At 44.9% G+C, this 1153433-nt stretch overlaps 2 protein-coding genes and 1 long non-coding RNA gene across 3 annotated transcripts; 2 read left to right on the top strand and 1 right to left on the bottom strand.

Annotated features, from left to right (window-relative positions):
• Nucleotides 1-52364: 52364 nt before the first annotated feature.
• Nucleotides 52365-56282, top strand: LOC142290980 (uncharacterized). The gene is made up of 3 exons (XR_012750422.1): nt 52365-52436; nt 54849-54950; nt 56161-56282. It is a non-coding gene; the product is annotated as an uncharacterized LOC142290980 (long non-coding RNA).
• Nucleotides 56283-250529: 194247 nt separating this feature from the next.
• On the top strand, nt 250530-380590 carry TMA16 (translation machinery associated 16 homolog). The gene is made up of 7 exons (XM_075347373.1): nt 250530-250634; nt 312330-312439; nt 313293-313330; nt 314739-314823; nt 317675-317823; nt 362465-362507; nt 376098-380590. The coding sequence occupies exons 1-7, from the start codon at nt 250632-250634 to the stop codon at nt 376330-376332; spliced, it is 663 nt and encodes a 220-aa protein (XP_075203488.1). The 5' UTR covers nt 250530-250631; the 3' UTR covers nt 376333-380590.
• A 180701-nt stretch (nt 380591-561291) lies between these two features.
• Nucleotides 561292-1097775, bottom strand: MARCHF1 (membrane associated ring-CH-type finger 1). Its single transcript, XM_075347363.1, has 7 exons — nt 1097438-1097775; nt 1097022-1097230; nt 884714-884764; nt 824878-824957; nt 804174-804354; nt 735166-735313; nt 561292-568711 (listed from the first exon to the last, which is right to left on the bottom strand). Exons 2-7 carry the CDS (start codon nt 1097118-1097120, stop codon nt 568410-568412), a joined length of 861 nt encoding a protein of 286 aa, XP_075203478.1. The 5' UTR covers nt 1097121-1097230; nt 1097438-1097775; the 3' UTR covers nt 561292-568409.
• Nucleotides 1097776-1153433: the final 55658 nt, after the last annotated feature.

The raw sequence follows: 1153433 nt of genomic DNA, 5'->3' as shown, positions 1-1153433 counted from the left end.
GCTGTGTTTGTGGTTCCCAATGTGTGTGTGGTGTGTTGTGCGGTGCGCGTGTGGCAGTGTGTGTGTGTGTGTTTTGGGGGGAGGTGTGCACCCCCATCGTGCTCCATCCCCCATGCTGCGCACCCCCCATCGTGCTCCATCCCCAATGCTGCGCACCCCCCCATCGTGCTCCATCCCCCATGCTGCCCACCCCCCATCGTGCTCCATCCCCCATGCTGCACCCCCCCATCGTGCTCCATCCTCCATGCTGCGCACCCCCCATCGTGCTCCATCCCCCATGCTGCGCATCCCCCATCGTGCTCCATCCCCCATGCTGCGCACCCCCCATCGTGCTCCATCCCCCATGCTACGCACCCCTCATCGTGCTCCATCCCCCATGCTGCGCATCCCCCATCGTGCTCCATCCCCCATGCTGCGCACCCCCCATCGTGCTCCATCCCCCATGCTGCACACTCCCCATCATGCTCCATCCCCCATGCTGCACACTCCCCATCGTGTTCCATCCCCCATGCTGCACACTACCCATCGTGTTCCATCCCCCATGCTGCGCACCCCCCATCGTGCTCCATCCCCCATGCTGCGTACCTCCCATCGTGCTCCATCCCCCATGCTGCACACTCCCCATCGTGCTCCATCCCCCATGCTGCGCACTCCCCATCGTGCCCCATCCCCCATGCTGCGCACTCCCAGTGCTCCATCCCCATGCTGTGCAGCCCCCATCGTGCTCCACAGTCACACATCAGACATTATACACGCACACATCTGATCGCATACACTCACACCCCACTTCTGCCTGTGCCCTCCGGTGGGCGGTCCCAGCAGCTGTGCTGCACGCAGTGCTCCTCTGCCTTCTGCCGACACGCACACATCTGATCGCATACACGCACACATCCGATCGCATACACGCACACATCCGATCGCATACACGCACACACCCGATCGCATACACGCACACACCCGATCGCATACACGCACACACACATTGACGATATTGCACATACGCGCTCACACTCACAACATCCGGAGATACCACATGCTTCCGGCAATGTGATCCTCCGGCAGGTCCTGGAAGGTCACTGCACGCACAGTATCGCCGCCGAGAAGCAAGCGATATCACTGGATGTTGTGAGTGTGTGGATGCGATCTGATGTGTGTGTGAGGTGTGTGTGAGAGTGAATGTGATCTGATGTGTGTGTGTGTCTGTTCTTATGTGTGTGTGTGTGTGTGTTCCGCCGCTGCAGGACCTTGATGCGCTCACCTGCTCCCGGTCGGCTTCTGGTGAGTATGATCGGGGGTCTGCTTCTTCTGTCTTCTCTCTTCTGCACATGTGTACCGGGAGCCGGTGTACGCTGGTAACCATGCTACACAATATTACCCGATGTGTACCATGGTTACCAGCGTACCCCGCCCGCCGCACGCACGGGAGCCCACACCAGCGTACGCCGGCAACCCCAGCAATGCGAGGGTATGTGTCGGCTGGGTTGCCGGCGTACGCTGGTGTGGGCTCCCGGGGGTACAGCACTCACCTGGGAGTCGGGGCTCTGTGTCGGTTCGGGGAATGCGTGCGGGGGGCGAGGCCAGAGCGAGCGTGCATTGCGTGAGGGGGCGGGGCGTGGCCGAGTTGCCAATGTGTGCAGGGGGCCGGGGCGTGAGGCCAATCCGTGTGGAGGGCGGAGCCTGGGAGAGCGGCCAATCCGTAAGGGGGGGGGCGAGCCGAGGTGAGGCGAGCAGCCAATGAGGCGCTTGTCGCGGTAACGACAGAATTTTGGAGCAAGACAGACAGACAGAATAAGGCAATTATATATATAGATAAGATATAGAGGGATCAGACAGTCAGAATTTAAACACCCTATCCTTTTCTTCTCAGGGACAAAATGTTTTCTGCTTCTCTCCCAATTGCAATAACATGAATATTCGGATACATTTTTGCTTGCATGGACCTAGTGGTGGCACTAAACGACCAATGATCAGCATTGTATTTTGTGATAAATAGTTGTTTAAAAGCATGTTCACACAGTAAGACCACTCTAACAATGCACACTGAATGATATGTAATAGATCCTTAATAATGAGGGGCGAATAGTGAAGTATTTGTGTTGGATTATTCATCTTGAATATTTCATACTATTCATGTATTTTTCACAAATAACAAATCTAATGCAAGTCACTGGGAAACTCAAATAATTTTCTGGCACACCATGCCACCATGTCGGGTGGTGCTGTAAAAATACTGAAATAGATGGAAAAGTACTGAAATTCAATGGGAGCACTATAGGGAATATGACAGGTCGCTTCTGGGAACAATGTGCCAAATTATTACGCCACTTTAATATGCGGTTCCCTACCTTGCCACTGCATGAGGACAATTGGGATGAGCTGGGTAAAGCGCCACAATTGGCACATTTATTGCATGCTCCAACTGTGAGGCAGCTGCTATTTTTAGGTTGGGGAGGCTCAATAACCATGATCCTTCCTGTTATGGTCGCCGAGGGGTGGTGAGCGTCCAGGAGGGGATCCACTGGAGGCGCAACTGTGACGCCCTGGACTAGCCAGGTAGTCACATACATACCAACACACACACCCCCACCCTAGGCAGTTACATCAGCCAAACCAAAAACCCTTGTTGCCTCCCTCCAGGGCCTGATGTCCATACCAGGTGGGGCGGAGCCAGGCGGTTGGCCCCACCCACCGAGGAGTTCACAGGTCTGGAGGCGGGAAAAGTGGGAGTTCAGTCTTGGAGGTGAAAGTGAGAGGAGTGAGCACTTGAAGTGTCTGGGTTGGAGCCCAGGCACTGACAGCAAGGTTGGCAGACGGTGGTGGCCGTCTGCAGGAGTTGGTGGAACTCCGCAGAGCCGTAAGGACCGGGGTCGGGCATCGGCCCGCCGGTACCGGACCGGGGAACGTAGTGAAGCTAAGCACACAGGCAGGGACATCGGACCCCGACCAGGCTTGGAGCCGCCATCAATAGTCAAATCCAAATGTGACAGGAACCCCAGGGGTTTCTCAACTACTAAAGTCCCGATTGAAGGCAACCGTCCACCCAGAGAGGATATACAGCCACCGCCACAGGCTAGAGATCCAAGGGCCAGCGCCTGCGGGCAAAACGGGCTCCTACGGCACCTATACGCCGGGGAGCGGACTACCGGTGGGCAACCACAGGAGTCAAAAACATTCTCAAAGGTGCAGGGAAAGACAGCCACCATCAGCCGTCCGGGGAGAGCACAACAACAACACTGCAGCCGGCTGTGGGACCCATCCTTCCGGCCGTTTTGGTTTACCTACGACTCTGTCAGTGATTGTCTGAGTGAGTACACGAGTGCCGTCCGGCACCGCGCCACGCTGTCCCTGCAGCCCTGCACCTCACCAACCCTACCTCCCCGTTACACCATCGAGCCCCGGGATCACCAACCCCTGCCCACGGAGGGGACAACATCTCAGCTGCACCCTACCATCTCTCCCGGGATCCCCGTTACCAGCAGCGGTGGTGCCATTATCACCACGACCCGTGGGTGGCATCACGAACAATCTCCCTAACCATACCATCCCCATTTCACTCACGGGTGAGGAGCGCTGCTCGAGTCCCCGGGTCTGGTCCACCACTCAAGCCACCGAGCAGCAGCAGCAGAAGCCCCGGACCTGAGCATGGCAAGTGCGTCCCCTCCGCCCGCGACACAACCAGTAGCAAACTCCTATATAGGGACTGTCTGGCTCAGCCCCAGGGGGTCTAAATGCACGACTGACAGGAACCAGTAGAGGTCGGCTCTTACGGACTGGTTAAGTCTCTTAAAGTCCATGCTGGTGTGCTTGAATGTAACAGCATGAAGATGGTAACTTGGACTTGGCAGCATGGAGATGGTGGTTCAGATGTGGTGGCATGGAGATTGTGGCTCAGATGTGACTGCACAGAGGTAGAATGACTTAGATGTGGCAGCACGGAGATGGTGGTTTAGACGTGGCATCATGAAGGTGGAGACTGAGCTAGCAACACTCTAACTAAAAACAATGTTGCTCAGGTGCCTCCCCTAAGGGGAGGCAGTCTTAAATACCTTTAGGATGATGGCAGACCTCAGGAACAAGTTCCGGGTAATGAGATACTGGCCCTTTAAGAAAGGGGATGTGGCCGCTTGCACACTCTATGGGTACTCAGAGAAGGTCATCTCCATGGCCTGGAAGCAAGAGAAGGCCACAGCAGACCCTGGTGCAGGAGAGAGCGCGTGGAGCCGATGGACAGGTGAGGAAAGCAGCGAGCCCACTGAGGCCTGGGAGAGGAGCCGTGTCTGAGTTCCACGCATGGAACAAGACCAGGTGCTACTCTTCCCAGCCTGAGAATACCAGTCCCCAGTTGTCTTTGAATGAGCTGATTATCACTAATAGGTGGGGGACCGCAAGTCTTTTTTTTTTCACTGCGCCTGCTAATCACAGTAATGACTGTAGCAATTATTATAATCTCCTGTTTAGTGGCTGAAAATCAGGTCCCATACATGTGGGGAGAGGACTCAAAAGTTACGAAGCGAATACCAAAATACTTGACGAGTAATGAATATCCCAAATACCTTAATATTTGTGCAAGTAACGTCTAGTGCCGAAATAGATTGCTCATCACTCTCATTGTAATTGGCAGTGTAAAAGCCGATATACACGCTGCGACATCGCTCAAGCGAACTCGTTGGGGTCACGGAATTTGTGACGCACATCCGGTCGCTTTAGCGATGCCGTTGCGTGTGACACCTTTGAGCGATTTTGCATTGTTGCAAAAACGTGCAAAATCGCTCAACGGTAACATGGGGGTCCATTCTCTAATATCGTTGCTGCAGCAGTAACAAAGTTGTTCCTCGTTCCTGCGGCAGCACAAATCGGTACGTGTGACACCGCAGGAACGAGGAACCTCTCCTTACCTGCCTCCCGCCCGCAATGCAAAAGGAAGAAGGTGGGCGGGATTTTACGTCCCGCTCATCTCCGCCCCTCCGCTTCTATTGGGCGGCGGATCAGTGACGCAGCTGTGACGCTGAATGAACCGCCCCCTTAGAATGGAGGCGGTTCGCCGGTCACAGCGACGTCGCAGGGCAGGTAAGTAGTGTCAGTGGTCCGCGCGATGTTGTGCGCCATGGGCAGCGATTTGCCCATGTTGCACAACCGATGGGGGCGGGTACCCACGCTAGCGATATCGGTAATGATATCGCAGCGTGAAAACCGGCCTTTAGGCTACATGCGCACACTGCATTTTTTTGTCGCGTTTTTTGGTGCAGTTTTGTTGTCAGAACTTTCTGACATTTGACTTCCTAGCAAAGTCTATGAGAAGTCAGATTTGAGATGCGCACATTGCAGTTTATTTGTCAGCGTTTCTTTTTGTCAAAAGTTTGTGACAAAAAATATGCAGCATGTTCACTCTTCTAGCGTTTTTGTCAACATTTGTAGCAAAAATGCAGCAAAAACGCATGCTGCCAATTTGGTTTGTTTTTCATGAGTTTTGGTGCGTTTTTCATGCATTTTTAGTGCATTTTTGGTGCATCTTTGTCACAAAAAATGCATCAAAATGCATCAAAAATGCACCAAAAATGCGCCTACATTACAAGCGTTCTTTTTACATTTCCAGGCTCTCTCTGACAAGGTGCAATTTTAGTTGCAGTTTGTGTGCAGAAAAATCTGCAGCGTGCCCATGTAACTTAAGGCTATGTGCCCACGGGGAAAGTGTCCTGCGGTTATAACTGCAGGACATTCCGCAGGAGCTCCCAGAAAACCGCACCACGACTTTGTCTGGTTCAGTGCTGCGGTTTTATTGTGGAATGTCCTGCGGATATGGTGCGGGCATTGTGCATTGAGGATACAGTATCATGGCTTTGGCACTGCATCCTCAATGCATAACAAGTGCTGAGTGATCGGGGAGTTCATACTTACCTCCATCACGCAGCACTTCACTTTCGGGCATCTGTCAGCGTTTGCACTGTGCAGGAGAAGGTGAGCGGGCCTGAACTAGCTCCGGCTGTCACATGACTGGAGCTCGTGCAGGCCCCGCCCACCTCCTCCTTCCTGCTCCTGGCTCCACCGCACTCCTGTGCACCGGAAGAAAGTGACGGGTGTCTGCTATCAAGGCAGGTAAGTATGGGACCAAGGCAGATTTCCGCAGGTAAATCCGCAGAAGCATCCGCATTGACATGCAGTTATGTGCGGCTGCGGGACATCCGCAACATATTCCACAGCCGCACATTCTGCAGCATGGACATAGACACTCCCCATGTCCCATAGGGTAACATGGGGAGTGTCTGTAATTGCTGAAACCTGTGGGTTTATCTGGAAAATCCAGATAAATCCGCAGGTTTTCCGCAGCAAAATCCGCAGAAGCAAGCTCCCATGGGCACATAGCCTAAGGCTATGTTCGCACATTGCGTAGTGTCCATGCTGAAAAATCTGCAGCGATTTGGCAGCACATGTGTGCTTCAAATCGCTGCAGAAACACTGCGTAATAGATGCAGTGTGTCTGCAGAATAGATGCCGTTTTCATGCGCTCTGGATGCTGCGTCTCCCATAGACAGAGTGGGAGCAGCATCCAAAGCGCACAAAATAAGTGACATGTTACTTTTTTGAGTGTAGCGATTTGGATCAAAATTTTCAGCATGCAAATCGCTGCGCTCTCAAACGCAACGTGCAGATGGATTATGCACAATCTTCATAGATTGTGCGTCCCCGACAGGACTCATGCATTTACGTTGTAGGGCAATATGCAGCGTGAACGCATGAAATTACGCAACATGAGCACATAGCCTGAGTCCTTTAAACTCAAGACAATGTGCGGCTGAGAACAATAATCTTTTGTGCAGGACAAAAGATAATTCCACCCGATGATCAAGCATTTTGTTGGTTCATCTGGTGATTGTTTAGACTTCTTACTAACATTACTCTTGCAGTGTAAATGGACCTTAAGCCAAATCTTAATGTGTAAGGGGGAGTCTACACAGCTGTCGGCTGAATTAGAGTTGACCAGGAGATATCTAAAAACATCTTGAAAATATACTGTAACATTTATTTTCTAAAGTGGATTTACTTCCACTTTGTAGTGACAAATTGAAATTAGATTTATGATCTATTGATTGATTGATCTAGTCATAGATGTATTATAATGAGGGCAATCAGGGCTACTGGGGCACTCATGGCCAGCTTGCCCTCCTTATAATGTTTTGTGTGGCAACACATACTCGCGTCCTTTTGATTCTCCTGGTGTAGATCTGAGGGCAGGGAGCTATCCTGGAACTATACTGCTAGCAATTCAGAATTACTGCCCAGCTCCAGGGGATGACACCATCAGCTGGCACCAACATGTATGCTCAAGAACAAGTGGAGCCCTAAAGGAATGACAGCAAGATGAGTATGTGTTTTTTTAATATATACATATATATATGCGGTGCCCCACGGGGGAGGCGCCAGAAGTTGCAGAGGGGCCAGCTAAGATATGTAGTTCCACTGGCAGCAGATGGTACTGTCACGGTAGCTGAAGTGGGTCGCTGGACCCCTAAATACTTCCCTCGTGTCCAACAACAATTGTTAATAGCGGGAGGTGGTACTTATGGAGATGGTATAGGACCCCGGGGGCGCTCCTATGGAGGTGGTGTCTGAGTGCAGGTGTTGGAGCGCTCCAGACACAAGGGTTAACTGCATTAACACATTACTGAAGGAATCAGGGTACAGTCTCTCTCTTTTAAAGGCAAAGAGGCAGCAGTTAACTGTATAGGGTACATTTAGTATTTTGCCTATGAAAGAAGGCATCTTCTCCTTATGCAACAAGCAAGATTAGGCCTCTCAGGATGGCTGGAGTACAGTTCTCACTTGCTATAGGAGATAATATAATGCACAGTTCAGGTAATGCTTTGCTGATGGAGGGACCTTCACGGTTTGGCTCCCCGTGGTGACATAATAGTGGTATCAAGCTACTCATGGTTTTGCCACTACCATTCCCTATTGCAGGGGGTAGAGCAGACAGAGTTTGTGGCATAGAGGTCGTGTTACATTGGTTTTGGCTGGAAACAAACAAGAAACCAGTATGCAGGAGAGCTCAGGTTCAGCGTTATCTCTCCTGGCTGTTGGAAGCTTCACTCCTTTACAGAGGTGGTTATATGGAGAAAAAGATGTCCCATCAGCATGGACTGTGACAGAGATTTTGGGAGCTTCTTCTCTGTCGCCTGACTAGACCTTAGTGATGTGCCGGTCGTGAACGATCCGACACAAAGATCCGGCTCCCTGCTGTGAACGACAGGAGACGGATCACTAGTGTGAGCCACTAAAATATCTAAACTGCTCTTTTCAACGTCAAAACTCCGCCCACCTGTGGCTAAACTCTGCCTACTCAGTAATCTAATTGGCCCCTTGTAAGTGGGTGGGGTTTAGCCCCGGGTGGGCGGGGCTTTGACGGCGTTACCATAATCTTAAATATGTGTTCACCTGGGGTGAACACATATTTAATAAGGAGCCGAGAACGAGCTGAAAGAGCCATCTCTTTTTGGTGAGTGGAGCTATGGGAACCGGATCACCAAAAAGAGCCAGACTGCCCATCACTACTAGACCAGTTTTATCCAGTTTACTGGATGCATCAGCTCTGAGATGTGAGACTCCTCCCAGCCATTTCCATGGCAGCTTGTTGTGAGGAGGATGAACACCTGACTTTCACATGCATATGTGGCGCCCTGGGCTAGCCAGGTCGTCACAAATAACACACAAACACCCCCACCCCCATTAGACAGGGACACCAGCCAAACACAAAACCCTTGTTGCCTCCCTCCAGTGTCTGATGTCCACACCAGGTGGGGCGGAGCCAAGCGGTTGGCCCCACCCACCGAGGAGTTCACAGGCCTGGAGGCGGGAAAAGTGACAGATAGAGTTTGGAGTTTGAAGTGAGAGGAGTGAGCACTTGGGTGTCTGGGTTTGTGGACAAGGCACTGACAGCAAGGTTGGCAGACAGTGGTGGCCATCTGCAGGAGTGGTGAAGCAACGCGGAACCATAGGACCAGGGTTGGCCCGCCGGTACCGACCGGGGAGCGAAGTGAAGTCAGCACACACAGGCAGGGCCATCGGACCCCGACCAGGCTTGGAGCCGCCGACAATAGTCAAATCCGAATGTGACCGGAACCCCAGGGGTTTCTTAACAGCTAAAGTCCCGATTGAAGGCAACCGCCCACACCGTGAGGGTATACAGCTACCGCCTAAGGCTAGAGACCCAAGGGCCAGCGCCTGCGGGCAAACGGGCTCCTCTGGTACCCATACACCGTGGAGTGGACTACCATTGGGGATCCATAGTAGTCAACTGAGAACATCAAGGTGCAGGTAAAGACAGCCACCATCACCTGTCTGGGGAGAGACACAGCAGCCGGCTGCAGGACCCGTCCATCCAGCTGTTTGGTTTACCGAGGACTTTGTACGTTTTCTTACTGAGTGAGTACACCCGTGCCATTCGGCACCGCACTGCGCTGTCCCTGCAACCCTGCACCTCATCAACCCTGCCTCCCCGTCTCATCACCGGGCCCCGGGACCACCGACCCCTACCCACGGAGGGGGAAAACAACATCCCAGCTGCTCCCTACCATCGCTCCTGGAATCCCCGTCACCAGCAGCGATGGTGCCCATCTTCACCACGACCCGTGGGTGGCATCACGGACTAAATTCCCCAAACCAACCACCCCTTTCACTCACAGGCGAGGAGCGCCGCTCGAGTCCCCGGATCCGGCCCACCGCTCGAGCCACCGAGAAGCAGCAGCCGCAGCGGCGCCGGACCCGAGCGTTAGCGAGAGCGCAGCAGCGGCGGCGTCCTCCCCGCTCACGACAACTTGGCGTCACGAACAGGATTGAACCCCCCTACTTACCTGTAGAAGTGCGCCTTGTGATCTCCGCCGGCAGTGTCCGGCAGAAAATTTTGAAGCGCCGCCATCTTGGTGCGAAAATCTCCCACTCGAGCGTCTTCTCCGAGCAGGGAAGGCGCGAAAGCGAAGACCCGCCCCCAACAAACGGAAGTGCTGAAGAGAACCAAGGGGGGATGGAAAAAAGATGTCTGAGCCCGACGGAGCTGTTGGAGGAGTGGCAGTTGCGGCTCCCGCCGCACCCGTAGTTGGGAACGGGATTGCCCCTGCTTCGGTCACAGGAGCGGGGGGGGCCGCGGGTCCAGCGGTCGCCCAGGTGATGCCATTCACCCTGCCCTATGTGCCCGGTGCTTCCAGTCTACCGCAGTACGATGGGAAGCCTGATGCTCTGCAGGTGTTCCAGAAAAAAATTATCCTGGTCCTCAATTTATATCCCTTTATATTTATAGAAGCGGAGCTGAGGATGCAGTTTTATCAGTGCTGACAATGGCCTGCGGACAATGTAAGAGACTATGCCCTGCGCCTGCAAACGGCCCTCCGTACGCTGAAGTGGGTGGACACTATCAATGATGTGGACAGTAATAAAATGCTAGTAGAGCAATTCCTGCAGGGGCTGGGGTCCGTGGAAGACCGCAAGCAGCTGCGGACCTTGGAACACCCCAATCTGGACTTTTCAGTACTGAAAGAGAGGGCCATCAAGGCCCTGCAGGCCCCAGAGCCAGATGCTCCTGAGGCGGCCCCGTGGCCGGCTGAGACCGCTCCTGTCACGGTGGCGCCCCCACCCCCGGCTCTACCGGCTCCTGCAGCACCCATCGGGATGATGGAGGAACTAGCAGCCCAGGTCCGCCGCATGGATGGAGACCTAGCCAAGATCCTCGCCGCCCTCCAGCTTCCGACGAGAGTCAAGCCCTCAGGAGGGATCCAGCTCACCGACAGCCCAGAAGACGTCCCCTGGATGCAGCGGAGAAGGACCAATGACTCACGGTATGGGCCTCCTATCTGTTACAGGTGCAGCAAGCCTGGCCACTACTCTAGGCGGTGCCTAATAAACGAGCAACCCCTGGGGTCAAAGGCCAATCCTCAGGAGTAGACACCAACAGCCCCCCTGATTGGCGAGACCGGTATGTCGGAGCTCGCCCCATCATCCCCCTGGCAGTGGACGGCGTCCCGCTCATGGCCCTCTTGGACACAGGATCACATCACAGGTAACCACTATACCATATACACTGTACCAGCAGTATTGGGGCACTGATGAACTTGCCCCCTCCGATGATAGCCTGACCCTGATTGCAACCAATGGACTCCCGCTAACCCAGGTGGGCTACAAGCAAGTGACCCTGACTGTGGTACGTGCGGAGTTAAAGAATCAAGGGATGATTGTGGTAATGAATGAACCCAGTGATCACACCCCGAAAGTAATGATCTGGTGTAGGGCAGAAGTAGGCCCCCAGGGGCGCGACTACCCGGCGATGGTGGAACCAACGCCTTCCGAACACTGGCCCACGGTGATGGCGGCCAGAGGGGTGGTTGACGTTAAAAAGGGGAGAGTGCCTGTAAGAGTGCTGAATTGTGGAGAGGAGGAAGTCAGGCTCCCCCGCTATGCTACCCTCGCCAAGTTGCTTCCCTTAGACCCTCACACCATTCACGAACCTGTCCCTCCTACATCGGCATCCCCTGTCACTAACCTTACACCCGCTGCACAGTTAGAGGGGTGGTGCCAGATACTACATGTAGGTACTGAAACCACACCCACGCATCACAAAGAGGGGGTATACAGGGTAGTACAAGATTATGAGCAGGTTTTCAGCAAGCACCCATTAGATTTCGGGAGGATTAAGGGGATTCAACACCATATCCCTACAGGCCTACACCCACCCATCAAAGAGAGGTATAGGCCCATACTGCCAGCACACTATCAATGCGCTAAAGACATGTTGAGGAACATGAAGGAGGCGGGGGTCATTCGGGATAGTTGTAGTCCCTGGGCAGCCCCACTGGTGCTGGTAAAGAAGAAGGGCGGCACCATGAGAATGTGTGTGGATTACCGGAAGATCAACCAGATCACACATAAAGATGCCTATCCTCTCCCCGGTATCGAAGAGTCGCTAGCTGCACTGAGAACTGCTAACTTCTTCTCTACCCTCGACCACACTAGCGGGTACTGGCAGGTGGCGGTCGTGCCAGAGGACCGTGAGAAGACAGCATTCGCCACTCCCATGGGACTCTGTGAGTTTAACAGCATGCCGTTCGGGCTGTGCAATGCCCCTGGAACTTTCCAACAGCTGATGGAGTGCTGCTTGGGACATCTCAACTTCAAAATGGTCCTACTGTACCTGGACGATGTGATCGTGTACTCCCAGACGTACGAGGCCCATCTGGAACATCTGGCTGAAGTGTTCGCGTCCCTAGCCAAATATAGGATGAAATTCAAGCCCTCAAAGTGCCACCTACTGAAACACAGGGTGCAGTACCTCGGACACATGGTGGGCGCGGAAGGCGTCGCCCCAGATCCTAACAAGATCACTGCCATTCAGGACTGGCCGAGGCCGACCACGGTGAGGGAGGTGAGACAGTTCCTGGGCCTGGTGGGCTACTATCGTCGCTTCATTAAGGGGTACACGAAGATGGTCGCACCCATGCAAGACCTCCTCGTGGGATAGACCAAGGGTGGCAGGCCTTCTGGCACCCCATTGGCATGGGAAGAGAAGCACGAAGAGTCCTTTCACCAGCTGAAGACGGCCTTGACCGGGGACGAAATCCTGGCATACCCCGACTATAATCTCCCATTCATCCTCTACACCGATGCCAGTAATGTAGGCTTGGGAGCCGTCTTGTCCCAGGTCCAGAACGGAAGGGAAAAAGGGATCGCCTATGCCAGCAGAAAACTCCGGCCCGTGGAGAGGAACCCTGAGAATTACAGCTCTTTCAAGCTTGAGTTCCTAGCCCTGGTGTGGGCCATCACTGAACGATTCTGCCATTACCTCGCAGCCGCTAAGTTCACCGCCTATACGGACAATAATCCGTTAACCCATCTGGACACGGCCAAGCTGGGCACGTTGGAGCAGCGGTGGGTGGCCAGGCTGTCTAATTATGACTTCACAATCAAGTACCGGGCCGTCCGCAAGAACACCAACGCGGACGCGCTATCCCGGATGCCCCACCTATCGGATGAGGGGCCGGAAGGCGATGATCTCGAAGAAATCGAGCTGCCTGCATTTCACCGGCCACCAGTCAAGCAGTTGCATGTCAAGCAGCAACAGGCAAACCTGGACCCGCTGCCCAGCCAGTAATGGCAAGAAGCCCAAGACCAAGCGCCTGCCATCCAAGTGGTCAAGGCCATGATTGAACAAGGTTCCACTAGACCACGGTATTTTCATACACAACCACAAACACAATGACCTCAAATGTAAAAACTGAAAAGCTCATTCACTTATCCAGTAAATACCGTGTTTTTTGAACTATAAGACACACCAATGCAGTAAAAGAAGTGGTAGACAGTAGTACATTCTTTGTTTCAGTCTCTGAATAAAACTATATAGTGTATATAGCTCTGCAGCTTCACCAGATCTTAAGGGATTGTGCACACAATGGAAATATTTTTGATAAAATACAGTAGCATATTAACTAACAGTCCAAAACAAAGTTTCTACCGTGCACTTTTGTGTCTTTTTTCATCCTCATCTCTCCCTCAGTACTGAATGTGGTATCCTGAGCTTTTCTGCTAAAACTACATTACCAGCTAACTTTACTTTAAAAAATTTAAATGGTACTCCTTCCTTTCCAAACCCTGCCGTGTGCCCAAACAATTGATTTCCACCACATATGAGGTATCAGCGAAGAAATTGCACAATAATTTTATGGCACATGTTTTCCTGAGGAGGAAATCTCCAACCTAGCTTGGGCACCGACACCTCGGAAGGGAGAATTAGCCTTCCCAAAAAGAGGAAAAACTTCCTCAGCACACCGCAACATCTAGCACCACCATCTGATACGGTCCATAGGTAGCATTTCACCAACATGGTGGAAGAGTATGTGCCTACACGTCTCCATGTACTAAGTGATCTACCCCTATTAACTTCTGGGTCTCCAAATTGGACCCTTGTCCTGATCTTGCCCGTTACACTTTGGAGGTGCTGGCCTGCCTTGTGGAAAGTATACTATTGGAACATGTGTTTAGCACTGCAGGCGGCGTGATCACAGACAGGTGCATTTGCCTGTCAAAAGTCAACGTTCTGAAGCTCATATTCATTAAAATGAACCAGCATGGATCCTGCAGGACTTGTCTATAACTTTGACTGACTAAAGAAGTATACCAGCCTCATCCAGCCATTGTTATACTCCACTGCAGTTTGTTTGTTTGATTTGCCACTCTCAATATTTTGGGGCCTCCCCAAGTTAAAAAATAAATAAATAAATTTGGCTACCTCCTTCTCTGCCTCATTCACCTACACATCCACGTCCACCATCACCTTGTTCTCAACCCCCTCCTTCACTGGATCACCATCCCCTGGTTCGTTTTTTTATTCCATTATAATTTAAAGGGGTTCTGTGTGCTTTGTGTGGGAACGCTTTAACCAGGCTCTGTGGTTGCACTCTTAAAATGTTGGCTCTGTGGAGAACTCTGAAAAAAAGTAATGTTGGTTGACTGCTCCTCTTCTGCCTCTTCCACCTTAACCACCACTTCCAGCTCATCCTCAACCTCCTCCTCCACTTGGACCTGGTTCAAGTTTTATTTAATTCCATGTTTATTTAAAGTGGTTCTGTGTGTTCTGTGAGGAACTCTCAACACAGGCTCTGTGGCAGCACTTTTAAAATGCTGGTTCTGTGGGCAACTCTAAAATTATAAACAAAACAAAAAAAAAAAGTCTTACCTCCTTCTCCTCTTCCACCTCTACCACCTCATCCACCTTCTCCTCCAACATTGTATTTTTTGTTTTTGTTTTTATTTACTTTTTTTTCCTAAACCTCCTCCTCCACTTGAACCTCCACCTCCTAGTTCAAGAGTTATTTTCTTCATTTTATTTCTATTTAAAGGGGTTCTGTGTAGAGATGAGCGAACCGGTCCCGGTTCGGCTCGAGGCGGTTCGCCGAACGGGGGGTCTGGCTCGAGTTCGGCTCGTCGAACGTTCGACGAACCGAACTCGAGCCCATAGGAAACAATGGCAGGCAATCACAAACACAGTAAAACACCTAGAAAACACCCTCAAAGGTGTCCAAAAGGTGACAAACAACTCACAACACAACACAAACACATGGGAAAGTGACAAGGACATGTACTCATGCGAAAACAAAACAGCTGGACAAGGAAAAAGAGGAGGACACACAGATATAGGCATGGCACGCCCTTCTAAAGTCATGTAAAACACCGCAAGGTGACTCCAAGCGGAGTCTCCCTTTTTTCCAAAAATTGGGCCCCACACACCCACCCCTTCAGTGGCAGCAGTTGTGCCCCAGTTGTACACTTCACAGCTAGATTTGCATCAAGCACATTCAAAAATACGCCATTCTTATCCGTCCCCAGGATGACACCGGGGTAGGTAGCAAAGTCTTTCCTGATCCCAGCTCTGTTCATCTTGGCTTCTTTTAAAAACACAGCAAGCAAGGGTTACTCCAAGCGGAGTCTCCCTTTTTTCCAAAAATTGGGCCACACAGACACCCACCCCATCAGTGGCAGCACTTGGGCCCTAGTTGCAAACAGGATGTTTTGATTTGCATCAAGCACATTCAAAAATACGCTATTCTTAGCCGTCCCCAGGATGACACTGGGGTAGGTAGCAAAGTCTTTGCTGACCCATGACTTGTTCATCTTGGCTTCTTTTAAAAACAATGTAAGCAAGGGTTACTCCAAGCGGAGTCTCCCCTTTTTTCCAAAAATTGGGCCCCACACACACCCACCCATTCAGTGGCAGCAGTTGTGCCCCAGTTGTACACTTCACAGCTAGATTTGCATCAAGCACATTCAAAAATACGCCATTCTTATCCGTCCCCAGGATGACACCGGGGTAGGTAGCAAAGTCTTTCCTGATCCCAGCTCTGTTCATCTTGGCTTCTTTTAAAAACACAGCAAGCAAGGGTTACTCCAAGCGGAGTCTCCCTTTTTTCCAAAAATTGGGCCACACAGACACCCACCCCATCAGTGGCAGCACTTGGGCCCTAGTTGCAAACAGGATGTTTTGATTTGCATCAAGCACATTCAAAAATACGCTATTCTTAGCCGTCCCCAGGATGACACTGGGGTAGGTAGCAAAGTCTTTGCTGACCCATGACTTGTTCATCTTGGCTTCTTTTAAAAACAATGTAAGCAAGGGTTACTCCAAGCGGAGTCTCCCCTTTTTTCCAAAAATTGGGCCCCACACACACCCACCCATTCAGTGGCAGCAGTTGTGCCCCAGTTGTACACTTCACAGCTAGATTTGCATCAAGCACATTCAAAAATACGCCATTCTTATCCGTCCCCAGGATGACACCGGGGTAGGTAGCAAAGTCTTTCCTGATCCCAGCTCTGTTCATCTTGGCTTCTTTTAAAAACACAGCAAGCAAGGGTTACTCCAAGCGGAGTCTCCCTTTTTTCCAAAAATTGGGCCACACAGACACCCACCCCATCAGTGGCAGCACTTGGGCCCTAGTTGCAAACAGGATGTTTTGATTTGCATCAAGCACATTCAAAAATACGCTATTCTTAGCCGTCCCCAGGATGACACTGGGGTAGGTAGCAAAGTCTTTGCTGACCCATGACTTGTTCATCTTGGCTTCTTTTAAAAACAATGTAAGCAAGGGTTACTCCAAGCGGAGTCTCCCCTTTTTTCCAAAAATTGGGCCCCACACACACCCACCCATTCAGTGGCAGCAGTTGTGCCCCAGTTGTACACTTCACAGCTAGATTTGCATCAAGCACATTCAAAAATACGCCATTCTTATCCGTCCCCAGGATGACACCGGGGTAGGTAGCAAAGTCTTTCCTGATCCCAGCTCTGTTCATCTTGGCTTCTTTTAAAAACACAGCAAGCAAGGGTTACTCCAAGCGGAGTCTCCCTTTTTTCCAAAAATTGGGCCACACAGACACCCACCCCATCAGTGGCAGCACTTGGGCCCTAGTTGCAAACAGGATGTTTTGATTTGCATCAAGCACATTCAAAAATACGCTATTCTTAGCCGTCCCCAGGATGACACTGGGGTAGGTAGCAAAGTCTTTGCTGACCCATGACTTGTTCATCTTGGCTTCTTTTAAAAACAATGTAAGCAAGGGTTACTCCAAGCGGAGTCTCCCCTTTTTTCCAAAAATTGGGCCCCACACACACCCACCCATTCAGTGGCAGCAGTTGTGCCCCAGTTGTACACTTCACAGCTAGATTTGCATCAAGCACATTCAAAAATACGCCATTCTTATCCGTCCCCAGGATGACACCGGGGTAGGTAGCAAAGTCTTTCCTGATCCCAGCTCTGTTCATCTTGGCTTCTTTTAAAAACACAGCAAGCAAGGGTTACTCCAAGCGGAGTCTCCCTTTTTTCCAAAAATTGGGCCACACAGACACCCACCCCATCAGTGGCAGCACTTGGGCCCTAGTTGCAAACAGGATGTTTTGATTTGCATCAAGCACATTCAAAAATACGCTATTCTTAGCCGTCCCCAGGATGACACTGGGGTAGGTAGCAAAGTCTTTGCTGACCCATGACTTGTTCATCTTGGCTTCTTTTAAAAACAATGTAAGCAAGGGTTACTCCAAGCGGAGTCTCCCCTTTTTTCCAAAAATTGGGCCCCACACACACCCACCCATTCAGTGGCAGCAGTTGTGCCCCAGTTGTACACTTCACAGCTAGATTTGCATCAAGCACATTCAAAAATACGCCATTCTTATCCGTCCCCAGGATGACACCGGGGTAGGTAGCAAAGTCTTTCCTGATCCCAGCTCTGTTCATCTTGGCTTCTTTTAAAAACACAGCAAGCAAGGGTTACTCCAAGCGGAGTCTCCCTTTTTTCCAAAAATTGGGCCACACAGACACCCACCCCATCAGTGGCAGCACTTGGGCCCTAGTTGCAAACAGGATGTTTTGATTTGCATCAAGCACATTCAAAAATACGCTATTCTTAGCCGTCCCCAGGATGACACTGGGGTAGGTAGCAAAGTCTTTGCTGACCCATGACTTGTTCATCTTGGCTTCTTTTAAAAACAATGTAAGCAAGGGTTACTCCAAGCGGAGTCTCCCCTTTTTTCCAAAAATTGGGCCCCACACACACCCACCCATTCAGTGGCAGCAGTTGTGCCCCAGTTGTACACTTCACAGCTAGATTTGCATCAAGCACATTCAAAAATACGCCATTCTTATCCGTCCCCAGGATGACACCGGGGTAGGTAGCAAAGTCTTTCCTGATCCCAGCTCTGTTCATCTTGGCTTCTTTTAAAAACACAGCAAGCAAGGGTTACTCCAAGCGGAGTCTCCCTTTTTTCCAAAAATTGGGCCACACAGACACCCACCCCATCAGTGGCAGCACTTGGGCCCTAGTTGCAAACAGGATGTTTTGATTTGCATCAAGCACATTCAAAAATACGCTATTCTTAGCCGTCCCCAGGATGACACTGGGGTAGGTAGCAAAGTCTTTGCTGACCCATGACTTGTTCATCTTGGCTTCTTTTAAAAACAATGTAAGCAAGGGTTACTCCAAGCGGAGTCTCCCCTTTTTTCCAAAAATTGGGCCCCACACACACCCACCCATTCAGTGGCAGCAGTTGTGCCCCAGTTGTACACTTCACAGCTAGATTTGCATCAAGCACATTCAAAAATACGCCATTCTTATCCGTCCCCAGGATGACACCGGGGTAGGTAGCAAAGTCTTTCCTGATCCCAGCTCTGTTCATCTTGGCTTCTTTTAAAAACACAGCAAGCAAGGGTTACTCCAAGCGGAGTCTCCCTTTTTTCCAAAAATTGGGCCACACAGACACCCACCCCATCAGTGGCAGCACTTGGGCCCTAGTTGCAAACAGGATGTTTTGATTTGCATCAAGCACATTCAAAAATACGCTATTCTTAGCCGTCCCCAGGATGACACTGGGGTAGGTAGCAAAGTTTTTGCTGACCCATGACTTGTTCATCTTGGCTTCTTTTAAAAACAATGTAAGCAAGGGTTACTCCAAGCGGAGTCTCCCCTTTTTTCCAAAAATTGGGCCCCACACACACCCACCCATTCAGTGGCAGCAGTTGTGCCCCAGTTGTACACTTCACAGCTAGATTTGCATCAAGCACATTCAAAAATACGCCATTCTTATCCGTCCCCAGGATGACACCGGGGTAGGTAGCAAAGTCTTTCCTGATCCCAGCTCTGTTCATCTTGGCTTCTTTTAAAAACACAGCAAGCAAGGGTTACTCCAAGCGGAGTCTCCCTTTTTTCCAAAAATTGGGCCACACAGACACCCACCCCATCAGTGGCAGCACTTGGGCCCTAGTTGCAAACAGGATGTTTTGATTTGCATCAAGCACATTCAAAAATACGCTATTCTTAGCCGTCCCCAGGATGACACTGGGGTAGGTAGCAAAGTCTTTGCTGACCCATGACTTGTTCATCTTGGCTTCTTTTAAAAACAATGTAAGCAAGGGTTACTCCAAGCGGAGTCTCCCCTTTTTTCCAAAAATTGGGCCCCACACACACCCACCCATTCAGTGGCAGCAGTTGTGCCCCAGTTGTACACTTCACAGCTAGATTTGCATCAAGCACATTCAAAAATACGCCATTCTTATCCGTCCCCAGGATGACACCGGGGTAGGTAGCAAAGTCTTTCCTGATCCCAGCTCTGTTCATCTTGGCTTCTTTTAAAAACACAGCAAGCAAGGGTTACTCCAAGCGGAGTCTCCCTTTTTTCCAAAAATTGGGCCACACAGACACCCACCCCATCAGTGGCAGCACTTGGGCCCTAGTTGCAAACAGGATGTTTTGATTTGCATCAAGCACATTCAAAAATACGCTATTCTTAGCCGTCCCCAGGATGACACTGGGGTAGGTAGCAAAGTCTTTGCTGACCCATGACTTGTTCATCTTGGCTTCTTTTAAAAACAATGTAAGCAAGGGTTACTCCAAGCGGAGTCTCCCCTTTTTTCCAAAAATTGGGCCCCACACACACCCACCCATTCAGTGGCAGCAGTTGTGCCCCAGTTGTACACTTCACAGCTAGATTTGCATCAAGCACATTCAAAAATACGCCATTCTTATCCGTCCCCAGGATGACACCGGGGTAGGTAGCAAAGTCTTTCCTGATCCCAGCTCTGTTCATCTTGGCTTCTTTTAAAAACACAGCAAGCAAGGGTTACTCCAAGCGGAGTCTCCCTTTTTTCCAAAAATTGGGCCACACAGACACCCACCCCATCAGTGGCAGCACTTGGGCCCTAGTTGCAAACAGGATGTTTTGATTTGCATCAAGCACATTCAAAAATACGCTATTCTTAGCCGTCCCCAGGATGACACTGGGGTAGGTAGCAAAGTCTTTGCTGACCCATGACTTGTTCATCTTGGCTTCTTTTAAAAACAATGTAAGCAAGGGTTACTCCAAGCGGAGTCTCCCCTTTTTTCCAAAAATTGGGCCCCACACACACCCACCCATTCAGTGGCAGCAGTTGTGCCCCAGTTGTACACTTCACAGCTAGATTTGCATCAAGCACATTCAAAAATACGCCATTCTTATCCGTCCCCAGGATGACACCGGGGTAGGTAGCAAAGTCTTTCCTGATCCCAGCTCTGTTCATCTTGGCTTCTTTTAAAAACACAGCAAGCAAGGGTTACTCCAAGCGGAGTCTCCCTTTTTTCCAAAAATTGGGCCACACAGACACCCACCCCATCAGTGGCAGCACTTGGGCCCTAGTTGCAAACAGGATGTTTTGATTTGCATCAAGCACATTCAAAAATACGCTATTCTTAGCCGTCCCCAGGATGACACTGGGGTAGGTAGCAAAGTCTTTGCTGACCCATGACTTGTTCATCTTGGCTTCTTTTAAAAACAATGTAAGCAAGGGTTACTCCAAGCGGAGTCTCCCCTTTTTTCCAAAAATTGGGCCCCACACACACCCACCCATTCAGTGGCAGCAGTTGTGCCCCAGTTGTACACTTCACAGCTAGATTTGCATCAAGCACATTCAAAAATACGCCATTCTTATCCGTCCCCAGGATGACACCGGGGTAGGTAGCAAAGTCTTTCCTGATCCCAGCTCTGTTCATCTTGGCTTCTTTTAAAAACACAGCAAGCAAGGGTTACTCCAAGCGGAGTCTCCCTTTTTTCCAAAAATTGGGCCACACAGACACCCACCACATCAGTGGCAGCACTTGGGCCCTAGTTGCAAACAGGATGTTTTGATTTGCATCAAGCACATTCAAAAATACGCTATTCTTAGCCGTCCCCAGGATGACACCGGGGTAGGTAGCAAAGTCTTTCCTGATCCCAGCTCTGTTCATCTTGGCTTCTTTTAAAAACACAGCAAGCAAGGGTTACTCCAAGCGGAGTCTCCCTTTTTTCCAAAAATTGGGCCACACAGACACCCACCCCATCAGTGGCAGCACTTGGGCCCTAGTTGCAAACAGGATGTTTTGATTTGCATCAAGCACATTCAAAAATACGCTATTCTTAGCCGTCCCCAGGATGACACCGGGGTAGGTAGCAAAGTCTTTCCTGATCCCAGCTCTGTTCATCTTGGCTTCTTTTAAAAACACAGCAAGCAAGGGTTACTCCAAGCGGAGTCTCCCTTTTTTCCAAAAATTGGGCCACACAGACACCCACCCCATCAGTGGCAGCACTTGGGCCCTAGTTGCAAACAGGATGTTTTGATTTGCATCAAGCACATTCAAAAATACGCTATTCTTAGCCGTCCCCAGGATGACACCGGGGTAGGTAGCAAAGTCTTTCCTGATCCCAGCTCTGTTCATCTTGGCTTCTTTTAAAAACACAGCAAGCAAGGGTTACTCCAAGCGGAGTCTCCCTTTTTTCCAAAAATTGGGCCACACAGACACCCACCACATCAGTGGCAGCACTTGGGCCCTAGTTGCAAACAGGATGTTTTGATTTGCATCAAGCACATTCAAAAATACGCTATTCTTAGCCGTCCCCAGGATGACACCGGGGTAGGTAGCAAAGTCTTTCCTGATCCCAGCTCTGTTCATCTTGGCTTCTTTTAAAAACACAGCAAGCAAGGGTTACTCCAAGCGGAGTCTCCCTTTTTTCCAAAAATTGGGCCACACAGACACCCACCCCATCAGTGGCAGCACTTGGGCCCTAGTTGCAAACAGGATGTTTTGATTTGCATCAAGCACATTCCAAATCCACAAGCATTTACTCTCCCCAGGATGACACAGGGGTAGTAAATTCCTTCTGGATCCATGACTTGTTCATTTTGATGAACGTCAGTCTGTCCACATTGTCACTGGACAGACGCGTGCGCTTATCTGTCAGCACACACCCAGCAGCACTGAATACACGTTCAGAGACAACGCTGGCAGCTGGACACGACAAAATCTCCAAGGCGTAAGTTGCGAGCTCTGGCCATTTTTGTAGGTTTGAAGCCCAAAAGGAGCAAGGCTCCAGTTGCACAGTCATGGCATCGATGTTCATTTGGAGATACTCCTGTATCATCCTCTCCAGCCGTTGACTATGTGTCAGACTTGTTGTCTCTGGTGGCCTTGCAAAAGAGGGTCTAAAAAAATTATGAAAAGATTCCATAAAATTGCTGTTACCGGCACCAGAAAAGGTCCTACTGGTACGGGTAGACTGTTGAAGATGACGAGACCGTCCCATGTTTGTCAAGTTACAACTGGGAGATTCACTCCCTGCACCTGCACGGTTGTTTGGTGGAAAAGCCGAGCTAAGATCTAGTAACAGCTTCTGCTGATACTCCTGCATACGTGCGTCCCTTTCTATGGCTGGAATTATGTCACAAAATTTGGACTTGTACCGGGGATCTAATAGTGTGGCAATCCAGTAGTCATCATCACTTCTAATTTTGACAATACGACTGTCATGTTGGAGGTAGTGCAACAAAAAGGCACTCATGTGTCTTGCGCAGCCATGCGGACCAAGTCCATGCTGTGTTTGTGGCATAGAGGTGCTACCCGTTCTTTCTTCCTCTGACATCTGACCCCAACCTCTTTCAACTGAAATTTGACCAAGGTCTCCCTCATCCGCTGAGTCTTCCATGTCCATGGACAGTTCGTCCTCCATTTCTTCATGTTCTCCTGCACCTTGCTCAACATTTCGCCTGCTACTATGCGCCCTTGTCGATCCCTGTCCCCCATGGTCCCATGCCTGCTGCGTTGGTGATGATGAACGTCTGGACCTTCGTGATGTTGTTGTCCCTTGCGCATATGAATCCTCCTGTAGTTCCTCCCCTTCATGTTGTCCCACCCCCTGACTCCGAATAGTGTTTAGCGTGTGCTCCAGCATGTAAATGACTGGAATCGTCATGCTGATAATGGCATTGTCAGAGCTAAACATATTCGTCGCCATGTCGAAACTGTGCAGAAGGGTGCATAGGTCCTTGATCTGAGACCACTCCATCAGGGTGATCTGCCCCACCTCTGCATCTCGTTGGCCCAGGCTATACGTCATGACGTATTGCACCAGGGCTCTGCGGTGCTGCCACAGTCGCTGTAACATGTGGAGAGTTGAATTCCAGCGTGTCGCCACATCGCATTTCAGGCGATGAACCGGCAGGCCGAAAGACTTCTGGAGCGATGCAAGTCGCTCTGCTGCGGCGCTTGAACGGCGGAAGTGAGCTGACAGTTTTCGTGCCCTGTTCAGAAGGCCATCTAGGCCGGGATAGTGTGTTAAAAATTGCTGCACGACAAGGTTCAACACGTGAGCCATACAAGGTACGTGTGTCACCTTGCCCAGGCGAAGTGCCGCACCCAGGTTTGCAGCATTGTCGCACACGGCCTTACCAGGCTGCAGTTTGAGTGGAGACAACCATTTATTAAACTCGGACCGCAAAGCTGACCACAACTCCTCAGCTGTGTGACTCTTATTACCAAGACATGTCAAGCTAAAGACCGCCTGATGCCGTTGCGCTCTGCTGCCAGCATAGTAATGAGGGGTGCGTGATTCCTTCTGCGCAGTGAGAACGCTGGTGGCCTGACCAGGCAGGCTTGGGGCGGAGGTGGAGGACCCAGATGAGGTGGAGGATGCAGAAGCAGTGGCGGAACTTGGACAGACAGAGGATTGACACACAAGTCGTGGGGACGGCAAGACTTGTGCAGCAGACCCTTCACCATCTATCACCATAGTTACCCAGTGCCCAGTCAGCGACATGTAACGTCCCTGTCCATGCTTACTGGTCCAAGTATCGGTGGTGAAATGCACCCGTTCACACACAGAGTTTCTCAAGGAAGCGGTGATGTTGTGTGCGACATGCTGGTGTAGCGCGGGCACACCTTTCTTAGAGAAGTAGTGGCGACTAGGCATCTGGTACTGGGGCACAGCGACAGACATAAGGTCTCTAAAATCCTGTGTGTCCACTAGGCGGAAAGGCAGCATTTCGGTAGCCAACAGCTTACAGAGGGATAGAGTCAACCTCTTAGCTTTGTCATGGGTCGGAGGAAGTGGCCTTTTATTTGACCACATCTGAGGGACAGAGATCTGGCTGCTGTGTGTAGACGGTGTGGAGTAGGGTGTCCCTTGAAAAATGCAGGTTTGTGAGGAAAGTGCAGGCGGAGACATGATGTTGCCTTCATCCAACGTTGGTGCTATCGATGTCTGAGAGAGCTGTACACACTCACTTGTTTCCCCTTCCAAACCAACTGACGACCTTACAAGCAAACTGCCTGTTGCGGTTACAGTGGTGGAAGTTTTGCGTGGAAAAACAGGTGTGGCAGCTGTCCCCACAGTCCTAGAAGATGAAGAGCGCGCGGATGCAGTGGAAGGGGCGGGCGGTGGATGGTTCGCTCCACTAGGCCGCATTGCAGCACGGTGAGCTTCCCACTGGGACTTATGATATTTAGTCATGTGACGATTCATGGAAGAAGTTGTCAAACTGCTGAGGTTTTGACCTCTACTAACAGAATCATGACAAATGTTACATATCACATGAGTTGGGCGATCTTTTTCGATGTGAAAAAAGGACCAGGCTAGGCAAGGCTTAGAGGCCATGCGACCTGTTGATCCACCCCGAATAATGCTCATAGGCAGAGTGGTGGCTGAGGATGCAGTTGTAGACGTGCTACCAGTGCTCCGACTCTGTCCAGGAAGGCGCAAGGTAACTTCGTCGTCGGTTGCATCCTCCTCCACCGCCTCTGTTGACCTCCTCGAGTGCCTGACTGGGGGTTGACAGTAGGTGGGATCTAGAACGTCATCATCAATTGTTGTGTTTGCACTCCCCTCCCCCTCAGACCGAGCCTCTTCTTGCCCTGACCGAATATTTAAGTTGTCATCCCAATCGGGTATCTGCGTCTCATCTTCATCAGTATGTTCCTCATTGTCTATAACCACAGGTGTTACAGTTTGTGACAAAGGGTCAACATTATGCTCAGAAACTTGGTCCTCACGGCCTGAATCTGAGTCACAAAGGTTCTGGGCATCACTGCAGACCATTTCCTGTTCTGTACTCACTGTAGCTTGGGAGCAGACCTCTGATTCCCAGGCTATAGTGTGACTGAACAGCTCTGCAGACTCAGCCATCTCAGTTCCACCATACTGTGCAGGGCTGATGGAGACTTCAGAGCTGGGAGAAAGCAAGTTTGATTGGGATGACAACTCAGAGGACTGGTGTTTTTTGGATGCGGTACTTGAAGTGGCAGAGAGGGCACTTGTTGGACCACTTGAGATCCATTCAAGCATTTTCCTTTTTTGCCCATCATCTACCTTTGTTCCTGTTGTTCGTGTCCGTAACAAAGGGAGCACATCGGATTGTCCACGGTAAGTAGTAGACATCTTACTTTTGCTGGTAGATGGTCTATCTTCAGCAGATGATAATGGAGCTTTGCCACCTTCCCCACGGACAAAACCTTTTTTGCCTTTTCCACCACGCCTCTTCCCCTTTCCACCAGCATCTGTCATTTTGCCACTCATGTTGATTGCGACAAGATTGTGGACTGAAAATGTGGTAGTAAAAATTGAGAGGTGGTGAAGATTGCAGTGGTGGTCTAGCTTTATTAACAGCAGAATAATAAAGAATAAATATCCCTGACAATGCAACTTAGTTATAATTAGTTGGAGTGTGCAACGCAGGCAGACGTGCTGCAAATGTCTTTGCACTAGTGGGACTATAGCAAAGTCCAATAGCCACGTATAGGATGCCACTAGGTACACTGAGTGTTTGCTAGTATAATGGCTTGGTTAGAATGAGTTGTAGTGTGCAACGCAGGCAGACGCGCTCTGCAAATGTCTTTGCACTAGTGGGACTATAGCAAAGTCCAATAGCCACGTATAGGATGCCACTAGGTACACTGAGTGTTTGCTAGTATAATGGCTTGGTTAGAATGAGTTGTAGTGTGCAACGCAGGCAGACGCGCTCTGCAAATGTCTTTGCACTAGTGGGACTATAGCAAAGTCCAATAGCCACGTATAGGATGCCACTAGGTACACTGAGTGTTTGCTAGTATAATGGCTTGGTTAGAATGAGTTGTAGTGTGCAACGCAGGCAGACGCGCTCTGCAAATGTCTTTGCACTAGTGGGACTATAGCAAAGTCCAATAGCCACGTATAGGATGCCACTAGGTACACTGAGTGTTTGCTAGTATAATGGCTTGGTTAGAATGAGTTGTAGTGTGCAACGCAGGCAGACGCGCTCTGCAAATGTCTTTGCACTAGTGGGACTATAGCAAAGTCCAATAGCCACGTATAGGATGCCACTAGGTACACTGAGTGTTTGCTAGTATAATGGCTTGGTTAGAATGAGTTGTAGTGTGCAACGCAGGCAGACGCGCTCTGCAAATGTCTTTGCACTAGTGGGACTATAGCAAAGTCCAATAGCCACGTATAGGATGCCACTAGGTACACTGAGTGTTTGCTAGTATAATGGCTTGGTTAGAATGAGTTGTAGTGTGCAACGCAGGCAGACGCGCTCTGCAAATGTCTTTGCACTAGTGGGACTATAGCAAAGTCCAATAGCCACGTATAGGATGCCACTAGGTACACTGAGTGTTTGCTAGTATAATGGCTTGGTTAGAATGAGTTGTAGTGTGCAACGCAGGCAGACGCGCTCTGCAAATGTCTTTGCACTAGTGGGACTATAGCAAAGTCCAATAGCCACGTATAGGATGCCACTAGGTACACTGAGTGTTTGCTAGTATAATGGCTTGGTTAGAATGAGTTGTAGTGTGCAACGCAGGCAGACGCGCTCTGCAAATGTCTTTGCACTAGTGGGACTATAGCAAAGTCCAATAGCCACGTATAGGATGCCACTAGGTACACTGAGTGTTTGCTAGTATAATGGCTTGGTTAGAATGAGTTGTAGTGTGCAACGCAGGCAGACGCGCTCTGCAAATGTCTTTGCACTAGTGGGACTATAGCAAAGTCCAATAGCCACGTATAGGATGCCACTAGGTACACTGAGTGTTTGCTAGTATAATGGCTTGGTTAGAATGAGTTGTAGTGTGCAACGCAGGCAGACGCGCTCTGCAAATGTCTTTGCACTAGTGGGACTATAGCAAAGTCCAATAGCCACGTATAGGATGCCACTAGGTACACTGAGTGTTTGCTAGTATAATGGCTTGGTTAGAATGAGTTGTAGTGTGCAATGCAGGCAGACGCGCTCTGCAAATGTCTTTGCACTAGTGGGACTATAGCAAAGTCCAATAGCCACGTATAGGATGCCACTAGGTACACTGAGTGTTTGCTAGTATAATGGCTTAGTTATCAGTTGGAGTGTGCAGAGGACAAGAGGGTACAGTGGCAGGATTGTGGTGCTCTGGGTAGAGGAATGGAAGACTGCCTTTCTATTCCCTCCTAATGGTGAAATGCAGGTAGGAAATCCCTGACCTGGGCTACACAGACGCTGTTGCTGTTTGCAGGACCTGTCACCTATGGCTCTCTGACCCTGCCGGTTGGAGCCCTTAAAAGGACTGCTATAAAGTGCTCTCCCTAAGCTGTCTAACGCTGTGTATGCAGCGCATACAGCTGTATCGGCTATAGGACTCAGGAAGACGGAGCTGCGACAGTGATGTCTGACACCAAAGACGCAGAAGGCAGATAATGGCGTCCGTGAAGAAAATGTCCGGTTTTATAATGCAGGGACATGTGACATGCAGATCCTATCACACATGCCGTTGCTTCTCTGGCTCAAAGTCCACTTAGCTGTGTGTGTGTCTGGGATTGGCTGACATGCTGGCCCGCCCCACAAGACGCGCGCACTTAGGGAAGGAAGACAAGAAAAAAAAAAAAAAAAAATGGCGATCGCCATTATAGAAACAGCAGTGATCTGAAGGCGCTGTTCACGCACACTATACACTGAAATGTGATAATAGTTTGATTCACAGAGTGACTTACACTATTACAGCAGAAACCAAGCTATGATTTAGCTGTTTTTTGGCTGCTAGAACCGTTCTCGAACGTTTCTAGAACTACCGAGCTTTTGCAAAAAGCTCGAGTTCTAGTTCGATCTAGAACATGCCCCAAAATCACTCGAGCCGCGAACTGGAGAACCACGAACCACGAACCGCGCTCAACTCTAGTTCTGTGTGCTCTTTGAGGGAACTCTGTAAACAGGCTTTATAGTGGCCCTTTTAAAATGTGGGCTCTGTGTGGAACTCTGAAAACAGGCTCTGTGGCTGAATTCTTAAAATTTTGGTTCTGTGGGGAAACTCTGACAACAGTCTAAGTGGGGCTAGACTTTATTTTTCTTTAATTAATTTACTTCCTATTTAACCATAATTTCTCTGTTAACAGGAACTCTGTAAGTTATTTCCGTATCCACATTTGTTTGCAGGGCAATTGTCCTGCTCTTCCCCTATTTGGCTTCCTCTTACAACCCTCTTGCCCTTAATATAACCATTTTACAGCCCAAAGATTTCAGGCACCCTCTGACTTCAATAGGGTTCAGGGGGAATTCAGGTCACATTCTGGTGTTGAACTGAACTTTTACTACAGTTCTTTCGAACACGGGGAACTAAGTTTACTGAGCAATACCAGCTTTCCTGAACTTTTCCGTTTCCTACAACTTCTTGTTAATGCTATCTTTCTGACATTGTACATATGTAGAAATAATACATTTAATCAGGGAAAAAAAGGAAAACAAGAACCTCTATAAAACTTTCATAAAAATAATGGTGCAGCAATCAATGTCAGCAAGTTTTTGCTACCTCATCTGAGAGTAGCATGATGTAGGCAAAGAGGCCCTGAGTTCAATGATATATCATTTATATTTCTGTGTGCAGCCGTTCTGACCAAGTGAAAGATTTTAGATTTTGCATGTAGCAGAGCTCTGAGAGCTGCCCCTGCCCACACCAGGCTTTCAGTGTACATTTCCACAGACAGAAGCTGCTAATAACAGAAGAGGGAGGGATAGACTAGAGCTCATGCACTGCTGAGACCCACTAATGATACAGATAACAGGCTTAAGCTAATATTGCAGGTAAACAAAAAAAGACTGAGATAACAGATCCTGGGCCCAAGTCTGGTTTACCTATTGCAGCATGCTATCATCAGGTTACATTGCAGAAACCTGTTGGCAGAGTCTCTTTAATAATACTGACTGAATTCTCATACCAGCAGGTCACATCATAAGTATTATTTATAAGTAGACATGTGATAGAATTTTGTAATTACATTTTAATTTCTTTTACAGAGGAAGATGCATTTTTACACAACCCCAAGAATGATGACTGATAAGGCGAGAATGTCAGGGAAATTATGTTACTTCACTCTGTAAAATATTGCACATTAAAATACTTCTATAGCCATTTCCATGTGCTTTTCTTATTAAAAAAAACTTTACCAAACCATGTAAGCATTACTTAAAGCTGATGAAGAAATAACACTTGGATTTCTGGAGCAGTCATAATTAATGCAATGTTTTATTAAAATATTCATGAAACTGCTCTGTAGTTACAAGTTTCTGTATTTTTCTCTAAAAATAACATTATTTTTATGATTTTCAATATTTCAGAAGAAGGCAATGGAAAATACATAATTTAAAAAGTTTCACATAAAAGAAAAGAAATATTAAAAATCCCCCATGACATGTATACAAGAGTTTATCTGGAAATCATAAAACCTTAAGGGAAATTTCATCAACTACTGTATACCAGAAATATGGAATTGAAAAGTTTCACATTTTTGTGAAACACGTAATTGCACAATTTGGGGGGGGGGGGCTTTTAGTGTTTTCCACTAGTTTAGCTTTATTTTTAAGAAGTTGGTGTTGCTAGCATACAAACTTTTAGAAAAGTGGGTAGATCTCAGGAGATTCACTATAATTTACAGCATAAAAGTGACATACGGAAATCTACTTTAATACATGACTGGGGTATATTATCTGACAGGTAGACTACAGGTGTACCAAATTCAATAAAAGGTGCACACATCTTAAATGTTTGTCCCATGAAGAAAGTACATTTTAATCAATAAAGCTTTAAATAATTAAAAGATCCACAATTGGATGTGTTAAAAAATGTGCCCGAGTTGATATATTCTCATTAATGTGCCCCTACTATGTACTATGTAATGGTCAGCACATAGGACAGATCCTGGAGAGCAGAAAAGGCAAGAGAGCATACAGATAGGGTAGCATGGGACCGCAGCTGCTGCATTCTGTGAGGTAAAACTTTATTTTTAAACAGGCAGGGACATTTTTTACCTCACATAAGGCAGCAGCTGCCACCCCATGCTGCCCTCCTGCACATTCTTATTTGCTTCTTCGAAATCAGACAAGGCTATTATACAATACATGTGCAGGAGCACATTTATAAGATTTTTTTTTAACACCTCAAATTGTAGAACTTATCTTTATTCCAAGATCCATTAATTAGCCATCCGTTACAGAGCACAATATAAACTTATCTCTCTCATCCACAAAGTTCTTCCCAGTTCTGCAAAACAATAGATCTCCTTCATCATTTCTGTCTATCACCCTACCTGTGCTCTTCGTTGTGCAACTGATTTAAGACTAAAATCCTTTTTAATAAAAACCTTCCACATTTGTTTCCAAGACCTCTCTTGCTGCCCCAGTTTTCTGGAATGCACTACCTCAGATAATCTGATTAATTTCAAGTATCTATTAAGACAGGCCTATCACCTCACGTCACTAATCTAACTCTTCCTTGTTCCCCTTTCTACTCCAAAAGACCTTTATAAAGCATACACAAGTTCCTGGATGGAGTAGTATGAGTAGTATGAGCTATGTAAAGGCAAGAGGGTATGTCTTGTGAGTAAAATAACTGCCATCGCTGGTAGATGTGGCACAGTTGTTTGTCGCTTTACCCCTAGCGCCCACCTTCTTGCCTTTACATAGATGATACAGCTCCATCCAAACACTTGTGTATATTTGATAAGGTTTTTTTGGGACTAAATCATCATCTTGTGCACTAAACTCTTATACTTTGGCTAAGTAGTCTCTGGTTAGGAGTGTGGTTAACACGGTGGAACCCTATCTGAGCATCTGCGTATAATAATAATGTAATATTTCTTCAAAATCATAAAATTCTGAGTTGCCCAAAAATTTTGTGGCAGTTTTCTGCTGTAAAAAATTTGATGAATCGCCCCTCGTGTTCAGAGTTGTACAGTTTTGTTTAGTGGCAATAGATGAGTGTTTGGTCCATGTCTTTTTTCTACAGCTAAAGCATCTGTGCATAAGCAGATACAAAATATAACTAGATGATGTGAATAAATCCTTCAAAACATCACTATGCATATACTGTTATTGTAAAAGAATAACAAAGCTATAGGTTTTTGACAAAAAGCATTTATATACATGACCTCCTATATGAGCAAGCATGAATAGTCGGTACGTCATATTGTGCGTAATCTCGTTGTTTGCTGACAATGTTGTATTGATTGGTATGATGGACTTTTAAGATTTAAAATACCTATTATAATTGGCATATTGAATAGAAGGCTTTGGTATTCTGACATTGAGGAATTATCACGCCAAGGTCTTATGATACTGAAGTACCAGGTAGGTAAGCCTAAATAAAGACATGTATCTTTTATACTATACAAAACCTCTGTGAAAACAAGCTGTTCTTGAATCCCCCATAACCTTGCTAAAAATGTTGATGAATTTCCTTGAAATTATAAAAAAACAAAAGAATTCAGAAAATATTATATAACAACACTAAGTGATGTTTTGTATGATAAAAATGAGTTAATGTAATATGAATGGCTCCTCCTGTATATATGATGTGAGGGTAACGGCTAAATATATAGTGAATAGCTGGTATGTATTGCAGAGGCGGTAGTCCCCTGTGCTGGAAACCAGGAATGTTTACTCTGGGACTTGTAATTGCAGGAGGGTTGTTAATGTATTCAGGACCAGGTTTACGAATAGTTAGAGAGCTGGATGGGTGTAGCTATGCACATACCGCCACCATGGGTGTGTCTCCTGTGAGTGCTATAATGAGACTATTTGGCCACATGGCCCCTGCATTTGAAAGCTGCCAACTTTTAGGAAGACACTGGAGTGGAGAGTGCAGCCAGGATAGAGTGGCTTTAGCTCTCCACAGTGCGGCACCGCCCTACATCTCCACCCTCCTCTCTGTCTATCACCCCACTCGTTCTCTACGCTCTGCAAGCGACTTTCGACTAACATCCACACTAATTCGAACCTCCCACTCCCGGATCCAAGACTTCTTCCGAGCTGCACCAACCCTCTGGAACGCTCTACCCCAAGAAGTTAGGACAAATCCCAACTTACTCAGCTTCAGACGAACCCTAAAGATGCATTTTTTTAGGGCGGCCTATCACACTCCCTAATCAGATTCGATTCACATAGTCCCTCTACAACTTCTCACAACATAACTACACATCAAACTCCATGGCACCCAAAGGCATCTCAAGGCTCTGGCCCACTGGTCCAGGAAACCATTATCTATCCCCCATTTCCGTGAGATGGCTGGATTGTCATTGTAAATAAACACTTGAACCTTGCCTCTCCCCCCCCATCTCATTGTAGATTGTAAGCTCTCGAGCAGGGTTGTGTTTTTTCTTTTTTTTTTCCTCTAAATATTGTATTTCTTTAACTGTTACTTGTTTGTATATGATCCTCCTGAATTGTAAAGCGCTGCGGAATATGTTGGCACTATAGAAATAAAGATTATTATTATTATTATTATTACTATTTGCGGTGAGACGCAGTGTCTGACAGCAGGAGTTCTGTGCTTGGAAAGTAGCAGGTTTCCAGAGCTGTGGACTGACAGGAGTCAGCGTGAGGAGCATTGCTCCTGGAAGGTAACCTCACTGGAAAAGGAGTTGTGTACTGACTGAGGTCAGTGAGTGACTGTTTCAATACTTTCACTGGAATACTTTTACGGATTTGTATCCAAAGCTGTGCGGGCGTACCCACAGATGAAATGAATCATGGGGCATATAACCTATTTGTGCTGCTTTGAAGCTGTAAGAAGGCCTATATTATGTTCCTGGAGTGCCGGTTTATCTGTGTCAATAAATCAGCTGGACTGTTTGAATAGAAACCGTGTATCTGAATCTAGCAGCCAGGCGAGTGTCCCCCAGTACATTCAGTGAGCACAGCCTCACTATAAGAATATATTATTGATTTAGGAATCAATGATTTGGAAATCACAAATTAGCAAGAAACGCCTTGCCTATACTGAACAAAATATTACTGACTGCTGTGGAATGTAAAACTTTGTCACTTGCCACCTTTGCCATCTCACTCCAAAGTCACTGCTTAACCAGAGACAGTTGACAAAAAGGTAAACTGAGCATCTTAGATAAGGAAAATCTATAGAAAAATGACACTTAGTTGACATGCATCAGAGAAGATGCTTATCCACCATAAACATTGATGATTCCTAGTAAATGGCCACATTCAACAATCTCAGTCTAAGTTTCCAGTTTCTCTGTTCAGTACAAAGGGCAGAAAAACTAAATTGTTGTGCAAAACGGATTATTGCCACAACCCCTTCACCCCCGGGCGATTTTCCGTTTTTGTTTTTTTTTTTGCTCTCCTTCTTCTGAGAGCCGTAACTTCTTTATTTCTCTGTCAATCTTGCCATATAAGGGCTTGTTTTTTACGGGACAAGCTGTACTTTTAAATGTAACCATAAGTTTTACTATATAGTGTTCTGGAAAACAGCAATAAAATTTCAAGTGTGGAAAAACTGCAAAAAAGTGCAATCGCACAATAGTTTTGGAAATATTTTACTCACCATATTCACTATATGATAAAACTGATGTGTTGGTGTGATGTCTCAGGTTGGTATGAGTTTGTAGACACCAAACATGTTTAGGTTTACTTTTATCTAAGGGGTTAAAAAAATTCACAAGTTTGTCCAAAAAAGTGGCGCACTTTTTGTGCCATATTTCGAACCCCGTAGCATTCTCATTTTTCAGGATCTATGGCTCAGTGACAGCCTATTTTTTGCACGTTTTCAATGACAGCATTTTTGCGCAGATGCTACGTTTTGACCGCCTGTTATTGCATTTTGCGTAAAATTTGAGGCGACCAAAAAATGTAAGTTTGTCATTTGGAATGTTTTTGCCGCTATGCCGTTTACCATTCAGATTAATTGAATTTATATTTTGATAGAGGAGGTGTTTCTGAACACGGCGATACCAAATATGTGTATTTTTTTAAAACCTTTTATTTTCAATGGGCAGAATAGGGGGTTGATTTGAACTTTTAGGTTTTTTTCTTTTCTTACATTTTTTAAAACTTTTTTTAACTTTTTTTCTTATTTCACCAGTCCCCCTAGGTGACTATAATGATCAGCAGTCTGATTGCTCTTTCATTTCTCCAGATCACAGCTACACAGTTGAGATTAGGAGAAAAGCTGCTTTACTCTCACACATGGCAGTCTGCCGGCAGTGAGAGAAAGTGACTCGTGATTGCTACAGGAGTCATCACATGACCCTGTGCTACCATGGCAACCACCGGTAGTCACCTAATAACATCACGTGACTGCAGATGGTGCTGGGTAAGTTATGCTTACGGTGGTGCTCTCTTACATCTCGCTGTCAGATTTTGACATTAAGATGTGAGGGGTTAATAGGTGCGGGTGGAACGTGATTCCACTCGCGCCTGGAAGGCACACATGTCAGCTATTGAAATTAGCTGACATTTGCGCGGATCGCTGTGGACTGCCCAAGGCAGGCAGCGCGGATTATTCTCACATGATCCATGAAGTACCCAGTATGTCATGTGTCATGAAGAGGTTAAGGCCTTGTTCACATGTTTACTATTTGGTAAGTTTTTTACCTCTGTATTTGTAGTCAAATCCAGGAGTGTAGGAATCAGAGGAAAAGTACAATGGAAACATGTCACCACTTCTGCATTTTTTACCCACTCCTGGTTTTGGCAACACATACTAAAATAAGACTCACCAAATATGCACATGGTCTTGACAATGTAAACAGAAGCGGAGAGACACCATTAATAATTTTGTTTTCTTTCAGTTTTTCAAAATGAAGAAAATTGTCCGCACAGTCTGCTTCTTCTTCCGTTCTAAACATTAACACAAACCAAACCCCAGATGGACTGCTTAATAACCAATGGGGCTCAGATGCCATCATCTGCATAATTAATTTAATAGATCCATTTTGCAAATTAACTCCATTTGTCTTTTCTTCTAAACAAAACAGATTAGCAAAATGTACTAATAGAAATGTGATCCCCGCCTTAAAATTTGTGAGAGGCTAAATCAAATATTTTAAAATGTAAAAATATGTAACTTTTCATCATGCAAGCAAAACATTTAAAAACAGAAAACCTCTTTATATAATTTTTGATTTTTGGAACCGGTGCTTTAGATTATTCAGATATCAATTTTTCACTAGAGATGAGCGATGCTCGAGGTTCGAGGTTCGCCAATTTCATGTTTGAGTGATTTTGGGGGGTGTTCGTGACGTTCGACGAACTCGAGCTTTTTGCTAAAAGTTCGGCAATTCGAGTTACGTTCGAGAACGGTTCGATCACCAAAAATGTTACTTTTTACAGTATGTGCACACGTTGCTGTCTGCATGCGTCCTGCATCCCCAGCACAATCCCTCTCTCCTTCCTACTCACCGATCACGGCGCCTCGCTGCACGGTTGTCACAAATCACCAGTGGCATTTCCTCTTTTGAAAATGGCTGACGCTTCATTATTCAATCAGTTATTCCGTGCTTTCCCCATACACCAGCGCCCATAATTGGTTGCAGTTAGACACGCCCCCACGATGAGTGACAGCTGTCTCACTGCAACCAATCACAGCTACTGCCGGGCGGGTCTATATCGTGCAGTAAAATAAATAAATAATAATAATAAAAACAAAAAAAATGTGGTTCCCCCCATATTTGATACCAGCCAGGATAAAGCCACATGGCTGGAGGCTGGTATTGTCAGGATGGAGAGCACCACGTCATGGGGAGCCCACCACCGTAACAATATCACCCAGCAGAAGCCGACCCGGAATTGCCGCATCCATTAGACTCTACCCAGCTCATCCCGAATTGCCCTGGTGCGGTGGCAATCGAGGTAATAATGAGTTAATCATTTCAGGCGTCTTCCCGAGATACCTTCCATGATTAAACTGAAAGTGAAAGTAAATAAAAACACACAGCGAAAAATCCTTTATTTGGAATAAAAGACAACAAACACCTCATTTACCTCTTTACTAATCCCAAAACAACAATCCAGGTCCGAACTAATCCACACGACACTGTCAGCTCTCTGCTACATGAAGATGACAGGGAGCGCTCTGCGTCCTCTCCACATAGCACCTGAAGTGAAACACGCTGTAATCTGAGACTTCAGTTTGCAATGCAGAAGTCAAGATTACCAAATCTGCCTATGATTTTCAATAGAGCCAGTAGCTCAATGGTTAGAGTGCTCAACTCAGAAGCTTAGTTCATGAGTTCTAGCCCCGGCCGTGCCGGTAAAAAAATAATTTATTTTAAATTATTTTTTTAGAATTATAATTTAATTTAATTTAATTATGCACTGAGGAGAGGAGTCGGACATCAGCTGTGAGCCACACCTCTAAAATCGGAGCAGTTCACGGAATGAGGCTGCATTGCTCTTTCTCTCTCTCTCTCTGTGTGTCTCTCTCTCTCAGTCTCAGTCTCTCTCTTTCTCTCTCTCTCAGTCTCTCTCAGTCTCTCTCTCTCTGTCTTTTTCTCTCTTTTTCTCTCTCTTTTTCTCAGTCTCTCTTTTTCCCTCTCCCTCCCTCTCTCTCCCTCTTCCTCCCTCTCCCTCTCTCTCTCTCCCTCTTCCTCCCTCTCCCTCTCTCTCTCCCTCCCTCTCTCTCTCCCTCTCCCTCTCTTTCCCTCTCCCTCTCTCCCTCTCTCCCTCTCTCTCCCTCTCTCTCCCTCCCTCTCCCTCTCTCTCTCTTTTTTGCACTCATGCATCAGCTGATTGTATAAAAGCCATTTATACAATCAGCTGCTGTGTCGTGTGATTCAGGCCCTTGAACCTGACACATCATCTGATCGCTTTGCCTTCCAGCAAACCGATCAGATAATATTGGATCCGGATTGGACGGCGCGGGACCCTTGACCCAGGATTACTGCGGAGGCGGGTTCTTTATTTGAATAAAGATGGAGTCACTAATTGTGTTGTGTTTTATTTCTAATAAAAATATGTTTCTGCGTGTTGTGTTTTTTTTAATCTGTACTAGAAATTCATGTTGGCCATGTCTAATATTGGCGTGACACCATGAATTTTGGGCATAGGGCCAGTTGATAATATACAGCTAGCCCTAACCCCATTATTACTCAGTGAGCCACCCGTCACCAGGGCAGCTGGAAGAGTTGGATACAGCGCCAGAAGATGGCGCTTCTATGAAAGCGCCATTTTCTGGGGCGGCTGTGGACTGCAATTCACAGCAGGGGTGCCCTGCCTGAGCTGCAGATTCCAATCCCCAGGTGCCTAGTTGTACCTGGCTGGAAACAAAAATCGCCCACGTCATTTTTTTTTTAAATTATTTCATGAAATAATTTAAAAAAAAAGGGCTTCCCTATATTTTTGGTTCCCATCTGGATACAAATAGGCAGCTGGGGGTTGGGGCCAGCCCGTGGCTGCCTGCTGTACCTGGCTAGCATACAAAAACATGGCAAAGCCCATGTAATTTTTTTGGGGGCAAAAAACTCCTGCATGCAGTCCTGGATGGAGTATGCTGAGCCTTGTAATGACAAGGCTCACCATGCTCCATTCATTAGTGTATGCAGGAGAGCAGACAGCAGCTGCAGAACTACAAGGCTCAGCATACTCCATACAGGACTGTATGCAGTTTTTTGCCCACCAAAAAAGTGACGTGGGCTTTGCCATATTTTTGTATGCTAGCCAGGTACAGCAGGCAAGTACGGCTGCCCCCAACCCCCAGCTGCCTATTTGTACCCGGCTGGGAACTAAAAATATAGGGAAGCCCTTTTTTTAATTATTTCATAAATTTCATTAAATAATTAAAAAAAAAACGATGTGGGCTTCGCCCCATTTTTGTATTCAGCCAGGTACAACTAGGCAGCTGGGGATTGGAATCCGCAGCACAGGTTAGCCCGAGCTTTCTGGGCCCCTCTGCTGCGAATTGCAGTCTGCAGCGACCCCAGAAAATGACGCTTTCATAGAATCGCCATCATCTGGCGCTGTATGCAACTCTTCCAACAGCCCTGAAGCCAGGTGGCTTGCTGGGTAATAATGAGTTAATACTAGCTTTGTTTTACTAGCTAGTATTAAGTCAGAGATTCTTAATGTCAGGCAAGTTTGACCCGGCCATTAATAATCTCTAATAAAGGGTTAAAAAAAAGACACCACACAGAGAAATAATACTTTAATAGAAATAAATACACAGACACACTTAGAGACTTCATGTTTATTACTCCCTGTCAGCCCTCCACGATCCAAGGTTTTCTGTCTTCTTTCTCCTTCAACCCATGCAGCTCTACTACATCAGAGAGCGCTGCATGGGAGGAAGACGCTGCTGATCCCCTGCAGTCTATTCACTCAGTGAATGAGCAGAGTCTGCAGGCTGTAAGCGGTGACGTCACCGCTGACAGGCGGGTTGCTATAGCAATGGTGAACTCCGTTATTGACCGGCTGTGGCAGCCGGTGAATAACGGAATGGGGAAGCATAACGGGAAAGCCGACCATGTGCCAGAGCATTTCACCGGTACACGGAGATGCTGGAACGATCACCGCGTACCGGAGAGATGCAATGACAGGACCTAGCAATGACGTCTAGCCATGTGACCAGTCTGTAGCCAATGAGCTAAAACACACGTGACTGGTCACATGCTTTTTTGATGTCCTGGAAGGTCCTATCATCAGTGCTGGTTACCTGGAGGACGCAGCGATTATCGGAAGAAAAAGCGGCTGGAGACAGAGTGCAGGATGCGTCGCGGGGACCTGTAAGTGTAATGGCAATGTTTATTAACTGTATGTGTAAATTTATAATGTGTTATTATGTGTTTGTGTTTGCCTGCCGTTGGTTCCAATGGGGCTCGAGAGGTTCGTCGAACGGTTCGTCGAACGGAACTCGAACGGAGCCTCCTTTCGACGAACCGAACCGAACTCGAGCCTTCAGAGGCTCGCTCATCTCTATTTTTCACATACAATTTCTACCTGCATTTTTCACAAATAAAACTCATACATATTATAGTAAATTGGGCCAAAGCACAAGGCATGTCCAATTTTGAACTGAGTCAGGGATTAAACTCGCCAATACGTTTGTGAGTCTGTGAAATAATCGAACAGCACTTGGATGCCAGCAGTGTGTTGTCTATTTTTCACAAATTGTTTGATAAAAGAAGCTTGAAATACTGTCATGGGTTATGTAATGATGGAACAGGGTTTCCTACGCTGAGCCTAAAGCCTGCTTTACACGCTGCAATGTATCTTACAATATGTCGGCGGGGTCACGTCGCAAGTGACGCACATCCGGCATTGTAAGGTACATTGCAGTGTGTGACAGGTACGTGCGATTGTGATTGAACGGTAAAACGTTCATCGCATACACATCGTACCTTTCTCTAGAATTGCACGTCAGATTGTTCATCGTACCCGGGGTATCACACATTGCAGTGTGTGACACCCCGGGAATGATGAACAGATCTTAACTGCGTCCTGCGGCTCCCGGCCCACTATGCGGAGGGAAGGAGGTGGGCGGGATGTTTACGTCCCGCTCAGCTCCGCCCCTCCGCTTCTATTGGCCGGCTGCCGTGTGACGTCGATGTGACGCCAAACGTCCCTCCCACTCCAGGAAGTGGAGGTTAGCCGCCCACATTGAGGTCATATGGACGGGTAAGAACGTGTGACGGGGGTTATTCGTTTGTGCGGCACGCTCATCAAATTGAATTTCGTATGCGAAATTGCAATGTGTAAAGCAGGCTTAAGACTGGGGCCCCTGCACTGTCCCTTATCTTGAAGGTAGGCTTGATGGTAGCCAGGTTCGAGCCCCCAGCATGATCCTGTCTCCTGTCCGAGCCCTGACACTACTACACCCCCACACAGGGGATGGGTCAGAAACCCAGTGAGAAAACCCCATAAATAGGCACAGACTAGGGTGAACAAAAACTCGTGCACACTGCACTAAAAAAAAGAGGGACAGTATGTGAACTGAGGAGCAACTCAAAAGGGATAGCAAATAAATGAACAACTGAAGAACTCACACACAACGCATAACCACAACTTTAGATCACCATAGGACTGGATAACCACTGAAACTTAGGAAGCAACAAGCTATATTTGGCAAACAGCGCCAGAATCCAGAACCTTATAAAGGCTGGAGATGGTGATCAGCAATCTGAGCTCCCAGCAGCTGATCACAGGCCAGCAGAAATTAACTCTCACTGGGCTGGAGAGCAGTGATGTCAGAACCAGCCCCGCCCATGACAGGCTGTGCAACTAAAGAATCCCAAGCAGTTTGTCGGACTCTGAAATGTGAACAGAGTCCGACAGTGCCATGACACCCAGCAAGTGCAGCGCAGAACACCTCACGGCAAATACCTGGATTTTCTTACTGTTAGAGCCAAGGACCTGTGCTTCCTTTGAAACAGATTTCTGACTATTGCCTGAAATGGAAAAAAATATTGTCCCTTAAAATGAAATAAGAAAAATCCCCAGAGAGGGAACTTGTTAAAGCTGTAAACAGCTTATCTCAAGTTCTAATTACCTTATGACAGCAGTATCCTATACTGTAATCTACTAAGCAATACACCGATAACAACTTGCTGTATTCTACGTCTGCATGTATTACCAGCTCAGTGTGCCAGACTATATTGCATTTGTAGATAACTGTTAGGTTTGTAATTCATAAAAGGAAGAAAGCAGTTGCTTGTGCTGTGATGTTAATAGATAAACACCATTGTGTCTTTAAAGTTGTAAGCACCATAGTGGGAAAGTAATGTTCAGGTACTATTTAGAGCTTAGAAAATGAAAAAAGGAATTATTGGAAAAGCAGCAGAATATAATGAGGACATTACATCAAGAGAACAAAGGCAAAAAACAGTTTTTGAAAATTAAAAGGAATATTACCTATTGTTTTACATTAAGTTTTTGTTATTTCATTTTAAAATTTACATTTTTGTTACATATCACAATCTGTATTAAAATAATAAAGATAAATCTTGCAATTTTCACACTGGCCACTGGTGATTTTTAGACTCGAATTTCTGTTGTTGACCTTTTAGTGACAGTTCACAGCAAGACTCTATATTATAACAGGCCAGGATTACAGTGACCGTTAACAGCTCAATACACATCTAATACTATAGGATCCACAAATCACAATAGTTGATGTCAAAAGATACAAAAGATAGGGTTAAGATCTGACCATTTTGCCTATGTACAGGACAACTAGCCAAACGGTTCGGTCAGGACGGCGTCTAGGTAAAAAGGACCCTCCCTCACCCTGACCTAACCTATATAGGACCTTTCTCCCCCTCCCCCCCGGACGCTCAGGACCAATCGTATCACCTTGGGCCATAAATGACCCTATTTACAGCCCTAGGTTGTACTATCCCCTTTAACCCTATACAGATCTCTCCTAGTCATGCTGTCCTCCCTTGAGCCCCTTTGGGGCAGCAGTACGGGCTGCTCCTCTATGTTGGAAAAGCATTGAACATCACCAAATTGCTCCTGGATCATTGGGAAAAATTGCTCTTCGAGGATGTTTAGACTCCATTCTTTTTTCTTGGCAGTGTTCTTAGGCAAAATTGTAAGTAAGCCCACTCATGTGGATGAAAAGCAACCCCATGCATGTCAGGTCTCAGGATACTTTAGTATTGGAATGAAACAGGAATAGGTATGGGTGAACCCAAACTGTAAAGTTCAGGGTTTGTACCGAACACATGGTGTTCGTGCACATGATCCTGAACACAAGCTTTCTGGGAAGTTCTTGTTACAGTTCGGGTCCAGTTCGGTTCAGGGGCTGTAAAAAAAAAGCACATTATTAAAAAACATTATGATTATACTTACAGGACCCACGACGCATTCTGTAGACTGTCTCCCGGCTGCTTCTGCTTCCACGTCCAATCATTGCTGTGCTGCCCGGTAACCAGCACTGACTTACAGGACCTGCCATGATGTCATAGCCATGTGACCAGTCTGGTGTGAATGTTACACAGACATTGGGTTAGACTGGTAAAATGACTATGATGTCATGGCAGGTAATGTTAACTTCCGGGGGTATGCCCTGTACTGCTCATCACTCAGCAGTCTACGTCTGTTTCCGGCCATCTTTGCGGTGAACTCAGAGTTTACCCAAGTCCATGACTCATGGACTCGATTGAACTTTGACTGTCACTGTGTGTGTCGCATTGGCATGATTTATAGAATAAGGAGGCACCTTTCCCCTATTGGGATCACCATCAGCAAAATTGGTGCAAATTAAGACAGGAGAAAAAGAGTTGCTGTATATAGGGATCAACCAATGCGTTTTTGGTCAATTCAAAAAAAATTTATTGGTACAAAATTTCGTGCATACATAGAATCCACACAAGACAGTGAAAGGGTTAAAAACATTTAAAATATGTATAATTAACGAACACCCCAATACAAAGTTCCATGTCAGGAACCTGACACCGAAATTCCGAATACCACTATACTAGATGTACCATACAATAATAAATCCAGGTGGGATACAGATCATAAATGTCATCAGTTACTGCAATCATATACCCAATAGTACATAAAGTATAGCATACTATCTGACACCACCATTGTTAAATGAGGGCTGGAGTCACTTTGAAAACTATATGTATTTACTCTTGGTTAACATTGTATTTTGGTGGGCAAATATGAGATTTGATTTACTACTTCTCTGGCATATACGATTTCTTGTGAGTAACTTAACATTTCCACCGCCAATCTCCTACCATCGTGCATGCTCTATTATATGTGTGGGGACAGGTGCTAATTCAGCTTGCTTTACTGACCTGGTTGCTTCTGGACCCTGATGTAATGCCTCACATGGCATTCCAGCAGGATTAGATACAGCTGGTAAGTGCTCAGCTCAGGGGATAAATTGCACTACGATCAGTGATGGTATCATTTATTTTTTGGCCCTTTAGGAAGCCACATTCTCTGTGGCGATACGCGTGGGGAAACACCCCATACCCACACCGATCCTGGGACCTTGCACTGCTTTAAATCTGGACCTCAGCAGGTGGTAATATAACCTGGTGTCTCATCTCGGACACCTTTGGTTAGCTGGTGTTTTACCTTACTTAAATCGGTGTCTGTGGTACGCTGATTTCCTTTATATAAGGTCTCTTTATTTGTCCTGCTGGTGGTCTATAATTATTACATTGTATTTAACAATGGTGGTGTCAGATAGTATGCTATACTTTTATGTACTATTGGGTATATGATTGCAGTAACTGATGACATTTATGATCTGTATCCCACCTTGATTTATTATTGTATGGTACATCTAGTATAGTGGTATTCGGAATTTCGGTGTCAGGTTCCTGACATGGAACTTTGTATTGGGGTGTTCGTTAATTATACATATTTTAAATGTTTTTAACCCTTTCACTGTCTTGTGTGTATTCTATGTATGCACAAATTTTTGTACCAATAAAAAAAATTTTAATTGAACAAAAACGCATTGGTTGATCCCTATATACAGCAACTCTTTTTCTCCTGTCTTAATTTGTCCCATTGGCATCACCCGATACTGCTGCACACTGTCCTGACAGGAAAGGTTGGCTGCATGTATTTCCATGCAGCTGAGGCGCTCTTGTCTGGTGAGCGTCAGGCCGTACCGGCTGATAACGATGTGAGATGGAAGAGAAATCGTACCCTCACTGTCAGCCTGATTCTTGTTCTGTACAGAACGATGAGCAGAGCTGACATGGCTCTCCCTGTGGATTATGTCGGACTAAGGAGTTTTTTATAACAAAGATGGAGTCTCTAAATTTTTTTTGTTTTATTTCTAATAAAAAAAGTTTTCTCTGTGTTGTGTTTTTTTTAAAGTTTACTCAAATTCATGGTGGCCATGCCTAATTTGGTGTGACACCATGAATTTCGTGTTTAGTGCCATCTGAGAATACAAAGCTGGTATTAACCCCTTTATTACCCAGTGTTCCAGGGCCATCAGGGTTGCTGGACGAGCCGGGTAAAACACCTGGAAATGGTGCTAAAAAACAATGTGCCATTTCCAAGCTCGGCTGCGGGCTGCAGAGAACTCAGCCTCCAGCTGCCTGATTTGATTTTACCTGACTAGCGATCAAAATAGGCAGGAGCCCACAGATTTTTTTTTATTTATTTTTTTTAAATAATTTAACAAAAAAAACAAAACCTAATGGGCTTTCCTGTATTTTTATTGCTAGCCAAGATAAAGCCAGGCAGATAGCTTTGGCAGCCCATATCCTTCCGCTTTATCTGCGTTGAGAATCAAAAATACCGTTGTCATTTGTATTTATTTATTTTTATACAACTATATAATGTTTACATATATATATATATATATATATATATATATATATATATATATATACACATACATATATACAGCTCTGGCAAAAATTAGGAGACCACTGGAAAATTTTCAAGTTTTCAGATTTTTCTCTTTATAGGTATATTTTTGAGTAAAATGTAAACAGTTGTTTAATTCTATACACTACTAATAGTTTATAGTTTATAGAATAAAAGAACAATTTACATTATCCTCAAAAATATAAAGACAAAAATCAGAAAAGCTGAAAATTTTGCAATTGTCTCTTAATTTTTGCCAGAGCTGTGTATATATGTATATACAGTATATGTGTACACAATATATAGTTGTATAAAAATAAATAATTGAGAAAAAATGACATAGCGCTCCTCGGTATTTTTGATTCTCAGCGCCGATAAAATGGACGGTATGGACTGCCACTCCCATCTGCCTGGCTTTACCTTGGCTGAAAATGAAAATACAGGAAAGCCCATTAAGTTTTTTTTTTTGTTTTTTTTAATTATTTAAAAAAAATAATTGAAAAAAAATGTGTGGGCTCCCGCCGTATTTTGATCACCAGTCAGATAAAACCAGACAGCTGGGGATGGGATTCTCCACAGCCCGCATCCTCCCCTGGAAATGGCGCATTGTTTCTTAGCGTCATTTCCAGGTGCTTTTCCCGGCTCGTCAGCAGCTCTAATGGCGCTGGCACGCTGGGTAATAAAGGGGTTAATACCAGCTTTGTATTCTCAGATGGTACTAAGCCTGAAATTCATGCTGTAATGCCAAATTAATTAGACATGGCCACCCTATATTTCTAGTAAACAGTAAAAAAAAACACAACAAAGAGACATTTTTTTTATTAGAAATAAAACAAAATTAATTTAGAGACTCCATCTTTATTATAAAAAAACTCCTTAGTCCAACGTAGTCCACAGGAAGAGCCATGTCAACTCTGCTTCATCACTCTGTAAAGACAAGCGGCTCTACAGAGAGAGAAGCAGTGAGAGCATTGTCAGCTCTGCTAAATCGCTTTGTACAGAGAGAGAAACAGGCTGGCAGTGAGGGTAGGATTCCACTTGCATCTCGCATCAGTATCAGCCGGTATGGCCTGACACTCTCCGGACAGAAGCGTTTCAGCTGCATGGAAATACATGCAGCCGATCGCTCCTGTGAGGAGAGTGTGCGGTCCTACCAGGTGATGCTGATGCGACACCCGCACAGTGACAGTCAAAGTTCAGTTAACAGGACCTTCCGTGACGTCATAGCCATGTGGCCAGTCTGTAACCAACGAGGTAATACAACATTCACACCTGACTTGTCACATGGCTATGACGTCACAGAAGGTCATGTAAGTCAGTGCTGGTTACTGGGAGGGCATGTGACGCTCCTGTACTATCAGGTCGTCACAGGGTATTACACAACCTGCCCTCCCGTGCAGTATCCACCTCCTTCTTGGTTATGGTCCCCAACTATATGGTGTTGCCTACATCAGCTAATCAAATGCTAGGTACACTCTGCACCACACCCACCAAGCACAACAGTGGACGGCTTGAGTGGAATAGGGTCGCCTACCTGGGGGGTTGGAAAGGGGAGGTCAGGAGTGTCAGGAATTGAGGGGAGTGTGTTGGCAGTGAAAGAGAGAGGAGGTCAGGAGCAGGGCTCCTAGTAAGCTATCTAGGTGGCAGTCAATGATCTGGGCCTAGAGGAGCTGGACCCCCGGTCGCAGGGAATCATGGCAAGGGGCACAGATCTGTTGAGGAGGACAGCCGGCGGCCTTGCGCCATCACCGGGCTGGGACCAAGGCACAATGGGGTATGTGGACCCTAGGTCAGGGAGTAGCGTCAGGCAACCTGACAATTTACCCGATGAAAACGGAGCCTTCAAGATACGCTCTCTACCCGCTCCAAAATCGGGGTACTAGCGCAACGAGGAGGATAGGACTTTCCACTCAAAAGGGTTTAGAAAATCCCAAGCATGAACCTTGAGAGCAAGCTCCCACATTTAGCCATAGTGGGAAGCAGGACCCGCCAGTTCCATACTACCGGGACTAAGAGAGAAGTAAACTTAGTGCCAGGAGGCAGGTCACGGATCACCAGGCAGCACCATTGGGGACGGGACCCGAACTAAGCTCCCATCAGTGGCAGCGGTATCCAGAATTTTGGTTTATCCAATTGTCGGTGTCAGCTTAATGGACTGAGTGAGTACGCAAGTGACCCCATTGCATTTAACGGCACTCGCCCCTTCACCATCACCAAGCCAGAGGTATTCCCCCCTACCTGTGGAGGATTACAACACCTGGCTGTCCCATTCCATCACCCCCGGGTACTCCCAACTGAAGCGGTGGTACTCCTATTTATCACACACCACAGGTGGCATCACAAACTCTATAATCCCCTGTAAATACCCCCTTCATTTGAGTGGCGGCACGACCTTCAGGTCCGGAGACCCTCGAGCCACCGGGAATCCGGATCTGAGCAGCCCGGCTGCTGGAACGGGGGTGGCACAGGCACAGCAATGATCAGACGTGGAAGCAGAAGCGGCTGAGAGACATAGTCTGTAGGACGCGTCACTGGACCTGTAAGTATAATGACAATGTTTATTATTAACTATATTCTTTATTTTACAGCCTCCCTGTCCCATCCCATAACTGTAAAGCCCAAGTTCAGTGTTTGGACGCGAGTTCGCGTTTGTGACGGGGTATGCGACAGAGCAGTGAGGGACGCCAGGCCAAGGAACAATCCAAAGGGCTTTATTGGAACCACAAAGATAAAGCACCAAACATAAATATAAATCCTTAAAGTCTGCAAGGAGTCCACAACAAGACAAAAGATCCAGGGGCACCTCCCGGTATTCCAACGCCAGGGAAAATATGGCAATGGTCCTTATATGAGTTCCTTGAGTCCAACAGGGGGAACAAAAAAACACAATTCCACGTGGCCACTGATCTCCAGTCTGTAACAGTCCATACACAGGCTCTAAGATCCAGCCTCAGCTATAGATCCTAGTCCTTCTCCAGCCAAGATCCAACAAACTGACCTAACATGGGTCTCATTGTTCTTCTCTCCTGGGATCAGCCCCTAAGGTGGGCCCAACTCCGCCTGGATATTTGATGACATTTGATACATGAATGGACTTTAGACTCCTGGCTCTGTTCTGTTTACCAAGTTGTGGATTGGAGAAGTCCCATGCTGAGAATAACAAACAATCCCCCACCAGTAGTACATACAGGACAGTCAAGGAGAGACACACTATTACACCATGAGCACAGGCGGGGGAGGGACACACTGTTACAACCCCTTCCCCCCTCAATTTGTGTACAGACTAGTGACCTCAACAGGTCACTTGTCAAGTACACGTAAACATGGTGGACCTGACTCAGGGCTCCTGCTGTCTGGACAATCCATCTGCATTTTGGATGTTGGATCTAGGTTCTTTAGTGTATGGTGAAGATGTAGGGTTGAATTTTCAGCTCCATTTTGTATCCTCCTTCACATAAACTCTGCTTCCTGCACCCACAAATTGGCATTGTATATCTCCCACACCATTGCCTAGGAGAATGTCTGCAGGAATGCCGCTCATCACACCGATTATGCATTGTTTTGCCCCAAAGCCATAATCCAGGGTTACACTTGCTCTTGGAATATATCTCTGAGTACCTCCAGCCAATTCAATCTCAATTCCTGGTCCCTTTTGAATTGCTTCTGGTTGAATTACTCGGGGATCTGCTATGGTGAGAAAGGCCCCAGTGTCACGAAAGCCAACAACTTTTTGGCCATCTAGCACAACCTCCTGTAGATGTTTATGCTGAAGATCATAGCAACGGGTGGCTGTGGCTAGCACCCCATAGACTCCTGGTAGGGAAGTCAACATCCAGCTCTTCTCCTGCTGAGGGTGTCTGTAGATAATGGACATACAATAAAGTCTATCCGGCACACCACAATGTAATGGAAGAGTCCTTGATATGGCTTGAAAAATATGTTTTATTGTGTATTTACAAAAAATAGTCCGTCCGACGTTTCGATCCACCTGGATCTTTTACAGGGATATTAGGACTAGTGAAAGAGAAAATTATACATAAAAAATTAGAATACAAATGAAAAAACAGTAAAACACTGTTATGCTTTCAAATAATATAATACATCATACATGTAGGGGAAATGGCGGAAACCGCAAAGACCACAAAACAACATATACATAGATTTCATAGGCACCAATAGGGGGAACATAAAAAAATAATAATAACTCCATTAGGCTAAGTGACAATCTGTTGAGACATGAAGACAATCATTAGAGAAGTGACAATACTTAATATTTGGACACGTACCTATGTGTCAAGAGAGCTGTCAAATTACATCAGTGTGAATAGGAGACAAAAACTGATCGTCAAAACTAATGGAAAGACTACGCACGCGGTCTATGGTAAAAGGAGATAAGAAAGACAATTATCCATGGTTTGTATGAATAGAACAGAATTTAGTAAAAAGTCTGATTATCCAAGTCCAAGCAAGAATTGAAAAGGGGAGGCGTACCTTGTAGGTAAACCTGTGTGTATGATGCTATGCAAAATGCCCATCAATGACGTGCCGTGAATAGGTATGTAACAGAGTAAGTCTCCTACAGGAGTCAAATGGTGAAAAAACATGAAAAAAGAGAATTATGATATAATCTGTGCTCATATAGGGAGCTAATGTACATAGGTAGTTAGATTAGATAAATAAATGTATAGGGTACCGGCCAAGGCCCTTATATATATGAACGTACCACAGTAGGAAAACTGATTAGTGATGGTCAGTCAAAATTGGATAGAGTGTCCGATCACCTGGGTGAAAGGTCACGTCACGAGGTAATTTCAGGTTATCTGTTGATGGTACATATGACAAAAAAATGAGGCCATGAAAAGAGAAAAAAGAAAAAGGAAAAAAGGGGAGCAATGGAAGTAAGAGGGGAGAGAAAAGAAGAGAAAAAGGAGTGTACCTACCCGTGTGGCAGGGTTGGTAGAGGTAATAGTAAAAGGGGGAACAACTGATCATATGTACCTGGTCTCGCTGAATCTGACCAGGTCAGTATGTTAGAGTGTACCGCTGTAAATAGGTTGTGGTGCGGGGTGATGAACTTCACCTGATGTGTCTTGTTTAGGTCAGGGGGATTTCAAGCAGGAAAAAGCGAAAATCCTGTGTGGATAGAACAGGTATATATCAATCACAGCCACACATCAGGTGGATGTGGGGAAATCCAGAAAGCTATACAAGTTATAAGGATATAATGCACCAATATACCTTCCTATGAGGGGGAAATCACTCAAAAGGCAGATTTATACATAGAGGTGTATCAAAGAGCATCAGAGGAGTACGTGGTGGGTCTGCAGATGAGGTATCCTGCTTAATGTATGTTAATCCAATCAACGCAGGAATGCTGTGTAAATAAAGAAATTCCATAGTATAATGGTATATATCAATCACATTAGTATATGAGGGTAAATGCAAAAGGAGATGAACAGACAAGGAAATACAGAGATATACCTTCCAATGAGGAGGAGATGGCAGAGCAGCCGAATGAATTAATGTAAGGAAGCCTGTAATTAAAATGCAAGGGATTTAGGAAATGGCCGGGCCTGAATGAGAAGAGGTAAAAGGGATAAAAAAGTGCCATTTAGGTCGTACCTGCGGTTAGTTGGTAAGGGGGTCCCCTGTAGTGGCGTCAGCGGTGTGCATAGGTGGCTGTGGGCTCTTTTATGTGTGGCCGGTTATCACAGCTGCGTCCACTTCCTGTTTAGGAGTGGAACGCAGTAAGGCTGATGAACCGCACGCCCGCGCATGCGCATTAGCGTCAAATCTCGTGCATGCGCAGAGCGGGTGAAAATCAGCTTGTGCCTATGGAGCGAGGTGTTGTTTGTAAACAACCGCTGACAGCTAAGGTGGTGGATGGGATAAATAGACATTAAAGGTTATAATGGGATTGGGCATGTGTGTGTGTAATGGATTGTTTGATTATGTTAACGTGGGTGGAGCAAAGCATGAAAGGGGACATATAATGGTGATTTAAGAAGATATGATAATTAGGAAGATAAGAGCATAGAGATTATGGGGAATTTAAGGGAAAGGAAGAAAGGAAAAGGAGGATCATACAAAGGTTATAAAGGAAGGTAGTGGAGCAAAGCATGAAAGGGGACATATAATAGTGATTTAAGAAGATATGATAATCATGAAGATAAGAGCATAGAGATTATGGGGAATTTAAGGGAAAGGAAGAAAGGAAAAGGAGGATCATACAAAGGTTATAGAGGAAGGTAGTGTATGTCTAATGTGGGCTGTTATAGTGCTAAAATGGGGTGATACAGACACTAGGGAAGAAAAGGGATTGTAAGCAGGAGAAGAGGTGGGATAGAAAGATAGAAACGAAAGAAAAAGGAAGAAAGACAGAACTGTGAAAAACTTTATTGGTGTGGGATATGACGGATACTAAAGGTTTTTTATGTTCCCCCTATTGGTGCCTATGAAATCTATGTATATGTTGTTTTGTGGTCTTTGCGGTTTCCGCCATTTCCCCTACATGTATGATGTATTATATTATTTGAAAGCATAACAGTGTTTTACTGTTTTTTCATTTGTATTCTAATTTTTTATGTATAATTTTCTCTTTCACTAGTCCTAATATCCCTGTAAAAGATCCAGGTGGATTGAAACGTCGGACGGACTATTTTTTGTAAATACACAATAAAACATATTTTTCAAGCCATATCAAGGACTCTTCCATTACATTGTGGTGTGCCGGATAGACTTTATTGTATTGCTGGACTTATTATTCCAGAGCACCCGCCCCTCCGAGTGAGCCAGGTCTATTCTATTGACTTGACATTTTTTTACCTGTGCTCCTCATCTCCGTATCTTTTTCGAATGTCTTTCTCAACTTTCTCCTATGACAAGGACGAAGTGACCAACATTCTTGCGAAGGTGACAACACCGGTTTCCTTCTTGTCGGTACCTTCAGAAGAATTGCGCACACGCGACTATGAGAAGGAGCTTAGGAAACAAACAGCTCTAGAGTTACACTGTGGAACCCTTGCCGAGTACCATAAAGCTCAAAGAATTCCCAGAGGCTTAAGAGTGTCCCTACATCCCACGATCTTCTCGGATAATCCGGAGTACTGCTCCAAATACGAAAGCATTTTAAATAAATGCTCAATGGATATTATTATTCTTACCATCGAATATCTCCAGAAAGAAATTGCTGAATTAACACCAAAAATCCAGTCCATAGAGGATCAATTCTCTAATACCTTGCCTTCCGCCGAATGGGATAGACTGAGGGCTAAGACCAAAGAAACAATCGCTGGATTTCAGAAGACATTGCAGGAGAGGAAAAGAGTAAAGTTCATCAGAGATCAAGAGGACTACTTAAAAGACCGTGTTTACAGATGGCGCTTCATGGACTCTAACTCATTGCGTCGTCCCAATTACAATAGATACTCAGCCTCATCCGGCTCCGATAGCGAGTCCTTTTCCTCTCACTCCTCTCGTTTTTTAGACACAAGACAACCTTCTGGCGGAAGACAAGGAGGGGCAAGAGGAAGGCAAAACTCGTCTTATCGGATACAGACCAGATCTCAGGTATGACTAATATAGTCTACAATATTTCCTCCCATAACTTAACACACTTTGAGTCTCAGGTCCTACAGAGGGGCCTATCTTTTTGCCCTACCCCCTCATTTAACCCATTTCAGTTAGACCAGGAAATGAGGCGCTTTTTCAGGAGCCTTAGGCTCAAGGCCCATTTCGCGGCCCATAGTGAGACTAACACACGAAATGATGACGTAGAGCACAATCCCGACACACTCTCACTACGTAACCTTAATCTCAGGCTCTCTAGCACATTCAATCCCCCAAAGACCTACCATCCGGTCGAAACTTACATTTCACTGGTTACCAATGATGTCAACAAAACACTCAGGGACATTGAGAGTGGTGAGTATAGGGTTAAATACAATATGACACCCGATGAGAAAAGGGCCATTCAAGACCTCAAGAATAATAAGAAAATCATAATCAAACCCGCCGACAAAGGAGGCTCTATTGTAGTACTCGATAAAACATACTATTTAGCCGAGATACACAGACAACTAGAGGATAGATCCACTTACCTGCCCATTGCCCAGGACCCCACATCCCAAATTCAGAATTTGATTAAGGACAAGGTAGATTACCATTTACACCTAGGGACCATAGACAACAAACTTGCTGAATTTCTCATTAAGTCCAATCCTGTTACACCTGTTTTCTACATTCTACCAAAAATACATAAGAATCTCCAGACGCCTCCAGGGCGACCCATAGTGGCCTCGACAGACTCAATCCTTTCACCACTAGCAATTACCATCGAAAAGATTCTCACGCCACTTATACCCAGAATCCCATCATATTTAAAAGATACATCGGACTTTTTGACACAGGTGACACAATTTGGCACCCTTCCATCTGAGTGTTTGCTCGTTACGTTTGATGTAAACAGCTTATACACGAGTATCGAGCACTCTGATGGCATTCAAGCTGTAGATTGGTTTCTTGAGTTACACAAAATATTAACACCAGGACAACAGTCACTATGTATGGACCTATTACATTTAGTCCTAGGACATAACTATTTTCTATTCGAGGACCAATTCTACATACAACAAAGGGGTACCGCCATGGGATCAAACATGGCACCACCCTATGCGAATATCTACATGGCGCACTATGAGACAACATACATCTACAATCACCCTCTGTGGAGACAGCACACTCTGTTGTGGAAAAGGTACATAGATGATGTATTTGTCATTTGGCACGGTAGCATGGACTCTCTTAATGAATTTCACCGAGACATCAATTCCTATAGAATAGGGCTCACTTTCACTATTCACAGTGATCCGAAACAAATTAACTTCTTAGACACCATGGTTCTTCTATCCCCCAGTGGCACTATTAGTACGGATCTTTTTGTGAAATCAACGGACAGAAACAGCCTTTTGCATTTCTCTAGCTGCCATCCTTCCCACACTAAGAAAGCCTTGCCTCTCTCACAGTCTAAGAGAATTGAGCGGATTGTCTCCGATCCCTCACAACGCCAAACTAGATTACAGGAGATGGGACACAAATTTATGTCTAGAGGCTACCCTAGTAACATCGCCTACAATTGTACGTCGAAACCACGTCCTAGGCAGAACAACACCCCACGCATCACCTGTGTCCAAACATATCATCCCTTCTCGCCTCTGTTTAGAGGTATTATTTCCAAACATTGGTCCCTCCTTCAAACAGCCTACCCCTCCATTACTGAATTTTCAACTTTACCCTTATTTTGTCACAAAAGACCTAGAAATCTGAGGGACAATCTCGTTAGGGCTGATGTAGGATCTGCACACACCGAAGCACGTCAAATCTTCCTTGGGACTCCCAGAAATGGAAATTTTCCGTGTCTACATTGCTTACAATGTAACAACCTCACCCGAGGTAACTCCCTCACACATCCACATACAGGCAAAAGTGACCCCATTAGAGGTTTCTTCACATGTGACTCCTCCTATGTCGTATACCTGATCAAGTGCCCTTGCGGTCTCGGATATGTTGGGGAGACCACCCAACATATCCGAGACCGCATAAGTAAACACAAATCTACAATACGGTGTCAACAGATCCTTTTACCCGTTCCACATCATTTTGTGTCACACAATCACACAGTGGCCCAACTGAGATTTCAGGTAATCGAGCATATCCCACCCATACGCAGAGGTGGTGACAGAATAAGAAAACTCAAGGAAAGGGAGTCCTTCTGGATTTACACCTTGGGCACGCTTGAACCTAAGGGTCTGAATCGCGAGTATGAAGTATACACTTGACTCTACTTTGCAAGGGTCTCCTATTTTGTCTTTTTCTTTCGTTTTATAATAATCATTATTGATGGTACATGAATTGTTACGCAGATTATGTCTGATTATGTCTGATTTCCATGTCTAACCCTTCTTCTCTTTTCTTCACCTCCAGGTTCCCTTAGTCACGTGAAACGCCTGCCGCACCCGACCATGACCCACTGTTTCACCTTAGAAGTCACGCACCCTACACTTTCACTTGCCAGCACTGTCTTAGGTTTGTATTAGGTATGCACCAACACTATATTTCTTCGTATTGGGAATGCACCAACACTATATATTAGGAATGCACTAACATTATATTCTTGCCTAGCAAGTTTCACTCACGCCGCATGAGCATGTGTCTTTGGCATGTTTCACTGATATTACACTACCCTTCAGTATCCGTCATATCCCACACCAATAAAGTTTTTCACAGTTCTGTCTTTCTTCCTTTTTCTTTCGTTTCTATCTTTCTATCCCACCTCTTCTCCTGCTTACAATCCCTTTTCTTCCCTAGTGTCTGTATCACCCCATTTTAGCACTATAACAGCCCACATTAGACATACACTACCTTCCTCTATAACCTTTGTATGATCCTCCTTTTCCTTTCTTCCTTTCCCTTAAATTCCCCATAATCTCTATGCTCTTATCTTCATGATTATCATATCTTCTTAAATCACCATTATATGTCCCCTTTCATGCTTTGCTCCACTACCTTCCTTTATAACCTTTGTATGATCCTCCTTTTCCTTTCTTCCTTTCCCTTAAATTCCCCATAATCTCTATGCTCTTATCTTCCTAATTATCATATCTTCTTAAATCACCATTATATGTCCCCTTTCATGCTTTGCTCCACCCACGTTAACATAATCAAACAATCCATTACACACACACATGCCCAATCCCATTATAACCTTTAATGTCTATTTATCCCATCCACCGCCTTAGCTGTCAGCGGTTGTTTACAAACAACACCTCGCTCCATAGGCACACGCTGATTTTCACCCGCTCTGCGCATGTGCGAGATTTGACGCTAATGCGCATGCGCGGGCGTGCGGTTCATCAGCCTCACTGCGTTCCACTCCTAAACAGGAAGTGGACGCAGCTGTGATAACCGGCCACACATAAAAGAGCCCACAGCCACCTATGCACACCGCTGACGCCACTACAGGGGACCCCCTTACCAACTAACCGCAGGTACGACCTAAATGGCACTTTTTTATCCCTTTTACCTCTTCTCATCCAGGCCCGGCCATTTCCTAAATCCCTTGCATTTTAATTACAGGCTTCCTTACATTAATTCATTCGGCTGCTCTGCCATCTCCTCCTCATTGGAAGGTATATCTCTGTATTTCCTTGTCTGTTCATCTCCTTTTGCATTTACCCTCATATACTAATGTGATTGATATATACCATTATACTATGGAATTTCTTTATTTACACAGCATTCCTGCGTTGATTGGATTAACATACATTAAGCAGGATACCTCATCTGCAGACCCACCACGTACTCCTCTGATGCTCTTTGATACACCTCTATGTATAAATCTGCCTTTTCAGTGATTTCCCCCTCATAGGAAGGTATATTGGTGCATTATATCCTTATAACTTGTATAGCTTTCTGGATTTCCCCACATCCACCTGATGTGTGGCTGTGATTGATATATACCTGTTCTATCCACACAGGATTTTCGCTTTTTCCTGCTTGAAATCCCCCTGACCTAAACAAGACACATCAGGTGAAGTTCATCACCCCGCACCACAACCTATTTACAGCGGTACACTCTAACATACTGACCTGGTCAGATTTAGCGAGACCAGGTACATATGATCAGTTGTTCCCCCTTTTACTATTACCTCTACCAACCCTGCCACACGGGTAGGTACACTCCTTTTTCTCTTCTTTTCTCTCCCCTCTTACTTCCATTGCTCCCCTTTTTTCCTTTTTCTTTTTTCTCTTTTCATGGCCTAATTTTTTTGTCATATGTACCATCAACAGATAACCTGAAATTACCTCGTGACGTGACCTTTCACCCAGGTGATCGGACACTCTATCCGATTTTGACTGACCATCACTAATCAGTTTTCCTACTGTGGTACGTTCATATATATAAGGGCCTTGGCCGGTACCCTATACATTTATTTATCTAATCTAACTACCTATGTACATTAGCTCCCTATATGAGCACAGATTATATCATAATTCTCTTTTTTCATGTTTTTCACCATTTGACTCCTGTAGGAGACTTACTCTGTTACATACCTATTCACGGCACGTCATTGATGGGCATTTTGCATAGCATCATACACACAGGTTTACCTACAAGGTACGCCTCCCCTTTTCAATTCTTGCTTGGACTTGGATAATCAGACTTTTTACTAAATTCTGTTCTATTCATACAAACCATGGATAATTGTCTTTCTTATCTCCTTTTACCATAGACCGCGTGCGCAGTCTTTCCATTAGTTTTGACGATCAGTTTTTGTCTCCTATTCACACTGATGTAATTTGACAGCTCTCTTGACACATAGGTACGTGTCCAAATATTAAGTATTGTCACTTCTCTAATGATTGTCTTCATGTCTCAACAGATTGTCACTTAGCCTAATGGAGTTATTATTATTTTTTTATGTTCCCCCTATTGGTGCCTATGAAATCTATGTATATGTTGTTTTGTGGTCTTTGCGGTTTCCGCCATTTCCCCTACATATATGATGTATTATATTATTTGAAAGCATAACAGTGTTTTACTGTTTTTTCATTTGTATTCTAATTTTTTATGTATAATTTTCTCTTTCACTAGTCCTAATATCCCTGTAAAAGATCCAGGTGGATCGAAACGTCGGACGGACTATTTTTTGTAAATACACAATAAAACATATTTTTCAAGCCATATCAAGGACTCTTCCATTACATTGTGGTGTGCCGGATAGACTTTATTGTATTGCTGGACTTATTATTCCAGAGCACCCGCCCCTCCGAGTGAGCCAGGTCTATTCTATTGACTGTAGATAATGGACAGGCAAAGATTGTCTGCAGCTGTTCTGCCTCCGAACACCTGGACAGTGAGCTTGCAGATGACCAGGCTGCCCACATTGATAACATCTGCGCTGCGTCTCACTCATTCCAGTTTGCCTTCTGGAGAAGTAGGTAGGAGACCTTGGTGACTGATACAGAGGTGTAGGTGCTGTAGGTGGTTGTCGATTTGGAGGATGACTCCACTGGATAGATGGGCATGTGGCCCGCAGATGCCCAGGATGCCCACAGCTATAACATCTTCGCTCTTCTACTTTCTCTCCTCGTTGCATTCCTGAAAATGTGGTAGAACCAACTGGAGGCACATTCACATGGGTAGCCACATGAGGTGGTGATCTAGGAGGTCGAGGAACATTGGGCACTGAAGGACAAGGAACCTCTGGTGTTGGGTAGCTGGTCATTTTTGCTCCCTCCGCTAGTAGCTTCTTCCATTGAGGCTTGATAGTGAGCACCTCATCAGCTAGAGCAGCAGCTTGTTCCACTGTCTCTGGTCTCCTCTTGCGCACCAATTCCCGGATCTCAGTAGGGCACTTGGCATAGTATCATAGTATCATAGTTTTTAAGGTTGAAGGGAGACTCTAAGTCCATCTAGTTCAACCTGTAGCCTAACATGTTGATCCAGAGGAAGGCAAAAAAACCCCAATGTGGCAAACAAGTTCCAATGCGGAAAAAATTTCCTTCCTGACTCCACATCCGGCAATCAGACTAGTTCCCTGGATCAATACCCTGTCATAAAATCTGCTATACATAACTGGTAATATTAAATTTTTCAAGAAAGGCGTCCAGGCTCTGCTTAAATGTTAGTAGTGAATCACTCATTACAACATCATGCGGCAGAGAGTTCCACAGTCTCACTGCTCGTCCAGTAAAGAATCCTCGTCTGTGATTATGATTAAACCTTCTTTCCTCAAGAAGTAGCGGATGCCCCCGTGTTCCAGTCGCAGGCCTAGGTGTAAAAAGATCTAATAGAAATAAAACGGTTCTTTTAGGATGACCTGGACGAACGTCTCCCAAGTTAAGGCCCCCTCTCCCTCCAGCCAGCGATGGCATACTTGTTTCAGTCTGTGGGCATACATCTTGAAAAACACTTCCCCATCACAGGCTAACGTACGGAACTAAGTCCTATAAGTATCTGGGGTCACGGCATAATGTTCTAGAATGGTCTGTTTTAGCTCCCCATACTCACAATTCCACTCAGGGTCCATAGCTCTATAGGCGTCGGCAGCTCCACCCTCCAAGAGGCCCACCAAGTGTCTGACTCGCTCTCTTTCTGGGACTTCCATTAATCGGCACTGATGCTCAAAGTCCTGGAAGAAGCTCTCAATGTCGCCTGCAGCTTCATTAAATGGCTTAAAGTCCTTGCGGGACACTCTGTAGAATTCCCTCATAGTGGGTGCTGTGGTTACAGTTTGTCTGGAGCCTCTAGCTGCTTCCACAGCAAACCTCCTCTCCAGCAATGCCCTCTCTTGAGCTCTGCGAATGGCATCCATCTTATTTTCAATGGTGACCTCATCTCCAAGCAGTGCCATCTCCTCCTCATACCACACAACCCATTGACTTTTTTGGGTATTTACCTCCAGCTCCCATCTTTCCTCCCCTTGCTGTGGAAATTGTTCCTCGGTGCCATCTTGCAGGCAAGCGTTTTCCAATGCCTCAATTAGTTGCTCCTTAGAGAGTCCTTTATAGCCGACTCCTAATTCACGGGCCTTTGTTTGTGGGCTTATCACAGTCCAGTTCTTGTACTCTGAGGTTCTAATTCCAGATGTTAATGGGCCGTTGTCCTCCATTCTTTCTGCTCTGATCCCGCCGTTGCCACCAGTTTGTGACGGGGTATGCGACAGAGCAGTGAGGGACGCCAGGCTAAGGAACAATCCAAAGGGCTTTATTGGAACCACAAAGATAAAGCACCAAACATAAATATAAATCATTGAAGTCTGCAAGGAGTCCACAACAAGACAAAAGATCCAGGGGCACCTCCCGGTATTCCAACTGGGAAAATATGGCAATGGTCCTTATATGAAATCCTTGAGTCCAACAGGGGGAACAAAAAAACACAAATCCACGTGGCCACTGATCTCCAGTCTGTAACAGTCCATACACAGGCTCTAGGATACTGACTCAGCTATAGATCCTAGTCCTTCTCCAGCCAAGATCCAACAAACTGACCTTACATAGTTACATAGTTACTTAGGTTGAAAAAAGACCTAGGTCCATCTAGTTCAACCTTCCTCCACCAGTTCTACATTTGGTCACAAAGTCATTTATAACCAACAATGTTGTGTGTAGTGAGGAAATCATCCAGCCCTTTTTTAAAAGCTGTTATAGTATCTGCCTTTACTACCTCTTGTGGTAGGGCATTCCACAGTCTGACTGCTCTAACTGTAAAGAACCCTTTCCTATTTAGCTGTTGAAATCGCTTTTCTTCCACTCGCAGTGAGTGCTCCCTGGTCCTTAGTACTGTCTTTGGAAGAAATAAGTCATGTGCCAGTCCTTTATATTGACCACACATGTATTTATACATATAAATGAGATCTCCTCTGAGACGTCTTTTTTCTAAGCTAAACATATCTAACTTTTTCAACCTGTCATCATATGGGAGGCCTTCCATTCCTTGTAATAGTCTAGTTGCCCGCCTTTGAACTGACTCTAACTTCTGAATGTCCTTTTTAAAATATGGAGCCCCAAACTGGATCCCGTATTCCAGATGTGGCCTTACAAGTGATTTATAGAGGGGTAACAATACGTTGGGATCACGGGATCTAATCTCTCTTTTTATACACCCTAAAATCTTGTTTGCTTTAGCAGCTGCTGCTTGACATTGAGTGCTGCTGCTCAGCTTATTTGTAATGAAAATACCCAAGTCCTTCTCCTGTTCTGTAGTCCCGAGTTTACTTCCATTTAATGTATACGCAGCTATAGGATTACTCCGTCCTAGGTGCATTACTTTACATTTATCAACATTAAATCTCATTTGCGAAGTATCTGCCCATTCTGACATCTTATCCAGATCTTTTTGTAATATTGTACTATCCAGGTCAGTTTTTAATATCCTACATAGTTTGGTGTCATCGGCAAAGACTGACACTGTACTTTTAATCCCATCCACAAGGTCATTAATAAAGAGATTAAAAAGAATCGGTCCAAGCACAGATCCCTGCGGCACCCCACTGCTGACTATAGCCCATTTAGAGAATGTACCATTTATGACTACTATTTGTTTCCTATCTTTTAGCCAATTCCTTACCCAGTTGCATATTGTGTCCCCTAATCCTTGCTTCTGGAGCTTTAGTATAAGGCTATTATGTGGTACAGTATCAAATGCCTTTGCAAAGTCCAAATAAATCACATCAGCTGCGTTACCAATATCCAGGTTTGAACTTACCCTCTCATAGAACCCCAACAGGTTGGTTAGACACGACTTATCTTTCATGAATCCATGCTGTTTGTCAGTTATCATATTATTTTCTGCAATATATTTTTGCATGTCATCCCTTAAAATGCCCTCAAAAACTTTGCATACTACTGATGTCAGGCTTACTGGACGGTAGTTGCCTGGATCTACCCTCTTACCTTTCTTAAATATCGGTACCACATCAGCAATCCTCCAATCCTGAGGCACCAACCCTGTTACAAGTGAGTCTAAAAGATGAGATACAGCGGTCTGTCGATTACGGAGCTCAATTCCCTCAATATTCGTGGATGAATGCCATCTGGCCCTGGGGATTTGTCAATGTTTAATTTACTCAGACGTAGGCGTACTTCATCTTGTGTTAAATTAATTATATCGGGTGGTGGACTTTGATTTTTCACTTGTTGAATGATCCCTGGTACAGTCAGTTCCTTGGTGAATACAGATGAGAAATGCCTATTTAATATCTCAGTCTTTTGTTTGTCCTCTATAACTAACTTGTTATTATATTTTAAGGGGCCGATACTATCCTTTGTTTTCCTTTTGGCATTAATGTATTTATAAAAGATTTTGGGATTTATTTTAATGTCATTGGCGATTTTTGTTTCAGTAGCTAATTTTGCTTGTTTGATTTCTTTTTTACATTTCCTATTGATATCTTTATACTTCTGAAATGCTATTTCTGTATTCTCAGCCTTTAAAATTTTAAATGACCTTTGTTTTTGTTTTATTATACTTTGTACAGTCTTATTTATCCATAGTGGTTTCTTTTTATTCCTGGACATTTTATTACCAGAGGGTATACGTTTTTTACAGGACTCTAGTAGTATATCCTTAAACTTACCCCATTTATGTTCGGTATCCCCAGTTACCATGACTTTGTCCCAATCTACACATTTAAGCTCTTCCCTTAATTTGTTGAAATCAGCTTTCCTAAAATTCCAGGTTTTAGCATTCCCCCTTTGAAATGTTCTATTGAATATTATGTTGAAGCTTACCATATTATGATCGCTGGTGCCCAAGTGCTCCCGGACCTGTAGATCTGAAATTGTATCCGGTCTATTTGACAGGACCAGATCTAGCAAATTATCTCCCCTGGTCGGTTCACCTACCATCTGAGAGAGGAAATGGTCTTGAATAGTAGATAAGAACTTACAGCTTTTAGCAGAACCAGAAGATTCTATGTCCCACTGAATGTCTGGATAGTTGAAATCCCCCATAATAAGAACCCGATTATTATTATTAGCTGCCTTTTCAATTTGTTCCAGCATTTCACCCTCTATTTGTTCAGGTATGTTAGGAGGCTTATCGCAAACTCCAATTAGCATTTTTCCATTATTCCCCTCCCCATGTACATTTACCCATACTGACTCTACATTGTTGCTGTTCCCCTCAATGTCATCATACAACACAGGTTTTAGGTTAGATTTAATAAATATACACACCCCACCACCTTTTTGGCCTTTCCTGTCCTTCCTAAATGTACTATAACCCTGTATGTTTGTCACCCAGTCATGGCTTTCATCCAGCCAGGTTTCCGTAATGCCCACCACATCATAATCCATGGTTGACATAAGAGTCTCCAATTCATTCATTTTGTTTGCAAGACTTCTTGCATTTGCCAGTAGACATTTAATCCTATTAACACCTTTATTACTCCTAGCCTCCCTACGTTCCTTGTATGTCCCATCCCCCCCTAATCCTTCATTGACCCCTACCATCTCCCTGTCTCTATCTGCTCTATCTATCCCCTTATTTGCTCCACTTCCCTCCTTCCCCCCCGATCCTAGTTTAAAAGCTCCTCCATCTGTCTGACCATTTTCTCCCCCAGCACAGCTGCACCTTCCTCATTGAGGTGCAGCCCGTCCCTACCGTAGAGCCTGTAGCCGACTGAGAAGTCGGCCCAGTTCTCCATGAACCCGAACCCTTCCTTCCTGCACCAATTTCTAAGCCACATATTTATCTCCCTAAGCTCCCGCTGTCTTTCTAGTGACGCTCGTGGCACCGGTAGTATTTCTGAAAACACCACCTTGGAGGTCCTGGACTTCAGCTTCTCTCCTAGTTCCCTGTAATCATTTTTAAGGACCTTCCACCTGCCTCTAACTTTGTCATTAGTACCAATGTGCACCATGACCGCTGGGTTTTCCCCAGCCCCCCCCAGCAATCTGTCTATCCGATCCACAATATGCCGAACCCGAGCACCCGGCAGACAACACACTGTTCGGCATTCACGGTCTCGGCGACAGATGACCCTGTATGTCCGCCTAATTATAGAGTCCCCTACCACCAACATCTGTCTGGGCTTTGCTGCACTCCTATTTCCCTCCTTCCTACAGCAGTTGTTTTCCTGGTTGCTAGGAGCAACATCCTGCTGTAGTGACCCTAGTCCAGGCCCTTCATTCCTAATATCAGCCAAACAGGCATATTTACTAGGTTGTGCCAGGTCAGGACTAGGCTCCCTGACACTTTTCCCTCTACCTCTTCTTCTAACTGTTACCCAGCTACCTACCTCTGGGTCCTGATCTTCCCCACCTCCACCCTCCTCCATATCACTGGCCCCAGCCAGAGAAAGCTCAGTGAGCTCTAAACTCCTCTCCAGGTTTGCAATGCCCCTTAGTGTTGCAAGCTGCTTATTTAGATCAGTTACCTTGGCTTCCAAATACGCAACATGCTTGCATCGAGTGCAGACATAGTCACCCTCGAACGGCTGCTCAAGGCATGCATACATCTGACAAGATACACACCTGACACAATATCATTGAACCAGGGCACATCTCGCATCAAAATCTACGCCACTCCATAAGGCACATGAAAAGAACAAGAACTGGAGCATTCAGAGGGCTATTTATAAAACATCAAAAACTTTATTGCATATGAATATTAAAAATAGGTTTCAATTGTTACAGTTATATAAAGGTGCTATTAGAGGACAAAGGTGAAAAACCACATAAAGATGGGGAGCAGGGGTGAAAACCACCCTAATAAAGGGGAGTAGTCTTGACGGGGACCTAGGTGGCTAGCAGGTATGGTGCCTCTATCCTGACGTGGTATATAGAAAATGTACAGCCAAATCAGCATCAGACCATTAGAACAGGGCAGAGGCACCAAAGCGCAGCCAGTCACATGAAAAAAGATAAATAACAGTCCCAGAACTTACACATGATAATGAAGGTGGTCACCAAAGCATCCCACACCAGTGAAAAGGAGCCTTCCTACGCGCGTTTGGCAACACGAGTTATGTCTGGCTTCATCAGGGAAGGTAACTCGTGTTGCGAAACGCGCGTAGGAAGGCTCCTTTTCACTGGTGTGGGATGCTTTGGTGACCACCTTCATTATCATGTGTAAGTTCTGGGACTGTTATTTATCTTTTTTCATGTGACTGGCTGCGCTTTGGTGCCTCTGCCCTGTTCTAATGGTCTGATGCTGATTTGGCTGTACATTTTCTATATACCACGTCAGGATAGAGGCACCATACCTGCTAGCCACCTATGAATACCTACTTATTTCCTCTGGTCCCCGTCAAGACTACTCCCCTTTATTAGGGTGGTTTTCACCCCTGCTCCCCATCTTTATGTGGTTTTTCACCTTTGTCCTCTAATAGCACCTTTATATAACTGTAACAATTGAAACCTATTTTTAATATTCATATGCAATAAAGTTTTTGATGTTTTATAAATAGCCCTCTGAATGCTCCAGTTCTTGTTCTTTTCAAGATACACACCTGGTAGCATTGTCCATGGAGCACCTATTAAATGGTGATAAACGTTAAAGTAGTAAAACAAAGAGAAAAAAACCAAAAAGCAATGGAAAACGTATAAGGATAAATTCAAACTCTGTTCTTGTGTCAAACTATGTAATTGTGTTGAAACTATGCACTTATCTTAAATTCAGCACTTTACTTCAGTTCAGCACCTCGCACGCTCAGCACCTCGCTTGCACTGGCTGGTTTATATAGATGTACAATGACTATCAGAAGCTGCTAGAAGCTTCTAGAAACAGGTGTGACTAATCCTACTAATTAAATCACAAGACTAACTTTTTTTTTTTTTTTCCCCTTTTCACAGAATCACAAACAGACAAACAATTCCCTAATGAAATTCAACAATTACAGTTATCACCACTATGTAATTGTGTTGAAACAATGCACTTATCTTAAATTCAGCACTTTACTTCAGTTCAGCACCTCGCACGCTCAGCACCTCGCTTGCACTGGCTGGTTTATATAGATGTACAATGACTATCAGAAGCTGCTAGAAGCTTCTAGAAACAGGTGTGACTAATCCTACTAATTAAATCACAAGACTAACTTTTTTTTTCTCCCCTTTTCACAGAATCACAAACAGACAAACAATTCCCTAATGAAATTCAACAATTACAGTTATCACCACTATGTAATTGTGTTGAAACAATGCACTTATCTTAAATTCAGCACTTTACTTCAGTTCAGCACCTCGCACGCTCAGCACCTCGCTTGCACTGGCTGGTTTATATAGATGTACAATGACTATCAGAGGCTGCTAGAAGCTTCTAGAAACAGGTGTGACTAATCCTACTAATTAAATCACAAGACTAACTTTTTTTTTTTTTTTTCCCCTTTTCACAGAATCACAAACAGACAAACAATTCCCTAATGAAAGTCAACAATTACAGTTATCACCACTATGTAATTGTGTTGAAACAATGCACTTATCTTAAATTCAGCACTTTACTTCAGTTCAGCACCTCGCACGCTCAGCACCTCGCTTGCACTGGCTGGTTTATATAGATGTACAATGACTATCAGAAGCTGCTAGAAGCTTCTAGAAACAGATGTGACTAATCCTACTAATTAAATCACAAGACTAACTTTTTTTTTTTTTTTTCTCCCCTTTTCACAGAATCACAAACAGACAAACAAATCCCTAATGAAATTCAACAATTACAGTTATCACCACTATGTAATTGTGTTGAAACAATGCACTTATCTTAAATTCTGCACTTTACTTTAGTTCAGCACCTCGCACGCTCAGCACCTCGCTTGCACTGGCTGGTTTATATAGATGTACAATGACTATCAGAAGCTGCTAGAAGCTTCTAGAAACAGGTGTGACTAATCCTACTAATTAAATCACAAGACTAACTTTTTTTTTTCCCCTTTTCACAGAATCACAAACAGACAAACAATTCCCTAATGAAGTTCAACAATTACAGTTATCACCACTATGTAATTGTGTTGAAACAATGCACTTATCTTAAATTCAGCACTTACTTCAGTTCAGCACCTCGCACGCTCAGCACCTCGCTTGCACTGGCTGGTTTATATAGATGTACAATGACTATCAGAAGCTGCTAGAAGCTTCTAGAAACAGGTGTGACTAATCCTACTAATTAAATCACAAGACTAACTTTTTTTTTTTCCCCTTTTCACAGAATCACAAACAGACAAACAATTGCCTAATGAAATTCAACAATTACAGTTATCACCACTATGTAATTGTGTTGAAACAATGCACTTATCTTAAATTCAGCACTTTACTTCAGTTCAGCACCTCGCACGCTCAGCACCTCGCTTGCACTGGCTGGTTTATATAGATGTACAATGACTATCAGAAGCTGCTAGAAGCTTCTAGAAACAGGTGTGACTAATCCTACTAATTAAATCACAAGACTAACTTTTTTTTTTCCCCCTTTTCACAGAATCATAAACAGACAAACAATTCCCTAATGAAATTCAACAATTACAGTTATAACCACTATGTAATTGTGTTGAAACTATGCACTTATCTTAAATTCAGCACTTTACTTCAGTTCAGCACCTCGCACGCTCAGCACCTCGCTTGCACTGGCTGGTTTATATAGATGTACAATGACTATCAGAAGCTGCTAGAAGCTTCTAGAAACAGGTGTGACTAATCCTACTAATTAAATCACAAGACTAACTTTTTTTTTTTCTCCCCTTTTCACAGAATCACAAACAGACAAACAATTCCCTAATGAAATTCAACAATTACAGTTATCACCACTATGTAATTGTGTTGAAACAATGCACTTATCTTAAATTCAGCACTTTACTTCAGTTCAGCACCTCGCACGCTCAGCACCTCGCTTGCACTGGCTGGTTTATATAGATGTACAATGACTATCAGAAGCTGCTAGAAGCTTCTAGAAACAGGTGTGACTAATCCTACTAATTAAATCACAAGACTAACTTTTTTTTTTTTTCCCCTTTTCACAGAATCACAAACAGACAATCAATTCTCTAATGAAATTCAACAATTACAGTTATCACCACTATGTAATTGTGTTGAAACAATGCACTTATCTTAAATTCAGCACCTTACTTCAGTTCAGCACCTTGCACGCTCAGCACCTCGCTTGCACTGGCTGGTTTATATAGATGTACAATGACTATCAGAAGCTGCTAGAAGCTTCTAGAAACAGGTGTGACTAATCCTACTAATTAAATCACAAGACTAACTTTTTTTTTTTCCCCCTTTTCACAGAATCACAAACAGACAAACAATTCCCTAATGAAATTCAACAATTACAGTTATCACCACTATGTAATTGTGTTGAAACTATGCACTTATCTTAAATTCAGCACTTTACTTCAGTTCAGCACCTTGCACGCTCAGCACCTCGCTTGCACTGGCTGGTTTATATAGATGTACAATGACTATCAGAAGCTGCTAGAAGCTTCTAGAAACAGGTGTGACTAATCCTACTAATTAAATCACAAGACTAACTTTTTTTTTTTTTTCTCCCCTTTTCACAGAATCACAAACAGACAAACAATTCCCTAATGAAATTCAACAATTACAGTTATCACCACTATGTAATTGTGTTGAAACAATGCACTTATCTTAAATTCAGCACTTTACTTCAGTTCAGCACCTCGCACGCTCAGCACCTCGCTTGCACTGGCTGGTTTATATAGATGTACAATGACTATCAGAAGCTGCTAGAAGCTTCTAGAAACAGGTGTGACTAATCCTACTAATTAAATCACAAGACTAACTTTTTTTTTTCTCCCCTTTTCACAGAATCACAAACAGACAAACAATTCCCTAATGAAATTCAACAATTACAGTTATCACCACTATGTAATTGTGTTGAAACAATGCACTTATCTTAAATTCAGCACTTTACTTCAGTTCAGCACCTCGCACGCTCAGCACCTCGCTTGCACTGGCTGGTTTATATAGATGTACAATGACTATCAGAAGCTGCTAGAAGCTTCTAGAAACAGGTGTGACTAATCCTACTAATTAAATCACAAGACTAACTTTTTTTTTTCCCCCTTTTCACAGAATCACAAACAGACAAACAATTCCCTAATGAAATTCAACAATTACAGTTATCACCACTATGTAATTGTGTTGAAACTATGCACTTATCTTAAATTCAGCACTTTACTTCAGTTCAGCACCTCGCACGCTCAGCACCTCGCTTGCACTGGCTGGTTTATATAGATGTACAATGACTATCAGAAGCTGCTAGAAGCTTCTAGAAACAGGTGTGACTAATCCTACTAATTAAATCACAAGACTAACTTTTTTTTTTTTTCCCTTTTCACAGAATCACAAACAGACAAACAATTGCCTAATGAAATTCAACAATTACAGTTATCACCACTATGTAATTGTGTTGAAACAATGCACTTATCTTAAATTCAGCACTTTACTTCAGTTCAGCACCTCGCACGCTCAGCACCTCGCTTGCACTGGCTGGTTTATATAGATGTACAATGACTATCAGAAGCTGCTAGAAGCTTCTAGAAACAGGTGTGACTAATCCTACTAATTAAATCACAAGACTAACTTTTTTTTTTTCCCCCTTTTCACAGAATCACAAACAGACAAACAATTCCCTAATGAAATTCAACAATTACAGTTATCACCACTATGTAATTGTGTTGAAACAATGCACTTATCTTAAATTCAGCACTTTACTTCAGTTCAGCACCTCGCACGCTCAGCACCTCGCTTGCACTGGCTGGTTTATATAGATGTACAATGACTATCAGAAGCTGCTAGAAGCTTCTAGAAACAGGTGTGACTAATCCTACTAATTAAATCACAAGACTAACTTTTTTTTTCCCCCTTTTCACAGAATCACAAACAAACAATTGCCTAATGAAATTCAACAATTACAGTTATCACCACTATGTAATTGTGTTGAAACAATGCACTTATCTTAAATTCAGCACTTTACTTCAGTTCAGCACCTCGCACGCTCAGCACCTCGCTTGCACTGGCTGGTTTATATAGATGTACAATGACTATCAGAAGCTGCTAGAAGCTTCTAGAAACAGGTGTGACTAATCCTACTAATTAAATCACAAGACTAACTTTTTTTTTTCCTCCTTTTCACAGAATCACAAACAGACAAACAATTGCCTAATGAAATTCAACAATTACAGTTATCACCACTATGTAATTGTGTTGAAACAATGCACTTATCTTAAATTCAGCACTTTACTTCAGTTCAGCACCTCGCACGCTCAGCACCTCGCTTGCACTGGCTGGTTTATATAGATGTACAATGACTATCAGAAGCTGCTAGAAGCTTCTAGAAACAGGTGTGACTAATCCTACTAATTAAATCACAAGACTAACGTTTTTTTTTCCCCCTTTTCACAGAATCACAAACAGACAAACAATTCCCTAATGAAATTCAACAATTACAGTTATCACCACTATGTAATTGTGTTGAAACAATGCACTTATCTTAAATTCAGCACTTTACTTCAGTTCAGCACCTCGCACGCTCAGCACCTCGCTTGCACTGGCTGGTTTATATAGATGTACAATGACTATCAGAAGCTGCTAGAAGCTTCTAGAAACAGGTGTGACTAATCCTACTAATTAAATCACAAGACTAACTTTTTTTTTTCCCCCTTTTCACAGAATCACAAACAAACAATTGCCTAATGAAATTCAACAATTACAGTTATCACCACTATGTAATTGTGTTGAAACAATGCACTTATCTTAAATTCAGCACTTTACTTCAGTTCAGCACCTCGCACGCTCAGCACCTCGCTTGCACTGGCTGGTTTATATAGATGTACAATGACTATCAGAAGCTGCTAGAAGCTTCTAGAAACAGGTGTGACTAATCCTACTAATTAAATCACAAGACTAACTTTTTTTTTTTTTTCTCCCCTTTTCACAGAATCACAAACAGACAAACAAATCCCTAATGAAATTCAACAATTACAGTTATCACCACTATGTAATTGTGTTGAAACAATGCACTTATCTTAAATTCAGCACTTTACTTCAGTTCAGCACCTCGCACGCTCAGCACCTCGCTTGCACTGGCTGGTTTATATAGATGTACAATGACTATCAGAAGCTGCTAGAAGCTTCTAGAAACAGGTGTGACTAATCCTACTAATTAAATCACAAGACTAACTTTTTTTTTTTTTTTTCTCCCCTTTTCACAGAATCACAAACAGACAAACAATTCCCTAATGAAAGTCAACAATTACAGTTATCACCACTATGTAATTGTGTTGAAACAATGCACTTATCTTAAATTCAGCACTTTACTTCAGTTCAGCACCTCGCACGCTCAGCACCTCGCTTGCACTGGCTGGTTTATATAGATGTACAATGACTATCAGAAGCTGCTAGAAGCTTCTAGAAACAGGTGTGACTAATCCTACTAATTAAATCACAAGACTAACTTTTTTTTTTTTTCCCCTTTTCACAGAATCACAAACAGACAAACAATTCCCTAATGAAATTCAACAATTACAGTTATCACCACTATGTAATTGTGTTGAAACAATGCACTTATCTTAAATTCAGCACTTTACTTCAGTTCAGCACCTCGCATGCTCAGCACCTCGCTTGCACTGGCTGGTTTATATAGATGTACAATGACTATCAGAAGCTGCTAGAAGCTTCTAGAAACAGGTGTGACTAATCCTACTAATTAAATCACAAGACTAACTTTTTTTTTTTTTCCCTTTTCACAGAATCACAAACAGACAAACAATTCCCTAATGAAATTCAACAATTACAGTTATCACCACTATGTAATTGTGTTGAAACTATGCACTTATCTTAAATTCAGCACTTTACTTCAGTTCAGCACCTCGCACGCTCAGCACCTCGCTTGCACTGGCTGGTTTATATAGATGTACAATGACTATCAGAAGCTGCTAGAAGCTTCTAGAAACAGGTGTGACTAATCCTACTAATTAAATCACAAGACTAACTTTTTTTTTTTTCCCCCTTTTCACAGAATCACAAACAGACAAACAATTGCCTAATGAAATTCAACAATTACAGTTATCACCACTATGTAATTGTGTTGAAACTATGCACTTATCTTAAATTCAGCACTTTACTTCAGTTCAGCACCTCGCACGCTCAGCACCTCGCTTGCACTGGCTGGTTTATATAGATGTACAATGACTATCAGAAGCTGCTAGAAGCTTCTAGAAACAGGTGTGACTAATCCTACTAATTAAATCACAAGACTAACTTTTTTTTTCCCCCTTTTCACAGAATCACAAACAGACAAACAATTCCCTAATGAAATTCAACAATTACAGTTATCACCACTATGTAATTGTGTTGAAACTATGCACTTATCTTAAATTCAGCACTTTACTTCAGTTCAGCACCTCGCACGCTCAGCACCTCGCTTGCACTGGCTGGTTTATATAGATGTACAATGACTATCAGAAGCTGCTAGAAGCTTCTAGAAACAGGTGTGACTAATCCTACTAATTAAATCACAAGACTAACTTTTTTTTCTCCCCTTTTCACAGAATCACAAACAGACAAACAATTCCCTAATGAAATTCAACAATTACAGTTATCACCACTATGTAATTGTGTTGAAACAATGCACTTATCTTAAATTCAGCACTTTACTTCAGTTCAGCACCTCGCACGCTCAGCACCTCGCTTGCACTGGCTGGTTTATATAGATGTACAATGACTATCAGAAGCTGCTAGAAGCTTCTAGAAACAGGTGTGACTAATCCTACTAATTAAATCACAAGACTAACTTTTTTTTTTTCTCCCCTTTTCACAGAATCACAAACAGACAAACAATTCCCTAATGAAATTCAACAATTACAGTTATCACCACTATGTAATTGTGTTGAAACAATGCACTTATCTTAAATTCAGCACTTTACTTCAGTTCAGCACCTCGCACGCTCAGCACCTCGCTTGCACTGGCTGGTTTATATAGATGTACAATGACTATCAGAAGCTGCTAGAAGCTTCTAGAAACAGGTGTGACTAATCCTACTAATTAAATCACAAGACTAACTTTTTTTTTTTCCCCTTTTCACAGAATCACAAACAGACAAACAATTGCCTAATGAAATTCAACAATTACAGTTATCACCACTATGTAATTGTGTTGAAACAATGCACTTATCTTAAATTCAGCACTTTACTTCAGTTCAGCACCTCGCACGCTCAGCACCTCGCTTGCACTGGCTGGTTTATATAGATGTACAATGACTATCAGAAGCTGCTAGAAGCTTCTAGAAACAGGTGTGACTAATCCTACTAATTAAATCACAAGACTAACTTTTTTTTTTTCTCCCCTTTTCACAGAATCACAAACAGACAAACAATTCCCTAATGAAATTCAACAATTACAGTTATCACCACTATGTAATTGTGTTGAAACAATGCACTTATCTTAAATTCAGCACTTTACTTCAGTTCAGCACCTCGCACGCTCAGCACCTCGCTTGCACTGGCTGGTTTATATAGATGTACAATGACTATCAGAAGCTGCTAGAAGCTTCTAGAAACAGGTGTGACTAATCCTACTAATTAAATCACAAGACTAACTTTTTTTTTTTTTTTTTTTCCCCTTTTCACAGAATCACAAACAGACAAACAATTCCCTAATGAAAGTCAACAATTACAGTTATCACCACTATGTAATTGTGTTGAAACAATGCACTTATCTTAAATTCAGCACTTTACTTCAGTTCAGCACCTCGCACGCTCAGCACCTCGCTTGCACTGGCTGGTTTATATAGATGTACAATGACTATCAGAAGCTGCTAGAAGCTTCTAGAAACAGGTGTGACTAATCCTACTAATTAAATCACAAGACTAACTTTTTTTTTTTTCCCCTTTTCACAGAATCACAAACAGACAAACAATTCCCTAATGAAATTCAACAATTACAGTTATCACCACTATGTAATTGTGTTGAAACAATGCACTTATCTTAAATTCAGCACTTTACTTCAGTTCAGCACCTCGCACGCTCAGCACCTCGCTTGCACTGGCTGGTTTATATAGATGTACAATGACTATCAGAAGCTGCTAGAAGCTTCTAGAAACAGGTGTGACTAATCCTACTAATTAAATCACAAGACTAACTTTTTTTTTTTCCCTTTTCACAGAATCACAAACAGACAAACAATTCCCTAATGAAATTCAACAATTACAGTTATCACCACTATGTAATTGTGTTGAAACTATGCACTTATCTTAAATTCAGCACTTTACTTCAGTTCAGCACCTCGCACGCTCAGCACCTCGCTTGCACTGGCTGGTTTATATAGATGTACAATGACTATCAGAAGCTGCTAGAAGCTTCTAGAAACAGGTGTGACTAATCCTACTAATTAAATCACAAGACTAACTTTTTTTTTTTTCCCCCTTTTCACAGAATCACAAACAGACAAACAATTGCCTAATGAAATTCAACAATTACAGTTATCACCACTATGTAATTGTGTTGAAACTATGCACTTATCTTAAATTCAGCACTTTACTTCAGTTCAGCACCTCGCACGCTCAGCACCTCGCTTGCACTGGCTGGTTTATATAGATGTACAATGACTATCAGAAGCTGCTAGAAGCTTCTAGAAACAGGTGTGACTAATCCTACTAATTAAATCACAAGACTAACTTTTTTTTTCCCCCTTTTCACAGAATCACAAACAGACAAACAATTCCCTAATGAAATTCAACAATTACAGTTATCACCACTATGTAATTGTGTTGAAACTATGCACTTATCTTAAATTCAGCACTTTACTTCAGTTCAGCACCTCGCACGCTCAGCACCTCGCTTGCACTGGCTGGTTTATATAGATGTACAATGACTATCAGAAGCTGCTAGAAGCTTCTAGAAACAGGTGTGACTAATCCTACTAATTAAATCACAAGACTAACTTTTTTTTTTTCTCCCCTTTTCACAGAATCACAAACAGACAAACAATTCCCTAATGAAATTCAACAATTACAGTTATCACCACTATGTAATTGTGTTGAAACAATGCACTTATCTTAAATTCAGCACTTTACTTCAGTTCAGCACCTCGCACGCTCAGCACCTCGCTTGCACTGGCTGGTTTATATAGATGTACAATGACTATCAGAAGCTGCTAGAAGCTTCTAGAAACAGGTGTGACTAATCCTACTAATTAAATCACAAGACTAACTTTTTTTTTTTTTCCCCTTTTCACAGAATCACAAACAGACAAACAATTCTCTAATGAAATTCAACAATTACAGTTATCACCACTATGTAATTGTGTTGAAACAATGCACTTATCTTAAATTCAGCACCTTACTTCAGTTCAGCACCTTGCACGCTCAGCACCTCGCTTGCACTGGCTGGTTTATATAGATGTACAATGACTATCAGAAGCTGCTAGAAGCTTCTAGAAACAGGTGTGACTAATCCTACTAATTAAATCACAAGACTAACTTTTTTTTTTCCCCCTTTTCACAGAATCACAAACAGACAAACAATTGCCTAATGAAATTCAACAATTACAGTTATCACCACTATGTAATTGTGTTGAAACTATGCACTTATCTTAAATTCAGCACTTTACTTCAGTTCAGCACCTCGCACGCTCAGCACCTCGCTTGCACTGGCTGGTTTATATAGATGTACAATGACTATCAGAAGCTGCTAGAAGCTTCTAGAAACAGGTGTGACTAATCCTACTAATTAAATCACAAGACTAATTTTTTTTTTTTCCCCTTTTCACAGAATCACAAACAGACAAACAATTCCCTAATGAAATTCAACAATTACAGTTATCACCACTATGTAATTGTGTTGAAACTATGCACTTATCTTAAATTCAGCACTTTACTTCAGTTCAGCACCTCGCACGCTCAGCACCTCGCTTGCACTGGCTGGTTTATATAGATGTACAATGACTATCAGAAGCTGCTAGAAGCTTCTAGAAACAGGTGTGACTAATCCTACTAATTAAATCACAAGACTAACTTTTTTTTCTCCCCTTTTCACAGAATCACAAACAGACAAACAATTCCCTAATGAAATTCAACAATTACAGTTATCACCACTATGTAATTGTGTTGAAACAATGCACTTATCTTAAATTCAGCACTTTACTTCAGTTCAGCACCTCGCACGCTCAGCACCTCGCTTGCACTGGCTGGTTTATATAGATGTACAATGACTATCAGAAGCTGCTAGAAGCTTCTAGAAACAGGTGTGACTAATCCTACTAATTAAATCACAAGACTAACTTTTTTTTTTTCTCCCCTTTTCACAGAATCACAAACAGACAAACAATTCCCTAATGAAATTCAACAATTACAGTTATCACCACTATGTAATTGTGTTGAAACAATGCACTTATCTTAAATTCAGCACTTTACTTCAGTTCAGCACCTCGCACGCTCAGCACCTCGCTTGCACTGGCTGGTTTATATAGATGTACAATGACTATCAGAAGCTGCTAGAAGCTTCTAGAAACAGGTGTGACTAATCCTACTAATTAAATCACAAGACTAACTTTTTTTTTTTCCCCTTTTCACAGAATCACAAACAGACAAACAATTGCCTAATGAAATTCAACAATTACAGTTATCACCACTATGTAATTGTGTTGAAACAATGCACTTATCTTAAATTCAGCACTTTACTTCAGTTCAGCACCTCGCACGCTCAGCACCTCGCTTGCACTGGCTGGTTTATATAGATGTACAATGACTATCAGAAGCTGCTAGAAGCTTCTAGAAACAGGTGTGACTAATCCTACTAATTAAATCACAAGACTAACTTTTTTTTTTTCTCCCCTTTTCACAGAATCACAAACAGACAAACAATTCCCTAATGAAATTCAACAATTACAGTTATCACCACTATGTAATTGTGTTGAAACAATGCACTTATCTTAAATTCAGCACTTTACTTCAGTTCAGCACCTCGCACGCTCAGCACCTCGCTTGCACTGGCTGGTTTATATAGATGTACAATGACTATCAGAAGCTGCTAGAAGCTTCTAGAAACAGGTGTGACTAATCCTACTAATTAAATCACAAGACTAACTTTTTTTTTTTTTTTTTTTCCCCTTTTCACAGAATCACAAACAGACAAACAATTCCCTAATGAAAGTCAACAATTACAGTTATCACCACTATGTAATTGTGTTGAAACAATGCACTTATCTTAAATTCAGCACTTTACTTCAGTTCAGCACCTCGCACGCTCAGCACCTCGCTTGCACTGGCTGGTTTATATAGATGTACAATGACTATCAGAAGCTGCTAGAAGCTTCTAGAAACAGGTGTGACTAATCCTACTAATTAAATCACAAGACTAACTTTTTTTTTTTTCCCCTTTTCACAGAATCACAAACAGACAAACAATTCCCTAATGAAATTCAACAATTACAGTTATCACCACTATGTAATTGTGTTGAAACAATGCACTTATCTTAAATTCAGCACTTTACTTCAGTTCAGCACCTCGCACGCTCAGCACCTCGCTTGCACTGGCTGGTTTATATAGATGTACAATGACTATCAGAAGCTGCTAGAAGCTTCTAGAAACAGGTGTGACTAATCCTACTAATTAAATCACAAGACTAACTTTTTTTTTTTCCCTTTTCACAGAATCACAAACAGACAAACAATTCCCTAATGAAATTCAACAATTACAGTTATCACCACTATGTAATTGTGTTGAAACTATGCACTTATCTTAAATTCAGCACTTTACTTCAGTTCAGCACCTCGCACGCTCAGCACCTCGCTTGCACTGGCTGGTTTATATAGATGTACAATGACTATCAGAAGCTGCTAGAAGCTTCTAGAAACAGGTGTGACTAATCCTACTAATTAAATCACAAGACTAACTTTTTTTTTTTTCCCCCTTTTCACAGAATCACAAACAGACAAACAATTGCCTAATGAAATTCAACAATTACAGTTATCACCACTATGTAATTGTGTTGAAACTATGCACTTATCTTAAATTCAGCACTTTACTTCAGTTCAGCACCTCGCACGCTCAGCACCTCGCTTGCACTGGCTGGTTTATATAGATGTACAATGACTATCAGAAGCTGCTAGAAGCTTCTAGAAACAGGTGTGACTAATCCTACTAATTAAATCACAAGACTAACTTTTTTTTTCCCCCTTTTCACAGAATCACAAACAGACAAACAATTCCCTAATGAAATTCAACAATTACAGTTATCACCACTATGTAATTGTGTTGAAACTATGCACTTATCTTAAATTCAGCACTTTACTTCAGTTCAGCACCTCGCACGCTCAGCACCTCGCTTGCACTGGCTGGTTTATATAGATGTACAATGACTATCAGAAGCTGCTAGAAGCTTCTAGAAACAGGTGTGACTAATCCTACTAATTAAATCACAAGACTAACTTTTTTTTTTTCTCCCCTTTTCACAGAATCACAAACAGACAAACAATTCCCTAATGAAATTCAACAATTACAGTTATCACCACTATGTAATTGTGTTGAAACAATGCACTTATCTTAAATTCAGCACTTTACTTCAGTTCAGCACCTCGCACGCTCAGCACCTCGCTTGCACTGGCTGGTTTATATAGATGTACAATGACTATCAGAAGCTGCTAGAAGCTTCTAGAAACAGGTGTGACTAATCCTACTAATTAAATCACAAGACTAACTTTTTTTTTTTTTCCCCTTTTCACAGAATCACAAACAGACAAACAATTCTCTAATGAAATTCAACAATTACAGTTATCACCACTATGTAATTGTGTTGAAACAATGCACTTATCTTAAATTCAGCACCTTACTTCAGTTCAGCACCTTGCACGCTCAGCACCTCGCTTGCACTGGCTGGTTTATATAGATGTACAATGACTATCAGAAGCTGCTAGAAGCTTCTAGAAACAGGTGTGACTAATCCTACTAATTAAATCACAAGACTAACTTTTTTTTTTCCCCCTTTTCACAGAATCACAAACAGACAAACAATTGCCTAATGAAATTCAACAATTACAGTTATCACCACTATGTAATTGTGTTGAAACTATGCACTTATCTTAAATTCAGCACTTTACTTCAGTTCAGCACCTCGCACGCTCAGCACCTCGCTTGCACTGGCTGGTTTATATAGATGTACAATGACTATCAGAAGCTGCTAGAAGCTTCTAGAAACAGGTGTGACTAATCCTACTAATTAAATCACAAGACTAATTTTTTTTTTTTCCCCTTTTCACAGAATCACAAACAGACAAACAATTCCCTAATGAAATTCAACAATTACAGTTATCACCACTATGTAATTGTGTTGAAACTATGCACTTATCTTAAATTCAGCACTTTACTTCAGTTCAGCACCTTGCACGCTCAGCACCTCGCTTGCACTGGCTGGTTTATATAGATGTACAATGACTATCAGAAGCTGCTTGAAGCTTCTAGAAACAGGTGTGACTAATCCTACTAATTAAATCACAAGACTAACTTTTTTTTTTTTCTCCCCTTTTCACAGAATCACAAACAGACAAACAATTCCCTAATGAAATTCAACAATTACAGTTATCACCACTATGTAATTGTGTTGAAACAATGCACTTATCTTAAATTCAGCACTTTACTTCAGTTCAGCACCTCGCACGCTCAGCACCTCGCTTGCACTGGCTGGTTTATATAGATGTACAATGACTATCAGAAGCTGCTAGAAGCTTCTAGAAACAGGTGTGACTAATCCTACTAATTAAATCACAAGACTAACTTTTTTTTTTCCCCCTTTTCACAGAATCACAAACAGACAAACAATTCCCTAATGAAATTCAACAATTACAGTTATCACCACTATGTAATTGTGTTGAAACTATGCACTTATCTTAAATTCAGCACTTTACTTCAGTTCAGCACCTCGCACGTTCAGCACCTCGCTTGCACTGGCTGGTTTATATAGATGTACAATGACTATCAGAAGCTGCTAGAAGCTTCTAGAAACAGGTGTGACTAATCCTACTAATTAAATCACAAGACTAACTTTTTTTTTTTTCCCTTTTCACAGAATCACAAACAGACAAACAATTGCCTAATGAAATTCAACAATTACAGTTATCACCACTATGTAATTGTGTTGAAACAATGCACTTATCTTAAATTCAGCACTTTACTTCAGTTCAGCACCTCGCACGCTCAGCACCTCGCTTGCACTGCCTGGTTTATATAGATGTACAATGACTATCAGAAGCTGCTAGAAGCTTCTAGAAACAGGTGTGACTAATCCTACTAATTAAATCACAAGACTAACTTTTTTTTTTTCCCCCTTTTCACAGAATCACAAACAGACAAACAATTCCCTAATGAAATTCAACAATTACAGTTATCACCACTATGTAATTGTGTTGAAACAATGCACTTATCTTAAATTCAGCACTTTACTTCAGTTCAGCACCTCGCACGCTCAGCACCTCGCTTGCACTGGCTGGTTTATATAGATGTACAATGACTATCAGAAGCTGCTAGAAGCTTCTAGAAACAGGTGTGACTAATCCTACTAATTAAATCACAAGACTAACTTTTTTTTTTTTTTTTTTTTTCCCCTTTTCACAGAATCACAAACAGACAAACAATTCCCTAATGAAAGTCAACAATTACAGTTATCACCACTATGTAATTGTGTTGAAACAATGCACTTATCTTAAATTCAGCACTTTACTTCAGTTCAGCACCTCGCACGCTCAGCACCTCGCTTGCACTGGCTGGTTTATATAGATGTACAATGACTATCAGAAGCTGCTAGAAGCTTCTAGAAACAGGTGTGACTAATCCTACTAATTAAATCACAAGACTAACTTTTTTTTTTTTCCCCTTTTCACAGAATCACAAACAGACAAACAATTCCCTAATGAAATTCAACAATTACAGTTATCACCACTATGTAATTGTGTTGAAACAATGCACTTATCTTAAATTCAGCACTTTACTTCAGTTCAGCACCTCGCACGCTCAGCACCTCGCTTGCACTGGCTGGTTTATATAGATGTACAATGACTATCAGAAGCTGCTAGAAGCTTCTAGAAACAGGTGTGACTAATCCTACTAATTAAATCACAAGACTAACTTTTTTTTTTTTCCCTTTTCACAGAATCACAAACAGACAAACAATTCCCTAATGAAATTCAACAATTACAGTTATCACCACTATGTAATTGTGTTGAAACTATGCACTTATCTTAAATTCAGCACTTTACTTCAGTTCAGCACCTCGCACGCTCAGCACCTCGCTTGCACTGGCTGGTTTATATAGATGTACAATGACTATCAGAAGCTGCTAGAAGCTTCTAGAAACAGGTGTGACTAATCCTACTAATTAAATCACAAGACTAACTTTTTTTTTTTTCCCCCTTTTCACAGAATCACAAACAGACAAACAATTGCCTAATGAAATTCAACAATTACAGTTATCACCACTATGTAATTGTGTTGAAACTATGCACTTATCTTAAATTCAGCACTTTACTTCAGTTCAGCACCTCGCACGCTCAGCACCTCGCTTGCACTGGCTGGTTTATATAGATGTACAATGACTATCAGAAGCTGCTAGAAGCTTCTAGAAACAGGTGTGACTAATCCTACTAATTAAATCACAAGACTAACTTTTTTTTTCCCCCTTTTCACAGAATCACAAACAGACAAACAATTCCCTAATGAAATTCAACAATTACAGTTATCACCACTATGTAATTGTGTTGAAACTATGCACTTATCTTAAATTCAGCACTTTACTTCAGTTCAGCACCTCGCACGCTCAGCACCTCGCTTGCACTGGCTGGTTTATATAGATGTACAATGACTATCAGAAGCTGCTAGAAGCTTCTAGAAACAGGTGTGACTAATCCTACTAATTAAATCACAAGACTAACTTTTTTTTTTTCTCCCCTTTTCACAGAATCACAAACAGACAAACAATTCCCTAATGAAATTCAACAATTACAGTTATCACCACTATGTAATTGTGTTGAAACAATGCACTTATCTTAAATTCAGCACTTTACTTCAGTTCAGCACCTCGCACGCTCAGCACCTCGCTTGCACTGGCTGGTTTATATAGATGTACAATGACTATCAGAAGCTGCTAGAAGCTTCTAGAAACAGGTGTGACTAATCCTACTAATTAAATCACAAGACTAACTTTTTTTTTTTTTCCCCTTTTCACAGAATCACAAACAGACAAACAATTCTCTAATGAAATTCAACAATTACAGTTATCACCACTATGTAATTGTGTTGAAACAATGCACTTATCTTAAATTCAGCACCTTACTTCAGTTCAGCACCTTGCACGCTCAGCACCTCGCTTGCACTGGCTGGTTTATATAGATGTACAATGACTATCAGAAGCTGCTAGAAGCTTCTAGAAACAGGTGTGACTAATCCTACTAATTAAATCACAAGACTAACTTTTTTTTTTCCCCCTTTTCACAGAATCACAAACAGACAAACAATTGCCTAATGAAATTCAACAATTACAGTTATCACCACTATGTAATTGTGTTGAAACTATGCACTTATCTTAAATTCAGCACTTTACTTCAGTTCAGCACCTCGCACGCTCAGCACCTCGCTTGCACTGGCTGGTTTATATAGATGTACAATGACTATCAGAAGCTGCTAGAAGCTTCTAGAAACAGGTGTGACTAATCCTACTAATTAAATCACAAGACTAATTTTTTTTTTTTCCCCTTTTCACAGAATCACAAACAGACAAACAATTCCCTAATGAAATTCAACAATTACAGTTATCACCACTATGTAATTGTGTTGAAACTATGCACTTATCTTAAATTCAGCACTTTACTTCAGTTCAGCACCTTGCACGCTCAGCACCTCGCTTGCACTGGCTGGTTTATATAGATGTACAATGACTATCAGAAGCTGCTAGAAGCTTCTAGAAACAGGTGTGACTAATCCTACTAATTAAATCACAAGACTAACTTTTTTTTTTTTTTCTCCCCTTTTCACAGAATCACAAACAGACAAACAATTCCCTAATGAAATTCAACAATTACAGTTATCACCACTATGTAATTGTGTTGAAACAATGCACTTATCTTAAATTCAGCACTTTACTTCAGTTCAGCACCTCGCACGCTCAGCACCTCGCTTGCACTGGCTGGTTTATATAGATGTACAATGACTATCAGAAGCTGCTAGAAGCTTCTAGAAACAGGTGTGACTAATCCTACTAATTAAATCACAAGACTAACTTTTTTTTTTCCCCCTTTTCACAGAATCACAAACAGACAAACAATTCCCTAATGAAATTCAACAATTACAGTTATCACCACTATGTAATTGTGTTGAAACTATGCACTTATCTTAAATTCAGCACTTTACTTCAGTTCAGCACCTCGCACGTTCAGCACCTCGCTTGCACTGGCTGGTTTATATAGATGTACAATGACTATCAGAAGCTGCTAGAAGCTTCTAGAAACAGGTGTGACTAATCCTACTAATTAAATCACAAGACTAACTTTTTTTTTTTTCCCTTTTCACAGAATCACAAACAGACAAACAATTGCCTAATGAAATTCAACAATTACAGTTATCACCACTATGTAATTGTGTTGAAACAATGCACTTATCTTAAATTCAGCACTTTACTTCAGTTCAGCACCTCGCACGCTCAGCACCTCGCTTGCACTGCCTGGTTTATATAGATGTACAATGACTATCAGAAGCTGCTAGAAGCTTCTAGAAACAGGTGTGACTAATCCTACTAATTAAATCACAAGACTAACTTTTTTTTTTCCCCCTTTTCACAGAATCACAAACAGACAAACAATTCCCTAATGAAATTCAACAATTACAGTTATCACCACTATGTAATTGTGTTGAAACAATGCGCTTATCTTAAATTCAGCACTTTACTTCAGTTCAGCACCTCGCACGCTCAGCACCTCGCTTGCACTGGCTGGTTTATATAGATGTACAATGACTATCAGAAGCTGCTAGAAGCTTCTAGAAACAGGTGTGACTAATCCTACTAATTAAATCACAAGACTAACTTTTTTTTTTTCCCCCTTTTCACAGAATCACAAACAAACAATTGCCTAATGAAATTCAACAATTACAGTTATCACCACTATGTAATTGTGTTGAAACAATGCACTTATCTTAAATTCAGCACTTTACTTCAGTTCAGCACCTCGCACGCTCAGCACCTCGCTTGCACTGGCTGGTTTATATAGATGTACAATGACTATCAGAAGCTGCTAGAAGCTTCTAGAAACAGGTGTGACTAATCCTACTAATTAAATCACAAGACTAACTTTTTTTTTTCCTCCTTTTCACAGAATCACAAACAGACAAACAATTCCCTAATGAAATTCAACAATTACAGTTATCACCACTATGTAATTGTGTTGAAACTATGCACTTATCTTAAATTCAGCACTTTACTTCAGTTCAGCACCTCGCACGCTCAGCACCTCGCTTGCACTGGCTGGTTTATATAGATGTACAATGACTATCAGAAGCTGCTAGAAGCTTCTAGAAACAGGTGTGACTAATCCTACTAATTAAATCACAAGACTAACTTTTTTTTTTTTCCCCCTTTTCACAGAATCACAAACAGACAAACAATTGCCTAATGAAATTCAACAATTACAGTTATCACCACTATGTAATTGTGTTGAAACAATGCACTTATCTTAAATTCAGCACTTTACTTCAGTTCAGCACCTCGCACGCTCAGCACCTCGCTTGCACTGGCTGGTTTATATAGATGTACAATGACTATCAGAAGCTGCTAGAAGCTTCTAGAAACAGGTGTGACTAATCCTACTAATTAAATCACAAGACTAACTTTTTTTTTTTCCCCCTTTTCACAGAATCACAAACAGACAAACAATTCCCTAATGAAATTCAACAATTACAGTTATCACCACTATGTAATTGTGTTGAAACAATGCACTTATCTTAAATTCAGCACTTTACTTCAGTTCAGCACCTCGCACGCTCAGCACCTCGCTTGCACTGGCTGGTTTATATAGATGTACAATGACTATCAGAAGCTGCTAGAAGCTTCTAGAAACAGGTGTGACTAATCCTACTAATTAAATCACAAGACTAACTTTTTTTTTCCCCCTTTTCACAGAATCACAAACAAACAATTGCCTAATGAAATTCAACAATTACAGTTATCACCACTATGTAATTGTGTTGAAACAATGCACTTATCTTAAATTCAGCACTTTACTTCAGTTCAGCACCTCGCACGCTCAGCACCTCGCTTGCACTGGCTGGTTTATATAGATGTACAATGACTATCAGAAGCTGCTAGAAGCTTCTAGGAACAGGTGTGACTAATCCTACTAATTAAATCACAAGACTAACTTTTTTTTTTTTTCTCCCCTTTTCACAGAATCACAAACAGACAAACAATTCCCTAATGAAATTCAACAATTACAGTTATCACCACTATGTAATTGTGTTGAAACAATGCACTTATCTTAAATTCAGCACTTTACTTCAGTTCAGCACCTCGCACGCTCAGCACCTCGCTTGCACTGGCTGGTTTATATAGATGTACAATGACTATCAGAAGCTGCTAGAAGCTTCTAGAAACAGGTGTGACTAATCCTACTAATTAAATCACAAGACTAACTTTTTTTTTTTTTTTTTTCCCCTTTTCACAGAATCACAAACAGACAAACAATTCCCTAATGAAAGTCAACAATTACAGTTATCACCACTATGTAATTGTGTTGAAACTATGCACTTATCTTAAATTCAGCACTTTACTTCAGTTCAGCACCTCGCACGCTCAGCACCTCGCTTGCACTGGCTGGTTTATATAGATGTACAATGACTATCAGAAGCTGCTAGAAGCTTCTAGAAACAGGTGTGACTAATCCTACTAATTAAATCACAAGACTAACTTTTTTTTTTTTTCCCCTTTTCACAGAATCACAAACAGACAAACAATTCCCTAATGAAATTCAACAATTACAGTTATCACCACTATGTAATTGTGTTGAAACAATGCACTTATCTTAAATTCAGCACTTTACTTCAGTTCAGCACCTCGCATGCTCAGCACCTCGCTTGCACTGGCTGGTTTATATAGATGTACAATGACTATCAGAAGCTGCTAGAAGCTTCTAGAAACAGGTGTGACTAATCCTACTAATTAAATCACAAGACTAACTTTTTTTTTTTTCCCTTTTCACAGAATCACAAACAGACAAACAATTCCCTAATGAAATTCAACAATTACAGTTATCACCACTATGTAATTGTGTTGAAACTATGCACTTATCTTAAATTCAGCACTTTACTTCAGTTCAGCACCTCGCACGCTCAGCACCTCGCTTGCACTGGCTGGTTTATATAGATGTACAATGACTATCAGAAGCTGCTAGAAGCTTCTAGAAACAGGTGTGACTAATCCTACTAATTAAATCACAAGACTAACTTTTTTTTTTTTCCCCCTTTTCACAGAATCACAAACAGACAAACAATTGCCTAATGAAATTCAACAATTACAGTTATCACCACTATGTAATTGTGTTGAAACTATGCACTTATCTTAAATTCAGCACTTTACTTCAGTTCAGCACCTCGCACGCTCAGCACCTCGCTTGCACTGGCTGGTTTATATAGATGTACAATGACTATCAGAAGCTGCTAGAAGCTTCTAGAAACAGGTGTGACTAATCCTACTAATTAAATCACAAGACTAACTTTTTTTTCCCCCTTTTCACAGAATCACAAACAGACAAACAATTCCCTAATGAAATTCAACAATTACAGTTATCACCACTATGTAATTGTGTTGAAACTATGCACTTATCTTAAATTCAGCACTTTACTTCAGTTCAGCACCTCGCACGCTCAGCACCTCGCTTACACTGGCTGGTTTATATAGATGTACAATGACTATCAGAAGCTGCTAGAAGCTTCTAGAAACAGGTGTGACTAATCCTACTAATTAAATCACAAGACTAACTTTTTTTTCTCCCCTTTTCACAGAATCACAAACAGACAAACAATTCCCTAATGAAATTCAACAATTACAGTTATCACCACTATGTAATTGTGTTGAAACAATGCACTTATCTTAAATTCAGCACTTTACTTCAGTTCAGCACCTCGCACGCTCAGCACCTCGCTTGCACTGGCTGGTTTATATAGATGTACAATGACTATCAGAAGCTGCTAGAAGCTTCTAGAAACAGGTGTGACTAATCCTACTAATTAAATCACAAGACTAACTTTTTTTTTTCTCCCCTTTTCACAGAATCACAAACAGACAAACAATTCCCTAATGAAATTCAACAATTACAGTTATCACCACTATGTAATTGTGTTGAAACAATGCACTTATCTTAAATTCAGCACTTTACTTCAGTTCAGCACCTCGCACGCTCAGCACCTCGCTTGCACTGGCTGGTTTATATAGATGTACAATGACTATCAGAAGCTGCTAGAAGCTTCTAGAAACAGGTGTGACTAATCCTACTAATTAAATCACAAGACTAACTTTTTTTTTTTCCCCTTTTCACAGAATCACAAACAGACAAACAATTGCCTAATGAAATTCAACAATTACAGTTATCACCACTATGTAATTGTGTTGAAACAATGCACTTATCTTAAATTCAGCACTTTACTTCAGTTCAGCACCTCGCACGCTCAGCACCTCGCTTGCACTGGCTGGTTTATATAGATGTACAATGACTATCAGAAGCTGCTAGAAGCTTCTAGAAACAGGTGTGACTAATCCTACTAATTAAATCACAAGACTAACTTTTTTTTTTTTTTTTTTTCCCCTTTTCAGAGAATCACAAACAGACAAACAATTCCCTAATGAAATTCAACAATTACAGTTATCACCACTATGTAATTGTGTTGAAACAATGCACTTATCTTAAATTCAGCACTTTACTTCAGTTCAGCACCTCGCACGCTCAGCACCTCGCTTGCACTGGCTGGTTTATATAGATGTACAATGACTATCAGAAGCTGCTAGAAGCTTCTAGAAACAGGTGTGACTAATCCTACTAATTAAATCACAAGACTAACTTTTTTTTTTTTTCCCCTTTTCACAGAATCACAAACAGACAAACAATTCCCTAATGAAATTCAACAATTACAGTTATCACCACTATGTAATTGTGTTGAAACAATGCACTTATCTTAAATTCAGCACTTTACTTCAGTTCAGCACCTCGCACGCTCAGCACCTCGCTTGCACTGGCTGGTTTATATAGATGTACAATGACTATCAGAAGCTGCTAGAAGCTTCTAGAAACAGGTGTGACTAATCCTACTAATTAAATCACAAGACTAACTTTTTTTTTTTTCCCTTTTCACAGAATCACAAACAGACAAACAATTGCCTAATGAAATTCAACAATTACAGTTATCACCACTATGTAATTGTGTTGAAACTATGCACTTATCTTAAATTCAGCACTTTACTTCAGTTCAGCACCTCGCACGCTCAGCACCTCGCTTGCACTGGCTGGTTTATATAGATGTACAATGACTATCAGAAGCTGCTAGAAGCTTCTAGAAACAGGTGTGACTAATCCTACTAATTAAATCACAAGACTAACTTTTTTTTCCCCCTTTTCACAGAATCACAAACAGACAAACAATTCCCTAATGAAATTCAACAATTACAGTTATCACCACTATGTAATTGTGTTGAAACTATGCACTTATCTTAAATTCAGCACTTTACTTCAGTTCAGCACCTCGCACGCTCAGCACCTCGCTTACACTGGCTGGTTTATATAGATGTACAATGACTATCAGAAGCTGCTAGAAGCTTCTAGAAACAGGTGTGACTAATCCTACTAATTAAATCACAAGACTAACTTTTTTTTCTCCCCTTTTCACAGAATCACAAACAGACAAACAATTCCCTAATGAAATTCAACAATTACAGTTATCACCACTATGTAATTGTGTTGAAACAATGCACTTATCTTAAATTCAGCACTTTACTTCAGTTCAGCACCTCGCACGCTCAGCACCTCGCTTGCACTGGCTGGTTTATATAGATGTACAATGACTATCAGAAGCTGCTAGAAGCTTCTAGAAACAGGTGTGACTAATCCTACTAATTAAATCACAAGACTAACTTTTTTTTTTCTCCCCTTTTCACAGAATCACAAACAGACAAACAATTCCCTAATGAAATTCAACAATTACAGTTATCACCACTATGTAATTGTGTTGAAACAATGCACTTATCTTAAATTCAGCACTTTACTTCAGTTCAGCACCTCGCACGCTCAGCACCTCGCTTGCACTGGCTGGTTTATATAGATGTACAATGACTATCAGAAGCTGCTAGAAGCTTCTAGAAACAGGTGTGACTAATCCTACTAATTAAATCACAAGACTAACTTTTTTTTTTTTCCCCTTTTCACAGAATCACAAACAGACAAACAATTGCCTAATGAAATTCAACAATTACAGTTATCACCACTATGTAATTGTGTTGAAACAATGCACTTATCTTAAATTCAGCACTTTACTTCAGTTCAGCACCTCGCACGCTCAGCACCTCGCTTGCACTGGCTGGTTTATATAGATGTACAATGACTATCAGAAGCTGCTAGAAGCTTCTAGAAACAGGTGTGACTAATCCTACTAATTAAATCACAAGACTAACTTTTTTTTTTTTTTTTTTTCCCCTTTTCAGAGAATCACAAACAGACAAACAATTCCCTAATGAAATTCAACAATTACAGTTATCACCACTATGTAATTGTGTTGAAACAATGCACTTATCTTAAATTCAGCACTTTACTTCAGTTCAGCACCTCGCACGCTCAGCACCTCGCTTGCACTGGCTGGTTTATATAGATGTACAATGACTATCAGAAGCTGCTAGAAGCTTCTAGAAACAGGTGTGACTAATCCTACTAATTAAATCACAAGACTAACTTTTTTTTTTTTTCCCCTTTTCACAGAATCACAAACAGACAAACAATTCCCTAATGAAATTCAACAATTACAGTTATCACCACTATGTAATTGTGTTGAAACAATGCACTTATCTTAAATTCAGCACTTTACTTCAGTTCAGCACCTCGCACGCTCAGCACCTCGCTTGCACTGGCTGGTTTATATAGATGTACAATGACTATCAGAAGCTGCTAGAAGCTTCTAGAAACAGGTGTGACTAATCCTACTAATTAAATCACAAGACTAACTTTTTTTTTTTTCCCTTTTCACAGAATCACAAACAGACAAACAATTCCCTAATGAAATTCAACAATTACAGTTATCACCACTATGTAATTGTGTTGAAACTATGCACTTATCTTAAATTCAGCACTTTACTTCAGTTCAGCACCTCGCACGCTCAGCACCTCGCTTGCACTGGCTGGTTTATATAGATGTACAATGACTATCAGAAGCTGCTAGAAGCTTCTAGAAACAGGTGTGACTAATCCTACTAATTAAATCACAAGACTAACTTTTTTTTTTCCCCCTTTTCACAGAATCACAAACAGACAAACAATTGCCTAATGAAATTCAACAATTACAGTTATCACCACTATGTAATTGTGTTGAAACTATGCACTTATCTTAAATTCAGCACTTTACTTCAGTTCAGCACCTCGCACGCTCAGCACCTCGCTTGCACTGGCTGGTTTATATAGATGTACAATGACTATCAGAAGCTGCTAGAAGCTTCTAGAAACAGGTGTGACTAATCCTACTAATTAAATCACAAGACTAACTTTTTTTTCTCCCCTTTTCACAGAATCACAAACAGACAAACAATTCCCTAATGAAATTCAACAATTACAGTTATCACCACTATGTAATTGTGTTGAAACAATGCACTTATCTTAAATTCAGCACTTTACTTCAGTTCAGCACCTCGCACGCTCAGCACCTCGCTTGCACTGGCTGGTTTATATAGATGTACAATGACTATCAGAAGCTGCTAGAAGCTTCTAGAAACAGGTGTGACTAATCCTACTAATTAAATCACAAGACTAACTTTTTTTTTTCTCCCCTTTTCACAGAATCACAAACAGACAAACAATTCCCTAATGAAATTCAACAATTACAGTTATCACCACTATGTAATTGTGTTGAAACAATGCACTTATCTTAAATTCAGCACTTTACTTCAGTTCAGCACCTCGCACGCTCAGCACCTCGCTTGCACTGGCTGGTTTATATAGATGTACAATGACTATCAGAAGCTGCTAGAAGCTTCTAGAAACAGGTGTGACTAATCCTACTAATTAAATCACAAGACTAACTTTTTTTTTTTTCCCCTTTTCACAGAATCACAAACAGACAAACAATTGCCTAATGAAATTCAACAATTACAGTTATCACCACTATGTAATTGTGTTGAAACAATGCACTTATCTTAAATTCAGCACTTTACTTCAGTTCAGCACCTCGCACGCTCAGCACCTCGCTTGCACTGGCTGGTTTATATAGATGTACAATGACTATCAGAAGCTGCTAGAAGCTTCTAGAAACAGGTGTGACTAATCCTACTAATTAAATCACAAGACTAACTTTTTTTTTTTTTTTTTTCCCCTTTTCAGAGAATCACAAACAGACAAACAATTCCCTAATGAAATTCAACAATTACAGTTATCACCACTATGTAATTGTGTTGAAACAATGCACTTATCTTAAATTCAGCACTTTACTTCAGTTCAGCACCTCGCACGCTCAGCACCTCGCTTGCACTGGCTGGTTTATATAGATGTACAATGACTATCAGAAGCTGCTAGAAGCTTCTAGAAACAGGTGTGACTAATCCTACTAATTAAATCACAAGACTAACTTTTTTTTTTTTCCCCTTTTCACAGAATCACAAACAGACAAACAATTCCCTAATGAAATTCAACAATTACAGTTATCACCACTATGTAATTGTGTTGAAACAATGCACTTATCTTAAATTCAGCACTTTACTTCAGTTCAGCACCTCGCACGCTCAGCACCTCGCTTGCACTGGCTGGTTTATATAGATGTACAATGACTATCAGAAGCTGCTAGAAGCTTCTAGAAACAGGTGTGACTAATCCTACTAATTAAATCACAAGACTAACTTTTTTTTTTTTCCCTTTTCACAGAATCACAAACAGACAAACAATTCCCTAATGAAATTCAACAATTACAGTTATCACCACTATGTAATTGTGTTGAAACTATGCACTTATCTTAAATTCAGCACTTTACTTCAGTTCAGCACCTCGCACGCTCAGCACCTCGCTTGCACTGGCTGGTTTATATAGATGTACAATGACTATCAGAAGCTGCTAGAAGCTTCTAGAAACAGGTGTGACTAATCCTACTAATTAAATCACAAGACTAACTTTTTTTTTTCCCCCTTTTCACAGAATCACAAACAGACAAACAATTGCCTAATGAAATTCAACAATTACAGTTATCACCACTATGTAATTGTGTTGAAACTATGCACTTATCTTAAATTCAGCACTTTACTTCAGTTCAGCACCTCGCACGCTCAGCACCTCGCTTGCACTGGCTGGTTTATATAGATGTACAATGACTATCAGAAGCTGCTAGAAGCTTCTAGAAACAGGTGTGACTAATCCTACTAATTAAATCACAAGACTAACTTTTTTTTTCCCCCTTTTCACAGAATCACAAACAGACAAACAATTCCCTAATGAAATTCAACAATTACAGTTATCACCACTATGTAATTGTGTTGAAACTATGCACTTATCTTAAATTCAGCACTTTACTTCAGTTCAGCACCTCGCACGCTCAGCACCTCGCTTGCACTGGCTGGTTTATATAGATGTACAATGACTATCAGAAGCTGCTAGAAGCTTCTAGAAACAGGTGTGACTAATCCTACTAATTAAATCACAAGACTAACTTTTTTTCTCCCCTTTTCACAGAATCACAAACAAACAAACAATTCCCTAATGAAATTCAACAATTACAGTTATCACCACTATGTAATTGTGTTGAAACAATGCACTTATCTTAAATTCAGCACTTTACTTCAGTTCAGCACCTCGCACGCTCAGCACCTCGCTTGCACTGGCTGGTTTATATAGATGTACAATGACTATCAGAAGCTGCTAGAAGCTTCTAGAAACAGGTGTGACTAATCCTACTAATTAAATCACAAGACTAACTTTTTTTTTTTCTCCCCTTTTCACAGAATCACAAACAGACAAACAATTCCCTAATGAAATTCAACAATTACAGTTATCACCACTATGTAATTGTGTTGAAACAATGCACTTATCTTAAATTCAGCACTTTACTTCAGTTCAGCACCTTGCACGCTCAGCACCTCGCTTGCACTGGCTGGTTTATATAGATGTACAATGACTATCAGAAGCTGCTAGAAGCTTCTAGAAACAGGTGTGACTAATCCTACTAATTAAATCACAAGACTAACTTTTTTTTTTTCCCCCTTTTCACAGAATCACAAACAGACAAACAATTCCCTAATGAAATTCAACAATTACAGTTATCACCACTATGTAATTGTGTTGAAACTATGCACTTATCTTAAATTCAGCACTTTACTTCAGTTCAGCACCTCGCACGCTCAGCACCTCGCTTGCACTGGCTGGTTTATATAGATGTACAATGACTATCAGAAGCTGCTAGAAGCTTCTAGAAACAGGTGTGACTAATCCTACTAATTAAATCACAAGACTAACTTTTTTTCTCCCCTTTTCACAGAATCACAAACAGACAAACAATTCCCTAATGAAATTCAACAATTACAGTTATCACCACTATGTAATTGTGTTGAAACAATGCACTTATCTTAAATTCAGCACTTTACTTCAGTTCAGCACCTCGCACGCTCAGCACCTCGCTTGCACTGGCTGGTTTATATAGATGTACAATGACTATCAGAAGCTGCTAGAAGCTTCTAGAAACAGGTGTGACTAATCCTACTAATTAAATCACAAGACTAACTTTTTTTTTTTCTCCCCTTTTCACAGAATCACAAACAGACAAACAATTCCCTAATGAAATTCAACAATTACAGTTATCACCACTATGTAATTGTGTTGAAACAATGCACTTATCTTAAATTCAGCACTTTACTTCAGTTCAGCACCTCGCACGCTCAGCACCTCGCTTGCACTGGCTGGTTTATATAGATGTACAATGACTATCAGAAGCTGCTAGAAGCTTCTAGAAACAGGTGTGACTAATCCTACTAATTAAATCACAAGACTAACTTTTTTTTTTTCCCCCTTTTCACAGAATCACAAACAGACAAACAATTCCCTAATGAAATTCAACAATTACAGTTATCACCACTATGTAATTGTGTTGAAACAATGCACTTATCTTAAATTCAGCACTTTACTTCAGTTCAGCACCTCGCACGCTCAGCACCTCGCTTGCACTGGCTGGTTTATATAGATGTACAATGACTATCAGAAGCTGCTAGAAGCTTCTAGAAACAGGTGTGACTAATCCTACTAATTAAATCACAAGACTAACTTTTTTTTTTTCCCCCTTTTCACAGAATCACAAACAGACAAACAATTCCCTAATGAAATTCAACAATTACAGTTATCACCACTATGTAATTGTGTTGAAACAATGCACTTATCTTAAATTCAGCACTTTACTTCAGTTCAGCACCTCGCACGCTCAGCACCTCGCTTGCACTGGCTGGTTTATATAGATGTACAATGACTATCAGAAGCTGCTAGAAGCTTCTAGAAACAGGTGTGACTAATCCTACTAATTAAATCACAAGACTAACTTTTTTTTTTCCCCCTTTTCACAGAATCACAAACAAACAATTGCCTAATGAAATTCAACAATTACAGTTATCACCACTATGTAATTGTGTTGAAACATTGCACTTATCTTAAATTCAGCACTTTACTTCAGTTCAGCACCTCGCACGCTCAGCACCTCGCTTGCACTGGCTGGTTTATATAGATGTACAATGACTATCAGAAGCTGCTAGAAGCTTCTAGAAACAGGTGTGACTAATCCTACTAATTAAATCACAAGACTAACTTTTTTTTTTTTTCCCCCTTTTCACAGAATCACAAACAGACAAACAATTCCCTAATGAAATTCAACAATTACAGTTATCACCACTATGTAATTGTGTTGAAACAATGCACTTATCTTAAATTCAGCACTTTACTTCAGTTCAGCACCTCGCACGCTCAGCACCTCGCTTGCACTGGCTGGTTTATATAGATGTACAATGACTATCAGAAGCTGCTAGAAGCTTCTAGAAACAGGTGTGACTAATCCTACTAATTAAATCACAAGACTAACTTTTATTTTTTATTTTTTTTTTCCCCTTTTCACAGAATCACAAACAGACAAACAATTCCCTAATGAAAGTCAACAATTACAGTTATCACCACTATGTAATTGTGTTGAAACAATGCACTTATCTTAAATTCAGCACTTTACTTCAGTTCAGCACCTCGCACGCTCAGCACCTCGCTTGCACTGGCTGGTTTATATAGATGTACAATGACTATCAGAAGCTGCTAGAAGCTTCTAGAAACAGATGTGACTAATCCTACTAATTAAATCACAAGACTAACTTTTTTTTTTTTTCTCCCCTTTTCACAGAATCACAAACAGACAAACAAATCCCTAATGAAATTCAACAATTACAGTTATCACCACTATGTAATTGTGTTGAAACAATGCACTTATCTTAAATTCAGCACTTTACTTCAGTTCAGCACCTCGCACGCTCAGCACCTCGCTTGCACTGGCTGGTTTATATAGATGTACAATGACTATCAGAAGCTGCTAGAAGCTTCTAGAAACAGGTGTGACTAATCCTACTAATTAAATCACAAGACTAACTTTTTTTTTTTTCCCCTTTTCACAGAATCACAAACAGACAAACAATTCCCTAATGAAATTCAACAATTACAGTTATCACCACTATGTAATTGTGTTGAAACAATGCACTTATCTTAAATTCAGCACTTTACTTCAGTTCAGCACCTCGCACGCTCAGCACCTCGCTTGCACTGGCTGGTTTATATAGATGTACAATGACTATCAGAAGCTGCTAGAAGCTTCTAGAAACAGGTGTGACTAATCCTACTAATTAAATCACAAGACTAACTTTTTTTTTTTTCCCCCTTTTCACAGAATCACAAACAGACAAACAATTGCCTAATGAAATTCAACAATTACAGTTATCACCACTATGTAATTGTGTTGAAACAATGCACTTATCTTAAATTCAGCACTTTACTTCAGTTCAGCACCTCGCACGCTCAGCACCTCGCTTGCACTGGCTGGTTTATATAGATGTACAATGACTATCAGAAGCTGCTAGAAGCTTCTAGAAACAGGTGTGACTAATCCTACTAATTAAATCACAAGACTAACTTTTTTTTTTTCCCCCTTTTCACAGAATCACAAACAGACAAACAATTCCCTAATGAAATTCAACAATTACAGTTATCACCACTATGTAATTGTGTTGAAACTATGCACTTATCTTAAATTCAGCACTTTACTTCAGTTCAGCACCTCGCACGCTCAGCACCTCGCTTGCACTGGCTGGTTTATATAGATGTACAATGACTATCAGAAGCTGCTAGAAGCTTCTAGAAACAGGTGTGACTAATCCTACTAATTAAATCACAAGACTAACTTTTTTTTTTTCTCCCCTTTTCACAGAATCACAAACAGACAAACAATTCCCTAATGAAATTCAACAATTACAGTTATCACCACTATGTAATTGTGTTGAAACAATGCACTTATCTTAAATTCAGCACTTTACTTCAGTTCAGCACCTCGCACGCTCAGCACCTCGCTTGCACTGGCTGGTTCATATAGATGTACAATGACTATCAGAAGCTGCTAGAAGCTTCTAGAAACAGGTGTGACTAATCCTACTAATTAAATCACAAGACTAACTTTTTTTTTCTCCCCTTTTCACAGAATCACAAACAGACAAACAATTCCCTAATGAAATTCAACAATTACAGTTATCACCACTATGTAATTGTGTTGAAACAATGCACTTATCTTAAATTCAGCACTTTACTTCAGTTCAGCACCTCGCACGCTCAGCACCTCGCTTGCGCTGGCTGGTTTATATAGATGTACAATGACTATCAGAAGCTGCTAGAAGCTTCTAGAAACAGGTGTGACTAATCCTACTAATTAAATCACAAGACTAACTTTTTTTTTCTCCCCTTTTCACAGAATCACAAACAGACAAACAATTCCCTAATGAAAATCAACAATTACAGTTATCACCACTATGTAATTGTGTTGAAACAATGCACTTATCTTAAATTCAGCACTTTACTTCAGTTCAGCACCTCGCTTGCACTGGCTGGTTTATATAGATGTACAATGACTATCAGAAGCTGCAAGAAGCTTCTAGAAACAGGTGTGACTAATCCTACTAATTAAATCACAAGACTAACTTTTTTTTTTTTCCCCCTTTTCACAGAATCACAAACAGACAAACAATTCCCTAATGAAATTCAACAATTACAGTTATCACCACTATGTAATTGTGTTGAAACTATGCACTAATCCTAAATTCAGCACTTTACTTCAGTTCAGCACCTCGCACGCTCAGCACCTCGCTTGCACTGGCTGGTTTATATAGATGTACAATGACTATCAGAAGCTGCTAGAAGCTTCTAGAAACAGGTGTGACTAATCCTACTAATTAAATCACAAGACTAACTTTTTTTTTTTTCCCCCTTTTCACAGAATCACAAACAGACAAACAATTGCCTAATGAAATTCAACAATTACAGTTATCACCACTATGTAATTGTGTTGAAAAAATGCACTTATCTTAAATTCAGCACTTTACTTCAGTTCAGCACCTCGCATGCTCAGCACCTCGCTTGCACTGGCTGGTTTATATAGATGTACAATGACTATCAGAAGCTGCTAGAAGCTTCTAGAAACAGGTGTGACTAATCCTACTAATTAAATCACAAGACTAACTTTTTTTTTTCCCCCTTTTCACAGAATCACAAACAGACAAACAATTCCCTAATGAAATTCAACAATTATAGTTATCACCACTATGTAATTGTGTTGAAACAATGCACTTATCTTAAATTCAGCACTTTACTTCAGTTCAGCACCTCGCACGCTCAGCACCTCGCTTGCACTGGCTGGTTTATATAGATGTACAATGACTATCAGAAGCTGCTAGAAGCTTCTAGAAACAGGTGTGACTAATCCTACTAATTAAATCACAAGACTAACTTTTTTTTCTCCCCTTTTCACAGAATCACAAACAAACAATTGCCTAATGAAATTCAACAATTACAGTTATCACCACTATGTAATTGTGTTGAAACAATGCACTTATCTTAAATTCAGCACTTTACTTCAGTTCAGCACCTCGCACGCTCAGCACCTCGCTTGCACTGGCTGGTTTATATAGATGTACAATGACTATCAGAAGCTGCTAGAAGCTTCTAGAAACAGGTGTGACTAATCCTACTAATTAAATCACAAGACTAACTTTTTTTTTTTTTTTCTCCCCTTTTCACAGAATCACAAACAGACAAACAATTCCCTAATGAAATTCAACAATTACAGTTATCACCACTATGTAATTGTGTTGAAACAATGCACTTATCTTAAATTCAGCACTTTACTTCAGTTCAGCACCTCGCACGCTCAGCACCTCGCTTGCACTGGCTGGTTTATATAGATGTACAATGACTATCAGAAGCTGCTAGAAGCTTCTAGAAACAGGTGTGACTAATCCTACTAATTAAATCACAAGACTAACTTTTTTTTTCCCCCTTTTCACAGAATCACAAACAGACAAACAATTCCCTAATGAAATTCAACAATTACAGTTATCACCACTATGTAATTGTGTTGAAACTATGCACTTATCTTAAATTCAGCACTTTACTTCAGTTCAGCACCTCGCACGCTCAGCACCTCGCTTGCACTGGCTGGTTTATATAGATGTACAATGACTATCAGAAGCTGCTAGAAGCTTCTAGAAACAGGTGTGACTAATCCTACTAATTAAATCACAAGACTAACTTTTTTTTCCCCCCTTTTCACAGAATCACAAACAAACAATTGCCTAATGAAATTCAACAATTACAGTTATCACCACTATGTAATTGTGTTGAAACAATGCACTTATCTTAAATTCAGCACTTTACTTCAGTTCAGCACCTCGCACGCTCAGCACCTCGCTTGCACTGGCTGGTTTATATAGATGTACAATGACTATCAGAAGCTGCTAGAAGCTTCTAGAAACAGGTGTGACTAATCCTACTAATTAAATCACAAGACTAACTTTTTTTTTTTTTTTCTCCCCTTTTCACAGAATCACAAACAGACAAACAATTCCCTAATGAAATTCAACAATTACAGTTATCACCACTATGTAATTGTGTTGAAACAATGCACTTATCTTAAATTCAGCACTTTACTTCAGTTCAGCACCTCGCACGCTCAGCACCTCGCTTGCACTGGCTGGTTTATATAGATGTACAATGACTATCAGAAGCTGCTAGAAGCTTCTAGAAACAGGTGTGACTAATCCTACTAATTAAATCACAAGACTAACTTTTTTTTTCCCCCTTTTCACAGAATCACAAACAGACAAACAATTCCCTAATGAAATTCAACAATTACAGTTATCACCACTATGTAATTGTGTTGAAACTATGCACTTATCTTAAATTCAGCACTTTACTTCAGTTCAGCACCTCGCACGCTCAGCACCTCGCTTGCACTGGCTGGTTTATATAGATGTACAATGACTATCAGAAGCTGCTAGAAGCTTCTAGAAACAGGTGTGACTAATCCTACTAATTAAATCACAAGACTAACTTTTTTTTTCTCCCCTTTTCACAGAATCACAAACAGACAAACAATTCCCTAATGAAATTCAACAATTACAGTTATCACCACTATGTAATTGTGTTGAAACAATGCACTTATCTTAAATTCAGCACTTTACTTCAGTTCAGTACCTCGCACGCTCAGCACCTCACTTGCACTGGCTGGTTTATATAGATGTACAATGACTATCAGAAGCTGCTAGAAGCTTCTAGAAACAGGTGTGACTAATCCTACTAATTAAATCACAAGACTAACTTTTTTTTTTTTTCCCCTTTTCACAGAATCACAAACAGACAAGCAATTCCCTAATGAAATTCAACAATTACAGTTATCACCACTATGTAATTGTGTTGAAACTATGCACTTATCTTAAATTCAGCACTTTACTTCAGTTCAGCACCTCGCACGCTCAGCACCTCGCTTGCACTGGCTGGTTTATATAGATGTACAATGACTATCAGAAGCTGCGAGAAGCTTCTAGAAACAGGTGTGACTAATCCTACTAATTAAATCACAAGACTAACTTTTTTTTTTTCCCCTTTTCACAGAATCACAAACAGACAAACAATTCCCTAATGAAATTCAACAATTACAGTTATCACCACTATGTAATTGTGTTGAAACAATGCACTTATCTTAAATTCAGCACTTTACTTCAGTTCAGCACCTCGCACGCTCAGCACCTCGCTTGCACTGGCTGGTTTATATAGATGTACAATGACTATCAGAAGCTGCTAGAAGCTTCTAGAAACAGGTGTGACTAATCCTACTAATTAAATCACAAGACTAACTTTTTTTTTTCCCCCTTTTCACAGAATCACAAACAGACAAACAATTCCCTAATGAAATTCAACAATTACAGTTATCACCACTATGTAATTGTGTTGAAACAATGCACTTATCTTAAATTCAGCACTTTACTTCAGTTAAGCACCTCGCACGCTCAGCACCTCGCTTGCACTGGCTGGTTTATATAGATGTACAATGACTATCAGAAGCTGCTAGAAGCTTCTAGAAACAGGTGTGACTAATCCTACTAATTAAATCACAAGACTAACTTTTTTTTTTCCCCCTTTTCACAGAATCACAAACAAACAATTGCCTAATGAAATTCAACAATTACAGTTATCACCACTATGTAATTGTGTTGAAACAATGCACTTATCTTAAATTCAGCACTTTACTTCAGTTCAGCACCTCGCACGCTCAGCACCTCGCTTGCACTGGCTGGTTTATATAGATGTACAATGACTATCAGAAGCTGCTAGAAGCTTCTAGAAACAGGTGTGACTAATCCTACTAATTAAATCACAAGACTAACTTTTTTTTTTTTCTCCCCTTTTCACAGAATCACAAACAGACAAACAATTCCCTAATGAAATTCAACAATTACAGTTATCACCACTATGTAATTGTGTTGAAACAATGCACTTATCTTAAATTCAGCACTTTACTTCAGTTCAGCACCTCGCACGCTCAGCACCTCGCTTGCACTGGCTGGTTTATATAGATGTACAATGACTATCAGAAGCTGCTAGAAGCTTCTAGAAACAGGTGTGACTAATCCTACTAATTAAATCACAAGACTAACTTTTTTTCCCCCCTTTTCACAGAATCACAAACAGACAAACAATTCCCTAATGAAATTCAACAATTACAGTTATCACCACTATGTAATTGTGTTGAAACTATGCACTTATCTTAAATTCAGCACTTTACCTCAGTTCAGCACCTCGCACGCTCAGCACCTCGCTTGCACTGGCTGGTTTATATAGATGTACAATGACTATCAGAAGCTGCTAGAAGCTTCTAGAAACAGGTGTGACTAATCCTACTAATTAAATCACAAGACTAACTTTTTTTTTTTTCCCCCTTTTCACAGAATCACAAACAGACAAACAATTGCCTAATGAAATTCAACAATTACAGTTATCACCACTATGTAATTGTGTTGAAACTATGCACTTATCTTAAATTCAGCACTTTACTTCAGTTCAGCACCTCGCACGCTCAGCACCTCGCTTGCACTGGCTGGTTTATATAGATGTACAATGACTATCAGAAGCTGCTAGAAGCTTCTAGAAACAGGTGTGACTAATCCTACTAATTAAATCACAAGACTAACTTTTTTTTTTCCCCCTTTTCACAGAATCACAAACAGACAAACAATTCCCTAATGAAATTCAACAATTACAGTTATCACCACTATGTAATTGTGTTGAAACTATGCACTTATCTTAAATTCAGCACTTTACTTCAGTTCAGCACCTCGCACGCTCAGCACCTCGCTTGCACTGGCTGGTTTATATAGATGTACAATGACTATCAGAAGCTGCTAGAAGCTTCTAGAAACAGGTGTGACTAATCCTACTAATTAAATCACAAGACTAACTTTTTTTTTTTCTCCCCTTTTCACAGAATCACAAACAGACAAACAATTCCCTAATGAAATTCAACAATTACAGTTATCACCACTATGTAATTGTGTTGAAACAATGCACTTATCTTAAATTCAGCACTTTACTTCAGTTCAGCACCTCGCACGCTCAGCACCTCGCTTGCACTGGCTGGTTCATATAGATGTACAATGACTATCAGAAGCTGCTAGAAGCTTCTAGAAACAGGTGTGACTAATCCTACTAATTAAATCACAAGACTAACTTTTTTTTTTTCTCCCCTTTTCACAGAATCACAAACAGACAAACAATTCCCTAATGAAATTCAACAATTACAGTTATCACCACTATGTAATTGTGTTGAAACAATGCACTTATCTTAAATTCAGCACTTTACTTCAGTTCAGCACCTCGCACGCTCAGCACCTCGCTTGCACTGGCTGGTTTATATAGATGTACAATGACTATCAGAAGCTGCTAGAAGCTTCTAGAAACAGGTGTGACTAATCCTACTAATTAAATCACAAGACTAACTTTTTTTTTTTTCCCCTTTTCACAGAATCACAAACAGACAAACAATTCCCTAATGAAATTCAACAATTACAGTTATCACCACTATGTAATTGTGTTGAAACAATGCACTTATCTTAAATTCAGCACTTTACTTCAGTTCAGCACCTCGCACGCTCAGCACCTCGCTTGCACTGGCTGGTTTATATAGATGTACAATGACTATCAGAAGCTGCTAGAAGCTTCTAGAAACAGGTGTGACTAATCCTACTAATTAAATCACAAGACTAACTTTTTTTTTTTTCCCCCTTTTCACAGAATCACAAACAGACAAACAATTGCCTAATGAAATTCAACAATTACAGTTATCACCACTATGTAATTGTGTTGAAACTATGCACTTATCTTAAATTCAGCACTTTACTTCAGTTCAGCACCTCCCACGCTCAGCACCTCGCTTGCACTGGCTGGTTTATATAGATGTACAATGACTATCAGAAGCTGCTAGAAGCTTCTAGAAACAGGTGTGACTAATCCTACTAATTAAATCACAAGACTAACTTTTTTTTTTTTCCCCTTTTCACAGAATCACAAACAGACAAACAATTCCCTAATGAAATTCAACAATTACAGTTATCACCACTATGTAATTGTGTTGAAACTATGCACTTATCTTAAATTCAGCACTTTACTTCAGTTCAGCACCTCGCACGCTCAGCACCTCGCTTGCACTGGCTGGTTTATATAGATGTACAATGACTATCAGAAGCTGCTAGAAGCTTCTAGAAACAGGTGTGACTAATCCTACTAATTAAATCACAAGACTAACTTTTTTTTTTTCCCCTTTTCACAGAATCACAAACAGACAAACAATTCCCTAATGAAATTCAACAATTACAGTTATCACCACTATGTAATTGTGTTGAAACAATGCACTTATCTTAAATTCAGCACTTTACTTCAGTTCAGCACCTCGCACGCTCAGCACCTCGCTTGCACTGGCTGGTTTATATAGATGTACAATGACTATCAGAAGCTGCTAGAAGCTTCTAGAAACAGGTGTGACTAATCCTACTAATTAAATCACAAGACTAACTTTTTTTTTTTTCCCCCTTTTCACAGAATCACAAACAGACAAACAATTGCCTAATGAAATTCAACAATTACAGTTATCACCACTATGTAATTGTGTTGAAACTATGCACTTATCTTAAATTCAGCACTTTACTTCAGTTCAGCACCTCGCACGCTCAGCACCTCGCTTGCACTGGCTGGTTTATATAGATGTACAATGACTATCAGAAGCTGCTAGAAGCTTCTAGAAACAGGTGTGACTAATCCTACTAATTAAATCACAAGACTAACTTTTTTTTTTCCCCCTTTTCACAGAATCACAAACAGACAAACAATTCCCTAATGAAATTCAACAATTACAGTTATCACCACTATGTAATTGTGTTGAAACTATGCACTTATCTTAAATTCAGCACTTTACTTCAGTTCAGCACCTCGCACGCTCAGCACCTCGCTTGCACTGGCTGGTTTATATAGATGTACAATGACTATCAGAAGCTGCTAGAAGCTTCTAGAAACAGGTGTGACTAATCCTACTAATTAAATCACAAGACTAACTTTTTTTTTTTCCCCCTTTTCACAGAATCACAAACAGACAAACAATTGCCTAATGAAATTCAACAATTACAGTTATCACCACTATGTAATTGTGTTGAAACAATGCACTTATCTTAAATTCAGCACTTTACTTCAGTTCAGCACCTCGCACGCTCAGCACCTCGCTTGCACTGGCTGGTTTATATAGATGTACAATGACTATCAGAAGCTGCTAGAAGCTTCTAGAAACAGGTGTGACTAATCCTACTAATTAAATCACAAGACTAACTTTTTTTTTTTCCCCCTTTTCACAGAATCACAAACAGACAAACAATTGCCTAATGAAATTCAACAATTACAGTTATCACCACTATGTAATTGTGTTGAAACTATGCACTTATCTTAAATTCAGCACTTTACTTCAGTTCAGCACCTCGCACGCTCAGCACCTCGCTTGCACTGGCTGGTTTATATAGATGTACAATGACTATCAGAAGCTGCTAGAAGCTTCTAGAAACAGGTGTGACTAATCCTACTAATTAAATCACAAGACTAACTTTTTTTTTTCCCCCTTTTCACAGAATCACAAACAGACAAACAATTCCCTAATGAAATTCAACAATTACAGTTATCACCACTATGTAATTGTGTTGAAACTATGCACTTATCTTAAATTCAGCACTTTACTTCAGTTCAGCACCTCGCACGCTCAGCACCTCGCTTGCACTGGCTGGTTTATATAGATGTACAATGACTATCAGAAGCTGCTAGAAGCTTCTAGAAACAGGTGTGACTAATCCTACTAATTAAATCACAAGACTAACTTTTTTTTTTTCTCCCCTTTTCACAGAATCACAAACAGACAAACAATTCCCTAATGAAATTCAACAATTACAGTTATCACCACTATGTAATTGTGTTGAAACAATGCACTTATCTTAAATTCAGCACTTTACTTCAGTTCAGCACCTCGCACGCTCAGCACCTCGCTTGCACTGGCTGGTTCATATAGATGTACAATGACTATCAGAAGCTGCTAGAAGCTTCTAGAAACAGGTGTGACTAATCCTACTAATTAAATCACAAGACTAACTTTTTTTTTTTCTCCCCTTTTCACAGAATCACAAACAGACAAACAATTCCCTAATGAAATTCAACAATTACAGTTATCACCACTATGTAATTGTGTTGAAACAATGCACTTATCTTAAATTCAGCACTTTACTTCAGTTCAGCACCTCGCACGCTCAGCACCTCGCTTGCACTGGCTGGTTTATATAGATGTACAATGACTATCAGAAGCTGCTAGAAGCTTCTAGAAACAGGTGTGACTAATCCTACTAATTAAATCACAAGACTAACTTTTTTTTTTTTCCCCTTTTCACAGAATCACAAACAGACAAACAATTCCCTAATGAAATTCAACAATTACAGTTATCACCACTATGTAATTGTGTTGAAACAATGCACTTATCTTAAATTCAGCACTTTACTTCAGTTCAGCACCTCGCACGCTCAGCACCTCGCTTGCACTGGCTGGTTTATATAGATGTACAATGACTATCAGAAGCTGCTAGAAGCTTCTAGAAACAGGTGTGACTAATCCTACTAATTAAATCACAAGACTAACTTTTTTTTTTTTCCCCCTTTTCACAGAATCACAAACAGACAAACAATTGCCTAATGAAATTCAACAATTACAGTTATCACCACTATGTAATTGTGTTGAAACTATGCACTTATCTTAAATTCAGCACTTTACTTCAGTTCAGCACCTCCCACGCTCAGCACCTCGCTTGCACTGGCTGGTTTATATAGATGTACAATGACTATCAGAAGCTGCTAGAAGCTTCTAGAAACAGGTGTGACTAATCCTACTAATTAAATCACAAGACTAACTTTTTTTTTTTTCCCCTTTTCACAGAATCACAAACAGACAAACAATTCCCTAATGAAATTCAACAATTACAGTTATCACCACTATGTAATTGTGTTGAAACTATGCACTTATCTTAAATTCAGCACTTTACTTCAGTTCAGCACCTCGCACGCTCAGCACCTCGCTTGCACTGGCTGGTTTATATAGATGTACAATGACTATCAGAAGCTGCTAGAAGCTTCTAGAAACAGGTGTGACTAATCCTACTAATTAAATCACAAGACTAACTTTTTTTTTTTCCCCTTTTCACAGAATCACAAACAGACAAACAATTCCCTAATGAAATTCAACAATTACAGTTATCACCACTATGTAATTGTGTTGAAACAATGCACTTATCTTAAATTCAGCACTTTACTTCAGTTCAGCACCTCGCACGCTCAGCACCTCGCTTGCACTGGCTGGTTTATATAGATGTACAATGACTATCAGAAGCTGCTAGAAGCTTCTAGAAACAGGTGTGACTAATCCTACTAATTAAATCACAAGACTAACTTTTTTTTTTTTCCCCCTTTTCACAGAATCACAAACAGACAAACAATTGCCTAATGAAATTCAACAATTACAGTTATCACCACTATGTAATTGTGTTGAAACTATGCACTTATCTTAAATTCAGCACTTTACTTCAGTTCAGCACCTCGCACGCTCAGCACCTCGCTTGCACTGGCTGGTTTATATAGATGTACAATGACTATCAGAAGCTGCTAGAAGCTTCTAGAAACAGGTGTGACTAATCCTACTAATTAAATCACAAGACTAACTTTTTTTTTTCCCCCTTTTCACAGAATCACAAACAGACAAACAATTCCCTAATGAAATTCAACAATTACAGTTATCACCACTATGTAATTGTGTTGAAACTATGCACTTATCTTAAATTCAGCACTTTACTTCAGTTCAGCACCTCGCACGCTCAGCACCTCGCTTGCACTGGCTGGTTTATATAGATGTACAATGACTATCAGAAGCTGCTAGAAGCTTCTAGAAACAGGTGTGACTAATCCTACTAATTAAATCACAAGACTAACTTTTTTTTTTTCCCCCTTTTCACAGAATCACAAACAGACAAACAATTGCCTAATGAAATTCAACAATTACAGTTATCACCACTATGTAATTGTGTTGAAACAATGCACTTATCTTAAATTCAGCACTTTACTTCAGTTCAGCACCTCGCACGCTCAGCACCTCGCTTGCACTGGCTGGTTTATATAGATGTACAATGACTATCAGAAGCTGCTAGAAGCTTCTAGAAACAGGTGTGACTAATCCTACTAATTAAATCACAAGACTAACTTTTTTTTTTTCCCCCTTTTCACAGAATCACAAACAGACAAACAATTCCCTAATGAAATTCAACAATTACAGTTATCACCACTATGTAATTGTGTTGAAACAATGCACTTATCTTAAATTCAGCACTTTACTTCAGTTCAGCACCTCGCACGCTCAGCACCTCGCTTGCACTGGCTGGTTTATATAGATGTACAATGACTATCAGAAGCTGCTAGAAGCTTCTAGAAACAGGTGTGACTAATCCTACTAATTAAATCACAAGACTAACTTTTTTTTTTCCCCCTTTTCACAGAATCACAAACAAACAATTGCCTAATGAAATTCAACAATTACAGTTATCACCACTATGTAATTGTGTTGAAACAATGCACTTATCTTAAATTCAGCACTTTACTTCAGTTCAGCACCTCGCACGCTCAGCACCTCGCTTGCACTGGCTGGTTTATATAGATGTACAATGACTATCAGAAGCTGCTAGAAGCTTCTAGAAACAGGTGTGACTAATCCTACTAATTAAATCACAAGACTAACTTTTTTTTTTTTTTTCTCCCCTTTTCACAGAATCACAAACAGACAAACAATTCCCTAATGAAATTCAACAATTACAGTTATCACCACTATGTAATTGTGTTGAAACAATGCACTTATCTTAAATTCAGCACTTTACTTCAGTTCAGCACCTCGCACGCTCAGCACCTCGCTTGCACTGGCTGGTTTATATAGATGTACAATGACTATCAGAAGCTGCTAGAAGCTTCTAGAAACAGGTGTGACTAATCCTACTAATTAAATCACAAGACTAACTTTTTTTTTTTTTTTTTCCCTTTTCACAGAATCACAAACAGACAAACAATTCCCTAATGAAAGTCAACAATTACAGTTATCACCACTATGTAATTGTGTTGAAACTATGCACTTATCTTAAATTCAGCACTTTACTTCAGTTCAGCACCTCGCACGCTCAGCGTTCAGCACCTCGCAGGGGTCTCATTGTTCTTCTCTCCTGGGATCAGCCCCTAAGGTGGGCCCAACTCCGCCTGGACATTTGATGACATTTGATACATGAATGGACTTTAGACTTCTTGCTCTGTTCTGTTTAAGAAGTTGTTGATTGGAGAAGTCCCATGCTGAGAAGAACAAACAATCCCCCACCAGTAGTACATACAGGACAGCCAAGGAGAGACAGACTATTACACCATGAGCACAGGCGGGGGAGGGACACACTGTTACAGCATTATCTCAGAACCCGAACTTGATCTTTACAAAACGTTCGGGCAAGGCTCCTGAACGCGAACATCGGGGGGGTTCGCCCATCACTTAAGACCAATCTTGATACCCCTCACCTGTTATTCTCTAGACAATCAATTTTCCAGATGTCCCAAACAGTGTGCAACTGGACTCAGAGAAAATAACATTACCCCAGTCCTTTGCAGTCCAATTACTGTTATTTTCTCTGATGATGACCTTACATGCTTATCATGGTCAGACCCTCACACAACCTCCACCCAGACATGGGATGGGGGAAATAAGAGGTTTACATCTCTCTATAGCTCAATCTAACATTATCTCATCACTTAAGCTACAGAGTGAACACAGAACATAACCCCAACCAATCCCCATTCGAAGCACACTCAATGCTGTCACCACTTACTGAAAGAGTAGTATATCCCAATGTCATGCACACAACATCAGATCCAGGGGTCGTCTTTTCAAAATAGCCATTTTAGTTCTGCAGAGGTTATAGGGGAGGGGGATCAGCCTATCAGTGCTCAGACCATACACCGCACACTGCATCCAGATTGGTCTGCATGAATGTCTTCTAAGAAGGAAGCCTCTTCTAAAGATGATGCACAAGAAAGCCAACAAACATTTTGCTAAAGACAAGCAGTTTAAAGACAGTTTTAGGAAAAGTTTTAGTGAGCACAAAATATTTAAAATACGATATGTTAAAAGCCTACTTCTAATCCAAGCAGAAGTACAGCAAATAATGTATATCAGGTTAGTTATACCTATCACCAGTCAGGGCTGCTCTTTTTGAATTAAAAAAAGACTGTGTGGCCTAAGAGTTGTGAATTTTCTTAATAACACCTACTAACAAAAGAGGTCTCAATTGTCCCTAATGTCCCCTCTTAAGCAACCCGACTTTCTAGCTTAAGTCATGTCCAAGTTTTCAGGTAGTGGGATCCCGGTATGCAGACCGGAATCCCCCAACCCTCTGAGGTCTTTCTCACTGTGAAACAGTGATACATCACTCCTTGCACTGCTCTAGTGCTGATTACATTACTTATTATTACTTAATCTGTCACATCATTACAGTGGTTGTTGTTTGGTAAGGCTATGTGCCCACGAGGAGAGTGTCCTGTGGATATATCCGCAGGACATTCCGCAGGAGCTCCCAGAAATCCGCAGCACAACTTTGTCTGTTTACATGCTGCGGTTTTACTGCAGAATGTCTTGCGGATATGCCTCGAGCATTCGGCATTAAGGATACAGTACCATGGCTTCGGCACTGCATCCTCAATGCAGAACAAGTGCTGCAGTGATCGGGGAGTTCATACTTAACTCCATCACGCATCACTTCCCTCTCCGGCTGTGTCTGTCTGCACATTGAGGGAGAAGGTGGGCGGGCCTGAACTAGCTCCGGCTGTCACATGACCGAAGCTCGTGCAGGCCCCGCCCACCTCCTCCTTCCTGCTCCTGGCTTTACTGCGCTCCAGCCTGCACCCGACGAAGTGACTCCGGCGTCTTCTAACAAGGCAGGTAAGTATGGGACCCTGCGGAGAAATCCGCAGGAATAATTCACATGCTGCAGATTTTCCGCAGTGAAATTCGCATTATTTCCGCTGCGGAAAAAAAAGCAGCATGGGCACAGCAGTTCCAAAATGCCATAGAAATGGCTGGGGACTTGATGTACTGCGGATTTTTGAAAAATCAGCGGAATTTTCGCGAAAAAATCGCGGCAAATTCCGTCAATTTTCCGCAGCGTGGGCACATAGCCTAACAGTTTGTAAAGTACAGAGCAGTGATGGGTTAGAGCACAGAGCTACATCTAGCAAGATCTCTCTCTTTTACAGTGAGAGGGGCCGCTAAGCACTATGAGATGCTGTTCTGCATGCTGGGATCCCACAACCCACAACTTTGGATCCAACTATTGCTAAAAAGTTTAATGTTTTAGGTTGACATTAGGGAAACTTGAGATTCTTTTCTCTTCATTTGTTAATTAGCATTATTTAGAAAATTCATTAATCTAAGGCTTCCTACTCGTTTCTGCCCCTGACTGATGATACATTCTCGTTATCTTTATTTTGTTCAGTTTCTTTATGGATTCTCTGCTAGCTATTATTTCTATTTGAGCTATTTATATCCCATTATTTGGACAGTATGTTAAATGTAAATGAACCAATTCACCTCACAAAGTATTATGGGAAAGTATTATCAAGAAAAAGGAGAGGCTTTCTTCTTTTGTGGTATAATGTGCACCTATTTTATACATATATATATATATATATATATATTGTACTCAGCTGCAGCCTCATAATACAGTGTATGCATAATTAATAAATTATTTTTATGTATATTTTTTAAATTCCAAAATAATTTAACTCAAATACCTATAAGTGGAATAATTTCAACCTACATAATTTCTTCAAGAGTAGAAATGAATGGTTTAGATTTATTTGAGTTTAACTGCTCTAATATGCATAATTTGCATTATTACAGTCCTCTAGTTTGCAATCTAAGTTTGACTAAGAAGGGTATGTAAGCAACAATGATTTAAAATACGATGAGTATTTTTAGTGTAGAAAGAAAATGCTCTTAGTGCAAGGCCTAGCTAAAATGACAAGGAGAGATTACAATCCAGCCAGAAAGAAAAGTAGAGCAGAGACTTTGATTAAATTCTGATGCAATTTTAAAAACATTCTGACTCCAAAATTGGGAAAGCCTATGCACTGAAAGAGAGGCATCGCTAATTTGATAAGGAGACATTGCAATACAGGCAGCAAGAGATGTAAAGGAGAGACTTAAGCTGGTGTCACACACAGCGACAACGACAACGACGTCGCTGCTATGTCACCATTTTCTGGGACGTTGCAGCGACGTCCCGTCGCTGTCGCTGTGTGTGACATCCAGCAACGACCTGGCCCCTACTGTGAGGTCGCCGGTCGTTGCTGAATGTCCAGCTTCATTTTTTGGTTGTCACTCTCCCGCTGTGACACACACATCACTGTGTGTGACAGCGAGAGAGCGACGAAATGAAGCGAACATGGAGCAGAAGCCGGCGTCTGGCAGCTGCGGAAAGCTGTAACCAGCGTAAACATCGGGTAACCAAGGGAAGACCTTTCCCTGGTTACCCGATATTTACCTTCGTTACCAGGGTCCCCTCTTGCTGCCAGTGCCGGCTCCTGCTCTGTGCACATGTGGCTGCAGTACACATCGGGTTAATTAACCCGATGTATACTGTAGCAAGGAGCCAGCGCTAAGCAGTGCGCGCGGCTCCCTGCTCTCTGCACTGTGACATGTAGCTGCAGCACACATCGGCTTAATTAACCCGATGTGTACTGTACCTAGGAGAGCAAGGAGCCAGCGCTAAGCGCGGCTCCCTGCTCTCTGCACTGTGACATGTAGCTGCAGCACAAATCGGGTTAATTAACCCAATGTGTACTGTACCTAGGAGAGCAAGGAGCCAGCGCTAAGCGCGGCTCCCTGCTCTCTGCACATGTAGCACAGCGACGTTATGATCGCTGCTTCTGCTGTGTTTGACAGCTAAGCAGCGATCATAACAGCGACTTACAAGGTCGCTGTTACGTCACCGAAAATGGTGACGTAACAGCGACGTCGTTGTCGCTGTCGCTTAGTGTGAACCCAGCTTTAGAATAAATGTTTGAACGATTTTAAAAATATTGTGGCTCTGAGACTGGGTATTATTTGCCATATAACCGGCAACCTGTTTGCACTGTCCAGCCTTCAGGAGTGGTGCCTGGTGCCCCCTGAAAAGTGGGACAGGAAGCTAGGTCTCATTGATGAGTGTGTTTGTTGTGCTAGTGCAGCAGGCACAGTTTCAACTCTACTGTGCCATCAGCAGCACGTCCACTTTCCTTTCCCTTACTGCTGTAATACTACTGTATGTTCTGAGGATTTCGATTGCGTTAGGGCAATGACAACAGAGACGAGTTCTTGGTACAAGATGTTATATAATATGTCACCACGGTAGATACACAACGGGAATAAACACAGTAAAACAACACACAAAACGGAGCGAAGGGGATTCCCGGGGCCACGCACCGGACTCCCCCAGGGAGACCACCAGAGCGAACCCCTGTACAGGGACTGTCCGGCAATCAACCCCGGAAGGCCTAAATGTGCGGCAGCCGGTACACAAGGGGCAAGTGGTATAGTCCAGGAGTGTCCGTACGGGATGATTGTCCAGAGTGGTTACGAACCGGGCAGAGTGCTGATCAAAGACGGCAGACGGAGTCCGGGCACAGCTTGAAGAAAACCGGGTATGGTCCAGAGTCGGTCGGTAGAGTTTCAGGAGAATCCAAGGCAATCAGGAAGTAGAAACAGCAAAGCAGGAGCACACAGCAAGCAGTATACTCAGGCACTGGACTGGGCTGAGAGGCGGCCTTTTAAGCAGCTGGACAGGAAGTAGGGCAACAGAACCTTAAACTCCATGTTAACTGAGGGCAAGCTCATTCAAAAGAGAACTGGAAAACCTGGAAACCTGACATTACTCCCCCCCCCAGAGACGGCCTCAGGACGGATCAGGGCCCGGCTTGTCCGGGAACCATCGATGAAACCGAGCGATCTTCCGGGGTGCCCGAATGTTACCCACCGGTTCCCAGGAATCGTCCTCGGGGGCGTACCCCTGCCAACGTACCAGATATTGAAGCCGACGACGATGGAGCCGGGAGTCAATAATGTCCTCAACCACGAACTGCTCATCGCCGTCGACCATCACAGGCGGAGGAGGAGGCACAACACGACCACGAAACGTATTAGGGGAGACAGGTTTGAGGAGAGACACATGAAAGACCGGGTGTACCTTTAGATGGTGCGGCAACCGTAGCCGACAGGCCACAGGGCTTACGATCCCGGTGATCTTAAACGGACCGATGAATTTTTGTCCCAGCTTCTGCGAAGGAACACCCAATCTCAGGTTTTTGGTGGATAACCATACAGAGTCCCCTACCTTGTACATGGGTGCCGGTTTCCGGTGAGTGTCTGCCGACCTCTTGTAACGCTCCTGGGCCGTAGCCACAGTGTCCTTTAGAACCTCCAGATTCTGTCGAAGCTCTGTCAATCTGTCCTCCACCGCCGGCACCGAAACCGCAACCGGTGACCTAGGCAAAACATTCGGATGATAACCCAAGTTAGCAAAAAAGGGCGTTACCTTAGTGGAGCTGCTCTGAGTGTTGTTATAGGAGAACTCCGCCAACGGAAGCATCTTCAACCAATCGTCTTGGAGATGGCTGACATAACATCGAAGGTATTGTTCCAGGGTTTGATTCGTCCGTTCGGTTTGCCCATTTGTCTGAGGATGGTATGCAGAAGACAAACAGACATCAATCTGGAGTGCCGTACAAAAGCCCTTCCAGAACCTAGACGTGAACTGCACGCCCCGGTCAGAGATGATCTCGTCTGGTACCCCATGCAATCGGAATACGTTCTGGATAACCAAATCCACTGTCTCTGCGGCTGAGGGAAGACCGGTACACGGAATGAAGTGAGCAGCTTTAGTCAATCGATCCACCACCACTAAGATGGTATTGTGCCCGCCTGAGACTGGCAACTCCACAATAAAATCCATGGAGATAGACCCCCAAGGGCGAGATGGCACGGGTAACGGTTGGAGGAGTCCCGTAGGAGCCACACGAGGGACCTTGCACCGGGCACAAACCACGCATGAGTGGACATAGTCCTTTACATCCTTTAGACAGGTAGGCCACCAGAAAAAACGGCTCAGAAATTCCTGCGTCTTCTGTACCCCCCTATGACCAGCCAACACGGAGTCATGGACCAACTTGAGAACCCGAAGTCTTACGGCCTCCGGGACATAAATGCGTCGCTCTCTCAACCACACACCATTCCGAAGAACAAGAGTTACATCATTCGGGGGGGCAGCAAGAAATACGTCACCATCATAGGCCAGCTTGATGTCCTTCCACAAGTCCTGGTCCTGGATTACTCCAACGAAATTGGCATCCGATAACACGGTCTGAGACGGGGTTCCAGGCACGGAGTCCACGGCGTGGATTCGGGACAAGGCATCAGCTTTCCCATTACGTGAACCTGGACGGTATGTAACGACAAAATTGAATTGGTTAAGAAATAGGCTCCAACGGGCTTGCCGTGGAGACAGGCACCTGGCAGACTTAAGAAATTCCAGATTACGATGATCTGTGAGTACTATCACTTGCTGCGCGGCTCCCTGTAAGTGGTGTCTCCATTCCTTGAAAGCGGAAATAATCGCTAACAATTCCTTGTCCGCAATGTCATAGTTCCTTTCTGCAGGGGACAACCGGCGGGAAAAGAAAGCACACGGATGTAAGAGACTCTTGTCCCCAGTCCTTTGAGAAAGGATGGCCCCTAATGCGTAGTCGGAAGCGTCGACTTCCACGATAAAGGGAAGTGCGGGATTCGGATGTACCAATATAGGCGCTGAGGTAAAACAAACCTTGAGACGATGGAAGGCTTCCTGGGCCTGGGCGGACCACACAAACTTCTGTCCTTTCTTGGTTAACAGAGTGATGGGACGAACGATTTCTGAAAAATTACGGATAAAACGTCGGTAAAAGTTGGCAAAACCGACAAAGCGTTGTACCTCTTTGACGTTACCCGGTTCCGGCCAGTCCAGAATTGCTTGTATCTTGCCAGACTCCATGTTCAGTCCCTGAGGAGAGATGACATACCCTAAGAATTGTATCTGTGAGCAATGGAATTCGCATTTCTCCAGTTTAATGTACAGGTGATTTTCCCTCAGCCGGGTAAGTACGGTCTTGACGTGCTCCTGGTGTTCCTGTAAGGAATCAGAAAAGATTAGGATATCGTCCAGATAAATCACCATGAATTGGTCCATGATATCCCTAAAAATATCGTTAACTAGATGTTGGAAAGCCGCGGGAGCGTTACAAAGTCCAAAAGGCATCACTAGGTACTCAAAATGTCCATACCGACATCGGAACGCGGTCTTCCACTCGTCTCCGGGACGTATGCGAAGTAGATTATATGCCCCACGGAGATCCAATTTGGTGAATATTTTTGCCTGTTGGACCCTCTCCAATAGCTCAGGAATCAACGGTAACGGATACCGGTTCCGGATGGTTATTTTATTCAGTTCTCGGTAGTCAATACAGGGTCTCAGAGTCCCCTCTTTCTTTTTCACGAAAAAGATGGGTGCCCCTGCTGGTGAGGTAGACGGGCGAATAAATCCCTTGGCTAGGCTCTCATCAATGTATTCTTTTAGTGCTTCTAGCTCAGGTGCCAACAACGGGTAGACATGGCCAAACGGAATCTCCGCCCCTGGAAGTAAGTCTATGGGGCAATCATACGGTCTATGCGGGGGAAGCCGATCGGCTTTTCTTTTGTCGCATATGTCAGCAAAGTCATCATAAACCGGGGGTAGAACAGGTACCTGTACAGTGCCCTCCGCATTCGGTGTTACTGGAACCGGAACAGTTGGACTAATGGTCGGACCACTCTGCGGTGGGAAGGTTATTTCCTTAGTTTCCCAATCGATGACCGGATTCGTAGACCGTAGCCACGGAATACCTAAAATAATCGGAAAATGAGGAGAAGAAATTATCATGAAAACAAGGGTCTCCTGCTGACCTGGCTTCATCACGCATTCTAGCGGTACTGTTTCCCGATCCACTGGTCCAGAGCTTAACGGAGATCCGTCTACCGTCTCCATGGTAACCGGTGAGGATCTTTGCTGAGTCCGGATACCGTGTTTCCTGGCAAAAGAGGAGTCCATGAAATTTCCCCCTGCCCCAGAATCTATCATTGCAGAGGTAGGTATTAGATGCCCCTCCCACCGGATCTGAATGGGGAGCGAGCAATGGGTATATTTCCCTTCTGAGTCCTTCGGTGAGGTTGACATTACAGTCAAGGGAAATACCGCATCCAAGTGCCCACTTGCCTCAGAGATATCGGACTCTGCGTCCGTGTTGTCACACTCTGCCATGGCTGCCAATACCTTATTTGGGCGATTCGGACGTTTCGGGCAGTCGATCAAGAAATGATCCGATTGACCGCAATAGAAACACAAACGCTCACGGAGCCGGTGTTCGCGACGTTCGTTGGTCTCTCGTTTTTGCAGAGAGTCCACTTGCATAGGAACGTCCTCGGCCTCCCGTGGTGTCCTGAGAGCGGGTTCTCTAGAAGGAAACGCAAAGTTGTTTACACGGTTTACAGCTGCCCATTTTTCCTGTCTACGCTCCGTCAAGCGGGTATCAATACGCACACAGTGCTGGAGAAACAGTTCAAACTCCCCTGGAGATTCGGAACGAGCTAACTCGTCCTTGATGGTACCGGACAAACCCTTTCTGAATACAGACAATAACGCATTGTTTCCCCAGTCGGTGTCTACCACTAACCTCTTGAACTCAGTGGCGTATTCAACGACAGAACGCTTTCCCTGACGTAAGGAAAGGAGAGCCGATTCAGCGGTAGCACGGCGATTCGGATCATCAAACATTTGCGCCATTGCGTTCAGAAAGTCATCCAGGTGATTTAAACGGATGTCCCGATTCTCTATCATAGGATTAGCCCAAGCCAGTGCTCGTGAGGTTAATAACATGATTATACATAACACTTTGGACCGGTCAGAACGGTAATAATCAGCATGTACATCAAAAAACAGTATACATTGGTTCACAAATCCACGAAACTGACTACGATCACCATTGAAACGGAATGGGGGTAACCTAGGCATACCGGCAGCTGATACGGACGTAGTGGGGACGGCTTCCTGAGCCTCCACTCTGACTTGCAAATCCTGAATAGCCGGACCCAGTACCTGGTGATCATGGCCCAGCTGTGCCTCCACATCTCTGAGTTTAGTTTGCACCGCCTCCATCTCCTGCTGCAAGGAGTTGATCATGGAAAAGAGCTGATCTACTCGTGTCTCAGTCATTGCCCCAGCGAAATCCTCTTATGGCCTGAGTATAATGTAATACTACTGTATGTTCTGAGGATTTCGATTGCGTTAGGGCAATGACAACAGAGACGAGTTCTTGGTACAAGATGTTATATAATATGTCACCACGGTAGATACACAACGGGAATAAACACAGTAAAACAACACACAAAACGGAGCGAAGGGGATTCCCGGGGCCACGCACCGGACTCCCCCAGGGAGACCACCAGAGCGAACCCCTGTACAGGGACTGTCCGGCAATCAACCCCGGAAGGCCTAAATGTGCGGCAGCCGGTACACAAGGGGCAAGTGGTATAGTCCAGGAGTGTCCGTACGGGATGATTGTCCAGAGTGGTTACGAACCGGGCAGAGTGCTGATCAAAGACGGCAGACGGAGTCCGGGCACAGCTTGAAGAAAACCGGGTATGGTCCAGAGTCGGTCGGTAGAGTTTCAGGAGAATCCAAGGCAATCAGGAAGTAGAAACAGCAAAGCAGGAGCACACAGCAAGCAGTATACTCAGGCACTGGACTGGGCTGAGAGGCAGCCTTTTAAGCAGCTGGACAGGAAGTAGGGCAACAGAACCTTAAACTCCATGTTAACTGAGGGCAAGCTCATTCAAAAGAGAACTGGAAAACCTGGAAACCTGACAACTGCATGCTTTGTGTATAGTAAATTACAGATGCAGTTAACAGCAGTATTAATAGGGAAGAGAATCTAACACATGTAGCCCAGAAAAGGTCTTTCAGGGTAGGTTCCAGCAGCAAGGACTGTAAGGAAAGAAACTTTGCCTATATGCCTCCATTGATAAACTATCCATTCTCCAGCAGCCAGCCATACCGTAATACAGCCTACTCATAAAGCCTACAAAAAAGCCCTCAGATCGCTCGATCAGAACTCTGTCCTATACCAGGTGCCCTTGTCATACCAATGAACAGAAAACAAGAATTATAACAAATTCAACAAGCCACAAACACATGGACCCAAAGGAGCTATACTCCACACAGAACTGCAGGGAGTTCCTCAACAATCCACTGAGGGGAAAAATCCCTGGAAGGAAATAAACTGAAACCAACCACAACAAATGACAAACCCAGATAAGCAAAAAAACAGGCAATAAATAAAGAGCAAGCACTTATCTGGAGTAGATGTGGTGTAAAGCAGGATTAAGCAGGCTGGAGATACAAAGAACAACTGACATCCGGCAACAGCCTGCAATCAGACCAGGATTTAAATAAGCAGAGAGTTGGCAAAGGAAACACCCACTGCACAACATACCTGGTCCAAGTCCAAACCATTCCTGGCCACCATAGGGAGCGTCCCAGCAGCCAAAACATAACTAACATTCACAACAGTATACGCAGCTATAGGATTACTCCGTCCTAGGTGCATTACTTTACATTTATCAACATTAAATTTAATTTGCCAAGTATCTGCCCATTCTGACATCTTATCCAGATCTTTTTGTAATATTGTACTATCAAGGTCACTTTTTAATATCTTACATAGTTTGGTGTCATCAGCAAAGACTGACACTTTACTATCAAACCCATCCACAAGGTCATTACTAAAGAGATTAAAAAGAATCAGTCCTAGCACAGATCCCTGCAGTCCCCCACTGCTGACTATAGCCCATTTAGAGAATGTACCATTTATGACTACTCTTTTTTTCCTATCTTTTAGCCAATTCCTTGCCCAGTTGCATATAGTTTCCCCTAGTTCTTGCTTCTGGAGCTTTAGTATAAGGCTATTATGTGGTACAGTATCAAATGCCTTTGCAAAATCCAAATAAATCACATCAGCTGCATTACCAATATCCAGATTTGCACTTACCCCCTGATAGAACCCCAACATGTTGGTTGGACATGACTTATGTTTCATGAATCCATTCTGTCTGTCAGAATGACTGTGTAATTGGCATGCTGACTGCAGGAATGTCCACCAGAGCTGTTGCCTGTGAATTTAATGTTAATTTCTTTACTATAAGTTGTCTCCAAAGGTGTTCAGAGAATTTGTCAGTACATCCAACCAACCTCACAACCACAGAACACGTGTAACTGCACCAGCACAGGACTTCAACATCCAGCATCTTCATCTTCAAAATCGTCTGAGACCAGCCTCCTGGACAGCTGCTGCAACAATCTGTTTGCGTAACCAAAGAATTTCTGCTAAACTGTCAGAAACCATCCCATGTGCATGGTCGTCATCCTCATTGGGGTCTCCACCTGACTGCAGTTAGTCGTCATAACCGACTTCAGTGGGTAAATGCTCACATGCAATAGTATCTGGCACGTTGGAGAGGTGTTCTCTTCACAGATAAATCCCGGTTTTCACTATACTGGGCAGATTGCAGACTTTGTGTATGGTGTTGCGTGGATGAGCAGTTTACTGATATCAAAGTTGTGATTCGAGTAGCTCATGGTGGCAATGGGGTTATGGTATGGGCAGGTGTATGTTATGGACAACAAACAAGGGCACATTTTATTGATGCCATTTTAATGCACAGAGATACCATGAAGGGGTCCTGGGTCCCATTGCTGTGCCATTCATCCATGGCCATCACATCATGTTGCAGCATAATAATGCACAGCCCAGTGTTGCAAGGATCTGTACTCAATTCCTGGAAGCTGAAAACATCCCAGTTCTTGCATAGTCACCAAGCATGTCGCAAATTGAGCCTATGTGAGATGGCAGCGTGTTCAAGTTCCTGCCAATATCCAGCATCTTTGAACAACCATTGAAGAGAAGTGGACCAACTTTCCACAGGCCACAATCAACAACCTAATCAACTCTATGTGATGGAGAAGTGCTGCACAGCTTGAGGCAAAGGCTCCAAAAGACTGGGGCAGGACGCCAAAGTTGGATGACAGATAGTCTTTATTAGAAGATTTTGAGTTACCATGGGAGCTACAACATACACTTCATCCAGGCTGCCTTACAGTGAAGCACACTCATTAGATGTGTGAATGAACAGGGCAGAGGTGCACTCACAAGTGAACACACTACAAGGAGGGAGGGTAGAGAACATAGTGCCAGAAAAATGGGGTCCTGATAGATGTAGTGGGACCAAAAGCCTGTACCCTCAGCGTTGTACTGCAGCATTTTGAAAAGAATGCAGGAAAAAAGGTAATATAATACAAATAACACACTGCATTTTAATTGGCATATGATAAATCTCTTGCAGCCAGCACAGTCAGATTATATTTTTTATTCTTTTTTTATTGCAGTTTGGTGATGGTGCACAAAAGGTTAATTGGTATCCAGCATCACAGCGTTTAGTGCTGGAGGGTGGCTGTCAATCACAGCTATCCACAGGTGATCACAATGCCACCGCTAACAACCACTATCACACACATTCCATTCATCAAGGAAGTACAGGGCTCATTACGGCCCCAGAGGTGGCATGTTTCTGAATGATTTCACGTCAGTTTGGCACAGGTCTAATGCTTCTTACCCTTAAGTTATAGCGCTTATAGTAGGTTACAGTTTGCCAGCACAACATGATATTTTTGTCAGTTTTAAATTGATCGTATCTATATAAGACATCAGAAATATATTTGTGATCGGTTAAATTAAAAAGGGACAATAGGAAGTCATAGATTACATAAGCCATGATAGTCTAGAACAAGGTATTTAATCATTTTTAAAGTTTTTGCAAATTGATGGATGCTGTTGTGAATGCATTTGGGATAGATTAAATCCTTAATGACCAATGACGTATATGATAGCCACAGGCTGTCAAGAAAAGCAAGAAGCAAGCTCAGGAATGGAGCCTGACTCTTAACCTGATTAATAAACGTCAGCTGCCGACTGTGTTATACAGCCGGTATATTCCTGCAATTGCAGTTTACAGGAGCTGGCTCCAGTCAGCACAGTGTAACTATTTAAATTCCAGAGTCAATCTCTAAATTGATCATGAGGAACTGATGGAATAGGCCCCCCGTAATGTAATTTGGTCCACTTGGGAGGCTCACTCTCACTATATACTGCAAAATTTTGGAATTTCAGTATATAGTATAAGCGATCAAACAACCAAAGGTTCAAATCCCTAAGAAGGACTAAAAAAGAAAATGAAAATTGCAAAAATTTAAATTTAAATATAGTAAAAATTAAATTATTCCTTCCCCCCACATTTAAAAAAATTAAATGCAAATTTAAAAAAATATAATTGTTATCATCAAATCCCAAAAAGACTGTTCTATCAAAATATAAAATTATTTTAACCATACGTTAAACACTGAAAAATGAAATCTGAATGTCAGAATTACCATTTTTCGGCCAACACGCTTCACAAAACATGAAATAAAAAGCAACCAAAATGTCACATGTACTTCAACATTATTTTTTTGAAAAAATGTCAGCTCAGGACACAGGAAATAGGCACTCACACAGCTTCATCAATGTAAAAATAAAAAATTACGGGTCTCAAAAAATGGCAACACAAGCAATATTTTCTTTTTACAAATATAAGATTTTTTTTATAAGTAAAGTACCGTATTTTTCATATTATAAGACACACCGGTTTATAAGACGCACCCCTAATTTAGAGATAAAAAAGGTTAAAAAAAAAACTGGCCTGTCTTATACTCTGGTGGTGTCTTACCGGAAGGGGGCGGCAGCAGTGGTGGAGCAGGGTCACCAGAGGCAGGGGAAATGCTGAAGTAGGGTGATGCTGCAGGTGCTGCGGTGGATGCTAGCTGGCTGCGGTGGGGGCTGTGCTGGCTGCAGGTGCCATGCTGTCTGTGTGGAGCAGGATGGTGTGGCAGGTATCACAGATGTTCTGTCAGCAGAGCGGGCTTCAAAGAAATCGGCATGTTTGCAAATTGAGCTGTCTGCTCAATGACAAACCGAGATCTCATCTGCGCACGCGCCACCTCTGGGCGCTATTTTCATTAAGTCCGCTGCTGGGACATCAATATGCCAGAGGTGGTGCATGCGCAGATGAGATCTTGAGTCGAAAGCTCCATCTACACACATGCCGACTCCAGGCACCATTATTTGAAGCCCGCATGACCGACAGAGCATCTCACCCACTGCATCGCCCTGCTCCACACAGCCCCCACCGCCGCCAGCACAGCACCCACAGCCAGCACGGTGCCCATTCTCCACCTCCCGATAAGCTACATTATAAGATGCACCGCTCATTTTCCTTCCAAATTTTTGGAAGGAAAAGTGCATCTTATAATACGAAAAATACAGTAATAAAAAATGGACATGTTAAGTACCTATGTAATTGTAATAACCTGGAGAATCATGTTGACATGTCATTTATAACACACAATAAACACTGTAAAAACAAAACCCAAAATACAATCCCAGTTGCATTTTTTTTATCAATTTTATCACACTTAAAATGTTTTCCTCTTTTTCTAAAGTAAAGTAAAGTATTTCTAAAGATCCTTTAAGAAATGCTAATGAGCACAAGATTAGTTGCAAGGGTATTATTTCCCCCAGACTAGTCTGCCCTCTTAGCATGTTAGCACTCCCACAGGGTGGAGTGCTATACTTGATCATACTGCTGGTCTTTACTGAGTGTTACCCTTGATCATACTGCTGGTCTTATTGCTTATTGAGTGTTATCCTTGATCATAATGCTGGTCTTATTGAGTGTTATCCTTGATCATAATGCTGGTCTTATGGAGGGCTACACTTGATCATACTGCTGGTCTGATTGCTTATTGAGTGTTATCCTTGATCATACTGCTGGTCTGATTGAGTGTTATCCTTGATCACACTGCTGGTCTTTACTGAGTGTTATCCTTGATCATACTGCTGGTCTTATTGAGTGTTATCCTTGATCATACTGCTGGTCTTATTGAGTGTTATCCTTGATCATACTGCTGGTCTTATTGAGTGCTACACTTGATCATACTGCTGGTCTTATTGAGTGTTATCCTTGATCATGCTGCTGGTCTTATTGAGTGTTATCCTTGATCATACTGCTGGTCTTATTGAGTGTTATCCTTGATCATACTGCTGGTCTTATTGAGTGTTTTCCTTGATCATACTGCTGGTCTTATTGAGTGCTACACTTGATCATACTGCTTGTCTTTACTGAGTGTTATCCTTAGTCATACTGCTGGTCTTTACTGTGTGCTATACTTGATCATACCGCTGGTCTTTAATGAGTGTTATCTTTGATCATACTGCTGGTCTTATTAGGTGCTACACTTGATCATACTGCTGGTCTTATTAGTTGCTACACTTGATCATACTGCTGGTCTTATTGAGTGTTATCCTTGATCATACTGCTGGTCTTTACTGAGTGTTATCCTTGATCATACTGCTGGTTTTATTGAGTGCTACACTTGATCATACTGCTGGTCTTATTGAGTGCTACACTTGATCATACTGCTGGTCTTATTGAGTGCTACACTTGATCATACTGCTGGTCTTATTGAGTGCTACACTTGATCATACTGCTGGTCTTATTGAGTGCTACACTTGATCATACTGCTGGTATTATTGAGTGCTACACTTGATCATACTGCTGGTCTTATTGAGTGTTATCCTTGATCATACTGCTAGTCTTTACTGAGTGTTATCCTTGATTATACTGCTGGTCTTATTGAGTATTATCCTTGATCATACTGCTGGTCTTATTGAGTGTTATCCTTGATCATACTGCTGGTCTTTACTGAGTGTTATCCTTGATTATACTGCTGGTCTTATTGAGTATTATCCTTGATCATACTGCTGGTCTTATTGAGTGCTACACTTGATCATACTGCTGGTCTTTTCTGAGCGCTATCCTTGTTCATACTGCTGGTATTTACTGAGTGGTCTCTCATGCAGCTATAAGTGCCAAATTTGCCATTGAGGTATTGCAGAAGCACAAGTAGGCTGTGAAGCGTGGACCCAGTTTGTGCCGTGCACACTTTATGAAGGTTACTGGCCACATTGGGCCTGTAGGGTGGCTGGTAACCCAGGAAAAGAACTGTACACTTCAAAATTTAAAAATCCCTCCATTATTGAGAACAAAAAGGATTTTTGAAAAGAGGTAAAGTGTCAAGTTGTTTGTCTTTACAAGTACTTTTATCTATTTATGAACTTGAGATAACCCCATAAGGGGTTAAACACCAATCTATTTTCTAAGATGCCATTTACAAATGATTCATTAATACGATTCATCTTTACCATTGTTAGTATTACATTGTTCTACATTTTTCTTTGGCTAATGAGCCTTTGTATCTCTAATACAATGCAGTATTCTGTGTAATAGTTAATGAAGCAGTTGTAAATATCTAAATGTACATATTGTAACAAGGTTAGACTCATCTTCCACATCTCGTTTTAGTTTTTGATCAGATGTTGCTATAGTAACTTTAACTACATTCCCATGTTCAATTACATGTTCTGCTCCTTTACTGATGGGTAGCCACAGCAACCATTTGGACATATATTTTTAATCCCCATGTGTTGCATACAAAATGTCATCTGCAAACAAATGCAAGGTTATGACAAGATAACACACAATGTTTCTGATGAAACTTGAAGTTGAAGATTATCGGATTTGTATTGATTCAAACAGACAGGTGAATGTTTGGCATTTATGAAATTAAAGGGGTTATCTCATCACAGCACATCCCCTTTAAGAAAGCATTCATTGTTTAGTCTGACTCCCGTCACCTCTCGCAACTTGCTAATTTTGCCTTGGGAGATTTTATCTAACCAGAGAGTTAATCATATTTAAATTAGAGGGGTTGTCCACTTGTTTTCCACTTGGAAAACCCCTTCTCATTTCCCACGTTTGCCCCTATTAAAATAAAAAAGCTTATATTCACCTCCCATGCCGGAACTGTTCCAGCAGGGCTGGCACTCCCTCTCCTGGGGCTCACATGACATTGTTGTGTCACACGAGCCCTGAGCCCAATCATCGTTGGCTTCCCTCTCTATTCTCCTTCAATTGTAAAAGTAACCAATAGGAACTGAGACCTGTGGCTGCTGCTCACTTCCTGTTAATTACTTATACATTCAAAGTCAGGGAGAAGTAAGCCAGCAGTGATTGGGCTAAAGGTGAGCATAACATAACAACCTCATGTGAACCCCAAAAGAGCAAGTGCCAGCACTGCTGCAACAGCGCCGGCAGGCAACAAGGGTAAATATAAGCTTTTTATATTTGAACTACATTTGTAAGTGGTGGTACTTTTTATATTGCCAACTCAGGCAGAAAATAAATAATTTATCTTTTGTGTCAGGTGTCTGACAGGTGTGGGCATAGGTTTGCGAAACATCTATTTGAAAGGGAAGGGTACACCAACCATGAGTGATAAATCACAACGAGGTTGTCATGGAAGGGGGAATAGGCAGGGTGTTGGAGGTGTATGTGTGGGAAGTTCTGTAAGTAAAAGGAATAGTGAACAAACACCGGCTCATCCTATCGCAAGAGAAATCAGAACAACTTCTGTTACTAGACAACCTACTCCACTAGATTTCTTTGACAGCAGCATATCACTTCAACTTGGAAAGGAGGCTGATAAACAGCAGGTGCTAGAGTGGATGTCAAGAGCTGCATCAAGTGGCCTCTTCTTGCACCTCAACATCACACACAGTTCATTCCTCAGAGGTGTTACCCCAATTACATTTGTTTTCACCTGTGTCACACATCACCAACTGGCAAATTGACTGTAGGAAACCACACAAGGGTGAGTCTCAAGAGCTGTTCACATATTCTATCCCATGAGCATCATAGGTTGGCTCCAAAGATTCCCAGACTCTTGAAGAGGAAAGAATCTGCATCGATGCCCCAAATCTTTTTTGAGTTGGATCCTGGCCCTGATGAAGTACGGTCCCAGCAGGATCCCGACCCTCATCAACTAATAACCCCTGAGGGTGAAAGTGATTATGATGAGACTCAGATACCTGAGGTGCAGGCATACTGTCCTGTGATGTCAGGTCAGGAAGAGGAGGTGGGGGACAACATAAAGCACGATGATGATGATGTAGATCCCACTTGGTGTGAACCCAGAGGCATGCAGCTGAGTAGCTCAGCAGATGAGGAGGAGGATGATGGCGAGTATGTTACAGTGGTGATTCCCACACAAACACGTAGTGATGCAACCATGAGAAGCACTGCATGCTGAGCCACCACTCTGGCTGTGGCCAGCAGTGGTTGCGGGTCTGCAGTTTGCAGGGACGGTTGCCTAGCCTGGGCCTTTTTTGAGACCACAAAGGATGACCCAACTTTTGTAATCTGCCAATGTTGTAAACAATGACTCAGTAGAGGCAAAGGTTTAAATAATTTGATTACTAGATGCATGAACAGGGACCTGTACAACCAACATGTATTACTGTAGGAATCTCACTGCGCTAAAATGCAGACTACCAGGCCTATCCAACCACTAGCTACCAAATCACCTCGTCTGCTGCTTCTTCCTCCTCCTGCCTCACCATTGAAACTATTTTAATGCAGGTCTCCAACTGCAGAACCTCCTCTTGTTTACCCACTACAGTCGGAGTGAGTGAGGGCTCATCAGGTGTTATGGAAGTTACCATGCTTGGTGTTTTTAAACTATGTGAGACATCGAGCATCCAATCTCCCCCTACACCTCCCTCAGTCTACCCATCAGTCATGTATACATTACTCCACCCTCTCTCAGCAGAGAAGCCAGCCCTCGGTACCGCAGTGTTGGTCACGTAAAAGACAATTTCCTCCCACACATGGCAAAACGAAGTGCTTGAACTTCACCATATTGAAACTGTTGGCCACGGAAATGCTACCCTTCCGCCTGGTGGATACAGATGGTTTCTGAAACCTGATGGCCATTGCAGTTCCCTAATACCAGTTTCCCAGTTGCCATTACTTCTCTCATAAAGCTGTGCCTGCGCTACATCATCATGTTGCAGCCAAGATTACCTTTTCCTTAAAAAACCTTGTGTCTCCCAGGATGCCATTCGCCACTAACACCTGAACAAGCAAGCATGGTGTCACGCTTCCCGGTCCCCGGTGTTGCCTGCCACTCACCGCTCTGGTCCCCGGTCCCTCTGCCCGCGGCTGCTCCCCCACTCCCTCTCCTCTGCGTCTTCCATGCCTCCCGCCCGCCGGCTCCGGCGTCCCTCTGCGATCCAGGACACGCTGTCTGGCTCCCCTGCATCTCCTTCACAGCGTCCTGTACTGGCCTCCGTCACCTGAGCCTCATGCATGCGCAATAGGGCACGCGCGCGCTCACTCACCTTGTCTTAAAGGGCCAGCATCCCAGGAACAGGATATGACAGATGCAGGTACAGGGTATATAAGACTTCCCTTTTCTGGTGGGCGGTGCCTGTTTAACGTGTTCCCTAAGCTAGGTGTTCAGGTCCCCTTGTGCTTTGTCTCTCCGTTAACACTGTCTCGTCCCCAGACTCCGTCCGCTAGTCCTGACTACCGGTTCTCCAGGAAGTGTCCCGGTGACCGTCTGCTGAGGATCCCGTCATCTTCCGTCAGCCTATTCCTGTCACCGATCCCCGACTCCACCTGGTACATCCGCCTGCACGGCTCACTGGACCCGGACCCCGTCTGCTGTTCCTACTCAGCACCTGAACCCGGTTCCCGCCATCCGTCCTGCCCACGGTGCCTTTGGACTCAGAGACATTCCCTGCAAATCCCTGAAGGACTCATACCCCTAGTGTTCCGGCTACCGTACATCTAGGCCCTCTGGTGGGGTGATCGGACAGTCCCTGTATAGGGGTTAGTTCCGGGTTGCCTCACTGGGGGAGTCCGGTGCACGGCCTAGTGAATCCACCACCAGGACGTTACACATGGCCAAGGGCGTTACATCTTGCTGACTGGGCAATGGGTTACTCTAGTAGGTGCGGGGGCAGGCGGGAAGGACCTGCTTACCAAGTCTTGAAATCTCCAAAGCTTGTGGTACAAACCTCTGGATTTACCGCTTCCTCTTCTACCTCCTACACCTCCTTTAGGGCCTCAACCTGCACCCTCAACCTCACCCTTAATGTAACATGCGCTCTGAGAGTGCAGAGAGAATCTCCCCCACCTCCGTACAGCTCAGCCAGGATTCAACGTAATCAGGCAGTGCTGAAATTAAAATGCATTGGAGAACAAAGTCACACAGCTGCAGAGTTGGAGACCGCTATCTGGGCTAAGTTTGATAAATGGCTGTCTCCACATAACCTGGAGCCAGGGAAGGCTGTGTGGGACAATGGTGCAAACCTGTTAGCAGCTATATGCCTTGGGCGACATCACACATGTGCCTTGCATGGCTCACGTCCAGTACCTGGTTGTACAGAAACTTCTAGCCCAGTATCCCAGGCTGTATGCGCTGCTGAAGAAGGCACGGTCAGTGTGTGCTCACTTATGCTGTTTGCACCCTGCAGCTCATCGACTTGCAATGTTACAAAGGACTTTCAGCCTACCGGCTAAAGAGTTGATACGCAATGTGCCGATATGGTGGTATTCCACTCTGCAAATGTTGCAGTAACTGTGGCAGCAGCAAGCCCTGGTGCACTATGCCATGTCGTATAACTTTGGACACCGCAGTATGGATGTGGGGCAAATAACGATTGCGGAGTGGGCACAGATGAAGTATCTCTGCACAATACTGCACAGTTTTGAAATGGCTAAAAAGATGGTTAGCGCTGATGATGCCGTCATCAAAATACTATTCCGTTCATCTACATGGAGCACACTTTGAATAATCAGCGTGAGGAGGTGGGAGTCCCAGAGGAAGAGGAGGATGAGGAAGTATTTGTCCCTTGTATGTATGGTATTATTGGTATATTGGTGTTGGTATAGTGGACATGGTTGGCACTAATATATAGTCACAGTGTGGTGGCGTTGGTTTTTTTTGTATAGTGAAATTATTGGTAATATTGTTCCTGATATTGTGGACTTTATTCAGCAACAGTATTGAGATAATATTTACTTGGTAACTGTATGCCTGTATGGTTTCTAAGTATTACTTATAAAATTATCTTATTTCTGAGTTTCCTGTGAGATTTACATATTTGATATATTGCATTTTTTTTATTTTACGGCGGTGAACATGTTTTTATAAACTTTAGAAAATTCAATGGGCCCATGCATCTTAGCAACATTTTGGTGAAGGAGTCACAGCTCCAGATTTTACCCCTGAGTTCATAGGACTCCACTTATGTCACTATGTTTAACTTCTGGAACTTCCAAATATAGGACACTTACGATGTTAATTCATATACCATAAATGTTTCTATTGTGACAACTAGAGCTTCAGTTTGACAGTCTTCAGAACTGAAAAGGTTGTGCATCTGTGGTTTATAGTTTCGGTATATAAAAGTTGGAAAAACAGTTATCTGCTTATGTGAAATGAATAAAAACGCTGTTCCCTGTTCTTCCTCTGTTTGCAGTCAGAGGTGCAATCATTAGGTCTCATACAGCTGGAGTACATCCTACGGATAATAATTACTAAAATCCAATTTTGTTTTTTTGCTGTAGTTTTTACTGTGTACCAAACCACATTATCACAAATTACCCTAAATTGATAGCGCTGTATAACTCACACTCGGTGCATGTTGCGTTACATATAGGCTTTTCTTTGTAATAAAGAATTATTTTTTATACTAACCCAACCAGGTAAAGAAGATACAGGGGGCTAACTTTTATAGTAATGAACTAAGCTTCACAAACACATATAGCAGGGGGGGGGCATTGTCACAGTTTCAGGAAAAAAACAGAAGCTCCGCAGGCAAACCGCTGCTCTAACAAGGTAAATACTACACATATCAAAAGAGCAACGGTAATGTTTTTTGTTTGAGTAAGACTTAATGAAGGGTATTATATGAATTGAATGGTAACACCACAGGTGTACATGCCTGTAGTGTAGGAACATCTCTTCGAATAGATCAGAAGTATTTCTTTTTTAAGTGCCACATAATAAATCATTGTAATTTGGGAAAATAGGTATAATATATTTTTTATCCCCTATCTTTAAGGATATGGCTAACCTCAAAGAGATCAGGAAACAGTTCTTACAACTTGTTGCACTTAATCACAAACTTGCTGAAAGGACAAAGTAATGGAATATTGATTGAAGGATGACTCCCCATAGGGATGTCGGTTTCCATCTTAGGTGAATTGAATTCTCTGTTCGTGAACTGAATTAAAAGGAAATCGCTTCATGTTACAGGGAGAAGCAGTAAGAAAGGATTTAGGGTCAAAACACATAACGATTTTATATCCTCTTAGAAAGAATTTAAAATTATTTACAGGATGTTTCCTTCTGAGGACTGCAGCTTGAACCTTTGATTTGTTAGCAGTGCTTAATAGACTATTCCAAGAGACAAATAGACTTCTTATTAGGTCATCAATAAAGACTTAAGATAGGTTATCAATATCAGATCGACGGGAGGGCGACACCCGAAACTCCTACCAATTAGCTGTTATCAGCTCTGACAACACATGATGTAAACAGTTAATAGAACTAAACAGTAAAACACCATTCATGGTGTAGAGACGTCTGTTGAGAACTACAGTTCAAGTCCAATCCAAGAGAATAAGCACTTTCTTGTGGATCTCCGCAGCCGCCACTGCACAGTGAACAGAGCTCTGCTGTCCACCTTTACTCACCAGAGCAGATAATATTTGATTGGTAAAGGATGTTGGGTGTCAGACCCCCAATGATCTGATATCGATAACGTATCTTTGCAATAGGTAACCATTATCATTAGCCCACACTGGCTTCTGCAGCAGTGCACCAAGGCCAGGATAGTGGCTTAGAATATTCTCTACAAGCAGGTTGAGGATGTGAGCCATACAAGGCAAATGTGTGAGGTTGCCCCGATGTAGGGCTGCCACCAGGTGTGCACCATTACCGCACATGGCCTTCCCTGGCTCCAGATTCAGTGGAGAGAGCCATTGCTGCAACTCAGCCTGGATAGCTGTCCACAACTCTGCAACTTTATGATTGTGTTCTCCAATTCATTTTAATCTCAACCCTGCCTGATTGTGGTGAGCCCTGGCTGCACCGTACGGAGGCGGGGGCGATTCTCTCTGCACTGTTGGAATGTGTGTCACATTAAGGGAGAGGTTGAGAGCACAGGTGGAAGCCCTAGAAGAGATAGGGGAGGCAAAAGCAGTGGAGGAAGTGGTACTTAGAGAGTTTTGTGGTGCAAGCCTTAGGGATTTCAAGAATTGTGGATCAGCCGCTTCACTGCCTGACCCCGCAGCCACTAGACTCACCTAGTGCTCAGTCAGCAAAATTTAACTCTCCTGGCCATGCTTGCTTGTCCAGGTGTCAGTAGTGAAATGCACCCTGAGAGACAGAGTTTTTCAAGGACAAGGTAATGTTGTCTGCGACATGATGATGTAGTGCAGACACAGTTTTATTAGAGAAGTAATGGTGACTGAGTAACTGGTACTGGGGCAGCATTTCCGTGGCCAACAGATCAGATAGGGTGAAGTTCAAGCTCTTAGCTTTGGCACATGTAGGAGGAAATAATATTTTACATGACCACATTTGCAGGACTGAGGGCTGGCTGTTGTGCTAAGATAGGGTGGAGTAGGGTGTACACGACAAACTAGTGGACTGTGAGGGAGGTGCAGGCAGGGATGTTATGGTGGATTGAGAAAGATGTGGTGTGCTGAGTGTGTCTGAGATCATTCAATAAAGCCAGGCATGTCCACTTCCCTAATAGCGGATGCGATTTCTCTCACCCAAACTGTAGCGGGAAAACAATTGGAGGTTCTGCAGCTGAAGACCTATGTAAGAACACTTGCCACGGTGATGGAGGAGGAATAAGCAGCAGATGCAGTTGATGGGGTAGCCGGTGGTTGGCGAGACAGGCTAGGCTGCATTTTTGCACAGTAAGATTACCAGAATAACGCATGCTTACCTCATGTGCAGGGCATTGGTTATCGCCATAGATACTTGGCTATATCGGTGGGGTTTGCCATCAGTTTAATGTATATGGACCTTCCGACTCTTCCCGACAGGTGAAGTAATGCCGATCCTTTGTCCTCTGTGAGATAAGTCGCCAATAGATAGCACAAGAGCGTTCAGCTGAGAATTGCTCTGTCAACAGCTTATTGTATGTATTGTGTAGCATACCTTTAGCTTTCCAGAGAATTTGCAATTGACCGTTTCTCCTGAAGAATTATCTAACAATGCAGAGCAAAGAACACAGCCTTCCTTGTTCTTTATCGTCCCTTTGTCTAATAAATTAGCCTTACTTCTCAAATTAGCATAATCAGATTATATTACATAAGGAATTTACAAAATATAATAATGCAATCTATCAATTAAAATTTCTTATGTGTACATGAAAACAGCTCATTTCACCCCTTTAGTGTAAATTACTTTCTGCAAATTAAAGTCAAATAATACCAGTTATAATATTACCGTATTTTTCGTTTTATAAGACGCACCAGATTATAAGTAGATGTAGAAACTTGGCACTCAAGATAAACGTGATTAGTGATATTTTATTGAGAAGAACTTGTGGGACCAGCATAAGCACAGACGTTTCGGTCAAAGACCTTCATCAATGTGCGTGCAGGGGGTCCTCAGAAGGTATAGCAACTTGGCAACTGGTGTACTCAGGTATGATGCGGTGTTGCCACATAGACAGCGGTGGACACCGCGTCATACCTGACTACGCCAGTTCCCAAATTGCTATACCTTCTGAGGACCCCTTGCACGCACACTGAAGAAGGTCTTTGACCGAAACATCGGTGCTTGTGCTGGTCCTACAAGTTCTTCTCAATAAAAGACCACTATTCACATTTATCTAGAGTGCCAAGTTTCGACTTGAGACTGTTTTGGACCCTACTTGAGCACCACCCCAAAAGTGTTGTGTATATCAAAGCACCAGATTATAAGATACACCCCAAATTTAAAGATAAAAAAAAAATAAAAAAAAAAAATATGGGGTCTTTTTTATAATCCGGTGGTGTCTTACCGGAGAAGTGTGGCGGCAGCAGTGGTGGAGCAGGGATCACAGAAGGCAGGGGTGTTATAAGAGTATGGCGATGCTGCGGGCGGTGTAGAGGGGGGCCCAGATACTCACTGCGGGCTGCGACGCTGTGCTGGGGCAGCCAGCGCTGCTCGGTGCTGGGGCAGCCGATGCTGTTCGGTGCTAAGGCAGCTGGCGCTGCTCGGTGCTAAGGCAGCTGACGCTGCTTGGTGCTGGGGCAGCCGGCGCTGCTCTGTGCAGCAACTTTATTTTCATAATCTAAACCAAATTTGGGAGGGTTTCAAATTTCAAAAGAGTAATTTATAAAACCAATGGATGATTTTAAAGTCAGGTTACAAGCTTTTACCGTATTTTTCGCTTTATAAGACGCACCTGATTATAAGACGCACCCCCAAATTTGGTGAAGGAATAGAGATTTTTTTTAATAAATGGGGCACGTCTTATAATGTCAGTGTCCGTCTAACAAATCATATAGGGTATAGGTCCCTCATAGCCCCCCATCCTAATATTAGCCCGCTTAATCTGGATATGGCCGCCTTATATTGAATATAGCACCCTTGTGTTGGCACACATCCCCCAGTGATGCCACATGTCCTCTATGGCTGGCACACATCCTAAATGGCTGGCACACGGCCCCTATGGCTAGCACACGGCCCCCTGTGGCTGGCGCACATCCCCCAGTGATGCCACACGTCCCCTATTGCTGGCACACGTCCCCTATGGCTGGCACACGTCCCCTATGGCTGGCACACGGCCCCCAGTGATGCCACATGTCCCCTATGGCTGGCACATGGCCCCCTGTGGCTGGCACATGGCCCCCTGTGGCTGGCACACAGCCCCCAGTGATGCCACATGTCCCTTATTGCTGGCACTTGTCCTCTATGGCTGGCACACGGCCCCTATGGCTGACACACAGCCCATATGGCTGGCACACGGCTCCCTGTGGCTGACACACGGCCCCCAGTGATGCCACATGTCCCCTATGGCTGGCACATGTCCTCTATGGCTGGCACACGGCCCCCTGTGGCTGGCACATGGCCCCTATGGCTGGCACATGGCCCCCTGTGGCTGGCACACCGCCCCCTGTGGCTGGCACACGGCCCACTGTGGCTGGCACACATCACCCTGTGTTAGATATCGCCCCATGCTGCTGCTTTTAGTAAAATAAACTCTTTCCTTACCTTCTCAAGCACTGTCCTGCCTCGTGTCTCCCTCAGTGGGGTTGAGCTCCTCCTGTCTCCTGCACTTCCTACTTCCTGGTTCTCGGTGCAGTCATGTGATCGGCACAGCAGAGAGATATCTCTGTGTGCCTCATCACAGCAGCAGGAGGGAGACCGGGTAGACACGCTGGAGGAGGTAAGGAAAGAGTTATTTATTTTACTATGGGCAGCAGCATGGGGGCCATAACTAACACAGGGGGGCATGTGCGATCAAAGGGAAACACAGGCAGATATAATATGCGCCGCTCCCCCAACCCATCACCATGGTGCAGTTTCAGCACCACGGTGATGGACAGCGGCTGTGCATATTACATGAGCGGGAGCAGGAGATCTAACGCTGCCGCCCGCAGCTTTCACTGCCTCTACCAGCCTTCCTCAGCCTCCAGCATGGCTCCAGAGTGGCCCCCACCTCCCCTGGACCCTTCAGTATATAATCCGTATATTTGGATTATAAGACGCACCCCCTACTTTCCCCCAAAATTTGGGGGAACAAAAAAGCATCTTATAAAGCAAAAAATACGGTAATTACATAACATGGATAAGCGACAGAACTTCTGTCAGGGACTGTATTGTGTATAGTGTGCCTTTAACCTTCCAGAGAATTTGTAATTAACCATTTACCCCTGGAGAACTATCTAACAATGGTGAGCAAAGAACCCAGCCTTCCTTGTTCTTTATAGTCTCTTTGTCTATTAAATTAGCCTTACTTCTCAAATAAACATAATCAAATTATATTACATAAGGAATTTACAAAATATAGTAATCTAATCTATCAATTAAAATTTCTTATGTATACATGAAATCAGTTCATTCCACAACTTACATATAGTGCAAATTAGTTTTTGTATATTACAGTCTAATAATACCAGTTATAATATTATTTTTTTTTTTACTGAGAAACATAATTCATATTTTACAGCTAAATTGTACAAGAGTAAAATAATTATATAAATTAAGGGTATCATTGACCATGGTGTTACTTATTTATTAACTAGTTCAATACAAATCAGATTATTACTATTGTAAATCTTGATGTTTAATGGCAAGTAGTAGTTTTGGTTCAAGAAAGGCATTTATGAAACCTGACTGTGGAGTGTTTCAAGGGGTATTGCACATGTATATACCTATTTACTATAGCTTTCCAGAAATTAATTGGTATGCTGACTGCATGATATTTAGTGTGTTCAAATAGATGTCAGATTTCATAATGTATTGTGGCAGCGGCAATGGGGTTTCATAAGACAGGTCAACACACGGAGCACTATACAACCAAAAAACATAACTGGTGATTATTATAGGTCAATACTAACAGCAGCTAATAAAAAGGTTGCATTTCAATGCTCTGCAGTAATTATGTTTCATGATGATAATTGAGCCTATTTACCAGCTTTCCAGTAAAATAAAGAGAACTGGAGTCAGCAGAGCCAATGTAACTGTTTAATGTGTAACTACTAATTATTATGCCTTTTCATGGGACAACACTAAAGATATGACACTTTCATACAATGTAAAGTAGTCCATGTACAGCTTTTAGAACTGTGCAAATTTGGTATGCCCTTCAAAGAACTTAAAACAAAGCCATTAATGTCTAAACCTCTGTCTACAATGCAACAAAAGTGAGTTACACGCTGAAGTGAAAATGGCCAAATGTTGCCCAGTTAGCTATTTTCCCTCCCTGGTGTCATGTGAAAAATTAGTGTTACAAGGTGTCAGGTGTGAATGGGGAGCTGGTGTATTAACTGGTGTTACCGCTCACACACTCTCTTATATCGGTCACTGGAAATTCAACATGGCACCTCATGGCAAAGCATTCTCTGAGGATCTAAAAAAAAAGAGTCGTTGCTCTACATAAAGATGGCCTAGGCTATAACTAGCTTGCCAACACTCTGAAACTGAGCTGGAGTACTGCGGCCAAGACAATAATTTATCAAGACAGATTCTTCTCAAAACCGGTCTCAGCATGGGCGATCAAAGTACTTGAGTGCATGTCCTCAGCATCATGTTCAGAGGTTGTCTTTTCAAAACAGACGTATGAGCACTGCCAGCATTGCTGCAGAGGCTAAAGGGGTGAGGAGTCAGCTTGTCAGTGCGCACACTATACACTGCAGACTGCATCAAATTGGTCTGCATGGCTGTCATTCCAGAAGGAAGCCTCTTCTAAAGATGATGCACAAGAAAAGCAGTTTGCTGAAGACATGCAGACTAGGGATATGGATTACTGGAACTATGCTCTGTGGTCTCATGAGACCAAAATAAACCTATTTGGTTCAGATGTTGTCAAGGCCTTGTAGCAGTAATCAGGTGAGGAGTACAAAGACAAGTGTGTCTTGCCTACAGTCAAGAATGGTGGTGGAGTTGCCATAATCTGGGGCTTTATGAGTGCTGCCGGCTGTGGGGAGCTACAGTTCATTGAGGGAACGATAAATGCCAACATGTACTGTGACATATTGAAGCAGAGAATGATCCCCCTTCTCTTCAGAAACTGAGCCACAGGGCAGTATTCCAAAATGATAATGACCTCAAACACACCTCCAAGGTGACCACTGCCTTGCTAAAAAAAACTCAGGGTAAAGGTGCTGAACTGGCCAAGCATGTCTCCAGACCTAAACCCTATTGAGCATCTGTGGGGCATCCTCAAACATAAGGTGGAAAAGTAAATGGCCTCAAACATCCCCCAGCTCTGTTATGTCACCATGGAGGAGTGGATGATGATTCCAGTGGCTCCTGTGAAGCGCTAGTGAACTCCATGCCCAAGAGAGTTAAGGCAATACCTGAAAATAATGGTGGCCACACAAGATATTGACACTTTGGGCACAATTTGACCATTTTCACTTACGGGTTTACTCACTTTTGTTGCAATCAGTTTACACATTAATGGCTGTGTGTTAAGTTATTTAGAGGACATCAAAATTACACTGTTATAAAAGCTGTACACTGACATATCTTTAGTGATGTCCCATGAAAAGATACAGTGCCTTGTGAAAGTATTTGGCCCCCTTGATTTTTTCAACCTTTTCCCACATTTTAGGCTTCAAACATAACATAAAAAAATTTAATGTCATGGTGAAGAATCAACAACAAGGGGGACACAATTGTGAAGTAGAACAAAATGTATTGCTTATTTTAAACTTTTGTAAAAAATAAAAAACTGAAAATTGGGGCGTACAATATTATTCGTCCCCTTTAACCCCTTCACCCCCAGCCACTAAAACACCCTAATGACCGGGCCATTTTTTGCAATTCTGACCAGTGTCACTTTGACAGGTTATAACTCTGGAACGCTTCAACGGATCCTGGCGATTCTGAGATTGTTTTTTCGTGGCATATTGTACTTCATGTCAGTGGTAAATTTAGGCCGATATTTTTTGCGTTTATTTGTGAAAATTTAGGAAATTTTGCGAAAATTTTGAAAATTTCGCAATTTTCAAACTTTGAAAATTTATGTCCATAAATCTGAGAGATATGTCACACAAAATAGTTACTAAATAACATTTCCCACTTGTCTACTTTACATCAGCGCAATTTTCGAAACAAATTTTTTTTTCGTTAGGAAGTTAGAACGGGTCAAAGGTCATCAGCAATTTCTCATTTTTCCAACAAAATTTACAAAAAGGACCACATCACATTTGAAGTGACTTTGAGAGACCTAGGTGACAGAAAATACCCAAAAGTGACCCCATTCTAAAAACTGCACCCCTCACACTGCTCAAAACCACATCCAATAAGTTTATTAACCCTTTAGGTGCTTCACAGGAACCAAAGCAATGTGGAAGGAAAAAATGAAAATTTTAATTTTTAACACAAAAATATATCTTTGTACCGTGTTAGCCAGTAGAGATAAAAAAAATTGTTTAAAAGAACAGAGAGTCCTCAGTGGTTGATACCTTTTAATGGCTAACTGAAAAGATGGTAATAATTGCAAGCTTTCGAGACTACTCAGGTCTCTTCATCAGGCATGGTATAACATGTTATACCATGCCTGATGAAGAGACCTGAGTAGTCTCGAAAGCTTGCAATTATTACCATCTTTTCAGTTAGCCATTAAAAGGTATCAACCACTGAGGACTCTCTGTTCTTTTAAACAATTTTTTTAACACAAAAATGTTACTTTAGCCATAAAATTTTCATTTTTACAAGGGAGAAAAGAGAAAGTGCACAATACAATTTATTGTGCATGTTCTCCTGAGTACGCTGAGTACGCTGATACCCCATATGTGGTAAAAATCAATTGTTTGGGCACACGTCAGGGCTCGGAAGGGAAGGAGCTCCATTTGAATTTTTGAACGGAAAATTAGCTGCACTCATTAGCGGACGCCACTTTGAGCCGTGAAAAGAAAAAAAAATTTTTTTACCACAAAACGGTTGCTTCAACTAGGTAGCTTTTTTTTCACAAGGGTAACAGGAAAAAATGCTCCATAAAATGTATTGTGCATTTTCTCCTGAGTACGCAGATACCTCATATGTGGTGGAAATCAAATGTTTGGACACACGGCAGAGCTCGGAAGGCAAGGAGCGCCATTTGAATTTTTGAGTGCAAAATTAGCTGCACTCATTAGCGGAAGCCATGTCGGGTTTGAAGACCCCCTGAGGTGCCTAAACAATGGAGCTCCCCCACAAGTGACCCCATTTTGGAAACTAGAGCCCTCAAATAATTTTTCTAGATGTTTGGTGAGCACTTTGAACACCTGGGGGCTTCACAGAAGTTTATAGCGTTGAGCCGTGAAAAGAAAAAAAAATTTTTTACCACAAACCGGTTGTTCAACTAGGTAGCTTTTTTTTCACAAGGGTAACAGGAAAAAATGCACCATAAAATGTATCGTGCATTTTCTCCTGAGTACGCAGATACCTCATGTATGGTGGAAATCAAATGTTTGGACACACGGCAGTGCTCGGAAGGCAAGGAGCGCCATTTGAATTTTTGAGTGCAAAATTAGCTGCACTCATTAGCGGACGCCATGTCGGGTTTGAAGACCCCCTGAGGTGCCTAAACAATGGAGCTCCCCCACAAATGACCCCATTTTGGAAACTAGAGCCCTCAAATAATTTTTCTAGATGTTTGGTGAGCACTTTGAACACCTGGGGGCTTCACAGAAGTTTATAGCGTTGAGCCGTGAAAAGAAAAAATAGTTTTTTTACCACAAAACGGTTGCTTCAACTAGGTAGCTTTTTTTTCACAAGGCTATCAGGAAAAAATGCACCATAAAATGTATTCTGCATTCTCTCCTGAGTACGCAGATACCTCATATGTGGTGGAAAGTAATTGTTTGGGCGCATGGCGGGGCTCAGAAGAGAAGCAGCGCCATTTGACAGCAAAATTGGTTGGAATCATTAGCGGACGCCATGTCACGTTTGGAGACCCCCTGAGGTGCCTAAACAATGGAGCTCCCCCACAAGTGACCCCATTTTGGAAACTAGAGCCCTCAAATAATTTTTCTAGATGTTTGGTGAGCACTTTGAACACCTGGGGGCTTCACAGAAGTTTATAACGTTGAGCTGTGAAAAGAAAATTATTTTTTTTTTACCACAAAACGGTTGCTTCAACTAGGTAGCTTTTTTTTCACAAGGCTATCAGGAAAAAATCCACCATAAAACGTATTGAGAAATTTTTCCTGAATACGTAGATACCTCACATGTGGTGGAAAGTAATTGTTTGGGCAAATGGCGGGGCTCAGAAGAGAAGGAGCGTCATTTGACTTTTCAAACGCACAGACGCAGTGCACTGATCGGCCGCTGCAGGACGCACGGTCGGATGTGATACAAAAAGCGTCGGGGATACGTAAAAAAAAAAGTCACGCCAAAAATTGACCATGGATGCAGATACGTTATCTGCATCCCTGATCAGCGCTTGGCGGGACGCACGGACGGATGCGATACAAAAAGCGTCGGGGATACGGGAAAAAAAGTCCCGCCAAAAATTGAGCAGGGATGCAGATACGTTATGTGCATCCCTGATCAGCGCTTGGTGGGACGCACGGACGGATGCAATACAAAAAGCGTCGGGGATACGGAAAAAAAAGTCCCGCCAAAAATTGAGCAGGGATGCAGATATGTTATCTGCATCCCTGATCAGCGCTTGGCGGGACGCACGGACAGATGCGATACAAAAAGCGTCGCGGATACGGAAAAAAGTCACGCCAAAAATTGAGCAGGGATGCAGATACGTTATGTGCATCCCTGATCAGCGCTTGGCGGGACGCACAGACGGATGCGATACAAAAAGTGTCAGGGATACGGGAAAAAAAGTCCCGCCAAAAATTGAGCAGGGATGCAGATACGTTATGTGCATCCCTGATCAGCACTTGGCGGGACGCACGGACAGATGCGATACAAAAAGCGTCGCGGATACGGAAAAAAAAGTCATGCCAAAAATTGAGCAGGGATGCAGATACGTTATCTGCATCCCTGATCAGCGCTCAGCGGGACGCACGGACGGATGAGGTGTAAAAATGGACAGGGGATACAGAAAAAAAAAGTTATACTCACAGTACCCAGAGGATCACTGACCAGAAGTGCTGCAGGAGGAACAGCATTACAGGAGCAGCAGGCAGATCAGCAGAATGCCCAGGAAGGACCCAGCGATGGAGGCAGATGTGATCGGGCCGGTGAAGACAGGTAAGAGGACGTCGGGGGAGAGCAGAGGGGGAGAGGGGGGAGTGAGAGCAGAGGGGGGGGGTGAGAGCAGAGGGGGAGGGGGGAGAGCAGAGGGGGAGGGGGGAGAGCAGAGGGGGAGACCGGAGAGGGAGCTGCAGAAGCAGAATAGAGATAATGGGGGAGGCAGTCAGATCGCGGGGGGAGCAGATCGGGATGTCGGGGGGGAGCAGATCGGGATGTCGGGGGGGAGCAGATCGCAGGGGGGCACGGGCAGGGGCTAACACGGGAGCGCGCAGGGGCACCACGGGAGCGCGCACGGGCTGCAAGGTGAGCACAGTACTCACGTGCAGCAAGAGCGGTGACCTCAGCTACGGCGGCGGCGGCAGCAGCAGCGGTGGCATGGTACCACAAGTACCAGCCACTGCACGCTGCAGACATGTTGGGGGAGGGCTCGCAGGCCAGCACAGGCCTGGGGAGGTGGCCACCGGCAGATCAGACCGCCCCACTGCACACTGATTGGAGCGATTGCACGTCATAGCACGATCGCTCCAATCAGTGTTGCAGGGGCTGGGGGCGACATGTTTGAGGTCCACCTATGATATGCTGCAGCAGCTGCGGCATCTCATAGCTGGATCTCACAGTATCGCACTAATTCGGGCATTATTTTGTGCCGAAATTAGTGCGAACGATGTGGATGGCGGTTCAGATTTGAACAGCCAATCACATCGATCGTCGATAGGGGGTGGCGATGCCGTCCCCCCTGGGGTCAAGCAAAGGTCCCCTGCTGTAAGAAACAGCAGGGGACATCATTTGAAAGCCGTTGCTATGGCCACGGCAATCAAATGAAGTTTAGGCCGTAAAATTACGTCCCTGGTCGTTAAGTCACGTTAAAATAGGACGTAATTTTACTGCCCGCGGTCGTGAAGGGGTTAAGTTAATACTTTGTAGCGCCACCTTTTGCTGTGATTACAGCTGCAAGTCGCTTGGGGTATGTCTCTATCAGTTTTGCATATCGAGAGACTGAAATTCTTGGCCATTCTTCCTCTGAAAACTGCTCGAGCTGAGTGAGGTTGGATGTAGATTGTTTATGAACAGCAGTTTTCAGCTCTTTCCACAGATTCTCAATTCATATAATTGCTCCACTATTATAATTGCTATAACTATAACTATAACTATTGCTATAATTATTGGAGCAATAATAATTGCTCCACTATTGCTAATGCGATCCAGTGTACATCTTGTCTCATGTATGCAGTCCTTGAAAAGCCGTTCGAGGGTGCATACTGTTGTTCGAGATGTGAGCAAGTTGCACATTTGGAAGCCCAGATACTGGATCTAAATGAGCAGTTGGCAACTCTGAGATGCATTAGCAATATGGAAAGGAGTCTGCTGCTCACTGAGCAGCAGCTTGCTGGGTCAGATGTGGGGGAGGATCGTAGTAGGGAGTGGCAGGACGGTGAGGTAGGTAGCTGGGTGACAGTTAGAAAGGGGGGTAAAGGGAAAAGTACTAGGAAGGCTAGTCCTGAACTGACACACCCCAATAGGTTTGCAAACTTGGCAGATGAGGGGGATGTCATTACAGGGGTAGCATTGCTGCAGCAAGGCATGACCTCTGAATGCCAGAGGAGTGTCTGCTCCAGTAAGGGGGGGAATAGGAGTGCAGGGCAGGCAAGACAGGTACTGGTAGTGGGGGACTCAATTATTAGGGGGACAGATAGGGCAATCTGTCACAAAGACAGGGATCGCCGAACAGTGTGTTGTCTTCCTGGCGCTCAAGTTCGGCACATCGCTGATCGGGTTGATAGATTACTGGGAGGGGCTGGGGAGGACCCAGCGGTCATTGTACACATTGGCACAAATGACAAAGTTAGAGGTAGGTGGAAGGTCCTTAAAGATGATTTCAGGGAATTAGGTTGTAAGCTTAAAGCATGGACCTCAAAGGTGGTATTTTCGGAAATACTACCTGTGCCACGAGCCACACCAGAGAGGCAAAGAGAGATCAGGGAGGTTAACAGGTGGCTCAGGAATTGGTGTAGGAAAGAGGGTTTTGGGTTCCTGGAGAATTGGGCCGACTTTTCAGTTGGCTACAGATTCTATGCTAGGGATGGGCTGCATCTTAATGGGGAAGGTGCAGCTCTGCTGGGGCAGAAAATGGCTAGAAGGTTGGAGGAGTGTTTAAACTAGGAATGGGGGGCGAGGGTATTCACTTTATAGAAGGGGAATGTAGTGCAGATAGTGACCAGGGCACAAGTAATGAAATTGGGGGTGGTACGGGGGGAAGGGTTAGGACAGTTAATACAGTAAGCAGGAATACAGGTACAGAGTCATACGTAACGTGCATGTACACTAATGCCCGAAGCCTCACAAATAAGGTGGAGGAATTAGAATTAATATTGTTGGAAGAAAATTATGATATAGTGGGGATATCAGAGACATGGCTGGATGAGAGCTATGACTGGGCTGTTAATTTACAGGGTTATAGCCTATTCAGGAATGACCGTACAAATAAGCGAGGGGGAGGTGTGTGTCTATATGTAAAATCATCCTTAAAACCCATCCTGAGTGACAACATATGTGAGGGTACTTAGAATGTAGAGTCCCTATGGGTGGAGATAAGGGGGGGGAGAATGAATAATAAAATACTGATAGGGGTGTGTTATAAGACGCCGAATATTATGGAAGAGGTAGAGAATCTCCTCATAAAGCAAATTGATAAAGCAGCGAGTCTCGGAGAGGTAATTATTATGGGGGACTTTAACTATCCTGATATAAATTGGGGAACAGAAACTTGCAGTTCCAGCAAAGGAAATAGATTTTTGATAACAATGAAAGATAATTACCTTTCACAAATGGTACAGGACCCCACAAGAGGGGGAGCACTACTAGACCTTGTACTAACCAATAGGCCAGACCGCATATCAAATATACAAGTTGGGGGTTACTTGGGGAATAGTGATCACAAAATAATAAGTTTTCATGTATTCTTTAGTAAGATGTCTAGTAGAGGGGCTACAAGGACACTAAACTTCAGGAAAGCAAATTTTAAACGGTTGAGAGATGATCTTAGTGCAATAAACTGGGATGATGTACTAAGTAATAAAAGTACCCAAAGCAAATGGGAGACTTTTATGAGCATCCTGAATAGGGCTTGTGCAGAAAATATACCCTATGGGAACAAACATGCTAGAAATAGGAGGAAACCCCTATGGCTAAATAGAGCTGTAAGGGAAGCAATAAAAGAAAAACAGAAAGCCTTAAAAGAATTAAAGAGGGTAGGTAGTGATGAGGCATTATATAATTATAGAAAATTAAATAAAATATGTAAAAAGCAAATTAAGGTAGCTAAGTTTGAGACAGAGAGACTCATTGCGAGAGAAAGTAAAAATAATCCTAAAATGTTCTTTAACTACATAAACAGTAAAAAACTGAAAAGCGATAGTGTTGGCCCCCTTAAAAATAGTCTTGGTGAAATGGTGGAAGGGGATGAGGGTAAAGCCAACCTGCTGAATGACTTTTTTTCTACGGTTTTTATACAAGAAAATGCCATGGCAGATGACATGACCAGTGATACCATAAATTCACCCTTGAATATTACCTGCTTAACCCAGCAGGAAGTACGCCGCCGCCTCGAAATCACTAAGGTTGACAAATCTCCGGGCCCGGATGGCATACACCCCAGAGTGCTACAGGAATTGAGTTCTGTGATAGATAGACCATTATTTTTAATCTTCTCAGATTCCTTAATAACAGGGTCGGTACCGCAGGACTGGCGCATAGCAAATGTGGTGCCAATATTCAAAAAGGGGACAAAAACTGAGCCGGGAAATTATAGGCCGGTAAGTTTAACCTCTACGGTTGGTAAAATCCTTGAGGGTTTCTTGAGAGATGCTATACTGGAGTATCTCAAGAAAAATAACCTTATGACAGAGTATCAACATGGGTTTATGAGGGATCGATCCTGTCAAACTAATTTGATCAGCTTCTATGAAGAGGTAAGTTCAAGTCTGGACCAGGGAAATGCAGTGGATGTTGTGTATATGGACTTTTCAAAAGCTTTTGATACGGTGCCACACAAAAGGTTGGTACATAAAATGAGAATAATGGGGATAGGGGAAAATATGTGAATCTGGGTTAAAAACTGGCTCAGTGATAGGAAACAAAGGGTGGTTATTAATGGTACGTACTCGGACTGGGTCTCAGTTCATAGTGGGGTACCACAGGGGTCAGTATTGGGCCCGCTTCTTTTCAACATATTTATAAATGACCTTGTTGGGGGCATGCGGAGTAGAATTTCAATATTTGCAGATGATACTAAACTCTGCAGGGTAATCAATACAGAGGAGGATAATTTTATATTACAGGGAGATTTATGTAAATTGGAGGATTGGGCTGAGAAGTGGCAATTGAAGTTTAATGTAGATAAATGTAAGGTCATGCACTTGGGTAGAGGAAATAACATTTATGATTATGTACTTAATTGTAGAACACTGGGTAAAACAGACACAGAAAAAGACTTGGGTGTATGGGTGGATGGTAAACTTCACTTTAGTGGACAGTGTCAGGCAACTGCTGCCAGGGCTAATAAAATAATGGGATGTATTAAAAGAGGTATAAGTGTTCATGAAAAAATATAGTTCTACCTCTGTACAAGTCACTAGTGCGACCGCACTTAGAATACTGTGTACAATTCTGGTCACCGATATATAAGAAGGACATAGCTGAACTGGAGAGGGTGCAGAGAAGAGCGACCAAGATTATTAGAGGAATGGGTGGGCTGCAATACCAAGATAGGTTATTAAACTTGGGGTTATTTAGTTTGGAAAAACGAAGGCTTAGGGGGGATCTAATCACAATGTATAAATATATGAGGGGACAGTACAGAGACCTTTCCAAAGATCTTTTTACACCTAGGCCTGCGACTGGAACACGGGGGCATCCGCTACGTCTTGAGGAAAGAAGGTTTAATCATAATCACAGACGAGGATTCTTTACTGTACGAGCAGTGAGACTATGGAACTCTCTGCCGCATGATGTTGTAATGAGTGATTCACTAATAACATTTAAGCAGAGCCTGGATGCCTTTCTTGAAAAATTTAATATTACCAGTTATGTATATTAGATTTTATGACAGGGTATTGATCCAGGGAACTAGTCTGATTGCCGGATGTGGAGTCAGGAAGGACATTTTTCCCCATTGGAACTTGTTTGCCACATTGGGGGTTTTTTTTGCCTTCCTCTGGATCAACATGTTAGGCTATGGGTTGAACTAGATGGACTTAGGGGCACTTTGCACACTGCGACATCGCAGGTGCGATGTCGGTGGGGTCAAATTGAAAATGACGCACTTCCGGCATCGCATGCGACATCGCAGTGTGTAAAGGCTGGATGATACGATTAACGAGCGCAAAAGCGTCGTAATCGTATCATCGGTGCAGCGTCGGCGTAATCCATGATTACGCTGACGCGACGGTCCGATGTTGTTCCTCGCTCCTGCGGCTGCACACATCGCTGTGTGTGAAGTCGCAGGAGCGAGGAACGTCTCCTACCGGCCTCACTGCGGCTTCCGTAGGATATGCGGAAGGAAGGAGGTGGGCAGGATGTTGACATCCTGCTCATCTCCGCCCCTCCGCTCTGATTGGCCGCCTGCCGTGTGACGTCGCAGTGACGCCGCACGACCCGCCCCCTTAACAAGGAGGCGGGTCGCCGGCCACAGGGACGTCGCACGGCAGGTGAGTGTGTGTGTGAAGCTGGCGTAGCGATAACTTTCGCTACGGCAGCTATCACCACATATCGCTGCTGCGACGGGGGCGGGCACTATCGCACTCGGCATCGCAGCATCGGGCTGCGATGTCGTAGTGTGCAAAGCCCGCCTTAGAGTCTCCCTTCAACCTTAAAAACTATGATACTATGATACTATGATATATATACAGTGTGTCCACCTATATCCTGTCCACCGCCATTACCTTGAGAATGGCGGCAGCTATAGGCATAGAAGTGGTGTATAGGTATAGGAAAGTAGCCATGTGCTACGCAATGAAACCACCCATTGTGCCCCCTGGTGGAAAACAATGGAGTTAGCATTTTTATCTTGAAAACGGAACAAGATTCACCATCCAAGCTGACGGAACTGGAGAGGAGAGGATCTGCAAGGAAGAATGGCAGAGGGTCCCCAAATTCAGGTGTGGAATAACTTGTTGCATCATTCCTAAGAAGACTCCTGGCTGTACTAGCTCAAAAGGGTACTTCTACTCAATACTGAGCAAAGGGTCTGAATACTTATGACCATGTGAAATTTCAGTTTTTCTTGTTTGATAAATTTGCAAAAAATTCTACATTTCTGTTTTTTGTCTGTTAAGATTTTTTTAATTTACCAAGAAATCCTCCTGTACTTCCTCCCCTTCCTCTTGTATCACCACCTGACTCCGAATTCTGTTTAGAGTGTGCTCCAGCATGTAAATGAATGGGATTGTTACGCTGATAATGGCATTGTCATCGCTAAACATCTTCGTCGCCATGTCAAAACTGTGCAGAAGGGTGCATCGGTCCTTGATCTGAGACCACTCCAGCAGCATGATGTGCCCCACCTCTGGATCTCGTTGGTCCAGGCTATACGTCATAACGTATTGCACCAGGGCTCGGCGGTGCTGCCACAGTCGCTGCAACATGTGGAGAGTCGAAATTCCAGCGCGCCGGCACATCGCATTTCAGGCGGTGAACTGGCAGGCCGAAAGACTTCTGGAGCGATGCAAGTCGTTCAGCTGCGGCATGTGAACGGCGGAATTGAGCACATAGTGACCGTGCCCTGTGCAGAAGCCCATCTAGGCCGGGATAGTGGGTTAAAAATTGCTGGACAACAAGGTTCAACACTTGAGCCATACAAGGCACGTGTGTCAAATTGCCCTGTTGAAGGGCTGCACCCAGGTTTGCAGCATTGTCGCACACGGCCTTCCCTGGCTGAAGGTTGAGTGGAGACAACCATTGACGAAACTTGGTCTCCGGAGCTGACCACAACTCCTCAGTTGTGTGACTCACATTTCCCAGACATTTCAACTTAAAGACCGCCTGATGCCATTGAGCTCTGCTGCCAGCATTGTAAGGAAGTGTGTGGGATTCCTTGTGCACAGTTACAACGTGGGTGGCCTGACCAGACAGGCTTTGGGCGGAGGTGGAGGACCCAGACACGGTGGAAGAGGCAGAAGCAGTTGAGGAACTTCTACATACAGAGGATTGACGCACAACTCGTGGGGACGGCAAGACTTGTACGGCAGACCCTTCTCCATCTCTCACCATAGTTACCTAGTGCCCAGTCAGCGACATGTAACGCCCCTGTCCATGTTTACTGGTCCAAGTATCTATGGTGAAATGCATCCTGTCACACACAGAGTTTCTCAAGGAAGCAGTGATGTTGTGTGCGACATGCTGGTGTAGCGCAGGCACACCTTTCTTGGAAAAGTAGTGGCGACTGGTCATCTGGTACTGAGGCACTGCGACGGACATAAGGTTTTGAAAATCCTGTGTGTCCACCAGGCGAAAAGGCAGCATTTCTGTAGCCAACAGCTTGCAGAGGGTGAAAGTCAACCTCTTAGCTTTGTTATGGCTAGGAGAAAATGGTCTTTTACTTGTCCACATCTGAGGGACCGAGGGCTGGCTGCTGTGCTGAGACGGCATTGAGTAGGGTGTCCCTGGAAAACTGCTGGTCTGTGAGGAAAGTGCAGGTGGAGACATAATGTTACCTTCATCCAAAGTTGGTGCTCTTGATGTCTGAGAGAGCTCAACACCAGCAGCTGCTTCCACTTCCAAAACAACTGCCGACCTGCCAATCACACTGCCTGTTGCGAGTAAAGAGGCGGAAGTTCTGCGTCCAAAAGCATGTGTGGCAGAAGATGAAGAGCACACAGATGCACTTGAAGGGGCAGACGGTGGTGGCCTGCTCCGCTAGGCCGCATTGTAGCACAGTGAGCTTTCCAGTGAGACTTATGCTTCATATCCATGTGACGGTTCTTGGACAAAGTACTCAAACTACTGAGTTTTTGGCCTCTACTTAGACATTGGTGACAAATCTTACAGATGACATGAGTTGGGTGATCATTTGCGATGTCAAAAAAGGACCAGGCTAGGCAAGACTTAGAGCCCAGGTGACCTGTAGAGCCACCCCGACTTGTACTCAGAGGCAGAGTTGTGGCTGAGGATGCAGTTGTTGATGTGCTTCAAGTACTCCATCTCTGTCCAGGGAGGCACAACCTAACCTCGTCGTCAGTAGCATCCTCCTCCACTTCCTCTGCTGACCTCATCGACTGCCTGACTGTGGGTTGACAGTAAGTGGGATCTACAACCTCATCATCACTGGAGATGAGCGAACCGGCCGTGGTTCGGCTCGAGTTCTGTTCGTCAAACGGAGGTCCCGTTCGAGTTCGGTTCGTCGAACATTCGACGAACCAAACTCAAACCTATAGGATATAATGGGAGGCAATCACAAACACATAAAAATGCATTATAAATGTACACATACAGTTAATAAACATTGCCATAACACTTACCGGTCCCCGCGATCCCTCCTGCACTCTGTCTCCTGCCGCTATTCCATCCGATGATCGCTGAATCCTCCCGGTGACCAGCACTGCCAGCAGTGATGCAGGACCTATCGTGATGTCAAAATAGCCATGTGACCAGTCACGTGGCTATTATCTCATTGGCTACAGACTGGTCACATGACTATGACGCGTCATGGTGGACCTGCGAGTGCATCTCTCCGGTACACGGTGCACATTTGTGTATCGCCGTGTACCGGCGACATGCTCTAGCACACAGTCAACTCCCCGTTCCGTTAGGGACCGGCTGACACAGCCGGTCATTAACGGAGATCACCGTTGCCATAGCAACGCAGTTAGCGGTGACGTCACCGCTAACCGCGGCTCCGGGAGCACCGTTGCTATGGTAACGCGTCTGTCAGCGTTACCGCTGTTACCGCTAGCAGCACTGATCTCTCACGGAGTGAAGGCTGCACGGGAAGCAGCGTCTTCCCCCATGCAGCAGTGATGTAGCAGAGCTGCATTTGTTGAACGAGAAAGACAGAAGACCATAGATCGTGGAGGGCTGACAGGGGGTAATAAAGATGGAGTCTCTAATGTGTCTGTGTATTTATTTCTATTAAAGTATTTTTTCTCTGTGTGGTGTCTTTTTTTAACCCTTTATTGGAGATTCTTAATGGCCGGGTCAAACGTGCCTGACATTAAGAATCTCTGGCTTAATACTGGCTAGTAAAACAAAGCCAGTATTAACTCATGATTACCCAACAAGCCACTCGGCTCCAGGGCTGTTGGAAGAGTTGGATACAGCGCCAGATGATGGCGCTTCTATGAGAGCGCCATTTTCTGGGACGGCTGCGGACTGAAATCCGCAGCAGAGGCGCCCAGAAACCTCGGGCTAACCTGTGCTGCGGATTCCAATCCCCAGCTGCCTAGTTGTACCCGGCTGGACAAAAAAATGGGGCGAAGCCCACGTCATTTGTTTTTTAATTATTTCATGAAATAAGTGAAATAATTAAAAAAAAACGGGCTTCCCTATATTTTTGGTTCCCAGCCGGGTACAAATAGGCAACTGGGGGTTGGAGGCAGCCCGTGGCTGCCTGCTGTACCTGGCTAGCATACAAAAATATGGCGAAGCCCACGTCATTTTTTTGGTGGGCAAAAAAATTCTGCATACAGTCCTGGATGGAGTATGCTGAGCCTTGTAGTTCTGCAGCTGCTGTCTGCTCTTCTCCATACAGATAGACAGCAGCTGCAGAACTACAAGGCTCAGCATACTCCATCCAGGACTGTATGCAGAAGTTTTTTGCCCCCTGAAAAAATTATGTGGGCTTCGCCATATTTTTGTATGCTAGCCAGGTACAGCAGGCAGGTACGGCTGCCCCCAACCCCCAGTTGCCTATTTGTACCCAGCTGAGAACCAAAAATAAAGGGAAGCCCTTTTTTTATTATTTCATGAATTTCATGAAATAATTAGAAAACAAATGACGTAGGCTTCGCCCCATTTTTGTGTCCAGCCAGGTACAACTAGGCAGCTGGGGATTGGAATCCGCAGCACAGGTTGGCCTGAGCTTTCTGGGCCCCACTGCTGCGAATTGCAGTCTGCAGCCGCCTCAGAAAATGGCATTTTCATAGAAGCGCCATCTTCTGGCGCTGTATCCAACTCTTCCACCACCTGCCTGCTATACCTGGCTAGCATACAAAAATATGGCGAAGCTCACGTCCTTTTTTTGTAGTTTTTTGGCAAAAAAAATAAAAAATGCTTCCCTGGATTTTCCATTGCCAGTGAAGGTAACACCAAGCAGTGGGGGTTAGCAGCCAGTAGCTGCTTGGATTACCCTTAGCTAGCAATACAAAAAATGCAGCGGGAGCCCATATATATTTTTTTTAATTATTTATTTAAATAACTAAAAATAAAATGGGCTTCCCTGTATTTTGATTGCTGGACATCACAGTGCTGTAAAAATAAATCTTTAAAAAAATGACGTAGCGCTCCGTGGTATTTTTGATTCTCAGCGCAGATAAAGCAGACAGCTATGGGTTGCCACCCCCATCTGCCTGCCGTTACCTTGGTTGGCAATCAAAATACAGGGAAGCCCATTAATTTTTTCTATTTAAAAAATAGTTAAAAAAAAATGACGTTGGGTCCCCCCATTTTTGATAGCCAGATAGGGTAAAGCAGATGGCTGTAGCCTGAAAACCACAGCTGGCAGCTTTACTGTGGTTGGGGATCCAATGTGGAGGTCCCCTCAGGCTCTTTTTTATAATTATTTTATAAATATTAATAATTACACAATAAAAGTAGGGTCCCCCCCAAATTGGATCACCAGCCAAGGTAAAGCGGACAGCTGTGGTCTGGTATTCTCAGGGTGGGAAGGTCCATAGTTATTGGGCCTTCACAGCCTAAAAATAGCAGGCCGCAGGCACCCCAGACGTGGCGCATCCACTAGATGCGCCAATCCTGGCGCTTCACCCCAGCTCATCCCGTGCCCTGGTGCAGTGGCAAACGTGAATTAAAAAAAAACGGGCTTCCCTATATTTTTGGTTCCCAGCCGGGTACAAATAGGCAACTGGGGGTTGGAGGCAGCCCGTGGCTGCCTGCTGTACCTGGCTAGCATACAAAAATATGGCGAAGCCCACGTCATTTTTTTTGGTGGGCAAAAAACTTCTGCATACAGTCCTGGATGGAGTATGCTGAGCCTTGTAGTTCTGCAGCAGCTGTCTGCTCTTCTCCATACAGACAGACAGCAGCTGCAGAACTACAAGGCTCAGCATACTCCATCCATGACTAAAAAGGAGGGGAGGCAGCACAGCTTGTGAATGGCTTGCAACAATGGAGAAATAAAAAGTGTAATATTCACAAATTCGTTCCTACTGTAAAAATTCAATGAGATTTTTTGCAAATAATTGATCAATGATTTGAGCCCCCCTGCCCCGTCACGGCAAATCTCTATAGGGGGGTCCCTAATGCTATATCATGAATTATTATGTACCATGAGGTCTCATATGATGAGCAGGACCATATAAAGACATCACTTACCTGAGACATGTCTGAACCGCTCCCATGCTACTAGGACTGGCAACCGCGAATAAAGGCAGCCCAGGTGCCAGTGTGTGTGGCAGATCCACACACACCAGCACAATGTCAGGACTGGCCCTCACAGCGCCAGACCAGCAAACATGGATGAGGGCGGAACAAGGTTCAGGCAGGTGGTGTTTAAATAATGATGCCTTGGAGCAGGAGGAGGTGACTGTGTATGAACAAGCACCAAACTGAATTTTGATGGCTACAGAAAAGAATTTGCAAACCACACTGGGCATGCACGGCATGGTGGCGGTCGACCACCTGACCAGTAAACGAAAAAGGAGGGGAGCCAGCACAGCTTGTGAATGGCTTGCAACAATGGAGAAATAAAAAGTGTAATATTCACAAATTCGTTCCTACTGTAAAAATTCAATGAGATTTTTTGCAAATAATTGATCAATGATTTGAGCCCCCCTGCCCTGTCACGGCAAATCTCTATAGGGGGGTCCCTAACGCTATATTATGAATTATTATGTACCATGAGGTCTCATATGATGAGCAGGACCATATAAAGACATCACTTACCTGAGACATGTCTGAACCGCTCCCATGCTACTAGGACTGGCAACCGCGAATAAAGGCAGCCCAGGTGCCAGTGTGTGTGGCAGACCCACACACACCAGCACAATGTCAGGACTGGCCCTCACAGCGCCAGACCAGCAAACATGGATGAGGGCGGAACAAGGTTCAGGCAGGTGGTGTTTAAATAATGATGCCTAGGAGCAGGAGGAGGTGACTGTGTATGAACAAGCACCAAACTGAATTTTGATGGCTACAGAAAGGAATTTGCAAACCACACTGGGCGTGCACGGCATGGTGGCGGTCGACCACCTGACCAGTAAACGAAAAAGGAGGGGAGCCAGCACAGCTTGTGAATGGCTTGCAACAATGGAGAAATAAAAAGTGTAATATTCATGGTCCTGCTCATCATATGAGACCTCATGGTACATAATAATTCATAATATAGCGTTAGGGACCCCCCTATAGAGATTTGCCGTGACGGGGCAGGGGGGCTCAAATCATTGATCAATTATTTGCAAAAAATCTCATTGAATTTTTACAGTAGGAACGAATTTGTGAATATTACACTTTTTATTTCTCCATTGTTGCAAGCCATTCACAAGCTTTGCTGGGTCCCCTCCTTTTTCGTTTACTGGTCAGGTGGTCGACCGCCACCATGCCGTGCACGCCCAGTGTGGTTTGCAAATTCCTTTCTGTAGCCATCAAAATTCAGTTTGGTGCTTGTTCATACACAGTCACCTCCTCCTGCTCCAAGGCATCATTATTTAAACACCACCTGCCTGAACCTTGTTCCGCCCTCATCCATGTTTGCTGGTCTGGCGCTGTGAGGGCCAGTCCTGACATTGTGCTGGTGTGTGTGGTTCTGCCACACACACTGGCACCTGGGCTGCCTTTATTCGCGGTTGCCAGTCCTAGTAGCATGGGAGCGGTTCAGACATGTCTCAGGTAAGTGATGTCTTTATATGGTCCTGCTCATCATATGAGACCTCATGGTACATAATAATTCATAATATAGCATTAGGGACCCCCCTATAGAGATTTGCCGTGACGGGGCAGGGGGGATCAAATCATTGATCAATTATTTGCAAAAAATCTCATTGAATTTTTACAGTAGGAACGAATTTGTGAATATTACACTTTTTATTTCTCCATTGTTGCAAGCCATTCACAAGCTGTGCTGGCTCCCCTCCTTTTTCGTTTACTGGTCAGGTGGTCGACCGCCACCATGCCGTGCACGCCCAGTGTGGTTTGCAAATTCCTTTCTGTAGCCATCAAAATTCAGTTTGGTGCTTGTTCATACACAGTCACCTCCTCCTGCTCCAAGGCATCATTATTTAAACACCACCTGCCTGAACCTTGTTCCGCCCTCATCCATGTTTGCTGGTCTGGCACTGTGAGGGCCAGTCCTGACATTGTGCTGGTGTGTGTGGGTCTGCCACACACACTGGCACCTGGGCTGCCTTTATTCGCGGTTGCCAGTCCTAGTAGCATGGGAGCGGTTCAGACATGTCTCAGGTAAGTGATGTCTTTATATGGTCCTGCTCATCATATGAGACCTCATGGTACATAATAATTCATAAAATAGCGTTAGGGACCCCCCTATAGAGATTTGCCGTGACGGGGCAGGGGGGCTCAAATCATTGATCAATTATTTGCAAAAAATCTCATTGAATTTTTACAGTAGGAACGAATTTGTGAATATTACACTTTTTATTTCTCCATTGTTGCAAGCCATTCACAAGCTGTGCTGGGTCCCCTCCTTTTTCGTTTACTGGTCAGGTGGTCGACCGCCACCATGCCGTGCACGCCCAGTGTGGTTTGCAAATTCCTTTCTGTAGCCATCAAAATTCAGTTTGGTGCTTGTTCATACACAGCCACCGCCTCCTGCTCCAAGGCATCATTATTTAAACACCACCTGCCTGAACCTTGTTCCGCCCTCATCCATGTTTGCTGGTCTGGCACTGTGAGGGCCAGTCCTGACATTGTGCTGGTGTGTGTGGGTCTGCCACACACACTGGCACCTGGGCTGCCTTTATTCGCGGTTGCCAGTCCTAGTAGCATGGGAGCGGTTCAGACATGTCTCAGGTAAGTGATGTCTTTATATGGTCCTGCTCATCATATGAGACCTCATGGTACATAATAATTCATAAAATAGCGTTAGGGACCCCCCTATAGAGATTTGCCGTGACGGGGCAGGGGGGCTCAAATCATTGATCAATTATTTGCAAAAAATCTCATTGAATTTTTACAGTAGGAACGAATTTGTGAATATTACACTTTTTATTTCTCCATTGTTGCAAGCCATTCACAAGCTGTGCTGGCTCCCCTCCTTTTTCCATCCATGACTGTATGCAGAAGTTTTGTTCCCCCTGAAAAAATTATGTGGGCTTCGCCATATTTTTGTATGCTAGCCAGGTACAGCAGGCAGGTACGGCTGCCCCCAACCCCCAGTTGCCTATTTGTACCCGGCTGGGAACCAAAAATAAAGGGAAGCCCTTTTTTTATTATTTCATGAATTTCATGAAATAATTAGAAAACAAATGACGTAGGCTTCGCCCCATTTTTGTGTCCAGCCAGGTACAACTAGGCAGCTGGGGATTGGAATCCGCAGCACAGGTTGGCCTGAGCTTTCTGGGCCCCACTGCTGCGAATTGCAGTCTGCAATAGAGTTGAGCGCGGTTCGTGGTTCGAGGTTCTCCAGTTCTAGGCTCGAGTGATTTTGGGGCCTGTTCTAGATCGAACTAGAACTCGAGCTTTTTGCAAAAGCTCGATAGTTCTAGAAACGTTCGAGAACGGTTCTAGCAGCAAAAAAACAGCTAATTCCTAGCTGGCTTTCCGCTGTAATAGTGTAAGTCACTCTGTGACTCACACTATTATGACATTTCAGTGTATAGTGTGCGGGAAGAGCGCCTTCAGATCACTGCTGTTTGTATAATGGCGATCGCCATTTTTTTTTTTTTTTCCTTGTCTTCCTTCCCTAAGCGCGCGCGTCTTGTGGGGCGGGCCAGCATGTCAGCCAATCCCAGACACACACACAGCTAAGTGGACTTTTAGCCAGAGAAGCAACGGCATGTGTGATAGGATGTCCATGTCACATGTCCCTGCATTATAAAAACGAGTATCTGCCCATCCGGACGCCATTATCTCTTCTGCGTCCTTGGTGTCAGACATCACTGGCGCAGCTCCGTCCTTTGTCCTATCGCCGATACTGCTGTATGCGCTCCATACACAGCGCTAGACAGCTTAGGGAGAGCACTTTCTATCAGTCCTTTTAAGGGCTCGTACCGGCAGGGTCAGAGCCTTAGGTGACAGGTCTTGAAAACAGAGACAGCGTCTGTGTAGCCAAGGTCAGGGATTTCGTCGCTGCATTTCCCCATTAGGAGGGAATAGAAAGGCAGGCTTCCATTCCTCTACCCAGAGCCCCACAATCCTGGCACTGTACCCTTCTGTCCTCTGCACACTCCAACTCTTTTTAACTAAGCCATTATACTAGCAAACAGTCAGTGTACCTAGTGGCATCCTAAACGTGACTATTGTACTTTTGTGTAGTCACACTAGTGGAAAGATATTTGCAGCACGTCTGCCTGCATTGCACACTCCAACTCTTTTTAACTAAGCCATTATACTAGCAAACAGTCAGTGTACCTAGTGGCATCCTAAACGTGGCTATTGTACTTTTGTGTAGTCACACTAGTGGAAAGATATTTGCAGCACGTCTGCCTGCATTGCACACTCCAACTCTTTTTAACTAAGCCATTATACTAGCAAACAGTCAGTGTACCTAGTGGCATCCTAAACGTGGCTATTGTACTTTTGTGTAGTCACACTAGTGGAAAGATATTTGCAGCACGTCTGCCTGCATTGCACACTCCAACTCTTTTTAACTAAGACATTATACTAGCAAACAGTCAGTGTACCTAGTGGCATCCTAAACGTGACTATTGTACTTTTGTGTAGTCCCACTAGTGGAAAGATATTTGCAGCACGTCTGCCTGCATTGCACACTCAAACTCTTTTTAACTAAGCCATTATACTAGCAAACAGTCAGTGTACCTAGTGGCATCCTAAACGTGGCTATTGTACTTTTGTGTAGTCACACTAGTGGAAAGATATTTGCAGCACGTCTGCCTGCATTGCACACTCCAACTCTTTTTAACTAAGCCATTATACTAGCAAACAGTCAGAGTACCTAGTGGCATCCTAAACGTGGCTATTGTACTTTTGTGTAGTCAAACTAGTGGAAAGATATTTGCAGCATGTCTGCCTGCATTGCACACTCCAACTCTTTTTAACTAAGCCATTATACTAGCAAACAGTCAGTGTACCTAGTGGCATCCTAAACGTGGCTATTGTACTTTTGTGTAGTCAAACTAGTGGAAAGATATTTGCAGCACGTCTGCCTGCATTGCACACTCCAACTCTTTTTAACTAAGCCATTATACTAGCAAACAGTCAGTGTACCTAGTGGCATCCTAAACGTGGCTATTGGACTTTTGTCTAGTCACACTAGTGCAAATCTATGTGCAGCACCTCTGCATGACACCCTCCTGCTCTGTTTTTAATAAGCTATAATGATAGCAAAAAATACTGCCATTTAGTGGCATCATAGAACTGGCTGTTGTATTCCATTAGTGCCCCACTGGTGCCAAGCTATTTCTAGCACCTCTACATGACACCCTCATGCACATTTTGCTACGCTAATGTTATAGCAAACTCAGGGAATTCATTGCTGCATTTGATAATTCGGAGGGATAGAAAGTCAGGCTTCCTTTAGCTTTTCCTTCTGTTCATAGACAGCATCTCCAAGTTCACACCCGAAGAGCAATTTCTCCTCCACGTCTAAGTGTGGAGAGGCAGCTAGTGCGCATGCGTGTGCCGATTTACCCCAGCTGCAGCCTAACTACAGTGTTTTGCCTAGTGAGTATGCTCAGCCTGACTGTGCCATTCCTGACGCTAAGTCTTCATTTCGGGATACAGCGCATGCTCCCACACTAAGTGTCAAAAGCCTCTTTGCACAGGTACTTGCATTCCGTTCCGGGTCTAAGTCCTGTTTTGTGCCTAGACACCATGCTAAAGCTGATAGTCTTTTTTCAGAGACTGTATTTCATGCTACTGAGCATGCTCAGGCACTTACTGCATCAGAGACTAGGTCCGGTAATGAACTCTTTGGCCCTGCCCCTGATGTGGGGGTCCCATATAGACCACAGGGCATCAGGTGTCCTCCCAAATGGCTTGCAGAGGCCCACCCCTATGACTTGTCACCGCATTATTGATGGTCAGACGATGACTGGTGAGGTGTTTGGGTCATGGCAGCCATGAGGTCATCATTGAAGTTGCGGTTCCAAATAGGACGCTAGTTATGCCACTCATGACGTGTCACTCTACTTTTGTCTCCAGGAGGTTCATTGTGGTTCACCCTGGTTTGGGGCGGACCCAGGTTATAAAAGGGGCTGGAGCCAACAAGGAGGTGCGCATTCTTCTATTATGCTCCGAAAGAGCACACCTCCATGTGTTGAACCCATTGCGGCTTTAGGCCAGAGGTAGGCAGGGATAGGGTGTCGATGCAGGCCACCACCACAGTTGGTAACGCAGAACGGTTAAGACCAGCTCCTGTCCTACCAGTCCTGCTTGTGCAGCCCAGTGGCATTAACAGGCCTGCTGCTGCTGATGCGCCTGCAGTCCAAAGGTGTGGCCCCTACGCACACGGTCAGCGTACTCAATGGCCCCTGTGTTGTTAACAGGGAGTTCCTGGGCTGGGTGGGCATGTGGACCCTGTGACGCTAACAGGGCTCCCAGTCTCCAGATCCGAATGGCATCTAACTTGGTTCAGGCTACTATTAGTTTCATAGCCACACAGCTCTGTATCCTCCACCAAACCTTCCAGTTGCCAACCTCTCCTTTTCCATCTGGGAGCACGGTGGACACTGACTGCTGATGGGGATATATACCTTTCTCTTTCTTTTCTTAATAATTTTCGGTATATAGCGGCAACATAGTATATACCACCTTATCCAAATCTGCCAGTCCCACTGTAACAGATGGTGTTTCTTCAGCAAATGTTACTGTTGCTTAACCACCAAATCCACGGACAAAAACTTTTTTCCCCTTTCCAACACACCTGTTCCCCTTTCCACCAGCATCTGTCCTTTTTCAACTCATTTTGTATATGACCAAAAGTGCAACTCTGCAGGGACACCGTACTCAACGCCATCTCAGCACAGCAGCCAGCCCTCGGTCCCTCAGATGTGGACAAGTAAAAGACCATTTCCTCCTATCCATGATAAAGCGTTGAGATTAACTCTGTGCAGCACTGGTGTTTAGTGGAAAAGCAGATCTAAGATTGCGTACCACCTTCTGCAGATACTCCTCTATACGTGCGTCCATTTCTATGGCAGGAATTATTTTGCCAAATTTTGTCTTGTACCGGGGATCTAACAGTGTGGCAACCCAGTAGTCAGGATTACTTTGAATTCGTACAATCCGAGGGTCATGTTGTAGGTAGTGCAGCAAGAAGGCGCTCATGTGTCTTGTGCATCCAGGAGGACCAAGTCCTTGGTGTGTTGGTGGCAGAGAGGTGAGAATCGTGCCTCCTTCCTCTGCCCTCTCCCCACAACCTCGCACAACCGAAATGTGAGCAAGCTCTCACTCATCTGCTGAGTCTTCCATGCCCATCGCCAGTTCGTCCTCCATTTCTTCATGGGCTCCTGCACTTTCCTCAACACTTTTGCTGATACTATGCGCCCTTGTTAATCCCTCTCCCTCACCATGACTGCCGCCTAGGTGCCGCTGACCATCTGGATCTCGTAGATCTTGTTATCCCTTCCGCATATGACTCCTCCTGTACTTCCTCCCCTTCCTCTTGTCCCAACACCTGACTCCGAATAATAATTACAGTGTGCTCCATCATGTAGATGACCAGAATTGTCACGCTGAGAATGACATTGCCAGTGCTAAACATCTTCGTCGACATTTGTAAACTGTGTAGCAGGGTGCATAGGTCCTTGATCTGACACCACTCCAGCAGCGTGATCTGCACCACCTCTGGATCAAGTTATCCCAGGCTATATGTCATACCGTATTTCAGCAGGGCTCTGCGGTGCTGCCACACACGCTGCAACATGTGCAGATTCCAATTCCTGCGTGTCGGAACATCGCATTTCCGGCGTTTAACTGCCAGACCCTAAGACTTCCGGAGTGATGAAAGTTGTTGAGCTGCTGTGTGCGCACGATGGAAGTGAGCACATAGCGAGCGTGCCCGCTGCAAAAGGCCATGTAGGCCGGGATGGTGTTTTAAAAATTGCTGGAGAATTAGGTTCAACACGTGAGCCATACAAGGCACATGTGTCACATTGCCCTGATGATGGCCCGCAGCCAGGTTTGCATCATTGCCGCACACGGCTGTTAAGTCACCAACGGAGTACGCTCCGTCAATTTGTACTCCGGTCACCAGGTGACAACGTGTTCCTTTCATGCATAGTGCTGATGATGGGAGAGGAGTCGATGCCAGCGGCGCAGGTGGACGCAGGTTATGCTCACCCACTGGGCTGCATTACCTTGACAGATGCAGAATCTCTGGCTTAATGTAGCTGGTGGGTATCTCACAGATGAAATACCATCATTCAGCTACAACCAATGGGAAGACACCACACCCTTTTTTATGCCCATCCTGTCTGCAGACCACTGCCAGACATAGCTATGAACCTCTGGTTAATTTTACCCCCAGTTCAGTTTTATGATTTTGTGTGCTTGTTACCTGACTTCTTTTCCTGCTTGCTGTTTATGTACCTTGTTGGCCGATCCGCATTTCACCTCTGCTTGTTTTCTGATTAAGTCCTGGCCGTCCCATTCTGTTCCTGTTCCTCAATTAATGTTTTGACCCTGCCTGACTACTATTCTCTGGAACTGCAGCCTTCCACAGGTATTAATGACCTTGGGCCCTGTGTAATTCCTAATCCCTGTATAGGGGTTAAAGGGTTTCAGGGTTCTAGGGGTCCTGCTTGGTGAGTGGCTTCCCTCTAGCCTATCATTTACAGCCCATCTGAGTGTGTGGATCAAGGAAGGTGTTACACCGTGCTCTCTGCAGAAGGCCATGTGGGCCAGGATAGTGCTTTAAAAATTGCTGGACAACCAGGTTCAACACGTGAACCACACAAGGCACGTGTGTCACATTGTCACAGCGAAGGGCCGCACCCATGTTTGCATCATTGTCGCACCCGGCCTTCCCTGGCTGCTGGTTGAGTGGAGACAACCATTGATGAAACTCGGTCTCCAGAGCTAACCGTCCACAACTTCTCAGCGGTGTGACTCACATTTCCCATACATTTCAAAGTAAACCTTTGACCGCCTGATGGCATTGAGCTCTGCTGCCAGCATAGTAAGGAGGTGTGTGGTAGTCCTTGTGCGCAGTTACAAAAAAGGGTGGCCTGACCACACAGGGTTTGCGCCAAGGTGGAGGACCCACACGAGGTTGAAGAGGTAGAAGCAATGTATTAACTTCTACATACAGAAGGATTGACACAACTCATGGGGACGGCAAGACTTGTACAGCAGACCCTTCTCCATCTCTCCCCACAGTAACCCATTGCCCAGTCAGCGACATGTAACGCCCCTGTCCATGCTTACTGGGCCAATTATCTGTGGTGAAATGCACCCTGTCACACAGAGTTTGTCAAGGAATCAGTGATGTTTAGTGCGACATGCTGGTGTAGCGCGTGCACGCCTTTGTTGGAGAAGGAGTGGCGCCTGGGCATCGGCTCTTGGGGCACTGCGATGGGCATAAGGTCTCGAAAATCCTCGGTTAAAAAGGTTGGAAAGGCAGCATTTTGGTAGCCAACAGTTTCCAGATGCTGAAAGTCAACCTCTAAGCCATGTCATGCCCTTCTAAAAGCATGTAAAACACAGTAAGGGGACTCCAACCACAGTCTCCCTCGTTTCCACTAACTGGGCCACACACACCCCACTTGACTGGCATCGGTTGAGCCCCCTTTTGAAAAAGAAAAAGATGCTTTGCATGAAGCACTCTCAAAAATACGTGTGCCTTTCCCGTCCCCTGGCTGACCCAGGGGAAGAAAAGTCCTCTGAGAGCCATGACTTGTTCATCTTGGTTCTTTTAGAAACACAGTGAGGGGACTCCAACCACAGTCTCCCTCGTTTCCACTAATTGGGCCACACACACGCCACTTGACTGGCATCAGTTGACCCCCATTTTCAAGATGAAAAAGATGCTTTGCATGAAGCACTCTCAAAAATACGCGTGCCTTTGCCGTCCCCTGGCTGACCCAGGGGAAGAAAAGTCCTCTGAGAGCCATGACTTGTTCATCTTGGTTCTTTTAGAAACACAGCGAGGGGACTCCAACCACAGTCTCCCTCATTTCCACTAACTGGGCCACACACACCCCACTTGACTGGCATCAGTTAACCCAATTTTCAAGATGAAAAAGATGCTTTGCATGAAGCACTCTCAAAAATACGCGTGCCTTTCCCGTCCCCTGGATGACCCAGGGGAAGAAAAGTCCTCTGAGAGCCATGACTTGTTCATCTTGGTTCTTTTAGAAACACAGCGAGGGGACTCCAACCACAGTCTCCCTCATTTCCACTAACTGGGCCACACACACCCCACTTGACTGGCATCAGTTAACCCAATTTTCAAGATGAAAAAGATGCTTTGCATGAAGCACTCTCAAAAATACGCGTGCCTTTCCCGTCCCCTGGCTGACCCAGGGGAAGAAAAGTCCTCTGAGAGCCATGACTTGTTCATCTTGGTTCTTTTAGAAACACAGCAAGGAGACTCCAACCACAGTCTCCCTCGTTTCCACTAATTGGGCCACACACACCCCACTTGACTGGCATCAGTTGACCCCCATTTTCAAGATGAAAAAGATGCTTTGCATGAAGCACTCTCAAAAATACGCGTGCCTTTCCCGTCCCCTGGCTGACCCAGGGGAAGAAAAGTCCTCTGAGAGCCATGACTTGTTCATCTTGGTTCTTTTAGAAACACAGCGAGGGGACTCCAACCACAGTCTCCCTCGTTTCCACTAACTGGGCCACACACACCCCACTTGACTGGCATCGGTTGAGCCCCCTTTTGAAAAAGAAAAAGATGCTTTGCATGAAGCACTCTCAAAAATACGCGTGCCTTTCCCGTCCCCTGGCTGACCCAAGGGAAGAAAAGTCCTCTGAGAGCCATGACTTGTTCATCTTGGTTCTTTTAGAAACACAGCGAGGGGACTCCAACCACAGTCTCCCTCGTTTCCACTAATTGGGCCACACACACCCCACTTGACTGGCATCAGTTGACCCCCATTTTCAAGATGAAAAAGATGCTTTGCATGAAGCACTCTCAAAAATACGCGTGCCTTTCCCGTCCCCTGGCTGACCCAGGGGAAGAAAAGTCCTCTGAGAGCCATGACTTGTTCATCTTGGTTCTTTTAGAAACACAGCGAGGGGACTCCAACCACAGTCTCCCTCATTTGCACTAACTGGGCCACACACACCCCACTTGACTGGCATCAGTTGACCCAATTTTCAAGATGAAAAAGATGCTTTGCATGAAGCACTCTCAAAAATACGCGTGCCTTTCCCGTCCCCTGGATGACCCAGGGGAAGAAAAGTCCTCTGAGAGCCATGACTTGTTCATCTTGGTTCTTTTAGAAACACAGCGAGGGGACTCCAACCACAGTCTCCCTCGTTTCCACTAACTGGGCCACACACACCCCACTTGACTGGCATCAGTTGACCCAATTTTCAAGATGAAAAAGATGCTTTGCATGAAGCACTCTCAAAAATACGCGTGCCTTTCCCATCCCCTGGATGACCCAGGGGAAGAAAAGTCCTCTGAGAGCCATGACTTGTTCATCTTGGTTCTTTTAGAAACACAGCGAGGGGACTCCAACCACAGTCTCCCTCGTTTCCACTAACTGGGCCACACACACCCCACTTGACTGGCATCGGTTGAGCCCCCTTTTGAAAAAGAAAAAGATGCTTTGCATGAAGCACTCTCAAAAATACGCGTGCCTTTCCCGTCCCCTGGCTGACCCAGGGGAAGAAAAGTCCTCTGAGAGCCATGACTTGTTCATCTTGGTTCTTTTAGAAACACAGCGAGGGGACTCCAACCACAGTCTCCCTCGTTTCCACTAATTGGGCCACACACACCCCACTTGACTGGCATCGGTTGAGCCCCCTTTTGAAAAAGAAAAAGATGCTTTGCATGAAGCACTCTCAAAAATACGCGTGCCTTTCCCGTCCCCTGGCTGACCCAGGGGAAGAAAAGTCCTCTGAGAGCCATGACTTGTTCATCTTGGTTCTTTTAGAAACACAGCGAGGGGACTCCAACCACAGTCTCCCTCGTTTCCACTAATTGGGCCACACACACCCACTTGACTGGCATCAGTTGACCCCCATTTTCAAGATGAAAAAGATGCTTTGCATGAAGCACTCTCAAAAATACGCATGCCTTTCCCGTCCCCTGGATGACCCAGGGGAAGAAAAGTCCTCTGAGAGCCATGATTTGTTCATCTTGGTTCTTTTAGAAACACAGCGAGGGGACTCCAACCACAGTCTCCCTCATTTCCACTAACTGGGCCACACACACCCCACTTGACTGGCATCGGTTGAGCCCCCTTTTGAAAAAGAAAAAGATGCTTTGCATGAAGCACTCTCAAAAATACGCGTGCCTTTCCCGTCCCCTGGCTGACCCAGGGGAAGAAAAGTCCTCTGAGAGCCATGACTTGTTCATCTTGGTTCTTTTAGAAACACAGCGAGGGGACTCCAACCACAGTGTCCCTAGTTTCCACTAACTGGGCCACACACACCCCACTTGACTGGCATCAGTTGACCCAATTTTCAAGATGAAAAAGATGCTTTGCATGAAGCACTCTCAAAAATACGCGTGCCTTTCCCGTCCCCTGGATGACCCAGGGGAAGAAAAGTCTTCTGAGAGCCATGACTTGTTCATCTTGGTTCTTTTAGAAACCCAGCGAGGGGACTCCAACCACAGTCTCCCTCGTTTCCACTAATTGGGCCACACACACCCCACTTGACTGGCATCAGTTGACCCCCATTTTCAAGATGAAAAAGATGCTTTGCATGAAGCACTCTCAAAAATACGCGTGCCTTTCCCGTCCCCTGGATGACCCAGGGGAAGAAAAGTCCTCTGAGAGCCATGACTTGTTCATCTTGGTTCTTTTAGAAACACAGCGAGGGGACTCCAACCACAGTCTCCCTCATTTCCACTAACTGGGCCACACACACCCAACTTGACTGGCATCAGTTGACCCAATTTTCAAGATGAAAAAGATGCTTTGCATGAAGCACTCTCAAAAATACGCGAGCCTTTCCCGTCCCCTGGATGACCCAGGGGAAGAAAAGTCCTCTGAGAGCCATGACTTGTTCATCTTGGTTCTTTTAGAAACACAGCGAGGGGACTCCAACCACAGTCTCCCTCATTTCCACTAACTGGGCCACACACACCCCACTTGACTGGCATCAGTTAACCCAATTTCCAAGATGAAAAAGATGCTTTGCATGAAGCACTCTCAAAAATACGCGTGCCTTTCCCATCCCCTGGATGACCCAGGGGAAGAAAAGTCCTCTGAGAGCCATGACTTGTTCATCTTGGTTCTTTTAGAAACACAGCGAGGGGACTCCAACCACAGTCTCCCTCGTTTCCACTAACTGGGCCACACACACCCCACTTGACTGGCATCGGTTGAGCCCCCTTTTGAAAAAGAAAAAGATGCTTTGCATGAAGCACTCTCAAAAATACGCGTGCCTTTCCCGTCCCCTGGATGACCCAGGGGAAGAAAAGTCCTCTGAGAGCCATGACTTGTTCATCTTGGTTCTTTTAGAAACACAGCGAGGGGACTCCAACCACAGTCTCCCTCGTTTCCACTAACTGGACCACACACACCCCACTTGACTGGCATCGGTTGAGCCCCCTTTTGAAAAAGAAAAAGATGCTTTGCATGAAGCACTCTCAAAAATACGCGTGCCTTTCCCGTCCCCTTGCTGACCCAGGGGAAGAAAAGTCCTCTGAGAGCCATGACTTGTTCATCTTGGTTCTTTTAGAAACACAGCGAGGGGACTCCAACCACAGTGTCCCTAGTTTCCACTAACTGGGCCACACACACCCCACTTGACTGGCATCAGTTGACCCAATTTTCAAGATGAAAAAGATGCTTTGCATGAAGCACTCTCAAAAATACGCGTGCCTTTCCCGTCCCCTGGATGACCCAGGGGAAGAAAAGTCCTCTGAGAGCCATGACTTGTTCATCTTGGTTCTTTTAGAAACACAGCGAGGGGACTCCAACCACAGTCTCCCTCATTTCCACTAACTGGGCCACACACACCCCACTTGACTGGCATCGGTTGAGCCCCCTTTTGAAAAAGAAAAAGATGCTTTGCATGAAGCACTCTCAAAAATACGCGTGCCTTTCCCGTCCCCTGGCTGACCCAGGGGAAGAAAAGTCCTCTGAGAGCCATGACTTGTTCATCTTGGTTCTTTTAGAAACACAGCGAGGGGACTCCAACCACAGTGTCCCTAGTTTCCACTAACTGGGCCACACACACCCCACTTGACTGGCATCAGTTGACCCACTTTTCAAGATGAAAAAGATGCTTTGCATGAAGCACTCTCAAAAATACGCGTGCCTTTCCCGTCCCCTGGATGACCCAGTGGAAGAAAAGTCTTCTGAGAGCCATGACTTGTTCATCTTGGTTCTTTTAGAAACACAGCGAGGGGACTCCAACCACAGTCTCCCTCGTTTCCACTAATTGGGCCACACACACCCCACTTGACTGGCATCAGTTGACCCCCATTTTCAAGATGAAAAAGATGCTTTGCATGAAGCACTCTCAAAAATACGCGTGCTTTTCCCGTCCCCTGGATGACCCAGGGGAAGAAAAGTCCTCTGAGAGCCATGACTTGTTCATCTTGGTTCTTTTAGAAACACAGCGAGGGGACTCCAACCACAGTCTCCCTCATTTCCACTAACTGGGCCACACACACCCCACTTGACTGGCATCAGTTGACCCAAATTTCAAGATGAAAAAGATGCTTTGCATGAAGCACTCTCAAAAATACGCGTGCCTTTCCCGTCCCCTGGATGACCCAGGGGAAGAAAAGTCCTCTGAGAGCCATGACTTGTTCATCTTGGTTCTTTTAGAAACACAGCGAGGGGACTCCAACCACAGTCTCCCTCGTTTCCACTAACTGGGCCACACACACCCCACTTGACTGGCATCAGTTAACCCAATTTCCAAGATGAAAAAGATGCTTTGTATGAAACACTCTCAAAAATACGCGTGCCTTTCCCATCCCCTGGATGACCCAGGGGAAGAAAAGTCCTCTGAGAGCCATGACTTGTTCATCTTGGTTCTTTTAGAAACACAGCGAGGGGACTCCAACCACAGTCTCCCTCGTTTCCACTAACTGGACCACACACACCCCACTTGACTGGCATCGGTTGAGCCCCCTTTTGAAAAAGAAAAAGATGCTTTGCATGAAGCACTCTCAAAAATACGCGTGCCTTTCCCGTCCCCTTGCTGACCCAGGGGAAGAAAAGTCCTCTGAGAGCCATGACTTGTTCATCTTGGTTCTTTTAGAAACACAGCGAGGGGACTCCAACCACAGTGTCCCTAGTTTCCACTAACTGGGCCACACACACCCCACTTGACTGGCATCAGTTGACCCAATTTTCAAGATGAAAAAGATGCTTTGCATGAAGCACTCTCAAAAATACGCGTGCCTTTCCCGTCCCCTGGATGACCCAGGGGAAGAAAAGTCCTCTGAGAGCCATGACTTGTTCATCTTGGTTCTTTTAGAAACACAGCGAGGGGACTCCAACCACAGTCTCCCTCATTTCCACTAACTGGGCCACACACACCCCACTTGACTGGCATCGGTTGAGCCCCCTTTTGAAAAAGAAAAAGATGCTTTGCATGAAGCACTCTCAAAAATACGCGTGCCTTTCCCGTCCCCTGGCTGACCCAGGGGAAGAAAAGTCCTCTGAGAGCCATGACTTGTTCATCTTGGTTCTTTTAGAAACACAGCGAGGGGACTCCAACCACAGTGTCCCTAGTTTCCACTAACTGGGCCACACACACCCCACTTGACTGGCATCAGTTGACCCAATTTTCAAGATGAAAAAGATGCTTTGCATGAAGCACTCTCAAAAATACGCGTGCCTTTCCCGTCCCCTGGATGACCCAGGGGAAGAAAAGTCTTCTGAGAGCCATGACTTGTTCATCTTGGTTCTTTTAGAAACACAGCGAGGGGACTCCAACCACAGTCTCCCTCGTTTCCACTAATTGGGCCACACACACCCCACTTGACTGGCATCAGTTGACCCCCATTTTCAAGATGAAAAAGATGCTTTGCATGAAGCACTCTCAAAAATACGCATGCTTTTCCCGTCCCCTGGATGACCCAGGGGAAGAAAAGTCCTCTGAGAGCCATGACTTGTTCATCTTGGTTCTTTTAGAAACACAGCGAGGGGACTCCAACCACAGTCTCCCTCGTTTCCACTAACTGGGCCACACACACCCCACTTGACTGGCATCAGTTAACCCAATTTCCAAGATGAAAAAGATGCTTTGCATGAAGCACTCTCAAAAATACGCGTGCCTTTCCCATCCCCTGGATGACCCAGGGGAAGAAAAGTCCTCTGAGAGCCATGACTTGTTCATCTTGGTTCTTTTAGAAACACAGCGAGGGGACTCCAACCACAGTCTCCCTCGTTTCCACTAACTGGGCCACACACACCCCACTTGACTGGCATCGGTTGAGCCTCCTTTTGAAAAAGAAAAAGATGCTTTGCATGAAGCACTCTCAAAAATACGCGTGCCTTTCCCGTCCCCTGGATGACCTAGGGGAAGAAAAGTCCTCTGAGAGCCATGACTTGTTCATCTTAGTTCTTTTAGAAACACAGCGAGGGGACTCCAACTACAGTCTCCCTCGTTTCCACTAACTGGACCACACACACCCCACTTGACTGGCATCGGTTGAGCCCCCTTTTGAAAAAGAAAAAGATGCTTTGCATGAAGCACTCTCAAAAATACGCGTGCCTTTCCCGTCCCCTTGCTGACCCAGGGGAAGAAAAGTCCTCTGAGAGCCATGACTTGTTCATCTTGGTTCTTTTAGAAACACAGCGAGGGGACTCCAACCACAGTGTCCCTAGTTTCCACTAACTGGGCCACACACACCCCACTTGACTGGCATCAGTTGACCCAATTTTCAAGATGAAAAAGATGCTTTGCATGAAGCACTCTCAAAAATACGCGTGCCTTTCCCGTCCCCTGGATGACCCAGGGGAAGAAAAGTCCTCTGAGAGCCATGACTTGTTCATCTTGGTTCTTTTAGAAACACAGCGAGGGGACTCCAACCACAGTCTCCCTCATTTCCACTAACTGGGCCACACACACCCCACTTGACTGGCATCGGTTGAGCCCCCTTTTGAAAAAGAAAAAGATGCTTTGCATGAAGCACTCTCAAAAATACGCGTGCCTTTCCCGTCCCCTGGCTGACCCAGGGGAAGAAAAGTCCTCTGAGAGCCATGACTTGTTCATCTTGGTTCTTTTAGAAACACAGCGAGGGGACTCCAACCACAGTGTCCCTAGTTTCCACTAACTGGGCCACACACACCCCACTTGACTGGCATCAGTTGACCCAATTTTCAAGATGAAAAAGATGCTTTGCATGAAGCACTCTCAAAAATACGCGTGCCTTTCCCGTCCCCTGGATGACCCAGGGGAAGAAAAGTCTTCTGAGAGCCATGACTTGTTCATCTTGGTTCTTTTAGAAACACAGCGAGGGGACTCCAACCACAGTCTCCCTCGTTTCCACTAATTGGGCCACACACACCCCACTTGACTGGCATCAGTTGACCCCCATTTTCAAGATGAAAAAGATGCTTTGCATGAAGCACTCTCAAAAATACGCGTGCTTTTCCCGTCCCCTGGATGACCCAGGGGAAGAAAAGTCCTCTGAGAGCCATGACTTGTTCATCTTGGTTCTTTTAGAAACACAGCGAGGGGACTCCAACCACAGTCTCCCTCGTTTCCACTAACTGGGCCACACACACCCCACTTGACTGGCATCGGTTGAGCCTCCTTTTGAAAAAGAAAAAGATGCTTTGCATGAAGCACTCTCAAAAATACGCGTGCCTTTCCCGTCCCCTGGATGACCTAGGGGAAGAAAAGTCCTCTGAGAGCCATGACTTGTTCATCTTAGTTCTTTTAGAAACACAGCGAGGGGACTCCAACCACAGTCTCCCTCGTTTCCACTAACTGGACCACACACACCCCACTTGACTGGCATCGGTTGAGCCCCCTTTTGAAAAAGAAAAAGATGCTTTGCATGAAGCACTCTCAAAAATACGCGTGCCTTTCCCGTCCCCTTGCTGACCCAGGGGAAGAAAAGTCCTCTGAGAGCCATGACTTGTTCATCTTGGTTCTTTTAGAAACACAGCGAGGGGACTCCAACCACAGTCTCCCTCGTTTCCACTAATTGGGCCACACACACCCCACTTGACTGGCATCGGTTGAGCCCCCTTTTGAAAAAGAAAAAGCTGCTTTGCATGAAGCACTCTCAAAAATACGCGTGCCTTTCCCGTCCCCTGGCTGACCCAGGGGAAGAAAAGTCCTCTGAGAGCCATGAATTGTTCATCTTGGTTCTTTTAGAAACACAGCGAGGGGACTCCAACCACAGTCTCCCTCGTTTCCACTAATTGGGCCACACACACCCCACTTGACTGGCATCAGTTGACCCCCATTTTCAAGATGAAAAAGATGCTTTGCATGAAGCACTCTCAAATATACGCGTGCCTTTCCCGTCCCCTGGATGACCCAGGGGAAGAAAAGTCCTCTGAGAGCCATGACTTGTTCATCTTGGTTCTTTTAGAAACACAGCGAGGGGACTCCAACCACAGTCTCCCTCGTTTCCACTAACTGGGCCACACACACCCCACTTGACTGGCATCGGTTGAGCCCCCTTTTGAAAAAGAAAAAGATGCTTTGCATGAAGCACTCTCAAAAATACGCGTGCCTTTCCCGTCCCCTGGCTGACCCAGGGGAAGAAAAGTCCTCTGAGAGCCATGACTTGTTCATCTTGGTTCTTTTTAGAAACACAGCGAGGGGACTCCAACCACAGTCTCCCTCGTTTCCACTAATTGGGCCACACACACCCCACTTGACTGGCATCAGTTGACCCCCATTTTCAAGTTGAAAAAGATGCTTTGCATGAAGCACTCTCAAAAATACGCATGCCTTTCCCGTCCCCTGGATGACCCAGGGGAAGAAAAGTCCTCTGAGAGCCATGACTTGTTCATCTTGGTTCTTTTAGAAACACAGCGAGGGGACTCCAACCACAGTCTCCCTAGTTTCCACTAATTGGGCCACACACACCCCACTTGACTGGCATCAGTTGACCCCCATTTTCAAGATGAAAAAGATGCTTTGCATGAAGCACTCTCAAAAATACGCGTGCCTTTCCCGTCCCCTGGATTACCCAGGGGAAGAAAAGTCCTCTGAGAGCCATGACTTGTTCATCTTGGTTCTTTTAGAAACACAGCGAGGGGACTCCAACCACAGTCTCCCTCGTTTCCACTAACTGGGCCACACACACCCCACTTGACTGGCATCGGTTGAGCCCCCTTTTAAAAAAGAAAAAGATGCTTTGCATGAAGCACTCTCAAAAATACGCGTGCCTTTCCCGTCCCCTGGCTGACCCAGGGGAAGAAAAGTCCTCTGAGAGCCATGACTTGTTCATCTTGGTTCTTTTAGAAACACAGCGAGGGGACTCCAACCACAGTCTCCCTCGTTTCCACTAATTGGGCCACACACACCCCACTTGACTGGCATCGGTTGAGCCACCTTTTGAAAAAGAAAAAGCTGCTTTGCATGAAGTACTCTCAAAAATACGCGTGCCTTTCCCATCCCCTGGCTGACCCAGGGGAAGAAAAGTCCTCTGAGAGCCATGACTTGTTCATCTTGGTTCTTTTAGAAACACAGCGAGGGGACTCCAACCACAGTCTCCCTCGTTTCCACTAATTGGGCCACACACACCCCACTTGACTGGCATCAGTTGACCCCCATTTTCAAGATGAAAAAGATGCTTTGCATGAAGCACTCTCAAAAATACGCATGCCTTTCCCGTCCCCTGGATGACCCAGGGGAAGAAAAGTCCTCTGAGAGCCATGAATTGTTCATCTTGGTTCTTTTAGAAACACAGCGAGGGGACTCCAACCACAGTCTCCCTCGTTTCCACTAACTGGGCCACACACACCCCACTTGACTGGCATCGGTTGAGCCCCCTTTTGAAAAAGAAAAAGATGCTTTTCATGAAGCACTCTCAAAAATACGCGTGCCTTTCCCGTCCCCTGGCTGACCCAGGGGAAGAAAAGTCCTCTGAGAGCCATGACTTGTTCATCTTGGTTCTTTTAGAAACACAGCGAAGGGACTCCAACCACAGTCTCCCTCGTTTCCACTAACTGGGCCACACACACCCCACTTGACTGGCATCAGTTGACCCAATTTTCAAGATGAAAAAGATGCTTTGCATGAAGCACTCTCAAAAATACGCGTGCCTTTCCCGTCCCCTGGATGACCCAGGGGAAGAAAAGTCCTCTGAGAGCCATGACTTGTTCATCTTGGTTCTTTTAGAAACACAGCGAGGGGACTCCAACCACAGTCTCCCTAGTTTCCACTAATTGGGCCACACACACCCCACTTGACTGGCATCAGTTGACCCCCATTTTCAAGATGAAAAAGATGCTTTGCATGAAGCACTCTCAAAAATACGCGTGCCTTTCCCGTCCCCTGGATTACCCAGGGGAAGAAAAGTCCTCTGAGAGCCATGACTTGTTCATCTTGGTTCTTTTAGAAACACAGCGAGGGGACTCCAACCACAGTCTCCCTCGTTTCCACTAACTGGGCCACACACACCCCACTTGACTGGCATCGGTTGAGCCCCCTTTTAAAAAAGAAAAAGATGCTTTGCATGAAGCACTCTCAAAAATACGCGTGCCTTTCCCGTCCCCTGGCTGACCCAGGGGAAGAAAAGTCCTCTGAGAGCCATGACTTGTTCATCTTGGTTCTTTTAGAAACACAGCGAGGGGACTCCAACCACAGTCTCCCTCGTTTCCACTAATTGGGCCACACACACCCCACTTGACTGGTATCAGTTGACCCCCATTTTCAAGATGAAAAAGATGCTTTGCATGAAGCACTCTCAAAAATACGCGTGCCTTTCCCGTCCCCTGGATGACCCAGGGAAAGAATAGTCCTCTGAGAGCCATGACTTGTTCATCTTGGTTCTTTTAGAAACACAGCGAGGGGACTCCAACCACAGTCTCCCTCGTTTCCACTAACTGGGCCACACACACCCCACTTGACTGGCATCGGTTGAGCCCCCTTTTGAAAAAGAAAAAGATGCTTTGCATGAAGCACTCTCAAAAATACGCGTGCCTTTCCCATCCCCTGGCTGACCCAGGGGAAGAAAAGTCCTCTGAGAGCCATGACTTGTTCATCTTGGTTCTTTTGGAAACACAGCGAGGGGACTCCAACCACAGTCTCCCTCATTTCCACTAACTGGGCCACACACACCCCACTTGACTGGCATCAGTTAACCCAATTTTCAAGATGAAAAAGATGCTTTGCATGAAGCACTCTCAAAAATACGCGTGCCTTTCCCGTCCCCTGGATGACCCAGGGGAAGAAAAGTCCTCTGAGAGCCATGACTTGTTCATCTTGGTTCTTTTAGAAACACAGCGAGGGGACTCCAACCACAGTCTCCCTCGTTTCCACTAACTGGACCACACACACCCCACTTAACTGGCATCGGTTGAGCCCCCTTTTGAAAAAGAAAAAGATGCTTTGCATGAAGCACTCTCAAAAATACGCGTGCCTTTCCCGTCCCCTGGCTGACCCAGGGGAAGAAAAGTCCTCTGAGAGCCATGACTTGTTCATCTTGGTTCTTTTAGAAACACAGCGAGGGGACTCCAACCACAGTCTCCCTCGTTTCCACTAATTGGGCCACACACACCCCACTTGACTGGCATCGGTTGAGCCCCCTTTTGAAAAAGAAAAAGCTGCTTTGCATGAAGCACTCTCAAAAATACGCGTGCCTTTCCCGTCCCCTGGCTGACCCAGGGGAAGAAAAGTCCTCTGAGAGCCATGACTTGTTCATCTTGGTTCTTTTAGAAACACAGCGAGGGGACTCCAACCACAGTCTCCCTCGTTTCCACTAATTGGGCCACACACACCCACTTGACTGGCATCAGTTGACCCCCATTTTCAAGATGAAAAAGATGCTTTGCATGAAGCACTCTCAAAAATACGCATGCCTTTCCCGTCCCCTGGATGACTCAGGGGAAGAAAAGTCCTCTGAGAGCCATGACTTGTTCATCTTGGTTCTTTTAGAAACACAGCGAGGGGACTCCAACCACAGTCTCCCTCATTTCCACTAACTGGGCCACACACACCCCACTTGACTGGCATCGGTTGAGCCCCCTTTTGAAAAAGAAAAAGATGCTTTGCATGAAGCACTCTCAAAAATACGCGTGCCTTTCCCGTCCCCTGGCTGACCCAGGGGAAGAAAAGTCCTCTGAGAGCCATGACTTGTTCATCTTGGTTCTTTTAGAAACACAGCGAGGGGACTCCAACCACAGTGTCCCTAGTTTCCACTAACTGGGCCACACACACCCCACTTGACTGGCATCAGTTGACCCCCATTTTCAAGATGAAAAAGATGCTTTGCATGAAGCACTCTCAAAAATACGCGTGCCTTTCCCGTCCCCTGGATGACCCAGGGGAAGAAAAGTCCTCTGAGAGCCATGACTTGTTCATCTTGGTTCTTTTAGAAACACAACGAGGGGACTCCAACCACAGTCTCCCTCGTTTCCACTAACTGGGCCACACACACCCCACTTGACTGGCATCAGTTAACCCAATTTCCAAGATGAAAAAGATGCTTTGCATGAAGCACTCTCAAATATACGCGTGCCTTTCCCGTCCCCTGGATGACCCAGGGGAAGAAAAGTCCCCTGAGAGCCATGACTTGTTCATCTTGGTTCTTTTAGAAACACAGCGAGGGGACTCCAACCACAGTCTCCCTCGTTTCCACTAACTGGGCCACACACACCCCACTTGACTGGCATCGGTTGAGCCCCCTTTTGAAAAAGAAAAAGATGCTTTGCATGAAGCACTCTCAAAAATACGCGTGCCTTTCCCGTCCCCTGGCTGACCAAGGGGAAGAAAAGTCCTCTGAGAGCCATGACTTGTTCATCTTGGTTCTTTTAGAAACACAGCGAGGGGACTCCAACCACAGTCTCCCTCGTTTCCACTAACTGGGCCACACACACCCCACTTGACTGGCATCAGTTGACCCAATTTTCAAGATGAAAAAGATGCTTTGCATGAAGCACTCTCAAAAATACGCGTGCCTTTCCCGTCCCCTGGATGACCCAGGGGAAGAAAAGTCCTCTGAGAGCCATGACTTGTTCATCTTGGTTCTTTTAGAAACACAGCGAGGGGACTCCAACCACAGTCTCCCTCGTTTCCACTAATTGGGCCACACACACCCCACTTGACTGGCATCAGTTGACCCCCATTTTCAAGATGAAAAAGATGCTTTGCATGAAGCACTCTCAAAAATACGCGTGCCTTTCCCGTCCCCTGGCTGACCCAGGGGAAGAAAAGTCCTCTGAGAGCCATGTCCACATTGTCAGTGGACAGACACGTGTGCTTATCTGCCAGCAGACCCCCAGCAGCACTGAAGACAGGTTCCGAGAGAACGCTGGCTGCAGGACACGACAAGATCCCCAAGGCGTACGTGGCGAGCTCAGGCAATTTATCAAGATTGGAAGCCTAAAATGAGCAGGGCTCAAGTTGCACAATAATGGAATCGATGTTTCCTTGCATATACTCATATATCTGTGTGTCCTCCTCTTTTTCCTTGTCCAGCTCTTTTGTTTTCGCATGAGTATATGTCCTTGTCACTTTCCCATGTGTTTGTGTTGTGTTGTGAGTTGTTTGCCACCTTTTGGACACCTTTGAGGGTGTTTTCTAGGTGTTTTTCTGTGTTTGTGATTGCCTGCCATTGTTTCCTATGCAGTTCGAGTTCGGTTCGTCGAACGTTCGACGAGCCGAACTCGAACGGGAGCTCCGTTCGGCAAACCGACCTCGAGCCGCACCGGGACCGGTTCGCTCATCTCTAGTCTGCAGCCACCTCAGAAAATGGCATTTTCATAGAAGCGCCATCTTCTGGCGCTGTATCCAACTCTTCCAGCACCTGCCTGCTATACCTGGCTAGCATACAAAAATAAGGCGAAGCTCACATCCTTTTTTTGTAGTTTTTTGGCAAAAAAAATAAAAAATGCTTCCCTGGATTTTCCATTGCCAGTGAAGGTAACACCAAGCAGTGGGGGTTAGCAGCCAGTAGCTGCTTAGATTACCCTTAGCTAGCAATACAAAAAATGCAGCGGGAGCCCATATATATTTTTTTTAATTATTTATTTAAATAACCAAAAACAAAATGGGCTTCCCTGTATTTTGATTGCTGGACATCACAGTGCTGTAAAAATAAATCTTTAAAAAAAATGACGTAGTGCTCCGCGGTATTTTTGATTCTCAGTGCAGATAAAGCAGACAGCTATGGGTTGCCACCCACATCTGCCTGTCGTTACCTTGGTTGGCTATCAAAATACAGGGAAGCCCATTAATTTTTTCTATTTAAAAAAAAGTTAAAAAAAAAATGACGTTGGGTCCCCCCATTTTTGATAGCCAGCTAGGGTAAAGCAGACGGCTGTAGCCTGAAAACCACAGCTGGCAGCTTTACCGTGGTTGGGGATCCAATGTGGAGGTCCTCTCAGGCTCTTTTTTTATAATTATTTTATAAATATTAATAATTACACAATAAAAGTAGGGTCAACATCATAAACTGTCAGTACTAACAAAAAAAAAAAAAATCGACAAAAGAAATTTATTTGAAAAAACAGTCCCGAAAACATTTCCTATTTCACCAATTTATTGTAAGAAAAAAAATAAAGGGGTCCCACGACGACTCTGGACCGTCTAGAATATGGGGGGGAGACACTCTGGGAACGTATCCCCCATTTTCTAGGAGTGCGGACCCTTCATGTGAGGAGTGTGGGTGCAATGAATCTGCACTCACTCTCCCCGGGTCCACAGCAGCAGAGTCCATGTCGTAATGGTTGCTACCAAAGCTGCAATGCCCTGCTCATGAGGTAAGGGCATGCCTAATCAGGAGAACTATTCTACATTTCCAAATATTGGTATTTGCTGATATTATTGCTATTCCACCTACTATATATTGGGGATAGGATCTTGGAGATGGAATACCCCTTTAAGTCCAGTTATCCAGCTGAATGAATACTTAACAACAGAGCTCGCTATTTAGATGTGTTTTCTTGTGGCGTATAACGGACTCTCATGTTTGGTAGTCGTTCAGCAGGGAAACTATAAAAGCAAATCCCTCCATTTGGAAATGTAGTATATAGCTCTCCTGATCAATTATGTTCCTTCCCTTATGAGCAGGGCATTGCAGTAATAATAATAATTTATTCATTTATATAGCGTTTTTAATTCCATAGCGCTGTATGTCTTTGGAGTGTGGGAGGAAACCGGAGTACCCGGAGGAAACCCACGCAAACTCGGGGAGAACATACAAACTCCTTGCAGATGGTGTCCTTGGTGAGAATTGAACCCAGGACCTCAGCGCTGCAAGACTGCAGTGCTAACCACTGAGCCACCGTGCCGCCCATTTAGCTTACAGATGCATAACCACCACTCACTGTGTCTGAACACAGGAAGCTGAGCTGACAACCGCTCTGTGGATGCGGCAGCGTCTATTGTGAAGGAGAGGGCCGTGGGGGGATCAACGCTGCATAGGTACCGTGGGACACCGGGGAACACCGGTGGGGTTATAGGGGGTGACCTGGCAGGGCCTGGGGAGGAGTTTTCTGTCACATGTGTCATGGCACATGTGACAGAAATCAGAGGAGTAGGGTGAATGCGGCCGGCGCGCTGCTGTGCGCGTGGCCATCTTGGATTTCTGGGAGGGCATCAGGGGGGGCACTTTGGCGACACCGGGGGACCGGGGAGGAGATTTATCATGTTTGTTCATGCCAGATGGGAGATAAATAATTTTTTATCGGCGCTGTCATTTACTGTAATGTGATCATCGGTGTATGGTGTATACCTGTGATCACGTGAGCGGGGACCGGAAAAACCGTCCTGAATCATGATCTCCAGGGTCTCAGCTAGCCCTGAAACCCCGGAGATTTTCTGACGCCGGGGGGCGTTATTCACTTATTTCTGCCTGCTGTTTATAAACGACAGATCAGAATAAGGCTACATTAACACGACTGATCCATTTTTGCGGTCTGCAAAAAACAGTCCATTTTTTTTCACGGGTGCATCCGTGTGGCAGCCGTTTCCGTTCCGTAGACGGTCCGTATGTCATCTGTTTGTCATCCGTGTGCCTTCCGTTTTTTTTTGTGTACTGCAAAAAAACTGAAGGAGGGTAAATGCATAAATTTACCCAGAATCCATAGCTTCATCCTACATGAGGCGGTCACATGTTCACTCCATTGCCATTTTCTACTGCTTTTCACAGCGTAGAGCGCTCTGGTGATTTTCTTGTGCTTGTGCACTTCATATCAGTCTTTTCTGTCATTATAATGGCAGAAAAACACATAATGTCCCACTCTCCTGCATTTTGTAATTTTGCACCCTTTGGTGCCTTTCATGTGGCACTAAGGGGGTGCTTAGCTTTGTATTTAGCCAAAAAAATGAAAAAAAAAATGACGTAGGGTTCCCCCTATTTTTGTAGCCAGCTAGGGTAAAGCAGACGGCTGCAGCCTGCAGACCACAGCTGGCAACCTCACCTTGGCTGGTAATCCAAAACTGAGGGCACCCCACGCTGTTATTTTAAATTAAATAAATAATTAAAAAAAAAACACGTAGGGGTCCCCCCAAAATTGGATTACCAGCCAAGGTAAAGCAGACAGCTGTGGTCTGATATTCTCAGACTAGGGAGGTCCATGGTTATCAGACTCTCCCCAGCCTAAAAATAGCAGGCCGCAGCCGCCCCAGAAGTGGCGCATCCATTAGATGTGCCAATCCTGGTGCTTCGCCCCAGCTCATCCCGCGCCCTGGTGCGGTGGCAAACAGGGTAATATATGGGGTTAATACCAGATGTGTAATGTCACCTGGCATCAAGCCCTGGGGTTGGTGAGGTCAGGCGTCTATCAGATACCTGACATCACCAACCCAGTCAGTAATAAAAAAAATAGACGACAAACAGTTTTATTTGAAAAAACACTCCCCAATACATTCCCTCTTTAACCAATTTATTAGAAAGAAAAACAAATCCAGGTCTGGTGTAATCCAAGGGGTTGCCATGATGATCCACACTGTCCCAGTCTATGAAGAGCAGGATGTTCCCCATTGGCTGGGAGAGCAGTGCAGTGACCTGAGCTAACATCAATGGGTCAGCCCAGGTCACTGCAGGGCATGACAAGTGCTGCTGTCAGCGAGGTACATTACCTGCGCTGATCTCCTGCACTGCCGACAGCACCTGTCACTGAGTTCAATGACCGCCGCCTTCACAGCCAAGTATCGCGAGAGGCCCGTGACGTCACCGCTAGTCAGTCTCGGGTCGGAAGCGAGAGAAGGTGATGTGACAAGCGGCGGCCATGGAGGACAGTGACAGCGCTGAGGTCGGGACTTCATCACCGCAGGTAAGCCAAGCGGGACCATGTGTGCAGAGTGACAGGAGGACATCAGTGTCGTGGACTGCACTGCTGGGGACGTGTGTGTGTGTGTGTATGTATGTGTACATGCCACGTGCAGGAGGGGGCGGAGTGAGCTGAGCGGGGAAGTGTGGGCTTCCTGCACGTAACTAGGATAAACATCGGGTTACTAACCAAAGCGCTTTGCTTGGATACCCGATGTTTATCTTGGTTACCAGCTTCTGGCAGGCTGCCAGCGATGGCTCCTGCACACTGTAGCTGTAAAAAGCCCTGATTTTTGCTGCTAGAACCGTTCTCGAACGTATCTAGAACTATCGAGCTTTAGCAAAAAGCTCGAGTTCTAGTTCTATCTAGAACACCCCCAAAAATCACTCGAACCGCGAACTGGAGAACCTCGAACCGCGCTCAACTTTAATCATTACCCTGTGTGTTTGCACTCCACTCGTCCTCAGAGCCAACCTCTTCCTGCCCTGACCGAATACTTAAGTTGTCATTCCAATCAGGTATCTGAGTTTCATCATCATCAGCATGTTCCTCATTGTCTCCACCAAGAGCAGTTACAGTTTGGGAATGAGAGTCTACATTATGCTCAGAACTTTCTTCATCTGGGCCTGGATCTGACTCACAAAGCTTCTGGGCATCAGTACAGATCATTTCCTTGCCTGGACTCACTGCAGCTTTTGAGCAGATCTCTGATTCCCAGGCTATAGTGTGACTGAACAGCTCCATACTCCATATTCATACTCCATACTCAGCAGGGCGGGTGGAGACTTGAGAGCTGGTAGAAAGCAAGTGCGATTGGATTGACAACTCAGAGGACTGGAGTCTTTGGGATGTTGAAGTGGAGGTGGAGGAGAGGCCACTTGATGGAGCACTTGAGATCCATTCAAGCATCTGCTGTTTTTGTGCCTCATCTACCTTTGGTAGCAATGCTCATTTTCATATCAAAGGGATCATATCAGATTGTCCACGGAAAGTAGTAGACATCTTACTTTGGCTGGAAGATGGTCTTTCTTCAGCAGATGTTACTGTTGCTACCCCACGGACAAACTTTTTTTCCCTTTAAAATATGCCTGTTCCCTTTTCCACCAGCATCTGGCCTTTTGCCACTCATTTTGTTTGTGAACAAATTGGACACTGTTTGTTGCAGTTAAAAATTGCGTAGCAGAAATGTAGAGGTGGTGTAGCTTTCTTGTCAGCAGAGGAACATCACTGACTATCCCAGACAATGATACTATGCCCCAAAGAATTGCCTGCACTTTTTGCAGTTAAAATTGTGTAGCAGAAATGTAGAGGTGGTGTAGAATGCAGAGGTGGTGTAGCTTTCTTTACATCTGAGGTACGTTATTGACTATTCCAGACAATGATCCTATGCCCCAAAGAATTGCCTGCACTTTTTGCAGTCAAAATTGCGTAGCAGAAATGTAGAGGTGGTGTAGAATGCAGAGGTTGTGTAGCTTTCTTGTCAACAGAGGAACGTCACTGCCTATCCCAGACAATGATACTATGCCCCAAGGAATTGCCTGAGCTGATTTAGACAGACGCTGTGAAAATCCCTTGCACAGCGCTGGCACAGACCTGCCTAGCAAAAATGGCTATGAACTGCTCTAATCTAGCCCTGAAAAGGGCTGAAATTAAAACTAGTCCCTACTCCCTAAACCAATGTCTTGATTGCACTTTATAGCACTCTCAGCAGCAGCAGGAGCAGGAGCGGTGACTGTCACACACCCGCAGCACTGAGATAATGGCGGCAATGGGAAAAATGGCCGGGTCTTATAGAGCAAGGACATGTGACATGCACAGCCAATGAAATATGCCCTTGCTTGTCTGGCAAAAATCCACTTTGCTGTGTGTGTGTGTGTCTGTGATTGGCTGACAGCCTGGCCTGCCCCACTGTACGTGCGGATACTTGAGGAAAGCAACGGACTATTTGCTGAAACGTGTTGTATGTAACCAACAGGAGCTCTCTAATATTTTATTTTAATAATAAAATTAATTCACTGACGGAGCCTGTCAATCCATCACTAGCGCTCATTAAGACCGAACTTCATTTTTATCATACGTCTACTCCCCCATTGGTTGGCAGAGCAGTGCAGTGACCTGAGCTAACATCAGTAGGTCAGGCCAGGTCACAGAAGGGCATGACAAACGCCAACATTATGAAATTAGCTCAGATCATTACCTGCGGTGATGAAGTCCGCTTAACTCATGATGTCAGCGCTTGTCACTGAGTTCCATGTCCGCCGCGATCTCACCTAAAGTCTCGTGGTAGCCCGTGATGTCACTGCTATTCACAGCCTCGGGCCGCTCGCGAAACTTGAGGTGATATCGCTGCTGGCATAGAACTCAGTGATGAGCGCTGATGTTATGAGTTCAGTGAACTTCATCACCGCAGGTAATGTTCTGAGCTAACTTCCTGACGGCAGCACTTGTCACTCCCGCAGCTGCTGACACACTGCTGTGCAAGGGCTGGCGAGGCAGTGAGACACAGACTGCAAGGGTACCAGACAGAAGCCACACGAAAATGTTTCCGTGTGGCTTCCAGGGATTTTGCAGACACATTGTCTTGTATTGTGCTACAGTCGGCATTTGTGGAACATAATAGGACATGTTACATAATAATGGAATGGACACAGATGTGTTTTTTGTAGGATCTGATGGCACAGGGAAGCGCTTCCGTGTGCCATCCGATCCTACACAAAACACATTGAAAAGATGGTCTTGTCAGTGGGTCTGCAAAAAAAAACAAGGAACTGACCAGGACAAACGGAATGGTCATGTGAATGAACCTTTAATATAATTAAAAAAAGCTTGGAGGTTATAGTTTATAATAGCAGACATTGTGGAGATAATAGTTTAGAAGAACAAATGGTGTGTCAGTTATAGATCATAAGTACGGATGATGTGACAGTCATTCACAGTAGTGCCTTGTGAAAGTATTCACCCCCTTAGCCTTTTACCTATTCTGTTACATTACACAGTAAGTTTATATATTTTTGCAATTTCATTTGTGTGTGATGCATCAGCACTAAATAGTCTAACTTGGAGAAGTGAAGTGAGAAAAATATAGGCAAAAATTAAATTTCTAAAATAAAATAAATAAAAATTGGCATGTGAATATATTCACCCTTTTGCTATGAAGCCCCTAAAAAATTCTGGTCCAGGCAATTACCTTCATAAGTCACATGTTTAGTGAAAGGAAGCCCACCTGTGTGCAATCTAAGTGTCCCATAATGTGTCAGGATATAAACACACACCTTTTCTGAAAAGCCACAGAGACTGCAACACCATTAACCTCTTACCGACACTGGACTTACTGGGTACGTCAAGGCTCATGTCGGTGTAATCCCTGCCAGCTGCTGCCATGAGTGGGCGATGAGTCCCACACATGTCTGCTGTCTGTTAACCCTTTAGATCGCGCTATCAAAATGTGACAGCGGGATTTAAAGCGCGACAGCGGGATTTAAAGCGCCACAGCGGGTAACACGCACTTACCCACCGCTATCAGGAGCCGATGGTTGCCATGGTAGCACATGGTCATGTGATGACTCCTGTCGCTATCATGACTCCCTTCCTGTTACAGCCGGCAGAGCACTGGCTGTAACAGAAGACAAGGATTTCTAGTGAAAGCTGTGCAACTATAAGTAGAAATGAAAAAGCGATCAGACTGCTGGTCCTTGTAGTCCCTTAAGAGGACTAGTAAAATAAATAAAAAAAAAAGTTTTAAAAAAATAAAAATCCTAAAAGTTCAAATCATCCCCCATTTACCCCATTGAAAATTAAAGGCTTAAAAAAATAACAATTATATACATATTTGGTATTGCCATGTTCAGAAATGCCCGATATATCAAAATATATATCAAAATATAAAATCAATTAATCTAATTATAAAACGGTGTAGCGGCAAAAAAATTCCAAAAGTCAAAATTATGTTTTTTGGTTGTCGCAAATATTGTACAATATGCAATAATAGGCGATCAAAACGTAGTAAAACGTCAGCTTGAGACACAAAAAATAAGCTATCATTGAGCCCCATATTCAGAAAAATAAGAATGTTATGGGTCGCGGAAAATAGTGCAAAAAGTGTGCCACTTTTTTTGGACAAACTTCTGAATTTTTTTAACCCCTTAGAAAAAAGATAACCTATATATGTTTGGTATATACGAACTCGTAATGACCTGAGGCGTCAAACTGGCACATCAATCTTACCATATAGTGAACACGGTGAATAAAATACCCCCAAAACAATCATGCCATCGCACTTTTTTTGCAATTTCTACACACTAGAAATTTTTTTTGTTGTTTTCCAGTACGCTACATGCTAAAACGCATGGTTTTATTTAAAAGTACAACTCTTCCCGCAAAAAATCAAGCAATATTGACAGAAAAATAAAAAAGTTATGGCTCTCGGAATAAGGGGAGCAAAAAACAAAAGAATAAATGGAAAATTGCCCTGGGTGAAGGGGTTAAGTAAGAGGCACCACTGACTTAACAACACCATGAAGACCAAGGAGATCTCTAAACAAGTCAGAGACACAGTTGTTGAGTAGAACAAGTCAAAGTCGGGTTCTAAAAAAATATCCCAGTCTCTGATGATCCCTAAGGTACCATCAAATTCATTATCATCAAATAGAAAGAACATGGTACAACAACAAACCTGCTGAGAAAGAGTCGCCCACCAAAACTCTCAGTGTGAGCAAGAAAGGCATCAGTCACCGAAGCAGGACAGAGACCAAAGGTAACCTTGAACGAGCTGCAGAGTTCCCAAGCAGAGACTGGACTATCTATTCATATGATCACAATAAGCTATATAGTCCATAGAGCTGGCCCTTATGGAAGAGTGGCCGGGAAAAAAGCCTTTACTTACAGCCAAATATTGGAAGGCTTGTTCTGATTTTGTGAAAAGACTTGAGAGAGACTCCCCAAATGTATAGAGGAAGGTGATGTGGTCAGATGAGACTAAAATTGAAATTTGAGCTACCAAGGTAAACACTATTGTGCCGCCCCCGTGCCAGAAGCCGCCGCTGCTCGGATCTGGATCTACGGTACAGCTCGAGGGGTTCTCCGGACCAGGGGGTCACGCCGAGACTCCGAATAAAATGGGGACGTATTTGTACGGGGATGGTAGTAAACTGTCTGTGACGCCACCCACGGTGCGTGGTGAGATGTAGCACCACGGCTGCTGTTATGGGGAGCCCGGGGGAGACGTGATGGCAGCTGAATGTTAACCCCTCCATGGGTAGGGATGGATGCCCCGGGGCCCAGTGTCTCTATGCTGAGGATGGTGACTGCCGGCGATGTTACTCATGGTCGAATAATACACACAAGTCCTGTGGTAAACCAAGGTGATGGTGGCCGGCTGCCGCAAACGGGTGTATCGGGTCCCACACCCAGGCTGGTAGTAAAAGTCTCTCTCCTCTGCACTTTTTGTGGTTCTGTGTTGGACTTCCTGGTGTGTAATGCAGAAGTCCGCTCCTGGTCCTTTGTTTGGGAGCCGTGCCCATATGACGCTGACCCGTGGGATCTACAGGCCCTGGCGGTGGCCCTATGCCTCTCTGTGGGTGGTTGTCTACTTTTCGGGACTGAGGTTGAGACAGGACCTAGAATCCTGCCCTAAATTGGTTAATTAGCTAGGCCGACGGTGCCCGTCCTGGCTTCAGGGTCCGAGTACCCCCTCTGTGCTACGGTTTCCGGTTGGGTCTATGGTGTTGGTACCGGCGGGCTACAACCCTGCCACGGTCCACCTCGGGTCTGCCGAGCTGTCTTCCTGTCTCCTGCTGACTATGGCTACCGACTGCCACCTAGCCAGGACGTCAGGGCTCCGACCCTGACATCTGTCAACTTCAAAGCCTAAACTGATCTGAAAAACACTCTGACTGTTTTCCCACCAAGGGCTTTCTAGACCCCTAGGTGGGCGTTCCCAACCGCCTCGTCCCACCCACTGGTGTGTCTTTCCTGCCCTAAGGGGGGTGACTAGGGTTTCAGGTTGGCTGTTTTAACCCTGTGTGGGATAGGTGTTATGCGGGAGCCTATATGTATATATACCTGGTTCTCCAGGGCATTACACTATGTCTGCTGTCACCCCAAGAGTACCATTTTCATACTTAAACATGGTGGTGGCAGTATTATGCTGTGGGGATGTTTTTCAGCAGCAGGGACAGAGAAAATAGTCAAGGGATGGATAGATGGTGCGAAATACATGGCTATTCTTAAGCAAACCTTGTTTCAGTTTTAGACAGGGAGAGAGGTTCACCTTCCAACAAGACAATGACACAAAGAATACTGCTAAAGCAGCACTTGAGTGATTTAAGGGGGAAGATGTAAATGTATTGGAGTGGCGTAGACAAAGCCCAACCTTAATCCAATTGAGAATCTGTGGTCAGACTTGAAGATTCCTGTTCACCAAATGAAGCCATCTAACTTGTAGGAGCTGGAGCAGTTTTGCCTGAGTAATGGGCAAAAATCCCAGTGGCACGATGTGGAAAGCTCGTAGAGACTTATATAATGCGACTTTCTGGTGTAATTGCTGCAAAACTAGGTGAGAAGACACGGGGGTCAGTGGATGCTCTCGTCTGCTGGCCCGGCCGCCTTTAGAAAAACAGCATTGCCCAGGGCTCATCCCAGCTAAACGCCCGACCTCCTTAACTGTGGGCGAAACACTACTCAGATATCACAGGATGAGGGAATACCAATATTATGACTTTATTGGATCCCCAAACAATTAACGGCACATAGCACATAACCAGCAAAACCACAAAATGTAACCGGCAACAGTTTCTGGAAGATAAGGGAGAGTCCAGCTCACCAAGGACTGACCTGCTGGCTGCAATCAGGGATCCTGCGCAAGGAATGAGGCTCGGCAGCCATCCAATTGTAAATAGAAAGAAGGGTTTCCAGCGCCAGGAATAGATTAAAAATCCTTTTTTATTGAAAATAAGGTAATAAAAATCCAGCAGATACCATAATAGATGTCATAAAGATGGCAGAACAACGCGTTTCGACGCTTCAGGTCGAGAACATGACTAAGACCTGAAGCGTCGAAACGCGTTGTTCTGCCATCTTTCTGACATCTATTATGGTATCTGCTGGATTTTTATTACCTTATTTTCAATAAAAAAGGATTTTTAATCTATTCCTGGCGCTGGAAACCCTTCTTTCTATCGGCAACAGTTTCTCACCCTTCCGTTGGCTCACCAAGGATTAGAATGTCTGTGCCTCAGAGCTTCCAGGGCTACTTACTGCAAACCAGCAGCACCCAGCTTTCTACGGGCACCCACCGAGAATAGAATAACGTCAGATTTAGGAAGCTGGCTGAGAACCGCAAAACCTGTAGTCAGGTGACTGGATTGTCCCAAGCTGGATTCCTTTCTTAGGTAGTCTTTGATAGCTCAGCCGAATCCTTGCATTCGATGCTGAAGTCCATATAGTATTATAATCCAGGTTCGGTTATGGCTTGCCAATCAGATCCGTAGGTCCTAGATTGGTAGCATGTGGCAAGAGTCTACCAGGGCAATCAACAGTCCTCCTTGTTAAACCCCTGAGCTCTCCATTGAGACCATAGGGGTCTTCACGATTGGTGGATAATACTGAGCTCATATTGGCTAGATTTCAAGCCGTATACAAAATATCCCTAGTAGTGATGATCTCTGGCAGACACGAGGGAGAGTCAGCTAAGTTACATCGCAATACAATGGGAGGTTCGCATAATTGATTTGTCTCGATATCTGACCTTCACTGGCCAAGGCAATTACATGAGTCAACAAGAACTGAAACACTAGACTCCTAAAGGCCACGTCTCACTAAGCAACATCGCTAGCAACATCGCTGATGAGGCACGACTTTTGTGACACAACAGCGATGTTGCTAGCGATGTTGCTGTGTGTGACATCCAGCAACAACCTGGCCCCTGCTGTGAGGTCGCTGGTTGCTGAATGTCCTGGACCATTTTTTTAGTTGTTGCTCTCCCGCGGTGAAGCACACATCGCTGCGTGTGACAGCGAGAGAGCAACAACTGAATGTGCAGGAAGCAGGGAGACGGCTTCTGCGGACGCTGGTAACCAATGTAAATATCGGGTAACCAAGAAGCCCTTTCCTTGGTTACCCGATATTTACCTTCGTTACCAGCGTCTGACGCTCTCACGCTCTCAGTACCGGCTCCCTGCACACATAGCCAGACTACACATCGGGTAATTAACCCGATGTGTACTCTGGCTAGGAGTGCAGGGAGCCAGCGCTAAGTGGTGTGCACTGGTAACCAAGGTAAATATTGGGTTGGTTACCCGATATTTACCTTAGTTACCAAGCGCAGCATCGCTTCCACGCGTCGCTGCTGGCTGGGGGCTTGTCACTGGTGAGATCTGCCTGTTTGACAGCTCACCAGCAACCCGTGTAGCGACGCTCCAGTGATCCCTGCCAGGTCAGGTTGCTGGTGGGATCGCTGGAGCGTTGCTTAGTGTGACGGTACCTTAAGAGTCTTGTAGAAACAATGAGGGGCTTATCCCCCATCTATAAACAAATTATCTTCATGTCTGGCTGAATTTTAAGAAATTTAACCCATGCTAGGCACTGACAGAGACCATGTCGTCACAGTAGGCTCTACAAAGTACTGACTTTATGGAGGTGAATCGCTATGCACACTGCAGTTTTCAGTTATTTTTCCTATTTGTTGTTTGCTTCACAATAAAATGAAAACCAAATGTTCACAGCTGTTGAAAGAAATGTTCTTTACATGACCTAATGCAAACCCTAAAAAAAAAACCTGTGAAATTCAACGTTGACAGGTAGCAAAACACGAAAAAGGCTAAGGAGGGTGATTATGTTTGCAAGGCACTGTATATTGTATAAGGGAAAGGTGTTTATAGTTCATAAAGACAGACATTGTGGAGGCAATATTTTATGAAAATACAGTATGAAGTTCATGTACCATAAGAGGGACAGTGTGGGTGTCATATTTTTTGCAAGGAGCACAATAAAGGGCAATTATTCAGGGATATAGGTTAGGGTAGATATTTTATTCAGGAGCATTATAATGACACTGGTACTTTTAAGGGCATCTATCTCATAGTTAGGATGTGCAGCAGAAAAACCGGGGAAGATGAAGTTCTGCAGAGACAAGCGCTGGTTGTCCAAAATCATCATGGCCTCTGGACCAGATGGCGATGAAAAGGAAACAAATGACTCCAATAAGAGAAGATGTCACCTATAAGTTATCTTGATGTAAATGCTTATTTATGATGCAAACTGCGTCTAATCAGAACTGTGGTTTCTGTATATTCTAGAGTCTGGTGATGACAGTTCACAACAACTCCTAATACCTCCTTACTATTGTTAAGGACATGCTAAAAATTTCAGTTTCATGTGATACAAGTGTAGATGGTGCTGAGATTGTATTGGAATTGATCACTGTACTAAGCTTGGTACTGTATTCATATGCTGATGTTGGTACTGGTGATGTATTCATGTACTGATGGTGGTTCTGCTGATGCATTTAGAAACTGATTTTTGTTCTGGGAATGTACTCGAGTATGGATGGTGGCTGTGTTGATATTTTCATGGATCAATGATGGTTCTGGTGATGCATTCATATAATGATAGTAGTTTTGGTGATGCATTCATAAATTGATGGTTGTTCTGGTGATATTTCTGTACTAATGGTGGTTCTAGTGATGCACTCATATACTGCTGGTAGTTCTGGACATATTTTCACATACATATGGTAGTTCTGGTAATGCATTCATCTACTGATAGTGGTTCAGATGATGTTTTCATGTAGTGATGGGGGTTCTAATGACGAATTCATCGTATATTGATGTTTTGTCTGCTTATATATTCATGCACTGATGGTGGTTCTGGTAATATTTTCAAGTACTGATGGTGTTTCTGATTATGTATTCATGTACTGGTGGTTGTTCTGGTTTTTGGACAAGTGGTTATTCTGATGCTGTATTCCTATACTGATGGTAGTTCTAGTTGTGTTCCTTCAAAGGAAACACTGAATTGTTCTATATACTGCAATATTGTGGTACTGCAGTAAATAGTATAAGTGATCCAACAATTAATTAATACCAGAAAAGCTAAATAGAAAAAAACAGTGACAGAAATATGTTAGTTCACTGCAGGTTTAATAGCACTGCAAGGAGGGGTGCCATTTCAATTTTCACTTCAACCCGCAGAAAAGCTAGAATCTGCCTTGAACACAGTTACACATGAAAAAAGGTTAAAATGACTGAAAGCACTCACAATTGTTTAGCTGCAGAACTTACAGTAGCTATGAATTGATGTGGCATTAACAGCAGCAAAACAGAAAATGTATGTCTGTGTACTTTTCCCAAGTATTATATTTAAATTTCTCCTGTGTGTACATTTTCTTTATGTAGTTTTGTGGCAGAAACATTTCACAAAGTGACTATTTAATGTATTAGCAGCACAAACATTTCATAAAGAGACTAAATATTTATTGTATTCTCTATCTAGATGTAAAAGCCATTGTTTTGTTGTAGATTATTTATGTAACACCTGATTTCAATTAACTTTTCCCTCCTAAAATACAATACTGTAGATCCGACACTACCTTGATTTAAGTGTTCAACCAGGGCAAGCCATGGAGGCATTGTATACGTCAAAGTAAATTGCATTGAAGAAAACAACACTGATTCTTGTAACAATGGTGCCTGTCAGGGGATGCAACACATTACACTGTTAGTTCTACAAGCTGATTTTTTAAGAATTAGAAGCTAATGAAAAACGCTAAAGATTTCAGTGATTTTGACTAGGGACAAATTTTAAGACAATTGGGTCAAAGCTTCTCAAACATGGCAGGTGTTGTGGAAAAAAATAGATTTGAGAGCCCTCAGTGGTTGATACCTTTTAATGGCTAACTGTGCAGATGGTAATAAATAACAAGCTTTCCAGACTACTCAAGTCTCTTCATCAGACATAGTATAACACAAAATCTGAAGAGTTACATATTTATACACAATAGGACATAGAATAGTGCAGTAAATAAGACAAGTGACGTGAAGCTGAACCATCATTATAGAAAGGGGAGAAGCAGTTCATAGACTATATAGAATATTAAATTTATCCATCAACTACTGCAATATTTACTGCCACTACTGTTTGCCCCCTTTCCATACTGATCTTTCTGCTTCACGTCACTTGTCTTATTTATTGCACCATTCTATGTCCTGTTGTGTATAAATATGTGACTCTTCAGATTTTGTGTCATACCATACCTGATGAAGAGACCTGAGTGAGTAGTCTTGAAAGCTTGCTATTTATTAACATTTTTTCAGTTAGCCATTAAAAGGTATTAACTATATTTAATTAGTTAAAATGATTTAATTTTATATACTCATTTGCACAAGGCAGTACAAGAAGCAATAAGGGCAGTCAGAGAGTGGAACAGGCGACCACTAGAGGCAGTGAGGGCTGTCAGAGATTGGAACACTCTACCATGGGAGGTAGTGAGCTCTCCATCAATGGAAATCTTCAAGGGGAAACTGGATAAACATACCTGGGATAATTTAGGAAAACCTGCAAATCGCAGGGGGTTGGACCCGATGGCCCTTGAGGTCCCTTCCAACTCTACCATTCTATGATTTAACTATTAACCACTGAGGACTCTCAAATTGTAAAAACATTTTTATATCTACTGGCTAACACGGTATAAAGATATATTTTACATGTATCAGGTATTGTGGGATATTCTAAGTATGCACTAATTAGTCTAATATATAAAGCTGAGTGTATGTATGTGTAAATGTGTGTATATCCGCTAAAGGAATCCGCACCATCACATTTACGATCACGAAATTTTGCACAGACACCCCATGTGACTCAGGGAACGTCATAGACTATATTTTGATGGGAAAATGTAACCCCCGTGCTTTACAGTTAAGGCCACTTCACACATGAGATCGTTGCTACGTCACAGTTTCTGTGAAGCAACAACGACTTTACTAGCGATCTCGTCATGTTTGACACGTACCAACGATCCGCCCCCTGCTATGAAATTGTTGGTCGATGCTGAACAGCCTGGGCCATTTTTGGCTCGTTGGAGTCCTGCTGGGCAGGATGGATCTGTTTGTTTGACACCTACCTACGATTTTGTTAACGACCTAGATTAGAACTTTAGTGTGGCACGTAGGCGTGTAGTTGCGTCCCCATATCCGCGCCCCCTCTGCACCGATTGGTTGGGGCTGAGAACAATAGCGTGTAGTTGCATCACCGTTTCCGCGCCCCTCTGTACCGATAGGTTAGCGCTGATAACAGTGCTACGTTCTGATTGGGTATCACTTCATGCTTTGTTCCCTTTTGAGTCTTGGGATAGAACCTGTGACTACAACCTGTGACTACACAAATTGTTTGTGCGCACGCAGTTGATGCTAAAATGACCCTTGCCACACCGTATGCGTCATGGCGTGATTCCGTTCCATTCGAAGGAGGGATGAATCCGGGTGCAGATGCAGCTTCGATCCAAAAAGCAAGCAAGCAACCGGGTACAAAGTGCGAATGAATCAGGGTGGAGTCGCAGGTTCTATTCTCAAAGCAAAGCTCAAAAGAAGTTACAAAGGATGACATGATACAAAAGTTACCTTTTAGGCCCGCCCAATCAGAACGCAGTATTGGCCACCAATCAGAGCGGACGGGGTATGGAAAAGGCAACGCAAATGCACGCCTATGTGGCTCACTGCGTTTCACTACGCCCCTAATCGAGATTGGAATCGTTACCACAGCTGTTGTGTGACAGGGTTCTGACGATTTACAAGATCGCTATACGGGTCGCATGCTCGTTCCTAAAGTCGGTGTGTGTGACACCTCACATACAATTTCACCAACGACTCAGCAACGATCCGGGAACTGTGACATAGTAGCGATCTCATTCACGATCTCGTTATGTGTGACTGGACCTTTAATCTGTAAAAAACCTGCCTCAATTAAAGTCAATGGAGCTGGGAACTACAGGTCATTAATAGCAGCTCTAATTGGTTGCTATAGGAATGAAGGACATTCTTAGTATAAGAAGCTTTTGTGTGAGGTAATATGATTTTGGTGGAGAGACGAACACAGACAGAAACAGACATAGGCACGGACAGACAGGGAAAGAGACTGAGACAGACAGAGACAGACAGACAGGGAAAGAGACAGACAGAGACAGAGAGACAGGGAAAGGGACAGAGAGACAGAGAAACAGGGAAAGGGACAGAGACAGACAGGGAAAGAGACAGAGAGTCAGACAAAGAGACAGACAGATATAAAGGCAGACAGGGAAAGATACAGACACACAGAGACAGACAGGGAAAGAGAGAGACAGACAGAGAGATAGAAACAAACAGACAGAGACATAGAGACAGACAGAGAAAGACATAGAGACAGATTGGGAAAGAGACAAAGAGACAGACAGAGACACACAGATAGACAAACAGAGACAGACCGGGAAAGAGACAAAGAGACAGACAGAGAGAGACAGAGACAGACAGATAAATACAGGGAAAGAGACAAACAATGAGACAGACAGTGAGAGACAGATAGAGACAGACAGACAAACAAATACAGGGACAGACAGGGAAAGAGAGAGACAGATAGATAGACAGACAAAGAGATACAGAGACAGACAGACAGTGAGAAACAGACGGATACAGACAGAAAAAGTGACAGACAGACAGAGACTGGGAGAGAGGGAGAGAGACAGAGACAGATACTATGCCGGGCAACGCTGGGTACTACAGCTAGTATCTAATAAAATTGTCAGAGAACACCAAAAGAGAGAATTATGCCAGGACAGAAATAATTGTGTCTCTATAAAGCATCAAACTTTCTTAAATACTTATAATAAAGACATGTTGAGGTGTATATGCAGGATTCCGGCAAGACAGACACAGATTAAAAAAAAAAAAACAAAGCAACTATATATGTAGTGGATGAGCAAACATGGGAACCCCTACACTATAAAGTGCAAGTGTCATGCAGCTATAATACAGGTACAGGGTGAATACAGAGATGCAATAACATTATATATATATATATATATATATATATATATATATATATATATATATATATATTACACACATAAGAATGCCAAGTTAATAAAGTAAATAGATTATATTTCATGTGGACCCAATGCACAACATAACTATAGCCCATGTATTATTAAGATCACAAAAGGTAATACTTGCAGCCAGTTGTAAGCTCGTGGGTGATCTCAGAACTACCGTATTTTTCGCTTTATAAGACGCACCTGATTATAAGACGCACCCCCAAATTTGGTGAAGGAAAAGAGAATTTTTTTTTTTTTAATGTTAAATGGGGTCCATCTTATAATGCCAGTGTCCCTCTAACAAATCATATAGGGTATATGTCCCTCATAGCCCCCATCCTAAAAAATTAGCCCCCTTAATCTGGATATGGCCCCCTTATATTGAATATAGCCCCCTTGTGATGGCACACGTTCCCCTGTGCTGCCTATGGTCCCCTATGGATTGCACACGTTCCCGTGTTAGATAACGCCCCCATGCTGCTGCCCATGGCCCCTATAGATCGCACAAGTCCCCCTGTGTTAGATATCGCCCCCATAGTGCTGCCCATGGCCCCTATATAGATCGCACAAGTCCCCCTGTGTCAGATATCGCCCCCATAGTGCTGCCCATGGCCCCTATATAGATCGCACAAGTCCCCCTGTGTCAGATATCGCCCCCATAGTGCTGCCCATGGCCCCTATAGATCGCACAAGTCCCCCTGTGTCACTTATGGCCCTTAGGCTGCTGCCCAAAGTAAAATAAAACCCTCTTTCCTTATCTCCTCCAGCGCTGAGCTCCCTCCTGTCTGGCTCCGTGCTTCTGTTCTTCCACTTCCTGGTTCTCAGTGCGGTCATGTGATCGGCACAGCAGGCTGAGCTCTCTGCCTGATCACAGTGGAAGCAGGGACACGGGGAGAAACGCTGCAGGGGTAAGTAAAGATTTTTTATTTTAGAATGAGCAGCAGCCTGGGGGCCAAATCTAACACAGGGGTGGGCATGTGCCATCACACTGGGACGCAGGCTCATATAATATGCACCGCTCACCAGCCCCTCACTGCGGTGCGATTTCAGCACCATTGGAGATGGACAGCAGCTGTGCATATTATATGAGCGGGTGCAGGAGATCAAAGGCTGCGTTCCCCTGTGCTCCAGAGCTGCTGCCCCCACCTCCCCTGGACGCTGCAGTGTACATATATATATACCACCCCCCCCCCGTATATTCGGCTTATAAGACGCACCCCCTACTTTCCCCCAAAATTTGGGGGAACAAAAGTGCGTCTTATAAAGCGAAAAATACGGTAACTACAAGTATTACCTTTTGTGATTTCAATAATACTTGGCTATAGATATGCTGTACACTGTGTTCATATGAAATGTAATCTACTTACTTCGCATTCACACATAAATATATAATTGTGATAGCATTTCTATATTCACCCTGTACTATATCTGCTTGACTCTTGCACTTTATGGTGTCGGGGTTCCCATATTTGCTCACTCACTACAAATATATCTATTATATATAATATATATATATATATATATATATATATATATTATATATATATATACAGTACAGACCAAAAGTTTGGACACACCTTGTCATTCAAAGACTTTTCTTTATTTTCATGACTCTAAAAATTGTAGCTTCACATTGAAGACATCAAAACTATGAATTAACACGTGGAATGAAATACTTAAAAAAGTGTGAAACAACTGAAAATATGTATTATATTCTTGGTTCTTCAAAGTAGCCACCTTTTGCTTTGATTACTACTTTGCACACTCTTGGCATTCTCTTGATGAGCTTCAAGAGGTAGTCACCGGAAATGGTTTTCCAACAGTCTTGAAGGAGTTCCCAGAGATGCTTAGCATTTGTTGGCCCTTTTGCCTTCACTCTCCGGTCCAGCTCACCCCAAACCATCTCGATTATGTTCAGGTCTGGTGACTGTGAAGGCCAGGTCATCTGTCGTAGCACCCCATCACTCTCCTTCTTAGTCAAATAGTCCTTACACAGCCTGGAGGTGTGTTTAAGGTCATTGTTCTGTTGAAAAATAAATGATGGTACAACTAAACGCAAACCGGATGGAATAGCACGCCACTACAAGATGCTGTGGTAGGCATGCTGGTTCAGTATGCCTTCAATTTTGAATAAATCCCCAACAGTGTCACCAGCAAAGCCCCCCTACACCATCACACCTCCTCCTCCATGCTTCTCGGTGGGAACCAGGCATGTAGAGTCCATCCGTTCACCTTTTCTACAAAGACACGGTGGTTGGATCCAAAGATCTCAAATTTGGACTCATCAGACCAAAGCACAGATTTCCACTGGTCTAATGTCCATTCCTTGTGTTCTTTAGCCCAAACAAGTCTCTTCTGCTTGTTGCCTGTCCTTAGCAGTGGTTTCCTAGCAGCTATTTTACCATGAAGGCCTGCTGCACAAAGTTTCCTCTTAATAGTTGTTCTAGAGATGAGAAGGTGTGTCCAAATTTTGGTCTGTACTGTAATATATATATATATATCTTTTTTTTAATCTGTGTCTGTATAGTCAGAAGTCAGAATCATATATATATATACATCTTTGCATGTTATATTATATGTATTTAATAAAATGTGATGTTTTATAAATATATGATTATTTCTGTCCTGGCAACATTTTCTCTTTTGGTGTTCTTGTTATCGAAGTATTGCTTTGTTACATGCTTTTAAACAGTTTATAATTTATCTACAATTGCAAATTTTGTTAGCTAATAAAATTGGCAGAGGACAAACTATTAACTCATGAAAAGGTCATGGGTGCCCAATCCTTAAGTAAGTGTAAAGCAAAAGCTCCTCTGTCTAGTCTGATTTCACAGAATAGTTACTTTACAGTGATTTGCTGAAAATGTAAAAGCGTACTTCTACTTTCAAAACAAAAATGATTATAGTACAGGACTATAATTCAGCACATTTTTCTAAATAACTCTACTAAACTTTTTTGCTGTTTAACCGTTGCATGGACCACTCAAACTCTGTGCTTTAGGCTGCACTATCTTCAGTGGGGGAGTCACCTCTGTAAGATCCCGCTGTGTGGACTGAAGAAGATACCCTAACAGCAGGTAAAGGACATATGAGATTAATTCCCAATAAAAGAGCCATGAAGTAGACCACACTCCCGGCATGTGTGTATCGGCAGCGTGTATGCACTACTCACATTTACCACAAAAACAGGAGGAAGTCGAGTATATATGCAAATATGAAATTTTTTATTATTAGAAAAGGTGCACACGTAAACAACAGCAGTTGATCAAGATTAAAAACAACTACCAATTAATCATGGGGGCATATGGCATTGAAATCAATGAGGTATTTTCTGTCTGTCTCAAATAGCCATGGGAGAGGTGACACAAACCAAAAGAAAATGGCATATGGTAAATTGGCGAAACATGAGGCAAGAATGTGATGAAATATTTTCTGTCTCAAGTAGCCGTGGGAGAGGTGACAATGAGCCACATGAATGGTAAATGGTGGATTGGCAGAGCATGAGACAGAAGCGTGATGATATGGAAAAACTCCACCTGAATATATTGTATAGGTGTAAAAGCACCCGTATGGCTGAGAGGATCCCAGGTAACAAAAGCAAGTGAAATACTACACAGTAAATTTAATGTGATGTATTATCATAAAAAGGGGACCACAAACTAACCGGGTGCAAAGAAGGAAAAGATCTCCAGTCAACTCAAGACAAAGTAACCGTATGTAAAATTTAATGAAAAAATGTCTGAGAAGACTGGAGTATCAGGGGAGCTGAACCACAATCATTAGCGTATCAAAAACATTGTACATGTTTCGGAGAAAATCATGAAAATACAGATTACTATAGAAGGACCTAAAATAGCAAGTATAATACCACAAAGATCCCTAAGTCAGTCATAGCAGCATATAAGGATAAAGTTAAAGTGCAAATGCATCCAAGCTGGACTCAGGTCTGAGTGGCATCATACATATACAATACACAGGTCATTATGAAGTATTAAGGTCAAAATGTGACAAACGAAAAAACCTGAAACATGTTCAATACCAAATGTACATACTCAAAGAGGAGCAGGATCACCACCAACGCGCGTTTCGCGGAGGTACTATTGCTTTTGCTTTCTCAAGGAGGAAACCCTACTGGCAGTGTATACCAGGTAGGTATAAGTAGCCCTGTAGTAAATTACTATTGCCATCAGGTGCAGAGACCCAGGGGCAGGAAGGCGTGTGATGTAACGAACAGAAATGCCTATGCATGATTTGATAAGGTAGTTGTTCAAGTGGGTGGGACAAAAAGATAAAATAGTGAACAGATTCCATATATCAGAAGTCACATGTATAGCTACAGTGCCATGTCTATACAATAATGCAGCTGAAAGGACATGAATCATGTGTTATAACATAATGTAGGGAGTATCCAGCGGTCCGGACATCCCACCCTCCGGCTAGGCAAGGAAGGAACACGTGGTGTCAGGGACGCGTCACCCCAGCAACAACGTGATCCAACCCTGCACCAGATCTGGCAAGGTAACAGCCGTCACGGACCGAGGAATCCTCGGAAATCCCGCCTACAGCTGTGTAGAATAGGAAGAGACACAGTGCTAGGGAAGTGTATCCGAAGTAGCCAGGGATCAATCAATTATAAGTTTTAAACAGAGCGGGAGAGATCTTAGATGGGGAGGTCTAAGAAGTTCACCACCCACAGCCAATCAGAGTACAGGAGTATACGACGTCAATGGCTGGGGGGTGTGGAAATGTGATGTAATGCAATGCATAAGGTATCCCACAATCCGGACGTCCCACCATTACCCAAGCGAGGAAGGGGCACGTGATGTCAGGGATGCGTCACCCTGGCAACCACATGATTCAACCGAGCACTGGTAACAATGGATAGTGAGCGTCATAGTGGAGGAATCCCAGGGAGTCTTGCTTGTAACTATATAGATTAAAGAGAAAACACAATACTGAAGAGACACATCTATGCAGCTATCAAGGGCCGATAGGGTTTAATTCAAACAGGGAAAATGAGGGGTGCCACAAATGAGAGGATCCCCGAGAGAACCGGCCCATCACTATTCAGAGAACAGGATTGGTCTGTCTATATCAGTTCTTGGTTTAAATCAGCAGGGGAAATGCAGGATTAGAATACCGCGCCAAACCACAGGAGTCCAGGTGGAGATAGTAAAACTCTTTTCTTTATTTTCACAGGTCTTTACACAGGTCTACGCGTTTCAAGGACATATCCGTCCTCTTCCTCAGGACAAATGTGCAGAGAATACTATAGCGGAAAAGAGGCTGAAGGCTCCTATATGTATGTTGAGAAAAACGCCACGTATTCACTAATGACGTCATCGTTCTCCTCGTGGCTGATAAGGATGTGAGGAGGTGGATAAAGTTCTGGATGTTGAAGACAGAAAAAAAGAGGAAAAAAAGAAAAAAGGAAAAAAAGAGAAAGAAAGAAAAAAAGAAGAAAAGAAAGAAAAAAAGAAGAGGGAAACGAAAAAGGAGGAAAAAAAAGGGGAGAAAATATATATAGAAAAGAAAAAAAGGAGGAAAGAAAGGAAAGGAAAGAAAAAAAGGGGAAAAAAGAAAAAGAAGAAAAAAAGAGAGAATGGTGAAAAAAGAGAGAGAGAAATGGTGAAAAAATGCTGTGAAGCAAAAAGATGAAAAATAAACCGGGAAATATATGGAGAAAAAGATGAAAATGTGATGACTGGTGGTGACAAAAATTAATGATGATAATAATAGAGAATGAAATAAATAAAAAGGAAAATGTTGGAAATGAAAAATAAACTTTAAAAATGAAATGGTGGAAAAAGGAAAGGAAAAATATCCATCAAAAATATATATGAGGCATTTGAATGTATTTGTTATTAAGAGAAAAAAAATGTGACATTCATGCGAAAAAGGTGAAAAACATGACCTTAATAAAATTGGGCATAGAAAAATTGGAATAATGGTGTTTATTTACATTCGCGTGTATAATTAACTGTGTAAAAAATTAGGGTGAGAAGTGTAATAAAAAAAGGGAGTGCTGAAAACTTCAGGTGAAGTACTGACAGTTGTTTGATAGCAGCTCAGTGGCGCATATATTCAGCTAGTGGCAAAGGATATGGAGCAGGAGCGGTGTCAGCCCGCAAAGAAAGGTTAAATAAGGTTGACAGCGTGGGAAAAAAATTATGTGCGCCTGCGCCAAGGGTGATCTGAGGTGAATGAACATGTGAAACAGAAAATAAAGGAAAAAAAGAATGCCGGGCACCTGCACTGAAAGGTAACTAAAAATGGATATCGTGAGAAAAAAGTTTAGTTTTAGTGTTGTGATAAAGATCTAGAGATGCGCAGATCAAAGCCGTATTGTCGGCTGGAGATTGTGACAGTGATTAAATATAGAAAGACGCGTGAAGTAAGTGAAAAAGGGGAGATGAAGAAAAAGTTTTATTCAAGCATATGAAATGCAGTGGAAGGAGGGTCACATATAAAAAAAGGGGGGGGGGGGAAATGGAGAGGAATGTGTGCTGAAGACAAACCTCTATACCTTAGTGAAGGACATGTGTTAGATATTAGATCATTCAGTGAAATCCCTGCAACAGCGCATGGGAAAAAAGAAAATATTTACAAGTAGCCAAAGAAGTCACCAGAGGGAAGGGGACTAGGAAGACCTGGCAATATATACCATGATACATAATTAAAAGGAATTAATTAAAAGGAAGGGGGGGGGGGAATAAAAGGATATAAATAATTTTATTTTAAAACAGGAATGATAAAAGAGGAACGATTAAAAGGAATGATAAAAGGAGAGGGTTATGAGGGACACGGAGATCCGAGGAAAAAAAAATATATATAAATATATGCAAATATAAAACCACTATGTGGAGTGGAAAAAAAGGGGGGAAAAGGGCCTCCTGACTGACAAGGAGTCTTCTATAAAAACATTACTAAAATGCAAGACCATGTGAAGTTAAAAATATGTATGTAAATGTAACTAAAGAAAGGGGGGGGGTTTATAAGGAAATGGAAAAACGTGTACATTTGAAGAGGGTGTAGCTAACTAAAAAACGGGCACTAAAGGCATTTTTTTGAAATTGATCATGAGCATCATAAAACCAAAAAGTAGACATGGAGACAACATAATACAACACCCATAAAGTCCTGATAAAAGAACACTAAAAGGATAAATCAGTTATCAAATTCAAGCCCATGGGTTTCAAGGTATCCAATTTGTGTATCCAAAAAGATTCTTTCTTACTGAGATTGTCCATTCGATTAGAGCAATCAGAGGGAATTTGTTCTATGGGCGTGATGGTAAAAGCCATAGTCTTATTATGGGCTAAAGTGCAGTGCTTAGAAAGTCCATGCTGCATGTAGCCGGTCTTGATGTTGTGTCTATGAGAGTTCAAACGGTTGTGCAAAGCTTGGCATGTTCTGCCTATGTACTGTTTGCCACATTGGCAGTCAATAAGGTAAACCACAAAGTTTGATTGACAGGTGAGATGGGATTTGATGGAGAACACTTCTGCTCCCTTGGAAGAGCAGAAACTCGTACGCTTATGGCAAATGATTTTGCAGCATAGACAGTTCCTCAAGCCACAGCGATAAGACCCTGGCGTTTTTCTCAACATACATATAGGAGCCTTCAGCCTCTTTTCCGCTATAGTATTCTCTGCACATTTGTCCTGAGGAAGAGGACGGATATGTCCTTGAAACGCGTAGACCTGTGTAAAGACCTGTGAAAATAAAGAAAAGAGTTTTACTATCTCCACCTGGACTCCTGTGGTTTGGCGCGGTATTCTAATCCTGCATTTCCCCTGCTGATTTAAACCACTCCTGCTGCGGGTCCGCTGCCGTCCACGTTATCTACATGCTTTCAAAGGAGTTGTGACTATCACAACCCTACCAGGTGAGTGTTTCTCCTGACATTCACCACCCTTTGTCTACCGGGTAAGACCCTATTGCGCCTTATCTTTCCACAGCTTTGCCGTGCCTATATCAGTTCTTGAGAATCCTGTTCCCTATATATGATCATTCAGTAATAGGTTTGGGGCTGCCCGTCCCGCACAACCTCGCTTACCCCTTCACACGCACTTACCTGCCCTGCGACATCATTCTGGCCGGCGATCCGCCTCCTTTCTAAGGGGGCGGGTCGTGCGGCGTCACAGCGACGTCACACGGCAGGCGGCCAATAGAAGCTGAGGGGCGGAGATGAGCGGGACGTAACATCCCGCCCACCTCCTTCCTTCCGTATTGCCGGTGGAGGCAGGTAAGGAGACGTTCGTCGCTCCTGCAGTGCCACACACAGCGATGTGTGCTGCCGCAGGAACGATGAACAACATCACTAATAAGCAGAGAACGATTTTTAGTTTCAGGACGACCTCTCTGCGGCAAATGATTTTGAACACTTTTGCGATCGTTTAAGGTCGCTTGTACTTGTCACACACTGCGATATCGTTACTGATGCCGGATGTGCGTCACAAACACCGTGACCCCGACGATAATTCATTAACGATATCGCAGCGTGTAAAGACCCCTTAAATCCAAACATTGACACTCTGACATGTTTTCCTTCTTGAGTATTGTTCCCACATTCTTCCTTGCCTTCTTTGTCTTTTCCAATAACTGTTTTGAATCTCATTGAAGCTCGGATTGCACACTGACCAGGTTGTCCATGGCTTCAACTTATTCTTCCAACAGCCCACCCTTCTGCAAATGCCCTCTTAGTTTGCCTTGACCTTTCCACAGGCAACAGTCCTATAGCAAGTCAGAATGAGCTCTCAAGGTGTAGCTAACATGACACAGCTCTCTCACCTACTACAGTCAGCTGGTGCAGCATCTTTCACAAATGCTAACATGATGAACTTTAATACAAAAAATACAGCACCATTGATCAAACGATTGAACATTGTAGTAAAAGAAAAACTCACAAGATTATAAAGTACAGTGCCTTGCGAAAGTATTTGTCCCCCTTGACTTTTTCAACCTTTTCCCAAATTTCAGGCTTCAAACATAAAGATAAAAATGTTGTTATGGTGAAGAATCAACAAAAAGTGGGACACAATTGTGAAGTTGAACGAAATTTATTGCTTATTTTAAACTTTTGTAAAAAATAAGTAACTGGAAACTGGGGTGTGCAATATTATTTGTCCCCTTTACTTTCAGTGCAGAAAACTCACTCAAGAAGTTCATTGAGGATCTCTGAATGATCTAATGTCCTAAATGACTGATGATGATTAATATAAGCCACCTGTGTGTAATCAAGTCTCCGTATAACTGCACCTGCTCTGTGATAGTCTCAGTGTTCTGTTTAAAGCGCAGATAGCATCATGAAGACCAAGTAACACAACAGGCAGGTCAGTGATGCTGTTGTGCAGAAGTTTAAAGCCGGATTTGGTTACAAAAAGATTTCCAAAATTTTAAACATCCCAAGAAGCACTGTGCAAGCGATCATATTGAAATGGAAGGAGTATCATACCACTGCAAATCTACCAAGACCAGGCCGTCCCTCAAAAATGTCATCTTTAACAAGGAGATGACTGATCAGAGATGCAGCCAAGAGGCCCATGATCACTCCGGATGAACTGCAGAGATCTACAGCTAAGGTGGGAGAGTCTGTCCATAGGACAACAATCCTGCACAAATCTGCACTGAACAAATCTGGCCTTTATGGAAGAGTGGCAACAAGAAAGCCATTTCTCAAGGATATCCATAAAAAGTGTCGTTTAAAGTTTGCCACAAGCCACCTGGGAGACACACCAAACATGTGGAAGAAGGTGTTCTGGTCAGATGAAACTAAAATCGAACTATGTGGGTACAATGCCAAACAATATGTTTGGCGTAAAAGCAACACAGCTTATCACCCTGAACACACCATCCCCACTGTCAAACATGTTTGTTTGGACCTGCTTTTCTTCAGCAGGGACAGGGAAGATGGGAAGATAGATGGAGCCAAATACAGGACCATTCTTGAAGAAAACTTGTTGGAGTCTGCAAAAGACCTGAGACTGGGACGGAGATTTGTCTTCCAACAAGACAATGATCCCAAACATAAAAAGCAAAATCTACAACGGAATGGTTCACAAATAAACATATCCAGGTGTTAGAATACCCAAGTCAAAGTCCAGACCTGAATCCAATTGAGAATCTGTGGAAAGAGCTGAAAACTACTGTTCACAAACACTCTGCATCCAACCTCACTCAGCTTGAGCTGTTTGCAAAGGAAGAATGGGCAAGAATTTCAGTCTCTCGATGTGCAAAACTGATAGAGACATACCCCAAGCGACATGCAGCTGTAATCGCAGCAAAAAGGTAGCGCTACAAAAGTATTAACTTAAAGGGGACGAATAATATTGCACGCCCCACTTTTCAGTTATTTTTTAAAAAAAGTTTAAAATAAGCAATACATTTTGTTAACTTCACAATAGTGTCCCACTTGTTGTTGATTCTTCACCATAACATTAAAATTTTTATCTTTAGGTTTGACGCCTGAAATGTGGGAAAAGGTTGAAAAATTCAAGGTGGCCAAATACTTTCGCAAGGCAATGTATAATCTCACCTGTCAGATAAAAATTGCTCTAGAAAAAACTGCTGCTTTTATGACCATTTTATTAATTAAAACACAAAATAATCACTGCCACTCAGGGTCCCGTTACACATAGCAACGTTCCAGCGATCCCGACAATGATACGACCTGGTCAGGATCGCTGGTACGTCACTACATGTGAGCTGTCAAACAGGCAGATCTAAGTAACGATGCAGCAACAATACGGCGATCCTCAGCGGTCGTTGGGACCCTGTCACAAAGCAGCTATTCTGACGGGCGTTGAATAGAAAAAGCAAAAACAGCGATGCATGCTGCCCAGCGGGACATCAACGATCAAAAAATGAACCAGGATGTTCAGCGATATTGCAGCAGTGGGCCGGTCACTGCTATGTGTCACACATTGCGAGATCGCTAGCGAGGTCGCTGTTGCATCACAAAACCTGTGACGTTTCAGCGATCTCGCTAACGACATCGCTATGTGTGACAGGGGCTTTAGCTATGAATCAGGACTCAAACCAAGGCCACACTAATACAAGCTTATACAACCTTTATATTGATAATATTTCAAAGAATATTCAAAGCAATCTTTAGCAGCCAAACCCCCAAATATTATTCAAAAAGTAGAGTCATCAAATGCAAATTAAGATGCAGTGATGACACCGGAGATCAATAAGAGAACGCTACGGGCAACTTAACAATTAAGTCACAAGTTCTTCAAATTAAGGAAAATTTTACTGGCAATGAAGTCATGACTTGTACATAGTCTGGTCTTTTTTGTAATAATATATGGATACGAAACCTGGATAATGAAGAACCAAGATGTGGAGGCACAAGGATCAGTGGGTGGTCTCGTCTGCTGGCCTGGCTGTCTTCAGAAAAACTGCACGGACTAAAGGCGGCGTTACACGGTACCATATATCGTGCGATATGTTGTCGGGGTCACGGAATTTGTGATACACATACGGCATCGTTAGAGATGTCATACCATGTGACACCTCCGAATAACTGTTAACGAGCAAAAATACTCACCTTATCGTTGCTCGTTGACACGTCGTTCATTTCCATAATGTTGTTCCTCCTTCTGCGCGCTGGTTGTTTATCGTTCCCGTGGCAGCACACATCGCTACGTGTGACACCCCGGGAACGATGAACAATAACTTACCTGCGTCCTGCCGGCAATGAGGAAGGAAGGAGGTGGGCAGGATATTATGTCCCGCTCATCTCTGCCCCTCCGCGTCTATTGGGCAGCCGCTGTGTGACTTGGCTGTGACGCCGAACGTCCCTCCCCCTTCAGGAAGAGGATGTTTGCCGCCCACAGCAATGTCGTTAGGGAGGTTAGTACATGTGACAGGGGTTTAACGACTTTGTGCGACACGGGCAATGAATTGCCCGTGATGCACAAACGACGGGGGCGGGTGCGATCGCACAATAAATCGTTGCGTGTAATGCCGCCTTAAGACTCATCCCACTGAACACTCGCACTCCTTCCCTATTGGAAGAACACTACTCAGGGTGAGGGAACCAAATATTGGTAAAATTTTAGTAGTTCACCAACAGGCAAAAACATATTCGCCATTCCCAGCAAGAACACAGGATAGTACAAGTGACAGAGTCTCACCCTTCTGATGGCTCGCCAGGGATTAGAATCTTCGTGACTATGGGGCTTCTAAGACCAACTATTATTGATGGGTGAATATTTCTTCATTTAATTGTATGGTGTAAAGATTTCTACAAACTAAAGACCTGCAGTGCAATTTCAAATAGGTATATCAAAAACCGGCCAGACTTGGTCCCCACCCAAATGGACGTGTTAGTACTTCCTATAAAATCTAGCCAGAAATGTAGTGCATCTAGACAATATACCTGAGGAAGACATTTGTCGAAACGCGTTGTTTGTTCTTGTAAAAATAATAAAAAAATTGTACAGGAAACAGCAACAGCCTGTATAGTCAATATGTTTGGGAGCACACACAGCCTGGAGGATTTGACATTGATGGGTGAATATGAAAATATTCGGGTTCGTATTAAGATGGCTTTACATGCTTCGACATCACTAAAGCGATGTCGTTGGGGTCACGGATTTTGTGATGCACATCCAGCCGTGTTAGCGATGTCGTTGCGAGTGACACCTATTAGCAATTTTGAATCGTTGTAAAAACGTTCAAAATCGCTAATCGGTGACATCCCCCCCTAATCTCAATTATCATTGCTGCTGCAGTAACGATGTTGTTTGTCGTTCCTGTGGCATCACACATCACTACGTGTGACACTGCAGGAACGATGAACCTCTCCTTACCTGTGTCCCACCAGCAATGAGGAAGGAAGGAGGTGGGTGGGATGTTCGTCCCGCTCATCTCCGCCCCTCCGCTTTGATTGGGCGGCTGCTTAGTGATGTCGCTGTGACGCCGAACGCACCTCCCCCTTGAGAGAGGGATTGTTCGGCGGTCACAGCGACGTCGCTGCACAGGTATGTGCGTGTGACGCTGCCGTAGCGATAATGTTTGCTACAGCAGCGATCACCACATATCGGCTGAACGACGGGGGCGGGTGCTATTGCGCTCGACATCGTAAGCAATTGCTAGCGATGTCGTAGCGTGTAAAGCGGCCCTTATTCATCTCAAATATTTTATGCTATTTGTGTATTTGTCACGAATATTGAATCTAATGCAAGTCAATGGGAAACTGCAATAATTTTCCGGTGAACCCTCCCAGGATGTCTGCTGGGGCTGTAAAAATGCTGAAATACATGAGATGGAAAAGTACAGAAATTAAATGAAAACAGCATGGAGAAGATACCTGGATGCATCTCTGAAACACGTCACTTCTGGGAACAGTGCTGTCAGAGTATTATGCCACTTTGAAGTGCGGTCCCCCAATTATTTGTGATAACCAGTACAGGTAAGGTAGAAAGATGCAAGGTGCAGCCCCCAGATGTGTTTTCTCTTGGCAAGTTGTCATAAATATAGGACCCCCAAAGCATTTCTTTAAATAATTTACATAAATAATTTTAAAAAATGACGTGAGCTCCTACCCTTTTTTTGATAATCAGCACAGACTAAGCAGACATCTGGTGACCGGTATTCTCAGACTGAGTAGTCCTACGGCTATTGGGCCCTCCCCAGCCTAAAATAGTAGCTTGTAGTCGCACCAAAATTGGTGCATCCATTAGATGTGCCAATTGTGGCACTTTGCTCGGCTCATCCCGATTGCTCTGGTGCGGTAGCAATCAGGGTAATATGTGGGGTTGATGTCAGCTGTGATTAGGAATAAAAAAAACAAACAAACAGCTGTCATCAAGCCCTGGGTTGGTAATGGAGAGGTGTCTCTGAGGCTACCCCCATTACCAAAAAAATAAAAACACAAACACGCAAAAATCCTTTATTTTAGATAATAAAAAAACCCTTTTAAAAAAACCCTCAAAAAACACTTTCACTAATTTATTAACCTCCAAATACCCCCCCCCCACATTTTCAACATAATCCATATGACGTCCCACGACAATCCCGGCTCTGCTACGTTCAAAATCGTCAGTAATGGAGAATGCGACCAATCACTATAGCTTCTGGGACACACTGAGGGCAATGGGGGACTTGGCTGTGAGTAGCGGTGACGTCAGTTAGGCAAGTTCACAGCCAGGTTCCCATGGTTCTGCTGCTGGATTGCGGAAGACAGCAACACAGCAGTTCGGCAATCAGGTCATTGGAGTTCACACTTGGGGGCTCCCCTGCTGTGCTCAGTGAACTCAGTTGAACCTGCTGCTGGATTCCATGTCCAGTAATCTGAGACTCCAGTGATCCGGCAGAGGGTTCAAGTGAGATTACTGAGAGCAGCGAGGAAGCCCCAGAGTGTGAACTCCAGTGACTTGATTCTTGGATTGCTGTGCCACCATGTCCCACAATCAAACAGTCAGGTCACCAAAGTTCACACTCGAGGGCTCTACTGTTGCACTCAGTGAACTCAGGTAAACCCACTGCCAGATAGCCAGACTGCAGGATAGCGAGACACGGCTGCAAAGCAGTCTGGCAATCTGGCAGCGGTTTCAACTGAAAACATTTAGTGCAGTTCAGAGAACCCCGAGTGTAGACTCCGATGACCTGACTGCTGTATTGCCGGACTGTAGGATTTTGGGACACAACAGCACAGCAGTCTGACAGTCTAGTAGCTGTGAGGCCTGGAAATCTTAAAGGAGACGTTAAGGTTCCTAGCGTTTCCAGCTGCTGGAATATCTGGAGGCTGTCAACTTTGGTAAGAGTTCACAGCCTCCAGATGTCTCAGCAGCTAGGAACTCCAGAAACTGTAATGACAATCTTAAAGACTCCTTTAAGGTTATCTAATTGATAGCTGCTCCAAGACCTAAAGGGTACCAATGTTCACAGCCTCTGGGTCTCCTGGCAGCTGTGAGATCCGGAAGCCTTAAAAGAGTCTTTAAGGTTCTTGCAGTTCTCAGCTGTTGAGAAACCTGGAGGATATGAACTCTGGTAAAAGTTCATAGCCTTCAGATGTCCCAACAGCTTGGAAATCCAGGCACCTTAAGAACTCCCTTAAAACTACCAGGTTGACAGCTGCAGTGAGAACCAGTGGTAAGGAACTCCAGAAACCTCCTGTAATGTTTCCATGTCTCACAGCTACCAGACTGTCAAACTGTGCTGCCACCATGTCAACCAACCCAACAGTCTGACACTGAGTTCAGCTGAGGTCACAGCTGATGGCTCACAAAGAGCATACTAAGTTAACCACAAAAAGTGACCTCAGGTAACCTGACTGCAGGATTGCTGGACTGCTGTGTGACCATGTCATGCATACCAGCAACCCGGCAGCGGGTTCACTGACAGTCCACTTGGTGAACGGTGTCCCAGAAGCTACTGTAATCAGTTGCATTCTGGATGTAGCACAGTCGGGATCATCATGAAATATCGTGTGGATTATGTCAGACCTGTGGGGGTAGTAGAATGAAGTCCTGTAGAATGAATGAATCTGGTGACAGGAGCAAGGCCCTTTTTATACACCTTAGTTCTCAATTCAGGGTATTGTGTGTTAGATGATTGGTGGGAGATGGCTGTCCTCTCATTGGTTGCTATTTCAATCTGACTGCACAATTTTCCTCTGAATGCACATTTAGTAGGTAATTCATATTTAACAGATAATAGGGCTCTGGTCAGTCTGATATGAAACAATTGGCTTAGTTCTCTTCATTTACTGACCAAAGGAACAATAGGTCTGGCCTAATTAAGAATAGTTCAGCACCCATACAAGTGCCTAGACGCTGAGTCCTCACACAACACAGAAGAAAAATTAACGTCTTCAAAATGTGGTGCTGAAGAAGGATGTTGTCAATACCATAGATAGCAAGAAGAACAAAACATTTTTGGAACAAATCAAGTCAGACATGTCATTTGAAAGAAGGATTAGCAAGCTACTAATTGACTACTTTGGACACATCATACAAATTGAGCAATCACTGGAGAAGGACATAATGGTCGAAAGAATAGAAAGAACAAAGTGAAGAGGATACTAGCAACGTGATGGGTTGATACAATCATAGCAGAGAAAACAGTCATCCATCAAGTCGTATGGCTCGAGATTAGCTGAGGGCTGTTAAATAATAATAATAATACAAACGCAACTGTTATTTTTATGTTTCCCAGCCTTGGAAACTCACCTTAGATAAACTCTTTGAACTCAGTGACCTCACCTCAGGTGAACTCATTGAGTTCACTGAGACCTGCATCTTGTGAGAGAAAACAGCAGTTTTTTTGTCAAGAGATGCAGATTTGGTGCAGAAATTTGGTGTCTAATTTCCAGCATCAAATCTGCATTTCCTAGCAGAAAACTGCACAAAAAAACGTGGTTTTGATAATATTTCGGTGCAGTTTTCTGCCCGGAGATACAAATTTGGTGCAGAAATCTGGAGCAGATATTTCAACACCAAATTTGAAAATACATAGTATACACTTAGGTTGAAAAAAGACCTAGGTCCATCTCGTCACTAAGTCATTTATAACCAACAATGTTGTGTGTACTGAGGAAATCATCCAGCCCTTTTTTAAAAGCTGTTCTAGTATCTGCCATTACTACCTCTTGTGGTAGGGCATTCCACAGTCTGACTGCTCTAACTGGAAAGAACCCTTTCCTATATAGCTGCCGGAATCGCTTTTCTTCCACTCGCACTGAGTGCCCCCCTGGTGCTTAGTATTGTTTTTGGAATGAATAAGTCATGTGCCAGTCCTTTATATTGACCACACATGTACTTATACAAATAAATGATATCTCCTCTGAGATGTCTTTTTTCTAAGCTAAACATATCTAACTTTTTCAACCTCTCACCATTCCTTGTAGCAGTCTAGTTGCCCGCCTTTGAACTGACTAACTTCTGAATGTCCTTTTTAAAATGTGGAGCCCAAAACTGGTTCCCATATTCCAGATGTGGCCTTACAAGTGATTTATAGAGGGGTAACAATACGTTGGGATCACGGGATCTAATCTCTCTTTCTATACACCCTAAAATCTTGTTTGCTTTAGCAACAAGCAACGTCATTTTATAAATTTATTTTACACCACAATAGGAACAGAGACAGTGTGTGAAATTCCAAACAATCACAGATGCTATCACAGAGGGTGGGGGCGTAGTCTGACTGCAACCAATCACAGGAGCTGGGAGAGATGGTGGGTGGGGAAACCGTGCATATGCATTAGAGCTAATCATCAGATTCAGAAGAAATGTTACACTGCGTGGAAGTATAACTGTCCTATTTTATTTCTTATTTTCTTTCTTTTGCAACCCCCTTGCCCTAACACCATTTTATAACACATAAGTTAGGGTCCCTTAGACTTATTTGGCGTTTGGTGTCCGGGTTCAAGTTCGGTTGCTGAAGGCCAGTCAGGCAAACAGAGGCGGGAATAGATAGCATAACCCGATCCACATATTTCCTTCCTGTTGCACCTATCAACCAAATAGCAGTGCATTTCTGTAACTTACGATACGATATGATACACTTTATTGATCCCATGGGAAATTATGGTATCACAGCAGCACAACTTAAATCATCACATGAATTAATTAATTGACAAGACAGTAGAGTGGACAGGAGAACATTATACATTAGATTAGGACATACACAGCGGGTGAACTGAAAGTAGAAGAAATAAGGTAGACATTCACCTTGACGATTTAACACTAATGTTATTTTTTTACATTCCCATAGAAGTTGGCACAAATGATTTCCTATATTTTTCCTTCTTACACCTCAGAAGGATTAGTCGGTTACTGAAGGTGCTCTTCTGTCTCATGAATAGCTCATATAATGGATGTGCATTATTCTTCATAATCGCCATACACTTTTTCAGAGTTCTTCTCTCCACTACCTCCTCAAAAGAGTCCTGATTGCAGCCAACAGCAGAGCTTGCCTTCTTGATAAGCTTATTCAGCTTATTAGCATCAGAGACCGGCACACTACTACCCCAGCATATGAGTGCAAAAAAAATGGCACTTGCCACTACAGACTGGTAGAACATTTCTAACATTTTGCTGCACACATTAAAAGACCTCAGTTTCCTTAGGAAATACAATCTGCTCATCCCCTTCTTGTAGACCATCTCTGAGTGGCATCTCCAGTCCAGTTTGCTATCCAGGTGGACCCCCAAATATTTGTAACTCTCCACCTGCTCTACCTCCTGACCAGCAATAGTGATCGGTAAACATTCCATCTTTCTCCTGCTATAGTTGGCCACCAACTCCTTAGTTTTCTTAACATTTAGTTGTAGATAGTTACCATGACACCAATCCACAAAATTCGATACCACCCTTCTATATTCCTCATGCCCCTGGTCCCCCCTAATACATCCCACAACCACGGAGTCATCCGAGAATTTTTGAAGGTGGCAAAAATCAGATTTATACTGAAAATCTGATGTATACAGTGTGAATAGAAAGGGCACTATCACCGTTCCCCGAGGGGCACCTACACTGCTCAATCTGCTAGACACAACAGCTCCCATCTGTACAAACTGTGGCCGATCTGATAGGTAGTCAGTTATCCAATTTCTCATCCCCTCCTCCACCTTCATATCAGTCATCTTTTTGTGTAGTAAAAGTGGCTGCAGGGTGTTAAATGCACTCAAGAAATCGAAGAACATCGCTCGGACAGTGGTTCCGTCATTCTCCAAAAATGAATGTACAGTATGTAACAGAGAAAGAATAGCATCGTCCACCCCCAATCTATGCCAGTAAACAAACTGTAGGGGATCAATAAAAGCCCTCACCCTCGGACTCAAGTGAGCAAGCACTAATCTTTCCAAGGCCTTCATAGCATGAGATGTTAAGGCTACAGGATGATAGTCATTTAGGGTTGCAGGAGAAGTAGTCTTGGGTACCGGAACCAGACAGGACGTTTTCCATAACACTGGTATCCTCTGTGTTTGTAGACTTCCATTAAATAGTTGTGTAAAGACCGTACACAGCTGGTGTGCACACACTTTAAGGACACGTGAACTGAGTCCATCTGGCCTGCAGCTTTACCAATGTTAAGTGACTTAAACTGCCTCCTCACATCATTTTCGGAGACTCTGAAAGTAGTCTCCTCATCCTTCAATATTAATGTTGCAGAATTTGCACCAGAATCACATCCTCTGTCAGTTGGTGTTACACATGTATTGCTAAATCTATTGAAATATTCATCTCATTAGCCTTGTCCAGTTTTCCTCCCCCATGCTCAGACCTCACCTTAAGCCCAGTCAGTAATTTCATTCCTGACCAAACCTCCCTGGAATTATTGTGGGACAGTTTATTTTCAAGTTTAATTCTGAAGACTTCCTGGGCCTCCTTTATGCTGTATCATTTTAATTTCCTCTTTGTCGCCTAATTTAAATGCCTTTTTTTTTTCCTGTTGAGCAAATTCTTCAATTCTTTTGTTATCCATGGCTTGTTATTTGAAAACACCTAATCTTTTTAACCGCCACCAACATATCAATGCAGAAGTTAATGTAGTCAGTCACTCTACCAACCACTTCATTAACATTTGTATACTCGTCCATTGTCCCAAGCAACACATCCCAGTCTGTAAGATGAAAGCAATCTTGTAAAACCTGTTCATTTGTAGGATTCCACATTCTAATTGTTTTAATTGTAACAGGCTGTTTACTAACAATAGGTTGGTAGACTGGTGACAAAAGTATAAGATTGTGATCGGATTTCCCCAAGGGCTGCAGGGCAGACGATGAATAAGCATTCTTCTCATTAGCATAAAGTAAATCCAAAATAATTTGTCACGTGTTGTACATTTAACTTTAATTGATAGAATTTAGGTAAAGCAGTTGAAATTTTAGCCCGATTAAAATCCCCAGAGATTACAGTAAGTGAGTTGGGGTGTTTCATCTGGAGCCGAGCAATGACTCCTGACATCACTTCTCCTGCAGCCTCATGGTTTGCTGACGGTGGTATGTACAACACTATTGCAGTTACAAGCGAGAATTCTCTAGGAATATAGTAAGGTCTGAGGCAAACGGCTAGCAGTTCAATGTTCGGACAACAATGGCGCTCCCTTACTGTCACATGCCCCTGATTGCACCATCCGTTGTTTATGTAGAGCATAACTCCTCTACCCTTTTTTTGCCACTCTTCATAATGTCTCTATCAGCCCGGACCATGTGAAATCCTGGTATTGAAATACTTGAGTCAGGGATCTCTCCATGTAACCAAGTTTCAGTAAAACACATCAAACTGAATTCCTTGTACTCCCTCTGGGTCCGAATTAATACCAGCAGTTCATCCGACTTATTTCCCAGTGATTGAACATTCCCCATGATGATGGACGGGACCACAGGTTTAAACCGTCTTTGCCTTGCCTTAAGTTATTTGCCCGCTCTGCAACCTCTGAAAGGTCTCCTTACCTCACATGGGACATGTGGTCTACCCACTGCAGGAGAAGACATTAGCCTGCGCAGCTCCAGAAGTTAGCCCCTTGAATAAACAACACGCTTAGGAACAGACTGAGACATCAATCAAATCCTTGTCCATGTTTGTCGCACCAAGCCTGTCCATAATAGATGGCATACAGTGTTCGCCTCCAGACATAGCTGTACCAATTCCCAGACAGGTAGTGGCCGCCTGGCAGTAGGTGCATATAATACCAGTCCTAGGTTACAAAGGTGATCACAGATATACTGTATATCCAGATAGCTGTGGGTAGCAGCATACATCAAAGGGAAACATTTCAGAGGATCCAAGGTTCAGAAGCATACATCCAAGGGAAATCCAAGGGTTCAGCATACATCCAAGGGAAACATTCCAGAGGATCCAAGGTTCAGAAGGAGCAGGTACTGGAGAAAAATTCCTTAGAAGTTCCAAAACTGAGGTTCAGAAAGAAAAGGTTCACACAAAACAAAAATAATTCCTAATTAAAACTATTGCTGCCGCATCGGGCTGCCACTAGCATGGTGCATTATTGTCTTCATCCAGCAGAGAGCAGACAGACACATCTGCTCTCTTAGGAAGCTTGAAGAAGCTTTACTTGCACATGTTTCTGAAGTAAAACATGCAATCTCAGACCAAAAGGTATTCTTAGGCGGGCTTTGCACATTGCGACATCGCAAGCCGATGCTGCGATGTCGCACGCGATAGTCCCCGCCCCTGTCGCAGGTACGATATCTTGTGATAGCTTGCGTAGCGATAATTATCGCTACGCCAGCTTCACATGAACTCACCTGCCCTGCGACCGTCGCTTTGGCCGGCGACCCGCCTCCTTCCTAAGGGGGCGGGTAATGCGGCGTCACAGCGACGTCACATGGCAGGCGGCCAATGGCGGCGGAGGGGCGGGGATGAGCAGGATGTAAACATCCCACCCACCTCCTTCCTTCCGTATAGCCGCTGGCGGCAGGTAAGGAGATATTCCTCGTTCCTGCGGCTTCACATACAGCGATGTGTGCTGCCACAGGATCGAGGAACTACATCGTACCTGGCGCGGCACCGGCATTATGGAAATGTCGGAGCCTGCACCGATGATACGATAACGACGCTTTTGCGCTCGTTCATCGTATCATCTAGGATTTACAAACTACGACATCGCAAGTGACGCCGGATGTGCGTCACTTTCGATTTGACCCCACCGACATCGCACCTGCGATGTCGTAGTGTGCAAAGCTGCCCTTAGAGTCAGTATCCTAATATCAGTATAGTACTGGCTTTACTATATATATGAAAATCCTGCTGGTTGGTTTTCTGCAAATGGAATGGCTCCATATTAGCCTGTCTTTGGTAGCTATTTTTTAGGATTGACAGGCGATCACCGACAGCCCTTATTATATATACAGTATATCTGTTTTACTAATCCAGTGTAACAAATTTACACACCACAATACTGTGTGTTGTAGCATTTTTCCTTTTTTGCATGTACCTACTTAAAGTAACATTTTTGGTTACATTTCTTGTTTGTTTGGAGAGATGAGGGGAAAATAGTGTTGAAAGAGAACCTGACAACTGAAACACTTTGCCTATAGATAGAGTAGTATGTATTAGATGTGGTATAACCCTTTTAACTCAGCCTTAGGCCTCCTTCACACGTCCGTGTCTCCGGTACGTGTGACGTCCGTGTCTCCGGTACATGTGACGTCTGTTTTCACACTTACCGGGCGGCACGGTGGCTCAGTGGTTAGCACTGCAGTCTTGCCACGCTGGGGTCCTGAGTTCTAGTCCCACTAACGACACCATCTGCGAGGAGTTTGTATGTTCTCCCCGTGTTTGCATGGGTTTCCTTCGGGTTCTCTGGTTTCCTCCCACACTCCAAAAACATACTGATAGGGAATTTAGATTGTGAGCCCCAATGGGGACAGTGTTCCTGATGTATGTAAAGCGCTGTGGAATTAATAGCGCTATATAAATGAATAAATATTATTATTATTATTATTAGATACCAGTTGTATGATTTCAGTCATATGTTATCTAATATATAAAGCTGAGTGTATGTGTGTCGCATTTACAATCACGAAATTTTGCACAGACACTCCATGTGACTCAGAGAATGTCATAGACTATGTTTGGATGGCAACATTTAACCCCACACTTTACAGTTACTCTCCAAAAATCCGGCCTCCATTAAACTCAATGGAGCTGCGAGCTATTAGGTTATTAAAAGGAGCTGAGAGTGGTTGCTATAGGAACAAAATAAATTGTTAGTATAAGAAGCTTATGTGTGAGGTAATAAGATGTTGGTAGGGAGACAGATAGTCAAAGAGACAGACATGGGCAGACAGTCACAGACAGACAGGGAAAGAGACAGGCAGAAATGGAAAGAGACAGCCAGACAGGAAAAAAGTGAGAGACAAAGAAAGAGACAGAGACAGGGAAAGAGACAGAGACAGGGAAAGAGACAGAGACAAGTATAGCGACAGGGAAAGAGACAGAGACAAGTAAAGAGACAGACGAGGAAAGAGACAGACGGGGAAAGAGACAGACCTGGAACGAGACTGACAGAGACAGACAGAGATAGATAGAGACAGAGATAGAGAAAGACAGACAGAGAGACTGATACAGAGACAGACAGAAAGACTGAGACAGACAGACAGACAGAGACAGACACACAGAGACAGTCAGAAACTCGAAGGGAGATAGAGAGACAGTTAATATCCCGGGCAATGCCCGGGTACTACAGCTAGTATATTATAAGAGTCTATAGCATTTCAAAGAAACATGTACGTTAAAAAGCACTGAGGACCAAGATGCAGGGGGAAACTAGTTGGACAGGTGAATCCCTGGTAGCTACTTAGCGTCTGCTCACCTGGAATGACTGGCTGTTCCATGCATGTACATGGAGAAACCGGTCACTCCAGGGAAGCAGGCTGGGAGAAGCCACCAGAGAAGTGGGAGCATGCATTGATGTGTGAGGAATAGAGGTGAAGAGACAGAGGCTTCAAATCTACAAATTATACTTTAGCCTCATTTGCATATCCATTTGAAGGCTGATTTCTCAGTAATGGTCTGAAATTGTAAAGATATTGTTGGACTTTTCTTTTAAAGAGCTACACATATATAGTTTGGAGTGTGAAATACTGCTGATAAATTCTCTTTAAGGTGGTTGAAAAGGGTTCAATACAGTCCTAACAGACCTCAGTTTTACATGTTTTTTTCCAAGCAATTACAGGCTTTGCAGTATTGCTTCTCTCCATAATTCGATTGGTTGCAAATCAACTTTTGGGAAAAATATCATCAAACTTGGCCAATTCTAATTTTAAAAATGTGTTCATGTTTAATTATTGATGCACTACAAGGTATTCTTAACAGTCTCTTACTTTTCTATAACTAATACATTTTTGTAAAAGAAGAAAAATATTATAGAATCTTGAAAGTCATAGCAGGAAGCTTGAACATTTCAATTTGCCAGCGACATTCTATTTAGACTTTTCACTAATCTGTCTCACTTTCTTTCCTAAGTTTATCTTGTAGCTCTCGCCTTCCTGCTGTTCAACAACTGTGTCAATGGCCATTTGCAGCAGAATGTCTAAGATATTGTAGAAATGTCTAGATTTTTCTGGAGATCATTAAAATAAGAGTGTGTAATACTTTATATATAATAATACTTTAAATGTGTAAGGGTGAAAGAGTGATTTAATCGCATAGAAGACTTGTGGGGCTCTGGCAGTTTAATTTTCTGTTCTGTGCTACCCAAGAAAAAATATTATCTTATGAGAACACAAGAAATATTAAGCAGTAGAGTAAAGCCCTGTATATTACACAATTAATCATTACTGATTTGGTATTGTGACCAGAGCCTGAAAGAAGAAAAAGTCTAGGATATTTTACATACTGCTTAAACCTTTGTGACCTACAGTCATGGCTCAAATTAACATAAAGTTGTTTTAGCAGTTTCTTGAAAAAGAATAAACTAATAGGTAGAGTGGTGTCTGGACAAACAAAGAATAGAGTGCACAGGCTACTGAAGTGCCAAGGCCCCATTATTGAGCAAAGATCTGACGGCATACCTGTCTTTTCAGATAACTTTCAAAATAAGCTTTTGTATGTGTGTATAGAACAAAGGATGAAACAAATGTTCCCTTTTGAATGGTGTTTTTTTAATTTTTATTTTATCTTAGAGGTAGTGGGAGGAGACTATCTGTTGTGATGTCTCCCACACACTGCACACACAGATGAGGGATTTTTTTCACTCTTGTCTTTATGTAGCACATAAAAGGAGCATTATTCGGCAATACTAAGCAGTGTGTCATGCCGGTAACCTGGCACACATTCAGAGCGCCGGTCTACTCAATGCGTTGATACAGTCAGCCTCAAGTCTATAGGCTGAAATCCCTATTTCCAGCACTCCTTATCCTGCTGCATTCTTCTCCTGTCTACACCTGGGTACAGGAAGGAGCAGGGTTTATCTTCCCTGGCCAATACCCAAGCAGCAGAGGATTTATGTAGCACCCACTCCCACCATTCGCTGCTTTCTCTGGGTTCTTAGTTCAGTTCTGTCTAGTTTCTTTCTAGGTGCTTCTCATATTGTCTCTATTATTTTCTGATCTGGGTTGTCTTCTCCTTTATCATGACCTCTCTGCTCCTGACCTCAGCTACGTTTATGGAACCTGGGCTGTCTGCCCTGACATTGGATTGCTGTACTACATCTCTGCCTGTGCCCCCTGCACTTTGCACGCTTGCCTTGACCCATCGGTCAGCTGCTGCAGGTTCCAGGACTGCTTGGTGAGAGTTACGTGCTGACTACCTGTGGCTCAGCCTATCCTCACCATCAGAGACTATCGAACACCAGGGTAATCCTGGCCAGTGGTGAAGTGGGTCCACATCCACCAGCCGTCACAGTAAGATTAGGTCATGGACTCCGCATACACTGATGAGGAAAAGGTTAACAATGCGTTAATCATTTGCCTTTCAGGCTCCATATCTCACCATCCACTACAGCTTTGAGCATGAGACTACCTTCATTTTATAGACAATCTTCTTGGCTAGGACATACAGAAATTTGACTTGCAATTATTTTGCATGTGATTAGTAATGCATATTCTTATGTTACCACATTATTACTGTTTGCTCTTAAAAATACAATGTTAAATTGTTATTTTAGTATATTGTAAATCCATATTTCTCTTTCAACACTTCTTGAATGCTTCTGGGCGTGCTCTTGATCAGGTTCAAGCATGTCTTGACCAAAATCTGATCCCAGGTCTCTTACACATTCTCAATCTTGGTTCATACTGGTCGACTCACTTGGGTATGTATACAGCTTTTTTTTTTCAATTCTACTCACAAGTATTCAATTGGGTTGAGGTCGAGGGACTGTGAGGGCCAATTCAGGATCAGCAGCTTCTGGGTGTGGATGAGTTTGCAGGAGCTCTTGGGGCTTCCAGAGCTACCAGGAGTTTTTCCAGGGAAATACCAGATTCCTGCTTCCTGTTTTCTCCAGTGAGGCAGAGCTCCTGAGAAGACTCCCATAGAGTCTTGGGCTCCTAGCCCCCGAACCACTACAGCGGGAGTTAGGGAGGCCAGGGCAATGCCGATGGAAGAGGCAAAGAGATTCACTAGAGCAAGGAGAACTGCAGCCCCTGGTCTGTCTCAAGATAAGGGGTTCATGGCTGCACCTGGTATATCAGGACTGACCACAATCTAGCTGGAAAAATGTTGATGAGTCATAGACCCCTGAGAGTCCGTAGGTACCTACACCACCTGGGTTGCCCACATGTTTAAGTAGCATGAGCAGATCAGGAAGAACATCGGCAGGCTACCGGGGAAACTGAAAGAGGCCAGATTTCAGAGTGACCACACTAACAGCAAGGTGGACCTAGCACCACAGGTACGGGAGCTGAAAGAGTAGTTGGGCATGGCAGTGATGCTCCATGAGGGGATCCTGAGAAATTTAGGTTCCTTCCTGAAGAAGTACCAAAATGATTGGCCTAAGCAGCTATGACAGGTTTAATCTGGGACAGTGGGGAGCTGGCTGCTGTACCATCTGATGGCTGTGGTGCGTCAGCCGGTGTAGCCACGCTTACTGTTGGCTCACTGGCAGGGAGCACCTTACCCATCCACGTCGCTCAGTCAGAAGGTGCTGTGCTGCTAGAGTGGTTGCTAGGGGTGATGGCGGGGGTGAGGCAGCAGGTAGCGGGGGAGTGAGTGTTGTCAGTTCCGCTGCCCCCCTGGTGGCCGGGACAAGTGTACGTAGTTATGTGAAGGGCACAGACACTGGGGTAGGGCTGCATCTGGGATTTTTTCCAGTCGCTACAGTGAGAGTGACTTGCAACTAGACACTCTGAAGAAGGGTGAGGAATCCATCAATGTAGGGAAAGGAGTAGTTGAATTGTCTTTTTGGACAAATACGCACTGTCAGGATGCTTTCCAAAATAAGAGGGATGAGACCATGTGGCCTCTGCCGACACAGGGGCAAAGTGGTAGCAGGAAGAATGTGGTCTGTATCCACTGGGTGGCAATGAGCCGTGACTTCCGGATTGCAGGAAGATAGCTAGGCTTCTAGTGGATATGGGCTACAGAAGGCATGATGTGTATGCTTTGAGACAGCCTTTTGGGACCACTTTCTTTGATGTCAGGTTTGTGTGACCAGAGGGCATGTAGCTCTTCTGGTCGCAGTATGAGCTAACTCACAGATGCCTTTATTGGCCAGTCAATCTTCTGCCAGAACATGGTAAATAAAGTGTCTATTTTAACTGGTAATAATTCACTTTCTTGTGCGGACATCATGACCAGGATTCAGCCATTAAGGAGAGGTGGTCCAGGTCCCTTAAATGGTCATAGATGAATTTGGGTTTTGGTCAGACGCATGGAAATTATGGTTAATTTGAAGGTGTCAGGGAATACTGTTACCCATATTGCCTCCTTGACCTTCTGAGGTAGAGACCAGATCATGATCTTTTACCACGGGCAGTCTAAGGTCTGTCCCAAGTGCGGTAGCTGTACACACTTTAGTGCAGGGTGCAAAGTAGTCAAGTGTGCTTTGTGTGGGGATCTTGAGCATCTTGCTGCAACTTGTCACCCGATCTTGGTCACCCATTTAGCCGCTGTCCTTGTTCTTTCGCTAATGTGGTCCAGAATCTGATGGGGGCAGTCCAGGGTGCAGGAGTAGGGTTCAATGCCACAAATGAAGGGACAAGTAGAGGTGAAGGAAACTGGGGACCTGTGAAAGGCCGGCTGTTCCCTCCTGCAAAGGTGAAGCAACAAGAGTGTTGCCGGAAAGAAAGGAGGAAGAGGGTAATGTTCCTGCCCCACAAATCTCAGGCACATGAGCTCGCAGCTGAGGTTTCAGACATAGAGCTAGACAAAGAGGTTGGACAGGAAGGAGGCCACAGCCTCGCAATCTTTGTACAAGGAGGATCTGAACAAGGATACGAGGGAATGACAACAGAATAAAAAAAAAAAAAAAAAGTAAAAAAGGCAAAAGGTAAGAGCAAGGCTATGAGGGAGTCCAGGGGTCTGTTCCTGGAGTGGGACCCCCTGGGGGAGCCAACCCTGACCCAGAATCCTGAGGAAGGCTTGGTCGCTCTACCTCTGGTGGACCTCACCAATCGGTACCATGCCCTATATGACATATCTCCTCCGTCTGTGAGGAGGGGGCCTAGGCTGCAGACAGGGGGGGATCAGCCTTCTTCACTGGGGATGACAGGTAAACCCCTTGGGGAGGAGGCTACACCGGATCCACTGGACAAAAGTCAGATTGAAAAAGGCTGATGGGAGAATGGATATGACTGTATGCTTGAAGAGGGGGAAGAACATATCCACCTTTGGGGATAAGCATGTTTCTGGGGGTGAGTAGAAGGTTGCTGTCGAACTTGATCACTCATGATGTCAGCACTCAGTCAGTTGATGCTGGCTACCAATAATGTTGCCAGCATAAAGTCAGATACGGCCAAGTTTATGGCCTTTGATTTTGTCAGCCATCTTGATGCCGATGTCTTATTTTTGCAGGAGACTAGAAGAATGTCTCACTCAACATCGTTGAGGCAAGCAAACCAGGAGTGGACGCATGGGCCCTTATACTGGTCCCTTCTGGCAGAGTCGTATAGCGGGGTGGTAGTTCTTTTTAAAACCGTAGATGTAACATGCTGACTGGTTACAGAGTTGTAAATGGGGAGGTATTTTATCTTGGATTTGCTCATGATTGGACAAGAGCTTTGGCTCACCAACATCTACGGTCCACAGTCTAAATAAATGGGACCATAAATGTCTCTTTATGGGGGATTAAACCCTTTTCGTTTTGTAGCTGGCAGGTGGTTTTTGGAGGGGACGTCAATAACATTTCAAGGTCCAAAGATACAGGAGGCTCCAGAGACCGGCTGGCATACGACAGCATCGCATTGAATAGTATAGTTAGTGAAGCATTCTGGTGGATGTACACATCAGGAATAACCCAAGTCACAGGGGTTTAACATACTTTAGAGAAAATCAGATTAGGTCTAGGATAGATAGGTTTTATTTGAAGGAGTAAGCCATTTTCTTGCCAATGTTGGTGACGGAAGTGAAGTTCTCTGATCACTGCCCAATTGTTTTCTTTGAGTGTTGCAGAAACCCCTCAGATGGGAGAAGGCATGTGGAAACTGAATTCATCACTCCTGATGGAAGCAGCTGTAAGGCGGTCTTTTGAAGATTTCCTTAAGGGCCAGGTATGTTATGATCTGGTAACCGTGGACGATCACAAAAATTCCATCAGCAGAAAAATACAATAAAACCCCACAAGAAATACAAAAGTGAAAATAATCAAGTAGAACAGGGAGAATCTCCATTTTCTTGCAGTGGGGCATGCTCATCAAAACAGAAAGACAATTCCTCTCCTGCAAGAAAACAGACCTTAAGCAAAATGAAAAGAAATACTAACACCCTTAGGTGTGGATCAGGCAATAAAGCAAAGAACTTGCAACTTATCTGGAATGGTACAGGCACAGGATAAATGGAAGGACAAACTCCAAGCCAATTCAGAGACTGAGGAAAAACATATATCACTGGCCCAAGCCAGCAGACATTGCTCTTCTATATAGCCCAGGTTGATCTGCAATTGGACTTCCCAAACTTCCAATTAACTCCCACATCTGTTGAGTCACAGTCAGCTTCACCCACAGTCCTGACCACCAGAGGGAGCTCCAAACCATCACCCCCTCGGATGACATTCACAACACAGGTACTGTTACGGTTGCTGCGAGCAGTGGAGACTATGTCCAGATTTCTTGCTACTGCACATGTGCGAGCGCTGGAGACTAAGTCCAGATTTCTTGCTACTGCACATGTGCGAGCGCCAAAGACTAAGTCCTATCTTGGAGCCATTGCACATGTGCGGGTGACATCATCGCTGACACGAGGTCACATGTCTCTGACACCTTCTATGCCGATTGGTCGCTGGTCATGTGCTTGTGATGCCTTGCTCAGTGATAGGCCAGCATGACGTCACTCCTGTCGTTCTGGCAGCGGATTGGCTCTGGTGTCCTCCATCTTGGATGAGGCACAGAGTCTATATAAGACCCTGACACACGCCGCATGGCGCTCAGTCCTCTTGGTTCATGCATAAGAGTAGACGCTCTGTGCGCGTTCCTCTAGGCATTCCTCTGTCTATGCTAGGTGAGCGCTACCGGCAGGGTAGCGTTCTTATACCTTACAGCTTCGGCTGCTGTCCGTATCCTTACCTCTTAGGGGAGCGGACATAGGCAGGTGCCTGAGGCACATGGTCTGGCTGGGCCTTGTGGTTCGACTCGTAGGTGGACGTTGCCACTAGGGTAACGTTCCTTATACTGCGTCTGGCAGTTGTTCGTATCCTCGCACACTAGGGGAGCGAACAGAGGTAGGAGCTTTGTGCGGCTTATGCTGCTGTTCGTCTCTTTTGCACCACTAGAAGAGCGGACCTAGGCAGGTGCCATATCTAGTGGTTCGTGTCCTCGCACACTAGTGGAGCGAACGCAGGTAGGAGCTTTGTGCGGCTTACGCTGCTGTTCGTCTCTTTTGCACCACTAGAAGAGCGGACCTAGGCAGGTGCCATATCTAGTGGTTCGTGTCCTCGCACACTAGTGGAGCGAACGCAGGTAGGAGCTTTGTGCGGCTTATGCTGCTGTTCGTCTCTTTTGCACCACTAGAAGAGCGGACCTAGGTAGGTGCCATTTCGCACACATTGCCTTTGTCTCTGTGATTATTAACAGAGATCATTCCACACACCCTCCAAGTAAGGGAGGAATTGCTTTACTTACTTATTATATCCTTCTGTGAGTTAACAGAGGTATTGCACTCTGCCATAGTCTGCAGCAGAGTCTTTGCACGGTGGACCCTGACTGTCTGATACTCCTTTAAGTTATTATCAGACAGCCCCCCGTAACAGGTACCTTTGGTGGACCTCTGTAACAGTGAGTCAGAGTGGTGATGGTGAGAGATGTTGAAACACTGCGTAACAAGGTGCTTTTCACAGCTTTCTAACCTCAGAACTTGAACAAGGATCTTCTGTATCATAGCATGAGGAGGAAATTCAAGAACCTTGTCTCGACTGGAGGTGACGCAGAGGAAATCTCCAGAGTGAAAACCTTGCTGAAGAGGTGTCAGTATGATAGACACACATCTTTGGTTTATGAGAGGGAGCTAGCACAACACTTACAGAAACTGCAAAATGTCAGGGAATTGTAAGATAGCGTTGGGTCAGAAAAATGGTACGGGATCCCTGGTACGGTCCAAATAAGGGATTTTGAAGTCATCAGATCCTACTACTCTCACCTCTTAACGAGAAAGGCACTGGATCGAGAGAATATCGGCTTTCCTGACTGAAACTGTCCCTATGTTATGGTTAAACCCCTCAATTGCCATTTTTGGAGATGAGATCAAAGAAGGAGGAAGTTAGACTGGCGATTGCTGGGCCCAAAAAGTCGCCAGGTCCGGATGGCTTAACATCCAAGCTTTGTAAGACCTTTAAGGACTTTTTGGTCCCCTTATTGACTTGGGTGTCTAATGAGTGTCTTTTCTCAGTGTCTCTGCCGAAGTCGATGAGGAGGTCTGCTTTGATCCCTCTATCAAAGGGTAAGGATCAGTGACACATTGAGAACTGGTGGCCCATAGCACTTCTTAGTGTGTCGAGGAAATTTCTAGCTAAGGTGCTTTTTTACAGATTGGTGAAAGTTGCATCACGGCTCCTTTCAGTGTCTCAGCACTGCGCTGTTTCTGGTCATAATGCCTTTAGCACTATTCTAGGTGTCTGGGAGGCCAAAGAGCAGGGTACGGTGGGACGTTGGAAAGGGTATATGCTGTCCTTAGAACAGGCAAAAACTGTTGACTGGGTCAATCATGGTACCTCTGGTCCACTCTGTAAAGGTATGGTCTGCCAGGGGATTTTGTGGATTGACACCATGTATTGTATGGAGGAGCTGACAGCTTCCCACTGGTGAATGGGTGGATTGGGCCACCTTTTGTGGTCAGATCTGACGTTCGTCAACTCAGATGGACAGTCCTGACACGCGAGATACCGTCCTGAAGGTAGTAGCCTATGCCAATGATGTCACAGTCTTCATTTCCTCAGAAGGGGAGGCGACGTCAGAAGTGCAGCTCTACTTGGAGGCATCCGGGTCCATGGTCAACCAGCACAAGGGTTTTAACTCTCCGGTTGGGTGGAGAAGACCCTGATTTCAGTCTTCCGGACACTCTCCCAGAGCCCCAGGAATTTGGCAAAGTTCTAGCTATTGAATTTAGGCAGGGTAATCACCTATTAAAACCTAAAATCGCAGAATCAAATTTGCCCAACAGAGTGGACCGCTAGAAGGGTTGGACTTTGATTCTTAGGGAAAACGTGGGCCTGTACAAAGCTTTCCTGCTTGCTCTCTTTGTTAATTTGGGCAGCATGTGCGCATCTTGCGAAAACCTCTATGGACGCAGGCTTACACTTTTTTTTTTAAAGCTGTTATGGGAAAACAGAGTAAAACTAGTCAAGCGGGAGGTTTCTTACCATACGAGATTAGTGAGGTTAAATATGGTCAACCCCGAGGTGTTCCTTGTGGACACTTTCTTGAAAGCGAACATTGCAAACCTTTGGAAAGAGTGGGCTCCTTAGTGGATATTCTCCAACAGGGAATGATTTCAGCCTTTGTTCCAGGAATGGGAGACAGGAGAGCATTTGAAGGACTTTAGAACACCGCACAGACATTTCCCGACTTATGTTAGCCCGGTCCTGAAGGTGATCCACTGTGGGGCTTGGGAGTGTGGGAGATAAGCATTCTGTTGAGGATATTACTTGATGAGAATATCTTATCGACCCACTCCAAAAAATTGCTGGTCCTCAGAGATTGCCCAGGTCGGGATCAGGAGGGGAGTCTGCAGTTGAATTAAAAAAAGGATCCCTCCCCATGAGGTTTTGGGACTTGATCTGACTCTGCTTTCAAGGTAAGCTAATATGTGAGGGACATTTTGAAGTAGAACTCATAGGACATGAATTGTCCTCATGAGAGTTGTACTGACACCCTGGAAAGCCTGGACCACTTCCCTCTTCATTGTCCTTTCAATATAGCGGTCTACAGGAGGGTGGGTGCTTCCATGGGCTGGCATTAGAAGACTAATTTGTCCTATGCGCTGAGTGGGCCTGTGGGGCATTTAGAGATCTTGGTGGCAGGGATCAGACCATTTTATTATTAGCCAGAGTAGTGGTCAGGTACTTCACATGGAATGCACAGTTTAGTCTCGACGAGAAGCAAAATCCTTCCAGGATGAACTGATGAAGGTACGCTCCTTGGAGGATGAACAGCACCAAGAGCTTCTCGTCTTTTGAAGGGTTTCTCCTTCAGGGTGCACTACTCCTATAGTGTACTCCAAGCCTCCATGGTGGAGATCTAAACTATCAGTCACAATGGACTTTTGTTCTTTGTTTTAGCAATTTAATGTTGTGGAAAAGGTTTGCAGGCAATGAGCTTGAGCAAGCCTGAAATGTTTTGAAATGTTATTGCTTTGTTTCTCTGTTCTTTGCTGCTGGGTTAGTGGATGATAATTAGGTGGGGAGGTGGGTTGGTGTTCTTGGTGGTGTATAAGAGACTGGTCTGATCTGGCCCAGACTGAGGTGGGGAAGATCTTTGGGTCTGACTGAAGCTCAGAGGCCAGGGTGGATCAGGGTTGGTGGGTTTTAGTTAGTGTTATGTTTTGTGTGGTTTTGTGCTGGGGAAAAAAGTTGTATATAGTAATTTGTTGGATTGCAGTGTTATGTAATATGTTAATATGTTTTCATTCTTGGTTTTCTAGTATGAGTGTTTAGGTGTGTGTTGCGGCAGCAGAATAAAACATTGTGTATTAAGTAGAGGAAATCTGTGTGAAAGGAGCCGCGTGGGTAAGTAAATAGGTTTATTATTTGATTCACAATATGGTGAAGTAATGCTCACTGCTGTCCCTTTTTGCCACAGAAAAACAGATTCCTACAGGATGTCCCTCTAAGCTGCATGGGCTCAGGTGAGGCCTCTGAAGGTAATACAGGTATAGAAACCCCTCCCCAGGTGACTTAGATTCATGGGCCTATAAAGAAATCAGCGACCAATACATACAGTTAGGCCCAGAAATATTTGGACAGTGACACAATTTTCGCGAGTTGGGCTCTGCATGCCACCACATTGGATTTGAAATGAAACCTCTACAACAGAATTCAAGTGCAGATTGTAACGTTTAATTTGAAGGTTTGAACAAAAATATCTGATAGAAATTGTAGGAATTGTACACATTTCTTTACAAACACTCCACATTTTAGGAGGTCAAAAGTAATTGGACAAATAAAACAAACCCAAAAAAAAATTTTTAGTCTCAATATTTTGTTGCGAATCCTTTGGAGGCAATCACTGCCTTAAGTCTGGAATCCATGGACATCACCAAATGCTGGGTTTCCTCCTTCTTAATGCTTTGCCAGGCCTTTTACAGCCGCAGCCTTCAGGTCTTGCTTGTTTGTGGGTCTTTCCGTCTTAAGTCTGGATTTGAGCAAGTGAAATGCATGCTCAATTGGGTTAAGATCTGGTGATTGACTTGGCCATTGCAGAATGTTCCACTTTTTTGCACTCATGAACTCCTGGGTAGCTTTGGCTGTATGCTTGGGGTCATTGTCCATCTGTACTATGAAGCGCCGTCCGATCAACTTTGCGGCATTTGGCTGAATCTGGGTTGAAAGTATATCCCGGTACACTTCAGAATTCATCCGGCTACTCTTGTCTGCTGTTATGTCATCAATAAACACAAGTGACCCAGTGCCATTGAAAGCCATGCATGCCCATGCCATCACGTTGCCTCCACCATGTTTTACAGAGGATGTGGTGTGCCTTGGATCATGTGCCGTTCCCTTTCTTCTCCAAACTTTTTTCTTCCCAGCATTCTGGTACAGGTTGATCTTGGTCTCATCTGTCCATAGAATACTTTTCCAGAACTGAGCTGGCTTCATGAGGTGTTTTTCAGCAAATTTAACTCTGGCCTGTCTATTTTTGGAATTGATGAATGGTTTGCATCTAGATGTGAACCCTTTGTATTTACTTTCATGGAGTCTTCTCTTTACTGTTGACTTAGAGACAGATACACCTACTTCACTGAGAGTGTTCTGGACTTCAGTTGATGTTGTGAACGGGTTCTTCTTCACCAAAGAAAGTATGCGGCGATCATCCACCACTGTTGTCATCCGTGGACGCCCAGGCCTTTTCGAGTTCCCAAGCTCACCAGTCAATTCCTTTTTCCTCAGAATGGACCCGACTGTTGATTTTGCTACTCCAAGCATGTCTGCCATCTCTATGATGGATTTTTTCTTTTTTTTCAGCCTCAGGATGTTCTGCTTCACCTCAATTGAGAGTTCCTTAGACCGCATGTGGTCTGGTCACAGCAACAGCTTCCAAATGCAAAACCACACACTTGTAATCAACCCCAGACCTTTTAACTACTTCATTGATTACAGGTTAACGAGGGAGACGCCTTCGGAGTTAATTGCAGCCCTTAGAGTCCCTTGTCCAATTTCTTTTGGTCCCTTGAAAAAGAGGAGGCTATGCATTACAGAGCTATGATTCCTAAACCCTTTCTCCGCCGATTTGGATGTGAAAACTCTCATATTGCAGCTGGGAGTGTGCACTTTCAGCCCATATTATATATATATAATTGTATTTCTGAACATGTTTTTGTAAACAGCTAAAATAACAAAACTTGTGTCACTGTCCAAATATTTCTGGACCTAACTGTACTATCATACTATGCCGCCCCATTTAGCTCAGCTACCTGAATGGACAAGGTCTGCAAATGTATTGCTAGTGCAGCAATCAGGTTCATGCTGAAATGTAGTAAAAGTGAGGCCAGCTATAATGTCACAATGTGACTGCAGGATAGCGAGGGACAGAGGGCTGCTATGCTGTCCCCCACTTTAGCCTATCACTAACCTCTGGTTTACCCCTAATGGTCAAGACGCCAGAGGCCGATGCCTGGCTATTTTCCTGACCAGATCTAATCTGTTACCCCTCTTCCCCAGGGAAGGAAAGGGCAGGAGTGTGATGGTAACACAGATTAAAGGGCTCATGCGCACGTAACTGCATGATATTCTGCAGCGATTTAACATCACATGTGTGCGTCAAATCGCTGCAGAAACACTACATAATGAATGCAGTATTTTTGTTAAAAAAAAAGCTGATTTCATGCACTCGGGATGCTGCCCCCACCATAGACAGAGTGGGAGCTGCTTCCAGAATGCACAAATAATTGACATGCTGCTTTTCTGAAAGCACGGGTTTGGGTCAAAATTTTAGCACCCAAATCGCTGTGTCCAAAAAAGCAACGTGCCCACATCTTATGCACAATCTACATAGATTGGGGACGCAGGACAGATGCATTTACACTGCAGTGCAATACGCAGCGTAAATGCATGTAAGTACGCAACGTGCACACGAGTCCTAAGACAGACAGGTGAAAATCAAAGCTCAGAGACACTGCAAATTTGCAAGAACAAACAAGAAGAGACTAAGGGGTACTTTACACGCTGTGACATCGCTAACGATTGCTAAGGATGTCGTGCACGATAGCTCCCGCCCCCGTCGCTCGTGTGACATTTGGTGCTCGCTGCCGTAGCGAACATTATTGCACATACCTTGTCAGCGACGTCGCTGTGACCGAACAATCCCTCCCTCAAGGGGAAGGTGCGTTCGGCGTCATTGCGACGTCACTAAGCGGCCGGCCAATAGAAGCGGAGGGGCGGAGATGAGCGGGACGTAACATCCCGACCACCTTCTTCCTTCCCCATTGCGGGTGGACTCAGGTAAGGAGATGTTCGTCGCTCCCGCGGTGTCACACATAGCGATGTTGTTCGTCGTTCCTGCGGCATCACACATCATACCGGTGGCAGCAGCGATATTAAGGAAATGAACGACGTGTCAACGATCACAGTTTTGGAACAATTTTGCGATCGTTGATCATCGCTCATTAGTGTTACACGCTGCGATGTCGCTACCGGATGTGCGTCACTAACGACGTAACCCCGACAATATATCGGTAGCGATGTCGCAGCGTGTAAAGTACCCCTAGGGACAAAAGCAAGAGCAGGAAGGTAGTAACAAAAAGGCAATAAGGGTTAACACCACAACTATTCAATACAATAATGCACATCATCCACAAGTATGTTTGGATCACACCTTACCAGACCAGTAGGGTATGCTCACATGAGTGTGAAAATCGGACAAGTGCAATGGGAGAAAATCACGCATTGCACTCGGACCTATGTTATTCAATGAGGGAGAGCAGTTAGTCAGTTTTTCTTGCATCCAGATTCTGGATGTGAGAAAAGCGACAGCATGCTGCGATTTTCTGCTAGAGCTGTATCTCTCGCACCCATTCAAGTGAATGGGTGCGAGAGATACATCGGACTGTACTCGGATGTTATCCCAGTGCAGTGCGATATACGCACAGGCTGACAATGGAGATGGGGGAATTAACCCCTCCCTCTCCTCCGCAGCGCCCGTCCTCAGCTTCCCAGCAGTGATCTGATTGCAGGATCGGGTCACAGTCGCATGACACTCGGCTCACGCTCGCAGCAGAGCCTGAGTCGGGAGTCATTAGCATATCGCATCCGATGCCATACGCTCGTCTGAGTCCAGCCTTATAGGTAAACTACAGCTGGTATTAATGAAATAGTCCAGCCAGCATACATAGGAGGGGAGTGAACAGCAAAAGATCAAAAAGACTAACAAGCAGCCCAGCAGAGATTAACTCTTGCTAGCCTGCGTAAGCCCGGGGATCAATGCCAGAGTCATCCTGTGCTGATCACAGACCTTAGAGAAGTTAGCAGGCAGAGTTCCAGAATCTGTAGTTTCCACAGATCCTGCCTTAAAAGTTGGCGATGTCTGTAAAAATCTCCTTGTGAGAATAACATACTGAGCTATTCAGGAATGTGATAACAGGAAGAAAAAGATTTTTTAAACACCAGGAGCAAAACAGTAACAATACAGTGACATGACAAGAATCTACATAACTAATGTGCTAAATAGTTGCAAGTCAAATTTAAGTATGAGGAAGCAAAAATGATTGTCTATAAAAAAAGGTAGTCTCATACTCAAAGCTGTAGAGGATGGGGAGATAAAGTTTGAAAGTCAAAAGTTTAAAACATTACCCTTTTGCTCGTCAGTGTAAGATGGAATCAAGTGACCACCAAGTTCCACGTACAAATCCAGTATGAGGAAGTCCGAACCCAACGTGAACACCAAGAACAGCTTACGCAGGTAATCAGAGAGGTGACAACTTAGCTGAAGGGTTTGTTTATCTCAGTCTTCAGCCTGTCTTGCATGTCCACCATGACAGGGCATCTTTCCACGAGTGACATCTTCTCCACTGGAGCTGCCTTGAATTCCAGCTTCTGTAATTGCAGTCAAGCGCCAGCTTCCACTCCTTCTTACTACTATAGCAATCCTAAGGAGAGTCGTGGTTTTATCAATCAGAGCCAGAATCACTTCACCCTCTACGCTCCTGTTTTCTTTGGACCAAGACAAGTTCATGGCCTCTCTGCTGTCCAGATAAACCTTCACCTGGGTGAATCCCATTTGGGAGCATGGCGGTCTGGAGACCGGCAATATTAGATTTCTAGGGCTCTTTACAGCTGTGTTCAAAGCTCATCCACCTGCTCAGTCACTTCTACCCTTGACTTTGAAACAGGGAGCAGATACTGAGGTTTAGTATGAGTATTGTTTTGCACCCTGGCCGCAGAGTTGGCCTGGAATGAAGAAGCCTTGGTGTCAACCTTCTGGCAGAGGCTCTTGGTTGTATTAAGGATGAACTGGCAGGCAGAGACCTTTAGAGAAACATTACTCAAGGACTACAAATCGGTTCTTTCATAGCAAGTATCCATTTAATCAGTATAAGATTATTATGACCATGGCTTTACTTTATAGTACTAAATCCGGATGACAGGTTCTCTTTAAGGGTAGGATTCCACTTGCAAGAGACTCGAGCGTATCTCATCACCCGGGATGGCCTGCCTCTTTCCCGATGGGAGAGTCTCAGCTGAGTAGAAATAGATGCAGATGACCCGCTTCTGTCGGGAGAAAGGCAGGCCGTTCCGAGAGATGCAATGCGAGATACACTCAAGTCTCTTGCAAGTGGAATCCTACCCTATCATTGTGTCTGATAGGGGAGTGCAATTTGTCTCCAAATTCTGAACTTTTTGTAGAAAATTGGGGATCGACTTATTATTTTCTTCTGCCTACCACCTAAAAACCAACAGTCCGAGAAAGTACAAACCAATCATTGGAACAAATTTTAAGGTGTTTCGTTCCTGCTCAGCATGGTGATTGGTTGTCATTTTTACCTCTTGCTCAGTTTACCTTTAAAAGTCGGGCCAGCCCACTCAAACATCACCTTTTTTCTTCATCCCCATTTTGCTGAATTTTCTAGAATGAGTTGAGTTCTGGGTGTCCTGTAGTGGAGGTCACCATACAACCTGAGGCCACTTCACACGTACGTGCCTCCGGTACGTGTTTGGAAGTTCTCACGTACATGAGACACGTACACACGTAGACATGGTATTCCTATGGTGTTGGACACACGTTAAGTATTTGCGCATGGAACGTGTGTCCATGTGTTTTTTACATCGACATGTCCGTTTTCTCTCCGGCATCACGGGTGTCACATGGAACGCAAACGTGTCACACATAATCCAAAAGGACCACACGGATGTGCTCCGTGTGACAAACACCGGAGAGAAGACATGTGTCTGTGAGAAAAAAAACACAAACCTTTACTCACCTTCTCCATCCCTCCTGTCTCTGCCGCTGTTGTCACTTGCTGCTGACCACTGCTCATTATGCTAATTGAATATTCACTTCACTGCGGCCGGAAGCAGCAGTGCGGGGAGTCGGCAGGACCGGAGACCGAAGATCAGAACCACGGAGAGTGACGCCATGGACAGGCGAGTAGAAAGTTCCCGTTCTCCGTGTGTTATCACGGATACCACATTGAGAACACGTGTGTCATACACACGGCACACCGAGGGCAATACGCACCTTTGACACGTCCGTGAAAAACGTGCGTGATTTTCACGGACGTGTAAAAGAGGCCTGAGGAATGTCTGAAGGGAGGTTCAAAAAAATAATTCGGTTGGTCAGCTTCAAAAGCAGAAGGCTGTTAGGACACAACAAATGTTTCCTGTCTTTAATCCCTTCAGCCCCCATCCTGTTTTCACCTTAAAGACCAGGCCATTTTTTTTTGCAATTTTGACCAGTGTCACTTTATGAGGTTAACTCTGAAGGCTTCAACGGATCCTGGCAATTCTAACATTATTTTTTCGTGACATATTGTACTTCTTGTCAGTGGTAAATTTAGGACGATATGTTTTGCGTTTGTGAAAATGTAGGAAATTTGGCGAAAATTTCGCAATTTTCAAAATTTGAAATTTTATGCCCATAAATCTGAGCAATATAGCACACAAAATAGTTACTAAATAACATTTCCCACATGTCTACTTTACACCAGCGCAATTTTCGAAACAATTTTTTTTTTGTTAGGAAGTTAGATGGGTTCAAAGTTCATCAGCAATTTTTCATTTTTTCAACAAAATGTACAAAAAAAAATGTTTAGGTACCACATCACATTTGGAGTGACTTTGAGAGGCCTAGGTAACAGAAAATACCCAAATGTGACAGCATTCTAAAATCTGCACCCCTCACACTGTTCAAAACCACATCCAAGAAGTTTATTAACCTTTTAGGAGCTTTTCAGCAACCAAAGCAATGTGGAAGGAAAAAAATGAAAATTTAACTTTTTTGTGTAAAAAAAAAAAATGTTACCTTAGCCATAAAATTTAGGCTTTTCACAAGGGTATCAGGAAAAAAAAATGCACCATGAAATTAAATTGTGCAATTTTTCCTGAGTACACCGATATCTCATATGTGGTGGAAATCAATTGTGTTGGCGCACGGCGGAGCTCGGAAGGGAAGGAGCATCATTTGAATTTTTGAAAGCAAAATTGTCTGGAATAATTAGCGGATGCGGTTGCGTTTAGGCACCTCAGGGGGTCTCCAAATAATGGAGCTCCCCCCCAAGTGACCCCATTTTGGAAACTATACCCCTCATGGAATTTATCTAGATGTTTAGTGAGCACTTTGAACCTCTTGGTGTTTCACAAAAGTTAATAACTTTTAGCCGTGAAAATTAAAAAAAAACCAAAAAAACTACCTGGTTGAAGTAACATTTTCATGGTAACTTTTTTTCCACAAGGGTATCAGGAAAAATTGCACCATAAAATGTATTGTGCATTTTCTCCTGAGTACACCGATACCTCATATGTAGTGGAAATCAGATGTTTGGGCACACAGTAGGGCTCAGAAGGCAAGGAGCGTCATTTGACTTTTCAAACGCAAAATTGTCTGGAATAATTAGCGGATGCGATGTTGCGTTTGGAAACTCCCTGAGGTGCCTAAACAATGGAGCTCCCCCACAAGTGACCCCATTTTGAAAACTAGACCACTCATGGAATTTATCTAGATGTTTAGTGAACACTTTGAACCCCTGGAGGGTTCACGAAAGTTTATAATGTTCAGCCGTGAAAATATATTTATATATATATTTTTTTACCACGAAATTGTTATTTCAAACAGGTAGCTTTTTTTCCACAAGGGTATCAGTAAAAAAATGCACCATAAAATGTATTGTGCAATTTCTCCGGAGTACACAGATACCTCATATGTGGTGGAAAGTAATTGTTTGGGAACACGGCAGGGCTCAGAAGAGAAGGAGCACCATTTCACAGGAAAATTGGTTGGAATTATTAGCGGACGCCATGTTGCATTTGTAGACCCCCCTGAGGTGCCTAAACAATGGAACTTCCCCACATGTGACCCCATTTTGGAAACTAGACCCCCCCATGGCATAAATCTAGATGGGTAATGAGCACTTTGAACCCTCACGTGCTTCATACATTGAGCCATAAAAACAAAAAAGTACTTTTTTTTCCCACAAAAGTTATTTTAGGCTCAATTTTGTAATTTTTACAGGGGTAACAGGACAAATTGCACAACCAATTTTGCGGTCCATTTTATCCTAAGTGCGCTGATACCTCATATGTGGCAGAAAACCACTGTTTGGGGGCACGGCAGAGCCCCAAAGGGAAGGAGCACCATTTGACTTTTTAATTGGAAAATTAGCTGGAATCGTTAGCCGCACCATGTTGCGTTTGGAGATCCCCCTGATGTGCCGAAACAGTGGCGCTCCCCACATGTGACCCCATTTTGGAAACTAGACCATCCCATACAAAAAAAATTGTAGTTTGGTGAAATAAAAAATATAGACGTCAGTAAAACAAACAAAAAAACCAAAAAAATAAAAAATGGAGCGCCTGCAACTGACACTAAGGCAAGTGCCACACGGGAAAGCTATGCACGAATCTCGCATTGCATCATCCGGCACAGCCGCACACTCCTGTCTGGAAGAGAGCAGCCATGCCGGATGATGCGATGTGAGACTCGTGCATCGCTCTCACATGTGGAACTGAGCTGACCCTTACAATATTCAGTAAAAAATACTGTAGTTGATGATTACTACAGTATCATTTTTCTGGCCCTAAACTAAAGTTTATTTGTACTTCTTTCTTAGTTTACAGAAAAAAAATCAGGACGCACGCATGGATGTGCTGCAGAAAGGGGGGCACTAGGTGGGATGGAAAAAAAGATGGATGGAGGATGGAAGAGGGCATGGCGGATGGAAGAGCGGCGGAAAATAGGAGAGGGCGTGGCGGATGGGAGAGGGCGCAGCGGATGGAGGAGCGGCAAAGGATGGAAGAGGGCGCAACGGATGCAGGAGCAGCGGAGGATGGGGGGGAAGGGGAGTGGGAGGTGAGATTGGGGATAGCTACTTTACAGGATGGATCTAGGCAGCAGGATCGCAGCAGATGGAGGAGGCAGCAAATCTGAAAGGGGCAGAGGTGGGAGAGGGGGCAGCAGATGAAGAGCATGGGAGAGTGCGGGCAGCAGATCGGGGAGGGGCAAAGCAGCTGATGGGGGAGTGCGGGGGCAGATGCAGAGGGCAGCGGCTGATGGGGGAGGATGGTGGCAGATGCAAAGGGGCAGTGACTGATGGGGGAGGGCGGCAGCAGATGCAGGGGGGCAGTGGCAGATGGGGGAGGGCAGTGGCTGATGCAGGGAGGCAGCAGAAGGAGCAGAGCAACAGCAATGCAGGGGCGTAAGCAGATGGAGGTGCAGGGGCGCAAGCAGATGAGGGCGGCGGATGATCTGGAGCAGTGGCTGCAGCAGCGGATGATTGGGGACAGCAGTGGATCGGGGGCAGTGACTTACCGATGGTCACCCGGAGGGATCGTTCTCCTCAGCTTCCACGGGCGAAGCTGAGGAGAGCGATCACCTACAGATCACCAGCCCCAGAAACACATTGATTGGAGAGATCGGTCACAAGACCGATCTCTCAAATCAGAGCTGGGGGAGGGTGCAGCAAAGGTCACCCAGCTCCAGTCAATGATCAGTGCTATAGCTGCACTGATCATAGCTGGATTTCAATGTTTCACCCATTTTCAATGGCTGAAACATTATGCTGGCTGTGATTGGCTGACGAACGCCGCTCAGCCAATAACAGTCTCCATAGGTCCGGGGAGGAGACTCCACCCCTCCTGAGGTCAGGTACAGGTCCTCTCCTTCCCGAATCTACAGTTTTTGAAAACCGATCGCGGTCACCGGAGCCGCGATTTCGCCATGACTGATATATCCGTCATGGGTCTTTAAGTACCAGGGCACCATGATGGATACATCCGTTAAAGGTCGTGAAGGGGTTAAAATAGAGGATAAAGTTTGGTTGTCATCCAAACATATTAAAGGGAATCTGTCACCAGGTTTTTGCTACCCCATCTGAGAGCAGCATATGTTTGATTCCAGCGATGTCACTTACTGGGCTGCTTGCTGTCATTTAAAAAAAAAAAAAAAAAAAAAAAAAAAAAATATAAAAATCATATTTTCTCTGCAGCAGATCTAGCAGTTATATAGCGTTCATGAATACGCTGGACTACCAGATGGATGTGGAATCTCTTAGGCCGCTTTCACACTACTTTTTTAACATGCGTCATGAATGTTTTTTGCTGTAAAAGTGGATCCTGTTTTTACAAAGAAAAACGCATGCAAACGCATGTGTTATTTTGCAGGATCCTGTCACTTGAAGTTTATGGGCAGGCATTGAAGACATGTGATCGGGAGTGAGGGGAACTGAACGTGATAGACTAGGAGCCGGCATCTGACAGCTGCAGACGCTGGTAACCAAGGTAAACATCGGGTAACTAAGCGAAGTGCTTTGCTTGGATACCCGATATTTACCTTGTTTACGAGCGTCCGTAGCTGCTAGGAGTCAGGCTGCCTGCTCCCTGCACACGTAACCAAGGTAAACATCGGGTAACTAAGCGAAGCGCTTTGCTTCGTTACCCGATATTTACCTTGATTATGAGCGTCTGCTGCTCTCGGGGGGGAGAGGGGGGGAGAGACTTATCACGCCAGGCTGGTTTCTGGGCATGCACAGTAAAGCAAGCAGCATCCTGTCTATCAACATGCCAGCGTTCACATGCGTTTGCGTGCAGTATAGTCAGGATCCAGTGAAAAACAGTATTTGGACGCAGCTCAAAAACGCTACAAGTAGCGTTTTTGAAAACATTTAAAAAACTGCAAGTCGCTGGATCCTCACTATAACGCACGCAAACGCATGTGAACGCATGTTGACGCGAGTCCATTGCAAATGCATTGAAATGAAAACGCATTTGCACTGGATCCGTTTTTGCCTAAGATGTGAATGCGTGACAGGGGAGGGGTGCAGAGGTGTACAGTATGTGTGATGTAGAGGAGGAGGGGTGCATGATGTGGAATATAAGCGTATGATGTTGGGTGTGAGGAGCGTGTGATGGGTGAGGTGGACGGCTCTGAGCATGTGTGTGATGGGGATCTGACATTGTGTGTCTGATGGGGGAGATATGTACATTCACAGTGCAGGTTTATTTGTAGAAGGAATGGATCAATGTTTAAAGGTCAACTGACAACCGATAAATGCTGCACATTGCTCAGATAGCAAGCATCAGACACTGGCTGTATAATTTTAGCCATTTACTGTACATTTTGAAAACATACTTTAAAATATGATAATACAATATTACAAAATGAGCAAACATTGGGCAACTGAGGTTTAATGTTAATAAATGTAGAGTAATGCAACTAGGACGGAGTAATCCTATAACTGCGTATACATTAAATGGAAGTAAACTCGGGACTACAGAACAGGAGAAGGACTTGGGTATTCTCATTACAAATAAGCTGAGCAGCAGCACTCAATGTCAAGCAGCAGCTGCTAAAGCAAACAAGATTCTAGGGTGTATAAAAAGAGAAAATAGATCCCGTGATCCCAACGTATTATTACCCCTCTATAAATCACTTGTAAGGCCACATCTGGAATATGGGATCAAGTTTTGGGCTCCACATTTTAAAAAGGATATTAAGAAGTTAGAGTCAATTCAAAGGCGGGTAACTAGATTATTGCAAGGAATGAAAGGCCTCCCATATGATGACAGGTTGAAAAAGATGGATTTATTTAGCTTAGAGAAAAAATGTTTCAGAGGAGATCTCATTTCTATGTATAAATACATGTGTGGTCAATATAAAGGACTGGCACATGACATTCCTTCTAATGACAGTACTAAGGACCAGGGGGCACTCACTGCGAGTGGAAGAAAAGCGATTCCGGCAGCTAAATAGGAAAGGGTTCTTTACAGTTAGAGCAGTCAGACTGTGGAATACCCTACCACAAGAGGTAGTAATGGCCGATACTATAACAGCTTTTAAAAAAGGGCTGGATGATTTCCTCAGTACACACAACATTGTTGGTTATAAATGACTTAGTGACCAAATGTAGAACTGGTGGAGGAAGGTTGAACTAGATGGACCGAGGGCTTTTTCAACCTACAGAACTATAAAAATATGGTACAGGGTGACGTCAGGATGTAATCCAGCAGTGCGCATACTCAAAGTCTAAGGCCTTGTGCGCACGCTGCGGATTTACTGCACAAAAAGGTGTCTAACATTTCTGCAGTCATTCTCCAGCAAAACCTATGAGTATAAACAAATGCTGTGCACACTGCGTTTTTTTTTTTTATACCTGCAGAATTAATGCGCATGTCACTTTTCTGCAGGTATCTGCAGTTTTTAAATAGAAAAAATCTCCAGCTTCCAAATGCATAAAATCAATTTCTTTTATTCCAAATATTAAAATCCAAAGTACATGACTTAATCCAAGATAGTAAGAGAAATTAGAAATGCAACGCGTTTCAGACAAGATGTCCTTTGTCAGAGCATATGGCTTAGGCTGCTTTCACACTACGTTTTTTTAACATGCGTTATGAACGTTTTTAACACAAAAACGGATTCAGTGCAAATGCGTTTTCATTTCAATGCATTTGCAATGGACTCGCATCAACATGCGTTCACCTGCGTTTGCGTGCGTTATAGTGAGGATCCAGCAACTTGCAGTTTTTTAACTTTATTCAAAAACGTTAGGCTGCTTTCACACTACGTCTTTTTAACATGCGTCCTGAACGTTTTTTTGCTGCAAAAGCGGATCCTGCTTTTACAGCAAAAAACGCATGCAAACGCATGTTTACTTTGCAGGATCCTGTCACTGGATGTTTAGGGGCGGGCATTGGAGTCATGTGATCGGGAGTGAGGGGAACTAAACATGCCAGACTGGGAGCTGGCTTCTTACAACTGCGGAGGTTCGTAACCAAGGTAAACATCGGGTATACTTGCTTGGATACCCGATATTTCCTTTGGTTACGATCGTCTGTAGCTGCTAGGAGCCGGGCTCCCTGCACACGTTACCAACGTAAACATCGGGTAACTAAGATAAGTGGTTACCCGATATTTACGTTGGTTACGAGTGTCCGCAGCTCTCAGGTGGGGGAGAGGGAGGGGGAGAGACAGGAGAGGGAGGGGGAGAGACAGAGAGGTAGGAGAGAGAGGGACTGATCACGCGAGACTGGTTCTGGGCATGCTCAGTAGAGCAAGCAGGATCCTGTCTATCAGCATGCCAGCGTTCACATGCGTTTGTGTGCTGTTTAGTCAGGATCCAGCAATTTGTAGTATTTGGACGCAGCTCAAAAACGCTACATGTAGCGTTTTTGAAAGATGTTAAAAAACTGCAAGTCGCTGGATCCTCACTATAACGCACGCAAACGCAGGTGAACGCATGTTAACGCGAGTCCATTGCAAATGCATTGAAATGAAAACGCATTTGCACTGGATCCGTTTTTGCGTTAAAAAAAGCGTTCAGGACGCATGTTAAATAAATGTAGTGTGAATGCAGCCTTACTTGTAGCATTTTTGAGCTGCGTCCAAATACTATTTTTCACTGGATCCTGACTATACTGCACGCAAACGCATGTGAACGCTGGCATGTTGATAGACAGGATCCTGCTTGCTTTACTGAGCATGCCCAGAAACCAGCCTGGCATAGTCAGTCAGTCTCTCTCTCTCTTCTCCCCCCCCCGCCTGAGAGCTGCGGACGCGCGTAACCGAGGTAAATATCGGGTAACCGAGGTAAATATCGGGTAACCAAGCAAAGCACTTTGCTTAGTTACCCGATGTTTACCTTGGTTACGTGTGCAGGGAGCAGGCAGCCCGGCTTCTAGCAGCTGCGGACGCTCATAACCAAGGTAAATATTGGGTATCCAAGCAAAGCACTTTGCTTAGTTACCCGATGTTTACCTTGGTTACCAGCGTCCGCAGCTGTCAAATGCCGGCTCCCAGTCTATCGCATTCAGTTCCCCTCACTCCCGATCACATGACTTCAATGCCCGCCCATAAACTTCAAGTGACAGGATCCTGCAAAATAACACTTGCGGATTAGAGGAAAACTCCACAAAACCAGACAGTTAATACAGTGGGTCCAATTAAATTTTATGGCCCACCTGCTGCACAAGCTTATATACATAGTAGGGGAAAAGAGGAACGGCAAGCTTTTAAGGTGCAAAAATGTGACAGATTTTTATTATGACAGGTGACAATTCATTACAAGGTTAAAAGCACTTAAGAACAGATACCTTAATTAAAAATGACAATGTCCTATTTCCCCCCATATATCCCAACACACATGTATATATCTGTGAACATAGACATGGGAAATATGGTGGCTACATCAAGGCACAAAAAACCAAGTTAACACATATACAATTCAGTGTTAAAGCCAAATTACGCTAGTAGGTATTGCAAAGGTGCCCAGATAAATAGTTAGGGAAGTCATCACACTGGATGAGGAGGGGGACATGGAGCCAAAGATGACCGGCTCTAGGTGATAGCCATTAAGGTCTCAGAGCAACCCTCATACCAGCCCAACGTACGTTTTAATGACGATTTTCTTATCTTCTTCAGGGGAAAAGGTGCTGGTTCCCTAACTATTTATCTGGGCACCTTTGCAATACCTACTAGCGTAATTTGGCTTTAACACTGAATTGTATATGTGTTAACTTGGTTTTTTGTGCCTTGATGTAGCCACCATATTTCCCATGTCTATGTTCACAGATATATACATGTGTGTTGGGATATATGGGGGGAAATAGGACATTGTCATTTTTAATTAAGGTATCTGTTCTTAAGTGCTTTTAACCTTGTAATAAATTGTCACCTGTCATAATAAAAATCTGTCACATTTTTGCACCTTAAAAGCTTGCCGTTCCTCTTGTCCCCTAAAATAACACTTGCGTTTGCATGCGTTTTTCTTTGTAAAAACAGGATCCACTTTTATAGCAAAAAAAGTTGCTTTTTTAACGCATGTTAAAAAAAAAAAAAAAAAAAAAAAAGGTAGTGTGAAAACAGCCTAATGCTTCATAAAGGCTCACTTTTAACCTTTGATGAATGACACAGGTGGTATAATCAAATAATCCCAAATTAAGGGGAAATTAGTACCAAGCTGTGGCAGTATAATACCCGTAAAGGTTTTACAAAATGTGCACAAATACAAAGTATAATGCATTGATCATTAAATAGTAATAATAAATTGTGAATCAATTTTGTACATTATATACCGACAACAAAATAAACATTCTAATGGGACACCATTATAGTCACATGATATATACATATATTAGATATAGTAAAGACCCCCTTATTTCTGTCTCCATGAGTTAACTGGAGTCCTGCGGTTTTGCCATAGATAATGGTAAAAAAAAAAAAAAGCAGAGACTAACCCGTGGGAAAACCACGGCAAAAACGTGGGTGCGGTTTTTGCCATGGGTGCGATATTCTGACAAAGGGTGCGGATTATTAAAGGGAACCTAGCACCTAGAATATGCGTTCTGAACCATCAGCAGACGTTGTGTGCCCTAATTACACCTCCCTACCCATCCTTTTGTTGTAAAATTGTATAATATGAAAGTAATTCAAAAACTTTTTATTACCTTCATATTTCCTATGTAAATAGCAGGGTATTTGGTCACAGGGGTGGCACCTTGCCCTATAGACGTCTGCATATTTCCGTGGTATCACGCCCTTGTGGTCGTGATACCATAGAGTCACATGAGCGACGTCCCCGTCGCTCATTCTATGCTGCGCGCATTGCGGCAAACTTCTTTTCCGGATGTTCACTCTCGGCTTCTGACAATGAGAACCCGGAAGAGAAGCCTGCCACAATGGTAAGTATAAACGTGTGTAGGATAGAATGAGCGACGGGGACTCCATGGTATCATGCCCTCAGGGGCGTGATACCACTGAAAGTATGCAGATGTCCATAGGTCAAGGCGCCGCCCCTGTGACCAAATACCCTGCTATTTACATAGGAAATATGAAGGCAATAAAACATTTTTTATTACTTTCATATTATACAATTTTATAACACAAGGATGGGTAGGGAGGTGTAATTAGGGCACACATGCGTCTGCGGATAGGTCAGAATGCATATTCTAGGTGACAGGTTCCCTTTAAGAAAAGTCCATTTTCTAGTGCGCACATAGCCTTAGGGTCAGTGGGCAGCAAAATGACCAAGCACTGTGTAATGGCACAGAGGACCCCCCGAAGGCTTGATTATAACCGGTCACCCACCTTTTGGGACAATTAGTATGTTGCCACGATACAAACAGGGCTGTGGAGTCGGAGCTCATTTTGGTGGAGTCGGAGTCGGTATAAAATGCACCGACTCAGACTCCTAAAATATATAATAAATTGGGGACAGTAGTGCAATGCAGAATGTGCTGAATATTTTTTCATAGGAATTTGGGAAAGTTATGAAATGTCCTATAAATGTCTGTTCTATTCCTGATCTAAGGCTACATTCACACACAGCGTTTTTGCTGCGTTTTTTGAGGATACGTTTGTCAGCTGCAAAAGCAGATCAGCTTTTTAAAAACCGCATCACCTGAAAGGTTTTTGAGCTCATAAATAATGCTTTCAATAGCAAAAGGCCACAGTGCTGTTCATGTAACTGAGGAACAAACACTTATTACAACAGAAGAACAGCAAAATGATACTTTAGAATTACCGTATTTTTCGCTTTATAAGACGCACCTGATTATAAGACGCACCCCCAAATTTGGTGAAGGAATAGAGAATTTTTTAATAAATGGGGTCCGTCTTATAATGCCAGTGTCCGTCCAACAAATAATATAGGGTATATGTCCCTCATAGCCCCCTCATCCTAAAATTAGCCCCCTTAATCTGGATATGGCCACCTTATATTGAACACGTCCCCCAGTGATGCCACATTTCCCCTATGGCTGGCACACATCCTCTATGGCTGGCAGACAGGGCCACTGTGGCAGGCAGACAGGGCCACTGTGGCAGTCAGGCAGGGCCTCTGCGGCAGGCAGGCAGGGCCACATCAGCCTCTGCGGCAGGCAGGCAGGGCCACATCAGCCTCTGCGGCAGGCAGGCAGGGCCACATCAGCCTCTGCGGCAGGCAGGCAGGGCCACATCAGCCTCTGCGGCAGGCAGGCAGGGCCACATCAGCCTCTGCGGCAGGCAGGCAGGGCCACATCAGCCTCTGCGGCAGGCAGGCAGGGCCACATCAGCCTCTGCGGCAGGCAGGCAGGGCCACATCAGCCTCTGCGGCAGGCAGGCAGGGCCACATCAGCCTCTGCGGCAGGCAGGCAGGGCCACATCAGCCTCTGCGGCAGGCAGGCAGGGCCACATCAGCCTCTGTGGCAGGCAGGCAGGGCCACATCAGCCTCTGTGGCAGGCAGGCAGGGCCACATCAGCCTCTGTGGCAGGCAGGCAGGGCCACATCAGCCTCTGTGGCAGGCAGGCAGGGCCACATCAGCCTCTGTGGCAGGCAGGCAGGGCCACATCAGCCTCTGTGGCAGGCAGGCAGGGCCACATCAGCCTCTGTGGCAGGCAGGCAGGGCCACATCAGCCTCTGTGGCAGGCAGGCAGGGCCACATCAGCCTCTGTGGCAGGCAGGCAGGGCCACATCAGCCTCTGTGGCAGGCAGGCAGGGCCACATCAGCCTCTGTGGCAGGCAGGCAGGGCCACATCAGCCTCTGTGGCAGGCAGGCAGGGCCACATCAGCCTCTGTGGCAGGCAGGCAGGGCCACATCAGCCTCTGTGGCAGGCAGGCAGGGCCACATCAGCCTCTGTGGCAGGCAGGCAGGGCCACATCAGCCTCTGTGGCAGGCAGGCAGGGCCACATCAGCCTCTGTGGCAGGCAGGCAGGGCCACATCAGCCTCTGTGGCAGGCAGGCAGGGCCACATCAGCCTCTGTGGCAGGCAGGCAGGGCCACATCAGCCTCTGTGGCAGGCAGGCAGGGCCACATCAGCCTCTGTGGCAGGCAGGCAGGGCCACATCAGCCTCTGTGGCAGGCAGGCAGGGCCACATCAGCCTCTGTGGCAGGCAGGCAGGGCCACATCAGCCTCTGTGGCAGGCAGGCAGGGCCACATCAGCCTCTGTGGCAGGCAGGCAGGGCCACATCAGCCTCTGTGGCAGGCAGGCAGGGCCACATCAGCCTCTGTGGCAGGCAGGCAGGGCCACATCAGCCTCTGTGGCAGGCAGGCAGGGCCACATCAGCCTCTGTGGCAGGCAGGCAGGGCCACATCAGCCTCTGTGGCAGGCAGGCAGGGCCACATCAGCCTCTGTGGCAGGCAGGCAGGGCCACATCAGCCTCTGTGGCAGGCAGGCAGGGCCACATCAGCCTCTGTGGCAGGCAGGCAGGGCCACATCAGCCTCTGTGGCAGGCAGGCAGGGCCACATCAGCCTCTGTGGCAGGCAGGCAGGGCCACATCAGCCTCTGTGGCAGGCAGGCAGGGCCACATCAGCCTCTGTGGCAGGCAGGCAGGGCCACATCAGCCTCTGTGGCAGGCAGGCAGGGCCACATCAGCCTCTGTGGCAGGCAGGCAGGGCCACATCAGCCTCTGTGGCAGGCAGGCAGGGCCACATCAGCCTCTGTGGCAGGCAGGCAGGGCCACATCAGCCTCTGTGGCAGGCAGGCAGGGCCACATCAGCCTCTGTGGCAGGCAGGCAGGGCCACATCAGCCTCTGTGGCAGGCAGGCAGGGCCACATCAGCCTCTGTGGCAGGCAGGCAGGGCCACATCAGCCTCTGTGGCAGGCAGGCAGGGCCACATCAGCCTCTGTGGCAGGCAGGCAGGGCCACATCAGCCTCTGTGGCAGGCAGGCAGGGCCACATCAGCCTCTGTGGCAGGCAGGCAGGGCCACATCAGCCTCTGTGGCAGGCAGGCAGGGCCACATCAGCCTCTGTGGCAGGCAGGCAGGGCCACATCAGCCTCTGTGGCAGGCAGGCAGGGCCACATCAGCCTCTGTGGCAGGCAGGCAGGGCCACATCAGCCTCTGTGGCAGGCAGGCAGGGCCACATCAGCCTCTGTGGCAGGCAGGCAGGGCCACATCAGCCTCTGTGGCAGGCAGGCAGGGCCACATCAGCCTCTGTGGCAGGCAGGCAGGGCCACATCAGCCTCTGTGGCAGGCAGGCAGGGCCACATCAGCCTCTGTGGCAGGCAGGCAGGGCCACATCAGCCTCTGTGGCAGGCAGGCAGGGCCACATCAGCCTCTGTGGCAGGCAGGCAGGGCCACATCAGCCTCTGTGGCAGGCAGGCAGGGCCACATCAGCCTCTGTGGCAGGCAGGCAGGGCCACATCAGCCTCTGTGGCAGGCAGGCAGGGCCACATCAGCCTCTGTGGCAGGCAGGCAGGGCCACATCAGCCTCTGTGGCAGGCAGGCAGGGCCACATCAGCCTCTGTGGCAGGCAGGCAGGGCCACATCAGCCTCTGTGGCAGGCAGGCAGGGCCACATCAGCCTCTGTGGCAGGCAGGCAGGGCCACATCAGCCTCTGTGGCAGGCAGACAGGGCCACATCAGCCTCTGTGGCAGGCAGACAGGGCCACATCAGCCTCTGTGGCAGGCAGACAGGGCCACATCAGCCTCTGTGGCATATCGCCCCCATGTTGCTGCTTTTAGTAAAATAAACTCTTTCCTTACCTTCTGCAGCACAGTCCTGTCTCTGTCTCCCTCCTCGGGGTTGAACTCCTCCTGTCTCCTGCACTTCCTACTTCCTGGTTCTAGTGCTGGTCATGTGATCGGGACAGCAGAGAGAGATATCTCTGCATGTCTAATCACAGCCAGCAGGAGGGAGACGCAGACGCTGGAGGAGGTGAGTAAAGAGTTTATTATTTTACTACAGCAGCAGCACGGGAGGCTATATCTAACACAGGGGGAGGGGGAATCCTGTGCAATCAAAGGTAAGCACAGGCAGATAATATGCACAGCTCCCTCAGCCCATCAGCGCGATGCAGTTTCACCCCCCGTATATTCGGATTATAAGACGCATCCCCTATTTTCCCCCAAAATTTGGGGGAAGAAAAGTGCGTCTTATAAAGCGAAAAATACGGTAGATCTTGTTGAAGCTGCTTCAAAACACTTTCATATTCATCACATGCGCTGTGTTGTGCTGGCAATAAGAGTCTGCAAGAGGGACCCCGATTTTACACATCCAGTTTTTCGCCGGTTTGGCGGATGCAGCGCACTCCAGTAGTGTATACAGTACAGTGGCAGCGTGACAAACGCCGGTCACATGCTGTCATGTGACCCGGAAGTTGCGGCGCTGCCACTGTACTGTGTCGTACTGTACTGGCGTGCGCCACATCCGCCAAACCGGCAAAAAGCCAGATGTGTGAAACTGGGCGGACATGCTGGAAATCTGATTGGAAAGGTGAGGAAATTGGTTATTCCTGCCAGAACCCCTAAAATTGATTCTATCTTGAAGAGACGTGCTGGGAAAGGAGCAATTGTTGATCAAGCCACTCGGAGAGGCAGCACTTATTTAATGACTGAGCGATTGCTTGAACTAAAATAATTTCTTATAGATATGGTGGACCCTCAAGTAACCTTAAATGAAGGTCAATGGACACAGGTGGCTGAATTGAAGGAATTGCTTAATCACCCATTTACCATGACTAAAAAATTACAAGCTGAGGATTTAACTCCTGGCATTTTCATAATGGAGTGGAAGAACTTGCTATTTTGCCTGTCACAAAGAGGAGGTTTAATCCCAGATGGCATTTCTGCTTCAATGAAACGGAGAGAGACACAGCTATTGGAAAATAAAATTCTTCTGGCAGCTGTTTATGTGGACCCCAGTCATCGTATACTGCTTGATGATCAACAGCTTACCAAAGGAAAAGAAGCTCTGACTGAGGTAGCAGTTAGGATGAGCGGCTATAGGACTGCCAGGCGGAAGAGGACTTGGGGCCTGACAGTGCTACTGCTGCCATATCTTCATCCTCATCAGATGAGGAGTTTAACTTTGACAAGTATTTGGATGACATGGAGCAGCAAAGTGTTGCCGCAAAGAAAAAGATTTCACTCCGTCTCCTATAGCAGCAGAGTGACCAGATTTCAGTAACATTTTTCACGTGCTCTCAAAGAAATAAAAAAATTCAACCATTCATTTTTCACTTAAAGGAGTTGTCCGACAAACAAAAATTTTTGGTAAGCTAATCTGTGCTGTATTGTCATATAAATCACCCCTACATTGTTATTTTTTGTTTTCTAACTTTTGTTCCTCTTGAATTCACCCTTTATTCTCTGCAGCTCCTTGTTTACATTCAGCTCCAGCAAACTGACCACTTCCTGTGCAAAACCTCAGTCAGAGCTGTCACCACCCGGCCTCAGTGTCCAGCCTCGCCCTCTGCACACACATTCCATGTCAGTATTCTTCCCCAGCACCTGACCTGTTATCACTACAGCATTGTAAATAACAGCCCCACATCGGACTCAGCACCGCACGCGCACATCGGACTCAGCACCGCACGCGCACATCGGACTCAGCACCGCACGCGCACATCGGACTCAGCACCGCACGCGCACATCGGACTCAGCACCGCACGCGCACATCGGACTCAGCACCGCACGCGCACATCGGACTCAGCACCGCACGCGCACATCGGACTCAGCACCGCACGCGCACATCGGACTCAGCACCGCACGCGCACATCGGACTCAGCACCGCACGCGCACATCGGACTCAGCACCGCACGCGCACATCGGACTCAGCACCGCACGCGCACATCGGGCTCTGCATCGCACACATGGCTCTGCACCGCACACATATGGCTCTGCACCACACACACATATATATATATATATATATATGGCTCTGTACCGCACGCGGCGCTCTGCACCGACCCTCCCACAACCGCACCCCCATAGGGAACACATGTAGGGAGTACATACCCGTCCTCGGTCCCCGCCGCTCCTGCACGTTCGCACGCTGTCTGTGCTCTGGACATATCAGCACAGTAGTGACGTCACCGCTGTGCTGAAGAGAGCACAGACAGAGGGACAGTGATGAGAAGCTGCGCTGCTTCTCATCAGCACTTTCAAATGTACCGGCATCTGTGATCTGTGATGCCGGTACATTTGAATGTGTGATCCTGAGCAGGGGGCCCGGTGCTGGCGCTGACACCACAGCAGCCACCGCCAGGCCCTGGGGCCCATGTTGACATGAAATTACCGGAAGCGGCAAAATCGCGGCAGGAGCGGTCACATGACCGCTCTGAGCCGGGGGAGAGGGGCTGACAGCAGCGCAGGTAAGTGCTCTCTATCTACTTACCTGCCCCAATGTAGCCCAATAGGGTAATTAAAAATAAAAAGTCAAAAGAAGCCGGATAACCCCTTTAACTATAAGCAATATATGTAGGAGTCGGAGGTTTGGCTTACCGACTCCACAGCCCTGGATACAAACACACTCCATTTCTTTTTCCTGTGATTTTCTAATATTTTTGCCACGGATTTCAAAAATTACATAAAACATGGTATTTTTCCAAGAATTTAGGAAAGCTGAAGCCAAAACGTGGCAGAGCCACAAATGTAAAATACAGGGAATATTGCACCGCGCCTTCACCGTCTGTGCACCGGACATGCAGCCAAAATACGGCCACGCTGCGACAGGGCCCAAAGCTTCTACCAAATCAACTTTTAAAAAAAAAAGTGTTTACAAATGTTTATAAAGATTATGGTAAAAGGCTGTAATTATATAGTGTGTGATATTCCCGTAACTGCAGCTCCCGCCCCTCCCTGCAGTCAGCGCACACCGCTCACACACGGAGAAGACACACGGTAATACTACAAATACATCCCCATATGTCACTGTCTGTAACCCAAAATATCAGTATCTTAACGAATCAAGCAACTCAGGAGAACTCCTCCAAATCCCCGGGTACACTGCTCTATGGTGGACAGGTGGGGCCCTGTACCGGTCAGTCACCCAACCCCGTGTGTAATGGCCGCGCCTACCACACGCACAGCTCCTCCCGCCCACACACGTGACTAAGCACGTGGTCATGACGTCATGAAAGGTCCTTCAGCTGAGTGAGAGCCGGCATTTCACCTCGCAGAGATTTGGTGTATAAGTTCTTATAAGCGACTGTGACGTCACAATGGTGAGTGATCGTTATATTCCTGCACGGTGCAGCCGCTTGTTTTAAGTTTGGTAGATATGTACAGCGCACGTGTCTGCTGAGAAGAATACGTGTGATATCTTACACGTGTCTGTGATGGTAATACAGGCATATACCACAGTGTACATGTGTCTGTGGTGATAATACAGGCATATACCACAGTGTACATGTGTCTGTGGTGATAATACAGGCATATACCACAGTGTACATGTGTCTGTGGTGATAATACAGGCATATACCATAGTGTACATGTGTCTGTGGTGATAATACAGGCATATACCACAGTGTACATGTGTCTGTGGTGATAATACAGGCATATACCACAGTGTACATGTGTCTGTGGTGATAATACAGGCATATACCATAGTGTACATGGGTCTGTGGTGATAATACAGACATATCATAGTATACATGTGTCTGTGGTGATAATACAGGCATATACCATAGTGTATATGTGTCTGTGATGGTAATACAGGCATGTATCATAGTGTGCATGTGTCTGTGATGGTAATACAGGCATATACCATAGTGTACATGTGTCTGTGATGGTAATACAGGCATATATCATGTGTCTGTGATGGTAATACAGGCATATACCATAGTGTACATGTGTCTGTGGTGATAATACAGACATATCATAGTGTACATGTGTCTGTGGTGATAATACAGGCATATACCACAGTGTACATGTGTCTGTGGTGATAATACAGGCATATACCACAGTGTACATGTGTCTGTGGTGATAATACAGGCATATACCATAGTGTACATGTGTCTGTGGTGATAATACAGGCATATACCATAGTGTACATGTGTCTGTGGTGATAATACAGGCATATACCATAGTGTACATGTGTCTGTGGTGATAATACAGGCATATACCATAGTGTACATGTGTCTGTGGTGATAATACAGGCATATACCATAGTGTATATGTGTCTGTGGTGATAATACAGGCATATACCATAGTGTACATGTGTCTGTGGTGATAATACAGGCATATACCATAGTGTACATGTGTCTGTGGTGATAATACAGGCATATACCATAGTGTACATGTGTCTGTGGTGATAATACAGACATATCATAGTATACATGTGTCTGTGGTGATAATACAGGCATATACCATAGTGTATATGTGTCTGTGGTGATAATACAGGCATATACCATAGTGTATATGTGTCTGTGATGATAATACAGGCATATACCATAGTGTATATGTGTCTGTGGTGATAATACAGGCATATACCATAGTGTATATGTGTCTGTGATGGTAATACAGGCATATACCATAGTGTACATGTGTCTGTGATGGTAATACAGGCATATATCATGTGTCTGTGATGGTAGTACAGGCATATACCATAGTGTACATGTGTCTGTGGTGATAATACAGACATATCATAGTGTACATGTGTCTGTGATGGTAATACAGGCATATACCATAGTGTATATGTGTCTGTGGTTATAATACAGGCATATACCATAGTGTACATGTGTCTGTGATGGTAATACAAGGATATATCATAGTGTCTATGATGGTAATACAGGCATCTATCATAATGTACATGTGTCTGTGATGGTAATACAAGGATATATCATAGTGTACATGTATCTGATGGTAATACAGGCATATACCATAGTGTACATGTGTCTGATGGTAATAGAGGCATATACCATAGTGTACATGTGTCTGATGGTAATAGAGGCATATACCATAGTGTACATGTGTCTGTGATGGTAATACAGGCATCTATCATAGTGTGCATGTGTCTGTGATGGTAATACAAGGATATATCATAGTGTACATGTGTCTGATGGTAATAGATGCATATACCATAGTGTACATGTGTGTGATGGTAATACAGGGATATACCATAGTGTACATGTGTCTGTGATGGTAATAGATGCATATACCATAGTGTACATGTGTCTGTGATGGTAATAGATGCATATACCATAGTGTACATGTGTGTGATGGTAATACAGGGATATACCATAGTGTACAGTGGCATGTAAAAGTTTGTGGACCAATGTTCAAATTACTGTTTTTGGGAACAGTTAAGCAGGTTGAAGATGAAATGATCTCTAAAAGGTATGAAGGTAAAGATGACATATATTTCCTTTGTAGTTTGGGCAAAAAAAAAAAAATCTTTTTATCTTTTACATTTTAAAATGAACAAAAAAGAAAAATGAACCGATACAAAAGTTTAAGCACCCTGCCTGGTTAGTACCTAGTAGCACTCCTCTGGCAAGTATCACAGCTTATAAACGCTTTTTGTAACCAGCCAAGAGTATTTCAATTCTTTCAGGGATTTTCATCCATTCTTCCTTGGAAAAGTCTTCAAGTTCTCTGAGATTCCTGGCTCGTCTTGCATGCTCTGCTCTTTTGAGGTCTAGCCACAGATTTTTCATGATGTTCACATCAGGGGACTGTGAGGGCCATTGTAAAACCTTCAGATTGTTCCTTTTGAGGTCGTCTTTTGTGGATTTTGCCGTGTGCTTAAGATCATTATCCATTTGTAGAAGTCATCCTCTTTTCAACCAGCTTATTACAAATGGTGTTATGTTTGCATCAAAAATTGATTGCAATTTCATTGAATCCATTTTTACCTCTATGCGTGAAATGTTCTCCATGCACAGAATAATTGATCCACCCCTATGCTTAATGAGATGTTTATTACCTGAAAGTGTGTGCTTTTTTTTTTCTCCACACCTACCTTTGATCATTGTGGTAAAATAGTTCTATTTTCTAACCTCATTGTTCTACAGGACTTTGTTTCCAAAATGCATCAGACTTGTTTAAATGTTCTTTTGCCTACTTTTGAGTCTGACTTTTAGGCCTAAGCCACACGGCGAGAAAAACAGTGTGAGTGGAGTGCGATAAAACATCTCATTTCACTCGGACCAATATTAGCCTGTGTGTCACCATACATGAGCGATTATTTTCTCAGCCCTAATCGGACTGAGAAAACAATTGCAGCATGCTGTGATTGTAAGCTGAGACTCTTTCTCTCGCACCCATTCAAGTGAATGGGGCGAGAGAAAAATCGCACTGCACTCGCGGTACACTGGAGTACCGGGAGTGCAGTGCGAGAATGGCAATAGCCGGCTACGGAGGAGAGAGGGAGAGAAATCCTTCCCCTCCTCCGTGCCGGCCCGCCCCCTGCAGCTGAGGTCCGCTCGCACAGTCGGACCGCAGTCGCGTGGATACTAGCATGACACTCAGGTCCTGCTGTGCTGCCAGCGGGAGCCGATTGTCATGCGAGGATCACAGTAGTGCCCCGTGTGGCCCCGGCCTTATGGTGGGAACGCAAGAGAGGTTTTCTTTTTTCTACTCTTCCATGAAAGCCATATTTGTGTAGGTAGAAATTCAACAGGTGTTCGGCACTCCATCCTCAAAGTTTGGTGCACTTGGAAAGCAAGGTCAGGAAAGAAGAAAAAGAACCCGGCACTCACATATATTCAATTGATTTTGTTGCTTTATTCACCTCTTGAACGTTTCAGCTCCAACCTGAGCTTTCAACAGCTACTGGATGGAGCTGAATCATGCAAAATGCGAATAAAGCATCAAAATGGATTGAACATATTTGAGTGCCGGGTTCTTTTCCATTTTTGTGCAGATGTCTCTGAACACTAGAATAATGTACCACAGCTCCGGAGTCTGCGAAATCTGCCTGAAGGTCTTCTTCAGTCAATCTGGGGTTCAGATTTGCCTCTCTAGCAATCCTACCATCAGCTCTTACAGAAATTCTCCTTGGTCTTCCAGATCTTATCTTGACCTCTACTGTTCCTGTTAACTGTGTCTGTGATGGTAATAGAGGCACATACTATAGTGTAGATGTGTCTGTGATGGTAATAGAAGCACATACTATAGTGTAGATGTGTCTGTGGTGGTAATAGAGGCACATACTATAGTGTACATGTGTCTGTGGTGGTAATACAAAATGGATACAGCCGCACTCTAAATGCCATCAATGTATAAGGGAACTCTGGTACTGCATTACTGCTATATGAAAAAATGAGATTTTTAGTTTATGAATTGGCCAATGCATGTAAGCCCGGAAACCAACAGCAAGGTAAATCTCAATATCCCGGGTACCTAACTAAAATGCCACTATCTAGGTTAAAAACATCCATGCCAGGGGCGTGTCCAGGATGCTGAGCTGAGTGGACGTGGGGAAGAGGAGCTCCTGTTGACCCTCAGCTAAATCAGCACTTATCATAAGCACAAACCTACTCACCGGCTCTCAGGATGGGACCACGGAGGATTAAACCGTCGCAGCAGGCATCGGTGGCCGCCCCGCTGCACACCATGGCGCTGGATACTTTCTTGGACCTGGAAAAGGGTCCAGGGGAGGCCCGGACGCCATCTTTCCAGGAGCATGGAGGGGAAATGGAGGCACCGGCCCGGCCTGCTAAGCAGCAAGAGAAGGAGGAGTGGGTGAGCGGGGACACAGGGGGGAGTGAAGGAGTCCCTGCAGCAGTTCCAACAGGGGATGCCTTGGCTCAGCAGCCCTGCACTGCATCGGATCCTCAGGCACAGCAGCAGCAGGCCCAGGAGCACATAGTGGCGGTGGGAGATAAGGTGGAGGTCGGGGGGCAGCCCTCCCCACTGCCGGGAGAAGAAGGGACTGCAGCCACAGCTGGTAATATCAGGGAACAGAGCAGCCTGCTTACCCCCTCTGGGCCTCGGTGTGGAGATCAACCTTCACAGCTTCCCCAGCACCAGACTAAAACTCCAGCGTCTATTACTGCAGGTGCTCACCTTAAAGGGCCAGACACCTCCTATAAGGACATGCATGATTTCATAAGTAAACTTCCTTCTAAAGAGGACTTTCAATGCCTCACACATGAGGTTAAAGCAACTTGCAGGTCAGAAATAGCTGAAGTGAGGAGAGATTTGCAGCAATTGTCTGGCAGAATTGAATCCCTGGAGGAAGAGCATGACATCACCAGATCCCATGTATCAGAATTACACAAACTGGCAACATCGCAACAAAAAATTATGGAGGATATGCAGTCTCACATAGAGGATCTCGACAACAGAGGACGCCGTTGCAATGTCCGTGTGAGGGGGGTCCCAGAGTCAGATGGGCCCGAGGACACAAACTCCATACTACAATCCATCTTTAATGAAGTGTTGGACGCTCCCCCTTCTAACATCATCAAGCTGGACAGGGCACACAGGGCTTTACAGCCGAAGAATTTATCCACCCAACCCCGGGACATCATTTGTTGCATTCACGACTTCTCCACCAAAGAACTGATCATGGCTAAGGCTAGAATGAGGCGCACGGCACCTGTGGTCAATGGCAAGGAAATCCAGCTTTTCCCGGATCTTTCTCGCATCACACTCCAGAAAAGGCGGCACCTCAAACCCCTATTCACGAGCCTGAAGGAGCACCAGGTTCCATACTGCTGGGGTTACCTGTTTGCACTAACAACGCGCAGAGGGGGTAAATCGGCGACCCTTCGCACTCCAGCAGATACCACTCTGTTCTGTGAAGCACTGGCCATTCCAGCGGTCTGTATCCCAGATTGGGACTTGCAAAGGTTGGAAGGGCCGCCCCCTCCCGTGTGGTCCAAGGTGAGGGGTGGAGAGCGTGGGGCTTTGGGGGGAGAGGAGGTAGGGGCCGCGGGTCGCTCCCCTCCCCGGCTCACCGTTGAGGACACTCCTTAACCTGGTTGGTGCCTATTTCTTATACCCTCTGAGTTCCAGTGGCTGAGCATGCTTTGTGATACTGTGACTCTCTCTACAGCAAGCCTCTGACTGTCCATTGTGTCATCTGCGGCCCTCTGGGTCTGTTGAGCTGCAAAGGGTGGGGGGGAGGGGGGGGCTGTAGCCACAATGATGCCGTGGGGGGTAGGGGGGTTGGCGGGAGCCCGGTCCCCTTACTTGGAGTCAGTGGTTGAGGTTTTTTTTTTTTTTCCCTTGTTTCCTTTTGGCACGGGCCCGTGCCCACTGGACTGACCCCCGTGGGAGGGCTACTGGGGAGTGAGGTGGGTGGCTCTCTTAGCCCAGACGGGTTGGGGAACCTCCCTCTAGGTCTCTCCCTTCCGGGTTGACCCCCACAGGAATCTATGCCTAAGGTTTATGCATTTTGGTTAATGTTCTTAATTCATGTTCATTTCTTCATCATTCCTTATGGGAGACCCAGACCATGGGGTGTATAGCTACTGCCTCCGGAGGACACACAAAGTACTACACTCAAAACGTGTAGCTCCTCCCTCCGGGCTATATACACCCCCTGGATGACAATCTAACCAGTTCAATGCTTTGTGTTCAGGAGGTCACACACACATGCATTTTCTGATTTTTCATTTTTAAGATTTTTGATTTCAAAGATATGGAAGAAAAGCGGGTCCAGTCTGGACTCCCGGCATGTCCCTTCTCACCCCACTGTGTCGGCGGTGCTGTTAAGGTTGACTTTACAAGGCTGGAGCCTTCACATGCCACGCTCTTTCACCATCCTCTGAGGCTCTGGCTTGAAGTGGGAGCCATCACGGTCCTCTCTGCTTTGCAGGAGACCGGTCTCCATCCGCAGCCCTGTCAGGTTCCTGCCGGACGGAGCGTTTAACCCCCCCCAGGGACATGGCCCTGCGTCTCTAAAGCTTAAGTATTGAGACGTTTTTCAGGGGTCCCGGGTACATTTATTGAGGGGAGAGTATGTTTTGTAACTCTGCTGTGTTCTCTAGGTTTTTCCTGAGAACCGCGCCGAGGGTGCCTGCTCGTCGGCCGCATGTAAAAATCTAGGCCCCGGCTTCAGTCGCGGCCTAGTTTCGCTTTCAGTCCCTCTGCATGTCAGTTTTTGCAGTGGAGCAGTGCGGCGCCGCCCACCGGCCGTTCAGCAGAGGGGAGGACACTCCTCTCTGAGGAGATGTTTCCCTCCCCTGTATCTCTCCTTAGCCCTCCGGATTCCCGCTCTTGGGCTAATCCCCGCCCCCCCTCCTCACTCCAGCGCCATTTTATCAGCGTTCTCACACTGATCGGCGCTGGCTGTTGCAGCTGCTGCATCCACTGGGGGTCTGAGCTGTGGAATCCGGAGGGCACACAAAAAAGCGGTCTGGTAAGCCACAACCTCTGGTTGTGGGCTTTATTATACACTCTCAGGGGGTCATTCTATAGGAGTGTATTATTTACTGCAGAGCCTCCACCTCAGCAGCATGTCTCACTAGGAGCAAGTCTGCTAAGCTGTACTCTATATGCACTGCATGTAAGCTCATTCTGTCTGAACCGAGCACATACCCACATTGTGATGCCTGCTCTAACATGGTGGTGCCTCAGCCTGGAGCCTCTTCAGGGGTCCCCCCGGCTGCTCCGGCCCCGGTGGCTGAACCCCCGGCTTGGGTAGCATCTTTTTCCAGTGCTATCTCCCAGTCTTTTGCCGACTCCATGGGACAGTTGTCCCGGACTCTGCTGACCATGCATCAGCCCCCTTCTCAGGGCGCCTCTGCTGCTCCGAGCTCTGCAGAACTCTCAGAACATGTTTTAGGACCCCGTCCCCCTAAACGGAGACGCAGGGACCCTTCTCCTTCCTCGTCCCACGGCTCTGATTCACGAGCTGAGGTGCAGGGCGAGGAGGATACTTTTACTGTGGGCTCAGACGCTACATCTATGTACCCCATTGACTTATCTGAGGGTGATGCGGATGTTAGTGACTTGATTGCATCCATTAACTCCGTACTGAACCTCAATCCACTAGTGTCAGAGGAACAAGCCTCTCTGGTAGAAATACACCAGTTTACCTCTCCTAAGAGAGCTAGGAGTACGTTTTTTAACCACTCCAGTTTTCAGGCCACTGTGACCAAGCCCAGGGCCTGTCCTGACAAACGCTTTCCAAAGCGTAGTTCTGATGACAGTTTTCCCTTTCCACCTGAGGTGGTTAAGGAGTGGGCTCAGTCCCCAAAGGTGAATCCTCCGGTGTCTAGAATCTCAGCCCGGACAATCGTTTCTGTGGCCGATGGCACCTCTCTTAAGGATCCCACTGACCGCCAGGTTGACCTTCTGGCCAAATCTGTATATGAGGCGGCAGGAGCCTCGTTCTCCCCGTCTTTTGCAGCAGTGTGGGCTCTTAAAGCAGTCTCTGCCTCTCTGGCGGAGATACATTCCCTCGCCAGGGACTCTATACCCGAGATGGTTGCCTTAACTTCCCAGGCTTCGGCCTTTTCATCCTACGCCATGTCTGCCATTCTAGAGGCTTCTCACCGCACGGCGGTGGCTTCCGCTAATTCTCTCGCGATCCGCAGGATCTTGTGGCTTCGAGAGTGGAAAGCAGACGCTTCTAAGAAGTACCTTGCTGGGCTCCCCTTTGCTGGGTCCCGGCTGTTCGGTGATCAACTGGATGAAATTATTAAGGAAGCTACTGGCGGGAAGAGTACTTCCTTGCCACAAATTAAATCCAGGAAACCTGTCCAGGGCAGGAACCAGTCGAGGTTTCGTTCCTTTCGTTCCTCTAACTGGTCATCCTCTAAGCCCTCAGCTTCGTCCACTACCTCAGCCAAGGATCGTAAACCGAACTGGCGCGCGAAGCCGCGTCCTCAGAAGAGCGGAGGAGCCGCTGCCACTAAGGCAGCCTCCTCTTGACTATCTGGCTGCGCCAGCAACGTCCTTGGTCGGTGGCAGGCTCTCCCACTTTGGCGACGTGTGGTTTCAACACGTCTCCGATCAGTGGGTGCGGGATATCATCTCCCACGGCTACAGGATAGAATTTTCTTCCAGCTCGCCAAACAGATTTTTTCTGTCCGCTCCCCCCTGCTCCAAGGCCGCCGCCTTCTCTCAGGCCGTGGCATCCTTGCAGGCCAACGGAGTAATTGTACCGGTTCCCGCCCGGGAACGGTTCAGAGGTTTCTACTCAAACCTCTTCCTAGTCCCCAAGAAGGACTGTTCCTTCCGGCCCATCCTGGATCTCAAGCTTCTCAACAAGCATGTTCAGGTGCGGCGCTTTCGCATGGAATCTCTGAGGTCGGTCATTGCCTCAATGACCCAAGGAGATTTTCTAGCATCCATCGACATCAGAGATGCCTATCTGCATGTGCCTATTGCGGTTTCACACCAGCGTTGGCTACGCTTTGCAATCGGAGAGGAACATTTCCAATTCGTGGCTCTCCCCTTCGAGTTAGCCACGGCCCCTCGTGTTTTCACCAAGGTCATGGCAGCAGTCGTTGCGGTCCTGCATCTCCAGGGGTTGGCAGTGATTCCTTACCTGGACGACCTTCTTGTCAAGGCCTCATCCAGTGCAGACTGCCAGCTGAGTGTCTCGCTCACTCTCGCCACGCTTGTTCAATTCGGGTGGCTTGTCAATCTGCCCAATTCCACTCTGACCCCGACCCAGGAACTTACGTACCTAGGGATGCAATTCGAGACTCTGCCGGCACTTGTGAAGCTGCCCTTAGTCAAACAGCAGTCCCTTCATCTGGCGGTGCGCTCTCTGTTGCGGCCCCGCCGTCATTCCATCAGGCACCTCATGCAGGTGCTGGGTCAGATGGTGGCGTCAATGGAAGCAGTTCCCTTTGCCCAGTTCCATCTGCGTCCCCTGCAGCTGGACATTCTCAGCTGTTGGGACAAGCGGATCTCTTCCTTGCACAGGCTAGTGGCTCTGTCGCCGCAGACCAGGAGCTCTCTTCAGTGGTGGCTTCGGCCCCTCTCTCTGTCACAGGGACGCTCCTCCTTCCTGACTCCGTCCTGGGTGATCCTCACCACGGATGCCAGTCTCTCCGGCTGGGGAGCAGTATTTCTCCACCACCGAGCACAGGGCACTTGGACTCTGTCCGAATCAGCCCTCTCGATCAATGTGCTGGAAATCAGGGCTGTTCTTCTAGCTCTCGTAGCCTTTCACCACCTGTTGGCGGGCAAGCACATTCGAGTCCAGTCGGACAACGCGACAGCGGTTGCCTACATCAATCACCAGGGCGGGACTCGCAGCCGCCTGGCGATGTTGGAGGTTCAGCGAATCCTTCAGTGGATGGAGGACTCCAAGTCCACCATATCCGCAGTCCACATCCCAGGCGTAGAAAACTGGGAGGCCGATTATCTCAGCCGTCAAACCGTGGACAGCGGCGAGTGGGCCCTGCATCCGGCAGTGTTCAGGTCAATCTGCCGCAAGTGGGGCACTCCGGAAGTGGATCTAATGGCATCCCGGCACAACAACAAGGTCCCGGTTTACGTGGCTCGCTCCCACGATCCTCAGGCCTTCGCAGCGGACGCGCTGGTTCAAGATTGGTCTCAGTTCCGTCTGGCCTATGTGTTTCCCCCTCTAGCTCTCTTGCCCAGGGTTCTGCGCAAGATCAGAATGGAGGGCCGTCGGGTCATAATCATTGCTCCGGACTGGCCCAGGCGATCTTGGTACCCAGATCTGCTCCGTCTGTCCGTAGAAATGCCGTGGCATCTCCCGGACCGCCCAGACCTTCTCTCTCAAGGTCCGTTTTTCCGCCAGAATTCTGCGGCTCTCAAATTGACGGCGTGGTTCTTGAGTCCTGGATCCTGACGGCTTCAGGCATTCCTTCTGAGGTCATCTCCACTATGACTCAGGCTCGGAAGTCTTCCTCGGCCAAGATTTACCACAGGACTTGGAAGATTTTCCTGTCCTGGTGTCGCTCTTCCGGCCATGCTCCTTGGCCGTTCTCTTTGCCGACCATCCTGTCTTTTCTACAGTCCGGTCTGCAGCTAGGACTGTCCCTCAATTCCCTCAAGGGACAGGTGTCGGCTCTGTCGGTATTATTCCAGCGGCGTATCGCCCGACTGGCTCAGGTGCGCACCTTCATGCAGGGCGCATCTCACATCATTCCTCCTTACCGGCGGCCTTTGGATCCCTGGGATCTTAATCTGGTCCTCACGGCCTTACAGAAACCCCCCTTTGAGCCTCTTAGGGAGGTTCCCTTGTTTAGACTTTCACAGAAAGTGGTTTTTCTAGTAGCCATAACTTCTCTCCGGAGAGTCTCTGATTTGGCTGCGCTCTCTTCGGAGTCACCTTTCTTAGTGTTTCACCAAGACAAGGTGGTTCTCCGTCCGACTCCGTATTTTCTCCCTAAGGTGGTGTCTTCTTTCAACCTTATCAGAAAAAGAATCCGGCACTCACAATGGATTGTGCAAAAAGAAGAAACACTTTATTCAGTAATTCTTTTGTGTGAAAAATATAAATGACGTTTCGGTCACACTTTGACCTTCATCCGATTAAATTTCACACTAAACAGAAAATACAAAGAGAATGTGCTATAATGTGCATAATAACAAACAATATCCAGATTTGTACAGAATATAACGCATAAATACAAATTTAAATCGTAACTACAGGAAGGACCAGTGTATCAGGAGAGCAATACACATAACATCAAAAAACAATATTAATTAGATAATCCTATGGGAATATCTATCACTTTAAATCGAATAGATAGTTTATAACAAGCATCATTGTAGTAGGTGCATGATAAAGGCAGAGATCAGCCACAGATAGCAGGTCTGTAAAACAGAGAAAAACAATCAGGTATATAAATAAAGCAAAGCTTCTTACCAGTAAATCAAAGAGCCACAGGAGAGTGAGCGCTGATGTGTACTGCGTCTATCACGCCAGGGAAATGCGCTAACATGTGTCATAAAGAGAGGGTTTTTAAAGGTCCCGGGACGTAACATCACTTCCTGTTTTACTAAACAGGAAGTGATGTATATGGATGGCAAAAGGTTGGCAACACGTTCCAGGAAGGAAAGCCAGCATCATCACAGGGCTGTGAAACCGGAAGTGATGACATTAGCTGGAAAAGCAGCTATTTAATGAAAGAAAGAAGCACATAGTGCATTCAACACATGATAAAGTCACATAATCGGCAATATACTGCATAAAAAAAAAGCATACATATAATGATGGAACTCAATAGCTTATAGTATTGATAAAAGGGGCCAGAGGGGTAACACATATTGATCCAGTGGAAAACATTATATGGTACAGTGTGAGATATTTATAGTATAGTTATATATATAGAAATCTATAAAAAATTATTTTCTATTATTTATTACTATTTTTTATTCCATTAAAAAAAGGGGATCAGAATATTAATCCATATTAATGTATATAGAGAAAATTAGGCATAAAAATTAATAAAAATATAAGTTATATGAAAAAAATTCATTTATATAAAAAAACATAATAAATTTAAATACCAAAGGTTGATTGATGAATTCATCAGATTTAATTGGCCTGTAATATTGACTAAACATAAGAGAGAAAAAATGAAAATCAATTAATAAAACAAAATATATATAAAAAAATTATAAAAAATACCCAATAGAATAAGATAAATACTATCCAAGACCGTATAGAAATATATATCCATAAATATAACACACTGAATATATAGAGGAACCTAGACATATACGTGGATAAATGTATAAGAGAGTATTTTCATGAGTGTAAAAATTTTTTTTACAAGAGTGCAAAAAAACTTTTTTTACATAAAGCTCCCTATATCAAATTCTCTGTTGAGATCTTTAGGTTCCATAGTCTGTAAGACAAAGATCCAAAAGGCTTCACGTTTTTTCAGGAGTGTTACTCTACTTTGACCCCTTCTCATTTGTGGAATCTGTTCAAGTACCTGATATCTGAGCTGAGATACCCTATGTCCCAATTTATGAAAATGAGAAGGAAGAGGAAGATGGAGACGTTCACAGCGAATAGTAGACTTATGTTGTGAGATCCTATCACGTATAGACTGAGTGGTTTCTCCAACATAAAGTAGGCCACATGGGCACTTGATCACATAAACAACGTAGGAGCTGTCACACGTGAAGAATCCTTTAATGGAAAAACCTTGACCAGTTTGTGGATGGAACACCTTATCACCCTTAATATTATTACACTGTAGGCAATTAAGGCACGGAAAAGTGCCTTTACGAGGTGTACTCAAATAGCTCTGTGAAAAAGAGGGAGCAATAGAGCCTATATCCGCCCTAACTAGTTTATTCCTTAAATTAGGAGCCCTGCGAAAACAGGGAAGAAACGGCTTTTGGAATTCAGCCACCTGAGGATAACCTCGACTCAAAATATACCAGTTACGGCGGATAAGTTTATGAACCTTATAGGAATAAGGATGAAAGCTATGAACAAAAGGAATACGGTTACCCATATCAGATTTCCTACTGTCACTATTCAAGCTGTCCTTCAATATATTATCAGGGTACCCCCTCGCTTTAAATCTGGAATTCATCTCATCAAGTCTCAATGTCTTCGTAGCATCTTGACTGACAATTCTTTTGACTCTGAGAAATTGAGATTTCGGAATTGATTTCTTAACGGCCTTAGGGTGGCAGCTGGAGAACTGTAGTAAATTATTTTTATCAGTGGCCTTAGTGTAAAGATCAGTCTCCAATTTGACGTCATCACCTTTAATGACCATAGTATCCAAAAAGCTTATCCTATTATAATCATATTGTATAGTGAATTGTAATTCTGGCCAAATATTGTTTAAGTAGTTGTGGAATGTTAAAAGGGAGTCCAATGAGCCACCCCATATGCAAAAGACATCATCTATATATCGTTTCCAACATAAAACATGTGATTCAAAGAGTTCATGTGGATAGATAAATGTTTGTTCAAATTGTGACATATAGCAATTAGCATAGGGGGGGGCTACATTGGACCCCATGGCTGTACCTTGTATCTGTAAATAAAAACTATCCTGAAAAAGAGAAAAATTTTCCCTTAATACAATATTCAATAATTCTATACAACATATACAACAGTCTATACATGTGACTTTATCATGTGTTGAATGTACTATGTGCTTCTTTCTTTCATTAAATAGCTGCTTTTCCAGCTAATGTCATCACTTCCGGTTTCACAGCCCTGTGATGATGCTGACTTTCCTTCCTGGAATGTGTTGCCAACCTTTTGCCATCCATATACATCACTTCCTGTTTCACAGCCCTGTGATGATGCTGGCTTTCCTTCCTGGAACGTGTTGCCAACCTTTTGCCATCCATATACATCACTTCCTGTTTCACAGCCCTGTGATGATGCTGGCTTTCCTTCCTGGAACGTGTTGCCAACCTTTTGCCATCCATATACATCACTTCCTGTTTCACAGCCCTGTGATGATGCTGGCTTTCCTTCCTGCAACGTGTTGCCAACCTTTTGCCATCCATATACATCACTTCCTGTTTCACAGCCCTGTGATGATGCTGGCTTTCCTTCCTGGAACGTGTTGCCAACCTTTTGCCATCCATATACATCACTTCCTGTTTAGTAAAACAGGAAGTGATGTTACGTCCCGGGACCTTTAAAAACCCTCTCTTTATGACACATGTTAGCGCATTTCCCTGGCGTGATAGACGCAGTACACATCAGCGCTCACTCTCCTGTGGCTCTTTGATTTACTGGTAAGAAGCTTTGCTTTATTTATATACCTGATTGTTTTTCTCTGTTTTACAGACCTGCTATCTGTGGCTGATCTCTGCCTTTATCATGCACCTACTACAATGATGCTTGTTATAAACTATCTATTCGATTTAAAGTGATAGATATTCCCATAGGATTATCTAATTAATATTGTTTTTTGATGTTATGTGTATTGCTCTCCTGATACACTGGTCCTTCCTGTAGTTACGATTTAAATTTGTATTTATGCGTTATATTCTGTACAAATCTGGATATTGTTTGTTATTATGCACATTATAGCACATTCTCTTTGTATTTTCTGTTTAGTGTGAAATTTAATCGGATGAAGGTCAAAGTGTGACCGAAACGTCATTTATATTTTTCACACAAAAGAATTACTGAATAAAGTGTTTCTTCTTTTTGCACAATCCATTGTGAGTGCCGGATTCTTTTTCTGATATATAAGGGTTTGGACCCTATCCTGGCACCTCCTTGTCTAACAGAGTGCCATACTTCTTTTTTGAATATATACTCCTATAGTACGTGCACCTGTTTTTTCCAGTATGTCTACTGAGATTTTTTCTTATTCCACTGGTGAAACATCTGATATTATTGGACGGACCACTGTTTCAGGGGATTTTTTACACATTCCCTCCCAAGAGTTCAAGACTAGAGATTTCGAAAAGGAGTCCCGACACCTCCTTAATCTGGAATTACATTGTGCTACCATTACTGAATATCTTCGCGTCAAGAGAATTCCAAGAGGACTTCGAGTCAATTTAAGACCCACCATTTTTAGTGATAACAAGGAGTTTTGCACAGTCTTTGAACAGATATTAAATAAATGTTCATTGGATTTGATGACCCTGACTCTTGAATATTTACACAAATCCATTGATTCGACTAAAGAAAAGGTGACCTCTGTTGAAACTCAGCTTGAATCCACACTTCCATCTGAGGAATTCTCTACAATGAAGGAGAAATTACAATCTTCTTTGTTGGTTCACAAACAGGAATCACAAAAGAAGAAACGTCAAAAATTCCTACGAGATACAGAGGACTATGTCAATAACCGGGTGTATCGCGGGCATGAATCATTTAAGCCGCGTCCTTTTAGATCTTATCGTTCTTCTTCTGATACTTCTTTGTCTGGTTCTGATAACGGGTTCCGATCCCGTCAAGGTAGATATGCACCATCTTTTTTAGGTCAAGGACGACCCCAAGGCCGAAGAGGCAGACGCGGCGGGGGGGACAGTGTCATAGACACTCCAAGAACCAATATGACAACCAGATCCCAGGTAGGGAGGAGTCTCTAGTTATCAATATTTCTTCTAAGAACCTTACACCACAACAAATGTGCTTATTACAAAAAGGTTTATCCTTTTCTCCAACATATAAATTTAATTCTTTCAATTTACATATGGATCTACAAAATTTTTTTAGATCATTAAGATTAAAAGCACATTTTTCTCCAAATGGTTCTGGTTACACTCCAAGTAGAGATATGGTTACTCCAAGAACGCCTATTAACCTCTCTGACCTGGGTCTTAGAATTAAGAGTACTTTTATGCCTCCAAAAAATTTGCCAGCTATTGAAACATTTATTTCGTTAGTTGATCGTGATGTATCACAACTATGTAAAGATATTGAACAGGGTCTTCTTTTTTTGTCCATCCAATATGTCTCAATCTGATAAATTGGCCCTTGAATCACTGATTAAAGACAAAGAATTAATTTTGAAACCTGCCGATAAAGGCGGAGCTACAGTTATAATGGATAAACTGATGTATATTGACGAAGTCATGACCCAACTTTCTAATATTGAGGTATATACTGCCTTGACCAATAATCCCACATCTTCTATTCGAGCTAAAATTAGAAATACCATAGAACCCTATCTAAAATCAGGCCTCATTGATGATAAAGTTTTTGAATTTCTACAGAAGAAAGATCCAATGGTACCTATTTTCTATATATTACCTAAAATTCATAAAAATTTGGAGAAACCCCCAGGCAGACCCATTGTGGCGGGTACGGATTCAATTTTATCACCATTGGCCATTCTATTAGAAAAAATTTTGACTCCATTGATAAAAAAAACTGAGTCCTTTTTATTAGATACGGGTGAATTTTTGGATACGATTCGTAAGTTTGATCATATAACATCTGATGCCATTTTGGTCACGTGGGATATAGGCAGTCTATATACCTCAATTACTCATGAGAAAGGTATTAATGCTGTGCATAAACTATTATCTGACCATAATTTTGACTCTGAGACAAAAAAAATTTGTATAGAATTATTGAATATTGTATTAAGGGAATTTTTTTTCTTTTTCAGGATAGTTTTTATTTACAGATACAAGGTACAGCCATGGGGTCCAATGTAGCCCCCCCCCCTATGCTAATTGCTATATGTCACAATTTGAACAAACATTTATCTATCCACATGAACTCTTTGAATCACATGTTTTATGTTGGAAACGATATATAGATGATGTCTTTTGCATATGGGGTGGCTCATTGGACTCCCTTTTAACATTCCACAACTACTTAAACAATATTTGGCCAGAATTACAATTCACTATACAATATGATTATAATAGGATAAGCTTTTTGGATACTATGGTCATTAAAGGTGATGACGTCAAATTGGAGACTGATCTTTACACTAAGGCCACTGATAAAAATAATTTACTACAGTTCTCCAGCTGCCACCCTAAGGCCGTTAAGAAATCAATTCCGAAATCTCAATTTCTCAGAGTCAAAAGAATTGTCAGTCAAGATGCTACGAAGACATTGAGACTTGATGAGATGAATTCCAGATTTAAAGCGAGGGGGTACCCTGATAATATATTGAAGGACAGCTTGAATAGTGACAGTAGGAAATCTGATATGGGTAACCGTATTCCTTTTGTTCATAGCTTTCATCCTTATTCCTATAAGGTTCATAAACTTATCCGCCGTAACTGGTATATTTTGAGTCGAGGTTATCCTCAGGTGGCTGAATTCCAAAAGCCGTTTCTTCCCTGTTTTCGCAGGGCTCCTAATTTAAGGAATAAACTAGTTAGGGCGGATATAGGCTCTATTGCTCCCTCTTTTTCACAGAGCTATTTGAGTACACCTCGTAAAGGCACTTTTCCGTGCCTTAATTGCCTACAGTGTAATAATATTAAGGGTGATAAGGTGTTCCATCCACAAACTGGTCAAGGTTTTTCCATTAAAGGATTCTTCACGTGTGACAGCTCCTACGTTGTTTATGTGATCAAGTGCCCATGTGGCCTACTTTATGTTGGAGAAACCACTCAGTCTATACGTGATAGGATCTCACAACATAAGTCTACTATTCGCTGTGAACGTCTCCATCTTCCTCTTCCTTCTCATTTTCATAAATTGGGACATAGGGTATCTCAGCTCAGATATCAGGTACTTGAACAGATTCCACAAATGAGAAGGGGTCAAAGTAGAGTAACACTCCTGAAAAAACGGGAAGCCTTTTGGATCTTTGTCTTACAGACTATGGAACCTAAAGGTCTCAACAGAGAATTTGATATAGGGAGCTTTATGTAAAAAAAGTTTTTTTGCACTCTTGTAAAAAAATTTTTTACACTCATGAAAATACTCTCTTATACATTTATCCACGTATATGTCTAGGTTCCTCTATATATTCAGTGTGTTATATTTATGGATATATATTTCTATACGGTCTTGGATAGTATTTATCTTATTCTATTGGGTATTTTTTATAATTTTTTTATATATATTTTGTTTTATTAATTGATTTTCATTTTTTCTCTCTTATGTTTAGTCAATATTACAGGCCAATTAAATCTGATGAATTCATCAATCAACTTTTGGTATTTAAATTTATTATGTTTTTTTATATAAATGAATTTTTTTCATATATCTTATATTTTTATTAATTTTTATGCCTAATTTTCTCTCTATACATTAATAATATGGATTAATATTCTGATCCCCTTTTTTTAATAGAATAAAAAATAGTAATAAATAATAGAAAATAATTTTTTATAGATTTCTATATATATATATATATAACTATACTATAAATATCTCACACTGTACCATATAATGTTTTCCACTGGATCAATATGTGTTACCCCTCTGGCCCCTTTTATCAATACTATAAGCTATTGAGTTCCATCATTATATGTATGCTTTTTTTTTATGCAGTATATTGCCGATTATGTGACTTTATCATGTGTTGAATGCACTATGTGCTTCTTTCTTTCATTAAATAGCTGCTTTTCCAGCTAATGTCATCACTTCCGGTTTCACAGCCCTGTGATGATGCTGGCTTTCCTTCCTGGAACGTGTTGCCAACCTTTTGCCATCCATATACATCACTTCCTGTTTAGTAAAACAGGAAGTGATGTTACGTCCCGGGACCTTTAAAAACCCTCTCTTTATGACACATGTTAGCGCATTTCCCTGGCGTGATAGACGCAGTACACATCAGCGCTCACTCTCCTGTGGCTCTTTGATTTACTGGTAAGAAGCTTTGCTTTATTTATATACCTGATTGTTTTTCTCTGTTTTACAGACCTGCTATCTGTGGCTGATCTCTGCCTTTATCATGCACCTACTACAATGATGCTTGTTATAAACTATCTATTCGATTTAAAGTGATAGATATTCCCATAGGATTATCTAATTAATATTGTTTTTTGATGTTATGTGTATTGCTCTCCTGATACACTGGTCCTTCCTGTAGTTACGATTTAAATTTGTATTTATGCGTTATATTCTGTACAAATCTGGATATTGTTTGTTATTATGCACATTATAGCACATTCTCTTTGTATTTTCTGTTTAGTGTGAAATTTAATCGGATGAAGGTCAAAGTGTGACCGAAACGTCATTTATATTTTTCACACAAAAGAATTACTGAATAAAGTGTTTCTTCTTTTTGCACAATCCATTGTGAGTGCCGGATTCTTTTTCTGATATATAAGGGTTTGGACCCTATCCTGGCACCTCCTTGTGTAACAGAGTGCCATACTTCTTTTTTGAATTCTTTCCACCTTAACCAGGACATTTCATTGCCTTCCCTTTGTCCGGCCCCTGTGCATCGCTTTGAGAAGGCGTTGCATACCTTGGATTTGGTGCGGGCGCTCCGAATCTATATGTCACGCACCGCCGCTTTTAGGCGGTGCACCTCACTTTTTGTGCTAACCACGGGTCAGCGCAAGGGTCTCTTGGCTTCTAAACCGACCCTAGCTCGTTGGATTAGGTCGGCCATCTCTGATGCCTACCAGTGTTCTCAGGTGCCTCCTCCGCCGGGGATTAAGGCGCACTCGACCAGAGCTGTCGGTGCCTCCTGGGCTTTCAGGCACCAGGCTACGGCTCAGCAGGTTTGTCAGGCTGCCACTTGGTCTAGTCTGCACACCTTTTCGAAGCACTACCAAGTGCATGCTCATGCTTCGGCAGATGCGAGCTTGGGCAGACGCATCCTTCAGGCGGCTGTCGCCCATTTGTGAAGTTAGGTTTTGCCTACTTCTCAGTTTGGTTTATTTCCCACCCATGGACTGCTTTGAGACGTCCCATGGTCTGGGTCTCCCATAAGGAACGATGAAGAAAAAGAGAATTTTGTTTACTTACCGTAAATTCTTTTTCTTATAGTTCCGACATGGGAGACCCAGCACCCTCCCTGTTGCCTGTTGGCAGTTCTTGTTCCGTGTGTTTCACCGGCTGTTGTTGTAGACAGAGGTTCCGGGTTTTCCGAGTTTTACTCTATCTCTACTTATGGGTGGATGTCCTCCTTCAGCTTTTGCTCTGAACTGGTTAGATTGTCATCCAGGGGGTGTATATAGCCCGGAGGGAGGAGCTACACGTTTTGAGTGTAGTACTTTGTGTGTCCTCCGGAGGCAGTAGCTATACACCCCATGGTCTGGGTCTCCCATGTCGGAACTATAAGAAAAAGAATTTACGGTAAGTAAACAAAATTCTCTTTTTCTATGTTTGTCCTTGTCTTCCCCCCTCCCCGATGTTCTTTCCTTATGTGTCCTTTCAGGTACCACCCCTTCTAGAGTCCCTGGGAGCTGCGGCCCTTTGTCGTATGGACCGTCTCCTCTGGCCGGCTTCACAGGGGAAGTCATGCCCCCGACGGTATAGGTGTGCCATTAGCTTTTTCTTACTTCTAAGTTTTATATATGACCCGCATTATTTCTCTTAACGTAAAAGGTCTGAATTCACCCCGTAAGAGGAAATTGCTGCTACAGGAACTGAAAACATCAGGTGCAGACATAGCCTTTATCCAAGAAACACATTTTGTGGAATCAAACACTTTCAAATTTGCGTCCCACCGCTTTCCCATCCATTACTCGGCTTACTCGGGCTCCAAGAGGGGGGGAGTTGCTATTTTAATATCCTCCAGTTGTCCTCTACAAATTACGGGTTCTCACTGCGATCCAGAGGGTAGATATGTGATTCTGGAGGGCCAACTGGGGGGATCCCCGCACATACTGGCCAACATTTATGCACCTACTGAAGGGCAGATACGCTTTCTTAAGAAAATACTCGATCTGATAGGCGGACTGGCACCGGCCTCTACGGTGTTGGGGGGAGACTTTAACATCCCTTTTTCGGAGGTGGCCGACAGATTCTCTGTGGGTGGACACCCTCCATCGGGTGCTTTGAAAAATTTGTCCTGGGACTTTCGTAGGCTCATTAGATCAGGGGCTTTATACGACGCTTGGAGGGTGGACCACCCGGGAGAGAAGGCCTTTTCCTTCTACTCGCATCCGCATCAGACGCACACCAGAATAGACTATTTTTTCATTGATTCACAGCTGCTGGGGCGTCTTGAGAGGGTGGAAATGGGATCCATTACGTGGTCAGACCATTCCCCACTCATAATGGACTTCAAGAAAGATGGTCCTCGACCTAGGCCTCAGCATTGGCGCCATAATGAATCTCTGATGAAAAATCCCGACACTAGGGCTTTTTTAAATAAGCAACTGGTCGAATTCTTTCAGTTGAACACGGGCACGGTCACGTCGCCGGCAACACTCTGGGAAGCTCACAAGGCAGTGATGAGGGGACTATGCATTAGAGAGGGCGCCAGGGCTAAAAAGAATGCCACAAGCCAGCGGGACTCTATAACGGCCCATCTTAAGCTACAGGAGGGGAGACTGGCGGCTGCCCCATCACTGACTATTCTTAGGAGAGTCATCAGCCTTAGGGAAAAGTTGAGAGACTTGGCAATTGGCAGAGCAGAAAAATTGCTAACCTTTTCCAAACAAAGATACTATGAAAGGAGTAATAAGGCTCATACCTTACTCGCCAGGCAGCTTAAGGAGCGCGCTACATCCTCATGCCCTCAGGCTCTGCGCGACGAAAAGGGCACTATCCACTATCACCCTGCTTCAATAGCTGACATTTTTTTCAATTACTACAACAAGCTTTATAACCTTCCGGTTCCCCCGGGCATGGCTTCGCGCGGGGCTTGGGCACTTGGGGACTATTTTTCGGCCTTTGAGCTCCCTTCACTGCCTTGCGGAGCAGCCGCGGCTTTGAATGAAGAGATTACTACAGAGGAACTGGAGCAAGTTCTGGAAGCCCTGCCTGGCGGGAAGTCAACGGGCCCGGACAGCTTTACTTATTTTTATTACAAGGTGTTTGCGGCGGAGCTCCTCCCACACATGGCCGCCTTGTTTAACTCTTTCCTTCAGGGTGACCCTATCCCTCCATCCATGCTACACTCCCATTTAATCCTCCTGCCCAAGCCACCCAGGGACCCATTGGACTGTGCTAATTATAGACCAATAGCCCTTTTGAACTCCGATTTGAAGATGTTCACCAAGCTCTTGGCGGCTAGGCTTAATCGATGGTTGCCCCAACTCGTGTATAAAGACCAGGTGGGTTTTGTCCCTTGCCGTCAGGGGGTGGACAACACCAGGAAGGTCATAGACCTGGTGGATGTGGCAAATCGGACGAAGCAACAGGCGTTGGTGTTGAGTCTAGATGCAGAGAAGGCTTTTGACCGCCTTGCGTGGCCTTTTCTCTTCAAGACACTGGAGGTCTTTGGGATCTCGGGTGGCTTTATGCGGGCCTTGAAGTCCCTGTATAGTGCTCCTACGGCCTCTATCAAACTCCCCCTCCACATCTCTAAGCCTTTTCTCATCTCGAATGGCACCAGGCAGGGGTGCCCCCTGTCCCCCCTCCTTTTTGCGCTATGCATAGAGCCCCTCGCGGCCTCGGTCAGGAGCAACCCAGACATCTCGGGGGTCCTGGTCAGGAATAAACCGTTTAAAATCTCGCTTTTTGCCGACGATGTGCTCATTACACTTACTAACATCCATGTGTCCCTTCCAATTTTAATGTGCACCTTTGGGTAGGTACGGGAGCCTTTCGGGGTATAAGATCAACTCTAGCAAAACGGAGGCAATGCCCTTGAATCTCGACCCGGTGGCCCTGGATTACCTGCGTTTTGAATTTTAAGTTTCGTTGGAAGACAGATGCGGTCAAGTACCTGGGGGTTAACCTCACATCTACTTATGATTCCCTCTATAACCTTAACTTCCCCTCCCCTTTTCCGAGAGCTGAGAACTCTTTTTGAGGTTAAAATGAGCTTGCTCCCAAAATTATTATATTTCTTTGAAACCCTCCCAGTTAAGGTACCAATAAAGGAGCTGAAGTCCCTTCAGGCGGCTATCCTTAGATTTATTTGGTGTAACAAACGTCATAGGGTGGCCAGGGAGGTGTTGATGGCTCGGAGAAACAGGGGGGGGGGGCTTTCTGTCCCGGACATCCTAAAATACTATTGGGCGGCCCATCTTAGGAGGATCCCCTGTTGGGTGTCCCTTTGGGCATACAACAGGTGGACTGAGATTGAAAAACTTTGGCTGGCGCCTATACATCCAAACGCGCTCCTGTGGCCCCCGGCCCGGTGGGATTCGCCCCCCCCCCCCCTCTTCTTGGACCGATGCAGTTCACTAGGGACCTCTGGGCATTTTGCATTAGAAGATTTCCTTTGGAATCCCCCTGCTCCCCTCTGGTGTCCTTCATATACCAACCCTTGCTCCCAGGCAGTCTGGAGTCGGACATGGTGCACCCCTGGCTCAAGGCAGGTCTATTCAGATTTGCAGACATTATAGATGGAAGTACAATGCCGATCCATTCCTTTGAGTACCTTAGAGATAAATTCTCTCTCTCTAATCGAGAGTTTTTCCAATATCTGCAGATCAGAGACTTGGCTGGCTCCTTGTTTGGCAGGGCAGGGGCCTCGATTCCCACAGATTTTGAGAAAATTTGCAGAAGGGGCACTGATACTAAGGGGCTGATTTTCGGAAATTTACATTTTGCTTTCTGAGTCACGGGAGGGGCCCGAGGGGTCTTTTCCATACATGCGGAAATGGGAGTCTCTATAGGGAAGGCGGATACTTCCTCAGGAATGGGCAGCAATCTGGGGAAACGCCGCCAAGACGTCAATATGCACACTATATAAGGAAAATATCTATAAAATTTTGCTATTTTGGTACCACACTCCAGATTTCCTTCATGGCATAGACCCCTCCATACCGGCTTGTTGCTGGAGATGCGGGGGAGGCAGGGGCACCATTCTGCACATATTCTGGTCCTGTCCAGGGATAGTCCCCTTCTGGGAGCGGGTTAGAGGGTTGATCCATAAAGTACTATATATAGAGGTTGATCTTGATCCCCTGATCTATGTTCTGGGTCTTGGGAATGGGGGATTGGGAAAAACGGCCTCTAAGCTTTTTGTCCCACATCCTTACGGCGGCCAGATGCTTAATTGCAAAGAATTGGAGGCAGCCAGGGACACACTCACTCCAGAGCCTCAAGTATAGATTACTAGACGTTAGACGCATGGAACATCTCACGGCACTATTGCATGACACAGTTGACCGTTTCCAGGCCGTGTGGGCACCATGGGACTACTTTGCGGGACAGGAGGATCTGTGAGACTGAGGCCTATGGGTCCTATGGAAGGAGCATGGACTCTTGAAACCCTTCCCTCTTCCCTCCTAACCCCCCTCACCTGTCCTGTCATTGTTTGTCTAGGTTCGATAAGAATTGTGAATTTTATGTTTTATTTTATGTATGAAAAACGTAAATTGAAAATCTCAATAAAAATTCAAAGTTTAAAAAAAAAACAAAACAAAAAACATCCATGCCTGGGCAGCTAGACTAAAAAAATCTAACTTGAAATGCCACTATCTGGACTAACCTCCATGCCTGGGCAGCTAGGACTCCTGGTATAAGGATTATGAACACAGCCTGGTTTATAGGTCGGAGTGCTCAGTCAGAAAGACTCACTACAAATAATTAAAAAAAACTAACCCGCACATCCTACAAGTGTGTATAGGTGCCAGCTGAAAAAACCTAGCAAATACAAAATGGATACAGCTGCACTCTAAATGCCATCAATGTATAAGGGAACTCTCGTACTGCATTATTGCTATATGAAAAAAATGAGATTTATAGTTTATGAATTGGCCAATGCATGTAAGCCTGGAAACCAACGGCAAGGTAAATCTCAATATTCCGGGTACCTAACTAAAATGCCACTATCTAGGTTAAAAAAATCTAACTTGAAATGCCACTTAAGGAACTGTCTGTCTATCTGTCTATCTATCTATCTTTGTAGCTGAATAATCTGCTTTTGGTTTCTCTACTGCAATACAGAGGTCAAGATTACCAAATCTTCCTATGTTTTTCAATAGCAGTAGCTCAGTGGTAGAGCTGCTGCCTATGGACAATGAGTTCACGAGTTCGAGTCCCCGCCATCCCAGTAAACTAGAGTAGATGAGAATTTGTATGCTCGAACTCAGTTAATTTATTCACTGCACAGAGGGGAGGAGGCGGGACATCAGCTGTGAGCCATGGGACTACGAGAGAGAGCTGTCAAATCAAGACAGTCCCGCAGAATCCGGGATGGTTGGGAAGTATGTATATACTATTGTGTACATGTGTTTATGGTGGTAGTAGAGCATATGCCATAGTGTACATGTGTCTGTGGTGGTAGTAGAGGTATATACTATAGTGCACATGTGTCTGTGGTGGTAGTAGAGTCGGGACATCGGCTGTGAGCCGTGGCACTGCGGGAGAGAGCTGTCCAATCGGGACAGTCCTGCAGAATCCAGGACGGTTGGGAGATATGTATATACTATTATGTACATGTATTTGTGGTGGTAGTAGAGGCATATACCATAGTGTACATGTGTCTGTGATTTGAAATAGATCCATATATTTTATACCATGCTGTGAGCACAGCCTGTGTTATTGCACATGCAGTGCTCATACTGTACCCATGAGCTCCTTCACATAGGGAGATATGCCTGTCACATGTGGGTATGTGGTCGTCTTCCACATCCATAGAAGAATTTGGGAACAAATGCTTCTTTCCTAATATCCACTTCTGTAAAATGCAGCTCAAAATTATTCTCAGAGAAATATTACTGTTTAAAACCTAATGTGATAACTAAAAACTAGAGGGGATAAAATCCGGGACCGGCGGATCACTGCCGGATTGAAAACAAAATCCGTCCACTCCGGAATCCGATGCCCATAGAAGTCTATGGGGACCAGAATGTGGAGATTAAAAACGTTGGTGGAATGGATGGGGGGGGTAGGAGTGCGCACGGTGTACTCTCGCGAGGCTGTGTCATTGCAGCAAACTCCTTTTGGGTCATGCTTCCCTTCCGGAGCCAACAATTCAATATTCATTGTTTTGCCCGCCCATCGGCGCATGTAATTGGTTGCAGTTAGACGTGTCCCCACCCTGAGTGTCAGCGTGTCAGCTAACTGCAACCAATCACAGGCAGCAGGATGGCCTGTGGGCGGGAAAAGCAGTGCAAGTGTCTGCGGGTCAGTAAGGTGAACGTTCATGTGTTTCAGAAACACATGCACGTTCCTGTCAGAAGTGTGCGGCTGTATCGGTGATGCGGCTTTTTTTTTATTATTTAAATGAATTTAAAAAAACAACGCGCGGTCCCCCCTAATTTTCATCCCCAGCCAAGATAAAACCGGCTGGGGGCTGGTAGTCTCAGCCCGCAGCCGCCCGGTATTACCGCATCTATTACATGTGACAATCCCAGTGCCTTACCGGCCCTTCTTGATTGCCCTGGAGCGGTGGCAATGGGTTAATAGCAGCTCACAGTAGCCACTAAGTCGTAGATTAGTGATGACAGTCGTCAAGGAGACCCTGCTGTCATCACTAATCTGTAAGTGAAAGTAAATAAACACGAACACCAAAATGTTTTTATTTGGAATAAAATACATAAAACACCCTCTTTAACCCCAACACACATAGCGATTCAGCTCTGCTACATCCCTGTCCTTTCGCAGCGAGCACCATAGAGTATGGCTGTCCGCTGACAGCAGACAGAGATAGAGCCACGTGATGAGAATGAACTCAGGCAGTAGTGCGGGGCCCCTCACCTGAGTTCATTCTTATTGTGTGGCTCTGTCTCTGTGTCGCAGCCTGATTTGAGGTCACAGGGGAAGGACTCCAGCTGTGGCCGGAAATCACCTGAGTGACGACACAGCTGATCGTGCTACTCTCTTCAGTCACTCGGATGATTTTCTGTCATAGGTGGTGGACTCCAGCTGTGGCGGCGGATAACCTGAGTGAATCACCGCTGATAGCGCGACTCAAGTCAGTTGCTGCATGGAGCTCGCAGCGGGCAGTCTTGTTCTATGGCACTCACTGTGAGTGTCAGATGTAGCAGAGCTGGAAGCGTCATGGAACCTCGTGTGGATTACGTCGGACCTGGAGGGGTGTTTGGGGATTATTAAAGTGGTGAAAGAGGGAGCTTTTTTGTCTTTTATTTCAAATAAAGGATTTTTCGTTGTTTGTGTTTATCTACTTTCACTACAGAGTAATCATAGAGGGTGTCTCATAGACGCCTGCCATGATTAACCTACGACTTAGTGGCAGCTATGGGCTGCTATTAACTCCTTATTACCCCGATTGCCACCTCACCAGGGCAATTCCTTATGAGCCGGGTAGAGTCCCGGGATTGTTGCATCTAATGGATGCGGCAATTCCGGGTGGCTGCTGACCGATATTTTTAGGGTGGGGGGCTCCCAATAACATGAGTCTCCCCAGCCTGAGAATACCAGCCCCCAGCTGTGAGGCTTTATCTTGGCTGGGTACTCAGCGTTGGGGGGCGTGTTTGACTATAACCAATTAGGCACCGGTTGGCGGGGGAAGCAGTGAATATGAAATGAGCCTAATGAGCGGGTGCAGTGAATATGAAATAAGTGGCCGGCACTTTCAGAAGCAGAGAGGCCGCAGGAGCAGTGTGACAGCCGGTGATCGGTGAGTATAAAGCGGATAGAGTCTGAAAGCAAGAAAATGGAGAAAAGTTGGTGACCTGCGTTTTTGTTGACAAAAAATTGCATCCAAAACGCAGTGCAAACGCACAGGTAAAGTTGGTTGCGTTTTGAGACACATCATTCATTTTAATGGGTGATAAAACGTGACCAAAACGCAATGAAATAGTGACATGCTGCTTTTTTTTTTTTTTTTTTTTTTAAAGGCACCAATTTTGACACCACAAAATTGTTGCCTTAAAAAAACACCCCATTTACCGGAAACATGGATGTGTGAAGGAGGCCTAAAGGGATTGTTCAGTCCAAAATGCCAAGTCTGCAATTCTTCTGTGTGGCTGCAGACTTATGAATCCTCCCTGTCGCATGCACTTTGTGCTGTGAGGATTCTCCGGTGTCAGAGCCGGAAATGACGGTCATGTGATCACATGTATACGATATGCACACTCCGAGACAGACTCTGACTATAGTGTTTCCAGTGCGATCAACGTAAGTGTACTGTGCGAGGCTAAAATCAGTTTAGTCAGATTTTGGCCAGGCATATCTCATACTTGGGGTCACGAGACCCCTGTTATCAGGACTGACACCAGAAATTCCTCCCAGTGCATGTGATGTGAGGATTCACAAGTCTGCCATCACATAGAGCGACTGCAAACTTGTGGGTTTAGACCAGACAAACTATTTAAAGGAGTTGTCCGACATAAACTCAAAAATTTTTGTTATGCTAATCTGTTCTGTATTGTCATATAAATCACACCTACATTGTTATTTTTTGTTTTCTAACTTTTGTTCCTCTTGAATTCACCCTTTATTCTCTGCAGCTTCTTGTTTACATTCAGCTCCAACAAACATGACCACTTCCTGTGCAGAACCTCAGTCAGAGCTGGCACCACCCGACCTCAGTGTCCAGCCTCGCCCCCTGCACACACATTCCCTGTCAGTATATTCTGCCCCAGCACCTGACCTATTATCACTACAGCATTGCAAATAACAGCCCCACATATGGCTCTGCACCGCACACGCACACATATGGCTCTGCACCGCACACATATGGCTCTGCACCGCACACGCACACATATGGCTCTGCACCGCACACGCACACATATGGCTCTGCACCGCACACATATGGCTCTGCACCGCACACATATGGCTCTGTACCGCACACGCACACATATGGCTCTGCACCACACACGCACACATATGGCTCTGCACACGCACACATATGGCTCTGCACACATGGCTCTGCACCGCACACATATGGCTCTGCACCACACACATATGGCTCTGCACACGCTCACATATGGCTCTGCACACGCTCACATATGGCTCTGCACACGCACACATATGGCTCTGCACTGCACACGCACACAAATGGCTCTGCACACGCACACACATGGCTCTGCACCGCACACGCACACATATGGCTCTGCACCGCACACGCACACATATGGCTCTGCACCGCACTCGCACACATATGGCTCTGCACCGCACACGCACACATATGGCTCTGCACCGCACACGCACACATATGGCTCTGCACCGCACACATATGGCTCTGCACCGCACACGTATGGCTCTGCACCGCACACGCACACATTTGGCTCTGCACCGCACACCTACAGTTAAGGCTGCTTTACACCAGACAATCTATCGTGCGATAGATCGTCGGGGTCACGGATTTTGTGACGCACATCCGGCATCGCTGGCGATGCCGGCCTGTGTGACACCTCCTAGCGACGCAGTATCGCTCACAAATCGTGAGTCGGGTCCTGCTCGCTAGGTTCCATAATATTGTTTAATCTAGTTGACCATCGTTTCCGTGGTAGCACACGCCGCTCCGTGTGACACCACGGGAACGATGAGCAGCTCACCTGCCTCCCGCGGCCGCCGCCGGCTCTATGTGGAAGGAAGGAGGTGGGCGGGATGTTTACGTCCCGCTCATCTCCGCCCCTCCGCTTCTATTGGCCGGCGGCCGTGTGACGTCGCTGTGACGCCGAACGTCCCTCCCACTCCAGGAAGTTGACGTTCGCCGCCCACAGCGAGGTCGCACGAGAGGTAAGTATGTGTGACGGGGGTTACTAACTTTGTGCTACACGGGCAGCGATTTGCCCGTGACGCAAAAAGGACGGGGACGGGTACGATCGATTGTGAAATCGCACAATCGGTCGTACCGTGTAAAGCAGGCTTTAGGTCCAGAAATATTTGGACAGTGACACAATTTTCGCGAGTTGGGCTCTGCATGCCACCACACTGGATTTGAAATAAAACCTCTACAACAGAATTCAAGTGCAGATTGTAACGTTTAATTTGAAGGTTTGAACAAAAATATCTGATAGAAATTGTAGGAATTGTACACATTTCTTTACAAACACTTCACATTTTAGGAGGTCAAAAGTAATTGGACAAATAAACCAAACCCCAAAAAAAATTTTTACTTTCAATATTTTGTTGCGAATCCTTTGGAGGCAATCACTGCCTTAAGTCTGGAACCCATGGACATCACCAAACGCTGGGTTTCCTCCTTCTTAATGCTTTGCCAGGCCTTTACAGCCGCAGCCTTCAGGTCTTGCTTGTTTGTGGGTCTTTCCGCCTTAAGTCTGGATTTGAGCAAGTGAAATGCATGCTCAATTGGGTTAAGATCTGGTGATTGACTTGGCCATTGCAGAATGTTCCACTTTTTTGCACTCATGAACTCCTGGGTAGCTTTGGCTGTATGCTTGGGGTCATTGTCCATCTGTACTATGAAGCGCCGTCCGATCAACTTTGCGGCATTTGGCTGAATCTGGGCTGAAAGTATATCCCGGTACACTTCAGAATTCATCCGGCTACTCTTGTCTGCTGTTATGTCATCAATAAACACAAGTGACCCTGTGCCATTGAAAGCCATGCATGCCCATGCCATCACGTTGCCTCCACCATGTTTTACAGAGGATGTGGTGTGCCTTGGATCATGTGCCGTTCCCTTTCTTCTCCAAACTTTTTTCTTCCCATCATTCTGGTACAGGTTGATCTTTGTCTCATCTGTCCATAGAATACTTTTCCAGAACTGAGCTGGCTTCATGAGGTGTTTTTCAGCAAATTTAACTCTGGCCTGTCTATTTTTGGAATTGATGAATGGTTTGCATCTAGATGTGAACCCTTTGTATTTACTTTCATGGAGTCTTCTCTTTACTGTTGACTTAGAGACAGATACACGTACTTCACTGAGTGTTCTGGACTTCAGTTGATGTTGTGAACGGGTTCTTCTTCACCAAAGAAAGTATGCGGCGATCATCCTCCACTGTTGTCATCCGTGGACGCCCAGGCCTTTTTGAGTTCCCAAGCTCACTAGTCAATTCCTTTTTTCTCAGAATGTACCCGACTGTTGATCTTGCTACTCCAAGCATGTCTGCTATCTCTCTGATGGATTTTTTTCTTTTTTTTTCAGCCTCAGGATGTTCTGCTTCACCTCAATTGAGAGTTCCTTAGACCGCATGTTGTCTGGTCACAGCAACAGCTTCCAAATGCAAAACCACACACCTGTAATCAACCCCAGACCTTTTAATTACTTCATTGATTACAGGTTAACGAGGGAGACACCTTCAGAGTTAATTGCAGCCCTTAGAGTCCCTTGTCCAATTACTTTTGGTCCCTTTAAAAAGAGGAGGCTATGCATTACAGAGCTATGATTCCTAAACCCTTTCTCCGATTTGGATGTGAAAACTCTCATATTGCAGCTGGGAGTGTGCACTTTCAGCCCATATTATATAAGAAATACAATTTTAGAACATGTTTTTGTAAACAGCTAAAATAACAACTTGTGTCACTGTCCAAATATTTCTGGACCTAACTGTATGGCTCTGTACCGCACACGCACACATATGGCTCTGCACCGCACACGCACACATATGGCTCTGCACCGCACACGCACACATATGGCTCTGCACCGCACACGCACACATATGGCTCTGCACCGCACACGCACACATATGGCTCTGCACCGCACACGCACACATATGGCTCTGCACCGCACACGCACACATATGGCTCTGCACCGCACACGCACACATATGGCTCTGCACCGCACACGCACACATATGGCTCTGTACCGCACACGCACACATATGGCTCTGTACCGCACACGCACACATATGGCTCTGCACTGCACACGCACACATATGGCTCTGCACCGCACACATATGGCTCTGCACCGCACACGCACACATATGGCTCTGCACCGCACACGCACACATATGGCTCTGCACCGCACACGCACACATATGGCTCTGTACCGCACACGCACACATATGGCTCTGCACCGCACACATATGGCTCTGCACCACACACATATGGCTCTGTACCGCACACATATGGCTCTGCACCGCACACGCACACATATGGCTCTGCACCGCACACGCACACATATGGCTCTGCACCGCACACACACACACATGGCTCTGTACCGCACACATATGGCTCTGCACACGCACACATATGGCTCTGCACACGCACACATATGGCTCTGCACCCGCCCGCCCCCCCATCCCCATCGGGAACACGTAAGGAATACATACTCACCCGTCCTCGGTCCCCGCCGCTCCTGTCCTCCAGCGGGAGGGACAGTGATGAGAAGCAGCGCTGCGCTGCTTCTCATCAGCACTTTCAAATGTACCGGCATCTGTGATGCTGGTACATTTGAATGTGTGATCCTGAGCAGGGGCCCGGTGCTGGAGCTGACACCACGGCAGCTGCCACCAGGCCCCGCCCCCAGGTCACGGACCCCACAGAAGTGCAGGGGGAGGTTACTGGAGAGGAACAAGTGTGCGGGGGAATGTGTGGGAGGGTGCAGGGAAGGGGGCGGTGACTCCTCGCACTGTACAGCCCAGCAGGGAGGCGACAAGCTGTTCCACATTTGCATGTCAACATGGTCCTGCCCATGTTGACATGAAATGACCGGAAGCAGCAAAATCACGGCAGGAGCGGTCACATGACCACTCTGAGCCGGGGGAGAGGGGCTGACAGCAGGGCAGGTAAGTGGTCACTATCTACTTACCTGCCCCAATGTAGCCCAATAGGGTAATAAAAAAAAAAAGTCAAAGAAGCCGGATAACCCCTTTTAATTATGTTCATGAATCAGAGATTGCCCCAGCTAGTACTGTGCAAATTCTAATCACTTGTGTGAATATAGGGGCCTCAGCTGGGGCGCACTAAGTAATGGGGATACTCTCCTCATAGGTGGAAAAGCGTTGATCCGGTCATATGCAGTATGAAGCCAGCTGTACGCGTCCCGGCTTCAGAGAGGTCTTAGGCGCATGACCGGAAGTGCCGGGACGTTGGATCAGTGATGACAGTGGACACAGGTACGCCCGTCACCGCTTGTGATGCTGCATTGAATGGGTGTGCTACCATGCTAAGAGGTTGGAATGAGCGCAGGAACTAATGCCCTTGGAACTAGTCCTTGCAGTCATTAACATATCATAAAGGATCTTCAGAAATACTTTTTCTAAAGATCCCTTTATCTATGCTGCTAGATACAGGCACGGTTAGGCAGAGATTAACAATATGCACCCAGAACTGCTCGTGGTTCTCACTGTATATTGCACCTGACAGGTTCGCTTTATTCACTTTGATAAACGTTAATCAGAATGAACCATTTCATAACAATTTTAAAACTACTGGCCGTGCATATGGTCAGGCTTTTGTGCTTTTTACCACTTCCCATCTGTAAAGTTGCAGACTAGTTAAAAGAAGTGAATTTTTCAGGTGACTTCATTATTTCATACATACAAGTAACAAAAAAAGCCACCGGCAAGGCCACAAGACACCGAAAGAGGTGCTTCAGATAAAAACTCCCCCAGCATTTTCTTCTGCTTGAAAACCTCAGCGGGATCTCACACATCTCAAAAAGATTTAATTTGCATAGACCTTATGTGGAACTGTTAGTGTGTTTTCTAGTTTATTTTGGTCTGTCTTTCATATTTTTTAAATCGTTAATGACTAGAAACTATTGGATAGTTTCTTTTTTATGTTGTTATAAGAGTAATCTGTAATAGCGGAAGAATATTAATATTGTGATATGTAGAAATGTGACATTGTAAGCCCTTGGGCATAGGGGAACCTCTCAGACCACTCAGCTGAATGTAAGTGGTTGATTGGCTGATAAATATTGTGTGTGTGTGTGTGTGTGTATATACATATGTGTGTGTATACATAATATGTGTGGGTGTGTGTGTGTGTGTGTGTGTGTGTATGTATATGTATGTGTGTGTGTGTATGTATATGTATGTGTGTGTGCATATACATACATACATACATACATACATACATACATACATACATACATACATACATACATACATACACCACAAGTTTGGACACACCTTCTCTCTTCTTCTTTATGGACACACCTTCTCTCTTCTTCTTTATTTTTATGACTCTCTAAGAATTGTAGATTCACATTGAAGGCATCAAAACTATGAATTAACACATGTGGAATGAAATATTTAAAGTGTGAAACAACTGAAAATATGTCTTATATTCTAGGTTCTTCAAAGTAGCTACCTTTTTCTTTGATTACTGCTTTGCACACTCTTGGCATTCTCTTGATGAGCTTCAAGAGGTAGTCACCGGAAATGGTTTTCCAACAGTCTTGAAGGAGTTCCCAGAGATGCTTGGCACTTGTTGTCCCTTTTGCCTTCACTCTGCGGTCCAGCTCACCCCAAACCATCTTGATCGGGTTCAGGTCTGGTGACTGTGGACGCCAGGTCATCTGGCGTAGCATCCCATCACTCTCCTTCTTAGTCAAATAGCCCTTAAGCCCACTTTACACGCTTCAATATATCTCACAATCCGTCGTTGGGGTCAAGTTGTAAGTGACGCACATCCGGCATCGTTTGTGAGGTATCTGCGTGTGACAGCTACGTGCGATCAGGATTGAACGCAAAACCGTTGATCGCAAACACATCGTATCTTTGTCTAGAATTGAGCGTTTTGTTGCACGAACCTAGTCAATTGTAACGTGTGACATCCCTCATACGATTTTGATGTCTGAGGCTATGTGCGCAGGTGTGCGCTCTGCACCGCAGCTTAAAAAAGGTCCGCTTCAGAGCGCAGCTGAAAAGCTGTGTTCTTAAGCGCCTCACAATGTCTGTCATTCACTAATCTCTGTCAGTCGGTCACTATCTCTGTCCCTCACTCTCTGTCCATGTCAGTCTATCCCCCTCTCTCATATACTCACCGATCCCCGATCCCCGGCGCTGCACGGAATTTACACTGCTCCGGCGGCTTTTACTGTTTTGAAAAAGCCGGCCGCCCATTAAACAATCTCGTATTCCCTGCTTTCCCCGCCCACCGGCGCCTATGATTGATTACAATGAGACACGCCCCCACACTGAGTGACAGGTGTCACACTGCACCCAATCACAGCAGCCGGTGGGCGTGTTTATACTGTGTAGTGAAATAAATAATTAAATAATTAAAAAAAACGGCGTGTGGTCCCCCCCAATTTTAAAACCAGCCAGATAAAGCCATACGGCTGAAGGCTGGTATTCTCAGGATGGGGAGCTCCACGTTATGGGGAGCTCCCCAGCCTAACAATATCAGCCAGCAGCCGCCCAGAATTGCCGCATACATTAGATGCGACAGTTCTGGGACTGTACCTGGCTCTTCCCGATTTTGCCCTGGTGCGTTGGCAAATCGGGGTAATAAGGAGTTATTGGCAGCCCATAGCTGCCAATAAGTCCTAGAATAATCATGTCAGGCGTCTCCCCGAGATACCTTCCATGATTAATCTGTAAATTACAGTAAATAAACACACACACCCGAAAAAATCATTTATTAGAAATAAAAAACACAAACATATACCCTGGTTAACCACTTTAATCAGCCCACAAAAAGCCCTCCATGTCCGGCGTAATCCAGGATGGTCCAGCGTCACTTCCAGCGCTGCTGCATGGAGGTGACCGGAGCTGCAGCAGACACAGCCGCTCCGGTCACCTCCACGCAGCTAATGAAGACAGCCGTGCGATCAGCTGAGCTGTCAGTGAGGTTACCCGCTGTCACTGGATCCAGCGGTGGCCGCGGGTAACCTCAGTGACAGCTCAGCTGATCGCGCTACTCACCTCAGTTGCTGCGTGGAGGTGAGAGGGGCGGCGGTGAGTAGCGCGATCAGCTGAGCTGTCACTGAGGTTACCCGCGGCCACCGCTGCATCCAGTGACAGCGGGTAACCTCAGTGACAGCTCAGCTGATCGCGCGGCACTCTTCAGTTGCTGTGTGGAGGTGACCGGAGCGGCGGTGTCTTCTGCAGCTCCGGTCACCTCCATGCAGCAGCGCTGGAAGCGACGCAGGCGCATCCTGGATTACGCCGGACATGGAGGGCTTTTTGGGGCTGATTAAAGTGGTTAACCAGGGTATATGTTTGTGTTTTTTATTTCTAATAAAGGATTTTTCGGGTGTGTGTGTTTATTTACTGTAATTTACAGATTAATCATGGAAGGTGTCTCATAGACGCCTGACATGATTAATCTAGGACTTATTGGCAGCTATGGGCTGCCAATAACTCCTTATTACCCCGATTTGCCAACGCACCAGGGCAAATCGGGAAGAGCCGGGTATAGTCCCAGAACTGTCGCATCTAATGTATGCGGCAATTCTGGGCGGCTGTTGGCTGATATTGTTAGGCTGGGGGGCTCCCCATAACGTGGAGCTCCCCATCCTGAGAATACCAGCCTTCAGCCGTATGGCTTTATCTGGCTGGTTTTAAAATTGGGGGGGACCGCACACTGTTTTTTTTAATTATTTAATTATTTATTTCACTACACAGTATAGACACGCCCACCGGCTGCTGTGATTGGGTGCAGTGTGACACCTGTCACTCAGCGTGGGGGCGTGTCTCACTGTAACCAATCATAGGCGCCGGTGGGCGGGGAAAGCAGGGAATACGAGATTGTTTAATGGGCGGCCGGCTTTTTCAAAACAGTAAAAGCCGCCGGAGCAGTGTGAACGCCGTGCAGTGCCGGGGATCGGGGATTGGTGAGTATGAGAGAGGGCTGCTAACTTCAGTCACTTAGGAGATTAGCGGTCACCGGTGAATCCTTCACAGGTGACCGCTAATCAGGGCGCGACACAGACAGAGCCGCAGCATGACAATGAAGTCGGGTGAAGTTCACCCGAGTTCATTCTGACAGTGCGGCTCTGTCTGTGTCTGCTGTCATCTGCCATTCAGCTCTGCTACACGGCTGTCTGTGTCTGCTGTTAGCGGCCATGTAGCAGAGCTGAATGGCAGATGACATAGTAAAAACGCATCCCTACACATTACACACGCTTGGCAAGTCAATAAATAAAAAAAAAAAAAGGTGCCCAATGCATACGTCACAGAACACATGATCTAAAGGATCGCACACAAAATTGACCAATTTAACATAGACTACTAACGCACGTGTGACAGCAAATGAACGACCTACGTGTGATCTCATAAGATCCCTTATGCAACCTGGGCGTGTCACATCGCAAATGCGATTGTACAACTAATTGCAACGTGTAAAGCTGGCTTTTCACAGCCTTGAGGTGTGTTTGGGGTCATTGTCCTGTTGAAAAATAAATGGTGATCCAACTAAACGCAAACTGGATGGAATAGCATGCAGCGGCAAGATGCTGTGGTAGGCATGCTGGTTTAGTATGCCTTCAATTTTGAATAAATCTCCAACAGTGTCACCAGCAAAGCACCCCCACACCATCACACCACCTCCTCCATGCTTCATGGTGGGAACCAGGCATGTAGAGTCCATCCTTTCACCTTTTCTACAAAGACACAGTGGTTGGATCCAAAGATCTCAAATTTGGACTCCTCAGACAAAGCACAGATTTCCACTGGTCCAATGTCCATTCTTTGTGTGCTTTAGCCCAAACAAGTCTCTTCTGCTTGTTGCCTTTCCTTAGCAGTGGTTTCCTAGCAGCTATTTTACCATGAAGGCCTGCTGCACAAAGTCTCCTCTTAACAGTTGTTCTAGAGATGAGAAGGTGTGATATATATATATATAAATAAATAAATAAATATATATATATATATATATATATATATATATATATATATATATATAATATATTGATCCTTTCACCACCTGGCTACTACACTTCCTTTCCACCGACATCCCCACCGTCATCATGGGTGATTTCAATATTATTATTATTATTTATAGAGCACCATTGATTCCATGGTGCTGTACAATATCCCCATTGACACTTCCCACTAATCTGTCTCCAAACTTCTAACACTCGCTTCCTCCTTCGGCCTCACCCAATGAGCGCAGATGGAAGAGGTCTCATTCCACTGAGCAATTCATTGCATATAAAGAGTCCTTCACCACTTTCAAGTCCACACTCACTGCTGCAAAACAAACCTACTTCTCATCCCTCATATAATTTCTCTCTCTCACAACCCTAAACAGCTATTCAACACTTTCAATTCTCTCCGTCCTCCAGCACCACCTCCCTCTCCTCTCCTCTCAGCTGAAGACTTTGCCTCTTTTTTCAAGCAGAAGATTGACAACATCGGAGCAAGCTTTGGCCCACAATCACCACAGCCCCTCATCATAGCTACTCTGCCTTCTTCCTCCAAATCCAGCTTCTCCACCATGACAAAAGCAATGTTTCCACTCTACTCTCAAGATCACATCTTACCACCTGTGCACTTGACCCGCTCCCATCGCACCTCATCCCCAACATCACCACAGTCCTCATCCCAGCCCTAACCCATCTCTTCAACCTATCACTAACAACTGGTGTATTCCCTTCATGCTTTAAACATGCCTCTTACACCCATCCTCAAAAAGCCCTCCCTTGACCCATCCTCTGTCAAACTATCGCCCCATATCCCTTCTTCCCTATGCCTCAAAACTACTAGAACAGCATGTCGATCTTGAACTGTCCTCATACCTCTCATCCTGCTCCCTCTTTGACCAGCTACAATCTGGCTTCCGACCGCATCATTCCACTGAAACTGCCCTAACTAAAGTCACTAATGACCTACTAACCGCCAAAGCCAAGCGACACTACTCTATCCTCCTCCTACTGGACCTGTCCTCTGCCTTCTACACAGTAGACCATTCCCTCCTACTACAGATTCTCTCATCTCTGGGCATCACAGACTTGGCCCTATCTTGGATTTCTTCATACCTAACCGACCGAACTTTCAGCGTCTTCCATTCTCACACCACTTCTTCATCTTGCCCCCTTTCTGTCGGTGTCCCCCAAGGCTCAGTTCTTGGACCCCTGCTGTTCTCCATCTACACCTTCGGCCTGGGACAGCTCATAGAGTCCCACGGCTTCCAGTATCATCTCTTTGCCGATGACACACAGATCTACCTCTCTGGACCTGACATTACCTCTCTACTAACCAAAATCCCACAATGTCTGTCTGCTATTTCATCTTTCTTCTCTGCACGATTCCTAAAACTTAACATGGACAAAACAGAGTTCATTGTCTTTCCTCCTCCTCACTCATCTCCTCCAACAAGCCTTTCCATCAAACTCGATGGTTGCTCACTCTCCCCAGTCTCACAAGCTCGTTGCCTTGGAGTAACCTATGACTCAGCTCTATCCTTCAAGCCACACATCCAAGCCCTCTTCAACTCATGCCAATTACAACTCAAAAACATCTCCCGGATCCGTGCTTTCCTTAACCAAGAATCAACAAAAACATTAGTGCATGCCCTCATCATCTCCTGCCTCGACTACTGCAACCTCCTGCTCTCTGGCCTCCCTTCCAACACTCTTGCTCCCCTCCAATCTATCCTAAACTCTGTGGCCCGCTTAATCCACCTTTCCCCTTGCTACTCCCCAGCCTCGCCACTCTGCCAATTCCTTCACTGGCTTCCCATCACCTAACGACTCCAGTTCAAAACATTAACCATGACATACAAAGCCATGCACAACCTGTCTCCTCCCTACATCTGTGACCTAGTCTCCTGGTACCTACCTGCAGGCAACCTCAGATCCTCACAAGATCTCCTTCTCTGCTCCTCTCTTATCTCCTCTTCCCACAATCGCGTACAAGATTTCTCCCGTGCATCCCCCATACTCTGGAATGCTCTACCTCAGCACATCAGACTCTCCCCTACCGTGGAAAGCTTCAAGAGGAACCTCAAGACCCACCTCTTCCAACAAGCCTACAACCTACAATAGCCCTCAGTCCAGTAGACCACTGCGCAACCAGCTGTGTCCTCACCTATTGTACCATCACCCATTCCCTGTAGACTGTGAGCCCTCGCGGGCAGGGTCCTCTCTCTTCCTATACCAGTCTGTTTTGTACTGTTAATGATTGTTGTACGTATACCCTCTTTCACTTGTAAAGCGCCATGGATTAAATGGCGCTTAAATAATAATTATATATATATATATATATATATATATATATATATATATATATATATATACATTATATATATATATATATACACATTATATATATATATATATATATATACACATTATATATATATATATATATATATACACATTATATATATATATATATATATATATATATATATATATAATAATGTGTGTGTATATACAGTACAGACCAAACGTTTGGACACACCTTCTCAATCAAAGAGTTTTCTTTATTTTCATGACTGAAAATTGTAGATTCACATTGAAGGCAACAAAACTATGAATTAACACATGTGGAGTGAAATACTGAACTAAAAAGTGTGAAACAACTGACAATATGTCTTATTTTCTAGGTTCTTCAAAGTAGCCACCTTTTGCTTTGATTACTGTTCTGCACACTCTTGGCATTCTCTTGATGAGCTTCAAGAGGTAGTCACCGGAAATGGTTTTCACTTCACAGGTGTGCCCTGTCAGGTTTAATAAGTGGGATTTCTTGCCTTGTAAATGGGGTTGGGACCATCAGTTGTGTTGTGAAGAAGTCTGGTAGATACACAGCTGATAGTGCTACTGAATAGACTGTTAGAATTTGTATTATGGCAAGAAAAAGCAGCTAAGTAAAGAAAAACGAGTGGCCATCATTACTTTAAGAAATGAAGGTCAGTCAGTCCGAAAAATTGGGAAAACTTTGAAAGTGTCCCCAAGTGCAGTGGCAGAAACCAGCAAACGCTGCAAAGAAACTGGCTCACATGAGGACCGCCCCAGGAAAAGAAGACCAAGAGTCACCTCTGCTACGGAGGATAAGTTTCTGAGTCACCAGCCTCCGAAATTGCAGGTTAACAGCAGCTCAGATTAGAGACCAGGTCAATACCACACAGAGTTCTAGCAGCAGACACATCTCTAGAACAACTGTTAAGAGGAGACTTTGTGCAGCAGGCCTTCATGGTAAAATAGCTGCTAGGAAACCACTGCTAAGGACAGGCAACAAGCAGAAGAGACGGGTTTGGGCTAAAGAACACAAGGAATGGACATTAGACCAGTGGAAATCTGTGCTTTGGTCTGATGAGTCCAAATTTGAGATTTTTGGATCCAACCACTGTGTCTTTGTGCGACGCTGAAAAGGTAAACGGATGGACTCTACATGCCTGGTTCCCACCAGGAAGCATGGAGGAGGACGTGTTATGGTGTGGGGGTGCTTTGCTGGTGACACTGTTGGGGATTTATTCAAAATTTAAGGCATACTGAACCAGCATGGCTACCACAGCATCTTGCAGCGGCCTGCTATTCCATCCGGTTTGCGTTTAGTTGGACCATCATTTATTTTTCAACAGGACAATGACCCCAAACACACCTCCATGCTGTGTAACAGCTATTTGACTAAGAAGGAGAGTGATGGGGTGCTACGCCAAATGACCTGGCCTCCACAGTCACCAGACCTGAACCCAATCGAGATGGTTTGGGGTGAGCTGGACCGCAGAGTGAAGGCAAAAGGGCCAACAAGTGCTAAGCATCTCTGGGAACTCCTTCAAGATGATTGGAAGACAATTTCCGGTGACTACCTCTTAAAGCTCATCAAGAAAATGCCAAGAGTATGCAAAGCAGTAATCAAAGCAAAAGGTGGCTACTTTGAAGAACCTAGAATATAAGACATATTTTCAGTTGTTTCACACTTTTTTAAGTATTTCATTCCACGTGTTAATTTATAGTTTTTGATGCCTTCAATGTGAATCTACAATTTTCAGTCATGAAAATAAAGAAAACTCTTTGAATGAGAAGGTGTGTCCAAACATTTTGTCTGTATTGTGTGTGTGTGTGTGTGTGTATATATATATCTCTACCTCCTTGTATCCTGAATCCTCTTGGTGCAGTGTACATACACGGGACTCTTGTTGCTGTATGTGATTGTGACTATTTCTATAATGTAGAAGTCCATTATTGGCGGCTCGTGTTTAGTTGCACACTCCATCACTGATGGTATATAGTCTATAGAATTGCCGCCTGGCTGTTCTTCGCTTCTAGAGGGTTTGGTTGTGACTAGTAATATTAATCTGTGGTCTAGTCCAGCGTTCCTTAAAGGAGGAATAGAGCAAATGATGGTGACAGTCACATTTTCTTCACCCTATAGGCGTTTTCTTGTTTCCTGACAATTCTTCTTATAATACTCTCTCATCTGGGTTTTATGCTGCTCACAGTTTTTTTGAATTAATTTATATTTGATGTGTCACTTTATCAAAAGTGGCCATCTCGTGTCCTTATATTATACCCATTGCTCCCGAGTATGCTTTTTTTTTTTTTCTTTATAGATATGGGCCTTTTTATTTAGTGCTAATTATGTTGGTCTTTGCCTAAGGGTACCTTCACACTTAGCGATGCAGCAGCGATCCGACCAGCGATCTGACCTGGTCAGGATCGCTGCTGCATCGCTACATGGTCGCTGGTGAGCTGTCAAACAGGCAGATCTCACCAGCGACCAGTGAACAGCCCCCAGCCAGCAGCGACGTGCAAGCGACGCTGCGCTTGCACGGAGCTGCCGTCTGGAAGCTGCGGAGACTGGTAACTAAGGTAAACATCGGGTATGGTTACCCGATGTTTACATTAGTTACCAGCGCACAGCTGTGTGTGCAGGGAGCAGGGAGCCGCGCACACTGAGCGCTGGCTCCTTGCTCTCCTACCATAGCTACAGTACACATCGGGTTAATTAACCCGATGTGTAATGCAGCTACATGTTCAGAGAGCAGGGAGCCGCGCACACTGCTTAGCGCTGGCTCCTTGCTCTCCTAGCTGCTGTACACATCGGGTTAATTAACCCGATGTGTACAGCAGCTACATGTGCAGAGAGCCGGAGCCGGCAGCACAGGCAGCGTGAGAGCTGCAGAGGCTCGTAACTAAGGTAAATATCGGGTAACCACCTTGGTTACCCGATGTTTATCTTGGATACAGCTTACCTCAGCTGTCAGACGCCGGCTCCTGCTCCCTGCTCGCTTCATTTGTCGCTCTCTCGCTGTCACACACAGCGATCTGTGTGTCACAGCGGGAGAGCGGCTTTGAAGAAAACGAACCAGGGCTGTGTGTAACGAGCAGCGATCTCGCAGCAGGGGCCAGATCGCTGCTCATTGTCACACACAGCGAGATCGCTAATGAGGTCACTGCTGCGTCACAAAAAGCGTGACTCAGCAGCGATCTCGGCAGCGAGCTCGCTGTGTGTGAAGCACCCCTTAGGCTTTGTTCCCAGGGTGTCTTTAGACTGCTGTGCATTATTTACATGTGAGTAACGCCCCTCTGGTAAAGATCATAGAATTTAGCGCTAATTAAAAAGGTCCTTATGTCTTGAACTGTGTGGGAATAAATGAAAGCAAAAACTGGCCACGTTTGACATGATGACAGTTCTGTAAGGCCCTGTGCGCACTACACGTTTTTGCTGTGTTTTTTGCAGCGTTTTTACCGCGTTTTTGTGCTGAAAACGCAGTGACATTGCTTCCCCAGCAATGTCTATGGGTTTTCAGAAGTGCTGTCCGCACGCAGCGTTTTTTTATAGCTGTGTTTTTGTGGTGACCACAAAAACGCAGCATGTCAATTATTTCTGCGTTTTTCACTCATTGAATGCAGTGCACAAAAATGTAGCCAAAAACGCAGTAAAAATGCATTGTGTTTTTATCGTGGGTGCGGGTTTTTTTGCGTTTTTTGCTAACAAAAACGCACAAAAAACCCAGCGTGAAAAAACCGCCTAGTGCGCACATAGCCTTAAATCCCAATATCGAGACTAAGGGGTACTTTGCACACTACGACATCGCAGGTGCGATGTCGGTGGGGTCAAATTGAAAGTGACGCACATACGGCATCGCAGGCGACATCGTAGTGTGTAAATCCTAGATGATACGATTAACGAGCGCAAAAGCATCGTAATCGTATCATCGGTGCAGCGTCGGCGTAATCCATAATTACGCTGACGCGATGGTCCGATGTTGATCCTCGCTCCAGCAACAGCACACATCGCTGTGTGTGAAGCCGCAGGAGCGAGGAACATCTCCTACCGGCGTCACCACGGCTCCCGTAGGATATGCGGAAGGGAGAAGGTGGGCGGGATGTTTACATCCTGCTCATCTCCGCCCCTCCGCTTTTATTGGCCGCCTGCCGTGTGACGCCGTACGACCCGCCCCCTTAATAAGGAGGCAGGTCGCCGGCCAGAGCGACGTCGCAGGGCAGGTGAGTGCGTGTGAAGCTTCCGTAGCGATAATGTTCGCTACGGCAGCTATCACAAGGATATCGCAGCTGCGACGGGGGCGGGGACTATCGCGCTCGGCATCGCAGCATCGGCTTGCGATGTCGCAGCGTGCAAAGTACCCCTAAGGCCCTGTGTGCACTAGACGTTTTTGCTGCATTTTTTTGCGGCGTTTTTACCACGTTTTTGTGCTGAAAACGCTGTGACATTGATTCCCCAGCAATGTATATGGGTTTTCAGAAGTGCTGTCTGCACACAGCGTTTTTTTTGTAGCTGCGTTTTCGTGGTGACCACAAAAATGCAGCATGTCAATTATTTCTGCAGTTTTACCGCGCATGGTTTTTTTTTTTGCGGACAAAAACGCACAATAAACACATAGACTAAGGGGCCGATTTATCAAAGATTTTACGCTAGAAAAGTGGCGCAAATGCATTCAATAGTCTCCACATTTTTACACAACAGAGTTGCGCTAAATGTTGCGATTTTTTTTATTTTGGCAGTTTCCACCAATAAGCTCTGTGGGTCAATTTCATCAAATGTGCCTGGGTTTTGTACACCAGAAGTGCTACTCGAGTCCTTGACTGTTGTAGAGTATTTGGCGGCACACGGAGGAGCACGCCAATCAGAAGAGGCGCCAAATTCACCAAGTGACACCTCCCAATGAATTCTCTGCCTTCTACTCCAGCAAGACTGGCATAGTGTGAGCGTACTCTACGCCAGGATTGATGAATCTGCCGTTAAATATTTATCACCAATGAATGTAATCTCTGTATTAGAGATCCTATAAAACTAATCTTACCATTATCTTTGATTCTTGCTATTGTGCAGGCCTGCGAGCAGGAATCAGCCAATTAAACACACTGGGTGGTCAGTCTGAGAAGGAATCTTATGAATATTGTCAGGGGATCATCAAGCCTCAATCTGATTGGCTCTGGCGAAATCCGAGCAGATGTTTTTTTCACTGTTTTTATCCTATATCTGCTGGACTTCAATGAAGAAAATCCCAGTTAGGTTGTGCACACGAATAGTATTTTCGGTATTTTTCATAGCTATTTTTTTGTGCATAAAGTATTTTACAGTCCCAGCAATTTTTACAGTCCCAGCACATTTTTAAAATCTCATGCACATGCTGTTTTTTTCTTTGGGTACTTTTTACTATCAGAGCATTTTTTCCAATCTGCCGGATGTTGTTTCTTTCAGTTTTTTTACTGCGTTTTTCTTCCATTCAAATGAACGCGTTAAAAAACCCGCTTAGGCCTTTTGCGCACTGGGAAATGGAATTTTCTTGAGAAAATTCCGCATGCTCTCAAAGATTACCGCACCCGCGGTAAAAAACCGCGGGAAACCGCACCCGAAAACCGCATGCGGTTTGCCGCGGTTTGCTGCGGTTTTACCGCGGTATTGCCGCGGTTTTGCCGCGTGCGGGTTGGGATGTGCTTTATTGCATTCAATGCAATAAAGCACATTGAAGAAAAAAAAAAAAAAAAAGTCATTTAATTCTGAGATAGTAGATAGACAGAAGAATAGATAGAGGGATAGATAGATAGATGACAGATCGCTGCATTTCTCACGGTCGGCAGTGAGTTCACATTACCGGCCGTGGGAAATGACCGGTAATTACCTCTGCTGTCTGCTGCTTTCATTCAGCGCTGTGTCTGTGACAGTCGCGGCTGGATGGAAGCAGCGCAGGACCTGTGGATTACGCCGGAGTGGTGGATTACGCCGGAGCTTTGGTGCGGGAGGGGTTAATAAAATGGTGAACGAGGCTTGTTTGTTTTATTTAAAATAAAGGATTTTTCGGTGTCTGTGTTTTATTCACTTTACTTACGGGTTGATCATGTCAGCTGTCACATAGACGCTGCCATGATCAAGCCTGGAGTTAATGGCGGTGGTTCCCACCATCATTAACCCCTTGTATTACCTTGCTGCCACTGCTACACGGCGGCAAGAAGAGCCGAGGACACGCCGGTCCTGCCGCATAATGCATGTGACAGTGCCGGGGCAGCTGCGGCTGATATTCTCGGCTGCGGGAGGGGGAGTGAGGCAGGGGACATTATCCCTGCCCCTCTCCCTCCCCAGCCTGAGAATACCGGCCCGCCGCTGTGTGCTTACCTCGGCTGGAAGGTAAATATGCAGCGGAGCCCACGTTCTTTGTTTTCTATATTTCCGTTTTCTTTCTATGTGTCTGTGATGTCTGTGATGTGTTTGTGTTTACTCTCTGCACCCTCTTCCTGTAATGACATCACTTCCCTGCAAAACCGCAGACAGGCGATGTACATTACCGGAGGTAAACTGCGAAATACCGCAGGGAATAACGCAGCAAAACGCAGTGAACCGCACAGAATTTGCTGCCTGCGTTATTCCCTGCGGGAATTCATGATTAACATTGGAGTCAATGGAGTGAAATCCCGCAGCGACGTGCGGAAAAGAATTGACATGCACTTGTTTTTGCTGCGGGATTCCCACAGCAAAACATGCAGCTGTCAAATTCCGCCCAGTGCGCACAGGATTTTTTTTCTCCATAGGATTTGCTGGTGATTCACTGCAGAGATGTTATGAACATTTTCTGCAGCGAAACATGCAGCAAATCCGCGGAAAATCCGCGGCAAAATCCGGTAAGTGCGCACATAGCCTAAGGCTTTGTGCGCACGTTACATCTTTGTGGTGACCACAAAGATGCACGTTGTTGGTCCCAAAAAATGCTCCCTGTGCTTCTTACAGCATTTTTGCCCAGTGCATTTTTTAAGTCAAATCTATTGACTGGAAGGGCTCAAAAACGCAGAAAGACTTGACATGCTGCACTGGTCACCACAAAAATGCAGCCAAAAAAAAACTGCAATGTGCGTGCTCAAAAATGAAATCTCATAGATTTTGCTGGGGAAGGAAATGCATGCAGATTTGGGACGAAAACTGCACCCAAAAAACGCGGCAAAAAAAATGCAGCGTGCACAACAGGGCCTTATTGTTTTTCCCTGCCAAGAGAAAGTTTTTAGTGGAGAAAATTCTGCTACCAATATTTCACATCTGCATGTAACCTTGCAGACCCTGAAACCTTGGGCAGGAGCCTGCAAAGGTTTTACATCTTTAACATTAGGCGAGACATTAGGAAATAGTTTCTAATGTTAAAGTGGAAGGCTGCTGCCACATTCAGAAAGATCACAGCTCCTGCTACATGCTGAACGTTGTGTGAATTCATACTACAGTGGAACCTTGGTTAACGAGAACAATCCGTTCTGGGTGTGTGCTTGTTAACCAAGTTACTCGTTCAGCAAAGCAAGATTTCCCATAGGAAATCATTGCAATGCTGACAATTCGTTCCACAACTTGTTAAATGTCCCATCCTTGTCCCCTATTGTGTCATTCCACACATGCACAAACACATACAAACACACACAAACTCACACGCACATATTATGCTCACCTTACCTTCCGTTCCATCGCCGGCCTCCTGGGACTTGCTGTTCGCTGGTACGGTCTGTGTATCGGGTAACCATGATGACGAGGGAGGAACTTCCGCACCCAGAGCGCTGACGTCAAACGCAGAGCCGCTTGCCTCTGATTGGTCAGCACGCTGCCTTTGAGTAGCGGCTGACAGCCGAAGTTCCTGCCTCGTCGCCAATGGTTACCGATACACAGCTTGGAGCGGCGAACTACAGGACCCAGGAGGCCGGCGATGGAATGGAAGGTACACATATTATATGCTCACCTTACCTTCCGTTCCATCACCGGCCTCTTGGGTTTTGTAGTTCGCCGCGAGGACGTCGTGATGTACCGGCAGACTACAAGAACCATGAGGCCAGCGGTGGAACGAAAGGTAAGGTGAGCATAATACTGTATGTGTGTGCGTACGTGTGTGTTTGTGTGTGTTTGTGCGTGCTTGTGTGTGTTTGTGTGGACTGCAAGTGCGGGTTAGAGCGTGGTGGATGTACGGAACCAGAAGTGTGTGTGCTGAGTATTTTGCTCGTACAGCAAAGCTTTCTCGTAAACCGAGTTACAAATTTACAGAAAGGTTTGCTTGTTAAGCGAAATTCTCGTTAACTGGGTTACTCGTTAAGCGAGGTTCCACTGTACAATGTAATAGGATGCCAGAATTGGAATAAATCAGTTTGTGAGATTTCTTCTCTCCTTGTCTTCTATTATCACTTGAGAGTGGTATTGAAGAAAATTGAAAGTGTTTATGAAGTTATAGGGCAGAATCACCAAGTGCTGAGGTGCATGGCACATAAAAGTCACCCAGCGAATATGGAGTGGACTCCTCAGCCCGATCCATATACAGTTGCATCCATATGTGCCAAGGGGTTAATCATCTATTGTCACTTCTCCACCGGAGTCGACTTCTGCTTCAATCACCAGACGACGACGCGTCACCACTGTGGGCGGTGCTGGGGATGAGGGAGCAGTCAGTGGCTCTGCTGGGTGCAGGCTCCGCTCATCTATTAGGCTGGGTTTCACTGGGACCTGCAGTACCACTGGTTGACTGTGGTGGTGTGTGCCTTCCTGCTGGGGTAGCTACCATTCAGCTGGGGCCAATGGGAAGGCACCACACCCCTCTTTTATGCTTTCTCCCTTCTGCTGGCAGGTGTCAGATATAGTCCTGTAATTCACTGCTAGACTCTGGTTCCTTGCTGTTTGTTTGTATTCCCGTATATTGACCTTAGCTTGACTACCTGACCACCATTCCTGCCGCCTGCCATTCCTGTACTTTGCTGCTAGCTCCGGTTTTGACCCTTAGCTTGTGTGCCTGACCACTCTTCCGCCTGCCATTCCTGTACTTTGCTGCTAGCTCTGGTTTTGACCCTTAGCTTGTTTGCCTGACCACTCTTCTGCCTGCCGTTCCTCTACTTCGCTGCTAGCTCCGGTTTTGACCCTTAGCTTGACTACCTGACCACTCTTCTGCCTGCCGTTCCTCTACTTCGCTGCTAGCTCCGGTTTTGACCCTTAGCTTGACAACCTGACCACTCTTCTGTCTGCCGTTCCTGTACTTCGCTGCTAGCTCCGGTTTTGACCCTTAGCTTGACTACCTGACCACTCTTCTGCCTGCCGTTCCTGTACTTCGCTGCTAGCTCAGGTCTTGACCCTTAGCTTGTTTGCCTGACCACTCTTCTGCCTACCATTCCTGTATTTCGCTGCTAGCTCCGGTTTTGACCCTTAGCTTGATTACTTGACCACTCTCCCGCCTGATGATTTTTGTCCCTGCTCTACCGTCTAGATTTGACCCTGCCTGGTTACTGCTCTTCTCGGGACCGCAGTCTTCCGCGGACAGCGATCACCTGGGCCCTGTCGTAATACCTGTATAGAGGTTAAAGGGTTGCGGGGCCCGGGTTCCTGCTTTGTGGGCGGCTGCCTCTATTCACCTGTTTCACCGATCCTGAGTCCGTGGCTCCAGGCAGGCGTCACATCTGTGCAGTTTGTATTGTGAGATCTGATATATGCACTTTCATACATATTTCACACGTATGTTGGTTGGATGTCTTCTCTCTTCTACTGGTGATCACTTTGTAAGGACAAAAGGGAATCCCAGAAAAGGAGCCCTGTCTGTCACCAAGTTGGGAAGAAAGAGACACTGAAGGAACAAGCCGCATCTTGCTGTTCAAAGGAAAACTTTCTGAAAACTCCCCAACTTCTTGAACTGGAAAGGCCTAATATATGTTTATTACCCCAATCCATTCTATCTGGCACGTCTTATTTGAATAGCAATTTCCTTCATTTTGAGCAGCTTTATTCGCAGTGCCCTTACTGTCCCCACACTTCAGTTTACCTGCTTTTATGGTATGTACTTTGCCAGATGGAAAAAAAATATTATTTCTGTATAAAAAAAACAGACCCACATTGTGGTACATAAGTGACCGCAGAAGTTTTCTTTTTAACTTATAGAATAATGTTTGTCCATAGACTTTTCATATATCTTAGTGTAACTTGTGCGTACGTTGCTATTAGTTTTCTGTGTGAATTCTTTCTTTTGTCTGCCATCCATTTACTTGACTTCCAACAAGCTGCAACAAAACAAATCTGCCAAATGTGGACAAATTATAGCCTTTTACAAGCAATTGTGAATGTTGAGTTCATATCCGGCTGCCTGAACGGAAAACAAGGTTATGCTTTTGGAGTTATCGGTGTTTGTTCTAAGTGGAAATGTTTCCTGCTTGCTGCTTTATAATGAAGGCAGTTTCTCCAAAAGGGTGAGAAAGTTTATGGGTATGTGCACACATCTTTAAGACGTTACCAGACTCGCTGAGTTTTTCAAGTCAAAGATGCTTAATGGGAACCTGTCATCACTTTTTCGGCCAGCACCAATGGGCTCCTATATACAGCATTCTAGCATGCTGTATATAAGATCCCAGGCTGGGGGTATAACCTAAAAAGCATTTTATAATACTCACCTAAACGGTCGCTGCGGTGGATGTGGCTCAAATGGGTGTCTTCGTCCTCCGGTGCCGGCGCCTCCTTTTTCGGCCATCTACGTCCTCCATCTTGTGAAGCCGCGGTGCATGACGTGTCGTACGTCATACACACTCGCCGGTCCCACGCATGCGCACTACAATACTTTCATCTGCCCTGCTCAGGACCTGAATGCCGGTGAGTGTGGATGACATAAGATGCGTCATGCACCGTGGCTTCAGAAGATGGAGGACAAAGTTGGTCGAAAGAGGAGGCACGGGCACCGAAGGACGAAGACGCCTATTTGACCCACATCCACCGCAGCAACTGGTTTAGGCAAATATTATAGTGTTTTCTATGTTCTACACAGCTGTCTGGGCTCTTTTATACAGCATGCTAGAATGCTGTATATAAGTGCCCACTGGTGGTCGCCGCAGCTTATAGGGCAAAAAAGTGGTGACAGGTTCCCTTTAAGCATCTTTGACTTGAAAAAGTCAGCGAGTCTGGTAACGTCTTAAAGATGTGTGCACATACCATTTAAGGAAATTATGCAGCTCCCTTAAAGTTGTCGTAGGTCTCTTGGCAACTTACTTGATTAACTTTCTTCTCTTTTTATTAATTTCTGAGGGATTTCCCATTCTAGGTAATGGCACTGTTATGCAAAATTTAAGCCACTTCATGACTGTCTGCACACTGTTCCATGGTACCTAATGCCTAGGAGAATTTTTTTATAGCCTTCTCCCTACTGATAACTTTAAACAATGAGATCCCTTTGCTGTGTTGTAAGCTGAACCTCCACCATATGTGACTGTAGGTATTATATTATTTTTCTTTCTAGGCCTCATTCTGTTTTCAGTAAACACTAGAATGATGTGCTATACTAAAAAGCTCAATCTTGGTCTCACCTGTCCACAAGACTCTTTCCCAGCAAGATTCTGGCTTACTCTCATACATTTTGGCAAACTGCAGTGTAGCTTTTTATGTCTCTCCCACCAGTGGGGTCCTCCTGGGTCTCCTTCCACAACGTTTCATTTCATTTAAATATTGTTGGATACTTCGCGCTGACAGTGAAGAACCCTGACTGCAGGACAGCTTGAATTTCTTTGGAACTTGATGCTTATCATGCATTGCAATCGATCAACAACTTTTCTCTCAGGAAAGGACAAAAGAGAACCTACTTCGAGCATCCAGTGAATTGAAATTTGTATTTATTAAATAGCTGTGTTATAAATAATCAGGATAGAGGAGGAGATCCACACACATAAGAAACATGGGTAGTGCCAAACAATCAGGAACGGCTGTATCTATATATCAAATAGATCCAAGGTAAAATGCAAGTGCTAACTAGTTGCCTACTATCACTGTTGTCCTGTTTACAACCAGTATTTATAGATGCCTATTGAGTATATAGTACCTACTGTTTGGTGAGAGATATGTATCAAATACCGGTAGATAGAAAAGTTTTGGACTAGTCTTAATCAAAAAAATAGAAACTGCCGTCCACAAGATCATATGGCCTCTACCCCTACGTGCGTTTCAGCTGGCGCCTTCATCAGGGATAATGTTTTGAGGGGTTTTTTTTGCATCCTGGGCCAGAAAAAAATGAATTTTATGGTGTTTTGATTTTTCTTCATTTTGTGTACCTCAACCTGTGCCACTTCCAGTCATAATTGACAATGAATCAAGAAATAACGTCTGAAACTCCATTCTGAGTCTGAACTGGGTGCGAAAACCTAAAAATCTACACTATATGGAGATAAGGTATGCACACCAGTGACTATGTAAGGGGAATACATGTAATGGGCGGCACGGTGGCTCAGTGGTTAGCACTGCAGTCTTGCAGCGCTGGGGTCCTGGGTTCAAATCCCACCAAGGACACCATCTGCAAAGAGTTTGTATGTTCTCCCCGTGTTTGCGTGGGTTTCCTCCGGGTTCTCCGGTTTCCTCCCACACTCCAAAAACATACAGATAGGGACTCTAGATTGTGAGCCCCAATGGGGACAGTATTGCCAATGTATGTAAAGCGCTGTGGAATTAATAGCGCTATATAAATGAATAAAATTATTATTATTATTATTATTATTATTATTATTATTAATAGCAGAAACTGCTGTCTGAATACTGACATGAAAAATCGAATAGCTATATGTAAGAATGAAAATGTGAAATATTTTCATTCTTACATATATCTATTGGATTTTTCATGTCAGTATTCACACAGCAGTTTCTGTTTTTCATATATTCCCCTTACATAGTCACTGGTGTGCATACCTTATCTCCATATAATATAATGCACATTGTCACCTCTGCGTTTTACCTGTCAATCAAGAAGCGAGAATTTCACCGGTGGGGAGACACAAAGAGGAGCAGAGGACTAAAAGTACACTGACATGACCATTAGCACACTTTTAAAGCCAGTTTGTAAATTAATAAAATAATTTCACAGCAAGGAAGCATAAAATAGTAACAAAAAAGTTATTTAAAGAGGTTTTCATGCCTTTGCCAGTATCTTTTGTAATATACTTGTATCGAATGTATAGCTTCCGTGAGCACAACTCAGCCGGGATCACGTAGTATTGGATTGTTATATAGATTCATGTTCCTCCTCTGTTATTTCTGATACTTCCTTTTCCAGCACAGAAATGACCAAATGAAATTACCGTATTTTTTGCTTTATAAGACGTACTTTTGTTCCTCAAAATTTTGGGGGAAAGTAGGGGGTGCGTCTTATAATCCGAATATACAGATTATATATTGCAGGGTCCAGGGGAGGTGGGGGCCGCTCTGGCGCGGTGCTGGAGGCTGAGGAAGGCTGGTGGAGGCTGGTGAAGCTGCGGGAGGGAGCCTTTGATCTCCTGCTACCGCTCATATAATATGCACAGCTGCTGTCCATCACCGTGGTGCTGAAACCGTACCGCGGCGATGAGCTGGGGAAGCGGCGCATATTATATGTGCCTGTGCTTACCTTTGATCGCACATGCACCCCTGTGTTAGATATGGCCCCCATGCTGCTGCCCATAGTAAAATAATAAACTCTTTACTTACCCCCTCCAGCGTGTCTCCCCGGTCTCCTGCTGCCGCTGTGATCAGGCATGCAGAGATGATATCACTCTGCTGTGCCGATCACATGACCGGCCGAGAACCAGGAAATGCAGGCGGCCGGAGCTCAACCCCAAGGAGGGGGACAGGAGGGAGCACAGTGCTGGAGAAGGTAAGGAAAGAGTTTATTTTACTAAAAGCAGCAGCATGGGGCGATATCTAACACAGGGGGCCATGTGTGCCAGCCACAGGGGGCCGTGTGTGCCAGCCACAGGGGGCAGTGTGTGCCAGCCATAGGGGCCGTGTGCCAGCCATAGAGGACGTGTGCCAGCAATAGGGGACATGTGCCAGCACAAGGGGGCTATATTCAATATAAGGTGGCCATATCCAGATTAAGGGAGCTAATTTTAGGATGGGGGGGCTATGAGGGACATATACTCTATATGATTTGTTAGACGGACACTGGCATAAGACAGACCCCATTTATTAAAAAAAAAATTCTCTATTCCTTCACCAAATTTGGGGGTGCGTCTTATAATCCGGTGCGTCTTATAAAGCGGAAAAATACAGTAATTTGTCACTGGGCTCCTGATGGTGGGTGTGGAGGATAAGGGGTGAATGACAGCGTAGGCCGCTTTTACACTCGTTCCGATCTTTGACACCCAGACGTAGTATACTCCCGAAAATGGTGCACAACAGAGCACCCAGTCACTCCGTCTGCACCTTTATAGTCAATGACCTTGTTGGCGCATTTATCCGAAACCCGTTTTGCGGGGGGTTTGGACGGAAGGCACACAGCAGTAACAACAGGGGTCGACATTTTTGCTAATGAAGTGCTCTGAGCTGCATTTCAAAAACAAAGGTAATCCAATCACTGACATGGACAGCTGAAATGTTCCGAAATTTGCATAACAAACTTATTGACAGGGCTTTACTGACCATTTGGCAATTGCCAGATGGGCTGGTACCTACCCTAGGCTGCTCTGACACTTGGTATCTCCCAATATCTTCAGCAGCTCAGGGTGGAGAATGGAGGGGGTGTGCTAAGTGCTCTCTCACAGGTCACTGCAATGCATGATGGAACTTGTAATACAGCAGAGTAAGCCTGGGGAGGAGAAATGATGGATATACATTAAACATCAGAGCTGCTGCTGGCAGACACCAAGTAATGCCATCTGCATGATAAAAAGTTAATATTACTATCATAAGAGTATAAGAGTATGAATGCATTAGTGGCTCATAATAGCACGATTGAATACAAAATGAAATAAGTAAAGGCCCTGTCACACACAGAGATAAATCTGCGGTTGCAGTGAAATTGTGGACAATCAGTGCCAGGTTTGTGGCTGTGTATACTGTAAATGGAACAATGTGTCCATGATTTCACTGCAACCACAGATCTGCCAAAGATTTATCTCTGTGTGTGACGGGGCCTTTAGGGTAGTGGATAAATCTTTGCAGGTTTTCCAGTGTCCTATCTGCAGTACCTCTGCCTGCCTGAGGCCTCTTTTAGACGTCAGGTTTTTTTTTAACAGACGAGAATAATGGACTGAGTTTCATCAGTGAATTTTAACAAAGTTTCATCAGATTTTCAGTGTCATTACTTTTTTTTTTCACTGATGGAAAAAAAATGTTTTCTCCACCTTCTCCTATTTATCAGTTAGTGAAAAATGGACCGCACACGGATGACATCTGAATCCTGTCCAATTTTTTTATAGACCCATACACTTTCATTGCCGAGTTTGAGCAAACATTGAGATATCGGACAAATGTCCATAAATGTTTCACTGACCTTTCCATCAATGAAAAAATTGAACATGTGAACAGCCCCATAGCCTATCGTAGGTGCGAGTGCTATCTGTGGAAAATATGTATAGCCCTTGTACGTGAAATGTAGCCGTGTGCATGAGCCCTAAGGCATATCTTACTGACAGATTTAACTTATTTCTTACCTAATACATCTTAGAAAAATGCTAGCATAAGGCCTAACACACACAGGGAACTAATGCAAACCTCGCATGACACTCGGCTCACGCTGGCAGAACAGCGGGAGCCGAGTGTCACTGCAACTAAGGTCCGATTATGAGATCGGACCTCAGCTGCGGGGGCGTGCCGGCGCTAAGGAGGGGCGGGCCAGCATGGAGGGGAGGGAGGGATTTCTCTCCCTCTTCTCTGTAGCCGGCTATTGCCATTCTCAGCCTGCACTCGCTGTACACAGGTGTACCGCGAGTGCAGTGCGATTTTTCTCTCGCCCCATAGACTTGAATGGGTGCGAGAGAAACTCTCGCATTACAATCGCAGCATGCTGTGATTGTTTTCTCGGTCCGATTAGGGCTGAGAAAATAATCGCTCATGTGCGCTGACGCACAGGCTAGAATTGGTCTGAGTGGAATGCGATGTTTTATCGCACTCCACTCGCTCCGATTTTCATGCCGTCTGTCTTGGGCCTTAGTGTTTTACTAGTCCTAGTGCACTATTAAATGCCGCTTTTCATTTCTATGCCTACAGAAACCTGATGTTTGTCACTGTTCTGTGGCTTTTGTTTCAGTTCTACTGAGTGTATCAACAAGGATATCATATAATGTAATATATCCAAATAATGAACACAGAACTACATGTTCAGTCATTGCAGTGTAATAAATATACACAATAAACACATCCATTTCCAAAGAAGCAAACTTTAAAGGAAATCTGTCACTAGGTTTTTGCCACCTAATTTGAGAGCAGCATACTTTAGGGGCAGAGATCCTCATTCCAGTGATGTGTTACTTACTGGGCTGCTTAATGTAGTTTTGATAAAAACACTCTTTAATTAGCAGTAGATAATCATTAGAGGATGACATGCTGCAGGTAGTATATTCATGAGCTCTATATAACTGCTAGATCTGCAGCAGAGAAAACATTGATTTTATCACAATGACAGCAAACAGCCCAGTAAGTGACACATTACTGGAATCAGGATCTCTCTACATTATGCTGCTCTCAGATGAGGTAGAAAAAAATCAGATTCCTTTTAACATGTCAGAAATTATAGTTCTCTATATAAAAATCTTAAAGAAAACCTGTCATGTTGTACATACAGTCCGATCTGTAGACAGTACGGTATAGAGGAGAAGCTGCAAAGAATGATATACAGGTTTGTTGGAAAATGTTTAGTATAACTTGTATGTTATTCATTGAAATCCCAGGTGTTTGTGCACATGAGTCCAGTGGGCGGCCCTACTAGTGATTGACAGCTATCTTTGCATGCTTGGGCATACAGGGAAGACTATCACTGGACTCTTATACATACAAACACTAGGTATTTCAATAAATACAATAGAAATTAGGGCCAGGACACACGATGAATAAAACGACCCAGTGGAATGCGATTAAAAAAATCGCATTCCACTCGAACCCATGTTACTCAATGGGGCCGTTCCCATCTGTTATTATTTTCTCAGCCCTAATTGGACCGAGAACACAATCACAGCATGCTGTAGTTAGAATCCAATCCGTACTCACTCGCACCCATACAAGACTATGTGTGCGAGTGAAACATCGGATGACACCAGAGTGCAGTGCAATAATCGCATCAGTTGGCAATGGAGGAGATAGGGAGATTAACCCCTCCCTCTCCTCTGCAGCGTCCGCCCTCTCCTCCGTAGCTGTGATCCGATCGCAGGATCAGATCACAGTGGCATGACGCTCGGCTTACACTCGCAGCACAGCGGGAGCCGAGGGTCATAAGGGTTAGAATATCGCAGCCCCAGCCTTATAATGAATCTTTCCAAACAAATCTAACATGTATTTTATTCATTGAGATCCCTGTTTTTTGTATACCTGAGTCCAGTGGGCAGTCCTACTTGTGATTGACAGCTATCTATGACAGTCTTCCATGTATGACAGTGCACGCAATCACTAGTAGGACCGCCTACTGGACTCAGGTATACAAAAACCAGGGATCTCAATGAATAGAATACATTTCACGGATCCGAACATTCCTTTCCCAAGAAGCTGCAAAAACCCTAGTACATGCCCTTATTAGCTCCCGCCTGGATTATTGCAACCTCCTGCTCTGTCGCCTCCCTTCTAACAGTCTCGCACCCCTACAATCTATTGTAAACTATGCTGCCCGGCTAATCCACCTGTCCCCCCCGCTACTCCCCGACCTCTCTTCTCTGCCAATCCCTTCACTGGCTTCCCATTGCCCAACGACTCCAGTTCAAAACCCTAACCATGACCTACAAAGCCACCCACAACCTGTCTCCTCCCTACATCTCTGACCTAGTCTCCCGGTACTTACCTGCACGTAACCTCCGATCCTCACAAGATCTCCTTCTCTGCTCCCCTCTCATCTCCTTTTCCCACCATCGCATCCAAGATTTCTCCCATGCCTCCCCCATACTCTGGAATGCTCTGACACAACATGTCAGACTCTCGCCTACCTTGACAAGCTTCAAAAGGAACCTGAAGACCCACCTCTTCTGACAAGTCTACAACCTGCCGTAACCCTCAGTCTGATACAGCGCCGCACAATCAGCTCTACCCTCACCTACTGTATCCTCACCTATCCCTTGTAGACTGTGAGCCCTCGTGGGCAGGGACCTCTATCCTCCTGTACCAGTCTGTGCCTTGTATTGTTTATGATTATTGTACTTGTCCCTATTATGTATACCCCTTTCACATGTAAAGCGCCATGGAATTGATGGCGCTACAATAATAAATAATAATAATAATAACATTGGACTTTTCATGTAAAAATGTATAAGAACCTGATCAGCTCCTCCTGCTGTATAACCGCCTGTCTGCAAATCAGACTTCACTTTCATCATGACTTTAAAGGGAACCTGTCACCAGATTTGGGGCCTATAAGCTGCGATCACCACAGGGCTCTTATATACAGCATTCTAACATGCTGTATATATGATCCCAGGCCGCTCTGTAGAATATAATAAACACTATATAATACTCACCTAGGAGGTTGCTCCGGTACAAACTGGTCAAATGGGTGGCGCCGTTCTCTGGGACCGGCGCCTCCTCTTTTGTCCTCCTTCTTCTGAAGTCGGCGTGCATAACACGTCCTACGTCATGCACACAGGCCGGTATTGAGGTCCTGCGCAGGCGCACTACAATACTTTGGGCAGATCAAAGTGCGCCTGCGCAGTACTTCAGTGCTGGCCTGTGTGCATGACGTAGGACGGCTTCAGAAGAAGGAGGACACAGATGGCCGAAAGAGGAGGCGCTGGTCCTGGAGAACGGAGACACCCATTTGACCAATCTGCACCGGAGCGACCTCCTAGGTGAGTATTATAAAGTGTTTATTATATTCTACACAGCGGCCTGGGCTCATATATACAGCATGTTAGAATACAGTATATAAGAGCCCGGTGGTGGCGGCCGCAGCTTATAGGCCCCGAATCTGGTGACAGGTTCTCTTTAATTGTTTTTCTTTTTGTTTTTCTTTCCTTTTTCCTTTCCTCATCGTTTATGTTGTTTAGTGTTGTACAACCCATGTTTTGATGATTTGTGGTGATAGAAACCTGCTTGTCCTCCGACAGCTGGCCTGAAGTCTTCATGTCGCCTGGATAAAGGCTAGCCATTAGAATCTATCAGAATGTGTTTCCATGGAAATGTATCTAAGTTTAAATTTAGCAGCTAACAAGTACGATAAATCAAAGCAGCACGCGTTTCCACATATTCCTTATACACATAAGCTCGCTTACTGCCTGAGGGGCTCACTTCCAATTTAGAAGCTCAGGATTGTAAGACCCTTTCCCGCAGGTCAGAAGAATGGAAATAATAGACTTCATTGCCAATAAGCAAGCTGGTTGTTTAGTAAAGTTTGAGAACATTTTCAGCTCCGTCCTCCTCCCGTAAGAGGTAATGCTCGCAGTCACTACCTTAGCTCCGTCTCAATGTTACAGAAACGAAAAGCAAATGAGCTAATTATTTTCCATCAGCATCAGAATATATCAATTAGTGGACACTTGAAAAGTCTACAGCCGCCCACAGAATTTACATAATTACTTTTCTGTGTCTTTTAAAACTTTCTAGAATATGACAAAACATGTATGGGATCAGGCCGTTATGATGATAAAAAAAAAAAAGGGTGATGTGCCCTGTAATGCACCCACACATAAGAAGAACGCTGGCCAACCCCACCAATTTCGCTTGGAACGGCTGTCTATCCTTTGTGTATGGAGGCCTCCTAACCGATGATGGAAGGATAGAGAAGGACCTGGGATATTGAATTTAACCCTATATTTCAGTTCATGATGGAGATAGGGTGCCACCAAATTTGTCTTGCAGGGACTTAGTCCCCACTAACTATTGACAGCAGCATATTCAGCTAAGATAGGTGTCCATATGAAGATCCGGAGGAAGAAATGGTGTCCAAAGATGTTTGGCTACCTGTGCTTCTCTTCAGGAGACATATTATAAAGTATATTCCAGATGGTACTATACCCCTCTAAAGTTGTTGCAAATTTTCTGCTAAAAACTCACCACTATGTTGGGGAGGTTGCGGGAAAAATGGATCCTTTATCCACATTTTCTGGGGATGTCCTTTACTTACCCTTATGGAAGGAAGTCAGAGACCTCTTAAAGCAATTAACTACAAAATATATAAATCTTAGGGTACCGTCTCACTAAACGACGTACCAACGATTCCGACCACGATACAACCTGATCAGGATCACTGGTGCGCCGATACATGGTTGCTGGTGAGCTGTCAATCAGGCAGATCTCACCGGCGACCAACCACCAGCGACTCTGCGCTTGGTAACCAGAGTAAATATCGGGTAACTAAGCAAAGCGCTTTGCTTGGTTACCCGATATTTACCCTGGTTAAGAGCATACACCGCTTAGCGCTGGCTCCCTGCACATGTGTAACCAGGGTACACATCGGGTTACTAAGCAAAGCGCTTTGCTTAGTTACCCGATATTTACCCTGGCTACGTGTACAGGGAGCCAGGGTAAATATCGGGTAACTAAGCAAAGCGCTTTGCTTGGTTACCCGATATTTACCCTGGTTATCAGCGTATGCTGCTTACACAGAGTCGGTGCTCGTTGGTCTCCCGCCGTCAAACACACCAATGTGTTCTGCACAGTGGGAGACCAACGAGCAAAAAATGAACCAGCACTGTGTGTAATGATCAGCGATTTCACAGCAGGGGCCAGGTCGCTGCTTAGTGTCACACACAGCGAGATCGCTAATGAGGTCACTAGTGCGTCACAAAACCTGTGACTCGGCAGCGATCTCGTTATGTGAGAAGTACCCCTTACTGCAGAATTGGTCCTTCTTTCCATAGGGTTAGAAGAATACGAGAAAAAATATACATTTTCTGTCACATTTTCTTAGTTATTAAGAATTAATTAGCAGCCAACTGGAGAGAAGAAAAAATACCCTCTATTTCAGAAGTTCCGGACAGGGTTCAGCTTATAATTTATAGGAGTATAATATTGCGTTAAAAGAAGAAAACTATCAAAGATATAAAATAAGATGGTCTCTTTGGTCCAGAAATACATGCCAAACCTTGTTTTGACTTAGTTCCTTGACATTCTCTAAATAATATAAATGTAATATGTTATTTCCGAATGTGTTTATTTACCGTGCTAAATGAATATAAGAGTTTATAATCTTGTTTGACTTTGAAACTTATCGAATAGCCTCAATGTCTTCCTCCTTCCATCCATTTCTCCTCCCCCTCTATATTCCCTCCCCCCTTCCATCCCCCCATCCACTTTTAGCCTACCCTTTCTTCCCTTCCTCTTCCCCTTCTTTGTTCTTTCAACAACATTTTTAAGAATGCATTTTAAATACTTCAATTCCCCCCTCCCCTGTTATTGTAAACCCCTTAAAATGTAATAAAGTATACAAAGATGTTTGGCTGACCGCTAAAGACTGTGCATGGGCATCTTAGAATCCCTCTTGTGGCCTCGCTATGTACCAACCTTCTGTTTTACCATCCTGTAAATCATTATTCTAACATGACGATTGTGTATTGCAGCCGAAAGCCGCACAGAATAAAGGTAAACCGGAAAAGAAAGTCATCCATCCCTATAGTAGAAAAGCTGCACAGTTAACACGAGAAGGTCACAAACAGGACAGAAAGGAGAAGTAAGTAACGTGCCCATATTCCCTCATAGTTTAGTGCATAGTCTCTCATCCCCAGGCTGTGGCCATAATCTGTGCAAAGTAAAGTTGTGGGAATATAAAACCTTGTCGCGTTGCTCACGGTAGCTGTGCACGAAAACTACGGAAAACAGATTTATGGCTTATGGTTCTTGCTCCGATTTTTGAAAAATTATAGCAAAAAAATCAGATCTGGCAGCACTTTATCAATAAGCCAAGAAATATTGTGTTTCTCACCTGTTAAGGCCCCGTTACACGCAACAACATCGCTAACGAGATGTCATTGGGGTCACGGAATTCGTGACTCACATCCGGGCCTCATTAGCGACGTCGTTGCATGTGACACGTACGAACGACCGCTAACGATGCAAATACCAAATCGTTGATTGTTGACACATCGTCCATTTCCCAAATATCATTGCTGCTTTTGGATGCAGGTTGTTCATCGTTCCTGAGGCAGCACACATCGCTATGTGTGACACCCCAGGAACGACGAACAACACCGTGCCTGCGTCCTCCCGCAACGAGGTGGACGTGACTTTCATGCGGCTGCTCTCCGCCCCTCCGCTTCTATTGGACGCCTGCCGTGTGACGCCGCATGAGCCGCCCCATTAGAAAAGAGGCTGTTCGCCGGCTACAGCGATGTCGCTAAGCAGGTAAGTATAGTGTGACGGGTACTAGCGATATTGTGCGCCACAGGCAGCGATTTGCCCGTGACGCACAAATTACAGGGGCGGGTGCGATCGCTAGCGATGTCCCTGCGTGTAAAGCGTCCTTAACTCTGTGAGATTTAACAAAATGTAAGAAGTTTCATTAACTATATTTTCTCTTCTTTAAGGTCGAAAAGTGAAAAAGCCTTAAAGTTAAGCATTCTGCGTAAGTAACATATATTACTTTTGTGTTATTAGTGACTTTGTTGGTGTAGGCTGCCCTTTGGCACCAGTGTAACGGTGCCCATACGCCACTTATTTATTTTACTCATTTATATAGTGCCATTAATTTGTACATAATAATATTCTTTATTTCTATAGCGCCAACGTATTCCGCAGCACTTTAGGTTTGGAGGAAACCTACACAAACATAGGGAGAACATACAGAATCTTTGTAGATTTTGTCCTTGGTGGAATTTGGACCCAGGAGCCCAGAGCAACAAGGCTGCAATGCTAACCACTGAGCCACCGTGCTGCCCTTAAATAACTGTTAGCTGAATGCAGTTCCCTATACACATACACTCTCATACATATTAGCTGGGTACTGATTCATTTAAGACAGCAGTAGGTAATTAATTTTCCCAAGGGTCCACATGACTGTTGTAGAAGGCTGTACTAATACATTGAAATTAATTCTGTTCAATATTAACATTAATATGTTAATTTATATTAATATTTTTTTGTCTATTATACAGCCCTTGTACTACAGTATGATTAACAGTTAGATATCACCACAGCCCCCACACACTGTATGATAGCCCCACAGCTCCTCACACAGTATATTGGACCCCACAGCTCCACAGCATGATCCCCCAGAGCCTCACACACAGTAGGAGCCCTCATAACACCCCAAAAAAAGTATAGTACCAGACATAGTATGATGGCCCCCACAAAGTATGATTGCCCACACACTATGATCCCCTCACCACAGTATGATTCCCTACTACCCCCAAATACAGTATGTTGGCTTCCACTGGCCCCTAAAAAGTATGATTCCACACACAGAATTATGACACCAACGCAATATGAGCTTTCTTTAGACAGGATGATGACCCTCCTAGTATGAACCACCATAGCCCCCATCTCATTATGATGTCCATCACAGCCTCCTATACGCAATATGGTGGTGCCTAAGTTCCCCCAAGCAATATCAACCCTCAAAGCCCTCAAACATAGAATGATAATATGATCCCTCACAGTTCCCAAACACATTATGATGGCGTCCACACAGTATAATTCTCGCCAGCTCCCTAACTCAGGATGATGACACCCACAGTATGATCCCCCACAAGCCCCCAACGCATTATGATGGCCCTCACACAGTATAATCCTCCCTACCCCAAACACATGATGACCTGACATAATGATGGCCCCCACATACTCTCCCCACAAGCGAATGACAAAAAAAATCTAACTCTACTCACCTCGGCCCCTGTCTTTGCACTGCACAGGCAAATGCTCATATTATGTAAAGAGAGCTTACACCCAAAAAATAAGTCCTATGCTCGAGACGCCCCTAGAGATTAATACATTTGCGTTCATCTACTTAATGGCCATTGTTTTATTTCATGTAGGAGAAAAACTAGAGTGGTTTCAATGTCATCTTGATCCTGACAAGACCGAGTACAGTAAAAAGGAAGCATGTGAGCTGATCGAAAGGTAGGAAATGCGGCATTACATACAGTACGTCATGATTGCGCATGAGGTTTGTTTAACTCCCCCAATATTATATATATTATATTAAATAGTCCTTGTTAAAGGGCTTCAATACAACTACTCCTGTGTAGTACAAAGTTTCAGCAAGTATAGTGTTAGTATTTTACTAGGGAGTGACTACGAAATGTATGAAGAGGCTTTCACCACAGACTAGAACTCAATGTAAACAAATGTGTCCTTGCAGAAATCTGCTGGGGGTCCAGCTACAGGTTCTGTACAAGTACCGGGGCTCTCCACTACCTGTGATACTGAGGGATGTTTCCATGCGCCGTACTTGGCTGTCTGCGTTAGTTCCATAGGCTTTGAATGAAGCAGCAGTGCACATGCTGGACTACTACTGGAACCCCCGTTCTCATGATCACTTCAAGGAAACTGTATTTTAAGCAAAATATACCTACACATGTTTTTAATGTTTTAATTAGCATTCATATCCTGAAGGTAAGATTGCTTCAATTAAGTTGTTTGTTTGTTTTTAATTAGGGAGACAGATTCTCCTTAAAGGGAACCTGTAACCAGTTTTTGGGCCTATAAGCTGCTGCCACCAAGATTCTCCTTAAAGGGAACCTGTCACCAGTTTTTGGGCCTATAAGCTGCGGCCACAACCAGTGGGCTCTTATATACAGCATTCTAACATGCTGTATATAAGAGCCCAGGGTGCTGTGTAGAACATAAAAAACACTTTATAATACTCACCTAGAAGGTTAGAAGGTCGCTCCGGTGCACAACAGTCAGATGGGTGGCGGCGCCTCCCCGTAGGACCTCAATGCCAGCGCATGTGTATGACGTAGACGCGTCATGCACCGCAGCTTCAGAATAAGGAAGAACAAGATGGCTGAAAGGGGAAGTGCCGGTCCCGGAGAACGGCGCCACCCATCCGACTGTTGTGCACCGGAGCGAACTTCTAGGTGAGTATTATAAAGTGTTCTTTATCTTGTCACAGCGGCCTGGGCTCTTATATACAGCATGTTGGAATGCTGTATGTGAGAGCCCACTGGTGGTGGCCACAGCTTATAGGCCCAAAAACTGGGGACAGGTTCCCTTTAAGGCAGTTGTTTCCTCAAAAAATATCCGTCCCCAAGTTCTGTTTGATTTATAAAAGATCCCCAGCCTTTTTGATCTCGTAAGCCACATTCCGCTTTTGAGAGAGGGTTGCGTGCCACATTCAGTAGTGACACCCAGAACCCCCATTAGGGTATAATGACAGCCAAAGCTTTTCCACAGCACTATGCAAGGGAGGAATTATTACTCAAGACTCGACCCACAAAGTCCTGCCCCGATACACATGCCACTCAAAGAATGCACCTATTTCTAGAGCTTTGATAACGCTTTTTTCTGCAATGAAACATCCAATCTCTAAACTGAAGGTATAATTTGAGTCACCATCCTAGCGCCTGTATGGCACAGTCTGTACTTTATATGTGAAAATCCTGTACGTTGTTCCCTTAAATGATGTCTGAACCCCCAAGTCCAATATATGGGTATCCAGATCTGCTTTTCTGTGTGGGGCCGCACATATAATTAACCATCTGGAGACCTGCTCTGTATAGCTGTTTACTAGACCAAGTGCTAATGCAACAAGCTGACAGACAGCCGCGAGCCACAGATCATGGGCCCACAAGCCACAAGTGGTTCCTGAGCTATAGGTTGAGGACCCCCTGTTATAAAAGAACAAACCGCTATTTACTCACCATCGTGGAGTCCAGTGCTGGGTCTCTGCTACTGCTCCCAAAATCCAGGCCACCTCGGTGGCACGTACATCCCATGCAGGTCTTATCCGGCTGCTTCCCTACAACCCATATAACGGATCTACAGCTAATACTTTGGTGACACCTTCAAAGATCTCATGAAGTCAACCCCTCAACGGGTCAGAGCTGATTTAGAGGCACAAGAGTGACCTATACAATATGAGGCAGGGGCTTAATGGTAATCTTTGACACTTAGGGCGGCTTTGCACGTTGCGACATTGCACGTGCGATGTCGGTGGGGTCAAATCGAAAGTGACGCACATCCGGCGTCGCAGTCGATATCGCAACGTGCAAATCCTTTTTGATACGATGAACGAGCGCAAAAGCGTCGTTATCGTATCATCGCTGCAGCCTCCGACATTTCCATAATGCCGGTGCAGCGACAGGTGCGATGTTGTTCCTCGCTCCTGCGGCAGCACACATCGCTGTGTATGAAGCCGCAGTAGCGAGGAACATGTCCTTACCTGCCGCCGGCTGCAATGAGAAGGACGGAGGTGGGCGGGATGTTTACATCCTGCTCATCTCCGCCCCTCCGCTTCAATTGGCCGCCTGCCGTGTGACGTCACTCTGACGCCGCACGATCCGCCCCCGAAGGAAGGAGGCGGGTCGCCGGCCAGAGGGACGTCGCACGGCAGGTATGTGCGTGTGAAACTGCCGTAGCGATAATAATCGCTACGGCAGCTTTCACTATATATCGAACGTGCGACGGGGGCGGGACTATCGCTGCAGCATCGGTAACACATTGTTACTGATGTCGCAGCGTGCAAAGCCTGCCTTACTGAGGGCAGATTTAGGTTATTGTTAGTGAAGATGATGAATGGCCGCTCATAAACATCTTTTTTGCAATATGCAGCACATCTGTAAACTCATGCATGTTCTGCCCAAGCTTCATATACAAGTGACGTTATTGCTGAAGCTGCACCGGGGTTCTGATCCTGCTGAGCCAATCAATAGTGTACACTAGACTACATTTGCTGATATCATGATTAGTACTGTTAAGATGACTGATATTATGGTCACCATCGTGGTAATTTTTCCTGCATTTTCAGCTATTTACATCGGTTCGATACGGAGCTGGAACAAATTGAATTGCATAACAGCATCAAAGGTAGACAAGCGAGACAGCATGGCTCCCGGGAGACCGTCATTAAACAGACCATAGAGCGCGAAAGAAGACTGTACAGTGCATACGGGATGGGTAATAACTTAGTTTTATTTTACTGATTTATTTCTGTTTTCTTTCCTTGGTAGGGATATAATGTCTTACTAGTGTTATAGCGTTCATAGTTCCATTTCTTGAACAGGTGCAGTCTCCAAATGTTCTCCTGCAAAGCCATATAGCGCTACATAAAAGTTATATTTCTTTATAGCACATCCCAGGAGATACGAGTCATCATTTTTTGCCTTCTTCGCATGCAAAAAAATGAGTGTGTTTTATATGGTGTGTTAACCGCATAATTCCCACACATACAATTTATGGGCCACCATTTGTGTTTATGCTCTGAATATAAGTTCTGCCGGAGAGTTGATGACGGCTTCCTGGAAATTCGCCCTCATAATGACAGCAGGGGTTTGGACTTGAGAAACAAATAAAGCAAGTTCCCCACAGTGTGCCCGTATCTTCTGGACAGCAGACACAGATATTTGGCATCATTTTATTGGCAGTCGCAATTGGCTGCAGATTTACAGCGTTAAATCATTACACATCCAAGCCCAGGTTGTAGTCAAATTTTCTTGTCCTTGTTTTCACCATCGAGAACTCGTTCCAGACATGCAATTGCCTATGCAGCCCATCAAGATAAAAAATGATTGCGCTATAAGGCTATGTGCCCATGGGGACAGTGTCCTGCGGATATATCTGCAGGGCATTCCGCAGGAGCTCCCAGGAAACAGCACCACAACTTTTGTCTGTTTTCATGCTGTGGAATGTCGTGCGGATATGGTGCGGGCATTCTGCATTGAGGATACAGTACCATGGCTTCGGCACTGCATCCTCAATGCAGAACAAGTGCTGCAGTGATCGGGGGAGTTCATACTTACCTCCATCATGCAGCACCTCGCTTTCCGGCAGCCGGGTCACTCTCTCAGCGTCTGCAGGAGAAGGTGGGCGGGCCTGAACTAGCTCCGGCTGTCACATGACCGGAGCTCGTGCAGGCTCCACCCACCTCTTCCTTCCTGTACCTGGATTCACCGCGCTCCTGGACACCGGACGGAGAAAGTGACTCTTATGAGGCAGGTAAGTATATGGGACCCTGCGGAGAAATCCGCAACAATAATTGACATGCTGCAGATTTTTCCGCACGAAAATCCGCACGATTTCCGCTGCGGAAAAATCCGCAGTGTGGGCACAGCATTTCCCAAACGCCATAGAAATGGCTGGGGAGTAGCTGTGCTGCAGATTTCTGGAAAATCCGCGGCTTTTCCGCGAGAAATCCGCGGCAAAATCCACGCATTTTCCGCTGCGTGGGCACATAGCCCAAGAGCGAATTTAGTGTATAGTGTAGAGGTGGAGAGGGTGCTCCCACCGGACTCAGGTGGTGTGTATGCAGCCCATTTATTATTGTCTGGTGGGTGAGAACGGGTGGAGAGGGCATCTCATACATACACTGGTCAAAAGCAACAGAACGGATTCTACAAGGAAAGTAATTAAAGCACCTGTACATATATGCCATTGGTTTGGGGTATAAATTCCAGGTTCTCCTTTAATGTTCTAATCTGAAAAACATCTACAATGTTCTGGAATTGCAAAAATTGTATTTTACAACAGAGTTGGTTATTGCTTACATTAAGCATCGGTTTCCAGCATGTGGCTAAGCACCTACGTTTGTGATAAAAACACTAACACTTGAGATAAGCGATGACAAATTACAGATTACATTTTTTTGACTCCACAAAATATAAAGAGATAAAAGAAATAGTACAAGATAAAAATACAATTACATTCTAGATAGTGGTATAAAAACCGAATAAAATGCAGATCCCGAGAAGGCAAAAACAAGAAGCCTGTTAGTTGCCAATTTTACCTTGTGTAAGAGGGGAAAAATACTTTTGCTCTGCAAATGAAACCATGAACTGTTAATGTTCTACATTTGTCAGAAAGACAAAAAACACTCCTTCATTTAAAAAGTTGTTTAAAGGGAACCTGTCAGCAGAAATTTTGCAGTAAACCTAAAAGATGGCTCTGCAGCTCCTGTGCTGCATTCTGGAAAGGTTCCTGTTGTTTTTTTGCCCCCTTTGAGACCAAAATAAAGACTTTCTAAAGTCTTACCTTTTTGTATGCAAATCGTTTTTTATGTACACAGGGGCGGGGTCTCTTGCGTCCGTTATTCTCCCTCCTGCCACTTTACGCCGTCCCCCATCGCTCCTTTCCATAACTGAGGACACCGCCCAGTGCTCCTGAAGTCTCGTGCATGCGCCGTGCCACTCTCGCGGGACTGAGCACTGTGTTGCGCAGGCGTGAGATTATGGGCAGCGCTGTGATTGTCATCAGCAAGTACCCGCCCATAATCTCGTGCCTGCACTTTCCCCCTCTGCCTCCACCGTTCTGCGCAAGCGCTGGCCAGATGAACCCACGTCACCTCTTCCCATCTTTCCCTGGAGCAGGAAATAGATGGGAGGAGCGGAGCAGCATAACGGTGGACGCAGAGTGAAAAGTGCAGGCACGAGATTATGGGCGGGTACTTGCTGATGACAATCACAGCGCCGCCCATAATCTCACGCCTGCGCATTCACCAGCGGTCACACTGCACAGTGCTCAATCCCGCGGCACTGGGCATACGCGAGACCTCGGGAGCACTGGGCGGCATCCTCAGTTATGGAAATGAGCAATGGGGGACGGCGTAAATCGGCAGGAGGGAGAAGAACGGACGCAAGACAAGCCCGCCCCTGTGTACATAAAAAAAGATTAGCATACAAAAAGTAAGACTTTATAAACTATTTATTTTAGTCTCAAAGGGGGCACAATAGCAACAGGAACCTTTCTAAAATGCAGCCCAGGAGCTGCAGAGGGGGAATATTTTAGGTTTATTGCAAAATTTCTGCTAACAGGTCCCTTTAAAAGAGAAAAAAAAAAAAACCCTTTAAAAATACATTTTATTATTTCATGTTAAAACAATCCCTAGACATACACACATAAACAGGACCGACAATCCCAAGTCTGCCAACATCCAATGGAACCCCTCTGTAAACTTAACAGAAAGGAGCAGGCAGATGAATGGGGTAGTCAAATTGTCCCCTAATGAACAATCAATTCATGCTGTATCATGATAAATCCAGTATCGTGAAGGAGTACCAGATAAATGATAGTGGTGCAACCAGGGTAAGGCCCAAATTCCCTTCAAGGCCCTACCTATCCGCGGAGGTTGGCACCCTAGACCTGGACGCAATGGCGCCCCCGCTCACCGATGACTCACCCTTCTTTCCCTCTACTGATCTCATGTGCAGCTATTCTGGGAGGAGGAGGGAGTGTGGGGAGGTTGCACCAACAGGCTAATCAATAATGAGGACTCAAACACACATATCAATGATACAGTAGATTTCTTCAGCGCTCTATTGGGAGACCCAGACGATTGGGTATAGCTACTGCCCTCCGGAGGCCACACAAAGCACTACACTAAAAAGTGCAAGGCCCCTCCCCTTCTGGCTATACCCCCCCGTGTTATCACGGGTACTCCAGTTTTCAAGCTTTGTGCGAAGGAGGTCAGACATTCCATGCATAGCTCCACAGATTTTAGTCAGCAGTAGCTGCTGACTATTTCGGATGGAAGAAAAGAGGGCCCATATAGGGCCCCCAGCATGCTCCCTTCTCACCCGTAGATGGTGTTGTAAGGTTGAGGTACCTATTGCTGGTACAGGGGCTGGAGCCCCACATGCTGTTTTCTTCAGCGCTCTATTGGGAGACCCAGACGATTGGGGTATAGCTACTGCCCTCTGGAGGCCACACAAAGCACTACATTAAAAGTGCAAGGCCCCTCCCCCTCTGGCTATACCCCCCCCGTGGTATCACGGGTTCTCCAGTTTTAGCTTTGTGTGCGAAGGAGGTCAGACATTCCATGCATAGCTCCACAGATTTTAGTCAGCAGTAGCTGCTGACTGTTTCGGATGGAAGAAAAGAGGACACATATAGTGTCCCCAGCATGCTCCCTTCTCACCCCTGGATGGTGTTGTAAGGTTGAGGTACCTATTGCTGGTACAGGGCTGGAGCCTGACATGCTGTTTTCCTTCCACATCCCCTTGTAGGGCTCTGTGGAAGTGGGATCCTGCCGGCCTCTCAGCTCTGACGCCGGGCTCCATCCACAGACCCATTAGAACCTGATGGAGACGGAGCAGGAGTACGATCAGGGACAGGCCCTGCATCATACAGGTACTCTGTGTCCCCGGCAGGCACAGACACACTCCGGGCTGGCTGGGTGTTGTAGTGCGCCGGGGACCGCAACGTGGAGTTGGTGTCCCTACAGATTACTGGGGGACTTTTTTGTGTATGGGAACGCAGCGCCGACCCCCTCTGGACCGGGCGGCGCTGCTGTGACTTGTGGTGCGCCGGGGATCCGCCGTCCGCGCTTTTACGGCGGCGGCGGTTATAAATTTAGTCCCCGGCTTTTTGGGCCTAGGACGCCGGCAGCTCCGTTTCGTTCCCGCCCCCACCCTGTCATTCAGGGTAGGGGAGAGACGCTGTTCGCTAGCAGCGACGAGGGCTGGAGCCTGATTTACATGCTCCAGCCCTCTCACTTGGCACAGAGGGAAGCAGGCTTCCCGCTCTTGGCCAGGAACGCCCAGGGCCCGCCCCCCTTCCTCTCTCGAGACGCCGGCAGCCATTACATGCATGCCTGGCTGGAGGAAGGACGCAAGGCTCTGGGAGACCTGGACTAGGGGCTATCTGGCGACCACACACCCGCTTTTTTAAGCGGGCGGTAAGCGATTTTTCTGTGCTGGTCCCTCTAGTGCCTCACGGTGTATCGGTGTACTGTGTACAGATATATAGATATTGTATTTCTTGCACTGTGAGGTCGCTTCTGGCTGCATATCCCAGATCGCTCTGTGGAAGCAGCAACATGTCATCCTCAAAACGCAAGGCGGCCAAGGCAAAAAGGGCTGTGTATACTGCGTGTGCTGCATGTGGGGCTAATCTACCAGCAGGCTCCGATGACCCCCATTGTGTGCAATGCTCCGACCCGGTGCTGCTTCGCCAGCCGGAGTCAGGAGAGGTAGCGACCCAGGCTGAGACGCTTGTAAGTTCTGCCCCGGTGACAGGGACGGACTTTGCAGTTTTTGCAGATAATATGTCTGTGTCTATGGCAAAAATCCTTGAAACCTTGCAATCTATGCATGGGGCTCAGTCTCTGGGCACGGCGAGGCCTCTGTCCTCAGGTCCCCCTTACTTGGAATGTATCCAGCCCACAGGGGGGTCCCCGGCTTCACAGGCCGAGGATTATGACTCAGATGATGGCCCCAGCCACCCTAAGCGAGCTCGCTGGGAAAGACCCTCGACGTCTTCACACTGCTCAGGGTCTCAGCGCAATCAGTCTCCCTGTGATGTGTCTGATGAGAGTGATCAGGAATCCACTCCTGGAACCCCTCTCAACCTGGATACCCCGGATGGGGATGCCATGGTAAACGACCTTATCTCAGCCATCAATAGGCTGTTGGATATTTCTCCCCCAGCCCCTTCAGCAGAAGAGGCGGCTGCGGAGCAGGAGAAGTTTCGTTTCCTTTATCCCAAGCGTAAATTGAGTGCTTTGTTAGATCACTCTGACTTCAGAGAATCAATCCAGAAGCACGACGCTCACCCAGAAAGGCGTTTCTCTAAACGATCTAAAGATACGCGTTTCCCTTTCCCCCCTGAGGTGGTCAAGCGCTGGACACAGTGTCCAAAGGTAGACCCCCCGATTTCCAAACTTGCAGCTAGATCCATAGTTGCAGTGGAGGATGGCGCTTCACTTAAAGATGCCAATGACAGACAGATGGACCTTTGGTTAAAATCTGTCTATGAAGCTATCGGCGCGTCGTTTGCTCCGGCATTCGCAGCCGTATGGGCACTCCAGGCTATTTCAGCTGGCTTAGCAAAAGTGGATGCTATCATGCATCCAGCAGTGCCGCAAGTGGCGCACCTTACCACGCAGATGTCGGCGTTTGCGTCTTACGCTATCAATGCGGTCCTAGAATCTACCAGTCGCACCTCAATGGCGTCCGCCAATTCGGTAGTTTTGCGCAGAGCCTTGTGGTTAAAGGACTGGAAAGCAGATGCTGGTTCCAAAAAATGTTTAACCAGTTTGCCTTTGTCTAGAGATAGACTGTTTGGCGAGCCATTGGCTGACATCATTAAGCAGTCCAAGGGTAAAGACTCCTCTTTACCACAACCCAGAACATCCAAACCTCAGCAGAAAAAGTGGCAGCAGAGGTTTCAGTCCTTTCGAGGTTCGGGCAAGACACCATTTACCTCGTCCAAAGGGACTCAGAGGACGCAAAGAAACTCAGATTCGTGGCGGACTCACACACGCCCCAAGAAAGCAAATGGAGGTACCGCTTCCAAAGCGGCTACCTCATGACTTCCAGCCCCCCCCCTCCGCATCGCCGGTCGGGGGCAGGCTCTCCCGCTTTTCCGGCATTTGGATGTCACAGGTCAAAGACCGGTGGGTGACGGACATTTTGTCTCGCGGGTACAGAATCGAGTTCAATTCTCGTCCTCCAGCTCGGTTCTTCAGAACCTCCCCACGTCCAGACCGAGCAGATGCTCTGCTGCAGGCGGTGGATTCCCTAAAAGCGGAAGGAGTGGTGATCCCAGTCCCTCCTCAGGAACAAGGGCAAGGGTTTTACTCCAATCTCTTTGTGGTTCCAAAAAAGGACGGCTCGTTCCGTCCTGTTCTGGACCTAAAACGGCTCAACAAACATGTGCACGCCAGGAGGTTCCGGATGGAAACCCTCCGCTCTGTCATTGCCTCAATGTCCAGAGGAGACTTCCTTGCCTCAATAGACATCAAAGATGCTTATCTCCACGTGCCAATTGCTACAGAACATCAACGTTTTCTACGTTTTGTGATAGGAGACGACCATTTTCAGTTCGTAGCTCTTCCATTTGGTCTGGCGACAGCCCCACGGGTCTTCACCAAGGTCATGGCGGCGGTGGTAGCAGTCTTGCACTCTCAGGGACACTCGGTGATCCCTTACCTAGACGACTTATTGGTCAAAGCTCCCTCTCAGGAGGCATGTCAGCACAGCCTGAATGCTACGCTGGAGACTCTACAGTCTTTCGGATGGATCATCAACTTTCCAAAGTCGATCCTATCACCGACTCAGTCACTAACGTATCTTGGCATGGAGTTTCATACTCTAGCAGCGATAGTGAAGCTGCCGCTGAACAAGCAGCGGTCACTACAGACAGGGGTGCAATCTCTCCTGCAGGGCCAGTTGCATCCCTTGCGGCGTCTCATGCATTTCCTAGGGAAGATGGTGGCAGCCATGGAAGCAGTTCCCTTTGCACAGTTTCATCTGCGCCCACTTCAATGGGACATTCTCCGCCAATGGGACGGGAAGTCAACGTCCCTGGACAGGAAAGTCTCGCTTTCCCAGACGGCCAAGGACTCCCTACAATGGTGGCTCCTTCCCACCTCATTGTCTCAGGGAAGATCCTTCCTGCCCCCATCCTGGGCAGTAGTTACGACAGATGCGAGTCTGTCGGGGTGGGGAGCAGTGTTTCTCCACCACAGGGCTCAGGGGACGTGGACTCCGCAGGAGTCCACCCTTCAGATCAATGTTCTGGAAATCAGAGCAGTGTATCTTGCCCTACTAGCCTTCCAGCAGTGGCTGGAAGGAAAGCAGATCCGAATCCAATCGGACAACTCCACAGCGGTGGCATACATCAACCACCAAGGAGGGACGCGCAGTCGGCAAGCCTTCCAAGAAGTCCGGCGCATTCTAATGTGGGTGGAGGACAGAGCATCCACCATATCCGCGGTTCACATCCCAGGCGTAGAAAACTGGGAAGCAGACTTCCTCAGTCGCCAGGGCATGGACGCAGGGGAATGGTCCCTTCACCCGGACGTGTTTCAGGAAATCTGTCGCCGCTGGGGAGTGCCGGACGTCGACCTAATGGCATCCCGGCACAACAACAAGGTCCCGGCATTCATGGCGAGGTCGCGCGATCAAAGAGCTCTGGCGGCAGACGCCTTGGTTCAAGATTGGTCGCAGTTTCAGCTCCCTTACGTGTTTCCGCCTCTGGCGCTCTTGCCCAGAGTGCTACGCAAGATCAGATCCGAGTGCAGCCGCATCATACTCGTCGCTCCAAACTGGCCGAGGAGGTCGTGGTATCCGGATCTGTGGCATCTCACGATCGGTCGACCGTGGTCACTGCCAGACCGACCAGACTTACTGTCCCAAGGGCCGTTTTTCCATCAGAATTCTGCGGCCCTGAACCTGACTGTGTGGCCATTGAGTCCTGGATCCTAGCATCTGCAGGATTATCTCAAGGAGTGGTTGCCACAATGAGACAAGCTAGAAAGTCGAATTCTGCTAAGATCTACCACAGAACGTGGAAGATTTTCTTATCCTGGTGCTCGGCCCAGGGAGTGTCTCCCTGGCCATTTGCATTACCCAAGTTTCTTTCCTTCCTGCAATCGGGGTTAGAAAAGGGCTTGTCGCTCAGCTCCCTTAAAGGGCAAGTTTCGGCACTATCCATATTTTTTCAGAAGCGTCTAGCACGTCTTCCTAAGGTGCGCACGTTCCTGCAGGGGGTCTGTCATATTGTGCCCCCGTACAAGCGACCGTTAGATCCATGGGATCTGAACAGGGTACTAGTTGCTCTCCAGAAGCCGCCCTTCGAGCCTCTGAAGGAAGTTTCCTTTTCTCGGCTGTCGCAGAAAGTGGCGTTTCTTGTTGCGATCACATCGCTTCGGCGAGTGTCTGAGCTGGCAGCTCTGTCATCCAAGGCTCCCTTCCTGGTGTTCCACCAGGACAAGGTTGTGCTGCGCCCCATTCCGGAGTTTCTTCCTAAGGTCGTATCCTCTTTTCATCTTAATCAGGATATTTCCTTGCCTTCTTTTTGCCCTCATCCGGTTCACCGGTATGAAAAGGACTTACGTTTGCTAGATCTGGTGAGAGCACTCAGAATCTACATTTCCCGCACGGCGCCCATACGCCGTGCCGATGCACTTTTCGTCCTTGTCGCTGGTCCGCGCAAGGGGTTGCAGGCTTCTAAAGCCACCCTGGCTCGATGGATCAAAGAACCAATTCTAGAGGCCTACCGTTCTGCGGGGCTTCCGGTTCCTTCAGGGCTAAAAGCCCACTCAACCAGAGCCGTGGGTGCGTCCTGGGCATTACGTCACCAGGCTTCGGCTCAACAGGTGTGCCAGGCAGCTACCTGGTCCAGTCTGCACACTTTCACCAAGCATTATCAGGTGCATACCTATGCTTCGGCGGATGCCAGCTTAGGTAGAAGAGTCCTGCAGGCGGCAGTGACACCCCCGTAGGGGAGGGCTGTTTTGCAGCTCTAACATGAGGTATTTCTTTACCCACCCAGGGACAGCTTTTGGACGTCCCAATCGTCTGGGTCTCCCAATAGAGCGCTGAAGAAGAAGGGAATTTTGTTACTTACCGTAAATTCCTTTTCTTCTAGCTCTTATTGGGAGACCCAGCACCCGCCCTGTTGTCCTTCGGGATGTTTTTTTGTTGTTTGCGGGTACACATGTTGTTCATGTTGAACGGTTTTTCAGTTCTCCGATGTTATTCAGAGTTAATTTGTTTAAACCAGTTATTGGCTTCCTCCTTCTTGCTTTGGCACTAAAACTGGAGAACCCGTGATACCACGGGGGGGGTATAGCCAGAGGGGGAGGGGCCTTGCACTTTTAATGTAGTGCTTTGTGTGGCCTCCAGAGGGCAGTAGCTATACCCCAATCGTCTGGGTCTCCCAATAAGAGCTAGAAGAAAAGGAATTTACGGTAAGTAACAAAATTCCCTTCATTTCCTTCCACATCCCCTTGTAGGGCTCTGTGGAAGTGGGATCCTGCCGGCCTCAAAGCTCTGACGCCGGGCTCCATCCACAGACCCATAGCACCTGGTGGATGCCGAGCAGGAGTACCATCAGGGACAAGGCCCTGCATCATACAGGTACTCTGTGTCCCCGGCAGGCACAGACACACTCCGGGCTGGCTGGGTGTTGTAGTGCGCCGGGGACCGTAACGCTAGAGCTAGTGTTCCTACAGTTTAACTGGGGGACTTTTTTCTGTGTTGTGGGAACGCAGCGCCGACCCCCGCTGGACCGGCGGCGCTGCTGTGACTTTTAGTTCGCCGGGGACACGCCGACCGCGCTTTTACGGCGGTGGCGTTTATAAATCTAGTCCCCGGCTTTTGCGGCCTAGGACGCCGGCAGCTCCGATTCGTTCCCGCCCCCACCCTGTCAATCAGGGTAGGGGAGAGACGCTGTTTCACGGCAGCGACGAGGGCTGGAGCCTGATTTACATGCTCCAGCCCTCTCACTAGGCACAGAGGGAAGCAGGCTTCCCGCTCTTAGTCAGGAACGCCCAGGGCCCGCCCCCCCTCCTCTCTCAGGACGCCGGCAGCCATTACATGCATGTCTGGCTGGAGGAAGGACGCAAGGCTCTGGGAGACCTGGACTAGGGGGCTTTGGAGATCACACACCCGCTCTTAAGCGGGCGGTAAGCGGCTTTTCAGCTGGCCCCTCTAGTGCCTCAGTGTGTATTAGTGTACTGTGTCACTGGACATATATATATTTCCTTATTGCTTGCACTGTGAGGTCGCTTCCTGGCTGTATACCCAGATCGCTCTGAGGAGGCAGCAACATGTCATCCACAAAACGCAAGGCTGCCAAGGCTAGGGCTGTGTACACTGCGTGTGCTGCATGTGGGGCTGCTCTACCAGCAGGCTCCAAGGACCCCCATTGTGTGCAATGCTCAGATCCGGTGCTGCTTCGCCAGCCGGAGTCAGGAGAGATAGTGACCCAGGCTGAGACGCCTGTAAGTCCTGCCCCGGTGTCAGGGACAGACTTTGCAGTTTTTGCTGATAATATGTCTGTGACTATGGCAAAAATCCTTGAAACTTTGCAATCCATGCCTGGGGCTCAGTCTATGGACACGGCGAGGTCTCTGTCCTCTAATCCCCCTCAGTTGGATTTAATCCAGACTGCAAGGGGGTCCCCGGCTTCACAGGCTGAGTATTATGACTCAGATGATAGCCCCAGCCACCCTAAGCGGGCTCGCTGGGAAAGACCCTCAACGTCATCACACTGCTCAGGGTCTCAGCGCAATCAGTCGCTCTGTGATGCGTCTGATGAGAGTGATCAGGAGTCTTATCCTGGAACCCCTCTCAATCTGGATACCCCGGATGGGGACGCCATGGTAAACGAGCTTATCTCAGCCATCAATAGACTGTTGGATATTTCTCCCCCAGCCCCTTCTGCAGAGGAGGCAGCTGCAGAGCAGGAGAAGTTTCGTTTTCTCTATCCCAAGCGTAAATTAAGTGCTTTCTTGGATCACTCTGATTTCAGAGAGTCAATCCAGAAACACGACGCTCATCCAGAAAGGCGTTTCTCTAAACGTTCTAAGGATACACGTTTTCCTTTCCCCCCTGATGTGGTCAAGCGCTGGACCCAGTGTCCTAAAGTTGACCCCCCGATTTCCAAACTTGCAGCTAGATCCATAGTTGCAGTGGAGGATGGCGCTTCACTTAAGGATGCCAATGACAGACAGATGGACCTCTGGTTAAAATCTGTCTATGAAGCTATCGGCGCGTCGTTTGCTCCAGCATTCGCAGCCGTATGGGCACTCCAAGCTATTTCAGCAGGGTTAGCAAAAGTGGATGCTATCTTACATCCAGCGGTGCCGCAAGTGGCGTCCCTTACCTCGCAGATGTCCGCGTTTGCGTCTTACGCTATCAATGCGGTCCTAGAATCTACCAGCCGCACCTCAATGGCGTCCGCCAATTCGGTAGTTTTGCGCAGAGCCTTGTGGTTAAAGGACTGGAAAGCAGATGCTGGTTCCAAAAAATGTTTAACCAGCCTGCCTTTATCTAGAGATAGACTGTTTGGCGAGCCATTGGCTGACATCATTAAACAGTCCAAGGGTAAAGACTCTTCTTTGCCCCAGCCCAGATCAAGCAAACCTCAGCAGAAAAAATGGCAGCAGAGGTTTCAGTCCTTTCGAGGTTCGGGCAAGACACAATTCTCCTCGTCCAAAGGGACTCAGAGGACGCAAAGAAGCTCAGATTCCTGGCGGGCTCACGCGCGCCCCAAGAAAGCAAATGGAGGAACCGCTTCCAAAGCGGCTACCTCATGACTTCCAGCTCCCCCCCTCCGCATCTCCGGTCGGGGGCAGGCTCTCCCGCTTTTCCGACATTTGGATGTCACAGGTCAAAGACCGGTGGGTGACAGACATTTTGTCTCGCGGGTACAGAATCGAGTTCAGTTCTCGTCCTCCAGCTCGGTTCTTCAGAACCTCCCCACATCCAGACCGAGCAGATGCCCTGCTGCAGGCGGTGGACTCCCTAAGAGCGGAAGGAGTAGTGGTTCCTGTACCGCCTCAGGAACAAGGGAGAGGGTTTTACTCCAATCTCTTTGTGGTTCCAAAAAAGGACGGCTCGTTCCGTCCTGTTCTGGATCTAAAGCTGCTCAACAAACATGTGCACGCCAGGCGGTTCCGGATGGAAACCCTCCGCTCTGTCGTGGCCTCAATGTCTCAAGGAGACTTCCTTGCCTCAATAGACATCAAGGATGCTTATCTCCACGTGCCAATTGCTACAGAACATCAACGTTTTCTACGTTTTGTGATAGGAAACGAACATCTTCAGTTCGTAGCTCTGCCATTCGGTCTGGCGACAGCCCCACGGGTTTTCACCAAGGTCATGGCGGCAGTGGTAGCGGTCTTGCACTCTCAGGGACACTCGGTGATCCCTTACCTAGACGATCTACTTGTCAAGGCACCCTCTCAAGAGGCATGCCAACTCAGTCTACATGCTACACTGGAGACTCTACAGACGTTCGGATGGATCATCAACTTTCCAAAGTCGAATCTGTCTCCGACACAGTCACTAACGTATCTTGGCATGGAGTTCCATACTCGAGCAGCGAGAGTGAAGCTTCCGCTGAACAAGCAGCGGTCACTACAGACAGGGGTGCAATCCCTCCTTCAGGGCCAGTCGCACCCCTTACGGCACCTCATGCACTTCCTCGGGAAGATGGTGGCAGCCATGGAAGCAGTTCCCTTTGCGCAGTTTCATCTGCGCCCACTTCAATGGGACATTCTCCGCCAATGGGACGGGAAGTCAACGTCCCTGGACAGGAAAGTCTCTCTTTCCCAGACGGCCAAGGACTCTCTACAATGGTGGCTCCTTCCCACCTCATTGTCTCAGGGAAGATCCTTCCTGCCCCCATCCTGGGCAGTGGTCACGACAGATGCGAGTCTGTCAGGGTGGGGAGCAGTGTTTCTCCACCACAGGGCTCAGGGGACGTGGACTCCGCAGGAGTCCACCCTTCAGATCAATGTTCTGGAAATCAGAGCAGTGTATCTTGCCCTACTAGCCTTCCAGCAGTGGCTGGAAGGAAGGCAGATCCGAATTCAGTCGGACAACTCCACAGCGGTGGCATACATCAACCACCAAGGGGGGACACGCAGTCGGCAAGCCTTCCAGGAAGTCCGGCGGATTCTGATGTGGGTGGAAGCCACGGCCTCCACCATATCCGCAGTTTACATCCCCGGCGTAGAAAACTGGGAAGCAGACTTCCTCAGTCGCCAGGGCATGGACGCAGGGGAATGGTCCCTTCACCCGGACGTGTTTCAGGAAATCTGTCGCCGATGGGGAGTGCCGGACGTCGACCTAATGGCGTCCCGGCACAACAACAAGGTTCCGGCATTCATGGCGAGGTCGCGCGATCAAAGAGCTCTGGCGGCAGACGCATTGGTTCAAGATTGGTCGCAGTTCCGGCTCCCATACGTCTTTCCACCTCTGGCACTCTTGCCCAGAGTGTTACGCAAGATCAGATCCGATTGCAGCCGCGTCATACTCGTCGCCCCAGACTGGCCGAGGAGATCGTGGTACCCGGATCTGTGGCATCTCACGGTCGGTCGACCGTGGTCACTGCCAGACCGACCAGACTTACTGTCCCAAGGGCCGTTTTTCCATCAGAATTCTGCGGCCCTGAACCTGACTGTGTGGCCATTGAGTCCTGGATCCTAGCGTCTGCAGGATTATCTCAAGGAGTCGTAGCCACAATGAGACAAGCTAGGAAGTCAACGTCTGCTAAGATCTACCACAGAACGTGGAAGATTTTCTTATCTTGGTGCTCTGCACAGAGAGTATCCCCTTGGCCATTTGCATTGCCCACCTTTCTTTCCTTCCTGCAATCGGGGTTGGAAAAGGGCTTGTCGCTCAGCTCCCTTAAAGGGCAAGTCTCGGCACTGTCGGTGTTTTTTCAGAAGCGTCTAGCACGTCTTCCTAAGGTGCGCACGTTCCTACAGGGGGTCTGTCATATTGTGCCCCCGTACAAGCGGCCGTTAGATCCATGGGATCTGAACAGAGTACTTGTTGCTCTGCAAAAGCCGCCCTTCGAGCCTCTAAAGGACGTTTCCTTTTCTCGCCTGTCACAGAAAGTGGCGTTTCTTGTCGCGATCACATCGCTTCGGCGAGTGTCTGAGCTGGCAGCTTTGTCATCCAAGGCTCCTTTCCTGGTGTTCCACCAGGACAAGGTAGTGCTGCGCCCCATTCCGGAGTTTCTCCCTAAGGTCGTATCCTCGTTTCATCTTAATCAGGATATATCCTTGCCTTCCTTTTACCCTCATCCGGTTCACCGGTATGAAAAGGACTTACGTTTGCTAGATCTGGTGAGAGCACTCAGAATCTACATTTCCCGAACGGCGCCCATGCGCCGTTCCGATGCTCTTTTTGTCCTTGTCGCTGGTCCGCGCAAGGGATTGCAGGCTTCTAAAGCCACCCTGGCTCGATGGATCAAAGAACCAATTCTAGAGGCCTACCGCTCTGCGGGGCTTCCGGTTCCTTCAGGGCTAAAAGCCCACTCAACCAGAGCCGTGGGTGCGTCCTGGGCATTACGACACCAGGCTTCGGCTCAACAGGTGTGCCAGGCAGCAACCTGGTCCAGTCTGCACACTTTCACCAAGCATTATCAGGTGCATACCTATGCTTCGGCGGATGCCAGCTTAGGTAGAAGAGTCCTGCAGGCGGCAGTGACATCCCCGTAGGGGAGGGCTGTTTTTTTGCAGCTCTAACATGAGGTATTTCTTTACCCACCCAGGGACAGCTTTTGGACGTCCCAATCGTCTGGGTCTCCCAATAGAGCGCTGAAGAAGAAGGGAATTTTGTTACTTACCGTAAATTCCTTTTCTTCTAGCTCTTATTGGGAGACCCAGCACCCGCCCTGTTGTCCTTCGGGATTTTTTTGTGGTTTGCGGGTACACATGTTGTTCATGTTGAACGGTTTTTTCGGTTCTCCGATGTTTCTCGGAGTTAATTTGTTTAAACCAGTTATTGGCTTCCTCCTTCTTGCTTTGGCACTAAAACTGGAGTACCCGTGATAACACGGGGGGGTATAGCCAGAAGGGGAGGGGCCTTGCACTTTTTAGTGTAGTGCTTTGTGTGGCCTCCGGAGGGCAGTAGCTATACCCAATCGTCTGGGTCTCCCAATAAGAGCTAGAAGAAAAGGAATTTACGGTAAGTAACAAAATTCCCTTCTTTTCATATTTAAATAGTGTTAAAGTGGACCAGATCAAAAAGGAGGATCACTTTCAACATCGAAATACCATTTCAGATCCTGAGTGCTAAAAAAATTCACCTAGCATCAATCCAGTAATTGTCCAACAGGCCTCCAGTTGGACAATAGTGAAACACATTAATGCCTATTCAGTATACTGTATACAGCCTCTGTGTAGCATAACTAGAGCATACAATAGATGCAATCCCTCAGCCAACAATCAATGCAATTGGAGGCAAAAGCTCTTAAGGGGTCACAAAAATGTCATTTGATCCCAGAGCAGTCCTCTCTAAAAGCTGTTAGGGACCATCCACCAGGTTATATCATAAGTAGGCACTTCACAGAAGGCAATTAACAAACTTTCATAGAAGGCACATTACTATTGTGTATTTCACAAAAATGCAGTGGGGCACAGCCAGAATCAATCAGGTCCAAGTAACCATATAACAAGTAAATCTGATGTGAACATAGTACTTATCTCATCCTTGAAGCACTATGAATGGTGAAGATACACCTGGGTCCAAGTTGACGTCGGCATCGTTCTGCCTCTTTTTGTTTATACCTTATATGGGCAACGCTCCTTTGGGCTTCCCTCACCTACGTCATTACTCATGACGGTGGGGGCGGAACCTCACATCCGGGATCACTGCTGGTGGGTGGCGTCTGGCGCCATTTTTAAACACTGACGCCCTGTACACCTCCTGGAACGACGGTGACGGATACCGAGGTGCACACGTGGCTGACTGCAGCCAGTGCTACTTACCCTAATAGGGTGCCCCTGATGAACCCCGATGTGACTCGTGATCGGGGGGAAACGCGTTGGGAAAGTTCTTTCAGGTGTCAACTTGGACCCAGGTGTATCTTCACCATTCATAGTGCTTCAAGGATGAGATAAGTACTATGTTCACATCAGATTTACTTGTTATATGGTTACTTGGACCTGATTGATTCTGGCTGTGCCCCACTGCATTTTTGTGAAATACACAATAGTAATGTGCCTTCTATGAAAGTTTGTTAATTGCCTTCTGTGAAGTGCCTACTTATGATATAACCTGGTGGATGGTCCCTAACAGCTTTTAGAGAGGACTGCTCTGGGATCAAATGACATTTTTGTGACCCCTTAAGAGCTTTTGCCTCCAATTGCATTGATTGTTGGCTGAGGGATTGCATCTATTGTATGCTCTAGTTATGCTACACAGAGGCTGTATACAGTATACTGAATAGGCATTAATGTGTTTCACTATTGTCCAACTGGAGGCCTGTTGGACAATTACTGGATTGATGCTAGGTGAATTTTTTTAGCACTCAGGATCTGAAATGGTATTTCGATGTTGAAAGTGATCCTCCTTTTTGATCTGGTCCACTTTAACACTATTTAAATATGAAAAATCTACTGTATCATTGATATGTGTGTTTGAGTCCTCATTATTGATTAGCCTGTTGGTGCAACCTCCCCACACTCCCTCCTCCTCCCAGAATAGCTGCACATGAGATCAGTAGAGGGAAAGAAGGGTGAGTCATCGGTGAGCGGGGGCGCCATTGCGTCCAGGTCTAGGGTGCCAACCTCCGCGGATAGGTAGGGCCTTGAAGGGAATTTGGGCCTTACCCTGGTTGCACCACTATCATTTATCTGGTACTCCTTCACGATACTGGATTTATCATGATACAGCATGAATTGATTGTTCATTAGGGGACAATTTGACTACCCCATTCATCTGCCTGCTCCTTTCTGTTAAGTTTACAGAGGGGTTCCATTGGATGTTGGCAGACTTGGGATTGTCGGTCCTGTTTATGTGTGTATGTCTAGGGATTGTTTTAACATGAAATAATAAAATGTATTTTTAAAGGGTTTTTTTTTTTTTTTTTTTTCTATGGTCAATAATTGTGAGTATACCCTTTACATTTATTCTTTTGGTCTTTGGCCCTTTAAAAGAGAGTCTGTCAGCCCAAACATGCAGTGTAAACTGGGCACATAGCCTTCTAGGGTATATAGCTCTTAGATAAATAGTACATTTAGTGTCTTAATCGCGGCCTACGTTCTGCAGAAGCTAAAGTTTAAAGAGAACCGGTCAGATAATTTATGTTTTCTAACCTAGTAGCAGTGTGATGTGTGGCCTAGTAACCCCTTCCTACCCATCCCTGTGTTGTGATAGTGTGTAATGTGAATGTATAAAAATATGTTTAATTACTTAACGTGTAACCTATATAAATGAGCAGGGGTTTAGCCCCATGGGCATTGCATCGCCCTGTGGGCGTTTGCATGCTTTCGATGGTACCACGCCCCTGTTGGTGTGATACCATGGATTTACATGAGCGACGTACCCATGGCTCCTTGAGATCCCGCGCGTGCGCACTTACCATTCCCACAGCCTTGTTATCCGGATGCTTGCTTCTCATCTTCAGACACACTCTGCACATGACCAGATCTGCAGGAGTCTTCTGAGCATGCATAGAGCGCATCTAAAGGCCAGAAGCAAGCACCCGGGAATGGCAAGTACGCACGTGTGGGATCTCAAGGAGGTGACGGTGACGTCGCTGATGTAAATCCATGGTATCACGCCCACAGGGGAGTGATACCACGGAAAATATGCTAACACCCACAGGGCGATGCGACGCCCAGGGGTCTAGAGCCCCTGCTCATTTACATAGGGAACATGTAAGTAATAAAACATTTTTATACATTCACATTACACACTATTACAACACAGAGATGGGTAGGAAGGGGTTACTAGGCCACACATCACCCTGCTTCTAGGTTACAACACATAAATTACCTGAGAGGTTCCCTTTAACAAAACAATTGCTAATTAGGTCTTTGGTGCACCCTGGGTGTGGCCAGGAGGCTCGGAGCACTGTTTCTATTACTGGTTTTGCTTACCCCCACCTCCATTACTGGGGATTGACAGAGCTGGTTTGCCTAGGCTTTCTCTGCAGGCTGTTCTCTCTCCGGGCAAGTCAGTGCTGTCGCTCAGCAGTAAGTGAGGCAGGGCGTGCAGTACAGTGCTCTGAATATCTTGGCTATACCTTGAGTGCATTGAGCACCCTAATTAACATATTTGATTACATTTCAGTGTTTGTAGGGGCCGATTCATCAAAGGTTTTATGCCACATTAGTGGTGTAAAAGCTTTGCAAATTCTCAAAATATTTGCGCAACATGGGATTGCACACACATTTTGTGTTTTTGCCATTTTTGTCACTTTGGATCAGATCCACCGAAATAGACAGAGCTGGAGAGGAGCCTGAACAGGGCATCTGATTGATGAAAGTGGCAGCGTTTTTAATCTAGAGATGCTACGCCAGTCTCTGATTCAAGTAGCATTTCTTGTACGGTGCACACCACTCAGAAGAAGCAACAAATGAATTATGTGGCATACATCTCTTAATGGATTTGCCACCTCTTGTTCTCCATCAATGCTGGCATAGTACGAGTGTCCTATCATACTTGCAGTTCAAAATGATTCCCTTTTAAGGCCCCTTTACACACTGAGACTTTCTAGCGAACCCACCAGCGATCCCAACCTGGCCGGGATCGCTACAAAGTCTCTGGTGAGTCGCTGGTGCGCTGTCAAACAGGCAGACCTGGCCAACGACGCAACAGCGATACGGACCTGCAGAACGACCTCGCTGGTCATTGGGGACGTGGCAAAGCAGCTATTTGAAAGGGAAGTCGCTAACAAAGTCGTTGTAACGGTGTCAAACACACCGATACATGCTGCGCAGCGGGAAACAATGGACCAAAAAATGGTCCTGAAAGATTTGTAACGATCAGCGACCTCACAGCGGGGGCCAGGTCGCTGATGCGTGTCACACACTGCAATGTCTCTGGGGAGGTCACTATTACGTGACAAAACCGGTGACGTTACAGCGATGTCATTAGCGATGTTGCAGTGTGTAAAGGGGCCTTTACATAGGGCAAAATTTGCATGTACGAGTATTAACCAAGTTTCTTGTGTTGCCTTCTCTGGATCAGCATTTTATGCCGTTTTACACCCATACCATGTAATCAGACTTTTATCTTCTAGTATTTCTCCTATCTATTTACATTTTGTGGAGAGAAGACAATGTAATTTGCTTTTATATCTTATCTAAGGTGTTAGGTTTTTTATTTATAGTAAATGTAGGTGTGAAGCCATATACAGGAAACTGTTTGATACTATCTTGTGATTCTAAATGTAAGTAATAATCATTTCAGTTGTTTCCGGAATATTGTAGATTTGATATCAACCCAGCAGAGTTCCTTCACAAGGGGAATTGTCTACATCTCTTATCTGGTTTGGTATTGGATAGTGTTCACATCATAAAAAAAAACAAATTGCACCAGAATGTTGGCTCATTTTGAAGCTATTATACTATTGCACAAACCTTTTATCAGATTAGCTATATGTTCTACACACCCTGAAACTTATTAGAGAATATGTAGAACAGGAAAGAGGACAAACAAAAGGGTGGGTAGCATATATATATGTTATATCCTAGCCCGATATATATATATATATGCGCTTGTACAGCAATTATCTACACATACCACCTATAATCATCAGAGTGAATATACATAGGGACATATATATATATATATATATATATATATATATATGTCCCTATGTATATTCACTCTGATGATTATAGGTGGTATGTGTAGATAATTGCTGTACAAGCGCATATATATATATCGGGCTAGGATATAACATAGGTTAATCAGTAACGAAGCACAGGATTCAATTGTAATAAAAACCGGTCATACAGTCAATTATTCTAGAGCCAAGTGTTAAGAAAAATAACAAAAAGCTGTATTTAAATCTAGAAATGGTGTGCAGTGGACAGCCAAAAGAGAGGAAGACAAAAGACACCCCACCTCACATGAAATATAATGAAGAATATTGGTATATTGACAGGGAGACCAATTGTACACATATAAAATCAATCATAGACATTAGATGACAACTAACAAATTGTATACACAACACTGCCTAAAAATAAAGGTTTCTAATCATATATACGTGACATAATGGCACATGCATATAATGGGTGTATACCAAGTGCATAATTGCAAGGCCAAATAGTATAGGCATGAATACCCGCAGCAAGAATACTGATTGCAGTAGTATGGGTAAAATACCTGTTCGACAGCAGGAACTCCCTGGGTTGGTCGCGTGCTTCGGCGATGCTTTTGACACACGTTTCGACTGTGCCTTTGTCAGGGGGTGGGCACCACCAATCTAGGGAGTTCTTAATGCTGCATAAGTATTCCAAAATACTATTGTAATTAGTATTTCACTGTTTTGCTGCAGGTATTCACACTCATGCTATTTGGTCTGGCAATGATCCACTTGATATGCACCTGTTATATGCATTAAATCCTGTATATATGATTAGCAACCTTTTACTTTTATGTAGTGTTGTGTATACAGTTTGCTAGCTGTCGTCTATTGCCTATAATCAACCTTATATGTATACCATTAGTCTCCCATGCCAATATTCTTCATCATTCATGTGTTACAAGTGTTTGGGTGTGCCCCCTGTTCTTCACTTATGTCTGTCCACTGCACACCATTGCTCAATTTAAATAAATATTTTTATTTTTCTTAACACATGGTTCTAGAATTTTTTCCTTACAATTGTTTCCAATATTTAGAACAGGAGCAGCTTATAAACTACCAATGTACTCCAAAATGTTGCCATAGAATAATGGCAAAGCAACTAAGAAAATGGCCAAGGGATGAATTTAGACTTTCTTATGAAGACCATCATGTACATGTAAAGGAGTGGAAGAGCTGCCTACACTCTTGAATTTGTTATGGTGATAAAATGCATTGCTCAGTTTTATATGTTGTTGTTTTTATCTGGTTGGTGTTCTTTAACAGTTGGTCAGCTGCAGAGAGGGATAACTGTTGGGCCAGCCTAGAATGGGAAGAGTCATGTGGGCACAAAGGAGCAGCTTCCTGCTTGTTGGTTATTTAGGAGAAGTATTGCGAAGTGAACGAACCTATGGTCCTATCTATGGTATGCAGACCTGCAGAACGAGTGTTGTGTGCCAAAGAGGGAAAGATCATATTGGATAGCATGTTGTTCTGAAGTGAAAAAGGACTAGGTGGCAGGCGGGTTTCGGATCACAGGTAGAAGCCAACTTAGTAGAAGGAAGGATTCCTCATTGTAGGCAAGGAGCCCAAAGCAACGATTACAGATGGATCTCTTATCTCAGGTAATGGTGATCTACAGCACACATCATCTATACTAGATAAGGAATGGAAGTGTAGCCAGACCTCAGGGTGATAGACAAATGATGTCCAACCTGGGATACCTATTCTCCTACAGAGACTTGCAGTGGCACAGCAAGGAGAGTGTGGCCTAGTAGCAGTGAGTAGTCGCACTGACGTACTTCAGAGGTCTTCACAAATCAACTGTGAGTTGGGACTAGCTGTGACACACCTAAACCCGTATGTTCCTCACAGGTGGTGAAGGAGATCCCCACAGTGATTTGCTTTGCTGACTTAACATGTACTCGAAGTAATGTATCACCACATGTAAAGTTCCTGTCGTTGGATTGTGCAGATGAAGTATTCTTGAAGTGTTGTGTCCTCTACTTGTTGTATATACTTCTCATGAAGTTGTTTACTAAAGAAAAGCTTATTTTTTAACTTAAGTCTCCTTCATTCATCTCTATTCCAAGCGGGGGTCTGCAGTCTGCAGAGGTGTATTCCCAAGATAGCAGCAGCACACACATCCAGCCGGGACCTCCATTTTCTTGTAGCGTGGCAGGGCGCAGAGGACTCTGTGACCCACGGCCACAGCGTTCGCCCCGGCCCATGTTACATATACACTAGCTGTTGGTCACTCCATCTTAACAGCCTCATGTATGCCTAGGAGGCAGTTGGGTTGGGTCAGAGACCCATGACTGTTTCCCATCTCACAGTCCCTATATAGACCATGTTTCATGGATGTCTAAATTCAGCCGCGGGAGGAAAAGTGTTTAATATTGCAAGATGCGCTGTTATTCCTATAGCATGAGCCACTACCTGTAATAGTTTTTACCTAATTTTAAGACATTGTTAATAACAATTATTTTATATTGATTTTCTTAGTTTCCTGTTCATGTACGGTATTATGCCAGGTTAAACATTCTCATACATAAGCTTTTATTCAGGCATTGTAGAATAGGAGCTTTAACCTGGCATGACCCAACATATTCATATATTATATATATTCATTGTAATCTTATGATTTCTTTTATCTCCCTTCAGTAATGTTAAAATTAATGGCAACTATGGACCAGGTTTTTATGTATGAATATGCATTAAAAAGTGTAGTGCTATGCAACATTGCATACTGTGCTACGGAGATGGCCTCATCAAGAGACCTTGCTTCTAGGGAAGAATACATTGCTTTACAGAGGTATAATACAGAGGCATACAGAGTACCTGCCGGTATGTAATAAGATCTCAAGGGGCCATGTGTAGGGATCCTTCAGGTATATCTGTCAGGGAAAGTAGTCTTTTATAGAAGGCTGTATTCTTCTAGAAACAAACAAGCAAATGGCACAAGTCTTCCTGCGCTCTATGCAGAATTGGACATGACATTTCATGTAATAAACGTGGTTACAGAGGCTGAAAATAGGACAAGATGCAATTTGACCTTTTTGTGCTTCTGTAAATTGATTGTAGACTAGAGGGATGGAGAGAAGAGTGTGAGATAAATACATTAGTTAACTCTTCTATGAGTGGCCATTTTAGAGCGGACTCATTGGCAGAAGAAAAAATAATTTCCGGCTGAAATCACCACGGTATGTTCCAACTGCCTCCTGTTCCTGGTGAACCTACGACCCTTATTGGAAAAAAATGGTTTTGGACTCTTACCCATTATGGGAACCGTTTCATTATGGGCCTTTTGTCAGGTGGTGTACTCAATTATTTAAATTTAGACTTGTTTCAGCAAAATAGCTAATATGGATATTTTTGAGTGTAGTGCATGCTGTGATGTTATACAATGACTTGCGAAAGAAAAGGGGGGAGCCAGCACTGCTTGAGAATGGCATGCTAACAAAAGTGAAAATTCACACATTATTCCAACTGTGCTATAATGCAAAATGAGATTTTTAGCAAATAATTGATCAATTTTTTTGAGCCACCCCTGCCACTTCACGGTAAATCTCGATTAATATTTCCCTTGTGCCATGCGGCCTCGTAAATTCATTAAAATCAGAACCATATTAAAGCAACACATATACCTGTAACATTTCAGAAACCGCTTCCATGTTTACAAGGAAAGACAACCGCGAATAAAAGCAATCCAGGTCCCAGCATGTGCAGCAAACGCCCCACACACCAGGACGATGTCAGAACTGACCCTCACAGTGCCAGACCAGGGTCCACGAATAAAGGAGGAACAGGCTAAAGAGAATGGTGCTTAATTAACAAAGCCTGTGGAAAAGGGTGAGGTGATTGAGTGTGAACAGTCACCAATGTTTAATTTTGATAGAAACAGAAGGAATTTCCAAACCAAACCAGGCATGCACAGCATAGTGAGGGTCAGCCACTGGACCAATAAACAGAAAGGGGGGAGCCAGTACTGCTTGAGAATTGCATGCAAACAATTAAAAGTGTCAATTCACAAATTATTCCAACTGCACTATAATGCAAAAGTGCAGAGCACATCTTATAGTACATGCCATTTTTGAGTTGAGCTGGCTTTTTTGTTTTTTGTTTTTTCTTCAGTGACTTGTGAAAGTATTCTATTGAGAGCCTGGTGTGGGCAGGGACAGCTCCCAGCTCTGCTAAACTCAATTCTGAGATAAAGTCAGAATGGCTGCACCCTGTAATTTAAGTTAAACATGATTAGTTTCAGGATCTCTTTGCCTATATTATGATGCTCTCAGATGAATTAGCAGAAACCTGGTGACAGATTCCCTTTAATGGTGTTGCAGCCTCTGTGGCCTTTCAGAAAAGGTGTGTGTGTATATATATTGACATACCTGGTGACACTTAATTACACACAGTTGGACTTCATAGCAAAAGGAGTGACTACATCTGCTCATCGCAATTTTTATTTATTTTATTCGATAAATTTACTTTTTGGTTAGATTTTTCTCACTTCACTTCCCCAACTTAGACTATTTAGTACTGATGCATCATACACAAATCAGATTACAAAAATATTTAAACCCAGGTTGTAATGTAACAAAATAGGTATAATGCCAAGGGGGTGAATACTTTTGCAAGGCACTGTAAAGTCATACAATAAGATAATGTTGCTGATCTTAATGGTCTATGCAAAGGGATGATACATATATTACTATCACTGCTGCCACATAGGTATTCTAAGCATACTATTATAATTAGTAATTCACTGTTTTCTGTGGGTATTTACGCCTATACTATTTGAACTTGCAATTATCCATGCATTGGCATGCACCCGTTCTATACAGTTGTGCTCAAAATTTAACATACCCCGGCAGATATTTTGCTTTCTTGCCCTTTTTTCAGAGAATATGAGCAAACTCTTTTTTCCACTCATGGTTAGTGGTTCGGTGAAGTGATTTATCGTCAAACTACTGTGTTTTCTTTTTTAAATCATGACAACCAAAAACATCCAAATGACCCTGATCAAAAGTTCACATACCCCAGTTCTTAATACCGTGTATTGTCCCCTCTAACATCAATAACAGCTTGAAGTCTTTTGTGGTAGTTGTGGATGTGGCTCTTTATTTTCATAGATCGTAAAGCTGCCCATTCTTCACCCCGTGTTGCACAAGTATTTTGAGACCTTGCACAACGTTTACGTCACTATTGTGGCGTAAAAGTTTTGCTGAATTGGCCCCTTAATGTTCTAACCACTGCATGCATTCTAGTAAAACTGAAATTTAAGCAAATATACAGGCGGTATATTTATAGGTATATTTACCTATTTATTAATAAGTATTCCCTATTAAAGGGGTTATCCGGCTTATTTTGCGTTTTTTTTTGTTATTTCACTATTGGGCTACATTGGGGCAGGTCCGTAGATAGTGAGTGACTACCTACCTGCCCATCTGTCAGCCCCTCTCCCCCGGCTCAGAGCGGTCATGTGACCGCTCCTGCTGTGATTTTGCTGCTTCCTGTAACGTCACGTTGACAGGAGCAGGACCTTGTTGACAGTGCGTCGAGTCCCCACCCCACTTCCCCGCACTCTTCCACATATCCCATAGTGCAGTGGTCTCAAAGACTCGTAGAGTGCGTAGGCTGCAGGTGGCCCCTGATGCTGCTTGCGGCGCGCAGAGCCGCAGACCCCTTGCTGATTGCTGCCTGTGCTGGGGCCATCCAGTCAGTGCTTTATATCAGAGGACAGATTTCTGGGCGCTATGCAGATGTGAGCTCTGCATATAGCTACTACAATGATCAGCCAGCCAATCAGAGACCAGCAGCGGATCATTGGAGTAGCTGTATTGAGAGCTCATCCTGTGCAGCGCCTGGGAATCTGTCCTCTGATATAAAGTGCTGTCAGTGGCGGCCCCTGCACCTGGCAGCTTTCAAGAAGCAGGAAACAGGCCACCGAGGGAGCAAGGATAGGTGAGAAGAATTTGTCTTTGTTTTTTTTTTTTTGCGTGTGTGAAGAATGGCACAATAGGGGACAATACTACAGAATGGAGCATTGCTACAAGAAGACCAGGAAAGGGGACATTATGATAAGAAGAGGACCTAGAAAGGTAACATTATTATAAGAAGGGGACCAGGAAAGGGGACATTACTATGAAAAAGGACCAGGAGAGGGAACATTACTATAAGAAGAGGACCTAGAAAGGGGACATTATTATAGGATAAGCAGGAAAGGGAACATTACTATAGGAAGAGCAGAAGGATGGGACATATTACAATAGGATGGGTGCAATACTACAGGATGGGCACATACTACATTATATGTGCGATGGATGTGATGTGAGGAGATTGTGCTGCTACAGATGAGAGGTAGTATCACTGCTCTGTATTTCCAATACTGGAGCGATCAGTGCTGAGCAGAATACTGACAGTCAATGAGTGCAGAGGGTGGGGCTGGACAGTGAGGACGGATGGTGCCAGCTCTGACTGTGAGTTTGGCAACCAAGGAAAGAAAAAAAGTCAAGTTTGCTTGAGCTGCAGGTAAAAAAGAGGCTGCAGAGAATAAAGGGATAATTCAAGAGGAACAAACGTTAGTAACAAAAAAAAATAATGTAGGAATGTTTTAGATGACAATAAAGCACAGATTAGCTTAAAAAAATTGGAATTTGTCGGACAACTTTTTTAATTCTTCTGTTAGCTGCATTTACCGTAGTGGTAGCTGCTGGAGGAGGGAAAGTTATGGATTAGAGTAGACATATAGGCAGGGCTTATTGGAAAAAAGGACTTTTATAGTTATACTGCTGCGGCAACCTAAAACCAAAAGTCCTTTTCATGGTTAATTTCTGTCCTTTTTTGAAGTCAAATCACTGTTATCCGTATTCACTGTAGGGCTAGCTGCTGGAGGAGGGATAGGTTTGGAATAAAAGCATATAGACAGAGATTAGAGCCTTACAGCCCTTGCTGCTGCACCCTATAACCAAAAGTCCCTTGTCAGACCTACAGTTAGGTCCAGAAATATTTGGACAGTGACTCAATTTTCGCGAGTTGGGCTCTGCATGCCACCACATTGGATTTGAAATGAAACCTCTACAACAGAATTCAAGTGCAGATTGTAACATTTAATTTGAATGTTTGAACAAAAATATCTGATAGAAATTGTAGGAATTGTACACATTTCTTTACAAACACTCCACATTTTAGGAGGTCAAAAGTAATTGGACAAATAAACCAAACCCAAACAAAATATTTTTATTTTCAATATTTTGTTGCGAATCCTTTGGAGGCAATCACTGCCTTAAGTCTAGAACCCATGGACATCACCAAACGCTGGGTTTCCTCCTTCTTAATGCTTTGCCAGGCCTTTACAGCTGCAGCCTTCAGGTCTTGCTTGTTTGTGGGTCTTTCCGTCTTAAGTCTGGATTTGAGCAAGTGAAATGCATGCTCAATTGGGTTAAGATCTGGTGATTGACTTGGCCATTGCAGAATGTTCCACTTTTTTGCACTCATGAACTCCTGGGTAGCTTTGGCTGTATGCTTTGGGTCATTGTCCATCTGTACTATGAAGCGCCGTCCGATCAACTTTGCGGCATTTGGCTGAATCTGGGCTGAAAGTATATCCCGGTACACTTCAGAATTCATCCGGCTACTCTTGTCTGCTGTTATGTCATCAATAAACACAAGTGACCCAGTGCCATTGAAAGCCATGCATGCCCATGCCATCACGTTGCCTCCACCATGTTTTACAGAGGATGTGGTGTGCCTTGGATCATGTGCCGTTCCCTTTCTTCTCCAAACTTTTTTCTTCCCATCATTCTGGTACAGGTTGATCTTTGTCTCATCTGTCCATAGAATACTTTTCCAGAACTGAGCTGGCTTCATGAGGTGTTTTTCAGCAAATTTAACTCTGGCCTGTCTATTTTTGGAATTGATGAATGGTTTGCATCTAGATGTGAACCCTTTGTATTTACTTTCATGGAGTCTTCTCTTTACTGTTGACTTAGAGACAGATACACCTACTTCACTGAGAGTGTTCTGGACTTCAGTTGATGTTGTGAACGGGTTATTCTTCACCAAAGAAAGTATGCGGCGATCATCCACCACTGTTGTCATCCGTGGACGCCCAGGCCTTTTTGAGTTCCCAAGCTCACCAGTCAATTCCGTTTTTCTCAGAATGTACCCGACTGTTGATTTTGCTACTCCAAGCATGTCTGCTATCTCTCTGATGGATTTTTTCTTTTTTTCAGCCTCAGGATGTTCTGCTTCACCTCAATTGAGAGTTCCTTAGACCGCATGTTGTCTGGTCACAGCAACAGCTTCCAAATGCAAAACCACACACCTGTAATCAACCCCAGACCTTTTAAGTACTTCATTGATTACAGGTTAACGAGGGAGACGCCTTCAGAGTTAATTTCAGCCCTTCGAGTCCCTTGTCCAATTACTTTTGGTCCCTTGAAAAAGAGGAGGCTATGCATTACAGAGCTATGATTCCTAAACCCTTTCTCCGATTTGGATGTGAAAACTCTCATATTGCAGCTGGGAGTGTGCACTTTCAGCCCATATTATATATATAATTGTATTTCTGAACATGTTTTTGTAAACAGCTAAAATAACAAAACTTGTGTCACTGTCCAAATATTTCTGGACCTAACTGTATATCTATGCTATTCCCTATTAATACTGCTTTTAGTTATATTCATTGTAGGGATAGCTGTAGAGGTAGGGATTGTTAGGGATTAGAACAGGCATATAGGCTGAGTTTATTGCAAAACAGCGCTTCAATAGTTATACTGCTGCTGCAACCTAAGGCTATGTGCGCACGTTGCGTAAATACATGCAGTTACGCTGCGCTTTGTAGCGCAGCGTAACTGCATGCGTCCTGCGTCCCCTGCATCTCTATGGAGATTGTGCAGGGGCCGTGCGCACGTGGCGTTTTAGCGCGCAGCGCTTCGGCTACTGCCGAAGCGCTGCGTTCTAAGAAGTGACATGTCACTTCTTCCGTGCGCTTTGCCGGCAGCTCCTGCTCTGTCTATGGCAGGACCTGCAGGCAGAGCGCATGGAGTCGGCTTTTTTTTTTTTTTCACTACGGACATTTCTGCAGCGATTTAAAGAGCACATGTGCTCTTCAGATCGCTGCAGAAAATTGTGCAGTGACTGTACGCAACGTGCGCACATAGCCTAAAACCGAAAGTCCCTTGTCAGGGCTACATGTATTCTGTTCCGCTGTTTACTGCATTCAGTTTAGGGAGAGCTGCTGCAGAAGGGATAGGTTTGGATTACAGGCATATATCACAGGCATGTATCCTCACCTATCCCTTGTAGACTGTGAGCCCTCACGGGCAGGGACCTCTCTCCTCCTGTACCTGTTTGTGTCTTGTATTATTTATGATCATTGTACTTTTCCCTATTATGTACACCCCTTTCACATGTAAAGCGCCATGGAATTGATGGTGCTACAATAATAAATAATAATAATAATTATAGCCTTACAGCAAAAATAGGGTCCAGCAGCGACATCCATAGTAGATAAAAAAGTTTTATATTTTTATTCAAACCATGTTAAAATAGATTAAAATATGAACAGCCGCGTTTCGGAATTACTTCCTTGCTCACACAGTCCAGATTATAGCCTTACAGTACTTGCTGCTGTACCCCAAAACCAAAAATCCATTGTCAGGGCTGCATCTATTGTATTCCCTATTAATATTTGTCACTCCAGAGTGTACAGATGCTCAGCATGCAGCACAACACAAAGGTAACAATGGGAATGGTATAGAAGGAAGGCCCTGGCTATAGGAAGAGGGGAGAGAGGATGCCTCCTGCAACTGACCTGAGTTTGTACACTACGCTTCCAAACGTTCCTATACAGGTCTTTTCCCCTGTCGCCGCCAAGTGCCTAGACTCTCGCTTGCCCTGAATTCACCCTTGCTAGTGAGAAAGCCACCGAACACACTACTCTCAGCACTGCAATAATATAACATTAGGTACGGGAGACAAACAGAAAAGATAGACACAAGAGGGAAAACACTCACAAGGTCCTCCAATGCAGCTAAACATCACAGCTACAATAGTCATGATAACTCAGCTTCTTCCAGTAACAGGCTCCTTCCAAAATGGTCAGCATAAGAATGAAATTCTATAACAGGCGCTAAATCGTAAGACATGAGGTTTTTATAGTGAAGGGGATTGATCACAAAAGAGCTGCACGTGTGATTAAGGCTAAAAAGGACAGCCAGATAGGAAAGAGTTTAACCCCTACAGCACTAAAAGAAAGTAGATTCCCTTTAATACAAGGTATAGCTCAGCACCTAATAAGGCAATGTGACCTTCTGGTCCCATATTCGCCAGAGGTCTTCCCAGAGCAGGACACACTTATTACAATACCCTTCTTTGCTGTGTTATGTGTAGGGAGAGATGCTGGAGGAAGGATAGTTTTGGATTACAGGCAGCAATTAAAGCCTTTCAGTCTATACTGCTCAAACATAAAACCAAAAGTCTCTTTTCAGGGCTATATATATTTAATTCCCTATTAATACCATAAATTTTGCAGGCATATATGAGCTACCTAATTTAATCTGGTAAGGGACAGGGAAGTGGACACTGAGGCCGTGGGCTAGTTTAAAATTCTGCTTTCTGTGGGAATAAAAGAAACCCACTAATCCACGATACCTATTTTACACGAGTACGTCCTTCTAATTTTTGGCAGCCCTTGCACATAGTGCATAGGCTTTACTGGTCAAGGAGCCCCACTCCTTATTAATGGGAAAAAAAATTGTATTCTGAGGCCCTCCTCTATGTGTCTTCCAGGGTGTATTGCAATTCCTCCTTTTTTTTTTTTCTTTGCAAATTCCTTAGTAATGGGGAAAAAAATCTGAGGCCCTCCTCTACATATATTCCAGGGTGTATTGCAGTTCTTCTAATTTTTGGCTGCCCTCTACACAGAGTGCATAGGCTTTGCTACTCAAGGAGTCCCACTCCTTAATAATGGGAAAACATTTTATTCTGTGGCTATCCTCTACGTGTCTTCTAATGTGTATTGGAGCACCTCCTTCTAATTTTTGGTTGCCCTTGCATATAGTGCAGCTGCTTTACTAGTCTAGGAGTCCAACTACCTAATAATTTTAACAGACGGTGTATGAGGCCCTCTTTTATGTCTAATACATGGTATATCAGAGTCCTTCATCTTTCTAATTTTTAGCAGTTCTTGCATTGTCCGCATAGGCTTTGTGAGGTTGAGTCCCTGCTTCTTAAATTAAACAGAATGTGTCTGACTATGTCACACACACACACACACACACACACACACACACACACACACACACACACACAGCATGCCCAGATAAGGTAGTAAAATGTTAATACATTTACCAGTGACTACCGTTGGGTGTAGTTTTATTTCCCCCTCTACTGTGTCATCTACTGTAGCTATAGGTACATATAAAGCACTTTAGAAATCTCTACTTATTATGTATGTGCTGTGGAAATCTGTACATATGGTATCTAGTGTTGAGGTCTTTATGTATTGTTTGTACTGTTGAAAAATATACGTATGGCATGTACTATGGCAATTTCTACGTATTGTATGTACGGTGGTAATCTCTACGTATGGTGTGTACTTAGGAAATCACTAGAATGGTGTGTACTGTGGAGACCTCTACATATGGTATGTACGGTGGGCGGCATGGTGGCTCAGTGGTTAGCACTGCTGTCTTGCAGCACTGGGGTCCTGGTTTCAAATCCCACCAAGGCCAACATCTGCAAGGAGTTTGTATGTTCTCCACGTGTTTGCGTGGGTTTTCTCTGGGTTCTCCGGTTTCCTCCATACTCCAAAAACATACTGATAGGGAACTTAGATTGTGAGCCCCAATGAAGACCGTGTTGCCAATGTATGTAAAGCAATGTGGAATCAATAGCGCTATATAAGTGAATAATAATAATAATTATTATTATTACTATGAATATCTAAACATATTGAATGTACTGTGTAAATCTCTGCCTATGGTGTGTACTATGGAACTGCTATTTGTTATTCCCTAATTTATATGACTAATCCCATTTAAATTTGTTTTCCCATTGAAATGATACATGTCCATACACTTTGGTTGAAGTATTTAAAACTGCTATTTACCTCCTTCACATCAAAATTTCAAACAGAAGTGGACTCCCATGCTGTCGTAAGAAGATGGTCAGCAGTGATGGTTGAACATGATTTTATCAGTATGTCCGGTGACTTTCTGTTACCTTGCGCGCCTTTCTTTTTAAATCCACAAGGCTATATATAGGCTCCATTGAGTAGTGTAACCATGTACATGTGTGATTTATCTGAGGAAGGAAATGTGATCTCTGAAACGCGTAATAAAATCATATTTAACCATTACTGCTGACCATCTTCTTACGACAGCATAGGAGTCCACGTCTATTTGATCTTTTGACGCTAACTCCGTGGTGCATGCTGCAGCCGTAACCTACATGCTTTCTTTAGCAGTTGTGACTATTTTCACAACTGTATCAGGTGAGCACATCTGATATTTATTCTACAAACATTTATAACGTTAGTGCCCTATTAGCGCCCTTTGTCTTTTCAGTCTTTTTCACGTTGATTTACATCCTTCACAAATTATAGGTCAACAAAGTATAATTTTAGTTCGTTTAGGATGTCTACTTTGTATATGAAACAAGAAATTTTACCTCCAAATATTAACAAAGGGACAATTATATTTTTTTAATTCAGTATATCAAAATTACAGTTGGCTGTGCTTTAAAATTGCGTGGAAAGTTCCAGAATATGACACTATGGTTTTAGAAGCTTCTGATAAACTACTTGACATCATTTGTGTTAAACAAAGGTGCACTTGTGGCACAATTTTATGGTCCACTATAAAGAGTAAACGCTATTTTAATTTTTATTTCATAAGTCAATACGAGTAATACACTTGAAAGTAAGCAACTTTGAAATACATCTTATGTGAGAGTCCTGCTGCTTTCTCCTTTTGGACTGATCCTTCCCTCTCAATTCATGGGAAACAGTTGATGCTTTTAAAATTCTTTGGAGAAAGGGGTAGGAGACAGACATTACAGTACAGACATTATGCTACAAGTTCTCCTGAATTGTCATTTACAGTTTTACATAGAATTTTAGAAGCAACAACTGTCATCTATTTCAGTAATGGGAAAATGTTTTCACTGAAAACAGATTTTACCCTTGAATTGAGAGTTTTGAGAATTAATGATCAGTCCAGAAAGAAGCAAATTTCATTTGATATATTATAAAGTGTTTTTATTTTCATTCCTGGTATTGATTTATTAAGAAAAACTATGGTTACTCATTAAAAATCTACTTGAATCAATGCTTGACATGAAAAAAATTAAAACATTAGGTCAAGGATTGTGGACCTCCACACGTTTGCTACGTCCTTGAGACCAATTTCCAAACGCCTTAAGGTACCACTGTAAGAAATACCATTATCTCGAATAATCAAGATATTATTGACAATACCAATATCAAATGATAAGAATATTGCACAACAACAATATCCCTAGGTAGAGTCTAGGGAATGGTCATCAAAGAAATCACACCAATATATAGTGTATTAAAAGATATGATTTTTATACCCAGAATTAAATGTGCAGTATAAAATTGCTAACAAAAGATAAATAATAACAAAGAAATAAACCAAATCATTACAATAATACAGCAAAGAGACAAAACTTTATTCCATCATGTAATAACTACCAGATAGGAACCCTTCACAAAGTGCCTTGTGGCTATGGCACCGTGGTGTGGCCCTCGTCTCCTTGCAATGTCCTCTCTGGTATTTCCTAGCTTGCTCATGGACTCAACCCTGAATGGCAACAAACTCTACTCTTCCATCTCCTGATTTCCTCCCCTCTGTGTCAGAGGTCATTTATACCCCATTTGGGACTCCAGCTATCCACTCCACCCTCCAACCTAGAGACACTGTATCTCACTTGTTAGCCTGGAGTTGCTTTACTCTGTCTGATCTTACCCTACAATATGCGTAGAGAAGGATGATTACCAGCACCTCCTAATGGCTGTACTACAATAGGAAATTTCATGTGCTTTCAGGAGCCTTTAAACTTTAAAGAGGTTGTTTACTACCATGAACCAGTTACTGTTTTTGCCAAAAATGCTTAAGGTTAACACCCCTGAAGGTCCCCCATTTACCTTCTGTGCCAAATTTCATATCCTGTTTAGTGATGGGCGAATAGTGACTATTTGTAACGAATCCCAAAGTACTGTTCCAGTATTTGTCATACATAACGAACCTAATACAAGGCAAAGGGAAACCCAAGCATTTTTCTTGCCGTGACGAATCCTGGAATAGTACTCGGTATTCGGTAAGCATTATCCGAACACAAATAGTTACTATTCAGCCATCTCTAGTTTTGTTGTCATTGCGATCACTTCCTCCCCAGAATCCTCTGATCCTTTTCTACTACATTTCCCATCATTCCTTGTCCTGAGTGGCATGCCAGCAGTGGGTACAAACCTGTTACTCCCCCTAAACCCCTCACATTTCTCCCACATAGTCACTCAGACGAAGCACGATCTCCTTTACATGACACTGCATAGAATAGACTAGAAGTAATGGATAAAGCACCATTACACCAACCTTTTACAGTAAAGATTATACCCTATTCACCGTCACCTGGCTTGGATGATGGGATTTAATGGATGGATGGATAGAGAGGTGAATGTATTCATATAATAAAAGGAATACCTTAGGATTTGCATACACTACACAGGGTATCCAGTAGCGTGTACATGAGTATATACACCCTACTGTATACATACAGATGCAAGGAAAAGCTGGGTCTACAGAGAGAGCTTCCAGTATTCACAGAAACCGAGTGAGCTCTGCTAAATGCAACCCCTCCCATCTATGTTGGAAGCCCCACTCAGCCATGCTGCCAACCCTGCCCATCCATACAACAAGCCCACACCTCTCAGTTTCCAGAGCCCAAAAGTCAGGAATATCTGATGTTATATCACAGGAAGTCAGGAGATTCTCAGCCAGAGATCATGTGGCCAGAAGAGCAGCTCAGGTTACAGCAGGATATGACAAAGCAAAGTATTTAGTGATGTGCTTATCTATGGCAGTTGGTTCCCATGAAATGGACATGTAAAGTAGTGGACAACCCCTTTAAAGCCCGCTTTACACACTACAATATATCTTACGATGTGTCGGCGGGGTCACGTCGTAAGTGACGCACATCCGGCATCGTAAGGTACATTGTAGTGTGTAACAGGTACGTGTGATTGCGAATAAACGGTAAAACGTTCATCGCACACACGTCGTTCATTCCTCATAAATTGAACGTCAGGTTGTTCATCGTACCCAGGGTAGCACACATCACAGTGTGTGACTCCCCGGGAACGATGAACAGATCTTACCTGCGTCCTGCGGCTCCCGGCCAGCAATGCGGAAGGAAGGAGGTGGGCAGGATGTTTACGTCCCGCTCATCTCCGCCTCTCCGCTTCTATTGGCCGGCTGCCGCGTGACGTTGATGTGACGCCGAACGTCCCTCCCACTCCAGGAAGTGGACGTTCGCTGCCCACATCGAGGTCGTATGGACGGGTAAGTACGTGTGACGGGGGTTAATCGTTTGTGCGGCACATTCAACAAAATTGACCGTGCCGTACATACGATGGGGGCGGTTACGATTGCATACGATATCGTATGCGAAATCGTAACCTGTAAAGCAGGCTTTAGACACCATAAACATTGATATGAGCATTCTGATTAACACTTTGAAGGCCCTTTTACAAATCTATCAATGGCATTGTGATTAAGGCGGGCTTTGCACGCTGCGACATCGGTAATAATGTGTTACCGATGCTGCAGCGATAGTCCCGCCCCCGTCGCACGTTCGATATATAGTGAAAGCTGCCGTAGCGATTATTATCGCTACGGCAGCTTTACACGCACATACCTGCCATGCGACGTCCCTCTGGCCGGCGACCCGCCTCCTTCCTTAGGGGGCGGGTCGTGCGGCGTCACAGTGACGTCACACGGCAGGCGGCCAATTGAAGTGGAGGGGCGGAGATGAGCAGGATGTAAACATCCCGCCCACCTCCGTCCTTCTCATTGCAGCCGGGAGGCAGGTAAGGTGAAGTTCCTCGCTCCTGCGGCTTCACACACAGCGATGTGTGCGGCCGCAGGAACGAGGAACTACATCGTACCTGTCGCTCCCCCGGCATTATGGAAATGTCGGAGGCTGCAGCGATGATACGATGACGACGATTTTGCGCTCGTTCATCGTATCATCTAGGATTTACACACTACGACATCGCAAGTAACGCCGGATGTGCGTCACTTTCGATTTGACCCCACCGACATCGCACCTGCGATGTCGTAGTGTGCAAAGCTCGCCTATGGCTATGTGCCCACGCTGCGGAAAATTAGCAGAATTTGCCTCGATTTTTTTCTCGGAAATTCTGCGGATTTTTCAAAAATCCGCAGTACAGCGAGTCCCTAGCCATTTCTATGGCATTTTGGAACTGCTGTGCTCATTGCACGAGTTACGAACATGTGACAGCCGGAGCTAGTTAAGGCCCACCCACCTTCTCCTGCAAAGTGCAGACACTGACAGACACGGCCGGAAAGTGAAGTGCTGCATGATGAAGGTAAGTATGAACTCTCTGATCACTCCAGCACTTGTTCTGTATTGAGGATGCAGTGCCGAAGCCATAGTACTTTATTCTCAATGCAGAATGACTGCAGCATATCCACAGGACATTCCGCAATAAAACCGCAGCATTGAAACAGACAAAGTTGTGCTGCAGATTTCTGGTTGCTTCTGTGGAAAGTCCTGTGGATATATCCGCAGGACACTTAAGGCCCCGTCACCCACAGAGATAAATCTTTGGCAGATCTGTGCTTGCAGTGAAATCATGGACATATTGTTCCATTTGTACACAGTCACAAACCTGGCATTGATTGTCCACAATTTCACTGCAACCACAGATCTGCCGCAGATTTATCTGTGTGACAGAGCCCTTACCACGTGGGCACATAGCCTAAGGAGCGTTTAGCCACAGAATACAAAATAATTTATACAAATATGCAAGTTTTACAACATGCCACCATCTATCTTTAGGTGACAAAACACCCCTCTTCAGGATTTAACTTTCTTGGGTGTGAAAAATAAAAAGGGTTCCAAGAACAGGAACAAAACACTTTGTGAAGAACCTGGAGGAAGCGCAAAAGTATCGTTCAATACCAACAGTAAAACATGTCTTTATACCGATATGAGCTGACTGTGAGCCCTCGCAGGCAGGGACCTCTATCCTCCTGTACCAGTCTGTGCCTTGTATTGTTTATGATTATTGTACTTGTCCCTATTATGTATACCCCTTTCACATGTAAAGCGCCATGAAATAAATGGCACTATAATAATAAATAATAATAATAATAATAATGGCCGCTCAACAAGAAAGAAGCCACTGCTGCAAAACTACCATAAAATTGCCAAGTTACAGTTTGCTCCTGCACATCGGGTCAAAGATCATACTTCAAACTTTTTAAAGAAATGTGCTCTGATCTGATGAAACTAAAATTGAAGAAAAAGAAGGAGGCTTAAAAACAAAGGACACCATCTCAACCGTGGCGGACAAGGCGGCAAAATTATGTGGTGGAAGTTGCTTTACAGCAGCAAGGACTCAAAAGATATGGTATTATGTGGAAGGAAAATTATGTGGAGATATTGAAAGATCTCAAGTCATTAGCCAAGAAGGAAAAATAAGGGGCACTTTGCACACTACGACATCGCAAGCTGATGCTGCGATGCCGAGCGCGATAGTCCCCGCCCCCGTTGCAGCTGCAATATCATGGTGATAGCTGCCGTAGCGAACATTATCGCTACGGCAGCTTCACATGCACTCACTTGCCCTGCGACGTCGCTCTGGCCGGCGAACCGCCTCCTTCCTAAGGAGGCGGGTCGTGTGGCATCATAGCGACATCACACGGCAGGCGGCCAATAGAAGCGGAGGGGTGGAGATGAGCAGGACGTAAACATCCCGCCCACCTCCTTCCTTCCGCATAGCCGGCCGGGACGCAGGTTGGAGATGTTCCTTGCTCCTACGGATTCACACACAGCGATGTGTGCTGCCGCAGGAACGAGGAACAACATCGTAACATCGGTCTTTCCCAATTCATGGAAATGATCGACGCTACACCGATGATACGATTACGACGCTTTTGTGCTCGTTAATCGTATCAAAAATGCTTTACACACTACGATGTCGAGAGCGACGCCGGAAGTGCGTCACTTTCGATTTGACCCCACCGACATGGGCACCTGCGATGTCGTAGTGTGCAGAGTGCCCCTAAGTCTTTGAAATCGACAATGACCCCAAACATGCATCCAAAGTTGTGGCATAAGGGCTTAAGGATAGCATAGTTCAGGTTATGGAGTGGCCAACACAAAGCCCTGACCTAAATCCTGCAGAAAATATACGGACAGTTCTGCCAGGAAAAATGGGCCAAAATTCCAGCAAGTTCTTGTGGTAGGCTGCCTGAAACGTGTGACCCAAGATAGAGAATATAAAGGCAAAGCTATGAAATATCCATGTGTATGTAAACTTCTGAGCCTCTGGGCATGTGAAGAAAGCTGAAATAAATCATTGTCTCTAGCATTATTCTGGCATTTCACATTCTTGAAATATAAGAGTGATCCTAAGTGACCTAAGATGGGGAATGTGTACTAAGACTAAATGTCAGCTATTGTGAAAAACGGTGTTTTAATGATTGTCCCTAGGGTGTATGTAAAGTTAAGACTTCAGTTCTATTCTGTGATTCTGTATGTGATCATCTTTTATGAGATATTTTATGTTCGGGTCTTTAGGGCAAAACACATTTATTATTCTATAGATAAATCTATACCATTTTACTCTAAAAATTACAAAACACATTCTGTTTCCCTTTTGATAGAATGTCACCCAGTGTGAGAAGTAAAAAAAAATGACTCACAAAGTATGTTATCCAATCCTGACCTTTCATAAAGTCTTGTTAATTCAATCATCCATCTGCTTTCTGCTAAAAAAGCCAATACTACCCAGAAGAGAATCTTTAATGTGATCTCACTTCAGGGATCGCTGTAAGCTGTGGTTTGTTTCATAGCGTAACTGTGGAACTGTACAATTAATGGACTGTTTACAAAGTAAGAGAAAAGGGCCTTTATTGATTTTATTTCTCTTAATTTAAAATTATGAAAAATACTATGATAACAGAGTACATGGAAATATGATATTTGCCCTTGGATACTCGTTACTTAGCAATCTGTTTATGACTAATTTTATATCCTTTTATGTAGTTGATAGTAAGTGGTTGACAATAGTGCACAATGAAAAGCATTGCACTTGGCGAGTGAAGTCATCCTGCATATTTTATTGTTCTACTAAATCTTAAAAGATCCGTAGGCTACATTTGCTCTGAAGTTGTTATATTCAAGGCCTGCAGGTGTAACACTAGAAGTCCCTGAAATTTCGAGCTCCCCCTGAAGTCCCGAAAGAGGGTCAAATGACTGATGATAAATTGCATAGAACTAACTAGAAACTAAATGGCTAAACTCAATGGAAAACAACCTCCTCCCTCCTGTGGTGCGACAGTAATGGCCTTAATTACAGAACAAAAGACGGTGATTATAGGATGTTATCTAAAATCCTTCAGGTCATTTGACCCGTCTCTGGGTTCCAAAGGTAGAAATGTTAAATGACCCCTCTCTGGGACTTCTAGTGTTAACGCTGATCTTTGTATGCTACGTAATGTTTCCACCAAGGTGCTCTGTTAGGCTATGTGCGCTCTGCACCGCACACAAAAGGTCCGCTTCAGAGAGCAGCTGAAAAGCTCTGTTCTGAAGCGCCTGGTGCCTGTAGAATTCGTGCACTCTGCATGCTGCCTCTCCCTATAGACAGCATACAAAGCGCACAAAAGAAGTGACATGTCACTTCTTAGAACGCACGCTTCGGGCAGCAGCCGAATCGCTGCGTTCTAATACGCCACGTGCGCACGTCTCATGCACAATCTTCATAGATTGTGCTGGGGGAGCAGGACGCATGCAGTTACGCTGCGGTGCAGAATGCAGCGTAACTGCATGCAATACGCACACGTGCGCACATAGCCTTAGGCTATGTGCGCACATGGTGACTACAAAAATGCAGCGTTTTGGGCAAAAATGAATCCAAAAAACACATGCGTTTTATGAATTGTTTGATGCGTTTTTGTGCGTTTTGTACCGCGTTTTTGCCCAATGCATTTTGTAAGTTAAATCTATTGAGTGGAAGGGCTCAAAAATGCTAGCAAAAAACACATAAAGAATTGACATGGTGCATCTTTGTGGTCACCACAAAGATGCAGCCCAAAAGAACTGCAACGTGTGCACAGCAAAAATGAAATCTCATTGACTTTGCTGGGGAAGGAAATGCAAGCAGTTTTGAGACCAAAACTGCACCTGAAAAATGCGCAAAAACGCAGCGTGCGCACAGGGCCTTACTCTACTTCACTAGCAGACAGTTCACAGTCCGGACGCTGTCCCCCTTGCCTTGCTTTATTTTGTGCTTGTTCCTTAGGCTTCTATAGTATTTGTGTAGACTGAAGACCATTTAACTAAACCTTTTTAGGCCCTGTGCGCACACTGAATGTCACTTCTTTTCCACAGGGACCTGTAGTTTTGCCATTAAATAATGGTTAAAAACTGCAGGGACCAACTTACGGAAAAACTGCAACAAACAACGGTAAAACCGCTTGCAGATTTTGGGTGCGTTTTTGGTGCATTTTTTTGCTGCAGGTACGGAATTCTGCCAGAGGGTGTGTATTTTACTTGAGAAACACATTTTCCCAGTGCGCACAGACCCTTAAAGGTAACCTGTCACCACTTTTTTGGCTATAAGCTGCGACCACCACCATCGGGTTCTTATATACAGCATTCTAACATGCTGTATATAAGAGCCCAGGTCAAGGGTATAACATAAAAAACACTTAATAATACTTACCTAACGGTCGTGTGGTGGGCTTTATGGGCGTCTCCGTTGTCCGTTGTTGGACGGGTCTGATGTCATACACACTCGCTGGCATTCAGGTCCTGAGCAGGCGCAGTTTGGTCTGCCCTGAGCAGGGTAGATCAAAGTATTGTAGTGCGCCTGCGCAGGACTGGCGAGTGTGTATGACGTAGCCGCATCATGCACCCAGGCTTCAGAAAGAGGACGAAGATGGCCGAAAGAGGAGGAGGCGGCGGCACCGGACAACGGAGACACCCATAAGGCCCACAGTGCGACCGTTAGGTAAGTATTATAAAGTGTTTTTTAGGTTATACCCCCAGCCTGGGATCTCATATACAGCATGTTAGAATGCAGTATAAAAGAGCCCGGTGGTGGCCGCAGCTTATAGGCCAAAAAAGTGGTGACAGGTTCCCTTTAAGGTTTTCTTTAGAAACCTACATAATGTTACCCATAGCTCGGTGAAACAGTGCACCTCCCTCCACTTTGCATGTTGGAGACTTCCCCTGCTTTTGATCAACAGTGCTCACTTCTGAGAGCAAGCATTACCTAAATAACCTAGAATATTAATACAGCTGGTTATTTGGTGGGAAACGTGGACAATTAAAAGTAAAAACAAAAAAAAATCACCTTTTTTTTTAGTACTTATGTTGCAAACATAAATTTAAATATAACAATATATAAATGACACAGTAATTGTACCCCATAAAGTGTTCAAAATATTATTTTATTTGTTTTATGCCCATTTTTTTTAAAAAAAAAAAAAAAATTATGACTACTGAAACGTTTTGAGGCAAACACAGAAAAAATATGGCTGGTTGTTAAAGGGAATTTACACTCTGAGGATGCTGGACTTCCAACACTCTACAATAAGGCTAAGTTCACACTTCCGTTGTTTTGCATCAGTCACAATCCGTCGCCTTGAGGAATTACGGTATCCTGCAAAATATTTTGCAGGAATCCAGTTTTTCCCCATAGACTTCTATTAGTGACGGATTGCGACTGATGATGCTGCGTTGCATCCGCTGCGTCGCGGTCAGTCGTTTTTTAACTGACCGCCGGGCGGGAGCAACGCAGCCTGTAACGTTTTTTGAGCAGCGCAATCCATAGGATTTTGCTGTGCATGCTCTCTCTGGCTCCCTGCACACGTAACCAGGATACACATCGGGTAACCAAGCAATGCGCTTTGGTTAGTTACCCGATATTTACACTGGTTACGGGTGCAGGGAGCCAGCGCTAAGCGGTGTTCGCTGGTAACCAAGATAAATATCGGGTAACCAAGCAAAAAGTGCTTTGCTTATACCTGTCTTCAGTGCCATGGCCCTGCTCTGCTCCACCCACCCCGAACTCCGCCCCCTCACGCTCCGCCCCCTCACACAACGGAGTCCGACAAAGAATTCTGTTCTTTGTCATCCGTTGTACAGCGCATCAGTCACATGCGTCAAGCAACGAATGTGACTGATGCAAAACAACGGAAATGTGAACTTAGCCTAACAAACCCACCTTCCTGTATCCAGCGCTGCCACCTGTCACTTTTCAGGTCTCAGTGTTTTGGCTGTAATAGTGACATCACATCAACTGCATGCATAACCGCTGTAGCCAATCAGTTTATCATCTGTGTTGCCTTCTGAGATTTGATGATCTGACTAAACGCAGCGGAGGCAACATTTTACCTAGGGAAGAGGAGTCCCTAGGTGCACTGTTTTTAGGTATTTTACAGTGTTTGAGGTCAACATTCCTGAAAATAGAATAACACTTTAAGGCCCTTTCACATCTGTTTATTAAAGGGAAGAATCTGTCACCAGGTTTTTGCTCCCCCCACCTGAGAGCAGCATAATGTAGAGACACAGACCCTGATTCCACTGATGTGTCACTTACTGAGATGTTTGCTGTCATTTTGATAAAATCAGTGTTTTCTCTGCTGCAGATCTAGCAGTTATACAGAGCTCATGAATATGCAGGACTAAAAGCAGCACACCAAGTAGTCCTCAAATGATAATCTACTGCTGATTAATTAGTGGTTTTATCAAACTACACTAAGCAGCCCAGTGACATATCTCTGAAATCAGGATCTCTGCCCCTACATTATGCTGCTCTCATAATAGGTGGCAAAACATGGTGACAGAATCCCTTTAAGTGATTAAGATATTCCAAGTTGGAATTCTTTTGATTAGTACTTAGCTGTGTACATAGATGTCTCACCATAATGATTGATTACTGTTCACTAGGACAAGGAGATAGTCTTTGCAGTTTCCCTCTGTGTGTGCTACCGTTACGTAAATAATAAGTGAGGTAATGCTGCGATTGTAAAGACCCCGTCACATTTAGCGACTTACCAGCGATCCCGAAAACAATGTGACCTGATAAGGATCGCTGGTCAGTCGCTGGGAGGTCGCTGGTGAGATGTCACACAGTCAGACCTTACCAACGACTCAGTAACGATACAGGTCACAGTAGCGACCTGCATAACGATCTCTGTCGTCATTGGGACCCTGTCACACAGTGTCAAATACAGCGATGCGTCCTGCCCAGCAGGACATCGCCTTTGAAGAAAATGGTCCAGGACATTCAGCAACGACCAGGTTGTTGCTGGATGTCACACACAGCGACATCACTAGCAAGATCGCTGTTGTGTCACGAAAACCGTGACTCAGCAACGATGTCGCTAGCTATGTCACTTAGTGAGACGTGGCCTTTAAAGGAAGTTGTGCTTCTATGGAAACTGAGTGCAAGAAAGTGAGCAACTCCTGAAAAGGACACAAAGATCTATATTAAGTAAGGAAGGAAAGGTTTTTTTCAGCTCACCCGTAATATTATTTCACCTGACTCCAAAACCCAGAACGGTGCAAGGATGCAAATTCCGTGTTCAGGAATATAAAGCAGTAAGTGGTGGAAATTCCTTTCCTGATCCAGCAACACGTCCGGGATAAATGTGAATTAAAAATTCATTTTATTGAAAAAATTATTAAAAACCAATCATCAGAATGACATCCAAAATTTTCTCTTTAAAAAGAAAGCGTCTTACGTGTTTCTGGCCATTGTGGCCCTTAGTCATAGACATCATGTCTATGACTAAGGGCCACAATGGCCAGAAACGCGTAAGACGCTTTCTTTTTAAAGAGAAAATTTTGGATGTCATTCTGATGATTGGTTTTTAATAATTTTTTCAATTAAATGAATTTTTAATTCACATTTATCCCGGACGTGTTGCTGGATCAGGAAAGGAATTTCCACCACTTACTACAAAGATCTATATGTATACATTATTTCTTGTAGTTTATAACAACTAGTTGTAGGTGTGTTTGTTTGTATGTGTGTGTATATATATATGTGTGTATGTATGTATATATGTGTATATATATATATATATATATATATATATATATATATATATATATATATATATATATATATATATATACACACACACAATAAAATGTGAGGACTAAAATGTGTGTATATGTGTATGTACATATCTATCTGTTATTATTGTTTTCTTTTTTTGTTTTTTATTGACTCTGTTGACTAACACTTTTTTATTTTATTATTTTTCAGAGATCCCAGATATTGTGAATGCAAAAAACTTAAGAACTTTTAGGTAAGATTGCCCTTAATACTTTGGTACAAATGCTACAATTTGGATCGTGTATACATGTTATAGGCAAAAGTATTGATCACACCTCTTAATAATTGAATTGAACATTTTCCAACAGTGCCACTGCCGCAGATGTATAAAATCCAATGCCTACCCATCCATATTGTTCTAAAGACCTCACTGAATTTGAGTGTGGTCCTATAATAGAATGTCACTATGTAATGACGCAGTCCGTGATTTTTTTCTCTGTTTTAAATATTCCCTAATCAAGGGATTTTTATTATTGAAAAGTGAAATGTATAGGACACTGAGGAACTTGGCCGTAAAATGAAAGACCATGTAGTAAGGGAAGAGTCAAGAAGTGTTGATGACCATGGTGCTAGTCACCAATGTTTTGGTGACTCAATAATTGCAAGGTCCTTAATTTCCTTTGGTATTACCATCCGCACTAACATTGTGTGCATGGGGCTTTATGACGTGGGTTTCCATGGCTAATCAAGTACATGGAAGCCTAACATCACCAGGCAGTTGGAGTGGTGAGAAGAGCACATTGACTCTTGACTCTGGAGAGTAGTGGAGGTGTTTTGTGGAGTGATGAATCGTACTTCCCCATCTGATAGTTTGATATTAAAGTCTGGGTTTGACAAATGCCAGGAGAAGGCTATTTGTTTCACTACATAGTGCCAACTCTAAAGTTTGGTGGAGGAAGGATAGTGCTATCGGGTTGTTTTTAATGACTCGCCTAGAGACATTTGAATGCTTTAGCATGCTAAGACATTTTGAACATGGCTACAGTTTGGGGAAGACCATTTTCTGTTCCAGTATTACTATGGCCTGTGCATAAAGCATGGTTCATAAAGGCATGGTTTGTGAATTTGGCATGGAAGAACTTGATTGGATTGACCAAAATCCTGACCTCAACCCTATGCAACAATGTTGGGTTGAACTAAGGCAGTGATTCTGAGCCAGGTCGTCTCATCTAACAGCAGTGTCTGACCTTACAAATAGTTTTTGCCAATTTTAGCCAAAAAAAACATCAAAGACACACTCTAAAATTTGGTAGAATGCATTCCAACAAGAAGGAAGCAGAGAATTTAGAGTGGGCTATTGTAAAAGCTCCTGTAGATGTCCTTATGCTATTGTGCTTTTTATGTGTAGCAACATCAAACCCCAAAATCATCCATATAATAGTAATTGAGGAGTTAAAGCAATGTTTAGTAATTAATTATCTCTTATGGACTTGCTGAGATTTTTTTTTTCTTCCCTATTTTGATTCCCAGTTCAGAGGTAGAACACTAAGTGCAAATATATTGTCTTTCAGGTATGAATTACAGTTGGTGTGAATTTACAGTTAAATCCAGAAATATTTGGATAGTGACTCACATTTTGGAATTTTAGTTTTTTACCAAAACACATGTAAGATACAGTTGTAAAATCAACATGGGCTTAAAGTGCAGACCTTCATTTTTAATTTGAGGATATTCACATCCTAATTGTAATAAGGTTTAATAATTACAGCTCTTTAACCCCTTCATGACCGGGTAATTTTTTGTTTTTTTTCCTCCACTTCTTGTGAGAGTCATAACGTTTTTATTTTTCCGTCAATCTTGCCATGTGAGGGCTTGTTTTTTGGGGGACGAGTTGTACTTTTAAATGAAACCATACGTTTTCCAATATAGTGTACTGGAAAACAGCAAAAAAATTCCAAGTGTGGAAAAATTGCAAAAAAAAGTGCAATTGCGTTATTGTTTTTGGAATATTTTATTCACCGTGTTCACTATATGGTAAAACGTATGTATCGGTGTGATGCCTCAGATGGGTACGAGTTCGTAGAAACCAAACATGTATAGGTTTACTTTTATCTAAGGGGTTAAAACAAATTGAGAAGTTTGTCCAAAAAAAGTAACGCACTCCTTGCGCCATTTTCCATGACCCGTAGCGCTCTCATTTTCAGAACCTGGGGCTCAGTGACTGCTTATTTCTTTATCGTTCCTTATGGGAGACCCAAACCATGGGTGTATGCTACTGCCCCCGGAGGACACACAAAGTTACTACACTCAAAAACGTGTAGCTCCTCCCTCCTAGCATATACACCCCCTGCTAGCCAGATCTAGCCAGTTTCTTGCTTTGTGTCAGGAGGATCACACACACACATGCATTCTCTTTTGATTTTTCATTTTTTCTAAAGATTTGGAAGAAAAGCGGGTCCACTGGACTCCCGGCATGTCCCTTCTCACCCCCCTGGCGGCGGTGCTGTTAAGGTTGACTTCAGGGCAGGAGCCCTTCATGCCGCGCTCCTTCACCATCCCTTAGTGGCTCTGGCTTGAAGTTGGAGCCAACACGGTTCTCACTGCCTTGCAGGAGACCGGCCTCCATCCGCAGCCCTTGTGCAGGACCCTGCTGGAAGGAGCACTGGACCCCCACCCCACCAGGGACTGGGCCCTGCGTCTCAAAGCTAAGTATAGAGACGTTATTCAGAGGGTCCTTCTGCAATGTGGGGCACTTTTTATTCTGGGGGACAGTGATGTTTGATAATGCTGCTTTTACTGTATTTCCGGCCGGTTCCACGGTTTCTTACTGGGAACCGCGCCGATGATGCCTGATTCTCGGCCGCATGTATAACTCTAGGCCCCGGCTTCAGCCGCGGCCTAGTTTCGTTTTCGTTCCCCTGCATGTCAGCATGCAGGGGGACACTGCAGAGCCGTCCGCCGGCCGCTCTGCACAGGGGAGGACGCTCCTTTTTGAGGAGATGATTCCCTCCCCTGTACATCTCCTTCGCCCTCCGATTCCCGCTCCTGGGTTAACCCCCGCCCCCCCCCCTCACTCTGGCGCCATTTTCTCAGCGTCTCAGTACTCTGGTCGGCGCTGGCTGCTCTGCAGTGCAGAGGGAGTGAATATCTGGCTGGGGGTCCAGGCCTGGAATCCGGAGGGCACTCATATAGTGGCCTGATAAGTCACATCCTCTGGCTGTGCACTTTTATTCACTCTCAGGGCATTCTGAAGGAGTTAATTCTTTATCATAGAATCTCCTCCTCAGCAGCATGTCTCACACTAGGAGCAAAGCTCCAAGGCTGTACACTACATGTTCTGCATGTAAGCTCATATTGCCTGAACCGACACACTGTAACGGTTCTTATGTGGTGGATAGTGGCAAGATGCCTCAGCCGGGATTCTCCCCAGGCTGAACCTCTGTCTTGGGTATTCTAGCCATTCTAGACAGAGTCCCCCACCTCTGCAGCATGTCACAGAGCGAGACTGCAGGCTGTTTTTTATTATCCACTGCAGGTAGTCTCGTACGGCCTTACCGAGCTCATAACATGGGAGCTCATTCATGGTCCCTCCAGCTGCTCCGGTTTCGGTGGCTGACCCCCGTAGGAATCCTATTCCAGGGGTCGGCTGTCCCGGCATCTGCTGAGCATGCAGCCCCCTTCTCAGGGGCGTTTTTCTGCTTCGCTCAGCAAAGCTCACAAGGGACTCTCCTTCTGGGACCCCGTCCTCCTGACAGGGAGACGCAGGGTCCCCTGTCCTCCCCGTCCCGCAGCTCCGATTACGAGCTGACTCGCTGGACGAGGAGGATGTCTCTACCACGGGCTCGGACGCTACTTGATGTACATTGATCCGTCCGTAGGTGACGCAGATGCGAATGATTGGATTTCGTCCATTATTCTTGTACTGGACCTCCATCCGCCTGATCAGGGAAGTGTTCCCCGCTGGCAGAAATGCATCAGTATGCCTTTAACATGACGAGGAGTGTGTTCTTTAACCACTCCAGTTTCAGCCCGCCGCGTCCAAGCCCATAGCCTGTCCTGCAGACCCCACAGCGGAGTTCTGCTGCCTGTCTCCCCCTCCCATCTGAGGTGGTCTAGGAGTGTACTCATTCACCAAGGGTAGCCACTCCGGTATCTGGTCAGCCCGGATAGTTGTGTCAGTGGCTGACGGCACCTCTATATGGATCCTACGGTACATTAATGTTGTACTGGACCTCAATCCGCCGGTGTTACCTTATCTAGGTGAACACATCGTGTGTTCCTTAACCTCTCCAGTTTTCAGGCCCCTGTGACCAAGCCCAGGGTCCGCTCTGACAGTCGCTTCCCATGAAGCGTGATTCTGAGGACTGGATTTCCCCTGTCCACCAATGGTGGTCAAGGTGGGCTCATTCACCTTAGGTGGCTCAGCCCGGGCCGTTATGTCAGTGGCTGATGGCTCCTCACTTACGGTTCTGCGGTCCGCCCAGTTGTCCTTTGGGCCAAGTTCGGTATGGGGACGGCAGGAGCTTCGTTCTCCTCAGCCTACAGCAGTGCGGTTTTTTTGTACCTTCTCTGCTTCTCTGGAGGAGATGCATTCTCTCACAGGGACTCTATGTCAAAACGGTTGCCTGAACTTCCAGACTCAGTTCTTTCATCCTATACCAGATCTGCCATGCTGGACGCCGCACGGCGGTGATCTGGGCTACCTTCCTCGCTATCCGCAAGCTCCTGTGGCTTCGGATTTCGAAGGCAGATGCCTCTATGGAGGTTCCCTGCTGGGCTCCCCCTTGGTGGGACCAGTTTCCTCGGAACCAACTGAGTGAAATTAAGGAAGCTCTTGGCGGGGAGTATTCTTCCTTGCCACGAACCTAAATCAGGAAACCTGTCCAGGACAGGAATCAGTTGAGGTTTCGGTGGTTTCCGTTCCTCCATCTGGTCGTCCTCTAGCTCAGCCTAGGTTCATAGAACCAAATAGCTCGAAGCTGCGTCTTCAGAAGGCCGCAGGAGATGCTGTCACTGAGTCAGCTTCCTCCGAGCTATTTAGCCACGCCAACAACCTCCTCGGTCGGTGGCAGGCTCTCTCCACGTGGCGACGTAGGGTTCTAACACGTCTCCGTTCAGTGGGGGCGAGATTATATCTCCCTTGGCTACAGGATGGATTTCTGTCCACCCGCCAAACAGATTTTCTCTGTCATCTCCTCCCTGCTCCAAGGCCGCCGCCTTCTCACAGGCCGTGGCATTTCTGGCAGGCCGATGGAGTAATTGTACCGGTTCCCGTCTGGGAACGGTTCTGAGATTTTTGCTTAAATGTATTCCTAGTCCCCGAAGAGGGCGGTGCCTTCCGACCTGGATCTTTAACTTTTTAAGCATAGCCAGGTGTGGCGTTTTCACATTGAGTCTTGGTTTTGTTCCGTGTGTTTTTTTCACCGGATCAATCAAGACCCCAAGGCGATTCCCTAGCAACCATCGGCATCAGAGATGCCTATCGGCAGGAGTCAATCGCAGTTTCACACCAGCGTTGACTACGTTTTGACAATCGGAGTGGTCCAATCGTGGCTCTTCCCTTGGGGTTAGCCAAGGCCCCTCGAGTATTCTCATTGGGGCAGCTGTGATCAGGGTCCTGCCCCCCTAGGGGTTGGCAGTCATTTTTAGCCCTGGACGGCCTTCTTGTCGGGGTTTCATCCAGTGCTGACTCTTAGCAGAGTGCTTCGCTCACTCTCGCCACTCTGACCTATCGGGTGGCTTGTCTTCTGTCCAAGTCCACTCTGACTTCGAACCAGAGGTTCTCAGGGCGTCAATGGAAGCGGTTCCTTGCCCAGTTTTTCCTGCGTCCTCTGAGACTGGATGTTTTCCGCTGTACAAGCGAACTCATTCCTCCCACGGGGGGGTGGCTTCGCCACAGACCAGGGGCTCGTTTCAGTGGTGGCTTCGGCCACTCTGTCTCAGGGGCGCTCCTTTTCTGGCCCGTTCCGGGTAATCCTCACCAGGATAGCTTATCCGCCTTGGGAGCGGTATATCTCCATCGTGGAGCGCAAGGCGCTTGGACTCTGTCCGAATCAGCCCTCTGGATCAATGTGCTGGAATTCAGGGCTGTATTTCTTGCTCTCTAAGCCTTCACCATCTGTGGGCGGCTAGGCACATTCGAGTCCAGTCGGACAACGTGATAGCGTTTTCCTACACCAGCTTCCAGGGCGGGACACTCAGCCGCCTGGCAATCATGGCGGCTCAACATCCTTCAGTGGACAAGGGACTCCTAGTCCACCGTATCCGCAGTCCACATCCTAGATGTGAAAACTACAAGGCAGGCTATTTCAGCTGTCCTACCGTGGTCCACAATCCTCAGGTTTTGCGGTAGACACACTGGTTCATGTTTGATCCCAGCTTTGTCTCTTTACGAATCTCACCCTCTACCTCTTGTCCAGCGTCCTGTGCAAGATCGGTACAGGGGGCCGTCGGGTCATTCTTCCAGACTGACCTAAGCAGGCTTCGTACTCTGACCTGCTCCTTCTGTCCGTTGGGTTGCCTTCGCATCTTCCGGACCGTTCAGACCTTTTCTCAAGAGGTCCGGTTTTTCCCCGTCAGAATTCTGGATTCTCAGATTGACGGCGTAGCTCTTGAGTCCTGGGTCTTAGCGACTTCTGATATCCTTCCTGAAGTCATCTCCACTTTGACTCGAGCTTCAAAGTGTCCTTTGACCTTTTTTGGCCTTGCCGACCCTCCTGTCCCTTCCACAGTCCGGTCTACAGCTAGGACTATCCCTCATTAAGGGACAGGTCTCAACTCTGTAAGTATGTGCCAGCGGCGTATCGTCCGGCTGGCTCCGGTGCGCTCCTTTAAGGGCGCATCTCACTTCATTCCGCCTTCCGGCGGCCTATGGAGACCTCGGACCTTAATCCGGTCCTCACGGTTCCCGGTAACCCCCCTTTGCGCCGTCTTCGGGAGGTTTCTTTGTTGTGTCTTTCACAGAAAGTAGTCTTTCTAGTGGCTATAATTTCCCGCCAGAGAGTTCTGGCTGCGCTCCCTCGGAGTCACCCCCTTTTTTGGTCTTTTGCATCAAGACAAGGTGGTCTTCATCCGACTCCGGACTTTTTCCCTAAGGCGGTTACTGCTTCCACCTTATCCGGGGCAATTTTCCTGCCTTCCTTTTGTCCGGCTCCTGTTCATCGCTTGAGGAAGCGTTGCATATCCTAGATCTGGTGCGGGCGCTCCGGATCTACGTGTCTCGCACCGCCGTTATTAGACGGTGCACCTCTCTGGTGCTGACTGTTCGTCAGCGTAGCGGTCTCTCGGCATCTAAGCCGACCCTGATCGTTGGCTTAGGTCAGCCATTTCTGAGACTTGCAAGTGTACTCAAGTGCCTTCCCCACCGGGGATCAGAGCACATTTGGTCAGACCTGTCGGCGCCTTTTTTTCTTGGGCTTCAGGCACCAGGTTACGGCTCAGTAGGTCTGTCAGTCTGCAGCTCGAATTAGTCTGCATACTTTTTCGAAGCACTACCCAAGGCATGCTCATGCTCTGGCAGACGTGGGCTCGGCAGACGCATTTTTCCGGCGTCTGTCGCCCATTTGTGAAGTTAGGTTTGCCTGCTTCTCAATTGTCTGTTTATTCCCACCCATGGACTGCTTTTGAACGTCCCATGGTTTGGGTCTCCCATAAGGAACGATAAAGAAAAAGAGAATTTTGTTTACTTACCGTAAATTCTTTTTCTTATAGTTCCGTCATGGGAGACCCAGCACCCTCCCTATTGCCTATTGGCAGGTTTCTTGTTCCGTGTGTCTTCACCGGCTGTTATTGTTCTAGACTGAGGTTCCGGTTCCTCCGGATTTTACTCTGTCTCTTCTTGTGGGTGGATGTCCTCCTTCAGCTTTTGCACTAAACTGGCTAGATCTGGCTAGCAGGGGGTGTATATGCTAGGAGGGAGGAGCTACACGTTTTTGAGTGTAGTAACTTTGTGTGTCCTCCGGGGGCAGTAGCATACACCCATGGTTTGGGTCTCCCATGACGGAACTATAAGAAAAAGAATTTACGGTAAGTAAACAAAATTCTCTTTTTTTTGCGTCTTGAGCTGACGTTTTTAATGGTACCACTTTTGCGCAGATGCTACATTTTGATTGCCTGTTATTTTTTTTGTGAAAAATTTGCGGCGATCAAAAAAACAATTTTGGCATTTGAAATTTTTTTGCCGCTACGCCGTTTACCAATCAGATTGCCGTATTTTTCGCTTTATAAGACGCACCTGATTATAAGACGCACCCCCAAATTTGGTGAAGGAAAAGAGAATTTTTTTTAATGTTAAATGGGGTCCATCTTATAATGCCAGTGTCCGTCTAACAAATCATATAGGGTATATGTCCCTCATAGCCCCCCATCCTAAAATTAGCCCCCTTAATCTGGATATGGCCCACTTATATTGAATATAGCCCCCTTGGGCTGGCACACGTTCCCCTGTGCTGCCTATGGCCCCCTATGGATTGCACACATTCCCCTGTTCTGCCTATGGCCCCCTATGGATTGCACACATTCCCTTGTCCTGCCTATGGCCCCCTATAGATTTCACACATTCCCCTGTGCTGCCTATGGCCCCCTATGGATTGCACACATTCCCCTGTGCTGCCTATGGCCCCCTATGGATTTCACACGTCCCCCTGTGCTGCCTATGGCCCCCTATGGATTGCACACATTCCCCTGTGCTGCCTATGGCCCCCTATGGATTGCACACATTCCCCTGTGCTGCCTATGGCCCCCTATGGATTGCACACAGTCCCCTGTGCTGCCTGTGGCCCCCTATGGATTGCACACATTCCCCTGTGCTGCCTATGGATTGCGCACGTTCCCCTGTGTTAGATTTCGCCCCCATGCTGCTGCCCATAGTAAAATTAAACACTCTTTCCTTACCTCCTCCAGCGCTGATCTCCCTCCTGTCTCCCTTCGTGCTTCTGTTCCTCAATTTCCTGGTTCTTGGTGCCGGTCATGTGATCGGCACAGCAGAGTGACTTCATCTCTGCGTGCCTGATCACAGTGGAGGCAGGGACACCGGGGAGAAACGCTGGAGGAAGTAAGTAAAGTAAGTAAAGCTTTTTTTATTTTAGGATGAGCAGCTGCATGGGGGCCATATCTAACACAGGGGGGGCATGTGCCATCACAGTGGGGCGCAGGCTCATATAATATGCAACGCTGACCCAGCCCGTCACTGCGGTGCGGTTTCACCGCCATGGTGATGGACAGCGGCTGTGCATATTATATGAGCGGGAGCAGGAGATCTAACGCTGACGCCCGCAGAGTTCACCTGCCCCCAGCAGCGCTCCAGAGCGGACCCTGCAGTGTGTGTATATATATATATATGTATGTATACATATATGTATGTGTATATATATATATATATATATCTATAATATATATACGCACCCCCTACTTTCCCCCAAAATTTGGGGGAACAAAAGTGCGTCTTATAAAGCGAAAAATACGGTAATTGATTTTATATTTTGATCGTGCATTTCTAAACTCGGTGATACCAAATGCGTGTATACTTTTTATTTTTTTAACTCTTTAAATTTAAATTTCAATGGGGCGAAAGAAGGGTGATTTGAACTTTTTAGTTGTTTTTTTTTAAATTTTTTAAAATTTTTTTTTTTAACTTTTATTTATTTTACTAGTCCCTGTAGGGGAATAGAAGGATCAGCAGTCTGATTGCTCATTCATTTTTGTTGATCACAGCTACACAGCTAAAATCACCAGAAATGCTTATGTCTTGTAACAGGCAGCACTTAGCCGGCTGAAACAGGAAGTGAGTCATGTGAGCTAAAGGAGTTATCACATGACCCTATGGTACCATGGCAACCATCGGTTCACAGTGATCACGTCACAGCGCAGCCAATGGAGCTGGGTGAGTGAACATTTTCCACGGCGGGCATTTAGATATTTTGACAGCGCGATTTAAGGGGTTAACAGACGCGCGTGGATTGCGGATCCACCTGTGCCTGCAAGGCACCCATGTCTACTGTACGGATCAGCAGACATGTGTGCGGATCACCACTAGCTGCCCAGAGCAGCCACAGGTGATTACACCTTGATGGCTTAGGACGTACCAGTATGGCCCGTGGTCGTTAAGGGGTTAATCCATCATCAATAAAGCAGGTAAAACGTATGGCAGCTGATCCCAGGTGTGGCATTTGAATTTGGAAATCTGTTGCTGTGAACTCACATCATGAGGTTACAGGAATTATCAGTGGAAGAAAAACAGACCATCATTAGGCTGTAAAAAAGAAGAAATCCATCATAGTTTTAGCAGAAATGTTAGACGTGGCCAAATTAACAGTTTGGTTCAGTCTGCAGAAACAAAAAAGAGCGCACTGATTAGTTGGAGAACTCACAAAGGCCTGGACATCTACAGATAACAGTGGTGGAGAACCGCAAAATAATTTCCATGGGGAAGAAAAATCTTTTCACAAAATGCACCCAAGTGAAGAACATTCTCCTCAAACTAAGTGTTTTAGTATCTAAGTCTACCATGAAGAGAAGACGTCCTGAGAGCAAATACAGAGGGTTCACCACAAGGTGAAAACAAGCATTAATCAACCTTAAAATCAGAAAGGCCAAATTAGAATTTGCCAAAAAAGCATCTAAGGAAGTCAGCCCAGTTCTGGAAAAGTATTCTTTGGATGGGTTAAACTAAGATCAACCTGTACCAGAATAATGGGAAGAAGAAAGTATGGAGAAAGAAGGCTTTGAATGACTCATGATTCACAGCACACCACATCCTCTGTAAAACATGGTGTGAAGCAGTGTGATGGTCAGGCATACATGGCTTCCAAGGACACTGGGTCACTAGTGTTAATGATGTGACTGAAGACAGAAGAAGCCAGAAAATTATGCTCAGATTCAACTAAATGCAGCAAGGTTGATTGAATGGCGCGTCACAGTACAGTACATCACAAATGAGGAAATACAGTGTTTGGTGACATCCATGGCTTCCAAACTTCAGGCAGGATTCTCTACAAAGTATTAGAAATTAACATTTTATTTATGGTAAACCAAATTTGTCCAATTACTTTTGAACCCCTGAAATGAGGAGGCTTTGTAGAAAAATGCTTGCAATTCCTAAACATTCCAAAGGATAATTATGCTCAACCCCTTTAATTACACCTGTAAGTTATACTTTACTTGCATCTCAGTTGTTTCATTTTAATTCAGAAATCGTGACATGCAGAGCTGAAATCATGAAGATTCAGTCACTGTCCAAATATTTCTGGATGTAACTATATGAGCACAACAGTGTTATGTGGCCACTGGAATGGGAGAGAGACAGTATTGACTCTTAACTGACAGCGTCTACTGCTTTTCTTTTGACTACCCGGTCTTATGCGACACCATTTTTCAGCGTGACCGTATTATCTTTCCCATTCTATCAGCCACAGACCGCTGTTGTGGCCATTGGAATAGGACGTATGAATAGATTCATACCAACTCTGGTATAAATAGTACAGTACTAATGTACAGTAATGTACTAATAGTACAGTACTAATGTTATCTTTAAACCGGGCTTAAGGAGACCTTTCAGGATCAGTAAAGCCCCCATCACATTTAGTGACCTACCAGCGATCCCGAAAACGATGCGACCTGATAAGGATCGCTGGTAAGTCGCTGGGAGGTCGCTGGTGAGATGTCACAGTCAGACCTTACCAACGGCTCAGTAACGATACAGATCGCAGTAGCGACCTGCATAACGATCTCTGTCGTCATTGGGACCCTGTCACACAGTGTCAAACATAGCGATGCGTCCTGCCCAGCAGGACATCGCCTTTGAAGAAAATAGTCCAGGACATTCAGCAACGACCGGCGACCTAACAGCAGAGGCCAGGTCGTTGCTGGATGTCACACACAGCGACATTACTAGCAAGATTGCTGTTGCGTCACAAAAAACGTGACTCAGCAGCGATGTCGCTAGCGATGTCGCTTAGTGAGATGTGGCCTTAAGTTTTATTACTATACCTTATCTATTATCTTGCTGTAATCTAGAATTCGGTGTCTCATGCACACTAGTCAAGTGTATGTAAATACAATTTGCATATTTACTACTCCCAATGCATTCACTTAAGGTCCAGTCACACTAAGCAACTTACCAGCGATCCCAACAACGATAGGGATTGCTGGTAAGTTGCTAGGAGGTTGCTGGTGAGATGTCACACTGTGACGCTCCAGCGATCCCACCAGCAACCTGACCTGGCAGGGATCGCTGGAGCGTGGCTACACGAGTTGCTGGTGAGCTCACCAGCAACCAGTGACCAGCCCCCAGCGCCGCGTGGAAGATGCTGCGCTTGGTAACTAAGGTAAATATCGGGTAACCAACCCGATATTTACCTTGGTTACCAGCGCACGGAGCTACACCTGCAGAGAGCAGGGAGCAGCACACACTGAGCGCTGGCTCCCTGCTCTCCTAGTTACAGCACACATCGGGTTAATTACCCGATGTGTGCTGCAGCTACATGTGCACAGCAGGGAGCAGCGCACAATGCTTAGCGCTGGCTCCTTGCTCTCCTAGCTACAGCACACATCGGGTTAATTAACCCGATGTGTCCTGCAGCTACATGTGCACAGAGCAGGAGCCGGCACTGACAGTGAGAGCGGCGGAGGCTGGTAACAAAGGTAAATATTGGGTAACCAAGGACAGGGCTTCTTGGTTACCCGATGTTTACTGTGGTTACCAGCCTCCGCAGAAGCCGGCTCCTGCTGCCTGCACATTTAGTTGTTGCTGTCTCGCTGTCACACACAGCGATCTGCGCTTCACAGCGGGACAGCAACAACTAAAAAATGGCCCAGGACATTCAGCAACAACCAACGACCTCACAGCAGGGGCCAGGTTGTTGCTGGATGTCACACACAGCAACATCGCTAGCAACGTCACAAAAGTTGTTCGTTAGCAGCGATGTTGCTAGCGATGTTGCTAGCGATGTTGCTTAGTGTGACGGGGCCTTAACTGCTGAGAGGTGGTAGGGATTATGGGTCGGGGCAACAGTGTAAATTCAGTTTAGATTTACTTTTCACTGATGCCAGCACTCAGAGGTGGGAGAGGAAATCAGGGCATATGCAGTTCGTATTTACGTATGCTTGACCAGTTACTACTTCATACTGAATTCTAGATAGTTTACAACAAGATAACAGGATAACATAGAGCAGTAATACTTACTGATCCTGAAAGGTCTCTGCAAGCCCTATTTAAAGATAACATTAGTATTGTCCTGGAAAATCACCTGACAGATTCCCTTTAACTGCTCTAACGTTAGCTTTTCTGTTACGTTGATATTTTTGGTTTCGGAAGCCTTTTTTTTATACCAAATATTACTGTCTATTACGGCAACTAATGTAAAGCAAGCAGTCTCGGCTGTGTGTTCAGTAACTGTAATGTATATTATCTTCTAATATTCATCAAGTGCTTTTGCACAAAAGGATTAGGAAGGCTAGAGCTGTATGTAGTAAAATAACTTAGCACAATGGTTGATAATATTATGGTAGATTTTATTGTGGCATTTGAATGGAGTATATCTTTACAAGTCGTTTGCTCTTTAATACAAAACATAACTTGGATTTGACAGTCTTTTTATTTAATTCCAATGCACAAGCAATGGGGCTCATATAATGAAGCTTCACGCTTCATCCTTCTGCTTTATATGCTTTATAAAGGCTTCTTCTAGTTCCGCCTTCTGTACAGTTTTATGCATTGAAGGTATATTTGATTGATGAGGCATTTTACAACATTCCTCAGGGTAAATCTGTTCAGTTTTGATAAATTAACAAGTGTCATTTCTTTTTCTTTATTTTTTTTTTTTTACCTCTCGCTACTCATTTTTAGAGAATGGAATTTGGATCTCAACAAGCTGCCAAATATTAAAATGCGCAAATTTTCAGTCAGTGACTCACTGCTTAAAATGAAGAAAGACGTTTCAACGGAAAATGCTAAAGATGAAGAGGAAATGGAACATAAAGAAGAGTCCTCTCCCGAGTGCGAGGACAATGGCCAAGAGACTGATAAATGCACCTCTGATAACCACAAGGAACACAATAGCCAAGACAGTAATGCCTTCTAAACTAAGAGCTCGCAATGAAGTCACTTTTTGATTTGAAACAACAGAATGAAATGCAAATGTGAAGACTTCTCAAGTTTGTTTCATGTTAATAATTCACGTTGGTGGGAGCTGTTCACGCAAGAGCTATGGAGAAAACATATTTGATATTTCTGTATTTCAATATGCTGAGGAATACAGCTCTATGTCTCAAGTGAGATGATTAACTGAACTGTGAATATTTCAATAAGAATTAGCTGCACTTGATGTGCTACAATTAATTGCTATCCAGAGTCAATGACTGCATGAATTCTAAAAGGATCTATGTGTGACACTTTTTTATTTTTTCCTTGCAGACATTTTTTTGAAAGGGAATCAGTAATTTAGGTTTTAGCCACCTAGTTAGAGAGCAGCATAACGTAGAGTTGGAGAGACCCCGAATCCAGTGCTGTTTCACTTAGGCTGCATGCTGCAATTTTGATAAAATCACTGTTTTATCTGCTGCGGGTCCGACAGCCCTCTGAATGGAGAGCTCTATGTAACCCTGCCCACATCACGATTCAAGGTTTTCTTTATCCCCTGTGTATAAGCAAAAAGCTGCCAATTGTTGGTAGGGGCGTGGTTATACAAAGCTCATGAATATGTAGCTCTACGTGGCAGCAGGATTAGTCCTCTCATGATAATCTAGATTTTATCACTAGAGGACTAGTGAACCGGCTGCTATGTAATCCTTCATATTCATGAAGTCTTGAATAACCCTGCCCTACCACTGATTGTCAACTTTCTGCCTATGCACAGTGTACATAGAAAGCTGACAATCAGTGGTGTGGGCGGGGTTATGCACAGTTTAGCATTCAAAGTACTGCTAGATCTGCAATAGATAAAATAGTTTATTTATCAAAACTGCAACAAGCAGCCCACTAAGTGGAACAGCACTGGATTTGGGGGTCTCTGTCTCTACATTATGCTGCTCTCTGATTGGCTGCCACAACCTGGTGACAGATTCCCTCTAAATCTAGTCAAATATATATTTTTTGGGGTGAACATCCACCACAGTAGATATTACTATTAACTAAACGCAGAATAATTTATATGAAATAAATTGTTGACTTGCAGAAGGGTTGGTTTTGTTACTGGTTTATTACTATTTCTTTTAAGAACTTTGTGAATTACCATTTGTGTTTACCATTCAGTGTCTGCATATTAAAAGGGAACTTGACAGCAGGATTATCACACAGAGACTAATTACATGGCTGCATTTATTGCTGATTCCAGACAAACCCATTGAGCCGGACAAGTTCACAGTATATAGGGATTCTCATCTTATCAAAACTCTGTACCATATCTTCAAATGCCTTGGACTAGTTAGAAAGGCATGCACTACACATTGCACTACACATTGACCAGTTTATTGACATTTCAAATATGCTGCTGTTTTGCTGTAGTTTTGGAAAACAAGGGCAACAAAATATATACCACGAATACAGCCTGTGAACTTACCGTTCAGTTCTCAGTTCTTAATGAAGGAAAAACAGAACTAGTAATTATATACTGTATGAGGTCCTAAGTATCTTTTCAGCTTATTATGCTGATTCCCTGCTTAATTTGATCATATACATAGTATGCTTCCTAAAAACATTGCTATCCAATCCTTATTATGGGGCATACCTGTTTGCTCAATGGGACACCAGAATTCCCAGGTGATCGTCAGATTGAGGGGCCATGGCACAAGTAAATGGGGCTGAGCTGCATACCAGACACCACTGTATGTATACAGTTAGTAAAAGAAGTTTACATACACTATCTGCAAAGACACATATGCATGTTTTTCTCACTATCTGACATGAAATCCGAATAAACCTTTCCCGTTTTAGGTCAAATAGAATTACCAAAATTATTTATATTTGCCAAATGCCAGAATAGTGAGAGAGAATGTTTTAAAGCATTTTTATTACTTTCTGCAAAGTCAAAAGTTTACATACACTAAGTACTATGCTTTTAAACAATATGGGACAGCCCATATGATGATGTCATGTCTTTGGAACCTTCTGATAGGTTTATTGTAAACATCTGGGTTAATTAGAGACATATCTGTGGATGTATTTTAATGCACTCCTGAAACACACTGCTTCTTTGTGTAGCATCATGGGAAAGTCAAAAGAAATCGGCCAATATCTCAGGAAGAGAATTGTGGACTTGCACAAGTCTAGTTCATCCGTGGGTGCAATTTCTAGATACCTGAAGATGTCTCGTTCATTTGTACAAACAATTATACGCAAGTATAAACAAGATAGGAATGTCCAGCCAGCATATTGCTCTGGAAGGAGAAGGGTTCTCTGAACATGCTTTGGTCAGACATGTACATATCAACCCAAGAACAAAAGCAAAAGACCTTGTGAAGATGCTGGCGGAAGCTAGTAAGATTGTGTCATTAATCCAATTGAATCCAAGTGAATCGAGTGCTGTATCAACATGGTTTGTTTTGCTGCAGGAGGGGCTGGTGCACTTCAAAAAATAGATGGCATCATGAGAACAGAAGATTATGTGGCAATACTGAAGCAACATCTCAACACATCAGCCAGGAACTTAAAGCTTGGGTGTAAATAGGTCTTCCAAATAGACAATGATCCGAAACATACTGCCAAGCTGGTTATAAGGCGGCTTAAGGATAACAAAGTCAATGTTTTGGAGTGGCCATCACAAAGCCCTGATCTCAATCCTATTGAAAATTTATGGGCAAAGTCAGTGACAACATTTCTGTCAGGTGCAATGAGCCCAAATTCCAACCAACTATTGTGAGAAGCTTGTGGAAAAACATCCAAAACATTTGACCCGAGTCATACAGTTTAAGGGCATTGGCACCTAACACTAATGAAATGTATGTAAACTTTTGACTTTGTAGAAAGTAATAAACAATGCCTTAAAACATTGTCTGTCTCATTATTCTGGTATTTGGCAAATATAAATAATTTTGGTTCCTAATTGACCTAAAACAGGAAATGTTTGTTTTGATTTCATGTCAGAGAGTGAGAAAAACCTCCAGATGTGTCTTTTTACATAGTGGATGGAAACGTCTACTGTATCTGAATGTCATAAGTAAATGAATTTTGAAGGGACAATAAATGCTGCTAAACTCTTTTCTTCTGTTAATTGGCGCGGGAGTTCACCAATCTAACATTGATTCATACATTTTTAGAACTAGTTAGAGAGGTTTGCCACAACATAGACTTCAAAGTGAAGATACTGCTGATTTAGTTTTTTTAGGGGAAATATCGATTTTATGAAAAACGTCATGAGAGATGACCGATTCCATTCAAGTAAGAAATGGTAAGTTTACATGTTTACTTTAAGAATATCATTTGAGGACTAGCAGCAGGATATTTTGAATAATAAATTACCATAGATATTAGCCTTGGCTTAGTTCACTTTGGCACATGTGAGGGATTGTTGGCACAGCACTGCCCTGATGAAAATGTATGGTAATATTTGCGAAAGGAAGCAAGATAAAACCAGAAGGTTGAGGCTTCAAAAATCCTTATTATTACTCATTGTATTGCTGCAATTTTCTTATTTCAGGATTCCATCTTGTGTTCACACTGTACCGCTCTCTCCCTTGCTTACCTGTTGAGAGCCCTCTGGTCGCCTGAATGGTGCTGATGCTGGTGTCCTCTCCCCATCATTCTTTCCTTTTTGTGTCCATTTCCTGATGCTCTACATGGACACGTTATGACTTTGGCTTCTTACAAAGCAATTGCTTACCAAAACACTGCTGATTCTTTCATTGACCATCTATCAAAGACTTTATCTACACTGTGCTAAAGTGTTCTTCTGTCTGTCATTCTGATATTTATCCCGCTTGTTTCTGACCACATATGCTGCCTGCCTTTTTTTCTTCTGTTGTAAAAAAATAAAAAATCCCACCTGCATAGGCCTCTGCTTCGCTGACCGCATTTTTTCGCCCACTGCCTTGGTAGCATGTATCTGTGTATGTACTGTAATTCATCCAGATATTGACTGTTGCTAACAGAGACTTCATCAGGGGTGATGATCTTTTGGGAAAGTCTACACCTCTTTGTTCCTGGCTTATCGCAGTCACAAACCTGAAAACAGGAGTTTCATTGCTTTATACTTAGGAACTTGACTGTGGGGATAATATTTTTGTTGTTGAAATAGCAATATTCAGGAAAGAGTCAGGAGAATCTGACAACAGCAAATCCTGATGGTTGATGGAGGTTTGCTGTTGTCAAGTGAAGTAGATATGGACCCAGCCAAATTTCTCCAGATGTTTTATTGCCAGAAGAAACTGATCAAATTTCATACTAACTATTGAATAGGGTAGGAATCCAGCAATCAGGTCCAAAATAGGGTAAAATTTCATTCTTTCTTTATTTCATGTTAAAGTTAAAAAAAAATTTCCATCATGAATTCATAGGAATATAGGTGAGAGGACGCGTTTCGAACAGGGTTAGTTCTTAGTCTGTCTCTAGTAAATGGACACTGACAGTGATTAAACCGGACATGGAATCAGAAAAGACTGCACAGGTTCAAGGTGATTAATTGGAGTAGTTCACTCCCATGGGAAATAAGTGATCATATCAGTACACATACAACATATCTTTCTTTAAATTCATACCCAGAGGAGATCTAGTGTCCATTGTAAAAATCCACTTGATTTCCTTGCGACAAAGAATATCATTGAGATTACCACCTCTTTTTGGTAGACACACTTTCTCAATTGCATTAGCCTGCAGTGAATCCATATTGCCCGCATGCACATTGAGAAAGTGCTGCGATGCTCCAGATAATCCTCTAGTGGTTGCGTTATTTGCATCATATATATGTTCAGACAGCCTCTTTCTCAATGTGCGTGTCGTGCTGCCTATATACTACAGATGACATTTAACGCATGAAATCAAATAAATAACATTGCTAGTACCACAATTAATCATTGAATTTATATAAAAAAAAATTTCCATTAGAATTTGATGTAAAATTATTGGTACTAACCATGTATTTACAAAGCCCACAGGTTTTATGGCCACATTTATAAGATCCCACTGTTGACAGCCAATTGCCTGCAGTACATCCATCTGTTTTTTTCGCAGGTTTTTTATTTTTATTTTGGGACATTTTATTTTTATGGTCACTTGGTGAAATTAACCGTGCTGATACTTGCTTGCTCCTGGCGTGTTTACGCCCTGCTCTCCTGTTTTTTTTCGGGAGTTTTTTGGAACAGGAGTATAGTTTTTTGCACCTCCTATTGAGTGGGGTTCAGAATCTATGTCGGAAAAGTCCGTGTTACCATCTGTCGATTCAGGTTCTGTAGATGAAAAATTTACTTTGTTGGAGTTGTGTTTTTTATTTTTCAAAATAGACTTTGGACCATGTTCAAAGAATTTTCGAAAGTGGTGCCAATTATACACCCTATTGCTTTCATAGTCCTTGGTATCACGTTTAAACTTTCCTTCTTTGAATACGGTAATAGAATCCTCCAACTTCATAAGATTGTCATTAATCTGCTCCTTAAGGGTTCTATATGAGTCCAAACTTGAATATTTTGCCAATGAAGCTTCCATATCTCTGACTTTTTTTTCCAGGTCACTAAGTTTAATATCTTCCTGTTCAATAATGAGACATATTAATTTGGCAGAACATTCAGTTCACTCACATGAAAAAAGTGAAATTAATTTCCTGGACATGACCCTCACAGGTAATATCAATAGGGGGTCTGTTGAATGCAGATTATATCGCAAACCGTCTGCGGGCAATTCTCTATTGCATTCCAACAGTTGCCACCCCAGGCATATAATAGAGAATATACCCACTGGCGAATATATCAGAGCCAAAAGGTGTTGCAGTAACCAGGAAACCTTGGAAAAAGAATTTGAGTTGGTTGACAAAAGATTTTTAGCACGGGGCTATTCAAAAAAACACTCTAGAAAGAGCAAAGATCAAAACTCACCAGAGGGAACGTTTGGACTATCTCCAATTTAACAAAAATAAAAATAAAAACACAAATAATCTCCATTCTGGATCTGACAGACTTCTGCCCCTAGTGTTTTCCACCAGGTATAGCAAAAATTACCACCAAATAGTAGGAATAATAAAAAAATACCTTCCTATTTTGACAGCAGATGAGACTCTATTTAAAATCCTTGATGTAGGGGTTAAATTTGTATCAAAGAGAAATACAACACTGGGGGCTTTAATTTCACCAAGTGACCATAAAAATAAAATGTCCCTAAATAAAAATAAAAAACCTGCGAAAAAAACAGATGGATGTACTGCAGGCAATTGGCTGTCAACAGTGGGATCTTATAAATGTGGCCATAAAACCTGTGGGCTTTGTAAATACATGGTTAGTACCAATAATTTTACATCATATTCTAATGGAATTTTTTTTTTATAAATTCAATGATTAATTGTGGTACTAGCAATGCTATTTATTTGATTTCATGCGTTAAATGTCATCTGCAGTATATAGGCAGCACGACACGCACATTGAGAAAGAGGCTGTCTGAACATATATATGATGCAAATAACGCAACCACTAGAGGATTATCTGGAGCATCGCAGCACTTTCTCAATGTGCATGCGGGCAATATGGATTCACTGCAGGTTAATGCAATTGAGAAAGTGTGTCTACCAAAAAGAGGTGGTAATCTCAATGATATTCTTTGTCGCAAGGAAATCAAGTGGATTTTTACAATGGACACTAGATCTCCTCTGGGTATGAATTTAAAGAAAGATATGTTGTATGTGTACTGATATGATCACTTATTTCCCATGGGAGTGAACTACTCCAATTAATCACCTTGAACCTGTGCAGTCTTTTCTGATTCCATGTCCGGTTTCATGTCTTTTTAATCACTCTCAGTGTCCATTTACTAGAGACAGACTAAGAACTAACCCTGTTCGAAACGCGTTCTTTCACCTATATTCCTATGAATTCATGATGGAAATTTTTTTTAACTTTAACATGAAATAAAGAAAGAATGAAATTTTAACCTATTTTGGACCTGATTGCTGGATTCCTACCCTATTCATGCTGCTGCTGAGGTCTGCCTACCTCTCCTTCCGTGCACGGTCTGGACTTGATCTCGGGTACAGGTGAGCGGGGTCACCCCCCTTCTATGTCTTGGTAACTATTGAATAGTAGTTGTTAGGTTCACCTGGTGAGGTGGATTCAATACACCTCAGATTCAGATGGGTACATGGACCTCAGGCATTGGTGGAGTAGGCAGAAAGGTATGTGGAGTGCACGCAGCAAAAAAACAGGACTTGAAGTACAAATACCAAAACAGGTATGTTTCTTATTGGGCATTACATAGACCTAGGTAGATGTCACAAAGGTACACAGGGTCACTTGTATAGCCCGCAGTAGAGCACAGCAAAGAGTAGTGACTAAAAGGGAAGGTGTTGAAGCCCTGCTGAGGAAAATAGTGCCCAGATCGATAGTTCTTACACACTCCAGTGATACAATGTTTCTCCCCTTCTATCACAGAGCAGACCTCAAGAGACAAATAACCCTTTTGTCAGCATACGGTAAAGCTCATAATGTCTCACTAATATCACTATCCTAACTGCAGAACATCCACTTGCTTGTGTGACATATGGATTTGGGAAAAGAAGTGTGGATACCATTTCGCATATTATTCCTTATTATGGAGCACCTTTTATTCCATCGTGCTCTACATGTAAGAATGGGTTACTTACAAGATAAGAATATAGATTAATGTGAAATGCACTACCAATGACTGACTGGTACAGATTTGAGGCGGCCCTGCCATTTCAGGTTTTACAGTCTACAGGATAATGAAGAGGAACCAGTAGATTGTTGGGTTGCAACAGTTTTGCTGGTTGTGAGGTGGCAGCGGGGTCTTTGTAGGCTGTAAGCTTTTTTAAAGAGATGATGTTATAGTTACATAGTTTCATAGGTTGAAAAATGACCTAGGTTCATCTAGTTCAACCTTCCTCCACCAATGATACATTTTATCATTTATAACTGACCATGTTGTGTGAGGAAATCATCCAGCTCTTTTTTTAAAAGCTGTTATAGCATCTGCCATTACTACCTCTTGTGGTAAAGCATTCCACAGTCTGACTGCTGTAACTGTAAAGAACTCTTTACATGCACGTACCTCACTCATACATGGGTAACGGAAGTAGTGAAGCCTACAACACAGAGAAGTATCACACTACTGGTCTCTGTACAGAGTTGAAAATCACTATAAGTATAGTCCAGCCACACTACTAAAAAATACCTTTTTTTTTTAATCTGGCTCCCTAAAGGGCTTTTAAAGGGTTTCTCGTGCCTCATGAGGAACCAGAGGGGAGGCCGCTTCACACAGCTAACCAGGGGTCGGTAAGTGTGCAGAGGTATATATGGAACCAAGGTGAGAAAACCTAAAACGTGCACAAAGTGAGGAAAAAGGCAAATAATAAATTAAACAAAAATAATCCTTCACTGACCTAACTAAGGAAAGAGGAAAGGTCCGTTGGGAAGTCAGACAAACAAACAGCAGAAATGCAAACTGTCACACACACAATTAGACTACTTTCACATTTCCGTTATTTTCTCTTACTCACAATTTGTCGCTTTGAGAAAAAACTGAATCCTGCAAAATAATTTGCAGGATTTTGTTTTTTTTCCAATAGACTTGTATTAACAACGGATTGCGACTGATGGCCTTGCGTTGCATCATGTCGCATGACGGATCAGTCATGGAATGACTGACCGTTGGGCGGAAGCAACGGACAATGTAACATTTTTCTGAGCGACAAAATGATGCACTGTCGTAAATTGGGACAAGTCTCATTTGATGCCCCTGTCCCTCAGCCCGATGTCCGGCTTAGAGGCATTATCCCCGTTGCCGCTGGTTTCTAGTTTTAAGTATCTGGAGATCATTATAAATCGAGATAGCTGAAAGGACCTACAGTCTAACATTTACCTTCTATTGACAGTGGCCAAAACTAAGTTTGCGCTATGGAGTAAGCTGCCTCTATCGGTCCCGGGACGTGTCAATTTGGTGAAAATGATTTTACTTCCCAAACTCAGTTACTTCCTTCAGCATAGTGCGGTTCCAGTTCCTAAATCCCTTTTCTCTTCCCTAAACTCGTTATTGTCTGGGTTCATTTGGGGCACCACACGACCTAAACTGAAACTGACCACACTACATAGATCTAAGTGACGGGGGGAGCTGGCTCTGCCTGATTTCTACTTATATTACCTGTCGGGCCAGCTGAGGGCGCTGTCCTCGTGGATGCCAGGATCCGACCTTCCGAACTCAGAGAGCCACCTTGCACACGCTGCTGGAACAAGATGCTTACTTAGGTTTCTGGAATTGGATGGAAATGGCCCATGTAGGATATTACCGCTTCTCAGGTTGGCACGGTGGGTTTGGAGACAAGCTAAAAGGGTGGTGCGTTTCTTGGGTATTATTGCCGAGATGCCCTTATGGCAGAACACTTATTTCCCTGTGCCACTAGAACACCTGCCCTCCATCTTCTGGAGTTCCCATGGCGCTCTCACTTTTAGTAAACATTTATGAACAAAATGTTCTGTTGTCCTTTGATCAAATTCACTCCCAATTTAAAGTGGCTAGATGTCACTTTTTTAGATATCTGCAGCTTAGATCAGCAATCCAACACCATACGCAGAATAGGACGGGAGCTACCCTTATATCCTCTTTTCCCTTAATTGGAGTCCCAGAGCCCTAAAGAACTGAACTCATCCTCTGTACACCCACTTACTGGCTGTAGGAAATGAGACCCAGCCACTGACAGGAGGAGGTGGGAGCTGTTAGTCCCGAACATACAAGAGGACTGGGAGGAGATTCTTGAATCCCCAACTAAGGTATCACCCTCAGTTAATGATAGAATGACCCAACTATATATCATACATCAAGCGTATTTAACCCCTTTAAGGTTCAAAATGCGACACCGGGCAACCCCTGACTGCCCGCGCTGCTATGGAGGGGATGCTGACTTCCTTCACATGATATGGGGCTGTCCGGTGACTATCACCTTTTGGAAGGGGGTTGTCTCAGTCTTGTCCTCCCTGGCTCTTTTTCCTATACCCCTTGAACCACTTCTCTGTTTGTTTGGGGTTATGGATGAAGGGACATGGTCACACTATCACAAAATATTTCTGCGGGAATCCCTTTTTATGGCTCGGAAACTCCCATATGAGCGGACTGTATATCAAAACAGAGGGTGTCCGGAGAAATGTAACCAGATATGGGAAATATGGAATTCCTCCCCTTTGACCTTAACTGATTGAGTATAATATAAAAAAAAGTTTGTTTAAAAGAACTGAGAGTCCTCAGTGGTTCATACCTTTTAATGGCTAACTGAAAAGATGGTAATAATAGCAAGTTTTTGAGACTACTCTGGTCTCTTCATCAGGCTCAATATATCACAAAATCTTTGGATAAGAAAAATGTCGCTGTCCAATTGTGCGCGTTTCTTCAGAAGTGTCTTTAGTTACATAAAGATGCGGTACATTCTGGTATCCTCCATTTTGATATAGGTAAAATATATCTTTGTACCGTGTTAGCCATTACTGGCTAACACGGTACAAAGATATATTTTGAGTATAATATATTCACATGTCTCTACCAGTACTGAATACAAAACTGACTGTGGAGGAGGGCAGTTTCCACCGTCTAGGACGGTGTTATCGGCAGAGCTAGTTATTAGTTATTTACTGGTTTTCTTTGTCTGTTTGTAGTATTCACCATACACTCAAATGCAATGTAATCAGCTATCTCATTGTCCGTAAGACACCATAGCTGTTTTAAAATGATCATTTATTTAGCAATATAGTGACATATCTACTTGTTGAGCCTAAATTGAGTGGCTGATGGCAAACCTGTATGTGCATATCTAATGTGTCTTTTGCTCTGTATTTGAGAAATTCTCTACTGTTTAATAAACGAATTTAAAAAAAATGACGCACTGTGCAGGATTCCGTGCCCAGTATGTACACAATCACATTGCAAGGCTCCAAATTAGGAAAGGTACAGAAAGAAGCCCTAATTAAGACCCAAACAATGCTGCATATACCTGTACAGAAGCCAGAAGACATTGCAAAGGACCACCACCAGAAGCCCCCGAGACTCTGCAGGAAGGACCCAAAAACGCCTACGCCGTTGCCTTTGTCTCTCCTTCACTGAAACCATGAACGCCAAAAGTTTGGCTTGATAGGAATAATCCACATAATTCTGCACAAGTTTAGCTATAACACCATTTATTCTTCCCCTTTCTCTCCAAACTGTCATAGATGACCTGTTAAAACACAGTTATATAGGTCTCCAAAATGTCTGGCACTCCCATTGGGCTGTCCCCAAAAAAAACGGATCATGACAGATCCGTTGTAAAATGGATGTAACGGGCGCGACAGATCTTTTATTTCACAGAATTCCGCAAATAGAATCCTGTGAAATAACTAATCCGTTGCGTCCGTTGACAGCTAAAAAACGACGGTTGCGTCGCAACGACGGACCTGGCGGATGTTAAACAACGGAAATGTAAAAGTAGCCTTATATCAGATAAATGGTAACATCAATGTCATTAGCTACTTAAATGTTAATAGCCACTCCAAAATATACCATAGAAAAGGGGAAGATAACAGGAGCATTTTTAGGGCTAAAAAATAAGTTTCAAATTTTTATTTTTTAACAAAAAGTCAATAAAAATACACAGTACAAACTAAATAATATAATAATAAAACTTTAGTGCTATGAGATGGCAAAAGAGGGGTGAATACTCACGAGCAGCAGATGGAGGTTAAAGTAATCCACTTGGGATTCATGAATCATTCTGTGGGAGGATAAAAGGGGATATAAATTTATACTACTCTTGGGGCCTCTCAGTGATATATACTTTGCTGCTTGTTGTGTGTATTCACCCCTCATTTGCCATTTTATAGCACTACGTTTTATTATTGTGTTATTACTTAGTTTGTACTGTATGTTTTTATTGATTTTTTTGTTCAAACTAAAAATTGGAAACTTCTTATTTTAGCCCTAAAAATGTTGTCTTCCCTTTTTCTAGAAATGCAAACTGCTAGCAAGGAATATCCCTTCACTGAAGGGCTGGAACTCTTTAGCAAATATCTACCCAGTCGTATTGCCAGCAAGGAAATATAGTGAATGGAGAATGTACAGTGTGTCCACCCATATCCTGTCCACCGCCATTAACTTGAGAATGGCGGCATCTATAAACATAGAAGTGGTGTCTAGGTATAGTAAAGTAGCCATGCGTTATGCAATGAAACCACTTATTGCGCCACCTGGTGGAAAACAACGGAGTTGGTATTTTTATCTCAAAAACGGAACAAGATAGAGAAAAAAAGTGAATTAAAAAATTGTAGGGCATCATCAATTCAATACGAATTGACACCTTGCATACAGAAATGCTATGATATGAAACCCATGACACCCCCACAAAACATTGAATGCTGGTCACGCATATGGCACTTATTTAACTTTGATGCTCAAAGTGGCCACCGTCAGCTGCAATGCACATCTGGACTCTGGACAGCATACTGCATCTTGCTGCACGTTGTGCAATATGATAGGTGACACGTTTGCACAAGCATCTGTGATACGTCGTTGTGGATCCTGCAATGATGGTGGAGGGGTCGCATACACCTGCTGTTTGATGTGACCTCACAGAAAGAAGTCCAATGGGGTCAGGTCAGGTGAGTGTGGAGGCCACTCCATGCAGCCACCATACCGAATGACTTGTAGGAAGGTCTCCATGAGGTATCGCTTCACGTCCGCAGCCTTGTGAGTTTTACACATTCTAATCATAGCATTTCTGTATGCAAGGTGTCGATGTGTATTGAATTGATGATGCCCTACAACTTTGTAATTCACTTTTTTTCTCTATCTCGTTCCGGTTTTAAGATAAAAATGCTAACTTCTTGTTTTCCACCAGGTGGCGCAATAGGTGGTTTCATTGCATAGCGCATGGCTACTTTACTATACCTAGACACCACTTCTATGCCTATAGCTGCCGCCATTCTCAAGTTAATGGTGGTGGACAGAATATGGGTGGACACACTGTATATCTATCCTCACCCACACTGTCATAGGACAAACCAAAATTGAAAATGGAATACACCTGAAGATAGAGCCCAGAAAGGAAAAATAAAGGTAATAAGAACCAACAGCATTAGGAGCGAAGAGAAGGACCATAACTAAGCAGACCGGAAGCAACCACAGAGCAAGAGGTTACTGGATCGAATCCACAAATCTAACTACGAGGGGCCACCACCTTCAGAAGCCCCCAACGTCTGCTAATGCCAACGGAATTCCCTCACCAAGCGATCCGCATGAGACTCTTGTGAGTCAGCAGAGTAGTTCTCTTCAGGGCCATCATTTTTCCACTTGAAGGGATTTTTCCCACTCACAGAATTAATTTTAAAGCTTATTTTAATTAATAGATCTTGGGATAATAATAATTTCCACAATTGAATATGTTTAAAAAAAAATGTTCCTATGCATACGGTAGATAATCTTATACATGTGCTTCTACTATGTATTGTTTAACTGTGGTTTCTGACAATACAGGGAACATGGTTTGATCATACCACATCTCCTGGGCAGGGGAAGAAGTAAAAAAGTATACAGACATTACAGCACAAGATCGCAAATTACTTTTTCTTTGAGGTAAAACACTTTTAAAAATGGACAGGGAAATGCTTTAACTCACAGAAAGAATCAGCTGTGATCCCATGCTGTGCTACCAGTAAACTCTGTTGGGGAAAAATAAAAAAAACTCACCAGAAAAAAGCCACCAGCCAACTCAGGTCAAAATGGCAATAGCACTCGCAGGATGCAGCCGGCTCACCATGATAGAGGTATAGGTAACACAGGTGCGGAATACCGATGGAACAGCCACTCTCAACCTACCAAATCATGGAGGGGGTGGCTGCTGGTATTGAACACGCACACTAATAGGGTTTTACATAAGGCACCAGTCACACAGATATGTGCAATGCACAGTGTCCGGTTCACAGCCTATTGATCACGCTCTTCTATTAGATCAGGCGGGCTGCCCAGCACTATTAAAGTGCACTGAGCGCACAAGACTGACACCCTGGAGGGCCTGGCTACATCCTGCGAAAAATGTGCAATGATGGAATACGATAATAAATGTGAGGTATTGGTCCATATTTTGGCCAAAATACATAAGCTCGTAACCCAAACGTCAAGGGTCCTCACGCTTACGAGTACCTACACTGTATTCAAAAATATTTCACCGAAAAGGACATAAATTCAAGGAGAAAAATAAAAAAAAATATATACTCTGTTACCTTTTCCCTGTATGGTAAGACACAAGCATTACATAGTACATAGTAAGGGCACACCGTTAATGTACTTGTTTTCCTTGAGTGGGTTCAACCAAGTAACAAAGATTCTTAGGCTTTGCAAATTATTATTGTAGGATCATTAAGAATTTTTCGGTCATAGCCAAACCATTATCTGACATGACTTAAGCTGGTGTCACACTAAGCGACAACGACGTCGCTGTTACGTCACCATTTTCGGTGACGTAACAGCGACCTTGTAAGTCGCTGTTATGATCGCTGCTTAGCTGTCAAACACAGCAGAAGCAGCGATCATAACGTCGCTGTGCTACATGTGCAGAGAGCAGGGAGCCGCGCTTAGCGCTGGCTCCTTGCTCTCCTAGGTACAGTACACATCGGGTTAATTAACCCGATGTGTGCTGCAGCTACATGTCACAGTGCAGAGAGCAAGGAGCCGCGCGCACTGCTTAGCGCTGGCTCCTTGCTCTCCTTGCTACAGTATACATCGGGTTAATTACCCGATGCATACTGCAGCCACATGTCACAGTGCAGGAGCCGGCGCTGGCAGCAAGAGCGGAGGCTGGTAACCAGCGTAAACATCGGGTAACCAGGGAAAGGTCTTCCCTTGGTTACCCGATGTTTACGCTGGTTACAGCTTACCGCAGCTGCCAGTGCCGGCTCCTGATCGCTTCATTTCGTCGCTCTCTCGCTGTCACACACAGCGATGTGTGTGTCACAGCGGGAGAGTGACGACCAAAAAATGAAGCTGGACATTCAGCAACGACCGGCGACCTCACAGCAGGGGCCAGGTCGTTGCTGGATGTCACACACAGCGACAGCGACGGGACGTCGCTGCAACGTCACAGAAAATGGTGACGTAGCAGCGACGTCGTTGTTGTCGTCGTTATGTGTGACACCAGCTTTAGAAGGGAACAAATTTTTCTTCTTTGTCAGTGAGGCAGTAAATGCTTTATCTGCACTTAAAACAGCTTTCCTGTTCTCCGTCAACCCGAGGTCGATCTGCCTTTCTGTGTCTAGGTAGACACTCTTGCTATTGGGATGGGAACTGTTCTTTAGCAAAAAAAATAAAGAATGGGTATTATTATTATTATTTATTATTATAGTGCCATCTATTCCATTGTTCTTTACATGTGAAAGGGGTAACATCGTACCTGCAGCAGCAACGATATTTTGAAAAGGAGCGACGTGTCAACAAGCAATGATTTTTTACGTTTTTGCGCTCGTTGCTCTCTCGCTCCTTGGTGTCACACGCTGCAATGTCGCTAACGGCGCCGGATGTGCGTCACTAATGACGTGACCCCGATGATATATCATTAGCGATGTCGCAGCGTATAAAGCACCCTTTAGAAGGAAAGCCACAGAACAGGAGGTTGCAATAATCCAGGCGGGAAATAATAAGGGCATGTACTAGGGTTTTTTCAGCTTCTTGGGAAAGGAATGTACAAATCCAGGAAATATTTTTGAGTTTGAGGCGGCAGGAGGTGAAAAGCGGTTGGATGTGTGGCTTGAAAGAGAGATCAGAGTCTAGAGTTAAAGCCCCGTTACACGCAGCGACGTATCTAACGATATATTGCCGGGGTCACGGATTCCGTGACGCATATCCGGCATCGTTAGCGACGTCGTTGTGTGTGACACTTCCGAGCGACCGCTAACGATGATAAATACTCACCAAATCGTCCATCATTGACATGTCGTTCATTGTCTAAAAATCATTGATTGTTGAGGACGCAGGCTGTTCGTCGTTCCTGCGGCAGCACACATGGCTACGTGTGACACCTCAGGAACGACGAACTACAGGTTACCTGCGGCCGCCGGCAATGCGGAAGGAAGGAGGTGGGCGGGATGTTACGGACGCTCATCTCCGCCCCTCCGCTTCTATTGGGTGGCCGCTTAGTGACGCCGCTGTGACGCCGCACGAACGGCCCCCTTAGATAGGAGGTGGTTCGCCAGCGACGTCGCTAGGCAGGTAAGTCTGTGTGACGGCTCCTAACGATATTGTGTGCCACGGGCATCGATTTGCCCGTGACGCACAAATGACGGGGGCGTGTGCTTTCACCAGCAATATCACTAGCGATATCGCTGCGTGTAAAGCCCCCTTTACTCCCAGGCAGTGAGCGCGTGGGACTAGGGAAAGTTAGCAGCCATTGATATTGATGGATATGTCAGGTGGCGGGGTTTAGTGAGGAGGAGGAAAGACAATGAATTCTGTTTTATCCATGTTCAGTTTTAGGAATTGAGCAGAGAAAAAGGATGAAATAGCAGACAGACATTGTGAGATTCTGGTTAGTAGGGAGGTGATGTCAGGTCCACAGAGGTAGATCTGTGCATCATAAGCGTAGAGATGATACTGAAAGCTGTGGGACAGATAGGGGGCGAGATGAGGAAGTGGTGTGAGAGTGGAAAACGGAAAATTCGGTCATGTTTGGTTAAGTATGAGGAAATCCAGATAGCGCCATGTCAGTGATGCCCAGAGATGAGAGGATCTTTAGTAGAAGGAAATGATCTACTGTGTCAAATGCAGAGGACTGGTCCAGGAGGAGGAGGACAGAGTAGTGTTGCTTGGCTGTGGTAGTTAGTACGTCATTAGTGACTTTGATTAGGGCAGTTTCAGTGGAATGATGGGGTCGAAAGCCAGATTGTAACCGGTCAAAGATGGAGCAGGAAGAGAGGTATGAGAAAAAGTTCAAGATGGACATGCTGTTCCAGTAGTTTTGAGGCATAGGGGAGAAGGGATATTGTGCGATAGTTTGACACAGAGGAAGGGTCAAGGCAGGGCTTTTTGAGTATGGTTGTAATGGAGACATGATAAAAGCATGAAGGGAATACACCAGTTGTTAGTGACAGGTTGAAGAGATGGGTCAGGGTTGGGATGAAGACTGCGGTGAGATTGGGGATGACGTGGGACGGGAGTGGATCAAGTAGGCAGGTTGTGATATGTGATCTTTAGAGTAGAATCGAAAGATGATCTATAATGGTGGAGAAGCTGGATTTGGAGGAGGAAGGTTGAGTAGTTGTGAGGAGGGGCTGTGTTGATTTTGGGCCAAAGCTTGCTCTGATGTTGTCAATCTTCTGCTTGAAGAAAGAGGCAAAGTCTTCAGCTGAGATGAGAGGAGAGGAAGGTGGTCCAGGGGGACAGAGGAGAGAGTTGAAAGTGTTGATTAGCTGTTTAGGGTTGTGAGAAAGAGAGGATATGAGAGATGAGAAGGTTTGTTTTGCAGCAGTGACTGCAGACTTGAAAATGGTGAGGGCTTGTTTATATGTGATGAAGTGCTCGGTGGAATGAGACCTCTTCCAACTGCACTCCGATTCTGGAAGCCCATCTCAATTCTTTAGTCTGACTTTTGTGCCAGGGTTGCCTGTTGATTGTGTGGATTTTGTTGTGTGTGAGGGGGGCGGCTGATTCGAGAGCTGCAGAGATGGTGGTGTTGTATAAAGTGGCAGCAGCATCTGCATCGTGTGAAGAAGCAATGTTTGTAAGAGGGAAAAGAGACTGAGAAAGTGAGTGTAAATCAAGGTGATTGAGATTTCTGCAAGGGTGTGACAGTTTGTGGAGGGGGGGTTGTGTATTTGGAGAAGAGAGGGAAGAGAATGTGAGTAGGTTGTGGTAAGAAGGGGAGAGGCACGTTAGATAGGTTAGATAGGGAACAGAAGCGAGTGAAGATTAGGTCCAGCATGTGGCCATCTTTGTGAGTAGCTGCAGAAGACCATTTGGTGAGGCCGAAGGAGGAAGTGAGTATTAAAAGTTTAGAGACGATTAGATTTAGAGAGAGATGAGGGAGAAGTGTCAATGGGGATGTTAAAGTCACTCATGATGACTTTGTAAGCAATAGGTATAGTCCAGCTCACCACGTTCCTGACGTCTAATCTTCTGACGTCTTGGAAGCACGAGATCCCGCTGCTGTTGTCAGTGTGTATATAGGCAAATGAAAAAAGGAACCATCTTCCTGAGAGATATTCCAATAAAATCCACTTTAAAAAATGTGTTAAAAAGATGGTACAAGCTGTGCTGGTTTTGAGTCCTGTCTTTTTTTCTATGTGAGAACCGCAAGTTTGTACTGTACCATATTTTTTAATGAATTTATTAAAGAAGTAGATTTTATTGGAATATCTCTCTGGAAGCGGGTTCCTTTTTCATTTATCTACATCTTTGTGCCATTTATTCCCAGACATCCTCTCCAAGCAGAGTCTAGTTATGATTTTAATGATCAACAGAGGACAAGACATAAGGTGACTTTCTTTACTGATCATAAGAACCTTTTGTATATTGAAGCTGCTATGTGCTTAAACACCAGACAGGCTCAGTGGGCTCTTTATTTTTAATCAGTTCTAGAGATGAGTGAACCTGAACAGTAAAGATCGGTGTTTGTACTGAATACGGACTTCACAAAAAAAAATCAGTATTCGAGTTCAGAGTTCTGGTGCTTTACGTATGCAAACCACTCATTCAAGCATCGGTGTGCTCAGGTACGCCTAGTGCTCAGCCCAGTGCAAGCCTCTTGCAGTGTCTGAATGGCTCTAACTGGTGGTAAAAACAGTGTTATCAGATGTAGTGTGTACAAAAATACAAAAAAAAAAAAAAAAAAGAAAAATCCCTGCCTACCCTCCCACAAAATGTTTATGGCTGGCTGTATGTGCAACAGAGCAATGAACATAAATTGGACAAATTGTTTATAGATATTCAATATGCGCTGATTAAGCGTATGCGATTATGGTGGAACCGAACATTGTTAGAGAGATATACATTTCCAAACAGATGATACCAAGGGGCCTTCGCGTACGAGTCACTCCTACTTTCCTCGTGGATGATGAGGTGTTTATACCCAAGTGGGAGGAGACATGCCATATTTGTTTGACTATACTTATGAAACTGTTATTTAATTTCAATACAACCTGCATTTCCAGATTGAACAATCAGTTAGATGACAAACAAGGCCCAGTGTACGGAAGATAAATTAAAGGATTATGGTGCACAGATGCTGAATCTACAACCAAGCGTTCCAAGAACTGAACCTCAAATTGACATTTTTCTAGTTTAGCAAATAAATGGTTGTTGCTAGGGATGAGCAAACCTGAACTGTAAAGTTTGGGATTTGTACCAGTGCTGAAATCCAAAAACTTATTTCTCACGGAAGTCCGAGATCGAGTTTGGAGTTCAGATGCTGCTCAGATGCTGATTCAAGTTTGTTGAATTTCTGCAGCACAGCCAATCAGCAAGCTTTTCAGCTGAGGGCACGTCTACAGCTATCACAACCATGCCGAGTATTGGCATGACTGTGATTGGCCAGCGCACCATGTGACCTGGCCTGTATAACCACCGGATCATGGGTGGTGCCGCCATTGTGCTCTAACTAGCGTAGGGACCAGATGCTGCTCGAGTGAGGGACAGTGTTCAGTTACTCCTCTTTCTGTTTACTCTTAAAACGGGTTCTGTTAAGGCAGTCTGCACCAGGCTCTTTGGGGATACCCTTGAAAAAAAAAAAGCTATGTGGAGGTATGGGCTTCCTTAGGGCTAGTCGCCAAGGAACGGGGGCACTTAAAACAGTAAGGTAAACTAAACCTCCGTTGACAGGCAGGGGCAACCTTAGGGAATTTTAGGCTCTGTCCCCTGAACATCTAGATATCGGTGTAGCCTTACTATTTTGTGAGTAGAAGAAACACCATTTCACACACTCAATTGCTCACTGCCCAATCCAAGATCTCACTGTGTGTTTTTATGCACCTTATGACATTAGTCTGTGACATTACAAATGGGTATGGCCCCTGTGTCTTAATCAATTGACGATAATTTTAATTAGAGTTAAATAAAATTAATGTTTTAGAGGTTTCTTCTTCTTTGGATTTGCTATACTTAAAAAAGGCTCTGTGGGGGTACTCTGAAAAACAAATGTGGGGATTCTCTGAAAAGAGGCTCTGTTGGGGTACTATTAAAAAAAGTCTCCGTGGGAGTATTCTGCACCAGGCTCTATGGGAGTATTCTTAAAAAAAGCAGTGCTTTTAAAATTTTGACTCTATAAAGGAACTCTGAAAACAGATTGAACAGGGGCATTCTTGAAAATTTGTCACTTTGAGTTAACTCTGAAAATATTTTCTGTGGGGCACTATTAATATTTTGGTATGTGGGATGACTCTTAAAAATGTTATTTTATTCATTTATTTCGTTTTTACTATGATTGCTAGGGTGACAGAACCTCTTTAAATAATTTCCCTGTACATATTTGTTTGCAGGGCAATTGTCCTGCTCTTTCCCTCTTTTTGCTTCCTTTTGCAGCCCCCTAGACTTTACTGAGACCATTTTACAGCACAAACATATTAGGGTTAAGTTCGGGTACCGAACTAAACTTTCAACTACAGTTCTGCCGAACTCGGAGAACTTGAACATCCACGGGTCCACTCATTCCTATTTATCATGTAGAATCTTGAGAGCCTGCCTGACATGCTCACTATGTTCCTCCTGAGAATGCAAGTAAGGCTGGATTCACCCGATTGTGTGGCATCCGATGCGAGATGCTTATTACCCTCGGTTCCCGCTGTGCTGTGAGCGTGAGCCGTGTGTCATGCAACTGTGATCCAATCCAGAATCTGGATGAGAAAAAAGCTGACTGTCTGCTCTCCCTCACTGAATAACATAGGTCCAAGTGCAATGTGAGATTTTCTCGCATTGCAGTCATCCAAGTCATACGCTCGTGTGAGTGTACCCTAAATAAAATTATCATCCAGGTAAATTACCTCAAATCTACCGACTAGAGGGCAAAAAAATGACATTTATGACATTTTGAAAGACTGCCAGAGAATTGATTAACTTGAAAGACATTACCAAGTTTTCAAAATACACTTCAGGCATTTTGAATGCAGTCTTCCATTTGTCACCCTAACAAGAGGTCATATGCCCCTCTGAAGTAAAGTTTGAAAACCATTAAGGTCCAGTTAAAAAGGTCAGGTATAAGGGGCAAAAGGTTAAGATTACAAACCATGATTTTATTGAACTCTCTAAAATCCAAACATGGACACAACCCTCCATCTGTTTGTTTGTTTGTTTGTTTGGTTTTTTTTTTATCAAAAAAGAACCCTATGACTGGAAAGATGGATGACTGTATATTTGAAAGCCTCCCTGTCAGGCAAAGAAATGTTAATCAAACGAGAATTAGGCATCTTGGCTCCAGGTATGAATTCGATGTCACAAACATATGGTCTATGCGTTGGAAGAGCATCACAATCTGTTTCAGAATCTGTTTTAGAAAAAACATCAACAAAAAGAAGTCCTGAATAAATTCTGCAAAATGAGTCCTCACGGATGCCAATGAACTCAACAGACATTCGGTGAAGCAAGAGTCGCCCCATGACCTAATCTCCTGAGTCTCCCAATTGATTACTGGATTTTGCTGCCATGGTCAACATAACACCACTTTTGCAGGTGTCTGTAATCAAATCTGCAACGTGTGCACGAAGCCTAAATCTAACAGTGCAGTTTTTGTGCTGATGTTAAGAACAAATCTCAACAATATCGAGTCAGTAGTTCTGTGGGACCTTTTATGTACATTGCATTTGCACTTGGCATCTCAGCTTTGCAACTTGTCGAGGTCTGAGACTTTGTTGCTGTGGTCCCTAAACATTTCCAATTCAGTTAATCATGGAATATTTATCTACAAGACTAGAGCCTGGATTTTATTAATGTATGGAACTGAATTAGAGACCTGAATTCAATGATTAAGGGGCGTGTTCCAATACCAGATAGTGTATCTGGGGTATAGCTTCAAAATGGAACTAAATTGTGCTACTAAATGCAATGTGAGCCTCGTCTTATTTGGAAAATTTGTGTGTTTTCTTTTTTTCTCTTTTTAATTTAACTTGAAGCACCTGCTCTTCAGTCTGTGCTACAGCGAGATTATTACTCTATATACTCACAATATGCTCACTATTTGATCTCCGTAATCCAAAATAAACCGACACCAAATTAAATTTCATATTTATGTTTATCTGCTGTTCTAAAAAAAAGTCAATCGCTTTCATACCAAACAGCGTTTATTGCTTTTTGATGTCCGCCGAAAACCCTTCCTGCAAAGGGACATTTTATTCAAGTCCTGGGAAGGGGTCCTCATGTGCGGAGGTCCCTTAGAAGCTGAGCTTCCTCCACACATGGCAGATATCGGTTATGTTATATAGCCAACATCTGTTTCTAATAGCCGCAGCTGGCACTGAGTTTTTTATGTCAATGTCAATCTTATAATAGCAGTATTTAGATGGAACACTGTGCCTGTGCACACCAGCTCCCATCGGCCACCTGCAAAGTGATGTTGGTGGACCGATGGGTTATCATGACAGCTGGGTGTCTGCTAAAGACCCCCTTTCACTAAAGTTCACCCAAATTTTCTCATACACGGACGTTTTTTTTCTTTTCAGCTCACCTACCACTTTTTCCCATTCAACATCTTGCCTTCAATACATTTCCCCAAGAAAAAACTTTGATTCTGCACTTGTCACTGGTGACAGCCATGTGGTGTCCGGCAATAGAAGGTCACAGCGTTTGGCTACGCAAAATGCTCCCTGACTTTCTATAATTCCTGCTCTTAGTATTCAATGAACTAAGTATCTCCTCTGCTGGGTTTTCATCCTTTTTCATCTAGGACTCTGCGGAGGTCCTCTTCCCTTCAGCTGCTAATCATCTGTATTTTCGCCTGGGTTTAAATACTCTCATTTTCTCTGGACTTGTGCTGTTGATATTCAATTCCTTCACAATCTCTGGATGCAAGCAGGCAGCTTGCACTCATCTGTAATATCATTGCTGCTCTTCACTGAACTTCTATCTGAGTCATGTGGAGATAAGTTGTTCATGCGCTTTCCCCATGTGTATGCTCCCTGTGTCTTCTTTAGTGCTTAGTGGGGTTGACGAAAAGCTCACCCCACCAATTCCTTACCTATGGCTCTAGGGTCAGGTATCCAGCTCCCCGCATGGGCGCGGAACCTATCTAGGGTGGTGAGGGACCACAGGGGCCAGTGGTAGGTTTGGTCAGGGGTCACCATCTCTCCCTTCACAAGGCACAGGGTTTCCCTTCCCTTTCCTTTCACCTTTTGCTTGGCACTCCCCCGTACCTAATGTAACATCACTCCTTTTTCATCTCTACCTAACTATATAATTTTTAACTTGTTTTTCATGACTTTTTTATGAATCTTCAGTGCTAACAAAACCGCATCTCAATGTATTTTTTTTATCTAATTTTTGCTCCAACTCTCCACTTTGGTGTCACATATCGTTTTTCAATTCACATTTCTAATCAGTGAAAATTCTGTTTGTTAGATCTTTTCCCCACCCCTTTACATACATATTCCCGTTGTATACATTAAACAGGTTGGGTTTAGTTTTGTTGTGTAAAAAAAAAATTTGTTTTGTTTAATATTACCAGCTTTAGGTTTTAACTTTAATTTTATATTTTAGTGTTTTTTTATTGTTTGGAAATAAACTTTTTGTTTCCAATTAAAAGCAGAAAACGTTTTTCTAATGTAAACTTTTCTCTTTTTCAAAATTTGTAATATTACAAGCTGTGAAACTCGTGAGATGCATTGATTCAGAAAGCTGCCAATCAATAGGTTGTCAGATTTATTCAGAGATCCGTATTGAGACATCTGGTAGATCTGAAGTAGATAAATCAAAACTGCTTGTATTCTGAATATTAACTCACATTACTATAAACAGTTAACTTTACATGCTTTCTTTTGAACCTTTTTCCAAGTCAGGATCCTATTATCCCTGTTGATTTTGAGGATTATGTTAAGTTCAAAACACTAACCATGACCTACAAAGCCATCCACAATCTGTCTCCTCCCTACATCTCTGACCTAGTCTCCCTGTACTTACCTGTACGTAACCTTCGATCCTCACAAGATCTCCTTCTCTGCTCCCCTCTCATCTCCTCTTCCCACCATCGCATCTAAGATTTCTCCCGTGCCTCCCCCATACTCTGGAATGCTCTGCCACAACACATCAGACTCTCGCCTACCTTGACAAGCTTCAACAGGAACCTGAAGACGCACCTCTTCTGACAAGCCTACAACCTGCCGTAACCCTCAGTCTGATACAGCACAGCACAATCAGCTCTACCCTCACCTACTGTATCCTCACCTATCCCTTGTAGACTGTGAGCCCTCGCGGGCAGGGACCTCTCTCCTCCTGTACCTGTCTGTGCCTTGTATTGTTTATGATTATTTTACTTGTCCCTATTATGTATACCCCTTTCACATGTAAAGTGCCATGGAATTGATGGCGCTATAATAATAAATAATAATAATAATAATAAAGTTGTTGTCGACATGCTAAACAATAATTACATTGTAAAAAAAAAAAGTATAAAAAATATGGCACATACTAGCATGAGTGAGCTCACAGTCTTCTAAAATCTTGTTCAAAATAAGTAACTTCTAGTAAAAAGTCTGTAAAATCACAAATAAAACTAGCATGAATTTGCAGTCATTTAACATAGATAACATCCCTTGCTCTGCAGAACACTGATATCGAACATCTACATAAATAAATGGGTAGACTTGTTTTTTTATTTATTTAGGTTTTTTTTTTTAACTGCGCACAGTAAATAATATGCCAAAAGCAATAAACAATCTCTAGTTAAATTTAAGAAAATATGGTAAAAACATGTAGCGTGCAAAATAAGCCATAACACTAACTATAGTGCATACAAGACAAAACAATAGACAACCAGGTATACCACATTACATAAATAGTATATGTGAAATGTGTCTCGAAACAGAACTGTAAAAATGGCTTATCAAGTAGTATTTTTACATCTGACAACAACTAAACATTAAAAAGTTATAGACAGGTATATTTTTGCAATATACCGCAAAGCTTTATGTAAAATCTCATTGTCACATAAAGGTATTCACAAACATTGCTGACTGTCATGGCGGCGTCAGGATCTGTTCAGATTGCTGATTCTGACACTCCGCCCGATAATTTTTCTGAGGTCTGTAATAGGCTGACTCGGGCGTTGACCAATAGATTGGTAGTTCCTAGGCAGGCTAGCAAGAGTTAATCTTTGCTGGCCTGCTTGTGAGTCATCTTTCATCACATCTCATTTGATCTGCTCCCCTTCTATATATGCTGGCTAGACACTTGCATTAGTGCCAACTGTAGTTTCTTAGCTGATCTGGTGAGGTGTGATATAGATATGGTTGTTGCAGTACTTATTGCTGTGTGTGGTTGTGGAGTTAACCATTGCAGTATTTTTGTCGCTACCTTCCTGCTCCTGCTCTTGCTTTTCACCTGAGTCTCTCATTGTTGGCTCCTGTGTATTTGCAGTGTCAGAGTTTTGGTTTTACCCTTTAGGTCTTTATAAGTGTTTCCATCTCTCCAAGGGCCGACACTAGGAATTTCAGGGCTCCATACTGGCAAAATCTTTGGGCCCCCTTGAGACTCCGCCCAGGCTCCACCACAGCCCCGCTTCTGCCCAGCTCCACCTCCAACCCTCAAAACTTCCACAGTCTCACTGTCCACTCTGGAAAATCTCCAATCTGCACTCCACTCCCTCCTCTCCCATGGTCTGAGTAGTCGTCGTGTGACCAATCATTCATTGCGATTTTCATACTTAGAGTCATGTGATGCCGAGTTGCTTTTCCTAATTCTTTCAATTTTCTGTGAAAAAGAGAGCGGTAAGCAGAACATCTAAATGTCAGATAACCGTAAGTATGAAAATCACATATGAGTGGAGTGGCCATGTGATGACTGCTGGAACCAGCAAGCAGAGCCGAATCCTGACAGTGAGTATATTACACACTGTTAGGATTGTACATGCTACAGGGCTTAATTTTATAATTGAAGGGCTTGTGCAGGTTTGAGATGAGGTGACTGCAGGTTCCTGCATTCTCACAGCACTTGCACTGCATACTTCTAGGTTTCTCCCTTGTTAGTTGCAAGAGTGGGCGGTCATATGAGCACAAGTATCCAATTTGTATACTTCTGGCCACATTCTGACTAGATGTGTCCAGCCTCACGCAATTAATTTTCAGCGATCAAGGCCACATATGTCTAGTCAGCACGTGAGCACATCTATGTAAATCGCATACTTGTGGTTTTGTGACCTCCCACTCTCACCACCGGCACCAGATAATACTGCCAGAGTGCAGTGTGCGAGCTGTGAGAACTCAGAAGTCTGTAGTCACATAGAGTGACAGAGTAAAGGGTACTTTACACGCTGCGATATCGGTACCAATATCGCTAGTGAGCGTACCCGCCCCCGTCGCTAACATCGCTAACACCCATCACACGTACTTACCTGCCTAGCGACGTCTCTCTGGCCGGCGAACTGCCTCCTTTCTGAGGGGGCGGTTCGTGCGGCGTCACAGCGACGTCACACGGCAGCCGTCCAATAGCAGAGGAGGGGCGGAGATGAGCGGCCGGAACATGCCGCCAACGTCCTTCCTTCTTCATTACCGGTGGACGCAGGTAAGGAGATGTTCGTCGCTCCTGCGGTGTCACACACAGCGATGTGTGCTGCTGCAGGAATGACGAACAACATCATACCTGCAGCAGCAACGATATTTGGAAAAGGAGCAACATGTCAACGAGCAACGATTTTTCACGTTTTTGCGCTCGTTGATCGTCGCTCATTGGTGTCACACGCTGTGATGTCGCTAACGGCGCCGGATGTGCGTCACTAACGACGTGACCCCGACGATATATCGTTATCGACGTCGCAGCGTGTAAAGCACCCTTTAGTGCAGACACATCACAAACGTGGGACAACCCTTTAATTCTCCTAACATTAAAAAAAACATAGCAACCCTTAAAATGGTAGATGGCACAATACTTTATTAACATAGTCCTGTATAATGTAATAGTACAAGGTCTGAACTGTTACATTTGTACAGAATCAGGATTTATAACAGCACAGGAATACATCAACCGAGAGCCACCAGAAGTACAGAAATATATCACTAGAGCCCCCATCGGTACAGAAACACAGCACCGAAACCCTCATCAGTACAGAAATACATCACCAGAACCACCATAGGTACAGAAGTACATCACAAGAACTACTGTAGGTACAGAAACAAAGCATCAAAATGCCCATCAGTACAGAAATACATCACCAGAACCCCCATAGGTACAGATATACAGTCAGGGCCAGAAATATTTGGACAGTGACACAAGTTTTGTTATTTTAGCTGTTTACAAAAACATGTTCAGAAATACAATTATATATATATAATATGGGCTGAAAGTGCACACTCCCAGCTGCAATATGAGAGTTTTCACATCCAAATCGGAGAATGGGTTTAGGAATCATAGCTCTGTAATGCATAGCCTCCTCTTTTTCAAGGGACCAAAAGTAATTGGACAAGGGACTCTAAGGGCTGCAATTAACTCTGAAGGCGTCTCCCTCGTTAACCTGTAATCAATTAAGTAGTTAAAAGGTCTGGGGTTTATTACAGGTGTGTGGTTTTGCATTTGGAAGCTGTTGCTGTGACTAGACAACATGCGGTCTAAGGAACTCTCAATTGAGGTAAAGCAGAACATCCTGAGGCTGAAAAAAAAGAAAAAATCCATCAGAGAGATAGCAGACATGCTTGGAGTAGCAAAATCAACAGTCGGGTACATTCTGAGAAAAAAGGAATTGACTGGTGAGCTTGGGAACTCAAACAGGCCTGGGCGTCCACGGATGACAGCAGTGGTGGATGATCGCCGCATACTTTCTTTGGTGAAGAAGAACCCGTTCACAACATCAACTGAAGTCCAGAACACTCTCAGTGAAGTAGGTGTATCTGTCTCTAAGTCAACAGTAAAGAGAAGACTCCATGAAAGTAAATACAAAGGGTTCACATCTAGATGCAAACCATTCATCAATTCCAAAAATAGACAGGCCAGAGTTAAATTTGCTGAAAAACACCTCATGAAGCCAGCTCAGTTCTGGAAAAGTATTCTATGGACAGATGAGACAAAGATCAACCTGTACCAGAATGATGGGAAGAAAAAAGTTTGGAGAAGAAAGGGAACGGCACATGATCCAAGGCACACCACATCCTCTGTAAAACATGGTGGAGGCAACGTGATGGCATGGGCATGCATGGCTTTCAATGACACTGGGTCACTTGTGTTTATTGATGACATAACAGCAGACAAGAGTAGCCGGATGAATTCTGAAGTGTACCGGGATATACTTTCAGCCCAGATTCAGCCAAATGCCGGAAAGTTGATCGCACGGCGCTTCATAGTACAGATGGACAATGACCCCAAGCATACAGCCAAAACTACCCAGGAGTTCATGAGTGCAAAAAAGTGGAACATTCTGCAATGGCCAAGTCAATCACCAGATCTTAACCCAATTGAGCATGCATTTCACTTGCTCAAATCCAGACTTAAGATGGAAAGACCCACAAACAAGCAAGACCTGAAGGCTGCGGCTGTAAAGGCCTGGCAAAGCATTAAGAAGGAGGAAACCCAGCGTTTGGTGATGTCCATGGGTTCCAGACTTAAGGCAGTGATTGCCTCCAAAGGATTCGCAACAAAATATTGAAAATAAAAATATTTTGATTGGGTTTGGTTTATTTGTCCAATTACTTTTGACCTCCTAAAATGTGGAGTGTTTGTAAAGAAATGTGTACAATTCCTACAATTTCTATCAGATTTTTTGTTCAAACCTTCAAATTAAACGTTACAATCTGCACTTGAATTCTGTTGTAGAGGTTTCATTTCAAATCCAATGTGGTGGCATGCAGAGCCCAACTCGCGAAAATTGTGTCACTGTCCAAATATTTCTGGACCTAACTGTACATCACAAGAACCACCATAAGTGCAGAAACAAAGCATCAAAATTCTTATCAGTAAAGAAATTCATCATCAGTACCACCAGCAGTACAGAAATACATCCATATAATCCCTATCAGTACAGAAACTGCATCAAAACCCTCATCAGTACAGGAATACATCACAAGAATTGGTACACGGTTCATCAATTGTAATGTCAGGTCAGCTCTGTATATATATTTATCGCATCAACCTAAAACTTCCAGTATGTCCTTAACAATGGCAGGAAGATACTGGGAGTTGTAGTTATCAGTTCTCATCAGGCCATACAGGAACTACAGTACTGGTGAGAATTAGTCAGGATCACAAATAAACATTTACAGTGAGTACGGAAAGTATCCAGACCCCTTTACATTTTTCACTCTGTTTCATTGCAGCCATTTGGTAAATTCATTTTTTCTCAGTAATGTGCACTCTGCACCCCATACCCCATCTTGACAGAAAAAACAGAAATGTAGAATTCTTTTCAAATTTATTAAACAAGAAAAACTGAAGTATCACATGGTCATAAGTATTCAGACCCTTTGCATTACATACATTAATGAGAAAAAAAAATAACTTTTTTGAATTTACCAAATGGCTGCAATGAAACAAAGAGTGACAAATTTAAAGGGGTCTGAATACATTCCATACCCACTGTACATACAGGTGCCTTATAGATGACCTTGCCTCTGAAGAGTTGTTCCTTTTCTTTTCTTTATCTTGTCCAGATGCCATGATGAATTTTCGTGTCCACAGCTCGTCTCTGCAGACTTCCATTTTCTCCAATTTTCTGCAGCACATCCCGACACGATGCCTGAAAAATAAGAGTGTCATTATAATGTCCCTGATTAAAAATATCTGCCCCACATTGCGCTCCTGAATAAATAATTAACCCTCACTGTGTTTCCTGCACAAAACTTGACGCACACAGTCCCTTTTATGGTACGTCCCCTCCACACTGCCCTCTCCATATTAAGCCCTTTCTTCACACTCCTCTCCACCCTACCCAGTCTTTATTATGTGCCACTTTTCTCATCCCATACAGTTATATAACAACCTCCTTAGTCATCACCTCCTTGCTTCCTATACTATGACCGCACCATTCCCCTCCTCATACTGTGTCCGCACCAATCCCCCCTCTTCTCATACTGTGTCCGCACCCATGCCCCCTCACTGCTCATACTGTGTCCGCAGCCATCCCCCCCTTTCATGCTGTGTCTGCACCCATCCCCCCTCACTTCCCATACTGTCTGCACCTATCCCCCCTCACTTCCCATACTGTCTGCACCCATCCTCCCTCTCTGCATACTTTGTCTGCACCCATCCACCTCTCTTCCAATGCTATGTCCGCACCCATCCCCTTCACTTTTCATACTGTGTCCACACCAATCTTCCGCTCACATTTTATACTGTGTTCACACCCATCCCCCCTCACATTTTATACTTTTATACTGTGTTCACACCCATCCCCCCTCCCTTTTCATACTGTGTCTGCACCCATCCCCCTCACATTTTATTCTGTGTTCACACCCCCCCTCACATTTTATACTGTGTTACTGTGTTCACACCCATCCCCCCTCACTTTTCATACTGTGTCTGCACCCATCCCCCTCACATTTTATACTGTGTCTGTACCCATCCTCCTCACATTTTATACTGTGTCTGCACCTATCCCCCTCACATTTTATACTGTGTCTGCACCCATCCTCATCACAGTTTTATACTGTGTCTGCACCCAGCCCTCTCACATTTTATACTGTGTCTGCACCCATCCCCCTAACATTTTATACTGTCTGCACCCATCCCCCTCACATTTTATACTGTCTGCACCCATCCCCATCACATTTTATACTGTCTGCACTCATCCCCCTCACATTTTATACTGTGTTCACACCCATCCCCCTCACATTTTATACTGTCTGCACCCATTACCCCTCACTTCCTTCCCATACTATGTCTGCACCCATCGTCCTCACTTTTTATATTGTAACCGCACCCATCCTACTGTCATGCTCCCAATACTGTCTTTAAATTTAACCAATGGTTTCCCATACTCCTCCATTCGGTCCCCATACTGTGTGTGCACTTTAACCCCCTTGCTCAACATTCTGGGTTCTCAAATGGCCCAGTTTGGTCGAGATACTCACCCCCTCCCCCGTCCCCTAATTGCAATCAATCTTGGTGTCTTCAACTCCATATGAGGACTTTCCACCAGCTTTATTGGCGCCTTTGCGGCGCCGAGTGACGTCAGCAGCATGATCAGCTGACCGGCTCACAATGCTGACGTCACCGGGTCAGGGCTTTTACTGGCGTCTAATAGACGCTAGTACAGTGATCCCTGGGAGCCGACACTGCAGATTCTGAGAGCCGAGGTCAGCTTGATAACGGCTCAGAGAACGTCCGACTCCCAGGCAGCTGCTGGTAGACACCGTGGACCCCCACATCAGGCGACCCCCGCATCAGGCAACTCTCGTATAAGGCGCCCCCCTGCCATCTGTGCCCGCCTGCCTCCTCTACATACGGCTCTGGGGCCTGGTGAGTAGAAGAATGAAAGAGGAGGGGCCTAGGCGCCGCGTGTCCGGGCCCCCCTGTGTGCTTCTGCCCACAGGGGTCGCCCTCTGACGCGCATCTGCCTTCCCCAAGCCCCCCCTGCTCCACTCACCCTATCTCCAGTCTGTCCAGCACATGGCTAATTTGCATGCTTCGTCCCATCGCATGCAAATTATCCATCTATAGTAGCCGAAGCCACACAGCTGGGCACTGCTGCTGTGATTGTGACTGAGGCCCGGTGAAGAGGGGGTCCTGGTCGGCCTGGGGCTTAATACAGCTAAGTAATTACCCCAGGCTCGGTCGGGCCCCCCTCTTCACAGGGCCCGGTACACCAGTCACAGTAGTAATGCCCTGATGGCGGCCCTGATCTCTCCTGCCCCTTCCCTCCCCAGTGGGAGGGAGTAATCAGATCAGTTCTGCTCAGGAGCTTAGCCAGGCACAGAACTCAGGAATCTCCACCATTAGGGCTAACCTTAAGGTTAGGGATAGCATACAGACCCCTAGTGTGAGGGAAAGCATAAGAGCCCCTGTCTTTCGCTTTCCTTCAGTCACATTGTGACACCTTTTTGTGCATGTAGAGGTTTTTCCTGGCTCCTTTTCCTCACAAGCACAACTGCATTGATTGTGGGAGGGCTTCTTATATGGAGGGGTACAAGGCTACAAAGTTAAATTTGATTGGTTCACTGTATTAAACTTGTTAAGAGATGTGATTTAAAGGGAAGCTGTCAGTCAATTCCTGCTGCCCAAACTGCTCACAAGATGAATCAGACCCTGGCTGCATGATTGCAGGCAGGTATATCTTTCTCTGAATTACTCCAGAGTTTCAGAGCAAATATAGCCACATAGCCAGTGACCAGACTAAATTGCCTCCGCTCCCGATCGGTATCTTGGTATCTTGCCAGCACTACTCAGGAGATTGACAAGTCTCCCCCTCGTGTGTACATAGAGAGAGAGAGACTTGGCAATCTCCTACAACAGTCTTGGGAAGAGCTGACCATGGGTGGAGGCAATTTAGTATGGTAACCGGCTATGGGCCCTGGTCAGATATTCAAGTATATTTTTATCTGACATGCTGGAACATTTTAGTGAATATTGTTACAATCTACACTTTCCAGTTAAGCAATCTATAGATTAGAGGATAGCCTATGGAAGGAAGGGCGCAATAGGGTCTTACCAGGTAGGGTGAGGAAGGGGAAGAAGAGGCGAAGAATGTACTCACCTATAGGGGTTGTGAGAGGTCACAACACCTAGAGAAGCATGTGATAGCTGCAGCACCGGAGATTCAGGCAGATAAAAACATCAAAGGAGACCGGTAGTCATCGCCGCGCTTTTCACCACTCCAAAGATGAAAATTAAATCATCCAAGTGTTTATTGAAGGAGCTAATACAAGTCAATGCGTTTCTAAGGTCTCAGGCCCCTTCTTCAGGACAAAACAGCACTGACAAGGATAGTCAAGGACAACCGGTCTCCTTTGATGTTTTTAGCATCCAGTTAAACAATCTAGATGCTGATTGAAATAATGTATTTAAATTAAAGAAGAGGTGAATTTTGTTTGCTCTATAAATTTTTAAGAATACAGGTCTGTTAATGTCAGTAAAGCTTTTTTGAGTAAGAAGACATTTAGATTTTGTATGCAGTGTGGAATTAGTCTAATTAATATGTAAAAGTCCATCTTGAACTTCATGAAAAGATGAAATTTCAGATGAAACATAACGTGTACATTCTGAAAATTTATTTTAGCCCTTTCTTTACACTGTTATTTCAGTTAATAAAAGAATGAATATTGATTCTTATCCCAGCTCTTACCAGCTGAAATCTTTAAAGCATTACATTGATCTTAAAATATTATTTTAATGATGCAGATATTATTAGTCTTCTTAGCCATCTGAAACAAGTTCGTCATTTGAAGTAGTTAAACCTCATCACAATCAATTTTTCAGCCAATATTAAAATATATCACATGCTTTGTTTGAGTCTGGAAAACGATGGGAAATTTAAAATCCATGAATAAGCCAAAGTTTACCGGATGTGTGTTACAATGATCAAATGAAAGAAACAGGTTAAATGGATTTTATCCATTTTACTTAGGGATGCAGAGAAAGGCATTGCAGACCACAACATTTTCCAGTTAGGCTTGGGCAGGCCTTATCAAACCTCTTAAGGAATGACCACCTCAAGCTTTATATTCTAAGTCATATAAAATGATTAGGGATGAGTGAACCCGAACTGTAAAGTTCGGGGTTCATGCCAAACACCGGGTGTTCGGGCCTCAGACTCGAACACAGATTGTTACCTGTGCGTTAGCAAGCTTTTGCAGTCTGAGTGAAGGAGTGTGATGGAGTATGCGACAGAGCAGTGAGGAATGCCAGGCCAAGGAACAATCCAAAGGGCTTTATTGGAACCACAAAGATAAAGCACCAAACATAAATGTAAATCCTTAAAGTCTGCAAGGAGTCCACAACAAAACAAAAGATCCAGGGGCGCCTCCCGGTATTCCAACGCCAGGGAAAATATGCCAATGGTTCTTATATGAGTTCCTTGAGTCCAACAGGGTGAACAACAAAACACAATCCCACGTGGCCACTGATCTCCAGTCTGCAACAGTCCATACACAGGCTCTAGGATCCAGCCTCAGCTATAGATCCTAGTCCTTCTCCAGCCGAGATCCAACTAACTGACCTAACATGGGTCTCATTGTTCTTCTCTCCTGTGATCAGCCCCTAAAGTGGGCCCAACTCCGCCTGGACATTTGATGACATTTCATACATGAATGGACTTTAGACTCCTGGCTCTGTTCTGTTTACCAAGTTGTGGATTGGAGAAGTCCCATGCTGAGAAGAACAAACAATCCCCCACCAGTAGTACATAAAGGACAGTCAAGGAGAGACAGACTATTACACCATGAGCACAGGCGGGGGAGGGACACACTGTTACAACCCCTTCCCCCCTCAATTTGTGTACGGACTAGTGACCTCAACAGGTCGCTTGTCAAGTACACATAAACATGGTGGATGTAACTCAGGGCTCCTCCTGCCTCGACAATCCATCTGCATTTTGGTGTTGGCTTCCCCTTCTATATTGTATTGTAAAGTTATAGGGTTGAAGAGCCAGGCTCCATCGTAGTAAGCGTCCATTGTCCACAGAGACTCTGTTCAGCCAGATGAGGGGATTGTGATCAGTAACCACAGTGAATTCTCGTCCATACAGATACGGCCTTAGTTTCCTAAGGGCCCATACTACAGCCAGGCATTCCTTCTCAACAGTTGCATAGGCCACTTCTCGGTCCAGCAGTTTCCTGCTGAGGTTGGCAATGGGGTGCTCCTCCCCGGCTGCATTCACCTGGCTGAGTACAGCTCCCAATCCAAAAGAAGAGGCATCCGTTTGCACAATGAATCTCCTCTTGTAGTCTGGAGCAGCCAGAACAGGGTCGCAGACCAAGGCGTCCTTCAGCCGGTTAAAAGCCTCATCACAGGCTGGAGTCCAGATCACCAGCCGGGGCATCGTTTTCTTCGTGAGGTCTGTAAGGGGCTTGGCCACAGAGCTGAAATGAGAAACAAATTTTCTGTAATAACTGGCAGTGCCCAAAAAAGCCATAACTTGTTTCTTGGTTTGGGGTACAGGCAAGTCTCTAATAGCCTGGATTTTGGCAGGTTCAGGGCATAACTTCCCTCCTCCTACTCGATGCCCTAGGTATTGGACTTCACCCATCCCCAATTGGCATTTATCAGGTCGAATAGTTAGGCCTGCTGCAAGAATCTGGTCAAGAACAACAGCTACTTGATTCAGATGTTCCTCCCATGTGTGGCTGAAGACGGCAATATCATCCAGGTAGGCACAAGTGAAGTCACCATATCCCCGTAGGATTTGGTCCACCATTCTCGGAAAGGTTGCAGGGGAGTTTTTCATTCCGAAAGGCATGTTTAGAAATTCATACAAACCAAAGGGGGTTAAAAAAGCCGAGCTTTCTCTACCTTCCTCCGTCAGGGGAATTTGCCAGTATCCCTTACTGAGATCCAAGGTGGTGACGTATCATGCCCCAGCTAGCCGGTCTAGAAGTTCATCAATGCGGGGCATTGGGTAAGCATCACTGATGGTATGGTCATTTAGTCATCTGTAGTCCACACAAAATCGAGTACTCCCATCTTTCTTGGGTACTAACACAACAGGAGAGGCCCAAGAACTATGGGAGGCCTGAATCACCCCAAGCTGTAACATCTCCTCCAGCTCATGCTGCATGGTGTTTCTAACTGATTCTGGTACCCGGTAGGGAGCCTGTTATATGGGACGGATGCCCTGAGTGTCCACATGATGTCGAGTTACTGTGGTACGACCTGGTCGGGATGAGAAACCAGCCTGTCTCTGATGGAGCACTCCCAGCATTTGTTTTTTCTGTAAGGAATCTAAGTGATCTCTCAGAGGAACCTGTTCCACAGTGGATGGGGCTCTGGCTGCTTCAACAAGATCAGGTAATGGGTCCTCATCCTCCTGACCATCTTCTGAATCCAGCCGACAGCTTGCTATCATAGGTAATGTCCAGTCATGGTACTCCTTAATCATATTCACATGGACAGTCCTTTGTCTTAGACCCTGATCATCTAGAGCAAGAAGGTAATTGGTGTCGTTTAGTTTTCTGAGAACCTGGAAGGGACCCTCCCATGTTGTCTGGAGTTTATTTTGCCGATGAGGAAGAATCATTAAGACTTGTTGTCCCTCTACAAATTCTCGATAGCGTGCTTTGCGGTCATACCATGTCTTCTGTCTGGTTTGAGCCATCCGCACATGATCTTGAGCCAAACTAGCAAGTTGAGCCAGGGTTTCCTGAAGCTTGAAGACATATGGAACAACAGGGGTTCCCTGTATCTTCAACTTGCCCCTCCCAATATTCCTTTAGCAGAGTTAAGGGTCCCCTGACCTTTCTTCCATAGTGTAGTTCAAAGGGTGAAAACCCAGTGGACTCCTGGGGAAGTTCCCAATAGGCGAACAGGAGATGGGGTAGGTACTTCTCCCAGTCGGAATCCCTGTCAGTGAAGGCCCTTAGCATATTTTTCAGTGTTTGATTAAACCGTTAACAAAGTCCATTGGTTTGAGGATGGTATGCTGTAGTTCAAATTGCTCGTACTCCACAGGTGCGCCACAGACACTGCACCAACTCTGACATGAACTGGGAACCTTGGTCCGATAAGATCTCACTTGGGAATCCTACTCGGGTGAAAATGGTAACAAGAGCCTCAGCCACCTGGGCTGCAGAAATACTTGACAAGGCCACAGCTTCTGGATATCGGGTGGCGTAGTCCACAACAGTGAAAATGTACTGTTTAACAGATTTACTTGGTTTAGCCAGAGGTTCAATGATATTGACAGCTACTCTTTGAAAGGGTTCTTCTATTATAGGGAGTGGTTGCAAGGGTGCCTTTGGGTGATCTCCGGGTCGCCCTCTACGCTGACATATGTCACAAGTTCGGCAGAAATGCGCCACTGCTTGAAAAATTCCAGGCCAATAGAAAATTTGAGTCAATCGTCTCTCGGTGCGGGTTTTCCCTTGATGGCCGGCAGTAGGAATGTCATGAGCAAGGTGTAATAGGGAAATTCTGTATTTCTGAGGAATAATCAGCTGTTTGCTATAAGTCCAGGGTTTATCTAGGGAGTCAGCATTGGTAACCCAATATAGAAGTCCATTTTCTCTGATAATTTTTTCCCCATTTTCTCCTAACTGCCCTACTTCAGCCCGAGCTCTAAAGCTATCCAGGGTGGGGTCAATCTCTACCTCTTGTCTAAACTGAACTTTATCCAGAGTGACATTCATATGAGACCCACAAGAAGAATCAGTCATCGGCTGTGACGGCAGTTCGGGTGGCCTCATTTCCATTGATGGCTTGAACACGTCCACATCTGCTGCTCTCTTGGCTTGACTTCTGGTTATCGCACCGACAAAGTGGCATTGAAGATTCCCCACATCATTCCCTACAAGAATGTCTGCAGGAAGGCCGTTCGTCACACCAATCATGCATTGTTTTGCCCCAAAGTCATAATCCCGGGTCACACTCGCTCTTGGAATGTATCTTTGAGTACCTCCAGCCAATTCAATGGCAATTCCTGGTCCCTTTTGCATTGCTTCTGGTTCAATTACTCGGGGATCTGCGATGGTGAGAAAAGCCCCAGTGTCACGAAAGCCAACAACTTTTTGGCCATCCAGCATGACCTCCTGTAGATGTTTATGCTGAAGATCAGAAGAACGGGCGGCTGTGGCTCGCACCCCATAGACTCCTGGTAGGGAAGTCAACATATCAGAGTCTTTTGTCAAATCATCAGGGAGTGAATCCAGCTCTTCTCCTGATGAGAGTGTCTGTAGATAATGGACAGGCAAAGGGGGTCTGTAACTGTTTTGCCTCTGAACACCTGGACAGTGAGCTTGCAGATGACCCGGCTGCCCACATCCATAACATCTATGTTCTATGAGTCTTTCTCCATGTCGTATTCCCAAAGAGGAGGCAGGAGTAATAGGAGGCAAATTCACATGGGGTCCGCCATGTGTTGGTAGTTTAGTGGGACGGTGAACATTGGAGGCCAAAGGACAAGGGACCACTGGTGCTGGAGAGCTGTTAGTTTTTTTCTCACTGACTAGTATCCTTTTCCATTGAGGCTTGATGGTGAGAAGCCCATCAGCTAGAGCGGCAGCTTGTTCCACAGTTGACGGCTTTCTCTCACGCACCCATTCCCTGATTTCAGCAGGGCACCTGGCGTAGAACTGCTCTTTCAGGATGACCTGGAGGAAGGTCTCCCAAGTTAAGGCCCCCTCTCTCTCCAGCCAGCGATGGCATACTTGTTTCAGTCTGTGGGCATACATCTTGAAAAACACTTCCCCATCACAGGCTAACATACAGAACTGAGTCCTATAAGTATCTGGGGTCACGGCATAATGTTCTAGAATGATCTGTTTTATCTCCCCATACTCACAATTCCACTCAGGGTCCATAGCTCTATAGGCGTCGGCAGCTCCACCCTCCAAGAGGCCCACCAAGTATCTGACTCGCTCTCTTTCTGGGACTTCCATTAATCGGCACTGATGCTCAAAGTCCTGGAAGAAGCCCTCAATGTCGCCTGCAGCTTCATTAAATGGCTTAAAGTCCTTGTGGGATACTCTGGAGAATTCCCTCATAGTGGGTGCTGTGGTTACAGTTTGTCTGGAGCCTTTAGCTGCTTCCACAGCAAACCTCCTCTCCAGCAATGCCCTCTCTTGAGCTCTGCGAATGGCATCCATCTTATATTCAATGGTGACCTCATCTCCAAGCAGTGCCATCTCCTCCTCATACCACACAACCCATTGACTTTTTTGGGTATTTACCTCCAAATCCCGTCTTTCCTCCCCTTGCTGTGGAAATTGTTCCTCGGTGCCATCTTGCAGGCAAGCGTTTTCCAATGCCTCAATTAGTTGCTCCTTAGAGAGTCCTTTGTAGCCGATTCCTAATTCATGGGCCTTTGTTTGTAGGCTCATCACAGTCCAGTTCTTGTACTCTGAGGTTCTGATTCCAGATGTTAATGGGCCGTTGTCCTCCATTCTTTCTGCTCTGATCCCGCCGCTGCCACCAGTTTGTGATGGGGTATGCGACAGAGCAGTGAGGGACGCCAGGCCAAAGAACAATCCAAAGAGCTTTATTGGAACCACATAGATAAAGCACCAAACATAAATGTAAATCCTTAAAGTCTGCAAGGAGTCCACAACATAACAAAAGATCCAGGGGCGCCTCCCGGTATTGCAACGCCAGGGAAAATATGGCAATGGTACTTATATGAGCTCCTTGAGTCCAACAGGGTGAACAACAAAACACAATCCCACGTGGCCACTGATCTCCAGTCTGTAAAGGCCCCGTCACACTAAGCAACATCGCTAGCAACATCGCTGCTAACGAACAACTTTTGTGACGTAGCAGCGATGTTGCTAGTGATGTCGCTGTGTGTGACATCCAGCAACAACCTGGCCCATGCTGTGAGGTCGTTGGTTGTTGCTGAATGTCCTGGGCCATTTTTTAGTTGTTGCTGTCCCGCTGTGAAGCGCAAATCGCTGTGTGTGACAGCGAGACAGCAACAACTGAATGTGCAGGCAGCAGGAGCCGGTTTCTGCGGAGGCTGGTAACCACAGGAAACATCGAGTAACCAAGAAGCCCTGTCCTTGGTTACCCGATATTTACCTTTGTTACCAGCCTCCGCCGCTCTCACTGTCAGTGCCGGCTCCTGCTCTGTGCACATGTAGCTGCAGGACACATCGGGTTAATTAACCCGACGTGTGCTGTAGCTAGGAGAGCAGGGAGCCAGCGGTAAGCATTGTGCGCTGCTCCCTGCTCTGTGCACATTTAGCTGCAGCACACATCGGGTAATTAACCCGATGTGTGCTGTAACTAGGAGAGCAGGGAGCCAGCGCTCAGTGTGCGCTGCTCCCTGCTCTCTGCACGTGTAGCTGCGTGCGTTGGTAACAAAGGTAAATATCGGGTTGGTTACCCGATATTTACCTTAGTTACCAAGCGCAGCATCTTCCACGCGGCGCTGGGGGCTGGAGGCTGGTCACTGGTTGCTGGTGAGCTCACCAGCAACTCGTGTAGCGACGCTCCAGCGATCCCTGCCAGGTCAGGTTGCTGGTGGGATCGCTGGAGCGTCGCAGTGTGACATCTCACCAGCAACCTCCTAGCAACTTACCAGCGATCCCTATCGTTGTTGGGATCGCTGGTAAGTTGTTTAGTGTGACTGGACCTTAACAGTCCATATACAGGCTCTAGGATCCAGCCTCAGCTATAGATCCTAGTCCTTCTCCAGCCGAGATCCAACTAACTGACCTAACATGAGTCTCATTGTTCTTCTCTTCTTGGATCAGCCCCTAAGGTGGGCCCAACTCCGCCTGGACATTTGATGACATTTGATACATGAATGGACTTTAGACTCCTGGCTCTGTTCTGTTTACCAAGTTGTGGATTGGAGAAGTCCCATGCTGAGAAGAACCAACAATCCCCCACCAGTAGTACATACAGGACAGTCAAGGAGAGACAGACTATTACACCATGAGCAGAGGCGGGGGAGGGACACATTGTTACAAGGAGGGGGGCACCAAGCCACACGGACACTGCACTCCTTTGTCAAGGAGACTCTTTGTGCAAATGTGACTTCTGGTGGAGTGCATGACTGTCACGCTCTCCGTGTCCCAGCACCACTCCTTACCCACTGATCCAGTCCACGTGTCCACTGGTCATGGCTGCCGCTCCCACTCTTGCTCCCCAGAGTCCTGTTCCTGGTCTCAGGAGTCTGATTCTGACTAATGTTCTGTATAGGACCGGGCCGCGCCCACTCACCTGGTCTTATAGCCCCAGCACTGCTGCAACAGGAAATGACCTGAGGCTGTGCTGAGTATATAAGACTGGCCTCTCCATGTGGGCGGGGCCTGATCATCGTTTGTGTTTCTATGCCTTGTCTTGTGAGCTAAGTGCTCAGGTCTTTGTTCCTGTTTACTATTACTGCCTTAAAGTACGCTGTGACCTGATCCTGTCTTTGCTTCCTGATACCTGCACCCGTTCCTGCCACGTTAGTGCTCCAGCTACCGTGTACCCTGCCCTCCAGGTGGGGTGCTCGGTCCAGTGGATCCACCTCCTGGGCCTACCAGTCCTCCCTGGCCCTCACAATGACACTTACTGGTTTCTTTAGGCAGGTGTCCTTAAGCCAGCTGGCAGTCATCATCGTAGATAGTCAGTAACACACGCAACACCAGAATTAGCCAACCAGAATTGTTCACTTTTATTTTTCTTCACACCACTATGGAAGACATGGTCTTCCTTTCCTTCCTCTTAATGTGTGCTACTGCATCTTAACCTGTTACCTGCTATTTTGGATCTCGTCCTCAAGCTCTGGGATCTGTGCCTCTTTCCCCCTAACTCCATTCACCTTTGTCCAATTCTACACCCAAAGGCTCTCTAGCCCGGTGACTGTTAGCCCATTGGGATGAGCCATAGGCGCTGGACCTTTTAAAGTTACCTCAGGGTTCCCTGACTGGCCCTAGCACAAAGACCACAACTTTTCACACTTGAACTTTATTATTTTCTACTGGTCACCTCTCTAGCCTTTCCACCAGTCCTCTTTCCAGCCATTTGCCACTCCTCCCTTCCACTACCTTAACCCTATCTTATCTAGCATCTAATCTAAAGTCGACTCATCACTAGATGGCAGCTGTTGATACAAACACATATATCCTATAGTATTCAACAGTATATAAAACAACGTACATGTACATGATGGGGCACAGCCCCCTTCTACATGGGTACTTATTCCCTCTGTTGACAGCATTCATCTGTGACATGACAGCATTGGTCACCATATGTAGTCATGACACTTCCTTTTCCAATTGTTTCAGCAATTCATCTTCTACCTGTTCAGCTATGTTTGGTTACTTATATGAAACTCCAATTATTGTCGTCACTGAACAAAGTTCTTAAATTGGATTTATTGAAAATACACATCCTTCTCTTTTTGTCTTTCATGTCTTTTCTGAATGTTGTGTAACCTTCTGTCACCCCGTTATGGCTTTCTTTGAACAAGCGTTGTTTTTGTTATAACATATATCTGACTAAAATAGTAGGTTGCACTCCTTAACCCCTTCTCCACCTTGAACGTATTGGTATGTCCTAGATCGGAAGTACTTAACAACCTATGATATATATGTATGTCCTAGCAATCAGCGCTGTGCTCAGTGTGATCGCTGCCACAGACTCGGCTTTCCTCAACAGCCAAGCTCTGGTGCTCACAGCCAGGGACGGTGTGGAGAACGACCTAAATGCTGCGATCAATATCAAATGTGTCACTTAGGGGATTGGGAGAGGGATCACGCTCCCTGTCCCCTCTGATCGGGGCCCATGCAATCTAATCGCCAGACCCGATCATCGTCATGACAACCTCAGGGTCACCTGACTACAGGAAGCCTCAGCGATCATGCCTGCAGCATGATCATCCAGGCTTTCACAGTGCAGCTCTGGCAGCTACACTCTACTGAACTGATCAAGCATTGCACTACAATACTACTGTATCTGCGATTAGAGATATTCTCCATTTGCAGGTTCCTATCTGCCCATAAGATCCACAGATCCTATCTGTATGTTTTTTTAACCGAAAGAGAGGCATTAGTTTGATAGGGAACCAACAAAAAGAGGTCACGTTGCTGTTGGTTGTTGGGCTCTCATAAAACTGGTCATTTTTGTGTGCCAAGTATCAATTTTTACATGTTTTTCATAGCAGTAATGCATGTCTATATTCCCATATTCATTGTTTCACATATCTTAGCACTACAGTGTGCAATGGTCTCCTTTTTGTTCATGCCTGCAGCTTGATCACTCAGGCTTTTACAGTGCAGCTCTGAACCTAAGGCAAAAAAACTTCTAAAATACAATACTTTATTAATAAGTCTTAAAAGGGAAAAATCCCAACATTTTCAAAATTGAAGATAAAATACAATAAACCAAACACAAAGAAGGGGCCTGGCCCTTAAATCACCCTGAATTTCCCCCTTCCTTGCTGCGGAGGTCGGCACCCTAAGGCCTGCGCAGTATGGCGCCCCCGCTCAACAAAGACTCTCCCTCCGGGCCCTAAACTGACCCTGACAATTAGGAGGCGATAGTATTATGGAGGATAATTCCAAATATCGAACCAAAAAACAATTTAAAGAATGTAATCCAGATACACTATGACCAATATAATTAATGCACTTCTAAGCTATTTTTTCTGAGTATTTACAGTGCAGCTCTGGTAGCTACACTTTACTGCACTGATCGAGCATTGCACTACAGTGTATATGCGATCAGATCATTGTAGGGTAATGTCTCATATAGGGACTAAGTAAAAAAAAAGAAAAAAAAAAGGTGAAAATGTTTTAAAAATATAATCACAAAATAAAAAAACCAAAAAAATAAAGTTTTCCAATAAATAGTTATATTTGTGTAAAATATAAATAAAAATAAACAAAATACACATATTTTTATATCGCCACATCTGTAACATCCTGATATATACAACTGTCACACTATTTAACCCATTTAGTGAACATGGTACACACATAATAAAAAATGCAGCTAAAACTGTCTTTTTGTTAAACAGCTGACAAAAAAGTGGAATAAAACGCGACGAAAATGTATATAAATAAAAATGCTAAAATATAATTTGGTCCCTCACAAAACAAGCTGCCACACAACTCCATGAGTGAAAAAATAAAGTTATTGCTCTTAGAGCAGCTCTTTAAGCAAAAAAATAAAAAAAAGTTATAGCTCTCAGAATACAGCAATGCAAAAACTGTTTTTTTTAGTCCCTAAAATAGTTTTTAGGATATAAAATTGGCAAAACATAAAGAAAATATGTAAATGTGGTATCGCTGTAATCATACTGACCCAAAGAATAAAGCTGTCTTATCACTTTTATGACACTGCGAACGTGGTAAAATAAACAAAAAAATCCTGAATTTCTGTTCCTTCTTGATTTTGCCTCACAAAAAGCAGAATAGAAAGCGATCAAAATATATTATGTGGCCCAAAATGGTACAAATTAAAACTCCAACTCATCCCGCAAAAATAAGCCCTCACATGACTCTGTCGACAGAAAAATTAAAAAACTATAGCTTTCAAAATTCAGTGATGGATACAACCTTTATTTTGTAAAAAATCGTTTTTTAGTGTGATAGTAGCCAAACATTAAAAACAATATCTACTATTACTGTAATGGTATTGACTGGAGGAATAAAGGTGCTTACTCACTTATACCGCAAGGTGAAAAATAAAATAAAGCCAATTCTTCACCTGCTCTTGATTTGGTAATTCTGCTTCCCAAAGATATATTTTTTGGATTTGGGGGGAAATTGAGTGTGTATATACTAATCTGGATAAAGCTCATCGGGGGGTGGCAGAGGTGCAGTGAGGTCACAGAAGGAAGGCGGCATGAGTGGAGCAATGCTACAGACCCAGGGGGATGGGGTATTGTGTCAGTGTGATACGGGGCCTGTGACGGGAGTGTACAACAGAGCAAAGGATGGACGAGGCCGAGGGACGATCCAACAGGTTTATTCACAAGAACACTGGAACAGCACACGATAAGTCCACGTAAAACAGATTCGGGGGCCCTTCGCGACAATCCTCGGACCGGATAACAAAGCAATCGTCCTTACAGTAGTCCAAAGAGTTCCACACAATCCCACGGGCCGCCACACAGGCCTAGCTCCGTCCGTGTCCACAGCCACCCAGGCTGGGAGCTCCTTCTTCCCAAGTTTCAGCTCACTCTGAAGTTACAAAAAGGAAAATGCATTGTCTGTGCTCCTTGACCAGCCCACCATGTTCAGGGGGTAGGGGTCACACATCCTATCTTGAATGGTTTGGTCCATCACAGGGCTCTGATATGTCTGCCAGCCACAGTAGATGAAGGGATCCCCTGCTGTGCAGAACAATGACTATTCCTTCACTGGCCAATGCAATTACAGACTAGATACACAACTCTGGATAGAAGAGGACAGGCTATTTACATAATCACATTAGATGCCAAGACTGCAATTGTATGAGAGAGACACATTGAGACCAGTAGCTCCCCCAAGGAAATACTAATACAACCAGGGAAATATACATATCATGACATAGTATCACAGCATATACAGTGAGAGGGTAAATTACATCTTCACAATCCCTCCCCCTCCCAACTTGTGTACGTACTAGGGACCTCTACAGATCACTGGTTAAGTACACACTGGCAGAGCGTTACTTACATGTGGCTTCATGCAGCCACGAATTGGCATCGTAGCTCTCCCACATCATTGCCCAGGAGAACAGCTGCAGGCAGACCACCCATCACCCCAACCACACATCGCCTGACCCCAAAACCAAAGTTCAGATCCACAGTGGCTGTGGGAATAGTCCTCCATTGTCCACCAGCCAGTTCAATGACAATCCCAGGTCCTCTAGGGATTGCCTCAGGCCGAACCACTCGGGGATCAGCCAGTGTGAGGAAAGCACCCGAGTCACAAAATCCAACAAGTCTCTGTCCATCCAGCACAACCTCCTGCAAGTGCTTACCTTGATGAGCAGAAGTCGTCATAACTGCGGGTCGCACCCCGTAAACTCCTGGTGGTGCAACATGGAGGGCTGAGTCACTAGGCCAGTCCTCACATAGCGGTGCCACATCTTCCTCCATGGCACTGGGCTGTAAATAATTAACAATCCGATTGGATGCAGGATTAGTCCTCATTTGAACAGCTGGGCAGGAGACTTGCCGATGCCCTGGCTGTCCACATTGATAGCATCTGAGCTGGGTCTCCCTCCATCCAAGGCGTCCTCTTGGGTAAGGGGTAGGGGAACTTGGAGGCCGGCTCCCACCTGAAGGTGCTGTAGGGGTTTGAGGATGATTCCTCCATGGGCTGGCTGGGCATGAGGCCTGCAAATGCCCGGGATGCCTACAAACATAACACCTGCGCTCTGTTACTTCCTCTCCCCGGCGTATTCCAGAAAGTGCAGTAGAAGCAACTGGAGGTACATTAACACGGGTATCAACATGTGGTGGCTTAGAGGAACGGGGAACAATGGGGACAGAATAACTGGGGACAGAATAACTTGTGGAGCTGTTAGGCGTCTCTCCATCCTCCAACAGAACCCTCCACTGAGGCTTGATAGTGAGCACCTAATCAGCTAGAGCAGCAGCTTCCTCCACTGTCACTGGTTTTCTCTCACGCACCCATTCCCGGATCTCAGCGGGGCACTGGGCAAAGAATTGTTCTTTTAGGATGACCTGCAGGAAGGTCTCCCAAGATAAGGCCTCCTCTGCCTCCAGCCAGCGATTACATATTTGTTTGAGTTCTAGAATAGTCTGTTTAATATCCGCATACTCACAGTTCCACCGAGGGTCCATAGCTCTATAGGCTTCAGCAGCTCCCCCCTCTAGGAGCCCAACCAGATGTCTGACTCGCTCTCTTTCTGGGACTTCCATTAATCGGCACTGATGCTTAAAGTCCTGAAAGAAGCCCTCAATGTCACCTGCAGCTTCATTAAATGGCTTAAAGTCCTTGCGGGACACTCTGGAGAATTCCCTCATAGTTGGTGGTGTGGTTAAAGTTTGTCTGGAGCCTCTAGCTGCTTCCACAGCAAATCTCCTCTCCAGCAATGCCCTCTCTTGAGCTCTGCGAATAGCATCCATCTTATATTCAATGGTGACCTCATCTCCCAGCAGTGCCATCTCCTCCTCATACCACACAACCCATTGACTTTTTTGGGTATTTACCTCCGGCTGCCGTCTTTCTTCCGTTTGCTGTGAGGATCCTTCCTCCACGTCATTTTGCGAGCAGACTCCTTCTAGCGCCTCAATCAGCTGCTCCTTGGAGAGTCCTTTGAAACGAACTCCTACTTCACGGGCCTTTGATTGCAGGCTCCCCAAAGTCCAGGTCTTGTACTCTGCAGTGCTGGTTCCTGATGTTGAGCCATTGTCCTCCATTCCTTCTGCTCTGATCCCACCGCTGCCAACCAGTTTGTGACGGGAGTGTACAACAGAGCAAAGGATGGACGAGGCCGAGGGACGATCCAACAGGTTTATTCACAAGAACACTGGAACAGCACACGATAAGTCCACGTAAAACAGATTCGGGGGCCCTTCCCGACAATCCTCGGACCGGATAACAAAGCAATCGTCCTTACAGTAGTCCAAAGAGTTCCACACAATCCCACGGGCCGCCACACAGGCCTAGCTCTGTCCGTGTCCACAGCCACCCAGACTGGGAGCTCCTTCTTCCCAAGTTTCAGCTCACTCTGAAGTTACAAAAAGGGAAATGCATTGTCTGTGCTCCTTGACCAGCCCACCATGTTCAGGGGGTAGGGGTCACACATCCTATCTTCAATGGTTTGGTCCATCACAGGGCTCTGATATGTCTGCCAGCCACAGTAGATGAAGGGATCCCCTGCTGTGCAGAACAATGACTATTCCTTCACTGGCCAATGCAATTACAGACTAGATACACAACTCTGGATAGAAGAGGACAGGCTATTTACATAATCACATTAGATGCCAAGACTGCAATTGTATGAGAGAGACACATTGAGACCAGTAGCTCCCCCAAGGAAATACATGAATTACAACTAATACAACCAGGGAAATATACATATCATGACATAGTATCACAGCATATACAGTGAGAGGGTAAATTACATCTTCACAGGGCCATTGTTGTCTGGGCAGTGGATGCGATGGGGTTCAGAAAAATGGCTGAGGAGGCAGCAAGCACATGCTAAGATGGAGATCTGAATCTGTGCATGCACCACTGCAGCTATTTCCCTGAAGTCCATGCGGCACACACACACACACAGATTGAAATCTTGGCTCTATGAGATCTCAAACTGCGTGGGACTGCCTCTGCAGCCATTTTCCTGAAGGCCATCGAGTCCACTGCCCGGAGATCAATAGCACCCACTTTGCACTGCTGCAACACCCCCTTTTCCCTGCACTGGAAACGCAGCAGTGTCCCACCTATGCAGCTGCTGATGTTTTTCAGCTGTGACCCTGCCTCCTGGGACACTGCTCCACTCTCACCCTGGTGACCTATGTCCGGATTATAAAACGGACTCTATGATTATAAGTCGGATCCCCTTTTTTAACATTAAATATTATTTTTTGACTGGTTTTTTCTTCTAATTTTGGGGTGAGTCTTATAACCCAGTATGTCTTATAATCCACAAGATACAGTAGATGGAAACTCCGATGTAAGTGATCAGTATAGAGTACAAGATAAATGTGACCTGATACAAAATGTTCTGTACCCAAATTGCAACTAAAGAACATTAAATCCAAACAGCAAAAACACAAGTTCCAGCTTAGATCCATCATCTGTTAATGGAAATATAGGGGACTTCCACATTAATGGAAATTACACCCGTAGATGAATTCCCTGAGGGGCGTAAGTTCCAAAATGTGGTCACTTCAGGGGGTTTCTTCTGTTCTGGCACTTAGGGCCTCTGCAAATGGAGTCCACTTACTATTGTAAGAAAATTTGTTTTGCAAAAATCAAATGGTTCTCCTTCACTTCCAAGCACTGTATTGCGGCCAAACTCTACTGTATTCACTTGTGGGGTATTGCCACATTCAGGAGAAATTGTGTAACACATTATAGGGCCTTTTTACCAATTCCCCTTGAGATAAACAGAAATCTGGGGTTAAAACAACAATTTAGTTGTAAAAATGTAATTACTTTTTGTTCGCTGCCCAATAGTATAACATTTTTTTACACACCCGTAGAGTGAATATGCTCACTGCACCATTGGATGCATTTATTGAAGGGTGCAATTTGTAAAATGGGGTCACTAGGGGGGGGAGTTTGCTGTTCTGGCTTCTCATGTGCTCTGCCAATGTGACATGGCACCCACAAACGATTCCAAATAAATCAGCACTCCAATATGGCACTCCTTCCCCTCTTCAATTTGTGCTGTGCTTCAAAAGTCATTTTCAACCACATATGGGGTATTGGCAAACTCAAATAATCCGATCCATTATCTACCGGTACCCTAGTGAATTTGAATAAATTGGGGTTAAAACAACAGTTTTTCCGTTAAAAAATTTATTTTTTCATTTTCATGGCTCAACATTATAGAATTCTGTGAAGCACTTGGGGTTCAAGGTGCTCTCCCTATATCTACATAAATTCCTTGGGAAGTCTAGTTTCCAAAATTGGGTCAGTTGTGGGGGAGCTCCACTGTTTAGGCTCCTCAAGGTCTTTACAATGTGACATGGCACCCACAAACCATTGTAACCACATATGGGGTATTGGTGTACTCAGTAGAAATTGCACAACAACTTGTCTTGTCTACTATCTCCAGTTACCCTAGAGAATTTGAAAAATTTGGGGTTAAAACAACAGTTTTGGGGATAAAAATGTATTTTTTTTATTTTCACTGCTCAACGTCATAACATTCTGTGAAGCACCTGGGGATTCAGTGTGCTCACCAAATATTTCAGATTAATTCCTTAAGGGGTATAGTTTCCAAAATGGGTACACTTGTGGGGGAGCTCAACTCTTTAGACACAGGAGGGGCTCTCCAAACGTGACATGGCGTCCACTATCTATTCTAGACAATTTTGCATTGAAAAACTCAAATAGAGCTTCTTTTCTTCTGAGCCTTGCCGTGAGCCCAAACAGTAGATTTCCACCACATATGTGGCATCGGCGCACTCAGGAAAAATTGCACACTAAATTGTATTGCACATTTTCTCTCCTTAGCATTGTGAAAATACAAAATTTTGGGCTAAAGTAACACTATGCCCTCCTGTAACAGTATGAGGTCTTTTGGATGGTGAAGTGACGCTATACCTGATTCTTTTTTTTATCCTAGTCCTAGGCCTGCAGCCCTAATTTCAGTTAAACAGGCATATTTACTAGGTTGTGCCAGATCAGGTCTAGGCTCCCTGAAACTTTTCTTCCTACTCTTTCTTCTAACTTTTAACCAACTACTTACTGCTGGTTCAAATCTTCCCCACCTCCACCCACCACCATATTAATGGCTCCAGCCACAGCATGCTCAGTGAGCTCTAAATTCCTCTTTATGTTTGAAATGCTGCTCCAGTGTATGGTGAGCTGCACATTTAGATGCATTAACTGGGCTTTCAATTATGGAACACTGACATCCAGTGCAGATACAGTTAGGTCCAGAAATATTTGGACAGTGACACAATTTTCGCGAGTTAGGCTCTGCATGCCACCACATTGGATTTGAAATGAAACCTCTACAACAGAATTCATGTGCAGATTGTAACGTTTAATTTGAAGGTTTGAACAAAAATATCTGATAGAAATTGTAGGAATTGTACACATTTCTTTACAAACACTCCACATTTTAGGAGGTCAAAAGTAATTGGACAAATAAACCAAACCCAAACAAAATATTTTTATTTTCAATATTTTGTTGCGAATCCTTTGGAGGCAATCACTGCCTTAAGTCTGGAACCCATGGACATCACCAAACGCTGGGTTTCCTCCTTCTTAATGCTTTGCCAGGCCTTTACAGCCGCAGCCTTCAGGTCTTGCTTGTTTGTGGGTCTTTCCGTCTTAAGTCTGGATTTGAGCAAGTGAAATGCATGCTCAATTGGGTTAAGATCTGGTGATTGACTTGGCCATTGCAGAATGTTCCACTTTTTTGCACTCATGAACTCCTGGGTAGCTTTGGCTGTATGCTTGGGGTCATTGTCCATCTGTACTATGAAGCGCCGTCCAATCAACTTTGCGGCATTTGGCTGCATCTGGGCTGAAAGTATATCCCTGTACACTTCAGAATTCATCCGGCTACTCTTGTCTGCTGTTATGTCATCAATAAACACAAGTGACCCAGTGCCATTGAAAGCCATGCATGCCCATGCCATCACGTTGCCTCCACCATGTTTTACAGAGGATGTGGTGTGCCTTGGATCTTGTGCCGTTCCCTTTCTTCTCCAAACTTTTTTCTTCCCATCATTCTGGTACAGGTTGATCTTTGTCTCATCTGTCCATAGAATACTTTTCCAGAACTGAGCTGGCTTCATGAGGTGTTTTTCAGCAAATTTAACTCTGGCCTGTCTATTTTTGGAATTGATGAATGGTTTGCATCTAGATGTGAACCCTTTGTATTTACTTTCATGGAGTCTTCTCTTTACTGTTGACTTAGAGACAGATACACCTACTTCACTGAGAGTGTTCTGGACTTCAGTTGATGTTGTGAACGGGTTCTTCTTCACCAAAAAAAGTATGCGGCGATCATCCACCACTCTTGTCATCCGTGGACGCCCAGGCCTTTTTGAGTTCCCAAGCTCACCAGTCAATTCCTTTTTTCTCAGAATGTACCCGACTGTTGATTTTGCTAATCCAAGCATGTCTGCTATCTCTCTGATGGATTTTTTCTTTTTTTTTCAGCCTCAGGATGTTCTGCTTCACCTCAATTGAGAGTTCCTTAGACCGCATGTTGTCTGGTCACAGCAACAGCTTCCAAATCCAAAACCACACACCTGTAATCAACCCCAGACCTTTTAACTACTTCATTGATTACAGGTTAACGAGGGAGACGCCTTCAGAGTTAATTTCAGCCCTTCGAGTCCCTTGTCCAATTACTTTTGGTCCCTTGAAAAAGAGGAGGCTATGCATTACAGAGCTATGATTCCTAAACCCTTTCTCCGATTTGGATGTGAAAACTCTCATATTGCAGCTGGGAGTGTGCACTTTCAGCCCATATTATATATATAATTGTATTTCTGAACATGTTTTTGTAAACAGCTAAAATAACAAAACTTGTGTCACTGTCCAAATATTTCTGGACCTAACTGTATATTCATCCTCAAATGGTTGTTCACGGTATACATATATATTACAGGATACCCACCTGATAGCATTGTGCGTGGAGTACATATTAAATGGGAATAGACAGTGCAGACTGTAACGCCCATACCGGCATCCCTGCACTGTCCTGCCCCTCTTTGCTGACGTTGACACCAGCACTCTCACCTTCCCGGCTTCCCAACAGTATGGGGAGATAAGGTATGCACACCAGTGACTATGTAAGGGGAATACATGTAATAGCAGAAACTGCTGTGTGAATACTGACTTGAAAAATCCAATAGCTATATGTAAGAGTGAAAATGTGAAAAATGGAATCTGCATTACTGCCATGAACATATGAATCAAGAGAAATTTAGCTACTGAATTGATCAATGCAATAGAGCCCCAACACTACGCCAAACTATTTCTCTACGTTGGGGTCCCTAGCTTGTGTGTGCCCTCTCATGCAGTTCTCTTGATTCATATGTTCATGGCAGTAATGCAGATTCCATTTTTCACATTTTCACTCTTACATATAGCTATTGGATTTTTCAAGTCAGTATTCACACAGCAGTTTCTGCTATTACATGTATTCCCCTTACATAGTCACTGGTGTGCATACCTTATCTCCCCATATGATGTTTCTTTAGGTTTTTGCACCCAGTTCAGACTTAGAATGGTGTTCCAAACGTTATTCCTTATTTGTTAGTAGTTTTTCGTTTGTGAACCCTCCCCAACCACACCTATTGCCAATCCATATCATACGCATAAATAGCCTGGGTCTCAGCTTCCCATACACGGTAAGTTTTTTAACTGCATGAGAGGACACACACAAGCTAGGGACCCCAACGTAGAGAAATACTTTGGCGTATTGTTGGGGCTCTATTGCATTGATCAATTCAGTAGCTAAATTTCTCTTGATTCATATGTTCATGGCAGTAATGCAGATTCCATTTTTCACATTTTCACTCTTACATATAGCTATTGGATTTTTCAAGTCAGTATTCACACAGCAGTTTCTGCTATTACATGTATTCCCCTTACATAGTCACTGGTGTGCATACCTTATCTCCCCATAGTGATGTTTTTTTAGGTTTTTGCACCCAGTTCAGACTTAGAATGGTGTTCCAAATGTTATTCCTTATTTATTGGCTTCCCAACAGTGACTGCCTAGTCCCCGACTCCTTCAGCTGACTCCCAGGGCCTATGCACACTGCACAGGTTGCCTAAGAGTGGGCTTATAGTGCTCGTGGACATACCCTTTCTTTTCGGCCTATGGTCAAAAGGCATGAGGTAGTTAAGGCACCTTCCCCATTAGAAAGGTGCCTGGGCAACATCTTCCTAATGTTGCTAGTTCTCAGATCCTTTTGTGCTGCCGCTGCTGTTATTGCGCCATGTGCTGTATTACTGATGATCTTCTGTGTTCTAGTGCATGACGACTCTACTGCTACTGCAACTATCCATACCAACCGCTGCTGCAATTGTCCAAAATGGCAGCATCTACGTTACCGGCTGCTGCTGCAAATACCCATCTTGGCTGCTGCTACTGCTCGTCTCGGCTGCTGTTTCTGCACCTAGCCATCTCAGCCAAACCTATGATACCAGCTGCTGCTACTTCCACTATCATTGACTATTTGTGTTAATACCCATGGCACCAGCTGCTAGGGTACCATGAACCCCTGGTTCTGCCCTTGTTGGTTACCTCTCAGTGTTTTAGGCTATGTCCACCTCTAGTAGCTTTAGCAAAGACTCAGTAGCTATTCAGGTACGCTCCTCCAGGTCCGTGATCAGTGCCTATCACCCAGTGGATCCACTTACCCCTTGCACACCTTCGAAAAATTACAGTTTGCCCAGGCCATGGATCCTGATTCCATATATGCCCACCTCAAGTTGCCATCCTATAAGTTGGGTCTCGGTTTTATCGGTCAATTTGAGGTACTCCAGTTGATTAATGAACTGTCCTACAAGTTGAAGCTGCCGGCTTCCCTACATATCCTCATCTCGTACCAGGTGTGCCTCCTCAAACCTGTCATCCTAAGTCATTACTACAGGGATCCAGGTACCTGTCCTTCTCTGGTCAATGATGAAGACACCTTTGGAGTAAAAGCTATTCTTAGTGTAAAAAAGGGTTTGAGGTAAAATCTACTACTAAGTGAACTGGAAGGAGTTTGGTCCTGAGAAGAGGTCATGGAAGCCAATTGAGAATATTAATACCCCTCTTAAGAAATTCCTGGAAATGGGGGGTGTAAAGGGGGTACTGTAACGTCCGTACTGGCCTCACCGCATTGTCCTGCCCCTCTATCCAAATGTGTTCCTAACATTGGTAGTTCTCAGGTCCCTTTGTGCTCCACTGCTGTTATTGCACTCTAAGCTGTATTACTGATGCTCTTTTGTGTTGCAGTGCATGACAACTCCACTACTGCTGCAACCATTCATACCTGCTACTCCTGCTGCTGCAATTTTCCACACCAGCCACTCCTACATTACCAGTCACTGTTGCTGCAACTACCCATCTCAGCTGTTGCTGCATCAACCCATCTTGGACAAACCTAAGATACCGGCTGCTACTATCAGAGAACATTTGGGCTAATACCTGTGGTGCCAGCTTCCAGCGCACCGTGATCCTCTGGGGCTGCCCTAGTGGCCCAATCTCCCCCTCCAGTAGCTTTACGTAAAGAGGGCTTTACACGCTACAATATCGTTAATGTTTTATCGTCGGCGGTCACGTCGTTAGTGACGCACATCCGGCGTCATTAACGGTATTGCAGCGCGTAACACTTACCAGCGACCTTAAACGTCCTCCAAAGTGGTGAAAATCGTTCACCATGGAGAGGTCATCCTAAAACCAAAAATTGTTAATGGTTGTTTATAGATGTTGTTCCTTGTTCCTGCGGCAGCACACATCGCTGTGTGTGACACCACAGGAGCAAGAAACCTCACCTTACCTGCGTCCCGCCCGCAATGAAGAAGGAAGGAGGCGGGCGGGATGTTCGTCCCGCTCATCTCCACCCCTCCTCTTTGATTGCCTGGCCGCTTAGTGACGTCGTGGCAACGTTGCAGTGATGCCGAACGCACCTCCACCTTGAGGGAGGGATTGTTCAGCAGTCACAGCGCCGCCGCTGACCAGGTATGTGCGTGTTACGCTGCCGCTGGGATAATGTTCGCTGCGGCAGCGATCACACGATATCGCATGCATGACGGGGGCGGGTGCTTTTGCGTACGATATCGCTAGCAATTGCTAGAAATATCGTAGCGTGTAAAGCCCGCTTTAGACTCTGTAGCTGTTCAGGTATGCTTCTCCAGGTCAGTGATCGGTGCCTTTGGCCAAGTGGATCCACTTACCTTTTGCTCACCTTGCGAACATTACACAGACAAGAGCAGAAAAACAATGAAAGAAGAGTTTTCTATGATTTTGTGTTAAACTATGATATTGTTTTACGCTATGCACTTAACTGACCCCTCGCACTTTAATGCTGCCCTCGTTCTACTCCACTCCATCTAATGAAGTGTATTTCTGTTGAGCATCCATTAAAAATGTTGTGTGAAGAAGGTGGCTGAAATGGGTAAGTTTTACCTCGGTGAGTAGTGTTTGGGGCATTGATGTGTTTAAAATAATGTATTACTCCAAAGATTGACGGGATAACCACATTTTATATACTCACTTATTGTAAATCCCTGTTAACTCTCTTCTATTTAAGTACACTTTTTTTTCCCTAAGTTCCTCTTAAAATGTTTGATAACTGTGTTTGCCTAAAGAATTTTTGTTCATCTATTTATTACATTAATTATTAATTAAAAGTAATTATTTATTAAATAAGTTATTACTTTTAATTTATTTATTACATTAAAAGTGCTTTTCTATGTATTGCTTCTTTTATGTTTAGATCTAGCCAAACATTTTTTTCACAACATAACATTTTATATCAATACATTTTTGAATGTTAATTTTATATTTCCGTTTGATTCTTGTACTTTTGAGGACATCATTCCAGTGTTTTTCAGTTGCTGTGGAGATTAAAAGAATTCACAAGGAACTGGCAGCTGGCCATGGCCAACCTCTGACATGAGAGCAGATGAGTGCTTTTCAAATGATTCTGTGATGGCAACACCCAGAGAACAATTTGTCATGCTTTCACAAAAGTTCAGAGGAGTAAATAATAAATGTCCTTGATGTTGCGTGCTTATATTCAGGGCTTTTTAATCCCACACTGTGACACATGATTGTGATGTACAGGTGTAAGGAGATGGACTTACTGCCCACGTTCCCTCTCAAATTCCTCAGTGTTGTTGTATATGTAATGTGTTTATATCATTCGTTATTTTAATGCTATGTAATGGGAACTTTGGCATGTCACTGATTTTGTAATGATTTATGCAGACAGTAGGGCAAGAAGTAGTGTTTGGGATCAGCCTAGAGTGAGAGGAGCTAAACTGAAGGGACAGTGACAGTTTCCTGTCAGGAGCTCAGATAGGGCCCTGCGAGTGACAAAAGCAGATCTAAGGTCTGACTAGAGTAGTGTCGCATGATTTGGGTGTCCCTGGAAAAGATCCAAGACAGAGGATAGTGAGATCATAGAGAGATAGAGTTAACCAAGAGACAGCGTAATCTGGTGGAGGTGGGGTAGAAGGGTGACTGAAAATCTAAGTGATTGAGTGGAGATGGGTGCAAAGAGAGGACGCCTAGCAGAATGACCCAGAGTTTACAACTCTTAAAGAGGACCAATCACCAGGATTTTCATATCTAAACTAATGCCAGTACTATACTGGCACTATCATGCTAATTCTAAACATACCTTTAGCTGTGAGATTGGATGTATACTTTGTGAAATATAGGCAGATAAAGTTTGTTTAATTAACTGTTATTTAATGAGAGGTGCAACTGTATATCTAATAGGTGGGTTGGGTTTTGCTAGTTATTCCAACCGCTGGCTGCCTGCCTGTACTTCCTCCCATTGCCCTGTCCTTCCTCCCATCCTCTCCTTGTAATAAAAGAGACAGGGAGGAAGGACAGGCAGGCAGACAGGGGTGGGAATAACTAGGAAAACCCGACTCACCTATTAGATATTCTGTTGCCCCTCTCATCAAGCAACAGTGATTTTCACAAACTTTACTTGCATATATTTCAGAAAGTATACATCCAATCTCACAACTAAAGGTATGTATAGGATCAGCCTGATAGTGCCAGTATAGCACTGGCTTTAGTTTATATATTAAAATGCTGTTGGTTGGTCCTTTTTAAAGGTAACGGACCATAACAGAGCAGAACTTGAGATGAAGTGAGTGTCCCATGTGGCAGATCCCTGAGAGTCAGCAAGCTACAAGCTAGAGTCGGCTATTTTGGCAAGTTTTCCTTTTTAAGAAGGAGAAGATGTGGAACCGAATAAATAAAAATATGACTTTCATGGACTGTACTGTAGGGCTTGGCTGGGTTGTGGTGAAACCACTGTGACAAGAGGAGTGGTAGAAGTATTAGACTCTGTATAAAACTACCCTGTGTTAATGAAACGTACGAGAAGCCATGTGCCCACTATCTTGTGTACATAGTTGTCATCAAACTGCTGTTAAGTAAAGTACTGGTTTTATAGAACTGATGGTCTCTCTAAATGAACTGGTTAACAAACACTTAAGGGCACTTTACACGCTGCGATATCGCTATTGGTTGTGCATCACGGGAAAATTGCTGCCAGTGGCGCACAACATCGCTAACACCCGTCACATGGACTTACCTTCCCTGCGACGTTACTGTGGCCGGCAAACCGCCTCCTTCCTTCCTCATTGCCTGTGGACGCAGGTAAGGAGATGTTCGTCGTTCCTGCGGTGTCACACACAGCGATGTGTGATGCCGCAGGAACGATGAACAACCAGCGGCATGTGCCACCAACGATATTATGAAAAGGAGCGACGTGTCAATGATCAACAATTTTTGACAATTTTGCAATCGTTGATCATCGCTCCTAGGTGTCATACACTGTGATGTCGCTAACGATGCCGGATGTGCGTCACTAAGTAACGACGTGACCCCGATGATATATCAGTAGCGATGTCGCAGCGTGTAAAGCATCCTGTAGTCCGGCCAGCCAGAGTGAATGGCAACATGAGGCCTGCATGCATGTCTCGCCTCCTTAGTACAGGTACACACACCCAGGCAGTACCCCCTCTTTTATGTAGTGTGCAGATGATGCAGACCTTGCCCATAATTACAGCCCCATACCACGCTACAAAGGGTAAAGTCATGTGAATACTTGTACCTTTTGTTTAATCTTGTACCAAAGTTTATTTTTTATCTTTTCTTGGAATTACGTATCCTACTCTGGCAAATTAGAAAAGTTTGGGCACCCCTGGCCAAAATTACTGTCACTTTGAACAGTTAAGGAAGTTGAAGATGAAATGATCTCTAAAAGGCATAAAGCTAAAGATGACACATTTTCTTTGAATTTTGGGCAAAAAAAAGTATTTTTAGCTTTTACATTTTTAAATTAACAAAAAAGGAAAATGGTGCAATTCAAAAGTTTGAGCACCCTGCATGTTTAGTGTCTAGTAGCACCCCTTTGGCAAGTTTCACAGCTTGTAAATGGTTTCTGAAGCCAGCCAAGAGTCTTTTAATTCTTGTTTGAGGGATTTCCATCCATTGTTTACTGGAAAAGTCTTGCAGTTCTGTGAGATTTCTTGGTCATCTTGCATGTACTGCTCTCTTGATGTCTAGCAGATTTTCAATGATGTTCAGTTAAGAGACTATGAGGGACATTATAAAACCTCCAGCTTGTGCCTCTTTAGGTGGTCTGTTATGGATTTTGACTTGTCTTTAGGATCATTATCAATTTGTAGAAGCCATCCTCTTTTGAACTCTAGCTTTCTTACAGATGTTTTTATGTTTGCATCAAGAATTTGTTGATATTTCATTAAATCCCTTCTTCTGTGTACCTATAAAATGTTTCTAGTACCAAGGGCTGCAACACAACGATAAAGCATGATTAATTCACCCCCATGCTTAATGGTTGTCTATATATGCTTTTCCTGAAATTTTCCGCTTTTTTTCCCCAGACAGGAAACAAGCTGTGAATATAAGGAGCGTCTTACCAGTGTAAAATATGGTGACTTTTTAATGGGAAAACTGCTCACCTGGAATGGTTGTGATACTCACAACCAGTATAGAGACATATAACAGCTGCAGCCAATCCCACATGCCAAAAGCAGAAGCAAAACAAAAACCAGAATAATTGTGGTATAATCCACGCTGCTGTACAAAGAAACACGCCAAAAAATAAAAACAATGTGTATGGTTTATTCTATGCGTTTGGAAGAGATATCCCCTATTCTTCCTCAGGAAAATCCACCGATAAACATAACAGAGATAGTGATACATTGATATAGGGGAAAAAAGGAACCCGCCCAACAAGCACATGGTAAGGTCAAAGTTCAAGGGATCACATGTGTTACCTACATGGCATTGCAGAGGAACCAACCTACACATTGCAAAAACGACAAAAATCTATTGACGAAAATTAAAAACAAAAACAAAAAAACAGAACCGATTGACCAAATCTCTTTTTTTTAATTATATAGAAATGAGAAGGAAAAATACTAAAAAAAAACTAAGGGAGTGTAATAAAATACACTCCCATTTGTAAAAATGAGAAACAAAAAAATAATAAAAAAAACAATAAAAAAATAATAACTCACCCAATAAATGCGGTGAGTTATAAAGCAAAATGTGGTCTATAGAAAACTTACAGACATCACTGCAATCAGACATAGCCCTGCTGTGGTGAATTAAAGAAAAATGCTAATATTACAGAAAAATGAGGTGAACAGCAAATATTTCAAATTTAAGTGTGTGATCATATTAGGAAACCCAAATCATGAGAATGCTCCGTGTCTCAGAAAAATGGCAAGAAAAGTGCTATTTTTTTGGACAATCGTCTGTATTTTTTTTAACCCCTTAATTAAAAGTATACATGTTTGGTACAAACTCATACTGACGTAAGGCATCATACAGACACTTTACCATATAGTGAATGTGGTAAATAAAAAACCCAGACAATTGTGCAATTGCACTTTTTCTGCAATTTCTCACTTATCCCACAAAAAAAATAAGCCCCATATGGCAATATTGATGGAAAAATAAAGTTATCGCTCTCGGAAGAAAAGAATGAAAAATGGAAAATCACCTGGGGGGAAGGGGTTAACCTCATCGGTCCACAGGACTTGTTTTCAAAATGCATCAGGCTGTTTAAATATTATTTTGCATACTCCTAATGCTGCATTTTATGTTGAGGATGACAGGCCATATTTGTGCATCTGTCTCTGAACAGTAGAACAATTTACCATAACTTCAGAGTCTGCTAAATCTTCCTGAAGGTCTTTTGCAGTCAATCGGGGGGTTCAGATTTGCCTCTCTAGCAATCCTACGAGCAGCTCTCACAGAAATTTTGCTTGGTCTTCCAAACCTTATCTTGACGTTCACTGTTCCAGTTAAATGACAATTCTTAATTACATTTCGAACTGAGGAAAGGGCAACTGGAAAATGCTTTGCTATCTTTTTATACATTTCTCCTGCTTTGTGGGCCTCAACTATTTACATTTTCAATGTGCTAGGCAGCTGGCTAGAAGAATCCATGGCTGCGGGTTTTGGCACATAGTTAGAGAAGGTGGGTTTTTATAAAGCTGTGATATTTGCATCACCTGGCTTTTTTTGCCAAAAAACTAAAAAAAAGTAAAATGACGTGGGCTTTGCCATATTTTTATATGCTAGCCAGATACAGCAGGCAGGTGTGGGCTGCCCCCAACATCCAGCTGCCCGATTGTACCTGGCTGGGAACCAAAAATATAGGGAAGCCATTTTTTTAATTATTTCATGAATTTCATCAAATAATAAAAAAAACGACTGGGGCTTCACAGAATTTTTGTGTCCAGGCAGGTACAACTAGGTAGCTTGGGACTCGAGTCTGCAACGCAGGGTGGCCCAAGATTTCTGGGCCAACCCACTGCAATTTGTAGTCCACAGCCACTGCAGAAAAATGGTGCTTTCATAGAAGCGCTGTATCCAACTCTTACAGTGGCCCTGGTGCTGGGTGGATTGCTGGGTAATAAGGGGTTAATCCAGCTTTGTTTTACCAGCTGGTATTAAGCCCGAGATTCTTAATGTCAGGTCAAGTTCCAAGTTTGACCCGGCCATTAAGAATCTCCAATAAAGTGTTAAAAAAAAGACAGCACACAGAGAAAAAATACTTTATTCGAAATAAATACACAGACACACTTTGGGACTTCATCTTTATGACTCCCTCTCACCCCTCCACGATGCTGGTCTTCTGTCTGCTGTCTTCTTCAGCCAATGGAGCTCTACTATATCAGAATGCACGGGAGGAGGAAGAAAGCTTCTACTCCCCGTGCTGTCTAATCACTCAATGAGTGAGCAGAGACTGCGGGATGGTAAGCGGTGACGTCACCGCTGCCACCGTTACCATAGTAATCTAACAAGTGGGTTACTATAGCAATGGTGATCTCCAATCACCTGATTCTCAGCGTCGCTATACACCAGCTCCTGCATGAGCCCGTGAATAGCGGCGCCGGTGAATAGCGGTGCTGGTAAACAGGAAATTAACTCTTGTGGATCAGAGTGATGAGCACAGCCACTCACTATAATGCCACAACCAACATGGCTCTGGCATTACAGTGTGTGGCGATCAATCCCTGCATGTTGGCTTACTCTGTAAAGAGCGCCAACATGCAGCGAGGGTGAGCCAAGCATGTGCATGAGCACCTCGCTAGGCGCTCACCAAGTATCCCAAGTACTGAGATGCTCGGACAAGCACCGAGTACCAGTGAGAATGCTCATCCGTCCTTACTTCTTAATACTGAGCCCTGCCACACTGATAGGCTATTGAGGGTTTCAGCTTTCAAAAGAGTAATTTATAAAACCAATGGATGAATTTAAAGTCAAGTTACAAGCTTTTATTTACATAACATGAATAAGCGACAGAACTTCTGTCAGGGAGTGTATACAGTACAGACCAAAAGTTTGGACACACCTTCTCATCTCTAGAACAACTGTTAAAGAAGTTGTCTAGTTACCAAAACTGATTTTTTTTTTTCTGATAAATCTTGCTAATATGTGCCCCTCAACACATCTATTATGTTTTTTTCAGCAAAATTAGCTTTTATTGTGCACTAGCAGCACATGCTCATTGCTGGCTCCAGCTCTGATGGGGTTAATCTCTCCTCTGACTTCCTGTGTTCTGTTCCTACAAGTCCCAGAATTCTTTGTGGCTCTAGGGCGGTGTCTAGCTTATCTAACACACCCACTGTGTCTAATACACCCACTCTGCTCTCCGACCACACCCTCCTCCCTGCCTCTTCCCAGTGGATATACTGAGAGCAATCACACAGAGACAGCAGCAGCTCTACACAGCCAGGGGAAGAAAGTGTGTGTGCGCGTATATACAGTGTGTGTGTATGTGTGCGCGTATAAACAGTGTGTGTGCATATATACAGTGTGTGTGTGTATATATAGTGTGTGTGCGTATATACAGTGTGTGCGTGTATATACAGTGTGTGTGTGTATATACAGTGTGTGTGCGTATATACAGTGTGTGTGTGTATATACAGTGTGTGTGTGTATATACAGTGTGTGCGCGTATATACAGTGTGTGCGCGTATATACAGTGTGTGTGTGTGTGTATATACAGTGTGTGTGCGTATAAACAGTGTGTATGTGTCTATACAGTGTGTGTGTGTATATACAGTGTATGTGTGTATATACAGTGTGTGTGTATATACAGTGTGTGTGTGTATATACAGTGTATGTGTGCATATACAGTGTGTGTGCGTATATACAGTGTGCGCGCGTATATACAGTGTGTATGTGTATATACAGTGTATTTGCGTATATACAGTGTGTGTGTGTATATACAGTGTGTGTGTGTATATACAGTGTGTGTATATACAGTGTGTGTGTATATACAGTGTGTGTGCGTATATACAGTGTGTGCGTATATACAGTGTGTGTATATACAGTGTGTGTGCGTATATACAGTGTGTGTGTGTATATACAGTGTGTGTGCGTATATACAGTGTGTGTGTATATACAGTGTGTGTGTGAGTGTGTATGTGTGTGTATGTTATACTCACCTGTCTGCAGGGTCCCGGTGCCATGCCTGCTTCCAGCCCCTGTCTCGGTACCGCCGCTCTGGCTGTGTGCAGTCTCCCCGGGGCACGTACGAAGCTTGCAGGACCTGGCGGTGGATCACCTGATGCAGTCACCTGATGCATCAGCTGATCGTAATTCTCGCGGTGTCGCCGGCTTTTTCGCACCCGGCCGGCTATCAGCTGATCCTGCCGTCAGGGGACTTCATCAGCTGATTACCGGCAGCTCCTGCAGCGATGGGACAGGATCAGACTCTCATCAGATCGCTGCAGGAGCTGCCGGTAATCAGCACAGACATGAGTATTTATTTATTTATTTTTTTTTCTACTGATGCATCAGCTGATTGTATAATCGGCTTTTATACAATCAGCTGATGTGTCATGTGATTCACGTAGTTTAACCTGACACATCATCTGATCGCTTTGCCTTCCAGCAAACCGATCGGATGATATTGGATCCGGATTGGACGGCGCGGGACCCTAACCCAGGATTACTGCGGAGGGGGGTTTATTTCAATAAAGATGGAGTCACTAATTGTGTTGTGTTTTATTTCTAATAAAAATATTTTTCTGGGTGTTGTGTTTTTTTTTTATCATTACTAGAAATTCATGGTGGCCATGTCTAATATTGGCGTGACACCATGAATTTCGGGCTTAGGGCTAGCTGATAATATACAGCTAGCCCTAACTCCATTATTACCCAGCTAGCCACCCGGCATCAGGGCAGCTGGAAGAGTTGGATACAGCGCCAGAAGATGGCGCTTCTATGAAAGCGCCATTTTCTGGGGTGGCTGCGGACTGCAATTCGCAGTGGGGGTGCCCAGAAAGCTTGGGCACCCTTCACTGTGGATTACAATCCCCAGCTGCCTAGTTGTACCCGGCTGGACACCAAAATTAGGCGAAGCTTACGTCATTTTTTTTTTTTAAATTATTTCATGAAATTCATGAAATAATTAAAAAAAAAAGGGCTTCTCTATATTTTTGGTTCCCAGCCGGGTATAAATAGGCAGCTGGGGGTTGGGGGCAGCCCGTACCTGCCTGCTGTACCCGGCTAGCATACAAAAATATGGCGAAGCCCATGTCATTTTTTTTTCTTTTTGGGTAAAAAACTGCATACAGTCCTGGATGGAGGATGCTGAGCCTTGTAGTTCTGCAGCTACTGTCTGCTCTCCTGCATACACTAGTGAATGGAGGATGCTGAGCCTTGTAGTTCTGCAGCTGCTGTCTGCTCTCCTGCATACAATAGTGAATGGAGGATGCTGAGCCTTGTAGTTCTGCAGCTGCTGTCTGCTCTCCTGCATACACTAGTGAATGGAGGATGCTGAGCCTCGTAGTTTTGCAGCTGCTGTCTGCTCTCCTGCATACACTAGTGAATGGAGGATGCTGAGCCTTGTAGTTCTGCAGCTGCTGTCTGCTCTCCTGCATACACTAGTGAATGGAGGATGCTGAGCCTTGTAGTTCTGCAGCTGCTGTCTGCTCTCCTGCATACAATGAACATTTTGAATAAGGAAATGACATGAGATCTTTTTTTTTTTTCATCAACAATCTTTAATGGCATTGTGCACTGATTAAAAACGCAGTGAGCAAAAACGCAGCAAAAAATGCACCAAATCGCGGCAAAAATGTGACATGCAGCACCGCAGGTGACAGAGCAGAGCAAGTTAGTGACATGCTCTGCTCTGACACATAGTGTGCTGCATGTCACTGTATCCACTCTGGGACTTGTTGTGCAGGTGACCGGATGATACATGTCACTAACTTGCTCCACTGTGACTTCTGCTGCATTGTTCCAACTGTATACACTCTCACCTGAACAAGTCTCACAGTGGGGCAGTTAGTGACATGTATCATCCGGTCACCTGCACAACAAGTCCCAGAGTGGAGACAGATAGTGACATGCAGCATCCGGTCACCTGCACAACAAGTACCAGAGTGGTGAAAGATAGTGACATGCAGCACACTATGTGTCAGAGCAGAGCATGTCACTGTCTCCACTCTGGGACTTGTTGTGCAGGTGACCGGATGATACATGTCACTAACTGCCCCACTCTGTGATTTCTGCTGCATAGTACCAACTGTATACACTCTCACCTGCACAACAAGTCCCAGAGTGGAGACAGTTAGTGACATGTAGCATCCGGTCACCTGCACAACAAGTACCAGAGTGGAGAAAGATAGTGACATGCAGCACACTATGTGTCAGAGCAGAGCATGTCACTGTCTCCACTCCGCTGACCTCACAGCCCGTACACGCTGCGATGGATGCAGGGGGGACACAGAACAAGTAATCGGCCGACACTGGAGTCATCTGATTACTTGGGATGAATGAGCAGTAAAATGCTCTGGTGCTCGATGGGCGAAGCCCATGCCGATTTTTTTTAAAAAAAATTCATTAAAAATAAAAAAACAAAAAAATTACATTGTTTGTGGGCTCCCGCTGCATTTTCTATTGCTAAGGGTAACCAAAGCAGCTACTGGCTGCTAGCCCCCGCTGCTTGGTGTTACTTTAACTGGCAATAGAAATGCAGGGAAGCATTTTTTTTTTTATAAAGGTTTTTCCCTGAAAACATTTTTAAGAAAATGACGTGGGCTTCGCCATATTTTTGTATGCTAGCCAGGTACAGCAGGCAGCTACGGGCTGCCCCCAACCCCCAGCTGCCTTGTTGTACCCAGCTGGGAACCAAAAATATAGAGAAGCCCTTTTTTTTTCATGAATTTTATGAAATAATTAAAAAAAAAAAAAATGATGTGGGCTTTGCCAAATTTTTGAGTCCAGCCAGGTACAACTAGGCAGCTGGGGATTGGAATCCACAGTGCAAGGTTGCCCAAACTTTCTGGGCCCCCCACTGCGAATTGCAGTCCACAGCTGCCCCAGAAAATGGCGCTTTCATAGAAGCGCCATCTTCAGGCGCTGTATCCAACTCTTCCAGTGGCCCTGGTGGCAGGTGGCACGCTGGGTAATAAGGGGTTAATACCAGCTATGTTTTACCAGCTGGTATAAAGCCCGAGATTCTTAATGTCAGGCCAAGTTTAACCTGGCCATTAAGAATCTCCAACAAAGGGTTTAAAAAAAAAAAAAAAAAGACATCACACAGAGAAAAATACTTTATTAGAAATAAATACACAGACACAGTAGGGACTCCATGTTTATTACTCCCTCTCACCCCTCCACGATGGAGAGATTTCTGTACTGACCATGCCAGGAGAGAGCGAGGAAAAAGAGCGAGCGGGGGGGAGGAAATGAGAGCGAGCGGGGGGAGGAAAAGAGAGCGAGCGGGGGGAGGAAAAGAGAGCGAGCGGGGGGAGGAAAAGAGAGCGAGCGGGGGGAAAGAGAGCGAGCGGGGGGATAGAGAGTGAGCGGGGGGAAAGAGAGCGAGCGGGGGGGAGGAAAAGAGAGTGAGCGGGGGGGGAAAGAGAGCGAGCGGGGGGGAAAGAGAGCGAGCGGGGGGGAAAGAGCGAGGGGCGGGAAAGAGAGCGAGGGGCGGGGAAGAGAGCAAGGGGCGGGAAAGAGAGCGAGGGGCGGGAAAGAGAGCGAGGGGCGGGAAAGAGAGCGGGGGGGAAGAAAAGAGAGCGAGGGGGGAGGAAAAGAGAGCGAGGGGGGGAGGAAAAGAGAGCGAGGGGGAGAGGAAAAGAGAGCGAGGGGGAGGAAAAGAGAGCGAGGGGGGAGGAAAAGAGAGCAAGGGGGGAGGAAAAGAGAGCGAGGGGGGAGAAAAAGAGAGTGAGGGGGGAGGAAAAGAGAGCGAGGGGGGGAGGAAAAGAGAGCGAGGGGGGAGAAGAGAGCGAGGGGGGAGAAGAGAGCGAGGGGGGGAGGAAAAGAGAGCGAGGGGGGAGGAAAAGAGAGCGAGGGGGGGAGAAGAGAGCAAGGGGGGGAGAAGAGAGCAAGGGGGGGAGAAGAGAGCGAGGGGGGGAGAAGAGAGAGAGGGGGGAGAAGAGAGGGGGGGGAGTAGAGAGGGGGGGAGAAGAGAGAGGGGGGAAGAAGAGAGAGGGGGGGAGAAGAGAGAGGGGGGGAGAAGAGAGAGAGGGGGAGAAAGTGGGGGAAGAAGAGGGGGGGGGCAGAGGTGCTCTGTCACCAACTGTCTCCACTCTGTGACTTGTGGTGCAGGTGACAGAGTGCAGACAGTTGGTCCCATGCAGCAGCACAGATGGCAGAGCACAGCGGTGACATGCTTGTCAGTGTCTTGCTGTGGGAGGAACAGATGATCACACTGCCCGACACCGGCCGCTCTCCTGACATCGCAGCAGAGCGGGCGGGTGGGGAGTGTGATCAGATACTTACGTGCAGGGGGGGATTCAGCTGAAGAACCCCCCTGTACTGCACACTGGCGCCCCGTGCCTCACCATCTGCAGGACGCTTTGCCGGCTCCACACTGACGTCCTCCGGATCCTCCCCTCGATGCTGAGCTGTGACGTGCGGTAGTCACCGCCCGCAGCCCTGTCACTCAATCTGAGTGGTGGCAGCCTCCTCTGACATACCCGACCAGTTTGAGAGCCCGGAAATGCCGGGACGTCAGAGGATGCTGGCGGCCACAGCTCCAGGGGGTCATGTGACCGACACTGAGCGTGCATGATAGCGCCGCTCAGTGCCAGAAATGGAAATACAAGCCAATGGAGAAAATACCTAGAATTGTAAGTAGAACTTCTACAGAAAATAAAAAAAATGGGTGAACCACCCCTTTAAGAGGAGACTTTGTGCAGCAGGCCTTCATGGTAAAATAGCTGCTAGGAAACAACTGCTAAGGACAGGCAACAAGCAGAAGAGACTTGTTTGGGCTAAAGAACACAAGGAATGGACATTAGACCAGTGGAAATCTGTGATTTGGTCTGATGAGTCCAAATTTGGATCTTTGGATCCAACCACCGTGTCTTTGTAGAAAGGTGAACGGATGGACTCTACATGGCTGGTTCCCACCGTGAAGCCTGGAGGAGGAGGTGTGATGGTGTGGGGGTGCTTTGCTGGTGACACTGTTGGGGATTTATTTAAAATTGAAGGCATACAGAATCAGCATGGCTACCACAGCATCTTGCAGCGGCATGCTATTCCATCCAGTTTGCGTTTAGTTAGACGATCATTTATTTTTCAACAAGACAATGACCCCAAACACACCTCCAGGCTGTGTAAGGGCTATTTGACTAAGAAGGAGAATGATGGGGTGCTACGCCAGATGACCTGGTCTCCACAGTCACCAGACCTGAACCCAATCGAGATGGTTTGGGGTGAGGTGGACCGCAGAGTGAAGGCAAAAGGGCCAACAAGTGCTAAGCATCTCTGGGAACTCCTTCAAGACTGTTGGAAAACCATTTCCAGTGACCACCTCTTGAAGCTCATCAAAAGAATGCCAAGAGTGTGCAAAGTAGTAAGGAAAGCAAAAGGTGGCTACTTTGAATAACCTAGAATATAAGACATATTTTCAGTTGTTTCACACTTTAAGTATTTCATTCCACATGTTTTAATTCATTGTTTTGATACCTTCAATGTGAATCTACAATTTTCAGAGTCCTGAAAATAAAGAAAACTCTTTGAATGAGAAGGTGTGTCCAAACTTTTGGTCATACACATACACATTCTGTTAAAATTTTTAGTCACACTGCTACACTCAAAGCTATGCACTAATCCATAATTACGCTGACGCAATGGTCCGATGTTGTTCCTCGCTCCTGCGGCAGCACACATCGCTGTGTGTGAAGCCGCAGGAGCGAGGAACATCTCCTACCGGCCTCACTGCGGCTTCCGTAGGATATGCGGAAGGAAGGAGGTGGGCAGGATGTTTACATCCTGCTCATCTCCGCCCCTCCGCTCTGATTGGCCGCCTACCGTGTGACGTCGCAGTGACGCCGCACGACCCGCCCCCTTAACAAGGAGGCGGGTCGCCGGCCACAGGGACGTCGCACGGCAGGTGAGTGTGTGTGTGAAGCTGGCGTAGCGATAACTTTCGCTACGCCAGCTATCACCACATATCGCTGCTGCGACGGGGGCGGGCACTATCGCACTCGGCATCGCAGCATCGGCCTGCGATGTCGCAGTGTGCAAAGTGCCCCTAAGTGCAACGTTTGTCAAAATTTAGGCAAATCTGCAATATAGCCAGCAAGAGACATAGAGGAGAGACTCTGATTCAATTTTAGTACAATATTACAAAGAATCTGACTCCAAAACTGGCTGACTCCAAAACTGGCAAAGGCTATGCACTCACTGTGAAGCCTAACTACTATTACAAGGAGGCATTGCAATACAGCCAGCAAGAGATGTAGTGGGGGTTATCTGATTCAATTCTGGTACAATTTTAAAAACATTTTGACTCTCAAACTGGGAAATCTGATGCACTCAGTGAGAGACCTTTATGAGGCAGGGATCATCCTTAAAGAGGCTTACCTGGTGAGTCACTGTGCGTGGCCATTTTGATGGCTGCGGCAGTGCCTGCGTGTGTGCGGTGATGATGGGTGCGGTAGTGTTGGGGTGTGTGCGGTGATGATGGTGGCGGTAGACCCGGGGTGTGTGCGGTGAGGATGGAGCAGTAGTGCTTGGGTGTGTGATGTGATGATGAGTGCGGTAGTGCCTGCGTGTGTGCGGTGATGATGAGTGCGGTAGTGCCTGTGTGTGTGCAGTAATGATGGGTGCGGTAGTGCCGGGGTGTGTGCGGTGATGATGGGGGCGGTAGTGCCGGGCTGTGTGCGGTGATGATGGGGTCGGTAGTGTCGGGGTGTGCGGTGATGATGGGTGCGGTAGTGTCGGGGTGTGTGCGGTGATGATGGGTGCGGTAGTGCCTGGGTGTGTGCGGTGATGATGGGTGCGGTAGTGCCGGGCTGTGTGCGGTGATGATGAGTGCAGTAGTTCCTGGGTGTGTGCGGTGATGATGGGGGCGATAGTGCCAGGGTATGTGCGGTGATGCTGGGTGCGGTAGTGCCGGGCTGTGTGTGGTGATGATGGGTGCGGTAGTGCCGGGGTGTTTGCGGTGATGATGGGGCGGTAGTACCGGTGTGTGCGGTGATGATGGAGGCGGGAGTGCCAGTGTGCGCGGTGATGATGGGGGCGGTAGTGCCTGTGTGTGTGTGCGGTGATAATGGGGGCGGTAGTGCCTACATGTGTGTGCGGTGCTGATGAGAACGGTAGTGCCTGCGTATATGCGGTGATGATGGGGGCGGTAGTGCCTGTGTGTGTTTGCGGTGATGATGGGGTCTCTCTCTCAGCTAAAGAAAACTAACGCAACGTGTTATTTCACAGGAATCCGTTGCCTTTATTATCACACTATTTACATCCGTCACATGTGTCACACAACGCATTGTGACGGATGCCAAATGACGCAAGTTTGAAAGTAGCCTTATACACACACATACACATACACACTTATTTATTTTTTTTGTATATACACAGTGGAGACCAAAATGAATTAGTTGGAAAATTTACCTTTTCAGGTATGCCAAATAACAATTCTTGCTTACAATCAATGGCCTACATTTGTGGGGGAGTATTTTGTAATATGCGGTTCCATAGGAAACATTGATTCTGAAAAGAAACCAAGGGTTTTTGACAAATCTGTTGGTGTGTACTCATTTATGCTGAGCACTGTATATATAACTATATCCATATATGTGTGTTTGTTTGTGTATCTGAACCAAATATCACAGCATTGGTTTGTACAGAAGAGATATGAATAAAATCTGGATAATGTTCTTAGTGACTCCGATCGCGGCTCATTAGTAATGATTAGCTCTTGCCTGTATATGAAATAATCATCGAGGCTGATGTTCTGACATTTTCCAGTAAGATATGGGATGAGGTTTTAATCCCATAACATTCATCTCGGGGATAAGATATTTTCTATCCTTCTATCTTGTATTATTGGATCATCTCTCTAAGCTTGGTAATGTGCCTGATCTTTATTTGAATAATTGTATTACAGTGAATGTGTGGGAAGATGCTCAGTAACAAATGTGATGGCGGATTAATTTGTATATTGGAATGTTTGTCTTTGAGTCCTAATTTATTTTTAGCTGCTGCATTGCAAAAAATGGTTGTAGTCCATGTCATAGAATGACTTTAAATTATTTTACGTTTTCAGATCTCACTAACCACTAAATAAGCATCTAATAATTGGAACATGTCATATACCAAATTTTACTTCTCAATGACTTGCATGGGTGAGTGGAAAAAAAACTTGTTTAGTGTTCAGTTTTATCCTAAAATAGAGTCATGCTTGAAAAGCAGGTTGCATGCTTTCTTAAAGGAAATCTATCACCAGAATTTCACACTGCAAGTTATATACATGCACATGTGCCTCTTTCAAAGGCAAGTCTAGCAATACCTTTATGTGGCCAGTCCGTTCCTGAAAAATCAGCATTTGAATTGATATGCAAATGAAGCTGAATAGCTATTTGTAGACCTGCAGCCTCTGTCACTCCAGCTCTACTCTTCGCTCAGTGCCCCATACTCACATTGAGGGCGCTTTTCCAACTGTGATTTTCTTGTGCGAGTGCGATCCGATAGAAAATTGGATTGCACTTGCAACAGTGTTAATCACTGAGACAGTTCCATCTGTCCCGTTTTTTCTCTACGTGAATCGGGCTTTCGGTACAATCGCCGCATGCTGCGATTTGCACCGAGTCTCGGCTCACGTGTGTGTGTAAAATTGCACTGCACTTGCATGTTATGTGCAGAGGGTCATTAGCATATCGCTTCCGATGCTCCTGCATCAGAAGCGGTACGCAAGTGGAAAATCATCCTGACTGACAGCCTCTATGCTGTATGACTTCATGCAATGAGCCATCAGTTAAGTAGAAGGAGGTGGTGGTATTATATCCTTCTCATGCTTTTCTTGAGAAAAAAAAATATTCGTGTAGACATTTAAAAAAGTGAGACATATCATCAGTAAAATTGCAAAAATAACCCCACTATGCAAGAACATTGGGTAGAAATGGCAGAGAGGGCAAATCTTCAGATGAGAATCAGGGGGTCAAGGAGCTCAGGCCATTTTCCTCACAAAGACAACCAAATCAGTGATTATGAGGATACTGATGAATCTTTGATGGCAAGACCTGGGAACCAGATGGGTGCCAAGGAAGTGATGTCATCAAAAAATGCTATCCTTGGTGATACACAGCCTCAGGAGTAAAATCTGATTGTTTTACAGTCAGTTCTGGAGCAGGTGATGTAAAAAGTGGTGATAGTGGAAGAGCTCTACATTGTCATCCACCACTACTGACTTGTCACACTGGCTAATATCAATTCATGATTGTGTGTCAGGGAACGAAGCATACTCTCCCAGTCATCCACTGGTTTGTCAACTAAAATCTCAAATTGGTGGTGATGACAGTCGTTGCAATTTCATCTAGTGTAGTTGCTGCTGCTGCTTTTTGAGATACACTTTTTGACATACACTTAGCCTCAGCGGGAGATACCTAGCTGCCATTATTTATAGTATAAATATGATCCTTTTCTCTGCTATCATGTGCAGGAGGCAAAAGAGAAGACTGGGGACGGAAAAAGCGCAATAGGGTCTTACCAGATAAACACCAATGGGCGAGTAAGAAAACACACCTTATAGGACTGTGGCAGTCACAACTCCTATTATAGATGTATGAAAAGATGGCGACAGCCGCAGCCCTGGAGTACAATGCACAAACACGAGGGAAGATCGGGTGTATGTCGCGCTTATCACCAGGGGACAGATGTTGATTTTTTCATTTCTTTATTCTTTAAAAAGGTTAGGTCTGACCTTTTCAAAGAATAAAGAAATGGAAAAATCAACATCTATCCTCTGTTTATGTGCAGTAGAACGTAGGGCGCTCCGTCGACTTGATTTTGATCTCCACTGCACTGTATACACTGGAGCAGCAACTATGGGCAGATGCAATACATGAGTTTCACAGCCCAGTGAGGGAATGTTTTTAGTGGCAGCAGAGGAATAGATAGGGTTTCAGCAAAGGAGAGGTGCCGAAATATCTGAGCGCGCCCCTTACAGGTAACGGTGTGCATAACTATAGCGACGCACACTAATTGTCGGTGTATGGCAGTGTTTCCCAAACTTTAGTCCTCACGTCCCACCAACAGATCTTTTCAGGATTTCCTTATCATAAAATTTCCTTTTAGAAAATATTAATGTCTTGTGCAAGTGACCTAGAAAACAGAGCCCACATTTGCCCCTCAGAAAGTAATAATGACAGCACGATTGTCCCCATGCTGTATGATGGGCCCCACAGTAATCCACTCGATGTATGATGGGCCCCACAGTAATCCACTCGATGTATGATGGGTCCCACAGTAGTCCCCACACTGTACACCGTGTGGAGAATTATTAGGCAAGTTGTATTTTAGAGGATTTTTTTTTATTATTGATCAATAACTTTGTTCTCAATCAACCCAAAAGACCCACAAATATCAAAGCTTAATATTTTTGGAAGTTGAATTGTTTTTTTTTTTTAGATTTAGCTATCTTAGGACGATATCTGTTTGTGCAGGTAACTATTACTGTGCAGAATTATTAGGCAACTTAAAAAAAACCAAATATATTCCCATCTCACTTGTTTATTTTCACCAGGTAAACCAATAAAACTGCACAAAATTTAGAAATAAACATTTCAGACATGCAAAAACAAAACCCCAAAAAATTAGGGACCAATATAGCCACCTTTCTTTATGATGACACTCAACAGCCTACCATCCATAGATTCTGTCAGTTGCTTAATCTGTTTACAATCAACATTGCATGCATCAGCCACCACAGCATCCCAGACACTGCACCAAGAGGTGTACTGTTTTCCCTCCCTGTCGATCTCACATTTTATGAGGGACCACAGGTTCTCTATGGGCTTCAGATCAGGTGAACAAGGGGCCATGTCATTAATTTTTCATCTTTTAGACCTTTACTGGCCAGCCATGCTGTGGAGTAGTTGGATGCATTGTCCTGCATGAAAATCATGTTTTCTTGAACGATACCGACTTCTTCCGGTACCACTGCTTGAAGAAGTTGTCTTCCAGAAACTGGCAGTAGGTCTGGGAGTTGAGCTTCACTCCATCCTCAACCCGAAAAGGTCCCACAAGTTCATCTTTGATGATACCAGCCCATACCAGTACCCCATCTCCATCTTGCTGGCGTCGGAGTGGCGCTACCTGCCCTTTACTGATCCAGTCTCTGGCCCATCCATCTGGCCCATCAAGAGTCACTCTCATTTCATCATTTCATCAGTCCATAAAACCTTTGAAAAATCAGTCTTAAGTTATTTCTTGGCTCAGTCTTGACGTTTTATCTTATGTTTCTTGTTCAAAGGTGGTCGTTTTTCAGCCTTCCTTACCTTGGTCATGTCCCTGAGTATGGCACACATTGTGCTTTTTTATACTCCAATAATGTTGCAGCTCTGAAATATGGCCAAACTGGTGGCAAATGGCATCTTGGCAGCTTCACGCTTGATTTTCCTCAATTCATGGGCAGTTATTTTGCACCTTTTTTGCCCAACACGCTTCTTGCAACCTTGTCGGCTATTTGCCATGAAATGTTTGATTGTTCGGTGATCACGCTTCAAAAGTTTGGCAATTTCAAGACTGCTGCATCGCGTTGCAAGACATCTCACAATTTTGGACTTTTCGGAGCCCGTCAAATCTCTCTTCTGACCCATTTTGCCAAAGGAAAGGAAGTTGCCTAATAATTAAGCACACCTTATATAGGATGTTGATGTCATTACACCACACCCCTCATCATTACAGACATGCACATCACCTAATTTACTTAATTGGTAGTTGGCTCTCAAACCTTTACAGCTTGAAGTAGGACAACATGTATAAAAAGTATCATGTGATCAAAATACTCATTTGCCTAATAATTCTGCACACAGTGTATAATGCCCCCCACAGTATTCCAAGCACTATATATGATGCCCCCACAGTCCACATACAAGTTAGATAAGGTAAAATATAAACATAATATACTTATTTAACCCCTGATCCTGGTGAGACCACTATCAGACAGTGGAGAGGCGTAGATGGATCAACGCAATTATGTAATTCCATATGGCCATGCACAAGACATCACACTTCCTGGTCCAACGATGTCATCATGTCTCTCTACCCCTGCCCGGGATTAATCCAGTACATCACCTTTCCATTCTGTAGGCTGCATATAAACAGAATGGACAGTGGTATAGCAGGGAAACCATGGAAATATTGCATGCTGCTCATGACAATACAGTTAACAATGGTGTTCTTGCTGTGTTGGTCTCTCCAAGTGAAGGCCTAGAGGCTACTGCCCCCTCTGCTTCCTTGGTAGCTATACTACTGAGCATTAGCAATGTACTACACCAACCAGGACAGATTATAAAGCTTCTGGAGCTGGTGGTTATGTCTGTTTCCACTGCCAGGCAGCAATCAATCTCCTCCTACACCTCCACCGGAGCCTGGTCAGCAGATGTGGCCTCATCCCCGACTTGCTTGGGGCACATCATTGATTCGACACACCACTCTTTTTCTTTTCACTCCTAGCAATCAACTGAAATTCGATGCAACATACTGTGTGTCCACCCATATCCTGTCCACAGCCATTAACTTGAGAATGGTGGCAGCTATAGGCATAGAAGTGGTGTCTAAGTTTAGTAAAGTAGCCATGTGCTACACAATGAAACCAGCTATAGTGCCACCTGGTGGAAAACAACGGAGTTAGCATTTTTATTTCGAAAACGGAATGAGATAGAGAAAAAAAGTGAATTACAAAGTTTTAGGGCATCATCAATTCAATACGAATCGACACCTTGCATACAGAAATGCTATTGTGATGCCCTGGCGCCGCCACGTGGTCACAAAAAAAACACACACCCAACACAACACCATCCCACATTAGGTTCATCTGCCACAAAATCCCAGCCACCCCCCTCAGGGTAAGAAGGATACACCAGTGGGCGGGACCAGGCAGATTGGGAGCGTCCACCTAGGGGTCTTGAGGATCCGGGGGAGGGAAAAAGTCAGTTAAGTTGAAGTCGGAGTAGAAGTGGAGGTGCAAGTGAAGTGGAGTCAAGTTCTAGTGTAGTGAAGGGTAGCCAGGGTAGTGGCCCTGGTCTACTGGCTAGGTGGCAAGCAGTGGACCGTGTCCAAAGGCAACTGGAGTCTGGTCGCAGGAAATCCAAAGTGGACCGGGACAGGGTTGGAGCCCGCTGGTACCGACAACGGAGATCCGGTCTGGAAACCGTGCACAGGCGGGGTACCTGGACCCTAGTTAAAAGACGGTTGCAAGACCCTTCTCTAATTAACCAGGCCGGGAGCAAGGTTCCAGACGTTGTTCCAGTGTGTTAGCCCAGATAGAGTGAAACGGCAGCCCACCGCGGGGGATAAGGTATCCGCAACAACCCACTGAAATCCCAAGGGTCAGTTTTCGCAGGCACATCTCCCAACCAAAACCAAACCGGTAGTGGACTTTCCCGTTCTATACGAGGTCGTCCAAAATAGGAAGAAAGTACAAAGTGCCAGAGGAAGGGACATTGGTACACCAGCTGGGTGTGGGAACCGTATACACCCTGAAATGGCAGCTGGCCACTGACACCTTGGTTTACTAGCAGACTTGTGTGCGTTCATTCAATCGTGAGTACACCATCACCCTCCAGTCTGGCCCGGTGCATCACCAGCAACAGTCATCACTTCCCGTGTTTTGGACACTGAGCCCCGGGGCATCCACCCCTACCCACGGAGGGGTTAACATCCAACTGCCACTCCATCGCCCCCAGGTGCTACCCAACAGAAGCGGTGGTACTCTACATCACGAACTATCTACAACAATCCTCTGTACATATTACATCCCCTTTTTCATTTGAGTGTCCACATGACCCCCGGGTCCGGAGACCCCTGGAGCCACTGCAGATCCGGATCCGAGCAGCCCGGCTGCTGATGTGGGGGAGGCACACCTCTAAACTTGTCGTCACAAACAGGATTGTAACCCATCCACCTACCTGGTGGAAGTGTGCCTTGTTTTGGACTGTAAACGGTGCTCCGTTTCAAAATTTTTCGACAGCCGCCATTTTGCCGCCATTTTTGGGCAGGAAAAACAACAAGCCCGGTATCTTCTTCCCCGGAAAAGGGCGCAAAGTTGAAGCCCCGCCCCCTGGGAACGCGGGCGGAAGTTGGTGACTCCCCAGACAGGAAGCGAAAAGGACAGTGGGTCCCGTGAGACTGCTGTCGAAAAACCAAGGGGGAGGACAGAAAAAGTGTCATGTGATACAAGGAGATAAAAGGCAGGAACACCAGGACTTTGACAAATCCCGTTCCTGGACAAGCAAGCAGCAGGATGTCTCAGAGGTCCGACAACCAGCACGTGGAGAGGCCCGTTCCTGGGACCGCCAACTGGATTGACGCACAGATGGAGAAGATTTGTCGGAGAATCCAGGCCCAGGCACATTTCATCATGACGCGGTGGACCACCGAAATGAAGGGCCTGGCTGCAGCTGTCCGAGCGCGTGAGATGGAGATGGCCTCAGAGGAGCGGGTAAGCAGTGACCCCCGCCCCTATGTTCCCCAGGAACCGGACGTTCCGGCTGAGGGGTCCGGCCTGCCTCCGTCCGCCATGTCGCCTCCCTCGCCACCCGTGTCCATGGCTAGTACCCCGATCGGACGCTACCCTGAATAACGGCAGTAGAACCTGTCTTGTCTAAACAAGAGGACCTAGCAATGGCGACCTCGGGCCTTACCAGCACCAACGACCTGGCACCCGTCTCGGTCCCGAGCCAGGCCGCAACCCCGATGACGTCATCCCCGCTCCTGGCAGTCCACCCGGCCACAGCAGTGATGACGTCAGCTCCGGCAATCCGCCTGGCCGCAATGGAGGCAGCACCCGACCTAGAGTCTATCCTGGCGGCAGAGCCAGCCGCTCCCAAGTACCCCGTCCCGGCTGTGGAACAGTGGGAGTGCACCTGTGGAGAGGCGGAGCAGGCCATTGAGCACTGGGTCCACGGTAGTATGTGAGGCCGGCCGTAGCCGGCGCCGAGGACACCCTAGAGGGCCTGGCTCCTGAGCGGGAAGTGAGGCATGGGAACTGTGTCCCAGGTTGGGAGCGGCAGCGACAGCAAGCCCACAGAGAGGTTGCTACTCGAGGGAAGAAAAGGGCGGATGTGGCTGCCCGAGCCAACCGGAAGAAAGAGCACTATAACCGAGGTGCGGGATCAGAAGTCATAAATATATGTTGTTACCGGTGTGGAGAGTGGGGCCAGTATGCCTGGGACGGTGACCAGTATACCCTGGTAGTGGGGCAGATAGTGCTGGCCTCCGCCCCCATACCTGATGGCGTTCTAGAATAAGAAGTGAGGTAGCGATTCCTGGCTGCCTTTTTCCCTACAGTTGTGCTAAAGTTACCCCGTTAACAGTTTAAAAACAGACCAAGACCTTAGAACTGGTGAGGTCACCCCAAAAACTATCTTGGGTCCTGTTAATAACCCTTTCCAGTTTCTTGCTACTCCTCAACCACTGCACTGCCTCTGGAGAGGTAGATTGGAGGAAGGGCCTGCGGTGGAGTGGGCCGAGGCCCAGTCACTAATGGAACTAGTGGCTAACCTCCAGGCCAAGGGTCCCCGAACAATGGGCCCTTGAGATGGACTGCCGGGTAAACAACTTTTTACCAGGACCGTGCAAGCGTTACCCGGAACAGCCTAGGACTGGGGAAAAGGGGTGCCCACCATGATTAGAGGTGGCACCAAGGAACCAGGTTGTTTGGGTGGCGAACGGAGGAGGGGAAAGTAATGTTTAACCCTGTTTTTGCAACGTTAAAGTAATGTGCTTCCCATAAAGGGAAGAAATGTTGTTAACATGTTTTACCTTTTTTTCCCGTTTATTAGATAAATAAAAGGTCAGTGGTCGGACAGCCCGTGAACGGGCTGTATTAAACCAAGGGGGAATGTGACGCCCTGGCGCCGCCAGGTGGTCACAGAAAAACACACACCCCACACAACACCATCCCACATCAGGTTCATCTGCCACAAAATCCTAGCCACCCCCCTCAGGGTAAGAAGGACACACCAGTGGGTGGGACCAGGTGGATTGGGAGCACCCACCTAGGGGTCTTGAGGATCCGTGGGAGGGAATGAGTCAGTTAAGTTGAAGTCAGAATGGAAGTGGAGATGCAAGTGAAGTGGAGTCAAGTTCTAGCCTAGTGAAGGGTAGCCAGGGTAGTGGCCCTGGTCTACTGGCTAGGTGGCAAGCAGTGGACCGTGTCCAAAGCCGATGGGAGTCCGGTCACGGGAAATCCAAAGTGGACCGGGACAGGGTTGGAGCCCTAACAACGGAGATCCGGTCCGGAAACCGTGCACAGGCAGGGTACCTGGACCCTAGTTAGAAGACGGTTGCAAGACCCTTCTCTAATTAACCAGGCCGGGAGCAAGGTTCCAGATGTTGTTCCAGTGTGTTAGCCCAGATAGAGCGAAATCGCAGCCCACCGCGGGGAATAGGGTATCAGCAACAACCCACTGAGATCCCAAGGGTCAGTTTTCGCGGGCACATCTCCCAACCAAAACCAAACCGGTAGTGGACTTCCCCGTTCTATACGAGGTCGTCCAAAATAGGAAGAAAGTACAAAGTGCTGGAGGAAAGGACATTGGTACCCCAGCCGGGTGTGGGAACTGGATACACCCTGAAGCGGCAGCTGGCCACTGACACTTTGGTTTACCAGCAGACTTGTGTGCATTCATTCAATCATGAGTATATAAACACCCTCCGGTCCAGTCCGGTGCATCACCACCAACAGCCATCAATTTCCGTGTTTTGGACACTGAGCCCCGGGGCATCCACCCCTACCCACGGAGGGGTTAACATCCAGCTGCCACTCCATCGCCCTTGGGTGCTCCCCAACAGCAGCGGTGGTACTCCACCTTACCACACACCATGGGTGGCGTCACAAACTGTCTACAACAATTCCCTGTACATATTACATCCCCTTTTTATTTGAGTATCCGCACGACCCCTGGGTCCAGAGACCCCTCGAGCCACTGCGGATCCGAGCAGCCCGGCTGCGGATGTGGGGGTGGCACGCTATGATATGAAACCCATGACCTCCCCCCCATAAAACATTGAATGCTGGTCACGCATTTGGCGCTCATTTAACTTTGATGCTCAAAGTGGCCACCGTCAGCTGCAATGCACATCTGGACTCACGTTACTGCACGTTGTGCAATATGGTAGGTGACACGTTTGCACAAGCATCTGTGATACACCGTCGTAGGTCCTGCAATGTTGGTGGAGGGGTCGCATACACCTGTTTCATGTGACCTCACAGAAAGAAGTCCAATGGGGTCAGGTCAGGTGAGTGTGGAGGCCACTCCATGCAGCCACCATACCCAATGACTTGTAGGAAGGTCTCTATGAGGTATCGCTTCCCGTCCGCAGCCTTGTGAGTTTTTACACGTTCTAATCATAGCATTTCTGTATGCAAGGTGTCGTTTCGTATTGAATTGATGATGCCCTACAACTTTGTAATTCACTTTTTTTCTCTATCTCGTTCCATTTTCGAAATAAAAACTCCATTATTTTCCACCAGGTGGCGCTATAGGTGATTTCATTGCGTAGCGCATGGCTACTATACTATACCTAGACATCACTTCTATGCCTATAGCTGCCGCCATTCTCAAGTTAATGGCTGTGGACAGGATATAGGTGGACACACTGTATGTTGAAGGAACTGTACAAGCTGCACAAAGCAGTGACAGACTTTATCATGGAGCAGCCAAACTGCACTGTTATTTATTTTGAGATTCAAGATAGGCAGCTAATAAGTGATGCATGTCACCTATTGAAGCTCTTCAAAGAGGCAAAAACATTTTGTCACTAGGGAAGTGTGGACTCAACTATGTCATACCCCTCATATTCATAATGGCAAAAGGCAAAGGAGGAAGAAAAACAACTTACATAGGCTCATCACTGCCCTGTGTCTTGAAAGACCAATTTACATACTGCATGATTTGGAGGAGCAGGACAAGGAAGATAAGGAGGAGCAGGTGCATAAGACGGGGGACATAGAGCTAACTTAGGAAAGGAACAAAGCTGACAAAGTGAAAATGATTGTCTAATGGCCAGTGTGAACATGAGCTCCCAAGCTCCATGTATACCATCACATACTCCGGCTCACTTTTTTGTTTTTTTGTTTTTATGTAGTTTTTTTGTATTCAGTACAAATGGGGTGTGGCCCTCCCTCTTGGTGAGCTGGACATTTCATTCTGTGAATCCCCCTGACTGTGTGTGTCCTGTTGGGACCCGGTCGCTCTCAGCCCTTAGCCACATTGAGGCCTATTTTAGACCCATGGTAAGGTTTTAATATTAGAGAGTGTAGGTACTATCCCAACTGGGTACACCTTGACGTTTGGTGGGATAGCTTTATGCTTTTTTTGATCAAAAACAGTGTTTACTAAGTACCCTATGTTTATATGCACTATGCTTTTATTTAGTTACAGCAGGGTATGTTTTCACAATTTTTCCCTTGGTTTCTCTTTGTCTAATGGCCAGTGTGAACATGAGCTCACAAGCTCCATGTATACCATCACATACTCCGGCTCACTTTTTTGTTTTTTTGTTTTTTTGTTTTTTTGTTTTTATAAAGTGAAAATGATTGCAATGACTGTCCATGTCAACCAGACATCACAGTGGAGTGATGAAAAGAATAAATTGCCCTCGGCTCTGCTGGCCAGCTTACTAAGATGTATGCTAGAATTCTTTTGGGATGACAGATATAGTGTTACCATCAAACAAAGAAATAACTATTGCATAGCCATTCTTTTAGATTCTGGCTATAAAAGCAAAATCAGGGAATTTTTTTCCTTCTTTGGAAAGGTATTCCAATTCGGCTTATTATCAGGATAAGCTACTATATTACCTGCTTTCTGCCCACATGATTGACCAGAAGATCCCTCTGCAATCACTGTGCACCCAGAGTGTTAAGGGCACTTTACACGCTGCGATCTCGTTAACGAGATCGCTAGCGAGCATATCCAGCCCCGTCGGTTGTGCGTCACGGGCAAATCGCTGCCCGTGGCGCACAATATCGCTTACACCCATCACACGGACTTACCTTCCCTGCGACGTCGCTGTGGCCGGCGAACCGCCTCCTTTCTAAGGGGGTGGTTCATGCGGCATCACAGTGATGTCACTCGGCAGCCACCCAATAGAAGTGGAGGGGCGGAGATGAGTGGGCGGAATATCCCGCCCACCTCCTTCCTTCATCATTGCCGGTGGACGCAGGTAAGGAGATGTTCGTCATTCCTGCGGTGTCACACATAGCGATGTGTGATGCCGCAAGAACGACGAACAACCAGCGGCATGCACCACCAACGATATTATGAAAAGGAGCGACGTGTCAACGATCAACCAACGATTTTTGACGTTTTTGCGATTGATGATCGTTGCTCCTACGTGTCACATGCTGCGATGTTGCTAATGACGCCGAATGTGCGTCACTAACGACGTGACCCCGACAATATATCATTAGCGATGTTGCAGCGTGTAAAGCACCCTTCAGACTATACAGGGTTTTCAGCATTGCAATTCATGACAAACTTATTGTCTGCAAATGGGGAAAATTTGGTGAAGGGGCTAATTAGAATTTCAAGAGATCCATTCAATTCTACTCAAATTTTATAACAGACATAAATCAATGTAAAAAGTTTAGAATTTCCCCACTCTCCCAAATCTGATATCTTGCAGTAAAGTTTGACTGTTCTGTCCTTCAAACCTCACATTTATGCCCCTACCATTTCCTTCAGCCTCCAACTCAAAACAATTTCTTGAATGTTCAGTTTTTTTCAGCTTTGAATCAATAAAAATGTTAGTGTATGCAATTCATCATCTGTTGTCTGGAGCTTCTCAGTAACCTCCAATCTAGCACTTAGGCCATGTGCCCACACCCTAACAATAGCAGCCCACAGGCACCCCAGTCAGTCGTCTATGAGACCCTGCCCCATCACGAATGTGTAAGTGAAAGTAAATAAATACAAACACCCCAAAAATCTTTTATTTGGAATAAAATACAAAAAGCACACTCTTTCACCACTTTATTAACCCCCAAACACTCCTGCAGGTCCAAAGTAATCCACACATGGTCCCATGGTGATCCATCTCTGCTACAGAGAGAGAGAGAGAGAGAGGAAATTAATTTATCCTGGAACAATGTGGGTGACCTGCGTTTTTTGTGACAAAAACGCAAATAAACACATGCAAAATGCACAAATTTGATAGCATGTAATTTTCATTGTGTTTTCCATCCCCTTATTAATTTTAATGGGTGACAAAATGTGACAAAAACGCAAAAAGAATGAACATGCTGCTTATTTTTTGTCAAAAGGTTTTGACAAATAAACTGCAGACAAAAAAAACTACAATGTGCGCACAGCAAATCTGAATTCTCATAGACTTTGCTGGGAAGTCAAAATTCAGAACTTGCTGACAAAAAACTGCACCAAAAAAAGTGACAAAAGCGCGGCAAAAAAATGCAAAGTGCGCATATTGCCTAAAACCTATCTCGTTGATAATGCCCACAACCTGGAATAACCCTGCTGCCACCACACTAAGGGGTACTTTGCACGCTGCGATATCGCAAGCCAATGTTTGCGATGCCGAGCGCGATAGTACCCGCCCCCGTCGCAGGTGCGATATTCTGTGATTGCTGCCGTAGTGAACATTATCGCTACAGCAGCTTCACATGCACTCATCTGCCCTGCGACGTTTTTGTGGCCGGCGACCCGCCTCCTTCCTAAGGGGGCGGGTCGTGCGGCGTCATAGCGATGTCACACGGCAGGCGGCCAATAGCAGTGGAGGGGCGGAGATGAGCAGGATGTAAACATCCCGCCCACCTCTGTCCTTCCTCATTGCAGCCGGGACGCAGGTAGGAGATGTTCCTCGCTTCTGCGGCTTCATACACAGCGATGTGTGCTGCTGCAGGAACGAGGAACAACATCGTACCTGTCGCTGCACCGGCATTATGGAAATGTCGGACCCTACACCGATGATATGATAACGACACTTTTGCGCTCGTTAATCGTATCAAAAAGAATTTGCACACTACGATATCGACTGCGATGCCGGATGTGCGCCACTTTCGATTTGACCCCACCGACATCGCACCTGCGATGTCGTAGTTTGCAAAGCCCGCCTTACCATATCAGCAGGTTCTACCACTTCCCTGTTTGTCACTTTTCTATTTAATTACACTTGTTTTATACCATACTATATTTTGCTAAATCATTGTTATGTACAGTAAACCTTTCTTTTTGCATGTACAACACTCCATATTTAAGGTTTCCAAGAGATAAATAATACAAGCATTACTTATAGATTATAAACTAAATAACAGCATGCATTGTCAGCTTAGCATCAGATGCTTCTAAACCCATTGGAATACTGTCTTATAGTAAAAGATGTATGGACTCACGGGACAGGGACATATTATTACTGTTTAGAGATCATTAGTGCTGTTTCATCTAGAATATATGGTCTTCTTCTGGCACTGGTATATTAAAAGGATTTCCTAAACCAGGGGAAGGCAATTACTTTTCCTGAGAGACTGTGACTGGTGGTGAGGGCCAAACCAATAGGTTGAAATGAATTCTACTATTAATATAAACATAATTATTATGATTTTACAGTAATATTAATTGTATTACTTTATTTTGAATATTAGTATGCTGACATCTACCTATATACCGTATGAGCCAACTCACAGCCCTCCTATATACAGTATGAGTCCCCCACATAGCCTTTAATATACAATAGGAACCCACTGTGAGGTAGCGTCGTCGGCCGCGCTGCAGAAGACACGGGATCCAGGCACCAAGGTTCTCAGCACACGGTTTATTATCCAAAGAAAAGTCCACAATAGTACATAGGTGCCTTTCCGGCAGAGAACTCAGGGAGATGTGATCACTCCCTCACACCCGGCACACCTGCCCTCGTTCCTGTTTCCTTTTAACCCCTCCTTAAGCCTGTAGGGAAACAGGATTAACCCTGAAGTGGAGTTATTTTCTATCATGGAGTGAGCACAACCGGGGCGAGACATACCGGCCGTCATAGATAACCCCGGTCACAGTCTCACATACCCCCCCCTCAGTTCAAGCGTGCGGGGTTGAACTCCTGCCATCAAACACGGGCCGCGGGACAAGGCATCGGCGTTGCCCTGCAACCTACCGGCCCGGTGTTCAACCGTAAACCGGAAGTTCTGCAGAGAAAGGTACCACCGGGTAACCCGGGCATTCCGTTCCTTGGCGGACCTCATCCAGACCAGTGGAGAGTGATCCGTCACCAAGCGAAACTGACGTCCCAGCAGGTAATAGCGTAGGGACTCCAAGGCCCACTTAATCGCCAGGCACTCCTTCTCCACTACGCTATAATTCCGCTCGGGAGGGGTGAGCTTCCTACTTAAGAAGGTGACGGGGTGTTCCTCCCCCTGAACCACCTGAGACAGCACTGCACCCAGGCCGAACTCAGAGGCGTCAGTCTGTACTATGAACTCCTTCCGGAAATCAGGGTTTACAAGAACGGGCTGTCCGCACAGGACCCCCTTCAGGGCCCGGAAGGAGTCTTCGGCCTGCGGAGTCCAACGCACCATGACGGACTTCTTGCCTTTGAGAAGGTCCGTCAAGGGGGCTGATAGTCCCGCAAAATCTTTTACAAACCTCCTGTAGTACCCCACGATACCCAGAAAGGCCCTAACCTGCTTCGTGGTCAGGGGTCTAGGCCACTTCTGGATCGCCTCAACCTTGTTAATTTGGGGCTTAATCACTCCTTGGCCTATTACGTAGCCCAAGTAGCGGGCTTCCGTGAGTCCCAACGCACATTTCTTGGGATTGGCTGTCAATCCGGCTGTTCGAAGCGCGTCCACCACCGCTTGTACCTGTTCCAAGTGGGTCTGCCAATCGGAGCTGTAAATAATGATGTTATCAAGGTACGCTGATGCATACGCCTGGTGGGGTTCCAGCACTAAGTCCATCAACCTCTGGAACGTGGCCGGAGCGCCATGTAACCCAAAAGGCAAGACAACATAGTGGAAGAGACCCTCCGGCGTAACAAAAGCGGTTTTCTCCTTGGCGGACTCCGTCAGTGGCACCTGCCAGTACCCCTTGGTCAGGTCGAGCGTGGTAAAATATCGCGCCTGTCCCAGCCTATCAATCAGCTCATCCACCCGGGGCATGGGGTAGAGATCGAACTTGGATATTTCGTTCAATCTCCTAAAGTCATTGCAGAACCTTAAGGAGCCATCGGGTTTTGGTATTAGGACAATAGGACTAGCCCATTCACTCCGGGATTTTTCGATGACCCCCAGGCGTAGCATTGTCTTCACTTCCTCTGATATGGCTTGTCTTCGAGCCTCCGGCACCCGGTATGACTTCAGGCGTACCTTCAGGTGGGGCTCGGTGACAATGTCATGTCGTATCAGACTGGTCCTACCCGGCAACTCGGAGAAGACATCGGGGTTCTGCTGAACCAGCCGTCTGGCCTCTCACCTCTGTTGCTTGGCGAGGGCTTCTCCAATCCTTACTTCCGGTTCGTCCTCTCCGGAGGTTGCTGGAGCCGGGTTTGAACGACCCGAAGAGGAGGGAGATGGGGGAAAATCAACCATCAGGCTTTCCCGTTCCTGCCAAGGTTTTAATAGGTTGACATGGTATAGTTGTTCAGGTTTCCGCCTACCGGGCTGCAATACCTTATAGTTGACCACCCCGACTCTTTCCTTTTTCTCGTAGGGGCCTTGCCACTGAGCCAGGAATTTACTCTCCGCCGTGGGGATCAAAACCAACACCCGATCCCCGGGTTTAAAGGTCCGCACGGTGGCTTGTCTATTGTAGCGGCCGCTTTGCGCGGCCTGAGCCTCCTGTAAATGCTCCTTCACAATTGGCATGACCGCGTTTATGCGGTTCTGCATTCCTAAAATGTGTTCAATCACACTTTTATGGGGGGTGGGCTCCTGCTCCCAGGTTTCTTTTGCCAGGTCCAACAATCCCCGGGGATGTCGCCCGTATAACAATTCAAAAGGCGAAAATCCCGTGGATGCCTGTGGCACCTCTCGTATGGCAAACATCAAATAGGGAAGCATCATATCCCAGTCTTTCCCGTCTTTGGAAATCACCCTTTTGAGCATGGTTTTCAGGGTTTTATTGAATCGTTCCACTAAACCATCCGTCTGAGGATGATACACAGACGTACGCAGCTGCTTGATCTGGAGTAGCCGGCATAGCTCTTTGGTCACTTTAGACATGAATGGGGTCCCCTGATCCGTAAGGATCTCCTTGGGCAACCCCACCCGGCAGAACACAGCAAACAACTCCCGAGCTATAAGCTTCGCCGCAGTATGTCTGAGAGGTATCGCCTCTGGATACCGGGTGGCATAGTCAACGATCACTAGGATATGCTGGTGCCCTCGAGCAGACTTTATGAGGGGCCCCACCAGATCCATCCCTATCCTTTCAAAAGGGACTTCTATAATGGGTAACGGTACCAACGGACTGCGAAAGTGGGTCAGGGGTACAGTAAGCTGACACTCCGGGCAGGTTTCGCAGAACCGTTTTACCTCCCCAAAGACCCCGGGCCAATAGAACCTTTGCAATATTCGCTCCTGCGTTTTCTTGACCCCTAGGTGACCACTCATCAGGTGTTTATGAGCCAAGTCGAGGACCCACCGGCGATACGGCTGGGGCACCACCAACTGCTCTACCCCTACGCCCCGTATAAAATCTACCCGGTAGAGTAAATCCTGCTTAAGAGCGAAATGGGGGTACCTTACCTGGGCACCGGGCAGCTGTGCCACCCCGTCAACTACTGTCACCCGACTCCGGGCATGTATTAATGTAGGGTCCTGGAGTTGGGCTCTCCCAAACGTATCCGGGGACGCCTCCAACTCCGGGATGGGCTCGACCGTCTCAGCCTCTCCTGCCAATACCTCTAGGGGCGACCTATCAGGTTCACATTCTGTCCCTATCACGGGGACCCCTACGGCAGGCGTCCCGGATTCAGGATTGTAGGGCTCAGGTCCCGGACTGACCAATATCTGAGGGGACTTAGGAGGTCCCTTCCATAAAGTCCAAAAATAGGGCAGATCCCTTCCTAGGATCACATCATAGGGAAGAGTATTAATAAGTCCCACCTCATGTTGCACCTGACCGCAAGGTGCTGTGATGGTGACTATCCCCGTGGGATAGTCTCGGCGGTCCCCATGTATGCAAACCACCCCCACGGTACGTCCTGTGGCCTTTACTTTAGCCCTTAGGGTTGATCGCACAAGGGTCACTAAGCTTCCGGAATCCAACAAGCATGTAACCGGACATCCATTCACCTGTATTTGGCACAAGTGGGGCTCAGTCTCTGGGTAGACCAGGTCAGCGGTACACACCACCTGAGCATACATTGAACCCCGCCGGGTAACCCCACAATCCATGGGCTCCGTGGTGAGTGGACACTGGGCTTCCATATGTCCCACCCGCTGGCACCGCCAACATCTAATAGGGAAGGACACCCCCTTGACGAGTTGTCGTTTAGGGTACATAGTTTTCCGGACCTCAGGGACGGAGGGTGCGGCCTCAGACGGGACAGTAGCGGACTCCCGCACCGGTGTCAGCGGTGGGTCCTTGGCCCTAGGCTTGGAGGGGCCGGACCGACGGGCGGTACGCAAAGTCTCAGTGTCCCGTATCAAGTCCTGGGTAGCCACATGCCGCTCTATCAGGCATACTAATTGGTCCAGGTTACTTGGGTCGCCCTGTCCAACCCACCGTTGAATGGTGACGGGTAAAGTGCGTACAAAACGGTCAACAACTACCCTTTCTACCATTTGCGCCGGGCTCAGAGTGTCAGGCTGCAACCACTTTTTTACGAGATGCAAAAAGTCATAGGCCTGGGAGCGTACGGGTTTGGCTTCCTCATAGAACCACTGACTTACCCGCTGAGCCCGTACATATGTATTCACCCCCATCCGAGCAAGTATTTCGGCTTTCAGGGTTGCATATTCTAAGGCGTCCTCGGTACAGAGGTCCAGATATGCTTTTTGGGGCTCCCCCGTCAGATAGGGCGACAATACCTCAGCCCACTGGGGGATCGGCAGTTTTTCCCGCTCGGCCACCCACTCAAACACTGCCAGGAACGCTTCCACATCATCCCCCGGGGTCATCTTTTGCAACGCTTGTCTCACCGCTTTCCGGACGCTGCTGTCGTCACCCGGTCCCGGGGTTGTTGCTGCCGGTCTGGCCCGGATCGACTTGGCCAGGAGGACCATCTGTTCTTGGTGCCTCTGTTCCTGCAATTTCAAGGATTGCTGCTGATGATCCAACGTCCGGAGCAGGTGTGTATTCGTCTGTTGTTGCTGTGCCGTAGCCTGAGCCAGCTGCTTTAATATGTCCTCCATGGCGTCGCCGGGTTTGGGCTGTAGTATAGCCGCTTGAATCCAGGACATGTGCTACCGGGTCACCAGAAATGGAAGCTACACCTCACCGGGCTGGCATGCCCGCATTCTCCACCATATGTGAGGTAGCGTCGTCGGCTGCGCTGCAGAAGACACGGGATCCAGGCACCAAGGTTCTAAGCACACGGTTTATTATCCAAAGAAAAGTCCACAATAGTACATAGGTGCCTTTCCGGCAGAGAACTCAGGGAGATGTGATCACTCCCTCACACCCGGCACACCTGCCCTCGTTCCTGTTTCCTTTTAACCCCTCCTTAAGCCTGTAGGGAAACAGGATTAACCCTGGAGTGGAGTTATTTTCTATCATGGAGTGAGCACAACCGGGGCGAGACATACCGGCCGTCATAGATAACCCCGGTCACAGTCTCACACCACCTATACAGCCCCTCTTTATACAGTGAAAGCCCCCACATAGCCCCTCAGTATACAGTGAGAGGCCCTATATAGCCCCTCTATATACAGTATAAGACTCACAAAGCTCCTCTTTATACAGTGTGAACCCACACATAGCGCCTCTATATATAGTGAGCTCACACATAGCCCCTCTATATAAAATGAGCCCACACATAGCTCTCTATATACATTGTGAACACCCACATAGGCTATCTATAAAGTATGAGCCCCCACACAACTTTCTAAATACAGTATGACCTCCCCACACAGCCTTCTAAATACAGCATGAGCACCTAAATAGCCTACTAAATAAAGCATGAGCCCCCAGATAGCCTCCTAAATACAGTACAAACTGTTACATAGCCTCCTAGATATATTATGAGCCTCAAATAGCCTACTATATGCATTGTGAGCCCCACATAGCCTCCTAAATATATTAGGAGCCCCACATAGCTTCCTAAATATTCTTTAAGCCCATTCATAGCCTCTTAAATACAGCATGAGCCCCCACATATCCTCCTAAATATAGCATTAGCCTACGCATAGCCTCCTATTTTGATAGCCAGCTCAGGTAACACAACAGCTACAGGCTGCAGTGCTCACCTGTGAACTTTACTGTGGCAGGATGTCAAAATAGAAGGGGAAAAAAGGGGTGGGATCCCCCCATTATTGATATCTAGCCATAGTAAAACAGATAGGTGGGGGCTGATATTATCAGGAAGGGGCGAAGCCATGGATATTGGCCCCCTTAGCCTAAAAATGCCAGCTTGCAGCTGCCCAGAATTGGCACATCACATTAGATGTACCAATTCTGGCACTTTACCCTGCTCATCTCAATTGCCCTGTTGTTGTGTAAATAAGAGTAATATAAGAGGTTAATGACAGCTGTGATTTGTCAAAAAATGAAGCTGCCATCAAGCCCTGGATAAGCAATTGGAGGCATCTATGGGACACCTCCATTCCTAATCCTGTAATTGAAAAGTAAAACACAATCCCCGAAAAAATCCTTTATTTGAAATAAAATACACACACCTTATTTCACCTCTTTATTAACACCCAAAACACCCTCGCTGATCCGATGTAATCCCTACGAAGTCCCACAACAATCCTCAACTTTGCTACATCCGGAGCCTGCAGAGAGGGAAAACGTGCCTGCTTTCCACATGCTTTGGGAATTACTGACAGCCGACGGGGGACCTTACTGTGAGCAGAGAAGTCACTCAGTTCAGCGGAGGTCACACCCGGGCTCCCCCGCTGCTCTCAGTGAATGTGCTGCTGAATTGGCAGATTGTCAGATCATGGCCTGACACACAATTGGACAGTCCGGCACTGACTTCAACTTCTACTGAAGGCAACAGGGAAGCCCGGGTGTCACCTCAGGTGAACTGACTGCTGGACTAGTCTGACAGGTCACTGAAGGTCACACCCGGGCTCCTCCTGCAGTGAAAGTGCTTCTGGATTGTCGGATTGTGGGTCATGACTCTGTCCTGTATTTGGACAATCAAACAGCACTTTCACTGAGAGCAGCGGGGGAGCCCGGGTGTGACCTCCACTGAACTGAGTGACTCATCTGCTCACAGTCAGGTCCTTTATCAGCTGTCAGTGATTCCTGGAACCTACAAAGAGCGGACATATTTTTGTTCTCTGCAGTCTCGAGATGTACAGTTAGGTCCATAAATATTTGGACAGTGACACAAGTTTTGTTATTTTAGCTGTTTACAAAAACATGTTCAGAAATACAATTATATATATAATATGGGCTGAAAGTGCACACTCCCAGCTGCAATATGAGAGTTTTCACATCCAAATCGGAGAAAGGGTTTAGGAATCATAGCTCTGTAATGCATAGCCTCCTCTTTTTCAAGGGACCAAAAGTAATTGGACAAGGGACTCTAAAGCCTGCTTTACACCAGGCAATCTATCGTGCGATAGATCGTCGGGGTCACGGTTTTTGTGACGCACATCGGGCATCGCTGGCGATGCCGGCCTGTGTGACACCTCCTAGCGACGCAGTATCGCTCACAAATCGTGAGTCGGGTACTGCTCGTTAGGTTCCATAATATCGTTTACTTTAGTTGACCATCGTTTCCGTGGTAGCACACGTCGCTCCGTGTGACACCACGGGAACGATGAGCAGCTCACCTGCCTCCCGCGGCCGCCGCCGTCTCTATGTGGATGGAAGGAGGTGGGCGGGATGTTTACGTCCCGCTCATCTCCGCCCCTCCGCTTCTATTGGCCGGCGCCTGTGTGACGTCGCTGTGACGCCGAACGTCCCTCCCACTCCAGGAAGTGGACGTTCGCCGCCCACAGCGAGGTCGCACGAGAGGTAAGTATGTGTGACGGGGTTTACTAACTTTGTGCGACACGGGCAGCGATTTGCCCGTGACGCAAAAAAAACGGGGGCGGGTACGATCGATTGTGAAATCGCACAATCGGTCGTACCGTGTAAAGCAGGCTTAAGGGCTGCAATTAACTCTGAAGGCGTCTCCCTCGTTAACCTGTAATCAATGAAGTAGTTAAAAGGTCTGGGGTTGATTACAGGTGTGTGGTTTTGCATTTGGAAGCTGTTGCTGTGACCAGACAACATGCGGTCTAAGGAACTCTCAATTGAGGTGAAGCAAAACATCCTGAGGCTGAAAAAAAAGAAAAAATCCATCAGAGAGATAGCAGACATGCTTGGAGTAGCAAAATCAACAGTCGGGTACATTCTGAGAAAAAAGGAATTGACTGGTGAGCTTGGGAACTCAAAAAGGCCTGGGCGTCCACGGATGACAACAGTGGTGGATGATCGCCGCATACTTTCTTTGGTGAAGAAGAACCCGTTCACAACATCAACTGAAGTCCAGAACACTCTCAGTGAAGTAGGTGTATCTGTCTCTAAGTCAACAGTAAAGAGAAGACTCCATGAAAGTAAATACAAAGGGTTCACATCTAGATGCAAACCATTCATCAATTCCAAAAATAGACAGGCCAGAGTTAAATTTGCTGAAAACACCTCATGAAGCCAGCTCAGTTCTGGAAAAGTATTCTATGGACAGATGAGACAAAGATCAACCTGTACCAGAATGATGGGAAGAAAAAAGTTTGGAGAAGAAAGGGAACGGCACATGATCCAAGGCACACCACATCCTCTGTAAAACATGGTGGAGGCAACGTCATGGCATGGGCATGCATGGCTTTCAATGGCACTGGGTCACTTGTATTTACTGATGACATAACAGCAGACAAGAGTAACCGGATGAATTCTGAAGTGTACCGGGATATACTTTCAGCCCAGATTCAGCCAAATGCCGCAAAGTTGATTGGACGGCGCTTCATAGTACAGATGGACAATGACTTCAAGCATACAGCCAAAGCTACCCAGGAGTTCATGAGTGCAAAAAAGTGGAACATTCTGCAATGGCCAAGTCAATCACCAGATCTTAACCCAATTGAGCATGCATTTCACTTGCTCAAATCCAGACTTAAGACGGAAAGACCCACAAACAAGCAAGACCTGAAGGCTGCGGCTGTAAAGGCCTGGCAAAGCATTAAGAAGGAGGAAACCCAGCGTTTGGTGATGTCCATGGGTTCCAGACTGAAGGCAGTGATTGCCTCCAAAGGATTCGCAACAAAACATTGAAAATAAAAATATTTTGTTTGGGTTTGGTTTATTTGTCCAATTACTTTTGACCTCCTAAAATGTGGAGTGTTTGTAAAGAAATGTGTACAATTCCTACAATTTCTATCAGATATTTTTGTTCAAACCTTCAAATTAAACGTTACAATCTGCACTTGAATTCTGTTGTAGAGGTTTCATTTCAAATCCAATGTGGTGGCATGCAGAGCCCAACTTGCGAAAATTGTGTCACTGTCCAAATATTTCTGGACCTAACTGTAGCAGAGCTGAGAATTGTTGTGGGCCTTTGTATGGATTATGTCAGATCTGTAAGGGTGTTTGGGGGTTAATAAAGGGGTGAAAAAAGGTGTGTGCATTTTATTTCAAATAAAGGATTTTTTGGTGTTTGTGTTTTATTTCTTTTCACTTACAGGATTAGTAATGGGGGTGTCTCAGAGACCTGTTCAATTAGTATCCCAGGGCTTCATGGCAGCTGTCATTTTTTGACAAGTCACAGTTTTCATTAACTCCTTATATTACACTGATTGCCACAGTACAAGGGCAGTAAGAATGAGCAGGGTAAAGCGCCAGAATTGGCACATCTAATCTGATCTGTCAATTCTGGCCAGCTGCATGCTGGTGCTTTAGGCTGGGGGGGGCAATATCCATGGCTCTTCTCATCCTGATAATAACAGCCAACACCTGTCTGCCTTTCCATGGCTGGTTATCAGAATTTGGGTGGGACCCTACATCTTTTTTAAACGCCAAAGGATCCACTCTATTTTGATATCCAGCCACTGTAAAGCTCACAGGTGAGGGCTGCAGCTTGTCGGTGTTGTTTTACCCGTGTTGGCTATCAATATATTGCGGGAGCCAGCATAATTTTTTTTTTTTTTACACTAACATACAGCAAACTGTAACCAATCACAAATAGAGACACAGGTTATGGGACATGTATTGCAGTCTGCAATCAATCATAGACACTGGCACAGAGGGTGGGTAGGGGAACCAGGGAAAATTGATGAACCTTACTTAGCAGGCACGGAAAAAATCTGACTGCTCTATGATCCTTCAAGAAATACGGTATGAATAACTAACCTGCTCTTACTACCATTTAACTTCCATTTGTAGCCCACATAATTTTTTTTTTTTTGTAGAGTAATTTCTATGGCCAAATAAAGCCATGACAATACTTGGAATGGCTGTGATGGCTCCGGAAGTGCCCACAGCCTAAAAGCTTGCTGATTGGCTGCTCTTCACCCGAATAGGAACCGGACGTACAGTAAACGGGGTTCTGCACTGCTACATGGACCTCGAACTTTAAGCTCATCCCTAAAAATGAATAAAAGACGTAAAAACATTTTTTTCAAAAATATGAACCAAAAAAGCCCGCTAAAAGTTAAAATCACCCCCCTTTTACCACATTGAAAGTAAAACAATAAAAAAACAACAAAATAATACATACATATTAGGTATTTACACGTTCAGGAATACTGATCTATCAAAATATAAAATCAATTTATCTGATTGGCAAAGGGCGTAGTGAGAAAAAAATCAAAAGTTTTTTGGTCGCTGCAATATTGCATTAAAATTCAATAACATGAGATCAAAACATCGCACCTACTCATAAATGGTATAATGAAAAACGTCAGCTCAAGACACAAAACATAAGCCATCAATTAGCCCCAGATCCCCAAAAAATTATAATGCTACGAGTGTCAGAAAATGGCACCAAAAGTGCAATTCTTTTTTTTTTTTTTTTTTTACAAACTTCTGAATTTTTTTTCACATTCCCAGAGCAGTTTTACCATATAGTGAACATGGTAAGTAAAAAGACTTGAAAAACAATTGTGGAATTGCACTTGTTTTCGAATTTCCCCACACTTGGAATTTTTTATTCGTTTTCCAGTACAAAATGGTGCAGAATTAATGGTGTCGTTCAAAATTTCAACTTGTCTCACGAAAAACAAGCCCTATTATGACTATTTTGATGGAAAAATAAAAAAGTTATGGTTCTTGGAAAAAGGGGAGGAAAAAACAGAAACGAAAAACAGAAAATCGCCTGGGGGTGAAGGGGTTAAATAAATAAATAAATTAAAATGGCATTGGGTCCCCTCTATTTTTGATGACCCTCCAAGGTAAAGCAGACAGCTGAAGCCTGTAACCCACAACTGCCTTCTTTACCTGTGCTGTTTATCAAAAACAGAGAGGACCCCACATCATTTTTTTTAATTTGTTCCTTATCCACGTTTGATTGTATGGTAATTGTCCTGCTCTTACCAGATTTTGATTCTTTTGCAGCCCCCTAGCGCTTACTATAACCATTTTACAGCACCAAAGTTCGGACCCAATTCATTCATATGGGGGTCGGTGCACTGAGTCAAGTTCAGATCAAGTCTGGGTCCTGAACTGAACATTTAACTAAACTCCGGCCAAAACCAGAGAACCTGAACTTCCATGGAACTGATCATCCCTAGTCCCTATGCTAGTCAGAGCAAAATGGTGGTGCCACCCCTGATCCAGCATTTATACAGGGTCACACGTTGTGCTGACCAATCACAGACATGCCAATACTTGGCATGGCTGTTATGGATGCAGAAGTGCCCATAGCCAAAAAGATTGTTTATTGGCTGCAGTGACACTTTTCAATGAGCTTTTTCGGGATTGAACTATGAACTTGGACGTGGACCTCTGGGAGAAGACCATATACAAATTGCAGCACTGGACACAAGGTGTTCAGGACAAACCCCGAACTTTACAGTTCAGGTTTGCACATCCCTATGTCTGACCCTAGGGAAAAATCATGCAAAAAGACATTGCCTCACACTCACAGAGCGATCCTTTCCTCTGGCAGCTATGGTAGCAGCCCTACATCTCAGCCTGTGCAACCCTTACTTTGATGTAAAATTGGGGAACTGCCTTGTTCTGTACTAAAAATTGAAACTCTCTAAAAATGGCAAACGTTCTGTGAATAATTACCTCTAGAGCTGGTTTTAGGCAAAATATGTAATTACTTTGCCACTTGGATAAAAAAAGTTTTTTTTCTGTTATTTTTTGCCTTCCACTGGATCAATACATGAAAATCATAGTTTTCATATTTACCACTACAATTTCTCTCCATCTTCTCTAATCCACTGGTTGAACGTTTTTGCATATATATTTTTATGTGTACTGTGGAAAAATTATACAGACACATCAGGCACAGAAAAATGGGGCCCACAAGGGACTCGATGTATGAATGTCTATACGCCATTTTACTGGTATAAACCACCTTCATATTTTGCAAAATTATTGCGCAACTCAGAACCAGACCAACATTTTTGCGACATTTAGGGCTTTCATTCCAGTTTCATCCAGCTTCGCAAGGCTAAGACCACCTTTGTAGTTCATTAAAAATTATTACAATTTAGTGGCGAAGATTTCACCCATATTTCCTGGAGGAAGCTCACACCAGTTAAGGCATGCACCAAATTCATTAAATGGCTTGCATCTCCTAATGAGTTAGGGGCACCGTATTCCAGTGAGCCCATTCATTAAGACCGATGTGCACAACATCAGACCTAAATTTGTGGTTATGATGTTTTTTTGAAATAAGTGCACATTATGAAGAATTTGGGTAGGCTTTTTCTCCTATTACACGAGACAGATGGATGCTCTTGACATACCATAATTTTCAGACTATAAGACGCAGCTTTTTCCACAAAATTTGTGGTAAACTTGGGTTGTGCTTAGGAGGGGGGTGTCTAATACTCTGGGTGTACCTGGCTTGGGGGGCAGCAGCTGTGGTGCCCCTGGATCAGATCAAAGGAGGCAGCAGCAGGCTGCAATGGCAGCTGGGTTAACATGTGTGCCCTCTATTAAAGAAAATTAATATTATCTGCTCCCCACTGGCATAATACTGCAAACCTCTCTGCACTGAAGTCGGCACAAAGAAAAGGGCGGAATTATGGTCTTGGGGAGCAGTGAATATTCAATTTGGATTAGCTGATGTTACACCATGAATTCAGTTGCTAGAATTAGAAGGGGACAGGAGGGAATATAATAGTTTAATTTTTTTTATGCAGCTCAACAGGAGGCATATATACCAGGATGGGCCCATAACATGGAGCATATATACTAGGATGGGGGAAACATGTACCAGAATGGCGATTGTATGTATGTGTATATATATATATATATATATATATATATATATATATATATATATAGTACCCTTCTCGTCTCTAGAACAACTGCTAAGAGGAGACTTTGTTCAGCAGGCCTTCATGGTAAAATAGCTGCTAGGAAACCACTGCTAAGGACAGGCAACAAGCAGAAGAGACTTGTTTGGGCTAAAGAACATAAGGAATGGATATTAGACCAGTGGAAATCTGTGCTTTGGTATGATAAGTCCAAATTTGACATCTTTGGATCCAACCACCGTGTCTTTGTAGAAAAGGTAAACGGATGGACTCTACATGGCTGGTTCCCACCGTGAAGCATGGAGGAGGTTTGATAGTGTGGGGGTGCTTTGCTGGTGACACTGTTGGGGATTTATTCAAAGTTGAAGGCATACAGAACCAGCATGCCTACCACAGCATCTTGCCGCGGCATACTATTCCATCCAGATGTGAAACAACTGAAAATATGTCTTATATTCTAGGTTCTTCAAAGTAGCCACCTTTTGCTTTGATTACTACTTTGCACACTCTCGGCATTCTCTTGATGAGCTTCAAGAGGTAGTCACCGGAAATGATTTTCACTCCACAGGTTTGCCTTGTCAGGTTTAAGAAGTGGGATTTCTTGCCTTATAAATGGGGTTGTGACCATCAGTTGTGTTGTGCAGAAGTCTGGTGGATACACAGCTGATTGTCCTACTGAATAGACTGCTAGAATTTGTATTATTGCAAGAAAAAAGCAGCTAAGTAAAGAAAAACGAGTGGCCATCATTACTTTAAGAAATGCAGGTCAGGCAGTCTGAAAAATTAGGACAACTTTGAAAGTGTCCCCAAGTGCAGTGCCAAAAATCATCAAACTCTACAAAGAAACTGGTTCACATGAGTTCACATGAGGACCGCCCCAGGAAAGGAAGACCAAGAGTCACCTCTGCTGCAGAGGATAAGTTTATCTGAGTCACCAGCCTCAGAAATCGCAGGTTAACAGCATCTCAGATTAGAGACCAGGTCAATTCCACACAGAGTTCTAGCAGCAGACACATCTCTAGAACAACTGAGTCTAGAGACTTTGTGCATCAGGCCTTCGTGGTAAAATCAACTACCACAACTTGGCACCGGAAATAACCGACCAAGAAAGAAGTGATGAAAAATTTTTTGGGGGGAAAGTTTACCAGCAGTGTCGAAAGTTCAGCAGTGGATGCGTTACATAGATGATGTGTGGTTTCTATGGATGGGTACTAGTCAGGAGTTGGGTAGATTCATGGTCGATCTAAATACCAATGAACAAAATATCAAATTGACATATAAAAGTAGTATGCAATTAGAATTTCTTGATATCTTGATTAGTATAGGTAATGATGGGGAAATTACCACGGATATGTACCGCAAGCCTACGGCTACTAACTCCCTACTACATGCCTCCTCGTCTCATTTGCCTTCGACCATACGAGGTATACCAGGAGGCCAATTTTTGAGGGCCCGAAGGCTATGCTTTACTATGGATAATTTTAAAAAACAGGCGGGAGATATAGCACGTAGGTTTGCGGAACGTGGATATAGCTGCAGGAATATCAAAAGCGGATATGGTAAAGCCCTTAAAAGCAATAGAGATGATCTGCTATATGGTACTCGGGCTAGACAAGACAAAGTCAATAAAGGTACAACACGGATTATCACCACATATAACTCAAGGTGGAATGAGTTGAAATCTATCATTACCAAGCATTGGAGGGTACTATTGACAGACCCTATTTTGAAAAAAGAACTTTCACAGGCACCACTGATGGTGGCAAGACGGTCACGGAATTTACGTGACATACTTGTCCACAGCCATTACGAGATTGATTCCAACATAAAAAAAACCCTGATCAATAACCCCCTTAATGGTTTTTATCCATGCGGCCTGTGTAAGGCATGTGGTAATTGCGTTAAGACCAAGGTATTTAAAAATCATGATGGATCTAGAACATACAAAATACGGAAGATATTAAATTGTTCTTCCAGTGGAATTATATACCAGGCGGAATGTCCATGTGCTAAAATCTATATTGGCTTGACGACACGTGAGTTTAAGGTCCGAGCCCTGGAACATCTTAAGGACATTCGTAATGCACAAATAGCCAAAGATATATCCACTTTAAAAACAATACCGCGCCATTTCCATACGTCGCATGGATGCAACCCTAGGGGGTTGAAATTTCGTGTTATTGATCAGGTTAATTTGGGCCCAAGGGGAGGTGACTTAAGCCTTGCGTTGGCAAGGCTCGAGTGTAAATGGATATACCGTCTTGGTTCCATGGCACCCCAGGGGCTCAATGAAAGTAATGGCTTCGGGTCCTTTTATAAGTAGAGGATTTCTCGAGTTGTGATGTGATGTTGGTGTCGTTTTAGATATTAACCTATGAGTAGGAGTCTGGTCTTAACCCTCCATTTCTGTTAAATTAAGCAACAAAGTAATAAGCAATAAATACCCCTTGTTCCATCTTCGGGGGATATGAGTAAAAAATAGAAGGGACTTTAGATTTGCCTAGTTTAATATAGGAATGAGGTCTAATATGCTCCAGATGTAGGTGGATTGTTTTTATGGGTGGGAAATGTTTTTAAAGTGTTGTTGTTTGTTTTATTTTCTGATTTCTTCATTTGATTTATCTCAGCCATAGGATTGGTGACATTAATTGTGCATGAATGTATGATGTAACTGGGACGATGAATACAACAATTCACAATACCCGATACATTGGAAAGAAGTGCAGACGAAACAAAAATAAATCGGATCACAGAAAAGAAAAGAACAAGAAAGAAAAAAGTGTTTAATAAAGGAACATATGATATTGTACATATTGCCCATAAGTGATATTTGATATATTTATATTTAGTAATATGCACCATTTTTGAGAAGTAGTAATATTATATTTGCATATAAAAAGGTATTGTCTATGATTGTGTAACACTATAATATTTAGTACAACTTAATATTATCTTCATTCTGTGGGGTTTATGGTTATTTGAAGTATGTGTAATCTGTAATTTATATGATGCCATTGTACATACATGTACTTGATTGATTAATAATGCCGCGTAATATATAATGCATATAGCGTATAATATCACTACCGATGTGCACATGCGCCGGTGTCTTTCCTTTTCCTTTGGATTTGTGGCCTACTAGGCATGTTTAGTACATAACATCATCACCGGTTGTGCGCATGCGTTGTTGTCCGCTCCTCGGACTTCCTAGTTTGTGTACATCATGTGACCCAGAGCGTAATGGCGCTTGTGGGCTGTCGCGCATAACCTGGAATTCCTTTTTGAGAGGGAGGCGGCAACACCATCATGTGCCCATCTGATTCCAGTAAGTAGTGTCTGCTACTTGATGACGGATGTACACATACAAATCATCACCGGTTGTGCGCATGCGCTGTTGTCTGCTCCTCGGACTTCCTGCTTTCCGTACACTTCCGTACACATGCCATGAATAAGACTCTCTGGTCGAAACGCGTTGGATAACCCGCTACAGTACTTGTGCCTCTGTGCCCACTGGATTGAATATCTGTTTTTAACGAATTCCAATAAAAGCAAGTTTTATTCATCCATTCTCCATGATGCTGGATCCTTGTTTTTTTCTAATGATCCAGAGGGCGGTATGGATGTGCCTAATGCATAATAGCGGCAGAGGTATACCTTAAGGTGCACATATATCAGTGGCAATTGGTGTTTTGGATTTATATATGGCTAGCTTATATGCCCTGATGGATTGATAACGCAGTTTATACTATCCAATCCCACTGTTTAATGTGCTTACCTTATGTTTTGTATCAGCATAAAACCATTGAGATTGATAGAATATGCAAATTTGTACCTGATCATTGTGATGCTTGGTCATCCTCAGCTACGTTTAGCAATAATTTATTTTCTGGATAGATTTGATAATTAAATAATGTATCTGGAATCATGGGCCCCCAGGTGGCTCTCTTGTTTATATATTAATTGATTGAATTTAATGAAAATAAAATATTTAAGATTTCATAGTAAATTTGGTGTTTTATCACTTCTTTCTTGGTCGGTTATTTCCGGTGCCAAGTTGTGGTAGTTGAGTTGGATCGAAGTGTATACAATTGGATGTTTTGTGATTACTTCATGGTAAAATAGCTGCTAGGAAACCATTGCTAAGGACAGGCAACAAGCAGAAGAGACTTGTTTCGGCTAAAGAATACAAGGAATGGACATTAGACCAGTGTAAATCTGTGCTTTGGTCTGATGAGTCCAAATTTGAGATCTTTGGATCCAGCCACCTTGTCTTTGTGCGACGCAGAAAAGGTGAACGGATGGACTCTACATGGCTGGTTCCTACCGTGAAGCATGGATGAGTAGGTGTGATGGTGTGGGGGTGCTTTGCTGGTGACACTGTTGGGGATTTCTTCAAAATTGAAGGCATACTGAACCAGCATGGCTACCACAGCAGCATGCTATTCCATCTGGTTTGGGTATAGTTGGACACTCATTTATTTTTCAACAGGGCAATGACCCCAAACACACCCCCTGGGCTGTTTAAGGGCTATTTGACTAAGGAGAGTGATAGGGTGCTACGCCAAATGAACTGGCCCCCACAGTCACCAGACTTGAAAACAATCGAGATGGTTTGGGGTGAGCTGGACCGCAGAGTGAAGGCAAAAAGGCCAACAAGTGCTAAGCATCTCTGGGAACTCCTTCAAGACTGTTGAAAGACCATATCCGGTGACTACCTGTTGATGCTCATCAAGAAAATGCCAAGAGTGTGCAAAGCAGTAATCAAAGCAAAAAGATGGCTACTTCGAAGAACCTAGAATATAAGACATATTTTCAGTTGTTTCCCTCTTTTTTGTTAAGTATTTCTTTCCACATGTGTTAATTCATAGTTTTGATGCCTTCAATGTGAATCTACAATTTTCAGAGTCATGAAAATAAAGAAAACTCTTTGAATGAGAAGGTGTGTCCAAACTTTTGAGCTGTACTGTATATATATCAGGATAGAGGGCATATACACCAATATGAGGAACATACACACCAGGATAGAGGACATATATACCAGGATGGGAGATATACAGTATATAACAGAATGGGGATCATATCTACCAGGATGTGGGACATATGTAGCAGGATGGGGTATTGTATATACCAGGATGGAGGATAGATATACAAGGATGGAGGACATATATACCAGGATGAGGGACATATAAGCTATGATAGGCAACATATATACCAGAATGGAAGACATACAATATATACCTGGAAGGGGCCCAGGATTAGTACAGAATTGGGGGACGTTAGATAACAGTGACTCATCACCACATTTTTTGCTTCAATTTTTTTTCATCTTGTGGGACGGTGCATCTTATAGTCCAAAAAAAATCTGATAATTATGGCCTCATGGTTTTTTCCTGCATTTTGATGCTAATTATTTGAGCACAATGATTACCAATCTCTATGACAAGTAGTAGGTGGAGTGACACAATGTCTGCCCAACTTCCTTAACCCCTTAACGACCGCGGGCCGTAAAATTACGTCCTAAATGACATAATCTTACTGCCCGCGGTCCTCCGGCGGCAGCATGCCGCGATCGGCACACATCTCAGCTGATTTTCACAGCTGAGATGTGTGCCTGCTAGGCACGAGCAGAATCGTTATCTGCTCGTGCCGATTAACCCCTTATAATGGCGCTGTCAATACATGACAGCGCCATTATAAGCGCAATCGCGGTAAAGTTTTACTTACCGCCGAAACCGGAAGTCACGTGACGCGATCACGTGACTCCCGATAGTTGCCATGGTAGTACAGGGTCATGTGATGACTCCTGTACTACACATGAATTGGTTTCACTTTCGCTGTGCCCGGAGCACAGCAAAAGAGAAAGACAGCGTATCTGCTGTTTACAGCCTTCCAGCTGTGATCAGCAGATACTGCAGAGCGATCGGAATGCTGATCGCAATAGCCCCCTAGGGGGACTAGTAAAATAAAAAAAAAAAGTAAAAAAATAAGTTTTAAAAAATTAAAAAAAAACAAAAAAACCTAAAAGTTCAAATCACCCCCCATTCGCCCCATTAAAAATTAAAGGGTTAAAAAAATAAAAAATATACACACATTTGGTATCGCCGCGTTCAGAAACGCCCGATCTATCAAAATATAAAATCAATTAATCTGATCAGTAAACGGCGTAGCGGCAAAAAAATTCCAAACGCCAAAACGACGTTTTTTTGTCGCCACAACTTTTGCGCAAAATGCAATAAGAGGCGATCAAAACGTAGCATCTGCGCAAAAATGGTACCGTTAAAAACGTCAGCTCGAGACGGAAAAAATAAGCCGTCATTGAGCCTAAGATCCCGAAAAATGAGAACGCTACGGGTCACGGAATATGGCGTAAAACGTGCGCCACTTTTTTCGGACAAACTTCCGATTTTTTTTTAACCCCTTATATAAAAGTAAACCTATACATGTTTGGTGTCTACGAACTCGCACTGACCTGAGGCATCACACCCACACATCAGTTTTACCATATAGTGAACACAGTGAATAAAATATCTCAAAAACCATAGTGCTATCGCACTTTTTTTGCAATTTTTCAGCATTTGGAATTTTTTTGCCATTTTCTAGTACATAATATGGTAAAACTGATGGTTTCATTTAAAAGTACAGCTCGTTCCGCAAAAAATGAGCCCTCACATGACCATATTGACTGAAAAATAAAAAAGTTACGTCTCTCAGAAAAAGAATGGCGAAAAAAAAAAACGGAAAGCGAAAAATCGGCCGGTCGTGAAAGGGTTAATAGAACACGATATGCAATTAAATTGGTGCATGTAAACTAAAGTAGGTAATACATTTTATCTTTCAGTTTTCTTGATTACCATCATGATCAGAAGCAATTTACAGTTTAATGTCCTTGAATATTGGTAGTTGCATCCTTTTAACAAGGACATTATTCTTCCTATTGATTTACATGTTTTTAGGATATTCATCACTTCCAAGTAACTACTTTTTATTGACATTCCATGCACTGGCCTGAATGAGCAGTACTTGGCTACAGTGAAAATTTATTGGTTGTAATACTGTAACTTGCTATCCTTGTGAATAAATTGTGAAATATAAATACTATATAATAAAGCCATAAAGGATTTAGCAGTATAAAATATAAGTATATCAATCAGTAATCACTTTATTACTTACACCTGCATTACATTTTATTTATATTATATATATTTCACCTCCCCCCTGCAAGATCAAGATACACTGAGATTTTAGTGTTTTAAAATAACATTATTTTCATTTGCCTTTGATATATTTTCTTTAATACATACTTAATGTAGCATTACTTTATTGTCCTATCACGTTTCTTGGCTATAGCTATGGAGCAAAGAGAACCGTACAGTGTGATGCTTCTTCCTTGCCATGCTTTCTCTATAATATACTATTTCTCTATAGCAATTATTTTCCATATGTTTTCCATTTACTTCTGTGTCGATAAACAATTTCTTAGAAAGCACCAGTGGTAATGAGTTGTATGTCTCCACAATAATATTCTCTAATCTTTCAGCTGTGAGTCCAGTAGGAAAGTATATGTATTAAAGTTGGATCTATATAAAAGCAAAATAATCCTTGTTCCAAATGGACTTTGGAATGTTATACAATGCGTAATACATTGAAACATATTCTTATACAATATATTGAGGATTTGTAGTAGTAATAAAATGTAGCTTCCTCATGGAGAATTTATAGAATGCAAACAGCAGGGGGATAATGGAAAATTGCAATAATTCAGTACACCGGAGCCCAGCAGTGGACAGAATATTTAATGTTTCTGACTGATGATGTATATAGGTAAGATTACATGTTTTCATCATGTGTACCATGTTCCACCACTACCTAGAATCACTGTATAATCCTGGAATCAGTTTTACCAATTTGTGTCCCACTCGTATTGCTGGTTCATCTCTGCTTAGATTCACATTGACTTACAATTTGTAACTGGCCTAATAGCATATCCTATTTTTGTAAAATTGAATAATCTTGCTCTTTATTCCTGTGCAGAATTTGGTTTTGATGATGTTATAATTGTGTTGTTTTTTTCATCTGCGGTCAAATTTCATCATTTCATTATCGTCTCTTTATAATTTTTTGCTGAAATCTTTCAAAATAATATTAGTATAACATGGTCTATTCTTTCCTGATGATATGACAATAGTGTTTGTCTTCACCTCCTAGAAATTGTTTTCTTTCATTTCTTTATTTACTTTTCCTGCTTATAAAGCATCAGATTGATCTGCATGACTTTTCATAAATTACAGTCACTCATTGTTCCAACTGGAGCTCACAATCTATTTTTCCGTTTCTATGTTTTTGGAGTGTGGTAGGGCATAAACACAGGTAGTGCAGCCAATCAACAAGCATTGAAGATGACTATGCAGGTCTGGCTCCAGGTTTTTGTGGGCCCAGGGCAAAAGAGTCTCAGTTGGCCCAATGCACACAGACATGCACATACACAGATGCATGCACATACAGGCATGCATACATATACATATTTGAAGACAAATTCACAAAAATAAATATAAACAGAAAATTATATACACAGTCATGTACACTGACGTACACAGATATACACATCATACAATGCATACACAGGCACATTAAAGATATTTTTCTTATGTGGAAGCTGGCAGCAGCCTCACTCATCTCCCCCGCTTGTTTCCCTTACAGCTACAAGGTACTGGGGCCAATCACGCACATTACTGGGGGCATACAAAGTTATTGGGGCCAATGGGGGCATACACATTACTGGGGCCAGTGGGGGCTTACACATTACTGGGGCCAGTGGGTGACAAATGTGGCGCCCCTGACCTGGACAGGCACCACTGAGTACTGCACCCATGCTGGGGCAGTACTTTCAGGTAATCCTAAAGGTTGGAATAGGGTGTGTACGCACAGACACATAGTGACCAGGTCTCCCACACCTTGAGAGAGGACCCTTGCGCAGACCCTAGAGGGGGCTTGCCTCGACATCTCATCAAGGGGTGTAGTGGAGGGGATGGGAGCTAAGGTTGCAGAGGCTGTCAGGAAAGTAGGAGGAGAGCCAGTCTGTTAGTGGAGCGCAGCAGTTGCTAGGAGATGCAGTCGCGTGCACACACTAGTCAGACCCTGCACATGAAGTAGCCGTTAGCAGGGGAGAACGGTTACCAGTCAGTCAGAAAGACGCTGAGGGAGTCAGTCGGTCGAGTACGGGGACTCCTGGTGACTAGGCATGAATGGGGAACAGGTCCCTAGAATAGATGTCCATTTATTGATCTGCTAAACCTGCCGGTGAGGGGAACTACAAGTCCCTCACCAACCATCTAGAGTCCGAGCCTCAGCAGCAATGCAGGGACCCATAAGAGGGATTGAGCCTGGGGCTATATCACTTGGTCCACACTGCCGGCAAACGGGCCAAAAAGGGGAGAAAATGCAGTAGCAACTTCCCTGGATGAACCCCACGGTAACTCAAGTCAGGGGTTATCTGAAACAAGAAGTACTAGGAAGGCAAGTTAATGGTTACCATTAGACCAGCCTAAAGGATACCCTTTTCACCTGGTTTAATCTCAGCATCGCCCGGGTACCTCACAAAACATCAAAAATTGAGTAAAGATCCGTTGAAATACATCTTTGACTGAGACTGAGTTATTCTGGGACCTGTTGTTCTACACACCCGAGCCCCTGGGGCATGCCTCACTCACGGGAGGCCACATCACTGCAGACTCCATTAGCCCCAGACGCTCGTTAAACCTGCAGTGGCAGTCACCCATAACCCTGACCACAAACCGTGAGTGGCGTCACAACTCATATATAAATAAACCTGACATACCTGCTGCCAGAAATACCAAAGTGAAGACCCTGTGGCGTCCCTGAAAGTGGATGATGTCCCTGGGGCGACTACTGCAGGTGGGCTTCACATCTGGCATCACGAACCGGATCAAGGACTAGACCTGTTTAGACAGGTGACAGTGCGCCTCAGCGGTCCGATCGAAAAATTTGAACCGTCGCCATTTTGTTGCCATTAAAAGCATGCGATTTTAAAAGCTGCAGCCTGCGCAGAAGAAAAAGTAACCGCCCACGGAGAAGAGTGTCTATACCAGCATGGAAAGAGCGCTCTGACACAGTGAAAGGGAGAGATGGGGGCGGATCTGTCCCCGGACTGCAGGGATGTCCCAGTCCTGTGGGAGGAGAACAACCAAAAACAAAACTAAGATCAAAGCTTGACCAGAACCTGATGAGCAACAAGATAGACAAGATGGCGTCAGTGGAAGGTGACAAGGGAGAACAGGGTTGGACCAGGCCCATGACTGCCGAGGAGCTGGAGGCAGAAGTGGAAAGAATTGCTGACTGTATGGAAGAGCAGCACAGGTGAGAGGTAGCCACATGGAGGAAGAGAATGATCAGGGCAATTAGAAATCTGCAGTTGTCGGTGCAGCGAGGCCCGCCTGGAGGTGCCACCCATGCTCAACTGGAGTCATCGTCAGCAATAGCGACCCTGCTACAGGATGTCGCCAGCACCACCCTGGGTGAGTGCAAAACCGCCCCCGTTGCACCTGGTATGCTGATCCCACCGGCATTAACATCCGAAGCTGGTGCAACGTCCGGTGCGATGTCCGGTGTGATGTCCAGTGCAACACCCGATGCAACACCTGATGTGATGCGACGCCCGCGGTCAGACCAAACCAGGCCGCAATACCTCCTGTCCCTGTTGCCCTATCAGAGACGGTCACAGCGCCCCAGTCGCTGACTGGGGATCAAGTTCTTGCTCCCAGACCAGAGGTGGTCCCAGCGCCCCAGTCGCTGACTGGTGATCCAGTTCTTGCTCCTAGACCAGAGGTGGTCCCAGCGCCCCAGTCGCTGACTGGAAATTCAGCTCCTACCCCCAGATCAGAGGTGGTCACAGCGCCCCAGTCGCTGACTGGGGAACCAGCACCTGCGCTCCGGCTTGAAGCGCACAAAGATCAGAATATGTACCCAGGCACACAGTATGGAAAAATGAGAAAGATGAGAAAGACAATCCAGGTATTGTGGTATTCTTGTGCTTATTTATTAAATCTTGTGAAAAACGGTGCTGTCCGATGTTGCGGCTCCTACAAGAGCCTTCATCAGAGACAGATAAGTACTAGAACATACATGGTATACAAAAAGAGAAAAACAAGATGTTTTTACAATCAGTAAATGTATGTCTGTAAGTATGATATCAGTAAACGGAATCATATACCAACACATAACCTACACGGGATAGGTGAGGGGGGGAAAGGAAGGAGAATATATGACAACTGTGCAACAGTGAGAATATAGAGGTATACTGTAATGCTGATTGTGAGGAAAAGGTGAGAAAAGAACACATTGAGTGAGACAAAGAGAGAGAAAAAGGGAGAAAAGAAGAATGGAAGGTAAGAAGTAGGAGAGAAAGAAAGAGAATGAAGCAAAAAAATAAGGAGAAGAAGAGAAAGAAAGGGAGAAAGAGAGATTGATGAAATGAAAGAGACATACCCGTGTGTTGAAAAAAGTCCTGTAGGCACTAATGAAAGGAAGAAAAAGATCTGGAAATTAAAGGTGTAATGCAAGGTGAGCTGTGAAAAACAAGGGAATGTGAAAAGAACATAAATTAGTGTAACTTACAAGTAGATACTCAGGAGTAGATATGAGCGAACTGGTCGTGGTTCAGCTCGAGTTCGGTTCGCCGAACCGAGGTCTGGTTCGCGGTTGGTCCGGCGAACCGGTTCGGCGAACTACTTGAACCGCATAGGAAACAATGGGAGGCAATCACAAACTCATAAAATCACCTAGAAAACACCCTCAAAGGTGTTCAAAAGGTGACAAACAACTCACAACACAACACAAACACATGGGAAAGTGACAAGGACATATACTCATGTGAAAACAAAAGAGCTGGACAATGAAAAAGAGGAGGAGACACAGATATAGGCATGGCATGCCCTTCTAAAATGATGTAAAACAGCGCATGGTGACTCAAAGCGGAGTCTCCCTTTTTTCCAAAAATTGGGCCACACAGACACCCCTTCTGTGGCAGCACTTGTGCCCCAGTCGTACACTTCACAGGTAGATTTGCATCAAGCACATTAAAAATACGCCATCCTTAACCGTCCCAAGGATGGCACCGGGGTAGGTAGCAAAGTCTTTGCTGAAACATGACTTGTTCATCTTGGCTCCTTTTTAAAAACACAGCAAGCAAGGGTTACTCCAAGCAGAGTCTCCCTTTTTTCCACAAATTGGGCCACACAGACACCCACCCCTTCAGTGGCAGCACTTGTGCCCCAGTTGTACACTTCACAGGTAGATTTGCATCAAGCACATTCAAAATACACAAGCATTTACTCTCCCCAGGATGACACAGGGGTAGTAAATTCCTTGTGGATCCATGACTTGTTCATTTTGATGAACGTTAGTCTGTCCACATTGTCACTGGACAGACGCGTGCGCTTATCTGTCAGCACACACCCAGCAGCACTGAAGACACGTTCAGAGACAACGCTGGCAGCTGGACACGACAAGATCTCCAAGGCGTAAGTGGAGAGCTCTGGCCATTTTTCAAGATTTGAAGCCCAAAATGAGCAAGGCTCCAGTTCCAAAGTCATGGCATCGATGCTCATTTGGAGATAGTCCTGTATCATCCTCTCCAGCCGTTGACTATGTGTCAGACTTGTTGTCTCTGGTGGTCTTGCATAGGATGGTCTAAACAAATTATGAAAAGATTCAAAAAAATTGCTGTTACCAGCAGATGACGAGACCGTCCCATGTTTGTCGAGTAAAGGCTACTTTATACGCTGCGATATCGGTCCCGATATCGCTAGCATGGGTACCCGCCCCCATCTGTTGTGCGACACGGGCAAATCGCTGCCCGTGCCGCACAACATCGCCCAGACCCGTCACACATACTTACCTGCCCGGCGACGTCGCTGTGACCGGCAAACCTCCTCCTTTCTAAGGGGGCGGTCCGTGCGGCGTCACAGTGACGTCACTGAGCGGCCGCTCAATAGAAGCGGAGGGCCGGAGATGAGTGGCCGGAACATCCCGCCCACCTCCTTCCTTCCTCATAGCGGCCGGGAGGCAGGTAAGGAGAGGTTCCTCATTCCTGCGGCGTCACACATAGCGATGTGTGCTGCCACAGGAGCGACGAACTACATCGTTACTGCTGCAGTAACGATAATCGAGAATGGACCCCCATGTCACCGATGAGCGATTTTGCACATTTTTGCAACGATGCAAAATCGCTCATCGGTGTCACACGCAGCAACATCGCTAATGCGGCTGGATGTGCGTCACAAATTCCGTGACCCCAACGACTCTGCATTAGCGATGTCGCAGCGTGTAAAGCCCCCTATACAACTGGGTGATTCACTCCGTGCACCACGGGTGTTTGGTGGAAAAGCCGAGATAAGATCGAGTAACAGCTTTTGCTGATACTCCTGCATACGTGCGTCCCTTTCTATGGCTGGAATTATGTCACAAAATTTGGACTTGTACCGGGGATCTAATAGTGTGGCAAGCCAGTAGTCATCATCACTTCTAATTTTGACAATACGAGGGTCATGTGTGAGGTAGTGCAGCAAGAAGGCGCTCATATGTCTGGCGCAGCCATGCGGACCAAGTCCACACTGTGTTTGTGGCATAGAGGTGTTAACCGTTCTTTCTTCCTCTGACATCTCCCCACAACCTCTTTCAACTGAAATTTGACCAAGGTCTCCCTCATCCGCTGAGTTTTCCATGTCCATGGACAGTTCGTCCTCCATTTCTTCTTGTTCTCCTGCACCTTCCTCAACATTTCGCCTGCTACCATGCGCCCTTGTTGATTCCGTCCCCATGGTCCCATGCCTGCCGCCTTGGTGATGATGAATGTCTGGACCTTGGTGATGTTGTTGTCTCTTGCGCATATGAATCCTCCTGTAGTTCCTCTTTGGCGCCCTGGACAAGCCAGGGGCCACAGAGCACAACACCCACACACCCCACACTCCCAGCAGGCACAACAAAGCCAAAACACAAAACCCTTGTTGCCTTCTTCCAGGGGCTGATGATCACACCAGGGGGTGGGCCAGGCGGTTGGTCCCGCCCACCGAGGAGTTCACAGTCCTGGAGGCGGGAAAACCAGGCAGTTCAGAGTTTGCAGTGAAAGTGGAAGGAGGGAGAGTAGTGAGAGAGGAGAAAAGTGACAGCTAAGCAACCTGAAGTTGGTCCGGGTGTGTGGCCCGGACAGAGCAGCAAGGTTGGCAGACGGTGGTGACCGTCTGCAGGAGTGGCCGATTGGAGTCTACCGTAAGGACCGTGGACGGGCGGTGGTCCGGTGGTACCGGACCGGTACACAAAGAGAAGTCAGCACCATATGGCAGGGGCTTTTCGGACCCCGGCAAGGCTAGGAGTCACCGTGAATTTGCCGAATCCGTTAGTGAAGGGGACCTCCTGGGTTTCCAAACAGTCAAGTCCCGACAGAAGGCAACAGTCCAACCCAGTGAGAGAGACAAGGCCACCGCCAAGGCAACCGTTTCTCAGGGCCAGCGCCTGCGGGCAAAAAGGGGCTCCTCCGGCCCATATCCAAGCCGGGGAGCGGGTTACCGGTGGGAACCCATTGGAACCGTACAAACATCGTAGGTGCAGGGAAAGGCAGTTGCCACCAACCTGCCGGGAGCAACAACACCTCAGCCGTCTGTGGGACCCGTCCATCCAGCCGTGTGTTTTACCGAGAACTGTGTCTTCATCATTGGGCTGAGTGAGTACCACCGTACCGTGCGGCACAGTGCTGCCCCCGTGACCCTGCACCTCTCCAGGCCCCGTAACCTGCCTGCCATCAATCCCTACCCCATCACCGGGCCACGGGACAACCAACCCCCTACCCACGGAGGGGAGAAACAACAACCAAGCTGCTCCCAGTCACCACTCCCGGGATCCCCGTCCAGAGCAGCGGTGGTGTTACTAAAAATCACCACAACCGTGGGTAGCGTCACGGACAATATCCATAATCAAAACCCCCACAAACAATCATCCCCTTTTCACTCACGGGCGAGGAGCGCCGCTCGAGTCCCCGGGATCCGGCCCACCGCTCGAGCCACCACCGAGCAGCAGCAGCGGCCGCAGCAGCAGCGGCAGCCGGACCCGAGCAGTGGGAGAGCGCAGCGTCCCCTCCTCCGCCCGCGACAACTTGGCGTCATGAACAGGATCATACCGTTCTACCGATTGGTGGAAGTGCGCCTTGTGGGACCGCCGGAGGTGTCCAGCCGGAAAATTTGAAAAGCCGCCATCTTGGGCGCGAAGAGTTCCCGCTCGAGCGTCTCCTCGAGTAGTGGAGGCTCAAAGGCCAAAACCCCGCCCCGATAGAGGAGGAGCCGAAAAGAGGCTAAGGGGACGAAATGGCGGCTGGCCGCATGTGAGCGCGGCTATGGAAGCAGGGACGCCAGGACCCTGCGGCCACTGACTGGTTCCTGGAAGAGGCCGCTGCTAAAGATGCTGAGTCTGACCGACAACACCTTGGTCCCCGCGCCTGGCCTCGCAGCGTGGGTGGAAGTCCGGACCGTCCAGCTAAGCAGCCGTCTGCAGGTCCGCATGCAGCTCCTCCTGGAGGAGTGGGAGGCCGACATGGCGGAAGTGGTGGCGGCCATACGGAGACGCGAGGTGGAGGGAGTCTTGGAAGGGAGGGTAAGTGACCCACGCCCCTGTACCCCTAGTGGGTCGGTCATCGCGGCTGAGGGACCCGGTCCATACCCGCTCGCCCTGCTACCTCCCCCGCTACCCGTGTTGGCTGCTGCTGCCCCGCCACTAGGCCCGCTCCCACCACCACCGGTAGCGGTACCCTGCCAATCCGCCCCGGCGGACCGACCTGCAGCAGAAGCTCATGACCGCCCTGATCCGCTTCCATGGAAGAAGCCGAAGGCTGAGGCCGTCAGCAAAGATGCACTGGAGGCACGGCGGGGATGCAGCTGCCAGGAGGCAGAGCAGGCCATGTCACAGTGGGGTCCCTCATTACTGAAGGTGCCGGTCGTAGCCGACACGGAGGGACTCTGGCTGGGTCCGTCCCCCGCACACGCTGAACCGGAGCAAGCAAAAAGTGCTCCATACTGGGAGCTGCGGCAACGGCAGCTGCACAGGGAGATCGATGCCCGAGAGAGGTGTAGAGCGGATGTGCATGCCCGCATGAATATGGAGGAAGATCACCCGCAGCGAGCTACCATCGGGGTCCACAGCGGTGCACCATGTGAAGGTGGCACTAGAGCCCCGTGATTGAGAATGGACTGTTGAGCAGTAAAAGTCGGCGGTCCTCCGCCGAAAAGTTGTCCCCGTTGGGACCACCAGAGTGCTGTTCACAGTTTGAAAAGTTTGAAAATGATAAGTGAATGAAACAGAAGAAAGTTACCTGATTATCAACTGTGATTTGGAACCGGTCGTAGCCGGCAGCTGGTCCCCGTTGGGACCCCCTTCACCATTTTACATAAGAAACTACTTATGAACAGGCCTGAGAACTTGCAGGGCAACCACAAACTTGTGGCATGTAAATAAAATATGTTGTTGTGGCTTCTACCGTGACCGCCTCCGGAGAGGCAGATTGGAGGAAGGGCCCGCAGTGGAACAGGCTGGGGCCCAGCCACCACCGGAACCGGTGGCAATCCTCTGGGGGTTTCAGGGGTTCCCCATGGACGTGGGTCCCCTGAAAAGGACAGAACCCGCTCGGGCAATTTGTGCAGGACTGGGGTCAAGGGGTGCTGCCTGTTTGCATAGGGGCAGCATCAGGGCCAGGTTGCTTGGGTGGGAGAGAGCGGAAGCCGTAACCGTTTGTAACGTTTAAGTAAGAGTACCTCCCGATGTGGGAAGATGTTATTATAATTGTATGTCTGTTACTGTTTTTTATCTTTTTCAACTGGTGAAAATAAAACCGGTGATGGACAGGCAGCCCGCGGACAGTCTGCATTTAACTAAGGGGGAATGTGGCGCCCTGGACAAGCCAGGGGCCACAGAGCACAACACCCACACACCCCACACTCCCAGCAGGCACAACAAAGCCAAAACACAAAACCCTTGTTGCCTTCCTCCAGGGGCTGATAATCACACCAGGGGGTGGGCCAGGCGGTTGGTCCCGCCCACCGAGGAGTTCACAGTCCTGGAGGCGGGAAAACCAGGCAGTTCAGAGTTTGCAGTGAAAGTGGAAGGAGGGAGAGTAGTGAGAGAGGAGAAAAGTGACAGCTAAGAAGCCTGAAGTTGGTCCGGGTGTGTGGCCCGGACAGAGCAGCAAGGTTGGCAGACGGTGGTGACCGTCTGCGGGAGTGGCCGATTGGAGTCTACCGTAAAGACTGTGGACGGGCGGTGGCCCGGCGGTACCGGACCGGTACACAAAGAGAAGTCAGCACCATCTGGCAGGGGCTTTTCGGACCCCGGCAAGGCTAGGAGTCGCCGTAAATTTGCCGAATCCGTTAGTGAAGGGGACCTCCTGGGTTTCCAAACAGTCAAGTCCCGACAGAAGGCAACAGTCCAATCCAGTGAGAGAGACACCGCCACCGCCAAGGCAACCGTTTCTCAGGGCCAGCGCCTGCGGGCAAAAAGGGGCTCCTCCGGCCCATATCCAAGCCGGGGAGCGGGTTACTGGTGTGAACCCATTGGAACTGTACAAACATCGTAGGTGCAGGGAAAGGCAGTTGCCACCAACCTGCCGGGAGCAAAAACACCGCAGCCGTCTGTGGGACCCGTCCATCCAGCCGTGTGTTTTACCGAGAACTGTGTCTTCATTGGGCTGAGTGAGTACCACCATGCCGTGCGGCACAGCGCTGCCCCCGTGACCCTGCACCTCTCCAGGCCCCGTAACCTGCCTGCCATCCATCCCTACCCCATCACCGGGCCCCGGGACAACCAACCCCTACCCACGGAGGGGAGAACTAACAACCAAGCTGCTCCCAGTCACCGCTCCCGGGATCCCCGTCCAGAGCAGCGGTGGTGTTACCAAAAATCACCACAACCATGGGTGGCGTCACGGACAATATCCATAATCAAAACCCCCACAACCAATCATCCCCTTTTCACTCACGGGCTAGGAGCGCCGCTCGAGTCCCCGGGATCCGGCCCACCGCTCGAGCCACCACCGAGCAGCAGCAGCGGCTGCAGCAGTGGCAGCCGGACCCGAGCAGTGGGAGAGCGCAGCGGACCCTCCTCCGCCCGCGACACCTCCCCTTCCTGTTGTCCCACCCCCTGACTCCGAATAGTGTTTAGCGTGTGCTCCAGCATGTAAATGACTAGAATTGTCATGCTGATAATGGCATTGTTAGAGCTAAACATATTCGTCACCATGTCGAAACTGTGCAGAACGATGCATAGGTCCTTGATCTGAGACCACTCCATCAGGGTGATCTGCCCCACCTCTGCATCTCGTTGGCCCAGGCTATATGTCATGACGTATTGCACCAGGGCTCGCCGGTGCTGCCACAGTCGCTGTAACATGTGGAGAGTCGAATTCTAGCGTGTCGGCACATCGCATTTCAGGCGATGAACTGGCAGGCCAAAAAACTTCTGGAGCGATGCAAGTCGCTCAGCTGCGGCGGTTGAATGGCGGAAGTGAGCTGACAGTTCTCGTGCCCTGTTCAGAAGGCCATCTAGGCCCGGATAGTGTGTTAAAAATTGCTGGACAACAAGGTTCAACACGTGAGCCATACAAGGCACGTGTGTCACCTTGCCCATGTGAAGGACCGCACCCAGGTTCGCAGCATTGTCGCACACGGCCTTACCAGGCTGCAGGTTGAGTGGATACAACCATTTATTAAACTCAGTCTCCAGAGCTGCCCACAACTCAGCCACTGTGTGACTCTTAGTTCCAAGTCATTTCAAGACAAAGACCGCCTGATGCCATTGCGCTCTGCTGCCAGCATAGTAATGAGGGGTGTGTGAATCACACAGTTACAACGCTGGTGGCCTGACCAGGCAGGCTTGGGGCGGAGGTGGAGGACCCAGACGAGGTGGAGGAGGCAGAAGCAGTGGAGCAACTTGGACAGACAGAGGATTGACACACAAGTCGTGGGGACGGCAAGACTTGTGCAGCAGACCCTTCACCATCTATCACCATAGTTACCCAGTGCCCAGTCAGTGACATGTAACGTCCCTGTCCATGCTTACTGGTCCAAGTATCGGTGGTGAAATGCACCCGTTCACACACAGGATTTCTCAAGGAAGCGGTGATGTTGTGTGCGACATGCTGGTGTAGCACAGGCACACCTTTCTTAGAGAAGTAGTGGCGACTGGGCATCTGGTACTGGGGCACAGCGACAGACATAAGGTCTCTAAAATCCTGTGTGTCCACCAGGCGGAAAGGCAGCATTTCGGTAGCCAAGAGCTTACAGAGGGATAAAGTCAACCTCTTAGCTTTGTCATGGGTCGCAGGAAATGGCCTTTTGTTTGTCCACATCTGAGGGACAGAGATCTGGCTGCTGTGTGTAGACGGTGGTGAGTAATGTGTCTCTGAAAAAATGTAGGTTTGTGAGGAAAGTGCAGGCGTAGACATGATGTTGCCTTCATCCAACATTGGTGCTATCGATGTCTGAGAGAGCTGTACACCTGCACTTGTTTCCCCTTCCAAACCAACTGACGACCTACCAAGCAAACTGCCTGTTGCGGTTACAGTGGTGGAAGTTTTGCGTGGAAAACCAGGTGTGACAGCTGTACCCCCAGTCCTAGAAGATGAAGAGCGCGCGGATGCACTGGAAGGGGCAGGCGGTGGATGGTTCGCTCCACTAGGCCGCATTGCAGCACGGTGAGCTTCCCACTGGGACATATGATATTTATTCATGTGACGATTCATGGAAGAAGTTGTCAAACTGCTGAGGTTTTGCCCTCTACTAATAGAATCACGACAAATTTTACATATCTCATGATTTGGGCGATCTTTTGCTATGTCAAAAAAGGACCAGGCTAGGCAAGGCTTAGAGGGCATGCGACCTGCTGAGCCCCCCCGACTAGTGCTTAGAGGCAGAGTGGTGGCTGAGGATGCAGTTGTAGACGTGCTACCAGTACTCCTCCTCTGTCCAGGAAGGCTCAAAGTAACTTCGTCGTCAGTAGCATCCTCCTCCACTGCCTCTGTTGACCTCCTCAAGTGCCTGACTGTGGGTTGACAGTAGGTGGGATCTAGAAGTTCCTCATCAAGAGTTGTGTTTGCACTCCCCTCCCCCTCAGACCGAGCCTCTTCTTGCCCTGAACGAATATTTAAGTTGTCATCCCAATCTGGTATCTGCGTCTCATCGTCATCAGTATGTTCCTCATTGTCTATTACAACAGGTGTTTCAGTTTGGGAATAAGGGTCAACATTATGCTCAGAAACTTGGTCATCACGGCCTGAATCTGAGTCACAAAGGTTCTGGGCATCACTGCAGACCATTTCCTGATCTGTACTCACTGTAGCTTGGGAGCAGACCTCTGATTCCCAGGCTATATTGTGACTGAACAGCTCTGCAGACTCAGCCATCTCTGTACCCCCATACTGTGCAGGGCGGATGGAGACTTGAGAGGTGGGAGAAAACAAGTGTGATTGGAATGACAACTCAGAGGACTGGTGTTTTTTGGATGCGGTAGTTGAGGTGGAGGAGAGGGCACTTGTTGGACCACTTGAGATCCATTCAAGCATTTTCTTTTTTTGGGCAACATTTACCTTTGTTCCAGTTGTTCGTGTTCGTAAAAAAGGGAGCACATCCGATTTTCCACGGAAAGTTGTAGACATCTTACTTTTGCTGGAAGATGGCCTATCTTCAGCAGGTGTTAATGGAGCTTTGCCACCTTCCCCACGGACACAAACTTTTTTTCCTTTTCCAACACGCCTGTTCCCCTTTCCACCAGCATCTGTCATTTTGCCACTCATTTTGCTAGCGACAAGATTGTCCACTTAAAATGTGGTAGTAAAAATTGAGAGGTGGTGTATAATAGCTTAGTAAAAATGAGTTTGAGTGTGCAATGCAAAGGTGCTGCAAATATCTTTGCACTAATGGGAAACTAATGAAGTCCAACAGCCACTTTTAGGATGCCACTAAGTTTCCTCAGTGTTTGGTATTATAATGGCTTTGTAACAATGAGCTTGAGTGTGCAATGCAGAGGTGCTGCAAATATCTTTGCACTAGTGGGACACTAATGAAGTCCAACAGCCACTTTTAGGATGCCACTAAGTTTCCTCAGTGTTTAGTATTATAATGGCTTTGTAACAATGAGCTTCAGTGTGCAATGCAGAGGTGCTGCAAATAGATTTGCACTAGTGGGACACTAATGAAGTCCAACAGCCACTTTTAGGATGCCACTAAGTTTCCTCAGTGTTTGGTATTATAATGGCTTTGTAACAATGAGTTTGAGTGTGCAATGCAGAGGTGCTGAAAATATCTTTGCACTAGTGGGACACTAATTAAGTCAAACAGCCACTTTTAGGATGCCACTAAGTTTCCTCAGTGTTTGGTATTATAATGGCTTTGTAACAATGAGCTTGAGTGTGCAATGCAGAGGTGCTGCAAATATCTTTGCATTAGTGGGACACTAATGAAGTCCAACAGCCACTTTTAAGATGCCACTAAGTTTCCTCAGTGTTTGGTATTATAATGGCTTTGTAACAATGAGCTTGAGTGTGCAATGCAGAGGTGCTGCAAATATCTTTGCACTAGTGGGACACTAATGAAGTCCAACAGCCACTTTTAGGATGCCACTAAGTTTCCTCAGTGTTTGTTATTATAATGGCTTTGTAACAATGAGCGTGAGTGTGCAATGCAGAGGTGCTGCAAATAGATTTGCACCAGTGGGACACTAATGAAGTCCAACAGCCACTTTTAGGATGCCACTAAGTTTCCTCAGTGTTTGGTATTATAATGGCTTTGTAACAATGACCTTGAGTGTGCAATGCAGGCAGACGTGCTGCAAATATCTTTGCACCAGTGGGACACTAATGAAGTCCAACAGCCACTTTTAGGATGCCACTAAGTTTACTCAGTGTTTGCTAGTATAATGGCTTAGTAACAATGAGCTTGAGTGTGCAAAGGGCAGGAGGGTACAGTGGCCGGGTTGTGGGTCAGTGTAGAGGAAAGGAAGCCTCACTTTCTATCCCTCCTAATGGTGAAATGCAGCAAGGAACTCCCTGACCTTAGCTACACAGACACTCTTATCTGTAGCTGTTAAACAACGGTTTCCACGGACCTGACTGTCACCTATGGCTCTGAGCCTGCTGTAATTAGCCCTTAGAAGGGCTGAAAGAAACTTCTATCCCCATTCTGTATAGCGCTGTGTGTAGAGCGTACACAGCAGTATCGGCGACAGGAGATGCGTGAGAGGTGACTGACACCCAGACGCAGAAGACAGATAATGCCGTCCTGGAAAAAAATGTCAGTTTTTATAATGCAGGGACATGTGACATGGACATCCTATCACACATGCTGTTGCTTCTCTGGCTAAAAGTCCACTTAGCTGTGTGTGTCTGGGATTGGCTGACATGCTGGCCCACCCCACTACACGCGCGCTTAGGGAGGGAAGGAAGAACAGAAAAAAAAAAAAATGGCGACCGCCATTATCCCAGCAGCAGTGATCTGAACGCGCTGTTCCCGCGCACTATACGCTGAAATTTCATAATAGTGTGAGTCATAGAGTGACTTACACTATTGCAGCGGAAAGCCAGCTAGTAATTAGCTTGGCTTTTTGCTGCTAGAACCGTTCTCGAACGTAACTAGAACTATCGAGCTTTTAGCAAAAAGCTCGAGTTCCAGTTTGATCTAGAACAGCCCCCAAAATCACTCGAGCCGCGAACTGGAGAACCACGATCCGCGCTCAACTCTAATCAGGGGGGACACTCGGTATGGACAGTGTATAGCTGTGAATAAGAGTATTAGACATAAGGATAAAAGACCAAGGGAGGTTACAGAAATAAAGTGGTATAAAGTAGTATAACTACATACCCAAAAAAGCCTGTCTTGTTGTATGAGTGGGGGCTCACAACTCGTGTGACGACATAAAATAGCATAACACAATACTAAGTATACAGGAATCTGTGCTATTTCTCTGGCATACTGTACATTATCTGAACATAATGTCATATAATGTTATATCATGTTATATAATGCTTTTCCCTGTGATAAACTGTAAAATATTTCCCTTATAATATTAATTGTAATGCTGCTGCTTATTGCTATAACACTATGGACTAATTTTTCCTCCCTTTTTCCTCCTCTACATGTCCTAGAACACCCCCTCCATCGTATAGCGTGCACTCAGTCCTATTCACTTCCAGTACGCTCCACCGCTGCCTGTCTGCCTCACCATGGACACCACAATATGGATAGGAGGTTCACAACGCGCGTGCGCCACCTTCCTCCAGCGCATTCCACAACGCATGCGCCCATTGCGTGCTGCTCGCCTGCGTCTCACTCGCGGGGGGCAGAGCGAGCGCCGCGCAATCCGCATGCGCCAACACGTCAGTACTTCCCAGCATCCCCAGACTCGGAAGTCACCTCCCACTGCTACCAATGCGATGCATGCTACTACTATATAAACCTCTGTCTTCCACTCTGTCCCTGGGCTCCCTCACTGGTCACAACATGCTGCGATAGGTAAGTTCCTTCACTGCTGCTGCTATACATCTTTCATACTATCTCAATTGCTATACCTTAACTTTACCTTTTCAAGTTTCCAGGCAATCTCTGGTGCTCTCACCATTCCATTACCAGTTCATAGGTATGTGTGTCTCCCTCTCTCTTTTTCTTTTACTTTACTTCATTTGTCATGTATACCTTCATTCATGCTATTTTTTCCATTTCAGTATACCTCATATAATCTATATGGCCTTTTCCCACACATAAGTGTGCCAACAAGTAACACAATAGACCGACTACCACTATTTATATGTATGCTACTTGGCACATCGGTATGTACCCGCTCTGCTCCCACATACAGTTAGGTCCAGAAATATTTGGACAGTGACACATGTTTTGTTATTTTAGCTGTTTACAAAAACATGTTCAGAAATACAATTATATATATAATATGGGCTGAAAGTGCACACTCCCAGCTGCAATATGAGAGTTTTCACATCCAAATCGGAGAAAGGGTTTAGGAATCATAGCTCTGTAATGCATAGCCTCCTCTTTTTCAAGGGACCAAAAGTAATTGGACAAGGGACTCTAAGGGCTGCAATTAACTCTGAAGGCGTCTCCCTCGTTAACCTGTAATCAATGAAGTAGTTAAAAGGTCTGGGGTTGATTACAGGTGTGTGGTTTTGCATTTAGAAGCTGTTGCTGTGACCAGACAACATGCGGTCTAAGGAACTCTCAATTGAGGGGAAGCAGAACATCCTGAGGCTGAAAAAAAAGGAAAAATCCATCAGAGAGATAGCAGACATGCTTGGAGTAGCAAAATCAACAGTCGGGTACATTCTGAGAAAAAAGGAATTGACTGGTGAGCTTGGGAACTCAAAAAGGCCTGGGCGTCCACGGATGACAACAGTGGTGGATGATCGCCGCATACTTTCTTTGGTGAAGAAGAACCCATTCACAACATCAACTGAAGTCCAGAACACTCTCAGTGAAGTAGGTGTATCTGTCTCTAAGTCAACAGTAAAGAGAAGACTCCATGAAAGTAAATACAAAGGGTTCACATCTAGATGCAAACCATTCATCAATTCCAAAAATAGACAGGCCAGAGTTAAATTTGCTGAAAAACACCTCATGAAGCCAGCTCAGTTCTGGAAAAGTATTCTATGGACAGATGAGACCAAGATCAACCTGTACCAGAATGATGGGAAGAAAAAAGTTTGGAGAAGAAAGGGAACGGCACATGATCCAAGGCACACCACATCCTCTGTAAAACATGGTGGAGGCAACGTGATGGCATGGGCATGCATGGCTTTCAATGGCACTGGGTCACTTGTGTTTATTGATGACATAACAGCAGACAAGAGTAGCCGGATGAATTCTGAAGTGTACCGGGATATACTTTCAGCCCAGATTCAGCCAAATGCCGCAAAGTTGATCGGACGGCGCTTCATAGTACAGATGGACAATGACCCCAAGCATACAGCCAAAGCTACCCAGGAGTTCATGAGTGCAAAAAAGTGGAACATTCTGCAATGGCCAAGTCAATCACCAGATCTTAACCCAATTGAGCATGCATTTCACTTGCTCAAATCCAGACTTAAGACGGAAAGACCCACAAACAAGCAAGACCTGAAGGCTGCGGCTGTAAAGGCCTGGCAAAGCATTAAGAAGGAGGAAAGCCAGCGTTTGGTGATGTCCATGGGTTCCAGACTTAAGGCAGTGATTGCCTCTAAAGGATTCGCAACAAAATTTTGAAAATAAAATTTTTTTATTAGTGCCTACAGGACTTTTTTCAACACACGGGTATGTCTCTTTCATTTCATCAATCTCTCTTTCTCCCTTTCTTTCTCTTCTTCTCCTTATTTTTTTGCTTCATTCTCTTCCTTTCTCTCTTACTTCTTACCTTCCTTTCTTCTTTTCTCCCTTTTTCTCTCTCTTTGTCTCACTCAATGTGTTCTTTTCTCACCTTTTCCTCACAATCAGCATTACAGTATACCTCTATATTCTCACTGTTGCACAGTTGCCATATATTCCCCTTCCTTTCCCCCCCTCCCCTATCCCGTGTAGGTTATGTGTTGGTATATGATTCCGTTTACTGATGTCATATTATGATGGGATTGTAAAAGCATCTTGTTTTTCTCTTTTTGTATACCATGTATGTTCTAGTACTTATTTGTCTCTGATGAAGGCTCTTGTAGGAGCCGCAACGTTGGACAGCACCGTTTTTCTCAAGATTTAAGAAATAAGCACAATCATACCACAATACCTGGATTGTCTTTCTCATCTTTCTCATTTTTTCCATACTGTGTGCCGGGGTACATATTCTGATTATTGGACTTCTTTCTCCCGTGCACCAGGGCCATAGCAGTTGAGCACAGCTTAACCTCTATTGGATGCTGAAGAATTTTTTTGTCTGCGCTCATGCATATTATAAATCCCCCCTTTTTTTGTCATGTCGTTTTCTATGTTCTCATACAACGACGAGGATACTTCTGCTATATTGTCTAAAGTTAACGTATCCAATCAATTCCTTGTGATTCCTACTGAGGAAATTAGAAGTAAGAACTACGAGAAAGAACTACGCCGACATACCGCTCTTGAATTACATTATATCACCTTAGCGGAATATCACAAGGCCCAGAGGATCCCATGTGGACTACGCATCCCTCTCCGACCAACCCTGTTTTCAGAAAATACCTCTTACTGTGACAAGTATGAGAGCATTCTAAATAAATGCTCCATGGACCTCATATTATTGACCATTGAGTATCTTGAGAAGGAGATTGGCGATATCAGTGCAAATATTTCCACCATAGAACAACAATTTCATAATACTCTATCATCCACGGAGTTCGACAACCCCAAGAATAAGACTGAGTCTGCCATTTCAGAATTCAGGAAAACCCTACAAATACGTAAACGGTCCAAATTCCAGCAAGACCAGGAAGACTATTAAAAGAATCAAGACTATACATGGCATTCACCTGGCTACACTCAACAAAGTCGTGCTTCATATTCAGGACACTATGCTTCATCCAACAGTTCCGACAGCGAACAAAACCAAGCTCACTCTTCCCATTTTTTAGGCCTACGACGACCACAAAAAGGAAAATGAGGCGGAGTAAGGGATTTTGGTCCGAGAACCATCACAACCCACTCACAGGTAGGACCAACTTGGTCTACAATATTTCCTCATACAACCTTTCCCCCAGTGAGTCGACAATCCTACAGAAAGGATTATTGTTCTGTCCCACCCCGGCCTTTGACTCCTTTAGGCTAGACCAGGAGACCAGGAGGTTCTTTAGGAATCTCCGTCTCAAGGTACACTTTGATAATCCACAGCATGTACCGGTTGAGATGGGTTGTCCTATACCCACTGACACTTTCCAACTCAAAACCCTGGGTCTACGCATCCCCAGTACTTTCTCTCCCCCTAAGAATTATCATCCGGTGGAGACGTACATCTCCTTAGTCACGAATGACATTAACCATATCCTGGATGACATACACAAAGGCAATTTTCATCTAAAGCACAATTGTACACCTGATGAGTCACGCGCTATCATTAATCTAAAAAACAATCCTTAGATTGTGATCAAACCAACCGATAAGGGTGGGGCCATTGTGGTATTAGACAAAACCTATTATCTTACTGAAATCCAAAATCAACTCAATGATGCTTCCACTTACACTCCCATCAACAGAGACCCCACACCCATCATATGCAATATCATCACTAACACTGTCAATTACCATTTACAGATTGGCAGCATTGATAAAAAACTGGCTGAGTTTCTTCACACAACTAACCCCATCCCACCGGTTTTCTACGTCTTACCCAAGATTCACAAAAATCTCACTCGACCACCAGGGCGTCCAATTGTATCTTTGACCGACTCTATCCTTTCTCCTTTGGCTGTTACCCTGGATAAAATTCTATCTCCTTTGGTCCCCTCTATCAGCTCATACCTCGAAGACACCACTGATTTTTTATCCCATGTTTAATCGTTAGGCCCATTACCCACCCACTGCCTACGTGTGACACTGGACGTTAACAGCCTCTATACCAGCATTGATCACCATCTTGGTATAGAGGCTGTTAATTGGTTCCTCGAACACCACAGTAACTTCTCTGACCAACAACACATCTTTTGCCAGGATCTTTTACGTATAGTATTAGAACAATTTTTTTTTCTATTTGGCGATCAATTCTATGTCCAGCGCAAAGGTACAGCCATGGGGTCTAACATGGCACCCCCTTATGCTAACATCTTCATGGCATGGTTTGAGGAACACTTCGTATACAGATCGCCTTTTTTCCAGACACATGTTTTAACATGGAAACGATACATCGACAACGTGTTCGTCATATGGCAAGATGGGTCCTCCACTTTGAACACTTTTTTTGATTCCCTCAATCTGTGTGTTCCAAATCTGACTTTTACCTTCCATCAGGACCCTACCACGATTCATTTTTTGGACACCACCGTTTTACTGGACAATACCGAACGCATGTCAACAGACCTTTACATTAAGAATACCGAGAAAAACAGTCTTTTACATTACACCACTAGTCACCCCAAGCACGTTAAAAATTCCCTACCACTTTCACAACATCACAGGGTTGCCCGCATCGTGTCCGATCCCGATACTAGGATCATCCGTCATGAGATGAGTCGGAAATTTCAGGACCGTGGCTATCCTAGACAAATATCCCAACAAACTCAATTATCTTCTGGCAGTCAACAAAGACTTAACCAGACTCCTAGGATTCCCTTTGTCCCCACATACCACCCCTTCAACACATCCATCAGAAACACCATCCACAAACATTGGCCTTTACTCTCCTCATCTTATCCCTCTATCTCTGCATTTAGTTACCCCCCTCTTTTCTGTCACAAGAGATCACAAAACCTTAGGGACCATCTTGTTAGAGCTGACATTGGCTCAGCCAAACCATCCCTGACGCAATCCATTCTGGCCCCCCACAAGAAAGGGACCTTCCCCTGTTTGGGTTGTATCCAATGCTCCAATGTTACCAAGGGGGACACTTTTACACAATATCTGGATTGTCTTTCTCATCTTTCTCATTTTTCCATACTGTGTGCCGGGGTACATATTCTGATTATTGGACTTCTTTCTCCCGTGCACCAGGGCCATAGCAGTTGAGCACAGCTTAACCTCTATTGGATGCTGAAGCGGACAAAGAACTGGCTTAGTTAAAGAGAGAACTGGATGCTCGGTTCCCAGCACACCTGGTGGAGAGGTACCTGATCCACAAGCTGCCATCCCGACCTGAAGTGGTCACAGCACCCTCTCCGCTGGAGAGGGATCCACCATCCTGCCTGGCTGGTGAAAGCTTGTCCCCAGAGCTGCTCCTTGCCCGACCAGAGGAGGTCGCAGCACCCTTTGGGAGAAAGGGCGGCTATTAGGTCGTGCTGCTCTTTCCCCAATGACCGGAAGCGGTCGCAGCACCCTCCACCAGGGAGGGAGAAGAGGTCCAGCCACCATCACTGCTGATTCCCAGCTGACCGGAGGAGGTCACAGCACCCTCTGAGAGAGAGGGAGGCCAGGAGGCCGCAATGCTATCCCCCCACCGATCGGAGGAAGTCGCAGCACCCCCTGCCACAGAGGAAGAACTGGTTGCATATAGTCCCGGCATGTATGTTACCTGGTTGCCTACTGATGACCAGGTGATGGTAATGCGGAGGCCAGCCCACAGAGAGTGACGACGGGTGAGAGCCAGTCGCTCACGCCCCTTGTAGAGATAGAAAAAGTTTCGTTTAAAATGTTTGAAAAGTAATGTTTAACATGTTTTAAAGTTAGGTAATGTTCAAGAATGTGCCCGCAAGGACTGTTGCGAGAACTTGTTAAAATATTCTTTAGCACCTGGTTACGTGCACTTTAAAAAATGGACCACAGGTTATGAACTGGCTATAACCACAAACTCTCGCATTGTAAAAAGTTACCCCAGAGGTACCAACCACAGAGCACGCCTGCTCTCCAACACTAGGGGGCACGTCTGTTTATGGGGCCTGCTCCCCAACACAAGGAAGCTGGTACGCCTGTTTATGGGGCCTACCCTACACCACCATCCTCAGGAGAGGAAGATTGGAGGAAAGGTCTGGGATACAGATGGCCCAGATCTGGTCACCAAAGGGACCGGTGACCTGCCTCCTGGAAGTTTCTGGGTGGGTCCAGGACTCGTGGGTGGTGGGTGGTGGTGGAATGGTACCTGGTATGTTTTAAATGTAAATAACTCCCCTGTGTGGGAAAAGTTGTATTTAATTTTCTTGTCTTTGCAGCATGAGGATGTGCTGTTGATAACCAAGGGGGAATGTGGTGCCCCTGACCTGGTCAGGCACTACTGAGTACTGCACCCATGCTGGGGAAGTACTTTCAGGTAATCCTAAAGGTTGGAATAGGGTGTGTACGCACAGACACATAGTGACCAGGTCTCCCACACCTTGAGAGGGGACCCTTGGGCAGACCCAAGAGGGGGCTTGCCTTCACATCTCATCAAGGGGTGTAGTGGAGGGGCTGGGAGCTAAGGTTGCAGAGGCTGTCAGGAAAGTAGGAGGAGAGCCAGTCTGTTAGTAGGGCGCAGCGGTTGCTAGGAGACGCAGTTGGAGACACTGGGGACCAGTAGGGCATACATACTGGCTCTGGAGGCATGTGGGGCATACATACAGTCCTATGGGATGCTGCGGGCCTGTGGAGCATACATACTGTCCCTGGGGACACTGGGGGCTTGTGGAGCACACATATTGGCCCTGGGGGCCTGCGGGGTATACATACTGGCCTGGGATCCTGTGGGGCACACATACTGGCTTTGGGAATGTTAGGGACCTGTGGGGCATACATACCGGCCCTGGAGACACTGCTGGCATATGCAGGCAGGCGACAGCACTTGAGTGAATGCTGTGGGCGTGTGCTTGGCTGGTGTAAAAGGTCGGCAGCAAGCAAGGTGTGGCCGCCTGCCAGAGCACAGGTGCCACAGGAAAGCTAGTGATGACCTTGCTCAGGTGCCCTGGGTGCTGATGCCAGTCCTGACTGTACGCGACTGAGAGCAACAAAGGGAAAAAAAACCACATGTGCTCCCTCCTATTTTTGATAACTAGCACAGGTAAAATAAACTGTCAGCTATCTCATTTACCTTGGCTGGTTATTAAAAAAATAGAGGGAATCTAATGCCATTTTTAAAATAATTTATTTATAATTTTATAAAAAAATGGCATGAGGTCTCCCCTATTTTTAATAACCAGCCTAGGTAAAACAGACAGCTGGCGGCTGGAATTATCAACTTGGGAAGGCCCATGGTTATTTGGCCCTTCCTATCCTAAATTAAGAAGCCTGCAGCAGCCCAAGAAGTGGGGCATCTTTTAAGGATGGTATTCGAAGGCTCTTTCCACCCTGATAATACCAGCCCCTGGGTGTCTACTTTACTTTGGCTGTTTATCAAAAATAGGCAAAATCCACGTTGTATTTTTAAAGTATTTATTTGAATAATTTTAATAATCGACCTGGGATCCCCTCTATTTTTGATAACCAGCCAAAGTAAAGCAAACAGCTGAGGGCTGCAACCCTCAGCTGTCTGCTTTACCTGAGCTGGTTATCAAAAACAGGCGGGATCCTACATAATTTTTTTTGTGTTTTCCAAATCCACATTTTTTTGCATTGCAATTACCCTCATTACCCTACTTTTGCAGCCCCCCTGCCCTTACTACGGCCATTTTGCAGAGCACAAGTTTGAGTCCCCATTGATTTATATGGGGTACTGGCTCAGTGGTCAAGTCAGGGTCCCGAACCGAACTTATAACTTAAGTCCAGCCAAACCCTACGAACTCAAACTTCCACGAATCTGGTCATCTCTATTAGCCATATGTGTTACAAGTAAGTAATGCCTTACTAATTCAACTTCCCCACTATTTTTACATTTGCAATTGTGTAATTTTTGTGCATCACTTATGTAACGTTAGTTCACTGTCGAGCTTAATGAATATTTTATTAATTTTTTTTCAGAATAGTCACCACTTTTTTAGAAATAAAAAATATATTTTTAAAGCAATCCTTTTGTTTCTAACCACTTCAAGCATTGTTTAATTAAATCAGTAATAATTAAATTATGTGTTAAAAGTAAACAATGCCCTACCTAATATATAGAAAAAAAAATCCCTTAAATAATTTGATGAAATTTGCTTTTTTTTTTAAAAAAAAGAAAACAGTTTCACATACGTCCTGCATTGGTGGCATAAAAACAAGGTGGAGGCGAAGCCAACTACAGTTGGATAAAGCAATTGATAAATGCTACATTCTTGAAGAGTCGAATGCCACAAGTTATTTCCACGCTTGGATTAAGCCGATGCTTGGCTTCAGGCTGGAGACACATTTGCATGTGATTCGTATAATGATCGCATTGCATCGCCTGGACTGGCCGCTTCTCTCCTGGCAGAAGCATGTCAGCTTTATGTATTTCTATGCATCTACACGCTCCTGTCAGTAGAACGAATGGCAAGTCCATGCAAAGAGACTAAAACAGTTGAACTTAAGGGGAACCTGTCAGGTCCCCTTTGCCCTTCCACCCATCAACATTCATACCTGTATGCCCAAATTCTCTGCCTAACCAGCCCTGTATAATGACTAATATGAATGTTTAAAAACTCGACTTAGAAACTGTGCTGTTCCTATACTAATTAAGTCGACTAGTCGATGGGGCATTGTTTCCCCAGACTAGTCAGCCCTCTTTCCGTGATATTACGTGTACACACCAGAACCGTGGCATAATTTGACACAGATTATAAGTAGTATAATGGGACTGGGCCTGTAACAAGGCCTGGCGCAGAATTTCTATCTGAAACATTGAGAGTAAGAGGTGGATGATTGACAGGTGTAGGCCTGGTGCTCTGAGACCCCTGCTACTACAGGCAACACGCAATAAGGAGAGTGTCCATTTACAAAAAAAATATTTTGTTGTTATTCAGGAAGAAGCAAAAGGAGGAGTAATAGGAGGAACATTAGGTGCTTTATACATAACATCCCCCAAAATTGTAATAGTAACAGCGGTGGACACATCGTTTGATTATTGTACCAGAAAGGCACTTGTTAGTAATATGAGTAGCTGCAGCAATAGCAGCCACATAAGCCACGACAAAAGTGTCCCAGACTGCAATAATGCTAGATCAATGCCGCACACTGCAAACTACACCATCGCCTAGTCTGCACAGGCTGCAACTGGGGTGGAAAAGTCATTGGCGATCCATGACTTGTTCATCTTGATGAAAATTAAGCGGTCTACACTTTCAGGGAACAGCTGGATGCACCTATCCGTCAGGACACCACCAGCAGCACTGAAGACATGTTCTGAGAGATTTCTGGCTGCTGGAGATGAGAAAACCTGTGTGACTGACGAGCTGAGACTACTCTTCCAGTTCTGAAGATGAAAATGCAAAGGAGTGGCATAGATATTGAGCTCTAGATACTCCTGTACCATTCTCTCCAGGCGATCACTATGTGTCAGACTTGTACCCTGTTCTGCTAAAGAATGTCTATAAAAGGGCTGTGGAAGAGAAAGCGCAATAGGGTCTTACCCAGGTGATGGGAGGGTGAAAGAAAGTGTTACACTCACCTATAATGGTTGTGTAAGTCACAACCACTATGCACGCATGTAAGAATCCAAGTCCGGCAGCAGTTCCAAAATTGGCTGATAACAGATAGTAGACGAGGAAAACGGGTTGTAAATCCGCGCCAAGGACTCAGAGGATTCAATGGAGATTTATGCTTCTTTTATTGGCATGCAAATGTCTACGCGTTTCAGGAGTCACAGCTCCCTTTGTCAGGACAGCAAGCAAGGAACATCAAATCAGATTTGATGTTCCTTGCTTGCTGTCCTGACGAAGGGAGCTGTGACTCCTGAAACGCGTAGACATTTGCATGCCAATAAAAGAAGCATAAATCTCCATTGAATCCTCTGAGTCCTTGGCGCGGATTTACAACCCGTTTTCCTCGTCTACTTTCTGTTATCAGCTAAAGAATGTCTGACACATCTTGCAGAAATTGCTTCTGCCACTTAAATCGCTGCTGGTAATGTTTGTACAATGAAAATTCGACGTTCTCAGGGTTGGAAGTCTAGAACTGCGATGCACACTGTTTGTCTTAAGGGAAACCACTCTTAAGATTGTGTACAAGCTTATTTAGATAATCCAACATGCATGAGTCCCTTTGCAGGGGGAGAGTATCCGGCAAAATTTTCACTTGTATCATGGATCTAAACGAATGGCAACCCAGTAGACAGCACTTTTTCTAATCATAACAATATGGGCATCATGCTGCATCTTCATCTCCTGACTTTTGCTCTCCCATCACTTTTTTCTCCTCATCCTTCTCCATTTGTTCCTCTGCTCCTGCACCTAAACTAGCAGTTTGTCTGGTACGATGAGTCCCTTTTAGTCGTTGCAATCCACCCTTCCACGCCACCTGCCTGTGCAACAATAGTCTGGACCTTTGAGATATTGGTATCCTTATGCATCCTTCTCTGCTTCCTCCTCTTCCTCTGGGACCACCACCTCCTCTCGCAGACTATTCAAAGTGTGCTCAAGCATGTAGATGACCGGAATACTGATGCTGATAATGGCATTGTCAGTGCTAACCATCTTAGTAGTCATTTCTAAACTGCAGAAGGGTGCAGAGGTCTTTCATCTATGAACACTCCGCAAGTGTGCTTTGCCCCATGACCGGACTGTATTGGAACAGGCTAAGCATCATGACATACTACACCAGAGCTTGTCACTGCTGCCACAGTCACAACATGGACAGATTGGAATTTCACTGTGTTGGCATACTGCATATCAACTGGTAGGTCAAAAGACTTCTGTAGCGTTGCAAGTCGATGAGCCATGGAGTGTGAACAGCAGAAGTGAGCACACAGCGATCGTGCCTCCTGCAGCAGCCAATCCAGGCTGGGATGGTAGCCTTGAAATTGCTCTACAACCAGGTTGAAGATGTGAGGCATGTTTATGAGATTGCCCCGGTGTAGGGCCGCCACCAGATTTGAACCATTATCACACATGGCTTTCCCTGGCTCCAGGTTCAGTGGATACAGAAATTGCTCAATTTTGGTCTGGATAGCAGTCTGCAACTCTTCAGGTGTGTGACTGCATTCTCCCATGGATTTTAATTTCAACACTGCCTGATTGCAGTAAGCCTTCGCTGCACAGTACAGTAGAGGGGGATTCTCTCTGCACATGTTGGAATGTGTGAAGGAGAGGCTGAGGGTGCAGGTGGAGGCCCTAGAGTAGATGGAGGACACAGAAGCACTGGAGGAAGTGGTAGATGCAGAAGTTTGTCCCACAAGCTTAGAGGATTTCAAGACTTGTGGAACAGCCCCTTCCCCACCTACCCCCGCAGCCACCAATGTCACCCAATGCCCAGTCAGCGTGATGTAATATCTCTGGCCATGCTGCTCGTCCAGGTATTAGTGGTGAAATGCACCCTGTCAGACACATAGTTTTTCAAGGAACAGGTGATGTTGCCTGTGACATCCTGGTGTAGTGCAGACACAGCTTTAATAGAGAAGTAATGGTGACTGGGCAACTGGTACTGGGGGACCATTAGCTTTCAGAAACTAATGTGTATCAACCAGGCGGAATTACAACATTGGATATGGTGAAGTTCAAGCTCTTAGGTTTGACAAGTGTAAGAGGAAATAATCTTTTACATGACCACAACTGCGGGGCCGAATGCTGGCTGCTGTGCTGAGAGGATGGAGTAAGTGTACACAACAGACTGCAGGTGGATATGTTATGGTGGATTAAGAAAGATATGGTGTGCTCAATGTCTGAGATGGGTCAAACACAACAGGCATGTCCACTTCCATAATATCTGATGGGCTCTCACTCACCTCGACTGTAGAAGGTAAACAAGTGGAGGTTCTTCGGCTGGAGACCTGTGAGAGAACATTTGACATGATGATGGAGGAGGAAGAAGCAGCAGATGTGGTTGATGAGGTGGCCAGTGGTGGGAGAGGCTCGCTAGGACGCATTTTAGCACAGTAAAATTCCCAGACAAATGCATGTGGTGTCATGATTGACTCCTGGCTCAGCTGGAGCTGAGCCTTTTTTTAGTTTCACTTCTGATGCAGGTCACGTTAGGGGTTAATCCTTTCTGCCTCGTTCTGGAGGTCAGGCTGCTTTATTAGGGCACTGTTTCTCTTGGACTTCATAGTATCATAGTATCATAGTTTTTAAGGTTGAAGGGAGACTCTAAGTCCATCTAGTTCAACCCGTAGCCTAACATGTTGATCCAGAGGAAGGCAAAAAAAACCCAATGTGGCAAACAAGTTCCAATGGGGAAAAAATGTTCTTCCTGACTCCACATCCGGCAATCAGACTAGTTCCCTGGATCAATACCCTGTCATAAAATCTAATATACATAACTGGTAATATTAAATTTTTCAAGAAAGGCATCCAGGCTCTGCTTAAATGTTAGTAGTGAATCACTCATTACAACATCATGCGGCAGAGAGTTCCATAGTCTCACTGCTCATACAGTAAAGAATCCTCGTCTGTGATTATGATTAAACCTTCTTTCCTCAAGACGTAGCGGATGCCCCCGTGTTCCAGTCGCAGGCCTAGGTGTAAAAAGATCTTTGGAAAGGTCTCTGTACTGTCCCCTCATATATTTATACATTGTGATTAGATCCCCCTAAGCCTTCGTTTTTCCAAACTAAATAACCCCAAGTTTAATAACCTGTCTTGGTATTGCAGCCCACCCATTCCTCTAATAATCTTGGTGGCTCTTCTCTGCACCCTCTCCAGTTCAGCTATGTCCTTCTTATATATCGGTGACCAGAATTGTACACAGTATTCTAAGTGCGGTCGCACTAGTGACTTGTACAGAGGTAGAACTATATTTTTTTCATGAATACTTATACCTCTTTTAATACATCCCATTATTTTATTAGCCCTGGCAGCAGCTGCCTGACACTGTCCACTAAAGTGAAGTTTACCATCCACCCATACACCCAAGTCTTTTTCTGTGTCTGTTTTACCCAGTGTTCTACAATTAAGTACATAATCATAAATGTTATTTCCTCTACCCAAGTGCATGACCTTACATTTATCTACATTAAACTTCAATTGCCACTTCTCAGCCCAATCCTCCAATTTACATAAATCTCCCTGTAATATAAAATTATCCTCCTCTGTATTGATTACCCTGCCGAGTTTAGTATCATCTGCAAATATTGAAATTCTACTCCGCATGCCCCCAACAAGTGATATTTCTGGCTCTGCTATGTTTTGCTCTTGAGTGACCTGTTGTCTGCCCTGCCCCCTCCTGACCTCCGTGTTCACCTGACCTGTTAACCTCCTCTGTTGTCTGTTTCCATCAGTGTCTCTCCCGCTGTCTCCCTGTTCATTCCTTATCTGTTTACCTTAATTCTGTCTTGTCTTCCCACTCCCCCTCGTTTCTAGGCTCTGATTTTCCGGCTACTAACTATTTGCTTTCCTTTGACTACGTTTAGACTTTGCCCTTGTGTATTTACAAGACCTCATGTTGTGACACGGCTTTCTGACGATTCTACTGCCATCTGGTGGGCTTGACTAGTATTACCTCTGCTAGGGAATTCCCTGCTCATACGTTTCCTCCACTTTTACGCCCCCTAGTGGTTTACCAGCTAACTACCTTCTCAGATAGTTTCAGGAATCCTCTCAGTCCCACATTACTGCGCTGTACTGCTATTGTACATCTTAGAGTATAGCGTGACATTTGGCATGTGCATGTGCCGGCTCATGCATGTGATAGTCAAATTATTAGAATTTCTGCCTCTACCGAGTCATTGTTTACAACGTTTGCTCTCCTCATAGCGCAATGAGCCTCCACTTCCTTGGCACCCATCCAGAACAGGATTCCCTAACCTACCACCCCATCTATAAAGTCCATTATATTTCTACCAACTACGGAGTTCATCATACCATACGAATTCTTCACCCATACTTTACTGGTGCAGCATTAGAGACAGTCTTTGTTCCTCAGGCCGTTCTATATATCTGCATGAGCAAATATCTATTCTCAGATAACAAAAACCTTGAAAAAGGCTTTATTCAAGCTGAAACGTCGGTTTATTTTTGTTCATTGTATCTGTATACTGAATTCCAAAAATTAAAGTGGACATCTTTTTTTTTTGCATCTTCAAATAGTGTGCCGCAGTTAGGCTATGTTCACACATGGCATCTTTTGATGAATTTTGGTGTACCGTATTTTTGAGGTCACAAAGATGCACCTAAATGCATGCATTTCCTTCTCCCAACAAAGTCTATGAGATTTCTATTTTGCTACCCACACTGTGCATCTTTTTTGGCTGCATCTTAGCAGTGTTTTTGAAGATGCAGCATGTCAATTCTTTTTTGCCAGCGTTTTTGAGTCCTTCTAGTCATTGGGCAAAAACGCATGTGTTTTTAGATGCATTTTGCTGCGAGAGCATTTTTTGTGCGTTTTTTTGGGACCAAAAACGCTGCATCTTTGTAGTTACAAAACATTCACTGTGTGAACATAGCCTTATTCTCTTTCATTATTGTTCTGTCTCTATTCATTAAATAGGATAAGGGTAATATCGTTTGTTGCCCACAAGAGGTCACTGTTGGCTTTCTTATGTTTTAAGTGTTTTCCTCATACATCTCCACAGTATTTCTGTGGGTTGGAGCCTGTTGCTTTAAGAAAAAGATACTTCCTTGGACTGCCCTTTTCCCTTCCCTTCCTGAGTTGGAGACGCAGATGTCTTGGTGCCTCCATAGGATTCAGAGGTGCTATAGCTGGCTCCAGTTCCTTTTCTTCAATCGTTCCTCCTGACTAGTGGATCCCAATAGGAATCATTGTACTAAACTGCATATTTATGTTAGAATATGTGTATAGTTGTTGTGTAGGCACTGTGAAGTAACAGTGGCTCTACTCAGATTACATAGGCCGTGATACATGCAGAGCAGGTGTAGGGCAGCATCAGCAGTGTAAATGTTGTATTCAGTCATATGCATTGCTCTCTATGTTATGCAGATTCTGTAAATACCAGTACTACTATGTATGTCATTCTGTTATTTGTGATATGCCTGTACTGATTTGGATTTGTATCTTTTGTTATAGTTTTTACCAATTAATCATCCATTTCTTATGATCATCCACCTATCCATCATCATTTAATAAATAAAGACTTAAAGGCAACACAGTCTGTTTATTGAAACAGTGGATGAAGGTTAGCTTTATGCCGGAGTCCACACAGCTCACACGTGGACGAAGGTAGAACAGTAAAAACGGGCTGCTGGTCGCAGGCAGCGATTGTACGAACTGTACGGGACAGCTAACACCCACGCTAAACGGCACACGGGTATTACAGCAGCCGCCATACAGCTACATAGAACAAGAACGCAGTCCAGCTCCAGTAAAGATAGCCGGTCGCAGGCTGTAGTACGGGACCGCTAACATCCACGCTGTACCGCATATGGATGTCGCAGCAGCCACCATATAGCCGCAGTGACTAGACCGCAGTACGCCAGAAACCACCATTCCACTCTCCACCACGCGGAAGGCCGTCCGCAAATAGACTCTGTTTCCCGCTAAAGTAGTCTGCAACCAAGTGCACAATGTCTGTCAGCCGAGCGTCTTCCCTGAAGACAAGGTCACGGGCAAGCTCTACTAAGTCCTCAATTAGGAAGCTTGCTGCCGTCGCCCGCGCTGAGGCCGAAGCAGCTAAAGTGAGGTCCTCCTTCGCTGAACAGGAAATGCAACTCAAACTAAAACAGACAGAGAGTGCACGTCTGCAATCAGAACAAGAAGCAGAGAGTGCACGTCTGCAACTGACTCTAGAAAGACTTGCCGTAGAAAAGGAGACAGCGGCCGCAATAGCCAAGGCAGAGTTCCTGGAAGCGGCAGAGCACCCCGAAGAAAGACGCAGCGATGTTCTTGGGCCGGACCTAAACCAGCAGGATCCAGCACAGCGCGTCGCAGAATACGTCTACCAATACTCCAGGATAGATGACAGCTCAGATGTGCTTCACCGAACAGACTACGCAGACGGCCAGCCATCCAACCTCGAATTACACCGCTTCAAGCAAGAGAGTGTACAGCACGAGGAGGTTCACCAAAACTACTATTCCACAGAGCGGAAGGTACAACCACCATCTTACCACAAAGAGACACCTTCCTCTCCGGGGAGGTACTATGCTGACTTTCCGAAGGCGGAAACACCCTACAGGTATGGTGATACACCACACAATAGACACGACCACACACCGGCTCGCACCAGCACTGACCAAGCCACCATGGACTTTGCAAAGTTCTTTGCTCGTCGAGATCTGGTCACAAAAGGACTTGTAAAGTTCGATGATCGTGCTGAGAATTATAGGTCGTGGCGAGCCTCGTTCCAGAACACCATAAGAGGTTTGGACCTTTCTTGTAGTGAGGAGTTAGATCTCCTGGTAAAATGGCTTGGTAGTAAATCGGTAGAACACGCCAAAAGACTAAGAGACATTAACATTAAAAACCCACCCAAAGGTCTACACTTGGCGTGGAAGAGACTTGATGAATGCTATGGGTCCATAGAAGTTATTGAAAATGCTTTGTTTAAAAGAATTGATGACTTCCCTAAGATAGGACCCAAAGGCTTTCAAAGGCTAAGAGAGCTAAGTGATCTGTTAGTAGAGTTACAGGTTGCCCAAGAGGAAGGAGATTTGCCCGGATTGGCATTCTTGGATACCGCTAGGGGTGTCAATCCGATAGTGCAAAAACTTCCTTACAATCTACAAGAAAAGTGGGTCTCACACGGTTCACGGTATAAGCAAACACATAACGCGCCATTCTCGCCCTTTGCTGTATTTGTAGGTTTTGTAGCTCAGCAAGCTAAAATCAGAAATGACCCTAGTTTTGATTTTACTCTGTCATGTACCACCGCCCCCGGTGTCAAACCCAGTAGGGCACCCGTGGCAGTCCACAAAACTAACATTGTCTCCTCAGGTCCTGCTCACAAAGAGAGTAAGCATCCTCCAGAAGAGAACAAACCCCAGGATATCAGTAAACAGTGTCCTCTACACCGGAAACCACATCCTCTACTAAAATGCAGAGCTTCAGGGAGAAGTCTCTAGAGGATCGCAAAGGCTTCCTCAAGGGACACAACATCTGCTTCAAATGCTGTGCTGCAACATCGCACATGGCCAGGAACTGCGAAGCTAGCGTGAAATGTGCAGAATGTGACAGCACGGATCACAATACAGCCTTACACCCTGGACCACCTACACGAGTGTTGCCGCAAGCAGAAGAACACGATGGAAAACAGAAGAACACTGATGAAGACACCACGGTGGTTACCTCTCAATGTACGGAGATCTGTAAAGGACTCACAGGAGGAAGGTCCTGTTCGAAAATCTGCCTTGTCAGAGTCTACCCAGCAGGCCGCAGGGACAAAGCAATTAAGATCTATGCGATCTTGGACGACCAGAGCAACAGGTCTCTTGCCAAGTCCATCTTCTTCAGCAGTTTCAGCATTGCAGGCCCCGGTTCTCCCTACTCCTTGAAGACATGTTCAGGTACCGTTGAGACGGCAGGGAGGAAGGCAAGCGGATACAAGGTGGAATCCATAGATGGTCAGACCTGCCAATCATTACCTACCATACTGGAGTGCAACCAGATTCCTGACAACAGGTCCGAGATACCTTCACCAGAGGTAGCAGCTCATCACCCCCATCTGAAGCGTATAGCTCACCTGATTCCAGAACTGGACTCAGAAGCTCCAATAGCCTTACTCCTTGGAAGAGACATGCTATGCGTGCATAAGGCTAGAGAGTCCATTAACGGCTTCCAGAACGTTCCATATGCGCAGAGACTTGACCTAGGATGGGTCATAGTAGGAGATGTCTGTCTAGGAGGAGCACACAAGCCAGCCTCAGTCAACAGTATGCTCACCAACACACTAGAAAATGGACGTCCGTCTTTCTTCCGACCATGTCACAACAGTCTGTTGGTAAAGGAATTACCAAGCAGTACTCCTCTGCCATGTCTTTTCGCAGTTCCTTCCAACGAAGACCACGCTTGTGAGGGCGAACAAGACCACATAGGCTGTACAGTCTTCCACAGGACCAAAGAGGACAACAAAACAGCAATGTCCATAGAAGACAGGATGTTCTTGGACATCATGGACCAAGAAATAACCAAAGACAAATCGAACAGCTGGGTGGCACCCTTACCATTCCGACCACGGAGACAACGCCTACCCAACAACAGGGAACAGGTCTACAGTCGATTTGTCTCCTTCAGACACAAGCTCAAGAAGTCTCCCGAGATGAGAGAACATTTCTTTACCTTCATGGAGAAGATATTCCGAAATAACCATGCAGAGATCGCACCTACACTACGAGACTCTGAGGAACGCTGGTACTTACCCATCTTCGGAGTGTACCATCCTAAAAAGCCAGGCCAAATAAGAGTGGTGTTCGACTCAAGTGCCAAGTGCGAAGACGTCTCGTTGAATGATGTCCTACTATCTGGCCCAGACCTCAACAACAGACTCCTAGAAGTTCTACTCTGTTTCCGCAGAGATACGGTGGCATTTATGGCTGACATCCAACAGATGTTTCACTGCTTTCTCGTCAAAAAGGAACACAGAAACTACCTGAGGTTCTTCTGGTACCGTGACAACGACCCAGATAAAGACATCATAGAGTACCGGATGAGGGTACACATCTTCGGGAATAGTCCTTCCCCCGCAGTGGCTATCTACGGTCTCAGGAATTCCGCCAAAGAAGGTGAAGAGAAGTACCGGTCAGATGTCAGATCCTTTGTGGAAAAGGATTTCTACGTAGACGACTGCTTGAAATCCACACCCACAAACGAGGCAGCAATCAGTCTTTTAAAAAGAGCTCAAGAAATGCTCGCTCAGTCCAACTTAAGGTTGCATAAGATTGTATCCAATAGCCGAGAACTGATGGAAGCCTTTCCCTCTCAAGACTATTCCAGTGATCTGAAGAGCATAGACCTGAGCATCGACTCTCTTCCCATGCAACGGAGCCTAGGACTACTTTGGGATTTGAAGACAGATGCCTTCACCTTTCAGATCAACAAAGAAGAAAAATCCTTCACACGTAGAGGTGTCCTTTCCTTTGTAAATAGTTTGTACGATCCTCTGGGATTCGTAGCTCCAGTTACCGTCCAAGGTAAAATGATGCTAAGAGACTTCACCCAAGAGACATCTGATTGGGATGATACACTTCCTGCAGAAAAGGCAGACCTGTGGGCAGAGTGGAGGAAGTCTCTCGAGGCCTTGACCGATCTTCATGTGAACCGACCATACGCTCCTGTGCCATCCACAGAAGTCAAATCTCAAAGACTCTGTATCTTCTGCGATGCATCAGTCAAAGCAATCGCAGCAGTAGTATACCTTAAAACCACCGATGTGAATGAACAGATCCATATTGGGTTCGTCATGAGTCGGACAAAACTGGCGCCACTCCGTGAACACACGATACCTAGACTGGAACTCTGTGCTGCCGTCCTTGCAGTTGAGCTGGCTGAACTTATCTCGGATGGAATGAATCAGGAGATCAAAGATGCAGAGTTCTACACTGACAGCAAGGTGGTACTAGGATACATCTGCAACGAAACACGACGCTTCTACGTCTACGTCAGCAACCGGGTGTTGAGAATAAGAAGATCAACTTGCCCTGATCAGTGGCATTACGTATCTACTCATCACAATCCCGCCGACCATGCGACTAGATCCGTTGCACCAAGTCACCTTAAGGACACTACATGGTTCACAGGCCCTGCCTTCCTGTACCAGACAACATCCTACATCAGCAGGCCCGATATATTCGAACTGGTGGATCCAGATGTCGACGACGACCTTCGTCCTCAAGTGTCAGCTCTTCATACAGTGGTTTCAGGATGTCACCTCGGATCTCATCGGTTCAGTAGATTCTCAACCTGGAACTCACTTGTTAGGGCCATCGCCTTTTTACTACACGTGACTCAGTTTTACAAGTCCGAACTACCAACAAATCAGACATGCAGTAAAGGTTGGCATCACTGCAAGCATGCGTTTACTGCTCCCAACCTAGAGAAAGCCAAGATTACAATACTCCATGTTGTACAAAATGAAGCCTACAACAAGGAAATAGGCAATCTCGACAAAGGACTACCCATTCCTAGAGACAGTGCGTTGAGGAAACTCGACCCGTTCATTGACAAAGATGGGCTGCTGAAAATAGGTGGCAGCATTCAAGAAGCTAAGGTAGAAGTCTCAGAGAAACACTCGGTAATAATTCCTGGACGTCATCACGTCACAACCTTGCTCATTCAACATCATCACATCTTGGTGAGACATCTAGGTCGTTTGTTTACCGAAGGGAGTCTACGAGCGGCTGGACTATGGATAGACGGAGCGAAGAGAAGCGCGAGCAAACTCATCTTCAACTGCGTTACGTGTCGCAAACTTCGTGGCATGTTTCAAAACCAGAAGATGGCCAATCTTCCACCTTACAGGCTCAGTACTGAACCCCCCTTCACCAACGTTGGACTGGATGTGTTCGGCCCCTGGTCCGTAGCTACAAGACGCACTAGGAAGGTCCATGCCGAAGCAAAGTGTTGGGCAGTTCTATTCACCTGTTTGTCTGTCTGAGCTGTTCATATCGAAGTAATAGAATTTATGGACACTTCAAGTTTCATAAATGCACTTCGACGCTTCATCGCTATCAGAGGCCCTGTGAAGCACATTCGTTCTGATAGAGGCACGAACTTTATTGGAGCAGCAAGAGAACTCCAAACCCCTTCCAATCTAGACATTACAAATGTAGAGAGGTACCTAGGTGAGCAAGGATGCACCTGGACCTTCAACCCGCCACACTCTTCGCACATGGGAGGCACCTGGGAAAGAATGATAGGAATTGCACGCAAGATTCTAGATTCTATCCTCTTGCAAGCAAACACCAGACTTACGCACGAAAGCTTGACTACGTTCTTGGCCGAAGTTACAGCTATCATGAATGCTAGGCCATTGACAGCTCTTTCTGGAGATTCTGGAGACTCAACAGTTCTTACTCCTGCCATGTTACTTACACAGAAAACCTGTGTCCCAGGAGCTCCACCTGGAGAATTCACCGAGAAAGACCTCTACAGAAGACAATGGAGGCAAGTACAAAACGTGTCCAATGCCTTTTGGGACAGATGGAGGAAACAATATCTCTCCACTCTGCAAACGAGAACAAAATGGCAGAAAGACCACATCAGACTTGGCGATGTGGTACTTGTAAAGGACAGTCAATCACACCGAAATGAGTGGCCACTCGGCCTGGTCACCAAACCCTTTCCCAGCAAGGATGGGAGAGTACGCAAGGTAGAGGTCAGAGTGAGCAAGCTCGGAGAGAACAAACTGTTCACCAGACCAGTAACTGAACTTTTATTGTTGTTATCCCCTCAGGAGTCCAATAGTGGCATTGGTTAACGCCAAGCGGGGAGTGTTCTGTCTTCTATTCATTAAATAGGATAAGGGTAATATCGTTTGTTGCCCACAAGAGGTCACTGTTGGCTTTCTTATGTTTTAGGTGTTTTCCTCATACATCTCCACAGTATTTCTGTGGGTTGGAGCCTGTTGCTTTAAGGAAAAGATACTTCCTTGGACTGCCCTTTTCCCTTCCCTTCCTGAGTTGGAGACGCAGATGTCTTGGTGCCTCCATAGGATTCAGAGGTGCTATAGCTGGCTCAGTTCCTTTTCTTCAATCGTTCCTCCTGACTAGTGGATCCCGGTAGGAATCATTGTACTAAACTACATATTTATGTTAGAATATGTGTACAGTTGTTGTGTAGGCACTGTGAAGTAACAGTGGCTCTACTCAGATTACATAGGCCGTGATACATGTAGAGCAGGTGTAGGGCAGCATCAGCAGTGTAAATGTTGTATTCAGTCATATGCATTGCTCTTTATGTTATGCAGATTCTGTAAATACCAGTACTACTATGTATGTCATTCTGTTATTTGTGATATGCCTGTACTGATTTGGATTTGTATCTTTTGTTATAGTTTTTACCAATTAATCATCCATTTCTTATGATCATCCACCTATCCATCATCATTTAATAAATAAAGACTTAAAGGCAACACAGTCTGTTTATTGAAACAGTGGATGAAGGTTAGCTTTATGCCGGAGTCCACACAGCTCACACGTGGACGAAGGTAGAACAGTAAAAACGGGCTGCTGGTCGCAGGCAGCGATTGTACGAACTGTACGGGACAGCTAACACCCACGCTAAACGGCACACGGGTATTACAGCAGCCGCCATACAGCTACATAGAACAAGAACGCAGTCCAGCTCCAGTAAAGATAGCCGGTCGCAGGCTGTAGTACGGGACCGCTAACATCCACGCTGTACCGCATATGGATGTCGCAGCAGCCACCATATAGCCATAGAGCCAGTTGAGCAGACCTACACTTATTGACACTATTTATATGAGTATTATATGAGTATTTATACTCTCGCCCTCCTATCTACCTGAACTAGCTAAAAGTAAACCCACTATCTGTCTAGCAGCAGCACGCTCCCCAAACTGTAGCAGTCACAGAATGGCTCCGACGCCACATGTCCGCTTTTTATATGCAGAGGGACTTGTGACTTAGGTAGCCAATGAAGTAAAACCTTGTGTCTGAATATTGTGTATGGTTTCTGCGTCCTGATTGGTTGCCGGAAAATCCACACATAAGTTAAGAAAAAATAAAGCAGTCCGGCTCTCAACTGACCTGTCCCCACCCCCTCCCCTCATCAAACACCTCCCGCCACTCATTATACAGCACCACTATTCTAGCCAAAGTAATAATAAGTTAAAAGAAAAGCATTAGTGCAAATGTGAAAAATTACTGAAAAAAGGACGAAGTTTGCCGATTTTGTGAATAGTGTTCTGGAATCTCTATGGGCAAGACTCGTGCCGAATTTGAGATTTGCGATCTTTTTCAAACAAGTTTGCTCATCTCTAATCAGTCACCATAGGTTATAATGTACATATTATATCCGTAAAAAAAATAGATGCCACCCATACCGGAAACACGTACATGTGAGGGGGCCTTCGTGTTTATTTTTATAGGGAGAATACTTTGAGGCGTAATGTCATTGATGTTTTTATCTGATTTTTTTGGCCGTGCTTTGTGATCATGTCTGTATTTTATGGGCTTAGTTCTATTGGAACAATAGCCATGTGTTTTATATTTGTAGGCAGTGTTCTACTTGATCAACTATCAATAGTATTAGTGGCATGACTGTGTGGGTTTCTAGAATGTTTCTGCACATGCTTCTAGTGTTGTCTTAATTTATTTAACTATTTTCTGTGTATTATTTTATGGGTTTTCTTTCATTCTGATGATCTCACAGTACTGTTTGTAATTATTTCTTGACTTTTCTATTCTGATGATGACATCACATTTTTACCAACACTTCTTTTAATGTTTTTTTTTTGTTGTTTTTTTAAGTGTGCTTCCTCTTTTTCAGAGGCCATATTATTGAAGAGATCTACTTTTTTTATTCTAAAGAACAATAAAAGCACCAATCCAAGCCCAGATCTTTACCGACAGATGATGGCTGTGATAATCAGCCATCATCTGCCTCTAACAGCCATCGTTAGTTCCATTACAGTGACCTGAAGATAACTGTCACACAGAGTTTTGCTCAAAATTCACCTAGCATCATGACAGCATCAAACTCTGTACACACTATGGATTTTGTCACTCTACACTATGATTTCTCTGGTGTTTCTGAGTTACACAGGTAGGCTTGGGTATCGACCAGCTGGGTTGGGACGATGTTCTTGAGGTTATGCTCATCCTTCTTCCTCCAAACACAGCAAGGGAAGATTATACCAAAAAGTTCTATTTTGGTCTCATCTGACCACATGTCTCCTCTGTATCATCAAGAGGGTCATTGGCAAACTTGAACTAGGCCTGGACATGTGCTGGTGTGAGTAGAAGGACCTTGCATGCTCTACAGGATTTGAATCAATGATGGGTAGTGTGTTATTAACTGTAATCTTTGAGGCTGTGGTCCCAGCTCTCTTCAGGTCATTGACCAGGTCCTACGTGTAGTTCTGGTCTGATTACTGACCTTCCTCAGAATCATCCACAAGGCAATATTTTGCATGGAGCCCCAGAATGAGTAAGATTGACAGTCATCTTGTGTTTCTTCCATTTTCTAATAATTGCACATACAGTTGTTGCCTTTTCACTAAGCTGCATGCCTATTGTCCTGTAGCCCACACCAGCTTCTGCAGGTCTACAATTTTGTTCCTGGTGTCCTTAGACAGCTCTTTGGTCTAGGCCATGGTGGAGATATTGGCGTGTGATTGAGTGTGTGGACAGGTGTCTTTAATACAGGTAACGAGTTCAGACAGGTGCAATTAATACAGGTGATAAGAGCAAAGTAGGAGGGCTTCTTAAAGAAAAAATAACAGGTCTGTGAGAGCCAGAATTTTTGCTGGTTGGTAGGGGATCAAATATTTTTTCATGTAATAAAATGCAAATTAGTTATTTATAAATCATACAATGTGATTTTCAGGATTTTGTTTTTATTCTGTGTCACAGTTGAAGTGTGCCTACGATAAAAATTACAGATCTTTCCATCCTTTGTAGGTGGGAAAACTTGCAAAGTTGGCAGTGTATCAAATACTTATTTTCCCCCACTTCAATGGGAAAAAGGGAGATTCCAGCTCAACACATGGAGATAGGAGGTAGACGGTGCAAGGAGGTAGGCAAATCCAGTACAGCATAAACGAAAAAATCCAGCATCCATGTCAGTATAAAATAAAACCTCGTCTTTATTGCAAAATTTCTTTAAAATTCCATAAGATCAATGCTCAAGAAAGACGCGTTTCGCAGGAGCGTTCTTAATCATCTGATCATCATCTGTGCATGAGCTGCCTTTGGCCCATTGCTCTCCCAGCAGTGAACTTAAGGAAAATGGTGCCCGGAGGTGGCACATGACCAGATGAAATCTTGAGCGGAGAGCACCATCTGCACAGGCGCTGACTCCGGGCACCATTTCTTTGAAGCCTGCACTGTTGACAGTTTCTGGAAGTTGCCTGACTCACTTCTCCCACACCAAGCATCTGGGACACCCGCTGCACTGCCTGTAGCATCGCCCTACTCCACCACCGCTGCCACCCACTCCCGGTAAGACACCATCGGATTGTAAGACAGACCCCATTTTTTTACCTTTTTTTTCCTCTAAATTTGGGATGCATCTTATAATCCAAAAAATATAAGTATATATCTCCTACTTCATGTTGATTCAGTGAAGAAGTTCAAAAGATTTGGACTTTCTTGAAAGATATAACATCACCAGATGTCAGTGCTACATTTATTTACTTGGCTTTTTTGGAGTTGAGATGAAATGTTTTTTTTTAATATAAGACAAGGCAGTTTTTCTCTGTTATATTTTGCAGATGTCAAAGTGTTTGATGACCTCCATGTTGTGTTTGATTGCTATGATCACAGTATGCAGTGATGTCACCATAGACTGTAATATTTTAGGATGGAACAATATTCCATTGTTGAGTATGGCAGAACAGTGTGCATTTCAGCATCTTTATTACATGTCTATTTTCTAATGTTATTTTTATGTTCTGTGTTTTACATGATTCTTACAATAAAGAGTAATTAATTACTCCAATTCTGTAGGTCTTTATAATATTTCAATAATCTTTATAGTTTGTCCTATTCAGTGTTCTTCTGTAATGGCATAGTAACATTTCTTTATATTAAGAGGCACTGTGATGACATTAGCGTAGTTGACTTGACTTTTTTCTTAAATGTGTTCTGATGTCGTGTCACAGTGGTTTATTTTTGGCTTCTGTGCTGTTGTGATGATATTTCTTATTCAGGTTTTTCATTTTAATGCTGTGAAAATGATGTTTGTCTTTTCCCTTAACTGTGTATTGATGTGATAATGTCAGAACAGTTTGCCTTTATTCATTTTCTGTGTCCTATTGTGATGATTCCACAAGGGTGCTATTAGTTTTTCTTCTTTCTTCCATTCTTTCTAATATTGCAGTTACTGTATGTTTGCTGTTATTCAATGTCTTTTTTTCTGTTCTAATGACACCATTTTTTTTGTATTATTATATCAGCTGTGTTCTTTTCTCATGATGATACAATAGTATTTTTTTTCTAAAAAAAAAATAAATTATATTTTGGTGTGACAACACTATGTAACATGATTTTTGTTCCCAGAGAATAAATGTCATTTCTTAATTGGTTACATCATAAAACATGGAAAAAGTGTATTAGCCTGCAAAATCTTTGACTTTACGGTCAGGACACTGAAAAATTGAAATTGGAATGCCGTCTTAGGGAAAATTATAAATGTTTGGGTTTAAGTTTATATTCATAATGAAAGCGAAATACAATATATTTCAAATCATTAGCATATTTTAATCAAAATGCTACTGTTGTGCCCCTGAATATATCAGGGTGCCACAGGGAACTGTATCCTGTCACCCAGGGTGCAGGGCCTACCCCCCATGGTTCCAGGTTCCTAAGAAACCGGTGTCACTACCATCAGCACCACAAATCCCAATCAACACCTCACATCATAGCCTGTCAGACACACCAGTGGGTTGGTCAAGCTGGAATAAGGCCACCCACCTAGGGGTCAGGCAGACTGGTGGGAGGGAGGAATAGAGCAGGGTAGGTAGAACCGTCAAGGAGTGAGGAGCTGGAGTAGTAGGTCCCGGGGAGCTAGACCAAGATTGGGTCACAGACGGTGGTCCGGGACCAGGGCAGTCGGGGACCGGTGGAATTGGATAGGGTGCGAAGGACATAGTCTAGGAGAACTAGGTCAGGAACCGTTTCAACGTCCTGATAATTAACCTGGGAGGGAGGGCATCTTCGCAAACTTCCCTAGGAGCTCAGAGATTGAAGGCATCAGCACAACACGGGGGATAGGGCTTGCCAGTAAAGTAGCCCACTAAAATCCCAAGTGCCAGCTATCAAGAGCAAAGCTACACTATACATAGTGAGCAGAGCCCTAACAGCTTTAAGTCAAGGGGCCACAACAGACAACTAAATTGTGCACAGAGGTGGGCTCCGGATTACCAAGTGACACCGGTGGGAGCAGATACCTGGACGGGCTCCCCGCAGTGACAGTCAGGCACAGAGACTTTGGTTTACCTTCAGTGTGAGTGTCTACTTAATAATCCTCATCCAGCACCACGACTACCCACAGTGAGTACCCTGGTCCACTGCACCCTGCGCTCCCAAATATCCAACAAAACCTCAAAGGCCGAGGCCTTCCCTACCTGCGGAGGGACTGACACCTTGCTGCTCCACACCATCTGCCCCAAAACTCCTTCCAGCAGTGGCGGCACTCCCATTACCGCAACCCGCAAGTGGCATCACAAACTTCTCCCCTGTCAAGGATCGGAGTGTTTGTCGAGCACGGGTCTGGACCCCTCGAGCTACAACCATCCCGGATCCGAGCACCCCGGTCTGCGCCGGGGCAGCACACTACAAATTGATTAAAGGGAACCTAGAAATGGTTACTTTTGTGAGGGTATATCAGCTCACCATTACACATTAATCCCCAAATGTTGTCCCCCATCAGATTTTCCTTGTAGTTTCCTTGGAATCCTATGAACTTTGCTATCTTGATGAAAACGCTCTCTTTGCTCCTCTCAAAGGCTAAAATCTTCTGTTTGAGCATATCAAGATGGGCATAAAGTATAAGGACTTTGAGACCTCGTGCAGCCCATTTTGCTATAGGTTTTCCCCAGTCTCAACCAATGTAGCATAGTTTTTGGCTTTATTGTTCCCAAAGGAAGCCTGTAACTATGTTAACAAAACTGATCCATGATTCTTTCTCTTTTCTTTTGAGGAGTTTGGATAACTCTTGACACTCCCTAACTTTCTTGATTGGAGGGCCAACGAAAACGTCAGCTTTAACTTTTGCTTCTGAAAGCTTTGGGAAGAGATCTTCTAGATACTTGAATGAAACTGATTCCTTGTCCAAAGCTGTGACAAATTGATTCATGAGGCCTAATTTGATGTGGAAAGGTGGCATTAGTACCTTTTGAGGCTCCCATTTAATGTTGTTGTTGTTGTTGCCCACAGAAACTCAGTACATTCAGGCCAATATTGTCAATGGTAGCGTCCCTGCTATCCAAAAGGTAAAGAAAGCATGGAAGCTTAGTATAGCCTCCTTGAAGAGCCACCAAAAAAGCAACCATTTTGAATTCTACAATTACTTCCCAACCATATTCCTCCTATTTCAATGCATTTAACAATCTCTACAGATTTTCTTAGTCTTCTTTAAGCTTTGCTGAATGGGCAAGGGGAAGAGAAGGATACTGGTTAACATTATGGAGTAATACTAAAGCCCGCTTTACACACTACAATATATCTTACGATGTGTCGGCGGGGTCACGTCGTAAGTGACGCACATCCGGCATCGTATGGCAAGTGTACACAAAATGAAGTGTTCTATATATCTGTTATAAGGAATAATGTGGCCAATCCTGTTAGCTGATTCTGCAACCAGCAATAGACAACTCAATTCAGAAGCTACAGAAGACAAACGGCGAAATTCTTGAAACCCACTTGCAATCAGTAAATGCTGTAATGAGGAAAAATATCAAAATGCCAAATTTTTTTTTGCTGCAACTTTGATAATGCAATGGGAAGTGATTTAAACATTCTATCTACTGCAAAATGGTAAAATTAAAAATGTCAGCTCACTATGCCAAAAAACAAGCCCTCACACAGCTGCATTGATGGAAAAATGAAAACATTATGAGCCTCAGACGTTGGCGACAAAAATAATTTTGTTTTTACAAATGTCGACATTTTTTTCACCATTTAAATAAAAAAAGAAAACTAAAACTTTGGTATTGACTTAACCATACTGACATGGATAATAATGTTGCAGGTCAATTTTACCATACACTTAAACCCTTCACGACCCATGACGGATATATTCGTCATGTATCGTGTGAGGTTAATCCACACCCTTGTCACGTGATCACGTGACTTTCGGTGGTTGCCATAGTAGCACAGGATCATGTGATGACGCCTGTAGTAGGTAACATGAGTCACTTTCAGTTTCACTCGGCCTGGAGCCGAGTGAAGCATAATGTGAGCATATCTGCTGTTTACAGCTCTGTAGCTGTGATCAGCAGATAGAGCAGAGTGATCGGATTTTTGATCCATATAGCCCCCTAGGGGGACTAGTAAAATAAAAGAAAAAAAGTTTTAAAAAATAAAAAAACAAACAAAAAACCCTAAAAGTTCAAATCACCCCCCTTTTACCCTATTAAAAATTAAAGCGTTAAAAAAATAAAAAATATACACATATTTTGTATTGCCGCATTTGGAAATGCCCGATATATCAAAATATAAAATCAATTAATCTGATTGGTAAATGGCGTAGCGGCAAACAAATTCCCAACACCAAAATTACATTTTTTGGTCGCCGCATTTTTTACGCAAAATGCAATAACAGGCGATCAAAACGTAGTGTCTATGCAAAAATGATACCGTTAAAAATGTCAGCTTGAGACACAAAGAATAAGCCATCACTGAGCCATAGATCCCAAAAAATAAGAACGCTACGGGTTTCGGAAAATGGTGCAAAACGTACGCCACTTTTACTGGGCAAGCTTGTGAATTTTTTTAACCCCTTAAATACAAATACGGGTCTACCCGTGGAAGCCTGATTGGCAGGCGAAACGGCCGTCATCCTCTGTGAGGGACCCGCATCCAGGTCTCCTCTCACCTATTTTATCCTGCACCTTTCATTGGAATAAATATTACCGGCACAGCAGCTGAGTGCAGTCTGTTCTTTCTTACCTTGGATATTCTGGACTTGATTCCTTTTTGACATGCACCCTGCAACTGGATGATACCGTATACCGAAGCTATACCTCCCGCACAAGGGAGTCGCCATAAGGTAACAGCAGTAGATCAGTGGTGCAGGACTTGTTTCTTTTCGATGTATGCTTAAATACGAGTAAACCTATACTTGTCTGGTGTCTAAAAACTCACACTGACCTCAGGCATCACAGCAATAGATCAGTTTTGCCATATAGTGAAGATAGTGAATAAAATATCCCAAAAACTGTTGTGCGATCACACTTTTTTTGCAGTTTGGAAAAATGTTTCAGAAAAATGGAAAGTGCCCGGGGGCTGAAGGGGTTAAATAATACTGTAAAAGAAGCCCCCGCCCCCCCAAAAAAAATCTATTTTTGGAATTGCATTTTTGGGCAGCTTCTCTACACTTTGAATTTAACATTGAATCTTAAAATGAACGATGTAATTCAAGTCAAAAACTCATCCAGCAAACACAAGACCCCATATGGCTGCACTGACAGAAAAATGCAAAACGTTGCAAGAAGAGGAGGAAGAAGGGGAGAGAAAAAGCGTCCAAACAGAAAAGGGATTAAAGGGGTTGTTCTTGGCTCAGCATTAGTGACCGCATTGCTTTAAAACTCATAGGGACGGTTTTTGTCAAATACCTTGTGTAGTACATTCTGCCTCTGAACGGTGCTATTGTGGTCCATTCATCCCCATCAAGTGACCTCTGAGATCTGGTGATGTCACGTCAACTTCTAGTTGACCTGACATCACCAATACCGGCCCCGGTCTCCCTAAGTGAGTAGGCTGTGGGCAGAGTTTCACTGCTCCTCTCAGCCCAGCATGTCACACGCTCTCTCCTTTGCTGCAGAATGCCACAAGCAAGAGCGATGCTGGGCTGGGATGTGCAGTGAAACTCTGCCCACAGCCCAGTCACTCAGGAAGCAGGAAGACTGGGGCCCACCTTGGTGATGTCGGATCAACTGGAAATTGATGTGACATCATTGGACCTCAGAGGTCACGGAGTCGGGGATCACTTGATGGGGATGAGCAGACCACAATAGCACTGCTCAGAGGCAAATTCACAAGGTATTTGACAAAAGCTTTCCCTGTGAGTTTTACGAGGGGCTGCTGTTAAGTCTGTGGCTTAACCGAGAAAGAAACGAGATAGGATGATGAAACTTTACATTTATTCCACATACTCTCCACTGATGTCAACATACTTTTTACATCGGTATTCCAAGTTCTGTAAGCCAAGCAAAAAGAATGATTTCAGTTGGGCCTCAAACAAGGTATCCGTAGCAGCCATGGCATCAGAAATGGTGTGAAAATTGGTACCCTTGAGGTATTCTTCAGGTTTAGAAACAGATGATAGCTGGAAGGAGCTAGATCTGATGAATAGGGTGGGTTGTCAACCAGCTGGAAGCAGAGGCGTTGTCTTGCAGGAACAAGATTCCTTTGGACAGCTTGCTGCGCCTTTTAGCCTTCAGAGCTGCCTTCAATTAGTCCAAAAGTTCAATGTAATACCTTGCATTGATGGTGGAACCCTTCTGAAGGTAGCCCACTAGCAAGACGCCCTCCTTATCCCAGAACAGAGATGCCATCACCTTAGAGGCTGATTTTTGCACCCTGAACTTCTTTGGAGGAGGAGAACCACTATGCCTCCACTCTTTTGACTGCTCCTAGTTTTCAGGGTCATACAGGTCTCATCCGTATTGACCAGTCAATCCAGGAAGTTCTTATCAGTCCGGAAACTCTGACAAATGGACCAGGAAGTTTTCACTCGCATGGTTCTCTGATCTGTTGTCAAACATTTGGGGACCCACTCTGCAGATAGCTTCCTCATGTGCAAATATTCATGGATAATGACACAAACATGTTCACGGGAAATCCCCATGATGTCTGCTATTGCTTTAGCTAAAATTCATCGATTCTCAAGTATGAGGTTATACACAACATCGACGATCTCCAGAACAACAACCACTCTCGGTCGTCCAGGATGTTCCTCATCATTGATGCTGAAGTGGTCCGTTTTTAATTTGGCAACCCAGTTCTTAACTGTGGAATATGAAGGACATTGATCCCCCAATGTCTGCGACATATCACCATAAATATCTTTCACGGACGTTCCTTGAAGAAACAAGAATTTTATGACTTCTCCATTCTCAGTTGCTGTGAATACTGCATTAGACTCTGCCATTTTGTTTTCCCGCGTGCGTAGAACCCTGTCGCCATAAGCAACAAACACAAAATGTTGAAAACATATGTTAGACACATAAGGCTTTCATGTAACATTCATTACCATAGAAACGAAATATGATCACAAAGCCAAAGACTTATCAACAGCCCCTCATACAGCTATGTGGCCACTAATGCTGAGTAGTGAGCCACCCAATTAAACACTCAGCTGTTTGATGCTTTTGTATGCATAGTCTTTGGAAATTTAAATGAGGTCTTTTAATCTTTTTTAGCTTTTTATTATTTATTTGTCCTATCGCCTAGATGACAATTCAGAGTAATACAAACAGACAGGATGTTTTGTTAAAATCAGTGTGCCATCTTCACCATGAGGAAGAATAGATACTTGCTGGAAAACTTAAATCTTGTAATGTGTTTCTGCCTGGTATTGAATTTACAGGAATTTTTCAATTTCAGTTCTAATAGAAAATGTGGGACACCAGTGGAATTACAATGAAATATTGTATCTGGAGTGACACGCTTACAGAATTCCTTCATATGAATTCTATTTGATTACTTTATCAAACCACATACATAGTAGGCGGCATACACATAGGTCAATTTTTCTTACTGAAATGTAATGTAATGTAGTGTTGTATACAGGTAATAGTGTAAGTATTTATTCGTATGAAGGTCATGTATCTGAAAGCATTCTTTGATAGATACATGCGTTTTCCATCTGGACGCTGCTTGCTGTGTAACCGTATAATGAAAAAGCAACAGGACATCAAAAACATTGATGTTAAAGTTATTGAAAACATAGTGTCAATATCACACATTTGTGATGTCATATGTATTAGAATTTACAGTATGGAGCAAATTTATTGGGACAAACAGAATATTAAAAAGCCAAAAGTGTCAATATAAAGAATAATTTTTTTCTCAAAATGTAATACCTGATGTGCCCTCCTTTTGCTGTTTTGAGTTGCTTAACTTTTTTATTATCAGATTTACCAGTTTTCTTTCACCTTTTAATCTGAGAATCACATTTTGACACTTATGTCTCGCTCCAACTTGTGTTTAATACGGACTGGTGTAATCCGATAAAACATCAGATTTTGCTGGCACCAATGTTAAACAATGGGGTAGTGTTCATCTGCAAATTTTTTCTCATGCTGAATCGGTATAAGTAAACAAATCACAGCACGCTACGTTTAGCAGTGTGTTTCGGTTGACACACACCCATACAAGTCTATTGGTATGTGGGAAACATCGCACTGCACTGTGATGTCATCTGAGTGCAGTGTGATATACGCAGACACAGGCAGCGGAGAAGATGGAAAAATTAAGCTATCCATGGGTTCTCCTCACCTGTGCTCTGATTTTTGCAATCGAGAGAATTGTTCCACAGTAGATGACACTCGGCTCACACTCACGCTAGAGCCTGAGCTGAATGTCATTAGCATATCTCATCCAATGCTCTCGCATCAGATGCTATACGCTACTCTGAGTGAAGCCTTAAGGCCTGTTTACACACAATGATATCGCTAACGAGATATGGTCGGGGTCACAGAATTAGTGACGCACATCCGGCGTCGTTAGCGACGTCGTTGCGTGTAACAGGTAGGAGCGAGTGTTAACGATCAAAAATACTCACATAATCGTTGATCGTTGACACTTCGTTCATTTTCAAAATCTCGTTGGTCTTTGTGGACGTAGGTTGTTCGTCGTTCCTGAGGCAGCACACATCGCTATGTGTGACACCCTGGGAACGACGAAGAAAAGCTTACCTGCATCCTCCGGCAACGAGGTGAGCGTAACTTTCTTGCGGCTGCTCTCTGCTCCTCCGCTTCAATTGGCTGCCTGCCGTCTGACATTGCTGTGACGCCGCACAAACTGCCCCCTTAGATAAGAGGCTGTTCGCCGGCCTCAGCGACGTCGCTTGGAAGGTAAGTCCGTGTGATGGGTATTAGCGATATTGTGCACCACGGGCAGCGATTTGCCCGTGACGCACAAATGACAGGGGCAGGTACGCTCTCTAGCGATATCGCTAGCGATATCGTAGAGTGTAAAGCAGCCTTTAGACTCAAATTCCATATTACTGCCCAATCCAAGCCTTTTCAATAGGTTTGCCATCAGATTCAAATCCATTTAGTTTCAGGGCACTTCAATATTGAAAGATTGCATTGCCATCACCACTTAGGAATTACTTCCACATTGGTTGGTAGCAGGCTCATTTTCAGAACCGCCACATATTTTCCTCTGTTCATCATGACCCTGACTCATCATTTGTGGGGTTTTTAAGTCACTTTCCTTTTTTTTTGTCTTGTGATATTAGTTGCTGTTTTCAGTACCAAATTCTTTAAAATGGTGCTCTCAATTCATGAATTTGTCTAAGGGTACCTTCACACTTTAGCGATGTAGCAGCGATCCGACCAGCGATCTGACCTGGTCAGGATCGCTGCTGCATCGCTACATGGTCGCTGGTGAGCTGTCAAACAGGCAGATCTCACCAGCGACCAGTGACCAGCCCCCAGCCAGCAGCGACGTGCAAGCGACGCTGCGCTTGCACGGAGCCGGCGTCTGGAAGCTGTGGACACTGGTAACTAAGGTAAACATCGGGTATGGTTACCCGATGTTTACATTAGTTACCAGCACACACCGCTTAGCTTTGCTCTCCTAGCTACAGTACACATCGGGTTAATTAACCCGATGTGTAATGCAGCTACATGTGCAGAGAGCAGGGAGCCGCGCACACTGCTTAGCGCTGGCTTCTTGCTCTCCTAGCTACAGTACACATAGGGTTAATTAACCCGATGTGTAATGCAGCTACATGTGCAGAGAGCCGGAGCCGGCAGCATAGGCAGCGTGAGAGCTGCGGAGGCTGGTAACTAAGGTAAATATCGGGTAACCACCTTGGTTACCCGATGTTTATCTTGGTTACAAGCTTACCGCGGCTGCCAGATGCCGGCTCCTGCTCCCTGCTCGCTTCATTTGTCGCTCTCTCGCTGTCACACACAGTGATCTGTGTGTCACAGTGGGAGAGCGCCTTTGAAGAAAACGAACCAGGGCTGTGTGTAACGAGCAGCGATCTCGCAGCAGGGGCCAGATCGCTGCTCATTGTCACACACAGCGAGATCGCTAATGAGGTCACTGCTGCGTCACAAAAACCGTGACTCAGCAGCGATCTCGGCAGCGAGCTCGCTGTGTGTGAAGCACCCCTAAGTAAAAATCATCTATTGTTCTGTCTAGAACTATTTCTGTGACTTTTCATGTTTCACAAAATGGTGCACAAATTGTGCCAAAATGCTGGCATGCTCAAAAATGCATCAGGGGGAAACTAGAGTATAATTGCATAAAAATTGGCAAACTTTTAAATATTGCACATGGTGAATAAAAAAAAAAAATCTGGATTCACTAAACTCTGCACAAAGTGGGAAAAGAACACAAAAACACCCTAGGTGAGCACATGCAAAATAGACTTTAAAAAGGTGGAAATAGAATAATGAATTGGGGGCAGACAAAAAAAATGTGCAAAACACACATAACTAGGCAGAAAACAAGCAAAAAGGCAATGATGAATTGGACCCATGAATTTAACCCTTTCCTGGCCTTGGGCGTACTGCTATATCCAAGGACGCATCTCTGCCTTTTGTGCGAGCTTGCATGCCAAGCCCGTATCTTTTACTTCACATGTCGGCTGAGCAGATCATATACCTCTAACAGTCACAGGTGGATCAGAGATCTCCCCGTGGCTCTGTTAATTAGTTAAATCCCACTGCCAATCTCTGACAGCGTGATGTAACACTCACCGGCGGGAAGCACATTATTCCGCACACCCATTTGCGGCCTCGTGATATGATTTTGGGGTGCCGTTGGGTTGTCATGAGGGCCAGGGGTCAGCTGATGACCACTGTGTCTGTCATGATGAACTTCCTGTGAACACAGGCTGCAAGCTCGCGTTCATAGGAATACATGATTTCTTCTGTACAGAGCAGTGCTGCACAAGTGATCGGATGATCGCAGCTTCAAGCCCCCTAAGAAGACTAGTAAATACAACAAAAAGAGTGAAAAAAGTTTTTAAAAATATGAAAAAATAAAAAAACGCAACAGTTTAAATCACTCCCATTTGCCTCATTGAAAATAAAACAAAAAAGTATACCTTTAGTATCACTGGGTTTAGATATGTCAGATCTATCAAAACATAAAATAAATTAATCTGATCCGTAAGCACCTCAAATTTTTTGGCCTCCGCAACACTATGATAAAATGCAACAAGAGGCGATGAAAACATTGCATCTGCCCATAAATGGTATCAGCCATCGTAGGGGCACAAAAAAAATAAGCTCTCACACAGTACCAGATCCCAAAAAATGGGCCTCGGAAAATGGCGGCAACATTTTTTTGTTTGCAAATTTCTGAATTTTTTTCATCAATTAAATAAAAATAAATATATATATATATATATATATATATATATATATATGTATACTTGGTATGTGTGTACTCATGCTGACCTGAAGAATCATACTGCCAGGTCTGTTTTGCCATATTGTTACCATAGTAAATAAAAATAAAAATAAAAAAAAATTTGGAGTTACACTTTTTCACAATTTCCCCACAATTAAATTTTTTCCCTGTTTTTTAGTACACTATGGTAAAATTGATTGTTTCATTCAAAAGTACAACTCGTCCCTTCATATGGCTATGTTGACAGAACAAATATATAAGTGGTCGCTGGTTGGTGAAGGAGTTAATAAGATGGAGTATCACTGGTCCAGCAACTGTAAACAAAGTGTTTGAGGGTGTTCTAGATGCAGTCAGGTAAGCGAGGTTTTGCCGGTGAGCTGTTTTTCTTTTCTTTTTTACTTATTTTATTTAACATGACATTTTAACAATACATACAGTAACATCAAAGAGCAAAAGATGGAGCTGCCTTGCTTCTAATGTAGAAAAGCAATTCCTCCAAACATACAGAACTAGGAAATAATTGTTTTACAACTTGAAACAGAAATAAATGCAAAAAAGGTGGGCAGTGGGAGGTTGGGTGTGGGATGCAGCGGCTATTGATTTGGGAAATTAGGTCCTCCATTCATCGAAGCTGCTCAATTTTTTTGTAACCAGAGATTGAAAGGATGCCAGCCTTGGCACTGTTAATAAGGTCTTTCACATTGGGATAAATTAGAACTTTAGAAGAATGTCAATCACTATGGTGGAAAAGACAGGCAGAAGAGAATGGTATATAGTAGCCTAATGAAAGCAGCATAATGTGGAGAAAGATATCTGTATACCAACAATGTGTTAATTACTGGGCTGAGATTTCATAACATCACTGTTTTATCAGCAAGAGATTATCACTAGAGGACTAGTTAGCCTGCTGCCATATAGTTCTCCATAGAAATATCAAAAAACTGACCAGCACATCCAACAAATGTGAACAGGTGCTAACTGAAAAAACATAGTAACTATAAATGCAAACAGTTGCACACTGAAAAAAGCCAAAATTGTACTAGGAAAAATATGGCACTGCATTACTGCAAAAGAGAGATATTTCGTTTATGTATTGGCCAATGCATGTAAGCCCGGACACCAAACGGCAAGGTATATCTCTGTAATCCGGGAACCTAACTTAAATGCCACTATCTAGGTTAAAAACATCCATATCTGGGAAAAAATGCCACTATTTGGACTGCACACCTCCATGTATGGGCAGCTAGGCTCCTGCTATAATGGTTATGAACAGCCAGGTCATAGTCCTCCATATTCATAAGTTCTGTATAGCCCCACCTCCACAGGTTTTTTGATTTCTGCCTATCTTTCATTTGGTGAGGGCGGTGTTATACAGAGTTCACCATACAGAGAAATGGTAGATCTGCAGCAGATAAAACTTTGCTTTTGTCCTATCTGCAGCAAGCAGCCCAGTAAGTGACTGTGTTTGGGGTGTTTTGCTCCTCATCAATGCAAAGCAATAGAAATGGTTGGCTGGATTGATTGACAACGCTGATTACCTGCAGTACTTGCATAACATAATGTCACATTGGCAACTGCAGACACAGAGGTGTCATGTGCTGGGACAGCGCAGGTCCATATTTTACATAAGTAAAGAAGAAAAAAGAATGTGCCAAACACAAAGGGATCACTCAAAAAAAATTATATATATATATATATATATATATATATATAAACTTTATTTGACAATATTGGACAAACAGTTAGAGCCACATAATTAAAAACACTTAAAAAAGTCAAAATGGCTAAACCATACATCATCCCTGTAAATAAGGCTTATAATAAAGCTCAAATGAACCTCCCAAAAAGTACCGCCCTATATATATATATATATATATATATATATATATACACAAAAGCATCACAAATACAGGACTGCTAAACCAACTATACACAATGTGTGCAGAATTATTAGGCAAATTAATATTTTGATCACATGATACCTTTTATACATGTTGTCCTACTCCAAGCTGTATAGGCTTGAGAGCAAACTACCAATTAAGTAAATCAGGTGATGTGCATCTCTGTAATGAGGAGGGGTGTGGTGTAATGACATCAACACCCTATATAAGGTGTGCTTAATTATTAGGCAGTTTCCTTTCCTTTGGCAAAATGGATCAGAAGAGAAATTTGACGGGCTCTGAAAAGTTCAAAATTGTGAGATGTTTTGCAGAGGGATGCAGCTATCTTGTAATTGCCAAACTTTTGAAGCGAGATCACCGAATAATCAAGCGTTTCATGGCAAATAGCCAACAGGGTCGCAAGAAGTGTGTTGGGCAAATAAGGCGCAAAATAACTGCCCATAAATTGAGGAAAATCAAGCGTGAAGCTGCCAAGATGCCATTTGCCACCAGTTTGGCCATATTTCAGTGCTGCAATGTTACTGGAGTATCAAAAAGCACAAGGTGTGCCATACTCAGGGACATGGCCAAGGTAAGGAAGGCTGAAAGACCACCACCTTTGAACAAGAAACATAAGATAAAACGTCAAGACTGGGCCAAGAAATATCTTAAGACTGATTTTTCAAAGGTTTTATGGACTGATGAAATGACAGTTACTGTTGATGAGCCAGATGGATGGATGGTCCAGAGGTTGGATCAGTAAAGGGCAGAGAGCTCCACTCCGACTCATATGCCAGCAAGGGGGGAATTGGGGTATGGGCTGGTATCATCAAAGATGAACTTGTGGGACCTTTTTGGGTTGAGAATGGAGTGAAGCTCAACTCCCAGACCTACTGCCAGTTTCTGGAAGACCACTTCTTCAAGCAGTGGTACAGGAAGAAGTCAGTATCGTTCAAGAAAAACATGATTTTCATGCAGGATAATGCATCCAACTACTCCACAGCGTGGCTGGCCAGTAAAAGTCTAAAAGATGAAAAAATAATGACATGACCCCCTTGTTCACCTGATCTGAACCCCATAGAGAACCTGTGGTCCCTCATAAAATGTAAGATATACAGGGAGAGAAAACAGTACACCTCTTGGAACAGTGTCTGGGAGGCTGTGATGGCTGCTGCACGCAATGTTGATCGTAAACAGATCAAGCAATTGACAGAATGTATGGATAATAGGTTGTTGAGTGTCACCATAAAGAAAGGTGGCTATATTGGTTATATTTTGGGTTTTGTTTTTGCATGTCAGAAATGTTTATTTCTAAATTTTGGGCAGTTATATTGGTTTACCTGGTGAAAATAAACAAGTGAGATGGGAATATATTTGGTTTTTATTAAGTTGCCTAATAATTCTTCAAGTAATCATTACCTGCACAAATATATATCATCCTAAGATAGCCAAATCTAAAAAAAAACCACTCCAACTTTCAAAAATATTAAGCTTTGATATTTATGAGTCTTTTGGGTTAATTGAGAACATAGTTGCTGATCAATAATAAAAAAATCCTCTAAAATACAACTTGCTTAATAATTATGCACACGGTGTATCTAAAGCAGTGTGAAAATGTCATAGAAAGAAGAATAAGAGATGACACCACTGGCAAAACACTGTGCAAAAACATGAAATACTGTACATGCATGAAATGAAACTTTTTGGGAGGTTAATTTGAGCTTTATTATAAACCATATGATGTGTGATTTGATCTGTCACTGTAGCGACTTATTGATCTGTCCACTAATAGTAAAAATTCACTGGCTGTGTGGACACTACAGTAAAATATAACCTTTATTAATAAATTCTTTAAAACTTTAATAAACGATTCCACACTTATATTTGAAGCCTATCTGAACCACACAGTTAAGGATAACTGGGTTTAGATACTAGATTAGCAGGTAGACTGGCAAATATCACTTCAGTCAAAACTGCTATAATTTATTATAGAAGAGTGTCCAAACCTAAATGAGTAATTACTCTTATGCAGACTCATATATATCACTGCATTTCAATCAGGACACATAAATCTAAGTTTATCTTCAGAAATCAAAAGTGCTCCTGGATTGGATGGTGTGACCCCGAATAAATACTGTTCAGTCTACGCAGTGATGGGCTTTAGAAAGGCTCATTGTTAATAAAGCGGCTGAATGCGATAAAGGCAGAGCTGGGCTTGTCTGTTGGCACCATATGACCGGCTCCCTTGATTGTCAGGAAGGTCAAGTTGGAAAACTCCTTCACAAACCCTCCGACCCACCGGTAATATAGGAAAAACATATGTGCCCACTGTTACAGGCTATATAGTTCCCTCTTGCCTGTTATACCTGTTTAGAGGCTAGTATATTAATGTTTAGTATACCCCATGATGGCAGGGAAGGGAATCCCGAATGGCTCTCATTAATATACTAAATAGGGATATTATATCCAGTGAAGTTGAATATCGCTTGCTGGATTAACAGATATCCTCAATATCCCTATTATTATTGAGCCTTCTAAGGTGTATATGTGCCGCCCCCATGTGTAGCAGCCTCCCGCTGCTCAGGCCCGGGCTCTCCAGGTGAGTGTCTTGAGGGTCTCCGGACCCGGGGGTCTCTGCGGACACTATGAATAAAAGGGGGAATTTGGATTTGGGGACGTATATGTACGGCTGGGCCGTATTTGAGTTTGTGATGCCACCCACGGTGTGTGGTGAAGTTGGACACCACCGCTTCTGTGACGGGACACCTGGGGGAGATGTTGTGCAGCAAGTTGTTAACCCCTGGGCAGGGATGGTGGCCCCGGTTGGGTAGTTGGTGAAGGGAGATGGGTGACCGCAGGGTGCTGGTGTACTCACTATTAAAGAACACACGAGTCTCTGGTAAACCAAGGTGATGGTGGTCGGTGCCCACAGCGGGCTGCGTTCGGGTCCCCCACCCGGCTGGTGGTCTCTGTCTTTCTCCTGCACCTTTTAGTATGGTGGACAACCTGTGCTTGCAACTCCAGGAGTCCGCTCCTGGCTGGATGTGACCTAAGGAGCCCTTGCCCGCAGACGCAGGCCTGTGGGATCTCTGAGCCTTGGCGGGGGCCTGTTTATCCCCCTCGTTGGGCTGTTGTCTTCTATTAGGGACTTTGGGTGGGACAGGACTTCTAGTCCTGGCCTCAATCAGTTAATTAGCTGCTTCCAGTCGCTTCTGGTTCCAGCTTCAGGGTCCGAGTATCCCCCCCTTGTGCTCCAGTTTCCAGGTCGGTTCCCCGGGTCAGTACCGGCGGGCTTCAACCCTGTCCCGGTCCACCTCGGTTCCACCGAGCTGTTTTCCCAGCTCCTGCAGATGGAGACCACCGTCTGCCTCCTAGCCAGAAGTACCAGGGCTCCTACCCTGGCACCTTTTCAAATTGGGGTTTTTCCTCTGCTTGAGCTGCACACAGCTCCAGCCCACACTCCTCTCCAACTTGAACTCAAGACTGTTGTGTACTGTACTGAACTTTTCCCGCCCTAGGCTGTCTAGACTCCTTGTTGGGCGTCTTCCAACCGCCTGGTTCCGCCCCCTGGTGTGTCTGTCTAGCCCTGAGGGGGGTGACTAGGGTTTAAATGGTTGGCTGTTGTTACCTATGAGGGACTGGTGTAGTGTGGGGGCCTATTTGTGACTACCTGGCCCGGCCAGGGCGTCACACTCCCCCTTGGTTAAACACAGACCGTCCACAGGCTGTCCGACCACCACCAGTTTATTTTTGTTGTAACTGGAAAAGATAAAAGAACATTTTTACAAGTATCATAACATATTTACATTTTCAAGAAAGCTTTGTTCTTCCCATAATGGGAGGCAGGTTACTTAAACGTTGCATATATACATAAAAACATTTTTATTAACCGGGACGGGACCGGGTCCTTTTCAGTTCACCCCACCCAAACAAACCTAGCCTTGGTGCTGTCTCTAAAACTAGGTCAGCACTCCTTTTCCCCAGTCCAGGAAATGGGTTCGGGTCCGGGTGGTGCCCACACGGGCCAAGTAATAAGTTCCTTACCCGGCAGTCTCTCTCAGAGGCCCCACGTCCAGGGGACCCCTGACCAGGAGGGTTGTCACCGGTCCCACTAGTGACAGGACCTCGGCCTACAATACCCCACAGGCCCTTCCCCCAACCAGCCTCTCCGGAGACTGCGGCATGCTGAAAAAGGGTGGTCTGGGGATTATTTACAAGGCCCATAAAGTTTTGGGTTGGCCTGCAAGTTCTCAGCCATGTCTTTGTTTAAACTTTTATAACAGGAACATTAAAGCACACTGTCCCAACGGGGACTTAACTGTGGGTAGCCGGGAACCGCTACCTTACATTCTTATAAATGCGGGCATGCACATCCGCTCTCCTGCTCAGGAGCCAGACCTACTTGAGTGCCTCCGGCGCCGGCTACGACCGGCCTTTCATACTGCCGTGGGCCCCACCGATCAGTGGCCTGCTTCGCCTCTCTGCAGGTGTACACCGGCTGCTCCACAGCTGAGATGGGGTACTTAGGAGCGGCCAGCACCGTGGCCGGGGTAGACTTCCGGTCGGGTGCTGCCTCCGTTGCGGCCGGGCGGACTGCCGTGGTCGACGTCATCACTGGTGCGGCCAAACTCGGAGCCGGATGGGATCTCATCATGGTGACGGTAAGGCCTGAGGGCCCAGTAGCTGGTTCCTCCCCCGTAGATGGTACGGGCTCTGCTTTCACAGACTGGGGCAGCGGGTCGGTTGGGGCAGTGGTTGCGGACACAGGTGACGAGTGAGACGGTGTGGTGGACAGGAGTAGGCCGGGTCCCTCAGCCGAGACGGCCAGTTCCTGGGGAACATAGGGGTGTGGGTCACTGCTTACCCGCTCCTCCGAGATCATCTCCACTTCGCTTGCCCGGACAGCTGCAGCCATGCCCTTCATCTCCGATGCCCACTTCGCCAGCATGAAGTGGGCTTGGGCCTGGGTTCTCCGACACATCCTGCCACATTGGTATCCAGGAACGGGTTGCCGCAAAGTCCTGGCGTCCCTGCGATCGCTTCGCAGCGTTAGTTACATGCCGCTGATCTTCACCCGTTCCCCCTTGGTTTGTCGCGAGCACTCCTATTTCAGGCCGGTAAGTTTCGTTTTGCGACTTCCGACTCGCTTTTCGTCTACGTTACCTGGGGGCAGGGCTTCAGCTTTCGCACCCTTTCGTCGGGGAAGAAGCTGCTGGGCGGGAATATTTCGCGCTCAATATGGCGGCAAGATGGCGACTTCTGGAATTTTTGCAACGAATCACTGCTGCCTTCAGCACAAGGCGCACTTCCACAAGGTAAGTGGATGGGTAAGTATCCTGTTCGTGACGCCAAGTTTTGGGGTGTGCCGTCCAAGTGCTCAGCAGCCTGCCGCTGCTCGGGCCCGGGCTCTCCGGTGGGTGGCTCGAGGGTCTCCGGACCTGGGGGTCTCTGCAGACACTCTGAATAAAAGGGGGAATTTGGATTTGGGGACGCATATGTACGGCTAGGCCATATTTGAGTTTGTGACGCCACCCACGGTGTGTGGTGAAGTTGGACACCACCGCTGCTGTGACGGGACACCCGGGGGAGATGTTGTGCAGCAAGTTGGTAACCCCTCCGTGGGCAGGGATGGTGGCCCCGGTACCCATTGGGTAGTTGGTGCAGGGAGATTGGCAACCGCAGGGTGCTGGTGTACTCACTATTAAAGAACACACGAGTCTCTGGTAAACCAAGGTGATGGTGGTCGGTGCCTACAGCCGGCTGCGTTCGGGTCCCCCACCCGGCTGGTGGTCTCTGTCTTTCTCCTGCACCTTTTAGTATGGTGGACAACCTGTGCTTGCAACTTCAGGAGTCCAATCCCGGCTGGATGTGGCCTAAGGAGCCTGTTACAGGGGGCTGTCTGATAATAAAACCTAAAGGAATGTCAGACAGTCAGGGTCCACCGTGCAAAGACTCTGCTGCAGACTATGGCAGAGGATAAGGGGTATATAAGTGTGCCACTGTAAAAAATAATAGCACAAGTGCAGAGTGCAATACCTCTGTAAAACTCACAGAGGAATATAATTTAGAAAATAAAGCAATTCCTCCCTTACTTGGAGGGTGTGTGGAATGGTCTCTGTTAAAGATCACAGAGACAAAAGCAGTGAGTGTGAAATGGCACCTACCTAGGTCCGTTCCTCTAGTGGTGCCAGGAGACGGACAGCAGCGTAAGCCGCACAAAGCTCCTACCTGCGTTCGCTCCACTAGTGTGCGAGGACACAAACCACTAGATATGGCACCTGCCTAGGTCCGCTCTTCTAGTGGTGCAAAAGAGACGGACAGCAGCATAAGCCGCACAAAGCTCCTACCTCTGTTCGCTCCTCTAGTGTGCGAGGATACAAACAACTGCCAGACGCAGTATAAGGAACGCTACCCTAGCGACAACGTCCACCTACGAGTAGAATCACAAGGCCCAGCCGGACCATGTGCCTCAGGCACCTGCCTATGTCCGCTCTACTAAGAGGTAAGGATACAGACTGCAGCCGAAGCTGTAAGGTATAAGAATGCTACCCTGACGGTAGCGCTCACCTAACATAGACAGAGAGATGCATAGAGGGACGTGCACAGGGCGTCTACCCTCATGCATGAACCAAGAGGACTAAGCACCGGGCGGCGTGCGTCAGGGTCTTATATAGACTCTGTGCCTCATCCAAGATGGAGGACACCAGAGCCAATCCGCTGCCAGAATGACAGCAATGACGTCACGCTGGCCTATCACCGAGCAAAGCGTCACAAGCACATGACCATTGACCAATCGGCATATAAGGTGTCAGAGACATGTGACCACGTGTCACAAGCACATGACCAGTGGCCAATCAGCTTAGAAGGTGTCAGAGACATGTGACCTCGTGTCAGCGATGATGTCGCCCGCACATGTGCAATGGCTCCAAGATAGGACTTAGTCTCCAGCGCTTGCACATGTGCAGTAGCAAGAAATCCGGACATAGTCTCTAGAGCCACAGCAACCGTAACAGTACCTCCCCCTCAAGGGCCCCCCTCCCGGCGACGCAGGTAATCGGCAACTAAGTCGGGAGCATGGACAGCCTCCTCAGGCTCCCAAGAGCGATGTTCCAGGCCATAGCCCTGCCAATCTATCAAGAAGAACCTGCGCCCTCTAACCATCTTAGAACCAACTATGGCTCGTACCTCATAGCTAGAGCAAGAGGAATCAGAGGCAAGAGAGTGCACTTCACAAGCGTGAGGTAAAATAGCCGGCTTTAGCAGTGAAACATGGAATTTGTCATGGATCCTAAGATGGACGGGTAACTTCAATTGGTAGACTACAGGATTTACCTGTCGAAGAACCTCATAAGGACCCAGGAAGCGAGGAGCAAATTTGACAGAGCTCACTCTAAAGGCTGCTTTACACGAGTCAATCCATCGTGCGATTTATTTGGCAAAGTCTTTTTTTTTTGTTTGTTTGTATCGCTGATAGGTAGTTGTCCATGTGTCACACATTGAGTGTTGTCAAACGACCACAAAGCGCTCATCGATATATTGATTGGCCATGGCGGACGTCCAAAAGGCTTCACACATGTTTTCCTTTGGTCAATCTGTCTTTTGTATGGGCGTAATTAGGCAGACTATACAGCCCTCCGTGACGTTGTCTGGATTGTTGCACGCCCTGAATTCTTCTGACCTGCTCAATCCAGTTCTGCTAATGTGGTTGATTGGTTACATCCCATATATATAGTTTCTCTTCTGCATCTGTCTTTGTTGCCTGGTGTGTCGTTAGCATCAATCTTGTTTGTTGTTTGTGGTCTGGTTAATGTCGATTTTGATCCAAAAAGGAAAGATTGGCATATAACAACTTACCACAAAAAAGGGATAACAAGGAGTGAGGGCGGAAAATCCAGCGAACAAACAAATGTAAGAAAAATTAGGAGTAATGCACTATAAAACACTGTGCATGACGCCAAGGCTGAATGTTCACACATCATGACTACAGCTCCGTATTTTATAACAGTAATAACCAATCAAAACGCATCTGCTACAACAAATCCGATTAGATTAGGCGTGATTATTTAAAACCACAAATACGCCCTGAACGTTTACTGACGTCACAAACAACTACGAGGATGGCCGATTACACGGTGTCACACTTTGCAATGTGTCGTTCATTAAGACTAAACTGACCGATTTTATGGAATTAAACGATGAGTACACGATGGCCGAATTTCAAACGATTAGGCATCAGTTGGACTCGCAAGGAGCTGTCACATGAGGAGATGTCGTTACGAATGACGGAAGTGCATCACAAAATCCGTGACCCAAACGATGCATCGCACAATAGATCGACTCGTGTAAAGCAGCCTTTAGTTTCACATGTTTTGCAGAGAGCCACACAAAATCCCCTGGAGAAAAGACAGGAGCCGGGTGACGAAACCGATCGGACACCGTCTTCATACGGTCCTTAGCTGCTTGGATCGACTCTTGAGTCCGATCCCAAACCTCTCTGGCATTAGTTGCCCAGTCGGCCACAAGAGGAGAAGGTGCAGCAGCGGGAAACGGTACCGGTACCCTAGGCTGTTGCCCATTATTGAGTACGAATGGTGTCTGCCCAGTGGCCTCAGCCAGCGAATTGTTAAGGGCAAATTCTGCCCAGGGTAGGAGGGAGGACCAGTTATCGTGGTTCTCAGCAACAAAGTGTCGTAGGTATATAATCATGGATTGATTGGTACGCTCAACCAAACCATTGGTCTCCGGATGGTATGCCGAAGAGAGATTCAACTCAATTTGCAGAAGGCTACAAAGATCTCGCCAGAAACGGGAAGCAAATTGCGGGCCTCTATCACAAATGATACAATCTGGCATCCCGTGAAGCCTAAAGACATGCTTGAGGAATAGTTTGGCTAGTACCCTGGAAGATGGGATTCTCGATAACAGTACGAGATGAACCATCCGGGAGAAATGGTCCGTAATGACCCACACAAATCTATGTCCCTGTGAACAAGGAAGATCACCCACAAAGTCCATGCCTACCACCTCTCATGGTCTATCTGGCACTGGTAAAGGATGCAAGAGCCCTGCCGGTCTCTGCCGTAATGGACGATTGCGAGCACACGAGTAGCAGGAACCGATATATCTCTTGACGTGGCTGGCTAAGTGTGGCCACCAATACCACCTCTCCAGTAACTCTCGTGTCCGCCTAATACCAAAATGCCCACCCACCTTTGAGGTGTGGGCCCACGACAGTATATCATTCTGTCGATCCGGCGGAACAAAGGTCTTGCCCGGTATGATTTGGTCTAACGTCACAGGGGAGAGCGTATGAAAAACCCTGGAGGGAAGGATAAGACGAGGTTCATCAATCTCTTCCTGGGTAGAAACCATAGAGCGAGACAGAGCGTCTGCCTTGTTATTCTTACTCCCAGACAGATAGTTGATGGAGAAGTGAAAGCGGGAGAAAAACAAGGACCAGCGGGCTTGGCGAGGATTCAGACGCTGAGCGGTTTGTAAGTACGTCAGATTCTTATGGTCTGTATAGACCTGGAAAGGATGTTTCGCTCCTTCCAGCAAGTGACGCCACTCCTCCAAGGCTAATCTCAGGGCGAGCAGTTCCCTATCCCCAATGGTATAGTTTCTCTCTGCCGGTGAAAAGGTTTTAGCAAAGAAGAAACACGGCCTTTTTCTACCTGCACCGTTCTTTTGATACAAGACCGCACCAGCACCCACTGAAGAGGCATCAACCTCCAAGAGGAAGGGCTTATTCTCATCGGGTCTTTGAAGAACGGGAGCAGTTGAAAAGTGTCTTTTTACTGCCTCAAAAGCCTGGGATGTCTCAGTAGACCAGACTTTTGGAGTAGCACCTTTCTTAGTCAAGGCCACCAAAGGGGCCACCAAAGTAGAGAAATGGGGTATGAACTGCCTGTAATAATTTATGAATCCTAAGAAGTGTTGCACCGCCTTCAAGGAATGAGGTTCGGACCATTCCAGGACAGCAGAGAGCTTTGCAGGATCCATAGCGAGACCCTCTTGTGAGATAATGTAGCCCAATAAAGGCAAGGATGACTGCTCGAATACACATTTTTCGAGTTTAGCAAACAAAGAGTGCTCCCTTAAACGGGAAAGGACACGAACAACATCCTGACGATGAGTCTCCAGATCAGGAGAAAAAATCAGGATGTCGTCCAGATACACCACGACGGAGGATAACAGTAAATCCCTGAACACATCGTTTATGAAGTCCTGAAATACTGCGGGTGCATTACATAAACCAAAAGGCATGACGAGGTATTCATAGTGACCGTCTCGGGTGTTAAAAGCGGTCTTCCATTCGTCACCCTCTCGAATTCGTACCAAGTTATACGCACCCCGCAGATCCAACTTCGTAAAAACCTGAGCTCCCCTCAGTCTGTCAAAGAGCTCCGAAATTAAAGGTAACGGGTATTTGTTCTTTATTGTGATTGCGTTGAGACCCCTGTAATCTATGCAGGGACGCAAATCACCCTCTTTCTTCCGAACAAAGAAAAACCCAGCTCCCGCGGGAGAGACAGACTTACAAATGAACCCCTTCTCTAAACTCTCTCTTATATAGGTCGACATGGCCTCCGACTCAGGTATCGACAGGGGGTAAACCCTGCCCTTAGATGGAACCGAACCTGGGATAAGGTCTATGGCACAGTCATACGGCCTATGGGGTGGAAGAACCTCAGCACCCTGTTTGGAGAACACGTCAGCGAAATCCAAATAGGGTGTAGGTATGGGAGAGAGATCAGTTTATGCAACCGCAACGACCTTAGATGGTAAGGGAAGACATCGGGACTGACATTTCGAACCCCAACTAATAATGCTGTCGGACTCCCAGTCAATGTGAGGAGCATGAGTCCGAAGCCATGGGAGACCCAGAAGGACGTCGTCTATACCCTCAGGCAAAACAAGAAAAGAAATCTCCTCTATGTGACCCTGAGGCAGGAAAAGGCGCAAGGGAACTGTCCTCAATGTAATGGAGTCAGACAACATAGTCCCATTAACAACACGGACAGGAATAGGCGCCTCTAACATGATAGAGGGAATATTGTGTCTCTTTACAAATCCTGAGGACACAAAAGTCCCGTCAGCTCCGGAATCCACAAAAGCCATAATAGGCCATGTATTCTCAGAGAATGAGAGCTGACCTGGGATACTACACTTAGAGGGTGCAGAAGACGTCTCTAGTAACCCCCCTCTAATGGTTACTAGGCCTGGGAGTTTCCCTGACGACTAGAACACTTGTTGGCATAGTGCCCAGCCTGACGACATACGTAACATATAGGAGGACCAGACTTGCCTAGTCTGGAGGACGTATGACCTAACTCCATAGGAGTGGGAGATGTTTCAGATGCTGAGGAAGATGGTAGTGGACCCTCAACAACTGGAATAGCCCAATGCTTAAGGCGTGAGGAAGAGACCTCGAGTCTACGTTCCCTATGGCGTACGTCGATCCTCGTTGCTACTGTGATCAAGTCCTCCAGAGAAGCAGGGACCTCACGAGTAGCAAGGGCATCCTTGACATAGCCTGCCAACCCTCTCCAGAAGATAGGAATCAACACCTTCTCTGGCCAATCTAGTTCTGCCACCAGAGTTCTAAAAGCAATGGCATAAGAACTAGTGGATAACGAACCCTGAGATAGATCTAAGAGTCTCAGGGCCGCATCATGGGTAACCTGCGGACCCATGAATACCGCTTTAAGAACATCAAGAAAGTCTTGATGTCTCAGAGTAACCACATCAGAGCGCTCCCATAAGGGAGTCACCCATTCTAAGGCTTTGTCCTGAAGTAAGGAGATGATAAAGCCTACTCTGGGCCTCTCCGTAGAGAAGCGAGAAGAGTTGACCTCTAGGTGTATCTGACACTGACTAATGAAACCACGACATGATCTGGCATCGCCAGAATATCTGTTTGGCAGAGCAAGTCGAGGATCATGTGCAGATGTCACCATGGTCTGAGGTTTATCCTCTATACTCTTGAGCCGCGACTCAAGTACTTGTATGTAACGGTGTAACTGCTGATATTCTGCCATAACTGCCAGACCCTTGGCTCAGTCCTAATGTTACGGGGGGCTGTCTGATAATAAAACCTAAAGGAATATCAGACAGTCAGGGTCCACCGTGCAAAGACTCTGCTGCAGACTATGGCAGAGGATAAGGGGTATATAAGTGTGCCACTGTAAAAAATAATAGCACAAGTGCAGAGTGCAATACCTCTGTTAAACTCACAGAGGAATATAATTTAGAAAATAAAGCAATTCCTCCCTTACTTGGAGGGTGTGTGGAATTGTCTCTGTTAAAGATCACAGAGACAAAAGCAGTGAGTGTGAAATGGCACCTACCTAGGTCCATTCCTCTAGTGGTGCCAGGAGACGGACAGCAGCGTAAGCCGCACAAAGCTCCTACCTGCGTTCGCTCCACTAGTGTGCGAGGACACAAACCACTAGATATGGCACCTGCCTAGGTCCGCTCTTCTAGTGGTGCAAAAGAGACGGACAGCAGCATAAGCCGCACAAAGCTCCTACCTCTGTTCGCTCCCCTAGTGTGCGAGGATACGAACAACTGCCAGACGCAGTATAAGGAACGCTACCCTAGCGGCAACGTCCACCTACGAGTAGAATCACAAGGCCCAGCCGGACCATGTGCCTCAGGCACCTGCCTATGTCCGCTCCACTAAGAGGTAAGGATACGGACTGCGGCCGAAGCTGTAAGGTATAAGAACGCTACCCTGCCGGTAGCGCTCACCTAACATAGACAGAGAGATGCCTAGAGGGATGTGCACAGGGCGTCTACCCTCATGCATGAACCAAGAGGACTAAGCGCCAGGCGGCGTGCGTCAGGGTCTTATATAGACTCTGTGCCTCATCCAAGATGGAGGACACCAGAGCCAATCCGCTGCCAGAATGACAGCAATGACGTCACGCTGGTCTATCACCGAGCAAAGCATCACAAGCACATGACCAGCGACCAATCGGCATATAAGGTGTCAGAGACATGTGACCACGTGTCACAAGCACATGACCAGTGGCCAATCAGCTTAGAAGGTGTCAGAGACATGTGACCTCGTGTAAGCGATGATGTCACCCGCACATGTGCAATGGCTCCAAGATAGGACTTAGTCTCCAGCGCTTGCACATGTGCAGTAGCAAGAAATCAGGACATAGTCTCCAGAGCCACAGCAACCGTAACAGAGCCCTTGCCCGCAGACGCTGGCCTGTGTGATCTCTGAGCCTTGGTGGTGGCCTGTTTATCCCCCTCGTTGGGCTGTTGTCTTCTATTAGGGACTTTGGGTGGGACAGGACCTTTAGTCCTGGCCGCAATCAGTTAATTAGCTGATTCCAGTCGCTTCTGGTTCCAGCTTCAGGGTCCGAGTACCCCCCCTTGTGCTCCGGTTTCCAGGTCGGTTCCCCGGGTCGGTACCGGCGGGCCTTCAACCCTGTCCCAGTCCACCTCGGTTCCACCGAGCTGTCTTGCCAGCTCCTGCAGATGGAGACCACCGTCTGCCTCCTAGCCAGAGGTACCAGGGCTCCTACCCTGGCACCTGTTCAAATTGGGGCTTTGCCTCTGCTGGAGCTGTACACAGCTCCAGCCCACACTCCTCTCCAACTTGAACTGAAGACTGTTGTGTACTGTACTGAACTTTTCCCGCCCCGGGCTGTCTAGACTCCTTGGTGGGCGTCTTCCAACCGCCTGGTTCCGCCCCCTGGTGTGTCTGTCTAGCCCTGAGGGGGGTGACTAGGGTTTAAATGGTTGGCTGCTGTTACCTATGAGGGACTGGTGTAGTGTAGGGGCCTATTTGTGACTACCTGGCCCGGCCAGGGCATCACATATATGGAAGTTATCAGGGATTATGCACTATAATGGTCATTCCCTAACCAGGATTAGGGTTAGATCAATTTTCACATGAGGTAGATATCATAATATTCATCTCTTCCCCATACCCAATTATCCACGCTAAACCAATGATTGCTGCTGGGATGTAGGGAGTGATATTATCACCTACAATATTATATTTCACTCCCAGCTCCGTAGATAAAACTCTATAGAACAATTTTGGCAGTTCAGATTTTACTGCCTATTATAATTGCTCTTATCAGTAACCTCAGTACCTCAACACGTTTCTTCTCACCTATAACAGTGAGACACATCAGGAGGTAATTTGAACACTCAGGTCACTATTATCAGACCAGGTGTTATGCTGTGCCTTGGTTCCTCAGTATAACAGCACCATATGACTGATGAGTATCATAGGTGCAGACCACAGGCAGCAGTCTATTGTATAGACTTATTAAGGCCATTGGGGGACACAGTCTTCAGCCTATATATCCACTGTGTCTCCTTCCTCTGTATCCTATTGTCTATATCTCCTCTCCTTCCAGACTCCGTCACTTTTTCAATTCTCTGAAAGGAAATCTTGCCACAATCTCCTCCATGGAATTCCCACATATCTTTAAAGATAGGAGTATCCTCTTTCCTTCTCGTGTTACCAATATGTTCCAGTATCCTTTGTTTAAGCTGACGGATTGTTTTCCCTACATACATCTTTGGGCATGTGCATTTAGCCAAGTACATTATACCCGTGGTGTTACAGTTAATAAACTCACGGCTAGTGTAAGTTATGCCTGTCACTTCACTATGGAAGCTGTTGCTTTTATTTACATAAGTACAGGCCTTGCACGAGCCACATTTGAAAGTACCCACAACTGGATTTTTATTCAGCCATGTGGTACTTTCAGCTGATTTGCCTAGATGACTATGGACGAGTCAATCCCTTAAATTTTGTCCCCTCCTGTACGTTATTGATGCCCTCTCAGATAGAAAACCGGCTAAATCTGGGTCCAATTTCAATACTTCCCAGTGCACTTTCAATACCTCCATAGCTTGACTCCACTTGTCATCATATGTCCCAATAAATCGTATGGTTTTTGTATCCTCTACTTTTTTTTGGAACTAGTAGGGATGTCCTATCTGCTGCTCTTGCATGATGGTAAGCAGTCTCTACAACCCTGGTAGGATAGCCCCTCCTCTCAAATCTCCCAGCCAGTTCTCCTGCTCTTGTGTCATATTCCCGAAAGGAAGAGCAGTTCCTTCTTAAACGAAGGAACTGCCCCTTCGGTATCCCTTTCTTTATGAAATCTGGATGATGGCTGGTCCACTGGAGTAGGCTGTTCGTAGCCATAGTCTTACTGAAAATTGTTGTGTGGAGGTTTCCCATATGTCCAGTTGTTTTCAAAATGTCTAGAAATGAAACCTCCTTCCTGCTCATGGTGTGGGTGAATTTTAGGCCGATGTTATTATTTTCCAGAACAATCATGAATGACTCCCATTGTTCTTCCGTCCCTGTCCAGATGATTAGGACATCATCGATGAACCTAAGCCACATCGATATAAATGAAGTCCATTCAATGGTGCTCTGGGAAGTATTGAGATTGGAACCAGATTTAGCCGGTTTTCTTTCTGAGAGGGCATCAGCTGAAAGTACCACATGGCTGAATAAAAACCCAGTTGTGGGTACTTTCAAATGTGGCTCATGCAAGGCCTGTACTTATGTGAATAAAAGCAACAGCTTCCATAGTGAAGTGACAGGCATAACTTACACTAACCGTGAGTTTATTAACTGTAACACCACGGGTATAATGTACTTGGCTAAATGCACATGCCCAAAGATGTATGTAGGGAAAAAATCCGTCAGTTTAAACAAAGGATACTGGAACATATTGGTAACATGAGAAGGAAAGAGGATACTCCTATCTCTAAACATATGTGGGAATTCCATGGAGGAGATTGTGGTGAGATTTCCTTTCAGGGAATTGAAAAAGTGAGGAAGTCTGGTAGGAGAGGAGATACAGACAATAGGGTACAGAGGAAGGAAACACACTGGATATATAGGCTGAAGACTGTGTCCCCCTATGGCCTTAATGAGTCTATCTCCTTTATCCCTTTCATTTAATTATTATTCCCACAGTGTTTTATTGATATATTTTTTCCCTAGTACTAAATGAGAGCCTACTTTGTAAAATGGTTGAAATAAAATGTATATTGAGTGCCCTAGGCTAGTTTATAAACAATACCTCCTTATTTATACACTGGTTATGAACGGTATGTAATTGTATGCCAAATCTTAAGAATGATTGATTGCTCTCAGTGAGAGAAACAAAATAAAAAATTTGTAGTTGTGATACCTTTTAATGGCTAACTAAAAAGGTATCACAACTACAAAATTTTAATTTTGGTTCTCTCATTGAGAGCAACCAATCATTTTTCAACTGGCTAACACGTTACCAAACCCTTTTTCTTTTAACTAACAATCTTAAGAAATAACATATATGTTCATAACCTTTCTGTTTGTACTTGAGTCTTCCCTGTAGTCCATATACATTCTCAAAAAGGCGCTAATGTTTTATTTTGATTAAGTGGCAGCTTGCTTTGAAAATATCGCTGTTTCTGTCAATCTCTGGGAGTCACATGACGGCGATCGGTCACGTGACATTGTTCCTTTCTGTTTCCTAGTAACGCTATGAAGCTCCTTTGATGATGCTGATGCATTTTCGGGTGACGCGGCCAGTCACTATTGGTTCAGTGAGACGGCCTGTGTGATTAGCTAACCCGAAATGCGTGCCAGAAAGGAGAGGGGCAGGCACTTCCCTATTTTAGTGGCAGCGTCGGGCGCGGCGAGTGCTACTGAGATAGGGGTTACACTGAGCCATATCTGTGCCATACTGTGTAGCACCCTGAACTAAGATTTATCAGGCAGGGCTGTAAAACATAGATCTCATGTGTTGCTGACACTCTATACAATAGACTGTTGCCTGTGGTCTGCACCTATGATACTCATCAGTCATATGGTGCTGTTATACTGAGCAACCCAGGCACAGCATAACATCTGGTCTGATAATAGTGACCTGAGTGTTCAAATTACCTCTTGATGTGTCTCACCGTTATAGGTGAGAAGAAACACGTTGAGGTACTGAGGTTACTGATATGAACAATTATAATAGGCAGTAAAATCTGAACTGCCAAAATTGTTCTATAGAGTTTTATCTATGGAGCTGGGAGTGAAATATAACATTGTAGGTGATAATATCACCTACTACATCCCAGCAGCAATCATTGGTTTAGCGTGGATAATTGGGTATGGGGAAGAGATAAATATTATGATATCTACCTCATGTGAAAATTGATCTACCGTATATGCCGGCGTATAAGACGACTGGGCGTATAAGACGACCCCCAACTTCTGCCCTAAAAATATAGAATTTGGGATATACTCACTGTATAAGACTACCCCCGTTCAGTATGCTTCAGTATGCTAAGAGCAGGGGGCCGCACTGTGTGAGGAGGTGTTTTTTTTACTGTCCAGTATAACCAATAGGATTAGTGCAGGGGCCAGCATGTAAGCTCTTCATTAATGTCCCTGCATGGATGCGAGGGGAATCTGGCGTTACTGCACTAATCCTATTGGTTATACTGGACAGTGAAAAAAAAAACACCTCCTCACACAGTGCGGCCCCCTGCTATATATACGCTATATATCCGCTGTATATATACCAGTATATATGCTGTATGATATACCAGTACAGGGCCGGGCTGTGTATCGCGTTTCCATAACGACGAGGCAGGAACTTCCCTGCTAGAGCGCTGACGTCAAGGCAGAGCTGCTTGCCTCTGATTGGCCAGCGCTCTGCCATTCAGCAGCGGTGACAGGAAGTTCCTCCCTCGTCGCTATGGAGGCAGAATCCAAGCGTGGAACGGAGTGGAGCGGCGCACTACAGCACCCAGGTATATATCCGGCGTATAAGACGACCCCCCACTGTAGCCATTATTTTAAGGGGGTAAAAAGTCGTCTTATACGCCAGTATATACGGTAACCCTAATCCTGGTTAGGGAATGACCATTATAGTGCATAATCCCTGATACCTTCTAAATACACCTTAGAAGGCTCAATAATAATAGGGATATTGAGGATATCTGTTAATCCAGCAAGCGCTATTCGACTTCAGTGGATATAATATCCCTATTTAGTATATTATATGAGAGCCGGGATTCCCTTCCCTGCCATCATGGGGTATACTAAACATTAATATACTAGCCTCTAAACAGGTATAACAGTCAAGAGGGATCTATGTAGCCTGTAACAGTGGGCACATATGTTTTTCCCTATATTACCGGGATAAAACTTTAATTTATGTGTCCTGATTGAAATGAAGTGAAATATATATATATATGAGTCTGCATAAGAGTAATTACTCATTTAGGTTTGGACACTCTTTTATAATAAATTATAGCAGTTTTGCCTGAAGTGATATTTGCCAGTCTACCTGCTAATCTAGTATCTAAACCCAGTTATTCTTAACTGTGTGGTTCAGGTAGGCTTCAAATATAAAGGCCCAGTCAAATAAAACAACTTACCAGCAATCCCAACAACGATACAACCTGATAGGGATCGCTGGTAAGTTGCTAGGAGGTCGCTGGTGAGATGTCACACTTAGCGACGCTCCAGCGATCCCACCAGCAACCTGACCTGGCAGGGATCGCTGGAGCGTCGCTACACGTGGAAGCATGCTGCGCTTGGTAACTAAGGTAAATATCGGGTAACCAACCCGATATTTACCTTGGTTACCAGCGCACACCGCTTAGTGCTGGCTCCCTGCACACCTAGCCACAGTACACATCGGGTTAATTTCCCGATGTGTACTCTGCTACGTGTCCAGGCAGCATGGAGCCGGCTTCTGCGGACGCTGGTAACCACGGTAAACATCGGGTAACCAAGAAGCCCTTACCTTGGTTACCCGATATTTACCTTCGTTACCAGCGTCCGCCGCTCTCACACTGCCAGTGCCGGTTCCCTGTTCCCTGCACTCCTAGCCACAGTACACATCGGGTTAATTACCCGATGTGTAGTCTGGCTATGTGTGCAGAGAGCAGGGAGCCGGCACTGACAGCTGAGAGCGGCGGACGCTGGTAACGAAGGTAAATATCGGGTAACCAAGGTAAGGGCTTCTTGGTTACCCAATGTTTACCGTGGTTACCAGCGTCCGCAGAAGCAGGCTCACTGTTCACTGCACATTTAGTTGTTGCTCTGTCACTGTCACACAAAGCGATGTGTGCTTCACAGCGGGAGAGCAGCAACTAAAAAATGTTCCAGGACATTCAGCAACAACCAGCGACCTCACAGCAGGGGCCAGGTTGTTGCTGGATGTCACACAGCAACATCGCTAGCAAGTTGTGCCTCAGCAGCGATGTTGCTAGCGATGTTGCTTAGTGTGACAGTACCTTAAGTGTGCAATTGTTTATTAAAGTTTTGAAGAATTGATTAATAAATGTTATATTTTACAGTACTGTCCACACAGCCAGTGAATTTTTGATGTGTGATTTTAGCCATTTTGGCTTTTAAGTGTTTTTAATTATGTGGCTCTAATTGTTTGTCTAATATTGTCAAATAAAATTCATATATAAATATATATATACACAGTATATACAGTGTATGTATAAATTTTGTTGGGGGTGATCCCTTTGTGTTTGGCACATTCTTTTTTCTTCTTTACTTATGCTATGGTCAGTGTGCCTATGGTGATCCCCTTGGGAGGTTAGTGCCATTCATCCTCTATTTATACTTTACATGTTGTAATGTATCTTTTAGGAAGAGTAGTGGACAATCTCTTTAGTGGCCTGTTTTCTATAAAAAAAAAATGAAATTTGACATAATTAGTTTTGTTAATATAGAATTTATCATTCCTTTTCATCATCAATCATAAATGTTTTGAAAATGTTAATAGGAATGAGCGAACTGTGTTCAAACTTGGTCAAGAACTACAGGACACATTTGACCTCTGTAACTGCAAAGAAAGGTTTCTGTACCAAATTTTCAGTTTTTCTATCAAATACTTATTTCATGCAATAAAATGCAAAGTACTTATTTAAAAATTATACAATGTGATTTTCTGGATTTTTTTAGGGGATCCTGTCTGTCCCAGTTGACGAGTACCTACAATAAAAACTACAGACCTCACCATGTATCAAATGCTTATTTTGCTCAATGTATGTCCCCCATCCTAGGCCCCATCTTGGTAAATAGATTTCCAACCTGGAATATACTGTATGTTCCACATCCTGGTAAATATGTCCTTCATCCTGGTATATATGTTTTCATCCTTGTATATATGGCACCATTCTGTGCTCCATCCTAAAATATATGTCCCCAATCCTGGGACCATCCTAGTATAAATGTCCCCATCCAGGTATTTATGTCCCCCATCCAGGTATTCATGTGCATAACCCGCCCGGATATCGGGGCTTCTGGGACTCATTACATGGATGGCAAGATTGTTTTCCTTCTTGTTTTTGTGCCCTGAAAACCACTTTAAGGTAAGAAATCTGAAATGACAAATCCAAAACCAAAATCTTCCTAACTATTCTTTATTTGTTTTCCTTTTATGCTTTGTGTCATTGTCTTGTTGCATCACTCGGCTCCTCTTCAGCTAAAGGTGACGGACTGCTGCCCTTAAATTCTTTTGTAAAATGTTTTTATACATCTTTGAATTTATTGTTCACTTAATGATTGCAAGGCTTCCAGGCCTATAGACAGTAAACCAGATCCAAATTGTGATTCTCCCTTAATTATGCTTCATAGCTGCAGTTTGCACAATCTTCAATACATTAGGTCCTTTCCTGTAACCCTTGCATTTTTTCAAAGGAAACTATGGCACATGTAATGTTGAGACTTTTTAAAAGAAACAGAACAGATTCCTTATTAAAGAAGAACAGATTTGTCAGTAAGCATGCTTTGTTACCTTTACTAAATAGACAAAGAACTGTTAAAATACACACACGCTATAAGTCAAAAAAGGGTTATTCTCATACTGTGTCTTGAGAAGCACAAAACTCTTCAGTCTTTTACTTACTTGGACACTCCTCCTTGAGTTACAGTTCTGTTTCAGTAGCTTCATCCTACTTCTGAGCTTTTGCTACTTTGACACTTTAATATTCTGTAAACTATCTATATGTATATTTATGTATAGAGACAACAGTGCCTTTGAACAAATGCATGGCTCATGTGAGCAATCAATACAACTATTATGAAAAATGCTGATGATGGAGGCAGGGGGATTGTGGTTTTGCAAAACTGAAAACATCAAGAGTGGTCAGGGAGAGGGGTAAAGTATGTGAGCAGCTTAGTGATGTATGGTAATTAATGGCCGGGAAAGAGTTAGATTTCAGGAGTTATCTCAGTCTGGAATGTAGCTATTGTGCATACTCGGCCAAGTGGCTTTACGGATATCCAATCTCTTTTGAAACAACCCCTACACTGTGTAAGATAAAAGATATCATTGCAGGTAAACCAATCATCAAGATCCACTGCTGGCAGATATTTGCGTCAACCAATGATGGCAAATGTGCTCAATGGGAGACAGTCCAGACATGCTGCAGGTCATGGTTGCACTTTTAGACATTTTTGGCTGCTCACAGTATCACTAGCAATGTGTTGCATGGTATTGTTGTGTTGAAAAATGACTCCTGGGACACTTTGGAGAAATGACTGTACCAATGGTTACACAAATGATTCATTCTATACTGCAAGTGAAATTGCACTTCAAGCCCACACTTAATGCATTCAATAGTGTTAAGGGTACTTTACACGCTGCGATCTCGCTAGCAAGATCGCAAGCGATCGTACCTGCCCCCGTCGGTTGTGCGACACGGGCAAATCGCTGACCGTGCCGCACAACATCGTGTGGACCTGTCACACGGACTTACCTGCCCTGCGATGTCGCTCTGGCTGGCGAACCTGCTCCTTTCTAAGGGGGTGGTTCATGCGGCGTCATAGCTACGTCACACGGCAGGCGTCCAATAGAAGAGGAGGGGCGGAGATGAGCGGGACGTAACCTCCCGCCCACCTTCTTCCTTCCGCATTGCCGGTGGACGCAGGTAAGGAGATGTTTGTCGCTCCTGCGGTGTCACACACAGCGATGTGTGCTGCCGCTGGAACGACAAACAACATCGTACCTGTCGCAGCAGCGATATTAAGGAAATGAGTGACGTGTCAACGAGCAACGATTTTTCATGTTTTTGTGCTCATTGATCGTCGCTCATTTGTGTTACACTCTGCGATGTTGGGAGCGGCGCCGGATATGCGTCACTACCGTCGTGACCCCGACGATATATCGTTACCGATATCGCAGCGTGTAAAGCACCTTTTAGTGTCAACACAAGCTATCAGTTAGCATTTCCATGACATTGGGCTAAATCCCATCGTCCTCACACCACCACTGTCAAAGACTATCATGGTGCAGAGCAGGACGTCAATTATTATTATTATTATTTATTTATAGAGCACCATTGATTCCATGGTGCTGTACATGAGAGGGGGTTACATACAGAGTACATCTACAAATTACAATAGACAGACTGGTACAGAGGGAAGAGGGCCCTGCCCTTGCGGGCTTTCATTCTAAAGTGTTTTGGGGAGGAGACAGTAGGTGGGGTGTAGGTAGGCCGGTGGCTCTGAACAGTGGTGGGGCGGCGGCTCCGCAGGGTGGTGGGGCGGAAGCTCCGCAGGGTGGTGGGGCGGCAGCTTGGATTCAATGATTGTCGGGAATTGTTCTGGAAACTATACTGGCAATGCCATGAAGAGGCCTTCAGTTCTTCTCCTGAAATTATATGGTGGAGCTGCTTAATTTGTGTTCTTTTTTCCAGTCAGTTCTCCAAAGTGTCCTAGGAGCTTCTTTGCTACTGTCAGCAGTCTGCATGGTCTAAATGTGCAACCGCTACATTTAGCATCTCCAAATTTGTTTCTTATTGAGCACATCTGGGATGTCATTCAGTATTGTGAATTTAGTGTGGCAGAACATTACTCAGATACATATTAATAACTTTACTAATATAATAAGGTGTGTAAGTACATGTGTTTCTGCAAGTGGTGCTCATACTCAATACTAATTAAAATTAAGATAATTTCCAAATTTAGTTTCCATTTTCTCATCATATGCATACAATGGTATATCTATAGCCCGATATGCCCCAATGTGAAATTTGAACCTGGGCCCCAATCTGCATTTTGGCCAGATGTATGGGCCAATGAACATTCTATATACTATAAACACATGCTAGGTATTTTTCTCCTTGGAATAATGTACCCCATTCTGGATCCCTTCATATAGTAATAACCCCCATTCTGAGCACCTTCTTGTAGTAATGTCCCCCATCCTGGGCCCGTTCCAATTATAATTGTTTCATCCTGACTCCTGACAGTAATAATTTACCCTGTTCAGGGTACCTTTTTGGTAAAATGTCCACCTTTCTAGTATAATGTCTGCCATCCTGGTATAATGCCTCCCGTCCTGATTCCTTCCTGATATAATGTCCCACACATCTAAAAAATAAACAAAATGATTCTTCTTACCTTCCTCCTCTTACATGAAATGCGGTGTCCTCTCCCATAGCTTGAACAGAGACCAGCAGTTGACTTCAAAGTTCCAGCCATAGGCGGCGTATGATCTAACTGCTATGTGCAGCCTTTGATGGGGACACTGACTTAAGCTATTTGCCAGTGGTATGCATTGCAGTGCAGGAGTCGGTGAGTTTCTGTGCTGCAATACATTTCAACTAAATACACTCAAGGACACTGTTATGCTCGCTGAGTGAGCCGAGATGTTAGTGAACCCACTGGGCCGCAACACACAGAAAACTCAGAGGTGCTTTACTATGGACCTGAGCCTGGTTTTCTCCAGAGCTCCTAATGGTGGAGGTGATGCGCTGCAAGTATTGTCCCAGATGCCTCTTGGGAAGATTGGTGTTTTAACAGCTGGCCCCAAAGTGCAAGTCCCTGACAATGGGTTGCGGCAGCAGCAGGTGACGAGGATTCGTCCAGTATGGATAGATGGATGGACGGATGGATACAGCAACAGCCGCTGGAGAACATGCTTGCAGCAAGGGGTATAATGGATCCGCCTGGAATGGATGGAGGGATTGGTACGGTAGTAGCTAGAGGGAGTGACGGCAGCACTCTGTAAGGCAATCAGATGTAAGTAACAGACCTAGCACAAAGTGACAGCAGCACAGCACAGTGCTAGGGAAACTGACTACAGCAATGAGTCTAAGGCCGGCATCACATGGGACAATCTATCGTGCGATCGCACGAGCGATCGTACCCGCCCCCGTCGTTTGGGCATCATGGGCAATTAGTTGCCCGTAGCGCACAAATTTGTTAACCCCCGTCACACGTACTTACCTCCCGGACAACCTCGCTGTGGGCGGCAAACATCCTCTTCCTGAAGGGGGAGTGACGTTTGGCGTCACAGCGATGTCACACAGCGGCCGGCCAATAGAAGCGGAGGGGCGGAGATGAGTGGGCCGTAACATCCCGCCCACCTCCTTCCTTCCGCATTGCTGGTGGGACACAGGTAAGCTGTGTTTGTTGTTCCCAGGGTGTCACACGGAGCGATGTGTGCTGCCTCGGGAATGATGAACAACCGGAGCACAGAAGGAAGACCGACTTTTTGAAAATGAACGACGTGTCAACGAGCAACGATAAGGGGAGTATTTTTGCTCATTCACAGTCGTTCGGAGGTGTCACATGGTACGATATCTCTTACGATGCCAGATGTGCGTCACGGAATCCGTGGCCCCGACGACATATCGCCCGATATATCGTACCATGTGACGCCGGCATAAGTCTAACTCATTGCTCAGGCACATTACAATTGGACTAAGGTGCCTTAAATACCTGCAGCCTCCCAACTGATCTGGGAAGAACTTCCGGGTTAGAGGGATGCTGGCCATTTAAGAAAGTGTGTGTGGCCACGGGTGTGCCCTAGTGGCAAAGGCCTGAAGCCTGTAAGGAGTACAGATGCTCTGTGGAGCTGCAGCATGGGACAGAGACAGGACTACCACAGCAGGACGCCCAGACAGGTGAGAAGCAATGTCCTTGCTGGGGGAGGGGAGCAGGATAATGAGAGGACACCGGCATGAGCATTACAGACACAAGTGCAGTTGAAATAGGAGCTGGCATTGGGGGCCCCCCTTTCACAGAGGCCTGGTTGCAATTGCATCCTCTGAGACCAAGATCTTTACGACCCATTATGCATGTCTGTTGATTCTGTGATTTCTATAATTCCACAAGTTACCTTTCTGTGTTTCAATTTCAATGTTGAGAATTGACTTTAACAGAGAAATACTCAATAAACCAAATTAATGCCTCTGTGATTCATCCTTACCATGGTAAATTTTAAAGATATTATTTTAATATAGACACTATATTAAACTAACTGAAAGTCCTGCGAGGATAATAAATTGCAAAGCTGGGGGAATATTAAATAGAACCTTTGGCACAAATGTACTTTCATACGTATGTAATAGAAAAATTTAAGACATAAATTCATTGCTAAGACAGCTTTGGTTTTATTCAAAATGCAATAAACCAAGAAAATATTGTGTGCAAAACGTTCACCATCTCTGCTTTTCTAAGTGGAAAAATGTTGCATTAACTTTCAGCCATCTAGAAATACATAGTTGCCAAAATATTACTAATTTTCAGGAATTTTAATTTAAGATATTAGCAATTAGTGATCCTAAATGTATTTACTGTATAATATATAGCAATTATGTTCAGAACCAGTCAAAAACTTTGAACAGAAGACAATGCTTTATCCATTAAGTAGCGTATTGATCTAAAGGCTAATGGATTAAATGCTAGAAAAATATTGTTTTAATATAAGTTAAATACTGTAATTTATTCTTATTGATGTAAAAATAAATTGCACATTTTGTTGTTTTTTTTTAATGAATGTATATCATTCTGACCATGCGTGCTTTTTAAGCTATTTTATGAGATTTCTATGCATGTTCATGCATAATGTCTATAAGTTTCAATAATGTAGAGCTTGACTTACAAAGTTATTTTTCGGTTTTCTGTTTGTAGTAGACTACAATAGGGCTAAAACAGCAAAACATGTAAGACTAAAGACAAGACAACCTTACCTTAAGAAATTTAGGTCAGACAATATGCAACACTTTTAAAAATCTAAAGGGAATCTGTCACCAGGTGTTTGTTACCTCATCTGAGAACTGCATGATGTAGGAAAAAGTAGCCCGATTCCAACAATATAGCACTTAGTTTACCAAGAGTTGTGACAAAACCAGCGTTCTAAAATTTAACATGAAGCAGAGGTCAGAAACCTAATTCTGCCCATATCATAGCTCTCTATGTACAATGTCTATTAAGAGTGAGCTGCTTTTCAAAGGGGGGAATTTAGCTGGTTTACCATGCAAGTGAGACTTACAAGCAAAAGGGTAGCACTGTTTTGAACTTTTTATTTTCAGGCTGCATATCTGACCATCCACTGCAGCTTGAGACTTGAGACAACCATCATTTTATACATAATCATCTTGACTATCTCATACATATGATTTACTGGCAACTATTTAGCATATTATTAGTTATGCAGATTCTTATCATGTCACTAAATTGTTAATGTTTTCCTCCTAAAAATCCAAATTTTTATTTTTTTTTATTTCTAGTATTTTGCTAGCATTTTGTAAATCCACCTTTGGCTTCCAATACTACTTGAATCCTTCTGAGCATACTCAATCAAAAATCTGATCCCTGGTCTCTTTCACAAGTTCCCAATATTGGTGCTCATTTGGGTATGTATACAGCTTTTTCTTATCACAAGTATTCAATTGGGTTGAGGTCTAGGGACTGTGGGAGCCAATCCAGCACCTCTACTTCATTGTCATTGAATAATTTCTTAACCAATGTTGACATATGCTTGGGTCGCTGACCTGCTGGAACACTATGTCATCCTTTTAATAACCATAGCACTCAAGTGTACAGAGTAACTCATCTTGTGGGATAGTCTCATATAGCTCAGCATTAAGACCACCATCCATCCTGGTTAAGTATGCAATGCCCTTGGCTGGGAAACAACCCCATATCATCATGCTTTCGCTACTGAACTTGACAGTTCCTTTAATTTCTCAGTCTGTTAGCATGTTTTTACCTTGTTTCTTCCAGACACATTTGCACCCATCAGGGCCTAGTCTCTTGACTTTTATCTGATATCACCAACTCACCCATTTCTAATTTTCTACTGTCCAGTTTTATTTTATTTTTTTGCAAACCTGAGCTGACACTTTTTATGACAGTATTAAAGTCAAAGTTTTTTCACCTTTTTTGAGCCACTAGTTCAGTTTTGAGTAGCATCGCATTGTGCCTGCATGGACATCTGTGATTTCACTATTACGAAGTATACGAGTCACCGACACCGCAGTGTTTATGGCACCAAAACTGATACACCTGGTAATGAGCTGACTTATTGACTCCATTATTTTGCCTAGACATTCACCTCATCCATTCTACAAACTGTCATGGCACTCACATGATGAAGTTTGACAATATTCTTGGCCGAGAGACCGCTGTCAATGAGCTGGATAATGCTGTTTTTCTCTTCTTGGGAAATCTTTTTCATGGCAGCTCCTTGATTCAAAACAGTGACATTTCACTTGGGAATGAAGTTAATAACACACTTTGCTATTAGGTAATGTGACAACAAGTTGTAATTTGTAGTATACAGAAAGAAAATGATTTTTCCACCACTAAGAGCAAAACAGTAGAAATGCAGTAACATGACAAGAATCTGCATAACTATTCAAATGCTAAATAATTGCTAGCCAAAATTCTGTATGAGATAGCCAAGATGATTATCTATGAAGTGAAGGCAGTCTCACGTTCAAAGCTGTTGCGGATAGTGAGATATGGAGCAAGAAAGTCCAAAGTTCAAAACATTGTTACCCTTTTGCCTCTCAGTGTAGTTCAGGCAGTGATACTTTATTATATGTAAACAACAGCACACATCACTGAATTCTGTGTTCTAAACCTTATCTCACACTGTCTTCAGATTACATAGCAAAAACCTGCTCTTTTAAGTGCAATAACAAATAATCATTCAGTGTTATAAGAAAACAAGTTGGCTAAGGAGGAACATTTCTCTTTGTGGAAAGTGCCAAAATTGCATAAATAAATTTATAGGTCATGCAGTGCTCCTTTGGAAATCTTAATATGCAAATATTCTTTTTTCCTTAAAGATGTTTCCCATTAAATTTCACATCAGAGCCTCTCACTTGGCCAAATCAGTCCTCATACTTTGCACTGCTGAGGTGCAAGCACCCTGAAGCATAAGTCTGTAAATGGAGTGTCTGGCTTGGATTTTTGACCTAAGTCATGTGGCAAGGGTCATTAAAGGGTTAATATTGACTTTTAAGACTGCACCTCAAATAAAGTTCTAGTCCTTTTTCTCTCTGGAAGAGGATATTTGCACATGAGGAAACAAGGTCTAATAATAAGTACCATAGCAAAGGCAGAGCAAGAGTTACCTTTTCAGTAAAGCGGGCTTTACAAGCGATTGTACCCGCCCCCGTCGGTTGTGCAACAAGGGCAAATCGCTGTCCGTCGTGCACAATCTCGCTAACCCCTGTCACATGGACTTACCTATCCTGCGACGTCGCTCTGGCCAGCGATCTGCCTCCTTTCTAAGGGGGCGGGTTGTGCGGCGTCACACGGCAGCAGTCCAATAGAAACGGAGGGGCGGAGATGAGCGGAATGTAAACATCCCGCCCACCTTCTTCCTTCCGCATTGCCGGTGGAGGCAGGTAAGGAGATGTTCCTCGCTCCTGCGGTGTCACACACAGCGATGTGTGGTGCCGCAGGAATGAGGAACAACATCGCTAATAAGCAGAAAATGATTTTTTGTTTTAGGATGACCTCTCTGCAGCAAACGATTTTTGCCGCTTTTGTGATCGTTTTAGGTCACACATAACTGTTACACGCTACAATATCGTTAAAGACGCCGGATGTGCGTCACAAACAACATGACCCCGACGATAATTCATTAACGATACTGTAGCGTGTAAAGCCCTCTTAAAGGTGGTGTCACACACAGCGACGGTGACAACGACGTCGCTGCTACGCCACCATTTTCTGTGACGTAGCAGCGATGTCCCGTCGTTGTCGCTGTGTGTGACATCCAGCAACGAGCTGGCCCCTGTTGTGAGATTTTTTGCTCGTTGCTCTCCCGCTGTGAAGCACACATTGCTGTGTGGAACAGCGAGAGAGCGACGAACTGAAGAGAGCAGGGAGCCAGCTTCTGGCAGCCTGCGCTAAGCTGTAACCAAGGTAAACATCGGGTAACCAAGGGAAGCCCTTTCCTTGGTTACCCGATATTTACCTTCGTTACCAGCGTCCGCCGCTCTCACGCTGCCTGTGCTGCCGGCTCCCTGCTCCCTGCATGCCAGAGTACACATCCGGTAAATAAGCAAGGGTTTGCTTATTAACCCGATGTGTACTCTGGCGTGCAGGGAGCCAGCGCTAAGCGGTGTGTGCTGGTAACCAATGTAAATATCGGGTAACCAAGCCCTTAGTTACCTGAAATTTACCTTAGTTACCAAGCGCAGCACCGCTCCACCTGTCGCTGCTGGCTGGGGGCTGGTCACTGGTCGCTGGTGAGATCTGCCTGTTTGACAGCTCACCAGCGACCATGTAACGACGCAGCAGCAATCCTGATAAGGTCAGGTCGCCCGTCGTGATCGCTGCTGCGTCGCTATGTGTGAACCCAGCATAAGTGCCAAGTATATTTAAGTAATTAGCCTTAGAAAACAAAAGCTAACAATAAGTTTAGATTAACACACAATTGAAAGTTTCAGTGAGTTCAGGCAGCAGATCTTAACAGCAACAGCTCTAGCCAGACAATGTTATTCAGGCCTATTTAGTTAACCTCTTCATGACATCCGAAGTTCATGTACAGTGCAGGTTGGAATCGGGTGTATGGAACCAGTGATTGTTAATTTGTTAAATCCCACGGTCAAACTCTGACAGTGGGATTTAAAACTCACCAGTATAGGAGCATGCCATTTTGAGAACCCATCTGTGTTCACGTGATGTCATCGCGAGTCGCCTATGGGTTGTTATGAGAGCATGGGGTCTGCTGAAGACCTCCATGTTTGTCATAACAGCGCTCCCTTGAAACTCTACGTGTGGCCAGGCTTCAAAAGAGACTGATTTCTGCTATATACAGCAATGCTGAGGCATTGCTGTATATAGCACAAGCGATCAGACAATCACAGGTTATAGTCCAGTAAATTTACTATTAAAAAATGAATTGGAAAAAAAAAATAGTTGTAATAAATATAAAAAAGCTATAAAATTTCAGAAAATTCAAATATATCAATATATAAAAATAATTAACCCAATTGGTAAACTCTGTAAATAAAAATAAGAACTCCAAAATTATGTTAATTTTGGTTGCTGCTATACCACAAAAAATGCTATAACAAGCAATCAAAATATCATACATATCTCAAAATGGTATCAATAAAAACATTGCCTCAGCCCACAAAAATAATCCATCACTCAGCTCCATTGACTAAAAAATTACATTGTTACAAGTCTTTGAAAAATAGAGACACAAACCCCTTAATTTTTTTTGCAAACTTCAAATTTTTTTACCACTAAAATAATGAAAAAAAAACTGGTTTAGTATCACCATAATTAGAAGAATCATAATGTGAGGTCTTTTTTACCACAAAATGTACTGTGTAAAAACAATTCCTCGCCCCCAAAAAAGTCAGAATTGTGTTTTTTTCACAATCAATTTCTCCACATTTGGAATTGTTTTCCCATGTTACAGTATGTGGTAAAATGAATGGTGTTTTTCAAAAGCAAAGTTTGTCATGTGAAAAAACAAGCCCTCATATGTCTATGTTGACAGAAAAATAAGAGTTATGGCTCTGGGAAGGAGGGGAGGAAAAAAATGAAAAAGTAAAACCAAACAATTGGCCTCTTTGAGAAGGGGTTAAGAAATTAATGCTAATTAGAAGACACTTGTTGGGCTAAGAAACATACAGATGTTACCAAAATGAACAACAGATGTGGTTGTTTCATTAGAAAAGCTGTTGCTCCAATACAAATTAAATGAGCAGCTGTCTTGTGCAAAAAGTGTACACGCACTATGCTAACAGTTAACCAAGTACTGGTCAGATTATTGAAGAAGGAAGGTGATCCAGCTCAACTGGAGCAAGGTCCGGCATGCACGGATAACACTCTGGCAGTGCAAGGGTCCAATAGAAAAAGAAAAAATCCAGCTTCCGGAGTTGTAATAAAACGCAGGCAGCGTTCGAAACGCGTAGCCTTATGCCGTATATGGGCTCCCAATTTTTGTCCTTGTCGTCACATTAATTTTGACGTCCTTCAATAAAATTTTGCAATAGTTTTACTACAACTCCGGAAGCTGGATTTTTTCTTCTTCTATCAGATTATTGAAAAAGCATCCTTGCTGGGCACCTTAGAAAAGCTGGTTGAATGAAAGGCCAGAATACACAAAGCTGTTATCAAGGAAATGGTTGGCTACTTTTCAGAAATTAAAAAATACGAATTACAGTTATGAATTTTATTACTCAGTTTTAGTCACAGACTCTTATATTTGTTTCTTCCAAGATTTGGATAGGAGATAATGTTGAAAGAGTACATTTAAGACTCAGATGGATGAGTCAATTGCAATTTAATTTCAAAGTGTTTCCAGGTCATACTGACCTCTTTTTCAGGAGAAGCACAATTGTGGCTTTCCTGAAGAAGAGGTCAATACGATCTAGAAACGTGTTGAGATTAAACTACACTTGATTATTTTTCCGAGTTTCGGATTTATTCTACCAGCAGTGTAATAATTGTCCAAATCATTTTTCACATATAGACATAATGTTTCATGTACAAAAAGCCTTTCAGGCTGTAGTTTTTTGCTAAGAAATTAGGTATGTTGCACTATATTTGATTATTTCTACACCCCACTTTATGAGCAGGAGCACCTTAAAAAAACAATTTTGCTGTGGGGGACTTGGCAAAACATTTTATTGCCTGGTCACCTATATCCTAGTAAATTAGTATCATTTGGCAACTATGGCACTAAAACGGTTCAAAATTCCACAAGCCAAACAACTACAATGGTTCATTTCATTTGCCACAATTTCTAAATCCAAACCTTTACATATGATGTATACTAACCTTATACAAATCTTAAGTGCATTTTTATGAATTAACTCTGGACTTGTAAAACCCTCATTATTTAAGCAGAATGTAGTTTAGACAACACACAGAGCTGCAAGGGAACATTTGTTGAATGTGCTGTACATGTGTTGTGTAAAATGTGTTTTTCATTAAAAAACATTCAACTCACTCACACAGTAACAAATACAACAACTGGAAAAAAAAGTTTTCCCCTAACAAATTAAAACTAATAAAGACAGCTGTTTGAGTTTGCTGGCTTACAAAATTGCGGACTTTACTCTGTTACAGCTTCTCACTTCTTGTGCTCTTCTTGATAATACTATGACATTTGTAACGTTCTGGTTACTGTAATTTTCCAAATTGGGTGTCACGGCTGCACTCCTTAAGGAAAAGTATAACCTTTGGAGATTTTCAAACACATTGAAAAATCGTACCATGCTCATCAAACAGACATGAGTCCAGGTGTACTTGCATTGGAACATGACTGGAGATTTGTAGATGTCTGTGAAACTGGAACAGATACAGAATCTTTGAGTTCAGTGTTCTGATTACTTGGATAGTTCTTCGTTTCCAACTTCTTTGTGGTATCAGGACAGTTCTGAACAAATATCACTCTATTGTAAGCCTTTAGTCTTCTCCACAGCTGTATATAGACTTTACACTGAACATACATGAAAACTAAGCCACCTGTAAATCCAATAGCAACAACAACTAATTTTGTCCAAAATGGCCATTCCAGGACACCTGTAAATATAAAAGAGGATACAAAATAATATTTTTTATTATGCATAGAAATCATTATAAAGGATAGAAACCACAAATCTCAATTGATTCATTTAAACAAACATTTAACATATGAACCTCATTCAGGTTCAGTATAGGAGAAAATTTAAAAAAGACTTACTGTAATCCTTGGTGATATAGCGAAATTGACCTTATTATTGTATCTTACCTAAACAATAATTGCAGCTATCTGATTTGAAATGTTCTACTTTTTGATGTACTGAGATCACAGCAGCATAAACACCGTGATCTAGTGTAAGTAGTAAGTTTCCTTCACTTTGAGAAGTTCTCGAAGTGAAGGAAGTTCGTGATGAGCAAGCACAATCATGCTTGGGTGCTTGGTACTCGTAATGAGCAGTTGAATTCTTGAATGGGTGTGACTTGAGTACCTGAGTATAATGGAGGTCGATGAAGAACTCGAGCATTTTTCCAGAAGATCTTCCTCATTCCTTTTCTTTCCATGATACTCGGTACACGAGTCAAGCCTGTCTAAGATTCAAAATGATCTCTACGAGTACCGAGCACCCCAGCATGGTAGTGTTCGCTCATCCCTATTCCTTATCTTTTAAAAAACAAAGTAATAGGTAATTCTATTTTGAAATAGAGGGTTCTTTTTCAGGGTCTTTATATACAACTCATAGCGAAGAGCAGCTACAAAGACATTCTCTATCTCTAGAGAACACAACATCTTAGAATTACACTGTAGACTGATTTCAGTGGGAAATGTAATATTCTATGTTTTTCCTGCTGCTATGGTAGGGATTTCAGCTTATCGCTGAAGGCACCAGCAGTGGAATATCCTGTGATCACCTTACTGTGAACAATACCTCCTAATTAACAGGGATTTCATGTAAATTCTGACTCATCCTGACAAGTTTCTCTTGTAGATGACAGGCTGTGTAATGCAGATATTTTAAAGTGGCCATTGGTACCAATGTCAGATTTTTAATCATACAAAAGCACCACTATTTTCATTAATAAAATATCAATTTCTGATCTTTCAGTGTTCTCTGACTCATACCACACACATAGAATGTAAGATTATTTTACATGATTCATTAAAGAGTTCCCTTCCTTTTAACTTTAATTTCATAAATCAATGGTATACATGAAAATATGCAACTTGTAATAGATCTTATCAGACAAATTTGGTTCTTTCTCTGCCAGAATTGATCAGTCATTATCACAATTCTCAATTCTGAGGTAAAATCTGAATTTAGTGACATGGGTGATGGCAGTTGTTGTGATTCTATGTAGATAAAAGGGGTAGGAAGGGGTGGAGCTCTGCTTCTAGCTCCTCCCTCTGCCTAGAGGTCCATCTTCTGTCTATAGCTCCTCCCTCCTTCCATCATCATAGAATCTCATCAGCAACTGCCATTTTCTCTCATTAATGGGAGTCTTCACTGAATACAGATTTTACCTCAGAATTGAGGTTACTGATGAGATTCTATGTAGTTAGAATAAAAGTGAGGGGCGGAGCTTCGCCTCTAGGGCCTCCCTCTGTCTCTAGCCCCTCCTTCTACTTCTAGCTCCTCCCTCTGCTTCTGGCTTCTCCCTCCTCCCATTGTCATAGAATCTCATCAGTAAAAATTGCCATCTCCTATCTCAGTTATGGGAAAGTCTTCACTAAATACAGATGTACATCAGAATTGAGAAATTTGATAATGACTGATCAATTCTGGCAGAGAAAAAAAACTAATTTCTCTAAGATACAGTTGAAACCAGAAATTTACATACACTATTTAAAAAGACATATCGCATGTTTTTTCTCACTGACATGAAATCAGTATAAACCTTTTCTGTTTTAGGTCAATTAGGAACCAAAATTATTTATAAATGCCAAATACTAGAATAATGAGAGAGAGAGAATGTTTTAAGGCATTTTTATTACTTTCTGCAAAGTCAAAAGTTTAGATAGAGTTCATTAGTATTTGGTACCATTGCCCTCAAACTGTATGACTTGGGTAAAACTTGCTTTATGCTCAACACTTACAATAGGTTATGCATCTATATCTCCAAAATACATAATTCAGGTGAAACCCATGGCAGATCATTTCACTAATGAGGCAGCAGAGTTACTCCAGACTCTGTGTGGCCTCTTTTCAGCCGTGTCCTTCTTTCCAAAGATGCACAAAACTATTGTTGACAGCCCTTTTATGCATGAACTAAAAAGAAACATAAAAAAAGAACACTGCTAAACCACAGGCCAAAGGGGAGTCTAATATCACCCTCTGCCTCATTACAGTGAATTTTCCCTTGTGAATGTTGTCTGTATCATGTTTTTTTTTTAGAGATTTACACATAAACCCCGATGAAAGTGTGATGCCCCTGCACTAGTCAGGGTGTCATAGGGAACTGCACTCCTGTCCTTATAGTGCAGAGGCCACCCTCCTTGGTTCCAGGTGCCACCCAATGATATTGCTAACATCAACATGCAAATCCCAGTCACACACACACACACACATACACCAGTGAGTGGGTCTAGTGGTAAAGGCTGCCCACCTAAGAGTCAGGCAGACTGGTGGGAGTTGACAGGGCAGTCGACGTCAGGGGAGCAAGGAGAGAGGAGAAGAGTAGTGGCTCTCAGGGGGAGAGAAAGCTGGGGAGTTGGAGCTCCCAGGACAGTGAAGCAGCAGCCCTCATGGTATGAGGGGCTGAGGGGTAGAAGCTCCCGGAATGTCGGACTCGACTAGAACACAGCAAAGCGATATCATTGGGAGCGGACACCTGAACGGCAGCGGTACTCCAGGACTTTTGGTTTAACTACAGCCTGTGTGTCTAATGGCCTTCCAAAACAGCACCAACCTCATCCAGCACTATGACTACCAACCGTGAGTTCCCTTCTCCCTGCCTTCCAAACCCCCTTGCATCCACCGGCACTCCCCTACCATCACCGAGCCCCAGGGTATTCTCCCTACCCGTGGATGGTCACAACACTTGGCTGCCCCATTCCATCATCCCCGGGTATTCCCAACTGCAGCGGTGATACTCCTAAATTACTACATACCACAGGTGGCATCACGAACTTTATAAAATCCCTTGTACCTATTCCCCCTTCTTATGAGTGGCCACACGACCCCCGGGTCCACAGACCCTCGAGCCAACGAGCACCCGGATCTGAGCAGCTCGGCTGCTGGCACGGGGTGGCACAAAAGCATTCAGCATAGAGCACAGGATAAATGTTAGATGAGCCCTAGGCCTTGGTTCCACTTGCACATAGCTTCCAATGTGAGAGCATCAGAAGTGATATGCTAATGACACTCTGCTGCAAGTGTGAGTTGAGGGTCATGTGCCTGTGATCCGATCTTGTGATCTGATCACAGCTGCGGAGAAGAGGGAGGGAGCACTTTCTCCCTCTCCTCTCCGGCCTGTCTCTATGTACATCGCAGTGCATTCTGATGACATTCGAGTGCAGTGCAATATTTCACACAATCCCATAGACTTGTGCGGGTGCATATGAGGCGAGAATCCCTGCCAAATGCAGCATGCTGCGATTCATTTCTCATGCCGATATAGCATGAGAAATCAATCGCAGATGGACACTGCCTCATAGTTTTGCACTAGTGCGAGAGCATTCTGATGTTTTATTGGATGGCATTCTTACGAGCAAAATGCAAGTGGTACCGAGGTGTTACTGTGATGTTTAGGAGACAGAATAAACAAATCAACAGCAGCTGAAGAATTGATTTTATTTATTTTTTACACTGTTCACTTTGCAGTATAAGGGATAAGGCAGCGTTATTCTTCAGGTCATTATGATTACAGTGATACCAGATTGTTTTAGTTGTTTTTAGGTTTGGCTACCATCTGTAATGCACGGGTAGTGATGGGATGATCAAACTGTAGGCAAGCAACCGAAGTATGCCAGACACACTTTGCGCTAGCAGTCATGCCACCGTACACCCTTAAGGGCTGGGGAACCTTTCACCTGCCTTCCGGTCTTGGAAGGGGGGACTCTGACAGAGCCTTTCCCAGGTGACAATAGCAGGGTGGCTGGGCACACAAGCCACAGTCAAATCAAAAGCACCAACGCCAGCAAGGAAAGTAGTAACCACTACAAATGTAACTGTTGAAACCTCTGGAGGAGCCAGCTACAAATTGGCAGGGTATTAGTTCCTAGGCCACCTTGACTTTCATGGTCAGTGGCAAACTGAGAGACTGCTATTAGCCTTTTCATAAGGAGCAGTGAAATTGCCCAGGAGCTCAGCAATGTGATTGAGTCTGAAAACTTCTAGAAGAAACAGTAAGTTTTCCTTCAGGATTCAAGTCACCTGCTCCCTGGAAGGGATCAAAGATCTAGGGTCTTCTTGTCTTGAAAATCCCAGGATTTTAAGACATCTTTTCCCAGGTAGTTAAGTAGTGGCAGGAGGTATATACTACCACAGCACAGCAGAGAAACCAATCTCTCATTGGGGTAGCTCAGATCACCATCATTGTGAGTGCTGTAAGGAGTGTTCTGGACTGTTCTGCAGAGCTTCAGTAAAAGGTAAAAGATCTCTAAAGATCTCTGTCCTGTCTATGGCTGATTATTCTCTACTGCACCACCTTTACCTCAACTTCCCCAGGAACCAGTCCTAGTTGGGAGAGTAAGGGGACAACCCTTTGGTACTGTGCATCACCTCCTAACTCCTGGGGACCTTCAGGAGTGCCTGGTCTTACCAAAACTGAACATTCCAACTGGTGTCACAAACTAATTGTTTATTTATTTATTTTATTTTTCTATCCCAGTTTTTAATATGGTTTTTAGCCCTCATCACAAAAGCCTGTCACATGCGCCTTGTACGGCCACTTTACCTCTCGGACCCACCACCGTGACATCAGAGGTCTGCTGGTCGTGGCACAGAACCTCCGAAGCCATGTCGCAGCCATTAGGACTGTGCAATGGAGAGGTCTTGAGGATCAGATGGCAGTTAGCAGGAATCGGAGGCAGCGGCACTGCCTCGACAGATTAGCGATGAGTTGAGTAAAGGTTTTTAAATGATCCGCTTTTTATGGTCTATGAACTTTATAGGAAATGTTCTATTTGTGGAGAATAACTTTGCTGCTAATTAAATTTCCAAGTTAAATTTGCACAATTTGTCGAATTCCAATTTTATCATATTTACTCTTTTCTTTATAACTATAGCTAATATGGAGCTAATAAATGTTTACATTTTAGTCTAAAAATATCTTGGTGTTGTATCCAAATTCAGTCATGTAGGTATCAATGGCAAATGTATGTTAAAGTTTTATAAAAGTTTTTCTGATAATTAATTTAGTTTATAGTACAAAGGCACAACAAATGTTAATGGAAAATAGATATATAATACTAAACACTGAACTCTTCAGTTTTCTTATTTTAGCCTAGAACTGTGCTTGTTCTCTTTTTTGCTTGATAACACAAGGCATCCAAACAATCAACCATCTAATTCCCAGAAGCAATTAATTTTGTTTCAGTAGGAGAACAACAGAGTGATGTTTCAAGCTGCACCCAGCACTTCAGTGTGTGGATCTACAGATAGCATCAATGATCTTCAGATAGGAGGGTACTGTCATATTTCATCTCTTCACTGCACAGCAATTTGATGTCAATTAAAAGTCTAGAAAGTCCTTTTTCATAAGTTATTATTATTTATGTTAGCATTACAGGCTTGTACAATATTGTGATCATTTGTTTTAGTCTTAAATGCCTCTTACATGCTGGATATTGACACTAATGCCAGTGTTTTGTTGGTATATACTGTGCAATATAAAGTTATTGGGTTTTAGTCAAATTAAAGATAAGGAGAAAAATTGATATGTTAGATGACAGACTGGACATATTAAATGTTACTTTGCTTATCACCCAATTACTGATAAAACAAGATGAGTATAATAAATCATTCAGCTATTGTAAACAGAAAAAGCTTTATGCGCAATATTCTCTCCAGGATAGTCGATTTCACACATCTGTGACACGGACTGTGCTCAAATTTGAAGACCCGGTCTAGTTCACCAGATCACATAATCTAAGCTAACTGACTCATATGTATAAATATTTCAAAAAGACTGCCACGAGATAGTAAAAGATGGAATTCTATTTGTGAGAGTCAAAAAGACACAGAAAACAATATAATTAATATTAAAAACATATATTTTATGTTATAGAATTAAAAATAATATCCTTTACAGTAGCTTGGATAATCAAAGTGCATTCATAAACAAGGTTTCTCAAAAAAGGCAATACAGGATAAGATGAATATTTTAGGGCCACTAAGGTAATAAATATCTGAATACACACCACCACCCCCCTACGAGGAAGTATAAAAGCGACAAAACGCGCGTCGGGAAGGAGGCATATGCGTATAATTGGCTCTGCATCAGGTAATTACCCCATTGGTTATACTTTATCATTGTATTGCCACCGGTGTAAGCTTTTTATTAGCATTATCTATTTTTTGCTCACTGTCATTAAACAAACATTGTGCTGGTCATTCTGATATACAGTGGATCCTTGGATTAAGAGTAACTTTTTTGAGAGCGTTATTCAAAACAAACAAAGCTTTTTAAAAATATGTAACTTGGTTTAAGAGCAATTCTATGCAATAAGAGCAAATACTCACCGTGCACACTTCTGGTTCTGTCCTTTTACAAAGCTCTGACCCGCTCTGGAGTTAACATATGTACTCTATATTGTATACAGTATACCATTGTACAGTATAGTATATACTATATTTACTATGTAGCATGTCTATCAATTTTCATTTGTGGATACAGTGCTGTACTTTCATTCTGCTAACCAGTACAGTGCATTGCTTGTACTGTAATCTAATTGCCTGTGCAGTATTCCTACCCCACCTTTGGCTTAGTTCTGCCCTTATTTTGGGGAGATTAAATTTGGGTTGTGTTTTTTTCTCTCTATAGTGTACCTCCCACACACCAACAATTCTATTGTAAGCTAACGTGCAGTTTAATTTGTTTTATATGTTTTTTACTGTACTGTACAGTCTTTTGTATTAGTGTACTTTAATAATATATGAATACAGTATATTATTTTGTATTACTGTAATAAGTTTTTATAAATACAGTAAATATTTTTGGGCTGTGGAACGAATTGTCTGAATTTCAATTATTTTCTATGGGAAAATTCGCTTTGATATAAGAGTAACTTGGTTTAAGGGCACACTCCCGGATTGAATTATGCTCGTAATCCAAGGTTCCACTGTACCAGTAACCCTAGGTTCTTAATGCATTAACTTTATTTATTGCACTCTGTTTAAATAATTATTATTTGAGTTTACATGTATTCTTTAAGGATCAGAACATCATTATTTTTGTTCATTTGCTATAATATAGATAATTATTCAGCTACTTATTAGTGGCCCTATATTTTTCATCTTATCCTGTATTGCCTTTTTTGAAAAACCCTGTCCATGAACGCGCTTTGAATATCCAAGTTACTGTAAAGGAGATTATTTTTAATTCTACAAAATAAAATATATGTTTTTAATATTAATTATATTCTTTTCTGTGTCGTTTTGACTCTCACAAATAGAATTCCATCTTTTGCTATCTCGTGGCAGTCTTTTTGAAATATTTACTTATATTGGTGACACCTGAATTTAGGGATTTTTTGATGATGTCATATATATATAAATGAAGCAGTTTCTTCTTGCGGCCAATATTATTTTACTCTTGCTGCAAACATTTCTTTTATTTGTACATACTCATGCTACTGTATATACTGCAATTGGACTAATTAATTTGATTGATTGTATTATAAATCTGGTAGTAGTGCCCCCCCTTTTATTCTTTCTATAAAGATGGTCATATATTCAGATTTTCTTTTTATACCCATTGCGCTTGAATTCATATGGCGAATTCAGTGCTATACCATGCCTGGAATTGCTTCATCATTCTGCGCATTGCTAATGGCATTCTAAGTGAGATATTAGCAGGATAACGACGTCTCTGGGACTTTCCCTTCCTGCATGGATGGTCAGAAGTGATGCGCAGCAATAGCATCGGCAAATATGCCGCAATTCTGAGATCTCAGTTGGCTACATCTGTGGGGATAGTATTTAACATACATCATCATACAGTAAAATGCAACCACCAGAGGAAGCCCAAGTGAAACCCGTGTTGGGGTTACAGGTATACACATAGACATCAAGAGTATATATATGTATATATTATATGTTCATATTACTGTGATATTATACTGTAACCCTGGCTTAACCTGGGCTTTGTAAAAAGAACAAAAGAGCCATTGCTGTAATGTCATCTGTAATATGTCACATAACCTCTGCACAGGGCCATTCTTTATCTAGATGTTGCTATCAATTATATTACATTTACCCTGTCATTTAAATTAGACAAAGTTTCCTGAACATAAAGACATCTTAGGGTTGATTAAATCATGGAATTAAAGGCTGTATATGAGTATTTGGCAGCATTCCATAAAGAAACATATTCAAGGTTCATCACTGATTTCTGAACTAATTGTCTACCCTCTTGAGTGTATGAGGAAATGGACTGCATAGTAGAACGGTCATGCATCATTTTGTACTGCAAGAGGGAAAAGAGCTATGTACAGGCTGTTATTAAGGCCGTAATGTTCACATGCTGTGACTCGGGGTGGGCAGCAGCAATAATAGGAAAGTGAAAAAACATGGATAATAAGAAACAAAACAAAACAAAACAAAACAAAATGATTTCAATCCTTTTAGTGAAATTCTATATTATAAATATTTTAGAACTGTGAAAAGCTTGAAGATCACACAGTTAAATTTTAGATTTAGCTTTATATTCTGATGTCCCTATTAACAAGAACCTTGACACTGCTCAATTCTGTAAAAAATAAATTACATTAAGTACTTTAGTCGTGCACGGAAGTAAGGCATTTCATTATCAGTTATGCAGCTTTCACACATTCCAGAAAAAAAATTCTCACATACTATGTGAAAATAATGCTCAAGGCTTCCATGGGTTAAACATTTATCTGATGTGTCACATTTCATAACAACATGATAAATTAACTAAATGAATAAACTATAAAGGGATACAAAAAAACCTAGTTAACAAGAAAAAAATCCCAATAAAAAAAAAATCTTTAATAGATAGACATTAAAGGGAACCTGTGATCAGAAATTTAGCTATAAACCTAAAGGTTTCCCCCTCTGCAGCTCCTGGGCTGCATTCTAGCAAGGTTCCTGTACTTTTTGTGGCCCCTTTTAAACCAAATTAAATACTTTATAAACTTGTACCTTTTGCTATGTAAATTTTGTAAATCGTCCATGGGGGCGGGCTCTCTGCTGACTGTTGCTGTTCCTCCAGCACATTGACGCCGTCCCCCCACGCTCCATTTCATCCATCAGGAAGCCGCCCACTGCGCCCGAGGTGCCGCCCATGCCAGGATCGCTGGTGACATGTGTCACAAGCACGAGATTATGGGCGGCGCTGTGATTGCATCGCAAGTGCCCGCCCCTAATCTCGTGGACGCGCTTTCCCCCACTGCCTCCAGCATTCTGCGCAAGCGCTCGCCGGCCAAATGACCCGACGTCACCTCCTTCCCATCTTACCCTGCAGCAGGGCAAGATGGGAAAGAGGTGACGTTGGGTCATCTGTCCAGCAAGCGCTTGCGCAGAACGCTGGAGGAAGAGGGGAAAGTACGGTCACGAGGTTATGGGCGGCACTTGCTGGTGACACTCACAGCGCCGCCCATAACCTCGTGCCTACGCAAAACGTCACCAGTGGTCACATGTGCACACAGTGCACAGTCCCGCTACAGTCACACAGCGCATGCGCGGGACCACGGGCGCCCAGGGGCGGCATCCTGAGATATGAAATTCAGCGTTGGGGGGCGGCGTAAATCTGCTGGAGGAACAGCAACGGTCAGCAGAGAGCCCGCCCCCATGGACGATTTACAAAATTTACATAGCAAAAGGTACAAGTTTATAAAGTATTTAATTTGGTTTAAAAGGGGCCACAAAAAGTACAGGAACCTTGCTAGAATGCAGCCCAGGAGCTGCAGAGGGGGAAACTTTTAGGTTTATAGCTAAATTTCAGATGACAGGTTCCCTTTAAAAATGTGTGTAGTGCACGACAATCAAATCCCCCCATGTTATGGTACCACCAGACAGATAAGGAAGGAAGTGATAAAACGCACAAAGGATTAAACAAAATAGGGAAAAATATGCTGCAGCAATTAAGCCTGGTCCCTATAGTATCCCTACAGTAAATTCTGACAACGGAGGGTATGAGGCCCTAATTTCTACTGGCACCCCCATTCAATGTCGTCTGTCCCTAGCGTGTCCTCTGAGCAGAATCCCTGCTCTAGTAAATCAAAATTGTACCACAGTCACCAAATTAATCTACTGAGATAAGTAAATGTGGTATATAATAAATATAATAATGTAAGATGTATCACCCCAGTGAATACAATATAATTTGACATAAAGCATTTTGTGTCCAATAGATTGCAGATAACTAAATGCTGCTTCTTATTTAAAGCTTGCCATAAAGTATAGGAGGGTAGAGTGCAGTTCAGATGTTTCCACTCACCCAAATCAGTCCACCTTAGGTTCTGATGCCTCCCACTACTCGGATGTGAATCAATCAGACCCACTGCACATAGTATCCGCAGTCAAGCTGGGCATCCTCCTAATCCCCATCTATAGGGAAGGTGCCCTAATGCTCAAGTCAGGACCGCATAAGCACAAAAAATGCTAATGTGGCATCCCTGAGGCTTCAGTCGCCACAGGGTACTGCACCTCAGCTGAGGTGCGGTATTGATACTGGGCATGGAGGAGGTCATTGCCGGTAACTACCACAATCCACACAACAGCCAGTCAGTTGCCCTCCCACTGGGACTGGGTTAGAGTAAGGCTCTGGGGGTGGCCATCACAAGGTATGGGACCTCCTTCCCACTAGGTCAGTACCCCAGGGAGTGGAGCATCTTAAAGGGACTGTATCGTCTAATTTATTTATTTTTTTTTTTGTAGGCCAAATCAGCTACCAATATTATTATAATTTTGTAACAACTATTTTCTTAATGTATTTCAACTTTTAAATATGTAAAATAAAAATTTTATATTAAAAATACTTATAATTGCCAGTAGGGGGAGCATCTTCCTGTGTACACATCAAAAAGCTATAGTAATCCATAGTAGAATTACGATAGCTGCAAATTTCGGCAGTCACTAGATGACATGCCTATTCTCCTCCCCTTTTGGGTGTTACACTGCACCCAAAAGAGGAGGAGGTGTATTTCATAGTAATGTGTCGACATTTTCTGGGTGACTGTATATGAATTATACAGCTCCACCCGGAAGTAAAGAGGAAACACATTTATACATATATACAGACTGCGGCCATCAGTCTCCCGTGCGCCGCAGGCTCGCTCCCGTGCGGTCATCAGTCTCCCGTTCGGTCGGCAGGCGCCCTCCCGTGCGGTTGGCAGGTCCGCTCCCGTGCGGTCGGCAGTCTTGCTCCCGTGCGGTCGGCAGGCCCGCTCCCGTGCGGTCGGCAGGCTCGCTCCCGTGCGGTCGGCAGGCTCGCTCCCGTGTGGTCGGCAGGCCCGCTCCCGTGTGGGCGGCAGGCCCGCTCCCGTGCGGGCGGCAGGCCCGCTCCCGTGCAGGAGATGAAGCAGCTGGAAATCAAGTTAACTGTAGAAAAAAATAAAAAAGACATACTCACCTGTCTGCAGACTCCCGGTGCCATGCCCGCTCCCAGCTCCTCTTACGGTACCGCTGCTCAGGTTATGTGCCGGCTCCAAGGCTCGTCCGATGGATGCAGGACCTGGCGGAGGATCACCTGATGCAGTCACCTGACGCATCAGCTGATCGCAAGTCGCGCGGTGACACTGGCTTTTTACCGCCCGGCTATCAGCTGATGCCGTCAGGAGACTATCAGCTGATCACCGGCAGCTCCTGCAGCGATTGGACAGGAGCCAGCATGTAAGTGTGTAGGGTTTTTTTTTCTCCACTGATGCATCAGCTGATTGTATAAACAGCTTTTATACAATCAGCTGATGTGTGATGTGATTCACATCCTTGATCCTGACACATCATCTGATCGGTATGCCTTCCAGCAAACCGATCAGATGATATTGGACGGCGCGGGACCCTTGACCCAGGATTACTGCGGAGGGGGGTTCTTTATTTCAATAAAGATGGAGTCACTAATTGTGTTGTGTTTTATTTCTAATAAAAATATTTTTCTGTGTGTTGTGTTTTATTTTATCTTTACTAGAAATTCATGGTGGCCATGTCTAATATTGGCGTGACACCATGAATTTCGGGCTTAGGGCCAGTTGATAATACACAGCTAGCCCTAACCCCATTATTACCCAGTGAGCCATCCGGCATCAGGGCAGCTGGAAGAGTTGGATACAGCGCCAGAAGATGGCGCTTCTATGAAAGCGCCATTTTCTGGGGTGGTTGCGGACTGCAATACGCAGCGTGGGTGCCCAGAAAGCTTGGGTACTCTGCACTGCATATTCCAATCCCCAGCTGCCTAGTTGTACCTGGCTGGACTCAAAAATTGGGCGAAGCCCACGTAATTTTTTTATCTTAATTATTTCATGAAAGTCATGAAATAATTTAAAAAAAAGGGCTTCACTATATTTTTGGTTCACAACCGGGTACAAATAGGCAGCTGGGGGTTGGTGGCAGCCCGTACCTGCCTGCTATACCTGGCTAGCATACAAAAATATGGCGAAGCCCACGTCATTTTTTTGGGGGGCAAAAAACTACTGCATACAGTCCTGGATGGAGGATGCTGAGCCTTGTAGTTCTACAGCTGCTGTCTGTTCTCCTGCATACACCTATTGGATGGAGTATGCTGAGCCTTGTAGTTCTGCAGCTGTCTGCTCTCCTGCATACACTAGTGGAGAATGAAGAACATATTGAAGAAGGAAATGTCAGACCTTTTATCTTTTTTATTTTTTAAACAATCTTTAATGGCATTGTTCAATGATAAAAATGCAGCAAAAAAACGCGGTAAAAAAATCATGCGTTGTTGCCGCGTTTTTTTGCAACAGGTGCTTTTTTGTACGTTTGTATGGTGGCTCAGTAGTTGACACTGTATGGTGGTTCAGTAGTTGGCACAGTACGGTGGCTCAGTGGTTGGCACAGTACGGTGGCTCAGTAGTTAGCACTGTACTGTGGCTCTGTAGATGGCACTGTACGGTGGCTCAGTAGTTGGCACTGTACGATGGCTCAGTAGTTGGCACTGTACGAGGGCTCAGTAGTTGGCACTGTACCGTGGCTCAGTAGTTGGCACTGTACCGTGGCTCAGTAGTTGGCACTGTACCGTGCCTCAGTAGTTGGCACTTTATGGTGGCTCAGTAGTTGTCTCTCTAGTTGGCATAGTACGGTGGCTCAGTAGTTGGCACTGTACGGTGGCTCAGTAGTTGGCACAGTACGGTGGCTCAGTAGTTAGCACTGTACTGTGGCTCTGTAGATGGCACTGTATGGTGGCTCAGTAGTTGGCACTTTATGGTGGCTCAGTAGTTGTCTCTCTAGTTGGCACAGTACGGTGGCTCAGTAGTTGGCACTGTACGGTGGCTCAGTAGTTGGTACAGTACGGTGGCTCAGTAGTTGGCACTGTACAGTGGCTCAGTAGTTGTCTCACAGGAGAGGATTAGATACACAACTCAGCACACAGTATCACACAGGAGTGGATTAGATACACAGCTCAGCAGACAGTATCACAGGAGAGGATTAGATACACAGGTCAGCAGACAGTATCACAGGAGAGGATTAGATACACAGCTCAGCACACAGTATCACACAGGAGAGGATTAGATACACAGCTCAGCACACAGTATCACACAGATGATAAGATACACGGCTCAGCAGACAGTATCACAGGAGAGGATTAAATACACAGCTCAGCACACAGTATCACACAGGGGAGGAATAGATACACGGCTCAGCAAACAGTATCACACAGGAGTGGATTAGATGCACAGCTCAGCAGACAGTATCACAGGAGAGGATTAGATACACAGCTCAGCAGACAGTATCACAGGAGAGGATTAGATACACAGCTCAGCAGACAGTATCACACAGGAGAGGATTAGATACACAGCTCAGCACACAGTATCACACAGGAGAGGATTAGATACACAGCTCAGCAGACAGCATCACACAGGAGAGGATTAGATACACAGCTCAGCACACGGTATCACACAGGGGAGGATTAGATACACAGCTCAGCACACAGTATCACACAGATGATTAGATACATGGCTCAGCAGACAGTATCACAGGAGAGGATTAGATACACAGCTCAGCACATAGTATCACACAGGGGAGGATTAGATACACAGCTCAGCACACAGTATCACACAGGGGAGGATTAGATACACAGCTCAGCACACAGTATCACACAGGGGAGGATTAGATACACAGCTCAGCACACAGTATCACAGAGGGGAGGATTAGATACACAGCTCAGCAGACAGTATCACCAGTACACACAGGGTAGCAAGCGGAAGGGTTGACACACACACACACACACACACACGAACGTGGACGGGGCTGAGGACAGCTGGGGGAGGGAGGGGGTTTCATTACAGATGGTAACGGCAGGGGGCTGGTGAGAGCACAGGGAGGATACACACACCGGCGGCCGCCAGAACGGGGCTGGGGACAGTGGAGGGACGTGATTTAATAACACGGTAATGGCAGGGGGCTGGTGAGAGCAGAGGGAGGACACACACACCGGCGGCCGCCAGAACGGGGCTGGGGACAGCAGAGGGACGTGATTTAATAACAGATGGTAACGGCAGGGGGCGGGGGCTGGTGAGAACAGAGGGAGGGAGGGTTGTGTGATCGGTAACGTGGGGAGTGGAGGCGTCCCGGACTTACATCCCGCCGGTTGACAGGTGTAAAGTGGCGCAAAGAGCGTGGATTGAATCTCCACAAAAATGGTGCTGAAATCTGCCCTTTGCTGTGATATGAACAGCCCAGGGGGCGCGTACAGATCACAGCACACACCCACTGTAACGTTAAACATAGGGTCGGATGGCGACCACTATTCTCTATGCACAGGGGCTGCCGTAAAGGAGTGTGTAACTGTCGTTACTCACACAGCAAATCCAACATGGCCCCCAGTGCATAAAGTAAAATTAGAATTACATAAAAACTAAATAAGCTACGAATTTCATTTTGAATTAGAAATACTTCATTTCAGAATCACTTATTTTAATAAAAAAATAAAAAAACGCGATACAGTCCCTTTAAGGAGGGAGAAAGGCGACACACAACACAGAGACACAGTGAGACAGGCATGGGGAACAAGTGAGGAGTGGAGAGAAGATGGTCGCTAGGGAGAAAGCTGCTCCATAGCTCCCTCAGGACCGAGCTCAAAAAACAGGATGCAGAGCCCTAGGCTGCGTGGGTACTGCAAGTCTCACCAGCAGAATCTGTAGGGCAGGAGATTGTAAGTCTTCTGGCCCACACAAAGTGCCCGGGGCACAGCAGCATACTAGAACCAGGAGCCGTAATACAAAAGCGGCACCAGTACAGGACTCACGCTGCCTGCCACATGGGCGAGAACCGGAGACAATAAAATGCAGAGGGTCCAAGCATAGCTTAAAGCCACAGGGACCCACACCTCACAGCACAAGTAGGAAAGACTTACAGAGGGAAGCACCGGCTTTGACCTCCGAACTCTCCAGGATCGGCTGGAGCTCATGACAGCAAATCTCCTCAGTTCAAATGCGGTGACATCTCAGTGAGTAAAGAACTTTGACTGCAACCTCTGTGTCGTCCAATCCTAATATCGAGCGCATGAGCATAGTAGTGCTTACTCATCACTACATATCATGTCAAATACATGAGGCTATATGACGAATGCTGAAATATTTCATCCAAATAATTTAAGTACATTAAAAGTGCCTATCCCACAAATGAAAATCCTGTAGGAGATTCATCAACCACATCTCTCAGGGTCTTCCTTAATGAAACCTTAATGATGCTCCTTTGTCATAGTCCTGTTCAGGTCTCCAGCCTCAGGTCCAAGTTAAGTCTTCTGTACAGTACCACTTAGCATACCAAAATGGGCGGCTGTTTTGCATCTCCTCAGTTTGTAGAGGATTTCAACACACTTTTTCCACTGGTAAAAAAATGTACTTGTGGCTCTTTATTTTTGTCTCTATATATCAAGTTGGTATATACCTAGCAATTGTAATATGATAAATGGCACTTTACACACTGCGATATCAGTATCGATATCGCTAGCGATCGTACCTGCCCCCGTTGGTTGTGCGTCACGGGAAAATCGCTGCCCGTGGCGCACAACATTGCTTACACCCGTCACACTGACTTATCTTACCTGCGACGTCGCTGTGGCCGGCGAACCGCCTCCTTTCTAAGGGGGCGGTTCTTCCGGCGTCACAGCGATGTCACAAGGCAGCCATCCAATTGAAGCGGAGGGGCGGAAATGAGTGGGCGGAATATCCCGCCCACCTCCTTCCTTCCTCATTGCCGGTGGACGCAGGTAAGGAGATGTTCGTCATTCCTTCGGTGTCACGCATAGCGATGTGTGATGGCGCAGGAACGACGAACAACCAGCGGCATGTAACACCAACGATATTATGAAAAGGAGCGATGTGTCAACGATCAATGATTTTTGATGTTTTTGCAATCATTGATCGTCACTCCTAGGTGTCACACGCTGCGATGTTGCTAACGACGCCGGATGTGCGTCACTAACGACGTGACCCCGACGATATATCGTTAGCGATGTTGCAGCGTGTAAAGCACCCTTAACTGTTGTACCCTTCAGTCTTTCATTCTAAGTATTTATAGAAAAGGCACACTGTAAAGCTGTCACTAAGATCATGTGAAACTTTTCGGGCACAGTGGCACTGCTTGCTGTACCATTCTTTGAGGGATAAACTGGTGGAAAAAGAATTGTCATAGCTGTAATGGGAGTATTTAGTCTTCCATACCTCCTTCCAGTACTTTTGTGCGAACTTACACTCCCATACCCTATGTGTAAAGTTGGTGAATGGTGGTTGGCACTTGAAGCATACTGTAACCTGATCTGGGAATTTAGGGAATGACCATATGGTAAAACCATACAAGGCTACATGCATCAGTTTAAAGTAGGCTTCCATCTATTGTCATTAATTATGCACTTCCCAACCCTGCTCAAACCATTCACTATCAGTTCTGTAATGTCTTGATTCCCTTCCTCCTTGCCTCAGCTCAACATAACCTTTTCAGGTCCACTTTAAAGTGAACCTGTCAGGTGGAATATGCACCCAGAACCACGAGCAGTTCTGGGCGCATGTTTCTAATCCCTGCCTAACCGTCCCTGTATACACTAACATAGATAAAGGGATAATGAGCGCGGGTGTGGCGCCCCTGACCTGGTCAGGTGTCACTGAGTACTGCACCCACGCTGGGACAGTACTTCCAGGTAAATCCTAAGGCCGGAATAGGGTGTCTACGCACAGACACATAGCAACCAGGTCTCCCACACCTTACAGGGGACCCTTGGGCAGACCCAAGAGGGGGCGTTCCTCCACATCTCATCTAGGGGTGTAGGGGAGGGGATGGAAGCTAATGTGTCAGTGGCTGTAAGGAAAGGAGAAAGAGTTAGTCAGTCTGGTAGAAGAAGGCGCAGGAAGGAGAAGGAGGGACGCGCCTGACACGCTAGTCAGACAATGCCCATGTAGTAGCCGTTGGCGGGGGAGAACGGTCACCAGTAAGTTGGACAGAAAGACGCTGAGGAATTCAGCTGGTCGTGTACCGAGACTCCTGGTCACTATGCACGCACAGGGAACAGATCCCTAGAGTGGACATCCATTTAGTGGTCCGCTAAACCTGCAGGTGGAGGGACTAGAGGTTCCTCACCAACCAACTAGAGTCCGAGCATTAGCAGCAACGAGAGCGCCCATAAGAAGGATTGAGCCTGGATCCATCTTCCTTGGTCCACGCTGCCAGCAAACGGGCCAAAAAGGGAAGAAAAGGCAGTAGCGACTTCCCTGGATGAATCACACGGTACTTTAAGTCAGGAGTTATCCGAAACAAGAAGTGCTAGGAAGGCGAGTTAACCGTTACACTTAGACCGGCCAAAAAGATAATTGTTTCCTCCTGGTTTATCTCAGCATCGCCCGGGTTACCTCACAAAAACATCCAAAAGTGAGTAAACAAGTTGAAAGACTTTCTGGACTGCGACTGAGTTATTCTGCGACCGGTTGTTCCACACACCCGAGTCTCTGGGGCCAGCCTCACTCACAGGAGGCCATACCACCCAACTGCAGACCCCATCAGCCCCAGACGCACGTTAAACCTGCAGTGGCGGTCACCCATAACCCTGAAAGCAAACTGTGAGTGGCGTCACGACTCCCATGTAAATAAACCTGACATACCTGTTGCCAGTGGTAATTGAGTGGAGCCCCTGTGGCGTCCCAGAAGGTGGCGTGACATCCCTTAGGCGACCGCTACAGGTGGGTGACACATGGAGACTAGTCCCAAGGGTGTAATATCCCTGGACTAGCCGCCGTCTTAGCATACTAGCAGGCCCACAGGGGTGTACGAACATGCTATTCAACGTCATGTGCGGTGCCGCGCATACCTGTGTTCGCTGTGACCATGCTCCTGAATGCTGGTCACTTCCGGTCATACGCACTATGAAGCTGGGTGTAAGCGTCCTGACTTCAGAGAGGTATAATGCGCATGACTAGAAGTGCAGAGAACTCAGAAGCGCGAACACAGGTACGTGTGGCACCGCTCATGACGCTGCATTGAAAAGGATGTTGGTATACCCCTGTGGGCATGCTAACATGCTAAGAGGGTGGCTAGTCACGGGATATAACACCCTTGGGACTAGTTACTGCACTCATTATCATAAGATAAAAGATTTTTAGAAATACTTTTTCTAAAGATCTCTATCTCTATGCTACTAGATGTAGGGATTAGAAATATGTACCCAGAATTGCTTGTGGTTCTGGGTGCATATTGGACCTGATGACAGGTTCCCTTTAAAGAAGTGGTTTCTTCACCAAGAATAGGCTTACTCTGTGGGACGTCTGGTCCGCCATATCATCCACGTGTGTGTCTGTGTCACTGTCTACACATTAAGATCTCGCTGTTTCAGTTTTGAAGTCTGAGAAAAAAATACAAAACTCATAGATCATACTAATATTGCCAAAAATTACAGCTTGTTCAGAAAACCAAATTGCTTCCAGCCATATTGTGTGAATAGAATTTCATAAGATCTCCTTTGCAAGTGAAGAAATTTGTCTTTAATAATAAATGCAAATTTCAGGAGTTACTGGCAAGCATGATGGAAAATTCCCTAGACATGTACTGAACATTTTACTTGATAATTTCATTCAATTTATGGCAATCAGTCTGGGAAAGTTATTTAGAGGATCTTTGTAACTTGTGTGATATGCTTAATGGGGCATGCGTCCATTCTTCTGCAGAAAAATGAAAATATTCTTATGCGGATTCTTAATGTTCAGTGAGTGCAAATTCAGTCTGCACAGAGGTCATTTATCTCCGTGCTATGAGTTCATGTGTGTTTACAAACATATTGGAAAGAGATTTAAGTGCTTATACTGTAGAAATTGATGCATGACCGTTCTGCTATTCAGTCCATTTCCTGATACACTCATGGGGATAGACAATTAGTCCGTGGCGTAGAAATCAGTGATGTACCTTGAAGCTCCCTCTCTGGGGAACGCTGCCTAATACTTATATGCAGCCTTTCAATCCATGATTTAGTCTATCTAATAAAGCTCTTTTTACTGTAAACTTTGTCTAATATATCATACTGGGTAAATGTGATATAATTCATGGCAATGGCTGCATACGCCACGTCTACAAAATTCTTGTAATTCATAATACTTAACCTTGACCTTTTATGGTTAGTTTGCAGGCTTGAAGGAATCTGATAAGATATGCGCTCTGCATTTATTTAAAGGGGGTGTCCGACCATTAACTATTGATGAGTTATCCTTAGGATCAATGGGGTCAGATCAATGGGGTCTGACACCGTTCACACCCACCGATCAGCTGTAATTAACTCCGGCAGCTACCCGATGTAACCATTGAATGGAAATGAACAGTGCAGCTCCATTCAACGTATGGCCCGTGCTGCCAAGAATTGCAGATCAACTACTTTTGAATATTTTGTCCCTGCACAACTCCTTTAATGTGTACGATAATGAAACAGGATTTCTTTATAGAGTGAATTAGCTATCCGAAAGATTTATTAGATTTTTTTCTGGATAATAAATTTGATAAGGTCACTATGACTTTCTTTCTATAGCTTAAAGAAATCTGTAAGATATCTTATTCGATATTACAAAAAGAGACAGTTGCACTCTGAAATACTAAAGCATCCATGAATGTTATAATATAGATATGCCTTATATAAAAATGGCCATTTTTGTATGCTCCATATATGTCATTTTTTCTTAGATTTCCTTTAGCAGTAATGCATATCTATATTCTAACATTCATGGTTTTCATGCTTTAACATTTCAGAGAGCAACTGTCTTTTTTTGTAATTGTATGTCATGTTCACAATGCAGTTTTGAGAGTGCCGTCAGTCTTTTTGTCTAGATTAATGGGGGTCATACCTTCTAATCGTGCACCTCTCCCTCACTAGCCACAGGTGATTTTATTCTCTATAGCAGGCTCCTACTTGCCCATACACATGAGGTTTTGAAACCCAGAGACAGGCTTCAGTTCAGAATAGGTACCCAATTATGAGATATGCCGTGACGTGGTGACTGAGCAGATATAAAAATGTCTGGTTTTGCATGCTAAATATCTAATTTTTCTTAGATTTCCTTTAGCAGTAATGCAAATCTATATTCTTACATTCATGGTTTTCAATCTCTTTTTTTAATTTTATGTCATGTTCAGTTATGCTCCAGTTCACATTGCAGTTTTGGGAGTGCTGTCAGTCTTTTTGTCTATATTATTGGACATTTTGATCAGTGGGTGAACAGGTGCTAAAATGAAGGACACAGATACACTTAGCTGTGTGCTGTGCCCCTTTAGCTGTGATTGTCTGCTTCGGCGAACAGTTTGTAGTGTTCAGATTTCTATTTTTTATTGATCAATGTCCTTTTCTCTTCAAATTAATACTCCAGACTCTTTGGGCTTGATTCATCAAAGCTTTTATGCCAGACTTCTGGAATAAAAAGCTTTGAAAAGTTGAAAAAAGTTTGGCCCAACTTATAGCTGTGCTAAAATGTTATGACTTTTGTTGTTCTGATGCCATTTTTGCTTCTCTCCGGCAAAGTACATGGAGCTGTGGGACAAGAGGATGGTAACCCCCACTCGTCGATTTCATGATGAGTGGTGGTGTTCCTTACACTACAAATCTTTCTTCAATCCCCAACTGGAATAGGATCTGAAGCAAGGTGCACATGTAGGAGCACACCACTTGTTCATCGGACCTGATTCATTAAGAAACATGTGCCTCTTAATGAATCAAGAGTGTCTGACTCCAGCATACCTCCTTATCAAGGCTGGCGACTGGTCTTCGTTGGGGTCTTTGTTTCAGAAACCTTTAGGCATCTCAGTACCCTGACTCAACAAAAGTTTTACTTTACGGCTTAAAGGGGTTATTCAGATTATTTTGCTTATTTTTGTTTATTTCACTATTGGGCTACATATGGGCATGTAGGTAGATGGCAACTACCTACCGGCGCTGATGTCAACCCCTCTTCCCAGGCTCAGTGCGGTCATGTAACCGCTCCTGCTGGGATTTTGCTACTTCCTGTGATATCACATCTACAGGGGAAGGAGCTTGTAGATGGGCATCACAGCCGATGTCATGTAGTCGCCCTGTTGGTCATGTACTACAGTACGTCGGAGTCCCCGCTTCCCCTTCCCCCGTAACCTCCCCACATTCCGTACTCTCCCCCGCATCCTCCCATGCCACTGCTTTGGGGCCCATGAGCTGGGGGGCCTGGCGGTGGCTGCCCACGGCGTCAGCGCAAGCATTGGGTCGCCCCCTCTAGATCACACTTTCAAATTTATCGGCATCACAGATCTTAATGCATTTGAAAGCAATGATAAGAAAAGGAGCGGAGCACTCGCTCTCATCATTGTCCTGCTGGTGTCTGTGCTCTCTGACAGCTTAGCACAGTAGTGACATCACCTGCAGAGTGCTATGTGGGTGTGCAGAGTGCTATAGGGGGGTGCAGAGCGCTACGTGGGGGGGCAGAAAACTATGTGGGGAGTTGTAGAGCACTATGTGGTGGGTGCAGAGCATTATGTGGGGTCTACAGAATGCTATGTGAGGTCTGCAGAGCGCTATGTGGGGGATACAGAGCGGTTGTTATTTTAAATGTTGGAGTGATGAGAGGTCAGTGCTGGGCAGAATACTGACAGCCAATGAGTGTGCAGAGGGTGGGCAGAGGGCAGGGCTGAACAGTGAGGCCGGGTGGTGCCAGCTCTGACTGTGAAGTTAGGCAGTCAAGCAAAGGACGATGACAAGTTTGCTTGAGCTGCAGGTAAATAAAGTGTGTGCAGTGAATAAAGTGATAATTGAAGAGGAACAAAAGTTAGAAACAAAAAAAATGTAGAGGTGTTTTAGATGACAATACAGCACAGATTAGCTTAAAAAAATGTCTGAGTTTATGGTCCGACAACTTCTTTAAGTTGCTGCTTTTTTTTCTTACACATAGAGGGATCATAATGTATTAGCAGAAGAAATAATTTCTTCGATTCTCTTCCCCATATGAATCTGCGGACACAAACATTGGGAAAATACTACGGCGTAGAATGGTGTAATTCAAGGCCAGTACAATGAGTAATATGGGGGCTGCAGCTGTTTCCTAATTCCTGTCTACAACCAATTGATCACCTTTTTCCGAGCATCTAATAGTTATTAAATAACTGTACATACAAATGTATAAATTCCATTCACAGACATAACATTTAGGATTGGCCAGATCGTGGCTGAAAGCTGTGAGCTCACTGATCGCTCATTCAACAGACATTGAGATAACCCTATGGGGCTAAATGATTGATTCTGAAATCATTGCCTTTTACATTAACCCCTTCACGACCTTGGACGGATCTATCCGTCCAGGATCGTGTCCCGTTAAGCCCCGCCCCCTGCCGCGGGCAGGCGGCGTGGATCGGCACACATATCAGCTGTTTTCAACAGCTGACATGTGTGCCTGCTAGCCGCGGGTGGAATCGCTTCCACCCGCGGCCATTAACCCCTTAAATCTTGCTGCCAAAGTCTGGCAGCAAGATTTAAATGCGCGCGGCCATGTTTGTTACTCACCGCCGCCCCCACCGGAAGTCACGTGTGTTATCACGTGACTATCGGTGGTTGCCATCGTAGCACAGGGTCATGTGATGACGCCTGCTGCTACGATGTTTCACTTTCATTTTCCCTCGGCCGAGAGCAGAGGGAAAACCAAAGTGACTGAATCTGCTGATTACAGCGGTATAGCTGTGATCAGCAGATAGCGATCAGCAATCGGATTGCTGATCGCTATAGCCCCCTAGGGGGACTAGTAAAATAAAAAAAAAAAGTAAAAAAAAAAGTTTTAAAAAATAAACAAAAAACCTAAAAGTTCAAATCAACCCCCTTTCCCCCCATTGAAAATTAAAGGGTTAAAAAATAAATAAATATACACATATTTGGTATCGCCGCGTTCAGAAATGCCCGATCTATCAAAATATAAAATCAATTAATCTGATTGGTAAACGGCGTAGTCGCAAAAAAATTCCAAACGCCAAAATTACGTTTTTTGGTCGCCGCAAGTTTTACGCAAAATGCAATAACAGGCGATCAAAACGTAGCATCTGCGCAAAAATGGTACCATTAGAAACGTCAGCTCGAGACGCAAAAAATAAGCCATCACTGAGCCATAGATCCTTAAAAATAAGAACGCTACGTGTTTCGGAAAATGGCGCAAAACGTGCGCCACTTTTATTGGACAAACTTGTGAATTTTTTTTAACCCCTTAGATACAAGTAAACCTATACAAGTTTGGTGTCTACAACCTCGCACCGACCTGAGGCATCACATAGATTCCTCAGTTTTACCATATAGTGAACACAGTGAATAAAATATCCCAAAAACTATTGTACGATCACACTTTTTTTGCAATTTTTCCGCACTTGGAATTTTTTTTCCGTTTTCCAGTACACTATATGGTAAAACTTATGGTTTCATTTAAAAGTACAACTCGTCCCGCAAAAAACAAGCCCTCATATGGCAAGATTGATGGAAAAATAAAAATATTACGCCTCTCAGAAGAAGGGGAGCAAAAAACAAAAACACAAAAACGGAAAGTGCCCGGGGGCTGAAGGGGTTAAAAAAAGCTGCCTGAATACCATTGATAGTAACATTACACACTTTCTCATTTTTATACTGCACATTTTGTAGAAATTAAATAAAATAATAAAAACACAAATTGACTTCAATGTGAACATTAAAGAGCAGTCGGCTCCCATAATATAGAATATAACTTTCTTCAGAGACAGCTGCTCAAGGTAAGTGAAGTGCGGATGTCAGGGACAATTAGAAATGAACAAGAGAAAAGACCTAAGAGGACTTTCAAGATGTGCCGCGAAGCAGAAAGTCAAAGGCTATAGAGTCTGCTGGGAAGGATGAAAATGACAGTGAATTAATTCAGTTTCCTCCAAGTAGGTTGTAGAGAGTGGATATACCATGTAAGCAATTTAAATTAAAGTAAAACACTGAGACATTAAGCCCATCATGGAAACTAGGTAAGACATGAAGACTGATCTGCGAGGATTCTGGGGCTGAAAATTCAATATGAGTCTGACTACAGCTGCGAATAATTCATTTTATAGAATATGCCTATGTAGGCAGCAAGATCAAAACCGTACCCTAGACTTAGCCGTAAGCATTTTTTACAGTTTTCTTTCATCTTGACTATGTATATATTTAGCTCAGGATCTGAATTCAGTACAGAAATAAAACATAATGAGATTTCATGAGCTGGGTTTAACTTATTGTTGTTTGTTGCACACTTAGAAACTATTTCTAAAAATGCACAGTTACAACTGAAAATGAGATTTTATCTTTTTTCGCTCATAGAGTTAAATTAAAGGGAATCTGTCAGCAGTTGCTACTTAATATAGGACACAAGACCCTGATTCCTGAGATGTGTCACCAGGCTGTGATTTCTAGTTTCAATAAAATCAGTGTTTTATCAGCAACAGATGTTGCATGGAATCCAGTCCTATTAATTTGGAAATTCCCACCCCAACCACTGATTGGTGGCTTGCTGACAATGGACAGTGTACACAGGAAGCTTCCAATCAAGTTTATGGGCGGCATTATACACAGCTCAGTGTTCTGACCACTACTACACCTACAGCAGAGAAAACAGGGACTCTATCAAAATTACACTCAGTAGTCTGGTAAGTGATTCATTGCTGGAATCAGACTCTCTGCCCCTAGATCAATGTTTCTCAACTCCAGTCCTCAAGACCCACCAACAGATTATGTTTTCAGGTTTTCCTCAATATTAGACAGGGAATAATTCCATTACCTGTGCAATATTAAGGAAATCCTGAAAACCTGATTAAGGAAAATCAGAAAACATGATCTGTTGGTGGGTCTTGAGGACTGGAGTTGAGAAACACTGCCCTATATCATCCTGCTCTTAGATTCCATAGCAAAATCCTACTGACAGGTTTGCTTTCATTTTGCCATTAACAAGTCTAAAAATGCAGGATTTATGCTACTATATGTCTTAAAATACACTGAGTGAACAAAGGTAAGGTCATGGGTACTAGATTCTGCGTTGGGACATTGATTCAAGGACCTAGTCAGGAAGGAATATGTCCCCTAATATGGGGCAATGAGCATCTGGTTCATGAGGTTTTGCCTTCCTTTATGTATACATATTAGGTTATAGTTTAAACTTAATGGATGTATGTCAACTATCAAGCTTAAATCTCTGAATCTGTGAAAAGTATGTTCACACTAATCCTAATTAAAAAAATACCCTGGAGACAGGGGAAGATAGAAAGAGACAAACGCGGCGCTAATCTGAGTGTAGTGAGTTTTTTAAATATAAAGGTGTTGAAATAGTGGAACTCTCACCTGGTTCCGAGGTTAGAAAGCCTGGAATAATCCAAGAGGAGTTGATCCACTTTCCAATAGGATTATGGTGCAGATTGCAGCAATCGCACTGGATACTATAGAGGAGCCCTCCAGCAGGTCCACTTAGTGAAAGAAGTTCCAAAGGCAATTACCAGTCTTGCGGCGCTACTGCTACCAATGGTGGAACATATTGGATGATTTTTGGTCATAGGACCAATGTATACATCTTTTTTCTCACAATTATACCTGAAGAAGGCTGAAGGATAAAACATCCGAGCCGAAACACATTGTAAATTAACCATAATTTAATGTACCAATAAAATATCTCTTTACTTATTTGTATATTGGTCCAGTCATATGACCAAAAATCATCCAATATGTTCCACCATTGGTAGCAGGAGCGCCGCAAGACTGGTAATTGCCTTTGGAACTAATCCTAATTATTGAGCCTAGGGGTTTTAATCACAATTAATCATACCTATTACAAATAGGGGTATAAAACATTGGTGGCTGTAGTATACTGTAAGTCATAAGGAAGAGCTCAGTGGCTTTAAATGTGTTATTGTCATAGGATGCCATATTTGCCACAAGTGGTTTGGTGAAATTTCTGATCTTATCTATCTATCGAGCAATGTGAGTTCTACAGTCACGGCCAAAAGTTTTGAGAATGACACCAAAATTATATTTTCACATGATCTGTTGCCCTCTGGTTTTTAATTGTGTTTGTCTGATGTTTACATCACATACAGAAATATAATTGCAATCATATTATGAGTACCAAAAGGTTATATTGACAGTTAGAATGAGTTAATGCAGCAAGTCAATATTTGCAGTGTTGACCCTTCTTCTTCAGGACCTCTGCAATTCTCCCTGGCATGCTCTCAATCAACTTCTGGACCAAATCCTGACTGATAGCTATCCATTCTTGCATAAGCAATGCTTGCATTTTGCCAGAATTTGTTGGTTTTTGTTTGTCCACCCGTCTCTTGATGATTGCCCACAAGTTCTCAATGGGATTAAGATATGGGGAGTTTCCGGGCCATGGACCCAAAATCTCTGTTTTGTTCCATGAGCCATTTAGTTATCACCTTTGCTTTATGGCAAGGAGCTCCATCATGCTGGAAAAGGCATTGTTGGGCGCCAAACTGCTCTTGGACAGTTGGGAGAAGTTGCTCTTGGAGGACATTCTGGTACCATTCTTTATTCATGGCTGTGTTTTTAGGCAAGACTGTGAGTGAGCTGATTCCCTTGGCTGAGAAGCAACCCCACACATGAATCGTTTCAGGATGCTTAACAGTTGGCATGAGACAAGACTGGTAGTAGCGCTCACCTCTTCTTCTCCTAATAAGCTGTTTTCCAGATGTCCCAAACAATCGAAAAGGGGATTCATCTGAGAAAATGACTTTACCCCAGTCTTCAGCAGTCCACTCCCTGTACCTTTTGCAGAATATCAGTCGGTCCCTGATGTTTCTTCTGGAGAGAAGTGGCTTCTTTGCTGCCCTCCTTGAAACCAGGCCTTGCTCAAAGAGTCTCCGCCTCACAGTGCATGCAGAAGCACTCACACCAGCCTGCTGCCATTGCTGAGCTAGCTCGGCACTGCTGGTAGTCCGATCCTGCAGCTGAAACAGTTTTAAGATATGGTCCTGGCGTTTGCTGGTCCTTCTTGGGCGCCCAGGAGCCTTTTTGGCAACAATGGAAGCTCTCTCCTTGAAGTTCTTGATGATGCGATAGATTGTTGACGGAGGTGCAATCTTTGTAGCTGCGATACTCTTTCCTGTTAGGCCATTTTTGTGCAGAGCAATGATGGCTGCACGTGTTTCTTTAGAGATAACCATGGTTAACTGAAGATAAACAATGATACCAAGCACCAGCCTCCTTTTAAAGTGTCCAGTGGTGTCATTCTTACTTAATCATGACTGATTGATCGCCAGCCCTGTCCTCATCAACACCCACACCTGTGTTAATGGAACAATCACTAAAACAATGTTAGCTGCTCCTTTTAAGGCAGGAATGCAATCATGTTGAAATGTGTTTTGGGGGTTAAAGTTAATTTTCTTAGCCAATATTGACTTTGCAAGTAATTGCTGTTAACCTGATCACTCTTTATGACATTCTGGAGTATATACAAATTGCAATTAGAAAAACTTAAGCAGTAGACTTTGTAAGAATTAATATTTGTAGCATTCTCAAAACTTTTGGCCATGACTGTACTACGGTGAATTGTAAGTGTCTAGAGTAACAGTGCCGCCATGATGTGACAGACTAACAAGGCTTCCAAGTGCTTTTGGTATGTAAGAGTGGATGAATCACGATTTAGTATCTGTCACCTGAAGATTGCTACCTTTCAAAGTTATTGGACTGTTTTTTAGGAATTCGTCTAGATTCCTTATTGAAGGGACTTGTTATCAATACAGCAAACACATATATTTTACACAATTGTATTCTTCCAATTTTGTGCCAACAGTTTGGATAGGATCCTTTGTAAACAGGAGCACAGTCATGCTGTAACAACAAAGCACGGCATATAAACAAAATCTACAAAAGTCATCTATGGAAGAAGATCAAGGGTTTTCATTGCCATGTCCCAAGGGTTGTGGAGAACCTTTCAGAATATTTGGTATTTCTGCAAAAAATTGACCTAAAATGACAGCAGATTTTCAGAAAAGTCCTAAGGATAGATAAAAAGAGCCAAATAAAAAAAAAAAATAGCCAACAATACTGGGCTTTTAGGACGTGACCTGATAGATGAACAGGAGAAACATGCTGACCTCCTGTTTTCTAAACCTCTTGCCAGAGGAATAATCCACACCGATCTGTTGTGTGAATCTCCCCATTATTTAAGGTCTAAAATACATCATCAAGAGGAATTCCCAAGATGCTTGATGACTTTCTTTATCAGGGCCAAAAGTCTCAAGAAAGTGTCAGTGATTGACTTCCCCAATAGCCCTAGCTCCGATGAAGAGAGAACTACTCTAAGAGCCGTTGCTTATATATTCCTAAAAAAGCTGCCGCCTGTGAAAAGTAGAGATGAGCGGTGTTCGAATTGAACCATTCGCCAATTTCAAATTCGAGTTGTTTTGGGTAATGTTCGAATCGTTCGACGAACTTGAACGATTTGCTTCACACTCAACCGTTTGAGTTAACGTTCCATAATGGTTCAATCACCAAAAGCGTGGCTTTTCACAGTAAAGGGTGCTTTACACGCTGCGACATCGCTAACAATATATCGTCTGGGTCACTGTGTTTGTGACGCACATCCGGCGCCGTTAGCGACATCGCAGCGTGTAACACGTTCGAGCGACCTCCAATGATCCCAAAAGTGGTAAAAATTGTTGATTTTGGAGAGGTCATTCTAAAACAATATATTGTTGTTTGGGCACTAGCGATGTTGTTCCTCGTTCCTGCGGCATCATACATCGCTATGTGTGACACCGCAGGAATAAGGAACATCTCCTTACCTGCATCCACCGGCAATGAGGAAGGAAAAAGGTGGGCAGGATGTTACGTTCTGCTTATCTCCGCCCCTCCGCTTCTATTGGCTGGCCGCTTAGTGACGCCGCAGTGACGCCGCTAAGATGCCGAACGCACCTCCCCCCTGAGGGAGGGATTGTTCGGCGGTCACAGCGACATCGCTGACAAGGTATGTGCGTGTGATGCTGCCGTAGCGATAATGTTGGCTACGGCAGTGATCACCACATATCGCACGTATGATGGGGACGGGTGCTATCGCGCTCGACCGCTAGCAAATGCTAGCGATGTCGCAGTGTGTAAAGCACGCTTAAGGCTATGTGCGCATGTTGCGTATTTGCATGTGTCCTGTGTCCCCAGCACAATCCCGCTCTCTTTCCTACTCACTGATCACACTGCTGCACGGCTGTCACAAAGCTTCAGCTGCTTTTCCTCTTTTGAAAATGGCTGCCGCTCATTATTCAATCTCGTATTACCTGTTTTCCCCGCCCACCGATGCCCATGATTGGTTGCAGTCAGACACGCCCCCACGCTGAGTGACAGCTGTCTCACTGCAACAAATCACAGCTGCCAGTGGGCGGGTCTATATCGTGCAGTAAAATAAATACATAATTAAAAAAAAAACCAAACCTGCGGTTCCCCCCAATTTTGATACCAACCAAGATAAAGCCACATGGCTGGAGGCTGGTATTGTCAGGATGGGGAGCGCCACGTTATGGGGAGTTCACCACCTTAACAATATCAGCCAGCAGCCACCTGGAATTGCCGCATCCATTAGATGCGACAGTCACGGGACTCTACCCAGCTCATCCCGAATTGTCCTGGTGTGGTGGTGCCAATCGGGGTAATAAGGAGTTAAATGGCAGCTTATAGCTGCCACTAAGTCCTAGGTTAATCATGGCAGGCGTCTCCCCGAGATACCTTCCATGATTAGTAAATAAACACACACAATGAAAAATCCTTTATTTGGAATAAAAGACAAAAAAAACCCCTTATTTACCACTTTATTAATCCCCAAACACCCATCCAGGTCCGAAGTAATCCACACGACGCTTTCAGCTCTGCTACATGAAGCTGACAGGGAGCGCCGTAGAACATAACCGCTCTGTTTCAGCTCCACGCTGCAAATGAAGTGAGCCGCGCTGTCACCGGAGACTTCACTCAGGTATTGCCGGTGTGTGCAGGGATCATGGGGGCAGTCGTGCCTGTGTGTGTGCGGGGATGATGGAGGCCAGTGTATGCGGGGATGACGGGGGCATTGTGTGCGGGGATGATGGAGGCTGGTGTGTGTGGGGATGACCGGGGCGTTGTGTGCGGGGATGATGGAGGCCGGTGTGTGCGGGGTTGACGGGGCCGGTGTGAGGGGATGATGGAGGCCGGTAACTTCAGTGATGGCAGCGCTGATTGCGGCTCACTTCAGTCACTCAGGGGATTTGTAGTCACCGGTGCATCCTTCACCGGTGACCGCAAATCAGGCTGCGACACAGACAGAGCCGCAGGATGACAAAGAAGTCGGGTGAAGTTCATCCGAGTTCATTCTCATCGCACGACTGTCTGTGTCTGCTGTCAGTGGGCATGGAGCCAAGCTTAATGGCAAAGCAAGTATCCAGCGCGCATACATTCTGCATCAATTCTGCAGTCACAATACATTCACATGTACTGCCAAATTGCTTCAGAATTATGTATGTATAATTATGGACACTACGCAATGTGCACAATGTTAATAATATTCAAATTCAGTGTATAATGTGTGGGGGTGGGACAGGGGTTCCTGAAATAATGGTGATCTCCATTTTTTTTTCTAACCGCGCGTACAGTGGGGCCGTGCAGGCTGTCAGCCAATCACACACGCGCACACGCGCACACACACACACACCAAAGTGCATTTTTTGCACACAAGCAAAGGCATGTGTTATTAACTGTGTATGTCACATGTCCTTGCCCTATAGGGACATGTGACATACAGGACTGAGTAGTTTCACTTTTGGACACCATAGAAGGAGTTTACTCTGTGTATACGTACTTCATACCAGAACTGGCTCATCTGGATCGATCCGTGCACCTCCTGATTTGTCATGTGCCTTCTACGCTGGTAAGCTGAACCTTTTTTTTGTGTTTGCTATGTGTTTGTATGTCTTTGTGTTTGCCTGCCATTGTTTTCAATGGGGTTCGAAGGTGTTCGTCGAACACACCCGCCGTTCGTCGAACCGAACTCGAACACTAGGGGAGTAGCTTATCGCTAGTGAAAAGTAAAGAAAGTTTATCTTCTAAACTGGAGCCCTTGAATCAAGCTCCCCGCTCAGAAGGTAATTGGAAAATACCACTATAGATGGGGCTATTTTAACAACTCTAGAAGGGGAATGAATGGAAATCTCAGACTCTAATACTTTTTAGGCTTCCTCCACTAGCGTACAAACACAAAAACTAAACATGAATACTACCCATGCTCCTGCAGGAATGATCTATACTAAGAGATTATTCAGATCCCCTTACAGAATTTCAAGTCTCAGGTCAGACGATTATGCCACAATTGCGAAGACATGATTGTAGCTCTGCACTCATCCTTACACAACAATAAAGGGGTTGTTCACAATTCAGACAACCCCTTCTCATTCATCATATTTGCTACCATTAAAATAAAAAAGCTTATACTCACCTCTAGCGATGAGCGAACTTGAACTGTAAAGGTCGGTGTCTGTACTGAACATCTTGTGTTTGGTGCTGAACACCAAACCCAGACTTTTGACTGTATGGCAGGTTCCTGTTTGGTTATTTCACCCAAATAAAGCTTGTTGAAAGGTTGCAGAGCAGATTATCTGCATACTTTTAGGCTGTGAGCACTTCCAGAACTATCGCAGCCATGCCAAGTATTGACATAGGTGTGATTGGCCAGAGAAATCACTGTAAAAAATGACGTGGGCTACAAATAGAAGTTAAATGGTAATAAGAGCGGGATAGTTATACTGTGTCTCCGAGTACTTCCCCAGAGGAACACACTGCAGTCAGACTCTCTTCCAGGCCCTCTGTGCTAGTGTCTGTCATTGGTTGTAGACTGCTATACACTCCTCCCTTCACCCTGTACCAGCATCTGTGATTGGTTACATTCAGTTTTCTGTATAGTAGTGTAAAAAGAAATGCATAAATAATTTTAAAAAAATGACGTTGGCTCTTGCCATATTTTGATAGCCAGTGCAAGAAAACCAGCGGCAGGCTGCAGCTCCCCACCTGTGAGCTTTACCGAGGCTGGATATCAAAATAGAGTGGGAAAAAAGACTTGGGGTCCCCACATTTTTGATATCCAGCCACAGTAAAGCAGACAAGTGTTGGCTAGTATTATAAGGATGGGAGGAGGCATGGATATTGCCCACCCGCAGACGCCCATAATTGTGGCATATATTAGATGCAACAATTCTAGGCTTTATCCTTCTCATTTCAATTACCCTGGTGCGGTGGCAATCGGGGTAATATAAGGGGTTATTGACAGCTGTTATTTATCAGCTGTCATCAAGCCCTAGATTAGTAATGGGAAGCATTTATGAGACACCCCCTTCTTTCAAAGAAATCGCTCCAGTGACTACAGTAACTATCCCCAAACCAGAAAATGTCCCCTCATTCCCCACCAATTACAGACTAATTTCTCTTCTAAATAGCGACAATAAAATCTATCCTATGCTAAAAGACTAATAGAAAGTTTTCCATCCATGGTTCACTCATACCAACTGGATTTCACTAGTAGAGATGAGCGAACCTTTGGAAGTTTGTTTCAGACAGCACAGTTGAACCTTATATAAGGTTTGGTTTCTGACCCTGACTTGATCTAAATGTGAATGGAAGTCTATAATTGGGCAGTTTGTGGCTCCACGAACATGCTGACAGCCATAAGAACAGCTAGTAGTCCACAGCCTCCATATTCCCCCCATCCAATATTAAAAGGTAACATCTAAACCTGGAAATTAATCATTTCGTCTCTCTCACACTTTGTTCCTCACACATACTTTTCAGTTCCAATCCAATTACTCGACATTCTCAGAGAAGATTTAAATACTTACTCATGGGTTCATAATAGAATAGACAAAATAGCTCAACCATATGATAACCATTTTATCAAACCTTTCTATTCTCTGATGGAAACTTAATATCTAAACAATGGCACATTTACATGCTTGACAGTAAAACACTATTTATCTCAAAGCAACTTAAAAAATTAAGCTAAACCTACATTTAGTCAATCTCCTTTCAAACTCTTCCATTTGTAAATTCTAGACTTCTAAATCCACCTCCGAATAATTAATGATGGCTTTAGCTTTCATAAAACAACAAACATTTTGTTTTGGAAGAAGGATCTAAGACAAACCTTTCCTGATGACCTCTGCGTTTCTCTACAAGAAACACATTATAAACTTTTAAGAAGATGGTAGCTGACACCCTGCAAATGAAATATGCCAAACCAACAAATACTGGATGAATTGCAATAAAGTGAACACACCATTACATATTTTTTTGGAATTGCTCTAAACTAACTCCTTTCTGAGACAACATCTTGCTTCTTTCACAAATTACCGACACAAAGGTTGTATTATGCCCATTTAATTCTCTGTTGTTCTTAGAGATAGCAAGAATACCCATTACGCTCTGGTATATTGTCTGTCATATGCTTTCAGTTGCAAAGTATTTAATTACTTCTAAATAAATATGTAAGGGGTACTTCTCACATAGCGAGATCGCTGCTGAGTCACAGGTTTTGTGACATACCAGTGACCTCATCAGCGATCTCACTGTGTGTGACACTAAGCCCCTGGCCCCTGCTGTGAAATCGCTGATCGTTACACACTGTTCTGGTTCATTTTTTGCTCGTTGGTCTCCCGCTGTGCAACACGCATAGGCATGTTTGACTGCGGGAGACCAACGAGCACCGACTCTGTGTAAGCAGTGTACGCTGGTAACCAGGGTAAATATCAGGTAACCAAGCAAAGCCCTTTGCTTAGTTACCCGATATTTACCCTGGTTACCAAGCGCAGCATCGTTACACGAGTCGCTGGTGGCTGGTAAGATCTGTCTGACAGCTCACTAGCGACCCTGTAGCGACGTACCAGCGATCCTGACCAGGTCGTATCGTGTTCGGATTTGCTAGTACGTCGTTTAGTGTGACATAACCCTAATACTGTTTCAGTAATCTCTAAGTTTACCAGCAAAACCTCACTTCATTGTGTATTCAGACTACTATTTAAAAAACAGGTATCGATCAAAGTCTGACCTTCACAACACATTTGTGGAAGTGTGTCATTGCATTAACAAAGAAAATTTCAGTGAACCTCAGAAGAAGGGTTGTGATGTGCAGCATGGAAAAGATAACAAAGCCATCTCTAAAGAGTTTGTACTCCAACAATGCACAGTAAGGCAATTTGTGAAGAAATGGAGGAAATTCCATACCATTATTTCTGTACAGCAGTGTTCTACCAACAAAGATCACTCCAACAGCAAAGCATATTACAGTTCATGAGGTCAGAGAGGATATCTTATCAACTGAATGTCTGTCTCAAATTAGCTAATGTTAATGTTCATGCCTTCATCATCAGGATGACCCTAAACAGGAATGGATTCATAGCAGGATTGCATGGAGACACCCACTGCTCTCTTAAAATAACACTGCTGCCTGTCTGTGATTTGCTTTGAACACCACTGGAACTGGATCTTTAAGGCAAGTTTGTTTACAGCAGGGGTGGGCAATTAGTTCAACCGATGGGTTACATGAGAGACCATGACTGGTGTGGAGGCCCGTATAGGCTACAATGAATTCTGCTCAATATTGATATATTAATAAAATTATTATTTTATATTAATATTAGTTGTGTTACTTAATGTTGAGCAGAAGTAAAGTATTATTATTATTTATTATTATAGAGCCATTTATTCCATGGCGCTTTACAAGTGAAAAGGAGTATACATAAAAAACAAGTACAAAAATCATGAACATTTCAAAAACAGTGGTACAGGAGGAGAGAGGACCCTGCCCACAAGGGCTCCCAGTCTACAGGGGATGGGTGAGGATACAGTAGGTGAGGACAGAGCTGGTGGTGCAGTGGTGTACTAGTCTAAGGATTATTTTATGTTGTAGGCTTGTCAGAAGAGGTGGGTCTTCAGGTTCCTTTTGATGCTTTCCACAGTAGGTGAAAGTCTGATATGCTGGGGTAGAGCATTCCAGAGTATGGAGGAAGCGCAAGAAAAATCTTGTATGCGCTTGTGGGAAGAGGAAATAAGAGAGGAGCAGAGAAGGTCTTGTGAGGATCTGAGGTTGTGTGCAAGTAGGTCCTTGGAGACTAGATCACAGATGTATGGAGGGGACAGGTTGTGGATGGCTTTGTATGTCATGGTTAGTGTTTTGAACTGGAGTCTTTGGGCAATGGGAATCCAGTAAAGGGATTGGCAGAGTGACGTGGCAGGGGAATAGTGGAAGGATAGGTGGATTAGTCAGGCCGCAGAGTTTAGGATAGATTGGAAGGGTGCAAGAGTCTTGGAAGGGAAGCCACAGAGCAGGAGGTTGCAGTAGTTTAGGCGGGAGATGATGAGGGCATGCACTAGTATTTTTGCTGATTCGTGGTTAAAGAATGCAGAAATGTGGGAGATATTTTTGAGTTGTAGTCAGCAGAAGGTGAAGAGGGCTTGGATGTGTGGCTTGAGGACCAGAGCAGAATCGATTGTTACTCCAAGGCAACGAGCTTACGAGACTCAGGAGAGTGAGCAGCCGTCAACTTTGATGTATAGGCTTGTTGGAGGGGAGTTGAGAGAGGGAGAGAAGATAATGAATTCAGGTTTGTCCATGTTAAGCTTTAGGAATCATGCAGAGAAGAAGGATAAAATAGCAGACAGACATTGAGGAATTTTGGTTAGTAGGGAGGTGATGTCAGGTCCAGAAAGGTGGATCTGCGTATCATCAGCATAGAGATGATACTGAAAGCCGTGGGACTCCATGAGCTGTCACAGGCCGAAAGTGTAGATGGAGAACAGCAGGGGTCCAAGAACTGAACCTTGACGGACATCAACAGATAGGGGGCGAGATGAGGAAGTGGTGTGAGAGTGTGAGACGCTGAATGTCCAGTCTGTTAGGTATGAGGAGATCCAAGAAATGGCCTGTGATGCCCAGAGATGAGAGAATCTGCAATAGGAGGGAATGGTCCACTGTGTTGAAGGCAGACGACAGGTTCAGGAGGAGGAGGACAGAGTAGTGTTGCTTGGCTTTGGCAGTTATTAGGTCATTGGTGACTTTAGTTAGGGCAGCGTCAGTGGAGTGATGCGGTCGAAAGCCAGATTGTAACTTGTCAAAGTGGGAGCAGGAAGAAACGTGGGAGGACAGTTCAAGATGGATATACTGTTCCAGTAGTTTTGAGGCATAGTGGAGAAGTAATATGGGACGATAGCTAGACACAGAGGCTGGGTCAAGGGAGGGCTTTTTGAGGATGGGTGTGATGGAGGCAGGTTTAGCGCATGAAGGGAATATGCCAGTTGTTAGTGATAGGTTGTAGAGATGGCTTTGTGTCAGGATGAGGACTGCGTTGAGGTTGGGGATGAGGTGGGATGGGAGTGGATTAAGTGCACAGGTGGTGAGATATGATCTTGAGAGTAGAGTGTAAAGATTATCTTCTGTCATGGTGGAGAAGCTGAATTTGAAGGAAGAGGAAGGAGTAGTTATGAGGAGAGGCCATGGGGATTGTGGGCCAAAGCTTGCTCTGATGTGATCAATCTTCTGCTTGAAGAAAGAGGAAAAGTCTGCAGCTGAAATTTGAGGAGACGGAGATGGCGCTGAGGGACGGAGGAAAGAGTTGAAGGTGTTGAATATTTGTTTAGGGTTGTGAGCCAGGATGGATATGAGAGATGAGAATTAGGTTTGTTTTTCAGCAGTGAATGTGGACTTAAAATTGGTGAGGGCTGTTAATATACAATGAAGTGCTCAGTGGAGTGAAACCTCTTCCATTTCCACTCAGCAATTCCTGAAGCCTGTCTCAGTTCTTTTGTCTGGCTTGTGTGCCAAGGTTGTCGGTTGACCATGCAAGTTTTGGAATGTGGGAGTGGTGCGGCTGATTCGAGAGCTGCAAAGATTGTGTTGTTATATAAACTGTCAGCAGCATCTATGTCATGTAAGGAAACAATGTCTGCAATAGAAACAAGGGACTGAGAAATTGAGTGTAAAGCAAGGTGTTTGACCTTTCTGCGAGGGTGTGAAAGTTTGTGGAGAGAAGGTTGCAAATGTGGAGAAAAGAGGGAAAAGAATATGAGTAGGTTGTGGTCAGACAGGGGGAGAGGTGAGTTAGAGAGGTTATGTAGGGAAAAGAGGTAGGTGAAGATAAGGTCCAGCATGTGGCCATCTATGTGAGTAGCTGCAGAGGACCATTGGGTGAGGCCGAAGGAGGAAGTGAGTGTTAAAAGGTTAGCGACTGATGAGTGAGGTGTCAATGGAGATTTTGAAATCGCCCATGATGATAGTGGGGATGTCAGTGGAAAAGAAATGTAGTAGCCAGGTGGAGAAATGGTCAAAAACGGTGGTGGCTGGCACTGTGGGGTGGTAAATGACAGCCAGTTAGAGGTTGGAGTGGGAGTACATGCAGATAGAGGGCACCTCAAAAGAGGGAAGAGTAATGGAGGGTAGTAGTGGAATTGGTGTAAAGGAACATTTGTTGGATAGGAGAAAACCAACTTCTCCACCATGTTTGTTACTGGGGTGGAGGGTGAGAGAGAAACCACCATAATAGAGTGCGGCAGGAAAGGCTGTGTCAGAGGGGGTGAGCCTGCTGTTAGTGATTCAGAGAAAGTAGAGTTTGTTAGTCATGAAAAGATCATGGATGTAGGAAAGTTTATTGCAGACACAGCAAGCGTTCCATAGGGCACCTGTAAGAGGGACTAGGGGAGCAAGGGCTGGGTGAATGGGTATGAGGTTAGAAGGATTGTGGAAATTTGTGACAGCTCATAGATGAGGGTTAGAATTGACAGTGGGAATGTGATGAGGAGGGTCTGGATTTGGAGAGATATCTCCAACAATGAGGAGACGTAGAGAGAGTGTTAGTAGGAGACAGGGGGTGTTATGTGGAGAAACAGATCTAACGAGGAGATGAGATGGCAAAGGAGGATGGAGGGAGAGATGAATAGTTCATTACTGGGTTGAGGGATCAGAGAGGTAAGTAAGAATTTACGTATTATAGGGGTGAAAGTGAAGAGAAACACAAACATTGCGTACAGTAGCTATGTATCGTTAACTTCAGGTCCAATTTGGGTCTAATTCATTGCATCATACTTATATGATGCATACTTGTATTGATGCCGACTAAAGTCTTAAGCAGACTTTAGGGCCACAATATATACACATACAAGTGCAATCAGCTGTGAAGGGGAGGGGGTCGAAGCTTATGTAGATAACTGAAATCAAAGTAGAGCCCAGATGTGTGATACTATAGGCAAAATAAGGAGATCATAAAGAAAGTGGGGTGATGAGTGGTCAGTTACAAACATTCCAGATTTACACATGAAGGAGAGAGAAGGGGAATCAGTTCATGGAAAAGTAGGGATGTTGCTCAAACATACCAGATTTGCACATTCAGGAGACAGATGGGGAATCAGTTTATGGGAAAGTAGGGTGGTTGCTCAAACATACCTGTGGGAAGATAGACATGATGATTAGATGATGGTAGAAAAGTGATGATAGATGACCAAGTGCATTATCATAATAATTTATTGCAACATACTTATATGATGCATACTTGTATTGATGCAGACTAAACATGGGCCATAAATTTGCTGACATCCCCTATATACAGTATGAGCAGTCACCTAGCCCCTAAGCATAGTATGAGCCCCCACATAACCTCTCTAGACACAGTATGAGTCCATACATATCCCCTATATACAGTATAAGGTGCCACAGTCTCATAAATAAAGCCTGGACACTTGCATAGCTTCCTAAATAAAGTATATCACAAAAGTGAGTACACCCCACATATTTTTGTACATTTATTATATCTTTTCATTGGACAACACTGAAGATATGACACTTTGATAAACTATAAAGTAGCCAGTGTACAGCTTATCTAACGTGTAAATTTGGTGTGCCCTACAAATATTTCAATGCACAGCCATTAATGTCTAAACCGCTGGCAACAAAAATAAGTACATCCCTAATTGAAGACGGCCAAATTGTGCCCAAAGTGTCACTATTTTGTGCAGCCTCCATTTTTTTTCAAGCACTGCCTTAGCTCACTAGAGCTTCATAGTTTGCCACTGGATCCTCTTCCACTCCTCCATGACAACATCACAGAGCTAATGGATGTTGGAGATCTTGCACTCCTCCACCTTCTGTTTGTCGATGCCGCACAGATGCTCAATAGGGTTTAGGTCTGGAGATGCTTGGCCTGTGCAGCACCTTTACACTCTGTTTTTTTTATCAAGTGGTCGTCTTGGAGGTGTGTTTGGGGTCATTATTATGTTGGAATACTGCCCTGTGGTCCAGTTTCTGAAGGGAAGGGATCATGCTCTGCTTCAATATGTCACAATACATGTTGACATTCATGATTGCCTCAGTTAACTGTAGCTCCCCACAGCCGGTAGCTCTCATGCAGGCACAAACCGTGACTCTTCCCCCCACCATTTTTTACTGTATGCAAGACACACTTGTCTTTGTACTCCTCACTGTTTTGCTGAAAAACACTATTCATCATCTGAATCAAATAAGTTTATCTTGGTCTCATCAGACCACAGAACATAGTTCCAGTAATCCATGTCCTTAGTCTGCTTGTTTTCATCAAACTGTTAGCAGGTTTTATAATACATCATCTTTAGAAGAGGCTTCTTTCTGGGACGACAGCCATGCAGACCAATTTGATGGTCTGAGCACTGATAGGCTGACCCCCTACTCCTTTAATCTCTGTAGCAATGCATACTTTTACATCTATTTTGAACAGACAACCTCTAACTATGACGCTGAGCACGTGCACTCAACTTGTTTGGTTGACAATGGCGAGGCCTGTTCTGAGTGGAACCTGTCTTGTTAAACTGCTGTATGGTCTTGTCCACCGTGCTGCAGCTCTGTTTCAGGGTGTTGACAATCTTCTTATCGCCTAGGTAATCTTTATGTGCAGAAACAATTTTTTTCAGATCTTAGAGAATTCTTTGCCAAGAGGTGCCATGTTGAACTTCCAGTGACCAGTATGAGAGAGTGTGTGAGCAATAACACCAAGTTTAACACACCGGCTCCCCATTCACACATGAGACCTTATAACACTAATGAGTCACATGACAGAGGGGAGGGAAAATGGCTAATTGGGCACAATTTGGCCATTTTCACTTAGCTGTGTACTCACTTTTGTTGCCGGCTTAGACATTAATGACTGTTTGTTGAGTAATGTACAGGGCACACCAAATTTACACTGCTACAAGCTGCACACTGATTACTTTACATTGTATCAAAGTGTTATATCTTCAATGTTGTCCCATGAAAAGATATAATAAAATATTTACAAAAATGTGAGGGGTGTATTCACTTTTCTGATCTGCTGTACATTTAGAGCACCACATAGCCTATGTACAGTATGAGCCTCCATATAGCCCCACATAGACCTTATTTACAGTATAAGCCCCCTCAGTCTCCTAAATACAGTATGAGCCCTCACATAGCTTTCTATATACATTTTGAGTCCTAAATAGCCTCCTATAGACATCATAAGGCCTACATAGTCTTATATACAGTATGAACCCCACTTTGCCCCTATATACCCCCTTCACGACCGGCCGATATTGCGCTTTCCGTTTTCTTTTTCGCCTTCCTTCTTCCGAGAGCCATAACTTTTTTATTTTTCAGTCAATCTGGTCATGTGAGGGCTCGTTTTTTTGTTGAACATACTTTTAAATGAAACCATGGGTTTTACCATATAGTGTACTGGAAAATGGCCACATTCAGAAATTCCCCATCTATCAAAATATAAAATCAATTATTCTGGTTGGTAAAATTTCAAATGCCAAAATTAAGTTTTTTGGTTGCTGTAAATTTTGCGCAAAATGCAATAACAGACGATCAAGAGGTAGCATCTGCGCAAAAATGGTACCATTAAAAACGTCAGCTTGAGACGCAAAAAATAAGTCATCACTGAGCCATAGATCCCAAAAAATGAAAATGCTACAGGTTGCGGAGAATGGCGCAAAAAGTGTGCCAGTTTTTATGGACAAACTTCTGATTTTTTAACCCCTTAGATAAAAGTAAACCTATACATGTTTGGTGTATACGAACTCGTACCAACCTGAGGCATCACACCAACACATCAGTTTTTCCATACAGGGAACACGGTGACTACCATATCCCTAAAACAATCATGCAATCACACTTTTTTTGCAATTTTTCCGCATCTGGAATTTTTTTGTTGTTTTCCAGTACAACATATGGTAAAACTTATGATTTTATTTAAAAGTACAACTTGCCCTGCAAAAAACTAGCCCTCATATGGCAAGATTAAGATTGATGGAAAAATAAAAAAGTTACGGTTCTCGGAGGAAGGGGAGCAACCCCCCCTTCCCCCGAAAAAACGAAAAAATCAGCCGGTGGTGAAGAGGTTAAAAAAGAAAGAAGAGCGCTCATTTTCTGCTATGCATAAGAACAACAGTTTTTCTTTAGACACTTGATGCATAAAGCCGAATATCTATGAAGTTATACCACATATTATGGAATACAAATGAATATTTCTGATGGCTTTGTGCGCCACTCAGTCCCAGATCTAATAATATAACTGTGAATGTATTATGGTGTGGTGATGCATGATTCGTTACTGCTCATCACTGAAGTAAATCATTTGCACAGTGATCATATCAAGAAGCAGTCACTCTTCAAAAATTGAAATGAACTCTGACATCATGGTTCACTTAATATAGATCTAGTCTCAACCGGTGCACACAATGGACCAATTAATATTCATTGAACTATAAACCCCTCCGGTACTGAAGACTGACAGGGAGCTATTAATACCTGCATGCACCAAGAAAAGAGGACACTTAATAATTCAGCACTGAAAATCTGCTTCATACCTGAAAAATCACATATTGGGAAAGTACGGCAAAAGGGTAACACGTAAAAGAGGAGCTGGGAATATTCATATATAATGTTTCATGGATACTTCTCTATATAGTGTAAAGGCCGCTGTACACGCTGCGATCTCGCTAGTAAAATCGCTAGGGTACGTACCCACCCCTGTTGGTTGTGCGTCACGGGCAAATTGTTGCCCATGGCGCACAAAATCGCTCAGACCCGTCTCACGTCTTACCTGCCTAGCAACGTCGCTATGACCGGCGAACCGCCTCCTTTCTAAGAGGGCAGTGCGATCGGCGTCACAACCATGTCACTAAGCGGCCGCCCAATCGAAATGGAGGGGCGGAGATGAGCAGGATGAACATCCCGCCCACCTCCTTCCTTCCTCATTGCCGGCGGCCACAGATAAGTTGAGGTTCCTCGTTCCTGCCATGCCACACATAGCGATGTGTGCTGCCGCAGGAACAGCAAACAACCTGCGTCCTGCAACAACAACGATATTTGGAAATGGAGCATCGTGTCAGCGAGCAACGATAAGGTATTTTTGCCCGTTAGCGGTTGCTCGTACGTTTCACACGCAACGACGTCTCTAATGAGGCCGGATGTGCGTCACGAATTCCGTGACCCCAACGACATCGCGTTAGCGATGTCGCTGCATGGAAAGCGTGTAAAGGCTGAAGCAACAACATGTGCAACCTACACATTTGTGCAACTTGTCTGCGGCTGTTGTCACACAATTATTTTAGGGCTCTTATTTTGCGGTAAATAAAAAAACAAAGTTGTAGATAAGTTCCAAGTAGTGTGCGATTTGCATTGAAGTATATAACAAGTGGGATGCTTGCTGCCTGCGACAAGCGACAGATAAGACCGCTTTACACGCAACGACATTGCTAACGAGATGTCATGGGGGTCACGGAAATCGTGACTCATATCCGGCCTCGTTAGCGCCGTCATTGCGTAGGAAACGCATTAACGACCGTTAACGATCAAAATTACTTACCTTATCGTTGATCTTTGACGTGTCGTTCTATTCCCAATTATCGTTGCTGTTGCAGGACGCAGGTTGCTCGTTGTTCCTGCGGCAGCACACATCGCTACGTGTGACAACCCAGGAACAACGAACAGCACCGTACCTGCGGCCGCCGACAATGAGGAAGGAAGGAGGTAGGCAGGATGTTCCGCCCGCTCATCTCCGCCACTCCGCTTCTATTGGGCGGCCACTTAGTGACGTCGCTGTGATGCCACACAAACCGCCCCCTTAGAAAGGAGGCGGTTCGCCGGCCACAGTGATGTTTCTAGGCAGGTAAGTACGTGTGACCATTCTTAGCGATGTTGTGCGCCACGTGCAGCGATTTGCAAGTGACGCACAACCGACGGGGACGGGTGCTTTCACCAGCGACATCACTAGTGATTTTGCTGTGTGTAAAGTGCCCTATAGTCCAACACATTTAGAAACAAATGCCCCTTTCTTATAATGCGACACCACAAGAAATCATTACAGATAATACTGCAATGTGTCAACACACGCCACTGTCTCGTCTAAGCCTTAGTAATGAATTCCATCAAGAAATTATTGTTTCATAATCATAATCTTATTATATTTGGTGTTCAGAATTCCAAAAAAGCAATTTTCAAAGCAAAGTGGCCTTAGCCTAGTAAAAGTGTAATAACAATGATAACTAACAAAAGCAACAAGAAAACAGGTCCTGAAATTTGTGAAGTTGGAATCAGAAAAATGGACAACTGTAATAATCTAAGTGACTGTGCTGTGACGAAGGTAAAATAGTTATTGTATGAATGGGTCAGGGCTTCTCTAGAATGGCACATGTATTAGTACTCAATTATTTCCAGTAGTCAATGGATAGCACGTCCAAAAAGTGATCCAAGAAATTACAATTGATTGGAGATGAGTGGATCCGAATAGTAAACTTCGGTGTTCGTATCAAACACAGACTTTACAAAAGAATTAGTGTTTGAGTTCGGAGTTCGAGTGCCTTACGAATCCTAGCCACTCGTGTGAGCATCGCTGTGCTCGGTGCAAGGCCCAGTGTGAACTACTTGCACCGTTGAATGGTTCGCACGGAGAGTAAAATCAGTGTTATCGGTTGTAGTATGTACAAAAAAAAATACCACCCTCCCACCCCTGGAAATGCTTTATTTATGGCTGGCTGTATGTGGGCGGATAGCCAAACTGCCCAATCAGTGACTTCTAATGGGGTTCGGGTCAAGTCCCAAACTGAATTTTGTCTAAAGTCCCACTGAACCCGAACTTCAATAGGTCCACTCATATATATCATTAATATGTACAAAGTAAACTTTGTAAAATCTGCAGCTTGTTGAGTGACAGCAGCTAAGGATCAGCTAATAGCTGGAGGGGGTAATCATAGTGATTCCCGCCCCCATGCCTGTTGTTCCTCCATTTCTCACTTATTTATGATAATTTTACTAGAAAAGCCTTTTACCTATTTCTTCACTAGGATGGTGTCGGAGATACGCATAGTGCTTATCTCCGGTGCCATCTTTGTGAAGATTGCGTGACCTCCTACTATTCTTTTCTTGTGGCTGGGAGGTCTGCACATGCACCCTCACATCTTCTGCTTTTGTTGTGACCGCGGTAGCGCGCACGGTCACAACAGAAGTGGAGACTGCCCCCAAGAATAGCTGATCGGAGGACGCGACACGATCAGCTGTAGAACAGACCAGGGGAACAAGCCGACAGCAGCGTGCCAGCGCCAAGACAGCAGTGTTCATGGCACGAGGTCAGGTGAGGTGAGTTCACAATGGACTAATGTCACATCAGTGCTGTGCGACGCGGTTATGGGTAGCAATATTGCGTGGCAGTGGCGTCACAGGGCCAGATGAATGAACTCACTTGCCCCTGTGACATCATTGCCCCTGCAGACACACACACATACACTGCTGTGTGCACCCCTGCGGTGACCTGGACTGACCTTATGAGGTTCAGGTCACTGCAGGGAAGCATTCACAGCAGTGTATTTAGATGTCCCCTGACATTCTCCACAGTTGAACCTCAAAAGACATAAAAATAGAAATTAGCTAGAAAAATAAACACAAAAGACGCCCTCTTTTCCAATTTAATTCCGGTCAAATCCCTAATGCAGGTCCGCCATCATCGAAATCTGGGGTGCCCAAGTCAATCTCATACTCACTGGCACATTCAATGGAGAACATGGCATCCCCGATTGACTGTGAGAGGAACCCCTGCAGGCACACACACTTTGCCTCATAAGATCAGCCCAGGTAACCGCAGGGGTGCACACAACAGTGTGTGTGTGTGGGTGCCTGCAGGGGCAATGATGTCACAGGGGCAAGTGAATTCATTCACCTGACCCCGTGACACCACTGCCATATGATTTCACTACCCACGACCGGGTTGCGTGACACTGATGTGACGGGGTTAGGTAAATCCATTGTTAACTCATCTCACCTGACCCTGTGCCGTACGATACGGTGCCGATGTCATGGGTAACTCGGCAGTGATGTCGCAGGGTCAGGTGAGATGAGCACTGTTGACCTGGCCTTGCGTGCCACCCCAGCAGCAGTCGAACTGCTCGGATCTGGCGTTGGTGTGGCTCGAGGGTCTCCGGACCCGGGGGCTCGCGGCCACTCAAAAGTAAAAGGGGGTAATTACAGGGGATAAATGTTCATGACGCCAACCGTGGTTTGCGGTAAGGGGAATAATGCCGCTGCCAGTGGGAGTACCTGGGTGAGATGGAGTGAGGCAGCCAGATGACGTTCCTTCTATGGGTAGGGGAGGCCCTGGGACTCTGGATGGTGGAGCTGTAGGGAGCATGGTGCAGTCTATGCGGGCAGTCTGGACACAGGGGAGGGCAGCGTACTCACTCAGGCCATGTTGGTGGTGATGTGACCATTAAGCAGACTCTGACACAGGAGTAAACCAAGTCTCTGGGTACCGCTGTCACTTCAGGGGAGCTCGTCTGGGATCCGTTCCCGTTGGTTTTGCTTAGTGGTCTGGAGCCTGCCTCCATGCACTGTATTTTAGAATTTCTGAGTGACCCCTTGGCCTAAAGCTGTCGGGGTCCCGCTCCCTATAATTAAATAGGGGAGCTCTCGATGGCTGACACTTGGGATTTCTGTGGACCACATAAGCTGGAAAGCCCTATCCCCCTCGTTGTGTTGGTGCCTTCGATCCCTGAGCTCTTGGGGAAAGTTCATAAAGACACTATCCTCCACTGGTTGCGCGAAGCTACTCCCCGATCTAGGGTCCAGTACCCCACCGTGCTCGGTCTCGGTTCAGTTACTAGGTACTCCGGTGCTGACCGTTCTCCCAAACTAAGTCTGGGCACCCTTCTCCAACACCCCGCGACCGGGTCTCCGACTCTTTCGGTCCCAGACCACCATTTGCGACCTAGGCAAGGTCACACAGGGAGCTCCAACTCCCTCAGCTCCTCCCTCTTTGAGGGCTACTACTATTCTGACTATGTCCCTCCCACCAGCCTGCCTGACCCCTAGGTGGGGGGCCCTATTCCAGCTTGGCAACCCACTGGTGTGCCTGACAGGGTGTGGTGTGAGGTGTGGCTAGTATTTGGATGCTGATGGAGCAATACCAAAGGTTAGGATCTCAGAACCATGGAGGGTGAGTTCTGCACCATAAGGGCAGGGGTGCATTTTCCTGTGACACCCTGAATAGGCCAGGGGCATCACCCTTGCACACTGCTGTCTGCTTGTTCCTTCGGTCTGTTCTCCAGCTGATCGTGTCGCGTCCTCCGATCAACTATTCCTGGGGGCGGTCACCATTTCTGTTGTGACAGCGCGTGCCCCTGCAGTCACAACGAGAGTAGAAGATGCCAGGACACATGCGCCGCCCTCTCATCTGCAAGAAAAGAATAGCAGGGGGGTCACACGATCTTCACAAAGATGGCACCGGAGATAAGGGCTATGTTCAGGCGCCAACTCCAACGCCATGTTAGTGAAGAAATTAGTAAATGGCTTTTCTAGCAAAATTAACATAAATAACAGAGAGAGGGAGGAACAACAGACATGGGGGCGGGAATCACTATGAATACCCCCCCCCCCCTAGCTATTAGCTGACCCTCAGCAGCTTTCACTGAAGAAGCTGCAGATTTTACAAACTTTGCTTTCTTTGATTTAAAAACCTAAACATCCGAGCTGACCACTACAGGTGTGTAGAGAATCAGCCTGATAGTGCCAGTATGGCACTGGCTTTAGGTTATATACGAAAATCCTGGTGATTGGTTCCCTTTAAATAGGTTGACTACTTGAGGGTAACATTTTCTTTTCTTACTTAATATCAAGTATTTTAGGCTCAATATCATTTTTCAATTGAGTGTTTTTAAAAAAAATTGCACCATTTGCCTTCAGTAGCCTCTGTGTGGAACTGTCTTTTATTGGCTGCAAAGTGAGTTAATTGAGAATCCATCAGTGAGATTGTTTTGATAAGTCTGACAGGAGAGTCTGCAACTCTTATCTCACTTTTGCTGAGCTCAGATTTCATTTTTCAGGGAAAAAAGAGCCTGTAAAGCCAAACAATACAATATTTTTAATGAACCAAATTGCAGAAATTATTTTAAGCTTAAAATCAATGCATTTAAGTAAAAAAAAAAATGTCTGTAACCTACAGAGCAATGGAAGAACATGGCTTTATAAGTTATCACTTAATAATAATGCATTACAAAAATATGCACACCGTTAATTTAAACTAATACTTTATTGAAGTACCCCTTGAATTTATGATAGCTTTCAGATAGCACAGGTAGAATTGGCAATCTTTGCCCACTTTTCCTTGCAGTAGTGCTCTAAATCTGTCTTATTGCAAGGGCATCTCCTGTGTACAATGGACTCTTCAGGTCACACACAGATTTTCTATTGGATTAAGGTTTAAGTCATTCAAAAACTGTGATTTTCTTCTGGCAAAGCCCTTTTGTTGATTTGAAGGTAAGCTTAGGGTCATTGTTGTGCTGAGCGGTGAAATTCCTCTTCATCTTCAGTGTTTTAGCAGTTTTGTGAAAAATTGACTGATATTTGGAGCTGTTGATAATTTTTTTCATCTTAACAAAAAAACAATTTTCAACTGCTGAAAAACAGCCACAAAGCAAAATGTTGCTTCCACCATTTTTTTTTCTTTTGGTGACGCTCTGGCTTTTGGCTCTGTGGCAAACATACCTTTTGAAATTATGGACAAAATGTTCAAACTTGGTCTCATCAGTAGAGATGAGCGATGTTCGAGGCTCGAGGTTCGCCAATTTCATGTTCGAGTGATTTTTGGGGGTGTTTGAGATGTTTGAGACGTTTGACGAATTCGAGCCTTTTGCTAAAAGTTCGACAGTTCAACTAACGTTCGAGAACGGTTCGATCAACAAAAAGCCTAGCTAGTTACTAGCTGGCTTTTCAATGTAATAGTGTGAGTCACTGTGAATATAGTGTGCGGGGATGGGACGGGGTTTAGATCAGTGCTGCTGCTGAGTGCTGAGAGAATGCTGATCGCCATATTTTTTTTTCCCTAACTGCACGTACAGTGGGGCGGGCTAGGCTGTCAGCAAATCACAGACACACATGCAGCAAAGTGGATTTTTGCCAGACAAGCAAGGGCATGTATCATAGGCTGTGCATGTCACATGTCCTTGCCTTATAAGACACGGCCATTTTCCCCGTTGCCACCATTATCTCTCTGCTTCGTGTGGGTGACAGTCACCGCTCCCGCTGCTGCTGCTGTGTGTGCTATAGAGATACAGTGCAATCTACACAGTGCTTTAGGGGTTAGGGACTACTGGTTATTTCAGCCCTTTTCAGGGCTGATTTACAGGCATTCATAGCCATAGCTTCTAGGCAAATCCGTGCTAACGCTGTGCATGGCTTTAGATAACAGCATCTGGCTAACTCAGCTCAGGCAATTCCTTGCTTCATTTGTTCATTAGCAGGGATAGAAAGTGAGGCTTCCTTTGCTGTCCTGCTACCCACAGCACCCGTGCATTCTACCCACCTGCCCATTTTTGCCACACTATTTTATTTCCCCAAAGAGCTGACACTTTTTGTGGCATCCTAATAGTGTCTGGAATACTAAGTTAGTGTTCCTTTGCTGTCCAGTGACCCACAGCACCCCTGCATTCTACCCACCTGCACATTTTTGCCACACTATTTTATTTCCCCAAAGAGCTGACACTTTTTGTGGCATCCTAATAGTGTCTGGAATACTAAGTTAGTGTTCCTTTGCTGTCCAGTGACCCACAGCACCCATGCATTCTACCCACCTGCCCAGTTTTGGCTACGCAATTCTAATTGCAAACTGTGCTGCCACTGTTAGGAGCATACTAAAATTGTCTGGGATAGTCAGTGTTGGTTCTTCAGCTGTCAATAAAGCTAGACCACCTCTGCAATCTACACCACCTCTCCATTTTTGCTACCACATTTTAAGTGTCCAATCTTGTTGATAACAAAAATGAGTGGCAAAAGGACAGATGCTGGTGGAAAGGGCAACAGGCATGTTGGAAAAGGAAAAAAAGTTTGTGTCCGTGGTGTAGGTGGGAAAGCTCCATTAACATCTGCTGAAGACCATCTTACAGCAAAAGTAAGATGTTTACTACTTTCCGTGGATTTCAGATGTGCTACCTTTTTTACAGAACCGAACAACTGTAACAAAGGTAGATGATGCACAAAAAAAAAGAACATGCTTGAATGGATCTCAAGTGCTCCAACAAGTGGCCTCTCCTCCACCTCAACTTCAACATCCAAAAAACAACAGTCCTCTGAGTTGTCACCCCAATCGCACTTGCTTTCTCCCAGCTCTCAATTCTCCACCTGCCCTGCAGAGTATGGTGTAACAGAGATGGGTGAGCATGCAGAGCTGTTCAGTCACACTATAGGCTGGGAATCAGAGGTCTGCTCCCAAACTACAGTGAGTACAGACCAGGAAATGGTCTGCAGTGATGCCCAGAAGCTTTGTGAGTCAGATTCAGGCCCTGATGACCAAGTTTCTGAGCATAATGTGGACCCTCATTTCCAAACTGTAAGTCTTGGTGGTGTGAGACTGTGACCGGGGTTATCTATGACGGCCGGTATGTCTCGCCCCGGTTGTGCTCCCTCCATGTATAGAAAGCAACTCCACTCCAGGGTTAATGCTGTTTCCCTGCAGGTTGAAAGGAGGGTTAAAAGGAAACAGGAACATGGGCGTGGGTCCTTAGTGTGAGGGAGTGAACACAACTCCCTGAGTTTCTGCCAGAGACACACATGTGTGTGCTGTGTTGGACATTTGTTTGTGCAATAAACTGTGTGCTGTGACCATTGGTGCCTGGATCCCGTGTCTTCTGCCGCGCAGCCGACCACGCTACCTCACAGATGGGGGAGAACGGCGGGCAGTCCAGCCCGGTGAGGTGTAGCATCCATCCCTGGTGACCCAGCAGCGCATGTCCTGGATTCGAGCGGCTATACTACAGCCCAAACCCGGCGACGCCATGGAAGACATACTAAAGCAGCTGGCTCAGGCTAATGCACAGCAACAACAGACCAATGCACACCTGCTCCGGTCATTGGATCGTCAGCAGCAATCCTTGCAATTGCAGGAACAAAGGCACCAAGAACAGATGGTTCTCCTGGCCAAGTCGATCCGTGCCGGACCGGCAGCAACAACCCCGGGACAGGGTGACAACGGCAGCGTCCGGAAAACGGTGAGACAAGCGTTGCAAAAGATGACCCCGGGGGATGATGTGGAAGCGTTCCTGGCGGTGTTTGAGCGGGTGGCCGAGCGGGAAAAGCTGCCGACCCCCCAGTGGGCTGAGGTATTGTCGCCCTATCTGACGGGGGAGCCCCAAAAAGCATACCTGGACCTCTGTACCGAGGACGCCATAGAATATGAGACCTTGAAAGCCGAAATACTTGCTCGGTTGGGGTTGAATACCTATGTACGGGCTCAGCGGGTAAATCAGTGGTTCTATGAGGAAGTCAAACCCGTACGCTCCCAGGCCTATGACTTGTTGCATCTGGTAAAGAAGTGGTTGCAGCCTGACACTCTGAGCCCTGCACAAATGGTGGAAAGGGTAGTGTTACGAGGGGGACCCGGGGAAGCGTGCCAAGATGGTATATGGACAGCTTCCGCCGGTCAAGGTCCACTGTGCGGTGTAAGGGACCGCTGCTATGGTGGGAGAAGAGTGAGCGGGTTGCTGCTAGCGATCGTCTGGAATGTCACAGACGATCTGCGTACACCTGTCCGCCCTAACCCGTGAGGGTTGTATGGCGCGGGGGCTCACAACTCGGTGTACCTGTTGCACGGGGACGCACAGAGGTGCCTACGCATGTGTGCCAGCGGGAGTCACAGGAATATGGCACGAGGGTAGCACAGAGGTGCCCACGCACGTGTGCTTCAGAAACCAGGTGAGTCCGACAGAGATTCAAGGAGCTCACCTGGGACAGGAACACAGCCTGTTAAACGGAATACTGCCGGAGCAGCAAGGCAGGGGCGAGACCTGCAAAATACAATGTCTGTACAGTGGCGTGGCAGCACGCTGCCAGACATCCAAACATAGAAGGACGGTCGCGCGCCGCCATGATGGCAGGAGGGGTTTTTATGGAGATGTAGCTCCAGCCAAGGGCGGGCGCGAGACGGATGTGACCCAATCATGATCTGTGACGTCCTGGCCCGGCCAGTCAGGATTCAGCACATCACCAGCCTCGTTATCTGGCCGTGTGATACCAGTGAGCGAATCAGAAGACGTCACGTGGAGCACATGCTCAACCTCCTGCCTCTGGGTCATAAAGGCGGGATCTTCGGTTTCACAATGTGCAGAGCTAAGGGAAGTCTTGCTGCTTCCCTGAGCATCTATCCTTTGCACACTGTGCAACCACTCCGACCCTCTGCGATGCTGAGCAGGAGGACACGTGGCAGGCAAGGGATGGGAGACCACTCCATTCCTTACAAGGAGTAAACCACTAGGTGTCACCCTTCTGCTGCATCTAGGAGGAGGAAACTCCTGCAGTGTCCCAGGCCTTTGGCGCTGCTGAGCAAGAGGGCTCGCGGCAGACAAGGAATGGGGGACCACCTCATTCCTTGCAAGAGGAGAGCCACGAGATGTAACATTACCCCCCCGTCTAGGGCCCCCCCGCCACCTGTGCTCAAAGGCTGCTACCAAACCCAGGGCGTGGACATGATTCTCCGATTCCCAGGTCCTATGCTTCGGTCCACGACCGACCTACTCCACGAGGAAGTACCTCTTGCCCTGAACGATTTTTGTTTTAACCAACCTCGCTACTTCAGGGTTGTCGGACGAGGAGTCGGCCGTCGGCCACCAATCATGCCTGGCCTCTAGAACTCTGGTCCTTTTGGACCTGAAGAGGCCCACGACCTTGGAGGTATGGTCCCAGGAAAGTACATCGTTCCGTAACCTAGGGGGAACGAGGGTCTGGTCAGGTGGCACCAGGTCTAGGGGAGTGGGTGACCCGGTGGTCCCGAGGTGTTCTTTACATGACCCTGCCCAGGACGAGATCTCCCCTGTTGTCCAGTTGAGTATCGGAGCATGCCGTTTCAACCAGGGGAGTCCTAGTAGGATCTCATCCGTCCCTTCTGGAAACACCAGAAAGGACACCTGCTCATGGTGGCCTGGTGGTACATCCATCCTGAGAGGGACGGTGATCTGGGTAATGGGTTTGGCAAGTAGGGACCCGTTGACTACCTGGACACGGATTGGTTTAGGCAACAGGACCAGGGGAACAGAGTACCTAGTTGCCAGGGAGGCTGAAATGAAATTGCCGTCAGCGCCAGTGTCTAAGCAAGCCACGGCAGGGAAGACAGTGGTGCCGAACTGCAACTGGGCGCTGAGGGTTAATTTAGAAGGAGAGGCAGCGTCTAGGGCTCCTCCTCTGATGGAAACCAGACTTTGTCTCTTTTCCGATGGTTTTGAACATCGGGTAGCTACATGTCCCCTCTGCCCACAGGCAAAGCAAACGACCGGCGGCCGAGAGCCTGTGGTAGAGGAGACCACCTTGGAGACTTCCATGGGCTCCACAGAGTCATCAACAGAACTGGCTGGGAGACTGGTCTGGTGGGGAAGGAGAGTCAGAGGCTCTGTAGGCCAGGTAGACGTGGGTGCTGAAGAGACCTCGAGCCTCCGCTCCGCGTGGCGGATGTCTATGCGAGAAGCAAGCCGTATCAAGGCCTCTAAGGTGGTCGGCACATCAAGCGTGGCCAGTGCGTCTTTGACGAACCCTGCCAGACCCTCCCAGAACACAGGGACAAGGACTTTATCTGGCCAGTCCAGCTCTGCGGCGAGTGTCCTGAACTGCACCGCAAAGTCCCCGACTGAAGTGGACTTTTGCCGAAGGCGTAGGAGTCGCAGCGCGGAGTCGTGGGTGACTTGAGGCCCGAGGAACACCTTTCTCATGGCCTCAAGATAAACTGGAAGGTGATTCACCACCCGATCTCCGCGCTCCCACAACGGCGTGGACCATTTTAGCGCTCTCCCTGTGAGCAGGGACTGGACGAATGCTACTTTCGCCTTGTCAGTAGCATAAAGAGTGGCGGACATCTCCAAGTAGGTGGTAACCTGGTTTATGAAACCACGGCACTCGGAGCTGTCCCCGTTGAAGCGCTCTGGGAGCGCAAGGCGAGGCGACTTTCCGCTCAATTCCACAGCCTGAGTAGCCGCTTGGGTGGCAATTGTCGCTAGAGCAGCCTTATCGGGGGAAGACCGCTCCACAGCTGCCAATCGTGACTCCAACTGCTGCACATAACGCAGCAACTGCTGCTGCTCTTCTGCCATAGCCAGACCTTTGGCGCGACCGTAATGTTACGAGGGGGACCCGGGGAAGCGTGCCAAGATGGTATATGGACAGCTTCCGCCGGTCAAGGTCCACTGTGCGGTGTAAGGGACCGCTGCTATGGTGGGAGAAGAGTGAGCGGGTTGCTGCTAGCGATCGTCTGGAATGTCACAGACGATCTGCGTACACCTGTCCGCCCTAACCCGTGAGGGTTGTATGGCGCGGGGGCTCACAACTCGGTGTACCTGTTGCACGGGCACGCACAGAGGTGCCTACGCACGTGTGCCAGCGGGAGTCACAGGAATATGGCACGAGGGTAGCACAGAGGTGCCCACGCACGTGTGCTTCAGAAACCAGGTGAGTCCGACAGAGATTCAAGGAGCTCACCTGGGACAGGAACACAGCCTGTTAAACGGAATACTGCCGGAGCAGCAAGGCAGGGGCGAGACCTGCAAAATACAATGTCTGTACAGTGGCGTGGCGTGGCGTGGCGTGGCGTGGCAGCACGCTGCCAGACATCCAAACATAGAAGGACGGTCGCGCGCCGCCATGATGGCAGGAGGGGTTTTTATGGAGATGTAGCTCCAGCCAAGGGCGGGCGCGAGACGGATGTGACCCAATCATGATCTGTGACGTCCTGGCCCGGCCAGTCAGGATTCAGCACATCACCAGCCTCGTTATCTGGCCGTGTGATACCAGTGAGCGAATCAGAAGACGTCACGTGGAGCACATGCTCAACCTCCTGCCTCTGGGTCATAAAGGCGGGATCTTCGGTTTCACAATGTGCAGAGCTAAGGGAAGTCTTGCTGCTTCCCTGAGCATCTATCCTTTGCACACTGTGCAACCACTCCGACCCTCTGCGATGCTGAGCAGGAGGACACGTGGCAGGCAAGGGATGGGAGACCACTCCATTCCTTACAAGGAGTAAACCACTAGGTGTCACCCTTCTGCTGCATCTAGGAGGAGGAAACTCCTGCAGTCTCCCAGGCCTTTGGCGCTGCTGAGCAAGAGGGCTCGCGGCAGACAAGGAATGGGGGACCACCTCATTCCTTGCAAGAGGAGAGCCACGAGATGTAACAGGGTAGTGGTTGATCGCTTTGTGCGCACTTTACCCGTCACCATTCAACGGTGGGTAGGACAGGGCAACCCAAGTACCCTGGACCAATTAGTGTGCCTGGTGGAGCGACATGTGGCTACGCAGGACGTGATACGGGACACTGAGACTTTGCGTGCCGCCCATCGGTCCAGCCCCTCCAAACCTCGGGCCAAGGACCCACCGCGGACACCGGTGCGGGAGTCCGCTACCGTCCCGTCTGAGGCCGCGCCCGCCGTCCCTGAGGTCCGGAAGGTTATGTACCCTAAACGACAACTCGTCAAGGGGGTTTCCTTCCCTAGTAGATGTTGGCGGTGCCAGCGGGTGGGACATATGGAAGCCCAGTGTCCACTCACCACAGAGCCCATGGATTGTGGGGTTATCCGGCGGGGTTCAATGTATGCTCAGGCGGTGTGTACCGCGGACCTTGTCTCCCCGGAGACTGATCCCCACTTGTGCCAAATACAGGTGAATGGATGTCCGGTTACAGGCTTGTTGGATTCCGGAAGCTTAGTGACCCTTGTGCGATCAACCCTAAGGGCTGAAGTAAAGGCCACAGGACGTACCGTGGGGGTGGTTTGCAGACATGGGGACCGCCGAGATTATCCCACGGGGATTGTCACCATCACAGCACCCTGCGGTCAGGTGCAACATGAGGTGGGACTTATTAACACTCTTCCCTATGACGTGATATTAGGAACGGATCTGCCGTATTTTTGGACTCTATGGAAGGGGCCTCCTAAGTCCCCTCAGGTATTGGACAGTCCGGGACCTGAGCCTGACAATCCCGAATCCGGGACGCCTGCCGTAGGGGTCCCCATGATAGGGACAGAATGTGAACCCGATAGGTCGCCCCTAGAGGTATTGGCAGGAGAGGCTGAGATGGTCGAGCCCCTCCCGGAGTTGGAGGCGTCCCCGGATACGTTTGGGACAGCCCAACTCCAGGACCCTACATTAATACATGCCCGGAGTCGGGTGACAGTGGTTGACGGGGTGGCACAGCTGCCCGGTGCCCAGGTAAGGTACCCCCATTTCGCTCTTAAGCAGGATTTACTCTACCGGGTAGATGAAATACGGGGCGTGGGGGTAGAGCAGCTGGTGGTGCCCCAGCCATATCGCCGGCGGGTCCTCGACTTGGCTCATAAACACCTGATGAGTGGCCACCTGGGGGTCAAGAAAACGCAGGAGCGAATATTGCAAAGGTTCTATTGGCCCGGGGTCTTTGGAGAGGTAAAACGGTTCTGCGAAACCTGCCCGGAGTGTCAGCTTACGGCACCCCTGGCCCACTTTCGCAGTCCGTTGGTACCGTTACCCATTATAGAAGTCCCTTTTGAACGGATAGGGATGGATCTGGTGGGGCCCCTCGTAAAGTCTGCTCGAGGGCACCAACACATCCTAGTGATCGTTGACTATGCCACCCGGTATCCAGAGGCGATACCTCTCAGACATACTGCGGCGAAGCTTATAGCTCGGGAGTTGTTTGCTGTGTTCTGCCGGGTGGGGTTGCCCAAGGAGATCCTTACGGATCAGGGGACCCCATTCATGTCTAAAGTGACCAAAGAGCTATGCCGGCTACTCCAGATCAAGCAGTTGCGTACGTCTGTGTATCATCCTCAAACGGATGGTTTAGTGGAGCGATTCAATAAAACCCTGAAAACCATGCTCAAAAGGGTGATTTCCAAAGACGGGAAAGACTGGGATATGATGCTTCACTATTTGATGTTTGCCATCCGAGAGGTGCCACAGGCATCCACGGGGTTTTCACCTTTTGAGTTGTTATACGGGCGACATCCCCGGGGATTGTTGGACCTGGCAAAGGAAACATGGGAGCAAGAGCCCACCCCCCATAAAAGTGTGATTGAACACATTTTAGGAATGCAGAACCGCATAAGCGCGGTCATGACAATTGTGAAGGAGCATTTACAGGAGGCTCAGGCCGCGCAAAGCGGCCGCTACAATAGACAAGCCACCGTGCGGACCTTTAAACCCGGGGATCGGGTGTTGGTATTGATCCCCATGGCGGAGAGTAAATTCCTGGCTCAGTGGCAAGGCCCCTACGAGATAAAGGAAAGAATCGGGGTCGTCAACTATAAGGTATTGCAGCCCGGTAGGCGGAAACCTGAACAAATATACCATGTCAACCTGTTAAAACCTTGGCAGGAACGGGAAAGCCTGATTGTTGATTTATCCCCATCTCCCTCCTCTTCGGGTCGTTTAAACCCGGCTCCAGCGACCTCCGGAGAGGACGAACCGGAAGTAAGGATTGGAGAAGCCCTCACCAAGCAACAGAGGCGAGAGGCCAGACGGCTGGTTCAGCAGAATCCCGATGTCTTCTCCGAGCTGCTTGGTAGGACCAGTCTGATACGACATGACATTGTCACCGAGCCTCACCTGAAGGTACGCCTGAAGTCATACCGGGTACCGGAGACTCGAAGACAAGCCATATCAGAGGAAGTGAAGACAATGCTACGCCTGGGGGTCATCGAAAAATCTCGGAGTGAATGGGCTAGTCCCATTGTCCTGATACCAAAACCCGATGGCTCCTTAAGGTTCTGCAATGACTTTAGGAGATTGAACGAAATATCCAAGTTCGATCTCTACCCCATGCCCCGGGTGCATGAGCTGATTGATAGGCTGGGACAGGCGCGATATTTCACCACGCTCGACCTGACCAAGGGGTACTGGCAGGTGCCACTGATGGAGTCCGCCAAGGAGAAAACCGCTTTTGTTACACCGGAGGGTCTCTTCCACTATGTTGTCTTGCCTTTTGGGTTACATGGCGCTCCGGCCACGTTCCAGAGGTTGATGGACTTGGTGCTGGAACCCCACCAGGCGTATGCATCAGCGTACCTTGATGACATCATTATTTACAGCTCTGAGTGGCAGACCCACTAGGAACAGGTACAAGCGGTGGTGAACGCGCTCCGAACAGCCGGATTGACAGCCAATCCCAAGAAATGTGCGTTGGGGCTCATGGAAGCCCGCTACTTGTGCTACGTAATAGGCCAAGGAGTGATTAAGCCCCAAATTAACAAAGTTGAGGCGATCCAGAAGTGGCCTAGACCCCTGACCACGAAGCAGGTTAGGGCCTTCCTGGGTATCGTGGGGTACTACAGGAGGTTTGTAAAACATTTTGCGGGACTATCAGCCCCCTTGAAGGACCTTACAAGGCAAGAAGTCCGTCATGGTGCGCTGGACTCCGCAGGCCGAGGACTCCTTCCGGGCCCTGAAGGGGGTCCTGTGCGGACAGCCCGTTCTTGTCAACCCTGATTTCCGGAAGGAGTTCATAGTACAGACTGACGCCTCTGAGGTCGGCCTGGGGGCAGTGCTGTCTCAGGTGGTTCAGGGGGAGGAACACCCCGTCACCTTCTTGAGTAGGAAGCTCACCCCTCCCGAGCGGAATTATAGCGTAGTGGAGAAGGAGTGCCTGGCGATCAAGTGGGCCTTGGAGTCCCTACGCTATTACCTGCTGGGACGACAGTTTCGCTTGGTGACTGATCACTCTCCACTGGTCTGGATGAGGTCCGCCAAGGAATGGAATGCCCGGGTAAGGCTACTTTCACACATCCGGTTTGAGCCCTGCGGCTCAATCCGGCTGTGAAAACTATGCAACGGATGCGGCGAAAACACCGCATCCTTTGCATAAGTTTTTACATGCGGCCCGTCCGTTTTTTTCCGGTTGCGGCATGCTACTGAGCATGCGCAGTGGAAAAAACCGCATGCAGCGACCGGATGCGGTTTTTTCCGCATCGCGCCGCATCCGGCCTCCATAGGTATGCATTGAAAAATGCGCGGCAGCGGCCGGATGCGGCACGATGCGGTGTTTTTTGCCGGAGCAAAAAACGTTGCAGGGAACGTTCGATCCGGCCGCCGCATCGGCTAAATCTGCCGCATGCGGCAAAAACCGGACCGAACGCAAGCCCCTGCGGCACAATACGGCACTAATGTAAGTCTATGCAAAAAAAAAACGCAACCGGCGTTACAAAAGCCGGTTGCGGTTTTTCTGCAGAACGCCGTATTGTGCCGCAGATCAAAAATCCGGATGTGTGAAAGTACCCTTACCCGGTGGTTCCTTTCTCTGCAGAACTTCTGGTTTACGGTTGAACACCGGGCCGGTAGGTTGCAGGGCAACGCCGATGCCTTGTCCTGCGGCCCATGTTTGATGGCGGGAGTTCAACCCCGCACGCTTGAACTGAGGGGGGGGTATGTGAGACTGTGACCGGGGTTATCTATGACGGCCGGTATGTCTCGCCCCGGTTGTGCTCCCTCCATGTATAGAAAGCAACTCCACTCCAGGGTTAATGCTGTTTCCCTGCAGGTTGAAAGGAGGGTTAAAAGGAAACAGGAACATGGGCGTGGGTCCTTAGTGTGAGGGAGTGAACACAACTCCCTGAGTTTCTGCCAGAGACACACATGTGTGTGCTGTGTTGGACATTTGTTTGTGCAATAAACCGTGTGCTGTGACCATTGGTGCCTGGATCCCGTGTCTTCTGCCGCGCAGCCGACCACGCTACCTCACAGTGGAGACAATGAGGAACATACTGATGATGATGAGACGCAGATACCTGATTGGAATTAAAACTTACCTATTCAATCAGGGCAGGAAGAGGTTAGGTCAGAGGGCGAGGGGAGTGCAAATACAATGGTTGATCATGAAGTTCTAGATCCCAATTACTGTCAACCCACAGTCAGGCACTCAAGGAGGTCACCAGAGGCGGTGGAGGAGGATGTGACTGACGACGAAGTTACCTTGCGCCTTCCTGGACAGAGGCGAAGTACTGGAAGCACATCAACAACTGCATCCTCAGCCACAACTCTGCTTATGAGCACAAGTCGGGTTGGCTCTGCAGGTCGCATGGGCTCTAAGCCTTGCCTAGCCTGGTCCTTTTTTGATATCGCAAAGGATCTCCCAAATCATGTGATCTGTAAGATTTGTCGCCAATCTAAGTAGAGGCCAAAACCTCACTAGTTTGACAACTTCTTCCATGAATCGTCACATGAATAACAAGCATAAGTCCCAGTGGGAAGCTCACCGTGCTACAATGCGGCCTAGCGGAGCGGGCCAACCACAGTCTGCCCCTTCAAGTGCATCTGCGCGCTCTTCATCCTCTATGACTGTGGGGACAGCTGTCACACATGTTTTTCCATGCAGACCTTCCACCTCTTTAACCGCAACAGGCAGTTTGCTTGGCAGGTCGTCAGTTGTTTTGGAAGGGGAAACAAGTGCTGGTGTAGAGCTCTCTCAGACATTAAGGGCACCAACTTTGGATGAAGGCAACATCACGTCTCCGCCTGCACTTTCCTCACAGACCTACAGTTTTCCAGGGACACCCTACTCAACACCGTCTCCACACAGCAACCAGATCTCGGTCCCTCGGATGTGGACAAATAAAAGGCCATTTCCTCCGAGCCATGACAAAGCTAAGAGGTTGACTTTTACCCTCTGTAAGCTCTTGGCTACCGAAATGCTGCCTTTCCGCCTGGTGGACACAGAAGATTTTCGAGACCTTATGTCTGTCGCAGTGCCCCAGTACCAGATGCCCAGTTGCCACTACTTCTCCAAGAAAGGTGTGCCTGGGCTACACCAGCATGTTGCACACAACATCACCGCTTCCTTGAGAAACTCTGTGTGGAATAGGGTGCATTTTACCACCGATACTTGGACCAGTAAGCATGGACAGGGGCATTACATGTCGCTGACTGGGCACTGGGTAACTATGGTGAGAGATGGAGAAGGGTCTGCTGAGCAAGTCTTTCCGTCCCCATGACTTGTGCGTCAATCCTCTGTATGTCGAAGTTCCTCCACTGCTTTTGCCTCCTTAACCTCGTCTGGGTCCTCCACCTCCGCCCCAAGCCTGCCTGGTCAGGCCACCCGCGTTGTAACTGCGCACAAGGAATCCCGCACACCTCCTTACTATGCTGGCAGCAGAGCTCAACGGCATCAGGCGGTCTTTGTCTTGAAATGTCTGGGAAATAAAAGTCACACAGCTGAGGAGTTGTGGTCAGCTCTTGCGAGCGAGTTTAGTAAATGGTTGTCTCCACTCAACCAGCAGCCAGGGAAGGCCGTTTGCGACAATGCTGCAAACCTGGGTGCGGCCCTACGCCAGGGCAAGGTGACACACGTGCCTTATATGGTTCACGTGTTGAACCTTGTTGTCGAGCAATTTTTAACCCACTATCCTGGCCTAGATGGGCTTCTACACAGGGCACGGTCACTCTCTGCTCACTTCCGCCATTCAACCGGCGCAGCTGACCGACTTGCATCGCTCCAGAAGTCTTTCGGCCTGCTGGTTCATCGCCTGAAATGCGATGTGCCGACACGCTGGAATTCGACTCTCCACATGTTGCAGCGACTGTGGCAGCACCGCTGAACCCTGGTGCAATATGTTATGACGTATAGCCTGGGCCAACGAGATGCAGAGGTGGGGCAGATCACGCTGATGGAGTGGTCTCAGATCAAGGACCTATGCACCCTTCTGCACAGTTTCGACATGGTGACGAATATGTTTAGCGCTGACAATGCCATTATCAGCATGACATTCCAGTCATTTACATGCTGGAGCACACGCTAAACACTATTCGGAGTCAGGGGGTGGGACAAGAGGAAGGGGAAGAAGCACAGGAGGATTCATATGCGCAAGGGATACCAACATCTACAAGGTCCAGACGTTCAGCATCACCAAGGCGGCAGGCATGGGACGGTGAGGCAGAGGGATTAACAAGGGCGCATGGTAGCAGACAAAATGTTGAGGAAGGTGTAGGAGACCAGGAAGAAATGTAGGACGAACTCTCGATGGGCATGGAAGACTCCGCAGATGAGGGAGACCTTGGTCAAATTTCGGTTGAACGAGGTTGGGGGGAGATGTCAGAGGAAGAAAGCACGGTTATCCCCTCACCTCCACAAACACAGCGAGGACTTAGTCCACATGGATGCGCAAGACACATGAGCGCCTTCTTGCTGCACTACCTACAACATGACCCTCGGATTGTCCGAATTAGAAGTATTGATGACTACTGGGTTGCCACACTATTAGATCCCCGGTACAAGTGCAAATTTGGCGAAATAGTTCCAGCCATAGAAAGGGACGCACGTATGCAGGAGTATCAGCAGAAGCTGTTAATCTTAGCTCGGCTTTTCCACCAAACACCAGTGGTGCACGGAATGAATCTCCCAGTTGTAACTTGCCAAGTATGGGACTGTCTTGCCATTATCAGTCAAACCGTACCAGCAACACCGTAACTGGTGCTGGTAACAGCAATTTTATGGAATCGCTTCATAATTTTTTTAAACTATCCAATACAAGGCCACAAGTGACAAGAAGTCTGACACATAGTCATCGGCTGGAGAGGATGATACAGGAGTATCTCCAAATGAACATCGATGCCATGACTTTGCAACTGGAACCTTGCTCATTTTGGGCTTCAAATCGTGAAAAATGGCCTGAGCTCACCACTTACGCCTTGGAGATCTTGTCTTGTCCTGCAGCCAGCGTTGTCTCTAAAGGGGGTTTTACACGCTGCGACATCGCTAATGCGGAGTCGTTGGGGTCACGGAATTTGTGACGCACATCCGGCCGCATTAGCGATGTTGCTGCGTGTGACACCGATGAGCGATTTTGCATCGTTGCAAAAACGTGCAAAATCGCTCATCGGTGACATGGGGGTCCATTCTCAATTATCGTTACTGCAGCAGTAACGAAGTAGTTCATCGCTCCTGCAGCAGCACACATCGCTATGTGTGACGCCGCAGGAACGAGGAACCTCTCCTTACCTGCCTCCCGGCCGCTATGAGGAAGGAAGGAGGTGGGCAGGATGTTCCGGCCACTCATCTCCGCCCTTCCGCTTCTATTGGGCGGCCGCTCAGTGACGTCGCTGTGACGCCGCACGGATCACCCCCTTAGAAAGGAGGCGGTTCGCCGGTCACAGCGACGTCGCCGGGTAGGTAAGTATGTGTGACGGGTCTGCGCGATGTTGTGCGGCATGGGCAGCGATTTGCCCGTGTCGCACAACAGATGGGGGTGGGTACCCACGCTAGCGATATCGGGACCGATATCGCAGCGTGTAAAGTAGCCTTAAACGTGTCTTCAGTGCTGCTGGGTGTGTACTGACAGATAAGCGCATGCGTCTGTCCAGTGACAATGTGGACAGACTAATGTTCATCAAGATGAACAAGTCATGGATCCGCAAGGACTTTACTACCCCTGTGTCATCCTGGGGAGAGTTAAGGCTGGCGTATTTTTGAATGTGCTTCATGCAAATCAACCTGTCAAGTTTGCAACCGGGGCACAAGTGATGCCACTGAAGTGGTGTGTGTGGCCAAATTTTTGGAAAAAAGGGACACTCTGCTTGGAGTCCACTTGCGATGTTTTTAAAAATGAGCCAAGATGAACAAGTCATGGTTCAGCAAAGACTTTGCTACCTACCCTGGTGTCATCCTGGCGCATTTTTGAATGTGTCAAGTTTGCAACTGGGGCACAAGTGATGCCACTGATGTGGTGTGTGTGGCCCAATTTTTTTGGAAAAAAGGGAGACTCAGCTTGGAGTTCCCTTGCTGTGTTTTACATGATTTTAGAAGGGCATGACATGACTATATCTGTCTCCCCTCCTCTTTTTTCCTCGTCCAGCTGTTTTGTTTTCGCATGAGTATAAGTCCTTGTCACTTTCCCATGTGTTTGTGGTGTCTTGGTAGTTGTTTGTCACCTTTTGGACACCTTTGAAGGTGTTTTCTATGTGTTTTTATGTGTTTGTGTTTGCCTCCCATTGTTTTCAATGGGGTTCGAGGCGTTCGTCGAACGATCGCCGAACCAGCCCTCCGTTCGACGAACCGAACCGAACTCGAGCCTTCAGAGGTTCACTCATCTCTACTCATCAGTAGAGATGAGTGGATATGTGGATATTTGGATTCTATTGTGATGTTCAAATACTGGGGCAGCCGTGGCCTGGTATTTTTAGGCTGAGAAGGGCCAATAGCCATGGTCCATCCCACCCTCATAATACCAACCACCAGCTCTCAGCTTTACCTTGGCTGGTTGTAAAAAAATAGGGTAGAGCCCAAGCCATTTTTTTTTAAATTAGTTATTTAAATACATTAAAAAAAATGGAGTGGTATCCCCTTTATTTTTGATAACCGTCCAATGTAAAGCAGACAGCTGGGGGTTACAGCCCATAGTTGTGTGTTTTACTTGCACATGGTATCAAAAATAGGAGGGAACCCAGGTAATGTTTTTTACAGTGGTGCGTCTTCCAATGACAGCCTTGACAATAATTAACAAGGCTGTGATGGGGCCTGAAGTGCCCACACCAGAAAAGCTTGCTGTTTGTCTGCTCTGACTGCAAACCCAAACAGGAATTGGATACAAAAGGTAAAGTCTGTGTTCGTGTCCGAGACCCAAACACCCAGTGTACGAACCACAAACTTTACAGTTCAGGTTTGCTAGTTCCTACTCATCAAACTGTAGCGCCCCACGGGGCCTCAGAGGTTTTTCTTACTTGGGGCAGTGGTTTTGTGGGGTTGCTGGGACTGGCGTGACCCGGCTCCGTGGCCCCGTTGGCTACATGTAAAGGACAAACAAATGGGTGTCCGGTATAAAGGGGGATGCAAGGAGGGTGAAGGGTCCCTGGGAAGCGCGTCACCGTTTGCAGTGGCGACAGGGGTCCCGACCTTCTCTGCCGCAGACCTTTCCTGCGACTTTTCCTCTTCCAGGAGCAGTGTTGGATGAGAATGGGGGATGCTTTGCAGCGCCACTCGTGGTGCATGGCCAGGAATCGGCCGCCACTGTGAGATGTTGCTCTCCTCCGGGGCTGATGTTAGCGTAGCCCAGATAGTCCAGCTCCCCATAGGTGGAGCGAGTCCCAGGAAAGATGAGGGCAATGTGGACGGCTGACGGAGCCAAAGCGAGGGGTGGCAGCGCCGGTAATGACAAGGACAACACCAGGGCTGCAGTACACAGTTCTTTTTACTCACAGTTCTTAAAGGTCCCTAGAGGTGCCACTTTTTGTGTTGCTATGGATGAACTTCAGCTGGTCCCGGGTGAGTCAGAGGCAATCACCGGTGTCTGTGGAAATGTGTGAGACCTTCCTCCTTGCGCTGACTCATGGCACCCTGTGGCCTGAAGCAACTTGGGGACTCCGCTGTTGGTGTTAAGTGTCCCGCCCTGTATGCAGGTGACGCGGGTCCTTTCCATGGGGCCTGGCTGTAAACCCAACCCCGGATCCTATATGTTACTGTGCTCCAGGAAAGTGGGTGGTGGGCGATGGGACATGAAATCCCCAACCCCTGCAGATTTGTTAGAGTTCATGAAGATGTCCCCAAGCGAGGGTTCTTCACCCCGACTGCGCTGGCACTGTGGAAGTGTCTAAGCTCTCCCCAGCTTCCATGCCTCCTCTGTCTCACTATCTCCACTGGTCGCCTCTGTCTCTAGCCCTCTTCCAGTCTGGCCGGTCATAGCTATAGATGCTCTGTGCAGCACTCTCTATACTAGCCATGGTACTACAAGTTCCATGATGTTCTGGCACTCTCTCCGCCTTCCCCGAGATGGTTCCTAAGCTCACATCACAGGCGGTCCCCCTGAGCGTAGCTGAGTGTAGCACTCTTCCCCCAGGGGACCTGTTGCTCCTTCGCTGTCTCAAACTGTTCTGTAGTCAAACAGTTTGTGTTTCTCTCACTCACTCTGTGCCCCCAACCTTGGGATGACTCTTAGTGGCTGTTGCGCGGGTAACCTGGAATTCCCCGGACTGTCCAGCTACATGTGTAAGTGGTGACTTATAGTTAGATGTTTTGTATGAGAAAACAAACACCAGTTGTGTACTCCTTCATCACCCGAGTCCGAGCATTGCACTTTAAGTCAGATACAATACCCTGTGGTGACTGAACCTCAGGGGCGCCACAAAACCATAACACTTTTTCCCACATACTTTCAGCACATGCAGTTTTTCTTTGTAAGAAAAGGCTTTTGTCTTCTTACCCTACCCCACATGCAAGGCATATGAACAATACACATGCAGTACACAATGAACACTTGCTAAAAATTCAAGTAGCTCCTTTCATTTGCTGTAGAGCTCTTGGTGGTCTTCTGAACCAATTCTATTCATGCTTATACATCAACTTCTAAGGGATGTCCAGTCTTAGGTAATGGAACTGTGTTTCAGTAGATTTGTACAGAATATAAGATAGATAGATAGCTAGATAGATCATTCAAATTCAAAACCTCGTCACAACACTTCAGGGTCAGATGGTGAAAAAACAGTTTTCATATATACATGAATATATATATTATAATAATATATATATTGTGAGATAGCGGGGCCATTGATATGTGACGGACGGTACGTATCTCCCAGAATGCGCACAGAAACATTAGAGCCCCACATAGTGGTCAGTCCGGAAACCTCCAGGCCGGGTTATGCAGGTGGCTCATGTCCACAGTTCTCATTTAAAAGCTCTTTGTAAAGGCCTGGGTGGGGCAGAGCCTGTTGTGTAAGCTGCAGAGCAGGAAGCTGAGGAGAGTTCAGGCCTGTGTGGAACTATAACACAGGTCTGTGGACCCCCGGGTATAGCAAAACGGAGTATAGTAAGACCGTCTCCTACGGCAAGCCGTGCCTGTGTGACGGGGAACCGTATGGACTGTGAGTAACCCGGCTGTGTTCCAGATGACTTTTCCTGTACAGCAAGGACAATAAAACTGTTTGGATAAGACTGTTTTGGGTCACTGCCTCATTGTCGTCCTGGGGGACCCCCACCCCGCTACATTATGGTGGAGGATGCGGGCATGGAGCATTGAGGCATACCCCACCGCTGCACCAGCTGAAGTCTGTGACGGCTCTGCATGTCTATAATTAGGCCGGCTACGCTACAGTATAAACCAGCTAATAATATGGAGGAGCTTCTGCGGCAGTTGGTAACAATTCAGCAAAAGCAACAGGAGCAATTGGGTCTGTTCCAGCAGCAGCACCAGGAGTCCCAGCGGCAGCATCAGGAATCCCGGTGGCAGCATCAGGAGACCCAGCGACAACAACAAGAGGCGCATGCATTGCTACGGCAGCAGATTGCGGCTCTGCGTGAGACACCAGCAGCAACTGACTCTGACCGACGGGTGCCCCGGGACAGGGTTCGCTCTGCCCTGCGGAAACTAAGCCTGCAGGATGACGTGGAGGTTTTTCTTACGGTTTTTGAGCGCACAGCGGAGCAGGAAAAACTGCCGGCAGACCAGTGGGCGGAAGTGGTGGCTCCGTTCCTGATAGGGGACGCCCAGAAAGCCTACTTCGACCTCAGCCGGGAGGATGCCCTGGACTACAAGAAATTGAAAGGTGAGATCCTTGCACGTCTGGGGGTCAATACCTACGTGAGGGTTCAGCGAGTGTTTTCATGGGCCTATGTAGAGACCTGTCCAGCCAGGTCTCAGGCATATGACTTACTACAACTGGTTAAAAAGTGGTTACAGCCGAAGGTGTTGTCTCCAGCCCAGATGGTTGGAAAGGGTGGTGGTCGACCGGTTGGTGCGGACTTTGCCAGTCGCTATTCAACGTTGGGTGGGGCAAGGAGACCCGGGTAACCTGGACCAGGTGGTGAGTTTAGTTGAGCGATATATCGCCACACAGGACTTTATACGAGACTCTGCCCCAGTGCGTCAAGCCCGGCAGCCACAGGACCCTGGCCGAGATACACGTACGGCACTGGTGAACAACAAAAACAAAGCCCATATTGAGGGGGCAACCCACACTGAGAGCGGCAAAAGACTTGTTCCCCCAGTAATAGTAACAAAAACTGGTGGGGCCACCGCTATGAAGTGCTGGAGATGTCAAGGGCCCGGCCATATCGCCGCTTATTGCCCGTTGATTACGGAGTCCATGGATTGTGGGTACACCCGCCGAATGTCTATGTATGCTAATACGGTGTATGCTGCACGCCCTATTCTTGAACCTCCTCTCTGTCATGTGTATGTAAATGGACATCGGGCAGAGGCCCTTTTGGACTCGGGCAGTATAGTGACCCTCGTTCATGGGTCGCTGATCTCAGGGTCGGAGTCCACGGAGAGGGAGGTTGGGATTGTGTGTATACATGGTGAACTCCGCAAATATCCAACAGCAGAGGTATGCCTCTCCACTTCGTGCGGGGACGTGACGCATGTGGTAGGAGTGGTGAAAACCCTACCATATGGGGTAGTAATGGGAAGGGATTTTCCGTTGTTTTGGTACCTGTGGGATAGAAATAATACCTTTTCCCAGGCAAAAATGAATCTGGGTGCGGAGCCCGATGATCCCGAGTCGGTGATACCTGCTGTAGGGATCGCCGACCTTGGGACAGGGGGAGACCCTGACAGGGGTCCACTAGAGGTGTTGGCAGGGGAAAGTGAAGAGACTGTAGTGATCCCGGAGCTGGAAACATCCCGGGAGGACTTCGGGACGGCCCAGCTAAGGGATCCTACTCTTTCCCAGGCGTGGGAGAATGTAAAAGAGGTGAATGGGGTGGCCCAACAACCAGGGGCAGAAGTTGTCTTTCCCCGCATGGCGGTTTATAATGATTTACTCTACCGAATAGACAAAAGCAGAGAAGAGATAGTAGAGCAACTGGTAGTGCCACAATCCCATCGTCAGGCAGTGCTTAACATGGCTCACACACACCCCCTGGGGGGACACTTAGGGGCTACCAAGACACAAGAGCGTATTTTACGGAGGTTCTTTTGGCCAGGAGTGTACGCAGATGTACGGAAATTCTGTGAATCCTGCCCGGACTGCCAACTGACCTCGCCCATTGCGAGTTTCCGGAGTCCATTGGTGCCTCTTCCAATTATAGAGTAACCTTTTGAACGGATTGCAATGGATCTTGTAGGGCCCCTGGTAAAATCCGCACGCGGTCACCAACACATATTGGTGGTTGTGGATTACGCCACACGCTACCCAGAGGCCATTCCGCTGGGCCATACCTCCGCGAAGCTTATTGCTCGGGAGTTATTTGCCATATTTTGTCGTCTTGGGTTACCAAAGGAGATCCTTACTGACCAGGGGACCCCGTTTATGTCCAAGGTGACAAAAGAATTATGTAAACTGTTGAAAATAAAGCACCTGCGCACATCGGTGTACCATCCGTAAACCGATGGGCTGGTCGAGCGGTGCAACAAAACCCTTAAGTCCATGCTTAAAAAAGTGGTTGCCAAAGACGGGAGGGACTGGGACATGCTGTTGCCCTATCTTATGTTTGCGCTCCGAGAGGTGCCGCAGGCATCCACGGGTTTTTCGCCATTCGAGTTGCTTTATGGCAGACACCCTAGGGGCTTGCTGGACGTAGCCAAGGAAACATGGGAACAGGAGCCCACCCCATATAAAAGTGTGATTGAACATGTGGCTCTAATGCAGGACCGCATCGCAGCGGTTTTGCCTATTGTAAAAGAACATTTAACAGGGGCACAAGGGGCACAAAGGTGCACTTATAACACACGAGCCACCATCAGATCTTTTGATGTAGGGGATCGGGTCTTGGTTTTGGTGCCCACGGCCGAGAGTAAACTGTTGGCCAAATGGCAGGGGCCGTATGAGGTTCGGGAAAAGGTGGGGGAGGTGAACTACCGAATATACCAGCCGGGGAGGAGGAAGCCGGAACAACTGTATCATGTTAACTTGCTTAAAGCCTGGAAAGACCGTGACTGTATGGTGACGGGAGTAACACCGGTGGGGCCCTGGGGGGAACCTGTAGTGCCACCCATCCTGGGAACAGAAGGGAGTGTACACTTAGGCGACACCCTCACTAAACTGCAGCGTCGGGAGGTTCGGAAGTTTGTACAGCAGAACTCGGATGTGTTTTCCGAGATACCCGGCCGTACTTCGTTTATCCAACATGACATTGTCACCGAGCCTCGGGTAAAGGTGCGTATGAAACCGTACCGGGTGCCCGAGGCCCGGAGACAAGCCATTGCAGCAGAGGTGAAACAGATGCTTACCCTAGGGGTGATCGAGGAATCAAAGAGTGACTGGGCAAGTCCCATTGTGCTGATTCCAAAACCCGACGGGTCGCTACGTTTCTGCAATGACTTCCGGAGATTGAATGAGGTTTCCAAGTTCGACCTTTACCCTATGCCCCGGGTGGACGAACTTATTGAACGGTTGGGAAAGGCAATATTTCACGACGCTTGACCTTACCAAAGGCAATTGGCAGGTGCCGCTGACAGAGTCAGCCAAGGAAAAAACGGCCTTTATTACACCAGAGGGGCTCTATCACTATGTTGTCTTGCCTTTTGGTTTACATGGAGCCCCGGCTACTTTCCAAAGACTGATGGACATAGTGTTGGAACCCCATCAGAAGTACGCATCCGCCTATCTAGACGACATCATCATCTTCAGTTCCGATTGGCAGACCCACTTGTCCCAGGTCCAGGCCGTCGTTAACTCCCTGCGGGCGGCAGGGTTGACCGCAAACCCAAAGAAATGTGCAATCGGTCAGGAGGAAGCCCGCTATTTGGGGTACATGATTGGCCGCGGGGGGATCAAACCTCAAGTAAATAAAATAGAGGCCATCCAAAAGTGGCCCAGACCAGTGTCCACTAAACAGGTGAGAGCGTTCCTCGGCATTGTCGGGTATTACCGGCGGTTTATACTGGACTTTGCCGGGAGAACAGCAGCTTTGACCGATCTGCTGAAGGGGAAAAAGGCGGCTATGGTACGCTGGACCCCTCAGGCTGAGGAAGCATTTCAGTCCATGAAGACTGCCTTGTGTGGTCAACCGGTCCTCATTAGCCCCGATTTCGGTAACACCTTTCTGGTACAAACAGATGCCTCCAAGGTGGGTCTGGGTGCCGTACTCTCGCAAGAGGTGAACGGAACTGAGCATCCGGTTACCTATTTGAGCCGGAAACTTACCCCGGCAGAAAAGAATTATAGCGTAGTGGAGAAGGAGTGCTTGGCTATTAAATGGGCCTTGGAGTCCCTGCACTATTATTTGCTCGGGCGACAGTTTCGGTTGGTAACGGACCACGCGCCCCTCGTCTGGATGAGAAATGCGAAGGAACGGAATGCCCGGGTCACCCGCTGGTTCCTGTCCCTTCAGAATTTCAGTTTTACGGTAGAACATCGGGCCGGTTCATCCCAGGGCAATGCCGATGCCCTGTCTCGGGCGGCCTGTTTGGGTGCGTCCGTTCATCCCCTCGGGTTTGAACGGAGGGGGGGGTATGTGAGATAGTGGGGCCATTGATATGTGACGGACGGTACGTATCTCCCAGAATGCGCACAGAAACATATTAGAGCCCTACATAGTGGTCAGTCCGGAAACCTCCAGGCCGGGTTATGCAGGTGGCTCATGTCCACAGTTCTCACTTAAAAGCTCTTTGTAAAGGCCTGGGTGGGGCAGAGCCTGTTGTGTAAGCTGCAGAGCAGGAAGCTGAGGAGAGTTCAGGCCTGTGTGGAACTATAACACAGGTCTGTGGACCCCTGGGTATAGCAAAACAGAGTATAGTAAGACCGTCTCCTACGGCAAGCCGTGCCTGTGTGACGGGGAACCGTATGGACTGTGAGTAACCCGGCTGTGTTCAGGATTACTTTTCCTGTACAGCAAGGACAATAAAACTGTTTGGATCAGACTGTTTTGGGTCACTGCCTCATTGTCGTCCTGGGGGACCCCCACCCGCTACATTATATATATATATATACTATATATATATATTATATATATATATATATATATATATATATATATATATATATATATATATACTGTATATATATATGTATATATCTATATATAGATATATATGTATATATATCTATATATCTATATCTATCTATCTATCTATCTATCTATCTATCTATATATATATATATATATATATATATATACAGTATATATCTCCACGCATACACACACTTTACACACTATAGTTTATCTTCGAAATTATTCTTTTTTGAAGATGTAGAAGGATAAAGAATACATGACCAGGACACCCACTTACAGTCCACAGGGAATGTGTATCACAGCAAGAGATCATCACACACTTTTTTCATGCCTTGTCTTGAACATAAATGAAAGCGTATGTAACCTATATTATCATCTTTAGTGAATGTGAAAGCCTCTGCCACTTGATGAAAGCACTATCATATCAAAAGACTGCGCCTGAAACTACCTGCAGCTGTTCCTATGAAGGCAGACAGTGAATTTAAATCAGAGTAATACCAGGGTAAAAACCAAGTATCAATTGAACACTGACAACAATAAATTACTTATACTACTCATGTTAAAGAGGGTTGTCTTGAACTACTGACTCTATATATTTTATAGTGTATTTTTTATGGAAAAATAAAATATGTTGCATCTTATAAGAGAAAATAGAGCTGCATTTATGTACCGCCCCGGGGGTCGGCCAGCTGCCGAGCCGCTCGGATACGTGCTCGTTGGTGGGTGGCTCGAGCTCTCCACGGACCCGGGGGTCACGTCACTCTGAAAGGGGGTTTGGCGCTGCACGTAGGGACTTCGGTGGGGAGGTTCACAGCCGAAGCCGCGGTGGTTTGTAGGGTATTTAAGTTTGTGACGCCACCCACGGGTTGTGGTGAATGGATGGACACCACCGCTGCCATTGACTAGGCTCCCGGGGACGGTGTTGCGCAGTTTGGTGTTGATCCCCTCCATGGGTAGGGGGATGGTGGTCCCGGGGGCACGAGGGAGGTGCTGAGGCGAGGGGACGGATGCAAGCTGGGGTGTTGGTGCGGCGTGGTGCGGTGCACGGCCCGAAAGCACTGTTGTACTCACTATGAGAAAACACGCTGAAATCTCTGATAAACCAAACAAGATGGTGAACGGTGCCCGCAGCCGGCTGCAGTTTTCCCCTTAACAGGTTGGTGGTTTCCACCTTTCTCCTGCACCTCTCTTGTGTGAAAGTTATGACTCTTATGCCTAAGCAATGATAGTCCGCTCCCCGGCTTGCTATGTGTCGGGAGAGCCCTGTTTGCCCGCAGACGCTGGCCCCTTGGGTCTCTATGTCTTGGCGGTGGCTTTACCCTAATCGTCGGGCTGTTGTCTTCAGTCGGGTCTTGTGTGGGAAAGGTCCTAAAGTCCAGTCCTCAATCAGTTGATTTGACTTAGTCTAGTTGTTTCTGGGCCTCGTACTGGGTCTGAGTACCCCTGCTGGTGCTCCGGGTTCCAATCGGTTCCCTGGTTCGGTACCGGCAGGCCACCGCTCGTCCCCGGTCCCTACGGTTCCACCGGCTGTAATCCCAGCTCCTGCAGGCGGCCACCACCGTCTGCCTCTTTGCCAGAGGTGACTGGGCTCCAACCCAGACACCTGGTGTAGACTTTGGCAGGCCTGAGCACAGGTCTGCCCTTGAACTTGACTCCACTTCACTCCACTGTCAAGACTCAACTCTAGACTCACTGTTTTTCCCGCCTCCGGGCCTGTGAACTCCTCGGTTAATGTAGCCAACCACCTGGCTCCGCCCCCCCCTGGTGTGAACATCAAACCTGGAGGGTGGTGACAAAGGTTTGTAGTTTGGCTGCTGTCACCTTTTTAGGGGAGGGGTGTGTGTGCATGGGACTACCTGGGATGACCTGACTAGTCCAGGGCATCACATTTACATTATGGGGCATATTTATTAATAGTGTCTTAAAGGGAAGCTGTCCCAAGGTTTTCACCTTATAAGTTGAGGCTACCACCAGTGAGCCCTTGTATACAATATTCACGAATACTGTATATAAGTGCCCAGGTTGCTCCATGGAACATAAACAAGACCTTTTTTATACTCACCTAGGGAGCGGTCGGGTCCAGTGGGTGTCACTGTTCTCGGTCTGATGGCTTCTCTATCTTATGCAGTCGCCATTCTCCTTCTCTACTTCGAGTGGATAATGCGTCTTACTTCATCTACACAGAGGTCTTCATTACACTCCTGGGAATATGCATTTGAATCTGCCTTGCTGGGAGCAGAGCAAATAATTGCAATGTGCAGGCATGAGGAAAGGTCAAAAGCCAACAGCACATGCACACTACAATAATTTGATCTGCCCTCAGCAGGGCAGATAATAGTGCACATGCGCAGGGGCTTATGGGTGCTGACCGCAGCTTATAAGAGTAAAATCCTTTAGGTTTAGGCAGCATAGAAATAAGACCATTTTTTGCTCTAAAATTTGGACAAAATGTGGTACATCTTAAGTAACGTCCTTTGTACCTAAACTACACCCATTTTTTTTGCAAAGCCTTAGCCCCTTGCCAAGCGAGATGCAGAGAACATCCGAAGCACTAAATGAATTTGGCATGTGCTTTTCAATTAGCAAATATGATGCTATGTTTTACCATATTTCTTCAAAAATCTCCTAACATATGCTAACTAGAGTTAAGTAAAAAGAATTTCATTACCCTGGTCCAGCACCTAGTCCAGCCTTCTATTGCAGCGGAACAAAGGTAGTCTTCACTTCTGCAATTAGTATTCTTGGCAATCCTTGCACTTACTAGTCTTCCCAACTCTATCACATCATGTGAGACCTAGTCACTTATCCTCACACAATGCCATGACATTGAGGGTCTAGTAAGTTACATGAAGTGCAAAAGATACTGGATGCAGAAGTCAAAACCGTCTGCCACAGAGGGTAGCTTCAATCTTTTGGCTCTGTTCTATTGCTAACAGGATCATATGTATTAGCAAGTGATTGGCGATCGTGCTCGGCTCTGCCCGTTTCTCAATCAAGTAGTGGAGCGCTCTAGTGCCGAGTATCGCAGATGCTGTGGTATTTCATGAGTGAAACAATCAGCAAATGCACAGGCTTGCTTTACTGCATGATGTGTGCAGGCACCCCAGGGAGAGCCATTCACATTTTCTGAATGGTTCTCGCGGGGATTAAACAACATTCTCAGGCGTAGTGTAATAAAAAAAACATCCTCCCACCGGAAAAACTCTGTTTATGTCTGGCTGTATATGGGAGGAGACCCGAACAGGTCAATCATTGACTTTCCATACTGCTCGTTACTCAAGACAAGCTCGTCTGAGCAGCTTGAATCCAGGAATGAGCATTTGGGACATTTAGTGCTCGCCCATCACTAGTATTTATATTAAAATATGTCCGAAAAGGGTTTCCTTATGGCATACATACTGTATGTCTGATTTACATCAGAACCTGCAGCTACATCTTTATTAAAATTTGTATTTGATTGCATTCTTCGATGTACAATCTTCACATATAAAAATCTAAACTATAAACTCTGCCATACATTTTATAATAGCAGTTAGTTGGGGACCTGTGAGTATGTAACGGTGGGCCGGGGGCGCCTCAGGAGTAGTTGTGGTCCGGTGCCCAGAGGGCACCAAGTGCACCCTGGCCGCGGCCGTCACAGAAAACATGGGAGCACATGGAGCAAGCAGTAAGGGAAATATAGAGAGCTGGGGATCATCCCACAGGGAAATACCTGGTTTCTCCAGTACAGTGCTCCTCTCCTGATCACCGGCATCGTCCTTAACAACAAGGAATCATCCAACATAACCACTATAACTTTTTCTCCACTTTCCTTGTTACAAGTTCCACATAGCCAGTGACTTTGCTGCTCCACAGGCCTGAGGCCTTACTCTGACCGAGGCTGGGCGCTAACTGATGTTTCCACAGAAACAATCTCTCTACCTATGCACTAGCTTCTCCCCTATAGGCTAATTTCCAAAATCCCAACAGTCTGTTAGCACTTAGCAGGCAGATTTAGCCTTCAACTGCATACCTATGGCTGTTCCTAGTGTCAGTGTCTATATATCTAGTGGTGGCCCCATAAAACTACACATTATTGTAACAATACATTAATAACTCCATACAACACATTCAATAAATTGTTTACAACTATGTGATGTCTTCAGGGGTGTGTCTTCTCTCGCTGGGGTTGCGACCACCCTCTTACAAGTATACAGCTGCATAAGTGTGTTCAAAACTATTACTGTGACACTCTCCTTAGAAGGACTAAAAAATACAAATAGTAAGTAGAAAACTCATTTGCGTCCACAAATATTTTAAACCAAATATCCAATATGGACAATAATGGTGTAACAGGGTGACAGACTACATCAGTTAGAATATATTAGATCTTCCAGAATGAATGATTTCTAACTGTTAAAACCTAAAATTAGAAATTATTTTACTGATTTAATAGATACACCTGGACTATTTAACCTAAGCAAGACAATTTAGTCTATAAATATACAGTAGTATACAGACAATATCCAAAGTGGTGTTCAACTGAAGCAGAGTTATGTCTCACAACAGCAATCCTGTTACAGGCACAACCTCTTTGAAATAAAAAAAATAATCAAGCAGAAATGGATGGATGCACATTGATCCATCTATTTATTCCATGAAACGTATTAAATTTATGACCCCCAAGGATGCAGGGTCATCCCTTGCAGCTAAAAGACTAGAGATTTATTCTTAAAATATGAAAGTGTTATTTGCCTGTCAAAGCTAAATTTACGGATTATAAAATTATATACCACTCCCATAAGAATTAGTAATCAAAAAAAGTATTGACAAAAAATGTTTAGACATTTTCTTTAAGAATGTATTATATAGGGGTAATGTTATTTAATGGCCTTCAGGGTACTGGTCTTTACCACTCAAGAGCATTTTTTGTCGGATTCAACTGAGGTTTGTGCGCATAAAAGGTTGAGCATGATGGACGTATGTCTTTTTACAATCGACTAACTATATAATTATGTATTGATTCATCATCCATCTTTTCAAAGAAACAAAATAATCAATAACAATACCATGTAACATCTAGTAAAATCATGACGAACGTTCTGTAACAGCAGGTCTTAAGTCAAAATTAGAAAAGATAAATGAGGTACTAAATAGCAATGCAATCCCTAGGAAATCCTGAGCCCAGGTCCATTATCAAGCCAAAAAAGCCATTATGTTATCGAGCAAAGGTTAAATGAAAAGGTGCACGTCGTGTGATGTATGGGTGCGATATTTCTACCATAATTCATCAGCAAACTAGATAACCATTCCAAGTTACTATATTACGCTCAGTTCCTGGGAAACACATTTTAAAAAATTTAAAGATAATTAATTAATTACTATTATTATACTTCTACAGTAAACTGTAGCTCTAAATCCTATTTTATTTTCCAAAATGTTTTATTGAATTTAGTAACTTTTAACAACATAAAATATGACATTCACTGCAGAATGATTTCCCGACACAGAGGGGTCACAAGCATTAAAGTTTATATTCTGACATTCAAATACCATATGTTTCGCTTTATAAAATGCACCGAATTATAAGAATTATAAGACTCACCTCAAATTTAGAGGAAAAAAAAAGCCAAAAAAGTGTCCGTCCCAGTAATGTCTTCCAGGGAGTAGGGGTCACAGGAGGCAAGGTGGTTGTGGAGCAGGGTGGTGTGGCAGCGGTGGTGCAGCAGGGGTTACAGGAGGCAGGGGCGATCAAGAAGCAGTGCTGTGCGGCAGGTGTTCCAGATGCTTGGGGGCTCTGTGAGGCATAGAAAACATTCAGGAACCGTCAGCGGTGTGGGCTTCAAAGAAATGGCGCTCGGAGTCAGTGAGTTATCGGCTCAATGAGAAACTGAGATCACATCAATGGGCCAGAGGCAGCCCGTGCCTAGATGAGATCTTGAGCCGAGAGGTCCATTTGCGCACGCGTCGACTCCGGGCGCCATTATTTGAAGCCCCCACTGCCGATGTCTTCAGGATGACCCTTGCCTCTCGAAATGCCGCACAGAGTAGCACCCCCACACAGCCCCAGCAGCACAGCTCCCACAGCACACAGCCCTCAACATCACCCCTGACTCCTGTCACCATTCTCCACCAGCCCCGGTAAGCTACATTTGGATTATAAGACGCACCCCTCATTTTCCTTCCAAATTTTTGGGAGGAAGAGTGTATCTTATAATCCAAAAAATACGATGAGTAGAAATTAAAAAAAAAAACAAAAAACACAAAAGGGAGGAGGAGGGAATCCTTATCAAGGGAGAACAACCTGGTAATTGGTATATTTGCACACTGTTTAATATCATAATCTGGAGCGAGTTATGTCACTTATATCAGTCAATAAGCAGGGAATATTCCAGGCATAACATTATAGAATGCCTTATTTAAATAAATAAAGGTTTAAATAAAAGGGGCAATTTAGAGTTAACAATTAACATCTTATCTTCTATATGTATCTCTCAGGGGGACACATTTAGAGAACGGCTTAGTAGGGGAAGTGTTGGGAGTCTATCCAACAGGTCAAAACAGCATAAAATTACTCTTCGTTGTCAGTTCTAGTAGCTTCAATGCATTCATAAATCATTATATTAGCTAATTTTCTTTTGACTAAAGAAAAAAAAAAAAGATTTGATGTTTTCCATCGCGCAGCTATGTGAATTTGTGAAGCCATAAGTAATGAAATTGTGTAAATTTAACCTTTTATTAGTAAGACCGGATGGTCTGTCTCCAAATAGTAGTACTGCTGGATCAAGCCGGATAGACTCCCCTACAACGTCCCTGATAAAGGATTTAACCTCCTGCCAAAATTGTATTACTATAGGACACAACCACCAAATATCCTGTATGTCTCGTGAGGCGCTGCACCCCCTGAAACATCTGTATGTGACATCACGGGGACATAATAAGCTCTATGTAGGACTTTTAACAATGAGTGATGTCTGATTACTACCTTTGGATAAAACATCACAGCATCTATTCCATTGTCAATGAACATGGTGAATCCGAGATCCCTTTCTCATTGCTTCATATACCTCAATTTCTCCCCAGCCAGGGGAAGATTCAATATGGAATATAGTAGTGAGATAATTCCTCTGCCAAAAGGGTCATATAGGCACATTTGTTCAAATGCAGTGGGTGCTGAGGCATATCTGGTAGTAGAGTTTGTCTTGGCAAAATGTAAAACCTGATTAATATGCATCGTTTCTCCCAATGGGGGGGTTATGCTTCTGTATAAGATCTTGCCTAGTTGTAATTAAGTTAGTAATAGGGATGATAGAATACCTCAAATATTCGGCTACGCCCATATTCGCCACATAGGTTGCCGCTATTCAACTATTTGTGAATATTCGATGCGCAATGTAAGTCAATGGGAAAACGGAATAGTTGCCGAATAGCAACTTATCGGGCTTCCCATAGACTTACATTGCGCATCGAATATTCGCATAGCGATGACCTATTCGTCGGATATTCGCAAAGCTGTATATTGCCGAATATTTTTGATATTCGATCATCCCTAGTTAGTAACTGTCCAAAGGTATTTCATGATAGTTATCCCTTTAAGTTTCCAGAGTAGAGCAGTAATTACTAAAACCTTTCAGCTGTCATATCCAGGAGTCAGTGTATGGGGAGGGGCAGTAAAACAGAGCTGAGCTTTTCTCATTACAAATATGTTTGTAGCTGCAGCTCTCCTCTCCGACTGACTGCCATGAGATAAATGCTGAATGTTGTATGTTAGCATACTTATCTTTGCTCTACTTGCAATTGCTCTACAGTGAGACCAGTGAGGAGAGCAGACTGTCTGTCTTTACATGTTCCATACAGGAGAAAACCTGCTTTACCTGCTCCAATTTGTTTTTTTACACTTTTGTTTCATCCTCCCTGTCATGATTCCAGCCTGGGTCTGACGCTGCAGAGCTAGTGCATGTATTTGGTCTCGGGTTAGGTCCTATGGGAGGGGCCTGTTCAGTCATGCCTCGTTCCGGAGGTCGCGCCACCATATGTTGGTGTTGTTACCTCCGGGACACCACCAGTAATAGTTCCTACTCTGCAGCGTGTGCAACTGGTTCCTGTGAGTTTGAACTTATCGAGTCCCGCTACCCAGTACTCCCCCTGACCTCCATCCCTCCTGTCTTGTCTGACCTCCCTGTCATTCTGTTCCGTGTCTCCATCTCCGCTCCATCCTCTTTACTTGCCTGTCCTCCCGGCCTTTGACCTGTGTTTGTTTTGTGCCTATGGCTCTGCTTCTCTTCGGCTCCTGACGTGACCTCCTGATTTCCGGCTTCCTGCTTCCACGTGACTTTGGCTTGCTTACTGCTCTATACAGATTCGACATCCTGGCATAGACCCTGACTTGATCGACTATCCCTGCACTTATGCTGGCGACTTCTAGTGGGCTTCTGTCTTACTGCACTTAGGAGCTATTAATCTTTTCTGAGTCCCTGCGCCCCTAGTGGCAGTTTGACACTACACTTCTTTCTTTCTTCATCTACTCATCACTTTTTATTCTTCCATCAGTATAGCCATACAAAGGCTTTTTTGTGTGAGAGGAATTCATTGTACCATATAATGTACTGAAAAATGGGAAAGAAAATTCAAGGTGCAGTGAAATGATGAAAAAAGTGTAACTCTGCTATTTTTTTTTTAGGTTTAGGACATTTAGTATACTGTAAAAATTACCTGACAATGGGATCTTTTAGGTCAGTAGGCGTAACTTCATATGCCAAACTTGTATTAAACTTTTATATTTAGTTGCTAAAACAAATTCGGAATTTGTAGAAAAGAAATAACTTTTTTATTTTCTAGCTAATAGAGCTGTGTAAGGGCTTATACATGCATGTCGTATGTCGAGATGGGGATCACTTGTTATGTTGGATTGTAAAAGAGAACTTTTCACTTTATCTTGTGTTAATTACCTGTAGAATGATTTTACTCTAGTAAATTGATGGTAACTAGATATATTCAATTAAAATGTTCTCACCTTTATTATCTCGAAAAAAGTTCTATTAATCTTTTCACTTATTCTGAGATGTATAATGCATGGGGAAAACGTCAATGTAATTGTATCATAGGCATAATGCTCTGTAGGGATTCATGACCTTTACAGAACAGTGAGACATCCAGTTTAGCTGTACATTCCCTTCAGCCCTAAGTAGTTAATTATAAGCAGGAGGTTTATGTCTGATCATTTACTCTTACAAATAAATAATGATTATAAAGCTATTGTGACGTACTGGGAATCTTGAAGGGCTGCAAACTAAGTTCAGTAAACCATATAGGAAATCAACTGTTAACAGTTCAATACTAGACTTTACTGTAATCGTCTCCTTGATTTATGGTCTGGTCAAGTCATATATACTTATAATATATTGATTTATGGACTGAAAGAGGACAGGAGAGTTAACATTAATCACAAATCTAAAGTTATATTGTCCTTCCATCAGTATACACAAAAAAATACCAATAAGAAGGTGATAAATTGTTTTCACTACCAGCCCCTATGCCATGAATTGGTCCTCCACTTTAAAGAAATTATTCAGTCCATGGGTAAATAGTCCTAAAAATATAGGGCATAAACGGGACATGCATTAGCTACTAAATTACTGAGTAATCCTAGCAGTAGCCTAGCTACCATGCTACAGACGGGGCAGTTGCCCCGATCCATGTGATCACATGGGCCCACCCGGAACTTCTGCCATTACTAACTATATCACTCTATGCAATATGGTTGATATCTGCAGTAGAGCAAAGAGACATGATCTCTCTGCACTGACGCTCTCTGTTTTATAGACCAAAGGGCTATACATGCTACAGATCAGTAGTATGATAGTGCATGCATAGGGCATCAAAGTCCCAGCGTGATGACATAATTGAGCAGTGCCGGGACTCGGATGTCCTGTGCGTGCGATGACAGCGTGATGATCTGCCCACGCTGGACTCATCAAGATCCTGGATCGTGGATTAGGTAAGTATGTGTTGTTTTTCATTCTTTTTTTTTTGAAATGCAGAATATATACCAATAAAGAGACTGTTATGGGGGAACCGGCAGATTAGGACCAGGGGGTATACAGTTAGGTCCAGAAATATTTGGACAGTGACACAAGTTTTGTTATTTTAGCTGTTTACAAAAACATGTTCAGAAATACAATTATATATATAATATGGGCTGAAAGTGCACACTCCCAGCTGCAATATGAGAGTTTTCACATCCAAATCGGAGAAAGGGTTTAGGAATCATAGCTCTGTAATGCATAGCCTCCTCTTTTTAAAGGGACCAAAAGTAATTGGACAAGGGACTCTAAGGGCTGCAATTAACTCTGAAGGCGTCTCCCTCGTTAACCTGTAATCAATGAAGTAGTTAAAAGGTCTGGGGTTGACTACAGGTGTGTGGTTTTGCATTTGGAAGCTGTTGCTGTGACCAGACAACATGCGGTCTAAGGAACTCTCAATTGAGGTGAAGCAGAACATCCTGAGGCTGAAAAAAAAGAAAAAATCCATCAGAGAGATAGCAGACATGCTTGGAGTAGCAAAATCAACAGTCGGGTACATTCTGAGAAAAAAGGAATTGACTGGTGAGCTTGGGAACTCAAAAAGGCCTGGGCGTCCACGGATGACAACAGTGGTGGATGATCGCCGCATACTTTCTTTGGTGAAGAAGAACCCGTTCACAACATCAACTGAAGTCCAGAACACTCTCAGTGAAGTAGGTGTATCTGTCTCTAAGTTAACAGTAAAGAGAAGACTCCATGAAAGTAAATACAAAGGGTTCACATCTAGATGCAAATCATTCATCAATTCCAAAAATAGACAGGCCAGAGTTAAATTTGCTGAAAAACACCTCATGAAGCCAGCTCAGTTCTGGAAAAGTATTCTATGGACAGATGAGACAAAGATCAACCTGTACCAGAATGATGGGAAGAAAAAAGTTTGGAGAAGAAAGGGAACGGCACATGATCCAAGGCACACCACATCCTCTGTAAAACATGGTGGAGGCAACGTGATGGCATGGGCATGCATGGCTTTCAATGGCACTGGGTCACTTGTGTTTATTGATGACATAACAGCAGACAAGAGTAGCCGGATGAATTCTGAAGTGTACCGGGATATACTTTCAGCCCAGATTCAGCCAAATGACGCAAAGTTGATCGGACAGCGCTTCATAGTACAGATGGACAATGACCCCAAGCATACAGCCAAAGCTACCCATGAGTTCATGAGTGCAAAAAAGTGGAACATTCTGCAATGGCCAAGTCAATCACCAGATCTTAACCCAATTGAGCATGCATTTCACTTGCTCAAATCCAGACTTAAGATGGAAAGACCCACAAACAAGCAAGACCTGAAGGCTGCGGCTGTAAAGGCCTGGCAAATCATTAGAAGGAGGAAACCCAGCGTTTGGTGATGTTCATGGGTTCCAGACTTAAGGCAGTGATTGCCTCCAAAGGATTCGCAACAAAATATTGAAAATAAAAATATTTTGTTTGGGTTTGGTTTATTTGTCCAATTACTTTTGACCTCCTAAAATGTGGAGTGTTTGTAAAGAAATGTGTACAATTCCTACAATTTCTATCAGATATTTTTGTTCAAACCTTCAAATTAAACGTTACAATCTGCACTTGAATTCTGTTGTAGAGGTTTCATTTCAAATCCAATGTGGTGGCATGCAGAGCCCAACTCGCGAAAATTGTGTCACTGTCCAAATATTTCTGGACCTAACTGTATATCCCAATCGTCAGTCGGGGCTCACCGTGCTCCAGATGGTAATGGAGCTGCTGGCACCCTGTGGGTTAAGCGGAGATTATACAGTTGGATGGCTCTGAGATAACCCAGGGAACCGGTCACGTGTGTAGTGACACGTCAGACCAGACGATAACCCAGTTACCCTTTCGGTGGAATTGGAACACGTCAGGCCGGATGGTGACCAGGTAGCGTTAACCGAAAAGACCGCTGTGACAGCGCCCTGTCGGCCATGTGTGTCAGACATGACAGGCCGAGCGGTCCTTCGATTAGCATTTCTGATCATTACTCGAAAGGCCACACGTGTAGCGGAAACATCAGGCCAAGGGATCACACCAGTAGCGTTGACTGGGAAGCTAAGGAGGATAATAGGTTCACAACCCAATCCTGGAACACCCTGTTAACTCCACAGGGATCCTGAGGTATGCTGTCCGTGCGCGTAGGAGGCACAACCGAACAGGTGGCGCAACAGGTGTGTTGTCCGTGTGCGTAGAGGGCACTCTCGGACAAGTGACGCAGCAGGTATGCTGTCTGTGTGCGTAGGAGGCACAACTGGACAGGTGACGCAGCAGCCGCAGCCCAGTTAACGCCACTGGACTGCTATAGCACAACAAGAATGGTAGCAAGGAAGCACAGCACCTGACCCTCATGTACTGAGCCACGAATCTTGGCGTGACAGGCACCGTTTGCCTAGCCCTACCTACCGCTTCCAACAAGGTTTATGCCACCATGAATTCTAAGTGAATATGAGTGAAGACTGCGCACCTCCATATTGTCTCCAGCCCCCTTTATAACTTAGATCCGCCCCAAACCCAGGGTGGAACCACCAAGGTCCAATAGCAGAGTGCCATATCAACAGCGATGTCACCAGCGGCCTATCCGAAACCGCCATGTCATTGATGATCTCATGGCAGCCACGCCCCAAACACTTCACCAGTCATCGTCTGATGACCAATGGTGAGGTGCCAGATCATAGGGGCGAGCCTTTGCGAGCCAGTCCAGAGTGGCCACATCATCAGGACACCTGACACTCTCTGCCCTATCAGGGCCTGCCACCTCACGGACATGCTAAGTGAGGTCCTTACCGGACCTAGCCTCTGATGTACTAAGTGCCTGAGCATGCTCAGTAGCCTGAACAACAGACTCAGAAATCAGACTATCTGCTTGAGCATGCTCAGTAGGCACATCCCAGAACTTAGACACAGCACGAAGTCCAAGTACCTGTGCAAACAGGCTGTTAGGGTTAATTGTGGGAGCATGCTCAGTAGCCTGAACTGAGGACTTAGTCTCAGAAATAACACAATCAGGCTGAGCATGCTCACTAGGCAATACACCAGACTTAGACTCTGGCTGGGGAAAATCGGCGCACGCATGCGCACTAGCCGCCTCTCCACACTTAGACGTGGTGGAAGAAGCAGCCAAGTAGATTACCCGAGGCACGGCCAAGAACGGCAGCCGGCGCCTGGGCGCAACAGGAACCGCAGCAGGCTGCTTGCGGCTATGGCGGCGCCGGTTCGTAACAGAGACATATACAAGGATGGGGACATATACAGTTAGGTCCAGAAATATTTGGACAGTGACACAAGTTTTGTTATTTCAGCTGTTTACAAAAACATGTTCAGAAATACAATTATATATATAATATGGGCTGAAAGTGCACACTCCCAGCTGCAATATGAGAGTTTTCACATCCAAATCGGAGAAAGGGTTTAGGAATCATAGCTCTGTAATGCATAGCCTCCTCTTTTTCAAGGGACCAAAAGTAATTGGACAAGGGACTCTAAGGGCTGCAATTAACTCTGAAGGCGTCTCCCTCGTTAATCTGTAAGCAATGAAGTAGTTAAAAGGTCTGGGGTTGATTACAGGTGTGTGGTTTTGCATTTGGAAGCTGTTGCTGTGACCAGACAACATGCGGTCTAAGGAACTCTCAATTGAGGTGAAGCAGAACATCCTGAGGCTGAAAAAAAAAAAAAAATCCATCAGAGAGATAGCAGACATGCTTGGAGTAGCAAAATCAACAGTCGGGTACATTCTGAGAAAAAAGGAATTGACTGGTGAGCTTGGGAACTCAAAAAGGCCTGGGCGTCCACGGATGACAACAGTGGTGGATGATCGCAGCATACTTTCTTTGGTGAAGAAGAACCTGTTCACAACATCAACTGAAGTCCAGAACACTCTCAGTGAAGTAGGTGTATCTGTCTCTAAGTCAACAGTAAAGAGAAGACTCCATGAAAGTAAATACAAAGGGTTCACATCTAGATGCAAACCATTCATCAATTCCAAAAATAGACAGGCCAGAGTTAAATTTGCTGAAAAACACCTCATGAAGCCAGCTCAGTTCTGGAAAAGTATTCTATGGACAGATGAGACAAAGATCAACCTGTACCAGAATAATGGGAAGAAAAAAGTTTGGAGAAGAAAGGGAACGGCACATGATCCAAGGCACACCACATCCTCTGTAAAACATGGTGGAGGCAACGTGATGGCATGGGCATGCATGGCTCTCAATGGCACTGGGTCACTTGTGTTTATTGATGACATAACAGCAGACAAGAGTAGCCGGATGAATTCTGAAGTGTACCGGGATATACTTTCAGCCCAGATTCAGCCAAATGCCGCAAAGTTGATCGGACGGCGCTTCATAGTACAGATGGATAATGACCCCAAGCATACAGCCAAAGCTACCCAGGAGTTCATGAGTGCAAAAAAGTGGAACATTCTGCAATGGCCAAGTCAATCACCAGATCTTAACCCAATTGAGCATGCATTTCACTTGCTCAAATCTAGACTTAAGACGGAAAGACCCACAAACAAGCAAGACCTGAAGGCTGTGGCTGTAAAGGCCTGGCAAAGCATTAAGAAGGAGGAAACCCAGCGTTTGGTGATGTCCATGGGTTCCAGACTTAAGGCAGTGATTGCCTCCAAAGGATTCGCAACAAAATATTGAAAATAAAAATATTTTGTTTGGGTTTGGTTTATTTGTCCAATTACTTTTGACCTCCTAAAATGTGGAGTGTTTGTAAAGAAATGTGTACAATTCCTACAATTTCTATCAGATATTTTTGTTCAAACCTTCAAATTAAACGTTACAATCTGCACTTGAATTCTGTTGTAGAGGTTTCATTTCAAATCCAATGTGGTGGCATGCAGAGCCCAACTCGCGAAAATTGTGTCACTGTCCAAATATTTCTGGACCTAACTGTATATACCAGGATGGGGAATATATACAGTATATACACCAGGAAGAGGCCCAGGATGGGGACAAATATATCATGATGGGGATACACAGTATAACAGAACGAGAACATATATACCAGGACGGGGACAGGTAAACTAGAATGGGGGACATAAATACCTGAATTTGCCCAGGAAGAGGGACATATATATCTGGGTGGACACAGGATGGCGGACATATATACCAGGATGGGAGACATATATACCAGGAAAGGGCTCAGGATGCGGACATACATACAAGGAAAGGACCCAGGATAAGGAACATTAGAACAGGATGGGGTACATTAATATGTGGCGCCCCTGAGGCTTCAGTCGCCAGAGAGATACTGCACCTCATCCAGAGGTGTGGTATTCCATCCTGGGTAAGGGGGAGGTCATCCCTGGTTTACACAAAAGCACAACACCCAAGCTTAGAAATGCATCATCAGACATGGCAAGGGTGTGATTATACCCAAAGCCAGGCTGGGGGGGGGTGGAGTCTAATAAGTGGGAACACTATAGTACAAGTGGGAACACCATGTGAATTGTGGAGTTAGTCTGGAGTTTGAGGGGAGCACTGGAGGAGCGAAGACCCGAGGCCTGGAGCTGGTACTTCTCAGCCCGGGCAAAGACTGAAAGGGTCCTAGAGCGTCATAACCTCTTGTGGCCTTGTTCCACATATAATCTACGGGTGGAAGGACTAGGCAAGCAACACAGGGACTGGTCCCAAGGCTAGAGGAAAAGAACCTACGTACTTCACTAGCAAAACCAGCGGCTGAGGTGACTTCAAGCACCACAGCTACATGAATTTGCTGGAAGGTGACCCAAAAGGACCAAGGGATAGAGCTTCACGCCACCCAACAGGGTCCACGGGCAATGGCACAGGGTTCAGTGAGCAAGGGCGCAAGGCAGGAGGATGAAGCAAGCGCAGGAAGATGACTAGGGAAGATACACATAAGAAGGGTGCACCGGACTCAACCGCCAAACTATTCAGGATCGGCTGGAGCCCATCACAGTAAAATCCCAGCACTCCAAGGGCGGTTACTGATGTCGTGTTACCTTGGAATCTGCTACAGTGATTAAAAACCTTGAGACTGCATCCCTGTGTCACTCCGTTATTCCCATGTGCCCGCCATCATAGACTACTCCCACCCCCATCCGCCCTGGGGCCCAGCTCTACCTGTGGAGAGCTACACCATTTAAGCTGCATCACCATCTGCCCCAGGGAGCCCTATGCCGCAGTGATGGCACCTAACTTGCCACATACCACAGGTGGCGTCACAAATAAACTGTCATCATCCCCTTCCTGTTTCTTAAACGACACCATCGAGGTCACAAAGCCAGGTCACGCCACCACGGCGCCCCAGGAGCAGAACTGCCACATGGTAACGAGTCACCCCACGACACTGGTGCGGGCATGTCAAATACATAATGAAGGAGCAGTAACACATATGACTTTAAATGATTTAGAGAGCTACAAGGGCCCAAAAATGTAGCCAACATGCAGGGGGTGGAAAATGGGGGGCGCAGGTCCAAATCTTGCTCTGGGGCCCATTAGACTCTAGTTATGCCACTGGTATGGGGAAACCTTATACAGTGTAGCAGGCCATTATAAAGTGTGGGAGCTAATGTGGGGGAAATTATAGAGTGTGGCAGCTAATGTGGGGATCATTAGAAAACTTGGGAGCTAATGTGGCGGTCATTACACAGCATGGCAGCTAACGTGGGGGTCATTATACAGTGTGGGAGCTAATGTGGCTGTCAATATACAATGTGACAGCTACTGTGGGGCTATTATAGAGTGTGGAAGCTAATGTGGGGGGCTGTCATAAACTGTGGAGACTACTATGGAGGACATTATACAATGTGAGGACTACTGTGGGGATCATTAAACAGTGTGATGGCCATTATACAGTGTGTTGACCATTGTTTTGTGGTAGCTGTGGAACAATAATACTGTGTATAGGGGAAGTGTTGGAGCATCATACTGTGTATGGGGGAGCTGTATATGGGGGGAACTTTGGGGACATTATTAATCCCTTACCAACATTGGATATACTGGGTGCGTCCTGGCTGTCAGTGCCTTAATGAACAAGGATATACCCAATACATCCTGGCAATTGTAGGGGCACAGGAGCTGTATCCCCCAATTGGCGCTGGGAGCTCAGCTATTCTGACAGTTGAGCCCTGGCCCTCACAGCCAGGGATGGTTCCCATGCCATCCCTGGCTGTTTAACCCTCCTAAATGTTGCAATTGATATTGATCACAGCATTTAAGGGATTGGGAGAGGAATTGTGCTCCCTTTCCCTTGTAATCACGAAGACCCGGTCGTTGCCATGGTACTGAGGTCATCACCAAGCTATAGGAAGCCAAAGGGATCATGCCATGAAAATGCCATCTTGTCCCACAAAAAACAAGCCAGCATACAGCTCAGTCAGACAAAGAAATAAAAACGCTATAGCTCTTAGAATACAACAATGCAAACATTTTTATGTTTTTTTTCTATAAAATAGGTTTTATGTTATAAGAGAGGCAACAGATGAAAAAAAAAGCTATGTGAATATGGTATTGCTGTAATCGTACTGAACTGAAGGCTAAAGCTATTTTATCACTTTTATGACACGGTGAACAGTGTAAAAGAAAAACAAAACAATAAAGAATCCTTAATTGCTATTTCTTCATGATTCTGCCTCACATTAAGCGGAATAGAAAGTGATCAGAAAATATTATGTGGCACAAAATGCTACCAAAAAATAAACTCCAATTCATCCTACAAAAACTAAGCCCTCATATGACTAAAAAGCATTTTTAGTGGGATATTAGCCAAACCTGAAAACCAGGGGTGGGATTCAAATTTTTAACAAAAGGTTCTCTGCAAACCCCACCCATTTGAAAACCACACCCATTATGTAACCACACCCATTTTGTTTGCCACACCCACCTCATCTACAGTCACTCTCCTGTCCAGCACCAGTTGTTCCAGTCACTGTCACTCTTATTGTATTAAACGGTTTTTCTACAGTTTTTAAAAATTATTACTAAAGAAGCCCTGCTAAAATTGAAACAGACGACCTTCCCGATACAGATCTCATCCCATGTGGCTCCTTTCCCTCAAATGATCCCATCCCATGTGGTCTCTTGCCCCCTGCAGATTCCATCCCTTGTGGTCTCTTGCCCCCTGCAGATCCCATCCCATGTGGCCCCTTTCCCTTGCAGATCCCATCCCATTATGGCCCCTTTCCCCAGCAGATCCCATCCCATTATGGCCCCTTTCCCCAGCAGATCCTATCCCATTATGGCCCCTTTCCCTTGCAGATCCCGTCCCATTATGGCCTCTTTCCCTTGCAGATCCCATCCCATTATGGCCCCTTTCCCCTACAGATCCCGTCCCATTATGGCCCCTTTCCCCAGCAGATGATATCCCATTATGGCCCCTTTCCCCCTGTAGATCCCATCCCATTATGGCCCCTTTCCCCCTGCAGATCCCATCCCATTATGGCCCCTTTCCCCCTGCAGATCCCATCCCATTATGGCCCCTTTCCCCCTGCAGATCCCTTCCCATTATGGCCCCTTTCCCCTGCAGATCCCGTCCCATTATGGTCCCTTTCCCCCTGCAGATCCCATCCCATTATGGCCTCTTTCCCTTGCAGATCCCATCCCATTATGGCCCCTTTCCCCTGCAGATCCCATCCCATTATGGCCCCTTTCCCCCTGTAGATCCCATCCCATTATGGCCCCTTTCCCCCTGCAGATCCCACCCCATTTTGGCCCCTTTCCCCCTGCAGATCCCTTCCCATTATGGCCCCTTTCCCCCTGCAGATCCGATCCCTTTATGGCCCCTTTCTCCATGCAAATACTATCCTTTTATGGCCTCCTCTCCCCATATAGCCACATATAGCTCTCCTCTTATGTGGCCTCCTCTCCCCATATAGCCACATATAGCTCCCCTCCTATGTGGCCCCTCTCCCCATATAGCCACATATAGCTCCCCTCTTATGCGGCCCCTCTCCCCATATAGCGCTCCCCTCTTATGTGGCCCCTCTCCCCATATAGCGCTCCCCTCTTATGTGGCCCCTCTCTCCATATAGCGCTCCCCTCTTATGCGGCCCCTCTCCCCATATAGCACTCCCCTCTTATGTGGCCCCTCTCCCCATATAGCGCTCCCCTCTTATGTGGCCCCTCTCCCCATATAGTGCTCCCCTCTTATGCGGCCCCTCTTCCAATATAGCGCTCTCTTCTTATACGGCCCCTCTCCCCATATAGCACTCCCCTCTTATGTGGCCCCTTTCCCCATATAGCGCTCCCCTCTTATGTGGCCCATCTCCCTGCATCTTCGGCTGACTGAGCGCTTACCTGCAGCGGAGGCCTCTCCTGTGTCTCCTGTCCTCCTCCGCGGCTCTCTGCACGCCGACGCTGACAGACGGCAGGAGGAGGAGCTCCCTCCTCACACTGCCGTGATCTCTGTAGCATCATCGCGTCACTGCACGCCGGGTCAGGGAGCCGACAGGCTCCACTGAACCAGGAAGTGTGGCGCGGAGGTACAGGCATTCATTTGTGCTAGTGTCTTAAAGAGACACCAACACAAGTGAATACAGGCAACCGGATCACCGGAGCTGTTTCTTGCCGGTTCTGGGAACTGGCTGCTATTTTAACAACCGGTTCTCCAGAATCGGACAAAACCGGCTGAATCCCACCCCTGCTAAAAATTATATAAATCTGATATCGCTGTAATTGTACTGACCTGAGGAATAAAGCCACCATATTACTTAGACCACACAGTGACTGTCGTAAAAATTAATAAATAAAGCCAATTCTTCAACTGCAGTTAATTTGCTCATTCTGCCTCTCAGACATTGCAGTAAGGTGTGGTTCATATTTATCCTGCACTCTACGCTAAGCTCTGCACTGTGGATTACATGTAAATCTCTGAAAATCATGACTCAGATACAATTCCCGATGAAAAATTCACTGTAATGAGGGAGTCCTGTCTGGCCTATGATCCGGCGGTGTCCATATCTTTAGATGTGCACAAAAGTGCGGTCATCAATACTTTTGTTCATGTTGGAAAAGACAGAAACCATGTAAAAGAGGCCAAATGGAGTTCAGAGTAACTCTGCTCTCTTATTAGTGAATGTATCCGTCAAGGATTTCACCTGAATCATGTATTTCGGAGATGTAAATGGAAACCCAGATGTACCGTATTTTTCGGACTATAAGACGCACCTGACCATAAGACGCACCCTGGTTTTAGAGCAGGAAAATAGGAAAATAAAATTTTAAGCAAAAAATTGAGTCATGACACACTGTTATGGGGCAAGGATCTGCTGCTGACACTGTTATGGGGGTAATGTCCCAAAATTCTCTACTAAGATACCCCATCCTGGTAATGATCCTCATGCCTTGTATATACAGTATATACCCCAAACCTGCTCATATACCCCAATCCTGCTCATACACCTCCATCCTGCTCATACACCTCCATCCTGCTCATACACCCCCATCCTGCTCATATACCCCCATCCTTGCTCATAATATACCCCCATTCTGCTCATAATATACCCCCATTCTGCTCATAATATACCCCCATTCTGCTCATATTTTACCCCCATCCTGCTCAAAATATACCCCCATCCTGCTATACACCCCATCCTGCTATACACCCCCATGCTGCTATACGGCCCACATCCTGTGGCACATAAAAAAAATAAACGTTTATACCCACCTTACCTCACCTCACTCCCTGCAGCATCACTCCTCCTCCCGTCTGTGTCAGCGGCAGCACCGCTGAGTGGAGACGTCCCCGTTCCCCTGCAGCACCACGATGTCCACCTGGCTGCCGGCGGCTGCGTGTGGACACGTGCGCACAGCGATGACTTCATCGCTGTGCGCACCGCTAGTTTCCACTCAGCGGATGCCGGCACAGACAGGAGGACATCGCGGTGCTACAGGGGAACGGGGACGGCTCCACTCAGCGGCCGCCGACAGCCAGGAAGAGATCGCGGTACTGCAGGGGAACGGTGACAGGTGAGTGTACTGATTCACTGTAACCCGCGCTGATGATGATACACGGGGGGCAGTGAACACAGCCGCACATGATCACTCCAGGCTGTAGTTGCCAGGGGTGATCATGTGGGCCGGCTGTTTATCCCTTGCCCATCATCCCACCCACCTGTCAGCGCTGAGAGATGGTGGGCGGGAGGATGGGCGTGCATATTAAATGAGCGTATCTACATGGTCACGGCAGGCGCTGCTGCAGCCTGCTCATGCCCCGATGACTCGCTCCACCGCAGCACCCTCATTCCGCGCAGCCCGCAGCCCTACATTCAGACTATAAGACGCACCCCGACTTTCCCCCAACATTTGGGGAAAAAAAAGTACGTCTTATGGCCCGAAAAATACGGTAAGCACGTAGCATAGAGCACTTGATAAATGTGAACTGATACAAAATGTTCTGTATCCCAAATTGCCGCCAAATAGCATTCAACTCAACCCACAAAACACAAGGCCACACTCAGGTTCAGCATCTGTTAATGGACAATTACGGGGCTTCCATGGTACTGGTAGCACAAAGGCTCTGTAAAAATGCTATGCCCCACCCCTCAAAACAGAAATCCAGCAAAATCTGCACTCCCAAATCCAAATGCCCCCCTTCTTTCTAGGCCCCACAATATGCCTAAACCACAGTTAAAGTTCACATGTTTGGCATTATTGTAGGGAGGTCAGCCCACCTAATTTACGGGGTGCAGATTTATAGAAGCATGAGTTGGGCACATTATATGTTCACTACAGTGTACTGAGCACGACAAGGGCTTATTTGCAATTTTGAATGTACAAATGTAGTGAACATTCACTACATTTGACTTTTTAGGTGTTTTCCAGAGATTAAATGGTCACTATACCTATACATGAACTCCCAGTGTGGTGTAATTTCCATAATTTGGTTACTTAAGGGGGTTTCTGTTGTTCAAATGGTGCTTATTCCCTCCCGAGCCCTGCAGTGCTGCAAACAGTACTGTCCAGTCACATGACGAGGTATTGTCACATTCAGGATAAATTGTGTAACACATTATGGGGAATATTTTACCTATTCCTCTTGTGAAAATTGGAAATCTGGGGTTTAAACTACATTTTAGTGGTAAAAATGTAATTATTATTTTTTCATCGCCCAATAGTATTTGTGATATACCTGTAGTGTCACTATGCTCACTGCACCCCTAGATGAATTCATTAAGGGTTGCAGTTTATAAAGTGGGGGTCACTCATGAGAAATTTCTGCTATTCTGACAGGGGCTCTAACAATGTAACATGGCGCTCCAAACTTTTCCAAATAAATCTCAAATATAGCGCTGCTTCCCTTCTTAACTCTGTATTGTGCCTCAAAAGTAGTTTTTGACCACATATGGGATATTGGCATACTTAGAAGAAACTGCACAACAAACTCCATGGTCCATTATCTCCTGTTACCATAGTGAAAATGAAAAATATTCGGTTAAAGCAACATTTTTGTGGTTAAAAAAATGTACTTCTTCAGTTTTACGGCACATATAGAAAAATTATAAAAATCTGTGAAGCATCTTGGGGTTCAAGATGCTTACCAAACATTTATTCAAATTCCTTTAAGGGTCTAGTTTCCAAAATGGAGTCAGTTGTGAGGGATCTTCACTGTTTAGACACCTCAGGGGCTTTGCCAATGTGACTTGGCACATGCAAACCAAGCCAACCAAATCTGAACTCACATATGGTGCTCCTTTCCTTCTTCTCTTTGTACTGGGCCTCAAAAGTAGTTTTCAACCACATGTAGGGTATTGGCATACTCAGGAGAAATTGCAAAATTTTACAGTGCATTTTCTTCCATTATTTTTGTGAAAGTTAAAGATTTGGGATTAACCCCTTCACGACCGGCCGATTTTTCGCTTTCCGTTTTTTTTTTCGCCATTCCTTTTCTGAGAGACGTAACGTTTTTTATTTTTCAGTCAATATGGTCATGTGAGGGCTCATTTTTTGTGGAACGAGCTGTACTTTTAAATGAAACCATCAGTTTTACCATATAATGTACTGGAAAACGGCAAAAAAAATCCAAATGCAGAAAAATTGCAAAAAAAGTGCGATAGCACTATTGTTTTTGAGATATTTTATTCACTGTGTTCACTATATGGTAAAACTGATGTGTGAGTGTGATGCCTCAGGTCAGTGCGAGTTCGTAGACACCAAACATGTATAGGTTTACTTTTATATAAGGGGTTAAAAAAAAATCGGAAGTTTGTCCGAAAAAAGTGGCGCACGTTTACGCCATATTCAGTGACCCGTAGACATCCCGCCCACCTCCTTCCTTCAGCATTGCCGGCGGGACGCAGGTAAGCTGTGTTCATCATTCCCGGGGTGTCACACGGAGCGATGTGTGCTGCCCCGGGTACAATGAACAACAGGACGTGCGATTTTTAGGAAATGAGCAACGTGTCAGCGATGAACGGGAAGGTGAGTATTTGCTGTCACACGCTATGATATCACTAACGAGGCCGGATGTGCGTCACTTACGACGTGACCCCGCCGACATCTCGTTAGATATATCGTAGCGTGTAAAGCCCGCTTTACTCCTGTTATTCTTGTAACAATGCAAAATTTGGGGCTAAAACAACATTCTTGTGTGAAATATTATTTTTATTTCCTTCCACATTGCTTTAGTTCTTGAGAAGCACCTAAGTGATTAATAAACTTCTTGCATGTGGCTTTCATCAGTTTTAGGGGTACAGTTTTTAGAATGGTGTCAGTTTTGGGTACTTTCTGTCATCTAGGCATTTTAAAGTCACTTCAATTGTGATGTGAACCAACGATTAGACTACGTTACCATGTTACCTGCTTAGGGACCCAATCAGAGGTTTGGACCTCACTGAGTTGAACCCCTAGCTACGCTTCTAAATCCTAGTCTTTTTAGAAACCCAACGTGAAAAAACAACAGGAATACAAAATCCATCAAAACTATTTCCAGCAGGAGAGGAAGGTAGAAGTGTTCACTTTGAGGGGATTTATCTGCCAACCCCTTGTTATTCCCTTATCCCTTATACACAATACATGGGCTTCTCATCCGCTCTGTTCATTTTATATCTTGCTTCAGATAGTCAGTCACTATTCTTATTTTGCCCTAAATTCTTTTGTTTCACTCTTTTTCTCCTATATGAGATTTTTTTTCCTGATCATTGATATCTTCAAATTTTTGTACCTCTGAATATTAAAGGGAACCTGTCACCACTTTTTCATCCTATAAGCTACGGCCATCACCACTGGGCTCTTATATACAGCATTCTAACATACTGTGTATAAAAGTCCTAGCCACTATGTACAACATAAAAAAACACTTTGTAATACTCACCTAAACCGGTCACTGAGGTGGTTGTGGCTCAGATGGGCGTCTTCATCCTCCGGTGCCGGTGCGCCTCTTTCGGCCATCTTCATCTTCCTTCTGAAGCCTGTGTGCATGACGCATCTACGTCATACACACTCGCCGGTCCTGCGCATGCGCACTACAATACTTTGATCTGCCCTGCTCAGGGTAGATCAAAGTGTGCCTGCTCAGGACCTGAATGCCGGCGAGTGTGTATGATATAGGATGCGTCATGCACCCCGGCTTCAGAAGGATGACAGAGGTGGCGACAAAGATGGCCAAAATAGGTGGGACCGGCGGACGAAAACGCCCATCTGAGCCACATCCAATACAGCGACCGGTTTAGGTGAGTATTATAAAGTGTTTTTTTATGTTGTACACAGCAGCCTGGTTTCTTATATACAGTATGTTAGAATGCTGTATATAAGAGCCCAGTGGTGGTTTCCGCAGCTTATAGGGCTAAAAACTGGTGACAGGTTCCCTTTAACCTAGTTTCATGTTGTGGTTGTTACCCAGCTAGCAGAAAAGGTCACTTTACACGCAACAACATCGCTAATGAGATGTCATTGGAGGGGTCACGGAATTCATGACGCACATCCGGCCTCGTTAGCAACGTCATTGCGTGTGAAACGCAGGAACGACCGTTAACGATCAAAATTACTTACCTTATCGTTGATCGTTGATGCATCGTTCCATTCCCGATTATCGTTGCTGTTGCAGGACGCAGGTTGTTCGTCATTTCTGCGGCAGCACACATCGCTACGTGTGACTCCACAGGACCGAGGAACAACCTCGTACCTGCGGCCGCCCGCAGTGAGGAAGGAAGGAGGTGGGCGGGATGGAGGTGGGCGGTTCATCCCGCTCATCTCCTATGCCGAACAAACCGCTCCCTTAGAAAGGAGACGGTTCGCCGGCCACAGCGACGTCACTAGGCAGGTAAGTATGTGTGACGGGTGTTAACGATGTTGTGCGCCACGGGCAGCGATTTGCCCGTGACGCACAACCGACGGGGGCGGGTACACTCGCTAGCGATGTCGATAGCGATATAGCAGCTTGTAAAGTGCCCTTAACTCTATTCTTCTACCTTTGCTCTATAGGGTTTGCTTTTCTGGATACTGAATATGATATGTTTACTGACTATTTATTCGCTTGCCTAATCAATAATGTCTTTCTACTGTCTTCCAGTCTTTTTTCATCACTGTGACAAACAATTTATTCTCTATCAATACCAATTCAAATATTGAATTTGGAAGGCAAAAATAAACGCAAACATCCACACTCACCTTAAAAAACTGAATCTAGAAATTCACACTAGACGGAAAAAGGTCCCTGTGCCAGAACAGTATATAGGCCCTTTGCAGTCCAATTGCTCATTATAATGTACATTTCTACCTGCTTTGGAGGTGGTAGTGACCCTCTTACTTTTTGGGCCCCGGTGCAGCTGCACAGTTTGCACCAATGATATGTCCAACCCTGGAAATTCAGTAACAATTAATGTAGATTTTTTAAGGACCTTTTTACTTCATTGAGATTTCACATCTACGGTAATTTTTTTTTGTTAATTACAAAATATATTGTAATTTCACGCAGTAATAACACTTTAATCCACTTAGTGTATCACACTGTGCCTTTCAGAGGGGTAGTGTAGTGTGGAGTGGAGATTGGCAGCAAGATCCAACCCACGGAAACTAAAGATCTAACCTATCTCTCTATCATGATTAATATTATGACAAATATTTATTCAGAATTTGAACACAGGTAAGTTTGTATAGCAAATGGCTAAGCTTTGAAAAAAACCAAAACATTATACAATTACTGCATATGAGGTTTTATGCATTACGAAGGAGGTGGCCGTCTTTATCTCTACCTTCTAATCAAAAGGTCTAGCGAATATTCCTTTATAATCCACTGTACAATGCCTAGTCTCTGCTGACCTATTGTTACAGTATTCAGTTGTCTTGCAGTATCAACACTTAACAATTCAGTAACTGTTGATATAGTATTGTGGTGGTTAAATGAATTATATCACAATTTGTATTTCTTATTAATAATTACATAAATATTTTTTTAAATGCAATATCAAATTTGCAGTCTTAAAAAAATGTTTATTCATTTTTGTGGTCACTTTTTGGGTACTCTCATTCTTATTTGCTGGTATATGTGTCAAAGCACAACACTTATGTAGCACTCACGGGGCATGGGGTTAACTTTACTCGTCACCCGGCCGGTGATGTCGGGTATAGGATGTCACAAGTGGCCCTTCCCGGCTTCGTGGCCCCAAGGCGTACAATAAAAGGGAGATAATTTCCCTGAGATGGAGAAAGGCAAGTCTCCACTTCCAGGAGTCAGAAGTGACAAGAAAACAATGTAAAATTATATACATTTTATTACAAGAAAAATGATAAAAACAATTTTAGATAACCAAGGTATACGTGCAATATTTCAAACAGGGATAGTCCCCACAGAGTCTGCACAAAACATGATTAAGGATATTAGGCCAAGCAGGAAATTGTAATAATACAAATAGAAGATGGTAAGTACGTGTGATCGGGGGGTTAACAACTTTGTGCGCCACGGGCAACTAATTGCCCGTGACGCACAAACGACTGGGGCGGGTACGATCGCTTGTGAGATCGCACGATAGATCGTACCGTGTGACGCCGGCCTTAGGCTTAGACTTTGAAAACCAGTCCCACAGTAACTGTCATCTTCTTATCACACAAAGTTAAATTAAATTCACCTAGCTTTTGAGAATAAATGCTTTTCATTGACCCTTGTGCAAAATACTATCAGCTTCTTTATAAAGAAGTATTGTGCGATCTTTAATTATTTGCGCTTTAATTTTTCTTCCCTTTTTTCCAAGAGCCATTTTCTTTAATATTCCTGCTCACATAGCAATAAAATGGCTTGTTTGTTTATGGGACAAGTTGTTCTTTTGTAAATGACCATTAACCCCTTCACAAACGTATGATTTTCCGTTTTTCGTTTTAGTTTTTTGCTCCTCTTCTTCCAAGAGTCGTAACTTTTTTATTTTTCTGTCAATCTTACCATATAAGAGCTTATTTTCGCGGGACAAGTTGTACTTTTGAATTAAACCATTAGTTTTACCATATACTGTCCTGAAAAAAAGGAAAAATAAAATCAGAATACGGTGAAATTGCAAAAAAGTGCAATTGCTCTAATGCTTTTGGGATATTTTATTCATCAAATTCATTATATGACAAAACTGATGTGTTACTCTGATGCCTCAGGTTGGTATGATGCATCTTGAGCTGATGTTTTTAATTATTCCATTTTATGCAGATGCTACATTTAGAACGCCTATAAAATAGCATTTTACAAAATGTTGCTGCAACCAAAAAACGTCATTTAGGAGTTTGGAAATTTTTCTTGCCATGCCATGTACCGATGAGAATAATTGATTTTATATTTCGATAGATGAGACATTTCTGAATGCAGCGATACCAAATATGTGTATATTTTTTATTTTTTTAACGGTTTTATTTTCAATGGGGTGAATGGGGGGTGATTTGAACTTTTATTTTTTTTTTTATTTTTTTATATTTATATAAACATTGTGACACTGTATGATGAGACAGATCTTTACCCTGTTCAGTGCTGAACTGGTGAGCAATTCTAGCTGCAGTGTTTAAACGATTACCCATGGAGATTCTCCGCATTAACTTGCCCTCTCTTGCGAGGGCGACCAGCTTTCTTAGGGGACTTGAAAGCTTTTGTAATGTTGTAAAGATGCAATATTCTCGAAATCACAGACTTGGAATGACCAACTTCGTTTTCTAAGGCTGATACGGTCACTGCTTTGGCTTTCATCTGGACAACTTGCCGCCGGTGTGTTTCAGTTACTATGGAACGGCACACTATTTTTGTAAAGTTAGTATACCAGTTAAATAGGGTTTGTCAGATAATTAAGGAAATTAGCACCAAGTGGCAGATTAACACCAATAACTTGCAGGTAAAGTGTTCTCTAATTTTGATCAATGTTCTTTTTCATTTATCTCATTTACATTTTAATTATGTGGTTTTGAAAAAAATGAAATTATGAAATAAGCTTAATATACTGCTAGTTTACTCATGTTAGGATATAATAATCATATAGGACTACACAATGACCTTAAAATTTAGGACATTTTGTGTTGTTCTCTAATTTTGCTCTCCAGTATAGTTCAAATTATGGTCACCTATGAACAACAGCCATAGTCACTGGAGTTCCATCATGACAAGCACAGGAATCTTAAGCAGAGTTCCAGCTGTCATGACAACTCATGGGCGTCTCATGATCGTGTCTCCGGGGAGGAGAGAGATGGGCAGTTAGAGGAGTCCACCCACCAGGCAGCATGCTCTAAATGCCGCTGTCAGAGAGTGAGTGGCATTTAACATGTAACGGACTCTGAAGCTGAGCCAGCGCTATTCCTGGTAGATGATGGCTGTATTAGGCCGGCTTCTCACTTGCGATTTTCTCGCAGTAGTGTAATGCGAGAAATTCTCGCATTGCACTCAGACTCATGTTATTCAATGAATCAGCTCTCATCTGCGATTTTTTTCTCAGTCCAAATCGGATTGAGAAAAAAATTGCAGCAGGCTGCTATTTGTAGAGTTCCTCGCACGAGTCTCTCCAATACAACTCTATGGGAGCGTGAAAAAAAAGCATGTCACACGGACCGGCACTCACACCATCCTAGTGACATTCGTTTTTCCAAATACATTAATCGCATGTTTCTCAAAACACTGGAAATGAGTGAGGTCTCACAATGTCGGTCAATCATAGAGATTGACCGACATTGTGAGACCTCACTCATTTCCAGTGTTTTGAGAAACATGCGATTAATGTCAGTCGGTCTCTCCCTCTCGGTCTCTATTCTCTCTCTGTCGGTCTGTCTCTCTCTCTGTCGGTCTCTCTCTCTCTCTCTGTCCATGTCGGTCTATCCCCCCCTCTCATACTCACCGATCCCCGATCACCGGCGCGGTTCTGCACGGCGGCTTCTCCTCTTTTGAAAAAGCCGGCCGCTCATTATTCAATCTCGTATTCCCTGCTTTCCCTGCCCACCGGCGCCTATGATTGGTTGCAGTCAGACACGCCCCCACAATGAGTGACAGCTGTCTCACTGCAACCAATCACAGCTGCCGGTGGGCGGGCCAATATAATGCAGTAAAAAAAATAAATAAATAATTTAAAAAAAAACGGCGTGTGGTTCCCCACAATTTTAATACCAGCCAGGGTAAAGCCACACGGTTGCAGGCTGGTATTCTCAAGATGGGGAGCCCCACGTTATGGGGAGCCCCCCACCCTAACAATATTAGCCAGCAGCCGCCTGGAATAGCTGCATCCATTAGATGTACCCGGCCATCCCGAATTGCCCTGGTGCGGTGGCAATCGAGGTAATAAGGAGTTAATGGCAGCAGCCATTAAGTTCTAGATTAATCATGGCAGGCGTCTCCCCGAGATATCTTCCATAATTAACCTGTAAGATTAAGAAAATGAAGACATACACCCAAAAATCCTTTATTTGAAATAAATAACAAAAAAAACAACCTCTTTCACCACTTTATTCAAGACCCCAAATACCTTTCCATGTCCGACGTAATCCACAGAGATCCCTCGACGCTGTCAGCTCTGCTACATCAGAAGCTGACAGAGAGCGGTCACAGACCACGACCGCTCTCTGTGAGCTCCCCGCAGCGACTGAAGTGAGTCGCGCTATCAGCGATGACATCACTCAGGTTACCCGCGGCCACAGATCTCAGAGGGAGGACTGCAGCTGTGGCCGCGGGTAACCTCAGTGACGGCATTGCTGATTGCGCAGCTCACTGCGGTCACTCAGGGGATTTGCAGTCACCAGTGAGACCTTCACCGGTGACCGAAAATCAGGCCATGACACACAGACAGAGCGGCGGGATGACAATGAAGTCGGGTGACGTTCATCCGACTTCATTCTGATCGTGCGGCTCTGTCTGTGTCTGCTGTCAGCGGCTATTCAGCTCTGCTACATGGCTCTGTCTGTGGCTGCTGTCAGCGGCCATGTAGCAGAGCTGAATGGCAGATAACAGCTGCTTAGAAAAAAAAGGATAACACACGGATCACACACGCATTACACACGCTCTGCTAGTCATTAAATAATTTAAAAAAAGCATTGCACTTGCATTGCACACTGACCTAACGTGAACTAAAATCGGCCGAGTTTTTTTCAGGCAAGTCAGACCGATTTTACACACATAAATGTGTTTCCAGCCTTTTTCAGTTATCATCTGCCTTTAGCAGCCACAAGTGAAGCAGAAATCTGCCTATTGCTGTTAACATTAGTTAATATACTAGGATGGGGCAATGTAATAACAGGATGGGGCCAATATAATACTAGTATGTAGCCATGTCATATCAGGATGGGGGCCATGTAATATCAGGATGGGAGCCATGTAATATCAGGATGGGGGCCATGTAATACCAGGATTGAGCCCTGTAATACCAGGCTGTGACCATGTAATACCAGGATGGGGGCCCATATAATACCAGGATGGGGCCATGTAATTCTAGGATGGGGCCATGTAATACCAAAATATGGGCCATGTAATACCAGGATAGGGGCCATGTCATACCAGGATTTGCGGTTAAGTAATACTAGGATGGGGCCATGTAACACCAGGATGGGGCCATGTAATACTAGGATGGTGGCAATGTAATACCATGATGGGGGCAATATCTTACTGGGATGGGGGCCATGTTATACCAGGATGGAGACATATACACAAAGATACAAACATGGGATGGGAAAGTTTATTGCTGAGGGGAAGAGGCTCTTCCTTTCATCACAAGTTTTCCCATACTCTACTATACATGTTTCTCTTAGCACCCAGCTTTCTCATGCTCTGCTATACAGTTGGTATGGAAAGTATTCAGACCCTTTTAAATTTTTCACTCTTTGATTCATTGAAGCCATTTGGTAAATTCAAAAAAGTTCATTTTTTTCTCATTAATGTAAACTCTGCACCCCATCTTGACATAAAAAAACTCCAAAAATGTAGAAAATGTTTGCAAATTTATAAAACAAGAAGCCTGTCCTCAGTGCAATACATATGAAAGCCCGCATAGAGTTTGCAAAAAAAACACATAAAGGACTCCCAGACTATGAGAAATAAGATTCTCTGGTCTGATGAGACGAAGATAGAACTCTTCGGTGATAATTCTAAGCGGTATGTGTGGAGAAAACCAGGCACTGCTCATTATCTGCCCAATACAATCCAAACAGTGAAATACAGTGGTGGCAGCATCATGCTATGGGAGTGTTTTCCGGCTGCAGGAACATGATGACTGGTTGTAATTGAAGGAAAGATGAATGAGGCCAAGTACAGAGATATCCTGGAAGAAAACCTCTTCCAGAGTGCTCTGGACCTCAGACCTGGCCAAAGATTCACTTTCTAACAAAACAATGACCCTAAGCACACAGCTAAAATAACAAAGGAGTGGCTTCAGAACAACTCTGTGACCATTCTTGACTGGCCCAGCCAGAGCCCTGACCTAACCCCAATTGAGCATCTCTGGAGAGACCTGAAAATAGCTGACCACCAACGTTCACCATCCAACCTGATGGAACTGGTGAGGATCTACAATGAAGAATAGCACAAGATTAGAGTTGAGCAAGTACCTAACTATTCAAACTCGCTATACTCATAACGAGTACTGTCTAATACTCGCTAGGGATGAGCGAGTAGTTAAATACTCGGACTCACTATACTCATGTGGCGCCCTGGACTAGCCAGGTCGTCACAGGTACTACAACACACACCCCCACCCTGAGACAGGCACATCAGCCAGACACAAAATCCTTGTTGCCTCCCTCCAGGGGCTGATGTCCACATCAAGTGGGGTGGAGCCAGGTGGTTGGCCCCACCCACTGAGGAGTTCACAGTCCTGGAGGCGGGAAAGGAAGTCAGTTCAGTTAGGGAAGTGGAAGAGAGAGGAGTGAGAAGTGAGGAGTAAACTGACTATGTCCGGGTGTGTGACCCGGGCACCAAGAGCAAGGTTGGCAGACGGTGGTGGCCGTCTGCAGGAGAGGCAGATCAACGTGGAACTGTAGGACCGGGGACGGGCGGTGGCCCGCCGGTACCGAACCGGGGAGCGAAGTGAAGCCAGCACACACAGGCAGGGCCTGCGGACCCCGACCAGGCTTGGAGTCGCCATTAGAGGTCAAATCCATCAGTGACCGGAACCCCAGGGGTTTACTTACAGCCAAGACCAGATTGAAGGCAACCGTCCAACCAGCAAAAGGAAATACAGCTACCGCCACAGCTAGAGTTCCAAGGGCCAGAGCCTGCAGGCAAAAGGACTCCTCCGGCATATATATACGCTGGGGAGCGGGTTACCGGTGGGAAGCCATCGGGACTGAACATACACAAAGGTGCAGGGAAAGGCAGCCACCACCAACCGTCCGGGAGAAGCCACAGCAGCCGGCTGCGGGACCCATCCATCCAGCCGTTTGGTTTACCAGAGACTTTGCGTACATTTGTGGCTGAGTGAGTACAACTGTGCCATCCGGCACCGCTCTGTGCAGTCCAGGCGACCCTGCACCTTGCCAACCCTGCCGCCCCGTCACCTCACCGGGCCCCGGGACCACCAACCCCTACCCACGGAGGGGGGAACAACATCCCAGCTGCTCCCTATCATCGCTCCCGGGATCCCCGTCAACAGCAGCGGTGGTGTCCAACCTCACCACAACCCGTAGGTGGCATCACGGACCAAATCCCCAAACCAAACTACCCCCTTTCACTCACGGGCGAGGAGTGCCGCTCGAGCCCCCGGATCCGGCCCACCGCTCGAGCCACCGAGTAGCCATTGCAGCAGCGTCGGACCCGAGCGTTAGCGAGCGCAGCGGCGTCCTCTCCGCCCGCGACACTCATAACGAGTAGGTCCTAATGCTCGGGTACTCGTTACGAGTGGTGAGTCCAATGCAAGTCAATGGGAAATGTGAGTAATTGCCTCCTGGACCTACAAAGCGGTCTGGGGGCTGAGTAAAAGGCTGAAATGGATGCATGATTGTTTAAAAGCTGGGCGGTAAAAAGCCGCCGGCTTTTTTAAGCAATCAGCTGATGCACGCTCCCCGCCCGGGTCCTTCGCTCCCTGGTGCGGTGCTCCCCACTGCCTGGTGCTGTGCTCCCCGCCCTGTCCTAACTTAGTGAAGGAGGGGAGCGAAGAACCCGGGCAGTGGGGAGGGAAGCACCAGATGGGGGAGCGAGGCAGCGGGGAGGGAAGCATCGGACGGGAAAGCCGTCTGTGAAGTCTCTGTCTCTCTGTCGGTCAGTCTCTCTCTCTCTGTCGGTCTCTCTCTCTTTGTCGGTCTGTCGGTCAGTCTATCTCTCTTACCCCCTCTCTCATACTCACCGATCATCGACACGGTGCTGCACGGCTGTCACACTGCTCTGGCAGCTTCTCCTGCTTTTGAAAATGCTGGCCGCTCATTATTCCATCTCGTATTTAACGGCTTCCCCCACCCACCGATGCCTATGATTGGTTGCAGTCAGATGCGCCCCCACGCTGTGTCACAGCTCTCATTGCAACCAATCACAGCTGCCGGTGGGCAGGTCTATATCATGCAGTACAATACATAAATAATTAAAAAAAACGGCGTGCGGTCTCCCCCCAATTTTGATAGTCAACCAAGATAAAAAAAGACAGCTGGGGGTTGGTATTCGCCCCCATAGTTATCCCCCCCAGGTTATGCATAGCCTTCATTCTCTTGTCAGTGTTGGGGTATGTCCGCACGCTTTAGTTTTGTCGTAACCACAAAAATACACCATGTGGCAAAAAAAAAAACATAAAAAGCATGCATTTTTAGTGCGTTTGATGTGTTTGTGACCATGCGTTTTTCTATGTGTTTTCTAACACCAAAGGGTAAAAAGTGCAAAACAAAATTTGACATGCTGCAGTTTTATTGTCACCACAACACTGCAGCCAAAAAAGCAATATGCGCAGAACAAATCTGAAATCTCATAGACTTTGCTGGGGAAGGAAAAGCATGCAGTCTGTGGTGACTAAAAGGTCACCAAAAACTGCAGAGTGCGCATGGGGCCTTGACCATGCAGCAGGGCACACCGGGGGTTTCCTGATTTCCAAGCCTGCTTATAGGTATTGTTAACCTTTTGTTTAATGGGATTGTTCGACACCTAAAATGAATTTTTGAAATATATAACCTAAGGCTTACACCCTAACCACTTTTGTAAGGATCTTTATTACATAATTCCCTACACTTCTCCCTATCTAGCTAATCCCTAAAGGTGTTTTTTATTTCAAGGGGTAAGGATAGATAGTTAGAAAATATATTTCATGTGCCACCCCTTTAAGCCCCTTTAAGCAGTTACATTGATCTAAAAACAGACTTCATTATAATGCCTTTTCATCAGTCTATAGAACATAAATAAATTAGCTCTAATTTCATTATGATAATAATGTGTAGACTATTAATTATCTTTATTTAATTACAAAAGGTTATTTATGGAAAATGCATTTTTAATGCACGCTAAATGAAAGCTATAATATTTGCATTGATTCTCACTGACACAGTATTGATTTCTTTCCTCCAGTTAACATAATTTGCAGTGGTTTAATAAAAAGTAGAAAAAGATGATTTCATTTGGTTGATTTCATTGCCATATCTGAAGCATTTAAACACGGATTATGTGGCTATAGAGACCTGAATGAGTAATGGTGTGATTAAAATGACATTGCTGAACTGTCATGTTAATCTAGCATTGGAAACAACTGGAAATCTCTTTTTTAGGAGGGAATCAGAATTGCTTTTAATTCATGCAAAACAAGAACGCCGCAGAGACACCATCACATGTTTCTCAACGCTGGCAGGAAACTAGCCAGGTCTTTAACCGGGAAGGAACAACCATGGGAAGGGCAGTCTCCAGTCAAGGAGACCACCTATGCCATGGTATCCATCCACAGACAGCTGTTTCGGGGTATTTGCCCCTCATCAGTGTGGAGTAGGAAACTGGCTAGTGGGAGCAATGCCTAGTAGAAGACTACGTAGGTAAGGATGGTTGACCTCGGGGAGATCAACATGCAACACCGCGGAGACACCATCACGTTTTTCTCAACGCAGTGACACTAGAACAATGCCCCCTGGGAAAACATGCAAAACAATAACGCTGCGGAGACACCATCACATGTTTCTCAATGCTATATGTGGGGAGAGGGACTTTTTAAAAGAGAGCAAAGCTTCATGGAAAGAGTGCTCAGGCCAGGTCAGCCAAGAAATTCAACATAATTAACTCGACAAAAGTGGTGTAAAAACAACAGAATTGTAAGGCAACCCTAATTGTAGTTAATTTCTTGTGGTGGTGTATGTAATCTGAAAAATCTGTCAAATTCATTAAAAGGCATTTGCTTTTTTAGGCTACATTCACACATCAGTATTTTTGCATCAGTGTTTGTATGCCAAAGCCAGGAGTGGAAATTACAGTGAAAATCTATAATTGAAAGATTCACCTGTTGTCTGAAAACACTTCTGTTTTGGACATAAAATTACTGTTGAAATACTGACCAAAAATACTGATGTCTGAATGAGGCCTTACACACTGTATTGTGTCTCATGTACATGTGCATGAAGCTGGAGTATGAACAGCGTCTGGTGCTCAAACTCAAACACGGACTTCTCACGTGTTTGGGGTAATATTTTTGGGGTTGATGTCAGCTATGAATTGACAGCTGGCTTCAAGCATAGGGCTTAGTAATGGATGAGAGTCTATCAGACACCTCCATAAATAACTAAGGGAAAATAAAAGAAAAAAAACCCACAAAAATAATGTATTTGAATAAGACTCCCCCACACTCCCTCATTCAACAATTTACTGATTTAAAAAATATGCTTGACGTGCTGAAGTTATCCAAAGTCGAATAAAGACTCCTCCACAGTCCTTCGTTCACCAATTTATTGATAATAAAAAATTCTTCAATGTTGCAACTTATTCCAATGGTGTGATGACCCACGATGTCCATTAATTCTGAGATCGAGGTGTGGTGCCCCTGAGGCTCTAGTCGCCACAGGGTACTGCACTCTACTTGAGGTGTAGTACTGATCATGGAGCCAAGGGAGGTCGGTGCCGGTTTCACTATGCACAACCACATACACACATGGGTTTGCCTTTTCCCCACTATGGACTGGGCTAGGGTCGGGTACTAAAGGGGTCACCTACATTGTGGCATTTACAGGATGTCATCACAACTGGGGCCCCAATCCCCTAGTTTAGGACCTGGGTGGGGGGAAAGAGCGGCTACCAGGGGGAGTTAAGAGTCACACACACACACAGCAATAGAGTTCTCCAGCAGGAGTGACAGTGAGCGGATGTCTTTCCAGTAGCTTCTGTTGGACATAGGAGTTTAACGGTTGCTGTGGAGGATACCGTGTCAGTTATCAAAATAGGGGTGTCTCCACATCATTTTTTTTCATGTATTCCCTATCCTTTTTTTTTGCAGAACAATAGTCCTGCTCTTAACCCCATTTTGCTTCCTTTTGAAACCCCCTTGCCCGAATTACAACCATTTTACAGCCATTTTACAACACCAAAGTTTGGATCCCCATTGACTTACATGGGGTTCAGGGTTGGGGGTCAAGTCCGTGTAACGAACTAAAATTTTAACTAAAGCCTGGCTGAACCGGTGAACCCGAACATCCACGGGTCCGTTCATCCCTATCTATATGTTTTCATATGCATGTACAATGTAGTGCGTGTTACATTGCAGCAACTATTAACTGAAACAAAGGAATCTTTGCTATAAAAATTATTCACACACAAAAAAAAGAAATTTGATAATATATGAAGTAAAATGAATAGTTTCATTCTACAAAAGATCATCCAACTGTTCAGTTTAGGAGCAATGCAGCTTTGTAACACATCAGAATACAATGTCATCTCTATTATTTTAACTATAGATCATGTTCTGACTTTCAGGATCCTGAAGGATTTAAGTGTGAATTTCCTTGACACTCTGCAGTTATTGGAAAGGAATAGGATATTAATAGAATACTTAGCCTATACTGCCCCCCCCCACCCTTCTCAACACAGTGAATGCCGGTGATGAGCAATTTTGGGGGCATGTCTCACTAGACTGAAGAGTCAAGGCCTCAGCTGTAGACATGTCTGGAGAAGCGCTACAAGCTGCTACTACTCGTCAAGTTTCTGAGCTGAATGCTTCTGGCAAATTGAAACCATGGAGATAAATAACAGAGCAACATTGGGGATAGTCAGGTAGTTTACCATGTAGAGCTCTACCTTGTCCTTACACAATACAGATAGTCATGTGTGGATACTGCAGCTTTGTCTTCTCCTCTCTTGGTATTCCCATCTTCACCGACATATATCAGCATTTCCAGGGCTGTGAATGAGAAACCTCTCACAGTAGGCCCTCCTTGAGTGAACAGATCACCCACCGTTTCACTGAGAGCCCAGGACACAGTAAGCCGCGATGCACTACGTGTTCTGACGCCTTTCTATCAAAGCCTACTTACTATCCTAGCAACTTTTCAGCAATTTGTGCTACACTCATGTGTGAGATTGAGAGACATCAGCGAGCCTTGGCTCACTAGGGACCTGTAAACATTTCCCCTTTTATCCTTGCTAGGTTCTAATAACTACATACGAGGAACATCCCACATGATATGACGTTCTGCACATGCTCTGACCCGGTTAACGAGCTTTCTTGACTCAACCCCTGTTAAAATCTCTCTATTCCTTACATTTGCCCTTCTTTCTGGCTTCTAACACATCAAGTGACAGTATACTTCCTGCCTTATTACATATCCCACCCTTGACAGGTGCCATAATGACAGGGTAATATATGTAATGCACGTCACTTGTCAGTGGTTTTAATGTTATGGCTACTTGAGCTATATATTATAGTTTTATGTTGTTTTGACATTAAGAAAATATGAAATTTGTGACTGATTTCCTTATGCACTTCACACCTTTTTTCCTGTGGATTGATTTTTTTTTTCAGCATGCTCTTTTCCTCTTAAGTCGATTTTATTTTTCTGTCACATTGTCATGCTGTAAGATATAGCATGGTAATCAGTTGAGGCATCTGCAGAATGGGAGACAGACAGTACCCTTACAGCACTTTGTTGTTACCAGCTGTGGGCATAGCTGAAAGCGCTGTCTACAAGTCGTTCAGCTTCACGGGATCTTGAGGGAATTAGGACAGGGATTTCATGAGAAAATTTCAAGTGATTGTTGGAGACTTTCTTTACTGTTTAATGCCACTACAATAATTTATCAGTTTTACTAATAAAAAACATCTGCCTTACCAGAACATAATAGAGTTTGTTTAGAGAAGACATATATAAGAGTATAATTACTCATAGATTGTAAACTTTCCGGAGAAGGGCAGCCCTCATACCTGTATAAATTTAAATAGCTGATGTACAAAGTTAGATTCATACTATGGCCGCCCTCACACTTCTGGGTTTCCAGTATGTGTGGTGTCTGTTTTCACACATACTGGAGACACATTCACATGTATACTCATTAAAATAAGTGTTTATGTTCACTCCTCCGTGTTTTTACACAGACCGTGTACCCATGTAATCCACAGGGAGACATGTCCGTTTTTTAATATAAGCGCGGAGGACAAGAGCCAATAGAAATCTATGTCTGTGAAAAACACATATGTAGCGCCCCACGGGGCCTGCAAGTCTACCCGTCACCGGGCCAGTAGTATTTGGGGTTGCTGTGACTGGCCTGACCCAGCTCTGTGGCTCCGTCGGCTACATGCAAAGAGGATGCAAGGGGGATGGGAGTTTGCTTTCCAGCGCCACCCGTGGTGCGGAGCTAGGGATTCAGCCGCCGCTGCGAGATGTAGCTCTCCTCCGGGGCTGATGTTTCCGTAGCTAAGATAATCCAGCTCCCCACAGGTGGGTCAGTCCCAGGGAGGACGGTGGCAACGGGGGGAAGGGCCATTGGCGCCGAAGCGCCAGGCAACGGTAATAGGAGGCTGAAGCAGTGGTTGCGGGTCCAGGTCTTTTACTCACAGTTTTTAGGACGCTGCCCACAGGGTACCAATCACTGGTCCCCCAGACAATCCCAGATGAATCAGAGGTTACCACTGGTGTTGTGGAGCGTGTGAGACCTTCCTCCTTGCGCCTTGTAGTGTGGATCCCCGTGGCGTGAAGCTACTTTGGGACCCTAGTGCCCCTGGCTTTAGTTGCCATCCCATACGCAGGCAGCGCAAAACTTCTTATGGACCTATAACCGTGCCTGTGGCTCCTGTCTCTATATGCCGCTGGTGCCCGGAACTTTTGGTGGTGTTCAATGGAACATGAAATCCCCCTTCCCTGCAGATTCTGGTAGTCCAACGGGGAGTGTGTTCAACCCTAGGGCTCTGTACCCTGCAAGTGCTGATCCCAAAGAGGCTGTTGGGGCTCACCCTCCGGCTACCGAGTTGTTCCTGTGTCTCACCAGCTCCACCAGGTCGTCACCTTCTCCTCCTCCTTCCAGTTTGCCCGGTCCTAAAGGAATGCGCTATGAAGCACACCCTCCGCCGCCGTGGTCCTATGAGTCCATGATGTCCTGGTACTCTCTCCCTCTCCTTCCCCGGAATAGCTCTGAAGCACTCATTCCGAGCGGTTCCCCTGAGGGGAGCTGGGAAGCATACCCCTTAGGGGCCTGTTTTTTCTCTCACGCCTCAGACTGATCTGACTAGATTTCCTGTGTGCTCTGAAACTTCTCCAGTCAGCCCCCACATCCCTGATGACCCACCCTGCCTGGGAAATTTCCGTTGCTATGGTGACCACCTGTATTGTGTAACTACTGACTGGCTGTGTTGTATAAGCTATGAGCACAGAATGTTGTGTAAGCTCCAAACACCAGTGGTTAATCTCTTTCTACCCAGGATAAGTACCACATCTTAAGACAGATGCAGTACCCTGTGGCGATGAAAACTCAGGGGCGCCACACATACAGCACACTAAAGTAAATAGAAAAACTGATAAGCTTACTTGCAATGAGTAAAGGCCCTGTCACACACAGAGATAAATCTGCAGCAGATCTGTGGTTGCAGTGAAATTGTGGACAATCAGTGCCAAGTTTGTGGCCATGTACAAATGGAACAATATGTCCATGATTTCACTGCAACCACAGATCTGCCAAAGATTTATCTCTGTGTGTGACGGGGCCTAAAGAGTACTTTGTTGCCAGAAACGCATCAGAAAATAATGGAACCGTAATTATTTTAATAATTTTCTAATAGAGAGTTTTTTCATTGATCAAGTGGTCATGCTTTAGGAGATTTTTTTTTTGCTCTTCCACGTACAACACACGGGTTACAATTAAATAATAACCCCTCCCCAACCTTGGATGTATTGGTACGTCCTATTTTGCACTGACTTCCTGACCTTGAACATAGCCGGGTGCTTGGCTTATTTGACAGCCGAGCCCTGGATCTCACAGGCAGGAGTAGTGCCCACTGTATAACACCCTAAATGATACTATCGCTATTGAAGAAAAAATAAAAAGCCAGCACTAAATGTGCACTTCAGCACTAAAAATTCCAAACTGTACTTATCATTAAAATTATGAGATTTATCGCTATTGAAGGCAGTATTTAGGAGACAGGGAGAGGGAATGCGCTCCCTTCACTGTCTAGTTGGCGCCTCCACGACGTCATTCTGAGGGTCTAATCGCTACTATAACAACACGAGGTTGTTATGACGATCTATGATAAACCATTTAGATCATGCCAGGAGCATGGTGTAAGAGGCTTCTGTCAGTGCAGGACTGACGTATAGTGGCGTGCAAAAGGTTGGGCACCGCTGGTCAAAATTACTGTTAATGTGAACAGTTCAGCAAGTTGAAAATTAAATGATCTCTAAAATGCATAAAGTTATAGATAACACATTTCCTTTGTATTTTAGGCAAATGTATAGTGATGGGCGATTACAATCTGTAAAGATCGGGGATTGTACCGATCACATAGTGATCGTGTACACGATCCCGATCATGAGCTTTCCTGGGAAGCTCGTGTTACAGATCGGGTCCAGATCGGGTCCGGGGACTGTAAAAAAAAAAAAACGCACATTATAAAAAAAATTGTCATACTTACAGGTAAGTCCCGCGACGCGTCCTGCAGACTCCCGGCTGTTACTGCTTCTGAGTCCGATCATTGCTGTGCTGCCGGGTAAGCAACACCGACTTACAGGACCTTCAATGACGTCATAGCATGTGACCAGTCTGGTATGAATGTTGATTGGCTTACAGACTGGGCACATGATTATGACATCATCGAAGGTCCTGGTAACTGAACTTTCATTGTCACTGTGGAGTGTTGCATGCATTACGGCGCACAATCTCCCCACAGGAGCGGGTAGGCTGCATGTATTTCCATGCAGCTGAAGCACTCCTGTCTGGAGAGCGTCAGGTGCAGGGTGATCCAATGCGAGACGCAAGTGCAAACATACCCTCATTGTCAGCCTGCAACATCACTCTGTACAGAATGATGTACCAGAGCTGACAATGCTCTCTGCTTCTCACAGTATATAAACTGTACAGAGTGATGAAGTTGACATTGCTGTCCCTGTGGATTACATCGGACTAAGGATTGTTTTTATAATAAAGATGGAGTCTCTAATTGTTTTATTTCATTTTATTTCTAATAAAAAAAAAATTCTCTGAGCTGTTTTTTTTTACTGTTTCCTAGAAATTCATGGTGGCCATGTCTAATTTGACATGACACCATGAATTTTGGGCTTAGTACCATCTGAGAATACAAAGCTGGTATTAACCCCTTTATTACCCATCGTGCCACCGCATTAGGGCCCCTGGACGAGACGGGTAAAACGCGTGGAAATGGCGCTAAGTAACAATGCGCCATTTCTAGGGGTGGCTGCCGGCTGCCGAGAATCCCAGCCCCCAGCTGCCTGGCTTTACCTGACTGGGGATCAAAATACGGTGGGAACCCACGCATTCATTTTTAATTATTTATTTAAGTAAAAAATAATGGACGTCCCTGTATTTTGATCGTCAGTCAAGGTAACGCCAGGCAGATGGGGGTGGGAAAGGCAGCTCGTAGCCATCCGCTTTATCTGCGCTCAGAATTAAAAATACCGCGGAGCGCTATGTCCTTTTTTTAAAATCATTTATTTTTATACAAATATATATATGGCTCTAGTAAAAATTAAGAGACCACTGCAAAATTTTCAGTTTTTCTGACTTTTCTCTTTATAGGTATATTTTTGAGTAAAATGTAAATTGGTCTTTTATTCTATAAACTTGTATTTTCAGAAAATAAATAGAAAATTTATTGCTTGGAAATTATTTGGAGACATGTTGTCAGTAGTTTATAGAATAAAGGAGAAATTTACATTTTACATTGCAGTCCGCAGCCGCCCCAGAAAATGGCACTTTCATAGAAGCAACATTTTCTGATGCTGCATCCAACCCTTCCAGCAGCCATTGTGGGGGGTGGCATGCTGGGTAATAAAGGGTTAATACCAGCTTTGTTTTACCAGCTCGTATTAAGCCCGAGATTCTTAATGTCAGGGCAAGTTTGACCCGGCCATTAAGAATCTCCAATAAAGGGTTAAAAAAGACAACACGCAGAGAAAAAATACTTTATTATAAATAAATACACAGGCACACTTAGGGACTCCATCTTTATTATTCCCACTCACCCCTCGGCGATTATGGTCTTCTGTCACCGATCTAGCTCTGCTATATCACAAAGCACGGGTGGGAGGCAGTCGCTTCTGCTCCCTGTGCTATCTAATCACTCAATAAGTGAGCACAGACTATGGGTTGGTAAGTGGTGATGTCACCGCTGCCACTGTTGCTATAGTAACCTAACGAGCGGGTTACTATAGCAACGGTGATCTCCGATCACCTGATTCCCGGTGCCACTATTCACTGGCTGTGGCATTACAGTGTGTGGCAGCTAATCCCTGCATGTGGACTGACTCTGTAAAGAACGCAGACATGCAGGGACGAGGAGCTGAGCATGTGCCCGAGCATCTCGCCGGTACTCGGTGCTCGCCGAGTATACCTATTACTGAGATGCTCGTGCGAGTACCGGTGAGCATGCTCGTCCATCCCTATCCACTAACAGTACAGGACCTTGCATGACATCATAGTCATATGAGCAGTCTGTAGAAAATGAGATAATACAACATTCACACGTGACTGGTCACATGCTATGACGTCAGTCTCCCCAATCTCGACCAACGGGGGGATCGCCCATCACTACATATGTATAAATATATATACAGAAAAATGGCCCAATGCAAACGTTTGAACACCCTTGGAGATTTGTGTGCTTAGATAACTTTGACCAAGGTTTCAGACCTTAACTTGCCTGTTATGGAATGTTCACTATCATTTAGAAAAGCCAGGTGATGCAAATTTAACAGCTTTATAAAACCCAGCCTCTTCTAGCCTTGTGCCAAAGAACAGCAGCCATGGGTCTTCTAAGCAGTTGCCTAGCGCTTTGAAAATAAAAATGGTGGAGGCCCACAAAGCAGGAGAAGTCTATACAAAAATAGCAAAGCATTTTAAATTTGCCTTTTCCTTAGTTCAAAATGTAATTAAGAAGTGGCAGTTAACAGGATCAGTGGAGGTCAAGATAAGATCTAGAAGACCAAGCAAAATTGCTATGAGAGCTGCTCGTAGGATTGATAGAAAAGTCAGAATCCCCCAAAGACCGCAGACCATTGTTCTGTGGTTCAGAGACACCTGCACAAATATGGCTTTAATGGAAGACTCATCAACAGAAAACCTCTCAAGCATCTTTCACCATAAAATTCAGCATCAGAAGTATGCAAAAGAACATCTAAAAAAGCCTGATGCATTTGAAAACAAGTCCTCTGAACTAATGAGGTTAAAATAGAATTCTTTGGCCACAATGATCAGAGGTATGTGAGACAGAACTCCTGATGGAAGATTCCCTATAATGTCTCAGAATCACTGGTGACTGTCTAGCCCAGGGGTCTCAAACATGCGGGCCGCGGGCCGCATGCGGCCCGTCAGGCTGCTTCGTGCGGCCCCCAGGCCCGTTTCCCTGTTCACTATCGCGGCCGGTGCAGGGGCCGCAGCCACTGTCTGCACTTTGTTAGATGAGTGTTTTGCCGGCGCTGCGTTCTCAGAGGCAAGGACTGTGCGTGCGCAGCGCCGGAAAAACAACCATCTGATCTGACATAAATCGCTGCCAGTGGCTGCGGCCCCTGCGCCGGCCGCGATAGTCACTGGGGCACGGCCTGCAGACAGCAAGAAGCAGAGGTGAGGAGCCGAGGGAACGCGGGACAGGTGAGAAGAATGGTGGTTTTTTTATTTTTTGTGTATGTGAAGGACAGCACATTAACCCCTTAGCGACCTATGACGTACTGGGTACATCATGGCTCCCTGGTACTTAAGGACCCATGACATACCCAGTACGTCATGGTGAAATCGCGGACCCGGTGGCTGCGATCGCTGTTTGCATTGCAAATAGCAAATACCTTAGATTCGGGGAGGAGGGGACCTCAGGAGGGGTGGTGTCTCCTCCCCGGACCTACGGAGGCTGTGATTGGCTGTGCGGCGTTCGTCAGCCAATCACAGCCACTGTAATGTTACAGCCATTGAAAATGGCTGTAACATTGAAATCCAGCCATGATCAGTGCAGCTGTAGCACCGATCATTGGCTGGAGCTGGGTGACCTCAGTTTCACCTGCCCCCAGCTCTGATTGGAGAGACCGGCCTTGTGACCGATCTGTCCAATCACTGTGGATCTGGGGCCAGAGACCGCCCCCTCAGCTTCACTCAGGAATCTGTGGGTGGAAGCCAAGAACGATCGGTAAATTATCACCTTTCACCCGCCGCCGCCACTGCCCCCACCACCCATTACTACAGGATGGGGACATTACTATAGAATAGGGACAAGGTGGGCACATGTCTATAGGATGGGGACAAGGTGAGCACATGACTATAGAATAGGGACAAGGTGGGCACATGACTATAAAATAGGGACAAGGTGGGCACATGTCTATAGAATAGGGACAAGGTGGGCACATGTCTATAGAATAGGGACAAGGTGGGCACATGTATATAGGATGGGGACAAGGTGGGCACATGTCTATAGAATAGGGACAAGGTGGGCACATGTCTATCGAATAGGGACAAGGTGGGCACATGTCTATAGAATAGGGACAAGGTGGGCACATGTCTATAGGATGGGGACAAGGTGGGCACATAACTATAGGATGGGGACAAGGTGGGCACATGACTATAGGATGGGGACAAGGTGGGCACATGACTATAGGATGGGGACAAGGTGGGCACATGACTATAGGATGGGGACAAAGTGGGCACATGACTATAGGATGGGGACAAGGTGGGCACATGACTATAGGATGGGGACAAGGTGGGCACATGACTATAGGATGGGGACAAGGTGGGCACATGACTATAGGATGGGGACAAGGTGGGCACATGTCTATAGGATGGGGACAAGGTGGGCACATGACTATAGCATGGGGACAAGGTGGGCACATGTCTATAGGATGGGGACAAGGTGGGCACATAACTATAGGATGGGGACAAGGTGAGCACATGACTATAGGATGGGGACAAGGTGGGCACATGACTATAGGATGGGGACAAGGTGGGCACATGACTATAGGATGGGGACAAGGTGGGCACATTACTATAGGATGGGGACAAGGTGGGCACATGTCTATAGGATGGGGACAAGGTGGGCACATGACTATAGCATGGGGACAAGGAGGGCACATGTCTATAGGATGGGGACAAGGTGGGCACATGACTATAGCATGGGGACAAGGAGGGCACATGTCTATAGAATAGGGACAAGGTGGGCACATGTCTATAGGATGGGGACAAGGTGGGCACATAACTATAGGATGGGGACAAGGTGGGCACATGACTATAGGATGGGGACAAGGTGGGCACATGACTATAGGATGGGGACAAGGTGGGCACATTACTATAGGATGGGGACAAGGTGGGCACATGTCTATAGGATGGGGACAAGGTGGGCACATGACTATAGCATGGGGACAAGGAGGGCACATGTCTATAGGATGGGGACAAGGTGGGCACATGACTATAGGATGGGGACATTACTAAAAGATGGGGACATTACAAGGATGGGCATAATACTATTGGATGGGGACATTACAATAGAATAGGGGCAAGGCTGGGGTCATTACTATAGGATGGGGACAAGGTGGGCACATTACTATAGGATAGGGAACATTACTAAAGGATGTTGGCCAAAATTTCTATATAGTAATAATTGTAACACTATTAGTTACAAGAAAGGGATAAAATGTAAAAAAAAAAAAATAAGGCATGACTTTTTTAACATTTTTTTTTTTTAGATTTAACCAAAGAATGTGCACATTTGTTATAATAAACAAGTGAAAAATGTTGAAAATCAGTCATCCAAAGGTGTGTAAAAAAATATACATGGTACCAATAAAAATGTCACTTTGTCCTGCAAAGAATGCGGCCCCCCAAATTATTTTTTTCCTCGGTGCGGCCCATACACCCAGCCGAGTTTGAGACCCCTGGTCTAGCCTATGATCTAGCAGTGTCCCTCTTTTTAGGCGTGCATAAAAGTATGATCATCCACAGGTTTTTTCTATTCTGAAAAGCTGAACACCACTAAACAGAGACCAAACAGAATCTGGAGAAATTCTGCCTGCTTCATTAGTGAGTGGATCCATTGGGGGCTTCATCTAAATCATGTATTTCAGATATTTAGGTGGAAAATTAAATGTAAGTACAGTGTAGAGCACTTGGTACATGTGAACTGATCCAAAATGTTCTGTACTCCAAAATGCCATAAAAAAACCAAGTCCCCTTTTGTGTCCATCATGTGTAAACAGAAATTTACGGGGTGTCCATGTTATTGGTAGCACAAAGGCTCTGAAAAAATGACATGGCTCCCATCACAAGAAATGTAATGAAATCTGAGATGCTAAATACTGATAGGTGGATACTGGATCCAACAACTTGGGTAATAAAATAAAAAACAAAAAGGATAAAGGGGGAAAGCAGGAGCGCTATACTTACCGAGTCTCCTTCGTGGTTGTAGCGCTACTTCTGGGATACTCATTATCCTTCATACATATTCACTGCTTCCCCACCCGCTGGAAGCCCTAGCATCTCTGATTGGTTGCAATCAGACAGCCCCCCCACCCTGAGTGGCAGCATGTCTGACTGCTTTCAATCAGAGGCACTGTGTGTTATTCTATATTGGTGTAAAAATAAATAAATAAAAAAATTGGCTTAGGATCCTCCATATTACCCAGCAAAGATAAATCATATGGCTACCGGCTTCAGCCCCTAGCTGTGTGTTTATCTTGGCTGTGTATTAAAATAACAACTCACAGCTGCCGCTACTAACAGCTAATAGCTCACAACTGCCACTAAGCCCTGGATTAGTAAAGGGAGGTGTCTGAGACACCCCATTACTAATCTGTAAGGCCCATTACTGAAGCCACAGCATGTGTGCACCGAACATAATGACCGGATGTGGGCTTCAGGCAGAGACTGAGCCTCACTGATGAGTGGTGACATCACTCAGGTTATTTGCTGTCACAGCTGGAGGTTCCCATGGTCCAGGAGACACAGGTCTGTGAACTGACCCCACTTGAGGTGTGATCACTCAATTCAATAAGATCACCTGAGGTCAGGATACCTGCAGTCACTAGTGAAGGACCAAGGGAACCTCCAACTGTGATCGCAAATAACCTGAGTGATGTCACGGCTCATTGCTGAAGCTCATTCATTCTCTGCCTGAAAGCCACATTGGGCAGTCATGTTTGGTCCCCGCGTGCTGTCACTCAAGAAGTAGCACAGCTAGAATTGTCATGGGACCTCATGTGTATTATGTAGAACCAGGGTGTTTTATGTGGTTAACAAAGGGGTGAAAGAAATTGTGTGTATTTTATTTCAAATAAAGGATTTTTCAGAGTTTGTGTTAATTTCTTTTTCACTTACAGATTAGCAATGGGGGGTCTCATTGATGCCTCCCATTACTAATTTAGGGCTTAAGGTCCAGTCACACTAAGCAACTTACCAGCGATCCCAACAACGATAGGGATCGCTGGTAAGTTGCTAGGAGGTTGCTGGTGAGATGTCACACTGCGACGCTCCAGCGATCCCACCAGCAACCTGACCTCACAGGGATCGCTGGAGCGTGGCTACACGAGTTGCTGGTGAGCTCACCAGCAACCAGTGACCAGCCCCCAGTGCCGCGTGGAAGATGCTGCGCTTGGTAACTAAGGTAAATATCGGGTAACCAACCCGATATTTACCTTGGTTACCAGCGCACGGAGCTACACGTGCAGAGAACAGGGAGCAGCGCACACTGAGCGCTGGCTCCCTGCTCTCCTAGTTACAGCACACATCGGGTTAATTACCTGATGTGTGCTGCAGCTAAATGTGCACAGAGCAGGGAGCAGCGCACAATGCTTAGCGCTGGCTCCCTGCTCTCCTAGTTACAGCACACATCGGGTTAATTACCCGATGTGTGCTGCAGCTAAATGTGCACAGAGCAGGGAGCAGCGCACAATGCTTAGCGCTGGCTCCCTGCTCTCCTAGCTACAGCACACATCGGGTTAATTAACCCGATGTGTCCTGCAGCTACATGTGCACAGAGCAGGAGCCGGCACTGACAGTGAGAGCGGCGGAGGCTGGTAACAAAGGTAAATATCGGGTAACCAAGGACAGGGCTTCTTGGTTACCCGATGTTTACTGTAGTTACCAGCCTCCGCAGAAGCCGGCTCCTGCTGCCTGCACATTTAGTTGTTGCTGTCTCGCTGTCACACACAGCGATCTGTGCTTCACAGCGGGACAGCAACAACTAAAAAATGGCCCAGGACATTCAGCAACAACCAACGACCTCACAGCAGGGGCCAGGTTGTTGCTGGATGTCACACACAGCAACATCGCTAGCAACGTCACAAAAGTTGTTCGTTAGCAGCGATGTTGCTAGCGATGTTGCTTAGTGTGACGGGGCCTTTAGTGTCAGCTGTGAGCTTTAATTAGTCCCTTTTTACCCCAAATACCATCACAGCAAGGCAATCAGGATTAGCGGTAGCTGGATAAAATTCCAGGATTGTCTCGTGTCGTGGTACATATTATTTGTTATTTATTTTATATGACATAACTCTCTGATTTAAGGACATTAAAATTCAAAGTTTGAAAATTGCTAAATTTTCAAAATTTTCTCCAAATTTCTGATATTTTCACAAACAAATGCAGAAAATATTGTCCTAAATTTACCACTTTCCTAACATACAATGTGTCTGAAAAAAACAGTCTCATAATCACTGTTATCCATTCAAGTGTATTAGAGTTATTACTATGTAAAGTTACAGTAGTCAGAATAGGAAAAATTGGCCCAGTCAGGAAGGTGAAAACAAGTTTTGGGGCAAAGGGGTTAAAAGATTCGCTCATTTCTAGTACAAATTATTGAATACACCATTAAGACCTATCATTTTGAAACTGCTCTGACCAGGTCGTCTAGCCAATGGACAGCCTATTCATTCTCTGCCTCATATATTTTACATCTTGACATTGGCCTTTTTATGAGATAGTCAATGTTATTATTTTCACCTGTGTTTAATTGTATAGTTGATGGGAGAATACAGATACGATTTCATTAGATCTGCAATAGAATATTCTGCCTATTTATGTGGCGCCCCTGACCTGGTCAGGCACCACTGAGTACTGCACCCATGCTGGGGACAGTACAATACAGGTAATCCAGAAGGCTGACCGAGGTGTGACTACACAGGCGCATAGTGATCAGGTCTCACACATGTACCTATGAGAGGACCCCTGGGGATCCCAGGAGGGGGAAAAGCCTTCACCTTCACTGGAATAGTGGAGGGGGCCAAAAGCCTCCATCTCCTCTCAAGGGGTGTGGTAAGAGAGCCTGGTTGCTAGGTGGCGTAGGCAAGAACAGGAGAGGAGGAGCAGTGAGCCGGTTCAGTGCAGAGTCCAGGGAGCTCCGAGAGGAGCTGACCCCTTCCCCTGGGGCTGTTGCAGTCTGACAGCGCCCGCGCAGTGGCTACCGACGGGGGAGAACGGTCACCTAGGAGTGCTACCCGAAACCCATCTCCAGCTAGAGAGAGAGCACAGAGTGGGAAGTAAGGAGACTGCTAGGGAGTACCAGGCCCAAACGGGCGGCAGATCCCGGAGCGGGGATAGATCCACCTTTCCTTGCTAAACCTGCCGGTGTGGGGCCCTCAAAGCCCACACCACAACACCTAAAAGCCGCAGCCACGTAGCCACAGTTAGGGCCCATAGTTCACAGGAGGCAAGCAGCTGGAGTGATCTGGCCCAGGCAACAAGCAAACGGCAAACGAAGGGGAGAGAGGCTTCAGCAACTTCCCTGGGTGACCCCCATAGGGACTAAAAGTCGGGGTTACCCCAAACCACCAAGGGCTAAGGAAGGCGAGTTGGTAGTCACCATCAGAAGTCAGCCTGAAGGATACCTGGTTCCAGCCTGGTTCATCCCAGCTACGCCCGGGTTACTCACCCTGCCACCTGAAGTGAGTAAAATCCCTGAAAGACATCCTGCATGTGTGGAGTTATTCTGCGCCTTGTGGTACTACGCACCTACACAGGGCCCTGGGGCTTGCCTCACTCTCAGGAGGCTATTCCAACTAACTGCACTCACCATCAGCCCCAGGCGTCCCCTAATCTGCAGTGGCGGTCCCCACTGACCGCAATTCTGAGAGTGGCGTCACGACAAATAGAAGATTTCCTAACCGTGACAGGATCCAGCAGAGTGGAGTCCCTGAAGGTAATGCACCGACACAGCGTTCTCGGGGCTTCACATCTGGCGTCACGAACAGGATAAGGACTAGACCTGTTCAGACAGGTGACCATGTGCCTGGGCGGTCCGCTTGGAAAATTGGAAGCGCCGCCATATTGCCACCATGAAAAGCGCGCTGAAAAGCAACAGCAGCCCGCGCTGGGAGAAGTTACCGCCCACGAAGAGGTGTGGCTACCCAGAGATCCCCTGCAGAGTCCTGACCTTGCAAGTGAAGAGAGCGGAAGCGTCCAGAGACGGCGGAACGGAAAAGAAGCCAGCAGCTTGTTGTTAGAGAAAATGGCGTCTGAATGCAGAGACCCAGAGCCAGGCTCCGCTGCCTGGTGGTGTCGGGAGCTCGCCGAGTTCTGCGATCAACTGGAGGCCAGGGTCGGAAGGCTGATCAGAGAGGGACGTGCGGAGTTCCTGGGAATGACCGCGGCGGTTCAGGCCTACGAAGAGAGAGCCGCGCGCCGAGTGCCAGACCGGGCGGTGACGACTCAGACCCCGATGCTGCCACCGATGGGTGAGTCCAGTGATGCCCCTGCCAGCGCGAGTGCCCCGACCCCTGCTGCCACGTCCGCGGTCCCTGAAGAGGCGTCCGGCGCGGCGACGCTGAAGCAGGCCGCAGCCACGCCAGGTGCAGCCCGCCAAGCTCAGGCCGCCGCAGCGATGCCCTGCTCGGCCCACCAAGACCCGGTCCCTGCAGCGACGCCCAGTCCGGCCCGCAGAGAACCGGCTGCCACCGCGACCCTCATCCGCGCCGCAGGTGTGACGCTGACCCAGGCCGCCGCCATGCTAGGCCCGGCCCGCCGAGACCCTACCGCAGCCGCAACGCTCGTCCGCGCCGCAAGTGAGGTGCTGAACCAGGCCGCAGCCCCGTCAGGTGCGGCCCGCCAAGCCCAGATCGCTGCAGCGACGCCCAGCCCAGCCTGCAAAGACCCCATCGCAGCTGCGACGCCGATCCAAGCTGCGCCAGAAACGCCCATCCAGGCCGCCGCCATGCCAGGCGCGGCCCGCCAAGACCAGGCCGCCGCCATATCGGGCGCGGCCCGCCAAGAAAAGACAGACGTACCATTGTTTACCCCGGCCTGCAAGGCCAGAGCAGACACCGCTCCCCAGTCTAAGGAAGTCCCTGCTAGGAAGTCCCTGGTAGGTGAGGACCCCGCATACTGGCAGCTGAAGGCTGACCTGGAGGCCAAGTTCCCACAGGAGATGGTGGACCGGTACATGCTCCCTCCGCATACCCCCAAGACGACTCCTGCAGCAACCATGCCGAAGAGATCCCCGCCTGGGCCGGCTGAGGAGCACCCATCCCCAGCACTGCCACCACCGGAGTGCTCAGAAGAACTAAGGGGGAGGGGAGGCCAGGAAGCTGAGGAGCTGACTCAGGAGCCACCAGCAGTGGATCCATGCCCAGAGCCGGAGATGTTGCCATATTCCCGCTGGGATGAGGAAGACCTAACACCGTCTGCTGAAGAAGATCTGCCCAAAAGCCTCACCTGGGAGCTTGTAAGCTGTACCTCGCAGAATCCAGCCCGCAAGACACGGCGCTGTAACAGAACCCAGTCTTTCCCTGCACCGCAGTCCCCAGAGCAGAGAGATGACATAACGGCCAGAGACCTAGAGGAGAAACGGTTCCTGAGAAGAGCCAAAGCCCAGGTCAGAGGACCCCTTTGTCGAGGAGTAGTCGAAGATTTTAGCCTAAAATCAGGATACGGCTTCATCGTAGCACCTGGTATGAAAGAAGGCATTTTTGTCAACAGAAGAGACGTTAGAGCTCATTTGCCCAGAGGACATCCTGGAAGAAACCTAAGGATGGGAGACACAGTGCAGTTTACCATGCATCAAGGCGAAAGAGGCTGGTATGCGCTAGATGTAACACCATGTCCTAAAGAAAAAGAAACAGACACGGAAGAAGAAAGAGATCGAGAAACCAACAGGTGCCACAGCCCTACAGGCCCAAGCCCTGGTGAGGAGGAATCCACATAAAGTACAGAAAGAAGCATAGAAGTTCCCAGTTTGACAAGTTTGAAGTTTTGCAACGTTTTCAAGTTTAAGCAATGTGCCCACATAAACTAATGTGAGAAATGAACCTTAAGGCTATGAACTGGCTATAGCCACAAACTCTCGCAGTGTAAATAGTTACACCAGAGGGCACCACCACCACCAGCGTCAGCCTGTTTAGGGGCTTGGCTCGTCTGCAACCAGGGAGCACGTCCGTATATAGGGCCTTGGCTTACCTGCAACCAGAGAGCATGCCTGTTTATGGGGTCTGGCTCTCCACCACAAAGAGGGTACCTGGTCAGCACCAACTGTGGAGGCCGCCTCTGGATCCTGCCAGAAGTGGCTGAAGGCGCGGCTTCACCAGGCCAGGTATGCCCTGAAGACCACCAGACCATGAAAGCCGCCTCTACATCCTGCCAGAAGTGGCTGAAGGCGCGGCCAACGTGAGAGGGTTTTGGGTGGGTTAACGGACTTGTGGGTGGAGGGTGGTGATGTATGGTACCTGGTGGTTTTAAATGTTTTACCATGTTTTTACTGTTTTATGCATTTTAAAATGTTGTCTTGCAGCCCGAGGACGTGCTGGTGATAACTAAGGGGGAATGTGGCGCCCCTGACCTGGTCAGGCACCACTGAGTACTGCACCCATGCTGGGGACAGTACAATACAGGTAATCCAGAAGGCTGACCGAGGTGTGACTACACAGGCGCATAGTGATCAGGTCTCACACATGTACCTATGAGAGGACCCCTGGGGATCCCAGGAGGGGGAAAAGCCTTCACCTTCACTGGAATAGTGGAGGGGGCCAAAAGCCTCCATCTCCTCTCAAGGGGTGTGGTAAGAGAGCCTGGTTGCTAGGTGGCGTAGGCAAGAACAGGAGAGGAGGAGCAGTGAGCCGGTTCAGTGCAGAGTCCAGGGAGCTCCGAGAGGAGCTGACCCCTTCCCCTGGGGCTGTTGCAGTCTGACAGCGCCCGCGCAGTGGCTACCGACGGGGGAGAACGGTCACCTAGGAGTGCTACCCGAAACCCATCTCCAGCTAGAGAGAGAGCACAGAGTGGGAAGTAAGGAGACTGCTAGGGAGTACCAGGCCCAAACGGGCGGCAGATCCCGGAGCGGGGATAGATCCACCTTTCCTTGCTAAACCTGCCGGTGTGGGGCCCTCAAAGCCCACACCACAACACCTAAAAGCCGCAGCCACGTAGCCACAGTTAGGGCCCATAGTTCACAGGAGGCAAGCAGCTGGAGTGATCTGGCCCAGGCAACAAGCAAACGGCAAACGAAGGGGAGAGAGGCTTCAGCAACTTCCCTGGGTGACCCCCATAGGGACTAAAAGTCAGGGTTACCCCAAACCACCAAGGGCTAAGGAAGGCGAGTTGGTAGTCACCATCAGAAGTCAGCCTGAAGGATACCTGGTTCCAGCCTGGTTCATCCCAGCTACGCCCGGGTTACTCACCCTGCCACCTGAAGTGAGTAAAATCCCTGAAAGACATCCTGCGTGTGTGGAGTTATTCTGCGCCTTGTGGTACTACGCACCTACACAGGGCCCTGGGGCTTGCCTCACTCTCAGGAGGCTATTCCAACTAACTGCACTCACCATCAGCCCCAGGCGTCCCCTAATCTGCAGTGGCGGTCCCCACTGACCGCAATTCTGAGAGTGGCGTCACGACAAATAGAAGATTTCCTAACCGTGACAGGATCCAGCAGAGTGGAGTCCCTGAAGGTAATGCACCGACACAGCGTTCTCGGGGCTTCACATTTACATATCTTTAGAATTGAATCTCAATCTATTCTTGAATAGGGTTTAGTATCATTTAATGGACTTTATACTGTAGTATCTTATTAATGTTCTTAATAACTATTGATGTTTTCAAAGAGAATTTTGCCCTTCAAAGAATATATAGAACATGAAAAAATAATACACACTTAACAAAGTGCTACATAGCAATGATATCTTGTGAAAAAACCCCACCATCTACAGTTTAATGAGTACAATAGTTTTTCTATTATTACTTCTAAATCATGTTAATATATATAGAAATGTATAGAAATTAGTAGTAAAACTTATGTTTTCTATATGGATTTTTATAAACAGAATAAAAAGAAGAACACTTGGTAGAAATGACACCTAATTAGTAGTCAAGATTAAAAAACAGTTTCTTATTGTACTCATGACAGTTTTCATTTTAACATTTCAAGGTTTACAGCTTCCCACAAGACTGTCATGAGGAATATAACATGGATGTTAATTATCCAGACAAAGTGTAAGGAATATTAATTGTGCTTCATGAATGGAAATAGAATAACAAGAAATATTGGCTACAAACACTGGATATCCATTACTATCAGCATTTAGGGAGCGTTCTAGAGAATGTGATAATATAAATTTAGAGAAATAAAAAAAAACAACATTTCTACTTCAAAGGCAGGCAATGTGGTGTCAAGAAGTACTGGATGAATGTGACCTATATCTACTTATAGTTTATCAATGCAGGTGCTCTAAGCAAGTGTTTGCAAGAGCTGCTTCAGCTCAAAAACAGTATATTTAAGCATATCAAAGCAAGTAGAACAAAGTGCAAATACAGCAAAAGGTACAGGACTAGTGGGACATTAAAGTTAATGTTAGAAAGTAGCATAAGTGGCATAAACAAGAAACACTGGCAACTGAGATTTAGCCAATACGATTCTGAAAAGAGTTGTCCGCTGAAAAGATGTTATTATCACTTATCCATTGAATGGATGATAACTTCTAGATTGATGGGGTCTGATTGCAGGAAACCCCGCCAATTGTCAGAATGATGGCCTTTGATCCTTGTTAGAATGAAGCCACAGTCGGCATGCTTAAACATATCGCTCCATTCAATCTCTAGATGACTGCTGAGCACTGCGCTGAGTTTTTTTCGTGCAGTCCCATGGAGAAAAAATGGATTGCTACTCTATTCAATTGCATATAAAGTGCCCATTTTGCTAATCGGTGGGAGTCTTAACAGTTGAACACCCACCAATCTACAAGTTATCATTTATTTTCAGGGGGTGGTACACTGGACCTGTGGCTGTGGGCCCTGCACTCGCCCTGACCCTGGAGATAGACCTCCCTATCATCAAGGGTAAGTCACCACCCTAATCCCTGTCTCCTGTCTGACCTGTTCTTATAACACCAACCCCGGGATGGGCAGGACCCCAGATAACAACCTCCCAAAGCACTACCAAGGGGGTAAAACTGAAACACACCCACGCCACAAATAACCACAGATGATAGACAAAATCACACCAAAGGGAATAAACCAAAAGGGGTAGAAGTAATTCACACAAGGGAATTCTCAAAGCAGAGAATGATTAGCTGGTCACCAAATAGAGGTATGCCATGGACGCCGGGATTTTACCACTGTAAGCAGAGACTATCTCTGGCGGTCTCCCCTACTACACACCCCACTCTTAAATAGGAGAAGATCAGCTGTGGAAGGAAATTAGCAACTTGGCTCTCAGCACACTGCTCCACAAGGATTAACTCGTGTATGACTGAGAGGCAGTCAAACAACTGAGCCGACGCCCAGCCGAGCACTTAAGAGAGACCAGGTTGTCTGTCAGACTCTGCAATATGAACAGAGTCTGACGCAGTAAACGTAATCTGCGTGAACGGATACAGACGGTGCATGACACTTATCTTCTGCATGTGTAATTAACTTCTTTCTTTCAGGGTTATTATCTTCATATAAAGTGATATATTTGATTGTTGGATGTCTTTCCAGTTGAGTCAAGATTGTCACTGTGTAACCTCAGTTTTTCCCTACAGATTGACATTTCTGACAACGTACTGGGCAAAAAACGAGCAAAGGTACATTAAAATGTATAGTACCATGCTATAACTCCATGAAAAGCCGATGGCAGTGGACGCTGGCATCCGGTCTCCCGGATCTCCCCTGGTATGTATAATCCATAATGGGCATTTGCTCTTTGGACCTTATGTGACCTTTTGGCTTTGGCTGTTGTATATCTCAGCCACTGCTACTCTTTATTAAATACAATTCTGGTTTATTTAGTTCTATTAACTTTGGTATATTTATCTGTGATCCTGTTGGCTGCTATCACCCATGCTTGATAGCATTGACATTTTTGTCTATACCAGGTATAGGTTCACCATCTCTCTATACTGTGTATATGTATCTATCAATTTTTATTAGATAAAAAATTAAACAAGGGAGCGCATGTGAAGGTTCTGGGAGATAGCGGTGAAGAGGAGAAAAAGAATCTGCTCACCTGATGTGGTTGTGCAGCCCTCGCACAACCACGGTATAAGACGGGAGTGTGGTGTCAGAGGTCTTCTAACCTGTTAGCCCACGATGTCCATCCAGGGAAGCAAATTCCTGAAGAGCTGGTCACATGACAGATCACTGGGCGTCTCTGGTAATCTGACCTCCGTATCAAGCAGCTCTTGCCGTGAACCCACAGGGGGGAAGATCAGCAGTAAAGTATAGAAGCACGGTCTGATAGAGCGCTAAGGAGGCCACAGTATTAGATTAATTTTTTTAGAATTTATTGTTTTCTATCAGCCACAACGCGTTTCGATATACACAATATCGTCATCAGGTGGATATAAAAAACGGAATGTGGAGAGTACTATTTAAAGGACAGGTGCGATTCCATTGGTCAGCACCAAATTAATTGAAATGTTAACCCTTAATGTATCACAACCAACCCTTCAACAATAATATAAAAGCTAATAAAAGATATTTAAAAAGGATTTTTCAAAAAGACTCTTTGCCATAAAAACATTATTTAAAAACACATGTGATAATATAATCATATAAATCATATATTAACTCCTAAAACTTAATACATAAAATCATGAGAACTTTTCAAAAAAATGATCTGAGTATGCCTGCACTACTAACATGTAATAATATTGTTATAATGTATGTCAGTGTGGGTAGATCAAGAATTTAATTTTATAAATTAGGGAATGGATATTCTTATTTTTAAAATTGCGTTAAATGTCTATTTAATCTCAACCACTGGGTGCATATGCCAGCACAATAGGTGCTGTGAATCACTTTTCCAGCACAATAGGTGCTGTGAACTGCTTTTCCAGCACAATAGGTGCTGTGAACTGCTTTTCCAGAACTGACAGAAATAGCGTTAAATGTCTATTTATTACTATTCAATAGCTATTTCTGTCAGTTCTGGAAAAGCAGTTCACAGCACCTATTGTGCTGGAAAAGCAGTTCACAGCACCTATTGTGCTGGAAAAGTGATTCACAGCACCTGTTGTGCTGGCATATGCACCCAGTGGTTGAGATTAAATAGACATTTAACGCAATTTTAAAAATAAGAATATCCATTCCCTAATTTATAAAATTAAATTCTTGATCTACCCACACTGACATACATTATAACAATATTATTACATGTTAGTAGTGCAGGCATACTCAGATCATTTTTTTGAAAAGTTCTCATGATTTTATGTATTAAGTTTTAGGCTCTGTGCGCACTAGACCATTTTACCTGCGGATTTACCCGCGGATTTGCCGCGGAAATTTCTTGAGAAATGTCTGCAATCTTTGTGCAGACATTCCCCAGCAAATTCTATGGGAAAAAAAAATAGCTGTGCGCACTGTGAGGATTTTTCTCAAGAAATTTCCTTGAGAAGAATTTTTTGAAAAAATTTCTTGAGAAAATGAGCATGTTCATTATTTCTGCAGGTACCCTGCGGATTTCGGCAGTACAGCCTGCAAAATCCGCAGGGAACCACCCGCAGGAAAATCGCGGCAAAATCGCGGCTAATCCGCGGCAAATCCGCGGCAAATCCGCATGCGGATTTGGTGCGGATTTTTTCCGGAGGTCCGGAAATCTTTCACTCCCAGAAGTTTCTCAAGAAATTTTCTTGAGAAACTTCACATTTCTAGTGCGCACATAGCCTTATGAGTTAATATATGATTTATATGATTATATTATCACATGTGTTTTTAAATAATGTTTTTATGGCAAAGAGTCTTTTTGAAAAATCCTTTTTAAATATCTTTTATTAGCTTTTATATTATTGTTGAAGGGTTGGTTGTGATACATTAAGGGTTAACATTTCAATTAATTTGGTGCTGACCAATGGAATCGCACCTGTCCTTTAAATAGTACTCTCTACATTCCGTTTTTTATATCCACCTGATGAAGATATTGTGTATATCGAAACGCGTTGTGGCTGATAGAAAACAATAAATTCTAAAAAAATTAATCTAATACTGTGGCCTCCTTAGCGCTCTATCAGACCGTGCTTCTATACTTTACTATCAATTTTTATTGACTTAGTGAACAATCACTCTGTTTTGATCTGGGAATCCCTGATGTCAGCGCTCCTCTTGCTATTATGCTGCTCACCAATTACCCTAATAAAGATTCACCTTTGCAATTGGGCTTTTTTGGTGGTCTTTTTTCTCTCTCTGTCTCCAGTGGTAACAAATGTCTCAGCTCCATCATTTTCAGGAACTGTCTTGATTTACAATAGACCTATATTGATCTCCATATCCATATGCTATTACTTTGTGCTATGTGAGTAACCTTTGCACTCACGCAGACCAACATAGCATAGCCCCATACAACTTCAAGACTGTACACAGCCAGAACATCACCCCATGACTTTTAGCGATTCCTAATCTAGCATTGCTTGTCCTCTTGATACAGAGATTTTTTTCTGTTAGATTCAGTACACTATAAATGATACAAACTCATGGGCTAATTGAGCAGCAGGGAAACAAACTCTTTTTAATCTTTTTTAATGACCTTGAAGATAAGATTCAAAGTAAAGTGTACATTTTAACTGATGAAACAAAACTTTGTAGTATACTTAAAACTAAAATCAATTCTAAAAATATTGCAAAAATACCCTTGATCATTTGGCAGCCTGGACTGGAATGCGAAAGAAGTTTCATTGTTGATAAATGTAAAGTTGCCTAGACAGCAGTAATTGTATTGATACATATACATGAAATACAATATACCTGAAGATAACAGACTAGGAGAACTTGGGTATTCTGGTTACAGGTACGTTAAGCAGTAGTACTGAATGTCAAGCAGCAGCTACAAAAGCTAATCAATTTTAGGGTGTATGAGATGAGAAATTAAAGCCTATGATCTCCATGTAATATTTCCCATACGCAACTGCCCACATGTCAAATATGGGATTACTTTTTTTTTCAAAATTATATGGACTTTCCAATTAAAATCAAGCGTTAGTAAGTTTGCATTGAAGGACGAATTCTTGAGCCAATAAAGGTTGCTCTTGTTGGACATGCCTTTTTACAAACTATGTAAAGCCATACAACTATCTGTTTTGATTAAAATACAGTAACAATTGAAGAACCTATGGCACTGTACTATGGAGTTATTAAGAAATCTTACATCCACAAGGCTCTAAAATGTGCAAAAGACATAGGTCTGTGTTCTGCATTTACTTTGCTGAACAATAATACAATATAAATGAGTGATGGGCACACCCATAGGAATACATTAAGAAGTCACTGAGTTCTATAAGGGGATAAAAGTTGCACAACCTTCAATTTTATTAATCATCAATTGGATATCATGGTTTTATCTCACTCATTAGGGCATAAAACATTATACGATATAAGCTTCTCTGCTCATGATCTCCCACCTGGTGAGGGCCTTCCCTGATTACTAGGCAACCCTGTACTTTCACCTCCCTGTTCCAGCTTCTGGTCTTTATTGTGGCCCCAGTGTTTCAGGTCATGGATTTACTGCTTGAGATTCACTGTAATGATGGGTCAATAAAGTATTGAAAGAAGACTATTTTAAGGAGGATCATCCTGCCTTACCTTCCCTGCTTCTGGTTTGAGATTCATTCCTCTTCTCATTATAAGGTCTCTTTTCCAGTTGCGATTTTCATGTGCGAGTGCGATCCAATAAAACATCGGATTGCACTCACACCAGTGTTAATCAATGAGGCAGTGTCCTCTTGATTATTTTTCTTTGACACGAATTGTGGTCTCGGTGCAATCCCAGCATGGAGCGTTTTGCAGCGAGTCTTGGCTCATGCGGGGGTGCGTGGCTCTGGGAGCGTGTGAAACATCGCACTGCAATTGCATGCTATGCGACTGTAGTGCGGTGCATGCAGAGACAGACAGCGGAGGAGATGGGGAGAAAGTATTCCCTCCATCTTCTCCGCACCTGTGATGTGATTGCAAGATCGCATCATAGTCGTATGTGTGATGCCCCTGAGGCTTCAGTTGCAACAGAGGTACTACACCTCATCCAGAAGTGTGGTATTCCATCCTGTGTTTGGAGAAGGTCACCACCGGTTCACAAAAAGCACAACACCCTCACTCAGTAACAAATCATCAAACATGGCAAGGGCGTGATTATACCCAAAGCCAGGTCAGAGGGTGGAGTCTTTAGAGTCGGAACATTCAGACAGTGTGGAGTGTGGAGAGAGAAGGGAATGATAGGGGCAGTGGAGGAGTGAAGACCCGTGGCCTGGAGCTGGAACCGCTCGGCACGGGCACAGCTAGAAGGGGTCCTGGAGACCACGGGAGTGCCATAACCTCCCATGGCCTTGTTCAACATATAATCTACAGGTGGAAGGACTCGGCTGCAACACAGGGAAGCCACATCTGCACACAAATTCACTGGAAGGTGACCCTAAAGGGCCAAGGGATAAAGCTTCATGTCACCCAACAGGGTCCACGGCCACTGGTACAGGGTTCAGTGAGCGAGGGCGCAAGGCAGGAGGGCAAAGCAAGCTTAGGAAGATGGCCAGGGAAGGTACACATAAGAAAGGTGCACCAGACTCGACCTCCGAACCACCCGGGATCAGCTGGAGCCTATTACAGTGAAACCCCAGCACTCCAAAGGTGGTCACTAGCATGTCATGTTACCTTGGAACATGCTACAGTGAGTAAAAACCTTGAGACTGCATCCATATGTTGTTCCATTATTCTCCTGCGGTTCCCACCTGGTAGCCCCCGGCATCATAGACTACTACTACCCCCATCCGCCCTGGGGCCCAGCTCTACCTGTGGAGAGCTGCACCATCTAAGCTGTGTCACCATCTGCCCCAGAGGTTCACATCCCGCAGCGGCGGCACCTTACTTGCCGCATACCACAGGTGGCATCACAAATAAACTGTCATTTTCCCCTTCCTATTTACTAAACGACACTGCCGGGGTCGCGGAACCATAACATGCCCTGAGGTGTCCCAGGAGAAGAACCACTGCCCGATAATGAGTCACCCCTGGCCCCGATGCGGGCGTGTCAATTTGGCGTCACAAACAGGATTGTCATGCCCATTGCCACGGGTGCTGTGCGCCTTAACAGACTATGTAAAAAATGTTTATTGAAAAAAACGACCGCCATTAACTGCGCAGCGCGGGGCAGAACCCAGAAAGGGTGCAAAGAAAAGTCTGCCGCTGGAGTGGCTGAAAACTTAACCTTAAGATTCCCCAAGAGAGGAGCAAGGATGCTAAATGAGGAGGAAAACCCGGCTGCTGCCGCAGTCGCAGCCACGGCACCTATAATACCATTCTCAATGCCGTATATCCCTGGAGCAGCCTGGTTACCCCAGTACTCGGGAGACTCACATACCTTGGGTGACTTCAAGCCGACACTGAATAGTTTATTCATGGTGTACCCCCTGACTGAGAATCAGAAAGCAAACATTCTAATTGGCCAGCTAATGGGTACAGCCCAGCGGGAGGTCAAATCCTGGTTGGAGGCTGACAAGGGAACAGTGAGACAGATCCTGACAAAGCTAAAAGCCACTTTCGACACACGCACGGCAGCCGAGATAAAGATGAAGTTTTTTGGATGCAAACAGAGGGTACAGGACAGTGTACAGGACTATGCTCTGAATCTTCAGGAGGCAATGCGGGCCGTTAAGCAGTTTAATCTCGACAGTATGCACGATGAGGACTGGCTGCTAACTGACCAGTTTATCGAGGGGCTCTTGTCTGACACCCACTGCACACAGATACGTATAATGGCTCTGCAAAACCCTGAACTCAGCTTTGCACAATTCAAGGACTGGGCTATTCGGGTGTTGCGAGATCCAGCTCCAAGTACTCCTGCCCCCTTTCGTCCCATGACAGTCCCATGCATGGAGGTGATGTCATCCACTAGCACCACGGTGGGAGCCAGCGAGCAAACCCTGGGTAACGATTCCCTGGCTGACTTCCGGCTCAAGATCCAAAAGCTGACAAAAGGTATGGCCGCCCTCACCAAGGTTATACAGAAATCCCAAGTGACCCCACAGCTAGTGGCTATCGAGCTGGCTTCCAGCCCAGATGATGTTCCGTGGCAATGGCGGAAGGGGACCACTTTGTCCCAAATTGAAGTTGCTGACCGCTACAATTCCCACGGGCAACCGATTTGCCCCCGCTGTGACAAAGCGGGACATTATGCCCGAGGCTGTCCATTGAGCTGGCAGAATAATCTGGGGGCAGGAGCCAGCCCCCAGAAAGAAGATAAGAAGTAGTAAGCCAGGCTTGAAGAAATGTAAATAAGTTGATCTGATAGTTTTGATAACTTTTAAGTAAATATGCTTTTGATAATGTGTTTATGTGTGTGAGTTAAATGGACAACTGGGTCACTGGACTACTGTGGAGAGCTGCACCATCTAAGCTGCATCACCATCTGCCCCAGAGGATCCCATCCCGCAGCGGCGGGACCTACGTGTCGCATACCACAGGTGGCGTCACGAATAAACTATCATCATCCCCTTCCAATTTACTAAACGACACCGCCGTTGTCGTGGAACTGGGCCCTGCCACCGTGGCGCCCCAGGAGCAGAACCGCTGCCGATAACGAGTCACCCCAGGCCCTGGTGCAGGCGTGTCACATGACCCTCGGCTGACACCTGCAGCAGAGTATCATTAGCATATCACATCCGACGCTCTCACATCGGAAGCTGTACGCAAGTGGAAAAGAGCCCAAATTCTGTGTTACTTTTCTGCTTTGACTTTTTATTAATCCTCATCTAGAGCTCAATTTTTTTCCCTGATTTTTCTTCTGCTTTTTGGTAGTCTAGCTAACACCTATATTTCTTGCCTTGGTTCATACTCTTCTTAAGGTATGGGCATACTATGTCTTTTGGATGTTGGCGTACCTGCAGAGGTTTTCAGGCAGAAGACACTTCAGTGAATGTCAACATCTGTGTTGCTACAGTATTTTTTGTGTCTTTTTGATCAGTTTTCACAACATCTTTGCTAGTGATGAGCGAGCATGCTTGTCACTACTCGGTACTCGCACGAGTATCACTGTACTCGGGCTACTCGGCGGGGACCGAGTAATCTCGCGATACTCGTGCTGTACTCGTGGTCTTCATTTCTGCATGTTGGCGCTCTTTTGAGAGCCAGCCCTCATGCAGGGATTGGCTGGCAGACCACTGCAATGCCACAGCCCTGTTAGTTGTGGAATTGCAGTGATTGGCCGGCCCGCACAGCGTGACCGAGCCTTTATACCGGCCGGCGCGCTGTGCTCTGCTCACAGCCATCCAGACAGTCAGTGCAGGGAGAGTGTTGCTGCTTCAGGGAAAGGTTTGCGGCCCTTTATAGCTAGTTCCGGAGCAGGGCTGCAAACAGTGTGACCAGAAGTCCTTCTCAGGACTATTCTAGTTGTATACAGGCAGGCAGGGTATAGTTAGGTCGGAGTACAGTAGCAGAGTCCTTCTCAGGACTATTGTTGCTATATACAGGCAGGGTATAGCCAGGTCGGAATACAGACTAGTGACCAGAAGAGTCCTTGTCAGGACTATTGTAGCAGTATACAGGCAGGCAGGCAGGCAGGGTATATAGCCATTCCTAGTGGTGACTGTATACCAGCCTTCATCATATCTGTGGCTGGTGTACACAGTCTAAAACAGTCCAGATAGTGTCAGACTTCTCAGTAATTGTCGCTCCTAAAAACCTGTTAGGTTCTTATTGCGTCCGTGCTTGCATTTAAAAACCGCACGTGTGTGCCTGTCGGTGGCAGCGTACAGGTGCACTTGTGTGCGTTTTTCACAAACTATTATATAACGCACAAGTCTAGTGTATAATACACGTCAGTCAGCAGTGTCTGATAGTGTCAGACTTCTCAGTAATTGTCACTCCTAAAAACCTGTTAGGTTCTTATTGCGTCCATGCTTGCATTTAAAAACCGCACGTGTGTGCCTGTCGGTGGCAGCGTACAGGTGCACTTGTGTGCGTTTTTCACAAACTATTATATAACGCACAAGTGTAGTGTATAATACACGTCAGTCAGCAGTGTCTGATAGTGTCAGACTTCTGAGTAATTGTCGCTCCTAAAAACCTGTTAGGTTCTTATTGCGTCCGTGCTTGCATTTAAAAACCGCACGTGTGTGCCTGTCGGTGGCAGCGTACAGGCGCACTTGTGTGCGTTTTTCACAAACTATTATATAACGCACAAGTGTAGTGTATAATACACGTCAGTCAGCAGTGGCTGATAGTGTCAGACTTCTCAGTAATTGTCGCTCCTAAAAACCTGTTAGGTTCTTATTGCGTCCGTGCTTGCATTTAAAAACCGCACGTGTGTGCCTGTCGGTGGCAGCGTACAGGTGCACGTTTTTCACAAACTATTATATAACGCACAAGTCTAGTGAATAATACACGTCAGTCAGCAGTGGCTGATAGTGTCAGACTTCTCAGTAATTGTCGCTCCTAAAAACCTGTTAGGTTCTTATTGCGTCCGTGCTTGCATTTAAAAACCGCACGTGTGTGCCTGTTGGTGGCAGCGTCAGGCTCCATATTGTCCCTGGATTGAGATGTGCATGAGGGCCTCAAAACATTGTTCCCATTGCAAAGGAGCGGGTCTCCTGTCGTAATGCCCATTCTGAAAGAATGGGCGAAAAAATTTACCACTGGGGTATACCTGAAACAACGTCCTAACTATTGTAACGGTCATCATGATGGCGCATGAGGAGAAGGAGGAGCAGTCCAGCGATTAGCCAAAGTCCAGAAGTGTGTTACCATGGGTGAGTGGAGGTACATGGCAAAATCCCGTTACAAACTTTAAATTCCGCTGTCATTTGCTGTTGGTGTGGTGAAGTCTGGCCCAATCCAACCCTTGTTCATCTTGATCAGAGTCAGCCTGTCAGCATTTACAGTTGACAGGCGGGTGCGTTTATCTGTAATGATTCCACCTGCGGCACTAAAAACACGCTCTGACAAAACGCTAGCGGCAGGGCAGGCCAGGACTTCCAAAACGTAGAGAGCCAATTCATGCCACGTGTCCAGCTTGGATACCCATTAATTGTAAGGCACAGAGGAATGTCGGAGTACAGTTGTTTGATCTGCAAGGTACTTCTTGAGCATCTGGGCAAACTTAGGATTTCTTGTGGCACTACCCCGCACCTCAGGGGCTGTGGTATGTGAGGGGCTGAGAAAACTGTCCCACATCTTAAAGACTGTTCCCCTACCTCTGGCGGATTGGACTTGTGCCCCTCTCGGCTGTATGCCTTGGTTGTCCACTGATTCCTGACCTATGCCGCTAGCGTTTTGTGAGGGGAATGCTTTGCCTACTTCCGTGACTATGGCCTTCTGGAACTGCTGCATTTTTCCTGACCTCTCCGCCTCGGGAATAACAGACATAAAGTTCTCCTTTTAGCGTGGGTCTAACAGTGTTACCAACCAGTAATGATTGTCGGCCAAGATGTTCTTAACGCGAGGGTCACGAGACAGGCAGCTTACCATAAAGTAAGCCATGTGTGCCAGACTCTTAACAGCCATCACTTCAGTATCCTGACCAACACGATGACTGAACATGCTGTCCTCCTCCTCCTCCTCATCATCTACCCTGTCCTCTGGCCAGCCACGCTGAACCGAGGATATGACTGCATGTCATATCCTCAATTTGGCCAGAGAGTTGCTACATGTCTTCATCCTCCTCCTCGTCATAGTCCTCCACTGCACGTTGTGATGAGACGCGGCTGGGCTGTGTGTTATCACCCACACCCACTACTGTTTCTTGCTCAAACTCATCGCGCTCCGCCTGCAATGCATCATGATTGTTTTTTGAGCAGAGACCATTTTAGAAGGCAGAGAAGCGGTATGGTGACGCTAATAATGTAGTCATCGCCGCTCACCATCTTGGTGGAGTCCTCAAAGTTTTGGCGGATGGTACATAGGTCGGACATCCATCTCCACTCCTCAGGTGTTATGTGTGGAGTTTGACCCATTTCCTGACGGCTTAGGTGATGCAGGTACTCAACAACTGCCCTCTTCTGCTCACATATCCTGACCAACATGTGCAGAGTTGAATTCCAATGCGTGGGGACATCACACACCAGTCTGTGAGCCGGAAGATGCAAATGGCGCTGAAAGCCGGCAAGGCCGGCTGAAGCAGTAGGTGACTTTCGAAAATGTGCAGACAGGCGGCGAACGTTTACCAGCAGATCAGACAGCTCTGGGTATAACTTTAGAAACCGCTGAACCACGAGGTTGAGCACATGGGCCACGCATGGAACATGTGTCAGCTGGCCTCGCCTCAAAGCCACCACCAGGTTCCGGCCATTGTCACACACGACCTTTCCTGGCTTTAGGTTCAGAGGTGTGAGCCAGTGATCTACCTGCTGTTTCAGAGCTGTCCACACCTCTTCTGCATTGTAAGGTTTGTCACCTATGCAGATTAGCTTCAGCACAGCCTGTTGCCGCTTTGCCGAGGCAGTGCTGCAGTGCTTCTGTGTCGCCCTGGACAAGCCAGGGGCCACAGAGCACAACACTTACACACCCCACACTCCCTGCAGGCATATCATAGTCAAAACACAAAATCCTTGTTGCCTTCCCCAGGGGCTGTTGTCCACACCAGGGGGTGGAGCCAGGTGGTTGGTCTCCACCCACCAAGGAGGAGGGAAAACACAGGCAGTGAGAGTTAAGCTAAGGAAGTGGAAGGAGGAAAGTAGTAGAGAGGAGAAAAGTGACAGCAAAGAGCCTGAAGTTGGTCCGGGTGTGTGGCCCGGACAGGACAGCAAGGTTGGCAGGATGTGGTGACCGTCTGCAGTGGAGGCCGATTGGAGTCTGCCGTAAGGACCGTGGACAAGTGGTGACCCGGCCGTACCGGACCGGTATACAAAGAGAAGCCAGCACCATTGGCAGGGGCCTTTCGGATCCCGGCAAGGCTTGGTGTCGCCGTGAATTTGCCAAATCCGTTAGTGAAGGGGACCTCAGGGTTTCCAAACAGCCAAGTCCCGATAGAAGGCAACCGTCCAACCGTGAAGGGGAGACACCGCCACCGCCAAGGGCAACCGTCTCCCAGGGCCAGCACCTGTGGGCAAAAGGGGCTCATCCGGCCCATATCCAGGTCGGGGAGCGGGTTACCGGTGGGAAACCATCACTACCAACACTGAACTTAGGTGCAGGGAGAGACAGTCATCACTAACCTGCAGGGAGGAACAACCACAGCCGTCCGAGGGATCCGTCCATCCAGCCACTTGTTTTACCGTGAACTGTGTCATCATCATTGGGCTGAGTGAGTACCTCCGTGCCGTGCGGCACAGCGCTGCCCCTGCGACCCTGCACCTCATCAGGCCCCGCAACCCGCCTGTCATCCATCTCTACCCCATCACCGGGCCCTGGGACAACCAACCCCCCTACCCACGGAGGGGAGAAATAACAACAAAGCTGCTCCCTGTCACAGGCTCCCGGGATCCCCGTCCAGAGCAGCGGTGGTGTCCACACAATCACCACAACCGTGGGTGGCATCACGGACAATATCCCCAAAACCCAAACGACCCCTTTTCACTCACGGGCGATGAGCGCCGCTCGAGTCCCCGGGATCCGGCCATCGCTCGAGCCACCGAGCAGCAGCCGTAGAGCAGCGGCAGCCGGACCCGAGCAGTGGGAGAGCGCAGCGTCCTCTCCTCCGCCCGCGACACTTCCAGCTTGGGACTGGTGTGTAGGGTAAAGTGGATGAGGATGCGCAGGAGGAGGAGGAGGCTGAGGAGCATGACATTCCGGAGCTGTAGAGTGTGGGTGAAACCCTGACTGAGGTAGGGCCTGCAAAACTTGGTGTGTGAAGGACGTGTTCCGTCCCTCGCTCAGACTGGGTCCCAGCTTCCACAATATTAACCCAGTGTGACGTCAACGAGATGTAGCGGCCTTGCCCACATGCACTTGTCCACGTGTCTGTGGTTAGGTGGACTTTGGCTGAAACAGCGTTGTTCAGGGCACGTGTGATGTTTTGTGACACGTGGTTATGCAATGCGGGGACGGCACACTGGGAGAAATAGTGGCGGCTGGGGACCGAGTAATGTGTGGGACAGCTGCCACCATCAGGTCGCGGAATGCTTCTGTCTCAACCAGCCTAAAAGGCAACATTTCCAGCGCAAGCAGTCGCGAAATGTTAGCATTTAGAAGTGTGGCATGTTGGGCGTTGGCAGTGTATTTGTGCCTGCGTTCAAAGGTTTGCTGAATGGATAACTGAACGCTGCGCTGGGACAAGGACGTGCTTGATGATGGTGTTATTTCTGCGTGGGCAACTGCAGGTGCAGGGCCGGAGGAGGCTTGTTCGCGGGCAGCATGGACAGGGGATTGGCTCGCATGCACAACAAGCGAAGACGTAGCAGTGACATCAGCAAGCACTGCTCCTCGACTCTGTTGTACATCCCACAAAGTCGGGTGCTTGGCTGACATGTGCCTGATCATGCTGGTGGTGGTCAGGCTGCTAGTTTTGGTACCCCTGCTGATGCTGGCACGGCAGGTGTTGCAAATGGCCTTTTTAGAATCATCTGGAGCCAACTTAAAAAACTGCCAGACTCGGGAAGACCTAACATTTGTACAGGCACCTTGTGTCGTGTTGTTCCGGGGAACAGTTGCCTGACGTCTGCCTGGGGCCACCACCCTGTTTCTTACTGCCTGTTGGGATGCTACGCCTCCCTCCCCCTGTGCACTGCTGTCCTCGCTCTGCATAGCCTCCTGCCAGGTTGGGTCAGTTACTGGATCATCCACCACGTCGTCTTCCGCACCCTGCTCCTCCTCCTGACTTCCTAACAATTGTGTCTCATCATCGTCCACCCCCTTGTTGAGACACGTTGCCAACTTCGTGAGAACGTGGCTGCTCAAATATTTGGGCATCTGTACATACGATCTCCTCATGACCCACTTCAACATGAGCTGGCGAGAGGCCAGAATGTGCGAATTGAAACGTGAACAGCTCTTCCGAGTGTCCAAGTGTGGGATCATTAATGTCCAAGGACGTGTACTCAGCCTTGTGGTAGGAAGGAGGATCAGGTTCTGAAATGTGCGGTGCAGTATCACGGCTACTGACACTTGACCATGTGGAAGACAGACTGTTTGTGGTGGTGCCAATCTGACTGGAAGCATTATCCGCTATCCAACTAACAACCTGTTGACACTGGTCTTGGTTCAAGAGCGGTGTACTGCTGCGGTCCCCAAGAATTTGGGACAGGACGTGCAAGCGACTAGATGTGGCCCTTTGTTGTGGCGAAATTAGAGCTTGCCCACGACCTCGGCCTCTGCCTGCACCACCATCACGTCCACTTCCTTGTTCCTTGCCAACGCCCTTGCGCATTTTGCAATGCTGTGCTGACGTGTATTCACTAGACTTGTGCGTTATATAATTGTGCTTCTTACTGCCTGTTGGGATGCTACGCCTCCCTCCCCCTGTGCACTGCTGTCCTCGCTCTGCATATCCTCCTGCCAGGTTGGGTCAGTTACTGGATCATCCACCACGTCGTCTTCCTCTTCCGCACCCTGCTCCTCCTCCTGACTTCCTGACAATTGTGTCTCATCATCGTCCACCCCTTGTTGAGACACGTTGCCAACTTCGTGAGAACGTGGCTGCTCAAATATTTGGGCTTCTGTACATACAATCTCGTCATGGCCCACTTCAACAGGAGCTGGCGAGAGGCCAGAATGTGTGAATGGAAACGTGAACGAACAGCTCTTCCGAGTGTCCAAGTGTGGGATCAGTAATGTCCGTGGACGTGTACTCGGCCTGGTGGTAGGAAGGAGGATCAGGTTCTGAAATGTGCGGTGCAGTATCACGGCTACTGACACTTGACCGTGTGGAAGACAGAGTGTTTGTGGTGGTGCCAATCTGACTGGAAGCATTATCCGCTATCCAACTAACAACCTGTTGACACTGGTCTTGGTTCAAGAGCGGTGTACTGCTGCGGTCCCCAAGAATTTGGGACAGGACGTGCGAACGAGTAGATGTGGCCCTTTGTTGTGGCGAAATTAGAGCTTGCACACGACCTCGGTCTCTGCCTGCGCCACCATCACGTCCACTTCCTTGTTCGTTGACAACGCCCTTGCGCATTTTGCAATGCTGTGCTGATGTGTATTCACTAGACTTGTGCGTTATATCCAAGGTTTTGCAAAACGCACACAAGTGCAGCGGAAAGCTGCCACCAACAGGCACACACGTGCGGTTTTTAAATGCAAGCACGGAGGCACTAAGAACCTAACAGGTCTCTATCCAGGGACAACAGGGAGCCTCCCAATTTTTGGCTGCCCTGCCAAAGGGCTATACTACAATAGACCCACTTCCTTCCAATGGGCACTTCAGGTTTACAGGCCCTCATGCACGTCTCTATCCAGGGACAACGTGGAGCCTCCCAATTTTTGGCTGCCCTGCCTAAGGGCTATACTACAATAGACCCACTTCCTTCCAATGGGCACTTCAGGTTTACAGGCCCTCATGCACGTCTCTATCCAGGGACAACGTGGAGCCTCACAATTTTTGGCTGCCCTGCCTAAGGGCTATACTACAATAGACCCACTTCCTTCCAATGGGCACTTCAGGTTTACAGGCCCTCATGCACGTCTCTATCCAGGGACAACGTGGAGCCTCCCAATTTTTGGCTGCCCTGCCTAAGGGCTATACTACAATAGACCCACTTCCTTCCAATGGGCACTTCAGGTTTACAGGCCCTCATGCACGTCTCTATCCAGGGACAACGTGGAGCCTCCCAATTTTTGGCTGCCCTGCCTAAGGGCTATACTACAATAGACCCACTTCCTTCCAATAGGCATTTCAGGTTTACAGGCCCTCATGCACGTCTGTATGCAGGGTCATTGGTGAAGCTCACAATTTTGGACTGCCCTGGCAAAGGAAAATACTAAAAAGACTCAGTTCCTCAAAATGGGCACATTAGACTCAGAGGCCTTTATGTACGTCTCTTCTCAGGGACATCGGAGTGCCACACAATGTTTTACGTAAAATCTTTCATGTATTGATCTCAAAAAGTAACATACATTAGCTCTATCTCACTATTGGGTATGTGCCCTTAACATTTCCGCCATGAAAATTCATTTTGGTGTCATTTTGGAAGGTTTTCTGGTGAGTCCGTAAAAATGGCGTAAAACGCGGACAAAATTGTTCACAGCTGTGACTTTTGAGTGATAAATGCTTCAAGGGGTCTTCCCCATGCTGTTGCCATGTCATTTGAGCACTCTTCGGAGACTTTTGTGCCATTTTTAGGGTTTCTACATCCTGACGGTGGTCATTTCACAAAAATACTCGGGTCTCCCATAGGATAACATTGGGCTCGTTGCTCGGGCCGAGTACACGAGTATCTTGGGAAGCTCGGCCCGAGCTTCGAGCACCCGAGCTTTTTAGTACTCGCTCATCACTAATCTTTGCTGCTGTTATTTTTGCCTTACCTATTCTGTATAATAGGGATGGGAGATCCCGAACTGTAAAGATCAGGGATCGTACCGATCACATAGTGATCGTGTACATGAGCCCGATCACGAGCTTTCCTGGGAGGTTCGTGTTACAGATCGGGTCCAGATGGGGTCCAGGGACTGTAAAAAAAGAAAAGCACATTATCAAAAAACATTATGATCATACTTACAGGTCCCGTGGCGCGTCCTGCAGACTCTTCTGCTTCCGAATCGATCATCGCTGTGCCCTCCCTGTAACCAGAATGACGACATACCCATGTGACCAGTCACGTGAGAATGTTGCATTACCTCATTGGCTACAGACTGGTCACATGAATATGACATCATCAAAAGTCCTAGACGGTAACTGACCTTTGATTGTCACTGTGTGAGTGTCGCTTTGCGTTGCATCATGGCGCACAATCTCCCCACAGGAGTGGGTCAGCTGCGTCTATTTCCATGCAGCTGAGGTACTCCTGTCCTGAGAGCGTCAGGTGTGGAGTGATACAATGCGACAGGTAAGTGCAATCATCCCCTCATTGTCAGCCTGCTTTATCGCTCTGTACAAAGTGATGTAACAGAGCTGACATGGCTTTCTGCTTCTTACTATGTATAGAATGTGTCTGGTCACAGTGATGAAGCAGAGTTGACATTACCGTCCTTATGGATTACGTCGGACTAAGGATTGTTTTATAATAAAATGGTTTTTTTTTGTTTTATTTCTAATAAAAAACATTTCTCTGTGTTGTGTTTTCTTTTTACTGTTTAATAGAGATTCATGGTGGCTATATCTAATCTGTGACACCATGAATTTTGAGCTTAGTACAATCTGAGAATACAAAGCTGGCATTAACCCCATTATTACCCAGTATGCCACCGCCACCAGAGCTGCTGGACGAGCCAGGTAAAGCGCCTGGAAATGGCGCTAAGAAACAATGCCATTTCCAGGGGCGGCTGCGGGCTACCAAGAATCCCAGCCCCCAGCTGCCAGGCTTTACCAGACTGGCGATCAAAATATGGTGGGAGCACACACATTTTTTTTTAGTAATATATTTTTTAAATAATTACAAAAAAATTAATGGGCTTCCCTGTATTTTGATTGGCAGTCAGGTAAAGCCAGGCAACTGGGGGTGGGGGTGGCAGCTTGTACCCGTCCGCTTTATCTGCGCTGAGATTCAAAAATACTGCGGAGCGCTACGTCATTTGTGTTACCTTACTTATTTTCCTACAACTATATATTGCGCGTTTATATATATATATATATATATATATATATATATATATATATATATAATTATGTGAGACTGTGACCGGGGTTATCTATGACGGCCGGTACGTCTCGCCCAGGTTGTGCTCACTCCATGATAGAAAGTAACTCCACTCCGGGGTTAATGCTGTTTCCCTACAGGCTGAAAGGAGGGTTAAAAGGAAACAGGAACATGGGCGTGGTTCCCTAGTGTGTGAGGGAGTGAACGCAACTCCCAAGTGTATGCTGTATTGGACTTGTGGTTTGTGCAATAAACCGTGTGCTGTGACCCTTGGTGCCTAGATCCCGTGTCTTCTGCTACGCAGCCGACCACGCTACCTCACAATATATACACATACATACACACACACACACACACACACACAGCTCTGGCCAAAATTAAGAGACCACTGCAGAATTTTCATTTTTTCAGATTTTTCTCTTTATATTTTTGAGTAAAATGTAAATTGCTCTTTTATTCTATATACTAGTATTTTCAGAAAATAAATACAAAATTATTGCTTGGAAATTCGAAGTCATGTTGTCAGCAGTTTATAGAATAAAAGAACAATTTACAACTTACTCAAAAATATAAAGAGAAAAATCAGAAAAACTGAAAATTTTGCAGTGGTCTCTTAATTTTTGTTATACACACACATACACACACACACACAATATATAGTTGTATAAAAATAAATAAAAAAAAAATGTTGTAGCGCTCCGCAGTATTTTTGATTCTCAATGCACATAAAGCAGACGACTATGGGCTGCCATCGATATCTGCCTAGCTTTACCTTGGCTGGCAATCAAAATGCAGGGAAGCCCATTTTTTTTTTTTTATTTATATAAAAAAAATGAAAAAATGCGTGGGCTCCCGCTGCATTTTCTATTGCTAGCTAAGGGTAATCCAAGCAGCTACTGGTTGCTAACCCCAACTGTTTGGTGTTACCTCCACTGGCAATGGCAAATCCAGGGAAGCAATGTTTTTTTTTAATTTTTTTGCCAAAAAAACAAAAAAAAATTACGTGGGCTTCACCTTATTTTTGTATGCTAGCCAGGTACAGCAGTCAGGTTCAGGTTGCTCCCAACCCCCAGCTACCTATTTGTACCTGGCTGAGAACCAAAAATATATTGAAGCCCTTTTTTTCATTTATTTTTTTAATTCATGAAATAATTTTAAAATAAAAACGACATGGGCTTTGCCCAATTTTTGTACCTAGCCAGGTACAACTAGGCAGCTGGGGATTGGAATCCGCAGCGCAGGGTGGCCCCAGGTTTTTTGCTTGCCCCTTCCCACTGAGAATGCAGTCCGCAGCCACTGCCCCAGAAAAATGGCGCTTTCATTGAAGCACCATCTTCTGGCGCTGTATCCAACTCTACCAGTGGCCGGGTGGTACGCTGGGTAATAAGGGATTAATACCAGCTTTGTTTTACCAGCTGGTATTAAGCCCAAGATTCTTTATGTAAGGCCAAGCTTGACCCGGCCAGTAAGAATCTCAATAAAAGGTTAAAAAAAGACACCACACAGAGAAAAAATATTTTATTAGAAATAAATACACAGACACGCTTAGGGACTCCATCTTTATTACTCCCTCTCACCCCTCCACAATCCTGGTCTTCTGTTTTCTTCAACTAGCTCTATTCTATTCTAGCTCTGCTATATCAATAAGCATGGGGGGGAGAAGAATGCTTCTGCTCCCTGTGCTGTGTAATTGAACAGAGGCTGCGGGTTGGTAAGCGGTGACATCACTGCTGCCACCATTGCCATAGTAACCTAACGAGCAGGTTACTATAGCAACGGTGATCTCCGATCACCTGATTCCCAACACTGCTATTCACCGGCTGTGGCATTACAGTGTGTGGCAGCTAATCCCTGCATGTGGCCTGACTCTGTAAAGAGCGCCAACATGCTGAGAGGGGGAGCCGAGCATGTGCTCGAGCATCTCGCCGGTACTCGGCGCTCGCCGAGTATACCAAGTACTGAGATGCTCGGGCGAGTACCGAGTACCGGCGAGCATGCTCATCCATACCTCTCCACTGTCACTACAGGACCTTGCATGATGTTATAGCCATGTGAGCAATCTTGTACCAATGAGATAATACAACATTCACACGTGACTAGTCACATGGCTATGAAGTCATGGAAGGTCTTTGAGTCATTCTGGTTACCAGGAGGGCACAGTGGTGATCAACTTGGAAGCAGAAGCGCCGAGAGAAAGAGTCTGCAGGACACTTCGCGGGACCTGTAAGTATAATGACAATGTTTATTATTAACTATATTTTTTATTTTACAGCCCCTGCAGCCCCATCACATAACTGTAAAGTCCGTGATCGGATGCAAGATTGTGTTATCTCAATCCCGATCTTGATCTTTACAACACGATTGGGTGAATCTCCCCGATCCCGACCATCGGGGGGATTGCCCATCACTACTGTATAAACTAGTGAGTTGCTTGTAAGCTGAAGCCACCAGCTCACACTGTCACAACTCCTTTGTATTTCCTGTGTGGGAGTTCATATGACATATGTTACATAGTTACATAGTTACATAGTTACTAAGGTTGAAAAAAGACCTAGGTCCATCTAGTTCAACCTTCCTCCACCAGTTCTACATTTGGTCACTGTCATTTATAACCAACAATGTTTTGTGTACTGAGGAAATCATCCAGCCCTTTTTTGAAAGCTGTTATAGTATCTGCCATTACTACCTCTTGTGGCAGGGCATTCCACAGTCTGACTGCTCTAACTGTAAAGAACCCTTTCCTATTTAGCTGTCGGAATCGCTTTTCTTCCACTCGCAGTGAATGCCCCCTGGTCCTTAGTATTGTCTTCGGAAGAAATAAGTCATGTGCCAGTCCTTTATATTCACCACACATGTATTTATACATATAAATGAGATCTCCTCTGAGACGTCTTTTTTCTAAGCTAAACATATCTAACTTTTTCAACCTGTCATCATATGGGAGGCCTTCCATTCCTTGTAGTAGTCTAGTTGCCTGCCTTTGAACTGACTCTAACTTCTGAATGTCCTTTTTAAAATGTGGACCCCAAAACTGAATCCCATATTCCAGATGTGGCCTTACAAGTGATTTATAGAGGGGTAATAATATGTTGGGATCACGGGATCTAATCTCTCTTTTTATACACCCTAGAATCTTGTTTGCTTTTGCAGCTGCTGCTTGACATTGAGTGCTGCTGCTCAGCTTATTTGTAATAAGAATACCCAAGTCCTTCTCCTGTTCTGTAGTCCCGAGTTTACTTCCATTTAATGTATACGCAGTTATAGGATTACTCCGTCCTAGGTGCATTACTTTACACTTATCAACATTAAATCTCATTTGCCAAGTATCTGCCCATTCTGACATCTTATCCAGATCTTTTTGTAATAAGGTACTATCAAGTTCAGTTTTTAATATCCTACATAGTCTGGTGTCATCAGCAAAGACTGATACTTTACTATCAATCCCATCCACAAGGTCATTAATAAAGAGATTAAAAAGAATTGGTCCTAGCACAGATCCCTGCGGCACCCCACTGCTGACTATGGCCCATTTAGAGAATGTTCCATTTATGACTACTCTTTGTTTCCTATCTTTTAGCCAATTCCTTACCCAGTTGCATATAGTTTCCCCTAGTCCTTGCTTCTGGAGCTTTAGTATAAGGCTATTATGTGGTACAGTATCAAATGCCTTTGAAAAGTCCAAATAAATCACATCAGCTGCATTACCAGTATCCAGGTTTGCACTTACCCCCTCATAGAACCCCAACAGGTTGGTTAGACACGACTTATTTTTCATGAATCCATGCTGTCTGTCAGTTATTATATTATTTTCTGCAACATATTTTTGCATGTCATCCCTTAAAATTCCCTCAAAAACTTTGCTTACTACTGATGTCAGGCTTACTGGATGGTAGTTGCCTGGATCTACCCTCTTACCTTTCTTAAATATCGGTACCACATCAGCAATCCTCCAATCCTGAGGCACGAACCCTGTTACAAGCGAGTCTAAAAAGATGAGATACAGCGGTCTGTCAATTACGGAGTTCAATTCCCTCAATATTCGTGGATGAATGCCATCTGGCCCTGGGGATTTGTCAATGTTTAATTTTCTCAGACGTAGGCGTACTTCTTCTTGTGTTAAATTAATTATATCGGGTGGTGAACTTTGATTTTTCACTTGTTGAATAATGCCTGGTACAGTCAGTTCCTTGGTGAACACAGATGAGAAATGCCTATTTAATATCTCAGTCTTTTGTTTGTCCTCTATAACTAACTTGTTATTATATTTTAAGGGGCCAATACTATCCTTTGTTTTCCTTTTGGCATTAATGTATTTATAAAAGATTTTGGGATTTATTTTAATGTCATTGGCGATTTTTGTTTCAGTAGCTAGTTTTGCTTGTTTGATTTCTTTTTTGCATTGCCTATTGATATCTTTATACTCCTGCAATGCTATTTCTGTATTCTAAGCCTTTAAGATTTTAAACGCCCTTTGTTTTTGTTTTATTATACTTTGTACAGTCTTATTTATCCATAGTGGTTTCTTTTTATTTCGGGACGTATTATTACCAGAGGGTATAAGTTTATTACAGGATTCTAGCAGTATATCCTTAAACTTTCCCCATTTATGTTCAGTATTCCCAGTTACCATGACTTTGTCCCAATCTACACATTTAAGCTCTTCCCTTCATTTGTTGAAATCAGCTTCCCTAAAATTCCAGGTTTTAGAATTTCCCCTTTGAAATGTTCTATTGAATATTACGTTGAAGCTTACCATATTATGATCGCTGGTGCCCAAATGCTCCCGGACCTGTAGATCTGAAATTGTATCCGGTCTATTTGACAGGACCAAATCTAGCAAATTATCTCCCCTCGTCGGTTCATCTACCATCTGAGAGAGGAAATGGTCTTGAATGGTAGATAAGAATTTACAGCTTTTAGCACAACCAGAAGATTCTATGTCCCACTGTATGTCTGGATAGTTGAAATCCCCCATAATAAGAACCCGATTATTATTATTAGCTGCCTTTTCAATTTGTTTCAGCATTTCACCCTCTATTTGTTCAGGTATGTTAGGAGGCTTATAGCAAACTCCAATTAGCTTTTTTCCATTATTCTCCTCCCCATGTACATTTACCCATACTGACTCTACATTGTTGCAGTTCCCCCCAATGTCATCATTTAACACAGGTTTTAGGTTAGATTTGATAAAAATATACACACTCCACCACCTTTTTTGTCTTTCCTGTCCCTCCTAAATGTACTATAACCCTGTATGTTTGTCACCCAGTCATGGCTTTCATCCAGCCAGGTTTCCGTAATGCCCACCACATCATAATCCATGGTTGACATAAGAGTCTCCAATTCATTCATTTTGTTTGCAAGACTTCTTGCATTTGCCAGTAGACATTTAATCCTATTTACACCATTATTACTCCTAGCCTCCCTACTTTCCTTGCATGTCCCATCCCCCCTAATCCTTCATTGACCCCTACCATCGCACTGTCTCTATCTGCTCTATCTATCCCCTTTTTTGCTCCACTACCCTCCCTCCCCCCAGATCCTAGTTTAAAAGCTCCTCCATCCGTCTGACCATTTTCTACCCCAGCACAGCTGCACCTTCCCCATTGAGGTGCAGCCCGTCCCTACCATAGAGCCTGTAGCCGACTGAGAAGTCAGCCCAGTTCTCCATGAACCCAAACCCTTTCTTCCTGCACCAATTTCTAAGCCACGTATTTATCTCCCTAAGCTCCCGCTGTCTTTCTAGTGATGCTCGTGGCACCGGTAGTATTTCTGAAAACACCACCTTGGAGGTACTGGACTTCAGCTTCTCTCCTAGTTCCCTGTAATCATTTTTAAGGACCTTCCACCTGCCTCTAACTTTGTCATTCGTACCAATGTGCACCATGACCGCTGGGTTTTCCCCAGCCCCACCCAGCAATCTGTCTATCCGATCCGCAATATGCCGAACCCGAGCACCCGGCAGACAACACACTGTTCGGCATTCACGATCTCGGCGACAGATGACCCTGTCTGTCCGCCTAATTATAGAGTCCCCTACCACTAACATCTGTGTGTTTTTTTAAATTTGAAGTCATGTGCCAAGTTAAAAGAGAATTGAAATACAGGTGTCTATTTGGCATGTGGCAAGTATGCAAACTGCACATATGTGGTTATTTAAACACTCACATGCACAGCGAGTATAGGAGAATTATGAAAATGTGAACATTACACACAGGGCCGGATTATAGGCAGGGCAGGCGGGGCTCCGGCCCCGGGTCCCCCACCACAAGAGCCTCCAAGTGGGCCCCCACCACCATCTGTCTTCGGCTTCCTGTGTTGGTGGACCCATGATCAAGCTGGCTTTATCTATATGTGAGTAGTGCAATTGCACAGGGTGCCGTCCGCCAGGCTCCAGAGGGGGGCGGTGCAGGGAGACAGATGTCATTTTGATTTTCAGCTCCCTCACTGCGTGTTTCCTCTCTGCCGCAACTGTTATCTGCCCGAGAGGATTGTGGGGGCGGGAAATTCATCGTCTCTGAGGTGTCACGGCCATCCTGCTGCTGTAGATGCAGCTAGAGCCTGGACCGTCCATGAAAGATGCAGGCTGTGATAGAAGGACCCGCGGGATGTCAGCTGTGATAGTAAGGTCACTCGGCAGGGCAGGGGGAGGGGGGTGTAGAGGGGGCTACAGTGCTCTCCAAGTAACTCCAAAACAGAGCTATCATTAAGGGGAATAACTGTATATAGCTGTACATGAAAGGTGGAGACAGGGACATTTTAATGCAAGTGGTGTATATTTTGTTCCTGGAGTTTGGGGGTGGGGGTTGGGGGTCATTTTACTGCAAGAGGTGAAGTGTGTATGAATGATCTACATAGGAGCTACATTGCAGTATAGTCACTGACACCCATCATTGTTTAAACCTACCTACACCTCCTTAATTATACTATTACCTTTTCATATAATCAGAATTTAGGCCCCTTCCCTAGATTATAATCATATAATAATGCCCCCTCCCCCACTAGATTGTAATCATATAATAATGCCCCCTCCCCCACTAGATTGTAATCATATAATAATGCCCCCTCCCCCACTGGAGTATAATTATACAATAACACCCTCCCCACACTAATATATAATCATAGCATAATGCCGCCGCCGAGATTATAATCATATAATAATGCCCCCCACGTACATTATAATCATATAATAATGCCCCCTCCCCCACTGGAGTATAATCATAGGATAACACTCCCCTCACCTGGAGAGCAATCATAAAATAATGCTCCCCCCTTCCCCTGGAATATAATAGAGTAAAACACCTCACTAATGGAGTATAATCATAAAATAACGCCCCCTCCCTAGAGTGGAGTATAATCATAGAATAATGTCCCCCATCCCTTTAACTACTGTATAATCACTATCCCCTTTTTGAGTATAGTCATACACTAACTTATTGTGATATAACTGCCTCCTGGAGTATAATTACATACACCCCTTGCAGTAAAATGATGCCCCCCCGGAGTTTATTGTGTTCTTTCCATTTACATGTGCCAGACGTATTGCTGAGTGCCATTCACTGACAGCTATCAGTTTTGTTATTCATATTGACTTCATAAAATTTTGTCATAGTATTATAGTACTCAAAATTTAACTCCTTCACCCCGATTTTCCGTTTTTTTTTTGTTTTGTTTTTTTCTCCCCTTCTTCTGATAGCCGTAACTTTTTTATTTTTCCATCAATCTTGGCATATAAGGGCTTATTTTTTGCGTGACAAATTGTACTTTTGAGTGAAATCATCAGTTTTACCATATATTGTACTAGGAAACAGGGAAAAAAATCCAAATGCGATAAAATTGCAAAAAAAGTGCAATTGCACGATTATTTTTGGGTTATTTTATTCACCATGTTCACTATATTGTAAAACTACCATGTCAGTATGATGCCGAGTTCATAGATACCAAACAGGTATACTCTTACTTTTATCTAAGGGGTTAAAAAAAAATCAGAAGTTTGTTAAAAAAAAGAATTGTGCTTTTGGTGCCATTTTTTGAAACCCGTAGTGTTCTAATTTTTTGGGATGTGAGGCTCAGTGACTGCTATTTTTTTTGCGTCTTTAGCTGGTGTTTTCAATTATACAATTTTTATGTAGTTGCTACTTTTTGATCGCCCGTTATTGGATCTTTTTAAAAATTTTGTGGCGACCAAAAAACATAATTTTGGCATTTGGATTTTTTTCTCGCTACACCATTTACCGATCTGATTATTTGATTTTATATTTTTATTGATCGGGCATTTCTGAACTCGGAGATATCAAATATGTGTATATTTTTTTAACTGTTTTATTTTCAGTGGGGCGAATGAGACGTGATTTGAACTTTTTATTTATTTTTTTACATTTTGTATTTATTTTACTAGTCCCCTTGAGAGCTATAAGGATCAGCAGTCTGATCGCTTGTGCATCCCTGTTGATCAGAGCTGTACAGCTCTGATTAGCAGAAATACAGCATTCCTGTGTGAGTCGGCGCTCTATCGACTGTGACAGAAAATATGTCATGATGGCAACAGGGGTCATTACATGGCCCGCCGCTACCATAGCAACCATAGACTTTCCGTGATCGTGTCACGGGGCCACAGATGGCGGCAGGAACAGCGCGATCCTCGATCTTTCTGTGTGTAAGTGGACAGCTGTGAGTTATCCTGGACTGTATCGGTATTGTAGCACTGGAAATCTGAATGTGGTAGAACAGGATAAGACACATGCTCATTGGATTTATGTCTAATGCTACAGATTGCGCTCTACTGTTATGGCTAAAAATGTTAACGTTATGGGGCCCCCACCAGATTTTCTGCCCAGGGGCCCCCACCAACCTTAATCCGGCCCTGATTACACATTGTCACAATTTGGCAATTTTCTTCTGAGACTGGACAACCTCTTTCCGTGTAGTCTTAATAAATACTATTAACATTATGTTTAGAGGATTTTACTTCAGAATTTATGTTCTCCACAAAACAACATCTTGAAAACTAATGTTTTGAAGAGAACCTGATGCTGCTCAAACTATGGGCAGCATTTATCAGAGTCAGTTCCATTATTTTAGGCAGGAATGCCTTACTCTGAAATGCTGTAGCGTTTTAGGGAAAACATACATTTTAAAGCCAACTGGGCATCATTTCACTAGGATGACTTGTCCAAGAGGCCAGTCCCTTGCAGCTTGTACCCACCCTGCTACCTAAAGTGACAGGTCTCCTCCTTCATGCCTGAGTATATGAGAGACCAATCACACAAGGAAAGCAGAGCGGGAAGAAACAGCCAGGCATTGGCATGTAGGACTAATCACCAAATTTGCATGGTCCCCGGCTGTGTTTGAAAAGTAAGTCTTCTGTGAAGCACTGCAGCGCTTCACTTTTAAACATACCTGACTGAAAAGACAGAGCCAGTGTCTGATTAATGCTGCACGTGGTTCTGGCAGTATGAAACAGCTGTCAGGTTCCCTTTAACTTCTCTATACTTTTATTCACAGTAATTATGAACAGCATTTCCACCATCTCTTTTATGGAGCTAAACTACTTTCATGGTCTCTCTATTTTTTGACCTACCTTCTCATTCTGTCAAAGACTTTTATCTAAATGTCACAAGAAATGCATTTCTTTTTATGAGTTAACTGACGTCTGCTGCAATTTCAATGGCTGCTATCATGTGATTTAAAATGTCAATTTATTTTTAACTCTATTAATTTTTACCTCTAAAAGGTAAAGACATGGCGAGTAAAATGGAGTGATAAAAAAAAAAATCGCATTCCACTCGGATCCATGTTACTCTATGGGGTCGCTGCCATGTGCAATTTTTTTTCTCAGCCCTAATAGGACCCAGAAAACAATCGCAGCATGCTGCAGGTAAAATCCAATTCATTTTCACTCGCACCAATACAACTCTATGCGTGCGAGAGAAACATCACACTGCACTCTCATTACACCGGAGTGTAGTGCGATACACGCATCAGCTGATACTGGAGGAGATAGGGAGATTAGTCCCTCCCTCTCCTCTGCAGCTATGCTCCAATTTCAGGATCGCATTACAGTATAAAGACACTTGGCTTACACTCGCAGCAGAGCGGTAGCCGACGGTCGTTAGCATAATGCATCAGGTGCTAAATGCCCGTGTGTCCTTAGAATTAGACACATAAATGCATGTGTTGTTCACAGAAGCATTAGGAATAGAATTATAGTTTATCACAGGGGCTTGAGGAGATGACTGACCTTTTCCTTTATAAAACATCCTAACGCCTATTTCATACAAGCCAAGAGTTGGTAGACGAGCATTCATAGAAACACTCACTCCCATTTATCAATAACTCAACGAATGGAAAAAATAACCCCGGCATGTTCGATCGGTAATTGGAATTTAATGCATGCATACAAATTATTAGCAGCATATTAGCCCATGTACACAAGTAATGTTCTGCTAATAATGTGTACTATATATGGGGACAGAACAATTAGATTAGCAATCATTCTGTCTCCATCATTGCTCATCAACCAAAACAAACTGACAGGTTAATGAGCACCAAACCATTTGAATATAGTCTACCGATGCTCGTTACTGGTCTGAGATTTTGTAAATAGGCCATTAGGTGACCTAGATGGAAAGTGTATGACCTTGTTTAAAATGAATTTACGCTAAATACTTTGCTGCAAAGCTTCTTTCAACCTAATGACAACATAAGCAGAATTATGCACAGGATCAACCAATCAATAGTAGTTACGGCATTCTGTATGCATAGCACAGCGGCTGAGCTTCAGTTTAAAAGGATTGTCTTAGTGGTTCTTTCCTATAGGGTTAGGAAACATTTTAGGGTAGAGTAAAAATACATTAGCGTAAGTAAATCTATTTCCATCAAAATACATTATTTATTGTGTTATCAATGGGTGCTTCCAGCAAAAATGCATGATGACTCTAATTATGCTGGGCTAGCCTTCTGTACCCTTGCAATAGTTTCTTATTATGATCAGGAATACATGAGATATGGGTATATTTTTCATCTATTAATAGAGGCAATTAATCTCTTCCTACTGAACAACACAGAGATTTTCTGTAATTTCCTGCTATGTACATTTCAAAGTTACATAACCATTTGTTTAACATTGAAGAGGCCATTGAGCAGCGGTTATAAAGCCCATCAAAATAATCATTTACTCCTTCACTCTTTATCTTCCATCATCCATAGGCATGACCTCAAATGTAGAGTCTACGGGAGAATGTTTAAAATGTTCTTATATATTCACTTTTCCATAGCTTTCCTATAGCTTCATCTTTTCTTTGACCACAGAATGAGCAATTTTAATATAATGTCAACATTTGCTAGTCTTCTAAGTAAGAAAGCAAGGAGCTTAATGTGCATTTGAGACTCAACCACTAAAAAGAATATCCTTAAACACTGGTGTAATCCAGTCTTACCCCTTCTTTCTTTCATCCAATCAAAAGTTGAATTTCTATCTAAAATTGATTTGGTTAAACACAACAGCAAAGACAAGAGGATGGTAAAATAATGAGGACACTTTCCCAAGGGATGCGAGCTCCTGAAGTTATGGACACCAAGGTAGCTAATTTGGATCAACCTAATCTGTACACTAGAGTAGTATAAATTAACAAAATAATACCCCTTCTGCTCAACTCGCAGGGTCTACCAACAGTTCCTAACAAGCTTGTTACCTAATTTTGCATTTCATAATTGGGGTATTGCAGCTAAAAGCATTTACTCCCTATCCAATTAAGGCCTCTTTCACATGTCCGGGCCTCCGTTACGTGTATGGTCAGTTTTCTCATGTACTGGAGACATGTGCACACGTAGACCCATTAAAATCAATGGGTCTGCGTTCACGTGCGTTTTTGCCATGGACTGTGTCTTCGTGTGGAGCATACGTGTGCTCCACATGTAGACATGTCCACGTTTTCTCCGGGTGTCACACGGAACGCAAACGGGTCACACGTAACACAAACAGACCACACAGATGTGTTCCATGTGACACATGCCGGAGAAAACACATGTGTCTGCAAGAAAAAAAACAAAACTTTACTCACCTTCTACAGCCCTCCTGTCTCTGCCGCTGCTGTCACTTGCTGCTGACCGCCGTTCATTATGCTCATTGCATATTCACTTCACTGCTGCCGGAAGCAGCAGCAGCGGGGAGTCGGCAGGACCGGAGACCGAAGATCAGCACCACAGACAGCGAAGCCAGGGACAGGTGAGTAGATAGTTCCCGTTCTCCGTGTGTTATTACAGATAACACACGGAGAACACACGTGTGCCATACACACGCCACACCGAGGGCAATATGCACGTGTAAAAGAGGCCTTATACAGATAAGTGCTAGATCAGTTGTGGGTGTGAATGCTGTAACCCCTACCAAATGCACTAAGCACAGCTGTTTCCCACAGTGCCAAAGACTAGAGCTTTACGGCACATGTTCAAAGGCTTCTCCTTTCAAACTCCTGGACATCCACTAATTGAACATTAATAGCATATCCTAGCATAAACCTAAATAATACAAGTTTTAACACTAGAAGTCCCAGGAATTTCGAGCTCCATAGGGTTCCAATGGTAGAAATGTTAAATGACCCCTCTCTGGGACTTCTAGTGTTAAAGGTTTTTTTATGTTCTTATGTCTAATTTAGGGAAATATTTGTCTAATAATTTTACAAATGTGTGGTGGGGCAAAAGAATGGGGTTATTTTTGAAAACGGCCCCATGCTTTGTGAATGTAAGGTATAAATAATTCGTAGCTATTAATTCAATGATATAAATCTATACATGACCTACAGTAGATACTTTTAATTTGCTGTTATCTACCTGGAACATTGTGTTACAATATATTTTACATATAAATGATATGTTACATTACCAACCAAATGTCTCTAAAGAAATAGTATTTGAATCAAGTTTATAGTCTATAATGTTTTTACTTTGAGTATAATATCAAGGACAGTAGTTTTGTTCTACAAAGAGAAAAAGGTCATTCTATGTATCAAAACAAGTGACTATTGATTTCCTTGGAAGCCATGTGCAGATTATTCCGAGGGCTTACATAAAAGCATCAATCTCCAATAATAATGAATTTCTATTATTGCTTTAACTACTTTAATTATATGGAAGAAAAAACATGTGCCATGAACTCAATCTTTTTCTTATACCCATAATGTAGGCAGCAGAAAATATCCTTGTAAAGCAAATAGATGAGGTAACATATAAGGGGGAAGTACTTATTATAGGGGACTTTAGTTATACTGAAAGAATTGGAGTACAGAAACCTGTAAGTCAAGCAAAGAAAAAAAGGTTTTTGACAATAATAAAAGACAACTAATGCAGGAGTTAACAAAAGGGGAGCACTTCTTGACCAAATTATAACCAACGGGCCAGACAGAGTTTAAAATGCATGACTTGTGGGTCACTTGTTTAATAGTGAACACAAAGTAATGTTTTCAGGTATCCTTTAACATGATGTAAAGTAGACTACATTAATATGAGAAAGGCTCATTGGCCAAAAAAGTAAAAATAATCCAAAAATATTCTTCAACTAAATAGACAGTGACAAACTAAAATATTATAGTCTTGGTCCTCTCAAAAATCTGGGGAGTGAAATGGAGAAGAGGGTGAAGGAAAATCCAATGTGCTGAGTGCCATGTTTACACTTAGCCTAGAATTCCGGCAGTATGTCCAAATGAATTAAAACAATTCTTAAAGGTGCTTTACACGCTGCGACATCGCTAACGATATATCGTCGGGGTCACGGTGTTTGTGACGCACATCCAGCGTCGTTAGCGACATCGCAGCATGTGACAGCTAGGAGTGACAATCAACGATCACAAAAACGTCAAAAATCGTTGATCGTTGACACGTCGCTCCTTTTCATAAGATCATTGGTGGTGCATGCCGCTGGTTGTTCATCGTTCCGGCGGCATCACACATCGCTATGTGTAAAGTGCCCTTTAGTTTATTTCAAAATGTTATATGGTATTGCAGAGGAATACAAACTTTGTAGCACACATTAGCGCACATTGACGCATTTTGATCATTTTAGATCTTAATCATAATGTGTTTCTTGTAATTTCACATTGTCACGATAAGCTGGATTTTTTTCTCTAATACATTCAGTGCCATCTTTATAGTATTAAGTGTATTTAAGAAAATATTATATAATTACTGAGACCTGCTTAACCCTGCATGAATAATGCCGCCACCTCAAAAACACAAACGTAGACAACTCACCGGGCCCAGAGAGAATACACTCTGAGTACAGCAGGAATTAAGTACTTTGATAGACACAGCATTAATTCTAATATTAAAGTATACAATAATAACAGTGTGTACCCTAGACTTGCCACAGAGCAAATATGCTGCCAATATTCAAAAACGGGCAAAAACTGAGACTAAAAATTATAGACCTGTATGTTTAACCTCTATTGCGGTCAACATGTTTTAAGATAGAGATGCTATCCTAGAGTATCTCAACAAAAGTAACCTCATGTTCCAACGTCTACATCAGTTTATGAGGGATCGGTCCTGTCAAACTATTCTGATCAGTTTCAATGAGGAGGTAAGTTTCAGACTAGTCCAAAGTAAGGCTGTGGATATTGTCTATCTGGACTTTTCAAAGTTGTTTGATACAGTGCCACATAAAAGGTTGATACATACAATAAGAGCAATGGGACTATAGGAAAATATCTGTAACTGCTGTAATGGGTCACATTTAACAATGGGGTTAGGGTTAGTTTGGGGCCCTCTTCTTTTTAACATATTTAATAAAAAGCTTGTAGAAGGAACACAAATTAGAATTTCACTATTTGTAGATGATACTAAACTCTGCTAAATAATCACTATATAGGAGGAGAATTTAGTATTACAGAGGGATTTATGTAAGCTGAAAACGTGCTGAGAAATGGTAACTGAAATTGAATGTGGATAAAAGAAAGGTCATGCACTTGGCCAAGGAATAAAATGTACAATTATTTACTAAATGGTAAAACACTGGGTAAAACTGTCACAGAAAAAGACTTCGGGATTTCGGGCTCATAACAAAAACATAGTTTTTCCTCTATAAAAGTCACTTGTGTGGTCACACTTAGAATAATGTATACAAATTGGACTTTAGTATATAAGAAGGATATAGCTGAAATAGAGCGCATGAAGAAAATTGAGACCAAGGTTACTAACAGAATGAGAGAACGGCAATATGTAGACAGGGCAAACTTGGGGTTATTCAGGTAGTAGATATGAAGACTTTAGGGAGATGTTACTACAATGTGCAAATCCAGTATATAAAGGAACAGTACAGAGATCTTTGTAATAATCTTTTAATACTGAGGTCTGCCATGATAACAAGGAGGCATTCTCTACATCTAGAAAAAAAAAGGTTTAATCATAATTACAGAAAGTGATTCTTTAGTGTAGAAGCAGTGAGACTATGAAACGCTATGCCACATGATGTTGTAATGGTTTATTCACTACAAAATTTCGAGGAAGGCCTGGATGCCTTTCTTGATAAATATAATATTACAGGTTATGGGTATTACATGCTGTGATGTGACATTGATCCAAGGAACTAGTCTGATTCTCACATGTCAAGCAGGGAAGAAATTATTCATATATACCGTAGTCGTGTACTTCTCATTTCCCTCATGAGGTTTCTTTTCCCTCTCAATCGTCATGTTATGTTATAGGTTGATCTCGATGGACATATGTCTACTTTAAACCTAAAAAACTATGAAACCTACTAGTTTTCTTTATATACATTGTTAGAAAATAAAAAACATTTTATTTTACTGACATATTGAAATGTGGCATGTACAGAAAAACAGCAGAAGAGCTGTCCAGTTGTCACAGGGGGAGATACATGGACGTGCCAACTTGTTAGGAAAAAGTTTCGGACTGAACTGTAGTGTAATGCGGGCGTCACATGAGACGATCTATCGTGCGATATGTCGTCGGGGTCACGGTTTTCGTGACGTACATCCGGCATCGTTTGTGACGTCGTTTCGTGTGACACCTACGAGCATCTGAGAATGATCGCAAATCGGTTACAAATCGTGTATCATTTACACGTCGTTTTTTTTTAAAAATCATTTCGTTTTCTTTGCGCCGGTTGTTCATCGTACCCGGGGTTGAACACATCGCTCTGTGTGACACCCCGGGAACGATGAACTGCAGCTTACCTGCGGCCGCTGGCAATGCTGAAGGAAGAAAGTGGGTGGGATGTTTACGTCCCGCTCATCTCCGCCCCTCCGCCCCTCCCCTTCAGGAAGTGAATGTTCGCCGCCCACAGCGACGTCGCTCAGCAGGTAAATACGTGTGATGGGGGTTTGATGACTTTGTGCGACACGGGCAACGTTTTTTCCGTGATGCACAAATGACGGGGGCGGATACGATCACTCGTGCGATCACACGATAGATCGTATCATGTGACACCCGCATAAGGAGTGAGATGTGCCACTACAGAGACTTTTAACCCTAATTGCTGTATTACTGTTCGTTGTACCAAAATGTTGTGACTTTTCAAAGATTTTTAACACTGTAATAAATGCTTGGATGAATTGGTTTCCTTTTGGACCTTACTTTGGGCACAGTCACATAGTCATGCTTGGACAGTTAAGAACCTTCCTTAAACTGATTACATAAAGTTGTAAGCATGCAGTTGTCTTTAGAAATATTTCCTTACACGTAAAATAAAGGGCATAGCCCAAGCCTTGGTTGACACCTATATACCATTATATCTCCTTGTGACCATATTTTACAGTAAATTATGCATGGTGATAAGTAGTTTTATCTTGTCAACCACCAAACTCAAAAGTGTCCATCATGCTAACCACCTAGTGAAACATGACCAGTGTGCGTTACACCACTCCAGCCAACCATTTCCATTATACATAGCCTTGAATGCTGCTGCTACCATGGAAACTTCATGACGCTCCTGTCGCATAGTTCTCATATTGATGTCCTTTCCAGAAGCAGTATGTAATTCTGTAGTGAGTAATGCATCCTGAGGATAAGTGATTGTTACATGCCCTGAGCTTATTACAAAAAAGTCTCTATGCCTCCTTATAATATTATAATAAACAAGTGCACACTATGGCTAATAATAATAATAATAATAATAATAATAATAATGCTCCCGTGCCTATTTATAATACATTGCTGAACAAATAATACAATAAACTGATACTCCACCCAGATCCTACACCAATCAGTGATGTTCTTCTCCACTGCAATCTCTTGTCCGATACAGGTGGTGAGTTGAAGAAATGTCATTGCCCCACCTCACAGCCCAAACATGGAGCCTGCATCTTGCAGGCTGTGAAAGTGGGGGAGCAGGGAATCTATGGCTCTCTGCTCTGCCACAGTTGCTAAAAGCATTTATAATCCAAGAACGTGGATACCATTAAGACTAAAGGCTACTTTACACGCTGCGATATCGGTCCTGATATCGCTAGCGTGGGTACCCGCCCCCATCTGTTGTGCGACACGGGCAAATCGCTGCCCGTGCCGCACAACATCGCACAGACCCGTCACACATACTTACCTGCCCAGCGACGTCGCTGTGACCAGCGAACCGCCTCCTTTCTAAGGGGGCGGTCCGTGCGGCGTCACAGTGACATCACTGAGCGGCAGCCCAAAAGAAGCGGAGGGGCGGAGATGAGTGGCCGGAACATCCCGACCACCTCCTTCCTTCCTCATAGCGGCCGGGAGGGAGGTAAGGAGAGCTTCCTCGTTCCTGCGGCGTCACACATAGCAATGTGTGCTGCCGCAGGAGCGACGAACTACATCGTTACTGCTGCAGTAATGATAATCGAGAATGGACCCCCATGTCACCGATGAGCGATTTTGCACATTTTTGCAACGATGCAAATTCGCTCATTGGTGTCACACGCAGCAACATCGCTAATGCGGCCGGATGTGCGTCACAAATTCCATGACCCCAATGACTCCACATTAGCGATGTCGCAGCGTGTAAAGCCCCCTTAAGGCTATGTGTCCACGTTGCTTTTTACCTGCTTTTTACCTGCTTTTTTTGCTGCTTTTTCAACTGCCAAAATGGATGTGTTCTGCTTTTCAAGCTTAAGCGGGCTTTACATGCTACGATTTCACTACAGCGATCTCGTTGGGGTCACGGATTTTATGACGCACATCCGGCCGCTGTAGCGATGTTGTAGCGTGTGACTCCTAGGAGCGATTTTGGATCGTTGCAAAAACGTCCAAAATCGCTCCTCGTTGACACGGGGGTCCGCTGCCAGTTATCGCTGCTGTCGCTGGGGCGAAGTTGTTCCTCGTTCCTGCAGCAGCACACATCGCTACGTGTGACGCCGCAGGAACGAGGATCATCTCCTTACCTGCCTCCGGCCACAATGCGGAAGGAAGGAGATGGGCGGGATGTTACGTCACACTCATCTCCGCCCCTCCGCTTAGTGACGTCACTGTGACGCCGAACGGACCATCCCCTTAGAAAGGATGCAGTTCGCCGGTCACAGCGACGTCGCTAGGCAGGTAAGTATGTGTGACAGGGGGTGCGCAATTTTGTGCGCAACGGGCAGCGATAAGCCCGTCGCGCACAAACGATGGGGGCGGGTCTCATGCTAGCGATATCGGGCCGGATATCGCAGCAAGTAAAGCCACCCTTAAGGCTACTTTACACACTGCGATATCGGTCCCGATATCGCTAGTGTGCGTACCCGCCCCCATCTGTTGCGCGACACGGGCATATCGCTGCCCATGCCGCACAACATCGCCCAGAGCCGTCACACATACTTACCTGTCCGGCGACGTCGCTGTGACCGGCGAACCGCCTCCTTTCTAAGGGGGCGGTCCGTGCGGCGTCACAGCGACGTCACTGAACCGCCGCCCAATCGCAGCAGAGGGGCGGAGATGAGCGGGACGTAACATCCCGCCCACCTCCTTCCTTCCGCATAGCGGCTGGGAGGCAGGTAGGGAGACGTTCCTCGCTCCTGCGGCGTCACACGCAGCGATGTGTGATGCCGCAGGAACGAGGAACAACCTCGTTACTGCTGAAGTAACGATAATTGGGAATGGACCCCCGTGTCGCCGATTAGCGATTTTTCACTGTTTTGCAACGATGCAAAATCGCTAATCGATGTCACACGCAACGGCATCGCTAATGCGGCCGGATGTGCGTCACGAATTCCGTGACCCCAACGACTCCGCATTAGCAATGTCGTAGCGTGTAAAGCCCGCTTTAGTCTATGGGAATTTGGGTTTATAAACCCCACTAAGCAGTTCAAACTGCAGCCTTTTTGTGGCAGAAATTTGGGCAAAAACTCAGCTTTGCAGTGCAAAACCCAAATAGCAAAAACAATTGACATGTAAGGTACATGACATGTAAGGTACAAAACAATTGACGGAGGTAAGAAGATGTTCGTCGTTCCTGCGGTGTCACACATAGTGATGTGTGCTGCCGCAGGAACGACGAACAACATCATACCTGCAGCTGCAACGATATTTTGAAAAGGAGTGACGTGTCAACAAGCAACGATTTTTCACATTTTTGCGCACATTGATCGTCGCGCTCCTTGGTGTCACACGCTGCGATGTCGCTAACTGCGCCGGATGTGCGTCACAAACACCATGACCCCGACAATATATCGTTAGCGATGTCGCAGCGTGTAAAGCACCCTCAAGTCAAAAGACTGCAAAAAAGGGTTCATGGAAAAAAATTGCTTCACATAACTCTAAGGCTCTGTGTGTACAGTGTGTTTTTGGATGCGTTTTTTATGCAGATTTTGGCACAAATCTGCATGTCTCTCTTCTTGCCAGCTATCCCAGAAAAGTCATTAAGAATTTGGAAGTGCTGTGCACGCATTGCTTTTTTTTTTTCTTGCAGATTTGGTGCAGTAAATAATCTGCAGCATGTCAATTGTTGCTGCGTTTTTTTCCTGTGTTTATTAGCCCTTCCACCCATTGACTTCATTAAGAAAAATATATGGAACAAAAATGCACCAAAAGCGCACCAAAATGCATGCTTTTTTTGGGTGTTTTTTTGAGAAGGTGCAGATATGATGCAGAAAATTTCTGTACCAAACCTGCACCATGTGCACATAACCTAAAACCTCTTCAAAAACTCCCCAAAAAGGCATGTTATCTGCAACAATTTACACTTTGAAAACCTCAAAACACTCAGTGTGAACACAGCCGTACAGACAGGTAATCAGGCAATGAAATCTCTTTTTCTTGATTTGTAATAATATTCTGATACAATTAGTGTAGTAAATCAATAATAAATCACATGTATTATGTGCTTATAATGTCTTACCATTGTCATTTCCTTGCCGGATTTCTTCCGCGGTCCGGTCTATCAGCACATATAGAGACCATACTACGCATGTAATGGCAATTATGTGAAAAGTTACAGAACAGACTATTTTCCTCCTTTCACTTTTGGTCATCTGCAGTTTTTCCCACTGAAATAAAAATAGAAAATAAAATAAGTAAATTTTGCCTGTAATAATAAGGAAAAAAATCTCAATTAATAATATTTTCTAAGATATCTTATTACTATGCATGTACTGTAATCTTCTACAGCTTATCCTGTATAATCATATAATGATGATGGATATTAGTATATAAACACTCTGTTCACATTTACATCAATGGTTTAATCCATAGCGGAACTGAAGAAACCAAAGGAAAGACGCCAAATTCCAGCCAGCTTTTTGGGGGTTTGTGAATTAATCCTAAAGGGGGCTTTACATGCAATGATATCTCTAACGATATATCGTCGGGGTCACGGAATTCGTGACGCACATCTGGTGTCGTTAGCGACGCCGTTGCGTGTGACACCTATGAGCGAGTGTTAACGATCAAACATACTCACCTAATCGTTGATCATTGACACGTCGTTCATTTTCAAAAAATTGTTGCTCATTTGGGACGCAGGTTGTTCGTCGTTCCTGAGGCAGCACACCGGAAACGACGAACAGCAGCGTTCCTGCATTATCCGGCAACGAGGTGAATGTGTCGTTAATGCGGCTGGTTTCCGCCCCTTCGCTTCTATTGGCGGGCCGCTGTGTGACGTCGCTGTGACGGCACATGAACATCCCCCTTAAAAAAGAGGTTGTTCGCTGCCCATAGCGACATCGCTAGGTAGGTACGTGTTACGCATCCTAGCGATATTGTGTGCCACGGGCAGCGATTTGCCCGTGATGCACAAACGACAGGGGCGGGTGCTTTCACGAGTGACGTCGCTAGCGATATCGCTGCGTGTAAAGCAGCCTTAAGGCTATGTTCACAGGTTGCTTTTTTTTGCTGCTTTTCTTGCTACATTTTTCAGGCTCCCAAAGTTCAGCTTTGCTTCTACCTTGCAAGCATAAAAATACACGGTTTTAGGCTACCAATGTAAGATGTATCTGAAATTCTAAAACTTTTTTTTGAAAAAAGAGCAATTTGATCAAATGTTTTCAGGGAGAAAGTTCTTTATATTTGAAAAATAGTGACTATTCTGAACACAAACGCTGGATTCATGTATGAAGTGCAGCCGTGAACTAAGCTTACACGAATTCATAAAAAAATACACAATTGCAAATTTAAAAACAGATGGAGAAGTTGAATTAGTTCTGCATTATTTTCTTTACACATATCAATAACTTAATTAAACCGTACTTGAAGTCAGGAGAAACCAGCTAAGGCCATATGCACATACTGAGGATTTACTGAGTTTTTTTACCTCAGTATTTGTAGCCAAAATCAGGAATGGGTATAAGGCCCCTTTCACACGTCAGTGATTCTGGTACGTTTGTGCTTTCTTTAAGGCCTCCGACACACTCACATGAAAATCACGCATGTGCCGAGAGACACGTATTTCCCCTGCGTGTTGCGTGCAGGTAAGTACGTGTCTCTGGTACGAGCGGGCCACGTGTGTTCTACGTGTGCTATCCACGATAGCACACGTAGAACCGGTAATTTGCATACTCACGTGGTCCTTCCTGATGTCCGCGCTGCTGTCTGTGGTGCTGATCTTCGACTCCAGCCCTGCCGTCTCCCCGCTGCTGCTGCTGACCGCAGTGAAGAGAATATTAAATGAGAATAATGAGCGGCGGTCGGCAGAAAGTGACAGCAGCGGCAGAGACAGGAGGGCTGGAGAAGGTGAGTTAAGGTTTTGTTTTTTTTTCTCTGACACGTGTGTTTTCTCCGGCGCGTGTCACACGGGACCGCATCCACACTACACCCGTGTGGTACGGGTGCGGGCCGTGTGACACTCGTGCTGCCGGAGAAAACACTGACATGTCAGCGTTTAGAAAAACGCACACACGTACAAACGCACACAGAAACACGTTCCGTGTTATTTTACGTGTGTGTGCCTGCTACAATAGGGTAGCATTGCTGAACATGTCTCCGTGCCGCCGGTACGTGCAAAAAATGACAAACACGTACCAGCGGCACGAATATGTGTCGCAGGCCTAAAACGTACCAGAATCACTGACATACGCAGACCCATTATAATCAATGGGTCTGCTCACACATCAGTGATTTTTCACTGAAAGTGTCTCCGTGCAGCGTGCACGCGTGGCCGTGATTCTGCACGGAGACAAGTCAGTTTTTTTCTGGCATCACTGATGACCCACGGACCACACTATGGTGTGATCCGTGTGTGATCAGTGAAACACGTACCAGAAAATCACGGACATATTAAATATTTTCAACTTACCTTGCCTGCAATTCGCTCTGAAGCAGTTTCTGCCTGGCTCATGAATATTCATGAGAGCAGGAAAACCCAACCAGGAAGTAGGTGCTGAGAGCGGTGGGCGGACGCTGGAGATCCGAGGAGATCAGCAACATGGACAGCAGCAGTGAAGGCAGGTGAGTAATGTCCATATGCAATCACGGATCAGAGATCACAGTAAAGTAAAGAACGTCTGTGTTTTTCACTGACGTGTGAAACGGGCCTAAAATGTAGAATTAGTACTTGTGTTTCTATTATACTTTTCCTCTGACTGTTCCACTCCTCATTATGGCTACAAATACTGAGGTAAAAAACTCACCAAATGCTCAACATGTTCACATGGTCACACCTCAGTATATGTAGCCAAAACCAGGAGTGGGTAAAAAATATAGAAGTGGCGCCCGTGTTTATATTAGGCCTCTTTCACACGTCCGTGCAAAACACACACATTTTGCACAATCTGTGGTGTAGGCACAGATTTGTGTGCGTGTGTCTGTGTGTATGTTCAGCATGTGGTGTTAGTGTGCTATCCATGTGACATCCGCATAGCACACTGACAGCATGAACTTCTGTACTTACTGTACCTGTCCATGCTGCTGCGGTTTTCGGCACTGCTGCTGCTTCCGTTCCGAGTTGCAGTGAATATGCAATGAGCATAATGAGCAGAGGTCGTAAGCAAGTGACAGCAGTGCTGAAGACATCAGTGATGGAAACAGGTGAGTACAGAAAAGCATTTTATTTCACAGACACATGTTTTCTCCGATACATGTCACACTGATGCTACAGAGAGCACATCAGTGTGCTGTCCATGTGACACCCATGCTATCGGAAAAAAACGGACATGTCTACATGTGGAAAAAACGGACACACGTATGCTCCACATGGGTACACTATCCGTGTGAAAACACACATATGTGCGCAAAGCCATTGATTTTAATGGTTCTACATGTTTCCATGTCTCCGGTACGTGTGAAAACGGACGTCACACGTACCAGAAACATGGATATGTGAAGGAGGCCTTATAATTTTCCTCTGACTGTTCCATCCCTCATTATGACTACAGATAGGGAGGTAAAAAAATTTACCAAATACTCAACATTATCACATGGTCTTAGCTCAGTATTTGTAACCCAAAACCAGGAGTGGGTATAAAATATAGAAGTGCTGCACATGTTTCTATTAGACCACGTGCACATGTTGAGTATTTGTTGAGTTTCTTACGTCAGTACTTGTAAGAGAAAACCTTGAATGGGCAAAAAATGTAGAAGTGGTGCTTGTGTTTCTATTTGGCCATGTACACATGATGAGTAATTAGTGAGTTTTTTAACCTCAGTATTTGTAGCCAAAATCAGGAGTGGGTAATAAATACAGAAGTGGAGCTCATGTTTCTGTTATTCTTTTTCTGATCATTCCTTGTTCTCTCTTGCAAATATTGAGGTAAAAAACTCAGCAAATACTCAACGTGTGCACGTGGCCTAATATGACTCCTATTTTGATAATGCCATGAAATTTTGGTTTATACTTTGGAAAACAACAACAAACTGGTTTTACATCCTGCTGTACCTGTGTTCTTTTCACCAAAAATACTGAAAAACTGAAAGCAAAATTTTTTTTGCATTTTTGTACTTAATCATTGCTCTCTATGACTGAAAAAATGCTGCAAAAATGTTGAAAGAATTGACGTGCTGCAATTTCCCAAAAGCAATCATGTGCATGATATTTCTGGAATCTCACAGCTTTTGATGGTGTAAAAAGCAGCTTTTAATTTGCTATGTGCTTTTCTATACTTTTGAATATTTTCTTTCTTTGCATATTTTTAGTGATTGCCACTTCTCAGATCCAGTCACATACTAATCCTTATGCTTCCCTCCCACACATAAAGCAAGAAATTCACAGAAACGCAGAGAAGATGCAATTCCATTCTCCTCTTCCAAAATGCATGATTTCAGGTATTCTCTGCAGGATTAGTTTTGAGAACTAAAGCCTGCTTTACACCTTACGATATCACATACGATATCGTATGCGATTGTACCCGCCCCCATCGTATGTGCGGCACGTTCAATTTGTTGACCTTGTCGCACAAACGATTATTTGCCGTCACACGTACTTACTGTTCCATACAACCTCGATGTGGGCGGCGAACATCCACTTCCTGGAGTGGGAGGGACGTTTGGCATCACAGCGACGTCACGCGGCAGCCGGCCAATAGAAGCGGAGGGGCAGAGATGAGTGGGACGTAAACATCCCGCCTACCTCCTTCCTTCCGCATTGCGGTCGGGAGCCGCGGGATGCAGGTAAGATCTGTTCATCGTTCCCGGGGTGTCACACACTGCGATGTGTGGTAGCTCGGGAACATTGAACAACCCGATGTGCAATTTTAAGGAAATGAACGACGTGTATGCGATGAACGGTTTTACGTTCAATCGCAATCGCACGTAGCTGTTACACGCTACAACACCACTAGCGATGCCGGATGTGCGTCACTTATGACGTGACCCCGCCGACACATTGTTAGATTTGTTGTAGCGTGTAAAGCCCACTTAAGGGAGTGTTTGTAGATAGATAAACGAGATCTGCAAGCTGCAGGAAGGTAAAGAAAATGATACTTTCTTCTAGCAAGATATAATACAATTTTTCATTTATTCCCATGTACTTCTAATGTATGAAAATATTAACAGCCACAGCTATGCTTTAGAATGCACCCAGTGGAAGAAATCTTCATTCATAGAAACTAAGTAGTTGTAATATTGCTTTACAATATTTGGGCTAATGTCCGTAAATAAGGTACTGAAATAGGAAACCGTGAGGACCATCATTTATGGGAAGAACAAGTTTCACTGAACTATTGATAATATAGAAAAAAATCTAAGTCTGATGTAGAAGTGAGTAAAATTAGGGCAACGTGATCTACCTTATTTTTAGGATTATAAGACACACTCTTCCTCCCAAAAATTTGTGAGGAAATAAGGGGTGCGTCTTATAAGCTGAATGTAGCTTTCCAGGTTGGTAGAGAGGGGTTTCAAGTGGCTGGGGGAATTGTTATGGTCAGGAGACTGCAAATTATCTTCCAAAAATCCCATAAAAAGTTTGATGATAATACACAAGAGTAGATGGAAACTGCAATCTACTGACTACACAAGCACAGCTAGAAGTAGCAGTAGAGTGTTGCTAACAAACTTAGACGCCTCGTCACCGCCGGAGAACTAACTAACCTCAAAGATGGAATGAGGAATCCTGACTTGCCTCAGCAGCCCCAAAGGAAAGTCAAAGCCTCCAACATATAATGATGGTGATGTAAGAAAAAAACAACACACAGATGGTAGACATAGAAATAAGCAAACTGAGGCCCTGCTAGTGAGATACAAAACTATAGGACAGATTGCTGCTTGCAGCCAGTTAAAACTCTGAATAATACCAACACCTGATAATCGAAAATTCCCTTAAAGATCACACAATCTTTCTTCTCACTATATCAGGAACTCTTGTGCAAATACATTTAAATAGAAAATGCAAATATAATAGAAAAGATCATAACTACAAAGACACATGCGATACAAAAATACAAAACTCCTGATCAAACAGTGAGTAAAAACTCCTTTTCTTGCTTGGAACAAATCGTCCTCCAAAAATAGTGCAGGAAGAGCACTTAGACACTTGCAAAAAACAAAAGGGAATATTCTCAAACACTGATTTTGAAAAAGACATAGATTAAGCAGAAATGCCCTTCAGTGTAAATTCAGCCTTTAACCAAGCCAAGAACAAAATACTTATCAGGCATAGCTGAAGACTCAGGATGACATGGGAACAAAACCGATGCAAAGGACCAAAAAAACGCTGTAGAAATCATTCATGGAGAATCTAAAAAGGCGTAAAAAAAGCAAAACAAAAACCTAAAGGGAAAAGCAAAAGCCTAAAGGCTGGAGGAGAAAACACAGGACATCTTCACATGAAGCAGAAACAATTATCCCCGGCAAAGGCAAACTTCCTTCCTATATCCCCCCAGGCTGTACTCCATAGGCTTCCTGAAACAGCAATCATCTTCAACACCTGTCTGAGTGACAGATGCAGAATCAGACTCACTACCAGCCCTAGCCACGAGAGGGAGTCCAGAAGCACTCCCGAGAACAGCACCATCTCTGATGATATTCACAACAGGGAATGCTGCAGAGGCTGTGCAGGGTCTGCAGTGGCTGGTGCTGCAGGGGCTGTGCGGGTGCTGCGAAGGCTGTGTGGGGTCTCTGGTGGCTTGACTGGTGCTGCGGGGCAGACGATGAGGACTTCAAATAATGACGCCCGGAGTCGACGCGTCCACAGATGAAGCTCTCGGCTCAAGCTCTCCTCTGCGCAGGTGCCGCCTCCGGCTAATTGATCTCCCAACAACCGAGTTAAGGAAAATAGCACCCAGAGGTGGCGCTTACACAGATGAGATCTCGGGTTGCCATTGAGCCGAGAGCTCAATCTGCGCTGACTCCAGGCACCATTTCTTTGAAGCCCTCACTGCCCGTAGCTGCCGCCGCCACAGATGCCTGAGCCCCAGCACCAGCACAGCTGCCACAGCACCAGCACAGCTGTCCGAGCCACTGCTTCTGCCGCAGTCCCAGCACAGCCTACAGTTTTTTGGACACCCACCGCTCCTGCATTCTGTGACTCCTCTCCACCACTGCTGTTACCTCTGGTAAGACACCACCAGATTATAAAATATATCCCATTTTTTTCACGTTTTTTTGCTCTGAAGTTGGGGTGTGTCTTATATTCTGGTGTGTCTAATAAACCGAAAAATACGGTGTATATAATATATATATATATATATATATATATATATATATGTACACACTGGATTAGTAATGAGCGATCACTACCATGCTTGGGTGCTCGGTGCTCAGAACGAGCAGTTGGATGCTTTGATGGGCGTGACTCAAGTACCCAAGTATAATGGAAGTCAATGGGGAACTCGAGTATTTTTCCAAAGAGACCAGTCATAGCTTGCAATAGTGCGGGAAAGATGGGTTAAAAATAAGGGTACTGAGTAGGGATGATCAAGTGCTACCTTGCTTGGGTGGCTCAGCATGAGTAAAGAGACGTTTTCAATAACTCTGTAACAATACAAATATTCCAGTAAGTTATAAGGATGATCCTTATGTGTATATTAGTGATAAGTTCGCACTACTATGCTCACGTGCTCAGGTCTCATAATGAGCAGTTGGATGATCGGATGCCACGACTCAAGTATTTAAGTATAATGGAAGTCTATGGGGAATTTGAGCATTTTTCCCACTGACTTCCATGATACTCGAGTACTCAAGTCGCACCCATCCTAGTATCCAACTGCTCATTATGAGACCTGAGCACTCGAGCATCGTAGTGCTCACTTATCACTAATATACACATAAGTATCATCCTTATAATTTACTGGAATATTTGTATTGTTACAGAGTTATTGAAAATGTCTCTTTACTCATATGATAACATTGGGGAGGAAATATTAACCAATGATTGACAATGTCTCTATTTAATAACATTAACACCAATATGTCACTCTTTTCTGTATCAGAGCATCAAGAGATGACAAGGAGCCTCTGCAAATCTGAATATAATACCCAGATATCAGATAAACACATTAACTTGTGTTCATGATGAAAACGACATAGCACATCAAATTGAACCTTCTCTTCCTAAATCTGATCTGATCTAGAAGGCATCATGTTAATAAAAATGGCCTGATTTGTATTTAAAGCAGAAATCAGTGTTCTTCGCCCCAGAGTGACAGACAGACAAGTCCCAGGATCTGAACACTGCTTCTAACGCTGGTAGTCCTTGTTCTTGCCCACAGCCTTCTTGATCTAATCCTTCGGAGAACACATTCCATGGATAAAAATGGTAAAATAAAACTCTTTGTTATTGCTGGTGATTAAATCGTCATGTAAAGGTGACCTTGTGTCATCTGTGTGAGCGTTAGGCTCGGAATATTGTTCCAAATGTATAATTCCATACAACAATTGTATTCCCTTTTGTAGACACTGAAGATCTGCTGTACCCATCCACTAATGCAATAATTAGAACAAAGGGGTAATTAGACGTTTGGGAACTATTGTGTAAAATATAGAGGAATAATATGTGTTTATTCTTTGAAATTATGGAAATATCACTAAGCAGATCTGCATACGAGAGCTCTGTTTTTTTTATATACAGGACATACTAGACCTCTTTACAGTTTTGCTTTAGAAAAGGATGATTTTCTCCTTCAGGCAAAAGGACATATAGAGAAACTCAAAGATCTTTAAGAGCCTAGACTATCAGCACTGCGGACGCCGCTGCCATCTACTGGTGACGATGTGAAACGTGGCAAGTGACTGACCAATTTTTTCTAGTATGCAGAGAACAACAAGGTGAAATGACGTTTACTCATAGATTTAATGTTTTATTTGTTGCTGTTTTTTACAAACTGATAAATAATTTATTTTGTCAAGGATATTCTTTTCTAGCTCTGTCTGACGAGGTTTTAGGACTGTACTTAAAGCTCCTCTCTGAAGTTACGCATTCACCTTGAAAATAAAGATTCATAAGGTCTCTTTGATGTGAAGTGCATTTTGTTAATTGATTATCCCATGAATTAGACAATGAAATATTTCTGTGTAGTCGACAAGGTTGCTGTCACAATAAGCAATAATTAATGTGTCATGTTGCTAATTAGTAATAAGTATACATTATACAGAACCATTGGGGACTGAAACCGGGCCATGAATCAGTCACTATCTTCTCCAGCAGCAGCCGGATGTACACTATATATAGAGCCAGAATCACATAGCTCAATACAATGTGCACTGGCTGTGTTCAGGTGCTGCAGCTCATCTCCTATTGAAGTGAATGGGACTCAAGAATGGCCACATGACATTGAGTGGCACTGTCCTACAGAAATGTATGCTGTGTACATCCGTTGCCTACTGGAGCTGCAAACAGCTGATAGATGGGGTGCCAAGTATAAGACCCCCACCTGTCTACTATTCATGACCTACCCTAAAGAAAGGTATTCGATATCTAAATCCAGGTCAACCCCTTTATAATATTTTAAAAAATCACTAAAAACAGTAATATATTGGTTTTTAAGTTTTTTTTTGTGCATCTCTTTAAAGGGAACATGTCAGTTGATGCATGCTGCCTAACAAATATATCAAAAAGACTGACCTGCACATCCAACAGGTGTGAACAGGTGCCAGCTGAAAACACATAAGTACAAAAATACATACAGCTGCAAAGCATGTATCAGTCACTGGCTGTATAATCACAGCCCTATAAAAAAACATACTTTTAATAGCTGCCGTGGACTGAGCCGCGCTATTGACTAGTCATATAGGTGAGTCCTTGGCGGCTTCTCTCCACTCGCTGACAGTGACTGACAAATCTCTGCCTATACGTACACATGGGCAAAGACCTGTCAGTCAGTGTGTGGGGAGATGTACCCAGGGACCCGCTTGTAAAAGTAATCAATAACACAGCTCAGATTCGGCAACGTTTCACAGTTAAGCTGGGTTCACACATAGCAACAGCGACAACGACATCGCTGTTACGTCACCATTTTCTGTGACATAACAGCGACCTTGTAAGTCGCTGTTATGATCGCTGCTTAGCTGTTAAACACAGCGACGCAGCAGCGATCATAACGTCGCTATATGTGCAGAGAGCAGGGAGCCACGCACACTGCTTATCCCTGGCTCCTTGCTCTCCTAGCTACAGTACACATCGGGTTAATTAACCCGATGTGTACTGCAGCTACATGTCACAGTGCAGATAGCAGGGAGCCGCGCACACTGCTTAGCGCTGGCTCCTTGCTCTCCTAGCTACAGTACACATAGGGTTAATTACCCGATGCGTACTACAGCTACATGTGCACAGAGCAGGAGCCGGCGCTGGCAGAAAGAGCGGCGGAGGCTGGTAACGAAGGTAAATATCAGGTAACCAGGGAAAGGTCTTCCCTTGGTTACCCGATGTTTACAGTGGTTACAGCTTTCCGCAGCTGCCAGACGCCGGCAGGACATTCAGCAACGAGCAACGACCTCACAGCAGGGGCCAGCTCGTTGCTGGATGTCACACACAGTGACAGCGACGGGACGTCGCTGCAACGTCACAGAAAATGGTGACGTAGCAGCGACGTCGTTGTCGTCGTCGCTGTGTGTGACACCACCTTTAGACATACATGGCTGTGATCATACAGCGAGTGCCTGATACATGCTGCCAATGGTTTAAGCAGCATGTATCAGCTGACAGGTTCTCTTTAGGGAAGGATTCACACATACATTTTTATATATGTTTGGGTCAGGAGACCTACGGCCGGTCTATGCATTATGGATCACAATACATGGATTTGTAAGTGACAGCCATCTAAAGGTGGATAAAGTAAAACAGAAAAACACTCTTCCATCTATAATCCCCCTTCCATCATCCAATTCTGTCTTTGCCTTCAAAAACTGCATCAAGAAACTGTATAAAATGGTGAAACGTGGAAGCATTCATACAGATAATAATTGTAGTTGTGTGCTACATTTTAATTAACCGAGTGGAGCACAAATTCAAGCCTTTATGACAGCTTAGGTCTCTTCTCCAGGCATTATGTCGTTCTAAACTGGCGTGTTCCATTATATATATGGACAGACTAGCAAAAAGATTTCATCAGTTTGACAGATACAAGTAAATTGAAAAATCACAAAACAGAGTCGAAGGCATCCCTGTGAAATGTTACATACAGACAGAGAAGTGGATATGTAGCAATAGATGAATCTAATAACTGGTATGGATCAAACTGTAGACAAAGATGAATATAGAATAATTGGCCAGATGATGGATAAGTCATTGAAATATAGAATACATGGTTAAATGATCAATTAATAGACAAATACACAAGATAAATAATCATTAAAGGGATTGTCCAGTATTTTCTGTTGTTGCTGCTGTGCACTTATGGGCAGATAGAGACCACCTACCCCTTTTACAGGGCACCAATCTCCTGCCTAGATTAATAGATAATTAAGTGGATTAGAGAAAAAGATAAAGGTTAATGAAATTATATGATTAAATAATTTATATTGATGTAGAAAAGATTAAAAAAGGATGTCTCATAGCTGTCATGACTCTTCTAAATGGAAGCTACGACACCAGTATGAATAGAGCCTTTAATGACCAATTCTGCAATATCTGTGTCATGATTTCACAGCGACTCCTCCGAAGGCTCGGCACAATCATTCATCAATCATCACACAAGTCATTTAGAATTCCCTTCACCCTTCACAGATGCAGTATTTTACATTATTTTACATTCTGACATTGAGCTGTCTGTGGTGCTGAAAATCTTTAAGTAAATATCACTGAAATTCATTCCTTCAAAGATAAAATGGAATGCTACAAGCAGCACAGAATAAGAAGGCCGTCTTGGTTGTATTTGTAGACTGCTGCTGCCATCTGCCTTGCCTCAGTCCCACTGCAGCCCCATATTATGTTATTTGAAATATACCCACATAAGTATAAGCTAACGCTGACTGTATGATCCGCTATTTAAAGTGTCATTTACTTTTACATTAGTTTTCATTCATTGGGGAATATTTATCAATACTGTCTAATTCTTAGACCATGTTCCCACACAGCATTTTTAGGCTATGTGCGCACGTTGCGTATTTACATGCAGTTACGCTGCCATCTGCACCGCAGCGTAACTGCATGCGTCCTGCGTCCCCTGCATAATCTATGGAGATTGTGCAGGGGCCGTGCGCACGTGGCGTCTTAGAGCGCAGCGCTTCGGCTGCTTCCCGAAGCGCGCGTTCTAAGAAGTGACATGTCACTTCTTTCCTGCGCTCTGCATGCAGCGCCCGCCCTGTCTATGGGAGGGGCTGCACTCAGAGCGCATGGAATCGGCTTTTTTTTTTTTCATTACGGACTCTTTCTGCAGCGATTTGAAGCGCACGTGTGCTGTTGAAATCACTGCAGAAATTTCTGTAGTGACAATACGCACATGCGCACATAGCCTTACTCCCTTTTTTTTCTGCAGCAAAAAAAATGCTGTGTTGGCAGTAGAAATGATGCATTCGGAACGCAGTATTTTTTGGGTGCAATTTAAATGTTTGTTTTGTCTACAGAATAGAAGAATTGCTGGCACTTCCTAAACTTATAGTCTGAACTGGTGCAAACTGAACATAACATATAATATCCAAAATAACAGTTGCACTCAAGTAAAGGTGAAAGGGGAAAAAAATGATTTTTGGAAAATAATGAGTTATTTTGCAAATAAAAATGGCCAAATTTACTTGAGCCCAGTTACCACGCCAAGGTATAGCTCTCAACTGGGTCCTCATCTAATTTTATGCCTCTCTTTTGTGTGCAAACTGACCTCTTATATGGGCTAGAAAAGAAAGAACTTGCAAAAGGAAAATTAATACACCTAAAGTAAATGGGAGGAGTGCACAGACAAAGGACATGACTTCATAATCCCACCAAGTACACTATCTGCAAGGAGTTTGTATGTTCTCCCCATGTTTGCATGCGTTTCCTCCAGGTACTCTGGTTTCCTCCCACACTCCAAAAACATACTCATAGGGAACCTAGATTGTGAGCCCCAATGGGGATAGTGTTGCCAATGTATGTAAAGCGCTGTGGAATTAATAGCGCTATATAAATGAATAAATATTATTATTATATTATTATAATACAAGATAGAAGAATTGCCAGCACTTCCTGTTCTTCTATTTTGTATTAGGGAGTCATGTCCTTTGTCTGTGTATTCCTCCAAGTTACTTCAGAGGTTTTAATTTTTCTTTTGAAGGTTCTTTCTAGCTCATATAAGAGGTCAGAATTGACATGAAGAGAGGCATAAATTAGATTAGGATGCAATTGAGAGTTATACATTGGCGTGGTAACTGGGCTAAAGTAATTATGGCCATTTTTATTTGCTAAGTAACTCATTTTCTTTAAAAAAATGTTTTCCATGTTTTCTAGGCAGTAATGCAGATTCACATTCCAACTATCACCATTTACATCCTTCAATTTTTTTCAGCTTCCCTTTACTTGCGTACAACTGTTATTTTGGATATTATATGTTTTGCCTACATTACATTTTCAATAATATTAGCTTTATTTATGAAAAAATACTTAAAAAAGACTGGAAAAGCTGCACTTTTTCATTGCTTTCCATGGGTAAAAAAAATGCTGCAACAACGCTGATAGAATTGACATGCTGAAGATTAAAAAAATGCTGCAGTTCTCAAATTCAGTGAGGAAAAAAACTATTGTGTGATGGTACTATAAAAACAGTTTTTAATTTGCATAAATAGCAGCAAAAAACATTCTGCAAAATGCTGCTTGTGAACATAGCCTAAAGGGGGCTTTACACGCTGTGACATCGCTAATGCAGAGTCGTTGGGGTCACGGAATTTGTGACGCACATCCGGCCGCATTAGCGATGTTTCTGCGTGTGACACCGATGAGTGATTTTGCATTGTTGCAAAAACATGCAAAATCGCTCATCGGTGACATGGGGGTCCATTCTCGATTATCGTTACTGCAGCAATAACGATGTAATTCGTCGCTCCTGCGGCAGCACACATCGCTATGTGTGACGCCGCAGGAACGAGGAACCTCTCCTTACCTGCCTCCCGGCCGCTATGAGGAAGGAAGGAGGTGGGCGGGATGTTCCGGCCACTCATCTCCGCCCCTCCGCTTCTATTGGGCGGCCGCTCAGTGACGTCGCTGTGACGCCGCACGGACCGCCCCCTTAGAAAGGAGGCGGTTCGCCGGTCACAGCGACGTCGCCGGGCAGGTAAGTATGTGTGATGGGTCTGCGCGATGTTGTGCGGCACGGGCAGCGATTTGCCCGTGTCGCACAACAGATGGGGCGGGTACCCACGCTAGCGATATCGGAACCGATATCGCAGCCTGTAAAGTAGCCTTTAGTCAGTATAACCTTAGACAAGACCATTTTAAAGGGACCCTGTCAGTTATTTCTAGCTGTCCAAACCACAGGCGGCATGGCTCAGAGACACTAGCTGCATGATCGCAGTCAGGTAGATTTCTCTTTAAAGTGCTCCAGTGTTTCAGAGAAAACATTGTTGAAAGACCCGGCTAGGGACAAAAGGTGGAGACAATAATAATCCTGCACCGCCCCGACCAGCTTCTCACTGCACCACTCTACTTGGGTGACAAAATTTTCCCATGTGTGTCAATTAACTAAAGATATAGAGTTAGGTCAAGAAATATTTGGACAGTAACCGAATCTTCATGATGTGGCCTCTGCATGCCGCTATTTTTGGTTTAAAATGAAACAACTGAGATGCAATTGAAGTGCAGAATTACAGGTTTAATTAAAGTGGTTGAACAAAAACATCCAGTGAAACGTTCAGGAATTACAGCCTTTTTTCTACAACTCCTCCTCATTTCAGAGACACAAGAGTAATTGGACAAATTTACTTTACCATAAATAAAATGTCCATTTTTAATTCTTCATAGAGAATCTTTACAGGCAATGACTGCATGTAGTCTGGAAGCCATGGATGTCACCAAATGCTAGGTTTCCTCCTTTGTGATTCTTTGCTAGGACTTTAGTGCAGCTGACTTCAGTTGTTGCTCGTTTGTGGGTTTTTCTGTCTTACGGTTTGAGTTAAGTATTGGAAATATATGCTCAATGGCTTTGAGATTTGGTGATTGGCTCGGCCATTGAAGAATATTCCACTTCTTTGCCTTAAAAATACTCCTGGCTTTCTTTCGCAATTTATTTTGGGTCATTGTCCATCTGTACTGTGAAGACTCCCCCAATCAACATTGCTGCATTTGGTTGAATCTGAGTAGAAAGTATCGCCCTGTACACTTAAGAACATATCCGGCTGCTTCTGTCTTCAGTCATATCATCCACAGACACTAGTGACCCAGAGTCACTGGAAACAATGCATCACACTGCTCCATTATGTTTTACAGTGGATGTGCTGTGTTATGCATCATGAGCTATTCAAAGCCTTCTGCATACGTTCTGCTTCCTATCATTCTGGTACAGGTTGATCTTAGTGTCATCTGTCCATACAATACTTTTCCAGAACTGGACTGTCTTAGATTAGATCCTGAATCCTGCAGGCATACGTACCCGGGGAGACTGCACACACCCCGAGCGGCGGTACCGGGAGGAGGATCTGGGAGCGGGCATGGCACCGGGACCCTGCAGACAGGTGAGTATGACTTTTTTTTTTTTCTACTGTTTACTTTTGATTTCGCAGCTGCCTCCACCTCCCGCCCAGACATGGCGCCGCACGGCAGCATACATGCACAGGATTGGAGGTGGACGCAGCGGTGACGGTACCGGGAGGATTCACGCTTCTGTATTTACTGACAGAAGGAATCCTCTTCCTGTACATGTCACTTTACTACCCACCTCCTGGCTTTATAGCTTTGTTTTTGGTCTTAGAAACGCACTAAAACGCACCAAAACGCACCTATTTGCGTTTCTCATTGCGTCTTTCAACATCCCATTGCACTTAATGGATGAAAAGCGCAGTGCAAAACGCGGGAATAATTGACATGCTTTATTTTTGTGGCACCACAAAAACGCAGCTGAAAAAAAACGCTGTGTGCAGACAGCAAAATTAAAAACTCATAGACTTTGGTGGGGAAGCAAAGTCATGCAGTTTTCTGAGCAAAAACGCACCCGAAAACTGCGCAAAAACGCTGCGAAAAACGCACTGTGTGAACTTACCCTAATATGCTTTTTTTACAAAGTCTAATCTGGCCTTTCTACTTTTAAGGCTGATTAATGGTTTGCACCATATGGTGACCCCTTTGTATTTGCCCTCTGGAAATCTTCTCTTTATGGGAGACTTAGATAATGGAACACCCACTTCCTTGAGAGTCTTTTTCACTTGGGTGAATGATGTGAAGGGATTTTCCTTCACTAAGGAAAGGATTCTGTGATCATCCACCATTGTTGTCTTTCTTGGACATCCAGGCCTCTTTGAGTTCAAAAGCTTTCCAGTGTTCTCATTTTTTTTTCTTTAGAATATATCAAACTATTAATTTGCCCACCCCCAACATTTCTGCTATCTCTCTGATGGATTTCTGCTTTATTTTTTTTAGCCTAATGATGGTTTGTTTCCCTTCCACTGAGAACTCTTTTGACTGCATGTTGTGGGTTTACAAAAACAGCTTCCAAGTGTAAATACCACATCTGGAATCAGCTCCAGACCTTTTACCTGCTTAGTTGATGATAGATTAATGGGGGAATAGCCTATGCAGCCCATTAAGAAGCTTTTGAGATAATTGTCCAATTACTTTTGGTCCCTTTAAAAAGAGGCAGCTTCATATTAAAGAGCTGTAATTTCTAAACCCTTGATCCAATTAGGATGTGAATACCCTCAAACTAAAGCAGAGAATATGCACTTAAAACACATATTGGTTACATAAATGTATATTGAAAATGTGTTGGTAAACAGGTAAAATGCCAAAATTTGTGTCACTGTCCAAATAATTCTGGACCTAACTGTATGTCACTCCTCACTCCTACTTCTCAGTCTCTGTATAGCAGAGGTACAAAAGTAGCAGCAGTATGGAAGATATTATACAGTAATACTTTATTACAGCTGAATATCCTGCTCAGGGTGAGATAAACACCTACTAGACAACAGCGGGTATTTGTGTGCCCGTGCCTCTCTTTTTCACTCTGCTTTTCACTTTGCTACTATCTTCCTACTACCCTTTCTTGTTCCATACATTTCAATAGACAGCTGTAATCTTAAAGCAGCTGCAATCTGTAGCCAGCAGTAATCTGTACCCAACTGTAGCCAGCTGTAAAGGCCCCTTAACACACTGAGACTTTCTAGCGATCCCACCAGCGATACCGACCTGGCCAGGATCGCTGGAAAGTCTCTAAACAGTTGCTGGTGAGCTGTCAAGCAGGCAGATCTGGCCAACGACGCAGCGGCAATACGGACCTGCAGAACGATCTTGCTGGTCGTTGGGGACATGTCACACAGCAGCTATTTGACGACTCACAACTATGTTAGGGGCGTGGTGTTTGGTGCTAAAGCCACCTAGATGTCCTTTTTACACGCCCCCTCAGCTCTGATTGGTGAGTGCTAGTGCGTTCTTATTGGTGACCCTGAGCTTGGAAAGATTGGCAAAAGTCGCACTTGTATATCCTTTGTTCCTGAACTTCTGTTGCTTAGCGGATCTTTGTAGAGTTCTCTGTGCGGCGACTCCACACTGGTTTATCTATACAGTATAAATACAGCTTCAATCAAATGATTCTTACCGTATAAGCTTTATAGTATTGCAGACTGGAGAACTCTCTAATGATTCGCATACCAGCGCGCTCAGGAACAAGGTAGCTTTGAAACAAAGGACAGTAGCGTTAAAGTTGCCTTTTTTTCACTGAAAGCAGCCCAATCAGAATGCAACAGCAACCACCAATCGGAGGTAAGGGGTCGGGAAAGGGAACGCTATAGCATGCTTACGGGTTGGGTTCTAAGTCGCTAACGATGTCGTTGTAATGGTGTCAAACACACCGATGCATCCTGCGCAGCGGGAAACAAAGGACCAAAAAATGTTCCTGAACGATTTATAGCGATCAGCAAACTCACAGCCGCGGCCAGGTTGTTGATGCGTGTCACACATTTCAATGTCGCTGGGGAGGTCGCTATTACGTCACAAAACCGGTGATGTTACAGCGATATCGCTAGCTATGTTGCAGTGTGTAAAGGGGCCTTAATCTCATGGCAGCTGTAAACTGAAGGCAGCTGTAATCTGAAGACAGCTTTAATCTGTAGGCACCTGTAATCTGTAATCTCCTGAGGGCAGAGCAATATACTGTAATGTGCAGGTGTGACGCCCCCTGGACTATTCAGGTCATCACAGGGTACTGCACAAACTGCCCTCCCCGTGCAGTATTCAACCCCCCCCATAGTTCTGGGTCTCTATCCTACAGTACTGCCTCCATCAGCATTCACAAATCTTAGATACACCTTGCACCACACCAGTCAGGCACACCAGTGGGCTGCTTAAGCAGGAATAGGGCCGCCCACCTAGGGGTCAAACAGTTAGGTGGGAGGTGTCAAGTTAGTTCAGTGATAGCACTCGAGCTGTGAGGAGCTCTGAGGAAGCTGGGAGTTGGAGCTCCAAGGGGAGAAGTAAACTAGGTCGTAGACGGTGGTCTGGATCTATAGGAGTCGGACCCCCGGTCGCAGGTGATTGAGGCTAAGTGCCTGGGACCCGTCAAGGAGGACGGTCAGCAGCCTGGTCCTATCACCAGTCCGGGACCGAAGGCACGTCGGGGTAAACAGACCCTAGGTCGGGGAGAAGCTTCAGGCAACCCAGCAATTAACCTGCGAAGGACAGGGCCTTTATGGGCTGTTCCCACCAGCTCAGAGATCGGGGGCACTAGCTCAACGAGGGGTATAGGGATTTCCTAGCAAGCAGCCCACTGAAATCCCAAGCGTGAGATCCTGAGAGTAGGCTCCTCCAATTAGCCACAGTGGGGAGCGGGGCCCGGACAGCTCCAAGCTACCGGGCAACAGCGGACAATTTAAAACTTAGTGCCAGGAGGCAGGTTACGGACCACCGGCAGTACTGTAGGGGAAAAGACCCGGACAAGCTCCCCTCGAGAGGCAACGGCATTCAGAGACTTGGTTTACCATGTTGTCAGTGTCTGCTTCATTGCTGAGTGAGTACCAGACTGACCCCTGCACTGCGTCCCCGCATCACCAACCAGAGTCCCGGGGCCTACTCCTACCCGTGGAGGGCAACGTCATCTTGCTGCCCCACTCCATCACCCCGGGTACTCCCAACGGCAGTGGCGGTACTCCCAATTACCGTACACCACGGGTGGCATCAAGAACTATACCAAATCCCCTGTAAATACTCCCTTTCCATTTGAGTGTGGCCTCTAAGCCCCAGTCCAGCCCCAGTCCAGAGACTCTCGTGCCACGAACGATCACTACCCCCGGATCCGAGCGGTTCGATCTGCTGCTGGGGTGGCACACAGGCACAGGGAAAAATCAAAGACCGCCCAGGCATGTGTACTACAATACTTTAATCTGCCCTTAGCAGAGAGCAAGAGTGCAATGGTAGGCTGTGAAGGAGGACAGCGACTGCACATGATAGAGGAGGCACAGGACCGAGATCATTGATGCCCATTAAATAAAGATTGCTAGAATGCTGTATATAAGGGCTCACTGGTGAGGGCCGCAGCTTATAAGGGAAAATCCTGGTGACCGGTTCCCTTTAGTGTGTTACTTTAGTCCAGTGTACTGTATAAATAGCAGTATTAACTGCTGGCATTTTAGATTTTTAAATCTATCTCTACTGTATGCTCAGGATATGGAGCTCTTCATTAGACAATTGAAGTTCCAGCCCCTACATATACACTCATATGCAGAATGGTAGAGAATTTTCATCTTAATGTTTTTAAAAGCTGGAAATGTACTTTGCAGGCCCAGTAACAGATCTAATGATGATCCGACACAGCTAAACTTGTGACTTTACTGTTTGTACTGTGCTGTGTGATAATGTGGCTGTAAAAGAGACCCAAAACTGAGCTTCATTAAAAAGGTCAGCGTGGGCAGTGAAGACCTGCAGCAGGATTGCCCACTCAGTCATTATTCACAGTATTGCCACAGAATTGGCACACGTGTGCTGAAGATGTCTGGCATTTAATAACTGGATGAAAAATAAGAAGGTGTTCCAGGTGACATGTACTAATTTGTCAAGTGGAGAATTCAATTTCTTTACTGAGATCAGTCACATTAAGGTAATTTTCAAATGAAAGCAATTATCCCCTATCCACAGGATCTCGTGCAGTCATGAAATACCATCAGGCACCAACCAGAGAAGGCACAAATGTTATTCTGCTTTTTCTGTCTTCCCACTCGTATGTATGCTAGGTATGCAATGGAGGCAGTCAATTACATCTTGCAGCACATCTCAACTAGATGTATATAGCCGAAAATGATGTCTGATAGAGCACACTGTGACAGTGCTCAGTGTGGCGCCCCTAAGGCTATGTGCGCACGTTGCGTAAATACATGCAGTTACGCTGCGCTTTGTAGCGCAGCGTAACTGCATGCGTCCTGCGTCCCCTGCACAGTCTATGGAGATTGTGCAGGGGCCGTGCGCACGTGGCGTTTAAGAGCGCAGCGCTTCGGCTACTGCCGAAGCGCTGCATAAAAAGAAGTGACATGTCACTTCTTCCGTGCGCTTTGCCGGCAGCTCCTGCTCTGTCTATGGCAGGAGCTGCAGGCAGAGCGCATGGATTCGGCGCTCACTACGGACATTTCTGCAGCGATCTAAAGTGCACATGTGCTCTTCAGATCGCTGCAGAAATTTCTGCAGGGCTAGTACGCAACGTGCGCACATAGCCTAAGACTCTGGTTGCCACAGGATACTGCACCTCAATTAATATGTGGTATCCATCTCAGGTAAGGGGGAGTTTAATCACTGATGTTCCACATTCATACTTTACATACAGCTTAGGAGCCTTCACACAGGGTGGGATGGCACAGGGTATGCAGGGGGGTGGCCATCACGATGCATTGGACTTCCCCGGTCACTGAAGCCAGCCACCTGGGGAGCAGGTTCCACTTGGGGGTAGAAATAGGCGCAACACACTCACATCAAAAACAGACAAGTCGGGACCATCGTTCTGTCAAGACACCTCTGGAACTCTTGGACTTTACTAGGCCCGGGAGCTCAGCCAGGGTACCTAACTGGTGAGGGGGTGACTTCCTAGGAAGTCTCTTTCTCTCTTCAAACACCGGTGGTGGCCCCATTACTTGCTCGGGATTGACTGGAGCCCACGACGGCAGAGACCAGCACCTGGGTGCAGCTTTAAATCAGTGAGTAAAAGGACCTGGAACCACAGTTGCCGACTCACGGCTGCCATAACACCTGCCCCGGTGAGGAATTCTGCAGCGGTGGCTAATTCCTGGCTGCATACCAACTACCCCACTTTTCCTTCATTTGCTGTACGCCTCAGCTCAACGGAACCGGGAAAGGCCACCCGTGACATCGCCTGAACCAACCCGCAATGGCCTGGCCCCGTGGGACACTATAACAATCTGCATTATTATTGTCAATGGCCCCATCAGAGCATACGACCGAATATCGTTTTGCTAAGGCTACGGACATAAGCCCCGATGGAACCATGGAACGTCAGGTAAAACGCTATGTGAGAATTGGCTTAAAATCATTATTTCTACACTTAATATCTTTGTAAATCTATGTGGGGGAGCTCTCAGTCAGGTTAAGGCCTATTTTGAGCTTTGTTATGGGAGCCTATAATTTCTAAATATATGCCATGGTGTTACAACTATGTAATCTACCCTCATTTCATCATGAAGGACTATCTTATTCTATTATAGCAATTGCACTTGCAGTAAAGATGTATTGTTGTTTACTGTTCAGTTATTTTTGTGTGTATAATATATATATATATATATATATATATATATATATATAGCACTATAATCACACACAAGCACACACATATACAGACACACAAAAAATATAAAGCTATAGCTAGCTAAATAGATAAATTATAGAACTATATTAGATTGAACAGAAAAAAATAAGTATCCTGCAACTGCATAATGTCACAACCCCACTACATATTGTACACTTGCACCCTTTAGTGCCTTTCATGTGGCACTAAAGGGTGTTTAGCCTGGTTTAATCCAATAAATAAATAATTTAAAAAAACAACATGGGGTCATCCACCCTATTTTTGATAACCAGAAAAGATAAAGCAGACAGGTGCGAGTTGATATTATTAGGCTAAGAAGGCCTATGGTTATTGGGCTCTTTAACCCTAGAACGCATACCTAGGGCCTCACAAGCCTGCTAGGTTACTTGTTTTTTATTGTAGATTTCTATGGTTATGCATTCTAGGGTTAAAATAAAATACCAGCCCGCAGGCACCCCAGAAGTGGTGCATCACTTCAGATGTGTCACTTATGGCGCTTCGCCTCGGCTCTTCCCGATTGCCGAGGTATAGTGGCAATCGAGGTAATGGTAATTGTGGTTGATATCAGCTGTGTAGGAGCAGTTGGCGTCAAGTCCCGGTGTTAATAATGGAGAGGTGTCTATAAGACACCCTCATTACAAACTCAGTAAGTGAAAAGAAAAAAAACACACAAATAGTTTATTTGGAAAAGCACTCCCTTACATTTTCCCTGGTTCACCATTTTATTAAAAAAGAAAAAAAAGATGCAAGTCCACCTTAGTACAGGGATTCTGGTCCGGCATAGTCCACAGATGGAAACACAAAAGACAAGGGAGAAATAAAAATAAGAAACTCTCCTTCGTTCACCGATTTATTCGAAAATAAAGTTCCCAGCTCCAACGTAGTCCAGCGGTTCCCATGATGTCCTGCGGGCATCACACGGTACGATATATATGGCGATATGTCGTCGGAGTCACGTCGTTAGTGATGCACATCCGGCATCGTCAGAGATATCGTACTGTGTGACACCTATGAACGAGCAGAAATACTCACCTTCTCGTACATCGGGATGTTTACGTCCCGCTCATCTTCACCCCTCCGCTTCTATTGGCCGGCTGCCGTGTGACGTCGCTGTGACGCTGAACGTCCCTGCCCCTTCAGGAAGAGGATGTTCGCCACCCACAGCAACGTCGCCTGGGAGGTAAGTGCGTGTGACGGGGGGTTAACGACTTTGTGCGCCATGACGCACAAACGACGGAGGCGGGTGTGATCGCTTATGCGATCGCACGATTTATCGTCCCGTGTGACGCCCACATTCCTTGATTGCCTAGATCAAAAGCGATGGAGGATCAAAAAAAGTCTCCATAGGCAGTAAGCAGCAGCCAGTCCCAGCTTATGCTGCAAACCGTGAGACCTGGGACTCTGATTAGCAGTCATGTAAGGAACCTTATCACTCATCAGATGAGTGTTATTTTTATCAATTAGCAAAATGCAAATATATGTACAAAAGAAAATAAAATCTATATTTAGTGTGACCGCCCTTTGCCTTCAAAACAGCATAAATTCGTCTACACACACTTGCATATAATTTTTGAAGAAAATCAGCAGGGAAGTTGTTCCAAACATCTCAGAAAACTACCCACAGATGTATGCTTGCGTAGATCATACTGTCTCTTCATGTCAAGTATTCAATACCGAAAAAGTACTTCGGCACTGAATATAAAGACTTGCGAGGTAAGCAAAACTAAGTGTTTAGTAAACGGACAAGTGATAAAAGATAAGTAATCCGACATTTCAACCAATTTGATCTTTATCAAGGATATCTCAGACCACTCAATAGCTCCAGTATTAAATTAGAAAGACATGGTGGACAGCAGTTTGATCAAGCTCTTCTTTTCTCAGCCCCCGCAAATGACGCCACTTGCAGGGGCGGCACTGGTCTCTGCACGTAGAGTATTCATCTTACAATGCGTACTGACACTGTGCTCTGCTCTGTTGACAGCTTATTACTGCTGATATGAGTCAATGACAGAGCGCACTGTCTTTGTGCACATTGCACAGAGACTAGCTCAACCCCTGAAATGAAGGTCACTGATGACGCTTCATTTCAAGAAGGGGGGCAAACGCTACCTCCTGATGTTGTTTAGCTTGACTATCTCAGCATGTACTGGGATTCTCAAACAAAGCATCATCAAAAAGGAAGCAGGGAAAAAAAACAGATAGGGAAGAATAGGGAATTTTGAATTAAAGTGTATTAGAAAATCTTTTAGATTATGGCATTAAATAGATGGGAATTTAGAATGAAAATTACTTTGTATTTCCACCCCTTTAAATACGTTGGCTTTATGGAGAGGGAATACTGGGCCTCAAAAAAGGAAAGAAGGAGGCAAAGGCGACTTCAAACCAAGGAAGTTTATTGAGAAATCAAGCTGTCCCACAGTTTCAAGCTGCAAGCAGAGGATAGGGTCCGCGTAAACCAGCCAAAAAATGGAAAATAAAATGTATAATTGACTGCGGCACTAATGGAGTTAAACTGAAAAGAAAACCCCTTGCTTGGTGGAGTGAGAAGGGAATATTAGCCAATACCTGCAGGTTCTTGAAGTAGTTATGTTCTTGCCTAAAAGGGTTGTGCAAATCCCCAGGAGGTGCAGAATGACTGGTGGAGAGAAAGGACGGATGTCAGGTGACATAATAAATAGCCTAATGGAGGCAGGTTAATATGGAAACAAAAATGGGGACCTGCCTTTTGGTTACCGGATAGGAGTGTACCACAGGCTGGTAGAGGCTGTAAGCGATAAACCAGCACACTGCTGTCCATGTGGAAGAGAGTTCCAGACAGAAACTACTTCCTAAACTGACCACGCACAAGGGTAGAAGCTGGGTGACGTCACTCACTAGAGCAGGGGTCGGGAACCTTTTTGGCTGAGAGAGCCATGAACGTCACATATTTTAAAATATTCAGTGAGAGCCATACTCACCAGGGGGGAGCAGCAGTGGTGGAGAACCTCAGAAGTTCCCAGGAGGCAGGGTAGGCAATGTTGCGGGCACGGAGGAGGGGGTGTCACGACGCAGGAGTTTCAGTGTGCAGGGGATCGGCAATACTGCTGCGGGTTCGTGGGGTGTTACGGCGACAGGCACCAGTGATCTGCTAGGGTGCTGCTTTGAATCATCTACAGTTGACGAGATTGACTTCAAGAAAATGGCCGCAGAATCCTATCTGCACATGCGCCACCTCTGCAGCCATTTTTTTGAAGCCGATCTCATCAACTTCGGGAGATTCAAAGCAGCCCACAGTCCGCAGACTACTGCAGGCTCACCGCTGCGACACCACCAAGCCCGCAGTACCACCGACTCTGCGTCACCACTGTCGCCCCAGTAAGCCATATGCAGTTTGTAAGACACACCCCCATTTTTCCTCGAGTTTTGGGGGTAAAAAAATGCTTCTTACAAACTGGAAGATTTGTCTGCGAGCCAAATGCAACAATCAAAAGAGTCACAACTGGCTCGCGAGCCGTTGGTTCCTGACTCCTGCGCTAGAGGCTATGGAAGCGTGTAGGGGGCCAAAACCAGGAGTGCAAGCTGATGCATTTCAAAGGCAGTCAAGCCTTCTTCATCAGGGAGCATGGAGATTATGCGATCATTATCACGTTTGGTCTAATGTTTGGTATATTTGGCTACTCCTACATCTGTCTATACCTACAAAATCCCTAACTTTGTACATGTCTCCCTAGAAGAATTGATGCTGTTTTGAAGGCAAAGAGTGTTGACACCAAATATTGATTTAGATCCTTCTCTTACTCATTCTCTTGCTAGGTAGGTTCGTGCTAAAGGAGCCAGACATTTCCCTGAGCAGATGGATTTTGCAGCTGTATATGGACTGTCTGAGTTCTGTTTGTTACTCTATACCAAAAAAGGCTGCTTAAGTTTGTTATTTTTTTAACTGGTTTATCAAACCTAATAAACCAGAACAACCCATGACGTACTGGGTACGTCATGGATCAGGTGCGGTTAATCCCCGCCCCCTGCCATGGGCAGGTCTCGGCGATCCGCGCACATTTCAGCTGTTTTCAACAGCTGACATGTGTGCTTGCTAATCGCGAGTGGAATCGCTTCCACCCGCAACTATTAATCCCTTACATCTCACTGTCAAAATCTGGCAGCAAGATGTATATGTGCGCTGCCATTACAGTGACTTACTTCGTCCCGATCGGAAGTCACGTGACATGATCACGTGACTTTCGGTGGTTGCCATGGTAGAACAGGGTCATGTGATGACGCCTGTAGCTAACATGAGTCATTTCCTCTCAATGCCGGAATACAGCTGGCATTGAGAGTAAAGCACCATATCTGCAGTTCTCAGCTCTGTAGCTGTGATCTGGAGATATGACAGAGCTGATCGCTATAGCCCCCTAGGGGGACTAGTAAAATAAAAAAAAAAGGTAAAAAAAGTTTTTAAAAATTAAAAAAAAATAAAAAAACCTAAAAGTTCAAATCACCCCCCTTTCACCCCATTGAAAACTAAAGGGTAAAAAAATTAAAAAATATACACATATTTGGTATCGCCACGTTCAGAAATGCCCGATCTATCAAAATATAAAATCAATTAATCTGATTGGTAAACGGCGTAGCGGCAAAAAGAATTCCAAATGCCAAAATTACATTTTTTGGTCACCGCAAATTTTGTGCAAAATGCAATAACAGGCGATCAAAATGTAGCATCTGTGCAGAAATAGTACAGTTAAAAATGTCAGCTCGAGGTGCAAAAGGTAAACTGTCACTGAGCCATAGATCCAGAAAAATGAGAACGCTACGGGTTTTGGAAAATGCTGCAAAACGTGAGCTACTTTTTTGGACAAGCTTGTGATTTTTTGTTTAACCCCTTAAATACAAGTAAACCTATTCATGTTTGGTGTCTACAAACTTGCATCAACCTCAGGCATCACACAGATACATCAGTTTTACCATATAGTGAACACGGGGAATAAAATATCCCAAAAACTATTATACGATCACACTTTTTTACAATTTTTCCGCACTTGGAATTTTTTTGCCATTTTCCAGTACATTATATGGTAAAACTTATAGTTTCAGTTAAAAGTACAACTCGTCTTGCAAAAAACAAGCCCTCATATGGCAAGATTGACGGAAAAATAAAAAAGTTACGGCTCTCGGAAGAAAGAGAGGAAAAAAGCAAAACGGAAAAACGCAAAATGCCTGGGGGCTGAAGGGGTTAAATGAAAACCGTTCCTGTGACTACCTCATTCAGCAGCTGAATGAGCACAACTCTTACAATGTATATATCTTATTATTATTACTATTATTACTAATAATAATAATAATAATAATAATAATAGATATAGGAAGCAGCAGGTGCCATTGTGTACCTTTGTGCCAACTCTATAAGGTAATTGATAATCCTGTCAAGTAAAATAAACAAATAAAAGTAGTACACGAACAAGTTAAAGTGCAATACTCGTGGACTTTATTAGTCAGTGTGGCGACATTTTGGCATAATTAATAATTAATTTCTATTATTGTTTTATTATCTTGTTACCATGCTGACTCTCTCTCTCTCTCTCTCTCTCTCTCTGTGTATATATATATATATATATATATATATATATATATATAAAAAATATATATTATTTAAAATATATTATTTAATGGCTTCCAACTTAATCTCAACCCATGGTGACTTGATAAATAAATGTTCTGTAGGAAAATCGATCTTGTGCAAGCCTAGATAGGTCCACCGACTTCTATTGGCAAGCTTGATCTCTTAATAGATCTTTTCCGCCATTATCTTGATAGTATCAAGCCATAGGGTTGCTGGTCTTCCTCTTCACCTTGGCCTTTCTATTCTCCCATCCATGATATCCTTCTTCAGGGATTGCTCTCTTCGTATAATTTTTCCAAAGTAGACAAGTCTTAGCTTGGTAAGTGATATGTCTGGCTTAATTTGTTCCAAAACTGATTTGCTTGTTCTTCTTGCCATCCATATTATTTATAGCATCCTTCTCCAGCACCACATTTCGAAGGCGTTGATTCTTCGTCTGTCTTGTTTCTTTATCGTCCAAGTTTTGCATCCATATGTTTCTACAGAAAAGATCATGTATGAGCCATGTCTTCATCACCAGTGAAGAGTTCCTCGAAATGAAAGTCTTGTCCAGTGACTTCAATGTTGATATGCCCATTGCCCATTGTTGATATGCTCATGATATACCTATTGTTGAGATGCTCAATCTCCTATTGACTTTTGGTGTCGTTGCTGCATCTTGAGTGATCACTGATCCACTCACTGATCTAAGTAGGTTGAAGTTCTTTTCAACTTCTAGTTCGTCACTGTCCATCTCAAATGTCAAGGTCATACCTGGCAGTAGGCAATATGTTTGTCTTCTTTGTATTCACTTCCATGTTTGAGTTTTCTATCGTGACACATAATAGTCCTTCTAAGCTTGTCGTTATCAATGTTGTATCATCTGCTTATTTAAGATTGTTGATGACTCATTTAGCAATTTTGATTCCATCTTCTGTTTTGGCAAGTCCAGCCTTCCAAAAAATAGATTCTGCTTATAAATTGAGGATAAATGGTGACAGGATGCAGCCTTGTCTTACGCCTCACTCTACTTTGAGCCATGCCATGTCACCATATTTTGTTCGAACTGCTGCTTCTTGGTCAATGTAAAGGTTCTTAATGAGGCTGATCAGATGGTTCGTCATCCATATCTTTGATGGCATTCCAAAGTTTCTGGTGATCAACACAGTTGAAGGCTTTGCTGTAGTCGATGAAGCAAAAATAGAGCTCATTATTGTATTCTTTGGCCTTTTCCATTATCACATTCCATTGTCACATACAGGTGCTTTGTATTTTGACAGAAGCTTTATCGCAGCAACGACTTTATATGTCAAGATGCTTGGTTATACACTAATATAGCTATGTGAAATCTCATAGAGGTCATTAAGTAACCATAATTTATTATTTTATTTCATATTTATGGAAACTATGTAAACACAAGGATTAATTAGAATATGAATTGTGAATTTTCATATTTCTGTTCTATGTTGTCATGCCACTTCATTGTGCCAAACATTGTGCACAGCTTGGTTGTCATGGTACAGATCACTGTACAGGAATCTATACTAGAAATATAAAATGTTCAAAATAAATAGATGTTAATATGCACAAATGCATCTCTGCTTATAATGTACTGCCCCCAAATCTTGCTAGCATAATAACTTACAACAAATTAGCAAGATGAAGGAATAGTTTGCAGTCATTAAAAGTAGTGACCAGATCCCCAACAGATACCCTCAGACAAAGCAAAGAAGTACGGGGTGATCATAAAAGGTTCATTGGGTTTCAAACAGGTATGTTTCAAAATGTATTACATGCACAATAATAAATGGCATATAATGAACATAAACGCTCTAAGTTTTGCAAATAATGTTTACAAATGTTCTATCAGTCGTCCTTTTGTCACACGACACACATCTATGCGGTAAGCCAGCTTGATCCAAACACACTGCAGCATGTCCCTGATGATGCTCATTAGAGCAGGGGTAACGTAGTCCGGGAGTGCATCCAGTGTTGCTGGCAAATGTGGCACTTAAGCAATGTCTTTGACATAACGCAAAGGCAGAAGAAGTCACAGTGTCAGATCAGGCGACCTGGGAGGTCATTTGAAGAGTGCCAAGTCAACGGCAGTACAGCGTCCAATCCACCAGTTTGGGAGTTCATAGTAGATATAGTGATGTACCTCTGAATGCCAGTGGGGTGGAGATGTGTCTTTTTGGAAAATAAAGTCGCTAGAATCAATAGTCAGTTGCGGAAACAATCATAACTGTAACATATCAAGGTACGATGTACCCAACACGTTTTTTTCAGCAGACAAAAGGACCCATGCACCCTTGTTTTCAACATTTACTTTCTGAGAATCTCTTTCGATTTCTACAGAGTCATTGGGATTTTCCTTCCCCGTAGTCGGACATTGTGACGGTTCATTATTTCGCTTATTAAGTGGAAGATTGCTTTGTCACTGAACACTAGCCAGGAAGCAAATTCGCCATCTTACAATGCTGTCTGAAAAAGTAATATGGTCGGCTAGCCGTAAATGTTGCAATAGTTGTGTGCGATATGGTTTCTGGTGCTGTTGCCATAGCAGAATCTTCCAGTCGGATGAGGAATGACAAGTTCACAACTTGTACGACATGTTGACTTCTGTGGGCGCTATGTGCAAAGGTCTCTCGAACCCTCTCCACATCTTTACATGTAACATTCGGTTATCCAGGGTTTTTACATTAACACAAGCATCCTGTTCCTTTAAATTGTTGATACCACCGCAGAATGTTCTGGTGTCCAGGTCGGTCACTTTCATACCATCTTTGGATCACTTGCTGTATGGTAACAATTAATTTATACTTCTCATACTATAAAACGCTCTTTTGCATAGTCGCCATTTTGGGATCTGATGCCGCCCTGCTATGTGTTGTGTCATAAGTGAGTCTGCATGTGGACATAAACTCTGAGATTTGATTTTCCAATATGCTATTATTACAAACAGGTGAAATTAATATCTTTCTAGTTACATGGATACAAAATTTAATACATTGTAATCACCCAGTACATCAGGTAAAGGGTCATCTTATTTTTTTCCTTTAATTTGCTAATTTTTCCTTATCATATTGATAGGGGCCATGTATTGGTACTTATTATAGTAGTAAGATGATATCAGGTACTTTCCATAGATTAAGATCACATACTGTAAAAGAGTTTTCTCATCTGTCAATCTGTGTGCCCCATATTCTCAATTTAAGACTGGTTCGTATGCAATTATTGTACTGCTTTAGGTACACCTGATACAATGTGTGCAGTCCATGTCCAATATTTCACATTTTAATACAATGTTGTTATTGTGATAATGGTAGTTATTTGGATATTATTGTTGATATTTCAACTTTCAATCTTATTTGTGTGCGTAATTATATGTTGGAAACTATTTGTTCTATCTTAAGACATAATAACATAAAAAATAATTGTAAGAACATTACACCAATCCTGCAATGAATTGATACAAAGATTTTGAACACTAGAGGGTGCAATGGTATTTCACAAAAAGTCTGTTGATTAGAGCGAGAGTAAACAACAACTTGTCTGAAGGATATCATTTCTACAGCTTCTCAGAGATCATTGGGAAATAAACTACATGTATAAGGCGGATGCGGTGCAGGAGAACAGGGAGGATAGTGGCGGGACTGTCTTATTTAATTGTGATTGCTAAATATAAGCTCACACATACCTAAAATATAGTACAAAATATTATCAACCTCAGTACTACTGTATATTACGGAACATCATCTTTGCTAAGATACAATTCCCAATATACACCGACTGCTGCAATTAAAGGGAATATAATAATTGCTATTGTATATTCTAATGTAAAAAATGGTTGATGAGAGCATCAGTTTACATCTGTGCCATCTCCGATACAGACTTGTTTAGCAGAGTTTCAGTATAGTACGATAACAATAGATTGTGGCCCTGATTATCTTGCACCTTATTTTATTTTACCCTTTTACGACCAAGGAGGTACTGGTACATCTTTGGGTACATCCATCCGGTTATCACGGGCTCAGGCGGCAAGCCTATGGTAATCCCCGCAGAAGTCTGCTGATCTGAACAGCAGACATGTGTGGCTAACAGGCACAGATGGTTTTGAGATCCACCTATGCCTATTAATCCCTTAAATCACTCTGTCAGTTTCTGATTTAAATGACCATGGCGAAGCTTGCGCCGTTCCCAACTACCATCGGCAGCCCTGTGATGCAATCACGGGGCACCAATCTGTTGTCATGGTAGCTCGGGGTCATCTGATGCTGCCATGGCTCATTTCCTGTGATATCTGACAGAGCGTCGGCACTCCAGGTGAGTGCTGCTAAGAGCAGTTCTACTATTCATATGTGAGGCCGTATGGCACATTTTATAAAAATATTTTAGTGTAGGACTGCTTCAAATGAGATTTGCCGTGACGTGGCGAAGCAGCTCAAGAAATTGCAATTTTTTGCCAAAAATCTCAAAAAATTTTTTATAATAAGTACAGTTTGGAATGTTTAGTGCTGTAGTGCACATTTGGTGCTGGCTTTTTGTTTTTTCTTTATATCTGACAGAGCGTCGGCACTCACAGGAGATAAACATTTCCGCTGATCAGAGCGATGCTGCTCTGATTAGCAGAAATGCACAAGCAATCGGACTCTGCAGTGATAAAGTCCCCTAGGGGGAGTAGTAAACTAAATAAAAAAATGTAAAAAAAAAGTTTTAAAAAATATGAAAAAATATAAAAAAAAAGTTCAAATCACCCCCCCTTTTGCAACACAAACAAAATAAAAACACATATATAGTATCACCATGTTCAGAAATGCCCAATTTATCAAAATATAAACTCAATTATTTGATTTGTACATGGCATGACAGGAATAAATTTCCACACGCCAAATATTATGTTTTTTGGTGGTTGCAACATTTCTTTAAAATGCAATAACAGGCGATCAAAACAGCGAATCTACACAAAAATGGTATAATTAAAAATGTCAGCTCAAGAAGCAAAACACAAGTCATCACTGAGCCCTAGATCCAAAAAATGAGAACGCTATGGGTCTTGGAATATCGCGACAAAAGAGCTCCTCTTCTTTTAGAAAAACCTCTGAATTTTTTTTAAGCCCTTAGATAAAAATAAAAATATACCTGTTTGGTATCTACAAACTCATATCGATGTGAGGCATCATACTGAAACCTCAGTTTTACCACATAGTGAACATGATGAATACAAACAATCCTGCAAATGCACTTTTTTCACTATTTCTCCACGTTTAGAATTTTTTTTCACATTTTCCAGTACACTATATGGTAAAACCAATTAAAATTATTCTATATGAAAAATGTTGGGGTGCATTATTTCATATGATTTACTATGGAGGTGCATTATTCTATAGGGAGGCCTAAGGGGTGTACATTATATCTGGAAGACTATGGAGGTGCATTATTCTACATGGAGAACTATGGGGTATGCATTATTCAATATGGAAGACTATGGTGGGTGCATTATACAATATGGATGACTATGAGGTGTGCAATATAATATATGCAGGGCTATGAGGGGGCCTATTATGCTTTATGAAAGGCTATGTGGAGGCTATTATATTATTTGGAGGTCTATGTGTGACGCCCTGGACTAGCCAGGCAGTCACATACATAACAACATGCACACACCCCCCACCCTAGACAGTAACAACAGTCAGACTAAAACCCTTGTTGCCTCCCTCCAGGGCCTGATATCCACACCAGGTGGGGCGGAGCCAGGCGGTTGGCCCGACCCACCGAGGAGTTCACAGGCCTGGAGGCGGGAAAAGGAGTCAGATCAGTTTTGGAGGTGAAAGTGAGAGGAGTAAAACGTCTGCGTGTGCCTGGGTAGGAGCCCAGGCACTGACAGCAAGGTTGGCAGACGGTGGTGGCCGTCTGCAGGAGTTGGTGGAACTCTGCAGAGCCGTAAGGATCGTGGTTGGGCATTGACCTGCCGGTACCAAACCGGGGAGCGGAGTGAAGCTAAGCACACAGGCAGGGCCATAGGAGCCCGACCAGGCTTGGAGCCACTGTCAATAGTCAAATCCGAGTGTGACAGGAACCCCAGGGGTTTCCCAACAACCAAGATCCCGACAGAAGGCAACCGCTCACACCGTGAGGATATACAGCCACCGCCACAGGCTAGAGATCCAAGGGCCAGTGCCTGCGGGCAAAACGGGCTCCTATGGCACCTATACGCCGGGGAGCGGACTACCGGTGGGCAACCACAGGAGTCAGAACATTCTAAAAGGTGCAGGGAAAGACAGCCACCATCAGCCGTCCAGGGAGAGCACAACAACACTGCAGCTGGCTGCGGGACCCGTCCATCTGGCCGTTTTGGTTTACCAGAGACTCTGTCAGTGATTGTCTGAGTGAGTACACCAGTGCCGTCCGGCACCGCGCCGCACTGTCCCTGCAACCCTGCACCCCAGTCTCCTCATTACTAGAGTTGAGCGCGGTTCGTGGTTCGAGGTTCTCCAGTTCTAGGCTCGAGTGATTTTGGGGCCTGTTCTAGATCGAACTAGAACTCGAGCTTTTTGCAAAAGCTCGATAGTTCTAGAAACGTTCGAGAACGGTTCTAGCAGCAAAAAAACAGCTAAATCCTAGATTGGTTTTTGCTGTAATAGTGTAAGTCACTCTGTGAATCACACTATTATCACATTTCAGTGTATAGTGTGCGGGAACAGCGCCTTCAGATCACTGCTGTTTCTATAATGGCCATTTTTTTTTTTTTTTTCCTTGTCTTCCTTCCCTAAGCGCGCGTGTGTAGTGGGGCGGGCCAGCATGTCAGCCAATCCCAGACACACACACAGCTAAGTGGACTTTTAGCCAGAGAAGCAACGGCATGTGTGATAGGATGTCCATGTCACATGTCCCTGCATTATAAAACCGGACATTTTCCTCCAGGACGCCATTATCTCTTCTGCGTCTTTGGTGTCAGACATCACTGTCGCAGCTCCGTCCTCCTGAGTCCTATCGCCGATACAGCTGTATGCGCTGCATACACAGCGTTACACAGCTTAGGGAGAGCACTTTCTAGCAGTCCTTTTAAGGGCTCAAACCGGCAGGGTCAGAGCCATAGGTGACAGGTCCTGAAAACAGCAACAGCGTCTGTGTAGCCAAGGTCAGGGATTTCCTCCCTGCATTTCACCATTAGGAGGGAATAGAAAGGCAGGCTTCCATTCCTCTACCCATACCCACAATCCTGGCACTGTACCCTCCTGTCCTCTGCACACTCCAACTCATTATAACTAAGCCATTATACTAGCAAACACTCAGTGTACCTAGTGGCATCCTAAACGTGGCTATTGGACTTTGCTATAGTCCCACTAGTGCAAAGACATTTGCAGAGCACGTCTGCCTGCATTGCACACTCCAACTCTTTTTAACTAAGCCATTATACTAGCAAACAGTCAGTGTACCTAGTGGCATCCTAAACGTGGCTATTGGACTTTGCTATAGTCCCACTAGTGCAAAGACATTTGCAGAGCACGTCTGTCTGCATTGCACACTCCAACTTTTTTAAACTAAGCCATTATACTAGCAAACACTCAGTGTACCTAGTGGCATCCTAAACGTGGCTATTGGACTTTGCTATAGTCCCACTAGTGCAAAGACATTTGCAGAGCACGTCTGCCTGCATTGCACACTCCAACTTTTTTAAACTAAGCCATTATACTAGCAAACAGTCAGTGTACCTAGTGGCATCCTAAACGTGGCTATTGTACTTTTGTCTATTCACACTATTGTAAAGATATTTGCAGCACGTCTGCCTGCATTGCACACTCCAACTTTTTTAAACTAAGCCATTATACTAGCAAACAGTCAGTGTACCTAGTGGCATCCTAAACGTGGCTATTGTACTTTTGTCTATTCACACTATTGTAAAGATATTTGCAGCACGTCTGCCTGCATTGCACACTCCAACTTTTTTAAACTAAGCCATTATACTAGCAAACACTCAGTGTACCTAGTGCCATCCTAAACGTGGCTATTGTACTTTTGTCTATTCACACTATTGTAAAGATATTTGCAGCACGTCTGCCTGCATTGCACACTCAAACTTTTTTAAACTAAGCCATTATACTAGCAAACAGTCAGTGTACCTAGTGCCATCCTAAACATGGCTATTGTACTTTTGTCTATTCACACTATTGTAAAGATATTTGCAGCACGTCTGCCTGCATTGCACACTCCAACTTTTTTTAAACTAAGCCATTATACTAGCAAACACTCAGTGTACCTAGTGGCATCCTAAACGTGGCTATTGTACTTTTGTCTATTCACAGTATTGGAACGTTATTTGCAGCACGTCTGCCTGCATTGCACACTCAAACTTTTTTAAACTAAGCCATTATACTAGCAAACAGTCAGTGTACCTAGTGGCATCCTAAACGTGGCTATTGTACTTTTGTCTATTCACACTATTGTAAAGATATTTGCAGCACGTCTGCCTGCATTGCACACTCAAACTTTTTTAAACTAAGCCATTATACTAGCAAACAGTCAGTGTACCTAGTGGCATCCTAAACGTGGCTATTGTACTTTTGTCTAGTCACACTACTGCAAATCTATGTGCAGCACCTCTGCATAACACACTCCTGCTCTGTTTTTAATAAGCTATAATGATAGCACAAAATACTGCCATTTAGTGGCATCATAGAACTGGCTGTTGTATTCCATTAGTGCCCCACTGGTGACAAGCTATTTCTAGCACCTCTACATGACACCCTCATGCACATTTTGCTACGCTAATGTTATAGCAAACTCATGGAATTCATTGCTGCATTTCATAATTCGGAGGGATAGAAAGTCAGGCTTCCTTTAGCTTTTCCTTCTGTTCATAGACAGCATCTCCAAGATCAATTTCCCCTCCACGTCTAAGTGTGGAGAGGCAGCTAGTGCGCATGCGTGTGTCGATTTACCCCAGCTGCAGCATAATTACAGTGTTTCGCCTAGTGAGTATGCTCAGCCTGACTGTGTTATTCCTGACGCTAAGTCTTTTTTTCGGGATACAGCGCATGCTCCCACACTAAGTGTGAAAAGCCTTTTTGCACAGGTGCTTGCATTCCGTGCCGGGTCTAAGTCCTGTTTTGTGCCTAGACACCATGCTAAAGCTGATAGTCTTTTTTCAGAGACTGTATTTCATGCTACTGAGCATGCTCAGGCACTTCCTGCATCAGAGACTAGGTCCGGTAATGAACTCTTTGGCCCTGGCCCTGATGTGGGGGTCCCATATAGACCACAGGGCATCAGGTGTCCTCCCAAATGGCTTGCAGAGGCCCACCCCTATGACTTGTCACCGCATTATTGATGGTCAGACGATGACTGGTGAGGTGTTTGGGTCATGGCAGCCATGAGGTCATCATTGAAGTTGCTGTTCCAAATAGGACGCTAGTTATGCCACTCATGACGTGTCACTCTACTTTTGTCTCCAGGAGGTGCATTGTGGTTCACCCTGGTTTGGGGCGGACCCAGGTTATAAAAGGGGCTGGAGCCAACAAGGAGGTGCGCAGTCTTCTATTATGCTCCGAAAGAGCACACCTCCATGTGTTGAACCCATTGCGGCTTTAGGCCAGAGGTAGGCAGGGATAGGGTGTCGATGCAGGCCACCACCACAGTTGGTAACGCAGAACGGTTAATACCAGCTCCTGTCCTACCAGTCCTGCTTGTGCAGCCCAGTGGCATTAACAGGCCTGCTGCTGCTGATGCGCCTGCTGTCCACAGGTGTGCCCCTACGCACACGGTCAGCGTACTCAATGGCCCCTGTGTTGTTAATAGGGAGTTCCTGGGCTGGGTGGGCATGTGGACCCTGTGACGCTAACAGGGCTCACAGTCTCGAGATCCGAATGGCGTCTAACTCGGTTCAGGCTACTATTAGTTTCATAGCCACACAGCTCTGTATCCTCCACCAAACCTTGCAGTTGCCAACCTCTCCTTTTCCAACTGGGAGCACGGTGGACACTGACTGCTGATGGGGATATATACCTTTCTCTTTCTTTTCTTATTAATTTTCGTTATATAGCGGTCACAGATTATATACCACTTTATCCAAATCTGCCAGTCCCACTGTAACAGATGGTGTTTCTTCAGCAAATGTTACAGTTGCTTAACCACCAAATCCACGGACCAAAACTTTTTTCCCCTTTCCAACACACCTGTTCCCCTTTCCACCAGCATCTGTCCTTTTTCAACTCATTTTGGTATATGACCAAAAGTGCAACTGTGCAGGGACACCGTACTCAACGCCATCTCAGCACAGCAGCCATCCCTCGGTCCCTCCGATGTGGACAAGTAAAAGACCATTTCCTCCTATCCATGACAAAGCGTTGAGATTCACTCTGTGCAGCACTGGTGTTTAGTGGAAAAGCAGATCTAAGATTGCGTACCACATTCTGCAGATACTCCTGTATACGTGCGTCCATTTCTATGGCAGGAATTAGTTCGCCAAATTTTGTCTTGTACCGGGGATCTAACAGTGTGGCAACCCAGTATTCAGGATTACTTCGAATTCATACAATCCAAGGGTCATGTAGGTAGTGCAGCAAGAAGGCGCTCATGTGTCTTGTGCATCCAGGAGGACCAAGTCCTTGGTGTGTTGGTGGCAGAGAGGTGAGAATCGTGCATCCTTCCTCTGCCCTCTCCCCACAACCTCGCACAACCGAAATGTGAGCAAGCTCTCACTCATCTGCTGAGTCTTCCATGCCCATCGCCAGTTCCTCCTCCATTTCTTCATGGGCTCCTGCACTTTCATCAACACTTTTTGCTGATACTATGCGCCCTTGTTAATCCCTCTCCCTCACCATGAATGCCGCATAGGTGCCGCTGACCATCTGGACCTCGTAGATCTTGTTATCCCTTCCGCATATGACTCCTCCTGTACTTCCTCCCCTTCCTCTTGTCCCAACACCTGACTCCGAATAATAATTACAGTGTGCTCCATCATGTAGATGACCAGAATTGTCACGCTGAGAATGACATTGCCAGTGCTAAACATCTTCGTCGACATTTGTAAACTGTGTAGCAGGGTGCATAGGTCCTTAATCTGACACCACTCCAGCAGCGTGATCTGCACCACCTCTTGATCAAGTTATCCCAGGCTCTATGTCTTACCATATTTCAGCAGGGCTCTGCGGTGCTGCCACACACGCTGCAACATGTGCAGATTCCAATTCCTGCGTGTCGGAACATCGCATTTCCGGCGTTTAACTGCCAGACCCTAAGACTTCCGGAGTGATGAAAGTTGTTGAGCTGCTGTGGGCGCACGATGGAAGTGAGCACATAGCGAGCGTGCCCGCTGCACAAGGCCATGTAGGCTGTGATGGTGTTTTAAAAATTGCTGGAGAATTCGGTTCAACACGTGAGCCATACAAGGCACGTGTGTCACATTGCCCTGAGGATGGCCCGCAGCCAGGTTTGCATCATTGCCGCACACGGCTGTTAAGTCACCAACGGAGTCCGCTCCGTCAATTTGTACTCCGGTCGCCAGGTGACAACGTGTTCCTTTCATGAATAGTGCTGATGATGGGAGAGGAGTCGATGCCAGCGGCGCAGGTGGACGCAGGTTATGCTCACCCACTGGGCTGCATTACCTTGACAGATGCAGAATCTCTGGCTGAATGTAGCTGGTGGGTATCTCACAGATGAAATACCATCATTCAGCTACAACCAATGGGAAGACACCACACCCTTTTTTATGCCCATCCTGTCTGCAGACCACTGCCAGACATAGCTATGACCTCTGGTTACTTTTACCCCCAGTTCAGTTTTATGATTTTGTGTGCTTGTTACCTGACTACTTTTCCTGCTTGCTGTTTATGTATCTTGTTGGCCGATCCGCATTTCACCTCTGCTTGTTTTCTGATTAAGTCCTGGCCGTCCCATTCTGTTCCTGTTCCTCAATTAATGTTTTGACCCTGCCTGACTACTATTCTCTGGAACTGCAGCCTTCCACAGGTATTAATCACCTTGGGCCCTGTGCAATTCCTAATCCCTGTATAGGGGTTAAAGGGTTTCAGGGTTCTAGGGGTCCTGCTTATTGAGTGGCTTCCCTCTAGCCTATCAGTAACAGCCCATCTGAGTGTGTGGATCAAGGAAGGCGTTACACCGTGCTCTCTGCAGAAGGCCATGTGGTCCAGGATAGTGCTTTAAAAATTGCTGGACAACCAGGTTCAACACGTGAAACACACAAGCCATGTGTGTCACATTGTCACAGCGAAGGGCCGCACCCATCTTTGCATCATTGTCACACCCGGCCTTCCCTGGCTGCTGGTTGAGTGGAGACAACCATTGCTGAAACTCGGTATCCAGAGCTAACCGTCCACAACTTCTCAGCGGTGTGACTCACATTTCCCATACATTTCAAAGTAAAACTTTGACCGCCTGATGGCATTGAGCTCTGCTGCCAGCATAGTAAGGAGGTGTGTGGTAGTGCTTGTGCGCAGTTACAAGGAAGGGTGGCCTGACCACACCGGGTTTGCGCCAAGGTGGAGGACCCACACGAGGTTGAAGAGGCCGAAGCAGTGTATTAACTTCTACATACAGAAGAAGGATTGAAAAAACTCGTGGGGACGGCAAGACTTGGACAGCAGACCCTTCTCCATCTCTCACCATAGTTTGCCAGTGCCCAGTCAGTGACATGTAATGACCCTGTCTATGCTTACTGGTCAAAGTATCTGTGTTGAAATGCACCCTGTCGCACACAGAGTTTCTCAAGGAAGTGGTGATGTTGTGTGCGACATGCTGGTGTAGCGCGGGCATACTGTTCTTGGAGAAGCAGTGGTGATTGGGCATCTTGTACTGGATCACAGCGACAGACATAAGGTCTCTAAAATCCTGTGTGTCTACTAGGCGGAAAGGCAGCATTTCGGTAGCCAACAGCTTACAGAGGGATAGAGTCAACCTCTTCGCTTTGTCATGGGTCGCAGGAAGTGGCCTTTTATTTGACCACATCTGAGGGACAGAGATCTGGCTGCTGTGTGTAGACGGTGTTGAGTAGGGTGTCCCTGGAAAAATGCAGGTTTGTGAGGAAAGTGCAGGCGGAGACATGATGTTGCCTTCATCCAAAGTTGGTGCTATCGATGTCTGAGAGAGCTGTACACACTCACTTGTTTCCCCTTCCAAAACAACTGACGACCTACCAAGCAAACTGCCTGTTGCGGTTACAGTGGTGGAAGTTGTGGGTGGAAAAACAGGTGTGACAGCTGTCCCCACAGTCCTAGAAGATGACGAGCGCGCGGATGCACTGGAAGGGGCAGGCGGTGGATGGTTCGCTCCGCTAGGCCGCATTGCAGCACGGTGAGCTTCCCACCGGGCCATATGATATTTATTCATGTGACGATTCATGGAAGAAGTTGTCAAACTGCTGAGGTTTTGACCTCTACTAAGAGAACCATGACAAATTTTACAGATCACATAATTTGGGCGATCTTTTTCTATGTCAAAAAAGGACCAGGCTAGGCAAGGCTTAGAGGCCATGCGACCTGTTGATCCACCCCGAATAATTCTCAGAGGCAGAGTGGTGGCTGAGGATGCAGTTGTAGACGTGCTACCAGTGGTCCGACTCTGTCCAGGAAGGCGCAAGGTAACTTCGTCGTCGGTTGCATCCTCCTCCACCGCCTCTGTTGACCTCCTCGAGTGTCTGACTGTGGGTTGACAGTAGGTGGGATCTAGAACTTCATCATCAATTGTTGTGTTTGCACTCCCCTCCCCCTCAGACAGAGCCTCTTCTTGCCCTGACCGAATATTTAAGTTGTCATCCCAATCGGGTATCTGCGTCTCATCTTCATCAGTATGTTCCTCATTGTCTATAACCACAGGTGTTGGAAAGGCAGCATTTTGGTAGGCAACAGTTTGCAGATGCTGAAAGTCAACCTCCAAGCCATGTCATGCCCTTCTAAAAGCATGTAAAACACAGCGAGGGGACTCCAACCACAGTCTCCCTCGTTGCCACTAATTGGGCCACACACACCCTACTTGACTGGCATCGGTTGAGCCCCCTTTTGAAAAAGAAAAAGATGCTTTGCATGAAGCACTCTCAAAAATACGCGTGCCTTTCCCGTCCCCTGGCTGACCCAGGGGAAGAAAAGTCCTCTGAGAGCCATGACTTGTTCATCTTGGTTCTTTTACAAACACAGCGAGGGGACTCCAACCACAGTCTCCCTCGTTGCCACTAATTGGGCCACACACACCCCACTTGACTGGCATCGGTTGACCCCCCTTTTGAAAAAGAAAAAGATGCTTTGCATGAAGCACTCTCAAAAATACGCGTGCCTTTCCCGTCCCCTGGCTGACCCAGGGGAAGAAAAGTCCTCTGAGAGCCATGACTTGTTCATCTTGGTTCTTTTAGAAACACAGCGAGGGGACTCCAACCACAGTCTCCCTCGTTGCCACTAATTGGGCCACACACACCCCACTTGACTGGCATCGGTTGACCCCCCTTTTGAAAAAGAAAAAGATGTTTTACATGAAGCACTCTCAAAAATACGCGTGCCTTTCCCGTCCCCTGGCTGACCCAGGGGAAGAAAAGTCCTCTGAGAGCCATGACTTGTTCATCTTGGTTCTTTTAGAAACACAGCGATGGGACTCCAACCACAGTCTCCCTCGTTGCCACTAATTGGGCCACACACACCCCACTTGACTGGCATCGGTTGAGCCCCCTTTTGAAAAAGAAAAAGATGATTTGCATGAAGCACTCTCAAAAATACGCGTGCCTTTCCCGTCCCCTGGCTGACCCAGGGGAAGAAAAGTCCTCTGAGAGCCATGATTTGTTCATTTTGGTTCTTTTAGAAACAGCGAGGGGACTCCAACCACAGTCTCCCTCGTTTACACTAACTGTGCCACACAAACCCCACTTGACTGGCATCGGTTGACCCCCCTTTTGAAAAAGAAAAAGATGCTTTGCATGAAGCACTCTAAAAAATACGCGTGCCTTTCCCGTCCCCTGGCTGACCCAGGGGAAGAAAAGTCCTCTGAGAGCCATGACTTGTTCATCTTGGTTCTTTTAGAAACACAGCGAGGGGACTCCAACCACAGTCTCCCTCGTTGCCACTAATTGGGCCACACACACCCCACTTGACTGGCATCGGTTGAGCCCCCTTTTGAAAAAGAAAAAGATGCTTTGCATGAAGCACTCTCAAAAATACGCGTGCCTTTCCCGTCCCCTGGCTGACCCAGGGGAAGAAAAGTCCTCTGAGAGCCATGACTTGTTCATCTTGGTTCTTTTTTCAAAAGCGAGGGGACTCCAACCACAGTCTCCCTCGTTTCCACTAACTGGGCCACACACACCCCACTTGACTGGCATCAGTTGACCCCCATTTTCAAGCTTACAAAGATGCTTTGCATGAAGCACTCTCAAAAATACGCGTGCCTTTCGCCTCCCCTGGATGAACCAGGGGAAGAAAAGTCCTCTGAGAGCCATGACTTGTTCATCTTGGTTCTTTTTTCAAAAGCGAGGGGACTCCAACCACAGTCTCCCTCGTTTCCACTAACTGGGCCACACACACCCCACTTGACTGGCATCAGTTGACCCCCATTTTCAAGCTTACAAAGATGCTTTGCATGAAGCAATTTCAAAAATACGCGTGCCTTTCGCCTCCCCTGGATGACCCAGGGGAAGAAAAGTCCTCTGAGAGCCATGACTTGTTCATCTTGGTTCTTTTTTCAAAAGCGAGGGGACTCCAACCACAGTCTCCCTCGTTTCCACTAACTGGGCCACACACACCCCACTTGACTGGCATCAGTTGACCCCCATTTTAAAGCTTACAAAGATGCTTTGCATTAAGGACTCTCAAAAATACGCGTGCCTTTCGCCTCCCCTGGATGACCCAGGGGAAGAAAAGTCCTCTGAGAGCCATGTCCACATTGTCAGTGGACAGACACGTGTGCCTATCTGCCAGCAGACCCCCAGCAGCACTGAAGACAGGTTCCGAGAGAACGCTGGCTGAAGGACACGACAAGATCCCCAAGGCGTACGTGGCAAGCTCAGGAAATTTATCCAGATTGGTAGCCTAAAATGAGCAGGGCTCAAGTTGCACAGTAATGGCATCGATGTTTCCTTGCATATACTCATATATCTGTGTGTCCTCCTCTTTTTCCTTGTCCAGCTCTTTTGTTTTCGCATGAGTATATGTCCTTGTCACTTTCCCATGTGTTGTGAGTTGTTTGTCACCTTTTGGACACCTTGGAGGGTGTTTTCTAGGTGTTTTTCTGTGTTTGTGATTGCCTGCCATTGTTTCCTATTCAGTTCGAGTTCGGTTCGTCGAACGTTCGACGAGCCGAACTCGAACGGGACCTCCGTTCGGCGAACCGGCTTCGAGCCGAACCGGGACCGGTTCGCTCATCTCTACTCATTACATCACCGGGCCCCGTGATCACCAATCCCCCTACCCACGGAGGGGACAACATCCTAGCTGCTCCCTACCATCTCTCCCAGGATCCCTGTTACCAGCAGCGGTGGTGCCATCATCACCACGTCCCGTGGGTGGCGTCACGAACAATCTCCCTAACCAAACCATCCCTTTTCACTCACGGGTGAGGAGCGCTGCTCGAGTCCCCGGGTCCGGCCCACCGCTCGAGCCACCGAGAAGCAGCAGCAGAAGCCCCGGACCCGAGCGTGGCGAGTGCGTCCCCTCCGCCCGCGACATATGAGGGAGCCTTTATACATTATGGAGGGATAATTGAGATCCATTACACTGCATACAAGCAATTATACAGTGTAAAGGTTTGTATGGGGTCCATCATACTATGCAGAGATCTAGTGGGGGCAATTATACAGTGTGACAAAGTGTGGGTACCATTACACTGTATGTAATACCATTATACTGCATGGAAGGCTGTGTGAGTGTCACCATTTGGATCACCATACTGTGTTGGGGGTCACCATACTTTGCCAGGTAATTGAGGAGGGTACAGTAGGATCATCATACTGTGTGTGTAGGTTTCTGTGTAGGAATTTATTATGTGGGTATTGTGCAGTGTTTGTGGGGCAGCTTTGTTGGCATTACTAGAAGGAAAAGAACTTTGTAAGGGCTGCAAAGTTGGGAGATATACTCTTCTATGACCCAGTTGATTTTTTTTTGGGGGGGAGGGGCCAAATAGAACTTCTGTTATGGGGCCCAATGATTTCTATGTACATTGCTGGGGCACTGTGTCAAGATCTTATTGAGTATCTGTTGGAATTAACCAGGACATGCTCAGTAGAGTAGGGTCAGCCCCTGAAATAGAGGTCACTGATGATGCTTTGTTTCTGGAAGTCAGCAGAGGTGCAGCTGTAACTGCAGCCTCTGCCCCTTATTTATGACTCATTTTAGTACCCTAGCATGTACTGGAATTGTCAAATGAAGCATCAAAGAAAAAGTAATAGAAAAAATATGAAGAAGTTAGTGTAGTGAAAAAAGGAGAGGACATTTTTAATTAGAGTATATTAGGAAACAGATTGGATTATGACATTACTGTAGATAGACAAAGATTTGGGAGTAAAATAAAATTTAGTTTTGAACGAGTCCCCTGCTGTATATCACGATCCATTATCCCTTACAGGGGTTGTGCTAAGTTTGGAATTTATCCTTCATCTATCGCGCAATGACTACTGGGGTCCATCAGGCATAATGGGACTCCCGGTGAGTGCCACAGCACACAGTGTAAAGCAGAAACACAATACAACAATGGGCCCTGGTGTTAGGGAGAGGGCAGCGGGGTCACCTTCTAGCATTCCCTGCACTCCCCAACATCCCTAGTCAGGGCCTTCCCCCTACATCAATAATGTGCCTAGGCTCTCGCTGGCCCAGTAATTCTCCCTGATTAGTGAAGTGCAGCATCTTGCTTTGACATGAGACAACATGAGGTTGTAAAGACAAACAGGGGAGAAAGACACAACAAATAAAACTCTGGCAGAAACTTCTCAACTGCAACTGTAGCGACACCTCAGCTTCTTCCAGTTCCTTCCAAGTGGACAGCAGAAGCTTGAGCTACAGCTGACTTAAGTGAGGAGCAGATATTTATAGCAGAAGGTAGTGGCTGCAGCTGAGATTACAACTACCTGTTAGCTCACGTAAGGATAGAAATGAACCTTAATCCCTTCAGGGCTGGATGGAATTCAATATGCTCCAAGTCAAGGTAAATGACAAGTGGGCACTAAAGTGGATCTGTGATCCACAATACGATGTGACCTTATGATCCCAGATACCTCCTAGATCACATCAGGCTGTGACACACCCCAAATCCCCAAAAAATCTGCAATGTGTGAACTTGGCCTAAAGTATCTATGTTCTCCTACATGACCCTCACCAAACACACAATATAAATGTCCACCTCTGTCTCCGACATCTAATGGTAATGCTAATGACCCCCTTTATAGCCTTCGTACTAGTAAAACTCCCCCAATACAGAAATAGTGAACACAGTGATGACGGCAGCTTTGTCCTCCACCAGTGTATTCCCCGTTATCTGCATCCTGAGGATGTAGAGAGCTGGGATATCAGGACAGCCAGGGGAGGGCACAATGCGGTCTGTGGGCCACTGTTTTCAGCTCTTCTGCTGTCGCTGTCTGCGAGCCAGACTACAACAGTGAGAAGGCAGAATGTGGTCCACAGGGTGCACTTTGCCCAGGTCTGCTCTATATTGTTTGTTATGCTGTAACTAAGGGTTCATTTATGGTTAGGAAACAAACTACTATGGAAATATGAGCGGGAGGAGAAAAAAGAAATGGTGTAGACATTGGTGTACTAACCAACTATTATATTCTGGTGCAGTAATAAGAAATTCAATAGAGGACAGGAGCTTGTCATGCATTGCGTGAGGGGGAAGGAACAGGACAGGGATTTGTAAGCAAATTGGAAGGGTGAGAAAAGGACACAATACAGGGATTTGTAAATAAATAAGGAGAGAAAACACATAACAGAGACGTATAATGCATTAGGGATGATTGGAGGAAGGACCTAGGACAGGAATTTATGAATTTGGATGGGATTAAAATGTATTTGTTTTTAGCACTTTTTAAAATTATTGAAATGTAAAAAAAGTCAAAACGCAAACTTTATTATACAAGAACATTTTATTATTAATTTAAATTTATTTATATTTTATTATTTTTTTATTTGGAAAATGGCATTTTATTCTTCCTGATGCATTCACTTCCAAGAGATGAGGTTTAAGCCAAGATTCAAGCATTTATGGCACAATCTTCATTTGTTTATAGCAAAGTAAAAAATGTTTTTTGCTCGCAGGAAAGTTAAACATGTGCCAAACATTTGACCAGCATCGTCCTTTATATACATTTGAATCAAATATTGCCAAGTAGCCCTTCTACTTTTATTAAAGTACACCATTGGACGGATGTCTCTGTTACTCTACACAAGCCATGAACAAAGTCGCATCACCAAGACAATTAAGGAACATTGTTTGCTTCTTCATATTTAGGATATAAAAGGTACATGTGTAGTCAGATTTATGTCAACTATGTAAATTAAATTGAGTGTACTATTATAGATAATCCTACTATCAGTTGCCTTGGTAACTGTGATAGTATCTAGATCTGACAAACTGTCACTTCAAGGACAAGTCTTCAAGTGTAGACTTTATTATGATAAATGCAGTCTTACTTTACATGACATGATAACTATCAGAATTAATTTGAATTTATACATTTGATTGCTGTGTTTTACAAGAAAAACATGAAGTATATCTACATATCTAATATAGTAATCATATATTGACTGTTTTAAATATAAATAAATCTTTATTTTTCTATAGCGCCAACATATTCTGCAGCACTTTACATACATCAGGAACACTGTCCCCATTGGGGCTCACAATCTAAATTCCCTACCTGTATGGGTTTTTTTGCAGTGTGGGAGGAAACCCACGCAAACACGGGGAAAACATACAAACTCCTTGCAGATGGTGTCCTTGGTTGGATTCGAACGCAGGACCCCAGCGTTGCAAGACTGCAGTGCCACCCACTTTTATAAATTTAATTTTAACGCTTATAAATGTACCCAAGGTGATGCTAAAATAATAAAGAACTGCCTTTTAATAGTCTGGAAAATACTAAGCTGAATTGCTTTCAACAGTCGTATTCTGTTTGAGCTTGAAGAAAGAAATAGAAAACTGTTTCTTCAGGCTCAGATGTACCATGACCACTGCAGCCAATCAGTGGCTGCTGATTGGCTGCAACAGTCACTTGATGCTTCCTTCTCAAAGAGGAATCCAGGAGACCAGCCAGGAACAACACCAAAAGTACAGAAGTGTGACAGGGTGTTGGTAGGTAAATATGTGTTGTTGTTTTTTTAATGATAAAACTATTATAAGCTTATTTAAGTTAAAGAAGTTTTACAGAGCTCAAGAGTATGGAGGACTACATGGCAGCAGGTTTACTAGTCATCTAGTGATAATTTCCTGCTAATACTACAATGATTTTATTATAATTACACTAAGCAGCCAAATAAGTGACACATCTCTGGAATCAGGGGCTCTGTCTCTACATTATGCTGCTGTCATATCAGGTGGCAATAACCAGGTGACAGATTCCCTTTAAAAAAGAAAGTGGCCAGGTCTGATGAATCACATTTCCTTTCAGATCATGTGGATAATAGGATGCTTGGGGAAAAGGTTAAATAGGACCCCTGGGGTCCTCACCCTCAGTCGGTCTCCCCCCTCCTCCTGACTGACTGACTTTGCTAACCACCATTTTTCAAAACTTAGCTTTGCCCCTTTTACCTCAGACAGCTCACCCACTAAGCTCCACCTCCTGAATGGTTCTAGAGATAGTGCATGGAGCTTAAGTGCCATAACCAGACTACTGGTTGCTAAGCATTAATGGGACCTGCCCCGGCCCTGATCTATTGTGTGAGCTAATATTTGGGTGTCTGCAGGTTTTTGGTGCGTGAACCGATAGATGGCCTCTTTCTTACCCAGGATGGGGCACCACACCTCTGACTGAGTTGCAGTACCTCTGTGGCGATGGTAGCCTCAGGGGCGCCACACACACACAGGAATAGACAATGAGAGATTCAGGAGAAAAGCAAGAGCAGGAAGGTAACAACAAAAAGGCAACAAAGGTTAACTCTTCAACCGCACTCAGCAAGAAGTATAACAACCACAAGATAGCCTGGATCACAACACCTCACCAAACCAGCTTAGATAAACTACAGTATAGCTGGCACAGGTGGAAGAGTCTAGCCAGCATACATGGGAGGGGAGCAGATATGATTGTGTGATGCCCTGGCCTAACAGGTTGTCACAGGACATTGTGCAATCTGCCCTTCTGCATGGTGTCCATCTCCTCCTTGGTTATGGATCCCTAACCTTTGGTGTTGCTAAGAACAAGCTAATCAAAATCCTAGAAACATTCTGCACCACACCCACCAGACACACCAGTGTACTGCCTGAAGGGAATAGGGCTGAACACTTGGGGGGTTGGTAAGGGGAGGTCAGGAGTGTCAGGAGTAGTCAGTCGAGTGGTGACTCTCAAGAGGAGAGGTCACAGGTCGTTGTAGGAGGTTGGGAGCTGGACTCCTCAGTTACTAGGTGGCAGACATTGGTCTGGGCCTGGTGGGAGCTGGAGCCCCAGTCGCAGGGGATCGTGTCAGGGGGCGCGGAGCTGCCGAGGAGGGAAGCCAGTGGCTTGGAGCCATTTCCGGGCAGGGGCCAGGGCACGACGGGGTGTGTGGACCCTGAGCCGGGGGGTAGGGCGAAGACTTCATGATTCATCCTCCACCCACTCCAAAATCGTGGTACTAGCGCAACGAGGGGGATGGGACTTTCCCAGTATACAGTCCAGAAAGTCCCAAGCGTGAACCCTGAGAGCAAGCTCACTCCGTTGTCCATGCGGGTGAGCGGAACCCGTTCAGTTTCAAGCTGAGAGGGACCAACTACAGACAGAGGTGCCAAGGTCAAGGTCACAGGCTAACAGGCAGCACCATAGGGCACAGATCCCAGCGTGCTCCCTCCTTGCTGCAGCGGTGCTAAGAATTCTGGTTTACAAGTTGTCGGTGTCAGCGTTATTGGACTGAGTGAGTGCGCAGTGCCCCTTCCCTCTCCAACGGTGCTCCCCTCTCACCATCATCAAGCCCCGGGGCACCTCCCCCGTACCCACGGAGGGGTTAAACATCTGGTTGCCATTCCACTGCCACCGGGCACTCCCAACGGCGTTGGTGGTATCCCACCTTGCCACACACCGTGGGTGGCGTCACGAACTAACCACAAAATCCCCTGAAAATGTACCGCCCTGCGCTCGGCTGCAGCTGAGCTGCTCGGATCTGGGCTCGTCGGTGGGGGGCTCAAGCACCTCCGGACCTGGGGTCACGTCGCTCTGAAAGGATGCTGGCGCTATGTAGGGGGTTGTAAATATAAGAGAATGAGGGCAAAATGTGACCAATAATTAAGGCATCGACAAAGACTACACCCTATTATTTGATATAGAAACAAGAGGACTATGGGAATAGTAGTCATGAGGTCATAGGATGACCAATTCAAAATGACAACAATTACTACTTTTTTGCAAAAATATAACAAGTATTTTATTAATATAATAAATAGCAAAAAAGTGACATGACACAATAACAACAGCATTAGACAAAAAATCAGGCTTCAACAAGGAGATGTCACTGACACAAAAGGACCAGGAGTCCACCGTTCATTGGGGAAGCAGAGTCACCAAAATAGTAGGTGGGATATGGCCAGACAAACCAAAGGATAATGGGCCCAAATAAGCATCAATGGTCCGCAATGCGCACACCTATTGTAGTGTGCACCAAGAGGGGACGACATACATAGGGGGTCCAATATCCGGAAAGTCGGACCATTTACCACACCGCAATTATAGCAGAGACCAGCATTAGTCAAAAATGCATCATATTAACATGAACAAAGTCCCTGTGCTGCACTCACCCATAATGAGGAAGGTAGAGCCCGAGTAAAACGTGCCCCAAGGCACGTAGGGGGGTTGGTAGGTAGGTTTACGGCCGGGGCCGTGGTTTGAGTTAAGTTCATGACCCCACCCACGGGTTGTGATGAATGTAGACACCACCGCTGCTGTTTACTAGGCCCCTGGGGACGGTGTTGCGCAGCCAGGTGTTGACCCCTCCGTGGGTAGGGGGTGTTGGTTCCAGGGTCCGGTTGTGAGGGTGCGGGCGGATTGGTGTGGTGTGGGGTGGTGCGCGGCCGAAGGCACAGTTGTACTCAGTCTGACAGATACACGGAGTCTCTAGTAAACCAAAAAGATGGTGGTCGGTGCCCGCAGCCGGCTGCATCTGGTCCCCCACCCAGTTTGGTGGTCCCCGCCTTTCTCCTGCACCTTGTTTTGTAGCTGTGGAATGCCTGCACTTCAGCAAGTGGAGCCTGCTCCTTGGCTGTGTGTGTGTCGGGAGAGCCCGTTTGCCCGCAGACGCTGGTCCGTGGGATCTCTCTGCCTGAGCGGTGGCTTTCTATCCCCCTCATTGAGCTGTTGTCTTGAGTCGGGACTTGGTTGGGAAAGGACCTAAGGTCCAGACCTCAATCAGTGAATTAACTTAGTCCAGTAGATTCGGGACCTCATTTCAGGGTCTGAGTACCCCCCTGTGTGCTCCGGTTTCCAATCGGTTCCCCGGTTCGGTACCGGCGTGCCACTACCCTGTCCCGGTCCCTTATGGTTCCACCAGGCTGTCTTCCCGGCTCCTGCAGGTGACATCCACCGTCTGCCTCTTGGCCAAAGGGTGTCTAGGCTACGACCCAGACAGGGTCAGACGTTACTCCTCTCTCTTTCACCTCCTAAAATAATCTGTCTTGACTACTGAACTTGACTGACTTGCACTTCCTGCCTCAAGCCCTCTGAACTCCTCGGTGGGCGTGGCCAACCGCCTGGCTCTGCCCCCCTGGTGTGTCCATTAAGCTCTGAGGGAGGTGACTAAAGTTTTTAGGTTGGCTGCTGTTCCCTTTTTAGGGGACGGGTGTTTGTGCAAGGGCCTGTCTGTGACTACCTGGCTAGTCCAGGGCGTCACATTCCCCCTTGTTTAAATGCAGACCACCGCGGGCTGCCCGACCACCACCGGTTTATTTTTGTAACTGTAAAAGATAAAATGGAAAAACACTTACATTTATAATAACATTATTTACATTAAGCATTCTTTTATGGATTCTTTCCTTGCGGGAGGCATATATCTTGAACGTTGCAAACATGTAAAACCAATATTTGTATTAACCGGGAACGGGACGGGATCGGGTCCTTCCATTTGCCCACCCAAGAAAACCTAGGCTTGATGCTTCCTCTAAAACCAGGTCAGCACCCCTTTTCCCCAGTCCAGGAATCAGGTCAAGTCCGGGTATTGCCCATACGGGCCGGGTAAAAAGTTCCTTACCCAGCAGTCTCTCAGAGGCCCCACGTCCAGGGGACCCCTGGCCCGAAGGGTTGTCACCGGTTTGCATGGTGACGGGACCTCAGCCTCCTCAGCCGCAGGCCCTTCCTCCAACCAGCCTCTGCGGAGACTGTAGGACCTGGAAGGGTGGTCCGGGATTATTTACAAGCCCAAAAGTTATTGGGTGGCCTGTAAGTTCTCGGCCATGTCTATGACAAACGGGGCAATAATGAGATCAAACAAAGTCCCAATGAGGACGGGCAGTATGGCAGCCGGGAACCGCTACCTTCTTTACACTCCTCTCCTTTAAACAGCAATTTCTTGGCGCAGCTGCCGTTGCTGCCGCTCCCAGTACGGGGCACGGGCTCCATGCTCCCCTTCCTGCCCAGGAGCCAAGCTCACTCGGATGCCCCCGGCGCCGGCTACGACCGGACTCACATTCTGCCGTGGGTCTTACTGTTCAGTGGCCTGCTCCTCCTCTCTGCAGGGGCACTCCGGGTGCTCCACAGCTGGGAATAGGTACCTGGGAGCGACCAGCGCTGCTGCTGCGGTCGACTTCTGGATGAGGATCGCCTCCGTTGCGGCCGGGCGGACTGCCGGAGCCGTCGTCATCTCTGTTGTGGCCATGCTCGGGGCCAGATGGGATGTCGTCGGCAGTGCTGGAGCGATGGTGACGGTAAGGCCTGAGGACCCCGTGGCTGGGTCCTCCCCTGTAGATGATACGGGCTCTGCTGCCTCGGACTGGGGCAGCAGGTCGGTTGGGGCGTTGGTTGCGGGCACGGGTGACGAGGGAAACGATGTGGCGGACGGGAGCAGGCCGGGCCCCTCCGCCGAGACGGCCGGTTTCTGGGGAACATAAGGGCATGGGTCACTGCTTACCCGCTCCTCCGAGATCATCTCCACTTTGCGCGCCCAGACGGCTGCAGCCATGTCCTTCATCTCCGACGCCCACTTCGCCAGCATAAAGTGGGTTTGGGCCTGGATACTCTGACACATCCTGCCGCATTGGTGTCCAGGAACGGGTTTCGGCAAAGTCCTGGCATCCCTGCACTTTTCAGCCGCAGTTACATTAGCTCTTCCCACATCTCCGCCTTGGTCTTTTCGCTGCACTCTCTTTTTTTGCTGGGCAGTTTTGTTTTTCGGCCGCGCACTTTCCTGCACAGCCGAGTTCCCAGGGGGGCGGGGCTTAAACTTTCGCGCTCTTTTTGCGGGGAAGACGGCTTTGGTGGGAAACTTCGCGCCAAAAGATGGCAAGATGGTGGATTCTGAAATTTTTCAACGGGTCACCGCTGACTTCCACTTCAAGGCGCACTTCACCAGGTAGGTGATTAGGTAAGTATCCTGTTCATGACGCCAGAAGAGCCGATGTGTACCGCCCCACGCTTGGCTGCAGCCGAGTCGCTCGAATCCGGGCTCGTCCATGGGGGCCTCGAGCGCCTCCTGACCCGGGGTCACGTCGCTCTGAAAGGATGCTGGTGCTACGTAGGGGGTTGGTAGGTAGGTTTACGGCCGGGGCCTTGGTTTGAGTTAAGTTCGTGACACCGCCTGGCTCCGCCCCCCTGGTGTGTACATTAAGCTCTGAGAGAGGTGACCAAAGTTTTTAGGTTGGCTGCTGTTACCTTTTTAGGGGACGGGTGTTTGTGCAAGGGCCTGTCTGTGACTACCTGGGTAGTCCAGGGCGTCACATAAATACCCCCCTTTTAGTTCGAGTGTCTGCGTGACCCCACTCGGGTCCGGAGACCCCTCGAGCCACAGCGGATCCGGATCCGAGTGGCGACCCGGCTACTGGCGCTGGGGCGGTACAATTGGATTCCTCCAACATATGATCAAAGGAGACTTATAAGCAGACTAGCAGAGATGAACTCTTGATAGCCTGCCTATGAATTACCATTCTGCAGGTTGATGTCCCAGTCTGCCTGCATTGATCACAGACACCAGAGAAATTATCGGGCAGAGTGTCAGAATTTGTAGTCTGAACAGAACCCGATACCTCCCTAACAGTCGGTGAAGTTTGTAAAAATCTCCATGTGACACATTCGTGTGCTTTACGTGATTTTCACAAATCTATAGATTTGTATTTTTACTTTTCATCTGTGATGCTGAAAATAAACAGGCATATCTCTATGACTTTTCACAGACACATGGTCTGCAAAAAATCCCCTTTTTTTTCATTCAGTGTGATACAGTTTACTCACTTGTACTCTGCCATCTGCAACCGATCCTCTGGTCTCCGTTTCTTTAGCTGCTGCACAGGAAACACGAAACACAGGGAAATTTCCAACACAACTTTGTTTACCGTATGCAAGACAGGGTATTTGACATTCCTTTCTTCTTCAATGGGGTATCTCCTCTCTTAGGGGTACTTTGCACACTACGACATCGCAAGCCGATGCTTGCGATGTCGAGCGCGATAGTCCCTGTCCCCGTCGCTGCAGTGATATCTTGTGATCGCTGCCATAGCGAACATTATCGCTACGGCAGCTTCACACGCACTTACCTGCCCTGCGACGTCGCTCTGGCCGGCGTACCGCCTCCTTCTTAAGAGGGCGGGTCGTGCGGCGTCACAGCGATGTCACACGGCATGTGGCCAATAGAAGCGGAGGGGCGGAGATGAGCGGGACGTAAACATCCCGCCCACCTCCGTCCTTCCGCATAGCCGGCGTGAGCTGCGGTGACGCAGGTAGGAGATGTTCCTCGCTCCTGCGGCTTCTCACACTGCTGCCGCAGGGGAACGAGGAACAACATCGTACCATCGCTGCCGCGCAATTATGAAAATGTCGGACACTACACCACTGATACGATTACGACGCTTTTGCGCTCATTAATCGGATCAAAAACGCTTTACACACTACGATATCGACAGCGACGCCGGATGTGCGTCACTTTCGATTTGACCCCACCGACATCGCAGCTGCGATGTTGTAGTGTGCAAAGTACCCCTTAGCAACTCTCTTTGCTTTCAGCTTGCTTCAGGTGCCCTTCCATTTTGTCCTTTTCACCCAAGTCCTCCTGAGTTTGGTCTGTGGTTCTATATGTGTTTATTCCCTCTTCTCACAACCAGGCTGCATATCTGTATCCTCCGTCGTAGGTAACTCTGATGTTCTGCATAGCCATCAATCATGAGCTATCGGCTCCAAATAATCGGGAGGTAGTTTTGGCAGGACAGGAAGCTCTCGCATCTAAGCCAACACTTCGCTCTCTTCTTTATTCAGAACCCCATCTGCCTTTTTATTCAAGATGGCCGCTGACTCTAGCCTGTGGCTCCAAACTGTGGGCTAGACCCATATCTTAACTGTTTACTTATCTTATAATATACTCACAATACAATTACTGGCCACTAGATGGCAACATCACATAAAAAAAATTCCTAATCCTTCATCTTTACACTGCATTCTACAGTACATAACATACTCCACTCTGCTATCGCTATCAAAACCTATGTCTAAAGGGGGCTTTACACGCTACGATATCGTTAATGTTTTATCGTCGGGGTCATGTTGTTAGTGACGCACATCCGGCGTCATTAACGATATCGCAGCGTGTGACACTGACCAGCGACCTTAAGCGACCTCAAAAATGGTGAAATTCGTTCACCATGGAGAGGTCGTCCCAAACTCAAAAATCGGTAAGGGTTGTTTATCCATGTTGTTCATCGCTCACGCGGCAGCACACATCGCTATGTGTGACACCGCAGAAGCGAGGAACGTTTCCTTACCTGCCGCCGGCCCCAATGCGGAAGGAAGGAGGTGGGCGGGATGTTACGTCCTGCTCATCTCCACCCCTCCGCTTTGATTGGCCAGCTGCCTAGTGACGTTGCGGTGACGTCGCTGTGATGCCGAACGTCCCTCCCCCTTGAAGGAGGGATTGTTCGGCAGTCACAGCGCCGACGCTGACCAGGTAAGTACTTGTGACGCTGCCGTAGCGATAATGTTTGCTACGGCAGCGATCACAAACAATCGCATGCGCGACGGGGGCGGGTACTTACACGCTCGATATCGCTAGAAATTGCTAGCGATATCGCTACCGTGTAAAGCCCCCTTTAGTCTAAAGGGGGCTTTACACGCTACGATATCGTTAATGTCTTATCGTCGGGGTCACGTCGTTAGTGACGCACATCCGGCGTCATTAACGGTATCGCAGCGTGTGACACTTACCAGTGACTTTAAATGTCCTAAAGTGGTGAAAATCATTCACCATGGAGAGGTCGTCCTAAAACCAAAAATTGGTAATGGTTGTTTATAGATGTTGTTCCTCGTTCCTGCGGCAGCACACATCGCCGTGTGTGACATCACAAGAGCGAGGAACCTCACCTTACCTGCGTCCCGCCCGCAATGAGGAAGGAAGGAGGCGGGCGGGATGTTCGTCCCGCTCATCTCCGCCCCTCCGCTTTGATTGGCTGGCTGCTTAGTGACGTCGCGGTGATGTTGCCGTGACGCCAAACACACCTCCCCCTTGAGGGAGGGATTGTTCGGCAGTCACAGCGACGACGACGACCAGATAAGTGTGTGTGACGCTGCCGTAGCGATAATGTTCGCTGCGGGAGCGATCACACGATATCGCATGCACGACGGGGGCGGGTGCTTTTGCGTACGATATCTCTAGTAATTGCTAGAAATATCGTAGCGAGTAAAGTCCGCTTTAGGCTAAGTTCACACAGGGTATCTTTTGCTGTGTTTTTGGTGCATTTTTGAGGTCACAAAGATGAAGCAAAATGCATGCATTTCCTTCCCCCAGCAAAGTCTATGAGATTTCTATTTTGCTGTCTATACTGGGTATCTTTTGTTGGCTGCTGTATCTTGGCTGCGTTTTTGAAGATGCACCCAAGATGCAATATGTCAATTATTTTTACGTTTTTCCAGCGTTTTTGAGCCCTCTTAGTTAATAGATTTGACTTAAAAACCGCATTGGGCAAAAACGCGGTATAAACGCATTTTTGCAGGGTGCATTTTTTGAGCTTTTTTGGGCCAAAAATGCAGCATCTTTATGGTAAAAAAAAAAGATGCTGCGTGTGAACATACCCCAAAACCTCATCCCGAATATGATACTTTACTTTGTACATTACACCATTTGCAGTATTAAAATTCAGTATATTTTACATAGACATAAACATAGAACCTTATACCAACATATTGTACCGTAGGGATTTTACCTTCTATTGCATTCCTTCCAGCTTAAATATGGTCATCTTCAACCATAAAAATCTGTGAAACACAGAACTCAAAAAAACGGTACCATATACAACTGTCTCTTTATACTTCAAGGTCCATTGTTTTCTAAGGATCCGCATGACCAGATCCAACTGGAAGTAGGCCATAGGGTATTGTCTAGGTCTCCTATCCTATAACAGGTTGGGGGCACATTGCTTAAACGTTACACCAGCCCAAAAGTCCCAAGGGCACGCACATGGCACTCTTTCCTTGCAATGGGCAACACCTCATGTCTCTAACCAGGCCAACACATCAGTGATTTTTTTCCCCTCCCTCATTTATTAACAACAGTCCCTTTACTTTGCACAACGCTGCCCAGGTGATAGTCCTACAGTTTCTAGGAGGCATGGAGCAAAGTCCATGAGGACAGAGGCATAGTTCATGGGGACAGGGGACAGGTCCACGTGGCTGTGTGCAAAGTGCATAGAGAAAGTGTCCTTGGCGAAGGGTGTAGGACCTTCTCGCAGTTCAAAGTTCCACAATCCAGCGTGAAGGGGGGGTATAGGCAATGTGTACAAAAGAAACTGGAAGGGGAAAAAAACAAATCTTCAGCCAATCTTGGCCAACACAGGTAGCCTCTTCACTTGTTGGGTCTTTCACCCACAGCCCAGAGGAGAGGAGAACAGTTCCTATATTTTTTCTTAAGTGCAATGAGCACAACCATGGCTTCACAGAATAAACTGCTGACTTCCCAGCCATCATTCTCTACACTGTGGCCATTCTCAGACATAGGTCGCCTTAAGTTTTGACTTTACCACATAAATGGCCAAATAAGAGCCTTGGGCTATGTAGACTGTGGCCAGACCCCCTGCCATTTCAGGCAAGCCTGCAGCCCTCATACCCGCAGTGGAGACTGTGGCTCTGTAATCAGTGTCATCACCTCCTGTGTGCCATCTTTCACGTGCCGTCTCTCGCCTGCTGAGTGCCATCTCTCATCTCTCACCTCCCGTCTCTCATGAAGGGGGTCGCGGAAATATTATCAACTTCTCCATTGACTTCAATTATGCTTGTTACTCGAACATGAGCACCCGAGCATTAGAAATTTCTTCCCTCGAGTAAAGCAGTTTAGGGGCCATCCATCATTAATTATTTGTCTTAGTAGAACAATATTTTGGCATAGTGGAATGAGAAAAGTATGAATTTTACCGAAAAGAAACAATTATCCTTTTCAGTTTTAAAAGGAGTTACATTCTACCCCAGCATAATCTTTATTCTGCATATTATCTCTCAAGGCATTATTTACTTTATTTACTCTGCTAGCATTATTCCAAATGAAATGCTCAGTTATGTTTGTCTTGTGTGATTGAATACTGATGCATAAGATCATTTATTATTCAGAATACATGAATACTGCATGGATATGACAATTCAGATGACATCCATTTACAGCATTGTGCAGTACAATAGAGCATATAAGATTCTCAATGAAACTCAAAACTATTTTTATTTTACAGCTTGTGTTTGCTAAGCAGCAATAATTTGTAAGAAATGAATAATACAAATATACATAAACCAAGCACAGTAGGAACCTCATGAAAAATTAAAGCATACAAAGATCCCATCTCTGTTAAAACCTGCTAATTCTCTTGAATACTATTGGTCAATTACTGTAATTTACCCTTAGAGAATGACTTCTGCGTCTTGGAGAAGATTTTTGTACTGTACTAGCACTAAAGTCCAAAGCACCATTCTACAGCAATGAAAATTGTTGCCTTTTTTTAAACATTGTTGCCATTCTCCATTAAAGACAACAAAGAAAAGGGAGAATTATTAGGACACCATTTAACAAGAATTATGCTTAAGGGAATCTGTCAGCACAATTTCACACCACAAACTATTTATATGTGCTCTTGCAAACACAAATCCAGCCTCATACCTTCAGCTAGACAGTGTGTTCCTCTATTACTGAGAAATCTGCATTTGAAGAGCAAACCAGGGAATAGGATAAAAATACTTTTTCTGATATGATCACAATGATTACCAAAATATTACCAATAATATTTCTGATATGATCACAGTATAGTAAAAACAAAAGGCTTTATTCATAATAGAGTCAAGATTTCAGTTCCTACAAGAGCCATGAAAGTTAAGCGGGCTTTACACGCTACAATATCGTTAATGAATTATCATCGGGGTCACGGTGTTTGTGATGCACATCCGGCGTCATTAACGAGATCGCAGCGTGTAACACTTTTGAGCGACCTTAAACGATCGCAAAACGGTCAAAATCGTTTGCCGCGGAGAGGTCGTCCTGAAAAAAAAAATCGTTTAATGCTTATTAGCGATGTTGTTCCTCGTTCCTGCGGCACCACACATTGCTAAAACCCAAAAGTCATTATTTTAGAAAAATAGAATAATTACCACAAACACCTGCAAAGGCTTCCTAAGCATTTAAAATGGTCCCTTAGTCTGGTTCTGTAGGCTACACAATCATGGGAAAGACTGCTGACTTGACAGATGTCCAGAAAGCAGTCATTGACACACTCCACAAGGAGGGTAAGCCACAAAAGGTCATTGCTAAAGAAGCTAGCTGTTCACAAAATGCTGTATCCAAGCATATTGACCCCTTAATGACCGTGGGCAGTAAAGTTACGTTTTAGAGCTCATAGCTGCTATGGGCTGCCGGTGGGGATCTGTGCACATGTCAGCTGATTTGTACAACTGACATGTGTGCCTTGTAGGCAAGAGTGGAATTGCTATCCATCAGTACCTGTTAACCCCTTAAATGGCGCTGTCCAGCAGCCGAGTACTACAGGTTACAGGAGATGAGCATTTCACCCAATCTGAGCGGTGCTGCTCTGATCGATAGAAAAGAATGAGCGATCAGACTGCTGATTTTTATAGCTCCTTAGGGAGACTAGTAAAATAAAATAAAGGTTAAAAAAAAATTTGAAAAATTAAAATAAAAAAACCTAAAAGTTCAAATCACCCCCCTTTTGCCCCATTGAAAATTAAAGGGTTAAAAAAATAAAGAAAATATACACACATTTGGTATTGCTGTATTTAGAAATGCCCGATATATCAAAATATAAAATCAATTATTCTGATTGGTACACGGAGTAGCGGCAAAAAAATTCCAAATGCCAAAATTATTCTTTTGGCTGCAAATTTTGCATAAAATGTAATAATAGGTGATCAAAACAAAGCATCTGCACAAAAATGGTACCATTAAAAATGTCAGCTCGAGATGCAAAAAATAAGCCATCACGGAGCTATACATCCCGAAAAATGAGAACGCTACGGGTCGGGAAAATGGTGCAAAACATGCTCCTCTTTTCTGGACAAACTTCTGATTTTTTTTAACCCCTTAGATAAAAGTAAGCCTATACATGTTTAGTGTCTACAAACTCACACTGACCTGATGCACACACCAACACATCATTTTTACCATGTAGTGAACACAGTGAATAAAATATCTCAAAAACAATTGTGCAATCGCACTTTTTTCGCATTTGGATTTTTTTTGTCGTTTTCTAATACACTATATGGTAAAACGCATGGTTTAATTTAAAATTACAACTTGTTCTGCAAAAAACAAGCCCTTACATGGCTATATTGACAGAAAATGAAAATGGATAGAGCAAAATCGGCCGGTCATGAAGGGGTAAATGGAAAGTTGAGTGGAAGGAAAAAGTGTGGTAGAAAAAGGTGGACAAGCAACCGGGATTACTGCAGCTTTGATAGGATTGTTAAGAAAAGGCCATTCAAAATTTTTTATTTAGTAAAGGCCGCTTTACATGCAACGATATCACTAACGAGATATTGCTGGGGTCACAGAATTCGTGACGCACATCCGGCCTCGTTAGCGACGTAGTTGCGTGTGACACCTACGAGTGACCACTAACGATCAAAAATACTCACCTAATCGTTGATCGTTGACACGTCGTTCATGTTCAAAAAATCGTTGCTGGTGCTGGACGCAGGATGTTCGTTGTTCCTGAGGCAGCACACATCGCTACGTGTGACACCCTGGGAATGATGAACAGCAGCATTCCTGCGTCTTCCGGCAATGATGTGGGCATGTCGTTAATGTGGGTGGTCTCCGCCCTTCTGCTTCTATTGGCGGGCCGCTGTGTGACGTCGCTGTGATGGCGCATGAACCTCCCTGTTAAAAAAGAGGTTGTTCGCCGCCCACAGCGACGTTGCTAGGAAGGTAAGTACATGTTACACGTCCTAGCAATATTGTGTGCCACGGGCAGCGATTTGCCCTTGACGCACAAACGACGGGGGCGGGTGCTTTCACGAGCGACATCACTAGCGATGTCGCTGCATATAAAGCTGCCTAAACACTTCTAAGTCCCTCTGTGTTTTCCATGTGTAATTAATTATGTTATTAGTATTTCTGCATGCTGCTTGGTGCGAGTTCATTTAAAAATCCCTCGTCCATCTTCAAATGATATTTCCTATGACTATGGACGTTTTGTAACTCGACAGAAATGCGTGAGTTAGTTTGCTATAGCTGAAATTGTGGTATTTCATTTTCATCAATAAACATTTTGGGATTTTATTCTACTGCCTTACAAGGATGTGCCGATCTCCTTCCTGCTTTCGTTTACCTTCCGGTGATTGCTGCACCTTTGGATCAAGCACATTTTCTATAAACACGGACTGAGATCCTTTAATACAATGTTGATGAGCTTTTCTTCCCCATTTTTTATTACTTAAGCTTTCATTTGGATTTATTCCTAAGTCAAATTTACAGATAACTGTGTGCCAGAGTAAGGCCATTTTTTGCACTAATGTTAAAGGTTGCAGTGCATAGCTATCTCCGTCAGTCTCATAAGCAATGAAAGGAACAATAGTACACATGCTTGACCTGTGCTAGATTCAAACAGGAGACTTCACAGCCCCATTCTTAGGTCCCAGTGAATTATTAGCAATTAATTACCAATCCTGTGATGGGTTCTTGTGGCGCTTACACAACTTTAAAGAGCAAGACTCATGATGATGTTAGTAGCAGAATGATCATTTAAATGTATAATAATTAGTTTGTGATTACAATACTGTTCAAGGGAACCTGTCACCAGTTTTTTCCCTATTAAACCAAAAATATCACCTTCTGCAGCTTCTGAGCTGCATTCTATGAAGGTGCACCTTGTTGCAGACCCCTAAAAGAAATTTATAAAATCTTATTGTTTCCTATTCAAATGAGTTTGGTTGGCCAGATGGGCGGGCTCTAATTCATCTCCTGCCCCTCCTCCTGCCGCTGTTTGACATCCCCCAGTCATGATTTACATGGATGCTGCTGCCCAGCACTGCTGGAGTCTCGGGCAGGCACATTTCGCTGTGCCCCTATAGCGGGGCTGAGCATAAAGTTTCCCTTGTACGAGCGCTGGAGATGTAGTTGCGCAGGCACGAGATTATGGGCGGGCACGATAATGACGCTGGTGAGGTTATACACAGCGCCGCCCATAATCTCGCGCCTGCGCAACTACATCCCCGGCGCTTGCGCGAGGGAAAGTTTTCTGCTCAGCCCCGCGATAGGGGCACAGCGAAATGCGCCTGCGCGAGACTCCAGCAGCATGACATGGCATCATGCATGTAAATCATGACTGGGGGACGGCGAACAGTGACAGGAGGTGGGACAGGAGCCAAAATAGAGCCCGCCCATCTGGCCAACCAAACTCATTTGCATAGGAAACGGTAAGATTTTATAAAGTTCTTTTAGGGGTCTGCAAGGGGGGCCAGCAACAAGGTGCACCTTCCTAGAATGCAGCCCAGGAGCTGCAGAAGGTGATGTTTTTGGTTTAATAGGGAAAAAACTGGTGACAGGTTCCCTTTAACAGTCGTTAAGGAAATCATTATAGTGATGACCAAGGTAGGTCGAGGCTGAGACAAGTAGTGCAGCAGCGAGCATCCAGTAGGTAGATATAGAAATGCTTCTTTAATATTGTAATTTTTGCTAAAGGCTTACATTGTCACATTGCTTACATTGTCATGTCTTTCATTACTGACTTAACACATTGCAATATGTTGTCAGTGTTTTGCAGAAGATATACATGGGTTGAGCACTGTATGACACTTTTGGACACATTTTCAGTACAGTGAGAAGGCTTTTGCACAAATTTTCTCATATTAATGTCAAATCTTGATATTTGGAGTAAAAATGGGGATTTTTTTGCAGTTCTAAGACCTTCTTGTTAGGTTTAAAGTGTGGGTGGAAAAGGAAAAATTGCTGTATTTTAGATGTATGAATTGCAACATTGAAATAGTAGCATTTCTCACTACAGTAGGGAAATGGCATAAAACAGGTGAAAGATCTGTAGTGTTACATTTAAATTTGAGTAAAATTTGTCAACCATCATGCATTACTTTGATAAGTATGGTGCAAATAAGAGCAAAAAAGACTTCGGCAAAGCTAACTTCACATGTTCTCTTCTGATAAATATCCCCCTTAATCTATAGACTATTGGTTGATAAAACAGAATTGGTTTGCCATTACATGCCATGTGCTTCATTCTAGCATGTGCAGTTATGATCCAAATTACTTTTTAACCATATTTAAAAACTACAATCTGCCACCATTACACATTGCAGAAGGTTGCATTAGCCAAAGAAGGCGCAGATGACCCTAGACGAGGTTGGATGGGCTTTCTCATAATTCCTTGCAATTATAACATCCCATTAGGGTGGCTATCACAGCCTGTATAAAAGCAGAATCAGGGATTGTAGCAGCCATTTTTGGGTAAATTTGAAAAGTGAAAGGATTTCACAGCTTAACCCCTTAAGGATGAAGCCAGATTTGTACTTAATGCCCAGGCCATTTTTTGCAATTTTGACCAGTGTCACTTTATAAGGTTATAACTCTGGAACGCTTCAATGGATCCCAGTGATTCTGAGATTGTTTTTTCGTGACATATTGGGCTTCATGTTAGAGGTAAATTTAGGATGATATTTTTTTATTTTATTTGTGAAAAAATCTGAAATTTGACAAAAAAATTAAAAATTTTGCAAGTTTCAAATTTTAATTTTTATGCCCATAAACCGGAGAGTTATGTCACACAAAATAGTTAATAAATAACATTTCCCACTTGTCTACTTTAGATCAGCGCAATTTTTGAAACAAAATTTTTTGGGGTTAGGAAGTTAGAAGGGTTCAAAGTTCATCAGCAATTTCCCATTTTTTCAACAAAATTTACAAAACCAATTTTTTAGGGACCACATCCCATTTGATGTGACTTTGAGAGGCCTGGGTGACAGAAAATACCCAAAAGTGACACCATTCTAAAACCTGCACCCCTCAAGGTACTCAAAACCACATTCAAGAAGTTTATTAACCCTTCAGGTGCTTCACAGGAACTAAAGTAATATGGAATGAAAAAAATAAAAATTAACATTTTACCTAAAAATGTTACTTTAGCACTAATTTTCTTACTTTTTCAAGAGGTAACACCACAAATTGGACCTCACACTTTGTTACCCACTTTCTTATGAGCGCGCCGATACCCCACATGTGGTCAGAAACCTTTGTTTGGGTAAATGGGAGAGCTCAGAATGAAAGGAGCAATATTTGAATTTTGGAAAGCAAAGTTGGCTGAAACAGATTGCGGGCACCATGTTGCTTTTACAGATCCCCTAAGGTACCTAAACAGCAGGAACCCCCCTCAAGTGACCCCATTTTGGAAACTAGACCCCTTAAAGCTTCTATCGAGGGGTATACTGAGCATTTTGGACCCACAGGTACTTCACAGATTTTGATAACGTTACTTTGTCATATTGAAAATTGTAATTTTTTTCTCAAAAATGTTGCTTTAGCATCAATTCTCTCACTTTTTCAAGAGGTAATTCCAAAAATTTGACCCAAATGTTTGTTACCCACTTTTTTATGAGCGCGGTGATACCTCACATGTGGTCTGAAACCTTTGTTTGGACAAATGGGAGGGCTTGGAACGAAAGGAGCAATATTTGAATTTTGGAAAGGAAATTTGGCTGAAAAAGATTGCGGGCACCATGTTGCATTTGGAGGACCCCTAAGGTACGTAAACAGCAAAAAACCACCACAAGTGACCCCATATTGGAAACTAGGCCTCTCAAGGAATTTATCTAGATGTTTGGTGAGTACCCTGAACCCCCAGGTGCTTCACAGACGTTTATAACGTTGAGCCATGAAAATAAAAAAATAAAATTTTACCACAAAATTGTTACTTCAACCAGGTAGCTTTTTTTTTCACAAGGGTAACAGGAAAAAAATCACCATGAAATGTATTCTGCAATTTCTCCTGAGTTTGGTGATATCTTATGTGGTGGAATATGTGGTGGAAATCAACTGTTTGGGCACACGGCAGGTCTTGGAAGGGAAGGAGTGCAATTTGACTGAACATTTGGCTGGAATAATTAGTGGAAGCTATGTCGCATTTGGAAAGCCCCTAAAGTGCCTAAACAGTGGAGGCCCCCCCACAAGTGACCCCATTCTGGAATCAAGAAACCTCAAGGCTTTTATCTAGGTGTATATTGAACATTTTGAATCCACGAATACTTCACAGAATTTGATAAGCTTAGGTTGCCATATTGAAAATTTTCATTTTTTTCACAAAAATGTTTCTTTAGCATCACATTTCTCACTTTTTCAAGAGGCAACAACAAAACGTGGACCCCACAGGTTGTTATCCAATTTCTTGTGATCGCAGGGATACCCCATATGTGGCCAAAAACCTCTGTTTGGATATATGGCAGGGCTTGGAATGGAAGGAGAACCATTTGAATTTTGGAAAAGTTGAAATAAATTGCGCGCACCCTGTCACATTAGCAGGGCCTGTTGGGTACCTATACATTAGAAACCCCCCACAAGTGACTCCATTTTGGAAACTGGACCCCTCAAGGATTTTATTAAGGAGTATAGTAAGCATTTTGAATCCACAGGTACTTCACAAAAATGTTGCTGTAGCAACAAATTTCTCTCCTTTAGGCTATGTGGCCATGATCCAGCGACACGGCGTCCAGTACACAGTGTCAGCCTTCCTACAGAGATGTGAGTGTTGTCCACGGGAGAACGCAGCTGCCCATGCCCACGATTTGGGTTCAGGCTGCTGTGGAGCTCTATGCTACCTGCAGAGCACACTCATCTCCGCAGCATAAATTGACATGCTGAGGCTCGGGAAGCTGCGCCACAGGTCGGTTTATGCTGCGGAGAAAAGAAGCACAGTGGGCACGGGATTTCTAAAAATCCTTCAACTGTGCTTCTACTGCACAACGCAGCGTTATGGACGCAGGGAAAACAATCTGCGCCCAAAACGCTGCAAACCCTGATTGTGGGCACATAACCTAAAATGCTACAATGGATGAATGGATAGATGTCAAACATATATAACGTCCCACCCCCCTGCATATTCTAAGCTGGCGCCCTTTAGTGCCTTTCATGTGGCACTAAAGGGTGCCTAGCCTTGTATTTAGCCCAAAAAGAAAAAAAAATAATTAAAATAAATGACATGGGGTCCCCCCTATTTTTGATAGCCAGCTAGGGTAAAGCAGACAGCTGCAGCCTGCAAACCACAGCTGACAGCTTCATCTTGTCTGGTGATCAATTTGGAGGGCTCCCCAAGCTGTTTTTTTTTTTTAATTATTTATAAATAAATAATTAAAAAAAAAACAACAAACATAGGGTCCCCCCAAATTAGATCACCAGCCAAGGTGAAGCTGACAGCTGGGGTCTGGTATTCTCAGGGTGGGAAGAGCCATGGCTATTGGACTCTTCCCAGCCTAAAAATAGCAGGCCGCAGCCGCCCCAGAAGTGGCGCATCCATTAGATGCGCCAATTCTGGCGCTTCGCCCCAGCTCATCCCGCGCCCTGGTGCGTTGGCAAACGGGGTAATAAATGGGGTTGATACCAGATGTGTAATGTCACCTGGCATCAAGCCCAGCAATTAGTTATTGTCACGGCGTCTATCAGATACCCGACATAACTAATTGACAATAATAAAAAAAAAATTGACAACAAAAAAAAATTTATTTGAAAAAACACTCCCCAAAACATTCCCTGATTGACCAATTTATTGAAAAGAAAAGAAAAAAAAAATCCACTGTAATCCATTTGGACGTCCCACGTCGCCTCTGGACCTTCTAGAATATGGGGGACATGTTCAGGGAACGTATCCCCCATTTTCTAGGTGTGAGGACCCTCCATTTGAGGAGAGTGGGTGCAATGAATCTGCACCCACTCTCCCTGGGTCACAGCTGCAGTGTGCCGAGCAGCAGCCAGCGTCCTGAACACAGGAAGCTGTCAGCTGCTCTGCACATGTGACCGGCGTCTGCTGAGAAGGAGCCGGAGGAGGGGGCCGCGTGGGATCAGCGCTCCGACAGGTATGTATGACACCGGGGAACACCGGGGGGGATAGGGGGGGACCCGGCAGGGCCTGGGGAGCAGGTTTCTGTCGCATGTGTTATGGCACATGCGACAGAAACCATAGGAAAGGGGGAAATGCGGCGGCGTGCTGCTGTGCTCGCCGGTGCGCGTGGCCATCTTGGATTTTCGGGAGGGGGTTGGGGGTCGGGGGGGCACTTTGGGGATACCGAGGGGACCGGAGGGAACCGGGAAAAAGATTTATCTCCCATCTGGCATGTTTGATCATGCCAGATGGGAGATAAATCATTTTTTACCGGCGCGGTCATTTACTGTAACCTGATCATCGGTATACGGTGTATACGGTCATCAGGTGAGCGGGGACCGGAAAAACCGGCCAGAATCATGATCTCCAGGGTCTCAGCTACCCCCGGCAGCTGAGACCCCGGAAATTTTCTGACTCTGGGGGGCGCTAGACACTTTTTTCCGACCGCTGTTAAAAAGCGGCGGTTTGGAATAAGTACCCTAATTTGTCGCCGTTAAAAGGCGTATCGGCGGTCGTTAAGGGGTTAAAGATAGGGAGGGAAAGCCATAAAACAGTAAACAGGTTCTACAGATAGTGTGGGATTGAACAATTCTATCTATTTATCCATAACCATATACAGCATGTTGAGATCACTTTGATATTATTAAGGCCTCTTTCACACTGCGTTTTGCCTTACGTTTAGTGGTCCCGTCGAGGCATCCATCCGAATTGCCCCTTCCCCACCCTGCAAAACATGTTTTGGATGCATGCGCCAACAGGGCCATTGACTGTAATGGAGTAGACTACGTTAGTGTGTGCTCTGTTTTGTACCATTTTCGTGCATATAGGTTTTCTGCAGGCGGACACCCGAACGTAGTCGACTATGTTCGGGTGTCCACCTGCAGAAAACGTATATGAGCAAAAATTTAAAAAAACAGATCACACGTTAACATAGTCTGCTCCATTACAGTCAATGGCTCTGTCGGCGCATGCGTCCGAAACACGCTTTTGCGGGGTGGGGGAGGGGCGGTTCAGATGGATTCCCCAACGGGACCATTAAACTTAAGGCAAAATGCAGTATTAAAGTAGCCTAAGGCTGTGTTTGTAGTAAAGAGCATGAAAGGAGATCAATGCAGTGTAGGGGGATGGGCAAACCCATGGAAGTTCAGTTTTGGACCTGGACTTGACCTGAATCCCAAAGGAAGTCACTAATTCGCAGTTTTAGTCTCCACCCACATGCATCCAGCCATAAATAGATCACTTCTGGGGGAGAGTGGGTGGGGTTTTTCCATTTTTTTTGTTTGGTGCCCACTACATCCGATCACGCTGTTGTTACCCCCAGTGTGAGCCATTCAAACACGGGATACGGCTCGCACTGGGCTAAGTACTGAGCATACATGACCCCAGCAATGCTCACGTGAATGGTTTGCATACGTTAAATATCCAAACTCCGAACTCAAAGTCTGCTTTTTTTGTAAAGTCTGTGTTTGGAAGGAACACCGAACCTTAGGTTTACTGATCTTTACTCAGAAGGTCATACACTTTTTTTTGTGCATTTGGAGATAGAATTTTAAGAAAATTTCAATTTCAAAGGCTACATTCCTTATATAGAGTCTGATGTCACCATAATACCTGTGGTAGAGTGCTTTAATGTACATATCTGAAGATTAGCAAATACCAATAATTATTAACATTTCTTACCTTCCTTAAAGGTTTAAGTTTCGTTTCCATCACAAAATCATACTTGCAAAGTTCACAGCAACGTGTATCTGAGCTTTTAATCCACTGATGTAGGCAGCCTTGATGTACAAATCTCAATGTTCCCGTACAGCGGCATGGTGTAATTAGGGAATTCTCATCATCTCCCTCACAATGGCAAATTCTGAGAAACAATTTGAAGAATTAGTTTAAACTTGTTGAAGTGGTCATTGAACGTTCAGGTAACTCGATCTCATCTTTTGTCAAAACAGAAGATTGACCGTGTTGCTTATACCAACTACAGGGCAGCTTTCATTTATAGCACAATAACTCAACATCTCTGCAGCATCTGCTTTTGGCAGCTCCTGCCTGGCTCATGAATATTCATGAAAGCAGGAACTGCCGACCAGGAAGTAGGTGCTGAGAGTGGTGGGCGGACGCTGGAGAGCCGAGAAGATCAGCACCATGGACAGCAGCAGTGAAGGCAGGTGAGTAATGTCCATATGCAATCACGGGATCACGGATCACGGATTACACATGGACAACCCATGTGTGCCGTGAATCACGGAACACGGAGGGACATGTGCGTGTTTTACACGTCAGTTAAGAACGTCAGTGTTTTTCACTGACGTGTGAAACGGGCCTTACATGTTAAAAAAAGGTTCTAAAATTGGACTTTTTATCCTTCTTGGATGGCCTACACACACTACTGTAGATAATTGTCACGCTTCCCGGTCCCCGGCGCCGCCTGCCACTCACCGCTCCGGCCCTGGTCCCTGGTCCCTCTGCCTGCGGCTGCTCCTCTCACTCCCCCTCCTCTGCGTCCTCCATGCCTTCCGCCCGCCGGCTCCGGCATCCTCCTGCGATCCAGGACACACTGTCTGTCTCCCCTGCATCTCCTTCACAGCGTCCTGTACTGGCCTCCGGCACCCGAGCCTCGCGCATGCGCATTAGGGCGCGTGTGCGCTCACTCACGTTGTCTTAAAGGGCCAGCGTCCCGGAAACAGGATATGACAAGATACAGGTACAGGGTATATTAGACTTCCCCTTTCTGGTGGGCGCTGCCTGATCAACGTGTTCCCCAAGCTAGGTGCTCAGGTCCCCTTGTGCTTTGTCTCTCCATTAACCCTGTCTCGTCCACAGACTTCTTCCGCTGGTCCTGACTACCGGTTCTCCAGGAAGTCTCCCGGTGACCGTCTGCTGAGGATCCCGTCATCTTCCGTTAGCCTATTCCCGTAACCGATCACCGGCTCCACCTGGTACATCCGCCTGCACGGCTCAGTGGACACGGACCCCGTTTGCTGTTTTTACCCGGCACCTGAACCTGGTTCCCACCATCCATCCTGCCCACGATGCCTTTGGACTCAGAGACATTCCCTGCAAATCCCTGAAGGACTTGTACCCCTAGTGTTCCGCCTGCCGTGCATCTAGGCCCTCTGGTGTGGTAATCGGACAGTCCCTGTATAGGGGTTAGCTCCGGGTTGCCTCACTGGGGGAGTCCGGTGCACGGTGTAGTGAATCTACCACCAGGACATTACAATAATGTTGTCAGATCCCAACAAACGTGAGATAAATATTGTTAGATCTCCTCTCCCCACCCTCTCCCCCATTAAATAGCTGATATTGTTGGATAAAGGGATCAAGAATCCTTTCTTCTACTGAAAGATATGACAATGCTTGAAGGAGTCCAACTGATAGCTATCAGACACGTGTGCCCAGCTTAAGTCCTCATTCAGATGCCTGTTTTCTCATATGTATTATAGTCAGGTTTTTCATCCTGGGCAACCCCATCTTAATCACCTCAGGGCCCCAAATTAAATCAAAAACATGTATACTCAACTCCCATAGTGGCATTATTGGAGCACTGTCAGCACTGCTATTTCTAGCCGGTTACATGACGTTGGTTTCTAAACCTACAAAGAACTACAACTGATACAATTTTGACAAAATCTTTATTTTAACTTTACTAACACCCTTAAATAAAGCCACGGTGAAACGCGTCAGGGTGTCCTTTGGTAAGGTTCAGCATGTGATTATTTAGGATATTTATTATTTCACTTGCATTTGGCTTTTTATTTGGAATAAATGGGGTGTATCAGGATTTTCATCCATGTATTTGCCCCTATCACTTTAAATCCATTTGGATCTTAACATAGTATTATTTACTTATTTAAATCTTTGAACGGTGTATTACATCCTGATACACTACATTATATATCATATACTGATAGTGTTACCAGTAGTGATGAGCGAGTACTAAAAAGCTCGGGTGCTCGAGGCTCGGGCCGAGCCTCCCAAGATACTCGTGTACTCGGCCCGAGCAACGAGCCCAATGTTATCCTATGGGAGACCCGAGTATTTTTGTGAAATGACCCCCCGGCAGCATGGAGAAACCCTAAAACTGTCACAAAAGTCTCAGAAGAGTGCTCAAATGACATGGCATCAGCATGGGGAAGACCCCTTGAAGCATTTATCACTCAAAAGTCACAGCTGTGAACAATTTTGTCCGAGTTTTACGCCATTTTTACGGACTCACCAGAAAACCTTGCAAAATGACCCCAAAATGAATTTTCATGGCGGAAATGTTAAGGGCACATACCCAATAGTGAGATAGAGCTGGTGTATGTTACTTTTTGAGATTAATACATGAAAGATTTTACATAAACATTGTGTGGCACTCCGATGTCCAAAACGCACGTTTTGTGCTTTTTACTAGCGATGTCGGTCATTTTTTTTTTCATTCTATCTCCCGTCGGTCGGTCTCGCTCTGTCGGTCTCTCTCTGTCTTGTCTGTCCCCCTCTCACAGTCTGTCGGTCATTCTCCCCCCTCTCTCTTACTCACCGTTCGCCGATCACTGCTGCGGCACTGCACGGCATTCACACTGCTCCTGCGGCTTTTCTTCTTTTGAAAAAGCCGGCCGGTCATTAATCAATCTCGTATTCTCTGCTTTCCTGCTTTTCGGCGCCTATGATTGGTTGCAGTGAGACACGCCCCCACTCTGAGTGACAGGTGTCACACTGCACCCAATCACAGCAGCCGGTGTGTGTGTATACTGTGCAGTGAAATAAATAATTAAATAATTAAAAAAAACGGCGTGCGGTCCCCCCCAATTTTAATACCAGCCAGATAAAGCCATACGGCTGAAGGCTGGTATTCTCAGGATGGGGAGCGCCACGTTATGGGGAGCCCCCCACCCTAACAATATCAGTCAGCAGCCGCCCAGAATTGCCGCATACATTATATGCGACAGTTCTGGGGCTGTACCCGGCTCTTCCCGATTTACCCTGGTGCGTTGGCAAATCGGGGTAATAAGGAGTTATTGGCAGCCCATAGCTGCCAATAAGTCCTAGATTAATCATGTCAGGCGTCTATGAGACACCCTCCATGATTAATCTGTAAATTACAGTTAAAAAACACACACACACGAAAAATCCTTTATTAGAAATAAAAAACAATAACAAAGTCCCTCATTACCAATTTATTAACCCCGACAAACCCTCCATGTCCGGTGTAATCCACGGTCCTCCAGCGTCGCGTCCAGCTCTGCTGCATGCAGGTGACAGGAGCTGCAGAATACACCGCCGCTCCGGTCACCTCCACGCAGCTAATGAGGTGAGTATAGCGATCAGCTGCTGTCACTGAGGTTACCTGGATCCAGCGGTGGCCGCGGGTAACCTCAGTGACAGCAGCTGATCGCGCTACTCACCGCCGCTCCGGTCAGCTCCATGCACCAACTGAGGAGAGTATAGCGATCAGCTGAGCTGTCACTGAGGTTAATCGCGGCCACCGCTGGATCCAGCGGTGGCCGCGAGTTACCTGACTGACAGCAGCTGATCGCGCTTCTCACCTCAGTTGCTGTGTGAAGCTGACCGGAGCGGCGGTAAGTAGCGCGATCAGCTGCTGTCACTGAGGTTACCCGCGGCCACCGCTGCATCCACCGCTGGATCCAGGTAACCTCAGTGACAGCTCAGCTGATCGCTATACTCACCTCATTAGCTGCGTGGAGGTGACCGGAGCGGCGGTGTATTCTGCAGCTCCTGTCACCTGCATGCAGCAGAGCTGGACGCGACGCTGGAGGACCGTGGATTACACCGGACATGGAGGGTTTGTCGGGGTTAATAAATTGGTGATGAGGGACTTTGTTATTGTTTTTTATTTCTAATAAAGGATTTTTCGGGTGTGTGTGTTTATTTACTGTAATTTACAGATTAATCATGGAGGGTGTCTCATAGACGCCTGACATGATTAATCTAGGACTTATTGGCAGCTATGGGCTGCCAATAACTCCTTATTACCCCGATTTGCCAACGCACCAGGGTAAATCGGGAAGAGCCGGGTACAGTCCCAGAACTGTCGCATATAATGTATGCGGCAATTCTGGGCGGCTGCTGACTGTTATTGTTAGGGTGGGGGGCTCCCCATAACGTGGAGCTCCCCATCCTGAGAATACCAGCCTTCAGCCGTATGGCTTTATCTGGCTGGTATTAAAATTGGGGGGACCGCACGCCGGTTTTTTTAATTATTTATTTATTTATTTTACTGCACAGTATAGACACGCCCACCGGCTGCTGTGATTGGGTGCAGTGTGACACCTGTCACTCAGCGTGGGGGCGTGTCTCACTGCAACCAATCATAGGCGCCTGTGGGCGTGGAAAGCAGGGAATATGAGATGGCTGTGTACAGAGCACAGCGCGCCGGCCGGTATAAAGGCTCGGTCACGCTGTGCAGGCCGGCCAATCACTGCAATTCCACAACTAACAGGGCTGTGGCATTGCAGTGGTCTGCCAGCCAATCCCTGCATGAGGGCTGGCTCTCAAAAGAGCGCCAACATGCAGAAATGAAGACCACGAGTAAAGCACGAGTATCACGAAATTACTCGGTACCCGCCGAGTAGCCCGAGTACAGTGATACTCGTGCGAGTACCGAGTAGTAACAAGCATACTCGCTCATCACTAGTTACCAGCCATTGCAGGATTATATCCATTACAACTACTGTTGTCGTGCTGTTTTACTTCCATACGCTACTTACTTGCTATGCAGGCTGTTCTCTTGGTATGGTTCAACATACAGTATAACCAATTGATATATATTTTTGAAATTTTGCTCGGTAAAGTGTTGTTTATTGGGATGGGTATTTTATCTATCTACTTGGATTTATTTTAGTAACATCATCTTGTCATTTCTGACATTTATTTATTGGTATAATATTCCTTTATTGGGTTTATTTTTTACATCTTGATAAACTCCACTATCTATTGTTGTTACTGACCATTGCTGGATTATACTAATTATATTTCTTTGGTGCGTTGTTGTTCGTTCATATGTCATTGTCTTGCTGTGCATAAAAAAATAATAATTTTTTTAATATATTATTAAGTTTCAATAAAGGTTTTTTCAAAATTGCATCTGTTGTAGTTCTTTGTAGGTTTAGATATTGTTCACTGGTGAACTACATAGTCATTATTGTTGTATTGGCTCTCTTTGAGTAGTGATCAATATTATAGGTTTCTCTGTATTATAAGGTTGCTGCAGCCTGTACTATTTTGTCAGAGCAGACAGGGCTACTTTGATAGATAATTGCAGAGCTCCAGCCACTGATTGTCTGCAGCAGACCTGTGACACAGCAATGACTCATGAGCGTTCAGACATAGCAGCACCATCATAATTGTAATGCCGCCGATGCAGAAGGTGAAATGAGTGAACCTCTTGATATTTTGTGAATGAATTAATTGCTTTTTAAAATAAGGACAATTTTAAAGTTAAACAAAAAGATTCTCAGGGCCCTAGTACACCCGCCTTTTCAGTAGTCCTTGGCCACCGGACGAGAGCACTGTAAATCTTCTTCAACCTGTTGCACCTCTGGCACCTTTTCTGAATATTAGACCTCCATGATGTCCTGCTTGCATTGCATCGCAATGACTTTGTGGGCTTAATAATCAGAAGATGCACTTGGGATATAGTGGAAGGTTGACAGTTCTCTGGGCCGGCAGCCTTCAACTACCTACTGTCATGATCCAGGCCGGCTTTTCCCTGCTGCTGGTTACACCCAGCTCTGGCTGGTCATGTCAGGGGTTAACTTCCCTTGCCTTGTTCTGGATCCCAGGACACTATATATTGCCTTTCTACATATGGCTCAGTGCCAGTGATATTTCTGCCTTGCAGCTTGTATACTGGCTCTGGTGAGTGTTCCCGATCTGTCCTGCCTCCCTGCTACTGTGTCCTGACTTTGTCCCTCCCGTGTTTGTCTGCCTGTCCCGGTCCCTGACTTCCCTCTCCTATCGTTTGTTTGTGTCTCCCTCTGCATACCTGATCTCTCGGCTTCTGACTTGGTTCTGTTCTCTGACTTTGATATTGATCCTCCCTTTGGAGTGACTCGACTTTCCTGGCTAGACCCTGACTGTATGCAAAGGGAGGATCAATATCAAAGTCAGACAACAGAACCAAGTCAGAAGCCGAGAGATCAGGTATGCAGAGGGAGACGCAAACAAACGACAGCAGCGGGAAGTCAGGGACCGGGACAGGCAGACAAACACGGGAGGGACAAAGTCAGGACACAGTAGGAGGGAGGCAGGACAGATCGGGAACACTCACCAGTATAGCAGAGTAACTTCAGAAATGTAAACAGGCGAATCACCAGGGTGCAAAAGAGTAGTCACTCTTTTACCCCCTGGTGATTCGCCTGTTTACATTTCTGAAGTTACTCTGCTATACTTAAGCTGTCTTTCTGTTACAGTATTTTTTTGTCTCTCCTTCACTACTCTGCTGCCACCTAGTGGGGACTACACTGTACTGTGTCCTACTAGCCTTTGTACAGCGTGACACCTACGTTTTTTCCTGGACCACAGTCCTCAGAATCTTTGTTTCAATTTGTTTATTTTATATAGTACAAAACAAGTTCTAATGAAAGAAGATTTTTACATTTTAGAAACTTATAATTGAAGAGTAAAAAAAGCTAACTTTACAGATTAAACCCCATTGTGACATCACAGTGATGTTTGCTTTGACCATTAATTTTCGTTTGATGGACTGATATCAAATTCACCTGCTAAGCATATATATTAAATTCTCATATATGTCTCTACTTAATGTACAACATAAGTTTTCATTCAATTTTTAAATTGTACGTTATACCAATCCTCATTTTGCCCATTAGTACATTACATTAACAAATTTCTGACATGGAAAATTATACACTCATAGCTTATTTCAATATAAATTGTTCTTCCCGACATATCAAAATATTTCACTTAAATATATAGTCAGGAATTTCTTTTTGACAACTTGACAAATGTGATTGACACGTTGAAAGCCTAACATCTAGAATACATTTTAATTAATGCATTTTCAAAGTTCGTCGTCTAATGCTAAGGCAGTTACTGTCTGAGAAATATTTGGGGGATTTTACATCTTTATTCCACCAGACACCTTACTGAAGATTATCTACCACCTTCTCTATCTCTGCTGCGACACATTTTAAGCTCTGATCTGGCCACATTCCCTATGAAATCATATTTTATTCATGTTAATATCATGGTTGAAAGTGTAATGGCCTGTGAGGTTTAGAAATAACATGTATTAGATGAGAAAATAATAGGTGAAAGAAATAAAAGGAAAAGTTTTTCCAACTAAAAGACTACGGTTGAAGACTGACCTGCAAACTTCTAAATCATCACCCCATTCATCGCAGTTAACTGGTGTGGCTGTATGTTCATATTGGGCAGCAGTAACTGGCGCCAAGGTCTCTGCACCAGCTCCTTCCTCCTTTATATTTTTCTTGATACGTTTTTCTTCTTTATTGTTACAGTGACACTTCTGAATATTAGTACAACATGATTTTACTCTTTTCTTTACTCTTCTATTAGCATATTGCTTTATTTCAACCGATGATCCTGATGTTGTAGAGATGTTGGACTCTTTCAATTTTGATGGTTTTCTCCTTCTGTAGTAAGAGGAAGTATTGGCAAAATTACTTGGATGTGCCTGTTGTTGTTCCTGATGATGGTGATGATGTTGACTAAGTTTTTGTACTTGTGAGTCTTTGGAACTTAGAGGCACCATTTCAATGGCAGTGGACTCTGAAGAAGCATCATGTGATTTATTCAGCATTCTTCTTCTTTTCTGGGGTTTAGACTTTTCATGTCTTCTTACTCTTGTAGCCCACTGTCTTTCATCTGATGAAGAATCAGTATCTGTCACATCTACTTTCTGTGTTACCTCCCTAGGTTGCATGTTTCTTTGCTTTTCTGCTTGGGCACAGGTGGAGCAATATGTCCTTTTACGTCTATACCTTCGTTTTACTTGCTTTTTACCACACTCTCTACCAGAAGTTGCAATTGGCATTACAGGTGTAGCATGGTTAAAGTCATCTTCTGAAACATCAAGCAAGGCAGTTCTAAAAAAAATTCCATGACCGAAAAAGCATGCAAAAGGAATGAAAGAAAATATGAAAAATAATGATATACTAAACAGTACCAATATATCAAAGTACATGAAATGAGGGAAATTTAATGCATAAAGGTGTTAAATAAAAATGAAAATTAATGATGCATTATTAGTAAGATGAGAGAACCTGTACTGTAAAGTTCGGGTTTCGTGCCAAACATTGAGAGTTCGGTTCTCAGATATGAACAGTGTTCGGGTTTATCATTCGAATAAAGTTGGTTGAAAACCTACAGAGCAGCTTTTGGCCAGTCCCAGCCTGAAATACTAGCCCGCAGCCGCCCTTGAAGAGGAGCATCCATTAGATGCGCCAATTCTGGCGCTTTACCCATCTCATTCTGATTGCCATGATGTGGTAGCAATCAGAGTAATATATGACTCTGATGATAGCTGTGATTTGTGAACAATCACGGCTGTCATCAAGCCTTTGACTAGTAATGGGGAAGCATCTGAGACACCCTCTTTACCAACCAGTAAGTAAAAAGAAATGAACACACAACAAATCCTTTATTTGAAATAAAAAACATACACACCCTCATTCACCCCTTTATTAATCCCCAAAACACCCTCGCAGGTCTGATGTAATGCACACGACGTCCCACAATGATCCAGCTCTCTATATGCAGAAGCTGCAGTGATAGAAAACGTGACCGATCACTACAGCCTCTGGGACACACTGAGGGCAGCGGAGGAACCCAACTGTGAGAAACGGTAACATCAATCAGTTCACCTTAGGTCACAGCCAGACTCCCATGGAAACAATTTTGTCCAGTGGTGAAACCGCTGCCGAATTGCCAGACTGTTAGATTGCAAGATACGGGGGCACAGCAGTCCAGCAGTATGGCAGTTAGGTCACCGGAGTTCACACTCTCTCGATAAACTCAGTTGAACCCGCTTGCCGGATTGCGTGACACAGCCGCACAGTAGTCTTGCAATCCAGAAGCGAGTTCAACTGAGTTAATTGAGGGGAGTGAGGCACCTTCAAGTGTGAACTCCGGTGACCTCACTACCAGATTGTCAGATTGCTGCGCCATCGTCTCCCACAATCCGACAGTCTGGCAGCAGGTTAAACTGAGTTCACTGAGGGCAGCAGCAGAGCGTGTGAACTCTGGTGACTTGACTGCCAGTTTTCTCGACTGCTGTTCTATCAGTTCCAACAATCCAACAGTCCGGCAATCCAGCAGCAGGTTCACTGGTGATCAAACTTGGTATCATGGGAGCCCAGTTGTGACCTCCAATGAACTACGTGACAATGTCGGATTCCTCTACTGCCCTCAATGTGTCCCAGAAGCTATAGTGATTGCTTACATATTCCAAAACTTCAGCCTCTGGATGTATCAGAGCTGGGATCGTAATGGGACATACTATGGATTATGGTGGACCTACTGGGGTGTTTTGGGAGTTAATAAAGGGGTGAAGAACGGTGTGTATGTTTTTACTTCAAATAAAGAATTTATCTGTGTGTTTATTTCTTTTTACTTACAAGATAGTAATGGGGGTGTCTCATAGACAACTCCCAATTACTAACCTAGGGCTTGATGGGAGCTGCTATTTTTGACAATTCACAGCTATCATCATCCCAAGATATAACTTCAATGGCTATCACATCAGGGCATTTGGGATGAGCAGGGTAAAGTGCCAAAATTGGCACATCTAATGGATGTGCCAATTCTGGGGCAACTGCGGGCAAGTATTTTCAGGCTGGAATGGGCCAATAACCATGGCTCTTTCCACTCTGATAATTCCAACTGCCAGCTGGGAGCTTTACATTAGCTGGGTATTAAAAATGGGGGGGACCCCATGCTGTTTTTATTGTTTATTTATATAATTAAAAAAAATGCATGGGATCCCCTATATTTTTGATAACTAGCCATGATAAAGCAGAATACTGGGTGTTGAAGCTCACAGCCATCTGTTTACCTATGCTGGTTATCAAAAATAGGTCAGGAGAGCACGCCATTTTTTTTTAATTATTTCTTTTTACACTTCCATACAGTACACTGGGCTGCAAGCAATCACAGACACTGACACAGTGGGTGGAGGGCATGTATAACTGTCTGCAAACAATTACAGATGCTGGCACAGATGGTGGAAGGAGAAAGCAGTGGACATTCATGAAGCTTAAAGCGTAACTGTCATTTTAATTTTTATTTCATAAATCAATAGTACACATGAAAATTAGCAAGTTTGTAATATATCTTATCAGACAAATTTGCTTCTTTCTCTGCCAAATATGATCAGTCATTATCAAAATTTTAATTTCTGATGTAAAATCTGTGTTCAGTGAAGACTTTCCCATTACTGAGGTAGGAGATGGCAGTTGCTATTAATATAATTCTCTATATATAAGACCTATAAAAGAGCACTGAAACTCATATTCAAAACAATAATTTTTATTATTGAGGATTATAAAATATTACAAAGAGTATCAATGGGGGGAGGGGAAGGTTTGGAAAAGAAAAGAGAGCAGTGTATAATTAATCCTGATTTGATCACCCAGTAATTGTACAAGAAAATATGTAATACAGTACATGGATTGGAAAATGAAATTCATGACATGGGCAACAGTACAATGTATTGAGTCAAATGTCAGTATACATTATTTGCCTATTACATATCAAAAATGATCAGTGCAAAAATTTGATTAGTTCCTCATAAAGCTTGGAACGAAATACCTATGTAGCTACAATGCAATTGTCCTCACCACCGGGAATATGGTAAGCATATAGTTAAATATAAAGTGCCTAGTGCTCTCTATTAGACCTCAATTCCTATGGGACAAAAACAGCTCATCACTGGATATTTAATCACTGTATTTCCAAAAGGGTGAGCTACGGTTAATTGCAACTACTCATATGGATTGCACAAAATTCCAAATTCCATGTAACTATGAAATGGAAAATTCCTCTCCACACAAGTTCACCACGTAAGGTGACAGGCAAGACACTTATATAGTTTATATAATTGATCGTGCTGATGATTGTAGATGAGAGGTAATGCTGGTATAAACAATACGTGCACATGCCCCACCAGGGGCTAAGGCATGCAGTGATGTATCCTTAAGGTATAGAACATTCAGCAAAAGGCCGCTCATCCCCAGAGCATCAGCATTGATCATGAATCAACATGTACAATGTCCTAGTTGTCATCCATAGGGGATGAAGATGTACGGACTTTACAGTAATTCATATCAGCCCATAATGGGTAATCATGCCTGCCTGAACAAAGTTTCCATAGAATACACCCAATAGATAGAAGTGCTTAGTGGTATAATATGTAACTTGCAGAGGGAAATTACTTACATATCAATCACTGGGGACCACTGGAAGGCTTCCCGACGCGCGTTTCACCGTTCTTTGTCAAGGGAAACATGGTCATGTATGTGATATGTTGCTCTTATAAAGGATAAATGGTGCCGGGAGTTCCCACGTGCACGGCCGTGCAGCGTCTGTCGTCACTTCCGGCCGCGGGGCCGCGCCGTGCCTGTGCGCGATCCCGCAGCGGCAAGCGACGACAGATGGGATTAGTCATTCAATGTGGGGAGGGGACGCCTGCGCACTGAAGTTGCAAGTGCGCGGTCCCGTCCAAGTAAATGACGACAGAAGAAGTAAGCCGTGCAGGGCGGGCGCATGCGCATAGGGTTTGCCTGATACACCGCCAGTATATAGACCTAGGGCCGCAGTGTATCACCATCCTGTCAGTATGGGCAATTATGTAGCGCCAAGCTAATGGGCACGGCATTACCACTTATTACATACATTTAGAATTTATTAGTGTAACCAAATTGGGAAACACATAACTCGTGCATTACCCCTACAGAGTGCAATGTTAATCACACCCAGTACAGTTACCCAATAAGCCCCCCAATGGTCACCCACTGTATGACAAGGCAGTGTCAATATATACATGTATAGTTGCCATAAAATTGTGAAATAGTATTCATAAAGAAAATAAAAGTGATAGCTCAAATCACAGTAATGTGAGTGTTAAGCTGCCCATAAACAATATGGGAAATAAGAATAGTGTAAGGTAAATAGCAAGAAAAATTATATGTGGAGTGCGATTTTATGAAGAGGTGAAGTGTGTACGTTAAATGTGAAAAATTATGTAGAATACTGATGTGCATTGAGATGAGATGGACCAGATACGGTTATACTGGTCATGTGAAAATATGTGAAAAAATGATGACCAATAACTAGAGTGTGAATGTGACGTGGAGTGATTATATATAAAATAATTGTGAATATTACATGAAGTGATTATATATAAAATAAAATAATACATAGATTATATACAGGATACATGTAAGGACATGTGTGGGGGGGGGGAGGGGGGAGGGGGGAAAGGGAAGGGAGGGGGGGGGTTTCTTGCTATTTACCTTACACTATTCTTATTTCCCATATTGTTTATGGGCAGCTTAACACTCACATTACTGTGATTTGAGCTATCACTTTTATTTTCTTTATGAATACTATTTCACAATTTTATGGCAACTATACATGTATATATTGACACTGCCTTGTCATACAGTGGGTGACCATTGGGGGGCTTATTGGGTAACTGTACTGGGTGTGATTAACATTGCACTCTGTAGGGGTAATGCACGAGTTATGTGTTTCCCAATTTGGTTACACTAATAAATTCTAAATGTATGTAATAAGTGGTAATGCCGTGCCCATTAGCTTAACGCTACATAATTGCCCATACTGACAGGATGGTGATACACTGCGGCCCTAGGTCTATATACTGGCGGTGTATCAGGCAAACCCTATGCGCATGCGCCCGCCCTGCACGGCTTACTTCTTCTGTCGTCATTTACTTGGACGGGACCGCGCACTTGCAACTTCAGTGCGCAGGCGTCCCCTCCCCACATTGAATGACTAATCCCATCTGTCGTCGCTTGCCGCTGCGGGATCGCGCACAGGCACGGCGCGGCCCCGCGGCCGGAAGTGACGACAGACGCTGCACGGCCGTGCACGTGGGAACTCCCGGCACCATTTATCCTTTATAAGAGCACCATATCACATACATGACCATGTTTCCCTTGACAAAGAACGGCGAAACGCGCGTCGGGAAGCCTTCCAGTGGTCCCCAGTGATTGATATGTAAGTAATTTCCCTCTGCAAGTTACATATTATACCACTAAGCACTTCTATCTATTGGGTGTATTCTATGGAAACTTTGTTCAGGCAGGCATGATTACCCATTATGGGCTGATATGAATTACTGTAAAGTCCGTACATCTTCATCCCCTATGGATGACAACTAGGACATTGTACATGTTGATTCATGATCAATGCTGATGCTCTGGGGATGAGCGGCCTTTTGCTGAATGTTCTATACCTTAAGGATACATCACTGCATGCCTTAGCCCCTGGTGGGGCATGTGCACGTATTGTTTATACCAGCATTACCTCTCATCTACAATCATCAGCACAATCAATTATATAAACTATATAAGTGTCTTGCCTGTCACCTTACGTGGTGAACTTGTGTGGAGAGGAATTTTCCATTTCATAGTTACATGGAATTTGGAATTTTGTGCAATCCATATGAGTAGTTGCAATTAACCGTAGCTCACCCTTTTGGAAATACAGTGATTAAATATCCAGTGATGAGCTGTTTTTGTCCCATAGGAATTGAGGTCTAATAGAGAGCACTAGGCACTTTATATTTAACTATATGCTTACCATATTCCCGGTGGTGAGGACAATTGCATTGTACCTACATAGGTATTTCGTTCCAAGCTTTATGAGGAACTAATCAAATTTTTGCACTGATCATTTTTGATATGTAATAGGCAAATAATGTATACTGACATTTGACTCAATACATTGTACTGTTGCCCATGTCATGAATTTCATTTTCCAATCCATGTACTGTATTACATATTTTCTTGTACAATTACTGGGTGATCAAATCAGGATTAATTATACACTGCTCTCTTTTCTTTTCCAAACCTTCCCCTCCCCCCATTGATACTCTTTGTAATATTTTATAATCCTCAATAATAAAAATTATTGTTTTGAATATGAGTTTCAGTGCTCTTTTATAGGTCTTATATATGGTAAAGTATACTGGAACTAAGAATATGGTCTTCTGTTTTTTGAGATATTTTCCTGTGTTTTCACAGAGGTTCAAATCCATCTACATTATGGATATACGCACTAAAGAGGCAACTTGGGTTACCCAAGCTGCATCAATTTTTAAGGGAGAGAAGACAGAGGCAGTGAATTCAGATGAGTCTAATACCAGGGAATTGAAACAAAATCTCACCAGCTTATTCCACCGTAGGACAAAAACCTGGTGGAATAAAACGACATTAGAGAATTATTTAGAAAAAGACATGGTCCCACGTGGACTGAGAGTCCAAGTTTTTCCCTCATATGGCAAGGATGACATAGAATTTACCACGCAGTGGGAAGCAGCCAGCAATGATTGCTCCAAGAAATATCTGGAACTCATTATTAACAAGAATGTTAAAACTATACAAGATATTGATGGTGAGATCAATGAAAAACAAGGTGAACTCATGAGGATACTCTCCGAGTCTGACAAAGAGAAATTCCATGAGGATCTTGACAAATCCTTCACATCATGGGAGAAACAAATTAAAGAGAACAAAATGAGAAAATTTCATAGAGACCTCCAAGACTATGAGAAAGACAGGGTCTATAAGTGGAAAAACACAGAGACAAATAAACACATGCAACGTGCAACATCATCCTCTTCAGTTGCATCCACGGATACAGAATTGAGTACAGCCTCTGGTACTTCACACCATACTTCAGTTAGAGGAGTGGGGAAAAATCAAGACCAACAACAAAAAGTACTACCATTCCGAAAGAATACATATAGGAAGAATTTCAATTCGTATAAGGTAATTAACCTCACAGATAAACTGTTGACAGATGCCCAAATTAATATTCTGAGTAGAGGTCTAACTTTTTCTCCCTCATCTAAATTTGAATATTTTACAGCGTTGAAAGACCTGCATTTATTTGCTAGGAAACTTACTTTCAAAAAGATTTTTCACAAAAATGAGGGACCGGATGTGTTTTCTACAACCAATGAACGTGAAGCAGTCAGAATTCTACAAGACCTCTTGGATGAGCAGACACCAACTCCAGTAAGTAGAATGCCCAAAAACATTATTCCACCATCAACCAAATTCCCCCCATCTAATACATATTCCAATATAGATATCTTTGTCCGGTTAGTCACAGATGATTTAAAGAAAATACAATGTTCTATACCCCATGACAACTGTACTAGAGAGGAGAGGAAGGCAATTGAAGAACTACGGGATATGAAGGATGTAATCATTAAACCCTCAGACAAAGGGGGGAACATTGTGCTATGGCCGACACATATGTACCTAAATACAGTCACAAAACATCTGAATGACCATAGGACATATAAAAAACTTACATTCAATCCCTTATTAGCATTTAAAACGCAACTTCTACAGATCTTAGAGAGGGCAGTGGAACAGAATATCATCACTACGAAGGAGTTAACCTATCTATTCAAAAATGAGGCCAAAATAGCCACATTCTATATGGTCCCAAAAATTCATAAAGACGCCAGAAATCCTCCAGGAAGACCGATTGTCTCCGGAGTAGACAATTTATGTGAACCTATCTGCCGATATATAGACCATATTTTAAAACCAATCGTGGAGACCATACCGTCATATATTAAGGACACATCTGATGTCCTGAGGAAATTAGATGGGATCCAACTGGATAACAATACTCTAATGGTCGTATGCGACGTAGAAGCTTTATACTCATCCATAGTACATTCAGATGGTCTCAGAGCAATAACATTTTTTCTAGAGATGTCTAGTCATCCGGATGATATTTGCGAGTTTACATTGACCCTGCTGGAGTTTGCACTAACTCATAATTTCTTTTTATTTAATAGGTCCTTTTTCCTACAGCTCCAGGGAACAGCAATGGGGGCGGCATGCGCTCCCTCGTACGCCAACCTGTTCCTGGGGCTGTGGGAGAGGGACCTATTTCATACCGATGTGGCGCCCCATTTGGACAATGTTCTGTTCTGGGGGCACTACATCGATGATATTATTTTTCTCTGGCAGGGTTCCCATTATGATTTGACAACATTCATGCAATATCTCAACAGGAATGACTTGAATCTCAGATTTACATATAAGGCCGGCAGGTCTGACATGGAATTTTTGGATATACTACTCAATATAGATGAAAGTGGCCATATAGTGACAGATGTGTACAGAAAACCAACGGCAGTTAACAGTTTGCTTCACGCTAAATCGGCTCATCCAAAGAATCTCATTAACAGCATACCGAGAGGCCAATTTCTTCGAATAAGAAGAATATGTTCAACAGATCAAAACTTCGAACAACAATCAAGAGATCTATGGGAGAGGTTTCAAATGAGAGGATACAATGAGAAAGCCATACAGAGAGGCTACAGAAAGGCCAAATTTGCCAGCAGAACGGAATTACTCTATAATCATAATAGAAAATCTAGCAACTCTGATTTGGTGAGATTTATCTCTACTTTTCATTCTAGAAACAAAGAATTGTGGCAGGCTCTCAAGAAACACTGGAACGTCCTGCTATTGGACTCAACATTATCTAGACACATACCTCAAAATCCAGCAATCACTTATCGACGAGCCAAAAATTTGGCAGACCTACTAGTGAATAGCCATTTTGTACAAGAAAAACCCAAAGGTATTTTCAACAGCAGGGGACCGAAATGGGGTTGCAGATCTTGTGGTAAATGTGTAGCTTGCACTAACATCACAACCACAGATGAGTTCACTGATGCCACAGGCACTAAAACCTATAAAATCACACATCAAATCAATTGTGGTACGATTGGAGTAATCTATAGCGCCAAGTGCCCTTGCAACAAAATCTATATTGGGATGACAACTACGACGTAGAACGAGGGAACATGTCTTGGACATCCGGGCAGCTAAAGAAATAGAAGATGATTGGGGTATGAAAACCATACCTAGACATTTTAAACAATTTCACCAGTGTGATGATACTCAACTTAAGGTAAGTGGAATAGACAGAGTGATTATAACAGAAAGAGGGGGCAACTGGAAAAGAATCCTGGCCCAAAAAGAAGTTAGATGGATTTCCACACTAAATACCCTTGTACCATCAGGTTTAAATGAAACAATGAGCTTTTCCCCATTTCTATAACCCTTACAAGGCCTGTATCTGGGTCTAGGGTGAATTAATCTGTGTTATTCCTTGATTAGACTCATCTTGAATTTTTAACCTGTTTTTAATTTGTTTTACTTTAATGTGTCTTCTCACTTTATTGTTCTCTGATTATTCCTAGTTATTTCGCCTTCAAGAATCTCATCTTTTCATCTTACCAGGGTGCTCCATTTTTGTGCTGGGAGTGGAAACAACGACGTGCGCGGTTCCGTGCAATCATTTCTACAGGAGGAACCCTTTCTCGTGCATGCCGCTACATTATGGAAATACTCTCCATTTCCCCCTCCCCTCTCTCCCTTCTCCCCTTCCCCTCTCCCCCCCCCCTCCCCCACCGTACCAGTCCTCCACCCCCCCTTTCCCCCCCCCCTCCCTTCCCTTTCCCCCCTCCCCCCTCCCCCCCCCCCACACATGTCCTTACATGTATCCTGTATATAATCTATGTATTATTTTATTTTATATATAATCACTTCATGTAATATTCACAATTATTTTATATATAATCACTCCACGTCACATTCACACTCTAGTTATTGGTCATCATTTTTTCACATATTTTCACATGACCAGTATAACCGTATCTGGTCCATCTCATCTCAATGCACATCAGTATTCTACATAATTTTTTCACATTTAACGTACACACTTCACCTCTTCATAAAATCGCACTCCACATATAATTTTTCTTGCTATTTACCTTACACTATTCTTATTTCCCATATTGTTTATGGGCAGCTTAACACTCACATTACTGTGATTTGAGCTATCACTTTTATTTTCTTTATGAATACTATTTCACAATTTTATGGCAACTATACATGTATATATTGACACTGCCTTGTCATACAGTGGGTGACCATTGGGGGGCTTATTGGGTAACTGTACTGGGTGTGATTAACATTGCACTCTGTAGGGGTAATGCACGAGTTATGTGTTTCCCAATTTGGTTACACTAATAAATTCTAAATGTATGTAATAAGTGGTAATGCCGTGCCCATTAGCTTGGCGCTACATAATTGCCCATACTGACAGGATGGTGATACACTGCGGCCCTAGGTCTATATACTGGCGGTGTATCAGGCAAACCCTATGCGCATGCGCCCGCCCTGCACGGCTTACTTCTTCTGTCGTCATTTACTTGGACGGGACCGCGCACTTGCAACTTCAGTGCGCAGGCGTCCCCTCCCCACATTGAATGACTAATCCCATCTGTCGTCGCTTGCCGCTGCGGGATCGCGCACAGGCACGGCGAGGCCCCGCGGCCGGAAGTGACGACAGACGCTGCACGGCCGTGCACGTGGGAACTCCCGGCACCATTTATCCTTTATAAGAGCACCAAATCACATACATGACCATGTTTCCCTTGACAAAGAACGGCGAAACGCGCGTCGGGAAGCCTTCCAGTGGTCCCCAGTGATTGATATGTAAGTAATTTCCCTCTGCAAGTTACATATTATACCACTAAGCACTTCTATCTATTGGGTGTATTCTATGGAAACTTTGTTCAGGCAGGCATGATTACCCATTATGGGCTGATATGAATTACTGTAAAGTCCGTACATCTTCATCCCCTATGGATGACAACTAGGACATTGTACATGTTGATTCATGATCAATGCTGATGCTCTGGGGATGAGCGGCCTTTTGCTGAATGTTCTATACCTTAAGGATACATCACTGCATGCCTTAGCCCCTGGTGGGGCATGTGCACGTGTTGTTTATACCAGCATTACCTCTCATCTACAATCATCAGCACGATCAATTATATAAACTATATAAGTGTCTTGCCTGTCACCTTACGTGGTGAACTTGTGTGGAGAGGAATTTTCCATTTCATAGTTACATGGAATTTGGAATTTTGTGCAATCCATATGAGTAGTTGCAATTAACCGTAGCTCACCCTTTTGGAAATACAGTGATTAAATATCCAGTGATGAGCTGTTTTTGTCCCATAGGAATTGAGGTCTAATAGAGAGCACTAGGCACTTTATATTTAACTATATGCTTACCATATTCCCGGTGGTGAGGACAATTGCATTGTAGCTACATAGGTATTTCGTTCCAAGCTTTATGAGGAACTAATCAAATTTTTGCACTGATCATTTTTGATATGTAATAGGCAAATAATGTATACTGACATTTGACTCAATACATTGTACTGTTGCCCATGTCATGAATTTCATTTTCCAATCCATGTACTGTATTACATATTTTCTTGTACAATTACTGGGTGATCAAATCAGGATTAATTATACACTGCTCTCTTTTCTTTTCCAAACCTTCCCCTCCCCCCATTGATACTCTTTGTAATATTTTATAATCCTCAATAATAAAAATTATTGTTTTGAATATGAGTTTCAGTGCTCTTTTATAGGTCTTATATATGGTAAAGTATACTGGAACTAAGAATATGGTCTTCTGTTTTTTGTAATATAATTCTCTGTAGACCGGAGGAGGGAGGAGCTAGAGGCAGATCTCCTCCCTCCTTCTTCCCCTGTATCTAGATATAATCTTTTCACTAGCAGCTCTCATCTCCTATCTCAGTTATGGGAAAGTCTTCACTGAACACAGATTTTACATCAGAATTTAAAATTTTGATAATGACTGATCATATTTGGCAGAGAAAAAAGCAAATTTGTCTGATAAGATATATTACAAAGTTGCTTATTTTCATGTATACTATTGATTTAGGAAATAAAATGTTAAACAACTGTTAGGCGTTATTGAGGGGGTCCAAAAAAAATCTGACTGCAGTATTATCTTCTGGGATACACGGTATGTATAACAGTCCTGCTCTTATTCCCATTTTGCTTCATTTTGTAGCCCCTTACTATAATCATTTTACAGAACAGAACTTCTTTTCGCATTGACTTGTATGGGGTGTCTTGTCCATGGCCAAGTTTGGGTGAAGTTCGGTTCCCGAACCAAACTTTTTTTTTTTGAGTCCGTGTGGATTCCACAGTTGTAATCATCTCTAGTTAGGACCTCAAAGTTGTTAGTCATTTTTGCCATTTAGAAATAGTATATTTTTTGTTTTACATACCTACATATATCCTGAGTAGATGGACAGACGGATGTTTGGGAATGGCTCCTCGGAGCTGTACCTGTGGTTGGACTGCTTGCCTAAAAGAAGATAAACAAAAATGAAATATTATACCACATGATAATATACTGGGGTCTGTCTGCATGTAATTTATTAATATTAACTGTTGTACATACAGAACATTTATGGAGTTCTTTAAAAATGCATGAAGTCTTCAAGGCACAATCAGATATACTTTACAATTTTTTTTCAATTCTGTTTTTGTGAAATAGAAATGTACATAAGAAGCTGTTAGTGGCTCAAGCACATGAATGTATCACCGCTATATTTAGTCTGTGAATTATACATAGCCATAATATTGCGCCTGTAGAGTTGCATGGGCTCAACTATGACTTCAGATACTTTTATTTCCAGTTAGCTCAATGTCCTTTGTCAAACCCTGTATTCCAATAGTAATTTTTTATCTGGTGGAGAATAGTTCTATAATATAACAGTTCCATTGTATGTGAGCACAATATCTTAAAAGGTACCTGTCACTATGTTTTTTCAACTTAATCTAAAACATGCATTATATGATTCCAGGGATGTGTCACTCATTGGGATACTTGTCATAGTTTTGATAAAATCACTTTTTATCAGGAAGTGATTATCACTAGGAGAACCTGCTGCCATGCATACCAACCACACCCCCACCATTAATTGGCAGCTTTCTGCTTATGCACACTGTATACAGAAAACTGCCAATTAGTGATGTTGGCAGGGTAAGGCTATGTGCACACGCTGCGTTTTTTTGACGCTGTGTTTTTGTGCGTTTTTGGCCTCTAAAAACGCACAAAAACGCAGCCGCGTCGAAAAAACGCATAAAAAAGCATATGTTTTTACCGCGATTTGGTGCGTTTTTGGCTGTGTTTTGCTGCGTTTTTGATCTCTGCGTTTTGCTGCGTTTTTCCAATGCATTGCATGGGGGGAAAACGCAGAAAAACGCAGGAAAGAATTGACATGTCCATGTTTTTTTTCAAGCTCAAAAACGCAGCTTAAAAAAAAAAGTTGTGTGCGGACAGCAAAAATGAAAACTCATAGACTTTGCTGGGGAAGCAAAATCATGCAGTTTTGAGGCCAAAAATGCACCCGAAAAACGCGCAAAAACGCCGCGAAAAATGCACTGTGCGCACATAGCCTTATAGAGAACTGCTACATCTTAAACAGAGAAAACATGAGCACCCAGTAAACTAAATGAAACATCACTGTAGGCGAGGTCCTGGCCCTTACATTATGCTGCTCTGAAATGGGGTAGATACACCTGATGACATGTTTTCTTTAATCTGACATTTTTTTCAGACTAACCTACTATATATATATATATATATATATATATATATATATGTATATATATATATATATATATTTAAAAGGATTAGTGATGGGCGAGAAATAAAATGCTTGGGTGGTCATTACTCAAGCTGAATAGGTCAGACGCCCTGAGAGTTCTCAACACGAGTAACGAGTATAATGGAAGTGGAATGATTGGTTAGGTCAGCTCTCTGTCCACATACAGCCAGCCATATACAGAGCTTTGTGCTTTGTGCTCGTTGTTTCACATTGTTCACTGTTTCACAGACGAAACATCTGACCACCTGTGATACTCAGACAAGCACTGTAAGTACCCAAGCACCCAGATGCTCGATCAAGTACCAAGCAGTGCCGAGCATGTTCACCCATCATTAAAGAGGATCTCTTACCTTAAAGAAGCCAAAATAATAATAATACTTTGTCACTCATTTTAGGAATTATACTTGAGTTAGGAAAAAACCCTCAATGTTTTTATACTATTGTAATTTCCCACTTGTACAGTTATGGTTGAAAGTGTTGGCACCCTTAAAATTGTTCCAGAGAATTAAGTATTTCATGCAGAAAATTATTGCAATTACATGTTTTGTTATACACATGTTTATTTCCGTTGTGTGTATTGGAAAACCACGAAAAACATGTAAAAAATGCAAATTAGAAATAATTTCACACAAACACCAAAAATGGGACAACATTGTGGTTATGTTTTCCAAAAATATCGGTAACATACTTAGTTTCAAGCATGTGATTCTCATTCAAACTCACCTATGGCAAGTAATGTGGATAATATGAAAATCACACCTAAACCAGATAAAAAGCAGAGACGTTGACTCCATATTTGCATTGTGTGACTGTGTGTGCCAGACTAAGCAAGGAGAACTGAAAGGGGAGAGAACTGTTTGACGACTTAAGAACCAAAATTGTTGAAAAATATCAATAATTTCAAGGTTACAAGTCCATCTCCAGAGATTTTAATGTTTCTTTGTCCACGGTTAGCAAGATAATCAAGAACTTTACAACCCATGAAACTGTAGCTAATCTCCTTGGACACAGATGGCAAAGAAAAACTGATGAAACGTTGACACATATGGTAGTCCATATGGTGGATAAGCCACCCCAATCAACTGTCAAAGAAATTCAAGCTGTTCTTCAGGCTCAAGGTGCACCCATGTCAGTGCGCACTATCTGTTGATATTTGAATTAAATGAAATGCTATGGCAAGAGGTCTAGGAGGACCTCACTGCTGACATACAGAGATTAAAAAACTAGACTGCAGTGTGCCAAAATGTATGTGAACAAGTCAAAATCCTTATGGACAGATGATAAAAAGATAAAAGCTTTTTGGTAAAGCACATTATTCTACAGTTTACCGAAAATGGTATGAGGCCTACAAAGAAAAGAACACAGTATCTACAGTCAAATATGTTGGGGGGGGTCAAAGATGTTTCAGGGCTGTTTTGCTGCTTTTGGCACTAGGTGTCTTGACTGTATAAAAGGCATCATGAAATCTGAAGAGTACCAAAGGATTTTGGGTCGTAATGTAGTACTCAGTGTCAGAAAGCTGGGTTTGTGTCCTAGGTCATGGGTCTTCCTGCAGGACAATGACCCCAAACATACTTCATCAAGCACCCATAAATGGATGGAAACAAAGCATTGGTGGATTCAGAAGTGACCAGAAATGAGTACGGCTCTAAATCCCACTGAACACCTCTGGAGAAATATTAAAATTGCCACTGGGTGAAGGCAAACTTTAAATATGAAAGACCTGCCACAGTTTACAAAAGAAAAGTGGTGCAAAAATCCAATTGAGAGGTGTAAGAAACTTGTTGATGGTTATACAAAGTGATTTATTGCAGTTATATATTCTAAGGGGTGTGCAACCAAGTATTAGGTTGAGGGTGACAACAGTTTTGTCTTTCCTATTTTTGGAGTTTTGTGAGAAATTATGTCCAATTTGCCTTTTTTTGTACTGTTCCAATACACACAAAGTAAATAAACATGAGTATAACAAAACATATGTAATTGCAATAATTTTCTGGGACAAATACTTCCCTTTTTGGAAGAATTTCATGGGAGCAAACACTTTTGGCCATGACTATATGTCATGTTATTTTTGCATAATGCTCGACTCAGTGCAGCAATGAACATATATTACAGCATTCAAAATCCAGTATTGTTAAAGCGGTTGTTCATTTTAAAATTTTATGTAGCCACAGGGATAAAAATAACAATTACGCAGATAATCACCATCACCCGGTTCAGTGATGCCCCTACATTGCTGCTTTTCTGATGGCCTGCAGTGGTAACTTCATTTCTATAGCACATATCACTGCTACAGCTCAGCAGCAGAAGGTGCCAACATCAGAGCCACCACTGAGCCCAGTGATTGGCTGATACAGTAATGTTCTGTAGACAAGTAGACAAGATGTCAACGTTGCAGTCAATCAACAAAGACTGAAACAGCAGTAAAGAGACATCACAAGACCCAGCGTAAGTGACTAACAGCTGTAATTAATATTTAATTTGTCTGCAACCCTACTGACACATATATTTTAAACCGCGCAGCCACTTTAAAATTAAATGCAAAGTTTGTTAGTAATTAAACTTAATTATTTACTTAGTTTAAAAAAAAATAACATAAGTATGTAAGCCACTATTTAATTGTAATAAATATAATTGGCCATTCAGGTTTCTAAATTCAAGCAAATAGCAAAACAAATTGTAATTCTTTTCTTGATGAGTAATAATTATAATTTACCTAATGGCATGCACCTTAATTGCTGACCCTTCAGTCTCATAAAACATTAATTAACAAGTTCAAAATTAATTGTTGACTGGCATCTGCTTACAGTACAAGATATACTGCGGAGGAAATTATAGCCCTTAATTACAACATATGAATAACTACAAGTCACATATTTCACACCACGTTCGTGCCCACATACAGTACTAGTCTAAGAATACATGAAAGTCAAGGCCACTCTTATTGCATTTGTAGGTGGTTTTATAATACACAAATCCTTTTTATTGAATTGAATGTCAAATGAATAATCAAATCTTATAAGTGAATTTATGACATGAGTTATGCATAAATGTAAATGTGCAAGGTCTATAAAAGGATTCACAACCTGTAGAATTGTTTTACTGTGCAACAACATTGAGTCACCGTGAATCTGATAATGATACTTTTTGTAGAATCTTATTAAAAATTAAATAACTGAATTCATAGCTGTATACAATATTAGGGAATCTCTTGGACTTAAACATTGTTGGCCTGTTTTGGTAATGGTTCATCAATGTTTAATTGTGAGAGTCCATTATCTAGTATCGCTGCCGATCGGCACAATAAAGGCGCCAAATTGGTCATGAGTCAGTTCATTACTATGCAAATAAAAGATATGGTTATGCAGTGTGGTAAGGTATTGGATTGTTTTTACGCTGCATGTCCCTTTGAAATATAAATAAACTAGTGATTGCAATAAAGGTTATCAGGAGTATGGTGGTACCATTTTAGAATGGAAGTGGAATGAACTTTGGAGACCGGCACAACTTGTTGAAAGCTAATTAATATTAATAGAAAAATAGACGACAGGGGTTTGGAGGGAAAAGGATTTTGGAAGAAGAATCAAAGAAAGAAAATAAAAGAATTTGCAGGTGAATTTGAAAAAAAATATTGAATGAGGTCAGAAAGGGAAATTTAAAAAATGCAGAAACACAATGCAATACAAAGGTTTTAGACAGATGTGGGAAAAGGGCTGCAAAGTAAAAAGGTTTCCAAAATAGAAGGGTTAATAAGATAAAGACTGATTGAGCAAGAGTGATATGTAAATCAAATCTACAGGGTGGTGATAAGCAATTGTAAAAGGCTAAAAAATAACTTTTATTCCCAAAGTTATTAAAAAACCTAGAATATTAGGTACATAGGTAACCATAAGCAACCCCAAGTTTTATATAGTAGATAATAAGTCGGACATGCACCATATACATAGATCTTATTATTATACAAATATCCATAAATAAATGGTAGGGAAAAGAATCCATTTTAACCCTACATTGCACACTCTAAACATATAAGAAAACAAGGAGAGCAAAACAAGAGTATGGTGCAAAATTATTCAAAGTTTAATGCAAAGAACTGGCACAGAGAAAAAGATCGGCAACACATTCCATGGGCATGTGTGTAGCAATAATTGCATACAGTCACAAAGCATAAGGATAAAATACAATACAATAATGCCAGTAGGTCGGAACACAGTCAGAACAAAGGAAACATCATGAGAGTACACCAAGTAAAGTATGAACAATTGGCAAAAAAAATATTATTATTAATCATAACTCCAAAAAATGATGTGTCTTTCATCTACTACATTAAGTTTCTTTGGCTGACCACTGCATCTATGGTTCTTAGAAAAACAAGAGAATTGGGGGTCTACCAGTGAAGCCACACTTGGCTGAAAATATACACATAAACACCCTCTTAAGATATCCAATAAAGTTTGTGTCACTGTGGCTTCACTGGTAGACCCCCAATTCTCTTGTTTTTCTAGACTGTTCTTATGGGGTACAGTGATTTTGGAGACTAATCATGATAGGTCCAAGTGTCCCATATCTTGTTATATGTATCTATGGTTCTTAGTTTTGCCTATTTTTTAGTGTCCTCAATGCTTATAGATGCAGGTAGACACTAATCCATTATGCAATACAGACAGAGAGATATTAGATTTTGTCCAAATGTATTCTGCAGCTGGACAATAATCAGTCAGCCCACGTCATTAACTACTGTCTTCAGCGTAAGGAAGAACAAGGATTCCAGAAAGTAATGATATGGCCCTCACAGAGCCCTGATCTCAGCATAATTGAGCCTCTGGGGCAATACAGTAAGAGACAGAAGGACTTGCACAAGCCCACATCTAAAGAATATCTGTGGTTAGCTCTCTAGGATGTTTGGATCAACTACCATACTAATACCTTAAAAACTATGTGTAAGTGTACCTAAAAGTACTGATGATTTGATGTCGTTTTGAAGGGAAATCGTGGTTACACCAAATATTTCACTTTGCATTTTATTAATTGATAAAAATAAACAATTAACATTTATTTTTTTAAATTACTTCATTTTTCACACCCTCCTAAAACTTTACAGTACAGTAGATAATAATACAATTCATATATGACTAGAAAAAATGGTAAAAACATTATTATTATTGCATTGTTTATGGCATTATTTATTATTAAAACATGAATATTAATAACTATTGCTGATTGGCCATTTTTCCTGCTTTATTGCAAGTTTATTTAAAGTTTAACACAGCAGACCATTTGTAAGAATGGTTACTTGGGGTGCAGAGAATGTAGTGCTGTAAAAGTGTAAAAATCAATGTTAAATAAATGACCAGTGTTTCTTCTCTTTTGCCTATTCTCTATTGAATAAGATAGGTATTTGGTGTATGAAGCATTCGAAAAAAGACTTGTAAGAGGGTTTGAGAGATAGAAGTAAAAGTAAATTGATCATATAGAGTCAAGAGGAGGAAGAGGAGAAACGAGTTCTTTAAAAATTCTAAGCCCTTATAAACTACAGTGGCTTACCGTATATAGACCCCAAAATAATCCTAACTTAAATGATGATTTAGGGGGTTACTCTTAAATATCCATTATTATTTATTTATATATTTATTTATACAGCACCAAACTGGTACAGAAGGGAAGAGGGCCCTGCTTTTGCGGGCTTACAGTCTAGTCTATAGGATGATGGGGATGGAGACTCTAAGTTATTCGGTTGCTACAGCTCCGGTGGTGAGTGGTGGCAGTGGGGTCATTGCAGGGTGTAGGCTTCTAGAAGAGATAAGTTTTCAAGTTCCATCTGAAGGTTCTGAATGTGGCAGATAATTGTGTCGGGGAACAGAATTCCAGAGCTTGGGAGATACTCGGGGATATTCGGGAAGTGTCTCAGAGACATTTGGGTGAGGAATGAATAAGTCTAGAGGAGTTAAGTAGGTTTTGGAAGGACCAGATACTACATGTTAGAAGATATCGGGAGATTAGTTTGTAGATATATGGAGGAGACAGATTATGGATGGCTTTTTAAGTCAGTGTTAGAAGCATGTTTAGTAAAAATTCTAGATTTGCAAAATTACTTAAATACTTGAATTATTGTTGTTGGTTTGTGTTCCCTGGCCATTCATTTATAGTGAGTATATCAAAATCACTGAGATATTTTATTACAACATATCAGAATTGCCATAAGTAGAATATTTTGATGAGAAATCCCAAAATTGCTAAATTATTGGCAAAGATAGAAAGTGTAATTTATTTATATTTAGAGGTAAATTCTTTTAAAATATTTTAAGTGTGACAGCTGTGTGTGCTGTGTATCAGAGTCAGCTGTCAGTCAAGGTACCGAGGTGTGTTTATAGTTGTCGGTCACTACCGTGTTTCCCCGAAAATAAGACATCCCCCGAAAATAAGACATCCCAGGAGTTTTCAGGGGAGCTTTAATATAAGACATCCCCTGAAAATAAGACATAGCTGCGGTCAATAATGAAGTGTCATGCAGCGGTGAAAGAGTTAAAGACACTGCAGGACACTTCATTATAGGCAGCGGGCACCCCCAGAAGAGAGAAGACAGAAGAAAGAAGACCCCCAATCATACTCACCAGACGCCGACCGGGAGCAGGTGAGCGCATCAAGGTCCTGCAGCGACGGAACATACACACATAAGAACAGACACACACACATCAGATCACACTGACTCACTCTCACACACACATCAGATCGCATCCACACACTCACAACATCCGGCGATATCGCTTGCTTCTCGGCGGCGATACTGTGCGTGCAGTGACCTTCCAGGACCTGCCAGAGGATCACATGGCCGGAAGCATGTGGTTTCTCCGGATGTTGTGAGTGTGTGCGCTCGTATGTGCGATATCGTCAGTGTGTGTGTGAGTGTATGCGATCGGATGTGTGTGTCTATGCTGTCTGATGTGTGAGTGTGTTCTGATGTTTGAGTGTTTGTGTGTGTGAGTATATGCGATCTGATCTGTGAATGTCGGCAGGAGGCAGAGGAGCACGGCGTGCAGCACAGCTGCTGGGACCACCCACCGGAGGGCACAGGGAGAAGTGGGGGGTGTGTGTGAGTGTATGCGATCAGATGTGTGCGTGTATACTGTCTGATGTGTGACTGTGTGTGAACATAAGCGATCGGATCTGTGAGTGTCGACAGGAGGCAGAGGAGCACAGCGTGCAGCACAGCTGCTGGGACCGTGGGGTAGGTGGGAAGAAGTGGGGTGGGTGTGTGTTTGTGTGTGAGTGAGTGAGTATGATCCGATGATGTGTGTGTGTGTGTGTGTGTGTGAGATCTGATATGTGTGTGAGATCTGATGTGTGTGTGAGATCTGATGTGTGTGCGAGATCTGATGTCAGCCAGACGCAGGGGAGCACAGCTGCAGGGAGATCACAGGGAAAAGTGTGTGTGTGTGTGTGTGAGATCTGATGTTGGCCAGACCCAGGGGAGGCATGCAGCGTACCTGCTGGGAGATCACAGGAGGATCTGGGAGCTATACAGACGCCCTGGGCTGGTAAGTATGATGATCCTGGGAAGGGGGGGTCTGCTTTTTGTGGGGGGTAAACTAACCCCCAACTATGTCTCCTCTAGAATAAGACACCCCCTGAAAATAAGACATAGTGCTTTTTTCAGGGCAAAAAAAAATATAAGACAGTGTCTTATTTTCCGGGAAAAAGGGTATGTACTGAGTGATGGCTGTAGCTGCGCTGGTCACGGTTACGCCTCTATGCCTGAAACCCTGAGGCTGCCAGGTTGAAATAAAGTTAATTTTCTTCTGGTAGCCAACCTTTCAGTGCAACAACCAGGCAACTTTGGAACAATATTAACTTCCAGATTAACCCTATATCTGCACATAAATAGTGTTTGTGGACATGACAGATTCCCTTTAAAGAAGCAATTGTTTATATTGAGTATGTTGACTGAAAAAGTCCATAAATGTTGCAGAATGATTTATTACAATTATTTATAATTTTAGTCTATCATATATATATATACTTGCTGTGCAGAACAAAACTGTGCTTTATATAGTGGCAGACTGATGGACCCCAAATTTCCTTCTTTAGTTTAACAAATTCAGATATTTTTCAAAGCATGAAACTGGTTAAGATATGATAAAACCTGCATGATTATAATTAGCTGCATATGAGGGGCCAAAATGCTGCAGCAAATCAATACATGGCTATATTGTGTGCAAGCATAGTAGTGAAAAAATAATATTTAAGAGGTACAAGCTAAAACAGAAAGTGCTGTGCAATATAAGTTCACATGATGATTACAATGTGCAATGGCATGGAGTACACTTAATCTATCAAAGAGACGGCAACAGCGGGTTTCACATCAAGTTTCGTCAGGTGGTCAGACCATAATTTACACACTTGATATTTTTCCTTCTACCTTTTGAGTATCCCTAAGTCCTCTTGATCATGCTGTTCATATTTTGACAACATGTGACCAAGAGATGGCAAGTAACAATTGATCAACAGTACCTTGCCATTCAGAGATTTCACGCAGGATGTCCTGAGATGGAAGTGACCACTGATCTTAGAGTGTCACAAAATGTCATCAGCAGGTTGTAACAGAGATGCAGGGAGACTGGAAAAGTTACACAAAGGGCATAGAAGTGGATATCCTTTGGCAACATCTCACATTAATGACTACTTCATTGTGAACAATGCCCTTCAGAACAGAATGATGAATGCTACACAACTCCAGTGAGTGGTACCCAAGTGTCACATCAAAACTGTTTACATCAGCATGGTCTGCATTCTAGATGACCTGGAAGGATACCTGACCACACCACTAGGCACAAGCATCATCGTCTTGATGAACATGCCAGTATCATAGAATCATAGAATCAAAGAATGGTGAAGTTGGAATAGACCTCCTGGGTGATCTAGTCCAACTCCCTTCTCAAAGCAGGATTCACTAAATCATCCCAGACAGATGTCCATCCAACCTCTTTTTAAAGACTTCCATTGAAGGAGAACTCACCACTAGAGTTGAGCGCGGTTCAAGGTTCTCCAGTTCGCGGCTCGAGTGATTTTGGGGGCTGTTCTAGATAGAACTAGAACTTGAGCTTTTTGCTAAAGCTCGATAGTTCTAGATACGTTCGAGAACAGTTCTAGCAGCAAAAAGACTAGCTAATTACTAGCTGGCTTTCCGCTGTAATAGTGTAAGTCACTCTGTGACTCACACTATTATGAAATTTCAGTGTACAGTGTGCGGGAACAGCGCATTCAGATCACTGCTGTATGGATAATGGCGATCGCCATTTTTTTTTTTCCCTGTCTTCCTTCCCTAAGCGCGCGCGTGAAGTGGGGCGGGCCAGCATGTCAGCCAATCCCAGACACACACACAGCTAAGTGTACTTTTAGCCAGAGAAGCAACGGCATGTGTGATAGGATGTCCATGTCACATGTCCCTGCATTATAAAAACGAGTATCTGCCCGTCCGGACGCCATTATCTCTTCTGGTGTCAGTCACCGCCGGCGCAGCGCCTATCTCCGATACTGCTGTGTACGCTCTATACACAGCGCTGTACAGAATAGGGATAGCACTTTCTATCAGCCCTTTTAAGGGCTAATACCGGCAGGGTCAGAGCCATAGGTGACAGGTCCGTGAAAACAGAGTTTAACAGCTACACAAGATGACAGCGTCTGTGTAGGTAAAGTCAGGGATTTCCTCGCTGCATTTCCCCATTAGGAGGGATAGAAAGGCAGGCTTCCTTTCCCCTACCCAGAGACCCACAACCCTGCCACTGTACCCTCCTGCCCTTTGCACACTCAAACTCATTGTTACTAAGCCATTCTACTAGCAAACACTGAGTGAACTTAGTGGCATCCTAAACGTGGCTGTTGGACTTCTGTATTGTCCCACTAGTGCAAAGATATTTGCAGCACGTCTGCCTGCATTGCACACTCAAACTCATTGTTACTAAGCCATTATACTAGCAAACACTGCTGCCAGTTTAAGGGCCCTAGTTGCATTGTCAGGGATAATTATTGTTGTTTATTCTCCTGTTAATAAAGCTAGACCACCGCTGAAATCTACACCACCTCTCAATTTTTACTACCACATATTAAGTGCACAATCTTGTCGCAATCAAAATGAGTGGCAAAATGACAGATGCTGGTGGAAAGGGTAAGAGGCGTGTTGGAAAAGGAAAAAAAAGGGTTTGTCCGTGGGGAAGGTGGCAAAGCTCCATTAACATCTGCTGAAGATAGACTATCTTCCAGCAAAAGTAAGATGTCTACTACTTACCATGGACAATCCGATGTGCTCCCTTTTTTACGGACACGAACAACTGGAACAAAGGTAGATGATGGCCAAAAAATGAAAATGCTTGAATGGATCTCAAGTGGTCCAACAAGTGCCCTCTCCGGCACCTCGACTACCGCATCCAAAAAACACCAGTCCTCGGAGTTGTCATCCCAATCAAACTTGCTTTCTCCCAGCTCTGAAGTCTCCATCCGCCCTGCACAGTATGGTGGAACTAAGATGCCTGAGTCTGCAGAGCTGTTCAGTCACACTATAGCCTGGGAATCAGAGGTCTGCTCCCAAGCTACAGTTAGTACAGACCAGGAAATGGTCTGCAGTGATGCCCAGAACCTTTGTGACTCTGATTCAGGCCGTGAGGACCAAGTTTCTGAGCATAATGTTGACCCTTTTTCACAAACTGTAACACCTGTTGTTATAGACAATGAGGAACATACTGATGACGATGAGACACAGATACCAGATTGGGATGACAACTTAAATATTCGGTCAGGGCAAGAAGAGGCTCGGTCTGAGGGTGAGGGGAGTGCAAACACAACAATTGATGAGGAAGTTCTAGATCCCACGTACTGTCAACCCACAGTCAGGCCCTCGAGGAGGTCAACAGAGACAGTGGAGGAGGATGCAACTGACGACGAAGTTACTTTGCGCCTTCCTGGACAGAGTAGGAGTACTGGTAGCACGTCTACAACTGCATCCTCAGCCACCACTGCGCCTCTGAGCACTAGTCAAGGTGGATCAGCAGGTCGCATGCCCTCTAAGCCTTGCCTAGCCTGGTCCTTTTTTGACATAGCAAAAGATCACCCAAGTTATGTGATCTGTAAAATTTGTCATGATTCTGTTAGTAGAGGGCAAAACCTCAGCAGTTTGACAACTTCTTCCATGAATCGTCACATGAATAAATATCATATGTCCCGGTGGGAAGCTCACCATGCTGCAATGCGGCCTAGCGGAGCGAACCATCCACCACCTGCCCCTTCTAGTGCATCTGCGCGCTCTTGATCTTCTAGGACTGTGGGGACAGCTGTCACACCTGGTTTTCCACGCACAACTTCCACCACTGTAACCGCAACAGGCAGTTTGCTTGGTAGGTCGTCAGTTGGTTTGGAAGGGGAAACAAGTGCGTGTGTACAGCTCTCTCAGACATCGATAGCACCAACGTTGGATGAAGGCAACATCATCTCTACGCCTGCACTTTCCTCACAAAGCTGCATTTTTCCAGGGACACCCTACTCAACACCGTCTACACACAGCAGCCAGATCTCTGTCCCTCAGATGTGGATAAATAAAAGGCCATTTCCTGCGACGCATGACAAAGCTAAGAGGTTGACTTTATCCCTCTGTAAGCTCTTGGCTACCGAAATGCTGCCTTTCCGCCTGGTGGACACACAGGATTTTAGAGACCTTATGTCTGTCGCTGTGCCCCAGTACCAGATGCCCAGTCGCCACTACTTCTCTAAGAAAGGTGTGCCCGCGCTACACCAGCATGTCGCACACAACATCACCGCTTCCTTGAGAAACTCTGTGTGTGAACGGGTGCATTTCACCACCGATACTTGGACCAGTAAGCATGGACAGGGACGTTACATGTCGCTGACTGGGCACTGGGTAACTATGGTGATAGATGGTGAAGGGTCTGCTGCACAAGTCTTGCCGTCCCCACGACTTGTGTGTCAATCCTCTGTCTGTCCAAGTTCCGCCACTGCTTCTGCCTCCTCCACCTCATCTGGGTCCTCCACCTCCGCACCAAGCCTGCCTGGTCAGGCCACCAGCGTTCGCACTGCGCAGAAGGAATCACGCACCCCTCATTACTATGCTGGCAGCAGAGCGCAACGGCATAAGGCGGTCTTTAGCTTGACATGTCTTGGAAATAGGAGTCACACAGCGGCTGAGTTGTGGGCAGCTCTGGAGACTGAGTTTAATAAATGGTTGTCTCCACTCAACCTGCTGCCTGGTAAGGCCGTGTGCGACAATGCTGCAAACTTGGGTGTGGCCCTTCGCCTGGGCAAGGTGACACACGTGCCTTGTATGGCTCACGTGTTGAACCTTGTTGTCCAGCAATTTTTAACACACTATCCCGGCCTAGATGGCCTTCTGACCAGGGCACGAAAACTGTCTGCTCACTTCCGCCGTTCAACCGCCGCAGCTGAGCGACTTGCATCGCTCCAGAAGTCTTTCGGCCTGCTGGTTCATCGCCTGAAATGCGATGTGCCGACACGCTGGAATTCGACTCTCCACATGTTACAGCGACTGTGGCAGCACCGCCGAGCCCTGGTGCAATACGTCATGACGTAAAGCCTGGGCCAACGAGATGCAGAGGTGGGGCAGATCACCCTGATGGAGTGGTCTCAGATCAAGGACCTATGCACCCTTCTGCACAGTTTCGACATGGCGACGAATATGTTTAGCGCTGACAATGCCATTATCAGCATGACAATTCCAGTCATTTACATGCTGGAGCACACGCTAAACACTATTCTGAGTCAGGGGGTGGGACAACAGGAAGGGGAGGAACTACAGGAGGATTCATATGCGCAAGACACAACAACATCACCAAGGTCCAGACGTTCATCATCACCAACGCGGCAGGCATGGGACCATGGGGGACAGGGATCAACAAGGGCGCATGGTAGCAGGCGAAATGTTGAGGAAGGTGCAGGAGAACATGAAGGAATGGAGGACGAACTGTCCATGGACATGGAAGACTCAGCGGATGAGGGAGACCTTGGTCAAATTTCAGTTGAAAGAGGATGGGGGGAGATGTCAGAGGAAGAAAGAACGGTTAGCACCTCTATGCCACAAACACAGCGTGGACTTGGTCCGCATGGCTGCGCAAGACACATGAGCGCCTTCTTGCTGCACTACCTCCAACATGACCCTCGTATTGTCAAAATTAGAAGTGATGATGACTACTGGCTTGCCACACTATTAGATCCCCGGTACAAGTCCAAATTTTGTGACATAATTCCAGCCATAGAAAGGGACGCACGTATGCAGGAGTATCAGCAGAAGCTGTTACTCGATCTTAGCTCGGCTTTTCCACCAAACAACCGTGCAGGTGCAGGGAGTGAATCTCCCAGTTGTAACTTGACAAACATGGGACGGTCTCGTCATCTTCAACAGTCTACCCATACCAGTAGCACTGTATCTGGTGCTGGTAACAGCAATTTTATGCCAAACCAAAAGAAAAATCCCTATTTAAAATACCAATCTTTATTCAGTCAACTTACTAAAAAACTGTCAATACAGTCACATATACTAGCCACAAAAACACACAGGTGGAAGAAAGGTGAAAGGGTCCAGTGCGCCGACTATATCAGTAGCCAATGATGTTTTCAAGATAATAGTTTGGCAGGGGTAGGGGTCACCTAATGCTGACCCTATACTTATCCCCTACCTACCAGCGGAGTGTTAACCACCCTAATTTACTCGGTGCCCCCGCTCCTCGGCGGCTGTCCCTTACTAACCCTCCACTCCACAGAATTATCACCATCACCATACACCGTGTGTATATATATTGTGCAGGTCATGTATTTGTCTGATAACTGCTCTCTATAGTCAAAAAGGTTTTCTCTAAAAAATACAAGCTATAGAGGTGTAAGAGAAAAATATCTCATACCTGTACTAATGCACATATATTCAGAATTGCAGTACCATAATAACTGTACATTCCATTATAAAATATAATATATATAAATAGTACTTATCCCATCACAAAAGAGGGTCCCATCTCATCTCAACGCGTTTCTCCTTCAGAATATCTGGGGGTTCATCAGGAGATGTTCAAATATTCAAAGGATGTTCAAATGTTGAATCCTCGTGCCGGTCACACAGTGGAGATCAGGGTGATATCGTGACTAATAGCGTCACTACGGACCATACAATCTGGGTCCAGTCTCATTGGTGGTGTCAGGGATAATACCACACCATTCCATAGTCCACCTGTACTTAAATAGACTCCATTACCCCATATCACCCCGCCTCCAGGAAGCTTACCGTCCCATTATTTTTCAATCTCGCGCCAAATCGCGTATAGATACTTCCGGTGGTGATATCCAACGTCACACAGGAAGTCAGCGTGGCCCACAATGCCCTGGGTCTCCAGTGTAATATCACGCTAGATCGCGTGCGGGGGACTTCCGGTAATAATCTCGTCTGACGTCACACCGGAAGTCACTGCGGCCCATAATACTCCGGGTCCCTGACGTCAAACCGGAAGTAAACATCAAATGGAGCGCAAATGCGCTCCACTCATGGAGCCTCCCCCAGAAGTCGGAGATCACCTCCGGAAACGGGATCATCCGTTATCACTGGGTAAAGCCACGCCTGCACTCCTGGAAATCGGACGTCAGCCAGGAGGTCTCACATCAAGGAGCGCACACTGCGCTCCACCTGAGAGACCTCCCTTAAAGCCTATGCCACCCGGAGAGGGGTCGTCACATAAGGGCCTAAGGAGCCTAAACGGGCCAATATTAGATAATAATTTGGATGATAGTTATATTTAACACATGATGACATAAGCTCGTCCAATCAGGACAATCAGCATAAGGACATTCCTGCCTATAACAAAAATAAACCATCCTATATTTGTGTGTGTGAAAGAGGATATCCCAAAGACCACCAAATTTTGGGGAGTACCCACAGATCATATAAAACTCGTGAAATTGAGTTGTTCATTTATCCCATCAGGGCTCATACTACGCAGCAGATAGATCCATCTGGTTTCCCTTTGAAGAATTAGCCTGTTCCAGTCCCCCAATCTTTCATGTTTCTGAACTGTCTCTATAGCCTTAAAGAGAACACTTTTTGTGTCTCCATTATGGTATTGGACCACATGGCGGGCTAGCGCGGTGTCCCTCTTATGTAAAATGTCCCCCAGATGTTCCCCTATCCTTACTCTAAACTCTCTCTTGGTTTTACCTATATAATTCTTGGGACATTGACACGTGCACATATACACCACGCCCATGGTCTTACAGTTCGCAAAGTCTCTATTATTGAATGTTCTCCCTGTCACAGCACTTGTGAACGTTTTTGAAGGATCAATGAACCTACAAAAGCTGCATGAGCCACACCTAAAGGTTCCAATGGGTCTCCTGTCTAGCCATGTCCCCACAGGCTTGGGTAATTCAAACTGGCTATGGACTACATGGTCTCTTATTGACCTCCCTTTTCTAAAGGTAACCGAAGGTTTAGTTGTTAGGGTATCAGTCAGATCCGGATCTGCCCGCAGGATGTTCCAATGTCGCCTCAGTATATCCATTATTCTGTCCGCCTGGTAATCATATGTCCCGATTAATCTGGTTAGGCCGTCCATCTCACTTTTCTGACAGGCTACAATCAGTTCTGTCCTATTTTTCCCTTTAGCAAAATTTTAAGCCTTATTAACCACCCCCATTGGATATCCTCTGTCCATAAATCTGCGTCTGAGATTGTTAGATTGTACCTGAAAGTCTCCCAAACTTGAACAGTTCCTTCGGAGTCGAAGGAACTGTCCTTTTGGGATCCCTCTCTTTAAACTGGTAGGGTGACAGCTTTCCCACCGTAATAAACTATTAGTGGCCGTGGGCTTTCTATAGATAGTTGTATCCAAATAGCCATCTCGATTTTTTTAATATATAGATCCAAAAAGGGGATCCTATCCCCCCAATCTCAAAGGTAAATCTCAGATTAAGATTATTTACATTAAGGTGTTCCACAAAAGACCTGAAGGAGTGTTGGTCACCAGACCACAGGACGAGGATGTCATCAATATATCTCCCCCAGAATAAAATTCTGGGGGTCCAGATGACATCCTCGTCCCTAAACACAACTGTGTCCTCCCACCAACCCAGGAGCAAATTGGCATATGTGGGAGCACATGGGCTCCCCATTGCTGTGCCCCTGAGTTGGTGATACATCTTTTTATTAAAGAGGAAGTAGTTGTGTCCAAGGACAAACTTTAATAGTTTTACAATCAGAATATTATGAAGCCCAAGATGGCTCCCCCTGCTTTTTAGAAAATACTCTACCGCCTCAATCCCCCTCTCATGAGGAATACTGCTATATAGGGCTTCTACATCTATTGATGTCAAGATGGTGCCCTGATCCACATGGACTCCTTCCAATTTCCCAATTAGATCAGCAGTATCCCTAATATATGAGGGCAATGATGTCACAAAAGGGCACAGGATTTTGTCCAGATATACACTCACATTCTGACACAGTGCCTCTATACCAGAGACTATTGGACGACCTTTCAAAGGTGTAATACCTTTATGTATCTTTGGAAGTGAATAGAATGTTGCTATTCTTGGGCATTTCAGATACATAAAGTCTAATTCATTTTTTGAAATGAGCATGTTGTCTAATGCATGTGTCAAAATCTCCAACAGTTCACTGGCATAGTCTCTAGTGGGATCCCCCTTCAGTATTTCATATGTCTCAGAGTCATGGAGAATAGAGCAGCACATATCTTTATATTTATCCACATCAAGAATGACTGTGTTCCCTCCTTTATCGGAGGGCTTAATAACAATGTTCTTATTCCTTTCCAGGGCTAATAATGCCTCGCTTTCCACTGGCCCCAGATTGGCCTCACAGCCTCCTTTGATATGGCTGGCTTCCTGTCAGCACCTCTCAATACATCTGATTGGATGAGTGATGTGGAGGAGGTGTTTTCTGAGACCTCTGAATTAAGCAAGACATTGGCCAAACCCAGTATTAAGAACATCTTTACAGATCTGCTGTCATGTTATAAAGACCACTTAAAATCGTGGTGGGAGGTGAAATCACTAGAGCACTATATAAAAAGTGGTATTGTCCCAAGAGGTTTGAGGATACCACTTACACCTGCACCTAGGTCAAGGACTCAAGTACTATTGGAGAAGTGGCGTAAAGAGTCAATAGCGTCATCAACTCGCTTTATGGTGATTCTTTTGGAGGAAGAGAAACTTACTCTAGAGGAATCATCAAAAAAACTTGAGGCCCAAATAGAGAAGGCCCGTGAATATAAATCAGATCCTGATTTCACTAGTAAGGAAACTACACTAAAATCAACGGTAGAAAAATACCAACAGGAGCTCAAAGAAAGGAAACATAGGCATTACGTACGCGATCTGGCTGATTTTAAAGACAATAAGGCCTATCCTGCCTTGGAGCCGTACGAACATACGGATGACCCATCCTCCTCAGACGCAGATACTTCCGATACTGAGTATCGGCAAAAAGAAGGTGGCCCTAGGGGCAATAGAGGAAGGGGCCAATTTAGGAGGCATAAATATAATAATAAAAAATGGGAGGAAAGAAGGGGGAACCAAAGATTCCCACAGATTGGAATATCTTCAGGGGAACCTTCCACTACATCCTTATCCTCAGCCTCTTCTTCTACTCCGGCCCCTTTTTTAGAGGGAACGGATGGAATGTCATACCAGCTGCGTACACGGTTGGTGGGAGTACAGAAAAAATATTAGAAAAAACATTAGGAACAGGATCTGAGGAAGATAGGCAGCGGATTATCAACCTGTCCTCATACACTTTATCCAGTGATGAGGAGAGGGTGTTGGCTGCGGGTCTTACATTTGTCCCTACCACACGGTGTGATCCTTTTTTATGGATCAAAGATATTAATTTATTTCTCAGAAAGCTCAAGTGGAAAAAACACTTTATAACAAATGACAGAATAAGATGCCAACAACTCGGTATTCCTCTGGAATCCCTTGGTGATGTTAGGGTTTTGGCCGGTCTTGCGGAGGAGAGCGACCGTGAAATTGGAGAGGGTCCCTTTTCAGAACTAAGACCTAAAAGCTTGCGATTACCTCCACCTGGAGAATACAGCAACATAGATATATTCGCCAAATTAGTATCAGCAGAGATCAGTAAAATAAACCCAAAAAAAGGAGGCTGTGAGGCCAATCTGGGGCCAATGGAAAGGGAGGCATTATTAGCCCTGGAAAGGAACACAGTCATTCTTGATGTGGATAAATATAAAGATATGTGCTGCTCTATTCTCCATGACTCTGAGACATATGAAATACTGAAGGGGGATCCCACTAGAGACTATGCCAGTGAACTGTTGGAGATTTTGACACATGCATTAGACAACATGCTCATTTCAAAAACTGAATTAGACTTTATGTATCTGAAATGCCCAAGAATAGCAACATTCTATACACTTCCAAAGATACATAAAGGTATTACACCTTTGAAAGGTCGTCCAATAGTCTCTGGTATAGAGGCACTGTGTCAGAATGTGAGTGTATATCTGGACAAAATCCTGCGCCATTTTGTGACATCATTGCCCTCATATATTAGGGATACTGCTGATCTAATTGGGAAATTGGAAGGAGTCCATGTGGATCAGGGCACCATCTTGACATCAATAGATGTAGAAGCCCTATATAGCAGTATTCCTCATGAGAGGGGGATTGAGGCGGTAGAGTATTTTCTAAAAAGCAGGGGGAGCCATCTTGGGCTTCATAATATTCTGATTGTAAAACTATTAAAGTTTGTCCTTGGACACAACTACTTCCTCTTTAATAAAAAGATGTATCACCAACTCAGGGGCACAGCAATGGGGAGCCCATGTGCTCCCACATATGCCAATTTGCTCCTGGGTTGGTGGGAGGATACAGTTGTGTTTAGGGACGAGGATGTCATCTGGACCCCCAGAATTTTATTCTGGGGGAGATATATTGATGACATCCTCGTCCTGTGGTCTGGTGACCAACACTCCTTCAGGTCTTTTGTGGAACACCTTAATGTAAATAATCTTAATCTGAGATTTACCTTTGAGATTGGGGGGGATAGGATCCCCTTTTTGGATCTATATATTAAAAAAAATCGAGATGGCTATTTGGATACAACTATCTATAGAAAGCCCACGGCCACTAATAGTTTATTATGGTGGGAAAGCTGTCACCCTACCAGTTTAAAGAGAGGGATCCCAAAGGGACAGTTCCTTCGACTCCTTCAAGTTTGGGAGACTTTCAGGTACAATCTAACAATCTCAGACGCAGATTTATGGACAGAGGATATCCAATGGGGGTGGTTAATAAGGCTTACAATTTTGCTAAAGGGAAAAATAGGACAGAACTGATTGTAGCCCGTCAGAAAAGTGAGATGGACGGCCTAACCAGATTAATCGGGACATATGATGACCAGGCGGACAGAATAATGGATATACTGAGGCGACATTGGAACATCCTGCGGGCAGATCCGGATCTGACTGATACCCTAACAACTAAACCTTCGGTTACCTTTAGAAAAGGGAGGTCAATAAGAGACCATGTAGTCCATAGCCATTTTGAATTACCCAAGCCTGTGGGGACATGGCTAGACAGGAGACCCATTGGAACCTTTAGGTGTGGCTCATGCAGCTTTTGTAGGTTCATTGATCCTTCAAAAACGTTCACAAGTGCTGTGACAGGGAGAACATTCAATAATAGAGACTTTGCGAACTGTAAGACCATGGGCGTGGTGTATATGTGCACGTGTCAATGTCCCAAGAATTATATAGGTAAAACCAAGAGAGAGTTTAGAGTAAGGATAGGGGAACATCTGGGGGACATTTTACATAAGAGGGACACCGCGCTAGCCCGCCATGTGGTCCAATACCATAATGGAGACACAAAAAGTGTTCTCTTTAAGGCTATAGAGACAGTTCAGAAACATGAAAGATTGGGGGACTGGAACAGGCTAATTCTTCAAAGGGAAACCAGATGGATCTATCTGCTGCGTAGTATGAGCCCTGATGGGATAAATGAACAACTCAATTTCACGAGTTTTATATGATCTGTGGGTACTCCCCAAAATTTGGTGGTCTTTGGGATATCCTCTTTCACACACACAAATATAGGATGGTTTATTTTTGGGATAGGCAGGAATGTCCTTATGCTGATTGTCCTGATTGGACGAGCTTATGTCATCATGTGTTAAATATAACTATCATCCAAATTATTATCTAATATTGGCCTGTTTAGGCTCCTTAGGCCCTTATGTGACGACCCCTCTCCGGGTGGCATAGGCTTTAAGGGAGGTCTCTCAGGTGGAGCGCAGTGTGCGCTCCTTGATGTGAGACCTCCTGGCTAGAGTTGAGCGCGGTTCGTGGTTCGAGGTTCTCCAGTTCTAAGCTCGAGTGATTTTTGGGGCTGTTCGAGATCGAACTAGAACTCGAGCTTTTTGCAAAAGCTCGATAGTTCTAGATACATTCGAGAACGGTTCTAGCAGCAAAAAGCAGGGCTTTTTACAGCTACAGTGAGCAGGAGCCATCGCTGGCAGCCTGCCACAAGCTGGTAACCAAGATAAACATCGGGTATCCAAGCAAAGCGCTTTGGTTAGTAACCCGATGTTTATCTTAGTTACGTGCAGGAAGCCCACACTTCCCCGCTCAGCTCACTCCGCCCCCTCCTGCCCGCGGCATGTACACATATACACACACACACGTACACATACATACACACACACACACACACACACATCCCCCCGTCCGCTCGGCTTACCTGCGGTGATGAAGTCCCGCCGCCGCTTGTCCCATCACCTCTCGCTTCCGACCCGAGACGTCACGGACCTCTCGCGATACTTGATGTGAAGGCGCCGGTCATTGAACTCAGTGACAGGGGCTGTCGGCAGTGCTGGAGATCAGCGCAGGTAATGTACCTCGCTGACAGCAGCACTTGTCATGCCCTGCAGTGACCTGGGCTGACCCATTGATGTTAGCTCAGGTCACTGCATTGCTCTCCCAGTCAATGGGGAACATCCTGCTCTTCATTGACTGGGACAGTGTGGATCGTCATGGCAACCCCTTGGATTACACCAGACCTGGATTTGTTTTTCATTCTAATAAATTGGTTAAAGAGGGAATGTTTTGGGGAGTGATTTTTCAAATAAAAATGTGGTTGTCGTCTATTTTTTTTTTATTACTGAATGGGTTGGTGATGTCGGGTATCTGATAGACGCCTGACCTCACCAACCCCAGGGCTTGATGCCAGGTGACATTACACATCTGGTATTAACCCCATATATTACCCCGTTTGCCACCGCACCAGGGCGCGGGATGAGCTGGGGCGAAGCACCAGGATTGGCGCATCTAATGGATGCGCCACTTCTGGGGCGGCTGCGGCCTGCTATTTTTAGGCTGGGGAGAGTCCAATAACCATGGACCTCCCTAGTCTGAGAATATCAGGCCCCAGCTGTCTGCTTTACCTTGGCTGGTAATCCAATTTTGGGGGACCCCTACGTGTTTTTTTTTTTAATTATTTATTTAATTTAAAATAACAGCGTGGGGTGCCCTCAGTTTTGGATTACCAGCCAAGGTGAGGTTGCCAGCTGTGGTCTGCAGGCTGCAGCCGTCTGCTTTACCCTAGCTGGCTACAAAACTAGGGGGAACCCTACGTCATTTTTTTTTTCATTTTTTTGGCTAAATACAAAGCTAAGCACCCCTTAGTGCCACATGAAAGGCACCAAAGGGTGCTCCACTTTTTTCTCCACTTGAGAAAAAATGGAGAAAAAGTGGAGAAAAAGTGGAGAAAAAGTGGAGAAAAAGTGGAGAAAAAAATGGAGAAAAAGTGGAGAAAAAGTGGAGAAAAAGTGGAGAAAAAAATGGAGAAAAAATGGAGAAACAGTGGAGAAACAGTGGAGAAAAAGTGGAGAAAAAGTGGAGAAAAAATGGAGAAACAGTGGAGAAAAAGTGGAGAAAAAGTGGAGAAAAAAATGGAGAAACAGTGGAGAAAAAGTGGAGAATAAATGGAGAAAAAGTGGAGAAAAAGTGGAGAAAAAAATGGAGAAAAAGTGGAGAAAAAGTGGAGAAACAGTGGAGAAAAAGTGGAGAATAAATGGAGAAAAAGTGGAGAATTTTTTTCTCCACTTTTTCTCCACCTTTTCTCCACTTTTTCTCCACTTTTTCTCCACTTTTTCTCCATTTTTTTCTCCACTTTTTCTCCACTTTTTCTCCACTTTTTCTCCATTTTTTTCTCCACCTTTTCTCCACTTTTTCTCCACTTTTTCTCCATTTTTTTCTCCACTTTTTCTCCACTTTTTCTCCACTTTTTCTCAATTTTTTTCTCCACTTTTTCTCCACTTTTTCTCCACTTTTTCTCCACTTTTTCTCCACTTTTTCTCCACTTTTTCTCCACTTTTTCTCCACTTTCTCCACTTGCATCCAGCCACGACTGACACTGTACTGAATGCAGCCTCGCAACGAGACTACAGAGAGGTAACCACAGGGCATTTCCCACGGCCGGTAATGTGAACACACTACCGCCGGGAGAAATGCAGTGTGTCGATTGCTGATTGATCTGTCCTCTATCTACCTATTCCTCTATCTATCTATCTATCTATCTATCTAACTATCGATCTATTCTTCTCTCTGTCTATTTATCTATTTATCTATCTATCTACTATCTATCATAGAAGGAAATGACAAAAATTTAAGAAGCTAACACAACAATAATTCTTTATTAGCGATTAATAAAAACTTTTGAAAAATAAAAATAGAAGGAAATGACTTTTTTTTTTTTCTTCAATGTGCTTTATTGCATTGAATGCATTACAACACATGTATCAACCCGCGGCAAAACCACGGTAAAAATACCGCGGCAATACCGCGGTAAATCCACGGCAAACCGCATGCAGTTTTCGGGTGCGGTTTCCTGCGTTTTTTTACCGCGAGTGCAGTAATCTTTCAGACCCTGGGGAATTTTCTTAAGAAAATTCTGTTTTCCAGTGCACACAGGGCCTAAGGGTATGTGCGCACGTTGCTTTTTACCTGCTTTTTACCTGCTTTTTTGCTGCTTTTTCTTCTGCGCTGTTTAATGCCAAAATGGATGTGTTCTTCTATTCAAGCAAAGTCTATGGGAATTTGGGTTTCTTGTTCACACTATGTTGTTCAAAATGCTGCCTTTTTGTGGCAGAACTTTGGTCAAAAACTCAGCTTTGCAGGGCAAAACCCAAATGGCAAAAACAATTGACATGTTGCTTCTTTGAAAAGCTGAGTTTTTGACCAAAGTTCTGCCACAAAAAGGCAGCATTTTGAACAACATAGTGTGAACAAGAAACCCAAATTCCCATAGACTTTGCTTGAATAGAAGAACACATCCATTTTGGCATTAAACAGCGCAGAAGAAAAAGCAGCAAAAAAGCAGGTAAAAAGCAACGTGCGCACATACCCTAAAGGTGTTCTCCAATAATGTATCAAAAATGGCTGCAATCACAAATTTGAAGCTACAACCTGTCATATTCAAATGTCAGGATGGGTTGCAGCCTGAAGAAACACTCAATGAGATGTATTTCAACTGTCAGAGGATCAGCATCATAAACAAACATATCATATCTTCTAAGTCAGATGTGGAATCACACCGTGACAGAAGAAAAGAAAACTTCTTAACCTGCTCTATTCTAAGTCAGTCTTTGTTCTCAGTTGTAAAGGTGTCAGACTGACTTAGCAGAATGGGTTTACAAATGAGGCCCGAGCAGGATCATATTCTCAAAGAACAACTTTAAGGTTACCGTCTCACTAAACGACGTACCACTGATTGCAACCATGATACAACCTGGTCAAGATTGCTTGTGCGTCCCGACATGGTCGCTGGTGAGCTGTTAATCAGGCAGATCTCGCCAGCGACCGGCAACCAGCCACCAGCGACTCGTGTAACTATGCTGCGCTTGGTAACCAGGGTAAATATCGGGTAACCAAGCAAAGCGCTTTGGTTAGTTACCCAATATTTACACTGGTACCAGCGTACACCGCTTAGCGCTGGCTACGTGTGCAGGGAGCCAGCGCTAAGAAGTGTACGCTGGTAACCAGGGTAAATATTGGGTAACCAAGCAAAGCGCTTTGCTTAGTTACCCAATATATACCCTGGTTACCAACGTACGCTGCTTACACAGAGTCGGTGCTCGCTGGTCTCCCACCGTCAAACACGCCTATGTGTGCTGCACAGCGGGAGACCAACGAGCAAAAAAATGAACCAAAACAGTGTGTAACGATCAGCGATTTCACAGCAGGGGCCAGGTCGCTGCTTAGTGTCACACACACACCGAGATCGCTGATGAGGTCACTGGTATGTCACAAAACCTGTGACTCGCTAGCGATCTCGCTATGTGAAAAGTACCCCTAAAAGACCAAAGGATTTTATTTTTATATGCTTTTTCATCTCCATAGCCAGATGGAAGATTGTTATTTTTCTTGCTTTTCTGCAGGACGAGTTGTAGTTTTGAATGGCAACATTGCTTTCCTATGTGTTTATTGTGTGGTACAAATGCTCTTTCAATATCATTTTATATTTTAGTGGTTACAAAATTTTGAACTTCTTTGTACACTCAGTTCATGTTCTTAGTTGTATTATTTTGGGTACACATGCTGTTTTAATATCTGTTTATTGATTTTTTGAGAGGAGGAAGTACAGTAAATGAAAATGGATATTCTGGTGTATTGCTTTGGAGTTTAGAATAAGAATTAAAAAATTTGATATATCTGCCTTTATGGACACATGCATATTTATTTATTTATTTTTATTTTTGAAATGGCTTAAAGGGGGGTGATTTAAACAATTATATAATTTATAGTGTTATTTTATCTTTTAATGGATTTGAACCTATAGTTTGATCGCTTGTTCTATGTACTGAAGTATTGTACTGTAGATGTACCGCCCCGTGCTCGGCTGCAGCCGAGCCGCTCGGATCCGGGCTCGTTTGGTGAGTGGCTCGAGCGCCTCCGGACCCGGGGGTCACATCTCTCTGCAAGGGGATGCTGGCAATCTCGAAGGGGATGGTTAGGTAGGTGTATGGCCGGAGCCGTGTTTGAGTTCGTGACGCCACCCACGGGACATGGTGAAGGTGTAGACACCACCGCTGCAGTTACGGGGCACCCGGGGAAGATAGTCATGCAGCAAGATGTTAACCCCTCCGTGGGCAGGGATGGTAGCCCTGGGACCCGCTTGGGGAGAGTGACAATTGGGCGGTTCAAGCCGGTGCGTGGCCGGATGGCACTGTTGTACTCATGATTACTGACACACACAAGTCTCTGATGAACAAAGTTGATGGTGGTCGGTGCCCGCAGCCGGCTGCGTCTTGTCCCCCACCCGGGTTGGTGGTCTTGGCATTCTTACTGCACCTTGTTATGTTTGTTAGACTGCCTGTGCCTTAGCAGTGGGAGTCCGCTCCCCGGCTGTGTATGTGTCGGTGGAGTCCGTTTGCCTGCAAGCGCTGGCCCGTGGGATCTTTCTTCCTGTGCAGTGGCTTTCTATCCCCCTCGGTGGGCTGTTGCCTTCTTTCGGGTCTTGGGATGGGAAAGGTCCTTAGGTCCAGACCTCAATCAGTGAATTTGATGTGGTCCAGTGGCTTCTGGGCCTCATTCTGGGTCTGAGTACCGCCCTGGTGCTCCGGTTTCCAGTCGGTTCCCCGGTTCGGTACCGATGGGCCACTACCCTGTCCTGGTCCATTACGGTTCCACATTGGCTGTCTTCCCAGCTCCTGCAGGCCAGGCCACCGCCTGCCTCCTAGCCAAGGTACCAGAGCTACGACCCTGGCACCTGTCAGTTTCCACTGCAGACCTGTCACCACAGGCCTGCTGCACACTCCTCCTCTCAACTCCACTGTTAACTATCAACTGACTACTGTTTCTCTTGCCTCAGGCCCTCTGGACTCCTCGGTGGGTGTGGCCAACCACCTGGCTCCGCCCCCTGGTGTGACCATTAAGCTCTGAGGGAGGTGACTAGGTTTTAATGTGGTTGGCTGCTGTTACCTTTTTAGGGGGTCAGGTGTTATACTGGGCCTATCTGTGACTACCTGGCTAGTCCAGGGCGTCACATAGACACAGACATTTGTGTTCCCTTGTGCAAGAACAATATATGGGCCCTTTGCAGTCCAATAGCTCCTCATAATGCACAACTCTGTTGTGAGGTGGAAATGGGCCTTCTTAACTCTTGGGTCCATATGCGGCTGCACAGGTTGTACCAATGATATATCTGCCCCTGCTACAGTCTGGAACTTGTAGGAGCACCAAGGTTTCTACAAAGAGGGTGTTCAGGAGGTCTCTGGCAATCTATCAGCACCCCATAATCACATCATGGTGAGGGGGTATAATACACAAAACTAGGTGGACATGTGTCAGCTGTGGTGCACTAAATCTAGGATGGGCTCCAAATACAATATAAGCAGAAGGATCGGCACTCACAAAAAAATTCTTCATAGTTGCAGAATTTATTCCATATCTTTCAATCCATTTTTATTTCATTTTCTTTCAAAATTGAAATGCAAGATGATGCATGTTTTGGATCTTGAGATGCAGACCTTTTTGAAATCATATACCGTATATATCGTATAAGGAATGAATTGGAATGAAAAAAATTGAATTAATAGGGATTGAGAGATATTGAATAAATTCTGCAACTATAAAGAATTTTTTTGTGAGTGCCGATCTATTGGCTAAACAGCAGCGATTGAAGCTTGCTCTTGTTCCTGCTGCTGGCAACAAGTGCCAGCTGTATATCATTAGTTAGGCCAGAGTGACACTTGCGAATGACTCGCATCTCATCACCTGACACGGCCCCACGCTTTCCTGACAGGAGTGGGTCAGCTGCACGTATTTCTATGCAGCTAAGACGCTAATGTCCGGAGGGCGGCAGGCCGTGCCGGGTGATATGATGCGAGACTCACGCGAGTCACTCGCAAGTGTGACTCTGGCCTTATGGTGCAGCTTCTGTTATAGAGTCTGATCTATGCATTAGCACCTGATATAAGACCTATTACTGTGTCCTACATCAAGAAGGATTAATAATACAGTCATATGAAAAAGTTTGGGCACCCCTATTAATGTTAACCTTTTTTCTTTACAACAATTTGGGTTTTTCCAACAGCTATTTCAGTTTCATATATCTAATAACTGATGGACTATTTCTGGATTGAAATGTGGTTTATTGTACTAACAGAAAATGTGCAATCCGCATTTAAACAAAATTTGACCGGTGCAAAAGTATGGGCACCCTTATCAATTTCTTGATTTGAACACTCCTAACTACTTTTTACTGACTTACTAAAGCACTAAATTGGTTTTGTAACCCTATTGAGCTTTGAACTTCATAGGCAGGTGTATCCAATCATGAGAATAGGTATTTTAGGTGGCCACTTGCAAGTTGTTCTCCTATTTGAATCTCCTATGAAGAGTGGCCTCATGGGCTCCTCAAAACAACTCTCAAATGATCTGAAAACAAAGATTATTCAGCATAGTTGTTCAGGGGAAGGATACAAAACGTTTTCTCAGAGATTTAAACTGTCAGTTTCCACTGTGAGGAACATAGTAAGGAAATGGAAGAACACAGGTATAGTTCTTGTTAAGCCAAAAGTGGCAGGCCAAGAAAAATATTAGAAAGGCAGAGAAGAAGAAAGGTGAGAACAGTCAAGGACAATCCACAGACCACCTCCAAAGACCTGCAGCATCATCTTGCTGCAGATGGTGTCAATGTGCATTGGTCAACAATACAGCGCACTTTGCACAAGGAGAAGCTGTATGGAAGAGTGATGTGAAAGAAGCCGTTTCTGCAAGCACGCCACAAACAGAGTCGCCTGAGGTATGCAAAAGCACATTTGGACAAGCCAGTTACATTTTGGAAGAAGGTCCTGTGGACTGATGAAACAAAGATTGAGTTATTTGGTCATACAAAAAGGCGTTATGCATGGAGGCAAAAAAACACGGCATTCCAAGAAAAGCACTTGCTACCCACAGTAAAATTTGGTGGAGGTTCCATAATGCTTTGGGGCTGTGTGGCCAATGCCGGCACCGGGAATCTTGTTAAAGTTGAGGGTCGCATGGATTCAACTCAGTATCAGCAGATTCTTGACAATAACGAGTCCATCAGTTATTAGATATATGAAACTGAAATAGCTGTTGCAAAAACCCAAATTGTTGTAAAGAAAAAAGGTTAACATTAATAGGGGTGCCCAAACTTTTTCATATGACTGTATCTGTTACTGAAAAGCCTAAAAGCTTTTTTATGGGGTACATAACCATTTACTAAAAGGTATGCCAGGAGACATCTGAACAGCATGTGTAATACCATGACAAAAGAGGTTGGATGAAGGACTATACTTATTTGAAGTACGAGGGGCTGCTGATAAGTCTTTGGCTTTACCGAGAAAGAAACGAGATAGGAAGTTGAAACTTTACATTTATTCCACATACTCTCCACTGATGTCAACACACTTCTTACATCGGTATTCCAAGTTCTGTTAGCCTAGCAAAAAGAAGGATCTCGGTTGTGCATCAAACCAGGCATCCGTAGCAGCCATGGCATCAGAAATGGTGTGAAATTTGGTACCCTTGAGGTGTTTCTTTAGGTTTGGAAACAGATGATAGTCGGAGGGTGCTAGATCTAGTGAATAAGGTGGGTGGTCAACCAGCTGGAAGCCCAACTCTTCCAGTTTAGCTGTGGTCGCTTGTGCAGTGTGAGCGGAGGTGTTGTCTTGCAGGAACAAGATTCCTTTGGACAGCTTGCCGCGCCTTTTGGCCTTCAGAGCTGCCTTCTATTGTTCCAAAAGTTAAATTTAATACTTTGCATTAATGGTGGAACCCTTCTGAAGGTAGTCCATTAGCAGCACATCCTCCTTATCCCAGAATACAGACACCATCACCTTAGTGGCTGATTTTTGCACCCTGAACTTCTTTAGATAAGGAGAACCACTGTGCCTCCACTCTTTTGACTGCTTTTTGTTTTCAAGGTCATACAAATAAATTCAGGTCTCATCCATAGTGACCACTCGATCAAGAAAGTTCTTATCAGTCTGGAAACACTGACAAATGAACCCAAACGTTTTCACTCGCATGCTTCTCTGAAATGTTGTCAAACATTTGGGGACCCAATTTGCAGATAGCTTCCTCATTAGAGTTGAGCGCGGTTCTAGGTTCGAGGTTCTCCAGTTCTAGGCTCGAGTGATTTTGGGGCCTGTTCTAGATCGAACTAGAACTCGAGCTTTTTGCAAAAGCTCGATAGTTCTAGAAACGTTCGAGAACGGTTCTAGCAGCAAAAAAACAGCTAATTCCTAGCTTGGTTTCCGCTGTAATAGTGTAAGTCACTCTGTGAATCACACTATTATGACATTTCAGTGTATAGTGTGCGGGAACAGCGCCTTCAGATCACTGCTGTTTCTATAATGGCGATCGCCATTTTTTTTTTTTTTCCTTGTCTTCCTTCCCTAAGTGCGCGCGTCTTGTGGGGCGGGCCAGTATGTCAGCCAATCCCAGACACACACACAGCTAAGTGGACTTTTAGCCAGAGAAGCAACGGCATGTGTGATAGGATGTCCATGTCACATGTCCCTGCATTATAAAACCGGACATTTTCCTCCAGGACGCCATTATCTCTTCTGCGTCTTTGGTGTCAGACATCACTGTCACAGCTCCGTCCTTTGTCCTATCGCTGATACAGCTGTATGCGCTCCATACACAGCGTTAGACAGCTTAGGGAGAGCACTTTCTATCAGTCCTATTAAGGGCTCAAACCGGTAGGGTCAGAGCCATAGGTGACAGGTCCTGAAAACAGAGACAGCGTCTGTGTAGCCAAGGTCAGGGATTTCGTCGCTGCATTTCACCATTAGGAGGGAATAGAAAGGCAGGATTCCATTCCTCTACCCAGAGCCCCACAATCCTGGCACTGTACCCTCCTGTCCTCTGCACACTCCAACTCTTTTTAACTAAGCCATTATGCTAGCAAACAGTCAGTGTACCTAGTGGCATCCTAAACGTGGCTATTGTACTTTTGTCTAGTCACACTATTGCAAAGATATTTGCAGCACCTCTGCCTGCATTGCACACTCAAACTTTTTTTAACTAAGCCATTATACTAGCAAACAGTCAGTGTACCTAGTGGCATCCTAAACGTGGCTATTGTACTTTTGTCTATTCACACTATTGTAAAGATATTTGCAGCACCTCTGCCTGCATTGCACACTCAAACTCTTTTTAACTAAGCCATTATACTAGCAAACAGTCAGTGTACCTAGTGGCATCCTAAACGTGGCTATTGTACTTTTGTCTATTCACACTATTGTAAAGATATTTGCAGCACCTCTGCCTGCATTGCACACTCAAACTCTTTTTAACTAAGCCATTATACTAGCAAACAGTCAGTGTACCTAGTGGCATCCTAAACGTGGCTATTGTACTTTTGTCTATTCACACTATTGCAAAGATATTTGCAGCACCTCTGCCTGCATTGCACACTCAAACTTTTTTTAACTAAGCCATTATACTAGCAAACAGTCAGTGTACCTAGTGGCATCCTAAACGTGGCTATTGTACTTTTGTCTATTCACACTATTGCAAAGATATTTGCAGCACCTCTGCATGCATTGCACACTCAAACTTTTTTTAACTAAGCCATTATACTAGCAAACAGTCAGTGTACCTAGTGGCATCCTAAACGTGGCTATTGTACTTTTGTGTAGTCAAACTAGTGGAAAGATATTTGCAGCACCTCTGCCTGCATTGCACACTCAAACTCATTGTTACTAAGCCATTATACTAGCAAACACTCAGTGTACCTAGTGGCATTCAAGAAGTGGCTGTTGTACTCCATTAGTGCCCCACTGATGCAAATCTATGTGCAGCACCTCTGCATGACACCCTCCTGCTCTGTTTTTAATGAGCTATAATGATAGCAAAAAATACTGCCATTTAGTGGCATCATAGAACTGGCTGTTGTATTCCATTAGTGCCCCACTGGTGACAAGCTATTTCTAGCACCTCTGCATGACACCCTCCTGCTCTGTTTTTAATAAGCTATAATGATAGCAAAAAATACTGCCATTTAGTGGCATCATAGAACTGGCTGTTGTATTCCATTAGTGCCCCACTGGTGCCAAGCTATTTCTAGCACCTGTGCAGGACACCCTCCTGCTCTGTTTTTAATAAGCTATAATGATAGCAAAAAATACTGCCATTTAGTGGCATCATAGAACTGGCTGTTGTATTCCATTAGTGCCCCACTGGTGCCAAGCTATTTATAGCACCTCTACATGACACCCTCATGCACATTTTGCTACGCTAATGTTAAAGCAAACTCATGGAATTCATTGCTGCATTTGATAATTCGGAGGGATAGAAAGTCAGGCTTCCTTTAGCTTTTCCTTCTGTTCATAGACAGCATCTCCAAGAGCAATTTCCCCTCCACGTCTAAGTGTGGAGAGGCAGCTAGTGCGCATGCGTGTGCCGATTTACCCCAGCTGCAGCCTAATTACAGTGTTTCGCCTAGTGAGTATGCTCAGCCTGACTGTGCTATTCCTGACGCTAAGTCTTCATTTCGGGATACAGCGCATGCTCCCACACTAAGTGTGAAAAGCCTCTTTGCACAGGTGCTTGCATTCCGTGCCGGGTCTAAGTCCTGTTTTGTGCCTAGACACCATGCTAAAGCTGATAGTCTTTTTTCAGAGACTGTATTTCATGCTACTGAGCATGCTCAGGCACTTACTGCATCAGAGACTAGGTCCGGTAATGAACTCTTTGGCCCTGCCCCTGATGTGGGGGTCCCATATAGACCACAGGGCATCAGGTGTCCTCCCAAATGGCTTGCAGAGGCCCACCCCTATGACTTGTCACCGCATTATTGATGGTCAGACGATGACTGGTGAGGTGTTTGGGTCATGGCAGCCATGAGGTCATCATTGAAGTTGCGGTTCCAAATAGGACGCTAGTTATGCCACTCATGACGTGTCACTCTACTTTTGTCTCCAGGAGGTGCATTGTGGTTCACCCTGGTTTGGGGCAGACCCAGGTTATAAAAGGGGCTGGAGCCAACAAGGAGGTGCGCAGTCTTCTATTATGCTCCGAAAGAGCACACCTCCATGTGTTGAACCCATTGCGGCTTTAGGCCAGAGGTAGGCAAGGATAGGGTGTCGATGCAGGCCACCACCACAGTTGGTAACGCAGAACGGTTAAGCCCAGCTCCTGTCCTACCAGTCCTGCTTGTGCAGCCCAGTGGCATTAACAGGCCTGCTGCTGCTGATGCGCCTGCTGTCCACAGGTGTGCCCCTACGCACACGGTCAGCGTACTCAATGGCCCCTGTGTTGTTAACAGGGAGTTCCTGGGCTGGGTGGGCATGTGGACCCTGTGACGCTAACAGGGCTCACAGTCTCCAGATCCGAATGGCGTCTAACTCGGTTCAGGCTACTATTAGTTTCATAGCCACACAGCTCTGTATCCTCCACCAAACCTTCCAGTTGCCAACCTCTCCTTTTCCAACTGGGAGCACGGTGGACACTGACTGCTGATGGGGATATATACCTTTCTCTTTCTTTTCTTATTAATTTTCGTTATATAGCGGTAACATAGTATATACCACTTTATCCAAATCTGCCAGTCCCACTGTAACAGATGGTGTTTCTTCAGCAAATGTTACTGTTGCTTAACCACCAAATCCACGGACCATAACTTTTTTCCCCTTTCCAACACACCTGTTCCCCTTTCCACCAGCATCTGTCCTTTTTCAACTCATTTTGGTATATGACCAAAAGTGCAACTCTGCAGGGACAGCGTACTCAACGCCATCTCAGCACAGCAGCCAGCCCTCGGTCCCTCAGATGTTTACAAGTAAAAGACCATTTCCTCCTATCCATGACAAAGCGTTGAGATTCACTCTGTGCAGCACTGGTGTTTAGTGGAAAAGTAGATCTAAGATTGCGTACCACATTCTGCAGATACTCCTGTATACGTGCGTCCATTTCTATGGCAGGAATTATTTTGCCAAATTTTGTCTTGTACCGGGGATCTAACAGTGTGGCAACCCAGTATTCTGGATTACTTTGAATTCGTACAATCCGAGGGTCATGTTGTAGGTAGTGCAGCAAGAAGGCGCTCATGTGTCTTGTGCATCCAGGAGGACCAAGTCCTTGGTGTGTTGGTGGCAGAGAGGTGAGAATCGTGTCTCCTTCCTCTGCCCTCTCCCCACAACCTCGCACAACCGAAATGTGAGCAAGCTCTCACTCATCTGCTGAGTCTTACATGCCCATCGCCAGTTCGTCCTCCATTTCTTCATGGGCTCCTGCACCTTCCTCAACACTTTTTGCTGATACTATGCGCCCTTGTTAATCCCTCTCCCTCACCATGACTGCCGCATAGGTGCCGCTGACCATCTGGACCTCGTAGATCTTGTTATCCCTTCCGCATATGACTCCTCCTGTACTTCCTCCCCTTCCTCTTGTCCCAACACCTGACTCCGAATAATAATTACAGTGTGCTCCATCATGTAGATGACCAGAATTGTCACGCTGAGAATGACATTGCCAGTGCTAAACATCTTCGTAGACATTTGTAAACTGTGTAGCAGGGTGCATAGGTCCTTGATCTGACACCACTCCAGCAGCGTGATCTGCACCACCTCTGGATCAAGTTATCCCAGGCTATATGTCATAACGTATTGCAGCAGGGTTCGGCGGTGCTGCCACAAACGCTGCAACATGTGCAGATTCAAATTCCTGCGTGTGGGCACATCGCATTTCAGGCATTTAACCACCAGACCTAAAGACTTCTGTAGCGACGAAAGTTGTTGAGCTGCTGTGTGCGCACGATGGAAGTGAGCACATAGCGAGCGTGCACGCTGCACAAGGCCATGTAGGCCGTGATGGTGTTTTAAAAATTGCTGGAGAATTAGGTTCAACACGTGAGCCATACAAGGCACGTGTGTCACATTGCCCTGACGATGGCCCGCAGCCAGGTTTGCATTATTGCCGCACACGGCTGTTAAGTCACCAACGGAGTCCGCTCCGTCAATTTGTACTCCGGTCGCCAGGTGACAACGTGTTCCTTTCATGAATAGTGGTGATGATGGGAGAGGAGTCGATGCCAGCGGCGCAGGTGGACGCAGGTTATGCTCACCCACTGGGCTGCATTACCTTGACAGATGCAGAATCTCTGGCTGAATGTAGCTGGTGGGTATCTCACAGATGAAATACCATCATTCAGCTACAACCAATGGGAAGACACCACACCCTTTTTTATGCCCATCCTGTCTGCAGACCACTGCCAGACATAGCTCTGCTTTTACCCCCAGTTCAGTTTTATGATTTTGTGTGCTTGTTACCTGACTACTTTTCCTGCTTGCTGTTTATGTACCTTGTTGGCCGATCCGCATTTCACCTCTGCTTGTTTTCTGATTAAGTCCTGGCCGTCCCATTCTGTTCCTGTTCCTCAATTAATGTTTTGACCCTGCCTGACTACTATTCTCTGGAACTGCAGCCTTCCACAGGTATTAATCACCTTGGGCCCTGTGCAATTCCTAATCCCTGTATAGGGGTTAAAGGGTTTCAGGGTTCTAGGGGTCCTGCTTGGTGAGTGGCTTCCCTCTAGCCTATCATTTACAGCCCATCTGAGTGTGTGGATCAAGGAAGGCGTTACACCGTGCTCTCTGCAGAAGGCCATGTGGGCCAGGGTAGTGCTTTAAAAATTGCTGGACAACCAGGTTCAACACGTGAACCACACAAGGCACGTGTGCCACATTGTCACAGCGAAGGGCCGCACCCATGTTTGCATCATTGTCGCACCCAGCCTTCCCTGGCTGCTGGTTGAGTGGAGACAACCATTGATGAAACTCGGTCTCCAGAGCTAACCGTCCACAACTTCTCAGCGGTGTGACTCACATTTCCCATACATTTCAAAGTAAAACTTTAACCGCCTGATGGCATTGAGCTCTGCTGCCAGCATAGTAAGGAGGTGTGTGGTAGTCCTTGTGCGCAGTTACAAGGAAGGGTGGCCTGACCCCACAGGGTTTGCGCCAAGGTGGAGGACCCACACGAGGTTGAAGAGGCAGAAGCAGTGTATTAACTTCTACATACAGAAGAAGGATTGAAACAACTCGTGGGGACGGCAAGACTGGTACAGCAGACCCTTCTCCATCTCTCCCCACAGTAACCCATTGCCCAGTCAGCGACATGTAACGCCCCTGTCCATGCTTACTGGGCCAATTATCTGTGGTGAAATGCACCCTGTCACACAGAGTTTCTCAAGGAATCAGTGATGTTTAGTGCGACATGCTGGTGTAGCGCGTGCACGCCTTTGTTGGAGAAGGAGTGGCGCCTGGGCATCGGCTCTTGGGGCACTGCGATGGGCATAAGGTCTCGAAAATCCTCGGTTAAAAAGGTTGGAAAGGCAGCATTTTGGTAGACAACAGTTTCCAGATGCTGAAAGTCAACCTCTAAGCCATGTCATGCCCTTCTAAAAGCATGTAAAACACAGCGAGGGGACTCCAACCACAGTCTCCCTCGTTGCCACTAATTGGGCCACACACACCCCACTTGACTGGCATCACTTGATCCCCTTTTGAAAAAGAAAAAGATGCTTTGCATGAAGCACTCTCAAAAATACGCGTGCCTTTCCCGTCCCCTGGCTGACCCAGGGGAAGAAAAGTCCTCTGAGAGCCATGACTTGTTCATCTTGGTTCTTTTAGAAACACAGCGAGGGGACTCCAACCACAGTCTCCCTCGTTTCCACTAACTGGGCCACACACACCCCACTTGACTGGCATCGGTTGAGCCCCCTTTTGAAAAAGAAAAAGATGCTTTGCATGAAGCACTCTCAAAAATACGCGTGCCTTTCCCGTCCCCTGGCTGACCCAGGGGAAGAAAAGTCCTCTGAGAGCCATGACTTGTTCATCTTGGTTCTTTTAGAAACACAGCGAGGGGACTCCAACCACAGTCTCCCTCATTTCCACTAATTGGGCCACACACACCGCACTTGACTGGCATCGGTTGAGCCCCCTTTTGAAAAAGAAAAAGATGCTTTGCATGAAGCACTCTCAAAAATACGCGTGCCTTTCCCGTCCCCTGGCTGACCCAGGGGAAGAAAAGTCCTCTGAGAGCCATGACTTGTTCATCTTGGTTCTTTTAGAAACACAGCGAGGGGACTCCAACCACAGTCTCCCTCGTTTCCACTAACTGGGCCACACACACCCCACTTGACTGGCATCGGTTGAGCCCCCTTTTGAAAAAGAAAAAGATGCTTTGCATGAAGCACTCTCAAAAATACGCGTGCCTTTCCCGTCCCCTGGCTGACCCAGGGGAAGAAAAGTCCTCTGAGAGCCATGACTTGTTCATCTTGGTTCTTTTAGAAACACAGCGAGGGGACTCCAACCACAGTCTCCCTCGTTTCCACTAACTGGGCCACACACACCCCACTTGACTGGCATCGGTTGAGCCCCCTTTTGAAAAAGAAAAAGATGCTTTGCATGAAGCACTCTCAAAAATACGCGTGCCTTTCCCGTCCCCTGGCTGACCCATGGGAAGAAAAGTCCTCTGAGAGCCATGACTTGTTCATCTTGGTTCTTTTTTCAAAAGCGAGGGGACTCCAACCACAGTCTCCCTCGTTGCCACTAATTGGGCCACACACACCGCACTTGACTGACATCGGTTGAGCCCCCTTTTGAAAAAGAAAAAGATGCTTTGCATGAAGCACTCTCAAAAATACGCGTGCCTTTCCCGTCCCCTGTCTGACCCAGGGGAAGAAAAGTCCTCTGAGAGCCATGACTTGTTCATCTTGGTTCTTTTAGAAACACAGCGAGGGGACTCCAACCACAGTCTCCCTCGTTGCCACTATTTGGGCCACACACACCCCACTTGACTGGCATCAGTTGACCCCCCCTTTTGAAAAAGAAAAAGATGCTTTGCATGAAGCACTCTCAAAAATACGCGTGCCTTTCCCGTCCCCTGGATGACCCAGGGGAAGAAAAGTCCTCTGAGAGCCATGACTTGTTCATCTTGGTTCTTTTTTCAAAAGCGAGGGGACTCCAACCACAGTCTCCCTCGTTGCCACTAATTGGGCCACACACACCGCACTTGACTGACCTCACTTGACCCCCCTTTTCAAAATGAAAAAGATGCTTTGCATGAAGCACTCTCAAAAATACACGTGCATTTCGCCTCCCCTGGCTGACCCAGGGGAAGAAAAGTCCTCTGAGAGCCATGTCCACATTGTCAGTGGACAGGCATATGTGCTTATCTGCCAGCAGACCCCCAGTAGCACTGAAGACAGGTTCCGAGAGAACGCTGGCTGCAGGACACGACAAGATCCCCAAGGCGTACGTGGCGAGCTCAGGCAATTTATCAATATTGGAAGCCTAAAATGAGCAGGGCTCAAGTTGCACAATAATGGAATCGATGTTTCCTTGCATATACTCATATATCTGTGTGTCCTCCTCTTTTTCCTTGTCCAGCTGTTTTGTTTTCGCATGAGTATATGTCCTTGTCACTTTCCCATGTGTTTGTGTTGTGTTGTGAGTTGTTTGTCACCTTTTGGACACCTTTGAGGGTGTTTTCTAGGTGTTTTTCTGTGATTGTGATTGCCTGCCATTGTTTCCTATGCAGTTCGAGTTCGGTTCGTCGAACGTTCGACGAGCCGAACTCGAACGGGACCTCCGTTCGGCGAACCGACCTCGAGCCGAACCGGGACCGGTTCGCTCATCTCTATTCCTCATGTCCAAATGTTTATGGATAATGACACAAACATGTTCACGGGAAATCCCCATGATGTCTGCTATTGCTTTAGCTGAAATTCGTCAATTCTCCAGTATGAGGTTGTGCACATTATAGACGATCTCCGGCACAACAATCACTCTCAGTAGTCCAGGACGTTCCTCATCATTGGTGCTGAAGTGGCCCACTTTATATGTGGCAACCCAGTTCTTAATTGTGGAATATGAAGTCTGCGACATAGCACCATGAATATCCTTCACGGACTTTCCTTACAGAAACAAGAATTTTATCACTCCTTTGCTCTCAGTTGCTGTGAATATCGCATTAGATTTCACTATTTTGTTTTTCCTCGTGCGTAGAATACTGTTGCCATAAGCAACAAACACAAAATTTTGAAATCATATACGGTATTGGACACATGATGTAACATTCGTACCATAGTAACAAAAAAACATCACAGAGCCAAAGACTTATCAGCATCCCCTTGTAAAAATGCTGTATAACATGTCAGTAGAAAATAATCTGTAGTTCTATACTACATATATACAATATATTCCATTTGCGACCCACCTAACAAAATGATTACGATTGATTAGTAGCTGTAGGACCCTACTGCCTTTCACACAGCTATTTTGCCTATTATATTTCAGTGTTATTCTTGATGGTGCAAAAGTAGGGAGTTTATGTTCACATTTTATACTACAGCTAAATTGACTTTTAAATTGACAGTAATTTTCAGAAAGATAAACATATACCACATGAATAGTACAATCTATTCTCTCCGGGATGGCAAGTGTTTGTGCTTTTATCTGGTTGCATGAAAGCTGCTATATAGCGCTGGCTACAAGAGGGAGGTCTTCCTGGAAGCCACTCGCTTTTATGCATAATTAGTTAAAAGTATTTTTGAAGCGAAGGTACCTGGACATCTAAACTATCCAGCCATATGAAGTGCAAGTTCTGAACAGAAAGGAGCAGGCTGTAGTTTGTGCTTTAGATGGAATCTAATTACTGTCATAACCAGCCACAGTAATATTCTGACTAATTTAAATTTCTTCTAGTACATTAACTCTTCAATGACTCGGCTTGAAATAGCTTTATGACAAGCCAGGGTTTTTTTTTCCATTTTTCCCACCAAACATTTCAGCAGCCATAGCTAATTTTTTATTTCACTTTTTTTTTACTTTTTACTGAGGAGGTTGTATGACGCAGAAAAACTTGTATTAACATTCAGTACAGTTTTATGTATATGTGTGTATAAATTATTTAGTATTTTTTTGAGACAAATAATGATTTTGCTTATTTACCTGTTTAATATTTGTTTCACATAACCTTAAACTGTTGAATTATTATTTAGGTTATTACGGCCCCGTTGATATTGAATTTATGTGCAACTTTTTTATATATACCTGGACAAGGGTAAGGCCCTAGATGTTCTCTATTTGAAGTTTTAAAAGGCGTTTGATATGTGGCGCCCCTGAGGCTTCTGGTCGCCACAGGGTACTGTGTCTCATTTAGGGTATCCATTTACAGTATCCATCCCGGGTATGGAAAGGTTAATGTCTGGTATGTCTCACTTAAACCACACAGTCAGAGAATGAGTCCGCGATTTCCTTGTATAACACATACAGCAGGTGGCTTCTCACTAATTAGAGCAGGGGTGATCACCATGACAACTTAAAAGTCCCTAGCTTGGTGACTCATCCAGAGGGAGGGGGGAGCACAGGAAAATACAGGAGCAGAGACAGAAGGACTTCAGAACATCTGGAACACAGAACAATACGGTCATCTGCAGGGAGTGCTTCAGAGCTCCTGCGTATAGAATCGACCAGACCGGGGGGCAGGCTGGAGATACCGGGAGGAGAAGAAGTACAGTACCGGTAGATCTTGTGGGATGGAGGAGTTCAACAAGGATCGCTGGGGAGAAGCAGGTGGCTGCTTCCACAGGGCCAGCGCTACTACAGGGTTCAGAGTCCTAGGGCAAGTTATACTTCACGTTGGCTGCCAACATCTGCAGGATGGAAAGATTTCAAGTCTCCTGTCCACCACCCAAATAGCTTGATGCACAGTGATACACTGGATACGTGACGGAGCTCAGCGGCTCATCGCAAGGCAAGGATCTACTTCTCCTGTGACAGAGCTAGGACACTTAAATAACCAAGGGGGTCCCCAAGGTAAACAACCAAGGGGGTCCCCAAGGTGCTTCATGCCATGGGAATCAACTCAGCGCATCTTAGAGGATAGAACCACAGAATCTGCCATACTGGATCTAATCTCTAACCTACCTGGGATCGACTGGATCTTCATCATGGCAGAGACCAGTACCCGGGGTGCGGCGTTGAACCACTAAGTAAAGACCTGGAACCCGCACCTATTGACTCTGACTCTGATTGCTGTCACCCTGCGCTCCGGCGCTCCCGGGGTCTGCCTCACCCCCACCATCCTCCCGGGGCCAGCTCCACCTGTGGGGAGCGATACCATCCTCGCTGCACCCAACATCTGTCCCGTGAGAGACCCTGCAGCGGCGGAAGGCTACCTGGCTGCATATGACAGGTAGCGTCACAATCCTAATAAACTTTCTTAACCTCCAACTACCACCTCCATCCTCCCTACTACCCTCCAACCCTCCTTCCTATATGCCTTGGGGTAACGGAACCGAGCCAGGCCACCTGGTGACAACGCTGAGGATCTGCACCCCGGCCCGGCAACGAGTAGGTTAAAACACCTGCCCCGTGGTGCCCTACATTTGGCGTCACAAACAGGATATTCGTGCTCGCAACCATCGGGTACTGTGCGCCTATTGTACTTTCTGTTTATGGACTCTGTCGAATATTTATTTTGTGCCTGCGGCCGTGAGTATTGTGTGACCACTGGATTGTGACTGTAGTCCATTGAGAAAAGGACGAGCGCCATGTGTACCTAAAAGGACTTGACCTGCCTGCCCTTTGAGGGAAGGATTGCAGCAGGGCGCAGAAAGCCGTGCCCGCCCCCTACATGACATTTACCTATAGGGCCCAGGAGTCCCACCTCCCTAGGATGCAGGAGAAGATGGGGTGGTAGCATGGACTGAGAGCGGATGCCATCATTGTTCCCAAACCTGGACGCCAGGAGGTCCCTGGAGCATCACTGAGAGGCATGTAAATATTGAATGTAATTTTCTGCCTCTTCGACCGGATGGATTTCTGGGCCACTGGGCTATGCGTGGCCAGGACTGCCGCTGTAAGTAATTGGCACCGGTTTATGGTGTCATGAACTGGATTACTTATTGCTGCCGGTTGAGAACGTTGTGCCTGTTCCATCTGAGATACAAACATTTTGATTGAAATGCAAAAGTTTTTTTTTCCTTCTTTCTATACAAATATTTTTTTTAAGTGCTTTTCAATTGACCTGATCACCTGATATGTTTTACTATGCTTTTCCTTTACTGGTGAGAAAACGTACAAAGTTTTATAGGACTGCTAAGAGATATTAAGTTTGCAGTGATCGGCCTCCCATAAAGGGAAGAATGTTATGTTTTATGCATGACAAAATATTGCAGTCTTTAACTGTGCTTTGTTGCAGCCCCAGAGTGCTGCAATTTGCCGTGGGGTTATGTGGCGCCCCTGAGGCTTTAGGGCACAATATTCATCCCAAGTATGGAGAGGTTAATGTCTGGTATATCTGCACCCCAGCTCGGCAATGAGTAGGTTAAAACACCTGCCCCGTGGGGTTCTACAGATACAATGCCCCATAAAATGTTGGTATATAAAGTGAAAGCAATGGAACTAGGGGAAAAAATGTTTAATTGCATTTATTAGCTCAGTTTTAAGAAACAAAGTGTGGTTATTAATGGAACACACTCTGATTATGTCACCACTATTAGAGGGTTACTACAGGGGCCAGTATTGGGCCCTCTTCTTCTAACATATTTAGTAATGACCTTGTAGACAACACAAAGAGTAGAATTTTAATATTCCACATGATATTAAACTCTGCGAGGTAATCAGCACAGATTTAAAGGGAAACAATGAATAGCTTAGAATCGTCTCCGTCATGATGCATTACCCTCTGTCCTGCCTCCAGTTAACTGAGTCATCCAGCAGCTGATAGTGAATATTACTCACAGCTGACATCAGTTGTCCTGACTGGTTGGCGGGACTGGGACATTCCTTAACTAACCTCTCGGTATGGAAGTAATGTATCATTATTATATATAAGTGGTGCAGCACTTTATACGCCTATTTAGGGATCCTTCTCTTCATGGGTCTCCTCCCTGAGCCTTTGGTAACTACACTCCCTTGAAGATTTCTCGGTATTGAGAATGAAACATTTTTCAAAAAACTAACGGAGGAATGTTATAATGTCAGATTTACACTTGGAGGAGCTAAAAGATGGGGCAGTTATTAGAGGGACAATATTTACCCTGTCCTTTCATCTCTCTAATGATCACATGTCAACCATGGAGCACTGTAGCATAATTGAGTGAGATCCATCCTTTCTATTTCAGCAATTTTGATTTTGGACACGCATAAAGTATGTACATTTGACGCAGCTGGACTATTCAGGTTATCACAGGGTACTGCACAAACTGCCGTCCCCGAGCAGTATTCAACCCCTCATGGTTCTGGGTCTCTATCCTACAGTACTGCCTCCACCAGCATTCTCAAATCCTAGATACACCTTGCACCACACCTGTCAGGCACACCAGTGGGTTGCTTAAACAGGAATAGGGCCGCCCACCTAGGGGTCAGACAGAGAGGTGTGAGGTATAAAGTCAGTTCAGCGGTAGCCCTCGAGCTGTGAGGAGCTCTGAGGAAGCTGGGAGTTAGAGCTCCCAGGGGAGAAGTAAACTAGGTCGCAGACGGTGGTCTGGACCTAGAGGAGTCGGACAACTGGTCGCAGGGGATTGAGGCTAGGTGCCTGGGACCCGTCAAGGAGGATGGTCAGCAACCTGGTCCTATCACCGGTCCGGGACCGAAAGCACTATGGGGTACACGGACCCTAGGTCAGGGAGAAGCTTCAGGTGACCCGGCAATTAAGCTGCAGAGAACGGGGCCTTTATGGACTGTTCCCACCGGCTCAGAGATCGGGCACTAGCGCAACAAGGGGGATAGGGCTTTCCTAGCGAGCAGCCCACTGAAATCCCAAGCATGAGCCCCTGAGAGTAGGCTCCTCCACTTAGCCACAGTGGGGAGTGGGGCCCGGACAGCTCCAAGCTACTGGGCCACAATGGACAATCTAAAACTTAGTGCCAGGTTACAGACCACAGGCAGTACTGTAGGGGACAGGACCCAGATGAGATCCCCTCAAGAGCCTACGGCGTTCAGAGACTTGGTTTACCCTGTTGTCAGCATCTGCTTCATTGCTGAGTGAGTACCCGACTGCCCCCTGCACTGCGTCCCCGCATCACCCACCATTGTCCCGGGGCCTACCCTTACCCGTGGAGGTAAATGTCACCTAGCTGCCCCACTCCACCACCCCGGGTACTCCCAACTGCAGCGGCGGTACTCCCAATTACCGTACCACGGGTGGCATCACGAACTATACCAAATCCCCTGTAAATACTCCCTTTCCATTTGAGTGTGGCCCCCTAAGCCCCTGGGTCTGGAGACCCTCGAGCCATGAACGATCACAACCCCCGGATCCGAGTGGTTCGATCCGCTGCAGGGGCGGCACACCTCAAATTTCTGGCGTCACAAACAGGATGCGAACTGGGCCCACTAACCTGGGTGATGTGCACCTTGAAAAGCAAAGCTGTATGTCAAAAGTCCCGTTCCCGCTATTTTATACCATCTTTGGCACCAAAACACCATCTTCCAGACCAAAAGCACGCAAAGCCAAAGCCATGCCCTTCGTCCTGAGAGTTTTCAAGGAACCGGAAGTTCCCAAAGGGCCCCAAAAACCGAGTGGGCGTGATGGCATGTAACAGCGGAAGTGAAGCAGGGACGCCAGGACTCTGCCATAAGATTTTTGGGTACCGCCGAGGTAAGATGGCAGCACGAGACTGGTCACCAGAGTGCGATGCTCCTAGGACCATGACCTGGATCGAGCAAGAGACTGAACAACTCTGCAGGAGGATGCGGACGCAGTTCCTCTTTATCCTGGACCATTGGAGGGAAGAGATGAGGAGCCTGGGATTGGCGGGGCGAGCCCGTGAGATCGAAGTCCCATGTGAGATGCGGGTAAGCAGCTACCCAGCCCCGGTTGACCCGACCTATATGGCTGCGGGGTCTGGTCTTCCCCCGCCTGTCGCAAGCGCTCCGCCACCATCACCCTCGTCTTCGGTGGATGCCGAGCTGCCTACTCCTATACTGGCAGCGGAACCTCCAGTGCCTGATTGTAGAGAACAAGCTGCAGAGTCTCAGATCCAATCAGACCAGGCCACGACAGCGGCTACCCCAACACCGGCCCGACCAGACTCTGCCGCATCACCAGGCCCGACCCGTACCTTGATATGGAGCACATGGACTCTGCACCCCCGGCTGCGGAGCAGTCGGTTCTTTTACTTGCCAGGGTGGAGCCTGTTGAGATGCTAGCTCTGCCGCCGTGAGGCATCCCAGCGGCTGCTGAGGCCGCAGAAGTATACCTACAACCCATGCCAGTAAGGGAGACGAGGCCGGACGCTGACACCCCCTACTGGGAACGACAACAACATAAGCTACACCTGAAGATGACAATACAAGATCAGCGACGATGGGAGATTGCTGCCCGTACCTAAAGAGAGAAGGAGCATTTGAGGAAAACTACCTTTCGCGTCAGAGGGCCGCTGGACTGGGGCTATGTGAGGCACTTTGACCATGATAAAGGGTGGGGGTTCATAATGGAAGCAGGCCTCACAGCGGAGGTGTTTGTCTCCCGGAGATATGTAGAGGAGCATCTCCGGAGGAGGCATCTGGGCAGTAACCTGGAGCCGGGAGAGGTGGTTTCATACACCCAGCATTGTGGAGAGCGGGGCTGGTATGCCTTGGTTGTGAAAAGGCTTGTTATGATCGATAAGCAGGTCATGACAGCCTCCGCTGTAGGTTAAAAGCATTGATGGTAGCTGTACCAGGCTATCTCGAGTTAAGAAAGTTTATATAATGTTTGCACCTGGTGCATGGACTCCGTTTCTTTTCTATATATATTTTAGTAGAAAAAATGGGCCATGGTTGCGGGACTGGTTGCGGCCAGGATGGACTTGTGCTCATTGTAAATAAGTCGCACCTCCTGTTCCTACCAGAGTCGTCCTTTCAAATCTGAGACTTTAACCCTGTCACGGACCCCAAGTAAGAATGCAACGGATCAGCTTTGTTTGGGTGGCGGGTTAATGGGATCCGGGACATTGGAACTGGACTGTCGCAGGAAGGGGCTGCAATGGAGCAGGTTGAGCCCCCGCTAGCAATACAACCGGTAGCGCTCCATAGTTTATAAAAGGGGAACTTTAGGAGTTTGATGAAACAATGTGCCTCCCTTATGTGGAATGAAAACCGTAAATGTTAATAAAAATGTTATTCCTTTTTACATTTGCAGTTTAAAAAAAAATAAACCTCTGGATGTCCTGTAGCTCGAGGACGAGCTACATTTAACCAAGGGGGAATGTGACACCCCTGGAGTATTTAGGTCATCACATGATACTGCACAAACTGCCCTCTTCGTGCAGTATTCAGCCCCCCATGGTTCTGGGTCTCTATCCAACAGTACTGCCTCCACCTGCATTCACAAGTCCCAAATACACCTTGCACTACACCTGTCAGGCACACCAGTGGGTTGCTTAAGCAGGAATAGGGCCGCCCACCTAGGGGTCAGATAGGGAGGTGGGAGGTGTCAAGTCAGTTCAGTGGTAGCCCTCGAGCTGTGAGGAGCTCTGAGGAAGCTGGGATTGGAGCTCCCAGGGGAGAAGTAAACTAGGTAACTGGGTCACAGACGGTGGTCTATGAGGTTCAGATCAGGTGAACAAGGGGGCCATGTCATTATTTGTCATTATTTTTTCATCTTTTTGACCTTTACTAACAAGCCACGCTGTGGAGTAGTTGGATGCATGTGATGGAGCATTGTCCTACATGAAAATCATGTTTTTCTTGAACGATACTGACTTCTTCCTGTACCACTGCATGAAGAAGTTGTCTTCAAGAAACTGGCAGTAGGTCTGGGGGTTGAGCTTCACTCCATCCTCAAAACGAAAAGGTCACACAAGTTCATCTTTGATGATACCAGCCCATACCAGTACCCCACCTCCATCTTGCTGGTGTCTGAGTCGGAGTGGAGCTCTCTACCCTTTACTTATCCAGCTCCTCTGGCCCATCCATCTGGCCCATCAAGAGTCACTCTCATTTCTTCAGTTCATAAAACCTTTGAAAAATTAGTCTTAAGATAGTTCTTGGCCCAGTCTTGACATTTTATCTTATGTTTCTTGTTCAAAGGTGGTCGTTTTTCAGCCTTCCTTACTTTGGCCATGTCCCTGAGTATGGCACACCTTGTGCTTTTTGATACTACAGTAACGTTGCAGCTCTCAAATATGGCCAAACTGGGGGCAAATGGCATCTTGGCAGCTTCACACTTGATTTTCCTCAATTCATGGGCAGTTATTTTGCACCTTTTTTCCCAACATGCTTCTTGCAACTCTTTTGGCTATTGGCCATGAAATGTTTGATTGTTCGGTGATCACGCTTCAAAAGTTTGGCAATTTCAAGTCTGCTGTATCCCTCTGCAAGACATCTCACAATTTTGGACTTTTCAGAGCCCGTCAAATCTTTCTTCGGACCCTTGTTGACAAAGGAAAGGAAGTTGCCTAATAATTAAGACAACATTATATAAGGTGTTGATGTCATTGCACCACACCCCTTCTCATTAAAGAGCTGCTCATCACCTGATTTACTTAATTGGTTGTTGGCTCTGAAGCCTATACAGCTTGCAGTAGGACAACATGTATAAAAATTATCATGTGATTAAAATACTCATTTGCCTAATAATTCTGCACACAGTGTACATTTCCCTGATAAAAGATTGAGTGAACCCTGTGGAGGCCAGGACCAAGTTGGACACTTGGATGGCACATTAACTCATCGTCCATGTCAGTTGCAAGCTGTAAGTACTACAGCACTGCCTCCTACTTGTGAATGTACGCTGAATGTGTGCTTATTTCCGTAAGACAACCACCAGTCTGGCAGTGCTGCAGCAGCACTTGCAAGTGCCAGCTCATCGAGTGGTGTGCAATGTGACCACATGCTGGAACTCCATATTATACATGTTAGCAAGAGTTTATGAGCAGTAGAAGGCGGTAGTTTAATTCTAGCTAAAACATGTCTGTAAGTATTCCAATAAGTTTACGCACGTAAGAACCGACGAGTGGGCATGGATATCTGACATCTGTGAGGTTTTACAAAACTTTAAAGAATCAACCAAGATGGACATCAGAGATGACACCATAATCAGCGTAACCATCCGCTTCTGTGTCTACTCAAACACTCGTATGAAGCTTTGCATGTGCATCAGGTGGAGAGGGAGGAAGAAAGTACACAGAGTGCTATGTGGTTTGATATCCTGACTGCTTGCCATGGAAATGTTACCGTTTAGGCTTGTTGACAAGGAGGCTTTCCATAACCTCATAGTAGCTGCTGTCCCTCCATATTTGATCCCCACCTGCCACTATATTAACATGTGTGCCATCCCTGCCTTACATCAGCACGTGTCCCATAACAACCCCCTGTGTACTAACCAATGCAGTTTGGTTACAGTAGCAGTATACCTTTCAGAAAGATTGTAAAGCAAACCCTGCTTATATGCCTCTAATCCAATATTATCTTTCCTCCAACAGCTATAGCTAAATTGAATGCAGCTGACAGCAGCTTTACTATGGAATATAAAAAAATGTAGGCTTGAGAAGCACATTTGGATTTATGTTGTAGCAGCAAGGACTGTAAGGCTATTATACCTGGCTAGATGCCTCTAATACACTATCCAGTCTCCATTAGCTCTCCCTACACTAATTGCAGCTAAGAGCGGTATTATTATAAGATAAAATAAATTTGAATTAGTCCTGAAAAGGATTGTTGGGCTCACGTAACAGCAGCAAAATCTGTAAGGCTAGAATCCCTGCCTACATACCTTTAATACACTATCCCTTGTCCAGCAGCTTGCCTTACACTAAATGCAGAGTAGAGCAGTATTATTATAGAAATTAATAGATTTTTTATGCAGCAGCAGCAAGGTCTGTAAGGCTAGAATCCCTGCCTACATGTCTCTCTCTCTAATACACTATGCCTTCTCCAGCAGCTCTCCCTACACTAATTGCAGCTAAGATCAGTATTATTAAAGAATAGAATAGATTTGAACTAAACCTGAAAAGGACCTTTTGGCTAACATAACAGCAGCAAGGAATGTAAGGCAATAATCACTGCCTAAATTTAGTAATACACTATCCTTTGTCCACCATCTCCTCCTACACTAATTGCAGTTAAGCGTGGTATTATTAGATAATAGAATAGATTATAATTAGCCCTGAAAAGGACTTTTGGATTAAGATAGCAGCAGCAAGGTGTGTAAGGGGTGCTTCACACATAGCGAGATCGCTACCGAAATCGCTGCTACGTCACGGTTTTGGTGACGCAACAGTGACCTCATTAGCGATCTCGCTGTGTGTGACACTGAGCAGCGATCTGGCCCCTGCTGTGAGATCGCTGCCCGTTACACACAGCCCTGGTTCGTTTTCTTCAAAGGCACTCTCCCCCGGTGACGCACACATCGCTGTGTGTGACAGCGAGAGAGCAATGAAATGAAGCGAGCAGGGAGCAGGAGCCGGCGTCTGGCAGCTGCGGTAAGCTGTAACCAAGGTAAACATCGGGTAACCAAGGGAAGCCCTTTCCCTGGTTACCCGATATTTACCTTCGTTACCAGCCTCCGCGGCTCTCGCTGCCAGTGCTGACTCCTGCTCTCTGCACATGTAACTGCAGTACACATCAGGTAATTAACCCGATGTGTACTGTAGCTAGGAGTGCAGGGAGCCAGCGCTAAGCAGTGTGCGCGGCTCCCTGCTCTCTGCACATGTAGCTGCAGTACACATCGGATTAACCCGATGTGTACTGTAGCTAGGAGAGCAAGGAGCCAGCGCTAAGCAGTGTGCGCGGCTCCCTGCTCTCTGCACATGTAGCGACGTTATAATTGCTGCTGCGTCGCTGTGTTTGACAGCTAAGCAGCGATCATAACAGCGACTTACAAGGTCGCTGTTACGTCACAGAAAATGGTGACGTAACAGCGACATCGTTGTCGCTGTCGCTATGTGTGAACCCAGCCTTAGTCTAGAATTCCTGCCTACATGTCTATTATGCACAATCCCTTCTCCAGCAGCTCTCCCTAAACTAATTGCAGCTAAGAGTGGTTTTATTACCAAATACAATAGATTTGAATTAGGCCTGAAAAGGAATTTTGGTTAACATAATAGCAGTAGGGAATGTAAGGCCATAATCACTGCTTATGACTCGCCCACCCCAGGGCTATGGGACACCCGATGCCGGGCCGGACTAGTCCAGGGGTCGTCAGTGGTGGCGGGGCCCGACTCCGTGGCCCTGGTGTGTGTCAGTTAAAGATGGCTGGTGACTTGGGGTTTGTATTCGTGACGCCACCTGTGGTATGCGGCTATTAAGCCGCCACTGCTGTGTAAGGCCTCCGGGGTGATGATATGGCAGCAATGGTGGTACTGCTCCCCACAGGTGACACTGTTGGTGCTCGTGAGAGTCTATGGTGTTGTGTGGAAAACACGGTGCAGGGCCGACAGGCAATGAAAGAAACAGGCACAAACAACAGTCTCTTTACCTTCTCCTCTTTTACTAGGCAACAGGGTAGTCCAAGGAGACCGTTACAGGTGGTAAAGATGATCCGGCCGGCCTGGAAGTAACTGAGCTGTCGTTTTGGCCAGATGAGTATGAGGCCTACTCCTGTTCTTTTCCTTGCTGTGATAGGACCCTGCTCTCTGGATTTAGCAATGGCCCTCTTGCTGCTGGGACCGGTGGTACGTCCCTTTCCCTCTGTGGTAGGCTGCACAGGCCCTCTCTGGTGCTTCTCTGCTGGAGTCCACACCGGGCCCTGATGATGCAGCTGTACCTTTGGGCTGTTTATGGGCCAGGTGCTTGCAGCTCTCCTGCCCTTCGGATTCGGCTACCAGGGAGTATTTTAGGCCCTGGTGGCCACAGACTCCGATATCCGAGTCTCTTCTTTGCCTCTCTGCTCCTCCTGCCTCACTGGGCCAAGCTGCTCCAGCTCTAGGCCCCAGTTCCACAGGACAGCACTACTCTGCGTCTGCTTGTTATCACTTCTCTCTACAGACTGACCACTAACTCCTCCCTCAGGCCAGACTTAAGGAATGCTCCCTGGAACTCCAGGTTCAGAGCTCCTCCTGCTGGTCTGAGGGAGAACTGCGTTGGATGTTACACTTACTGGCCAATAGACCTCCCAATTACCTCCAGGCTCAGCATTAACCCTTTGGAGGGGCAATGCTGTTGTGGCGACCAGGTCCTGGGGCGCCACACTTACACACCTGTAATACACTATCCATTGTCCACCATCTCTCCTTACACTAATTGCAGCTAAGAGCGGTATTATTAGAAAATAACATAGATTGTTTTCACTTAGCCTAGAATCTCTGCCTACATGCCTCTAATACAGTATCCCTTCTCCAGCAGAAGATCTCCCTACACTATTCACAGGTACAGTGTGTGGAGCATGGCATCATTGGGTCTTATATAGACCTAATGACTTAATATAGCCGGCCAATCAGAGTAATGCCAGTAGTCAACATGGCTACAGTATTATCATGATTGGAAGTGAATCCCCACAAGCTAAGTAGCTGAAAAAAAAGCTGCAAAACAGCTAATGAGTCTGAGATTCTATATACTGCAGGCACAATTATCTCACTACACTGCATCTGTAGTGTGGATCCTTTGTGTTCACACTGCACAGACTGAAGCAGCGTGGCGGGGGAATGAGGTAAGGTGAGTAGTGTTCTTTTTCTAAATGTCAGTAATTGTGAGAGCATCATACAAAATGGGGTATTATGGGGGTCTTGTGTGTGAGGGCTCCCATATTGAGTGTACCATTACACTTAGTGTGGAGCTGGTAGGGGCCATTATACTGAGTGGGGGGCTGGTGTAGGCCATTATACTAAGTGGCAGGCTAGTGAGGTCTATTATAATTAATTTGGTACTGTAGGGGACTGTGAGGGCCCCCATATTGAGTTAGGGTCTGTGGGAGCTCCCAAACTGAGTGGATGTCTACATACTGAGTGGTATGCTGTGGAAGTCCTCATTCTGTGTAGAGTACTGTACTGGACCTCATACTGTGTGAGGGGCTGTGGGGCCCTTATGCTGAGTGTTGGGTTGTGGTGATCATCATACTGTGAGTGGGGAGGGCCATTATGCTGTGTGACAGACTGTGCAAGCTGAAAAGTCAAAAATGTATAAGGGAAAACATCTCTTTTTTGCAGTAATGCAGTGCCATATTTTACCTTGTACATTTTTGGCTTTTCAGTGTGCAGCTGTATGCATTTCATGCCCCCCACTATACACCTCCATTATATTGAATAGACTTTTTTAACTTTGTCTTTAGAAGAAATTACACTCCACTAATGCAAACGAACTCTAAATCACTGTGATACAGGTAAAACCTTTTTACCACTTGCATTTACTACATATAGCTTGTTGCATAGGACCCTATAACTGATGAAGAGGACATGCACAATCATCAAATGTTTTATACCCTGACCCCGGACAAACGTTTACTGCTAATATGATCTTTTGCATTTATAAGTTACACTCATATGATATTGTGCAGTCCTTACCTTCATTAGATATATCCTGGTATGACTACATCAGATTGCTGAATTTATATCTTGTTCCAGATCGACGTACCCTTAATAATAGCATAGAAGAACTTTTTCACCATGGTTATAAAACTCTGAAGCAATCTCCAGGTATTGAAATGGATATCATATTTTATCACTACATATAAATATTCGAATTTAATCATAATCTCTATATTTATAAAGGTATTATCAACTATAGAAAATCTTCAACTAGGACAAGTAACCACCTGGGTCACTATTCCTACACCAAACGATGTGATAATATTAACGAAAAACTAGTGAAAAATACTAACCAGGTATCCCATTACCCCCACTCAGCTCTTTATTACATATATTGTATATACAAATCACTTATATGCATATGATTTGTCAACAGAACTCACCTCCAGTGATTCATTACATTAATACAAACCTACTTGGTGGATTTCTTCTTCAACTTCTTTTCTTCTCCTTTTGAAAATATTCCTCTGAAAAAATTCTTCTGTGGAGGTATGTGAATATGCTGTGCAATTTTGTCATAGTATACAATTTCTTTGTTCTGATGTATTCATTCTCTACTGTTGCTTTGGGTTCATCTGACTACATTTATCTTGTTGGATATTCCTAAAACTTATGTATATAATGTAACATTCCATGTAAATATGTATTTTTGTATTATATTGTAAAATATTTATTGTTATTCTTTCACTTTTTTCAGTGACTTTGCGTGAAAAAGGCCACATAGGGCCGAAACGTCCCATGTCTTCTCTGTCACCTCATTAATAAATATACAAGTTCATTTGCAAAGAAAAACTCAACTTTGTCTTTCTTCAAAAAACCTTTTTTTCTATTTTTATACAAAAAAGAGAGTGCAGTGTTTGTTGTTGTGGTATGCATTTTATAGTTTGTTTTTTCAGTTAGCACCTGTTCACATTTGTTGGATGTGGGGTCAGTTTTTTAGATATTTCTAGTGAGTTTTTTTCTGACTGAGCACTCTGCCCTAAGACCTGGCTGTTCATAACCATTATAGCAGGAGCCTAGCTGCCCATACATGTAGATTTAGTGGCATTTAAGTTAGGTTCCCGGATTACAGAGATATACCTTGCTGTTGGTTTCCGGGCTTACATGCATTGGCCAATACGTAAACTAAATATCTCTCTTTTGCAGTAATGCAGTGCCATATTTTCCCTTGTACATTTTTGGCTTTTTCAGTGTGCAGCTGTATGCATTTTATAGTTACTATGTTTTTCAGTTAGCACCTGTTCACATTTGTTGGATGTCCGGGTTAGTTTTTTGGATATTTGTAGACTGTGCAAGCCATCATACTATATGAAAGGTTGTGGGGGCTATCATACTATAGGAGAGGCAGTGTAGGGCATCATACTATGTGGGCAGCTGTGGGGGCTCCCATACTTAGTAGAGGGCTGTAGGCGCTCCTATACTGTGTCTGGGTAACACTGTAAAGCAATGAAAGGGGTACTGAACTGTGTGGGACCAAAAATGAGCTGCGCTAGGAGCAATATTTCTGTATGGGCACATACAAAGGGCAAAGGCAGGTTAGGGTACTGGCTTAGCAAAAAATAATAATTTGCACAATATGTATTTCTTATCTTTTCATTATAGAGGTATGATAATATGTGAACCCATCTATAGGCACTGGGCATGTACAAACTTTACAAAAAAAAGAAATAACACCATCATTGCTGGTTTTTGATTTTAATTTTGCAGTTATATATGCTTTTCTGAATTTCACATTTAGTAAGTTTGCTTTCCACAAAATTGGCAAATATAATATAAGGGGCCATATGCTTTGTGTATACTGTGTCATCTGTTCAAAAGCAGTAATCCAAAAGCATCATTGCATCAAAAGTGTAATCTAGTGTTTTACCATTGTGGTATTTCCTATTCAATATGAATATGCTAAATTTGTCCAAATTTATACAAGTATCCTCTTCCAGAAGCAATGTGTCTTTTAAAGTAAATGTAAATAAGAATACAAAGCCACAACAGTAACTGATTATCTTGATAAGATATGATATATATATATATATATATATATATATATATATATATAGATATTGTGATAACACGCTCGGGCTTCTCCCTTCCAGCTAAACCATACAGACATCAAGCACTGCTTCAACTCACAAGTGCCTCCTACACAGACAGGCTTACTGTGTTGCCCAGATGGAGACCCTCCCCCAACTTCCCAGACTCCTTTTACATCAGTCCTTCACCTCCCATTAATCCATTAGCAGCCAGGTGATCCTGACCAGGCTAAGTCACATAGGACCGATATCGGGGTGAGATATACCTGCCCTCATCCACTAATCCCACATGAGTCTCACAATATATATATACTGTATATATATACACATACAGTACAGACCAAAAGTTTGGACACACTTTCTCCTTCAAAGAGTTTTCTTTATTTTCATGACTCTGAAAATTGCAGATTCACATTGAAGGCATCAAAACTATGAATTAACACATGTAGAATGAAATACTTAACAAAAAAGTGTGAAACAACTGATAATATGTCTTATATTCTAGATCCTTCAAAGTAGCCACCTTTTGCTTTGATTACTGCTTTGCACACTCTTGGCATTCTCTTGATGAGCTTCAAGAGGTAGTCACCTCAAGGCTTCTCTCAAATACCTTGTGTTGCCAGTAGTGGCTGTGAGCGCTATTGCAGTCCACTCATCCCTTTCTTGTGACCCCTGATCTCTTTGATCTCTGGGATCTGGGATTCCAGTTGACCTAAAATCACCACGGCTGGTCCCAGTCTTCCTAAGTGACTGATCTGTGGACAGCGTTTCACCGCTCATCACAGCCCAGCATCTCACATGCTCTCTCCTTCACTGCAGAGTGCCACAAGCAGGAGCAATGCTGAGCTGTGACGAGCAGTGAAACGCCGCCCACAGCCCAGTCACTCAGGAAAACTGGGGTTCGTGCAGTGATGTCAGGTCAAATGGAAGTTGACGTGGCATCACCGTATCCCAATAGCGCCACTCACAGGCACTATTGTCAACACAAGGTATTTGAGAGAAGCCTTGTTTCTCAACATTATATCGATGTAGCTTGGAAAAATAAGTAGTGAATCACCCCTTTAAATTTTTTTTTATGTACTGGTCAAAAAGACGTCCTTTTTTTATGGACTGTCCTGAAATTTCTGTACAGTTAGCAAACCAGGTTTGTGCTTTCCATTGCTGCAGCACAGGGATCCTAAACCTGTCTGGATCATGCCCTCCTATGATGCACTAAAGCTATAGATTAGTACTTGAAGTGATCTATTTAAAAAAGCTAATAAGCAAAGTACAAGCGGTGGCTGGTAACCTATACAAAGAGAATAAAATAATAGAATTAAAAATCTAATAGTGATTTTAGTTATCACTACATATGATTGTGAACAAATAATTGGTATTGAATGTAATGAACTATTGCATATATGTAATATAAATCTTCTTTTTTCTCCTCTCCCTTCCTTTTCATATGGAAATTAGGGGTTTGTGCGTTTGGGATTGGTTTCCTTTATTATGCGTCAAAGAGCATATGACATAAGACACTATAGACATGAGGTAGTACACCTTATACAATGAATAAGGAATAGATCCAAAACTTGTTTGTTTGCACTTATCTCAGTGTGTGCATGGAATTTTTTCTCTTAATTTTTAAAAGTCTGTGTTTTGCTATGACTTTTAAAATGTAACGGAATAAAAATTATGTTTTTAAGAACAACGCTTCCCTGGATTTTCAAGGAAGGAAGGAAAACCAGTATCAGGTTCTTTCTTAAAAGTGTTATCCAAATTTAAAAAAATGTAATAATGTAAGTCCCATGATACTGGTCAACGCAGGCTTACGTTTTAAAATTTTTTTCACGTATGAACCTGATGCTGGATTTCCTTCCTTCCTCCCTCTCCCCAGGTTCAGAGTGGTCATGTGAACACATCTGCTGGGATTTTGATGCTTACTGTGCTGTTACATCGACAGGAGCTTATGCTCGCCTTGTAGACGGGCATCACAGCCGATGTCATGAAGCCACCCTGCTTGGCATGTACAGTGCACCAGAGTCCCCACCTCCCTTCCCCCACACCCTCTCACACATTCCGTACTCTCCCTCGCCACTGCTATGGGACCTGTAAGCTAAGGGGAGGGGCCTGGCAGCGGCTGCCTGCTGTGTAAGTGCCAGCACTGGACTCCTACTTAGGATCGAACGTTCAAATGTTTTGGCATCACAGATGCCAGTACATTTCAAAACACTGATGAGAGGGAGCGCTGAGCTATTTCTCATCACTGTCCTGCTGTCCGTGCTCTCCGACAGTTCAGTAGAGCAGTGACGTCACTACTGTGCTGATATGGGCAGAGCACAGACAGCGGGCGAACGAGGAGCAGTGGCAGGGACTGAGGAAAGGTGACTATATATTTATTCCTTACACGGTGGGGGCTATAATGCTATAATGGGCTGCAGAGAGCTGTGTGGGGGGGGGTGCAGAGCCCTCCGTGGGGGGGTGCAGAGAGCTGTGTGAAGGGGTGCAGAGTGCCATATGGAGGGTGCAGAGCGCTGTGTGGGGGGGTGTAAAGTGCTGTGTGTGGGGTACAGAGCGCCATGTTGGGGGGGCAGAGCACCATTTGGGGGGTGCGGAGCACCTTATGGGGGTGCAGAGTGCCATGTGAAGAGTGCAGAGAGCTGTGTGGGGGGTACAGAGTGCCATGTGGAGGATACAGAGTGCCATATGGAGGGTGCAGAGCATTGTGTGGTGGGTGCAGAGCGCTGTGTGGAGGGTGCAGAGCCCTATGTAGGGCTGTTACTTCCAATTCTGTAGTGATGAGAGGTCAATGCTGGGCAGAATACGAACAGCCAATGAGTGTGCTGAGGGCGGGTCTGGACAGTGAGGCCGGGCAGTGCCAGCTCTGACTGTGAGGTGCAGCATTGGAAGATTTCATAGTTGGTTGAGCTGCAGGTAAATAAAGTGTGTACAGAGAATAAAGTGATAATTCAAGAGGAACAAAAGTTAGAAAACAAAAAAAAATGTAGGGATGTTTTATATGACAATACAGCACAGATTAGCTTAAAAAAATGTTTGAGTTTATGTCGGACAACTCCTTTACTAATATTGCAAAAATCCCCTTTAATCCTCATATTATTATTCTTACAGTATATCATCTTAAAGGGAATTTGTCACCACTTTGACCTTTTCAAACTGTTGATATAGGAATACAGGTTATAGAATGCTGAAAAATGTCATAGCTTTATGTCTTATCTCAGATGCCTTGTTGTTGAAATATCATCTTTTATCACTTTATGTAAAAGAGCTCTTCGTCTATGGGACGGATGTAGCCTAGAAGATAACTCCGCCTCCAGAGATTATATTAAATAAAAGGGGCGTCACCAGTGTCGTGTGTGATGGCTGCTCTCTGCTCTCACTGCAGAGCTTTGTGTGATTATAACTGGCATCTGCAGATTCCCTCTCAGCTTCAGCTTCCATTTCACAGGTAAAGAAGAGAAGACCTCGCATCACCTCCCGTAGGTGCTCAGGAGAAAAAACACAGGTAGACAGTGTTGAAATATTGTTGCAATAATGCACAGCTTTTGTTACCATTTTGTACTCTTAATCTATACATATATATTATTCTTTTGTCTATACAGGGGGATTTTTTGCGTGATTCTTTGGCCTGGTGTTCCCAACATAAGTTTTTGGTACATATTTACCCTTTGGGGGGTCCACTTGCTTGAGACATCTTGTCTATGTTGGTATTTTTAATGTTTTATATTTAATAAAAATTGATTTTATATGCAGTTGCATAATTTGTCAGTGATTAATAATGCAGAGCTGTGAGAGCTACAACAAATGTGTTTGCAAGAAGTCACATTTCATTTCTCCTGTTCTGTTTCCGTTACTTTTCTCACTCTGGTAACACCCCTTTTATTTAAAATAAGCTTTTGAGGCAGAGTAAGGCTATGTGCACACGTAGCGTCTGTCCCTGCAGAAATTTCTGCAGCGATTTGAACAGCACACGTGCGCTTCAAATCGCTGCAGAAAGAGTCCGTAATGAAAAAAAAAAAAGCCGATTTCATGAGCTCTGAGTGCAGCCCCTCCCATAGTCAGAGCAGGGGCTGCATGCAGAGCGCACGGAATAAGTGACATGTCACTTCTTAGAACGCGCGCTTCGGGCAGCAGCCGAAGCGGTGCGCTCTAATACGCCACGTGCGCACGTCTCCTGCATAATCTTCATAGATTGTGCAGGGGACGCAGGACGCATGCAGTTACGCTGCGGTGCAGATCGCAGTGTAACTGCATACAAATACGCAACGTGCGCACATAGCCTTACCTTCCAAGCAGCATTCGCCCCATAGCCTGGAAGAGCTCATTTATATAAAAAGTGATAAAAGATGATTTTTTTTTACAACAAGGTATCTGATATGTGGCAGACAGGTATGATTACTGTCAGCATTCTGTAACCTGAATGCCCATAGTAACAATGTAAAAAAGTCAAAGTGGGGACAGATTCCCTTTTAAATATATTTTATTACAGATTCCACATTGTGTATCCTTGCATTGTGTGACCATGTATATGTAAAACAGTGTACGAATTTTACATAAATTCATTTATTTATAAACATTTGTTACTGGTTGCATCTCATGCATATCAAATAAGAACAAAGAAATGAAACATTTATCCAGTCTTCACATTTGTTCCATTGTCTGGGGTAGATTGTTTGAATAACATGAAAGCAATATGCCATGTTAAAATCTTGACATGTGCAAATTGGATTGGCAGTGTATCATTCTAATTAAAGTCAGAAGAGAAATGTTAAACTGAAGCCGACAGGTGAAATCCAGTATGTGCATATAATGTGCAATAAATAATGTAGCCTAATGCTTGGCACCTCAGTGTACTTTATCAAGCGTAAGAATAGGTAACATTTTTCACGTACCTTTGAAATGTTGCTTGATCGACTTGCTGAGCGCCCCGGGGATTTGTCATTCTGCAAAACAAAATTAGATTACCAAAATAGGTGTGATAAGTATGTAGGATTGTATCTTATGTCCTCACTTTTATCCATGCTGAGTCAATTAGTTTTAATTACGGAGAACTGTGAAGCTTGAACTGTTTTCTTCAATGCTATAATTATCAAAGTATTGTACTTATGGGTAGAGTAACTGACTGCAACCGTAAAATACGCAAAATCAAGATGGATTGTGTCATTATTTACAGTATCTTTTCACATACAACGACTAAACCAAGCATGCTGTGCAATAGGCTAGGACTTCAGGGCGACCCCCAAGCCATCGTAAGAACGGACTGCGTCTTCATTATTTCTTTATGAGACAGAAAGTTGACCTCAAATCACATCCAATAATGCTGTTATGTTACTGTGAATAACAGATGACCGGATTGTGTTCACAGAGTCCAGGACTTTGTAATCATTTCTATGGAGGGAATCAAGGTAAATATCTATGCTAAAAGTAAAAACTACATATTGTTCCTAGGGATGTAATGAAGTCTATATATAACAGCACGTTTTCAAAAAACAATGGGTGCATTGTGGCCGTGGTGGATGGAGAGGAGAGCGAGGCTAGAACTTCGGGAGGAGCTGTGATAGAACACAAGTCAATGAACGTCCTAAGCTCCTCCTCTGAACTCTGACTCATTGTCATGTGTCTTTCTTGGCACTCTTTTTTTGAAAACTTGCTGCTATATAGACCGCATTACTCTTGTAGCCTGTTATATTGGTAGATATCCTGATGAAGAAGTGGGGAGACACTTTGAATCGCGTAGAATAAAACTACCTTCATTACATTTTTCCTGGTTTTAAGTTCTATCTTCAGCAGCACAGTAATAGTTCCACATTAACTTTGTTCCTGACCAGTATAACATTGAAAGCAGATAGATCAGCGAAGACTTAAGTTTGAGTTGAATTTCCTGAAACGCGCACTTTCATGAGAATTTGAATATTTTGAGATTCGATTCACACGTTGCTAAAAATAAATAAATAAATGTACCTTGCACCATTTCCTACACAAGTGAAGCATCAGAGAGAGGGCTAACGTCATTTTGCATTGTTGTGTGGGCTTCACATTGGGCTCTGCAGTTATGACATCTATGCATTAACACACATTGTACAGTGGTGGTCAGTTCCTGGGCCATCACAGATCAGTGTTTCCCAACAGAGCAAAGTTTGTACGGCAGAGTCGTCCTCCATCTCCAAATTCACTGGGTATGTTTCTCTTCTGTAAAGTCTAAGCTCTTATGGTCATAGGGGTCCGCTCTCTTTCTCACTTAGAAAGATTGTAAGCTTTTATAGTAAGAAGGGTCCTCTCTCTTTCTCACCTATAAAGTGTAAGCTCTTATGGTCAGAGGAGTCCTCTCTCTCTCATCTGTACAGTGTAAGATCTTATGGTTAGCAGGGTCCTGTCTCATCTGTAGATTGTAAGCTCTTATAGTCAGTAATGTCCTGTCTCACTCTTGCCTGTGAAATGTAAGCTCTTATGTTCAGCATCGCTCTGATCAGCAGAAATGCTGTATTCCTGTGAGTGCCGGCGCTCTGTTGGCTCTCACAGGAAGTGAGTCATTGGTGGCATCAGGGGTCATCAGCAGATTCCACGCTACCATGGAAACACCATGGTGCCCGTGATCGCTTCAAGGGGCAGACGATGGTGGCAGGGAATGGTGCGATCCTCGCTGCGTCCATTTAAATTGTTCTGTCAGATTTTGACAGCGCAATCTAAGGGGTACTTTGCATGCTGCAACATTGCTAGCTGATTGTAGCGATGCCGAGCGCAATAGTCCCCTCCCCCGTCGCAGATGCAATATCTTGTGATAGCTGCCGTAGCGAACATTATCGCTACGGCAGCTTCACACGCACTTACCTGCCCTGCGACGTCGCTCTGGCTGGCGACCCGCCTCCTTCCTAAGGGGGCAGGTCGTGCGACATCACAGCGACGTCACACGGCAGGCGGCCAATAGAAGCGGAGGGGCGGAGATGAGCGGGACTTAAAAATCCCGCCCACCTCCTTCCTTCCTCATTGCAGTTGGGATGCAGGTAAGGAGATGTTCCTCGCTCCTGCGGCTTCATACACAGCGATGTGTGCTGCCGCAGGAAGGAGAAGCAACATCGTACCTGTCGCTGCAGCAAAATTATGGAAATGACCGACACTACACAGACCACCGATTTACGACGCTTTTGCGATCGTTTGTCGGTGCTTCTAGGCTTTACACGTTGTGACGTCGTTACCGGCACCGGATGTGCGTCACTTTCGATTTGACCCCGACGAGATCGCAGTAGCGATATCGCAACATGCAAAGTACCCCTTAGTGGTTAGCAGGCATGGGTCGATCTCTGAACCACCCTCACCTGTTAGCCGCACAAATCTACTGATTGGATCAGCATATATGTGCGGGGATCACCGGTGGCTCGCGGTGACCAGGGGAAGGCAACCTTGGATGTATATATATGTCTGAGGTCGTGAAGGGGTTAATGAGACAACACTGAAGATATGATACATTGTAAAGTAGTCAGTGTACAGTCTATGACACTGCAGATTTAGTGTGCCCTTTATTTACCTAAACACACAGCCATTAATGACAATACCATTGGCAATAAATGTGAGTACACCCCTAATGGAAAATGGCCAAATTGTGACCAAAGTGTCAATATTTTGTGTGGCCATCATTATTTTCAAGCAATGCCTTAAAGGGAATCTGTCAACAGGTTTTAGCTACCTCATCTGAGAGCTGCATTATGTAGAGTCAGAGACCCTGATCCCAGAGATGTATCACTTACTGAGCTGTTTGCTGCCTTTTTCATAAAATAACTTTTTTCTCTGCTGAAGATCTAGCAGTTATACAGAGCAGATGAATATACTGGACTACCCAGCAGCATATCAAGCAGTTCCCAAATCATACTCTACTGCTAATTAAAAATTGATTTTATCAAAACTACACTAAGAAGCCCAGTAAGTGAAACGCTACTGGATTCAGGATCTCTGCCCCTAAGTTATGCTGCTCTAAGATTAGGTGGCAAAAATCTTGTGGCACATTCCCTTTAACTCTCTTAGGCATTGACTTCATTAGCGCTTCACAGGTTGACTCTTCCGTCCTCCATGACAACATCACAGAGCTGGTGGATGTTAGATACCTTGTGCGCCTCCACCTTCCATTTGAGGATGCCCCACAGATGCTCAATAGGGTTTAGGTCTGGAGACATACTTGGCCAGTCCAGCTTTTTAACCGTCAGTTTCTTTAGCAAGGCAGTGGTCATCTAGGAAGAAGCAAGGAAGAAAATGATCCGGCACTGGTTCCTCGTTAGGATAAAACTTCCATAATCTTTATTAGAAATATTAAAAACATCGTGGAGGCCGAGGTATAAGTCAATACATGGAAACTTTACTCGTTTCAGACTACACCATAAAACCAAAAAGAGTCCTTAATCATAAGTGTCTCTAAGGACTCTTTTTGGTTTTATGGTGTAGTCCGAAACGCGTAAAGTTTCCATGTATTGACTTATACCTCGGCCTCCACGAAGTCTTTAATATTTCTAATAAAGATTATGGAAGTTTTATCCTAACGAAGAACCAGTGCCGGATCGTTTTCTTTCTTGCTATTTTCCATAAACCGGTTGGGACCCACCGGCGGATCCGAGGCACCCGCAAAATCCAGCAGTCCGGGCAGCAGGTGAGCTGAAGGTTTTCTTTATCCATTTGGTCATCTAGGAAGTGTTTGTGGTCGTTATCAAGTTGGAATGCTGCCCTGCAACCCAGTTTCCATAAGGAGGGGATCATATTCCATTTTCACTGTGTCACAGTACATGTTAGTATTCATGTTCCCACAATTAACTGTAGCTCCCCACACCCAGCAGCACTTATGCAACCCCAAGCCATGACATTCTCACCACCATGCTTGACTGTAGGCAAGTCACACTTGTCTTTTTACTCCTCACCTGCTTGCCACCACACATGCTTGACACCATCTGAACCAAATAGGTTTGCATTGATCTAATCAGACCACAGGACATGGTTCCATGCATGTCTTTAGTGTGTTTGTGTTCAGCAAACTATGTTGGAGGCTTACTTGTGCATCATCTTTAGAAAAGACTTCCTTCTGGGACAACAGCCATGCAGACCAGTTTGATGCAGTGTGCGGCATATAGTTTGAGCACTGACAGGCTCATACCCACCACTTTAACCTCTGCAGCAATGCTGGCAGCATTCAAACACCTATTTTGAAAAGATAGCCATTGTGTGGTCTTGGCTAGAGTTGAGCGCGGTTCGCGGTTCGAGGTTCTCCAGTTCTAAGCTCGAGTGATTTTGGGGGCTGTTCGAGATCGAACTAGAACTCGAGCTTTTTGCAAAAGCTCGATAGTTCTAGATACGTTCGAGAACGGTTCTAGCAGCAAAAAGCAGGGCTTTTTACAGCTACAGTGAGCAGGAGCCATCGCTGGCAGCCTGCCAGAAGCTGGTAACCAAGATAAACATCGGGTATCCAAGCAAAGCGCTTTGGTTAGTAACCCGATGTTTATCTTAGTTACGTGCAGGTAGCCCACACTTCCCCGCTCAGCTCGCTCCGCCCCCTCCTGCCCGCGGCATGTACACACACATACATACACACACACACACACAAACCCCCCCCCCCCCCGCTCGGCTTACCTGCGGTGATGAAGTCCCCCCATCCTGACCTCAGCGCTGTCACTGTCCTCCATGGCCGCCGCTTGTCACATCACCTCTCGCTTCCGACCCGAGACTGACTAGCGGTGACGTCACGGACCTCTCGCGATACTTGAGGGGAAGGCGCCGGTCATTGAACTCAGTGACAGGGGCTGTCAGTGTGCTGGAGATCAGCGCAGGTAATGTACCTCGCTGACAGCAGCACTTGTCATGCCCTGCAGTGACCTGGGCTGACCCATTGATGTTAGCTCAGGTCACTGCACTGCTCTCCCAGCCAATGGGGAACATCCTGCTCTTCATTGACTGGGACAGTGTGGATCGTCATGGCAACCCCTTGGATTACAGCAGACCTGGATTTGTTTTTCATTCTAATAAATTGGTTAAAGAGGGAATGTTTTGGGGAGTGTTTTTTCAAATAAAAATGTGTTTGTCGTCTATTTTTTTTATTACTGACTGGGTTGGTGATGTCGGGTATCTGATAGACGCCTGACCTCACCAACCCCATGGTTTGATGCCAGGTGACATTACACATCTGGTATTAACCCCATATATTACTCCGTTTGCCACCGCACCAGGGCGCGGGATGAGCTGGGGCGAAGCACCAGGATTGGCGCATCTAATGGATGCGCCACTTCTGGGGTGGCTGCGGCCTGCTATTTTTAGGCTGGGGAGAGTCCAATAACCATGGACCTCCCTAGTCTGAGAATATCAGGCCCCAGCTGTCTGCTTTACCTTGGCTGGTGATCCAATTTTGGGGGACCCCTACGTGTTTTTTTTTTAAATTATTTATTTAATTTAAAATAACAGCGTGGGGTGCCCTCAGTTTTGGATTACCAGCCAAGGTGAGGTTGCCAGCTGTGGTGTGCAGGCTGCAGCCGTCTGCTTTACCCTAGCTGGCTACAAAACTAGGGGGAACCCTACGTCATTTTTTTTTTCATTTTTTTGGCTAAATACAAAGCTAAGCACCCCTTAGTGCCACATGAAAGGCACCAAAGGGTGCTCCACTTTTTCTCCATTTTTTCTCCACTTTTTCTCCATTTTTTTCTCCACTTTTTCTCCACTTTTTCTCCACTTTTTCTCCACTTTTTCTCTACTTTTTCTCCACTTTTTCTCCACTTTTTTCCATTTTTTTCTCCACTTTTTCTCCACTTTTTCTCCACTTTTTCTCCACTTTTTCTCCATTTTTTCTCTACTTTTTCTCCACTTTTTCTCCACTTTTTTCCATTTTTTTCTCCACTTTTTCTCCACTTTTTCTCCACTTTTTCTCCACTTTTTCTCCATTTTTTCTCTACTTTTTCTCCACTTTTTCTCCACTTTTTTCCATTTTTTTCTCCACTTTTTCTCCACTTTTTCTCCACTTTTTCTCCACTTTTTCTCCATTTTTTCTCTACTTTTTCTCCACTTTTTCTCCACTTTTTTCCATTTTTTTCTCCACTTTTTCTCTACTTTTTCTCCATTTTTTCTCCATTTTTTCTCCACTTTTTCTCCACTTTTTCTCCATTTTTTTCTCCACTTTTTCTCCACTTTTTCTCCACTTTTTCTCCACTTTTTCTCCACTTTTTTTCCATTTTTTTCTCCACTTTTTCTCTACTTTTTCTACATTTTTTTCTCCACTTTTTCTCCACTTTTTCTCCATTTTTTTCTCCACTTTTTCTCCACTTTTTCTCCACTTTTTCTCCACTTTTTCTCCACTTTTTCTCCACTTTTTCTCCATTTTTTTCTCCACTTTTTCTCCACTTTTTCTCCACTTTTTCTCCACTTTTTTTCTCCACTTTTTCTCAACTTTTTCGACATTTTTTTCTCCACTTTTTCTCCACTTTTTTTCCATTTTTTTCTCCACTTTTTCTCCATTTTTTATCCTCTTTTTCTCCACTTTTTTTCCATTTTTTTCTCCACTTTTTCTCTACTTTTTCTACATTTTTTTCTCCACTTTTTCTTCCATTTTTTTTCTCCAATTTTTCTCCACTTTTTCTCCAATTTTTCTCCACTTTTTCTCCACTTTTTCTCCACTTTTTCTCCACTTTTTCTCCACTTTTTCTCCACTTTTTCTCCACTTTTTCTCCACTTTTTCTCCATTTTTTTCTCCAATTTTTCTCCAATTTTTCTCCACTTTTTCTCCACTTTTTCTCCATTTTTTTCTCCACTTTTTCTCCACTTTTTCTCCATTTTTTTCTCCACTTATTCTCCACTTATTCTCCACTTTTTCTCCACTTTTTCTCCACTTTTTCTCCACTTTTTCTCCACTTATTCTCCACTTATTTTCCACTTTTTCTTTATTTTTTCTCCACTTTTTCTCCACTTTTTCTCCATTCTTTTTCTATGGTTGGTCTACCCATTAGCTCTGCCATGCACACTGTAGCTCTACACCTACTGCACATGTTACTTTATGATTGACATCTTTCGTACCAGAGCTGTCTAAGTCTACTCTGACCCCATATTTGTCATTACTATATTGTCCTTGTACTGTATTATGACATTTGTATCATGTGTTTCATTTCTTGCTGTGTTGCAATTTTTTTGCTGCATCCCAATTGTACTTCTACATTGTTCGAGTTTATGTTATTGTTCTCTCACTCTTATGTGATACTGATTATTGTCATTTTTCATGATTACATGCAGATAAGTCCAATCTGACGAAGGCTCAGGCCGAAACGTCATTTGTAACTTGTTTTGGACAAAAACATATATGCTTATGAAAATTTTTTTTTTCTTAATACGGACCAATAAAGAGTGATTTTGCATTACTATCCATTGTGACTTACTGACTTAGTCTGGGAGATTTAGAGTGCCGAGGTTACTCACTAATTTTATCTATTATTACCTCTGAGCACCTATATACCAGTGAGCAGAGCTTCCTCTACAGTAGTTCTCCTGATTAGGCATGCCCTTACCTCATGAGCAGGGCATTGCAGCTTTGGTAGCAACCATTACGACATGGACTCTGCTGCTGTGGACCCGAGAAGAGTGAGTGCAGATTCATTGCACCCACACTCCTCACATGAAGGGTCCGCACTCCTAGAAAATAGGGGATAGGTTCCCTGAGTGTCTCCCCCCCATATTCTAGACGGTCCAGAGTCGTCGTGGGACCCCTTTATTTTTTTTCTTACAATAAATTTGTGAAAGAGGAAATGTTTTGGGGACTGTTTTTTCAAATAAATTTCTTTTGTCGATTTTTTTTTTTTGTTAGTACTGACAGTTTATGATGTTGAGTATCTAATAGACGCCATGACATCACAAACTGCTGGGCTTGATCTCAGGTTACTTTATAGCTAGTATCAACCCGATTTATTACCCCGTTTGCCACTGCACCAGGGCACGGGATGAGCTGGGGTGAAGCGCCAGGATTGGCGCATCTAGTGGATGCACCACGTCTGGGGTGCCTGCGGCCTGCTATTTTTAGGCTGTGAAGGCCCAATAACTATGGACCTTCCCACCCTGAGAATACCAGACCACAGCTGTCCGCTTTACCTTGGCTGGTGATCCAATTTGGGGGGGACCCTACTTTTATTGTGTAATTATTAATTTTTATACAATAATTATAAAAAAGAGCCTGAGGGGACCTCCACATTGGATCCCCAACCACGGTAAAGCTGCCAGCTGTGGTTTTCAGGCTACAGCCGTCTGCTTTACCCTAGCTGGCTATCAAAAATGGGGGGACCCAACGTCATTTTTTTTTTTAACTATTTTTTAAATAGAAAAAATTAATGGGCTTCCCTGTATTTTGATTGCCAACCAAGGTAACGGCAGGCAGATGGGGGTGGCAACCCATAGCTGTCTGCTTTATCTGCGCTGAGAATCAAAAATACCGCGGAGCGCTACGTCATTTTTTTAAAGATTTATTTTTACAGCACTGTGATGTCCAGCAATCAAAATACAGGGAAGCCCATTTTATTTTTAGTTATTTAAATAAATAATTAAAAAAAATTTATATGGGCTCCCGCTGCATTTTTTGTATTGCTAGCTAAGGGTAATCCAAGCAGCTACTGGCTGCTAACCCCCACTGCTTGGTGTTACCTTCACTGGCAATGGAAAATCCAGGGAAGCATTTTTTATTTTTTTTGCCAAAAAACTACAAAAAAAGGACGTGAGCTTCGCCATATTTTTGTATGCTAGCCAGGTATAGCAGGCAGGTGCTGGAAGAGTTGGATACAGCGCCAGAAGATGGCGCTTCTATGAAAATGCCATTTTCTGAGGCGGCTGCAGACTGCAATTCGGAGCAGTGGGGCCCAGAAAGCTCAGGCCAACCTGTGCTGCGGATTCCAATCCCCAGCTGCCTAGTTGTACCTGGCTGGACACAAAAATGGGGCGAAGCCTACGTCATTTGTTTTCTAATTATTTCATGAAATTCATGAAATAATAAAAAAAGGGCTTCCCTTTATTTTTGGTTCCCAGCCGGGTACAAATAGGCAACAGGGGGTTGGGGGCAGCCGTTCCTGCCTGCTGTACCTGGCTAGCATACAAAAATATGGCGAAGCCCACATAATTTTTTCAGGGGGCAAAAAACTTCCGCATACAGTCCTGGATGGAGTATGCTGAGCCTTGTAGTTCTGCAGCTGCTGTCTATCTGTATGGAGAAGAGCAGACAGCAGCTGCAGAACTACAAGGCTCAGCATACTCCATCCAGGACTGTATGCAGAATTTTTTTGCCCACCAAAAAAATGACGTGGGCTTCGCCATATTTTTGTATGCTAGCCAGGTACAGCAGGCAGCCACGGGCTGCCTCCAACCCCCAGTTGCCTATTTGTACCCGGCTGGGAACCAAAAATATAGGGAAGCCCGTTTTTTTTAATTATTTCACTTATTTCATGAAATAATTAAAAAACAAATGACGTGGGCTTCGCCCCATTTTTGTGTCCAGCCGGGTACAACTAGGCAGCTGGGGATTGGAATCCGCAGCACAGGTTAGCCCGAGGTTTCTGGGCGCCTCTGCTGCGGATTTCAGTCCGCAGCCGTCCCAGAAAATGGCGCTCTCATAGAAGCGCCATCATCTGGCGCTGTATCCAACTCTTCCAACAGCCCTGGAGCCGGGTGGCTTGTTGGGTAATCATGAGTTAATACTGGCTTTGTTTTACTAGCCAGTATTAAGCCAGAGATTCTTAATGTCAGGCACATTTGACCCGGCCATTAAGAATCTCCAATAAGGGGTTAAAAAAAAGACACCACACAGAGAAAAAATACTTTAATAGAAATAAATACACAGACACATTAGAGACTCCATCTTTATTACCCCCTGTCAGCCCTCCACGATCCTGCTCTTCTGTCTTCTTTCTTTCTAGTGTAGTAGTAGTGACGATTGTAGTGAGGATGAGGTTCCCCAGCCCATCATGGGCTGAGGCATCTCATCCTCACTACAATCCTCACTAGTGTAGTAGTAGTGACGATTGTAGTGAGGAGGATGATGTGCACCAGCCCATCATGGGCTGGGGAACCTCATCCTCAGTACAATCCTCACTACAATCGGGAAGCAGCGTGTAGCCTTCACTCCGTGAGTGATCACTGCTGGCTGTCAGCGGTAACAGCGGTAACGCTGACAGACGCGTTACCATAGCAACGGTGCTCTCGGAGCCGCGGTTAGCGGTGACGTCACCGCTAACTGCGTTGCTATGGCAACGGTGATCTCCGTTAATGACCGGCTGTGTCAGCCGGTCCCTAACGGAACGGGGAGTAGACCGTGTGCTAGAGCATGTCGCCGGTACACGGCGATACACATATGTGCACCGTGTACCGGAGAGATGCACTCGCAGGTCCTACATGACGTGTCATAGTCATGTGACCAGTCTGTAGCCAATGAGATAATAGCCACGTGACTGGTCACATGGCTTTTTTGACGTCACGATAGGTCCTGCATCTCTGCTGGCAGTGCAGGTCACCGGGAGGATTCAGCGATCATCGGATGGAATAGCGGCAGGAGACAGAGTGCAGAAGGGATCGCGAGGACCGGTAAGTGTTATGGCAATGTTTATTAACTGTTTGTGTACATTTATAATGCATTTTTATGTGTTTGTGATTGCCTCCCATTATAGCCTATACGTTCGAGTTTGGTTCGTCGAACGTTCGATGAACCGAACTCGAACGGGACCCCCGTTCGGCGAGCCGACCTCGAGCCGAACCGGGACCGGTTCGCTCATCTCTAGTCTTGGCCACTGTACTACAGCTTAATTTCCTGGTTTAGGCAATCTTTTTATAGCATAGGCTATCTTTATGAAGTGCACCAATTCTTTTTTTCAGATTCTCTGTTGAACGTCCAGTGACCAGAATGAGAAAGGGTTTTAGCGATAACATCAAAAGTAACACATCTGCTCCCTATTGACACCTGATACTTTGTAACACTAAGGAGTCACATGACACCGGGGAGGGAAAATGGCTTATTTGGCACAATTTGGCCTTTTTTACTTAAAGGTATACTCAGAGAGCAATTTAGACATTAATGGCTGTGTGTTGAGTTATTTAGATAGCACACCAAATTTACACTGTTATACAAGCTGTACACTGACTATGTTACATTGTATCAAAGTATCATATCTTCATTGTTGTCCCATGAAAATATATAATTAAATATTTACAATAATGTGGGGAGAAATAATATAGTGTCTAATAGCAATATGGACAACAATTTTAGCCATGGATAGCTGCCTCTGATCAGGTGCAAAATCCTATTGAATGAATATTGAAGAGGACGGAGTCAATTCCACATTGTACAGCACTGAATACCTAAAATGGCTAGATACTTTTTGTTGAGTCACACATGAAGCCAACTTTGATAATCACTTGTACTTTTTCATGAGAGAAGACAATACTGCAGAAGTAATGTATTGTCCAGTTTAATGTGTCTTGACGCACACGCGCGCGCGCGCACACACACACACACACACACACACACACACACACACACGTGTGTATATATTTTTATTTTTTGGCTTTTTTAGTTACTCAGCCTTATCTCCTATATACTATACGCTACTTATAATTTCTTATATTTTTTCTCTTTAGCTATTTCCTCAGTTTCTTTCCTTATCTATTTTCCTCCATATCCGTTAACCATTGGGCCTGTTTGTTTATTGCCTTGTTCCAATGGAGATTTTCATTCTCGACATCATATCCCACCAGCGCCAACCACCTACTTTACTGAAGTAATGTGATGTTGCTGAGACAGAACAACATGTGGGAAAGCAGGTAATCAGCTTTTGTCTGGGAGACTGAGACACTTCTCCTAAGTGCAAATAAACCCGTTATCTACATGTGACAGTTTTTTTTTTTTTCACCCTGTATACCCTGTATTCATTGTATTAACCCTCATGTGGACGTAACCTTTCTATAACCTGCTAGCAAGCTCAGCTCAGTCTCTCCTGCTCAGCATTAATTACACAGAAAATAAAGAGAAAGAACTATGCAGCATTCATAAGTGTTGTGCTTCAGTGATTTAAGAAAGCAGTCAGTGATGTCTGGCACTGCTGACCTTACTAACTGCGAACTATAAGAAGCACATAACGTTTGGCAAGATGTTATATTTATCTAAAGTGCATCTTATAGTCAGAAAAATACAGTATACATTTTGTACAATTTTATGTTATCTACAATTCTACTGTGATGATATGCGACTAGGTGTCACTAGAAGCTACTAGAGAAAGGGAAGTCAAACACACTGGTGGTCAGAAGCCAGAAAGTCAGATAAGGTACAAAGGGAGCAAGCAGACCAAGGGTCAGGGTACAAGCCAGAGGTCAGAAGCCAGAAACTCAGATAATGTATACAGGGAGCGAGCAGAGCCGAGGTCAGGGTTCAAGCCAATGGTCAGAAGCAAGGAAGTCAAATAAGGTACACAAGGAGCGAGCAGAGCCGAGGTCAAGGTACAGGCTGGAGGTCAAAAGCCAGAGGGATAACGTCAGAGTCAGGGGCACAGGCAGAGAAGGGTAACAAAGGTCTGGAATACGGAGGCAAGATCAGAACAACAAAACTCACGGGAGCCAGAGAACTCACTGCAAAGCAGGAAATATGACTGATAGCATTCCGGGTCAAGTTGTTTTCTAATGAAGCCGAGCACTCACTTGGAACAAGATGCCTCAACACATGCCCTCCCCACACCAGCGCAGGACTTGAAGGCTGTGAAGCAACCTGTCAGCTGGAGCATAATACAGATACCAGTCTGTTATGTACTGTTAATGATTGTTGTATGTATACCCTCTTTCACTGTAAAGCGCCATGGAATAAATGGCGCTGTAATAATAAATAATAATAATAACATTGGCTCTGCTGGAGAGCAGAGCACTGCAGATCATGACATCTACATTTCTGTTAAAGTTTTAAAGGGGATCATGACTTTTGCTTGATGACATTGGCTTTTTGATAATGTTCACTTGTTCAATGTATATTTATGTATATATTTAGATATATATATATATATACTAGAAGGTGGCCCGATTCTACGCATCGGGTATTCTAGAATTTACGTATTGTGTAGTTAATGTATGATTTTTGTTATATATATATATATAGATGTTGTTGTGTGTAGTTACCAAGTGTTTGTGTAGGGCGCTGTACATGTTCTGGGTGTTGTCTGGGTGTGACGGGGGGTGAGAGCGGTGTTGTATGTGTGTTGCGTGTGTTGCGTTGTTTGTGGAGCGCTGTGTGTCTGTAGCGTTGTGTGTGTGTGTTGCGCGGTTTGTGTGGGGTGTGGTGTGTTTTGGGGGGAGGTATGTTTTGTGCAATGTGTGTGTGTTGCGTGGTATGTGCGTATATTTATGTATGCCGCGGTGTTTGTGTGTTGGGTGTTGTGTGTGTGCAGCGTTGTCTGTGTGTGTGGGTGTCTGTGTACGGCGGTGTTTGTGGTTCCCAGTGTGTGTGTGGTGTGTTGTGTGTGTGTGTTGGGGGGAGGTGTGCACCTCCCATCGTGCTCCATCCCCCATGCTGCGCACCCCCCATCGTGCTCCATCCGCCATGCTGCGCACTCCCAAACGTGCTCCATCCGCCATGCTGCGCACTCCCAAACGTGGTCCATCCGCCAGGCTGCGCACTCCCAAACGTGCTCCATCCGCCATGCTGCGCACTCCCAAATGTGCTCCATCCGCCATGCTGCGCACTCCCAAACATGCTCCATCCGCCATGCTGCGCACTCCCAAACGTGCTTCATCCGCCATGCTGCGCACTCCCAAACATGCTCCATCCGCCATGCTGCGCACTCCCAAACATGCTCCATCCGCCATGCTGCGCACTCCCAAACGTGGTCCATCCGCCATGCTGCGCAGTCCCAAACGTGTTCCATCCGCCATGCTGCGCACTCCCAAACGTGCTCCATCCGCCATGCTGCGCACTCCCAAACGTGCTCCATCCGCCATGCTGCGCACTCCCAAACGTGGTCCATCCGCCATGCTGCGCAGTCCCAAACGTGCTCCATCCGCCATGCTGCGCACTCCCAAACGTGCTCTATCCCCCATGCTGCGCACCCCCCATCGTGCTCCCAGCCTCCCCCAGCATCAGCCTCCCCCTCCCAGCCTCCCCCAGCATCAGCCTCTCTCCTCCCAGCCTCCCCCAGCATCAGCCTCCCCCAGCATCAGCCTCTCTCCTCCCAGCCTCCCTTCTCCCAGCCTCCCCAGCATCAGCCTCCCACAGCATCAGCCTCTCTCCTTCCAGCCTCCCCCAGCATCAGCCTCCCCCAGCATCAGCCTCTCTCCTCCCAGCCTCCCCCAGCATCAGCCTCCCCCAGCATCAGCCTCCCCCAGCATCAGCCTCTCTCCTTCCAGCCTCCCCCAGCATCAGCCTCCCCCAGCATCAGCCTCTCTCCTCCCAGCCTCCCCTAGCATCAGCCTCCCCCAGCAGCAGCCTCTCTCCTCCCAGCCTCCCCCAGCATCAGCCTCTCTCCTTCCAGCCTCCCCCAGCATCAGCCTCCCCCTCCCAGCCTTCCCCAGGATCAGCCTCTCTCCTCCCAGCCTCTCTACTCCCAGCCTCCCTCAGCATCAGCCTTCCCCTCCCAGCCTCCCTCAGCATCAGCCTTCCCCAGCATCAGCCTCTCTCCTCCCAGCCTCCCCCAGCATCAGCCTCTCTCCTTCCAGCCTCCCCCAGCATCAGCCTTCCCCTCCCAGCCTTCCCCAGGATCAGCCTCTCTCCTCCCAGCCTCCCCCTCCCAGCCTCCCTCAGCATCAGCCTTCCCCTCCCAGTCTCCCCCAGCATCAGCCTCCCCCTCCCAGCCTTCCCCAAGATCAGCCTCTCTCCTCCCAGCCTCCTCCAGCACGCCGTGCTCCTCTGCCGACACTCACAGATCCGATTGCATACACTCACACACACCCGATCGCATACACTCACACACACCCGATCGCATACACTCACACACACACACACACTGACGATATCGCACATCCACGCTCACACTCACAACATCCGGAGATACCACATGCTTCTGGCCATGTGATCCTCCGGCAGGTCCTGGAAGGTCACAACAGCACAGTATCGAGGCCGAGAAGCAAGCGATATCTCCGGATGCTGTGAGTATGTAGATGCAATGTGATGTGTGTGAGGTGTGTGTGAGAGTGAGTGTGAGCCGGTGTACACTGGTAACTATGATACACATCGGGTAACCAAGGGACCTTAGTTACCCAATGTGTATAATGGTTACCAGCGTTCACGGCCTCCGTCAAGATCCCAGCATCGCAAGGTTATGTCTGGCGCTGCTGGGATCGTGACGGAGCCGGTGTACACTGGTAACTATGATACACATCGGGTAACCAAGGGACCTTAGTTACCCGATGTGTATAATGGTTACCAGCGTTCACGGGCTCCGTCAAGATCCCAGCATCGCAAGGTTATGTCTGCGATATCCCAGGATGTTGTGAGTGTGTGGATGTGATGTGTGAGGTGTGTGTGAGAGTGAGTGTGATCTGATGTGTGTGTGTGTACTCACCTGGGAGTCGGAGCTCCGTGTCAGTTGGGCCAGAGCGAGCGTGCATTGCGTGAGGGGGGCGGGGCCTGCAGAGAGCCGGGGCGAGAGGCCAATCCGTGTGGGGGGGGCGGGGCCATGGCGAGCCCAGCGGCCAATCAGCTTTGTGTCACCGTAAGGACACAATTTTGGAGCATGACAGACAGACAGACAGAATAAGGCAATTATATATATATATATATATATATATATATATATATATATATATATATATATATACCTGAATACATATATTGGAATATTATTGTTTTCTTATGTCACATTGTTATTGTTCACAGTGCAAGTTTGAAAAAGATCACATTGACCGAAATGTCACATTTTGCACATCTGTTGACCGTGTACTGCAATAAATTAAATTTTATTTGTTATTGGAGTTACCATTTTTCTCTACATACATTATGGAGTGGAACCCTATCTGAGCATCCTGCATACTTAGGAGTGTCATATTAACATATTTATATTGTTAGAATTGGTTACTGATACACCTGACTGTAATTGTATAAAATCCTTGACTTTGTGCAAACATGTAGAAGAATTTATGCTGATTTGAAGACGAGGTCTTGAAGGCTGGTCACACAAACTACTGATTTGATTTTGATTTGTCTTTTGATCATTGATTCCATTTTGATAATTAGAAAAAATGGAATATTAACACCTCTACTTTTTAATGTATGGAAAAGGAAAAATCATTTGAAATTATGATTAGGAAAAGTTAACTATTGATTGGAAGTTTCGGATGTCTAATGTTGTCTTCTTTTTTGAAAGATACCCACAAGACTCATATTGTCTTGCATAATTTCAATGAAATTGGCTTTGAAACTATCAGTCATCCACCATATTCTCATGATTTGGCACCATCTGATTATTATTTGTTTCTGAAACTAAAAAAAATTATTAGAAGGACGAAATGTACGACAAACAGAGTCTAAAGGCCGCTTTACACGCTGCGATATCGTTACCGATATCGCTAGAGTGCGTACCAGCCCCCATCGGTTGTGCAAATCGCTGACCGTGGTGCACAACATTGCTCAGACCCGTCACACTACTTACCTGTCAAGCGACGTCGCTATGACCGGCGAACCGCCTCCTTTCTAAGGGGGTGTTTCGTTCGGCATCACAGCGACGTCACTAAGCGGGTGCCCAATAGAAGCAGAGGGGCGGAGATGAGCGGGACATAACATCCCGCCCACCTCCTTCCTTCCGCATTGCCGGCGGCCACAGGTAAGGTGAGGTTCATCGTTCCTGCGGTGTCACACATAGCGATGTGTGCTGCTGCAGGAACGACAAACTACATCGTACACGCAGCAGCAACGATAATTGGGAATAGGGGGGCATGTCAGCGATTAGCGATGTAGCGTGTAAAGCGGCCTTTAGTTTGCAGAACAGGGAACATTTTCTTTTCTTAGGATTAGAATTACTTTTTAATCAGTGCATTAAATGAATAGCATTGATAGGTGATTATGTTAAATAAAATAGTATTACTTTGAAAACATGTCGTTTTTTTCTTGCTTAAGTCAACTATCTATCAATATCCCTCCTTATGCGGCCTGTCTAAGCGATTAGATTTGTTTAACCAGAAAACTACGTCTCGTAATCATCATTCATTCTCTATGTTAGGTTGAAAGGATTTTCAGTATTGATGTTTCTTCCTTACACAATTGTTCTAGCTAGTCCATTAAGGCCCCTATTACATTTGCATAATGATTCATAATGGAACATAAATTGCACAATGAATCGCAACTATGTCTGATCGAATGGCAAAAAGCGTGCGGCACTAGTTTTGAAATGTGAAAGAACTACAGACAAGAGGTCTTGACTAGAGATGAGCGAACCGGTCCCGGTTCGGCTCGAGGTCGGTTCGCCGAACGGAGGTCCCGTTCGAGTTCGGCTCGTCGAACGTTCGACGAACCGAACTCGAACTGCATAGGAAACAATGGCAGGCAATCACAAACACAGAAAAACACCTAGAAAACACCCTCAAATGTGTCCAAAAGGTGACAAACAACTCACAACACAACACAAACACATGGGAAAGTGACAAGGACATATACTCATGCGAAAACAAAACAGCTGGACAAGGAAAAAGAGGAGGACACACAGATATATGAGTATATGCAAGGAAACATCGATTCCATTATTGTGCAACTTGAGCCCTGCTCATTTTAGGCTTCCAATCTGGATAAATTGCCTGAGCTCGCCACGTACGCCTTGGGGATCTTGTCGTGTCCTGCAGCCAGCGTTCTCTCGGAACCTGTCTTCAGTGCTGCTGGGGGTCTGCTGGCAGATAAGCACACGTGTCTGTCCACTGACAATGTGGACATGGCTCTCAGAGGACTTTTCTTCCCCTGGGTCAGCCAGGGGACGGGAAAGGCACGCGTATTTTTGAGAGTGCTTCATGCAAAGCATCTTTTTCTTTTTCAAAAGGGGGCTCAACCGATGCCAGTCAAGTGGGGTGTGTGTGGCCCAGTTAGTGGAAACGAGGGAGACTGTGGTTGGAGTCCCCTCGCTGTGTTTCTAAAAGAACCAAGATGAACAAGTCATGGCTCTCAGAGGACTTTTCTTCCCCTGGGTCAGCCAGGGGACGGGAAAGGCACGCGTATTTTTGAGAGTGCTTCATGCAAAGCATCTTTTTCTTTTTCAAAAGGGGGCTCAACCGATGCCAGTCAAGTGGGGTGTGTGTGGCCCAGTTAGTGGAAACGAGGGAGACTTTGGTTGGAGTCCCCTCGCTGTGTTTCTAAAAGAACCAAGATGAACAAGTCATGGCTCTCAGAGGACTTTTCTTCCCCTGGGTCAGCCAGGGGACGGGAAAGGCACGCGTATTTTTGAGAGTGCTTCATGCAAAGCATCTTTTTCTTTTTGAAAAGGGGCATCAACTGATGTCAGTCAAGTGGGGTGTGTGTGGCCCAATTAGTGGAAACGAGGGAGACTGTGGTTGGAGTCCCCTCGCTGTGTTTCTAAAAGAACCAAGATGAACAAGTCATGGCTCTCAGAGGACTTTTCTTCCCCTGGGTCAGCCAGGGGACGGGAAAGGCACGCGTATTTTTGAGAGTGCTTCATGCAAAGCATCTTTTTCTTTTTCAAAAGGGGGCTCAACCGATGCCAGTCAAGTGGGGTGTGTGTGGCCCAGTTAGTGGAAACGAGGGAGACTGTGGTTGGAGTCCCCTCGCTGTGTTTCTAAAAGAACCAAGATGAACAAGTCATGGCTCTCAGAGGACTTTTCTTCCCCTGGGTCAGCCAGGCGACGGGAAAGGCACGCGTATTTTTGAGAGTGCTTCATGCAAAGCATCTTTTTCTTTTTGAAAAGGGGCATCAACTGATGTCAGTCAAGTGGGGTGTGTGTGGCCCAATTAGTGGAAACGAGGGAGACTGTGGTTGGAGTCCCCTTGCTGTGTTTCTAAAAGAACCAAGATGAACAAGTCATGGCTCTCAGAGGACTTTTCTTCCCCTGGGTCAGCCAGGGGACGGGAAAGGCACGCGTATTTTTGAGAGTGCTTCATGCAAAGCATCTTTTTCTTTTTCAAAAGGGGGCTCAACCGATGCCAGTCAAGTGGGGTGTGTGTGGACCAGTTAGTGGAAACGAGGGAGACTGTGGTTGGAGTCCCCTCGCTGTGTTTCTAAAAGAACCAAGATGAACAAGTCATGGCTCTCAGAGGACTTTTCTTCCCCTGGGTCAGCCAGGGGACGGGAAAGGCACGCGTATTTTTGAGAGTGCTTCATGCAAAGCATCTTTTTCATTTTGAAAAGGGGCATCAACTGATGTCAGTCAAGTGGAGTGTGTGTGGCCCAATTAGTGCCAACGAGGGAGACTGTGGTTGGAGTCCCCGCGCTGTGTTTTACATGCTTTTAGAAGGGCATGACATGGCTTAGAGGTTGACTTTCAGCATCTGGAAACTGTTGGCTACCAAAATGCTGCCTTTCCAACCTTTTTAACCGAGGATTTTCGAGACCTTATGCCCATCGCAGTGCCCCAAGAGCCGATGCCCAGGCGCCACTCCTTCTCCAACAAAGGCGTGCACGCGCTACACCAGCATGTCGCACTAAACATCACTGATTCCTTGAGAAACTCTGTGTGACAGGGTGCATTTCACCACAGATAATTGGCCCAGTAAGCATGGACAGGGGCGTTACATGTCGCTGACTGGGCAATGGGTTACTGTGGGGAGAGATGGAGAAGGGTCTGCTGTACAAGTCTTGCCGTCCCCACGAGTTGTTTCAATCCTTCTTCTGTATGTAGAAGTTAATACACTGCTTCTGCCTCTTCAACCTCGTGTGGGTCCTCCACCTTGGCGCAAACCCTGTGTGGTCAGGCCACCCTTCCTTGTAACTGCGCACAAGGACTACCACACACCTCCTTACTATGCTGGCAGCAGAGCTCAATGCCATCAGGCGGTCAAAGTTTTACTTTGAAATGTATGGGAAATGTGAGTCACACCGCTGAGAAGTTGTGGACGGTTAGCTCTGGAGACCGAGTTTCATCAATGGTTGTCTCCACTCAACCAGCAGCCAGGGAAGGCCGGGTGCGACAATGATGCAAACATGGGTGCGGCCCTTCGCTGTGACAATGTGACACACGTGCCTTGTGTGGTTCACGTGTTGAACCTGGTTGTCCAGCAATTTTTAAAGCACTATCCTGGCCCACATGGCCTTCTGCAGAGAGCACGATGTAACGCCTTCCTTGATACACACACTCAGATGGGCTGTAAATGATAGGCTAGAGGGAAGCCACTCACCAAGCAGGACCCCTAGAACCCTGAAACCCTTTAACCCCTATACAGGGATTAGGAATTGCACAGGGCCCAAGGTGATTAATACCTGTGGAAGGCTGCAGTTCCAGAGAATAGTAGTCAGGCAGGGTCAAAACATTAATTGAGGAACAGGAACAGAATGGGACGGCCAGGACTTAATCAGAAAACAAGCAGAGGTGAAATGCGGATCGGCCAACAAGGTACATAAACAGCAAGCAGGAAAAGTAGTCAGGTAACAAGCACACAAAATCATAAAACTGAACTGGGGGTAAAAGCAGAGCTATGTCTGGCAGTGGTCTGCAGACAGGATGGGCATAAAAAAGGGTGTGGTGTCTTCCCATTGGTTGTAGCTGAATGATGGTATTTCATCTGTGAGATACCCACCAGCTACATTCAGCCAGAGATTCTGCATCTGTCAAGGTAATGCAGCCCAGTGGGTGAGCATAACCTGCGTCCACCTGCGTCGCTGGCATCGACTCCTCTCCCATCATCAGCACTATTCATGAAAGGAACACGTTGTCACCTGGCGACCAGAGTACAAATTGACGGAGCGGACTCCGTTGGTGACTTAACAGCCGTGTGTGGCAATGATGCAAACCTGGCTGCGGGCCATCGTCAGGGCAATGTGACACACGTGCCTTGTATGGCTCACGTGTTGAACCTAATTCTCCAGCAATTTTTAAAACACCATCACGGCCTACATGGCCTTGTGCAGCGGGCACGCTCGCTATGTGCTCACTTCCATCGTGCGCACACAGCAGCTCAACAACTTTCGTCGCTACAGAAGTCTATAGGTCTGGTGGTTAAACGCCTGAAATGCGATGTGCCCACACGCAGGAATTTGAATCTGCACATGTTGCAGCGTTTGTGGCAGCACCGCCGAACCCTGCTGCAATACGTTATGACATATAGCCTGGGATAACTTGATCCAGAGGTGGTGCAGATCACGCTGCTGGAGTGGTGTCAGATCAAGGACCTATGCACCCTGCTACACAGTTTACAAATGTCGACGAAGATGTTTAGCACTGGCAATGTCATTCTCAGCGTGACAATTCTGGTCATCTACATGATGGAGCACACTGTAATTATTATTCGGAGTCAGGTGTTGGGACAAGAGGAAGGGGAGGAAGTACAGGAGGAGTCATATGCGGAAGGGATAACAAGATCTACGAGGTCCAGATGGACAGCGGCACCTATGCGGCAGTCATGGTGAGGGAGAGGGATTAACAAGGGCGCATAGTATCAGCAAAAAGTGTTGAGGAAGGTGCAGGAGCCCATGAAGAAATGGAGGACGAACTGGCGATGGGCATGGAAGACTCAGCAGATGAGTGAGAGCTTGCTCACATTTCGGTTGTGCGAGGTTGTGGGGAGAGGGCAGAGGAAGGAGTCACGATTCTCACCTCTCTGCCACCAACACACCAAGGACTTGGTTCTCCTGGATGCACAAGACACATGAGCGCCTTCTTGCTGCACTACCTACAACATGACCCTCGGATTGTACGAATTCAAAGTAATCCAGAATACTGGGTTGCCACACTCTTAGATCCCCGGTACAAGACAAAATTTGGCAAAATAATTCCTGCCATAGAAATGGACGCACGTATACAGGAGTATCTGCAAAATGTGGTACACAATCTTAGATCTACTTTTCCACTAAACACCAGTGCTGCACAGAGTGAATCTCAACGCTTTGTCATGGATAGGAGGAAATGGTCTTTTACTTGTCCACATCTGAGGGACCGAGGGCTGGCTGCTGTGCTGAAATGGCGTTGAGTACGGTGTCCCGTAATGAGTTGAAAAAGGACAGATGCTGGTGGAAATGGGAACAGGTGTGTTGGAAAGGGGAAAAAAGTTTTGGTCCGTGGATTTGGTGGTTAAGCAACAGTAACATTTGCTGAAGAAACACCATCTGTTACAGTGGGACTGGCAGATTTGGATAAAGTGGTATATACTATGTTACCGCTATATAACGAAAATTAATAAGAAAAGAAAGAGAAAGGCATATATCCCCATCAGCAGTCAGTGTCCACCGTGCTCCCAGTTGGAAAAGGAGAGGTTGGCAACTGGAAGGTTTGGTGGAGGATACAGAGCTGTGTGGCTATGAAACTAATAGTAGCCTGAACCGAGTTAGACGTCATTCGGATCTGGAGACTGGGAGCCCTGTTAGCGTCACAGGGTCCACATGCCCACCCAGCCCAGGAACTCCCTGTTAACAACACAGGGGCCATTGAGTACGCTGACCGTGTGCGTAGGGGCACACCTGTGGACAGCAGGCGCATCAGCAGCAGCAGGCCTGTTAATGCCACTGGGCTGCACAAGCAGGACTGGTAGGACAGGAACTGGTCTTAACCGTTCTGCGTTACCAACTGTGGTGGTGGCCTGCATCGACACCCTATCCTTGCCTACCTCTAGCCTAAAGCCGCAATGGGTTCAACACATGGAGGTGTGCTCTTTCGGAGCATAATAGAAGACTGTGCACCTCCTTGTTGGCTCCAGCCCCTTTTATAACCTGGGTCCGCCCCAAACCAGGGTGAACCACAATGCACCTCCTGGAGACAAAAGTAGAGTGACACGTCATGAGTGGCATAACTAGCGTCCTATTTGGAACCGCAACATCAATGATGACCTCATGGCTGCCATGACCCAAACACCGCACCAGTCATCATCTGACCATCAATAATGCGGTGACAAGTCATAGGGGTGGGCCTCTGCAAGCCATTTGGGAGTACACCTGATGCCCTGTGGTCTATATGGGAACCCCACATCAGGGGCAGGGCCAAAGAGTTCATTACCGGACCTAGTCTCTGATGCAGTAAGTGCCTGAGCATGCTCAGTAGCATGAAATACAGTCTCTGAAAAAAGACTATCAGCTTTAGCATGGTGTCTAGGCACAAAACAGGACTTAGACCCGGCACGGAATGCAAGCACCTGTGCAAAGAGGCTTTTCACACTTAGTGTGGGAGCATGCGCTGTATCCCGAAATGAAGACTTAGCGTCAGGAATAGCACAGTCAGGCTGAGCATACTCACTAGGCGAAACACTGTAATTAGGCTGCAGCTGGGGTAAATCGGCACACGCATGCGCACTAGCTGCCTCTCCACACTTAGACGTGGAGTGGAAATTGCTCTTGGAGATGCTGTCTATGAACAGAAGGAAAAGCTAAAGGAAGCCTGACTTTCTATCCCTCCGAATTATCAAATGCAGCAATGAATTCCATGAGTTTGCTATAGCATTAGCGTAGCAAAATGTGCATGAGGGTGTCATGTAGAGGTGCTATAAATAGCTTGGCACCAGTGGGGCACTAATGGAATACAACAGCCAGTTCTATGATGCCACTAAATGGCAGTATTTTTTGCTATCATTATAGCTTATTAAAAAAAGAGCAGGAGGGTGTCATGCAGAGGTGCTGCACATAGATTTGCACCAGTGGGGCACTAATGGAGTACAACAGCCACTTCTTGTATGCCACTAGGTACACTGACTGTTTGCTAGTATAATGGCTTAGTTAAAAAGAGTTTGAGTGTGCAATGCAGGCAGAGGTGCTGCAAATATCTTTACAATAGTGTGAATAGACAAAAGTACAATAGCCACGTTTAGGATGCCACTAGGTACACTGACTGTTTGCTAGTATAATGGCTTAGTTAAAAAAAAGTTTGAGTGTGCAATGCAGGCAGAGGTGCTGCAAATATCTTTACAATAGTGTGAATAGACAAAAGTACAATAGCCACGTTTAGGATGCCACTAGGTACACTGACTGTTTGCTAGTATAATGGCTTAGTTAAAAAAAGTTTGAGTGTGCAATGCAGGCAGACGTGCTGCAAATATCTTTACAATAGTGTGAATAGACAAAAGTACAATAGCCACGTTTAGGATGCCACTAGGTACACTGACTGTTTGCTAGTATAATGGATTAGTTAAAAAGAGTTTGAGTGTGCAATGCAGGCAGAGGTGCTGCAAATATCTTTACAATAGTGTGAATAGACAAAAGTACAATAGCCACGTTTAGGATGCCACTAGGTACACTGACTGTTTGCTAGTATAATGGCTTAGTTAAAAAGAGTTTGAGTGTGCAATGCAGGCAGAGGTGCTGCAAATATCTTTACAATAGTGTGAATAGACAAAAGTACAATAGCCACGTTTAGGATGCCACTAGGTACACTGACTGTTTGCTAGTATAATGGCTTAGTTAAAAAAAGTTTGAGTGTGCAATGCAGGCAGAGGTGCTGCAAATATCTTTACAATAGTGTGAATAGGCAAAAGTACAATAGCCACGTTTAGGATGCCACTAGGTACACTGAGTGTTTGCTAGTATAATGGCTTAGTTAAAAAAAGTTTGAGTGTGCAATGCAGGCAGAGGTGCTGCAAATATCTTTACAATAGTGTGAATAGACAAAAGTACAATAGCCACGTTTAGGATGCCACTAGGTACACTGACTGTTTGCTAGTATAATGGCTTAGTTAAAAAGAGTTTGAGTGTGCAATGCAGGCAGAGGTGCTGCAAATATCTTTACAATAGTGTGAATAGACAAAAGTACAATAGCCACGTTTAGGATGCCACTAGGTACACTGACTGTTTGCTAGTATAATGGCTTAGTTAAAAAAAAGTTTGAGTGTGCAATGCAGGCAGAGGTGCTGCAAATATCTTTACAATAGTGTGAATAGGCAAAAGTACAATAGCCACGTTTAGGATGCCACTAGGTACACTGAGTGTTTGCTAGTATAATGGCTTAGTTAAAAAAAGTTTGAGTGTGCAATGCAGGCAGAGGTGCTGCAAATATCTTTACAATAGTGTGAATAGACAAAAGTACAATAGCCACGTTTAGGATGCCACTAGGTACACTGACTGTTTGCTAGTATAATGGCTTAGTTAAAAACAGTTTGAGTGTGCAATGCAGGCAGAGGTGCTGCAAATATCTTTACAATAGTGTGAATAGACAAAAGTACAATAGCCACGTTTAGGATGCCACTAGGTACACTGACTGTTTGCTAGTATAATGGCTTAGTTAAAAAAAGTTTGAGTGTGCAATGCAGGCAGAGGTGCTGCAAATATCTTTACAATAGTGTGAATAGACAAAAGTACAATAGCCACGTTTAGGATGCCACTAGGTACCCTGACTGTTTGCTAGTATAATGGCTTAGTTAAAAAGAGTTTGAGTGTGCAATGCAGGCAGAGGTGCTGCAAATATCTTTACAATAGTGTGAATAGACAAAAGTACAATAGCCACGTTTAGGATGCCACTAGGTACAATGACTGTTTGCTAGTATAATGGCTTAGTTAAAAAGAGTTTGAGTGTGCAATGCAGGCAGACGTGCTGCAAATATCTTTCCACTAGTGTGACTACACAAAAGTACAATAGCCACGTTTAGGATGCCACTAGGTACACTGACTGTTTGCTAGTATAATGGCTTAGTTAAAAAGAGTTTGAGTGTGCAATGCAGGCAGACGTGCTGCAAATATCTTTCCACTAGTGTGACTACACAAAAGTACAATAGCCACGTTTAGGATGCCACTAGGTACACTGACTGTTTGCTAGTATAATGGCTTAGTTAAAAAGAGTTTGAGTGTGCAATGCAGGCAGAGGTGCTGCAAATATCTTTACAATAGTGTGAATAGACAAAAGTACAATAGCCACGTTTAGGATGCCACTAGGTACACTGAGTGTTTGCTAGTATAATGGCTTAGTTAAAAAGAGTTTGAGTGTGCAATGCAGGCAGAGGTGCTGCAAATATCTTTACAATAGTGTGAATAGACAAAAGTACAATAGCCACGTTTAGGATGCCACTAGGTACACTGACTGTTTGCTAGTATAATGGCTTAGTTAAAAAGAGTTTGAGTGTGCAATGCAGGCAGAGGTGCTGCAAATATCTTTACAATAGTGTGAATAGACAAAGTACACAAGCCACGTTTAGGATGCCACTAGGTACACTGAGTGTTTGCTAGTATAATGGCTTAGTTAAAAAAAGTTTGAGTGTGCAATGCAGGCAGACGTGCTGCAAATATCTTTACAATAGTGTGAACAGACAAAAGTACAATAGCCACGTTTAGGATGCCACTAGGTACACTGACTGTTTGCTAGTATAATGGCTTAGTTAAAAAGAGTTTGAGTGTGCAATGCAGGCAGAGGTGCTGCAAATATCTTTACAATAGTGTGAATAGACAAAAGTACAATAGCCACGTTTAGGATGCCACTAGGTACACTGAGTGTTTGCTAGTATAATGGCTTAGTTAAAAAGAGTTTGAGTGTGCAATGCAGGCAGAGGTGCTGCAAATATCTTTACAATAGTGTGAATAGACAAAAGTACAATAGCCACGTTTAGGATGCCACTAGGTACACTGACTGTTTGCTAGTATAATGGCTTAGTTAAAAAAAGTTTGAGTGTGCAATGCAGGCAGAGGTGCTGCAAATATCTTTACAATAGTGTGAATAGACAAAAGTACAATAGCCACGTTTAGGATGCCACTAGGTACCCTGACTGTTTGCTAGTATAATGGCTTAGTTAAAAAGAGTTTGAGTGTGCAATGCAGGCAGAGGTGCTGCAAATATCTTTACAATAGTGTGAATAGACAAAAGTACAATAGCCACGTTTAGGATGCCACTAGGTACAATGACTGTTTGCTAGTATAATGGCTTAGTTAAAAAGAGTTTGAGTGTGCAATGCAGGCAGACGTGCTGCAAATATCTTTCCACTAGTGTGACTACACAAAAGTACAATAGCCACGTTTAGGATGCCACTAGGTACACTGACTGTTTGCTAGTATAATGGCTTAGTTAAAAAGAGTTTGAGTGTGCAATGCAGGCAGACGTGCTGCAAATATCTTTCCACTAGTGTGACTACACAAAAGTACAATAGCCACGTTTAGGATGCCACTAGGTACACTGACTGTTTGCTAGTATAATGGCTTAGTTAAAAAGAGTTTGAGTGTGCAATGCAGGCAGACGTGCTGCAAATATCTTTCCACTAGTGTGACTACACAAAAGTACAATAGCCACGTTTAGGATGCCACTAGGTACACTGACTGTTTGCTAGTATAATGGCTTAGTTAAAAAGAGTTTGAGTGTGCAATGCAGGCAGAGGTGCTGCAAATATCTTTACAATAGTGTGAATAGACAAAAGTACAATAGCCACGTTTAGGATGCCACTAGGTACACTGAGTGTTTGCTAGTATAATGGCTTAGTTAAAAAGAGTTTGAGTGTGCAATGCAGGCAGAGGTGCTGCAAATATCTTTACAATAGTGTGAATAGACAAAAGTACAATAGCCACGTTTAGGATGCCACTAGGTACACTGACTGTTTGCTAGTATAATGGCTTAGTTAAAAAGAGTTTGAGTGTGCAATGCAGGCAGAGGTGCTGCAAATATCTTTACAATAGTGTGAATAGACAAAGTACACAAGCCACGTTTAGGATGCCACTAGGTACACTGAGTGTTTGCTAGTATAATGGCTTAGTTAAAAAAAGTTTGAGTGTGCAATGCAGGCAGACGTGCTGCAAATATCTTTACAATAGTGTGAACAGACAAAAGTACAATAGCCACTTTTAGGATGCCACTAGGTACACTGACTGTTTGCTAGTATAATGGCTTAGTTAAAAGAGTTTGAGTGTGCAATGCAGGCAGAGGTGCTGCAAATATCTTTACAATAGTGTGAATAGACAAAAGTACAATAGCCACGTTTAGGATGCCACTAGGTACACTGAGTGTTTGCTAGTATAATGGCTTAGTTAAAAAGAGTTTGAGTGTGCAATGCAGGCAGAGGTGCTGCAAATATCTTTACAATAGTGTGAATAGACAAAAGTACAATAGCCACGTTTAGGATGCCACTAGGTACACTGACTGTTTGCTAGTATAATGGCTTAGTTAAAAAGAGTTGGAGTGTGCAATGCAGGCAGACGTGCTGCAAATATCTTTCCACTAGTGTGACTACACAAAAGTACAATAGCCACGTTTAGGATGCCACTAGGTACACTGACTGTTTGCTAGTATAATGGCTTAGTTAAAAAAAGTTTGAGTGTGCAATGCAGGCAGAGGTGCTGCAAATATCTTTACAATAGTGTGAATAGACAAAAGTACAATAGCCACGTTTAGGATGCCACTAGGTACACTGACTGTTTGCTAGTATAATGGCTTAGTTAAAAAAAGTTTGAGTGTGCAATGCAGGCAGAGGTGCTGCAAATATCTTTACAATAGTGTGAATAGACAAAAGTACAATAGCCACGTTTAGGATGCCACTAGGTACACTGAGTGTTTGCTAGTATAATGGCTTAGTTAAAAAGAGTTTGAGTGTGCAATGCAGGCAGAGGTGCTGCAAATATCTTTACAATAGTGTGAATAGACAAAAGTACAATAGCCACGTTTAGGATGCCACTAGGTACACTGACTGTTTGCTAGTATAATGGCTTAGTTAAAAAGAGTTTGAGTGTGCAATGCAGGCAGACGTGCTGCAAATATCTTTCCACTAGTGTGACTACACAAAAGTACAATAGCCACGTTTAGGATGCCACTAGGTACACTGACTGTTTGCTAGTATAATGGCTTAGTTAAAAAGAGTTTGAGTGTGCAATGTAGGCAGACGTGCTGCAAGTATCTTTCCACTAATGTGACTACACAAAAGTACAATAGCCACGTTTAGGATGCCACTAGGTACACTGACTGTTTGCTAGTATAATAGCTTTGTTAAAAAGAGTTGGAGTGTGCAGAGGACAGGAGGGTACAGTGCCAGGATTGTGGGGCTCTGGGTAGAGGAATGGAAGCCTGCCTTTCTATTCCCTCCTAATGGTGAAATGCAGCGACGAAATCCCTGACCTTGGCTACACAGACGCTGTCTCTGTTTTCAGGACCTGTCACCTATGGCTCTCTGACCCTACCGGTTTGAGCCCTTAAAAGGACTGATAGAAAGTGCTATTCCTAAGCTGTCCAGCGCTGTGTATGGAGCGCATATAGCTGTATCAGCGATAGGACTCAGGACGGAGCTGCGACAGTGATGTCTGACCCCAAAGACGCAGAAGAGATAATGGCGTCCTGGAGGAAAATGTCCGGTTTTATAATGCAGGGACATGTGACATGGACATCCTATCACACATGGCGTTGCTTCTCTGGCTAAAAGTCCACTTAGCTGTGTGTGTGTCTGGGATTGGCTGACATGCTGGCCCGCCCCACAAGACGCGCGCGCTTAGGGAAGGAAGACAAGGAAAAAAAAAAAAAATGGCGATCGCCATTATAGAAAAAGCAGTGATCTGAAGGCGCTGTTCACGCACACTATACACTGAAATGTCATAATAGTGTGATTCACAGAGTGACTTACACTATTACAGCGGAAACCAAGCTAGGAATTAGCTGTTTTTTTGCTGCTAGAACCGTTCTCGAACGTTTCTAGAACTATCGAGCTTTTAGCAAAAAAGCTCGAGTTCTAGTTCGATCTAGAACAGGCCCCAAAATCACTCGAGCCTAGAACTGGAGAACCTCGAACCGCGAACCGCGCTCAACTCTAGTCCTGACACAGAAATGGACATAGCCCTGAACTGAATAAAAGGTACATTAAAAATTAATAAACATGTCTTCAGCTATGTGTCTTTTATAGTTTGAGCACAAGCTCACTTCTCCTGAGATTTGAGGATGCGTTCCTTCCATTTAAAATTCTGACAGACGCTCAAAGTGCAGACTACAAAACTGCTGCTTTTCAATAACAGTGCTTGCTGACAAGGTGACACTTTAAGGTCTTTTCTTATTCCATAAGAAAGAAACATAGATGATTTCAAATGGCTTGCAACAAATTTACTGAAAGAAAACATTCATTTAAGTAACACAATCTCTTGTGCATATGTACTATGTAATAAACCAATGTACTATGTAATAAACCAATATGCATATGACAGCTATTGAACTAAATTTGGGGGTTGGGTGGCACATTACGTCTTGGATGCCAAATATGATTGCTCAACCCCAATTTAAACTTTTATTAGACTGGCAAAAAGTTATATTTTCTAATTTTTTTATTAATAGTGTTTCAGTTTCAACTGTCTTGTGTGTGAACATGAGGAATGACACTATAATCTGACTTGTATTTAACCTGTATCCTTCATTTATGCATTTATCACCAGTTTTCTCCTCTGTAGGCTTTCATGGGAATTTGCCATTAGGTTTTTGATACCTCATCTGGGAGCAGTATGATGTCAGCAAAGAGACCCTGAATCCAACGATGTATCACTTAGACTACTGAAAAAGCCATTCTGACCCAATCAGCTTTTAGTTTTAGCCATCTAGCAGCGCTGAAAGAGCTAACCTCACTCACATCAGGCTTTCAGTGCAGATTTCTATAGACAGACGTCACTAATCACAGAGTGGGGAAGATTAGTACTTGAGCACCTCAGTGTAACTAACATTGCAGGTAAACAAAAACACACTTTGTGATAAGAGACTATTGACTGAAATCTGTATGTTAACCCTTACATCATGTTGTATTCTGATTACACAGTAAAAACCTGCTGACAAACTCTGTTTAAATTTATAATTTTAACCTCAACTAAGCTCTGGACCAGTGCAGGACACATACAGAAAAGGAGATTCTGCTCCTCTACAGTATCTCCATCTCTCACATACTTTGAAGCAGCAGTAGGGAAGATGTTATACAGCAGTACTGAGCAGCATGCCAGTACTGGGGCAAAACAAAACACAAAAGAAGCTGTAGTGCCCCTGAGCTACTCAGGGCACTACTAGGTACTGCATCCTCACCAGTATGCAGGGCCTACCCCCTGGGACCTGGAACACCAGTGCCAGCAACACCCAAACAAACCAAAATCCCAGTTTCCACTCCACACCAGGGGTAATTGGCTAGTCGGACACAAGGGGATGGCCACCTAGAGGGCAGAGCCAGACCAGGGGACTACACAACCTGGTGGGAGGGACAGCAGGCAGTTAAGCAAAGTCAGTGCAGTGAAGTAGTAGAGAGGAGAGGTGCCTGAGAGCTGGGTTGTGTAACGGTGACCCGGGGGCACAGGAGAGCTGTCACCATGGCAGGTAAACCTGAGTACCGCTGGGACCAGAGCACCGACAGGGCACAGGGCCCTAGGTCAGACATCAGTTTCATATGGTCTGGCAAATACCTGCACAGTGAGGGGACCTCTACGGAACTCACTGACCCACAGATCCAAGGGCACCAGCAGTAAAGCAAAGATCAGGGTTCGGGACACAGACCAGCCCTACTTGGTCCACACTGCCCGCCGTACGGACAAGGAGACTGTTACAAAAAAGGACTGTCGGGCCCCAAACTGCACCATGCTATGGGAACCCAACCATACTGAGGGTGCCAGGGACAGAGCAATCGAGTCATCAACTGGCACTGGAACAACAGGGACCTGAACCATCCATGCGAGGGTCAAAAGTGAGTAGAGACTGTTAATTACAACTCACGGTGTGGCCTCCCTTATAACTTCACCATACATCTCCCGGGCTCAGCCCTACCTGAGGAGGGCCTACCTACACAGCTGCCATTACCACCAGCCCTAGAGATAATCAACTCAGCAGCGGCGGTTTCCCCATATTAACCGCAACACACAGGTGGCGTCACACAAATGACTTTAATCTCCCCTGTAAATTCTCCCCATTAAAAAGCACTAAGGGCACGGGACCAGGCAACGGCCACCAAAGTGGCATTTCCCAGTTATACATTGCCCGGGACCGAGTACCCCATTCCCTGGGCGACACAAAGCATCAGCAACATCTTTCTTTTACATATTAGATTGATTATGCTCATTTGTTGCAGAGCACCACTGCCACAAATTCTGGGACTACTAGGTGTTGTGTCTGCGTTGATTGGATATGTAGATGTAGAGTAATAAATGCATGAAACAGGGAATGAGGGATATGATGAGTGGAGAGAAAGGCATTTTTCCTGTTGAAAAGCAACTTTGTACTGTACTATACAACAGTTAGGTTCAGTCGACAGTCACTTTGAATATATCAGGGCAGAGTAGATGCAATTATAGGAATGTGTAGCTAAGAAGTTATGGGGCTTATAGAGATGTGAAAATCTTCTCTGAATGCTAGATGAATTCCACGCCAAAAATAACTGGTAGCAATAAAAAAATATGCAATGCCGCAAATTTCACATAAGCTCATAAGTGGCTAGAAAGTTAAGTAAGCGGCTATGACCTTAAAGAGACTTTTAATAATGTGTTGCCTGCCATATGTTGTGTATCACTGAACAAAAAGGATATGGATTGATGCTTGCTATTGACCTTCCGCTAAACAGATTCATACATAATAATACTTTTTTTTTTTTTTTTAAGAGAACCTGATTCATGCAGACCGTACCATGGCAACACAAATCAGAGACTTGCTCTATTACTGAAAATGTTATGTCCCATTGTGAAACGCCGCAGCATATCAGAGAGAACCTATTTTAACCTCTTTAAGGGGCACTTTGCACACTGCGACATCGCAGGTGCGATGTCGGTGGAGTCAAATTGAAAATGACGCACTTCCGGCATCGCATGCGACATCGCAGTGTGTAAAGGCTGGATGATACGATTAACGAGCGCAAAAGCTTCGCAATCGTATCATCGGTATAGCGTCGGCGTAATTCATAATTACGCCGACGCAATGGTCCGATGTTGTTCCTCGCTCCTGCGGCAGCACACATCGCTGTGTGTGAAGTCGCAGGAGCGAGGAATGTCTCCTACCGGCCTCACTGCGGCTTCCGTAGGATATGCGGAAGGAAGGAGGTGGGCAGGATGTTTACATCCTGCTCATCTCCGCCCCTCCGCTCCGATTGGCCGCCTGCCGTGTGACGTCACAATGACGCCGCACGACCCGCCCCCTTAACAAGGAGGCGGGTCGCCGGCCACAGGGACGTCGCACGGCAGGTGAGTGTGTGTGTGAAGCTGGCGTAGCGATAATTTTCGCTACGCCAGCTATCACCACATATCGCTGCTGCGACGGGGGCGGGGACTATCACACTCGGCATCGCAGCATCGGCCTGCGATGTCGTAGTGTGCAAACCCCGCCTTAGACTCATGACGTGCTATGTACATCATTAACACTAGAACTACTGATGTAGTAATTTTGACTACTTTGCACTATGTATTTCTATATAGGTATCACGAGTCCAGTAGTTCTAGTGTTAATCATATCCCTGATTTTGATGCAGGATCTCATGCCGAGCCCACATCTTACCCTGCAGGTGAAGGCTGAATTATTCAGCGATTCAGGCGATGAAATGCCCTAACCAGACGTTCCACATGGCTTTCTGAGGCTGGTACACAAGTCTTCTCCTCAGGAACATAACCTAGCCAATGACCAAAGAACTGTAAAGATCAGTGAACAAAACGAGAATCAATGATCTTAGATACCTGAAATTCCAATGACCCATTTACTGAGATCGAAGATGGAGATATGGGAAGAGGGGCTCCTGAACCACAATTTTTTTTAACAGGGATTTGTGAAACACATTAGAGATCTTGTAGGATGTCGGTAACGGTAGTGGATTAACCATTTTACGACCCATGACATACTGGGTACATGGATCGTGTGAGGTTAATCTGCCGTGGGCAGTCCGCAGCGATCCACACACATATCAGCTGATTTCAACAGCTGACATGTGTGCCTGCTAGTCACGAGTGGAATCGCATTCCACCTGCGACCATTAACCCCTTCCATCTCGCTGCCAGATTTTGGCATATACCATATTTTTCGGATTATAAAACGCACTTTTCCTCCCAAAAATTTGGGAGGAAAATGGGGGGTGCGTCTTAAAATCCGAATATAGCTTTACCTGGGAGTCCTGTCTGTGCGGCGATCAGGCAGCCGGGTGCCTGTGGCTGCGTGCAAGCAGCCTGGTACCTGTGCTTGCATGCGGGTGGCAACCGGGTACCTGTGGCTGCGTGCGGGTGGCAGTCGGGTGCCTGTGCCTGCGTGCGGGCGGCAGCCGGGTGCCTGTGCGGGCGGCAGTCGGGTGCCTGTGTGCGGGAGGCACCCAGGTGCCTGTGTGCGGGCGGCAGCCCGGTGCCTGTGTGCGGGAGGCAGCCGGCACCGACAGGCATCCGGCTGCCGCCCTCACACAGGCACCCGGCTGCCTCCCGTACACAGGCACCCAGTTGCCGCCTGCACACAGCCATAGGTACCCGGCTGCCACCCGCACGCACGCAAGTACAGGTACCCGGCCGCTTTCACGCAGGGTGGGCGGGCAGCCTGTTGGCTGCCACTCTGTGCATGCGGGGCCGGTGGCTGTGCAGCAGGTTACCCAGTTTGTCTGCGGTCCCAGTTTCAAATGATGGTGTCGGGAGCAGGCGCAGGCGCAGATGGAGCTCTTGGATGAGAGCTCCATCTGCGCATGCGCTGCTCCGGGAGTCAGCGCAGGTGCAGATGGAGTCCTTGGATGAGAGCTCCATCTGCACATGCACCGCTCCAGGCACCATCATTTGAACCGGGACCGTGGACACTTGGACACTCAATGCACCGGCCTGTTGCACGACTCACCCGCCGCTGCTGCTGCCACCACGAACCTAGTGGCTGTTGCCACCACGGACGCCATCGCACCTGCCACCACGGACACCACCGCACCTGCCACCACGGACGCCACCGCACCTGCCACCACAGACGCCGCTGCCACTGACCCGCCGTGCCTGCCAGCACAACCTCTGCCTCCTGTGACCCCACTCTACCACCACAAGAGAATACCAGAGTATAAGACGGACCCCTTTTTTCTTTTTTTACCTTTTTTATGTCTAAATTTGGGGTGCGTCTTATTATCCAGTGTGTCTTATAAAGCGAAAAATACGGTATTTGGCATATATTTTCACGCATCTATAACAATGATTTACTCAGCCGATCGGAAGTCACGTGACGTGATCAAATTACTTCCGGTGGTTGCCATGGTACCACAGGGTCATGTGATGACGCCTGTAGCTATCATGAGTCATTTTCTCTCAATGTCGGCAGAGGGCCGGCAGTGAGAGTAAAGCAGCATATCTGCAGATCTCAGCTGTGTAGCTGTGATCTGGAGAAATGGAATAGCGATCAGATTGCTGATCATTATAGTCCCCTAATGACAAAAATGACTATATTATCACTAGAGGAAGGTGGATCCAGATTAAAGTCCATAGAAATGTGTTTCCATAATTAACTAGGAACACCTAAAGGCTGCAAACATATTGAGAGACAAGAGTGAGATGGCACATGCAGACACATTGGATACCACATCCCTCCAGATTCTAGGCCAACAAAAGCGACTCAATACAAGATCCAGAGTACCTTTAACCCCAGAACAACCAGCCAGGACTGAATCGTGATGCTCCCCCAGAACCGTAAGATGAAGCTTCAGGGAAACAAATAACTTGGTAATAGGGATGATCGAATACCTCAAATATTAGGCTTCGCGAGTATTTTCCGAATAGGTCGCCGATATGTGAATATTCAATGCGAAATGTAAGTCTATGGGAAGTCCGAATAGTTGTTATTTGGGTTTCTCATAGACTTACATTGCGCATCAAATATTCGTGAATAGTCGAATAGCGGCGACCTATTCGGAAAATACTCGCAAAGCCGAATATTTGAGGTATTCGATCATCCCTACTTGTTAACACTGAAATCCCAGATGGCGCCTCACCTTGAGCCTTTACAATCTCAAATTCAACATCAGTACTGAACACCAGAACCATCCCTCTCAATGCCTTGTCCAGGAAAAACTCCTGAAGAAGACATTGGCTTTAATGTTTTTAGAACCAGGGCGATAAGCTATAAAAAAATTAAACCTAATAAAAAACAATGACCATTGAGCTTTTCTCGGTGTAAGACGCTTAGCGGACTGAAGGTAAAGAAGATTTTTATGGTTGGTAATTACTGCAACAGGATGGATGGCACTCTCCAGAAAGTGTCGCCATTCCTCAAATGCTAATTTGATAGCAGGTAATTCCCTGTTACCAATATCATGATTATATTCAGCCGGAGATAGTTTCTTAGAAAAGAAGGCGCATGGACACAGTTTACCAACAGATGGACCCTGAGACAATACAGCTCCCACCCCCACTTCTGATGCATCAACCTCCACAGAAAAAGGTTGAGAAATATCAGGCTGAATCAATATGGGTGCTAATGAGAAGCATTTTTTTGGACAGTCAAGTGCATACCAGCCAGTTTGAAAAGTCCATACCTATTTTAGTCATGTCAGTCAGGGGTCTTGCTATTGAAGAGAAGTTCTTAATACACTTCCTGTAATAATTAGCAAACCTTAAAAAAAGTTGTAAAGCTTCAAGGTTCTCAGTACAGCCCCATTTTCATATAGTCTGTAATTTAGAGAATCCCTCCTAAAACCAGAAGCGGAAATTATGTAACCGAAAAACTGAAGTTCCTGAACGGGGAAAATATACTTTTCCAATTTTGCGTACAACTTATTCTCTCTCTAAAATTTGCAATACCTGTCTGACATGTTCCATAGAAGAACCAAAATCCTGTGAATAGATGAGAATGTCTTCAAGATAAATGATAACAAATTTCCCTAATAGGTGAGAAAAAACATCATTAACAAAATGCTGAGAAACCGTAGGTGCATTGGTCAGACTGAGTGGCATCACCACATTCTTGAAGTTCCCCTCCAGGGTAAAGAACACTGTCTTCCACTCATCCCCTTTTCTGACCCAGATCAGATTATAGGCCCCCCTAAGGTCGATTTAGCACTAGCAATATGATTAAATACTTGTAGGTCTGGAATGAGAGGTATGTTGTATGGATCACGAACCGTAATCTGGTTAAGCTCAAGGAAGTCCAGACACAGTCGTAAACCACTATCCTTCCTCTTAACGAAAAAGAAACCTGCAGCCACAAAAGACAAGGATGGCCTAATGTGTCCATTAGCCAAACTCTCTGTTATATAATCTTTAAGAACTAGTCTCTCAGGATCTGACAGATTATATAGTCTGCATTTAGGCAATTTTGCCCCTGGTTGCAACCTTATGGTGCAGTCATTAGGTCTATACTGCGACAACTCCTGACAACCTTTCTCAGAGAAGATATCTCCAAAATCTGAAAGAGGATCCGGAAGACTAGTGGCTATCACTGAAATACAGGTTCCTAGACAATGTTCCTTACATTATGAGCTCAATTTAATTATGTCCTGGCCTGGGTTCTCCAATCAACAATCAACAATGGGATTATGTAATATGATCCAGGGGAAGCCTAAAGCAATTTGCGCAGGAAGCTCTGTAAGGAGTAACCCTATGCAGAGTTCCAACCCCTGTACATACTCATCAAAACCCCCTCGTGAAAGAGGTGATGAGTCAATGTCAAAAATCCGTACCTGACTATATAACTTTTTCACCTCTAACCCAGATGAACGAGCAAACTATTCATCAATTATGTTTGCCCCAGAACCATCATCCAGAAAAAATGTTAAAGGTACATTTTAGCCCTCTACCGTAACCCTTGCAGGTATCAAACATTGAGACACCATGGTGGAGGAAATATATAGACCTAGGTTGGAATCCTTCAAAAGTTTTCCAACTGCTGATTTCCCTTGGGCACAGAGGGGCAGGTAATTTTTCCAAACAAAGGTAAGCAATCCAAGCTAATTTATCCAATTACCATAAATCCAAGACCCGAATTATAAAAACATTAAATTTTATTGTTTTTTCACAATTTAAAAAAAACAAAGTTATGCAAAAACACCAGTGGAATAAAGGGTGCCAATTACTAATTTTTCCCCACAACACCTATTACGACCCTAATAATTCCCTAAGATGTGTCCACTGCCTCACAACGGAGACCTCCCTAAGGTGACCTGGGGTCCCCGCTTCACGAGGACTATCCCTCTATTTGTTCCTAGTATTCACTGGTCTTAAATAAGATCCACCATACATCACTAGTAGATAGAAAGAGGTAATGAAAGGAAAATAGAGAAAAAACTAATCACTTCATTCAACCTGGACAGGTCCCAACCTATGATACATGCGTATAACTCTCAATTGATAAAAAGAGATTGAGCAATTTACCAATCATATATAGGGTATACAGGGGAAACCTTTACATTAGTTATTCCAAAATGGATATATAATCTAGGCTCTCTACACCTTGATGGTAATCATTCACAGTATCAATAGGATTCCATCCTGTTGGTACAAGATAGAAAGAGAAATACCCAGTGATAAAAAAGGCATACAGGGGAAACCTTTATATAAACCATTCAGAAAAGGGCCAGGGTTCTCCATGCCGTATTTACAACCATGGCATTAAAAATAACCATACATAAAATGCATATATCAATATAGCCAGGTTGTTAAGGCCCCTCCTTTTTCTTATAGATCAATGTTTGTAGTGTTATCTCAGGGTACAAAAGAGACGGAGTATCTTTTTATCCCAGTCTCCCTTCCTCGCACTCTGGGGTATCACTTCCAAAATGCAAAAGGACAAGACAGAGTCATCACGCCCATGTTGCTCATTGGGATAAAAGATACTCCGTAAGGGGAGTGATTTCTGGATGAAATTCATGACACCTGATGGGCTAAACGAGTTATCAACATATGGTTGTTTTTTGGATTGATACTGGTAGTAAGGGCGGCTTTGCACGTTGCAACATCGCACGTGCGATGTCGGTGGGGTCAAATCGAAAGTGACGCACATCCGGCGTCACTTTCGACATCCTTGTGTGTAAATTCTAGATGATACGATTAACGAGCGCAAAAGCGTCGTTATCGTATCATCGGTGCAGGCTCCGACTTTTTCATAATTACGCTGCCGCGACAGGTACGATGCTGTTCCTCGTTCCTGCGGCAGCACACATCGCTGTGTATGAAGCCGCAGGAGCGAGGAACATCTCCTTACCTGCCGCCGGCGGCTATATGGAAGGAAGGAGGTGGGCGGGATGTTTACATCCTGCTCATCTCCGCCCCTCCGCTGCTATTGGCCACCTGCCATGTGACGTTGCTATGACACCGCACGCCCCGCCCCCTTAGGAAGGAGGCGGGTTGCCGGCCAGAGCGACGGTCGCAGGGCAGGTGAGTGCATGTGAAGCTGGCGTAGCGATAATTTTCGCTACGCCAGCTATCACAAGATATTGTACCTGTGACTGGGGCGGGGACTATCGCGTGCGACATCGCAGCATCGGCTTGCGATGTCGCAATGTGCAAAGCCCGCCTAAGGAATTGAGAATTTTTGTGATTGTGGGAGGATGCCAAATCTGGTTTGCTGGATGGGACCAGGGTCTTGTTAATATTTTTTCACTGGTTTTGACCTGAAACCCTAGGAGATGGGTTCAAGACTATATGAGGGGATCAATGATCTCCTCATTATTTTGTGGGTTTTAGGCATCTCTACTTTGGGATCATAGAGGGAAGGATCTGAAATTAGATGATAATAAAAGTATAATGAAAATGGGTGTAAAACACTCCCTATTATTCCTTCCCCCTCCCCTCCCCCTTTTTACTTGCCCTATTCTTCCCCTCCTCCCCCTCCCCTTCCCCCTCTCCCCCTCTCTCTCTACCCTTCTCTTCCTCCTTTATCTTTCCTTCATCTCTCATACATATTCACAAGTATGATTGGTGACAGTGCCATAAGGATATGAGCTGGAATAAACCACATAGTCAGATTTGATGTCCAATAGGGATTCAACCGTTATGGCTATATCAAATTCTGACATAACTGATACAGAGGAATTCTAAAACACTTTTGGCCAATATTAGGACCTTATTGAGTTGTGCACATGTGCTACGTTCTTTGAGTAATCTCCCACGTGAATATGGACAGCATCGTATTCTAAGTAAGATCGCTGCTTTGGGAGCATGCGCAACGCTATTTGAGTAACTATATTTGAGAATATGGGAAGTGTTGTACTTTGAGTAAAATCGCTTGATTGTGAGCATGCGCTGAACTCACTGAGATATCGCGTTGTTTTTAATATTGGAGGAGGATATCTATGTTCAAACAGTGGAGACGCGATGGTAGGGGGCGGGTGTATTGCATGAACGTACTTCCGGGTGGGGAGGAAGGGATCCTGATAGGCGAATTTACATGATGGCGCACTATTTAAAGGTAGGATTCTGTCTTTGATATGCGGATTGCCACCATTGTCTGATGTGATGACAGCTGTAGGACTATCTTTGGGACATTTGTCTTACGTGGGAGCAGATAGGAGCTCCTAAGTGTTGCTGCTGAATACTGATATCGATATCTGAATGCTGCACTGGTAAATAGAGATGAGCGAACCAGGCGCGGTTCGGCTCGAGTTCGGTTCGTCGAACGGAGATCTCGCTCGAGTTCAGTTCGGCGAACGTTCGAATAACCGAACTCGAACCGCATAGGAAACAATGGCAGGCAATCACAAACACATAAAAACCTAGAAAACACCCTCAAAGGTGTCCAAAAGGTGACAAACAACTCACAACACAACACAAACACATGGGAAAGTGACAAGGACATATACTCATGCGAAAACAAAAGAGCAGGACAAGGAAAAAGAGGAGGAGACACAGATATAGGCATGGCACGCCCTTCTAAAATCATGTAAAACACCACAAGGTGACTCCAAGCGGAGTTCTCCCTTTTTTCCAAAAATTGGGCCCCACACACACCCACCCATTCAGTGGCAGCACTTATGCCCCAGTTGTACACTTCACAGCTAGATTTGCATCAAGCACATTCAAAAATACGCCATACTTAACCATCCCCAGGAGGACACAGGGGTAGGTAGCTAAGTCTTTCCTGATCCCAGCTCTGTTCATCTTGGCTCCTTTTTAAAAACACAGCAAGCAAAAGTTACTCCAAGCAGAGTTTCCTTTTTTTACAAAAATTGGGCCCCACACACACCCACCCATTCAGTGGCAACACTTGTGCCCCAGTTGTGCACTTCACAGCTAGATTTGCATCAAGCACATTCAAAAATACGCCATATTTAACCGTTCCCAGGATGACCCTGGGGTAGATAGATAAAGTCTTTGCTGAACCATGACTTGTTCATCTTGGCTCCTTTTAAAAAACACAGCAAGCAAGGGTTACTCCAAGCAGAGTCTCCTTTTTTCCAAAAATTGGGCCCCACACACACCCACCCATTCAGTGGCAACACTTGTGCCCCAGTTGTACACTTCACAGCTAGATTTGCATCAAGCACATTCAAAAATACGCCATACTTAACCGTCCCCAGGAGGACACCGGGGTAGGTACCTAAATCTTTCCTGATCCCAGCTCTGTTCATCTTGGCTCCTTTTAAAAAACACAGCAAGCAAGGGTTACTCCAAGCGGAGTCTCCTTTTTTTCCAAAAATTGGGCCCCACACACACCCACCCATTCAGTGGCAGCACTTGTGCCCCAGTTGTACACTTCACAGCTAGATTTGCATCAAGCACATTCAAAAATACGCCATACTTAACCGTCCCCAGGAGGACACTGGGGTAGGTAGCTATGTCTTTCCTGATTCCAGCTCTGTTCATCTTGGATCATTTTTAAAAACAATGTAAGCAAGGGTTACTCCAAGGGGAGTCTCTCTTTTTTAAAAAAATTGGGCCACACAGACACCCCATCAGTGGCAGCACTTGTGCCCTAGTTGCAAATAGGATGTTTTGATTTGCATCAAGCACATTCCAAATCCACAAGCATTTACTCTCCCCAGGATGACACAGGGGTAGTAAATTCCTTGTGGATCCATGACTTGTTCATTTTGATGAATGTTAGTCTGTCCACATTGTCACTGGACAGACGCGTGCGCTTATCTGTCAGCACACACCCAGCAGCACTGAAGACACGTTCAGAGACAACGCTGGCAGCTGGACACGACAAAATCTCCAAGGCGTAAGTTGAGAGCTCTGGCCATTTTTCAAGATTTGAAGCCCAAAATGAGCAAGGCTCCATTTACAAAGTCATGGCATCGATGTTCATTTGGAGATACTCCTGTATCATCCTCTCCAGCCGTTGACTATGTGTCAGACTTGTTGTCTCTGGTGGCCTTGCAAAGGACGGTCTAAAAAAATTATGAAAAGATTCAATAAAATTGCTGTTACCAGCACCAGATACGGTGCTACTGGTACGGGTAGACTGTTGAAGATGACGAGACCGTCCCATGTTTGTCAAGTTACAACTGGGAGATTCACTCCCTGCACCTGCACGGTTGTTTGGTGGAAAAGGCGAGCTAAGATTGAGTAACAGCTTCTGCTGATACTCCTGCATACGTGCGTCCCTTTCTATGGCTGGAATTATGTCACAAAATTTGGACTTGTACCAGGGATCTAATAGTGTGGCAAGCCAGTAGTCATCATCACTTCTAATTTTGACAATACGAGGGTCATGTTGGAGGTACTGCAGCAAGAAGGCGCTCATGTGTCTTGCGCAGCCATGCGGACCAAGTCCACGCTGTGTTTGTGGCATAGAGGTGCTAACCGTTCTTTCTTCCTCTGACATCTCCCCCAACCTCTTTCAACTGAAATTTGACCAAGGTCTCCCTCATCCGCTGAGTCTTCCATGTCCATGGACAGTTCGTCCTCCATTTCTTCATGTTCTCCTGCACCTTCCTCAACATTTCGCCTGCTACCATGCGCCCTTATTGATCCCTGTCCCCCATGGTCCCATGCCTGCCGCGTTGGTGATGATGAACGTCTGGATCTTGGTGATGTTGTTGTGTCTTGCGCATATGAATCCTCCTGTAGTTCCTCCCCTTCCTGTTGTCCCACCCCCTGACGCCGAATAGTGTTTAGCGTGTGCTCCAGCATTTAAATGACTGGAATTGTCATGCTGATAATGGCATTGTCAGCTCTAAACATATTCGTCGCCATGTCGAAACTGTGCAGAAGGGTGCATAGGTCCTTGATCTGAGACCACTCCATCAGGGTGATCTGCCCCACCTCTGCATCTCGTTGGCCCAGGCTATACGTCATGACGTATTGCACCAGGGCTCGGCGGTGCTGCCACAGTCGCTGTAACATATAGAGAGTCGAATTCCAGCGTGTCGGCACATCCCATTTCAGGCGATGAACCGGCAGGCCGAAAGAATTCTGGAGCGATGCAAGTCGCTCAGCTGCGGCGGTTTAACGGCGGAAGTGAGCAGACAGTTTTCGTGCCCTGGTCAGAAGGCCATCTAGGCCGTGATAGTGTGTTAAAAATTGCTGGACAACAAGGTTCAACACGTGAGCCATACAAGGCACGTGTGTCACCTTGCCCAGGCCTAGGGCCACACCCAGGTTTGCAGCATTGTCGCACACGGCCTTACCAGGCTGCAGGTTGAGTGGAGACAACCATTTATTAAACTCAGTCTCCAGAGCTGCCCACAACTCAGCCGCTGTGTGACTCCTATTTCCAAGACATGTCAAGCTAAAGACTGCCTGATGCCGTTGCGCTCTGCTGCCAGCATAGTAATGAGGGGTGCGTGATTCCTTCTGCGCAGTGAGAACGCTGGTGGCCTGACCAGGCAGGTTTAGGGCGGAGGTGGAGGACCCAGATGAGGTGGAGGAGGCAGAAGCAAGCAGTGGCGGAACTTGGACAGACAGAGGATTGACACACAAGTCGTGGGGACGGCAAGACTTGTGCAGCAGACCCTTCACCATCTATCACCATAGTTACCCAGTGCCCAGTCAGCGACATGCAACGTCCCTGTCCATGCTTACTGGTCCAAGTATCGGTGGTGAAATGCACCCGTTGACACACAGAGTTTCTCAAGGAAGCGGTGATGTTGTGTGCGACATGCTGGTGTAGCGCGGGCACACCTTTCTTAGAGAAGTAGTGGCGACTGGGTATCTGGTACTGGGGCACAGCGACAGACATAAGGTCTCTAAAATCCTGTGTGTCCACCAGGCAGAAAGGCAGCATTTCGGTAGCCAAGAGCTTACAGAGGGATAAAGTCAACCTCTTAGCTTTGTCATGGGTCGCAGGAAATGGCCTTTTATTTGTCCACATCTGAGGGACAGAGATCTGGCTGCTGTGTGTAGACGGTGTTGAGTAGGGTGTCCCTGGAAAAATGCAGCTTTGTGAGGAAAGTGCAGGCGTAGACATGATGTTGCCTTCATCCAACGTTGGTGCTATCGATGTATGAGAGAGCTGTACACACGTACTTGTTTCCCCTTCCAAACCAACTGACGACCTACCAAGCAAACTGCCTGTTGCGGTTACAGTGGTGGAAGTTGTGCGTGGAAAACCAGGTGTGACAGCTGTCCCCACAGTCCTAGAAGATGAAGAGCGCGCGGATGCACTGGAGGGGGCAGGCGGTGGATGGTTCGCTCCACTAGGCCGCATTGCAGCACGGTGAGCTTCCCACTGGGAGATATGATATTTATTCATGTGACGATTCATGGAAGAAGTTGTCAAACTGCTGAGGTTTTGCCCTCTACTAACAGAATCACGACAAATTTTACAGATCACATAATTTGGGCGATCTTTTGCTATGTCAAAAAAGGACCAGGCTAGGCAAGGCTTAGAAGGCATGCAACCTGCTGAGCCCCCCTGACTAGTGCTCAGAGGCAGAGTGGTGGCTGAGGATGCAGTTGCAGACGTGCTACCAGTGCTCCGACTCTGTCCAGGAAGGCGCAAGGTAACTTCATCGTCGGTTGCATCCTCCTCCACCGCCTCTGTTGACCTCCTCGAGTGCCTGACTGTGGGTTGACAGTAGGTGGGATCTAGAACTTCCTCATCAATTGTTGTGTTTGCACTCCCCTCACCCTCAGACCGAGCCTCTTTTTGCCCTGACCGAATATTTAAGTTATCATCCAAATCTGGTATCTGCGTCTCATCGTCATCAGTATGTTCCTCATTGTCTATAACAACAGGTGTTACAGTTTGTGAAAAAGGGTCAACATTATGCTCAGAAACTTGGTCCTCACGGCCTGAATCAGAGTCACAAAGGTTCTGGGCATCACTGCAGACCATTTCCTGGTCTGTACTCACTGTAGCTTGGGAGCAGACTTCTGATTCCCAGGCTATAGTGTGACTGAACAGCTCTGCAGACTCAGCCATCTCAGTTCCACCATACTGTGCAGGACGGATGGAGACTTCAGAGCTTGGAGAATGCAAGTGTGATTGGGCTGACAACTCAGAGGACTGGTGTTTTTTGGATGCGGTAGTTGAGGTGGCGGAGAGGGCACTTGTTGGACCACTTGAGATCCATTCAAGCATTTTCCTTTTTTGGCCATCATCTACCTTTGTTCCAGTTGTTCGTGTCCGTAAAAAAGGGAGCACATCGGATTGTCCACGGTAAGTAGTAGACATCTTACTTTTGCTTGAAGATGGTCTATCTTCAGCAGATGTTAATGGAGCTTTGCCACCTTCCCCACGGACAAACCCTTTTTTTCCTTTTCCAACACGCCTCTTCCCCTTTCCACCAGCATCTGTCATTTTGCCACTCATTTTGATTGCGACATGCTGGCTGACATTGGCTGACATGCTGGCCCGCCCCACTACAAGCGCGCTTAGGGAAGGAAGACAAGGAAAAAAAAAAAATGGCGATCGCCATTATCCAAACAGCAGTGATCTGAATGCGCTGTTCCCGCACACTATACACTGAAATTTCATAATAGTGTGAGTCACAGAGTGACTTACACTATTACAGCGGAAAGCCAGCTAGTAATTAGCTTGTCTTTTTGCTGGTAGAACCGTTCTCGAACGTATCTAGAACTATCGAGCTTTAGGAAAAAGCTCAAGTTCTAGTTCGATCTAGAACAGCCCCCAAAATCACTCAAGCCACGAACTGGAGAATCTCGAACCGCGAACCGCGCTCAACTCTACTGGTGAGCTCTCTTGTCTATGGGAATTTGTATAGATATTTTGGCTGCTTGACAGGCGGATGGATTATATATGAATGGGCTATAGCATGTGGCATTTGGATTGTGCAAATATCTATTATTGACTGTATGTTCATTGTATCTACCTCAAATATGTTTTTGCTAGTGTATAACCTGCCGGTTGGCAGACGGCTGTATCTTATAATGATGAATGGTACAAGTACATTCAATGGTCTAGAGTGCATAACTACTAAATGCTATTTGATTTTCCATATTGCCCATTTCTTGTACGTTCTGCCAATGATATTCAGCTGAGTGATGAAGCCAATTTTGGGAAAAAGAATCTAGTTGTAATATATTACTAAAAGGGGGCCTTTATACTGTCTTCTTTCATAGATCCTGTTTGTGGAGGATTAATTTATTGCACCTCAACACATCTGATAATATCTTGGATCAATTTTGAATGTAAGGCCTCCTGAAGAACCCCGGCCATGGAAGGGGAGAAACGTGTCGAGTCAGAGGCGAGAAATTAATTCTGATAGGACTCCTCTATGTGAAAGGATGGTTATCTGATAGGTGACTCCATAACTATCAAGTCTTTCCCCTGTTGGAGAGCCAGGAGCACCAACGATTTGGTTACACAAATCCAAGAGGAGTATATCTTTATAATAACTATTGAACAATTCCTTTCATCTTCAATGTCATTTGAGCAACATGGTGGTGATGACTGAGAGTGCGAGGAAGGGAGACTGGGATAAAAAGATACTCCGTCTCTTTTGTACCCTGAGATAACACTACAAACATTGACCTATAAGAAAAAAGAGGGGCCTTAACAACCTGACTATATTGATATATGCATTTTATGTATGGTTATTTTTAATGCCATGGTTGTAAATACGGCATGGAGAACACTGGCCCTTTTTTTAATGGTTTATATAAAGGTTTCCCCTGTATGCCTTTTTTATCACTGGGGATCTCTCTTTCTATCTTGTACCAACAGGATGGAATCCTATTGATACTGTGAATGATTACCATCAAGGTGTAGAGAGCCTAGATTATATATCCATTTTGGAATAACTAATGTAAAGGTTTCCCCTGTATACCCTATATACGATTGGTAAATTGCTTATTCTCTTTTTATCAATTGAGAGTTATACGCATGTATCATGGGTTGGGACCTGTCCAGGTTGAATGAAGTGATTAGTTTCTTCTCCATTTTCCTTTCAATACCTCTTTCTATCTACTAGTGATGTATGGTGGATCTTATTTAAGACCAGTGAATACTAGGAACAAATATAGGGATAGTCCTCGTGGAGCAGGGACCCCGGATCACCTTAGGGAGGTCTCCGTTGTGAGGCAGTGGACATCTTAGGGAACTATTATTGTCGTATTAGGTGTTGTGTTGCAAAATTAGTAATTGGCACCCTTTATTCCACTGGTGTTTTTGCATAACTTTGGTGTTTTTAAATTATTTGTGAAAAAACAATAAAATGTAATGTTTTTATAATTCTGGTCTTGGATTTATGGTAATTGCACAGAGGGACAGGTACTATCAAAGTGTCCCTTTTTGCCACAGTAAAAACAAACTCTTTCCTTTTAGCAATAGAAAAGCTTTTCCTCTTATGAGATGTTCCTCCAAGCTGCATAGGCTCTGGTAAGGCTTCTGGAGGTAATGTCAGTACAGTTTCCCCTTCCCAGAGAGTCCTGGTATTATGAGACCTCTGTCAGAAACCGCAATCCATCCGAATTAAAAGTGACATGGCACACTCAAGAGACAGAGGAGTTTCATACATCACCAACGCTTCTTTAACCTTCTCAGATACACCCGGAAAAAACAGTTTTTTAAGCTCAGGGTCGTTCCACAGAGTATCCGTGGGTCAGCACTGGAATTCAGCGCAATAATCCTCTTCTGGAAAATTTCCCTGATATAGTAAACGGATTTTAGACTTGGCTAAAATATCTTGTCTGGATCATCATAGATGAGCCTGAGTGCTGAGAAAAACCTGTCTACTGAGAAAAACACAGGTGACTTAGGGGACAAGGGAAAAACCCATGCTTGTTGGTCCCCACTCAGGAGTAAGGGGTACTTTACACGTTGCGACATCGCTAGCATCGGCTAGCGATGTTCAGCGCGATAGTACCTGCCCCCATCGCACATGCGATATGTGGTGATTGCTGCTGTAGCGAACATTATCGCTATGGCAGCTTCACATGCACATACCTGCTCGGAGATGTCGCTGTGACTGCTGAAATATCCCTGCTTCAAGGGGGAGGTGCGTTCAGCGTCACAGCGACGTCACAGTGACGTCACTAATCGGCCGGCCAATAGAAGCGGAGAGGCGGAGATGAACGGAACATAACATCCCGCCCACCTTCTCCCTTCCGCATTGCCGTCGGGACGCAGGTAGGGAGATGTTTGTCACTCCTGCGGGTTTACACACAGCGATGTGTGGAGCTGCAGGAACGACAAACAACAACGTACCTGCGGTCGATCCGACATTATGAAAATGACTGACGCTACACAGATCACCGATTTTCGACGCATTTGCGATCGTTTATCGTTGCACAAAGGATTTACACGTTACGATGTCGTTACCGGTGCCGAATGTGCGTCATTAATGACGTGACCCCGACGAGATTTTGGATGCGATGTCACAGCGTGTAAAGTACCCCTAAGACCACAATTCTCACCCGCTGTGCCTCATCTCCATCTAAATAGAAGTACAGTCTACATGCTTCTCTTAAATGTACAAACCAGCAGTGCTCTCCAGAAAATCTTTCCTGGAAGAGTAGTTCAGGTTCAGAAGATCTGGTAACCAACATGAATTGCGATGGTGTCGTGGACTGTGCTTGTTGCTGTACTGCCCCATTTAAAATCAGCCACCTGAGGAGACAGAGCCAGAAATGGCTTAGACAGCGTAGCAACTAGATTCATGCTAAAAATTTAAGTCAGGCCAACTATAATATCCCAAAGGACTATGGGGATAACGGGAAACCTGGACCCCTAAGTTCACCCTCAGACTAGGCTGCCCTGTGCTATCCCTATTCTCAGAGATACCCCTAATGGTGGTGATATCTGAGTCTCCTTCCTGGTCCTGCTCCTGAGCAGCCCTGATTTTATACCCCCACCCCTTTTCCCAGGGGAGGCTGGGAAAGGAGTGTGATTTAATCCACAGAAATGGGGAAACCAAAACTCTGTCACACAGCATGCACACATAGAGGAATAAGGCAATAAGATATTAGGAGGAAAACAAAAGCAGGGTGGAAACAACAAGACAATCAGTAACTCCACAACAGCACCAAGCACAAAGCCACTCTTTCTCCAGCAAGTCACCACACCACAACTCACAGACCAATACACCATAAATTATAGCTGGCATAGGTAGAAAATTTCCTCCCGCCTAAAATTAAGAGGAGCAGAAGTGATTGGTTTCCTTACAAGATGTGATCAGAGAAGCCTGATAAGCAAGCTAGTAGAGGTTAACTTTTGATATCCTGTCTATGAATGAGCAGATAGAAGGTCAACGCTCGGATCATCCTGAGTTGATCAGAAACACCAGAGAAACCATTGGACAAAGTGTCAGACTCTGCAATGTGAACAGAGCCTGATGCCACCATGACAGCCATGACAGCCTATGAGTTTTTTGCAAAACTCCATATGATAAAGAGGGGTTAGTCTAAGGGCGGCTTTGCATGTTGCAACATCGCACGTGCGATGTCGGTGGGGTCAAATCGAAAGTGACGCACATACGGCGTCACTTTCGACATTATTGTGTGTAAATTCTAGATGATACGATTAACGAGCGCAAAAGCGTCGTTATCGTATCATCGGTGCAGGCTCCGACTTTTCCAAAATTACACTGCCACGACAGGTATGATGCTGTTCCTCGTTCCTGCGGCAGCACACATCTCTGTGTGTTACGCCGCAGGAGCCAGGAACATCACCTTACCTGCCGCCGGCGGCTCTACGGAAGGAAGGAGGTGGGCGGGATGTTTACATCCTGCTCATCTCCGCCCCTCCGCCGCTATTGGCCGCCTGCCGTGTGACGTCGCTATGACGCCGCATGACCCGCCCCCTTAGGAAGGAGGCGGGTCGCCGGCCAGAGCGACGGTCGCATGGCAGGTGAGTGCATGTGAAGCTGGCATAGCGATAATTTTCTCTACGCCAGCTATCACAAGATATCGTACCTGCGATGGGGGCAGGGACTATCCGTACGACATCGCAGCATCGGCTTGCGATGTCGCAAAGTGCAAAACCCGCCTAAGGCTAAGCAACAAGAGATGAGAACAGCAGAGCACAGTAGCACAAGGCATGCACACCACTGTGCAAAGCTATGATTGGCAATGGTGTGACTAATGTAAACCCTCTAAATAGCTAGGTAATCCCCCTGAAAGAATGACACCCAGAGGAAGCCCAGCAGGCCCGGCCTGATTCCACTGCTGGGCAATCCTGAATAGCAGAAGGATAGCCAGCATGCCCCAATACCTGATTGAGTGGCTGGGTTAATGCATTCACAATACTGAAAACCCAGCATGCTCCTGACAACTAATGGGCGGCTGAGCAGTCACTCACTGCGTCCCAAGGACATAGTGAGCAGCAAAGTTGTGACAGTACCCCTTCTCTTAGATGGGCCACTGTACCACCAGTTTTCTAGGAAATCTAGAATGGAAGGCCCTGACAAAATGACTGTCCTTCACAGATCGAGCTGGGACTGAGGATCTCTCCTTGAGTCACAAGGCATAGAGGACCTGAGTGTGGGGCCCCACACTCAGGTCCTCCGTGCCTTATGAGCTCCCCCTTGAGATTTTGGTAAGACACTTTTGAGGCATCTGTGTTTAAATTTACCTTGCATTTTCACTTTCCACACACAGTTGAACCTTCTAGTGTCTTTAATTCATTATGATTACTTATATCTGCTTATGTACACTATAACTATATTGTAGACACTCTTGGTGCGTCTGTATTATAACTTATATTGCATTTTCACCGTAGCCCTTTTTTAGTGTCCATATTCATTTTGAATAAATGTCTAATCTGCCTCTATATGTTACATTGTGGGCGAGGCATTTGTACTGTGACGTTTCCTGTCCTTAATTATCCTTTATGCACAGGTTTATACTTGTATTAATGTTTAATAAAGATTGCTTCTCTTTCCACATTTAAATCTCCGTTTTTCTTTGATGTATATTTATCTTGGAAGAGTGCATGTCCCCGGGTTCATTTGCCTTCCATCATGATCACCGGTGGGACACCAATCTAAACCATGGTGTATTTAATTTATATGTTTAGGACAGTATCTGATTGAAGCGGCAGCAGCAGCAGGCAGAGTCGTGGATAGAGTTGAGCGCGGTTCGCGGTTCGAGGTTCTCCAGTTCTAGGCTCGAGTGATTTTGGTGCCTGTTCTAGATCGAACTAGAACTCGAGCTTTTTGCAAAAGCTCGATAGTTCTAGAAACGTTCGAGAACGGTTCTAGCAGCAAAAAAACAGCTAATTCCTAGCTGGCTTTCCGCTGTAATAGTGTAAGTCACTCTGTGCATCACACTATTATGACATTTCAGTGTATAGTGTGCGTGAACAGCGCCTTCAGATCACTGCTGTTTCTATAATGGCGATCGCCATTTTTTTTTTTTTTTCCTTGTCTTCCTTCCCTAAGCGCGCGCGTGTAGTGGGGCGGGCCAGCATGTCAGCCAATCCCAGACACACACACAGCTAAGTGGACTTTTAGCCAGAGAAGCAACGGCATGTGTGATAGGATGTCCATGTCACATGTCCCTGCATTATAAAACCGGACATTTTCCTCCAGGACACCATTATCTCTTCTGCGTCTTTGGTGTCAGACATCACTGTCGCAGCTCCGTCCTCCTGAGTCCTATCGCCGATACAGCTGTATGCGCTCCATACACAGCGTTAGACAGCTTAGGGAGAGCACTTTCTATCAGTCCTTTTAAGGGCTCAAACCGGTAGGGTCAGAGCCATAGGTGACAGGTCCTGAAAACAGAGACAGCGTCTGTGTAGCCAAGGTCAGGGATTTCGTCGCTGCATTTCCCCATTAGGAGGGAATAGAAAGGCAGGCTTCCATTCCTCTACCCAGAGCCCCACAATCCTGGCACTGTACCCTCCTGTCCTCTGCACACTCCAACTCTTTTTAACTAAGCCATTATGCTAGCAAACAGTCAGTGTACCTAGTGGCATCCTAAACGTGGCTATTGGACTTTTTTGTAGTCACAGTAGTGCAAAGATATTTGCAGCACGTCTGCCTGCATTGCACACTCCAACTCTTTTTAACTAAGCCATTATACTAGCAAACAGTCAGTGTACCTAGTGGCATCCTAAACGTGGCTATTGTACTTTTGTCTATTCACAGTATTGTAAAGATATTTGCAGCACGTCTGCCTGCATTGCACACTCCAACTTTTTTTAACTAAGCCATTATACTAGCAAACAGTCAGTGTACCTAGTGGCATCCTAAACGTGGCTATTGTACTTTTGTCTATTCACACTATTGTAAAGATATTTGCAGCACGTCTGCCTGCATTGCACACGCCAACTCTTTTTAACTAAGCCATTATACTAGCAAACAGTCAGTGTACCTAGTGGCATCCTAAACGTGGCTATTGTACTTTTGTCTATTCACACTATTGTAAAGATATTTGCAGCACCTCTGCCTGCATTGCACACTCAAACTTTTTTTAACTAAGCCATTATACTAGCAAACAGTCAGTGTACCTAGTGGCATCCTAAACGTGGCTATTGTACTTTTGTCTATTCACACTATTGTAAAGATATTTGCAGCACGTCTGCCTGCATTGCACACTCCAACTCTTTTTAACTAAGCCGTTATACTAGAAAACAGTCAGTGTACCTAGTGGCATCCTAAACGTGGCTATTGGACTTTTGTGTAGTCACACTATTGTAAAGATATTTGCAGCACCTCTGCCTGCATTGCACACTCAAACTTTTTTTAACTAAGCCATTATACTAGCAAACAGTCAGTGTACCTAGTGGCATCCTAAACGTGGCTATTGTACTTTTGTCTATTCACACTATTGTAAAGATATTTGCAGCACGTCTGCCTGCATTGCACACTCCAACTCTTTTTAACTAAGCCATTATACTAGCAAACAGTCAATGTACCTAGTGGCATCCTAAACGTGGCTATTGTACTTTTGTCTATTCACACTATTGTAAAGATATTTGCAGCACGTCTGCCTGCATTGCACACTCCAACTCTTTTTAACTAAGCCATTATACTAGCAAACAGTCAGTGTACCTAGTGGCATCCTAAACGTGGCTATTGGACTTTTGTGTAGTCACAGTAGTGCAAAGATATTTGCAGCACGTCTGCCTGCATTGCACACTCCAACTCTTTTTAACGAAGCCATTATACTAGCAAACAGTCAGTGTACCTAGTGGCATCCTAAACGTGGCTATTGTACTTTTGTCTATTCACACTATTGTAAAGATATTTGCAGCACGTCTGCCTGCATTGCACACTCCAACTCTTTTTAACTAAGCCATTATACTAGCAAACAGTCAGTGTACCTAGTGGCATCCTAAACGTGGCTATTGTACTTTTGTCTATTCACACTATTGTAAAGATATTTGCAGCACGTCTGCCTGCATTGCACACTCCAACTCTTTTTAACTAAGCCATTATACTAGCAAACAGTCAGTGTACCTAGTGGCATACAAGAAGTGGCTGTTGTACTCCATTAGTGCCCCACTGGTGCCAAGCTATTTCTAGCACCTGTGCAGGACACCCTCCTGCTCTGTTTTTAATAAGCTATAATGATAGCAAAAAATACTGCCATTTAGTGGCATCATAGAACTGGCTGTTGTATTCCATTAGTGCCCCACTGGTGCCAAGCTATTTATAGCACCTCTACATGACACCCTCATGCACATTTTGCTACGCTAATGTTATAGCAAACTCAGGGAATTCATTGCTGCATTTGATAATTCGGAGGGATAGAAAGTCAGGCTTCATTTAGCTTTTCCTTCTGTTCATAGACAGCATCTCCAAGAGCAATTTCCCCTCCACGTCTAAGTGTGGAGAGGCAGCTAGTGCGCATGCGTGTGCCGATTTACCCCAGCTGCAGCCTAATTACAGTGTTTCGCCTAGTGAGTATTGTGAGGTAGCGCGGTCGGCTGCGCAGCAGAAGACACGGGATCCAGGCATCAAGGTTCTCAGCACACGGTGTTTAATGTCCAAACAAAAAGTCCATAACAAAATACATGTGCCTCTCCAGCAGAGGGCTCAGGAAGTTCTGGTCACTTCCCCCACACCCGGCACACCTGCCCTCGTTCCTGTTTCCTTTTAACCCTTCCTTAAGCCTGTAGGGAAACAGCATTAACCCTATAGTGGATTTACTTTCTATCATGGAGTGAGCACAACCTGGGCGAGACATACCGGCCGTCATAGATAACCCCGGTCACAGTCTCACACACCCCCCCCCCTCAGTTCAAGCGTGCGGGGTTGAACTCCAGTCATCAAACACGGGCCGCGGGACAAGGCATCGGCGTTGCCCTGCAACCTACCGGCCCGGTGTTCAACCGTAAACCGGAAGTTCTGCAGAGAAAGGAACCACCGGGTAACCCGGGCATTCCGTTCCTTGGCGGACCTCATCCAGACCAGTGGAGAGTGATCCGTCACCAAGCGAAACTGCCGTCCCAGCAGGTAATAGCGTAGGGACTCCAAGGCCCACTTGATCGCCAGGCACTCCTTCTCCACTACGCTATAATTCCGCTCGGGAGGGGTGAGCTTCCTACTCAAGAAGGTGACGGGGTGTTCCTCCCCCTGAACCACCTGAGACAGCACTGCCCCCAGGCCGACCTCCGAGGCGTCAGTCTGTACTATGAACTCCTTCCGGAAATCAGGGTTGACCAGAACGGGCTGTCCGCACAGGACCCCCTTCAGGGCCCGGAAGGAGTCCTCGGCCTGCGGAGTCCACCGCACCATGACGGACTTCTTGCCTTTGAGAAGGTCCGTCAAGGGGGCTGATAGTCCCGCAAAATCCTTTACAAACCTCCTGTAGTACCCCACGATACCCAGGAAGGCCCTAACCTGCTTCGTGGTCAGGGGTCTAGGCCACTTCTGGATCGCCTCAACCTTGTTAATTTGGGGCTTAATCACTCCTTGGCCTATCACGTAGCCCAAGTAGCGGGCTTCCGTGAGTCCCAATGCACATTTCTTGGGATTGGCTGTCAATCCGGCTGTTCGAAGCGCGTCCACCACCGCTTGTACCTGTTCCAAGTGGGGCTGCCAATCGGAGCTGTAAATAATGATGTCATCCAGGTACGCTGATGCATACGCCTGGTGGGGTTCCAGCACTAAGTCCATCAACCTCTGGAACGTGGCCGGAGCGCCATGTAACCCAAAAGGCAAGACAACATAGTGGAAGAGACCCTCCGGCGTAACAAAAGCTGTTTTCTCCTTGGCGGACTCCGTTAGTGGCACCTGCCAGTACCCTTTGGTCAGGTCGAGCGTGGTAAAATATCGCGCCTGTCCCAGCCTATCAATCAGCTCATCCACCCGGGGCATGGGGTAGAGATCGAACTTGGATATTTCGTTCAATCTCCTAAAGTCATTGCAGAACCTTAAGGAGCCATCGGGTTTTGGTATTAGGACAATCGGACTAGCCCATTCACTCCGGGATTTTTCGATGACCCCCAGGCGTAACATTGTCTTTACTTCCTCCGATATGGCTTGTCGTCGAGCCTCCGGCACCCGGTATGACTTCAGGCGTACCTTCAGGTGGGGCTCGGTGACAATATCATGTCGTATCAGACTGGTCCTACCGGGCAGCTCGGAGAAGACATCGGGGTTCTGCTGAACCAACCGTCTGGCCTCTCGCCTCTGTTGCTTGGTGAGGGCTTCTCCAATCCTTACTTCCGGTCCGTCCTCTCCGGAGGTCGCTGGAGCCGGATGTGAACGACCCGAAGAGGAGGGAGGTGGGGAAAAAACAGCCATCAGGCTTTCCCGTTCCTGCCAAGGTTTTAATAGGTTGACATGGTATATTTGTTCAGGTTTCCGCCTACCGGGCTGCAATACTTTATAGTTAACCACCCCTACTCTTTCCTTTATCTCGTAGGGGCCTTGCCACTGAGCCAGGAATTTGCTCTCCGCCGTGGGGATCAATACCAACACCCGATCCCCGGGTTTAAAGGTCCGCACGGTGGCTTGTCTATTGTAGCGGCCGCTTTGCGCGGCCTGAGCCTCCTGTAAGTGCTCCTTCACAATTGGCATGACCGCGCTTATGCGGTTCTGCATACCCAAAATGTGTTCAATCACACTTTTATGGGGGGTGGGCTCTTGTTCCCATGTTTCCTTTGCCAGGTCCAACAATCCCCGGGGATGTCGCCCGTATAACAATTCAAAAGGCGAAAACCCCGTGGATGCCTGTGGCACCTCTCGTATGGCAAACATCAAATAGGGAAGCATCATATCCCAGTCTTTCCCGTCTTTTGAAATCACCCTTCTTAGCATGGTTTTCAGGGTTTTATTGAAACGCTCGACTAAACCGTCCGTTTGCGGATGATACACAGACGTACGCAACTGCTTGATCTGGAGTAGCCGGCATAGCTCTTTGGTCACTTTAGACATGAATGGGGTCCCCTGATCCGTAAGGATCTCCTTGGGCAATCCCACCCGGCAGAACACAGCAAACAACTCCCGAGCTATAAGCTTTGCTGCAGTATGTCTGAGAGGTATCGCCTCGGGATACCGGGTGGCATAGTCAACGATCACTAGGATGTGTTGGTGCCCTCGAGCGGACTTTACGAGGGGCCCCACCAGATCCATCCCTATCCGTTCAAAAGGGACTTCTATAATGGGTAACGGTACCAACGGACTGCGAAAATGGGTCAGGGGTGCAGTAAGCTGACACTCCGGGCAGGTTTCGCAGAACCGTTTTACCTCCCCAAAGACCCCGGGCCAATAGAACCTTTGCAATATTCGCTCCTGCGTTTTCTTGACCCCTAGGTGGCCACTCATCAGGTGTTTATGAGCCAAGTCGAGGACCCGCCGGCGATGCGGCTGGGGCACCACCAACTGTTCTACCCCTACGCCCCGTATTTCATCTACCCGGTAGAGTAAATCCTGCTTAAGAGCGAAATGGGGGTACCTTACCTGGGCACTGGGCAGCTGTGCCACCCCGTCAACTACTGTCACCCGACTCCGGGCATGTATTAATGTAGGGTCCTGGAGTTGGGCTGTCCCAAACGTATCCGGGGACGCCTCCAACTCCGGGATGGGCTCGACCGTCTCAGCCTCTCCTGCCAATACCTCTAGGGGCGACCTATCAGGTTCACATCCTGTCCCTATCATGGGGACCCCTACGGCAGGCGTCCCGGATTCAGGATTGTAGGGCTCAGGTCCCGGACTGACCAATATCTGAGGGGACTTAGGAGGTCCCTTCCATAAAGTCCAAAAATAGGGCAGATCCCTTCCTAGGATCACATCATAGGGAAGAGTATTAATAAGTCCCACCTCATGTTGCACCTGACCGCAAGGTGCTGTGATGGTGACTATCCCCGTGGGATAGTCGTGGCGGTCCCCATGTATGCAAACCACCCCCACAGTGCGTCCTGTGGCCTTTACTTTAGCTCTCAAGGTGGATCGCACAAGGGTCACTAAGCTTCCGGAATCCAACAATCCTGTAACCGGACATCCATTCACCTGTATTTGGCACAAGTGGGGCTCTGTCTCTGGGGAGACCAGGTCAGCGGTACACACCACCTGAGCATACATTGAACCCCGCCGGGTAACCCCACAATCCATGGGCTCCGTGGTCAGGGGACACTGGGCTTCCATATGTCCCACCCGCTGGCACCGCCAACATCTAATAGGGAAGGAAACCCCCTTGACAAGTTGTCGTTTAGGGTACATGGCCTTCCGGACCTCAGGAACGGCGGGCGCGGCCTCAGCCAGGATGGTAGCGGACTCCTGTACCGGTGTCGGCGGTGGGTCCTTGGCCCTAGGCTTGGAGGGGCCGGACCGACGGGCGGTACGCAAAGTCTCAGTGTCCCGTATCAAGTCCTGCGTAGCCACATGCCGCTCTACCAGGGACACTAATTGGTCCAGGGTACTCGGGTCACCCTGTCCTACCCACCGTTGAACGGTGACGGGTAAAGTGCGCACAAAACGATCCACTACTACCCTTTCCACCATTTGCGCCGGGCTCAGAGCGTCAGGCTGCAACCACTTTTTTACAAGATGTAATAAGTCATAGGCCTGGGAGCGTACGGGTTTGGCTTCCTCATAGAACCACTGATTTACCCGCTGAGCCCGTACATAGGTATTCACCCCCAACCGAGCCAGTATTTCGGCTTTCAGGGTCACATAGTCAATGGCGTCCTCGGTACCGAGGTCCAGGTACGCTTTTTGGGGTTCCCCCGTCAGATAGGGCGACAATACCTCAGCCCACTGCGGGGTCGGCAGCTTTTCCCGCTCGGCCACCCGCTCAAACACCGCCAGGAACGCTTCCACATCATCACCCGGGGTCATCTTTTGCAACGCTTGTCTCACCGCTTTCCGGACGCTGCCGTCGTCACCCGGTCCCGGGGTTGTTGCTGCCGGTCCGGCACGGATCGACTTGGCCAGGAGAACCATCTGTTCTTGGTGCCTTTTTTCCTGCAATTGTAAGGCTTGCTGCTGACGTGCATTGGCCTGCTCCATCTGTTCTTGGTGCATTTTGACCTGCACTTGCAAGGATTGCTGCTGACGTGCATTGGCCTGCTCCATCTGTTCTTGGAGTTTTTTTTCCTGCACTTGCAAGGATTGGAGCAGGTGTGCATTGGTCTGTTGCTGCTGTGCATTAGCCTGAGCCAAATGCTTTAGTATGTCCTCCATGGCGTCGCCGGGTTTGGGCTGTAGTATAGCCGCTCGAATCCAGGACATGCGCAGCTGGGTCACCAGGGATGGATGCTACACCTCACCGGCTGTCATGCCCGCCGATTCTCCACCATATGTGAGGTAGCGCGGTCGGCTGCGCAGCAGAAGACACGGGATCCAGGCATCAAGGTTCTCAGCACACGGTGTTTAATGTCCAAACAAAAAGTCCATAACAAAATACATGTGCCTCTCCAGCAGAGGGCTCAGGAAGTTCTGGTCACTTCCCCCACACCCGGCACACCTGCCCTCGTTCCTGTTTCCTTTTAACCCTTCCTTAAGCCTGTAGGGAAACAGCATTAACCCTATAGTGGATTTACTTTCTATCATGGAGTGAGCACAACCTGGGCGAGACATACCGGCCGTCATAGATAACCCCGGTCACAGTCTCACAGTATGCTCAGCCTGACTGTGCCATTCCTGACGCTAAGTCTTCATTTCGGGATACAGCGCATGCTCCCACACTAAGTGTTAAAAGCCTCTTTGCACAGGTGCTTGCATTCCGTGCCGGGTCTAAGTCCTGTTTTGTGCCTAGACACCATGCTAAAGCTGATAGTCTTTTTTCAGAGACTGTATTTCATGCTACTGAGCATGCTCAGGCACTTACTGCATCAGAGACTATGTCCGGTAATAAACTCTTTGGCCCTGCCCCTGATGTGGGGGTCCCATATAGACCACAGGGCATCAGGTGTCCTCCCAAATGGCTTGCAGAGGCCCACCCCTATGACTTGTCACCGCATTATTGATGGTCAGACGATGACTGGTGAGGTGTTTGGGTCATGGCAGCCATGAGGTCATCATTGAAGTTGCGTTTCCAAATAGGACGCTAGTTATGCCACTCATGACGTGTCACTCTACTTTTGTCTCCAGGAGGTGCATTGTGGTTCACCCTGGTTTGGGGCGGACCCAGGTTATAAAAGGGGCTGGAGCCAACAAGGAGGTGCGCAGTCTTCTATTATGCTCCGAAAGAGCACACCTCCATGTGTTGAACCCATTGCGGCTTTAGGCCAGAGGTAGGCAAGGATAGGGTGTCAATGCATGCCACCACCACAGTTGGTAACGCAGAACGGTTAAGACCAGCTCCTGTCCTACCAGTCCTGCTTGTGCAGCCCAGTGGCATTAACAGGCCTGCTGCTGCTGATGCGCCTGCTGTCCACAGGTGTGCCCCTACGCACACGGTCAGCGTACTCAATGGCCCCTGTGTTGTTAGCAGGGAGTTCCTGGGCTGGGTGGGCATGTGGACCCTGTGACGCTAACAGGGCTCCCAGTCTCCAGATCCGAATGGCGTCTAACTCGGTTCAGGCTACTATTAGTTTCATAGCCACACAGCTCTGTATCCTCCACCAAACCTTCCAGTTGCCAACCTCTCCTTTTCCAACTGGGAGCACGGTGGACACTGACTGCTGATGGGGATATATACCTTTCTCTTTCTTTTCTTAGTAATTTTCGTTATATAGCGGTAACATAGTATATACCACTTTATCCAAATCTGCCAGTCCCACTGTAACAGATGGTGTTTCTTCAGCAAATGTTACTGTTGCTTAACCACCAAATCCACGGACCAAAACTTTTTCCCCTTTCAAACACACCTGTTCCCCTTTCCACCAGCATCTGTCCTTTTTCAACTCATTTTGGTATATGACCAAAAGTGCAACTCTGCAGGGACACCGTACTCAACGCCATCTCAGCACAGCAGCCAGCCCTCGGTCCCTCAGATGTGGACAAGTAAAAGACCATTTCCTCCTATCCATGACAAAGCGTTGAGATTCACTCTGTGCAGCACTGGTGTTTAGTGGAAAAGTAGATCTAAGATTGCGTACCACATTCTGCAGATACTCCTGTATACGTGCGTCCTATTCTATGGCAGGAATTATTTTGCCAAATTTTGTCTTGTACCGGGGATCTAACAGTGTGGCAACCCAGTATTCTGGATTACTTTGAATTCGTACAATCCGAGGGTCATGTTGTAGGTAGTGCAGCAAGAAGGCGCTCATGTGTCTTGTGCATCCAGGAGGACCAAGTCCTTGGTGTGTTGGTGGCAGAGAAATGAGAATCGTGCCTCCTTCCTCTGCCCTCTCCCCACAACCTCGCAAAACCGAAATGTGAGCAAGCTCTCACTCATCTGCTGAGTCTTCCATGCCCATCGCCAGTTCGTCCTCCATTTCTTCATGGGCTCCTGCACCTTCCTCAACACTTTTTGCTGATACTATGTGCCCTTGTTAATCCCTCTCCCTCACCATGACTGCCGCATAGGTGCCGCTGACCATCTGGACCTCGTAGATCTTGTTATCCCCTCCGCATATGACTCCTCCTGTACTTCCTCCCCTTCCTCTTGTCCCAACACCTGACTCCGAATAATAATTACAGTGTGCTCCATCCTGTAGATGACCAGAATTGTCACGCTGAGAATGACATTGCCAGTGCTAAACATCTTCGTCGACATTTGTAAACTGTGTAGCAGGGTGCATAGGTCCTTGATCTGACACCACTCCAGCAGCGTGATCTGCACCACCTCTAGATCAAGTTATCCCAGGCTATATGTCATAACGTATTGCAGCAGGGTTCGGCGGTGCTGCAACAAACGCTGCAACATGTGCAGATTCAAATTCCTGCGTGTGGGCACATCGCATTTCAGGCGTTTAACCACCAGACCTAAAGACTTCTGTAGCGACGAAAGTTGTTGAGCTGCTGTGTGCGCACGATGGAAGTGAGCACATAGCGAGCGTGCACGCTGCACAAGGCCATGTAGGCCGTGATGGTGTTTTAAAAATTGCTGGAGAATTAGGTTCAACACGTGAGCCATACAAGGCACGTGTGTCACATTGCCCTGACGATGGCCCGCAGCCAGGTTTGCATCATTGCCGCACACGGCTGTTAAGTCACCAACGGAGTCCGCTCCGTCAATTTGTACTCCGGTCGCCAGGTGACAACGTGTTCTCTGCAGAAGGCCATGTGGGCCAGGATAGTGCTTTAAAAATTGCTGGACAACCAGGTTCAACACGTGAACCACACAAGGCACGTGTGTCACATTGTCACAGCGAAGGGCCGCACCCATGTTTGCATCATTGTCGCACCCGGCCTTCCCTGGCTGCTGGTTGAGTGGAGACAACCATTGATGAAACTCGGTCTCCAGAGCTAACCGTCCACAACTTCTCAGCGGTGTGACTCACATTTCCCATACATTTCAAAGTAAAACTTTGACCGCCTGATGGCATTGAGCTCTGCTGCCAGCATAGTAAGGAGGTGTGTGGTAGTCCTTGTGCGCAGTTACAAGGAAGGGTGGCCTGACCACACAGGGTTTGCGCCAAGGTGGAGGACCCACACGAGGTTGAAGAGGCAGAAGCAGTGTATTAACTTCTACATACAGAAGAAGGATTGAAACAACTCGTGGGGACGGCAAGACTTGTACAGCAGACCCGTCTCCATCTCTCCCCACAGTAACCCATTGCCCAGTCAGCGACATGTAACGCCCCTGTCCATGCTTACTGGGCCAATTATCTGTGGTGAAAAGCACCCTGTCACACAGAGTTTCTCAAGGAATCTGTGATGTTTAGTGCGACATGCTGGTGTAGCGCGTGCACGCCTTTGTTGGAGAAGGAGTGGCGCCTGGGCATCGGCTCTTGGGGCACTGCGATGGGCATAAGGTCTCGAAAATCCTCAGTTAAAAAGGTTGGAAAGGCAGCATTTTGGTAGCCAACAGTTTCCAGATGCTGAAAGTCAACCTCTAAGCCATGTCATGCCCTTCTAAAAGCATGTAAAACACAGCGAGGGGACTCCAACCACAGTCTTCCTCGTTGCCACTAACTGGGCTACACACACCCCACTTGAGTGGCATCGGTTGAGCCCCCTTTTGAAAAAGAAAAAGATGCTTTGCATGAAGCACTCTCAAAAATACGCGTGCCTTTCCCGTCCCCTGGCTGACCAAGGGGAAGAAAAGTCCTCTGAGAGCCATGACTTGTTCATCTTGGTTCTTTTAGAAACACAGCGAGGGGACTCCAACCACAGTCTCCCTCGTTGCCACTAACTGGGCCACACACACCCCACTTGACTGGCATCGGTTGAGCCCCCTTTTGAAAATGAAAAAGATGCTTTGCATGAAGCACTCTCAAAAATACGCGTGCCTTTCCCGTCCCCTGGCTGACCCAGGGGAAGAAAAGTCCTCTGAGAGCCATGACTTGTTCATCTTGGTTCTTTTAGAAACACAGCGAGGGGACTCCAACCACAGTCTCCCTCGTTGCCACTAACTGGGCCACACACACCCCACTTGACTGGCATCGGTTGAGCCCCCTTTTGAAAAAGAAAAAGATGCTTTGCATGAAGCACTCTCAAAAATACGCGTGCCTTTCCCGTCCCCTGGCTGACCCAGGGGAAGAAAAGTCCTCTGAGAGCCATGACTTGTTCATCTTGGTTCTTTTAGAAACACAGCGAGGGGACTCCAACCACAGTCTCCCTCGTTGCCACTAATTGGGCCACACACACCCCACTTGACTGACATCAGTTGATGCCCCTTTTCAAAATGAAAAAGATGCTTTGCATGAAGCACTCTCAAAAATACGCGTGCCTTTCCCGTCCCCTGGCTGACCCAGGGGAAGAAAAGTCCTCTGAGAGCCATGACTTGTTCATCTTGGTTCTTTTAGAAACACAGCGAGGGGACTCCAACCACAGTCTCCCTCGTTGCCACTAACTGGGCCACACACACCCCACTTGACTGGCATCGGTTGAGCCCCCTTTTGAAAAAGAAAAAGATGCTTTGCATGAAGCACTCTCAAAAATATGCGTGCCTTTCCCGTCCCCTGGCTGACCCAGGGGAAGAAAAGTCCTCTGAGAGCCATGACTTGTTCATCTTGGTTCTTTTAGAAACACAGCGAGGGGACTCCAACCACAGTCTCCCTCGTTGCCACTAATTGGGCCACACACACCCCACTTGACTGACATCAGTTGATGCCCCTTTTCAAAATGAAAAAGATGCTTTGCATGAAGCACTCTCAAAAATACGCGTGCCTTTCCCGTCCCCTGGCTGACCCAGGGGAAGAAAAGTCCTCTGAGAGCCATGACTTGTTCATCTTGGTTCTTTTAGAAACACAGCGAGGGGACTCCAACCACAGTCTCCCTCGTTGCCACTAATTGGGCCACACACACCCCACTTGACTGACATCAGTTGATGCCCCTTTTCAAAATGAAAAAGATGCTTTGCATGAAGCACTCTCAAAAATACGCGTGCCTTTCCCGTCCCCTGGCTGACCCAGGGGAAGAAAAGTCCTCGGAGAGCCATGACTTGTTCATCTTGGTTCTTTTAGAAACACAGCGAGGGGACTCCAACCACAGTCTCCCTCGTTGCCACTAACTGGGCCACACACACCCCACTTGACTGGCATCGGTTGAGCCCCCTTTTGAAAAAGAAAAAGATGCTTTGCATGAAGCACTCTCAAAAATACGTGTGCCTTTCCCGTCCCCTGGCTGACCCAGGGGAAGAAAAGTCCTCTGAGAGCCATGACTTGTTCATCTTGGTTCTTTTAGAAACACAGCGAGGGGACTCCAACCACAGTCTCCCTCGTTGCCACTAACTGGGCCACACACACCCCACTTGACTGGCATCGGTTGAGCCCCCTTTTGAAAAAGAAAAAGATGCTTTGCATGAAGCACTCTCAAAAATACGCGTGCCTTTCCCGTCACCTGGCTGACCCAGGGGAAGAAAAGTCCTCGGAGAGCCATGACTTGTTCATCTTGGTTCTTTTAGAAACACAGCAAGGGGACTCCAACCACAGTCTCTCTCGTTGCCACTAACTGGGCCACACACACCCCACTTGACTGGCATCGGTTGAGCCCCCTTTTGAAAAAGAAAAAGATGCTTTGCATGAAGCACTCTCAAAAATACGCGTGCCTTTCCCGTCCCCTGGCTGACCCAGGGGAAGAAAAGTCCTCTGAGAGCCATGACTTGTTCATCTTGGTTCTTTTAGAAACACAGCGAGGGGACTCCAACCACAGTCTCCCTCGTTGCCACTAATTGGGCCACACACACCCCACTTGACTGACATCAGTTGATGCCCCTTTTCAAAATGAAAAAGATGCTTTGCATGAAGCACTCTCAAAAATACGCGTGCCTTTCCCGTCCCCTGGCTGACCCAGGGGAAGAAAAGTCCTCTGAGAGCCATGACTTGTTCATCTTGGTTCTTTTAGAAACACAGCGAGGGGACTCCAACCACAGTCTCCCTCGTTGCCACTAACTGGGCCACACACACCCCACTTGACTGGCATCGGTTGAGCCCCCTTTTGAAAAAGAAAAAGATGCTTTGCATGAAGCACTCTCAAAAATACGCGTGCCTTTCCCGTCCCCTGGCTGACCCAGGGGAAGAAAAGTCCTCTGAGAGCCATGACTTGTTCATCTTGGTTCTTTTAGAAACACAGCGAGGGGACTCCAACCACAGTCTCCCTCGTTGCCACTAACTGGGCCACACACACCCCACTTGACTGGCATCGGTTGAGCCCCCTTTTGAAAAAGAAAAAGATGCTTTGCATGAAGCACTCTCAAAAATACGCGTGCCTTTCCCGTCCCCTGGCTGACCCAGGGGAAGAAAAGTCCTCGGAGAGCCATGACTTGTTCATCTTGGTTCTTTTAGAAACACAGCAAGGGGACTCCAACCACAGTCTCTCTCGTTGCCACTAACTGGGCCACACACACCCCACTTGACTGGCATCGGTTGAGCCCCCTTTTGAAAAAGAAAAAGATGCTTTGCATGAAGCACTCTCAAAAATACGCGTGCTTTTCCCGTCCCCTGGCTGACCCAGGGGAAGAAAAGTCCTCTGAGAGCCATGACTTGTTCATCTTGGTTCTTTTAGAAACACAGCGAGGGGACTCCAACCACAGTCTCCCTCGTTGCCACTAACTGGGCCACACACACCCCACTTGACTGACATCAGTTGATGCCCCTTTTCAAAATGAAAAAGATGCTTTGCATGAAGCACTCTCAAAAATATGCGTGCCTTTCCCGTCCCCTGGCTGACCCAGGGGAAGAAAAGTCCTCTGAGAGCCATGACTTGTTCATCTTGGTTCTTTTAGAAACACAGCGAGGGGACTCCAACCACAGTCTCCCTCGTTGCCACTAACTGGGCCACACACACCCCACTTGACTGGCGTCGGTTGAGCCCCCTTTTGAAAAAGAAAAAGATGCTTTGCATGAAGCACTCTCAAAAATACGCATGCCTTTCCTGTCCCCTGGCTGACCCTGGGGAAGAAAAGTCCTCTGAGAGCCATGACTTGTTCATCTTGGTTCTTTTAGAAACACAGCGAGGGGACTCCAACCACAGTCTCCCTCGTTGCCACTAACTGGGCCACACACACCCCACTTGACTGACATCAGTTGATGCCCCTTTTCAAAATGAAAAAGATGCTTTGCATGAAGCACTCTCAAAAATACGCGTGCCTTTCCCGTCCCCTGGCTGACCCAGGGGAAGAAAAGTCCTCTGAGAGCCATGACTTGTTCATCTTGGTTCTTTTAGAAACACAGCGAGGGGACTCCAACCACAGTCTCCCTCGTTGCCACTAACTGGGCCACACACACCCCACTTGACTGGCATCGGTTGAGCCCCCTTTTGAAAAAGAAAAAGATGCTTTGCATGAAGCACTCTCAAAAATACGCGTGCCTTTCCCGTCCCCTGGCTGACCCAGGGGAAGAAAAGTCCTCTGAGAGCCATGACTTGTTCATCTTGGTTCTTTTAGAAACACAGCGAGGGGACTCCAACCACGGTCTCCCTCGTTGCCACTAATTGGGCCACACACACCCCACTTGACTGACATCAGTTGATGCCCCTTTTCAAAATGAAAAAGATGCTTTGCATGAAGCACTCTCAAAAATACGCGTGCCTTTCCCGTCCCCTGGCTGACCCAGGGGAAGAAAAGTCCTCTGAGAGCCATGACTTGTTCATCTTGGTTCTTTTAGAAACACAGTGAGGGGACTCCAACCACAGTCTCCCTCGTTGCCACTAACTGGGCCACACACACCCCACTTGACTGGCATCGGTTGAGCCCCCTTTTGAAAAAGAAAAAGATGCTTTGCATGAAGCACTCTCAAAAATACGCGTGCCTTTCCCGTCCCCTGGCTGACCCAGGGGAAGAAAAGTCCTCTGAGAGCCATGACTTGTTCATCTTGGTTCTTTTAGAAACACAGCGAGGGGACTCCAACCACAGTCTCCCTCGTTGCCACTAATTGGGCCACACACACCCCACTTGACTGACATCAGTTGATGCCCCTTTTCAAAATGAAAAAGATGCTTTGCATGAAGCACTCTCAAAAATACGCGTGCCTTTCCCATTCCCTGGCTGACCCAGGGGAAGAAAAGTCCTCTGAGAGCCATGACTTGTTCATCTTGGTTCTTTTAGAAACACAGCGAGGGGACTCCAACCACAGTCTCCCTCGTTGCCACTAATTGGGCCACACACACCCCACTTGACTGACATCAGTTGATGCCCCTTTTCAAAATGAAAAAGATGCTTTGCATGAAGCACTCTCAAAAATACGCGTGCCTTTCCCGTCCCCTGGCTGACCCAGGGGAAGAAAAGTCCTCTGAGAGCCATGACTTGTTCATCTTGGTTCTTTTAGAAACACAGCGAGGGGACTCCAACCACAGTCTCCCTCGTTGCCACTAATTGGGCCACACACACCCCACTTGACTGACATCAGTTGATGCCCCTTTTCAAAATGAAAAAGATGCTTTGCATGAAGCACTCTCAAAAATACGCGTGCCTTTCCCGTCCCCTGGCTGACCCAGGGGAAGAAAAGTCCTCGGAGAGCCATGACTTGTTCATCTTGGTTCTTTTAGAAACACAGCGAGGGGACTCCAACCACAGTCTCCCTCGTTGCCACTAACTGGGCCACACACACCCCACTTGACTGGCATCGGTTGAGCCCCCTTTTGAAAAAGAAAAAGATGCTTTGCATGAAGCACTCTCAAAAATACGTGTGCCTTTCCCGTCCCCTGGCTGACCCAGGGGAAGAAAAGTCCTCTGAGAGCCATGACTTGTTCATCTTGGTTCTTTTAGAAACACAGCGAGGGGACTCCAACCACAGTCTCCCTCGTTGCCACTAACTGGGCCACACACACCCCACTTGACTGGCATCGGTTGAGCCCCCTTTTGAAAAAGAAAAAGATGCTTTGCATGAAGCACTCTCAAAAATACGCGTGCCTTTCCCGTCCCCTGGCTGACCCAGGGGAAGAAAAGTCCTCTGAGAGCCATGTCCACATTGTCAGTGGACAGACACATGTGCTTATCTGCCAGCAGACCCCCAGCAGCACTGAAGACAGGTTCCGAGAGAACGCTGGCTGCAGTACACAACAAGATCCCCAAGGCGTACGTGGCGAGCTCAGGCAATTTATCCAGATTGGAAGCCTAAAATGAGCAGGGCTCAAGTTGCACAATAATGGAATCGATGTTTCCTTGCATATACTGATATATCTGTGTCCTCCTCTTTTTCCTTGTCCAGCTCTTTTGTTTTCGCATGAGTATATGTCCTTGTCACTTTCCCATGTGTTGTGAGTTTTTTGTCACCTTTTGGACACCTTTGAGGGTGTTTTCTAGGTGTTTTTCTGTGTTTGTGATTGCCTGCCATTGTTTCCTATGCAGTTCGAGTTCGGTTCGTCGAACGTTCGACGAGCCGAACTCGAACGGGACCTCCGTCGGCGAACCGACCTCGAGCCGAACCGGGACCGGTTCGCTCATCTCTAGTCGTGGATCCATCCTGTATGGATGGATGGATACATCAGCAGTGACAGGCATGGCAGCCGATATCTTGGTGGCTGGTCAGCAAAAATGAACATGCAGCAGAAGTGGCAGGTTAGGATAGCACTGAAATATAAACCCAAGTCAGCAGCAGAACAACAACAGCAGCAGCAACAACCGCACTAAGGACCTGAGAACTAGCAACATAACTATCTTATTGCCCAGGCTCCTCCCTTAAGGAGAAGGTGACTTAAATACCTGAAACCTCTCAGGTGACCAGAAAGGGGTGTGGCCATGCACTTACCTTAACGGGCGTTCCCAAGAAGCCTGTGAGGTGAATGGAGGGCCCGGGAGACAACAGCATGATCCAAGGCTGGGGCGGATACCGCAGGATGACCAAGCAGGTGAGAGAACTGACGTCCCTACCGGGGAAGAGGGGCAGGACAGTGTGGGGACACCAGTATGGGCATTACATACATTTCTATTTTTCTGAAATTTTAATTTTTTTTTATTTAAGTTTACAGCTACAAAGGACCACTAAAAACACTTTGAAATGCGTTACACTTTTTGTAGAAATATTTTTTATGTATTGGACATATTTTTTGATATGGACAAGGATAGAAAAAGCTATTTAGACTGTCAGTGTCTCTTTTTTATTTTTAATCTATACTTTTTTATATATTATTTTTGCCCACTTGCACAATCTCGTGTTAGCTGCTTACACTACATTCATATTAAAGATTATCAGGGCAAAGTAATTTGTGGACTTACTTTATGTATAAAGTCTATGGACAGCCCAGACGTAATTAGACAGTATGCTGTTACGAGGGGGACCCGGGGAAGCGTGCCAAGATGGTATATGGACAGCTTCCGCCGGTCAAGGTCCACTGTGCGGTGTAAGGGACCGCTGCTATGGTGGGAGAAGAGTGAGCGGGTTGCTGCTAACGATCGTCTGGAATGTCACAGACGATCTGCGTACACCTGTCCGCCCTAACCCGTGAGGGTTGTATGGCACGGGGCTCACAACTCGGTGTACCTGTTGCACGGGGACGCACAGAGGTGCCTACGCACGTGTGCCAGCGGGAGTCACAGGAATATGGCACGAGGGTAGCACAGAGGTGCCCACGCACGTGTGCTTCAGAAACCAGGTGAGTCCGACAGAGATTCAAGGAGCTCACCTGGGACAGGAACACAGCCTGTTAAACGGAATACTGCCGGAGCAGCAAGGCAGGGGCGAGACCTGCAAAATACAATGTCTGTACAGTGGCGTGGCAGCACGCTGCCAGACATCCAAACATAGAAGGACGGTCGCGCGCCGCCATGATGGCAGGAGGGGTTTTTAAGGAGATGTAGCTCCAGCCAAGGGCGGGCGCGAGACGGATGTGACCCAATCATGATCTGTGACGTCCTGGCCCGGCCAGTCAGGATTCAGCACATCACCAGCCTCGTTATCTGGCCGTGTGATACCAGTGAGCGAATCAGAAGACGTCACGTGGGGCACATGCTCAACCTCCTGCCTCTGGGTCATAAAGGCAGGATCTTCGGTTTCACAATGTGCAGAGCTAAGGGAAGTCTTGCTGCTTCCCTGAGCATCTATCCTTTGTACACTGTGCAACCACTCCGACCCTCTGCGATGCTGAGCAGGAGGACACGTGGCAGGCAAGGGATGGGAGACCACTCCATTCCTTACAAGGAGTAAACCACTAGGTGTCACCCTTCTGCTGCATCTAGGAGGAGGAAACTCCTGCAGTCTCCCAGGCCTTTGGCGCTGCTGAGTAGGAGGGCTCGCGGCAGACAAGGAATGGGGGACCACCTCATTCCTTGCAAGAGGAGAGCCACGAGATGTAACAGTATGCCCAAATTATGATGCAAAGAAATATTAATAAAATGTTTATGTTTATTTGTAATAATGCTACACTGACATAAATAATTAAAAAAAAAATCCTGTCAGTACTAAAGGTTGCCTGTTTATGCATTTCCTACTTCATGTTTATGACCTTGTTTATATTGCGAACTGATTATGTTGGACATCAGCATTGGTAAATTTGTCATTTCAGAACAGTAAAACATATTAATTGAACACTATGAGTCCCTCATTGTCACTGGACTTAGGGTATACAATACAATTGGCCTTGAAATAAATGGCCACAATGACAGATGTTTAAAAGTGACTGAAATTATGCTTTCAGCTTCTTACTCTCTGCGTTCTTTCTGGAATCAAATTTTTTTTTTCTCTTCACATTTTCTGGTCAGACAGCAGGGAAACATATTTATAAGCTACAATATTTTCAATTTATTTCTGTTAGTCTTTGATACATTTATCATAAAGCATGCTGTACAAACCCATTGGCCGGCAGGAAAATACGCTTTTATTATTTTTAGGTTTACAGTTTATATAATACTGTGTTGGTTTGTGAGCTAAAATACTGCCACCATGTGATTGGATAACCATATGGCATGCCGATGCATATGTGGACCAATAGAGGGGGACAGAACACCTGTGTTCATACTGTAGAATACACTGTGGCTGGGATAATAATGTCAAGTCACACACTTAACAGTGTAGCAGAGAGCGGCTCAAGCTACACTTACCGCCACGTCTCACTAAGCAACATCGCTAGCAACATCGCTGCTGAGGCACGACTTTTGTGACGTAACAGCGATGTTGCTAGTGATGTTGCTGTGTGTGACATCCAGCAACAACCTGGCCCCTGCTGTGAGGTCGCTGGTTGTTGCTGGATGTCCTGGACCATTGTTTAGCTGTTGCTCTCCCGCTGTGAAGCACAGATCGCTGTGTGTGACAGCGACAGAGAAACAACTGAATGTGCAGTGAGCAGGGAGCCGGCTTCTGCGGACGCTGGTAACCAATGTAAATATCGGGTAACCAAGAAGCCCTTTCCTTGGTTACCCGATATTTACCTTCGTTACCAGCATCCGCCGCTCTCACGCTGTCAGTGCCGGCTCCCTGCTCCCTGCACACGTAGCAAGAGTACACATCGGGTAGTGTACTCTGGCTAGGAGTGCAGGGAGCCAGCGCTAAGCAGTGTGCTCTGGTAACCCGATATTTACCTTAGTTACCAAGCGCAGCATCGCTTCCACGCGTCGCTGCTGGCTGGGGGCTGGTCACTGGTTGCTGTGAGATCTGCCTGTTTGACAGCTCACCAGCAACCCGTGTAGCGACGCTCCAGCGATCCCTGCCAGGTCAGGTTGCTGGTGGGATCGCTGGAGCGTCGCTTAGTGTGACGGTACCTTTACAGTCAGTGCCCACATTGAAGCAGTTTACAAAAAAATACAGCATGAAGATGGCAGTAGCAAGCATGGGAAGGAAGCCATCTCATCCAAACTCCCTCGACTGTGCCCTGCACTCAACAATATAGTGGAAAGCGGCTACCATTACACTAATCTGCATGTTTGGCTCTGCTTCTCCTATTTCACCAATCTGTGACCAGCTGCTCCTGCTGCATTTACCACCCATATTGACATGTTGTATAGGAAAGTACAGTGTGATGAGGGTGGTACCAAGCTGGATATCAGTGCTCACCGACTTCTGTGTACACTGGTCCCTGCTGCATACTGCACCCATATTGAAGTGCTGTACAGGAATGCACAATGTGATGTGGACAATAGCAAGCACAAAGAGGACACAGGAGCCACTAAGGATGGACCTCTTTGTATGCTTAGTGGCTCCTTAGAGGTTCACAACTATTATTCCTAATTTCATTAAAGGGGTTGTCCAGAACAAGGACATTCCCTTCTCATTCCCTGTGCTGACTCAGCATTTAAACACTTATGTGGGGGTGAACTGTTCTTAATTAGGCCAGACATATGGATCCTATTGTTCGTTAAATCAAGAGAAGTCAACCATTGTCTCTTCCCAGACTGACCAGAGCCCTATTGTCTGTAAATGTGTATTCCCTCAGCCCTTATGACTACATAGTTATAGATTCTCATATCTAAGCTGACCACTTTAGAAGGAGCCAGTTCTCTGGAAAAAGATGTACTTTCATGACAATTGGAGCTGTTGTGTTAGCTGCATTGGAGTTGCTTGGAGTGTTGTACTATTTGAGTCTTTTTCCCCTGTCTGTCTTCATACCCTTTTGTTGGATAATTGCAGAGGTATGACTTGTGCTCTCATCGGCCTTCTCACTAGCCAGGATGAGTTCAGGGCAAGCAAGGGCCCAGGCACGGGATCAGCGATGGGGTGACAGAGAATAAGACATTTCATTTCTATATGATCTGCATATTCAACATACCCAGTGACTCTGAGAATAAAATCCAGCTTGGCCACATAGACTGCAAATCTGGTGCCCAACTGTGCTCCATTATGACCTATTGATCCTTGATAACCCAGGTACTGTTGACCACCATGCAAGGTATGATATTCCGCTTGATAAGCTGTGATGTCTTAAGGGCACTTTACATGCTGCGATATCGATATTGATATCGCTAGCGAGCATACCTGCCACCGTCGGTTGTGGGCAAATCACTGCCCGTGGCGCACAACATCACTAACACCCGTCACACATACTTACCTACCTAGCAACATCGCTGTGGCTGGCGAACCGCCTCCTTTGTAAGGGGGCAGTTCATTCGGCGTCACTAAGCGGCCGCCCAATAGAAGCGGAGGGGCGGAGATGAGCGGGACGAACACCCGCCCACCTTCTTCCTTTCTCATTGCGGGCGACCGCAGGTACGTTAATGTTCCTCGTTCCTGCGGTGTCACACATAGCGATGTGTGCTGCCACAGTAACGACGAACAACCTGCGTCCTGCAACAGCAACGATAATTGGGATTAGAGCGACGTGTCAACGATCAACGATAAGGTAAGTAATTTTGATCGTTAATGGTCGTTTGTGCGTTTCACACGCAACAATGTCACTAACGAGGCCGGATGTGCATCACAAATTCCGTGACCCCAACGACATCTCATTAGCGACGTCGTTGCGTGTAAAGCGGCCTTTAGCAAAAGGGAAAAGTCATTTGCCCGTTCTTAACAGTGTGAGAAACAGGTGTCGGGCATGGGTTTTATTGCAATCCTTGTGAATCTGTCGCGAGCGGCGGGGCGCTGCGCTCGCCAACGCTCGGGTCCGGCGCTGCTGCTGGTCGGTGGCTCGGATCCGGGGACTCGAGCGGCGCTCGTCGCCCGTGAGTGAAAAGGGGGTAGTTTGTTTGGGGATTTAGTCCGTGACGCCACCCACGGGTTGTGGTGAAGATGGGCACCACCGCTGCTGGTGACGGGGATCCCGGGAGCAAGGGCAGGGAGCAGCTGGGATGTTGTTTTCCCCCTCCGTGGGTAGGGGTTGGTGGTCCCGGGGCCCGGTGGTGGGACGGGGAGGCAGGGTCGGTGAGGTGCAGGTTTGCAGGGACAGCGCGGCGCGGTGCTGGATGGCACGGGTGTACTCACTCAGCAAGAGATGCACAAAGTCTCCGGTAAACCAAACGGCTGGATGGACGGGTCCCGCAGCTGGCTGCAGTGTCTCTCCCCGGACAGGTGATGGTGGCTGTCTTTCCCTGCACCTTTGTGTACTGTCTTGACTACGATGGGTTCCCAACGGTAGTCTGCTCCCCGGTGTATGGATGCTGGAGGAGCCCGTTTTGCCCGCAGGCGCTGGCCCTTGGGTCTCTAGCCTGTGGCGGTGGCTGTATACCCTCACGGTGCGGACTGTTGCCTTCTAACGGGTCTTTGGTTGTTAGGAAACCCCTGCGGTTCCGGTCACACTTGGATTTGACTTTTGTCGGCAGCTCCAAGCCTGGTCGAGGTCTGATGGCCCTGCCTGTATGTGCTAGCTTCACTTTGCTTCCCCGGTCGGTACCGGCGAGCCACCACCCGACCCCGGTCCTACGGTTCCGCGTTGATCCACCACTCCTGCAGATGGCCACCACCGTCTGCCAACCTTGCTGTCAGTGCCTGGGCCACAAACCCAGACACTCTCCACTTTACTCCTCTCACTTCAACCTCCTGAACTCAACTCCTCCAGACTCTAACTCTCACTCACTGACTGCTTTTCCCGCCTCCAGGTCTGTGAACTCCTCGGTGGGCAGGGCCAACCGCCTGGCTCTGCCCCACCTGGTGTGGACATCAGACCCTGGAGGGAGGCAACAAGGTTTTTGTGTCTGGCTAATGTAACTGTCTGGGGGGTGGGGTGTGTGTGTGTTACCTGTGACGACCTGGCTAGTCCAGGGTGCCACAAATCAAATTGCAACGTTTTTGAATGTACATGGAACTATAGATTTCAGGAATTTCTACTCAAAGTTGATCCTCCAAACATTGATCTTCTCATCTGTAGTTGCTAGCTATTACTAGGCATAAAGTCATTAGTCTGCACCCTACTGAACAGCATGGCTAAGTACATTTATCTACAGAATCTAGTATTCCTATACTAAAAGCTGACATTTTAGTATTCTGAGTGGTCTAAGTATTCACTGGTTATCCGCTGTTGTCTGTTACCATCTCCAAGTTTTGAAGTATATGGAGATGGAACAGAATGTACTGTAATCTGCTCTAGCTCAGAGCTCACATATATAATTTGCTTCTGAAATCCTGTGAAGTTTTAGTGAATATGCATAAGTCCAATTCCCATTTTCGATGATGACAGGATAGAAGTGAACAGTTAATGCCTAAAATTATCTTACTACATAAACCTCGCCAGCTCTGTACTTCTCAAGCAGCATTTACATCACATTTGTGGAGCCTCGGCTATCATAATCCAAGTGTAAAACAGTCTCAGTCCTCTGTTCTGTAAGGTTTGGAATAAATCCGAACACAATTAGTCCAGGCTTTCATTATATCACACATTTCTCATTTTTTCACACTACCTTGCTTTACTTCTTATTACTTTTCAAAAGAACTCCCAGAAATAGAGTCTCATATTCACACTGTTTACACTGAATAAGAGACTGGATGACTAATCTCCTTATGTGAAGTTACACATGAAAGAGAAATTATATTTTTAAGCCAAACAAGAAAGAAACCATATTTTAGGAGGTCGAGTTGCACACAAAGCAGGCAGAAATTCTGAGTTTTTTTCTGAATCCTTACAGTTCTTTCACAACTTGAATGTTCTCAAAATAAAATATGGATGTGGGAGGCAAAAATGCAAAAATGTATATATTTGATTAGCGCTTCTGTGATTACAGCAATTTCAAAACCAGGCGATAGAAAAAATTTGAATCCATTAACACTTGGCATGGAAAACTAGACTATACGCTCGATCCTGCTAAACAAAAGCACAATTACTAAAGGTGAAGCTGCATCTTTTATTCATTTTCACTCTAAGGTCAGGACATGGCGTTCTGGCATTCTTTGCAAACATTTTACTTGTATTCACATAGTTACTTTCACACTGTGCGGTGTTAAAGAAAATCTCTATTCTTAATTGAATATTTCAGTACATTGTATTATTTTGAGAATAAACCGGCTTGAGTAACTCGTGATCTGATTTAGTAACGGAATTTGCCTTCTATCATATAGATTGTAAGCCCTTGAATACCCAAAGCAGAAAATAAGTACTCAAAAGTTAATTAGATATTTACATTTTGATAAACTGCATTATTGATTTGTTAAAAACTTGACTGTACTGTATGTTTTCCCCCCAAAAATAATAAAAAGAATATAGTCCAACTGTGATCTGTCACCAGCAAGCAGCAATAACTATCTTTTTTGCATAAACGTTTTCATTATAAATTGATAAAGAAATTAACAGTGCAGAGTGGAGTAATATCCAAATATCATATACCAATATATACCATATACCAAATACCATACGAAACAAGTTTCTAAACCTGTCAGGTGCAATATACACCCAGAGCCAAGAGCAGTTCTGGGTATATATTTATATATATATATATATATATATATGTATCCTCCCAAACAGTTCCTGTATACATTATATATGGACAAATCTTTAGAAAAGTTATTTCGAATGATGGCTTGTTATATGCTAATGATGGTAGTGACTAGTCGCAAGGGCATTAGTTCCCCCGACTAGTCTGCCCACAAAGCATGTTATCACTAGAGTTGAGCGCGGTTCGTGGTTCGTGGTTCTCCAGTCCGAGGCTCGAGTGATTTTGGGGGCTGTTCTAGATCGAACTAGAACTCGAGCTTTTTGGAAAAGCTCGATAGTTCTAGATACGTTTGAGAACGGTTCTAGCAGCAAAAAAAACAGCTAATTCCTAGCTCGCTTTCCGCTGTAATAGTGTAAGTCACTCTGTGACTCACACTATTATGAAATTTCAGTGTATAGTGTGCGGGAACAGCGCATTCAGATCACTGCTGTTTGAATAATGGCGATCGCCATTTTTTTTTTTTTTCCTTGTCTTCCTTCCCTAAGCGCGCGCGTGTAGTGGAGAGGGCCAGCATGTCAGCCAATCCCAGACACACACACAGCTAAGTGGACTTTTAGCCTGAGAAGCAACGGCATGTGTGATAGGATGTCCATGTCACATGTCCCTGCATTATAAAAACGGACATTTTCCTCCAGCACACCATTATCTCTTCTGCGTCCTTGGTGTCAGACATCACTGGCGCAGCTCCTATCGCCGATACTGCTATGTACGCTCCATACACAGCGCTGGACAGCATAGGGATAGCACTTTCTATCAGTCCTTTTAAGGGCTCATACCGGCAGGGTCAGAGCCATAGGTGACAGGTCCTGAAAACAGAGTTTAACAGCTACACAAGATGACAGCGTCTGTGTAGCTAAGGTCAGGGATTTCCTCGCTGCATTTCCCCATTAGGAGGGATAGAAAGGCAGGCTTCCTTTCCTCTACCCAGAGCACCACAACCCTGCCCCTGTACCCTCCTGCCCTTTGCACACTCCAACTCATTGTTACTAAGCCATTATACTAGCAAACACTGAGTGAACTTAGTGGCATCCTTAACGTGACTGTTGGACTGCTGTATTGCCCCAGTAGTGCAAAGATATTTGCAGCACGTCTGCCTGCATTGCACACTCAAACTCATTGTAGCTAAGCCATTATACTAGCAAACACTAAGTGAACCTAGTGGTATCCTAAACGTGGCTATTGGACTTCTGTATAGTCCCACTAGTGCAAAGATATTTGCAGCACGTCTGCCTGCATTGCACATTCAAACTCATCGGGTGGGTAAGGTGATTCCCTGGACCTTCAAACAGCTTTGTGCTTTACATTATCCTGCTTTAACCCTTTGAACTTTGGTGCATAGACACACGAGTCAAGTCAAAATCTGTCTCCTTGAGGAGGAATTTTTTTTTTTTGCACTCATTTTCTCAGCCCAGGGCTAGGGGTTATCAGGCTGCAGCTCTGGGAATTGTGGTGCTCAGGTTTAACCTGGGGTTATGCTAGTTGAGATATTGGGATTTCTATAATTTTTCTGCACAAGGCTGCTTTGTCTAAGTATCAAGGTATATTATGACTACATTACAAGCTGTTGCTGGGTTCAATATGTATAATTATTTGTGAAGTGCTACAGCACATTTTTTGCTAAGCTGCAACACCATGTGCTTTGAAAACTTAACTAACTTCTGATCTGTTCATTATACCAGCTAGCTTGGTTAGAATTTTGGTCCACTTTATATAGGGAATCACATGGTTTCCTTTTTGTATGTTTTTAAATGTTTTTAAAATTTGTCTATGGTTGTTGTGATTAGAGATGAGCGAACCGGTCGCGGTTCGGCTCGAGGTTGGTTCGCCGAACGGACCTCCCGTTCGAGTTCGGTTCGTCGAACGTTCGACGAACCGAACTCGAACTGCATAGGAAACAATGGCAGGCAATCACAAACACAGAAAAACACCTAGAAAACACCCTCAAAGGTGTCCTAAAGGTGACAAACAACTCAAACACATTGGAAAGTGACAAGGACATATACTCATGCGAAAACAAAACAGCTGGACAAGGAAAAAGAGGAGGACACACAGATATAGGCATGGCACGCCCTTCTAAAATCATGTAAAACACCGCAAGGTGACTCCAAGCGGAGTCTCCCTTTTTTCCAAAAATTGGGCCACACACACACCCACCCCTTCAGTGGTAGCACTTGTGCCCCAGTTGCACACTTCACAGCTAGATTTGCATCAAGCACATTCAAAAATACGCCATAATTAACCGTCCCCAGGATGACACCAGGGTAGGTAGCTAAGTCTTTCCTGATCCCAGCTCTGTGCAGCTTGGATCATTTATAAAAAACACAGCAATCAAGGGTTACTCCAAGCGGAGTCTCCCTTTTTTCCAAAAATTGGGCCCCACACACACCCACCCCTTCAGTGGCAGCAGTTGTGCCCTAGTTTTACACTTCACAGCTACATTTGCATCAAGCACATTCAAAAATACGCCATTCTTATCCGTCCCCAGGATGACACCGGGGTAGGTAGCAAAGTCTTTCCTGATCCCAGCTCTGTTCATCTTGGCTTCTTTTAAAAACAATGTAAGCAAGGGTTACTCCAAGCGGAGTCTCCCTTTTTTCCAAAAATTGGGCCCCACACACACCCACCCCTTCAGTGGCAGCAGTTGTGCCCTAGTTTTACACTTCACAGCTACATTTGCATCAAGCACATTCAAAAATACGCCATTCTTATCCGTCCCCAGGATGACACCGGGGTAGGTAGCAAAGTCTTTCCTGATCCCAGCTCTGTTCATCTTGGCTTCTTTTAAAAACAATGTAAGCAAGGGTTACTCCAAGCGGAGTCTCCCTTTTTTCCAAAAATTGGGCCCCACACACACCCACCCCTTCAGTGGCAGCAGTTGTGCCCTAGTTGTACACTTCACAGCTACATTTGCATCAAGCACATTCAAAAATACGCCATTCTTATCCATCCCCAGGATGACACCGGGGTAGGTAGCAAAGTCTTTGCTGACCCATGACTTGTTCATCTTGGCTTCTTTTAAAAACAATGTAAGCAAGGGTTACTCCAAGCGGAGTCTCCCTTTTTTCCAAAAATTGGGCCCCACACACACCCACCCCTTCAGTGGCAGCAGTTGTGCCCTAGTTGTACACTTCACAGCTACATTTGCATCAAGCACATTCAAAAATACGCCATTCTTATCCGTCCCCAGGATGACACCGGGGTAGGTAGCAAAGTCTTTCCTGATCCCAGCTCTGTTCATCTTGGCTTCTTTTAAAAACAATGTAAGCAAGGGTTACTCCAAGCGGAGTCTCCCTTTTTTCCAAAAATTGGGCCCCACACACACCCACCCCTTCAGTGGCAGCAGTTGTGCCCTAGTTGTACACTTCACAGCTACATTTGCATCAAGCACATTCAAAAATACGCCATTCTTATCCATCCCCAGGATGACACCGGGGTAGGTAGCAAAGTCTTTGCTGACCCATGACTTGTTCATCTTGGCTTCTTTTAAAAACAATGTAAGCAAGGGTTACTCCAAGCGGAGTCTCCCTTTTTTCCAAAAATTGGGCCCCACACACACCCACCCCTTCAGTGGCAGCAGTTGTGCCCTAGTTGTACACTTCACAGCTACATTTGCATCAAGCACATTCAAAAATACGCCATTCTTATCCGTCCCCAGGATGACACCGGGGTAGGTAGCAAAGTCTTTCCTGATCCCAGCTCTGTTCATCTTGGCTTCTTTTAAAAACACATCAAGCAAGGGTTACTCCAAGCGGAGTCTCCCTTTTTTTTCCAAAAATTGGGCCCCACACACCCACCCATTCAGTGGCAGCAGTTGTGCCCCAGTTGTACACTTCACAGCTAGATTTGCATCAAGCACATTCAAAAATACGTCATTCTTATCCGTCCCTAGGATGACACCGGGGTAGGTAGCAAAGTCTTTGCTGACCCATGACTTGTTCATCTTGGCTTCTTTTAAAAACAATGTAAGCAAGGGTTACTCCAAGCGGAGTCTCCCTTTTTTCCAAAAATTGGGCCCCACACACACCCACCCCTTCAGTGGCAGCAGTTGTGCCCCAGTTGTACACTTCACAGCTAGATTTGCATCAAGCACATTCAAAAATACGCCATTCTTATCCATCCCCAGGATGACACCGGGGTAGGTAGCAAAGTCTTTGCTGACCCATGACTTGTTCATCTTGGCTTCTTTTAAAAACAATGTAAGCAAGGGTTACTCCAAGCGGAGTCTCCCTTTTTTCCAAAAATTGGGCCCCACACACCCACCCATTCAGTGGCAGCAGTTGTGCCCCAGTTGTACACTTCACAGCTAGATTTGCATCAAGCACATTCAAAAATACGTCATTCTTATCCGTCCCCAGGATGACACCGGGGTAGGTAGCAAAGTCTTTCCTGATCCCAGCTCTGTTCATCTTGGCTTCTTTTAAAAACACAGCAAGCAAGGGTTACTCCAAGCGGAGTCTCCCTTTTTTTCCAAAAATTGGGCCCCACACACCCACCCATTCAGTGGCAGCAGTTGTGCCCCAGTTGTACACTTCACAGCTAGATTTGCATCAAGCACATTCAAAAATACGCCATAATTAACCGTCCCCAGGATGACACCAGGGTAGGTAGCAAAGTCTTTCCTGATCCCAGCTCTGTTCATCTTGGCTTCTTTTAAAAACAATGTAAGCAAGGGTTACTCCAAGCGGAGTCTCCCTTTTTTTCCAAAAATTGGGCCCCACACACCCACCCATTCAGTGGCAGCACTTGTGCCCTAGTTGCAAACAGGATGTTTTGATTTGCATCAAGCACATTCCAAATCAACAAGCATTTACTCTCCCCAGGATGACACAGGGGTAGTAAATTCCTTCTGGATCCATGACTTGTTCATTTTGATGAACGTCAGTCTGTCCACATTGTCACTGGACAGACGCGTGCGCTTATCTGTCAGCACACACCCAGCAGCACTGAATACACGTTCAGAGACAACGCTGGCAGCTGGACACGACAAAATCTCCAAGGCGTAAGTTGCGAGCTCTGGCCATTTTTCTAGGTTTGAAGCCCAAAAGGAGCAAGGCTCCAGTTGCACAGTCATGGCATCGATGTTCATTTGGAGATACTCCTGTATCATCCTCTCCAGCCGTTGACTATGTGTCAGACTTGTTGTCTCTGGTGGCCTTGCAAAAGAGGGTCTAAAAAAATTATGAAAAGATTCCATAAAATTGCTGTTACCGGCACCAGATACGGTCCTACTGGTACGGGTAGACTGTTGAAGATGACGAGACCGTCCCATGTTTGTCAAGTTACAACTGGGAGATTCACTCCCTGCACCTGCACGGTTGTTTGGTGGAAAAGCCGAGCTAAGATCTAGTAACAGCTTCTGCTGATACTCCTGCATACGTGCGTCCCTTTCTATGGCTGGAATTATGTCACAAAATTTGGACTTGTACCGGGGATCTAATAGTGTGGCAATCCAGTAGTCATCATCACTTCTAATTTTGACAATACGACTGTCATGTTGGAGGTAGTGCAACAAAAAGGCACTCATGTGTCTTGCGCAGCCATGCGGACCAAGTCCACGCTGTGTTTGTGGCATAGAGGTGCTACCCGTTCTTTCTTCCTCTGACATCTCCCCCCAACCTCTTTCAACTGAAATTTGACCAAGGTCTCCCTCATCCGCTGAGTCTTCCATGTCCATGGACAGTTCGTCCTCCATTTCTTCATGTTCTCCTGCACCTTGCTCAACATTTCGCCTGCTACTATGCGCCCTTGTCGATCCCTGTCCCCCTTGGTCCCATGCCTGCTGCGTTGGTGATGATGAACGTCTGGACCTTGGTGATGTTGTTGTCCCTTGCGCATATGAATCCTCCTGTAGTTCCTCCCCTTCATGTTGTCCCACCCCCTGACTCCGAATAGTGTTTAGCGTGTGCTCCAGCATGTAAATGACTGGAATCGTCATGCTGATAATGGCATTGTCAGCGCTAAACATATTCGTCGCCATGTCGAAACTGTGCAGAAGGGTGCATAGGTCCTTGATCTGAGACCACTCCATCAGGGTGATCTGCCCCACCTCTGCATCTCGTTGGCCCAGGCTATACGTCATGACGTATTGCACCAGGGCTCTGCGGTGCTGCCACAGTCGCTGTAACATGTGGAGAGTTGAATTCCAGCGTGTCGCCACATCGCATTTCAGGCGATGAACCGGCAGGCCGAAAGACTTCTGGAGCGATGCAAGTCGCTCAGCTGCGGCGCCTGAACGGCGGAAGTGAGCAGACAGTTTTCGTGCCCTGTTCAGAAGGCCATCTAGGCCGGGATAGTGTGTTAAAAATTGCTGCACGACAAGGTTCAACACGTGAGCCATACAAGGTACGTGTGTCACCTTGCCCAGGCGAAGGGCCGCACCCAGGTTTGCAGCATTGTCGCACACGGCCTTACCAGGCTGCAGGTTGAGTGGAGACAACCATTTATTAAACTCGGACCGCAGAGCTGACCACAACTCCTCAGCTGTGTGACTCTTATTACCAAGACATGTCAAGCTAAAGACCGCCTGATGCCGTTGCGCTCTGCTGCCAGCATAGTAATGAGGGGTGCGTGATTCCTTCTGCGCAGTGAGAACGCTGGTGGCCTGACCAGGCAGGCTTGGGGCGGAGGTGGAGGACCCAGATGAGGTGGAGGATGCAGAAGCAGTGGCGGAACTTGGACAGACAGAGGATTGACACACAAGTCGTGGGGACGGCAAGACTTGTGCAGCAGACCCTTCACCATCTATCACCATAGTTACCCAGTGCCCAGTCAGCGACATGTAACGTCCCTGTCCATGCTTACTGGTCCAAGTATCGGTGGTGAAATGCACCCGTTCACACACAGAGTTTCTCAAGGAAGCGGTGATGTTGTGTGCGACATGCTGGTGTAGCGCGGGCACACCTTTCTTAGAGAAGTAGTGGCGACTAGGCATCTGGTACTGGGGCACAGCGACAGACATAAGGTCTCTAAAATCCTGTGTGTCCACTAGGCGGAAAGGCAGCATTTCGGTAGCCAACAGCTTACAGAGGGATAGAGTCAACCTCTTAGCTTTGTCATGGGTCGGAGGAAGTGGCCTTTTATTTGACCACATCTGAGGGACAGAGATCTGGCTGCTGTGTGTAGACGGTGTTGAGTAGGGTGTCCCTGGAAAAATGCAGGTTTGTGAGGAAAGTGCAGGCGGAGACATGATGTTGCCTTCATCCAACGTTGGTGCTATCGATGTCTGAGAGAGCTGTACACACTCACTTGTTTCCCCTTCCAAACCAACTGACGACCTTACAAGCAAACTGCCTGTTGCGGTTACAGTGGTGGAAGTTTTGCGTGGAAAAACAGGTGTGACAGCTGTCCCCACAGTCCTAGAAGATGAAGAGCGCGCGGATGCACTGGAAGGGGCGGGCGGTGGATGGTTCGCTCCGCTAGGCCGCATTGCAGCACGGTGAGCTTCCCACCGGGACTTATGATATTTAGTCATGTGACGATTCATGGAAGAAGTTGTCAAACTGCTGAGGTTTTGACCTCTACTAACAGAATCATGACAAATGTTACATATCACATGAGTTGGGCGATCTTTTTCGATGTGAAAAAAGGACCAGGCTAGGCAAGGCTTAGAGGCCATGCGACCTGTTGATCCACCCCGAATAATGCTCATAGGCAGAGTGGTGGCTGAGGATGCAGTTGTAGACGTGCTACCAGTGCTCCGACTCTGTCCAGGAAGGCGCAAGGTAACTTCGTCGTCGGTTGCATCCTCCTCCACCGCCTCTGTTGACCTCCTCGAGTGCCTGACTGGGGGTTGACAGTAGGTGGGATCTAGAACGTCATCATCAATTGTTGTGTTTGCACTCCCCTCCCCCTCAGACCGAGCCTCTTCTTGCCCTGACCGAATATTTAAGTTGTCATCCCAATCGGGTATCTGCGTCTCATCTTCATCAGTATGTTCCTCATTGTCTATAACCACAGGTGTTACAGTTTGTGACAAAGGGTCAACATTATGCTCAGAAACTTGGTCCTCACGGCCTGAATCAGAGTCACAAAGGTTCTGGGCATCACTGCAGACCATTTCCTGTTCTGTACTCACTGTAGCTTGGGAGCAGACCTCTGATTCCCAGGCTATAGTGTGACTGAACAGCTCTGCAGACTCAGCCATCTCAGTTCCACCATACTGTGCAGGGCTGATGGAGACTTCAGAGCTGGGAGAAATCAAGTGTGATTGGGATGACAACTCAGAGGACTGGTGTTTTTTGGATGCGGTACTTGAAGTGGCTGAGAGGGCACTTGTTGGACCACTTGAGATCCATTCAAGCATTTTCCTTTTTTGCCCATCATCTACCTTTGTTCCTCTTGTTCGTGTCCGTAAAAAAGGGAGCACATCGGATTGTCCACAATAAGTAGTAGACATCTTACTTTTGCTAGTAGATGGTCTATCTGCAGCAGATGATAATGGAGCTTTGCCACCTTCCCCACTGACAAAACCTTTTTTGCCTTTTCCACCACGCCTCTTCCCCTTTCCACCAGCATCTGTCATTTTGCCACTCATGTTGATTGCGACAAGATTGTGGACTGAAAATGTGGTAGTAAAAATTGAGAGGTGGTGAAGATTGCAGTGGTGGTCTAGCTTTATTAACAGCAGAATAATAAAGAATAAATATCCCTGACAATGCAACTACGGCCCTTAAACTGGCAGCAAAAATTGCTAGTATAATGGCTTAGTTATAATGAGTTGGAGTGTGCAACGCAGGCAGATGCGCTCTGCAAATGTCTTGGCACTAGTGGGACTATAGCAAAGTCCAATAGCCACGTATAGGATGCCACTAGGTACACTGAGTGTGTGCTAGTATAATGGCTTAGTTATAATTAGTTGGAGTGTGCAATGCAGGCAGATGCGCTCTGCAAATGTCTTGGCACTAGTGGGACTATAGCAAAGTCCAATAGCCACGTATAGGATGCCACTAGGTACACTGAGTGTGTGCTAGTATAATGGCTTAGTTATAATTAGTTGGAGTGTGCAACGCAGGCAGATGCGCTCTGCAAATGTCTTGGCACTAGTGGGACTATAGCAAAGTCCAATAGCCACGTATAGGATGCCACTAGGTACACTGAGTGTGTGCTAGTATAATGGCTTAGTTATAATTAGTTGGAGTGTGCAACGCAGGCAGATGCGCTCTGCAAATGTCTTGGCACTAGTGGGACTATAGCAAAGTCCAATAGCCACGTATAGGATGCCACTAGGTACACTGAGTGTGTGCTAGTATAATGGCTTAGTTATAATTAGTTGGAGTGTGCAACGCAGGCAGATGCGTTCTGCAAATGTCTTGGCACTAGTGGGACTAAAGCAAAGTCCAATAGCCACGTATAGGATGCCACTAGGTACACTGAGTGTTTGCTAGTATAATGGCTTAGTTATAATTAGTTGGAGTGTGCAACGCAGGCAGATGCGCTCTGCAAATGTCTTGGCACTAGTGGGACTATAGCAAAGTCCAATAGCCACGTATAGGATGCCACTAGGTACACTAAGTGTTTGCTAGTATAATGGCTTAGTTATAATTAGTTGGAGTGTGCAACGCAGGCAGATGCGCTCTGCAAATGTCTTGGCACTAGTGGGACTATAGCAAAGTCCAATAGCCACGTATAGGATGCCACTAGGTACACTGAGTGTGTGCTAGTATAATGGCTTAGTTATAATTAGTTGGAGTGTGCAACGCAGGCAGATGCGCTCTGCAAATGTCTTGGCACTAGTGGGACTATAGAAAAGTCCAATAGCCACGTATAGGATGCCACTAGGTACACTAAGTGTTTGCTAGTATAATGGCTTAGTTATAATTAGTTGGAGTGTGAAACGCAGGCAGATGCGCTCTGCAAATGTCTTGGCACTAGTGGGACTATAGCAAAGTCCAATAGCCACGTATAGGATGCCACTAGGTACACTGAGTGTTTGCTAGTATAATGGCTTAGTTATAATTAGTTGTAGTGTGCAATGCAGGCAGACGTGCTCTGCAAATGTCTTTGCACTAGTGGGACTATAGCAAAGTCCAATAGCCACAGATAGGATGCCACTAGGTACACTGAGTGTTTGCTAGTATAATGGCTTAGTTATGAGTTGGAGTGTGCAGAGGACAAGAGGGTACAGTGGCAGGATTGTGGTGCTCTGGGTAGAGGAATGGAAGCCTGCCTTTCTATTCCCTCCTAATGGTGAAATGCAGGGAGGAAATCCCTGACCTTGGCTGCACAGACGCTGGCGCTGTTTTCAGGACCTGTCACCTTAACTCTGACCCTGCCGGTTTGAGCCCTTAAAAGGACTGCTATAAAGTGCTCTCCCTATGCTGTCTAACGCTGTGTATGCAGCGCATACAGCTGTATCAGCGATAGGACTCAAGACGGAGCTGCGACAGTGATGTCTGACACCAAAGACGCAGAAGGCAGATAATGGCGTCCGTGAAGAAAATGTCCGGTTTTATAATGCAGGGACATGTGACATGCAGATCCTATCACACATGCCGTTGCTTCTCTGGCTCAAAGTCCACTTAGCTGTGTGTGTGTCTGTGATTGGCTGACATGCTGGCCCGCCCCACAAGACGCGCGCGCTTAGGGAAGGAAGACAAGAAAAAAAAAAAAAAAAATGGCGATCGCCATTATAGAAACAGCAGTGATCTGAAGGCGCTGTTCACGCACACTATACACTGAAATGTGATAATAGTTTGATTCACAGAGTGACTTACACTATTACAGCAGAAACCAAGCTATGATTTAGCCACGTTTAGGATGCCACTAGGTACACTGACTGTTTGCTAGTATAATGGCTTAGTTAAAAAGAGTTGGAGTGTGCAATGCAGGCAGACGTGCTGCAAATATCTTTACAATAGTGTGAATAGACAAAAGTACAATAGCCACGTTTAGGATGCCACTAGGTACACTGACTGTTTGCTAGTATAATGGCTTAGTTAAAAAGAGTTGGAGTGTGCAATGCAGGCAGACGTGCTGCAAATATCTTTGCACTACTGTGACTACACAAAAGTCCAATAGCCACGTTTAGGATGCCACTAGGTACACTGACTGTCTGCTAGCATAATGGCTTAGTTAAAAAGAGTTGGAGTGTGCAGAGGACAGGAGGGTACAGTGCCAGGATTGTGGGGCTCTGGGTAGAGGAATGGAAGCCTGCCTTTCTATTCCCTCCTAATGGGGAAATGCAGCGACGAAATCCCTGACCTTGGCTACACAGACGCTGTCTCTGTTTTCAGGACCTGTCACCTATGGCTCTGACCCTACCGGTTTGAGCCCTTAAAAGGACTGATAGAAAGTGCTCTCCCTAAGCTGTCTAACGCTGTGTATGGAGCGCATACAGCTGTATCGGCGATAGGACTCAGGAGGACGGAGCTGCGACAGTGATGTCTGACACCAAAGACGCAGAAGAGATAATGGTGTCCTGGAGGAAAATGTCCGGTTTTATAATGCAGGGACATGTGACATGGACATCCTATCACACATGCCGTTGCTTCTCTGGCTAAAAGTCCACTTAGCTGTGTGTGTGTCTGGGATTGGCTGACATGCTGGCCCGCCCCACTACACGCGCGCGCTTAGGGAAGGAAGACAAGGAAAAAAAAAAAAAAATGGCGATCGCCATTATAGAAACAGCAGTGATCTGAAGGCGCTGTTCACGCACACTATACACTGAAATGTGATAATAGTTTGATTCACAGAGTGACTTACACTATTACAGCAGAAACCAAGCTATGATTTAGCTGTTTTTTGGCTGCTAGAACCGTTCTCGAACGTTTCTAGAACTATCGAGCTTTTGCAAAAAGCTCGAGTTCTAGTTCGATCTAGAACATGCCCCAAAATCACTCGAGCCTAGAACTGGAGAACCACGAACCACGAACCGCGCTCAACTCTAGTTGTGATACCATTTGGTGTTGTGTGACACAAATGTGCTTTTTATGTTCCTTGATATACAATAAAATATTTTTGATTAATTATGTATATGGTGATCCCTCAGTTTTTTGGCACTTCTTTTCTCTCTATTAATTATTAGCTTTCAGTGCCAGGGGTGATCCCAGGATTTGGTGCCCTCCTACTTCTTGAGTAAGCCATTATACTAGCAAACACTGAGTGAACTTAGTGGCATCCTTAACGTGGCTATTGGACTTCTGTATAGTCCCACTAGTGCAAAGATATTTGCAGCACCTCTGCCTGCATTGCACACTCAAACTCATTGTTACTAAGCCATTATACTAGCAAACACTGATTGAACCTAGTGGCATCCTAAACGTGGCTATTGGACTTCTGTATAGTCCCACTAGTGCAAAGATATTTGCAGCACTTCTGCCTGCATTGCACACTCCAACTCATTGTTACTTACTAAGACGTTATAATACCAAAAATTGAGTAAACTTAGTGGCATACAAGAAGTGGCTGTTGTATTCCATTAGTGCCCCACTGGTGCCAAGCTATTTCTAGCACCTGTGCATGACACCCTCCTGCTCTGTTTTTAATAAGCTATAATGATAGCAAAAAATACTGCCATTTAGTGGCATCATAGAACTGGCTGTTGTATTCCATTAGTGCCCCACTGGTGCCAAGCTATTTCTATCACCTGTGCAGGACACCCTCCTGCTCTGTTTTTAATAAGCTATAATGATAGCAAAAAATACTGCAACTTAGTGGCATACAAAAAATGGCTGTAGGACTCCTTTATTGTGCCACTTGTGCCAAGCAATCTCAAGCACCTCTGCATTCTACCCTCATGCACATTTTGCTATGCTAATTTTATAGCAAACTCAGGGAATTCCTTGCTGCATTTGATCATTAGGAGGGATAGAAAGTGAGGCTTCTTTTACTGTCCTGGTACCCACAGAACACGGCCACTGTACCCATCTGTCCACTTTTGCCACGCTATTTAATTTGCCCAAAGAGCTGACTCTTTTTCTGCCATCCTAAAATTGTCTGGAATACTAAGTTAGTGTTCCTTTGCTGCCAAGCAAGGTACAACACATGTGCATTCTACACTCCTTTCCATTTCTGGAATGCAATTATTAACTGCAGGTAGTCCAGCCAATCTGTGACGAAGGTGCAGGCGTGGATATAATGTAGCCTGCATCCAATGATGGTTCTCTCGATGTCTGACAGCTCAACAATACCTTCTGTTTCCACTTCCAAAACAAGTGATGACCTGCCAATCACACTCCCTGTTGCGGGTAAAGGAGTGGAAGTTCAGTGTGAAAAACCATGTGTGACTGCTGTCCCCACAGTCACAGAGGATGAAGAGCACGCAGATGCACTTGATGGGGCAGGCGGTGGTTGCACAGGCACGCTAGGCCGCATTGTAGCACAGTGAAATTCACATTGCAACCTATGCTCCATTTTAAGTCGTGTACAGGGTGGGCTCCCCAGTATGCAGCAAAACCAGGCAACAGGAAAAGGACTCTAGGCAGTTGGGTTGATAAATGATTGTTTAACTTTACCAAAACAAACAATAAGAACCATGCATACAATTTAAATAATTGAACAATCTATTCTGTTGCCTACTACCTGCTAATCCCTCTGTGTAGCAGTAATTGTGTGTTTGTGCGTGTGTGTGTGTGTGTGTGTGTGCGAACACGACTTACCAGTGGCGCATCACAAGATCTTCCAAGTTATCTACCTAAACATAGACAAAACACATTACCCCCCCCTGAATACCCTTGTTAGCTGAAGCCTCAAAGATAATGCAGATGATAACAGTGTGAATGCAAACCACACAGCTCTGCAACACAGTCATGGAAATCTTGAAAATCAACAGTCAATGCAAACATGTGTTGCTGTCCCTCTATGATTTAAACTGTACGTGACAATTTGACAGTGCAGAGGCAGCAAGTCTTATTGTCTATATAGTCGGCCTACCCAGAACAGATATGTGTTTTGCTAATAAAACAAAGTGTTGCGTGCCCGCATTATTGTCTGGGCACAGCCTACCGTACCCGGGTACTCTGATGTCCAGTTGCCAGAAATACAGACTTTACGCTCCTCTCACGGTAAACAGTATAGACAGCACTGTAAGAATGTTGGTCTGTGGCACAGGATGCTGCTCACTGGCATTACGGGGCTCATCATCAAAGTACAACATGACTCCCCTCACAATTGAATGAAGTGTTTCCGCGGTGGCTCCTTGCTGTAACACACACCTTTAGCTTTTCCTTCTGTTCATAGACAGCATCTCCAAGTCCACACCCGAAGAGCAATTTGATATAGTGACCAAACAAAGGCAGATCCAAAATAACAGCAGCCCCTTGTGTGTAGTCTGCAACAATGCATGCAATGGCAAATAAGCATGTTGCATTGACAGTGGCTAAAGCTGAGCAATACACCTTCACGCTATCAATTCATATCCATGTGACACTTCATGGAGGAACTACTCAAAGGTGTGAGTTTTTGCCTTCTACTTACAGATTGTTGACAAATCTTACAGATTCCATGACTTGGGTGATCCTTTGCGATGTCCAAAAATTCACAGGCTAGGCAAGGCTTACAGCCCATGCGACCTGCATAGCCAACACGACTTCTGCTCAGAGTCAAAGTTGTGGTCCAGGATTCAGTTGTTGACGTGATTCCAGTACTTTGTCTCTGGCCAGGAAGACGCAACGTAACCTCGTCGTCAGTAGCATCCTCCTCCACCTCCTCTGCTGACCTCATCGACTGGCTGACTTTGGTTTGACAGTAAGTGTGGTCTCCAACCTCATCAATAACCCTGTGTGTTTTCATTCCCCTCGTCCTGAGTCCTCCGAGACAACCTCTTCCTGCCCTGACCGAATTGTAAAGTTGTCATTCCAATCAGGTATCTGTGCAGGAGGATTTACTTTTTGGAAATGAGGGTGTAGATTAGGCTCAGCACCTTCTTCATCGGGGCCTGGATCCCACTCACAAAGCTTCTGGCCATCTGCGCAGGACATTTCCCCTGTCTCATGGAACTCGCTACCTCAACACGTCAGATTATCTGCTACACCCGCAAGCTTCAAACTGAATCTGAAAACTCATCTGTTCAGAAATGACTATAACCTTCAATGACACCACCACCATACGTACTTGACGCTCAACCTACACCACTCCTACTGTCTCCTCCCAAAAATCCTTTAGAATGTAATCCCGCAAGGGCAGGGCCCTCTTCCCTCTGTACCAGTCTGTCTATAGTTACTTGTATATGTATTCTGTATGTAACCCCCTTCTCATGTACAGCACCATGGAATCAATGGTGCTCTATAAATCAATAATAATAAAAATAATAATAACTTCCTTGTCTGTACTCATTGCAGCTTTGGAGCAGACCTCTGATTCCCAGGCTATAGTGCGATTGAACAGCTATGCAAACTCAACCATCTCTGTTACCCCATACTCAGCAGGGCTGGTGGAAACTTGAGAGCTGTTAGGAAGCAAGTGCGATTGGATTGACACCACAGAGGAATGGAGTATTTGGGATCTTGAAATTGGGGTGGAGGAGAGGCCACTTTATAGAGCACTTGAGATCCATTGAAGCAGCTGCTGTTTTGGCCTCATCTACATTTGTTAGCGATGGTTGTGTCCGTGAAAAAAAGGATCATATCAGATTATCCATGGGAAGAAGTACACCTGTTCTTTTGGATGGTATTTGTTGTTACAAAACCTGTAACCTGAAGCCTGCTGCGGTTTCATTTGCGCCCAGGCGTCAGCTGCCATTTGGGGCTGTGCCATGGGTTGTCCAGCTGGCTGCTTTCTCCTCCACGTCTAAGTGTGGAGAGGCAGCAAGTGCGCATGCGTGTGCCGATTTACCCCAGCCGCAGCCTAACTACAGTGTTTCGCCTAGTGAGTATGCTCAGCCTGACTGTGCCATTGCTGAGGCTAAGTCTTCATTTCGGGATACAGCGCATGCTCTCACACTTAGTGCGAAAAGCCTCTTTGCACAGGTACTTGCATTCCGTGCCGGGTCTAAGTCCTGTTTTGTGCCTAGACACCATGCTAAAGCTGATAGTCTTTTTTCGGAGACTGTATTTCATGCTACTGAGCATGCTCAGGCACTTACTGCATCAGAGACTAGGTCCGGTAATGAACTCTTTGGCCCTGCCCCTGATGTGGGGGTCCCATATAGACCACAGGGCATCAGGTGTCCTGACGATGTTACCAGGCCACTCCCAAATGGCTTGCAGAGGCCCGCCCCTATGATTTGTCACCACATTATTGATGGTCAGACGATGACTGGTGAGGTGTTTGAGTCATAGCAGCCATGAGGTCATCATTGAAGTTGCGGTTCCAAATAGGACGCTAGTTATGCCACTCATGACGTGTCACTCTGCTTTTGTCTCCAGGAGGTGCATTGTGGTTCACCCTGGTTTGGGGCGGGCCCAGGTTATAAAAGGGGCTGGAGCCAACAAGGAGGTGCGCAGTCTTCTATTATGCTCCGAAAGAGCACACCTCCATGTGTTGAACCCATTGCGGCTTTAGGCCAGAGGTAGGCAGGGATTGGGTGTCGATGCAGGCCACCACCACAGTTGGTAATGCAGAACGGTTAAGACCAGTTCCTGTCCTACCAGTCCTGCTTGTGCAGCCCAGTGGCATTAACAGGCCTGCTGCTGTTGATGCGCCTGCTGTCCACAGGTGTGGCCCCTATGCACACGGTCAGCGTACTCAATGGCCCCTGTGTTGTTAACAGGGAGTTCCTGGGCTGGGTGGGCATGTGGACCCTGTGACGCTAACAGGGCTCCCAGTCTCCAGATCTGAATGGCGTCTAACTCGGTTCAGGCTACTATTAGTTTCATAGCCACACAGCTCTGTATCCTCCACCAAACCTTCCAGTTGCCAACCTCTCCTTTTCCATCTGGGAGCACGGTGGACACTGACTGCTGATGGGGATATATACCTTTCTCTTTCTTTTCTTATTAATTTTCGTTATATAGCGGTAACATAGTATATACCACCTTATCCAAATCTGCCAGTCCCACTGTAACAGGTGGTGTTTCTTCAGCAAATGTTACTGTTGCTTAACCACCAAATCCACGGACCAAAACTTTTTTCCCCTTTCAAACACACCTGTTCCCCTTTCCACCAGCATCTGTCCTTTTTCAACTCATGTTGGTATGTGACCAAAAGTGCAACTCTGCAGGGACACCGTACTCAACGTCATCTCAGCACAGCAGCCAGCCCTCGGTCCCTCAAATGTGGACAAGTAAAATACCATTTCCTCCTATCCATGACAAAGCGTTGAGATTCACTCTGTGCAGCACTGGTGTTTAGTGGAAAAGCAGATCTAAGATTGCGTACCACCTTCTGCAGATACTCCTGTATACGTGCGTCCATTTCTATGGCAGGAATTATTTCGCCAAATTTTGTCTTGTACCGGGGATCTAACAGTGTGGCAACCCAGTAGTCAGCATTACTTTGAATTCGTACAATCCGAGGGTCATGTTGTAGGTAGTGCAGCAAGAAGGTGCTCATGTGTTTTGTGCATCCAGGAGGACCAAGTCCTTGGTGTGTTGGTGGCAGAGAGGTGAGAATCGTGCCTCCTTCCTCTTCCCTCTCCCCACAACCTCGCATAACCGAAATGTGAGCAAGCTCTCACTCATCTGCTGAGTCTTCCATGCCCATCGCCAGTTCGTCCTCCATTTCTTCATGGGCTCCTGCACCTTCCTCAACACTTTTTGCTGATACTATGCGCCCTTGTTAATCCCTCTCCCTCACCATGACTGCCGCCTAGGTGCCGCTGACCATCTGGACCTCGTAGATCTTGTTATCCCTTCCGCATATGACTCCTCCTGTACTTCCTCCCCTTCCTCTTGTCCCAACACCTGACTCCGAATAATAATTACAGTGTGCTCCATCATGTAGATGACCAGAATTGTCACGCTGAGAATGGCATTGCCAGTGCTAAACATCTTCGTCGACATTTGTAAACTGTGTAGAAGGGTGCATAGGTCCTTGATCTGACACCACTCCAGCAGCGTGATCTGCACCACCTCTGGATCAAGTTATCCCAGGCTATATGTCATAACGTATTGCAGCAGGGTTCGACGGTGCTGCCACAAACGCTGCAACTTGTGCAGATTCAAATTCCTGCGTGTCGGCACATCGCATTTCAGGCGTTTAACCACCAGACCTAAAGACTTCTGTAGCGACGAAAGTTGTTGAGCTGCTGTGTGCGCACGATGGAAGTGAGCAAAATTGAGCGTGCCCGCTGCACAAGGCCATGTAGGCCGGGATGGTGTTTTAAAAATTGCTGGAGAATTAGGTTCAACACGTGAGCCATACAAGGCACGTGTGTCACATTGCCCTGACGATGGCCCGCAGCCAGGTTTGCATCATTGCCGCACACGGCTGTTAAGTCACCAACGGAGTCCGCTCCGTCAATTTGTACTCCGGTCGCCAGGTGACAACGTGTTCCTTTCATGCATAGTGCTGATGATGGGAGAGGAGTCGATGCCAGCGGCGCAGGTGGACGCAGGTTATGCTCACCCACTGGGCTGCATTACCTTGACAGATGCAGAATCTCTGGCTGAATGTAGCTGGTGGGTATCTCACAGATGAAGTACCATCATTCACCTACAACCAATGGGAAGACACCACACCATTTTTTATGCCCATCCTGTCTGCAGACCACTGCCAGACATAGCTATGAACCTCTGGTTACTTTTACCCCCAGTTCAGTTTTATGATTTTGTGTGCTTGTTACCTGACTACTTTTCCTGCTTGCTGTTTATGTACCTTGTTGGCCGATCTGCATTTCACCTCTGCTTGTTTTCTGATTAAGTCCTGGCCGTCCCATTTTGTTCCTGTTCCTCAATTAATGTTTTGACCCTGCCTGACTACTATTCTCTGGAACTGCAGCCTTCCACAGGTATTGATCACCTTGGGCCCTGTGTAATTCCTAATCCCTGTATAGGGGTTAAAGGGTTTCAGGGTTCTAGGGGTCCTGCTTGGTGAGTGGCTTCCCTGTAGCCTATCATTTACAGCCCATCTGAGTGTGTGGATCAAGGAAGGCGTTACACCGTGCTCTCTGCAGAAGGCCATGTGGGCCAGGATAGTGCTTTAAAAATTGCTGGACAACCAGGTTCAACACGTGAGCCACACAAGGCACGTGTGTCACATTGTCACAGCGAAGGGCCGCACCCATGTTTGCATCATTGTCGCACCCGGCCTTCCCTGGCTGCTGGTTGAGTGGAGACAACCATTGATGAAACTCGGTCTCCAGAGCTAACCGTCCACAACTTCTCAGCGGCGTGACTCACATTTCCCAGACATTTCAAAGTAAACCTTTGACCGCCTGATGGCATTGAGCTCTGCTGCCAGCATAGTAAGGAGGTGTGTGGTATTCCTTGTGCGCAGTTACAAGGAAGGGTGGCCTGACCACACAGGGTTTGGGCCAAGGTGGAGGACCCACACGAGGTTGAAGAGGCAGAAGCAGTGTATTAACTTCTACATACAGAAGAAGGATTGACACAACTCGTGGGGACGGCAAGACTTGTACAGCAGACCCTTCTCCATCCCTCCCCACAGTAACCCATTGCCCAGTCAGTGACATGTAACGCCCCTGTCCATGCTTACTGGGCCAATTATCTGTGGTGAAATGCACCCTGTCACACAGAGTTTCTCAAGGAATCAGTGATATTTAGTGCGACATGCTGGTGTAGCGCGTGCACGCCTTTGTTGGAGAAGGAGTGGCGCCTGGGCATCGGCTCTTGGGGCAGTGCGATGGGCATAAGGTCTCGAAAATCCTCGGTTAAAAAGGTTGGAAAGGCAGCATTTTGGTAGCCAACAGTTTCCAGATGCTGAAAGTCAACCTCTAAGCCATGTGATGCCCTTCTAAAAGCATGTAAAGCACAGCAAGGGGACTCCAACCACAGTCTCCCTTGTTTCCAAAAATTGGGCTACACACACCCCACTTGACTGGCATCAGTTGACCCCCATTTTCAAGCTTACAAAGATGCTTTGCATGAAGCACTATCAAAAATACGTGTGCCTTTTGCCTCCCCTGGATGACCCAGGGGAAGAAAAGTCCTCTGAGAGCCATGATTTGTTCATTTTGGTTCTTTTAGAAATACAGCGAGGGGACTCCAACCACAGTCTCCCTCGTTTCCACTAATTGGGCCACACACACCCCACTTGACTGGCATCACTTGATCCCCCTTTTCAAAATGAAACAGATGCTTTGCATGAAGCACTCTCAAAAATACGCGTGCCTTTCGCCTCCCCTGGCTGACCCAGGGGAAGAAAAGTCCTGTGAGAGCTATGACTTGTTCATCTTGGTTCTTTTACAAACACAGCGAGGGGACTCCAACCACAGTCTCCCTCGTTGCCACAAATTGGGCCACACACACCCCACTTGACTGGCATCACTTGATCCCCCTTTTCAAAATGAAACAGATGCTTTGCATGAAGCACTCTCAAAAATACGCGTGCCTTTCGCCTCCCCTGGCTGAAGAAAAGTCCTCTGAGAGCCATGTCCACATTGTCAGTGGACAGACACGTGTGCTTATCTGCCAGCAGACCCCCAGCAGCACTGAAGACAGGTTCCAAGAGAACGCTGGCTGCAGGACACGACAAGATCCCCAAGGCGTACGTGGCAAGCTCAGGCAATTTATCCAGATTGGAAGCCTAAAATGAGCAGGGCTCAAGTTGCACAGTAATGGCATCGACGTTTCCTTGCATATACTCATATATCTGTGTGTCCTCCTCTTTTTCCTTGTCGAGCTCTTTTGTTTTCGCATGAGTATATGTCCTTGTCACTTTCCCATGTGTTTGTGTTGTGTTGTGAGTTGTTTGTCACCTTTTGGACACCTTTGAGGGTGTTTTCTAGGTGTTTTTATGTGTTTGTGAATGCCTGCCATTGTTTCCTATGCGGTTCGAGTTCGGTTCGTCGAACGTTCGACGAACCGAACTCGAACGGGACCTCCGTTCGACGAACCGACCTCGAGCCGAACCGGGACCAGTTCGCTCATCTCTAGTTATCACACCCCTGTGGGCATGATAACATACTATACAATGCCCAGCATCACTGCATTGCCGCACGTACCTGTTTGAGTTGACCACGTTGGATGCCAGATGTAGCCTCAGTACACATGATCAGAAGTCACTGAACTTCTGTCCTGGCTTCAAAGAGGTGTAATATGCATGACCGTAAGTTCGGTGACTTCTGATCATGTGCAATCCTGGACTCCAAGAGGTGTAGTGTACATGACCGGAAGTGCGGTGACTTCTGATCATGGCTTCAGAGCTGAATGTGGCTCCAAGGTCAAAAAGATTGGAGACCATTGCTGTTGGGAAACAGCTACCATCAGACCATATTATGATACCTTTTTAAAAAAGAATAACAGATTCAAATAATATGCCCACCTGAGCCAGATATGTATGCACAACTCCTATGAAAACTCAATAATGGTTGCTACTGTCCTGTGGCTTGGGGATGAACTACACCACAATGGTTGAAAGAAAACACAATTCATGGTTTTGGGCTTCGCTAACGGAAATAAAGATCCAATAAATATAAAGAAGCGAGTTTTATTCCAAAATGCAATTCCACACCGGCGTGCATCTTTCTCTAGTGTAAAAGTACAGTTAGTTGCATTGAAGGAATTGTCTTTTTCTTCAATACTCATATCATCATATTTGTTAGAGTATACAAGAACTATAGACTTATGCCACGGAAGACCTATGTTTATCTAATAGAAGATGTCGCTGTGTTCTAGACATTTATTTTATGATCATTCTGATTGGTTTTTGTCTTCTTTTACCTTTAATCCTCCATGTTGTGATGATGCAGATATTACTTGCTGTACACTAATGGCCAAAATTGAGGCAACACCTGCAGTTTTTCAGCATCACCAATATTTATTAATAATAATAATAATAATAATAATAAGAATAATACTCTTTATTTCTATAACGCCAACATATTCCGCAGCGCTTTACTATTCAGGAGGGTCATGTACAAATGAGTAACAGGTATAGAAAATGCAATATTTAGAGGGAAAAAAAAGACAACCCTGCTCGTGAGAGCTTACAATCTACAATGCAATGGGGGGAGCAAGGTACAAGTGCTTATTTACAATGACAATCCAGCCATCTCAAGGAAATGGGGATAGATAATGGCTGCCTGGACCAATAGGCCAGAACCTTGAGATGCATTTGGGTGCCATGGAGTTTGACGTGGGGTTATGTTCTGAGAAGTTGTGGAAGGACTATGTGAATTTAGTTCGGCTAGGGAGTGTGAATAGGCCACTCTAAAAAGATGCGTTTTTAGGGTGCGTCTGAAGCCGAGTAAGTTATGATTCGTCCTAACTTCTTGGGGTAGAGCATTCCAGAGGATTGGTGCAGCTCGGAAGAAGAATATTTAATCAATGTTTTCACTGACATATGAGTACTTACTTGAACACACGCCCTCCTCTGCAATATGTATTCTATGTTTGTTTATAGGGAGCTGGGTGGGATTTAAGACCGATATAGTACGATTAAAAGACAGTTTTTATATTTTAAAGCAAGTTTGTCATCAAAAGGTAAGCAATTACATGTTTTTATTCTGTTATACTGTCTCTGAATTTTATGATATAAAATTGACAAGCATTTGATTAACTTTTATTTCACATGCAGCATTAATGACTGCATCTTTGTACGGTAGCCAGCTAATACAACTTTTGCTCTGGTCCCAGACTTTACCTAAACCCCACTGGAAGTCACCGATTGGGCAGTTCAGCTTTTCGCCCCACATACAGCAGTCAGACATAGTTAAAGCACTTCCAGGGGAGGGAGGGCGGGGTTTTTTCATTTTTTTTTTTCCACAAACTACATCCGATAACACTGATTTTACCCCCAGTGCGAATAATTGAAACACTGCAAGCAGCCTGCACTGGGCAGATCACTGAGCATTCCCGAGCACACCGATGCTCATTTGAGTGGTTTGCATACATAAAGCAATCGAACTTGATCACTGATTTTTTTTTAAAACGTCCTTCTTCGGTGCAAACACCGAACTTTACAGTTTGGGTTCACTCATCTCTAGTCAGAACCATGGTAATCCACTAAGTATATTCTGTAATTAACTTGTGCTTTCATTGTGATCACTTGTGAGGGGTTTGAAGTATTAATAAAAACATTTTTCACATTTTCTTAGGTTGAATCTTATGTTTTGTTTCAGCCCACATTCTTAGAGAATGTGCTGTTAGTCATTGCTTGATTTTCACATAATCTCACTTTTACATTTTACACATTCTCACTTTTAATTTCACACTATTCTAGTAAATGTGACTCAGTCTTAATTATCACTTTCATGTACTGTGAATGTTAGGATACTCACTAGTTTATTTCATATTAATTTGAAGTAGAACTATACTGATAAAGACAGCAGTGGAAACAGATAAGGTAAAATGTTAAGTACACATTTGTTTCATAGCCAACAAGCAAAACATGAAAAATAACAGAACAAAAACATAAAATAGAAACAAACAAGCTACCAAAACTAAAGAAAACAAAATATATATAAAGCGCTAAGGAATGAAATTAATGTTACCTAAAGAAGCAGTATTTCTATAAAAAAATAAATAACATGCTCATTGTTCTCTTAAGCGGGCTTAACACACAGCAACATCGCTAGCGATGTCGCTGGTGAAAGCACCCACCCCCGTAGGTTGTGCATCACAGGCACATTGATGCCTGTGGCGCACAACATCGCTAACATCCGTCACACATACTTACCTGCCTAGCAACATTGCTGTGGCCGGCGAACCGCCTCCTTTCTAAGGGGGCGGTCTGCGCGGCGTCACAGCGATGTCAATAAGTGGCCTCCTATATAGAAGCGGAGGGGCGGAGATGAGCAGGCCAAACAGCCCGCCCACCTACTTCCTTCCTCATTGCCGGCAGCCGCAGGTACGGTGATGTTCCTCATTCCTGCAGTGTCACACATAGCGATGTGTGCTGCCGCAGAAACGACGAACAACATCGTACATGCAACAGCAACGATAATTGGGAAAGGAACGACTGGTCAACGATCAACGATATGGTGAGTATCTTTGATCGTTAACAGTCGTTCCTGCATTTCACACGCAACGACGTCGCTAATTAGGCCAGATGTGCCTCACGAATTCCGTGATTCCAACAACATCTCGTTAGCGATGTCGTTGCATGTAAAGCCCGATTTAGATCAGCAATCTTTTTCATCAACATTGTCAAAAATTTACTGAAAGAAATCCAGAGAAAATCCAGCTCTTCAAAAAGGATAGGCTTTTATTGTATAAAAAACATCACATATAAAAAAGACAAAGAAATGGGTAGTAAATATATACCCCAATGCGGTTTACGCGCTTCAAGGCTACATGCCTCTTAAATATAACCTACTACAGTAGGAATGTAACCTTGAAATGCGTAAACTGCATGGGGTACTATCATTAAGGCTGCTTGACACCACAAACCAGCAGAGGCATCATAGGGGATGTGGTGTGTGCTGTATTTATGTTAGAAGCCTACAGTTAGTGAAGCTGGACTTGGATTTTTCTTCACTTTGCAGGAATCCCCCTCAAATTAGGACAGTCCTGATGAATCTGGGAAGGTTTTTAGGTATGGGTTCCAACTCTGTGTGAAGTGGGGTCAGCCCACTCCATACACCCAAACCTACTCAATGATGTAAGGCTTTTGCATTTAGCTGATAATATAATATTAAATTGCATCTGCCTAGATATTTTGGCAATCACCCCGAAATACCATGACGGCAAATTGGGACTCTAATATGGTAATAAATCCTAAGTCTTATGAAAAGGCTTGTTTAAAAAGCCACTTTTGACTTTTAGGATTGCTACTTCCAATAGGTGGCACTAGAGTTTGTCTCCTTCCTCACTGGAGGGACAATTTGATTAATTCCCAGAGGGGTATTGCAGCTGTAAGTCACCTTACTGACAACCAGACTGGTTTGTCAGGTCCCCATAAGGAGAATCGTCTTCCCCGTGGTCCCCACATAGCTTCTCATAAGCCAGATCAGATACCCACACTTTACACTGACGAGGGGCGATCACTCCAAAACACCGTGTCTGCAAATTGGGATTCTGATCTGGCAATAAATCCTATGTTTTATGAAAAGGCTTGTTTAAAAAGCCACGTTTGACTTTTAGGATTGCTACTACCAATAGATAGGTGGCGCTAGAGTTTGTCTCCTTGCTCACTGGAAGGGCAATTTAGATATTTTGGCAAATTAATGAAACAAGTCTTTAAGACAGACTGCATTTATAAGCAATGAAACAAATGTAAGAGAAAGCAAACACATTGGATAAGGCAAACAGACAAGTTTCCACGGTTCATATTAACTTGCCCACAGTCTGAACAGTTGTTTGATTTCCCTAGAACCACAATGGCGAAGACTAATCATTATTATTGTAAGATGCATCATTTTACAAGACCACAAATGGTTCAAATTGCACCAAACTTTTAAAAAAGATATATCTTACATGATATAACTCACTACAACTCTCTTCTCTAGTATACAGTATGCCAAAATGTTTTACTACAAGAAAGTTTCAACTTCATAAAAAGGTGATAATATTTTAGGAATCTTCTTAAAGGGAACCTGTCAGGTCCAATATGCACCAAGAACCACGAGCAGTTCTGGGTGCATATAGTTAATCCTTGCCTAACCGTCCCTGTATACACTAGCATAGATGAAGAGATCTTTAGAACAAGCATTTCTAAAAATCTTTTACCTTATGCTAATGAGCGAGGGCACTAGTCTCCTGGGCATTAGTTCTCCAGCCAGTCGTTCCCATTAGCATGTTAGTACACCCCTGTGGGCATGCTATCATGCTAATAAATATTCAGTGTCACAGGAAGATCTCACTCACCTCTCCGCCGCCATTGCTGTCCAACGGAGGATTTCGTCTCAGTGCGCATGACCCCCGAGTTTGCGTCATGCCTCTGATGCTGCACATTCATTAGCATGTTAGAACGCCCACAGGGGTCCACAGAGACGAACTGACATGCTAATGAGGGGTGACTGGCTGGGGATATAATGTCCAGGGGACTAGTCTCTTCGCTCATTAGCATATGGTAAAAGATCTTTAGGAATACTTTTCTGGCATACTTTGGGCCAGAATTCTGACATGTTTTACTTAGTAAATGGCCAATAGTTTTTAATTATTAAATAGTTTATATATGATTTATGTCTTAATTTTGCCTTCAGAGGTATAGCAAAAATAAATTAATTAACTAGTAGAGAATCGTCTAAAGTCATACAGATTGACTGGAGACTTTGCATCTTAGACTCGACAACCCCTTTGAATTAAATTAAATTACATTTGAAAAGAAGTTTGCATAAATCAGTCTTTAAATAATATGCTGTAGACTAAATTAATCTAGCTTGGGTCATTTTGTCTCTATACATAATACAGAGATTAACGTAAACTTCTTAAAACTATATTTTAATTAACATTAGCAATTAGGAAAGAGCATGAAGGCATGAGCGCATTCCCTCAATAGAATCCTCTATTATCAATTATTTTCTGCTTTAATTAAAATCATCTCGCCGCCATGGCTAGCACAAATTTAATCATTTCATTTCTCAAAGGAGGACTTATGAGATAGTAGAACAGTTACCAAACATGTCGTAAATTAACAAAAAATTATAAACCACTATAGCAGGATTTGTCTTCACTCCAAAACCCGAAATTGGAAATTCCCACTCCTAAACCCTTGTCTTCAGACACGCTCTTCAGCTCATAGAGGATATGCTCTCTAAGCAATGGTCACTTTTATTCTGCTGATATCTCTGTTTTAGATTAAGTATTCAATTAACAAAAAAAACCCTCTGATGACTTAATTTAATGTGAAATATACGTTTTAAATAGACATTATGGCTGGACATAGTGACGTTTAAAACAAGTTTATTTCCTTAATTTATCATATTTCTTATCATAGTTATTTCTGATGTCAAATAAAATGTAATATTAGGGAAAGGAAAAAAAAATCTTATAAAAAGGGAAAATTGGAAAACTGCCCTCGGCCTCCACCACTTGGGGACTTGGGAGGGCCATGATCAGCCTTCATTTAGAAATACACTAAACATTAGAAGTCTAAATAGTTTATTGACTTTATAAACTATAATTTACTGAAATTTATTAACTCACCTTTTTCAAAAGTCGACTTGCAGCTAGTAGGCAGCAGTATGAAATTATCTTCTGCTGTATACAGAGTGCTACCTATATCTGCATCACATTACCATTAGTTTTCATATTAGTTTTGTTCTATTATTCTGTGATTAATCTAACAGGTCAATTCACCTACTGTGTATGGCAGGTGAAATAGTATGTAAAAATACACCACTGTCATCAGTGGTGAAACTTTTGGGGGGGCATGATGGGCATGTGACTTTAATGCAGATAGCAAGCATGCACCTTCAGTCTTCCTCATGTGGCAGTCCAAGAGGTCTACCGATACCCTAGCAGTGTGATTTAGCTATTCTCTACATCAGTAGTTAAAGTGACAGTCCTCCTCACATTCTACTGTACTCTTGTCTTTCAGGCGCATGTACAGCTGAAGCTCTGACTACCAGCACTTACAGGATCAAAGCAGCGTACAGCCTCCTGTGCCGCTGAGGAGTAGAAAATGGCAGGAAGGTAATCGTTCCAATAGATCCAAAGACACAGAGGAGTTTTATTGGAGATAGGACTAGTGTGAAGGGACAGTACTGGAAAAAAATGCCAGGGGGCACTGTATAGAGATTGTGCAATCTGGGGGACACTATGGAGAGGAGGCAGAGTTGCAGGACAGTTTGAAGACACCTTATAGGAGGGGCTGTTTGTACGACAGAAAGTTTGAGACGGAGACACAGTATAGATAAATACAATATTGGGCACACAATTTGAGGGTACAGTATTGAGAGAGGGTAGTATGGGGGCAGTGTGTGGGCATAGTATGGAGGAAACAATATCCAGAAAGGAAAGAGTGAGCAGGGGTACAGTATAGAGACTGGACAATGTTCAGGTACAGTACAACAATGTGCTGTATTGGTTAGCAGAAAGAAAGTACAGTGCTGTATCTACAAATGCTAATTTATAGACATGCAATGAAGTATATACTGTATAATGGTACAGTATATTGTATACAGCAAATATGTACAAAAAGTTACCTCCAGAATGGGTCAGAGATTCGTGAAAGGATAGAATCAGAAGTGTGCATGGTGAGCATTTGCTCTTATTGCAAATCATGCTCTTAAACCGAGTTACACATTTTTAAAATATATTCGCTTGTCTTGCAAAACATTCTCAAACCAACTCTTAATCCAAGGTTCCACTGTATGTATATATATACAGTACAGACCAAAAGTTTGGACACACCTCATTCAAAGAGTGTTTTCTTTATTTTCATGACTCTGAAAATTGTAGATTCACATTGAAGGCATCAAAACTATGAATTAACACAAGTGGAAGGAAATACTTAACAAAGAAGTGTGAAACAACTGAAAATATGTCTTATATTCTAGGTTCTTCAAAGTAGCCACCTTTTGCTTTGATTATTGCTTTGCATACTCTTGGCATTCTTTTGATGAACTTCAAGAGGTAGTCACCAGAAATGGTCTTCCAACAGTCTTGAAGGAGTTCCCAGAGATACTTAGCACTTGTTGGCCCTTTTGCCTTCACTCTGCGGTCCAGCTCACCCCAAACCATCTCGATTGGGTTCAGGTCTGGTGACTGTGGAGGCCAGGTCATCTGGCGTAGCATCCCATCACTCTCCTTCTTAGTAAAATAGGCCTTACACATCCTGGAGGTGTGTTTGGGGTCATTGTTCTGTTAAAAAATAAATGATGGTCCAACTAAACGCAAACCAGATGGAATAGCATGCAGCGGCAAGATGCTGTGGTAGTCAATTTTGAATAAATCCCCAACAGTGTCACCAGCATAGCACCTCCACACCATCACACCTCCTCCTACATGCTTCACGGTGGGAACTAGGCATGTAGAGTCCATCCGTTCACCTTTTCTGCGTCGCACAAAGACACGGTGGTTGGATCCAAAGACCTCAAATTTGGACTCATCAGACCAAAGCACAGATTTCCACTGGTTTAATGTCCATTCCTTGTGTTCTTTAGCCCAAACAAGTCTCTTCTGCTTGTTGCCTGTCCTTAGCAGTGGTTTCCTAGCAGCTATTTTACCATGAAGGCCTGCTGCACAAAGTCTCCTCTTAACAGTTGTTCTAGAGATGTGTCTGCTGCTAGAACTCTGTGTGGTATTAACCTGGTCTCTAATCTGAGCTTCTGTTAACCTGTGATTTCTGAGGCTGGTGATTCGGATAAACTTATCCTCTGCAGCAGAGGTGATTCTTGGTCTTACTTTCCTAGGGCGGTCCTTATGATAGCCAGTAGCATTTGATGGTTTTTGCCACTGCACTTGGGGACACTTTCAAAGTTTTTCCAATTTGTCGGACTGACTGACCTTCATTTCTTAAAGTAATGATGGCCACTCGTTTTTCTTTACTTAGAATTTATATTATGGCAAGAAAAAAGCAGCTAACAGTCTATTCAGTAGGACTATCAGCTGTGTATCCACCAGACCTCTGCACAGCACAACTGATGGTCCCAACTCCATTTATGAGGCAAGAAATCCCACTTATTAAACCTGACAGGGCACACATGTGAAGTGAAAACCATTTCCGGTGACTACCTCATGAAGCTCATCAAGAGAATGCCAAGAGTGTGCAAAGCAGTAATGAAAGCAAAAGGTGGCTACTTTGAAGAACCTAGAGTATAAGACATATTTTCACTTGTTTCACAATTTTTTGTTAAGTATTTCATTCCACATGTGTTAATTCATAGTTTTGATGCCTTCAATGTGAATCTACAATTTTCAGTCATGAAAATAAAGAAAACTTTGAATGAGAAGGTGTGTACAAACTGTTGGTCTGTACTGTATATACAGTGTATATATATATATATATATATATATATATATATATAAATAAAATCGAAAAATTAAACATAAATGCGTAAAAAGAATTTTAAATTGAAGCTAAAGTCAAGTTATTATGTTGCATTTTATTCAGAGTGATAGTCATCTCGTTGCTCTTATGATTGCCGACAGTAAGGACAAAAAAAAAGAGCTCTATTAGTTGTCACATCGGAATGATTTTCAGAGCCTAGTAGTAACATTGTCATTGGACACGATGACAAAATAACATTCATTTTTTGAGAAATTCAAAGAGGACAACCATTGTAGCTGTGCTTCTTGTTGACACATTTGCATGAATGTCTACAGGAAAAAAAAAAAGAGAAAGACACTATTATCTCTGTACTTAACTGAACAACCAATTCTTAATAGCTAGCGGTGTAGCTCAAAATACAAGCACTGTATATTTATGCCCCAGACTGGTGCCGTTTCTCTCATTTCTCTGCTGTATGTCAGTCGACTAACAGAATAGTCAATGCTGCAGATGATTTGCTGTAATTATCACGTGACACTATATTTTTCTAGGGACCACCAGGAAACACAGCATTAAATCAGAGAAACAGCGCCAGTCCGAGAGATAAGCATAGACTGTGCTTACTTTGTTCTGCATTGCGGAGCAACTAAGAAGAGGTTGTCCAAAACCACTACTTTCTGATTTACTAGTATTTGTCAGTTTTTGTTTTGGAAAAATTCATCCCATGTTTCATATTCAGAAGAATCCATGCTTACTGCAAGTTAATATTCTATAAAAAAAAAAGTCCTTTCTCAGGATCGCTCTATTGAAGAAGAAATATAAGGAAAGACTCATTTGCAATTTTATACTAGCCTTAAATTGACAAAAAATGAATATTCACTTTTTGGTATGCATAGTTCATTCTATAATAGCAAATGCGTTAATGGGTATTTCCATCTCCAAAATTCCATCCCAATATGTAGTAGGTGTAATAATAATAATATTAGCAAATACCTCCAATTAGAAATGTAGTATTGTTCTTCTGATTCACTATGTGGCTTACCTCATGTGCAGGGCATTGCAGGACCTTAGGTATCCATGGTTACAAGTTACAACCACTAGCAACTAACTAAATTACTGTCATTATATGAGTGGTCATAACCATGGTACTGCAATGCCCTGCAGATGAGGTAAGAGACATAGCTAATCAGGAGAACTGTACTACATTTCTATTTGGAGGTTTTTGCTAATATTATTAGAATTACACCTACTATATAATTGGATAGGACCTTGGAGATGGCAATATCTCTTCAACTCTTGATGCGAAAAAGTAACTTCACACAATCGCACATTAGTTATCAAGCCTGACTATTCTTATTTTGGCATGCTACATTTGCATTTTATGAGATATATGGACTGGGCAAATTTTCATTTTAGTGCTTTAGCTTTTTCCTCTCCCTATTCCAAGAGTCATAACGTTTTAATTTTTCTGTCGATATAGCCGTGTAAGGGCTTGTTTTTTGAGCTTTTGATTAACATCATTTATTTTATCATGTGATGTAATGGCAAGCGACAACAACATTCCAAGTGTGGAGAAATATCAATATATGTAAATATATATTTACAGCATTCATATTACCATAAAACTGACCTGAAAGCATGATTCTGCAGGTCAGTATAATTACGTAAATAGATACAACACGTATATATTTTTTGCTTTCTTTCAGTGGTTAAAAAAATTAACAAAACATTGAAAAAAAATATTAATTATATAGATCTGCAAGGATAAAAATATTTGAAAAGGCGGAGCTGATTTTTATATACTTTCAATCTCTGAACTCAGTAAAAAAATTCCATTACATACAGTTTTTTCACAAACACTAATTAAATTATTTAATCAGGAACTTGGACCTTCCTAAACATTCTGCAGAACTTTTAGGCTCTTAAAGGGAACCTGTCACCAGATTTGGTGACTATAAGCTGCGGCCACCACCACTGGACTCTTATATACAGCATTCTAACATGCTGTATATAAGAGCCAAGGCCACTGTGTAGAGCGTAAAAATGACTTTATAATACTTACCTAAACAGTCAGTACGGTGCAGACTGGTCAGATGGGTGGCTCCGTTCTCTGGATGTGGCACCTCCTCTTTTGGCGATCTTTGTCCTACTTATTCTGAAGCTGGGGTGCTTGACTCATCCTATGTCATGCACACGCGCCGGCATTGAGGTCCGGCACAGGACCTCAATGCCGGCGCGTGTCCATGACATAGGACGCATGATGCATCTTGGCTTCAGAAGAAGTAGGACAAAGATGGCCGAAAGAGGCGCCACACCCAGAGAATGGAGCCACCCATCTGACCCGTCTGCACCACACTAACCGTTAGTTGAGTATTATAAATTGTTTTTTTCTACACAGCAGCCTGTGCTCTTAGATACAGCATGTTAGAATGCTGTATATAAGAGCCAAGTGGTGGTGGCCACAGCTTATAAGGCCCAAATTTGGTCACAGGTTCTCTTTAAACTAAAGAAAAATAACCTGCTAGCTTCTGGTACCTGTTTTTCATGGTACAAAAGCAGAGAAAAGAAATTCCTTCCATACTTTTCTCAAGATGCTCTAGTATATTGCAGTGATGTTCCTGGACTGATAGAAAAATTTAATTTTGAGTACAATCTGAGAGAGTGGATACTCTTTATTTATTCATACAAAATGGTCTAAAAGCTGTGCTACTGCACAATGGAAGTTAATATCCTCTAGTGCCTGTAGGGCATTCTGTGCACTTGAAAGAAAGCTATGACAATTTAGACTTTATTCTCAAGAAACTTAACTAAGAGGATCAAGGCTGGTCAATGTGTGGTGACTGAAAAGTTCTCTCTTTGCTCCTTGGCAGCAAGAAGGATAAATAAAGTACCTATGCTTTTTGTGTGAATGAAACAGCTGGGATAGGACTCATCACTAGTGCCAAAAAAGTTGTCTAACAAGAACATCTTTGCAACCTGGACTCAAGAACATATTTGCGAAATGTTCAGTCGATCCCACTAAAGTTCTCCTGTCACCACTCCATATTAAGCTTGGACTGATGAAGCAGTTTGTGAAAGCTCTTCCGAAAGATAGAGATAATTCTATGTATCTGTCTACCACGTTTCAGGGACTGTCCAAAGCAAAATTGAGGAAAGGCATTTTTGTGGGTCCAGATATTCGGAAACTCATGAAGGACATGTTCTAAACAAAAATTAAAACTGTTGAGAAAAAGGCTCTTGTTTCTTTTAAAAAAGCAATTAAGAAATTTCTAGTAACAACAAAGATCCAAAATTTAAGACCATCGTGGAGATCATGCCTTTGTACAGTATATAGAGAGTAAAAAGTACTGGCTATCTACTGCTCGTACAAAGATGTGGATGGTCCACCTGCTCCCCTGTAGGTCAGCTCAAGCCTGCCTATATTATCCAACCAGCCTTGATGTCATTCTAAGATGAAAGTGTATGGCATCTTGATCCTAATGAATTTGAGGTTTAGCTTTTGGCTTTATAGAGAATTACATTGACCAGCAAATCAAATTTTGACCTTTTATTATATATCTGGGAAAATTGAAACCAATATTGAAAAGATTGTAAAATTACTGACTGAAATGAATATCATTATCTCATCAAAATGAGACAGGTTAAAAGGCTGGGATATGTATGTTAGCAATTGAATACTTAGTCAAGTGTGTTGAAAGCTGTAAAATTGGCCCAGTATAAGGATCCGAGTGAATTGATTATGACAAGATTAGAGCACAAATAGTATATGCCCTCATGACTCCCTAATAGATATCATACATGGTTAGAGAAACATGATATAAAAACTTTCAAGGTGTTGAATTAGCCTCTAAATCCCCTATATCTCAAGTAGATCAAGCATCTGTGGGATGTGCTGGAAAAAAAATTAGGATTATGGACGCCTGATCTCGCATCTTACAGGCCTGCTTCTAATGTCTTGGTCCTAGATATCACATACCACTTTTAGAGGTATTCTGAAGTCCATGTTGTGGAGACATGAGGCTCAGTGGGTGCTCTTGTCCGCTGGCCTCGCTGTCTTCAAAAATACCGCATGGAATAGACCTTGGACATAATAGTACATCTATAGTGGGACTTGGGCATAATAGTAGATGCCAGATTCAACATGAGCCAACAGTGCAGTGCTGCAGCTAAAAAGGCCAATAATATTATCTGATGTAGCAAGACAAGTATTGAATCTAGATGAAGAGCGGTAATTAATTATTACCCTATAAATGCCCTGGTCAAACCACACCTGGAATATTGTGCACAGTTCTGGGTGCACCAATTCAAGAAAGACATCGATGTATTGGAGCAAGTACAGAGAAGAGCAAGCAAGATGGTAGAAGGACAGCGAACCATGTCATATGAAGACCGGCTAAAAGAACTAGGAATGTTTAGTTTTCAAAAGAGAAGGCTGAGAGGAAACCTAATAGCAGTCTACAAATATCTGAAAGGTACTCACAGTGGAGAGGGAAGTACCCTATTCTCATTAGCACAAGAGAGTACAAGAAAAAATGGAATGAAACTAAAAGGAAGGAGATTCAGAAAAGACATTAGAAAAAACTTTCTGACAGTGAGGGCAGTCAGAGCGTGGAACAGGTTACCATGGGAGGAAGTGAGCTCTTCATTAATGGAACTCTTCAAGCAGAAACTAGATAAACATATACCTGGGATTATTTAGGAAAACCTGTACTCAGACAACAGAACAGAAGGTGAGTGAACCACACATTGTTAAGACTTTATTGGTTCACCAACAGGCCAAAACATATTGTAAATTCCAAGCAAGAACACAAGTTGCTACAAGCAAAATAGTTCACTCTTCCGCTGGCCCTCCAGGCAATAGAGTCTTTGTGACTTCAGGGCTTCCAGGGCCAACTATTCCAGTCCAGCAGCACCCCACTTTTTGTGGACATCAACTGGGAAGAGACAGCAGCAAGCTTAGGAAACTGACCAAGCCCAGCAAGATATATACAGTGCCTACAAGTAGTATTCAACCCCCTGCAGATTTAGCTGGTTTACACATTCGGAATTAACTTGGCATTGTGACATTTGGACTGTAGATCGGCCTGGAAGTGTGAAATGCACTGCAGCAAAAAAGAATGTTATTTCTTTTTTTATTTTTTTTTTTTAAATTGTGAAAAGTTTATTCAGAGGGTCATTTATTATTCAACCCCTCAAACCACAAGAATTCTGTTTAGTTCTCCTAAAGTATTAAGAAGTTTTTCAGGCACAAAGAACAATGAGCTTCACATGTTTGGATTAATTATCTCTTTTTCCAGCCTTTTCTGACTAATTAAGACCCTCCCCAAACTTGTGAACAGCACTCATACTTGGTCAACATGGGAAAGACAAAGAAGCATTCCAAGGCCATCAGAGACAAGATCGTGGAGGGTCACAAGGCTGGCAAGGGGTACAAAACCCTTTCCAAGGAGTTGGGCCTACCTGTCTCCACTGTTGGGAGCATCATCCGGAAGTGGAAGGCTTACGGAACTACTGTTAGCCTTCCACGGCCTGGACAGCCTTTGAAAGTTTCCACCCGTGCCGAGTCCAGGCTTGTCCGAAGAGTCAAGGCTAACCCAAGGACAACAAGGAAGGAGCTCCGGGAAGATCTCATGGCAGTGGGGACATTGGTTTCAGTCAATACCATAAGTAACGTACTCCACCGCAATGGTCTCCGTTCCAGATGAGCCCGTAAGGTACCTTTACTTTCAAAGCGTCATGTCAAGGCTCGTCTACAGTTTGCTCATGATCACTTGGAGGACTCTGAGACAGACTGGTTCAAGGTTCTCTGGTCTGATGAGACCAAGATCGAGATCTTTGGTGCCAACCACACACATGACGTTTGGAAACTGGATGGCACTGCATACGACCCCAAGAATACCATCCCTACAGTCAAGCATGGTGGTGGCAGCATCATGCTGTGGGGCTGTTTCTCAGCCAAGGGGCCTGGCCATCTGGTCCGCATCCATGGAAAGATGGATAGCACGGCCTACCTGGAGATTTTGGCCAAGAACCTCCGCTCCTCCATCAAGGATCTTAAGATGGGTCGTCATTTCATCTTCCAACAAGACAACGACCCAAAGCACACAGCCAAGAAAACCAAGGCCTGGTTCAAGAGGGAAAAAATCAAGGTGTTGCAGTGGCCTAGTCAGTCTCCTGACCTTAACCCAATTGAAAACTTGTGGAAGGAGCTCAAGATTAAAGTCCACATGAGACACCCAAAGAACCTTGATAACTTGGAGAAGATCTGCATGGAGGAGTGGGCCAAGATAACTCCAGAGACCTGTGCCGGCTTGATCAGGTCTTATAAAAGACGATTATTAGCTGTAATTGCAAACAAGGGTTATTCCACAAAATATTAAACCTAGGGGTTGAGTAATACAGTTAGGTCCAGAAATATTTGGACAGTGACAAAAGTTTTGTTATTTTAGCTGTTTACAAAAACATGTTCAGAAATACAATTATATATATAATATGGGCTGAAAGTGCACAATCCCAGCTGCAATATGAGAGTTTTCACATCCAAATCGGAGAAAGGGTTTAGGAATCATAGCTCTGTAATGCATAGCCTCCTCTTTTTCAAGGGACCAAAAGTAATTGGACAAGGGACTCTAAGGGCTGCAATTAACTCTGAAGGCGTCTCCCTCGTTAACCTGTAATCAATGAAGTATTTAAAAGGTCTGGGGTTGATTACAGGTGTGTGGTTTTGCATTTGGAAGCTGTTGCTGTGACCAGACAACATGCGGTCTAAGGAACTCTCAATTGAGGTGAAGCAGAACATCCCGAGGCTGAAAAAAAAGAAAAAATTCATCAGAGAGATAGCAGACATGCTTGGAGTAGCAAAATCAATAGTCGGGTACATTCTGAGAAAAAAGGAATTGACTGGTGAGCTTGGGAACTCAAAAAGGTCTGGGCGTCCACGGATGACAACAGTGGTGGATGATCGCCGTATACTTTCTTTGGTGAAGAAGAACCCGTTCACAACATCAACTGAAGTCCAGAACACTCTCAGTGAAGTAGGTGTATCTGTCTCTAAGTCAACAGTAAAGAGAAGACTCCATGAAAGTAAATACAAAGGGTTCACATCTAGATGCAAACCATTCATCAATTCCAAAAATAGACAGACCAGAGTTAAATTTGCTGAAAAACACCTCATGAAGCCAGCTCAGTACTGGAAAAGTATTCTATGGATAGATGAGACAAAGATCAACCTGTACCAGAATGATGGGAAGAAAAAAGTTTGGAGAAGAAAGGGAACGGCACATGATCCAAGGCACACCACATCCTCTGTAAAACATGGTGGAGGCAATGTGATGGCATGGGCATGCATGGCTTTCAATGGCACTGGGTCACTTGTGTTTATTGATGACATAACAGCAGACAAGAGTAGCCGGATGAATTCTGAAGTGTACCGGGATATACTTTCAGCCCAGATTCAGCCAAATGGGCAAAGTTGATCGGACGGCGCTTCATAGTACAGATGGACAATGACCCCAAGCATACAGCCAAAGCTACCCAGGAGTTCATGAGTGCAAGAAAGTGGAACATTCTGCAATGGCCAAGTCAATCACCAGATCTTAACCCAATTGAGCATGCATTTCACTTGCTCAAATTCAGACTTAAGACGGAAAGACCCACAAACAAGCAAGACCTGAAGGCTGCGGCTGTAAAGGCCTGGCAAAGCATTAAGAAGGAGGAAACCCAGCGTTTGGTGATGTCCATGGGTTCCAGACTTAAGGCAGTGATTGCCTCCAAAGGATTCGCAACAAAATATTGAAAATAAAAATATTTTGTTTGGGTTTGGTTTATTTGTCCAATTACTTTTGACCTCCTAAAATGTGGAGTGTTTGTAAAGAAAATGTGTACAATTCCTACAATTTCTATCAGATATTTTTGTTCAAACCTTCAAATTAAACGTTACAATCTGCACTTGAATTCTGTTGTAGAGGTTTCATTTCAAATCCAATGTGGTGGCATGCAGAGCCCAACTCGCGAAAATTGTGTCACTGTCCAAATATTTCTGGACCTAACTGTAATTGACCCACACTTTTATGTTGAAAATGTATTAAAATTTAACTGAGCAACATAACTTGTTGGTTTGTAAGATTTATGCATCTGTTAATAAATCCTGCTCTTGTTTGAAGTTTGCAGGCTCTAACTTATTTGCATCTTATCAAACCTGCTAAATCTGCAGGGGGCTGAATACTACTTGTAGCCACTGTAGCCAGGCGATCTAGTAGTCCCAACCTGGGTTCTACAAGCAAATTTGTGCAGTCAGTGTTGAGCAGTGAAGCAATTCTTTGAATCTTTAGCTGGAACTGTGGATCATGGGCTGAAATCCTGTAGAATGAAGCTTGAAGGAATTCTCTGATTCCCCCACAGCTGGAACCGTAGCTGCTCAGCTAGGGTTATGTAGAATATCTCTCTGGTGACAGAAGCAAGGCCCTTCTATACCACAGTTGTCTTACATGATTCGTGGAGATGGCTGCTCTATCTTTGGTCGCAAGTTAAATCCGACTGCATAATTTTCCTCTGAACTACATAGTTAGAAGGGCTGAGAAAATCCACATTTAAAAGAAAATCCACATTAACAGACAATAGGGCTCTGATCAGTCTCACATGAGACAATTGCTAACTTCTCATAGTTTAACAAACAAAGGAACCATACGTCTGGCCTAATTAAGAACAGTTCATAACCCACACATGTGGCTAAATGCTGAGTTGTCAGACATGTCCCAACAGGTCAGAGTTGTTCTGGCAGCATATAGAGGACCTAAACAATATTAGGCTAGGGCTATGGAGTGATATGTGTCGTGTAACATTAAAATTCCATTGTTGCAGTGGAAATTGTATCTAATGAATTCCAATGGTGTTGTGTTGCAAACTTCAAACTACTTTGACCTACATTTTTTCCATTAAGTTCAGTTTGTTGTCAAGTAGTAGGTAGGGTTCCATCCCAGTCATTGAACAATTCTATAACTTCTAGGCGTTCCCTGTTTTTAGTTCAATTTCAATCATTAATAAACCTTTGTTTAGAAATGTAGATATTGTCAATAACACAAAAACTAATAAAGTAAACCTCAAAATATAAAAGTAGCAAAGTACCAGTCTCAATGGATTCTTCAGTATAGCTAATACCTTTCTTCCTGAAAGAATAAAATATCCACAGGAATAAAATGTACCGAAAAGACAGCAAGGATTGCATATAGATGTGCTGCAAGAGACGTGCTGTAAATTAAAATCAGACGGAATGAACAGAACGACATATGAACTTTCTATCAAGTACATCGTAAAACTAAATGCGTTAAGTATTTCAGAACAAAATAGGAAATTAATGAAAGAGTAATTTTTACAATCTGTAATTACTATGGCGCAATATACAATTCATGAAATAAAATACAATACCCACAAGGAAAGAAATCAGTCATACTGAGATTATTGTGAAATGAGAGGGATAATGCTATATATATATATATATATATATATATATATATATATATATATATATATGTAATTATTGTATAACCTTACAATACTAACAATACATTCTATATGAAGTGCTGAGTGTAATCAGAAGTAGAAAAAGGCTTCTCTTTGAGTATAGCCATAAATAATTCATATATAGTTGTATTTTGAACTTTCTAATCTACTATATTGTTTGCTAGGAACAGAAATTCAACAGTAACCTCCTAATCCTTTTGATGTTGCATATAGGCTTTAGCTGCCGTACAGTGCAATGTTGAGAAATTTAAAGGGGTTCAAAAATATTCTTATATAATTAATACAATAAATATTACATTACATTTAAATATTAGAATTTTATTCTACATATTTTCTATTTAGAAAAAGGTGTGCTTGATCTAGTGCACTCTGTCAGGATTTTAAAGATACCAACTGCCATAAATCAGTGTGCATCCGTCATAGAATTCAGAGGACACGCAGTGGGATGGGCTGTGTAAAGAACATCTGCTTGAGACATAGGTCAGTTTAGAGCAGCGTCCTGTCAGGCATCGTGAAATCACATTGCTCTGATCAGTCAGTCTAACAGGACGCTGAGCAGAGTAGACTAAAGGTGAACAACACCTTTTTATGTGACTGAGAAAGAACATCCATCTTTGTCAGCCTTACAGTTTTAGTGCAGTGCAGGGAGTACATCTCTTTCATTCTTCATGCAGCCCATCCTTGAATGGCTGGACATTGCTAGTTGAAAGTTGGCATATGTAAAATCATGACAGAGTGCACTAGTTAAAGCATACATTTTTGCTAAATAACGATATTTAGAAATATGTTTAATATTTAATATTATTTTATTTATTTTTCTTGGAGAACCCCTTTAAGGGATTGTGTATTCTTCAGCTCTAAGATCCAACAAAAGCAGGTAGACTGGCCCAAAGGACTACTGGTGAATCCCAGGTGGGCCCTGCATAAGCAATGCTTGGCTTAGCATACTTAATGAAGTATATGCATACAAAGACAGCATGTCATAGTTTATTTAACAAATTACACATTTTATTATTATTTTGAAGCATTGGCTGAGATTACATAAAAGGGCAGTAGCATAATATATAGCTTCCTCCATCACATGCTAATCATATTTGCATATAGCTAAAAAGTTGTCCATCAGAATTAATGTCACCAGTTGGCCATTGATGGTCCAGTCAGCATTGATGAGAAGGAATGGATTTTCCCATAGGGTATCCCAAGGTTGATAAACCTAAAGTAGTCTAGTTAGCAGCAACTGCCAGAAATGTAGGCTAGACTTGCCAAAATGTAGTATAAGGCCAGAAGAGGGAAAATATGACTAAATAGAGAAAGTGTAAAGGCTAGTGGAGTCGCAGGAAAGAGAACAAGGTAAGGCAAACAAGCCAGGTTGTATCACTCTATAGCAAACTATTCACTGAATAGATTTATGATTTGGGCCCAGAGATGTGAGACTAAAGGTGGTGTCACACACAGCGACGACGACAACGACGTCGCTGCTACGTCACCATTTTCTATGACGTTGCAGCGACGTCCCGTCGCTGTCGCTGTGTGTGACATCCAGCAACGAGCTGGCCCCTGCTGTGAGGTAGTTGCTCGTTGCTGAATGTCCTGCTTCATTTTTTCGTCGTCGCTCTCCCGCTGTGAAGCGCACATCGCTGTGTGTGACAGCGAGAGAGCAACGAAATGAAGCGAGCAGAAAGCAGGAGCCGGCGTCTGGCAGCTGCAGAAAGCTGTAACCACTGTAAACATCGGGTAACCAAGGGAAGACCTTTCCCTGGTTACCCGATATTTACCTTCGTTACCAGCCTCCGCCGCTCTTGCTGCTAGTGCCGGCTCCTGCTCTGTGCACATGTAGCTGCAGTACGCATCGGGTAATTAACCCGATGTGTACTGTAGCTAGGAGAGCAAGGAGCCAGCGCTAAGCAGAGTGCGCGGCTCCCTGCTCTCTGCACATGTAGCGACGTTATGATCGCTGCTGCGTCGCTGCATTTGACAGCTAAGCAGCGATCATAACAGCGACTTACAAGGTCGCTGTTACGTCACAGAAAATGGTGACGTAACAGCAATGTCGTTGTCGCTGTCGCTATGTGTGAACCCAGCTTAACCCTAATAAATCCTATGCCAATCATCACTGGCTGGTGTCTGTAGCATTTAACAGCCTTTTTATGTAACAGAAAGCCATGTAAATGACCCAGAAGTAGGAAGAAAGTGAGTCAAGGAAGAGTTTGTTGGGTACTGACAAAAGTAAGCAGGTATCTCACTATATCCGGATTGGCTGGAGTTGTCAAATATTACCGGTACTACAATAACACTAGTTATTTCATGCAGTAGAAAGTTACTTTCCACTCACAACAACAAAAGAACAAAACAGTAAAAAAAAAATATTCAAACTTTTGTAGTCCAGATAACAAAAAATGGTTTGATCTTGATCTGAAACTCCTCTGAATTAAATATTTGATACTATATATCAAACACAAAGAAGCTTCTGTGTATATACTAATATAACAGCTTACACTACACTTCAAAAAGGTACTTAAAATATGCCATCAGAAGCTGGAGAAGAATGAGGACTAAGCCGCGCTGCCTTGTAGAGAGACCACAAAAGTAGAATCCGAGTGATTTTATTAGTCAACGCGTTTCAGAAAGAACCTTCATGTTATACGTGATTTTGTCCTGATGAAGGTGAGGATTCTTGATGAAACGCACTGACTAATAAAATCAGTCGGATTTTACTTTGGTGGTCTCTCTACATGACAGTGCGACTTAGGCGGGCTTTACACGTTGCAATATCGCTACAGATATATCGTCGGGGTCACGTCGTTAGTGATGCACATCTGGCGCCGGTAGCGACATCGCAATGTGTAAATCCTAGGTGCGACGATGAATGAGCGCAAAAGCGTAAAAAATCGCTGATCTGTGTCACGTCATTCATTTCCATAATGTCGTTACTGCTGCAGATACGATGTTGGTTGTCGTTCCTGCAGCACCACACATCGCTGTGTGTGAAACCGCAGGAAGGAGGGATTGTTCGGCGGTCACAGCGACGTCGCCGGCCAGGTATGTGCGTGTGACGCTGCCGTATCGATAATGTTCGCTACGGCAGCAAGCACCAGATATCGCATGTACGACGGGGGCGGGTGCTATCGCGCTCGACATCAATAGCAATCACTAGCGATGTCGCAACGTGTAAAGCCCGCCTAAGTCCGCATTCTTCTCCAGCTTCTTCATTCATACACAGGTGCTGCAGCAGCCAACATTTTCTGATGCCTTCTCAGATGGTTGTGGCTATACACAACCGGCACAGGTGAGCCTGTAATTTTTACCCTACTTTCCTTTAACACAGATTAGACCCTATTTGCTCTCCTATTCTCTCTCCAGACTGTTTTCCTAAAAGATGCCATCAGTCGGCATTGAGCCATTTTTGCCAAAGTTGAAGAGCTTGTTCATTAAAAATTATTTTGCTAAATGTAATGCTTCTATTAAAAAAAAGGAAATAGTCATATAGCACAGTTTTGCAACAAGAATAGGATGTTTTTCGTTAAACTGAATTTTCAATGAATAAAGATGTTTAAAGAAAAGGTCACCTCAGTCCCTAGCTCCGGAATTGCATTCTCATGAGTCTCTTCCTCGGTGTGGCATTCTCTCTCCGTCTTCATTCGGACCTGTCCTTTCCTATAGCCGCATAACAAAAAAATCCTTCTTTCTTCATTTCAGTTTTTAAGTATAATGAGGCAAAAACGTTTAAATGCCCCCGGATTCAATTGAGGCCGCCTGGTACAGTGTTTAGTGCCTAATGAAGTTAGTTGAAGTTAATCCACATATCACCTATGCACAGTAATTCAAACATGCCAGAACATTGCATATTTCATGAAAGCAAATGAGAGTCTGCCTGCCCTGAGAGTTCCCTGGAAGCCAATAGAACGTTTCCAGTTTTTAGCAAAATGTATCTCTATTAGTTTCATTTGCTTGCAAAAATATGCGGGACCAAAAGTACGTGAAATATATTGCAAATAAAAATGTTTTATTCATCTAATCAATACAGTGAGAATAATGGAAAATAAAGCAAGAAGAACAGATAAAATGTAAATGTTATTTATTTCTGATTCTTTTGTATAATTGAATTATACATGATTGAAATTAAATGTCTTCGGAATGGATCTGCTGCCAGCGCTGGCATTAAATCGTGTATTACCCATTCTGTGAAATTCAACATAATACAATTGGATTTTATTTTTTTAAGCAATGGTAATATTGAATAATGAAAGTGAATTGAAAGTTTTAGTACCAGAAAACAAATCTTCAGTGTTATCAATTTTCTCCACTGAATATACCATAAAAAGCATACACAGGGAAACTCCGCTCTGTAGTTTTAGGACTGTTGTCCTATTAAACTGCATGTAAAGGAGTTGCCAAACTGTTAGGAGATACATGTAAGCAAAACTGAGAAATATTGACAGTGAACCTATAACATTGTAAAGGTATTATTACTGTATTATTATTTATTTTTTGAGCATCATTGATTCTGTGGTGCTGTACATGTGAAGGTTACTGTATAGACAAGATATATAGTACATTGAGTAGTGATGCACTTTTCTGTGGCTAATAACTGAATGTCTACCCAACCATTCCTAATTTAGAGGAATGAAACAAAACTCTTTAACCCCATTGCAAAATCTACTACAGTATCTCTGACCATTTATGTGCCATTTCTAATCCTGATGCCTTCCTATAACAGCAACCTCCTCACCTCCTGTTCTGCCTCTAAATTATTGTAAGGTGCCTGAATTTGCTGCCATGACTGTCTAGATCATTGGTTCACTACCCAGCATAGTGGCCACACATCAATGTAAAGCTCATAAAGAAGGCTTTTCTCAAGTATCTTGTGTAGTCAATTGTGCCTCTGAGTGGCGCTATTGCTGTCTGCTCATCCCCCTCACATGACCCCCGGGGTTGAGTGACATCCAGTTGACTCGACACCACCAAGGTGGGCCCCAGTTTCCCTGAGTGACTGGGCTGTGAGTGGAGTTTCACTGCTCGTCCCATTCCAGCATCACTTCTGCTTGCGGTGCTCTGCAGCGAAGGAGAGAGCGCTAGATGCTGGGCTTTGACAAGCAGTGAAACTCCACCCACAGCCCAGTCACTCAGGGAGACTGGGGCCTACCTTTGATTTGCTCACAGAGTTTCTGCAAGTGGCAAATCCAAGCCATTCATGTATTACATATATTAAGTTGAGTGACCAGCATGTAATGCTACACTATCTGTAGTAAATTGATTGTGACTTTTAAAGCTAAACTCACAATGAGCAGCTGATAATCCATCTGGGTTTAATTTGAAAAGCTTTGGCTTGACAAGAAACCACTTTAAAAGAGTTGAAAGAGTTGTCCACTCTTGGACAATAATTTATTAAATGCCTGAGTCCCTTTCGTCAGAGCAGAATATTGTTGAGCAGCAGATGATCAATGCCAAGTAAACGTCAGAAGGGTTGATGCTGGCACTGTTGGAATTGCACCAGTGCAGGAGGTGACTATACATTGTATTAATTTTCTATGGGGCACTGAATTGCTTAAGCAGGGTTTGTCCAGTAGTTTACAACTCCTTGAGTGTTAGTATTACCTAGACTCTAGATCGGTGGTGGTCCCCAGCTTTTATAACCTTGGGAGCCACATTACAGTTATGAGCTACATCTACCTTCCATCATCCCTCGCTGAAGGCCCCCTGGTATAATGACAACCAAAGATTTTTCCCAGAGATCTCACTGAGGCAGTATACCAAGATCTAGGGGTTCCCACCTTACTCTAATTCAATATTCTCGTATCAAGCACTCCCACCACACTGTCACATCCAGCCTCAAGCCCCTCATCTGACAGGTAGCATCACCCGGTCTCCAGCTTTCAATACTTAACTTAGATTATCGCTAAATGCCCAAAGCCAGTATACAGGCATCCAGCTCTGCTCTTCTTTTTGGGGCTCCTCATGCAATTCATCAACTGGAGACCTGATCTTCATAGCTGTCTACTAGACCATATGCTAATGCAACAAGCTGGCAGACTATGAGCCACACATCACAGGCCCTCAAGCCACATGTGGCTCCAGGCCCACAGGTTGGCAACCTCTGCTCTGGACAGATAACAAAAAGGAAACAACTATAGCAACTTAGTTAAATTGCCTCCAAATTCATAAAAAATTGCATACTATGATGACTTTTTTAAAGAATGTCAATGAGTATAAATAACAGTATTATATTTCTAGCTACATTCAGCCAATATTCAGCCATAAACTACAGCTCATTGTCCTTATAATATTATGTTGGAAGCCGAGCACAGACATTATGAAATTCATATGCAAAGAAGTAAAATGCTGTTTAAGCAACTTATAATACGCTGGATCACAGCGTAGCTGAAAATGAATCTCTGCTTTCAATATTCTTTGACTTGTAAAATCATTGTTTAGAAGAGAGAAAATTAGTAAGGTTTTGTAGAAGTGCTGTATCACTATTTATAAGCTAATCGTCACTGCAGAGCGCGCAGTGGGGAAATTCAAGAATGCAGACTATTGTGTAAGACTAAATAATTGAATGAATTGTATCCATATCCAATGGCAGGAATTGTGTACTGTCTGTATTATGTTCTATTTCACCAGTGTCATACAAATAGCTCTATTATTATTATTATTATTATTAAATGCAGACCACAAAGCTGATATTCTGCATCAGTATAGGTAAAGGCTATCGACCTCCAGACCAGGGGTTGTATTTGCTCAAGGCAATATTTTCAAGAGTATTTGTAAGCCAACACCAGGATAAGGAAATAAACAAAGTGCAATGAAAGATTTTACCTCTTCTGTGTATTTGAAAGAGTCTTAACCTTGACTTTCAAATTTATGACCAAAAGTCTGTTGAATAATAGTGTCCTTTGTTATATACAGTTGAAACCAGAAGTTTACATACACTCTCTATAAAGACACATATGCAGGTTTTTCCTCACTATCTCACATGAAATCAGAATAAACCTTTCCCATTTCCAGACCATATGCACACTCAGATGAAGCTAAATAACTACTGGAGAGGTCCCATTGTTCACGCTATCCCTGGTAAAAGTGAACAAAATGGGACTAAAGCAACATTTAACGTGAAGATTTTTTTTTATCACATTTTACAATAATTCTTGTGTAGCAAAAGAAGGGTTAATAAAAAAAATACTGACATCAGTTTTGATAAATTTCTGGAGTGCATCATTTAAAATAGCATCACTTTAAGGGAGTTTTTAATATAAGGGCCCCTCAAAGTCCATTTAAAACTGAATAGGTCCCTAAGGATACAGGTGTCAGGACTCAAACCCTGCGACTCTTGTATAGACATGAGCAAACCTTAGGCTCGAGGTTCAAAGTTTGGGTTCGGAAACTGACTTCCAAAACAACAAGGTTCGGGTCTGAGATTTGAGCGAGTGACGAGTATGAAGCTCTCAAGTGAGCAGTGCTGTGCTTGGGTATGAGTGATGCACAGCCCTGTGCAGTGTTTGATCGGCTCATATTTGGGGTTAAATTAGAGTGATCAAATGTAATTTACAAACAAACCCCCCCAAACTTTTTTTATAATCCCTGCCCACCCTGCTCCGGAAGTGTTTTGCTAGAGGTTCATAAGCAAAACACTTCCGGAGCAGGGTGGGCTGGGTTTATGAAAAAAAATATTTCTGGGTGTTTTTGTGTACATTACATCTGATCACTCTGATTTAGCCCCAAATATAAGCTGATCAAACACTGCACGCGGCTCTCACAGGGCTTTGCATCACTCATACCCAAGCACAGCATTGCTCTCTTGAGCTGTTTGTACTAGTCTCTTGTTCGAACTTTGAACCTTGTTTTTTTGGAAGTTGGTTTCCAAACACGAACCTCAAACGTTGAGCCTCAGGTTCGATCATCTCTACTCCTGTACAGCTGGCAGAATCTTTTCCCCTTGAGCTATTCAGCTCTCTGGACAGTTCCTTGAGAACCGAGATACCAGTACCTGTTTTATTCCTGATTGGCTCCACCCTGTGATCTCCTGATAGAACATGCTATTTAGACCTGGCCTTGTACTCCCTTTTTTGTGAGATTATTGAGCCTTTAATTAAGCTTTGCCTCTACCTGCTTATAGTCTATGATTCTACTGCTCCTGTGTACCAACCTATGGCTTCCCTGACTACCCTCCCAGCCTATGCTTCCCCCAGTGGTTACAATATATATATATATATATATATATATATATATATATATATTCCAACCAAACCCCAGTCCATAACTATAGGTTGTTTAAATTTCTTAAAAAAAATGAGAAATTGCCGTAAAACTCTTAACCCTTCTAACATCCTAGCAAAATAAAAGGACGTTTCAACAATGATGCAGATGTAAAGTGGATATATAGGAAATTATATTTATTAATTATGGTTTTTAGCATAACTAACTGGTTTATGAATATTAAAATTGAAAGTTTGAAAATTGCAAATTTTGCTAAATTTTCTCCAAAATTCCAATTTTCTCACAAATAAACGTAAAAAATATTGAATTAAAATTACCACTAACATAAAGTTAAGACTAATAATATGTCTTTAATTAAAGTTAAGACAAAACTTATCATGGAAGAATTTCAGAGACATTACCACATCAACTGACACTGGTCAGATTTAAAAAATTTGGCTTGGCCATTAAGGTCAAAATTGGTTTGTTCACTAAGGGGTTAAAAGTTTTACTAATATGATTTTGTCAGCATATACTTAACTATAATGGCAGCTTTTAATGCTGAGGGGACCTGACAGGTTCTCTCTAAGTAAAGAAGAACAAGGGGCAAATTCATAAAACACTCCTGTACCTATTGAAGATTGTCTGATTTGATCTTTGAAGATAAAGCTAGTATGTGGCCTATTTTCTTCAATTTGAGCCATCTTCCCAATTCCCTACCCCTTGATCTGATGGAATATAAGTGTAAGCCTTCGCTTTATTCACAACCAATGCTACAATTTTAGAGGGGATTACCCCAAAATCACAGCCAAGCTTTTTTTTTTGCAAAATTATGGTAGAATCATGGCATGATACAGTGATTTTGTGGTAGTCGTGCCAATAAACCACTAATTGACAAAATCACATGTAGGATGCTTACCAGGTCAAACTCTGTAGTTGTAATTCTCTCCAACGTCTATGCAAGACTTTGCTAGTATTAGGATAAATGAGTGCTACCTGGGATGACGGACCACTTTGCATTGACTTCCTTGCTCTTCTCATATGGTCACACAATGTCTATTCATGGTCACTACCTGCAGGATGTGAGTAGGACATTGTTTCAGCCTGCTCTTCTTAAATGTCATGGACACAAACTGCAGGATGTGATTACAAAATGTTTTCAGACTCTGCATTTATAAAAGTATCAAAAACGTTAAAAATTAGAAATTACTAAATTCCGTAATGAAAATGATCAACCAATTCTGATCATATACAGTGGGTATGTAAAGTATTCAGATCCCTTTAAAGTTTTCACTCTTTCTTTCATTGCAGCCATTTGGTAAATTCAAAAAGTTCATTTTTTTCTCATTAATGTACACTCTGCACCCCATCTTGACAGAAACAAACAGAAATGTAGACATTTTTGCAAATTTTTTAAACAAGAAAAATTGAAATATCATATGGTCATAAGTATTCAGACCTTTTCCCCAGACACTCATATGTAAGTCACATGCTGTCCAATTCCTTGTGATCGTCCTTGAGATGGTTCTACTCCTTCATTGGAGTCCAGCTGTGTTTAATTAAACTGATAGGACTTGATTTGGAAAGGCACACAGCAGTCTATATAAGACCTCACAGCTCACAGTGCATGTCAGACCAAATGAGAATCATGAGGTCAAATGAATTGCCTAAGGAGCTTAAGGCCCAGTCACACTAAACAACTTAACAGCGATCCCAACAACGATACAACTGGATAGGGATCACTGGTAAGTTGCTAGGAGGTCGCTGGTGAGATGTTACACTAAGCAACGCTCCAGCGATCCCACCAGCAACCTGACCTGGCAGGGATCGCTGGAGCGTCGCTACACGTGGAAGCATGCTGCGCTTGGTAACTAAGGTAAATATCGGGTAACCAACCCGATATTTACCTTGGTTACCAGCGCACACCGCTTAGCGCTGGCTCCCTGCACACCTAGCCACAGTACACATGGGGTTAATTACCCGATGTTTACTGCAGCTACATGTGCAGAGAGCAGGAGCCGCGCACACTGCTTAGCACTGGCTCCCTTCTCTCCTAGCTACAGTACACATGGAGTTAATTACCCGATGTGTACTGCAGCTACTTGTGCAGAGAGCAGGAGCCGGCACTGACAGCTAGAGCGGCGGACGCTGGTAACGAAGGTAAATATCGGGTAACCAAGGGAAGGGCTTCTTGGTTACCCGATATTTACATTGGTTACCAGCGTCTGCAGAAGCCGGCTCCTGCTGCCTGCACATTTAGTTGTTGCTCTGTCGCTGTCACACACAGTGATGTGTGCTTCACAGCGGGGGAGCAACAACTAAAAAATGGCCTAGGACATTCAGAAACAACCAACGACCTCACAGCAGGGGCCAGGTTGTTGCTGGATGTCACACACAGCAACATCGCTAGCAAGTTGTGCATCAGCAGCGATGCTGCTAGCGATGTTGCTTAGTGTGACGGTACCTTTAGAGGCAGAATTGTGGCAAGGCACAGATCTGGCCAAGGTTACAAAAGAATTTGTGCAGTACTCAAGGTTCCTAAGAGCACAGTGGCCTCCATAATCCTTAAATGGAAGAAGTTTGGGACCACCAGAACTCTTCCTAGACCTGGCCGTCCAGCCTAAAGGCCACTTTACAGGTATCAATTTATTGTGCGTTCGCATGTGCGATCGCACCCGCCCCCATCGTTTGTGCGATACGGGCAATTTGTTGCCCGTGTCGCACAAACTCGGTAACCCCCGTCACACATACTTACCTCCTGAACGACCTCACTGTGGGCGGTGAACATCCTTTTCCTGAAGAGGGAGGGACATTTGGTGTCACAGCGACGTCACACAGCAGCCAGCCAATAGAAGCGGAGGGGCGGAGATGAGCGGGACCTAAACATCCCGCCCACCTCCTTCCTTCTGCATTGCCGGCGGCCGCAGGTAAGCTGCAGTTCATCATTCTCGGGGTGTCACATGGAGTGACGTGTGCTGCCTCAGGAACGATGAACAACTGGAGCACAGAAGGACGTTCTATTTTTTTAAAGTGAGCGACGTGTCAATGAGCAATGATAAGGTGAGTATTTTTGCTCGTTTACAGTCGCTCATTTGTGTTACATGCTACGATATGTCAAACGAGGCCGGATGTGCGTCACTAACGATGTGACCCCGACGACATATCATTAGATATATCGTAGCGTGTAAAATGGCCTTAACTGAGCAATTGTGGGAGAAAAGCCTTGGTGAGAGAGGTAAAGAAGAACCCCAAGATCACTGTGGCTGAGCTCCAGAGATGCAGTAGGGATATGGGAGAAAGTTGCACAAAGTCAACTGCAGCCCTCCGCCAGTCAGGCCTTTATGGCAGAGTGGCCCGACGGAAGCCTCTCCTCAGTGCAAGACATATGAATGCCCACATAGAGTTTGCAAAAAAACACATGAAGGACTCCCAGACTATGAGAAATAAGATTCTCTCATCTGATGAGATGAAGATAGAACTTTTAGGTGATAATTCTAAGCGGTATGTGTGGGGAAAACTAGGCACTGCTCATCACCTGCCCAATATAATCCCAACAGTGAAACATGGTGGTGGCATCATGCTATGGGGGTGTTTTTTAGCTGCTGGGACAGTAGGACTGGTTTCAATTGAAGGAAATATGAATGCGGCTAAGTACAGAGATATCCTGGAAGAAAACCTCTTCCAGAGTGCTCTTGACCTCAGACTTGTTCACTTTCCAACAACACAATGACCCTAAGCACACAGCTAAAATAACAAAGCAGTGGCTTCAGAACAACTCTGTGACCATTTGTGACTGGCCCAGCCAGGGCCCTTACCTAAACCCAATTTAGCATCTCTGGAGAGACCTGAAAATGGCTGTCCACCAACGTTCACCATCCAATGTGATTGAACTGGAAAGGATCTGCAAAGAAGAATGGCAGAGGATCCCCAAATCCATTAGTGAAAAACTTGTTGCATCATTCCCAAGAAGACTAATGGCTGTATTAACTCAAAAGGGTGATTCTACGCAATACTGAGCAAAGGGTCTGAATACTTATGACCAAGTGATATTTCAGTTTTTCTTGTTAAAAAATTTGCAAAAATATCTACGTTTCTGTTTTTTTGTCCTGTCAAGATGGGATTCAGACGGTACATTAATGAGAAAAAAATGAACACTTTTATCAGCCACATTATTTTGTGCAATTCAGCAGTTGTACAAAAATATAGCGACTTTTGGCTTTTCCACACCAGTCCTGGACAACTATGCCAATATAGTCAGGGCATGGTCAGGACAGGGAGTGGCCATAACTGCTAGTCAAATTAATCATCAGTTATGCCAGTTATTCCAATATAGACCAGGTATACATTTCTAGTGGCAGTGAATCCTGGGTATCAGATGTGTCTAATTCCCTGAGCTTAATGAATCAGGTCAATGTACTCCAGCAAGTACTTCATGAAGATTGGCATGCGTTATGAAAGTCATAATGAATTGCCTCCAAAAAGTCCATTAAAACATTCTCACACTGTTACTCTATTGACTATTTAGTTTAAACGGAGAGCTCATATCCACAAAACACCTAGCTACAGTGGTACATTTCCTACATGCAGTAATCTAATAAAGTGGTTCCCCTTTATCTGTTTATGTGGCTTAAAATATAACTTGTGTTATTTATTCACTTGAAAGCTCTTTGATTACACGTTAGGTTACATGAACACATGTTTTATAAAAGCATGGATGTATCCCTCCTTCTAGAAGCCCACAGACCCATATACATATGTTTTAAAGCATCTTTCAGCTCTTAGGGCTGTTGGTTATTATTCAAGACATGGGATCAGAACTCATGTTCCCCACATTATTAATTTACTTAGCAGTTTGGTTGTTTGGGGTTATTCTACACATCGATTAATACAAAACAGTTTTGATTGATGTAAGAGTTGTTGCACCAAGATTTCACGTATGAGATGATAAACTACTAAGTAGTTGCAAACTACTTGGAAAACCTCTTTACATTCCCAATGTTTGGCCCCATATAAAAAAAGGATATAATCCTGTTTAGTGCCAGAACCGTTCCAGCGATATTAGTGCTCACATTCCCAAGGCTCATGTCACACGAGCCCCATGCTAAATCACCGCCTGCTTTGCTGTCCCCACCTTCGGATGTATGATTGATCAACAGGAAGTGAGCGGCAAGCTGTCGGTCACTGGGAAGGCGAGTGTCATGGTTCGCCTCCCCGTCCACATGGCTAGGGAGCGGAGCCTTCTCCCAGGCCTCACTTCCGGAGCCTGGATGCCTTAAAAGCTGACATTTCCAATGAACCAGCACCGGCTATAAGCTTAGTGCTGCTTTACCTATGATTGCTGGTCCTGTGAGTGATATCCTGATCCGTCTGTTCCTGTGCCCCCATGCCCTTGTCTGTGTTCCGTCCACTGATTGTCCCTCCAGTCCTCTGTCCCCTCTCCTACCTCCCCACTCAGTTGCTTCCTCTGGTACGGACCTTGGCCTGACCTTGACTCCATTTCTGCTCTTTTCTTGGTCCTCCTTCTGCCCGTACTGTGCTTGACCTGGCTCGCCTGACTATTCCTCGCATGCCCCACAGCTCTGTTCCCCAGCTGTGCTGTGAGGCAGTGTACGAGAACACTGCGTACTTACTTCCTGGTTCTCATTGCTCCGTTTAGTGTCTTCTGCTGCACAGCTCTGGCTCCCCCTGGTGGCAGCTTGACAGTGAGCTCTGACATTGCTTGAAAGGTAGGTGAGTATAAGCATTTTTACTTTGATAGGGCCAAACATAGGAAATGAGAAGAGGTTTTCCAAGTAGTGGACTACCTCTTTAAGAAAAGCCAAAGCAAAATAATGACATTGCCTTGATGTTTCCTAATGATGTATCACCCCATATAGGATGTCTTTCTGCAACATGTCTCATATCTTATACACTTCTCTTATTCATTCGTCAACCTACCAATTGAAGTGTCATTTCTGCTCCAAAACCTTGTAATTGTGACTTTCTGATTAGCCAATAAAGGTACAATGTGACTTTTTTAACATTTCACTTTCTAGTTATATGACAAGTCTATGTGTGTTAGCTGAATCTTTTTTCTTTGGTTGTCACTTTAGCCTTTTCATACCTTTGGCTGATTACATCTGCTGATTCTACAGCTTTCTTAAAGAATTTAAGTAAAACTCTTAATTAATTGTCCATACGAATATTCTATTTTTGCTGCATAAGCAATTTACTGGAGTATTTTTGGAGATTGTATTCTACAAGACCACATTACTGACTTGTTTAATTGCTTTTTATTTCTTTAATCCATTTAATTTAGAGACACATAAAAACAACAAAAGCACAATGTTCCAAAGTTAGAGAAAACTCTGATAGGAGTACAGAGGCATATCTAGGGGGGTTGGCGGGGCATCTGTCCAAGGCGCAGCTGTCAGAGGGGCGCTATCAGCCCACCAGATGCAGTGGTCTGAGTCTCTTCTTGTCTTGTCGCCCCTGTAGTGGCCGCACGCTATTCTGAGTCCCAGCTGTCAAGCTGACAGCCGAGACTCAGAGGAAGTGCAGTGCCCGGCTCCCACTGATCAATTGTCCTTATATCTGTCAGACGCAGGGACAATTGAAGCGGTGACCGCCGGCGCTGACCTCTGGGTAAGAGAGATGGCTGTAGTGTGATCAGGTCTGCCGATCACACTGCTGACCCAGAAGTCGGGGCTGCAGCGCAGAGGCAGCAGGGAACGCTGATAATAAGTGCTCCAGTGTGGAGCTGAAGACACCATCGGAGAGGAACACTATGGGGTGAGGGGGGGAGGTATCTATGGACACAGAATAGGGGGACAGAGGGTGTGTAGGGGGTAGTAGCTATAGACACAGTATTGGGGGTGAGAGGGTTGGGGAGAGGGAAATATCTGTGAAGAAACTATGGGGGGACAGAGGGTGAGGAGGGGGCAGGATCTATTGACACAGTATGGGGGAGAGAGGGTGGGGTGAGGGAACTATCTGTGAACACAGTATGGTGGGAAGAGAGGATGGAGAGGGGGAAGTATCTTTGGACACAGTATGGTGAGAGAAAGAGGAGGAGGGCTGTTGTATACAGACATAGAAGAGGGAGAGTGGGTGAGGGTTGATGTATTCAGACATAATATAGGGAGTGAGGGTGAGGGGTGATGTATGGGAAGAGAGAGTAAGAGGTGATGTATACAGACAGGATAGGGAGTGAGGTTGAGGGGGAATGTATACAGACATAATATGTGGAGTGATTGGGGGAATGTAAACAGACATAGTATGGGGCGCAAATGGGAAAGAAATTTTGAGGACACAGATTAAAGAGAGATTATGGTATGGGGAGTGAGGGGTAAAGTATATGGACACACAGTGAAGAGACAGTAAGTGAAGAGAAAAATGTAAGGGGGCCCAGAATAGAGACTGGGTAGTGGGGGGTGGGGTGGTATAGAGAAGGAGTAGCTTATGGGTACAGTATGAGCCATAGAGAGGAGGAGTTTCTGATGAGAGAGCACAGTATAAAGACTGGGGACACAGTGTAAAGGACAGTGTGAAGAGTAGGCTCTGTATGGAAAGGAGAGGCAGTGAAGGGGGCATGTACCATAAGAGGGACAGTGTGTGGGTCATATTTTGTGCAGACAACACAGTGAGGGTCCATTATTTATTCAGGAGCACAGCATAGGACAGATATTTTTAAATAGACGTATTATAATCATTCTGCTATTTTTAGGGGCATCGTGTTGGGATGTGCTGCGGAAGATTGGAAAAGATTGGAATCTACAGAGACGAAATGTGAATGTGAAAAGTCATCATGGCATCAGGACAAGGTGAAGAATAGAAAGAAATGACTCAGAGACAACATCATCTATAAAGGTACCTGAATGTAAATGTTTATTTGTGATACTATGTCCCATCATTAGGCCTTGGTCCCACTTGCGCATTGCTTCTTATATGTGAGCAATGGAACCCCCACTGATCAGCTGTTCTTTCTGCAGGTGGCCGGAAATGCTTATTTCTGGATTTGCTCCATCTTCTGATCTGTGTGTCTGCGGCCCGGTACTGCACATCCGCCTCAATGATTTTAATAGGAGGCTGATGCCACTATCAGAAGACGGAGCAGATCCAGAACTGAGCACTTCCAGCCACCTGCCAGCACCGCCACGGCACCTAGAACAAGCAATTGGTGGGGGTGCCAGGTGCCGGACCCCGACCAGACATTGGTGACCTATCCTAAGGAAAGGCCTTCAATGTTAAAGTAGTGGACAATCTCTTTAATAAAGTTCAAAAGGATAAGGCACTTCTACCAAATTTCTAGTTACCAGGGTGCTCAGGTAGGTTTACAGACCATATACAGTAGTAATATATACAAGGCACTCCTGAATTCAGTAAAATATGATGATTTTTTTATTATTTCACACTCAGTTTAGTCAAGTCAGATGTTGCGGCTCAAACATGGCCTTCATCAGTAACTAGCACCTGAGATGAATAGAGATAGATTATAGTTTCACTCTTTTCATTGGCAGTATTTAGAATGCTAGCAGATATGAGATTGGGATCTGCAGCCTGTTATTTCTGCCATGGGCAGTTGTAGTAATGCTATTAGGAGAGTCTCTGTGGTTTGCAGCCTGTCATTAGCAGTATCCACTGCTGTGTGGAGGGCCCAAACACACAGATACCTTCTTTAACCCATTTATTAACCCCAAACATACCCAGCTCCGACGTATATCCAGAACCGAGGTCCAACGCCGACTCTGCTGTATCCAGTCTTCGTACTGAGTGGTGACATGAAGCTGCAGCTCAGAGTGAGAACAAGCACAGAATGACAGCTCTGAAGCCCGCTGTTATCGGAATGATGATGTCAGAGCTGTCATTCTGCGTCTCGGCGACTCCCTGATAACGCTAAACTATGTCGAGCAGCGATGACGTCATCGCTGCCTGACACACTGTCAGACCTGCCTAATCCCCGCCACATGAATTCTAGTAATCTAGTCATTCTATTGTTAGCGGTGGTGGAGAGAGGATTAACCCTCACTACCGTCACTAACATAGAGCGGAGCTGATGACTGCATGGGACCTCATATTGGACTACTTCAGAGGGATTTGGGGAAATTAATAAAATGGTAAATAAGGGTTTGTCTGATTTTATTGACAATAAAAGTTTGTTGTCTGTGTTTCATGTTGAATAAAGGTGTTTTTGAGTGGGCTATTTTACTTTCCTACAAGTGAAATAATAAAGTTCGGTTTCAAGCGAAGCTGAACTTTATTAATTCAGGGCTTAATATCACCTGGTAAAATTCAGGTGCCATTAACCCTTTCAATTACCCCAATTGCCACCGCACCAGGGCAATTGGGATGAGGCGGGATAAATGCCAGATATGGCGCATCTAATGGATGTGCCAAATCTGGGGTGGCTGCCGGTTGCTATTCTTACTCTGGGGGGGACAATAACTATATGCCCCTCCCAGGGGGAGAATACCAACCCCCAGCTGTCTGTTTTATCTTGGCTGACTATCAAAATTTGGGGGGACAGCACGCCGTTTTTTTAAAATTATTTATCGTATTGCACGATATAGACCCGCCCATCGGGTGGCTGTGATTGGTTGCAGTGAGACAGCTGTCACTCAGCGTGGGGGCGTATCTTACTGCAACCAATCATAGGCGTCGGTGGGTGGGGGAAGCAGTGAATACGAGATGGAATAATGAGCGGCCGGCATTTTCAAAAACAGGAGAAGCTGCTGGAGCAGTGTGATAGCCGTGCAGCGCTGTGCAGCACTGTGCCGTTGATCGGTGAGTATGAGAGAGGGGGTGAGAGGGAGAAACCAACTGACAGACCGACAGAGAGAGAGACTGACAGAGAGAGAGACCGACCAACAGACAGGGAGAGAGAGAGAGAAACCGACAGAGAGAAAGAGAGAGAGACTTCACTGATGGCTTTCCTGTCCGATGCTTCCCTCCCCGCTGTCTCACTTCCCCGCCTGGTGGTTCCCTCCCCACTGCTCGGTGCTTTGCTCCCCCGCAGCCTCCACGCCCGATCCTAAGTTAGAACCGGGCAGGGAGCACAGCACCAGGGAGTAGGGAGCAAAGCACCAGGCAGCGAGGAGTGCAGCACCAGGGAGCGAAGGACCCGGGAGGGGAGTGTGCATCCGCTGATTTCTTAAAAAAGCCGGCAGCTTTTTACCGTCCGGCTTTTAAACAATCATGCATCCATTTCAGCCTTTTACTCAGCCCCCAGATCGCTTTGTAGGGTCCAGCAGACAATTACTCACATTTCCCCTTGACTTACATTGGACTGACTACTCCTAATGAGTAATTACAAGGATACTCGCGGAGTAGCGAGTAGCCCGAATAATGTACTACTCGGCGAGTACCGAATAGTAATGAGTATGCTCACTCATCCCTAATTGTGAGAATTCAGAAGCCTACAGTCACGAATAGAGTCACTGCAGACTTTCATCTCAAACCTGGACAACCATTTAATTATAAAATTAAGCCATGTAGTATCCTCAGTTCTAACAGCGTGTAATCTACTCACTTTCACAATTCAGCTCTGCTCGCTGGTTCCTGCAGTCATCACATGGCCACTCCACTCATATGTGATTTTTATACTTGCATGTGACAATTAGCTTTTCTTCCTACATTTCTTATTGAACATTGAGAGAATTATTAAGAGAAGCTCATTACCACGTGACTGTAAGTTTGCAAATCACGTATGAGTGATTGGTCACATGACGACCACCAAAATTGCCGGGGGGGGGCGCCAAGCAGAATTCTTGCCCCGGGTGCTGGAAAGCCTAGCTACACCTCTAAGGAGTATTAGTTACTGATAGAACACATTTACTCTCTGTCTGACAAAATATTATTCTTGGGATACAAATGTCCTATTTGTGTTTAGTTCCATATTGTCAGACATTTATAGTTCAGTCCTGTAAGTCTTTGTTCACCTATTTTACTACAAATGAAGAGTTTATCTGCCTCTTCAAAAGATCTAGCTAGATAGGAATAACATACCCACATATTTCCTATTCATCACTTCTTTTTTATTCAAGCTAAAGGACCTAATCCAATTAAGGCAGTTCACATCTGCGTAAGAAGCACTATTTGAGACTTTCAATACCAGATGAAATTAAAAAAATGCATAAAATTGTATGCTCCATTACAGAAACCTGCAAAACCCCATTTCAGTCATTACTGTCTGTATGGTGCATTCGGTACCTTTCTTGTTATGGTTTTAGCACTTTTGTCATTTTATTTGGTCTGGTCCTTAAAGAGCATAACAATAGAAAACAATGCTGATTACTAGAGGCTTAAGTCCCCGTCAACAAGATCACTGAAATGTCACGGGTTTTGTGATGTATCAGCGACCTCGCCAGCGATATCGCTGGGTGTGACAAGCAGCAGCGAGCGGGCCCCTGCTGCGAGGTCGCTGATCGTGACAAAATGATCAGGGCCATTTTTTGCACGTTGGTCTCCCACTGTACAGCCCACATTGGCGGGAGACCAATGAGCGCTGGTTCTGATTCTGCAGGGAGCCATTGTTTCACGGGTCACTGGTGGCTGATAGCTGGTCGCTGTGGAGATCTGTCTGATTGACAGCTCAACAGCAATCATGTAGCAACGTACCAGCGATCCCTGCCAGGTCGGCAGGTATATGTTATCTTTAATTTGCACCATTTCAGACTAGTTTAGAAAGTGCCAGCAATTCTTCTATTTTGTATTATGGAGTCATGTCCTTTGTCTGCGCACTCCTCCCAGTTACTTCAGGTGTTTTAATTTTTCTTTTGTAAGTTCTTTTCTAGCCTATATAACAGATACGCTTGGACACGAAGAGAGGCATAAAATTAGATTAGGACCCGGTAGAGAGTTACACTTTGGCATGGTAACTGGGCTCAAGTAAATTTGGCCATTTTATTTGCAAAGTAACTAATTTTTTTTTTTTAAAAAAATCTTAATGTTTTCTGGGCAGTAATGCATATTCACATTCCAATTTTCACCATTTACATCCTTGCTTTTTCCCCCTTCCCTTTACTTGAATACAACTCTTATTTTGGATATTATATGTTATGTTCAGTTTTCACCAATTCAGACTATAAGTTTAGGAAGCGCTGTCAATTCTTCTATTTCGCATTATAATGAAAGACTTTGTATGTAAGTTACAATTTGTCATATTCCCAAAAATAAATGTTTTAAGGGAATGTATCAGCAGAATTTCACACCCTACACTATATGTGCACGTTAGAGGAGGAGGTTATGGGCAGAGAATTGAGGTGGAGTGACAGAAGCTTTACATGAACAAATATTTCTTCAGCCTCATTTGCATATCAAGTCAAACGCTGGTTTCTTAGTAAAACCTCATTAACACGTCTGATTTCCATGTACAAGTGCTTTCCATGTTTTTAAAGGATGGCATTCATACCTGTGATAGTCTACGGGGCTATTGACATGTCCAGAAAATCGTGGAGATGGGTTTGATTTTGACATGAGGGTCAGATCAAAATCAGAAATTTAAGTCAATGGGTCCCTGAAAAAATCAGACTGCACCCAGATAGCATCCCAGTGCCGTCCAATTTTCAAGGACTAATAGAATGGAGAAGGTGGAAAAGATGGAGAAATATTCTTTTTTCACTTCTCCATGTATATGAAAACTAGATGACATTCGCACCACACTCTGATCAAAATCTGTACAAAATAATCAGTCAGTTTTTCACGTACATGGAGAAATCGCACATGTGAATGAAGGAGGAATGGCCATGTCTTTCCTTGTTTGGTACGTAATGTAAAATATAGTGATGAGAGAACAGTAAATATTTGGGTTTGGAATATTCGTGCTGAATACCTAGTACTATTCTAGTATTCGTCACAAATAATTAACCTAATGCAAGTCAATAGAGAATACGAGAATTTATCTGGAAGATTTCTCAAAAAAATGCTCGGGTTCCCCATTGAATTGGATTAGGTTTGCTATTTGTGATGAATTCTATACAAATAATCCTAACCCGAATATTTTACTATTCGCTCATCACTTGTCAAATATACCAAAATATATCTAAATGCACATTTACTTTGCAAAACCTACAAGCAACTTACTCATAAAAAAAAATGATATTTTATCTTGTTCCCAAGAAAAAGAGGTCAATATAGGTAGCGGTAAATATAATGTAATTCATCAGCTCTACAAACTTTTGATTGTTTCATTTGTGTACATCTTCAAATAATACTTTTTAAAGAGAAGTTAAACATGTATTGTATGACTACAAGTCCTTTAACACACCCCTGTAATGTCCCCTCAGCATATTCTCAAGGCTTTCATTAGTGCCACATCTTAGGTAGGGACCTCAGGACTAATCAGTTGCCAGTTATTAAAATGCTGCTCAACCCAAATTACCTAGCCATTGTGTGACTAATGTCATACAATCTCATTGTAATCAATAGCTGCAATTGAGAGCCAGCTTATTTGCTCACTTGACAAGCATCCACTTTGCCATTTGTAGAGAGACAATTTCTGTAATTTCCTACACAAATGGCTTAATTCAGCAAGGTGGTTTTACCAGAATTTTGACATAAAGCACAATTAACTGTCTCCAAATTTTTGTGCAACTCAAATTGAGTAAAAATTTCAAATGCTGCCTTTTGTAAACTGGCCTTATGCCACCATTTCTCTGAACCGTTAAAGGCCAACAAAATGTTAAATAATGAAAAAGATCCTAATACTTCACTGCTCACCTGTCCGGCCACTCCACTACCCTCTACCATCACTACAGTCCTCGTCCCATCTTTTAATCGCTGTCAGGCGCGCAGAAATCCCCGGGCTTCTCAAGCCAGATTAGGGATTCTAGGTTTAATAGACCCGGGAAAGTCCTGCTCATACCCCTCAAAATGTCACCCCAGCGCTGACACATCATGACCCCAGAGCATAACAAGGGGCTTTAAAGGGGTGATTCACCCATATTTATTATTTGCTAGACCGATATTATGTTGAGAAACAATGTTTCTCTCAAATACCTTATGTTGGCAATAGTGCTTGTGAGACGCGCTATTGCAGACCACTGTTCCCCATCGCATGACCCTGGGCTCCGTGACCTCAGGGATCCGATGATGTCACGTCAAGTTCTGGATCATGTGACATCACCACGGTAAGGCAGTCTTCCTGAGTGACTGGGCTGTGGGCGGTGTTTTATCGCTCAACACAGCCCAGCGTGATAGCACATCAGCTCCCTGCTCCCTCCTCCCTTACAGCAAAGCACTGCAAGCAGGAGACACACTGGGCTGTGACGAGTGATGAAACACTGCCCACAGCCCAGTGACTCAGGAAAACTGCGGCCGGATGTGGTGATGTCACATGATCCGGAACTTGACGTGACATCACCGGATTCCTGAGGTCACGGAGCCCTTGGTCACGCGATGGGGAACAGGCACTATTGCTAACATCAGGTATTTGAGAGAAACATTGTTTCTCAATATAATATAGATCTAGCAAATAATAAATATGGGTGAACCACTTTAAATTAGCGGTGAATAACTTCTCTTAAAATCAAATTTCTCCATAAAAAAGGCACAAACAGGCAAATTTGATTTTTGCCTGATCTGCGGATCTCTATTTGCCTCTGCTTGAGGCACTATAGTTACATAGCTCAATATTTCACCACTTGTGACAAAGCTCATACCACACACCATGCTGTAATAACACCTATATATCTCTGCTCTATTCAGAAGTAATATTCTGTTGTCATTCATGTTTTATTTAATGCAGAACATATTTTTAATCTCTCTCTAACCTTCCTTGCAGACTAGCTTCGTGCTATTTTCATGCCATCTGACTTACCCACATTAATATTGGGTGAAACAAATGAAGTATTAATAGTGGACACATAAATAAAAGATAAGGCAAAAGCACCATTTCATTATATACAGACTATTGAAATTTGTTGATTAGTTCTTAGATTCTTTTGGAATATATAGAAGCGTGAATTTTATTCTCTTATAATTTTATAAGGTAGAAGATCAAGACTTTAAACAATACTGATTCAGAACTTTTTATAAAATAGCATTTTTGCCTTAGAATATATTTACTCTTTTAGTATGACTTTTTACAATTACAACTTATTTTTTATGGCATTTGCCTTAGGCTTCTCAATAAAAAATCATGAATACTAAGAAGGTCTACATATGGGAATTTATCCAACAAATTATTCAGTCTGTTTTCACTGACCATTTAATGCCCTGTGAATATTAATTATTGTTAACCTTCACTTGCTGATAGGAAAATTAGATTGTGAGCCCCAATGAGGACAGTGATGATCACATTTGAAAAGTGCTGTGATATGAATGATGCTATGTAAGACCTCTGCTACATTCACGTGAAAATCACGCACCTGCCGAGAGACACGTATTTCCCCTGCGTGTTGCGTGCAGGTAAGTACGTGTCTCTGGTACGTGAGGGACACGTGTGTTCTACGTGTGCTATCCGCGATAGCACACATAGAACCGGTAATTAACATACTCACCTGGTCCTTCCTGCTGTCCGCGCTGCTGTCCGTGGTGTTGATCCTCGGTCTCCAGCCCTCCCGTCTCCCCGCTGCTGCTGCTGCTGCCAGGTAGTGAAGTGAATATTCAATGAGAATAATGAGCGGCGGTCGGCAGCAAGAGGCAGCAGCGGCAGAGGCAGGAGGGCAGGAGAAGGTGAGTAAATGTTTTTGTTTTTTTTCACTGACACGTGTGTTTTCTCCGGCGCGTGTCACACGGGACCGCATCCACACTACACTCGTGTGGTACGGGTGCGGGCCGTGTGACACCCGTGCTGCGGGAGAAAACACTGACATGTCAGCGCTTTGAAAAAAGCACACACGTACAAACGCACACGGACACACGTTCCGTGTGGTTTTATGTGTGTGTGCCTGCTACAATAGGGTAGCATTGCTTAACGTTTCTCCGTGCTGCCGGTACGTGTAAAAAATGACAAACACGTGCCGGCGGCATGGATGTGTGTCACAGGCCTAAGTGTGTAAAACAAGTAATTTCTTCTTTTTTCTCTCTTTACCATCTAAAAGGGGCTGTGAGGGTTATATTTAAAATGTGGATGTTGTTGAGAATTTGGTGTTTGCTAAATTTCCTTTCTTGCAGCTTAATGGAACGTACCGGAGGCACGGATGTGTGTTGCAGGCCTTTATTCTCTACAAAAAGTAGTATTTTTTACTGGGGAAGCAGCACCTAAAAATACATACCATTTCTTCCTTATGTTAAAACCTGCTGACAAGTTTTCTTTAAATTCAATTGCTTTGGTGAGTACTAACAACTTGCATGGGTGGTTTATAGACTCTCTAAACATTAAGTCCTTCGCCTGAATTTGCATAAAAAGAGGCCAGTTTCCTAATGACTAAGCAGGGGTGCATATTCTATATTCAAAGAGAAACTGATAACCAGACATGCAAATAATCACAAAATTTGAAAAGGGGAAGTGATATATATTAATCATGTTATTAATCAGATATATGGGTTATACACTTTCCATGTGGTGGACCGATCATTGAATAAACTCCTTCAATGGTTAATCAAAAAAACAACAGAATCAAAAGAAAAAACAAAGCCTTCAGTGCAGTCAACACAGAAAACACAGATAGAGTTCTATATTCACAAAGATATTATTTTTATTAGGTACAGAAACATACAGAGTTAAAAAAGTATCATCATGATAATATAAGATAAATGGAGGGTTACAAGAGGGTAAAAGAAATCCATGTCAGTGACAGCACATAAAGGGGTTAATTCGAACAAGTGAAATGAGGTAAATGTGCCCTATGTATGCAAAAATGCATAACCATGCACATATACCATGAATATTTCTTAGAGGGGCATGGCAGCTATAAGTTCCCTTACCTGGCAGCCAGACTGGCTTGCAAAGTCTCCTTAAGGAGAATAGTGTTCCCCCGTGGTCCCCACATAGCTTTCTCATGAGCCAGATCAGACACCCCCCATACTTTGCACTGACGAGGGGCAAGCACCCCGAAACACCGTGTCTGCAAATTGGGATTCTGATCTGGCTTATATATCCTGAGTCATATTGCAAAGGATTGTTAAAAATCCACTTGTGACTTTTAGGATCGCTACTTCCAATAGGTGGCGCTGTGCTAGAGTTTGTCTCCTTTACTGAAGAGACAATTTGAATATTTCTTAGAGGGGCGTGGCAGCTATAAGTCCCCTTACCTGGCAGCCAGACTGGCTTGCAAATTCTCCTTAAGGAGAATAGTGTTCCCCCGTGGTCCCCACATAGCTTTCTCATGAGCCAGATCAGACACCCCCCATACTTTGCACTGACGAGGGGCAAGCACCCCAAAACACCGTGTCTGCAAATTGGGATTCTGATCTGGCTTATATATCCTGAGTCATATTGCAAAGGATTGTTAAAAATCCACTTGTGACTTTTAGGATCGCTACTTCCAATAGGTGGCGCTGTGCTAGAGTTTGTCTCCTTTACTGGAGAGACAATTTTAACCATGCACAGTATCACAGTTTCACTTGTTTAGTTCAAAACTCATGTAGCAGGCATATAGTGGTGTCTAGGGTCAAGCTATTTGATATATAGTCATGAAGAGAGAATTCTAAGTCTAAATTTATGAATGAAAAGCTTTGCCATGTGACTAGAATGCCTGGCTAGCTAGCTGTCACCGAACATCAAGGAAAATACACAGCTCCCAACTACCGGACACGCGTGTCACCATAGCTTCCTCAGCTAGCTAGCTTCCTTGATGTTCGGTGACAGTTAGCCAAGCATTCTAGTCACATGGGAAAGCTTTTCATTCAGAAATTTAGACTTACAATTCTCTCTTCATGATTATATACAGTCATATGAAAAAGTTTGGGCACCCCTATAAATGTTAACCTTTTTTCTTTATAACAATTTGGGTTTTTGCAACAGCTATTTCACTTTCATATATCTAATAACTGATGGACTGAGTAATATTTCTGGATTGAAATGAGGTTTATTGTACTAACAGAAAATGTGCAATCCGCATTTAAACAAAATTTGACCGGTGCAAAAGTTTGATTACCCTTATCAATTTCTTGATTTGAACACTCCTAACTTTAACTACATTTTACTGACTTACTAAAGCACTAAATTGGTTTTGTAACCTCATTGAGCTTTGAACTTCATAGGCAGGTGTATCCAATCATGACAAAAGGTATTTAAGGTGGCCACTTGCAAGTTGTTCTCCTATTTGAATCTCCTATGAAGAGTGGCATCATGGGCTCCTCAAAACAACTCTCAAATGATCTGAAAACAAAGATTATTCAACATAGTTGTTCAGGGGAAGGATACAAAAAATTGTCTCAGAGATTCAAACTGTCAGTTTCCACTGTGAGGAACATAGTAAGGAAATGGAAGAACACAGGTACAGTTCTTGTTAAGCCCAGAAGTGGCAGGCCAAGAAAAATATCAGAAAGGCAGAGAACAAGAATGGTGAGAACAGTCAAGGACAATCCACAGACCACCTCCAAAGACTTGCAGCATCACCTTGCCGTAGATGGTGTCATTGTGCATCAGTCAACAATACAGCGCACATTGCACAAGGAGAAGCTGTATGGGAGAGTGATGCGAAATAAGCCATTTCTGCAAGCACGCCACAAACAGAGTCGCCTGAGGTATGCAAAGCACATTTGGACAAGCCAGTTACATTTTGGAATAAGGTCCTGTGGACTGATGAAACAAAGGTTGAGTTGTTTGGTCATACAAAAAGGCGTTATGCATATGTGGCGCCCCTGTGGTTAGGCGCTACAGGGGAATACAGCACCTTAACATCAAGGTGCAGTGCCCTTTGGTCACAGGTGAAAGAGAGAGGAAATGCAGAGTCTTATATTAGATTGAGTAACATTGACTCAGCAGCCCCTACCTTCATATTCCTGGGACTATTTATATAGTAGGTCCATAGGGGGGTGGAGCCTAGCTGAGCGTGATATGCGATGTGATTGACAGGACGACTGAGTGACAGTTAGTCAGCTAACAGTCAGTCAAAAAGGAGTGGCACGAGAGTAAATTGATGACTGAAAGAAGGGCTAGAAATAACATAGGCCCGACGTCCTGAGCGAGGGTACTCCAAAAGAAAAGAAAGACACAGGAAAAGGGGTAACCCAAGCGGAAAGGGGACGCTTTAGGTCTGGCGAGAGCAAGCTGAAGAGTTCAGGTCGACACAGGTATAACGGAACCGAGGAGGTTTGTCAGGCTTATCCCCAAACCATTGACCATTAACCTGGGATCTTAAATAAGAGGAGTCCCAGTACCCATCAAGAGTCTAACTACTAACCCCAAGCTGAGTTCACGACGCTTTTGCGGGATAGATAAAGAAACCGTGCAGCATCAGACTCCTGGGAAAACCAGTGACTAGACTAACGAGTGGGTTAAAGAGGGAGTCACAGAGCCCTCAGAGCAGGGACCGAGAAACAGACAAGGAAAGGTTACCTCAGAGAGAGACTCTGTCATTAAATCTCCTCCGAAACTTATGACCATTGGCCTTCTGGTAACCGAACTTTTTCTGCTGTGAGCTGTGCAAAACAAACCAGCTGCTAGTAAAAAGGACTTGTTTTAACTGATGTGAATTCGGTGTGTCATCTCTCCGCCGTTCGACAGGACCCTGCGACATCAGAGAAGAAGGTAGCCATCACCGCTCGGTTGCTTCCCTCCTGGTCAGCGACCCTCCGCCCTGAGGTAAGATAGCTCCACCTGTGGGGAGCTGAGAGATCTTAAGCTGCCGTCACCATCGCATCAGAGGTCGGCCGCGGGCAGCGCTGGTATATCCTGCTTACCAGACACCACAGGTGGCGTCACGTATATCCCCAAAATCATCCCTGTACCCCATTCCACAGCCGCAAAGTGAGCGCCCAGGGCACGAAGTCGGGACCGACCACCTGTGATAACCACATCGAGAGTAAAATATCCATAGTCCCGGCGCCAGAGTACCCCCCTATCGAAAACCCTGATGGTCGACTCACATGGAGGCAAAAAAACACGGCATTCCAAGAAAAGCACTTGCTACTAGAGATGAGCGAACCGGTCGCGGTCCGGCTCGAGGTTGGTTCGCCGAACGGACCTCCCGTTCGAGTTCGGTTCGTCGAACGTTCGACGAACCGAACTCGAACTGCATAGGAAACAATGGCAGGCAATCACAAACACAGAAAAACACCTAGAAAACACCCTCAAAGGTGTCCAAAAGGTCACAAACAACTCACAACACATGGGAAAGTGACAAGGACATATACTCATGCGAAAACAAAAGAGCTGGACAAGGAAAAAGAGGACACACAGATATATGAGTATATGCAAGGAAACATGCCATTATTGTGCAACTTGAGCCCTGCTCATTCTTGGCTTCCAATCTTGATAAATTGCCTGAGCTCGCCACGTACGTCTTGGGGATCTTGTCGTGTCCTGCAGCCAGCGTTCTCTCGGAACCTGTCTTCAGTGCTGCTGTGGGTCTGCTGGCAGATAAGCACACGTGTCTGTCCACTGACAATGTGGACATGGCTCTCAGAGGACTTTTCTTCCCCGGGGTCAGCCAGGGGACGGGAAAGGCACGCGTATTTTTGAGAGTGCTTCATGCAAAGCATCTTTTTCTTTTTCAAAAGGGGGCTCAACCGATGCCAGTCAAGTGGGGTGTGTGTGGCCCAGTGAGTGGCAACGAGGGAGACTGTGGTTGGAGTCCCCTCGCTGTGTTTCTAAAAGAACCAAGATGAACAAGTCATGGCTCTCAGAGGACTTTTCTTCCCCGGGGTCAGCCAGGGGACGGGAAAGGCACGCGTATTTTTGAGAGTGCTTCATGCAAAGCATCTTTTTCTTTTTCAAAAGTGGGCTCAACCGATGCCAGTCAAGTGGGGTGTGTGTGGCCCAGTGAGTGGCAACGAGGGAGACTGTGGTTGGAGTCCCCTCGCTGTGTTTCTAAAAGAACCAAGATGAACAAGTCATGACTCTCAGAGGACTTTTCTTCCCCGGGGTCAGCCAGGGGACGGGAAAGGCACGCGTATTTTTGAGAGTGCTTCATGCAAAGCATCTTTTTCTTTTTCAAAAGGGGGCTCAACCGATGCCAGTCAAGTGGGGTGTGTGTGGCCCAGTGAGTGGCAACGAGGGAGACTGTGGTTGGAGTCCCCTCGCTGTGTTTCTAAAAGAACCAAGATGAACAAGTCATGGCTCTCAGAGGACTTTTCTTCCCCGGGGTCAGCCAGGGGACGGGAAAGGCACGCGTATTTTTGAGAGTGCTTCATGCAAAGCATCTTTTTCTTTTTCAAAAGGGGGCTCAACCGATGCCAGTCAAGTGGGGTGTGTGTGGCCCAGTGAGTGGCAACGAGGGAGACTGTGGTTGGAGTCCCCTCGCTGTGTTTCTAAAAGAACCAAGATGAACAAGTCATGGCTCTCAGAGGACTTTTCTTCCCCGGGGTCAGCCAGGGGACGGGAAAGGCACGCGTATTTTTGAGAGTGCTTCATGCAAAGCATCTTTTTCTTTTTCAAAAGGGGGCTCAACCGATGCCAGTCAAGTGGGGTGTGTGTGGCCCAGTGAGTGGCAACGAGGGAGACTGTGGTTGGAGTCCCCTCGCTGTGTTTCTAAAAGAACCAAGATGAACAAGTCATGACTCTCAGAGGACTTTTCTTCCCCGGGGTCAGCCAGGGGACGGGAAAGGCACGCGTATTTTTGAGAGTGCTTCATGCAAAGCATCTTTTTCTTTTTCAAAAGGGGGCTCAACCGATGCCAGTCAAGTGGGGTGTGTGTGGCCCAGTGAGTGGCAACGAGGGAGACTGTGGTTGGAGTCCCCTCGCTGTGTTTCTAAAAGAACCAAGATGAACAAGTCATGGCTCTCAGAGGACTTTTCTTCCCCGGGGTCAGCCAGGGGACGGGAAAGGCACGCGTATTTTTGAGAGTGCTTCATGCAAAGCATCTTTTTCTTTTTCAAAAGGGGGCTCAACCGATGCCAGTCAAGTGGGGTGTGTGTGGCCCCAGTGAGTGGCAACGAGGGAGACTGTGGTTGGAGTCCCCTCGCTGTGTTTCTAAAAGAACCAAGATGAACAAGTCATGGCTCTCAGAGGACTTTTCTTCCCCGGGGTCAGCCAGGGGACGGGAAAGGCACGCGTATTTTTGAGAGTGCTTCATGCAAAGCATCTTTTTCTTTTTCAAAAGGGGGCTCAACCGATGCCAGTCAAGTGGGGTGTGTGTGGCCCAGTGAGTGGCAACGAGGGAGACTGTGGTTGGAGTCCCCTCGCTGTGTTTCTAAAAGAACCAAGATGAACAAGTCATGGCTCTCAGAGGACTTTTCTTCCCCGGGGTCAGCCAGGGGACGGGAAAGGCACGCGTATTTTTGAGAGTGCTTCATGCAAAGCATCTTTTTCTTTTTCAAAAGGGGGCTCAACCGATGCCAGTCAAGTGGGGTGTGTGTGGCCCAGTGAGTGGCAACGAGGGAGACTGTGGTTGGAGTCCCCTCGCTGTGTTTCTAAAAGAACCAAGATGAACAAGTCATGGCTCTCAGAGGACTTTTCTTCCCCGGGGTCAGCCAGGGGACGGGAAAGGCACGCGTATTTTTGAGAGTGCTTCATGCAAAGCATCTTTTTCTTTTTCAAAAGGGGGCTCAACCGATGCCAGTCAAGTGGGGTGTGTGTGGCCCAGTGAGTGGCAACGAGGGAGACTGTGGTTGGAGTCCCCTCGCTGTGTTTCTAAAAGAACCAAGATGAACAAGTCATGGCTCTCAGAGGACTTTTCTTCCCCGGGGTCAGCCAGGGGACGGGAAAGGCACGCGTATTTTTGAGAGTGCTTCATGCAAAGCATCTTTTTCTTTTTCAAAAGGGGGCTCAACCGATGCCAGTCAAGTGGGGTGTGTGTGGCCCAGTGAGTGGCAACGAGGGAGACTGTGGTTGGAGTCCCCTCGCTGTGTTTCTAAAAGAACCAAGATGAACAAGTCATGGCTCTCAGAGGACTTTTCTTCCCCGGGGTCAGCCAGGGGACGGGAAAGGCACGCGTATTTTTGAGAGTGCTTCATGCAAAGCATCTTTTTCTTTTTCAAAAGGGGGCTCAACCGATGCCAGTCAAGTGGGGTGTGTGTGGCCCAGTGAGTGGCAACGAGGGAGACTGTGGTTGGAGTCCCCTCGCTGTGTTTCTAAAAGAACCAAGATGAACAAGTCATGACTCTCAGAGGACTTTTCTTCCCCGGGGTCAGCCAGGGGACGGGAAAGGCACGCGTATTTTTGAGAGTGCTTCATGCAAAGCATCTTTTTCTTTTTCAAAAGGGGGCTCAACCGATGCCAGTCAAGTGGGGTGTGTGTGGCCCAGTGAGTGGCAACGAGGGAGACTGTGGTTGGAGTCCCCTCGCTGTGTTTCTAAAAGAACCAAGATGAACAAGTCATGGCTCTCAGAGGACTTTTCTTCCCCGGGGTCAGCCAGGGGACGGGAAAGGCACGCGTATTTTTGAGAGTGCTTCATGCAAAGCATCTTTTTCTTTTTCAAAAGGGGGCTCAACCGATGCCAGTCAAGTGGGGTGTGTGTGGCCCCAGTGAGTGGCAACGAGGGAGACTGTGGTTGGAGTCCCCTCGCTGTGTTTCTAAAAGAACCAAGATGAACAAGTCATGGCTCTCAGAGGACTTTTCTTCCCCGGGGTCAGCCAGGGGACGGGAAAGGCACGCGTATTTTTGAGAGTGCTTCATGCAAAGCATCTTTTTCTTTTTCAAAAGGGGGCTCAACCGATGCCAGTCAAGTGGGGTGTGTGTGGCCCAGTGAGTGGCAACGAGGGAGACTGTGGTTGGAGTCCCCTCGCTGTGTTTCTAAAAGAACCAAGATGAACAAGTCATGGCTCTCAGAGGACTTTTCTTCCCCGGGGTCAGCCAGGGGACGGGAAAGGCACGCGTATTTTTGAGAGTGCTTCATGCAAAGCATCTTTTTCTTTTTCAAAAGGGGGCTCAACCGATGCCAGTCAAGTGGGGTGTGTGTGGCCCAGTGAGTGGCAACGAGGGAGACTGTGGTTGGAGTCCCCTCGCTGTGTTTCTAAAAGAACCAAGATGAACAAGTCATGGCTCTCAGAGGACTTTTCTTCCCCGGGGTCAGCCAGGGGACGGGAAAGGCACGCGTATTTTTGAGAGTGCTTCATGCAAAGCATCTTTTTCTTTTTCAAAAGGGGGCTCAACCGATGCCAGTCAAGTGGGGTGTGTGTGGCCCAGTGAGTGGCAACGAGGGAGACTGTGGTTGGAGTCCCCTCGCTGTGTTTCTAAAAGAACCAAGATGAACAAGTCATGGCTCTCAGAGGACTTTTCTTCCCCGGGGTCAGCCAGGGGACGGGAAAGGCACGCGTATTTTTGAGAGTGCTTCATGCAAAGCATCTTTTTCTTTTTCAAAAGGGGGCTCAACCGATGCCAGTCAAGTGGGGTGTGTGTGGCCCAGTGAGTGGCAACGAGGGAGACTGTGGTTGGAGTCCCCTCGCTGTGTTTCTAAAAGAACCAAGATGAACAAGTCATGGCTCTCAGAGGACTTTTCTTCCCCGGGGTCAGCCAGGGGACGGGAAAGGCACGCGTATTTTTGAGAGTGCTTCATGCAAAGCATCTTTTTCTTTTTCAAAAGGGGGCTCAACCGATGCCAGTCAAGTGGGGTGTGTGTGGCCCCAGTGAGTGGCAACGAGGGAGACTGTGGTTGGAGTCCCCTCGCTGTGTTTCTAAAAGAACCAAGATGAACAAGTCATGGCTCTCAGAGGACTTTTCTTCCCCGGGGTCAGCCAGGGGACGGGAAAGGCACGCGTATTTTTGAGAGTGCTTCATGCAAAGCATCTTTTTCTTTTTCAAAAGGGGGCTCAACCGATGCCAGTCAAGTGGGGTGTGTGTGGCCCAGTGAGTGGCAACGAGGGAGACTGTGGTTGGAGTCCCCTCGCTGTGTTTCTAAAAGAACCAAGATGAACAAGTCATGGCTCTCAGAGGACTTTTCTTCCCCGGGGTCAGCCAGGGGACGGGAAAGGCACGCGTATTTTTGAGAGTGCTTCATGCAAAGCATCTTTTTCTTTTTCAAAAGGGGGCTCAACCGATGCCAGTCAAGTGGGGTGTGTGTGGCCCAGTGAGTGGCAACGAGGGAGACTGTGGTTGGAGTCCCCTCGCTGTGTTTCTAAAAGAACCAAGATGAACAAGTCATGGCTCTCAGAGGACTTTTCTTCCCCGGGGTCAGCCAGGGGACGGGAAAGGCACGCGTATTTTTGAGAGTGCTTCATGCAAAGCATCTTTTTCTTTTTCAAAAGGGGGCTCAACCGATGCCAGTCAAGTGGGGTGTGTGTGGCCCAGTGAGTGGCAACGAGGGAGACTGTGGTTGGAGTCCCCTCGCTGTGTTTCTAAAAGAACCAAGATGAACAAGTCATGGCTCTCAGAGGACTTTTCTTCCCCGGGGTCAGCCAGGGGACGGGAAAGGCACGCGTATTTTTGAGAGTGCTTCATGCAAAGCATCTTTTTCTTTTTCAAAAGGGGGCTCAACCGATGCCAGTCAAGTGGGGTGTGTGTGGCCCAGTGAGTGGCAACGAGGGAGACTGTGGTTGGAGTCCCCTCGCTGTGTTTCTAAAAGAACCAAGATGAACAAGTCATGGCTCTCAGAGGACTTTTCTTCCCCGGGGTCAGCCAGGGGACGGGAAAGGCACGCGTATTTTTGAGAGTGCTTCATGCAAAGCATCTTTTTCTTTTTCAAAAGGGGGCTCAACCGATGCCAGTCAAGTGGGGTGTGTGTGGCCCAGTGAGTGGCAACGAGGGAGACTGTGGTTGGAGTCCCCTCGCTGTGTTTCTAAAAGAACCAAGATGAACAAGTCATGGCTCTCAGAGGACTTTTCTTCCCCGGGGTCAGCCAGGGGACGGGAAAGGCACGCGTATTTTTGAGAGTGCTTCATGCAAAGCATCTTTTTCTTTTTCAAAAGGGGGCTCAACCGATGCCAGTCAAGTGGGGTGTGTGTGGCCCAGTGAGTGGCAACGAGGGAGACTGTGGTTGGAGTCCCCTCGCTGTGTTTCTAAAAGAACCAAGATGAACAAGTCATGGCTCTCAGAGGACTTTTCTTCCCCGGGGTCAGCCAGGGGACGGGAAAGGCACGCGTATTTTTGAGAGTGCTTCATGCAAAGCATCTTTTTCTTTTTCAAAAGGGGGCTCAACCGATGCCAGTCAAGTGGGGTGTGTGTGGCCCAGTGAGTGGCAACGAGGGAGACTGTGGTTGGAGTCCCCTCGCTGTGTTTCTAAAAGAACCAAGATGAACAAGTCATGGCTCTCAGAGGACTTTTCTTCCCCGGGGTCAGCCAGGGGACGGGAAAGGCACGCGTATTTTTGAGAGTGCTTCATGCAAAGCATCTTTTTCTTTTTCAAAAGGGGGCTCAACCGATGCCAGTCAAGTGGGGTGTGTGTGGCCCAGTGAGTGGCAACGAGGGAGACTGTGGTTGGAGTCCCCTCGCTGTGTTTCTAAAAGAACCAAGATGAACAAGTCATGGCTCTCAGAGGACTTTTCTTCCCCGGGGTCAGCCAGGGGACGGGAAAGGCACGCGTATTTTTGAGAGTGCTTCATGCAAAGCATCTTTTTCTTTTTCAAAAGGGGGCTCAACCGATGCCAGTCAAGTGGGGTGTGTGTGGCCCAGTGAGTGGCAACGAGGGAGACTGTGGTTGGAGTCCCCTCGCTGTGTTTCTAAAAGAACCAAGATGAACAAGTCATGGCTCTCAGAGGACTTTTCTTCCCCGGGGTCAGCCAGGGGACGGGAAAGGCACGCGTATTTTTGAGAGTGCTTCATGCAAAGCATCTTTTTCTTTTTCAAAAGGGGGCTCAACCGATGCCAGTCAAGTGGGGTGTGTGTGGCCCAGTGAGTGGCAACGAGGGAGACTGTGGTTGGAGTCCCCTCGCTGTGTTTCTAAAAGAACCAAGATGAACAAGTCATGGCTCTCAGAGGACTTTTCTTCCCCGGGGTCAGCCAGGGGACGGGAAAGGCACGCGTATTTTTGAGAGTGCTTCATGCAAAGCATCTTTTTCTTTTTCAAAAGGGGGCTCAACCGATGCCAGTCAAGTGGGGTGTGTGTGGCCCAGTGAGTGGCAACGAGGGAGACTGTGGTTGGAGTCCCCTCGCTGTGTTTCTAAAAGAACCAAGATGAACAAGTCATGGCTCTCAGAGGACTTTTCTTCCCCGGGGTCAGCCAGGGGACGGGAAAGGCACGCGTATTTTTGAGAGTGCTTCATGCAAAGCATCTTTTTCTTTTTCAAAAGGGGGCTCAACCGATGCCAGTCAAGTGGGGTGTGTGTGGCCCAGTGAGTGGCAACGAGGGAGACTGTGGTTGGAGTCCCCTCGCTGTGTTATACATGCTTTTAGAAGGGCATGACATGGCTTGGAGGTTGACTTTCATAAAATGCAAACTGTTGGCTACCAAAATGCTGCCTTTCCAACAACTGTGGTTATAGGCAATGAGGAACATACTGATGAAGATGAGACGCAGATACCCGATTGGGATGACAACTTAAATATTCGGTCAGGGCAAGAAGAAACTCGGTCTGAGGGGGAGGGGAGTGCAAACACAACAATTGATGATGAAGTTCTAGATCCCACCTACTGTCAACCCACAGTCAGACACTCGAGGAGGTCAATAGAGGCGGTGGAGGAGGATGCAACCGACGTCGAAGTAACCTGGCGCCTTCCTGGACACAGTCGGAGCACTGGTAGCACGTCTACAACTGCATCCTCAGCCACCACTCTGCCTCTGAGCATTATTCGGGGTGGATCAACAGGTCGCATGGCCTCTAAGCCTTGCCTAGCCTGGTCCTTTTTTGACATAAAAAAAGATCGGCCAAATTATGTGATCTGTAACATTTGCCATGGTTATCTTAGTAGAGGTCAAAACCTCAGCAGTTTGACAACTTCTTCCATGAATCGTCACATGAATAAATATCATATGGCCTGGTGGGAAGCTCACCGTGCTGCAATGCGGCCTAGTGGAGCCAACTATCCACCGCCTGCCCCTTCCAGGGCATCCGCGCGCTCGTCATCTTCTAGGACTGTGGGGACAGCTGTCACACCTGTTTTTCCACCCACAACTTCCACCACTGTAACCGCAACAGGCAGTTAGCTTGGTAGGTCGTCAGTTGGTTTGGAAGGGGAAACAAGTGAGTGTGTACAGCTCTCTCAGACATCGATAGCACCAACTTTGGATGAAGGCAACATCATGTCTCCGCCTGCACTTTCCTCCCAAAGCTGCATTTTTCCAGGGACACCCTACTCAACACCGTCTACACACAGCAGCCAGATCTCTGTCCCTCAGATGTGGTCAAATAAAAGGCCACTTCCTTCGACCCATGACAAAGCGAAGAGGTTGACTCTATCCCTCTGTAAGCTGTTGGCTACAGAAATGCTGCCTTTCCGCCTAGTGGACACACAGGATTTTAGAGACCTTATATCTGTCGCTGTGCCCCAGTACCAGATGCCTAGTCGCCACTACTTCTCTAAGAAAGGTGTGCCCGCGCTACACCAGCATGTCGCACACAATATCACCGCTTCCTTGAGAAACTCTGTGTGTGAACGGGTGAATTTCAGCACCGATACTTGGACCAGTAAGCATGGACAGGGACGTTACATGTCGCTGACTGGGCACTGGGTAACTATGGTGATAGATGGTGAAGGGTCTGCTGCACAAGTCTTGCCATCCCCACGACTTGTGTGTCAATCCTCTGTCTGTCCAAGTTCCGCCACTGCTTCTGCATCCTCCACCTCATCTGGGTCCTCCACCTCCGCCCCAAGCCTGCCTGGTCAGGCCACCAGCGTTCTCACTGCGCAGAAGGAATCACGCACCCCTCATTACTATGCTGGCAGCAGAGCGCAACGGCATCAGGCGGTCTTTAGCTTGACATGTCTTGGGAATAAGAGTCACACAGCTGAGGAGTTGTGGTCAGCTCTGCGGTCCGAGTTTAATAAATGGTTGTCTCCACTCAACCTGCAGCCTGGTAAGGCCGTGTGCGACAATGCTGCAAACCTGGGTGCGGCCCTTCGCCTGGGCAAGGTGACACACGTGCCTTGTATGGCTCACGTGTTGAACCTTGTTGTCCAGCAATTTTTAACACACTATCCCGGCCTAGATGGCCTTCTGACCAGGGCACGGAAACTGTCTGCAGTGCTCACTTCCGCCGTTCAAGCGCCACAGCTGAGCGACTTGCATCGCTCCAGAAGTCTTTCGGCCTGCCGGTTCATCGCCTGAAATGCGATGTGGCGACACGCTGGAATTCAACTCTCCACATGTTACAGCGACTGTGGCAGCACCGCAGAGCCCTGGTGCAATACGTCATGACGTATAGCCTGGGCCAACGAGATGCAGAGGTGGGGCAGATCACCCTGATGGAGTGATCTCAGATCACGGACCTATGCACCCTTCTGCAGTTTCGACATGGCGACGAATATGTTTAGCGCTGACAATGCCATTATCAGCATGACGATTACAGTCATTTACATGCTGGAGCACACGCTAAACACTATTCGGAGTCAGGGGGTGGGACAACAGGAAGGGGAGGAACTACAGGAGGATTCATATGCGCAAGACACAACAACATCACCAAGGTCCAGACGTTCATCATCACCAACGCGGCAGGCATGGGACCATGGGGGACAGGGATCAACAAGGGCGCATGGTAGCAGGCGAGATGTTGAGGAAGGTGCAGGAGGACATGAAGATATGGAGGACGAACTGTCCATGGACATGGAAGACTCAGCTGATGAGGGGGACCTTGGTCAAATTTAAGTTGAAAGAGGTTGGGGGGAGATGACAGAGGAAGAAAGAACGGTTAGCACCTCTATGCCACAAACACAGCGTGGACTTGGTCCGCATGGCTGCGCAAGACACATGAGTGCCTTCTTGTTGCACTACCTCCAACATGACCCTCGTATTGTCAAAATTAGAAGTGATGATGACTACTGGCTTGCCACACTATTAGATCCCCGGGACAAGTCCAAATTTTGTGACATAATTCCACCCATAGAAAGGGACGCACGTATGCAGGAGTATCAGCAGAAGCTGTTACTCGATCTTAGCTCGGCTTTTCCACCAAACAACCGTGCAGGTGAAGGGAGTGATTCTCCCAGTTGTAACTTGACAAACATGGGACGGCCTCGTCATCTTCAACAGTCTACCCGTACCAGTAGGACCGTATCTGGTGCTGGTAACAGCAATTTTATGGAATCTTTTCATAATTTTTTTAGACCCTCCTTTGCAAGGCCACCAGAGACATCAAGTGTGTCACATAGTCAACGGATGGAGAGGATGATACAGGAGTATCTCCAAATGAACATCGATGCAATGACTTTGCAAATGGAGCCTTGCTCCTTTTGTGCTTCAAATCTAGAAAAATGTCAAGAGCTCTCCAGTTACGCCTTGAAGATTTTGTCGTGTCCAGCTGCCAGCGTTGTCTCTGAACGTGTCTTCAGTGCTGCTGGGTGTGTGCTGACAGATAAGCGCACGCGTCTGTCCAGTGACAATGTGGACAGACTGACGTTCATCAAAATGAACAAGTCATGGATCCAGAAGGAATTTACTACCCCTGTGTCATCCTGGGGAGAGTAAATGCTTGTGGATTTGGAATGTGCTTGATGCAAATCAAAACATCCTGTTTGCAACTAGGGCACAAGTCCTGCCACTGATGGGGTGTCTGTGTGCCCAATTTGGGGAAAAAAGGTAGACTCCGCTTGGAGTAACCCTTGCTTGCTGTGTTTTTTAAAAATGATACAAGATGAACAGATCTGAAGGCAAGATGAAGGCAACATCATGTCTCCGCCTGCACTTTTCTCACAAACCTGCATTTTTCCAGGGACACCCTACTCAACACCGTCTACAGACAGCAGCCAGATCTCTGTCCCTCAGATGTGGTCAAATAAAAGGCCACTTACTGCGACCCATGACAAAGCTAAGTGGTTGACTCTATCCCTCTGTAAGCTGTTGGCTACCGAAATGCTGCCTTTACGCGTAGTGGACACACAGGATTTTACAGACCTTATGTCTGTCGCTGTGCCCCAGTACCAGATGCCCAATCACCACTGCTTCTCCAAGAAAAGCATGCCCGCGCTACACCAGCATGTCGCACACAACATCACCACTTCCTTGAGAAAATCTGTGTGCGACAGGGTGCATTTCAACACAGATACTTGGACCAGTAAGCATAGACAGGGTCATTACATGTCACTGACTGGGCACTGGCAAACTATGGTGAGAGATAGAGAAGGGTCTGCTGTACAAGTCTTGCCGTCCCCACGAGTTGTTTCAATCCTTGTTCTGTATGTAGAAGTTAATACACTGCTTCTGCCTCTTCAACCTCGTGTGGGTCCTCTACCTTGGCGCAAACCCTGTGTGGTCAGGCCACCCTTCCTTGCAACTGCGCACAAGGACTACCACACACCTCCTTACTATGCTGGCAGCAGAGCTCAATGCCATCAGGCGGTCAAAGTTTTACTTTGAAATGTATGGGAAATGTGAGTCACACCGCTATTACAGAGAATAGTAGTCAGGCAGGGTCAAAACATTAATTGAGGAACAGGAACAGAATGGGACGGCCAGGAAAGAATCAGAAAACAAGCAGAGGTGAAATGCGTATCGGCCAACAAGGTACATAAACAGCAAGCAGGAAAAGTAGTCAGGTAACAAGCACACAAAATCATAAAACTGAACTGGGGGTAAAATTAACCAGAGGTTCATAGCTATGTCTGGCAGTGGTCTGCAGACAGGATGGGCATAAAAAAGGGTGTGGTGTCTTCCCATTGGTTGTAGCTGAATGATGGTATTTCATCTGTGAGATACCCACCAGCTACATTCAGCCAGAGATCCTGCATCTGTCAAGGTAATGCAGCCCAGTGGGTGAGCATAACCTGCGTCCACCTGCGCCGCTGGCATCGACTACTCTCCCATCATCAGCACTATTCATGAAAGGAACACGTTGTCACCTGGCGACCGGAGTACAAATTGACGGAGCGGACTCCGTTGGTGACTTAACAGCTGTGTGCGGCAATGATGCAAACCTGGCTGCGGGCCATCCTCAGGGCAATGTGACACACGTGCCTTTTAGGGCTCACGTGTTGAACCGAATTCGCCAGCAATTTTTAAAACACCATCACGGCCTACATGGCCTTGTGCAGTGGGCACGCTCGCTATGTGCTCACTTCCATCGTGCGCACACAGCAGCTCAACAACTTTCATCACTCCGGAAGTCTTAGGGTCTGGCAGTTAAACGCCGTAAATGCGATGTTTCGACACGCAGGAATTGGAATCTGCACATGTTGCAGCGTGTGTGGCAGCACCGCAGAGCCCTGCTGAAATACGGTAAGACATATAGCCTGGGATAACTTGATCCAGAGGTGGTGCAGATCACGCTGCTGGAGTGGTGTCAGATCAAGGACCTATGCACCCTGCTACACAGTTTTGAAATGTCGACGAAGATGTTTAGCACTGGCAATGTCATTCTCAGCGTGACAATTCTGGTCATCTACATGATGGAGCACACTGTAATTATTATTCGGAGTCAGGTGTTGGGACAAGAGGAAGGGGAGGAAGTACAGGAGGAGTCATATGCGGAAGGGATAACAAGATCTACGAGGTCCAGATGGTCAGCGGCACCTATGCGGCAGTCATGGTGAGGGAGAGGGATTAACAAGGGCGCATAGTATCAGCAAAAAGTGTTGATGAAAGTGCAGGAGCCCATGAAGAAATGGAGGACGAACTGGCGATGGGCATGGAAGACTCAGCAGATGAGTGAGAGCTTGCTCACATTTCGGTTGTGCGAGGTTGGGGGGAGAGGGCAGAGGAAGGATGCACGATTCTCACCTCTCTGCCACCAACACACCAAGGACTTGGTCCTCCTGGATGCACAAGACACATGAGCGCCTTCTTGCTGCACTACCTACATGACCCTCGGATTGTATGAATTTGAACTAATCCTGAATACTGGGTTGCCACACTGTTAGATCCCCGGTACAAGACAAAATTTGGCGAACTAATTCCTGCCATAGAAATAGACGCACGTATACAGGAGTATCTGCAGAATGTGGTACGCAATCTTAGATCTACTTGTCCACTAAACACCAGTGCTGCACAGAGTGAATCTCAACGCTTTGTCATGGATAGGAGGAAATGGTCTTTTACTTGTCCACATCGGAGGGACCGAGGGATGGCTGCTGTGCTGAGATGGCGTTGAGTACGGTGTCCCTGCACAGTTGCACTTTTGGTCATATCCCAAAATGAGTTGAAAAAGGACAGATGCTGTTGGAAAGGGGAACAGGTGTGTTGGAAAGGGGAAAAAAGTTTTGGTCCGTGGATTTGGTGGTTAAGCAACTGTAACATTTGCTGAAGAAACAACATCTGTTACAGTGGGACTGGCAGATTTGGATAAAGTGGTATATAATCTGTGACCGCTATATAACGAAAATTAATAAGAAAAGAAAGAGAAAGGTATATATCCCCATCAGCAGTCAGTGTCCACCGTGCTCCCAGTTGGAAAAGGAGAGGTTGGCAACTTGAAGGTTTGGTGGAGGATACAGAGCTGTGTGGCTATGAAACTAATAGTAGCCTGAACCGAGTTAGACGCCATTCGGATCTGGAGACTGTGAGCCCTGTTAGTGTCACAGGGTCCACATGCCCACCCAGCCCAGGAACTCCCTGTTAACAACACAGGGGCCATTGAGTACGCTGACCGTGTGCGTAGGGGCCACACCTGTGGACAGCAGGCGCATCAGCAGCAGCAGGCCTGTTAATGCCACTGGGCTGCACAAGCAGGACTGTTAGGACAGGAGCTGGTCTTAACCGTTCTGCGTTACCAACTGTGGTGGTGGCCTGCATCCACCACCCGATCCCTGCCTACCTCTGGCCTAAAGCCGCAATGGGTTCAACACATGGAGGTGTGCTCTTTCGGAGCATAATAGAAGACTGCGCACCTCCTTGTTGGCTCCAGCCCCTTTTATAACCTGGGTCCGCCCCAAACCAGGGTGAACCACAATGCACCTCCTGGAGACAAAAGTAGAGTGACACGTCATGAGTGGCATAACTAGCGTCCTATTTGGAAACGCAACTTCAATGATGACCTCATGGCTGCCATGACCCAAACACCTCACCAGTCATCGTCTGAGCATCAATAATGCGGTGACAAGTCATAGGTGTGGGCCTCTGCAAGCCATTTGGGAGGACACCTGATGCCCTGTGGTCTATATGGGACCCCCACATCAGGGCCAGGGCCAAAGAGTTCATTACCGGACCTAGTCTCTGATGCAGGAAGTGCCTGAGCATGCTCAGTAGCATGAAATACAGTCTCTGAAAAAAGACTATCAGCTTTAGCATGGTGTCTATGCCCAAAACAGGACTTATACCCGGCACGGAATGCAAGCACCTGTGCAAAGAGGCTTTTCACACTTAGTGTGGGAGCATGCGCTGTATCCCGAAATGAAAACTTAGCGTCAGGAATGGCACAGTCAGGCTGAGCATACTCACTAGGCGAAACACTGTAATTATGCTGCAGCTGGGGTACATCGGCACACGCATGCGCACTAGCTGCCTCTCCACACTTAGACGTGGAGGGGAAATTTATCTTGGAGATGCTGTCTATGAACAGAAGGAAAAGCTAAAGGAAGCCTGACTTTCTATCCCTCCGAATTATGAAATGCAGCAATGAATTCCATGAGTTTGCTATAACATTAGCGTAGCAAAATGTGCATGAGGGTGTGATGTAGAGGTGCTAGAAATAGCTTGTCACCAGTGGGGCACTAATGGAATACAACAGCCAGTTCTATGATGCCACAAAATGGCAGTATTTTGTGCTATCATTATAGCTTATTAAAAACAGAGCACGAGGTTGTCATGCAGAGGTGCTGCACATAGATTTGCAGTAGTGTGAATTGACAAAAGTACAATAGCCACGTTTAGGATACAACTAGGTACAGTGAGTGTTTGCTAGTATAATGGCTGAGTTTAAAAAAGTTTGAGTGTGCAATGCAGGCAGATGTCCTGCAAATAACGTTCCAATACTGTGAATTGACAAAAGTACAATAGCCACGTTTAGGATACAACTAGGTACAGTGAGTGTTTGCTAGTATAATGGCTGAGTTTAAAAAAGTTTGAGTGTGCAAGGCAGGCAGATGTCCTGCAAATAATGTTCCAATACTGTGAATTGACAAAAGTACAATAGCCACGTTTAGGATACAACTAGGTACAGTGAGTGTTTGCTAGTATAATGGCTGAGTTTAAAAAAGATAGAGTGTGCAATGCAGGCAGACGTGCTGCAAATAACGTTCCAATACTGTGAATTGACAAAAGTACAATAGCCACGTTTAGGATACAACTAGGTACAGTGAGTGTTTGCTAGTATAATGGCTGAGTTTAAAAAAGTTTGAGTGTGCAATGCAGGCAGACGTGCTGCAAATAACGTTCCAATACTGTGAATTGACAAAAGTACAATAGCCACGTTTAGGATACAACTAGGTACAGTGAGTGTTTGCTAGTATAATGGCTGAGTTTAAAAAAGTTTGAGTGTGCAATGCAGGCAGACGTCCTGCAAATAACGTTCCAATACTGTGAATTGACAAAAGTACAATAGCCACGTTTAGGATACAACTAGGTACAGTGAGTGTTTGCTAGTATAATGGCTGAGTTTAAAAAAGTTTGAGTGTGCAAGGCAGGCAGATGTCCTGCAAATAACGTTCCAATACTGTGAATTGACAAAAGTACAATAGCCACGTTTAGGATACAACTAGGTACAGTGAGTGTTTGCTAGTATAATGGCTGAGTTTAAAAAAGTTTGAGTGTGCAAGGCAGGCAGACGTGCTGCAAATAACGTTCCAATACTGTGAATTGACAAAAGTACAATAGCCACGTTTAGGATACAACTAGGTACAGTGAGTGTTTGCTAGTATAATGGCTGAGTTTAAAAAAGTTTGAGTGTGCAATGCAGGCAGACGTGCTGCAAATAACGTTCCAATACTGTGAATTGACAAAAGTACAATAGCCACGTTTAGGATACAACTAGGTACAGTGAGTGTTTGCTAGTATAATGGCTGAGTTTAAAAAAGTTTGAGTGTGCAATGCAGGCAGACGTCCTGCAAATAACGTTCCAATACTGTGAATTGACAAAAGTACAATAGCCACGTTTAGGATACAACTAGGTACAGTGAGTGTTTGCTAGTATAATGGCTGAGTTTAAAAAAGTTTGCGTGTGCAATGCAGGCAGACGTCCTGCAAATAACGTTCCAATACTGTGAATTGACAAAAGTACAATAGCCACGTTTAGGATACAACTTGGTACAGTGAGTGTTTGCTAGTATAATCGCTGAGTTTAAAAAAGTTTGAGTGTGCAAGGCAGGCAGATGTCCTGCAAATAACGTTCCAATACTGTGAATTGACAAAAGTACAATAGCCACGTTTAGGATACAACTAGGTACAGTGAGTGTTTGCTAGTATAATGGCTGAGTTTAAAAAAGTTAGAGTGTGCAATGCAGGCAGATGTCATGCAAATAACGTTCCAATACTGTGAATTGACAAAAGTCCAATAGCCACGTATAGGATGCCACTAGGTACACTGAGTGTTTGCTAGTATAATGGCTTCGTTATAATTAGTTGGAGTGTGCAACGCAGGCAGATGCGCTCTGCAAATGTCTTGGCACTAGTGGGACTATAGCAAAGTCCAATAGCCACGTATAGGATGCCACTAGGTACACTGAGTGTTTGCTAGTAAAATTGCTTAGTTTAAAAAAGTTGTAGTGTGCAATGCAGGCAGACGTGCTCTGCAAATGTCTTTGCACTAGTGGGACTATAGCAAAGTCCAATAGCCACGTATAGGATGCCACTAGGTACACTGAGTGTTTGCTAGTAAAATTGCTTAGTTTAAAAAAGTTGTAGTGTGCAATGCAGGCAGACGTGCTCTGCAAATGTCTTTGCACTAGTGGGACTATAGCAAAGTCCAATAGCCACGTATAGGATGCCACTAGGTACACTGAGTGTTTGCTAGTAAAATTGCTTAGTTTAAAAAACTTGGAGTGTGCAATGCAGGCAGATGTGCTCTGCTAATGTCTTTGCACTAGTGGGACTATAGCAAAGTCCAATAGCCACGTTTAGGATGCCACTAGGTACACTGAGTGTTTGCTAGTAAAATTGATTAGTTTAAAAAAGTTGTAGTGTGCAATGCAGGCAGACGTGCTCTGCAAATGTCTTTGCACTAGTGGGACTATAGCAAAGTCCAATAGCCACGTATAGGATGCCACTAGGTACACTGAGTGTTTGCTAGTAAAATTGCTTAGTTTAAAAAAGTTGTAGTGTGCAATGCAGGCAGATGTGCTCTGCAAATGTCTTTGCACTAGTGGGACTATAGCAAAGTCCAATAGCCACGTATAGGATGCCACTAGGTACACTGAGTGTTTGCTAGTAAAATTGCTTAGTTTAAAAAACTTGGAGTGTGCAATGCAGGCAGATGTGCTCTGCTAATGTCTTTGCACTAGTGGGACTATAGCAAAGTCCAATAGCCACGTATAGGATGCCACTAGGTACACTGAGTGTTTGCTAGTATAATGGCTTCGTTATAATTAGTTGGAGTGTGCAACGCAGGCAGATGCGCTCTGCAAATGTCTTGGCACTAGTGGGACTATAGCAAAGTCCAATAGCCACGTATAGGATGCCACTAGGTACACTGAGTGTTTGCTAGTAAAATTGCTTAGTTTAAAAAAGTTGTAGTGTGCAATGCAGGCAGACGTGCTCTGCAAATGTCTTTGCACTAGTGGGACTATAGCAAAGTCCAATAGCCACGTATAGGATGCCACTAGGTACACTGAGTGTTTGCTAGTAAAATTGCTTAGTTTAAAAAAGTTGTAGTGTGCAATGCAGGCAGACGTGCTCTGCAAATGTCTTTGCACTAGTGGGACTATAGCAAAGTCCAATAGCCACGTATAGGATGCCACTAGGTACACTGAGTGTTTGCTAGTAAAATTGCTTAGTTTAAAAAACTTGGAGTGTGCAATGCAGGCAGATGTGCTCTGCTAATGTCTTTGCACTAGTGGGACTATAGCAAAGTCCAATAGCCACGTATAGGATGCCACTAGGTACACTGAGTGTTTGCTAGTATAATGGCTTACTTAGAATGAGTTGGAGTGTGCAGAGGACAAGAGGGTACAGTGGCAGGATTGTGGTGCTCTGGGTAGAGGAATGGAAGCCTGCCTTTCTATTCCCTCCTAATGGTGAAATGCAGGGAGGAAATCCCTGACCTGGGCTACACAGACGCTGTTGCTGTTTGCAGGACCTGTCACTTATGGCTCTCTGACCCTGCCGCTTTGAGCCCTTAAAAGGACTGCTAGAATGTGCTCTCCCTAAGCTGTCTAACGCTGTGTATGCAGCGCATACAGCTGTATCGGCTATAGGACTCAGGAGGACGGAGCTGCGACACTGATGTCTGACACCAAAGACGCAGAAGGCAGATAATGGCGTTCGTGAAGAAAATGTCCGGTTTTATAATGCAGGGACATGTGACATGCAGATCCTATCACACATGCCGTTGCTTCTCTGGCTCAAAGTCCACTTAGGTGTGTGTGTGTCTGTGATTGGCTGACATGCTGGCCCGCCCCACAAGACGCGCGCGCTTAGGGAAGGAAGACAAGAAAAAAAAAAAAAAATGGCGATCGCCATTATAGAAACAGCAGTGATCTGAAGGCGCTGTTCACGCACACTATACACTGAAATGTGATAATAGTTTGATTCACAGAGTGACTTACACTATTACAGCAGAAACCAAGCTAGGATTTAGCTGTTTTTTGGCTGCTAGATCCGTTCTCGAACGTTTCTAGAACTATCGAGCTTTTGCAAAAAGCTCGAGTTCTAGTTCGATCTAGAACATGCCCCAAAATCACTCGAGCCGCGAACTGGAGAACCACGAACCGCGCTCAACTCTACTTGCTACCCACAGTAAGATTTGGTGGAGGTTCCATCATGCTTTGGGGCTGTGTGGCCAATGCCGGCACTGGAAATCTTGTTAAAGTTGAGGGTCGCATGGATTCAACTCAGTATCAGCAGATTCTTGACAATAATGTGCAAGAATCAGTGACGAAGTTGAAGTTACGCAGGGGATGGATATTTCAGCAAGACAATGATCCAAAACACCACTCTAAATCTACTCAGGCATTCATGCAGAGGAACAATTACAATGTTCTGGAATGGCAATCCCAGTCCCCAGCCCTGAATATCATTGAAAATCTGTGGGATGATTTGAAGCGTGCTGTCCATGCTCGGCGACCATCAAACTTAACTGAACTGGAATTGATTTGTAAACAGGAATGGTCAAATATACCTTCATCCAGGATCCAGGAACTCATTAAAAGCTACAGGAAGCGACTAGAGGCTGTTATTTTTGCAAAAGGAGGATCTACAAGATATTAATGTCACTTTTATGTTGACGTGCCCATACTTTTGCACCGGTCAAATGTTGTTTAAATGCGGATTGCACATTTTCTGTTAGTACAATAAACCTCATTTCAATCCAGAAATATTACTGAGTCCATCAGTTATTAGATATATGAAACTGAAATAGCTGTTGCAAAAACCCAAATTGTTACAAAGAAAAAAGGATAACATTAATAGGGGTGCCCAAACTTTTTCATATCTTGACCCTAGATACCACTATATGCCTCCTAAATGAGTTTTGAACTGAACAAGTGAATGTGGGATAGTGTGCATGTATATGCATTATTGCATACATATGCACATTTACCTCATTTTACTTGAGTTAACCCCTTTATGTACTGTCACTGACCCATGGATTTCTTTTTCCCTCTTGAAGCACTCCATTTATCTCATGTTATCATGATGATACTGTTTTAAATCTGTATGTTTTTGTACCTAATAAAAATAATATCTTTGTGAATATAGAACTTTATCTGTGTTTTTTACACATTTTTTTGATAACCAGACATGTCTGATCTCGGGTAAGACTATATTTGTCAAATATTTGTTTAGTTGTAGGGAATCCAAAGGCCTTGTAGTAAGGGGAATTCTATACTCAATTGAAGATGAGTGGGTTTTCTGTAAGTCCTAGTACACAGTTTTGGAGAATGCCACGGTAATAATAACTGATACTGACATCACTGTCTGTGAGAAATTCCAGGTCTGGCGCTGAGTAGGAGTGACCTCTGGAGTCACTTCCAGTTAGCACCATACCCAGAATTTCTCAAATACAGTGAGTAACTGACGTCAACGCGTTTGAGAAACTCCGGGACGGGTGCTGATCTTGAGTGACTCCTGAGGTCACATTCTGTCAGCTCCAAATCAGGAGTTTCTCAAGTCCTGTGATGCCAGTAACTCAATGACGTCACGGCATATGAAAAATTCCAGGTCTGACACTGACTAAGAGTTACTCCAGAGGTTACTCCCTGTCAGCTTCATACCTGGAACTTATGTGCAGTGACTTCACGGAGTTACTGATGTCATCATGCCTGAAAACTCAGAGTCTGGCACTGACATGGAATGACCTGTGGCATCTGGTTCACTACACAATGGATTACATTAAATTTTATGTTTTGGGGTTTTTTGTTTTTTTTTTTAAATAAATTGATGAATGAGGGACTATTTTTCCTGTGTTTTTGTGTTCTTTTTAACTTTACACTTACTGGGTTAGTAATGGGAGTGTCTGATAGATTTAATGCCAGGTGATAATTCACAGCTGACATGAACCCCATAAAATATTACTTCAATTGCAAATGCACCAGAATTGGCACATCTAATGTGGGTTGCTATTTTTAGGTTGAGAACAACCAAATTATCATAGGGCTTCCAAGCCTGATAAACACTGCTTAGTCTGGTTAAACCTAATAAATAAATAAATATAAAAAAACTGCTTGGGGTCCCACCTATTTTTGATCACCAGTCAAGGTAAAGCAGATAGCTGCGGGCTGACATTATTATGCTCTATTATCATAGATCATTATCATGATCTATGGTTATTTGGCTATTCCCAGCCTAAAATATCAGACCTTATGGTGGTGTCACACACAGCGACGACGACAACAACATCGCTGCTAAGTGGCCATTTTCTGTGACGTAGCAACGACCTCAACAACGACGTCGCTGACACATAACAACGATCAGACCCCTGCTGCGAGATCGCTGCTTGCTCTTGAATATTCCAGGTCATTTTTTGATTGCTGCTATCCCGCTGTGCCACATGCATCCTTGTGTTTGACACCGCAGCAGCGACAGTCGCGACGACACTGAAGGCAGTGACGTAGGACTGAAGGCAGGACAAGGGCGTGTTTTACAATGCCCCCACGACTCCGATTGGTGGTCATAACAGCATTCCGATTTTGTAACTTGCCGAAGGTGTTACAGTGATTTCATTCTTTAGGTCCCATTCTTTGTTCCACGTAGTAGAGTCTCTGTCTGGTGTCGCTAGTGTGTCGTTCTTTGTGTCTTCCTTTGTTTGGCACAGTCACCCAATCTGTCGCCGCTGTAGTGATCACCAATCGGAACAGAGGGGTGTGGAAAAGGCAACACAAAGGCGCTGTAGCGATCACCAATCGGAACAGAGGGGCATGAAAAGAGGCAACGCAAAACATGTCTAGGGGTAAACACCACGCCTCTATCAAGGTCTGAGTCGTCGCACAGCGACGCATGTGACACGTCCCAACGACCGTCGAGGTCGCTATGATCACTGCTCCGTCGCTGCTTAAAATTACATGTTTGACAGCTAACTAGCGATCATGTAAGGTCGCTGTTACGTCACAGGAAATGGTGACGTAACAGCGACGTCGTTGTCGCTGTCATTGTGTGTGAACCCAGCTTTAGTCATCCTAGAATTGGTGCATAACATTAGGTGCGCTGATTCTGGCACTTTGCCTCAACTCTTTCGATTGCCCTGATGCAGTGTCAATCGAGGTAACAGATTAATGGGGTTGATGTCAGCTGTGAATTGCCAGTTGAATTCTGGCCCAGGGATTAGTAATGTAGAAGTGTCTATTAGACTTTCCTATTACTAACCGTATAAGTGTAAAGTGAAAAAAACACACGCATTAAATATGCTTCTAGACAAATTCAATATGCTGGTCCCATTCCCTTTGAGTGCTGTTTCTATCCATTTCAGTTAATTTCTGTCCCCTCCTTGGGCGGTCTGCCAGAAAAATGCTCGACTTCCCCTTAGACTTCCATTATACTTGTTACTCAAATAAAGTGGGTCCGAGCATCGGACACGCTTGATTCAAATAACGACTAACGATAACTCGAGCACATTAGTGCTCGCTTATCACTAATAAGGATTATAATAAATTCAAAAGTGTATAAAGAGGTTTGAGGGGATTCTAGATCAACTGGTATCAGGAATAAAAGTTTAAGAATACTAAGTAAAGAAAACACATAGACACATCTGACAGATTGAGATAGACCAAAACCAAATATTTATTATTGTGAAATTAAGGAAAAAGACTTGAAACTCATAGTCTGGCTTGTCCTGTCTATGTTCCTGGTGGTCTGTGATATTCCTATAATGTAATTAATATTTGGGGAGATCGGAAGTGAAACTATTATGTTCAATGGTCTGTAGACTGTGTGTGGATCCATGTGTCTCAGAAGTGGAGTGAATGGGAATAGCAACTTCATAGGAAATTGATTACTAATACACATATATCTGAATTTTCAACCAAATAGATTGTTATGCAGAACTAAAAGAAATATCAAGTGGGTATTGTTGTTTGTGAATACACATGTTCTTATGAATGTATCGCAACTCAACCATAATTTTGGTCAATTTCAGACAACGCTTAGGGAAGTACAATATATAAAGATAGAATATGTAAATTATACCCTTTCCTTACCATAGGAAAGTAGTTTTTGTATAAAGGAATTAGGGAAATTGTCTCTCTGTTTGCATATGAATAGCAGATAGTGTCATGATATATTGAAGTGGGCCAGTGTTGACTGCACTGAAGGCTTTGTTTTTTCTTTTGATTCTTGTATTTTTATTTGTTATTTTTATGTCAATATAAAAGGATCAAATTTCCTTTTTATTTTTGTCCAATTATAACCTGCGTATACATATGGTAACCTTAATTAAAATTTTGTCAATTGGAACATATACACTTAATGGACATAAGTAACAGAAGAAATTTTTGAGGGAGAAGTAGTGGAGAGAGACAGGCTTTATAGACATACAGAGGTGTATTTTTGCTTGTATACGACTGATCAATGCTCAAATTGTGTCAAACCTAGCAAATATGTTGAGGACCCTAAGCGTCTCCCCCAAAGCTTTCCCTAAAGTGGGGTTTCCACAATAGTACATGGTGCTAAAACTCTGGGATTGTTGTAACTGGACCTCTTTTCGACCTGAATGCAAGGATCTTTCTGGGAACAACTGAATAAATCCGTGGTTAGCACCCTATTGTGTTACTAATAATTCAGTGTTACCTAGAGGGCTTCAGGATGGGAAATTTGTGGTCCAAACAAGATGATCTCTGTTGAACCTTTTTCAGTGTATGAATTTTTGTGTGTATAATTTGTGGTCTATTATATGTTTCAATGTGCCTTTAGATGTATCACTGATGATTGAATGAGAAAGTTTTCAGTTCTTCAGAAGATTTATGGAGTCAGAGGATTGTTAAACATGGTTTATTTGCCGACTGTTGTGAATGATTCTATGGTAAAACTCTGAGGAGCGTTTAATGTGTGACTGAATGTTTTTGAGTGACCAATAAGGGATTACAATTTCTTATTGATAAGGGATCCTGTTAGGTGTGTTCCTTCACCTGTGGTGAAGGTAAAATCAGTCCTTAACAGGATAAGGGAAGTGTGAATCTATGACAGTACTCTGAGGGTATGTTTTCCTGTAAATTGATATAGGAACATAGTAGGAGGATTTGTACCAGCAATTATGAAGTGTGAATGAAATGACTGATGTATTGGGAAATAGTTCTGGTTAGTGATGAACTAGCATGCTTGGCACTGCTTGATACTTGATCAAGCATCAGGGTGGTCAGTTATGCTTGTACTCTATAGAGTTTGAGGGGTGCTCAAGCGCTATTCTCGAGTCCTCAGCCTGCTATTTTGTGATTGTTTTTCAGCCACTAAACATGTGAGTATTGCGTGCCAATCATATTAATCCTGAAACCATGTTGGCTACTTACATTATTATAATTGGCTGGCAACATCACATCATCAGGTCTTATATGAGACCCGGGGATGTAATGCTCCGGACACTGCCATTGAGAGAGAGTTGATGCAGGAGGGAGTACTTATATTAGAGTAGGCACATAGGCAGAATTTCACACTTAGACCCTTTAATGCCTTTCATGTAGCACTAAAGAGTGTTTTTTTTCTGGTTTGGCCTACTAAATAAACAGATAAATAATTAAAAAAAAAAAACAGCATGGGGTACCCCCTATTTTTGATCACCAGCCAAAGTAAAGCAGACATCTAAGAGCTAAAATTATCAGGCTGGGAAGGCCCATGGTTATTTGGCTATTCCCAGCCTAAAAATATCAACCAGCATTCACCACAGAATTGGCACATTACATTAAATGCACCAATTCTGGCACTTCGCTCTGGTGCTGTGTCAATCGGTGTAATAGTTTGGGGGGGTTGATGTCAGCTCTGGATTGTCAGCTGGCATCAAGCCCAGGGGTTAATAATTGAAAGGTGTCTATCAGACACCCCACTACTAACCCCGTAAGTGTAAAATTAAAAACACACACAAGAAAAAAAAATAGTTTAGTTGAAAAAACACTCCCCCCCACTTTCCCATGTCACCTGAAAAAATGTTCCCACGGAGCTCCGTCATAATGCGTGATCCACGACTGCAACTCCATCAACTGTGAATCGCAGTAAAGTACAGCTATTCACAGATGTCGGGTATGATGATTGCTGATCAGAGACACTGGCTCTACGGTGCACTCAGGAAGACCCGCCAGCTCTTATGAGCAGTGTCGTTACTCGGCGTCCTTGAATACATGTACTTTACTGCTGTTCACAGTGATTGGAGTTGTAGTCATGAATTGTGGATCATGTCAGAGTTTCATGGGAATGTTTTTTAACTCCTGTCCTTGATACCAGATGACATTGCACAGCTGAAATAAACTCCATTAACATATTATCCCAATTTCCAATGCATCAAGGCAATCGGGAAGAGTTGGGGTGAAGTTATAGAGTTGGCTCACTTAATTGACGCGTCAATTCTGGGGAGGCTGCTGGCTGCTATTTTTAGGTTGGGAAGGGCTAAATAACTATTAGTCTTCCCAGCCTAATAATACCAGCCCATGTGTCTGCCCATGTCACTCCAACAGCCAGCATTGCGATTGTGCAATCCACTCCACTTTAGTACCTCTCCCTTAGCATTCTGATTGGTTTTAGGGTTCTTTTAAACATGGCGTTATTGTGCCCTGTGTATGCAGCATAGTGGTGGATACCACTGCCTTTACTACTACCCTGACAGTCTTAATAACAAGGTGAGATTCATTGGAGCTTGGTGACACTCAGTCTATATATAGCTGCTAGCGTTTCTGCAGCACTGCCACTATTTACACAGCATCTCTTGCAATCCCTCTGTGTTTCTGGTCTCTCTGGGAATCTCCCCCTCCCCCTCCCCCCCCTTTTTTCCCCTTTTTTTCCCTTCTTTATATCTGCTATATATATAATGTATACATCCATGCTGCTCAAGTCACTTTTCTTAGTGTTTTTTACTTTTCACCAATCCTTTTTTTTCTTGTCTGCTTTATAAGCTATATGCTGCAACTTTTTTGTAATTTCTATGAATTTGAGCCTTGTGTAAGATTCATATGAAATATTGTTTATTGCAGTTGTTTGATGAAGGCCAACCGGCCGAAACGTCACATGTTGCTTTAAGACTTATGGAATAAATTTTTCGTTTGTATCACCATTTGAGAGTGCCTTGTTTCTAATTCTCTAATAATACCAGCCCAGCATTGTCTGCTTTACCTTGGCTGGTTATCAAAAATAGGGTGACACCATTTTATAACCAGCCAAGGTAAAGAAGACCAGTCTGCTTTACTTTGGCTGGTTATTAAAAATATGGGGATCTCTCACTTTTTTTTAATTATTTAATTTTTTACTTCTCAGTAGCAATCTTATGCATCCAGGTGTCTTCCCCATGCAGTTTTCTGGCCTTTCTAGCCCTCTAGTGGGGTTTGCCGGAAAAATGCTCATTCACAGACTACAATTATACTCGTTACTCGAATTGAGCGGGTAATCCTTCTGGCATCAGTAAATGAAGAAATCTGTAAAACAGATACCAAAGCCTTTCTATGGTTCTTATCAAGGCAAGGACAAAAATTGAATAAGAATAAGCTGCAATTATGTCAAACTGCTATTATATATCTGGGAAACAAGCTGTCATATGAAGGAAACACCTTGAAAATGCCATGCTACAGGCCCCCAAATCAGTCCCAAAAAGATGAATGATGTCCTTATTATGGTTGAGTAATTTTTGGAGAAGCTGGATAGCCAACAATGCTGCTATTACAGCCCCCCTCAAAGTCCTCATCTTTGATAAGCTATTTTCAGCACAAGATAATATAACCTGAACACCAAAAACCGAGAAAGCCTTCTGTGACTTAAAACAGTTCTTAGCTTTTCAGATTCAGGATTACCAGATTACGCCAAGCCTTTTACTCAAGACAGTTGACTGTAAGAAAGGGTATATGACATTTGTATTTATGCAAGAATATAGAGGCAAAAGCAGTCCACTGGCCTACTATTCTTCAAGATTGAACACAATGGTGAGAGTGCTACCTTCAAGTGTTCAAACAGTTGTGGTGGCAACTGAGGCTGTGAATAATCTAGGAATAATAGGCAATGCCTAACATCAGACTAGGCGGAAAAGGAACCGAGAAACGATGTTAGGGAAATCCCATTATGCCCCTCTTTGAACAGGCAGCTAAGATGGGATGCTGTGGAGAACCACTCCTGAAGAAATGTACCACTCTGACACCCTCAGAGAAGCACATGCTGTCGCCATCATACTTCTGTAGAACAAAATGTCACATTTCTTCCCCTCAAGGCATCTTTCTTGTATGACACTGTTGCTATCACATCTACACCTGGTCACAGAGAGATGCACCACATCGAACCGATCAGGCCTCAAACCTTTAGATGGGAAACCACTTGACTGCTTAAACTTCATCTCAGAAAGGGTACTGCCCAGAGAAGCGCTTAAAAATGCACCAATTCCAGACTGAAATCTAGTGTTACTGTATTTGTAGATGGTTCTTGCAAAAAGAACCCAGATCTTACAAATGCCACAGGATATACAGTAGTCTTGATAACCAAAGTACTCCTGAAACACCTATCGGCACTCACAGAGGCTTGTAAAATTGTGACCAGCAGCCAATAAGCCTTTTCTACTACATATGTCTTTGCACAACAATGGAAGAATAGTGGTATTGTTACCTCCAAAGATAAAGAAATAAATCACAAAAACCTAATTTTAGAACTATTAGAGTCCATACGGTGTCCCAAGAAAATAGCTGTATGTAAATGTACAAGGGAATGAAAAAGCTTATATAGCAGCAAAACAAGCTGCTACAATAGAAATGTTGATGTTACAAAAATCTTGTAATAAAAATATTGACCTACAAGTTATTGACCTATTGACCATAGTGATATGCAACAAGTATCCCCCAAAATGGAACAAGGTAAGTGGATAGCTAAAAGTGCTACCTAATTAATGGCTTACATATATCCTCTGAAGATAAATATATCCTGCCTACTAATCTCTTCAGGTATGCTGCAGTATTGAACCATGGCATTAGCCATGTCTCAATAGGAGGGATGATACAGATCATATCTAAGATATTTACAGCCTGCTACTTTAATAACTACTAAAAATAAATAAATACATTTTGCTCAACATGTTTTGCGTGCACTAAAAACAATTCTGAAGGCAATATAAGGCCAAAAATCGGTCATTTCCCCACCCACATAATACCTTTCAACATTTCTGTCTGGATTTTTTTAATTAAATAGATGTGAAGGAAAGAAATATTGCTTGGTAATAAAAGATGCATGCAACAAATGGCCTGAATTGTTTCTGTCCGCACACCCTGATTCAATGATAGTAGCAAAAGCTCTTTTAAAAGAAATAATACCTAGATTTTGTATCCCAGATAATATACAGTTAGGTCCAAAAATATTTGGACAGTGGCACAATTTTCGCTAGTTGGGCTCTGCATGCCACCACATTGGATTTGAAATGAAATCTCTACAACAGAATTCAAGTGCAGATTGTAACGTTTAATTTGAAGGTTTGAACAAAAATATCTGATAGAAATTGTAGGAATTGTACACATTTCTTTACAAACACTCCACATTTTAGGAGGTCAAAAGTAATTGGACAAATAAACCAAACCCAAACAAAATATTTTTATTTTCAATATTTTGTTGCGAATCCTTTGGAGGCAATCACTGCCTTAAGTCTGGAACCCATGGACATCACCAAACGCTGGGTTTCCTCCTTCTTAATGCTTTGCCAGGCCTTTACAGCCGCAGCCTTCAGGTCTTGCTTGTTTGTGGGTCTTTCCGTCTTAAGTCTGGATTTGAGCAAGTGAAATGCATGCTCAATTGGGTTAAGATCTGGTGATTGACTTGGCCATTGCAGAATGTTCCACTTTTTTGCACTCATGAACTCCTGGGTAGCTTTGGCTGTATGCTTGGGGTCATTGTCCATCTGTACTATGAAGCGCCGTCTGATCAACTTTGCGGCATTTGGCTGAATCTGGGCTGAAAGTATATCCCGGTACACTTCAGAATTCATCCGGCTACTCTTGTCTGCTGTTATGTCATCAATAAACACAAGTGACCCAGTGCCATTGAAAGCCATGCATGCCCATGCCATCACGTTGCCTCCACCATGTTTTACAGAGGATGTGGTGTGCCTTGGATCATGTGCTGTTCCCTTTCTTCTCCAAACTTTTTTCTTCCCATCATTCTGGTACTGGTTGATCTTTGTCTCATCTGTCCATAGAATACTTTTCCAGAACTGAGCTGGCTTCATGAGGTGTTTTTCAGCAAATTTAACTCTGGCCTGTCTATTTTTGTAATTGATGAATGGTTTGCATCTAGATGTGAACCCTTTGTATTTACTTTCATGGAGTCTTCTCTTTACAGTTGACTTAGAGACAGATACACCTACTTCACTGAGAGTGTTCTGGACTTCAGTTGATGTTGTGAACGGGTTCTTCTTCACCAAAGAAAGTATGCGGCGATCATCCACCACTGTTGTCATCCGTGGACGCCCAGGCCTTTTTGAGTTCCCAAGCTCACCAGTCAATTCCTTTTTTCTCAGAATGTACCCGACTGTTGATTTTGCTACTCCAAGCATGTCTGCTATCTCTCTGATGGATTTTTTCTTTTGTTTCAGCCTCAGGATGTTCTGCTTCACCTCAATTGAGAGTTCCTTAGACCGCATGTTGTCTGGTCACAGCAACAGCTTCCAAATGCAAAACCACACACCTGTTATCAACCCCAGACCTTTTAACTACTTCATTGATTACAGGTTAACGAGGGAGACGCCTTCAGAGTTAATTGCATCCCTTAGAGTCCCTTGTCCAATTACTTTTGGTCCCTTGAAAAAGAGGAGGCTATGCATTACAGAGCTATGATTCCTAAACCCTTTCTCCGATTTGGATGTGAATACTCTCATATTGCAGCTGGGAGTGTGCACTTTCAGCCCATATTATATATATAATTGTATTTCTGAACATGTTTTTGTAAACAGCTAAATTAACAAAACTTGTGTCACTGTCCAAATATTTCTGGACCTAACTGTATATATAGTGACAATAGTTCACAGTTTGTGAATCAAGTCATATCATTATTGGCCAAAATGGGAAGGACCATATCAAGTTTTGCTAGCCACACCTATGGTAGTTAGGATAGCAGAAAGATCATCGTGGATGCATTTAACACATTGTAAATTGCTAAAATATCTGAAGGAAACAGAAGGGACAAAGAAATCAGCAACCCAACCTTATGAAACCTAAGTCTGGGTACAAAGGTGGGTTCTCCAAAAGGGAGAAGTCATTTAAACCTAATGAAACATCCCAAAACTCCCTATTTCTAGTTGAAGGATCTTAAAAAAGATGAAAGGATAATATAACAATGAATGATAAGATAAAAAAAAACTTACCAACATTTTTGCAACATTAATAGTGTTGGAAGCAGTGCTTGAAATGTAAGGAACATATGTTCTGCCCCACAGAATGTATAGTAGTTTTGGGTTGGATTGGCCAATAAAAAATAAACCTTTTTTCAGGGGAAATATCTACAATTGAAGTGGATTTCTGCTCCCTGGCAATGGACAAATGTGGAACCAGAGATAATGCAGCCAAATTAACTTTGCCAGACAAACATGTGTGGTACCCAAACAGGACAACCCCAGCTTCTGTGTGGTGTAGACAATGGACCTTCACCATATGGAATATGGGAAAGAATTATGGACAAAAGATATACTAGGGTGGGATAAATCCTGTCACGAAACTATGAGATTCAAGATTATTAAGATTGTTAGTTCAGAATGTACCAATTGTAAAAAGCTTCTAATAACATTAGAAAAAGCAGACAAAAGGATGAACAGTTGTACTAAGGGCCAATATATCTGGAACCAATCCCATAGGATAGATATTTATAGATATAAAGAATCCCAAGAATAATACAAACAAAGAGTTAATGTTTGAGAGGAACTGGATGCAGTAGTCCATTCTTTGATATGACATATGAAGATAAGGTGGCCTAGAAACAGAGTACAAAGATGAATGGATGATTCACTGATGAGCAAACAGGTACAAATGTTTTGAACTTTGGACTTTCAAGCTCCATATCTCACTGTCCACTACAGCTTTGAGTATGGGACTACCTTCACTTTAAAGATAACCATCTTGGGAATCTCATACATAAATTTGACTTGCAACTATTTAGCATATGGTTAGTTATGCAGATTCTTGTCGTGTCACTGTATTGTTACTATTTTTGCTCTTAAAAATCTAATTTTTATTTTGTTTCTTTTGTTAACATTTTGTAAATCGAACTTTGGCTTTTCACACTGCCTGAATTCTTATGGGAATGCTCTTTTTCAGATTCAAGCATGTCTCTACCAAAATCTGATCCCAAGTCTTTGCTACATTTTCCCAATGTTGGTGCATACTTGTCGACTCACTTGGGTATATACACTGTGTGCAGAATTATTAGGCAAATGAGTATTTTGATCACATGATAATTTTTATACATGTTGTCCTACTCCAAGCTTTATAGGCTTGAGAGCCAATTGCCAATTAAGTAAATCAGGTGTTGTGCATCTCTGTAATGAGGAGGGGAGTGGTGTAATGACATCAACACCCTATATAAGGTATGCTTAATTATTAGTCAACTTCCTTTTCTTTGGCAAAATGGGTCAGAAGAGAGATTTGACGGGCTCTTAAAAGTCCAAAATTGTGACATGTCTTGCAGAGGGATGCAGCAGTCTTGAAATTGCCAAACTTTTGAAGCGTGATCACCGAACAATCAAGAGTTTCATGGCAAATAGCCAACAGGGTCGTAAGAAGGGTGTTGGGTAAAAAAGGCGCAAAATAACTGCCCATAAATTGAGGAAAATCAAGCATGAAGCTGCCAAAATGCCATTTGCCATCAGTTTGGCCATATTTCAGAGCTGCAACGTTACTGGAGTATCAAAAAGCACAAGGTGCACCATACTCAGGGACATGGCCAAGGTAAGGAAGGCTGGAAAACGACCACCTTTGAACAAGAAACATAAGCTAAAACGTCAAGACTGGACCAAGAAATATCTTAAGACTGATTTTTTAAAGGTTTTATGGACTGATGAAATGAGAGGGATTCTTGATAGGCCTGATGGATGCACGAGAGGCTGGATCAGTAAAGGGCAGAGAGCTCCACTCCAACTCAGACGCTAGCAAGGTGGAGGTGGGGTACTGGTATGGGCTGGTATCATCAAAGATGAACTTGTGGGACCTTTTCGGGTTGAGGATGGAGTGAAGCTCAACTCCTAGATCTACTGCCAGTTTCTGGAAGACAACTTCTTCAAGCAGTGGTACAGGAAGAAATCGGTATCGTTCAAGAAAAACATGATTTTCATGCAGGACAATGCTCCATCACATGCATCCAACGACTCCATAGCGTGGCTAAAAAATGAAAATATAATGACATGGCCCCCTTATTCACCTGATCTAAACCCCATAGAGAACCTGTGGTCCCTCATAAAATGTGAGATCTACAGGGAGGGAAAACAGTACACCTCTCGGAGCAGTGTTGGGAGGCTAAGGTGGCTGCTGCACACAATGTTGATCGTAAACAGATCAAGCAACTGACAGAATCTATGGATAGTAGGCTGTTGAGTGTCATCATAAAGAAAGGTGGCTATATTGGTCACTAATTTTTGGGGTTTTGTTTTTTCATGTCAGAAATGTTTATTTCTAAATTTTGTGCAGTTATATTGGTTTACCTGGTGAAAATAAACAAGTGAGATGGAAATAAATTTGGTTTTTTTTAAGTTGCCTAATAATTCTGCACAGTAATAGTTACCTGCACAAACAGATATCCTCCTAAGATAGCCAAATCTAAAAAAATCCCACTCCAACTTTCAAAAATATTAAGCTTTGATATTTATGAGTCTTTTGGGTTGATTGAGAACATAGTTGTTGATCAATAATAAAAAAATCCTCTAAAACACAACTTGCCTAATAATTCTGCACACAGTGTATACAGCTTTTTTTTCAACTCTACCCATAAGTGTGAGTTGAGATTTTGAACCAATCCAGCACCTCTACTTTACTGTAATTGAACCATTTCCTTGCACATCTCAATGTATGTTTCAAGTCATTGTCCTGCTGGAACACTATGTCATTCTTTTCGTACTCATAGTATTCGAGTATATGAAGTATTTTGTCTTGTAGGATAATTGCACTGAGTAGGGGAATACTCACAAATAGCTCAGTATTGAAACAACTATTGATCCTCGTCAAGTATTCAAAGCCTTTGACTGAATCAACTGCATATCATCAGGCATAATCCACCGAACTTGACAGTTCCTTCCATTTCTCAATCTATTAGTCCCTTTTTCCCTTCTTTCTTCCAGACTTATTTGCATAATAATAATAATAATTAATAATAATTTTATTAATTTATATAGCGCTATTAATTCCACAGCGCTTTACATACATTGGCAACACTGTCCCCATTGCGCTCACAATCTAGAGTCCCTATCTATATGTCTATGGAGTGTGGGAGGAAACCAGAGTACCCGGAGGAAACCCATGCAATCATGGGGAGAACATACAAACTCCTTGCAGATGGTGTCTTTGGTGGGATTTGAACCCAGGACCACAGCGCTGCAAGACTGCAGTGCTAACCACTGAGCCACCGTGCCGCCCATTTGCATGCATCAGAGTTTAGTCTCCTGACTTTTGTCTCAACTCTCCAAATCACCTATTTCCAATCTTATACGGTCCATTTGTCATGCTTTTTTGCAAACAAAAGTAGACCTTTCTTTTGATGATATATTTTTCGGGCCACCATTCCAAACTTGGTAATATGCTACAAATGGTGCTTGCATTGACATATGCGATCTCACTATTATGAAGCATAGGAGCCACCTCCACTGCCATGTTTGTTCCGCCAGTACTGTGATGAGCCGACTTGTTGACTCCAATATTTTCCAACAAAAGAAAAGTTATCAACTCACCACAGGAACAAGTGTATAGTCCATTCCCTTAAGGCATGGGAAACTATATGAGCATCCACGTGGGTGGCATCCACAAAATAGGAACAGCAAAGAAGGTGAAATTCCAGCACTGGAATAAATTTCTTGTTTTTATTTTGAGTAGTTTAAACATGGTGAAGTTAAAATACAGTGGTAACTAACGCGTTTTGGACAGGGTCCTTAACCATATTGACATGCTCGTATATTAATCACACATTTATATTTGCAAACATGGATATTGCAAACATGGATATAATATGCTTTAACACAACATCAATGATTTGCTGTTGATTCAGCAGCTCAGCTACTTCTCATGTGATAGCGGAAAGCACAACCAAGAGAAACTAATGAAATTGAAAGCAGAGGTAATGTGAATTAGGTCCCACAACCACCACAGATATTGAAAAGTCCTTTGAGAAAAGTCAGATTGAGTTTGAATACAAATATCGTCCTTATACTCACATAATTTGTTTTAACAAAAAATCAAATGTACATATAATATAGGTTTGGAATTGGTATGCAATATTAATTAAACGATAACAATATCATTTGGTACACAATATTAATTAAATTATAACAAATACATAAACACTTTTCAATATAAAGAGTTAGTGTTATAAGGGAGGGTACCAAACAAATAAAGTGAAAAATGCAAGAAAAAATATTAAAAGGATAGATCTTAAAGGGGTGTTTCACTTCTCTGCATTAGTGGCCACATCTTTGTAAAACTGATAGGGAAATCTTTTTCTAAATACCTTGATCAGCCAATTCTGCCTCTGAGCAGTCCGTTCATCCCAATGAAGTGACCCCTAGGCTCAGTGACCTCTGATAAATGGGGATGCCACGTCAACTTCCACTTGATCCGACATCACCGAGCCTGCCCCCAGTCTTCCTGAGTGACTGGGCTGTGGGCGGTGTTTAAATGCTCATCACAGCTTAGCATCGCTCCTGCTTGCAGCACTATGCATCGAAAGAGAGAGCATGCAACATGCTTGGCTTTGGTGAGCGGTGAAACGCCACCCACAGCCCAGTCACTCAGGAAGACTGGGTCTGGACTCCGTGATGTCGGGTCAACTGGAAGTTGACGTGAAATCACCGTATCTCAGAGGTCACGGAGCCTGGGGGTCACTTCAGGGGGATGAGTTGATCACAATAGCGCCACTCTGGCTGAACAAGGTATTTAGAAAAAGCCTTCCTTATCAATTTTACAGGGAAATGGCCAATATTGCAGATTAGTGAACCACTCCTTTAAGTAATTAATATAAAAAATGCTGGGGCCAAAGTATAACACCCATTATTGATGGGCAACAAACCTTAAGGAAGTCATGGATGGCATGGCAAAAAATGAGAACAGCCTGGAGGATTATTCGATCTATGGATCTATACATGAGGTAGGACTTCCAAGGGGGTCCCAAATGAATTTAAAGCAAGAAATCAAATTGCAGCGAGGCTCAAGTCCTTTTTGATGTGATGGGTTACAATAAACATTACTGTAAATTGGAATAATTACATATATTATATTCAACAAAGATTTGTTATATTATACTCAAGATGCAGTAAAAGGCATTGCAGAACAACTGGGTTCAACACCTTAAATGGGATAGCATAATCGGATGGCTTTGGATATGCTGCTGGCAGAAAACGGGGAAGTAGGTAAGATGTTTGGAAGTTTTTGCTGTACTTTCATCCCTAATAGTATGGCTCCTGATGGTAGTATAACGAAGGCCCTCTAAGGATTGACATCCTTATCTGAAGAGCTGGCCAAAAATGCAGGAATAAATTATCTATTTTCCAATTGGTTAGAAACCTGGTTTGTAAAATGGACTGGCTTAGTTACCTCACTCCTAATGTCTATAGGTGCAATGATTGCTATTTTAGTCACCTATGGTGGTTGTTGTTGCATAACTTGTATAAGAGGACTGGCACAAAGATTGATTAACACAGTCATAATGAAAACAATGTATCAAGAAGTAAGCTCCATCGAAGACGTTTATGATGACACTGGATTATACGACACCCACCTTGGTGTCGTTCGAATGAGATGGGCAGCCAGCTTGGTGCAGATGAGCTCCACACTTGGAGCTAAGAAGATTCATCCATGACAATAACAGTATTTGTGAAACCGGAAGGAATCAAGTTAGCTCAAACAAAAGGGACTGTAACTAGCAACAGAAGGGACTGTTAAATTAATCTTTAATCTTTAGTATATTCATTATATTGTATCAACTAGTGTGTTACGGGGGTGCTGTCTGATGTAATATAGATGGTAAATATTCAGACAACCAGGGTCCACCGTGCGGCGATATTAGACCGCTGCTAGCAATAACAGAACCAAAGTAGTTTCCGTAAGTTCACAGAGATAAGTAAATTAGATTATATGATAAATAAGGTAGTACACTATTAAACTTATAGCGACTACCGGACACGTGGGTATACAAGGAAGTGAACCTCTTGTTACGTCACAGAGGACACCTATGTGTAATAGGAGAAGGACCCTGTCAACACTCAACAGTCATGGAGGTTCTATCAATATTGCCTCTGCTGCCTCACAGAGGCAAAGTGTAAAGTATAAAATACTGTGTTTATACACACACACAGTATAAGGATGGACAACAGCGGCACTAACCATACCCGCTGTATCCTGGCTCAATGTTAACCACACTGACCTGCGTGTACCAGGTGCTAACTACACCGTATGGTGGTATGCTGATGTCGCGGGCGGGGAAGACGCCGCTTCTGCGCTCGCTAACGCTCGGGTCCGGCGCTGCTGCGGCTGCTGCTGCTCGGTGGCTCGAGCGGTAGGCCGGATCCGGGGACTCGAACGGCGCTCCTCGCCCGTGAGTGAAAGGGGTGGTTGGTTTGGGGGATTTAGTCCGTGACGCCACCCACAGGTTGTGGTGAAGGTAGGCACCACCGCTGCTGGTGACGGGGATCCCGGGAGCGATGGTAGGGAGCAGCTGGGATGTTGTTTTCCCCCTCCGTGGGTAGGAGTCGGTGGTCCCTGGGCCCGGTGGTGTGACGGGGAGGCAGGGTTGGTGAGGTGCAGGGTTGCAGGGAAAGCGCGGTGCCGATTGGCACGGGTGTACTCACTCAGTAAGAGATGCACAAAGTCCTCGGTAAACCAAACGGCTGGATGGACGGGTCCCGCAGCCGGCTGCAGTGTCTCTCCCCGGACAGGTGATGGCGGCTGTCTTTCCCTGCACCTTTGTGTACTTGTTTGACTACGGTGGATCCCCAACGGTAGTCCGCTCCCCGGTGTATGGATGCCGGAGGAGCTTGTTTGCCCGGTCCTACGGTTCCGCGTCGATTCACCACTCCTGCAGACGGCCACCACCGTCTGCCAACCTTGTTGTCAGTGCCTGGGCCACAAACCCAGACACCCTTCACTTGACTCCTCTCACTTCCACCTCCTGGACTAAACTGTCACTTTTCCCACCTCCAGGCCTGTGAACTCCTTGGTGGGTGGGGCCAACCGCTTGGCTCCGCCCCACCTAGTGTGGACATCAGACCCTGGAGGGAGGCAACAAGGGTTTTGTGTTTGGCTAATGTCACTGTCTAGTGGAGTGTATGTATGTTACCTGTGACGACCTGGCTAGTCCAGGGCGCCACACTGACTACCTGGCCTTGCCTGACACCCTGTATGCAATCCACAACCAGACCCTACTCCCAGAGCAATGTGCCTAACCGGGAAATGCAGAGCAGAGGGAATGATAGCTGCTGAAGTGGCAGTACAGTATTGCTAGTGTATGGGTAGTGATTCACTATGGTAGTATAGCAGGAGAGGACATACATGGCCAGCTACCTCATGCATGCACAAGAACGACTGATCACCATGCGGCGTGCTCCAGGGTCTTTTATTAACTAAGAACCACCCACAAGATAGTGACATCCAGGGCAACACCGAACCTGGACCAATAGGATGAGAGAGCGTCATCACTGACATCACCAGAAATAATCAGAAGCCAGCGCATCATCGGTGATGTCACCCGTGGCCAATCAGGCGATGCCACGTCACACGCCGAGAACCATGTGATCCCCGCATCATCTGTGATGTCACCCACAGCCAATGAACGGCTGTCACGTGGCAGACATGCTCAGAACCGATTAAACCACACTTAGTGCAAAAATCCGTTACTTTACTTAACGCATGCGCAGTTGCCCTGTCCTTTGGACTTAGTTCCAAAAGCACACAGAATTCAGCCCAAAGACTGAGAAGCAGACCGACGAGTGGCACTCCGCGACCGGGAAGAAGATGTGGAGGAATCCGGCCGAGGCAAGGCAGGATCTCGGCCCGTAAAATAGTGTTGCTTTCATATGTATGTTTTTCCTTGTCTGAAGCAATTCAGCAAAGGTTTTGATGACTCATGCATAGCTACAGATGAGAAAGTTTGATTAAGAGATAAGGTTAAAAGAGAATGAAAAAAGAGAGCTTGCAGATAGACTGATTTCCTATATGTTTACACTACTGTTAATAACTATCAAGGTAGAAAAACAATTGGTTTCTGCTAGTTTGAGCTGGTTTTTGCTTTGTTAAGATAACTATATAATCAGTTGCAGATGTGCAGTAAATAGACACTACTTCTGTCATCTACATAGAGGTGAATTGTGACTGTCTCCTTGTATACACATCGTAATAAAACAGACCACCTGAAACCTTCTAAGCTGGATCTGGCACAAATGCGTTTCAGTTCCATTCATTTCCTATGGAATCACGGCAAGATGTGGTTACATGCGGTCACGTGCAACGCACTCGACCGCATGTGACCGCATCTTGCCGGGATTCCATTGTAAATGAATGGAACTGAAACGCATTTGTGCCGGATCTGGCTTTCCGGCAATATAGTGCTGATGTGAGTGATCTCTAAGCTTTATGTAGAAACAGGAAATCTCTTTTATATGCATGAGTCATCATTAGAACTACAAATCTACGTCACTGAAAATGCTTTGTAGGTCTAATGTTGACTCATGAAGGGAAAATAGACTTTCTGTTTCTACACAGAGCTAAGAAGAATTTAGAGGGTCTGTTTTAATCATGTAATGTCATAGACCTAATTGAAAAAAAAAAGAACTAACTGGGCAAAAGGGTAAAATGAGCAATTGTAAATACATAGTCCTATATAGTATGACGACTGCAGTATATTAAGTGGGTAAAAACTTTGATGGGAGTGCTCCTAAATTAATGAATTAGTGACACTGTTGGTTTGTTATATATTTAGACTATTATGTTATTTCTCTATATTTAGTTTAATCACACATTTAAAAGATTCTGCTTTATCAGTTAGGCAGTAACACAGAGCTCAGCTGCTTTTGTGATGGACAACAATTTATTGAGCTGATCGTTTATCTGCTGTATGTGTGCTGTTATTGAGATACCAGCCTGTAAGAAAACACTGGAGCAGTGACAGAGGAGCATGACTGGAGCAGTGGAAGCTGAGTAACAGCTTTTACTATTTTAACCTAATGCAAGCTAATTCGCTGGTGAAACTTATGGTGAGTATATAAAACATAGCTTTCAATAGCATATTAAAATGTTAAATCCTAAAAAATGATCTGTAGTGGTAGATCACTTAAGACATAAGCACACATAAGCTGATAAGTGCTTTCTCCCCTGATGAATCTTTGAGTAGGCAAGCACGTAGGGAGACCCAAAAATAAACAGTCCAGGGTCACTCACAATTGGGGTCTACAAAGGCCAGGAGATTAAGGAGGGCCTTTTAGGGTTGATTCCTTGACCATTGAAGCTTGGCAACAGGAGTAATCTGCATTTGGACATGTGCATGTTGACTCTATATGATTTACAGAATGGATGAGATGTTTTTCTTCTACTTCTAGGGTATGTCCATTTAATTATTTAATGTTTTATTGAGCTTTACCAAATATGGTTGACTCTGTTTTGAAATGAGAACGCTGAAAAATTCTATAGCTCTATCCATTTTCTTGTGGATCACTAACCGCAAGACTGACCATTGTCAACTTGTTTCACCCTAAGTGAGTCATTCATCCATTTTTTTGTGTGCGTATGTCTTAAGTAATCTACAGCTACTGATTTTTTTTTAAGATTTAAAATTTGTGATATACTACTTAAAGCTATATTTTATATACTCATCATTTGCTGTTTTTGAAAACCAGGCTGGTATAGGAATGTCATAAATAGGGATCACCTTATCTGAGCCTCTTCTAAGAGCCATAGCAGCAGAACAAGACTATGTATTACATTTGAATGAGCGTCATGTGGCCTATTTCCACCATTATATTACATGCATTTGTCAAGACTGGCCTTTTTCTTTCTTGAGACACCTTTATAATTAAACTATAAACCTAATTCATGGGATTTATAGTTTTCCATCAATCTAGTAGTAAATATTCTTTACTATAGTATTAGTATTTTGAAGGGCAATATGTTTGACCAAACCTAGCTGTACAAAAAAAATTAAATTACATGCTTGGAGGGTAAACATCATATTCACGGTAAAAGTACTTGAGCAAAAAATATGTGGAACTCAGTTGCAACCAATGACATGTTGTTCTAGCAAAATGAATAAAAAATCATATAACTCAAAGAAAAAAATTACCATTTTTACATCATGCTACAGTATGAAGCTTGACCTGTCACAAGCTCAAAAGTTTATTGATAGCTTGTGTTTTGTTCCTTCAACAGTTTAAGATTTGTTACTTTACTGTTGCTTTTCGTTATGTACTTTTTTAACATTCTTCAATAAGAAATAATCTTACCAGCTTCTGTATATAAGACTTCTTTTTACTACCTTTTTTCACCCAAAAATAAGACAGACAGTCTTATATTTTTTTGCCCCCAAAAAAGTGCTAGGTCTTATTTTTTTCGGGAGGCCTTATTCTTGGGAAGCATGGTTGGGGAAAAGTTTACACCCCTAACAAATGCAGACCCCCTTCCCAGGATCATCATACTTACCAGACCCCGAGCATTTACGTGGCTCCCAGGTCCTCCTGCGATATCCGGTGGGTGCTCCCAACAGGTATGCTGCATGCCCTCCTCACTTCCTTCTGGCTGACACTCACATCAGATAACATACACACACTCGTATTTACACACACACACTCACAAGATTATACATACAATCGCACACACACTCACTACATCCAGTGATACCACTTGCTTCTAACCAAGAGGGGACTCTATGCTCTCCTGTCTCTATGATGTGTTCCATCGGTGGGTCCTCCATGCATTCCACCCTCAGGTTTTGGCACTCCACTGCACAGTGTTGCAGGTTCTTATGCTGCCCAGAAGCAATCGATATCACTGGATGTGGTGAGTGTGTGTGTGTGCAATCTTATGTGTGATTGTGTGTGATCTTGTTTATGTATGTAATCTAATGTGTGTGGGTATGAGATCCGCTGCAGGACTTGATGAGTTCCACTGCTCCCGGTCGGCGTCTGGTGAGTATGATCGCGCGGTTTTCTTTCTTCTCTCTTTTGGGGGTGCTTTCTATAATGAAGTGTCCTGCAGTATTCTTTAACTTTTTTATCTGCATGGACACTTAATTATTGAACAACGACTAGGTCTTATTTTCAGGGTGGGTTTTCTTTTTAAGCCTTGCTCAAAACTTCTGCTAGATCTTATTTTTGGGGTAGGTCTTATTTTCGGGGAAATACAGTACTAACAATGATCTATGACTAACCAGCTGGGATTGCACTACTGTCAGCAATGAGCTATAGACCAGTCAAGAGAAATACTATAGGACAAATATTTGCTTGATTCATGGAAACACTAAAAAACGTGTTATCTTAAATTATATTTTTTATTTCTACCCCATCTTATATATGAATTAGAGAACTATTAAATTAAAAAGAAAACCTCCTTCCTTCTTGCATACATATAATAGACCATTGCAGCATGTAAACCTTTTAGCAATCCAAAAGTGATACATTTCTTCAGCATTACTTTTATTCAATTTTTGATCTCTGCAACTCAGCTGGCACATCATCCATGGGTAGCGTTTCACCTTGTAGAGATAGCCAAGTCAGCATACGGAGACATATGCAATATTCCCTTGGATTTTACATATGCAAATTAAATATTCAGAAAGAAAGAAGGCAGGATTTCTAGTGTCACTTAATGGAAGTAGCTATCCTAAAAGTCAATATCGACCCTTTAAAGAGTCTTGCAACAGGATAACAAGCAACACTATAAAGTCCAATTGCAGGCATATGTTTTGGGGTGTTTTCCACCCATCAGTGCCAAGCAGAAGTAGTGATTTAGCTGGGTGAGAAGACTGTGAAAGACGATCTACTAGATAAATTTTCTCCTTGAAGACAGTGCCAAGTTAGCATAGATAAACCTATAGCTCATGAAATGCTGCCCTGGGAATTTAAATATTCTTCAGAGAAAAAGAGGAAAGGAACTCTAGTGCCACCTATTGGAAGTATTAATCCTAAAAGTCAACATTGACTATCTAAATGGTCTTGTCACATGACTTTGGTTAAATCTGGTTTGGTTTGTCCCAGACACGTGTCTGTAAATGTATTTTCTAGATTGACGTCTTAAGCCTGCTTTACACACTGCAATGTATCTTACAATGTGTCGGCAGGGTCACGTCGTAAGTGACGCACATCCGGCATTGTAAGGTACATTGATTGCAGTGTGTGACAGGTACGTGCGATTGCGATTGAACGTTAAAACGTTCATCGCATACACATCGTACCTTTCTCTAGAATTGCACGTCAGATTGTTCATCGTACCCGGGATAGCACACATCGCAGTGTGTGACACCCCGGGAATGATGAACAGATCTTACCTATGTCCTGAGGCTCCCGGCCCACAATGCGGAAGGAAGGAGGTGGGCGGGATGTTTACATCTCGCTCAGCTCCGCCCCTCCGCTTCTATTGGCCGGCTGCCGCGTGACGTCGATGTGACGCCGAATGTCCTTCCCACTCCAGGAAGGGGACGTTCGCTGCCCACATCGAGGTCGTATGGACGGGTAAGTACATGTGACGGGGGTTAATCGTTTGTGCGGCACGTTCAACAAATTGAACGTGCCACACATACGATGGGGGCGTTGCAAATCGCATACAATATTGTATGCGAAATTGCAATGTGTAAAGCAGGCTTAAGTCTAAATCATGGAACAAGGTTCTATAAAGGGTTGATAATAACTTGTAGGAGTGCTTAAGTTTCTGTACTCTTTTTATATGAAGAGGTGTTTTGCATATATGCTATTTAGTAATTTATTATAGCATACTACACTAACAGAATACTGGCAATGTGTCATGATCACAAGACTGACTTGATGAAAACCTTTTAGAACCAAAATCTTGCATGTATAATGTTGATAGAAGACCCTTATACAAAGTACTACATGACATAGAAAAGTGGAATCCAGTGCATTGGTCATGTCTTTCTTCCAAATACTATAGTATCATTCAGTCAATACATGGTTTCTCCTTTTCTCCTAGGACATGGAATACATGGTGCAGAAACGTTGTCCTTCCCTCATGTCACATACTGTCACAACGGAGACAGCCAGTGTGCGGGTATACTTTACACAGTTTTAAACAGGAGTCCATACAATATTTTGACACTTCAGGGAGGGGTTCAAAAGTAATTTTATTGTTTATTGACCAGAGGGCTAATTTTCAGGTTTTGAGAGACGTAATGCTATAATTAAAAGTCATATAAACAGAGAAGGGATTAATACAGAAAAAAATCCACACAAGTATTGGATGCGCTAGAAAAATGTATAACCTAGCATGACCTGTCACTGAAACCCATCATTATTCCTTTTTTTTTTCTAGGGCAACATTATCAATTATGTTCAGACTATTCAACAGATTGAGTGAGACAACTGCTGTGTAGCCATTTGATAAACATTGTTAATCGCTGTCAAAGATTATCACAGAATGAGAAAATAGTGATTATTAATCATATTCTAAAAGAATTATTCACTAGATTCTAACAAAATAATGCGCCTTCATATTTAAGATTTACTACACTATTGATTGTCCCATTCCTCATGTGTATGACATGCTTAGGAAGATATTATGCGCCTGTTTTTCTTTAGTATTGTTCTACCTGCATGATAAAAGGAATCAGTACTTCATCTTTCCATTATTGGACTTGATATTACGCTTCCATTTCTGTGAGCTCTGAGTGATGCCATGACAATGTGTGGCTGCTGTATATGTATGAGTTACTCATCTGAGCTCTGGCAGCTTAAATACCTAGAGCTGAGGATGTTGACATAGGATTCTGCGTCGCTGTGCTACAAATCTATCATAAAGATTCAAGATGCAAGATAAACTGAACGCTGCCTGTGCTGGCATTAGGCTTTAGGCACAGTGAACGCAATATTTCTGTCTTTGCAAAATGCACGATAATGCTAAAAATGACACACCATATTAGCTAAGTAACAAGTATGACTAAAATAATACCATACTGTAATAAAAAAGTCATCATTACCTTCCTCAGTATTGTTCCCTGCTTTTAAGGGCGGCACGGTGGCTCAGTGGCTAGCACTGCAGTCTTGCAGCGCTGGGGTCCTGGGTTCAAATCCCACCAAGGACACCATCTGCAAGGAGTTTGTATGTTCTCCCCGTGTTTGCGTGGGTTTCCTCCGGGTACTCCGGTTTCCTCCCACATTCCAAAGACATACAGATAGGGACTCTAGATTGTGAGCCCCAACGGGGACAGTGTTGCCAATGTATGTAAAGTGCTATGGAATTAATAGCGCTATATAAATGAATAAAATTATTATTATTATTATTATTATTATTATTATTATTTATGATGATTTATCTCATGTTAAAACTGTGAGAAATGTATAAAGAAATGTGTCCAAGGTTGAGATAATCTAATCTGTCAATATACAAATTCGGCAATCCCCAATACGGTGCAATGACGTCAGGGGTCTACTTGGCATAGAGCAAAGCAAAGAGGACAAGATAATCACGATGACGGAAAGCAAAAAGCTGGTGATCAGATGACTGGATAGTGAGCTCCGTGAGTATTCATTTTTTTTTTATTTTAACCTTTTGATGGCCTCAACTGTTTAGCTAAATATCCATCAGCTGGAGAATACACATTTTTGAAAAATTCAAGGTAAATTCAATTTTACTTGACTTAATTTGTTCATCTCTATTCTCAGGAGATCAGTTATTACTCCCTCCTGCCATTATTGTAAGACATCTGCTTTTCCCACTGCTCTGTCCATAATAAGGGGACAATATGTCGCACTCTTTTTTAAGCCCTACCCTCATTAACCAGACAAAAAAAAGAAGAAATTAGTAGAAAATTAACACCATTGCTCTGTGATTGGTCTCTTTATTTTTCGAATAATATTGCACGCCCCACTTTTCAGTTATTTATTTTTTTAAAAAGTTTAAAATAAGCAATAAATTTTGTTGTACTTCACAATTGTGTCCCACTTTTTGTTGATTCTTCACCATAACATTACAATTTTTATCTTTATGTCTGAAGCCTGAAATGTGGGAAAAGGTTGAAAAATTCAAGGGGGCCGAATACTTTCGCAAGGCACGGTATATGGACTCACAATACATGAGGACCCTTGACGTTGGGTTGCGAGCATTCATATTTTGGGTAAAATATCAACTAATATCTCATATATACAGTATTTTATATATATTTTTTTTGCACTTATCATATTTTTATACAGGACGCAGCCAGGCCCATTAATGTAGGCCTTGTAAACTATTGTATCCGTTCCTGTGTGGTGCACTTATATAGTGCTGGGCAACCCACCTATTCTAATAGTATGGGCATCATCAATAGGCCGTAAGCCAGACACTGTGCACCTACATGTGTGAACAGCAACCTGTACAACTGAACCCAGTTTACAGGTGATAAAATCTGTATTGTAACACACGGTGATAAACAAACAAGTGCAGAGGAAAACAAACAAGTCCATGAACACACAGTGGAGATATCAAATGATGCCTTTAACACTAGAAGTCCCAGAGAGGGGTCATTTAACATTTCTATCTTTGGAACCCAGAGACGGGTCGAATGACCTGAAGGATTTTAGCTAACATCCTATAATCACAGTCTTTTGTTCTGTAATTAAGGCCATTACTGTTGCACCACAGGGGGTTGTTGTTTTCCATTTAGTTTCTAGTTAGTTCTATTCAGTTTATTGTATGTCATTTGTCCCTCTTTTGGGACTTCAGGGGGAGCTCAAAATTTCTGGGACTTCTAGTGTTAAGGAAAGTCTCTTGAAAACCTCACAGGATAATGTAATTTAGCAATGCAGTCGTTAAAGCTTCGTAATGAAATATTTGAAAGTCCAGAACCATATGCAAAGCAGATTACAGTCCAGAATGAGATACAGAGCAGTTTACAAAGTCCAGAATATAGATGCAGAGCCGTTTACAAAGTCCATAAAACAGATGCAGAGAAGTTTACTAATGTCCAGAACAGTCCTGTGCTCTGCTACTGCATCAATTCAAATGTGGAAGCAATAGAGCAGTTAATTAAACAAGCCAGCTTACATGTCAGCAAAGGCAGGTCAAGCAAGCACTGGAGCAGGAGACTAGGCATCAGCAGCTGGAAGCAGCAGGTGAGCATACGGTGGTAGAACCTCTGATGAGAAGCAACAAGAGTGTCACACAGGATTTGCTGGTATAGATGGAGAAACTTGAGATACCACTAGGATTAAGAAACCAGACAGAATACTCAAGAAGAGGACTGGGGGCTGGACTGCAGTTTATAAAGGCAAGAGGACAAAAAACACATGGGCAGGAATGAGGCAGGGGACGCCAACTTGGAAGAGGGCAAAGAAGCAAAAAAGCTAATAGAATAACCAGAGTCCTGACAACATCTTTCAGTTTAGATCTGCAGTAGTAAAGAGGTGTGGCCTGTGACTGAACTGGGAGGGTCTCTTGTGCACTGCTGAAACCAATCAGTAGCTGAAGGGGTGTCATCTTGCTATCCCGATTTAGGAAATAAGAACGCGTTCAGCATTATATTAAAGATTTTGCTCTCTATAGTAAGGGAAATATGGCCTTTTTTATACAATTTAATTTTTGGTGTCCTTCAACAAACAGCAGAACTTAGACGTGTATTGCATACCATTTTATTATTAAAAGAGTTATAAAACATTTTATAAAAAAAATGCAAATGTTAAAAAATAAAAAAATAAGTTGAACTCATATATGCTCTCCTAGAGATCCATGGTTGATGTTTCACCTATCCTCCCAGCACATGAACACTACAGTTATTCAGTGACTTCAGTGGGCACATGCCATACTACTGACATCAAGATTCCCACTCAATAGAGGTGATGCCACTAGCCCTTAAGCCTTGCCCTCTTTTCTAGACCCTTTTCAAAACTTGATAGTAGGTTAAAAAACTGTCTAAATCACATATTCATTATGTTGTTTTTTGGCGCAGATTGAGGAGATGCCAATTATAAGCAGTCAGATCTCAACTTTGTTTCCAGAGGATTTTTAAAATAGACAACTGTTACATTTTTGCATTACACTCCTTTTAACTTCCAATAACACATGTGAAAATAAAATTATGAAAGCAAATTAATTAACTTGTTGAAACACCAGCTTCTCCCCTAATATACATATTGCCTATTGCCTAATTGGATTCTCTCCACATCTCCACCGGCAATCAACTGATCATTTTCACACTTTTTTGAGTGTAGTAGCAGTTTCTAGGAATTTTATGTGGGTGTGTGGTTAATGTTGTAGATAGCACAGCTGCAGATAATTTGTCTCGTAGTTAAAGTCACTTATCATAACAAATTATATATTTTATTTCAAATTAAGTTTGTTTTTCCAAAATCAACTATCAAAATGTTTTAAGCATCTGTTATAGTTTTTTGCATAATTGATTTTTCTATCCTGTGTACTGCACTTGACCGAACACTGCTTAACTTACAATTTTTCATACTTTTCTGAAACTAAAATCTACGTTTATTCAATAATTATTTAAATAATTTACTAGTAATTTACTAAAATGCTCACATGACAGTTAAAATTAAGTAGTGGCCTTACATAATAATTTTTCTAAAAATATATATTTTTATATGTAAAATAAATAAATAAATGAACAACATTATCTCTATTATAGTGAGACATTGGTTTATTTAAGTGTGTGACATATCATTTGTGCAACCTGGGCCCAAGAGATAAGGATGCTTATTTCCACTTTCAAATCACGTGGAACTGTGGATTATGGACTGCAAGTGATCCATATATTGTTCTTGCACAGGGGCCCTTTTCTGTCTCTGTTCGCCAGTGAACTGATTGGTCTTTCACAATTGCTGCCACTGTCCCTAATTGGGTAACCTCCTAAAGAATCATAATTAATGGTTAATCATAACTATAAAAATGCTAACAACTGTTTCCATTTCAGTACCATTTATTAACCAAAGATAGGCGAATCAGACAAAATTTTAATTTGTCTATCCACACAGATTTTTCTACGAAATTCGATTCACAGAAAAGTTATTCTCTACTGATGCATTCTCTTATTATCTTTTGGGCCCTATCCAGACCACAGGGACCTTATACTTACCTGACCACTCACCTCTCTTGCCCCACCTCTCCTCACAATTACCCAACTGGCCCTTGCCACATATTTTTACTGTGGCCACTTGGGCTGAAATCCCTGGACCTCTCATTTTAGGCTGGGACTTCTGGCTCTGCTGAGGCGTGAGAGGGTTGTGTGTAAGCATGAAAGTTAACGTCATCATGAGGCCACAACACTTGCTTGTGACCTTATACCCTCATGCACATTCCGCGATGCAAAAGAGCCAGTAGTCTTCTTCTAGCATGGGGATTTCAGTATTAGTGGCAATAATAAACATATGCTATAAGGACAAGTCATGGAATGGTGAAGAGCAGAGGGGCTGGAGAAATGAGCATTGAGAGGAGCAGAGGTGCTGGAGAAGTGAGGTACCATAAGTGTAAGGATATTTTTTTATTTTTTAATGTTGGGATGGTTCCTTATGGTTGAGAAAAATGGCGGGCTTCATCCACCATCCTGCTCAATCTGCAACATCCTGTAAACTCTGAACACAGAGTTTTTACTATACGTTCGTGTTTGGGTTTGTTACCTGAAGAAAGCTTTTTCAAAGGTTGCAGAGCAGATAATCAGCAAGCCTTTCCTGTGTGGGCATTCCAACACAGCCATGTCAAGTTTTGGCAAAGCTGTGGTTGGCCAGGGAAATCACTATAAAAAATGACATGGGCTACAAATGGAAATTAAAAGTAGTAGGAACATGATAGTTATACATACCATGTTTCCCAGAGGATTCCTTTGCAGTCAGACTCTTTTCCAAGCCCACTTATTAAGATTCATTAGTATTCACTGCTTCCCCTGCCCACCGTTTGTACCAGGGCCTGTGATTGGTTGTAGACTGCTACACAAGCCCCCAATTCTATGTCCATGTCTGTGATTGGTTGCAGTCAGTTTGCTGTATGGTAGTGTAAAAGTAAATAAATAATTAAAAAAATGAGGTGAGCTCTCACCATATTTTGATAGCCAGCATGGGTAAAACAACAGCTACAGGCTGCAGCCCCCACCTGTGAGCTTTACCGTGGCTGGATATCAAAATAGAAAGGATCCTATGAAATTGTTTTTCTTAATTATTTAAATAGATATTTTTTATTTTTTTAAAAAAAAAGGTGTGGGGTCCCCTCCATTTTTTATATTTTTATAACTAGACAACGGTAAAGCAGACAGGTGAGGCTAGTGTTATCAGGATGGGAGGAGCCATAGATATTGCACCCCAGCCTGCAAATACCAACCTGCAAGTGCCCAAAATTGGCACATCGCATTAGATATGCCAATCCTGGTACTTTACCCAGCTTATTGTGATTGCCCTGGTGCGGTGGCAATTGGTTAATGGTAGTTGTGACTACATCTGCTATCAAGCCAAAGAATAGTAATGGGATGCATCAATGAGACACCCCCATCACTAATCCTGTAAGTGAAAAAAAAAAACACAAACACCTAAAAAACCTTTATTTGAAATAAAATAAACACACCTTATTTCATCCAATTATTAACATAAAACACATCATGGCAGATCCAACATAATCCATACAAAGTCCCACAATTATCCTCAGCTCTGCTACATTCATAGGCTGCAGAGAGGGAAAATATGCCCACTCTCTGCAGGCTCTGGGAATTACTGACAGCTGAGGGGAATCAGGCTGTGATCAGGTGATGTCACTCAGTTCACTGGAGGTCTTACCCGGGTTACCATGGTGTGACCTCAGGTGACCTGGCTGCTGGACTGCAGGACACGGCCGTGACCTGCAGTCCAACACTACGGCAGTCAGGTCACTTGAAGTTACACTGGGGGCTCTCCCTCTGCCCTAAGTGAAAGTTGAAGCCGCTTTTCGACTGTCAAATTATGAGTCACGATCATGTCCCAAAGTCTGAGAATCACAGCAGCAGCACTTTCACCACGGGCAGCGGGGGAGCCCTCAGTGTGACCTCAGGTGACTAGACTGTCAAACTGCTGGTCATGGCCGTGTCCTGCAATCCGATAGTCCAGCAGTCAGGTCACCTGAGGTCTCACCATGGGAACTTGGGTGTGATCTGCAATTTCTAATAGTTGAACATCTTGGGTTTATGAGCATACCTCAACCGAACAAGTAAGCACTGTGACACTACATACATGGGCACACACTGTACGTAACCACAAAAGTGTTACTTTCTACACCTTGTACAAGTGAGACAGCAGACTATATAGTCAATGCAATGATTCACTTGTAAGATGATAGTGTTTGACATTTTAATATAAGATTTAAGACTCAGAACAGAAAAGACATGGGCTTTGAGTACATAGTCATTTCCAATAGTGTTTCCATGGCAAAGGTGACCAGCAACATAATAACATCCCAATTGAAGCGTTATGGTCTTATGCTTTTTAACTACCAATTACAAAATTCTTTAGGTATTTATGTAAAAAGAAAATATTTTTCTGAACGGATATAATTATGTGGGACTTCCAGAAAGGATAAAAATGTCAAAATGAAAATGAGAGCTGTTCAATCCTTGCTAAGATCTTCAAAATCTACTGTGTGCAGACACTGAGGGCAAGTAATGAGTGTATTTCCATAGACTTAATTGCAGCATGCACATTCAATTTTCTCCCAATACACAATGCCTTGTGTTTTGAGACTTGAGAACATTTCCCTAGTTGTATATAATTAGCAGTATGCATTGGTCCTGAGAGTATAACTGTAGTAATTACAGAATAACATATTTCTAGCCGGTTATTTCCTGGCTTTACACAAGTCGTCATTGATTCTATTAGTTTTGACCTTATCTGCAGTACAATTGGGCATGGCTTTCACCTATATTTTATAGACTTATTAGAAATGTAATGGAGAAATATGAATCCTATTAAATATCTACAAATTAGACCACTTACATTACAAAGTACTGCAAAGATTTAGAACACTTTCTAACACATCTATTCTATTCTTGGCCAGACCAAAGCATAGGTAGGTGGAGTGGAGATCACATTTCTCTCCACCATACTCCAACAAACTTTTTGTTTTAACCAAATTCAAAGGCAGAGAAAATGATCTCTATTGACTACCCTTGCTTGCCTTAGATATAATACCTAATGACTAACACCAACAGGTGATTTTGATAAAATAAATCGTAGTTGTCTACTCAGCTCTCGTGCATTGGTCACTATGGGGAGAATGCTATACCACATGAAGATACTCAAATGATGTATTATATGAGTGGACAAGGTTCTACACTAGAGATGAGCGGACCCGTTGAAGTTTGGGTATTCAGGTTCAGCTGATCGTTAGATTTGAACTTGACCTGAAACCCATTGGAAGTCACTGATTGGTCAGTTTGGCTCTCTGCCCACATACTGCCAGTCATATACAGAGCACTTCCAGGAGAGGGAGGAATAGTTTTTTTCATTTTTTTTTGTTTTTAAACACTACATGCGAAAATGCTGCTTTTACCCCTAGTGCAAAGCATTCAAACAGTTCAAGAGGCTCAAACTGGTCCAAGCACAGAGTGTACCCAAGCACAGCGATGCTCGTTTGAGTGGTCAGCATACGTAAAGCATCCGATTTTTTTTTTGTATGAACACCGACCTTTAGTGTTTGGGCCCGATAATTTGTATTCATCAAATAAACTGTCACTTTTTAGCATCTCTCAGCTTCAGGTCTTTGGAGAACTTTCTCTATGAAATCCATATACCCAAAGACAAATTTAAAAGGATTGGCTAGATCTACATGGCATAGATTTTTGTGAGAGTAAAAGTAGCAGTCATACCTTGGCTTGAGGTGCCCGAAAGGTAGAATGTCACATATGTGCTAGTCACTAAAAGGCACTTTATATAAATGCAACAACTAAAACAAGTAACACAACAGACATTATATATGTTAATAATACATGAAGATCTAATAGTATTGCAGTTTCATACTATGTTTTGGGCCTCAAAGTCCTTTATCAAGCCACAGTGAAGGCAGAAAGAAACAAACAACAGTAAGATCAAGTAGAAATAGAGAAATGTAAAATGAGTGTGAGTTTTCTGAATTCTCCCGATGGCTCAGGATAATGGACCCGGCTGGGACTCACACCACATTGAACTACTTCACACAAAAGCAGTATGTTACCATCAATATCATAGTTTTTTAAATGCAACATGAAGTTTCAGGTTATACCTCTACATTAGACATATGTATTAATACTGTATATATATATACATATTATATACATACATTTCACTGGAGGTTAAAATGTGCAATACAGGGTAATATTGTAATATTGTGGTACCGTATTAGTCAGAAAAATCAATTGAAATACTATGTCCCAAGAATGACAAAAGTATTTTAGGAGTGATACCTTTATAGGCTAACCAGAAAAATTCTATTAGCAAGCTTTCAGAGCATAAAAGCTCCTTCTTCAGGCAATAACAAATTTGTAATTTGCCTGAAGAAGGAGCCTTTGTGCTCTGAAAGCTTGCTAATATAATTTTTTTTGTTAGCCTTTAAAGAAATCACTCCTAAAATACTTTTGTCATTCTTGGGACATAGTATTTCAACTGGAGGTTAAAGAATGATTCACTGTTTTAGGGTGCACAAAAGAGTGATTACAGAAATTACGTTATATTGGACAAAAATGTTATAAAATGATTTGAGCAAAATGGATGTATAAAAAAGGAAAAACTAAATAATAGAATCAAATTTCACAGCAATGAAAATAGCCACTGAAAATAACTTAATCTTCAATTTCTATTGTATGGTATTTATACTAACTAAGAATAGGAAACTAAGATTTATAATTATTATTTTCATCAGAAAAAGACATACCCATAACTCCACCTGTAGATTTTAAGCACTTATGTACTGAGAACATTCTCCCTAATTTTTGTCTCACAACATTGTAGTTGAAATTCTTTAGAAATCATCTGGTGATTTCCAAAGTAGAAGAACTTATGTTAGTTACTATTGTACATGGATACAAAGAAAGTATAAAAAAGCAGAAAAAAGAATCTATTAAGCCAATTCATGCATAATAATGATACTATTCATATGCATTGTTTACAGGAATTTGGTTTTTGATACAAAGATTGATATGATAATTGGATTCATTGATTTTTTTCCATCTAAGAAAATTGTCTTATAAGTTGATTGTTTCCTTTCTTTGTGTCAACATTAAAGAGAATAGGTTGAACTGGATAGTCTTCTTCCCCTCTCATTTAAGAAAGGAATGGGCAGCCCAGAATGGTGATTTCTCAACCTAAAGGTCAACACACACGGCAAGTAATATGGAGCAAGTGGAATGCGATAAAAAAAATCGCATTCCACTCGGACCAATATTACTCTATGGGGCAGCTCCAATGAACAATTGTTTTCTCAGCCCTAATCGGACCGAGAAAACAGTCGCAGCATGCTGTGGGTGCAATGCGATCCTGTTCCACTCACACCCGTTCAAGTCTATGGAGTGAGAGAAACATCACATTGCTGTCGCGTTACACCGGTGTAATGCGAGAGCAGTGCGATTCTCGCATCAGCCGGCAACGGAGGAGATAGGGAGATAAATCCCTCCCTCTCCTCCCCAGCACTGGCCCTCCCCTCCGCAACTGTGGTTTGATCGCGGGATCGGACAACAGTTGCATGACACTCACATGACACTTGGCTCCTGATGTGCTGCGAGCGTGAGTCGAGTAACATGCGAGGACTCGCAGTAATCCCCATGTGGCCTAAGCCTAAAGCAGGCTGTACACACAGCAACATTGCTAGTGATGTCGCTGGTGAAAGCATCCGCCCCCAACGGTTGTGCGTCACGTGCACATCGCTGCCCGTGGCGCACAACATTGCTCGGACCCGTCAAATGGACTTACCTGCCTAGCGACGTTGCTGTAGCCGGCGAACTGCCTCCTTTCTAATGGGGCGGTTCGTTCGGCATCACAGCGGCATCACTAAGTGGCCGCCCAATAGATACGAAGGGTCGGAGATGAGCGGGTCGAACATCCTGTCCAACTCCTTCCTTCCTCATTGCGGGCGGCCGCAGGTACGGTGATGTTCCTCGTTTCTGCGGTGTCACACATAGCGATATGTGTTGCCGCAGGAACGACGAACAACCTGTGTCCTGCAACAGCAACGATAATTGGGATTAGAACGACGTGTCAACGATCAACGATATGGTGAGTATGTTTGATCGTTAACAGTCGTTCCTGCGTTTCACACGCAATGAACGATGTCACTAACGAGGCCGGATGTGCGTCATGAATTCCGTGACCCCAACGACATCTCCTTAGCGATAACGTTGCGTGTAAAGCCGCTTAAGGCTATGTGCGCACTAGAGATGTGAAGTTTCTCGAGAAAATCTTCTCGAGAAACTTCTGGGAGTGAAAGATTTGCTGACCTCCGGAAAAAATCCGCAGCAAAACCGCATGCGGATTTGCCGCGGATTAGCCGCGGATTAGCCGCGGATTTACCGCGGATTTGCCGCGATTTTCCCGTGGGTGGTTCCCTGCGGATTTTTGCAGTCTGTACTGCAGAAATCCGCGGGGTACCTGCGAATTTAATGGACATGTTCATTTTCTCAAGAAAGTTTCTCGAGAAACTTTTCTCAAGAAATTTTCTTGAGAAAAATCCGCACCAGTGCGCACAGCTTTTTTTTTTTCTCATAGAATTTCATGGGAAATGTCTGCACAAAGATTGCAGACATTTCTCAAGAAATTTCCGCGGCAAATCCACGGGTAAATCCTCGGGTATTTTGCTCTAGTGCGCACATAGCCTTAAGCGGGCTTTACACGCTACGACATCGCTAATGTGGAGTCGTTGGGGTCACGGAATTCGTGACGCACATCCGGCCGCATTAGCGATGCCGTTGCGTGTGACATCGATTAGCGATTTTGCATCGTTGCAAAACAGTGCAAAATCGCTAATCGGCGACACGGGGGTCCATTCCCAATTATCGTTACTTCAGCAGTAACGAGGTTGTTCGTCGTTCCTGCGGCATCACACATCGCTGCGTGTGACGCCGCAGGAGCGAGGAAGCTCTCCCTACCTGCCTCCCGGCCGCTATGCGGAAGGAAGGAGGTGGGCGGGATGTTACGTCCCGCTCATCTCCGCCCCTCCGCTGTGATTGGGCGGCGGTTCAGTGACGTTTCAGTGACGTCGCTGTGACGCCGCACGGACCGCCCCCTTAGAAAGGAGGCGGTTCGCCGGTCACAGCGACGTCGCCGGACAGGTAAGTATGTGTGACGGCTCTGGGCGATGTTGTGCGGCACGGGCAGCGATATGCCCGTGTCGCGCAACAGATGGGGGCGGGTACGCACACTAGCGATATCGGGACCGATATCGCAGTGTGTAAAGTAGCCTTTACACTCATCAGCAAAAGAGGCCAAAAGTCTCCACAATATCACTTCTTAAGGACTCTTTTAGAACTTTAGAGCAAAAGTCATGTCCAAACTTCTGGGTTGTATTATTCTTGCATGCAGAGCGGGATTTCATAACCCTCCGTGGCACTCCTCTCTATGTAAGAAAGTGATGTCACTTGTTATGGTGGTATCTAGCTCTTTGCACTAACCCTGCACTTTTGCCTACTTTACCAAGCAGACTTAAAACAGCCCTATGATTCCATCCCTTCATATACTGAAACAAGTGGATTTTTTGCATATTTCAGCTAGTAAAAATGTACCACACATACCCTATTAATAGCATTATTCCTTTTTGTGCCTATTTTTGGTATGCTATTCCTTTATACAAAATTAAGTGAGCAATGTGATTTGCTCCATTGGAATTATCGCCTAATTTCTTCTTTGCAGCATAACTTTGAATATGGCCTAAAACGCTCCTTAAAGAAAGGGTTAAAAAGATAAGAAGTCCAGCGCAATCCTCAGAGTGTAGTTTTAAAACAATCCACGTTTATTCAGGTAAATCTCTAAACATTTATAGTATACAGAGTGGTCAGCAGAATGAAAAAATAAGAGGTTATAGGGACCCCATCGAACTACGTGTTTTGACACAGTCTTAAGGCCGCTTTACACGCTGCGACATCGCTCAAGTTACCTCATTGGGGTCACGGAATTTGTGACGCACATCCGATCGCTTTAGTGATGTTGTTGCGTGTGACACCTATGAGCGATTTTGCATCGTTGCAAAAACGTGCAAAATCGCTCATCGGTGACATGGGGGTCCATTCTCTAATATCCTTGCTGCAGCAGTAACAAAGTTGTTCCTTGTTCCTGCGGCAGCACACATCAGTATGTGTGACGCCGCAGGAACGAGGAACCTCACCTTACCTGCCTCCCGCCCGCAATGCAGAATGAAGCAGGTGGGCGGGATATTCGTCCCACTCATCTCCGCCCCTCCACTTCTATTGGGCGGTGGTTCAGTGACGCAGCTGTGACGTCGCTGTGACGCTGAATGAACCGCCCCCTTAGAAAGGTGGTGTTTTGCCGGTCACAGCGACATCGCAGGGCAGGTAAGTAGTGTGACGGGTCTGGGCAATGTTGTGCACCACGGAAGGCGATTTGCCCATGTCGCACAACCGATGGGGGCGGGTACTCACGCTAGCGACATTGGTACCGATATCACAGCATGTAAAGTGGCCTTATGTCTATGTGTCGAAACGCGTAGTTCGATGGGGTCCCTATAGCCTCTATTTTTTCATTCTGCTGACCGCTCTGTATACTACAAATTTTTATGGATTTACCTGAATAAATGTGGATTGTTTTAAAACTACACTCTGAGGACTGCGCTGGACTTCTTATCTTTTTAACCCTGAATTTGGCAGCCAAGCCTTCCGTGCGCTGGGTCCAGACAGACAGCGGTGAACAGCAAATCGGTGAGCTGATCTTTTTTCTTCGCTCCTTAAAGAAAGGTGCACATGGTTGGGCAATTGTAGGTCATCAGTTTTCAGGCACTGACCTGTTAGACACCAAAAAAGTCTTGTGAGTGGGGAAGCAGTGGCCATCTTAGTGTCTTGTGCTGGGGCTGAGGGGAGATAAGGATTGTGGGCCGCAGACGGAATTAATGGTGAGACTTCTCCCAGTTGATTACTCCTGCTCTGGAGCCTTTCTTATGATAAAGTGCAGTGACATCAAGTTGCTACAGCTTCAGCCACTATCTATCTATTCCCTGAAACATGAATCCTCTATACAGTAATCAGACAGGGGCTAGTGAAGGAGTTTGCAACATTGGAGGCCCATATCTCATAAAGTGAACAGGAGCCCTTTTCTGGACATGGTGACATAGGCTGTGAGCAGTCATGCCTCACGTGACATAGCAATCATCCTTTGTACACTTGGTGTGCTGAAGTGTGTGAACCCTATCCATGTACCCTACACAGACAGATGTAGAGTGGGGAATTCTTGAAACACAGATGTTTGTTATTTTTTAACCCTTGCAGCATGCTGTCCTCAGCTTACATTGCAAAATCCTGGTGACAGATTCCCTTTAAATAGGTATTAGGATATAAGGCTTCCTGATGAAAATGGGCATATTAAAATATCGACCAACCAAATGGCAGCTGTTTATGACTGTTCTAAGTGTAGATTAAAATGTGTGCTTTTATCTCAATGGAGACAAATATGGATCAACCCCAATAGGTAAGATAATTGAAGAGCAAAACACAATTCCTATGGCCCAACATTAAATATCATACCACGAGCACCTGTGGCCAACCTATGGGGATCTAAAAATGGTGAATATTGTCCTGGGATAGCAGATACACCAAGAATCCCTGTTTTTTCTGTCTCAGTGATAGTAGATGAGAAAATGAGCATTGGATGAGAAACCAGTGGCCTCTGAGAGAACACGTAGTAGGAGAAAACAATGTAAATGCAGAACCATTGGTTCACAGAAATAAGCTCTTTTGCCACCACTGCACATATAATAAAGCAGATTGTAAAGGTTCTAGAATATATCTGCACAAAATTTCCAGCGCTCACCATGGAGAATCAAAAGGTGAGTATTTTTGACAGTCCTCAAATCAGAGGATTCATAAAAGATCCACACTTCAGAGATTCATTGAATAATGCTGAGGCAGATGCATGGTATCCTTTCACTATGGTTGTGCAGAATTTTCTAAATCTAAAGTAGATAGTTATACTGAACTAGTAGAAAGAATGCTATTTTCTTTCCATTACTATGGCTGTACAATGAGTATCAAAGTGCATTATCTCTATAGCCACCTGGATCATTTCCCAGAAAACTTTGGTAAAGTGAAGAGCAAGGAAAACAGTTTCACTAAACTTTAAGAACTGTAGCTGAAAGATAACGACAACACTGGGATACCCACATGATGTTGGATTACTGCTTGTCTTTTCAAAGTATCTTTAAAGAGCTGCTCTTGCTAAGAATCTTAATAAATGATCAATGGCTCAAAGAAAACTTATTATTGATATTTAATTCTTATATTGCGAATTAAATTCTTCATAAATAAAATAAATCTACATGTATGATTTTTGTTTAATAACCAAGAAGGCAAAATAATAATGTTTAGTAGACATCAGTCCTAGTTTTTCAATCAGTCACATGCATATAAATAGGGTATCACATCTCATTAACTACAGCTGATGGAAGAAAAATAAGGGCAGATTTAGAATCAGCTAAAAAAATTACCTAAAAACAAGTTACATTTCTCAGTCACTAATTTTTAAGTTCCCAGGATAATCTGAGGAGTCTACCATATATTCTTCTGAAAGGTACGTACACTCAAGTGTCTACTAGGATGAGCAGAAATAAAAAGGTCTTCTGCAGCAGAAAAACTGTTTTCTATTAATATATACAGGCTCTGGTTTCCCACATTGTTGATAATGACTATAAGTTTCATTATGTTTAGGGGGTATCCATGAAATTGTAAACTTTACGAGTTATCTTTCCACAATTAAGTTAATTTTGTTTTGTTTGTTGATTATTCTAGTTTGTTCTACTTTCCTATGTCCTTTAATGACTCAGATTGGACTAGTCACTTTCTATGGAAGACTTCATTCTATTACAAATCTCAGTAATCAGATGTTCTTTGCTATATCCTTTATGGTAAAGTTTTCATGCTTTGTGAAGCGGTTTCTCTTATTTAGATTTTCTATAAATACCGTATATACTGGCGTATAAGACGACTTTTTACCCCCTTAAAATAATGGCTACAGTGGGGGGTCGTCTTATACGCTGGATATACGGGGGGGGGGTGTGTATGTACACTGCAGCGTCCAGGGGAGGTGGTGGAAGCAGCTCTGGAGCGCAGGTGAACGCTGCGGCCTGCATCCTTTGATCTCCTGCACCCGCTCATATAATATGCACAGCCGCTGTCCATCTCCAATGGTGCTGAAATCGCACGCAGTGAGGGGCTGGAGCAGCGGTGCATATTATATGAGCCTGCGCCCCCCTGTGATCGCACATGTCCCCCCCGTGTTAGATTTGGCCCCCAGGCTGCTGCTCATTCTAAAATAAAAAAGCTTCACTTACCCCCTCCAGCGTTTCTCCCTGTGTCCCTGCTTCCACTGTAATCAGGCAGAGAGCTCAGCCTGCTGTGCCGATCACATGACCGCACTGACAACCAGGAAGTGGAAGAACAGAAGCACGGAGCAGACAGGAGATAAGGAAAGAGGGTTTTATTTTACTTTGGGCAGCAGCCTAGGGGCCATATCTGACACAGGGGGACTTGTGCGATCTATAGGGGCCATGGGCAGCACTATGGGGGCGATATCTGACACAGGGGGACTTGTGCGATCTATATAGGGGCCATGGGCAGCACTATGGGGGAGATATCTAACACAGGGGGACTTGTGCCCATTATGGGCCCCAGTGAGCTGCTTCTAACCCCCCAGATGTATGCCCTGCCAATCCCCCCCCCCCCCCCCGCCGATGCCGCGGGTGCTGTACCCGCCGAGCCGCGGGTGCAGGCCCCACAGAGCAGCAGAGTTGTGTGTATTTGTCTGTATGTAGCAGAGTTGTATGTGTTTGTCTGTATGTAGCAGAGTTGTACGTGTTTGTCTGTATGTAGCAGAGTTGTATGTGTTTGTATGTAGCAGAGTTGTATGTGTTTGTCTGTATGTAGCAGAGTTGTATGTGTTTGTCTGTATGTAGCAGAGTTGTATGTGTTTGTCTGTATGTAGCAGAGTTGTATGTGTTTGTCTGTATGTAGCAGAGTTGTATGTGTTTGTATGTAGCAGAGTTGTACGTGTTTGTCTGTATGTAGCAGAGTTGTATGTGTTTGTCTGAATGTAGCAGAGTTGTATGTGTTTGTCTGAATGTAGCAGAGTTGTACGTGTTTGTCTGTATGTAGCAGAGTTGTACGTGTTTGTCTGTATGTAGCAGAGTTGTACGTGTTTGTCTGTATGTAGCAGAGTTGTATGTGTTTGTCTGTATGTAGCAGAGTTGTATGTGTTTGTCTGTATGTAGCAGAGTTGTGTGTATTTGTCTGTATGTAGCAGAGTTGTATGTGTTTGTCTGTATGTAGCAGAGTTGTACGTGTTTGTCTGTATGTAGCAGAGTTGTAAGTGTTTGTCTGTATGTAGCAGAGTTGTATGTGTTTGTCTGTATGTAGCAGAGTTGTACGTGTTTGTCTGTATGTAGCAGAGTTGTATGTGTTTGTCTGTATGTAGCAGAGTTGTATGTGTTTGTCTGTATGTAGCAGAGTTGTATGTGTTTGTCTGTATGTAGCAGAGTTGTATGTGTTTGTCTGTATGTAGCAGAGTTGTGTGTGTTTGTCTGCATGTAGCAGAGTTGTGTGTGTTTGTCTGTATGTAGCAGAGTTGTGTGTGTTTGTCTGTTTGTAGCAGAGTTGTGTGTGTTTGTCTGTTTGTAGCAGAGTTGTGTGTGTTTGTCTGTTTGTAGCAGAGTTGTGTGTGTCTGTTTGTAGCAGAGTGTAGTACCATTGTTTCAGTCCAGTTGTGGCTTTATACAGCAGGGAGGAGCATTCCTTGCTGTACTAAGTGAACATTGGAGCGATTGATCTGTCAATGGCCCTTTAAAAACATATTGTACGGCTCTCGCGGAATTAAAATTAACATGTTGCAATCAAAGCAGACTTTTTTTAATTTGGGAGCGGGGTAGTCTTATACAGTGAGTATATCCCAAATTCTATATTTTTAGGGCAGAAGTTGGGGGTCGTCTTATACGCCCAGTCGTCTTATACGCCGGCATATACGGTATATGTCTTCCCAATTAAGATATATGTCTTGGGATATGAGGGGCCTCAGCTCCCCTGGTAAGGATGAAAGTATTTTCACTAGTTAAGAAGTTCCATTCTCATATAATGGGCTTTCTGGAGACACCTCTCACTACAGACTCAAATAGGCTGTTGAAGAAACCCTGGGTACAATGGTCAGTACACTCTTTCCACACCAGATATTTTAGAGGTCTCATTGCTAGTACATAAATCGGTTAGGTGGGAAGCTAAGGTTACGTCGAGAAGTCCAGAAAACAGTTTTGTTTCTACACATGCAGTAATAAAGTTTAACAGTATGAAATAATGTGTTTATATAACCCTACTCAAGCTAGTGTAGAATTAATTAAACAATTAGTGAGCTTCTCCTTAAGCTACACAGATTATATGTATGAGAGACTTTAATTTGGTTATGAATGATATATGGAGGGTAATGGAAAGGTGGATTTATGTTGAGCTTCCCACCCTAATTTTCTAGAATTCTCTTGTCACTTGTTAGACATACTTTATCTCAAATAGCTTATCTTTTTTGGGTCTATTGATGGGCTACCTGGGTGGAGAAAGTGGAGCACGGTTGCCAAGGGATTTCAGACCACAGCCTGGTATTACTCCTCCTATATAGGTCATAGACCTTTCTGATAATGTAATACCTTTTGGCTGACACTCATAGGCCCCAATGATAGAATTCCTGATTAACTGGAATGTTTTGCAGCTGTACATGAAACTCCCCAAGACATTAATTTATTTTGGGGTACACTTCAGACAGATCTTAGAGGTTATTCAACTAAAGTCCTTAAATACTGTGCACACTTCATAAGACAACCAGAACACTAACCAGTCTGGAATCCACACCAGCTGGATGAAAAAGTGACTAAGCACACCAATCAATTTTTGGAAAATAGAAATAGCTTTTTTATTCACAATTGATTTCAAAATTCATAATATTAAAACAGAAGAGCCACCTGGGGGACACGATTAAATCCAGATACAGACCTCCATGAACAATATAGTCAAAATTGAAGGAAGAGCCTATATATATTAATTTGTTGACATTTTATTCAGTAGCTAACTTGCTCAGCACTCTCATTAGAACTAAAAGGATGGTCTCATATCTCTTTCAAAAAATCCTTACAATTTTATGCTAAATACCAATAATCTAATAGATATATTTCATTTTATTATTAGAATATCTGAATCATGAGATCATTAAAAAAAATTGCACAAAATATTATGAATATCTTCAGTTCCACTAAGGTGCGCTATAATTCTCACAAAACTGACCTCCTATGGTGCATATTCTGTATTCAGTGTATAATAATACATATTCCATGTATATACTGCCATAAACCAATCCCCACACTAGTTGTCAGGTATAAACTGATCAATAAAGCAGCTTAAAGGCTGCTTTACATGCAGCGACATCACTAGCAATATCGCTCGTGAAAGCACCCACCTCCGTCATTTGTGCGTCACAGGCAAATTGCCTTCCTAGCGACATCGCTCTGGCCGGCGAACAGCCTCTTTTCTACGGGGGCAGTTCATGTGGCGTCACAGCGACGTCACACTGCAGGCGTCCAATAGAAGCGGAGGGGCGGAGAGCAGCCGCATGAAAGTCATCACGCCCACCTCGTTGCCGGAGGACGCAGGTACGGTGTTGTTCATCGTTCCTGGGATGTCACACGTAGCGATGTCTGCGGCCTTAGGAACGACGAACAACCTGCGTCTAGAACAAGCAATGATATTTGGGAAATGGACGACGTGTCAACAATCAACGATTTGGGAAGTATTTTGCAACGTACGTGTCACACACAACAATGTCGCTAACAAGGCCGGATGTGCATCACAAATTCCGTGACCCTAACGGCATCTCGTTAGCGATGTCGTTACGTGTAAAGCCCCCTTAACAGACTATGCTAATGGTATATACATAAATCATGTATTCTTGCCATACATTGCTGCTAAAATTATCACAGTAGATGTATCTCTAATCAGCAAAATAGCCTGACAAACGATGTTAATACTAAATATTGCAAATAACAATTGCTGGCAAGTTATAAATGCCTAGCAAGGTACATCTATGCACTCACCCATGATATTCCCCGTTGGCAACAGTCACCACTGTAATCCCAACGCGCGTTTCGCATGGGCTTCCTCGGAGGGTAATTAATAAATAGCCTTTGTGATCAAGAGGAAGTGTTGTTTGTGTGCACACCCTATTGGAGTTGAAACCCTCCCCCTTAGAATCTTTGACGACTTTTTTGGCACCTCAGCTAGTTCATTGACTGCACCATGCACTTTCCCTTTGCATGTATTCAGTCTGTTTGTCTGTGTTAATGTTTAATCATATATCTTTTCATTTTTGTGAATTCATGGCTCCAATCTTCTATAGGTTTAATAATTGCTTTTTTTATTGTGTTTACCCCTTGAAGAGGCTCTGTGTTGTTTTTTTTATGTATGTGGTTGTTGTTGTTGCCAATTGTACCTTTGAAAATTTCAATAAAGACCATTGAAATAAAATATGCACCAAATTACTTACATGTGTTTGAATTCTCACTGCATGAGGCCATAATAGATCCAGAAGGGGTAATTTATCATTTTCGATATGTCGCCCTGAGCTGTGCTGGACCTTTGTTTTGATGCTGAGAGGGCTTTTTGAGGATGCGATTTCCATGTAAAGTACTAAAGTTCCCATATTTCCTATTCCCTATCACAGACATTTCCTCTATTTACAGACACCTACATGTCCATCTATTACGAGGTGCAAAGTAGTGTTGGAATCATCACACACAACAATGATCTTGTTACTGAGGCACAGCTCTGCCGTTCTGTTGCGCTCCTGTTCTGCTGCTCACCAGACACTGTCCTTATACTGACAGGCAGAGAACACTGTTAATAAGAGACATGATATATGTTCTACAGAGATAGAGATGGAGGAAATAATCTTGTGTCCATGATACTAGACATCACTCAACAACCAGATAAACATTAAGAATAAGCCAGGTAGCAAAAGTTAACTGGCACAAATAGAAACAACTTTCAGCTACAAACAGAACATGAGTGATAAAGTGTTTTGCAGATAAACCACTTGAAAATACTTTGTTTAAATCAAAAAACTCCTTTTAATGACATTTTTAGCCATACAAATTATATTCAGCTATTGCCTTGCCTACGAAAGATCATACCTTGCCAACAAAAGAAAGTGTACAAGCATAGAGAATATGTTGCATAAGACAATAAGAATAATTAAAAGGCATGCTGTTTACGTCTAATCAGGTCAATCCTTTTTGTAACAGAGCTTAGTGTATCTGTTAGCACGGATTTAGAAAAGAACACTTACAAAATCACTGTTTCCTAAGCACATCTTTCCAGACTTACACAACAATTAGTAACGTATTCAGAAAGCACTCCACACAAAAATATATAAGAAAACTAAAATGTTATGGAGAACATTGTGAAAAGCACACGTTTCTGCTGTTTTTTCCCCAGCATGTATTCAAATATAGTAATCCGCATAGTTACATTGTATTCTTACATTATATTATTCTTAGTTGTGTCAAGAATTAAAGATTGTTAACTTTTTATTATACCTTATTAAAGAATATTTCGACTTTTAAACTGAGATATCAGAAGGTTTACTGGGAAGAAATATACACATGCTGTACAAAAAGGGGATATAGTAACAGAATTCAGGATATCTTAAGTATTGGAGTTTTCTTTACGCTCCACACCAGCTTTACTAGTGTAGGGTAATTTTTTGCTATAGCAAATTAATAGCGACATGGTGTCCAGATGGTCACCCTTAGACAATTTCTGAGTTGGCATTCCCTGCTTTAAAAAGTGGCAGCTCCTTGGCAATATCTTGATATCCAGCATAGACTGGACATTGCTTGCTAATTTTCAGATTGTACAAGTACCAACTGCCAAGGTTTTATGAGGTTGCAGGTGGCGTTATTACACCAATTCATTCATAGGGACTGACATTTTTCTGTGTCATAAAAAGTAATAAAAAACTTAAATCTTACAAAATAAAATGCAGCCGCCATTAGATCTTATTGCATACCGTTATATTCTTGTCTTTATTATTGGACAGATTGAGTCTGTCTGATCAGGAGCCATGTTTTGTTAATGGCTTTCATCTCTGACTCATAGAGAATGGTGCAATGTAGAAGAGCCCCCTCTTGGGTGTCCATGTGCCCGAATTGAATCTGATATTTACACTTACAAAAGAATTTAGTGCTTATGTTTATCAGAAAAATATTGTAGCAGTGTCCATACATGGAATGATCTTAATATCAATCACACAACCTGGTAAAAGCATTCGGTCATCTCCAGCAAGTGTTACAAAATAAGTCTACCTCTCCTGCCATGCCCAATGATTATGATAGATCTCCAACAGCATAATCAGCCACAAAGAAATGACAATATATCATGAAAAATACATAGTAGTGGTAGGAAACCATCAAACTACTCTTCCCTTCCCTAAAAAATTATACTTAGAACTGTGTGGAATTCACTCAACCTCTGAGCCATACAATAGCTGCTATGGCTGCTGCCACTATAGTTATACCAAAGCATGTGACACCAAGTACCAAGACAAGTAGAGATCAATGGCTGTACAAGTGGAAACATCAAAACTAAAGTCTTACTTTACTGATAAATACTGTTGAATTGTGTTGAATTGAAAGATCATTAATGGAGGCGGTACAACAATCGCTGCAAAAATATTGATCACAAATACTGAAGTATCAAGATAACGCCACTTCCAACAGTATAAAAGGGTGTGTCTAGGACTTTCTTTTTTTTCCTATATGCCAAAAAAGTAGCAAGCAGGCAGCTGCTAACAGAGGCAACTACCTGCCAGCTGTATCGAGAGCCAGCTCAGAGCAGTCACTGACCATTCATGTCAGTGATTTGCAGCGCTACATTAACAGAGCAGCTCTATTTCTTCTAGTCTGCTCTGTTGAAGGGGTGTGACTGCCTATGCCATGCTGATTGACAGCCAGCTTCCTGTAGTTAGGCAGAGTAGAACGGAAAAGAAGCCACTGCTCTATCGATATCACGTCAGAGGAAGTGGCTGAATTGCTGACAGGAATTTCCTGTGACCTCTCTGTGCCAGTGAACAACAGCTTTGGGCACAATAGGCAAGTAGTTAGCAACTACCTGCCTGTCTGCTAGTCCTTAGGCACATTGTGAAAAAAAGTATGAAGCCTACCCTTAAAGGATATATATATATATATATATATATTATAGTGGTGGTGAATGAAAGGGCTAAAATCCTGGGGGACTTCAAGATCCAGACAGATAAGCAAGTGGTAGCTAACCAACCAGATATTCTGATAGTATACAAGGATCAGAAGGCAGCAATGATAATAGATGTGGCAGTGCCTAATTACAGTAACATCAGAAAGAAAGAATATGAGAAGCTAGAGAAATACCAGGGCCTTAAAGAACAACTGCAGAAGATGTGGAAGGTGACGGTAACAGTAATTCCAGTGGTTATAGGAGCCCTTGGGGCAGTGACCCCTAAGTTGGAAAAATGGCTGCAACATTATATATATATATCCAAAATGTATTCAAATCTCCTGGCACCTGTGACTTACTTTCTAAGGAAAGGATTCTTAATGTTGTACATGTACATTTAAATTCATAAAAGGTGGATCAATTGTACGAACAGTAAATGATATTCACGTATTGTATTATTCGACTTTAAACACTGAGGACAAGAATAATTTATATAAGGGGATCAAGATGTCAAGCTCAAGTCAAAGCAAGATGCTGCTGTCTCCTCAATGAATCTTTCACAATGATTTTGACCAATCAGCTATCCAAGAAGAATGACTAAAATGATAAATGGCCAGAGAAACTTGACCCTTAGGTCATCTCTTTGCACCCTTCCAACAAGCTAACTATTTTTAGGTAGGCACAATTTTATGAAGTAAAGGATAAATAAGTCCACCACATTTCCCAGCTTACATAGACTCGAATCATGCAACTTTACATTTTGCTTTTGCTCGTGTGAGAACTGTCAATAAAAAAAGTGTTAATCATTCCAATTGGCAGTTTTACTAACCCTTGTAGTAATGGAAATCTCCTAGCCTGGTCCCATAAGGCTATTAGATAGAATTACAAAGTATCAAGTCCAGTAAAAAAAAATATACATATGGATTCACTTGATTGGGGCAGTACATCTGGGTGGTCCCTATGCAGGGACAATCAATGAAGAGCATGCAGTAAGACACAAGAGATCTGACCCCACTAAAAGTGATACCTTCACGATATAGGACAACACTAGATATTCACACTACAAAATCAAACTTTAAAGTCCATGTTGATAGTAACACCTTGGGTAATCTAAGAATAAGCGACATGAGATTTCTAGAATATTAAAACATTCCATCATATTAATCATCTGAATTCCCTTCAACAGGCTCTAGTCATTAGGAACGAGGATTATAATTAATTATAAGGCTGGTAACAATGCAATGACTGACTCCTTGGGAAAGGTCTACAGTGCTTAATATAGCATCTACAGCTTAAGATTCAGTAAGTGCTCTGGTAATGAAAGCTTTAATGAGTGGCTAATAATCGATGCCTCTGTTTCATTTTCCTAATGCAGTCATTACTACTATTATTAGTAGTATTTTATTCATTTTTATTATTAATAATAATAGTTATAATACTTTTGTACAAATAGATTTCTTATCACTGTCTTTTGAGAAATGGAATTTTAATCAAGTACATAATATAAGAAAGACATTTTAATACATCATTATAATTTCAAAGCAGCCAACGTAAAAAAATCATGGACTTTGATATCTAGCTATGTAAGCATTAGCATTTGCACAGATTTATCATGAAAAGCAATACTGTCAGTTTTGGAAATTATGTACATTACATTAGGCGAGAAAAAAATCACTACTTACGTCAACTTCTTTGTTTTTTTCTCTGTTTTTTCCCATTGAACTTCTCCCATTGCTAGCAGTTTCTCTTGCAGGGACTACAGAGATCTGTTGCAGGGGCATATTGCTGGGATTGCAGGTAGCCAATTCCTGATTGGATACTTGGTATATTCACTCCCCCTTTGTAGCCCACCTGTATAACAGCTCATATCCTTGATTTTCCAAAATCAGTTCTACGCACAAACAGAAAAAAAAAATATTATTGGAAATGAATCTTTAGATGCAATCCAGATCTTCTGCAAGCGAAAGACACAAAAAAAGCCATAATCCGGTTAGTTTTGCAAAAAAGATGAACACGACAAGTTCTAGGTAATTTGCTCTGTCATTCGTACACCCTTTCACTCCCCCAGGAGCAGTGTGCAATTCAATTTCTATGGTACCTAATAGCTGTCATGGAAACCAAGGAAACCTGGGTCTCACAGGCCATTATTAGCAGGCGCTTTCTCTAATGGCACAGACTTCCACATTTGCAGCGGCTGCCACTTCTGCTTTTGTTTCCCAGTTGATTCCCCAGGAGGCTACTAAGCACCCTGAGACACTGCATCATGCTGACTAGGTAAATAGGCATGAGGCTGAAAAGCTTAGTGCCCTATTTTGGAGCCAAATCTGTTCCTTGAAAAGCGCAGATAGCTTGCTGTGTCGTTCATGCGTCTAATCTGCTTAGGTCAAAGGATCTGCCTTCAAGTGAAGAACAGCAGTGAGTGAATCAGGTGTAAAGAGGAGCCTCACACTGGCAGGAGCAATGTGCTATTCTGAGGCTGATTGTAAAGCTCCAGCCACTTGCTGTATTGTGTGTATATGAGACATAATCAGCTGCTGCAGCACAGGCGAAGCCAACAGGCGCAGAACACACACGGCCGTCCGCACACCGGGGCTCTCACGCTGCGCCGGCAACCTGTACACAATTCCGTAAGCGTGGTATTTACAGCAACTGCCTTATTACCACCGGAAGACATTAACTTTTCTCTTGCTGTCACGTTTGTGACATTATCTGATGGGAGCGCTGATTACCATACTAATTTGTAAAGTGCCTATATTCCTTCAAAAAGACACTGACAGCGAGAAAATGAAGTAGGATTAATGCACGAGAGGAGATGGGCATTAATTAGGGATGATCGAATACTTTGATTATTCGGCTTCGCGAATATTTTCCGAATACCTTGCCGCTATTCGACTATTCGCGAATATTCGATGCACAATGTAAGTTTATGGGAAACCCAAATAATAACTATTCGGTACTATTCGGGCTTCCCACAGGCTTACATTGTGCATCGAATAGCCAAATAGCAGCGAGGTATTCAGAAAATATTCGCGAAGCCAAAAATGTGAGGTATTCGATCATCCCTAGTGTTAATTAAAGAGGGTAACTGTGGGGCAACGCTGGAAAGAATGACGTCTACAGAGAAAATATGAAAATAAATTAGATAAATAGGTGTAAAGCACTATCTGTCTAAGTTATATATTGTTGTTCCTCTAAGGTCTGTTTCACACATCAGTGAAAAACACAGACGTTTTTCACTGACGTGTAAAAAACTTATATGACCCTCTGTGTGCCGTGATTCATGGCACACGTTGGTTGTCCATATCCTATCCATGATCCGTGCTTCGTGATCTGTGATTGCACATGGAAATAAACTCACCTGTCCCCTCTCCTGCTGCCTGTGGTGCTGAACTCTCCGGTATGCTTCCTCCAGCCGCTGCTGTGTCACCTCTGCAGCTACTTCCGGGTCGGCTGTGATATGCATAAATGAATATGCATGACAGCAATTAAGCTGCTTTCATACTACGTTTTTTTAACATGTGTTAAAAACTGAACTTTTTTTGCTGCAAAAGCGGATCCAGTAAAAATGCGTTTTAATTTCAATGCACTTGCAATGGACGCGCGTTAACATGCGTTGACATGCGTTTGCGTGCAGTATAGTGAGGATCCAGCGAGTTGCAGCATTTTAACATTTTTCAAAAACGCTACTGTTTGCCACTGGATCCTGACTATACTGCACGCAAACGCATGTGAACGCTGGCATGCTGATAGACAGGATCCTGTTGGGCAGAAACCAGCCTGGCGTGATCACTAGAGATGAGCGGTGTTCGAATCGAACTGTTCGCCAATCTCAAATTCGAACTGTTTTAGGCGATGTTCGAGTCGTTCAATTAGATTCTTGTTCGACAGTTCGAGGTTATGTTCGATAATGGTTCGATCACCAAAAGTGTAACTGGCTTTTCACAGTAAGTGTAATGCGATCATTGTTTCTCTCGTACCATTCAAGTCAATGGGGAGAGAGAAAAATCGCACTACATTCGCGCTACACCGGTATACCAAGAGTGCAGGGTGAGAATGGCAATAGCCGGCTGCGTAGGAGAGAGGGAGAGAAATCCCTCCCTCTTCTCCTCTGTGCCGGCCCTCCTTAGCACTGGCCCTCCCCCGGCAGCTGAGGTCTGCTTGCACGAACGGACTGCAGTCGCAGGGACACTCGCATGACACTCGGCTCTGCTGTACTGCCAGCATGAGCACAGTGTCATGCAAGGGGACTGCAGCAAATCCCCGTGTGGCTCCAGCCTAATATCCAACTTCAGTATATAGTGTGCGGGGAGGGAGTTAGATCAGTGCTGCTGAAATAATGGCGATATCCTTTTTTTTTTTCCCCCAACAGCATGTACAGTGGGGTGGTGCAGGCTGTCAGCCAATCACACAGACACACAGCAAAGTGCATTTTTTGCACACAAGCAAGGGCATGTGTCATTGGCTGTATATGTCATATGTCCTTGCCCTATAAGACCCGGACATTTTCCCCATTGCCGCCATTACCTCAGTGCTGCAGTTGTGTGCCAGTCACCTCACTGCTACTGCTGCTGTGGGCGCTATAAAGTTTAATAGACAGATAGGTTTAGGGAGTAGGGACTAGTTGTAATTTCAGCCCTTTTCATGGCTAGGTTATAGCAGTTCCTAGCAATTTTTGCTAGACAGGTCTGTGACAGTGCTGTGCAAGTGTTTTTCACAGCATCTGGCCAAATCTAGCTAAGGCAATTCTTTTGGGCAGGTAGTGTAGCACTGCTGTGTAGATAGCTACACCGCCTGTCTATCCAGTAGCCAATTTTTTACTGCAGCTACCCCAGGCAATCCCTTGGGCATAGTAGTAGTGTCTGGTAGTCAGTGTTGTAGCACTGCTGTGTAGAAAGCTACACCGCCTGTCTATCCAGTTGCCAATTTTTAACTGCAGCTAGCCCAAGCAATCCCTTTGTAATAGTATCAGTGTTTGATAGTCAGTGGTGTAGCACTCTTGTAAAGTAAGATACACCACCTGTCTCCAGTTACCAATTTTTAACTGCAGCTAGCCTGGCAATCCCTTGGTCATAAGGGCCATTTACAAGCTGTGACATCACTAACGATATATCGTTGGGGTCATGGTGTTTGTGACGCACATCCGGCGTCGTTAGCGGCATCGCAGCATGTAACACCTATGAGCGACCTTAAACGATCGCAAAAGAGGCAAAAATCGTTGGTCTGTGATACGTCGTTCATTTACCAAAAATCGTTGTCTGGTCAGTAGCAAGGTTGTTTGTCGTTCCTGTGGCAGCACAAATCGCTATGTGTGACACCGCAGGAACGAGGAACAACCTCGTACCTGCGGCCGCCCGCAATGAGGAAGGAAGTAGGTGGGTGGGATGTTCGTTCCGCAAATCTCCGCCCCTCCATTTCTATTGGACGGCTGCCATGTGACGTCGCTGTGACGCCGCACAAACCGCCCCCTTAGAAAGGAGGCGGTTCACCGGCCACAGCGATGTCGCAGGGAAGGTAAGTCCATGTGACAGGTGTAAGCGATGTTGTGCGCCACGGGCAGCGATTTGCCCATGACGCACAACAGACGGGGGCGGGTACGCTCGCTAGCGATCTCGCTAGCGAGATCGCAGCATGTGAAGCACCCTATAGTATCAGTGTCTGATAGTCAGCGGTGTAGCACTCTTGTAAAGTAAGATACACCACCTGTCTCCAGTTGTCAATTTTTAACTGTAGCTAGCCCTGGCAATCCCTTGGTCATAGTATCAGTGTCTGATAGTCAGCGGTAGAGTTGAGCACGGTTCACGGTTCGAGGTTCTCCAGTTTGCGGCTCGAGTGATTTTGGGGGCTGTTCTAGATTGAACTAGAACTCGAGCTTTTTGCTAAAGCTCGATAGTTCTAGATACGTTCGAGAACGGTTCTAGCAGCAAAAAGACCAGCTAATTACTAGCTGGCTTTCCTCTGTAATAGTGTAAGTCACTCTGTGACTCACACTATTATGAAATTTCAGTGTATAGTGTGCGGGAACAGCGCATTCAGATCACTGCTGTATGGATAATGGCGATCGCCATTTTTTTTTTTTTCCTTATCTTCCTTCCCTAAGAGCGCGCGTGTAGTGGGGCGGGCCAGCATGTCAGCCAATCCCAGACACACACACAGCTAAGTGGACTTTTAGCCAGAGAAGCAACGGCATGTGTGATAGGATGTCCATGTCACATGTCCCTGCATTATAAAACCGGACATTTCCTCCAGCACGCCATTATCTGCCTTCTGCGTCCTTGGTGTCAGTCACCGCTGGCGCAGCTCCTATCTCCGATACTGCTGTGTACGCTCTATACACAGCACTGTACAGAATAGGGATAGAAGTTTCTATCAGTCCTTTTAAGGGCTAATACCGGCAGGGTCAAAGCCATAGGTGACAGGTCCGTGAAAACAGAGTTTAACGGCTACACAAGATGACAGCGTCTGTGTAGCTAAGGTCGAGGATTTCCTCGCTGCATTTCCCCATTAGGAGGGATAGAAAGGCAGGCTTCCTTTCCTCTACCCAGAGACCCACAACCCTGCCACTGTACCCTCCTGCCCTTTGCACACTCAAACTCATTGTTACTAAGCCATTATACTAGCAAACACTGAGTGAACTTAGTGGCATCCTAAAAGTGGCTGTTGGACTTCTGTATTGTCCCACTAGTGCAAAGATATTTGCAGCACGTCTGCCTGCATTGCACACTGAAACTCATTGTTACTAAGCCTTTATACTAGCAAACACTGAGTGAACTTAGTGGCATCCTAAACGTGGCTGTTGGACTTCTGTATTGTCCCACTAGTGCAAAGATATTTGCAGCACGTCTGCCTGCATTGCACACTCAAACTCATTGTTACTAAGCCATTATACTAGCAAACTATGCTGCTAGTTTAAGGGCCGTAGTTGCATTGTCAGGGATAATTATTGTTGTTTATTCTGCTGTTAATAAAGCTAGACCACCGCTGAAATCTACACCACCTCTCAATTTTTACTACCACATTTTAAGTGCACAATCTTGTCGCAATCAACATGAGTGGCAAAATGACAGATGCTGGTGGAAAGGGGAAGAGGCGTGTTGGAAAAGGAAAAAAAGGGATTGTCCGTGGGGAAGGTGGCAAAGCTCCATTAACATCTGCTGAAGATAGACCATCTTCCAGCAAAAGTAAGATGTCTACTACTTACCGTGGACAATCCGATGTGCTCCCTTTTTTACGGACACGAACAACTGGAACAAAGGTAGATGATGGCCAAAAAAGGAAAATGCTTGAATGGATCTCAAGTGGTCCAACAAGTGCCCTCTCCGCCACCTCAACTACCGCATCCAAAAAACACCAGTCCTCTGAGTTGTCATCCCAATCAAACTTGCTTTCTCCCAGCTTTGAAGTTTCCATCCGCCCTGCACAGTATGGTGGAACTGAGATGGGTGAGTCTGCAGAGCTGTTCAGTCACACTATAGTCTGGGAATCAGAGGTCTGCTCCCAAGCTACAGTGAGTACAGACCAGGAAATGGTCTGCAGTGATGCCCAGAACCTTTGTGACTCTGATTCAGGCCGTGAGGACCAAGTTTCTGAGCATAATGTTGACCCTTTTTCACAAACTGTAACACCTGTTGTTATAGACAATGAGGAACATACTGATGACGATGAGATGCAGATACCAGATTAAGATGACAACTTAAATATTCAGTCAGGGCAAGAAGAGGCTCGGTCTGAGGGTGAGGGGAGTGCAAACACAACAATTGATGAGGAAGTTCTAGACCCCACCTACTGTCAACCCACAGTCAGGCACTCGAGGAGGTCAACAGAGGCGGTGGAGGAGGATGCAACCGACGACGAAGTTACCTTGCGCCTTCCTGGACAGAGACGGAGCACTGGTAGCACGTCTACAACTGCATCCTCAGCCACCACTCTGCCTCTGAGCATTAGTCGGGGGGGCTCAGCAGGTCGCATGCCCTCTAAGCCTTGCCTAGCCTGGTCCTTTTTTGACATAGCAAAAGATCGCCCAAATTATGTGATCTGTAAAATTTGTCGTGATTCTGTTAGTATAGGGCAAAACCTTAGCAGTTTGACAACTTCTTCCATGAATCGTCACATGAATAAATATCATATGTCCCAGTGGGAAGCTCACCGTGCTGCAATGCGGCCTAGCGGAGCGAACCATCCACCGCCTGCCCCTTCCAGTGCATCCGCGCGCTCTTCATCTTCTAGGACTGTGGGGACAGCTGTCCCACCTGGTTTTCCATGCACAACTTCCACCACTGTAACCTCAACAGGCAGTTTGCTTGGTAGGTCGTCAGTTGGTTTGGAAGGGGAAACAAGTGCGTGTGTACAGCTCTCTCAGACATCGATAGCACCAACGTTGGATGAAGGCAACATCACGTCTCCGCCTGCACTTTCCTCACAAACCTGCATTTTTCCAGGGACACCCTACTCAACACCGTCTACACACAGCAGCCAGATCTCTGTCCCTCAGATGTGGACAAATAAAAGGCCATTTCCTGCGACCCATGACAAAGCTAAGAGGTTGACTTTATCCCTCTGTAAGCTCTTGGCTACCGAAATGCTGCCTTTCCGCCTGGTGGACACACAGGATTTTAGAGACCTTATGTCTGTCGCTGTGCCCCAGTACCAGATGCCCAGTCGCCACTACTTCTCTAAGAAAGGTGTGCCTGCGCTACACCAGCATGTCGCACACAACATCACCGCTTCCTTGAGAAACTCTGTGTGTGAACGGGTGCATTTCACCACCGATACTTGGACCAGTAAGCATGGACAGGGACGTTACATGTCGCTGACTGGGCACTGGGTAACTATGGTGATAGATGGTGAAGGGTCTGCTGCACAAGTTTTGCCGTCCCCAAGACTTGTGTGTCAATCCTCTGTCTGTCCAAGTTCCGCCACTGATTCTGCCTCCTCCACCTCATCTGTGTCCTTCACCTCCGCCCCAAGCCTGCCTGGTCAGGCCACCAGCGTTCTCACTGCGCAGAAGGAAGCACGCACCCCTCATTACTATGCTGGCAGCAGAGCGCAACGGCATCAGGCGGTCTTTAGCTTGTCATGTCTTGGGAATAGGAGTCACACAGCTGAGTAGTTGTGGTCAGCTCTGCGGTCCGAGTTTAATAAATGGTTGTCTCCACTCAACCTGCAGCCTGGTAAGGCCATGTGCGACAATGCTGCAAACCTGGGTGTGGCCCTTCGCCTGGGCAAGGTGACACACGTGCCTTGTATGGCTCACGTGTTGAACCTTGTTGTCCAGCAATTCTTAACACACTATCCCGGCCTAGATGGCCTTCTGACCAGGGCACGAAAACTGTCTGCTCACTTCCGCCATTCAACCGCCGCAGCTGAGCGACTTGCATCGCTCCAGAAGTCTTTCAGCCTGCCAATATATCGCCTGAAATGCGATGTGGCGACACACTGGAATTCGACTCTCCACATGTTACAGCGACTGTGGCAGCACCGCCGAGCCCTGGTGCAATACGGTGCAGATCACCCTGATGGAGTGGTCTCAGATCAAGTACCTATGCACCCTTCTGCACAGATTCGACATGGCGACGAATATGGTTAGCGCTGACAATGCCATTATCAGCAGGACAATTCCAGTCATTTACATGCTGGAGCACACGCTAAACACTATTCGGAGTCAGGGGGTGGGACAACAGGAAGGGGAGGAACTACAGGAGGATTCATATGCGCAAGACACAACAACATCACCAAGGTCCAGACGTTCATCATCACCAACGTGGCAGGCATGGGACCATGGGGGACAGGGATCAACATGGGTGCATGGTAGCAGGCGAAATGTTGAGGAAGGTGCAGGAGAACATGAAGAAATGGAGGACGAACTGTCCATGGACATGGAAGACTCAGCGGATGAGGGAGACCTTGGTCAAATTTCTGTTGAAAGAGGTTGGGGGGAGATGTCAGAGGAAGAGAGAACGGTTAGCACCTCTATGCCACAAACACAGCGTGGACTTGGTCCGCATGGCTGCGCAAGACACATGAGCGCCTTCTTGCTGCACTACCTCCAACATAACCCTCGTATTGTCAAAATTAGAAGTGATGATGACTACTGGCTTGCCACACTATTAGATCCCCGGTACAAGTCCAAATTTTGTGACATAATTCCAGCCATAGAAAGGGACGCACGTATGCAGGAGTATCAGCAGAAGCTGTTACTCGATCTTCGCTCGGCTTTTCCACCAAACAACCGTGCAGGTGCAGGGAGTGAATCTCCCAGTTGTAACTTGACAAACATGGGATGGTCTCGTCATCTTCAACAGTCTACCCGTACCAGTAGCACCGTATCTGGTGCTGGTAACAGCAATTTTATGGAATCTTTTCATAATTTTTTTAGACCGTCCTTTGCAAGGCCACCAGAGACAACAAGTCTGACACATAGTCAACGGCTGGAGAGGATGATACAGGAGTATCTCCAAATGAACATCGATGCCATGACTTTGCAAATGGAGCCTTGCTCATTTTGGGCTTCAAATCTTGAAAAATGGCCAGAGCTCTCCACTTACGCCTTGGAGATTTTGTCGTGTCCAGCTGCCAGCGTTGTCTCTGAACGTGTCTTCAGTGCTGCTGGGTGTGTGCTGACAGATAAGCGCACGTGTCTGTCCAGTGACAATGTGTACAGACTAACGTTCATCAAAATGAACAAGTCATGGATCCACAAGGAATTTACTACCCCTGTGTCATCCTGGGGAGAGTAAATGCTTGTGGATTTGGAATGTGCTTGATGCAAATCAAAACATCCTGTTTGCAACTAGGGCACAAGTGCTGCCACTGAATGGGTGGGTGTGTGTGGGGCACAATTTTTGGAAAAAAAGGGAGACTCCGCTTGGAGTAACCCTTGCTTGCTGTGTTTTTTAAAAATGATCCAAGATGAACAGAGCTGGGATCAGGAAAGACTTTGCTACCTACCCCGGAGTCATCCTGGGGACGGTTAAGTATGGCGTATTTTTGAATGTGCTTGATGCAAATCTAGCGGTGAAGTGTACAACTAGGGCACAAGTGCTGCCACTGAATTGGTGGGTGTGTGTGGGGCACAATTTTTGGAAAAAAAGGGAGACTCCGCTTGGAGTAACCCTTGCTTGCTGTGTTTTTTAAAAGGAGCCAAGATGAACAAGTCATGGTTCAGCAAAGACTTTGCTACCTACCCCGGTGTCCTCCTGGGGACGGTTAAGTATGGCGTATTTTTGAATGTGCTTGATGCAAATCTAGCTGTGAAGTGTACAACTAGGGCACAAGTGCTGCCACTGAATGGGTGGGTGTGTGTGGGGCACAATTTTTGGAAAAAAAGGGAGACTCCGCTTGGAGTAACCCTTGCTTGCTGTGTTTTTTAAAAATGATCCAAGATGAATAGAGCTGGGATCAGGAAAGACTTTGCTACCTACCCCGGAGTCATCCTGGGGACGGTTAAGTATGGCGTATTTTTGAATGTGCTTGATGCAAAACTAGCTGTGAAGTGTACAACTAGGGCACAAGTGCTGCCACTGAATGGGTGGGTGTGTGTGGGGCACAATATTTGGAAAAAAAGGGAGACTCCGCTTGGAGAAACCCTTGCTTGCTGTGTTTTTTAAAAATGATCCAAGATGAACAGAGCTGGGATCAGGAAAGACTTTGCTACCTACCCCGGAGTCATCCTGGGGACGGTTAAGTATGGCGTATTTTTGAATGTGCTTGATGCAAATCTAGCTGTGAAGTGTACAACTAGGGCATAAGTGCTGCCACTGAATGGGTGGGTGTGTGTGGGGCACAATTTTTGGAAAAAAAGGGAGACTCCGCTTGGAGTAACCCTTGCTTGCTGAGTTTTTAAAAGGAGCCAAGATGAACAAGTCATGGTTCAGCAAAGACTTTGCTACCTACCCCGGTGTCCTCCTGGGGATGGTTAAGTATGGCGTATTTTTGAATGTGCTTGATGCAGATCTAGCTGTGAAGTGTACAACTAGGCACAAGTGCTGCCACTGAATGGGTGGGTGTGTGTGGGGCACAATTTTTGGAAAAAAAGGGAGACTCCGCTTGGAGTAACCCTTGCTTGCTGTGTTTTTTAAAAATGATCCAAGATGATCAGAGCTGGGATCAGGAAAGACTTTGCTACCTACCCCGGAGTCATCCTGGGGACGGTTAAGTATGGCGTATTTTTGAATGTGCTTGATGCAAATCTAGCGGTGAAGTGTAATACTAGGGCACAAGTGCTGCCACTGAATGGGTGGGTGTGTGTGGGGCACAATTTTTGGAAAAAAAGGGAGACTCCGCTTGGAGTAACCCTTGCTTGCTGTGTTTTTTAAAAATGATCCAAGATGAACAGAGCTGGGATCAGGAAAGACTTTGCTACCTACCCTGGTGCAATCCTGAGGACGGAAAAGGATGGCGTATTTTTGAATGTGCTTGATGCAAATCTAGCTGTGAAGTGTACAACTGGGGCACAAGTGCTGCCACTGAAGGGGTGGGTGTGTGTGTGTGTGTGTGGCCCAATTTTTGGAAAAAAGGGAGAACTCCGCTTGGAGTCACCTTGTGGTGTTTTACATGATTTTAGAAGGGCGTGCCATGCCTATATCTGTGTCTCCTCCTCTTTTTCCTTGTCCAGCTCTTTTGTTTTCGCATGAGTATATGTCCTTGTCACTTTCCCATGTGTTTGTGTTGTGTTGTGAGTTGTTTGTCACCTTTTGGACACCTTTGAGGGTGTTTTCTAGGTGTTTTTATGTGTTTGTGATTGCCTGCCATTGTTTCCTATGCGGTTCGAGTTCGGTTCGTCGAACGTTCGACGAACCGAACTCGAAAGAGACCTCCGTTCGGCGAACCGAACTCGAGCCGAACCGGGACCGGTTCGCTCATCTCTAGTCAGCGGTGTAGCACTCTTGAAAAGTAAGATACACCACCTGTCTCCAGTTACCAATTTTTAACTGCAGCTAGCCTGGCAATCCCTTGGTCATAAGGGCCATTTACAAGCTGCGACATCGCTAACGATATATCGTTGGGGTCACGGTGTTTGTGACGCACATCCGGCGTTGTTAGCGACATCGCAGCATGTAACACCTATGAGCGACCTTAAATGATCGCAAAAGAGGCAAAAAATCGTTGATCTGTGATACGCTGTTCATTTAACAAAAATCGTCTGATCAGTAGCGAGGTTGTTTGTCGTTCCTGCGGCAGCACAAATCGCTATGTGTGACACCGCAGGAACGAGGAACAACCTGGTACCTGCGGCTGCACGCAATGAGGAAGAAAGTAGGTGGGCGGGATGTTCGTTCCGTTCATCTCCGCCCCTCCGTTTCTTTGGGACGGCAGCCGTGTGTCGTCGATGTGACGCTGCACAAACTGCCCCCTTAGAAAGAAGGCGGTTCGCCGGCCACAGTGATGTCGCAGGGAAGGTAGGTCCGTGTGACAGGTGTAAGCGATGTTGTGCGCCACCGGCAGCGATTTGCCCGTGATGCACAACAGACGGGGGCGGGTACACTTGCTAGTGATCTCGCTAGCGAGATTGCAGCATGTAAAGCACCCTATAGTATCAGTGTCTGATAGTCAGTGGTGTAGCACTCTTGTAAAGTAAGATACACCACCTGTCTCCAGTTGCCAATTTTTAACTGCAGCTAGCCCAGGCAATCCCTTGGGCATAGTATCAGTGTCTGGTAGTCAGCAGTGTAGCACTCTTGTAAAGTAAGATACACCACCTGTCTCCAGTAGCCAATTGTTTACTGCAGCTACCCCAGGCTATCCCTTGGGCATAGTAGCAGTGTCTGGTAGTCAGTGTTGTAGCCCAGCTGTAAAGTAAGCTACACCGCCTGTCTATCCAGTAGCCAATTTTTTACTGTCTATCCAGAAGCCAATTTTTAACTAAAGCTAGCCCAGGCAATCTGAGAGGAAGGTGCAGGTGGAGATATAATGTTGCCTTCATCCAAAGGTGGTGCTCTCGATATCTGAGAGAGAACAACACCAGCAGCTTTTTCCACTTCCAAAAAACTGACAACCTGCCAATCTCACTGCCTGTTGCGGGTAAAGAGATGGAAGGTCTGTGTCCAAAAGCATGTGTGACTGCTGTCCTCACAGTCACATAGGATGAAGAGCACGCAGATGCACTTGATGGGGCAGGTGGTGGTTGGCCCGCCCCGCTAGGCCGCATTATAGCACAGTGAACTTCCCACTGCGATTTACTGTGGCACGGTGGCTCAGTGGTTAGCACTGCAGCCTTGCAGCGCTAGAGTCCTGGGTTCAAATCCCACCAAGGACAACATCTGTAAGGAGTTTGTATGTTCTCCCTGTATTTGCGTGGTTTTCCTCCGGCTACTCAAGTTTCCTCCCACACTCCAAAGACATACAGAAAGGGAATTTAGATTGTGAGCCCCAATGGGACAGTGTAGCTAGTGTATGTAAAGCACTGCGGAATATGTTAGCGCTATATACAAATAAAGATTATTATTATTATCCAGGTGACGGTTCATGGACGAAGTACTCAAGCTAGTGAGTGTACCACCCCCGTGCCAGCAGTCGGGCTGCTCGGATACGGATCCACGGTGGCTCGAGGGGGTCCGGACCCGGGGGTCTCGCGGCCACTTAAATAAAAAAGGGGGGTATTTACAGGGGAGTTATTGTATGGAATAGTTCGTGACATGTGGTGTGTGGTAAGGTGGAGTACCACCGCTGCGGCTGGGAGTACCCGGTGGCGATGGAATGGGCAGCCAGGTGTTTAACCCCTCCACGGGTCGGGGGAATGCCCCAGGACTCGGTGTTGGTGACAGGGAGGTGCCGTTGAGGAGGTAAGGGTCACTTGCGTACTCAGTCGAATAACGCTGACACCGACAACTGTAGTAAACCAAAGTTCTGGACACTGCTGCCGCTGAGGGGGAGCACGCCTGGCTCCCATTTCCGTTGGTGTTGCCTGTTGATCTTTGACCTTTCCCTTGGCACCTTGTTTGTCTCCGATTGGTCCCTGTAGCCTGAAACTAGTCGGGTCCCGCTCCCCAGTAGGGCTAACTGAGGGAGCTTGCTCTCAGGGTTCACGCTTGGGATTTCTTGGACCGTATTTGTGGAAAGTCCTATCCCTCTCGTTGCGCTAGTACCGCGATTTTGGAGCAGGTGGAGAGTGGATCTTCAAGGCTCCGTTCTCGTCGGGTAAATTGTCAGGTTGCCAGAAGCTATTCCCTGACCTAGGGTCCACGTACCCAGTCATGCCCTGGTCCCAGCCCGGTGATGGTACAAGGCCGCCGGCTGTCCTCCACGACAATTCCGTGCCCCTTGTCATGAATCTGATCCCTTGCGACCGGGGGTTCAACTCCTACCAGGCCCAGACCAACGTCTGCTACCTAGTACTTCCAAGGAGCCCAGTTCCTGACCTCCTCTCTCTTTCACATCCAAACTGAACTGCCACTGACACTCCTGACCTCCCCCTTAACCAACCCCCCAAGTGGGTGACCTCATTCAACTCAGGCCGTCCACTGGTGTGTCTGGTGGCTGTGGTGCAGAGTGTTCCTATGATTTTGATTAGCTGGTCTTTGGCAACACCATTTGGACCCGTAACTAAGGAGGAGGTGCATATTGCACAGAAGGGCAGATTGCACAATACCTTGTGACGAACTGATAGGCCAGGGCGTCACATGAGATTTTGGCCTCTACTTAGAGATTGGTGACAAATCTTACAGATGACATGAGATGGGTGATCCTCTGCGATGTCAAAAAGGCCCAGGCTAGCAAGGCTTAGAGCCCATGCGACCTGCATAGCCACCACGACTTCTGCTCAGAGGCAGAGTTTTGGCTGAGGATGCAGTTGTTCACGTGCTTCCAGTACTCCGTCTCTCTCCAGGAAGGCGCAACCTAACCTCGTCGTCAGCAGCATCCTCCTCCAGCTCCTCTGCCGATCTCATCGACTGGCTGACTGTGGGTGGACAGTAAGTGGGATCTCCAACCTCATCATCACCCTGTGTGTTCTCACTCCCCTCGTCCTCAGAGCCAACCTTTTCCTACCCTGACCAAATAGTAAAGTTGTCGTTCCAATCAGGTATCTGAGTCTTATCAGCATGTTCCTTATTGTCTCCACCAAGAGGAGTTACAGTTTGGGAATAAGGGTCTACATTATGCTCAGAACCTTCTTCATCTGGGCCTGGATCCAACTCAAAAAAAGCTTCTGGGCATCAGTGCAAATCATTTCCTTGTCTGGACTCACTGCAGCTTTGGAGCAGACCTCTGATTCCCAGGCTATAGTGTGACTGAACAGCTCTGCAGACTCAACCATCTCTGTTACCCCATACTCAGCAGGGCGGGTGGAGACTTGAGAGCTGGTAGGAAGCAAATGCGATTGGGGTGACACCTCAGAGATCTAGAATATTTGGGATGTTGAAGTTGAGGTGCAGGAGAGGCCACGTGATGGAGCATTTGAGATCCATTTAAGCAGATACTCTTTTGGTGCCTCATCTACATTTGGTAAGGATGGTCGTGTCCGTTAGAAAGGGATCATATCAGATTGTCCACTAAAAGAAGTAGACATCTTATTTTGGCTGCAAGAGGGTGTTTCTTAAGCAGATGATACTGTTGCTTTACCACCTACCCCATGGACACAAACTTTTTTTCCCTTTCCAACACGCCTTTTGCCCTTTCCACCACCATCTGGCCTTTTTCCACTCATTTTGTATATGACCAAATTTGCAACTCTGCAAGGACACCCTACTCAATGCAGTCTCAGCAGAGCAGCCAGCCCTCAGTTCCTCAGATGTGGACAAGTAAAAGACCATTTCCTCCTAGCCATGACAAAGCTGTGAGATTCATTCTTTGCACTATTGATGTTTAGTGGAAAAGCTGATCTAAGATTGTGTAACAGCTTCTGCTGATACTCCTGCATACGTGCGTCCATTTCTATGGCAGGAATTATTTTGCCATATTTTTTCTTGTAACAGGAATCTAAGAGTGTGGCAACCCAGTAGTCAGCATTACTTCGAATTCTCACAATCCGAGCGTCATGTTGTAGGTAGTGCAGCACGAAGGCGCTCATGTGTATTGCACATCAAGGAGGACCAAGTCCTTGCTGTGTTATTGGTAGAGATAAGCCACCCCCCTAGAGTTTGAGTTCGGTTCAGTTCGTCGAACAGAGGCTCCGTTCGTCGAACGTTCGACGAACCCCTTCGAACCCCATTGAAAACAATGGCAAGCAAACACAAACACATAAAAACACATTATACATGTACACATACAGTTAATAAACATTTCCATTACACTTACAGGTCCTCGTGACGCGTCCTGCACTCTATCTCCCGCCGTTTTTCCTTCCGATAATCGCTGCATCCTCCCGGTTACTAGCACTGATGATAGCACCTTCCGTGACATCAAAATAGCATGTGACCAGTCACGTGTGTATTCTCATTGGCTACAGACTGGTCACATGGCTAGACGTCATGCTAGGTCCTGTCAGTGCAACTCTCCGGTACGCGGTGATCGTTACAGCATCTCCGTCGACCGGCGAAATGCTCTGGCACATGGTCGGCTTCCTCGTTCCTGCATGTTGGCGCTCTTTTCAGAGTCAGCCCACATGCCAGGACTGGCTGCCAGAGCCGGTGAATTGCAGAATCGGGAATCATGTGATCGGAGCACTGTTGCTATAGTAACCACCTGTCAGATTACTTTAGCAACGGTAGCAGCGGTGACGGTCCAGCTTACAACCCGCAGCCCCTGCTCAATCTCACTGAGTGAGTAGACTGCACGAAAGCAGCAGCGTCTTCCTCCCATGAAGTGCTGTCTGATGTAGCAGAGCTGCATGGGTTGAACGGGAAAGAAGACAGAAGACCAGGATCGTGGAGGGCTGAGAGGGAGTAATAAACATGGAGTCTCTAAGTGTGTCTGTGTATTTATTTCTATTAAAGTAGTATTTCTCTGTGTGGTGTCTTTTTTTAACCCTTTATTGAGATTCTTAATGGCAGGGTCAAACTTTCCTGACATTAAGAATCTCTAGCTTAATACTAGCTAGTAAAACAAAGCTGGTATTAACCCATTATTACCCAGCAAGCCACCCGGCTTCAGGGCTGCTGGAAGAGTTACATACAGCGCCAGATGATGGCGCTTCTATGAAAGCGCCATTTTCTGGGGCAGCTGCAATTCGCAGCAGAGGGGCCCTGAAAGCTCGGGCAAACCTGTGCTGCAGATTCCAATCCCCAGCTGCCTAGCTGTACCTGGCTGGACACAAAAATAGGGCGAAGCCCATGTCAATTTTTTTTTTAATTATTTCATGAAATTCATGAAAAAAAAGGGCTTCCCTATTTTTTTAGATCCCAGCCGGGTACAAATAGTCAGCTGGGGGTTGGGGGCAGCCATACCTGCCTGCTGTACCTGGCTAGCATACAAAAATATGGTGAAGCCAAGTCATTTTTTTGGGGGACAAAAAACTCCTGCATACAGTCCTGGATGGAGTATGCTGAGTCTTGTAGTTCTGCAGCTGCTGTCTGCTCTCCTGTATACACTAGTAAATGGAGCATGCTAAGCCTTGTAGTTCTGCAACTGCTGTTTGCTCTCCTGCATACACTAGTGAATGGAGCATGCTGAGCCTTGTAGTTCTGCAGCTGCTGTCTGCTCTCCTCCATACAGACAGAAAGCAGCTGCAGAACTACAAGGCTCAGCATACTCCATCCTGGCCTGTATGCAGGAGATTTTTGACCTCCAAAAAAATTACGTGGGCTTCGCCATGTTTTTGTATGCTAGCCAGGTACAGCAGGCAGCTACGGGCTGCTCCCAACCCCCAGCTGCCTATTTGTACCCAGCTGGGAACCAAAAATATAGGGAAGCCCTTTTTTTTAATTATTTCATGAATTTAATGAAATAATTAAAAAAAAAATGACGTGGGCTTCACCCAATTTTTGTGTCCAGCCAGGTACAACTAGGCAGCTGGGGATTGGAATCCGCAGCGCAGAGTGCCCAAGCTTTCTGGTCACCCCTGCTGCGAATTGCAGTCCGTAGCAGCACCAGAAAAGGGCGCTTTCATAGAAGCACCATCTCCTGGCGCTGTATCCAACTCTTCCAGCTGCCCTTGTGACGGGTGGCTCGCTGGGTAATAATGGGGTTAGGACTAGCTGTATATTATCAACTGGCCCTAAGCCCAAAATTCATTGTGTCACGCCAATATTAGACATGGCCACCATGAATTTCTAGTACAGATAAAAAAAAACACAACACACAGAAAAATAGTTTTATTAGAAATAAAACACAGTGTAATGCTGCCACCAGGGGAAGCCAGAGCTCTGCAGCAGACAACACTACACAGAACAATGAGAACCAGGAAGGAAATGCACAGCGTTCTCATGCACTGCCTAATCAGCACAGCTGAGAGGCAGAACTGCAGGGTTTGTGAGGAATAGACAGACAGGCTGGGTCAAACACCATACGGGCAGAAGCAGGACCGGAGGAGCAAGCAGAAGCGAAGTCAAAGTCAGGCTAAGGTCAGTACCGGAGGAAGCAACCGAGTGGGGACTAGGAGGAGGGACACAGGACAGGAGGGACGACCAGGGGGCAGAACACAGACAAGGGCACGGGGGCACAGGAACAGACAGATCAGGATATCACTCACAGGACCAGAAATCATAGGCAAAGAAGAGCTAAGCTTATAGCCGGCGCTGGTTCACTGGAAGTGTCAGCTTATAAGGCATCCAGGGGCCGGAAGTGAGGCCTGAGAGATGGCTCCGCCCCCTAGCCATGTGGATAGGGAGGCGAATCATGACAGTACCCCCTCCTCAAGGGGGGGCCACCGGACCCCCAGGCTTCCCAGGATACTTACGGTGGAAAGCTGCAATTAACCGGTCGGCCCACATGGAGCAAGCCGGCACCCAGGACCGGTCCTCCGGACCGTAACCCTTCCAATGAATCAGATACTGGAGGGAACTACGAACCCAACGAGAGTCGATAATACGCTGAATTTCATACTCCTCCTCACCGTCCACCAGTATCGGAGCCGGAAGGGTCTGAGAATCCACCACCGAAGGGAAAAATGGCTTAAGCAAGGAGGTATGAAATACATTGGGAATACGCAAGGTCTGGGGCAGTAGCAACCGAAAGGCCACCGGGTTGATCACTTCGATGATCTCATAGGGCCCTATAAACTTAGGACCCAACTTAGCAGACGGAACCCTGAGCCTGATATTCCAAGTGGACAGCCACACTTTGTCCCCCACCTGAAAGGGTGGTCCCAGAGAACGGCGTTTGTCCGCTTGGCGTTTCTGGGACTGTTGAGCCATCACGATGCATCGCCGTACCTCCTTCCACACCTCCCCCAGATGCTGAACGATGGAGTCGGCCCCTGGACACCCCGAATCCCCTCTAGAGAAGGTCCCGAAGTGAGGGTGAAACCCGTAATTACAGAAGAAGGGAGTAGTTCCTGTAGACTGATGGACTCTGCTATTGAATGCAAACTCCGCAAGGGGCAAAAACGTACACCAATCCTCCTGCTGAGCAGAAACCAAGCACCGCAGGATTTGCTCAAGGGTCTGATTCGTCCTTTCCGTCTGCCCATTAGACTCGGGATGATAGGCGGACGAGAAAGACAACTCAATTCCCAACCGCCTGCACAAGGCCCTCCAAAACCGAGAAATGAATTGTACCCCCCTGTCAGACACAATATTCAGGGGCAACCCATGTAACCTAACCACCTGGTCAATAAAGTGGTTGGCAAGGGTCGCAGCAGAAGGTAGACTGGAGAGGGGAACAAAATGTGTCTGTTTACTAAAACGATCCACCACCACCCAGATCACAGTCATACCATTTGAGACAGGGAGGTCTGTAATGAAATCCATGGACTAGTGGGTCCATGGTCTTTCAGGAACAGGTAATGGAACCAGTTCCCCAGCCGGCCGGTTACGACATACCTTAGCACGGGCACATGTAGCACAGTCAGACACAAACCGAGCAACATCTGAGTGAAGAGACGGCCACCAAAACAGTCGAACAACAGCCCTGCAAGTGGCTGTAACTCCAGGATGGCCACTAAGAACAGACTCATGGAACTCTTGAAGTACTCGTAACCGGAGGTGCAAAGGGACAAACAGTTTAGTGTCTGGAGCGGAAGATGGCGCTGAGGACTGGGCCTCCCTGACCTCAGCCTCTAACTCGGACGACAAGTCAGCGACCATCACCCCTCGTGGAAGAATGGAGGAAGGAGGCTCTGGAGGTGATACCGGGTCCAAACTACGAGACAGTGCATCTGCCCTCACGTTTTTAGACTCCGGCTGAAAAGTAATACAAAAATGAAATCTAGAAAAAAAAAGAGCCCACCTCGCTTGTCGAGGCGTCAATCTCTTGGCGGACTCGATATATGCGAGGTTTTTTTGATCAGTGATGACAGTAATACGGTGAACAGCACCCTCCAAAAAATGCCTCCATTCTTCGAATGCCAACTTTACCGCCAATAATTCACGATTACCCACATCATAGTTCCTCTCAGCTGGAGTGAATTTCTTGGAGAAGAACGCACATGGTCGCAGATTAGTCAGAGTAGCAGGGCCCTGAGAGAGAACAGCTCCCACCCCCACCTCTGAGGCGTCCACCTCAACAACAAATGGCGCCTCGAGGTCAGGCTGTACCAGGACTGGGGCGGACATGAACCGGTCCTTTAACTCGAGAAAGGTCTGGACAGCTGTTTGCGACCAGTTCTGCAGATCCGCCCCTTTCCGTGTAAGGTCAGTCAATGGCTTGGCAATTTTAGAAAACCCCTAAATGAACCTTCGATAATAATAAGCGAAACCCAAAAAGCGTTGTAGCGCCTTGATATCCCTGGGTTGCACCCAATCCACGATAGCCTGCACCTTTCCTGGGTCCATTTTAAACCCATCACGAGAAAGGAGTAACTCAAGAAAGGCTATTTCCTGAACAGAGAAAACACATTTTTCAAGCTTGGCAAACAGATGGTTATCACGTAATCTCTGTAATACTGAGCGAACATGCATAATATGCGTATCTCTATCAGCAGAATAAATCAAAATGTCATCGAGATAGATGACCACAAAACGACCAAGAAAATCAGAGAAGATATCGTTGATGAAATTTTGAAACACCGCAGGGGCATTTGTTAGACCAAAAGGCATCACCAAATTCTCGAATAACCCCTCTGACGTCAGAAAGGCCATTTTCCACTCATCCCCTTCTCTAATACGGATAAGATTATAGGCCCCCCTGAGATCTAGTTTGGTAAACCACCGGGCTTCAGAGAGTTGGTTGTAGAGATCAGGGATGAGTGGAAGCGGATACGTGTTTTTCACAGTAATTTTGTTTAATTCTCGGAAATCGAGACATGGCCTTAATCCTCCGTCCTTCTTTACAAAAAAGAACCCAGCAGCCACAGGGGAAGAAGGACGGATATGCCCTTTACGTATACTGTCAGATATGTATGATTTCATAGCAGCCCTTTCTGGACCCGAGAGGTGATATAAACAGGCCTTGGGCAATTTGGTATTGGGAAGTAAATCAATGGCACAGTCATATGGGCGATGAGGCGGCAAAACCTCGGCCTCTGTTTCCGAGAATACGTCTCCGTAGTCCCTCAGGTATTCCGGAAGACCCTCAGGACTTACGGAGAACACAGGTACAGATTGTAAACACCTTTTATGACAAGCAGGACTCCATTTGACTATGGTACGACACTCCCAATCAATAACGGGATTATGTAACCTTAACTATGGATACCCCAACACTAATCCAGCAGGGAGATTGGCCATTACAAAACAAGAAATAGTTTCAGAATGCAGAGACCCGATCACCAGAGTAAATTTTTCTGTAGCAAACCGAATGAGGTTTTGAGGCAGCGGTGTTTTATCAATTGCCAGGAGTTGACTGGGTCCTTCTAACTTCACTGTCCCTAACTCTAATCTTTGGACCAACTCAGAGTTAATGAAGTTCATAGCGGACCCACAGTCAACAAAGGCAGTAGCAGACCAGACCGACTCCTTGACCCGGAGGTCGACATTCAGAAGTATCTTATTGGAGGAGAGGAAAGGTACCTGATAGTCTGGGCAACCTCCTCGACAGTTACCCAGACTTAGAAGTTTCCCGACGACTGTTTAGCGGAGGAGCAAGCCGGGCAGTCTTTCCTCCAGTGTCCATGGTGTCCACAATAGAAGCACAGCTTGAGATCCCGGCGTCTTCCCCTCTCCTTCTCATCTGGACTGATGGCTCCAACTTCCATCTGTTCCATAGCTGGCAAAGAAGGTGCCCTAGGTAAATGGCGCAGAATCTCACGCATGGTTCCCCTTCTTTCCCGTAATCTGCGGTCCATACGAACTGCCTCTGTCATCGCATCATCCAAGGTGCTGGGAGGAGGGTGCAGAGCCAAAGCGTCTTTCAGGGAGTCCGAAAGACCTTTCCGGAATTGGCACCTGAGTGCAGAATCATTCCATCGTACCTCAGTGGACCACTGCCGAATCTCAGAACAATATAGCTCAGCAGTGTGGTTTCCCTGAGTGAGACACATGATCCTGTCCTCAGCCACCCGTACACGGGTTTGTCATATATCACCCCGAGGGAGTCAAAGAAGAGGTCAACCGAATGCCGTCCCGGGACCGAAGGGGGTAGGGAAAACGCCCAGGTCTGGGGACCCCCTCTAAGTAACGACATGATGATCCCCACCCGCTGGGTCTCATTCCCCAAGGACCGAGGCCGGAGAGTGAAAAGAAGCCTGCAACTCTCCCTAAATGTCCGAAATAGGTTTTTCTCCCCCGAGAATTTATCGGGGAGCATCACCGTGGGTTCGGGGGAGGTCAGTTGGACATCAGTGGGACTATGCTGTCCTACGGTTTGTGAGGTAACTGCCACTGAGGTGGCCCTCGCAGAAGCAGAAACCTCACTCTGCAGAATGTTGTGTGAAGCTACCAGGGTGCGATGCTCTGCAGCCAAATCCTGCACCAGCTGCGTAAGGTTGGCTACTTGCTTGCACAAAGTACTGAGTGGATCCATTACAGTTTGTTATCCTGCAAAGTTGGATCCCACTACCAAGAATTAAATGGCTTTTTTTTTTCCCCTATGGGAGATAAAGCCTATTGGGGCCGGCTATACTGTAATGCTGCCACCAGGGGGAGCCAGAGCTCTGCAGCAGACGACACTAAACAGAGCAATGAGAACCAGGAAGGAAATGCACAGCGTTCTCATGCACTGCCTAATCAGCACAGCTGAGAGGCAGAACTGCAGGGTTTGTGAGGAATAGTCAGACAGGCTGGGTCAAACACCGTACGAGCAGAAGCAGGACCGGAGGAGCAAGCAGAAGCGAAGTCAAAGTCAGGCTAAGGTCAGTACTGGAGGAAGCAACCGAGTGGGGAATAGGAGGGGGGACACAGGACAGGAGGGATGACCAGGGGACAGAACACAGACAAGGGCACAGGGGCACAGGAACAGACAGATCAGGATATCACTCACAGGACCAGCAATCACAGGCAAAGCAGAGCTAAGCTTATAGCCAGTGCTGGTTCACTGGAAGTGTCAGCTTTTAAGGCATCCAGGGTCCGGAAGTGAGGCCCGAGAGATGGCTCCGCCCCCTAGCCATGTGGATAGGGAGGCGAATCATGACACACAGCACAATTAGTGACTCCATCTTTATTGAAATAAAGAACCCCTCTCCGCAGTAATCCTGGGTCAAGGATCCCGTGCCGTCCAATCCGGATCCAATATCATCTGATCGGTTTGCTGGAAGGCAAAGCAAATAGATGATGTGTCAGGTTCAAGGGCCTGAATCACATGACACAGAAGCTGATTGTATAAACGGCTTTTATACAATCAGCTGATGCATCAGTGCAAAAAAAACCTACACACTTCTGTGCAGACTCCTGTCCGACAGCAGCAGATGAGAGTTTAGTTGGCCGGGCGGTAAAAATGTGGCCTCACCGCTCGACTTTTAGTGTCAGCTAATTTCGTTAGGTGAACGCATCAGCTGATCATCGCCAGGTCTGAGAGAGAGAAAACAGAGAGAAAAGAGAGAGAAAAGAGAAGAGAGAGAGGGAGAGAGAAAAGAGAGAGAAAAGAGAGTGAAAAGAGAAGAGAGAGAGGGAGAGAGAAAGAGACGAGAGAGAGAAGAGAGGAGAGAGAGAAGAGAGAGAAGAGGAGAGAAGAGGAGAGAAGAGAGAGAGGAGAGAGAAGAGAGAGAGATGAGAGAGGGGAGAGAAGAGAGAGAAGACGAGAGAATAGAGAAAAGAGAGAAAAGAGAGAGAGGAGAGAGAGAGAAGAGAGAGAAGAGAGAGAAAAGAGAGAGACAGAGAGAGAGAGATGAGAGAGAGAGAGAGGAGAGAGAGGAGAGAGAGAAGAGAGAGAGAGAAAGAGAGAGGCGAGAGAGAGAGAGGAGAGAGCAATGCAGCCTCATTCCGGGAACTGCTCCGATTTTAGAGGTGTGGCCCACAGCTCACAGCTGATGTCCGGCTCCTCCTCTCAGTGCATAATTAAATTAAATTAAATTATAATTATAAATAAATAATTATTATTTAAAATTAAAAATAAATTAAATTCTTTACCGGGGAGGCCGGGGCTTGAATTTGTGAACTAAGGCTCCCTAGGCAGTAGCTCTAACCATTGAGTCACTGCCTCTAATGAGAAACATAGAAAGATTTCACTTCGAATCACTTCAGCTACTGCGTGGAGAGGACACAGATCACTCGTGTTCTACGGGGCTCCCTGTCATCTTCATGTGGCAGAGCTGATAGTGTCGTGTGGATTACTTTGGACCTGGATTGTTGTTTGGGGATTAATAAAGAGGTAAATGAGGTGTTTTTTTGTCTTTTATTCCAAATAAAGGATTTTTTGTTGTGTGTATTTATTTACTTTCACTTACAGGTTAATCATGGAAGGTATCTCGGGGAGACGCTTGTCATGATTAACCCCGTTAATACCCCAATTGCCACCGCACTAGGGCAATTCAGGATGAGCTGGGTAGAGTCCCGGGAGTGCCGCATCTAATGGATGCGGCAATTTTGGGCGGCTGCTGGGTGATATTGTTAGGGTGGTGGGCTCCCCATAACGTGGCGTTCTCCATCCTGACAATACCAGCCTCCAACCATGTGGCTTTATCCTGGCTGGTATCAAAATTGGGGGGAACCGCATCTTTTTTTTTTTTTAATTATTTATTTATTTTACTGCACGATATAGACCCGCCCACCAGCGGCTGTGATTGGTTGCAGTGAGACAGCTCTCACTCATCGTGTGGGTGTGTTTGACTGCAACCAATCATTGGCGCCAGTGGGCAGGGAAGGCACGGAATACCTGATTGAATAATGAAGCGGCAGCCATTTTCAAAAAAGAAAAAGCCGCCGGAGATTTGTGACAGCCGTGCAGCGAGGCGCCTGTTATCGGTGAGTAGGAAAGAGAGAGGGATTGTGCTGGGGACGCAGGACGCATGCAGATACACAACGTGCGCACATACTTACTGTGTAAAGCCACGCTTTTGGTGATCGAACCGTTCTCGAACGGTAACTCGAACTGCCGAACTTTAAGCAAATCGTTCGAGTTCATCGAACGACTCGAACACCCCCCAAAATCACTCGAATTTGAAATTGGCAAACCGTTCGACACGAACATCGCTCAACTCTAGTTATTGGCGGCGAGGTGAGAATCATGTTTTCTTCCTCTGCCCTCTCCCGCCCACCTTGCAGAACAGAAATGTGATCAAGGTGTCTCTCATCTGCTGAGTCTTCCATGCCCATCGCCAGTTCATCCTCCATTTCTTCCTTGGCTCCTGCACCTTCCTCAACAGTTTGGCTGCTACCATGCGCCCTTGTTAATCCCTCTCCCTCACCGTCCTATGGCTGCCGCCTTGGTGCTGCTGACCGTCTGGACCTTGGAGATCTTGGTATCCCTTCCGCATATGACTCCTCCTGTACTTCCTCCCCTTCCTCTTGTCCCACCACCTGACTCCAAATACTGTTTAGAGTATGCTCCAGCATGTCGATGACCGGAATTGTCATGTTGATAATGGCATTGTCAGCACTAAACATTTTCATCGCCATTTCTGAACTGTGAAGAAGGGTGCATAGGTCCTTGATCTGAGACCACTCCAGCAGAGTGATCTGCCCCACCTCTGGATCTCGTTAGCCCAGGCTATACATCATAACGTATTGCACCAGTGCTCGGCGGTGCTGCCACAGTCGCTGCAACATGTGCAGATTGCACAGTTGAATTCCAGCGTGTCGGCACATCGCATTTCAGCCGGTGAACCGGCAGGCCGAAAGACTTTTGGAGTGATGCAAGTCGTTGAGCTGTGGGGTGTGAACGGCGGAAGTGAGCACATAGCAACCGTATGTTGTGTTACGTCGCCACTGGAGTCCACTCCAGCGACTTCTACTCCTATCTCTAGGTGACGTCATGTTCCTGCTGTGGATAGTGCTCATGATGGGAGAGGAGTCGATGCCAGCGGCTCCGCTCATCCACTGGGCTGGGTTTCCTTGGGATCTGCAGTACCACTGGCTGACTGTAGGTGGCAGGTGTCTCCCAGCTGAAATACCGTAATCCAGATACAACCTATGGGAAGACACAACACCCTTTTTAATGCTTCTCCTGTCTGCTGACCACTGCCAGAGATAGTTCTGAACTACTGGTTCCTGTTCCGCTCTGTTCTGTGATTTTGTGTGCTGACAAACGCTTGTTTCCTGACTACATCTCCTGCCTGCTGTTTATGTACCTCGCTGCCCGTTCCGGATTTGACCACCGCTTGTTTCCTGACTATGTCTCCTGCCTGCTGTTTATGTACCTCGATGCCCAATCCGGATTAGCCTCTGCTTGCTTTCTGATTACGTCCTTGACTGCCGATTCTCTCCCTGTTCCACAATTCCTGGTTTGACCTTGCCTGACTACTACTCTCTTGGACTGCAGCCTTCCACAGGTAGTGATTACCTTGGGCCCTGTGTAATTCCAAATCCCTGTATAGAGGTTAAAGGGTTTCAGGGTTCTAGGGGTCCTGCTTGATGAGTGGCTTCCCTCTAGCCTATTGTTAACAGCCCGTCTGAGTCTATGGATTCAGGCAGGCATTACACTGTGCCCTCTGCAGAAGCCCATCTAGGCTGGGATAGTGGGTTAAAAATTGCTGCACAGCCAGGTTCAACACGTGAGCCATACAAGGCACGTGTGTCATATTGCCCCGGCGAAGGGCCGCACCCAGGTTTGCAGCATTGTCGCAGACGGCCTTCCCTGGCTGCAAGTTGAGTGCAGACAACCATTGATGAAACTCGGTCTCCAGAACTGACCACAACTCCTCAGCGGTGTGACTCACATTTCCCATACATTTCAAAGTAAAGACTGCCTGATGTCATTGAGCTCTGCTGCCAGGATAGTAAGGAGGTGTGCGGGATTCCTTGTGCGCAGTTACAACGCGGGTGGCCTTACCAGACAGGCTTGGGCAGAGGTGGAGGACTGAGATGAGGTTGAGGAGGCAGAAGCAGTGGAGGAACTTCTACATACAGTACAGAGGATTGACGCACAACTCGTGGGGACGGCAAGACTTGTACAGCAGATCCTTCTCCATCTCTCACCATAGTTACCCAGTGCCCAGTCAGCGATGTGAAGCCCCCAGAGGTGCGGTGTAGCGGTGCATTACCTTTAGGGACTCCACGTGATGGGACGGTTCTGGTCACAGGTAGGGAACCTTCTTGGGATTGTCGTGACGCCACTCTCAGAATTGCGGTCAATGGGGACCGCCACTGCAGATTAAGGGATGCCTGGGGCTGATGGTGGGTGCAGTCAGTTGTAATAGCCTCCTGAGAGTGAGGCAAGCCCCAGGGCCCTGTGTAGGAGTGTGGAACCACAAGGCGCAGAATAACTCAACACAAGCAGAACGTCTTTCAGGGTTTTTATTCACTGTTGATGGCAGGGTGAGTAACCCGGGTGTAGCTGGGATGAACCAGGCTGGAACCAGGTGTCCTTCCGGCTGACTGGTGAGGGTGGCTACTGACTCGCCTTCCTTAGCCCTTTGGTGGTTTGTGGTAACCCCGACTTGCAGTTCCTACGGAGGTCACCCAGGGAAGTTGCTGCTCCCCTCGTTTCGGCCTGTTTGCTTGTAGCCTGGACAAGGTCACTCTGGCTGCTTGCCTCTTGTGAACTATAGGCCCTCACTTTGCTACGTGGCTGCGGACTCTGTGGTGTTATCTTGGGGGTTTGAAGTGTCCCCTCAGGCAGGTTTGCCAGAAGAAAGGTGAATCTATTTTTGCACTCTTCTAGCAGGATGTAGAGGCGGCCTCCACAGTTGGTGCTGACCAGGTACCCTCTTTGTGGTGGCGAGCCAGGCCCCATAAACAGGCGTGCTCCCTGGTTGCAGGCGAGCCAGGCCCCATAAACAGGCGTGCTCCCTGGTTGCAGGCGAGCCAGGCCCCTAAACAGGCTGCCTCTGGTGGTTTTACCTCTGGGGTAACTATATACACTGTGAGAGTTTGTGGCTATAGCCAGTTCATAGCTTTAAGGTTCATAGTTAAAGTGCAAAAGGGTTTCTCACATTAGTTCATGTGGGCACATGCTTGAACTTGTGAACGTTGCAAAACTTGTCAAAACTTGTAACTCTGCTATACTTTACTTTACTTTTCTCTACTACTCCATTTCACCAGGTCTTGGACCTGTAGGGCTGCGGCACCTGTTGCTTTCTCCATCCCAGCAGGAATACAGCAGCATCTCTGGCTCTTGGGTCAGCTTCTCAGCCTTCTGGCCTCCCCTCCCCCTTAGTTCTTCTGAGCACTCCTCTTGTGGCAGCGCTAGGGATGGATTTTTGTCAGCAGGCCAGGGTGTTGGGCTTTATAGCGTGGATGTTGCAGGAGTCTTCCTGTAGGTATGTGGAGGGAGCAGATACCGGTCCACCATCTCCTTTGGGAAATGGGCCTCTAGATCAGCCTTCAGCTTCCAGTATTCGGGGTCCTCTCCCAGTAGGGATGGGGGGTCCACTTCCTTGGGCTGGGGAGCTATGTTTGCTCTGGCCTTGCAGGCCGGGGTAGATAATTGTACAGTCTTGTCTTGGCGGGCCGCGCCCATCATGGTGGCGGCCTGGTCTTGGCGGGCCTGGCATGGCTGCGGCCTGGGTTGGAGTCGCTGCAGTGACCGGTTTTTGGCGGGCCGGGCCTAGCATGGCGGTGGCCTGGGTCAGCGTCACTCCTGCGGCGTGGATTAGCGTCGCAGCTGCAGCGGGATCTTGCTTGGCTGAGCCGGGCATCGCTGCGACGTCCCGAGCTGGACGGGCCGGGCTGGGCATCGCTGTTGTGGCGTAGATGGGTGTCGCTCCTGTGGCGGGATCTTGGCGGGCCGCACCTGGCGTGGCTGCGGCCTGGATCGGCGTCGCTTCTGCGGTGGGGATGGACGTCGCTTCTGCGGTATGGATTGGCATCGCTGCTGCGGCGGGATCTTGTCGGGCGGAGCCTGGCGTGGCTGCGGCCTGGTTCAGCGTCGCCGCGCCGGGCTTCTCTCCAGGGACCGCGGGCATGGCAGCGGGGTCGGGGCACTCGCACTGGCAGGGGCATTAGCTGACTCATCCCTCAGCAGCATCTCCGGTGTTCGGGCGGTCGCTGCTCCGCGCGTCGCTTGCCTCGCAATCCACTTCTCATGGGCCCGAGCGATTCCAGCCATCTCGCTGAGTTCTGTGCGTGCTTCCCGGATCTGATGCAGCACCTTCGCCTCCAGCCTCTCACACCACTGGTCCAGCTCCCAGTTCCACTAGGCACCAGAGCCCATCTCTGGATCACTGCGTGTGAACTCCATCTTCTCTGCATCGTCGCTGCTCTCCAGATCTTCTCTCAGCAGCAGCAGCAGGCTAGTGACTTCTTCTTGCAGCTGAAGTGTCAGTCTTTTTACCTTTCCATAGCATTCCCAGCGTTCAGGGTCAGAACCTTCCTCCTTCCCTCTCACAAGGTCAGGACGCTGCAGGGGATCTCTGGGTAGCCACACCTCTTCATGGGCGGTAACTTCTTCCAGCGCGTGCTTCTGTTGTTTTTCAGCGCGCTTTTCATGATGGCAAAATGGCGGCGCTTCCAACTTTTCAAGCGGACCGCCCAGGCACATGGTCACCTGTCTTTACAGGTCTAGTCCTTATCTGTTCGTGACGCCAGATGTGAAGCCCCCACAGGTGCGGTGTAGCGGTGCATTACCTTTAGGGACTCCACGTGATGGAACGGTTCTTGTCACAGGTAGGGAACCTTCTTGGCATTGTCGTGACGCCACTCTCAGAATTGCGGTCAATGGGGACCGCCACTGCAGATTAAGGGATGCCTGGGGCTGATGGTGGGTGCAGTCAGTTGTAATAGCCTCCTGAGAGTGAGGCAAGCCCCAGGGCCCTGTGTAGGAGTGTGGAACCACAAGGCGCAGAATAACTCAACACAAGCAGAACGTCTTTCAGGGTTTTTACTCACTGTTGATGGCAGGGTGAGTAACCCGGGCGTAGCTGGGATGAACCAGGCTGGAACCAGGTGTCCTTCCGGCTGACTGGTGAGGGTGGCTACTGACTCGCCTTCCTTAGCCCTTTGGTGGTTTGTGGTAACCCCGACTTGCAGTCCATATGGGGGCCAGCCAGGGAAGTTGCTGCTCCCCTCGTTTCAGCCCGTTTGCTTGTAGCCTGGACCAGGTCACTCCGGCTGCTTGCCTCTTGTGAACTATGGGCCCTCACTTTGCTACGTGGCTGCGGACTCTGTGGTGTTTTCTTGGGGGTTTGAAGTGCCGCCTCATGCAGATTTGGCAGAAGAAAGGTGAATCTATTTCTGCACTGGGACCTGTCACCCGGTTGCGGGCCTGGTACCTCCCCAGCAGTCTCCTTAATCTGCCACCCGTTTGCTCTCTCTTTAGCCTTGGGTGGATTTTGGGTGGCACTACTGGGTGATCGATCTCCCCCATCAGTAGTCACTGCGCGGACGCTGTTAGACTGCAGCAGCTCCAGGGCCCTCCGTCAACTCTCCCTGAGCTCCGCACTAAACCGGCTCACTTATGGGACCTGTACGTCTCCTCTCTCCATTGTCCTCTCAATAACCACCTCCTCCCTTGACACTCCTTCACTGACTGACTCAGCTCACTCCTCTTTTCTTCCTTTCCCCACTCGTGCCTGCCTATGCCACCTAGCAACCAGGCTCTCTACCACACACCTTAAGTGGACATGGAGGCCACACCCCCTCCTTGAAGCTCTCAGGAGTCCTCCCAAAGGTACATGTGTGAGACCTGATTACTATGCGCCTGTCTAGTCACACCTCGGTCAGCCTTCTGGATTACCTGTATTGTACTGCCCCCAGTATGGGTGCAGTACTCAGTGGTGCCTGACCAGGTCAGGGGCACCACAGCAACATGTAACTCCCCTGTCCATGCTTACTGGTCCAAGTATCTGTGGTAAAATGCACCCTGTCACACACAGAGTTTCTCAAGGAAGCGGTGATGTTGTGTGCGACATGCTGGTGTAGCGTAGTCACACCTTTCTTGGAGAAGTAGTGGCGACTGGGCATCTGCTACTGGGGCACTGCGATGGACATAAGGTCTCAAAAATCCTCTGTGTCCACCAGGCAGAAAGGCAGCATTTTTATAGCCAACAGATTGCAGATGCTGAAAGACAACCTCTTAGGCATGTCATGCCTTTCTAAAATCATGTAAAACACAGCAAGGGGACTCCAACAAGAGTCTCTCTTTTTTCCAAAAATTTGGTCACAGACACCACTTAAGTAGCATCAATTGTCCCACAGTTGCAAACTTAAAATGGTTCTTTTCATGAAGCACAGTCAAAAATCCACAAGCCTTTAGTCTCCCCAGGATGATACAGGGGTAGAAAAGTCCTTGCGGATCCATGACTTGTTCATCTTGATGAACGTTAGTCTGTCCAAATTGTCACTGGACAGACACGTGCGCTTAACGGTCAGCACACAACCAGCACCACTGAAGACACGTTCCAAGAGAACGTTGGCTGCGGGATAAGACAAGATCTCCAAGGCGTAAGTGGCGAGCTCAGGCCATTTTTCCAAATCGGAAGCCCAAAATGAGCAAGGCTCCAGTTACACGGTCATGGCATCGATGTTCACTTGGAGATACTCCTATATCTGTGTCTCCTCCTCCTTTAACTCATCCAGCTCTTTTCTTTCAGCATGAGTATATGTACTTGTCACTTTTCCATGTGTTTGTGGTATCTTCTGAGTTGTTTGTCACCTTTTGGACACCTTAAAACGTGTTTTCTATGCGTTTGTATGTGTATGTGTTTCCCTGGCATTGTTTTCAATGGTGTTCGATGGTGTTCGAAAATGTTCGACGAACGTTTGATGAACATTCGACGAACGTTTGAAGAACATTCGACGAACACACCCGACGTTCGACGAACCGAACCCAAACACTTGGGTGGTGGCTCATCACTAGTGATAATGGCAAATTCGCGACGGGAATCCAGAATTTTTTCAACCTCATACTCCAGATCCCCTTGTACCAAAACAGGGTCAGGAGGCGCTGCTGCAGGATCTGCTGGCTCCACATGTTTCTTCAACAAGGACATATGGGAGACATTGTGAATCTTAAATGACGCAGGCAGAGTCAAACAGAAAGATACAGGGTTAATAATCTCCGAAATATTATAAGGTCCAATAAATCTGGGCTTAAATTTAGGAGACGGAACTCTCATAGGAATATGTTTAGAGGACAACCACACCATGTCCCCTACTTTAAACCGGGGACCAACAGTCCGACGCCAGTTGGCAAACTTTTGGGCAGTTTCTTGGGACTGAAACAATTTATCCACTACCTGCCCCCAAATCTGCTGCATTCTGTTGACCACCGAATCCACCCCCGGACAGTCAGATGCCTCAAGCTGCCCCGAGAGGAACCTAGGGTGATACCCAAAATTGCAGAAAAAGGGGGACACCAACGTGGTAGAGCTAGCTCTATTGTTAAGGGCAAATTCAGCAAAAGGCAAAAACGAAACCCAGTCATCCTGATCCGCAGAAACAAAACACCGTAAATAGGTCTCCTTGGTCTGGTTAGCCTTTTCAGTCTGACCGTTGGTCTGAGGATGAAACGCCGAGGAGAAAGACAGCTGAACACCCAATTTGGAGCAAAAAATCCTCCAAAACCTGGATACAAACTGCACCCCTCTGTCAGAAACAATGTTTTCGGGAATACCATGCAAACGAACAACATGTTGGAAAAACAAAGGCACCAACTCTGATGAAGACGGCAACTTAGATAGGGGAACCAAGTGGACCATCTTGGAGAATCTGTCACAGATCACCCAAATCACAGTCATTTTCTGAGAGACGGGAAGCTCTGAAGTAAAATCCATAGAGATGTGCGTCCAAGGTTTCTTAGGTACAGGCAAAGGCAATAATAGCCCACTAGAACGTGAACAACAGGGCTTGGACCTAGAACAAACTCCACACGACTGCACAAAACGACGGACATCTCGGGACAGGGAAGGCCACCAAAAAGAGCGTCTCACAAGGTCTCGAGTACCAAAAATGCCAGGATGACCCGCCAAAACAGAGCAATGAACCTCAGAGACAACCCGGTCTCTCCATTGGTCTGGGACAAACAGTTTCCCTGTAGGACATCTCTCAGGTTTATCCCCCTGAAATTCTGCCAGTGCTAACCGCAGATCAGGCGAAATAGCCGAGAAAACTACACCATCATTCAGGATAGTAGACGGTTCGACAACCTCCAAAGAGTCAGCGCAGAAACTCCTGGAAAGGGCATCAGCCTTAACATTCTTGGTGCCCGGCAAAAAAGAGACCACAAAATTAAACCGGGTAAAAAACAAAGCCCACCTGGCCTGCCAAGGATTCAACCTCTTGGCTGCTTCAACTAGATGAGATTCTTGTGGTCCGTAAGCACCACAACTTGATGCCTAGCCCCCTCCAACCAATGCCTCCACTCTTCAAATGCCCACTTCATAGCCAATAATTCCCGGTTCCCCACATCATAATTCCGTTCAGAAGGAGCAAACTTCCGAGAGAAAAAGGCACAGGGCTTAAGTTTACCCGAAGTAGCGTCTCATTGAGACAGAACAGCACCTGCTCCGATCTCCGAGGCATCGATCTCAACTTGAAATGGGCGAGACACATCAGGCTGCTGCAGAACTGGGGCAGAAGTGAATCACCTTTTAAGCTCCTGGAAGGCCACAATAGCCTCAGGGGTCCAATGCTCAGCATCAGCTCCCTTCTTTGTCAAATCTGTCAGAGGTTTGACAATGGCAGAAAAATTGGCTATAAATTTACGGTAAAAATGAGCAAACCCCAAAAACCGCTGCAGGGATTTTAGAGAAGTCGGTTGCACCCAGTCGTAAATAACCTGAACCTTAACCGGGTCCATTTCGATAGCGGAGGGAGACAGGATGAAGCCCAAAAAGGAAATCCTTTGCACCCCAAAGAGGCACTTTGACCCCTTAACGTACAGTGCATTATCCTTAAGTATCTGAAAAACATCCCGTACTTGCCCAACATGAGAGTCCCAATCATCAGAAAAAGTCAAGATGTCATCCAAATACACAATCAAAAATTTACCAATAAGGTCCCGAAAAATATCATTCATGAAGGCCTGGAAGATGGAAGGTGCATTAGTGAGCCCAAAAGGCATCACTAGGTACTCAAATTGCCCCTCAGGAGTATTAAAAGCCGTCTTCCATTCATCACCCTCCTTAATACGGATGAGATTATACGCACCCTTGAGATCCAGTTTCGTAAACCATTTGGCACTCTTCACTCTAGAGAACAGATCAGACATCAGAGACAAAGGGTACTGATATTTGACCGTAATATTATTAAGAAGACGGTAATCAATACAAGGCCTCAACGAACCATCTTTCTTAGCAACAAAGAAGAAGCCGGCACCCAAAGGAGAAGATGAGGGCTGAATGTACCCCTTCTCTAATGATTCCCTGATGTATGACCGCATGGCATCATGTTCGGGCAAAGACAAGTTGAAAATCCGCCCCTTGGGAAATTTACAACCGGGCACCAACTCAATGGCACAGTCACAGTCCCGGTGTGGGGGCAGAGAATCAGATTCCTGGTCATTAAATACATCATGGAAATCAGACAAGAAGGTCGGAACATAAACTGCCTGAGCAGACATGGAGGACACGGAAAGGTCCTGATGTACACCTTGACAACCCCAGCTAGCTACCGACAAGGATCTCCAGTCAAGAACCGGATTATGGGTCTGCAACCACGGAAATCCCAGTACCAAGGTATCCTGTAGATTATGCAATACTAAAAATGTACAAGTTTCCTGATGCGCTGGTGCAACTCTCATAGGCACCTGGGTCCAAAATTGGGGTTTATGTTCTGCCAAAGGGGTAGCATCAATGCCCCTTAAAGGAATAGGAGTTTGCAAAGGAACCATGGGAAAACCACAATCCCTAGCAAACCCAAAATCCATCAAATTGAGTGCTGCCCCTGAGTCCACAAAAGCAAATGCAGAAAAGGAAGACAATGAGCAAATCAATGTGACAGACAAAAGAAACTTTGGTTGCAAAGAACCCACAGTAACAGAAGTAGCCAATCTCCTTTCACGTTTAGGGCAGACAGAGATGTTATGAGAAGTGTCTCCACAATAGAAGCACAGTCTATTCTTCCATCTGAACCCCTGCCGACTAGCATTAGAAAGGACCCTATCACACTCCATAGGTTCCAAAGGCTGTTCCACAGGCACAAAACCAGCAGGTATCTTCCTGCGCTCACGTAAACGCCTATCAATCTGAATGGCCAAGGTCTTAGAGGCATCAAGACCAGAAGGGACGGGAAATCCTACCATTACATCCTTCACAGCATCAGCAATACCCTTCCGAAATAGAGCCGCAAGCGCATCATCATTCCATTTGGTAAGGACCGCCCACTTTCGAAATTTCTGACAAAACGTTTCTGTAGAATCCAAACCCTGAGTTAAGGACAACAAGACCTTTTCTGCTTGGTCCACAATATTGGATTCGTCATATAATAAACCCAAGGCCTGAAAAAAGGAGTCCACATCACTGAGAATCGGATCCTCAGACGCTAAAAAGAAAGCCCAGTCCTGAGGGTCACCACGCAGCAAGGAGATGACAATCTTAACCTGCTGTACGGGATTCCCTGAGGACTTAGGGCGCAGGTCAAAAAATAATTTACAATTATTTTTGAAGCTCAAAAATCTCGTCCTATCTCCCGAAAAAAATTCAGGAACAGGAATCTTAGGCTCTACAAGGGGAGTCTGTGCAAGATAAGACTCTATACGACGAACCTTAGCATCAAGATGAGCAATACGCTCACCCAATTCATCCATGCTAGAAAAAGAAATCTTCCACAGAACCCAAAGAAGAAGAGGAAAAACACCAAAAAAAAAAAAAGTTTTCTCAGCAGCTTTTTTTCTTTTTTCCTTCTTAAGTACTCTTAAGTACTTTAAATTTGTTGGCCGGATGTACTGTTATGCTCCGGAACCATGGAAGACCACCACAAATCATTGGCAAAAGGTGACAAGAGCATTGGCAACTAATCTGGCCGCCATCTCCTTACTAACCATCACAACTAGAAGTAGCCGAGGGGTGAACTAACATCCTGTGCACCGCGAACCCAGCCGGAGAACTAACTCTTCTAAAGGTAGGAAAGATGAATAACTCCCTGCCTCAGAAAATAGACTAGCCCCCCACATTCAAAGACTGCGGTGATATAGGAAAAACACAATACACAGGTAGATGACAGGATTAGCAAAAGGTGAGGCCCCCGCTGACTAAAATAAGAAAAGACAGGAAAGGGACTGATGGTGGCCAGAGAAAAACCCTGCAAAATACCAACTTCCTGATAGTACAAAAAGGCCCTCAGATCGCACGATCTGAACTCCGTCCTATACCAGGTGCCCTTGTCATACCAATGAACAGAAAACAAGAATCATAACAAAGTCAACAAGCCACAAACACATGGACCCAAAGGAGCTATACTCCACACAGAACTGCAGGGAGTTCCTCAACAATCCACTAAGGGGGAAAATCTCTGCAAGCAAATAAACTGAAACCAACCACAGCAAATGACAAACCCAGATAAACAAAAGAACCAGACAATAAATAAAGAGCAAGCACTTATCTGGGGAAGATGTGGTGTAGAGCAGGATTAAGCAGGCTGGAGATACAAAGAACAACTGACATCTGGCAACAGCCTGCAATCAGAACAGGATTTAAATAAGCAGAGAGTTAGCAAAGGAAACACCCACTGCACAACACACCTGGTCCAAGTCCAAACCATTCCTGGCCACCAGAGGGAGCCTCCCAGCAGCCAAAACATAACTAACATTCACAACAGACAGGTCTTAAGGCGAAAAATCATCCTTACCTCTTTTTGTAATAGAATGCGATCAAGATTCCCACCTCTGGAGGATAATTTAACTTTCAGAATGCCCATAAAGGAGATGGCCTCTCTATTAGAGCTATGACGTATATTCATGTGCCTGGCAATGGGGGTATCATGATCATTCCTAATATCCCCCATGTGTTCACCTATCCGTCTGCGAAACTCGCGTATTGTTTTGCCTACATATTGCAACCCACAGTGACATGTGGCAAGGTACACAACAGCTTTCATTTTACAATTGATGAATTCCCTAATGTGTAGGGATTCACCCATAGATGTACTAGTGTACCCATTGCCTGTCTTGATCTTCTTGCAGGCAACACACGAGTCACACTTGAAGCAACTAGGTGGTTTACTCGGGATCCACGTGGTTCCCTCATTGGGTGGCACAAAGTGACTATGGGTGGCTTTACATGCTGCGATATCCATCCCGATATCGCTAGCATGACACCCGCCCCCATCGTTTGTGCGCGACGGGCATATCGCTGCCTGTCACGCACAAAATTGCGCACCCCCGTCACACATACTTACCTGTCCTTCGACGTCACTGTGACCAGCGAACCGCCTACTTTCTAAGGGGGCGGTCCGTTGGGCGTCACAGTGACGTCACTAAGCGGCCGCCCAATGTAAGCGGAGGGGCGGAGATGAGCGGGACGTAACATCCCGCCCATCTCCTTCCTTCCGCATTGTGGCCGAAGGCAGGTAAGGAGATGATCCTCGTTCCTGCGGCGTCACACATAGCGATGTGCGCTGCCGCAGGGACGACGATCAACTTCGCCCCAGCGACAGCAACGATAACTGGCAGCGGACCCCCATGTCAACGAGGAGCGATTTTGGACGTTTTTGTAACGATCCAAAATCGCTCCTAGGAGTCAAACGCTACGACATCGCTACAGTGGCCGGATGTGCGTCACAAAATCCGTGACCCCAACGAGATCGTGGTAGCGAAATCGTAGCGTGTCAAGCCCGCTTATGAGTTAACTGATCACCCAATGAGTGATTCTTACGGAAAATGATCCTTGGTTGTGGTTTAATATAGTCAACAATGTCCTCATCCATCCTAAGAATGCTCCAATGTCGCTCAAGTATATGTCTGATGGCTGGGACACCTTTGGTATATGTTGTATTGAGTCTGACAACACCCTCCTCATCATTTCGTTTGGGTTGCGGGGACAAAAGTTTTGTCCGATCCTGATCCAAACAGTGTTTAAAAGCCTGCTTGAGGACCCGATCTGGGTAACACTTATCCAAAAACCGGGACCTCAGGTCAGCGGCCTTGGCCACAAATTCACCCCGATCAGAAAAATTCCTTCTCAGGCAAAGGTACTGTCCCTTAGGGATGCCCCGCCTGAGGGGTAGAGGATGATTACTATCCCATCTGAGGAGTGAATTTGTGGCAGTAGGTTTTCTATAGATCGTTGTCCTGAGTTTGCCACCTGGGTCAATAAACACCAGTAGATCCAAGCAAGGCAATCTATCAGGATGGATGACGTAAGTGAAAGCTAGTCCCAGAGAGTTCGTGTTCAACTTGTCCACAAACTCAATAAACGTCTCACGGGAACCCTTCCACAACAGGAATACATAATCAATGAACCAGACCCATAAATCAATCAGGTCCCTAAATGATGTCATAGACTCTTGAAACACAGTAGTGTCCTCCCACCAGCCCAGGAACAGATTGGCGTAGCAGGGAGCACAAGGGCTCCCCATCGCCATGCCCCTGAGCTGATGGTAGGTGGAGCCATCAAACAGGAAGTAGTTGTTATGCAAAAGGAATTTCAACAATGACAAAACCAATTTGTTATGGGCATCAAATTGTCTACCTCTAGTTGCCAGGAAGAACTGGATAGCCTTGATTCCCCGTTCATGTGGGATAGACGAATAAAGTGTTTCTACGTCAATGCTGGCCAGGAATGTATTAGGCCCCACCGTAATGTCCTCAATCCTATTGATAAAGTCCAAACTGTCACGGACATAGGAGGGTAAAGAGGTGACAAATGGATTGAGGATCTTGTCCAAATACACTCCAACATTTTGTGCAATATTGCCCACTCCGGAAACAATAGGTCTCCCCCTCAGGAGGTTTACCCCCTTATGAATTTTAGGGAGTGTATAAAAGGTGGACATCAACGGAAAATCGGGCATCATAAATGTTAGTTCCCCCTTGCTTATTAAACCATCAATCTCGGCATTGTTAAGTAAATCCTTCAGTGTATTTTTTGCGGTTACAATGGGATTTCCAGAAATCCTACAGTAAGTATTGACATCCTTCAAGATATTTAAAGAGACGTCACGATAATCATTCGCATTCAATACCACTATATTCCCCCCCTTGTCCGAGGGTTTAATAGTGGCATCTTTTTCTAGATCACATAGTGCTCGCATTTCGGCTTTAGAGAGATTGTTCCTATATTCCATCCTTGAAGCAGCTGTTCCTGTCATAGTCAATTGGGTTTTAGTCAAGGCAAGAGTATCCCTAGTCACCTGATTAAGGAATATATCAATGGTCGAGACATCAGAAAAGCTAGGTGGCATTTTTGTGCTGGGGTTTTTTAGATTAGTAAAAGGGCCTCTACCGGTGGTAGATGGAGTGGGCTCCTCCAGGCCAGCTAATAGTCTTACATCATCGATCATATCCATCGGTATATCCAGATCAGTGCAGATTTTATCTTTTTGTTTAAAAAAATTCTTCCAATGCAATTTGCGAGCAAATAAATTGAGATCTTTAATGAAGTCAAATACCGAAAAATCATTTGTAGGGAAAAATGACAACTCCTTGCTTAGAACCTCCATCTCGATGTGGTTTAGGGATCTACCACCACCGTTTACATGGACACATAGGTTTTTTACCCCTCATGCCAGTGCCGGTCCCTGCCACTGTAGGTTGATCTTTTTCTTCTGTCTCCCCTGAGGAACTCTTGTTACTAAGAGGGAAACGTTCCTTTTTTCATATTTGTGTGGTTGCGGGGCAGACAACTTACTTGGGTGCTGCCCTTGTCAGGGCGGAAGTCCATTCACGGGGCACGACAGGGGTTGATATACCATTACCCAACTGTTTTCCCTGGTTCTTCCAGCCTGTGACCATTCCTGGATCGGTGTGCAGTCTTGCCCATGGAGAAGATCTGTCTAATTTGTTGCCATCTGGCATTACTATTTATTGCACAATTTATGCACAAGCACTTTAATATTGATTTTATTGTCAGATTAAAAGTTAAGTTTTAGTCCTTGCTATTATCACTCATCACTAGTGATTAGATAGTCTCTCTCTCTCTATCTTTCTCTGTCGGTCTCTCTCTGTTGGTATCTCTCTCTATCGGGCTCTCTGTCGATCAGTCTCTCTCTCTGTCGGTCTCTCCCTCTCACTCCCTCTCTCATACTCACCGATCACTGACCGATCACCAGCGTGGCGCTGCACAGCTGTCACAATGCTCTGGCGGCTTCTCCTCTTTTGAAAATGCCAGCCGCTCATTATTCCATCTCATATTCCTTGCTTCCACTGCTCTCCGGCCCCTATGATTGGTTGCAGTCAGACACACCCCCACGCTGAGTGACAGCTGTCTTACTGCAACCAATCACAGCGGCCGGTGGGCTGCTCTATATCGTGCAGTACAATAAATAAATAAATAATTAAAAAAAACCGGTGTGCGGTCCCCCCCAATTTTGATACCAGCCAAGATAAAGCCACATGGCTGATGGCTGGTATTCTAAGGATGGGGAGCCCCACATTATGGGGAGCCCCCAGCCTAAAAATATGAGCCAGCAGCCGCCCGTAATTGCCGCATCTATTAGATGCAACTGTCCCTGGATTTTAGCCGGCTCATCCCGAATTGCCCTGGTGCAGTGGCAAGCGGGGTAATGAGGAGTTAATGGCAGCCCATAGCTACCACTAAGTCCCAGGTTAATCATGGCAGGCGTCTATGAGACAACCCCAATAATTAACCTGTAAGTGAAAGTAAATAAACACAAACACCAAAAAATCCTTTATTTGGAATAAAAGAAAAAAAAAACACCCTCTTTCACCACTTTATTAAAATCCACAAATACTCCTCCAGGTCCGGCATAATCCACAGAGGTCCCATGACGCTACCAGCTCTGCTACATCGGAAGCTGACAGGAGCGGCAGTAGAACACTGCCGCTCCTGTGAGCTCCACAGAGCAACTGAAATGAGTCACGCTGTCAGCGGTGACATCACTCAGGTAGTGCCGGGGTCTGTGCGGTGATGATGGGGGCGGTAGTGACTGTGTGTGTGCAGTGATGATGGGGATGGTAGTGCCTGCGTGTGTTCAGTGATGATGGGGGTGGTATTGCCAGTGTGTGCGTTGATGATGGGGATGGTAGTGCCTGCGTGTGTGCGGTAATGATGGGGATGGTAGTGCCAGTGTGTGCGGTGTTGATGGGGGCGGTAGTGCCGATGTGTGTGGTGATGATGGGGGCGGTAGTGCTGGTGTGTGCAGTGATGATGGGGACGGTAGTGCCGGTGTGTTCGGTGATAATGCGGGTGGTAGTATCTCTATCTTTCTTTCTCTCTCTCTTTTTCTCTCTCTCTCTCCCTCTCTCTCTTTTTCTCTCTCTCTCTCTTTTTCTCTCTCTCTTTTTCTCTCCCTCTCTTTTTTTCTCTCTTTCTTCTCTCTCTCTCTTTTTTCTCTCTCTTTTTCTCTCTCTTTCTCTCTCTCTCTTTTTTTCATGCTCTCTTTTTATCATGCTCTCTTTATTCACTTTCTCTTTTCCTTGTTCTCTCTTTTCCTCTCTCTCTTTCCTATCTCTCTCTTTTTCCTATCTCTGCCTTTCCTCTCTCTCTTTTCCTCTCTCTTTTTTCTCTCTTTTCTCTCTCTCCTTTTTCTCTCTCTCTTTCTCCATCTTAATTTCCAGTCTATCACGTTCAGTTCCCCTCACTCCTGATCACGTGACTCCAATACTTGCCCATAATTCAAGTGACAGGATCCTGTAAAATAACACATGTGTTTGCATGCATTTCTCTTTGGAAAAACAGGATCTGCTTTTGCAGCAAAAAGCATTCAGGACGCATGTTAAAAAGACGTAGTGTGAAAGCAGCCTTAGCCGGGCAGGAAGCAGCAGCCAGCAGAGGCCAGAGACAGCGTCCCTTGGGAAGGGGATTATAAAAATCATTTTATTTTCAATGTACGTGTTTTTCTGGTACGTGTTTCATGGATCACACCATAGTGTGGTCCGTGGATCATCAGTGATGCCAGAAAAAAACAGACATGTCTCCATGCAAAAATCATGGACACGCGTGTACGCCGCACGGAGACACGGTCAGTGAAAAATCACTGATGTGTGCGCAGACCCATTGATAGAAGATCACATCATTTAGCTTGAATTAATTGTGCCCCATGAACCACTCCACTATTCGTGCCACTTGGATCTCAGATTTGATGTTCTTTTGCCTGTTTGTCCTGAGGAAGGGAGCTGAGTCTCCTGAAACATGTTAGTAATATATACAAGGCACTCTTGAATTTAGTAAATTGATGATTTTTTATTTTTTCATACTCAGTATAGTCAAGTCAAGACGTTGCAGCCCAAACATGGCCTTCATCAGTAACTAGCACCTGAGATGGAGGCAGTATTTGGAATGCTAGCAGATATGTGACTGGGATCTGCAGCCTTTTATTTCTGCCATGGGCAGTTGTAGTAATGCTATTAAGAGTCTCTGTGGTTTGCAGCCTGTCATTAGCAGTATCCCCTCCACACAGCAGTGGATACTGCTAATGACAGGCTGCAAACCACAGAGACTCTTAATAGCATTACTACAACTGCCTATGGCAGAAATAACAGGCTGCAGATCCCAGTCATATATCTGCTAGCATTCCAAATACTGCCTCCATCTCAGGTGCTAGTTACTGATGAAGGCCATGTTTGGGCCGCAACGTCTTGACTTGACTATACTGAGTATGAAAAAATAAAAAATCATCAATTTACTAAATTCAGGAGTGCCTTGTATATATTACTACTGTATATGGTCTGGAAACCTACCTGAGCACCCTGGTAACTAGAAATTCGGTAGAAGTGCCTTATCCTTTTGAACTGTATATCCTGAAACACGTTGACCTGAGCATGAAATAAAGCAACATTAATTTTATACTTCCTTCATCTTTTGGTCATTGGCGCGGCTTTGAAAACTTATTTCTACTACTTTCTGTTATCAGCCACCGTGCGGACTGCTGCCGTGACCTGGAGTGGCATGCTTTTATAGGAGTATTTGGATTTTAAAGTCTTTAGTCTTTATTGACAGAATTCTATTAGTAAACATGAGTGCTATCTAAAATCCGCTTACATGTCTGATTTTACCGTGCTGTCAATCAACACAAGGGACTGGCTTTCATATGCAAATAGAAAGGCATAAGGGCAGAAGTCCAATCATTTGCATATTAAAAAAAATGTTTGAAGTAAATATCAAAGGAGTTGTCCAGTCTAGAATGACAAGTCTGCAGTCACTCTGTTAACAGAAAGTAGTAGAGATGGGTTTTCAAAGCCGCGCCAATGACCAAAAGATGAAGGAAGTATAAGATTAATGTTGCTTTATTTCATGCTCAGGTCTACGCGTTTCAGGAGACTCAGCTCCCTTCCTCAGGACAAACAGGCAAAAGAAAATCAAATCTCAGAACCCCCAACAACAGCTGAAAAGTCTTTTTAGTAGAGTGCACAGAGCGGATGCAGGTGAAAGTCATAGTTCTATCTCCTGAACTGTGCACTTCTAAGGGGTCTTTTGTACAATCTATGGGGGTCTCAGGACCCAGACCGACACCAATCTGCTCAGAATTAGTGGACCTAAAACATAGAAGATATCTCCCAAAGGTTAAGGTATTTTTTAATGTTCAATAGTGCTACTGCCTGCACCTCATCAGTACTGTGGTTCCTGTACGGTCCGCAGTCTGATGACGGCTGGTAACAACTCCTGGTATCTCCTTACCATTGTTAAAGACATACTATTAGCTGCAGTTTCATGTCAGACAATTATATGTTGGGCTGGCTTTGGTTCTGGTGATGTAATCTTGAATTCAGATTGGTTCTGGTGATGTAGTGATTTGAAGTTGGTTCTGGTGATGTAGCTGTCTACAGATGGTGGATCTGGTGACGTTATTGTCATTTGAGTTTGGTGCTGGTGATGTAGTGACTTCAGGTTGGTTATGATGATATAGCTCTTTCCAGATGGTGGTTCTAGTGATGTAGTCATGATTTGAGGTTGGTTCTGATGATGTAGCTGTCTACAGATGGTGGATCTGGTGACGTTATTGTCATTTGAGGTTGGTGCTGGTGATGTAGTGACTGCAGGTTGGTTATGATGATGTAGCTCTGTACAGATGGTGGTTCTGGTGATGTAGTCGTGATTTGAGGTTGGTTCTGGTGATGTACTAGTGAATTCAGGTTGGTTATGGTGATGTAGCTGTATATAGATGGTGGCTCTGGTAATGTTATCATGACTTGAGGTTGGATCTGGTGACTTAAGCTGGTGTCACACATAACGACGACGACAACGACGTCGCTGCTACGTCACCATTTTCTGTGACGTTGCAGCGACGTCCCGTCGCTGTCGCTGTGTGTGACATCCAGCAACGACCTGGCCCCTGCTGTGAGGTCGCCGGTCGTTGCTGAATGTCCAGCTTCATTTTTTGGTCGTCACTCTCCCGCTGTGACACACACATCGCTGTGTGTGACAGCGAGAGAGCGACGAAATGAAGCGATCAGGAGCCGGCACTGGCAGCTGCGGTAAGCTGTAACCAGCGTAAACATCGGGTAACCAAGGGAAGACCTTTCCCTGGTTACCCGATGTTTACGCTGGTTACCAGCCTCCGCTCTTGCTGCCAGCGCCGGCTCCTGCACTGTGACATGTGGCTGCAGTACGCATCGGGTAATTAACCCGATGCATACTGTAGCAAGGAGAGCAAGGAGCCAGCGCTAAGCGCGGCTCCCTGCTCTCTGAACTGTGACATGTAGATGCAGCACACATCGGGTTAATTAACCCGATGTGTGCTGCAGGAGAGCAAGGAGCCAGCGCTAAGCGCGGCTCCCTGCTCTCTGAACTGTGACATGTAGATGCAGCACACATCGGGTTAATTAACCCGATGTGTGCTGCAGGAGAGCAAGGAGCCAGCGCTAAGCGCGGCTCCCTGCTCTCTGAACTGTGACATGTAGATGCAGCACACATCGGGTTAATTAACCCGATGTGTGCTGCAGGAGAGCAAGGAGCCAGCGCTAAGCGCGGCTCCCTGCTCTCTGCACATGTAGCACAGCGACCTTATGATCGCTGCTTCTGCTGTGTTTGACAGCTAAGCAGCGATCATAACAGCGACTTACAAGGTCGCTGTTACGTCACCGAAAATGGTGACGTAACAGCGACGTCGTTGTCGCTGTCGTTTAGTGTGACAACAGCTTTAGTCGTGTAGCTGTAGCAATATTTAATTTATTAGACTTGATAGTAGATCATTATAGGGTCAGTGTGCCAGACTAAACATATAGCTGTCTGAGTCCATACGTCAGCCAAATGAGTATTTGACTAAAGCCCCCATACACTATAAACAGGTGTCCCATCACTCAGCTGGCAGCTATCTCCCTGACTCTCCCATACACTATAGGCAGCTGTCCCATCATTCGGCTGGCAGCTGTCTCCCTGACTCTCCCACACACTATAGAGAGCTGTCCCATCATTTGCCTGGCAGCTATCTCCCTGACTCTCCCATATGCTGGAGCACTCACTTTGGTGAGTGCTCTTGTTCTCTATGAGACAGACGCTACTAGACATCTCTGGCGGTGGTTCATTTCCAAAATTGGACCTGCTGGGTCCTCATCTCCCTGACAATCAGACGGTCGGACAATCCTGTCTATCTCTGGGTTCGGCTAACTGTAGTCTGTATACGAGCACCTTAACTACTATATCTAAAGGGTATGTGAACTGTTAGGGTATGTGCACACCATGGCATTTACACATCGTTTATGTTTTTCAGGCGGAGGACAGGTTAGGAAACACTGCCATATTTTTTATTTTTTTAAATTGACATTTTATTGTGCTAGTCAGCAAGTGCAAATCTTCATTCTTTTAGCAATTGTGTGTAGGTGTGTGTGTGTGTATGCATGTATGTATGTATGTATGTATGTATGTCCACTAAAGGAATCTGCATCGTTGCATTTACAATCAGAAAATGTTGCACAGCCACCTCATTTGACTCAGGGAACATCATGGACTATGTTTGGAGGGGAAAATTTAACCCCGTGCTTTACAGTTCGCCAAAAAACCTGCTTGCATTAAAGTCAATGGAGCTGGGAGCTACAGGTCAGTAATAGGAGCTCTGATTGGTTGCTATAGGCAATGAAGGAAATTGTTAGTATAAGAAGCTTATGTGTCAGTTAATATGATTTCGGTGGAGAGATGGATAGATAGAGAAAGACAGAGATAGACAGAAAGAGACAGACAAAAAGGGACAGACAGAGAGATAGACATATAGACAGGCAGAGAGAGACAAAGAGACAGACAGAGAGAGAAAGATAAGAGACAGACAGAGAAACAGAGAGAGGCAGAGAAACAGAGACCGACAGACAGAGAGAGGCAGACAGAGAGAGAGACAGAGAGAGAGGAAAACAGGGAGAAAGACATACAGAGAGAGACTGAGAGGCATAGAGAAAGAGAGAGAAGATAGAGAAGAAGATAGAGAGACAGACAGAGAGAGATATAGACAGATATAGAAACATACAGAGATAGACAGACAGAGAGAAACAGAGGAAGACAGACAGAGAGACCGAGAGAGAGGGAGACAGGAAGAGAGGGAGACAGACAGGGAGACAGATAAAAAGAGAGGGAGACTGTGATACCAATGTGATATGACTGAAGAATGAATGTGATTAGATAGGGATCATAATCAAAAGATAGGAGTGATCCCAGATATTATTTGACCTATCAATAATTCAGTATCAAAGAGAGATGTCCTCTGGATAACCAATTTCACTATGACCAAAGAATACATGTCAAACAGATCTTAAGCAAAACCACGATAATAAGGAAGTAACATTTACAATTCCACTTACCGGAAACTTGTGGTTGGCTTAAAGACAGGTGTAAGGAAGCTTGCATATAAAATGTACGGCTCATTGCAATATTTCACTAAAACTGTGGTCAACTGTGATCGGTCAGTTGTCAACTGGCAGGATGTACAAGTAAATGTGCAGGAAGCTGCTGGTGCCCACAGCAGTTTGTGGTCAAGTTACATGAACATGACTCACCTGTCACATGCTGGTCACCAATTAACCATTCACAATTGCAATACTGCATTTGCACACGACTACAAATTTTCCTATAAAAATACACCGGACTCGCTTAATGTTAGGGAAACCTTCCATGACATTGAAGTGTACGCACTGCTCCTGTGATGTAAGATGCCATGTTGTTTCCTACTCATTAATCAAGTCCCTCCGATGAGAAGGATTGATACAACATACGGTAATGTTGATACATATTTCTGTTATTGTATAAGATTCTATGACTAAAAAAGTAGTTCTAATGCCTATGTACCATTGACTATTTATGTGCTATTAAAATAAATAGTATCTTGCTATAAAGAATCTTAGTATTCGTGCCTGATTAGGATATCAGGGAGCGCTTTGTCCCCCTTTTTAGGAGAATTTAGCAAGACAGAGGCAGACAGAGAGAGAGGGAGGCAGACAGGGAGAGAGGGAGAAAGACAGGGAAAAAAAGGGAGACAGGGAGAGTGGGAGAGAGACAGAGAGACAGGGGCTATCATGGGCAATGCCAGGTACTACAGCTAATATTATTATAGTTATATATGTATTCTCAAATACCATGATAGCAAACACAATCTATTAAATATTAATACATTTATACTAAAACTACACAAATATAGAATAATCTGATAAAGACTGACATGGGATGAAAGCAACGATCATTGTGTAAAGTATAGTCTACTTTCTCTTTGCTTTAGAGAGTTAGTATATTCAGTATGTATAACTAACTGAATATTTTCTTGATTAAAATAGTTCTAAAAGTTATGTATGCAATATCAATTTCTAATCAATTTTTGTTTTATTGCATTTAGACTCTTAAAAAATGTACTTTTGATGAGCAAATCGAATTGATGTTAATCAAATCCATGTTGTATTTTTAGAAATTCACTGAACCAGATAAATTTGACTAAAATGGAAACTGCAGTTTTACCTATTGCAGAAGATTGCATCAGCAAAAGAAGGCTCATTGGAGCTTGAGCGCTACTAGGCAGGATTTCCCATAATGCGTTGCAGCTACAGCATGACTTGTTATTGCACAGCCAATCAGCACAGTCTCTGTATATACACATGTATAATCACATGTATAAAGTCAGGAAGAAGCTAATGCAGCAGCCATTTTGAGGTGAATCTGGATAATGAAGCAACGTCACAGTATAGCCAAAGAGATAGAGAGAGTAGGCCATAAAACAATAAGCAAAGATATAGTACAGATATATACTATATATGTCACATGGAGTTTTGCACAAAACTTGCCACTTTCATGGCGGCGTCAGGCTCTGTTCACATTGCAGAGCTGACACTCCATCCAATGGTTTCTCTGGTGCTTCTGATCAACTCAGGCAGACCCAGGAGTTGACCTGCTATCTGCTCATTCATAGACAGGCTAGCAAGAGTTAACCTCAGCTAGCCTGCTCGTTAGGCTTTTTTGATCACATATTGTAAGGAAGCCAATCACTTTTGCTCCTCTCATTTTTAGGCTGGAGGAAATCTTCTACCTACACCAACTATAGTTTATACTGTTTAGGTCTGTAAATTGTGGTGTCCCAAACTTGCTGGAGAAAGAGTTGTTCTGTGTTTGGTCTTCTTGTGGAAATACTCATCGTCTTGTTGTTTCCACTTTCCTTTTGTTTTACTCCTAATCTCTTATTGTTTTATACCTCTGTTTGTGAGTGCTGTGTGACAGAGTTATGGTTTCCCCTGTTTGTTTATTTCTGGGGTTAAATTACACTCCTGTTTTGGCCTCATTAGAGGTAGTGGGAGGGGTATAAGATAAGAGCTGGTAAGAAGCAGGTCCAGGAGGGAGACTCAAACATCCCCATCATTAGGGGTATCTCTGAGAATAGGTATAGACCTGGGTTCCCTAGTCTGAGAGTCAGCTTAGGGACCCCAGTTTCTTGCTATCCCCATAGTCCCCGTGACAAAATAGATAGAATGTGGGATACCATAGCAGTAAACAAGATTAGGGTATGAAGAAAAGTGTATAATATGAAGATTTAATTAATAGGGAGAGAAGGATAAAAGTGTTGGCAGCTACTGCTGCTTTCTTGATCAATATGGTTAAAGACCTGCAGCATTTCAATCATATATTTTTGTATATTTTTTACATTTCTATGATATATTTTAGTTCCATTCATGTAGGAACAGGTTACTAGTAGTGCTGATTTTTGAAACACTGTTTTATTAGTCAAATTTGATATGTGAATTTGTGCACATTACACTTCTGATCTGTTGCTTTTGTTGCTATTTTGGAATTGGCCTGTTGCCTCTGTTTTGAGGCTATGTACCGAGCACTTCTTGATTGGTCCTAGTAAGGGAGACCTTTAACTCTTTGACTGCCTGTGTACGTGTTCCAAAGTACTGAATTTCTTTGAAGACTTAGGGGCACTTTGCACACTGCGACATCGCAGGCCGATGCTGCGATGCCGAGTGCGATAGTGCCCGCCCCCGTCGCAGCAGCGATATGTGGTGATAGCTGGCGTAGCGAAAGTTATCGCTACGCCAGCTTCACACACACACTCACCTGCCGTGCGACGTCCCTGTGGCCGGCGACCCGCCTCCTTGTTAAGGGGGCGGGTCGTGCGGCGTCACTGCGACGTCACACGGCAGGCGGCCAATCAGAGCGGAGGGGCGGAGATGAGCAGGATGTCAACATCCTGCCCACCTCCTTCCTTCCGCATATCCTACGGAAGCCGCAGTGAGGCCGGTAGGAGACGTTCCTCGCTCCTGCGACTTCACACACAGCGATGTGTGCTGCCGCAGGAGCGAGGAACAACATCGGACCGTCGCGTCAGCGTAATCATGGATTACGCCGACGCTGCACCGATGATACGATTACGACGCTTTTGCGCTCGTTAATCGTATCATCCAGCCTTTACACACTGCGATGTCGCATGCGATGCCGGAAGTGCGTCATTTTCAATTTGACCCCACCGACATCGCACCTGCGATGTCGCAGTGTGCAAAGTGCCCCTTAGCCTAATTTCACCTATGCAAATGATACACCAACATGATCTATTGCCACATTTGTTTTTTGGCTGTGTGCAATAGTTATATCAGAGTAGTAGAAAATGTATAGTAAAAGATAAAGTTTCAATGGACAGGGTAATATAAAAAAAGAAACATAGTATGGCTTCTGGTAATAAAGTGGAAACAGCAATAAACAGCAGTTGCAGCACCACCATTACAGACACTGGACAACAGAAAAGTAGTACTATCAATTATAGATCACAATAGTCATCCTTGGTATTAGTGTAGCATGTGTCCACGTCTACCAAATGAAACAAACAAAATGTGTCCACCTCTACAAAATGAAACAAAGTAAATAAACAGTTAAAATGCATAGGACCTCAGTCAGTCCAAAAATTTCCAGAAATTGCAATTATATCAGCGGAAATTGCGCAGCTATTTCATCTATGATGGCATTGAATGCTGCTTCGTTGTGTATCTTTTTCCACCAATATTCAGCCAAGTGACCGAGCAATAAATTTGGCGATGTACCTTTCATTTTTTGCAATATTTTGGTTTTAATGTGACCCCAGTGGCACTCGATCCTTTGCGTGTTTGTGCCTGTGATAGGGTGAATGAAATTTTGTTGATGATTCACCATTTCGTACATGTAATTGAAACCTTGTCATGTGGAAATGTTCAGATAAGCAGCCCATTCGTCTGATCTGATCAATGTGTCGGGTGCTATATGGCGTTGAATTATCGGTTGCAACATTTGTTCGTTCCGACAAAGCACGTGGAACATGTGTAAGTCTTGTTTCCCATCCGGCTTTTTTTTCATACTATTCCGAAAATCCACGGACCAACAACCTCGTTACCATAATTCTGTCACGCTGGCAGCACGCAATTTCCCTGCAGAAGACGTCCCCTGTTGTATTTTCTACGACCACGCATCAAACTTTCATCGATCTAAACGATTTCTCCCAGGCCTCCCATGGCTGGAGCATCATTTAGGGAACGTTGGAATACTTCCCAGATATAATTTTGCCAATCAACGTATGTCTGATTTTGTAGAGGTGGAAACCATTTTGTAGAGGTGGACACATGGTACACTAATACCGTCATCCTTTGCCTTTGGCAAGTATGTTCATGAGGAATCTCAAGGTGAAGAAGACTGAAAAGACAAAAAGGCTAATATGATACTAATGTTAAAAACGTTTGTAGGAAATATCAAATATGCTCACCTGATGCAGTTGTGAAAAGAGCCACAACTGCTAATGAAAGCATGTAGCTTACAGCTGCAGCATGCACCACGAGGAGTTGGCATCAAAAGATCAAAATAGAAGTGCGCCCCCTAGCTGTCATAAGAAGATGGTCAGCAGTAATGGTTAAATCGTAATTTTATTACGCGTTTCAGATATCACATCTCCTTCCTCAAATAAATCACATGTACTGTACATGTGTGATTTATCTGAGAAAGGAGATATGATCTCTGAAACGTGTAATAAAATCACAATTTAACCATTACTGCTGACTATCTTCTTACGACAGTGCGGAAGTCTGCTTCTATTTGATCTTTTGACGCTATGAGGAATCTCAGTCGCAGAAGGATGCCTCCTCTGACAGTGACACTGTCAATTCAAGTCAGAGTTCTTCACAATTTTCCTCCTACGCCACTTTAACAGTTAATCTACTATTTACAGGCTTTAAATTTTCTAATTGACATTTCTGTAAAAGTCTGGATCAGCGTAGTTTCAAACATACCCAAATGCTGGACCTGGTCCCAGACTTCTCAGGGAATTCCAGCTAATGATCTGGGTCCGGCACTCAGGAAATAAAAGAAAATAAGGGAAAACTATTGTAGGTTATAAATGATTCAATGACAAAATGGCTAATTGGTGGAGGAAGGTTAAACTAGATGGACCTAGGTCCTTTTTCAACCTATGTTAACAATGAAACTAACTATGCAACTGTGTAAAGAAAATAAGAATGAAGCAAGCATTTTATACTTACCGAATCTCCGGTGTGGCTGTAACTGCTTCCAGGCCACTCATTCTTCTTCCGGGGCCGCTCATTATCGCTAATCAATATGCACTACTTCTCCTGCCCACCAGCCATCCAGGTGTCTGTGATTGGTTGCAGTCAGATGTACCACTTGCTTCTGTGACAGCGTATGAGTGCAACCAATGACAGACCGTGTCTGTGGGTCACTATCATGGTGTAAAAATAAATTAATTAAAAAAAAAATGGTCTGACAGCTGTAGGCTGCTATTTTTAGGCTGGGAGGGCCCAATAAGCATGGATCACCCCAGCCTGAGAATATCAGCAACTTCACAGTCATATCTGAAATGACTAGAGCTGGGCAGACTCACAGATAACCCTGCTCTCTTTTTTAAAAAATCCAGATCCGGTCCATAATCCACCCCCATTTAAGTCTATGGGGATCAGAATCCAGAGATTAAAAATGATGGTAGAAAGGATAGAGGAATGGGAGCGCAGGCGGTGTACTTACCAAAGCTCTGGCATGGCATTATGCTGCTCCCAGGCCTCGCAATCACTTCTTGGTCTGCTAGTTATAGTAAGATGTGCCCCCACCCTGAGTGGCAGCTTGGCAGCTTACTGCATCCAATCATAGGCGCCATGACAGACGGTGGGCGGAGAAAGCAGTGTAACTATAGGATCCTATAATCTTTAGCATCTACCGTGAGTCTAGAATGTATGGGCTTCTTCCAGGTTATTGGGCATGACTGGCTTGGTTAGTGGGCATGGTGATGTTTCCTCTCATCCACCATAATCATGCACCATAATCATGCAATTCTCCCCCTGCACTAATCTATCTGTGGGTCTTAGCCCCAGACCCCAGCTTCTATTATAAACAACTCCATTCCCACGTGAAGTTAGAAAAAAAATGTTTATTCTGGCTGGAAACATCAGTTGGCATTTTGAACACGCCCATATCATGTGATAGGATGTCATTTCAACATGCCCCCTATCTGGAAGGAGCCGTACACTTTAGCCCCTACTGTCAGTAACATGGTATAAAAAATTAAATAAAACAATTGGTGCTGGGTCCCCTCAGTTTTCTGATACCTAGCACAGATAAAGCTCATGCCTACAGGCTGCAGCGGCAGACATGTGCTTATCTTGCCTGTGTATATGTAGGAAGAGGAACTGTGTGATGCCCTGGTGCCACCAGGTGTCACACACAAAGTAGACTCCAACACAACACCTTCCCTCATAGGATTACACTGAGCCGACAAAACCATAGTCACCCCCCCAGGGTAGGAAAGGCACACCAGTGGGCGGGACCAGGCGGAAGGAAAACGCCCACCTAGGGGTCTAGAGAATCCAGGGTGAGAAAAGAAAGTGAGAGTTGAGAGTGCGGAGTTCGGAGTAGGAGTGAGAGAGGAGAAGAGAGGAGAAAGTGAAGTGAAGTTCAAGTGGAAACCAGAGAGGAAAAGTGTTGGGGTTGGAGCCCTGGTGTACTGGCTAGGTGGCAGATGGTAGTCCGTGTCTGTCAGGAGATGGGAAGATGGCTGCCAGAGATCCGAGGTGGACTGGGACAGGGTAGGAGCCCGCCGGTACCGATACCAGAGAACCGACCCGGAAACCGTGCACAGAGGGGGTACCTGGACCCTGAAGCAAGGATCGGAACCACCGGCTTTGTTAATTCACCAGTTAATGACAGGATTATAGGTCCTGTCCCACCCAAAGTCCCAAAAGAGAAGACCAGCAGCCTGCCACGAGGGATAGGGCATCCGCAAGGGCCCCTTTAGATCCCACGGGTAAGTGTCTGCGGGCAAGGCTCCCACCCGTAGTTCTGGGAGCGGACTCCCGTGTTCCACACCAGGAAGTACAAAGAGAACTGAACCGTGCATAGAAAAGTGACACAGACCATCACCCCGGGTGAGGAGCCAGAATGCACCCGGCCGCGGCGGCCGGCCACTGGCACCGTGGTTTACCACTGGACTTGTGTGATTTCTTTGACTGTGAGTACACTAACATTCCCCGGTCCGACCGGGTGCGCCGACCCCTGCAGCCACCATCCTCAGCACAGTGACACTGGGTCTCGGGGCATCTACCCATGGAGGCTAGCTAGCTGCCATTCCAATGCCCCTGGTTGCTCCCTAATAGCAGCGGTGGTACCCCATCTTACCACACGCCGTGGGTGGCATCACAGACTATATAGAAAAATCGCACGTACAACCAATTTCCCTTTTTATTTGAAGTGTCCGCGAGACCCCGGGTCCGGAGATCCCTCGAGCCACACCGCGGATCCGGATCTGACCAGCCCGGCTGCTGGCATGGGGGTGGCACAACTGCATGCAGCATTTTTTATTTAAATAAATAATTAAAAAAGTGTGGTTCCCCCAATTTTGATACCCGGCAAGATAAAGCCCCACAGCTGGGGGATGGTATTCTCAGGCTGGGGAGACCCAGCCTAAAAATATCAGCCTCCAGCTGCCCGGAATTGTTGTATCCATTAGATGCGACAAGCCCGGCACTTTACCCAGCTCTTCCCAATTGCCCTAGCGCAGTGGCAATAGGGGTAATGAGGGGTTAATAACAGCCCACAGCTGCTACTAAACCCTAGATTAGTCATGGCAGGTGTCTATGACACCCCCCCATCACTAATCTGTAAGTGAAAGTAAACAAACACAAACACAGAAATAATCCTTTATTTGGAATAAAATACATAAAAGCACCATATTTCACCACTTTATGAACCCCAACACACCCCTGAGGTCAAACGTAATCCACACAAAGTCTCACGGCGATTCCAGCTTTGCTGCTTCTTCATCCTCTTGATACACCCGTGTACATTACACACTATTTTTTGTGAATTTTATTGCTGACCAAAATTGAATTGCCACAAATAGGCTAAATTGTACCACACACAAACAAAATTGTTGATACACTTCTATTAAAGTAAGAAAAACTGACAATGGTCACTGAATTAACTTAAAAGTGCAAAGTAAATTTAAACTGAAATTTACTTTATATCAAGTAATGAAAATCAACCATTGCATTTGAATTGTAATTCCAAAAAAAGTAAAAAAAAAAAAGAGTAATGGAAATGGACTGGAGAAAAATTATGACACCTTAACTAAATTTTTTGTTGCACAACCTTTTGAGGCAATCACTGCAAATAAATTATTTTTGTAACTCAGTCAGACCTGCACCGGTTCCCAGGCATTTTGACCCATTTGCCATGAGCAAACTTGGCCAGTTGCATCAGGTTTGAAGGTGCCTTCTCCAGACTGCATGTTTCAGCTCCTTTCAGTTATGTTCATTACGATTTACTGCAGATCAGGGGTCATAGAACTCACTTAAGATTAGTCCAATGCTTTTCTCTTAGCCATACTTGGATGTTTTAAGCTGGGTTTTATGTCATTACCCTGTTGGGGACTCATGGCCTGTGACCCAGACAAAGCTTTCTTACACTGGGCAGCACATTTTACTCGAGACTGGATGATATTCTTCAGATCTAATTGTACCCTACCCAGATTCAAGAAGCCTTGTGCCAGATTCCTAAATAGTGCCAGATTATCATCTTAAAACATATATCACCATCATCACTCCACTTGAAATATCTTAAACAAGAGGTGGGGAAGTGGTGCGGTGTGCATCTTGAACCCCTTATGGGTTATAGCACTGTATTCCTTCCTTGTCTTAGCTCACATATCTACGGTTAAGTATTTAAATTTCTGGTTTCAATTGTAAATACTGTATATGATGCTTATAACGGAATAACAATAACTGTACTACTATAATCATTGTGCAATTGGCATATTCTTGGAACTAGCATTATGTTTTGTGCATTCATGTGCTACTATTTCGATTGACATATTACCATATACCGCATGCATTACAACCTGTGGAATATTACATATGTGATTACATATATAGGTACACGATATATAATACTAATATAAAGAGATATACTATATGATCATATATGAAGTCCATGTGATTGGAGGAATTATTGTTATGCTTTATATATATTTAATATTAATCTGATTCTATACTTAAAATATCCCATTTGGGCTTATTTGAAATAGGAACCATATATATGCAATGTTTGTTTCAATATATGTAAAATTACTTGTTATATGGACCAGACATGCTTACTTATAATTAGAGATGAGCGAGATTCAAGGTTCGCCAATTTCATGTTAGAATGATTTTGGGGGGTGTTCGAGTCGTTCGACAAACTGGAACGATTTGCTAAAAGTTCGGCAGTTCGAGTTACATTCAAGAACGGTTCGAGCACCAAAAACGTGGCTTTTCACAGTAAGTATGTGCGCACCTTTCGTATCTGCATGCGTCCTGTGTCCCCAGCACAATCCCTCTCTCTTTCCTACTCACCGATCATGGGCGTCTTGCTGCACGGCTGTCACAAATCTCCAGCGGCATTTCCTCTTTTAAAAATGGCTGCCGCTTCATTATTCAATTAGTTATTCCGTGCTTTCCCCGCCCATCGGTGCCCATGATTGGTTGCAGTCAGACATGCCCCCACGATGAGTGACATGAGTGACAGGTGTCTCACTACAACCAATCACAGTCGCCGGCAGACGGCTCTATATCGTGCAGTAAAATAAATAAATAATAAAAAAAAAAAAATGCGGTTCCCTGCATATTTGATACCAGCCAAG

The sequence above is a fragment of the Anomaloglossus baeobatrachus genome, chromosome 1 (genome assembly GCF_048569485.1).
Source record: "Anomaloglossus baeobatrachus isolate aAnoBae1 chromosome 1, aAnoBae1.hap1, whole genome shotgun sequence".
In the NCBI taxonomy this organism is placed as follows: domain Eukaryota; kingdom Metazoa; phylum Chordata; class Amphibia; order Anura; family Aromobatidae; genus Anomaloglossus; species Anomaloglossus baeobatrachus.
Note: the sequence above shows the minus strand (reverse complement) of the source record. Positions and strands in the feature narration are given on the sequence as shown.

Coding starts and splice junctions, on each gene's coding strand:
- TMA16 (XM_075347373.1), top strand. Junction 313,331..314,738: donor CTTAAAGTTAAGCATTCTGC/GTAAGTAACATA, acceptor TATTTCATGTAG/GAGAAAAACTAGAGTGGTTT. Junction 362,508..376,097: donor AAAAACTTAAGAACTTTTAG/GTAAGATTGCCC, acceptor ACTCATTTTTAG/AGAATGGAATTTGGATCTCA.
- MARCHF1 (XM_075347363.1), bottom strand. CDS start 1,097,120: ATGCCCCTGCAACAGATCTCTGTAGTCCCTGCAAGAGAAACTGCTAGC. Junction 884,765..1,097,021: donor AAAAAAACAAAGAAGTTGAC/GTAAGTAGTGAT, acceptor TTTGTTTTGCAG/AATGACAAATCCCCGGGGCG. Junction 568,712..735,165: donor CCGGCAAGGAAATGACAATG/GTAAGACATTAT, acceptor TTATATTTACAG/GTGTCCTGGAATGGCCATTT.